The sequence below is a fragment of the Hippocampus bargibanti genome, linkage group LG12 (assembly GCF_051943395.1).
Source record: "Hippocampus bargibanti isolate YZ-2025 linkage group LG12, ASM5194339v1, whole genome shotgun sequence".
In the NCBI taxonomy this organism is placed as follows: domain Eukaryota; kingdom Metazoa; phylum Chordata; class Actinopteri; order Syngnathiformes; family Syngnathidae; genus Hippocampus; species Hippocampus bargibanti.
The window spans coordinates 1,587,724-2,575,504 of record NC_142745.1 but is presented as its reverse complement, the minus strand read 5'-3'; the positions used below and the strand labels follow the sequence as shown (position 1 = coordinate 2,575,504).

Here is a 987,781-nt window from a genome sequence, read left to right as displayed (position 1 = left end):
TAAAGTACAGGTCAAAGGTCAATACCCAATCAAGACATACGGTAATGTTGTGGGGCTCTTGTGCCTTCTTTCCTCAATTGCTACACTGACAATTGGTTGTGGATTGGATGCCACAGCACTAAAAAGAATAGTACTAAGGTCAAGACGTGCCCTAGTCACTTTCCAGACCTCACCCCTACAGAGAACCGGTGAAATAAGCTACAGTATGTTGAGTTTGCATGATCTTCCCATGCCTGTGTGGGTTTTTCTCTGGGTACTCGGGTCTCCTCCCACATCCCAAAAACACGCATGGCATGTTAATTAAACACTCAAATGTCTCTAGGTGTGATTGTAAGTGCAAATGATTGTTCGTACATGTGGTGCCCTACAATTGGCTGGCAACCAGTTCAGGGTGTAGCTCGCCTACTACATGAACACAGTTGGCAAAAGCTTCGGCACGCCCGTGACTCTGGAGAAGATGAGATGAGACACACTAGAAATATCTGTTGTGCTATCATGCATGCTCAGTCATACATTATTTTTACAGACAGAAGTCAGGCAACATTTTACTTTGAATATTCTCTCTAGATGTTTCCTTTTGGCGCTCACATACGATTGACCAATCTGCCTTGTGGACCTGATAAACTGGTTTTTGTTGAAGGTAAATGCGATTGAGGAGAAAAGGAAGTAGATCCATGCAAGCTCAGTATAAGTCACTGGGACTGTCCAGGTAACCTGGACTATGTTAGGAATTAAAAAGGCTCATTTGCATAGCACGTGTACGCCACAAGGTTCATTTGCATTTTGTACTAAAGTAGCAATCGCACAAATGAAATACAAGCACACAGATGATTGGTGACTTTTTTTTAATCCATCTCAGTTGGTTGGCCATTTCGTCGCTTGGTGTTGGCTGAAATGTCATTAACGTGCCAAAGAGTTTCGCTTGGAAATGTCACATGACCAAACCCACAAAACAGGTGACCTTTAGATGGTTTTACCGCAGTATTTAAATCAATAGTGAAATTCAAATATGATAACCTAAAGTTTATGAACAGAACAAATCCGTCACCCATCCACTTTCTAATCCACATGAGAGCTGAAGTTTAGCCCAGCTGACTTTGGGCAAGCGGTCAGATCCACCCTGGACTGGTCATCAGTCAATAGCAACGCATATACGGTCAAACAATTCATCATACGAATTTCCTTGCTATGGAATACGTTGAATCTTCAACCAGAGATGCATATACTTGGACTCTGGAGTACTTTGATAAAACTATCACAAGCATGTGGAGAGAAAAAAAATCGACACACCGGAAAGCCACAATTTGAAACCTTAAATGTCAGAACTGTTAGGTAGCCGTGCCCAAACCACAAACACAACTTATTTTGCCCCTGAATTCGCTTCCTTTAGAATTTAAAAAGAAATTCAAGTCGATTTAATGTTTGAAATTTGGTTGGAATTGAGTAGTCAATTAAGCTTGCTCCTTTACTAAGACAAACACAACATTTGGTAGAAATGACTGCAATGAGCATACTACTTCCTGTTATAAGACAACGTCAGCGTGTTCATTACCCCCTAGTGGACATTTGAAGAACTTCAAGACAGGAACCACGCTTTGCTGTTGTCAGGGCAACAGTACAGCGTGCGCATACAAAATCTAGAGTTTGTTCCTTCCTTTCACATTCGCAACATACCCCGCGATCTTTATATAGCATTGAAATAGCACGTCTTTTTTGGACACGTTTCTACGAGGAAAGTCAAAGATGGCGGACAAAAGTTCCGGCGGTGGTCACGGCACCGCGGCCCCCCCACGAGAACGTAAGCCGAGCGGAGGGCTTCTCAAGCGGCTCAAGTCTCGGAGGAACCTGGTGGACAACAGGCCCGTCACCGAAGACGACCTGCGGGCGCAGAACGGAGACATCACGCCGGAGGACATCCTCCGATTGCGGCTGCCCACACGAGGTTTGACTCCCGGCAGTGCCTTTCGGAATTGGTCCTTTTATAGCCCCTTGACAATATAGGGGGACATAAATAACCCCTTAACATCCCGCAGAATACACGGCGTGAACAATTAAAGTCCAATTGCAGTCAGTTATTGGATAGCATTTGTCATTGAAAGCCCTGTTAAATTTTAAGCATGAAATGAATTGGTAGCTGCAGGCTATAATATTTTCCTTTTCTCCCTACTAGTGGCTTCTGTGCCCATTTGGGCATTAATTTCAAATCCTTAATATCCATCAAGGTGCTGCTGGGAAATTCAATTCAGCTTACATTGGAAGAATGACTATACTGTATGACAGGCGGAGTTGTCTGTTGTCATTGCAGAGTACCTCTGTAAACCAGAGGACAATATTTATAACATCGACTTTGTACGCTTCAAGATCAGAGATCTGGAGACGGGCACTGTCTTGTTTGAGATCGCCAAACCACCACACTCAGGTAGCCGTTGCTTGCACACACTGTGCCTCACTTTAATTTCATCATCAGTGATGATCACAAAGCGGCATTGGACGTTGATGTCAGGTGAAACCAAAACATTTTCCTGTGCTCTGACTTGTAGAGGATGACAATGAAAATCAAGCAGGCGATGCAAACACTGGGCGCTTCGCACGCTACCGGTTCACCACGGCTTTTCTGCGACTGATGACCGTGGGAGCCACGTGAGTGCCTGAATTATCAACTTCCTTCCGCAAACCCGTGATTTCACTCTGTCATATTTACCAGAGTGGAATTCACCGTCGGGAACCGACCTCTTAACAACTTTCGAATGATCGAGCGGCACTATTTCCAAGATCGCCTACTGAAAAGCTTCGACTTTGACTTTGGCTTCTGCATCCCAAACAGCCGGAATACCTGTGAGCACATCTACGAGTTCCCTCAACTGTCAGAGAGCTTGGGTAAGTGCACTGCTGACCATTGGCGGTGTAGCGGTTCACTTACGCAGAGCGGTGTTTCCATTGTTGTCATGTTTTACATGACCAAACACCCAAAGTAGGGATGCACTCACATTTACTTACAGGACGACCGACACCATTTTTTTGTTTCCTAACTGACATCAGAAAAACGATTTATAGCATCTAAAATACCCAAAACACGCAGGCTGATATTTTTAGTCAAATGCACCACTAAACACCAATAAAAATGACTTAAAGTGTGCTAAAACTACAAAAAAAAATTGAGCTGCGAATTGGGCATTTTCAGAAAGTCCCGCCCCCAGTTGGTGACATCACGCCAAGACGTCTTGCCTTGCTCGAGAATCAAAACAATGGCTTCAGATTCGGCGAAGATGCTTTCTTGTTACTCATCCAGTTATGAATATGATTCAAATAGTTCTGAAGAGGAAAGCGTACATGTTTGCAATTGATTAAAGAAGTTCTTCCAGGTCATTTTGAGGCATCAGGAATGTCATTTTGAGGCATCAGGAATGATGTGTAGCGTCCCAGAAAATGCACAAGATGGTGCCCAAGCTCCGTTGGAAATGGGCTGTTTTGTCTGCTGGGAATTTGTGTCCGCGAATATCAAATAGTTGTCTTGGTGCAACACACAACGATTCACCATTGCGTTATACGTGTGTTTTTCTTCTAATTTCGCCATCAACACGGATCAACACGAAGTTTTCAGACCAAACAAAATACCGCAAAATGCATTGTGTGTCACTTTCTCAGTCAGGGGTGTTCCCTCCGTGACGTCACCAACTCAAAAACAAGACTTCCCGACTATTCAGCGCGAGTCTTAAAACGTAAAATATAGCTATATGCGGTGGAATCTTATTAAAATACGCTCAGTAGAAGTCATTTTAAGCCATTGTACAAATTATGGACACAACTTGTCTGAAGACGTCGGTTGTCCTTTAAATGGTGTGAAACGTGGGCCTGTTTATTTGAATGAGTGCCAACAGGAGGAGACACAGGTGCTTTGTATCTTCTGTAATCGAGTGGACAAGTATACTGATGTCGCTAGCCTCGACCAATTAAGTGAAATTGGATGATTTCCCGCACCGCGGTTGGGAAACACTCGACAAAGAACATTTGTCAAGCTAACATGAGATCAAGTCTCACCTCTAAAGACCATTCGCAATCTCCCCCGCCGGGATTGACTGCTAACTAATCCAGGGTGCAGTCTGTCTTTTGCTTTGGGAACTTTAAACCCTGATCTGACTTGGGTTTCCACCGTAGAGGTGTGGCGTTGTGATGGAGATACAGTAAGTGCGTCAGCTATATAAATACGGTGACATCATCGGAACCTGACAGCGTTTGCGTAACCCACCACTGAACTCAACAATGGATGAGAAATGTGACAAAGCAAACAAAGGGCCACGAAACAGGACATCCACCATTCTTTCTTTCTTTTTTTGGGACACGCTTTGTTTGAGGATCCTTTTATCTTTTTACCATTCCATTACCTCTGTTGTGCGCAAGTGAAAATTCCCCAAAACAAATGACTCACCGCATGCCAGTGGAGGATAGTACAGTCCAGACGGTTATCTTAGCGTAGCTTTTTTTCAGCGTCCATTGTTGGCATGCAAAGCACAGCTGATGCTTGGGGTGAGCACCTGGAAATGATGCGCCCTGAAGACGCTTGTCAAGAAGTTAGAAAAGAGGAGCATTGTTGATGGAAGATTTTAAAACCTTACTGTCCATATATAGCTGCTTTCTGTTTAGCTCAGTAAAATCTATGGTTGGGGATGTGCGATGACGGTTTAGCCATTTGTCTATAACCTTTCTGTCCAACACATCAAGGGGTGTGTTGGCGACCAACAACCTACAAAACTCAAAACTTCTGAGTGGTATGAGTATAGTTACATTGGGCCAGTGGCGGGCCTTCAGTAGTGCTACGTCTGAATCAATCAGCTGCGAGTGTGGTGTGATATTACCACACATCCACGAGAGGGTGCTGTTGGCCAGGAAATAACATGTGACTTGAAGAAACCTCAGAAATATTGTCATTAAACTGTTCAAATTTTTACTCTGAATATGTGGATTCATGATACCCTAATAAAATTGCAATATTATTTGCTATTTTTGCTAGCTTCGGAGCTGCCCAACCTTTCATAATGATAGTCGAGTAGAAAATGGCTTTAACAGTATATCTGCAACCAAATCAATTTCTTCTCCTTCAGCCATTGTGGGGTTAAAAAACGCTATTAAATCAACACAACAATATATTTGTTTATGCAGCTCGCTACAGATGCAGTGTACTAGCTCTGGCCACTATGCTCCTATCACGAGGGGCTAGTGATGCTATGATTGGCTAGTGACTAGCCATTCATGTAACTAGCCAATCATAGTTTGCGAAACGTTTCCAGTGCCTTGCAAGCAGGCCATGGGTTGCCAACTGGAACTCTGATTGGTGAAAGCAACAGTTTAATCAACATTGATTTTTATGCTCCAGGGCCTTCAGAACTGATTGTGAAGGCGTCCAGGTAGATTTCTTACCCTGGTAACAAATGATGGCTGAAATGTTATTGCTTAAATACGAAAACACACATCTGGAAGCAGCACAACAGGGGAAAAGCAATGAAAGGAAGCTGAAACACAATTTGGAATTATTAAATAAGAATTCATAGACAAAATATAATTCACATTTGTCTGTGATTCCGATATTTTTAGGCCAGCAAAGAAGGCCTTTCGGGCCCTGATGGCCCAACACTGCATTGAGGGGTTGTACATTAGTGTAAATTGTACCCTGAGTCAAAGAAATAGACACCACCTCGACCCAATTTCTTTCTCTTGTTGTGTTTGATAAAATAAAATACAATACAATAAAACACAATAACTGCATATGGTGCTGTAAACAACCAAAAAAAAAGGCAACTCGACAGTTTGTAATTTTCAGAAGATACACGAGCCAATTGAGTCAATGGACGTTTTTCCTGTGTAGCTTCCCATAGGAATGGATCTATGAAGTGTAGGGAAGATCAGAGCGATCAATAACCTCTCCAACACGTCATGCACATTTGAGCATTGTATCAACACCAGCCTGAGGGCAATTTAAAGCCGCGTTTTAGTTGTTCACATAAAACCACACCTCCTCATCCTCTTGTATTTCATGGTGTTTTCCTCACGAATAAGAAAGCACCTCTTCGTCAATATAAAAACAGGCATCAAGTTTTGTGATGGAGTGATGGCTAACTTGCTTGTGTTGTCTTTTGTTGCTTCAGTTTGCCAGATGGTGGACTCTCCCTACGAGACCCGCTCCGACAGCTTTTATTTTGTGGAGAACAGGCTGGTCATGCACAACAAGGCTGACTATGCATATAACGGAGGGGAGTTAATGGCTGCATGCATGTAACACACATGACATTTATGCATGGGTAAAACTTGGACATCTAAATGAATTAAGAATATTCTGGAAAACTTAATTTAATAAAGTGACATGTTTCATATCTTTAGACAGGAATTTGATTTGCTTAGAATCCACAACATAAGCAATTAGTATATTACGTAAAATATATAATATATTGATATATTTAAAGGACAACCGACACCACTTTTTGGTTTCCTAACTGACATCAGAAAAACGTTTTATAGCATCTAAAATACCCAAAACACGCAGGCTGATATGTTTAGTCAAATGAAAAACACCAATAAAAATGACTTAAAGTGAGCTAAATCTGCAAAAAAAATTGAGCTGCGAATTGGGCATTTTCAGAAAGTCCCGCCCCCAGTTCGTAAAGACGCCAAGACGCCTTGCCTTGCTCGAGAATCAAAACAATGGCTTCAGATTCGGAGAAGATGCTTTCTTGTTACTCATCCAGTTATGAATATGAGTCAAATAGTTCTGAAGAGGAAAGCATAAATGTTTGTAATTAATTAAAGGAGTCCTCCCATATCAATTCGAGCCATCAATGACAGCAATGTGAAGGCGTGAATGCGTGTGAAGGTACATAATAAAGAGTTATTTTATACAAGTAAAGGAAAAAAAAACACTGATTGTATTCAAAATGATTGAAATGGACTTATATTTAAATAAAAAAGTTTAAACAAAAAAAGAAGAATTGCAATTTTACTCTGCCCGGTGACTGCTATGACCTAATTGGCTTTGCTGTGGTGGTCTCAAATATACTTGCCCTCATTTTAGTTATTTTTTTAAGATGCCCTTTCAATCAAACATGCACCCACAGAAACACACAGAACAATGTATTCAAGCCCCGAGTGTCACAGTGTGTTCTCAGTATTTGTCAGAAGCAGCTGCTCTTCTGAGCGACCGCCCCCACAATTCACTCCAGACAATACCAAAGGAAAAATAGAGGCTTGATCCACAAAAACACTCCTGTCACACACACATGGTCAGTCTTACAACCCCCCCCCCGGCCACAACCTTTCAACCCCTCGCATGAAAACACAGTCAGAAAATCATGCCGTCAGAGTTCATTCAGACAGCGTTATGTTTTTCTATACTTTTTTTACTCTGCGTTTAAAATGAAAATAGTCCTGATTAACAGTTTACTAGTCTGAACAAATGAGCTTACAAAAACAAATTTCAAGTATGGAATAGTCAAATATTTTGAAATTGAGTGTGCGAGGCCCTTGGTTTGCAGTAAGGATGTTAGCTATCACATTCTTTGGAAATCAAACTGAAATCTATCTATCTACCTTTCAAGGAAACATTGTGTTGGATTTCATATGAGTGATGGTGTTTGAATATGATGAAATAAACAAACATTTGGAGATTAAAGAGTACAAGAGCCTCTGTTATTTAAAAAAAAAAGCTAGCACAAAGCACTTATTGGTTAGCACTTCAGGAGTATGCTTTCCTGTGAACACACTAACATTGCTCGTTCTCTGACTCAAAGAGAAACGATAGAAAATGGTTGATTGAGGCTAACTTTGTTGTGTTGGTAAGAAAGTAAATTCCTATATGTGCCACGAGGGGGAGTATTGTTCCAAGTCGACATGTACTCTTGGTTTCAGTTCCATTTCTTGCTTAGGCTATTAAAAAAGCACGGTGGTCAGTTTCTCGCAATATAACTCGACCTGCTAACGTTGGCCCTTTTGAAGGCACACCGGATATTTTTAAAACGACCTTTGTCATGGAATTGTAATTCTTTCTCAGTTTTCTCCCAACTTTGTTCATCTGTCCCATGTAGTCTCTGAGTTTCCACGAATCTTTCCAGCACTCACGTCTGAAATCCCATGGTCCCTTTCTGTCTTTCTTCCTACACCTGTTCGACTCTCCCCTTCTGTTTCCCCCCTTTCTGTCGGCCTCTCTCACCTGGTAACCAGACCTCTGGAGAGCAGGCTTGAGTTTCCACTTTCCCAGAGATGAAGACAATCCGATCCACACAAAGATCCACAATGGACCCCCTCTGCTCTCTCCTCTCTACACACGCACCGTGAAATACATTTCACACACTGTTTGACAAATCTCTCTTTCGTGCCCACTCCTTCATCCAATGCAGTTTCTCATTTTTCATCTTTTCTTTTCTCAAGTCTTTTCTTTTTATCCGACATTAGGCATTCACATATGGCCTCATCATACCGCAAGACTTACTATAGAACCGAGGCCCTTCTGTAATCACTCATGTGGAATGAAATCACACAATGAAGAGTCCCATAAATGATTATATGATGATATAATATGATGTAATCATTAGCGTGATTGAGTTGATTGCAGCAAGGGTCGCATCTTACATGTAGCACATCCCATTTGGCTTTGTTGTTCCTCTGCGTCCATCCCAGAGGCCGATTGGCTGAACACGCTAACGTTGCTACTCAAGCCAATTGCTCCTGGACAGGTAGTGGACAGAGAACAGTAGAAAAAAAAGACAATCAAACCGCCTGAAAACGCTGAGGCGGACTTTAAAGGACAACCGACATCACTTTTTTGTTTCCTAACTGACATCATAAAAACGTTTTATAGCATCTAAAATACCCAAAACACGCAGTAAGATATTTTTAGTCAAATGCAAAACACCAATAAAAAATGACTTAAAGTGTCCAAAATCTGCAACAAAAATGAACCCGGAAGTTGCCAGTTTCAGAAGGCTCGCCCCCTTGTTCGTGGTGTCACCCCAAGACGTCTTGCCTTGCTGGAGAATCAAAACAATGGCTTCAGATTCGGAGAAGATGCTTTCTTGTTACTCATCCAGTTAGAGGAAAGCATACATGTTTGCAATCGATTAAATAATTTATTCCGTGCCATTTTGAGGTATCTGGGTGTGGGAAATAAAGCACCAAAAAAGAGGCAGAACATGGCGGCAAAGCTCCATGTAAAGAATTAATCAGCCCGTTTCCACAGGCTGAATAATTACTTACACGGAGCTTTGTCGGCATCTTCTGTGTCTTTTTAGTGCAACACGAAGTTTTCAGACCAAACAAGTACAGCAAAATGCATTGACGTGATGGAAGGACTGCTACAATGTGTCCTTTTTTCGGTCAGGGGCGTTCCTTCAGTGACGTAACGTGAGGACTCGTCACCAATTCAAAAACAAGACTTCCGGAATATTCAGCGCGAGTCTTAAAAGGTAAAATATAGCTATATGCGGTGGAATATTTGTAAAATACGCTCAGTAGAAGTCATTTGAAGCCATTTGACAAATTATGGAGACAACTTGTCCGGAGATGTCGGTTGTCCTTTAAGTGGCAGCCATTTGTCCTTGGGGGAACCCTTCCGTGGATTTGTATTTGATGCCATAATTCAGCATAAAACCCTTCAAATAAAGCATGACGAGGTAGACTATGAAGGCCCAATGTGTCAGTTGCCAATTAGCCTACAACGAAGGGCACCATTACAGTGTGATCTCATAAATCAATAACCACAGCTTTTCATCAGGCTCGCTGGAGGCCTGCACCAAGTGCAGCACGTAAATAAAACAGCTGCGCTCGACCGCGTGTTGTGCTTGATATCAATCTCACAAAAACATCATGTCAGTGAGTATAAAATTAGCGTGCAAACACAAGCCCTGCCATCTGTATTTATTGCACTTTCCAACTTCCCAGGGATGATTTATATCTTCCCAAACCTCCGTAGAGGAGCAGTCAGTGGCGGGTCGGCGCGCATTCAGCGGAAGCAACTGGACGAGTGGGAAAATTCAGTTGCACTCCCACTCCTCCCACGACACACACACCTTTTCGTGTATGTTGATGAGTAATTCACACACTATAGTGATTAGGAGTGAGAAGCTCCGGTCTGTTGAAGCTTCCTTGAAACACATGCGGATCTGCACTCAAGCAAGGGGACATAGAGAGAGGGAGGGTGCAGTAGTTTCCTATAAATAGCAGCACGGAATGGCGATGAGAGGTCCGGTGAAAGAAAAAAAAATAGAGGGGGGAGTGGAAAAAGGATTAAAAGAGATGCAGGGACACACTATACTTTCACTTGCGTGTGTGTTTGGAAGGTTCTTTGGAGAGAGGTACGTATCATGCCACCAATGTGCCTCCTTGCCCTGTGAGAAATTATCTTCCCTACACACGTTGTCTTCCTCCCATTGCGCTCTTTTTTTTTTTTGCAAGGTGCTGCTGTGACAGCCGCTGCGCGTGAACACAACATTGCCTGCATCTTCCGATAAAGAGATAATGAATCACCGCAGGCTAGTAGCACAATGCTCACCCAACATCGTGACTCCATCTGTCTGTGTCATGATGTCATTTCCAGCAACTGCTTTAAGTGGCATCACCTCCATCCCAAATTAAAAAAGGGGCTTAGGGCGGAAGCAAACATGAGGAGGGGTGGGGGGGGGGGTTGTATAAGTGTGAATAAACAACATCCCAGATCAAGAAGCTTACGCATAGCTTATTGTGTTACCAAAGTGCCCTCCTGAAAGTTCATTTGGAAAAAAAATGGTGAGACATCAACCTCATTCCTTAATAACAAAGCCAAAACAATCACAATCCTATTTATGCGATAATTGACATTTTTCTATCGCACACTTATGGGTTACCAATTGCACGAATGCTTATACAATACAATACAATACAACACAACACAATTTAAAGCGGATTCTTTACTTACAGACAGTGTATTGTAGGTGTTCAAATACCTGACATGTCTGCAAGTGACACTGTCTGTAAGTAAATAATCTGCTTTAAATTAGATATCAAGTAGACAGGATGAAATTAATACAATACAATACAATACAATACAACACAACACAGTACAGTACAATACAATACATAATGATTTATATATGGACAATTTAAATATTATATGTAGCTAACATGGATGTTTTTGGAATGTGGAAAGAAACCAAAGGGGGAAAAAACACCCAAGCATTGCTGTGTGAATAATAAGAATCAGAAAGCCTTTAATAGTCCCACAATGGGGAAATTTGCCATCTACAGCAGTTCAATAATATGTGCAAACTCAACACGGGAATTCTGGAGCCAAGATTTGAACCACTTTGAACCACTAGGTCACCGTGTTGGATTTGGGTGAAGGGCAGATGACATTGTGGACTGTAGGAAAATTAGCCCCGTCTATCTGATTTTTTTTCTTTTATGATTTTCCCATATTGTCAATAACAAGCACAACACTCATCATCTGTACTTCTTTGAAGGTTTCGGACATTTTGCTCCTCATCCGAAGAGCTTCATCAGCGACCTAAAGTTGTGCTGGTAACTCTGGCCCTATATACATCCCTAATGGACAGAGGTGGGTGGTGTCAGACCTCTACTTTGGTAGGTCATGGCTACCACCACCCACCTCTGTCCATTAGGGATGTATATAGGGCCAGAGTTACCAGCACAACTTTAGTTCACTGACGACGCTCTTTGGATGAGGAGCGAAAACGTCTGGTACCTTCAAAAAATTACACATGACGGCTGAAGAAACATTTTCCTCAATGAGCTACTGTCAGGGATATGACCAAGTCCTAAATTACTCCTGTGAAGCTGACCGTTTAACTTGCTGTGTCTGTTGACTTGATTGACCCCAGGTTGTCTGTGCTTCAATTGTGTATTGAGTCACAAGTGTTGACTAAGCATACAACAGCAGGAAACCTTTAAATATGATAACTTCTTATGCTGTATAATCTATATCAGCTACCAATTCCAAAAATCACAGACAGTTCATTAGCTATGATAGTAATTTCCATGTTTCAAACAACGATTTTGGTACTTGTTGATCTATAACTGGACTTATTTATTCTTCATGTGGTACAAATGGGGGGGGGGGGGTCCAAAAGACGTGTGTGCATGTGTGCTATTGCAGCGTAGAGAGATCTTACACTCAAACGGCTCACGGACAAAAATAGTCCCGTGTCATCACGGTAAGTGGTGTACTCGAAGTTCTGGTGTGTTTATGTATCCAGGAAGTTCACAACTACCTTCAGAAGCCTCTTCAAAGCCTTCCCGCCGCGCCGGTCGGCCCGGCCGTTTGTTTTGTGTGCGAATGATTAATAAAAGGTTAACTCAACCCTCAGTCGGTGGTTGACGAGGCCTGTCGAGCTTCCCCCGCAACCTCTTCCTTCCTCTGCCTTTCTCTCCCCCCTTTTGTCTCTGTTGGTTTGCCACGCCTCCCCCTGGGGAATGGAGGGTTTGCGGCTGGAGAAGCAAGGTGGGGTTCTTGGCTGCAGCGCAGGTGTGCTCATTTCCGCCCCCTCTGCTCTCACATCTAATGACTTCTTCCACACGCCACCTGTCAAGTTGAAAGTACGCCCATGGAAAATGGTGCGTTCAATGTTCTTCCTCCAGCTTGTTGTTGTTGTTGTTATTTTACGAACGAAACATACTTGGACACATGGTGCTTCAAAAATGTTGAAACAGTGAAACATTTTATTTGATGGATGTTTTGAATGGGAAAAAAAAATGTGTCACTGTGGTATTGGCAGAATGATTTTATAATAATAATAATAATAATAATAATAATAATAATAATAATAATAATAATAATAATCCTCTTCATTTTCTTTCAGCTTTTCCCTTCAGGGGTCGCCGCAGCGAATCAGTGTCCTCCATCTAACCCGGCTTTGTGCATCATCTTCTTTCACACCAGCTACCTTCATGTAATAATAATAATAATAATAATACAGTAAAGTCTCGTTATATCGATATCGGATATATCGATAGTCCCGGTTATATCGATACTATTTCTATGCACGTACGGAGAAAATTACATGCAAACAGGGTCGGATATATCGATAGTCCCGGTTATATCGATATTTTTTCGGACTCCCTTGAATATCGATATAACGAGACTTTACTGTAATAATAATAATAATAATACATTTAATTTCTAAGCGCCTTTCAAAACTCTCAAGGACACATTACAGTCACAGGATTAGAACTCTTTTTTTGTGCGGGTGAGCAGCGGCAGCCATTCGCACTAGCGTTCACTCTACCTGGAAAGAGTTGACGTGGAGCGCCATTACCGAATTTGATCAGGTTTTGGTTTTTCTTGCAGTGGGGTGCCGATAAAGTGCTGGGCAGGCCTTTGGCAATGTTTTTCCCTTCCACGAGGGGGCAGCATTTGCCTTTTGTACAGCCGCCCCCACTTGCACCTCATATTACTCCAGACCCATATAACTTGGGAATTTGCTTTTTTTCTGATGAAAGAAGAGAATATAAAGTTTCCACTGCTTTAATAATAATAATAATAATAATAATAATAATAATAATAATAATAATAATAATAATAATAACAATAATAATAATAATAATACATTTAATTTCTAAGCGCCTTTTAAAACTCTCAAGGACACTTTACAGTCTCAGGATTTGTCTTTTCGGTGCGGGTGAGCAGCGGCAGCCATTTGCAGCAGCGTTCACTCCTAAAACTCAATATTCTGTGGGTCCTGAGATTTGAGTGAAAGTGACAAAAACCCTGGCACTGGAGTGGACACATTTTTGTACATGTCTGGCAGTAAATGAGTTAACCTGCATACATAAAACTAGACCCACCAGTAATTTGTTTATAAATGTTCACTGATCCAAAGTCTCATTGAATGCACACTCTGAGGATTTGACCTGTGGAGTTTTTTGTTCTTCAAGTTGCAATTCACATTTTCTTCATGCCAGTCAAGTCTCCAGCCTCCATCAAAGCCAAGAACCGAGTCTGTCACAGCCGCCGGCTTTTCACATGCTGAACAGTCTAGGCTTCTCCTTCTCAGCTCTCTTTCAAAACTGCCCCGAGGCTGGTGCGGTACAGGTCCCAGGCCCTAAGAGGTCAAAGTTCACACACAGACAATGGGTTCCCACTGTGGGTCAGTTGTGGTCAAGAAAACAAAAAAAAGGGGGTGAAGAACTGGTTTGGACAAACTACCACAGTGTTTTAAGGTAGAGGATTGGCAACAAAAGCACAAGGGAAACAAGAAGGAGTATGTTTGAACATGAAAAATGAATCGTATTGTAGTGCTTTTAAAAAGTATATTACACGTAGAAAAATTGAACTGCACAAACGATGATGCTTCTTTGCTGCTTTTTTAAAATACAAGTCATGTTATTGAGACAAGTGAGTTCCTACTTTATTGTACTCGCTCAAATCCCTCAAAATCGTTCATGCCGCTCCACCACTCTGCTGACCCCCCTTTCTTTTTTTAATCCAGTTCCATTGATCATGCATGCAGAAATGGAGCACGCCCAGCCAACAGGATAGGTTAGCTGTTAGCTGTCCTACATACTGTTCCCTCGCTATGGTCCACTGGGCAACAATAACCCCCCCCCCCCCCCCCCACCACCACCACCTTGATTTGACTCACACACACTCCGCACTAACCAGTATAAGCAAATACATACATTTGACCAGGGTTACCTTCACTAAAATGTTCCCGACAGGTAAATGGGGTTTCAATTACTATCATTTAATTCACACTGTCTTTAGAGCAGGGATGTCAAACTCGTTTCACATTGTGGGCCACATATGACCTCGGTAGATGTCAAGTGGGCCTCTCTGTAAAAAAATATGATGTGGTCCAGTTTTCATTGAAAATTCTACACTCCTTATCTACTTTTCTCCGTTTGGATAATGACGTTTTGGCTAATGAGGGTATTGAAACCGCGGTTGAAAAAGCACCATTCTGCCCCTAGTGGACAATCCTTGAATTGCATCTCATTAAAAAACATGAATTCCGTGTTTTTTTTTTTCCACTTTTAAATTATCCTGCGGGCCTGATCAAACCTCCTTGGGGGCCGATTCCGGCCCAGGGGCCATATGTTTGACACCCCTGCTTTAGAGTGAAACAATTCCAGCCTGCCTTTGGTTCACAGTAGCTCCCAACTCTCCCCTTGGTTGAGAGAGTATAGCTGACGTTGAGGTAATGCTGCTAATCTTCCACTTAGCTGGTTAGAGCTGTCCGTCACATGAGTTTGACCACCGCAGGAGTAAATACTGTACGAAATAAGGACCAGTAAAGACCGGAATGGAATGAGATGGGGTTAAACTTTGCTTGTGTAAGAAGCTGTTGAGAGATGTAGAATGTTGACAGAAGCAGTTTTGAGCATGAATGAGAGCTGGGTCGCTTGAAAAGGTGTGCTAAGAGGTACTGGAGCCGGATGAAGATGAGTGTTGAAGTACGTAATGTGAAAATATATTGATTAAAAAAAAGTAAACTAATTAATTACAATTATTTTAAATCACTATTTTTGAGACTTTGGCAAACTTTTTAAAATATTTATAATCATATTATAATGTTGCAATGATTAGCATATTATAAGGAGGCAGCACCCAGAGTGCAAAGGTCCAGAGTTCGATTCCAGCTCTGGCCTCCCTGTGTTGAGTTTGTTTCCATGTTTTCTCCATGCCTGTGTGGGTTTTCTCCGGGTTCTTCCTCCCATATAGAAAATTGATCGATGGATTACATAATTATAATCAACCCAGGGGTCATTGTTTGGACATTTATAACTGCACACATTCAATCAGTTTGCGCAATGAGACACTCAGCTAATCATTATTTTATTTTATTTTATTTATGGCCTAAATGTGGTTTTTTTTTTGTTCTAGTTAGAATTTTACTTCATGTTGGTTAACTCATTCATTGCCAGAAAATGTGCAAAAATTGGAGTGCCAGGGTTTTTGTCAATGTCACTTAAATTCCAGGATTGAGGTTTAGGACTACATACACATTCAATGCAGCGTTTGAAACCATAGACTCTTCTTTCATCAGAAAAAAAAGTTAATTCCTAAATTATATGGGTCAGGAGTTATATAAACATGAAATGAGGGTGGCTGTCCAAAATACAATGCAATTCAGTGCATACATACGGTACTGTATTTGTTTATGTAGGGCTTTAAGAAGAGCTGAAGCTGCAACAAAGTGCGAACATGGGGAAGAAATGGAAATACTGCCCCTAGTGGAAAAGAAACAAAACATTGCCAGAAGCCATGTCTAGCGCTTTATCGGCACCCAAAAAAATAACCTAAACGAATTCAGGAATGGCGCTCTACGTCATATTTTCAATTTCCAGATAAATTTGTGAATGGCAGTGAATGAGTTAATGCTAAAAAAAAGTACATTTGTGTAAATAGAAATAAATTCACATCAACTTCGAGTCCTATTTCCACACATGCGTGGCAATATTCCGACACTTAAAAAAATAATCCTCTTTGCTTCATGGTGAAGTGTATTTGTCATACATGAGGCCAGCGTCCCACCAGTGAAGTGAACATGACAGGAAAAAGCTTAATGAAGACACACTAGGGAGCGGCGGTTGATTGATAAAAACAACCAGCATCAGCAAAGTTGCCCAGTCAGTTTCCACAAACCATGAGGCAAGATTCAAACACAAGCTGTGCGAGGCAGAGCCGTAAAACACAAAACTACCGTATTGCTCACGAGCATGCCTGATTTTTTTAAAGAAAGGTGAATGCAATGCTATGCAAGAAATGACTGAAAATGTCCGCATGGAAAAAAAAAGACGGTATCAGCTGCCAAATGTAAAAAGAAGGACCCTTTTCACTCCTCTCGTCATATAAAGGCAGACTTCATGTCCCAGGGAGATGTTTTCCTTTCGTCGTGTTGTCTTTGGGAGTAAACTCCATACTAGAGAAGCCAGAGTCCATCAGACACTTGACCTTGAAATTCGTCTGTGTAAGCTCTCAGTGGTCCATCGATGAAAAGGTTTCTTCAGCCGTCATCTGTCCTTCTTTGAAGGTTTCGCACGTTTCGCTTCAGGCCAGTCGTTAGTCAGAACAATAGGAACAATCAGTGGAGCTGCAGGGAGTAGTCCTCTGCTCCCCCCCAACCTGAGAGCAGGCACCTGTCATAGCAGAGTCCGGCACCGCCATGTCTGGCCAGTTGGGATATATATATATAGGGCCGAAACTACCAGTAAGACTTTAGTTTTCTTGGATAAGAAGTGAAACGTCCGACACCTTCAAAGAAGTATAGATGACGGCTGAAGAAACCTTTTCATCGATTGACCTTGAAATACAAGGAAAACATGACTTTCCCTCAGTCATGCATCAAAATAAAAATCAAACTATTCAGTGTAGTTCACTCCAATTTGTTGTTCCACGCCTTAGCCTCTTAATTATTCTCGCATAATGCAGGGGGGGGAGTTGCGGTGGGGTTGATGGCCTCTTCATGCTAATGATACACAGAGAAGAGAGAAAAAGAGGCTGGAGTATAGCTCGATTGAGGGGAAATATTCAAAAGCGCGTCCATGGATCGTCACGTTGTGATGGGCCAATGACGTGAGCGAAGGGAAACACTTTGGTAAGAACGCACCAATGGCGCCTTGAATAGGGCCGAGGGGGCGGGGCCTCTTCCAGCTAGTGTGTGCGTGCGTTTGTATGTGTAGCTCAGCCCTCCCTCTACTAAGCACCCCCCACCGAAAAACTCCCCCCCAAGCCCCCACGTCGCCCCACCTCACCTCGCCCTCTCTCCCCCCCTTGCTTATGCCCGCCCCTGAGTCTGGAGCAGCAAGCGGCGGAGCTTCACTTTGCTCTCCTCGCCTCCTCTCAGTGCGGGAATACAACAGCGCAGAGCGGCATGGACACGGAAGGGAGCCCGAGCAGCCTGGTGTCCGTCACGGACAACTCCCCCCACGATCCCTGGTAAAAAGCCTTTCGCTTTCACCCGACCTATCCGGCCCGGTTCGAGTTCACCTTGGACTTTTAAGTTGAGTTGAGTGAGGGAGTGGACCTGAGACAAAAGACAAGCACGCCGTGTGTGCGTGTTTCGGTGTGTGTGGGATGGATCCACTAACCGGAGGAGACGCTCTCCTTTTTTTATTATTTCCTCATCCATCTTTTTTTCCGGAATCTACATTTTGCTGCAACTTCTGCACCATTAACAAGAGGGGGGGGGGGGATCGCTCCCTTTTTAGTCACCCTTCGCGTCCTCTTGGGGATTATAACGGCCCCACCGGCCCATTGGTGACTTCGCAACATGGCCGATGCTTTCGTCTTACTTTACTGATGCTCTATCGCACGCAACGTCCCCACTTTTCACCCCTCTTATCGCTACCGTGTCGGTTTTTTCTAGAACGCGTATATTTCCCGATGTGACTTTCTCCTCGTGTGTTTCTCCCATTCAGCAAAATGTTCATCGGAGGTCTGAGTTGGCAGACGACACAAGGTGAGAGATGTCCCGCACGCTACTTTACACACATCGGTCGAACGTGTGCGTGTTTTCGCTCGCATATTCCCCACCGAGTTGCAACTCAACTGTAAATAGTTCAAGCCATCGCCTTTCTGTTCAATGAGGATCATCTCTTTAGGATTTAGTCTTGCCGAGACGCGAGGAGATTAACGCTGAAAACACATACAGAGAGACTGACTGGGCGACTCGCGTGTCCCTTTTTCAGAGTAAAACGCACCATCCAATATGCTACGATCGATGATGGATTCATAAGTTTAACCGTAGCGTGTCGTTTTGCTTACTGCAGCTTCTCCGTGCACCCTCACAGGAACCATGCTCGCTGCTCACTGTTTATTCCCGCCACTGTACCCCACACCCCCCATACTCATACACCCCTCCCCACATCTTATTATCATACTGACTGCAATGGTGTCCAAACAACAATTACCATCAAGTGGAGCTATTGGTTGTGTGGATCTTTAAAGGACAACCGACGTCACTTTTTTGTTTCCTAACTAACATCAGAAAAACGTTTTATAGTATCTAAAATACCCAAAACATGCAGTATGATATTTTTATTCAAATGCAAAACGCCAATAAAAATGACTTAAAGTGTCCAAAATCTGCAAAAAATTGAGCTGCGAATTGGGCATTTTCAGAAGGTCCCGCCCCCGGTTCGTGACGTCATGCCAAGACGTCTTGCATTGCTGGAGAATCAAAACAATGGCTTCAGATTCGGAGAAGATGCTTTCTTGTTACGCATCCAGTTATGAATATGATTCAAATAGTTCTGAAGAGGAAAGCATACATGTTTGCAATCGATTAAATAATTTATTCCGTGCCATTTTGAGGCAACATTGGGGGGAAATATCTCACCCAAAAAGAGGCAGAAAATGGCCACCGAGCTTCTGTGACGAATGAATTAGCCCATTTCCACAGGCTGATAAATTCCTTACATGGAACTTGGACGCCCTCTTCTGGCTCTTTCTGGTGCAACACGAGGTTTTGAGACCAAACAAGCATTGACGTGATGGAAGGACTGCTACAATGTGTCCTTTTTTTCGGTCAGGGGCGTTCCTTCAGTGACGTCACGTACGGACTCGTCACCAACTCAAGAACAAGACTTCCAGAATATTCAGCGCGAGTCTTAAAACTTAAAATGTAGCTATATGCGGTGGAATCTTTGTAAAATACGCTCAGTAGAAGTCATGAGAAGCCATTTTACAAATTATGGACACAAGTTGTCCGCAGACGTCGGTTCTCCTTTAAAGACCTGTCGTACACTTAAGGATCGCTTGCATAAATTGTCCATCCTATCATCTCACAAGCAAAATGATTTGTTTTGTTGCAGAGGGCTTGAAGGACTACTTCTGCAAATTCGGAGAGGTGAAGGAGTGTATGGTGATGCGCGATCCTATCACCAAAAGGTCGAGGTAAGAAGGGGCTGAGGGGGTGTGTACCACATTGTCCAATCACTAAATAGGACCATGATATGCTCTCTTGGGGTCGATTCTCATTTATGTTCTTTCTGATCACTCCCAAGGGGGTTCGGGTTTGTCACATACGCAGACCAGGCCGGTGTGGAAAAGGTGCTGGCCCAAAACAGACACGAGCTGGACTCCAAAACTGTGAGTTTGACCTCTTTTTTTTTAGGGTGCTACTCACCATTGTAACTTTTCCAAATGTGTGTTGCATGTTTTCCTCTTCAGTGCATCTAGCCACCCACCGTATGGCTTGTAAAGTTGAGGAGTACTTTTTTTTTTGGGGGGGGGGAGAACCCCTGCCCTCGTACTACCCCCACCCCATCCCTTCTCTCTGCTCATTTCCCCCCTCCAAATCCTGGTTCACGGCGCCAACATGAAAGCGTTCTTTCTTGGTCTCCATTGCCATGGTTACCTGGGGGATTTGAATGGGGTCGTACCCCCCGCCCCACCTAATGCAAAACCTTCTTCGTGTTGACGCAAAGTTTTTCTTTTTGTACCAAAATGTTTTCTTGTTGTCCTCAGTGAGGGCAAAGGGGAGTCAGAAGAAAAAGAAATGAGTTGTTGAGTGGCACTCGTGAATTCCTGCTCGTTCGGTTTTAATTACCGTTCATGTAATTTCCCCCTCCTACACATGTAACATGTGGGCACTCAACAGTGTTCGGAAATGTGTCACACGCAACCTACATGTGTGATGCTGTGACACAATCCGTTTCAATCGAATATGGAGGTGTGAATGTTGCAGTCTTGGTCATGTAGATTAGTTGTTGTTAGCTTGTGCTATTTCCTAACCGCATGTACACACATAACAATAGGATGATTTAAGAGTGAAAATGAGAGGCACAGCGTGGGGGCCCAAGGGTGGAGAAAGGTAATGTTGGTTAGTTGTCGGAGCAAGCCTGTTGCCGGGGGTGACGCCAGCCGCTGGAGACAGTGCTGTAAGTACACAGCCTGTTGGGATTTATGTCGCCATAACAACTTCTCGCCTATTTTGCATTCGTTTAAGAACAACTTTAAGCGAGCGTATGAAGGAGGGATACGGATGCACAGTTACGCGTTAGTGAATTGGATTGAATAAAAAAGTGTCGTATAGTTTGTATTTTAGTGTGGAAAGAATACAACTGTCATGAATTCATTGGAAATGTCAAACTAATGTTTTGAAAGCTCATCCATGCGTGGATTCGTGTGATGCGAACGCTTGGTTAGAGGTGGAAGCTTTGAAACGTGAATTTTTGCACACCCTGACTGTTGTTCGTTTTTGGAAACCGTTAGAAACTGAAATCGCCTTTAAGGACAACCGACGGACAAGTTGTGTCCATAATTTGAAAAATCGCTTCAAATGAGTCATACTGAGCATATTTTAAAAAGATTCCACCGCATATAGCTATATTTTACCTGAATATTCAGGAAGTCTTGTTTTGGAGTGGGTGACGATTCCTGACGTCACGGAAGGAACGCCCCTGACCGAGAAAGGACGCACAATGCATTTTGCGGTACTTTGTTTGGTCTGAAAACTTCGTGTTGATGGGGAAATTAGAAGGAAAACACATAAATAACGCGATGGTGAATCGTTGTATGTTGCACTAAGACAACTTTGGTATTCACTGACACAGATTTCCAGGAGACAAATCACCCCATTTCTAATGGGGCTTTGGCGCCATCTTCTGCATTTCGTGGGTGCTACATTTCTGTCCAGATGCCTCAAAATGATACGGAAGGACTTCTTTAATCAATTGCAAACATGTATGCTTTCCTCTTCAGAACTATTTGAATCATCTTCATAACTGGATGAGTAACAAGAAAGCATCTTCTCCGAATCTGAAGCCATTGTTTTGATTCTCGAGCAAGGCAAGACGTCTTGGCATGACATCACGAACAAGGGGGCGGGACCTTCTGAAACTCGCCATTTCCGGAGTCATTTTGAACTAGTTTTTGGACACTTTAAGTCATTTTTATTGGTGTTTTGCATTTGACTAAAAATATCAGTCTGCATGTTTTGGGTATTTTAGATGCTATAAAATGTTTTTCTGATGTCAGTTAAGAAACAAAAAAGTGACGTCGGCTGTCCTTTAAATTCGAATTCTTCCCTTGCAACTGTACTGTAAAATGACAACAAATACCAGGCCGCATATTGTTTTTAGAACGAGGTTGTTGCTGGTTAGATTTCCTGCCAGAGCAGAAAATGGCCTTAGGGCAGCAGTGTGCTTTTTTTTTCTGGACACAGGAGAAGGGCACAACTGGTATTTGTTTTCTCGGGAGAAATGCTTCACTGGAAGCAGTTCAGGGAAGAGAGAACGAGCGAGATCAGTTTTTTTTTTGTTCTCATTTGTTTTAACCTGTTTTTAGACAAATTTGTTTTACATTCTGCTGCGTTAATACTAATAGTCGTCTTAAACTGCATTTGTCCAGACGGCTCGAATTGATACAGAAGGACTTCTTTAATCGATTGCAAACATTTATGCTTTCCTCTTCAGAATTATTTGAATCATATTCATAACTGGATGAGGAACAAGAAAGCATCTTCTCCTAATCTGAACCCTCTGAAGCCATTGTTTTGATTCTGGAGCAAGGCATTTTGTGGAGGAGTATCCTGGTGTGACGTCACGAACAAGGGGGCGGGACTTTCTGAATCTCGCCATTTCTGAGTTCATTTTTGTGGCAGTTTTGGTACACTTGAAGTTATTTTTATTGGTGTTTTTCATTTGACTAAAAATATCAGCCTGCATGTTTTGGGTATTTTAGATGCTATAAAACGTTTTTCTGATGTCAGTTAGGAAACAAAAAAATGGTGTCGGTTGTCCTTTAAATGAGTGTGAACCGAGAATGGTACCGAAATATGTCCACAAATAACATAAAAATAGACCCTGGATCTATACTCCACCTGTCCACTAACTTTGTTATCAATGTATTTAAGGCAAGTCCTTTTTCAGCCAAAAACACATAAATCCCTTGACCAAAACGTAACACCCATCGCAAAAGTAATCTCACTTTTTGGACCTTTAAATAACAAGTGTCAAAGTCAAGGCTGAGGGGCCAAATCTGGCCTGCCACATCATTTGATTCGGCCCGCGAAAGCAAATCCAACTTGTGGAATTCCATGATGCTTGCTAAAGTCTGTACATACATTTCAAATTGTCCCATATAAACTACAATAACAATCAGTATTTTGGATTTAGGATTTGGAAAACTAGTCATTCATTAATTTGTTGTGCAGAGATGAAACATTCTGAAGGTTTCCCCAAATTCTTAACGGCCCTGAGAGGAAACCGTAACTACGACAAAAAACGAGTTTGACACCCCTGCTTTAAATCAACTCACTTTTGATTTGATTGATTTATTTTTTCTACCGGGCGTACGCCACAAACGCTTTCATCTGCAGCCACACCGAAAACCGCATATGCCCAAACCAGCTGCCGTGCACCGAATGTCAGCGCACTTCTCTAATTTTCAAACACCTGGTTAGCACGAGCTGGCTGTTGGCCCCAGCGAGTTCTCCTAAAGATTAGCGGTTAATGCTGACGTGGTCAAGACTCGAACAAAAAGGGGGGGGTGGAGAAGTTGGAGGCGAAGAGGAGGGTGGGAGGGTTGCTGTAATTAGTATAGATCTGAAAAGCAACTAATCGGATTGAAGGAAACAAACTGGATTGGGCTTCTGAGGTCCACGCGCGGCCTCAGATGGGCGGATAAAGCCTGCATGGCTTCCGAAGGTGGATCCAGGCGCTATATGTGCACGCATGCCCTATTCCCCGGCCTGGCACAGTAAAAAAAAAATAAAAAATCTTGGCTATAGAGGTTGGGTGTGGTATATTTGGGGTGGGGGTCCTCATTAGCAAGCATCGCTAATTACAGTAAAGTCTCGTTATATCGATATCGGATATATCGATAGTCCCGGTTATATCGATACTATTTCTATGCACGCAAGGAGAAAATTACATGCAAACAGGGTCGGATATATCGATAGTCCCGGTTATATCGATATTTTTTCGGACTCCCTTGAATATCGATATAACGAGACTTTACTGTACTTGAAGTTCGCCGACTGACCAAGATGGGTCCCGACCAAATCCCTTTTTATACTTATGTCTCATTTTGCCTGTAGCTGTTTTGTTGTTGTGACTGAATGTGATAATGCCATGATAAAGGGACTGGTGGTGGTGGTGGTGGGGTTTTGTTACAAGTGTGCTCACACGCTACATGTGGAGGTGCCGTAATGAGCGAGTCAAAGCACGCGTTACGTACGTTAATGCTTATGTTGCCGCTACATTTATCCGGATGCTTGTGTATACAGTATGCGGGGTCCTTGGGGGTAGCACGGGAGCCCTAGTTCCTCAACGGGCCCATCTGTTTTGTACTCTTTGTCCTGTAAATTAATGAAATCAGAGGGGCCGCCTGCTGGGACGGCCCCCGCTGCACCGCTACGCTGGACAGGCCCACTTTCTCATGAACCGACTGTTTTCCAAATGAATGCTTTTTCTTTCTCCCCGTGCATTTATTTTCCTTGATTTTAGACCTGTTATGGTTACCGGATGGAAGTTGTTTGTATTTTTTTTTTTAGGGGAGAGTTATGTGTTCGATTGAGGTTCTATTTTTTGTTTTCCAGTCTGTTGCAATGGTGAACACGCCAGGCCACGTGAGGTGACTATTGGTTGTAGATTAGTCCTAAAAGCCGAGCTACTAAAAAAAATAAATCATATTGCCATCCATCTCTTTGCGGAGTAGCTTGAGCACGAGTTGGGTGTTACAAAGTGGGGCGTTAGTCAGAGCATTATGACAACACTCAGTTATAACTCTTTTGAAGGCGAATTGCTTTCTTCCCCCACGGTGTGCGTGATTAGCCACATTTTCACCAGTTGACTGTTACATGGTCCAAACGCTTCTAAAATGTCAAGCCTTCTCCGTTCAAGACGTGAAGAGCTATTTCTGAGTGTTGCCAACAGTGACCTGGCTAAGCCATTTTACTTTTTTTTGCTTTTGTGGCCTGTCTTGTCTTCCTGGAGGCTAATGCGGCCATCTTAATAGATGCTTTAGTTTTCGATTGTCGGAGCCTTCCTCTGAGTACCGCCAGTTGTAGAAATTACATGTTAGATGCATTCTGTTTTCTCGCTAAAGTGGAATGATTATGACTTTTTTTTTTTATAATCGCATGGCATGACTGCAGTAGCCAATCGTAGCGCTACAATAAGATGCATTAGGCCTAACCTCGTCATAACCGTCTGTACCGGATTAGGCTGTTTTTTTACTCCAAGGTCTCCTTATCATTATTTTTCAGTATATATGCACGATTCTGCTCAATACAACACTGGAATGAAAACATGAGTACATTTAGAGATGTTCCTCATCCGATTAATATTAAAAAAAGTGTAAATTTATTAGCGTATTTTCTGTACTATAAGGCATAACGCATTCAACGAATGACATATTTTAAAACTTTCTAAGGCACACTGGATTATAAGGTGCATAGTCAGCTTTAGAAAAAATTGAAGGCTTTTATGTGCGTCTTAAAATGCGGAATTTGCACTTTATTATATTACAGTAAAGTCTCGTTATATCGATATTCTCGGGAGTCGGAAAAAATATCGATATAACGGAACTATCGATATATCCGATCCTGCGGCATGTAAATTTTCCCCTTGAGTTCATAGAAATAGTATCGTAATAAGCAGTACTATCGATATAACCGATATCGATATAACGAGACTTTACTGTATATTGAAAAGATACGAAGTAATGTAATCTATCTGCGGACAGTTACCGTATTTTCCGGTGTATAAGGTGCACCCAAAAGCCTTCATCTCTTTGAAAAGACGACCCTATACAAGCAACATCCGACTTACGACCAGGTCGACTTACGACCACCCGTACTTACGACCACGACCTCCAGACCCTATTTTTACATTTTTAATTTGACACCTGGCACCGCAACGCGCTAGCAGGCCGGCAACGTGTACGGCAATTTTGGCCAGCCAGCATCTCACTCTCGCACAGCAATCGACCGCGTGATGGCACCAGAGAGGGGGTGTTTGCGAGTCATTTAGCCTCCGAGTCTCTATTCAAAATATTGAATGGATTTTGATTTAAGACTATTTCAACTTACGACCGTTTGGTCGGAACGGAACTCGGTCGTAAATCGGATGTTACCTGCATTTGGAAAAAGTTTGAAGACACAACATTCATTGAAAAATCACCGGACGATGTGTACCTACTCCAATTGCGATCTTGTGTCTCTCACTCACACAAACACAGCTTACTTATTCTGTTTTTTTTTCTTCGCATTACACCTCACAGGTGACCTTTGCTCCAAGTAGTTACGTATTGAATTTGGGTCATTTTTAGTCAAAGTACTCATTTCCAGAACGAATTGGTGAGAGCTTATTGGCACCTGCAATCTTCAAAATAGTAATCCCAAATAGGAGCTTCAAGTCCGGGAAGGAATGTCATGCGGTCGCTTCCTGTCACCAAATGTGCGTGTCCTTGTCACCTCGGCGTACGCTGTCTCGGAAGCTCAGACCAGCTGGAGGTGACACGAGGCTTCTTGTCTTTTGTCTTACTTGAAGCCACAAAGTCACCCAGCAATCCCTCCCCAAGGGCACGGCTGCCGCCTGGTAGTTACCCAGCTTCGTGCTCTCCAAGTAGCCGCAAAGACACTTAAAGGTCCTCCAAGGATATTTTGGTCTGAGGAGTTGGCATCAGAAGCCAGGAATGATCACAGGAGAGTGATGAATACAGTACGTGAATATTGCTCGCTCTCATATCGTACTCATTGCTCACTTTTCGAGTGCGTGTTGTTTGGCTCTTTGATAGGCTCCTTTTGGTTGCCAATATAAATTCAACGCCCGTGTGAGACACAAGGGGTTTCTCTTCACACATCCAATTATTAGAACAAAGATGGAAGCCTAAGACCTTAATACACTACAAGGTTCTGTGACCTAAAAAAAAAAAATCAGCTCTTGTTGGCTTCGGGTGAGAATAACACAAGATTCCACGCAAATTTGAAATGCCAGGCCAGGCTTTGCATATTTAGCATTATTGCGGGCCGGCTCATTCAAAACTCATTTGCTTCTAAATTTATCTCTAACCTTGACCACTGCTCAGACATTCCAGCGGGGGCGAAATATGGATACATCAAATCTTGTTAATCCTAAATGGAGGTTGTCTGGATTTGTCAGTGTGAAGAATCCTTCGGAAAATCGGAATCTTACACGCACGCGCGTTGGTTTTCGAATGCCCATGGCCATACCCTTGTCTTGTTTGGGGTCCGGATGAATCTGTTTATTAATACACTACTAGGAATAATACAAAGCGTTTAAGCCAATGTGTATCTTGTTCACCACACACCCTTGTGTTTGGATGTTTGGGGTGCTCACATCCACAAGGGCCTACTATACATTCTTGAGCATTAGCATATATTCTATTTCTGGTTGTGTTGCCCTTCATATACGCTCAGTGACTTAACTACGCCGTGTTTCTTGGAGAAATGAGCAAATCTTCGAGGATGAATTCATTTTTGTATGCAAGGCTCACAGAAACAGCATTTTTTTCAAGGTTCCTAAAAAAAAACTGCATTCACCACCAAAAACAGATTGAATGTCATGTTAGTTTAGCTTTTCATAACCACACGTCACTCATTCCATAGCATTTGCATTTTTGTTGAAAAGTATTTTATGTTTCCTTAACTGGGTACCCTCTATTTGGAAAATGGCGCAGAAAATGTAAATATATACATAACAAGCTGCACGGAGTTAGTTATACAGTAGAAATACCCAGTGGCGAGCCGTGCATTTCACATCCACAGTTTACTAATAAGTTAAAACTGCAAAACTGGACTCTGTAACTCCAGAATGTGAAAAAAAAGACTTTGCTGTGAACTGAAAACCATTTTCTTTCATGTCTCCCGCACAGATCGACCCAAAAGTGGCTTTTCCTCGCCGTGCTCAGCCGAAGGTGAGTGCGCCATGCAACGCCAAGTGATGTCATGTGTTAGCCATAATCGCTCAGCTCTGTGGTTGGTTAGGATTAGCGTCGGTCACATGATGGAGGAGAGGCGGCAATCCACTTGACCGGCCTGACACTGTGACCCTGTCACCCTGACCCCGCCTCCCCCATCCCTCTCGCTCTTCTCCCGCCACCAGTCTGCGTTCACGCAGATGCACTGCCATTTTGTGTGTGGAATTATATGAATGGACACACACATAGCACGTGCACTCGCACACGCTTAAAGGACAACCGACATCACTTTTTTGTTTCCTAACATGACATCAGAAAAACGTTTTATATCATCTAAAATACCCAAAACACGCAGTATGATATTTTTAGTCAAATGCAAAACACCAAAAAAATGACTTAAAGTGTCCGAAATCTGCAAAAAATGTAGCTGCGAATTGGGCATTTTCAGAAAGTCCCGCCCCCAGTTCGTGACGTCACGCCAAGACATCTTGCCTTGCTCGAGAATCAAAACAATGGCTTCAGATTTGGAGAATATGCTTTCTTGTTACACATCCAGTTATGAATATGATTCAAATAGTTCTGAAGAGGAACGTATAAATGTTTGCAATCCATTAAATAATTTATAACGTGTCATTTTGAGGCATCAGGGGTGGGAAATGTTGCACCAAAAAGGCAGAAAATGACGACAGAGCTCCGTGTAAGGAATTAAACAGCCCGTTTCCACAGGCTGATTAATTCCTTACATGGAGCTTTGTCACCCTCTTCTGCCTCTTTTTGGTTCTACATGAAGTTTTCAGACCAAACAAAGTACAGCAAAATGCATTGACGTGATGGAAGGACTGCTACAATGTGTCCATTTTTCGGTCAGGGGCATTCCTTCAGTGACGTGGGGTGAGGACTCGTCACCAACTCAAAAACAAGACTTCCGGAATATTCAGCGCGAGTCTTAAAACGTAAAATATAGCTATAAGCGTTGGAATCTATGTAAAATACACTCAGTAGAAGTCATTTGAAGCCATTTTACAAATTATTGACACAACTTGTCCGGAGATGTCGGTTGTCCTTTAATATTTAGTTCATTTAGCTTGCTTGAATGTTAGCATCATCAATGATTAAAACAATGCTCCACTCCCCTTTTTTGTGTTTGTAGTTGGTCACCCGAACAAAAAAGATCTTTGTTGGAGGTCTCTCGGTCAACACCACCATTGAAGACGTGAAGCAATACTTTGACCAATTTGGAAAGGTAAACTTGAAATAATTCTTTTAATTTGGAAACTGACGCCCCCCCCCCTTTCCTGTTGATGCTGTTCTGTTGTTTGATTTTTTTTTCTCCCCTCTCTCCCCTTAAAAATTGACATTGAATTTCTTTGCCGCGTTTACTCAGTCCACCTCGAGGCGTCTGCCGAATTATCATTTCGAAGGGCAGGGTGTGGGGGAGAGTGGGTGGAGGGATTTAAGGTCACCGTGTAGAGGAAAGCTGAATGGAAAGTGGTTAGATAAAATGAATTCCGGGTCTGATCTTATGCAATTTTGAATCATCTCACTTAGCGCACTGCTTCTTTGAATGAAATGTGCTGCAAGACAAACACACGCTGCGGAGACAGATGCGCGGCTAAGGGGAGGGAGGAGAAGAGGGTGGGAGGGTGATGGCGGGGGATCTGAAAGGAAAGAAGCAACCCCCTATTGAGTGAGAGGGAGGGGGACTCGGAAGGGTTGAAGGGCAGAGAAAAGGAGGAATGTTGGTATATTGCGGAAGAAATGTACGCTTGAATGGGGGGGGGGGGTCTGATTGGCTAGAAATGCACCGAAATATCCATCTCGCATGCAATAAGGGGTTACTTTTTACTATTTGGGTGACTTGCTTGGATGAAAGTGTGTGGCTGAGACTCTTTTAAGGACTTCAGGCTTTTTTTTTCCGAATAACTCACCAAATGCAACAGCTGCTCCTTTCGACCCTCCTCCCACCACCTCCAATACACCCCAAGCCCCCTTCCCCACACACAAACATCACATTTTACCCCAAAAATCAGCACCACAGATGCTTCTCTCCATCACACACACACACACGCACACACACAATCACACAAACACACACACGCACACATTCCTGTTTCAACTGTTTTGTGAGGTCCGGATAACTCCAGATAAGGAGTGAGGACAACAGTTGCTGATAAGTTTAGCGAAGAACTAGTGTTACATTTGAAGAGTAAATGTCACCCCATTTCCCACTTCAACTTCTTTAAAAACAAAGCAATAAAAAGTGGACTTGAAACTGAAAGGAGTGAGGTTTCTGAATGGGTACATTCAAAGTCCTCACCCCTGTAGTGAATTTGGTTAAAATATTGTTTTACTTTTTGTGGTCTGAACATTTTCTTCTCATTAACCACACACACGCGCACACACATATAAACACACACAGTGAGTAAAAAGTGTGTGTATCCGAGTGAAATGAAAATACACACCAAAAAATAATGTGGGGTGAATTTGTGAGGCCCTCTCTGAAACTTTAACAGATGCACATACAGACCCTCTAGAAGCCTTTAGAATGAAAAACTTGTGAGGACCGGCCAAAAGATCCTCACTTGTCAAAAATGTCCTCGCTACGTATGGTATAAAATGTTAGTGGTCCTCACAAGACTAGTCATGCAAACACACACACACATACATACACACACACACACATACTGATCAAGTTCCATAGCTTGTTGCTGTGGTGACCCGCTTTTGTCCATTGTCCCACAGTAATCCAATGTTGTCATTCTTTTTTTTCATTTGGGGTTGCTAAGTGTGTATTTGCATGAATGGAAAAGAGGTGTGTGTGTGTGTGTGTGTGTGTGTGCGTGTGTGTGTGTGTGTGTGTGTGTGTGTGTGTGTGTGTGTGTGTGTGTGTGTGTGTGTGTGACAGTAACACAGTTTTGGCTTTGAGCAGAGGTGAGCTTGCATACATTTGTGTAGACAAAAAAAGAGCACAACTCGCAGTCAATGATCCAGCAAATGTTACGGGTTTCCGTTGTCAAAAAGTCTGCTTAAATTATCTAAAATTGGACATGGCTTTGTGCTAAAGGCCTAATATGTTTGTCTCACTTGGCCTATGAGTCAGGGCTCGAAGCATATTTTAGGCGCTGATTTGATTCAAGGGATGATGTCGAAAGCATTTTTTTTAACAGCAGTTTTGTTGACATCCGTAGGGCCCATAAACGGAAAGGATGCTAAAATATCCAACCTGCACCGGACCGCTCTCAAACAAACATGCAGTCATAGGATAATGCAGACAAAATAATACAAGTTTCACTTTCATTTTACAGTTCAAATGATATTTTCTTTTTGTATATGCAATACTTTTTTTTTTCATTTTGACCTCTCACTCACCTCTCTCAATTTTGCTATTGTAGATTGCAAATTTCCCAATTGCGGGACTACTAAAGGGTTTCTGATTCTGACAATACATTCTATTTGGGTTACTTCCGGGTTGAGTGAATGCTGGCGCGTGTGGCTGCCCCTGCTTACCCACAGAAAAACGGATCCTGTGACTGTAAAGTGACCTTGAGAGTTTTGAAAGGCGCTTATCAATGAAATGTATTATTATATTGATTTATATGGCGCTTTAACAACAGCTGAAGCTGTAACAAAACGCTTAACATGGACAGCTATTGTATACAAGAAATAAAGCAGTCACAAAAATAGTAGAGCCTCATTTAGAAAAAAAAGTGGGTTATGACGGGGTAAGAAATTTGCAGCGCTCCCCTTGTCATTCAAGATAATGTCACCCACTGTCTTGTTGGTCTTGTTTATGTCAATGAATCGCTGATAAATAAAAATACATATCTTAAAATTGTACAGAAAGTGTTTTCAAAATCTGTTTTGGGCTAAGCAGCTTGCACACACGCACGTGGTTAGGCTGTTCTGACATGACTAAGTCTTCTCCTTGCATGAATATTGACAGCATTTTTTTTGGTTCTTTTTATGTGCTGTCTGGTTTCATTTTGGCCACACTGTAGTGAAACCTTGACAAGAAATTCTCGTTTTTTAGTTGGTTGTTGCTATGTAAACAGTAGAGTCAAAAGACTGTGTTGGATAACCTGAGAGAACAAGCAGACATTGCGCACGCTCCTCTGAGGTTCTTTAAAAAAAACTTATGTCGCCCCCTACTGGCCCGGCATACACATAAAAAAATTGAGTTGGTTTTGCTGATGTTATTTATTGTTATTTTTTGTCTTGTAAACACACTATTAATCGGGTTGTTTGTTGCTGTCAAATCAGGATTACATGTGTGACACGTGCAAAACCCAATTTTTACAAGTGCCAGTTTCATGTGTCATGGTAGTCTTGAGACTTTTGAAAGGCGCTTATAAATGAAATGTATCATTATGTTATTATTATCTTTGATGTTCCCCAAAATGCTTGCAGCTCTGTGGTGGTTACAGAATCTCATATCAAAATCCAGCGCTGACTCCACAGAATAAGGGGAATATTTGGACTGCTCGATGCATGAGATTGAAGCTGTATCATGCGTAGCGCCAATCTCGCAGCGCATTCCTGCTGAGCGGGAGGTATTTCTTGTTTATTATCTGAGCCTGGTTACAAGGTGCAGGTTGGGATGGAGTAGGACTTGCTGTCCTGTTTGTTTTCATACTGTGGCACCGCCTCGAAAAGAAAACACCGAATCTGCTGCGTTTTGTGCAACTCTTTGATGCATACTGAAGTTTGTTTCCTTAAAGGACAACCGACATCACTTTTTTGTTTCCTAATTGGATTGGATTGGATTGGATTTGCCTTTATTAGTCTCGCAATGGAGAAATTTACATTTCACAGCAGCAAAGTTATGAAAGAAATGAAAGACAATTGACATCAGAAAAACGTTTATAGCATCTAAAATACCCAAAACACGCAGGATGATATTTTAGTCAAATGCAAAACACCAGTAAAAATGACTTAAAGTGTCCAAAATCTGCAAAAAATTGAGCTGCGAATTGGGCATTTTCAGAAAGTCCCGCCCCCAGTTCATGACGTCACGCCAAGACGTCTTGCATTGCTCGAGAATCAAAACAGTGATTATATGATTTTATATATATATATATATATATATATATATATATATATATATATATATATATATATATATATATATATATATATATATATATATATATATATATATATATATGATTCAAATAGTTCTGAAGAGGAAAGCGTACATGTTTGCAATCGATTAAAGAATTTATTCCGTGCCATTTTGAGGTATCTGGGGGCGGGAAATGTAGCACCAAAAAGAGGCAAAAAATGGCGACAAAGCTCCGTGTAAGGAATTAATCAGCCCGTTTCCACAGGCTGATTAATTCCTTACACGGAGCTTTGTCGCCCTCTTCTGCCTCTTTTCCAAATGCATTGATGTGATGGAAGGACTGCTACAATGTGTCCTTTTTTCGGTCATGGGCGTTCCTTCAGTGACGTAACGTACGGAATCGTCACCAACTCAAAAACAAGACTTCCGGAATATTCAGCGCGAGTCTTAAAACGTAAAATATAGCTATAAGCGGTGGAATCTATGTAAAATACGCTCAGTAGAAGTCATTTAAAGCCATTTTACAAATTATGGACACAACTTGTCCGGAGACGTCGGTTGTCCTTTAAGCACACTTCCGAAAGCAAATCTTTACAACTCTGTTTTGTCACAGCGGAGGGAAATGGCTATTCATTATAATATGCCAGTTGTGTGAGTTTATTTGCAGTGTACATACAGAGAGTATGTTATTATCTTTTAGCTTGTAGGACTGTGGTGGCCATGTTTGTATTCAGATTTAGCGTACTTGAGTAGAACCATGGGGGGAAAAAAGCTGGATGCACATTAGTTGTCGATGGAGAACAGAGTGCCGAGATAAAAGGAAAAAAAAAGCAGCATGGACAAGGCAGACGGGAAAAGTTGGGACTCCACTCACCCATATGAGCCAACAATTATGAGGCTTGACTGAACACTTTGTCTGCTGGCCTGTTTAGAGAGCTGTCCGGAGAGAGCGTGCAAGGATGAAAGAGGGAGACGTGAGGAGTGGGAGGGGGTGAACGCCACCCTTCATATTCTACTACATATTGAACGCTTGTTTTTGTTTTTGCATAAAAATCTTTACCTAAAAGAAAAAAAAAACGGAATACTTTTCATCTATCTGGATCATTTGGTCATGCGTCAATCTTCTTGATGCTACTGCAATGACGACTAGCTCGAGATTGAGCTGCCGCTAAACCAATCTCGGTCCTCCCGCAACTATCCAATCAGATTGTCCGAAAGCACCCGAGATTGTGAACAATGGAAATCGGGTTTGGCAAGGGCAAGGGGCGAGTGTAAGCTCATACACGTGACAAGTTCTTTTCATGAAATAGTCCATTATTGTCTGTGGCAATTCAGTGTTTTGTTTCTTTTTACATAATCATCATTTTTTTCCCGCTTCCATTTGCAAACTTCCCCATTTTTTGGACGATTAAAGGCTTTCTGATTCAGATTCTCTCTGATTCTGATCTCAGGATTTGTCTGTACTGTAAATAATTCAGCCTTCGCTTGAAAAACCAGCGCGCCATGCTAACCTAGCATAAATAGTTATGATGCTACCAGGATGACATGATCAAATGATGGCTTGCAGATGTCCATTTACCGTCCTGTTCCTTGGGATCTCTGATGTGTCATTGAGTATGGACGGGTGGACGAACGGAGAGGACAGAATAAACTCGTTGAAGGACTGCTGGAGGAGGGGCGGGGCGAAGGCTATGTGGGTTCATGCAGGGGTGCTATCTATTAAGATAGATGGGAGTCAAAAAGGGTCATGGAGACTGTGAAAGCAACCTTGGTCCTCTCTGTTTCCATCCACCGCACATCTAAGCTACCGTCTTTTCCGGTGTATAAGGCGCACACCCATTGATTGAATGGTGTATTGTCAAACTTGTTCCAGTTATAAGGCATACCGGAGTATAAGACGCACTTTCAATGAATAATTAAAGGACAACAGACACCTCCGTAATTTGTAAAATCACTTCAAATGACTTCGACTGATCGTATTTTACAAAGATTCCACCGCATATAGATATATTTTACCTTTTAAGACTCGCACAGAATATTCAGGAAGTCTTGTTTTTGAGTTGGTGACGATTCCTGACGTGATGTCACTGAAGGAATGCCCCTGACCGAGAAAGCGACACACAATGCATTTTGGTTACTTTGTTTGGTCTGAAAACTTTGTGTTGATGACGAAATTAGAAGGAAAACACATAAATAACGCGATGGTGAATACTTGTGTGTTGCACCAAGACTACTATTTGATTCTAGTTGACACAAATTCCCAGCAGACAAATCAGCCCATTTCCAACGGAGCTTTGGCGCCATCTTGTGCATTTTCTGGGACGCTACACATCAGTCCTGATGGCTCGAATTGATCTGGAAGGACTTCTTTAATCGATTGCAAACATTTATGCTTTCCTCTTCAGAAATATTTGAATCATATTCATAACTGGATGAGTAACAAGAAAGAATTTTCTCCAAATTTGAAGACATTGTTTTGACTCTCGAGCATCGCAAGACGTCTTGGCGTAACGTCACGAACAAAGGGGGCGGGACCTTCTGAAACTGGCCATTTCCGGTTTCATTTTGAAGTCGTTTTGGGAGACTTTAAGTCATTTTTAATGACGTTTTTCATTTGACTAAAAATATCAGCCTGCATGTTTTGGGTATTTTAGTTGCTAGAAAACGTTTTTTCTGATCTCAGTTCGGAAACAAAAACATGGTGTCGGTTGTCCTTTAAGTATATACATAGATAAAAGTTTTCCAAATATACGGCACATTACATTATAAGGCGCTACAATTGAGGATGAAATTATGCACTACTACTGCAGAGTGGAAATGACAATCGGTGGCTGCTGAAAGTAGTTGTGAGACCTCAATATGACTTCACACATAAGCCGCACCTGTGTATAAGGCGCAGGATCATCTTTTGAAGAAAATTAAGGCTTTTGGATGCACCTTATACACCGGAAAATACGGTAGCTTGCAAACATTTTCAACCAACGCAAAGACATTCACAGGCTCAGTCGGTCAGCCGGTTCATCATCCGAATTAACGGTTCGAAAGCAAACGTCTTGGTCTCTGCCACTCTCGTTACGCCGTTTTGAGTTTCAGTGCTGCTCCGGCCTCATGAAAATAGCCATGTCGTCACCCCCCCCCCCCATATGTGTTGTACGTACGTTCTATGTCTTAACATTTTCACCGACTGATGATATTGTGGGCTAAATGATTTCTTATTGACGCTGAGCAGCCCGAACAACAGAAAATAGAAATAGGCCGAGGATGCCAAAACAAGCAACCTATTCGATTTTAGGTCGTTAGTCACCTGCCTTTAAGATCAGACAGACTACACGAGTGGCTTTCGACACCGTCAGATGTTTCCAAACTTTTGCTGCCAAGCAAAGGGCAGGCAAGCAGGGGTGGTGGTGGCGGTGCTGCTGGGTTGGGGATTTGGTGGTGCAAAAGGGGAGGAGGCGGAATATGAATAGGCCTGTGGAATGAGTGTGAATAGGAAAGTCGAGGGAGAAAGAAGAAAAGCAGCTCATGTTGACAAAGGCCCTTGTTCATTCTTTTTTTTTTTTTCAAATGCAAAGTGTTTGTCAGCAAATTTTCCAATGTTCAGTCAAAACTTTCTCCTCTTTTTTATTTGGCAATACACTACACCCTCTTCCCCCCAAAATTGAAATGAGGTTCGTGCAGCTGTGATCTTCTAATTGAAATTCTTTACGTCTCCAAGGCAATTGTAAACTTTGTGGAGAAAACCGGAGCTGAAAGTGCGGGGAATACAAGGACAAAAGAGGGGAGACCCACACACACACACACACACACACACACACACACACACACACACACACACACACACACACAAAACCCCCCTCTTGTGATATCTCGCGGTCATTGCTGATTAAAAATGTGGATTTCAAGTTACACGCGCACACTTTTTTTGGACCTCATTCTGTCTATTCTCCTTCGTCACCTGTCACCCCTCCCTGTCCTTCCACCCTCTCCATCTGTTCCCCCCCCCTCCCTTCTTTCTCCAATGCTAAAGAGGGACAATGGCACCCCATGCTGTGTGATAGTGTGTGTGTGTGTGTGTGTGTTGATGTCAAAGCCCACCCTTTGCTTTGTTCTCACAGGTCGACGATGCCATGCTTATGTTCGACAAAACAACCAACAGACACAGAGGTGCGTATAGAGTAGCACACAACTACACTGACACAAATTCAAGTCATTGGTGCACGGGACCTTAGGAAGAGTCCTCGTGGGAGAATTGGAGGGGGTGGAGGGCCTGAAAAAAAAAAATCTTCAGGAATATTCATGCGCTTTTTCCACTCTCTACTCCTCCCTGCTTCATTTATCTCTGTCCTCTCCCAGCAAGGCCAAAGTGGCGCGCCTGCTGAGGGTCGCAATAAAGGGTCAGATTGGTTCCGGGCGAGGATTGAGCTCAATGAGATGAGTGAGGAAGAAGGGGGGGGGGGGGAGCCGGATGTATTAGATGTGGGGGGGGGGAAAGGGGGTGTGGCCGGTTGAGGTTAATTCAGGTATGGAACAGCCATCGTATCAACAACAGATGATTGACAGGCGAGCAATGTAACGATGGTTTCATGTTGCTGCCATCCTGCTGTGATGAAGGTTGAGGAGAGTTTTAATGGACGCCTGTCACTCCCCGTACGGTCTATTCCTGGACGCATGTCATGAGTCTATAATAGTCTTGTTCTTCATTGCAAGCAAGATCGAGACCCGTGTTCTCGGGGTAAATTTGTTCAATCTCATCTGAGATATTTAAAGGACAACCGACGTCTCCCGACAACTTGTGTCCATAATTTGTAAAATGGCTTCAAATGACTTCTACTGAGCGTATTTTACAAAGATTCTACCGCATATATCTAGATTTTACGTTTTAAGACTCGCGCTGAATATTCCGGATGTCTTGTTTTGACTTGGTAACGAGTCCTCACGTTTCGTCACTGAAGGAACGCCCCTGACCGAAAAAAGGACACATTGTAGCAGTCCTTCCATCACGTCAATGCATTTTGCTGTACTTGTTTGGTCTGAAAACTTCGTGTTGCACCAAAAAGAGGCAGAAGACGCCGACAAAGCTCCGTGTAAGGAATTAATTAGCCTGTGGAAACGGGCTAATTAATTCCTTACACGGAGCTTTGTTGCCATTTTCTGCCTCTTTTTGGTGCTACATTTCCCGCCCCCAATACCTCAAAATGACACGGAATAAATTCTTTAATCGATTGCAAACACGTATGTTTTCCTCTTCAGAACTATTTGAATCATATTCATAACTGGATGAGTAACAGGAAAGCATCTTCTCCGAATCTGAAGCCATTGTTTTGATTCTCCAGCAAGTCAAGACGTCTTGGGGTGACACCACGAACAAGGGGGCGGGACCTTCTGAAACTGGCCACTTCCGTTTTGAATTTTTTTGCGGTTTCAGCACACTTGAAGTCATTTTTATTGGTGTTTTGCATTTGACTAAAAATATCATACTGCGTGTTTTGGGTATTTTACATGCTATAAAACGTTTTTCTGATGTCAGTTAGGAAACAAAAAAGTGACGTCGGTTGTCCTTTAAAGCTGTCAAAATGGAGTGTTTTTTTTTTTCACAAGGGAAGCTTACGCGCAGGCGTTTGTGTTTGTAAGTCGATCTCGAGTTTATACACTCCTTTTTAACAGAAAATTGGGGTGTTACAAGAGTGTTTTTATGTCCTCCAGGCTTTGGTTTTGTCACTTTTGAGAACGAAGACGTGGTCGAGAAAGTGTGTGAGATTCATTTCCACGAGATCAACAATAAAATGGTAGGCAAGCAAAGACGAAACACACAAATACATTTGAAACAATGACAGCTGCACAATTATAAAGTCAATATAAATGATCAATATATTTTGCTTTATCGCCACCACTACCTTGATGATAATCATTCTTTTATTTCAAATGCACTTTGATACACGTTGTTAACAACATCGGACATACTGCATATTACAGTGTTCCGAAAGTGTTCAATAGAATTATCAAAAATGTCTATAAACGTTACATTCATGTCCATAGATTTTCATACCTCGGCGGCATTTGTCATTTTATTTTAGTATCTCCGATATGATATCCCCCTCCCCCACTCTCTGTGTGCTATAGGTAGAGTGTAAGAAAGCACAGCCAAAGGAGGTGATGACACCAACAAGTTCAGCCAGAGGTCGATCCAGAGTGATGCCCTATGGGATGGACGCCTTCATGCTGGGCATCGGCATGCTTGGTACGACTCACAACATGAATTTGGTGTTTTCCACTTGGACTGTAAAAAGGACATGAAAGTTGATGCGCGGGTGTTATGTATGAGTAAGAGGCTATTTTTTAAAATGTATATTTTAGAATACATTTAGCTAATATGAATGAAAATCATAAATCTGGAAAAGACCGTGACTGTCTACTGAGAAATGATTAGCGGGTGTTTGGTTCCCTCTAGTGGACAGTTTGAGGTGTGTTTGGACTAGCAGTTTTCACATGGAGAAAAGTTCAGTTGCACATAAGCAGATTGTCCTCATCTCGTTGTTGTTTTTTTATCCTCCTCTGACAGGCTACCCAGGCTTCCAGACCACCACATACACCAGCCGTAGTTACTCTGGAATTGCGCCAGGTTACGCCTACCAGTTTCCAGGTGAGTGTGTGTGTGTATGTCGTTTTTTTTCCACTTGGCACAGGCGAGTGACTAAGAAGAAAAGCCAAAGGATGCGAGTTGCGACATGTAGTTGAATCAACTTCAATGAGATCACAAAATGCGTTGGTAACAACAGAGCGCATGTGCACGCGCAAGAGAAGATACACACGCTCCTGTTTAAAGGACAACCAACATCACTTTTTTCTTTCCTAACTGACATCAGAAAAACGTTTTACAGGATCTAAAATACCCAAAACACGCAGTATGATACTCAAATGCAAAACACCAATAAAAATGACTTGAAGTGTCCAAAATCTGCAAAAAATTGAGCTGCGAATTGGGCATTTTCAGAAAGTCCTGCCCCCAGTTCGTGACGTCACGCCAAGACGTCTTGCATTGCTGGAGAGTAAAAACGATGGCTTCAGATTCGGAAAATATGCTTTCTTGTTACACATCCAGTTATGAATATGATTCAAATAGTTCTGAAGCGGAAAGCATACATGTTTGCAATTGATTAAAGAAGTCCTTCCGTGTCATTTTGAGGCATCTGGACTGTAATGTAGCGTCCCAGAAAAGAGGCAGAAAAAAATGGCGACCAGCTCCTGTGAGGAGTAAATCAGCCCGTTTCCACAGGCTGATAAATTCCTTCCATGGAGCTTGGACGTCCTCTTCTGGCTGTTTTTGGTGCAACATGACGTTTTCAGACCAAACAAGCACATCAAAATGCATTGACGTGATGGAAGAACTGCTACAATGTGTCACGGGCGTTCCTTCAGTGACGTCACGTACGGACACATACTTGTCACCAACTCAAAAACAAAACTTCCGGAATATTCAGCACGAGTCTTAAAAGGTAAAATATAGCTATATGCGGTGGAATCTTATTAAAATACGCTCAGTAGAAGTCATTTGAAGCCATTTTACAAATTATGGACACAACTTGTCCGGAGACGTCGGTTGTCCTTTAAACTTCACGTGGAGTCTCTGCTTGGCGACGGTCACTTTTAACACTATTCAGCGCAATTTTCGATGAATGTCTTCCAAACTCAACAACTTTTTCTTATGTCTGCTCAAATCTTTTGATCGTTTTATTTTATGACTTATGGAACCTGCCTCCTTTTCCCTCCATTCCTACCTTCCCGTCTTGCCCCGCAATATATCTTTTCAAGTAAAACCTTGATGTTCTGTGCGCTTCGTGTTTGTGTCCCGCTTGTGGCTCTGTAGTGCGGCTTGCGGATGGTGACCGTATTTACATAGCGCTCTCTTGACCTTCTTTGTTTCTAGAATTCCATTTAGAGAGGACCCCCCTCCTGACATCTTCCCATCCCCCTGAGCTAACAGGTTAGTCGATACCCGCTATATTTAACAGCCAGGAATCAATTCCCCAAATTTGATGTTATATTTCTAGAATGTGATTGAGACCTATGTCTACCTAAACAACAGAGTGGTGAAATGATTTTTATTTCTCTCACTCCATCTGAATCACATCTGTACTTCATTGCATTTTAATGAGATCCTGTTCCCACTTGCATTGTTAACGTTCCTCCATGACGCTGTTAATGCAGACTCAACGTGATATGCGTTCTTTTCAAATTATGATCCCCTTCTAGCGTTTCAGTGACCGTTTAATACTGCGCTCTAAACCCCCAATCCGGGGGGAGTATAGCGGGCCGTCGGGGTCAAGCAAATGTACACAAAGGGTCTAGAGATCCAAAAATGTTAAAATCCGGCTGAAACGACGACTGTGCCTATGTACATACTCCGCCGAGTGAGCATGACTTGTAATTGCACCTTTCTCTCACAAACCTTGTTTCGACAAACTGACGCTTCAATTGCTTTTGTTTTTAACTCATTACTGTCAGACATGTTCAATAATGTATCCACTCCAGTGCCAGGGTTTTTGTCATTTTCAGTCAAATTCCAGGACCCACAGAATATTGAGTTTTAGGACTAAATAAACATTCAATGCAGCGTAAGAAACCTTAGACTCATCAGAAAAAACAGAGTTAATTCCTAAGTTATGGGTCTGGAGTTATCTGAGCTTGAAATGAGGGTGGCTATACAAAATACAATCATACGTATTGATTTATATAGCGCTTTATCAACAGCTGAAGCTGTAACAAAGCGCTAACATGGACAAAAGGCAAATGCTGCCTCCTTGTGGAAGGGAAAAACATTGCCAGAGGTCTCACCAGCGCTTTATCTGCAACACTCCCGCAAGAAAAATCAAAACACGAACAAATTCAGGAATGGCACTCCACGTCATATTTTCAATTCCTGAATAAGTTCGTGGATTGCAGTGAATGAGTTAAATCTGTCGTTGGGGAAATTATTCGACATTTTCAGTAATTCTGTCCGTTTCTGTCACCTTTAGCTATTCCCTTGACTGCATACGGACCAATGGCGGCGGCGGCGGCAGCGGCAGTCGTTCGAGGTGTGTATGTGACAACAGCTAGCAAGTCGAATATTCAAGCGTGACCCGACTTCTGTGCTTCTTAGGCGCCACCCCTTCTCGCACAGCTGGATTTCTGAGTACAAGCAGCCCCGGACCAATGGCTGACTTGTACGCCGCAGCGAATCAAGACTCAGGAATAAGCAGCTACATTAGCGCGGCTAGCCCCGCCCCCAGCACAGGGTTCGGCCATGGTCTTGGGGTATGTCACTCATTCTACCTCCATGCCTGTAAATAAAAATAATTGATGCAACACGGTTCAAAAGACAGATTATCAAAGTTATCCGTCTTTCCTCCCCCCACGCATGCATCCGTCTTTAAAGGACAACCGACGTCTCCGGACAAGTTGTGTCCATAATTTGTAAAATGGCTTCAAATGACTTCTACTGAGCGTATTTTAATAAGATTCCGCCCGCATATAGCTATATTTGACGTTTTAAGACTCGCGCTGAATATTCAGGAAGTCTTGTTTTTGAGTTGGTGACGAGTCCTCACGTCACTGAAGGAACGTCTCTGACTGGGAAAGGACACATTGTCCTTTCATTCACGTCAATGCATTTTGCGGTACTTTGTTTGGTCTGAAAACCTTGTGTTGCACCCAAAAGCTGCCAGAAGATGGCGTCCAAGCTCCATATAAGGAATTTAGAAGCCTGTGGAAACGGAGGTGGCCACAGGAGGTCGGCATTTTGTGCCTCTTTTCTGGGATGCTACATTGCAGTCCAGATGCCTCAAAATGACACGGAATAAATTATTTAATCGATTGCAAACATGTATGCTTTCCTCTTCAGAACTATTTGAATCATATTCATAACTGGATGTGTAACAAGAATGCACATTCTCCGAATATGAAGCCATTGTTTTGATTCTCCAGCAATGTAAGACGTCTTGGCGTGACGTCACGAACTGGGGGCGGGACTTTCTGAAAATGCCCAATTCTCAGCTAAATTTTTTTGCAGATTTTGGACACTTTAAGTCATTTTTATTGGTGTTTTGCATTTGAATAAAAATATCATATCATATCTTGGGTATTTTAGATGCTATAAAACGTTTTTCTGATGTCAGTTAAGAAACAAATAAGTGACGTCGGTTGTCCTTTAATTGTCACGCTAACAGCAGGTATGCATTCAATCTGTTCTGTGCGTCCTCAGGGTCCTTTGATTGCTACTGCGTTTACTAACGGCTACCACTGAGTTGACCCGGGTCAGAGATGATTTGGGGGCTTCTCTTCTGCTGATGAGCCAATCGAATGCTGAGTGTCCTTTAGCTGCACAACCCAATTGGCTGGCCGCAGCTCCGTCTGGCTGTCCTGTGGCTAAACCTACCGACTGAATATCTTTTGAAAAAAAAACTATGTTTTTGCTCTACTAATCTCACATGAACGTAATATCCCAGCGTATGCTCATCCGGATCATTTTGAGACCCCACCGCTATTTTTTTGAAACAGAGAAACCTGCAAAAAAAAAAGACTCTGGATGAAAACTGCAGAGGACTATTTTTTTCCTCCAATTTTTACTGTATCACTGTGTTATGTTTTCATCATGAAATCCTTCAGAGCTGTCGTCACCGATAGAACACCGGGCATGAAGCGTTTTCCTAAAAAAAATCCTTTTTAACATACAAAGAACAAATCAAGTCATTTTTCTAAGCTTCATGAAAATACGGAGAAAAAAATGTATATTTTGATAGTCTTTAAAAACAAACCTTTGTAATATTGTTATTAATATTGACATAATATGATAATCTGTGAGGTATTTTATTCCGTTTTTTTTTTGTTTAAAAGCAATGTTTTTATGTCTTCCTGTAAGATATTGTACATAGACTTTGGGATGAAGGGGAAGTGCGGGTGAGGGACTACTGAACCAGCTGGCATGAAATTGGTTGGTTTGGAGAGCTTCTATTTCACTGCAAGTCGTCGATATGAAACGATGCGTGGTCATCTCACTACTTATTACGCAAGAGAAATGTTCTTGTGTACGTTATTGGCCATTCCTCTCCAGCATGGACGCTGTGTGGCACTGTCGATAGTAAGGCTAATACTTATGACGGGAGTTTGTGTGGCATTTATGTTCTTTTTCAAGGTCATCACATTTTAATGCTAATCTGCAAGCAGCATTTTTTTATGTTTTATGAAAACTACTTAATGGAATCCGGAAAAAAAAAATCAGGGCATTGTCAGATTGGGCGAGGATTGACATGACTTTTTGGATTTTTATTTTTTTAAATCCACTCACTTCTTAATTTTTTTTGATTCCTTTACATGTGCTTACACGGTGAAGCACCGTGGAAATAAATGAAGGACATTCTGCAAGAAACAAAATGTAGAAAACATCACAATAATCTGTTCTCTTCTCACTGTTGAAGGTGCATGCGAACGCGTCGACGTGTGTGTGAGCCAGTATCCGTGTGCTTATGTCAAAGGATGACTGACTTGTGGAGCTTTCCGGTTGCCTGTATTTGGTACCGATATGATCTCCCTGTTGCATTCGTTTTCACTGCACTCCATTGCTTCCCTCCAATCACTTATTTTGTATTTGTGGCTTTGCACCCCCACCCCCTCCACGTTATTGTTGGTGATATACAGTTGCTGCTCCATGCAAACGTTGGTGGAGGGGATTTGGGCAGGGAACATGAAATGTAACAGGGTCTGGTCCCAGTGGGCTCTGATAAAGGGTCTTGATGGAGACAAATGCTGGCTGGAGGGCAACGTTCAACATGTGCAAACAAAAAACAAAAACAAGTGACCTGTTTGTTCAGCCTTGATTCACGTTGAGCATAGCAAGAAACTTGAAGCCACTTCCTCATCCAGCCAGTCATTCCTGTCAGACCATCTGGGACACGACACAAAACTACTGCTGGACACCGACACTGTAACTTTTGAACTTTACAATAAAGCAATAAGTTATTTTGTACCTTGCAAATGAAAATAGTGCTATTATTGTTTAAAAGCAGACAATGTGTGGATAATCTTGCGGCATTAAGATTTTATTTTCAGGGAGAAGAAAAGAGATATATTTTTCTGTGTTGAGATCTTGACCCCCTTGTATTTTCACGATCTGTCCTGTATTGATGTCAGGAAAAGGGCCAAATGTTTCAATTGAGCTTGTAGGGCTGACACAAGTTCATAAAAATGACGGATGGACAGCAATTCTTTTCTAACCCATCGACGCCCAAATAATTTCAATTTTTCAATCTTAATAAATTATTCTAAAGTCTGTATGGTTGGTGCTGTTTTTTCCCCATCATTATACATATTTAAACAGTGGCTAGCAGAGGCTACAAACAATGCTGTAACAGAAAAGACTCACTCCCCTAATCGGGGTGACGATGGCAGGGGGCGCCCTCTGTGGGCCCAAGGAGTATCGAAACGTCTGCTGGGATGGAGGCCTAACGAATTCATCATTTTCAGATTTATCTCCTCGCTGTACTATCTCACGTTCTCCCTTATGAGACAGTACAACAGTTGTCAACACAAGACTTTCTTTTTTTTACATCTGCGGCGTCAACCATTTTGTGTTAGCCCAATTGTGAAATTCGTCATTGAAAATGTCCCCTTTCGTTTTAGGTTTATCCTCCGGTGACCTTTTCTTTGTTGTCTGGTTAAAGGACTACTTCAGTGCTAAACCAGCATTTGAAAAACTCACTAGGTAAGAGTAATGTTTGTGATAACAGTTCAACAGGTTCATACGCAATAGCACAAATCAATTTGAAAAGTCGTTTTGCTGTATGAGATACAACGAGTAGCACGACACGAAAGTGTAGTGTGTTTGGACTGCCATCCCTTTGGAATCACACAAAACCCCGAAGAACAAGATGAGGAATGAAATGAGCTCGAGGATTAGGTGACGAGAAAGCATTCCTGAAATCAAGGGATTACGGTGGGATTGCTGACATGAGTCTTGTTTCCGTTTGATAATATGAAACTGGATTGTTATGAATTGTTCGCATGCAACGAGACCAAAAAAATGGAAGTTTCTTTTTTCTCTTTAGTTAACAAAAAAAAAAAAAACCGTGATGGGAATGTCTTGCTCTGGCCTAGCCTGTGTGCTGGAAGAGTGCTCCGTGATTCACCGAAATAGGTCAGTCCAAGCAGCTGCTTCCATTAGCTAATAAAGCCTCCTTGCAAACATATCCCATCACACATTCCGGCCAGGAGGCAGCGGTTTGATCCGACCATGGATCATTGTTTTTGATTTGGAGTTGCACATTTTCCTCCCAAATGCTTCACACGGCTGTAAACTGCTTCAGTGAGAATTGGAGATGCCTGCTTGAAAAGTCAACAGCAAAAAGCAGAGATGCCATGCAAAGGCCATCAAACCGACCATGCCAATGTCACTGCTGCGCCTCGAAATTCTGTCCATAAAGGTTATAATGACAATCTGACACAAAGGCCATCTTTTTTTATTACATGTCAAAAATATGCTACCTTTGCATTAACACAATGTCATCTTTACTTGAACACTGATGTCATCAAAACCTTTATTATGTCATCGGACAGGAGAGTTCAAGGAAGAAGTGCGGAGAAACATGCTGTTTAGTTTTCGTGCATAAGTAACTGTACATCTGTGGACAAATACAACTCACAAGAGATGAGTAAAGATCAAGTAAGTGATACACTCGGCCAATTTTCAATATCACTCATAAAAGTACACTTTGATTTTCTCCTCTTTCATCCATAACCGCCTCAAACTATTTTTTCAGGAAACGGATTGAAGTTTGCATGACTGTCATCATCTCAAATGTTTTGCTATATTATTTTGATACTTTATATTAACTGTTGTGTAAAAAGCTCTCTTAGCTGCAGTGGAAGCTGTTGTGAAAGCGCTATTTAAAGGACAACCGACGCCTACGGACAAGTTGTGTCCATAATTTGTACAATTGCTTCAAATTACTTCTACTGAGCGTATTTTACAAAGATTCCACCACATATAGCTGTATTTTACGTTTTAAGAATCGCTGAACATTCCGGAAGTCTTGTTTTTGAGTTGGTGACGGGTCCTCACGTCACTGAAGGAACGTCTCTGACTGAGAAAGGATACATTGTAGTAGTCCTTTCATTCACCTCAATGCATTTTGCGGTACTTTGTTAGGTCTGAAAACTTTGTGTTGATCCCTGTTGATGGAGAAATTAGAAGGAAAACATGTCAATAACACAATGGTGAATCCTTGTGTGTTTCACCGAGCATCTATTTGATATTCACTGACAAAAATTGTTAAAAAGGAAAAAAGGAATTAATCAGCCCGTTTCCACAGCCTTTGTCGCCATCTTCTGCCTCTTTTTGGTGCTACATTTCCCCCCAGAAAACTAAAAATGACAGGGAATAAATTCTTTAATCGATTGCAATCACGTATGCTTTCCTCTTCAGAACTATTTGAATCATATTCATAACTGGATGAGTAACAAGAAAGCATATTCTCAGAATTTGAAGCCATTGTTTTGATTCTCGAGCAAGGCAAGACGTCTTGGCGTGACATCATGAACAAGGGGGCGGGACCTTCTGAAACTGGCCACTTCCGGGTTCAATTTGAAGTCGTTTTTGGACACTTTGTCATTTTTATTTGTGTTCTGCATTTGACTAAAAATATCATACTGCGTGTTTTGCGTATTTTAGATGCTATAAAACGTTTTTATGATGTCAGTTAGGAAACAAAAAAGTGATGTCGGTTGTCCTTTAAATAGATACGATAGTGCGCTGGTACCCGCAGCGTTTCCCCTTGCATTTCAGTGCTTGTTTACATTGTGGATGAGAGGAAAGAAATGTCATCTGTGGTGTATGTTGCATATAGAACATATTTGAACATTGACGCTGACTTGACATCCGCATAGCCATTCATGCGGTACACATCTTATCAGGTTACAGAGTTCATTTTAATATTTACTCTAACCGTCTTTGTGATGATGTTTTTTTCGCCATGGGCTCGTGTGATCAAAGGCCCCTGCCAAGTCGTACAAAACTACAAACAAGAAAAAGGTAAGTCATCATTCATATTATAATGTCATTTGTCGGATATTTCGAGCCGTGTCAGAAAAGGGATACCAGGACAATTTGATCATATGTAAACCCATTTCAGGAAGATGAGGATCCCGGGAAACTCATCAAGCCTCCTGATCAACTGGAACTCAGCGAGGCTGTAAGTGTCATTTTATCAAGTTGTCTGTGTAAGCTCTCTGTCGTACAGGAGTGGTCCATCGGTGAAAAGGTTTCTTCGGCCGTCATCTGTACTTCTTTGAAGGTTTCGCTTCTTATCCAAGAAACTTCGTCAGCAAACTAAAGTCTTACTGGTAGTTTAGGCCCTATATATATATATCCTTACTGTCCAGACATGGCGGCGCCGGACTCTGCTATGATAGGTCACTGCTCTCAGGTTGGGGGGGAGCAGAGGACTACTCCCTGCAGCTGCTCCACAGTTGCAATCGTTCTGACTAAGGACTGGCCTGATTGCCCCACTTTGACCGGTATCACCTCATCAGTATTGTTGCCTAAGCAGGCTATTGTATGAACGATTCAAATTGAACCTCACCCCGCCAAACCGGTTTAATGAAGGATTTAGTTGTTTTATGAAAATCGCTTCTTCTACTCCCCTTTCAAACCATCTATGTTCTTTCGCTAAGATTTTAACCTCATTGTCGTCAAATGAGTGGTTGCTAGCTTTTAGGTGCATATGTACTGCCGATTGAGGCCCACTAGTATTATCTCTTTATCAAGCGTAAAAAATCAAAATTTGTCTTGTTAAATAAATTGAGGATTGACTGGATATTCTTTAATTGTTTCTCGACCGGAAGGAGCTGAAAGAGGAACTAACACGGACCCTGATAGCCAAAAATCCTCACGCCCCCCACAACATTGCCAACTACAAATTTCACGTAAGACAATCTCAAGATGTCATTAATTTTTTTTTAATCTTTGTCTAGCAGTATCGTTGCTTCTTCATTGTTTTTTTTTCCCCCAGGATGGTGCTTACAAGCTGACCGAGCTTGTAAATCACATGACAGTTCACTTGGTCTTGGAGGGTTGCCTCGAATATCAAGACATTGATGAGAGTCAAAGTCTGACACCCACCGAGGAGCTCACTGAAGATGGTTACTGAAACTCTTCACCTTTTCTATTGACAGGGAATTGTCAATCATAATATTTGTGTTTTGTGATGACTTCTATATGCCTTCCGAAAAACTCATATGGAACAGCACACGTTTTGATGTGTTTATGATATGATTCTTTTGCAGCAACGAAAGAAGAGGGAGAAGAATCTGATGAGGTGAGGTGTGATGCGGTTTGGTTGATGCTCGCTAGTGTTTTGCGTTGCCTCAATTAAAGGACAACCGACACCCTTTTTTGTTTCCTAACTGACATCAGAAAAACGTTTTGTCGCATCTAAAATACCCAAAGCACAGTTTTTAGTCAAATGCAAAAGACCAATAAAAATGACTTCAAGTGTCCCAAAACTACTTGAAAATGACCTCAGAAATGGCGGGTTTCAGAAGGTCCCGCCCCCTTGTTCGTGACATCACGTCAGGACGTCTTGCCTTGCTCTAGAATCAAAACAATGGCTTCAGATTCGGAGAATATGCTTTCCTGTTATTCATCCAGTTATGAATATGATTCAAATAGTTCTGAAGAGGAAAGCATAAATGTTTGCAATCGATTAAAGAAGTCCTTCCGTATCAATTCGAGCCGCCTGGACTTCAATGTAGCGCCCAGAAAATGCACAATATGACGCCCAATCTCTGTTGGAAATGGGCTGATTTGTCTGCTGGGAATTTGTGTCAACTAGAATCAAATAGTAGTCTTGGTGCAACACACGACGATTCACCATCGCGTTATTTATTTGTTTTCCTTCTAATTTCGCCATCAACACAGATCAACACGATGTTTTCAGACCAAACAAAGTACCGCAAAATGCATTGTGTGGCGCTTTCTCGGTCAGCGCCATTCCTGACGTGATGTCACGTCAGGAATCGTCACCAACTCGAAAACAAGACTTCCTGAATATTCATCGCGAGTCTTAAAAGGTAAAATCTAGCTATATGCGGTGGAATCTTTGCAAAATACGCTCAGTAGAAGTCATTTGAAGTGATTTTACAAATTATGGACACAACTTGTCCTGAGGCGTCGGTTGTCCTTGAAGTTTCAAGAAATCTCAAATTCACCTGTCATCCCACAACAACTTCCTCTTTTGCTCCTTTGTTGATTTTCCACGTAGGAGCTATCTGTTGATGGGGGCGAGGAAGAGGAGCCCGTAGAAGATGACATACCAAGCGCAGAGCCCAAATCTACAAATCAGTTCAACTTCATCGAGAGAGCCTCTCAAACCATCAATAATCCACTTCAGGTACAAAGAAGAATGTATTAATTATATTGTCGCAGATAAAAATATCAGTTGCACAATTACACATGTGGTTTATTACTCCCTGTAGGGTAGAAGTTGCCAAACGATTCCTCCTCCACGCCGCAACTACTACGCAACTGCTTGTCAGGTTGAGACTTCTGTGACCTTTAAAAAAAAGTTATTTAAATCTAAACGTTTCCTTAGGAATGTTACCATGACTCCTGTTTTTGACCTTTGCAGTGGAACATATATGATGTGTACATGGCGGAGATGCAGATGGAAGAAGTGTCAAAAGAGAACCGGAAAAATATGGAGTCTGACAACAACAAAACCAAGATGGTGTTCATTGAGACGCCGGCGAGTCGCACCGTCGCAATGCACCCAATAGCAAATCTCTCAACAATAATAATAATAATAATAATAATACATTTCCTTCATAAGCACCTTTGAGAATTCTCAAGGTCACTTTTCAGTCACAGGATAAGGTTTTCTGTGGGTGAGCAGCGGCAGCCACATGCGCCAGCGTTCACTCAACCCAGAATTCACTCAAATAGATAGAAAGCTATCTAGCTAATAGATAGCCAATAGATAGCTAATAAATAGCCAGCTAGACAGCTAGCTAGATAGCTATATAACTAATAGAAAGCCAGCTAGATAGCCAGCTAGCTAGCTAGATAGCCAGATAGGTAGCTATATAACTAATAGAAGCTAGCTAGATAGCTGGCTAGGTAGCTAGCTAGATAGCCGGCTAGGTAGCTAGCTAGATAGCCGGCTAGGTAGCCAGGTAGGTAGCCAGCTAGTTTGCTAGCTGATGCAATCGTTCAAATTAGGGCTCGAGAGTTACGAGTGGAGATGATGTGACTGTAAAGTGACCTTGAGAGTTTTGAAAGGCGCTTAAAAATGAAATGTATTATGTGTGCTACAAATTTGACAGTTTGGAATGTTATCCTATTCAGAAACCTTTCACGGCAGTTATATTGTAAAAGTCAAGTGTTAGTATGTATAAAAAAAAAACATTTCAAAATTCCCCAACCAACTTCTTTTATCTCTACAGAGCGATGACATCACCCAAATATCCAAATCAGCCAAGCTTTTGGAACGGATGGTTAATCAGAATTCATTTAATGAAGTCGCACAAGGTGTTCAACCATTTGGTCTTTGTCAATTTCGTCATCCGTAATATGTCACGCTTATTTTCTGCTTGCCTTGGATTTCTTTGCAAGATTTCAAGTACTTTGAGGACGGGGCTGATGAATTTCGGGAGCAGGAAGGAACCGTTCTCCCTCTGTGGAAGTTTCAGTATGACAAAGCCAAAATGATGTGCGTCACTGCCCTCTGCTGGTAGGTTTGCTCAACAACACACTGAGCACTTTACCATAATAATAATACAGTAAAGTCTCGTTATATCGATATTCAAGGGAGTCCGAAAAAATATCGATATAACCGGGACTATCGATATATCCGACCCTGTTTGCATGTAATTTTCTCCGTGCGTGCATAGAAATAGTATCGATATAACCGGGACTATCGATATATCCGATATCGATATAACGAGACTTTACTGTAATAATAATAATAATACATTTCATTTATAAGCGCTTTTCAAAACTCTCAAGAACACTTTTCAGCCACAGGATAAAAACATAATACGACCGTATTTAATAAATGCACCTTATTCCGTAGGAATTTTGTGTATCCAGATTTCTTCGGTGTGGGATTGGGATCATGTAAGTCTAAAAAGAAATATTTCAAATCATAAATGACATTGCCCAACAGGATTTTAATCCTAAAACATTTTATTTACTTTATATTTTACTTGCTACCCAATGGCAGATGACTTCAGCAAACAGGGCCGTGGGATGCTCCTCTTCTACACCTTGAAGAACTCCACCTTCCCCGAGTACATCTTCCCGACAGGTTGCGGAGTCATGAGCCTCGACATCCATAAGCGATATTCCTATCTGGTGGCCGCCGGTTTCTACGACGGCTGCGTTTGTGTGTACAACTTGAAAAACAAGTCACGGGACCCCGACTACAAAAGTACCGTAAACAATGGCAAGCACACCGACCCTGTCTGGCAGGTGAGTGGGACAAATTTGGCCCATTCGTTTTTGAAAGGCTCTTATAAATAAACTGTACAGTATTATTATTATTGCTTGAATTGTTATTTTGACTGTTTTCCATTCAGGTGCGCTGGCAGAATGACAACAGTCTCAATTTTTATTCAGTGTCTTCCGATGGCCGAGTGGTGTCGTGGACGCTCATAAAGGTTTGCTTAGAATACAGGTGTCAAAGTCAGGGCTCGGGGGCCAAATCTGGCCCACTACATCATGTTATTCGGCCCGCGATAGCAAATCAAGCATGTCAAGTGCCATGATGCTTGTGAAAGTCCGACCCAAATTTTCAAATTGTCGTATGTAAACCACAATAACAGTCATTATTCTTAACTCATTTACTGCCATTCCTGAATTTCCGCAAAATGCATTGACGTGATGAAAGGACTGCTACAGTGTATCTCTTTCTCGGTCAGGGGCGTTCCTTCCGTGACGTGACGTCAGGACTCGTCACCACCTCAAAAACAAGACTTCCTGAATATTCAGTGCGAGTCTTAAGACATAAAATATAGCTATATGCGGTGGAATCTTTGTAAAATACGCTCAGTAGAAGTCATTTGAAGTGATTTTACAAATTATGGACACAACTTTTCCGGAGACGTCGGTTGTCCTTTAAGTCATTATTATCAGTGTTTTGCATTTGACTAAAAATATCCGCCTGCGTGTTTTGGGTATATTAGATGCTATAAAACGTTTTTCTGATGTCAGGAAACAAAATAATGGTGTTGGTTGTCCTTTAAATATTCTCTTTTATACGATACGGGACTCTGATATTTACAAACCGCATGTCCCATTTCTGCCCTCTGTCTGTTTACATTTGTATGTTATTTGCCTGTCTGCAGAATGAGCTCGTCTTCTCAGATGCTATCAAACTAGCACTGGATTATACGGTGTCTGAAGGGCCAGAAGGGATTCAGGATCTCACCAATTGTGAGTTTTCATCAACTCCCGTTGATGGAACATCCATGCCAATACAACAAATTTTCCTCATCGAATGCTTTTACGTTTGTCAGCCAGGCGTGATTCTGTCACTTCTGCGCCGCTCATTTCAGCCTCGTATACTTCTTGTCTGCAGCTAGTGGCACATCCTTTGACTTTCACCCACAGATTGACGATCTCTTCATAGTTGGCACAGAGGAAGGGAAAATACACAAGGTACTTTGAAAGAATTCATTCCACCAGCCCAGATTTGGCTGTTGGTGAGCTGTCAGATGTTTGAAAGATAGCAGCTGTGCCCACAAGCCATAAAAGCTGATTTAGTTGAGAGTCTGCGATTTAATTGTGACCCTCCCCCCCATCGGAGCTGCAATCCTTCATTGAAAAAAAAAATGATAAAAATGTTCAATCGTAAATTAGTTGAAAAAATGTTCCACAATGCATTTTGAGATGAAAAATCATTTTGATCCCGGGATTTTTTTCCATTGACTTCTAATCCAAATTTAACTCCTTCTTATTTCTTTAGTTTCTCATTCCCTGCATGATATCAATGATTTAGCACAGTCCAAAATTAAGCTGTATCCATTTTTTTTTCATTCACCAGTGCTCCAAGAATTACTCAAGCCAGTACCTAAACACATACGACGCCCACAACATGGCAGTGGATGCAGTAAGGTGGAATCCTTACCACTCAAAGGTCTTCATCTCCTGCAGCTCGGATTGGACCGTCAAGATCTGGGACCAGGATTACAGGTAAAATTAATTTATGAATCTTCTATTTGTCATGGTTTGCAAGGTGGCGATGGCAGTTGTGGATCCCAAAAAGCAGGCAGGAGGGAGCAGCAGGTTGTATTTGAGAAATTTTATTAAAATAAAGTCAACAGGAACAAAATCTAAAACGTTAAAATCATTTGATCAGAAAAATACAAAGTATCAAAGGAAAAACCAAGAGTAAAAGTCTGCCAAGATGAAGCATACAATTGCATACAATGACCCGACACCGAATGTTCGTGCCGGGAGTCCTTTTGACTGCCACTGATTGGACCGACCAGCACCTGTGAGGCTGCAGGCAGGGCTGACAGCGCCACCTGTTGGTTGCCAACCAGATCATGACACTATTTCTTTCGGCTTTTCCCTTCAGGGTTCGCCACTGCGAATGAAATGAAAAAAATGAGCAGGTGACGCAACATTCTTTTGTTTACCATTATATGACCGATTATTTTTTATTATTATTTTTTTAAGCACTCCCATGTTCACGTTTGAGCTCAACGCACCAGTTGGTGACGTGGCCTGGGGGCCGTACTCATCTACGGTCTTTGCTGCAGTCACCACAGAAGGTTTGGTAAGAGTCACTTTTAAACACTCATTTGCTGCCATTCTCAAATGTGTTCAAGAAATGAAAAGTGACATGGAGCGCGATTCCTGAATTTTTTTTGGCTTTTGTTTTTTCTTGCGAGGGTGCCGATAAAGCACTGGTCAGACCTCTGGCACTGTTTCTTTTTCACTACCACGGGGTACAGCATTTCAAGCTTGTATAACTCCAGATCCATATAACTTCGGAATTAACTCTTTTTTTTCTTATGAAAGAACAGATTCTAAGATTTCTAACTATGTATTGAATGTTTATGTCCTGAAACTTAATATTCTGTGGGTCCTGCAATTTGAGTGAAAATGACAAAAACCCTGACGTATAGCAATGTTTTTCCCTTCCACGAGGGGGCAGCATTTACCTCTTGTACAGCCGCCCCCACTTTCAATGCACATAACCCTACAAAGTAAGCTAGAAATAAAGTTTTTTTTCTGATGAAAGAAGAGAAACTAAGGTTTCTTACGCATCATTGAATGTACATGTAGTCCTAATACTCAATATATGCAATTTAAATGAAAATGACAAAAACCCTGGCACTGGAGTGTACACATTTTTGCACATTGACTGGCAGTGAATGAGTAAATCTCGTCCCACCATGCATGTTTGTTCAACACACTAAACTGGTTGGTTTTTCAGGTTCACGTTTTTGATCTGGCCATCAACAAGTATCAAGCGATCTGCCAGCAACCGGTGGTGAACAAAAAGAAGACGAAGTTGACTCACATTGAGTTCAACCCCGCCAATCCCGTCCTCATCGTGGGTGATGACCGAGGCTCCGTTATCAGTCTCAAACTGTCCCCTAACCTCCGCAAGAAACCAAAGGTAAAGTTTCAACAGCGCCTTCTCATTAAAAAAAAAAGAAAGAAAAACAGGATTTTGTGTCACGGTGGCCTCACAAGTGACATTGTGCATGTTTGTTTGTTCATATGTAGGGTAAGAAGGGTCGGGATTTGGTTGAAGGTCCTGAGGCAGAAGTAGCCAAGATGGAGAAGCTACTCAGTCTACTGAGAGACCCCGAGTATTGTTTTTAAGTAGCCCATATTTTACCACTCAGCACTGTAAAGTACAATGGGGTATTTTACTGGAAAACAATGTGGACATTTTATTTTATTTTATACTCCTTATACATTTCTGTAAAACTTTGTGTGCAGTAGAGCGGCAAAAGTTGAACAAGTTGTCAAAATCAGGACTTCAAGTGACATTTCTAAATTCACCCCATGCAATTTTTGTGAGATTATTATGAGCTGTCAATTGTCATATTGTGTCACAAATAGTGTATGATCATTGATACCCTCCGGATTGCAAGATCTCCGTGGCAGAGAGCCTTTGTGAATGCTTTCACCAACAGTCGCTGTTTGCCCCAAGCAGCTCTAATCCACTTAAAGGACAACCGACACCATTTTTTTTGTTTCCTAACTGACATCAGAAAAACGTTTTATTGCATCTAAAATACCCAAAACACGCAGGCCGATATTTTTAGTCAAATGCAAAACCCCAATAAAAATGACTTAAAGTATCCAAAAACGACTTCAAAATCAAACCGGAAATGGCCAGTTTCAGAAGGTCCCGCCCACTTGTTCGTGATGTCACGCCAAGACGTCTTGCCTTGCTCGAGAATCAAAACAATGGCTTCAGATTTGGAGAAGATGCTTTCTTGTTACTCATCCAGTTATGAATATGATTGAAATAGTTCTGAAGAGGAAAGCATAAATGTTTGCAATCGATTAAAGGAGTCCTCACATATCAATTCGAGCCGTCAAGGACAGCATGTAGTGTCCCAGAAAATCCAAAAGATGGTGCCAAAGCTCCGTTGGAAATGGGCTGATTTGTCTGCTGGGAATTTGTGTCTTGGTTCAACACACGATTCACCTTCGCGTTATTTATGTTTTCCTTCTAATTTCACCATCAACACGAAGTTTTCAGACCAAACAAAGTACCCAAAATGCATTGTGTGTCGCTTTCTCGGTCAGGGGGCGTTCCAAATGTGACGTCACGTAGGGGATCGTCATCAATGCAAAAAAAGAGACTTCCTGAATATTCAGTGCGAGTCTTAAAACATAGAATATAGCTATATGCGGTGGAATGTTTGTAAAACACGCTCAGTAGAAGTCATTTGAAGTGATTTTACAAATTATTGACACAACTTGTCCGGAGACGTCGGTTGTCCTTGAAAATTATTTCGGGAAAAGATGCAATGCAATGGCTTCCATGCCAATGGCAGTGATACAACCGACCACTAGAGGGCAGTCTCTAACAACATCGACGTGTAGGCCCCGGAGCGTGTTCAAACGGAGCAATCAAATACAGTAGAGTACAAGAGAAACCTTATTTATTGTACTACAGCGACATTGTGCTGTGTCATCATGTTCATTTTACCCTCACCGTTCTTATTTACGACTGCAAAAATATGAATGTTGGATTATTCCTCACTGCTTGTAAATACCAGCCTATTTACAAAATTGCCTTTGTACCACGTCAGTTGATGTAAAACAGCGGAATTGTACACACAGCTATTAAACAGTGTTGGCCTAGTATGTGTTGTATGGGTTTATTTATTCATAATTATCTTTTTAGCAGGTACTAAACTCATTTTCGAACACCAGAAGGACATTTAAAAATTGGGATCTGCTGCTTCCTTGAGGTACAATCAAATAAAATACATATTGATTTATATAGCACTTTAACTCTGATTTTGCACATGTTTTTTTCCCTGCCATCGACGTTTTTAGAAACTGTCCATCTGTTGTGTCAGGTTAAAAGGGATTAGTGATTAGGAATGCATGACTCAGGGGCCACTCAGACTCTAGGACTTGTTTCACAGCGTGGGTTCCTGTTTCTATTCAGTGGCAGAATGAGTGAGTGTCAATGGTTGTCTGTCTCTCTATGTGCCCACTGATTGACTGGTGATTAGCTATATAATAACAATACATTTCATTTATAAGTGCCTTTCAAAACTCAAGGACACTTTACAGTCACAGGATTGGATTGGATTGGATTTGCCTTTATTAGTCTCGCAGTGGAGAAATGTACATTTTTACTCAAGTCGGAATAACATGAAGTAAATAAAAAAAAAAACAAAAAAAAAAACAAATAATATGACAACACAAAGACACAGCGAGTTATTCATTCTTCAGCGCTTGCTGTACCCCATTTGTGACATGAAGCGGTTCTAGATGAAAGAGGAGAGGATCAAAGCGTCCTTTTCAGCAGTGGATCAGGGACGTCACGGTGAAATGTGCACGTCTCCTACAAGTTAAATGTTCAAAGCAAACAGAAAGCTGTAGCAATCATTGACGAAAAGAGATTGTCTGACATCTCCAGTCCCACGTAAATCCGCTTCAATTCCAAGCCGAGACATTTGCCAATACAAGTCACTTAGGATTGGTTCCAGCTTCCTGAAGCTGATTCACGGTTGTAGAAAATGGATAGATCAAGGGTGTCAAACATTTTTTACTGCGGGCCACATTGTAGTTTCCTTTCTGGGTTTGTTATGAATTTGTTTATCTGTAATTAGAAGGAAAACTACATAAATAACGCGATGGTGAATCGCTGTGTGTTGCCCCAAGACTACCAATTGTGGTAAAATGCATAAAGGTTTTAAATTGACACAAATTCCCAGCAGACAAATCAGCCCATTTCCAACGGAGCTTTGGCGCCATCTTGTGCATTTTCTGGGAGGTTACATTGGAGTCCAGATGGCTCGAATTGATATGGAAATACTTCTTTAATCAATGTAAACATTTATGCTTTCCTCTTCAGAACTATTTGAATCATATTCATAACTGCATGAGTAACAAGAAAGCGTCTTCTCCGAATCTGAACTCTCTGAAGCCATTTTTTTATTCTGGATCAAGGCAAGACGTCCTGGTGTGACGTCACAAACTGGGGACTCATTTTGTGGCAGTTTTGGGACACTTAAGTCATTTTTATTGGTGTTTTACATTTGACTAAAAATGTCAGCCTGTGTGTTTTGGGTATTTTGGATCAGTGGTCCCCAACCTTTTTTGCGCCGCGGACCGATTTAATGTCAGACAATATTTTCACGGACCAGCGGATTGTTTTTTACTCATTTTGCTAGCTTACGGTGAGCTAATTTCAGCGGTATGTATCACGTGACCTAGACAAGCGTTTTTTGACATGCGTCAAGTGTAAGTCATAGACGGATGTGATCTGGTAATTTTTCAAAATAAAACAGTTCGGACTCAGATAATAAATAAAACGGAAATTATGTTAATTATTTATTATTTCTGCGCGGCCCGGTACCAAATGACCCACGGACCGGTACCGCTCCATGGCCCGGGGGTTGGGGACCACTGATTTAGATGCTATGAAACGTTTTTCTGATGTCAGTTAGGAAACAAAAAAACCTGTCGGTTTTCCTTTAAATATAGAACCAAATCATCCCTAATTGAAGGCCCACCCCCTCACCCCAAGACACGCACCGCTGTGCCGAAAGTTGTTTTGTCAGCTCTCTGCACTGCAATGTGCTTGTTCGCCATAACAACCCACCCCTGTGCTGGCTGCAGCAGGATTCTGATGTAATTGACTCCGAACTGTTCGTCTCTCTTTTGCGCTTGATATCACTGCTGACACCCACTAACTCCAATTCGGTCCCACCCCTGAACAAACCCTCCCCCTCCCCAGTTCTCGCTCTCATTTCTCTCTCTCGTGCTCTTGCAAGCACACAACTCCTTAAGCAATACTGTCTCGTCTTTAAATGTATTTGATGAACAGATGGAGATGCAGAAGGGGGGTTTTGGGGAGGGGGGTGGCAGCACACAAAAGTGAAAAGAGCCTGAAAGGCTGGTGAAGACCACTTGGAGTCATGTGACCGTGGACTGTGAAACCGAAGCGAAGCGATGTTTTCATTAAGAAGAGCCTGCTGCATGGGTAAGTCAGCATGCAACTACTGTATTTATTATCTTCAGATGACTCTGTACGCTTAAGTTTTACGGTCACGAAGAAGATGTATGTTCTGTGGAAGATAAAAATAACATGCATTTAATAGACCGATGGCGTGGTGTCACGAATATGTTGAATGCTTTTCGAATAGAATGAAAGCACTGCTTACAGAAGGCATTTTCGCGTAAATTGAGAACGAACTTAATCGCTGTGATATTCGTTACCTCGTTTGCCTAATTGTCGTGAGCATTCCGAGCCGTCGTCAAACAGGAAATAATTATCCCCGGACACTTAAACATGCTTGCTGGTTTGTTTTTAATTGAGCTTTAATGACCGTCCGCAACGCTGGCATTTCGTTGAAAATGTCACGAGATTCGGGATAAAATGTCAATGAAATAAATATCATTTTTACTTTTATTCACATTTTCATTTTCCTTAACTTTCTCATTGTTGTCAATGTATTTGTTGTGTTTCGATAAAAATGAAATCATTCACTGCCAGACGTGCAAAAATATGTCCACTTCAGTGCCATGGTTTTTGTCATTGTCACTTGTATTCCAGGACCCACAGAATATTGAGTTTTAGGACTACATAAACATTCAATACAGCGTTAGAAACCTTACACTCTCTTCTTTCATCAGAAAAAAAAGTATATTCCTAATTTATATGGGTCTGGAGTTATCTGAGCCTGAAGTGGGGGTGGCTGTACAAAATACAATACAATACAATACAATACAATACATGCATGTATTTCATATGTGCTGTATGTCATGAATATAAGCATATTTGACAATAAAGCTGACTTTGACTTTGATATTGAGTTACAGTATATACCTGTAGCACCTTAACATCAGCTGAAGCTGTAACAAAGCGCTAACATGGGGAAAAAAGGGAAATTCTGCCACCTTGTGGAAAAAAACATAGCCAGAGGCCATGGCCAGCGCTTTAAAATAAAACTCAAATTTGGGAATGGGGCTGTGCGTCATATATTCAATTCCTGAATAAATTTGTGAATGACTGTAAATGAGTTAAGCATCGGCTGATACTTGACTGTGAAATTTGGTGACAGTAAAAACGGAATTCCAGTCAAATTAACGGCAGCCTCATTTTAAGGTCTGCTCACGGAAGTGATGACCACGCTTCAAAACACGACAATAAAAAAGACAGATTTGACTCTTAAGTGACATGTGGTTGGCACCTAGAGATATTTGCTCAGCTCATGAAGTTGCTAAAATTAGGAATAAAATGTGACTTTGTTCTGCTTGCGTCTGGTTATTACTCCTGCCAAGATAGTGATGTGGATAATTTGATGTTCAGTCAGCCTGGAAAAAAAAATCTCTTTCAATGAAGTTGGGAAAAAAAATCCACAATAAAGTGGCCTGCATTAATGGTGAACACTTGTTGTGGTCTTGATTGAGTTGGGTCAATGTGATTATTCGTAAATTACTCCAATTTTGTCTAACTTAATATACTTAGGTTTGATAAACTTAAAGGACAACCGACACCATTTTTTTGTTTTCTAACTGACATCAGAAGAACATTTTATGGCATGTAAAATACCCAAAACACGCAGGCTGATATTTTTAGTCAAATGCAAAAAAAAACAATAAAAATGACTTAAAGTGTGCTGAAACTGCAAAAAATTGAAACCGGAAGTGGCCAGTTTCAGAAGGTCCCGCCCCTTAGTTCGTGACGTCACGCCAGGACGTCTTGCCTTGTTCTAGAATCAAAACAATGGCTTCAGATTGGGAGAAGATGCTTTCTTGTTATTCATCCAGTTATGAATATGATTCAAATAGTTCTGAAGAGGAAAGCATACATGTTTGCAAACGATTAAAGAAGTCCTTCTGTATCATTTTTAATCATCTGGACTCCAATGTAGCTCCCAGAAAATGCACAATATGGCGCACAAGCTCTGTTGGAAATGGGCTGATTTGTCTGCTGGGAATTTGTGTCAACTAGTATCAAATTGTAGTCTTGGTGCAACACACAATGATTCACCATCGCGTCATTTATGTGTTTTCCTTCTAATTTCGCCATCAACGCTGATCAACACAAAGTTTTCAGACCAAACAAAGTACCGCAAAATGCATTGTGTGTCGTTTTCTCGGTCAGGGGCGTTCCTTCAGTGACGTCACGTCAGGAATCGTCACCAACTCGAAGATAAGACTTCCTGAGTATTCAGCACGAGTCTAAAAATGTAAAATATAGCTCTATGCTGTGGAATCTTTGTAAAATAAGCTCAGTAGAAGTCATTTGAAGTGATTTTACAAATTATGGACACAACTTGTCCAGGGGCGTCGGTTGTCCTTTCAAGGAACACTTGAGTTGATTGATCATTGGTCCGATTAAAAAAAAAACGATGCTAGCCCTGAAGACTGTAAAGAAAAGTTTGGTTTATTCATTTTCAACAGTAAAACAACAGGATATAAAAGGTGCTTTGCTACTTTAGTCCCAGTGCACGATGCCATCATTTAGCATTAAGCAAAGGGCAGACATTTGTGTCAGTGGTAACTTTCCATGACATTTCCAGCAGCTTTAAAAGGCAAGAAAATGCAAATCAGGTGACAATTCTTTTTCCGTCTTTATGGCTTTTCATTTTCTGCTCAATTTGTCTTCTTTCTGCAGTGAAGTCATTTCCAATTGATCCTAAAATAAAATTGCGGTTAGGCCTATATGTGTTTCTCTTTTTAAAGGACAACCAATGTCTCCGGACAAGTTGTGTCCATAATTTGTAAAATGGCTTCAAATGACTTCTACTGAGCATATTTTACAAAGATTCCACCGCATATAGCTATATTTTACCTTTGAAGACTCGCGCTGAATATTCCGGAAGTCTTTTTTTTGAGTTGGTGACGAGGACGCATTGTAGCAGTCCTTCCATCACGTCAATGCATTTGGCTGTACTTGGCTGGTCTGAAAACTTCGTGTTGCACCAAAAAGAGGCAGAAGAGGGCGACAAAGCTCCGTGTAAGGAATTAATCAGCTTGTGGAAACGGGCTGATTAATTCCTTGCACGGAGCTTTGTCGCCATTTTCTGCCTCTTTTTTGGTGCTACACCCCCCCCCCGCCCCCCATTGCCTCAAAATGGCACGGAATAATTCTTTAATCGATTGCAAACATGTATGCTTTCCTCTTCAGAACTATTTGAATCATATTCATAACTGGATGAGTAACAAGAAAGCATCTTCTCCGAATCTGAAGCCATTGTTTTGATTCTCCAGCAAGGCAAGAAGTCTTGGGGTGACACCACGAATAAGGGGGCGGGGCCTTCTGAAACCGGCCACTTCCGGTTTCATTTTTTTGCCGATTTTGGACACTTTAGGTCATTTTTATTGGTGTTTTGCATCTAACAAAAAATATCATACAGCATGTTTTGGGTATTTTAGATGCTATAAAACGTTTTTCTGATGTCAGTTAGGAAACAAAAAAGTGATGTCGGTTGTCCTTTAAGCCTAATTCTGACTGTACAATTCCAACCCCTCCCATTCTGTTTCAGAAATTGGCCGTCATCCACGACAGTGTTTTGACTGCGCCGGCGTGGAATCAGTCATCCAAGCAAATATTTTAATTGTCATCGGCAGAGCCGCATAGTTGAGAATTGATGTGACACTCTAAACGACAAAAATCGTCGTTGCCGCTGTCATTCCATCCACATAATTAACTGTCAGTCAAACCCGCTGAATGAAACAACAATTACTGTACTTCACGCTTATTTTGTCTACCAGCTTATCAAATGTGGACCTCGCAACATGCAGAGAAGAGATATTTCACACTCAACTGCATGACGAAGACTAAAATTGAAGCCAACACCGGACACTGAAGGCCCACTATGGAAACCGAAGAAAGTCTACCAGCACTGTCCACAGCAGCATTAGTGGCCATTGTGTGTAACGCATTTGCCGCTATCTTCCTCCTCCTCCTGTGTCTCGTTCTTTATCGAGCTTGCAGAATCCCTTCCAGCCCAGACAGACTGATGGTTCTGTCTCCCAGTGAAGGAGAAGGCCGGCCTCGAAATGAGAAGTATCTCCTGACTTCCTGACTGCAGTGGGAGGAGTCATATGTAGCAATCAAAGTGTGCAAAGAAGCACTGGTGAAAAGTGATAATTCGCCATGTGTTCTGAAAATTCAAAAGCGGCACGGTCTTTGGATGAAGATAACGGTGATGTCAAGACACGGAAGCTGAATGCACACAAACTGAGGAAACATGATTGCTGGAGGTGGTTTCTAAATATAAACTGGCATTTCATCTCAGTATATTGCTGACAACAAGGACCGAGACTGCGTGAGTGTGTGTGTGTGTGTGTGTGTGTGTGTGTGTGTGTGTGTGTGTGTGTGTGTGTGTGTCATTGTCACTCATAAATCTAAGCAATCGAGATGGACACTTTACAGCACAGGTGTCAAAGTCAAGGCCCGCGGGCCAAATCCGGCCCGCCACATCATTTTTTTCGGCTCGCGAAAGCAAATCAAACTTGTTAAATTCCACGATGATTGCTAAAATCTGAGCCAAAATTTCATATTTTTGGATGTCAACCACAATAAGTCATTATTCTTGACTTCAGATTTGAAAACGAGTTATTAATTAATTTGCTGTGTGCTCTATATGTAATATTTGAAGGGATTTAAACATTCTAATGGGTTCCCCAAATTCATAACGGCCCTCGAGAGGAAACCATAACTACAATGTGGCCCGCGGCAAAAAATGACTTTGACACCCCTGCTTTACAGTCAAGTATTTTTATTTTTTTTGTGCGGGTGAGCAACGGCAGCCATTCGCGCCAGCGTTCACCCTACCCGGAAGTAACACAGCAGCAAAGTTATGAAAGGAAGTGCTGGCCATGGCCTCCGTCAATGTTTGCTAACGCTCCTTTCTTCTCCTCGCGGGCTCCTCAAGCCATGCATCCATCCAGCCTCAGATTGTACTATGTACAGTAATGCTTAGCACTTTATCGTCTCTGACATCCGGTTTCCTTTTACACAATATCCAACAAATGACAAGACCTTTTTTGAGTCGTACTTCACTGAACAAGAGCATACTAGCCGACCGGCAGCATGGTTGCTCAAAGTAAAGCTCTCCCTCTATTGTCAAATGAAGTCAAAAGACTCTGGAATGCTGCCCGGGACTACAAATGCACGTCAATGAACGTCATTTGTCTGGTTGAGGTCTGAAGATGTTTCATTTATCAGTCTCATTTGTTTTGCTGGTCATTTAGAAAGAATGACTGCTGAAGTGCACTGCAGTGCTAATATCGCTTGTTTCATGTAACATGTGCAAATGGGTACAAATAAATGTCTTTTATATGACAATAAGAATGCATTGTGATTAATAATAATAATAATAATACATTTCATTTTTAAGCGCCTTTCAAAACTCTCAAAGTCTCTTTACAGTCACAGGATCGGTTTTTCTGCAGGGGAGCAGCGGCAGTCACATGCGCCAGCGTTGACTCAACCCAGAAGTAACTCAAATAGATAGAAAGCTAGCTAGCTAATAGATAGCAAATGGGTAGCCAGCTAAATAGCAAATAGATAGCCACTAGGTAGCTAGCTAACATATAGCAAATAGATAGCTAGCTAGCTAGATAGCAAATAGAGAGCAGATGATAGCAAATAGATAGCTAGCTGATAGTTAGCAAATAGATAGCTAGCTAGGTAGCTATATAGCTAGCTAGATAGCAAATAGGCAAATAGATAGCCAGCTGGGTAGCTAGCTAATAGATAGCAAATAGATAGCTAGGTAGCTGGCTAGATAGATAGCAAATGGACAGCAAATAGCTAGCTAGCTAATATTCAGCAAATAGCTAGATAGCAAATAGATAGCAAGTGGATAGCAAATAGGCAAATAGCCATTTGGGTAGCTACCTAATAGATAGCAAATAGATATCTAGCTAGCTAGATAGGAGATAGCAAATAGGCAAATAGCCAGCTAGATAGCTAGCTAATCGATAGCAAATAAAGGGGTGATTTCACGTGTCACCCCTCCTAGCATTTTCATGGCAATTTAATCAACTATTAGAAATTGATAGAAAAATAGCATCATAATTACAAATGAACCAATAAAATGAAAATAAAAAAAATGCCTTTGATGTTCATGCAAGATGTTAAAAATGACAATAAATTGACATTCAGGGCAGAAGTGAAGTCTTGTTTTTTGTGTTGTTTTGCACTGACGTTTTGGACACAAGGTGACAAGAAAACCAAGCTGGGGTTCACTTGAAACTGTTTTGCTCCGAGTCCCTTAGTAAGTTAAGAAGTTTCTCCATCTTTGCGGTTTCCACTTCGGGGCCTTCAGGCAACTCCTGACCTTTTTTGCCCTGCAAACATAAGACTCGTGGCAGGCACACAAGATTTCTTTTGACCTTTGCTGCGTAAACACAATGAGATTATATACACGCTGAAACTGTCTGCGGCCAGTGTATTGAAAAGAAGAAACTGGGTGACATTGCAAAAAAAAAAAAAAATAATAATAAATCTGTAAACTGCACCCCGATGCATACATAAAACCTTTAGATGCACTGTATAGAAACCTTTAATATTTAATGTTTTGAAAGTCTTTAGATGATTAAATTCAATACTTTTATGCTCATAACTGCAGGGAAGCCCCATAGGTATAACGAAATGGATAAACTGCAGGAAAAATGAGACAACAGCCCTTTTAAATAAGACAAGTTAGATCATCTATTTTTTGCATATCTAATGACAAGCGGCTCTGCTAATTGTTGACTTACTGAGTTTAAAAAAAGAAGGTACAGTGGGACCTTGGCTTACAAACTTAATTGGTTCCCAGACAGTGTGTAAGGTGAAAAGTGTGTATCCCAAAAATTAATTTCCCATAGTAAACCATTAAAATGAGAATAATCCGTTCCCAAGTCTCCATAAAATATAATTTTATAATAATAATAATCCATTTCATTTCTAAGCGCCTTTCAAAACTCTCAAGGTCACTTTACAATCAGAAAATCGTTTTTTTCTGCGGGTACAAACAATACACCTTATTATATGTATAATAAATGTGCTATTGTATTGTATTGTATTGTATTGTATTGTATTGAAATAAACACACTGCAATGTATAATAAAGTCATTTTATTTACCTTTGTGATGGTCGTTGATGGCGTGATGGAATGGGGTTCAGACTTCTCTCCCTGTGTCATGAAAGTCCGGTTAGGTATCTTTTTCCAAAAAAGGCCGGTCTCATCTGCATTAAATAATTGCTGAGGTATGTAGCATTCTTATTTCACCATTTCGAGGAATGATTCCTTGTAGGCTTCGGCATCTTTACGGTCAAAACTGGCTGTCTCACCATGACGAGTAATGATCTGTTGCTCGCTTTAAAATCATCAATAAACGGCGAACTTCCAGGTTGCCGCATGACGATATCAGAGTGAATTTGCCGTGCAACCCACGCACCTTTAATAGCTTCTCTGTTGCGAAGGATGGTAGCAATGGTTGACTTAGCTTATCCGTACTGGGCCACTAAATCAGACAAACGCACACCTCGTTCGTGTTTTTCAATGATTTCCTTCTTCTCCTCGACTGTAATTTTGTTTTGTGTCTTCATCGGCTGAACACGAGCCTATGCTGGGGTCTTTTTCGGTCCCAATAACAGCAAAAGTATCCGTGATAATAGTTAATGATCCGTGATTCGTAAGGCAAGGTGTTCGTAAACCGAGGCCCCACTGTATAAACAAATGGTTGCTACTTCCTGCTGGTCTTCTTAATCCGGACTCTTACCTTTGGTTTCTTACGGAGGTTCGGGGACAATTTCAGGCTGATGACGGAGCCTCTGTTGTCTCCCACGATGATGATGGGATGGATAGGATTAAATTCAACATGAGTCAATTTGGCTTTATTTTTTGCCACCACCGCTTGTTGGCAGATAGCTTGATACTTGTTGACGCTCAAGTCAAAAACGTGGACCTGGAAAATATGATCAGGGCACTTCATGAGATGTGCGAACGATGGATAAGCACATGGACAATCTTGTGATATCCAATCAAAGAGTCGCTTTGTAAATTGTGCCTTTACAAAGATTTATTTTGAATTTGGTCACGAGACATTCTCAAGATGAGCCTTGAGCAATTGTGATGTCATTTTTAGTCGACGGCAAGTGACAAAATGGCTGCTCCATTATGACATCATGCATCATATACTGAAAGGTGCTTGTAATATCGCACTCTCATGGCGCGAAATAAGTGTTAATTATATTAAGGAGTAAATGAGTGACTTTACAAAGCAAAGATGACAGCGCAAACATGGATTTTCACAATTATCTCACAGAGCCCAGCGATATTTCATCTTTACATGACAATTCCACATCTGTCAGCTCTGATTTCAAGTCTCCCCAAATGAGAACAAGAGTTCTCTTTTGGCACAACACGTTCTTTTTCGCGCCTCAGGCCTCCGGGCATGTTGTCATCCTCACAAGCACATGATCGCAGACAGGATCAGTCGAAATGAGTCAAATTGATGTCACAGAAAAATGACAAATGTCATGTATTAAGAAGGTGACATTATGTGCTGGAAAAATCTTTTGACCTCTGGGGGGGGGATTATTGAGCGCGTGCTTAATTCTATGCAATTTAGATTGACAGGTGACAGAGCCATAAGTGACATTTATAAATCTAATGACTGTCATACAGTTGGAAAACACAGTGTGACCTATTCACTTTCTGAGAATCAGCTTGGCAGAAGAGTTCAAAATTGGCTTCAGCCCGAAGATTAATTTCTGAACAACTGATGATACTCATTATTTTCGTTTTACGTATTATTTTACAGCTGAGACTTAATTGACCGATTTTTTTTAACAGCTTTCTAAAACGGTGGAGAGATTTATTATTGATTTTTTTTTTCATTTTTTATGTATTTATTTTTAATTATCCATGCATTTATGCAAACATTTATTTATTTATTTAAATGTATTTATTTATTGGATAACAAAAACGAAGCACTCTGAGGTGTGTGCAAACAGTTATTTATTTGCTTATAAGTATTTATTTATTTATTTATTTATTTATTTGTTTATTTGTTTATTTGCTGACAAAAACAAAGCAGTCTGAGGTGTATGGGTGGATAAATTAATACCTGCCCAGTGGCATGTGCAATCTCCCAATGTGGAATAAAAATGGCATCAGCAAAAAAAAAAAAAGATTCTGCTGTATTAATAATAATAATAATAAAAATAATCCATTTCATATATAAGCGCCTTTCAAAACTCTCAAGGACACTTTACAGTCACAGGATATTTTTTTCTGCGGGTGAGCAGTATTGACAGTACAGTATTTTCACGTTTTTAAATGATGCGGGAATTCCTGTTTTGCCGGTGAGGGAGATTACATATCAACAATCTTATTTGAAATACCGAGTAGGGTGAGAAAAAAAAAGTATTTTCCATTCTAATTAACATTGCAGGTCATTTTGAAAATGTCTCAGTGAAAAATGCATCGTGATGACAGAATTCTGGCGCATGCAGGAAATGCGGGTGTTTTAAAGGTTACACTTGCTCCATATTAAGATTGCCTCAACCTTGGCTGCAATGCGTTATCGTGACTGCTGAATTTTTTTTTTAAATTGCTTTAAATTTCGTGTCACCTTTAGATTTTAATAACAATATATAATTGAAAATGTTAGGCAAGACAATGTGCTACTTAATTTGTGCGATTTGCTATCTATTTGCTATCTAGCTAGCAATTGTGGATGTGTCAACTAACCTCTTGTTTATGCACGGTTTAGCCGCATTGGCTGAATCTTGGTTACTTAAAACCATCAAGTCTGATCAGATTAGCGTTTGATTATTGTTTTTGTTTGACCTGCTTGATTTATTTCTTTCAACTAATTCTTACCAATCCTTCTGTGGTGACAGCAGCAAAGCTTGTGGAGGAGTGAGGTGACCAGGCCACATCAGCAACTGGAGCATTGAGCTCAAATGTCAACATAGGAGTGCTGGGAAAACAAAACAAAAAATCAGACAAGCCCCGTGAGTATTATCGGTCTTCATTCATAATATATTGATTGAAATTTCAGCAAGCGCTAGTGGGGTTTTGTTAATAGAATTTTGAAACCTTTCAAACATGGCTGACTTAGTTTTCACTTGAGTTGGATAATTTTCGTGGTGCTAAGGACAGGCGAATAAAAACAAGTATTGTACAGGATTTAGAAAGGAAAAATTAGGAATGGAAAAATGATATAAGGGGTGTTTTGGGCAAAAATGTACTTTACATAATGTTAGGGATCATTGTATTTTCTCGATACAAATGGTTTAGCGCAGGGGTGTCTAAACTTTATGCAAAGGGGAGCAGATTTGGTGTGTTAAAAATGTAGGGGGCCCAACATGACAGAAGTTCTTCAACAAAGTATAACAGCAATTCATTTCAATACATTTCAGTGAAATTCCTGTTTGTGTTTCACATTTGTTTTTTGTATTGAAATTTTCATCTAGTACAGTAAAGTCTCGTTATATCGATATTCAAGGGAGTCCGAAAAAATATCGATATAACCGGGACTATCGATATATCCGACTCTGTTTGCATGTAATTTTCTCCGTGCGTGCATAGAAATAGTATCGATATAACCGGGACTATCGATATATCCGATATCGATATATAACGAGACTTTACTGTATTTTGGTTCACTTGAAACATGCATATCACAATTCGATTGGCATTGAAAATTTTCATGGGATAGTCACTGAATGTCACTTTTTAAGACAAACATTTTTGTAACAGTTTAATAGAAGTAATTGTTTTGTTTTCTTTTTGTGGATTGTCGCCATTTTAGAAATTTGGGAAGCTCTTTCAGGCCATTACTCGTATACTAATTTGCCGTTCCTAATAGATAGCAGCATTTAGCACACGCAGGTAACAGTGCTACTATCTAATGTATTAATTCTACTTTTTTTTTTCTTGATTTTATGATGGAGGCTGCGGGCCAGATGAAAATTGACTTGGGGCCGCATTTATTTATTTATTTATTTATTTATTTATTTATTTATTTGTTTATCTATTTGTTCATTTATGTGTTCATTTATTTGTTCATTTATGTGTTCGTTTATTTGTTCATTTATTTATTTATATATTTTGTCATTTATTTATGTATTTGTTCATTTATTTGTTCATTTATTTGTTCATTTATTCATATATTTAGTCATTTATTTATGTATTTGTTCATTTATTTGTTCATTTATTTATTTATTTAGTCATTTATTGATCTATTTGTTCATTTATCTATTTGTTCATTTATTCATTCATTCATTTATTATTTATTTATTTATTTATTTATTTGTATTCATTATGTATTTATTTACTTTATTTATTTATTTATTTGCTATTTATTTGTTATTTATTTATATGTCCAGACTTTGGACATCTTGTAGCAGTCAAGCTAACACGTCTAACAAAAGTGTTATAAAATCATGCATAGAGAATGTAAGGTCCTATGCAGCACAATAAAATATGTACAAAGACACGTATAAACACTCTTTGTATTCAAAGTAAGATTTGTACTTTTTTAATCTTTCATCCAGCATTAGTCTTACTTGACAGTATGGTCCCAGATTTTGATAGTCCAGTCTGAGCTGCAAGAGATAAAAACCTTTGGGTGGTAAGGATTCCACTTGACGGCATCCACTGCCATGTGGTGGGCAGCGTAAGTCTCAAGGAATTGGTTGGAGTAATTCTTGGAGCACTGGAGAAATAAGAAAAATAGGATACAGTGTTGACGAATAAAGTGCATGCACTCTCAGACTAAATCAGCTTTATGGCTTGTGGGCACAGCTGCTGTATATCAAGCCTCTGATTGTTTTGATTGACAGCCAAATCTTGGGTGGTGGAGTGAATTTCAACATACCTTATGTATTTTCCCCTGTTCAGTGCCAACGACAAAAAGCGAGTCGGTCTGTTTGTGGAAGTCAAAGCATATACCGCCAACTGCAAACAAGGATGATGGATGGAGGCACTTAAAAACACAGTCCACAATCATAGACAAATGCCTGACTAATGTACACAAAGCATTTCACCATAAAAATAATCTTGACAATTTCTGGTAGGGTGTTACGATACTATCACAAGAAAGTGAAATCCCACCAGTGTTGCGCTCCTGAATACCACCGGGACCATCCGACACACAATCAGTCACGGTGAGCCTGATGATATCCGAGAAGACCAGCTCATTCTGCAGACGTGCAAATAACATGATGATACATTTACCCACACTGTGCTAAACAAACTAGTAGTAGAGTAAAAAATAAATCAACAAATATATATAGAAATAGTAAATAAATACATAATGAATACAAATAAATAAATAAATAAATAAATAAATAAATGAACGAATGAATGAATGAATGAATGAATGAATAAATAAATAAATGAACAAATAGATCAATAAACGAGTAAATATATAAATAAATAAATGGACAAATAAATGAACAAATAAATGAACAAATACATAAATAAATGACAAAATATATAAATAAATAAATGAACAAATAAACGAACACATAAATGAACAAAATAATAAACGAATAAATAAATGAGTAAATAAATTACCAAATAAATGAATAAATAAATAACAAATTAACAAATAAATTAAAAAATATATAAACGAATAAACGAATAAATAAATATATAAATAAATAAATAAATAAATGACTAAATGAATAGACATACGTATGTACGTACGTATGTACGGGTGTACAAACATAAAAAAATAAATAAACAAACAACCAAATAAACAACCAAATAAATAAATAAATACGCAAACAAACATTAAAAGTGACCCTGCTTTGTAATGAACTGCTTTAATGCCAACTCGTTCAATTCCAGGAAGAGAGTCATGAGTCATTTGCCTTTGGCTATCTCATCCATTTTGTGTCCCATTTCGTTCAAAATATAAAACCTATTATGTTTTGAGAAGTAACCATGGATTATACTATCCAAACGTAATATATCGATACCGTTCACAAAACCGACCTTGATGAGTGTCCAAGACACTACACGGCCATCAGAGGAGACAGAATAGAAATTGTGCTTGTTGTCCATGTCGTCGTTCTGCCATCGTACCTGATTGAAACGCCATCATCAATTACAAGAAACCAATTTTTTTTTACATAACAGACCATGACTGATAAATATATCAATCCATTTTTCTTCAACCACTTAGCCACAGCGGGCTTGCAAGTAAGCTAATTGTATTTTATGTCCCGTCATATAATCCCTCACCTGCCAGACAGGGTCAGTGTGCTTGCCAGTTTTCACATTGCTCTTGTATTCAGATTCCGCTCCCTTCTTCTTCAAGTTGTACACACAAACGCAGCCGTCGTACAAACCGGCTGCCACCAAATATGAATATCGCTTATGGATGTCGAGGCTCATGACTCCGCAACCTGTCGGGAAGATGTACTCGGGGAAGGTGGCGTTCTTCAAGGTGTAGAAGAGGAGCATCCCACGGCCCTGTTTGCTGAAGTCATCTTAAAAATAAACGAAATGATGTTTCTACGGTCATGCTAATCATCACATATGCGTCTTGGAAAGTCAAATCTTGCTTATGTTCATGCCAATGACTTACAAGATCCCAAGGCCACGCCAAAAAGATCGGGATATTTCTCATTCCTGTGGTATAAGGCACATACATGAGTCTTCCTGCTCTGATCTTGCCGTTTAAAGGACAACCGACGTCTCTGGACAAGTTGTGTCCATAATTTGTAAAATGGCTTCAAATGACTTCTACTGAGCGTAATTGACAAAGATTCCACCGCATATAGCTATATTTCACCTATTAAGACTCGCGCTGAATATTCCGGAAGTCTTGTTTTTGAGTTGGTGACGAGTTCTCACGTTACGTCACTGAAGGAACGCCCCTGACCGAAAAAAGGACACATTGTAGCAGTCCTTCCATCACGTCAATGCATTTTGCTGTACTTTGTTTGGTCTGAAAACTTCGTGTTTCACCAAAAAGCGTCAGAAGAGGGCGACGAAGCTCAGTGTAAGGAATTAATCAGCCTGTGGAAACGGGCTGATTAATTCCTTACACGGAGCTTTGTCGCCCTCTTCTGCCTCTTTTTGGTGTTACATTTCCCGCCCCCAGATACCTCAAAATGGCACGAAATAAATTATTTAATCAATTGCAAACATGTATGCTTTCCTCTTCAGAACTATTTGAATCATATTCATAACTGGATGATGAATAAGAAAGCATATTCTCCGAATCTGAAGCCATTGTTTTGATTCTCGAGCAAGGAAAAACGTCTTGGTGTGACGTCTCCAACAAGGGGGCGGGACCTTCTGAAACTGGCCACTTCCGGTTTCATTTTGAAGTCGTTTTTTTGGACACTAAGTCATTTTTATTGGTGTTTTTTATTTGACTAAAAATATCATACTGCGTGGTTTGGGTATTGTAGATGCTATAAAACGTTTTTCTGATGTCAGTTAGGAAACAAAAAAAGTGATGTCGGTTGTCCTTTAAGTTTGCGCGGGCCTACCAGCAAAGTGCCGTGACACTCATTGATTTGGCTTTGTCGTACTGGAACTTCCACAAGGGAAGAAGCGTGCCCTCTTGTTCCCTGAATTCATCTGCCGCATCCTCAAAGTATTTGAAATCTGAGAGGACGCATGAGGAAAATGGAAAATATTATAGTGGCGCTGTTACAGACTACAATTTGAATCGAGAATCTCACACAAGCATTGGACAAAACAAACAAATAAATAAATAAATAAATAAATAAATAAAGGAACACATAACCACACAAATGAATGAATGAATGAATGAATGAATGAATGAATGAACTAACAGATATACAGACGATTAAATAAAAAGAAGCAAATAAATAAATGAATGAATAAATGAATGAATGAATGAATAAGTAAATAAATAAATAAATAAATAAATTACACAAAACTATAGATAAATAAATAAGTAAATAAACACATAACCACACAAATAACTGAATAAATAAATAAACTAACAGATATACAGACGATTAAATAAAAAGAAGCAAATAATTACATGAATAAATGAATAAATAAATGAACAAATAAATAAATAAATAAATAAACTACACAAAACTATAGATAAATAAACGAATGAATGAATGAATGAATGAATGAATGAATGAATGAATGAATGAATGAATGAATGAATGAACCCACCGTGTGCTATGTCATTGCATGTATTCTGATTGACCATTCGTTCCAAAAGTGTGACTGGTATGGCCATTGTTGTGATGTCATCATTCTGCAGAGAGAAACAAATATATATATACATATTTATATATACAATTTGTCAAGCCAATGCAGAAAAAAAAACACGGCAAGTAAATTGAGGTATACCTGCGTGTCATTGGTTGTCTTCTTTTTGCTGTGGTCACCGTCTTTCTTGATTTGGAAAGCTTTCTGCTTCTCTTTTTTCATTTCTTGTTTCCGCAACTCCTCCGTGTATGCATCATATATCTCCCACTGAAAAGACCAAAAAGACTTTTTGAGCAATTTTAAGTATTTTATAAATATTCTTATAACGGAATTGAAGTCAGAGAATCCGCCACCTGAGTCGCGGTGGCCGAATAGTTGCAGCGTGGAGGCGGTGCCGTTTGGCAGCTTTTTTCCTGCATAGAAACACAACTTGAAGTCTTGACTTGTTTTTTTTTACTCTAAGAAAAAGACAATAGAAATGAGATTTTATTTCATTCCTACCCTCAGTGCATTATTGAGTGTTTGCGAAGCTCTTTCGATAAAATTGAACTGGTTTGTACATTTTGTCTCCTGCTCATTTGTTTTGGAGGCACCGCTATCCGACCTGTCGTCTTCTCCAACATCCTCATCCTCATCTCCAGATGCATCCTGCAAGGAGACCGACAAACAATCTGAAGCTAAAATCACACCGAGTGATTAGATTAGATTAGATTAGATTAGATTAGATTAGATTAGATTAGATCAGCCTTTATTCGTCTCACAGTGGAAAAATTTACATTTCACAAGAGTAAAGTGATGAAAGTGATATTTGAACTACGTACATTTTTTCATGAAACGGTTTTGCACATTTACAGTATATAGTTGATATTTTTATTTTGCTATGCTTAGAATATCTTGTTTTCTATCCTTTCACCCCCTCCGCCACCCCATCCCCTTTCAAATTGCTGCTGTGGACTGCAAATTTCCCCATTGTGGGACGAATAAAGGTTTTCTCATTTTGATTCTGATTCTGAAAAGAAGAAGTAAGGAAAAGAAGATGACTTAAGGATCCTCAAATGACCAGAACTGAATGTTTATTTTTCACCCGCCCCCCACAAAAAAAAAAATCTGTAATATAAACGAAAAAAAAACCCCAGTTTACCAATGTTTCTGTTTTCCCCCCATCAGGCTCGACTCCAGTATCAACCGTTGTTGTCTCTGCAAACAACCGAGATGCTTTTGAATTTCAAAACATGCTAATAGCGACATTTTGTGGCCTAAAGATGAACTGCATCCGAATTCAGTGTACTCAGGCGATCGATGCGGACAGAAAGAACCCTAATAACACACAAAAGGTCTGTATTTACCCAGATTTTTTTTGCCATAAAACATAAAATGTTAGCGAACACTGAGAACACCTTCTAGAAGGTCTTCACTGGCTACTAGCCTGCGAGCCTCATCCGAGTCCTGATGAATGAGACAACCATCCAGGACAAAGTGGACAGCCATCTGATCAACAACACTGGTCAGCTTAAAAGCCCCTTCCTGAAAAAGACAAAAGAGTTACCGTATCCGAAATATTCATTCCAGTTCAGTGTCCTACGTGGTAATTGCAATGATACGCAACGACGAAAGTCTGGTTTTTCAAATGATGACCTGTGATTGATGGCAATCACAGGTCATTAATTTTAGCACTAACGAAAGTCAATACCGTATTTTCCGCACTATAAGGCGCACCTAAAAGCCTTCATTTTTCTTTTCAAAAGCTGACCATGCGCCTTATAATGTTTTATACTACGTATATGGAAATACAGTGATACTTTGGCTTACGAACCCCGTGGTTTACGAACGTTACATTTATGAAATTTTACCTTGGCAAACAAACTTTACCTTGGCTTCTGAAGTTTTTTCGTACACGGAGCTGCCTCAATGAGTCATTCGAAAATGCGCCCGTTCTTCTAACAAGAAAATGGCAACCGACTGGTTTTGTCCTGTATTCCCCACCCCCAGTCTTTGGTTAAAGCCACGTGATTGGTCAAGAACGCAGCAGTGAGGGGGGGGGGGGGTGGTTTAAACATTAAAGAGACAGGCAGATGACAGTGAGAGAGTTTCATATTTGATAGTTCAAAGGCAGAGTGTGGACTGCAAGGTTAAAATATCCCATAAATGAGGCTCCAAAAACAACCCGCACAAGCCATCTGTACACTTGATGCAAAAAGCTATCAACCCAGCTAAACAGAACACAATTGATGGGGAACTAGATAAAATTATCACAAAGAAAGGACCTACAAGGGTTCATTCCTCAAGATGGTGAAAGAAGAAGGCTACGTTCCTCATCAAGTGTTTAATGCTGAGGAAACCAGCCACTCAATTCCATCAAGCCATCAACGACCATAACAAAGGTAAATAAAACGACTTTATTATATAGTACAGTTTACTTTTTTTAATTATAATACTATAGCACATTTATTATACATAAAATAATGTATATTGTGTGGAGTTTTAAGGGTTAGAAAGTAGAAAATTATGTTTTATGGGGACCTGAGAACGGATTATTCTCATTTTAATGGTTTCCTATGGGAAATTAATTTTTGGGATACACACTTTTCGCCTTACACACTTTGCCTTAAATTCGTAAACCAAGGTATCGCTGTAGTCATTCGTTGAAGGTGTACTTTATAATCTGGTGCATTATATAATTGAGAAAATACAGTAATTTTCTGCGCTCAGGTTTACCTTAAAGCTGTATCGGACGATATTTTGCGGCGCGTGTGGATTTTTGGCTGTCAGAATCCTTGTGACTTCCTCCTTTAACTCCTAGTTGGATTCATATAGAAACAAATAGAGAACATATACATATACATATACATATACATATACATATACATATACATATACATATACATATACATATAATCCTGAGTCGTTTATCAGTGTAACTCATATTGTCAACATGATGAGTTGTTTTTTTTTTTTGGTGAGTTTTCTCTTACAGCTTCAGTGAGATCCAGTTGATCAGCAGGTTTGGTAAGTTTGCCATGAGTCCTTTCTTCCCATCCATAATCACCAAAATCATCTTCCTCATCCTGTAATGGTGCTCTGTGAGTTGCTCTGTTTTTTCCCCCCCAACTCCATTATTTGTTCTTAGTGCAAAATTATTTGAAGAAATGTAAATTGTGTTTTTGAAGAAATGACTCACCTTTCTCTTATTGGTTGCTTTTTGTGATTTTGAAGCAGGCACCTTCTGAACAATTGAAAAAAACAACAACAGCAACCAAAGATTACAGACGCTCATTTAAAATTTCAATATTACATATCGTATGCTTTTATTCAATGAGCCACAGCCCTGTGTTATCTATTTCTGATGCGTTTATAATAAGTCCATGTCGACTCCATTGATAAATGGTACCTTTTTCCCAGGTCCTGCAACATTATTGATTGGCATCTTCAAACGTAGTCAACTTTGGATCGGACTAAAAAGCAAAGTGGCAGCAGATGAAGCCTGGCTTGGATGCTCCTGTTGTATACTGGTTGCCAGGACGACCACAAGTCTCAATAGAGCTTCTTCGATTGTCCTGCTGGGAGCTCGCAAACAACTCTTGAGGTGCATTACTGCCACCCAGGGATAATAATACCTCTACTGGCCCACTTAAAGGACAACCGACGTCTCCGGACAAGTTGTGTCCATAATTTGTAAAATCACTTCACATAACTTCTACTGAGCATATTTTACAAAGATTTCACCGCATATAGCTATATTTTACGTTTTAAGACTCGCGCTGAAAATTCCGGAAGTCTTGTTTTTGAGTTGGTGACGCGTCCGTACGTGACGTCACTAAAGAAACGCCCCTGACCGGAAAAAAAGACACATTGTAGCAGTCCTTCCATCACGTCAATGTATTTTGCTGTACTTGTTTGGTCTGAAGACCTCGTGTTGCACCCAAAAGGATTTTTTTCCAAGTCCTCCAGTTTCATCCCGCATTCCAAAAACATCGATGAGAAGGTTTCTTCAGCCGTCATCTGTACAAAAGTGAAGGTTTCGGACGTTTCGCCTCCTATCCAAGAGGCTTCGTCAGCGAACTAAAGTCTGACTGGTCGTATCGGCCCCATTTATATATCCCTAATGTCCAGACCTGGTGGCGCCGGACACAGCTATGATAGGTCCCTACTCTCAGGTTGGGGGAGGCGCGGGACCCCCCCCTGTGGCCCCACTGATTGTTCCTACATTCCTGACTAACGATTGGCCTATTACACCCACTCCCCCCGGTATCACCTCATCAGCATAACGACCCTCATCAGCATTGCGAAAGTTGCCTAACCACTCGATGGACCACTCCTGTACGACTGAGAGCTTACACAGACGTATTCCAAAAACATGCATGGCAGGCTGATTGAGCACTCCAAATTGTCCCTAGGTGTGATCGCAGATGGTTGTTTGTCTCTGTGTGCCCTGCGATTGGCTGGCGACCAATTTAGGGTGCCTCTGCCCGAAGACGGCTGGGATAGGCTCCACCGTAATGAGGATAAAGTGGATGGATGGATATTAGAATAGCTTTTCGAGATTTAAATTGGATGAATCTTGGAAACCTTGGAAATCTGGTCAATAAAAATGGACAGAACGAAATAAATGTAACAGTAATCAACGTCACGATGTTGTCAACACCAATTTCCAATTTCTCATTTACAAACAGTGCAAAGAAATTCAATGGTTTTGTGTCAAATAATTGTAAAGTGTCCTTGAGAGTTTGAAAAGTGCTGATAAATAAAATTTAAATTATTATAATTCTAAAACTCTACAATTCTAAAATTCTACTACTTAGAATTATAATACGTAATTACATTTAGAATCTAAATGTAAGCGAGGTCTGATTTTGCTTCACTGCGCACTCGATGATGATCTTGTCCCTGATTGGCTGACGAGCTCATGAATATTTAATCAACCCGGAAGTGAGGCGGTGCTGCTGTTTTGCTGTCGAGTCACCTTTGAGGAGATGGAGGAAAACGAGCCGCGATAATGCTGCAACGGAGCATCATAGATCGGGACACTTAGAAACAAACTGTAGTGTATCGCGAATATTGAACTGTTAACCAGGAGGTTTTTGGGGCAAAAATGATGGAGGAAATCGACAGGTTTCAAGTCCCGCCTGTCGACGGAGAAACGCAACCTTTGGTAAGCGAGCAAGCGCTCATCTTTATGCTAATCGGCCCATTGAAACGATTGCAAACCTTCTTGTCTCGTTTTTATGCGTTTTACGTTTTAGTCCAGATTGCCTTCTATCCGACCTTGAGCATGATCGGAACGTATCTCCGTTTGTATTCGGGATGGGTGAAACTATAACGTCAGATTGATAAACGAATAAGAGCACCGCTGCCAAGTCTCGCCCCTCCTCGGATGAAAAACGAGCGAGTAAACAACGCATTCTCCGCGCATCTGTTTCAACACAATACAAGTCACGTCTTTTCAAACATACAAAATGTGTCGGTGTTGATTTTGAACGCATCTTGCGACCCAACGCGATCACATTTCGTCATTTGATATCGTTTTATTTGGGTGCGACTACACACGATGAGGTGTAGCTCTTCCCTCTGATACTGCAGGCTACTACGCTGTTTTCCATTTTTAAAAATGTCATATGACAAATCGCAGTCATGGGAAATCACGTGTATCTGAGCAATATCCCGTCGAACAGTTATTCCCAACCTTGACTAGGCCAAAATGTCTCCCAAAAAAGAGATCTCCCCTCATCAGTGCCTTCTTACATTTTGTGGAATTTCTCTGCCTGTCACTATATATCACTGATAGACGAACAGAGACATATTATGTTAGTTGTTGTACATAAAAATTACCAGTTAAATGAAACTCTATCATTTGCTGTGGCTCACTGTGTAGAGACACACAAGCCGGACTAAAATTAGACAGTCGTTAAATGACTGCATTTAATGCAGTGAAACCCCCACATAGCCTATTCCTGGTTTGTTTGTTTTTTTTTTCTTCAACATATCCTCAAATATTATCTATAAGGTGAGTTAAGAACAAAGTCCTTTGCTGCCGTCTTCTGGCACCTTTAAACCAATTACAAGGCAGCATCTTTTTCCTCATTTTTACTATTTGCAGTCAGGCATTGACACAGATAGCGGCAGTTTTAGATTATAATCATACACTAAACATAGGTTGTCAGTGTTTTTTTTCCCTGTTTTTTTTCTTTTTCCCAGTGTACTGGTGTAGTCACTTTACATTTCTACAATATCTGATGGTGTTAGTTGTACATATGGCAAGGCCTTTGTAATGCTAAACACTTCATTGTCATTCGGAATGAATCCGCTTCCCATCTGCCACACTCGCACACGTTCACGCACACAAACATACGCTCCTTGTATGTATATCCTCCTGGGTTTTAAGCTGTGTGGGGTGCGTATCATAAGGGTTCGGCAACCTTAAACCACAAGGGGGAAAAAAGAGGGACAAAAACACATTTGTCACTACTTCTATCCTGTGGTGATTTTTTTAAAACTACTATGTGTAAAATAACAGTTGTGTGCTGCATTTCGGAAATCAATGAACTGCTACTGGAGAGGGATCTATTTTATTTGTGCTAGTCACAAAACAATTGTGAATCCAATTTACAAACAAATGAGTACGTCTGTGTAAACTGTGTGTGTGTGTGTGGGGGGGGGGGGGTGCATGAAGGGTTGATGTGTAATCCTCCTTCAATCTCTGTGGATTTGGTGCTGCCTCAGCAGCCTTGTGGCACTGGCGTCAACGGGGAAGGCGGTCAAAGGGAGATCAGGTGAATGAAGCAGATGCATTGGCAGATGATGTCATTTTTGTCTCTAAAGTGGGCGTGGCAAGATATGATGCAATCAATGTGAAAGGCAGAGACAGTAGGTCGGGTTTTATTTTTGATAATTATTATTTAAAAAAAAAGCCTGGTTAGTCTTGAATGTCATCAGTCTGAAGCACATTTTCTGTCATGACATGTCAAAGCAGTATAGTTGCTTTTTTAATTGTTTTGTTGTACATACTACTACTACTACTACTACTACTACTACTACTACTACTACTACAACTACTAATAATAATACTAATACTAATACTACTACTACTAATACTACTACTACTACTAATAATAATAATAATACTACTACTACTACTACTACTACTACTACTACTACTACTACTACTAATAATAATAATAATAAAATATAATAATAATAATAATTAATAATAATAATGCATTTTATTTTCAAGCGCCTTTCAAAGCTCTCAAGGACACTTTACAGTCACAGACAAGCATAGAAAAAAAAACAGATACAATAAAAAAATAAAATACCCCTCACATTGCAGCACTGTGGCTTTCTAATGAGCATAATGTGTAACTCTGTTAGCTGGGCAAGCCAATCACGACCCCTTCTCCCTTTTCTCAATCTGTTGACGCCCCGGCAGCAACAGGAGCCCCCTCTGTTCTCCCACGGCCTCCTCTCCATGTCGTCAGCGCTCACACAGAAAGAACGAGAGCCCGAGGAGTGTATAGGGCGCAGAACACTCGGGTCTATTGATGCTGCACACCACACAGCCATAGTTGTCTTCAGGCAATTAGTGCTGCGGTGTTGGACACGAATCTCATCTAAAGAGAGCTGATTTTGCAGGCTTTATGTCATTCCGGCAATGTTTGTGTTTGTGTCAGCGTGCATCTGAATGTGCTAAAATGGTACAATAAAGCTGAAGAATTTACTTTCCAACCTTTTTTTCCCTAGGATCCGGCAGCCTCTTCCAACACGGAAGCTGACCCTGATGCCAAAGGAGAAACTGTGTCAATAAACTACAAGCCCTCACCGCTGCAAGTCCAAATAGGTATCACCACCTACACGGTCAATGTGATTTTTTTTTTAATCCGACAACTAAAAAAAAAAAATATGTCTGTTATCTGAACCAAAATCTTCCATAATTTGAAGCCTGGAACCGATTAACTGCATTTCTATTCATTTCATTGGCAAAACGTGTCTTGGTTTACAAACTCTGAGTTACAAATAGGTTCATCGAACCAATTACGTTTGTAACTTGACGTACCACTGTACTTATGCACGTTTCTTTCTTAATGGGTACACAAACGGTTGAAGAAGAATGTAATGTAATGAGATGAGATCGCAACCTACCACTTGAAATTATTATGAGGGCCTGGGTGAATGTGGATTTGTTTTTTTTAATCCGACAATTAAAAAAAAAACTTGTGACAAAAAGTTACCGGACACCAGGGCAGATTATTTCAAACACTGGATTCTGTCTGTTATCTGAATCAAAATCTTCCAGTATTTGAAGCCTGGAACCGATTAATCGCATTACCATTCATTTCAATGGTAAAACATGTCTCGGTTTACAAACTATGTGCATGACAAATAGGTTCACCGAACCAATTAAGTTTGTAACTTGAGGTACCACCGTACTAACCTGTAATTCAGACAGAATAGCATTCTGTCAGCCTTTAAGTTCTTCCTTCTAACTACAAAACAACATTTACTGATTCATGTGAAAGTATACTACTATCTTCAGCATTGAAGCAACAAAATTCCAGACCGATGTCATGATTTTAAAAAATTCTCTTACGCTCGATAACCATGAACCCATTTGCTACAAGCGGCATCGCCGTTCATTGTCATGTTTACTTTCGACGAACTCCCCATCCTGTGGTTGCTCAGAGAAACAGAGAGATCTTGCCAGGAAGGGATCCGTGAAGAATGGCACCGTGGGGAGTCCTGTCAATCAACAACCTAAGAAGAATGCTCGGACAAGGTAACAACTTCCTTTCCGTAGCCGCCTTGAGCTCCATTCAGTCCGGCATATCGCGCATCCAGCCTTTTTGAGGGACGTCATCTGACTTTGTAATGCTAAAAAAGAGATGACAGCAACAAAGACGTGGCTTTGGCTTTGTTTGGGTTCCCTGTGAGTAAATGCCGAGTGCGGAGTCGGCGTCTAAAGCTGGTGTAATAACCCACACTATTGACAAGTGCCTCTGTCTCATCCCGCTCCCTCGTGGATTAGTGGGAATACAGTAAAGTCTCGTTATATCGATATCGGATATATCGATAGTCCCGGTTATATCGATATTTTTTCGGACTCCCTTGAATATCGATATAACGAGACTTTACTGTATATGAAAGGCTCCGAGGCAGACTGATCGTCTTTGATTCCTGGATTCTGAGGGGGTTACAGATGTACCTCACTTTTTCCTTGAGAGTTTTGAAAGACGCTTATAAATGAAATGTATTATTTATTATTATTTTTCCCTTTTTTGTGTATGTTCAACTCAACTGAATTGAATGACCCAGATGGAATAAATCACAGGTGTCAAAGTCAAGGCCCGGGGGTTAAATATGGCCCGCCACGTCATTTTATTTGGCCCACGAAAGCAAATCATACTTGTGAAATTCCATGATGCTTGCTGAAGACTGAATCAAAATTTGAAATGATTCCATGTAAACCACAAAGAATCATTATTTTTTTACTTCAAATTTGAAAACTAAGTGTTCATTAATTTGTTGTGCGCTCTCTATGTAATATGTGGAGGAGATGAACCATTCTAATGGCTTCCCCAAATTCATAACAGCCCTTGAGAGGAAACCGTAACTGTAGCCCTCGGTAAAAAAATGAGTTTGACGCCCTTGGAATAAAAAGAAAAAGAAAATAAAATAAAAAATAACAATAAAAATAAAAGAAAATAAAAATAAAAAAATAAAAATAATAAGAAAAATAATAAGAAAAAAAAAATAAAAATAAGAAAAAATAAAAATAAAAAAAAAAAAATAAAAAGTAAAAAAAAAATAAAAAAAAATAAAATTACAAATACAAATACAAATAAATAATACAAATAAATAATACAAATAATAAAATTAAAATTAAAATTAAAATACATTTCATTCATAAGTGCCTTTTTTTGCGTGGGTGAGCAGCGGCAGCCATTCACGTCAGCGTTCACTCTACCCGGAATAAAAGCATTCTTACACATAAAAGGAAACGTTTATCACACGTCATTCTTTGCACTTTTCCTTTTGACTTTCTGAGCATTGTTTTTGTTAAAAGGCTGTTCTGACCAACAAACCTCCTCTTTGATTGTGTGCAGGTTGGTGGTACCAAATAAAGGCTACTCCTCTTTAGACCAGAGCCCAGATGAGAAGCCACTCGTGGCACTGGATACCGACAGGTATGCGTATATTACTCAGTGAAAATAATTTCACATCGCAATGAATGCTTATGTAATCCTAAATGTCAATATTCTGTGGGTCCTGCAATTTGAGTGAAAATGACAAAAACCCTGGCACTGGAGTGGAGACATTTTTGTACATCGTCTGGCAGTGAATGAGTTAAGCTGCGTTTGTCTGTTGTCTTGCAGCGATGACGACTTCGACATGTCCAGGTACTCATCATCGGGATACTCCTCGGCCGAGGTGAGATGTCTGAGGGACCAGGTATCTATACACGCATTTTATTGACGTTCACGTAGTAGTGTTAGCCGCATCATTTTGGTGAACGAACACCAAAAAAAAAAATCATCAAATCCCATCGTCCCTTCAGCCCCACCCGACGAGTCGTAGACCGACCCCGATGAGTCGTACCCCAGTTGGCTGCATGGGGAAGAAGGCGGGCGGTGGTGGGATGCATCGCATTTGACGACCACTCTTGCTTTCCCGTTCACCGCACATTGTGACGTTTAAAGGACAACCGACGCCTCTGGACAAGTTGTGTCCGTAATTTGTAAAATCACTTCAAATGACTTCTACTGAGCGTTTTTTACAAAGATTCCACCGCATGTAGCTATATTTTACATTTTAAGACTCGCGCTGAATGTTCAGGAAGTCTTGTTTTCGAGTTGATGACGATGCCTTAAGTGACGTCACGGATGGAACGCCCCTGACCGAGAAAGCGACACACAATGCATTTTGCGGTACTTTGTTTGGTCTGAAAACTTTGATCCGTGTTGATGGCGAAATTAGAAGGAAAACACATAAATAACGCGATGGTGAATCGTTTGTTGTGTGTTGCACCAAGACTACTATTTGATATTCGCTTACACAAATTCCCAGCAAATATGCCAATTTCCAACGGAGCTTTGGCGCCATCTTGTGCATTTTCTGGGACACTACATTGCTGTCATTGATGGCTCGAATTGATACGGAAGGACTCCTTTAATCGATGCAAACATTTATGCTTTCCTCTTCAGAACTATTTGAATCATATTCATAACTGGATGAGTAACAAGAAAGCATCTTCTCCGAATCTGAAGCCATTGTTTTGATTCTAGAGCAAGGCAGGACGTCTTGGCGTGACGTCACGAACAAGGGGGCGGGACCTTCTGAAAATGAAACTTTCTGAGGTCATTTTAAAGTCGTTTTGGGACACTAAGTCATTTTTATTGGTGTTTTGCATTTGACTAAAAATATCATACTGCGTGTTTTGGGTATTTTAGATGCGACAAAACGTTTTTCTGATGTCAGTTAGGAAACCAAAAAATGGCGTCGGTTGTCCTTTAAAGCTCCCATTGCGCATTTCTGTATCACGGCACCAGATTGCTTTCCTTTGTTTTGATCAACGTGGCTGACCTCCTCATTCTTCCCCCTTGCAGCAAATCAACCAGGACCTCAACATCCAGCTCCTAAAGGACGGCTACCGACTGGATGAGATTCCAGACGACGAGGATCTGGATCTGATCCCGCCCAAAGCCGTCAACCCCACCTGCATGTGCTGCCAAGCTCCTCCTTCCACAGCCTGTCAGATCCAGTAGCACCTACCCCACCACCCTCCTCTTTACACAAGAAAAAAACATCATAACACAGAGGCCACAACGAGTGGGTTAAACAGTTTGCACACCTTTAGAAGCAGAAGAAGATGGAAAAAAATGTTGAAGATGGAGGTAGGTAACACCAATGGTTCTTGTGCACGTTCCTCCTATGGTTGGATGTGTGCACCTTCTGCCTTGTATGGTGAACTCGGGCTGCAAAAAGGAACATTTAGGACTTCTTCACTTTTTTTTTTTGTTGCTCACATGGACAATACAGGACTGTTGATTAGAAAGCGTTGGACAAAAGATTAAATAAAGACCTCTTATGGAGCTAAGGAGTTATTTTTTTCTGCTTCTGGTAAAAAAAAAATAGAATTGGTGCGGTTCTACACCGCCCATCTGCTTTGTCTTCGTTTACTGTGTGTGTTGGTTTGTGTGGAGGATGACGTAGCCATTGGACTTCTCACCATAAAGCACTAAAGGTAGTTAAAAAAAATAGTTTTCAAATATAACGTCTGTTTCATAATTGCGATAAAAAAAAAAAAATTGCAGTTTGCATGTTTGCCTGTTTAAACTGCCAAAAGGCCAACTTGTGCAGATGATGGCTGATCAACCTACAGTGGAACCTCGGTTCTCGACCATAATCCGTTCCAGAACCCTGTTCGAAAAGTGATTTGTTCGAACACCAAAATCATTTTTCCCATTACAACTAATGTAAATCGTTTTAATCCGTTCCAACACCCTGAATGTTTACCTTTTTTGTATTTTATACATTATTTTATGCATGAAATTGCATATTAAAATGCTGACCAACACATAAAAAGCAATGTATATCTCAGAAAATGTTAAGCAAAATGGCAAAGACACAAATAACATAAACATAAATGTAACCCAGGCTAATCGTACGTTCGCGTTATCGTAATCTTCCGTACGAAAGAACTCCGATTTTTGTTCGAACTACGAAGCAAGAATTTCTCGAATTTTTTGTTCGGACTCCGATTTGTTGGAACTGTGAGTCTTTCGAAAAGCGAGGTTCCACTGTATACGATTGTTTTTTTTTTTCTGAGGAGCCATTTGTAAGAAATGGCAGCAAAAACGTTTGTTAGCTAGCGACGACCCAGGTGTCGTGATGAAGTGAAAATCTTTAGCAAGAGGCGCTACAAAAATGCTATACTGTCATCTCGGAAACATCGGCATTAATGCATGCACGCTCGTGTGGGCTATGGGTGCATGCAACAGCCTTCACAAAACTCTGAAGCTCCAAAAAAATGGGTCATATTTTGCAAAGGGAATGTTTTTGTCTGGCAGCCATGATAGGTTGTTTATTTATGATAACAGTCATAGTGTCGAGAGAATCTGAGCAAATAATATGTAAGTTACATTAGTTTTTGTACCAGAAGCGACTAATTTCTCGTGAAAACTTTACTGGATTAGAAAGTGTTCCATGTGCAATTTGTTGTATTTGCTGTGAATTTTGACTTAATTTAAAACAATTTTGGTGGCCACATTTTTCGGACTTTTTTTTATTTGAAGTTCTTTCATTTTATTTAAAATGTGATTTTGTTGTTTTTGTACATATGCCACCTGATAGATTGTATATTTTAGACAAATATTCATAACACCCGCCATAACTTTTTATTGTCACTGCCATTCACCTTTTTTTTTTGGTGTCCATACAGTTGCTTTGTGTTTACGACACAATTAGCACTCCAGTGAGGTCATTTCCCAGTATGTGCTTAGCACGACTGTGTACATTTTTTTCAGATAAAAATGACACGAAAAGACCAAGGCTTCCAAGTTCCTCCAAAAAAAAAAAAACAATCATTTTTGTTCCACTTGTTGTGTGCCAACAATGAGCTATTAACTCATTCACTGCCATTCACAAATTTATTCGGGAATTGAAAATATGACGTAGAGCGTCATTCCCCAATTAGTTCATTTTTTTTGTTTGGTTGCCGATAATGCGCTGGCGAGACCACTTCCACAAGAGGGCATCATTTCCCTTTTTTCCATGTTAGCACTTTGTTCCAGCTTCAGCTGTTGTTAAATCATTAGAAAACCAATATGTATGTATTGTATTGTACTTATTTTGGACAGCCGCCCTCATTTCAGGCTCATATAACTCCAGATGAAAGAAGAGAGTCTAAGGCAGGGGTGTCAAAGTCATTTTTTGCCGCGGGCCACATTGTAGTTATGGTTTCCTCTCGAGGGCCGTTATGAATTATGAACCCATTAGAATGTTTAAATCCCTTCAAATATTACATATAGAGCACACTGCAAATTAATGAATAACTCGTTTTCAAATCTGAAGTCAAGAATAATGACTTTTATTGTGGTTGACATCCAAAAATATGAAATTTTGGCTCAGATTTTAGCAATCATCATGGAATTTAACAAGTTTGATTTGCTTTCGCGGGCTGAAAAAAAATGATGTGGTGGCCGGATTTGGCCCGCGGGCCTTGACTTTGACACCTGTGCTTTAAGGTTTCTTACGCCGCATTGAATGTTTATGTAGTCCTAAAACTCAATATTCTGTGGATCGTGGAATTTGAGTGAAAATGACAAAAACCCTGGCACTTGAGTCATCACATTTTTGCACATCGTCTGGCAGTGAATGAGTTAATTAGCTGTTATAATGTGTGCATATGTAACATACCAGTGACAAAAATACGGCAAACATTAAGACTATATAAACAATGTGTCAACAATGCTTAATTAATTCTGACTGTTTTGTCTGTAACAATTGCATCATCACACATTTATTTTCAGGTGTACATTTTTATTTTTTTTTCCAACTCAACGTCTGTTTAGTTTTATTTGTCAGATGCTTATTATGATGACTGTAAAATGGTTCCAGTCAGACTTCACAGTGTTCAAGTTCTGTGTAAAGTGCATAATGTCGCCCCACCCCTCACCCAAAAATAAATAAAAGCTATCTGAAGTGGTTTTGTCACTTGTTAATATCATGATAAAAATAGTATATGAAATGCCACCTATGCAGATTTGTCCGCTACACTTTGTACCCCTGTTGCGATTCATCATTTCCTCTCACTGGTGGAAAAACACAACTCGGATAGCTCAACTTTTTCACAAAATCTGAAGGGATTGGCCAAACGACAGTGAAATGTGAACGAGATGAATGAGGAGCAAAATACTGTCCTACGTGTCCATGTTGGGAGGGTTGGGTTTTTGGTGATTAGCCAGGAGCTGATCCCTTTGGGAGCAGATGGCGAATTGTGGGCTTACCTCCACTTCTGAAGTCCGAGGAGATAGTTTGGACTGTATTGAGTAGGATAGGAGAGCGCTCATGTTTTCGAAGACTTTAACGATTTCATGAGAAAGGTGAGGGACGTTTCCAAAGGTTTATTTTGCATCCGTGTGAGGCAGGCCATAATTTTGATTGCTTGATTGATTGATTCGTTTATGTATGTACGTATGTATGTATGTATGTATGTATGTATGTATGTATGTATGTATGTATGTATGTATGTATGTATGTAGGTATGTATGTAGGTATGTAGGTAGGTAGGTAGGTATACATGTATTTATATAATTTATTTATACATGTATTTATTTATTAATGTATTTATACATGTATTTATTTATTAATGTGTTTCTTTATTTATGTGTTTATTTAGTAAATTAGTTATGTCTATTTGTTATTTATGTATTTGTGTATTTTTTTATTTATTCAGCCTGATGCTTTATTTTATTTTTATTTATTTATTTTGTTTATTCATTATTTATTTATTCATTTATTTATTTATATATTTATCTTGATGCTGTATTTATTTATTTGTTTATTTGTTTAGTTTATTAATTATTTATTAATTAGTTTATTTTTATCCCGATGCTGTATTTATTTATTTATTTAAATATTTATTCATTTATTTATTTTGTTTATTCATTATTTATTCATTTATTTATGTTTTTAGCCTGATGCTTTATTTATTTATTTGTTTATTCATTATTTATGTATTCATTTATTATTTATGTATTCAGCCTGATGCAGTATTTATTTATTTATTTATCTTCATTTATGTATTTATGTATTCATTTGTTTTTATTTTTTTTTCTGTATTTATTTATTTATTTATTTATTTATTTATTTTCTGTATTTATCTATTTATTTGTTTTATTGATCTATCAATGTGCATTTAATATATGCAGCCCGGCCGGCATCCTGCCTCGTTGACATCATGCTCCTCCAAGACTTGCGCTTTGCAGTCATCGCGTTCCTGCTCAGTGTCACCCGTGTGCACGGCTCCAATCTCTTTGCGACATCCTCCTACGAGTTCACCGCATATAGGATGCAGCAATACAACCTGGAAAAACAAAATTATGGTAAACTCAGTGTGTTACACCACTATTTTCTCTACCCTTGGCTCTGTGCGATAATGATTTTGCTGCATGTTTAGGTTGCCGAGGCGCCATCGTGGTGGCTGAGGCCCGAGCTGCCGATGAGCCAGTGTTGACCCGCCGCTGCGTCGTTATGAGGGTGGCTGACTTTACCATCAAATCATACACTGAGGCTCAGAGAGAAAATGCCGCCGCCGTTCTGATACTACTGCCCCAAAATACGTCGAGTATTTTACCCGAAGAAATTCAGGTAAACGGGGACGGACGGACAATACCCACAACAATTGAGGGTAGTTGACTTTGGGGTAAAATTCCTGGGTGAATTTAAAATGGGTTGTAATACTTATAGGTGAACTTGATTTGAAGAGGCCCACATATGAAATAGAAATAAAACACATTTACATTAAAGGACAACCGACACCACTTTTTTGTTCCCTAACTGACATCAGAAAAACGTTTTATAGCATCTAAAATACCCAAAACACGCAGGCTGATATTTTTAGTCAAATGCAAAACACCAATAAAAATGAGTTAGTGTCCAAAAACTACTTCAAATTGAACCCGGAAGTGGCCATTTTCAGAAGGTCCCGCCCCCTTGTTCGTGGTGTCACGCCAAGACGTCTTGCCTTACTCGAGAATCAAAACAATGGCGGCAGTTACTCATCCAGTTATGAATATGATTCAAATAGTTCTGAAGAGGAAAGCGTAAATGTTTGCAATCGATTAAAGAAGTTATTCCGTGTCATTTTGAGGCATCTGGACAGCAATGTAGCACCCAGAAAATGCACAAGATGGCGCCAAAGCTCCGTTGGAAATGGGCTGATTTGTCTGCTGGGAATTTGTGTCAGCGAATATCAAATAGTAGTTTTGGTGCAACACACAACGATTCACCATCGCCTTATGTATGTGTTTTCCTTGTAATTTCGCCATCAACACGGATCAACACCAAGTTTTCCGACCAAACAAAGTACTGCAAAATGCATTGTGTGTCGCTTTCTTGGTCAGGGGCGTTCCCTCCGTGACGTAACGTCAGGAATCGTCACCAACTCAAAAACAAGACTTTCTGAATATTCAGTGGGAGTCTTAAAACGTAAAATATAACGATATGCCGTGGAATCTTTGTAAAATATGCTCAGTACAAGTCATTTGAAGCGGTTTTACAAATTATGGACACAACTTGTCCAGAACCGTTGGTTGTCCTTTAGGCTCATTGCTAAAGGAGAGCAAATAGTGCAAACGGTACGACACTCAAACACACAACAGGTGGACTTCAAGATTAAACTCATCTGTAATCTTGGCCGAAAGCTGAATGCTGTTATTTGTTCTCCTGCTACAATGACAATTTGTTCAGGAAAGTGCAATTATTTTGTCCCTCCCAGTCCTTCATGATGAGCGAGAATCAAGCCTTGAGGACGGAGACTCTCATGCCAGTTTACGTGGCCCCCGAGGATGAACAGCTGCTCCACATGTATGAGGAGGTGAAGAAGGCCGCCTCTGCACGGACGTCATCGATATTCATTCGAGGTGACGGACAAAGTGAAACATACTGATGATAAATTCACTTCCCGTGACATGACTTTTTATGTTTTTAATCCGCTACAGTCTTTCGAAGTATGGTCACAGCAACAGCCTTTCAGATTTTAGTCACCAATAATCTCCCAATTAAGGCTACAACAGACACGACGCTCGTTACACTGGAAGTAAGTTTATTTTATTATTTTTCTTTTATTTTTTTTTTCCTGTGTTGTCTGATATATAGTCACATAAAACTGGGTTTGTGTATTTGAGGGAGTGCTTCTTGGAGGTGGTGAGGACATACCCACCATTGTGGTCACTGCCCACTATGATTCATATGGACTGGCACCAGTGAGTTGAACGACAATGAACATACACACAGTGTTTGAAATAACGTCTACCCGGAAGCCCGGAGCGTGCAACTTTCACAACGTCTCGGCCCTCGTGACCGACAACTTCTTCGAGAAAAAAAATAGAAAGATTCTTTTCAAATCAAACGTTTGTTTTATTCAATAAAGCAAAAGGTACAAGCAAACCGCTACAAGCCACGTGGACTCCTCTTTCTCAGCGCCTTTCAAAACATTCAAGTGCACTTTACAGTCACGGTATAGTCCGAAGCACGAAACAGGCTTATGATTGGGTGGCGTGTCGAGTATGCAAATTGCCAAACGAATGTTCATTTGGTAATTTGCATACTTGGCACGGCAGCCAATCAGAAGCCTGTTTCGTGCTTCGGACTATACCGTGACTGTAAAGTGTACTTGAGAGTTTTGAAAAATGCTTAGAAAGAGAAGTCCACGTGGCTTTTAGCAGACAACGCAACGCAAACATTGCATTGTGCGCCATTACGACAAACGACAACTGGAGCAAAATCTTCAGCAAGGGATATTTACCATAAATTAAGAAAGGGAGCATTCGTGGTAGTTACTTCCTTAATTAAAAGAAATCCTTTAGACTTCGCAACAATGTTTTATTTTTTGCGATTAGTCGTCTTATTGTGTTTCAAGTTGTGAAAAATGGGGCAGGCAACTTTATGTTCGGGCAGGCAACTTTTCAGAGTTTTCTGCCCTGGTGTCCGCTAACTTTTTGTCATGAGTTTCAGACACTGATTCACATGTTGACAAAATCAAGCAATGACACTGTGTGTGTGTGTGTGTGTGTATCACACAGTGGTTGTCCTATGGTGCTGACTCCAATGGAAGTGGCGTCATCATCTTGCTCGAATTGGCACGCCTCTTCCAAATGCTTTATCGAAACCCAAGCACCAGACCACGGTAAGTTATAGGCAGTTAGCAAGTTTGAATTCAGTGGATTTTAGAGCAAGGCCTTCAGTAGTGCTACGTCTGAATCAATCCAGACTGAAAAAAGTGTGGTGTGATTTACTACGCGTCCAGTAGAGGGTGCCGATAGCAAGGACATAACAACCGGTAGATTTGTAACCTTGGTAACAAATGATGGCTGAAATGTGATTGGTTAAAGGCTTAACTCTCATATTATGTTGAAAAAGCAAAATCACATTGATTATGTTTGTGGGTCATTTTTTCCTGTACGTAAAGATCCACACAAAACTAGTAATAGGTGACATCAGCAACAACTGTTTCTGAGATGTTATAAACATACTTGAAAAGAGAAACAACATATTTTCTATCTCATTGGGATGTTTTTGAACTGTTTTGAAGAAAGGAAAAAGAAAGGATATGCAGTGTTTTAGTCAACACAAAAATGGAAATGGGTAAAATTGACCCCTTAACATAAGATGAGGGTTTAAATATGGAACACACATCTGGAAACAGGACGACAGGGCAACGAAAGAAAGCTGAAAGACAATTTGGAATTCTTTCATAAAAATTCATGGACAAAATATAATTAACATTCAGATATTTTTAGGCCAGTAGAGAAGGCCTTGCAGGCCCTGACGGTCCACGACTGGTTAAATTCAACATTCAATTGTACTCCCTTTCTTGATGTTAATCAATTAGATACAATTTAATGTTCTCCCTGACTGGAGGAGGAAAACAAAATTTTCTCGGCACTAAGAAGTGGCTTGAAGAGAACCTGGATCATGCTGGTGAGTTCTGGTTAAACTTTCAACCCCCTGCTGTGAGTGCTCCGACTACTGTGGCGCAATCAGAAGACGCACTACTAATTGCTTTTTATTTCGAATGTGTTTTTCTTACCAGAATCAAGCCTCTTACATGACAATGTGGCATTTGTGCTGTGTTTGGACACATTGGCCAATGGTGATGAGCTGTACATGCACGTGTCCCGTCCACCTAAATCGGACACTCCCATGTATGCGTTCATTCAACATTTGGACGAGGTAAATATAATTACAAGGTAATTCCAATGTTAAAATAAAATAAAGTTTACCATATATTACATCACCGCTTTAAAATGTATCCGGCACGGTTCGCGAGGTGGTGATGGTGGTTGCGGATCCCAAAAAAGCAGGCAGGAGGGAGCAGCAGGTTGTATTTGACAAATTGTATTAAAATAAAGTCAGCCGGAACAAAATCTAAAACATCAAAGTCATCCGAACAGAAAAGTACAAAGTATCAAAGAAAACCATGAGTAGAAATCTGCCAAGATGAAACAAACCTGACAGCGTGCAGCAAACACATACAATGACCTGACACGGAATGGTTGTGCCGGGAGTCCTTTTAACTGCCACTGATTGAAACGACCAACACCTGTGCAGCTGCAGACGGGGCCGACGGCGCTATCCGTTGGTCGCCAACCAGATCGTGACAGTATCTTTTGAAAAAGGGTGTAGAATGGAAATAGGTGTGGATTTTGCATGTTCTCCCTAGGCTTGGTTCTTTTTTCCGGGTTCTCCACATTGCAAAATGCGCATGGGAGGCCAATTGAACACCCAAAATTGTCCCTACGTGTGAGTGAGTGTGAACGCGAATGGTTGTTTGGCAATGTGTACCCTGCGATTGGCTGGCACCTGGTTCAGGGTGTCCCCCACCTACAGTACAGCTGGGTTAGGCTCCACCAGCCCCCACACCCCATGTGAGGATGAATCAGATCGGAAAATGGATGGATAGATAAATAATATTTCCCAAGCTAATAAATAATCATCCTGTCCTCTTATCACAGGTGGTTTTCTCCAGATTCCCTTGGATAAAGACACAAATGGTCCATAAGAAGATCAACCTGATGGAGTCAACAATCGCCTGGGAGCACGAGCGCTACAGCCTGCGCAGGATACCAGCATTCACTCTATCTCACGTGGATGACCCCAAATCCGAACTACGGGGTTCCTTGCTTGACACTGTGTAGGTAGTTGGTTCTGTTTATGTTCATTTTGAGCGGCGATGTATTTGTAGTGAGACAACGAACTGTCAATATTTTATTTTGGACTGGAGCCTATTTGTTCATATAACTTTCTGCTGTATTCAAGGCAACACTGCAATGTTTCCAATTTCAACAGTAAAGTCAGGAAGAGCAGAAAAGTCCTTTGACTAAAAATACAATTTCTCATGGAAAAGTCAAGTCAAATTAGTCCATGAGTCCAACCACGGCATTCCGATTCAACTTGCAATGAATTACATGAGCAGAAAACAAGAAAAATCTACCTGTTTTTATTCATCTCAGTGGCGGCCATTTTGTCCCCAGCTCAAAATGACATCACACTGCTTAAAAGCTCAAGGTCTGTCACAAATCATCTCTTTTCATGCTTACATCATATGATGTTCACCACCTGAGTCTGTTGGCATTGTGATATAAATTTCAGTGGACGCAAGTGGCAATTGGGTTCAGATACTGTATTCCTCTGCCTCCTGCTCAAAATCAGCTGGTTTACGCTCCAGTTTGCCTATGCTAATGCTTTTGTAAAAATCCCATTGTCTTATATTTTGTTTTTTTCTTAATGTGTCCGAACAGTTCCCAAGTGGACTTCCAGAAAATTAAGCGAAATGGTATCATCATAGCAGAAGCGCTGGCACGGTACATGTATCATTTTACCGACAAGGTGAGGTAATTTATGCTAGCCAAAAGTGGTTTCATTGTTTGAACATTATTTCAATATTCTTCACATCCATTTTAATCTCCATGTAGTAATTAGTACACGTTTTTGTACATGAGTTGGACACCAGGGATACTAGGATCACTAGTATAACTAAATTAAGAGTGGCCATGTTGATGCTTGCCGTGTGTGATGCAGCACACTAATTTACAAGACTGCGAGTCCTCTTCTGCCAACTTTATTCAATAAAACAACCGGGTTATGTTTCACCTGTTGTCCATTTGTTATAGAATGGAGATAAATATAGAAATGGAGACCATAAAATCCAAACTATTAATGTAGTTTTCTGATCTTATTTTTAGAACTCGATGCAAGATGTTCGGCTCTTCCAAGGCCGTTTGGTAAGCGTCTCATTCAAATCGGAACGAATTGCTGGCCTCTAGTGTTCAAGTACTGACATTACATACTATAGTTTTATTTATGTATTTATGTATTTATTTATTTATTTATTTATTTATTTATTTATTTGTGTATTTCGTTTATATTTATGTATTTATTTATTTACTTACTGATTTCATGACTTACTTACTTACGTACTTACAGGGATAGCCTTTTAGTGCCTGAACAATCTATATTCCATTTTTATTTTGTTACTGCAGGACTTCCACGACAGTCGAATAGTGAGTCTCATGTCCTTCCTGACTTCAGTCCCCCGTGCCACGCAGCTGATGGATAAAGAGCCTGCTCACATCCTGCTCATCAACTCGCTGGAGCATGAATTCAAACAATACTTGCAGCAAGTCCACAGGCACACTTTTAGACAGGACAAAAGGTAACAGGAGTGTGTAAAAAAAATGATCTCTAATGTGCTGAGCTGCACTGACGCTTGCATTTTGATTCGGTGTCACTTTGTCCACAAAGGGATCCTGATGTTACATTTTTTGATCAAATGAGCCAGTCAGTAGTGATGTACAGGTACAAACGTTTTTTTACTCTTTCTCAAAAAAAAAAAAAAAAAAAAAAAAACAAGAAAAAAAAAAAGCTAAAAAACTGTTCCCGGTACTTCTTTCTTTCAGGGTGAAACCCGCTGCTTTTGATCTGTTCCTGGGTGGCTGCATCATGGCGTATTTGGGCATTGTTTACTATGCAATACAGGTATGCTCACATTTGAGCTCTTTCTCTTGTTTCTATTTATTATTGTATTGTATTGTATTGTATTGTATTGTATTGTATTGTATTGTGACTGTAAAGTGTCCTTGAGAGCTTTGAAAGGCGCTTAAAAGAAAATGTATCATTATTATTATTATTATTTTATTTCACATAGTCAGATATTGTGTACAAAAACACATTGCGTAGAACACTGCGGGGTCATGACATCAGGCCCGGTACAATAAGATTCAAGACAAGAACTGTACTCTGGGTTCTGTCTCTAGTATCTACAGTACATATTTTAATTGTTTGATGCTTGGAGGTCGACAATTATAATAAATGGTGAACCCCTCATGTCTTCATAGAGATTGCATTTTTTATATTGGAGCTCATTGTTTGTGCATAATATAGCTATTGAACATGTTTGTGGAGCCTTATATTTTCTTTCTCTTTTCTCCTGCAGAACTTTGACCATCTCTACACAAAACTAAAGGCAGCAGTAAAACCCAAGCACCACTGAAAAGACAGGATGTTTGTGGTTTACGGAAGTAAATTTTCATTGTCATTTATGGAAAAGACACTTTTTGTTGATCATACCAATCAGCAAAGGCAACGGTTTGACTAAGATGATGATGTCTGTCAAACAACACTTGGACTTTGTCAAGTTGAGTGAATGGATTGATTATTGATTATGCTGACAATTTAGTAACAAGAGGAATTGTGGTGTGTTATCAGAATAAGGATGACTGAAGGAAAAAAAAGGCGCTCAAAGGGCAAAATGGTTCGTTTCGCACTTTAGGTTGTAATGCTTTGCATTGATAAAACCAAAATGTCTCTGTAAGTGGTCCACTAAATCGTCATGCTAAGCACTCAAGCATAATCCATCAATAACTGCTTCAAAATTATTATTTTAATCAAAGTAACATGTTCCACGATGATTTTGACTAGTTTGATTGTGCTTGATGTTATGGCTTTTTAAAGTGAACGATTAAATATTAAATATTATTTAAAAAACATGACAATTCAGCTTCATGATAGATTATTAGCTTGACAAAAATAAATTACACAATATTGGAACTACGTGAAAGTTTAAATTTGTATTTAAATAATAATCAACGAAGTACAGTACTGTAAAGTAATCATACGTATTTCAATGGAATCGAATCATGTTTAAACTACATCTCCCATGATTCAACGCGCGGGGACAAGGCGGATTCGCAACATGTCTTGAAACTTTTCAGTTTTTTTGCTCTGTGGACTCAATTTGGGAGTTGAGTGCAACAACAAATCGACCCCGGTTCCTTTCTGCATGGTACGGTAGGAGAAAAAAGTTTAGATGATGTCTATTATGAGCCTGTGAATACGCTGGGATTGTCGCTGGCTCTTTGCACGAGTTTTAGTGCTTGTTTGCCTCGGTAATGTTTGGCACATTGCCTTCAATTTATGCACACTCAAATAACGTTCGCCGTGACTAACAAGATTGAGACCTTGTAAATGTGCTGCGTCCAGTATTTTTCTATTTACAAAATCCGTGTTCGTTTTTAATAATAATTTAAAAAATCCATTATCGCGATGACGTCAGCCTTCTTGTGCATGTCCAGTTATATTTCTCACAAGCTTGCGTTGTGATTCCATCAGCAAGTTTTTTTTTGTTTTGTTATCATTGTCACAATCGCTGGCGATGCAGATGTCGATTTTTTTTTCTCACACTGCAAAACTCGTCCAGAATAGGACGAATAACTGTCAAAGACTTAATCAGAGCGACTGATTTTGACGCAAACGACTTGAGGAGCAAAATGAAAAAATCGTGTGTCTTTTGTGTGAAACAAAATCAGTCAATGGAAAGATATGGTTATGGACGTTCATTTCAAGAACCTAATAAATCAATGTTGGATTGGATTGGATTTATCTTTATTAGTGCAGCGGCAAAGTTATGAAAGGAAGATGAAAGGAATGCTGAAGATGTTTGACAGACGAGTGATTTAATCATTGATTGACCGAAGCGTTTTTCCTTGCTCGGTGAACCATGATTTTGAGTGTTGAGAAAATCGTGTTACAGTGAAAAATAAATATAAAATGAAACCAAAATATTGGTAATCAATGTCGTGTTTGGTTGTCATCCGTTTTGAGGGGTTAGACTGTTGGACTGTTGACCTGCAACTGCTTTCTGACACAACGCATCATATCTCGCTCTGAAATGCCTTGAAAGTTTTGAGATTTCATTCTACTATGTATGTACAAATTCAAGTCACCGTGGTGCAAAGTAGCTCCAGGAATTAACCAAGCCTGCTTCATGTGTCACAGGAAAATAAATGACCTTTACTATTTTTTTTGTATGCTTTATTTTTGCAAAGCATAGAGTGAATGTAATTCATTCTAGTTTTGTCCCACCTATCCAAAGCACGTTTTCCCATAAGTGACTTTCAAAAAAATCATTTTGTTTCTGATTTAATTCATACTTCTTTGTCATCGCCGCCCATTCTTTCTGCATGTGTAGTTTGCATAGCGGTACCTGCATTTTGCGCATGTCCACATGCGGGTTTGTGCAGGTGTTCTGTACATCTAAACATTTGTATTGGATGAGGGTGGCAAATCTTATGCAAGCAGTATTTGTAATTGCTGAGACCTACAAAAAACAAAAAAACAAAAACAAAGCCGCACAGTTTGTCCATTACACATTTACATTTTTTTGGTGGTTAATCTTGCATCCAGCTTTGGTACGGCAGCTGGAGAAGAACAAGCTCGAAGCGCAAAGATTAATTATTGATGGCTTTATCTTATCACTCCTGTTGCTTTGGAGAAAATCCATACGGAGAGTGGTTAAACACAGAATCAGTCATTTCGATTGGTCATCACAAGTAAGGGGCATTAGAGAGCACCAGCTTACCAGGTACCTTTTATCTGATATGCATTTGGAATCCACATTTAATACCTTCCGTATCAGTGTTCCAAAATATTCACGCAAAATGCAAATGTGTGTCTTTTCTTCTATATATTTTTTTCTCTCTCCCAAGGTTGGAAATTGGCCAAAAGAAGTCAGTTTACTTCCAGCTTTGCTTTTGTTTTGCTTGATGAAGCAGAAGGTTCAGGATGCTTTTTTTCTCTGCCTCCTGAAGCGGCTCTTAAGCCAATTCCCCCCGCTCCTCTCCTTTCCGCTTCTACTTCCTCACATACAAATGACTTAAATTGAACTTGTATGTTTGAAATTCAGCAGGGAAAGTCTATCTTATCCTTTCTTGGGTTATTGAGGGGTAGATTTGTTGTTTGGATCTCAAAACATTCCTTTTAAGTTGACGGCATCTTTGTGCAGTGAAATCACTTCGTGTATCAATAAAGATTATGCACGATGCTGTTGGGAATGTAACAGAGGCTTAATGTTGACAAAATTCTGATTATTATTTTGAACTGAGTCATTGGGAATAAATGTGTTTTTTTTTGTGATTAATTGTTGAATTTTTGGTGAGTCATATCTATCCATTTTCCTATCTAGCTATCTATCTCGCTAGCTAGCTATCTATCCATTTTCCTAACTAGCTATCTCGCTAGCTAGCTATCTATCCATTTTCCTATCTAGCTATCTAGCTCGCTAGTGAGATAGATAGCTAGATAGGAAAATGGATAGATATGACTCACCAAAAATCCAACAATTTAATCTTGATAGCTAGCTAGGTAGATACACATGTGCTAGCTAGCTATTCGTGCTATGTGCGCTAGGTAGCTATCTGCGCTAGCTGGATGTCTGTGCTAGCTAGTTATCTGTGCAACTTAAACATTATTCCAAAGGAGAATTTAATGTTTTAAATTCCTATTGGTCGCAATGTGAAAATGTTATGTCGAAGGTCCCGTTGGGAATTAATGTGGGGCTTTTCGGTTAAAAAAAAAAAACAACAACAAACAATTGGAATGAGAAAACGAAAAGACATGTGTGAATTTTTAAAATATGTTGTAATTAGATTGAAGTAAATCACCTGATATATGTGGTAGATGCTTCTTTAATAATACCGAATCTTTCTGTTATCACAGACAAAAAAACGGAGCGAAACCTTGAGAGCAATTCCATGATCCATCGGGGACGAAGCCAAAGATTTGTCCAGTGACCATCACAAGTCATGTACCAGGTCGTACCCGGAGGAGCTGGTGGCACAATAACAGATGTTATTCCCAAGCAGAAGCACAGCAAAGACACCAGACCCTTAGTCGGGGCTGGTGTTCTTGGCCTGATGCTGGTGATTGCAGCGGTATCCGCATGGTCGTACTACATCGCTTCACTCCGAAAAGCTGAGCTGCTCAAGACTCAGCTCCTGGATCTAAATAAAGATGGTTACATTATCCGCAACCAGGCAGGAGCTATTGTGTTCCGAATGGATTTTAGGTGAGTCGCTTCTGACTGACTTTGGGTTAATGCAAACTATTAAATAATAGTTTTCAGGATGAGGATGACAACAAAGTGTTTATGAAATATATTTGCATTTAATGGGAAAAAATATTTTCTCTGTCTACATCACAGTGTCGAGGTGAAGCGTTCAATTCCGGCTTTGGTCGTCCTGGGTGGAATTTGCATACACTCCCCGTGCTAATGTAGCTTTTCTCCAGGTACTCTGGTTTCCTCCCACATTCCAAAAACATGCATGGCAGGCTGATTGAACACTCCAAATTGTCCTGAGGCGTGATGGTGATCGCCAATGGTTGTCTGTGTGGCTTGTGATTGATCCAGTTCAGGGTGTACCCACGACCCCCCTACTGTCTGAAGACCCTTGTGAGGAAAAGCGGGTTAGAAAATGCATGGCAGGATGGACGGCTAACTTTAAAAACTGTTTTTTGAAATAATTTTGTTCGTAGCCTTGTTGATTGCAGAGCGCCGATGCGTAAGTGGAACAGTTGCGGCTTGGAATTGAAGCGGATTTTCATAGGACAGGAGATGTGAGAATATCTATTTTCGTCAATGGATGCTCCAGCTTCATGTTTGCTTTCAACATTTAGCTTGTAGCAGATGTGCACATTCCACCATGACGTCCCTGGTCCACTAGTGAAAATGACGCTTTGGTCCTCTCCTCTTTCATTTAAAACTGCTTCATACAACAAAGAGGGCGCAGAAAGTGCTCAAGATTGAATGACAGTCTGTGTATTATGTGTTGTGTCACATTATTTGTTATTTTGTTTTTTGACTAAGATGGCGCTGCGAGAGTGGCTGCCTTTACAGCAGCTCTGTATTTTGTTTTTTCTACTTCTTCCTTTCATCTTCCTTTCATGACTTTGCTGCGGTGAAATGTACATTTCTCCATTGCAAGACTAATAAAGGCTACCAATCCAATCCATTTCAGCGGCTGTTCATTGTTGGGATTTTAATCTATTGTTAATAAGGTCGTCTCTGGACCACGCTATCTTTTATAAATCACAAATGTGTTGATCTGTTGGCAGGTCAGGGACATTGGATTTGGACTCGTGCACGAAAGAAGGTGAACTTCTTAGCTGCGGACGCACCACCGATCGAAGCCTCAACTTTTTCATTGAGACGGTTCGTCCCAAAGACACGGTACAGTGCTACCGTGTACGTTGGGAGGAGCTGGTTCCCGACATTTCCGTCGCGCATGCTATGACGTACAAGTTTGCCCACTGGTATGGCGGTGCGGTGTCAGCTATTCAGCACTGGCCGATATCCATCTCGGGACAGCAATCGCCAAAACCGTTCGTCACGAGTGACATCTACTCCAATCGCAACGAGTTTGGAGGAATCCTGGAGAGCTATTGGCTTTCATCTAATGCGACGGCTATTAAAATTAATAATTCCGTCCCGTTCCATTTGGGCTGGAATGACACAGAGAAGACTATGTATTTCCAAGCGCGGTACAATGACAGTCCCTTCAAGCCAAACCCGGGTGAGGCGCCGTGCGCTGAACTTAGCTACCGCGTATGCGTTGGCTTGGACGTGACATCCATCCACAAGTACATGGTTCGGCGGTACTTCAACAAACCCAACAAAGTTCCCGCCCAAGCCATGTTCCAGCACCCCGTTTGGTCCACGTGGGCGCTTCACAAGACTGATATTAATCAAGAAAAAGTTTTGACGTACGCTGCCAACATCCGCAAGTACAACTTTAACTGCAGTCACCTGGAGCTGGACGACCGCTACACACCCCGCTATGGAGAATTTGAGTTTGACCCCATCAAGTTCCCCAATGCTTCAACCATGTTTCAGAAACTTAAATCAGACGGATTCCTTGTGTCCCTCTGGATTCACCCTTTCGTGAACTACAACTCTGAAAACTTCCACATGTGTGTGGAGAAGGGCTTGTTTGTGCGGGAGCCTACAGGCCAGCTGCCTTCGTTGGTCCGCTGGTGGAACGGTATCGGCGGAATTGTGGACTTCACTAATCCAGACGCTCGCGAATGGTTCGCCTCCCAGCTCCGTTCCCTCCGTTCCAGATACGGAGTGTCTTCGTTCAAATTTGACGCAGGCGAGACCAACTATTTGCCCTGGAAGTTCAGTACCAGAACTCCCATTCGGGATCCGAGTTTTTTCACCAGGCGCTACACCGAGATGGCCATTCCGTACAATGACCGAGCGGAGCTAAGGAGTGGATACCAATCTCAAAACATATCGTGCTTCTTCAGGCCTATCGATCGGGACTCTGTTTGGGGCTACGAGTTGGGGCTTAAATCGCTTATCCCTACGGTGCTTACCATCAGCATTTTGGGGTATCAGTTCATTCTACCGGACATGATCGGCGGGAACGCCTATCTCAATCGCACCGATGGAAATCAGGCTTTACCTGACCGTGAACTATACATCCGTTGGTTAGAGCTATCGGCGTTCATGCCCACAATGCAATTTTCTATCCCTCCTTGGGCATACGACAATGAGGTTGTGGAAATCGCCCGCAAATATACCGCCCTCCATCAGAGTATCGTCGCCCCGCGGGTTTTGGAGCTGGCCGGTGAGGTGCTGGACACGGGTGACCCGATTATACGGCCCTTGTGGTGGATTGCCACGGGTGATGAGACCGCCTATAAAATCGACTCGCAGTTTCTGATCGGAGATGATCTCATGGTGGCGCCCGTTTTAGAACCCGGGAAGCAAGAGCGGGATATTTACCTTCCAGCTGGTCGCTGGAAAAGTTATAAAGGAGAGAGGTTTGATATCAAAGAACCATTGCACCTCACGGATTATCCAGTCGACCTGGATGAAATTGCCTACTTTCTTTGGGCGTAGAAATGTGATTTGATGTTTTTTGATCACAACTTGTGGTAAAAACAAACAAAAAAAGGGCCCAATTCAAATTGAAATGATATCTCAGAGATACTCAAAATTTTACCCAAGAGCCTTAAATTGTTCCTTAGTTGATGACTCAACATGCGACTGTGCTAGAAATTATGAAAACACCACTGCATGTTTTATTTATTTGTAAAGGTTCTGAATGTGTACCGCATTTTCCAGTGTATAAGGCACACCTAAAAGCCTTGATTTTCTTCAAAAGATGACCCTGCGCCTTATATGCAGGTGCGCCTTATACATGAAGTCATATTGAGCCACAACAGGTAGTGCAACTACTATCAGCAGCCACTGACTCAATTTTCCCTCTGTAGAAGTCATGCATAATCCCAGCCTCTACTGTAACGCCTTATAATGTGGTGTGCCTTATATTTGGAAAACTTTGATATATTCATATATTATATTTTGAAAAGTCTTTTCACTCACTTATAGACCGATGCACCTTATATATTGAAAAGCTTTGACTATACGCCATTCATTGGTGGTGCACCTTATACTTTGGTGCGTCTTATACACCGGAAAATACAGTAGTCGTTTGCAGTGACAGCCACAAAAGAACAATTTTACAAAATAGCGTAAATAAATTTAATACAGCTCAAAATTTTTAACATTTGTTTGACTGTCACAATAGTTCCAAATTAGGTACAGTCACAGCACATACAGTTACTATGAAAGTCTTGAAAATTTTAAATTTTGGGTACTTAGCATCTTACACGCTTTCTCGGGTAAATGTTCGCTCAGGCTCATTTTGTTTTTCTTTTTTGAATTTTTGAAAAATTTTATCTTATTGTTTATCAAATCATGATGACTCAATAAAGGATGGTTTAATATCTCTGAGCGAATGCGCGTTTTCCATTAACTTGAAATGAGCAGATATTAATTTGTACTGTTTGCTTTTCACAAGTTGCATTGCCTCTAATCTTATTGGATTGATTTATTGAGTCATGCACAACACAGACACAACAGCCTTAAATGCCACAAAAACACGTTTTGAGCTGATATTTATCGCAAAGATGCTTAAAAATTCATTTTTATCTAATGACATAATTTATTAATATTTATGAAGTGTAGTGCATGCAATGTTGTACATGTTCAGTCGTGATGTTTTTTGTTTCCGATGAAGAATGATTATTGTTCCCCTCCCCTAAACTTTCTAAAGGTGTCAAAGTCATCTTTTGCCGCAGGCCAAATTGTAATTACGGTTTCCTCTCGAGGGCCGCTATGAATTTGGGGAAGCCATAAGAATGTTTAATCCCTTCCACATAAATGTATTACATTTAGAGCGCACAACAAATTCACGAATAACTAGTTTTCTGTAACATTTGTTTGACTGTCACAATAGTTCCAAATTAGGTACAGTCACAGCACAGTCATTAACTTATGGTTTACATCGGACAATTTGACATTTTGATTGGGACTTTAGCAAACATCATGGAATTTCACACGTTAGATTTGCGGCCCGAATAAAATGATGTGCCGGGCCAGATTTGGCCCTCGGGCCTTGACTTTGACGCCTGTGTTCCCAGTCAAGTTTTACCCAGACTACCTCCACAAATGTGCCTTGTTATTGTTATATAGATGTTTGTTATTTATCCTGTCTGCTTTCTACTCACGCAGACTGGACTTTTGACATATCGCTTACACATTCACCTCTGTGTGTACCTCTGACATAGTTCCATCCAAACAGCGCTGCCTATATATAGCAGTTCTCACCCAGTTGCTATTTCTGTCGCAGACACTCGAGCTTCATGTCAAAAATCGTCTTGGGTCGAATGTTGCTTTGCTTTTTGAAGCTGGCACATAGTAATTTGTGAGGGATCGTGATGACCGATTTTTTTTTTTTGAGTGTATGCAATATGTTTTTGTTTTTGGTTGAATGCAATAAAACCGGTTTCAACTCTCGTCTGTCCCGCAGTTTATTTTCATTCAAGGGAGTTTATCTTCGCATGCAATTTCATGAAGGCATTAATCTTGGTGAACACTTTTTTAAATAATACGTTACATATTTTGGGCTCACGGAAAGAAAAAGAAACAAAACCGAATTTTAGGTCAATTAAAAGGACTAAAAGGACTGTTTAAAATAAAAGGAACATTTAGAGATGTGCAATGTACAAAGTATGAAAAATTGTGTGCCTTTCAAAATAGTATTGAAAAAATTGCCCTTGAGGGACTCATCAACGGAGTGATAATGGCGATATGATGAAACAATTATACAGGTTCTTTCGAGGCGATTCAGATCAATAAATCATCTGATGGTTCATTGTGTGGGGCCAGAGAAAGGTGTACAGCAATCTACGACGAAAAAATAAAAAAGACAAGTGGCTGTTTTGTTTTTACGATAGGACACAAGGTGATTTTTTTTTACTTCTACCTTCACCCGTACATTTGTTTTCAATTTTTATTCCATTTCACAACGTGTTGATTTTCTAAAGAACTCTTTCACTTGAGTGGCCGATACCTGTTCTACGTCTTTCTTCAAATTGATCTCGTCTCAAAGTCCAGCGTGGGCGGCATATCCATCCATTGATTAGCTGTTCCTTCTTCTAGCAGCGATCAATAATATTTATTTGCTTTCTTGAATCATATTGTTTGTATCTGAGGCTGGAAAGGTAATTTATGCTGGAGGTGTTGGAGGAAAATTCTACGTAGAAAGAAAGCAACAACGGTTTCAGAGTCTGTGGGTTAAGTTTAAACCAGGCGTGCTCCATACGTCGATAAGCGGTATCAATGACGAATGGTGTTAAGGGTGAACAAAATAAAATACATTGTGTGTCAAAATTATATTTTTGTGTGTGTGTGAGAACATCTTATCAGTCTCACTTTCTGAAACAGTACTGTATTAAAGAAGGAAAAAAATAACAGTCACAAACCGGAGGTTGTCAACTCTCTGGAGATTCAGTTTACGACCACAGCTGTACATCTTTGTGTTTTTATTGTCATGTTTGTTTCGTGTACAATTTTCCGAAGACATTGGAAAAGAATGGAAATTTGGAGTACCGTGACAAGCTTTTTAAAACTACTATACACATGTCCGATCGTGAACATTGCAGCAAAATGCCTCTCATCCCTTCCGTGTCAAAACATTCACCAAAGTAGGAAGTTATTTTCTTTTCATAAACTTACAAAAGTTACCCATCTATTTATTTCTCTCTGTCAATTAATTAAGTGCGTGCGTATTGTTGATCGGAAAGTAATTTTTTTGGGCCTTAACTTTCTCAAAAAGTGTACAGGTCGTGTCCTTTTATTATGTTGTGCCTAAAACATCCAGGAGGGGGCAGTGTAGCTTCGTTAATGAGTTCTCTCCCAGACGCGTCTTTGGACGCTCGACCAGATGTTCTGAGAGGACACTCGCGCACACTCACGCACGCGCACACACGCACACTGCAGCACACAAACAAAACTGGCTGGGCACTCCCCACCTCCCTTCTTTCCCCACCTGTGATTCCACCTGTGTGTCCATCTGCAAAAAAGAGTGCATCAATTGAGCGGCTACCTCTTAAGTACCTTCAAATATCCTCTTTCTTTTACTGATTAGTGATCGGCTCGAAATGTCAAACAGTGTAAAGTCAAGAGCCCAAAAAAGAAATGGGGTAAGATAATGAACATGAAGTCAGAACACAAAGGAAATATTCCACGGTGGCATTTTTGATTGATGCCGTTATCGCTAACTTGTTCCTTCACGCTTGCCGTTGTTACCTGAAGAGAAACCAAAGGGAGGGCCGGCTCATCTGGGTTTCGACAGAAAATTGGTGTCATCCATCAAACACCGCATGTAAGCGAATCTAACGCGAGTCTGGTCAACAAAGGCTGAATAAAAAGGCATACGTCACGGGGCTAACATGCAGGCACCGCTGAAGGTCAATCAATCAGCTACTCGGTTCCTTTATTTAACAAGCGAAGACCCCAAAGGCCACAGTCCATATTCTGGCTGGTTGAGATTGCTGTCTTTTCTTGTAGAAGGAAGGAAGGAGTTGAGAGGGAGAGAGAAATGTGGGGGAGAGCATTGCGAGAGAGGAGGATTGGCGTTGGTGATGGAGGTGCAGAAAGGTTTGGCCTGTGTCCCCTGGCATGCAGGTGTGCTTCATCTTCCCAGTGCAAGAGCCCGGAACTGGTCCTTGATGGGATTTTCAGCCCTGTGGCCGACCCAACGCTGTTCCAGCATCCATCTGGAGGGCTGCGCAGCAGAGAGCCAGCCACTCAGCGACACATCCATAAAGAATAACCCGGAGGCGGGCTAACGTCAGTGATCTGAGGCTCGCGCCTCTGTTCAGTGGACAGGCCAACCCTTTGTGACACATTCCTGTCAGGGACATGAGCTGATCCCCTCCGCCACTGTGTGCTCAGTGGAACAGACTGCATGCTCTGGAAGGCAGCTCCCATCCAACAATTGATTCGCTTCAAAGCGGCGGAAATTGGAACACAACTTGATGGCCTTCTCTATTCAGCAGCTTTAATGGTGGGCTGACAATTTTGCTGTGTGTGTGTGTGTGTGTGTGTGTGTGTGTGTGTGTGTGCATTGTAAAATTGAAAGCTTTAAATTCACCAGTGGGTCAAGCAGAATGGCAAAGGAGGCAACAAGAAGGCGCTGTGTTGGATTGTCAAATTTGGCATTGGGATTTTCTGTGTGGAGTTTGCATGTTGGCCATTTTGCATGTGCGGTTTTGGCGACCGCTCCCCCCAAAAAAATAAGAATAATACCAAATTTCTTGACAAGTGAGAAAAAAAAAATTAAATGCATCAAACACAGTGGTTCTTAACCTGGGTTTGTTGACTTGAGTTGAGTCTCAGGGATTGGGCAGAGGAAGAAACACCCGACTCAACATACCAATTTGTTATGACATGCCCGCTTGGCCATCACTGGCTGGCTAATTTTGGGGATAATAAAAAATATATATACTTCATACTTATACTAATGTGTTTACATTTATGTTTTTAATAAATGCATTTTTTATTGTCTTGAATTCGTAAATAAGTTTGTTCAAAAATCATGAAGGAAGGGTTTCGGCAATGTTCATATGGATTTGGTATCTCTAACAATATTAAGAACTACTAATCACTTTTAGGCCGGGTACAACTTCCACAACCTTTAAAAAAAGTTGTTGTTTTTTTCAAATCAAACATTTGTTTTATTCCGATTTCGAAATATTCGTTCGTTTTGAAATTTCGGAATTTCGGTTCGCTTGGCAATTTTTAATTTCCGTTCGTTTGGCAATTGACATACTCGGCAGCCAATCAGAAGCCCGCATCGAATAACTTCGTGCTTCCGGATTCATTTGCATATCATTTTCAAAAGTAGACGCACAGAGAACACAAGAAAATGGATAAGTGGTTAGGAATCAAGCCAAAACCTCATCCCCAGAAGATAGACTCAAAAGAAGCTAACAAAATTTATGACGCTCCAAAACGTAAACGTACATTGAGAGCATCGTGGAAAGAGGACTTTACGTGGCTTGCAGCAGACGACGCACTGTGCAACCTGTCGGGAAGTGTATGGACAAACGACAACTGGAGCAAAATCATCAGTAAAGGACATTTACGACAAATTAAGCAAGGGAGCATTTGTGGTAGGTACATCAATTACTTAATTTTAAGGTGTTGTTCTGTTATATATTCTGATTATCCTTAATACTTTGCAACAATGTTTTTTTTTGCGATTAGTCGTTTTATTGTGTTTCAAGTTGTGAAAAATCGGGCAGGCAACTTTTCATGTAATGTAATGTTTTAGGCTTTACAGGCCTGGTCATCATTACCAATGTTTAGTTCATTCCAAATATTAATCTTTGTTTTTTGTATGTTCGATGACATTTTCTCACATATTTTGTGACAGTTTACAAGAAACATTCTTCGCCCTTTTGGCCACCCTTTAACCAGAACAGCATAAATGGTGAGAAATACTTGACATGGGCAGCATTCCGGCCATCATTACATTTGGATAACCACACTGGAAAGTTTAACCTTTGCATGTTTCATTTTGTTATTGCATGAGGATGGCAATGTAAAAGGCATTTTACCCAGAACAATAATATCAGAAATATATTAATAAAAACCAGGCCCAAATATGCAAAGACAATCATTACGACATCTCATTGTTACATCCAATTTGTGCACGTCCCAGGAGACAGATCGGCAAATAATAGTTGGGCACTTTGGAGGGTGATATTGGCAGTGAACGCGAAGAAGATTGAGCTTGATGAAAACTGGTATGGCCGTGGAAAGTTTGGATCGAAGGAGCCTTGCTCTTCTCCTGAGAGATGTGCTGCGTTATGAGCACTTTTTTTTCTCGTCTGCCGACTGTAAATTCAGTGAATGCAGTAGTGGTAAGGTGGGCTGACGGTATAAATAAACAGAGTGTCTGAGGGCAGCGTGGCGGCCCCCACCTGCCCAACATCAATCAGTATTACAGCAGCCAGTGGCAGACCAATCGCCCTTTTATAGGCTTGTGAAATGATCAAACATCTGCTCATAACTGTGCTTTATGGACACGTGTTTCAAACATACAGTAGAATATCAAATCCTCGTAATTAAAAAAATATATATATCAAAAACATACTTAAAGGACAACCGACATCACTTTTTTGTTTCCTAACTGACATCAGAAAAACGTTTTATAGCATCTAAAATACCCAAAACACGCAGTATGATATTTTTAGTCAAATGCAAAACACCAATAAAAATGACTTAAAGTGTCCAAAATCTGCAAAAACAAAAAATGAACCCGGAAGTGGCCAGTTTCAGAAGGCCCCGGGGGAATGTAGCACAAAAAAAGAGGCAGAAAATTGCGACAGAGCTCCGTGTAAGGAATTAATCAGCCAGCCCGTTTACACAGGCTGATTAATTCATTAAACGGAGCTTTGTCGCCCTCTTCTGCCTCTTTTTGGTGCAACATGAAGTTTTCAGACCAAATAAGTCCAGCAAAATGCATTGACGTGATGGAAGGACTGCTTACAATGTGTCCTTTTTTTGGTCAGGGGCGTTCCTTCAGTGACGTAACGTGAGGACTCGTAACCAACTCAAAAACAAGACTTCTGGAATATTCAGTCTTAAAACGTAAAATATAGCTATATGCAGTGGAATCTTTGTAAAATCCGCTCAGTAGAAGTTATTTGAAGCCATTTTACAAATTATGGACACAACTTGTCCGGAGACGTCGGATGTCCTTTAAGCTTTGTTTGTCCTCTCACGCTTTCGACAGGTCATAGTCATGACATCAATGGGGGACTTTTTAAAACTCCCAAAGCGCTCGCGACTAGAGCGCTATTTGAGTTAGCATTTTTTTTTACGTGCTTTCTATAAAACGGAAGGACTCACTACATATATTGATTGATGCGAGAAAGCGCAAGAAAATGGATGTTAGCCGCTCAGCGAAAGTGGAATTTGTGGGGCAGTTAAGAGAACAACCTCAAGTCGCTTGTAACTCTCGAGGTGATCGATCATTTTCAGAGCCGAATGCAAGGAAGAAGTCCCATCTGAATTCACCAAGCGTTTGTCAAAGGTTGTTTCTTTAAAACCTTTGCCGTCAACTGATTTTGAAAAAAAAAAATGATTTTAGAAGAAAACGGCATAATTATCAAATTTGGTGAAAATTGAATTGGTTCCCAAAATTGACTCAGTGTTGAAATTGAGCACATTTGGACGTTACAAAAAATTCAAATGAATGATTTCACTTGATATATTCACGCACAAGAGAGCAGCTATGGATCTTTAGTGAGGGAATTTTGATATATTGTTGTAAAAAAATCAAGAAGAAAACATTCTTGGTCTATGTGGACTTGTGGCGCTAATGCTAACAGAGCTACACACATTTTTAGCTAGGCTAGCTGTTCCTCAACTCTCGCGCCGCAAAAAAAAAGGGAAAACTTTGCTTCACTTTTGCGCATGATCAAATATTTGAAATTCAGCTGTTGTATAATCACTTGATAGCTGTCAGTGGCTCATTGTTCCTCCCCGAGGGCCTACTGGACAACTAATGATGCCTGACCCGACTTGAAATTGCCCCCTTCCCCACCAATTGAAAAGAGAGATGTCTGACTGAATTAGGCTCGAAAGAGGAATGAAAAGGGCTTAATTTGCATAATGTTTGCCCAGCTTTAGAATCAACGCGTTATTTTCCTCAACCAAGAGGCCGTTTCCTCATCGAGTGCTGAAAAAGTCATCCGCCGGTTGACGAAAGTTCAACAAACACGACAAAAGGTGAGGCGAGAAACTAGCTTGGCAGCTGTAGTCGACAAAGGTAGCAAAAGGCCCGGGCCATAGAGGAAGGAAATGAATCCAAGTGGTCCAAGGTTAATGGTGGCTTAGAACAAAAATGGATTCGGTGCCAGGGGTGCGCTGACAGGTGATTTGACAAGAGTGAAGGCGGTCCATCAATCTCACGTTGGCCCGTCTGACCCTTCCCTGCCCAGCCATAGAAGCTAGGGGGCGCCAAGTGTCACGGTGGCTTGACCCAGACAGCATCCCCAGACAGCCCACCTGCTGTCAGCCAAAAGCTCGCCCGACGGCTAAAGGAGACGCCATCACTTCATGCTCCACTGGCATAATGAAACTGTGATTGGAAGATAGTGAACTGTGACAGGTGGCGCTAGCCCAGAATTCGTCCAGCTAAAATCACACAACACCGTCATTTTTTTCAAACTGCTTGATTTTACTTTGAAATGGCTTTGACAATTTAACTCATTCACTGCCATTCATGAATGTATTTGCGAATTGAAAAGCATGACGTGGAGCGCGATTCCTGAATTTATTCAGGTTTTTGTTTTTCTTGCGGGGGTGCCGATAAAGCGCTGGTCAGACCTCGAGCAATGTTTTTACCATCCACGAGAGGGCAACATTTGCCTTTTGTCCATGTTAGCGCTTTGTTACATCTTCAGCTGTTGTTAAAGTGCTATATAAATCAATATCTATGTATTGTACGGTATTTTGTCGAGCTGCCCTCATTTCAAGCTCAGATTACTCCAGACCCATATAATTTAGGAATTAACTCTTTTTTTTTTTCCTGATGAAAGAGTGGAGTGCACTGGAGTGGACCCATTTTTGCACATCATCTGGCAGTGAATGAGTTAATGGTACAAAAAAAAAGGATGGTATGTCCGCCAACGCATCCCTTCTACACATGTTCTTGTCTACTTTAAGGAATCCAATAAGTCATTCACGGCGAGAACAGATATCAGCCAAAGTGTGCATTATGGCTGCCATTATGTCGACACGGATCTTCTTATGTTCACTCGTTCTTCCTCCTTACTCCCCGGGAGGCTGAGCTTCTTGTTTAAACCTGACGTAAATTCCCTGTCACAAATCCCTGGGGCAACCAGGCCCGCAGGCACCAAAGCAAATACAGTAAAGTCTCGTTATATCGATATTCTCGGGAGTCGGAAAAAATATCAATATAACCGGGACTATCGATATATCCAACCCTGCGCGCATGAAATTTTCTCCTTGCGTTCATAGAAATAGTATCGTAATAAGCGGTACTATCGATATAACGAGACTTTACTGTATTTCTGTTCCTGATCGTGGCCGTTCACTTTAAACATCCTCACCCTTTCTTTTTTTTGCGCCCTGTTCTGAACGTACCCAAGCACCAGCGCAAGCCCGCCATTTGTCACAAAGTAATTATAGAATTATCGATTGGCAAGCAATTAACACCTTTCTTCTCCTCTTCCACCGTCATCGCTGCAACCTAGCCCCTATTGTCCTTTAATTTGAATTTGGTGAGAGAAAGGAAAGAGGGGGTGGGTGCGATGTGGGAGTAACACATTTAATCCTGCTGGCATTTCCTAGTTCTCTTCAAATTAATAGGGCGACAGGGACAAAATGGCTTTTCTTTCTCTGCCTCAGTTTTTTTTTTTTTTTTTTTTTTTCCTCGTCTTGTCTTGCCTCTGCCGATCTTTTTTTTTGACAGACGGGGTAGCGGCGGACAATATAGTCATTCAATGTGGCCTGAAATCCACTTGCAGAAATGATAACCAAGGTGCTTCAGAACGCACAAAGAATGTTCAAAATGTTCTCATTTCATTTTATTTTAAAATCACTTTTTATTTGTATCCGTGAGCGAGCATCACCTTTCGGAACATATGGATGGGTTGGACAGGCATGCTGATATGCCTTCTGGCATCTTGATAACACATTGCTGTCTCCGAGCATCACTTTTAAAGCTCAGATGCGCTGATCGGTGGCGTTTTCCGCAGAGAGATATCAATGGGCCACTTAAAGGACGACCGACACCATGTGAGCTTAATTTGAAGTGGCCCACATTGGAAATAGAAAGAAAACACATTTACATTAAAGGACAACCGACACCACTTTTTTGTCCTAACTGACATTAGAAAAACGTTTTATAGCATCTAAAATACCCAAAACAGGCAGGCTGAAAAACACCAATAAAAATGACTTAAAGTCTCCCAAAACTACTTCAAAATGATCTGAGAAAGTGTCAGTTTCAGAAGGTCCCGCCCCCTTGACGTCTTGCCTTGCTCGAGAATCAAAACAATGGCTTCAGATTCGGAGAAGATGCTTTCTTGTTACTCATCCAGTTATGAATATGATTCAAATACTTCTGAAGCGGAAAGCATGAATGTTTGCAATCAATTAAAGAAGTAATTCCGTGTCATTTTGAGGCATCTGGATGAAATGTAGCGTCCCAGAAAATGCACAAGATGGCGCCAAAGCTCTGTTGGAAATGGGCTGATTTGTCTGCTGGGAATTTGTGTCAACTAGAATCAAATCGTAGTCTTGGTGCAACACACAATGATTCACCATTGCGTTATTTATGTGTTTCCCTTCTAATTTCCCCATCAACATGGATCAACACGAAGTTTTCAGATCAAACAAAGTACCCAAAATGCATTGTGTGTCGCTTTCTCGGTCAGGGGCGTTCCCTCCGTGACGTGACGTCAGGAATCGTCACCAACTCAAACACAAGCCTTCCTGAATATTCAGCGTGAGTCTTAAAACGTAAGATATGCGTTGGAGTCTTTGTAAAATACGCTCAGTAGAAGTCATTTGAAGTGATTCTACAAATTATGGACATAACTTGTCCGGAGGCGTCGGTTGTCCTTTAATATTATTTTTACATTGAAATTTGTGCAAAGCGTGTGGCGTCTTTAATCTGTCGAAAAAGTGCATATGTATTCTTAAACTGTGATTCAGATCACAAAATTGGGTCACGGCTCCCGCTTTTAGTGTGTTCCCACAAAGTAAAAGTACCAATAAATATTAATGAGTCAGGATCCCGGGATGAGAGACTAAATTTCTAATTTGGGCCTTGCACTAAAAAAGAACCGCGGTGTTCTACGGATTTCATTTTGTTCCGCTTTCTCAAGTGAGGGCCGCTTGAAATGATCATTTTTTTTCACCACGCCAGTAGATGAGACGAACGGAGTCAACGATGCCGATACGTTACAGAAAAATGAGATGTATTGATGGTGCAAATGCAGACATAGTTGATTTCGTGCCATGATTATTATATAAATGAAGGATTTTTTTAGTTAATGCTTGTCAAGTCAAACGATGAAAAGGTTTCTTCAGCCGTCATCTGTACTTCTTTGAAGGTGTCAGACGTTTCGCTTCTTATCCAAGATGCTTCTTCAGCGAACTAAAGTCTTGCTGGTAGTTTCGGCCCTATATACAGTAAAGTCTCGTTATATCGATATCGGATATATCGATAGTCCCGGTTATATCGATACTATTTCTATGCACGCACGGAGAAAATTACATGCAAACAGGGTTGGATATATCGATAGTCCCGGTTATATCGATATTTTTTCGGACTCCCTTGAATATCGATATAACGAGACTTTACTGTATATCCCTACTGTCCAGACATGGCGGTGCTGGACTCTGCTAGGATAGGTCCCTGCTCTCAGATTGGGGGGGGGAGCAGAGGACTACTCCCTGCGGCTCCACTGATTGCTTCTATTGTCTTAACTGACGACTAGCCTGATTGCCCTATTTGCCCTGGTCTCACCTCATCAGTATAACTAATCCTATGTTGCCCAAGCACTCTATTGTACGCACGATCCAAATTGAACCTCACCCCACCATTACGGTTTAGTGAAGGATTTAGCTGTTTTATGAAAATAGCTTCTTTTACTCCCCTTTCAAAGCATCTATGTTCTCTCGCTAAGATTTTAACCTCATTGTCGTCAAATGAGTGGTTGCTAGCTTTTAGGTGCCTATGTACTGCCGATTAAGGCCCACTAGTATTATCCCTGCGATGCTGATAGTCTTTTTTTGAGAATTTGTTTAGTCTCCCCAATGTATTGCTGATTTATCAAGTCAAACTTTTATACATCACTTGATCAAAAAAATGTCCATAAGGGCCCAAATGAAGAACCCCCTTTGCGAACTGATCACATTCAATTTCACAGCATCGTCACTTTGAATGATCAAGCGCTTCTATGAGTGGACCTTATTTTGTTGAAATGGAGGGACAATTTCAGGGGCGTTTTTTTTCTCTTCCATGCTGAAATGTTGATCAATAAGTCCTCTTGGAGTTTCATTCAAACAAACATACAGCAATACGCAGTTATTGACCTGTTTTTCTTGCCCTGCAGCCCTTCTTATTTTCTCAAAGAAAGAAGACCGACTTTGCTTTGGCTTTTTTATGGTTCCAAAAAGGGACTTTGTTAGAATCCCATCAAAAGCCCGCTTGCGCTTGAAAAAAAAAAGTTGACGTTTGAAATCGACGAAGAAATCACAGGATGATTTTCAGGACTTTTCCTGTCTGCTAATCTGCAATTTGGATATTAAACAGAAGACAGAAGTGATCCTGTTTGGTCCCAGTGGCCCATGTAGATCTCATCCTGTAGACTTGGGTCCCCCTGGCTCTTTATCTGAAGTCACCGGTCTCAAACTTGGGTCTTAAACTGGACACTGACTTTAAACTTGACCGACAAATCGGTGCTGTAGTTAAATCCAGCTTCTTTCATTTTAGGCAGCTGGCTAAAATCAAACCTCTCCTTTTTCATAAGTACCTTGAAGCAGTAATTCATGCCTTTGTCACATCTCTGCTGGATTACTGTAATGCCCTTTACTTTGGAGTCAGCCAATCCTCCTTTAAGCATCTCCACCTGGTCCAGAATGCTGCTGCCTGCCTCTTGACTGGTACCCGTAAGAGGGAGCCTATACAGTAACCCCTACTCTGGAATACTTTCACTGGCTCCCTATACATTTTAGAGTTACAGTAAAGTCTCGTTATATCGATATTCAAGGGAGTCCGAAAAAAATATCGATATAACCGGGACTATCGATATATCCGACCCTGTTTGCATGTAATTTTCTCCGTGCGTGCATAGAAATAGTATCGATATAACCGGGACTATCGATATATCCGATATCGATATAACGAGACTTTACTGTATTTTATTATCTGTCTTCAAATCTTTAAATGGCCTTGCTCCTACTGACCTCTCCGAGCTCATCCACCCCTACACACCTTCAGGTCTGCTGAGTAGACATTATTAGATGTGCCAAAAACTAATTGGAGGCTCAGGGGGGATAGAACCTTTTCCGTTGCTGGTCCCACTCTATGAATACCTGCCACTGATTTGGCAAGCCTCCTTGCTGCCCATCTTTAAAACCCAACTCAAAACTCACTTGTACTCTTTGGCATTCGACTCATCATGATTCCCATTTGATCTTGGTTTTACTCCGTGTTGCTTTCTACTATCTTTGTGACTGCTTTATGTCCTGTATATGATAGCTGTCCATGTTACGCGCTTTGTTATAGTTTCCGTTGTTGTTAAAACGCTATATAAATCAATATTATTGTTACTATTAGCATATTTGACAATCAAGCTGACTTTGACTTTGAAATGTATTGTATTGTATTTGGATTGGATTGGATTGGATTGGATATGCCTTTATTAGTCTCACAGTGGAGAAATTTACATTTCACAGCAGCAAAGTGAGTGAGTATTTGACATCACATCTTTTTCGCTTGCGCAATGTGGAATGTAAGACTTACTTCCAAGCCGACGAATGCAGACAACAGAAAACTTATTTCATCTCTCGTCGCTCGAGAACCGACGAGTCAAGTGACAGTCGATTCTGGCTGCGCTTTTCGCGAATCGGCGTACTCAGCGTTTGCTTGACGTAGCGCTTTGGCAAGGGGGAGCAAAATGGTGAGCCCAGCAAACAATATATCGCTGCGGCAAGCGTCGGCCACTCGTCCCTGACTTTGATGAGCCATCGCTGCATTAATGCCTTTTATCACACGGCTTCGTTTCAGTGGCTCCTTGAAAAAGTGGAATGGTGTTGGCTGGGCAATCTTTCTCTCACTGGCTAACCCATTATCGTCTTTTCTTTTTTTGCTGAAACACCACATGCACACTCCTTAGTGGAGGTTTTTAATAGACGGACTTTTCTTGTAATTGACTTGCAACAGGGTGGCTGCCGCTGCTCACCCACAGAAAAAAAAAAAAAAAATCCTGTGACTGTAAAGTGTCCTTGAGAGTTTTGCAAGGCGCTTATAAATGAAATGTATTATTATTATTATTACATCTCCTGATCATATGGAAAAAATATACATTGAATATGATTATATTTCCAATTTTGGTGGCGCGTATGATGAGCTATTGAATCCATTTTTAGCAATAAAGGACAACACAATCGATTTTTGTGTCTTTCCCTTTGCAAATTTGTCCCATTCTGCTGGGTTTTATGTGGCCTCCACCAAATTAATCGCCCCAGAGGGGTGCGACTCAGCTCAAGCGTTTCGAGCTCTAATTTGTACAAACTGGGATTTCTAATGAAAGTGGCGAAGGTTACAAAAGAAGTTGTGGGGTCACATACGAGTTGATCCGCGGGGTCGGTCTAATCATCATGTATATGTTTTCATGTTTATTATGTTTGTTAAAGTCATTATAAGTGCCTTGCATGCTGGGTCCGAGCGGTCAGGAATTTCATCTGTGCTGTATGTCATGCATATTAGCATATTTGACAATAAAGCTGACTTTGACTTTTGACTTTGATCATCGCAGTGTATTGATGTATTGCGGTTACATGGCAAATCTCATCTGTCCCCTCGTCTAGACTGTGACAAAGTGCCTACAGAGTTACACAATTGGAATCTTTTTTAAAATATACAATATATTGATGTATTTTATTTTTTACAAACAACATATAGCTTTTATAAATACTGTTCAGCATGTTTTGTTGACATTGTGGCTTTTGGCATGGGAAAAAAATTGCCTACCTCTACAGAATTCATGCCCAAAATCTGGCCCGAGGGCCAAATGCGGCCCGTGATTGATTTTCATCCGACCTGCAGCCTCCATCATAAAATCAATATCGCGTTTGGCCCGCATGTAGCGTACCTGTCAACCTTGGCTAATAGCTGCCCTTATAAATAATTACAATTCCCGTATAAAAGTTGTAGTATACCGTACATTATTTGAAATGACCAAAAAACGCTAACACAAGCGTAAATGCAGACAGCTTACCACGCATACACACGTTATGCTTATATAAATCCGACCGTATGCAGTGATTTAAAAAAATATATACGATTGAGGATTACTTTTGCTGGTTTGCCGTGACAATACAGTAGTGGCAATTGGCGGCAGCATTGTCATTGGCTACCAGCAGTTCAGACGGACTGGATTTGAGCCAAAATGGTCTTTGTAAGAACGGTTCACAATTTTAAAGTGTGTTTTTCCCGTATAAAAGTTGTGGTATGCCGTACATTATTTGAAATGATAAAAAAAGCATAAAATACGGGGAAACATAAGTTGACGGGTATGATGTAGGATTAATATACAGTAAAGTCTCGTTATATCGATATTCAAGGGAGTCCGAAAAAATATCGATATAACCGGGACTATCGATATATCCGACCCTGTTTGCGTGTAATTTTCTCCGTGCGTGCATAGAAATAGTATCGATATAACCGGGACTATCGATATATCCGATATCGATATAACGAGACTTTACTGTATTGGGCAGTCGCGCTGTTACCTGCGTGTGCTAAGTGCTGCCATCTACAGGCTCAATTAGGTACAGCAAATTTGTACATGAGTACAGTAATTGATTGAATGCGCGTCCCTCAATTTTCCAAAATGGCGGCAATCCACAAAAGGAACAAAGTTGACTGTCAATTAAATTTGGATATTGACGATTCAAATGAACCAAAACACATCCTTAAGAAAAATGTGAAACAAAGGATGGGTCACTTAAATGTATTTCAATTAATTGTTGTTATACGTAAGGAACGTCTGTCAAAGTTGCACACCCCCCTCTACATTTTTAACACACCAAATCTATCCCCCTTTGCAAAAAAGTTTGGACACTCCTGCTCTATAGCGATGAGGCATGGAGACTGTTGCCAATCAGCGTGTCTACTTTGCCTACGCCGGCTATTTTACACATCCTTACAATAAAGCACTTGATCATATCTGCTCTTTACGTGACAGTGACAAAGCTGTAAATTTAGGAGCAATTAGCCGCCACGCGATGTTTAAAGCTCAGTGATCACTCCGCCACCTCCATTGGCTGCTGCGTTAGCTTTGTACAGTATCATTCCAACTGTTTTACATAATTGACAAATGGGGAATACTAGATTACATTGACCAGACAGGTAGGTCAGAATATCATTCATCCTCTTTACATCACCGTAATGACTTAATGAATTAGTGTCTTGAGAAACTGTAAAATGAGGTTGCGTAGGGGGCCGGGGCTGAGACGCGCTCGGCCGGCCTCCCTGTGTGGGTGTGATAAAATAGGGAATAGAGTTGTGCGGTTGTTTTTAATTTTTGTTTTGCCTAGCGAGGGGATCTTGCTGGCACAACATGGCGGAACACGGTGCTGCTCTTGTTCCCAGCTGAGTTGGGACCTGTGAGCAAAACCGCACGCCCCCTTACCCACACTACACTTGCCTTCCAAGCTCTCATTTTCCACATGATTAGCTTGCCACCTGTCCTCCGACTGGACCCTGGCCTCCGGGTCATTCGCGTCACAGTCGCATTTAGCGCTTGCAATGTTTTCACTGTGATGTGCTTCATCACTGCGGAACTCGTAAAAATGGTGTGTTTTTCGTGTAAAAATGGAGTGAAAAGGAGCTTTTATCAATTATTTGCCTGAACAACGAGACCATAAGAGAATTTGAATGTACGTAGCACAGTTATTTGAGGTTTTCAGAGCTCACCAGTGTGCTAGAGGAACTTTGGAAATTTTACTGAATTGATTTGGAATCCATTTTTTATACTGTATATATGGAGTGCGAGAGAGGCAAAGAGTGAATGGGGGAGAGGGAGAGAGATTGGTGAGAGGGGGAGGCAGGGTGGAGGGAAAAGAGTAAGGAGGGAGAGGCAGGGAGGGAGGTTTGAGGAAGGGGAGAGAGAGAGAGAGAAAGGTAGAGAGATAAAGAGATTGAGGTAGAGAGAGAGAGAGAGAGAGAGAATGACGGAAAGAATGGGAGCGAGAATGAGGGAGAGGGAGAGAGAAAGATAGAGTGATAAGGAGATTGAAGTAGAGTGAGAGAGTGAATGAGAGAAAGAATGATAGAAAGAAAGAGAGAGTGGAAGGATGGAGAGAAAGGTAGAGAGATTTAGAGAGATACATAGATTGAGAGAGAGAGAGAGAATGAAAGAAAGGTAGTGAAGTAGACAGAAAAGGGGGGTAGAGAGAGGTAGAGAGATAAAGAGATTGAGAGAGGGGGTCATGGAGAGAGACAGAAATAAGGAGGAGGGTGTTGGGGTAATTCGCTATCCGAACATCTTTGAACATCGTTTTGCATCGTTTGTTTACGTTTTGGACTTCCTAATACGTCATATCCTGTCTTCCTTTACATGATGTCACATCCTATTACGTCACATCCTATTGTGTCCGTCTTATAAATGCTCTCGCGGCGGTCTTTCGGGCTTCTTCCTTCTTCCTCTTCCCTCTTTTCTTTCTGTCAGGGACAGAGAGAGGGAGAGAGAGTGATTCTACATTTGTGTCTCACCTCAATCGGGGTTGGAGCGAGAATGATGCTTGTGTAGTTCTTGTCGAAATCAGCGGAAGGCACTGTTTACTACCAAATGGCTCCACAGCTTTGCTGACTGCTGCACTGCTCACCAATGAGCGGATTCTATGACAATATTGCCAGTCTTAGCACATTAAAAATTAATACATTGCGGACTGGTAAGCAACAGCTGGAAATACATGAACAGGACAAGATTAGAGGTACCAGGACACAGACAGTCTTCAACAAGTTTTTTTTTATTCCTAATATAAGATTTGAAAGCCGTTCTTGTTGGCATAACAGGAAAAAAAATCATGTCTAGATGTGTCCAGATTGCAAACTATTGTATCGGGAAAATGTACCTGGTTCCAAACCAGCTTAATATTCTTCTTCTCTGAATACATTTTCCACCTGTTTGAACCTGTTGTGTGATGCATAATGGCGGCGCGTGACACGCCGCGTTATCCTTTGGTAGCGATGCATGCCGCTTGATACATTTGCGCTCCGTCAGAGCAAAGGATTGGCTCTGACCCATGTTGCCCGCACTTGTGATGTTAGTGGCTTTGGACAGCGGGGAAAAGCAGAGGGTGACGACAGAGAGATGGAGGTCACAGTGTTAAAAGGAAAAAAAAAAAACTTGCTATTTAAAATGATGACAGCCTTCAATGTCCATGTTCATTTTCACACCTGCATGAATCGACATTATGAGCCAATGAAATTTCATTAGGGCAGTTTGTGTTACCCGAGTGATCTTTATGAATATGTGATGAAGTCACTTGTGGTTTGCCTTTCATAAAAATTAAAAAAATTAAAAATAAAAAAAGTTTTGTTGGTGACCAACTCGCCGTGCGATAAACTGTGCAAGAATTGCTGCGATAGTTCAACTAATGAGTCGGTGGAAGCTCAATCAAAGCTTGGATTGGGAATGGATGCACCTATTTTGTTGTCACCGGACATTAGTTTGTCAATGTAATTATTACCAACGTGGATCATTCATTCATTCATTCATTTATTCATTTATTTATTTATTTATTTAGTTATTTATTATCTCCGTATTTATTTATTGATCCCTCTATTTATTTTGTCACAGTTGTATTTATTTATTTATTTTTATTTATTTATTTATCTCCTTATTTATTTATTGATCCCTCTATTTATTGAGTCCCAATTGTATTTATTTATTTATTTATTTATTTATTTACTTAAATATATCTCTCCTTATTTATTTATGGATCCCTCTATTTATTTATTTAGTCCCAATTGTTTTATTTATTTATTTAAATATTTATATATCTCACTCCTTATTTATTTATTGATCCCTCTATTTATTTATTTAAAAATTTTATTTATTTATTTATTTATTTATTTAAATATCTATCTCTTCATTTATTTATTTATCCCTCTATTTATTCAGTCCCAATTTTATTTATTTATTTATTTATTTATTTAATTATTCAAGTATAACGCGCACACGTGTACAACGCGCACCGCTAATTTTCAATTAAAAATCGGTATAAAATTTAGTTTCACTTTTTCTCGGCTCAGACCAAGCATTGTGCTAAAAAATATTTATTGACAATGTAAACACTGAATCTAAACTCTAGATATTGGTAATTGTGCAAAACAGCAATGCTTACCTCACGTTTCAGTGTGGGTGAGGCGAGGAAAGGAAATGAAGCGTAGCTAAAGAAATGGTAATCAACACTCAAAAAAATGAAAAGTGCGTGATCTGGGTCTTTCCGAGAATCGAAACTGAAGGGCGAGAATAGCCTTTGAAATGCTGCCCCCTCCTGGAAGGGATAAAGCATTAACAATACCTGTATATGACAATTTTTTTCCCAGGCCTCGTTTATAACGCACACCCATACTTTGAGTTCCTTTTTAGGTCGAACATTTTGTGCGTTATACTCGAATAAATACGGTAGTTATTTATTTGTATAATGATATAATCATTTACAGTAAAGTCTCGTTATATCGATATCGGATATATCGATAGTCCCGGTTATATCGATACTATTTCTATGCACGCACGGAGAAAATTACATGCAAACAGGGTCGGATATATCGATAGTCCCGGTTATATCGATATTTTTTCGGACTCCCTTGAATATCGATATAACGAGACTTTACTGTATTTAAATTTAATGTCACATTGAATTGTTTGCGAGGAAGACTGTGTACCAGAGTTTCAACATCGGCCCGCTCAATACAAATTCAGGCATAATTGAGCACAGATTGGAGTTTTATCTCAAAGGAAGCGTGAGAGGGGGCGGTGGCGAAGTGGGGGAGGGTTCGTGGTGGCGGGGGGGGCACGTGGGTGCGTCAGACTGAGTAAAGTTTTTCAGGTCTTTGGCCCTCCTCAATTTGCATGCCTAATGAAGCCGAGCAGGAGTTAATAGTGGGTGTAATGACTTCTGACTGGCTAGGTTGTGGGCTGCGGGGACAGGATAGGCCGCCCGAATGGTTAACTGCGGGGCAATGTGGACAAAGGACACATTGGGAGGGAAGAAAGGAAAAGGGAAGGAAAGCTGGGTTTACCCTTTCGTCGATGCGTTTGAACTGTTTTCATTTCGCTGGACTGCTAAAAGATTCCTCCTTTTTTTTCTTGAATCATCAGGCCAAGTCAAATGTCGGTTCACCCAAGCTTCCCTCGTCCGATAGGCCGTTATATACGCCACATTAACCGTGCTGATGATTCGCCCCATTATACAGTAAGAATAAGTAATGAGTAAAGAGATTTTTTTTTTTTTTTACGATTGACATTGTGACAACAAACGACTTTAAGTGGTGTTTACAATCCGGCAGCTTGGTTGTTCTTGAACAATTATAAGGACCTACTGAGAAATGAAACAGTGATACTGGATGTGGCTACTTGTAGGACAGAATGTATCATACACAATATTTTCATGTAATTTTCTTCTTATTTAGGAGTTGAGTGGAAAAAGCCCAGATCATTTGGCTAGATTGTTAGCATTTTTGACTTTAGCTATTTGTGTGCTGTAATAATGTGAGTGTCATTTGGGGTTGGGTTCTCGACTAACGCGACTAGTCTCCCATCAGGTTTGTCTGGAATGAACTAAAACCAAGATTGTGAGCCAGGCCTAACGAACTTGAAGTCATCTCTAATCTTGTCGAGTCACGGACACACATTTGTAACATTGCATTGCACCTTTACAAAGTAGTAAAATGTAAAATGACAGGCAGGAAGTTTTTACTCCATTTTCACTTCCGTAGTTGAGTCCATGTGTCTAAATCCTTTTATTCGTATGATCATCTGGGAAAAAAGGAGACCAACAACAACAAATTACCACCACTTAGCAGTTTTTTTGACGACGATACTAGTGCAGCGTGTTCTACCGGAAACAAATTCCTTGTGTGTCCAACATACTTGGCAATAAAGATGATTCTGATTCTGATTCTGATTTGGAGTATTTTAACTAATTCATTGCCAGACGTGCAAAAATGTGTCCACTCCAGTGCCAGGGTTTTTGTCATTTTCACTCGAATTCCAGGACCCACAGAATATTGAGTTTTAGGACTACATAAACATTCAATACAGTGTAAGAAACCTTAGACGCTCTTCATTCATCAGAAAAAAATAGTTATTTGCTAAATTATATCGGTCTGGAGTTATATGCGCTTGAAGTCAGAGTGGCTGTCCAAAAAAGAATGAAATACAAACATATTGGTTTATATAGCGCTTTAACACCAGCTGAAGCTGGAACAAAGTGCTAACAATGGAAAAAAGGGAAATCCAGCCCCCTTGTGGAAAGGAAAAACATTGCCAGAGGTCTGGCGATCGCTTTTTGGGCATCCAAGTAAGGAAAAACAAAACCGAACTAATTCGGGAACGGCGCTCCACATCATATTTTCAATTCCTGAATAAATTCGCGAATGGCAGTGAATGACAGAAAAAAACCTCAATTTTCGCAACGAAAATTTTCTATTTGCAACTATAAAACAAAAGCAAAAAGTGTTTCCAGTCATATACCTGTAATTATCAGAAAATGTATTCGTTTTGCGGCAGTCTCTTATTTTTCAGATCTGTAGGGTAGATACCGCATGACGTCAATGGAGGAATCTGAAGAACTCATACGAATCGGCTGAAGTTTGACAGTCCAGACAGCAACTATTTCCCCAGCTGTCTAGCGCCTTTCTTTTTCATCCTCACGCTGATGTGTTTTTGGCGCATCTCACAGAGAATTCAAGTTGGCACCGGCGCCCGCACTCTCCACACCGTGCCAACGTTTCTGCTCCTGCTGACCGAAGGACACACACATACACACACATTCACACGCAGTCCTCGTGGCTACAGATGTAGCCTCGACCAGCTCATTTCCACCAGGTGTTGCTTTATAGCCGTGTCACTTTGAGCCTGACTCCATCTGCCACACTCAGCCAGCAAAGATAAATAAATATATAAATACATAAATTGCTTTTGACTCTCTTTGAGCAGAATCACGTCGAATAATACAGTGGATCTAGTCAATTAAAAAAAAAACTATATTTCTGTGTAAACTCTCAGTCGTACAGGATTGGTCCATCGATGAAAAGGAAGCGATTTTCATAAAACAGCTAAATCCTTCACTAAATCGATATGGTGGTGGGAGGTTCAATTTGCATCGTTCATACAACAGCCTGCTTTGGCAACATCAGAATCAGAATCAGAAAACCTTTCTTCATAACATAGGATTAGTAATGCTTTATGAGGTGATACCAGAGCAAATAGGGCAATCAGGCCTGTTGTTAGTAAGGACAATAGAAGTAATTCAACCCGAGAGCAGGAACCTATCATAGCAGAGTCCGGCACCGCCATGTCTGGACAGTAGGGATATATATCGGGCCGAAACTACCAGTAAGACTTTAGTTCGCTGACGAAGTTTCTTGGATAAGAAGCGAAACATCCGACACCTTCAAAGAAGTACAGATGACGGCTGCAGAAACCTTTTCAACAAAAAAACTATATTTGTACTATAGCTATGTCTCTCCTGAAATTTAACTTTTGTCATTTTAGAACTTTAAAAAAAGTGCATTTTTGTTCTAATATATTAATTGATTAATTAATTAATCTACAAAGTGTGTTTTGGAATTTTTTATATTAAAATTCTACATATTAATATACTGTATATATTTTTTACAAATATGTGATTTCTATTCATCATCAGGGATCAATGCATCAAAGAAAAAGTTTTAACTCATTCACTGTCAGACGATGTGCAAAAATGTGTCCACTACCAGTGCCAAGGTTTTTGTAATTTTCACTAAAGTTGCAGGACCCACAGAATATTGAGTTTTAGGACAACATAAACCTTCAATTCAGTGTAAGAAACCTAAGATTATCTTTTTTTTTTTAATCAGAAAAAAGAGTTAATTCCTAAATTATATGCGTCTGGAGTTATCTGAGCTTGAAATGGGGGCGGCTGTACACAATACAATACATACATATTGACTTATATAGCATTTGAACAACAGCTGAAGTTGTAACAAAGCGCTAACATGGGCAAAAGGGAAAAACTGCCCCGTCGTAAAACGGAAAAACCTTACCAGAGGTCTGACCAGCGCTCTATGGGCACCCCCCGCAGGAAAAAAACAAAACCCCCAACAAATTCGGGAATTACGCTCCATGTCATGCTTTTCAAATCCCAAATATATTCGGGAATGGCAGCGAATAACTAAATAGCATTGTTGTTCTATGATCTTTCTTCTCGAATCAAAACGAACTGTTCTGTAGAACTGTAATGTCGTTTGTTTCCCTGCAAGGCCAAAGGTGGAATCAGAATAGCAGCCTTGCTATCCTAATATCATTCTTTCGACTTTGCGATCCGTCATCCTACCAACAGGTAATATGATAGCAGAGCAAACAGGCGGCGTAATTAGATTGGTGTTGAACAGTGGGGCGTGTTTTTTTTCACCACATGCTTGGATATTTAATCACAGTTCTATTTTGGAAGTCAAACACCAGCCTTGTTTTCAAGTCTGTGGAAGACTGCAAACGGTGGAACCATCGGTACTAATCATTGACCTGAATGATTTTTTTTTGTGTTAAAAGCGGCCAGTGTTCCATGCAAATTTGCTTTCGTTTAGCAACAGTGGAGGATTGTTGAGTTTTTAGGGTCAGCATTTCAATCTCATTCAAATCTGGTTTTAGGATGACCTTTGGAACCTTTTCCATACGGGCCTGGAATTTTGCTACCGTTTTTGGAGATCTTTTGTCATACGTGTTCTATTTTAACTCATTCACTGTCATTCAAATTTATTGGGGATTGAAAATATGATGTTGAGTGCCATTCCCGAATTTGTTTGGGTGTTGTTTTTTTCTTTTTTTGTGTGCAGATAAAGTGCTGGCCTTGGCCTCTGGCAATGTTTTTTTTCCTTCCAGAAGGGGGAAGAATTTCCTTTTTTTCCATGTTAGCACTTTGTTCCAGCTTCAGCTGTTGTTCAAGCACTATATAAATCAATATGTATGTATTGTGCATTTTTTACAGCCGCCCCCATTTTAAGCTCATATAACTCCACACCCTATAATTTAGGAATTAACTCTTTTTTTCTGCTGAAAGAAGAGAGTCTCAGGCTTCTTGAACTGCATTGAATGTTTATGTAGTCCTAAAACTCAATATTCTGTGGGTGCTGGGATTTGTGTGACAATGACAAAAACTCTGGCACTAGAGTGTACACATTTTTTTGCACATTGTCTGGCAGTGAATGAGTTAATGATTTCTCGATTGGACGGGTGTGTTTGTACCGTATTTCCCACAGTATAAGGCAGTTCTTCAATGAATGGTAATTTTTAAACTGTTTTCATTTCATAAGAATAGAATAGAAGCTACAATAACGGCTGCGGTTGATGAAAAGGAATACAATACAATACAGCCTTTTTTTGTACACTGGGTGCTTTTATACCAACTGCAGATGAAACTAAGTTCTTTACAGAACACTTAAAATGCTATATCCAAGAAATCAGAATATTGATCCTTCTCTAAAGTGCGCCGGATGACAAGGCACAATGTCAGATTTTGATCAAATGAAATGCTTTAAGATTTCCCGCCACATTTGAATCTTTCTTTGCGTCTGTGTGCCTGCATATGATTGCTTTGGCTGCCGCTACAACCAAAACACCACCTTCCACCGTCGCAAGCAGATGAATAGTGTGCGCTGTCACTCGCCAGGCTCTTCAGAGGGCCGGCGCTCGCGCTGTATGAAGAAAATGCCAGTCATTAACGGGAGGGGGAAGAGGGAAGGAGGCAGGATGAAAAATGAGTTCATTTACAGGCGAGTCCTGTTAGCTGCGTAACGTCAGCAACAACCAAACTTTTTTCTGCTCCCATCTTCCTCCCATCACTTGCCCGTCGTGTGTCTGTGTGTTTGGATTGAAAAGAAGTTTTCTAGCAGATTTGCAGAACTGTTGAAAGAGAGGAGAAAAAAAGTACAGTTTTTGTAAACGCATACGCAAGATCATTGTAGGCGAGTATGAGCGGGAGGGCCCGTCACAATGGAAACGCGAGCAGGTGTTAGCAGGTGGGACATTAGACATCGAGTCATCATTCACAATGAAAGCGTGGTTTTTTTTTTGGCTGGAGATCAGAGCGTTTGGTCGCGGCTACGACAGCTGTGTAGTAAAAGTTAGATCACACGAGGCAAACTTGATACAGTAAAGTCTTGTTATATCGATATGGGATATATCGATAGTCCCGGTTATATCGATACTATTTCTATGCACGCACGGAGAAAATTACATGCAAACAGGGTCGGATATATCGATAGTCTCGGTTATATCGATATTTTTTCGGACTCCCTTGAATATCGATATAACGAGACTTTACTGTATTAATATTTGAATACAAGCAGCCTTGGGTGCCTGTCAAGTGTGAACGTCAACAACCAAGTGCATGTTTTGACAATTTGCCATAATTACTCTGTAAGCGATATGCTCGAAGACACACCTATCAAAGTCAAGGCCCAGGGGCCATGTCTGGCCCCCCACATCATTTTATTCGGCCCGCGAAAGCAAATCAAACTTCCATGATGCTTGCTAAAGTCTCGACCAAAATTTCAAATTGTCATACGTAAACCACGATGATAGTCATTATTCTTGACTTCAGATTTAAAAGTAGTTATTCATTAATTTGTTGTGCGCTCTGTATTTAATATGTGGAGGGGATGAAACATTCGAATGGCTTCACCCAGTTCATATTGGCCCTTTGAGAGGAAATCGTAACTACAATGTGGCCCGCCCGCGGCAAAAAAATGAGTTTGAGACCCTTTTTCTGTGATGTCTTAGTTGTGAACATTGACATGAGTTGTGCTCCAGTTTCTCCAACTTTGGTTGGGTAACTGTACTCCATTTTTAGGCATTTTTGTGTGTTTGGATCAGTACGCTATTTGAGACGTGTAATCCGTCTCAGCGATGAAATACAGGCTCTCTATATGTGGAACCTGCCCTAATACTAGGTTGAAAATCGGAGTGGAATTGAATTGCAGACCGAGCAGCATTATAAAAAATAAAATATCTAGAACATATTTATTGAAGTCAAACAGGTCACTCAAACTCATTCACTGGCAGATGATGTGCAAAAATGTGTCCACTCCAGTGCCAGGGTTTTTGTCATTTTCAGTCAAATTGCGGGACCCACAGAATATTGAGTTTTAGGACTACATAAACAGTCAATGCAACGTAAGAAACCTCTTCTTTCATCACAGTTAATTCCAAAGTTATATGGGTCTGGAGTTATCTGGACTTGAAATGGGGGTGATTGTAAAAAAGGCAAATGCTTCTTCCTTGTGGGAGGGAAAAAACCTTGCCAGAGGTCTGACCAGCGCTTTATCGGCACCCCACCCCCGTAAGAAAAACCAAAAGCAGAACAAATTCGGGAACGGCACTCCGGGTCATGCTTTTCAATTCCCGAATATATTCGGGAATGGCAGTGAATGAGTTAATAACCACTTGTGTATTTTGCATAACTTCATTTAGTTGTTATTGCATCCATACGTTGCTGTAATCGTACATAAACGGGGAGATTACATCACGATATGGTCTGATTATATTATCGTAGCTTTGTACAACTGCTGTCTTTGCGCTGCCGGTAAAATTAACAATATATGGGTGCATGATTTCCGTATTGTGGTACTCAAAGCCCTTCCCCGGGTTAGCAGATCTACACGAAATCGGACACAGCACATTTCACGCTTCATGAAAATCTTATTCCCTATAGCACTGGTCCACTATGTTCATTGAAAATCAGGACTCCTCCTCCCCCTCCAACCAGCTTTGAATGCTTAACTGGCCATTGTGAGCTTATGGCGTATTAAGATTGTCCTCGTCTTTGGGCCCCGTCTCTTTAATCACTGTTATTTCCTGAAGGCAAGTGAAGGCAACAATGTTTATTATGTTAGGGCGACGCTGTCACAGTTTACACCAAACGCTTGCCGTTTGTCACTGTCAGCTCAGCATATGAGAGGAAGGTTGGGTTCATCGTAAACTTGAGAATTTGGAAGCTATGATTGTGCCCGCTCCTTTTTTTTTTTTTTCACCGACGCATACAGTAAACAAAGGTGATGGATGCAGATGTCTTGTTGTCAAGAGGTTTGCCATTGGCAGAGTAAAATGTGAAATAAATGGATCCCAAACCACACAAAAAAAGGAGGGGGGAGGCGGGGGGCAACAACCGATGGCAATGGAACACTCAAATTTTATGGGGAGCGCGTCTTCAATTCTGGCAGCATGGGCGTTTTCCTAAATAATTTACGAGTGATGCATTGCTAATGTGCTCCACGGATAAGAGACAATAGATAAAACTTTGACGTGGAATTAATTCCAACAACATTGAATGGCAACCCTAACGTCCTGATCTGAGCGGATGATTTTTCTAGTGTTTATTATGTGTCCTCCATTATTGGCGCTAATGCCATACTAACCACTGCTAATTAAAAATCAAACATGGGAATCATTAACGTCGCATGGATGTGCCAATCCGATCTGTGCTACTCGCCAAACAAGTACACTTTTGAAGAATTATTGCAATTTTCCACCCCCATCATTAGCGTTAAACGTGACCGTCGTTTTATATATTTTTGTTGCATTTGTCAGTCCAAAGATATAAACATTCCAAACAAGTAAAAAGAATATTTGAAATATTTGAAAAGCAATTTCGGTGTGCATCGGATGCAGTTTCTTCCGTGTCACGACGTGACCTTATGCTTACCCTTCACAGTGTAAACTTAAAGAGCCTTTGGAGGTGTACCAAGACAAATAAACAGTATCTTCTGGCTGTATTTGCAGTGAACTGTAGCCGACCTTGTGCTGCAAACTACCTGCGAGGAGAGAAAATAAAGCCGATTTCTCACCGGGGATCCATATAATGTGGCATCATTTATTTATTTATTTATTTGAGGCTAACTCTTCGTCTTAACAGTTTGTTGCTTGTCGATTGGACACACATGAACTCCTAACTGACCCTTTTATCATCACATTCTAAATGAATACATTAAAGGGTGCACCACTTACACATTGGTAATTTGAAAATACCGTATTTTCCGCACGATAAGGCAATTCTAAAAGCAATATTTTTTTTCCCCAGAAGCCTAAAATTCAATGCACCTAATGCATTATACATTTCCCATTGAGTTGTTGACCTATTAGTTTTCTTACGCAATTTCCTGGTGTTTATTAACAGGTACCAATTGCAACCTCAAACCCACAAGGTTTATGTGTGGTTTTGTTCAATCAATTATCTTTGTAACTTTTCTCTTTCATTTATAGTTATGTTATGCCATTTGTATTAAAATACAGTGATACCATTGTTTTTTTTTTACCATAATCTATTCCAGAAACCTGTTCAAATACCGATTTGTTCGAAAACCGAAACAGCACTTTCCATTATATTCAATGCAAATGTTTTTAATCCGCTCCAAGTATAGAACACAACTTTTAAAAATCACATTTCAACTATTTCACAGCATAAATTGAAAAGCGGGGTTTGACTGTATTTCGCGGCGGAGTTTGTGACGAGTTCTCGTTGCGTTATTACAGCCACAGCAGTTGTTAAGGCTGTGTATATTAAAAAAATGTAGCTCCATTATTCTATTTTCTATTTTCTGCGCCTTATAATCCAGTGCATGCTCAAAATGAAAACCGTTATGAAATCGACCATTGATTTACCTTATAGTGCGGAAAATACGGTACTTTAAAATGATTCCAACACAACAACAACCCTCCAAACAGCAATCATTTCATAGATGGCTGATACGTGTCATTAAAACATACACTTTGCTTTCTTTTGTATGAATGAATATAAGCGTGGGGGGGACAAATAATGGACCATGCGAGGAAATCTGCTCGTGCAACACCTCCCTGCAGGTGTGTTGAGATCGGTGATGTGGTGCCTCTGTAATTGAATTTCATACATCATAAAGGCCACTTTGACACTTAGTCAGCCGTGTGGCAACATGCATGCACAAGCCATAAATGAAGTCAGATCCATTTCCCCTTACCTTCCGTCTTCAGAAATCCTACAAATCTTGCCATAAAAAAAGTTCTGAAAACAACGTGTATAGTTTGAGAAGAAAACTATTGATTTCAAACTTTTTACAATTGTTCAGGGAGGCGCCACCGTAGATACATAAGCAGAAGAATAACGTAAACCAATACCACGGAATTCCAATTACTTTAAAAAATAAAATAAAATTCTGCCCCAAAAGGGCACGTCTGGATGAATAATGACCATCTTCACAGTCCTTCCCCTCGTGAAGCTTAAAAGTCGGCTTTCCAACAGTTCAATAGCGTCTTTCATCTGAATCATATTACAGCAATGCGCAAGTCATTCCTTCCATCGGCCAAACTACCTAAAGCAATTGTGAATGCTTCATGTTGCCAGACTAATAGCGACTAAACTTTTTGACAATAGTCTTAAGTGCACCATACATCTTCAGTTTATCACGGTTGTGTTCAGAATGATTTTTTTCCCTTTTTCCTCACCATCGACGAGCTAATACGCTCCTTTCTGCGAGGAATGGACAACCTGTTTATGAGTGAATTTCTCCCCCTGAGTCTCCGCTATTAGGAGCCGCTGATTTCCTTCAGCGCTGTTTAATTTTAAACTACAATTGGAAGTCTGCATTAAAATATAAATGGACGAGCTTGCTATTGATTTCCGCAGAACAAAACACATATGCCAGTTTTTGATTTTTTTCACATCTTTTCCAGTTTACAGCACATTTCTTTCACCATTATTATTATTATTATTATTATTATACTATTCCCTCCTCCCCACTGGTACACCAGCGAAATAGGCCCGCCATGGAGACAATAACCCCCTTCCCGCCCTCCCCCCCCATGCTTTGAGGTGACATGAGCATTGTGGCCGGTGCAGCTGCGTCTCGAGCTGCTGGCGAGACCCAATGGTGTGTCAGGCAGCCGAGCAGGGGAAACGGTGGGATAAATGATTATTTATGATCTGCCACCTCCCATCCTCTCAGCTATCCCCAGGCCCCATTCATTACAGCTGCAGGCTGCCACTGGGCGCATAAACACACACACACACACACACACACACACACACACACACACACACACACACACACACACACACACACACACACACACTCTCACACACACACACACACGTATGTAAACACCCCAATGTGCATACATGCCAATGCCTACAAAGCTCCAGCAAAAACTATTTTGTTCCCTCAATATCTCGCTCGCCTTACGCAATACATCTCAGGTTTGAAGGTGAATGTCATTTTCAATCCAACGCACATTTAAAAGCCTTCACGCAACTCGCCAAAGTTTCTCCCGAAGGCGTGTTGTTTCTTGGTGAAGATGATACATCATCCCATTTGCTGCCGCTTTAATCAGATGTTACATTTCTAATGATCTCAGCTTGGCACCGAACGGTATGTGGATGAGGAGTCTCTGTGGTATTCAGCACTTCCCTGTGCGTGTTTTTCATTGTGCCAAACTTTCAACTACTGGACCCAATAAATCCTTCGAAGACCCAGCGAGCTAAATAATTGATAGGAATGAGAAATGCCGCCTGGCATCCAACGATACAGAGAGCTTGGAGACACGGGATACGATGATATACGTACAGTATAATGTTTGTCCAATCAATAATTTGGGAGAAGTCGAAGCACACCTTGGCATGGAACAAAAAAACTGTAATTAATTAACTAATGAATTACTTAATTACTTTTTACATTTTTTAAATATTGTAATATCATACGGCCCGGTAGTTGCGTGGTTAGCACACCACCGACTTCACAGTGCAGATGTCGTGAGTTCGGTGTCCCTATGTGCAGTTTGCATGTTCTCTCTGGGCCCACGTGGCTTTTCTCCGGGTCCTTCGGTTTCCTCCCACGTTCCCAAAACATGCATGGCAGACTGATTGAACACTAAAAATTGTCCCTAGGTGTGAGTGTGAGTGCGGGTGGTTGTTTGACTCACTGCGCCTTGCGATTGGCTGGAAAACCTATTCAAGGTGTCCCCCCGCCTAGTGCCCAAAGACGGTCTGGAAAGCGGTCCAGTCCGCGGCTGGATGGATGCATGGCTTTAGTATGTGGAACTGTCGCGGCTTGGAATTGAACCGGATTTACGTTGAACAGGAGATGAGAGACAGTTCCATTTCGTCAATGGATGCTACATCTTCATGTTTGCTTTCAACATTTTAGCTTGTAGCAGACGTGCACATTTCACCATGGCGTCATTGATCCACTGGTGAAAAGGACACTTTGATCCTCTCGTCTTTCATCTAGTACTGCTTCATACAATAAAGAGGGTAAAGAAAGTGCTTAAAATGGAATGATTGTCTGCGTCTTTTGCGTTGTGTCACATTATTTGTTATTTTGATTTTTTTGCTATTTGACTTCAAGATGGTGCCGCTAGAGTGACTGCCTTTACAGCAGCTCCTGTATTTTGTTTTTTTACTTCTTTTCCTTTACTCTTCTTTTCATAACTTTGTTGCTGTGAAATGTAAATTTATCAACTGTGAGACTAATAAAGGCTAATCCAATCGAAAATGGATGGATAGATATAATATCACTCTATAATCCAGCGATGGGCTGAATAGACTTTTGGTGTCTACCACATGGGCTCGTAATTTCCGTGTTTCTTTTAAGAGGAAAAGCCGAAGTTCCCGTACCCCCAAAAAGAGCTCCTAGGTGTTCGTCTGTTGGTCCGTGAGATCCGCAGAACAATCTATTTCTTGTTTTAAAACCTCTGTGTGACGGTTTGTCTATAAAGCACAGAGTTAGGGCACGCTTTAAATGGAATATATTTCACATATATCAAGAAGTTGTTAAGAGATTGTATCGATAGGTCCCAGGGCGAAAGCGATGTGTTACACTCGGTCCATTTTGCGGAAAATACATTGCTGGAAAGTGGACATTGTAATTGTCCGCACGGTATTGGAGATCAGCGTTAGCTGAGTCGAGTGGTGGACTCACTTAAACAGTGCACAGCTAGCTCTGGTCAGTATGCGTTTGTCACTAGCGGCTTGTGATCAGAGCAGCTTTCGTAAAGTATGATTGGCTAGTCACTAAAAACTCTGACGTTCAAGAAGGCATTGGTACCCCTTTTGGGTTGCCAAGTCGAAATCTGATTGGTTAGAGCAACAGTTAGATCGACACATTTGATGCGACAGGGCTCGCAGGACTGATTGTGAAGGCGTTCAGGTAGATTTCTGACCCTGGTAACAAATGATGGCTGAAATGTGATTGGTTAAATGATTAAATAAACACATCTGTAAGCAGCGCTACATGTGAAAGGTAATGAAAGGGAGCTGAAAGACAATTTGGAATTATTTAAATAAGAATTCATGGAGAAAATATAAGTAACATTAGTCTGTGATTGAGATATTTTTAAGACCAGCAGAAAAGGCTTACCAGGATTTGACGATCCGCCACTGGCTATTTAGGACTTTGAGGTGATGACGAGGTGTCATAACTAGTCAAAATATGTGGAAAATTGAGCATTTGACCCAAAAAATAAATAAATGATTGTTTTTGTTTTTACAGTAGCGGCATGGAGGGGAAACCACATGGCAAAAAACAAGAATCAGAATCAGAATACCTTTATTCGTCCCACAATGGGGAAATTTGCAAATGACTGTTCTCAACAGAGTGCATTCGACTAAACATGATGACGACACACTCGTCAGATCTGAATAATCAGCCAAATGAAAGCATTTCTCAAAAACCATCATTCGGCTGTAACGAAGCGCACAACAAACGCACTCCTCAACAAACCAAGGCATCTGGAGGATAGGGAAGGGGGGGGGGGTATGGATAGGGGAAAAAAAGTTTCTTTCAGGAAGCCGGCACGATAAGAGCGTCTGTATTTCCACTCCCTTTATCACTTCCCAACCCAGACAATGGATTGAATTTCAAAAGCCAATAAACAAGGGAGATGTCCATTCTGCGTGTCAGTTATCACGATTCCGCGTCCCGCTTGCGTTCCCCCCTCATACTCCTCCTTTTACCGCCCCCTTTTCTCCAAAATGAGCGGGAAAGGAGAGATGAAAATTAAAAGCGGGAGGGAGAGTTGACGGAGAAGAAAAGAAGCGCAGGAGATGAGACGCCTTCATGCTTCGTCTCTTCTTTCATGGGACTGATAAAGGCAAGCATCAAGGCCAGGGGTGGATGCGTTTTTTTTTTCTTTTTCTGTGAACTGAATAAGGCTTTTTGAGGATGATAGTGACTCGGGCCCCCTTCACCCCCCTCGAGAGATGTTTGGAGAAACGGGGAGTGGCGGGCCAACATAATAAATATTCTTATCTGTTATTGTCATTGTAATGGGACAGGGCAGAGGAAGGCTGATGGGGGACGGGGGGTGACAGTGGATCGCTATGTCGCTACCAAGGGACCTGGCGATGTTGACATGCAGAGGAGAGAAAATCAAAGGCAAGATGGAAAGTGAGAAGGTGGGGTGAGAGCGGGACAGATTTGAAGCCAGGAGGGATTTGGCGTGTAATTATTGATGGTTTGTCCTGGAAGGAAAGAGGATATAAACAAGAACAGGTAACAATGGGGGCTTTTCTCCTGCAGTCTTTTGCTTTGCTGTATCGCTCACCGCAAGGTGTTCTCACCGCAGAAAGGGGGAGTGTGGCGGAGTTCACGGACAAATGATAAAATGGGCAATTGTGTTCTGGAAACAACACTTTGATGAGGGGAAACTTTGTTTCTCAAATCTTGTGGGGACCTTGCTAACACACAGGGGGGGGGGGGGGTCAAGGGGTGGTAACAAATTTGAAGGACGAACCACCTCCTCCTGTCATTCACTGATGATAGTGGTGAGCTGCCACTTAACTCATTCACTCACATCTGTGTAAGCTCTCAGTCGTACAGGAGTGGTCCATCGATGAGAAGGTTTCTTTAGCCGTCATCTGTACTTCTTTGAAGGTGTCGGACGTTTCGCTTCTTATCCAAGAGATCTCTTGGATAAGAAGCGAAACGTCCGAAACGCATACTGACCAGAGCTAGCACACTGTCTCTGTACGAGCTGCATGTGCAAATACAGTAAAGTCTCGTTATATCGATATTCAAGGGAGTCCGAAAAAATATCGATATAACCGGGAATATCGATATATCCGACCCTGTTTGCATGTAATTTTCTCCGTGCGTGCATAGAAATAGTATCGATATAACCGGGACTATCGATATATCCGATATCGATATAACGAGACTTTACTGTATATTGTGCTGACTTAATAGAAAGATTTAAAGAAAAAATGGACATCATTAAGAAAGGTCGGTCAGTTATTTCCTGGCTAATTGTACCCTCTAGTGGACTTGTCATCAATAATACGACACTTTTTTTCAGTCTGGATTGATTCAGATGTAGCACTACTGAAGGCCTAGCGATGAAATTCACGGCCCGCCACTGTGAATAACACATCATGCTCGGTGATTTGATCGCTACTATTGAATATGATGGACATCTGGATGTTGTTTCCTCTCCCCACTCTTAGGCTTTCTGTGAATTGATTCCTTTATTTTTGAAGCAAAGCACAGATATACACAAGAGAAGAGACCCGCGTCCCCTTTTCAGCTCGCTGCCAGCCATGAAAAGCCGATCGTTGCGTTTTTGCCCGCAGTCAACCACAGCTCTTCGGGTTTAATTGATTAGCGTTGAAGGTTTTACGCTGACATTGTGGTTTAATTACAGCGGCAAGAATATACGTTGACATTTTTGACATCCCAACATACTTATTAGATCTCTTAATTCTCTTACGAAAGTACCATTTGAATTCTTCTTTGAGACAGCGATTGATTAACCTTCAGAGGACAGATTGTAAGGAAGCTCTATTTCTGATTGAATGCTATATTTCTATAAAAGAGGGTTAAAAGTAACTACAGTCGCATGATTTTGTTATTCACTTTATAGCCCAAAACAGAGAAGAAGCTCAACCTCCCAGTTTCTTCCCTAATGTATAGTGTATTTAAATAATAATTTAAAAAAAAAGATATTAAAAAAAAGTCTTTTGGATCACTTTTGGATGGAATGAAATCACTAAGCCAATTTTCATTTTCAATTATAATTTTTTTTCTACAAATCTCTCTCTATGGGCTCATTAGCTGCTATTCCTTCACTGTCTGCTGTGGGGCTCTGTCGCACAGCAAATCACACAACACCCCCTCTCCTTCCCTCTGCCTCTCTCTCTGTCTTTTATTCTTTCTCTCTTTCTTCCTTTCTCTCTCTCTCTCTCTCTCTCTCTCTCTTTCTCTCTCTTTCTCTCTCTCTCTCTCTCTCTCTCTCTCTCTCTCTCTCTCTCTCTCTCTCTCTCTCTCTCTCTCTCTCTCTCTCTCTCTCTTTCTCCCTCTTTCTCCCTCTTTCTCTTTCTCTCTCTCTATTTCTCTCTTTCTCTACCCATGCATTCTCAACTACCACTAACAATTTTACTCATTGACATGTCAGATTCCATCTTCAAGATTGACACAGTGACGACCAGGCTTTATAAAAATTAAAAATGTTATTCATGTAAATCAGGGGTGTCAAAGTCATTTTTTGCTGCGGGCCACATTGTAGTTATGGTTTCCTCTCGAGGGCCGTTATGAATTTGGGGAAGCCATTAGAATGTTTAAATCCCTTCAAATATTACATATAGAGCACAGAGCAAATTAATGAATAACTCGTTTTCAAATCTGAAGTCAAGAATAATGACTATTGTGGTTGAAATTCAAAAATATGAAATTTTGGCTCAGATTTTAGCAATCATCATGGAATTTAAAACGTTTGATTTGCTTTCGCGGGCCGAAAAAAATGATGTGACGGCCCGGATTTGGCCCGCGGGCCTTGACTTTGACACCTGTGATGTAAAGCATCTTTGCAATTGAACTTCAATTTTTACAGTTTCTTATTTACCAGTCAAAAATGCTCATGGTGCCCTGCCAACCTTTTTTTTTTTTTAAACACGACCAGTTGCATGATGTCACTCGTAACTCCCGTGTGTGATTTTAATATTGCTCACCCATCTGGTGACCCCAAGCATGGCACAAAGATGAACTTCTTCACTCAAATTAACAGATGTTGGTCAAAATAGTAATAATTGTAATTTACTGCAACAGCAGAATCAGATTTGTCTTCTTCCATATTACCTATTTTTAATAAAGTCCCACAAATAATTAGAACAAACTCATTAATTCTCCACAATTATTTAAACACAGCAGAGTGAGTGGACATTTTGCCTAGTTCTTCTGGAAATACTTTTTTTGAAGTGTGTCTGCAGAGGTTTGTGCCCGTTCCCGCCCCAGGCGAGTATTTGTGAGGTTGCAAGCTGGGTGAAATGGATTGCGAATTTCTGTGTAGTTCACCCAAAAGGTATTGAGTGGTTTTGAAGTCACGGCTTTAAAGTGCTACCATGCTTTACTCATCCAAACGTACCTTTGTAGACATAATCCAGATTCATATAGCAATCATGACAAGACAAACAAAAATGTGCAAAGCCCCTTTCCAAACAACGTATACGGTAAATACACCAAATGGGCTAATAGCTTGTGCGTGTTGATGTAGTTTGTAATTGGATGGTTAAGAAGAGATTTGTTCTAAAAACCCCATTAATTTGGCCATGGATGCACCGTCACAGGCCTTAAAAACGTTGTTGTGAATGTTTTTTTTTCTTATTGGGCGTACACCGTGTCTAGTGTAAAGAATTGAAACAACATCACCCCTCTTTGCACACAGTGGATGATATGATGTGTGACGGAGTTCTATGGTACTTTTAAAAAAAGAGTTTCAGAAATACTGTAACTTGTTACTTTGATTATCGGCACATTAAAAAGATGGTACGATTCACCCAATTGCATCAGTGCATCAATGATAAAAATTCATGGTGCGACCTCAATTAAAAGGGAGTGGGCCGGCGAGGGGTTCAGATGAACTTGGGATGCATTTCAACAATTTCATCGCCATAAATGCTTTCTGTCTACAGACCGCATGTAGCTATATTTTCCGTTTTAAGACTCGCGCTGAATATTCAGGAAGTCTTGTTTTTGAGTTGGTGACGAGTCCTGACGTCACGTCACGGAAGGAACGCCCCGGACCGAGAAAGGACACACTGTAGCAGTCCTTTCATCACCTTTCATCAATGCATTTTGCGGTACTTTGTCTGTGTTTTGTTTGGTCTGAAAACTTCGTGTTGAACCGTGTTGATGGCGAAATTAGAAGGAAAACACATAAAAATGGTGAATCGGTGTGTTGCACCAAGACTACTATATGATATTCACTGACAAAACTTCCCAGGAGACTATTTCCAAGGAGCTTTGTCGCCATCTTCTGCCTTTTTTGGGTACTACTCAAGAGTTTGTCACTACATTTCTCTCCAGATGCATCAAAATGACACGGAATAAATTATTTAATCGATTGCAAACATGTATGCTTTCCTCTTCAGAACTATTTGAATCATATTCATAATTGAATGAGTAACAAGAAAGCATCTTCTCCGAATCTGAAGCTATTTGTTTGATTCTCGAGCAAGGCAAGACGTCTTGGCATGACGTCACGAATAAGGGGGCGGGACCTTCTGAAACTGGCCACTTCCAGTTTCAATTTGAAGTAGTTTTTAGACACTTTAAGTCATTTTTATTGGTGTTTTGCATTTGACTAAAAATATCATACTGCATGTTTTGGGTGTTTTAGATGCTATCAAACGTTTTTCTGATGTCACTTAGGAAACAAAAAAGTAGTGTCGGTTGTCCTTTAAGGCAAACCAAAACTTGGTTATTATATTGAAACAAACATCAAATTGAACCCTTTCTTTGGGTGGTTAAAATATACTTTTTTTTAGAAAAGTCACCCAGCGGATGCAAGTCTATGAAAAGGGACAATGACAGTTCCCCGAAAAGACGTTTCCAATCACCATGACGTACATTCATCGGTTTTAGCCCTTTATCAGACACACTGGCCTCCCATTTTCAACGTTGAGAGTAAACCTTGCCAAAGGTGCCTTTTCACAAAAGGAAAATGTGAAAGCAGCCTTCCAGTGTCAAAATGTCATCCGGCGCAGTCATGCGCCAACACTTCTGTTCGCCTGTTATGTAACGATAAGCACAATATGTCTTTCACGGAGACATCGGCTATTATGTGTCGCTGAAAAGTAAACAGAGTCGATGGTCAGTAACGTGTGGAGGTGTTTTGGCTTTCATTAGAGGGCCCAAGGCTTCGCCGTGAGTATAGATTGAACCGTACACCCACATTGAATTGTCAGTGCTGTGATTATATCGACTACGTATTGTTGAATTGGCACTCCTAACGAAAACATAGTATCTACAAGTGCCTCTAATTTTGTCTTCTTTACCGAAAATTGCTTTTATGTTTTGTTTTTCTTCCCGACAATAATTTTCAATGTCAACAATCCTTTTATTGTGTGTTGTCACTGTGGATTTCGTAATCTTTCCAGAGTCCCACTGGGAGAAGGAGATTTCCCATGACATTAAATAATGATGATGATGATGATGACACCGTGCTGCGGTAATGTTTTTTTTTTGCTTCTCGTATTGGATTTTATTATCAATTCAGCTCAATCCCCACACAGGTGATTAAATTGGAACCAGTTACACGATTACTGCCGCAACTTTTCCCTGATGGATCGCCACATAAGCCAGACAAAAAGTAATTCAAAATATGGAAGCATGCCTTGAGGCTAGTGATATTTCACATGGCTGATTTGGGACCTTGTATCGTGCCAACTCTTTTGCCCTGACAAACATCATGCGGTCACTTCAGGGATATGTAATAAACTATTAGGGGCAATCTGTATTTGATATGATTGCAAAATGAAGTCATTTACGAAGAAAAACCGTGTTTGAATATGCTGTAAAGCACTTTATTATTTATTTTTTTCCTGGGTGAGCCTTGAGAGTGACCTAGCTTGGACTGATTGGAGTGAATTCTCTGTCAGGCTATTGACAGCAGGGTTGTAAGGAACCAGGAAAATAAGGAAGGACAATCTCACCCTGTCTGTCTGTTGGTGGAGATAAAAAAAAAACTGGGACTCAGGCTGTGTGTGCCATTCCTCCTCTTTTAACATATTTTCTTCTCTGTGCCTGTCGAAAAAAGCAAGGCCACTTTGATCAGAGTGTTATCTGCGCCGCTGCGGCCTAATCCGTGTATTTGCTCCGAGTCTTAGCTGGATCACTGCGCTCAAATCAAAGCAGTATGGAGTCAGAATCGGCGAGGGCATAAATGTGTGGGAACACTCAGATATACAGTTGGCATACACGCTTTCAAACCCACTTTGAAAAAAAAGGCAACAAGGCAGTTTGTGGACTTCTAATGCTCTGTTTCCAAACCACTAAATACGATCGAGTGAACTAGAAATGTAAATTTTAACATCATACGGTATATACTGTACATAAAAATACACCAGTATATATATATGTATATGTATATATGTATATGTATATAGGGCGACCCGACCCCGGATAAGCGGCAGAGGATGGATGGATGTATATGTATATGTACAGTAAAGTCTCGTTATATCGATATTCAAGGGAGTCCGAAAAAATATCGATATAACCGGGACTATCGATATATCCGACCCTGCGCGCATGTAATTTTCTCCGTGCGTGCATAGAAATAGTATCGAAAACCGGGACTATCGATATATCCGATATCGATATAACGAGACTTTACTGTATATATATATATATATATATATATATATATATATATATATATATATATATATATATATATATATATGTATGTATATATATATATATATATATATATATATATATATATATATATATATATATATATATATATATATATATATATGTGTATATATGTGTGTATATATATATATATAGGTAGGTAGATAGGGATAGACACAGAGGTAAGTAGGTAGATTGGTAGATAGGGATAGAGATAGGTAGGTAGGTAGATTGATAGATAGGGCTAGAGATAGATATGTAGATAGGTAGATAGATAGGTAGATTGGTAGATAGATAGGGATAGAGATAGAGGTAGGTAGGTTGGTAGATAGATAGATAGATCGGTAGATATAGATATTTTTAGGAGACTGCAAAAATACCTATTTACATTGCCAAATTGGTATCGTCTAACCTTGAATGGAGGGGATGGAGAGAGGGAAGCCGTCGAACAGGATAAGCCAACCGGCAGTTGCCAGCGATGATGTGGGAATCCGGTAGCCAAACAAACAACAGGCAGATGGGGGTCGCACTGAACAAATGGCTTTCATGGCACGTGTAATGATTCCCTATGCTCATCGCCAGTCCAAATGCTTCTCTTTGCTCTTACATTTCCCCAAACGGCAATACGCCGCTTCGTCACAGGCCATTCCTTTGTAACAATGGAGAAAATTACCAACATTTCCAAATTTACAACTTTCTTCATTCAGATTGACAAAATGTAAACTTTTTTTCTTTAATTTAGCTCTTTCAGGAGACATTGTTTCTACATTCCTATAATATGCTGAAGTACTAATTATTGTGATGTTTATAACTCAGGATTTGTATGGTGTACTTTTAGCTGCTGGTTGATTAACGTGGGCCTCTGTCTTTAATAAACATTCAACCGTCCCTGGAATGTCTCCATTACCTCGACGTAAGACAACACAAGATCAAGCTAGGTGAAAACATATTTGATGACTCGGCGCACATCACAGCATCTATGAACCTGTTAGCTAGCAAGCTTGATCACTAGCAAGCTAGGTCGCTATCAAACTAGGTGGCTAGCAAGCTAGGTGTCTAACAAGCTATGTCGCTTGCTAACTACCTACACCAGACGCATTAAGAGAACATGATTTCACATCTCAAGTAAAAAGGAATTTTCGGCATATGACGGATTTACAACCAACACACTTCCTGAACCGCAGAACGTGTAAACTTAGCATATAGATGAAAAGGTTTCTTCAGCCGTCATCTGTACTTCTTTGAAAGTGTCGGCCGTTTCGCTTCTTATCCAAGAAACTTCGCCAGCAAACTAAAGTCTTGCTGGTAGTTTCGGCCCTATATATATCCCTACTGTCCAGTCATGGCGGTGCCGGACTCTGCTATGATAGGTCCCTGCTCTCAGGCTGGGGGAGCAGAGGACTACCCACTGCAGCTTCTCCACTGATAGTTCCTGTCGTTCTGACTAACGACTGGTCTGATTACCCCACTTTGACCGGTATCACCTCATCAGTATTATTAATCCTATGTTGCCTAAGCAGGTTATTGTATGAACGATCCAAATTGAACCTCACCCCACCAAACCTTTTCATCGATGGACCACTCCTGTACGACTGAGAGCTTACACAGACGTAAATTTAGCATATGACATTGTTCACAGAGGACATGAAATCACTCGACTATTCACAATTTTGATCACCACCTTGGAAAAAAAATAACATTTATTAAAAACGTTTTCCTAAATTAAATGTGGCGGTGAGATTAATGCGGATGAAAGACTTTGACTGTGGAATCATATTTGTGGTGCCCTCTCTTTATTAGATCATCTAATGCCCTTCTTGTGGCCTCCCAAAGGAAGCAATACTCATATGAAGATAGGAAAACAAAGCACAGAGAGGGAACACCGAGCCGGTGCGATAATGAAATAACTTATGGAGATGTGCCTGTCTGGGAGAGGCGGCGAGAGCCGAGAGGTAGCTGCTGTTGTTTTAGATTATCTCCAGTTCGGTTTGCATTGGGGATGCTTTCAAAGACCTCATTCTGTTCGGCATTGAAAAGTGGAAAATAAGTCAAAACTTTCTGTGTCTTATTTCAGTCTAATAAATAAGATCATATTTTCAGACTGATACCAGTGTTTGAAATCACGTCTGCCCGGAGGCCCGGGCGTACAACTTTCCAAATGTTTCGGCCCGGGTGGCCTACAACTTCAAGAAAAAAAAAAGATTATTTTCATGGCAAACGTTTGATTTATTCAATAAATCAAAAGCTACAAGCAAACCGCTCCAAGCCACGTGGACTCCTCTTTCTAAGCGGCTTTCAAAACTGTCAAGTACACTTTTCAGTTACGGTGTAGTCCGAAGCACGAAACAGTCTTCTGATTGGCTGCTGTGGCGAGTATGCAAATTGCCAAAGGAACGTTCGTTTGGCAATTTGCATACTCAGCATGGCAGACAACGCAACGCAAACATTGCATTGTGCACCATGACGGCAAACGACAACTGGAGCAAAATCTTCAACGAGGGATATTTATCATAAATTAAGCAAGGGAGCATTTGTGGTCGGTACTTCTTTAATTAAAAAAAATCCTTTATACTTCGCAACAATGTTTTTTTTGTGATTAGTCGCCTTATTGTTTCAAGTTGTGAAAAATGGGGCAGGCAACTTTTCTGAGTTGTCTGCCCGGGTGTCCGCTAACTTTTTGTCATGAGCTAATACTTTTGTCTGTCCCGTGTGAAATGCTACATACAGCAGCAGGCCTCATGAGATTTATGAACCTGATCGGAACTATCTATGACCATGATGACTGAAAAAAAATTGCAAGTATTCTGAAAATAAAATATATACAGTAAAGTCTCGTTATATCGATATCGGATATATCGATAGTCCCGGTTATATCGATGCTATTTCTATGCAAAATTACATGCAAACAGGGTCGGATATATCGATAGTCCCGGTTATATCGATATTTTTTCGGACTCCCTTGAATATCGATATAACGAGACTTTACTGTATTTCAGTCTCTCATGAGAACTTCACTGTACAAATCCATATCCTGGAAATGTACAAACATTATCAAACTTAGTTGCAGGTCAGTGGCGTGAATGTGAGCTCGAATGGTTGTTCGTCCCTATAATTGGCAGGCAACCTGTTCAGGGTGTCCCCAAAGACAGCCTCTGACCCTCGTCATGATAAGCAGATTAGAAAATGGGATAGGATGGAGCTGCGGTGGTGGTGGTGGTTAACTCACGCACCTGTTAAAGAAAATTCCAAACACTTCTTGAGTGCGGGCAAACTTTGATGTTACACTTCCTGATTTCGTTTAGATTTTCATGTTAATAAACGAGATCTCAGCACAGCAATACTACTTTAACAATATGCATTATGGATGAGGCAAAAAAAAGGAGGAATCACCTCGTCTCACATAAGTGCCAGAATCCAATCTCGGCCCCATTAGTGCAAGACAAATCCTATACAGTAAAAAAAGCTCTCCATACGTTACCATGGCGGGGCGCACCAAAAGCCATTATGGAAATGAAAGAGGACACATCAAACGTTACAGATCACTGCGTTCAAAAAAGGACCAACATCTCACTGCAATATAATCGATGAAAAGGTTTCTTCAGCCGTCATCTGTACTTCTTTGAAGGTGTCGGACGTTTCGCTTCTTAGCCAAGAGGCTTCGTCAGCAAACTAAAGTCTTGCTGGTAGTCTCGGCCATCTATATATCCCTACTGTCCAGACGTGCCGGTGCCGGACTTTGCTATGATTGGTCCCTGCTCTCAGGTTGGGGGGAGCGGAGGACTACTTCATGCGGCTCCACTAATTACTTCTATTGTCCTGACTGACGACTGTCCTGATTGCCCTATTTGCTCTGGTATCACCTCATCAGCATATGGCAATAATATCACTGCAATATAGCTTTGAAGAGGTGGTTTTACGGATCTTTGCCTGACTTCCGATATCGATTAAAAGGTTTCTTCAGCCGTCATCTGTACTTCTTTGAAGGTGTCGGACGTTTCGCTTCTTATCCAAGAAACTTCGTCAGCAAACTAAAGTCTTACTGGTAGTTTAGGCCCTATATATATATATATCCCTACTAAAATAGGCCCTATATATATATATCCCTACTAAAGTAGGGATATATATACAGGGCCTAAACTACCAGTAAGACTATAGTTTGCTGACGAAGCGAAACGTCCGACACCTTCAAAGAAGTACAGATGACGGCTGAAGAAACATTTTCATCGATGGACCACTCCTGTACGACTGAGAGCTTACACCGACGTACTGACTTCCGATACTTTTGGAGGTGCGAGGCCAACTTGAAACTGCAATTCTTTCATTTGTGTCATCTTATTTCTACAGTGTTTTATTGTTCTCTGCTATGCTATCAGTGATTGCGTCCCTTCTTCACTTTCCCATAGCGTCTTCCACCTGAAACAAACAAACAAAAAACCCTAAAACTGCACTTCAAAGGCGTTCAATCATGTGCCAGCCCTTTATCGCTTTCTTCCTCTCAACAACCGAGAACTCATTCTAAGTGGATTGGAAGTCACAACAAGGTTATTTAGGAAGACAATTTGCCTGTGTTTTCCAATGTGTTAGCATCCCCTGCCAGCATATGCTCCATCACTGCAGATACAGATCCTTACAAACAATCTCCCTAATGCTAATTGAGGTAATTAAAGCCGCAGCGTCGAGAGCATACAGGTGCGGGTGGAAGGCATTACTCATGTCTTCTTGCCCTTGGAGGTAACCCTCTCAATCTAACGAGGTAAACAAGACACACGAATCATTTTTCACTCTTGTCTATGTAAAGGTGAGTGAACGAGAAGCCATATTTCCCTCGCGGTCTCGGAGTGACATTGTTATTGTGTATGAAAACAATCAAGATTCTATGCCCCCCCCCCCCCCTTTTGAATCACATTTGACTTTGTGCCGGAACTTCAACACCAATGCGCGTTTTTCAAAGAGAAGATGCTCAATCCGCTGATTGGCGGCGGCATGGGAACGCATTCATCATATCCGGTTGTGTGGTTACTTAATTACGGAAGGTGGAAAGCCGATCCTGAAAATAGCCTTTAATTATTTGACAGGAAATGCCAAGGTGGCAAATGCCACAGAAGGCTCGAGATTGGTCACGATGGCAGCGGTGTCTAGGAACTGGTTTTTATCAGGCGGTGATTAAATTAATACTCATTAGAGAATATTTGCATCTGGATCACCTCCAACCTCGGCAACGGGTGCCATGGAAATTAAAAATAGGAAACAGTAGGCTCTCCTTCCACCTTGCCGACGTGTGAGCTTGACAAATCCGGACAGGGACGTTGTGCTGAAACGAAAAGCTATAATCAAGCTCATTTTCATTTTATATGATGTTTTCAGTCAGTGACACAACAATCCCAAAAACACAACGCCTTTTTTAAAAATTTAAATTGCAAAATGGATGAAGGCCCCTTCATAAAATGCAACACCTCTGACAGTTATTCCGCTTCTGGACAAAACAGACAATTTGTCAAGCATTTATGACCTTTCCCTTATACTTTAAGCAGATTATTCTTATTTAACAGGGAGATGTTATATGTATTCTGAAAGTGTGCCTGCTTTCCCTAAAATCCATATTGATCTTCTGCCGACATCTTAAAATGGAAGCTCATTTTTTGTTACCTTCTACAACTTCAAACATTTGATCAGATTTTCATGTTGACAATGCTGTTAAAAAACTAGATTAATACATTTGAGGAACCACAGGGTATTGTTCACGGTTCTTTTATTTTTAAATATTTTTAAAAAAGTCCTCAATCCTTTTGTCCTAATTCTATTGATTCATTTTAAAATTGTTTTGGAAGCCTTCGTTTTTACATCATGTAAAGGACAACCAACACCATTTTTTTGTTTCCTAACTGACATCCGAAAAACGTTTTATAGCATCTAAAATACCCAAAACACGCAGGCTGATATTTTTAGTCAAATGCAAAACACCAATAAAAATGACTTAAAGTGTGCTAATACTGCAACAAATTGAGCTGCGAATTGGGGATATTCAGAAAGTCCCTCCCCCAGTTCGTGACATCACGCCAAGACGTCTTGCCTTGCTCGAGAATCAAAACAATGGATTCAGATTCAGAAAAGATGCTTGTTACTCATCCAGTTATGAATATGATTCAAATAGTTCTGAAGAGGAAAGCATAGATGTTTGCAATCGATTAAAAAAATCCATATCAATTTGAGCCGTCAATGACAGCAATGTAGCATCCAGAAAATGCAGAAGATGGCGCCCAAGCTCTGTTGGAAATGGGCTGATTTGTCTGCAGAAGTTTCAAATCCAGCGGTAACATAATTAGAAAACTAGGATTTTGGGCGCCACTAATTTTAGTCGTCATATCAGCCAAACTATGAAAAAAAGCGTGAACTGTTGTTTGAAAATGACATGAATTCCTTAATGTGCAATGTCATATAATAATAAATCACAAAATCTGTTTGATTTGGTTTAATAGAATATCAACATTTGTCCTCTTCCCATGACCTTGTCAAGATGGCCGCCATCAACGTTGTTTTCAAACCGATTTTAAACAGTTCCATTATCATGTACATATATTTTAAACTATTTCCCCGCAATAATTGGCCAATATGTATGTGATCCTTTTGTGTCCTTCCATCCCCGCGTGATCATTAAGAAAGATGGTGATCTTAATAATTAGCGCTCAGAAAGTCACCGAGCGCTGCCTTTGTGACGCCACGACTTTAGCTGTCATTAGAACTCAATGTATTCATGACATCTTTTTGACTCATTTTAAGCACCGTTTGGTGCTCTATTAGCTATGGGTTATGATCATTAGGATAAAAGGGGCGTACTTGACTGAGCCCGCGTTTGCCCGAAAGGGACCGACTTCAGAGAGTACCGCTCCCTCAAAGACAGACGGGGGAAACTTTGCGCTTGTTCTGCGATGGCTTTAATTATGCCTGTCACAAAGGCTTCACTTCCCTTGGCGACTGAAAAAGATTCAACTTCTGCCATCTCCTGCGTCTCAAAAAAGATGGCTGCCAGCTGCTTATTCCAGTGAGCATTGGCCTCCATCGTGACAGTCAGTCCGGCCTTTGACCACCTAAATATCCAAAATCCAAGCAATATTGCAGAACAAGGAGCAATGGTAGAAAGAAGCCTGGTTAAAAAAAAAAGCTACTTTAACTCATTCACTGTCATTCCCGAATTTATTCGGGAATTGAAAAAGCATTCTAGTGTCATCCAGACCCATATAACCTGGGAATTAACTCTTTTTTTCTGATGAAAAAAGAGATTCTATGGTTTCTTACATGACATTGAATGTTTATGTAGTCCTAAAACTCAATAATCTGTGGGTCCTGCAACTTCAGTGAAAACGACAAAAACCCTGGCAATGTAATGGACACATTTGCACATCGTGAATGAGTTGAAGGACAACTGACGACAAGTTGTGTCCATAATTTGAAAATTCACTTCAAATGACTACTACTGAGCGTATTTTACAAAGATTCCACCACATATAGCTAGATTTTACGTTTTAACACACGCGTTGAATATTCAGGAAGTCTTATTTTTGAGTTGGTGACGGTTCCTGACGTCACGTCACGGAGGGAACGCCCCTGACCGAGAAAGTAACACACAATGCATTTTGCGGTACTTTGTTTGGTCTGAAAACTTTGTGTTGATCTGTGTTGATGGCGAAATTAGAAGGTAAACACATAAATAACGCGATGGTGACTCGTTGTGTGTTGCACCAAGACAACTATTTGATGTTCGCTGACACAAATTCCCAGCAAACAAATCAGCCCATTTCCAACGGAGCTTGGACGCCATCTTCTGCATTTTCTGGGTGCTACATTGCTGTCCTCAAATTGATATGGGAGGACTCCTTTAATCAATTGCAAACATTTATGCTTTCCTCTTCAGAAGTATTTGAATCATATTCATAACTGGATGAGTAACAACAAAGCATCTTCTCCGAATCTGAAGCCATTGTTTTGATTCTCGAGCAAGGCAAGACGTCTTGGCGTGACATCACGAACAAGGGGGCGGGACCTTCTGAAAATGGCCACTTCCAGGTTCAATTTGAAGTAGTCATTTTTATTGGTGTTTTTCATTTGACTAAAAATATCATCCTGCGTGTTTTGGGTATTTTAGATGCTCTAAAACGTTTTTCTGATGTCAGTTAGGAAACAAAACAATGGTGTCGGTTGTCCTTTAAATGACATGTTAATTATGTCGGGTGTTAGTAAGAGTTAATAGGGACTTGATTGGTTTCCTTGACATTGACCGCATCCCTCAGAGACATTCAAACCTTTTAATAACTATTTATTTCCCCATTCACACAAGTGAATATGCGTTCATTTGATTAAAACCGCCTGTTTTTAAAAGCCCTGCGGTTGTAATTTGCCGCTGGTCATGAGCGATCGTGCTTTCAGCCTTTGTTGGTTATTGCTTAAGCGCTTCTGATGCAAGTGTGTCGTTTCAAAGTTTTTATTGTTGTTCCACGGTAAAGTGCTGTCATTAGTGCTTTTTTTAGATCAATATGCTCTTAACACAATGTTCATATTCACTTGAGCGCAGGGGCCTTTAAAAATAAAAGCTTTCGAATCACAATCGTGGCCTAAAAAAAGAAACAGGCGACAAATTGCATCTCCCGTTGAAATTTACGTCAAATTGCGGCGACGCCAGCAATTGAGTGACGACGTGCGGAATCTAAAGTCCGACCAAGCAAATGCATTTCAGTTGAAATTACAGCATGCGTGCAAGATTGAGTCGCTCGCTCGAGAAGCTTTGTTCTATTGCCACACTAGCAGGATTTATTTATTTATTTATTTATTTTCTATCCAAGAGTGCATTAGGTTGAAACAGGCTCAGGTTGTTGTCAATAGTCATTAGAGGTGACCACCGGCGTGGGGTGAAGACCCCCTGGCCCACTCTGGTGACAGGCGCAACATCATCTGTCCAATCTTTTGCAGCGCCTCAAAATCACCCTTGCTTCGTTAAAAAAAAAAAAGTGACAGAGTGCGGTTAAAAATGCTAACAATGTGTCGAAAGTCGGTCTGCCGCTTCCTTCCCTGTTTTCCTTGACATTTGCACAAAGCTTTCTTCTGGTAGGAAGGCAAATGTTAGAGGTGGAGGTTGCCGTAGGTGTGTGCGTCGGCCATAAGTACCCTTGTTTAATTCAAAGCATGAATTCCACTCCCAAGTCCTGTCTGCACAAACCACCTCTTGTTAAAAACGCCAGCTGCAACCGGTGACTTTTTGTGTGCAACCCACCCTCGGAAATCAATGAAGAAAACCGTTCATTTATGTTCTGCCTGGCCTCTTTGCAGTCTTATCGATTTTTACACAAATGCGGATTTAAATATCCGACACGGTGCCGTGTGGCTGAAGCCTCATTGTCAGTTCCTTGACTATTAACCTGAGGCCCCCTTTAAAGGACAACACCATTTTTTTGTTTCCTGACATCAGAAAATCGTTTTATAGCATCTAAAATACCCAAAACACAAACAAATGAACAATACCAATAAAAATGACTTAAAGTGTCCAAAAACGACTTCAAAATGAAACCGAAAACGGCCAGTTTCAGAAGGTCCCGCCCCCTTATTCGTGACGTCACGCCGAGACGTCTTGCCTTGCTCGAGAATCAAAACAATGGCTTCAGACTCGGAGAAGATCCTTTCTTGTTACTCAGAAGATGGCGGCCAAGCTCCGTTGGAAATGGGCTGATTTGTCTGCTGGAAATTTTTCTCAGCGAATATCAAATAGTAGTCTTGGTGCAAAACACAACGATTCACCATTGCGTCATTTATGTGTTTTCCTTTCTAATTTCGCCATCAACACAGATCAACATGAAGTTTTCAGACCAAACAAAACACAGACAAAGTACCGCAAAATGCATTGATGAAAGGTGATGAAAGGACCGCTACAGTGTGTCCTTTCTCGGTCCGGGGCGTTCCTTCCGTGACGTGACGTCAGGACTCGTCACCAACTCAAAAACAAGACTTCCTGAATATTCAGCGCGAGTCAGCGAATATCTAATAGTTGTCTCTGTGCAACACACAACGATTCACCATTGCGTCATTTATGTGTTTTCCTTTCTAATTTCGCCATCAACACAGATCAACACAAAGTTTTCAGACCAAAGTACCCAAAATGCATTGTGTGTCTGTTCTCGGTCAGGGGTGTTCCCTCCGTGACGTCACGTTAGGAATCGTCACCAACTCGAAAACAAGACTTCCTGAATATTCAGCGCGAGTCTTAAAAGGTAAAATATAGCCATATGCGGTGCAATCTTTGTCAAATACGCTCAGTGAAATATGCAAGTGATTTTACAAATTATGGACATAACTTGTCCGGAGGCGGCAATTGTCCTTTAATGCTGTGGTGCTGCCATGTTACCGCCACAATTTGGAAATAAAACTTAGAGTATGTTCTTAAAACTTCTGTAGACTGTTGGGCAATTGCGGCTTATAGACAAGTGCGGCTTATATGGTTATACGATGGGTTTTCCATAAAAATGGAGTGGGTATGGCTTGTCATCAGGTGCGCTTTATCGACTGAAAATGTTAATATCAGTGGCTGACCTGATTGTGCGTGAGAATATTAATATTAGTGGACTTGACCATTAGCCTGACGATCACGCCCATTTATCTCTTTATCTCTGTTGGAATTTTCCACTTTCGTCTGGTTGTCCACAATGACTGCAACAGTCGTGAATAGCGCAAATGCAAACGCTTCAGCAAGATGGCGAAAGTAATACTTAGAGAGCAGCACCTGCAGTCTGAAGTACATAATGGATGATAAGGATCTTCAACAACCGCATGCGTGTAGACGGACGCGAGGAGAAAACAACACCACTCATTGAATGTAAATTATTTATTCGAACATGTTGGCTTGGAGAAGATGCAGACAGTCGCTGTGGGCAAACCTCGCAGTCTGGCTTTGCTACGCTTGACTATTGCCGGACAGAATTTACAAGTAGGAGTCAATCAGGAAAAACAATGGAGAAAACAAACGCGACAGATGCAAGAACGGAAAAAACATTGGCGGTTTGTGTTTATACGGCTCAAGACGACACTGACATTCAATTCAGAACATTCAAAGAAAGGATTCAATTCAAACCACCATTTAAAAACAAGTCACGATTGACGATTGATTTTCATGATATTTTTCAATAAAGTGAACTGGCTAACTAAATGCACTCACATCATCAATGTCTGAAAGGGGGAAAAGTCATTTCAAATGAAGCATGTGGCTTATTTTTATTCCCAACACAGAGCCCAAAGTCCTTTTTTAACATCTATCTATCTATCTATCTATCTATCTATCTATCTATCTGTCTGTCTGTCTGTCTGTCTGTCTGTCTGTCTGTCTGTCTGTCTGTCTGTCTGTCTGTCTGTCTGTCTGTCTGTCTGTCTGTCTGTCTGTCTGTCTGTCTGTATTTATTTATTCATCCATCCATCAATGTATTTATTTAGTAATTTTTATTTATTTATTTGTTTATTGTTTCTTTATTTTTGTATGTATGCATGTACTGTATTCATTCATCTACCCATTTATTAATTAATGTATTTATGTATGCATGTATGGATGTAGGTAGGTAGGTATGTATTTATCCATTCAACTACCCATTTATTTAAATTATTTATTATATATATATATATATATATATATATATATATATATATATATATATATATATATATATTTTCCCAATCTCCAGGTTTGTTGTAACAGTAATATTTGTTGTACCAGCAAAAAAAAGGATCTGCATTTTGCATCATTCCTCATCCCCGCAGCACACACACACACACACACACACACACACACACACACAAATGCTACTATCCCACTAACATTTGTACAATCCCCCTTTCCAAAGCATTTCAATTTTGTAGTATTGCGTCTCTCTCTATTCTTTCACAGAGACAAAATGGTTTCTGGCCATCTCGCAAATGCAAGATTAATATTACCTCTTAGTTTTGTTTTCGTTTCCACTTAGCCCTATGGGAAATATTAGGTTTTAGTAGCTCAATAATGCAATATGCTCAAAACGTAACGCATCCCTAAAGCGGGGCGCAAAGGATTCTTTAATAATGTTCCACGATCCGCTCAAGAAAGCTTTCAAATAATACTCAAAATTTGTTTCACGAGATAATGATGCAGTGAAACGATGACTAAAATCAACCGGGCAGCCATATGTCAAGAGTTACTGAGGCCTAACCACGGAAAAGTCCGAGGCCTTTTTTCATTCGCCGTTTTGCGGCAGCAATTCATTACACGTCCCAAATTGAATCCATAGATGAGAAACAGGGACTTTGGCGCAACTTAATTTGATCATTCCCTTCCTCGCACGACTCATTTTGCTGAAATGTTTATTGCTGCCGAGCTGCGCGCTTTATAGAGAGCCGAATCGCTTGGCCAGAACCTGTACGTACGGCGATATACGCGTGTGGCAGAGTCCCACTTAGAGGTGTTGCCGTGACAAATCTTATTCACAACTTTTTTTGAAGTGTTTATAGGGTAGAAGTGAGCAGAAGATTGGCTTGTGTTTGGGAGAGGAGGGGTGTGTGTGTGGGGGGGTCAGGTGGGGTTGGTGGAGGGTGGGCTCGATGTGAGCAAGGAGGAGAAAAACAGCTTGCCATCCTTCTTGATCATAATCTCCTCGGCGCCACTTACAGCACACCTCAATATCCAAGGCGACGCCAGTCAGATGTATCTTGTGACAAGTTGTAGATTGCATTACAGCTGCTGGCAAATCCTCAACCTAGAAGAACATTAGCATAGCGCCTTCTAATTCAAATGATTTGCGGCCTCGATGGGATTTGCTTTCATCATTAACTTTGCCATTGAACGCAAAACGGGAGTATTGCATCGATTGTGGCCAAAGACCGTCAGGGTTGTGGGACTGGAGGGGAAAAAAATGATGACGTGGCGCATTTGTGACGTCAATTCCTTGTCTTTTTAGATGTAAAGATCACGCAGTTGGTGTACATTTTCAGCAATTATCAGAATCAGAATCATCTTTATTGCCAAGTATGTAGAACACACAAGGAATTTGTTTCCGGTAGAACACGCTGCACTAGTATCGTCGTCCAAAAAAAAAACTGCCAAGTGGCACTATACAGTTCCATTTTGGCTACTGTTGAAATTAGCGGTGTTCGGAGGCGGGCAAAGGAGTTAAAATGGACACCTTAAAGGACAACCGACGCCCTGGACAAGTGATGTCCATAATTTGTAAAATCGCTTCAAATGACTTCTACTGAGCGTATTTTACAAAGATTCCACCACATATAGCTATATTTTACCTTTTAAGACTCGCACTGAATATTCAGGAAGTCTTGTTTTTGAGTTGGTGACGATTCCTGATGTCACGTCACGGAAGGAACGCCCCTGACCGAGAAAGGACACACAATGCATTTTGCGGTACTTTGTTTTGTCTGAAAACTTTGTTTTTGATCCGTGCTGATGGCGGAATTATTGGGAAAACACATAAATAACGAATCGAATGGTGAATCGTTGTGTGTTGCACAGAGACAACTATTTGATATTCGCTGACAAAAATTCCCAGGAGACAAATCAGCCCATTTCCACGAAGCTTTGTCGCCATCTTGTGCATTTTTTGGGTGCTACATTTCTGTCCAGAAGCCTCAAAATGACACTGAATAAATTCTTGAATCGATTGCAAACATTTATGCTTTCCTCTTTAGAACTATTTGAATCATATTCATAACTGGATGAGTAACAAGAAAGCATGTTCTCTGAATCTGAAGCCATTGTTTTGATTCTCGAGCAAGGCAAGACGTCTTGGCGTGACACCACGAACAAGGGGGCGGGACCTTCTGAAGCTGGCCACTTCCGGTTTCAAATTGAAGTACTTTTTAGACACTTTAAGTCATTTTTATTGGCGTTTTGCATTTGACTAAAAATATCATCCTGCGTGTTTTGGGTATTTTAGATGCTATAACACATTTTTCTGATGTCAGTTAGGAAACAAAAAAGTGGTGTCGGTTGTCCTTTAAGGGAGGGCAGGCACGAAAAGCCAGCTGCTGCATTTGTATACAAACATGAAAATGTATGTTTCCCATTCATGGAACTGCTTTAAATTCTGGAGGATTTCGGGTACTTTTTGATGATAATAATCAAATGATCGGGATGGTCCATCGAGAAAGATGTTTTGTGATGTTGTTTGGTTGATTGGTACACTGCCTGACGTGCAAAAATGTGTCCACTGAAATCATCGCAAAAAGTAAAATTGTATGTAAATGACACTTTTTGAACACACCAAATTGCGGCAGAAGCAAATTAATCTACGTTTATCGCGAGTGAGGGGGAGGAGCTGTGAATCCAGCTCCAAGACAGTGTGAGTGATTGCCTCAAACCCGGCCGATCATGTTTTCCTTGTGTGCTGAGTTTAGAGAGAATTTTCCACCCAAAAGCCTCCTCTTTATTTTCAAATCTTTCGCTCAAGGTCCCGGGGGTCAGGTGCCTTTGAAAACATTTCGTTAAAAGACGTATCGGAAATGTGTTTTGTTAAAATCCTGCACTGTGAACTGGTTTAGTTCCAGCCAAGTTTTGCTTAGCTGTAGCGCAAGTGAAAAGCGGTTTTAGCCATTGCACCGACCTTCGGTCATGAATAGGGATTAGCCTGTATGGATCCCGGAGAGATATAAAGCAGATATGTCGAGTCGGGGGCATTTCAAGCTCATGTCTCAGGCACCACATCATCTTAGTACTTGGACTTGTTTTTAGTGCACTAGATGGAAAAGTAAACCGGTGATAGCTGAGGTTATTTCAGGTAAAGCCCTATTCATTTTTTTTCTCTCTTTCCTTTATCTAAATCTCCCACTCGGATAATCTATCCATCCTACAGCAGAAGAGGAGCGCTCAGATTGTGCAAAATGATAAAACTCAAGGGAGGAGTGTTTCGGAGTGAGAAATGAAGGGGCAAGGGGTGAGCTGAAGACTTGATAGATTCAATTTTATGGCCAAGAGGAATTTGAAAACCCATCACATATGGGCTAGAGATCATTGCGAACCAGGACTCCTCCATCCTTTTTCCCCCCCTCTCTTGATTCCTATAAGTAGCAGGGAATAAGAGACCTCATTCCCTGATAAAAGGCATCAGTGCATTGCTGGGATTTGGATCATAAAATATACCGACCAACTGGATCCTTTCTTTGCCAATGTTCACGTTTTACTGTTAATCTGAACGCGTATATACTTTTTCTTTTTTTTCTTTTTTCCTTTCTAATGAAAGCGCATTTTTTTTCTGTCGCAATCCAACAGTTATCCTAATCATCCGATCCGCCTTATATGGATCAATATTTTGATTTCTTGGACGTAGTATTATATTGTTCTGGAATTGTTTTAGCTGCAGCATTTGTACAAGCGCCACATAAACAAAGCTGTATTGTATTTCTCCTCTCCGCGAGATTAATAAAGGCTAATCCAGTTGTATTCCATTTAGCATAGCTCCATCTAGAGGATGCATAACGCAACCTCAGCCACTGTTGTCGCTTCTATTTTATGCGCCTTATAATGCGGTGCACCCTCTTGATGAAAACTATTTCGAAATAGGCCATTCATTCAAAGTGAGCTTTATATAATCCAAAATGCCTTATATTGCGGAAAATATGGTACAGTAAAGTCTCGTTATATCGATATTCAAGGGAGTCCGAAAAAATATCGATATAACCGGGACTATCGATATATCCAACCCTGTTTGCATGTAATTTTCTCCGTGCGTGCATAGAAATAGTATCGATATAACCGGGACTATCGATATAACGAGACTTTACTGTATTTGCATTGGTCCTCGGGATATTTCACCTCCACGGTGATGAGGAATGAGTCAGTCTATCCCTTTTTCTGACATTTCCTAACCATTATGTTATGTTACGTTATAATTTGTCATTATGTGGCAACAGCAAACAATGACGGTAGCAATCTCACTTTGTTCGGATTATCTGTTTCACTCCTTTTGGTGTAATCATCGCACAATGGGAGAATTGTGCCATCGCTATTGATACATCCGATCTCGTGCATACAGTATGTTCCGCGCTATAAGGTGCACCTAAATGCTTTACATTTTTTCAAATACTAACCATGCATGTGTTTTATAATCCTGTGCACTTTATATATTGAAAATGTAAAAAAAAAAAAGTCATTTGTTGAAGGTGCGCCTTATAATCCGATGCACTTTATAGTCCGTAAAATACGGTAATTAACGCTCCGTGCGTCTTTATCCCACTGTTGTTCTGCAGAGACTTGTATTAGGCTTGTCACCTCTGTGACAAGCCTAATACTCAATAGCGCACTTCCAACATTTGATGCGTCTCTCCAAAACCCGGATAGTCAGCACTTATTCGTGTCATGTAAAGATGAGATGTGGCAGGTGTTTTAGGACAGTATGATACAGTGGTGCCCAGGGGGTGCTGCTGTTGCTGTCGTAGCCCCACATGCATAGCGAAGCACACCGCCAGATGGGAAACGGAAGATAAAATCTGGTGGATGACAAAATGGAAATTGTTAATGGTTGGGATGAAATTTAATAGGATGTCATTCCCATTGGGATTACTTGAAGTTTTGCATAAATTGGACATGAAATGTGTTGTGATCATCTCAGTCACAACAAAAGGTAAACACAGGCTGCTTTAAAGAATACCGCACTATGAATGAAGCCATGTAATATTTACAGTACGGGTTGAAAATTGAATGCTAACCCAAAGGTTAATGATTTCTCCAAGAGGTAATCGTATTCGGAAGTTACGAGCTACAGTCTAATAAACAATGATACGAGACGCTTGCCTTCCCCATAAAAATAAATAAATAAATGAATACATACATGAGTACATCAATACATACACACATACATAAATACATAAATACATACATAAGTACAAAAATACATAAATACACACATAAATCCACAAGTCCATACATAAATAAATACATAAATACATACATGCATATTAGCATATTTGACAATAAAGCTGACTTTGACTTGACTTTGACATAAATGCATAAATACATTAATAAATGCTTAATTAAATACACAAATAAATACTTAAATACTTAAATACACAAATAATCACACAAATAAATACACAAATAAATACTTACATAAATACATAAATAAATACATACATAAATACATAAATAAATACATACATAAATACATACATAAGTACATAAATAAACAAATAAACGAGTGTTCCTCTTTTTCCTTCACAAGAGGCTTTGGACAGAGGTGAAATGTGTGCCTGTGTGTGTCTGTTTAAGCAGAATGTGTTTGTGTAATGGTAGGAGTTGACTACTTTATGCAGACATTCGGGTACTTTCCAAGAGTTCAGAAATATTTCGGGGAAAAAAATTAGGTTTTTGAGTGCAAGGAGACACCATAGTCCTTCCTACAACTTTTCTGTCACCTCGGAAAAATGCTTCATTGTCCTGAGGTTCATCGCAAAGGGGGGGCACTTTGGTATTTGCATTTGTATTTTGCTCATCAGAATCATCGTGATACCGAGCGAGATTAACCACTGGGGTGCAGTGAAGAGAGGAGGGCAAATATACTCTGCATGTGTGCTCATGCACACAGTAGGGAATATTTGTCTCATGTGTTTTGTATGTTTTTTTTTTTTTTTTTATACCGTGTGTAAGAGTGTGAATGTTGAAGTATGTGCCATTGTTAAAGGACAACCGACGCCTACGGACAAGTTGTGTCCATAATTTGTAAAATCACTTCACATGTTTTCGACTGAGCGTATTTTACAAAGATTTCACCGCATACAGCTATATTTTACGTTTTAAGACTTGTGCTGAATATTCCGGAAGTATTGTTTTCGAGTTGATGACGGCGATCCCCACGTGACGTCACGTTTGGAACGCCCCTGACCGAGAAAGCGAGACACAATGCATTTTGCGGTACTTTGTTTGGTCTGAAAACTTCGTGTTGATCAGCGTTGATGGCGAAATTAGAAGGGAAACACATAAATAAGGCGATGGTGAATCATTGTGTGTTGCACCAAGACTACTATTTGATCCGAGTTGACACAAATTCCCAGCAGACAAATCAGCCCATTTCCAATGGAGCTTGGGCGCCATCTTGTGCATTTTCTGGGACACTACATTTCAGTCCAGATGCCATTGACGTCTCGAATTGATATGGGAGGACTCCTTTAATCGATTGCAAACATTTATGCTATCCTCTTCAGAACTATTTGAAACATATTCGTAACTGGATGAGTAACAAGAAAGCATCTTCTCCCAATCTGAAGCCATTGTTTTGATTCTCGAGCAAGGCAAGACGTCTTGGCGTGACATCACGAACAAGGGACCTTCTGAAACTGGCCACTCGCGGTTTCATTTTGAAGTCGTTTTTGGACACTTTAAGTCATTTTTATTGGTGTTTTTCATTTGACTAAAAATATCAGCCTGCGTGTTTTGGCTATTTTAGATGCTATAAAACGTTTTTCTGATGTCAGTTAGCAAACAAAAAAAATGGTGTCGGTTGTCCTTTAAATTGTGGTTGAAAGGAGAACTTTTTCTGCATTTGTGTTTTTTGTCTCCTTTCCATCTATTTTCCCATGTATTTATTTATCCATTGTTGAGAATTGATTCATAATTTTCTGGATCATGCGGCATTGTACCTTAGTCAAGCAAATTGTATTCAGCAGAAAATTCTAGTGTCCCTTTGTTCCGATTATTTATTCATGTAGATTGAATATATTATCTCTCAACTTTATTCCTTTACTTTATTCATATATACATTGTTTTGTGGTGTTCCCTTGAAGCTTTTTTCATACCCGCCTTTCGTTAAGAGCTCTGCTTCTAAAAATGGGATGTTGGATTGTGCGTGGGAACAGCATGAAGATGGGGGAAGGGTGAGAAGGTTAGTCTGTTTATGTGTTTGTGTGTGTATGTGTGTGTGTGTGTGTGTGTGTGTTTGTGGGTGTGGGCGTGCGCGAGGCATGTGCGTTTTATGCTGAGGGGGTTGGGGTTTGGTTGCCAGTGGGACCTGCCTCTCAGTGTAATTGAAAAATGTGACCTGGAAAATGTTTGCCCAGCAGAGCATGAAAGTTACCTCCACATCGATGGCGGTGTGCTACGAGATGGCTCACCTGCCCTCTGACAGCGAGAGACTTGTACTGGGTGCAAGCTCACGTGAAGAGCCACTTTTAAGCCCAGGCATGAGCACAGAAAAATTAATTATTTATTAACAATCCAAAAGTAACCGGGAAAAAAAAGGAAAATAATTCATGCATAATCCCCGTGAGATTGACCTCCCGGTGTGCTCCTCCAAGTGTGTGTGTTTATGTCGGTGTCAAGATTTCCAAGTAATCCTCACAGAAATATAAAGAATTTCAATGGAAATCTGCTACCTGATGTGGTCCACGTTGGAAGCAGTCAGTGTAAAATATATTTTAGGAGCAAAAAAGAAAAAGGAGATCAAAAATGTGATGCTTGATTTCTTCTAGGGTGCGCTCAAATGCAATCAAAAACGTGACCTCCGTCTCACACACTCAGGTCCCCATTAGTCATTTTCATGAACCCAAAACCATGATTCAACCAAATGCATGCATTCATCCGCCTCACGAGGTAGCGATCTGCTTGAATGGGATCACACACCTAACATATAAGGCCATCAAATAAATATTGAAAAGTGCACAATCAGCATAAAATACAGTAGAAAGTCAGAAAGCCTTTAATAGTCCCACAGTGGGGACATTTGCAATGGTTGGCCACTGGTTCATTGTGTGTCTATGTAGAGAGAGAAATGCATATGTCAAGGCCATTTTTACTATGCTGAGCATGTGAAATGTAATTTTGTGGAAACAAGACATTAACTTGTTGGAGATTTTAATTTAGAGGCAGGTCCACATAATAAGAGGTGGGTGGAGTAGCCACAATCTGAATCATTGAACTTCAGTTAAATGTCGTCCTCAGAATAATTATTTGAGTTAATTTATAATGCAGGCGGCCTGGTAATCGAGTGGTTAGCGCCTCGACTTCACAGTGCGGATGTCGCGAGTTCGAGTCCCGTTCCTCCTCCCTGTGTGCTGTTTGCATGTTCTCCCCAGGCCCGTGTGGGTTTTCTCCGAGTCCTCCGGTTTCCTCCCACATTCTAAAAACATTCATGGCAGGCTGATTGAACACTCTAAATCAGGGATGTCAAACTCATTTCACATGGTGGGCCACATATGGCATCGGTAGATGTCAAGTGGGCCAGACCATTAAAATTATACCATACATGCTATAAATAACCAAATATCATTCCTTTAATACCGAAACTTGTTAAAAACACACCAAACACAAGTGTTTCCCACGCATCTCAGTAAAAAATATGACATGGTCCATTTTTCATTGAAAATTCTTCACTCCTTATCTACTTTTCTCTGAGGGTGTTGAGACCGCAGTTGAAAAAAAAGACAGCGGTTGAAAAAAACACAGCTGTTTTCTTCTACGTTGATTTAAACAGCACCGTTCGGTCCCCTAGTGGACAATCCTTGAACTGCACATCATTAAAAATATGAATTCCGTGTCGTTTCTGCATTTTTTCCACTTTTAAATTATCCTGCGGGCCTGACCAAACCTCCCTGGGGGCCGGTTCCGGCCCCCGGGCCGTATGTTTGACACCACTGCTCTAAACTGTGCCGAGGTCTGAGTGTGAGAGTGACTGTTGTTTGTCTTTGTGTACCCTGTGATTGGCTGGCAATCGATTTAGGGTGTCTCCCGCCTACTGCCCGAAGACGGCTGGGATAGGCTCCAGCACCCGCCGCGACCCTAATGAGGATTAAGCGGTCTGGAAAATGGATGGATGGAATTTATAATGCCAAAAAAGGGAGCCTATTCCAGCCGTTTTCCGATAGTAGGCGGGGGACACCCTGAACCGCTTGACAGCCAATTGCAGGTTACACAGAAAACAAACAAGCATTCACGCCGAAACTCACACCTTTGGACAATTTGGTGTGCTCCATTAACATGCCATGCATGTTTTTTTGGAATGCGTGAAGAAAACCGGACTACCAGAAGAAAACCCATGCAGGCCGGATATCACACACAAACTCCACACGGGGAAGCCGTAGCTGGAATTATTAAACTCGATACCTCTGGTCGACGCACTACCTGTGGTGCCTTGCGTCTTCACTCATCAATCAAATGAACTGGCACATCTTTACCCTGAAAATAACGCACAGAAACGTCATATCAGGCGCTATATTCACAACAACCCAAAGGAGCTCATAGAGTGTGAATGTAATTAAAAGATAATGCCAACCAGTGACTTGAACGTTTCCTGCCCGGGTCTGCCTTTGAGGCACTCGGTTCGCTATCTGTTGAGCTCGATTGCGCTCGGCTTGGGGGTTGTATCTTGAGTTATGTTGCTTTCTCCACTCCTTCACTGACTTGGTGGCATTTATGGCAGCCATCATGCCCACCCGTCTGCACTATGCACTATCAAATAGCAATTTTGCGCTGTTTGGAATTGTCAGCAGCAAAGTGGACTAAACAGTCCTCAAATGGTGGCGATGGCCGCTTTTGGATGTGATGCACTTTTTAATGTACTAAAATCCTGGAAAGTGTAATTGCACAGCCACGACAGTAGGTGGCAGTGGTGCCCTAAGTTTTGAAATTGTTAAAATTTCCTACATAGGACAAGTTCTAGGGGCATGATTTTTTTCAGGCCCTGACATAAAATAATCGAGAAATAACTGCTATAATAGCAAAGTCAACATACAACACTTTTATTTGTGTTGCCGTGGCAGTTCAGAGACCACCGGTGCTTTTAGTGATCCTTTTAACCGCACTAACGAAATGGTAAAAACGAAAATCATAGGGTAGGTCAAATTTCAAAAGTGTTGCAAAGACTCAAGGAAGAACACATTCCATTTGGAGAAAAACAGAACAAAAACATGGATGTTTTTTTTCCCCCACAGCACAACCATAATGCCACTCTTATGCTCTCATGAACCAGGAAATTGTATGCTAGCAAACAACAGGATGTTTTATGCAACATCTTTTGTTCTCTCTCTCTCTCTCTCTCTCTCTCTCTCTCTCTCTCTCTCTCTCTCTCTCTCTCTCTCTCTCTCTCTCTCTCTCTCTCTCTCTCTCTCTCTCTCTCTCTCTCTCTCTCTCTCTCTCGCTCTATTTCTATCTCCCTCACTATCTCTGCCTCTATCTCTCTCTCGTTCTATCTCTATCTCTGTCGCTCTATCTCTCTCTCCCTCTCTCTCTGTATCTCTATCTCCCTCTCTATCTCTGTCTCTATCTCTCTATCTCTCTTGTTCTATCTCTCTCTCTTTTTCTCTCCCACTCTATTGCTATCTCTATCTCTCTATCTCTATATCTCTCGCTCTCTATCTCTCTATCTCTCTATCTCTACCACTATCTCTATCTCGCTCTCTATCTCTGCCTCTATCTCTATCTCCCTCTCTATCTCTCTCTCTCTCTCTGTCTCTGTCTCTCTCTCTCTCTCTCTCTCTCTCTCTCTCTCTCTCTCTCTCTCTCTCTCTCTCTCTCTCTCTCTCTCTCTCTCTCTCTCTCTGCATACTTTTTTGACCTCTAGAAACTGCCACAAGGACTTCATTTCCCTTTGAGGAAAATCCAAGCTTACATTCCGCTCGAAGAATTTTATGTTTTTTTTTTCTTTTCTGGGACGTGTGACTGTCCATATCTTCACAACTGCAACTGCATATTGAGAATGAATATCACGTCAGATTGGCCAATGCGGAGAAACTTGAAAGAACCAGAGGGAAAGAGTTCTGACTAGCCGTCTATGGATGCCTTCACATTTGTAGACGGACTTCTTCAAAGACCCACTTTTGATAACGCAACAGCCTCTGCATGCGGTGCAAATATTCGTCTCAAGTTTATGGTCCATTCCGAAGACATTTGCACTTTACTTTCTCAACCTTCTGAAACTGGCCACTTCCGGTTTCAATTTGAAGTAGTTTTAAGTCATTTTTATTGGTGTTTTGCATTTGACTAAAAATATCATCCAGCGTGTTTTGGGTATTTTAGATGTTATAAAAGGTTTTCTGATATCAGTTAGGAAACAAAAAAGTGGTGTAGGTTGTCCTTTAAGTTAGCTGCGCTTTTTATGTGGCGATAATGATTTTCCGAGCTTGCTTGCTGATGAGTGCGATGAAAGCGATTGTTGCGAAAAAGGGCAATGTTGGTGTTTTCAAGTCGTTCTCGAAACCGGCCTTAAAGACGAAGGGAAATGTCAAAAATCTATTTTTTTCTGCTATTTTCTCACCCAAGGTCAATTAAACAACGTGCCAACGTGATGAAAACACTTAGAAGGAATATTGTGTAACCTTTTCAGCCGTGTTTCCATTTCATATTTATTGGCCTTCTCTCCCACTAAAGTCACTCCCGAGATCACTGCTGGTGTATTCGTTTCTTGGACTCCATAAAATATCAAGCCCCAGGACACGGCTCATAGTCTTGCTTGGGAGAACGAGTAGGGGTGCTGGGGGTGGCGGTGAAAAGTCTTGCGTGTGAGGCCACGTGTGACTGCATGTGTGTATACGTGCACTCAAAGAGTCATCCCACCCTGGAAAATGACTTATTAAAATGAAATTACGCAGTGCCCTGACCCACGGCAAACGGCGCGAGCCTCAATTTGTCTAGCGGTTGAGCTGTGAATAAAATCTCATTGGCACTGATTTGGCTTTGCTGTTGATGTGTTCCTCATCTTTTCTTCTATCCCCTTTGCGCCCACCCTCTGCGCCTTATCATGGTGGTGTTGATCTCAGGGTGAAATATTACTCATCTACCGAGGTGAGGTCAGTGAGTGGAGTACCGTGATGGCGATAAGTAGGTGGTTGGGAGGGTTGGGAAGTGCATAAAAGGAAGGAACGGTGGTGTCAATGTTAAATGTCAAAACAAGCCACCCATCTTCAGTAAAAGTGTCACCGATTCAATGCTCGACCCGATCTTGGGACTTGCGTGGACAGGATGTGACGTATAGGATGTGACGTCATGCAACGGCGGGCAGGATATGATGTGTCAGGAAGTCCAAGAAAAACAAAACGATGCAAAAAGTACTGTACATGTCTTGTCAAATGGCGTTATGGCAGCCACTATTTAAACCGTGATGATCAAATCCTACGACCGATGGACAAACATGAAAATTTCAAAAGGTATCGGAAATCACTGATCCAAAACAGAACGAAAATATACATGATGATGATCTTCTGAGCTACTTTCATTTGACCTCTCTTCGTCAGTTGCCGGACAATCGGGCAAATTTGCGTCTCTGTTCAAGACTTCCCCTGGAGACAGAGAATTTAAATTTTCTTTCACAGCTAATAGAATTTGAACCCTCTACAGAGTCCTGGAATCTCGACAGAAGGCAAGACCCTGGAGCAAATAGCTTCAAATGTCATTTACTTAACTGTTCTCTTCTTATCTTTTTCATTTCTTCCCTTTTTGCCCTGCTGCCATATCTTTTCATGATTCTTGCTGTCATTGGCAACCACTTGAGTGGCCATGTCTCAAAAATATTGATTTCTCAACTCCACTCAATCTCCCCCTTTCACTCTGTTCCATCTTCTGGGAAAATAAAAAAAACATCAACTCATTCTCAAGGTTGCATCTAAGGCTGAGGTTTGACTCAAACCAACTTCAACGAGCATCCTCCCGCCCCCTTTTGTTTCTCGAAGTGTCTGGCTTTTTGGCAACGCTTGATGTAAATCTTTTGATGACTCACTTCACTATTTCAGGTGACTGAAAGAAAAACACTGCCCTCAATATTCAAGGATTAACTCAATTCAGGCAACAATCTTAAAAGACAAAATCATCTAACTGCACCAGAATTTTCACATGGTCACTTTTGGCCAAATTAAGAACTGATCTGATATCATGTGGTTGAATACTGTATTATACAGATGAAAAGGTTTCTTCAGCCGTCATCTGTACTTCTTTGAAAGTGTCGGACGTTTCGCTTCTTATCCAAGATGCTTCTTCAGCGAACTAAAGTCTTACTGATAGTAATGGCCCTATATGTATATATCTGATCTAGTAGTAGCCGTAGTAATGGCTCTATATATATATACTACCTGTAAGACTTTAGTTCGCTGAAGAAGCATCTTGGATAAGAAGCGAAACGTCCGACACCTTCAAAGAAGTACTGATGACGGCTGAAGAAACCTTTTCATCGATGGACCACTCCTGTACGACTGAGAGCTTACACAGACGTATTGTATTATCCGTACAATAAGGCGCTTCGGAGTATAAGGCAAACCCTCAATGTCAATTTCAAGGGGATTGAATGGCTATCTGGTCGAGAAGGTGGCGCTGCAGTGCCCGCAAACTGATCTCGTTACAAGTTCAGAGTAGTTATGTAATACTGAAGTTACTCGGCTAATGAACATCATGTCAGTGTTAAGTGTCAGTGTTATTGTCTTGAACAATGCAACGTCAATGTGCACGTGCTGTACCCTACACGCAACAGCAGAAGACTGCCATTTCAAATGAGATCTTTTCAAAACATTTTACTTGAATTTGTCATCCCAGATACAGTCTCCAGTAGACTGATTTGATGAGAATTGCAAGCTTGTGATGTGTCGCTGCAGTGCTATCTCGCTGATATGTCTTGGATCTTTGCTCCCGGAGAAAAGAGATGATGGCCAGATAAGACATTGAGGGATACGCTCTTCACAGGGGCACACGGGGAATTAAAGTTGTCCTCTCCCATCTCCACCCCCCCAAAAAAAGAAAAAAATGGTCTCTGCACCTGACACCACGCAGCACCTTTACTCAAGATAAGACCTAATCTGGACCTGCTTATATCGTTCTTCATTTGAGCCAAGGTTATAAAGCACATATGGTGAAGAACATCCTATCCTCCTTCAAACAAACTTGATGACAATGAGCTAAAAAAATGATACACAGATAAATAAATAAGTAAATAAATATATATTTAAAAAATGTCTGTATATGTTATATCGATGAAAAGGTTTCTTCAACCGTCATCTGTACTTCTTTGAGGGTGTCGGACGTTTCGCTTCTTATGCAAGATGCTTTGTCAGCAAACTAAAGTCTTACTGGTGTATCTGGAATGTCTGGAATTACTGGTATGGACTGGAAATATCGTCGCCTATGATGTTATCATAGCAGAGTCCGGCACTGCCATGTCTGGATAGTAGGGATATAGGGATGAAACTACCAGTAAGACTTTAGTTCGCTGATGAAGCATCTTGGATACGAAGCGAAACGTCCGACACCTTCAAAGAATTACAGATGACGGCTGAAGAAACCTTTTCATCGATTGACCACTCCTGTACGACTGAGAGCGTACACAGACGTATATGTTATATATTATTATTTATTTATTACTTAAAGATACATAGGGGGGAATATCATTTCTTCTGAAGCTAACCTAATGTATGAGACTCTTGTGGCTCATCCATCACTCAATGTTTGATTTCTTTCCAAAAACATGTACAGTTGGTTTATGGAAACTCTCTTAAATTGTACTTAGGTATGACTGTGAGCACGGATAATTGCTTGTCTACGTGTTGCCCCTGCGATTGGCTAGCATTCAGTTCAGGGTGTCCCCCGCCAGCTGTCTGAAGACAGCTGAGATCGACCCTCGTGATGGATGGAAATAACATTAAAAATGCGCCATACAAACCAGCTCAGTGTCCTCGCTGCTTAGGATGAACAATGTTGGTTGTGTCACTTATCATCCAGAATCAGATTGATTCTTTTTCGGCAAAATGACATTTCAGATTTCATCACCCTTGACCAGAATATGTTTTTGTGTTTTTATGGGTTTTGGTTCAAAGATGTAGTCATGAGAAGATCTGTCATTCTGTCGACTTTAAAAGATTTCCAAAGGAAAGACATTGCATGCTGTACAAACGTCTACATTTTATAGGAGCCTAATTTTTTCACTGAAATTCGCAACCATCAAGATTTTATCTTCAGGATGACTGGACAGCATCCATAAAAAAGACAAACCTGATCTTCATGTGTTTGCTTTCACACAGTTAACGATGCCAGCAGTCTATCAGATTGTTTGCATCCCATCCAGTAACGATACACATGAACTAAAAATGGCCTTGGTGGTAGCTTGTCTCCTTCTCCTTTTCTCTCTGTGATTTGCTCCTGCGGCCACATTGGCTTCCAATGTGCGGTGGTGATGGCAGAAAGTAGATCTCAATTCCCAAGGATTGTTCCTATAACCTTTCTCAACAGTGAAATAACAGAGACCTAATCCCGGCACTGCTGCTCTTTCGATTGCTCCCTAGCTGTCACTTGACACAAATAAGACGGCGACGCCTGGGATGTGGCATCGCTTACCTCACAACTGTGTGTGTGTGTGGGGGTGGGGGGGGGGGGTTGATATGCCAACTTTTGACCCCCTGATGCATTTCAGAAAAGGTCAATCTGACAGACGTCGTTTCATCAAACCGCCGTTGTGATTTTGTCAGTTTTCCAGTGGGACGCTCCAGAGGTGGGGTGGTGAGTGGCTTTAAGAACACATTTTAACATTCGGATTCTCCACCACCCGCCAATCGCTTGCCTGGGAGGGATGGGCGAAGGAGGCGTTTGACCTTCGCGGATACCTTATCTGGCGGAAAGGTCACAGTAAGGCCTCTTGAAAACCAGAGGGGTGGAGAAGAATCGATCTGAAGGCTTCTTTTATTTATCTCTGTGGACATGCCGCTCCTGGTGTTCTTGCAGGCCAATGGTGAGAGGGGTTGGGGGGTGCGAGATAACCATCTATTAGTGTTGCAGATATCCTCCTGCTTACCTCTCTCTATAGCTTCACCCTTGTCCCTCTGCCTCGCTACTCGATACTGTAACACTAAAGCAACCCCCCGGTCCCGAGCCGGGCGCTCTCTGTGTAAAGAAACTTAGAAGTCACCAGAATGCGAAAGGTCACATGCTGGGAGTCAATGCCATCAAGGCATGTCATAGGTTAATACAGTGTATATACAGGTTGGAAATATCATCGTCCCCGTGGAAGCTGCACAGCTATTAGGACCGCAAGAGTAAAAGGCGGGAGATAATCAAAAGCTCATGGAGTTGTATTGTCTGTCCCCTTTGACTTATACAGTGCAACGTATAATGGCTCGCTCTTATCACCGTTTATCTTTCCAACAGTGCAATATGTTGGAAGTGCTTATATTCCTCCAAGACATTTCTGTTCAGATCATGTTGTAAAATAGCCTGCATGTGTCCCGGCCAAACGTATTCCAAATATTTCTCCATATCCCTTGCCAACACGGTCAATTAGGCCTCACCTTTTATCTCCTTAACCGGGGTCCTCAACTACTGCTGGTGTCACGGGCCCCTGGTATAAATAATTCAAGAGGGAGGGGAATAATTTACAGCTCCCGATTTATACAGTCAGGCCGTAAATTCTCAATGAGGGGAAATGGGAGAATATAGTCGAGGAGAAGGGGGAAGGTAGATGAGGGAGGAGAAGGGGCTGTGGGGAAGTGTTCCCAAGGGGCCCGTCGTCTCACACAGGCAACATCATAAAGTCACCATTAGAACGCTGTATTTATAACACAGGGGTTGCCCAAGGCTGTGGCTGTGATGCTAAGTCCCCCTTTCAAACGCATACACACTCACTGTCTCCTCCACTTTGGAGCTCACTAATCACGCAAGTACAATTCATACGGTACACACCGGCGCGTAGGACATGTCGCCGCCTCCTCCCCCTCAAGTATTCCGAAAATTTCCTCATAAAACACACACTGTGTTCTTCTGCTGACACTATTGTCCCTATATGGCGTTCAGCAGGGCGTCCGCATCACAGAATATCAATGGTTTAATGAGGCGAGGGCTCTTTCTGATGTACGCAACATTGCCTCTTTGGGGGGAACACGAGGAGTGAAACGGCTTTGCGTGGAGATAACAACGCCCCCCGATGGACTACTGGCCTGCATGGAGTATGCGCACAAGTGCCTGATATAATGGATTCCTGAAAGGGAACCGGCTTTCCAATAATCCTTTCATTACTCCCCCCCTCACCCCCATATCATACATTGTCCAAAACTCAAGAGTTTTCAGTAGTTTATTTTAGAGGCGTCACATTTAGGACATGGCAAAGGAAGTTGTTAGTGTGGGTTATCATGAAGCTTTGAACATGACATTTCGGTTCAGTATACAAAACAATTGAATCTTTTATTACTAAGTTAGCAGCTAAATTGTGGAATACCTACCATCGAAAACTACTTTGTGATGTGTTTTTTTGTGTCGTGCCGTCAGAAACTGTAATCTGCCCCTTAGCTTGCATTATCGCATAGTGGCTAACGTCTGCTTCATAGTCAACAAGGTTCTGGGCTCAAACCTTGGCTCCTGTGAGAAGATTTGGTATGTTTTTTTTTTTTACTGTTCTTGGGAGAGTACATATTCCACCTGACCCCCTCCCCACATGTCGACCCCCTCCCCAAAAAACAATAAACAAATACAGTAAAGTCTCGTTATATCGATATTCAAAGGAGTCCGAAAAAATATCGATATAACCGGGACTATCGATATATCCGACCCTGTTTGCATGTAATTTTCTCCGTGCGTGCATAGAAATAGTATCGATATAACCGGGACTATCGATATATCTGATATCGATATAACGAGACTTTACTGTATGAGAGTTAAACCCAAAAAACTAAGCAGCGCATAACCTAGAATCGATTGCATCTGTAATGCAGAATGTGAGTCATGAAAAAGATATTCCATTGGGACCGGAAAACCCACAAAGAATCCCCAGAGTCTTTTCACACGCGCCAGAAAAAGCAATAAAAGGAGCGACAGTACCTTTTGTTTATCTGTCTCACTCACGCGTTTATTGTTAAATCTTGTTTGGGAATATAATTTCCCTTTAACTGGCCTTTTGCCTCCCTGGCACTCATGTCGGCGGTCTACAGTGGGGTCCGTCCGTGCATTGGAATAAACTCCTTTTATTTAAAGCTAGCCAGAGGGGTCGGAGAGCCTGATCTGTCATTGGCGGTGTAATAAACAGAGAAAGGGAGTTCCACATAAACACCTCCAACCAATATGAACAGCCCGCGACAGGAAATGAAAATGTGGCCACGGGAAGTTAACCCTTTACACGGCGGGAGGGGCGGCGAAAGGCAGATTCGCAAATCCAGCGTTTTAGCGAATGCTTCACCCCCCCTTTTTTTGTTTTGTTTTGTGTGGGTTATTTTAAGGCGGCATTGCCCGAGGGTGTCTGAACATGCATTAATTGGTTGTCATGGAGAGATACGACTTAATGCGGATGGGGTGGCGGTGTCGAATCCCATTTAATGAGAGAATAAAACAGACTCCCATTGAAGGTAGATAGCGGGGGGAATCATATTGACCCGCGTTGATGCTCGTGAATAACCGGTTGTCTCCTCTCAATCGATCACAACACAATGAGACACAACAAGGAAGGGAAGGGCGTCGTGGTTTGCGAATAACACGCAAGGTTAAAAAGCGTTGCCGTGATCACTCGCTTGAGCTGTATCGGAAATTGTGTCTTTGATTCAGCGCTGGCGTGACTGTGTTCTCTCGGTTTCCATCTCTTAGCCAGTCACGGTCATTCGGCTCAACAGCGCGTTTTCCGGGGAGGCGGTGCCAGAAAGAGAGTTGACCCTTCAAGGGCGCCGACTTGTTACTTCCATCCCCTTTCATCGTCTTCTGTTTTCACTCATCTTATTCCCCACAGTCTGCCCGTCAAAGGGCAGAAGCTTTGGCTGCTTGTTGCGCATGCTAACTTTGGAAAAATGTTGAACGACGAGACGGGAGAGGGAGAGGGGCGAGTAGAAGACGGACAGAGGCCAAGACCGTTAAAGCAATGGTCTCCGACTAGAGACACACTTGGAGAGTTGAGTGAATAAGTGCCCTGTCTACTCGGGACTGGGTACACTCACTCTGGAAACCCGGCACGCATGCATAAAATCCTCAGGGTCGGAGGGGGGGCTGAGGAGCGGTAGATTTTCTGCAGAGATTGATAACGCCCCCCCCCCCCCGGATGAAACGGCCGACGATCCAAGCGTGCCCGTGTGACTTTTAAAAACCCAGATGAATTGCGGCTGCGGATGGGTCAAGGGCAAAGATGGGCGAAGGGTGGGCGAAGAAGGCTTTCTTATCAATCAGGGAGTCATGAGAAGAATGTGAGAAGACTACGGCCGAGCTGGGATCGTTTGAACGAAATGATGAGAGCAGCACAAAGTCCCGTTGGTAGTTTTGAAACGGGCAAACGGATGCAGAGAAGCTGGAGGAACATTTGTTTGTGATGGTTAAAGCTCAACGGTAGAAAAAATGCGGGGGTTCATATCAGGTATGTCACTGCTGTTGTTTTAAAAGCAGCCATATATGAAGAAGGCCCTTTTCCGCCTCATGAGTCTTGAATATATTTTTTGATAGCTATTTTATTGGTCGTTCAAACTGCATATTTGCTAAATTACAATCTATTATCGAGACACGGCAGAGTTCCGATACTGAGTACTCAAAGTTTCCATGCAGCCACTGATACTTGAGGAGCCATCTTGTGGCCGCTTCACGATCAGGAAGTGAATCACATGGCTGACAGAACTCGATAGTATGTGACTGTTACGATCCTGATTTTTTTTTTTCAAGAAGACAAAACAGAAACGTAAAACAAATGCATCGATATTCAAATGTTATTTTGTGCAGACACCAAATCAAATCAAATCAATTCAACAGACTGTTTTCCTCAGTGGACAGAGTGCCATGCTTGCATGTAGCCATTTTTTTTTACTTTTATGTAATCTTGGTTTGTTTTGGTTCACACTGTTCTTCAGTCAAATATCCCAAAACGACCTATGGATTCAACTTGATAAAATTCTATCCCAAAACATGTACTGGTATCGGTTGTCAGTATCATGAATGCTTATACTGGTATCGATCGGGGGAAAAAAAGTGGTATCCAACACCAACATTGCTGATACTATTTTTGCTAGCCTAAATCCATGATCGTGTTTCCATTTGACGAACCCCCCCCCATATATATATATATATATATATATATATATATATATATATATATATATATATAGTAAAGTCTCGTTATATCGATATTCAAGGGAGTCCGAAAAAATATCGATATAACCGGGACTATCGATATATCCGACCCTGTTTGCATGTAATTTTCTCCGTGCGTGCATAGAAATAGTATCGATATAACCGGGACTATCGATATATCCGATATCGATATAACGAGTCTTTACTGTATATATCTACAACAAAATTCCAATGGGGAAAACAAAGTGACGGCTACGATATGGTGACATAAATAACCAAAACAATTCATGCAAATCCAAAGCAAATGAGAACGGTCAACATTTCCATTTTGCTTGCTTGTAACCGCAGTTCATTCCGAGAACAACAATGCGCAATTTTATTTCAGCACTAAGGTGATCAAATAGGATGAGACCCATGACTCAAACAATAACTGGACGGTTTTTTGTACTCTTTCCAGGACAGCCGAGAGATGAATGACTGGAAAGCGGGAGAAGTGACTTGAATCAAACCTGATTGGAAATGATGTCCGCTATTCAACGAACACCCATGAAGAATAACAGGTGGGAAGGTCTTTCATAATGGCAAATCAATATCAAGAATTTACAGCACGGATCAGCCTAAATGCCACCCCGCCCTTTGGCCTCTTATCAGTACCCAATCACAGGCAATCAAGCTCTTTTGAAGACTGATTTAACCCTGATGAGCCCCAAACTGGATGAACCTCATAAACACACACGTACACACACACTCACACACACCAAACATTGTCTGCAATATTGCGCCAAAGATTAAAGCCACATGAAAGGTTAGAGACAAAGGTGACGTCTCCTCTTTTCAAATGGCAAGAGCGTAGTTTGACACGAAGCGAGTGGGTGAGTGCCTGGGTGAACAAAAGGCTGGTTCCATGTGAGTGAAAGGGCAGAGGCGGCAGTGGTGGGAGGGTGGGGTGGTTGCGGGTTGGGGAAGGGGGTGGCTTTAATTAAAAGGATTATATTGAGGTGCGGTGTGCTGCAAAAGGAGCTGTCTACTGGGTCCAGATTGACTACTGTAATGAAAACCATACCTGTCGGAGGAGAAGGAGTGGGAGAGTGATGAGCTTGGAATCCAACACTGCTTACCTTGTCCAGGCATGATGAAATTATTTATTAACGCAAACAATAAATGCTCATCAAACAGATTTGGAAGCTTAAAGCGATAAATAGATAGACAGGGTCATAAAGAATAGTCACACCAAATCAAATATGGCGTTAAATTAGAAGTTCTTGTAGATTAAAGTCATCACTGATATGCATGTCGCCAAGTGGGTTAGCCTCTTTTATGTAAATGAATGCTAAGTTTGCCATATCCATCCGGTGCTTCTGCTTCTCATTAAAAAAATTTAAATCTCTGCAGATATAATGAAGTCGTAGTCGCGGGGGGTCTGATGAGTTGTCAATTAGAAACTTGAACGATCCCTGTCCTGTCCAGGAAAAAAAAAGAAGCCTCAGAGGGACATTTATTGATTCTGGCATGTCTTTAACACAGTAGTAAGCATCACCTGTCATCTCCTACTCGCTCACGTCGGCAGTGTTTGTCCTTCATTCGCACCGGGAAGCCGTTAATGACATGTTTATGTGATGTGAGCAGGATGAACTTTTCAAGGGAAAATCATCATTCCATTACGTCCTATAAAGCAGCTCTGGGTTCCATGGATTCTACGCATTTAGTGTCAGATATGCTATTCAGTAGAACTAGCATTGCGGACAAGAAATGTACTTTCACACATGGCCACTTGCAAAACTTTTCTCGCCGCAGATAAATCCACTGTGTCTGCCTCTGACTATATTTAGGTTATCATCTCGATCCGTTGTGTTGTGCGGAACTGCATGGCTCCGCACCGCTGCTGACCAAGATTAACATTATCTCTGACCACCCTGCCAGAAATCCAGACTCTGCACTAAATGAATTAGATAGAGGGAGGAGAGAAATGCTTTACCGTTTGCCACCTACTGTTTGCTCATTCCGCTGCTTTGCAATTTTTCATGTCGTTTGTATCGCTTACAGTATATGCTCTACGTTATCATCAAGTATCAGCCTTAAAACGCGTCTTTCCATGATTTTTTTGCAAGACAATGTTGATGAAAGCATATGCCGGCTGGCACAATGTAATTGTATCCGAGACAAGAGCTGGTTCCAGTCATAAATGTGCAGTTTTTCAAAAACGGCAATAACTAAAATGGTGCTGACGCAGCAGTATTATATAACATGAAACTCATGTCAGCGCGCAGTACAACTTAACATGACGGCATACTGCATTCATGATTGACACACACACACACACACACACACACACGCACACACACACACACACACCATCTATCTATCTATCTATCTATCTATCTATCTATCTATCTATCTATCTATCTATCTATCTATCTATCTATCTATCTATCTATCTATCTATCTATCTATCTATCTATCTATCTATCTATCTATCTATCTATCTCTCTATCTTATGTTTAATGTATGTACAGTATGTTCAAAATAATACTCCATTGTCAACATTTCTATTGTATCCCGCATCCTGCACCAGGGTCAGTCAATCCTGTCGAACAAATTCTGTATTTTTGGCGTGATTGACCCGCAGTTGTGGCTAAGATGAATAACAAATCATTCTGACGTCTGAGTGTTTTTCTAATAAGGGGGATTCCCCCCCCCCCGGTCACAGAGGGAATATTTTGTCTTCCTGCTGTACGGCGAAGGAATTTCATCATTGTGATCATGCGACGTGCGGTATGATATTACCTCACATCATTTGAATTTATAAAGGTCAGATGGAGAAAGGCAAAGCTGTCACAGACAATTTCATATTTCCTAATAAAAAGCATGACTACTTTTCAAGGTGCACTGTACTCAAGGACATGGAATCTGTTCACACAGACTTTCCACAGATTTACTGTTGCTCACCTGTCAACTTTTTGTCACCACTAAATGGCTTGCAAGAGACGTCTGACATTGACGCCGCGTTAATGTCTAACTAGCCCAAAGCTGCAAAACATGTTCAATGTTACAGATGGCTGGACATTAAATGTCAATTTAAATTTTAATCTAGTGGCCCATTTATACAGGCTCACTGTGAATCCTGTCTCACCGTACTAAATATCCTTGTAAATACTTGTATGTAAGTCAGCGTGCATGAGAATCAAATTGAAATAGTCTTGATGAAAAGGTTCTTCAACCGTCATCTGTACTTCGTTGAAGGTGTCGGACGTTTTGCTTCTTATCCAAGATGCTTCTTCAGCGAACTAAAGTCTTACTGGTAGTTTGGGCCCTATATATATCCCTACTATCCAGACGTGGCGGTGCTGGACTCTGCTGCGATAGGTCCCTGCTATAATCCCTGGATAATAGGGATATATACATAGGGCCAAAACTACCAGTAAGACTTTAGTTTGCTAAAGAAGCATCGTGGATAAGAAGTGAAACATCCGACACCTCCAAAGAAGTACAGATGACGGCTGAAGAAACCTTTTCATCGATGGACCACTCCTGTACAACTGAGAGCTTACACAGACGTAGTCAGTCTTGATTTGAGTTTCGCTCATTGTCACGAGATAAAAGCCAAGCTTGAAAAATCCAACAGCAACGAACCAGAAATGCCATCCGTGTCTGTGTTCCCTCATTGTTTCATTATGTACTCAGTGGCGTGAAAATGTGTGTTGATTCCTTGTCTTATCATAAAAGACCCAGCGTCCATTTTATTTTACACCCATTTTTTTTTGTAATTCTGATTCCCAAGAGCCACGTGATTACAATCTGTGCTTCCAAAGTTGCTTCTGTTTTGACTCCACTTTGCATAAAGCCGTCAGGAGCGCTTGAAGAGGTATGAAATTCATTTCATACCTCCTTCCCCTACTTCATTTCCCTGACATTTCAGCTGCTGACCTCTATTGAAGCTATGTGTCTCACTATTACAGAGCTAATCTAGCCATGACAATGTTCAATTTCCTCTGGGGAATATTCACCGTGAGGCCCATCCGAGAAGTGTTAATGACACTTGCTTCATCTCCAAGAGGAACAGCTTTGTCCGACACGAAAAATCTTTTGCAATGTTTGGATTCGGAAATGTGGTAATGCATGATAAAATCTTAGATGAAAGACATTTGCTAGAAAATAAAAATGAAGGAACCTCAAGGGCTCGGTTATTCTAAAACATTATAATAGCATACTGTTTTAATCTTTCTTTTCAGTTTGGAATCTGTGCATTCCCAATCGTTCTTTTTGTACTTTTTGTGGCAGTGAATTGGCTAATTAAATACCTGGTGCAGAATCTCTAGCCAAAATTTCCTGTAATACATAACATATAAATTCGTCATTAGCGGTACCACCTTTTACTTATGAATGTCTCTTCATACAGAATTTTCAAGTTACAGGACACCTCAACAGCAAAATATTGCCTCTATTTAAAGGACAACCGACGCCTCCCGGCAAGTAGTGTCCATAATTTGTAAAATCACTTCAAATGACTTCTACTGAGCGTATTTTACAAAGATTCCACCGCATATAGCTATATTTTGCCTTTTAAGACTCGCGCTGAATATTCAGCAAGTCTTGTTTTCGAGTTGCTGACGCATCCTGACGTCACGTTTGGAACGCCCCTGACCGAGAAAGCGCATTTTGCGGTACTTTGTTTGGTCTGAAAACTTCGTGTTGATGTGTTGATGGTGAAATTAGAAGGAAAACACATGAATAACGCAATGGTGAATCGTTGCGTTGAACCAAGACAACTATTTGATATTCGCTGACACAAATTCCCAGCAGACAAATCAGTCCATTTCCAACGGAGCTTTGGCACAATCTTCTGCATTTTCTGCAAACATTTATGCTTTCCTCTTCAGAACTATTTGAATCATATTCATAACTGGATGAGTAACAAGAAAGAATCTTCTCCGAATCTGAAGCCATTGTTTTGATTCTCGAGTAAGACAAGACGTCTTGGCGAGACATCACGAACTGGGGGCGGGACTTTCTGAAAATGCCCATTTCGCAGCTGATTTTTTTGCAGTTTAACACACTTTAAGTCATTTTTATTGGCGTTTTGCATTTGATTAAAAATATCAGCCTGCGTGTTTTGGGTATTTTAGATGCTATAAAATGTTTTTTTTGATGTCAGTTAGGAAACAAAAAAATGGTGTCGGTTGTCTTTTAAGAAAGACATTTCAAGACATGAAAGGTAAAAAATACTGTATGGTCTACCGGGCGCAGCGCTGAACGTAACATACTCTTAGCCGCTCTGCCATTTACTGTCGACTGTTAATGACGATATTAAAATGCACATTGAACGTCTGGCGGTGTCGACGCTATTTGTTTTGCTTTTGTTTTCTGCCTTCAACCTTGGCATCTCTGATTCATGTGCTCAAGTATAATATTGACAAAGCAATCATTTTTGCAATCATGCTCAGCATATAACATCTTTAATACAGAAGATTGACCATTTCGTCACTCCCTCATGGTCACCTCACAGAGAGAGAGAGGGAGGGAGGGAGAGAGGGGAGAGAGAGAAAAAAGTGGTGTGAGAGGGGCTGCAGCGAATCCGTCAGCTATCTAATAAGCTGATCCACTGCCGCGTTTGTGACGGCTAAGTCAGTGACCTACAGGTGGCAATTAAATGTCAAGACATTTGGATTCCAATTCTGATCTGTCGCTGAGTCGCGCAAGTCACTCGGTAAATTCACATGTGTGAGGATGGATGTCTTCTATTAGTTTTAAATTCTGTGTCTGGCCTCCCAATGCGTCACCTGCAGCGTTTGCCACACACGATCTTCCACTAGGACATTTAAACAAATTTACAGGTGTCACTTCCTGTTTTATTTGAAAGAACGACTCTCCTCTCATGTCACCTGTGCCAGTGTGATTGTCAGCCCCGCCCTGATTGTTTCCACATGTTGGCCCATAGCTTGTTGATAGAGATTAGACAGAATAAGTTTCATGCTGTTGTATGCTTAGTCAACACTTGTAACTCAATACACAATTGAAGCACAGACAACCTAGGGTCAATCAGGTCAACAGACACAGCTTGTCAAACTGTCATATTTATCTACGAGAGCTGGCCTTGGACAGAATTTAGGACTTAGGGAATCTCCTTATCACAGGAGGAGGTAATTAGCCAGAATACAAACTTCTCAGTTCATTGGAAACAGAATGTTTTATTGCTTACAACTGTTGGTGCTCATAACGTGCAGAGGTGTGGTATTATAATCAAGAAAACTTTGTTTTACTAATGTATCACTTTAATGTGCATGTACTCTCAATAAATAGCTTGGCAGAGGGGCGCAGAATTCAGACGTATGTCATGGGTGACAACGTTTCCTGCCTGCAGTAGGGACAATCTGTCTGGTTCCGAGCCTCTGTCCACAGTGTCTGACTGGCATATCTCTGACACTTATGTTCAAATAAAATAAATGTTTTTACTTTGTAGCCAGGCTGTTCCACCCCAAAACGTCGGTCTCTTGAACTGTGAGATCATATTTGAACCTATGAATTCACTTTCGTGGAGGATTGTGGCATTTTTCATAACTGTATCCCGGGAAATGATGAACCGTTTATGCTGGGTACTGCGGTGTATCGCCATTAATTCTGTCTCCACCCAATAGACTGATAGCTAAGCATACAAATGGATGCATGGAGGCCTCATGCCGATATCGATATTGTCTATTTTTCTATTCTCGTCACATTTCATATGTATGCTGTTGGAAGTGCATGCAGAATGTCAATGAGCATGTGGGAGACATCCTAACATTCAAAGTATCTCCAAGGTCAGGAAGTGAAGCAGACCAGCATTTCAGTCCAATCCAAGCTCCTCCTTGGCGTTTTTTTTTTTGTGGACACTGTAGCAAGACACTTGTGCCTAATTGGGTGTGGTTTCAATACCTCGGGTAGCCACAATAGAGCCATTAAGAAATAAGATCAGGGGACAAACTGGACAAGTAAAAATACGTTTGTCCTAAATCTGCATAATAATAGTATCAAATGATGATTTTTTTTTTTTTTTTAACACAAAAAGTTAAACGCAAACATTTCTCACACTAGCATGAAAACAAAAAATAAAAATTCAACAAGCTGTACAATAAATGCATGTCCCCTCTTCAACAACTGCAGTAAATCATATTGTACCATTGATCCACGTCAGATATGCCAATCGCGCAATCTCGCTATTGCTAATATTTTGTACACACTAAGCAGCAAGGTCTAAAATAATAATAAATAATAAATAATAAATAATAAATAGTAAATAATAAATAAATATAGTAAATAATAAATAATAAATAAATAGTAGATAATAAATAAATAATAAATAATAAATAATAAATAAATAGTAATAATAAATAATAAATAATAAATAATAAATAATAAATAATAAATAAATAGTAAATAATAAAGAAATAATAAAGAAATAGTAAATAATAATAAATAATAAATACATAGCACATAATAAATAATAAATAATAAATAATAAATAATACGTAATACGTAATACATAATACATAAAAAGTAACAAGTAACAAATAATAAATAATAAAAGTCACAGCACAGTTTAAAACTGTTGAAATAATATAGCTACATACATTTAAAAAAGTTGCAATATTTACAAAGTACTTTAGAAAATCAGAGTAAAGATTAGCACTCCCAAATTTTGAGTGAATTGTACAAAAAACGTTTTGGAGTAAAATTTACTTGCGTAGTGTTCATTTATTTTAAAAGAAGCCATTTATGCAATTTATTGTTTTAAGTTATTATTGACCCATATGTAAATTTGACACAGAATATTTTACTTGCAAATTTGACTTTGTTTTGACCCAGACAAAATAGTCTCTCCAAAATTAACTGTGCAGCAATATATCTGAATGTTTTTCAAACAATCACACAGAGGCACTTATTTTTTGCATCACATATCATGTTTACTAGAGTAGTCAGAAATGCATAACCATCTTTTTTCCCCCCGGAGGCATAGTTTGGAAATGCCACCGCTGGTTTCGCGTTCAACTATTCTCATTATATTCAAAGTACAAAACGCAAATCAGGAGTTTTAATAAACCGAGAGCTGGAAATGAGATAGAAAAAAAGAGCTTGATTTTCCAAAATAATGGAGCTATATTTGCTAGTTGGCAGCTCCATCTAATTAATGTACAGCACCAGGATTAAGAGTGATAAAAACGCATTAGGTGCCGACGAAGGCGTTTGTAATGCAAGTTAGTGAGCGAGTTTAAGGGACCGAGTTGGGAATAAATGGAATTCATGTTTGCATACATTAGCGCTGTAAAGTCTTAACGGCCGAGAACTGAGTTGCTGACACACTGGGCTCCCTAGAGGAGAGCAACCATTAGCATTGTTGCGCAGCTGTCAGGAACTCTTATCCAAAAGCCAATCGTCTTGGCACACGTCGGGCCCGGGGAGAGTCGTAAGCAACCACATAACGGGAAATCACTGAATGTGTGACACGTGGCTTTGTCCTTAGAATATACGCTAGTTGGGAATCAATAGGGTGGTCGTTTGGAGAAGAGTTTCATGGAAATACCGCTATGCTATTTTGAAAGAATTATTTTCCCTTCAAACCTTTCAAGCAACCTGACAACATATAAGTCGTCCACTCTCCCTGAAAGGGTTAATGACCCCACTGCTGGTTCCAGACATTTATGACAAATACCCTACATATCCTCATAAAATATTCCAGGACATAGAGATTCCCCATTTTGTACTATTTGTACTTTGTATAAAGCAAATGATGAAGTACACAATAGCTCTGACCTTGTTTTACACTCTAGAGAGATCCTTTTTTTCCTTTTAGTTGTTTTTCTTTTGTTTGTTTTGAACACTCAAGCTGAGGATTTACTGCTGGCCAAAGAGTAACTGCGCATATAATGTCAAGGACTGTTGTCAGCATTCATACATCATACCCATGTATGTAATACACAGTTGTTAAATATACATGCTCCCATGAAATAAACATGGCCATTATTTATATGGAGCTTATAGCAGTGGTCGGCTTGGTTAGAAACCTCAGCAGGAAATGCTTATCTCCCACAGGTGCTTCACCATCTGTTCTCTCTTTTATTCAAGACCGGCCAACATTATCATGTTGGACACTACAAAAAACACACACAAATGCTCCGTCATGAATATTTTGTTGTGCCATAATATGCTTCAAAGTTAACCATTAGTTCACAGTACATATATAAAGGTTGTGTTTTTTTTAATTAATTTAAAAGTAGTCTACTTTGTTTAAATAATCTCATACAGAGACATAGAGAAAGATTGTGAGTAAAGGGTTCCCGATTATCTCGTGCGAATAAACTAGAAGGGCTGCCGGCTCCTGTGGTCACATACATGTTATATAACGTCAAAAATATTAAATATATTACAGAGTCTGAAGTATTACACATATTTTGGATGGTGCTTTGTTACAGCTGCAGCAGTTGTGATAGGTAGATATAAATAAAGCTGTTTTGTTTTGTACTGTACTGTACTATACCATACTGGACTGTACTGTACTGTATTGCACTGTATTGCATTGTATTGTATTGCATTGTATTGTACTTATGACTGTAAAGTGACCTTGAAAGTTTTGAACGGCTCTTATAAATGAATAATAATAATAATAATAATAATAATAATAATAATAATAATAATAATAATAATAATAATAACTCCATTTAGTGGATGCATAAGACAATTGCAGCCACAATTGTAACTTCTATATGAGTTTCTTACAATGCGGTGCGCCCTATGTATGAAAACAGTTTTTAAATTGGCCATTCAGTGAAGGTGCGCCTTGTAGTCCGAAGCGCTGTATAATATGGAAAATACTGTACTGCACTTTTGAGATCTTTGCTTTGGTGGCAATGACATGCTTTTCTTCTCTGAAGCACAATTTCAGCCTCGGGATTCGGGAGAAGCGGGGAGGGGAGGGGGGTCCTTATAAGCGATGGCAGCTCTGCTGCGGTTAACAACTGGCATGCCATCTTACAACAGCTCCGCAAGAGTAAACATTTTTGGGCTCAAAAATGAATCGAGGGGAAACTCCGAACGAGGCTGTGGGGTGCATGTGGCCTTCGGGAAGTCAGTTGTTCATCTCTTAACTTCGAAGCTGCCTCTTTGACGTTCATACTCTTGTGTATGTTATTGCGAAAGTGACAAATCTAATCAAGACTTCGACCTTTGTACTGTCGCGTACTGTGTGAATTCTGTTTGTGGTGCTCCTTCCTCGATGATATTCATCATGACTTTAAAGGACAACCGACGTCTCCGGACAAGTTGTGTCCATAATTGGCAAAATGGCTTCAAATGACTTCGACTGAGCGTATTTTACAAATATTCCACCGCATATAGCTAAATTTTACATTTTAAGACTCGTGCTGAATATTCCGGAAGTCTTGTTTTTGAGGCGGTGACGAGTCCTCACGTTACGTCACTGAAGGAACGCCCTTGACCGAAAAAAGGACATATTGTAGCGGTCCTTCCATCACGTCAATGCATTTTGCTGTACTTTGTTTGGTCTGAAAACTTTGTGTAGCACCAAAAAGAGGCAGAAGAGGGCTGATGAATTAATCAGACTGTGGAAACGGGCTGATTAATTCCTTACATGAAGCTTTGTCGCCATTTTCTGCCTCTTTTTGGTGTTACATTTCCCGAGCCCAGATACCTCAAAATGGCACAGAATAAATTCTTTAATCAATTGCAAACATGTATGCTTTCCTCTTCAGAACTATTTGAATCATATTCATCACTGGATGAGTCACAAGAAAGCATCTTCTCCGAATCTGAAGCCATTGTTTTGATTCTCGAGCAGGGCAAGATGTCTTGGAATGACACGACGAACAAAGGGGCAGGACCTTCTGAAACTGGCCACTTCCGGGTTCAATTTTTTGCAGATTTTGGACACTTTAAGTCATTTTTATTGGTATTTTGCATTTGACTAAAAATATCATACTGCATGTTTTGGGTATTTTAGATGCTATAAAACGTTTTTCTGATGTCAGGTCGGAAACAAAAAAGTGATGTCGGTTGTCCTTTAATGTTGAGTTGAAATGCCTAATCGTAACGCAGACACTATAAAATAAGCACTCCATCTTGATCTTTGGCTTAATAGAAAAACACCACACTGCAGGGACGGATGCAGAATAAACACACGCGGAGTTATTCTTCCATGTGTCCGTTTTAATGAAAAGAAGGGGCACGTTTCTTAATGAGAGGACACTTAAATGAAAAGAGCATCATCGCACCATTTAATAGTCTGTTCTCACGAGAAGAGAGGCAGAAAGAGAGATTAAAATCATAATCTGATCTATTTTGCTTCATTTTTATTTTGATTTGTTTTCAAATTGGGAGCCGTTCTCCCTTGGAGGCAAAGTCATTAGGCTTTATACATAACCATTGCTGCCACATTAAAATCACATTACACAACACTGATAATCGTTGCATTCAATTACACATGGTAATAAATACCCAACACCTTCCCTACTAAATCCATTAGCCCGCCAGACAAACACAAATGTGCAAACACAGATGCAAACAGGAGATGTGAGCGTTTGGACCTCTGGTTTTAAAGATATTGCCCGATGTACTAAAAGAAATGGAAAGAGGTAGGGCGGATGAATGGAAACATTTTACATGAAGCATTCACAGCGCAAACGTTCAGGATGAGTCAAAAATGTGATAAATAAATTAACAAATCAAAAAAGACAGAGATAGACAAACAGAAAAATAAAGATATTAACGAAATGAATAAATAAATAAATAAATAAATAGAGTTTTGTCCTTTCCGATATTCAATAGGAGGGCACCTTTTCATATCTCCTTGACCTGATGCCATATTCCAACAATGGTTAAGAAAAGGTCACATAAAGGTTAGTCGATTTGATTTCTGAAAAGACCCCACGAGAAGGCCAACGAACCACTTTTAGAATCCTAAACGGCCAATGAAAGGAGTATAAGTTTGCCCCAAAAGTCACTGGTGAAGTGCTGCAGTGATTTTTGTTTTTTTTCTCAGAATTTTTTTATTATTGTTGTCATATTTTTGTTTTACGCCGAGAACTTTGTTTTTGCTTATTTTTTTTTTCAGTGCTCCGTGAATTAAAGGACAACCGACACCTTTTTTTGTTTCCTAACTGACATCAGAAAAACGTTTTATTGCATCTAAAATACCCAAAACACGCTGGCTGATATTTTTTGTTAAATGCAAAACACCAATAAAAACGACTTAAAGTATCCCAAAACTGCAACAAATTGAGCTGCGAATTGTGGATTTTCAGAAAGTCCCGCCCCCAGTTCGTGACGTCACACCAAGACGTCTTGCCTTGCTCGAGAATCAAAACAATGGCTTCAGATTTGGAGAAGATGCTTTCTTGTTACTCATCCAGTTATGTATGTTTCAAATAGTTCTGAAGAGGAAAGCAAAAATGTTTGCAATCGATTAAAGGAGCCTTCCCATATCAATTCGAACCGTCAATGACAGCAATGTAGCACCCAGAAAATGCAGAAGATGGCGCCCAAGCTCCATTGGAAATGGGCTGATTTGTCTGCTAGGAATTTGTGTCAACTAGTATCAAATAGTAGTCTTGGTGCAACACACAACGATTCACCATCGCGTTATTTATGCCATCAACACGGATCAACGTGAAGTTTTCAGACCAAACAAAGTACCGCAAAATGCATTGTGTGTCGCTTTCTCAGTCAGGGGCGTTCCAGACGTGACGTCACGTCAGGCATCGTCATCAACTCGAAAACAAGACTTTCTGAATACTCAGCGCGAGTCTTAAAAGGTAAAATATAGCTATATGCGGTGGAATCTTTGTAAAATACGCTCAGTTGAAGTCATTTGAAGTGATTTTACAAATTATGGACACAACTTGTCCTGAGGCGTCGGTGGTCCTTTAAGTTTAGATGAAAAATAGTTTGTCATCCTTGTCGGTAGACTTGCCATTACTTAGTTTGTTTCTTTCATTTTATTTTTTCATCTATTTTGATATGCTCTGCCTTTCTCTGTTTGGTGGTCCTTTCCATTTGAACCGACCTATGAAAAATAAACCTCTTGAGGCTTGCGTGTTGAAAAAGCGGTCAAGCGCTTGCGGTGATAAATCCTCAAACGCCAGCTATTTGCTGATTTATTGTATTGCCATTATATTCATCAGAAAGTGAGACGTTATATACATAATACTCAGGATACGCATACCACCAGAGTGTTATAAATGAATCTTTTAACACACAAATACACCCGCTTTTCTCTGTATATCTCATTTTTACATACGCTGCTCTGAAGCGTGCAATATTCCATCTTCAGCTCCTCCCTGAAGTGCAGCTCATCCATACAACTCCCCTTCGTTTTTGCTTGATGGCAGCCTCCCTTGTAATTAACTGTTATGCGCCGGATTGATTGCGTACAGCTTAGCATTGACCAGCTTCATTATGGAGTCCCTTCAAAGTGGGATTCTGGTGCTGCCAATACTCCTGAGTTGATTTCAGTGAAGGGATCGATAGATAGCGCATTAAAAGCTTTATTTGGGCTTTGTCTGCCCCTTGAGTACCTTTCGCCCTGGTTGCTCTGCGGATCTTAATGGTACCGCCACCATGGCAGTTTTCAGAGTGAGATGGTCAACAATTGATGCTGGGTTCCTGATCGGAACAGTAGTTAATTTTGAATTAAATGTTGCCTTCATACTTCTGATCTAAAGGCTCCGGATGTTGTGGGACTTTCTGATGCGGTACTTGAGAGGTTTTTGAAACCTAGTGGAATCAAGCAAAGGACACATCAGTGGCTTCCTCAAGTTTCGCGACTCAACGGAAGCGCCTCGAGGCTCGATAATCACGCCCCGACGCGCATTTATGAACACGGAAATGCTTACAGCCCGTGATGAGCACACAAATCCAATAACAAAGTATCAATCAGTCAGAACAGGCAAACACACACTGTGATTTTTGGTGAAATCATCTGACGCGGCGTATTAAGCGATTTCATCCAGTGTGTAGCTACCCCGGTCAAAGTTGCAATGCTTCGTACTGATGTCACAACGTTTATTGTGAAACACTTGGAACGCTGTGAAAACTAAAGGACATTAAATCGACAACATTACAATAAGTTCGACAAGACATACAGTAAATAAGCAAAATAAGAATGTACCGTGTGCACCTTATTAACCGAAAGTAGATAAACTTTGACGTAGACTTTAGACTGTCGTTCTCTCTTCTTCTGTTTCTCTGTAGCATTAGTCTCGTTCTGTCTGTCTCGCCTTACTCTCGTTTATCGAAACACGTGACACGGAAGCGGAAGTGATAATGACAAAACATTATAAATAAAGTAGCAAAGACGATTTTAAGAAAAATACACATATAAAGGTTCGCAAAGAAACGTTAAACACTTTTACAGAACAACAAGACCAAATGAATTATATTTTTGTTGTCATGGCAACCAATGACAAAATACCCGCCAGTTACTCAAATTTATAACAGAATCAGAATCAGAATCATCTTTATTGCCAAGTATGTAGAACACACAAGGAATTTGTTTCCGGTAGAACACACTGCACTAGTATCATCATCAAAAAAATGCTAAGTGGCACTATACAGTTCCATTTGGGCTACTGTTCAAAGAGTTCAAAGAGTTAATAGCTTGGGGGAAGAAGCTGTTTAAATGTCTGCTGGATTTGGTGCGCATGGATCGGTAGCGCCTGCCTGAGGGGAGTAGCTGGAAAAGGTGGTGGGCAGGGTGCAGAGGGTCCAGTAGGATTTTCCGCGCCCTAGTTTGGATTCTTGCAGTGTGCAAGTCCTCGAGAGTGGGTAGGGTGGTGCCAATGATTTTTTTCCGCCGTCTTAATTGTCCGTTGCAGTCGGATTTTGTCCATTTTTGCGGCGGCCCCGAACCAAACGGTGATGGAACAATGATGTAGTTCACCACAGGAAATGTTATGGTCATGTTATAAACACTTTATGAGTGAGAGACTTTTCGAAATGTAGTTCTGCAAAGAGTACAGTCCAACCTTTACATGGTTCTGAATGTCTGGGTGCAATCTGGTGACGCAGCTCTTGTCTTGAATCTAATTGTGAATCTGCGGTGGAGTGATGTGACTACTGAGCAAATCCTACTTTTTTTAGCTGTGCAGACACCCGGCAGAGTTTCTCCACTCGACAATAGACAGCGCAGGAACCGTAGCAAATTTTATAACTCATGCTATACACAGCACCATGAAAGCATGTTGCTGTAAACATTTCAGGTGGGTGGTAACTTTTCCTACAGTTTCACACAACAGCGCGCACACGTGGGGCGGGCCTCGGATAAGGTATCATTTTGTCGTTTAGCATGCTGCGTTACAAGATCCATCTTCTCCGGCAAACCCAGCTCCGTCCTGAGGGGAACGGCAAACCCAGCTTTGTCCTTGTCTGCTGTTCCCCTCAAGGCGATACACACCGCAGCGGAGCCATACACCCCGGGAGATGGAGCGAGCATGGCAGACGGGTTATTAATGACGACGAGATTCTCTTTCACTCGCTCTCCTTTATTCGTGTGTTTCTGCCTTACTTCCTGCTTGGCATCTCGATGCTTCATGAGCACACCAGTTGCCGTCGTAGAGCAGAGGAAGGATATTCCTTGTACGACCCCCCTCCCCCATGGATACAAATGATGACCTCAACCTAAAAGCTTTTCTTCTTTGCTTCTCTTGACTGTCTGAAAGAGATGGTATGGAAAGTACCGGTGTGTCTTCTTGCTGAGGTTGGATAACATTAACTCATTCACTGCCTGCCTGATGCAAAAATGTTTCCATTCCAGTGCCAGGGTTTTTCTCATTTTCACTGTTGCAGGACCCACAGAATGTTGAGTTTTAGGACTACATAAACATTCAATGCAGCGTAAGAAACCTTAGACTCTCTTCTTTCATCAGAAAACATGAGTTAAGTTCTAAGAGTTAAATTCTAAGTCCTAAATTATATGGGTCTGGAGTTATCTGAGCTTGAAAAGTGGGAGGCCGTAGAAAATACACTACAATGCATACACATTCATTTATAGCGCGTCTGTTGTTGCTTAAAATGACTTCATATATAAGGCACACCTGTGTAAAATAACAATAATAATAATACATTTCATTTCTAAGCGCCTTTCACAACTCTCAAGGTCACTTTACAGTCACGGAGCAGCGGCAGCCATATGCGCCAGCCTTCACTCAACCCGGAATAACTAAAATAGATAGAAAGTTAGCTAGCTAGCTAATAGATAACTAATAGCTAGCTAGATAGTTAGATAGCAAATACATAGCTAGCTAGTTAGCCAGCTAGGTAGTTAGATAGCGAAGAGATAGCAAATAGATAGCACAGGGTCATCTTTTGAAGAAAATCAAGGCTTTTGGGTGCGCCATATACACTAGAAAATATGCTACATAGTATATTTCATTATTTTGTAATTATTACTCTGATTATGTTATGTTTTTACAACTTATCTTCAGCAAATGAAACGGTCTACAAATGTAGGCTTTTGATTTACCCTGACAGATCAAATTGCCTCCAAAATCAATTCCCGAGGTTGACAAAAATGGAAAATTTGGCCAAAATGTTGAAACATTTCCTTCCAATGTCCTGGACGATGGCATGTCTTTTGTACCATCAATAAAAATAATGCTCGTGAGTCAGATATTGGATCAGAGACGAATTAAAATATGCTTTCATGTAAGGTTGGTTAGGTTGCCATCGAGAACGTTGCTCGGGTCCCCGCGCAGGGAGAGAAAATGTAAAATAATCGCAGATCCAAGTTCAGAATCCCAAATTGGGGTTTTTCATTTGGATCTGCATAAGCAAGAAAAATCCATCGATGGAATTTGATGAAAACCATCTGTGTGTTTTTTTTTGCTAATCAGTGGGCCATCCGTGCATAGTTTACTGAAGCTTGAAAAATGTAAAATTTGAAATTATTAAATAATATACAGAGTTTATGAAAAGTGAAGTGAGGAAGAAAAAAAAAACAACCAACTAAAAATTTGACTTGGGAAGACTGTTTGATCACATATCTGATAGATATGTGCTTGGAAGTTTGATTAATCAACACCAAAATGATACATATTTGATACGCTGGAATAATTCAACGCGAGTCTTCCAGGTTCTGGAATGGCCAAATGTCGATATTCCGAGGCTGACTGTTCTTTCTACTCGAAGGTGAGAGATGAGAGAGGTTTGAGATTGTCAAAACACGTCAAGATGAAATCGGGGAGGGTTCACTGCTGAATTTTGATGCTTCTGGAATGACTGATTTTTTCCCCGAGCATAAATATTAATCGGTACTATTAATTAGTTAATTCATTGATGTGGTAGAAAAAAAAAATCTACTGGGAAGTTCTCCAATTCCACTCTGCGCTTTCTGAACTCATCAATATTTTCGTGCTAATTACATTTTAGATCTACAACTGGAGTCTTAAAGCCCTGCACGTTAATGGAACTTGCTAACAGCACAAGGTCATTGAATTGCGCGGCGCAAAAATCGTACTTCTTTGAAGGTGTCGGACGTTTCGCTTCTTATCCAAGAAGCTCCGTCAGCAAACTAAAGTCTTACTGGTAGTTTCGGACCTATATATATATATATATATATATATATATATATATATATATATATATATATATATATATATATACTGTCCAGACGTGGCGGTGCCGGACACTGCTAGGATCCCTGCTCTCAGGTTTGGGGGAGCAGAGGACTAATCCCTGCGGCTCTACTGATTGCCTCTATTGTCCTGACTGACGACTGGTCTGATTGCCCAATTTGCCCTGGTATCACCTCATCAGCATAACTAAGCCTATGTTGCCTAAGCAGTCTATTGTATGAACGATACAAAAAAGACTTTATTAACATTGCAGGACTAATACTAGTGGGCCTCAATCTGCAGTACATACGCACCTAAAAGCTAGCAACCATTCATTTAACGACAATGAGGTTAAAATCTTAGCGAAAGAAAATACAGGTTTGAAAGGGAGTAAAAGTCTCGTTATAATCGATATTCAAGGAGTCCGAATAAATATCGATATATACCGGGACTATCGATATATCCGACCCTGTTTGCATGTAATTTTCTCCGTGCGTGCATAGAAATAGTATCGATATAACCGGGACTATCGATATATCCGATATCGATATAACGAGACTTTACTGTATATTGTGTTCCGAGTTCTACTGCCTTGCGCTAAAATATCCTCACAAAGTTTCAAATTAACCATCTGAAATATTTGTTGCAGGTGTTAAAAAGTATTTTCGTCTTTCTCTCCTGTCATTTTATTTTTCCATAAATAAGTTCAGACGTACCAAATGAGGCGTCCCCGCCCTTAAAGCAGCTAATAGGGTAATCATTAAAGACTACTGTGTTGACCTTTTAAAATGCTGGCTCCCAACTCCTCACTCTAAACCCTCTGCTTATTGACTTGGCAGCTTCTTCAAATGCTCCACTTAAAGCAGCCATACATGGATTTTTTTTCTTTTCTCTCTCTCTCGTTCTCATTTCCTTCCCTCGGCAATACTGCTCACCTCTGACCCCGGTAGCATTGCCCTGAGAAATGAGAGGAGTACTAATGATGTCCACAAATGAGCTGTTGCCTGACTACTGCGTACTGTACAGTGAAGCACGTATACATGTTCTGGGTATTGCAGCCCTGCCGACGTTAATGAGCGCCATAGCTTCCCCTTACCTTGCAGGATCAGTTTTTGACTTCATTGTCGTAACGTTTACCTTGTCACGTTCCTGCCGCTTCGTCCTGTTCGATGGTGTGCTGGCGCTGCGTAGCCTGAGGGCTGCCGTGACACTGAGAACAACTGCTCCGTTTATGACACCTGTGAAATGAGTGTGGAAAGGATTCGGATGTACTGTTTGACATAGTAATGGAAGAAGTGGAGACAAATGGATGGAACAGATACTTCTGATGGTGCATCTTGTCGACAAAAAAAATGACCTTGATGCTATACAATAAGGTCCATTATATGCATGTATATGTGTGTGTGTGTGTGTGTGTGTGTGTGTGTGTGTGTGTGTGTGTGTGTGTGTGTGTGTGTGTGTGTGTGTGTGTGTGTGTGTGTGTGTGTGGGTTAAAACTTACTTCACAGCCTGTACTCGTCACTGCGAGATTCGTAAAGGTGCTAAGAGTTGAAGCAATAGCACAGTGACATGGGTTTAAAATATGAGCTTTTAGTGTTGACAAAATATACAGTTTACAACCTGCGTGCAAATCCTATGATGCCCAATGACCATCCATCCATCCATCCATCCATCCATCCATCCATCCATCCATCCATCCATCCATCCATCCATCCATCCATCCATCCATCCATCCATCCATCCATCCATCCATGTAGTTCAATAGCAAGCCAGCTTGATAGCTAGCTAACTAGCTATCGATCTAGCTATTCAGCTATCGAGCTATTTAGCTATCCATTTTCAAATCCGCCTCTCGTCACAATGTTCGCGGGGGGTGCAGTACCCTACTTCGGCTCTTTTTGGACAGTAGGCGCAGGACACCCTGAACCAGTTGCCATCCAAATGCATGGCACACAGAGACAAACAACCATCCGTATTCACATTCACACCCAGGGACCATTTAGAGTGTACAATCAGGCTGCCATGCATGTTTTTGGAATGCGGGAGGAAACTGGAATACCCGAAAAAACCCCACATGGGCATGAAGAGCTAGTAGAAACGCCGCCCAGGATAGCCCGAAGCTGAAAAAGAAACTGTCACCCACTGGGCCGCACCTAATAACAAAAATAATACCAATAAAATAAAATGCCCTTTTCAAAATGTTCTTTATGGATGAAAGAGTAAAATGCTCTTAAGCTTTGATACTTTTGGTGCGTTTGGTTGTCAAAATCAGTACCTCACAAGCTTTCTTTCACAATCAGGGCTCCCGATAACCCAACATTCTCATGCACTTGCCATACAACAAGTCATCTCTATTACTCGCTGGCGACCCTTAAACCTGCCCATTCATCATGTCTTTCCACACCATGGGCCCAACGTTGCACTAATGATGCCTATTAATTGAAAACCTTCGTGCGTCACCAAGATTAACATTCCTGGGCCTCGCGTGGAAAGGAGTACCTGCAAAAAGAGCTAGCGGGAGTCAAGATATCAAAGCCTCGGGTAAAGCTCATTGATGCATTGTTTGGCCTCTGGTGATTATCAGGAACATAGGTTAAATAGAAAGGGGAACCGTTGCTCCCCCAGCAGTGTGATTACAGACATCAGGTTGGTGTCTTTGTGGTGGAGAATGTGAAAAAAAAAACTAAAAATTGAAGTCAGGAGTTGGGAACGGCTGCGATGAGCAGGGGAAATTTGTCACATTTGTTGCGGATGTCACCGTAATGGCAGTTGACACAACAAATTCCTCAGTGAGAACAATGTTGACTGAGAAAGCCCTTCTTCTGTTTGAGTGCTGCTTTTGCAAGCAACAAAGGCTTTCCTCATGTGCACATGGATAGCATTTGACCCCAGGCCCGCCCGTCCGAAAAAGTGTCATTTTTACCTCCAGACACTCAGCGATTCATACTTGCAGCGAAAGGCGTGCTAGGAAATGTAAAAAGGACATAGACACACACTCATCTGCTATAAGACATACTGACAAAGTTTTTGTCCCCTCAATGTACAGTCAAACTTTGGTTTTTGACCAGAAACCTGTTCAAAAATCGATTTGTTCAATAACAGAAACATTTGCCATAATCAATGTAATCAATATCTGCCTTTTTTTAATTGATATTGAACACTACAAACACATTGACTTACAATGGAACATTACACGAGAATAATGTCTGATTTGCAGAGATCTCAGTCAAACACGTCAGCTTTTTAATAAAAACTTTATTCAACAACACTAATGCATCGGTCACAGATGCGACACAATGAAGAGATATACAGAATAAAGAAGTGGAGGGGAGTCGAGTGGTGCATTCAGGTGCGCTCAGTTTGGTAGAGAACCGACTTTCAGTTGCAAACCGAGGCATAACCCCCCCCCCCCCCGAATTCCTTTTGTATCATGACATTTTCATCGTGACACATACAGAATACACAACCAAAGTTTTGATTTTCCCCAGAGTGGACTTTGCAAGTCGAGCCATTACTTTGAAATGACACGCACGCACGCACGTGCCGACCGTTGAGGCGATCATCGAGACAGAGTGAGACGGACGGCAGACTCGCTCACAGTCTTGGCAAGCAAACGGTTTGCCACATGCCCGGCACACATCGATGATGACAGCAGAGAGATGATTCCAGGCTCCCAGACTCAGCATCAGCCAGGTGGCCGAGCATCAGATAATATGGGGAGGGTGAGAAGAGACGAGGGGGGGGGGGGGGGCAAAAAAGCGTCGCGGCTGCTGCCAAGTCCGGTTTAGGAGATCTCACATGAAAGTGGAGAACAATGTGCTCAGGAGTGAATAAAATCAAACAAGGAAACACAATGTAGAATATTAAAATACATTTGAAAATGGAACTAAGTGGTTTAAAATGAGCTAAATGGTCTTGAAAACATGAAGAAAATGTAACTTAACCCAGGCATCTGTTGTCACAGTTTGCAAGGTGATGGTGGTGGATCCCAAAAAGCCGGCAGGAGGGAGCAGCAGGTTGTATTTGACAAATCGTATTAAAATAAAGTCAGCAGGACCAAAATCTAAAACATCAAAGTCATCCAAACAGAAAAGTTAAAAGTATCAAAGAAAACCATGAGTAAAAATCTGCCAAAATGAAACAAACCTGACAGGGTGAAGCAAACACATACACAGGACAATGACCCAACACCGAATGGTGCCGGGAGTCCTTTTAACTGCCACTGATGAAGACGACCAACATCTGCGCAACTGAGGGCGGGGCAGACAGCACTACCCGTTGGTCGCTAACAAGATCGTGACATCTGTGATGTGCCGATTGGGTCAATTACTGGTTTCAAAACAAACATGGTGCAGCAGCATTTATCGGTTATGCTGCACGCAATTGAAATAACCAAAAGAAGTTAAGCCCCAACTATAAATGATTTGAAATTCATATAAAAAACTAATTAAGTTACATCATGTATGAAATGTGCCATATAGCAAAAGTTGCCTTTCCTCGCCATCGATCAGCGACAATCAGATAACAGCGAAACAAACACAAGTTACAAAATTTCCACCGTGCTTTTCGTCCAGTGATCAAATGCAGAAAATGACTTGAATTGTTAACACTCCACATCAGTTAAAAACAAAAAATGTCCCAAATTCCCCGAGTGAAATGATCCAAAAAACGTGTCTGCTGCGGGAAGTTTAATTGCTTACGTGAGACGGCGTGCTTTGAACGAACGCACATAAATACCGAACGGCGGCGTCTGACAGTGTTCCAATGTGCCGCATTGTTTACAGTCTTTCATTGCCCAGCTTGCCAGCTGCTCCGAGCTACCCAATTATGGAGCAAAATCCTGGCTTGATCTTCCCAGAGCCCCGCGTTGCATCCTGCATCCATCTCGGGCTCCCGAAAGCTCCCCCACCAACACACACCCCTTCAACTCCCCACCAATGTCATTTACACCTCCTGAACCACCCTGACTTAGGTTGCTTCCTATTGCTATTTAATGTGAGCTACAGCCCCCCCGCTGCCCAGTAGCCCAGCACACAAGCAAAATCGTCTTCTTGGAAAATGAAGACAGTGAATGCGACGCAGCACGACATCTCATTACAGCAGTCCAAGTTTTCCTGCTGGTGTTTGCCCAGGCTTAGATCATCAGACGCAGGGAGAGATTGCTCGAGCTTGGCTCCGTCGTTTGCCGAACAGGAGGAGGCACAGAAAAATGAAGAGAGGGGGAGGGAAAAAAAACAAAACAAAGTATACGCTGAGCGGTGAAGCTGAGAAGAATCCGCAGCAGCTGGACTGCGGAGGAGAGAAGGTTCTAAGCATGTGGGAACCAGTGGGTGCAAAGTGCTAAAATGCGGAAGTGTCTGTGCCTCCATAAAAGCAGTGGGGGGGGACCATTTCCGTCAGCCTCTGGCCTGTCACAAATATCTCATCTTTTCTTCTTTAAAAAAAACAAACAAAAACAGACATTTTGTGCAAATTCATACCCTTGAATACAAACTGTTTTGTACCTATTAAATCTTTTAGACATGAACAACTGACACTGTGGTACATATGCTGTAGATATAACGAAAAAGGGATTGTTCTGCAATACATGCGTCACTAGAGGGGAGCTATCACAGAGGACATGGACTGATTGACCCCAGGCTTTTCCCCACTCAAGAGATTGAATGTAGCCAACTGGTTTGTATGCTAACTTGGTCATGCCTGAATGCTGAAATGCGTATTCCAGACAAAAATCACATTCAGAGATGTTACGAATTTACTGAACAGCAAATCAGCACAAGGAACTCATCCTGACGAATCCACCATACACGACTTTTAACATTTCAATATATCCAAAATGTTTGTAGAAAATAATTTGGTCACTGCCCAGGTACTTCCAGCAAACTGTGAACAATTGTTTTGGGAGATGCTGTTGGTTGTGTACTTTTGCGATTCGTGTTGTAGTATCAATTGAAGATTAACATTTTCGAAGCCTGATCGCGTTTCATTGAATTTTAACCTCCTTTCTCCGCTGACACCCAAAATTCATTCAATGACAGTTTTCTTCAGCGAATTCTGACCTATTTCCTGAACTTTCTCTTTTGTGGAGAAGCACAGTTTTAGAGTTGGGGTTTCTCTTCTGCCATCAAGTGGCAAACACTGTAATAGTAACTTAAATCCACTCCTCAATAGTAAACACTTTTATTTTCAGAAAATTAATTAGTAGGCGACCTGTGGTCTGCCGGTTGCACATCCCTGATCCACTTAATAGAATTGTTGGAAGTTGTTGAACCATGTAATGACCAAAGAAACTGTTCCTTTCTTCGGTTATTCATTTATCTTTGCCCTAATGTTGTCAAGCCCCCCCGCCCCCCCCAGTCGATGGGTTTCCTGGGCAGGAAATTAACTTGGTCTTGAAGCAAGGAAAAACTAGTCTGCGTGAAGCTAGGTAAAATGTGGGGTCAGTCGGGAGGTGACAACGCCATTGAAGCTGAGAAGAGGTTGAGAGGGGTTGGAGCCACACTGTAAACCCTCCTTTCACCCCCCGAGACAGACGGACTTAGTGGACCAGGATGGGACTGGGTTACATGGAAGGACCCAGGGGCCATTTCATTACAGGAAGTGTCTGTTCAGAAGATGGGAAAAGGATTATCCTCCAAACAGGATTTATTGGAGGGGATAATTCTTTGGCTGAACCCAAAGTGGTAAAGTGCCATATAGGTTGAGGTTACAATATCGCTTCATTCACAGCTTCCAATTGCCTGATTTCGTGTGTGTAAGCCTGCTTGAGCTTGTCAGGTTGGAATGAGAAAAGCAAGCAAAGATGTTTAGGGCATTGCGTGCATGTTTGAATGTTTTCTAACCGTGCCAGATGCAAAAAGATCGACATCTTTGAAGAGACCACAAACACAATTGCAAAATAAAGAAAGTCATCTTTTTGTGGAGAGTGTGTAAATGAAGTTTGTTAGAAAACTGCCCAGGTGATAAGACAGCCTAGAAAATATACCAGAAATTGCGACTCATTTGTAGTCTGGAGGGTCCGGGAGGGTACCTGACAAAACAAATTCATGATTTTCATAATGGGCCAGTTCCACCATTAATGTCCCTGATGCACTCTGCTCACGTGCTAATGTGAGTAGTCATGTTGGCAGAAGATCCCACTCCACTCCATCCACTTCTTGCCCTTTAATATTTCTCCAAGAGTTGCAAAAAAAAGAGCCTGAAATCATTCCCTCAAAAGGCCGTTGATTGGGGTGCCAGGGTCCATAATTTGCAATTAACGACCGGGCTCTAGAATTTGATTTGGGTCAAGGTCCTTATTTGCATACCGCTTCTCCGACTAGTTGCGAGACTCCGGGGGTGCTCTGTCTTGATGACGGTGTCTCGTTGTGTGATTTATGTTTGGCGGTCACGGTATTGGAAGAAAAAAAAAGCGTAGCGGCGCTACCGTGTGCCACCTCACTGCTCTTCTTGTGACTCGTCACTCTCTTTCGTTTAATGAATTTTCAGCGCAAGCAGCGCTTCCGATTGGTTCACCTCAATTGCTTCTAAATGGCAGACTCGTAAGGCCAATGAAAGAGCAAACTCCATTTCCAGCGGTTTTTCGGCATCCTGACATCATCTCGGATCTGTGAGACATTGCCAAATTTGGAGACTGAAGAACTGAGCAGAAAGTTAGTGGGGAACAACACGAACTCAGAGCGTCGTGAAGCTCTCGGGTAGACGTGAAACCATTGACTATCGTTCTCAAGGGTGATAACAAATCGACAACGGAGACATTTTCTGATCGATTTATAATCACCCGGCTGTCATGGATTTCTCTTGGTGCTCAGGTTTTCTCCGAGTTAGCACGTAAGGATGACCACCTGATTGGTTGGATTACTTTTTTTGGGTTACTCCCCCATTTGCCAAATCTTACCTGAGATGAGCTCAATTGACAATAAACCGAATTCTGTGGTGATCCCTCAAAAATTATTTGTCATTGTGCGGACTATAGATTTTTTTGAATTAAAAAATTATGTATTCCAATATAGTGTATTTGGTTTTAAATGTGTGACAGATATGACTAATGATATGATATGATTAATTTGTATTTTTATTAACATAATAAACATGAGGGAAAAAAAGACAATCCTGATTCATTTCCTTTTGACTTGACCCATTAAATCTCGCTGCAGTGAATTGTTTTCATCCAAGCTCATTTTCTGCAACCTCCTCACAACCAGCAACTGCTCTGACCGCTTCCCACTCTACTCTCTTTCTTGGCGGCTCAGTCATCTCGATCCTACTACCAATACTCTTTCTCCTCTGAATATGTCCAAACCGTCTCAGTTTGATCCGTCCAAAGTATCTAACTCTGATCTATCGGTCTAATGAGCTCATTTCGAACCTTTCCCAACCGGGACGTTCCAAAAAGAGAACCTCAACATCTTTATCTCGACCCCCTCCAGATCTACCTCCTGCTTTTTTTTAACCGCCACTATGTCTAAGCCGCACATCATAGCTGGCCTCGCTCAACCATCATCTTATTAATGTTCACCTCTACCCTAGCAGACATGCTCTTGTCACATAACACACCGGACACTCCTGTCCACCTGCTCCAACCTGCTTGGATCAGTTTCTTCACCTCCTGAACACGCACCATTGCTCTGGATTATTGACCTGAAGTATTTTAAAGTCCTCGATCCTTGCTATCTCTTCTTCCTGTTAGCAGCACCCTTCTGCCACTCATTGTCTCCACACAGATATAAATGTAACCATAAATCGGACAGAATAATTCTACATATATTCTGCCCGATTTTTGGTCATATTTATTAGATGTAATACAACTCGTGTTTCTTTCACTATTTACCTTGATTATTGCTCACTCTATCTGTGGAGTGTTTAGTCAGGTAGTCTGTATTGCATCCCAACAGTCTGTGGTCTGACAGTCCCCAGGGTGGGGTGTTTGTTTAGGGCCAATGCTCCGCTTGGACACCGAGATGCAGATGGTAGAGGGAGCCGGCCCTGGAGTGCCTTTGGACACGCTCCGGCAGAGTGCAGGGTCATGTTCTTTTGCCGACTACGAGACAGGAAATCCATTTAATTACCTGTGAAGCAGAAGAATGGGTGTGGCGGCCTGACAGAAGAAGGCTGTTCTCCCTGTGCTCTTTGCCAATAGATGTGTTGGTAGTGAGGGGTAGGGGGCTGGGTTTGCCTCAGAGGTGAAAACAAGCTAATCCAAAAGGAAAAACGGGCCGAAATTATTAGACGGCAAGAATATGATGGATGCAAAGACAAAGCAAAATATAGTACAGTAAAGTCTCGTTATATCGATATTCAAGGGAGTCCGAAAAAATATCGATATAACCGGGATTATCGATATATCCGACCCTGTTTGCATGTAATTTTCTCCGTGCGCGCATAGAAATGGTATCAATATAACCGGGACTATCGATATATCCGATATCGATATAACGAGACTTTACTGTACTACATTTAAAAAAATAGAAGTAACCTCACTGATTGTTCTGTTGTTCCTGATTTAATGTCATTTTGCTCTTTACCCGTCTTTCCCAGTGTATACAGCAGCTGAAAATCCATATTGCACATTTGATTAAATACTTTTTATATTCAAATGTGATCCAAATGAAAGACAAAGATGTGAATTTTGGTTGCAGAAACGTCCACCAATTTTATCTTTTTACATTTTTTTTTATTGTAGTCGGCGTGTATATGCACACTGTGGATTTTTTGTTTTCTTCCTTTTCCTCATTGAGCCTGAAGTGACATAGGTCCCTGATAGCTATTAAGACCCACTCGTCCCACCGTGATATGATGTTCCACAGGGCTCAATTTCCGGGCCTCCATTGTTTTGAGACTTTTCATTGCCAGATAATATTTGGTGACCTGACCAAAGTAGTTATATGCTCATAAATAGGAATGAAAAAGTGAGGTGGGCAAGTTGAGTGTTATTTATTTATTTTATTATACTCCGAGGCAACCCGCATGCATCATTGAGTCCCGGATTTCTGTGTCCCCACCATCGCTCCTTTTATTCCTTCGCATTTCACCCTTCGAAGTCTTCACTTCTCTTCTCTTTCCCAGTGGGTCAGCCAACTAACGATCTGGCCCAGCGAGAATCCCATGAGACTCGGTTCAAACGCAGTTCAGGCCATGGCTGGGTGAGAGATGGAGCAAGAGACAGAAACACAAAGGGTATTCGCAGTATTCATCACCACCCTTGGTCATTTCTCATTCGCAATGTTGCTGCGTAATAGCTGTTTTCATGCCCTAACTGCTGGGTGAAAAAAATGAGGGCGTTTAATCTTCCAGCTGAAACAATTCATAAGGAAACTTGTCAGCGTGCGGAGCGCGGGGTAATAAATGCTCCGCGTCTGCTTCCGACAAATCAAAAAGTGCGGTGTAAATTATGGATTCAAAGTATTCTGACGAGGTCAGGGCACACAAAAATGTTTACGACGCCATTGAATGTGATCTTGAAAGGATGGCTGCAGGTGATGTGAACATGTATCAATTTGTTTTTGCTGAGTCCGTCGCCGCAAATGTTTGCGACTCGGGCGCCGTGCCTGTCCCATCTCGCTGTTTAAATGGAAACAAAACATTCCACTGGTTAAATCAGTGTCCTCCATAAATCACTCACCACGAGTATCTATACCGAGCAAGGTGTTTGGAGATGATAGTTTGCTTGTGGGAGCGACAGAGCGTGAACTTGGGTTGTGAGAGATGGGGTGTTCCTGTCCTGAGCCACCTGCGTGCGTGCGTGCGTGTGTAACAAAATAGCATTGCAGTTTGGCAGCTGAGGAAATTGTACACTCCAAACTGCACAGAAGGCATTCAGCTCCAAGTTAATGTCAGCCTGCAGTACACACATTTGACATTTAGAGTAGCCCACCTTTGGTTGGTCGATGCATCAGGCTTTTATCAGACTATTGTAGGAAATCAGTCAAATAAATTAATGAACTGCACAATTCGATCAATGTCCTTTGTGTACGAACATCGATCCTGGCGCACTCCAAATACATATGAAGACCCCGCCCCCAACGCATTCACATCAACGGATGATTTGAAATAACATAAGTCAAACAAAGCTGTCGCTGGGGTTCCGGTGAAGGGATCTTTACCATCCATCAAATGGAAACTGGATTCGTAGGTGACTCGGGTCATAGGTGGTAGAACCCCCCCAGGCTGGAAAGAGCACCATTGAAAGTCGTATGCATCTGATCTTCCTTTGGGCTTTTCCCTTCATGAGCCGCCGCAGCAAATCAGTGTCCTATACATCTAACCTGGTTTTGTGCTTCTCTCACACCAATTACCTTCACGTCCTCTTTGACAAAATCCATAAACCTCCTCTACCTCTCGGTCTCCTGCCTGGCAGTTCAAGGCTCAGCATCCTTCTCCCGATATAGTCACTCTGGCCTCTCTGACTTTCTCTCCAAAGCCTCTAATATGAGTTGTCCCTCTAATGTACTCATTCCTGATCCTATCCAACCTGGTCACTCCCAAAGAAAACCTCAACATTTTCATCTCTGCTACCTGCAGCTCTGCTTTCTGTCTTTTCATCAGTGGCACCGTCTCCAGTCCAAATATCATGGCTGGTCTCGCCACCGTTTAATACACCTTTCCTTTCATCCTCGCTGAAACCCTTCTATCACACATCACACCTGACATTTTTCTCCAGCCATTTCAGCCACTCTTCTTCACCTCTTTTTCATGCTAAATATCGCTAGTATTGCTAATAGTTTTGACAACCTCATGTTGAATGAATTATTATTCCAAGATGACCAGACAGTATTAGATGTGCCAAAAACTAATTGGAGGCTCCGAGGGGATTGAACCTTCCACTTTCTGGAATGACCTGCCACTGAACATTCAGCAAGCCCCCTCGCTGCCCATCTTTAAAACACGTCTCAAAACTCACTTGTACTTTTTGGCATTTGACTCCGCCTGATTCCGACTTCATCTTGGTTTCATTCCCTGGTGCTTTCTACTAACTTTGTGACTGATTTATTTCCTGTATTTGATACCTTTCCATATTAAGCGCTGTGTTGCTCCTCCAGCTGTTGTTAAAGCGCTGTATAAATCAACATGTATTGTATTATATTGAGGGAAATTTTGTGGTCTAGTTTATGACTGACTGTACAGTAAGAACTATCTAAAGGCTCCGGGGGGGTTAAATATATATATACCGATAATAGAGTTGATCCAGGAGGGAGGCAACTGAGCACAGCATGTGGAAAATAATTAATAATGCATTTAATAAATAACCCCGGAGCCAGCATTGCACTCGCACCATCTGCTCCAGTTTAACTACCTTCCTTCATTCATGTCGCAGGCCCACGAGATCACGATGGAGATGACATAATATTGCACAACGTGCATTTTTCTTGCTATTTTTATTTGATATGGGACATTATTTTTTGGCTCCAACATAAAAATGAGGAGTACCCGCGATGAAAAATAACAGAGAATACAATCATTTCGACTCCTGCGCTGATCAACAAGTCCACCGTTCCCTCCCAGTCTCGAAAATATTGAAAGTCCATAAATATAATTCCTCTGAAGGCTACATGTTGCATTAATTTAGTGAGGCGGACAAGCCCAAAGTGTGATTGGCATTTTATCTGTGACGTCAACGCCTCCATCACTTGAATTTTCTCCCTCTGGAGCCTTTTGTTTCCCGACCACTTGCTTCCAGGAAACGCAGAAACCTGAAAGATATTGCTCGCTGTTCTCTGCATCAGGGAGCAGTTAGTCATTTCAGATTAGACCATGGATGGTAGGTCAAGCTGAATTAAATTGTCTACGGGGCGATAGGTCGTACACACCACCTCACTGTCGAGCAATTAAGGACCTTTACATGAGGTGAAATGGTGGTGACGGACAGACAATTTTGATCGTTGAAAATGTCACATTTTCAGAAGCAAAAACGATAATAAAGCCATGCGTCACCACAAGGTGAAACTCCATCTTGTGGAAGGGAGGAAGGGATATCAACCCGCACTGAGAACCTGATTTGATATGTGTTCTTGGTACACTCGCTGAGACATCGTACATTCCAGGTATGAGTCAAGCCATTAGTTCTGTAACACCAATCACTCAAATGAACATACTCTTTATTGATAGCCCGAAAAGTCAAAAGTCTGCTTTTTGACTGTAATTCCTAGCTGCTCCTGTTCCAATCGCGACCGCAGCGCTACCAACAATAATACTTTTGACCAATCTGCTCAACCACCAGGAGATTATTATCCTTCTGCTACGAAGAACGCAATACGGCGGAAGCGCTTGGAAAGCTAGTTAGCGCCGGATTGATGTGATTATTGTTGAATTAAAATTAACTCGGGATTGAACTATCCTCCCTGATCTAAATAGACAGGAACAACATTTTCCCGGGAAGAGAAGTACTACAATCCATTCATACGTTTTTACAACTTCATTTTCTTCGCTGGAGTCGGCAATGAGCGGCAAATTCGGGAATGCCGCTCTATGTCACACTTTTATACCACCGAATAAATTCGAGAATGGTAGTGAATGAGTTAATATGGATCATATTTTTAAAAATTGTGTTGGCGTGGAGTGCAAGCTTTTTATTTTCAAGAGTTAAAATGCAAATCCACCCCCCTGACCCCCTATTTCTTCAATTTCTCCAGCCTTGACTCCAGATTTGGATTTTGTGAGTGATGGTTGTTCACGGCAAACCGCTTCATCCATGACAGCAAGTTGTAGCTATAAAAGTTGTTGATGAGAGGAGCAAAAAAATTCAATCTGACTCAGTACTGCGCTTTCATGTAAAAAAAAAAAAAAAAAATCAATGCGGCACACAGAGTTGCGAATGCCATGTTCTGGTGAATGATTTATACCATTTTTCCCTCAAAGAATAAATATGAATCCCCTCTCCAACCCTTTCGTCAATCCACGAAAGCTCATGCCTTTTGTAGCCAAAGCAACAATATGCGACTCCCGAATATGTGTCATAAATTAAGGTTGACTGGACAAAGCCGGGCCCTTTTGCTCCCCAAAAAAAGGCTATTATTGCATAGCAGAGAGGCGGCGGTGAAGCGAAGTCATCTGCATCTGTGCGGGCAAAGAGAGGACTCCAGCATTTAGCGTGAGCCTCCTCTGTGGCCGCCGCTGCCGTGCCTGCTGCTGCAGATAGACTTGTTCCAGCTCGTAGCCCTCCCAGGCTCCTTAGCCTGCCTCGACCCAGGAACAGATGGAGAGAGGAGAGCAACGGGGGTGCGAGGGCGTGGAAATTGCTCCCTGTTCAGAGCTTGGCACCAGCGTTCCGAGTGTGTTATACAGTTAGTTGACTGTACACTCCGCTTGCTGGGATGTGTAGTGCAGCTTTAAAAGTTTACAGTGAAGACAAGAGCACCGCCATACAAATATGTAGCTAAACGTGCGGGCGTGTCAATATTTGCCGTTCTCCTGTAGCATTATTTGAAATGCCCATCCCGTCTGTCAGGTTGAGAGCGCTGGTAATGGACTAAATGACCTCCAGTTCTCCTAAATCTCCTTCATTACGCTCACGCTGCTGGTTATGGGACTGGGGAGCGGCTTCAATGGCAATGCGCCACGGTGCAAGGGCCACATCTGATGACATTAAACGACTTACATCAAACCCTTGTGGGCCTCTCCCTGCCAGAAATCATACATGAAAAAGCATTTGCATATTGGAAACTCATTTGCATGTTCCAAACCGGGGAAGCAATCATTTGCACATGCATATTTTTTAGTCGCCAATACAATCTTTGGTCAATGAACTATTTAACGGATAAGATCCAGCGTTTGGCGCCCCTCTAGTAGCATGAAACCAGATTTAATGAAGCTGTATTGCAAAAGAGGGCCGAGCGTGGGTATTCTCAGTTAAGATGATGAGACCTGGAATAATAATGATGTTATGAGATGATTATCGAAAATGGAGCTCAGATATTATAAAGAGACATGACTCGGAAGGAGGAAAAAAAAAACCCAACAAAATAGGATGTGAAGCGATACATCCCGCCATTTGGCACGCTATCGAACACGCCACAGATCGCCACAATGAGACGGCACGAGAGTGATGCGTGTTGAAGCAAATTGATTGTATCTGAAAGGGCTTAGAAAACTTTAACCAGATCAAAGCTCGTCATCAGTCGCTCAGATCACCCTGTAACCAGGCAGAGCAGCGGGGAGAGGGGGAAAAAAAAGAGTAAAAGTAGGAGTGTCATGTCCTGCCTAATTATGCATTTCAGACAGCTCGCCGCCAATTATCTCCCCTTCAGTAGCATCTGCCCTTCCAATGACCGCAATGTTAATGTGTGGCAAGCCCACCATTGGCTTCAGAACTTGTGCTTAATGTATGGTAAACTGGTGGAATCTCCCTAATATCTAATGATAACAAACTCAAGGTGAGACAAAGTTGAGTCAAAAGGCTGAACAGTTAATTGGCACATTTTTTTTATATCATGCAAATGTCAATAACTACGGCAAGCCAAACCACGTCGAGCGCAAAGCAAATGCAGCAGCACCTATCGCTTCAGGATCCCTCGAGGTGAATCAATACATGTTTTTGCCCTGGGTCAATGCGGGTGAATTTGGTTATTGAGGCATTGTTTACAATATGGGAAATTAATGAGGTTGTAATGCGTCTTTTTGAATCAGAAACACTTTATCCGCCCTCAAAGGGAAATTAATGTTGGGGCAAGAGCACACAGAGGACAACGCACACAAAGGAAACATTTTAAATTAATACACACACTCAATGAAATATTTTAAATAAATAGATAAATAAATAAATGCACACATACATACATACATACATACATACATACATACATACATACATACATACATACATACATACATACATACATACATACATACATACATACATACATACATACATACATACATACACACACACCTACACACATACATGCATACACGCAAGCATGCATACAAACGTGCATGCATGCATTCATGCATTCGTGCATTCATGCATTCGTGCATGCATACATGTACGCATTCATGCATGTATGTATGCATTCATGCATACATGCATACAAGTAAATAAGTAAATAACTAGATAAATTGTGAACTGACAATCACCACTGACTTATTATTATTATTATTACTATTATTTTATTTATTTATTTATTTTTTGTTATTTATTTATTGTTTATTGTTTATTATTATTATTTGTGTTTATTTTGCAAAAGGTGCATTAAACCAACAAAAAAATGCGAACCAAGGGTGTGATGACTTGAAAGCTCGGGCATGTTGTACCCGGTCCTACGTGGGTTTTCTCTGGGCAATCTGTTTTCCTCCCATATTCCAAAAAGATGCATGGCAGGGTGATTGAACACGACAAATATTGTCATTAAATGTGAGTATGAGAGCGGATACTTGTCCGTCTCTGTGGGCCCTAACGATTGGCTGGCAAATGGTTTAGGGTGTCCCCTGACTATTGTTGGAAGGCGGCTTGGATAGGCTCCAGCAAGTTCTGTGAACCTTGTGAGGATAATCGGATCGGAAAATGAATGGATATTCATATAAAGAAATATAAAAAGATTTACAGTAAAGTCTCGTTATATCGATATTCAAGGGAGTCCGAAAAAATATCGATATAACCGGGACTATCGATATATCCGACCCTGTTTGCATGTAATTTTCTCCGTGTGTGCATAGAAATAGTATCGATATAACCGGGACTATCGATATATCCGATATCGATATAACGAGACTTTACTGTATTTTAAATTAAAAGTCCAGTTATCTAGACTGAATTTGCCAGGTATGAGAGTAGCTTCTAATTCGATAAGTACTTCTGAATTCTAATTGTAAAAAAAAACTAAACAGTAGTCATGTACAAAGTGGCAAACAGTTCATTGGATGCAATTACTAAGTTCGGCAAAACAATTCCATTCAAAGTAAACATTTCACGTGTCTTGAACAATGTCACGCTCACCTGACAGAAACATTAAAACGTATCAGCAGGACACGAGACAACAACTGACAATGCGTTTGTTTTCATAGTGCACGAGGCTCGATTGCAGTTGACAGCTCTGAAGCACGGATGCCTTCTTTGGTTAGATGCTTGTTTGCCTCTTCTATCCTCTGTTCACATTTCAGGCAGCGGGGCTACAAGACAGGAAGAGGGATGGAGTCAGTGCTTCGGGATGTATAAAATGTGATATTAGTGACTAGAAACATATTAAAGGACAACCGACATCACTTTTTTGTTTCCTAACTGCCATCAGTTTTATAGCATCTAAAATACCCAAAACATGCAGGCTAATATTTTTAGTCAAATGCAAAACACCAATAAAAATGACTTAAAGTGTCTGCAAAAAAATGTGGCCAGTTTCAGAAGGTCCCGCCCCCTTGTTCGTGGTGTCACCCCAAGCCTTGCTGGAGAATCAAAACAATGGCTTCAGATTCGGAGAAGATGCTTTCTTATTACTCATCCAGTTATGAATATGATTCAAATAGTTCTGAAGAGGAAAGCACACGTTTGCAATCGATTAAAGAATTTATTCCGTGCCATTTTGAGGTATCTGGGGGCAGGAAAAGTAGCACCAAAAAGAGGCAAAAAATGGCGACAAAGCTCCGTGTAAGGAATTAACCAGCCCGTTTCCACAGGCTGATTAATTCCTTACAAGGAGCTTTGTCGCCCTCTTCTGCCTCTTTTTGGCAACAACGAAGTTTTCAGACCAAACAAAGTACCGCAAAATGCATTGTGTGTCCTTTCTCGGTCAGGGGCATTCCTTCAGTGACGTAGGGTGAGGACTCGTCACCAACTCAAAAACAAGACTTCCGGAATATTCAGCGCGAGTCTTACAACGTAAAATATAGCTATATGTGATGCAATCTTTGTAAAATACAGTAATGTAGAAATTATTTGAAGCCATTTTACAAATTATGGACACAACTTGTCCGGAGACGTCGGTTGTCCTGTAAGTCTTTATTGACTTGCATGAACCTTGTTTCAAGATCATAAAAAAATATTTAAACATTCTCTCTTCTGATACCAGTTCCACCGTCAGTCGGTCCGAATGTGTTGGTTCATTTCCTGCTATAGGGAAAAAAAACTTGTATTTTGCTCTCATGTTAACTTGGAGAGTAATGACGGATCAGACCCATGTGTTGGTGTGAGTTTTTCAACACCCCCGAAAGGTGCGACTCATTGGTTCAGATAAATCATGCAGTCTGTAGGTTTTAGCAAAGTAAATCAGCCAGATGCAAAAGTGAGTGTGTATACGTGTGTGAGTGTGTGTGTGCGTGTGTCTGTGTGCGTCCATGAAAGAGAAGACCTTTTCCCACACCGCAGTCGGCTTCACTGGAGCAGGCAATTGCAGTGTAGCCATGTGAGAACAGGGCAAGAGTTGGAGTGACTTTTGCTGATGGCTCTTGGAAAAACCAACAGTTTTGATAGTGTGGACCCACCACGCCAAACGCTGGACAAAGGTGCTCAAAGTCTTCTTGCAAGCTTCTGCTAGACTGACTGGATGAAATGGTGTTGCGTGGTAATGCTCACGATACTGTAGTTGATTCAATATAAAGTTAAACAACAAAGAAACACACATTCTTGTCTTCAAGTCTGTATTTTCCAAACCGATAAGAAAAAAAAGTGCATTTAGAAAAGAACTCCATCCGAGCCTCTTTTCATTTTCCAACCTACGGATCGAATGTGGAGGCATCGAGCCATGGCGTCAGCGCCGAAGGGCTGCTACCTCGCGCATGGCCGACTTTATTGGAGACATTAGCTCCATTAGCCATCGCCGCCACAATTGTGTCCTCACTTACAGCAATAGAAAAGTGGCTTACCTATAAGATTAAAAAGTCAATGTACAAACCCTCGGTGTGGTGTCGGAGTTCGAAAAGGTGAAACACAATTAAGAGGAACTTTTAAAAGGAGTGACAATTGTAACTTAAAGGTCAACCGACGCCTCCGGACAAGTTGTGTCCATAATTTGTAAAATCACTTCAAATGACTTCTACTGCGCGTATTTTACAAAGATTCCACCACATATAGCTATATTTTACGTTTTAAGACTGAAAGCGATGAATACTCAGGAAGTTTTGTTTTCGAATTGATGACGATCCCCACGTGACGTCACGTTTGGAACACCCCTAACCGAGAAAACGACACAATGCATTTTGCGGTACTTTGTTTGGGCTGAAAACTTCGTGTTGATCCGTGTTGATGGCAAAATTAGAAGGAAAAAACATAAATAACGCGATGGTGAATCGTTGTGTGTTGCACCAAGACAACTATTTGATACTAGTTGACACAAATTCCCAGCAGACAAATCAGCCCATTTCCAACGGAGCTTTGGCGCCATCTTGTGCATTTTCTGGGACGCTACATTGGAGTCCAGATGCCTCAAAATGACACGGAATAACTTCTTTAATCGATTGCAAACATGTATGCTTTCCTCTTCAGAACTTTTTGAATCATATTCATAACTGGATGAGTAACAAGAAAGCATCTTCTCCAAATCTGAAGCCATTGTTTTGATTCTCGAGCAAGGCAAGACGTCTTGGCGTGACGTCACGAACAAGATCATTTTGAAGTAGTTTTGGGAGTCTTTAAGTCATTTTTATTGGTGTTTTTCATTGGACTAAAAATATCAGCCTGCATGTTTTGGGTATTTTAGATGCTATAAAATGGTGTCGATTGTCCTTTAAAGTCTGCTGTAACTTCACGAGAAACCACACACAAACACACACAAATACGCGCACCGTGTAATACCAAGAGTCATTTGGCCGATGTGTCTATACTGTACATGAAACTAATATGGCAACCATGCCCACATTGCTACAACTCACTTTGCCATTTGTGTGACACAATTGATCCAGGCCATTCATCCTTACACCTGCCTGACAGGGGAAACAGAACGTCACATGCGTCATATGACTCTGTCGATCAAACACCCCCCCCCCCCGCCCCGCTCAAAAAATAAACAACCCATAAAATTTGATTTTACAAGATGGCCATGCATGCATCTGTCAGTGGCAACGCTTCAGACGTTTCTGTTTAATGTATGAAAATGTCATACTCCTGGAGTCTGTTAACTCATTCACTGGACAGTGTGTAAAAAATGTGTCCACTGCAGTGCCAGGGTTTTTGTCATTTTCACTCAAATTGCAGGACCAACAGACTATTATTGAGTTTTAGGACTACATGAAAATTGATGATAGGAGGTCAGACGGAAGCTTCAAACACACCCTACCGTACGAAAAAAACCAAATCTCGAACAAATTCGGGAATGGCGCTCCACGTCATGCTGAATGAGTTAACATTGAACGCAAATTAGTGACAGTTCCTCCTGGTTACTTTTCTTTCTTCTTACCCACTTATGAGGCCCACCGGAAATAGTTTGCATTTACTCGCTCTAAGCCGTACGGGCGCTGTGATGTTCAGCTATCTATGTTTTACCCTATGGCACCATTGTCACGTTACCCCACCATAATGCTCAACCCCCCCCCCACCCTTCTGCCCTAAGCAGATAAAGGCAATTTCCCCTGTTTGCTGCTGCCACGAAACGTTCTGCAAGAGTCTAATTGTGGCTAATGGTTGTGCAGCTAATTAAAGTGTATGAATTACAGTAATCAGTCAGACGCGTGGAGGCCTCGCGCTGCTCCTCGGAGCACGGAAGGCCAAGACCGAAGTGGGTATGGGGTGGCGGCCACAAAAAAAAAGATGAGATGAAAGTGATGTGGGAAAAAAAAAACCTGACAGAGTCCCAGCGACTCCGGAGAACTTGGGCATGAATGGACGAAACCGCCATTGACAAACACTAAAACATCAGTTATCCGAACAGAAAAGTACAAAGTATCAAAGAAAACCAAGAGTAAAAATCTGCCAAGATGAAACAAACCTGACAGGGTCCAGCAAACATGCACAGCATATAATGACCCGACACGGAATGGTCGTGCCGGGAGTCCTTTTTACTGCCAGTGATTGGAACGACCAACACCTGTGCGGCTGCAGGCAGGGCCGACAGTGCCACCCGTTGGTCGCCAACCAGATCGTGACAAGATTATCTTCTTTCATCAGAAAAAAAGAGTTAATTACTAAGTTATATGGGTCTGGAGTTAAATGAGCTTGAAGTGAGGGCGGATATACAAAATACAATGCAATACATACATGATGGTTTAAATTGCGCTTTAACAACAGCTGAAGCTGGAACAAAGCACTACATGGGGAAAAAAGGAAATGCTGCACCCTCGTTGCACACTGCAAGAATCCAAACAAGGGTGTAGAAAACCCTACTGAACCCTCCGCACCCTGCCCACTACCTTTTCCAGCTACTCCCCTCAGGCAGGCGCTACCGATCCATGCGCACCAAATCCAGCAGACATTTAAACAGCTTCTTCCCCCAAGCCATTAACTCTCTAAACAGTAATCCAAATAGAACTCTATCGTGCCTCAATTTTTCTTATGATGATACTAATGTAGCGTGTTTTACCGGCGACAAATTCCTTGTGTGTTCTACATACTTGGCAATAAAGATGACTCTAATTCTGATGCGGATTCGTGGAAGGGAAAAAACAATGCCAGAGGTCTGGCCAGCGATTTATCGGCACTGCCCGCAAGAAAAAGCAAAACCGGAACAAATTCATGAATGGCACTCTATGTCGAATAAATTCGGAAATGGCAGCAAATGAGTTAAGTCGGCCATTTTAGAAAAAGAAGAGAAGAATACCATATGCGGAAATTTTCCAAATAGTGACTTAAAAAAAAAAAAGTGATTTCCAGAACCCCTCATGACGCAAACACACAGACACACATTTTGTCAGTGTTGAAATGACTTGCTAACCAGGCGATTTATTCCCTTTTAATAGGGTCTCAATTGCAGCGGCCACACTTGGACAAATGAGCAAACAAGTCAGAGAGTGACAGCGATATCCATTATGTGTTTAATTATCTTCAAAATTCCGGTGAAGGGCATTTCTTTGGCTAATGGGGAAGACAGTGGCGCGCGTGTCACGGCAAAGTGCACTTGAAATGCAGCAACGAAAGCGTCTCGTCGCTCCATTTTTTTTGCAGGCTCTTATCGGAGGTTTGACAGGCGGCATTAGGTGCAGGAAATTGCCCACAATCAGTGTCCTCATCAAGAAGAACTGACATTTGTTGGCTATTTGTTTCTCTCCCTCCACGTCTCTCCCTTCCATTTCCAAGTCAAATTTTCATCTTGCGGTAATTTGACCTCCTTCCATTAGTTGGCACTGAAACAAGGCATGATGATTGGTGCGTTTGGGGTGAGATGATTGATACGAAGATTGGCGCCTGGGCAGAAATCTCATTTCTGAGTGCAACTGATTGCATTGTGCTAAAAAAGGCATCTCACATTTTTTTATTTTATTTTATTTTATTTTCCCTTGAGCGTTAATCTCATTGAGATTCGCCACATCCTGTCACCGCTCATGTGCGCGCACAGAGTTGACACAAATTTGTCAATGAGAATTCACCGCTGGATGCCTTACTTGTTTTGTACAAACATGTGGCATCAAAGAGCCGATGTTAATTGAGGTTAATTAATCTGAAATGAATTTGTAACATTGTACGCATCTCATTTAAGATCTGCCGCACATCTGCGCTTACCTGATGGGAAAACGCACCCCCTCTTCCCACCAAATCACACATTTATTTATTTACGGAGCAGAATGAGAATTGGGCTTCCAACTAGGGTGGGGTAGTAAATTTCTATGTAGGCCAAAAACGTTGAAAGTGTGACTCAATGTTTTGATTTATTTGGGAATTTTTGGGAGTGAAAGCAAAAGCGGTGAATGGGAACATCTGCTGCAGTGAAGGAGCATGGATGGGATTGGCTGCCCTGCCGCTCCCCAAATACCCACATTTAGCTTTGAGCCTGTTTTTATTTTTATTCTTTTCATTTGTTTTGATTTGATGTTTGGGATTATGCTCGAGTAGCAGTGTTTGTGTGTATGAAAATATCATTGTTCTAGAATTTTGACTTATCAGTGTCTTCATCACGTAGTGTTGAAATGACTCACATGGAGCCACATCGAGGGAAGATATAGACCCAAGAAAGTGTTGCTTTATTTTATCTCTTTCTCTGGGTACTCTGGTTTCCTCCTACAGTTCAAAAACATGCATGGCAGGCTGATTGAAAACCGAAAATGTCCCTCGGTGTGAGTGTGAGCACGGATGATTTTTTTTTTTTGTCTCTATGTGCCCTGTGATTAGCTGTCAAACGGTTCAGGGTGTCCCCCGCCTACTCCTCGAAGACACTTGGATAGGCTCCAGCAACCCCCGCGGCCCTTGTGAGAATTAAGAAGATTGCAAAATGGATGGGTGGATGTTTTCTTTCCGTTGTTTCTGCTTGAGAATGATAATACATTTTTAATCCACTTATATGTCTCGCACTGCGTAAAAAAACGTCTTTGTAATGGAAGTGCTTGTCAGAAAATGGAGCTTTTTTTTTTCTTTTTCCGGTTGCAGCAATAATTAAAACCATTGTAATGTAACTGCATGTGTGCTCTGAATAAAATGGGCCTTTTAGTCGGTTACTTATAATTTAGTCTGAAAAGGGAAAGAAAACGACAGCTGGACTATATTTTCTCTTTCTTGCTATGTTGGTTTAGCCAGTGGCTGCTTTATAAGTGACCGCCATCAGCGCACATCGACTCTGCAATTTACGAAGGGCCGATAAAACCGGTAGACGAAAGAGAAGATTGAAAACTAGCACCTTTCTTATGAACTGTACTTTCTGGAATGGAAAGAGTTAGGTGTGCAGAAGGGACATTTTCGAGCAGGGGATGGCGGAGAGACTATTCAAGTGGCTGCAGGTGATGCGAGGCATCAATCTTTCATATGCTTTGAGGCCTCTTCAAAAATCAATTTCACCCCTGCTTTGCGGCTAATCACGTGGCAGAGGGGGCAACCAATGTGCCGCTTGGGCCAGGATTGAGGGACGGGCGGACGGACGAATAGACATTTGGGCAAACAGACCCACAGTCACTCGGACAGATAAGCAGTGAGACAGTCAAACATCCCAAAGCTGCACCGGGGAAGATACGGAGGAGGGTGATCTGAAATGACAGACACTCAACCATTACCACCTTAGAAAAAAAATACATGTAGACTTACTTTTGGCACTCAGACGGACCCCCACTCTCGACTGCCAGAGTACTGCATTCTGAATTTCCGACTTTCAGAAGAAGCAATGAGAAAAAGATTAGGGAAATAGCCCCCATTTTCTTTTTGATATTCAGTGCATCACTCCATAAACAAAATAAAATTCCAAGCAGTCAACTTTGCGAAAACGCAACGTTTTACTTGAATTGAATGCAAAGCTTTCACACACCAACACGCGTACCCAATCGGTGTGCCATGCATATGCACAAGTCATTCTCACGAGGCGCCGAAGCCCACCCTTGATTTGACACTAACTCACGCTGTGCTTGAGTTAGCGTTACAGATGTACACCCCCAGCACGCCGGGCGTTGTTTATTCGATTGACTTATTGGTTGTGTCTATCGAATGTGTTTGCTAAGAGCCACGGCGGCTTGCTTTCCTTCCTTTAAAATCACCGCCTCCTAATTATCCGTCACATTTCCTGCCATGCCATTCCAGAGACACCCAATGACCGATAATGACCCCCACGGATAGCATCTTTCAGGCACTCCGCCATCGATTTTTTTTTTCTTCCCCTCTCTCTCTTTTTCGATGTTGTGCTCATTTTCTCTCCGTTACCGACATGCTAGGTCAAGGGTGTCCAAACGTTTTTTTATAGGGGGCCAGATTTGGTGTATTAAAAACAGTGACGGGCCCTGCATGTCACTTCTAGGCCTTCAGTAGTGCTACGTCTGAATCGTTCCACAGCTGCGAATGTGGTGTGAATTGCTACATGTCCACTAGAGGGTGCCGATAGCAAGGAAGTAACTTGTGACTTGATGTAATACTGTAATACTATTTTTGCAAGCTTTGGAGCTATCCAACCTTTCTTAATGGTGTCCATCTATTCTTGAAAAGGCCGTCTTAAAAATGGCTTTAACAGTATATCTGCAACCAAATCCATTTCTTCTCCTGCTTCAGCAATTGCGGGTTGACAAAACCGCTATTAAGTTAACACAAAAATGCTCGCGACAGATGCAGTGTGCTAACTCTGGCCAGTATGTGCTTATCACTAGCGACTAGTTGATACTATGATTGGCTTTTGACGAGCCAATCATAATTTGCATAACCTCAGACATTGCCAGCGCCTTCGAGCAGGCCTTGCATGGGTTGCCAACTCATGGAAGCGAGCTTCGTCGCCATTGATTTTTATGCTCCAAGGCCCGCAGAACTGATTGTGAAGGCGTCCAGGTTGATTTCTGAACCTGTTAACAAATGATGGCTGAAATGTGATTGGTTAAATGCCTAAATATGAAAACACATTTGGAAGCAGCACAACAGGTGAAAAGTAATGAAAGGAAGCTGAAAGACAATTTCAAATTCCTTCATAAGAATTCATGGACAAAATATAATTCACATTAGTCTGTGAATCTGATAATTTTATGACAGCAAAGAAGGCCTTGCAGGCCCTCACGGCCCACCACTGGTTAAAAATGTTGGGGGGAGCATCTATGGCGGATGTTCTTTACATATAACCGCAATTAATTTAAGTACATTTCAGCGAGCCATTTTGTGTTTCACATTTGCTTTTTTATTTTAATTTGAGCGATAAGAAGCATTGTGTTTTGCTTTATTTCAAACATGCATGTAAACATTGAAGTGATATTGAAAATTTAAATTGAATATTCACTTAATGTAACTTTTTTTCCAAGAACTTTTCTGTTATAGTTAAACAGTAATTGCCAGACGTATTGATTTTATGACAGAGGCTGTGGGCCGGATGAAAACGGACCACGGTCCGCATTTGGCCCGCAGGCCGCACTTTGGACATTCTGCGTAGGTCTTTGTCACTCCCTCTGTCAATCATCAGCTCTTTCCTTTCCGTCACACCGCACGGGTTCTTCAAACGGCGCGCAGCTGCAGAAACACAAAAGCATCATCGAGATGCTGTTTTTTTTTTCTTTTTCTGCAAAGGCAAATCATCTGTCTTCCTTTTTCTCGGCTCCAAATGAAAAATGTATCGGCGTCCTTTTTCAGATGAATCAAAAAGGTAGATTAGGACTTTGCGGCATAGCGTTTGTTCTGCACTGAAATCTTCATCTTTGATTCTTCACAAGTGCCTCAAGTAGAAGCTGTCACCGGCTGACTGAGCAGGCGGCGGGGAGTCAACGTCGCTGATGGGCCAATGTGCGGCCAGAATGGACTCCAATATGACAGTAATGTAGCTGGAGTGTTCATCCCCTGGAGGCTGGAGAGAAAGAAGCTCATTCCCCTCCCACGGTTTCGGCTGGCATCTCTAACCCCCTGCACCCCTCCCCTCGCGCCCCTTATACATGCCACCCGCTGCCGCTACCCTTCACCCCCCACGTTCGCTCTCCCGCTCCCCACGAGAAAAAAAAAAAAAAAAAAACGCCACCCTTGCCGAGAGGTCCAATACAGCAAACTGTCAGTGGAAACTCTCTCAGTGCCAAAGATCCAAGCGTCACTGTCTGCCAAGTTGGTTGCCAGGTTCGGACATACGGCATCAATCTTCGTCAACTAAAAAGTTCAACAACAACAACCTCTTTCCTTTATGCATGTATGTATGCATGGGTAAAAAAAAATACAATACTCGCCGCATCCTCACAGATCCACTCTGTCATCCGAATACTTTTCTTGTTGAATACCTGTTGAAGGAGTCCGTTCCATTTTGTTGTGACTAAATTACACTGTGCTTCCATTCGAAACATGCGAGGACTGCGGTTCTTTGTACAGATGGTTTATTCTTTAATGTGATTTCACCTACATCATGAATCACCAACGACACCACCGTAGAACTACAAACAAGTATAAATATATAGCTATTATTTACACTTAAACATTTGGACTTTACATCAATGAAATAAAACATATGCAATAAAATCGTAAAAACCACTTTGCTTGCTTTCCGCTCCGAAATGGAAGATTTGATCTTCGTCCCTTTTATGTTTTTCTTGCTAGACAGTAATCACAACCATCTGCTGGTCAACTATGGGATAGCAGTTATAGATACCTGGGTCGGTCCAAAGACGTCACAGGCAGGTAGCACTGTGAACGACCAGGAAAAGACGACACGAGACAACCGTGTTAATCAGCTTCACACAACGGCATTTATGACCATTTACTCATCAATTCAGCAATTTCAATATCAGAATACATTCATGTGTAGATAATACATTTTTAAGATCTATACATTCAACATCTATACATTGTATATATCCTCCACATTCGCACATGCCTACCCCATCCCTTTTCAATTGCTGCTGTGGACTGCAAATTTCCCCATTGTGGGACGAATAAAGGTATTCTGATTCTGATTCTGATTCTGAACAGCATTTACATACACTGTTATAACACATGCATTATGTGGCTTGACATTGTAACAGACCACCATAACATCCCAGATGTTGCGTTGGTGCGATTCATGGTTCTATTTTTACTCTTGACACCGTGTCCTTGATTTCCAAAAACAACTTCAATTTGGAACTCGTCAGACCACATAATTTCTTCACTTCGCCCGAGTCTGTCGGGCGGCGTCATTGCTATTTCGCTTTTGTTTTACCAAAAACAAAAACACAGATCAGACACACGAACACCTCCTTCATATTTTGCTATTATTTCTTTCTTAAATGCAATAGTTTTACGCAGTACTTTTCTTTTTTCACTTGTAGCAGCTTTGCTGCTTGCACTGACTTTCTTTGGAGGCATGATTAGGGGCTAAAACTCTTCGTACACCTATATTAAACGCGAGAGCGAAACGCAGCACGTCCGCAAGCGACAACAGTTGCTCACAGAGAGAGCGATACACCCGTACGGCGCTCAGCATCCCACCCTCGCGTACGAACTCACGCGTCGTACCGTCGCTCAAACTGCGATTTTTGTTCGAACTACGAAGCAAGAATTTCTCGAATATTTTCTTCGGACTCCGATTTGTTCGAACCGTGAGTCGTTGGAAAACCGAGGTTTCACTGTAGTTTGAAAAGCTATTCCTGAGCCCACGTGGCAATGCAGTGTGCCGCTTAAGCGATTGAAGGTTACAAACATTCAACGTATGATTCAATGAAATATTTTTAACTCATTCACTGCCATTCCCAAATTTATTTGGGAATTGAAAAGCATGACGTGGAGCGCCATCCCCGAATTTGTTCGGGTTTGGGTTTTTCTTGCGGGGGGGGGGGGGGGGTGCAGATAAAGCGCTGGTCAGACCTCTGGCAATGTTTTTCCCTGCCACGAAGGGGCAGCATTCGCCTTCAGCTAACTCAGCTCAGCTAACTCCAGATCCATTTAATTTAGGAATAAACTCTTTTTTTCTGATGAAAGAAAGCCAAATGTTTCTGACACTGTATTAAATGTTTATGTAGTCCTAAAAATCAATATTCTGTGGGTCCTGGAATTTGATTGAAAATGCCAAAAACCCTGGCACTGGAGTGGACGAATGAATGAATGAGTTAATTTTGAAGTGACCCCTGTCAATTCAATGAGACCCCTAAAAACAAATGGAGTAAACATTCGCTGTAAATATCCGATGGCTCACAACTCAAAATAGGAAAGAAGAAGTGTTATTTTCATACCGGAGGCGTAATGATGGTGTCGATATAGCGTCAATCAGCAGGATGCCAAGAACAAGGATAGCGGCAGAGCACAGATGATATTTGACGACACTGACTGACAGAAGGAGTCCTCTGGTCTCTCTTTCATCAGCACATAACCGTCGTCCCTGAGAGAATCACAATTACGCAGTGTGTGTGTGTGTGTGATGTAACAATACGCTTGGGTTTACGTGGGTAGGTGAACATGGCGCCATATATTTAATGCATTTGTGATACTTCAAAGTGCTGCGGATCATTTTATTTCAAATATTATGCCTTGAATTTTTATATAACTATGTCCCGCTTTGGTTTGCGACCAACGGGTGGCGCTGTAGAGCTCTTCCTGCAGCTGCACAGGTGTTGGTCGTTTTAATCAGTTGCAGTTAAAAGGTGTCCTGGCACGACCATTCAGTGTCGGGCTATTGTTTGTGTCACCCTGTCAGGTTTGTTTCATCATGTCATTTTACCCATGGTTTAGTTTGCTACTTTGGACCTTTCTGTATGTTGTTTGAGATTTTGTTCCTGCCGAATTTATGTCATACAATTTGACAAATACACTCTGAAACCTTTTCATCGATGGACACACACACAGTGTAGGACTAAGAGCTTACACAGACAAAATGTGGCAAGAAAAAAAATAGAATAGAAATACAGTAATTAAAGTTATACCTGGGCATAGACTAGCAGAGCTAGCTTTGTTCCAAACAAGCTGCTTTGAGTTGCTGGAATTCATCCAATTATTGCATGTAGCACGTTGTCATACAAGCCCGTTGACTTAAGTCTTTTTTTTTCAATGTAAGTCTAAATTATTGGAGAAAGCCACACTCAGATCAATTGTACTTCCAAACCCACTTTGTAAGTCAGGGAGAGTATTGTGTGTTTGTGTGTGTGTGTGTGTGTGTGTGTGTGTAGATACTAAGTCAGCTCCCTTCGGGTCTTTCTCTGGGTGAGCCGGTTAAGTTACTGTAATCACTCTGTCCACTCCAAACCCAATTTTAGCAGATTGTTTCATTTTGTTTTCCGAGACTTTGGTTCAAAGCCTCCATGCTTCTCCTTAAAACACGTTGCACCCTTCTTTTTTTTCCTCTATTTATTTATTTATTTATTTATTTATTTATTTATTTAGACCTCCTATTCTTCCTCTTCCTTCTCTCTTCCATTATTTGGCTTCCCTTCTCCTCTGGGTCATGGCCGCTGATTGATGGAGCTTGTTTGGCTTTAATTACATTGCAGGTGTTGTGGCCAGGTTACTTCATACCCGTGAAGCAGAAAACTCAACCCGCCTTAGGTTATGGATTGAATTTCTCAAAGTGGATAACGGTGGGCGTTTTTCACATGATTGGCCTTTTGTCATTTCCTCATCCTGTCTGATTGTTTGCACTTACTGTACTTTTTGTATTGTTTTTGCAGCTTGGTTTTTTTAACTCATTCACAGCCAGACGATGTGCAAAAATGTGTTCACTCCAGTGCCACGGTGTTTGTCATTTTCACTCAAATTGGAGGACTGACAGAATATTGAGTTTTAGGACTAGATACACATTAAATTCAGCGTAAGAAACCTTATACTCTCTTCTTTCGTAAAAAGAGTTCATTCCTAAATTATATGGGTGTGGTGTTATATGAGCTTGAAATGAGGGCGGCTGGACATAATACAATACAATACAATATATCGCGCTTTGACAACAGCTGAAACTGTAACAATGCGCGAACATGGACAAAAGGCAAATGCTGCCCCTTTGTGGAAGGGAAATATATTGCCAGAGGTCTGACCAGATCTTTATCGGCAACTCCCACAAGAAAAAAACAAAACCTGAATAAATTCGGGAATGGCGCACACTTTTCGATGGCTTTGTCATATATGGTTATCCATGCATTTGTTTTCGATCAGACATATCCAATTTAGGCTTCATCACAATTTGAGTTCCCAAATTCAGTGGTATATATTTGATGTATCACCACTTGCTGCTTCGATAATCAGCTTTAGAAATCCCAGGGGGTCCCCGGATCAAAAACTCTGCGGCATGCATGACGCAAGTTACGGATTCCGTCAATGTATTCGTGCTCATGAACTTGTTGTTGGTCAAGCTGATGTTTCACAGCAGGTCAAAACAACCTTCGGGCGACAGGGAAATGATGCTTTCATACGGCAGCGTGGCCTTTTGATCATGTTGGAATCTGGTGAACATACTGTAGCATCTCATTAGACGCAACCGTCTATGATGAGAAACAAGACTCTCGGGCATCTTTAAAATTGATGGGGTCTTGATAGCTGTGTTTTCCTACATGCTGAGATGTCCCTGAATAGCCTCAGATTTGCAGCATATATGACTTTAAATTTAAAAATATAAACAACAGCCGAATGCGGGTTATGGTGGATTGTCAGCTCTCCTGTTCCCATCGCTACTTCGCTAAATCGTCGCCGCTACAACCGCATCACATTACGTAAACCCCACGGCAAGCGGAGATGGCCCAGCTCTGATTGCCGTCATCAGCGCTGAATCAACAGTGACCTCTCCTCGTTGTCAAAAGTGTATCGCGATAGACCCTTAAACTTTCACCGCCATCCACTCGGTTTCTGCTCTTTGCCCCGTTATCATAATTTCCTTCTCAGATTTGATTAAAGCGGACATGTTCAGGCACGCCATATCGCTTCCACCTTTCTTGTTTACACATCTCAAGGCGATTGGATGTGACATGTTGGCAATTTAAAAAATAAATAAAATTCTATAAGTACCTTAAAGGACAACCACACCATTTTTTGTTTCCTAACTGACATCAGAAAAATGTTTTATAGCATCTAAAATAACCAAAACAAGCAGTATGGTATTTTTAGTTAAATGCAAAACACCAATAAAAATGACTTAAAGTGTCTAAAAAGTACTTGAATTTGAAACTGGAAGTGGCCAGTTTCAAAAGGTCCCGCCCCCTTGATCGTGGCGTCACGCCAAAACGTCTTGCCTTGCTCGACAATCAAAACAATGGCTTCAGATTCGGAGAAGATGCTTTCTTGTTACTCATCCAGTTATGAATATGATTCAAATAGTTCTGAAGAGGAAAGCATACACGTTTGCAATTGATTAAATAATTTATTCTGTCTCATTTTGAGGCATCTGGACAGAAATATAGCATCCCAGAAAATGCACAAGATGGCGCCCAAGCTCCGTTGGAAATGGACTGATTTGTCTGCTGGGAATTTGTGTCAGCACGTATCAAATAGCAGTCTTGGTGCAACACACAACGACTCACCATCACGTTATTTCTGTGTTTTCCTTCTAATTTCGCCATCAACACGAAGTTTTCAGACCAAACAAAGTACCCAAAATGCATTGTGTGTCGCTTTCTCGGTAAGGGGCGTTCCTTTAGTGACGTCACATACGGACTCGTCACCAACTCAAAAACAAGACTTTCTGAATATTCAGCGCAAATCTTAAAACGTAAAATATAGGTGGAATCTTTGTAAAATACACTCAGTAGAAGTCATTTGAAGTGATTTGACACAACTTGTCCGGAGGCGTCGGTTGTCCTTTAACACCATCACAGCTTGTTACCAAATCAAAATATATCGCAGTTGCTGTAAGTGTGATGTTTAACTCTTTCGGGGACAGGGTGTACAACACTGGACAGCTTATTAAGTTAGAAGGTTACAGGTGATCACAAGTGGTGCATCTTAATCAGGTCGACAGATAACCAACTGTCATACCGTTGAGGGGTTTTAAAGATTAACGAAAATTATCTACAAGTCACTTGTTAATTGCCTTGTATTCCAAAATACTACAACAGATTTGTCTCAGAGTGGTCTGGTTAAATAACTGAGGTGGCCAAATTTCCTTGGGATTAATTGGGTGGACTGTCTTAGCTTTAGAGGTTTTAAAAGAATACCAAAAAATATCAACATCTTGTCCCTTTTCAATGGCCCCGTATTCCAAAATGCTACATCAGATCCGTCTGAGAGTGGTCTGGTTCGAGAGCTGGGGTGCTCTAGTTTCCTCAGTCAGTGTCAAAGATGGAACCAGGTGAACCTCACCCCAACTTTTACTGAAATAAACGAGGGATATGATCAATGCAAAATAGGAGACCGTAGTGAGATTTAAGCAGCATCAGTTATCATCCGCACTTTTTCTGCTGTGCCATTGGCTTGCCTTTTTTTTTCTTGCACTGCATAATTTCTTATTGCTCCAAACATCTATTCGCCCGCGGTGATATCAAGTGTCTCATGTCTGGCCTCAAAGAATGTTTGGGGCTATTTGTGCATATTGGATGAAGTATAAATAGTACATGATGTGGAATTTCATGTAAAAAAAAAAAGGGGGATAGCATTATTCAACATCCCGACAGATTTGTTTGAAAAGCTTGAGTTTGCAATGCTAGCTAGCATACAAATTATGTGACGGTATTTTGTGGGATGTTGCAATTGGTAAATAAATAATAAATAAATAAATACATAAATAAATTCATAAATAAATAAATGCATGAATAAATACATACATAAATACATACATACATAAATACATCCATAAATACATACATTCATACATCCATACATCCATACATCCATGCATACATACATACATACATACATACATACATACATACATACATACATACATACATACATACATACATACATACATACATACATACATACATACACACACATACACACACATACACATACACATACACACACATACATACATCCATAAATATTTTGTTTTGTATTGCTAAATGTAGCATAGCATGGACGGAAGTGGCCTGTAGGGAAGAAAAAAAAACAAAAGATAAAGAAAAGACAATGGATTTTCTTTTTTTTTTCCTATCTTAGATGTCTGCAAGACAGCGCGGAAATCTGAAAAGTATAACGTGGGTGAAAAACGATCTTGTTGCAACTCTTGAGTTGATTGCCAGGCTTCTCTTATTCGCTTGACAGGTCACAAATGCGTCTTGTGAGGTTTTTAATTGTCGTCCCATTAAAAAAAAACTTGTTGGGTTGAAGAAACGACAAAGTCAATGTACAGTATGTAAAAACTCAAGTCACGCTATAATTATCGGAGCTATTTTTATATCTACTGGAGTTTTTTTTTTCAGTTTCGATACAACATAATGGAACATCTACATAAACCTTGAAGGGAGATTTGTTTTCTTGTGCGCGGACCTGCAGCTATGAAAAGTTAATTGGAGTCGTTAATGCCGTTTGCAAAATTCTCTCATCATTCAATCCCGTCACCTTTGATATCTCTTTTAACGCATTTTTATGATCGGTTGAAGGAAGGGGGGAACAAGATTTGTATTTATTATTATTTTGAGGCGCTTAAAGGGGCAAGAAAGTGTTTAATTCCAACGGCAGTAAGTAATTTTCATTAAATGTCAATTTGTTATTAATTCAGAGCAACGCTGGAATCAAATGGTGTTCATTAATCACGGTGCCGTCCGGCAGGCTGCTAATTAAAATGTTGGGGGCCAGCTCGTTATTCACTGGCAGACCTGATTGTTAATGTCGACTCATTGTCCTCTTCAACCGCGGTGCCATTTATTTTCTTTGGTTTTTCTTGTACACCCTTGCTAATTATGAAATTGCTTTTTTATTTTTTTTTTTATTCCTTCTGTCAGATTTTAGATTGTGATCAAAGCGCTGTCAAGGTGTAGAAGACGCTGATATGGAGACAGTGCGCCACAAACGTGGTCTTTTCAAGTGCTAATAACAATACGATACAATAAAGAGTATAAAAACAAAATTGAAATAATGAACAAACCGAGTATGATTCACTGGAAAAGCTTCTTTTTATGGCTTTGAGAATTGTTGTTTGCTTGGAAAATACGTTATTTAACAGTCTTGGCTTCTTAAAACACCAGAGGAGACAATCTTGATGTTATAATCTATTATACAAATTTTGCGTCACCAAATCCTTGAGCTTATGTCATAAAATATTCAAATTGGCGGTTTGTATTTATTTATTTGTTTATTTATTTATTTATTTATTCGTGCATGTATTTTTTGTGTTTAATAATTTTTAATACATTTATTTATTTATTTATTTTGTGTTTAATAATTTATAAATACATTTAGTTAGTTTTATATTTATTTATGTATTTATTTATTTCTTCATTTCTGTATTTATTTATTTATGTATTCATTCATATATTTTTTGTGTTTAATAATTTATAAATAAATGTATTTATTTATGTATTTATTTATTTTTAAAATACCTTTAATACCTTTATTTAATACATGTCCGTTTTTTTCTCAATGTATTTATTTATTTATTTGGATATATTTTTAACGCTTTCAACGAAGTCGAACTGCAGCTGGGATGTCTGGACAATTAGTGGGAGGCGTACAAAAAAAAAAAAAAAAAAAAACACAGGTTGACTCCCACACTGGAGGCCCAAGGTCTGTGTCTTTGACTCGTAGCCTTCAGCCAACGATATAACCTGTTTTCCTACTCCTCAATTATGCATGTTATCCACCAGCAGCCATATGTCTCTGTCAATACCTTTTCCTAGCATTCAGCGGTCGTCTGTGTGGGATTTGTGTGCGTTAAATAATGCAGTACTGAAAGGTCAGCGGGGAGACGAGGAGAGGGTCAAAGCTTTGGCGAGTTGCACAAGTGGAGGTGGGCGGGGGTGGGGGGGGGGGGGGGGGGGTTGGAGCCCAAGCTACGAGACGCAGCCGTTAATTTCCAGGTCAGCTCCAATAATGAAATGCATACGGTAAATGTCAAACAGCACCGGGTAATCAGTAATCCGGCTCAGCTGGGAAATAATGAATGGCTTTCTTTAAAAGCCTCAAACCCTCATTGGAGCACACAATTATTTATTTTTTTTTTTTTTGTTGGACAAGTCCTACTCATGCCTCGTCTACACGTTGGACCAAGGCTTTGAGCAAACTACACAAGTGCCTGGTAAAAGTAAAAAAGAAAATAAATGAAACGTAGAACAGACTGGATTATGCAACATTTGGAATTTACTACTAAGTAATTGTTGCCTCAATGAAAAACAGCGTTCCAGACGTGACGTCAGGAATCGTCACCAACTCAAAAACAAGACTTCCTGAATATTCAGCGCGAGTCTTAAAACATAGAATATAGCTATATGTGGTGGAATCTTTGTAAAATACGCTCCGTAGAAGTCATTTGAAGTGATTTTACAAATTATGGACACAACTTGTCTGAAGGCGTCGGTTGTCCTTTAAGCATGTGGCAGTATCGAGCTAAAACTAACTCACATTATCAGGTTCACATGCAAAATATTTCAGAATAAACCAGTGATGAATATGATTCAAATAGTTCTGAAGAAGAAAGCATACATGTTTGCAATCAATTAAAGAATTTATTCTGTGTCATTTTGAGGCATCAGTGTGGGAAATGTCGCACCCAAAAAAGGCAGAAAATGGCGACAAAGCCGTGTAAAGAATTAGCCCGTTTCCACAGGCTGATTAATTCCTTACATGGAGCTTTGTCACCCTCTTCTGCCTCTTTTTGGTCCTACATGACGTTTTCAGACCAAAGTACAGAAAAATGCATTGACGTGAAGGACTGCTACAATGTGTCCTTTTTTCGGTCAGGGGCGTTCCTTCAGTGACGTAACATGAGGACTCGTCACCAACTCAAAAACAAGACTTCCGGAAAATTCAGTGCGAGTTTTAAAACGTAAAATATAGCTATATGCGGTGGAATCTTTCTAAAATACGCTGAGTAGAAGTCATTTGAAGCCATTTTACAAATTATGGACACAACTTATCCAGAGATGTCGGTTGTCCTTTAAACGCAAGCTAAAGGCTAACAGGTGGAAGCAATCAAGGTGGAGCCGACAATGAAACTGGCACAGGAGAAAGGCCAAGTGACCTTCACATGCCGTGTGACAATATTCAAGTCCATCTGAAAAAGCCACCACTAATACTAGCTAATGAGCGGCATTAAAGCCGCTCGTAAATTCACCAAATGTCCCCGCTGCAACCGTGAAAAAGGCCCCATCTACTGTAGCGTCGCAAATCACAGACAACACCTTTAGCGTTTCGCAAACAGTCGCATTCTATAAAACCCGAGCGAGTGTCCGAATGTGATTGGAGGGACGAGTCGGGAGTGAGTAACTGTAAACAAACACATAAATGACATCATCGCTTGAAGTCGACTCGATAACCGTCACCTTGGTTTTGACATCCAAACTTGTTCCGAATGGAGCAAACCAAGCGACGCTTAGCCTGTAAACTATTTAAATGACCGCAAGCACGCTTGGTACATAAGCCCCGAGGGTGGTATTGGCCATCAATTATGTTTTATGCAATAATTTCATCGCATCTGCTGCTGTGCCCAAAGAAGGTCATGGAATGTGTTTTTTCCTATTTCTCTTGAAAGGACAACCGACGTCTCCGGACAAGTTGTGTCCATAATTTGTAAAATGGCTTCAAATGACTTCTACTGAGCGTATTTTACAAAGATTCCACCGCATATAGCTATATTTTACGTTTTAAGACTCGCGCTGAATATTCCGGAAGTTTTGTTTTTGAGTTGGTGACGAGTCCTCACGTTACATCACTGAAGGAACGCCCCTGACCGAAAAAAGGACACATTGTAGCAGTCCTTCCATCACGTCAATGCATTTTGCTGTACCTTGTTTGGTCCAAAAACTTCATGTAGCACCAAAAAGAGGCAGAAGAGGGCGACAAAGCTCCGTGTAAGGAATTAATCAGCCTGTGGAAACAGGCTCTTTTGCCTCTTTTTGTGCTACATTTCCCGCCCCCAGATACTTCAAAATGGCATGGAATAATTTTTTTAATCTATTGCAAACATGTATTCTTTCCTCTTCAGAACTTTTTGAATCATATTCATAACTGGATGAGTAACAAGAAAGCATATTCTCCGAATCTGAAGCCATTGTTTTCATTCTCCAGCAAGGCAAGACGTCTTGGGGTGACACCACGAACAAGGGGGCGGGACCTTCTGAAACTGGCCACTTCCAGGTTTTTTTTGCAGATTTTGGACACTCTAAGTCATTTTTATTGGTGTTTTGCATTTGACTAAAAATATCATACTGCGTGTTTTGGGTATTTTAGATGCTATAATGTTTTTCTGATGTCAGTTAGGAAACAAAAAAGTGATGTCGGTTGTCCTTTAATGGTCTTGAAAGAGAGCAAAGGGAACATATTGGCGGTCTGAGAATAGCCACTTTGAACTGTTCAAATGCTGCGAAATGAAGACACTTTACCTGTTATCAACAAGCATGCGGTGCACATCTCGCTCAGTTTCATTGCCATAAATTATTGAAGTGATTGCGGCGGCGATAACAACAACACCGCAAGCCTTAGTGGAAGATGGAAGCCGTAATGAAAAGGAAAGAGAACTCAAGGTGAGTGTGACTCACAGACTACATTATCTTTTGCTCGCTCCGCTCCAATGTCAGTCGCAAAGAGAGATTCTTCTTTCATCTGTGTGTCCTTGTTCCGTTTTTCCTTCGCATGCGAGTCGGTTTGTACGAACGGCCGGACTTTTTTTGAAAACAACATTTTTGAAAAGAGTTGGGGGGAAAGAGGAAATCAGTTCCTTTGTGGAATTAATGAGGACGCCGATGATTTCTGATGCTAATTTAGCATGCTTAGCAGCACTTGACTTTTGATCCCCATTTACCCTAGCTCGCTCGCTATTTCAGTTGAGCATGGCGGGGGAGAGTGCGTTAACCTTGGAGGGTACACACAAACACACACACACGGAGGAGGATCCAACAGAAACACACTCGTCTTATCCACTTCGAACGCACACACACACACACACACAAGAACCCCCGTGAAGCCGCCCACACAGGCACACAAACATTTATAGACCCCCTTCCTCTGTTTCTTTCCGTTTTATCTTTCCACACGCACACATACATCAACCATGTACGCACATGCAAACAAGGAAAAGAAGCATTTGAAAGGCACACACAAGCACACAAACACCTGAGGCGTTGGAATAAATGCATCTTTAATGATAGAAGATAAGGACTTCCAACCAGGCCCGTAGTCATAGCTCAGTGGTTTGGCTCGCAGCAGAAGGGAGTGTGGGAATGATAAAAAAAACAAGCTAGTGGAAACTTTGGGGGCCTCCAGGAGTCATCCACCCCCCCAAAAAAAAACTAAAAAAAAACAACCAGTCTGTTGGACATTGAAGAAACGCTCAATGCAGCTTTTTTTCAATATGCTGTGAGATGCTAAGCAAAGTCTCTTAAAGGACAACCGACGTCTCCGGACAGGTTGTGTCCATAATTTGTAAAATGGCTTCAAATGACTTCTACTGAGCGTATTTGACAAAGATTCCACCGCACATAGCTATATTTTACGTTTTAAGACTCACGCTGAATATTCCGGAAGTCTTGTTTTTGAGTTGGCGACGAGTCCGTACGTGACGTCACTAAAGGACCACCCTTGACTGTAAAAAAGACGCATTGTAGCGGTCCTTCCATCACGTCAATGTATTTTGTTGTATTTGCTTGGTCTGGGGACCTCGTGTTGCACCCAAAAGCCGCCAGAAGGCCAGAAGAGGGCGTCCAAGCACCATATAAGGAATTTATCAGCCTGTGGAAACGGAGGTGGCCACTGGAGGTCACCATTTTATTCCACTTTTTTTGGGTGAGAGATTTTCCTCTAATGTTGCCTCAAAATGGCACAAATACATTCTTTAATCGATTGCAAACATGTATGCTTTCCTCTTCAGAACTATTTGAATCATATTCATAACTGGATGTGTAACAAGAAAGCATATTCTGCGAAACTGAAGCCATTGCTATGATTCTCCAGCAATGCAAGGTCTTGGCGTGACGTCACGAACTGGGGGCGGGACTTTCTGAAAAAGCCCAATTCGCAGCTCAATTTTTTTGCAGATTTTGGACACTTTAAGTCATTTTTATTGGTGTTTTGCATTTGACTAAGAATATACTGCGTGTTTTGGGTATTTTGGATGCTATAAAACGTTTTTCTGGTGTCAGCTAAAAAACAAAAAAGGGATGTCGGTTCTCCTTTAAAAACAAAAACAACACAACTGCCGTTGCCATTTTGGCGACTTGGAATTGACACAGTCAAATTATTTTGGGGGTGTGCTGTGTCGGTGTTCTTCTCCTTTATTGCTGCAGTTAATGAAATCGCTAATCGCTTTCTTCGGTGACACATTAACAGATGTGTTATTGTGCACGTGCGAGAGAAGGCGCTCACGTGTGAGGTGATGGGATTGATCAAAACGCTTTTGGCGGACTTCTGCGTTATTGTTTGGCGGCTCTTATTGTGTGCGGCTAACATATGTCGGCTCGGGGCCGGCGCTGTTCAGTCTCCTGTAAAATCTGTGATTGACATGCAAGAGTCTGCATTCTTTATTCATTCACTTCTATCCAAACATCGATGGCACGGGGCTGTGTCGTAAGCTAGAGCTTAAATAAATGGCACGACTCTCCCTCAGGCCTCCTGGATGACATTTCCTAGATTTATTATGCATGTGGATGGGCTGCGGGGAATTCAGGTGACACTAGATAATGCCTGTGTTATAATGACGGGGTTTGTATGTCTTACAACAACACAAATGCCCATATGGCATTGGGGGAACTTGACTGTGTTGGTGTTCAATATTCAAGAGCTCCGACTGAGAGAAACACACACGTGCCCTTACATATTTTAACGTTTTAATTTCTTTTTGACCGGTTCCTCTTCTTTTAAGATCGCTCTTTCTCAGAGAGCAAGCATTTCCCAAATATGCTAGCATCGAGGTCAGATAGGTGTTAAAATCAGCAGGTTGCTCGACACATGTTCATTTACAAATTAGAAGATGATGTCCTCTTGTTATTTTGCCAAGACAAAAGGAGAATAATGTATCTCAGACGAGTTCATCAGACTTAGCATTTTAGCTTCTGATTATGTCTTGTTCGTTTTCATTGTAAAATTTTCCATTGAAATGTTCTTATCCATGTAGATTTGATGTCGTCAGGAAGCCTTTGTTTCCAAGCAAATTATTCATGAACGACGCATTAATAGTGTCTTCACAAACGGCCAGTTTAAAAACAAATACTCGCTAGCTAGTTTAGTGGCGTTAGCCAAATTACAAAACTGTTGGGAGAAACAAAAACAGCTGCGACTCTAATCTCGTAAAAGTTATTGATCGTGTAGTGGTAAATTCGCCAGATTTCAGTGCTAGAACAGCTTGAATGTGACAGTAAATGGTTTAAAAAGAAGTGTAATTTACCAGTACCCTAAAATAATGTATCTGGATCCACATGATTTTATTTTGTGCAGCCACTTGATTAAATAAGTTGTATTCAATTCGATCTGACGCACACACAATCGCACACGGACACACACACACAAGCACACACGTTAGTACGTTAGTTTATATTAGTTACATAGCCACATCTGTCAGTGCATCCATCAATGTCTAATTTTTTTGTAACTAAACAAGTGTTGACTAAGAACCCCCATCTGCTATTCATTATTCATGATGTGTATGACTGTTTTGGCCCGCTTTTGGTAATTAGCGTATTTCAAGTTGCTCCTAGTGTTTTAAAGCAAAGCCTCAAGCTGAGCACCGCCATACAGGATAATGGATTTTCAACCCTACTCACACGCCTTCCTTTGTCCATTGGCAGCCTGCAGTGTCACAAATGATAAGCCTCCTATTCACATGGAAAAGAGGCCGTCCTTATGATCCCGCTGTTGGACTTGTCATGAGTGTGGCTCAAAATGCCACACGGAAGTCATTAATCAGCGACAAGCCAGTGTTGCTGTTGGTGGTGATTGCAACTTAAATCCTAGCGAAAAGTTAAGTATGCCTTCTTCGCACTCAGATGTTGTCGACACAGAAATACCAAGAAGCTTTGGAAATTCTGAATGTCAGGCTGAACTTCTTATCTCGTTGTTGCCACTGAATCTTTAACATGACTTCATTTGTTATGATCATGATCTGTATTGCGGATAGTTTACTGGCCTGCATGCAGTCCAGACCTGTTTCATTTTGAAAAAGATCTGGACTAATGGCACATTAAGAAGTACACAATTGGAGAGCTTTCTCATCTGACGTGAATCTGGCATCATTAATTAATAACTTTCACTTTCAAAACATGCTTCAACAACAGATGGCTGTTGGATGATTGGATTGGATTGGATTGGATATGCCTTTATTAGTCTCACAGTGGAGAAATTTACATTTACATTATTTACATTAATTATATATTATTGTAAGTTGTTCTTGTTGCTATTCACGGTTGGTATTCTAGCGTCACAAGCAACGGACAGTTTTCTCGTTCCTTCCTTTCTACAATTTATGTGCTTCTGTGCCGCATTTTCAGCATTTCCACACCCTGCGTTGTACTTTTGTTGGTCCTGCGTTGTTTTTGAGAATATATTTTTCTCAGACATTCTTGTCCTTGTTGACAATTCTTGGATCAACTCCTCTTATCCACTGTGAGACTAAAAAAAAAGGTGAATCTAATGGAATCTAATGAACTCTAATCTAATCTAATCGGACTATTTTAGAACATAACGGCTTGATTGAACTCAGTTTGTGAATGCTAACTACCACCTAGTCACTGTAATGAAAAACTCTCAAATGATGTGGCATTTCAAGGCGACAAAGAAAAGAGACGAATCGTTGCTCAAAATGGTAACGGGACAAAAATGAAAACTCCGTCAAGGGTATTATTGAAGTGAGAAGGAAAGCCATAGATCAAAGCGAGGGACGACCATTTGTTCCTGAGGAATAATAGCTGTGATGTGCGCCAGACCCGCTGACCTGCTGGAAGAATAAAGCCGAGATGCGGTTGCCTAAGAGCAATGACCTTGTACGGATGAAACCTGCCTGAAAACGGGGTGGGGAGACAGGAGATGGATGGCACGAGGGATGCGTGAGCAGGGAGAAACAATAACAATCTATATAAAGGCTGATTCCTGTCTGACACGGCTACTCACTCTAGTGCGAGAGGACTGTTGACAGTTGCCTCTTAAGATCGGACTGAGAAAAGGGATTTTTGGTTTTTTGTTAGGAACGAAGGTTGTCGGGATTACAGTAAAGTCTCGTTATATCGATATTCAAGGGAGTCCGAAAAAATATCGATATAACCGGGACTATCGATATATCCGACCCTGTTTGCATGTAATTTTCTCCGTGCGTGCATAGAAATAGTATCGATATAACCGGGACTATCGATATATCCGATATCGATATAACGAGACTTTACTGTATTTGTAATGTGAGCGACCACTTTGCGTCAGTGTAAGCATTTTCAGAAAATAGAATTGCCGTGTTTAAAGCCCAACAAGCACAGGTTCCCTCCAGTCCAGCTGTGCTGAATTTATGAGTTGCTTATGAGCAAGGCACTATTCAGTGACTCTGCCAAGTATAAAAAATGAAAGAAATCATAGAACCCTTGGTTGAATACGATTTTTCTGTTGATCAAAGTAAAAATTAGATTTTCCTTTTGGTGTATTTTTTTTTTTCTAGTACAGACGCTCCCCAATTTACGAATAAAATACGTTCCGAACGGTCATTCGTAAGGTGAATTCGTTCGTAAGTTGCTTCAGTGCTATATTTTGTATGGAATGCATGTTTAAGGCTTACATAAGTATATTTAAGGTTTATGTAAAAATAATTGTATGGTTTTATTAGTAAGCTTTATTGGTTTGTAATGAACAATATACATTTAATAAAATATACGCTGGATATATGCTTGGGCACTGTGACGAACTGGGCAGAGGAAGCTGGATGCAGGGTGAATGTTGGGCAAGCTTTCATAGCGCATCACGGTGGTATTAGCGGCAGAAAGAAGTACTACTCGGAAAAAAAGGCTCGCAATAAAAAATCTAATTTACAGCATCTGTGTCCAAACTCTGTCCATCTCTGTCCTTTTTTTGACATACCCGCAAAAATGTTCGTATGTACGGTTGTTCGTAACTCAAATGTTTGTAAGTAGGGGAGCACCTGCACATCACAAGAATGTACAGAGTAGAGCAAAATGAGCTAAACATCAACCACAAGATATCATGTTGATTGCTTATTTTTTCTTTAATTCTTGCTTTTTTTTTGGCTGTTAATGTTTATTTTAAATTATAATCTTTTGCATGTGTAGGAAACGCTGCGTGTCATAACCCGCATCTTTTTTCATGATCAACGAAACCCGCTCGCGTCGCATCTATTTATCCAATTTGTATCAATCTCCATACACGATAGCAAAACGACTTGCTTGGCGTATCATTGTTGTAAATAGGTCAGCAGCTAAAAATATTGGCACTGACGTGCGAATGCCAGAAATGCCTTCTCACTGTGCGGAACTGACAAAAAGACATCTTCCTGCGAAATGATCACCGATGTGGTCGTGCATGTGCAATTTGAATTGCTTTCAAGTGGATTGTAAATAACCTGGGGGAAAATGCTACACGCCTGTAAATGTAGCTGCTGTCAATTCAACAACGCTCTCCGTAATTATCTGCCTTTTGCAATGGCATTAGTCTCGGGCAATTTACTCCATTTATAATCATGTGCCAAATACGACCTTATTTGGGGAGCCCGAAAAATAACTGTAAATGGGAGCGAGGTAACCAACAGTTTCGACAGCGACTTTTCTGTGAAGTGTGAGGGAAACATCCAATGTGAGGGAAAAGTGGCTAGGAACAAATCAAAGAGGGAAAAAAAAGCCATTCAGCCACCTCAGAGATAGGTAACAAAGGGCTTTCCACAAGCTCTGGGCTTCTCAAGAGATAAAAGTCTATCTGAGAGACGGCGTGGCTGACTGGTGTGCATTGTGCTACCAGGGGAGGGTGCAGGCGACGGTGTGAAAGGAGCCATCAAGGTTGAATGGATGAGAAAAGAGGATCTTTGGGAGCAAATGAAAAGGGTTTGGATCAAGCATGCCGTCGCTCTCAATCGGCTGAAATGACAGCGCGGTCGACGGTGCTCTCAACTTTTGGCCACCAACAACTGTGAAATCATAAAGCCTCAGAGGGGATGGAGAAAACGATCTGTGTTTGATATTTTCAAATCCCCCCAAAAAAAGAAAGTTATAATCCTGTGACGCGCTGTATTTTGAGCACGGTGACAAGTACGACTAACTATTTTAGTTGCGGGGAGCCATTTCCCAAAAAAAGGGTGACACAGTCGATTATTTTGCTGTTCCAGAGCTCACTTGAGTTGAGAAAGAAATGTATTCAAATTTGGCTTTCTGATTGAACTGTGGACTAAATACAGTAAAGTCTCGTTATATCGATATCGGATATATCGATAGTCCCGGTTATATCGATACCATTTCTATGCACACACGGAGAAAATTACATGCAAACAGGGTCGGATATATCGATAGTCCGGTTATATCGATATTTTTTCGGACTCCCTTGAATATCGATATAACGAGACTTTACTGTATTTTAACGCTGACATGTAGTAACGACTACAGTTTTTTTTTCTTCCCGAATTTAAGTCACTGTTTACTCGTTGTTTTGTTGCTTTTACATCGAGCTGTTTATATCGATCCCCGGGATTTGAATTTGTGATTCAAATCCTTATTTTGTTTGAAGTCAAGCTCATTTATAATAGCATTCGATACTTGCTTGGATAAAACATTTGTGTTTTGCGAGAGGAAGATTGTGGTATTCTCTTTGGCAACTCCTGGGTTTGATGTTGATAGATTGACTTGTATTTTTCATGTTGTGTTGATTTTCCACCAAGTGTATTCCTGTTAAACTTCAGAAATTAGCCCTGGGGTTTAAAAACAACAAAACAAAGAGAAAGAGAGGCTCACATCTCTCACCGCTCTCTCCCCCGACAAATTGACGTTTTTGTGTTTATTATGTTTGTTAAAGTCATTATAAGTTCCTTGCACGATGGGTCCGAGAGGACAGTCATTTCATCTGTGCTGTATGTCAGGCATATTAGCATAGTTGAGAATAAAGCTGACTCTGACTCTCTCTCTCTCTGACATGCTGAGGTGTAGTCAAAAAAAGGATGGTTTGCGCAATTGTGGATGTGTTATTCGATTCACTGCGAATCAAAGCAATTCGTCTCATTCCTTTTTAATGTGGTACACTCTCTTTGCAAGGAGACATCTGCATGCAGAAAAAGGATGGTGATGTGTTGGTGACCAGTCTTGGTGTGGTCTGCTTGCGTGTCTAATGCCAGGGTTTTTATCATTGTCACTCAAATTGCAGGATCAACAGACTATTGAGTTTTAGGACTACATAAACATTCAATGCAGCGTAAGGAACCAGTCTCTCTTCTTTCATCAGAAAAAAAAAGTTTATTCCTAAATTATACGGGTCTGGAATTATATGAGCTTGAAATGAGGGTGGTTGTCCAAAATAGAACAATACATACATAGATTTATACAGTGCTTTAACAACAGCTGAAGCTGGAACAAATCACTAACGTGGGAAAAAAAAGAGAAATGCTACTCCTTTGCGGGAAGAGCAAAGAGAAAAAAAATATTGGCAGAGGTCTCTGCCAGGGCTTTCTCGGCACTCCAGCAAGAAAAACCAAAACCTGAGCAAATTTGGAAATGTCGGGAATATATGACATCATATTTTCAATTCTCGAATAAATTCGGGAAAGGCAGCAATGAGTTAATTTCACTTGATTTTGCCGATGTAATGTTTGCCTTCATAATTTTCACTGCACTCTCATATAAACCAATAGCACCAATCTCTTGTCTTGATTCTATATTCACCAGCAGGTGGCAAAAGAGGGTGTTCCCTTCATTATGCACACCTGCTGCGCATCTCGATTTGCCATTTAGTGAAGGACTGTCAAGCTTTTGTCATATTATTCTTCAGCTTGTTCATGACTCTGGAGAAGTTCTTTCTGATTCCTGCCGCGTAGTTTCTGGGCTTGTTTTTACCTAGTGATGATGTTTTGGTTGTGTAGTGTAAATGTCGTCTCAGGTTGTCTTATTTTGACGACAAGCTATTTGCATGATATGTTCCTTCTCTTTCGTAAGCATTTTTGGTTGGATTCGTTTTGGATTCTAAAATCTTTATTTTTGTTTAATCAATGAGTCCACATTTTTAGGATCCGATTGTGTTCCGGAACCACCCACTCCCGAAGCATTACAGCGCTGCCTCAATCGACTGTAACCCACTCAGTGTAACAAAGCATGACACCGAGAATGGATGCATTTGTCATCGAGACAATTTTAAGCCACACGTGACCTCGCAAACCTCTGGCAGGTGAACTTTAATCAGGAGCGGTGATTCACTACTTGTGTCTCCCCTCGGCCATTCCTCCATCTCCAGATGCCAGGTGGTGTCACGGCTGTCTGCCGGAATGCAAATTTCTCCCCAACAAGCTTCAACTCTTACAGTTCTCTCATTTGTCACAGGATATGTTGATTACTCACAGTCCAAAATTAGGCTCGTAACAAGACATCCTGGCGACGCGACGAATCCACCTGCCGCCCGCCTCGTCATCCCTTGTTTCCAATCTGCGTGTGTCCACCCACCCCATGAGGCGATGTCACTCGCTCGCTCAATGTCCTTCACACTTTTTGGATTGTGTTCTTCAGAGACATTTGAATGGGCTGAATGTTAGCAGATACGTCATCCATCTCGAGCTAAAAATCATGTCTTCACCAAAATTCATCCCGTAGTGATCGAGTGGATTTTTTAGCAGCTGTCAGGGCCCGCCCACAAAGACAGAAGACGCCACAGTACAGACCACGGTTCGGGAACGTATGGCTCACGAGCCATATATGGCGAGATACAGTAAAGTCTCGTTATATCGATATTCAAGGGAGTCCAAAAAAATATCGATATAACCGGGACTATCGATATATCCGACCCTGTTTGCATGTAATTTTCTCCGTGCGTGCATAGAAATAGTATCGATATAACCGGGACTATCGATATATCCGATATCAATATAATGAGACTTTACTGTACCTTCGTTTGTAAGGTGAATTTGTTCGGAAAGTTGCTTCAGTGCTATATTTTGTATGGAATGTATATTGAAGTCAAACACTGAACGGGGAAATATAAAACAAACGCTCTAACTGTCGTAAAATCAATTCACACCTACTGTGGTACGACGACATACATTATTGGGTCTTCAGTAAGCCATGACTGAAGCTGCTGGCACGTAATTACTGAACCACTGAACGTGCCAGCAGCCATTACTACTTTTTGTTATGCATCGCTATTCGCCTCCTTCTCGGAGCCTCAACTTGGAAGAGGGATTTCTTGCCCGCCCACACACGCTACACAGCCAATCGTAAGCGAGCTCGGCCAGAAAAAGGCGTGCAATACAAAATCTAACATACAGCCTCTCTGTCCAAACATTTTTCGACAGACTGTACCCGCAAAAATGTTCGTATGTACTGTTATTTGTTACTTGAATGTTCATACGTTGGGGAACGTCTGTAGGTTCCCAGATGGCACGCTAATATTGCAGCGGTGTTGTTTGAACTCATCATAATAAAAGGAAATCATTGGCGTCTATTGTTTGCGAGTTATAACCTCGAAACATATCGTGCACAGCATCTTCACGAAAAAAAACACTAGTGTACGACTCTTTGGTCACCTTGTTCGAAAAGGCAAACAAAGTCACGCCTGTAGCGAGATGGAAGACGGTAAGCATTTCCATGCATGTTTTGCGTATTCACTGACCGCAAGGAGAGGTCAAGGGACAATGATTGCATGGCAGTTCATTTGAGAAGCAATTATTAATATCATTCCCATGGAGGAACGATCAGCATGACGGTTTGGGGAATCAACTCATGCCTTGGCTGGTTTGAGAAAATAAATGCAAATGTCGTGCTTTATTTCAGTAGATTGTCATCAGAGTACAAAACGGATTGCGGTGGGCGCATAATCATCTAATAGATTCTTATGTATGAGTGGAGTTCAATGTCATCACTTTGTTGAATGATGTAGACTGTAAGAGGGAGTGGGGGATGAGCAGAGGAGAGAAAGGACTAAAATACAAACAGTATGACCTCAAACAACTTTTAAATAAATCAACATTTAGAGCAGTGTTTTATTTGAAATGGCCACGGACTTGGATTTATGATGATGGCGGGCTCGGTCGGCGTACACTGTAATGAATGCACAGCCAGCGTGTCCATTCTCACTCACGGCGGAAGGGCAGCCGCCACGCATGACAGTTGGAAAAGACAACACCGTCGTCGCCACTTTCATTTCCCCTTTCTCTCCACCCCCACTGCGGTAATGGTTTCTTTGACCTCTGTCTCCCCATTACTGTACGCTTCACCCAACATCAACCGTCAGACGACATTACTCATCAACACGTAGCCGACATTGTCCGGCAACGTCTCTGCTGCCGCCCGATGCCGGCCACATCCTCTGATGACAGTCGACATCTGTACGATCGTAAAGATGAACGCGACTGTGTTTCGAATGGTTTTCATGACCCTGATGGTGACCCTTACTCAGAATCAGAATCAGAATCAGAATACCTTTATTCGTCCCGCAATGGGGAAATTTGCAGTCCACAGCAGCAATTGAAGAGGGATGGGGTTGGGGTGGGAGTGAAAGGATAGAAAACAAGATATTCAAGCATAACAAAATAAAAATGTCAACTGTATACTGTGCAAATGTAAAAAACTGATGTTTTTGTGAAAACCTGCCTGAAAAAGTGGTTTTGAAATGCACTTGAAGCACCAATGACCAAAGTGATTCAGCGTGTAGGATATAATTTCTCCACTGCGAGACTCATAAAGGCTAATCCAATCCAATACTTACTGAAATGCTTGTCTATCCGAGATGGGCAGAGAAATTTAACAACCTCCAAGGTATTATGCACCAATCATCACAATTTGTAATCTGATAATCTTATAAACTGTCCACTGTTGTAACCGCAGCCCCTGAAAGGGTTAAATATCAAAAGTCTACACCGTGACAAGTTCTGAATGTGTCTTTTTTTTTACAGTAAACTTCAACTGAATTTGTAGTTAACTCATTGACTGCCAAATGATGTGCAAAAACTTGTCCACTCCAGTGTCAGGGTTTTTGTCATTTTCACTGAAATTGCAAGACCCACAGAATATTGAGTTTTAGGACTACATAAACATTCAATTCAGCGTAAAAAACCTTACTCTCTTCTTTCATTAGAAAAAAAAGAGTTAATTTCTAAATTATATTAATGTGGAGTTATATGAGCTTGAAATGGGGCTGGCTGTCCAAAATACAATGCATTACATACATATTGGTTTATATAGTGCTTAAACTGGAACAAAGCACTAACATGGAAAAAAAGGAAATACTGCCCCCTTGTGGAAAAGGAAAAAAAAACATTGACAGAGGCCAGTGCTTTATCGGCATCCAAGCATGACAAAACAAAAACCAAACACATTTGAGAATGGTGCTCTACGCCATATTTTCAATTCCTGAATAAATTCGTGAATGGCAGTGAATAAGTTAAAAAACATCTTTGTCTCTTTTTTGGGGAGAATTGTCAATCCAAAGTGCGACATGTGGAGTAGGCTGAGTTGAGTTGGTTACTTCACATAAGATGTGCATATTAAAAAATTGCATGCAAATCAAAGCCAAAAAACAACAAAAAAAGGAAATACTTCATTCACGAGTCAAGGCAAAAGGGGTTTGATTGACTGCTTGCTAAAATATGTCAGAATGGTTCAAAGGAAAACAGCAGCGGTTGACAGTCTAAAAAGCATTGTCAAGAAGGTGCGTAAATCTTGCGAGTGTCATCAGCAACAACCTCGAGCGGGCAGGAGTGAAGGTCATGAGCATGAATAAAAGTGCAGATACAATACAAGAAGAGAAAAACATTTATTAAGGCTGGGATTTGTCAAAAATACATAGACTCGTGTAAAAAAAAAAAATCTGGGAGATTTATAGACTGATGAAAAAAAGGATTAACCTTTAACCAAGTGATGGAAAGGCTAAGGCAGGATGTGCTCATGATCCCCAACATACAAGCTCAACGGTGTAACTACCGTGGCTTTGGCTTGCGCGGCTTCGGCGATGAACAGCGTCGCTAATCTGCAATGATGAACCACATGATGGAAAGAGCAAAATATAGACTGAAACCCGAAATGTTGTCTACCCGTGTGATTGTGCGATGCTTGTTCATCTCTGTGTGGGCCCTGTGATTGCATGGCAAACGGTTCATGGTGTTCCCAGCCTACTGCCAGAATATGGCTGGGGTAGCTCCAGCAAGCCAGGTGACCCTTGTGAGGATAAAGCAGTTCAGAAAAAATAACCCCGTCCCATCCAAACAAAGACACCGAAAGCGGGTGTATATAAACCCGCTAAAAGTATCGCAATAATTAGCTAGAGACAGCAGTTAGTGCCAAAAAATGGCCTCATTTCTGGCCTATCACGAAAAAAACAATTTACACCATTTTCTAAAATGTATTTATTTATTTATTTATTTACTTTTCTGTTTATTTATGTATTTATATTTATCAATGTATCAATGTATTTATTCATTTATTATTATTTATTTATTTGTGTATTTATTTATTTGTATATCTATTTGTGTATATTTATATATTTATTTATTTGTATATTTATCTATTTGCGTATATTTATGTATTTATTTATTTCGTATTTCTTCTTATTTATGTATTTATTTATTTACGTACTTTTATGCTTATTTATGTATTTATATTTATCAATTTATCAATATATTTATTCATTTTTTATTTTTATGTATTTATGTATTTATTTATTTATTTATTCATTCATTTATTTATTTGTGTATATGTGGATTTATTTATTTGTATATTTCTCTATTTATGTATATTTATATACTTATTTATTTCGTATTTTTTCATGTGTTTATTTATTTATTTAACACCTAGAAGTGTTGCTCAGTTAGTTGGGTTATTACATACTGTCGGGGATGAAAATCCATCGTCCATGAATTGTTTGTCAGGGTGACAGTTGTCAACATTACCAACACGCTCAGCTTGCAGTAATCGTAGCAATTACCTTCCAAACTCAATTAATAAGCATTATGAAAACATTATCACGACTGTTACAGAGGCTTATCAGACCTTGCCAGGCTCCTCTCTCTCTATCATCCCTTTTTTAACAGACGCCGAGTCAATAATTTGGTTAAGCCGTGCAACATTACTAGTGTGTGTTTGTGGGTCGGCCTGTGTGGGGTTTAAAAGTATGCCAAACGAACCTGCTCTATTTGAATTCAATTAGTTAAAAAAAAAAACATTAAAAAGGTTGTGACACTATGCTGTCGGGGTTTTGAGCCTCCCTTGTAACAATTCATGTATTTCAACTAATATTGGATTGGATTTGCCTTAATTAGTCTTGCAGTGGAGAAAGTTACAATTCACAGCAGCAAAGTGATGAAAGGAATGAAAGTAGAAAAAGAAATTATACACATATATATATATATATATATATATATATATATATATATATATATATATATATATATATATATATATATATATGTCCGGGGACGTCGGTTGTCCTTTAACAATTCTGTAGCCGTTGAGGAAGGAGCACACACGACTGAATGTGGAGACGTGTTTATTCCAACGGCTAACAAGTGGATCTGACTTGAACATGGGGAAAATGCTGTAAAATAATCTTAACATAACCACGCCCTTTGCTGTACACCTGCTGGGTGAGATACATGGTCTTAGTGCCCGCCACAATTCAAGGATTTTTCAAAACATGTCGTCTTTACAACACTTTGGTACTCATCCTGTCTCATGTATGTTCTGCAACTTGTGCATAGATTGTGCAAATGAGTTTGGACATCGTTTGTATTGTAGTCTAGTCACGGGCAGTACGAAGGGAGCTCGTAGACAAGAGTTCAGCATCCTGACAGCCTGATAAATGAAGCTGTTTGACAGCTTTGAGGGCCAAGCCCAAAGGCTCCGGCACCTCATCCCCAAAGGCAGGAAGCTGAAGTGAGAAGTCGGGCCGTGTCGCCAACTCTGTGCGTGAGGCGGATGAAATAAATGTCTGTTATTTGAGGGCTGAGAGGCACCGAGGATTTTTGATTCGCCAAGCGTTGCGGAGTCTTCTGGCAGGAGGAACGCGGCGGGTGCCACTGAAGCTTTTGTTCAGGAAGTAGAGAAAAATTGGTGCTGACACGAAAATGATGAGTCAGTATCAACTACTTGGTTTCTAAATACCACACTGACATCGTAACGTGCGATCAAAACAGTCTTTTTAAAAAAATGTCAAGAGTATCAATGTATTTATTTATTTATTTATATATATTTATTTCCAGTGAGAACCAAATTCCATGTCAAGTTCAAGTGAAAAATCGCAATGTATTCAAAAAAAGTATATGAGTATATATATATATATATATATATATATATATATTATTTATTATTTCATATACATATATATTCATATATTATATAAGCGCTTTGTTATAGCTTCTTCTGTTGTTAAAATGCTGTACAGTATACAGTATATATATATATATTTACTATATATATATAATATATTTTGTATAATAATAATAATCATCATCCTCATCATCACCATCATAATCATAATCATAATCTCTCTGTGTCTTTGTGTTGTCATATTATTTGTTTTTAATTGTAATTTCTTTTGTTGTTTTTTTTTTTTACTTCAAGACGGCGCCACGAGAGTGGCTGCCTTTCCAGCAACTCCTGTATTTATTTTTTCTACTTCTTTCTTTCCTTTCCTTTCCTCTTCCTTTCATGACTTTACTGCTGTGACATGTAAATTTCTCCACTGCGAGATGAATAAAGGTACATCCAATCCAATCATAATCATAATTGTAATACATTTTATTTGAAAGCACTCTTCATCATACCCAGACACTTTAAAAAAATTGAAAAACTAAATAAAATGTACACCTGAAGGCAAGCATACATAATTGACATAACATATTGTATGTATTATTTATGTATTTTTTCTTTTTTTTGCATACTGAGCTTTCAGTAAAATAAGCAAGAGGTCAAGAATGACAGTCCAACTTGTGTTCATTTCACATGTTCACATTTACACTTTCCAATTAAAGTTGAACTAACCAAATTGACTCATGATGCAGATGATGATGCAAAAAGAAATTCTACGAGATCTTTTATGACGACATGACATGATACTTAGAATGAAGGACTGCAGAGAATGCCAAACCCCCCCTTCCCCTTGTGGTAAATGGCTTGTGACGAATATCGAGTGCTGAATTCCGGGACACCCGACAATAATGAGTTCTGCACTCTGATTCGTACCACACAAGGCGACAGCAAGCTAAGAAACAATATGGTTTGAAGTTTACGTCGGATCTCAGCTTTTTCTTTTTTTAGATTCCAAAATGGCAATATTCTTTCCTCGTGACATGATGGAAAGCTCTCTCGCAATTTGAATTATCTATCAAAATAATTCTCAGCGCTCTCATCCCCAAAAAAATCTCTCCCACCCGTGGATGGTGTTCATTGCAACTGTTTGACGACCTCAGTTACATCCAACAGGTGCCATCAGTTCTATCTGGCAGGCCTTTGACAACAGTTTTCATCTTCCTCTTCTCATATTGATGAGTTAATGTGCTCTTTTTAAGCGTTTCATCTGAGGCCGTCGCACGGCAAAGTGAAACTCCCCCAGGGCTTTAATGGCCTGTTGTACAGCGCAGAGTCAATCTGAGCCCAGACTGATAGATAAATCACAGCAAGGGAGAGATAGATGTGGGATGAAGATGGGCTAAATGCTGCAGGTGTACTTGTCATGATCCACTTTTCTCCAACCTCGGTTTGTGCAATAATTCAGCCGAGACGAGAGTGGAGGAGGAATTCCACTTCTCAACTTTCCCTCTCACTCTCAGAAGAAAAGATAACCAGATTGAATTTTGACATGATGGCCACTCCATTCGGCAAAGAAATTGACTCGAACATCTTCATTTCCTATCTCGTTGGCTTTTAGACCCCCATCATATATGTGACTAAATGAATCTACATCCTTGAATGTGGCAGTCGACCAAGATGTTTGCTATATAAGGCACTCTGTCCCCATATCTGATGATTAATTCGTTGGAAGTGTTATCAGCGCATTGGACAACACTTTCAATCAATCTTATTTTGATTTTAAAGGTGTTGATCTTCTTCAATTTTGATAAATATGAAGACTCGTACCACAAAAGCGACCTTATAAAATATCAGTGTATGAAATAGCGTCTGCCCGGGGTGTACAACTTTTACGTCGGGCGTACAACTTCCAAAACGTCTCGGCCCAGGTGGCCGACAACTTCTTCAAGAAAAAAAAGCAATTTTTTTCAAATCAAACATTTGTTTTATTCAATAAAGCAAAATCTACAAGGACACAAGCCACGTGGACTCCTCTTTCTGAGCGGCTTTCAAAACTCTCAAGTACACTTTTCAGTCGCGGTGTCGTTCAAAGCACGAAACAAGCTTCTGATTGGCTGCCGGTGCAGAGTACGCAAATTCCCAAACGAACGTTAGTTTGTCAATATGCATACTCGGCACCGGTAGCCAATCAGAAGTCTGTTACGTGCTTCGGGACTACACCGCGACTGAAAAGTGTACTTGAGAGTTTTGAAAGGCGCTTAGGAAGAGGAGTCCAGGTGGCTTTTAGCAGACAATGCAACGCAAACATTGCATTGTGCACCATGATGACGAATGACAACTGGAGCAAAATCTTCTGCAAAGGATATTTACCATAAATCAGGCAAGGGAGCATATGTGGTAGGTACTTCCTTAATTTAAAAAAATCATTTATACTTCGCAACAATGTTGTTGGTTTTTTTTTTGGGGGGGGAATTAATCGTCTTATTGTGTTTTAAGTAGGCAACTTTTATGGCCGGGCAGCAACTTTTCAGAGTTGTCTGCCCGGGTGTCCGCTAACTTTTTGTCATGAGTTTCAGACACTGAAAGTATAGCTGCCAAAATCCACTCATGTTCCCCTCCTTTAACAAACCTGATTCTAATGATTATTTCAAGATCATTTGATCAGCTCCTAATCATTTGTGTCAGGTGAGCTGGAGGAGGCAGATTTGTAAAACAGGCTAGGTAGGGTCCTTTGACAACTGGAGTTTTGCACCCTTGATATAGCACCCCTGTTTTTGGAGCACAGAGTACGTTTTTATTTATATGGACATTAATATTCTGATAGAACTCAAATTAAGATAATAACCCACATTTGTCATTGCCGTATCAAAGGCATTTTTTATTCTGCCGGCTTTGTTCTAATTTAGGTCGTATTCTTAATCAGACGCGATCACAGAAAAAAATGTTCAACACGTCTTGCCTGTTGTACCGCAATGTGTTTTTGTCACTTGGTGGCATTTATCACAGATTTGTGTGGATCATGTTCTCCTCTTTGAACATCAATGTTTTTTTACATATTTATCTATCCCCGGTGCTTTGGATCTTCAAATTAGTCACATCATTTCTCTGTAGTAATGACTGTCTGCTGTGTTGTTTATTGTTCATAAAGTCGATGTTTTGCCAAGACATAATTTGGGCAAATTAGTTTGAATCCTGCATTTTCAGGCTGTTAAGCCATTAGCTAGCTAGCTTTCTAGCCAAGTTACTTCTGGGTTGAGTGACCGCTGGCGCGTGTGGCCGCCGCTGCTCACCCACAGAAAAACATATCCTGTGACTGCAAAGTGACCTTGGGAGTTTTGAAAGGCGCTGATAAATGAAATGGATTATTATTTATTATTATTACCGTAGGCCAGGGGTGTCAAACTTACATTTGGCGCTCCATAAAATGATTTTGCAGGCCAGAGTCTTGAGTTTGATACCCGTGCCAATGCAAATCATTTCCATGAGTTTTATGAAACCGTTTTTAGTCCAGATACATTTTCTTCATAAAACCTTCGCATATACTCAAACTTGGATCTGACACTGAAAAGCTCCGGTGTGGCGACTATGTCTGAAAGGCAGCAGCATAAACCACAACGATTTTTATGTCACATCGCCAAATTTGATGATTTGGAGCGTTGCTGCATTGGCTTAAATGTGACAAAGTCCTTTTCCGGTGTATAAGCCGCACTGGAGTATAAGGCGCACCCCCAATAAATGGTGTCTTTTCAAACGTTTTCCATATATAAGTCTGTGTAAGCTCTCAGTCGTACAGGAATGGTCCATCGGTGAAAATGTTTCTTCAGCCGTCATCTGTACTTCTTTGAAGGTGTCGGACGTCTGGAATTTGGATCGTTCGTACAATAGACTGCTTAGGCAACATAGGCTTAGTTATGCTGATGAGGTGATACCAGAGCATATTGGGCAATCAGGCCAGTCGTCGATCAGTCAGGACAATAGAAGCAATCAGTGAAGCCGCAGGGATTAGTCCTTTTCTCCCCCCAACCTGAGAGCAGGGACCAACCATAACAGAGTCCGGCAACGCCACGTCTGGACAGTAGGGATATATATATAGGGCCGAAACTACCAGTAAGACTTTAGTTTGCTGACAAAGCTTCTTGGATAAGAAGCGAAACGTCCGACACATTCAAAGAAGTACAGATGACGGTTGAAGAAACCTTTTCATCGATGTTCCATATATAAGGCACACCGGACTATTAACCGCACGTTCAATGAATGAAAAAAGTTTTCCAAATATAATACTGGAATATATAATACAGGAATATTGCAAATCTCCCCATTGTGGGACGAATAAAGGTTTTCTGATTCTGATTCTGATTAAAGTTTTCCAAATACAGTAAAGTCTCGTTATATCGATATTCTCGGGAGTTGGAAAAAATATCGATATAACCGGACTATCGATATGTAAATTTTCTCCTTGCATTCATAGAAATAGTATCGTAATAAGCAGTACTATCGATATAACCGATATCGAGGCTGTAGAGGCTGGGGTTACGCACTACTTCTTCTACAGGAGTCTGCAGCTTGTAACAGGAGTTGCCAGACCTGTTGTGGCTCAATATTACATCACATCATATAAGGCACCCCTGCTTCTAAGGTGCAGGGTCATCTTTTCAAGAAAATCAAGGCTTTTAGTTGTGCCTTATACATCTGAAAATACAGTACTTTAAATCTACCAAATGTATTAATTTGGATGAATTTATTGCAACGTCGTTGCTTCTTAATTTCACAGTGACGCATTTTCAGTGACTTTACTCCTACTCTGTTGACGCAGCACTTTAGAAATCCAGCATTTGTCAAGTTTGATCATTCGGTTCTTGGAATCCAGACTCGACGAAAGGCACGTGTGTGCTGAGCAAAGTCTTCAAGAGCAAACACATGCAGCAAACCGCTGCTGCTGCATCGGGCGATAATCTCAAATGGATCCGACGTTTTTATCAGATGTGGAGTTGAATTCATTCATTTTTAAATGTAGAGGTGGGAGAAGGCAGTTGTGGAGGAAAAGAGAAAAGAACGACCCAGTTTTTGGCTGACATTTGGTTTGTGGGGTAAAAATGGTAGTAGTTTCTATATTATTGTATTTCTGCGATTGGTAGCATAAAGTGCCGTGCCAACTATGAAACAAGGTCTTCGCGAGGAGAAAATTAGCAAGGGACCCGTGTGTTCTCGCCAACTCCACCTCCACCTCCACTTGGATGTTATCTGAACCCTAAAGCGTTTTGGGAGCTTTGGCTCACAAAGACAATTCTCTTACGGCTTGATCTCATCAGTTTCTCAGTGATGGCTCCCTCAGCCACAGTTGTGGTGCCGCAACTTGTGTCAACGCACCGTGAGTGGGCAGGTTCTTTATTTAGTTTTATTTAATTATTTTGTCATCATCATAAAAGCGTTTGCCGTGTGTCCTTTGCTCCCTTTCTTGCTTCTTTGCTCCCACTCGTTTTTTTTTTCTTGTTCTATCCTCTCTATTGCGCTCTGTTTGGTGTTTATTTTTTTTTTTTAAATCAGAGCTTTCACAAGGCCGAATAGCTCTTTTAAATTCTTTTAAAATGTTTTGATATTCTCTCTGCATTGGACTCGCTATCTACTGAGTCATTATATTTATTTAAAAATATTGATTTATTTATTCATGTATTTATTTATGTACTCATTTACCTATTTTTATTTATGTATTTATTTCAGAATATATTTATTTCTTTACTTACATATTTATTTATTTATTTATTTATTTATTTATTTATTTATTTATGTACCCATTTTTATTTCTGTATTTATTTCAGAATGTATTTATTTACCTACATACCTGTTTATTTATTTATTTATTTATTTATTTATTTATTTATGTGCCCATTTACCCATTTTTATGGATGTATTTATTTCAGAATGTATTTATTTATTTACTTACATACCTATTCATTTATGTATTTATTGATTTTTATTTACCCATTTTTATTTATGTATTTATTTATCTACACATATTTATTTATTTATTTATTCATTTATTTAGTTTTCCCAAGTAGTGAAACTTTGCAAACATCTCCTCTATGCCCTGTACGGCACATATTGCTAAATTGAAATTTCTTTTCAATCGCTAAGCAGTGTGACTCGGAAGTGGACCCTGTTTTCTCCTCGACCTAACAACAATATCAGCAAAACATGGCGTACTGACGAGAGAACCTGACGTCGCGCCCAAAGGGGCAAAGGGAGTTGCTAACTCTTGCAGGAAAAGTGAGAAGAGAAAGAAGACGACACAAGTGTCAGTAAAGATAAAGACCAGGAACTCACACTTGATCGCAGGGCATCCATGGTGAAAATTGACGGCGGCTTCCATCCAACTGCACAAAAATGTGATCCTTTGACACTTTTTTTCATTACAGTAAACAAATGTAGCGTGGTGATTAAGTTCTCCCCCATGAGTAGGAAAAAAGTGACAACAACAACCTACAATGCAATGCATGTGACACAGTTTGTTGTTTGGAAGCAGGTGACTACGGCACAGCGATGTGGAAATAATGGATGCATGGCATTTGCATAAATATCACTGAGGGTGTCAAACATTATCAACAAAATTCTTATTAGCGGCAAAACTGCAGACATGGATTATTTGTAATGTAATGCGTGTGGCAATCAGTCACAGCCAAATACACCCCCAGTCCTCCCGACGCACAATTTCCACCCACCCTGAAAGATAGGACCACGGCCACTCGCGACTCATGAATATTCATAACTCCTTTGGTAATGGCCATTTATATAATCAGCAGAGATGGGGTTGGCGATGGATCCGGGTTAATTATCAAGAGCAGTTTAAATTGCATTCTTTTCTGCACTGATGCGCGAGCGAATTACTTTTGCTATGTCTGTGCGAGCGAGCGAACGAGCGAGAGAGGGGACGGCTGATAAGATGTGGGTGGATGACACAAGGGGGACGTCAGGCATTCTTCTTAGTTGACCCAGTGGATTTGGAGGCAGGAAGGAATGTTTTTGCTGCCTCCGGGACTTGTCTGGTTATAAATATGAGAGCCAAGCTCAAGCGGGCAACTGGGCCTGCAGAACGAAAGATAGACGGAAAGCCTGTTCCTAATCCTTCCGTGGGTATGACCCTCTTCACCCGAATATTGTGAGGAAGGCTTCGGCATTTCCTCGCCAGCGCTTGAGTCCCTTCGCGGGGGGTGCCAGCCAGGTCCCCTTGTAATTGTGTAAGAGGATGAGGATTCAGCTCTTAGGTTGGGCTTTACGGGAATGAGGAAACCTTTTTTTAAAGATGATAAATAAACGAGCTATAATCGTACATACTGTACGTATTAGGTACGTATTAGGCTACACTAAATCACAAAAAGGGACATTAAAAATGTTTTTTTTATGTTCTATATCAATGTCTGAAAATCATGACAAAAAGTTAGCGGACACCCTGGCAGGCAACTCTGAAAAGTTGCCTGTCAGGCCATAAAGTTGCCTGCGCCATTTTCACAACTTCAAACACAATCGAATGACTAATCGCAAAAGAAAACAAACCAAAAAAAAACATTGTTGCCAAACAAACGTTCGTTTGGCAATTTGCATACTTGGCACGGCAGCCAATCAGAAGCTTGTTTCGTGCTTCGGACTATACCGTGCCTGAAAAGTGTACTTGAGAGTTTTTAAAGAGGAGGCTACGTGCATTTTTTTGTTTCCTAACTGACATCGGCACATTTTATAGCATCTAAAATACCCAAAACATGCAGGCTGATATTTTTACTCACATGCAAAACACCAATAAAAATGACTTCAAGTGTGCTAAATCTGCAAAAAAAAATTGCTGCGAATTGGGTATTTTCAGAAAGTCCCGCCCCCAGTTCGTGACGTCATGCCAAGACGTCTTGCCTTGCTCGAGAATCAAAACAATGGCTTCAGATTCGGAGAAGATGCTTTCTTGTTCCGCATCCAGTTATGAATATGATTCAAATAGTTCTGAAGAGGAAAGCATACATGTTTGCAATCAATTAAAGAAGTTCTTCCAGGTCATTTTGAGGCTTCAAGACTAATGTGTAGTATCTCAGAAAATGCAGAAGATGGCGCCAGAGCTCCGTTGGAAATGGGCTGATTTGTCTGCTGGGAATTTGTGTCACCGGATATCAAATAGTAGTCTTGGTGCAGCACACAACGATTCACCATCGCGTTATTTATGTTTTCCTTCTAATTTAGCCATCAACACGCAGTTTTCAGACCAAACAAAGTACCGCAAAATACATTGTGTGTCGCTTTCTCGGTCAGGGACGTTCCCTCGGTCAGGACTTGTCACCAACTCAAAAACAAGACTTCCTCTTAAAATGTAAAATGTAGCTATATGCGGCGGAATCTTTGTAAAATACGCTCAGTAGAAGTCATTTGAAGTGATTTTACAAATTATGGACACAACTTGTCCAGCGGCGTCGGTTGTCCTTTAAGTTGCTAGTCAGATGCTAAAGAGACAAAAAAAAAAAAAAAAACCAACCCGATAACGCTGCTTCTGCCTTGTCTTTCTAAAGAAATTTGCCATGTCTTCCTCTTGGGGCATCCGTCACCCAACCCCCTCGTCTCCGTAAAGCATTCATATTTCCAGCCTCGTGCCCCCCTCCCCAAAAAAAAAGAATGGCCTGTCATTTCTGTTGTTATATTCAATCCCATCCACTTGAACATGCATCGACAGGGACCCGTTGGGATGAGAGTGTCATTCATCACGCTTGGGCTGCTGTTGTTGCCGCGCGTGGCGGCTTGTGTGTGTGAGCGCGCTGCAGCGGCCCAGATTTGTCTTCAAGACGCCAAGGAAAGATGATGGGAGAGCAACGTGATCGGCAAAGCAATAGAGCATTTAAGCTTGCATCAGACAGCGTGAGATTATGATCCCCCCCCCTTACATCCCCCATTTCTTTTGTCGATTTGAAACAGGAGCGGAAGACAGCTGTAACCCTCTTGTCTTTTGAGCCCCTTACCTCCTCATCTCTATCTCACCCCACCGAGCTTCAATATTGCCAATTTTAGGGTCAGAGTAGGACTTGGTGCGCAATAAAGCGGATGAAGGGTCACAGCGTCTGCCTGTAAATCCCACTGTGCATTTTCATTTCTGTGTAATCGTTTAAAGGACAACCGGCGCCCTCGGACAAATTGTGTCCATAATTTGTTAAATGGCTTCAAATGACTTCTACTGAGCGTATTTTACAAAGATTCCACAGCATATAGTTATATTTTTGTATTGTATTGAGTTTTTTGTTGTTTTGACTTCAAGATGGCGCCGCAAGAATGGCTGCCTTTACAGCAGTTCCTGTGTTTTTCTTCCCCGCTTGTTTCTTTCCTTTCCTCTTCCTTTCATAACTTTGTTGCTGTGAAATTTAAATTTCTCGTCATTCCTCGTCAGTGGCTGAATGAGTTTGTATTTATTTATTTATTATTTTGTTTTATTTTAATGTTTTTAATTTGTATTTTTTAATTGTATACTTATTATTATTATTATTTGTATTTTTATTTGTATTATTTATTTATTTATTTATTTATTTATGTTTTTGTTTTTTCTTTAAATGTTTTTAATTTTGTAATTTTTAATTGTATACTTTTTATGATTATTATTATTTGTATTTTTAAATTGTATGGTTTATTGTTGTACTTTTATTTATTTATTTATTTGTGTTTTTTTATTTTAACGTTTTTAATTTGTAATTTTTAATTGCATACTTTGTATTATTATTATTATTATTATTATTATTATTATTATTATTATTGTTTGCATTTTTTATTTGTATTGTTTACTTGTATGTATTTATGTATTTATGTATGTATTTATTTATTTATTTATTGTAACTGGAATTTAAAGCATCTCTAAATTATGTCCACCCTTGATCAGGGAAACCCGAGCGTCAGCCAAAAGGGAAAATCTCCTTTCCCAAGTCTCCATCCCCTTCTGGGGATGCCAAGCGCCAACAGTTACGCACCTTTATTTGACTTATATTTCCCTTTAATGTATTAGTGGGCACATAGCTGTGAAATATTTACATTATTCTAGACACAGACGAAGGGAGTTTGCAAAGTGCCGGCAATCTAAAAACTATAAAGAGCAGTCTATCTCTTTATCGCTGCAATTTTATGAAATGACTTGAGGCAGGAGATGATTTTATTGCTGGATTGTGGAGAGTCCTCTGCTTTCTTGGCACGTTTTTTTTTTTTTTTTTTTTTGAAGCCCTTTAACTCGACAGCTTTTATGAAGTGTTTTTTAATACTGAGCAACGTTGAAGGCACAGACCTTTCAGAATAAGTCACGCTGTCGCATTCTGGCCCCAACAAATAATGTGTTCACTGATTTCACATCGTAAGGGCAAACCTACAGTATATGAAACGGTCCAATCCACTAAATCTAAAATGAAAGGTTTTTCTTTTGTCATTGCAACTGCATCTAAGGGTCCACATAACCACATTTCTTTGTTGTCAATTTGTGGGCGGAGCCTACTCTTTCAACTGTGTTTGTATACACAATATATATATCCAGTAAGTATTATCTTATAAGGAATCGCGTTTGCGGTACCGAGATTTTCCTTGTAACAGATTTCCTTATGAGGGAATTTACGAAAGTGCATGTGATGTATGAATGTGTAAATAAATGTATGCTATCCCCAATTCGCAGCTCAATTTGTTGCAAGTCATTTTTATTGGAGTTTTGCATTTGAGTATCAGCCTGCGTGTTTTGGGTATTTTAGATGCTATAAAACGTTTTTCTGATGTCAGTTAGGAAACCCAAAAATGGTGTCGGTTGTTCTTTAAATATCAATCATCACTTCCTTTTCAAAATGGCTCTGAGGGGGAAATGGTAACTAAAATGTGGCCTGCAATGGAAAATGGGTTTGACAGTCCTGCTTTAAGGTATACATGAGTACTTCCAGTGAAATGTGAGCTTGTAAAATGTGCCAAAGCAATTTTTTTATAAAAAGTTGGTCAACGTTCCTATCAGTGGAAAATGGTGCAGTTTGACTTTTGTTATACTGTGGTGCTGTTCACAAAATAACGCGATGGTAAATGGTTGTGCGTTGCACCAAGACTACTATTTGATACTAGTTGAAAAAAACGGAGCTTGGGCGCCATATTGTGCATTTTCTGGGATGCTACATTGGACTCCAGATCCCTCAAAATGATCCGGAAGGACTTCTTTAATCGATTGCAAACATTGAAAGCATCTTCTCCGAATCTGAAGCCATTGTTTTGATTCTAGAGCAAGGCAAAGACGTCTTGGCGTGACATCACGAACAAGGGGGCGGCACCTTCTGATACTCGCCATCTCGAGGTCATTTTGAAGTAGTTTTGGGACACTTGAAGTCATTTTTATTGGTGTTTTGCATTTGACTAAAAATATCATCCTGCGTGTTTTGGGTATTTGAGATGCTATAAAACGTTTTTCTGATGTCAGTTAGCAAAAAAATGGTGTCGGTTGTCCTTTAAATGGTCACAACTACCCCTTGTTGAAACATATTTTATGGTGAGCGAAATGGGAAGATAAAACATAGGCTTAATATGAAGAAAAACAAAAATATCACCCATCGACTTTTTACTCCCGAGACAAATCACCATCATGCATCTTCGTGACTATATCGCCTTCTCGTGTATGACCTAATGAAGATGTGACCCCTGAAAAGCTTGGCCACTCAAACGCGGAAATGCTTCCAGGAACATTCAGGCCAGATCGCCAAACAGCTGCTACTCGCCCAACCACATCGATTCGTCGCTCAAGTAACAAGGTGCAAGGGGAAGCTTGGACAACGCGAAGTAAGGTCATTTGGTGCTCGCATATACTGATACGCACACACTCATCGAGGAATGGAATATACATCTGTGGCTTTTGATTAGATGCAGTAAATGTACTTTCGATAAACCAAAGTATACTTGGCTACAAAACCCCTTTTTTTGCCCGTGTAGTGTCGATGGACACAATGATTTTTACTCATGGAAATACAAATTGTGAGTTGAACGGACAGGAGGTAAAGAAGACAAGACAATGGCAAACAATTTACGCATTCCATATTTTTTTTCCCCCTTTGTTGTGTGCAATCACGTCAAGTGAACCGTGAGAGTCCAGTTGAGTATGTGAGCAAATCAAGAATCAATGTAATGATATGGCCCATTAAGTTATAAAATGGGGTTCTTCACAAATTGTTTTGCTTCTCGGAGGTTTCTTCAATCGGGTTTCGCTATAACGACCAGCAAAGACAAACGCTTCCATCAGCAAGTCATCTTCATGCTGCTTTCTACTTTTCCAACATACGGGATGTGTTTATCGGACAAAGATCAATCTTGGCAGCTTCGTGGCGAAAGCTAATGTATCATGTCGATGGTTAGTCATACAATGTATTCGTCTCATGTAAATTTTGCGGAGTATATGTTTCTACAAAGAAAAACAAAAATACATACATTTGTCCTAGTTGACGCATAGTAAAATGCACATATATATAGATAGATAGACAGATAGATAGATAGATGCACACACACACAGAAATACGGTATCCATGCCACTTTCAAGCATCCATGCAAATGTTCTCATATTAATTGCATCAACTCATAGTTAATGTGGCGTGACGGTTGTAATTATAAACATAATATTGAACGCAGTCACCCTGTTATGATTGGGGACACATGGGAATCGGTAAGCAATCATGTCTGTGGCTTGTTGTTTTCAGGATTGTTTGGACATCCCGTTCTTGACAAACACTCACACCTTGTTGCCACTTAGAGTGAATTCTTCCTTCTCGTCGCAGCTGTGGCAGGATTTTTGTTTTGTTTAGTTCACAGGCATGTAGAGGTAAATTAAATCTGGTTTATGGGATTTTGAGGGGCGCGTTCCAAAAAAGGATGTGATGTAAGGGGCCAATTGGTAATACGTTTGTTTCACCACCTTTGAAGGAGAACCGACTCCTTGTGTCCATAATTTGTAAAATCACTTCAAATGACATCTACTGAGCGTATTTTACAAAGATTCCACAGCATATAGCTATATTTTACGTTTTAAGACTCGTGCTGAATATTCAGGAAGTCTTGTTTTCGAGTTGATGACGATGCCCTAAGTGACGTCACGTCTGGAAGGCCCCTGACCGAGAAAGCGACACACAATGCATTTTGGGTACTTTGTTTGGTCTGAAAACTTCGGGTTGATCCGTGTTGATGGCGAAATTAGAAGGAAAAAAAACATAAATAACGTGATGGTAAATGGTTGTGTGTTGCACCAAGACAACTATTTGATACTAGTTGACACAAATTTCCAGCAGACAAATCAGCCCATTTCCAACAGAGCTTGGGCGCCATCTTGTGTTTTTTCTGAGCGTTACATTGGAGTCCAGACGCCTCAAAATGAGACAGAAGGACTTCTTTAATCGATTGCATAAATGTATGCTTTCCTCTTCAGAACTATTTGAATCATATTCATAACTGGATGAGTAACAAGAAAGCATCTTCTCCGAATCTGAAGCCATTGTTTTGATTCTAACCAAGGCAAGATGTCCTGGCGTGACGTCACCAACAAGGGGGCGGGACCTTCTGAAACTTGGCATCTCATTTTGAAGTAGTTTTGGGACACTTTAACTCATTTTTATTGGTGTTTTGCATTTGACTAAAAATATCAGCCTGCATATTTGGGTGTTTTAGATGCTATAAAACGTTTTTCTGATGTCAGTTAGCAAACAAAAAATGGTTTGGTTGTCCTTTAAGATTTCAACACCCCAAAAAAATTGACATTACCGATGTTTGGGAATCCTTTATACGACAGTATTTTCTGGTGTATAAGGTACACCGGAGTATAAGGCGCACATCAATGAATAAAAAAAAAGTTTTGCAAACATAATCTATAAATAAAAGTTTTCAAAATATAAGGCACACAACATTATAAGGCACTACAGTAGATGCTGGGGTTGCACACTACTTCTAGTGGGGAAAATGGAGTTAGTGGCTGTTGACAGTAGTTGCGAGACCTGTAGTGGCACAATATAACTTCACATATGAGGCGCACCTGTTTATATGGCGCAGGGTCATCTTTTGAAGAAAATGCACCTTATACACCAGAAAATACGGTATATGCTCCTATGTTAAAGTCTCTCAATACGCTTATACTGACTGTCAGCTTCATTGTCCCCGGAACGTATTATATGTTCTCATTACTCGGAAATTCACAGTCTGTCTCACAGCACGAGTGTAGGGCTTAATAATAAAGTTAGCGCACACCGACCCCCTTCATGGATCACGGTTCATTAACTCAACTGTAGCCTTACAAGAGCACATAGGCTGAGAGGTGACAAGGTATTGATTATGATTCCGCTACATAACAGCAACCCCCACCCTCCCCACACATACACACGCACACGCGCACACACACACACACACACACACACACACACACACACACACACACACACACACACACACACACACACACACACACACACACACACACACACACACACACACACACACACGTCTCCTCCTGATCTATGTTGTTAGAATTGTGTATATACTAATCTAAATCACTCATCGTGATGATTCAGCACTTTAAACTGGAGCAGTGATGCTGAGTCAAATGAGAGAGGGGGAGGGGGAAGACGGTGGCCCGCTGCCAAGCCATCAGTGTGGAGATATGGCTGTGGGTGGAAAGGTTAAAGGAGCAGAACTGGAGTCACTTGTGAACCTCACCGAGATGTTACGCGCAAAAAATGCAAAAATGTGAAAGACAGCGAGCGTAGGATTATTCAGCATTGTCATGCTAAATCACCTCTTTAAACACACATACACACAAACAATCACACGCACAGATGGAAGAATCCACCCACTCATAGCCAGTTTTTTTAAAGCTCTTGTGATGACTTGCCGCTTATCTTGAGCGCTGTAAAGATGTGAGCCTGCTTGGGGAAGGAAATGCAGACATGGATGCTCGAACCAGCTCCATCCTGCTGACTTCTTCACTTTGAGTTAAACAAAGCTGCAATGTATTAACATCCGTTCAAAGCAACGCATGATTCGTTATGCGTCATGGCAGCAAATATCTGATCCTCAATTCCCGTGACACCGTCTTTTTCACGTCATTTACAACGTTCGTTTTCCCCTCCGTCTTCATTTCCAACTTCCAAAGGTGTGCATAAGCGTCACACGTAGGCACGCGTCTGCTTCCTGTGAACATTAGCCTGGTGTTGAGATTTATTTATAAATTTTTAGGCCCTCCCCCATTCACCGTTCTTTGTCTATCTCCACCGTCACACTCTGCCGCTCCCTTGTGGGTTTTCATCCCCTCTCACTCCTTTGTCAAGCAAGCAAAGAGAGTGAATATCTATTTTAAGCGATCTGCCATCCACCATTCACACCCACAGACATTGCACCGAGAATAAAAAAAAAACAAAGACTGGCATGGTTAACGCATGGTGAGGGTGTAAAGAAGAGCTGCGACATGTCACACTTTCCACCTAAATGAACGGGCGTGCTGTTATTTAAAGTGCTGAGTTTAGGATATATAAAACAAAAATGTGCTTTTACAGTTGATGCAAGACAACAGACAATACAGTGCGTCTGTGTAAGCTCTCAGTCGTACAGGAGTGATCCATCGATGAAAAGGTTTCTTCAGCCGTCATCTGTACTTTTTGAAGGTGTCGGACGTTTCGATGCTTCTTCAGCAAACTAAAGTCTTACTGGTACTGGTAGTCTTACTGGTATATATATATATATATATATATATATATCATGTCAAATACAGACTGGCCTTGATTGATCATCCTAAAAAAACCACATATTTTTTAATGAAGGTTTATAGTGGTTGTTTGTTTTTATTTTATTGTTGTCTGTGTGTCTCTGCATCTGAGTAAAAGACTTGAGATGTCGTCCTGAGTCTGAGTCTCTTGCCTTTCAAACACGTCACCCTTCTCTTGCGCGCGGATCGACTCAAAAGGAAATGCGGCGGGCGCTCACAGGCTCTCCGGTAATGAGAAATGATGTTGGTGTCAGCGGTGGGATCGTCCAAATCATCCCTGAGCTCAGTTACATAATTCAAATATCATTCTTTATCCTCCCGCTACTCTTTAATCCGTTCTCATCGTCTTGTCCTCTGGCACGTGCTCCCTCGCTTCAAACGGATCAGATTTTCTATTCCTTCTATGTTCCAGTGACATCGCCTCTCCTATGAGGGACGACTTCTGGGATTGGAATGGGAGGGGGAAAGGGGGCATGGGGGCAAGTCAGCCGTCAGAACAAAGCATGCCGGCAAAGGCTTGGGGGTTGAAGTGATAAAAACGTTGAGTTCTGTATGAGGATGGACACATTTTGAATTTTTTTTTCATCATAGTGTCTTTATCGTGAGTTGGTTGGCTGAACTTCATAATTGTTTTTTATGACTGTGAAAGAATAGTCCTATCTATCTATCTATCTATCTATCTATCTATCTATCTATCTATCTATCTATCTATCTATCTATCTATCTATCTATCTATCTATCTATCTATCTATCTATCTATCTATCTATCTATCTATCTATCAAAATCAGGCCGCGCCCTAAAAAGCATTTCCATAGGTGCCTCTTGAACCACACGTTGATGCAACATATTGAACTCAACTGCCCGCGAACTCCATTTGTGTCCAACTATGAGGAACGGAAATGGAGTTCACCAGATTGTTTTTTTCGCAACCTGAATGGGGAAACTTTCTGGTCCGATACCGATTCTGTATTGGCCAGATTGAGGTGAGATCGAGTGGCGAACATAAGCGGCGAGATGAAGTTGACCCCAACCTTTTCATTTCTGACCCCCCACCCAACCCAACCCCCCGCCAGCTCTCCGCCCTTCACTCTGCTAAGCCAAAGAAGTGGAGCAACATATAACTCCGAGTGCGGACAGGGGGTCACTTCAGCCTCTATTATTTTTTTTTGCCTCCCACTCTCTGTGATTCATTGTTCATTTGAATTCACTGAAGCGCAATGTTTGCACTTCCTATCTCTACACGCATAAACCTGCACTTGCATATTGCACTTTCAGATATTTTGCTGCTTCTATTCTCTTGTTTATGTATTTTTTACTTTCCAGCCCAAGTTCAAATCTTAGATGTATCAGATTGTCTCCTTTCGTTGCCATTTGTTGGGAGGATGGAAGAGAGCTGACATACCCGAGAGTGTGTGTTAAGGCGTAAAGGACCCTCTCAGCCCAAAGCCAAGCCCTGTCCATGCAACAGAGAGCCCAGACGGTGTGATTCAGCCTCGCTGAAGCCTCGCCAACTCTTAGTCACATGTATATGCACACACAGTCCGAGAAAGTCACAGATGTCGTCTCTCTAAGTCACCAAAGCTAGGCCACTGAAGGGGCGGCGGTGAGACGAAAAGTGGACGGGATGATCGTCAAGCCTCAAGGCAAGGTCACCTTGGCTTGGCTCCACGCATGCCGACGAGATACGCAGAGCGGGTTAACTTCTTACAAACTTGCCTTGAAACACGTTGGAGTCCCTTCAGGGAAAAAGGCATAAATGGGCACATGTATAGAAAGCGGGGGGCGTTTTTAGGATTGCATGCATGATTTAGTAGGAAATGAAAATCACGAAGGAGTTGTACGAAATGAATTGGGGGCGTTCGAGTCCCATTTCTGAGATTGTGGTAGAACTTTGCACGCCACACATTTGCAGGAACTTCAGTTTGGTATTTTCAAATGAATTAATTGCGCTTTTATGAAACGCCTCAATCCAATATTTGGAATTGAAAAGAGTGGACGACAAAGTTTATCAGCACGATCAGTTGAATTCAATTTCATCAGAGTGAATAATAAGAGAGCGTAATATAACCAAACCTTGTATTAGATGGTTCAAAAGCCAATCTTTTCATCAAGTAGCCATCATCACGCTGATATTAATATAATTTCATGATTGTCATCTGACATTGCATAGCGTGCAGGCCTGCATTTCTAATTACATCCCAACCTAAACTGGGCAATAATGGAGGAGTGAGTTGATATTAATTAAAGATATGCAGTTATTTTTTTAGACAAAGACCATCCAAATGTGATTAACATTTCTTCCTTTACAACATTCATTTAAAGCAACATCAATGGAAATTAATGTCACATGGTTTTTCTAACAGGGCTGTTCAGTGGGTAGATTTAAATTCATGCTTGAGCACCTGTTCATCTCTGCACGCCAGCCACGCATCTGACCATTCAAAGAAAAATCTGACCATGCATCATATCAACATATTTCTTTGGATGTATTTATTTATTTATTTACTGCGATTAGCTGGCAACCAAGTCAAGGTGTCCCCCGCCGAGTGCCCCCCCCCCCCCCCCCGTGTGACCCTCGTGAGGATAGAGTCAAGAAGATGAATGGATGAGTTATTTATTGATTTATTTACTTATGTAATAGTTTATGTATTAGTTTATTTATTAGTTTTATCTATTTTATGTCATGATCTGGTTGGCGACCAACGGGGGGGCGCTGTCGGCCCCGCCTACACCTGCACAGGTGCTGGTCGTCCCGATCAGATTGGCGACCTGCGGGTAGCGACGTCAGCCCTGCCTGCAGCTTCGCAGGTGCTGGTCGTTTAATCATTGACACTTAAAAGGACACCCGGCACGACCATCCGGTGCCGGTTCATTGTTTGTCTGCTGCTAGTTTGCTGCATGCATTGTGTATGTGTTTGTTTAACCTTGGCGGACTTTTACTTTTGGTCTTCTTTTGCTACTTTGTATTTTTTCCATTCAGATGATTTTGATGTTTTACATTTTGTTCCTGCTGACTTTATTTTAATACAAATTGTCAAACAACCTCCTGCTCACTTCTGCCTGCTTTTTGGGATCCGCACCCGCCATCACCACCTCGCAAACCGTGACATTTTACAAAGATTCCACCGCATGTAGCTATATTTTACGTTTTAAGACTCACGCTGAATATTCAGGAAGTCTTGTTTTTGAGTTGGTGATGATTCCTGACATCATGTAACGGAAGGAACGCCCCTGAAGGAGAAAGGACACACAATGCATTTTGCGGTACTTTGTTTGGTCTGAAAACTTCGTGTTGATCCGTGTTGATGGCGAAATTAGAAGGAAAACACATAAATAACGCAATGGTGAATCGTTGTGTGTTGCACTAAGACAACTATTTGATATTCGCTGACACAAAATCCCAGGAGACAAATCAGCCCATTTCCAACGGAGCTTGGACACCATCTTCTGCATTTTCTGGGTGCTACATTGCGGTCATTGACGGCTCGAATTGATATGGAAGGACTCCTTTAATCGATTGCAAACATGTATGCTTTCCTCTTCAGAACTATTGGCGTGATGTCACGAACTGGGGGCGGGACTTTCTCAAAATCCCCAATTCGCAGCTCAATTTGTTGGAGTTTTAGCACACTTGAAATCATATTTATTGGAGTTTTGCATTTGACTAAAAATATCAGCCTGCGTGTTTTGGGTATTTTAGATGCTATAAAACGTTTTTCTTATGTCAGTTACTAAACAAAAAAAATGGTATCGGTTGTCCTTTAAATATCAATCATCACTTCCTTTTCAAAATGGCCCTGAAAGGGAAATGGTAACTAAAATGTGGCCTGCAATGCAAAATGGGTTTGACAGTCCTGCTTTAAGGTATACATGAGTACTTCCAGTGAAATGTGAGCTTGTAAAATGTGCCAAAGCAATTTTTTTCTAAAAAGTTGGTCAACGTTCCTGTCAGTGGAAAATGGTGCAGTTTTGTTATACTGTGGTGCTGTTCACAAAATACTATTTCTTCTAAAGTTCTTCCAAGAGCACAACTTTTTTTTTCGTGTATATCTTTTCTCACTGCTTCAAGCATAATTTGAACAACGTTACTGTATGACAGGAGATAAAAGTGTTGGCATCTAAAAGCTTGCAAAAGCGTATTATAAATACAAATACCAATAAAGGAAAATATGAGCAACATCCTGATTCAGAGAAAAACGAAAGGAAGGATGGCAATAGAATAAAGGTAGGGAGTCGAGAGTGGAAGGTGAGGGGGGGGGGGGTGTAGTGTGACAAGCGACATAACGTCCTTTGAGATGCATTTGGACAGCGTGAGCATCTGTCAAAACAAGGCGGCCTCTACGGCCGTTTCACTAATGGCTGGAGACGTGAACGACTCAGGAGGAGGAGGAGGGGCGATGTGGTGGCACTTGCACATTCAAAGGGTGGGGTTGCACATTCAAAGAGACACACACACACACTTGCGCGTACACACACACACACTTGCACACAACATACCTTCCAACAAACAGATGATTTGATATTCAATATCTACCACACTGAACATTTTCAATCACTTTCGTGTGTTTGCGTGAGTGAGTGCGTGCGTGCATGTATTGGCCGGTCTCACAAGTTTTTAATTCTCAAGGCTTCTAGAGAGTCTATATATGCATCTGTTAAAGTTTCAGAGAGGCCCTCACAAATTCACCCAAAATGATTTTTGGTGTGTATTTTCATTTCACTTGGATATACACACACGTTTTACTCACTGTGTGTGTTTATTTGTGTGTGTGTGCGTGGTTAATGAGAGGGAAAAGTTCATACCACAAAAAGTAAAACGATAGTTTAACCAAATTCACCACAGGGGTGAGGACTTTGAATGTAGACATTCAGAAACCTCACTCCTGCTTTTATTTCAGTTTCAAGTCCACTTTTTATTGCTTTGTTTTTAAAGACGTTGAAGTGGGAAATGGGGTGACATTTAGTCTTCAAATGTAACACTAGTTCTCGAAACTTACCAGCAACGGTGGTCCTCTGGAGTTATCCGGACCTCACAAAACCATTGAAACAGGAATGTGTGTGTGCATGCATGCGTGTGTGTGTGTGTGTGTGTGTGTGTGTGTGTGTGTGTGTGTGTGTGTGTGTGTGTGTGTGTGTGTGTGTCCATGTTGTTGCATGTCAGATGTTTCCCACGGTGATGAATTGGACATCATGTCAATCACTCAACTGAATTGTTTTTGGGATTCATTTTTTTTTTTTTTACCGAGGCCCCATTCGGGCAGATTAGTCTTTCGCTCTCTCATTTGTTTCTGTAGGGCAACAGACATGAATGAACACTTCTCGACTGAGTTTAAATTGCAGCGATGAAAATGTGACCTCCCTGTAGCAGTTCGAGAAACGGATGACGGTGTTGTTTGCATATTATGTAAACTTACTTGCCGCCTTCAGTTGTTGTTTTTTTTAAACAGAAGTCAAAGTTCAAACATCCTCCAGCAATTGATTATGTTCCAAATGAGAGTTTCCACTCAACATAATCACGCAATTCTCTCAACTTGTATTTTATTATATATTTTAGTTCCATGCATAGTATTGTGAAATAATGAATTCCCTCTAGATTTTAGCGTACATCGTCCTAGCAGCAGCGTACCAAACAAGCTTCCAGAACAAGTTGGGCAATTGGTTTGGCTGACAATCATTGCTGTAAAACCTCATAAGTTAAACACCTCCAGCCCCTCAACCCTTTTGTTGTGAATTTCTTACACACACACACACACACACACACACACACACACACACACACACACACACACAAAGAGCATTGTTTTTGTTGGGATTTTGACAAACAACAACAGTGACCTTTAAGAGAGCCGAGCCAGCGAGGTTGTGATCACAGGGAATGGAAACGGAGCCAGAGTGAAATGTCAACCGTCCCAGTTGGTCTTAGCGTTGACGCAGAACAGAGAGAGAGAGGGGTGCATTTTTGAGCCGCTACATGCTAACGTTAGCTTAATCTATTACACTATGATGCTAAACCCTGATGCGATGTTTCAATGACTTTCTGCCTTCACTCTCCTCCCAAAATTCAATTTACTGGCTCAACTTGCAAAAAGACCCTTTGCTGAGAGTTACAAAAAAAAAGTACATGTAATTTATTCTGCATTCAACGCGTACTGATTTTACAGTTTTGAAGTAGCTGTCGGCAGTGCTTGACGCTTTCGGCAGACGTTGATTGTATTGATTTGTCAATTTATTTACCGAGAGCAGAGTGTAACTTTTGGACAGTATTATCTACTTTTATGATACATGGGATACATTCAGGAGGGGGGAGCACATCTGTCCACCCATTTTCTGTAAACAAGTCATCATTAAACATTTATGCTCACTGGCACTCATGATCGTTATTGCAACAGCTGAAACAAGAATTGTGAAACAAGCCCAACTTTTCTTTTCTTTCTTTTAAACCCTTTACGGCCTCTGCTTTATAATTCCTGCTTGTACACGTTAAAGTGAGACAAATAATTCTGAAGCTGTCGCAGTTTGGATAGGAAATGGATTTATTCTTGACTGACACACCATTCGACATTGATTCCTCAACATCAGAAGTTGACACCTGCCCTTTTTTTTCAAATCAAACATGAGCGATGAGGCAAATCACATTTGAACTTGAATACATATTTAAAGGATAAACGACACCACATATTTGTTTCCTAACTGACATCAGAAAAACATTTTATAGCATCTAAAATACCCAAAACAAACTACTCAAATGCAAAACACCAATAAAAATGACTTAAAGTGTGCTGAAACTGCAAAAAAATTGAAACCGGAAGTGTCCAGTTTCAGAAGGTCCCGCCCCCTTTTTAGTGGAACATGCTTTCGTGTTACTCATCCAGTTATGAATATGATTCAAATAGTTCATGTTTGCAATCGATTAAATAACTTATTCCGTGTCATTTTGAGGCATGGGGGGGATGTCGCACCCAAAAAAGGCAGAAGATGGCGACAAAGCTCCGTGGAAATGGGCTCAACATTTTTGTCACCATTCATCGCGTCATTTCTGTATTTTCCTTCTAATTTCGCCATCAACACGGATCAACATGAAGTTTTCAGACCAAACAAAGTAGCGCAAAATGCATTGACGTGATGAAAGGACTAATACGGTCTGTCCTTTCTCGGTCAGGGGCGTTTATTCCGTGACGTTAGGACTCGTCACCAACTCAAAAACAAGACTTTCGGAATATTCAGCGTGAGTCTTAAAACGTGAAATATAGCGATATGCGGTGGGATCTTTGTAAAATACGCTCAGTAGAAGTCATTTGAAGTGATTTTACAAATTATGGACATAACTTGTCCGAGGCGTTCCGGCACAACAACAGAAAAATGGCATTAATCGACGCAATCTGATGCTTCCCGTTGAAAAGTTTCAGTGAGCACTGATGACTGTTTGCAGTTTCGGGCGCTAGTTGTAGCTGAATCCTCTTTACTTTCCCAGGTGCTAAAGTCACCCATTCTTCTTGGCAAAAAGCCTGCGGCTCCTTTTGAATTATTGGGTTGTCTTACGTGAACTGCACGTTTGCGATTTCCCCAGAGTGGGTCAATGAAATTGAGGTCAGGAAACTGTGAAGGCCGCTACAGAACCTTCACTATTTTTATGTTTATTCTTTCTGGTCTTGCCACCGAAGGCTTGACCTGGCCTTGTGTTTTGGATCATTGTCATGCCAGAAAGTCCAAGTGCATCCCGTGTGCATTTTTCGGACTGCTGAATGCAAATTAGCCTCTGGTGTTTTCCTCTTTCTCATCAATTTGATGTTTTTTTTTTGCCCATGCCGTTGTAGCTCGCGTACCACTAAAAACATTGCAGGTTCACCTGCATGTTTTATGCATGTCAGAGATATGACTCGCAACCAGAAAGATCGTCCCTACTGCCGGCAGGAAACGCAGTCACCCATGAGATATGTCTGAATTCTGCGCCACTCTGCCAAGCTATTTATAGAGCGTACATGCAAATTAAAGTGATACATTAGTAAAACATAGTTTTCTTGCTTAAAATACCACACATCTGGACGTTCTGAGCACCAACAGATGTAAGCAATAAAACATTGTTTCCCATGAACAGATAAGTTTGTAACCTGGCTAATGACATCTTCCTGTGAAAAGGAGTTTGAAGTCCTAAATTACCCCTGTCATAAGGACTTCCCCAAGTCGTAAATGACTCCTGTGAAGCTGACCGTTTAAATTGCTGTGTCCGTTGACCTCATTCACCCCAGGTTGCCCGTGCTACACTTGTGTATTGAGTCACAAGTGTTGACTAAGCATACAACAGCATGAAACTTTGAAATATGATAACTTCTTATTCTCTAATCTCTATCAATGTACTTTTTTGTCATAAGCCTTGCGAACTTCTCTGTGAACAGCAATTTGTGCCATCCATTTTGGTCCAAGGATGAACAAAGTCATCGCTAACTGTGTCCAGATAGTTGCTGGTCGTCTCTGCGCTGCTCGGAGCATAAGCAGGTTATTTTGTGGCATTGGTGGAGGAACAGCTTTTTCTTCTTCTTTTTTATTTTGAGAGTGCAGTAGATTCCTAGTCAAGGAGCTCATTATTGTGCCGCCCAAAACAGCCTCAACATTTTAAAAAATAGTTTCTTTTTCTCTGGCTGTTTTTTTTTTGTGATCATCAAACAACGCATTTAAAGTGTCTTTTGAAAACCTTTCAGATGGAAATTGCTGTTCCCTGACTTTTTTTTTTTACAACGTGACGTTTTGTCCCAGAGAGAGCATCTACTTTTGGGATTTTGGGGTGGATGATTTATTTTATATGAAATCAATAGATGAGCATTCAGTCATGGATTATACATTTTGGGATTTTTTTAATCACAACATGTATTTTTTTTTGTTTGAAAAGACGTAACTCAAAGATCATTTGCTGATATGAAATTAAATAAATGAATAAATAGATAAATAAATACAATGAATGAATACATACATACGTACGTATGCACTCGCGCACACACACACACACACACACACACACACACGCACACATACACACACACACACACACACGTACACACGTGCACATGTACACACGTACACACATACATACCGCAAGTGTGAAAATATTGGGAATGTGTCCAACCCGGAGTCATTTTTTTTGCATATCTCCCAGCTCTAATAAATACATGCATGCATGCACACACACACACACACACACACACACACACACACACACACACACACACACACACACACACACACACACACATACATACCGCGAGTGTGAAAATATTGGGAATGTGTCCGACCCGGAGTAATTTTTTGGCATATCTCCCAGCTCTAATACGTTATAGTTTCAACCGCAGGGATTCTTTGCACAGTGTCAATGGTTGATTACAGATGACCATGTTTGGATATTCCTAAGGGTTAAGTCAAACAAAGTCAATCTGTATATCTTATTTAGCTTGGTGATAACTGAGAAAAGGTATAAAAAAAACTACGAAGAGGCTTGAATAAGTGAAAGTCTGTCTCACACCATCGATGCCAAATCCGATGACCCAAAAGGGAACAACTTGAGGCTCAACTGTGTGATTGTGTGGCTTTTGAGTTTGCTTGTGTGCGCATGAGCGAGCTAGCTCCCGGGACGTATTGATATTTGGGATGTGATTGACAGCGGAGAAGTCTATTAGGTGAGATTGTTAACAGAGTTGAGCCTGTTATCTGCTCCAGGCAGCCGTGAAAAAGGGGGGGGGGGCTGATTCACAAGGAAGCTATTGAGGATTTCAGAGGTGTTGTATGAGTGATTTGGGTCCGGGCCCGAGTCGCACTGATCCAGCGAGCCCAGCTTTTTTTTCCCCCTCCTCAAATCCGGGCTGATCAATGTGCTGTCGCGTTCTTTCTTTCGTTCCCCGAGCTCTTTCTCAGCATCTTTTTTTTCCCCTTCGTGACTGTTTCTCTGTTACCGCACGTTCCTTTAACCGCGTTAAGCCTCTCTTTGTTTCGACTTTGCAAAGTGTGCGTTTTTGTCAATCTGCAGCACAAGTTGTCTTTCCCTTTGTTCTGCATTTGCCCGCAAACTTTGCTTCCATTCGGCACAACTTAATCCTCACAATTAGCACTTTTGTACCGGCAAGCCCAAAAGCAAATAAATTGAGCTGATTTGCTGAGTCTCGACTTTTCCTTCTTGTTTTTTTTCTGTATGAATATTTTATACCCCTTTTGTTTATGTTACTCGTGAGCATTAACCCGAGAGCCCACTCCACTCCCATTCATTTCTTTGACTACACATTCATTTTACGCATGTTTGTTTTACCCCCTCGTGGTTAAAATTGGTTTCGAAATTTGGCTGCAGGGGTTGCAAACTTTATGACCCAATACAAATGTATGGAAATCACCGGCGAGGAATGTGCGGCCATGCAGGTTGATGTGACTGTAACGCGAACTCTTTTTGACCTTGATTTTGATTCGCCAAACATTGCCACGGGCAGGAATCCGTGCACGTCGGCGCCCGTGCGAATGCGTTCGCGCAAGGTTAACCGTTGGCTCAGGCAAACAAAATGTGACCATCCCGGCCTACATTCTGACAACAATATTCTAACACGCATAGCACATATATTAATGCGCCAAACAAGATCGAGAGTACTTGTGCGCATTTTGCCAGAGGCTGTCTGTTGAGCTCATTGGCTCTGAGAGATGAGATGAACCATTTCCGAGGGTGGTGAAGGGGGGGTAAAGAGGGTGCAGCTTCAACTACGCTCTCCAACAGAAGCATTTCCCAAAATGTGCCTCTATTCTGCTGAGCCAGGATGGTTTTTAACAGTGTCATAGCAAATAGTAGCCCACCTAAGAGGAAAGGGGGGAAAAAATCCAATTTCGCAGATGATGATTGCTTTGCAAAGAAAATGGCTGATAGGGAAATTTCACACGGCACAGTAGATAATGTTGGAAACCTGTATAGAAGCGCACTTTGGCTCGTAAACGCAGAGAAATATGTATCATGTCCATATAAATAAAAAAAAAGTGAAATGTGTGGCTGCGTGTGTATATAAAACTAAAACCATCACTTTGATTTAACATCCACGTGTGTGAAGTTGCCTCAGAAACAAATTCTGAAATGTACTCCGTTCCTGAGAGGTATATGATTCATTTTACTTTATTTCTCAAACAGTTTGCTCATGAGCGGTGCAAAAATATGCTGAATACTACGCCGGATTTTTATTTTTCCATGTATGAGATGGAGTCATTCGGCACACAGTGTCGCAAATTTTCAGCTCGGCCAAATCGCCGGTGTTTCTGAGCCCAATGGTCAGCGACACGATCTAATCAATATTTGACGGATGAATATCCTTCAGCGACATATCGCCGACATATTGTTTCTTTGACAGGAGAGATAAAGAAGAGAGCCATCCGTTATGCAGTTCGCATTGGTCGTTAGATAGCCTTTCGATTACAATGATTGGTGGACACTTTGGCCAAGTAAATGGTTAATGGAGTGCACTTATGTAGTGCCCGGGACATTATCCAAAGCAATTAACTACTCCCCGCCCCCTGTAAACGCACAGTTGATATAACGAAACGCAATGGTGGACTTGTTGAAAAACCCCATTGGAATTACTGTATTTTCTGGTGTATAAGGCACATTGGACTATAAAGCACACCCCCAATGAATGGTGTAATTTCAAGCTTTTTCCATATACAGTATAAGGCGCACCATACCATAAGGCGCAAATGAACGATAGGTTTTCCACATAAGGTGCAACAGATGGTGTTGCGCTCAAGGGAATGTGATAGAGATTAGACAGAATATGAAGTTATCATATTTAAAAATTTCATGCTGTTATGCTTAGTCAACACTTGTGACTGAATAAACAAGTGTAGCACGGGCAACCTGGGGTGAATCAGGTCAACGGACACAGCAATTTAAACGGTCAGCTTCACAGGAGTCATATACGACTTGGGGAAGTCCTTATCACAGGGGTATTTTAGGACTTCAAACTCCTTCACAGGAAGAGGTCATTAGCCAGGTTACAAATTTATCAGTTCATGGAAAACACAATGTTTTATTGCCTACAGCTGTTCGTGCTTAGAACTCAAGAGGTGTGGTATTCTAATCAAGAAAACTATGTTTTACTAATGTATTACTTTAATTTGCATGCACTCTCAATAAATAGCTTGGCGGAAGGCTGCAGAATTCAGACGTCTGTCATGAATGGCTGCGTCTCCTGCCGGCAGTAGGGACAATCTTTTTGGTTGTGAGTCCTCATCCACAGTGTCTGACTGTCATATCTCTGATAGAATATCAACAAAACAGTCAGATTTTGGCATAATTTTCCTTTTTTGATGTTAAACACAAAAATGCAACTTCCAGTGTTGTTTTTTCTGTATTTTTATGAGCTCAAAAATATTCCAAGGTTTTATCAGAGTTTATCATAATACAATGATAAATATAATTATCAGAGATTACCAACCTTCCTTCTTGAAAACGTTTAAGTTACTGAGAAGTTTTCATGGAATATTTTCAGATATAAACTGATTTTATATTTCTTGAGCCACTAAATACAAAAACAAGCAAAGAACGGCAAATTTTCTATTCCGAATCATTGTGCCAAAAATTAAATAAGGTATTTTTTGGTGTATAAGGCGCACACCCACCTAATGGTGTATTTCTAAACTTTTTCCCCGTATTTAGGTGCATTGGACTATACGGTTCACCATCAATGAATGAAAAGAGTTTTCCAAATATAATATATAAATTACTGTATATGAATATCTACAAGTTTTCCAAATATAAGGCAAACCACATTATAAGGCGCTACATTAGAGGCTGGGGTTACACTCATCTTCTTCTACAGGGAATAATGTAGTTGTGGCAGCTGACTGTAGTTATGAGACCTGTTGTTGCTCAGTATTACTTTACATATAATGCGCACCAGCGTATTAGACAATCAAGGCTTTTGGGTGCTCCTTATATACTGGAAAATACGGCCATTCTTCTAGTACCCGCCCACTTTGACAAATGATAAAGAGGCCACTCGTTTCCAACCCGAATCATCTTGCAAACTTGATTGAAGGACATGAAGGATAATGGTGGTGATGGTGGGGGTTCTGAACAGGACTGAAAGACATCCTGTTACTAGAATCTATTTTTTTTTTGTTCTTTTGACTTCAAGACGGCGCCGCGAGAGTGGCTGCCTTTCCAGCAGCTCATGTATTTTGTTTTTCTACTTTCATTCCTTTCATAACTTTGCTGCTGTGAAATGTAAATTTCTCCACTGCGAGACTAATAAAGGCCAATCCAATCCAATCAGATTCAAGACAAATAAAAGTTTGTGGTTATCAAGCATCAGTGAGCACAGCGAGCACATCTGGCCGCAACCTCCAGTGACTTTTAAAGTAAAAGTCCTTGACTGGCCAAATGGTGCCATTCTACTTATGTTTGATTTGTTAATTTCCCCGAGTACACATATGCTGCCCCGGTGGTGATGGATTTTGTGTGAAACCGATATGTCATCTCTCATCAATCACAACCTAATAGGGCGGCGTATTGTGCCATACTTGTGCTATCTCCTCACATTCGCAGACGCAGTCCTACCCGTAACGCAGCTGAATGCCCGACACACGTTATCACTCTTAGCAGCTTGCTCTTGAAAAGATGACATAGAGCAAGAGAGTTTTTGTGGAGCGGGGATGTACACCGACAAGATGCGTCATAAGATAAGAAAACTTTTAGTTGTCTCGCAGTGGAGAAATTCCCACTTTTCAGCAGCAAATTTACAAAAGGGAGAAAGCGGATGACGGAAAGTACATAAATAAATAGAACTTTAAAATGTAAATACGGGGTTGCTGGATCGTGCAAGTCGATTGTTTCCTGAAAGGACAAAACAAGCTCACATGCAAAGTTAAACATGCCAACTGTCTCCGGGCGATGGGCGGGTTTTAACTCTAAAGATGCTGAACATTGGGTTCCCCCTTCAGCTGGATCACTGGGCCAGGAGGGCCGTTGCTAGATAATCCAGAGTTGACTGAATGAAGCAGACATCAGAAGCAAAAGGAGAGGAAAGGATTACCCTGACTGGTAAAACTGTTGGATGGGCACGAGGTGGGGGGTAAAGGTAGGGGGGGTCTCATGGCCCAGGGAAGAAAAGTCCAATGTTGAGCTACAAAGCAGGAAGTGGACGATTAAATGTGACCTGTTTTCACTGAGTCTGTGTAAGCTCTCAGTCGTACAGGAGTGGTCCATGGACGAAAAGGTTTCTTCTGCCGTCATCTGTACTTCTTTGAAGGTGTCGGACGTTTCGCTTCTGATCCAAGATGCTTCTTCAGCGAACTAAAGTCTTACTGGTAGTTTCGGCCCTATATATATATCCCTACTGTCCAAGAGCAAATAGGTCAATCAGGCCAGTCGTTAGTCAGGACAATAGGAGCAATCAGTGTAGCCGCAGGGAGTAGTCTTCTGCTCCCCTCAACCTGAGAGCAAGGACCTATGATAGCAGAGTCCGGCACCGCCATCTCTGGACGGTAGGGATATATATATATATATATATAGGGACGAAACTACCAGTAAGACTTTAGTTCACTGAAGAAGTATCTTGGATAAGAAGCGAAACGTCTGACACCTTCAAAGAAGTACAGATGACGGCTGAAGAAACCTTTTCATCGATGTTTTCACTGAGATATATTGAAGAACTGATTTGAGATGTTTGATTGCCAGAAACGCTTTAATCATTCAGTATGAATGACATTACAAAAAAAAAACAAAATGGCACCACCATTTTTAGGGTATACTGTCATTTCTTAAAAACTGACTTAATAAAATAATAAAATGAACTACTCTAGGCAATGTTGCCCCCCTCCCTCGCAGGAAAGCGCTGCTCCATTGAGTGATAAGCCTTACAGTGGATGTACTCAATTTAGCGGCTTAAGAAAATGTGTTTGTCATAATCCTCTTACATACAACCACTGAGCAATGAGTCCGCCATTATGCCGCCCCTGCTTGTTTACACAGAATTTGGTACGACGGCGCTTTGCATTTTTGTCTGACACCCAACGATTATATATTACAACGCTCTAGTTCAGACCTACCCAGAAATAAGACAATTAAAACCGCAATATGAAGGAGTCCTCATAGTAGTAGGAAAAGTGAAAAATCCTGAATTAATTATAAAAAAAAAAAAAATAAAGGATGTGGCTCTACAAGATCGTGTATTTGAGCACCCCTCTCTGATACAGAGGTTGCTTCAAAATAGTATAACAATAATAATAATAATACATGTTATCGCGCCATTCCTACCCCCCCCCCCTCCAAAAAGAAAAAATGGTATTTCGACAGCGTAATAAGCATCTGCGCAGATGCCTATGTGGAACTGTCGCGGCTTGGAATTGAAGCGGATTTACGTGGGACAGGAGATGTGAGACAGTCTCTTTTCATCAATGGATGCTACAGCTTTGTGTTTACTTTCCACATTTAGCTTGTAGCAAACATGCACATTTCATCCTTGACGTCCCTGATCCACTGGTCAAAAGGATGCTTTGATCCTCTCTCCTTTCATCTAGAACTGCTTCATACAACAAAGACGCTACAGAAAAGTGCTGAATATGGAATGACTTTCTGTGTCTTTTGTGTTGTGTCACAATATTTGTTATTTAGTATTTTTGTTGTTTCAAGATGGCGCTGTGGCTGCCTTTGCAGCATATATATATATATATATATACAGTAAAGTCTCGTTATATCGATATTCAAGGGAGTCCGAAAAAATATCGATATAACCGGGACTATCGATATATCCGACCCTGTTTGCATGTAATTTTCTCCGTGCGTGCATAGAAATAGTATCGATATAACCGGGACTATCGATATATCCGATATCGATATAACGAGACTTTACTGTATATAGATATATATATACGAAGTACCCGAGCATGTTGTAATTTGGAGAAAATTGGTTTGTGTGACAGTGTCAAACACCAAAAACGACATATCCATCAAAACAACGTCAACAGATCCATAATGATGATGATGGCGATGATGATGATGATGATGATGATGATGATACAAGGCGAAACATATCAACACCTTTGTTTTTCTGTGCTGTGCTGATACGAATCCCCTTAACCTAAATCCGCGAACCTGCATTGAACAACATCTCATCTTGTTTCATTCCTTTTCTTGATATCTTCCCATCTTTCCCTCCAAGTACTGGAGATCATTTCGATGGCGCATTGTTTTGAAAGTGGCTCGCTAATATGCTTTAGTGGCACGGAAATGTTTACCAGCTGTGTATCTGACATTGCATCATTTCCATTCTCGTTGCTTGGGCATACATTTTTTTGAGTGGGAGTATGAAGCCGCGGCGAAGCTCTCGTGAATGGACTGATATGCGATTCGATTGATAGCAAAACACTAATTGCTCAGATCTGTTTGCAGCAAAGTCAGATATAAACCTTTCTGAGCTTAATTTGTACAACTTAGTGGGAAATTACACGACCAAGCTAGTCGTTCTTCCCCTGACATTTTTGGGCAAGCCGTTGTAAATTTACGTTGACGTCTCACCGCTTGGCCCATCACTCATGGTCACACTAATTGACATGGAATGTTGCATCTTCATGCGGACTTCCTTTCAACTTTGGTCAGCAGGGGCTGTTTGACTGTTTGACTGTTTGACTGTGACGACAAACCTTTCACAACCTTCCGGCCATAGGCAGTTCTTACACCGGTATTTCGATGAAAAGGTTTCTTCCGCCGGACGTTTCGCTTCTTATCCAAGAAGCTTCGTCAGCAAACTAAAGTCTTACTGGTAGTTTCGGCCCTATATATATACAGTAAAGTCTCGTTATATCGATATCGGATATATCGATAGTCCCGGTTATATCGATACTATTTCTATGCACGCACGGAGAAAATTACATGCAAACAGGTTCGGATATATCGATAGTCCCGGTTATATCGATATTTTTTCGGACTCCCTTGAATATCGATGTAACGAGACTTTACTGTATCTCTACTGTCCAGACGTGGCGGTGCCGGACTCTGCTATGATTGGTCCCTGTTCTCAGGGTGTGGGGAGCAGAAGACTAATTCCTTCAAAGAAGTACAGAACGGCTGAATTAAGAAACCTTTTCATCGATGGACCATTCCTGTACGACTGAGAGCTTACACAGACGTATTACACCGGTATTCCTATGATCCAAACAGCGTTGGCCGTTTATCCCGTGCGGGCTGAAGATGAGCTGTTTCCATTATTCCGCAATCTAAAGTATGAGCCTGTGACGCAACATCAGCTTTATGGAGGTGTCTCAAGGGCACTCGCAATACTTTTCTTCTGATGATGAGACTACCCCAAAAGTTGCTGATCCTATTATGAGAACAAATATATATTGACTTTTCTTTCAGTCAACTCCTATTTGTCGGGCTTCTTTTGAAAAGTAGTTTGATACTTGTCTTGCATTTATGCTAAACAATAATTTGGGAAGCTTTTCTAACTTGCAAATTCAGCAAAAGCGCATTGTTTGAAGAAGTTATTTCAATCGAAGAGACCTTATGATGTTCTCCACCGCAGGCTTCCCGCTGGGGATTTTCCTCGCATCAAGAAAAAAGAAAGAAAGCACCAGCGTTTGTGAGGGTCTTTAATCCTGCACCTATTGTGTCACTTCACATCTGGACGACGGGATACGGACCAAACAATGGTGAGTTTTCTCGACTTTTATCTTTCATCTGCAGGAAAGACGACGGATGTCTTTTAGGTTCAAGCCCGTGTCTGCTCTTATCAACCGTCCTTTATGAAGTAATTCCGAGATCAATCGCAATAATGTGAAAAGGGGGAGGGGCTTAGAATGAAACGTAATCCAGAGCTCATCTGACGGGGCTAGCCCAGGGGCATTGGGCGGAGGGGGGGGGTGAAATTCCCATACGATGAGGAGTCATGATCAATAATGCATCAGTGTGGATGTGAGGGACGCCCCTCAAAGGCATTTGCTTATCTCAGATACCAGTTACCACTTTCATCCTGGGGACATGCTGTGCGCCTGCTCCTGCTTGTGTGTGTGTGTGTGTGTGTGTGTGTGTGTGCATCAATGTGTGTATTGTGCACATGCACCGGACAGAATTCAGTATTTACGCATTTCTCTTATTTCGCACCTTGATGTTTTTCCATCAATCTGGTACCGCTCTGAAAACGATCACTCGGAAAACACGAATGGACGTGAGTACTTTGAAGTCACTAGTTGGATCAAGAGTATTTTCCTCACCTTGAAGTGTGGATCGAGGTTATATAAGGAATCCCCCAAAATATACTTATATGCTGGGATACATATTGTGTTATATGTTCAGTCACTTGTGTGTATTTGATTCTCGAGCAAGGCAAGACGTCTTGGCGTGACACCACGAACAAGGGGGCGGGACCTTCTGAAACTGGCCACTTCCTGGTTCAATTTGAAGTAGTTTTTAGACACTTTAAAGGACAACCGACGTCACTTTTTTGTTTTTTAACTGACATCAGAGAAACATTTTATAGCATCCAAAATACCCAAAACATGCAGTATGATATTTTTATTCAAATGCAAAACACCAATAAAAATGACTTAAAGTGTCCAAAATCTGCAAAAAATTGAGCTGCGAATTGGGCATTTTCAGAAAGTCCCGCCCCCAGTTCGTGACGTCACGCCAAGATGTCTTGCATTGCTGGAAAATCAAAACAATGGCTTCAGATTCGGAGAAGATGCTTTCTTGTTACACATCCAGTTACGAATATGATTCAAATAGTTCTGAAGAGGAAAGCATACATGTTTGCAATCGATTAAAGAATTTATTTCGTGCCATTTTGAGGCAACATTGGGGGGAAATGTCTCACCCAAAAAAAGAGGCACAAAATGGCGACCTCCAGTGGCCACCTCTATTTCCTTATATGGAGCTTGGACGGCCTCTTCTGGCGGTGTTTGGGTGCAACACGGTTTTCAGACCAAAGAAGTACAGCAAAATACATTGACATGATGGAAGGACTGCTACAATGTGTCCTTTTTTTATCGGTCAGGGGCGTTCCTTTAGTGACGTCACGTACGGACTCGTAACCAACTCAAAAACAAGACTTCCTGAATATTCAGCGCGAGTCTTAAAACGTAAAATATAGCTATGTGCGGTGGAATCTTTGTCAAATACGCTCAGTAGAAGTCATTTGAAGCCATTTTACAAATTATGGACACAACTTGTCCGGGGACGTCGGTTGTCCTTTAAGTCCTTTTTATTGGTGTTTTGTATTTGACTAAAAATATTGCGTGTTTTGGGTATTTTAGATGCTATCAAACATTTTTATGATGTCAGTTAGGAAACAAACAAGTGGTGTCGGTTGTCCTTTAAGGGGGACTGTCCTCTCCTTTTGTCGAATTAGTCCACAGTCGAGGCTGCAGTCAGCCCCTCCTGGGCCGAATCTGATTTCCACTCCATATATTCAACTGGCTGCTTTCCTATTCAACTCAATTTCCCCAACACAGTTTCCCATCCAATTTTCTTTGCCATCGACTGCTTTTTTACCAACCCCCGCCACCAGCATCACGGCAGCCGTCCGTGTTCGCTTTAGATTCAGGGATGGAAAGCTTCATAAACAATTTTCTCGACTTGCCGTTGAGCCGCTTTTTACCCGGTCACTGTGTGAACGCCATGCCAATTTCCTGAATCCATACTTCACAGCAACCAATTCAAGCCCCCGCCTACCCTTCTTTTCTTTCCCCCCCCTCACACCCTCTGTCCATCGAAACAATGTCCATGTCAGGACAATTATATCCACTTTCTGCCACACACACTATAAACAATTTTCTCGACTTGCCGTTGAGCCGCTTTTTACCCGGTCACTGTGTGAACGCCATGCCAATTTCCTGAATCTATACTTCACAGCAACCAATTCAAGCCCCCGCCTACCCTTCTTTTCTCCCCCCCCCCTCACAACTGCTGTCTCTCTCTCTGTCTCTCTCTTTCTCTCTATCTATCTCTCTCTCTCTCTCTCTCTCTCTCTCTCTCTCGCCCTCGCCGTCACAGTCTCTCATGGCTCCTCCAGCCCTGCAGACATCTGATCTCATATATCTGCTGTTATAGCCACTGGCACCCTCTTGCACACGGCCACCAACTCTGCCATGGCTAGTTATTTTTGCTGGGAGCCGGTGGAAACATGACAGCCGTCGCCGCGCAAACCGACGGCAGCCGGCGTTCCACTCCGGGCCGGCATCGCATGTTGAGATTATTGCCCAGCCGCAGGGCTCTACCTGCTCGTCTCTTTCACCACTCTCCATCTCTTTCAACATGTGGCCATTTTTGCTTTCACAAGTCACCGACATTTGCCTGGCGCCTCCACTCCAGGCCTGGTTACAAATAAAGAAGTCACCGTCACAACTTTATGACGCTGTCCATCATGCCTCTGCGTACTGCGTATCCTCTCTGGGTACGATTTGCTCTGTCGCGAAGGTGTGCGCTTCGGATCAGGTGGAATGAGACAGGATTTAGTCCACGAAAGATGGGGTGATATTAAAAAGTAAATAGGTTAGATGCTCTGATCTCTCTTTGATGCGGATGGTCAGTGAGTGGTCTGTAGCATGGAGTCTCCCTCTCAAAGATTGAGAGGATCGAGCGACACGCTAGACACAGCAAGGTATGCTAATTGGGGTGGACTTGCTTTTCGTCCTTGAAAAAAAACCTGAAAAAACGTGAGTGTATATATATATATATATACACAACAAGAGGTCACCGCAGTTACAGCTAATGGGGTAGATAAGGTGTCACTCTAATGAACGTGGAATCTATCGTAATAAATGCCGAGTAGTCCCTGATGATTTTTTTTTAAATCCTGCATTATACTTTGAATATTTTTAATGAGGGCACAGTGACAGCGCTATGCTAACATTTTCAGTAATGTGGATTACAGGTAGCTGTGAAAAAAGGAGTGGAACAAAATGGCCTCACTGAAGCCTCTTGTTTGTCTCATTTGAAGTACCACTAAAATTGAATCGATCTTTTCTGTTTAAATCCCTTTTAACCTACAAGGCTAGACTAGTAACACACTAGTGCGCAACACAATAGTTGTTGTTTTAATCCGCTTCTCATAACATCGTTTCTGTAGTCTTCTTTGACTTTTGAACTGTAATTTCTTTTAAATTTTTGTTTGGGAGTACCGAAACCTTTATATTTTGAGTCTGCTTCATTTATGCTAGCTGAGTGTTGCTTGATTTTTAGCCGACAGTGTTTCATGGGCGATTTTGAAACGTCGCAGTATGTGTAGTGTGACTATATCAACCATTATGACTTCAACCAAAGGGGAAATATTGGGAAGTATACAGTACATAGCATGACAATCAGAATCATCTTTATTGCCAAGTATGTAGAACACACAAGGAATTTGTTTCCGGTAGAACACGCTGCACTAGTATCGTCGTCAAAAAAACTGCTAAGTGGCACTATACAGTTCCATTTTGGCTAGTGTTGAAAGAGTTGACAACTCATGCTATGTTTGCTAGCTGCAAAGCTAGATGCTGATTAGCATACCTGGTGTCATTGAACAACAACAAGAATGTCCATAGTCCTTTTTTTTTTCCATTTTCTTTCCTTATTTATTTACTTCTTTGGGGGTGAATACATTCCCGGATCTGCATCTCCTTCTCATTCTTGCTGAACTCAGTGCACTCAGCAAAACATTTCTCTAAACAAGAAACAAACCAAATTCCTCCCCCACCCGCCTCGATGGAGGATTGTTCATGCCAATTCTGCTCTTGATTTGATATTCAGAGTTGTTGTTCCCGACAAGGCTGAATCGTGGATCTACACCGAGCTGTGCTGATAAGAGGATGAGAGGCGGCAGTAACAATCCAATCTCAGCCACTGTGTTCATGTCAGCCGAATGTTTGCACACCAAACTTGTGGTCTGCAAATGAATTTGATCTCAGCTGACAGCTCCCCGGAATTCTTCATGCTTGGGTCACATGCATTTTCTTCAGGGCTATCCCAGGCGGCACCGAGATGTGCTTTGTGATTCACGCTCTAATTTCCCTCTTTACAGACGTCGTATTGAACACCGTACTCCAGCAGAGTAAGGAGGATTTTTTTTTCCCGCAATGTCTTTTTTTTTCAACTTGAATAAAACTCTTCTGCATCAAAACAAACACTTCAATTTGCCATCTAGTGCGTAGTGAGTTTTTTTTTTTATCTCTCTCATTTTTTTACCACTTACATGGCTGATCGATGAAAAGGTTTCTTCAGGCGTCATCTGTACTTCTTTGAAAGTGTCGGACGTTTCGCTTCCCATCCAAGAAACTTCGTCAGCAAACTAAAGTATTACTGGTAGTTTCGGCCCTGTATATATATATATATATATATCCCTACTGTCCAGACATGGTGGTGCCGGACAGTAGGGAAATATATATAGGGCCTTAACTACCAGTAAGACTTTAGTTTGCTGATGAAGCTTCTTGGATGGGAAGTGAAAAGTCCGACACCTTCAAAGAAGTACAGATGACAGCTGAAGAAACCTTTTCATCGATGGACCATTCCTGTACGACTGAGAGCTTACACAGACTTACATGGCTGATTGAATTAATTGTTGCAATTTTGGTACAAAATCAGTTCTCTGAGCAAATTTATGACAGAGGTTGCGGATCAGCATTTCAACCAAAATTTTTACTTTTGCTCTTCTCAACATAAACCACCAATCCTTCCATTTTCTGATCTGCCGAGTACACCCTGAACTGGTTGCCAGCCAATCGCAACGCACACATCGATAAACAACCATTCGCACTCACAATGACATCTGGGAACAATTTCCGAGTGTTCCATTGACCTGCCGCACGTGGTTTTAGAATGTGGGAGGAAACTGAACTACCAGGAGAAAACCCACACAGGCAAGGGGAGAGCATGCAAACTCCACACAGGAAGGCCTGCGGTGGATTTGAAAGCTAGAAATCTGCAGCGTTAGGCCGATGTGCGAACCAGTCGACCGCTGTGCCGCCCTAAACATAAACCAGTAGGTCTCCCCAATGATTTTTCACCAAGTCCTACTCCAAATCATCTTTGGAATTGCTTATATGAGTAAAATTAAAATGTGGGTGGCCTACAGTTCTTCTGCTTCAAAAAATGAATTTAATCTGTCCTTGATTTCTCTTTGTCTGATATTTATGAGGTGATCTTAAACATTAAACAGCAAAAGAAGTAAGAATTTTTAGTAGAGCGCCAATACTACTTTCAATTCACTGTAATTTGATGTTTGAGCAAGTATTGGACTATCAGAATGGATTCATTCATTTACTGTAATTAACTAATCCTTCTTCTCATTGCTTCGTGGCTGCTGACAAATGTCCCCCTTTTCCGCATCTTCAACAAAAAGCAAAAGCATCAAGACTCAATTTAGGAAATGGGGTTACTCTTGATTGATGATGGGGCTGCACTCCATAATTGCATTCCACCCACATCAAAGATTGTACAAATTGTCAAAGCAACATCAAGCATATGAATGGCTTTAAAAAAAAAGGTTAAAACAGGGCGGCATAAAGTAATTATCTTGGCTTGCGTTGTGTATTATCAAACTGAAAACAACAATAAAGGGTTACATTTGCCGCGTTTTATACGTCAAGCGAGAAAGTTTGTGTAATTAGATGGCTATATTTACCCTTTCATGCACCCTGAAACCTGATAATATAATATAACAACACAATATACAGTAAAGTCTCGTTATATCGATATCGGATATATCGATAGTCCCGGTTATATCGATACTATTTCTATGCACGCACGGAGAAAATTACATGCAAACAGGGTCGGATATATCGATAGTCCCGGTTATATCGATACTATTTCTATGCACGCACGGAGAAAATTACATGCAAACAGGGTCGGATATATCGATAGTCCCGGTTATATCGATATTTTTTCAGACTCCCTTGAATATCGATATAACGAGACTTTACTGTATATGTATATGTATGTAATAGAAACCACCTATAATTGTAACCACTGTCCTTGAAAAGGTTAATATTGATATATGGATTTTTCCGATGCAAAGCGCACCCAAAATTATGATTTTCTTCAGAAGATGAGCCTGTACCTTATACGCAAGTGCGCCTTATATGTGAAGTCATATTGAGCCTCAACAGGTTTTACAACTACTGTCAGCAGCCACCGACTCCATTTCCCTTCTGGAGAAGAAGTAGCGTGTAACCACATCTTCTACTGTAACGCCTTATAATGTGGAGTGCCTTATATTTGGAAAACTTTGATTTATTTATACGTGATATTTGGAAGCATTTTTTATTCATTGAAGGTGCGCCTTATACTCCGGTGCGCCTTATACACCGTAAAATACAGTACACCTACAGTGAGAACTCAACTTACCAACTTAATTGGTTCCCTCTCAGACAGAGTGTGTAAGGCGAAAAGTGTGTATCTCACAAAAAAAAAAAATCCCATAGGAAACCATTAAAATGGGAATAATCCGTTCCCGGGTTTCCATAAAATATACTTTTCAACTAAATAAGCCTTAAAACTACTCACAACATTCTATGTATAATAAATGTGCTATTGTATTGTAATGAAATAAATACACTGCATTGTATCATAAAGTCACTTTATTTAAATTTGTGATGGTCATTTATGGCTTGATGGAATGGCGTTGGAGGTCGAAGGTCAAATGGAATTGCTGTTTGGAAAGAGAGGCGCATTACATGAGGACTGTAATTAAAGAAATAAACTGCTGTAAAATAAAGTTCTATTTACCTTTTTGATGGTCATTGACAGCTTATGGACGGCTTAAGGACTGTTGGTGACTTAACCTGTGGTGCTGTTCGGTCGTGTGCTTCCGCCGAAGATCACTCCGCCAGCCGTGGTGGGTGTGTATTATGAAAATAGTGCTTATTATAAGGTTTAATTTTCATAAATTTGACGTTTGTAAGACGAAAAGTTTGTAAGATAAGGTGTTTGTAAGTTGAGGTCTCACTGTATTTGGTCTGCACAAATGCCGCAAGTGATTATTTTAAACCAGGGGTGTCAAAGCCATGGCCCGGGGGCCAAATCCGGCCCGCCACATCATTTTATTCGGCCCACGAAAGCAAATCAAACGTGAAATTCCATGATGCTTACTAAAGTCCAAACCAAAATTTCAAATTGTCCCATGTAAACCACAATAACAGTCATTATTGTTTACTTCAAATTTGAAAACTAGTTGAATTTGTTGTGCGCTCTATATGTAATATGTGACAGGGGATTAAAAATTCGAATGGCTTCCCCAAAATCAAATCGGCCCTCGAGAGGAAACCGTAACTACAATATGGCGCGCAGCAAAAAAATGAGTTAGACACCCTTGTTTTAAGCTATCGTTTGAGGTTTATATTGACATGATTGCGCCATTTGAAATGAACCAGAAAACGGCATCAATTACCAGCTTTCGCACACATTTCTTTCCCCCCAAAAATTAAGAATGATCTATTTTGAAGCACTCGTGACAGATGCGCGTTATTGTTGTCTCTTAGCCACTATCCGCTTTGAGTTGTCCTCAACTTCCCGTTCAAGAAGGTTGGCACTTTAAGTGAAGGGTTACAGAGCAAAGTGGCCCTTTTGCTGTCATTTTGGGCTCTCTCACTGTGAGAACTTTTGGAAAATGACGACGGGGAAGGCATCTCGTCATTTTGTCATCGTGGTGATAGAGAGGGGAGGGACAGCCCTGCTGACCGTCTGGGCCCCTACAGAGATACACTTAGCTCCAGCCCCGCTTTAATTGTGCAGAAAATGTGATTTGTAGCCAAGCCTCACTTTCTAAGGAAAGTGGTGTTCGCAGTCGGGGGTGTTCCAGTCACATGAATAGGTCTGCTGTGGAGCCATTCAAGAAGCGGATCCACTTGCCTTCACTTTGCCTTTTCACATAAAGTCTCCAAATGTCAACTTTTGAACAACGTTCACCCATAGAAGGTAAATATATGGCCACAAAAAAATCAGCTCGTTTTTGCACATTGCACTCAAAAGAAAAATGTGTGTAAATTGTCATTGCTTTTAAGATATTGCATTATTATTTATGGTGATCAAAAATCCATTTTTTAACCCTTTTGGAGACAGTGATTACGACAGTGGACGGCTTGTCATGTAATCAGGTTACAGGGTGCGTCAAATGATGAAGACTACAAAAAAAATGCAGTCGGGGTGTTCCAGTCACATGAATAGGTTTCACACACCACGAATGAAAGAGAGTGGAAATGTTTTTCCCTTTTTTGCTGCAACTTCTCTTTTAGGGTTAAATTAGAAATGTGACATCACCACTTTAACTCATTCGCTGCCATTCTCGAAAATATTTTGCAATTGACAAGTGTGATGTGGACTGCCATACCCAATTTTTTCGGGATTTGGTTTTTCTTGCGGGGGTGCCGGTAAAGCGCTGGTCAATTCTTTGGCAATGTTTTTCCCTTCCACGACGGGGCAGCATTTGCCTTTTGTCCATGTTAGCACTTTGTTACAGATTCAGCTGTTGTTAAAGTGCTATATAAATCAATATGTATGGATTGTATTGTATTGTATTTTGTATATCTGCCCCAATTTCAAGCTCATATAACACAGAGTGATTTCCAGTTTGGGCCACCTGCTTTTATTACTTCTGAAAGCTCTTTTCGTCTTTTTACGTTGCTCCATTTCTTCCCGCTGCCGTTTCCAGCATCTCACAATCGAATCGTTTATGCCAAGTTTACGTGCAGCAGCTCTGTTTCCTTCTTTATCGGACAGCTCGATTGCTTTTAGTTTGAAAGCTGCGTCATCTGCCTTTCTTTTTGTATTTTCCATGATGAGGGTATGTTCACGCTAATTTAATTTATGCACAAGACGAGAAGTTGCAGTTTTCCTCGATTCCACCGGTCTTAATCTTCCCTTTTCTACTCGAGCGCAACTGGCGGCCGTTAGAGAAATTACATAAATTGGCCGCATCACTGAAATAGCCGCAGGGTTGAATTTTGGGAAACAAGTAGCGGCTTATAGTCTGGAATTTAGGCATTAACTCTTTTTTTCTGATTAAAGAGGACAGTCTAAGGTTTGTAACGCTGTATTGAATGTTGATGTAGTCCTAAAACTCAATATTCTGTGAGTGCTGCAATTTGAGTGAAAATGACAAAAACCCTGGCACTAGAGTCCACACATCGTCACGCAGTGTTGCCTATTAGGAGGAATTGTTCATTGTGAGTGAAGGAGAAGAATAACGGCGAAACATCCGCCAAGGATGAACGTAAGCTGGGGCAGGGTGAGCTAGAGGAGCGTCCGAGAAAAGACTGAAGAAGAGTGATATGCAAAGGAAAAGAAATCCTGAAGGTACGCGGCTCACCTGGATGGGGTGCTTGGGAGCGTCACTCAAAAGTGCTGATGTGACTTGAAGAAGGTGCAGGAGCTTTTCCGTTCGGAGAAAAGTGCTTAGTGGCCCTTCTTGTAAAGAGAAAAAAAAAGGCTTGAGGTACACACCACACATATCCTCTTTGTTTGGAGACTTTACTGTGGCTAGCACTTTCCGTCCCGCTATCTGTTCTCCATTTTCTTCATCCCGTTTGTTCTTATGGTAACGCCTGGCTGGCTACTTTTGGATCAATTTGTTCCAGACTAATCTCCGTTGCCATAGCTTTGCCTGAAGTTGCTCGCCATTTTAACACAAGAAAAAAAGTGAGAGTAGACGCAGAGTGTGTGCAAAGAGTCGATCTGGATGCCGATGTCCCGTTTACGCTTTGTGGCTACATTTGGTGGACATATTTTTTCCTTTAATCGACAGAAAGAGTTCAATTGTTGCCATACGGTTAATTGCAAACATAATCTATTTTAACAACACAATGAAAAGACAAACATGCCACTTTCTTTGGCCATATTGTGTATGTTCATCAACAAAACATCTGTGTAAGATCTCAGTCATACAGCAGTCATCTATTGATGAAAAGGATCAAAATGTTCAGACAGAACAAAAGAAGAAATCAGGCTAGCTTCAGGAAGTAGTCCACTGCTCCCCCCCAACCTTAGAGCAGGGACCTATCAAAGCAGAGGTCTGGCACTGCTACCTCTATCCATTAGGGATATATATAGGGCCAGATTTACCAGCACAATTTTAGTTCTCTGACGAAGATTTTCGGATGAACAGTGAAATGTCCGACACCTGTAAAGAAGTACATATGTCGGCTACAGAAGCCTTTTCATCGTTCATCAACAAACCTTGGACTGGCAAATATAAAATACTGATGAAAATATTTCTACAATGGGCCCTGGATTGGTCCTGGGGGAACACCGGCAGGAGGCAGCATGAGACTTTTAAGAAGGCTTCCAAATCGCTGCATTTTAAACGAGTGCTATGCATCAAAGACAGCATTTATTTTGCTGTAATCTTGCAAAACAATCTCCGTAGTGACCTTCAGATGTGCAAGATAAAGGCTACCAAAAGTAAAGTTGCATCGAACACTCTATAAGGAATACCGATAACCTATTTTTTTTTCTCTACCCGGAACATTAATACATTACTTTTTTTGCTCTGAATGTTTGACTTTTGCGAAGGGGTTAGGCCCAGATATTTTAAACCCATACATATTTCTCAAATATGTAATTTTATCACAACACCTAGTTTCATCTAAAAATGTCAAGGGTGTGCCATCTTGAGCGCGCGTTGGCGAACGAGTGTTTCTTTTAGCATAAAGAGACTTCCCAGGAGATAAAAGTACAAGGGATTTATCCAATCTCAAGGTTTGTCTTTCCATTTTCAACCCCCTCTGGTATAATAATCAGTCTTTTCTAAAGCGGTTTTAATCTCTTAATTCACTTGTATCGCTCCAATAACTGGCTCTTTTCTTTCCACCAGCAGCACTTTGTATCTTCTAATCCTCTAAACTGCGGGAGATTTCCTGACCGCCAACCACCCGAGCAGAACATTAAGAGACATAACCAAAATGTATGTTCAAGAGGATATCAGCCCCTATTGGAGGGGAGCATTCATATGGCTTTGTTTCCTGCAGTCAGCATATCTCCCACAGTGATTCGGGAGCTATTTCATCGTATTCTTTTGGAGGCGAACAGTAATGTCTCTGTTGAGATAAAAGCGGGAAATCTTTATTTATTTATTTTTGTGTACGATCAGTTAGGGAAATTCAATACAGTTGACTTTTTTTGCTTAAAGGACAACCGACGCCTCCGGACAAGTTGTGTCCATAATTGGACGATCCCCACGTGACGTCACGGAGGGAACGCCCCTGACAGAGAAAAGGACACACAATGCATTTTGCAGTACTTTGTCTGGTCTGAAAACATCGTGTTGATGACGAAATTAGAAGGAAAACACATAAATAACGTGATGGTGAATCGTTGTGTGTTGCACCAAGACAACTATTTGATGTTCGCTGACACAGGCGGGGCTTAGAAGAAGCAGAGCCAATCCTCATAGCTGTAAATCATGTGAATTCGTGCTGTCATTGGGTGACGTCAGTGCTGGGAACCAATCAAGCTACAGTCATGTACAAAATTTGCCATTGTGGGACCATGAAAGGCTTTCTTTCTGATTCTGAAAAACCTCTATTTGAGTTTTTTTTTATTCTGAACGTTTTTTTATCCCTGAAAAAAAAATCTGTGATGCATCAAAACCACAATAAGTAGCAATAAGTAGCACGAAGTAGCAAGGGATTACTGTACCTGCCTTTTGTAATGCATGTGACATGAACCCTCCAGATTTCATTTGAAATACTCCTTATTTCAAATGAGCAAATAGTCACAGACATCTCACATCTACCATCTCACTCCCAAATAGCATCCACTTTTTATCTAACCGAGACGGAGGAGGGAGGGGTAACCAAAAATCTTCCATTGCCTCAATCTGACAGACAAAATATAGTGAATTTACAAGATCCGAATTACATTGTTTAACCTCAAAATGATTGGCCCAGGCCACCCCCCCCCCCCCCATCCCTGGGCGTGATCCGCCAGGTGATGTATTGCTTTCGTTTACCCCGGCACTGCAAATCCCACAGTGCTTTGCAGGCCCCCAGGTAGCATTGCTGAGGAGTGGGATTCGCGCACCGTGATGGAGGCAGAGGTTGTTTAATGTTTTATAAGCCCCTCTTTCTGCACTGGGCTTTAATTTCGAAATATGAAAACGGCCCTGTTGACAGAGGAGATTATTAGATGGTGCTAATCTCCTTGTATACAGCATCCTTCATCGCCAACCTTCATTTTCATTCCCAAACAACAGCGAGTGGGGGGAGGGGGATGGACGACGGCATAAAAGCAAAAATGGGCGAGAAAGAGAGAGAGAGAGAGAGAGAGCGAAATCGGTCTTCCTGTTTGTTGTGCTTTTGTGAGCATGTAATAAGGCTCAAAATGTCACAGGTTCAAATGGTCGCCCTCTGGCAGTGGGGCATTGTGGGATTTGTACACTGGTGGGGGACCAATGATGAGATGTACTCATAATTTGGGGAGAAAGAGAGCTAATGTGTCACCTGGTTGCTTTTTGTAAGATTTCGAGGATGTCACCCCGATGTACAAACATCCACGTTCAACTCTGGGGTAAAGACAAAATAGATGAGCAAATATTTCGACAAGCAAATATCGAATTTTATCGCACGTTCACAATCTCGAACTGTACATCAAGATCACGCCTCTGTGTTTGTCGACGCACGTAAAGATGAAAAACCGGTCGCAAGGGTTGGGAAAGCCTGCCGGGGTTCACCAAAGGTCAAAAGCGATTGCAGACGGTCGTGTGATTTATTCAGCGAAACCTCCGTTAGGGCTCAATCATTCCCCGTGGGGGCCCAACAGCCCATTTTGTAGCCGTTTTGATTGTGTTCACACATTTTGATTGTTTCCTTTTTATCATTATTCCTGCAGAATTAAACACAGCATGAAATAAATGCCAGCGGCATTTCTATTATGTATTATTGTCACAATGCAGCACACACTCATGCGCTACTTCTGCAATCATCATAAAGACTTTGGATTTCCATTCCGTTCCATTATCAGTGCATTTCTTTCTCAAGGAAATATATATATATATATATATATATATATATATATATATATATATATATATATATATATATATATATATATATATATATATATATATATATATATATATATATATAGTCCCGGTTATATCGATACTATATGCACGCACGGAGAAAATTATAAACAGGGTCGGATATATCGATAGTCCCGGTTATATCGATATTTTTTCGGACTCCCTTGAATATCGATATAACGAGACTTTACTGTATATATATATATATATATATATATATATATATATATATATATATATATATATATATATATATATTTACAGTAAAGTCTCGTTATATCGATATCGGATATATCGATAGTCCCGGTTATATCGATACTATTTATATGCACGCACGGAGAAAATCACATGCAAACAGGGTCGAATATATCGATAGTCCCGGTTATATCGATATTTTTTCGGACTCCCTTGAATGGTTATATCGATATTTTTTCGGACTCCCTTGAATATCGATATAACGAGACTTTACTGTATATATATATATATATATATATATTAATATACCACAATGCATCTTGCTCAATATTAAATAAAACCAATGTCTGCTGCAATAAAACGACTAATATGGGAAAGTGGAATGTCTGTCATAATTTCTGTGGAGGGAGTCGTCTGTGTCTAGAGTAATTACATATTTCCTGAAAGGTATTCCGCTTTTTAACATAACACATCTTATGTCGAGGAAATTGTTGCTTTTAAGCTGTATATTTTATATTCTGCACTACGTACAGTTCTTTTTCTGAAACAGTCTTCTGACATTTTTTTTGTACAAGCAATACTTTGTTTTTTTTCTTTTTCATTTTAATTTTGCTGCTGTAAATTGCAAATTTCCCAATTTTGAGCCTATTATCTCATTCACTGCCCGATGAGGTGCAAAAATGTGTCCACTCCAGTGCCAGGGTTTTTGTCATTTTCAATGAAATTGCAGGACCCACAGAATATTGCGTTTTACGACTACAACATTTAATACAGCGTTAGAAACCTTCGACCTTCTTCTTTCATCAGAAAAAAATTAGTTAATATTATTAATTTAATAATAATTAAAAAAGTGGAGAGTAGGGATATATATTTAGGGCCGAAACTACCAGTAAGACTTTAGTTTGCTGATGAAGTTTTTGGATAAGAAGCGAAACGTCCGACACCTTCAAAGAAGTACAGTTGACTGCTGAGGAAACCTTTTCATCGATGGACCACTCCTGTACGACTGAGAGTTTACACAGACTTAATTCCTAAATTATATGGATCTGGAGTTATCTGAGCTTAAAATGGGGGCGACTTTACAAAGGCTAAATGCTGCCCATTCGTGGGAGGGGAAAACATTCCCAGATGTCTGATCAGCGCTTTATCGACACCCCCAGCTAAAAAAAAAAACAAAACCTGATAAAATTCGGGAATGGCGCTTCACGTCGTGCTTTTCAATTCCCGAATAAATTTAGCAATGAAAGTGAATGAGTTAAAGGCTTTCTGATTCTGATTTGTCCTCAACAAAAGTGTACAGCATGTGTAATGTCAGGCAATTCTTTTGGGACAATTTGAAAGCAAGAGGAATTCGGGTTCACTTGAGGGCGTGCCCTTTATTCAAAGTTTGAGCCGAATCAGAAGTTCCAGAATGTTTTTGAGTCTTATTTGAATGTCAAATCACACGTGACATTTTCCATCCCATTCCTCCCAAACAATCGGCTATTAGGCATGTTTTATCAGACTTACTTGTCGAAAATTGAGGAGGCGTTACCCTTTACACAAGACAGTGTCGGGAGACCATCGTCTCATCCAGAGTTCTGCTGCGTTCAAGAACTTCGTTGACGTCAAAACCACGAAATTGCTACTCTCTTTTCTCATCGTCCAGTTGCATTGAAAAATCGTGCTGAAATTTGAACATTTGTTTTTTTTTTTTTACGACGACACCCATTTCATCACAACGGGCTGGCTAATCGACGACTGGAATGATTGTAAACTACATCTATCGCGCTTTGGTGAAACGTTCCTCGACCGACCTCCGCCGTGCAGGAGAAGTTGATATGGTCAGACAGTTTGTGTGTCCTTGCAGTGCGAAGGTTATCTTGTTGAATCAGATGGGATAGTGGCTGGCAGTAAAGAATCACTTTTGGTGTTACTGCGTCACCCAAGTACGATGTGTGTACCACCTGCTCCCCTCAAAGTGTGTGCGTGTGTATGTGTGTGTGTATGTGTGTGTGTGTGTGTGTGTAGAGCAGGTGGGAGCTTTTCTATCGGAAACGTCCACAACAATCAGCGCACACCCTCTCAACCTTGGGATCCACCCAAGCTTCAGTCACATTGTTAACAAAGTGAAAGAGACACGCAGACAGAAGCTGTTATCCAGTTTTATTTACTCCCCGATTCGGCAACGCAAACGCTTTGCTCACCTTTGTTTTTAAGAAGAGCTTGAGTGATGCATGGCTTGTGACATGTTGATCTTAATGGAGCTTTACTTTATAACGATGCACATACAAATATAATAATAATAATAAATTTTATTTCAAGCGCCTTTCAAAACACCCAAGGACACTTTACAATAAAAACAATAGAACATAGCACGTAACAATAAAACCATAAGTAAAATGATAAATAATAAAATAGCAGAGAGAATTAGACATTGAAAGCAATTTTAAACAAATGGGTTTTGAGATGAGCCTTGAAAATAGGGAGGGAGTCAATATTACGGATGTTGGCGGCTGAAAGCTCTGCATCCCATCGTGGTGAGACGGGCAGAGGGCACATAGAGGTGAAGGGAGGATGAGGATCTGAGGGACCGAGAGGGAACAAAGATTTGAAGCAGGTCAAATATGATGCTTTCTACTATCTTTGTGACTGCTTAATTTGCTGTATATGATAGCTGTCCATGTTAAGCACTTTGTTACAGCTTCAGCTGTTGTTAAAGCGCTATATAAATCAATATATGTTGGATTGTAATATTGTACCATATTTGTCAAACTATACTTCACACATTTTCCGGTCATGCGACAAAGACTTTTGCGCAGCGTGGATATATTAAAATTAGAGCTCTGATTGGCAACATATACTGTATCCCCGAATTCCAAAGCATGTTGACTTTTTTCCATCAACAAATACTTTTTTGCGCAATGATGCCAATGAGAAGAAGGTGGCAGTAATGCTACAAAAAGTACCATATTTTAGGCGCGCCCAAAACAAACATGCTGAATCAAACCTCTGAAGATGGAGGACACTGATTCGCAAGATAGGGTGCACCAAAAGGCCTTCATTTTCTTCAAAAGATGACCCTGCGCCTTATACGCAGATGCACGTCATATGTGAAGTAATACTGTACCATGACAGGTTTCGCAAAAACTGTCAGCAGCCACGACCCCATTTCCCCCTGTAGAAGAAGTAGTGTGTGGTGCATGCTGGGATATATACAACGTCACCCCAGCATCGAATGTCGTGCCTTATAATGTGGTGTGCCTTATAATGTGGTGTGCCTTATATTTGGAAAACGTTGATATATTTATACGTGATATTTGGAAAACGTTTTTATTCATTAAAAGTGCGTCTTATAGTTAGGTCCACCTTGTATATGGAAAAGAATTGAAAATACACCATCCATTGGGGGTGCGCCTTATACTACAATCAGCAAAATAAAGACACGACACACCACACCAATAACAAATAGTGGAATAAGAAGGAAAAAATCGAAGATATTATTTATTGCTGTTCTGTAATGCAGATATAATTTTCATCAACAAATCATGCTTCTTTGTTGTTCTACATCACAGGTGTCAAAGTCAAGGCCCGCGGGCCAAATCCGGCCCGCCACATCATTTTTTTCGGCCCGCGAAAGTAAATCAAACTTGTTAAATTTGATGATGATAGCTAAAATCGGAGCCAAAATTTCATATTTTTTTGGATGTCAACCACAATAAAAGTCATTATTCTTGACTTCAGATTTGAAAACGAGTTATTCATTAATTTGCTGCGTGTTCTACATGTAATATTTGAAGGGATTTAAACATTCTAATGGGTTCCCCAAATTCATAACGGCCCTCGAGAGGAAACCATAACTACAATGTGGCCCGCGACAAAAAATGACTTTGACACCCCTGTTCTACATATTCCTGCAAACTATGATGTAAACTAAATTCTCTTGTTTACAATTGGATTGGATATGCCTTTATTAGTCTCACAGTGGAGAAATTTACAATACAATACATATTGATTTATATAGTGCTTTAACAACACCTAAAGCTGTAACAAAGCGCTTAACGTGGACGGCTATCATATACAGGAAATAAAGCATCACTCCTGTACGACTGAGAGCTTACACAGAGGAAATAAAGCAGTCACAAAGACAATTCCGTGTCATATTGGCCTCCAAAAACTGTAACATTGATACATTTATCCACTTTTCGCGACCGTTTTCTTTGATGGTGTCCCATGTGGTTTTTCAAACTTATAATATGTGCCTTGCCTCGATAAAGGTTGAGAATCACCGCCCTAATACCACTTCAAGAGTGCATGTGTGCGTGTGCGTTCAGATTGGCAGAGCACGCTCCCCTCCCATTAATTTCTGAGCGGACCCTTTGTTATAAATCAATCAGTAGCTCGTGCACGAACTCTTTCCATCTGTATTGCTCTGACCTACTGGGCTCCAGCTCTCGGTTTTTGGGCCACTCTGAACAATCGAAGCGCTCTGATTTTCGAAACGGTTTGAAGGAAAGAGTGCACGCTGTAAGAATATTAATGAACGCGCCCATGATTAGGAACAACTTTCTCTCCGAAAATACCACACGTACGCCCCAAAATAGGGTATTTAGAAAACCTCCAATGAATACCTGTAATGAGACCTATCGTTCAGCAATAATGCCAATTTGTAAATAAACACTCCCACCTACCTGCCTTTCCTTGTTTGTGTCCTTCAGGGTGCATATAATAGCTTTTTTTTTGTTTCTGTTGAGTTCCGCCATAAGAGGAGTTCCTCTTTTTCGTGTTCTTTGTGTTGTTTTATGTCAGTGTTGTTTTTCGGGGTCTCTCAACAACCTGAGCTGCTTTTTCAACTTCTTAGTTTTTATATTGCTGATAACCGTATATCACACCCTCCCTACTCGTATGTTCATCTTTATATGTCCTTGTACAAATTCAAATAAGCTTGAGGTGCTTTCCAAATAATGTTTTGTTTGAAAACTTCAATTTCTACCTTTTCAATGAATTACAAAAGTATGAACAGGAATATGATGATTTTAAAATGTGTTTTCATCATTGACTTTTGATTGTACTATTGCCCTTTGGCTTCACACGGTGATACTCGACATCATATTGCCGCAGTTCCTTCTTGTTACGAAAACAAAACAATAACAAAAAAACATGGATGGTTCAAACTTTCATAACTTGTTATTCTTTCCTTCAAAAGTAATTTGTTTTGCATCGTTCTGCCTATTAGCTCACACATTAGCTTAAGATGCTAATGCTAAAAGGCGAAGCTTGTCAATGCTAATTATCATGTACACGCTAGTGTCAAAACTGCAATATGACAACTTCCTTTTTTTTCATTTATTTATTTGTCTGGTACTTTGCTAAATCGTCATTAATTCATGTGTTGATGAATCTTTTGTGATGATTAGCGCCGTGTGTTCCTTTTTAGAGCACCTCCTGAAAGCTATGAGTATTTTGCTTGTGTGGATTTTCTTCAGAAAGTCAGTGTTCATTCTCCCACATTTCAAAACCACGCTAGCTTGGTTAACTGAAGACTAAAATGACCTAAAGGTTGTATGTCGAGATTTGCTGTGACAACCTTTCGCCCAATGTTTGCTGAAGTAAACTCCAGCCACCCACAAACTGAAGCTCAAGTGTATGCTAATAAACAGTTGCTATCCATTGCTGGTTGGTCTTTTTCAAGTAAAGTAAGGACTGGACTGCTTATGATGACATCACATAGGGATTTACTTTTCTCATGAGAACACTATCCAAAATCAAAAAATTTATCATGGCAATGTGTTTTTAAAAGTTAGGCCGAAATAACAGTCCAGAGATTCAAATGTTTAGGTTCCTTTGTGCAACTTTTCAACTCAAAAGGTCGCACAAACACATTCAAATGTCAAGATTAGGTGTCTGCCTTAAGACATGTATTTAAAAAGTTGACAACTCAAGCTTTTCTTTTCCGATTATAAAGTAAAATCACCTTCTGTGTGGGATTTCAATGAGGCCTTTTTTTCCCCACTGCTACACCGGTGTTTCCTAAAAAAAGCTCCCCGATTAATTTCAGAGAGATTTTCTCCAATTTTCTCTCCATGTTCTCATTTTCATTAAACGCCCCGGTAGGAGACCTGCATACTGCGTATTGCATTAGCCGGTTCCTCAAGGAAGCGTAGATGTTGGTCAACGTTTTATTACGACCCGTGTTCTTCATAATGCAATGTAAATCAGCAGGTCAAGAGGTCATCCGACACATTAATTCAGCACCGCGGATAAAGAAGACGAAGAATCTGTGTCTCATTAGCGCGTCCTCATCACATGCAATCATGTCCAAGGACTTTTAAAGAAAGTAGAGTGAAGATCATCTCGAATAATACAATGTCTGCCATGTGTGAATGTGAAGCAAAAATAAAACAATGGGGCACTTCATTGGAACATTCTAGATTGTACATTTTCACCGTTTCACTCAATGTAAAAGAAATGTTGAAAGATAACTTGTACTTCAAGCATATCGCTAAATTCTGTCTGATGGGCACAATCACAGTTTGCCATGTTTACGTACGATTTTTCATTTGTGTGTTTGTTTTTAACGTTTCTTTGTAACTTCTGGATTGATAAATCTCACGACTGACACGACACGAAAGAAAGCAGCACATAATATCATAATATCAATGCAAATTTCTGGAAAGCAGTTGCCACTACTCATTACCGATGGTGCCTGTCTGCCTTCCAAACCCCCTCCCCCTCTTCATTTCCCGCTTTGGTCATATCTTCCAATCTTTCTTTCAATAGATACTGGAACACAGATGCGCAAAAGCAGTCAATGTATCATAAGGATGTCTCTCAGCATTGTGCAAATGCGGGAACACACACGAGGGTCTCTGTTTGCTTGCGTCGCACGGCAACAGTGAGGAGAAAGAAAAGTAAATGCAAATATGTACTGATGCGATGTGCAGAAGGTGCAAATTGACGTTTTTGTGTGTGTGTGTGTGTGTGTGTGCACGCATGCATCCAGGGAATGCAGTTAGGTGTGCAGCCTAATCACATGCTGCCACAGTGAGTCCAGAACCCTCTCAGCAGACGCCCCCTTTGGGCCGCCTCCATCAGCCTCGGTTTTCCTCCGGGCGCACACGTTAATTAATAATCACGTTAATTGGATTGAGGTCCCCACTGTGTAGTATGTGCGTGTATGTGTGTGTGTGTGTGTGTGTATTGGTGCATAGGCTATAACTGGTACATAATTATCTGCATTAAGTCAGCATGTATGTTTTTGTGTGTCTACGTGTTAGAGGTTTTCAGAAGACAAGCAATTGGCTGGAGTCCTCCGTCCTTTGTCTGTTTTTAAGATCACAGTCAAACTTGAGAATAATAATAATACATTTGATGTATTATTATAATTACAGTAAAGTCTCGTTATATCAATATCGGATATATCGATAGTCCCGGTTATATCGATATTTTTTCGGACTCCCTTGAATATCGATATAACGAGACTTTACTGTATTTCATTTATAAGCGCCTTTCAAAACTCTCAAGGTCACTTTACAGTCACAGGATAAGTTTTTCTGTGGGTGAGCAGCGGCAGCCACACACGCCAGCGTCCGACTCAACACGGAAGTAACTTAAATAGAAAGCCAGCCAGCTAGCTAATAAATAGCTAATAGATAGCTAGCCAGCTAGATAGCTATATACTGTAGCTAATCGATAGCTAGCGAGATAGCTAGATAGCCAGCCAAATAGCAAATAGATTAAGCTACATCACTTGATGACTCTCAATACGCGGCTCCGTAAAGGTCCAAGGTCTAATCACATTTCTCATTTGTGTTCTCACGTGTTTCTGTGTTGTCTAAGCAACAGTCTCAGGCAATAGAAGAGGTTGAAAAACTTGTGTTGATTTGGATTGTGGGTATTATCGCAGAGAAAGCATGGCAACTTCACTCGGATGTCATCACAAAGGTAAATCAAACGACTTTATTATATAGTATAGTACATTCAAACACATTGGCACATTTATTATACATAAAATAAGGTATATTTTGTGCAGTTTTAAGGCTTATTTAGTAGAAAACTATGTTTTATGGGGACTTGGGAACGGATTATTCTCATTTTTAATGGTTTCTTATGGGAAATAAATGTTTGGCAGATGAACTTTTCGCCTTACACACACTTTTTGGGAACCAATTAAGTTCGTAAACTGAGGTATCACTGTAATTGCTGTCCCTGAACGTGTAAAAATGTAAAATCAGGACGATACCCCACATGTTGAACAAGGCACAGAGTCTTAATAAATAAAAGAAACCACCGATCCATCTATGGTCAATCCTCAGATGGTTTGTATATTCTGGCATCTATTGATCTTGCCTCCCTTGCTTTTCATGACCCTCCTCGGCATTTCTGTCAGGAGTTTGCGCCCCTTTTGAGACCCGTCGCCTCGCATTTTTCCTCTTGATCTCGGTAGGGGCGTTTGGCAGGAAAGGTGCTGCTTGCTTCAGGCCAGGTGTCTTTATTAGATGCCAGGGCTCAGATAGAGACCTCAAGGCTTGTGTGGTAAACATTTTGACAGCTTTTGCGGGGGAGGTTTTGTTCGTGGAATGGAGTCGTGTGAAATCAGACAGAGCCAGACAATCACGTGGCCTTCGTATTTCGCTGCAGTGCCTTCCTTGTGGTTTTGGAAAGTGCGTAAAAAGATGAGACTTCCATATATTTTGTGGGGTTCTTGGGGGGGTCACAATGATAAAAAAAAAAGTCTAATCAGTCGTAGATGAGTTGAATGATTAAATCCAAACAAATGTACACAAATAAAATTGCAGCGCTATTAAGTGGCATCCAAATGGCAAAAGTCCGAGTCAGCAGTTTTTGAAAAAGCCAAATAGTGTTGACTAATTTTATGTGATAGTGCCATCATGAATTAACAACCCAACGCGGAAGAGCTGCAAAGCGAAAGGCAATTTATGCTCCCATGCTTTCATGATATTCCAAATAATACGCATATGCAGCGTGTGAGGGTGAGAGAGGCAGAGGCAAAGAAAAGCGACGGTGAGGAAGATTTCTTGGATGCATGCGCTTTGGGATGGCAAATTAAATTTGAATGCAAATGCAGCGGGATTTCTTGACAGTCGGTGATAAAAACCCTATTATGTTTAATGATATGCTTTGTGAATGTGCATGAGTGCAGAGTGGCCAGAAACTCCAGGCATCTTCCAAAGGCTGCCTTGACTCTCGGTGTTGCACAGTAGAAGTGCACATCTGTATGGAAGCACCCCCGTCTTTTTTTTTTTTTTTTCTTTTAATGTGCATACATTTGAGATGAAATGCTTTGAAACCCTGAGAGAGAGAGAGAGAGAGAGAGAGAGAGAGAGAGAGAGAGAGAGAGAGAGAGAGAGAGAGAGAGAGAGAGAGAGAGAGAGAGAGAGAGAGAGAGAGAGAGAGAGAGAGAGAGAGAGAGAGAGAGAGAGAAACAGAGAGCATGTGAGAGACCGAGAGACCGAGACAGACAGAGAGACATGTTCCTAAAAATGTTTGCATTTAATCTATCTATGTATCAATCAATTTATCGCAGCAAAGTACAGTATTTTCCGGACGATACCGCATTATAAGGCGCATCTTCAATCAATGAAATATTTTGGAGATATTTTTACATTGGAAATGCGCTCATGTTTCTTGCATTTGCAGTGTGGTCGTGTGTGGCTACAATCCAGGCAGTGTGACTTAAAGGACAACCGACATCACTTTTTTGTTTCCTAACTGACATCAGAAAAACGTTTTATAGCATCTAAAATACCCAAAACACGCAGGCTGATATGTTTAGTCAAATGCAAAACACCAATAAAAATGACTTGGAAAAAATGACCGGAAGTGGCCAGTTTCAGAAGGTCCCGCCCCTTTGTTCGTGGTGGCACGCCAAGACGTCTTGCCTTGCTAGAGAATCAAAACAATGGCTTCAGATTCGGAGAAGATGCTTTCTTGTGACTCATCCAGTTATGAATATGATTCAAATAGTTCTGAAGAGGAAAGCATACATGTTTGCAATCGATTAAAGAATTTATTCCGTGCCATTTTGAGGTATCTGGGGGCGGGAAATGTAGCACCAAAAAGAGGCAGAACATGGCGACATAGCTCCATGTAAGGAATTAATCAGCCCGTTTCCACAGGCTGATTAATTCCTTACACGGAGCTTTGTTGCCCTCTTCTGCCTCTTTTTGGTGCTACACGAAGTTTTCAGACCAAGCAAAATGCATTGACGTGATGGAAGGACTGCTACAATGTGTCCTTTTTTCAGTCAGGGGCGTTCCTTCAATGACGTAAGAGTGAGGACTCGTCACCAACTCAAAAACAAGACTTCTGGAATATTCAGCGCGAGTCTTAAAAGGTAAAATATAGCTATATGCGGTGGAATCTTTGGAAAATACGCTCAGTAGAAGTCATTTGAAGCCATTTTACAAATTATGGACACAACTTGTCCGGAGACGTCGGTTGTCCTTTAAATTACCAAAGCTCGAGGTTTGACAATACAGTAAAGTCTTGTTATATCGATATTCTCGGGAGTCGGAAAAAATATCGATATAACCGCACTATTGATATATCCGATCCTGCGGCATGTAAATTTTCTCCTTGCGTTCATAGAAATAGTATCGTAATAAGCAGTACTATCGATATAACCGATATCGAAATAGCGAGACTTTACTGTATTTTCATCTGGAAAGTTGAAGTAAAAGAAATGTCTTTTTTCCCCCTTTTTTTGAATGAATGTGCGTTATAAATATCTATATTTCCCGTTGCTACATTAAGGTGAATGTGTCCTCAGCTGTGTCATGCGGTGGGCCCCCGAGGGATGGCTCCAACCAGGTGGAATGAGACCAAACAAGCTGTCAAATGTAATCTCATCTCACAGGCTGTGGACATAAGAATGCAGCGACATATCTGTCCATCAGCCCCACAAGATGTGTTGTCTCGCTCCCATCCACAGCCACAAACAACACATCCAGACAGAAATGTTAGCTATGGTTCCGACTGCGGTTGTTTTATTGACTGAACAGGCCAAACAGACGGAAAGATTTACTCTTCTCAGTACTCACACAATACACTACAAGATACGAGGAAAACAAGACCAAACATGTGAAGCAGATGAATGAAACAGATTTTTATATACAGATTTTTTTTTTAAATAAAAAAGACTCAAGATGGCCGACGTTAAGTACAGCGTAAACATGGGATTATGTAATGTGTCATTGTGGATTGTCTCCTTTTGACGCTTGAAGCACTTGAACAACAGCTGAAACTGTAACAAAGCGCGTAACATGGACAGCTAATAGATAATAATCAATCAATCAATCAATCAATATACAAACAGTGAGCACTATTATTGTCCCGCTTACCAAGTGTGTGTTATACAGGTACATTCACACAAAACCAACATCAACATTCCCAAGTCTTTAGCAGGGAGCAGCGATTGGTAAAAACGTCGCTGAAGCTCATGAATGCATTTCATTTTTAAACTAAATAATTTTCACTTTTAAACCAGAGAATTCCATATAACAGTGAAGACTCAGCAGTCCAGTATACAGGCATACAAAATGCAGTTTGATGCAGAATTGAGGGAAACGGACTGCTGAGGGCAGAGGACAGGACGTTACGTTTCTCTGCGGTAACAAAAAAAAACTGTGCATCCAAAGAGTATTTGTTTGTGCTTGAGGCTACGCAAAGGCAAAAAAAAAAAAAAATGGCAAAAGGGAGGGATGTCAACAGAAAAAGCGTGCCACAGGACCTGACCTCCGGGACTTATCTCCAGCGCTTGCTGATCCGTTAATGGCTCGCCGTCATAACTCTCGGCGCAGAGGCGGCCGGCTGCCATTTCTCTCACAGGTTCATCATTATCTGATAGCTTATCACTCTGCAAGGAAACAAAGTAGACTCCCACTGCTCTACATCCATTCACTGATGCCGAGAGAAGAGTCTATCCAAAAGACTTATACAGACTCACTGAGCACATCCCGGAAGATACATAAACTGGCTAAATGGACCCAATTTACACAACATAAGGTACAAGTATAGGGCCTGAATATCAAATTTTGCGGCATATTATTGATGTACTGGACACTTGGGTTTTTTTTTCTTCGTTTTTGCTTTAGTCCTGCCGGCATTCAGAAGGAGTGACACCTCCATTGAGCATGGTGTTTAATTGCAGATGGTAACTCGGCGAAAACGACCATTCTGCTCTGTAAATTACTGGTCGGAAAGCCCAGAGAGTAATCGTGCTGCCAATGAACTTGCTGAAGCTAAATCTTACAAAGGGAGAGAGTTTGGAACAACTCAGCCTCTCTTGACACCCGTCATTGTTTCAAAGAATCGCAATTTGAGAAGGAAAATAGCATAGAGAAACCCCTTGGGTTACATATTGTTCCTTTTCTTTCTGGACTTCGGACATTGTGATCCTGCGGATCAATAGCCCCACTTCATATCACACTATACGATTGTCAAATTCAGGGAGAGAGAAAGAGGGAGGAGTCCCCTGAGTCCATCTCAATGGGTGGATCAGAAAACATGAAACGTACGTATATTTCCTTCATATGAAACCTGCAAATCCCATTTGAGTAAATATTTAAGTATTCTATAAGTCAATATAATATATCATTTAACTGTGTTTTGTTATAGCAAACCGAGGTCAGGGAATGGATACTAGACATACATTCCCATTTGTATGCATGATTTGTTTCTCAGGCAGAAATGCACATTTGACGGACCGGTCGAGCTGATCGAAAACATAATGTTGAAGGCTGTAAAAATTGAATAATTGAGCTGAATGACAGTGAAACACTCAGTTGGTTTGTGGAAGAAAATTCCCGCAGCGTCGATCACTGCGCTTCAATCTTGGTCACATTTTCAGTCTTTCTGATAGCAATTACTCAAGAGGAAATCATTTTGCAAAGGACATTAGAATATGCCTTGACCAAATTCAAAGTCAAAGTCAAAGTCAGCTTTATTGTCAAATATGCTAATATGCATGACATACAGCACAGATGAAATTAATGTCCTCTCGGACCCAGCGTGCAAGACATGCAAGGCACTTATAAGGTGGCTAAAAAGACATACAATTGACAACAGACAATACATGTAATTTCTGTATGTAAAGTGAGGTAGTGTCGTATGGAAAGTGAGGTAGTGACGTATTTTAAGTGAGGTAGTGACATATGTAAAGTGAGGAAGTGACGTACATAAAGTGACGTAATGTCGTAATTGCAAAAACAAACAACTAGAAAGGGTTGAAGTGAGGTCTTGTCGAATGAGAAATAACAAAAAATAGAGTTCAGGATGATCGTACAGCATGTAGCGTGCACTCAGAGTTCGCTGAGTGTGGCAGTGGGAAGGGGCAGGCTGGGCAGGGCTGGGAGGGAGTTGAGTCTCCGGACTGCCTGGTGGCAGAAACTGTCCTTGAGCTTGTGTTTTATGGTCACCTCTTTTTTAAAATCTAATCTCAGCAACATGCATTTCTCTACCATTTTCTGAATAACAATTGTGGCGATCTCTTTGGAAAACATGACAATTGAAAAACGGTTCTAGATCCACATGATTTCATTTTGGGCATCTGCTGAAAACGTCTCAGCGAGCGATCCTGTCAGTTTCTGTTCTCAAGCCAGCAACTTGTCATTTGCTTTTCCATAAGCTGAAGAGTTCAACTTTTGGCACGCTAATGGTTGAGAGTCTTAATTAAAATGTCAAGGTGGCGTGATGTCCTATTTCAGGTTCCCCCATCCGCCCATCCTCCCTGCGCCTTTTCTGCTTCTGATCCTCCCCAGGGACCTATTAAGCCCCGGCCAAAATGATTGAAGTTCAAAGAGGTGAGCCCGAAGGTTGGACGCTCAGCGCTTCGCGATTCGCTGTCGTCTCAGCATCCACCAACCCTGACCTTTAGAAAGACAGCCGTCCCCGCTAATGTGCACGCATATCTAATGAGAGAGGGCTTTCGACTCAGAGCTTCCTGTCAGCCTTGAAGACGCTAATGCCACCGACCATTTCCAAATATTCTCTCTCAGCCCTCTTCCGCTCTAACCAAAGAAAAATCGTTCCTGTTCTGACCCTTTCCCCGTACTTCCATACGAACAAACGGAGTCAGTGGCTACTTTTCATGACTCTGTTCTGTCTAGAAGTAACATTGTTAGCAAAACAGATATGCTCAAATTCGTAGCAGGGGCTCAGGATAAAAAAGGGGAGGACTGAGAACAGACACTTGGGGAACACCTTAGGAAGTCGGTACAGTGGGGGATATAGTTGATTAGGAGGAATGACTTGATAAAAAATCTGGCCTTGACATTGACGGTATCATCTGTGCTCGGCATAAAATTATTAGGTGCCAAAATGGATGGAAAGTTTTACATCTTCCCTCAATACTCAATGCTCAACATATGGAACCATCCCCTCTATATTGACACTTCTAACAACCTCTCGAACTTGACGGTTGCTCACCGTAAAGGGGATGCACTCAAAAACTTCACCTGGCCATGTTTTTATGCCAATACTTATGTCATTCATTGTCATTCCCGAATTTATAAGGCAATTGAAAAGCATGATTGTTCTGATGAAAGAAGAGAGTAGAAGGTTTTTTTACGCTTCATTCAATGTTTATGTAGTGCTAAAAGTAAATATTCTGTGGATCCTGCAATTTGAGTGAAAATGACAAAAACCCTGGCACGAGAGCGGACAAATTTTAGCGCATCATCTGGCAGTGAATGACTTAATACATTACGGTGGATCATTAAGGGGGAACTCAATGTATCATCATTATCGTCACCCTGATTTTCGTATCGACACAAGGCTCGCTGTGCATATTTGCCACTGGCAGAGTGACAATTTGGTGGCAGATGTTCATCTAAACCTTGTCCCTGCTCGGACCATCTCGAACCTGCTCTGAATATATCTTCAATTTGCGAAATAGACTCTCACATGATTCCAGTTAACATCGTGTAGCACCCCATGATGTGGCAAAAGCTGTCTAGTTAAACTCATTCTCTGCCAGACGTGCAAAAATGTGTCCACTCCAGTGCCAGGGTTTTGTCATTTTCACTCAAATTTCAGGACTCTTGTTCTAGGACTTCATAAACATTCAATAAATAAAAGTTAAAAACCTTAGACTATCTTCTTTCATCAGAAAAAAAATGTGTTAATTACTAAGTTATATGGGTCTAAAAGCCAGCCACTCATTTGACGACAATGAGGTTAAAATCTTAGATGGTTTGAACGTGGAGTAAAAGAAGCTATTTTCATAAAACAGCTAAATCCTTCCCTTAACCGTAATGGTGGGGTGAGGTTCAATTTGGATCGTTCGTACAATAGACTGCTTAGGCAACGTAGGCTTAGTTATGCTGATGAGGTGATACCAGGGTAAATTGGGCAATCAGGCCAGTCGTCAGTCAGGACAATAGAAGCAATCAGTGGAGCCGCAGGGATTAGTCCTCTGCTCCCCCCAACCTGAGAGCAGGGACCAATCATAGCAGAGTCCGGCACTGCCATGTCTGGACAGTAGGGATATATATATATAAGGCCGAATTTACCAGTAAGACTTTAGTTTGCCGTCGAAGCTTCTTGGATAAGAAGCGAATACGTCCGACACCTTCAAAGAAGTCCAGATGACGGCTGAAGAAACCTTTTCATCTATGGGTCTGAAGTTATCTGGATTGAAAGTGGGGCAGCTGTACAAAAGACAAACGCTGCCCCCTTGAGGAAGGGAAAAACATTGCCTGAGGTCTCACCAGCGCTTATCGTACACCCCGCAAGAAAACCCAAAACCTGAAAAAAAATCGGGAATGGCGCTCCAACGTCATATTTTCAACTCCTGTACATTCAGGGATGGCATTGAATCAGTTAAAATCCACCCCACACCCGCCCATATGTATTTTTGCCCTTTTCTGGACTTTATATTAAGCACTGTCGCTAATATTTTTCAAATGTGGCTTTGTGAAGCTCTATAAGAAAAAAAAACAAAACCTCACTTGAGAATCTCATGTAATTGTTGGAATGACAGAGCTGCATTGAACATGCCCTTCCATCTTTGTGGACAATAAATGTTGTTTATGTGATAGACGCATACCATATTTGACCCCACAAAAATAAATAAACACAAAATTTATTATATTTCAGGTAGGAGGGTGCGGTTAGAAACGCACACACATGCACGGCGGGTGTGGAAAGGCTTGGAACAGCGTGGGCACTTGGTCGGCTGCGCTCCAGCAAGCCTATCTTATTAAAAGCTGTCAGCATAGCTCGCGCGATCATAAGCTTTTTATTATTGACTTGGAAAATATGATAATTTGGAAATCGCGTGCTGCCTCCTAAAGACTGCGGCATCATTTTCCATTTCAGATGCTCTCCCTTCTTTTAACGGGAAGGAGAAGAGCTTCATGAGCTTCGCATATTTCCAGTCGAATACGTACATGATTTACCCCTGCTATTTTTTTTAATCAGTACATTATAATTGAGGTCCATCAAACATCACCCGTGGCACCTTCAATGAAACCTTAAACAAATTTCATTAAAAATTGGATTTTCTTTCATAGAGGAAAGCCAATTATGCGAGGACAGATTCCCTGATGACAAATCTTTTTTTTTTTTTTTTTTTTTTTTGAATTGTCAAATTTCTTTTTTGGGCCACGTGAAACTAATCCCCTCGCAAAATCACGTTTGACATCATGCCTAAAGCCAGCCCTTTGTGTGATGACATTATTTGCTAAATCAAGTCATTCTCAGCTATGCACACTGAAACTCAACATCACATATCCGACAGTGAATGTATTGTGTAGTTAAAATACTTAAAGGACAACCGACACCATTTATTTTTTGTTTCCTAACTGACATCAGAAAAACGTTTTATAGCGTCTAAAATACCCAAAACACGCAGGCTGATATTTTTAGTCAAACTCAAAACACCAATAAAAATGACTTAGTGTCCCAAAACTACTTCAAAATGACCTCAGAAAGTTTCATTTTCAGAAGGTCCCGCCCCCTTGTTCGTGGTGTCACGCCAGGACGTCTTGCCTTGCTCCAGAATCAAAACAATGGATTCAGATTCGGAGAAGATGCTTTCTTGTTACTCATCCAGTTATGAATATGATTGAAATGTAAATTAAAACAGCTTCTTATCTTACAGAAATAGTTCTGAAGAGGAAAGCATAAATGTTTGCAATCGATAAAAGAAGTCCTTCCGTCTCATTTTGAGGCATCTGGACTCCAATGTAGCGCCCAGAAAATGCACAGGATGGTGACCAAGTTCCGTTGGAAACGGGCTGATTTGGCTGCTGGGAATTTGTGTCAACTAGTTTCAAATAGTAGTCTTGGTGCAACACACAACGATTCACCATCGCGTTATTTGTTTTTTCCTTCTAATTTTGCCATCAACGCGGATCAACACGAAGTTTTCAGACCAAACAAAGTACCCAAAATGCATTGTGTGTCGCTTTCTCGATCAGGTCCGTTCCAGACGTGACGTGACGTCAGGCATCGTCATCAACTCGAAAACAAGACTTCCTGAATATTCAGCTTGAATCTTAAAAGGTAAAATATAGCTATATGCGGTGGAATCTTTGTAAAATACGCTCAGTAGAAGTCATTTGAAGTGATTTTACAAATTATGGACACAACTTGTCCGGAGGCGTCGGTTGTACTTTAAACGATAGCCTCAGTGTATAAAATTGTTCTTTTAAAAGATCCTTTGGCGATACCAAAAAAGTACACCCAGTCAGTCCAAACACTCATCCATCGACAGATTTTCCCCTCCTTGTCAGCTCGCACCCCCCACCCCCACACGTCTCTTCCCTCCCTGGGCCATCAGCATCCTGGGATTACCTCGCTATCTTTTGTTGCATTCCCATCAGCTCACCGTGTGATCCATAATTCAACAGTGCCCCTATTTCAGGCCAAAGTAGAATTTGAACTGGGCCATAATCTCCATCTGGCACTTGGAGGCGTAATCTCCGTAAACTCTGTTACTTCAATATTTTATTGACCTCTCTATCTTGATAAGACATAATTGCCATTTCTAATCTGTCTGCTGGAATCAGCAACAGGACCGTAGCGGAGATCAGTTGTGTGCCACGTTGGTGGTCAGCAGTCAGGGCAATGCGGGGAAAGTAGTGGAGGAGTACAGACAGGCAGAGGGAGGTGGACTGCGAAGTTTTCGATCGAATGTGGATGACGGCAAAAGCACAAAACACAAAACAACCACGTCCTGTCATTTTTTATTGTATCCCAACACGGAAGAATCCATCGTACATTTATGCTTTCCTCTTCAGAACTATTTGAATCATATTCATAACTGAACGAGTAACAAGGAAGCATCTTCTCCGAAACTGAAGCCATGGTTTTGATTCTAGAGCAAGGCGAAGACGTCCTGGCGTAACGTCAGGAACAAGGGGGCGGGGCCTTCTGAAACTCGCAATTTCCGGAGTCATTTTGAAGTAGTTTTGGGACACTTTGACTCATTTTTATTGGTGTTTTGCATTTGACAAAAAATATCAGCCTGCGTGTTTTAGGTGTTTTAGATGCTATAAAACGTTTTTCTGATGCCAGTTAGGAAACCAAAAAATGGTGTCGGTTGTCCTTTAAACTGTATGGGAATTTCCTCTGGGTATATTTTTACTTTGGTGCAATCAAAAATGGCCGAGGTCATGTTTTTGTTTATTTTGTTGTAGGGGCGTGTGGTTTGCACATCGGCAGCCAAACACAACTATGCCTCTTCCGTCAGTGATGTGAATTTATAGTTGCATCACTTGAACCTTTCACACCCCTTTTCAGGCTTTTCCGAGTTTCCATTGTTCGCCCTCTTTGGCCTCATCATTCTTGTTACAACCAGTCGAAGCAGCACTGAAAACTTCTATCAAAGTTCTATACAAAGACGTCTATTTTTCCCAACGCAACTGCATGCAAGATAGTTTTGCGGGATGTCCAAATAGTATGCTTCCTTATGTCACAATGATAATAGATTCCATTAGGAGCAAAGGAATTTCTCCCTGGGGCGGATCCTGAGAATGATGGAAAATTGGCCAAGGCGAGCAGCCGAGAGCTAATGGATCAAAATTACCCCTGTCACAAAGTTTGGATGGATGCTGACTGAAATTGCATTCCTCCTCCACCGACCCTTTTTTTTTTCTTTGCCCTCCCGCCAACTTCTCTGACACGTCACATCTCAATATGAGAAATTCATCTGCAACGTCGGCATTGTCAGCCACTTGCAATTTACACTGTTGCTTCTATGCAGCTGTTCCTGTGCTTGATGGCGTGATAAATTAATCTTTTCCTGTGCCACTGCATCTTTTAAAATAATATATTAACACACACACCCCTCCCATCACCACCCCTCCGAAGTCAACATTTTATTCTATCTCCTATCTCAGTCACCATGACAAATCATATTCATCAGATGAACAGAGAAGAGTAAAAAGCGGGAACATAGTATTAGATTCTGAAGAGCAATGTTCAGACATATGGTAATTTTTGTATTTTTTATTTGCTTATTTATTTAATATTACATATTCATTGTGTCAAAAAAATACTATGTCTACCTTTTCTTTCCAATCCCGATTCTACCCTCCCTATGTGGAGTTGACATGTTTTTACCGTGCCGGTGTGGGTTTTCTCCGGGTATTCAGGTTGTCTCCCATAATTCAAAATCATACACCTTAGGTTCATGGAGCACCCTAAATTGTCCTTAGGTGTGAATGTGAGCGCAAATGGTTGTTTGTCTCATGTGTGCCTGACAAGTGGTTCCGGGTGTCCCCTGCCTACTGCCCGAAGACCGTTGAGATATGATCCAACACCCCCAAAAACCCTTGCGGGGATCAAACAGATTGGAAAATGGATGGATGGATGGATGGATGGATGGATGGATGGATGGATGGATGGATGGATGGAGTTAAAGAATTGTGATTTCTGGAAAAACAATAAACGAAGTGCAGAAGATGGCTGAAGAAACCTTTTCTTCGATGTACTTCTGGAGTGCAAAATTTTTAACAGCGTCACTTGAACAGGACGTGCAGTAAATTCAAAGTCAAAGTAAGTCAAAATCAGCTTTATTGTCAAATATGCTAATATGCATGACATACAGCACAGATGAAATTAATGTCCTCTCAGACCCAGCGTGCAAGGCACTTATAACGTGGCTAAAAAAGACATACAATTGACAATAGCCAATGCATGTAATTTCTGAATGTAAGGTGAGGTAGTATCATATGTAAAGTGAGGTAGTGACGTATGTAAAGTGTGGTAGTGTCTTATATAAAGTGACATCATGTAGTAATGCAAAAACAAACAACAGAAAAGGGTTGAAGTGAGGTCTTCCAGAAAAAAAACGAGAAAGAACAAAAAATAGAGTTCACGATGATATGATATTACAGCGTGTGTACTCAGAGTTCGGTGAGTGTGGCAGTGGGAAGGGGCAGGGGGGCAGGGCTGGGAGAGAGTTGAGTCAGTAAATTCCGATCCGGTGTCTTCTCTAGAAATGGTGAAGGTCGCTGTGTCCAACGCCAAGTGAGGTCATGCAACTTATTTTGGGACTTTTGGGGGGGGGGGGTGATAATGGCTTTTCTTACCCGAATTTTGAAGATGCTGAGTATAGTGGAAGGCCCCTGTTGTGACCAAATTAAAGCGTCGTCTTTTGTTTGACAAACTCCGCAGGGGAGATCAAGCATAAGCAGAAATCCTTTTTTAGCCACTGTCTGTAAGATTCCTCTCTTTCTTGCACGAGAGAAAGGCTTGCGAGGCGGAGGAACGGTTAAGACGAGCCCCCCCCCCCCCGCAAAGAAGCAATTAAATGCTGGGCTTGTGAAGGTCTCCCTGCAGCGCAACCAAAAAACACAGCCATGTGGTCGGGCAACGATGGTAAAAGGAAAAGCTTCCAATGGCGGTTTGATGAGCGGAGTTTTTCACAAGTTAACCAGCATAGCAATCACAGTTCAGTAAAGGCTTCTCGCGCATGAATTTTTACAAAAGCGGAATGCAAATCTTTGACATCAAAAAAAGATCCTTTGGAAAATTGAGTTTTCGGTCGTCACACTTTACGCAACATGAAGTATTACTTTGCAATCCCAAGACATGAAAACCTTGCTCACCTTTAAGCAATCATTTTGGCAAGGGTGAATCTTTTGAAAAGCAAAAAGGTGTTGCTGCCTATCATGCCAAACGTGCTTTCCTCGGGTTTGGTTTTTCCAGGTTAAATGTTACGCTGCTGATGCAATCCGGTGTAATGTTAGTCCAGACTGCAATGGAACTCGTCAGCACCTTCCTGCGTGTAAATGTGCTCGGCGTGGATGTCCGTCTGTTTGTTCAACACGTTTACACATGTCAGCCATTCTGGCATCTGCTTTGTCGCAGTCACTGCTCAATTTTAGAATGAACAAAAATGTGCACTCATATACCTTGTACATCTTTAATAATGATATTAATAATTGAGTTGATACCAATCCATCCTTTTTTATTTAATTATATATTTATATACAATTATATATCATTGTATTTTATTCATTGCATTCTATTTGTGATTGTATTTTATTCATTATAGTGCACACACTTTTGCAATACTGGTGTGAATGAGTTAATTAGATTTAAGACAAAGGGAATGCTGATTTGTATTATGTTTTTTTTGGTTGGCGGCGACAATTTTATACTGCGACATCACACAGTTTCACAGGTAATGCATGTTAAGGTGACGCGCGGCGACGAATGACGTCTTTGCGGGTTTCATAGACATAAACGTGAACCAGGCGAAGCTTAAAGGACAACCGACGTCTCCGGACAAGTTATGTCCATAATTTGTAAAATCACTTCAAATGAGAGTTTTGAAAGGCGCTTATAAATGAAATGGATAATAATGACTTCTACTGAGCGTATTTTACAATGATTCCACCGCATATAGCTATATTTTACCTTTTAAGACTCACGCTGAATATTCCGGAAGTCTTGTTTTTGAGTTGGTCACGAGTCTGTACGTGACGTCACTAAAGGACCCCCCTTGACTGTAAAAAAGACGCATTGTAGCGGTCCTTGCATCACGTCAATGTATTTTGCTGTACTTGTTTGGTCTGGGGACCTCGTGTTGCACCCAAAAGCCGCCAGAAGGCCAGAAGAGGGCGTCCAAGCGCCATATAAGTAATTTATCAGCCTGCAAACGGAGGTGGCCACAAGATGTTGCCATTTTGTGCCTCTTTTTTTGGGTGAGAGATTTTCCCCAATGTTGCCTCAAAATGGCACAAATAAATTATTTAATCGATTGCAAACCTGTATGCTTTCCTCTTCAGAACTATTTGAATCATATTCATAACTGGATGTGGAACAACAAAGCATATTCTCCGAATCTGAAGCAATTGTTTTGATTCACTAGCAATGCAAAACGTCTTGGCGTGACGTCACGAACTGGGGGCGGGACTTTCTGAAAATGCCCAATTCGCAGCTCAATTTTGTGCAGATTTTGGACACTTTAAGTCATTTTTATTGGTGTTTTGCATTTGACTAAAAATATCATACTGCGTTTTTTGGGTATTTTAGATGCTATAAAACGTTTTTCTGGTGTCAGTTAAAAAACAAAAAAGTGACGTCGGTTGTCCTTTAAATCACAGCCTCTTTATTGGCTCTACAAACGCACAATAATTCCAGTCATTGTCAAATTTTCATCGATTTCATGCGAACATTTTATACAGTTTTATAAAGTTGTAAATTCCGTCACGCTGGATTATGAGTCGGTGTCGTCGTTTTTTTATTTTTTATTTTTTTCCCCTCTGCAGCTCTCATTCAATTCTAGTCTGTTCTCGCCCATAATTTTCGATCGAATTCCCGCCTCGGTTACAACATACTGTATCGTATGCCTCAAAGCAAATGCTACTGCGCTGAGGAGGGTTGGCGTGGAGGGTAGGGGGGTGGGCAAAATTCATATTACTTTTTGCGTTCCGTGTGTCAAGTCGTTAATGGACAGTGAGTGGAAGTGAAAAGCCGGAGCGTTTTCATCTCGCCCTTCCTCTGTCTCTTTTACATTTGGCAAAGGAAGCCAATGTAAATTGGCTATGAAAGGAGAGGTGGAAAACAATTATGGCAGCTACGCGCCTGAGAGAAATGAGTCTATTGCTTGACCTGTAATGAAGTGGAAAGTTGACAAGCTGGCTTTGTGCGACACGCAGATTTGAATGCAAGGAAATGGCTCGTCTGTACTGTCGAGTAACAGGGAAAGATTGCCAATTATAAGTGCTGGCCTTCTAATGCGGCCGAGCAGGCATACTGATGGGTGAGGATGGACATGAATATTCAGTGTGTATGAATATTGATGCCAACATTTGATCAGAGTGGCACCAACGAGACCATAACAAACTATTAGGGATTGATTAAACATGAGAAATATGCGTTCATCGTGCAAAATATATATCAGCGTGGGTGAGGGGCGGTGCTGACTTTATATTTCTTACACTGTTTCGATTTGTGCATCTGCAAATAACAATTAGCCTTACCTGTGCGGCTTTGCAACATTATACTTGCGTGCCAGGGTTTTTGTCATTGTCACTTGAATTCCAGGACCCACAGAATACTGAGTTTTACAACTACATAAACATTCAATGCAGCATAAGAAACCTTAAACTCTCTTCTTTCATTGAAAAATAAACTATTAATTCCTAAATTATATGGGTCTGGAGTTATCTGAGATTGAAATGAGGGCGGCTGTCCAAAATACAATATATTACGAGATACTATAATACATACATATTGGTTTATAAAGCGCTTTAACAATACCTGAAGCTGAAGAAAAAGCTAACAGGGAAAAAAAGGGAAATGATACCCCCGTTGTGGAAGGGAAAAAACATTGCCAGAGATCTGGTCAGCGCTTTGTCATCACCCAAGCAAGGAAAAATAAAACCTGAACTAACTCGGGAATGCCACTCGACGTCATATTTTCAATTTCTGAAAAAAAGACCTAAATATCGATGAAAAGGTTTCTTCAGCCGTCATCTGTACTCCTTTGAAGGTATCAGACATTTTGTGTGCGAGTAATTGTGTATGTGATTGTGTGTTTGTGTGTTTGTGTGTGTGCGTGTGATTGTGTGTGTGATTGTGTGTGTGTGAGAGTGATCGTGTAAGTGCATGTGTAATTGCGTTATTGTTATTGTAATTGTGTGTGTGTGTGCGTGTGTGTGTGCGTGTGTTTGCATGTGTGCACGTGTGTGTGTGTGTGTGCACGTGCGTGTGTGTATGTACGCCCACACGTTGAAAACAGAGGTCGACAGAATACACCTTGATTGACAAGTCTCATCAGGGACAAGTTAATGGCAGCGCCATCAACCAATTAGAAGTCATCAAAGTCCCCAATTGAAAGTGATTTATAAATAATGTATAGGCAGAGTAATACCACATAATCTGGATATCAGAAAGTCAAAGGAGGATGCATTATTAATGGGGCCAAATTGGACTTTAATAACTGTTCCAGAGAGTCCCGCACCGCCGCAGAATTAACTTATGTTAATATGCCTTTATTATTAATGGCCAGCCTTTTTTTTCCTAAAATGTTAACTGACTGGGTTACTCCAGAGGCAGTTGGCAAGATTGACGAGCCTCGCATCTTGGTGGAGGATGGGGTGAGCGGGGTGCCGAAAGGGGTCGGGAGGGGGGTCTTGGGAGGGACGGACGGGGGGGGAGGTTGCTTATTTATTTATTCACCTACCTGTAGCATGTCAGCCCGCATCATTGTGTCAATAATTCCCTGGTAAAGCCATTAGGCGTGATCACAGAGGCCCAATTAGCTCTGCAATGTGCGAGATGACAATCGTATATCATTAGCGGCGTAATGGCATGCGGCGGCAAAGCCGCTTTAAAAACAAACAACAAGGCTATTACCGGGAATATATGCTGTCGTCGACATTGTTACCTCCGCCGTTCTGACTTGTGCGCCAATGCTCTTTTTTTTTATGCGCCTCAAGTGTAATGGGACGTTAGAGCGAATGTTCCAATCAACCGCTCGGGGTGATTCACAATGAATGCGTCTTCATTTGGACGTCTTTTTGACGCTCGAGTGTCTCCTCGCAATCACACGCGACAAATTTGACAGGGAGCGTGTTATACGTCGCGCAAATGTTGCCATTCGGGCTAAGAAGCCTATACGTTAGCGACGCGGGACGAGTACTTAATGCCGAGAAGACTGCTTTGTCACCCTGATTTATATTCACTCATCCCACAGCTGAGTGGCGGCTCACGCTGAGCTTCCGAGACAATTTGGTGGAAGCATCTCGGAGGCTCGCCGATAGACTCGCTAATATGTTCTCGTACAATATTTGCATAATGTCCGTAGTGCATCGCCAGACAGTCGTTCTGCTCCAGTTCTCCTTGTAATGTATCTGGCGCTCTTTCGAAAATGCAGATGTCGCTGGTGCTGATTCGCAAATCTGACGGTGAACAAATCTGGACTACTTTTTTTCGTTCACGATGTGCTTTGAGAACGCCGTCCGTTGATCTGGACACTCTTTTGTGCGACGTGCATGTTTGATCTTGGTACTGGTGATATTAATTTTAAGCCCACTCCAAATCTATCAGATTGTAACCAAACGGCTGGTTGAATCGCAGATTTTCAATGGGGTTTAGGTCTGGGATCTGACAGGTCCGATCATAATACATCTCATTTGGTCATGCCAAATACAGTAGTCTCGTTATATCGATATCGGTTATATTGATAATACTGCTTATTACGATACTATTTTCATTTCCCGGCAAATTTCTAGTGTTTTATGTATAATTAGTTCCGGTTAGTACGATACCTGGTTATTACGATAATCCGGTTACTACGATGCCCTTTTCATCTCCCGCCAGCCAATTTGGTCTGCTTATATGGATACAAAAGCAGCTTCAAGCTGAATCGATATTTGCTTAAGGATTTCAATACAATACCACCATTAGCGATATCTGTATCGGTCGCACCGTTGGTCACGTGACCAGCTTTCGTGTCTTGAACTGTGTAGCAGGGCTGCAATAGCATCTGAAAGTAGTCTTCTTATATAGTATACAGTTGTTCAACACCAATTTCAACTATGGGGAAATGTAAGAATATTATATCGGCACGAAGTACAAGGCAATAGTGGTTGTGGAGGACAATCCAACAAGAGGCAAATCCTCCATCGTGAAAGACTTTGACGTGCCTCAGAACACTTTATCAACGTAAGTAATGTAAACGTTGCAGTTTTTGTTTTCCATCCATGTATTTAATTGTATTGTATTCAGATATCTTTATCGCTTGCACTAATCACTGTTTTTCATCCAGTATGTACATGCTGGCGTTCGTGGTTTCTCTCGTGTGTGTGTGTATAGAACAATGTCGAGTGCTACTCACTGTCACTATATCAAGAGTGCGTTATGAAAATAATAATTGATGTTTTTATTTAATGCATACGTTTATTTTTCACTTCACTACAGTACAAAAGCATGCTAAATACGCAATCCATGAACTCAAGGAGAAAATTACATGCCGTATCAAAGATCCCCCATTTATTGCCCACTTTTAATGAAGTTCGGCGCATGATTGGATATATTGATAATCCGGTTATATCGATATTTTTTCAGACTCCAGAGAATATCAATATAACAAGACTTTACTGTATATCTATTTTTTTCAGATTGGTAAAAAGCCACTGCATCAATATTATAATTGAAGTTCTTGGTTTCCTCCTCCGTCACTCCCTCTTCGTTGGTCATACTTGCCTCGATGCTTAGTCGACTTTGTGTCAGTCGAGGCGTCTAATCGTCTGAAGTGGATGTTTTCTGGCTGGGTAACAGAATTTTGCAGGCCGAATGGGGTGTGCTATAAAGATTACGTGTGACAAGGCTTGTGTAAGATAATGTGTTTTGCCAGTTTTTGACATCCAGTCAATATATTGACAGTGTTTGTCACTACGGCGCGGCTTTGGCGCGGCAGGCACGGTCGCCATCTGAGCCAGGTGACCTGTCATGCTTCGATTCGCTGTCACAGTAGATTTGGGCAGGTGAAAATCCTCAGGCCCGAATGGAGAAGAAAGAGAAGAATGGCAATAGGCATCCCGCTTAGCTGCTGCGAGCACTTCAAAAACGCCTCTTTAAAAAGCTCTCCGATGCTATCAGATAAAATAAGTGCAGGAAAACGTGAGTTGCGGCCAAGATGAATGTAGCTAACGAAAGGAAAGGAAATAAACAAAACATTTTTTGGGGTACAAAATAAAACTCAAATGCTTGTTTAAAAAAAATGGAAGTTATCTGAAATTTTGTTTTATAATTATGAGGAAAAAAATCACCTTTTAATCTAACCCTTAATAAATAAACATGACTAAATATACGACTCAATTACATATTAGATTATTTGTATTTTTTATTACTTTTATGAAAACCTGATTTGTCAAATAAAAATAAACAAGGACAGATTTGGAATTAGTGCAAAAAAAAAGCATCTGCAACTTGATTGCGACTCTGATAGATAAAAAAAAGAAATATAAATACAAATAAATAAAACAAATATATACAAATAAATAAATAAAAAAATAAATACAAATAAACACAACTATTTAAGTAACTAAATAAATAATTACATACATACATACATACATACATACATACATACATACATACATACGTAAATAAATAAATACATGTGTAAATAAATACATGTATAAATAAATACATAAATACATTAATTAATTTATAAATAAATACATGTGCCGATAAATAAATAAATGAATGTGTAAATAAATAAATATTCATCACAAGAGCTTTTGGGGTTTAATTTTAAATCTACCGGTAATAATTTTGGCATTGATGTACATCCAGACAGAAGTTTGATGAGATCTTTTGTCCCGTATTATAAATTTTTATTTTTTTATTTGAAAATCCTAAACTAATAGTAAAGCAAAACAAATGACACAACAAATAAATAAAACTAACAAACCTCCTCTAAAAGCCATTCAACACTAACTGTATTGATTTGTTTAAAAACCTACCAAAAATATATTCCAAACTGCTTCAGATCAGGAAGGACTTAACTCTTCTTTGTTTCCTGTTCCTGTTTTTGTTGTTGTTCTTTTTTAACCCTCGCGTGGCATCAATTCAGTAACAAAGCGAGTGCAGCAGCAGTGCAAGCAATGTCAGCGCAGGAGAAAGGTTATCCGAGGCGCAAGGATCTTGTGTATAGAGTCAATCAGAGCTGTACGAACCCTTGATTGCCATTGACATTTACCGGGGGCCCATTTCCAATTAATCTTCAAGGGCCTCCACCTCTTGACGCCTGATTATGAACACCCCCGCGCCAGCTCCCCGGCGCTCCCCCGACAAACTGGCTAATTTGTTTTGGGGTGATGTGCCTGGCAGAGGAAGCGCTCCTTCAGTGCTGCGACATTAAGACGTGCTAGGAAAGGATTTAAATAAGATGGCAGATTTTCTGTAACCTTGAAATATTTGACCCCGTATTGATTTTGAAGTTTACGCCGGGTCATTAGAAAAACTAAAGATAAGATAATAATAATAAATAATGATACATTTAATTTCAAGCGCCTCTAAGTAAGCTCTTTTTTTTAACTTTATGTCGCGAGAGAGGCTGCCTTTAAAGCAGGTCATGTATTGTGTTTTTCTACTTCTTCATTTCCTTTCCTCTTACTTGGATCACTTTGCTGCTGTGAAATGTAAATTTCTCCACTGCAAGTCTAATAAAGGCGAATCCAATGCAATCCTATATTCTTTCAGAAGTACCTAAGAGATGTGTCTCAAGATGTTTTGTTTCTGGAATTTCCAAAATGTTCACACTGGCATAAGAAAATGGTGTATCCCAACTCGGTCCAACCTGCAGCGCATTGGTTTCCGCCCCTAATTTCCGTCCATTTTTCATCCTGTCGCGCTACCTCAGTCCCATGATTGCAGCTAAATCAAGAGTGGCATGTGATATTCCCAAACTGTCCCCTGGACCAGTTTGATAACACCATTGCCACTCTGTCCCGCCCCTCCCGCTTTTCTCCCGCTACCTCCTTTTACCCCTTCTTCTGCCCCGGGGCGGTGTGCGCTACAGACGATTGCCCACCGTGAAGCCACTCCGGAATCTTATCTTCTACGCAGGCTCTGTCCTGGTGTCTGCCTGTCCACTATCGCTTTGCATACGCTTTGTGCGTGCGTGTGTGTGTGTTTGTATGGATAGTCTTGTGAGGACCACTAACATTTTATACCATACGTAGTGAGGACATTTTTTTATAAGTGAGGACCTTTTGGCCGGTCCTCACAAGTTTTTCATTGTAAAGGCTGTGGGAGTGGGGAATGCCCCAGAGCCTGAATTGTCTCCGACACGCCTTTCAAAGCTCCTTCCGTCGAGATCATTGATGTTGTTGATTTGTACTTCCCCATGTTTGTCATGCTATGAGTAGCTTGCGCCAATGACATACGTCCCGGCTCACATCTCCAATCACACAAACACACTCACATACAAAGATGCAGAGGCTTAGCATGACCCTCCAAGTTGCCGAAATGACTATTGACGCCCGGGTTTGCATTCGAAAATGATGTCGGCAATGGGATGGGCAGGTGGACATAAAACAGTGCAGTTACGGGGCCATTCTACAGGGAGATGATTTTTGTTCCCATTGGTTTTGATTGGATTCATTTGGAGAAGTGACAGTAAATCATCGGGTTGGCACCGGAGCAGTTGTTCTATCCTGATTTAGGAGCCTTTGTTTTCTTTGCTTCCATCCGTCCGGATGAGTGTTAAAACTTTGGAATGCACTCTGAGCATCTGCGGGATCATTTCTGGTGATGAGGAAGGACAGGGTTACCTTGTCCTTGTCACAATTAGCCTGTTTATCTGTGTGATGAAGGTCATTCGCATCGTTTCTCAATCAAAAACCGAGATCCCTAATACCTGCGCGCCCCTAGTTTCACTTCATTTAGCAACGTTGATTGAGATGAATATGAATACATCCGCACCTTTCACGTGACAGGTTTTCACTTAGCTAATGATGTTTTGTTGACGACCGCATTAGCTCACCTAATTTTGCTCTCACCTCAAATATTAAAGCAAATGCAATGCCATTTTTTAACGCCTAATGAGCTAAAGGTGGTGCATGTTCATCAAAAGATTCTCCTGACACAAGAAGGTGACATTAAGCACTTTGTAATTTTACTTTAGAACGGTGAGGATTTATCGAAATTGCACAAGCTTCAAAGAATGTTTGATGGCGGCAACGTTTGATGCGTTTTTGTGACATGGCACTGTGATTTCTGACATGGAAGGCATCATGTTATCACACAGCCCTCATTTGTTTCTTCTAAATTTGCCTGCCATGCATGTTTTTTGGAGTGTGGGAGGAAACCGGAAGACCCGGAGAAAACCCACGCGGGTACGGGGAGAACATGCAAACTCCACACAGGGGGGCCGGACCGCGATATTATTATTATTATTATTATTATTATTATTATTATTATTATTATTATTATTATTATGAGGAGGAGAATGAGGAGTAGTATAGTAGTAGTAATAGTAGTAGTAGTAGTAGTAGTAGTAGTAATATGTAGTAGTAGTAGCACTGGTATTATGGTTGTTGTTAATAACTAATAGCCAAATAAATAAAAAACAATAGATAGATAGATAGATAGATAGATAGATAGATAGATAGATAGATAGATAGATAGATAGATAGATAGATAGATAGATAGATAGATAGATAGATAGATAGATTGGATTGGATTTGCCTTTATTACTCTCACAGTGGAGAAATTTACATTTCACAGCAGCAAAGTGATAGATAGATAGATAGATATAGATAGATAGATAGATAGATAGATAGATAGATAGATAGATAGATAGATAGATAGATAGATAGATAGATAGATAGATAGATAGATAGATAGATAGATAGATAGATAGATAGAAATACATTTCACAGATGATAGATAGATAGATAGATAGATAGATAGATAGATAGATAGATAGATAGATAGATAGATAGATAGATAGATAGATAGATAGATAGATAGATAGATAGATAGATAGATAGATAGATAGATAGATAGATAGATAGGATTGGATTGGATTTGCCTTTATTAGTCTCACAGTGGAGAAATTTACATTTCACAGCAGCAAAGTGATAGATAGATAGATAGATAGATAGATAGATAGATAGATAGATAGATAGATAGATAGATAGATAGATAGATAGATAGATAGATAGATAGATAGATAGATAGATAGATAGATAGATAGATAGATAGATAGATAGATAGATTTCTAGCATTTAATAGGTGGGTAGGTGGATGGATGGATAGATAGATAAAATACATAAATAAATACATACATACATTTCTCGCATTTGAAAATCAATACATTTAAATGTTCATCCGCTGAATTTCTTTTCTCTTGAAATCAGCTACACGGTGAAGATATTTTTAAAAAGAGTAGCTGATGATTCATGAGTGGAATTTCCACGTGTGGCTGCAAGAAATGGACCTGTTTTTTTTTTCCCCTGCCCGGTTATAAATGAATGGAAACGGAAACATCAATTCCAGCGCACGCTTCAGAGACATCTGTTCCCTGCAGGCTTTGTATCAGGGCTGCACTTCTAGGCAGGTGTATTGCCTTTGTGCTTGAGACAGGAGACCCAAGTAGCGCAGCGCCCAGGAGATCGATGCACCCTGGGAAGTGTTGTCACCCCTTCTGCATGACATGAGGCTCAACCATAAAGGGAGAGGTCGCCCGGCGTGAATAGCCTGACACCTGTGTCTATTTGTGTGGAGTGGTGCATGCACGTTTTGCAATGGTCCTCGACCTCTAATTCTGATATATAATTGTAGCAATAATGTGTGCGTGCGTGTGCATGCGTGTGTGTATATGAGTCCGTGTGTTCTTTTTTTCAAGATGTACTGTATTGTTATGTTTATGCACAATATATTTTGCTATCTTATAACTTGTATTGTTATATCTGTTGATAACATGATATATTTATTCATATATATATATATATATATATATATATATATATATATATATATATATATATATATATATATATATATATATATATATATATATATATATACAGTAAAGTCTCGTTATATCGATATTCAAGGGAGTCCGAAAAAATATCGATATAACCGGGACTATCGATATATCCGACCCTGTTTGCATGTAATTTTCTCCGTGCGTGCATAGAAATAGTATCGATATAACCGGGACTATCGATATATCCGATATCGATAAAACGAGACTTTACTATATATATATATATATATATATATATATATATATATATATATGGATGGATATATAGATATACTGTATGTATGTGTATGGATATATATATATATATGTATGTATATGTATATGTATATATATATATATATATATATATATAAAGTATATATATATATATATAGTAAAGATAGTTATATCGATATTCAAGGCAGTCCGAAAAAATGTCGATATAACCGGGACTATCGATATATCCGACCCTGCGCGCATGTAATTTTCTCCGCGGGCGCATAGAAATAGTATCGATATAACCGGGACTATCGATATATCCGATATCGATATAACGAGACTTTACTGTATACAGTATTCATCTATCCATCCATCCATCTATCATCTATCCATCTAAAAATAAAGCCTTTCGACAGGAAGCATTTGGATCTATAGTTTCCCATTTTCCTTGTAAATGAAAGCATTAAAAATGAGGAAGGAGAAGGCACATAAGTGAACTCAACCCCTTATGCGTCTTTCCCTTTGGGCTTACTAAATCCAGATTAAAGGAGAGTTCACAGATAGGCGACAGGATCCAGCACCCATATCCAATCAAACGGTCCCCCGAAGGCAACCATGTGGTGCGCACATATGTGGTCACAACCACACAGCATGACACCCCCCCATCCCCATCACCACCCCCGCGTCCTCCAGGAGTCCTCCATGAGAATCCCTGAGAAGTTATGAGCAAAAGTCCACCATCTTGGATAAATGAGGATGTATTAGAAGATGAACTGTAGTGAAAAAAGAAGAAAAAAAATGAGTGCTGCATGAGCACAAGTAGACAAAGGGAGGAGGGGATGTTGGCGAATCGCTTTTAAAAGCTTGTCAGTGGTTCTCCTTTTTGCTCAAATGGCTTTGTGAGAGTCTGTTTGTGACATTTAGTCTGACTTTTTTTCCCTGCTCCTCTTATGATAAAACACACATTTTATTAGGAAATATGCCACTGTGCGTTTGTCCAAATCAATGTGTCTATGTGTCATCTCTACGCTATGAAATGTGTCAATTTGGGCTGCGTAACGTTTCACGTGACGACGCCAGATCCCGGGCAAACCAAATTACATCGCGGCACTTTTTCAGAGTCATCACATTGCATCGGCGCACAAATAAATCGCACCGGGCGACCGTTTTGCCGTCATCTACCTGCTCGCCAGCGACATGAAGCTGTGGCTCACATTTTCCTTGACAAAAGGAGGTGACAGTGAAGGGAAAGTGAAAAGGCTATAATAAATGCTACGGGGAGGGGGGGGGGGGGTACGAGGAAGAGAGCGCTGTGTTTGAAAACGGTAACCTTTTTCAGATGCTGATTTGGTATTCATTATTAATGACCTTTCCCTACCTATGAGCTCAGCCGTAGCCAGGAAGCGCCTTTGTGTTAGAGCCCACCAAGAAGCTGGGGGGACAGGCGCTCCAGCCGTGTTCAGACTTGTTGCCAAATGGATTTCTTCACTCGGGATGTGTCTTTTTCAAACATACTGTTTAATTTGTCCCGCTGAGTCCACATGCTGAGCAAAGAATAGTAGGAACATATGTGGGCATGGAGTTAAAGTTCAGAGAAGCATGCTGGAAACAAATTAGGGGTTCAGACATGGAAGATTGCAGTTGCGGTATTTACATTGTCTGTCGCTTCCTGATAGATCGCTCTCGTGCTCATCTCGCTATCAGAAGCCATTCTCATGCTAATCAAAGCTGAAGACCAACCGCTGCATTTTCATGCGAGCTTTGAACAATCGAACGAAAAGGCGCTAGCTGATGCTCACGGTTTTATTCGCGCTGTTGACATCGCCCGACCACAACGAGAGACGAGAACATTTAAAGGACAACCGACGTCTCCGGACAAGTTGTGTCCATAATTTGTAAAATGGCTTCAAATGACTTCTACTGAGCGTATTTTACAAAGATTCCACCGCATATAGCTATATTTTACATTTTAAGACTAACGCTGAATATTCCGGAAGTCTTGTTTTTGAGTTGGTGACGAGTCCTCACCCGACGTCACTGAAGGAATGCCCCTAACCGAGAAAGGACATACCTTGCATAACCTCAATACATTTTGCGGTACTTTGTTTGGTCTGAAAACTTGCGTATAAACGGCGAAATTAGAAGGAAAACACATAAATAACGCGATGGTGAATCACTTCTACAGTGTATTTGATGTTCGCAGACAAAACTTCCCAGGAGACAATTTCCACGGATCTTTGTCGCCATCTTCTGCCTTTTTTTAGGTACTGTGAATACTAAAGTGTTTGTCACTACATTTCTCTCCAGATGCCTCAAAATGACCGGTATAAATTCTTTAATCGGTTGCAAACATGTATGCTTTCCTCTTCGGAACTATTTGAATCATATTCATAACTGGATGAGTAACAAGAAAGCATCTTTTCCGAATCTGAAGCCATTGTTTTGATTCTCGAGCAAGGCAAGACGTCTTGGCGTGACACCACGAACAAGGGGGCGGGACCTTTTGAAACTGGCCACTTCTGTGTTAAATTTGAAGTAGTTTTTGGACACTTTAAGTCATTTTTATTGGTTTTGCATTTGACTAAAAATATCATACTGTGTGTTTTGGGTATTTTAGATGCTATAAAACGTTTTTCTGATGTCAGGTAGGTAGAGACACTTCTACGAGACCACGGGTGTCAAACCGGTTTCCTCTCATTGGCCCCCCATACGACCATTTGAAATTTTGGTTAGGATTTTAGCAAGCATCAAGGGGGGGCGGGCATCTCGAGCGGGGAATCAGGTGTTGTCACGTTCCCCGGTGACCCCCCCCCCCCCTCCTCCCTCCCTAGAGCAATTAATGGCTCCTTGGGAGTCCGACACTCTGGCCTCAAAATGGCTCCCTATCTGGAATGGAGGTGTCAGCTCACCCTGACAACCAGGTCAAGCCCTCTGAGTATCATCAGTGTGCGCCAACAAAGCCACGAGTCGGAGGTCATCTCACCTTGTGATCTCTCGGTGGAATTGATCTGTTGTAGTGGAAATGGGTTTTTGGAGCTATGTGATTTAGACACCAGACAGTCAATCCCTTCACCCCACCCACCCCCCATTCACACCCCAAACCCACTCCTTGTCGGACCTGCGTAAGAGGTCATATGGCTCATGACATAGGACACACAAAAGGAACTGCAACCTCATTAGGGTAATTAGCTACCCCCCCCCCCCCCCGCCCAATCCAATTGTTTCTCTTTAAGACACGCCCGTGTTTGTTTGTTACTTTGTACACGAGGAACGTTGCGCAAGAGCTTGTGTTTTTCTCTTTGTTATGGGGCCAGAGAGTCAGGAGCTGTCAGCACAGCTGATCTGTACAGCTTGGCAAAAGCGTAGACGCCCACCCATGTCAAATGTCAGCGCACTAATCTCTTTCCATTGCAGCCCCCGTTCCAACCGCGGGGGCCACAGACAGACAAAGCTCATTGCTTCCTTCGAGGAGCTTCCCCAGGAAAGTCTGCCCTCCACAAACCTACAAGCTTTCCTTAAACGAGGTTGGTAATATCTCCTCAATATTACTTTGGCAGCAGCTGCAACTTGCTGTATTCAAAAAGTACTTAAAAGTCCTGAGAGGTTTACGATGTCGTTCAATAGCGCCCGCAAAACTTTGGCCACATTACTCGGGATGTTTCTTGTGCTGTCATATCCTGGAATTATGTCCCTGATTTTTTAAAATTGGCGCAAGTGACCACGTTGTCCATCCAGGGAGTCAGAAAAAGGGGGGTTGTCATGATAAATTCAGCACAGTGGACAGAGCAAACAGCACGAGTGTTATTCCAGCACCATGGATAGAGGCAGTTAATTTGTTACGGGACCTCAGACAGAAGACATTTTCAAATACAGTAACAAACTTATTTATTTATTTATTTAATTATTTATTAGTTTTTTTTTTTTTTTTTTCATTTTTATTTTATTTTATTTTATTTTTATTTATTTTTTATTTTTTTCATTTTTTTGTAATTTATTTATTCATTTTTTTAATATTTATTCTTATATTTATTTATTTATTTACTTGTTTATTTTTATTTTTATTTTTACGTTTATTTTATTTTTTATTTTTTATTATTTTTTTAATAGTATTATTAGTATTGTTAATTTGAATGTGCACATGACTTAAGGACCACGGACAGAAAACAGACAGCTTTTTATTGCAGCACCATGGACAGAGTAACAGTGTACATCTGCACAGGGACATGGGGTGGAAAATTCTTGACTTGATCCCAGTTGACACTGAATTTTTTTAACTACTTCCAAACGTATGTAGTTGTTCGGACGGCGTGATCATGATATGGGATGTCCACTCGTCACGCCGCATTGTATGTAAAGTCAGGCATGAGCGCCAGGACAGTCGGTGGCGCATAATGAACGGGCAGAGGGCCCCCGGGGGAAAGCTTGGAGAGCACAGCACGGTGTCATGCCAAAGAAAGCAAAGTTACCCCCACCCCACCGGGGCCCGGTCATACCGTGAAAACGAGATGACATTACCGGGCCATTTAGCTGGCGGAAGAGCAGAAAGAAATAGGTGAAAGAGGCACTTTGGTGTATCGCTTTTGTGATATAATAGTTGGCTAATGTGTCAGTAGAGAGAGGAAAGGGGGTCCTTGTGATATAAAGAATATTATAAAAGTCCAGCACGTGTTCACTTGGCTCGTAATTGAACAATGGATCAATGTGTCGGCACACTGGATGATGTACCTTTGCATAAATATACAGATAGCGCATTGCATCTTCATAGTGAAATGTCTCGCCTGTGCAGTCATGCATATTTTGTTTTCCCAAACTATAAAACAGTTGCATTCTCTCGAAAACCACAACCACATATATTTCTTTTAACTTTAAAATGGAATCAATATTTTTTTTTCACCACGCTTATTTGTTTGTGAGCTGAAAAGTTATGTTGCTTTTTTTAGATGCATGGTTTAATATGTTGCATTGCAAACAATATCATGAATGGCACCTCATTGTTCATGCTTTTCAATACTGTGATGAACATTTTTCAGGGTCAGCGGTTGCTATGGTGGACGGCTTATCACGTTATCTTGTTACTGGGTGCATTAAAGGGTTAAAAGGTGATTCTTTTTAAATATTAGCATTGAACAATACTTTTTTTAAATATTTGGCAAGACACTGAGTAGTCTTAAAGTAGACTGGTCTTGAGTTGATGATAATCACCACTGTCCATTGATATAAAATACAATACAATGCAAATCAATGCAATGCAATGCAAAACAAAACAATACAATACAATACAATAGATACATATTGATTTATATAGCTGAAGCTGTAACAAAGCGCTTAACATGGACAACTACCGTACTCATTTTGCATTGGCTGTCACTGACAGGCAGGTGTTTATATATTAATGTTAATGTGGTTATTGGATTGGATTGGATTGGATTTGCCTTTACTAGTCTCACAGTTGAGATATTTACATTTCACAGCAGCAAAGTGATGAAAGGAAGGATTGAACAGGATTGTTGTTTGTGTATTGTAGAATTGCACTTATTTTATGAACGTTAGCGTTGAGAGTAAAAATCACAAAACCAGTCCACTGAAAAGGTTGTACTGTATAAAATTGTAGTTGAATTTGGTTATCAACATCACAAGTGTCACTCATGTTTCTGGAGTCATTGCTTCCATGTTATCCTTTTCTGTTAGTGAAGCATTCATACAAACAAAATGCAGGATTTGTACACATAAATGAAGAGAACTTGTTCATATTCAATGTGATTATGTGCAGTTTTAGCACCATGGCAAACACCGTCATGGACTATCTGTGCTTGATATTAGATTCCTGACCACCCTTATGTGCCCCCTCTGAGCGCCACTCGGCGGTGCTCACAGACTTTCCCTTTCTGGCAGTTTACGCATCTAGTGTCTCGGGATTTTAAAAGAAAATAAATCACACAATAAACTTACATATCGATGTCATCCACATGAGATGTTTTGAACAGTGACACTTAGAGATAGAAGAAATCGTAAACGTGACAATGAAAGTCCGATCTGGACTGGACCGTGTTCGTTTCAGCACAGCTGAGCTGTCCAGGTTCGTCGAGGCGGAACTGTAATATTCGATAATAAACACCACCAGTCCACATTGTCACTTTTACTGATCCAACATCAGTGATCACACCCTTTTTTGCGCCGTGTAGTTTTTTACTTGCTGAGCCGGAGCACAAAAGACCGTTTTCCTCTATAGTGCACTATTTATAGACCCTCTCCTGCCTCGATGGAATGTACCATTCGGTCTTCCCATCACAAAAAAGGGGGGGATCTCAGAAACCGTGTGCGACATAAAGCCAAGTTTACAGTGAGTTTATTTTACTACCTACCCACAACTGTGGCATAGTTGGAGTCAGTCCTGCTCCTTTAAAGCAAGAAGACACCCATTGCGACTCGAATGTAAAAAAAAAAAAAAGAATGAAAAGGAGCCAAGAAGCTAGGACGAGGGGAACGTGGGTGTAAATAGGCAGGGAACACGCTTGGTCTCTCTCTCTCTCTCTCTCTCGCTCTCAACTCTCTTTTCTTTCTAGCTCTCTCTCTCCCTCTTTCTCTGCCACCCCCCACATCTGTCCCTCCCCCCCCCCCCCCCTCTCTCTCTCTCTCTCTCTCTCTCTCTCTCTCTCTCTCTCTCTCTCTCTCTCTCTCTCTCTCTCTCTCTGTTTCCTCGCTTTTATTATATCAATGAACGACTTTCTGAGTAGGACTTAAACATAAGGAATCAAAAGGCTCCATCGGGACCAGAACGGCATCACGCGTTTCTGCGATGCGACTTGGCCGGTCTCGCGCTACATGTGTTTGGCTATCAATGTAAATGTAAATATTGGATTTGATAGAGCGAGAGCCCAAATCATCTCTGAGCTGTGGCGCGGCTCGCTTTCGGACGCGATTTTTGACCAAGACTTTGCTGCACCTTGCCTTTTCATTCCGCCGCCACTCTCATCGCCATCTGCTGCTGTTGCAACTCGCTGGCCGCTCCGAACGACGATGGCAACTTTAACCAACGGGCAAGTGGACGCCGCGGTGCACGGCGTCGGGGTCGGGGTCGGGTTGGTCTCCGCCAGCACCAACGGGCTTGTGAACGGATTAAACCACAACCACAGCCCGGCGGGCTGCCCGGCTACCATCCCCATGAAAGACCACGATGCCATCAAACTCTTCATCGGTCAAATCCCCCGCAACCTGGACGAGAAGGACCTGCGACCCCTCTTCGAGGAGTTTGGCAAGATCTACGAGCTCACCGTGCTCAAGGACCGCTTCACGGGCATGCATAAAGGTGGGTGAAGCTCCCGGCATCTGTCACGCATCGAAGGGCGCCAGGAGCGCCACTCTCGACAGGGTGACGTCCCAAAAAAAGAAAAGAAAAAAAAAACAGAACGAAGCTTCATCGCTGGACTTTAGTCAATATCCTTCAATCCAAATAGCATAAAGTGTCACGACGACAACACGTACCCCGGAGCTTGTAAACGGACTTTGATTCAGCCGGAGGCTGCGCTTGATTGCCCGCAGCATCGCGCGTAGTATGCTGGCGCGCGTGCACGACGTCAATTCACGCGCGTGTCCGTAACGAACGGTGTGCTTTACACGATTCTTCAAATTGTGTCAAACTTTTTTTGGATTGCAATGGATTCCCAAGTGGCGCTTAATGAGGCTGTCTCATTAGATGATGTCACTGATTGGACGTGGCCTTTGAGGTGTACTGTAATACTAATGACCAGTCTTTGTTTAGCTGCAATAGGAATGATGGTACTCAACACTTATTTTCCTCTCTCAAGTGAGAGCAAATCACCATTTAATGAGAGGTCAGCAATTGATCCACTGTACCTGCAGGATATCTCCCCCCCGGGGCGGGAGGGCGAGCCAACCAAGTACATTAGGATAAAAAAAAAATCACTTTCTGCTGAATGGCTTATAGGAAACTACACAGAAATGATTTCAGAGGCTCTCAATGCGCGGGAGAACAAAAGAGGCAGAGGAGGAGAGTTTGCATTGGCGGTGGGGAAGGGGGGGGTATATTTTATTAATAGCACAGCTGTGGGTCGACCCCCTGTTGGACGGTTAATCACCAGTGGCCCCGGAACTATTGGCAGGGCTCAGCAGCTGATTCTAAGAACTGTCTCCTCACTGCGATATACGGCCCTGTTTCCCGGCTTTCATTAGCGAGTCCCCGCTGTGCTCATATTTTAACTAGCTTGAGGCGCTAGCTAGCGCCTGACTCACTCACGTTGCCTTCACAGACCTCAAACACCTTGCAGCTACTTTCTATATAAAAATCTGTGTAAATTAGGGGAACGAAAAGGAGGGAACACGGAACAAATAAGTGACTCTGGGGGAGGCAGCAGTCGCAGCATTTTTTTAATGCATCCTTTTCTTTTTGCACTAAAGACTTTTTTTTGTAAAATGCGACATATGCTTGACATCTTTTCTCCCAATGTGAAATTTGTTAGTTGTTGTCGATCGCATACAAGTGTAGTTTTCCATTTGGATAGTTCATTGTAAGTATTTCCACGGCAATCTGAGCTACTCAAAAATTTGTCCAACTGTCCTTAAAGGACAACCGACGTCTCCGGACAAGTTGTGTCCATAATTTGTAAAATCGCTTCAAATGACTTCTACTGAGCGTATTTTACAAAGATTCCACCGCATGTAGCTACATTTTACATTTTAAGACTCGCGCTGAATATTCAGGAAGTCTTGTTTTTGAGTTGCTGACGATGCCTGATGTGACGTCACTAAAGGACCATCCTTTACCGTAAAAAAGACGCATTGTAGCGGTCCTTCCATCACGTCAATGTATTTTGCTGTACTTGTTTGGTCTGTGGACCTCGTGTTGCACCCAAAAGCCGCCAGAAGAGGGCGTCCAAGCTCCATATAAAGAATTTATCAGCCTGTGGAAACGGAGGTGGCCACAGTAGGTCGCCATTTTGTGCCTCTTTTTTTGGGGGGAGAGATTTTCCCCCAATGTTGCCTCAAAATGGCACAAATAAATTCTTTAATCGATTGCAAACATGTATGCTTTCCTCTTCAGAACTATTTGAATCATATTTATCACTGGATGTGTAACAAGAAAGCATATTCTCCAAATTTGAAGCCATTGTTTTCATTCACGAGCAATGCAAGACGTCTTGGCGTGACGTCACGAACTGGGGGCGGGACTTTCTGAAAATGCCCAATTCGCAGCTCAATTTTTTGCAGATTTTAGACACTTTAAGTCATTTTTATTGGTGTTTTGTATTTGAATAAAAATATCATTTGGGTATTTTAGATGCTATAAAACGTTTTCCTGGTGTCAGTTAAAAAACAAAAAGTGACGTCGGTTGTGCTTTAAAAACGCACAGTATATTTGTACATTTTTTGGGTGTTTTTGATCTAGTCACTTTAACTCTTTTTCATTATCTGGTTCCCTTTGTGATTGCGAGTCTATGTATGGGATTCAGTATGAAGCAGAAACTTATGTACATTGTCACAATATTTGACACTTTGAAACTATTTTTTAAAAATTAATCAATAAGAAAGGGTGTCAAACTAATTTTTTTTGCCGCTTTCCACATTGTCTTATGGGCCCGTTATGAATTTGGGGAGGCCATGATAATATATTACATCCATATATTACATGTAAAGTGCACAACAAATGAATGAATACGTAGTTTTCAAATCTGAATACAAGCATAATGACTGTTATTGTGGTTTACATTGGACAATTTTGAAATTTTAGTTCAGATATTAGTAAGCATCATGGAATTTCACAAGTTAGATTTTGAATAAAATGATGTGGCGGGCCCGATTTAGCCCCCGGGCCTTGATTTTGACACCAGTAATGTCGAGCTTCACATTGTGATACTGTTTACTCCGTTTTACTTAACAAAGATGCACTTTTAGCACGAAATAAGCTCAGATTCAGCTCACTGGTCCACAGCTTCTTTTTTTTCTTCTACTACCGCAGGTAATAAACGTTTCTTATCCTGTTCTACAGTATCAACAAACCCGAAGAAGCAGCCTTCCCTATGGTAATGCTGCCTCTGAAGAAAGAGACCCCTATTATAGCCATTGTCAGCTGCGCCTGTGATACTATTGCCATAACCCTCCCCGTAATGACTCCATGTATCACTGGTAATCTAGTCTTTAGGATTCTGTCCCCTTGGAATAGAGGGGCTGGGAGGAGGGGAGATGGTGGGGGTTGGTAAAAGGGACAGAGGTCTGCAGAGTCTGGGAGTGGGCGCCGGGACACCGTTGCAGGCCTATATTCTCTCAATGATTTTATTTCTCGCCCCTCTGCGACCGAGCCATGCTAATAGAGGCCATTTGTAATGGTCACCGGCTGCTACCGCCGCCGCTGCTACTGCAGCAACCGAGCACAAGCGGGTCTGAGAGGCTCGGTTAGCGCACAAGGTGGGGGTGCAGCTTGCACCTTTCTTCATTTAGACGCACAGTACGTACAATCTGTGCGGTTGGATTGTATGTAAAACTATGGTCAGCAACTTTTTTTTGTCTTAGTGAGTGGTAGTGCAACATAATGTCATCTTGTATCTTAAAGGACAACTGACATCACGTTTTTGTTTCCTAACTGACATCAGAAAAACGTTTTATAGCATCTGGAATGCCCAAAACACGCAGGATGATATTTTTAGTCAAATGCAAAACACCAATAAAAATGACTTCAAGTATCCAAAATCTCCAAAAAAAATGAACCCGGAAGTGGCCAGTTTCAGAAGGTCCCGCCCCCTTGTTCATGACGTCACGCCATTACGTCTTGCCTTGCTCGAGAATCAAAACAATGGCTTCAGATTCGGAGAAGATGCTTTCTTATTACTCATCCAGTTATGAATATGATTCAAATAGTTCTGAAGAGGAAAGTATACATGTTTGCAATCGATTAAATAATTTATTCCGTGACATTTTGAGGTATCTGGGGGCGGGAAATGTAGCACCAAAAAGAGGCAGAAAATGGCGACAAAGCTCCGTGTAAGGAATTTATCAGCTCTCTCAATCAGGCTGATTAATTCCTTACACAAAGCTTTGTCGCCCTCTCCTGCCTCTTTTTGGTGCTACACGAAGTTTTCAGACCAAACAAAGTACCACAAAATGCATTGACGTGATGAAAGGACTGCGACAGTGTGTCCTTTCTCGGTCAGGAGCGTTCCTTCAGTGACGTAACGTGAGGACTCGTCACCAACTCAAAAAAAAGACTTCCGGAATATTCAGCGCGAGTCTTAAAACGTAAAATATAGCTACATGCGGTGGAATCTTAGTAAAATACGCTCAGTCGAAGTCATTTGAAGCCATTTTACAAATTATGGACACAACTTGTCCAGAGACGTCGGTTGTTCTTTAATTGTTAGCAAATGCAGAACATGCAGGACTGAATCGATGGACGTGGCAAAGCCCGAGAGTGAAGCTCAATGGTTACTCACGTGTCATTGTTTTGGGCTCAAGGTTAACTTGGTGAGAGATGTAAACAAAGTCTCACAATTGGTTTGCCCTGTGGAGGACAAAAAAAACACAAAATTTTATTCAAACAGTAAGAGACAATGTCCATATTTTGTAAAAATGATAGTGAGCGCACTTATCTTTTCCAGACTGCAGATGCGGTGTGATTTGGAAAGTTGCTCATGAAGGGCATTTGAACCTCTCTGAACTCATTCACTGCCAGCCGATATGCCAAAATGTGTCCAGTCTACTGCCAGGGTTTTTGTCATTGTCACTTGTATTCCAGGAGCCACATAATATTTAGTTTCAGGACTACATAAACATTTTATACACCGTTAGAAACCTTAGACTTAGAGTTAATTGATAAGTTATATGGGTCTGGAGTTATCTAAATTTGAAATGGGGAAGCTGTACAAACAACAATACAATCCATACATGTTGATTTATATAGTGCTTTAACAACAGCTAAAGCTGTAACAAAGCGCTAACATGGACAAAAGATAAATGCTGCCCTCTCGTGAAAAGGAAAAAAAAACATTGTCAGAGGTCTGACCAGCGCTTGATCGGCATCCCCGCAAGGAAAAAAAAAAAACCAAATTCGGGAATGGTGCTCCACGTCGCACTTTTCAATTCCGGACTAAATTAGGGAATGGCAGCGAATGAGTTAAGTGAATTGTCACTGTTTGCAAGGTGGTGATGGCAGTTGTGGATCCCAAAAAGCAGGCAGGAGGGAGCAGCAGGTTGTATTTGAGAAATTGTATTAAAATAAAGTCAACAGGAACAAAAATCAAAAACGTTAAAATCATTTGAACAGAAAAATAAAAAGTATCAAAAGAAAAACCAAGAGTAAAAGTCTGCCAAGATGAAACAAACACATGCACAGCATACAATGCATACACAAAGCACAATGCATACAATGACCCGACGCCGAATGGTCGTGCCGGGAGTCCTTTTGACTGCCACCGATTGGAACGACCAGCACCTGCAAGGCTGCAGGCGGAGCCGACAGCGCTACCCGTTGGTCGCCAATCCGAACGTGGCAGTCTGCCACTGATCGGGATTTAGGTGCGGCGGGGCCGAAGCGCCACGAACCAGAATATTTTAAAGACGAAGGCTCACAACAGATATCTTGTTTTTTTGGTAAAAACCAGAAAGTCACGACGTTCCAAAACATGAAAGACTCATGCTGTGTTTTATTGCAAGCAATTAGATGTTGCAGGCTACCATTAGAGAAACACCATCTGCAGAAATGAGGATAAAACCAAATTTGCCTTTGAACAAAAAAGAAACTGCGAGGATGCGCGTGAGCCTGCGTTTGTCCTGCAGGTCTGCGTTCATGCAGCACGCGTACCGGACGAAAAATTTCACTCCGGTTGCATCATCCTCTCTGCGGGATCTTTCTCTATCTCCTCTTGCATTTGCTTTTGGGGATCTTTGTGCGTGCGTGTGTAGAATATACCAGAATACGACACTGGGCTTCTCTTACGATACGCGCTCAGGCTCCGATTTGTGTCCTGCTTCAAAGCCAGATGCATAACTTATCGATTTGCGGGTGTTTGTCTGTGCTGCAACATGTGTCACAGAGGACGGCGCTACTTTACAAAGGTACACTTAGCCGGCAGCGCCACCCTTGCTCACACCAGGCGTGCAGTGGAATGACTCCAAAGTGACCAACAAAAACAACAGCAATAAGAATTAAAAAAAAGTGTGGAGCAGTCAGAGGAGATACAGCGAATCTAATTTGTAGAGGAGGAGAGGTACCTCGCTTGTCTATTCTTGTCGCAGGGGAACTGTGAGATGGCCGAGCAGGAAGCCGTTGGCTCGCGTGTCGCATGAGGATTTGGAGAGGAAGGCCTAGCATGATGCTAGTGCACATATTAGCATGCTAACGACAGGAGCATAGCCATGTAGACTGTCACGGAAAGCATTCTGACCGATACTTTCAGACCTCAGGGAGGGTAACATACTGTACACCAGTGGTGGGTCTTCAGGCCATTGGCTAGTCACATGATTGGCTAGCCAATCATCACTATCCGCTAGTGATACTAGCAGAGCTCACACACAGTATCTGTAGCGAGCTGCTTATGGAAATACATTTTTGTGTTGATTTAATAGCGGTTTTGTCAACCCACCCACAATGGCTGAAGGACGAGGAGAAATGGATTTACAGTAAAGTCTCGTTATATCGATATCGGATATATCGATAGTCCCGGTTATATCGATACTATTTCTATGCACGTACAGAGAAAGTTACATGCAAATCGGAATATCGATCCCGGACGATTTTTTTCGGACTCCCTTGAATATTGATATAACGAGACTTTACTGTAGTTGGAAATTTACTGTTTCAGCCATTTTCAAGTCGGACTTCTCATGAATAGATGGACATCATTAATAAAGGTTGGGCAACTCCAAAGCTAGCCAAAATTGCAAATAATATTGCAACTTTATGAGGTTTTCATAGTAAAAATGTCAACCGTTTAAAGACAGTATTTCTAAAGTTTCTTCAAGTTACAAGTTGTTTCCTGGCTAACGGCACCCTCTAGTGGACATGTATTAAATCACACCACACTCGCAGCTGTGAAGTGATTCAGACATAGCACTACTGAAGGCCTAAGAATGACATGCACAGTCAGCCACTGCTGAATAATAATAATAATAATAATAATAATAATAATAATAATAATAATAATAATACATTTCATTTCTAAGCGCCTTTCAAAACTCTCAAGGTCACTTTACAGTCACAAGATATGTTTTTCTGCGGGTGAGCAGCGGCAGCTACACGCACCGGCGTTCACTCAACCCGGAAGTAACTCAAATTGATAGGAAGCTAGCTAGCTAGCTATACTCAATAAGAGGAGGATAACGCAAAAGAATGGCTGGGTTGAGACATAGGCAAGCATGATCTTGTGTCGGGATAAAAAAATAAATACGAAAAAACAGTATTTGATATCAACAATTGCTAAATAGGATAATCTTAAACTTTCAGCTCATATAATCGCAAATATTATATAATGTATACACCGTGTGTGTCTGCGTGTTTATGTATTTATTTTATTTTTGTATGTATTTGTTTTTATGTGTTTGTGTTTATGTATTTTCTTACCCTTATCACTTATCATATCCCCCCCTCACCCCGCCTTCCCTTTTTTGTCTATAAATGCTCCAAATGTATGCGTGATTATACCGCGGACAATAGAACGGCGCAGGCTTCCCATTTAAAGAGGAATGCTCAATTGCGACTGTCTATGTTTAATAGTAATATTAATATTTAACGTGCGAGCGCAGATGGAGCCCTTACTATGCACATGAATTTAGCCCCTTTGCTGCAGCCCGGCCCTGCAGAAAGCTTTGCATGAGGAAATAGCAGCATGACGCAGCGGTATTATGAAAAATAGACCTTAATTTTGTCACCGCTAACAGCGTCGGTGGGCCATTAATTCACGTCCGACGCGCCAATAATTCAAGTTGTGCTTTCTGCCCAGCGTATCCTGTATTTGTTTGGAACGTTATCGAATGCCTCTTTTGACTCTTTGGATGGTCCATTATTTTATATCAAAGTCATCAAGTGAAAAAGAGTGATCATTTCCAGAAAGCCAAGTCGGTGTTTATCCTCCAGGAAACGGTAAATCGTAACTGCCAGTGGCATATTCGGCCGTGTCGGTTGGATTCACAAGAATAGAGATTACTTCACCTTGTATTCTTTTTCTCCTGGATAGAACGCGTGTCGGTGATCTCAGTGCATTGGCCTTCTGTGGATTTGCAGTTTGGATCTCTGATCCTCCGTGACTACGCAAAAGCGGCCAGATTTTCAAACTTTTTTATTTTTTATTTTAACCGTCTGCCGTCATTCTTTTTTCATGCATTCAATTAAAAATGCACCACGTCGACTTGTAAGAGGAAGGTGGGCATGAGGGTTAGGTCTTTCCAAAAGATCCTGTTGAATTATTCAAAACCAAGGCCCGAATCGAGAAAATGGGAGTCGGTAAGTTTTCCAGAGCTTTGGTTTCACGTCGTAAACCGCAGGTGTCAAAGTCAAGGCCCTGGGGCCAAATCAGGCCCGCCACATCATTTTTTTTCGGCCCGCGAAAGCAAATCAAGCATGTCAAGTGGCATGATGCTTGCTAATGTCTGAACCAAAATTTCAAATTGTGCCATGTGAACCACAATAACAGTCATTATTTTTTTACTTCAAGGACAACCGACGCCTCCAGACAAGTTGTGTCCATAATTTGTAAAATCACTTCAAATGACTTCAACTGAGCGTATTTTACAAAGATTCCACCGCATATAGCTGTATTTTATGTTTTAAGACTTGCGCTGAATATTCAGGAAGTCTTGTTTTTGAGTTGGTGACGAGTCTTGACGTCACGTCACGGAGGGAACACCCCTGACCGAGAAAGGACACACAATGCATTTTGGGTACTTTGTTTGGTCTGAAAACTTCGTGTTGATGGCGAAATTTGAAGGAAAACACATAAATAACGTGATGGTGAATCGTTGTGTGTTGCACCAAGACAACTATTTGATATTCGCTGACACAAATTCCAAGCGGACAAATCAGCCCATTTCCAACGGAGCTTGGGCGCCGTCTTCTGCATTTTCTGTGACGCTACACATCAGTCCTGATGCCTCAAAATGACCCGGAAGAACTTCTTTAATCGATTGCAAACATGTATGCTTTCCTCTTCAGAACAATTTGAATCATATTCATAACTTGATGCGTAACAAGAAAGCATCTTCTCTGAATCTGAAGCTATTGTCTTGATTCTCAAGCAAGGCGGGGGCGGGACTATCTGAAAATGCTCAATTCGCAGCTCAATTTTTTGCAGATTTAGCACACTTTCAGTTATTTTTATTGGTGTTTTGCATTTGACTAAAAATATCAGCCTGCGTGTTTTGGGTATTTTAGATGCTCTAAAACGTTTTTCTGAAGTCAGTTCGGAAACAAAAAAAATGGTGTCAGTTGTCCTTTAAATTTTGAAAACTAGTTATTCGTTATTTTTTTGCTGTGTGCTCTATATGTAATATGTGGAGAGGATGAAACATTCTAAGAGCTTCCCCAAATTCATAACGGCCCCCGAGAGGAAACCGTAACAACAATGTGGCCCGCGGCAAAATTGAAGTTAACGCCCTTGCCGTAAACGATTTTCTGATGACGTGAGCGGACGCCTTGAGATGAGGTGATCTGACTCTATCTTTGAAATTCACACAACAGGCACTTGTACGATGTCAAAAAAAGTACAGTACAAGAAAACACGGTAAGCCCAAATGGCAAAAAAAATCAGACATGCTTCGTCCATCAATGTTGATCGCAGCACACCATTTTTTGGTGCGTATTTGTGGTACGCGTGACCCAGACTCTTGCGAGCTAAATGGTGTGAGTAACACATTGGCTTCTTTTGCGAAATATACAGTAAAGTCTCGTTATATCGATATCGGATATATCGATAGTCCCGGTTATATCGATACTATTTCTATGCACGCACGGAGAAAATTACATGCAAACAGGGTCGGATATATCGATAGTCCCGGTTATATCGATATTTTTTCGGACTCCCTTGAATATCGATATAACGAGACTTTACTGTAGTTCCATTTAATGGGCTGTCTCACTCTGCTGCGAGTGAGACCACGTTGCGGATTCAGACTCCCAGAGTCAGCATCCATCCTTCATTAAAAAATATGACTTCTCTCGAGCAGATGCGAGAAGAACATCTGACGCTAGCAACTCGGAGCAGCTTTGCAATTCTTTCCTTTCATAACGACTGTAAATTTCCTCACGAGAAATGTGTGATGTTTGGTGCGCCGTTAAGAAATGAGCGAGAGCGCCCGCGTGCTTATATGATATGTTCCCATTTGCAACCAAACCATTTGCCTCAGAAATTGGGCAATATCATCATTCCAACCATACGTTAGGCCAAGGGTGTCAAACTCATTTTTTGCCGCGGGCTACATTGTAGTTACGGTTTCCTTTCGTGGGCCCTTATTGATTGGGGGGGGGGGGCATTAGAATGTTTAAAGGACAACCGACGTCCCTGACAAGTTGTGTCCATAATGTGTAAAATCGCTTCAAATAACTTCTACTGAACGTATTTTACAAAGATTCCGCGGCATATAGCTATATTTTACCTTTTAAGACTCGCGCTGAATATTCAGGAAGTCTTCTTTTTGAGTTGGTGACGAGTCCTCACCCTACGTCACTGAAGGAACGCCCCTGACCGAGAAAGGACACACAATGCATTTGCAGTACTTTGTTTGGTCTGAAAACTTCGTGTTGATGGCGAAATTAGAAGGAAAACACATGAATAACGTGATGATGAATCGTTGTATGTTGCACCAAGACAACTATTTGATATTCACTCACACAAATTTCCAGGAGACAAATCAGCCCATTTCCAACGGGGCTTTGGCGCCATCTTCTGCATTTTGTGGGTGCTACATTTCTGCCCAGATGCCTCAAAATGACACGGAATACATTCTTGAATCGATTGCAAACGTGTATGCTTTCCTCTTCAGAACTATTTGAATCATATTCATAACTGGATGAGTAACAAGAAAGCATCTTCTCCGAATCTGAAGCCATTGTTTTGATTCTCGAGCACGTCTTGGCATGACATCACGAACAAGGGGGCGGGACCTTCAGAAACTGGCCACTTCCGGGTTTAATTTGAAGTAGTTTTTGGACACTTTAAGTAATTTTTATTGGTGTTTTGCATTTGACTAAAAATATCATTCTTCATGTTTTGGCTATTTTAGATGCTATAAAGCGTTTTTCTGATGTCAGTTAGGAAACAAAAAAAATGGTGTTGCTTGTCCTTTAATCCCTCCTCACATTACATGTAGATCGCCCAACAAATTAATGAATAATAACTTTTCAAATTTGTAAGAAATAAATACTGTTATTGTGGTTTACATGTAACAATTTGAAAATTTGGTTCGGACTTTAGCAAGAATCATTAAAATTTGACCTGCTCGATTTTCTTTCATGGGCCGAATATAAAGATGTGGTGGGCCAGGTTTGGCCCCCGGCCCTTGACTTGGACACCCATGCGTTAGATCAGATGGAGAAAAATACTCGGTTGCAGAGGGAGATGGTGCAAGAGAGCGTCAAAACGACATAGAGCTCATAAATGGAATGTTGGTGATGGAATCGAACGTGTTGAAAGAGGTGCGGGAGAACACAAAGACAATTGCATCAAAAGGGCAGACGGTCGCAAAAAAAGGGAGAGGCAAGAGATTCGGCCCACACTGGCGAGATTGTACAATGTGAGTCAGAGGCGGGATAGGAGTGAGGCAATCCTGTGAGGAGGAGGAGGCAAGGAAAAGAGTTCAAAGATGGAGGGAGTCCCAGAGACAGATGTGGCCCTCACTGATTGATCGTTTCTGGCCTACTTCCATGCCAGGCGTTGACCTCTCCGCCCTCTGCTGTAATTTATAAGAGTGAGTTTTGCCAGATTTAAGTGCTACACTCTGTGGCCATCGTGGGCCAAGAAAGGGGAATGACCTTCTTTGGATGAGAGCTGCATTCGACCCCCGCCGCTCTCAGAGAAACCCAAAGTAAAGTGTGCCCCCTCCATATTAGCCGGGATCTTACACCAATCATTAAGCGACATCCTTTCGCTCATTTTCACTCATGTTTTGGCTTTAGCAGTGTCTGAAATTTATGACAAAAAGTTAGCGGACACCAGGGCAGACAACTCTAAAAAGTTGCCTGCCCGGCCATAAAGTTGCCTGCCCCATTTTTCACAACTTGAGACACAATAAGACGACTAATTGCAAAAAAAAAATAATTGTTGCGTAGTATAAAGGATTTTTTTTAATTAAGGAAAGTACCTATTGCAAATGCTCTCTCGCTTAAAGGACAGCCGACGTCTCCGGACAAGTTGTGTCCATAATTTGTAAAATGGCTTCAAATGACAGTTTTGAAAGGCGCTTATAAATGAAATGGATAATAATGACTTCTATTCAGTGTATTTTACAAAGATTCCACCGCGTATAGCTATATTTTACGTTTTAAGACTCGCGCTGAATATTCAGGAAGTCTTGTTTTTGAGTTGGTGACAAGTCCATACGTGACGTCACAAAAGGACCGCCGCTGACTGTAAAAAAGACGCATTGTAGCGGTCCTTCCATCACGTCAATGTATTTTGCTGTACTTGTTTGGTCTGGGGACCTTGTGTTGCACCCAAAAGCCGCCAGAAGAGGGCTTCCAAGCTCCATGTAAGGAATTTATCAGCCTGTGGAAACGGAGGTGGCCAGAGGAAGTCGCCATTTTGTGCCTCTTTTTTTGGGATTTCCCCCCAATGTTGCCTCAAACTGCCACAAATAAATTCTTTAATCGATTGCAAACATGTATGCTTTCCTCTTCAGAACTATTTGAATCATATTCATAACTGGATGTGTAACAAGAAAGCATATTCTCCGAATCTGAAGCCATTGTTTTGAAATGGCCAATTCACAGCTAATTTTTTTGCAGATTTTGTACACTAAGTGTTTATTGGTGTTTTGCATTTGACTAAAACTATCATGCTGCGTGTTTTGGGTATTTTAGATGCTATAAAACATTTTTCTGATGTCAGTTAAAAAACAAAAATGTGACGTCGGTTGTCCTTTAATTTATGGTAAATATCCCTTGCTGAAGATTTTGCTCCAGTTGTCGTCATGGTGCACAATGCAATGTTTGTGTTACGATGTCTGCTAAAAGCCACATGGACTCCTCTTTCTAAGCGCCTTTCAAAACTCTCAAGTACACTTTACAGTCACCGTCTAGTCCGAAGCACGAAAGAGGCTTACTACACAGACTATACCGCGACTGTAAAGCGTACTTGAGAGTTACCTTATATGCCTTATATGTGAAGTAATATTGAGCCACAACTGGCCATTTCTGTCAGCGGCCATTGACTCCATTTCCCCCGTAGAAAAAGTAGTGCGTGACTTTGGGTGTGCCTTATAGTCCGTAAAATAGCGTACGATTCATGATCATTCACAGACTTCATCCCGCTGTGTTTTCAGTCTAGGCTTACTTGCATCGGGTCGCAGCTTGAAAAGGAAATCATATGAAATTTCATGGCGCGCAATTGTATGAAAATAAACAAGGACCTTCTATTATCTGCATTTCCCCTCTGGCTGGCGGCTCGCTCGGTTGGCTGGTGAGTGGGGACTCAGCTGGGTTTGCTGCTTCACCATTCGCCGTGTTTTGGCGATGCATAGATCTATCGGGGGGGGAAAGATCTGGACAGAAAGTAATTACAGAGAATTTGCAATTTAATGCTTGCCGAGATCGGCAACATTTCTCTGCTCGGGTTGTTCCCGATGAGACGAAGTCCATTAGTTTGCTTCTTTAATCACAGAACGGGAGATGGGAATCCTGGTCATCCACTCCCAGCCCCTCACTTGCTGTGGAATGATTTCATGGAATGTATAGAAATAGCGTTTTGTGTGTGTGTGTGTGTGTGTGTGTGTGTGTGTGTGTGTGTGTGTGTGTGTGTGTGTGTGTGTGTGTGTGTGTGTGTGTATATGTTTGCATCCACATGAGTCTGAACATTCATTATTTGATAAACATGGCTTCCCCCAGAGCACAATTTATGTGTGTTTGTGAGGGAGAGAGCCGTAGGAGGATGGGAGGGGGGATGTTGGTGGTGAAAGCGAGCTTCCTTTGCAGCTTATTCATCAATAATATGTAGACGCGCGCACACACACACACACACACACACACGCACACACACACACCCACACACACTCTCATCGAGCACCACAAGAAAGAAAAAAAAAAAGATAAAACTGGCTTCCAGCATCACGTTTCAAAATATTACGACCACAACTGCTCAAATTGAAAAAGAGATCACATGTTCCACAGGAATAGGATGCAGATGCTTCGAGTTATGCAACATCATAAAATGATAGTCTGTTTTTTTTCTGAGCAACTCAATAAGAATGTATTGTGACTTTTGCAACAGCGGCTCTTCCTATAGATATTACTTTGAATTAAGGAATAAATAAATAAACGAATGAATAAAAATAAATAAATAAATAAATAATTAAATACATGAATAAACAAATGGATAAATAAATAATTAGATAATTAAATACATATAAATAAACACATGAATGAATTTATAAATGGATGCATAAATAATAAAATGAATGGATAAACAAATGGATAAATAACTCATTCACTGCCAGACGATGTGCAAAAATGTGTCCACTCCAGTGCCAAGGTTTTTGTCATTTTCACTCAAATTGCATGACCCACAGAATATTGAGTTTTAGGACTACATAAACATTCAATGCAGCGTAAAAAAAACCTTAGACTCTCTGCTTTAATGAAAATAAAAAGTTTATTTTGAGCTTATTTAGTTGTAGCGTTATCTGCATTGAAAGTGGGGGCGGCTGTACAAAAGGTAAACGCTGCCCCATCGTGGGAAGGAAAAACATTGCCAGAGGTCTGACGAGCGCTTTATCGTGCTGATCAAGGATTTAATTTTTATTTGTCAACACTGTGAAGCAGTGAATCAGAACAAAATAATACACCTGATTTTACTTCATTGATAATAGTTTGATGGCGAAAGAGGTCCAACCAACGTAAAACCTGTTAATAAAGAATTTGTCCATTTTTGTTAGTTTTCGTTTATCACAATGTGGAGCATTACATGATGTTAACTCACTAAACGGTCTCGCTGTCATTTATTCAGTTGATAGCAAAAATCAGGGAGTTTCTTCTGCCTTTTGTGACATTCTGCAACTTTTGGTGACACTAAGGCCAAATTGTGGACGTTTGTGAATATGTTTACCAAAGACAAATTACAACAACAATAGTAGCAATTTTTTGGGGGTAGTATTGTGAAGCTTAGCATCTATTTGCCACCATTTCAAACCCCCCAAACAGGGGTGGGGGTTGCTCTTTATTGCCTCTCCTTTTTTTGCTTTGTTTCCTCATGGCCTAATGTCCCGTGTGGAGAACGGGAACTGATGCCGTATCTCACTGCGCGGCGAATGCTTGTGAATGCTCCGCATGAATCAGTCGATACATTGGAAACACGCTCACGTGGTCTCTTTTACGACCACTTACAAACGCGTATGGCGCTTTATCTTTCAGACTTGTATCTGCTTGCCCCGGGATCAGATATGCCGTGTAACGTGAATACCGTATTTTCTGGACTATAAGGCGAATGACATCTTTGAAAAAAAAATCCATATATAAGGCGCACTGGATCATAAAGTCCGCTTTTGAAATAATTGAAGGCTTTAAGGTGAGTTTAATAGTGCGGAAAATACGGTAATGTAACTTGGTGCGTTCCGAAGTGAATTTAAAAATGGCTGGTGCATGGTTGGTTGCCACATTGTAGATGGCGGTGTTACTTTGTCGGTATGGAAATGGCTGAATGTCTTTCACCTGTCCTTCCAATACAGCGAGCGATTCCCCACATGCGCCTTTGTGCGAAAAATACGGTAATCTAACTTGGTGCGTTCCCAAGTGATTTAGAAAAATGGCTGTCGGACGGTTTGTTGCTTTTGCCACATTGCAAATGGCGGTTGTTACTCTGTAGGTATGGAAATGGTTGAATGTCTTTCACGTGTCCTTCCTATATGGCGAGTGACTACCGACATGTTAGCTTTGCAAACATCCTAATTGTGTTAAATGGGGGATAGATGAAAATCCATGAAACTGTTCTGTGAGGGTATGGTGCTTTTGTTCGCGTTGGCAAGGCAGACTTTCTCCTTGAAAGCTCACAAAAGTTGTCATTGTGTCTACCTAAAGCGTGGTTGCCGTCGCCGGGGCTCTTGCTCTTTTTATTCACTGTCACACTCGCTTTGCTTCTCTTTGCATTTTCTTTTTGTGATTGCCTCTCTCCATCCTTCTTACTGTCTTTTTGTGTCACTCCCATTTTCTCTCTGTCTAGCGTTCCCTTTGTAGCCCTGTTTTCTCTCTCTGTCTCTCTCTCTCTCTCTGTCTCTCTGTCTAAGCGTCAGATAAGCTCACTGGGGGAGACTTTAGAGGACTCTCCATCTGTGTATAAATAGCTCTGGATGAATTATTGAGGGACGCGGGGTTGCTAATAATCCCGCAGGACCCATCTGACAATGACATAGAAGATGGAGGGAAAACAATTACGCAGGAGTTCTCCTTCAGAAGAGAGGCGACGGGTGAGGGAAAGACGGGAGGGGCGGGAGGATGCCGACGGCCTCTGGGAGCCTCCTCGCGGGGCCTCAACATCTTGGCTAATAAACCCAATTAAATCTCCAGAATCAATCGGGGCCCCCCCGGGCATCGTCTCTTTTCCTCCCTCGGACTGCACGGAACAACAGGAAGTGTAATGATTCATGCTGCCTCCCCCCGCACTCACCCTCCCGCGTTCGGATCGTCCTCTCATCTCCAGCTTTTGCACATTGGCAAGGAGGACGGGACAGGACGGGATGTCCGCCGAGGCAGGATAATAGGACGGGGAAAGGGAAGGAGAAGACGGGCGAGCCGAGCGGAGAGGCGCACAGAAGAATATTAATGGCAGTGTTTATCCTGTAAGTGTTTTACCCAGGGGACAAGACACGGGAGCGCTCCCGTGCCCCACACTTTTATGTCCTCCCTGACACATCTGATTCCTCCGCAGACGCACTTTTGAGTAATGGGCCCGACCCTCGACATGTGTTCCCGACTTATAGCGTACATCCATCTGTTCGATTTGCCTCTAATTGGGTCAGAGATGGAAATTTACATTTTAATGTCATATTATGAAGGAGGCTCAAAAAGAAAACACTTCTTTTATCACTCCAGTTCGGATGAATTCACATCACAAAGTGTTTACAAGCAGCACGGCGGAATCGTGTTTGGCATACTAAAAGATTGCCTGTTCGTTTTACGCTTGCGTGGGCTTGCCTCTGATTTCCCAAGCATGTTTTTTCAGTTCGTTGAAGTGTGAAGATGGAACGTGGACATTTTGTTTGCCTAAATAGTTGCAATAGCTTTAGAAAGCCCATTACTGCCACCTATAGGATTGGAGTAGGCATCCATCCATCCGTCCGTCCATTGACTATATATATATATATATATATATATATATATATATATATATATATATATATATATATATATATATATATATATATATATATATACAGTAAAGTCTCGTTATATCGCTATCGGATATATCGATAGTCCCGGTTATATCGATACTATTTCTATGCACGCACTGAGAAAATTACATGCAAACAGGGTCGGATATATCGATAGTCCCGGTTATATCGATATTTTTCGGGCTCCCTTGAATATCGATATAACGCGACTTTACTATATATATATATATATATATATATATCAGGATATATAAATATCAGGAATCGTCACCAACTCGAAAACAAGACTTCCTGAATATTCAGCGAGAGTCTTAAAACGTAAAATCTCGCTATATGCGGTGGAATCTTTGTAAAATACGCTCAGTAGAAGTCATTTGAAGTGATTTTACAAAGTATGGACACAACTTATCTGGAAGCGTCGGTTGTCCTTTAAAATAATTCAAAAGAGCTAATAGGCCTTGTGAATTGTGACCACATTGTGTCAAAGCTGTGATTTGATGATTGGATGGATGGAAAAACTAAATTTTGTGCCCCATTGTGCGTCCTACAAACAGTACATAATGCATATCGTGTAACCAAACAGTCGTTTGAGAGCTCGATCCCTGCATGAGTCAACATCATTCATTGTTGTGTGTTTAGACTGTGCTATTTTTAGTCCTCCTCCATCCCAGCAGTCCTATTGGCCAAATCATCTCCAAGTCGAAAGATGATTTATTTCCGAGAAGGCAAAGACAGATGTGATCAGTAGAATGTTCCTTTGGGAAATACTAAACAGCTTTAATGAGTTTGTCACAAAAAAAATGAGAAAAAGCCCACCAATCTCCATTTCCTATCTGTTTCGCAATCGCTTCACCGTTCACTGGTGGACACGTGCGGTGTAACAAGGTGAGATGGAGGAACGGGGGGGGGGGGGGGGTTCACCTGAGGAGTCGTTGGGAATTTAATTATTCATCGAATGGGAAGCTAAAATTGGGTCACTCAAACATTGGCTGACAAAATGGCTGAGGTAGGATTTGACAATTTGTGCGGACGGGATATTTGGGACGCACGCACAGGAGCCAAACTCAGTGTATATTGTCGCACTTTACAACATGAGGGTGCACACTGCACCAGTGACGTGCGGTGAGGTTCATGGCTGGTGAGGCACTGACGTCATCACAGTCAGATTTACAAACATATGAACTCCACAGAGTAGCTTATTCACCATTTGATCGGAAACAGTTAACATGTTTTGTTTAAAATGTCATGTCAGCATTTTTTATCTAAACTCTAGCATCGAAAAAAAAGAATTCAAAAAGTGTTACTATCGTGTTACTTTTACTTATAAATGAAGTCCAAGTCTCTCTGTCTCAATGGAGATCACTGCCAGTGAAGAAAGTCGTCCTTGATCAGTCCTGTTCCGACTGTATACACGTTTTCAGTCTTTTGTGCTGAGAATGAGCGCTCCACTGATGCTGTAGTAGCTGGAACAGTAAGCACGAGCTGGAGCAAATTTGTCGCTTCAGGAATAGTTTCAATGACATCCTTCTTGGCCAAAAAGCTGAGAAGCTGTCCAGGAGATTAACATTCATCCATCACCGTTTGTGAGCTATACAGTCCGGTGTTGGTCTTCCTTTAATTATTATCTCCTGTTTCGATTGAAAGTCCAGTTTAGAACATTCTTTCAATTTAGATATGTAATCCACCATTCTGAAAATAAGGCCAAGCAACACGAAAAAATGACTGGATGGTTGCACTTAACTTGCTAACTGTTGACTGTAGCTTGCTGTCACTAATTCTATTATTCTGCAGCCGAGGAGTTGCAAAGAATCTGTAATCACCAGCGCCCCCTGTCATGAGGCAGGAGAACTGTGTGCCTCACCTATGCATACAGTTTTGATTAAAAAATAAAAATAAAATAAACACTGTCGTACAGTGTTTATAATGTCCAATGACTGTACATTATATACGCCAGCTAAACTGTAGAAATTTAGTTCATATACTAAAAGCTTTTGAACACTTTAATAGCGATATGCAGAGGGACATTTTGCATAGTAATTGCGCAATCCATGGTGAGGCTCAGCCGGCTGCTGCCTCACCGTTCGTCTCCACTTAGTATTTGAACGGTAAATGTGAAAATTCAGCGATTTTGGGAAAAAAAAATCCAAAAATTGTGAAGTTAAATGGAAAAGAACGTTAAAGTACAAATCACTGTTTAATTTATTTTGTCATTTGATATTTTCATGGTGACAGGTGAGGCCCGCCTCCCCTGACTGTACGTCACTGCACTGCACGTATACGCAAGTCCATTTTGTGGGTCTTCTCTTTCTAACTCTCACTGGACGAGCACCGGAGGAGAAAGGAGGAGTGAATGGGTTGAAGTTGGTTGGGTTGACGCGGTGTGTGTGCGTGTGTGTGTGTGTGTGTGTGTGTGTTTGACACTATCCTAATGATGCATTTTCTAGTCCATTGATTCCGAGGCTCTGCTCTCCAGTAAATCCTTCACATGCAACACATTAAAGCTCACCCTTTTTCCTCCTTCGCCAATCGATTAGCACAGCTTAGAGACAGCCTCGCTGGGAAGCAGGGCGAGAGATGCCACTTGTTATCTTCAGGGACACACACACACACGCACACACGCACCATTTCAAGGGTCTTTTTCTGTCACTGCGAGTTTGCCTGGTTTATTTACGGCTACCTTCCTGCCTACAGTTTTTGATGTAGCAGGTTGGATTTATTCTTATTGTTGTTTTTTTATGGTGCATTTTCAAGGGTGAGCCAATATAAATTTGGTGAAAATCCACCGCGATGTCATCAAATGGATCATTTGGATGCAAGGCTAAAAAGCCGTTAAGACAAAAATATCTATTCAATATCTGTCATCCGGAATGTGTGCTTGACAGGCATTTCAGCTGAACGCGTCATTGTAAAATCGAAGCAGAAAATAATTTGGATCTTTAACGATAACACACTATGAAGCCATTCGCTCGATGACATCTTACGCTTATGTGCCGATATCGTTATAGCAATGGTAATTGCTAGTGTGCTGGTTTCCATATCCCGAAGCCGGAATTTGTTCTCGCACTGCTTTCGCGATTGCCCGGCAACCTATCCAGGGTTAGTTTGAGGCAATCCGTTGTTTCAAACTCATGTATGCTACCTTACCTACAGAATTGATTTTTGATATTAGCGTCAATGTAGATGTGAAAATACTTTAGCTATACCTTGCTTCAGTCAGTATTTCCAGATTAACCACTTTCGAATGCATATTCACCCTTCTGAGGTGATCCTGTTGCCAAAAAATATTATTTTTATAAGTGAATAGCTTCCCTCTGTTGCTACATCTCTTCAATTCTCACACCTGAATACAGTACACACACAAAAAAACTCATACAGTAGAACTAGGCCACTTTCTTGAAGGATTACAGAGTCTTAAATGCACTGAATGGGACATCAGCTCCTTGCACAAACTATTACTTCCTATTAAGCGGCTGCTAGCTACCTTTAAGCTAATTAAATAGCCATTTCACGGGGATATTTACAAGGAGAATCATGACCTTTTAAAACCAGCAGACCAAATAGAAGATGCATACAAAATAGTGAGCGAGAGAGAGACAGACATTCAGATATAGAGACATAGAGAGAGAGACTGAGACAGACAGAGACAAAGACAGAGAACATTTATGTCTGATGTCAATGTTGCCAATTTGGTTCCCCATGAGAAAAAAAAATGTGTCTGAACGCCGATTGATTTCCCACGAATTGGGCTAAAACTTCACAAACATAAACATACAAGCTGGCAAAGTAAAACCTGATGAACGATCACCCATTTTTAATATGCTTATATTGATATTTACAGAATCTGTTATTTACGTACTCTGTCTTCTACTTAGTCTTTTCCATAACTTTGTTGCTTTGAATTGGGAGGGTGTCCATTGTGAGACATTTTTTTTCTTATATTTTCTTATCAGAATTATTATTATTGATAGTAGCAGTTATATTTGACTATTCATTATTATTTTTACTTTATTACTATTATTATTACTATCATTATTATTATTGTTATTATCATTTTATTTATGGTTTTATTGTTTTGGTGTTTATTGTTCTTTTAATTTTAAAGTGTCCTTGGGTGCTCTGAAAGGCCCTTGTAAATTAAATGTATTATTATTATTATTATTATTATTATTATTAAATGTTTTTCTGCTTCTACTTCTTTCTTTCCTTTCCTCTTTCTTTCATAACTTTGTTGCTGTGAAATTTAAATTTCTCCACTGCAAGACGAATAAAGGTACATCAAATCCAATTATTATTATTATTATTATTATTATTATTATTATTCATCCATTACCTGCATAATAAATTGTGGTCTTTTCCCATCGGGGAGGCTAAATCCGTTCTTTGAGAAATTTGCATAAAGTCTCCTGATGGTGAGCTGGCGCCGCCATTCCATTAGAATTCACCTCATGGTTAAATAAATTGGTTGGTTAAAATAATTAAATAATAAATGAATTCACCTGATGGTTCATAATACTCATGGTACTTAATTCTGCCTGCCTCAGCTGAAATCATATCATATCCGAGGACCAGCGTTCATTAGTCATGGGAACAGCTCCTGAATATCAAGCCGAGTTTTACACAATGAAGAAAAGAAAAAGTAGTATGCTCTGAGCTGTAATTGAAGTTTCCTTTATTTGGACTCCCTATTCACACATAGCGTCGTGCGTCCCCGAGTTTATATTGTGGGCTTTAAAGTTAGCTTTTATTGAATCAGCCTTTACAGTTAGGCAATTTCAGATTTTCGAATGATACGAGGAGAAAGTGGGAAGGTTTTTGTCCTCTGGAATAGCTTCCATCCGCTATCTATTCACCGTTGTGAGTAATGATCTGAGGGGGTCAGTGTAGGTGAAGGGGATATGACGAATCGCTGCTCACTTTATTGAATTACTATTCCTCTCAAGGGCCCGCTTGTTTTGTTTTGCCATCTGACGTCAGATCCAAGCAAGGATATTTGACTCAAATACGGATGTACTTTGAATTAAAAATATAAGCTGTGCACTTTATGCATGACCGCAATCCGTTCGGTATGTGACTAAAGGTGCATGAAATGTAACCGCGATTTTAGACAACTTGAATCAAATATCCCGGTGCGGTGCCGTTGCTTCCAGAATTTGTGTTTCCCATTTGCTGAATATTCCCCATTTACTAAGCATCAGTAGCGAGTCGTGTATTTCACAGCTAGGCCTTCAGTAGTGCTATGTCTGAATGAGTCAAAACCCTTAGAACTAATTTATGACTATACAACCTTTACTGCAGCTACAGCTGCAACTTTGACTCATATAAAAAGTGTGGTGTGCTTCCATTCGATGTACTGATGGTTAATTTTTGAAAGAGATTTCACACCACCGACACCACCGTTGGAACTACAAACAAGTATAAAAATACAGCAAAGTCTCGTTATATCGATATCGGATATATCGATAGTCCCGGTTATATCGATACTATTTGTATGCACGCACGGAGAAAATTACATGCAAACAGGGTCGGATATATCGATAGTCCCGGTTATATCGATATTTTTTCAGACTCCCTTGAATATCGATATAACGAGACTTTACTGTATAGTTATTATTTATACATAAACATTTGGACTTCTTCTTTCTCCAAACGTGACGTCTCGTGGGGATCGTCAACTCGAAAACAAGACTTCGTGAATCTTCAGCGCAAGTCTTAAAAGGTAAAATATAGCTACATGCGGTGGAATCTTGGTAAAATACGCTCAGTAGAAGTTATGGACACGACTTGTCCGAAGGCATCGGTTGTCCTTTAACATCAGTCTGTGATTCAGATATTATTATGCCAGCAGAGAAGGCCCTGAAGGTCCACCACTGCGAAGCATACAACAAGTCGTGACTTGTCGACGCTTTGAAGAAAACATGCAATGTCGAAATCTGCATTGACATTGCATGAAATTTGCCGACATCAAACAAAAGTTCTGCGACAAAAGTTTTTGGGAGGCGGGGTTCAGCAGATCCGCGGATAAAGAGTTTAATGCTATTGACTCTTTTCAGCCTTTTATACTGAGACGCTCTGAAATGTTTTAATGATCACTGGGAGTTTCTAACCCCCCCCCCGCGTCTGCAGCTTGGAATAAAATGAGAGAGTGTCAAGAGGGAACTTTTTATCTCATCCTTTTTACAATCCCCGAATTAATGGGCACAAGATAATTAGCGAATTCTCAGCAATAACTTGTCCCTTAGCGTTCTGGTCTTGGGTGGCGCCAAGGCGGATCCGGACGGCCAAAAATAATTCGTGTGTCCAGTGACGGCGTGAAACAATAATTCAAGGAGGGATGCACGGGTGGTGGTGGTGGGGATTCATGTGGCTGATAAGGAAATTGTCATTCCAGGGCTGAAATCCGCACCGTAAAACGGATTTTATCAGCGTTCTATCATTGGAACGGACATACATTCAAATAAAAGTCAAAAGCAAACTTTAAAGGACAACCGACGTCTCCGGACAAGTTGTGTCCATAATTTGTAAAATGGCTTCAAATGATTGCCCACCTCCTCAAGAGAGTCCAGCGAGCAGCCCACGACAGAACTGGCCCGCTTGACAAAGCGCTCCAGTCTTTTTCTGTCCCGGGTGGTGATGCTGCCTGACCAGCAGACAATGCCATAGTGGATGGCTGATGCCACCACAGAGTCATAGAAAGTCTTTAGGAGTGACCCCTGAACTCCAAAAGACCTCAGTTTCCTGAGGAGGAAGAGGCGACTCTGTCCCTTTTTGATTAGGGCATCCGTGTTTGTTGTCCAGTCCAGTTTATTGTTGAGAGTAACACCCAGGTACTTGTAGGAGGTCACCCTCTCAATGTCCGAACCCTGGATGTTCAATGGTGCAGGTGACGATTGTTTCCTGCAGAAATCCACCACCAGCTCCTTGGTTTTGCCAGTGTTGATCTGGAGGTGATTCTGCTGGCACCAGTCCACAAAGTCCTTTGTCAGTCCCCTGTACTCCCTATCGTCTCCCTCTGTAATGAGGCCGACAATAGCTGAGTCCTTCGACTGAGCGTATTTGACAAAGATTCCACCGCATGTAGCTATATTTTACCTATTAAGACTTGCGCTGAAAATTCCGGAAGTCTTGTTTTTGAGTTGGTGACGAGTCCTCACGTTACGTCACTGAAGGAACGCCCCTGACTGAAAAATGGACACATTGTAGCAGTCCTTCCATCACGTCAACGCACTTTGCTGTACTTGTTTGGTCTGAAAACGTCGTGTTGCACCAAAAAGAGGCAGAAAAGGGCGACAAAGCTCCATGTAAGGAATTTATCAGCCTGTGGAAACGGGCTGATTAATTCCTCACACGGAGCTTGGTCGCCATTTTCTGCCTCTTTTTTGGTGATACATTTCCCACCCCCACATACCTCAAAATGGCACGGAATAAATTCTTTAATCGATTGCAAACATGTATGCTTTCCTCTTCAGAACTATTTGAATCATATTCATAACTGGATGAGTAACAAGAAAGCATATTCTCCGAATCTGAAGCCATTGTTTTGATTCTCCAGCTAGGCAAGACGTCTTGGCGTGATGCCACGAAGAAGGGGGCGGGACCTTCTGAAACTGGCCACTTCCGGGTTCATTTTTTTGCAGATTTTGGACACTTTAAGTCATTTTTATTGGTGTTTTGCATTTGACTAAAAATATAATACTGCATGTTTTGGGTATTTTAGATGCTATAAAACGTTTTTCAGATGTCAGTTAGGAAACAAAAAAAAGTGCTGTCGGTTGTCCTTTAATATCGGCAGAAATATTACGCTCGGTCATGAATGTGAGACGGATTCGCGACTGGCGGGGTGTGTGATTTTTCAGTCTCTCTTGGGACAAGATGGAAGTGGCCTCTCATGGCTTTCTTTCAGTATGAAATGTATTTTATTTCATAGAATGATTCTAATCCGGATCCAGGGACACCATATGTACCTTTTTAGCTGTTCAAAAATATGCCTGACATGAATAAATTCTGAATAATATTAATACAATACAATAATGATAATAATACATTTCATATCAATCGGCAAGTTGGTGAGCAACCGGGAACCCTAAACACACATGCATTTTTTTTAAAACGAATTGTTTTAATATTGCTTGGTGTGATAGGCCTCGTGATGCGTATGTGGAACTGTCGCGGCTTGGAATTGAAGCGGATTTAAGTGGGACTGGAGATGTGAGACAGTCTCTTTTCTTCAATGGATGCTACCGCTTCGTGTTTGCTTTTAACATTTAGCTTGTAGCGGACGTGCACATTCCACCATGACGTCTTTGATCCACTGGTGAGAAGAAGAGGGTCCAGAAAGTGTTTAAGAATAAATGACTTTCTGTGTCTTTGTGTTGTCATATTATTTGTTATTTATGTTTTTTTATTTGTTCTTTTGACTTCAAGATGGCGCCCCGTGAGAGTGGCTGCATTGACAGCAGCTCCTGTATTTAGTTTTTCTACTTCTTTCTTTTCTTTCTTCTTCCTTTCACAACGTTGCTGCTGTGAAATGTAAATTTCTCCACTGCGAGACTAATAAAGGGAAATCCAATCCAATCCAATGGCAGTCGGTCCGACCCACAGACATCATTGACTTGGCATGTATGAAGCGATCTTTGCTCACCCCCTCCGTGGCGATGCCTCCCTTTTGGGTGTCTGCACCGTTTGAGATAAGCAGCAAGTGTAGGACATAGGGGAGGGGGGGGAGGGTGTTCACAGAAGCTCGCTGATCTTATCACCACACTCCCCTTTTCTGTCTCTCCCATACCAAGCATCCCCCTCTCTATCTATCTCTGTGTCTCTCTCCCTCTCTAGCACTCTCTCCCTCTCTACTTTCTCTCTCTGTATCTCACTCCCTCTTGTCTTTCTCTCTCTCTTTCTTATTTGCTGGCTAACTAGCTATCTAGCTATTAGCTATCGAGCTGGCTGGTTAGCTCTGTATTTGCTATTTAGCTGGCCAGCTATCTAGCTATTAGCTTTCTATCTGTTGGAGTTACTTCCGGGTTGATTGAACGCTGGCGCGTGTGGCTGCCGCTGCTCACCCACACAAAAACTGATCCTGTGACTGTAAAGTGACTTTGAGAGGCACTTAGAAATCAAATGTATTATTATTACTCGTTATATCGATAGTACCGCTTATTACGATACTATTTCTATGAACGAACGCAAGGAGAAAATTACATGCGAGCAGGGTCGGATATATCGATAGTCCTGGTTATATCGATATTTTTCGGACTCCCGAGAATATCGATATAACGAGACTTTACTGTATTATTAATATTAATACAGTAAAGTCTCGTTATATCGATATTCAAGGGAGTCCGAAAAAATATCGATATAACCGGGACTATCGATATATCCGACCCTGTTTGCATGTAATTTTCTCCATGCGTGCATAGAAATAGTATCGATATAACCGGGACTATCGATATAACGAGACTTTACTGTATTATTAATATTATTATTATTATTATTTCGCTGTCTCTCTTTTTCTCTCGCTCTCCCTCCCTCCACCCACTAACTTCGTTTTACCCTAATCACTTTATCAATGTTGACAGAGGAAACTGAAAAGCAAAGTGTTAAAAAATAATGTTCAGACATCTCAGTTGTTTATTTTTGCTTTGTTAACGACTTTTTTTTCATCAATTGTAAAGGTGACAGTTTGAAGATGACAAAAAAAAGTCGTTGTACTGCAGTACGTTGACATTTTTGGGATGGTATATGCACTGTCATGACTTGCTTCTATTGACACATGCTCAAGGAGATACGACGACATATTGCGTGCAATCAGGATGAGCCCGTTTGCTCAAACCTTGATGACACGGAACAAAATGCTTCTTTTGAAGGATTTTTTGGGGGGGTTGTCGACTTGAATCACGTCACCATTTCCTCCGCCGATGCCGTGTTTAGACATGTTTTATTCATTTGTCATCATCGCCATGAATCATTTCCCTCCATGTGAAGATTGACAGCCTGTCAACCCTCTGATAGTAACATTCTCCTCCTCGCTGTCATTATTGACTGTAAAGTGACCTTGAGAGTTTTGAAAAAAATGAAATGGATTATTATTATGGGATGGCGAGGGAGAGGCTTCCCCATTCCCTTTGGTCTCTTCTTCTTCTTCTTCTGCCTCACCTCCTGCGTCTCCCATCTTCACAAGGATTGTGGGTAGTCTTGAAACAACATGTGGAGTGAGAGTTGGACGAATGAAGAGTGGAAGAAAAGGGGGGAGGAGTGGGGGGAGGGGGGCTGTCAGGGAAAATGTCTATCTGTGTCACAGCCGCTAGAAGAGCGCGATGGGCGACTGAATAACTGGCAGCCTGGAAGCTCCGTCACATCTGACGTGATTGTCGGGGGGGAGCAGCTCTCACGCGGCATATTGCGCAAATCTGCAAGCCAGCAGATATTTTGTCCTTCTTAATTTCCGCGTGTAGACTTGACGGCGCTCATGCGGATCGGAACGTTGCCTGTGTTCGCTCGGCGTGGTCAATATTCCGCATTCCTGATTGGAATAACGGCGACAGGCCCGGGCGCTGTGCGTTTGCTTTGTTTTTAGCTCTCGCGCCCGCCTACGTATGTCGCTTTCTCTTTGTCCCCTTGCTCACATGATATCATTTCTCTTTTGCTGTGTTCCAGGTTGCGCCTTCCTTACTTACTGTGCCAGGGAATCGGCCCTGAAAGCCCAGAATGCATTGCACGAGCAGAAGACCCTTCCGGGGGTAAGTCGTACAGTACACGCGGAGCACGGTGTCGGCCCGGCGGCAATGAAAACAGACCACACATATCTAAAAGATGTTACTTATGCATTCGGGTCCCCCCTCCTCCCTCCCTCTGACATTCATTTGAAATCAAAGGGGACTCACCATCTTTGCCACGCCTGTCACTTTGTGTTTGTCACTGACTGCACGAGCGAAAGCCTCCTTTTCACTTTTCCATCCTCTCGCTCTCCTTCTCTCGTTCGTCACTCTTGACAATCACAAACACATATTTAAAAAAAACACACACAGCATCACATCATAGGCTGACTATTTTTAGTCCTTCCTCCAGTTTGTGTAAATGAGCTCGCTCCCGTGCGCGTGAGTTCCGAGCAGCCGTGTGTTTTGGGGGGTGCGTGCGAGGGAAAAAACGGAAAGGGATGAGAATCCGACGGATGACGTTTATTTGTACATCGGAGCGCGCGCTTGTGCATCATGTGCATCGCCGATGCGGCACGTCTCCTCGACAGATGTTGTTGGGCTGCAGATGTTTGCAGCCATGTACGTCGCACATGGACGCCGTCTCGTGCGAATGTGGAGATGTCGCCCGTGCGTGACAGTGAGAAGGGATTTTTTTGTAGCATTGTGCTAATTTTAGCTCATTCACTGCCAGATGTGCAAAAATGTGTCCACTTAAGTGCTAGGGTTTTTGTCATTGTCACTCAAATTCCAGGACCTACAGAATATTGAGTTATTATTGAGTTTCATGAACATTCAATGCAGCGTTAAAAACCTTGGACTCTCTTTTTTCACCAGAAAAAAAATAGTTAATTCCTAAATTATATGGGTCTGGAGTTATATGAGCTTGAAATGAGGGCAGCTGCCCAAAATGCAATGCAATACATACATATTGGTTTATATAGTGCTTTCACAACAGCTGAAGCTTGAACAAAGCACTAACGTAAAAAAGGCAAATGTTGCCCCCTTCTGGGAAAAAAATATATTGCCAGAGGCCATGCCAGCCCTTTATCAGCACCCAGGCATGAAAAAAAACAAATTCGGGAATGGTGCTCTACATCGTATTTTTAATTCCTGAATAAATTTATGAATGGCAGTAAATTAAAATAAAATAATAAAATAAAATAAATAAAATAAAATAAATAAAATAAAATAAAATAAATAATGTGCCCGAAGACAGCTGAGATAGGCTCCAGCAACCCCCGCGACCCTAATGAGGAATAAGCGGTACGGAAAATGAGATGAGATGAGATGAGATAATAAAATAAAATAAAATAAAATAAAATAAAATAAAATAAAATAAAATAAAATGATTGTGGTATATACAGTAAATGTCAGTGAATAAGTTAAGATGCAAAGTTTTGCAATGCATTTCTTCCGTGTACATTATGTGCATGTGGTGCTCACGCACGTGAATCTTTCTATGTACACACGTAAGTCAAGTTCGTGCGACGTGCGTGTCAGGAAGTTTTGATGTGTCTCTGTCAGGTTTGGCTTGCTTTGCTGTGTTGGTTTGTTTTAATGACGCCTCTAGGGAAACTGACAGTCGCCGTGTTGAGCGCATAGGCTTTGATGTGAGTGATTATGACATCACAACAGACGTGTCGCGAGATGAGCGTGGGAGGAGTGGGGGGAAGTGGGACTTCGTGCTTTCTTTTATTTCATCCCACACATACTTCTGTGGCGGATTTTTTAGAAAGAATCAGAGAGGGAGTGACTGACATATACAGAGGGAGATTAAATATTTGGTCAAAACCAGAATGATTGTTTTTTTTCATCACAAATCTGCTGCGGCTGATGTTTTGTATTTTTCATAAATGTCCTTGTGTGCTACGTGGTATATAAATCTAAGCCTAGCTGGCTGTTTTTGAGTTGGTGACGAGTCCGTAACGTGACGTCACTGAAGGAACGCCCCTGAACGAAAAAAAGACACATTGTAGCAGTCCTTCCATCACGTCAATGTATTTTGCTGTACTTATTTGGTCTGAAAACCTCGTCTTGAACCAAAAAGCCCCCAGAAGAGGGCGACCAAGCTCCATGGAAGGAATTTATCAGCCTGTGGAAACGGGCTGACTAATTCCCTACACGGCTTGTCGCCATTTTCTGCCTCCCTTGGGTGCGACATTTCCCATCCCTGATGCCTCAAAATGACACGGAATAAATTATTTAATCGATTGCAAACATGTATGCTTTCTTCTTCAGAACTATTTGAATCATATTCATAACTGGATGTGTAACAAGAAAGCATCTTCTCCGAATCTGAAGCCATTGTTTTGATTCTCCAGCAATGCAAGACGTCTTGGCGTGACGTCACGAACTGGGGGCGGGACTTTCTGAAAATGCCCAATTTGCAGCTCAATTTTTTGCAGTTTTGGGACACTTTAAGTCATTTTTATTGCTGTTTTGCATTTGACTAAAAATATCATACTGCGTGTTTTGGGTATTTTAGATGCTATAAAACGTTTTTCTGATGTCAGTTAGGAAACAAAAAAGTGACGTCGGTTGTCCTTTAATATTACTTCACATATAAGGCGCAACTGTGTATAAGGCACAGTCATATTTTGAAGAAAATCAAGGATTTTGGTTCACCAGAAAGTACAATACTAAAGATTCCTCCGGCCAAAAACCCAAAATAATCCCTTCTTGGAAATTATGATGTTTCTCACCTTTTCCTATTTTTCCCTTTTCCTCACCTTGTTTGTTTTCTCCATCCCTCCAGTTTCTACCAATCCCTCTTCTCTCAGGCCAACACAGCCCAAATCCTGCCACTGAAATCCCCCCACCCCATTTTAAATCTTCTTTCCCCTTCACATTGTGTCCTGATGCGCTTTTTATCATCAAAGTTGCTTTCCCAACCTTTGTATTTAAAAAGTTTTTTTGGGGGGAGCCTTCTTTCTTTGGCTGCCAGGTGAGCTGGGAGTGAAGGGGATTAAACTACCTCGTGGAAATGGCCTGTAAGCATGGCTGTAGGCTGCTGCTGTACTCAAGGCTCCGCTTGTGTGTGTGTGTGTGTGTGTGTGTGTGTGTGTGTGTGTGTGTGTGTGTGTGTGTGTGTGTGTGTGTGTGTGTGTGTGTGTGTGTGTGTGTGTGTGTGTGTGTGTGTGTGTGTGTGTGTGTGTGTGTGTGTGTGTGTGTGTGCGGTCGTTCATGCATGCACGCGTGGTGCCAGTTGAGACCCAAGGTAAATAAACCACACAGAGTCAGTCACGGACTCAAGTTTGAAATCCCCTTCACCCATTTGTCCTCATTAGGGTCACCAGTGAGCTGAAGCCTTTCCCTGCTGACTTTTTTTGTGAGCTTACTGCTCTTCCACCAAAACCTCAAGAAGATGCGTTCACAACCATTCAAAACTAGCCCACCTCGTCTCCCCAAGTTTGAATCCACTTCCATTTAAACTTTAATTATCACGCTTGAAAGAGCACAACGGCACAACTGTAATATTTTTTTTTTTGCATTGCTGATCCATACGGGCACATGCAACCGCGTCGTTTAATCAACATGCAATCTTTCAGCTTGGCAAGCGTCGGTCTTGCCCCAATCGTTTGGCATTCAATTGTATCTACGAGATGTATGCTGATTTCAAAAGTCAATCCGATGCTCGGGAATGTGATTGACTTGCTTTTTAATTTCCCTGGAGATGCACGGGGTAGATACGCTTCGCCACATTCATATACAACAAACAAGCTAACAGTGTATGAAGACGAAAAAAAAAAACACAACCAAATCTTCTTATCTCGATTGCACGTAAACGCGGGTGGGGCTCAATTGGGAAATGAACAAACGGGTGCACATGTGCAATTTGCGTGTTGCCGTATTTGTCATCCCCTGATACAGTTCCACAATTGCGCAATAGCATGAAAACATGGACGATAATTATTGATTGATGTGTAGGTCTGCGTGACGATATGGGTCGAGCTGATGGAACTACCGTATTTTCTGCACTATAAGGCGCACCTAAAAAAAAATATTGCTTTCGTCAATACCTGCCGGGCTCCTTGGGTGAACCGAATGGAGTTTTGGTGGTACTGCAATGCAATTTTGGCACAGCTTTAATAAAGGACAACTGACACCATTTTTTTGTTTCCTAACTGGCATCAGAAAAACGTTTTATAGCATCTAAAATAGCCAAAACACGCAGGCTGATATTTTTAGTCAAATGAAAAACACCAATAAAAATGACTTAAAGTGTCCCAAAACTACTTCAAAATGACCTCGGAAATGGCGAGTTTCAGAAGGTCCCGCCCCCTTGTTCGTGACATCACGTCAGGACGTCTTGCCTTGCTCTAGAATCAAAACAATGTCTTCAGATTCGGAGAAGATGCTTTCCTGTTACTCATCCAGTTATGAATATGATTCAAATAGTTCTGAAGAGGAAAACATAAATGTTTGCAATCGATTAAAGGAGTCCTCCCATATCAATTCGAGCCGTCAAGGACAGCATGTAGTGTCCAGAAAATGCACAAGATGGCGCCAAAGCTCCGTTGGAAATTGGCATATTTGTCTGCTGGGAATTTGTGTCAGCGAATATCAAATAGTTGTCTTGGTGCAACACACAACGAACGATTCACCATCGCATTTGTGTTTTCCTTGTAATTTCTCCATCAACACGGATCAACATGAAGTTTTCAGACCAAACACAGTACATAGTAAAATGCATTGTGTGACGCTTTCTCGGTCAGGGGCGTTCCAGACGTGACGTCACGTAGTGCATCGTCATCAACTCGAAAACAAGACTTTCTGAATATTCAGCGCGAGTCTTAAAAGGTCAAATCTAGCTATATGCGGTGGAATCTTTGTAAAATACGCTCAGTAGAAGTCATTTGAAGTGATTTTACAAATTATGGACACAACTTGTCCGGAGGCGTCGGTTGTCCTTTAACCATGTGCGCAAAAAAAATGACACCGTCCATATCATCAATATAAATTGGGGGGGCGCAATTTGCCAGGGTCCTGGTGGCACGTAGAGGTGAAATATGCCACCGGGCATCAAGAGCTAAATCATCCCCTCCCTCTCTCCCCGTTATCAGCGTTATCAACAATTTGAATCGGCCTTCTCCCCTCCCCCAAAAAGTTCACGAAACTCTGCGATTGATCAACCCGCTCCTTGACAGAAAATGGCAGGAGTGATGTGAGAAAAGCCCCCCTGCCAAAAAAAACACAACGCCACCTTTTTTTTGGCATCCATTAAAGATGTGCGCTTTACTAAGAACACACATCTTTTTACAGCCAAAGGCCTGATGGGCAATTTATTAGCAGTCAACAGTTAAGAGTGCTGCCAAGAGGGAATAAATAAACAATAGCCACGGTGCAAATAAAATCGGTCTTTTAAGAGCAGCGCTGTGCGACCATGTCTTTCAATACGCTCATAAACTACAATAGAAAAAAAAATCATCTTGCAAATGCTAAAAAAAAAAAATGAAATACATAAATAAATAAACAACTCGATAAATAGTTATATAGACACATAAAAAAATTAATAGATAATTTAAATAAAGACATACAAATAAACATACATACATACATACATACATACATACATACATACATACATACATACATACATACATACGTACGTACATACATACATACGTACGTACGTACATACATACATACATACATACATAGAATTTCTTTTGCAAATGCTAAAAATAAATAAATAAATAAATAAATAGAAACATATTTAGCGATAAATAAATACATAAATAAATAGAAAAACAGATAAAGAGATAAATAAATATATAAACAGAAAATCGATAGAGATTCATAAAAATCAATGAATAAATACATAAATAAAAATCGATCAATCGATCAATCAATACAATTGCCATTTGAGAAAAATGGGGTTTCCGAACCTAACCGATGAAGTCCATTGCCTGTATACTACAATACTAAAGAAATTTCTCTTGCAAATGTTAAAAAAAAAACTACCTAAATAAATACATACACAAATAAATACATAAATAAATAAACAGCTAGATAAATAGTTATATAGACACATAAATAAATAGTTATATCTATAAATAAATACAATTTGCCCTGGTATCACCTCATCAGCATCCCTTAACCGTAATGGTGGGGTGAGGTTCAACTTGGATTGTTCGTACAATAGACTGCTTAGGCAACATAGGCTGAGTTATGCTGATGAGGTGATACCAGGGCAAATTGGGCAATCAGGCCACTCGTCAGTCAGGACAATAGAAGCAATCAGTGGAGCTGCAGGGATTGGTCCTCTGCTCCCCCCCCCCCCCCCCCCCCCCCAACCTGAGAGCAGGGACCAATCATAGCAGAGTCTGGCGCCGCCACGTCTGGACAATAGGGATATATATATATATATATATATACGCCGAAACTACCAGTAAGAATTTAGTTTGCTGACGAAGCTTCTTGGATAAGAAGCGAAACATCTGACACCTTCAAAGAAGTACAGATGACGGCTGAAGAAACCTTTTCATCGATAAAAATAAGAAATAACAATGTGAATGCATTATACTTTTAAATCCGGCCATCATCATTGTTTTTTTTTATGAGTTTATTTGTGGCTATTTGTGAGGAACAAATCCTGTATGCCCAAAATCATGAAATTTGGTTAGGGTAGCCATTTTACATCAACTTTAGTTGGCATCATTGACTACAATCTGTGTCTTTGTTGTTTTTATTTTTTTGTTTGCTTTTCTTGCTCCGCCGCGTGCACGTTATCGCCACACAATTCGCATTTCCGAGTCCAATGAAGTGCGATAGCTTGCGGCGCTTTTACCATCCACCGTATGTGGTGCTTTCTTTTTTTTTTGGGGGGGGGGGGGGATTTTCAACCCTCCCGACGATAAAAATGATGCCATCCGAGCGCCAAAGACGACGTCGGTTGTAGACTCTACGCCATCTTTTGTCATCTTGCGTCTGAATGACCTCATTACCGTGGCGCTTTAGGCCCGGTGTTACAACCTCCCATTACCGAGTGGAGTTTGAGCAGATTGTAATGAGAAAAATGAAGAAAGAGTCATCCGTCTCCGGGCGCCCATTCTTTTTACAGTGTATTCCGCTGGAACGACTCATTTCAAAAGTGCTGCATTGTAGCCTTTGGGGTCTATAGATTGATCACCCCGATGCGACATTAGACACCTTTACGTTAGCGGGTCATATTACAGCGTGTGTAATGATATCATCGAGGCGGTTTGTTTAATCTCATTAGGAGAGGAAAATGGGCAGCGTGGCCTTGGACTCCCCAGTGTGAGTTCCCTACTGAACAATGTATGTGCGCTATCGCCTATAGTGACACTGTTAGCTAGCTACCTAGCTGTCAATATATTTGCTATCTATTAGCTAGCTACCTAGCTGGCTATCTATTTGCAATCCATTTGCTATCTATTAGCTATCTGGCTAGCTAGCTAGCTAGCTAGCTATGTCATTTGAAGTGATTTTACAAATTATGGACACAACTTGTCCGGAGGCGTCGGTTGTCCTTTAAGTGAAATGGCAACTATCATCTATTGCGCTGAATTGTATTTTCCTGGCCTTCTTTTACCGTAACAGTCTTGGAAGACATTCCTCCAATTACTCGCACACTCAGAAAGCTCAAACCAAAAAACGAGACCACATTTTCAGTCACTTGATTTGGCCATGTTGAATAATTAGCTGGATAGCGAAGGAAGCGTGCATTGGATAATCTTATTCCAGACATAGTTGTAGCAGCTGGTGAACTTGTGGGCGGCAGATGTGATAATGACACAACACGCTAGCAAAGCCGGGATAGTGGGCTGCGACTCTGGCAGCTTTTAATAATTGATGGCAACCAAGGCCCCGCATTGGCCAGTAATTGCATTACAGGTCACTTCTCAATAGCAATTTGGGAAAGTTGTGCTGATGTGGGCTGGGTGGCGATCAATAGACATTGTCCAATGATGGTGGCTTCCCTCCGCTTCTCTTCTACGTCATATTATATAAAGACAGAAAAAAATCATTTTAACTTGAAGGATGTCATATTGGTAATAAGTTCACAAAAACACAAAAATATAAACACTGGTGACCGTTATAGTCACTTGGGATTTGGTGGGCGTTTTGAAAAGTCAATCCCTGCACCTCCAAAATAAAAGCAGTTTTACAGAAAATACAATTATCAATAGAAACAAGAGAAAGAGCTACACAGAAAATGAAATTTTAAATAGGTGGCTTTTGAGATGGGATTTGAAGGCGGGAAGAGAATCTATGCTACGAATGTTGGGAGGAAGTGACTTCCACAGTTTGGGGGCAGAGCAGCTGAAAGCTCTGTCCCCCATCGTGCTGGGATGGGCAGAGGGTGGAGGGAGGAAGAGGATCTGAGGGAATAAGAGGGAATAGAAGTTTGAAGACGGTCAAATAGGTAAGGGGGGGGGGGCAAGGTTATGGATAGCTTTAAATGTATAAAGAAGAATTTTAAAGTTGATTATATAATTGACCGGGAGCCAGTGGAGCTCTTGTAGGATGGGGGTGATGTGCTAAGGTGCTACCGGCTAGCTAACTGTTTGGCTGCCGCGGATGGAGTAGCAAAAAAACAAAAACTAATAGACTTCTTTTGCCTGTATATGCTACAAAATGATGACCACACGCTATAATATAGGCTTCTACATGGATAAACTGACTGGTGAAAATCCTCAAAATACTTCAACATAGTTTGCTGCCAGCCAAAGTGCCACAACAAGCACAGTTAATCCTCTGATTGTCTTTGAATTTGAGCCTCGTGATTTCTCACGCGACAATGTCCTGCAACGATGGATGCTAGCGCCGCGCCCCCCCACACACACACACACACACTCACAACGTCCCAGATTGCTCGACTTCAGTGGTTTTGTCCGCTTGCGAATGTTCCACTACATTTGATATCTCACCCGCCTTGTCATCTAAATTCTCACCTGCTACAATCTGCTGTCTTCCTCACTTCTCCTCTTTTTCCGCAAACCCCCTCTCCCATTCCCCTCCCTCCCTTTGGTGTGATATGGCAGAGGCATAGAGAGGAGAGCAGAGGAGACAGTGGATTTTACATGCTCCAAATACAGCCTGAATGTGTGTGGGCTGCTGTCATCAAAAGAGGAAAAAGGGGCAGGGAAATGCTCTCTCCTGTTTTTTTTTTTTTTTGCGCTGGAGGATGCATGTGCTGCACGTGTGCTTTCATTGAAGCAAATATAAAAAAAAAGCTCCTTCATTTCTTCTGCTTTACAACCCCCCCTGCGCCCCTCTATGTTAGCGTCGCTTTGTCGGCCTTTTTCGGTTCTCGCCGAAGCCTTTGTGCGCTCGCCCCGTCCGTCTCTTTGGCTGTATGCGTCGCCTCTTTCGCGTACGCTTGGCGGGGTGTGACAGCATTGAGAAGTCACCAAAGTGGTAAATGATGATGGGCCATCCATCATGCTTTATGGACTCTGTATGGTGCCGCCATGGCGAGTGGCCGCACTGTGCAGGCTGTAACTCAGAACACTCCATCTATCCCTCCATATAACCTGGCAGGAACTCTGCTGGGAGACCGTTTATGTGTGTGTGAGACACAGGAAGAGTGTCACTCGTACTCACTCTTCGGCATGTACGCAGAAAGTCCGGCGTGAAAGTCCGGACAACCGACGTCTCCGGACAACTTGTGTCCATGATTTGTAAAATGGCTTCAAATGACGTCTACTGAGCGTATTTTACAAAGATCCCACCGCCTATAGCTAGCTATATTTTACGTTTCAAGACTCGCGCTGAATATTCCGGAAGTCTTGTTTTTGAGTTGGCGACGAGTCTTCACATTACGTCACTGAAGGAACGCCCCTGACCGAGAAAGGACATACCTTGCATCACCTCAATGCATTTTGCGGTACTTTGTTTGGTCTGAAAACTGTGTTGACTTGTGTTGATGGCGAAATTAGAAGGAAAACACATAAATAACGCAATGGTGAATCGTTGTATGTTACACCGAGACAACTCTTTGAGATTCGTTGACAAAAATTCCAAGCTGAAAAATAAACCCATTTCCAAGGGAGCTCTGCCGCCATCTTCTGCATTTTCTGTGACGCTACACATCAGTCTTCTTTAATGGATTGCAAACATTTGTACTTTCCTCTTCAGAACTATTTGAATCATATTCATAACTGGATGTGTAACAAGAAAGCATCTTCTCCGAATCTGAAGCCATTGTTTTGATTCTAGAGCAAGGCAAGACATCTTGGCGTGACGTCACGAACTGGGGGCGGGACTTTCTGAAATTGCCCAATTCGCAGCTCTTTTTTTTTTTTGCAGATTTTGGACACTAAGTCATTTTTGTTGGTGTTTTGCATTTGACTAAAAATATCATCCTGCGTGTTTTTGGTATTTTAGATGCTATAAAACGTTTTTCTGATGTCAGTTAGAAAACAAAAAAGTCAGTTTATGTCGGTTGTCCTTTAAGAGTCTTGCAACCCCTGTTCGATTATTATTCACCTGTCAAATAATCAAATGTTAAACAATTGTCAGTGTTTCACATTTTAGCGGTTTTTCTGCCTCCTTTTTTATTATGAGCCACAATATTTGTCGCATCTATCTTTTTTTTATCGTTTTTATTCAGGAAGCACTTTGAGAAGGTCAGAGTGAAGTGTTTTGTTGTGTAATCAATCACACCCATAAATGGTGTTACCCACCTCAGGGGACAAACATGAATGAAGTGTACAGTAATTGCTACTTGAGTATTTGGATAAGTGCTTGTCGTTAGACGGCATGGGTTGATGACGGGATTGATGACTCAGCATGTTTTTAAAAAGTCAAAGGTTAAAGATGCGCTAATACTGTCAATGACAGACTTTTTGCTAGAAGGCACCATTTATATCAGGACACATTTTACATGCATTATTTCACAGTAATGCATCGTGGCATATGTTGCTTAATTTGCCAAATGATTCAAAGTATTTTGTTGAACAGGGTATCGTACTCACCGGAACTAATTACAGTAGTACAAGTCTCGTTATATCGATATTCTCGGGAGTCGGAAAAAATATCGATATAACCAGACTATCGATATATCCAATCCTGCGGCATGTAAATTTTCTCCTAGCGTTCATAGAAATAGTATCGTAATAAGCAGTACTATCATACAACCGATATCGATATAACGAGACTTTACTGTAGTATCATAATAAGCAGTACTGTCGATATAACCGATATTGATATAACGAGACTTTACAGTACTTTCTCCTGTCCCGGGTCATGGGGAGCTTGTCCCCGCTGACTTCCAGCAAAGAGCGAACTACACTCTGAAGTGCTTGCCAGTCAATCGCAGGTCATGCATCGCAGCAGACACACATTGACACCATCACTGAGAGAGAATTGACCCCCCCCAATCCCCCACACTTCACGGACACTATCATAACAATAGTTGAGTTATTTTCACAAGCAACTGGGGCTCAATAATGCATTAGTTTAACGTGCAAGAAAAAGGTCTTATGGAAGGTATAAAAAGATCCCGGCCGCACTGCGCTAATTTTATTATTGCGCGATACCATCAGATTTATGGTGAATAAGGAACACCCCGCCGGATCTTTAGCATCGGGACCTCTTTTGCTCCCCTCCACCCCACTTTCACATTGCCTCTTCTCACTCTTGCATACTATCCTCCTGTCATGCACCTTTTCCACTCTTTTCTTTTGTCACCTTTACACATGACGGAGCAATTGCTCTGACAGCATTCACTGCGTCTCTCTCTCCTCCTGCGTCGCGTCTGCTTGCCGGCACTCACCCTGATCCGCCGGGAATCACGCTGTCTGAAAAAAGGCAAATCATGTTTGATGTTCTGGTTTTTTTTGTTTTTTTTTTTGCCTACCTCTGTTTTAGGCACGTATAGTCGTGTGTGTGTGTTCTAACTCTTTCTCGATATTTCACAAGGGCCAGTGACATATGGAACACTTCCACATCTTCCCAAATGAAAATACACAGCTTTGTTATTAAAATAGTGTCGAGGGAGGACATGGAGCGGCAGGCAAAGTTTGTCACCGGAGAGGGACTTGGGGTGGAGGGTTGTACGGCGATAACATTTGTATGTTCAGATAGCTTGTTAGCATACTTGTGAAGACAGCAAGTCAACAGCGTTTCTACCAAGGCCCCCCCAAGAGAAATGTTGCGGAAGGGGGGGGGGGTACCTTGCTGACAACCAAAGGTGCTCAGGCGAGTGAACAGCTGTGGCCAACAAACCCCAATAAGGACGAATGGGAACACTCTTAACAACGAGCGAACAGATTTCTTATTTGTTGGGGGCGATGCGAGTTGCATTGGAAATAAAGCCAAAATCTCACGTTTCACCTCATTGTCAATACGACCACGTTTGCTCAATTGAAATCGTATTTTGTTATTGTTGTTGTGGCTAATACATATTCATGGTGCTGTTGTTAGAAATCACAGTCGGAGGGAAAATGCCTTCGAGTTCAGGGGGTCGCCGCCGCGGTGCCTGTGGGCGATCAGAGTAGGCGGCGGGTCGGGGTCTAAAAGTGGCTCGCCGGTGATGACAGTTTGTCGCGCGAAGTGATTATTTGAAAAAGTAGTCAGGGGCGTTCCTTGAGTGACGTCATGTACGGACTCGTCACCAACTCGAAAACAAGACTTCCTGAATATTCAGCGCCAGTCTTAAAAGGTAAAATATAGCTATATGCGGTGGAATATTTGTAAAATACACTCAGTAGAAGTCATTTGAAGCCATTTTACAAATTATGGACACAACTTGTCCAGAGGTGTCGGTTGTCCTTTCAATGAAGCTATATTGTATTGTATTTCCTTTCGCATTACTCCCTTTAGTGCAACTGAAGACACTATTGTATCTTATGTTTTATACGCCTTATAATGAGTTCTGCCTTATAAATGAAAATCATATTTAAAAAGGGCATCGGTAATAGTTTGTGTTAAAAATGTTGAGTATTGTCACTGGAATTCAAAAGAATGGGAGAAGGTGATGTGTAATTGTTGTTTGGAGGAGGAGCCAATTCAGTTTAACTCATTCGCCGCCATTCCCATTTATTCGGGAATTCAAAATATAACGTTGAGCGCCATTCCCGAATTTGTTCGGGTTTTGATTTTTCTTGTGGGGGGGGGTACTGATAAAGGGCTGCTCAGACCTCTGGCAATGTTTTTTTTCCCTTCCATGAGGGGGCCTTTTGTCCATGTTAGCGCTTTGTTACAGCTTCGGCAGTTAAAGCGCTCCTGTAAATAAACCGATATGTTTGTATTGCATTGTATTTTGGACCGCCACCCTCATTTCAAGCTCATATAACTCCAGACCCATATCATTTAGAAATTAATTATTTTTTTTCTGATGAAAGAAGAGTTTAAGGTTTCTAACGCAGCATTGAATATTTGTGTAGTCCTAAAACTCAATATTCTGTGGGTCCTGGAATTTCAGTGACAATGACAAAAACCCTGGCACTGGAGTGGACACATTTTTGCACATCGTCTGGCAGTGAATGAGTTAATAAGTCTTGACTGAGTCGTTCGACTGACATATTTGGATCTGTAAAGTTACTCGAGTCAGCAACAACGAGAATGGAAAAAGGAGCGGTTTCTCAGTCGTATGTCGGACACGTGACGCATGTGCAGTTTGTGTTAGCCCTGAAGCGCATTCGGTCCCAATTAGTTCCACCGCAAGGTTGTCTTTGGCGGGGATCCACGCCGACCAATCTTTTATTTACGGCTGCACATCTTCCTGAGCGCTAAAGGACTTCAAAGTTCAACGCAGGCTCTTGCAGGGCCATTTAGCGGAAACATAAGTTGTGTATATTTTCTCTTTTAATGGCTGCTTGTGAAGAGCTCTCACTGGGTGCGCTAATAATTAAAATGTCTGCTTCTTCACCTCGCTACGTTCTTAAATTCTCATCTCCGCCATTGCTGTTTATTCTTTCTATTGATTCAGGTGGGCAGGGGGGATGGAGGGGGGGACACCTTTAATAGGCTGGAAGTCGATGCTTTTGTATTTTTGCAGTAGGTTGGCCATTGATTGCGCTCCCGAATGGGTTCTCGGTCCCTCGCCTGGATATTAAAAAGACCTTAATCCAAAATAAGATATACAAGCAGTGACAGAAATATCTGCATGACTGAACGTGCAGTTTGGTATTTGTCACCTCACGTCGAAAATGTGTCTTGGACGGGGATAAAGTGCTTCAACGAAAATAAAACCAGGGCCTCAATGTGGATGCGCAAACCAAGTGTGAAACATCTGCATTGCTCAGTCATCATTGCGCTTAAAACAGCCTTGTTAGAGCTTCCGTAATCTCAAAGACATCTGCTTTTCCCAACAAGTATAATTGTCTCCCTATGGATAATGTCCTCCTATACTTTAAGTAAGCTTTTCCCGCAGATGGCCGTCCTATTTCTTTATTTTTTTTTTAATGCCTACTGTCTAGGCAACCGTCACACCTCACGCAATCTACACAGTTGGTCTTTTATTTGTCGCCCATGTGAGTTGTGCGCCGGAACGTTATTTTCCAAGGAGTAACAACCCATTCAAATCATCGTCAGGTAATTTGCGATGCGTGCGCTGCAGTCTATTCAAAACAACCGATAGATAACCTAGCAGACGCTAGGAGACTTTCTTTCGGATCGTTCACTCGCCGTGACTGTCTGTGTGAGCTTCGCCAGGTAGAAAACAGATGTTCCCAATGCAAATATGTTCGTAAGTGAATGTTCCTGTGCCAATTAGAAGAGCCTGTCGCAAATTGGACACTCCGGAAGGGAAGACGAGTCAACATTCGGTTGCTTTGCTGGTTTATTGAACGATTTGGCTTACGGGTTCACGTCATCCAAAGCGAGTATCAATACAGAGTGTTTACTCAATGAGTATGTAGTTATCAATAACAACAGCGTAGGCTACCTGTATATCTTCAGTATATACAGCAGTACACAGACAGTCACTCGCCGTGCCTGTCTGTGTGAGCTTCGCCAGGTAGAAAACAGATGTTCCCAATGCAAATATGTTCGTAAGTGAATGTTCCCGTGCCAATTAGAAGAGCCTGTCGCAAATTGGACACTCCGGAAGGGAAGACGAGTCAACGATTTGGCTTACGGGTTCACGTCACCCAAAGCGAGTATCGATACAGACTGTTTACTCAATGATTAGTAGTAGTCATCAATAACGACAGCGTAGGCTACCTGTATATCGTCAAACGTGTCTTATATGGGGTTTCTTTTCTTGATCTCACCGCACGAAGAATGGAAGAGTGTCATCGTTAAAAGTTTCAGAGTACACAATGTACTCTAAAGTTAACCGCAGTGAACAACAAAGACGTTTTTGTTTTTTTTTAGGTCCCGGGCCGCTTGCTCTTGTCTTCTCTGTGTCTTTGTTGTTGTCTCTCGTATCCAAGCATGGTATGTTGGGGACCGGCAACAAAAATGTGTTTCTTCCTTTCTCACGAGATGGGAGCACTGAGGAAATGTGCCAGTGCTCCGAGCACTAAACGCTTGTTTATCAACGCAACCCATGATGTTGGAGATTTGGACTTGACTCTTGATAAATCCGCTCTTGTTCTTTAATTAAACCTTTGGAAAGGTGTTTGTTTATTTATTTATTTTCTTACTCTCTGTTGGCTGCACACGTTTCATACAACAGTGGTTGAGTCGTGGAAATATCACAGTATTACCCAAAATGGCAGATCAACGACTCAGCAACTAAACTTTTTTCAGATTGTTTTTGAAACAAAACTACGTAATGAGACATCATACATGTACAGTATTTATCATATATTTGTATTTTTTTAACCTAGCTAAAGTTAGCGCTAAAGCTATTGCTAAATCTCACGCTAAAGCTCGCGATAAAGCAAGCGCTAAAGCTTGCACTAAAGCTATCTTACACATACAGGTGTAAAAAGACTAGAACATCAATTTATGGCAACATAAAACACCTTTTTTTAATTAGAATTGAACCATATACATGTATAGTATTTATGACATATTTGTATTTTTTAACCTAGCTAAAGTTAGCGCTAAAGCTAGTGCTAAAGCTCGCACTAAAGCTCGCGATAAAGCAAGCGCTAAAGCTAGCTTACACATACAGGTGTAAAAAGACTAGAACATCAATTTAGGGCAAGATAAAACACTGTTTTTTAATTAAAATTGAACCATACACATGTACAGTATTTAGGATATATTTGTATTTTTTAACCTAGCTAAAGTTCGCGCTAAAGCTAGTGCTAAAGCTCGCACTAAAGCTCGCGATTAAGCAAGCGCTAAAGCTAGCTTACACATACAGGTGTAAAAAGACTAGAACATCAATTTATGGCAACATAAAACACTGTTTTTTAATTAAAATTGAACCATACACATGTACAGTATTTATGATATATTTGTATTTTTTTAACCTAGCTAAAGTTAGCGCTAAAGCTAGTGATAAAGCTCGCACTAAAGCTCGCGATTAAGCAAGCGCTAAAGCTTGCACTAAAGCTAGCTTACACAGACAGGCAGGGGTAAATAAAGAAGCTCTGGATCAGTGGCTCTGTTGAATTTGAAGCTTTTTATTTGAAGTATTTTGGTTTTTCTCCTTTTATGTCAATAAATGTTGATCGGGAGACACCATGAAAAAGTGGGTAGGTTTGGACTTCTTTGGAGGTGATGTACAGGAAGCGAAATGGAACTGTGTTTCTTGCTTTACTTTAAATATTTTTTTCCCTAAATACGAAATTAAAAAAATATCTGTCTTAAGTGCCGTTTTTTAGCTAAAAAGAAGACTAGAACATTTTTTAATTAAAATTGAAACTGATGACACAGCAAATAAAGGCTCCCATACCCAGTGATAAGTAATCACGCGTCATCTTTCGGCCCCGCAAATAGGTACAGTGATGAATTATTGATCCGATCCTGGCGATAACATTCACTATGTAATTGCATGCCGTCATTAGCATGTTGAAACCAGTCGCCGTGTTCCCTTAATGTAATTACACATCCCTAATTGTCCTGTTATTAGCCTGCTTAATTATTCACAACAGAGAGACTCTAATTGGGACGGGACCGCGCCGTGTTGTCATTTAATCTCCTTCTAAAAGGTATGCTTTGCTTTGGCTTTACATTGTACATTCTGCTCAGTCATTTGTAAATATTCAAAGAAGTGTCACTCGGATGAAGACCTCACGAGCTCTGACATCAAAGACCTTGAGATGGTCAGCCAATGTCACCTTTGACCTCACTGATGCCCGATTGGATGGATAAACAAACACGAGCATGTGCCGTACTGATGTTTGGCCAGTGGTTGATTTTATAACATCAAACACAAAGAGAGAAACTGTTTAAATGACACTTTAAAGGACAACCGACGTCTTCGGACAAGTTGTGTCCATAATTTGTAAAATGGCTTCAAATTACTTCTACTGAGCGTATTTGACAAAGATTACACCGCATATAGCTATATTTTACCTTTTAAGACTCGCGCTGAATATTCCGGAAGTCTTGTTTTTGAGTTGGTGACGAGTCCTCACGTTACGTCCCTGAAGGAACGCCCCCTGACTGAAAAAAAGGACACATTGTAGCAGTCCTTCCATCACGTCAATGCATTTTACTGCACTTTGTTTGGTCTGAAAACTTGTGATTAATTCCCAAACACTGAGCTTTGTCGCCATCTTCTGCCTCTTTTTGGTGCTGCATTTCCCGCCCCCAGATACCTCAAAATGGCACGGAATAAATTCTTTAATTGATTACAAAGATGTATGCTTTCCTCTTCAGAACTATTTGAATCGTATTCATAAATGGATGAGTAACAAGAAAGCATCTTCTCCAAATCTGAAGCCATTGTTTTGATTCTGGAGCAAGGCAAGACGTCTTGGCGTGACGTCACGAACAAAGGGGGCGGGACCTTCTGAAACTGGCCACTTCCGGTTTCATTTTTTTGCAGTTTCAGCACACTTGAAGTCATTTTTATTTGTGTTTTGCATTTGACTAAAAATATCAGCCTGCATATTTTGGGTATTTTAGATGCTCTAAACCGTTTTTCTGATGTCAGTTAGGAAACAAAAAAGTGATGTCGGTTGTCCTTTAACGCATTTTGTGTTGCTGTCCAGGCTTTCAATGCAGCCATGCTTCTTTCTTATTTTCTTCTGTGAACTATTTCCTACATTACCATTCATATTACCAAGGCACCATTTTTGCTACTTCGAGTTCTTTGCAGCTGCCGCTCCATCACCTCCTGGGAGCTCTTTTGCGATAATTTTCAGACATTACAGTCATCCTCTATCCCACTCGCTCTTCCACAGTGTTTAATTCCTTCTTGTTTCCATCCGAGCTTGCTCTCCCCCTCTCTTCTCTCAAAATGTCGACCACATTTTTACCGCACTCCCCCGGGATAGTCTTTCTCTATTTCTCTGGCTCACTAAGCATTCACCTGTTCACCTCCAACCCCCCGCCATCCCACACACTCACCACACCTGCCCGTCATATCCTTCGTCCCTCCAACTGTAGCACAACCGTGCTGCTTCCTGTTGACAGTTTCCAATCGTTTTCCCTTTCTCCATTTGAATCATTGACACTTTTCATTGACGTGAAATTACCTTTCTTTCTTTCTTTCTTTCTTTCTTTCTTTCTTTCTTTCTTTTTCTTTCTTTCTTTCTTTCTTTCTTTCTTTCTCTCTCTCTTTCTCTCTGTCTCGCTCTCTCTGTTTCTCTGGCTTTCTCTGTCTCTCTCTTTCTCTCTTCTCTCTCTCTCTCTCTGTGTTTCTCTGCCTTTCTCTCTCTCTTTCTCTTCTCTCTCTCTCTCTCTCTCTCTCTCACTTTCTCTCTGTCTCTTACTGTCTCTCTCCCTCTCTGTTTCTCCCTCTTTCTCTCTCTCTCTCTCTCTCTCCCTTTCTCTCTGTCTCTTACTGTCTCTCTCCCTCTCTGTTTCTCCCTCTTTCTTTCTCTTTCTCTTTCTCCAACTCTCTTTGTCTCTCTCTTTTCTCTCTCTCTCTCTCTCTCTCTCTCTCTCTCTCTTTCTCTCTCTCTCTCTCTCTTTTCTCTCTCTCCCTGTCTCTCTTACTGTCTCTCCCTCTCTGTTTCTCCTGCTTTCTCTCTCTCTTTTTCCTCTTTCTTTCTCTCTCTCTCTCTCTCTCTCTCTCTCTCCCTTTCTCTCTGTCTCTTACTGTCTCTCTCCCTCTCTGTTTCTCCCTCTTTCTTTCTCTCTCTCTGTCTCTCTTACTGTCTCTCCCTCTCTGTTTCTCCTGCTTTCTCTCTCTCTCTCTCTCTCTCTCTCTCTCTCTCTCTCTCTCTCTCTCTCTCTCTCTCTCTCTTACTGTCTCTCTCCCTCTCTGTTTCTCCCTCTTTCTTTCTCTCTCTCTTTCTCTAGCTCTCTTTGTCTCTCTCTTTTCTCTCTCTCTCTCTCTTTTCTCTCTCTCTCTGTCTTGCTCTCTCTGTCTCTCTTACTGTCTCTCCCTCTCTCTCTCTCTCTCTCTCTCTCTCTCTCTCTCTCTCTCTCTCTCTCTCTCTCTCTCTCTCTCTCTCTTCTCTCTCTCTCTCTCTCTCTCTCTCTCTCTCTCTCTCTCTCTCTCTCTCTCTCTCTCTCTCCCTTTCTCTCTGTTTCCTCTTTGTTTCTCTCTGACTGTCTCTCGCCCTCTCTGTATCTCCCTCTTTCTCTCTCTCTCTTTCTCTAGCTCTCTTTCTCTCTCTCTCACACTCTCTCTGTCTCTCTGTCCCTCTGAGGCGTGTTTAATTAAGCGTAGGGCTATGTGTCAGTGAGAGAGAGATACATTAGTTGCTATCTGTAGCAAGTGGAGCATCCAGTATAGATTCTTGTCCTGTTCTCTTGTGTGTGTGTTTTTTTTTTTTTTTTTTTTTTTTTTCTTCTCACCTCCCTTCGGCCTGGGCCACTCATAATTACCATGCTCATTAGCAGAGGGACGACATGAAGGGCGGTGTGGAGGGGTAGGTAGCAAACAGTGGAGTTGAACGAGGCAGCTCAGAAGGTTGGAGGCTCATCTAACAGTGGACAGTAACAGGGGTGACCTAAAATCTCATTTGATTTTTTGAGTTAGTGGAGGCAAGACAGCAAAGTGATATACAGGCTACACTACAGCAACTGTTAACTTTGAATCACATATTACTTTTATCGATTGTTGGTCACCCTAAATGAATTGTTTGTCCAAAACGCACTTGCGGACATATTTGGGCGGGCTTCATTTTGGTGACTCTGCAATGTTTATCCCTTCACTGGCTCACTATACATTTTACACTTCTTTTCAAGATCGTATTATTTGTTTTCAAATGTTTAAAGGACAACCGACACCACTTTTTTGTTTGCTAACTGACATCAGAAAAACGGTTTATAGCATCTAAAATACCCAAAACACGCAGGATGATATTTTTAGTCAAATGCAAAACACCAATCAAAATGACTTAAAGGACAACCGACGTCTCCGGACAAGTTGTGTCCATAATTTGTAAAATGGCTTCAAATAACTTCTACTGGGCATATTTTACAAAGATTCCACCGCATATAGCTAGATTTTACATTTTTATTTTTTTTTACATATAAGACTCGCGCTGAATATTCCGGAAGTCTTGTTTACGTGTTGTACGTGACGTCACTAAAGGGCCGCCCCTGACCGTAAAAAAAGACGCATTGTAGCGATCCTTCCATCACGTCAATGTATTTTGCTGTACTTGTTTGGTCTGGGGACCTCGTGTTGTTGTTACGCTACTTGTTATGCTCGTGTTGTTATGTTTGTTACGCCTTCAGCTGTTATCACAGCGCTACGTAAATTAATATGTATTGTATTGTATTGTATTGTATTGTATTGTATTCAATTGAGTGTTACTTTCATTGATCTTTTCGGTGTTGGGTGGGAATGTTGATTTCCAGTTGAGCTTTAAAAACAGGTTGTTGTATAATTAAACCTTAATAAATTAAAATTAATATGGGCCCCTCCAAAATAAAATTGCAAGTCAATTCATCCTGACTGCTTATGGCAAGTAATGTTCATTAAAATCTGCAGACACAAAAATAGTAAAGCAAAGGAGTTTTCCATCCTGACATGCTGCGAGCTACACGATGCAAGGTTATCTTCAGAGACCGGATTATACTTTTTTTGTGTGTTTGTTTGTGTGTGTGTGTAATGAGTTTGTCTTGCTGGCGTAAAGCACACGCCGCAATTTTAGCTCTCTCTCTCTTGATTTCTCCGGGAAAATGTTGCAGTGGCAGGTGGGGATGATTCAGTGCTGATCCGCTCCCCCGTGAATAGACTGTTTAATCCTTCAGGTACTCTCTGTTTGTTGACACTTAAGCGTTGTTAATGAGCGCTTGTCGAGGACGAGGCGAATGCCGAGCTTTTGCGTTTGGGAGCGGGATGTGCGGCGAAAAGTAGGCCAGACCTCAATATCATGCCATGTTCACGTTTGCTTGCCAAATGCACGCGTAGTCCTGGCTGGTGTCAAGTGTGCTGATGCGCACAGCGTACAAGCTTGCTCAGGCAAAGGTCCAAGTGAGCGGCTTCACGTGGCGAGAACTCTTTGGTCGGATGAGCACCCCCCCCCCCTCCCCCGATCTTCCCCCTCACTGTACACGTCACAAAAAAATAATCCAGAGGTTCCATCATTCTTTTAATAAATGGCACACTTGCAGTTAGTTGCAAACTAAGACATGAATAGGAGTGAAACTCAAAGCTTGATGATGGGTTGAGAAAAGAAAAAAATAACAATACATTTTTAGATTGCTGTTTTCAGTTAATTTCCATTTAAATAGATAGATAGATAGATAGATAGATAGATAGATAGATAGATAGATAGATAGATAGATAGATAGATAGATAGATAGATAGATAGATAGATAGATAGATAGATAGATAGATAGATAGATAAAGGGTAATTGAATGAATGCAAATCGCGAGTGGAAAATGGCCGCCTTTGGGAAACATGTTACTGAAGTTGAAACAGACTGTAAATATTCTTTTTTATTATTATTATTATTATTAGTAGTAGTAGTAGTAGTAGTAGTAGTCATAGTAGGAGTAGTAGTCGTAGTAGGAGTAGTATTCTTGTATCGTAATTCTAGTATATTCTTTTTTTATTTTTTTTATTTTTTTCTTCTTCTTCTTCTTCTTCATATTATTATTATTAATATTATTGTTATTGTTATTGTTATTGTTTTTATTATTATTATTATTAGTAGTAGTAGTAGTAGTAGTGTTACGATTCTTATACGATATTTTCTTCTTCTTCTTCTTCTTCTTCTTCTTTTTCTTCTTCTTCTTCTTCTTTTTTATTTATTTATTTGTTTGATTGTTGGCTTGTTTGTTGGTTTGTTTGCTTGCTTAATTGCTTGCTTGCTTATTTTTTTTATCTATTTATTTTTGCTTTTTCATTTATTTATTTAGCTATCTATTTATTTATTTATTGGATTATTTATTTATTTATTCATTCATTTATTTGACTTGTTTATTTATTTATTTAGCTATCTATCTAACTATTTATTTATTTATTGGAATATTTATTTATTCATTCATTCATTTATTTTACTTGTTTATTTATTTATTTAACTTTTTAATTTTTTTAATTTATTGTATTTTCTGGAATATAAGGCACACCTTCAACAAATGAAGTTTAAAAACATTTTTCCATACATAAGGTGCACCGCATTATAAGGGGCACCTTCAATGAATAAAATATTTAAAAACATTTTCCACACAGAAGGCGCACATGGATTATGATGCGCATGGTCAGCATTAGGAAATAATCTTTTCTTTTCTTTTCTTTTCCGGTATTTGTTTTTTATATATGTATGTATGTGTGTATATATATATATATATATATATATATATATATATATATATATATATATATATATATATATATATATATATATATATATATATATAGTTCAAGGTTTTGATTTGGTGGTGACCTTTGTCCATAAATCTGAATGAGGTAGGGTCCTTGGTTAAAATGGCGCTTGATCAACTCAAAGCTATAGGACACACTTCCCTTTGCTTGGCGTCCGCTTTGCCCATTCTCTCTTTCTCTCTTTCTCTCTCCGCTGCATCCCCTTTTTTTAAGTTCCCACCGCAGTCCGCCGTCCTCGCGGGTCTTCGAACGGGCTGGGAGTGAGCAAAAGCGAGAAAGAGCGAGAGAGAGAAATGGCAAGAGGGTGAAACAGCCAATCGATAAATCAATATGTTTTGCGCCACTAAGCTAGGGTAAGCTCACTCTTTCAAAACTGCTGTTACACACGCGTACACACACACACAAACAAGCACTCACCATTGCAGCAAATTTGTCTCAACACACATGCATACAAACAAACAAGTGAAAGCCCAGGACAGAATGTCCCTCGCCAAAAACATTTTGTTGTTTTGGGGACTTGCTTTGTCTCTCTCTCTTTTTTTCCTTTCTATCTCTCTCTCTCTCTCTCTTTCTCCTCCCACCCATTCGCCCCCATTGCCTTTCTATTTCCTGTTTTGGATCATTAAGCCATTGATTTTTGTTTCAACTGGTAAGTGGTGTTGCAAACCCCCTGGTATCTGGCTGAAAACCTCAACGGAGGAGTTTCTCTGGGTGTGACAGTCTGGTCCCAAGGGCCACCGGGTCCTCTTAACTTTGCACTGCGGGACATAGCAACACAAATCAGTCACTTTTGCTTCGGTATTCCTGAGACACTCGGGCAGTCTCTCAACTTGAGCAGCTATAGATTTTATCCCTCCGCCCTCTCCTCAGTGTCTGCCTCCCTGAATTTTAAATAAGCGCAAGAATATTGTTTATTTTTGATTATGTTACAACTAGTTATATACACATCGCATGTTATTTCATTTCTACGTATTCTTATCAAATAGTCCATATCTGTATGTAGTTTAGTTATTTGTATATGTTAGTTAATATACATGTACTGAGCTCAGTTAAAACCTTAAAGGACACCATTTATTTGTTTCCTAACTAACATCAGAAAAACGTTTTGTAGCATCTAAAATACCCAAAACACGCAGGCTGATATTTTTAGTCAAATGAAAAACACCAATAAAAATGACTTAAAGTGTGCCGAAAAAATTGAAACCAGAAGTGGTCAGTTTCAGAAGGTCCCGCCCCCTTGTTCGTGACATCACATCAGGATCTCTTTGCCTTGCTCGAAAATCAAAAAAATGGCTTCAAATTCGGAGAAGATGCTTTCTTGTTACTCATCCAGTTATGAATATGATTCAAATAGTTCTGAAGAGGAAAGCATACGTGTTTGCAATCGATTAAAGCATTTATTCCGTCCCATTTTGAGGCAATGGGGGTGGGAAATGTAGCACCAAAAAAGAGGCAGAAGATGGCGACAAAGCTCCGTGTAATGAATTAACCAGCCCATTTCCACAGGCTGATTAATTCCTTACACGGAGCTTTGTCGCCATCTTCTGCCTCTTTTCGGTGCAAAACGAAGTTTTGAGACTAAACAAAGTACAGCCAAATGCATTGACGTGATGGAAGGACTGCTACAATGTGTCCATTTTTCAGTCAGGGGCGTTCCTTCAGTGACGGAACGTGAGGACTCGTCACCAACTCAAAAACAAGACTTCCGGAATATTCAGCGCGAGTCTTAAAGCGTAAAATCTAGCTATATGCGGTGGAATCTTTGTCAAATACGCTCAGTAGAAGTCATTTGAAGCCATTTGACAAACTATGGACACAACTTGTCCGGAGACGTCGGTTGTCCTTTAAGCTATCATGTTTCAGTCTAATAATAAATATTCATGATTGCATCTAGCAGATGATAGGTCCTTTCCAAAGCGACATCACTCCAGTTGCCTATATCTGCTTGGGATGCGCTCTGCCAACCGCTTTTGCTCCTGCTTTTTTGCTGCCCCTCTTCCCTGAAGAACATTCTCTAGCTGCCTGATAAATAAATGTTCTTTTTTTTGTTGTATATCACCTTGCTTCCTGCTGATTGAATATTTAGACTACACAAATGAAGAACTGAACAAGAAGAAAAGAACAAGATTTTACCCAACAGGGTATGTGAAGGGGGTGACGAGGGTCGCGAAAGTAGAGATATGGCGAGGCACGGTGGCAACTCTCGCTGGCCAATTCTCAGCTGGCTAACGGCCAGCAAGATATTACAGCCAGATATATCGTAACACAGATGGATTCACTCAGCCTAAAGAGGCTGACATATTGGCTAGCGCTGTCATAAGAATGACATAATACCTATCCTGACAGGTAATGAAAATAAAGGCAGTACTACTGCTGAGTTGCATAAGCGATGTAACGTTGCCGTAACAACCTAAAATATTGACCCTGACGTTTGGGATAAGCGGCGCATGCCAAGGTTTCAGGGGGCGGCGGGCGTGCCGGGAGGTGACATTTGGAAGGGAAAGTTGACGCCGATGCCACTCGCTCATGGCCTCGACTACAGATGGTCACTTTCTTCATTTAAAATGCTTTTTCTGTACTTTGATGTGGTCTTTTTCAGTTATTTTTGGTTGTTTATTTGTTTATTGCTTGTGGTGTGTTTTTTACGTTGTCGTCTTATTGCATGACGTAACAAAGAGTGGACTAAAATACAGTAAAGTCTCGTTATATCGATATTCTAGGGAGTCCGAAAAATATCGATATAACCGGGACTATCGATATATCCGACCCTGTTTGCATGTAATTTTCTCCGTGCGTGCATAGAAATAGTATCGATATAACCGGGACTATCGATATATCCGATATCGATATAACGAGACTTTACTGTATCATCGGAAAAGTGCAGTAAAATGCACAAAAAATAAATAATCTAAAATAAAATACAATGCAATTAAATTAAATTAAATTAAATTCACTCATTCACTGCCAGACATGTGGAAAAATGTGTCCACTCCAGTGCCAGGGTTTTTGTCATTGTCACTTGAATTCCAGGACCCACAAAATATTAAGTTTTAGGACTACATAAACATTCAATACAGCGTTAAAGCCCTTAGACTCTCTTCTTTCATCAGCAAAAAAAAGAGTTATTTCCTAAATTATATGGGTCTGGAGTTATATGAGCTTGAAATGAGGGCATCTATTCAAAATACAATACAATTATTTAGCACTTGAATAACAACTGAAGCTGGAATAAAGCGCTAACATAGAAAGAAGCGAAATGCTGCCCCCTTATGGAAAAGAAAAAAAATCCCAGAGGCAATTGTCAGAGGTCATGGCCAGCGCTTTATCAGCACCCAAGCATAAAAAAACAAAACCCGAATAAATTCGGGAATGGCGCTCTACATCATATTTTCAATTCTTGAATAAATTTGTGAATGGCAGTGAATGAGTTAAATTAAATTACAATTATTGGTATATACAGTAAATGCAAAGAAGTACCATATTTTGTGCACGATAAGGTGCACCTAAAGCATTCCTTGTCTCTCAAAAATAACTCTGCACCTTATAATCTGTTGTACCATATATTTGAAGTAATTTTGAGCCGCAACGGTTGTCAGAAAGCTGTTTTTTTTTTTTTGTCGATTCATAAAGTTTGACTGACCTAGATATGATAATTACAAAAAATTATTACAGATGTAAACGCAATGAAATAAAAGCTGCAATTCTGAACCGCTGTCTGATATTCATCATTTCATCCGAAAATGTATTCAGAATACAGGTACAATATTTTAAGATTGCTTTTCCAATACTTTTGGATGGGGCCATCCATATTTTATGAATTTCTCTTTGTTCATTGAAAAAAATAATAACTCATTTTATTTTCATTGTTGTAAACCTTTCAGTTTGCGTCATTAAATGATTAGTTGGCCCAAAAGCAAATAATTTTTTTAAACGATGCAATTTTTATTATTTATTGATATTCCTCCTGGTGGGGGTGAATGATATATTTTATGATTAATACACCACTTCTCATTAAACAAATTGAACTTTTGCATTCGGCGGCACTTTCATAGAGAAAGCGCATTTCATTTCAGTGCACCTTGGTGATCCCAACTGAATCGATCCACTCTCAGAATACAAATCTAGCTTGACGAGTTTTCCCCGGAGAAAGCGCACGCTTGTTCAAAGGCAATAAAGTTGTAATTGAACTTTTGTATTTATTCTTAATAATAATAATAATACATTTGATTTCAAAACTCTTGGCTTTGATGGCAGTCTTGTCATGGTGCTGATTTTGCACTCTCAACGCTTGACTTTCACAGCTGGGGTTGGGGGAGGGGGTAAGCATATCAACCTTTGACCCAGGAAACGATGCAAAGTGCTACATTGGAGTCCATTAATTTCTCCCGATAAGGGTACATTAGTGTAGATCATGGACAGACATTGACTCCAAAGTCAGCCCTCCCTCCCTGACCGGGTGTACTGGCGCATTAAAGGACAACCAACGTCACTTTTTTGTTTTTTAACTGACACCAGAAAAACGTTTTATAGCATCTAAAATACCCAAAACACGCAGGCTGATATTTTTTGTCAAATGAAAAACACCAATAAAAATGACTTAAAGTGTGCTGAAAAAAATTGAGCTGCAAATTGGGCATTTTCAAAAAGTCCCGCCCCCTGTTTGTGACATCACGCCAAGCTGCTTGTGAATCAAAACAATGGCTTCAGATTCGGAGAATATGCTTTCTTGTTGCACATCCAGTTATGAATGATTCAAATAGTTCTGAAGAGGAAAGCATACATGTTTGCAATCAATTAAAGAATTTATTTGTGCCATTTTGAGGCAACATTGGGGGAAAATCTCTCACCCAAAAAAAGAGGCACAAAATGGCGACCTCCTGTTGCCACCTAGGTTTCCACAGGCTGATAAATTCCTTATATGGCACTTGGACGCCCTCTTCTGGCGGCTTTTGGGTGCAACACGAGGTCCCCAGACCAAACAAGTCCAGCAAAATACATTGACGTGATGGAAGGACCGCTACAATGCGTCTTTTTTACGGTCGAGGGCGGTCCTTTAGTGACGTCACGTACGGACTCGTCACCAACTCAAAAACAAGACTTCCTGAATATTCAGTGCGAGTCTTAAAACGTAAAATATAGCTATATGTGGTATAATCTTTGTCAAATACGCTCAGTATTTGTCATTTGAAGCCATTTTACAAATTATGCACACAACTTGTCCGGAGGCGTCGGTTGTCCTCTAACTGACCGCGACCAAGTGCATTTCAACGCTGCTTTGGCACCTTACCGCATATCCCCTCAAACTCGTCGCAACGCTTTTTTATTTGTGTGTTTAAGATGAGCTTGGAAGAAATCCAAGTCAACGTGACTCTTGGAAGTCGGTCACACAAGGTTACGATTTCCGTAAAGGACTGTCGGGTTTTGGCATCGCGGCGTGGTAGGATCGCAATCGATGCCAAGGCGAAGAGGACCTGTGAGAGGACCACGCGAGTGGCAAAACATACACTAAAAGGAGAGTTGATAAATGAGGTTGAATCGTTGCGCCGCTTCATGTTTGGCTTTCTCACGTGGCTTGAAAATGAGGTCATGTGAAGAGATGTCTCAAAAGTCTGCCCTGACAAAAATGGGAATTTGGAACGTCATTATCTGAGACAGATGAATTCTAGTCGTACCGAATGGTGAGATGTTTCACGAGATGTCACCCCCATTATACAATACAATACAATACAATGCAATGCAATGCAATACAATACAATACAATACAATACAATACAAATCAATACAATACAATACAATACAATACAATACAATACAATACAATGCAATACAATACAACACAACACATATTGATTTATATAGCGCTTTAAGAACAGCTGAAGCTGCAACAAAGCGCTTAACATGGACAACGATCATATACAGAAAATAAAGCAGTCACAAAGATAGTAGAAAGCACCAAGAAGTGAAACCAAGATCAAGTCTGTCTGAATCATGCTGAGTAGAATGCCAAAGAGTACAAGTGAGTTTTGAGATGGGTTTTAAAGATGGGCAGCAAGGGGGCTTGCTGAATTATTGTTACAGTAAAGTCTCGTTATATCGATATCGGATATATGGATAGTCCCGGTTATATCGATACTATTTCTATGCACGCACGGAGAAAATTACATGCAAACAGGGTCGGATATATCGATAGTCCCGGTTATATCGATATTTTTTCGGACTCCCTTGAATATCGATATAACGAGACTTTACTGTATTTATTTAATATTATTATAAATATTTTGCTTAATACCAACGAGCATTTACTGTATATACCATCATGATTTTTTTTTTATTTTTTTATTTCTTTTTTTTTAATTGTATTTTTTTTTTCATCTTACTGCACTTTTCTAATTATATTTCAGCCCCCCCCCCTTCATTTCTATTCATTGCACGGGTCCTCCTGAGAAACTTAAATTCATCAGGTGATCCCATATAAGTTCCAGTTTGAAGCAAGTTTCATTTCATTAATAATGAAATTAAACCCGCTCACCCCCCCCCCCCCCCCTCCACTCCTCTCTCGTCCTTGTTCACTTCCCCCTTGAATGAACCTATAGTCCAGCTGCAACATTAAAACACCTTATCCTCAACCATTTCGGAGATGTTCAGCACGACTGTAAATGAAAGGAGGGGTATTGAAAAAAAATGAGATAAATATCTAACTTCTTATTTCTTTGCCCAAATGTTTGGAGCTGATTGTTTTTTCTTCCGTAAAGCCATCGCGTGCCTTTCCTGCACTCTTAGCCGTTCTTTCCTCAGGTTTGCATCACTCTCGCTTTCATGTCAGTCCACCTCATCCAGTTTACAACAGATTTAGCTCTTCGTCAAAAAAAAAAAAAAAAAGAGACTAAACTTGATTCAAATGGGAGAACTGTGTTGACTCAGCGGGGTGCCTGATCAAAACACTGCCATAAACCAAGTAGTCATAAATCTGGATTTCGCTTCTACTGTTTACCACGCAATCATTGCGACAAAATTGCCGAATGTTTTGACAAAGATCGCTTAAACTCCACCGTGGTGAAGATAACTATTTTTATCGCACGTTACATAAATCCAAATCATCAAAAGTTTATGAAGACATCCTAAATCGCTTTTTTTTTTTTTTTACTGCAGATCATCATCCCTTTTGTGCATTCAAAGAATTGCGATTAAGTTCGCTGAATGTAAACGTGGCGGAATGACCGTCGTAAACCGAATCAACATTGACGGCACATTGAGCCATAAGTCGGAATGATGCAATCGTATAAACTGTTGAACCCATTTATTTTGACGATCAAATCAGATGTTAAGAAAGTCCCTGTGTATGCCCCTCCCCCGGCTGCAGATTTCGCCTGCCGCGGGATGTTGTCACGCATTTCTGCGCCTCCTTTGCTCAACGAGTAATATGATGTTTAAAACCATGGCAGGGAAATTTGGTCTACTTTGAATATTGCAATAGTACAGTGATATTACGAACAGTCATCTTACAAACTTAATTGGTTCCCAGAAAGTGTGTGTAAGGTCAAAAAATTGTCTACAAACATTTATTTCCCATAAGAAATCATTAAAAATGAGAATAATCCGTTCCCAGGTCCCCATAAAATATAATTTTCTACTAAATTAGCCTTGAAACTACACAAAATATACCTTGTTTTATGTATAATAAATGTGCTATTGTATTGTAATGAAAGAAATAAACTGTACTGTATAATAAAGTGGTTTTATTTACCTTTGTGATGGTCGTTGATATAGTTGCCTCTTGATGATATCCGAGTGAAGTTGCCGTGCTTTCTCGGCGATAATACCCTCACTCACAATGTCCCATGCTAGCTGCTTTTTGTTAATCGAAATCAACAGACGTTTTTCAACCTCTTCTATAACCTGAGACCGTTGCTTAGACAACACAAAAACACCCTTAGCCACAAATAGCAATGGTCGACTTAGCATACTGGTATTGGGACGCTAAGTCACACAAACGCACACCTCGTTCGTGTTTCTCGATGATCTCCTTCTTGTGCTCGACCGCAATTTTATTTTGTGTCCTCTTCGTCTTAACACTAGCCTGTGGTGGGGTCTTTTTCGGTCCCATCATCGCAAATGTACTCCACTCGATAGCAAACCATGTCTGCACTCAAAGGAAGGTGTGGGAAACTAGTCCGCTAGCCACCGTGGCGCTGTGTGGTTTGGTTCGTACGCCGGAAACTAGTTTGTATGATTATATTCTCGCGAATTTAATATTCGTAAGGTGAAAAGTTTGTGAGCTAAAGCGTTTGTGAGCTGAGGCATCACTGTACAGTGTACATTGAAATCGGAGGCGCGCTTGGGAATGTAATTCTGCATCGCACATGTGGGTGGGTTCCTTTAGAACACAGGTGTCAAAGTCGAGGCCCGCGGGCCAAATTCGGCCCGCCACATCATTTTTTTTCGGCCCGCAAAAGCAAATCAAACGTTTTAAATTCCATGATGATTGCTAAAATCTGAGCCAAAATTTAATATTTTTGGATGTCGACCACAATAAAAGTCATTATTCTTGACTTCAGATTTGAAAACGAGTTATTCATTAATTTGCAGTGTGCTCTATATGTAATATTTGAAGGGATTTAAACATTCTAATGGGTTCCCCAAATTTATAACGGCCCTCGAGAGGAAATCATAACTACAATGTGGCCCGCGGCAAAAAAATGACTTTGACACCCCTGCTTTAGAATGTACGTGCCTTTATCATCAGCATTTACCACGTGGTACTTTCAACACATGTATAGCGGATCATCTGGCGAATACGCTTGCAGAAATGATGCGAAAGCCTCTCATCATGTGTGCAGGCCCAAAGAAGGGAAAGAAAAGTTGAAACGGGCGCAGCTCGATTCAGAGAATGACAGCGTTGGGCTTATTTTTCTTTAATTCATTAGATAAGTGAAAAGCAAAAAGCTAGTGATGGAACACCAGCAACAGCTATGATTTATGGTCTGCGCTGGAAAGAGAAAAGTACAATTTATGGCTTTCTCATCTGGTCTAATCTTCACTATATTCCGCAAAGCCGAAGCGATGCAGTGAGCTTAGAGGCTGAAAATTGTCCTCTGCTCTCTTTGTGTCGTTAGCTTTTCTTTCTTCCGCACCCCCCACCCATGCCTTCTTTCTCTTCCTCTCAATTACTAGCCAACTCCATCACATTTCGTCCTTGTAGTTTGTTCCCTCCTTGCAAGTGTACATACGCTCCGCCACCTATACGTACACACACTAAGGTGTGCACAGCCTGAAGGCTTCCACTTGTGTAATCACACAGGCGCAGGTACACGTTACACACACACACACACACACATTCGCTCACAAAGGGCGATCTGTTGAGCACCCTTAGCGACACCTTCATTCTCGCACCAATTTTCTCACACTTTTTCATTCTCTGCGTCTTTGCCTCTTTCTTTTCCTCTCGCCGCCTCGCTCGGCACCTCCGCCCTCATCCGCCTCCACGCGTGGATCTTTTTTCTTTTTATAGTCGAAGCTATAGGCCCGCCAGAGTTGTTGATTGCAAGGTGCAGGCGCGTCTAATTACATAACCATCGCAATGGGCTCGTATTGTTTGGGAGAGTGAGTGTGTGTGTTTTGCCCGCCGTTGTCCTCCGTTAGCCGCGGGTTCTTCGGGTTCAGCGGGGATCAATCTCAGGTGAGCGAGTCCGTCTTTGTTCATTGGAAGAGCTATATTGGAATCGTAAGTCAAAACGAGGGCGGCAACGGTTGTCCGGCGTCTCGACCTCACAGAACACAGCTCCTGGGTTAATTTCCAGCGGTGGCCTCACCATGTGGAGCTTGCATGTTCTCCCCAGAGATGAACGAGGTCAAATATTCATGCAAAATCTCAACGTTAATTACCACGCGTGACAATGTCAGATTTTGGTGCGGATATTTCATTAACATGCGTGAATTGTTTATCGCGGGCCATATAAATTGTCTTGTGGCCCCCGATGTGGCCCCCGGGCCTCAATTTTGACACACAACATAGATTACGACACGATAACAAGCCTTTTTATTCAAATAGCTCGTCCCCTGGTACAAGCACCAACATCCATAAACCAATAGAACGTAGACATTTTAATGAGTGGCTTTTCCATGAACTGATGTCACTTTTTTGTTTCCTAACTGACATCAGAAAAATGTTTTATAGTATCTAAAATACCCAAAACACGCAGGCTGATATTTTTAGTCAAATGAAAAACACCAATAAAAATGACTTAAAGTGTCCAAAATCTGCAAAAAAATTGAGCTGCGAATTGGGCATTTTCAGAAAGTCCCGCCCCCAGTTCGTGATGTCACGCCAAGACATCTTGCATTGCTGGAGAATCAAAACAATGGCTTCAGATTCGGAGAATATGCTTTCTTGTTACACATCCAGTTACGAATATGATTCAAATAGTTCTGAAGAGGAAAGCATACATGTTTGCAATCTATTAAAGAATTTATTCCGTGCCATTTTGAGGCTACATTGGGGGGAAATGTTATCACCCAAAAAGAGGCAGAAAATGGCATCCAAACTCCTGTGATGAATTAATCAGCCCATTTCCACAGGCTGATAAATTCCTTCCATGGAGCTTGGTCGCCCTCTTCTGGCGGCTTTTTGATGCAACACAAGGTTTTCAGACCGAATAAGTACAGCAAAATACATTGACGTGATGGAAGGACTGCCACAATGTGTCCTTTTTTTGGTCAGGGGCGTTCCTTTAGTGACGACACGTACGGACTCGTCACCAACTGGAAAACAAGACTTCCTGAATATTCGGCACGCGTCTTAAAAGGTCAAATATAGCTATATGCGGTGGAATCTTTCTAAAATACGCTCAGTAGAAGTCATTTGAGGCCATTTTACAAATTATGGACACAACTTGTCCGGAGACGTGGGATGTCCTTTAAACATAATAACTTCTATTTTGTCGATTCTCTATCAGTTTCTGCTTGAGGTCCCGTGAATCTGCAAAGCAGACACGTCAACCACTAGGACACTGATACAATAAAATGACTGTCTGGGGTTCTCATTCTATGTATCAGAAAAAAAAATCTCTGTGAATGCCCAGTAAGGTTTTGAGACCGACTATTAGCATTCACCAGCCAGTATTTCCCCGATGTTCACGTTTGACGTTGTCAATCATTCTCTCCTTTGAACCGCTTCTAACATCCGCGTTGATGAAGGAATAAGAAATGATCAGAGAATCGGACAGACAGACTTTCCTCCTTTTGTGATCTCGCGTTGTTTCCTTTTCATCCTTTTCACTCAGCGGCAGCGCAGCGCGAGCAGCGGCATCTACAAACGGGCCGACAATAGTGATGGCTGCATATTTGATTCGCGTAGTTGCTCTGAGCTGATTCTCGGGGTTACAACACGGAAGAGAGAGACTCCTCGTGAATATGCAGCGCTTGAGGAGGATATCCGTTTTGGGGGGGGGGGGGGGGATGATGTGTGCGTGTTCATTTAACACGCCGCGATAATCCTCTGACTGAAATACGACGCGGTGGGATGGACAGGAAGTAAAGTTCAGATGAGGTTACGAACGTCAAAAGCCCACGCTCGGATATAAATAGGCACGCCGACCTAGTTTGGTGTGACCCAGTAGCTGCATCGTACGTTATGTTTGAATCGATAATATGTATACAAACATGTTATGAGGTTATTTTGCGGGGGATTATTTTCTGGCAGTTAAAGGACAACCGACACCTCTGGACAAGTTGTGTCCATAATTTGTAAAATCACTTCAAATGACTTCTACTGAGCTTATTTTACAAAGATTTCACCACATATAGCGAGATTTTACCTTTTAAGACTCGCGCGGAATATTCAGGAAATCTTGTTTTTGAGTTGGTGACGATTCCTGACGTCACGTTACGGAAGGAACGCCCCTGACCGAGAAAGGACACACAATGTATTTTGGGTACTTTGTTTGGTCTGAAAACTTCGTGTTGATCCGTGTTGATGGCGAAATTAGAAGGAAAACACATAAATAACGTGATGAATCGTTGCGTGTTGCACCAAGACTACTATTTGATATTCGGTGACACAAATTCCCATTGGACAAATCAGCCCATTTCCAATGTAGCTTGGGCGCCATCTTGTTGTGCATTTTCTGGGTGCTACATTGCTGTCATTGACGGCTCGAATTGATATCGGATGACGCCTTTAATCGATTGCAAACATGTATGCTTTCCTCTTCAGAACTATTTGAATCATATTCAAATAGCCAAAATGGAACTGTATAGTGCCACTTAGCAGTTTTTTTGACGACGATACTAGTGCAGCGTGTTCTACCGGAAACAAATTCCTTGTGTGTTCTACATACTTGGCAATAAAGATGATTCTGATTCTGATATTCATAACTGGATGAGTAAAAAAAAGCATCTTCTCCGAATCTGAAGCCATTGTTTTGATTCTCGAGCAAGGCAAGACGTCTTGGCGTGACACAGTGAACAAGGGGGCGGGACCTTCTGAAACTGGCCACTTCCGGTTTCAAAATGAAGTATTTTTTGGACACTTTAAGTCATTTTTATTGGTGTTTTTTTTTTTTTGACTAAAAATATCAGCCTGCATGTTTTGGGTATTTTAGATGCTATAAAACGTTTTTCTGATGTCAGTTAGGAAACAAAAAACTGGTGTCGGCCCTTTAAGTCAAATGTTCCGCTTTGATTCGTATTGTAGAGCACACACACACACACACACCCCCCCCTTCCCCAAAAAAATGGATGACACCAATTTTTCCAAAACGCTGCACAGTCACGCTCGCTGGTCACATGATGTGAACCACTACATTGCTCATGTCATCTGTCTTGGGGCTTGAAATGGCTTCAGGGTTTTTGTCACTTTCACTCAAATTGCAGGACCCACAGGATATTGAGTTTTAGGACGACATAATCATGCAATGCAGCGTTAGAAACCTTAGATTCTCTTCTTTCATCAGAAAAAAAAAGAGTTAATTCCTAGGTTATATGGGTCTGGAGTTATCTGAGCTTGAAATGGGGGCGGCTGTATGAAATACAATACAATACATACATATTGATTTATATAGCGCTTTAAAAACGGCTCAAGCTCTAACAAAGCGCTAATATGGACAAAAGGCAAATGATGCCCACTTGTAGACAGGAAAAACATTGCCAGAGGTCTGGCCAACGCTTAAACGGCATCTTCCGCAAGAAACACTAAAATCCAAACAGATTCGGGAATGGCGCTCCATGTCACACTTTTCAATTCCCAAATAAATTCGGAAATGGCAGCGAATGAGTTAATTAGGTAGATTCCGCACAGTGAAGTGAGGCATTTAATGGAACTTTATTTTTTTATTGTGTGGTCGGAACAAATAAATAAAAATAAACTTGCAGCCTTGCAGTAGTTGATTTCAGTTCCATTTGTCACATTAAGACTCTACTCTCGTCTCTCTCTGCGCACTGCAGAGGGCCTGGTGGGGCGGTGTGTGTGTGTTGATGGTGTGGGGGGGGGGGTCTAAATACTTCTGTGACTTGATTAGTTGCAGTACAGGCTTGATTTTTTTTTTCTTTATAAAACAGATCATGCCATATGTGCTTTATCCAGCCCCCTCCCCCAGAATGGCAAATGAGGAAGTGGCACAATAATTAGAGTACCAAATGTTCCAGTGGAATGCGTGCGTAGTGACTACTCAAAATGCATCCCAGTGGTCCTTTTGATGAATTTTAAACAGCGGTGTCCAATCCGTCAATCAAACTTGACTCATATGCGACACAGCACAGCTCCTGCTGCCAGAGAGCTCCCTTTCCTCTGTGGAGAAAAGTTAAAGGACAACCGACACCATTTCTTTGTTTCCTTCCTGACATCCGAAAAACGTTTTATAGCATCTAAAATACCCAAAACACACAGGCTGATATTTTTAGTCAAATGAAAAACACCAATAAAAATGAAAAACTACTTCAAATGACCTGAGAAAGTTTCATTTTCAGAAGGTCCCGCCCCCTTGTTCGTGATGTCACGCCAAGACGTCTTCGCCTTGCTCGAGAATCAAAACAATGGCTTCAGATTCGGAGAAGATGCTTTCTTGTTACTCATCCAGTTATGAATATGATTCAAACAGTTCTGAAGAGGAAAGCATACATGTTTGCAATCGATTAAAGAAGTCCTTTCGTATCAATTCGAGCCATCAGGACTCCAATGTAGCGTCCCAGAAAATGCACAAGATGGCGCACAAGCACCGTTGGAAATGGGCTGATTTGTCTGCTGGGAATTTGTGTCAAATTGTAGTCTTGGTGCAACACACAACGATTCACTATCGCGTTATTTATATATTTTCCTTCTAATTTTGCCATCAACACGGATCAACACCAAGTTTTCAGACAAAACGAAATACCCAAAATGCATTGTGTGTCGCTTTCTCGGTCAGGGGCGTTCCTTCCGTGACGTCACGTGAGGACTCGTCAACAACTCAAAAACAAGACTTCCGGAATATTCCGCGCGAGTCTTAAAAGGTAAAATCTAGCTATATGTGGTGGAATCTTTGTAAAATACGCTCAGTAGAAGTCATTTAAAGTGATTTTACAAATATGGACACAACTTGTCCGGAGGCGTTTGTCCTTTAAGTGAATAAATATTAGCTGTAACATCTTTAATAAAAACAAGATTATGTGTTCGTCCTGCAGGTACACCTCGAAATTCCCCCCCCCCCTTCTAAAAAATCACATCTAATCGTCTTTACAGTCAGATAATAGGCAGTCTTTACTGTTTAAGAAGAGAGAGCAGCAGCAATCAGCTGCAGCATGTAAAACAGAGCAAGTTGTGACAATAGCAGCGGGGAGTGCGTGTGTGGGGGTGTGTGTGTGTGTGTGGGGGGGGGGTATTATGAAGGCGGCTGCCTACTTGCTTCCCCGGAGATTTCCGTGGAGTGCTTTCTCACTGTGATAATGAAATGACCTGGCATGCACTGCTTTTCTCTCTCTCTCTCTCTCTCTCTCTCTCTCTCTCTCTCTTTTCTTTTTAAAGCGATTTCAGTCCATATGTCAGACGAATTATTTAGGAGTAATGTTTGCAAATAGTGTGCCTTTGTTGATCCATCTAGTCATCCATCTCAACCGTTAAATCACGACAAAGGGTACACTTCTAATAATATATCACGGCTTCCTGTGAGTAGGTCAGCTTTGTATTGGATCGATATTTGTCGATATCACACGCTGAGGAGTTATATTTGTGAATCCATTCAGGTGTGAGATTTTCAAATAGGCGTTTTGGCTCTAGGGGGGTCGCAAAAGTTGTACAGGTGAATGGTATGTGTTACTATGGACATAGAATACCATGCAGGATAAAATTGAGGCTAACACAAAAAGTGACTATTCTAAATTCCACGATGGTTGTCATTTGCCCACGTCACGGTGGCGTCATTTCCTGTTGTGATTGTACGTCACGGTGGCGGCTTGAACACACACGAAGTCGATGCGTACAGATCAAGAACTTGGAATAATTGTCCCCATTTCAAAGCAGAGCGCATCGTCTATAATCCCACATTGTTTGGAGTTAATCATCTACGCCTGGCTGGCCTCTACGAGGCCGATTCAGAAGAATGACTCGCCGGTTTGATACAGCACAGACTGCACGCACAGCCGTGTATTCCCTCGGCTTCTAGTTAGCGGGGAATCTGTGGCACAGCACTGTCATTGTGTTACGTAATCAACGGAGGAATGAGGCGAGCGTGCGTGCGCTTGCGGGCGCACGCGGGTTTCGTAGCCGCAGTTCTTTCAGAATCAGAATCAGAATACCTTTATTCGTCCCGCAATGGGGAAATTTGCAGTCCACAGCAGCAATTGAAGATTTCGGAGCTGTCAATCAACCGTCATCCCGCGTACCAAGGCCGCCCGGACACAAGACTTCCGTGTTGCACTTTCGACATGTCCGTAAATGAATGGGTCATACCATTAATGCAGGCGGGTGTGGGGGGGGGGGTTATGAGGCACGTCCGCCCGAGAAGATGAACCCCCATTTTAAACCAACCCCCATTTTGAAATATTTTTACATGACATATTCGCACAGATGCTTAGCGTACTCTCGAAGCAAAGCGTGTCGTCTAAGTTTCTTTTTTTCATATTTACTCGTACGTTCGAACGCCCCTCCCCGCCTTTCGGACAAGCTTTACGGTTGCCTGCTTCCGGGTTGGTTCCGCCGCTCGATGATGCCATCTAGCTTTGGCAAGCGACATTGCGGAACCCGTCGACGTGAGTCAGCGTCGCCGTTTTAACGGCTGTTTTGGGGTCGGTTGACGGCGGTCTGGTGTTAATTTCCCGCCTTATGAGCTGGCTGATCAAACTGACCTTGGAGCGGTTTAATGTTGCTGAGATAATGGCGGCAAAAAGCCCATGAAACGCCACTCCGCCTTCAGTGGCAAAAGAAAATAATAGTTTAACCACCCAACATTGTTTTGAACTCTATGTAAAACTTTATGAGCGGAGACTTTGAAGTCTTGCGGTTTAAGTAAGTAGCAAGGCTACATTAAATTGATTCGGTCCTCGGATTATGACAATGAGTTTCATGTTTTCGAGACCAAAACAAAGCATTCACTGTTCCATACCGAGGTTGGTTCAGTGCTTTTTATTATTATTTTAATATGTTGCATTCATACCAGCGCTTTGATTTTAAAGCAGTGGCGGTGGTACACAAGTAGGTCAGATTGAGGCCACGCTGTTGATATGGGTCATGGTAAAAGCACTTATATGTATGCGAGAGAAAGCTCCACGCTGACCTTGTCCCATCGTCTGATCTATGTCCTCATAGCTCCCCTTTGTCCTCTTTCCTGGTTCCCTCAATGTTTCCCCTCCATCACTCCTCACCTTCCATCACCTCCGCTTTGTTTAAAATGAATTGCCGTAATTCTTCCCAGCACCCCTCTTATTATATCACCTTTGCCATCCAGCTTTTTTTTTTTTTTTACACATTTTTTAACTTTCTCGCCGCGTTCCAAGTTCTCCCGTTCTTTTTTTTTTTCATCCATATCAACAGCCAGTCTGATAAATAATGCATCACAGCACATTAAAAACATTAATAGGGCTCTCTTGGCTGTCAAGCGGAGGGAGGAGATGGGGGTGAAGACGCGACGGCTAAAAATAAATAAAATAAACGTTATGGCGGATGTGATGATTTAATATTCAGCCGAGAATGATGAAAGGAAAGGCTGGAAGTCCGAGCATTAATTGTGTTGCGTCGTGACACTGTGGCTTTTGTCTTTGTTGAATCATCTGAACTGTTCATTACAGTGATGAGTGTTTCAGCAAACTCAAACGAAAGGATTTAATGATATTTAAAGGACAACCGACGTCTCCGGACAAATTGTATCCATAATTTGTAAAATGGCTTCTACTGAGCGTATTTTACAAAGATTCCACCGCATATAGCTATATTTTACATTTTAAGACTCGCGCTGAATATTTTGGAGGTCTTGTTTTTGAGTTGGTGACGAGTCCTCACGTCACGTCACTGAAGGAACGCCCCTGACCGAGAAAGCGACACACAATGCATTTTGGGTATTTTGTTTTGTCTGAAAACTTGGTGTTGATCCGTGTTGATTGCAAAATTAGAAGGAAAATATATAAACACAACCACACACAAACACACACACATGCACACACACAGATACACACACATATAAGCACACAGACACAAAGACACACAAGCACAAACACACACACACACAACACACACATAGAGACACACAAACTCACAAACATGCACACACAACCACACACAAACTCTCTCTCTCTCTCACACACACACACACACACAGATACACACATATAAGCACAAGAACACACAGACACAAAGACACACATACAGACACACATACAAACACACACAGAGACACACAAACTCACAAACATGCACACACAACCACACACACACAAGCACAAACGTGTACACACACAAACAAACATACACACAGAAACACACCAATTCACAAACTCACAAACACAATACACACACACACAGACACACAAACACACACAGACACGCAAACTCACACACACACCTTCCCTCCGCCTTTCATCTCAGATCAAATAATATTTGCAGCCCAGTATTCCCAACCAACTCTTCCCCCAAAGGCTATAAAAGCGGCGTAGCTTTTGAGAAATTTTTAATACACTTTACCGCCAATTTGGCTGAGTGATTCTTTTTTAAAAAATAAATAGTTATTTTTAAACAGGATTTTGGGACGGAAGCGTTTGTACTACTAACCGCTCTGTGTTTTTCATCTGTCCCTCCCCCCCATACAGATGAACAGACCGATCCAGGTGAAGCCGGCAGACAGCGAGAGTCGAGGAGGTAGAGTGTATTTTTCACCCCCCACCCCCCCTTTCTTTCTTTTCATTTCCACTTCCTGCCTTTATTCTGACCCCGGCGAACACGCTGCCGGTGCGGATCAGCCTCACCATTATTTGTCCCATTACACAACGGCCCGTACCCCAACGCAGCCTGACAGCGCAGCCTGGCTGGACCCTCTCCAATTCACAACGGATTATGTAAACAGAGCTTGTCCTCGCAGACGTTGGCCAGCGTGCCCCCCCCCCTCCGCCTCCACGGCGAGTTTCATCATATGCACGTACAAGCGTCTGTAGACGGATGCGCGGATGCGTGCCTCGTTGTGCTTCGATGAGGGTGAGGAAGGAGGTAGCTGTCCCTTGTTTTGATCCTGACGTGGTGCCGTTTGCAAGAACCATTTGCCATATTCCGTTTTTTTTCCCCCACATCAAGCCAACGAGCACTTCGTTTGGAGACATTTTCCACATGAAAAAAAAAATGCGACGAGAGCAGGCAGATTAAAGGACAACCGACACCACAAGGGCGGTCCTTTAGTGACGTCACGTACGGACTCGTCACCAACTCAAAAACAAGACTTCCTGAATATTCAACGCGAGTCTTAAAACGTAAAAAAATAGCTACATGTGGTGGAATCTTTGTCAAATACGCTCAGTAGAAGTTATTTGAAGCCATTTTACAAATTATGGACACAACTTGTCCGGAGACGTGCGTTGTCCTTTAAAGGACAACCGACACCACTTTTTTGTTTCCTAACTGACATCAGACAAACGTTTTATAGCATCTAAAATAGCCAAAACACGCAGGCTGATATTTTTAGTCAAATGCAAAACACCAATAAAAATGACTTAAAGTGTCCAAAAACTACTTCAACTTGAACCCGGAAGTGGCCAGTTTCAGAAGGTCCCGCCCCCTTGTTCGTGATGTCACGCCAAGACGTCTTGCATTGCTGCAGAATCAAAACAATGGCTATAATAGATTCGGAGAAGATGCTTTCTTGTTACTCATCCAGTTATGAATATGATTGAAATAGTTCTGAAGAGGAAAGCATAAATGTTTGCAATTAATTAAAGAAGTTATTCCGTGTCATTTTGAGGCATTTGGACAGAAAATGCACAAGATGGCGCCAAAGCTCCGTTGGAAATGAGCTGATTTGTCTGCTGGGAATTTCTGTCCGCGAATATCAAATAGTAGTCTTGGTGCAACACACAACGTTTCACCATCGCGTTATTTCTGTGTTTTCCTTCTAATTTCGCCATCAACACGAAGTTTGAGTGAAAATGACAAAAACCCTGGCACCGGAGTGGACACATTTTGGCGCATCGTGTGGCAGTGAATGAGTTAAAAGTTGAGCACCGGTGGAGTGGAAACGGCTGCTCTTACACCTCGGTGCTGATCTTCAGCCCTACATTTGAATCTTTTTTCCAGCTAATTTCCCTTTTTGTTTTGTTGAGGATTTTTTTTCTTCTCAGGCGGTCTTGCACACATTCTCAATCAAGGTTCACCAAATAGCAAACAAGCAAATAAATTAGTGAAAAAAGGCATTCAGACACAATTTTTCGCTCCAAAATACATGAAACGAAATCAATCAAAGATGTCAAATTGTAGCTAGCGCCATGTTGGTTCAAACTCTTAACGCATAATCATTGCACCAGACGTAAATAAACAAACGTTTTTTTGTCACGGCTAACTGACTTTGTGTGAAAGAGAGAGAAAGAGGCGGGCGAGCGAGAGCTTTGCATCCAGACTCTTAAGTCTTCCCGCTGTATATTGATTTGCTCTCCGGCCCAATACGTGTGCGTTAATAGCCCCCTTCCCAAAGAAAGATGTAATGTTTATTGCTGCCTTCCCCCTGGGGAACCGACGGCTTTGGCTCTCAATGGATGTGTGTTGTGCGCGCGGGTACGTGTGCATAGTATGCACTTGTAAACACCCCGCAACCCTCTCACCTCCCCCCCTCTGGTGCAAGGCCAGAGCTCAGATTAGTCTTGTTGACTCGGCAAGGACACCCTGTCAGGCACAGGCTGTGGGGGAACGGACCGTTGAGCGCGTCGTGGCGCGCGTTCCGACACGCGCGTCAATTTGCAGGCCGCACTCGGAGGCGATTGCGCTAAGGCTCATTAATTTCCCAACGTATACATCCATTTCCGCAAAGCCGGGATTCGACAATGTAACATTGGAACAGACGCCCCCCCCCCCTGCCCACTCCCCTCGCGCCACCCATCTGTTGCCGTTAGCGTACCGTAGACAAACCCATATTTGTTACGTTTTGCGAGGTGGTGATGGCGGGTGCGGATCCCAAAAAGCAGGCAGGAGGGAGCAGGAGGTTGTGTTTGAGAAATTGTATTAAAATAAAGTCAGCAGGAACAAAATCTAAAACATCAAAATCGTCTGAACAGAAAGAAATACAAAGTATGAAAAATAAAACCAAGATTAAAAGTCCGCCAAGGTGAACCAAACACACGCACATGCATACAATGCATACAATTGCATACAAAGCATACAACAGTGCATCAAACAACAATGACCCGACACCGGATGGTCGTGCCGGGAGTCCTTTTGACTGTCACTGATTGTAACGACCAGCACCTGCGAGGCAGCTGACAGCGCTACCCATTGGTCGCCAATCCGAACGTGGCAGTTTACCAAGGCTCGGGACGACCAGCACCTGTGCAGGTGCGGGCGGGGCCGACAGCGCCACCCATTGGTCGCCAACCAGATCATGACAATATTTGGCTTTATTCAACCTCAAATCGCTACGTTTGGAGTCGACGTGTTTGGAGTGACTTTGGTCTCATTTGTGTCTGTGTTTCTCAGAGCAATTTGACCTCTCGTTGAGAGCAATTCGGCGTCGCGCCCGCGCGCATTTGACGACCGCAATGCATCTCTCGCTCTAAATTATCCCCTTTGGAAAAGCTCGTTTGGAATGGAACGTGAATTTCAATTGATTGTTAATCGCGTCCTGACCCGAGGACAAACACATCTGCTCACCCTAATGGCGACGCGTGGCGCGTTGACACTTGCCAGCACAAAAACACAAAAACAGATGGGCGTCAAGAACCCCCACCAAAAAAAAAAATATATATATATATAAAACAAAAAATAAATAAAATAACACGTTTAATTAATTCACCATATAATGTTATTTAATTACTTGATTTACTATGTAATTAATAGATGGACAAATGAATAAATGAATAAATAAATAGATAAATAAATAATATATAAATATATGGGTGAATAAATAGATAAATAATTGAATAATTGAACAATTGAATAAATACAACATAAATAAATAAAATATAAATAAATACAATAAAATAAAATAATGTGATAAATTAATTAACTAATTAATATGTTATGTAATGACTTGATTGATTATTTAATTATAAAGGTGAATAAATGGTTGAATTAATGAGTTTAAAAAATATATATATATATCTATAAATACATGGATGAATAAATGGATTAAAAATAAATAAATTGATACATATATGGACAAATAAATACTTAAATACATGAATAAATAAATAAAATGTAAAGCAACACAATAAAATAATTATAATTTAAATTATGTAATTAATTAATTAACTAATTAATATGTTATGTAATGACTTGATTGATTATTTAATTAAAAAGATGAATAAATGGACGAATGAATCAGTAAAAATAATAATAAATATATATAAATAAATACATGGATAAATAAATGAATTAAAAATAAATAAAAAATAAATAAATTGATACATATATCAACAAAAAAATACTTAAATAAATACACGAATAAATAAATAAATTATAAAGAAACACAATAAAATAATTTAAATTACGTAATTAATTAATGAACTTATTAATATGTTATGTAATTATTTGATTGCGTATTTAATTAATAGATGAATGAATGAATAAATAATTGATAAATAATTAAATAAATACATGGATAAATAAATGAATAAATCCATAAATAAATAAATAGCCTTTTGATAAACAAATAAATAAATAAATAAATAAATAAATAAATAAATAAATAAATAAATAAATAAGGCAACCCGTGTCAGCATCGATTGTTGGTCTCCCACGTTAGTGCATTGTCCATTCCGAAACTGTTTTCCCCATAAATTTTAGACAGGATGAAATACGAGTCCGATGCGACAGCGCTCCATCCCCAAGGAGACGGAAAAGAACAGAAATAGTTGGTGATTTTTATTTTATTTTTTAAAATACTTTCCTCAAAGCAAGCCATAAAAACAAATAAATAAATGGCCAATATTCTACACTGGCGTGAGTGCAAAGTGGCCTGGCTAAATTTTCCATGGTGACGCCTTCAAATCAATTCAAACCTCCTTCTCGAGTCAAAAAATAGGATTGTAAAGTACTGCGTCTACCTTTTAGAAGACAGAAAGCTCTTTGTGGGCATGCTCAACAAGCAACAGTCTGAAGACGACATCCGGCGCCTTTTCGAATCTTTCGGCGGCATCGAGGAGTGCACCATCCTGCGAGGTCCGGATGGCAACAGCAAAGGTGAGGTTGCCGCCATGTCTGACTTTGCGGTCAGACAAATTTTTGTCATCGGTGAGAATCGGGGACTTTTTTAAACCCGCATAAAAGCCGCGGGGACCTCGTATCGTGCCAGCGAAAATGCCGCCCCTTTTCGTGGCGTTGTCACAGCGCTTGAAGCTATCACGAGGTTCAACGACCAACTCGTCGATAACTAAGCCCGATGATTACAGATCATTCTGATGCCTCCATGATGCGCCATTAACAAAAACTCCCATCAGCCGACGTTGACCCGCTAAATGGCCCGATCAATAATTACTGGCAACTCCATCATTGCGATTCATCAACCGGCCTTGTCAATATCAACCCGCGTCCCGTCGGCGTGGCATTTCAAGCCAAGGATCGCCAAATTGTGAATGATGTCAAATGGCCGCCGCCGCGTTGGCCGCAATTCCCCGATACGCTTTATCCAACAGAAGAATCGTCATGTTTATCCTTTTCCCGTTTTCTGTTTCTCTCTCTCTCTTTAGGCTGCGCATTTGTAAAATACTCGTCTCACGCCGAAGCTCAGGCGGCCATCAGTTCACTACACGGCAGCCAGACGATGCCTGTAAGTAGCCGTACGTGACAACGTGTAAATTTATGTGAGTGGCGGCGGAGGTGAATCGCTGCGAGCTTAATGACCTCCTAAAAGTTAGAAAATTAGACAGTGGGACCTCGGTTTACGAACCCCTTTGCCTTACGAACTTTTCGGTTTCCGAACGTTACATTGATGAAAATTTTACCTTGCACAGCTGCCACAATGAGTGATGTGTCGTTCGTGAATGAGCCCGTTCTACAAACAAGGAAATGGCAGCGAACTTTTTTTGAGAGAGAGAAAACACACACACACACGAAAGGGAGAGGACAGAGCTTGAAACAAAAAGAACAAAAGGGGGAAAAAAAACAAGTAAAACGGTGAAATTTGGACCCATTTCAACTTTGATAGTTCAAAAGCAGAGTGTAGACTGGAAGGTTAAAATATCCCATCAATCAGGCTCCACAAATAACCCGCACAAGTCATCTGTACACTTGATGCAAAAAGCTATTAACCCAGCTAAACAGATCACAATTGATGAACTAGATACAATTATCACAGAGAAAGCATCATTCCTCAAGATGGTGAAAGAAGAAGGTTAAGTTCCTCATCAAGTGTTTAATGCTGAGGAAACGCGACACTCCATTCCATCAAGCCATTAACGACCATCACAAAGGTAAATAAAATGACTTTATTGTATAGTACAGTTTATTTCTTTAATCATAATACTATAGCACATTTACTATACATAAAATAAGGTATATTTTGTGTAGTTTTAAGGATTAGAAAGTAGAAAATTACGTTTTATGGGGACCTGGGAACGGATTATTCTCATTTTAATGGTTTCCTATGGCAAATACATATTTGGGATACACACTTTTCTCCTTACACACTGTGTCTGGGAACCAATTAAGTTCGTAAACCAAGGTCCCGCTGTACTTTATTAATCCCTCCGGATGGGAATGGCGGAGGTGAAGTGTCCCCTGGCATTGACCCACGGCAACTACATCAGAGAGCAAAGTTAGCGCTTAGCTTGGCGAAGCAAAATAAAAGACTTGCTACTTTTCACTTTTTTTTTTGTATTGTATTTTTTATCACTGATTGAGCGGGGGGGGGGGGGGGCCTCAGCTTTGGTGTGTACATCAGGGGACACAAGGTGATGTCATTCGTCCATCTGTGCATACTAACCTACTGGCCGGGCCGGGTGTGTTTGTGAATGCGCAGGGGGCCTCATCCAGTCTGGTGGTCAAGTTCGCCGACACGGATAAGGAGCGCACCATTCGCCGCATGCAGCAGATGGCCGGTCAGATGGGCATTTTCAACCCGATGGCTTTGCAGTTCGGAGCCTACGGAGCCTATGCTCAGGCATGGCCTTCCTACAGCATCTTTTTGCAATGGATTTGAGGGACTGTTCGCATGGCATCGTTTTTGGACTGGGGAAGAAAAAAAATGTGGTTTTAAAGCCCGGCCGGGCGAGAAAAATCAAAGAGAGAAACTGTTTAAATGACACTTTAAAGGACAACCGACGTCTTCGGACAAGTTTTGTCCATAATTTGTAAAATGGCTTCAAATGACTTCTACTGGGCGTATTTTACAAAGATTCCACCGCATATAGCGATATTTTACCTTTTAAGACTCGTGCTGAATATTCCGGAAGTCTTGTTTTTTAGTTGGTGACGAGTCCGTACGTGACGTCACTGAAGGAATGCCCCTGACCGAAATTGTTGCAGTCCTTCCATCACGTCAATGCTTGTTTGGTCTGAAAACCTCGTGTTGCACTAGAAAGAGCCAGAAGAGGGCGTCCAAGCTCCATGTAAGGAATTTATCAGCCTGTGGAAACGGGCTGATTCATTCCTCACAACAGCTCGGTGGCCATTTTCTGCCTCTTTTTGGGTGAGACATTTCCCCCCAATGTTGCCTCAAAATGACACGGAAGGACTTCTTCAATCGATTGCAAACATGTATGCTTTCCTCTTCAGAACTATTTGAATCGTATTCATCACTGGATGTGTAACAAGAAAGCATATTCTCCGAATCTGAAGCCATTGTTTTGATTCTCCAGCAATGCAAGACGTCTTGGCGTGACGTCGCGAACTGGGGGGCGGGACCTTCTGAAACTCTGCATTTCCGAGGTCATTTTGAAGTAGTTTTGGGACACTTTAAGTCATTTCTATTGGTGTTTTGCATTTGACTAAAAATATCATCCTAAAACGTTATTCAGGTGTCAGTTAGGAAACAAAAAAATGGTGTCGATTGTCCTTTAATGATAATTTCCCACTTCCAACAACATGCCGTACACAACAAGTAATTGTTTATTAACATTCATATTATAAAATTCATAACAAGCACGACTGAGGTTGGCGATCTCTTGACAACCGTTTCCAGTTTCCTCACACGCGCTAACTTTTCCTTTTAAATCTTTTGGAAGGTTTTTTTAAATTGTCATCTCGTCCTCCATGTAGGTGCAGCAGCAAGCCGCGTTGATGGCATCTGTAGGCCAGGGGGGCTACCTCAGTCCGATGGCCGCCTTCGCCGCTGCCCAGATGCAGCACATGGCCACCATCAACGGCCTCCCAGGAGCGCCGCTCACGCCTACGTCAGGTAACAGCGCTAAAAGAATTTTCATCCGCGGTAGCTAAAAATCGGAAGAGTCGCCATCCAGAGTGTCGCGAGTAAATAAGTACACCTTACCGTTAACTCGAGATTTCGAGTGACATGCTTCTGAATCAGAATCATATTTATTGCCAAGTATGTATAACACGCAAGGAATTTGTTTTCGGTCGAACACGCTGCACTAGTATCATCATCCAAAAAAATTGCAAAGAAGCACTATACAGTTCCATTTGGGCTATTGTTCAACGGGGGGAGGGGAAGAAGCTGTTTAAATGTCTGCTGGATTTGGTGCGCATGGATCGGTAGCGCCTGCCTGAGGGGAGTAGCTGGAAAAGGTGGTGGGCAGGGTGCGAAGGGTCCAGTAGGATTTTCCGCGCCCTAGTTTGGATTCTTGCGGTGTGCAAGTCCTCGACAGTGGGTAGGGTGGTGACAATGATTTTTTATTCCGCCGTCTTAACACTCCGTTGATGACCATTTTTGTGGCGGCCGCGAACCAAACAGTGATGAAAGAACACAGGATGGATTCGATGACAGCTGTGTAGAAATGCTTTGATTTTTTTCAATGCTCGAAAATGTTTAAAAAAAATCGCGTTAGCGTCAACCTTGCATGGAAGGTCCGCATCCACTTGTAACCACACAAAGGGATTATACAGAGATAGGAAATCAACCTTGACATTTAATGTCTTTACTAGCCCACCGGGGCCGCCCTCCCTCTGACATTTGCAAGAATGACTTGGTGGCCAAGTCAAAGTAAAACTTTCTATCATGTCTCGAAGCGTGGAGGAGGTGGATTAGGAAGAGCGACAATTCCTCACTGTTAGCCATCTTTGATTTTTATACTTTATCTGTTGCAGGCGGAAGCACACCACCGGGCATCAACGCCCCGACCGTGACAAGTATCCCCTCCCCCATCAGTGTCAATGGTTTTACGGGCATGCCGCCTCCTCAAGCCAACGGACAGCCGCCAGCAGAGGCCGTCTTCACCAATGGCATCCATCATTACCCTGGTAAATTCTATGTTAAAAACACTTGACATCGTCAAAAATATAGATGTTTTTTGTTTTTATATTTAAAGGACAACCGACGCCATTTTTTTGTTTCCTAACTGACATCAGAAAAAAAACGTTTCATAGCATCTAAAATACCCAAAACAGGCTGATATTTTTAGTCAAATGCAAAACACCAATAAAAATGACTTAAAGCACAGGTGTCAAAGTCAAGGCCTGCGGGCCAAATCCGGCCCGCCACATCATTTTTTTCGGCCCGCGAAAGCAAATCAAACTTGTTAAATTCCATGATGATTGCTAAAATCTGAGCCAAAATTTCATATTTTTGGATGTCAACCACAATAAAAGTCATTATTATATATATTATTATTATAGTCATTATTTTCTACTTTCATTTCTTTCATAACTTTGTGAAATGTAAATTTCTCCACTGCGAGACTAATAAAGGCAAATCCAATCCAATCCAATTCTTGACTTCAGATTTGAAAACGAGTTATTCATTAATTTGCTGTGTGCTCTATATGTAATATTTGAAGGGATTTAAACATTCTAATGGCTTCCCTAAATTCATAACGGCCCTCGAGAGGAAACCATAACTACAATGTGGCCCGCGGCAAAAAATGACTTTGACACCCCTGACTTAGTGTCCCAAAACTGCCAGAAAATGAGCTCGGAACTATGCAGATTCAGAAAGCCCCGCCCTCTTGTTCGTGACGTCACTATTGGTCACACACTGCCTTGCTCCAGAATCAAAACAATGGCTTCAGAGAGTTCAGATTCGGAGAAGATGCTTTCTTATTACTCATCCACTTATGAATATGATTGAAATAGTTCTGAAGAGGAAAGCATACATATTTGCAATCGATTAAAAAAGTACCCAAAATGCATTGTGTGTCGCATTCTCGGTCACGGACGTTCCCTCCGGGACGTCACTTAGGGGATCGTCATCAACTCAAAAATAAGACTTCCGGAATATTCAGCGCAAGTCTTAAAACGTAAAATACAGCTATATGCGGTGGAATCTTTGTAAAATACGCTCAGTAGAAGTCATTTGAAGCCATTTTACAAATTATGGACACAACTTGTCCGTAGGCGTCGGTTGTCCTTTAAGTACACCATTAAAATGAGCTATTCTTCAATTGGCTTTTGGTGTGTTGTTGTTGTTCTTGTTTTTCCCACGTCGTAGTGTTGCAAGAAGTAGTTTTTAGGGAAGACTCTGAGAAAAATGGCCTTGGTGTAGCTCCAAGGAGTTGTTTCGGAGTTCAGGGTGGCTGCTTTCTCTCCTCTCTTTCCGAAGGTAAATGCTCTTATTCTTATCCACTGCTTTTATCTTCTCCGTAACGTCGTCCTTGGGTGTCGCTATCGGTGATTTTGCTCTGTGGTGTTTTTCGCATCTGTATCACCTGTTGATAATTAGAATTTTCATGTTCATTTGTTTGTATATATAATTAATATTTGATATCGCTTGCTTTTGATCTATCTGAAACGTTTACTAAATCAATCGGCAGTACATATGCACCTAAAAGCTAGCAACCACTCATTTGACGACAATGAGGTTAGCCAAAGAACATAGATGGTTTGAAAGGTGAGTAAAAGAAGCGATTTTCATAAAACAGCTAAATCCTTCACTAAACCGATATGGTGGGGTGAGGTTCAATTTGGATCGTCGGTACAACAGACTGAGTGTGGCAACGTAGGATTAGTTATGCTGATGAGGTGATACCAGGGCAAATAGGGCAATCAGGCCAGTCGTTAGTCAGGAAAATAGGAGCAATCAGTGGAGCCCCAGGGAGTAGTCCTCTGCTCCCTCCAACCTGAGAGCAGGCACCTTTCATAGTCCGGCACTGCCACGTCTGGACAGTAGGGATATATATATATAGGGCCGAAACTACCAGTAAGACTTGAGTTTGCTGACGAAGCATCTTGGATAAGAAGCGAAACGTCCGACACCTTCAACGAAGTACAGATGACGGACGGCTGATGAAGAAACCTTTTCATCGATGTACTAAACGACGTTCTTTTTCTGGCAACTTTACCTTCTTTTGCGGAAACAATTAAGCCTACCCGAGCTCATTAGGAGAGGTCAGCGCCTCACACTGTGAACTAACCTCTGTGCCTCTTTTGTCTCTTACCTCCCTTTCTTCATGTTATGACCCCGCCTCCCCCCCCCCTCAAACCTGCACCCCCTCCCACTATTATTATATATCACTCTCGCCTTCCTCTGCGTCCTCTTCGCCTCCCCTCCATCGACATTGCTGCTTTGTATCGTTACTCTTATTCTTACGCCCACTTTGCTCGCCATCCATCCATCCATCCATCCATCCGTCCTTCACGTTGTCTTCTGGATCAGCTCAAAGTCCCACTGCGGCTGATCCGCTCCAGCAAGCTTACACGGGAGTGCAGCAGTATGCAGGTGTGTGCATCGGGGAAAGAAAGAAGAAAAAAAATATATATATATATATTATCGACTTCACTCGATAATATATATTTTTTTCTTTCTTTCTGTGTGTTCGTATGACTAGTCTTGTGAGGACCACTAACATTTTATACCATAAGTAGTGAGGACATTTTTGACAAGTGAGGACCTTTTGGCCGGTCCTCACAAGTTTTTTCATTGTAAAGGCTTCTAGAGGGTCTATATAGGCATCTGTTAAGGTTTCACAGAGGTCCTCACAAATTCACCCATAAAGATTTTTTGGTGTGTATTTTCATTTCACTTGAATACACACTCTTTTTACTCACTGTGTGTGTTTATGTGTGTGTGTGTGTGTGTGTGTGTGTGTGTGTGTGTGTGTGTGTGTGTGTGTGTGTGTGTGTGTTCGTATGACTAGTCTTGTTAGGACGGTCCTCACATGTTATTTCTTTTTTCTTTCACTCTTTCTTTCTTTCTTTCTTTCTTTCACTCTTTCTTTCTTTCTTTCTGTCTTTAACTCTCTCTCTTTTTCACTCTCTCTCTCTCTCTCTTTCTTTCTTTCTTTCTTTCTTTCTTTCTTTCTTTCTTTCTTTCTTTCTTTCTTTCTTTCTTTCTTTCTTTCTCTCTCTCTCTCTCTCTCTCTCTCTCTCTCTGTCTCTCTCTCTCCCTCTTTCTTTCTTTCTTTCTTTCTCTCTTTCTTTCTTTCTTTCTTTCTCTCTTTCTCTCTTTCTTTCTTTCTCTTTCTTTCTTTCTCTCTCTTTTTTTCTTTCTCTCTCTTTTTTTCTTTCTCTCTTTCGTTCTCTCTCTTTCTTTCTTTCTCTCTCTTTTTTCTTTCTTTCTTTCTTTCTCTCTCTCTTTTCTCGCTCTCCTCACGACGGATCTGGAGTTATCCGGACCTCGCAAAACCATTGAAACAGGAGTGTGTGTGTGTGTGTGTGTGTGTGTGTGTGTGTGTGTGTGTGTGTGTGTGTGTGTGTGTGTGTGTGTGTGTGTGTGTTCGTATGACTAGTCTTGTTAGGACGGTCCTCACAAGTTTTTATTTCTTTTTTCTTTCACTCTTTCTTTCTTTTTTTCTTTCACTCTTTCTTTCTTTCTTTCTGTCTTTAACTCTCTCTCTTTTTCACTCTCTCTCTCTCTCTCTCTCTTTCTTTCTTTCTCTCTTTCTTTCTTTCTTTCTTTCTTTCTTTCTCTCTCTCTCTCTCTCTGTCTCTCTTTTTCACTCTCTCTCTCCCTCTCTTTCTTTCTTTCTTTCTTTCTCTCTTTCTTTCTTTCTCTCTCTTTTTTTCTTTCTTTCTTTTTTTCTCTCTCTTTTGTTCTCTCTCTTTCTTTCTTTCTCTTTTTTTCTTTCTTTCTTTCTTTCTTTCTTTCTTTCTTTCTTTCTTTCTTTCTCTTTTTTTCTTTCTTTGTTTCTTTCTCTCTCTCTTTTCTCGCTCTCCTCACGACGGATCTGGAATTATCCGGACCTCGCAAAACCATTGAAACAGGAGTGTGTGTGTGTGTGTGTGTGTGTGTGTGTGTGTGTGTGTGTGTGTGTGTGTGTGTGTGTCGTATGACTAGTCTTGTTAGGACGGTCCTCACAAGTTTTTATTTCTTTCACTCTTTCTTTCTTTTTTTCCTTTCACTCTTTTTCTTTCTTTCTCTCTCTCTCTCTTTTTCACTCTCTCGCTCTCTCTCTTTCTTTCTCTCTCTCTCTCTCTCTCTCTCTCTCTCTCTGTCTCTCTTTCTTTCTGTCTTTCTCTCTCTCTCTTTTTCACTCTCTCTCTCCCTCTTTCTTTCTTTCTTTCTTTCTTTCTTTCTCTCTTTCTTTCTTTCTTTCTTTCTTTCTCTCTTTCTCTCTTTCTTTCTTTCTCTTTCTTTCTTTCTCTCTCTTTTTTTCTTTCTCTCTCTTTTTTTCTTTCTCTCTTTCGTTCTCTCTCTTTCTTTCTTTCTCTCTCTTTTTTCTTTCTTTCTTTCTTTCTCTCTCTCTTTTCTCTCTCTCCTCACGACGGATCTGGAGTTATCCGGACCTCGCAAAACCATTGAAACAGGAGTGTGTGTGTGTGTGTGTGTGTGTGTGTGTGTGTGTGTGTGTGTGTGTGTGTGTGTGTGTGTGTGTGTGTGTGTGTGTGTGTGTGTGTGTGTGTGTGTGTGTGTGCGCGTGTGTGCGTGCGTGTAACATGTATTGTCTATTATCTGATCGCTTGCCGACTGTGCCCCGGTGTGCATCATCCTGTGTGTGTGTGTCTCAGCAGCCTATCCCGCTGCATACGGCCAGATCAGCCAGGCCTTCCCCCACCCTCCAACCATTATCCCACAGCAACAACGAGAAGGTAAAAAATGATTTTCTAATCCTTTTGCAGACATAATATTGTTGCATTGCTCCTGTGCATACAATATCTATGTATTTAAAGGACAACTGCCCATTTCCAACGTAGGTTGGGCGCCATCTTGTGCATTTTCTGGGACGCTACATTGGAGTCCAGACAGCTCGAATTGATACGGAAGAACTTCTTTAATCGATTGGAAACATGTATGCTTTCCTCTTCAGAACTATTTGAATCATATTCATAACTGGATGAGTAACAAGAAAGCGTCTTCTCCCAATCTGAAGCCATTGTTTTGATTCTCGAGCAAGGCAAAGACGTCCTGACGTGATGTCACGACCAAGGGGGCGGGACCTTCTGAAACTGGCCACTTCTGGTTTCATTTTGAAGTCGTTTTTGGACACCTGATGTCATTTTTATTGGTGTTTTGCATTTGACTAAAAATATCATCCTGCGTGTTTTGGGTATTTTAGATGCTATAAAACGTTTTTCTGATGTCAGTTAGGAAACGAAAAAATGGTGTCGGTTGTCCTTTAAGAGCATATGTATTTTTTGGGTGGGGGCGGTGAGGTAATTATAGTTCACTGCCTACAAGTGTTCACTTGCTGCAACTCAGGCAGCAAGATGACAAAGGACTGTGGCCTTGCTGCCCTCTTGTGGAATAATAAACAAAACATGGAGGGCTGAAAAATCGTTTTGCTCATTTATGATTTTGATACAAATGAGGGATGTTGCATGAAGTGGCGAGGAAAGGACCACAAAAATAGCACCACAAAATACCAAAAGAAGAACAAAAACTCCACCCATGTGGTCAACTAGACTGCACGTTGCGTTTAGTCTTGAAAAGAATATTTATGAAACGGATTTTTCCTAATGAAGTGTCCGCTCGATGTCTATTTTTGATCTGAATTTTTGCCTCCCCTCTCACTGGATGCTTCTCCCTACGTTTTTGTTTTCTGTCTCTGTGTGTTTGTGTGCCATGCGCAGGGCCAGAAGGTTGCAACCTGTTCATCTACCACCTCCCTCAGGAGTTTGGAGATGGCGAACTGATGCAGATGTTCCTGCCATTCGGTAATGTCATCTCCTCCAAAGTGTTTGTGGATCGAGCGACAAACCAAAGTAAATGCTTTGGTGGGTAAAAATTAACAGAAACAGAAGATGATTGATTATTTATTATGATTCTTTTTTTTTATCTATTTTTTTTTTTTACTAATCACCTTCTTTACTGCAGCCCCTTCAAACCGAATGAGAAAAAAAAAGTTGGAAAGAAAAAAAGATTGAACGATAGAAAGAAAGAGTGAAAGAAAGAAAGAAAGATTGAAAGAAAGAGAAAGAAAGAAAGAGAAAGAAAGAAAGAAAAAAAGAAAGAAAGAAAGAAATGAAACAAAGAGAGTGAAAGAAAGAAACAAAGAGAGTGAAAGAAAGAAAGAAAGAAAGAAAGAAAAAAAGAAAGAAAGAAAGAAAGAAAGAAAGAAATGAAACAAAGAGAGTGAAAGAAAGAAACAAAGAGAGTGAAAGAAAGAAAGAAAGAAAGAAAGAAAGAAAGAAAGAAAGAAAGAAAGAAAGAAAGAAATGAAACAAAGAGTGAAAGAAAGAAAGAAATGAAACAAAGAGTGAAAGAAAGAGTGAAAGAAAGAAACAAAGAGAGTGAAAGAAAGAAAGAAAGAAAGAAAGAAAGAAAGAAAGAAAGAAAGAAAGAAAGAAAGAAATGAAACAAAGAGAGTGAAAGAAAGAAACAAAGAGAGTGAAAGAAAGAAAGAAAGAAAAAAAGAAAGAAAGAAATGAAACAAAGAGAGTGAAAGAAAGAAACAAAGAGAGTGAAAGAAAGAAAGAAAGAAAGAAAGAAAGAAAGAAAGAAATGAAACAAAGAGTGAAAGAAAGAAAGAAATGAAACAAAGAGTGAAAGAAAGAGTGAAAGAAAGAAACAAAGAGAGTGAAAGAAAGAAGGAAAGAAAGAAAGAAAGAAAGAAAGAAAGAAAGAAAGAAAGAAAGAAAGAAAGAAAGAAAGAAAGAAAGAAAGAAAGAAAGAAGAAAGAAAGAAAGAAAGAAAGAAAGAAAGAAAGAAAAAAGAAAGAAAGAGAGAGAAAGAAAGAAAGAAAGAAAGGAAGGAAGAAAGAAAGAAAGAGAGTGAAAGAAAGAAAGAAAAAAGAAAGAGAGTGAAAGAAAGAGTGAAAGAAAGAAAGAAAGAAAGAAAGAGAGTGAAAGAAAGAAAGAGAGTGAAAGAAAGAAAAAGAAAGAAAGAAAAAGAAAGAAAAAGAAAGAAAGAAAAAGAAAGAAAGAAAGAAAGAAAGAAAGAAAGAAAGAAAGAAAAAGAAAGAAAGAGAGTGAAAGAAAGAAAGAAAGAAAAAAGAGAGTGAAAGAAAGAAAGAGTGAAAGAAAGAAAGAAACAGAGTGAAAGAAAGAAAGAGAGTGAAAGAAAGAAAGAAAAAGAAAGAAAGAAAGAAAAAGAAAGAAAGAAAAAGAAAGAAAGAAAGAAAAAGAAAGAAAGAAAGAAAGAGAGTGAAAGAAAGAAAGAAAAAAAGAAAGAGAGTGAAAGAAAAAAAGAAAGAGAGTGAAAGAAAGAAAGAAAGAGTGAAAGAAAGAAAGAAAAAGAAAGAAAGAAAAAGAAAGAAAGAAAAAGAAAGAAAGAAAGAAAACGAAAGAAAGAAAGAAGAAAGAAAGAAAGAAAGAAAGAAAGAAAGAAAGAAAGAAAGAAAGAAGAAAGAAAGAGAGTGAACGAGAGAGTGAAAGAAAGAAAAAAATTCAGCACAACTGTGTCGACACTTGTTTTTTTTTTCACATTGTGATTTTTGCCTGCATGCTCCTCTCCAATGATTGTGATTCCCGTTGTTTGTTGTTCTTGTTCCGATATTTGTGTATACAGTGAGACCTCAACTTACGAACTTAATTGGTTCCCAGACAGAGTGTGTAAGGCAAAACAAAAATTCCCATAGGAAACCATTAAAATGGGAATAATCCGTTCCCGGGTTTCCATAAAATATACTTTTCAACTAAATAAGCCTTAAAACTACGTTTCATGGATGAATCTCATCCTCACCCTTTTTTTTTCCTTTCTCCCTCCATCCAACATCTGACTAACCGGCGACCTTCTCTTTGACCTTTTCCCGTAGGCTTCGTCAGCTTCGATAACCCGGGCAGCGCTCAAGCGGCCATCCAGTCCATGAACGGCTTCCAGATCGGCATGAAAAGACTCAAAGTGCAGCTGAAGAGGCCAAAGGACGCAAACCGCCCCTACTAGCCAGTCGCTGCCATCTACGGCGGCCGGGGTAGCTGTTGCACACGGGGGGGAGAAACAGGTCAGAAACACGAGCTCGCCGTGGGAACATTCGCGGGCGGCCACGCTAGTCCGTTCGGGCGATGAAACCGAGCTGCTGCAAAAATAATCAGACTGACGCACGTTGACGGTTGCTCAAATTGGCCCGTTCGTTTATGGAAGTGCTCGATGTGGTTGCTTTAAAGGACAACCGACGTCTCCGGACAAGTCATGTCCATAATTTGTAAAATGGCTTCAAATGACTTCTACTGAGCGTATTTTAATAAGATTCCAGCGCATATAGCTATATTTTACCTTTTAAGACTCGCGCTGAACATTCAGGAAGTCTTGTTTTTGAGTTGGTGACGAGTCCTCACGTGACGTCAGAAAAGGACCGCCTCCTGACCGTAAAAAAAAACGCATTGTAGCGTCTTTCCATCATGTCAATGTATTTTGCTGTACTGTGGCGTTCTTTTCGTGAAATCGGTGTCGGTTGTCCTTTAATTCGCTTTCTGTCATGGCGGCCCTTCCGAGGCACGTCGTAACTCCAAAGTGGCCCCGAGACAAAAATGATATTGACACAAATTGATATTGATTTTCTGGTATCGCTCACTTTGAAATGAAAATGATTGTCATGATCAGCGCATATTACCGTCACGGCAAAAAAAAAATATTCTCCCTCTTTTATTTTCCAGGTTTTGTTGAGCTGAATTATGTGTTGATTATTCGCTACCTGCTGTCGAATGCAAACTCGACGTCCGTAAACACTGAGGCTGCTTCAGAAAGACACCGAGGACATCGAAGTAGAGAGAAAGAACGCTTTTTGCAAAGTCATGGGAACCTTCTTTTTGGATGGACGAAAAACTTTGGAACCCTGTGAGAATTTGGACCATCTTGGCTTGACCCATGACCTTTTTCTTCTGCACATTCGGTATACACACACACACACACACACACACACACATACACAGATCCTTCCACTCAGAACCCTGCTTGATTGACAGCTACCTTTTGTGGACAACAAACACTTCTACTTGAACAATGATGGGACAAAAATAAATAAAAAAAGTAAAAGATTTAAAAAAAAAATGTAATAATAATAATAATAATAATAACCCTTTGGATGACCAACCGTGATGGACTCTTCAAGGGAACAACGGCTGTCCAAAAGCCCAACGAGAACATGATCAACTTTTTAAAAACTGAATAGAAGCTTGCTGAAGGAACAATTTTTGCTCTGCTTTGTGTTTGGGAGAACAATTGACGTCGCACACAGAGGGACAAATCCCAGACGCGAGAGAGCGTAAATGGGGAATACCATGCGATCGGGACTGAAATTGGCTGAGATTTCGCCATGACTTGTCTTGAGCTTCGGAGTGCCTGTCCGTATATATATAGGGGATATATTGTATATATATATATATATATATATATATATATATTATATATATTAGTTGTTATATATATAAAAGACCAAACGTTTTATATCGTATATATATATATATATTATACTTGGATATTTATATATATATATATACGTACACACACACACACATATATATATATATATATATATATATATATATATATATATATATATATATATATATATATATATATATATATATGTATGTGTGTGTATATATATATATGTATATATATATATATATATATATATATATATATATATATATATACACATATACACACACGTATATATATATATGTGTGTGTGTATATATATATATACACACACACACACACACACACACATATATACGTATACATACGTATATACACACACACACACACACACATACATATATATATATATATATATATATATATATATATATATATATATATATATATATACACACATATATATATATGTGTGTATGTATATATATATATATATATATATATATATATATATATATATACATATATAGACACACACACATACGTATACATATATATACACACACATACATATATACACACACATACACATGTATATACACACACACACACATACACATATACACACACACATACATATATATGCATATACATATATATATACAGTAAAGTCTCGTTATATCGATATCGGTAATATCGATAGTACTGCTTATTACGATACTATTTCTATGAATGCAAGGAGAAAATTTACATGCCGCAGGATCGGATATATCGATAGTCCGGTTATATCGATATTTTTTCCGACTCCCGAGAATATTGATATAACGAGACTATACTGTATATATATATATATATATATTTGCTAAACTATTTCAGATGACCAAATGGGGGTCTCTCACTTTGTTAGTTTACAATCATTCCAAATTTTTATTTATTTATTCTGATTATTATAATTATTCTGTATTTTTTCGTTTTGTCTTGGGAGGGATGAGATTGCAGGGGAAAGGGGGTGGGGGCTGTTCCGCATCACAGCCTTATCTTTTTTAACTTAACATCCTAACCTCATAGCTAGAATAACATCCGAAAAACCTTTGTTCTATCTGAACTTGTTTATAATTACAGCACATATATAAATATGTAACGTATAGCGAGCATTCAAGAAAATGTATTCATATATGCAGCGTATATGGATCAATGGCTATTAATCACGAGCAAATACATATGTACTTAATATGCACATATTTGATATATGTGTGTCTGTATATAGAACGGCTACTGAAGATATTGAGCTGTCATTTTTATTTATTTTTGGGGCGGGCGGGGTGGGGGGGGGGGGTTGCGTGGGGTTTTAAACAAATTTTGCTTTGATGGGGATGACTTGCAAATCTGGCAGCTCAAAAAACAAAACATGCAGCCATTCCTTTTTCTGATATGCTGAAACACTGCTAAAAGGTGACGCATGTGACAATGCACAGGATACTGTAAATAAGGTCTAAAAATGCAAAAAGCCACATCGCAGTAGCAGGCTTGAAAGAAAAATCAGTATTTTCCAGGAAAAGGACAATTCACTTCGACTCGATTCCAAACATATCTTTTTTATGCTTTGCACACACACACACACACACACACACACACACACACACACACACACACACACACACACACACACACACACACACACACACACACACACACACACACACACACACACACACACACACACACACACACACACACACACATTTCTGTTTGCAACTTGAACCAAAACAAATACAGTGAGACCTCGGTTTACGAACCCCTTGGCTAACGAACTTTTCGGTTTACGAACGTTACACGAAGCTGCCACAATGAGTGATGTGTCGTTCGTGAACGAGCCCGTTCTCCAAACAAGAAAATGGCAGCGGACTTTTTTTGTCCTCTATTCCCCGCCCCCGGGGGATCGGGTTACAAAGAGAGTGAGACCGTTCTCTAAAAAACAAAATGGCGTCTTCGGTTAAAGCCATGTGATTGGTCAAGAACCCAGCAGTGTGACATTAACATTAAAGAGACAGAGAGACAGTGAGAAAAAACACACACACACACACGAAAAGGAGAGGACAGAGCTTGAAACAAAAAAATAAGAAAAGGGGGAAAAAAACAAGTAAAATGGTGAGAAAGTGGATAGAAAACAGTGAATTTGGACCCATTTCAACTTTGATTTGAGTTCAAAAGCAGAGTGTAGACTGGAAGGTTAAATATCCCATCAATCAGGCTCCACAAATAACCCGCACAAGTCATCTGTATACTTGATGCAAAAAGCTATTAACCCAGCTAAACAGATCACAATTGATGAACTAGATACAATTATCACAGAGAAAGCACCTACAAGGTATCATTCCTCAAGATGGAAAGAAGCCTATGTTCCTCATCAAGTGTTGAATGCTGATGAAACCGGCCACTCCATTCCATCAAGCCATTAACGACCATCACAAAGGTCAATAAAATGATTTTATTGCACAGTACAGTTTATTTATTTAATTATAATACTATAGCACATTTATTATACATAAAATAAGGTATATTTAGTGTAGGTTTGAGGCTTAGAAAGTAGAAAATTATGTTTTATGGGGCCCTGGGAACGGATTATTCTCATTTTAATGGTTTCCTATGGCAAATAAATTTTTGGGATACACACTTTTCGCCTTACACACTCTATCTGGGAACCAATTAAGTTCGTAAGCCAAGGTCCCACTGTATGTCTCGTGCTCTTTTATCCCGCATTCAGTTCAACGTGCATGTAGCGTCTTAAGCCGTCAACGTGTCGGTGGGTGTCGCCTTGCCACCTTGCAGAACCCGCCGCCATCCAACACTGTGCTTTCCGCAAATTTTTCAAAGAATCACAACGCACTTCTCCGCCCGCAGCCTGCGCATTATGATGATGTCAAAAAAAAAAAAAAAAAAAACACTCCCAACATGGATCCGTGTGCGTTCGCGGCTAAGTCGTGAGCTTCAATGCATGTTGGTAAACATCTCATTGTCTTATGATGCTTTGGATAAAAAAAAAGGGCATTATCAAATGTGCAAGTGTGGCGAGTCACCATCGAAGCAGCAAGCTTCGATGGTCAAATGGTAAGCATGACAAAATGGCTTCCAGTAGTTTTCACTCAGACTTCTTGGCATGAAGCTTTTTTGTTGTTGTTGTTGTTGGGTTTAACGCAGGGGTCTCTAACATTCCAAAGCGACTGGTAAAAGCACCTGAGTAAGCCACCCCCCAAAAAAAGCTACAAAAAAAAAAAACATGGAATGGAGTGGATAGCTTCACATGGCTGCCAGGAGGCTAATGTAGCCGCTAGTCCTTTCGTGGCGTTGAGTTACTAGAGTCCAAAGTGCTCTAGTTTTGCAGTCGTCAAAAGATAATAATAATAATAATAATACATTTAATTTACAAGCGCCTTCTGAACACCCGAGGACACTTTACAATAAAAACAATACATAAAACAATAAAACCACAAATAAAACAATCAATAATAAAATAGCAGACTGTACGACTGAGAGTTTACACAGACGTAAATAGGGAAAAGTTATTAAATAAGTTTGGGGAGGAGAGCGGTTGTTTATCCACCATCATGACTGTACCACTAAGGTACTTTAGAACGCCGTTGAAGGAAATAGTTGCTCAGTAGAAAAGGTCGCCCGAATTATTGGCCATGCAGCTGCTGGAGATTACTCGCTGAATATTTATACGTGAGTTTTTATAAGGCTACATGCTAGCGGAAGACAATGCTTCCTGTTTTCCCGGAAATGGCAGCCACAAAATAGTTAAAAATGATTGCGGAATTTCAAAATAACTTTGTTTGACTCCCCAGCCCACGTTTTTTTTCTTTCTTAAAGAAGTTGTCGGCCAGCCGGGCCGAGACGTTTTGAAAGTTGTACGCCTGACGTAAAAGTTGTACGCCCCCGGGCCTCCGGGCTGACGTTATTTCAAACACTGGACATTATCTTCATCCGCCCATAGCTGTAAACTACAAGTTTACCTACAAGGGTTTTTTTTTTTACCAGTTTAAAACATTACCAGACATAAAAAAAAGTCTGAATATAAATAGATATAGATATGTAAACATGAATTGATGAATATACTGTATAAATTTTTTTTTTTTTTGTCTGTCCTCCTTTGTACATAGGTTTGCATATTTTATAGGACTTTTACTTCTATCTACAAGGACTGGGTAAAGTACTTTAAATACACCCTAAAATAAAAAAAAGATATATATATATAAATATATATGAATGAATGAATGAATGAATGAATACATGTTAATTCTCACGAAAACCAGGTACATGTTTGGATACAGTGCGAAATGTAGGACCTGATCAAGGCATTTTATCCAGGGAGAGCATTTGTTTACTTTAGTTACAACTTAGTTACACGTCAAATACTTTCCGAGGTTCTGTTTTTCTGTCTGTATTTATTTAACCAGTCATGGTTTCCATGGTATTATTTTTCTACACGTTGGTACGTGACCAAATAAATGTCTTTTTTTGGTTGTTTTGTTATACATTGTGGGTAGCCCACCCTCCCCACCCTGTTCACCACCCCTTCAGGACCACGCCTTGACAAGCACTTCTTCGAAAAAGAGGGGGGGGGGGGGGGACGACAACTCCTATGTTGACCAAATGATGTCAAAGTCGGACTTGAAGCGATTTGTGGTATTTATTGCTGTATTTTATTCATTTTTAATGTGTTTGTGTGATTATTTATTTATTTGTTTATTTATGCCGTTTGACTCGCGATCCGAGCTCTCCTCTTTGCCAACGAGGGTTTAAAAGTGCCAAGTTGTACGTTATCAGCATTGCATTACCTCTTCGTGTATTACGTCTGTGTAAGCTCTCAGTCGTACGGGAGTGGTCCATCGATGAAAAGGTTCCGTCATCTGTACAAGTTTGAAGGTGACGGACGTTTCGCTTCTTATCTAAGAAGCTTCGTCAGCAAACTAAAGTCTTACTGGTAGTTTCGGCCCTATATATATATATATCCCTACTGTCCAGACGTGGAGGTACCGGACTCTGCTATGATTGGTCCCTGCTCTCAGGTTGGGGGGGGGGGGGGAGCAGAGGACTAATCCCTGTAGTTCCACTGCTTACTTCTATTGTCCTGACTGACGACTGGCCTGATTGCCCAATTTGCCCTGGAGTCACCTCATCAGCATACCTAAGCCTATGTTGCCCAAGCATATATAGGGTCGAAACTACCAGTAAGACTTTAGTTTGCTGACGAAGCTTCTTGGATAAGAAATGAAACGTCCGACACCTTCAAAGAAGTACAGATAACGGCTGAAGAAGCCTTTTCATTGACTCTTCATGTATTGGGAGTCTCCACAAAACAAAAAAAACAAACAAACACTGGATTGATGATTCGATTTCCTGGTTCCGATGAAAATTTGAAAAAAAAAAATCAGCGCAGTCGAGCCGACTGTGTTCGGAAGCCTTATGTACATTTCTGTTTCGAACTTCCGGGAGATAGCTTTTGTTGCTTTTCAAGGGGAACTATGACGATTTAGCCGATTTATGCAGTTTATTGTACATAATAGGAATGCGCATATCAAACCTGGTTTATCACAATATCAATAAAAAAGTGAGGAATAAATATAATAGGTTCCTTTTGAAAAGGTAAATGAAATGAAAGGTTTTTCCTTATACTTTTTTTGAAGCATTCTCTCGTTTAGCGCTCACTCTTCAACTAAGGGTACAATCAGACGTTTGCCTTGGGATTCAAGTGAGCTTTTGCAAAGAAAAGAGCTAAATTGTTAATTGAAAACAAAAATATGTGACATCCAATCTCATTTTGGACCTAAAAAATGATAAGTTCACTGCCCTCCTTCCATTTTCTGTTGTGTATCGTTTCGACAGAGCTCTGATCTTATGTATCGGTTTTACCGAGAGTTCAAAGGTCAATGAAATGTCCACTATCTGTTTATTCTTTTTTTTTTTTTACAGTGACTCATTTAAAACGTGATTATGGAGATGTATTTTTCCCAATTTCAGCACATATGGATTGGTTTGTGTGAACATTGCATAATTCAGCTTTGCCAAGTTCCTGAAGATCTCAGCTTCTGATAGGCCAATGCGCTTTTAGGCTCCTGCCTCCGACTCCCAAGAAAAGACTGCACCAAGTTCTTGTTCCCCAAAACTCCTTTTTTTTGTAATTTTAAAATGAATGATGCGTCTCCGCTTAGGCCAATAATAAAGCACAGTCTAGAATAAAATCTCCTGTGTGGTGTCGTGATTTGCATTAACCACATGGGGGGGGGGGGGGAAGCTGCTCCAAAGAAACAAATGTTCCACTGTTCATCGAGGCTGTTAGAGCTTTTCATTAGTTGCTCCAAACTTTAAACTTTTTCAAAATGTATTAAAAAGGAAAAGGTTAAAAGACAACCGACACCATTTTTTTTGTTTCCTAACTGACATCAGAAAAACGTTTGATAGCATCTAAAATACCCAAAACACGCAGGCTGATATTTTTAGTCAAATGCAAAACACCAATAAAAATGAATTAAAAATGTCCCAAAGCTGCCACAAAATGCACTCGGGAATGGCGAGATTAAGGAAGTCCCGCCCCCTTGTTCGTGACGTCACGCCAGGATACTCCACAAAATGCCTTGCTCCAGACACAAAACAATAGCTTCAGAGAGTTCAGATTCGAAGACGATGCTTTCTTGTTACTCATCCAATTATGAATATGATTCAAATAGTTCTGAAGAGGAAAGCATAAATGTTTGGAATCGATTCAAGAAGTCCTTCCGTATCAATTCGAGTTGTCTGGACTCCAATGTAGCGTCCCAGAAAATGCACAGGATGGCGCACAAGCTACGTTGGAAATGGGCTGTTTTGTCTGCTGGGAATTTGTTCAACTTAACACCTTCTTTACGGTGTTACCGCAATTTGTAGTCTTGGTGCGACACACAACGATTCACCATCGCGTTATTTATGTAGTTTTCCTTCTAATTTCGCGATCAACACGGTGTTTTCAGATGAAAAAAAAGGTGCCCAAAATGCATTGTGTGACGCTTTCTCGGTCAGGAGGCGTTCCCTCCGTGACGTCACTTCAGGAATCGTCATCAACTCGAAATCAAGACTTTCTGAATATTCAGACAGAATCTTAAAAGGTAAAATATCGCTATATGTCGTGGAATCTTTGTAAAATGCGCTCAGTAGACGTCATTTGAAGTGATTTTACAAACGATGGACGCAACTTGTCCGGGGTGTCGGTTGTCCTTTAAGTTAGTGGAAAAGTTTGTCACAAGTGTGTCACGACATGGCCTGGCCACCAGGGAGCAGTCATGAGGAAAAAAAAGATAACTACAAGTGACTCAGTACAGTCATTCTCTTCATTTGATGTTTAGTTTGACGGAAAACTTATTATTCCCTTCTTACCATAGAGGCAAGATTTTTTTTAATCAAGAAAAGGTGCCAAATAAATGGCGGTTTATTGGAATTGAAAATACAAAGCACATGACATGAGTTCCCTTTCAAATGGACATCACAGCAATGAAGCAAGTCATGCTTACCTTCTTTTTCTTGTCATCAAATAAAGAAAATATCCTCCAATATTTGGCTTTCTTCCAAGTCCTGCAGGCAACTCAGACGATAAGGCACTGCCAGGGGGGTACCCAGACTTTTGCAGATTGGTTTGGGTGTCGTGAGGGTTGGCCCACGCCGCCATGTTTGGAGCCCCCGGGAGGACGCTTTGCATGGCTGACGCGCTGCAATGGGACTCAACTTATCCAGTAAGTCGATGACAGAGAAGTCCAAGCTGGAGAGGCGAGAAGAAGGGTTCAAAAATAAATACTAAGTAAATTCATTCATTCATTTAAAAAAATAAACAGAAAAAAATAGATCAATAAATGGACAGATAAATAAACAAAGTTATAAAAATCTGGATAAATAAATGCATACATTTATTTAGGAATAAATATATTGATGGATTGATAAATGATTGGGTGGGTAGATAAATAAAGTAATAAAACATTAATACATGAATAAATAAATAAATGTGTAAATACATAAATGCATACATTTATTTATGAGGAAAATAAATAGAGAAATGGGTGGGTGTTTATATACAGTAGATAAATAAATACATGGGCAGATAAACAAATTAATAAAAACAGTAATACACTGATAAATAAATTGATAAATAAAGAAATGAGCAGACAAATAAACAAAGTAATAAAAATGAATACACTGATAAATAAATAAACAATATCTAAATAAATAAAAAGTAATAAATACATGAATAAATAAATAAATAAATAGATAAATGCAGTTATTTAGGAATAAATGAATAAATAAATAAATTAAAAAATTAATAGATTGATAAATAGTAGGGTGTGTAGATAAATAAATTGGCAGTGAAATAACCTAAGTAACAAAAAAATAATACATTGATAGATAAATTGGCAAATAACCTAACTAAGTAATAAAAAATGAATACACTGATAAATACATAAATATGCAAATATATAAATGCATACATGTATTTATGCAGACAAATAACCTAAGTAATAATAAACAGATAAATAAACAAAGTAATAAAAAAAGAATACACTGAAAATAACAAAATAAATAAATGAGACTATAAATAAATAAAGTAATAAAAACATTAATACACTGATAGATAAATAAATAAAAATAAATCAACAAATAAATAAATAACTAAATAAAGGGATGCGGCTGTTTCTTAATTTAATATACAGCCTTTTCTGTGGGCTTGATTCGAAACAGAAGAGATTCGGGCGCAGTGTGGCATTGTGTCATCTTTTGCTTCCTGACTGACGGAGCCATCTCCAGCCGAGCATCTTTCACCATGCCAAAAAGCACACAAGTGCACAAGAGGGACCAAAAAAAAAAAAAAAAAAAACAAGAGTACCCGTTGCCTTTTCGGCCCGGAATAGAAATGAGGGAATGCGCAGTGAAATAAATAAAGCAAAACAAAGAAGATTAGGCTAATAGAGATTCAATCCTTCAGTCTGTCTGGCCTGATAAATTATTCAGCGTACAAGCGCTAGAAGGGCAAGCGTTCCAAATACAAAACATGAATTCTTCAAAGCGTGCTCCGCTCAAGTTGCTAACATAATTCTCTGCTCGTTTAAAGCCGCATCCATTTGCATCCCATGAAGAGCGACGCACAGAGGGGTGCGGGGGGGTGGTATTTGGTTGGCACGCATTGGCTCTGGCACTCCCAAACGCCACGACGGGAAGCATTTAGTACCACAGAAGAAGGGGACAAACTTTTTTTTTAATTGTCATTTCATTTGCATTCATCGGTGGACAAAACGGCCGTGAAAACGACACACTTTACTTGTCGCTGTTGGTTTTTCATCCACCAAGGCAACAAATAAAATAGACTTATTTACACGCTCTTGTCACTTGTGATCAAAAGATAGAATGCATCATTGTGTGTTGTTTTAACATTTTGACATTTCATTACTTTGTAACGCTCTGAAAAAAAAAACTGTTGCATTTACTCAATTTGATTTTATCAAATGGTTGCGAGAAGAAAAAAAAACAATTACAGTGATACCTTGGCTTATGAACTTAATTGGTTCCCAGACAGAGTGTGTAAGGCGAAAAATGTGTATCCCAAAAATTAATTGCCCATAGGAAACCATTAAAATGAAAATAATCCGTTCCCAGGTCCCCATAAAACATAATTTCCTACTTTCTAATTTTCTAAGCCTTAAAACTACACAACATATACCTTATTTTATGTATAATAAATGTGTTATGATATAATAATAATAATAAATAAAGAAATAAACTGTACTGTATAATAAAGTGGTTTTATTTACCTTTGTGATGGTCGTTGATGGCTTACGTTCCTGTTGTGTTTATTATTTTTCTTTGTGTTGACTATTATGTTAAGCGCTTTGTTACAGCTGCAGCTGTTGTGAAAGCGCGATATAAATTAGGATGTATTGTATTGTATTTTATTTATTATAGTATCTATGCTTGTCTGTGACTGTAAAGTGTCCTTGAGAGCTTTGAAAGGCGTTTAAATATAATGTATTATTATTATATAAATTATATTGTATTGTATTTTCCTCTCTAAACGGTGTGCTTAAAGCCTTCAATTTTTTAAAAGCTGACCCTGCGCCTTACAGTCCAATGCACCTTATACTGTATATGGAAAAAGTTTGAAAATACACCATTCATTGGGGGGGGGGGGTGCCTTATAATCATATGTGCTTTATAGTCCAGAAAATATGGTCTGCAAAAATACCTGAAATTCTTAAAAATTGAAGTAAATTGTGAACATGTTTTGAGTGACAATAAGGAAAGCGTATGAGAGTCAAGTCAGCTGTGGGACTGTAAACATATACAAGAATATATTTCAAGACACACACACACACACACACACACACACACACACACGCACACACACACACACACACACACACAGCAAGAGACATTACCCTGAAGGAATGAATGTATTTTCCTCATTTGGTTTCCTGTCTGTCAACAGGCGCAGGAGAGAGTAAGCAAAAGTGAGTGACTGGCAAAATGTGAGCGAGAGGAGAGATATGGCACGCAAATTCAGCTTTGTGGATACAGAAGGAGGCAAAGGAGGGAACACGGGGGAGGGACTTTGGCTGGGGTTCCGTCTCGCGAAATGTGAGAATTTGCATTTTTATTTGTTGATTTATTTAACGGACAGGGCTCTCAAACAGCCATCCATCAACAAATGACATGTCGGTAATGAATAATGCATCACTTAACGGCGGGCCCAATCTATAACAAGGCGCGGGTGGGGCTCTGAGGGAGGGAATGGGGTGGGGGTGGGGGGTACAGTTTGGTCGCAGAGTTGCGGGAAGTGTGGGAGGTTGGGGTGAAGGGGGGTTGGCATAAAGCAGAAAAGAATGCCAATAGACATTCGGAGGGCTTTAACTGTGCACTGGAGATTTTGTGGCTTTACACTTTGAGGTACTTGCAGGTATTAATACACCCCAAGGGACTTTCAGAAAATCTGTCACCGCAACTTGGAATACATAAATAAAAATCAGCGCAGGCAAGAGCAGATGTTGTGTCAGTCAATGTAGTCAGAAAACAGCACGGGTCTGTCCTGGTTGCTCAATGCAATTTGGCTAAACGACGAATTTAATAATGGAAGAACAGAACGTTGACTGCAAAGTGTCAGACTATCGCTGAGCTACCCGTCTGGAAGTCTCCATGATGGATAAATGAATAGACTGTCAGTTTGAACTGTTAAAAATCAAAAAGCATGACATTGGCTTATCACCAGCAACCTGGGGTTGTCATATGGCGTCCCGCAGGGGTCAATTCTAGGGCCAGTGTCTGAAATAATGTCATGAGTTTCAGACACTGCCATAACAAAGTGCTAAAATGGAAACATGGAAAATGCTGCCCCCTCGTGGAAAAAAAAAACATTGCCAAAGGTCTTACCAGTGTTTTATCGGCACCCCCCCCGCAAGAAAAACCAAAACACGAACAAATTCAAGGACAGTTTCTGCCACCAGGCAGTCAGGAGACTCAACTCCCTCCCAGCCCTGCCTCCCCTGCCCCTTCCCACTGCCACACTCACTGAACTCTGACTCTCCGCTACACGCTGTACTATCATCCTGAACTCTATTTTTTTTCTTTCTGTTTTGTTTCTGCAAGACCTCACTTCAACCCTTTTTTTGTATTACTGCATTACGTCACTTTACATACGACACTACCTCACTTTATATACGTCACTACCTCACTTTACATACGACACTACCCCACTTTACATTCAGAAATTACATGTATCGTCTGTTGTCAATTGTATGTCTCTTTTAGCCACATTATAAGTGCCTTGCACGCTGGGTCCGTGAGGACATTAATTTCATCTGTGCTGTATGTCATGCATATTAGCATATTTGACAATAAAGCTGACTTTGACTTTGAAATTCGGGTATGGCGATCCACATCATGCTTTTCAATTCACGAATATAATGTAATTCAGGAATGGTGGTGAATGAGTTAAAGTTACGAAATTAACAAACAAGTGTGCTTTTTTTTCAATTCGGGATAAAGCTTCAGTACCAGGAGAAAACCCGACAACAGCACAAGGATAACCCCTGAACCGTGCGGCAGACGTACTCACAACCTGTGAACATGTCACCCAACACTTCCGTATCCTAAGTCCGAAGAAAAAAAAAAAAAAAAAAAAAAAAAAAAAGATTAATTCTTCCTATGCGTCTATTCAACACTCCTCCAATTTAGTTTGAAATACAGTAAAGTCTTGTTATATCGATATTCTCGGGAGTCCGAAAAAATATCGATATAACCGGGACTATCGATATATCCGACCCTGCGCGCATGTAATTTTCTCCTTGCGTTTATAGAATTAGTATCGTAATAAGCGGTACTATCGATATAACCGATATCAATAGAACGAGACTTTACTGTATGTCCACGTTGTTCTGCATGCGTCCTCGCTTGTAACTCCCACCGCACCCTTTCATTAAAGATAGCCGTCTCACCCCGTTGCCCTTTATTCATTTGCAGTCCAAACACTAAGTTAGGAGGGGCGGGGTAGAAAAAAAAACTGTAACGGCCAAAGCATATATCCCGCATGTCAATTTTCCAACCAATCAATAGCGTGCGTGTCACGGCAGGCGAGATGGAAATGAGATGGAACTGTCTCATTACTAACTGGCACGGGATTCATGAAAGGATTAATAAGGTCACTTCATGTTAACTCCAGCTTTGTTTGGTAATTTGCACATTGAGATCACATGACCTAGAGGGTCACGTTGTTGCCAGGTAAAGTAGCGTCAACCACCACGCAACATGATTGACCGGGCGAGCCGTGCTGCGAGTTGCAATAACATAACAGCAATGATCATACATTGATCTCGTCAATGTCGCTGCTAGGAATTGAAGCGGATTTACGTGGGACAGGAGATGTGAGACAATCTCCGGATGCTACAGCTTTGTGTTTGCTTTCAACATTTAGCTTGTAGCAGACGTGCGCATTTCACCATGACGTCCGTGATCCACCGGTGAAAAGGACGCTTTGATCTAGAATTGCTTAATACAACAAAGAGGGTGCAGAAAGTGCGTAAGTTTCAATGACTGCGTCTGAGTATTTAGTTTTTTTTTTTTTTTCTTTTGACTTCAAGATGGCGCCGCGGGAGTGGCTGCCTTTACAGCAGCTCCTGTATTTTGGTTTTCTACTTCTTCCTTTCCTTTCCTCTACTTCCTTCAATAATTTTGCTGATGTGAAATGTAAATTTCTCGACTGCAAGACCAATCAATTTTTTTCTCCTCTACGTCACGTTTTAATATCCTGAAACCAGGACGACACCTAACAAATGATCACGAGTGCCTCGGCAGGGCGAGGCTTCAAACGGGATCTTCTCGTAGCCGCGAAGCTATGAGTTTCACAGTGTTCCATGTCAGTGAGTCACAAGGAGAGCGGCACAGACCGGAAAGTCTCCAAAAAGGCCCGGTATGTCCTTGAAAGGGGACAAAGACTTTTTGTGAGTCGTGTTTGACACTCTCGAAGAGCCTCATATACAGCAGATAGTGGATTTTTTTTCCACATCTAGCATGCTCATTTGTGTTATTTTTTGGTAAAGAAAATCCGCTATATAAAAAATTGTACTATTTTCAGTCAAAAAAGGGGTGAAAAGTTTGGACCATTTTTGGTAAAGTTGCTTGTGTGCAAGACGGCTGCCCTCAATGTCCTGACGGGACCCCTCACACATTTTCCTTCTGGATCAATATGACACCTGATTCAAATTTGCACCTGGCATTTTCTTTTGGTGCAATACTCCACAGCAACCTCCATTCAAAGTTGCTTTGGACGTCGCTGCCGCTCACCTTTTCTGTCTCATTACTGTTGCAGAGAAATGGAGGGAGGGTAGTGTGCGCGTGCGCGTGCGTGTGCAAGTGCGTGTGTGTGTGTGTGTGTGTGTGTGCATCCAGAAGTCTGTTCAATTACACCTGCTGCAAGGTCCCTGCCAGGCGGACTAATGGATCGCAGCATGTCTCCTGACAGGCTGGCCGCAGCGCTAGCTAGCCCAGTAAAAGCTTCATTTAGCATCTCACTGCCGAAAAGTTAGCTCAACTAAGACATGTCATAATTTACCCAGGAAAACGGAAAATATTAAAAACTCAATTTAAAATGCGATTCAAGCCTTTTTTTGATGGCACACACTAAGGCTAAAATGACGATGTTTACCTTTTTTGTGCAATTTATACTCTGGAGCGACTTAGGTGTGAAATTATTCACATATTATTGGACCATTTCATGTGTCATTTTGCACTGTAGGTCTGTGTTGCTAATTTGTCTCCCTCCGGAGCTGGTGGAGTTGTTTAAAAGTGATATTTAGGATGAAGATTCCATTGGATTTTGTGATTTGGGATGACACTGATGGGTTGGTGACCTTGTTAATGTTTTTTTTATAATATAGTGATCGAAATAATTCTTCAGATATGACGTGATCATACCAGGCGGATTCTTAGTGGATGTGACATGTAACGTTAGCATACCAAACACGGACAGATTCAGCCTGTTTTTTTATTTTATTATTTTTAAATTAGCTTATAAAATGACACGTCTGTTTTTGGTGTTAGGTTGTATTCAATAACAGTCAAAAAAAAAAAAAAAGACTTTTACTCCAGTGCAGCTTATGTTGTTTTTTTTTAGGCTGTGTGACTGTTATGCCAGAGCGTTTTATAATCAGAAAAAAACGGAAACTATGATAAAAAAATGAAGAAAACTATGATCCAATATTTGATCTTAAGTGAAGGGTTATTTTTAACCTTACATGCGTGTTTTTAGTGTGTTCAGTGTGCACAGTAACATAAGTCTGACTATGATTTTTTGGGGGGTGAGGGTGGAGGGTCATTTTTACGGTTCCTTATGCATCTTTTGTTAATTTTTCCTGGGTGCGCACACTGTACGTTCCCGCCAAAAGGTTACCGTTTTTCAGACGTCTTCGGACTCACGGGTCCGGCTGTGAGCTCGGCGGGGCTTGCAGGGAACTCGACAGGGGATGTGGCCGTGTCCTTTGTTGATTGCGCCATAGCATCTGTTGAGAAACGGAACAGCATGAGAAAAGTGTTGGGAAGCCAGAGTATGTAACGCAGTGGGTATTGGCCATGGACAAGAAAACAACACCTAAGGGGGCTCATATCACAGATAAATTAAGATTTAGAGATGTGTTATACCTGTCAGTCTTGTTTGTTTGTTTTTTTTAATTAAGGGGGAAAAAATAGCAACTCACCACCGAATTGAAGATTTTTATCCAACAGGGCCGTTTGCGAGCAGTTGTCATGCGAGCTTTGTTGTGCAGGAGGATTCGTTCTGTCACACACACGCAAAAGACGTCCGTCATTATCGGCAAATTTCATAAACAACATTTAGGAATTTAATTTTGCGGAAAAGATTTTCATCTTGAGCTACTCGGGTTACCTAGGGGGGAAATCTTGGCCGCGAGGGGGCTCTGCCTGTGATGTTCCCTTGTTTGCGAAGGAGTTGCTGAGTGTAGATTGGCATGCTTCTTGAAACCTGAGAATTGATAGGAATTAGTCATTGATCGTTGTATTGTGACTCAAGATGATCAAAAAAATTTTTACCACCGACAATGATTTATGTAATATCAGATTTTTTTAATTTTTGAGTTACATATCGATGGCTGTAATCAGAAGCCTCCACTTGACTTGACTATACCAACATTTTGTAACTGTGTACTTTAATACTTTGAGTATTTTGTTTTTAGATTTTTTTTTGGAACCAACCTTTTGCAGTCAAGACGTGACTGGCACAGCTGCTGATTCTGTCTGCTGAGCCACTCCTCCTGATCAGCCAGACGCGTCTGCAGCTTCTCTCGCTCCAACTCCAGCTGCATCTTCTGCAGCAGCAGCTGTTGCCTCTTCTCCTCCCAGTCCCCGCAACTAAATCGAGGGATGGTTGAAGGTTCTTGCCTCTCAGTGGCAAAGTCATTCTCGCCGATGGGCCTGCAAGGAAAATTATGTCGTGTTTGTTTGAGAACAGATAGTTAAATTAAGTTTCATTATGTGACAAAGTACGGGTAGACCGGTACAGTATCGGAACGACCGTACCTTTGGCTAAAGGTGCTCTCGTAGCTTTTCTCATTTGTTTGACATTGCGGGCCTTCACAGTCGCTGTCTTGGAATTCTCCCGTCTGAATGTGACGGCCATTGATTTGCTCACCGGAACCAGCCGGACGGTTTTCGCTCAAATGGGAAGCGGGCGGAGGAATATTGACAGCCGGCGAGGGTCTTCTTCTTGCGCTACTTCTCCTTTGCGCTTGACGGTATTGTGTTTGAGTCGCGGCAAGACTGAGGTATGAGCCATCAAACAGTAGGCCGTTAGCCCGGCTAGTAGTTTCACGAACGGCTTCTTCGTTGCTTGGGACCTCGACACACAAGAAAAATAATGATTGAGTTTTGACCAACTTCTTTCAAAATAAATACTGTATTTTCCAGATTATAAGGCGCACCTTCAATGAATGATGTATTTTTTAAAAGTTTTCCATACAGTAGGCACAGCACATTATAAGGCGCTACAGTAGAGGCTGGGGTTATGTGATGGAATCCTAAACCACGCTAAACGGAATGTCAACAAAACAGTCAGATTCTGCCATAATTATCCTTTTTTGATGACAAGCAGGAAAATAGAAATTGCAGAATAGTATAATGTGTGGTATTTTCTCAATTTTTTATGAGCTCAAAAATATTCCAGGGTTTTATCAAGTTTAGCACAATACAATAATAAATATAATTTTGAGAGATTAACAAACTTCCTTTTTTAAAACATCCCTGAGAGGTTTTCATGGAATATTTTGGCCTTAAAATTTTCAGAAATAAACGAATGTTCTATCTTTTGAGACACTAATTACAAAAACAACAAAGAATGGCAATTTTTTTCATTTTTAAAATTAAAACAAAATTGAGAAAAAATTCCACCATGTAAAGTAATTCGAAAAGATTATTGAAATGAAATGCCATTTTATACATCATATTTTCCAGTGTGTAAGCGCACCAGAGTACAAGGCGTACTACCAATGAATGGTGTATGTTCAAACTTTTTCCAGAAATAAAGGGCACCGGAGAATAAGGCGCATCTTCAACGAAAGAAAAATGTTTTTCAAATATATAAATGTAAAAAAGTTTTCCAAATATAAGGCACACCACATTATAAGGCGCTACATTAGAGGGTGTTGTGCGTAACTTCTTCTACAGAATCAGAAAACCTTTATTTGTCCCACAATGGTAGTTACGAGACCTGTTGTGGCTCATTTTGACATCACATTTAAGGTCATCTTTTGAAGAAAATTAACGCTTTTGGGTGCACCTTACACATCAGAAATTACTGTAAATAAATGCGTGCGGTGTTCATGAACCCTTCACTCAATTTGCGCACAACTACAGGTAAATAATTACAACGGCATGAGGTGCACATTTACACTTAGCGTATCCCGTTTAGGCCAGATAGAGGCGGCAAGATTAAGAGGCCAATTTTCTACCGAGCATTAATGGGCAGGTGAACCAAGGTCGGGCACATTATGAGATAAACACAAGAAGGAAAAGCCCGTCTTCTAGTTGACTATGGGATTGGGGGGGATGCGGTGGGGGGGTGACTCATTTGCTCAGGGTCAGGGAGCAGGCAAACACCCATTATTCAGAGACACAGTGGGACAATGGGGTTGGCCATGTCATCTCTTCTATCTCCAGATGCTTAGGCTGAAGAGCGTCTTCCTTTCTCAAGTGTGACCTTGAGTACTTTTTACTGTGGTGTAATCATATCGAACCAGGGGTGGTGGTGGTGGGGGGGGGTGTCTACAGTCAATTGATATGTGTTATTTTGGAGCATGGCCATAAACGAGCTGTTGCGCAAGGTCTCACTGTTGCCGTTTGGCGGTACCACACCTGATAGTGAGCTTGCGCCTGGCTAAGTTCAGCGATGGACTGGTTGATCTTGGTTTGTTGCTGAGTCAGGTATTGTTGGTAGAGCCCAAGAAGCTCCTGACACTCTTTGTACTGCCGCTGGAGGCCTGGAAGACGTGCAGTTAAGGGAAAGACATACAGTAGTTTGATCAAATATAACCTTGTGTGTCCCCTGGGTGGGATGAGACTTTAAGATTAGCCACATTGTAGATACGGTTTCCTCTCTGTAGCTGTTATGAATTTGGGGAGGCCGTTATTATTATTCGGGAATTGAAAAGTGTAACGTGGAGCGCCATTAGAGAATTTGTTCGGGTTTTGGCTTTTGTTGATTGCGATAAAGCGCTGGTAAGACCTCTGGTAATATTTTCCCTTCCACGAGGGGGCAGCATTTTCCTTTTGTCCATGTTAGCACTTTGTTACAAGTTCAGCTGTTGTTCAAACACTATATAATTTAATATGTATGTATTGCACTGTATGTTGGACAGCCACCCCCATTTCAAGCTCAGACAAGTCCAGACCCATATAACTTAGGAAGTAACTCTTTTTTTTCTGATGAAAGAAGAGAGTTTCTTACGCTGCATTGAAGGCTCGTGTAGTCCTAAAACTAAATATTCTGTGTGTCTTGCAATTTGAGTGAAAATGACAAAAACCCTGACACTGGAGTGGCCACATTTTTTGCAAGTCGTCTGGCAGTGAATGAGTTAATGAAAAACTAGTTTTCAAATTTGAAGTCAAAAATAATAACTGTAATTGTGCTTTACATGGGACAATTTGAAATTTTGTTTCGGACTTTAGCCACCATAATGAAATTTCACAAGTTTGATTTGTTGCCGCGGGCCGAATAAAATGATGTGACGGGCCAGATTTGGCCCCCGGGCCTTCCTTTTGACACGTAAGCTATAGTGTTGAAAACTAACATTGGTTTTTGTCAAATTCCCCCAAAAAACTCACACTACAGTTCCATACTTGACCAGAAAAGTACACAAAAAAACATTTATTCAAAAAAGGGGCCAGAAAATCAAAGTTTGTGTCCTACCACAAAATTCTCACCATCTGGTTCAAACCATGCCGCGCTAAGCTGAGCTGCGGGCTGCGCCATAGCCGGCTCATCGCCAGACAGAGACTTGGCAGATAGGCCAAAACTAATCTGGAGCGGAACTACTGCTTCGCCCCAGGAGCCCACTAATGACAGTAGTGGCATCGCACCACACCGGCACATACAAAGATAATGAGTGTGAGACACACAGACAAACTCATACATATTCAATCATCGACCTGTGTCTTATTCTGACTTTCTAGGACACGTGCAAAAAACACACCGAAGCATGAGAGCGCAATTTCCACAGCTACACTCACGCTGTCATGCGAGCGCCACAATAAAAGCAAGTCGGGAAGACACACACACACACACACACACACACTCCCACCCAAGCTGACCATAAAGTGTGTTTCCTCCAGGCCATATATTTTTATGATGGTGGCCCTGCTACCCCAACTGATGAGTTTCTCAGCATCCGTTTAAAAAAAAAAAAAAGGGACTAGATATTAAGAGGAAATCAAAGTTCAAAGTAGAGTCGTATTGAAGAAATAGTTGGCGCAAGCACTCCATAAGGAAACACTTTGCTTGTTCGAGGACTTCAATCAGGCTGAGGAAATGAAAAACCGAAGCAGAGGAAAAGAGCGGGTGGGCAACTTTGAATTGAGGACCAGACACAAGACAAATGCGAGGCAGCAGCTTCCATAAACATTGAGAAATGTGAGGAAAGGCGGTTGATTGAAGTCTCTATTCTAAGATGCCAAAGACTACTCGCAGACCCCCCCCGCACTGATAGTGTCTTTGGAAGTCTTGCCGGATGAAAGGACATCACAAGGACATCACATCATGTAAACCATTGCTGGGAGGTCTATTTATGCAGCATGAATAAGGAAGGGTCTTGCCGGGGAGATACTGATTATGCATCGACGGCTCCACGCTCGCCGCGGGCCGACATGGAGTGCAAAAAAACGCATGCTGTTCGCATGTCAACGCTTGAGAATGAAAGAGAATTTGCTGTGATTTCTTACACTTGTCGACAAATTGATGGCCGTGACATAAATGCACAATACAGTACGAAGCGGGTTGAATACGAATAGTTGAGGGAGAGAAAGCGCACGGCGGAATCGCATCGTTCAAGGTAATGCATGCTAATATGGTGATGGAGGGAGATACGCGGCCTCTGGACAACGAGCACTCTTGGCAATCTGATTCAAGATGAGCGATGCTAAGTAAATTCCACTTTTGTGCCAGATGCTAAAAAAAACTTGTGTTATGGACGCAACGTGAGACGTCGGTTGTCCTTTAAAGCTAAACGGCCCAACATTTCTTCCACCCTGTCAACCCTGAACCTTGGTTAGATAAGATAAGCTAATGCGTCATGGAATTAGATTTGACAAGCCTCTCATTCAGCATGTTTGCCTTTGGTGTCTCCTTAGCCTTTCTGCAAAGTGCCAGAACCGTATCCCCGAGAAGTGCGTTCATGACTTTTGCCCGCACCTTTATAAGACGACATTATCCTCACCCTTCCGCCCGCCGGGCTGCTGGGAACCTAACATTTTTTTTCTCTCTCTCAAATACCTTTTAATAGAGTTTGGAACTTTGGTGTAAATGCCAAGTGTGCAAGCCTGAGCACATTTAATTGAGCCGTGCCATCCTGATTTAATGCACTTCCATTTCCAATCATACAATTTACCGGCAGGGTCAATTACTCTTCATATTTTGCAGCAATTTAGCCTCAACTGTGTGTGAACCCGAATGGAATTTTAAGGAAGACGGTGGAGCGTATTAAAAACATGAACATAAACGTCGTTAGCCTCAAATTAGTGAATAAAGAACATTGCACTTTTTGCGGGGGAGGAGAGGAGATGACAACCAATGTGCAAAGTAAAGGTTACCAAAACATATTGAAAAGATACAACAGTCTTCTTAGTAAATACCAAACTTAATAGATGCTTTCGAGTTTGGGCCATTGCTCCAACCGTGAAATTGATTTTGTGCGCAAAAGCAAATAAGCTGCAAGCGTTTACAAAAGACAACTGTGGCAGGCGTAAAAAAAAAAAAATGAAATGAATCTCCCTATTTCTCTGCCTAGGAATTGAAGTTTTGCACAGGGTTGTACAACACCATAGCCAAGACAACAGTGCCCCCTGTTGACTAGCTCCGGCAAAGTCATGCGTCGCACAGAATGACTGCGGACAGACGCATAATTAGATGCACGAGCACAGTCCCATAAGACAATGAGTCAAACGTTAAAGGACAACCGACGTCTCCGGACAAGTTGTGTCCATAATTTGTAAAATGGCTTCAAATGACTTCTACTGAGTGTATTTTACAAAGATTCCACCACATATAGCTATATTTTACGTTTTAAGACTCACGCTGAATATTCCGGAAGTCTTGTTTTTGAGTTGGTGATGAGTCCTCACGTCACGTCACTGAAGGAACGCCCCTGACCAAAAAAAGGACCCATTGTAGCAGTCCTTCCATCACGTCAATGTATTTGGCTGTACTTGGCTGGTCTGAAAACTTTGTGTAGCACCAAAAAAGAGGCAGAAGAGGGCGACAAAGCTCCATGTAAGGAATTAATCAGCCTGTGGAAACGGGCTGATTAATTCCTTACAGGAGCTTTGTCGCCATTTTTTGCCTCTTTTTGTGCTACATTTACTGCCCCCAGATACCTCAAAATGGCATGGAATAAACTCTTTAATCGATTGCAATCATGTATGCTTTCCTCTTCAGAACTATTTGAATCATATTCATAACTGGATGTGTAACAAGAAAGCATTTTCTCCAAATCTGAAGCCATTGTTTTGATTCTCCAGCAAGACAAGACGTCTTGGTGTGTCATTTTTATTAGTGTTTTGCATTTGAATAAAAATATCATACTGCGTGTTTTGGGTATTTTAGATGCTATAAAACGTTTTTCTGACGTCACGAAACAAAAAAGTGACGTTGGTTGTCCTTTAAAGTATTGGGGGTCGTGGGCAAATGATAAATTAAGTACTTAATTAATTAAGAAACACATGACACACACACACACACACACACACACACACACACACACAGAAATAAATAACTAAATAACTACATAACTAAATGACTAAATAACTTAAAAAAAAAATCTGTTTAATTGCAGTCCCAATTGAAGGCTACAGTCGAACTAAAAAACAAAGAACATGAAATTACAAATGTTAAAAAGTTGCTTCAATGAATGCATTTGATGCCATCTGTGATTTATTTTGGCAAAGGAAGATGTGGAGTATTCAGACTTACGACTGGTATTTTGTCAATGATATCAGAAAGGATACTTTCTCTTTCATTTGCTATCAGCAAGTTTTGTTGCTCGAGTTGTTGGATTTTGCTTTCAAAATGATCGTGTTCATCTTTAAGGCGCTTTACCGACTCTTCCTTCTCCTCACTCACCCTAAGAGGAAGAAAAAAACAAAAACAGGAGATAATACCGTTTTCAATATTTAATTGAAATGGGAGTATTTTACTATTTAAAGGACAACCGACACCACTTTTTTGTTTCCTAACTGACATCAGAAAAACGTTTTATAGCATCTAAAATAGCCAAAACACACAGGCTGATATTTTTAGTCAAATGCAAAACACCAATAAAATGACTTCAAATTGAACCCGGAAGTGGCCAGTTTCAAGAGGTCCCGCCCCCTTGTTCGTGATGTCACCCCAAGACGTCTTGCCTTGCTCGAGTATCAAAACAATGGCTTCAGATTCGGAGAACATGATTTCTTGTTACTCATCCAGTTGTGAATATGATTCAAATAGTTCTGAATAGGAAAGCATACGTTTGCAATCGATTAAATAATTTATTCAGGTCATTTTGAGGCATCTGGGGGGAAATGTAGCACCCAAAAAAAGGCAAAAGATGGCGACAAAGCTCCGTGGAAACCGGCTGATTTGTTTCCTAGGAATTTTTCTCAGCGAATATCAAACAAATAGTTGCTTGGTGCAACACACAACGATTCACCATCGCGTTATTTATGTGTTTTCCTTCTAATTTCCACATCAACACGGATCAACACAAAGTTTTCAGACCAAACAAAGTACCGAAAAATGCATTGACGTCATGAAAGGACTGCTATAGTGTGTCCTTTCTCGGTCAGGGGCGTTCCTTCCGTGACGTGACGTGAGGACTCGTCACCAACTCAAAACAAGACTTCCGGAATATTCAGTGCGAGTTTTAAAACGCAAAATATAGCTATGTGTGGTGGAATCTTATTAAAATACGCCCAGTAGAAGTCATTTGAAGTGATTTTACAAATTATGGACTCAACTTGTTCGGAGACGTCGGTTGTCCTTTAAAGGATTAATTAGCTTTTGTAAGAAAGAAAAGGGCGTGATGGATATTATTGAAATGGTCATATGACTTAAACACACAGCACGATCAGTCAAATATAGCAAACTACCTGGCAAGCTCTTCAATGAGGTTGGCAATGCGTCGTTTGTCCTCAGCACAGAGGTCTTTTAAGCCCACTTGGCTCTGTGCACTGCTACTTCCAAATATGATCTGGAAAACATGGGTCACTTTCACATTCGGTTCATCCATACAAATAGGACAAAAATACTGTCATGACAAAAGCCTTACTTGTGAAACAGGGGGTATCGGACCTAGCGTTGGAACAAGGGTGGCCTCAGTGGTTACTGGTGTATTTTCTTGAATGTCTGAGCTACATTGATCATTTTGTCCATAAGTTTGAGTTGACGTTCTTGTAGGCAGAGGTGCGTCGATCTTGCTGGCGTGTGAAGTGTGTTGGGCTCGCATCTTGGCGTTTTCTTTTACTGAGGTACTTCTCCCCCTTAGTTTACAAGGCACCACTTTGTCTACTCCTGCGATTGGTGACAAAAACATCATGTCATTTCATCTCATAGTAATATTTATAATTTAAAAAACAGTAATACTACCAACTTCAACATAGACTCACGAGTAAAGTATTGTATATTTCAATCAACACAAGATACTAATTTCAAAAACACTACAGTGCTTAGTTTTAAACGACAAATGATCGCCATGGCATGCTTATTATTCTAATGTTGTGTTTTGCAGGAGTGTAAAACGGAACTGAATTATAAGGAGAAGTGCTTCTTATATTTTACTTCTTTATTTTAGAAAAAAGAAAGCATAAATGACACCCATACCATATTCTAAACATAACGAACGCAGTCCTCTCTTTCGGTGGTTTGTTTGTTTCTTCTTTTGATACTTGACTGCTAAATAAGAAGTGGGTTGCTGTATTGTAAAACACACTTCGTCGTGGGAAAATATTGGATAAGACCTAACGTACTGACAAGCAAATAAATGAAGAAATCAGCCTACCACACTTCGTCCAAAACATTTCGGATTTTCTATTCCTTCTTTCAGCTGCCGCCATGTTGAAACAACCGCCACAAGTGACAAGGAACTAAACTCTGCAAAAGAAAATGTAGCCCCGCCTCTCAGTGAAATTGCAAGATCTGATTGGCCTGTTTGCATGAAGACGACTTTCTATTGGCTTACGTGTATAAAGATTTATTTTTTATTTTTATTTTTTTCCCCCAAAAGCGAACACGGCTCATGGAGACTGCACGCCGATCCGATGATATTAATTTAAAATATTTTTTACATAATGAACAAATGTCGTAATCAACCTTTAGTGTAAGTGTGCAAATCAAGTGACATCGCTAGGCGGCAGTAATGTCAGCATCAAAACCCGCACGAAGAAGAAGAAGCACTGTTGCCACCGGCTGGATGACGTCCACGGTAACGGACTGAGTCCCAACCCAAATGGGGTGCTCTTCCATGGACAAATGAAAATCGAATTTAATCGTAAATAAAATGGATGTGACAAAAGATAGAGTGGCGTTTAAATGTGTGGCCGAAAGACTGACGCTCGGCATTACGCGCATCCTTGGTGAGTATTTTGATGCGGCGTCGGAGCTATAGCAACATATACTTTAGAAAGCAAGGATTTTAACGTGCAAACTGCAGCACTAACTCCACGCAAATTTCTGAATCGTGTCTTTTTTTCACCCAGAGAGCATGCCTGGTATTGCCGATGTGAAGCTTGTAGAGAGACAGCCTGCAGAAAAAAGGAATCTGCTGTCATGGGAACAGGTGAAGGAACCCCATTGCAAACATCGCAATTATTCATAATCAAATGGCACATAAATAACAAAACATCTGTTTCCTCCCCTCCCCAGAAAAACAATTGTATTTTGCCAGAGGACCTGCGAGATTTTTATCTGACAACAGATGGCTTTACACTTACTTGGAACGTCAAACTAGACAGCAAGTGAACCGATGTTTTAATATTCTAATAGAGTTCTCCAACTGTGCCAGGAAGCGACCAGATTTGACTTCAATGAAAACCAGATTTACACATTGAGTCTGGACATTTCTAGTGTTGTCATAAAAGTATCAGTAAAGATTGGGAAACACTGTAAACATAATTTTACGTCTCCTGAATTAACATTATGGTTTACAATGAAAACCATACCTTACAATGAAAAATATTTCCAATATTTTTTGTGTCCCCTTCAGAGGAATGCGTCCCATTGGGATGCATGACTATTAACAGTGTGGGAAGGTTGCAGCCCCTTCTTCAGCCAAGAGCAGTTTTCTCTCTGCCAAATGCACCCTCACTGTCCGACATAGACTGCGAGGAGAACGCCGCTGAATGTGGTAGATCATCGGTCGAATTGCGCACTCACTTGCAGCAAGGCAACAATGTTGAATTCATCCAAATAAATAAGACAAATTGATCATTGTCATCCGGCAGGATTGCCAAACGCTTCCACCCCCCCACATTTTGATTCTCGGAGTCGCATCTTTGAGTTGGATTCATGCGGTGGGAATGGCAAGGTGTGCTTGGCATACAAAAACTCCACCCCAGGTGCGCTTGGAGTTTCTTTTGTTAAAAAAAAAAAAAAAAAAATAGTCGGGCTCTCACCAATGCACTTTATTTTTTTTACAGGTGTGGTAGCCCAGCAGAGTGAAATGTGGTTCTTGGACCGCTCGCTTTGCTGGCATTTCTTAACCGCAACCTTCTCATCTTACTACCGCCTCATGATCACTCATTTTGGGCTTCCTGAGTGGCAGTATTCTTTTACTCCTTATGGCCCCAGTCCGCAAGCTAAGGTAGCAAAATATAATTCTTCTCGAAATACTTTCTGTAAATGATCCATCTTAGTCAAGTCATTATGATTAATGGAGGTAAACTTCATGATTGTTGATTAAAACTCTAAGACACAACATCAAAAGTTAAGAACACACACACACACACACCTTTGTTTTTGTTGCATCAAGTCTGTAAGACACGTTCCCTTTTCAGCAGTGGGCATCGCTGTACCAGCCGTTGACCTTCACAAGTGAGCTCAGCCTGAACCCTTCGGCTGGAGACGTCCACTTCAACAAATTAGATCCCACAAAGGCGTTTAAAGCCAAAACTAAGGTGCCCACTCCAAAAAAGAAGCCATCCACGCCGTGCTGCCTAGCCAGCGCTAACAAAAGCCCCGGCAGCGGAAGACCTGCCGTTGCCAAACGATGAACCAACGTCGGTTCTCGGATGAGATTACAACCGCTTCGATTTTCAGCATTTTCAGGCAGTTTTGAAGAACAAAATGGTTGGACCGAGGCCCTGTCACAGTTTCATTTAAGTCAGGGGTGTCAAAGTCATTTGTTGCCGCGGGCCACATTGTAGTTATGGTTTCCTCTCGAGGGCCGTTATGAATTTGGGGAAGCCATTTAAATCCCTCCAAATATTACATATAGTGCACACGGCAAATTAATCAATAACTCGTTTTCAAATCTGAAGTCAAGAATAATGACTTTTATTGTGGTTGACATCCAAAAATATCAAATTTTAGCTCAGATTTTAGCAATCATCATGGAATTTAACAAGTTTGATTAGCTTTCGCGGGCCGAAAAAAAATGATGTGGCGGGCCGGATTTGGCCCGCGGGCTTTGACTTTGACACCTGTGATTTAAGTCAATCATGAGAGACCCAAGGGTATCGCTGGATTGCATTTGTTTTTTTGCACATTTGTATTTACAAATCTTGACATTTTAATTCCATTTTGACTGTCAATGGACAATCCAAGGCAGCTGCTATTCTTTGAATGACGTGATGAACGCCGTGAACCTCACAGCGTCAGATTTTCAGTATTTCAGACGCAAATGTACCCACGGTTGTTCGTACAATACACTGCTTAGGCAACATGGCTTAGTTATGCTGATGAGGTGATACTAGGGCAAAATGGGCAATCAGACCAGTCGTCAGTCAGGACAATAGAAGCAATCAGTGGAGCCGCAGGGATTAGTCCTCTGCTCCCCCCAACCTGAGAGCAGGGACTTATCATAGCAGAGTCCGGCAGAGAGGCGACATCTGGACATTAGGGATATATATGGGGACGAAACTACCAGTAAGACTTTAGTTTGCTGACGAAGCTTCTTGGATAAGAAGCGAAACGTCCGACACCTTCAAATTTGTACAGATGACGGCTGAAGAAACCTTTTCATCGTACCCACGGTTGATAAATCCGTCGAAATAGTTATGTCCTCCTTCCTTAAATAAATACTTGCCCCAAGGATTCGCATTGGAAGATATGTCATGATTCGCTCGGATGTGTAATGCCCCCCGAGAATGCGTCTGCATAAGTCTAATAAGATTTCAAGCTGTTCCAGCATCAAGGTCATGTTTTCAACTTTTTGCCCTGCTGATTGCCTGAATGAAAAATAGATGAGTACTTATTTCCCCGCGTCATATTCAAGTTATAACCGTAGTCTCTGAGGTCGGATTGGAATACAGTCAGTGTTAAACAAGCAGTGAGATCCAAAGTTACACCAGATGCTTTTGCATCAAAAATACAAATTGTAACAGAGTCACCACGATACATACACAAAGGTCCGACGCCTGCCGCCTTCTTTGCGGATCGTCCAATCGGAACAACCTTGGAATGTGTCAACTACAGCTTGCCATGTTCCATGCACCTCCACAGCTTGGGTAGCGTTCACACACGCAATTCAACGTCGCTGTTTTTTGCCGTCTCCTGTGAGGTTTCAATCAGTCCGGCATAATTTTCTGAGCGTGGGGGGTGGTGAAGTTCCACCGAGAGCTTGTAGACACCCGCACCTAGGACACCTCCGATCATCGGGGCAATAATGGGCACCCACCACCAACCGTTTCCAGCCCTGCGCACATCAAGACACTTAAAATAAGGAAAGCTCAAATAGCAAATCGTACCATCTCAATTCGAGCCGTCAATGACAGCAATGTAGTGTCCCAGAAAAAGCACAAGATGGCGCCAAAGCTCCGTTGGAAATGGGCTGATTTGTCTGCTGGGAATTTGTGTCAGCGAATATCAAATAGTAGTCTTGGTGCACACACAACAAAGTACCGCAAAATGCATTGTGTGTCGCTTTCTCGGTCAGGGGCGTTCCTTCAGTGACGTCACGTAGGGGATCGTCATCAACTCGAAAACAAGACTTAGGGAATATTCCGCGCGAGTCTTAAAACGTAAAATATCGCTATATGCGGTGGAATCTTTTGTAAAATACGCTCAGTAGAAGTCATTTGAAGTGATTTTACAAATTACGGACACAACTTGTCCGGAGGCGTCGGTTATCCTTTAAAAGTAACTGTGAACAAACACACATTATTGTTATTTGAGGAGTTTCCTCCCTACCTGAACACGTCGAGCCCCCAACCGGCAACGGCCGTGAAGAGCCTCGGTCCGATGTCTCTGGTGGGGTTGATTGCGTAACCGCTGTTGCTACCCAGAGAAATGCCAATTAAGAGCACAAGGAGACCCACGAGAGTTGAGTCGCTGCCTGCTTGAGCTGGTTTGTTTTTCTGGTCGGACAAAGCCATCAGACACAGTAGGAGCATCGCTGTACCAAATACCTGCCAACGCAACAACACAAGAAAGGTCATGAGAATGCCTGTGGATCACTCCGGGGGGGGGGGGAAGTTCAACAATGTATATCTTTTTTTTCTGTCAAGGGCGTCTCATAAATCCGGTTATGCGCACTGTACTTGGTCAATGAATCCGCCCAATAAGGAGAGGTACGGGGCCGGATAGGTGGCAAAGATACCAGCGGTCGCCTTGACACCTGTGGCAGTTAGATTCCCTCCACAATAGTCATGTATTGCCTCTGCAAACATAAAATATGCAATCATTTACCGATATGTCATGTGGTAGGTAAAACTTTGACTCAGTATCGATTTAAAGGACAACCGACATCACTTTTTTGTTTCCTAACTGACATCAGAAAAACGTTTTGTAGCATCTAAAATACCCAAAACACGCAGTGTGATATTTTTAGTTAATTTTATTTTAGATGCTATAAAACGTTTTTCTGATGTCAGTTAGGAAACAAAAAAGTGATGTCGGTTGTCTTTTAAAGTGTGCTGAAACTGCAAAAAATTGAAACCGGAAGTGGCCAGTTTCAAAAGGTTCCGCCCTCTTGTTCGTGGCGTCACCCCAAGACGTCTTGCCTTGCTGGAGAATCAAAACAATGGCTTCACATTCAGAAAATATGCTTTCTCTCTACTCATCCAGTTATGAATATGATTCAAATAGTTCTGAAGAGGAAAGCATACATGTTTGCAATCGATTAAAAAATTTATTCTGGTTATTTTGAGGCATCTGGAGAGAAATGTAGTGACAAACTCTTTAGTACTCACAGTACACAAAATAAAGGCAGAACATGGCGACAAAGCTCCTTGGAAATTGTCTCCTGGGAAGTTTTGTCAGCGAATATCAAATACACTGTAGAAGTCTTGGCGCAACACACAACGATTCACCATCGCGTTATTTATGTGTTTCGCCATCAACACGAAGTTTTCAGACCAAGCAAAGTACCGCAAAATGCATTGACGCCATGAAAGGACTGCTACAATGTGTCCTTTCTCGGTCAGGGGCGTTCCTTCCGTGACGTGACGACTCGTCACCAACTCAAAAACAAAACTTCCGGAACATTCAGTGCGAGTCTTAAAAAGTAAAATATAGCTACATGCGGTGGAGTCTTTGTAAAATACGCTCAGTAGAAGTCATTTGAAGTCATTTTACAAATTATGGACACAACTTGTCCGGAGACGTCGGTTGTCCTTTAAATTTTTCGTGTATTGTGTCCTCACCGTAATACACAGCATAAACTGACCCCGCGGCTAAAAAGGACCCCAGCAGCTGTGCCAAAAAGTAAAGCGGGAGCATCTTCCATGCAAGGCGTCCGTACACGCACATGGCGAAAGACACCGCCGCGTTCATGTGAGCACCTGGCGGAGAGCGACGGAGGACATTTTGGTACAGATTACGTTTATCTTTATGACGCTAGAATGGGTCCCGCTTTAATACCTGAAACTTTGCCTCCGACATGACACCCGAGCGCAACACCCAGCCCGAAGCCAAGATTGATGCTTATGTAATGTCCAAATGCTCCTTGCCCAGTTACGACCTGCGCCACGGAGCCCAAACCAAACACCTGCGCACAGAAACAAGGAGTTGACCTCGAAACACATCATGGGGGATGATTACGGACAGACAAAATATCCGATGGAAAAAGACAAGCTGGATGTGTAAGCAGGAAAAAGTCATGAATTATTTAATCCTTTCGGGGATGGCGGGTACTGGAGTGGATAGCTTATCATGCTAGCAGGCTAATGGGTGTATAAAAATGCTCATTTGAAGGGGGTGGATAATGAAGATGAAGCAGTTCGGAAAATAAATAATGATGATGATGCTAATAATAATAATAATAATAATAATAATAATAATAATAATAATAATAATAATAATAATGATAATTCAAATTATAATACTAATCAGAATCAGAAAACCTTTATTCGTCCCACAATGGGGAAATTTGCAGTCCACAGCAGCAATTTGAAAAGGGATAGGGGGGGGTTGAAAGGATAGAAAAACAAGATATTCTAAGCAGAGTAAAATAAAAATATCAACTGTATACTGTAAATGTGCAAAACCGTTTCATAAAAAAACTGTACATATTGATATATGTAACTGTTTGTAGCTAATTATTATTACAGTGGGGCCTTGGCTTACAAACTTAAATGGTTACCAGACAGAGTGTGTAAGGCGAAAAGTGTGTATCTCAAAAATTAATTTCCCATAGAAAACCATTAAAATGAGAATAATCCGTTCCCAGGTCTCCATAAAATATAATTTTCAACTAAATAAGCCTTAAAACTACACACAACATACCTTATTCTATGTATAATAAATGTGCTATTGTATTGTAATGAAAGAAATACACTATTATTATAGCGTTAGTAGTAGTAATAAAATAATGATGATGACAATAATAATAATAATAATAATAATAATAATAATAATAATAATAATAATAATAATAATTGTCCCGTTGGTGAGTCACATTTGAAACAGTCCCAAAAAGACAGTTTGGTTACATATCAACTAAAAACTCTGAAGCCAAGTCCGACAAATTGACTGGAACCAGCGGAAAAGTCCAACACTGAGCTATAGCTATTCATTCAAGGAACAGGGATGTGTAGTCCCGCTTCCACAAATCGTGCTCGAGTTAAAAAGTAAACAGTGTGAAAGTGCACATTTGGAGTACCGTCCGCGCAAAAAGTTTAGGAAATAGACTGTCGTTGTTCCAGCTGGGCTTCACGGTGCGCCTCTTCCAGTTCTAAATATGGAATCGATTACAGCGACAAACAAATATGTGACTCTCGCGACCCTCTCCACGTGGCCCACTGACTGACCCTTCTTCAGGCTGACCCCACAAACGCAAACACGTGGAAATAAAACGTGTTTGACGGGGGGCAAAGAGACTTTGATTAACAACAAAGGATCATTTATGCCGATATGCAAACCCTGTCCAAACATTTCACCCTCCTCCGTATACACACAATATCGTTGCCAAATGAAGTTGTTTTCAATCACAAACTATGAAGAAATGATTCCTTACCATCATCACGTATGTGCAAAGACACTCAGCAAGTCCTACGCGAATAATTTCATTCCTTAATCGAAAAGATCGGGTTACAAGAGGCGCTTTCCCGAGAGAGAGCCCCCCATCTGCTGACTGTGCAAAGTCCTTCATTTCCTCTTCTTGGAGTTTGACCTTTTCTCTCATTTGGAATCTTTGGTTAGCACAGACGTATTTTTTTTTAACTATAAGTAGATCTTAAACCCTGAAAGGCGCTCAGTTCAGATTTAAAGTCCTAACATGCCGTCCATAAATAAGAATGGTAGTCCCTCCAACCGGCATCCCCTGTCCTCTAATCTAATTTCACGCTTCCTGGACGCTCCTCTCTCTGACTCTTGCTCTCTTCATTACATATTCCAATTGGGACCCCATTTTATAGCAGCGACAAAACCTCCCTCCCACCGGAAATGGTCAAAGCGGCACACAGACAGCTGCGTCCTCCAATCGTTTTGCTTTGTGAGACAGCGACTGCCAAACTATAATTGAATGATCTTCTAAACATTATTGGATAAGAAATAGATGAGGACGGCTCTGTGCGACTTGCTAAGTTTGTGTAACCAGCCCTGAGTCCTTGTAACTGCCACTGATTGGAACGACCAACACCTCTACAGGTGCAGGTGGGGCCGACAGCGCCACCCGTGGGTCGCCAACCAGATCGTGACAACATCTGCTTTTTATCCTCTGTTAAAAACAACAACTATGTTGCAGTTTTGTTCCATTTAATCGTTAAATCAATTTGTACTTATGGCATGTCTAGATTGTGCCGTATAGTGAAGGTATGCTAATTAAATTTGGTTGGATCGTGTGCTGCTCTTTTTTTGTCCAAAAATTACGAATTATAGTTATGATTTGTAGTTTGTTACACTACATATATCAATTTAATCAATATATCAATTTAAGAGGCCGTAGCCTCATCAATACGGTGATAGTGACAATTACAACCAAAATGAACGTTGAAAAGACGCTCCTTAGTCGAGTAAACGCACAAATCATGGTGGCGTGTCAGCCGTAAAAAAACACACGTTTGTATTGATATATTGAAGTTTTGCAGAAAAGGCAAATGTTGAAAGATAATTAAGCCAATGATGTGCATTATAAGGAAAAAAAAAGCTTGCAACGTAACCACATCGAACGTCAAAAGTTTAAACGGAACTATTACTCTAGCTTCGGTGAATCAGTAACTTCATCGGGTCACATGGTAATGACTTTGTCGATCGCGTCGACTTCCCTTGAACCGATTCACGTCGTCACGTTCAACTTGGTCCACTCTGGCAGGACCATGGACTGGTTGGATGTGGTCGCTCACCCGCTGTGGATGGTCACCACGCTGCTGCTTTGGATGGTGGTGCGCCAGCAGCGGAGAGGGACATGGGACCCACAAGCCTGCCCCACGCAACTCAAAGGGAAGACGGCGATAGTGACGGGAAGCAATTCAGGTCTGCTCATATGATGCCGTATTTTCTATCTCGTTGAATTACTCCACACAAACGTTTTAGCTATGTGCAAATATTTGGCGTGTCACCCCAGTGAATAAAAGTTGACAACACTGTTAAAAAAACGTTTAATTGTCAAATCCAAAATTGGTGATACATTAGTGATTCAGATAAGTTGTGTCCATAATTTGTAAAATCACTTCAAATGACTTCTACTGAGTGTATTTTACAAAGATTCCAACGCATATAGCTATATTTTACATTTTAAGACTCGCGCTGAATATTCAGGAAGTCTTTATTTCGAGTTGGTGACGATTCCTGACGTTACGTCACGGAAGGAACGCCCCTGACCGAGAAAGGACACACAATGCATTTTACGGTACTTTGTTTGGTCTGAAAACTTCGCGTTGATCCGTGTCAATGGCAAAATTAGAAGGAAAACACATAAATAACGACAACTATTTGATATTCCAGGACAACTATTTGATATTCGCTGACACAAATTCCCATGAAACAAATCAGCCCATTTCCACGGAGCTTTGTCGCCATCTTCTGCATTTTTTGGGGGCTACATTTCTGTCCAGACGCCGAATAAATTCTTTAATCGATTGCAAACATGTATGCTTTCATCTTCAGAACTATTTGAATCATATTCATAAGTGGATGAGTAACAAGAAAGCATCTTCTCCCAATCTGAAGCCATTGTTTTGATTCTCCAGCAAGGCAAGACGTCTTGGCGTGACGTCACGAACAAGGGGGCGGGACCTTCTGAAACTGGCCACTTCCGGGTTGAATTTGAAGTAGTTTTTGGATACTTTAAGTCATTTTTATTGGTGTTTTTTTATTTGACTAAAAATATCAACCTGCGTGTTTTAGGTATTTTAGATGCTATAAAACGTTTTTCTGATGTCAGTTTGGAAACAAAACAAATGGTGTCGGTTGTCCTTTAAAGTTAGCATTGACGCAGTCATTCAAATACGGTCGACAAATTCAGTGTTTGACCCTTTGGAAATAATCACTTGCTGATTGAACTGCGCAGTTGTTTTTTTCTTTCTCTCTCTTCCCCCCGCTGCTTGCGTTTAGGGATCGGAAAGTTCATCGCCATGGACTTTGCTCGCCGGGGTGCTCGGGTCATTCTGGCTTGTCGAAGTGTGTCCCGTGGCGCAGCGGCTGCTCAAGAAATCCGAGCGAGAACGGGAAACTCTGACGTGCATGTGCGTCACGTGGATCTTTCTTCTCTGGATTCCGTCAGAGAATTTACAGAGAAGATTCTGGAGGAGGAACATGGCCTTCACATTCTCGTCAACAATGCTGCGGTATCAGGTGCGAAATGTCACCTCTCAACTTCGGATTGTAGTTTTATGGTAACGGTGTCAAAGTCAAGGCCCGGGGGCCAGATCTGGCCCCGCATCTCATTTTATTCGGCCCGCGAAAGCAAATCAAAGCATGTCAAGTGCCATGTTGCTTTCTAAAGTTCGAACCAAAATTTCAAATTGTCCCATGTCAGCCACAATAATAGTTATTACTTGTTTTATTTGTTGTATTGTTGCTTGTTTTTATTCAGTGTTTACATTGTGGAAGCATGAAAAAATGGTTTCGTCCCCATCTAATGTTCATCTTTTTTTCCATTAGGTTTACCGCGGGAGATTACCAAAGATGGCTTTGATGTTTCTTTTGCGACCAATCATTTAGGGCCTTTCCTTCTCACCAACCAGCTTCTTGGTAGGATCCTTTCAATGCTTGTGTCAAGAGTTTTGGGAGACAACTTGTCAATGTGAATATTGCATAAGGATTTCAAGTGTTTGTGTTTGGGAGCCTTTTATTGAGTATATCTTCATCTTTATTAAATTCATAGAGTTGCTTGTTCTGTAGCCACAAGGGGGACACAAGCCAGTGTCTTATTGTGCCGGTCCCAAGCCCGGATAAATACGGAGGGTTGTGTCAGGAAGGGCATCCGACGTAAAAGCTTGGCCAAAACAAACATGCCAATCAAACCTCTTAAGATGGAGGACACGGATTCGCTGTTCCTTGAAGGGAAAAGCCGAAAGGAAAAGAAGAAGTAGTCTTAGAGTGGAGAAATGCACATTTTCACAGCAGCAAAGTTTTGGGAGGAAGATAAAAGCAAAGAAAGAAGTAGAAAAACAAAATACTGCTGGAAATGCGGCCATTCTCACGACGCCATCTTGAAGTCAACAGAATAAAAAAAGAACAACAAATATGACAACACAAAGAAACAGTCATTCAAACTTCAGCACTTTCTGCACCCTTTTCGTTATATTAAGCAGTTCTAGATGAAACAGGAGAGGATCAAAGCGTCATTTACACCAGTGGATCAGGGGCGTCATTGTGGAATGCTACCTAGCTATTACCTATCTATCGATCTCACTATCTATCTATCTATTACCTGGGTATCTAGCTAGCTAGCTATTAACTAGCTATTAGCTAGCTATCTATTAACTAGCTGTTAGCTAGCTTTGTATCGATTTGAGTTATTCCAGGTTGAGTGAACGCTGGCGCGTGTGGCTGCCTCTGCTCACCCACAGAAAAACTTATCCAGTGGCTGTAAAGTGACCTTGAGAGTTGCGAAAGGGACTTAGAAATCAAATGTATGATGATGATGATGATGGAATGTGCACGTCCACTACAAGCTAAATGTTGAAAGCAAACATGAAGGATTTTTTCACATCTCCTGTCCCACGTAAATCCGCTTCAATTCCAAGCCGCGACATTTCCACATACGCATCAGCGGATCCCACCTTTGTTTCTTTCAGACCTGATGAAAAGTTCCGCTCCAGCGCGCATTGTCACTATCAGCTCCGTCAACCACAAAAAGGCTGAAGTGGACTTTTCTCATTTTCGTGGAGAAAACATCACTTATAACCTTGACCGAGTTTACAACCACACAAAGTTGCACAACATCATCTGCACCAATGAGTTGGCCCGCAGGCTTCGAGGATCGGGTAAGGGTCAAGTGACTTTGAATTCCATTTGTACACGCTAACAATTGTTAGCGTTTTTTTTTTTGTGGATGAAGGAGTCACGGCCAACTCAGTCCATCCTGGTATTGTCATGACGGGAATGATGAGGCACTACCCCTTCAGGATTCGTTTTATCTTCTGCCTCATTGGACAGTTCTTTTTCAAGGTGAGCGAGTCGTTCACGTTACTCGTGGAGCCTCTGTGGCATTCACGTCACGCCATTTATTTTAAAGGACAACCGACATCACTTTTTTGTTTCCTAACTGACATCAGAAAATCGTTTTATAGCATCCAAAATACCCAAAACACGCAGGATGATATTTTTAGTCAAATGCAAAACACCAATAAAAAATGACGTTCCTTCAGTGACGTGACATGAGGACTCGTCACCAACTCAAAAACAAGACTTCCGGAATATTCAGCGCCAGTCTTAAAACGTAAAATATAGCTATATGCGGTGTAATCTTTGTAAAATACGCTCAGTAGAAGTCATTTGAAGCGATTTTACAAATTATGGACACTTGTCCCTAGGCGTCGGTTGTCCTTTAATGCTTCCTCACCTCCAACTGGTTCGAGTTGTTATCCGGTCGTCCTTTCCACATTTTCGCAGTCTGCAGAAGAGGGAGCAGTCAGCGCCATCTACTGCGCCGTGTCAGAGGAAGCCGAAGGCATCACCGGAAAGTATTTTGACAGCGATTGCTCCATTGTCCTCCCCGCCCCGCTAGCCCGAGATGAAGCCCTGGCAGTCAAGGACTTTGAAATCTGCGAAAGACTGACATCGAAGCTGTAAAATAATCGATAACAGATAAGGAGGTACAATTACAAGCGGATTGTCCGACTTTTTCAAACCTCGGGTTGCGTTTAAGGCACCGTTGCGAATTAGACACCCCTCACTGCCATGTTTATAAATCGAGAAAAGTGGGTCTATCTTGATGACATTTGTAAGTTGGCTGGGTGTTAGTTTTTTACCGCATAGCTCAACTTAACAAATGGGCAAATGGGGAGATGGTATCCTTTGAACGGAGCTTTATTTTTTTTCCTCCGTGCGCCGTAACTTCCGACTGTCGTTGAACACACCTTTCTCCGGTATCTCAAACACTTCCTGTCTTCAGCCAATCAGACAATATCACGATAAACTATATAAAATAATAATAATAATAAATGTTATTTCTATGCGTCTTTCAAAACTCTCAAGCAAAGTTTACAGTTGCGGGATAAGAACTTTTTTTTTTTCCTCTAGGTGAGCAGTGGCAGCCTGAATCGGTTGTCAGCCAATCGAGCGTAATTGTGTTGTTGTAGGATTTTTTTTTAATTTCCCTAGAGAAATTGAAGAAATGTTATTCTGGTCTTGGGGTCATCAGATCGATGACCTCTAGTTGATGACATCATCGTCAACATTGACCACTTTCTGGTGCTATTTTGTAATTGTGGCATTTGTCGCATTGATCACACATCTCGAGGGCCATGAGTCGTTCGAGACGATATGTTTTGGCAAATACAACAAATAAATAAATACATCACACAACAAATGCTCTTTTAAATTAAACAACAATTTCCCTTTATTGACCAATATGTTGAAACATGAGAAAATATAAGAGCAGTCCATCTTTTATGAATTCATACAGCCTTTTTCACTTCTGTTCTCCAGCACGCTATTTGACTGTAAAGACAAAGAATGTGACAGGATGCAATTAGGATTTTTTTTTTACTCTTCCCTGAATGTTTGTCATCATTTAAAGGACAACCGACGCCTCCGGACAATTTGTGTCCATAATTTGTAAAATCACTTGAAATGACTTCTACTGAGCGTATTTTACGAATATTCCACCACATATAGCTATATTTTACATTTTTAGACTCTCACTGAATATTCAGGAAGTCTTTTTTTCGAGTTGATGACGATCCCCTATGTGACGTCACAGAGGGAACGCCCCTGACCAAGAAAACGACACACAATGCATTTTGCGGTACTTTGTTAGACCTGAAAACTTCATGTTGATCCGTGTTGATGGCGAAATTAAAAGGAAAACACATAAATAATGCAATGGTGAATTGTTGTTTGTTGCACCAAGACAACTATTTGATATTCGCTGACACAAATTCCCAGCAGACAAATCAGCCCATTTCCAACGGAGGTTGGGCGCCATCTTCTGCATTTTCTGGGACGCTACACATCATTCCTGATGCCTCAAAATGACCCGGAAGAACTTCTTTAATCAATTGCAAACATTTATGCTTTCCTCTTCAGAACTATTTGAATCATATTCATAACTAGATGTGTAACAAGAAAGCATATTCTCCAAATCTGAAGCCATTGTTTTGATTCTCCAGCTATGCAAGACCTATGGGCGTGACGTCACGAATTGGGGGCGGGACTTTCTGAAAATGCCCAATTCGCAGCTCAATTTTTTGCAGTTTTAGCACACTTTAAGTCATTTTTATTGGTGTTTTTCATTTGACTAAAAATATCATCCTGCGTGTTTTGGGTATTTTAGATGCTATAAAACGTTTTTCTGATGTCAGTTAGGAAACAAAAAAAATGGTGTTGGTTGTCCTTTAAGGGTTGCTGGTCCACAAAGGACTAAATGTTTTTAGTCCTGATAGCAGATGAGTACCTTTCTGCCGCTCGTCCACAATTTCATGGATTAGGTCCTCAAGCACGGGAGCGACATGGTCCAGCTGTTTGGGTGAAAGACGGACGGTGATATCCACTGTTTTATCCTATACACACACACACACACACACACGCACACACACACACACACACACACACACAGAAAATTAATGGGTGTTACGGGGGTAGTGCATGTTTTAATGTGCGTGCACACGCACTGAATTTCCACCATGCTCAGCTTGAGGAAGCTGCTGGACAGCAATGTCTTCCAAGTGTCCGTCCTCCGACCGAGGCTCCATGTCCTTTCTCCCTTCTCGCTCCTGGAAAGTAGACAGCCAACCTCAACGTTTAGGAATTGTTTATGAAAGAAAAAAATAAAACATCGCAAAATGAACACGAATGGGACAAAATTTGCTTTTTCAGTTTCATTTGAATTGTGGTTGAACAGAAACTTTGAATGAGCCCAGACATAAATACATAAATACATAAATAAATAAATAAATAAATTAAAAATTGAAAAAATAAAACAAAAAATTAAAAATAAAATATAAAAAAATAAATAAAATAAAAATATATAAAATATCAAATATCAAAAATCAATAATCAAAAATCAGAAATAAAAGAGAAAAGAGGATAGATAGATAGATAGATAGATAGATAGATAGATAGATAGATAGATAGATAGATAGATAGATAACCGAATATTTTGTTGCATTGCCGTTTGAACGTATCATTTCCATATTTTTTTTTCATAAGCAAACCGCTTCAGTTTTTTTCCTATAAATTTGACAGCTGCTTTCACCAGATGTCACATTTGCGCTCCTTCCATGGGTGTTCAATAGGGTTTAGATCAGGACGCATTGAAGGTCACTTCAAAATAGTTGGATATTTTGCTATTAGCCATCTTGGGCAATTTTCTCCCCCCGCCCCCCCCATCCCTCTTTTTTTTACAATTTTGTAGAATTTAAAATGACTTCTACAGTGCCACCATGACCAATATCCCCCCCCCCAAAAAAAAAATAATAATAATCTTACTTTCATCAGCATCATTTCCTTTGGACTGAAGAAGGTGATGTGTCCTTGTGTCCTCTCAACCAGCAGCGCCATAAGGCAGGCCAGCACCATGCAGACGGCCACAGCTCCACGCATGCTCATTCTAATCTCTGCTGGACAAAGATTGATTGGCGCTTTTTCAGTCTAAGATGAGCACTTTAATATTTGCCGCCAGAATTGGGAATACATCATCTTAGTGCATTATTTTTTTTTTGAGACACGCCTGCTCTTGTAAGCATATTTAAAAGACAACTGACACCATTTTTTGTTTCCTAACTGACATCAGAAAAACATCGTATAGCATCCAAAATACCCAAAACACGCAGTATGATATTTTTAGTCAAATGCAAAACACCAATAAAAATGACTTCAAGTGTCCAAAATCTGCACACACAAAAAAATGAACTCGGAAGTGGCCAGTTTCAGAAGGTCCCGCCCCCTTGTTCGTGGTGTCACCCCAAGACATCTTACCTAACTGGAGAATCAAAACAATGGCTTCAGACTTGGAGATTATGCTTTCTTGTTACTCATCCAGTTATGAATATGATTCAAATAGTTCTGAAGAGGAAAGCATACATGTTTGCAATCGATTAAAGAATTTATTCCGTGTCATTTTCAGGCATCAGGGGTGGGAAATGTCGCACCCAAAAAAGGCAGAAAATGGCGACAAAGCTCCTGTAAGGAATTAATCAGCCCGTTTCCACAGGCTGATTAATTCCTTACACGGAGCTTTGTCGCCCTCTTCTGCCTCTTTTTGGTCCTACACGAATTTTCAGACCAAAGTACAGCAAAATGCATTGACGTGATGGAAGGACTGCTACAATGTGTCCTTTTTTCGGTCAGGGGCGTTCCTTCAGTGACGTGAGTATGAGGACTCGTCACCAACTCAAAAACACAACTTCCGGAATATTCAGCGTGAGTCTTGAAACGTAAAATATAGCTATATGCGGTGGAATCTTTATAAAATACGCTCAGTAGAAGTCATTTGAAGCCATTTTACAAATTATGGACACAACTTGTCCGGAGATGTCGGTTGTCCTTTAAGCATTTAATTTAAAGCAGGTGTGTTTGTGGCTGTCTCTGTAATGTCATAGTGACATGTCAATTTGCAAATGGTAATTGACAAATATGCCTGTGGGAGTGCATGAAAATCTCAAGACCATGATCTACTCCAGATGAGATAAATTCCTGAAGAAAGACTAGACAGAACAGATTTACGCACACAGAGCAATTTGTACATCGTGGAAATGAACAGAAGAAGAGCAAAAGACAAAATGTTACATGCTCACGAGTCCTTTGAATGTCGGTGAGATGGTCCCAGATGAGAAGAGTGTCTCTTGTCTGAATGAAAGCTTATCCTTGTACGCCTTTTATATCAAGGCGCTCCTGATGCCCCGGCTTTTTACTATCCGCCCTCATTTCCGCTTCTCAACAGGCTCCTTCACAAGCATTCTCATCTAGGCTCTTGGAAACACAGTTACCACACGTGCATCTGGCATTTTTTTAGTTGACATACCTCTGTGTGAAATGTATTTTCTACCTATTTGGGCGTAAGTGTCCCCAGAGGTCAGCCAGTCATAAATTCTCTGCTTCTAAGAATAAGACAACACAATGTGACATTTATGACCTAGCAGGTAATGTCGAGTTGCGCACATCAAGGCTCACATGCATGCGCTCCTAAGAAACCCTGGAAGGCTGCAGAAATTTCAGGATGCTTTTTCTCAATTTCACCACTTGAATGTGTTCCTGTATGGCGAGTGAAACGTTAGCAGAAAAGGTGAGTACTGTTGGACCACTCTGGTGAAATGGACGGTTAAAGATCTATCTGTCGTTGGGTCGAAGCGGTTCGAGTACATAAGTTGTTTGCAGACCTAAATAAAGATTCAACGTGACGTCCAATCTCGTACTGAATTTTCCCTTTCTTGAGCGTTAGGTACCTTCCAGTGCAATTGGGTTTATCTTCTTACATTAGTCAACACATAATGTGTTTTGTTATTTATTCAATACACCATGCGTTTTGTAATTTGTGTATTCAAAATAAAAGTGTGTCTTCATTGTGTTTATTTATTTAGACAGCAGGAGTTCAAATTATTTATTTATTTATAAATAAATTATAAATGTATTTATTTATTTATTTGTTATTTTTGTACTAGCACAGTGGCCCATAACCTGAATTTTTTTATCGAAATCTAAACCAATTGGAACATTAAAATTTGTTTGCTTGATTCTTTTTCATACGTATAATGTTTTTTCAGAAATTTATACTGTATATTATTCTCTATTTTTATGTTAAGTTATGTTTTTTATATATTTTTCTCCATAACCAACCAACCATACATGTTAATTGAGGCTCACGATTTGGTTGGGAAACTCCCGATTTTGACCACAATACGTACTCACTTTATACAGCAAGTACATTGACATAATCCAGACAATTTATTTGTAAGGTGAAACAAAAGAAAATGTAAAAAACAAAATACATTTGTATAGTTAGTGAATGTATAAATAAACAGATTCTTTACTTACAGACAGTGGCTTTTTTAGGTGTTCCGTTACCTTTGTTACAATTTTTGTGTTTTATTTACTTCTAATTTACACTTTTGTAACGCTCACGTTATTATAACAAGTACCACAAAGTCGCGAGTACGAAATTCTCCCGATTTATGATTTCTGAAACATTTTTGTACCTCCACTGAGCAGTTTTTTCGCCGAGAATACAACCACGTTGTTGTTCTTTTTAAGTCCACTAGATAGCATGAGAAACATCATGTTTCTTTCGAAGAAGAGGTTTGGACCGCCCCTCCTTTATGATTGACAGTCAACACAAACGTATCACGTTTCTTTGTTGTGTCTCGCGATGTTTTATGAGATATCGCGATATTTTAGCCATTGAAGTTGAGTTGAAACGTGAACGTGCGCTCTTTTTACTGAAGAAGAACAAGCATCGTGTTGCGCACGTCTTGTGTGCTGCCACCATTTACCGATCATGGTAGGAAAAATATTATGCATACGAATGATCACCTAGTGACAAATTTAGTCTTGTTCCTGACTGCTGATGAGCACTTACTGCTATTCATGTTGTTATGCCACAAATCGTTGTTTCCATCTTCCTTTTCCAAATCCCGTCTTGGGCCTTTTTCCTGAGCTAAGTAGTTAGCCACCCATGTGCTTATTAACACTACTGCGCTCAAAGTGCGTCACGTCTCTCCGACGTTAGATAATGAACACGTTTTTATGTTGTAGAAATGCAAACACATGCGTTTAATATATGCAGTAATTATAAAATATAGATTTGAAACCTTATGATCTTATGTTAGCCCTTTGCTGCTTCACCCCCAAATCGTTTGCACACGTGGTGCCGTGGCTAAAACGTGATACCGACCGTCTGTGTTGGAAAGCTCAAATATTGAACCGGGTTGCATATTTTCACCAAATATTGATTTCCGTTTTGGTATATGAGACCACATTTGCAGCAGTTTATAATTTTAGAATTGCGATCAGAGTAGTTTCCTTTTTATTTTTCGGACAATATTTCGTTTGGCGCATGCAAAAGAAATCATGGAGTCCAAAAGAATAAATCTATCGATTAAAACGGTTATATTGTAACATTAAAGTAAGATCGTAAAATATGACCGAATATATATAGGTTGTCGTAAACGTAGACGCTGATGTTACAAAACCACTAGTTGGCTTAGCACTCCTCACCCGCAGAAAAAAAAGTTCTTATCCCGTGACTAAAGTGCCCTTGAAACTTTTGAAAGGCACTTTGAAACAAAATGTCTTATAACATTATAAAGGCTGGATTATTTGAAGTTTGAAGTCTCCTACTTTACTCGCGGGAGCAAAGGATTGAGGGCCTGCGTTTTTATCCAAAAGACTGAAATCAAAATGGCTGCCCAAAGCAACACTGGTTATAAATGAAACTTATTGATTAATTGTATTTTTTTAGGTGCTGTTGCACATGTTGTTCGAGCATGCGTCCGGGTACGCCTTGTTTGCCGTGAAAGAGGTGGAGGAGATCGGCATGCTGCTGCCTCAGGTTAGTTTTATTTCCTCTCAGCTACTTGGTTTAATGTTATTGTAAGACTCACCGCCTGCTGTATGTTTTAGGTTGAGCAGTGTGTGCTGAGTCTTCCTAAATTCAATAGTATGGTGAGCCTTGCTGCCTTTTTCCCCTTTAAATCGGCACAATCTGCCCTGGAGAACATAAATGCCATTTCTGAAGGTAAGCATTTGTTTATTGAAATATATTGAATGATTCAGACTTTTTGTAAGCATGTTTCTCCCATCCGTAATTATTTTTGCTACCTTTGGGTGTGGTGATGTTTTCAAATCTGTCAATCCCCTGAAAAACCGTGACGACAGCCTTTTGTCAAATCTGAACATCCAAAGGAAGGTACTATGATGCTAGCCAATGATTTGTTGAGCCGTCATTCAATATTTAATTATTGTGACTGGGAATATTTGTGATGTACATACATATTAAATGTTCAAATTACAAAAAAAAATGTCACTCCTTTGTGGAGTAAAGTCAACACAAATATGTACAGCAGTTGCTGATGAAGTTAGCTGCAGTACCGTGGCTGACCTGTTGGAGTCAGTGTGGTGTCACGGGGCTACCTTGAAATAAAGAACAAGAACGTGAGCGTTTATCTGTGAACTGAATAGCAGTTGCTAACTTTTCATTTTATTGTAATGTAGGCTTAAGACGTGATGCAAATAATAGAAATTAATATCCAGTTATATTAATCAATTGTCGGATTAATCTCATTTTGTCGCCCCCTTGAAATATTTCATTGAAGTGCCATTTATTCGGGCTAATTTTGAAAAAAATGTCTCTTTTTGCAGGTGTGGTTCATGCCGACCTCAAGTTGTTCCTTGAGACAAACATTCCCCAATCTCGGAAGAAGAAAGCAACCCTGGGAGTTGGAGATCCCAAAATTGGTGCTTCTTTGCAAGAAGAATTTGGGTTTTCCATCCAAACAGGCGGCGTGGTGGCAGAATTAACAAGAGGTTTGTATTTTTTTTTTTTTTTTGATGACCTTTGATTTGACCTCCAGCAACCGCACGCGCTCTGTTTATGATGCGTCCAGATGATCCTGACACGACATGAGGGTTCATACTGAAAATCTGATCAGCCATTTTGTCACATGATCACCAGTGACCCGAAAGTGACACAATCCAACATCTGTTTTGTTTTTTTTACGTCCATCTCGTCAGGAATTCGTCTTCACTTTCACTCGTTGGTGAAAGGCTTGACGGCGTTGGCCGCCTCCAAGGCCCAGTTGGGTCTGGGCCACAGTTACTCGAGGGCCAAAGTGAAATTTAATGTGAATCGGGCAGACAACATGATCATCCAATCTATCGCGCTGTTGGATCAACTCGACAAGGACATCAACACGTTCTCCATGCGTGTCCGGTAAGACGATCACAAACACGATGCCTTGTTTTAACTCATTCACTGTCGGACGATGTGCAAAAACGTGTCCACTCCAGTGCCAGGGTTTTTGTCATTTTTCACTCAAAATGTAGGACGCACAGAATGTTGAGTTTTAGGACTACATAAACATTCAATTCAGTTGAAGTAAATTCATAGGCTCTCTTCTTTCATAAGATATATGGGTCATTGTGCACTAATGATAAAAGGTGATGATTTAAAAGTATTTTTGGTAATTAATTAACCCAAAAAATCATCAATTTGAGCCAAAAATAACCCTTTTTAGTCTCTCTCCTAACTCGTTCACTGCCAGACGATGTGCAAAAATGTGTCTACTCCAGTGCCAGGGTTTTTGTCATTTTCACTATTTTTTTTAATATTGACTTTTAGGACTACATAAACATTCAATGCAGCGGAAGACACCTTATAGACTCTTTTCTTTCATCAGAAATGGCAAATTTCCTCATTATGGGACTATTATTATTTTTATTATAATAATAATAATACATTTCATTTAGAAGCGCCTTTCAAAATTCAAGGATATTTTTTTCTGCGGGTGAGCAGCGGCAGCCACACGCACCAGCGTTCACTCAACCCGGAAGTAGCCAAAAAAAACGGAATAACAAATAATATGCCAACACAAAGACACACACAGTCAATTATTCTTCAGCACTTTTTTGTACCTCTCTTTGTGACATGAAGCAGTTCTAGATGAAAGAGGAGAGGATCAAAGCATCCTTTTCAGCAGTGGATCAGGGACGTCATGGTCGAACGTGCACATTTCTATGTTATATGAGTTTGAAATGAGGGTGACTGTACAAATTACAATGCATACATATTAATATAGCGCTTTAACAAGAGTTGACGCTGTAGCAACGCTAACATGGACAAAATGCAAAGACTGCCCCCTCGTGGTAGGGAAAAACATTCCCAGAGGTCTGACCAGCGCTTTATCTGCAAGAAAAAGCAAAATCAGAAGACATTTGGGAATGGCAACGGATGAGTGAATGTAATGTTTTGTTTCCCCGTGTGTGATTCAGCGAATGGTACGGTTACCATTTCCCCGAACTGGTGAGAATCGTCCCAGACAACTCCATGTACTGCCGCCTAACTCGCCTCATCGGGAACCGGAAGGACTTGACGGACGAGAGCGTGGAGAGCCTGGAGGAGGTGGTCATGGACAACGCCAAGGCGCAGGCCATCTTGGATGCGTCTCGTTCCTCTATGGGTAGTTTTTCACGGCGAATCGGTTGCAACATGGGCCCCTTTTTGCGCACCTTGGACTCAAAAGTGTCTCTGGTGGTTAACACAGGGGGGTAGAGAAAGTCTCTCATAAACCTGTAGCGCAGGTCGTCGTCCTCGCTGCGGATCCTGTCGGGAGAAACACGTTGATGTGACATATCGAATTAGCTGTCTATTAGCTAGCTAGTTACTTCCGGTTTGAGTGAAGGCTTAGCTAGGTATCTGTTAGCTATCTATTAGCTAGCTTGCTTTCTAGCCGAGTTACTTCCAGGTTGAGTGAAGGCTTAGCTAGGTATCTGTTAGCTATCTATTAGCTTGCTTGCTTTCTAGCAGAGTTACTTCCAGGTTGAGTGAAGACCTAGGTATCTGTTGGCTAGAAAGCAAGCTAATAGTTAATAGATAGCAAACAGATACCTAGCTAGGCCTTCACTCAACCCGATGGTCTAGAAAGCAAGCTAGTTAATAGATAGCTAACAAATACCTAGCTAGGCCTTCACTCAACCCGGAAGTAACTCGGCAAGCTAGCTAATAGCTAGCTGAGTTATTTCCGGCGCGTGTGGCTGCGCTGCTCACCCACAGAAAAACGTATCCCCTGACTAACGTTTTTTTTTGTGTGTGTGTGCAGGAATGGACATTTCGCCCATCGACTTGATCAATATCGAGAGCTTCTCCAGCCGCGTGGTCTCTTTGTCTGCTTACCGTCTGGAGCTGCAGGAGTACTTGCGCACCAAAATGAGCCAAGTGGCTCCCAACTTGGCCGCTTTGATCGGAGAAGTGGTGAGTTCTTGTCTTGGCTCGCTTTTACGGAACAAACGGGACCGATGATGTTTAACCGATAATCTGTCAATCCTCTGACTCGCTGTGAGGAGGAACTTCTGGTGCTGATGGTCCAATTGTCTGGGGATCGTCCGTCCCCCCTTCCTCCCTGAAGCCAAATACTCACAAATGGCACATTTTTGTTGTTTTTAATCCAGGTTGGCGCCCGTTTGATCTCTCACGCTGGCAGTTTGACCAACCTGGCCAAGTATCCCGCCTCCACCGTGCAGATCTTGGGAGCGGAGAAGGCCCTGTTCAGGTACTGGGGCGCCCCATCCCTGCGGGGGACATTAGTGGTTGCGGTGATGGCAGGGCTGGGACGGAGCAGAGCGGGGGGTGACCTGAAAAGGCCGCCCGGCCGGCGGTCTTGTCTGGAGTGATCTCCCAACCGCTCACACCTCGTTGCATCCCAAAGTCTGAGCAACCACATACAAGAGCAAAATGGTTAGATGATGACGTTTTTTTTTTTTTTGTGGGTCGTACAACTTAAAACAAATATAGTGATACCTCGGTTTACGAACGTTACATTTATGAACATTTTACCTTAGCATACAAACTATTTTTCGGGATACACACAGAGCGCCACAATGAGTGAAGTGTCGTTCGTGAACGAGCCTGTTCTGACAAGAAACCTGCAGCTGACTGTTTTTGTCCTCTATTCCCCGCCCCCAGTCTTCGGTTAAAGCCACGTGATTGGTCAAGAACGCAGCAGTGAGTGGAGGTGGTTTAAACATTAAAGAGAGAGAGTGAGATTTGGACTTGTTTAAACTTTGATAGTTCAAAAAAGCGTGCACACTGCAAGGTTAAAATATCCCATCAATCAGGCTCCACAAATAACCCGCACGAGTCATCTGTACACTTGATGCCAAAAGCTATCCACCCAGCCAAACAGAACACAGCTGATGAGGAACTAGGTAAAATTATCGCAGAGAAAGCACCGACAAGAGATCATTCCTCAAGATGGTGAATGTGTTTGATGCTGATAAAACGGCCACTCCATTCCACCAAGCCATCAACGACCATCACAAAGGTAAATAAAATGACTTTATTATACAGTACAGTTTATTTCTTTCATTATAATACCATATCACATTTATTATGCATAAAATAAAGTGTATTTTGTGTAGTTTTAAGGATTAGAAAGTAGAAAATGATGTTTTATGGGCATCTGGGAACGGATTATTCTCATTTTAATGGTTTCCTATGGGAAATTAGTTTTTGGGATACACACTTTTCACCTTACACACTGTCTGGGAACCAATTAAGTTTGTAAACCAAGGTGTCAACAGCTGCCCTTATTTGCATGTTGGCTGCATGTTGTGAAAGCGGCTGTGATCTCACACAGAGCCCTCAAGACTCGAGGAAACACGCCCAAATATGGCCTCATCTTCCACTCGACCTTCATCGGCCGCGCCGCCGCCAAGAACAAAGGTCGCATCTCCAGATATCTGGCCAACAAGTGCACCATCGCCTCGCGCATTGACTGCTTCTCCGGTAAGACCTCGCACCATTCTGTCGCGCCCCCCCAGTTTGATGTATCTTTTGCCGTGATGCTCCGATTTTTCGTCAACAGCATTCATCCTTTGGGATGATGTTGAGAAATCATTTCCTGAGCAATGTCGACACCGTTTTCCAGGACGTCTATCATTTTTTTGGATATATTAAAAAAAAAAAAACACATTTTTATCCCCCTCCCTAGAATTGCCCTCCAGCGTATTTGGTGACAAACTGCGTGAACAAGTGGAAGAGCGGCTTTCGTTCTACGAAACAGGCGACCTCCCGCGGAAGAACGTCGATGTCATGAAAGAGGCTGCGAAGAAGGTGAGCTTGTTTTTCAATCGGCGCTCCGGTTGAAGTTTTAACGCTGTGGATGATGACCAAGTTTTTTTCCCTGATAATACCTGAGGGTAAAACTGATTTAATGAGCCTGATGCAGTACAGTGGGACCTTGGCTTACGAACTAAATTGGTTCCCAGAAAGAGTGTGTAAGGCAAAAAGTGTGTATTCCAAAAAATAATTTCCCATAGGAAATCATTAAAATGAGAATGATCCGTTCCCAGGTCCCCATAAAACATAACTTTCTCATTTTCTAAGCCTTAAACCTACACATAATATACCTTATTTTATGTATAATAAATGTGCTATAGTATTATGATGGAAGAAATAAACTGTACTGTATAATAAAGGCGTTTTCTTTACCTTTGCGATGGTCGTTAATGGCTTGATGGAATGGAGTGTCCGGTTTCCTCAGCATTAAACACTCGATGAGGAACGTAGCCTTCTTCTTTCACCATCTTGATCGCTTGTAGGTGCTTTCTCTGTGATAATTGTATCTAGTTCTTCATCAATTGTGATCTGTTTAGCTGGGTTGATAGCTTTTTGCATCAAATGTAAAGATGACTTGTGCGGGTTATTTGTGGAGCCTGATTGATGGGTGTATCCTGAAAAATAGTTTGTATGCCAAGGTAAAATTTTTCATAAATGTAACGTTTGTAAACCGAAAAGTTCGTAAGCCAAGGGGTTTGTAAACCGAGGTCCCGCTGTATTCAGCTACCAACGACTAGCCGGCGATTTGAAGCATATGACGCTGATCAATCCGGGTTTCACTTTTTACAGGCGTCCGAAGTCGCCGCCGAGATGAAGCGCAAGCTGGAAAAACAAAAAAGAAACGCAAGAAGCGTGAAAAGAAGCAAGCGCTGATGGAAAACGGAAGCCCTAACAGTGACGCCGAGGTAAATAATAAAGGCTCCTTTCTTAAAAACGGCTCTGCGGGGCATGTTCAGCTTTGACATCCGAGATCTGATCCATGACCCGTGGTTCTGTCTCGTTGTGCGGCATGCAAGATTAGTCTTGACTCCGGACCGTTGGCTGGCCCCAAACCGTGGGCTTGATCACTGAAGAGAGTCGTACAACTACAAATGTGTTCTTCTGTACCTAAAGCGCATCCATGTTTTTGTTTCCTAACTGACATCAGAAAAACGTTTTAGAGCATCTAAAATACCCAAAACACGCAGGATTATATTTTTAGTCAAATGCAAAACACCAATATAAATGACTTAGTGTCCCAAAACTGCCCAAAATTTACTCGAAACGGGGAGATTCAGAAAGTTCCGCCCCCTTGTTCACAAACTGCCTTGCTCCAGAATCAAAACATTGGCTTTCAAGAGTTCAAATTCGGAGAAGATGCTTTCTTGTTACTCATCCAGTTATGAATATGATTCAAATTGTTCTGAAGAGGCAAGCATAAATGTTTGCAATAAATTAAAGAAGTCCTTCCGGATCAATTCGAGCCGTCTTGACTCCAATGTAGCGCCCAGAAAATGCACAAGATGGCGCACAAGCTGCGTTAGAAATGGGCTGATTTGTCCGCTGGGAATTTGTGTCAACTAGTATCAAATAATAGTCTTGGTGCAACGCAACGATTCACCATCGAGTTATTTGTGTAGTTTTCCTTCTAATTTTGCGATCAACAGTGTTTTCAGACGGGAAAAAAAGCACCCAAAATGCACTGTGTGTCGCTTTCTCAGTCAGGGGTGTTCCCTCCGTGACGTCATTAGGGCAGTGTTCCCCGACCTTTTTATGTGCCACAGAGGATGTAATCTGGTAATTTTTCATTTTTCAAAATAAAATGAAAATTATGTAATTTATTTATCTGATTTAGGGGATCGTCAACTCGAAAATAAGACTTCCGGAATATTCATCGCGAGTCTAAAAACGTAAAATATAGCTATATGCGGTGGAATCTTTGCCAAATACGCTCAGTAGAAGTCATTTGAATTGATTTTACAAATTATGGACACAACTTGTCCGGAGGCGTCGGTTGTCGTTTTCAGTTATCACCAATTTATTAACCTGACCTTTTTTTGTCTTGACCCGCTCTTGTAGGCTAACGGAGACTCAGAAACGCCCGTGGGAAAAAAGAAAAAGAAACATCCATCGGAAGACGTCCAAAGTGACGAGGAGACGCCTGCCGAGCAGGGAGCTGGCGATGCTCCCGCCAAGAAGAAAAAGAAGCGCAAGTCCGAGCCCGAGGAAGCAGACGAGGAGATCCTCGTGGATGACGACGCTGATCAGCCAGCCAAAAAAAAGAAGAAACGGACGTCGGAAGCCGTTGAAGCTGAACCAGTTGAAACAACGGTGGCTGACAAGAAAAAGAAAAAGAAGAAATAAGATTTGTAGATTTGACCGCATTTGTTTTGTGTACAGTTTTTCATTTTCTTTTTTTTCTGTGGGGGAGGGCGATTATATAGACGCGCTGTATCTTGTGCCTTGAAGGACCTCAAATGTACTTATGTAAATAAATTGTCAGTTCAAAAAAATTGTACTTTTATTTTCTCCTTTGTAACATCAAGATATTATTTTACGGGTTTTAGGGTTCACATGTCTAATAATTCACTGTATTGACAGCTGGAGTGATTTTCGTGCTATCTACATTCAGTTTGAATAACACTCTTTTCCCACATTTTATATTATGATTTTATATTGAAACAAGGAAAGTAAATAAAAATTACCCCTCGGAATTCTACACAAAATATCCCATGATGATGACATCAAACAAGTTTTGTAACTATTAAAAATGTAAATAATCAAATGTTTTCTTTATACTTTGTAGAAGCACCTTTGATAGAAATTACAGCCCACAGAAAAAAACTTAAAAGGACAACCGACACCCTCTGACATGTTGCGTCCATAATTTGTAAAATGACTTTTACTGAGCGTATTTTACAAAGATTTCACAGCATGTAGCGATATTTTACGTTTCAAGACTCACACTGAATATTCATGAAGTCTTGCTTTTTGACTTTATGACGATGCCTGACGTCACGTCACGGAAGAAACGCCCCTGACCGAGAAAGCGACACAATGCATTTTGGGTACTTTGTTTGGTCTGAAAACTTCGTGTTGATTCGCGTTGATGGCAAAATTAGAAGGAAAACACATAAATAACACGATGGTGAATCGTTGTGTGTTGCACCAAGACTTCTATTTGATACTAGTTGAGACAAATCCCAGCAGACAAATAAGCCCATTTCCAAAGGAGCTTGTGCGCCATCTTGTGCATTTTCAGGGTACTACATTAAGTCATTGACGGCTCGAATTGATATGGGAGGACTCCTTTAATCGATTGCAAACATTTATGCTTTCCTCTTCAGAACTATTTGAATCATATTCATAACTGGATGAGTAACAAGAAAGCATCTTCTCCGAATCTGAACTCTCTGAAGCCATTGTTTTGATTCTGGAGCAAGGCAGTGTGTGAGACCAATAGTGACATCACAAACAAGGGGGCGGGACTGTCTAAATCTGCCCAGTTCCATGGTCATTTTATGGCAGTTCTGTGACACTCATTTTTATTTGTGTTTTGCATTTGATTAAAAATATCAGCCTGCGTGTTTCGGGTATTTCAGATGCTATAAAACGTTTTTCTGATGTCAGGAAACAAAACAATTTTTTTTTTCTTCAATAGGACTGTACCATAGGAAACTGCGGGAAAAGTGAAACGTTCAATACTTTCCGAACTGACTATATATATATTTTTTTTTTTGTGTGATAGCACAGAACAAAGCAGTCACTCAAACAGTTTACATTTTAATCTGGACAAGGATTAAACCAATGTTAGAATGACATCAAGGCCTGACTGGTGAGCAGCCAACTAGTAGAGAGGAATGATGGACAGATGGAGGGAAAACTGCAGGTGGGAGGGGGGAGAAAAAGGAACTCAAGCTATCAACTTTAAAATAAGGATTCACAGATGCAGGAGACCAGAATTACAAAAAAAAAAAAACATTTCTTCTAAAAAAAAAAAAGGCCTTCGCCATGAAAATAATGCTTATAATCTATGTACATTGTTCTCAGTTCATGTATGCATACAAAAAGGAATCTACATCACATGATGCTTGTGTTCAAGTATATTCACCAACTTCATGATTTAGCATTCTCATTCCACTTTTTTTTTTTAAATAAAATGCCCTTCAAAATAAAAAAACAATGCAGAAAACCACATTTCATGTTCTACGAATACATATATACTGTATAAATACATACATAAATATATTTTACATACAACGGACATAAATTTGAAAAGGTTGGGGGAGGGGGGGATATACAGAGCAAAGGAGAGAGGCGGCGGTAGTGTGTTTTGAGCTTTGTGTTGTAAAATGGTTTGTCCCTCCGTTGGTTTATCAGTCGGACGCATGAACGTGCCTGTCGCATGCACGCTCGTGCACAACAAGCACACAAATGCATACATCGGATCACTCGCGCACACGGCGCGGTGACTTCAGTTAGCCCAATAGGGGGGGCTGCCGTAGCTTGATTTATTGACTTGGCTCTTCTGCTGGAGGCCGCTGGACTGTCCACGCTGACCCGGACCGCCCTGAACATGGAAAAAAAGGGACAATACAGAAATGAGCATATGAGGTGGTGTGTGTGATAAAAGATTAGACAGAATAAGAAGTGATCATATTTAAAAGTTTCATGCTGTTATATATGCTTAGTCAACACTTGTGACTCACATACACAATTGAAGCACAGACAACCTGGGGTCAATCTGAGGTCAACAGACACAGCAAGTTAAACGGTCAGCTACAAATTGATCAGCTCATGGAAAAGACAATGTTTTATTGCTAACAGCTGTTGGTGCTCAGAACGTTCTAGGGGCGTGGTATTCTAATCAAGAAAACTATGTTTTACTAATGTATCACTTTAATTTGCGTGTACTCTCAATAAATAGCTTGGCAGAGGGCCGCAGAATTCAGGTGTATGTCATGAATGACTACGTTTCCTGCCGGCAGTAGAGACAATCTTTCTGGTTTCGAGTCTTTGTCCACAGTGTCTGACTGGCATATCTCTGACAGTGTGTGTGTGTGTTATATAGTGATACCTCAGCTTACGAACGCTTTAGCTCATGAACCTTTCGCCTCACGAACATTAAATTCGCGAATATATAATCTTGGCTAACGAACTAGTTTTCGGCGGATGAACGCCACGGTGGCCGGCGGACTTGTTTTCCACACCCCCTTTTTTTGATTGCAGACGTGGTTTGTTATCGAGTGGAGTACTTTTGCTATTATGGGACCGAAAAAGACCCTTACCACTTGCTAGTGTTAAGCCGAAGAAGACACAAAAGAAAATTACGGTTGAGCAGAAGAAAGAGATCATCGAAAAACACCAACGAGGTGAGCGTTTGTGTGACTTAGCGTCCCACTACCAGTATGCTAAGTCGACCATTGCTACGTTTGGCTAAGGGTGTTTCTGTGTAGTCTAAGCAACTTGTCTCAGGTAATAGAAGAGGTTGAAAAACTTCTGTTGATTTGGATTCACAAAAAGCAGCTAGCAGGGGACAGTGTGAGTGAGGGTATTATCGCCGCCGAGAAAGCACGGCAACTTCACTCGGATAGCATCAAGGGACAACTACATCGACTACCACAAAGGTAAATAAAACGACTTTATTATACAGTACAGTTTATTTCTTACAATTACAGCTGCAACATTAAAATACAAGAGCACATTTATTATACATAAAATAAGGTATATTTTGTGTAGTTTTAAGGCTTATTAAGAAGGGAACGGATTATTCTATTTTTTAATGATTTCCTATGGGAAATAAATGTTCGCCAGACAAACCTTTTGCCTTACACTTTCTGCGAAGCAATTAAGTTCGCGAGCTGAGGTATCACTGTATTCCCTCGTTGCCAATTGCAAGTGGGTCTGGAAAGGATCCCAGGGGTTCACCTGAGTGCAAATGTTACCTGTGCATCCTGAGCGAGATGGTGGTGCAGCAGCTGTGAGTGCGGTTGCTGGTGAGGCAGGATGTGAAGAAAGGGCGCCGCTGCATAACCTCCGGGGGCTGCGCCAGGATTCAGGGGTCCCGGACCTCCCAGCGCAGATGGCAGGTTGAAGGGAGGGGGGGTCCCTGTGTGGAAACCCTGCTTGTCAAAAGACTACAGGGGGGGGGGGGGAAACAAAACGATATGTTTTATTGCCAGGGTCAAGTTTTTTTTTTTTTTTTTTTTTTAAAGAACAACCGACACCATTTTTTTTGTTTCCTAACTGACAACAGAGAAATGACTTATATCTAAAATACCCAAAACACGCAGGCTGATAGTTTTAGTCAAATGAAAAACACCAATAAAAATGACTTAAAGTGTCTAAAAACTACTTCAATTTGAAACCGGCAGTGGCCACTTTCAAAAAGTCCCGCCTACTTGTTCGTGATGTCACGCCAAGATGTCTTCGCCTTGCTTGAGAATCAAAACAATGGCTTCAGATTCGGAGAAAATGCTTTCTTGTTACTCAGCCAGTTATGAATATGATTCAAATAGTTCTGAAGAGGAAAGCATACATGTTTGGAATCGATTATAGAAGTTCTTTCGGGTAATTTTGAGGCATCACGAATGATGTGTAGCGTCCCACAAAATGCAGAAGATGGTGCCAAATCTGCATTGGAAATGGGCCGATTTGTCTGCAGGGAATTTGTGTCAACTAGTATCAAATAGTAGTCTTGGTGCAACACACAATGATTCACCATCGCGTTATTTATGTGTTTTCCTTCTAATTTCGCCATCAACATGGAGCAACACGAAGTTTTCAGACCAAACAAAGTACCCAAAATGCATTGTGTGTCACTTTCTCAGTCAGGGGCGTTCCCTCCGTGACGTCACGTCAGGAATCCTCACCAACTCAAATACAAGACTGAATATTCATCGCGAGTCTTAAAAAGTAAAATATCGCTATATGCGGTGGAATCTTTGTAAAATACGATCAGTAGAAGTCATTTGAAGCCATTTTACAAATTATGAACACAACTTGTCAAGTACTTATTTGGCTTTTAATGGCTTTTTCTGGCCAAATTAGAAAGTGGATTTGTACACGTATAGCGACCTTTGTGTGTTCCCCGATTAAAAGTGCAATTGAGAATCAGGCTAACTTACCTGGGTCTTATTGTAAACACTTCCACTGATGTCTGGCACGCCGGAGTTACTGGATGTCACCGAAACACCTGGAAATTTGAAAACAAATATGATCACTATATTCTTCCGAAAGAGGCAGAAGATGTAATTTAATTAGCTCTTGAATGTGCCCACAGCCTTACCTTTACCAGGCCCGCTAGCAGCAGATTTGGATTGTGCCTGAGAGGAAGAATTGTAGCCTTTCGTATAGTCCACGCCGGCCGGTCCTGCTGTCAGCTCCTCGTACCCTGAAAACAAAAGCATCACCTTGATAAATTATATAAAAAAAAACGACAATAAAAAAAAAAAAAAAAATCAGCCAATCAGGCCAGTCAGGACAATAGAAGTAATCAGTGGAGTCGCAGGGAGTAGTCCTCTGCTCCCCCCAACCCGAGAGCAGGGACCTATCTTAGCAGAGTCCGGCACCGCCACGTCTGGACGGTAGGGATATGACTTGATATATCCCTAGGTGCCACACTGCTTTGATTGGTCCCTGCTCTCAGGTTGAGGGGGGAGCAGAGGACTACTCCCTGCGGCTACACTGATTACTTCTATTGCCCTGCCTGAGTATGGGGTCTACGACTGGCCTGATTGCGCCATTTGCTCTGGTATCACCTCATCAGCTTAACTAAGCCTATGTTGCCTAAGAAGTCGGTTGTAGGAACGATCCACATTGAACCTCACCCCACCATGGCGATTTAGTGAAGGGTTTTGCTGTTTTATGAAATAGCTTCCTTTCATCGATGGACCGCTCTTGTACGACTGAGAGCGTATACAGACGTTTTTCAAATATAATATCTAAATAGATGAAAGTTTTCCAAATATAAGGCGCACCGGAATATAAGGCACACCCCCAATGAATGGTGTATTTTCAAAAATGTTAAGGTCTGTTTTGTTTTGGGTATTTTAGATGCTATCAAACATTTTTCTGATGTCAGTTAGGAAACAAAAAAAAAATGGTGTCGGTTGTCCTTTAAGGGTGTCCCACCACAAAAGGAAAGTAAGCAGTCACTGACCTGAGCTGAACGCGTGCTGGCCGTAACCGCTGGGCTGTTGCTGCGTCTGTTGCTGGAAGGGGCTGGCAGACGGGTTCCCCAAGCTGAGCCCCATGCTGTGCTGCTTGGCCGAGGCCGGTCCCGGACCTCCCGGAGGAACAAACATGGTAGGAGCGTACTGAAAGGCGGCGGCGCTCGGCACGGCGCCGGGCATGCCGGCGTAGTAAGGCAGCCCCGTGTAGCTGTAGCCGGGTGGCAGGAAGGCCTGCTGACTGCTGTGGTGCTGCGGTTGGCCTTGCGGTTGAGGTTGGCCTTGAGGAGGCTGAGGCTGGCTCGGGCTCGGTCCTTGGTTTTGGCCTTGTGGGGGCTGCTGTTGGGCTGCCAGGCTCGTGGGAGGTGCTGGGGAGGTGGAGTCATTCCTTCCAAACTTTGGGACTTCACCTGAACATCCACATTGAAATATGTCAGATGATTGAACTAAAAAAAAAAAAAAATAGATCAATGCCTAAGTGGGACAAGTTGGATGTCAACAATGAATAAATAAAACAAATACAATGACAACATTTATTTGGACTGAATTGACCCCTAAAGATATTAATGTACAAAGGAAATGTGATTACTTTCTGATCTGAGTTTTTTTTAATTCATTACCCCCCGCCCCACACAAACGCGTGGGGGACAGAGCTTTCAGCTGCTCTGCCCCCAAACTCTGGAACTCACTTCCTCCCAACATTCGTACCATCGGCTGCCTTTCCAGCATCTCATGTATTTTGTTTTTCTACTTTCATCATTTTACTACTGTGAAATGTAAATTTCTCCACTGCTAAATCCAAAACTCACCTATTTAAAATTGCATTTTCTGTGTAGCTCTTTCTCTTGTTTCTATTCATAACTGTATTTTATTTATTGTATTCTATTTTGTGATTGTATTTTATTTATTATAGTACATATGCTTCTCTGTGACTGTAAAGTGTCCTTGAGAGCTTTGAAAGGCGCTTAAAATAAAATGTATTATTATTATTATTATTATTATTATTATTATTATTAGAATTGAACTGTGCCATTTTGGACCAATTATGTCACTTGAGTGTCAGGAGGATGGACGTGTTTGATGAGATTTCACATGGCAAATGATCAACCGAAGTGCTCGTACCTGAGTAAGGGTTGTTGGCGAGACCCCCGTCTCTGCTGGACAGAGTGGCAGTGGGGCCAGGGAATGTGATTCCGTAGTAATCCTGCAAAGAGGGCTGAGAGCACAAAACCAGATTGAGACCTAGTCCAGATTGAACAACTCAAAAGTCAAATGAGGATCAAAGTCTCACCATCGGTAGTCTGGACTGGAGCATATGGAGATCCTCATAGCCGTAAATCTGCTGTCAAAACAAATGCAGATTTAATATCTGTTGTTTTTGTATTTGTAGCGTATATTTGTGGCACTCATTTACTGCCGGAGGAAGTGCAAAAATGTGTTCCGCTCCAGTGCCAGGGTTTTTGTCATTTTCACTGAAGTTGGAGGAGCCACAGAATATTGAGTTTTAGGACAACATAAACATTCAATGCAGCGTAAGAAATGTTACACTCTCTTCTTTCATCAGAAAAAAAGAGTTAATTCCTAAATAAGATATGTCTGGAGTTATCTGATCTTAAAATGGGGGCAGCTGTACAAAATACAATGCAATGCATACATATTGATTTATATAGCGCTTTAACAACAGCTAAAGCTGTAACAAAGCGCTAACATGGACAAAAGGCGAATGCTGCCCCCTCGTGGGAGGGGAAAAACATTGCTTTATCGACACCCCCTCCCACAAGAAAATCCAAAACCCCAACACATTTGGGGATCACGCTCAAAGCCATGCTTTTCAATTCCCAAATAAATTCGGGAATGGCAGTGAATGAGTTAAATTCACATTGAGAGTTTCTTTTGTTTTTCTCCAAAACTCATGAGCCAATATTTAAATTGAAAAGATGCTTTGGTGATGTTAACACCAGAGTCATTCTGTCCTTTTTTTTCGAGACTATTTATCCTCAATCAAATCCTATTTATCATATCGTGTCTTCATCCGATGTAAGACTTTTAAAGCTTCACAAAGACGTCCATTTCACATCGATTATAGCAGAGGTCCCCAACAACCGGGCCGCGGACCGGTACCGGTCCGTGGGTCATTTGGTGTCAGGTCGCGCAGAAAGAATAAATAATGTACATAATTTCCGTGTTATTATCTGAGTCCGAACTATGTTTTATTTTATAGCGAGTTGTATTTTTGATGCGCTTTGTACTTGTTTCTGTGGTGTATTTTATTTTGAAGGCACGTTCAAACATTACCATGGTTAACGTTAAGGGGCAGAGACGATGTTACATATGTTGTTGTTACATATGTTGTTGTTGTTACCAGGACTCTGCTAATAAAGTTGTATAAAAATACACAATGGATTACCGTTTATTATTATATTTAAAAGAAAGAAAAAAAACAGTTTCCATGCCTGTCGGATGATTTTATTTTGTTGAGAGACTTACTGGGTAGGCTGGGAGCAGTCCCCCTGGACCCATTATATACTGGTTAGGCAGCAGAGGAGGAACACCTTGGGATAAGTTTGGTGGGGCTTTACCTGTTAACCAAATGACCATATGACAAACGAATACCAAAACACTTTTTTCCCCCTTTTTTCGCCTACCAGTGGACGAGGAAAGCAAGGGTGCAGTCCTTGGTCCAGAGAGATTGGATGTGCCGGTAGCTCCATTGGAGCCGAGTCCCAGCGTCGTGCTGGTGATAGCAGAGTGTAATCCGCTCGCGCCGCCGATACCGCCGACGCTCATGTGGTTGCTCATGCCGGACATGTTAGCCAGGTGGCTCATGTTGACGCCGCTGCTACTGTTGCTGCTGTTGTGGACTGAGTGAAGCGCCAAAGGCGGAGGTTGCGACGACGTGTAGGACGCAGAGGAGGCAGAGAGAGAGCTCACGCTGCCGCTGCCGCTTGTGAACTGAAAGGGTGAAAGGGCGAGTCTTAAAACATAAAATATAGTTATATGCGGTGGAATAATACGCTCAGTAAGTCATTTGAAGTGATTTTACAAATTATGGACACAACTTGTCCGGAGGCGTCGCTTGTCCTTTAAGCAAGCATCATGGAATTTCACAAATTTGATTTGCTTTCACGGGCCGAATAAAATGAGGTGGCGCGCCAGATTTTGGCCCCTAGGCCTTGACTTTGACACCAGTGACCTAAGCCAAACAACGCCCTGAAATAAGATATTTAGATACATTTACTTACAGTGAGAGAACCGGAGCCAAGAGCTGAGGAATGATTGTTGATATGGCTGCAGACAAAAAGCAAAAGTGGTTCACTTGTAGTCACGTTTTTCAATGTCTTTTGCTCAGTTGGACAAATACAACACAAGTGAAGTTTGCAAATAAGTAAAGACAATTTGGATCTGTTTGTTTCTTGGTATGCGTGAGCTTGTCACCTGTTGAGAGTGTTGAGCTGGCCGGTTGAGGGAAGGTCCTGTGCCAGGCTGGAGAGGGTGCCGGAGCTCTGCGCGGGCAAGGTGGAAGGGGCCAAGTGGGACGAGGATGCGGGACCGCAGTTAGCGTTAAGTGATGGCGAGTCAGGCTTTGGTGTGGAGGAAGCTGAGGAAACTAAGCAGAGGATGACACTGTTTATAAGAGAGACATGGATTGTATGTAGAACTACAGTAAAGTCTCGTTATATCGATATTGGTTATATTGGTAGTACTGCTTATTACGATACTACAGTAAAGTCTCGTTATATCGATATTCAAGGGAGTCCGAAAAAATATCGATATAACCGGGACTATCGATATATCCGACCCTGTTTGCATGTAATTTTCTCCGTGCGTGCATAGAAATAGTATCGATATAACCGGGACTATCGATATATCCGATATCGATATAACGAGACTTTACTGTATTTTCATTTCCCGGCAAATTTCTAGTATTTTTATGATATAATTAGTTCCGGTTAGTACGATTCCAGGTTGTTACGATAATCCGGTTAATACGATGCTTATATCGATACAAAAGCATCTTAAGCTGAATCGATATTTGCTTAAGGATTTCAATACAGTACCACCATTAGCGGAATCTGTATCGGTAGCACCGTTGGTCACGTGACCAGCTTTCGTGTCTTGCACTGTGTAGCAGAGCTGCAATAGCATCTGAAACATACTGTAGTCTTCTTATATACAGTTAGTTGTTCAACACCAATTTCAATCATGGGGAAACTTAAGAATTGTGATATGGGAACGAAGTACAAGTACAAGGCAATAGTGGTTGTGGAGGACAATCCTACAAGAGGCAAATCCTCCATTGAGAAAGAGTTTGACGTGCCCGAGAATACGTTATCAAGGTAAGTAATGTAAACGTTGCAGTGTTCGTTTTCCATCCATGTATTTAATTGTGTTGTAATCAGATATCTTTATCGCTTGCAATAATCACTATTTTTCATCCAGTATGTACATGCTGGCGTTCGTGGTTTCTCTCGTGTGTGTGTATAGAACAATGTCGAGTGCTACTCCGAGTCACGATTGCAAGAGTGCGTTATGAAAATAATAAATGACATTTTTATTGAATTTATAAGTTTATTTTTCCCTTCACTACAGTGCAAGAGCATGCTAGATATGCAATCCATGAACTCAAGGAGAAAATTACACACCATATCAAACAAAGATCCCCCATTTATTGCCCACTTTTAATGAAGTTCGGCGCAGGATCGGATATATCGATAGTCCGGTTATATCGATATTTTTACCGACTACCGAGAATATCGAGATAACGAGACTTTACTGTATTACCAGATTTGTGGAAGGTTACGTACTGTCTAAAGCTGCAGAGTTCCTTACACCATTCAGACCATTCTGGAATAGGAAGATAAAAATAATTTAAAAAGAGGAGGATATTTTTTTTAAAAAAGAACAACTTCTGTATAAGATTTCTTCTCACCAAAACTGGTCCAGTGGTTTCTTTACTCTGGGAGAAGGCCAGTCGTGCCTGAGGGGGCAAGGATCCATCATAGCTTCCTGCCACTGTGGAGAAGTGAGGCGAGGAGGGAATGGTAGATGTGGTCAGCGACGATGAAGGGGGGGCGCTGGAAATGGCGGGCCCCAGTGAAGAGGGCGTGAGACTGGGGAGTGCCGCTGAGGACGTGTGATACACTGGCTCAGATGACGAAAGGGGCAAAGGAAGGTCGACGGAGAGAGGACTTCCTAGCGACTCGCTATAACACAGACAAAAGGAAGATGTGTTCACAAATAATTTCATATTGGTAATGGCCGAAAAGGCAGCATGAATATGGCAGCACTGTTTTTGATTTGGGAGGGATGTCAGTGCTATTTGACTGTCATCGTCTGTGGCTGGATGGATGGATGCATGGCTTGAGGAGCCCGCGATGAGAAGAAAGCAGCGTCGGCGGAGAGCGCTGATGCGGAACTGTCGCGTCTTGGAATTGAAGCGGATTTATGTGGGACGGGAGATGTGAGACAATCTCTTTTTGTCAATGGATGCAGCAGCTTCGTGTTTGCTTTCAACATTTAGCTTGTAGTAGACGTGCACATTCCACCATGATGTCCCTGATCCACTGGTGAAAAGGACACTTTGATCCTCTCCTGTTTCATCTAGACTGCTTTGCACAACAAAGAGGGCGCAGAAAGTGGTTAAGATTGAATGACTGAGTCTTTGTGTTGTCATATTATTTCGTTGTTTTTTTTGTTCTTTTGACTTCAAGATGGCGCCTCAAGAGTATTCACACCAGTTCCTGTATTTTGTTTTTCTACTTCTTCCATTCCTTTCCATTTACTTTCATCACTTTGCTGCTGTGAAATTTAAATTTATATACTGCAAAATAATAAAGGCTAATCCAATCCAATCCAAGACTTCTGACATTATATCTGATTTTATGACATCCACTGGTACCTGAGAGGTTTGGAGTACAAGCTTGTCTGATTCTGAGTCCCCGATGCTGACACAGGCGCGACTGGGCCGGGGGCCGGGGTAGATTCCCTGGAGGCTGCACCGAGAGCACAGTCCACAACTCCAAACTCTGGCAAAGCAGACTCCGAGCCAAAATCCAACGCCCCAAACTGAAGGTTGAGACCGGGGACGTCGGTGGAGCCTGGCATTTCTACTGCCGTGGAGGGAATCTGGAACAGGGAAAAAACAAGTTTACATACACAAACATACAGTGAACTTTGTTTTCCATAAATGTCTGAATTTGATTGGCCCAGGATGACAATACGTCGCAAACAAACCTTGTCCCAATTCATCATCACAACTTCTCTAACCAGGCTTCACGAGAATTTTTTGGGGCTCCACCACATAATTTGAAGTAAATTATAAGGGCGTCTCTTTATTTAGCTATCTAGCTGGCTACCTATCTAGCTATCTATTAGCTATCTGGCTATCTAGCTGGCTACCTGTCTGGCTACCTAGCTAGCTATCTGTTCAGTAGCTATTAGCAAGCTAGCTCGCTTTCTATTTGACTTATTCCGGGTTGAGTGAAAGCGGGCGCGTGTGAAAAAAAAACTCATCCTGCGACTGTAAAGTGACCTTGAGAGTTATAAAGGACAACTGACATCATTTTTTGGTTTCTTAACTGATATCAGAAAAACGTTTTTAGCATCTAAAATACGCAAAACACGCAGGCTGATATTTTTAGTCAAATGAAAAACACCAATAAAAATGACTTAAAGTGTCCAAAAAACGACTTCAAAATGAAACAGGAAATAGCCAGGTTCATTAGGTCCCGCCCCCTTGTTCGTGACGTCACGCCAAGACGTCTTGCCTTGCTCGAGAATCAAAACAATGGCTTCAGATGCTTTCTTGTTACTCATCCAGTTATGAATATGATTCAAATAGTTCTGAAGAGGAAAGCATAAATGTTTGCAATCGATTAAAGGAGTCCTCCCATATCAATTCGAGCTGTCAATGACAGCAATGTAGTACCCAGAAAATGCAGAAGATGGCGCCCAAGCTCCGTCGGAAATGGGCTGATTTGTCTACTGGGAATTTGTGTCAGCGAATATCAAATAGTTGTCTTGGTGCAACACACAACGATTCACCATCACATTATTTATGTGTTTTCCTTCTAATTTCGCCATCAACACGAAGTTTTCAGAACAAAATACCGCAAAATGCATTGTGTGTCGATTTCTCGGTCAGGGGCGTTCCTTCAGTGACGTAGCGTGAGGACTCGTCACCAACTCAAAAAGAAGACTTCCTGAATAGTCAGCGCCAGTTTTAAAACATAAAATATAGCTATATGCGGCGGAATCTTTGTAAAATACGCTCAGTAGAAGTCATTTGAAGTGATTTTACAAATTATGGACACAACTTGTCCGGAGGCGTCGGTTGTCCTTTAAAAGGCGCTTAGAAATGAACTGCATTATTATTATTACCTTCGAAGTCGGAGGTATCCTTCGTTTTTGAGCTTTTAATTGTGCCCGCTGCTGCTGTGGTGTCCCGCAACCTTGAGCGTCCACCAGCCCAGCAGCGCTGGGAACCGGAAGTTTGGGACCAGGGGGCGCCATCGCCGAGCCGGCCTGCGCCGACGTGCTGCTGTGTTGAGAAGCAGAAGAGACGGCGGACGCTGGCACCGCTTGTTGTTGAGATGATGGACTTGGTTGACGCGCCAGTGGCAAGGAAGGACCCGTATGCCTCTGAATAAGCTGACTCAGCACAAGAGAAGGTTCTGGTTGAAGCCCAAATTCACCTGCGGATAAACCCAAATGCACAATAAGGCACACTCAATGGTCAATTGAAGGCTTTGGCAAGGAGACTTACGGCTGAACTGTGAGGACAGCGCGGTGGCGTTTGATTCGGGCGCCTTCATGTCCCAGCTGGAGGAAGACGGCGGAGGTACGGGTGCTCCCAAGCTTGGTAGGCGGCCAATCGAAGAGCCGCCTTGGGTGTTGGCAGAATGTGACAGGAGAGGACCCAAGCCAGGACCTTTCAGCTGTTCCAGTATCTGGGCCCCCGCGCTGGGTGGAGGCCTCTTGGCTTGGCCCAGGTCTCCAAAACCAGCTCCCAGAACAGACGACTGCCATAGGTAAAAACAGGAAGAGTTCCTCTAGGGGTTTTTTTCCCATCAGCATATTTTATTATGCACTTACCATAAAAGCTGATGGTTTAAGAGTTGGTGTGTTTTTGTAATTAATTAATTAATTAATTAACCAGTTAACTCATTCACAACCAGCAAAATGTGTCCGCTCTAGTGCCCGGGTTTTTGTCATTTTCACTCAAATTGCAGGACTCACAGAATGAGTTTTAGGACTACATCAATATTCAATGCAGCATTAGAAACCTTGGACTCTCTTCTTTAATAAAAAACTAGAGTTAATTCCCAAGTTATATGGGTCTGGAGTTATCAGAGGTTGAAATAAGGGCAACTGTAAAAAATAAAATACAATACAATACAATACACACATATTGATTTATATAGCGCTTTAACAACAGCTGAAGCGCTAACATGGACAAAAGGCAAATGGTGCCCCCTGGTAGAAGGGTAAAAACATTGCTAGAGGTCTGACCAGCGGTTTATCGGCACCCTTGCAAGAAAAGCCAAAACCCGAACAAATTCAGGAATGGCGCTCCATGTCATGCTTTTCAATTCCCGAATAAATCCGGAAATGGCAGTGAATAAGTTAATTTTAATTACCGTATTTTCCGGTGTATAGGGCACACCGGAGTACAAGGCGCACCCCCATCGAATGGTGTATTTTCAAACTTTTTCAATATGTAAGGTACACCTTTCGATGAATGAAAAAGTTTTCCCAAATATAATACATAAAAATCAAAGTTTTCCAAATATAATGGACACCAACTTTTAAGGCGCTACAGTAGAGGAAGCTGGGATTACGTACTTCTTGTTTTCTTCATTTCCTTTCTGCTTTTCCCTTCTACAAGGGGAAAATTAAGTCGGTGGGTTCTGAAAGTAGTTGCGACATCTGTTATGTCTCAATATTACTTCACATATAAGGCACACCTGCGTATAAGGCGCAGGGTCATCTTTTGAAGAAAATCAAGGCTTTTGAGTGCGCCTCATACACTGAAAATTACGGTAATTTGTGTGTTTATTCCTATTTTATTTGTTGATTTAACTACAGTAAAGTCTCGTTATATCGATATTGGATATATCGATAGTCCCGGTTATATCGATACTATTTCTATGCACGCACGGAGAAAATTACATGCAAACAGGGTCGGATATATCGATAGTCCCGGTTATATCGATATTTTTTCGGACTCCCTTGAATATCGATATAACGAGACTTTACTGTATTTAATTTTTTATTTGTTTGTTTGTTTGTTTGTTTGCTTTTACCAGAGCAGCATGAGCATAGCTGGTGCCGCCGGCGGTGCTGCGGCTAGGAGGAGGCTGATATTGCGGCTGCGCTGGCTGGTGGTGGTGAGAGTTGGTAAAGACCAGACTCTGCGAGGAGGAAGAGGAGGAGCAGGGAGGCGCTTCTCTTCCACACACCACAGGCTTCTGCAGCAGAGAGGCTAGGTCCAGACTGCAGAATGACATTTGGTGAGCTTTAAAAATGTGGGGATCTATTTTAGATTAGTGATCAAGCTAATTAGCATTGCAAGAGTGAAGTCGAGACAATTTATTTCACATGTTGGTTCTTCACCTTTGGCCAGAAGTGATATGATTCTCAGCTGGAGGAGCACATGACGACGTGAAGACTTTGGTCTCCGAGAGCTGTTGTCAAACAGAGACGAACACAAAATATTCAATGAATTGAGCTGAATTTAAAGGACAACCGACGCCGCCGGACAAGTTCTGTCCGTAATTTGTAAAATCACTTCAAATGATTTCTACAGAGTGCATTTTACAAAGATTCCACGGCAATAGCTATATTTTACGTTTTAAGACTCGCGCTGAATATTCAGAAAGTCTTGTTTTCGAGTTGATGACGATGCCCTACGTGACGTCACGTCTGGAACGCCCCTCATCGAGAAAGCGACACACAATGCATTTTGGGTACTTTGTTTGGTCTGAAAACACCGTGTTGATGATGAAATTAGAAGGAAAACTACATAAATAACGCGATGGTGAATCCTTGTGTGTCGCAGCCAATTGCGGTCACACGCGTGAAGAATGTGTAAATTTACACAAATTGCCAGCGGACAAATCAGCCAATTTCCAACGAAGCTTGTGCGCCATCTTGTGCATGTTGTGGGCGCTACATTGGAGTCCAGACAGCTCGAATTGATACGGAATGACTTCTTTAATCGATTTCAAACATTTATGCTTTCCTCTTCAGAACTATTTGAATCATATTCATAACTGGATGAGTAACAAGAAAGCATCTTCTCCGAATCTGAACTCTCTGAAGTCATTGTTTTGATTCTGGAGCAAGGCAGTGTGTGACGAATAGTGACGTCACGAACTTTCTGAATCTGCCCAGTTTTCAAGCTCATTTTGTGGCAGTTTTGGGACAGTTTAAGTCATTTTTATTGGTGTTTTGCATTTGACTAAAAATATCAGCCTGCGTGTTTTGGGTATTTTAGATGCTATCAAACGTTTTTCTGATGTCAGTTAGGAAACAAAAAAATGCTGTCGGTTGTCCTTTAACATCACTTGTTTTCCTTTCAGATTTTTTTGGGGTGAGGACTCACACTAACATCCTCACTCCAGTCCTCGGGTCCGTAGTCTTCAACCGGGTTCCTCCAGTTTGCTGAAAAAAAGCAAAAAGGTGACAGAAACCGTGAGTTTTTAAGCAACGTTTGAGCGGTTGCCATTTGCACGACACCAACCCGTCTCATCTGTATTGTTGTTAGCCGCGGTGTCCCAAATCTCGGTCTGTGCGGTCCGCGTCCCTGCTTCTGAAGTATAGTCTGCAGGATTAAAGGTCCTGGGAAATGATCAAAGGGTGAACATTGTTACAGATTTTGACTTTAAACACGTTTCATACTTTCATATTTTCTGTTCAAGCCTTGTTATTAAAATGGAATCGTTCCCCCCCCCCCCGCCCCCCGCAACAGCCAAAAATGACAAAAACAAAAAACATTTGTGAATTTTTGGCAAAACTTTGTTTTCCCCCACAGAAATATTTATTCATCCATTTTGAAACAGCTATAACATGTGCAGAAAACAAATCACTGTCAATAGTTTGAATTCGCCTTTTTGAAGAAATTCCCTTCACGAGAGCGACTTAAAGGACAACCGACGTCTCTGGACAAGTTGTGTCCATAATTTGTAAAATGGCTTCAAATGACTTCTACTGATCTTATTTTCCAAAGATTCCACCGCATATAGCTATATTTTACGTTTTAAAACTCGCGCTGAATATTCAGGAAGTCTTGTGTTTGAGTTGGTGACGAGTCCTCACGTGACGTCAATGAAGGAACGCCCCTGACCGAAAAAAGGACACATTGTAGCAGTCCTTCCATCACGTCAATGCATTTGCTGTATTTGGCTGGGCTGAAAACTTTGTGTAGCACCAAAAAGAGGCAGAAGAGGGCGACAAAGCTCCGTATAAAGAATTAATCAGATTGTGGAAACGGGCTGATTAATTCCTTACAGGAGCTTTGTCGCCATTTTCTGCCTCTTTTTGTGCCACATTTCCTGACCCCAGATACCTCAAAATGGCATAGAATAAATTATTTAATCGCTTGCAAACATGTACTTTCCTCTTCAGAACTATTTGAATCATATTCATAATTGGACGAGTAACAAGAAAGCATATTCTCCGAATCTGAAGCCACTGTTTTGATTCTGCAGAAAGGCAAGACGTCTTAGGGTGACATCATGAACAGGGGGGCGATATCTTCTGAAACTCGCCACTTCCGGGTTCATTTTTTTTGCAGATTTTGGACACTAAGTCATTTTTGCTGGTGTTTTGCATTTGACTAAAAATATCATACTGCGTGTTTTGGGTATTTTAGATGCTATAAAACGTTTTTCTGATGTCAGTTAAGAAACAAAAAAGTGACGTCGGTTGTCCTTTAATGTTTCCCAAAAGGCCGTGAGTGTAAACATACCCCATGCCTTGGGCTGAGAACCTGCTTGCCGCTGGTCCTCTGCCTCTACCTCGACCGCCGGAACCTGCGTAAACATCAGCTCGACATCTGCTACAATCTATTAAAGTGCCGAGCGTAATGTAGTGTTTTCAAATCACCACCTCACCTCGACCACCTTTGGCTCTCTTTCCTCGATCGGAGCCTTTGTCCACCGGTGTCACCTCCACGCCGTTTTCCACTGGACGAACTGCACCTGGTGTAAAGATGAATTGAACGGTGGAGGTTTTATTAAAGCCACAAGGGCGACTTGACAGTTTTGTGCCAATGCGCATGTGTCCGAAAATGATACAAACCCTGTCGGTTTCGATTGGATCCTTTGCCCTTGCGGTTGGATGACGCACGGCCCTTGCTAGCCTCCCTCTCGCCTTTCTTCTCCCGGTTCTCCTTGTTCTCCTTGCTTTCGGAAGGACCCTCCTTCACCAGTGGCTTTTTCTTTCCTACGGTCTCCCATGAGGTCTAAATACAAAGCGTGAGAAAAAAAATCTAAGTCTGTCACGTGCAAGGGGAATAACAGATGAGATTTTCGTGGTGCATTCATCCAGGCAGTCGGTCAAATGATTGTAACATTTGGATTGCGCGATACTACCATATCTGAGGTGCTCTCCAGGAGGAAGTTGATGGCTCTGCTCACATCCTCGTTGCAGTCATGAAGCGCAACCATACATTCATCCTGATTCTTCCCAGTAACCTCCATCAGCTGCGGATAAAAATACAAAGTACCGTATTTTGCGATGTATAAGGTGCACCCAAAAGCCTTGATTTTCTTCAAAAGATGACCTCGCGCAGAAGTGCCTTCTGTGTGAAGTCATATTGAGACACCACAGGTCTAGTCAGCTGCGACCGACTCCATTTCCCCCAGTAGTGCCTTATAATGTGGTGTGCCTTATATTTGGAAAACTTTTGCATATTTATGTATTACATTTGGAAAACTTTTTTTCATTCATTCAAGGTGCACCTTATACTCCGGTGCGTCTTCTATATGGAAAAAAGTTTGAAAATGCACCATTCATTGGGGTTGCGCCTTATACACCGGAAAATACGGTATCTTTTATTTTTAATAAACGGTAAAACTATTGAAGGAAAGTCAGGAGTTATTCATTTGTCCTTCATAGTTCAGGGTTCAACGGGCCAAGGTCATCAGGTGTCTGAATTGATAACCTTTTGCCAACATGGGATACTGTGAGCTAATAATTGAAACTGAGTCAACCATCTACAATGTTGTGGGTTGCAATTTTGTTAAAAAAAAAAAAAAAAAAAAAAAAAGAGTTAAATCCTGGTTAAGAGTGGCAAGTGGGAATGGATTTGCTTTTTGGATTGCTGTCCAAATGAACCCGTTTCTATACCTGATTAACTTTGTCTTCAAAGTCAGCGTCATTCTTGTCATAGATCATCTGGGCAAGCCGAATTTGCTCAGCGGTGGCCTGCAACACATAAACATGAATGAATCGACTTGTTTGTGCAAATGTATTATATATACGGGAACTATTGTACTCGTCATACTTTGTGCATGGGGCAGCAATCAAGAATCAGTTAGAGAAAAGCCTGATGTGCGTCTTTATTTATGTATTTATTTTTACATATTAACACCTCTTAAACTAGTCTTTTTTCGTATGACGTGTCTTCTGAAATATGTTTTCAACTGTGACAAGTGTGTGTGTGCGATAGACTGCAGATTCTCACCTGTATCTGTTTCTGTGGTTGAGTCATGTTGGTGGCAGCAGGCGGCACTTTTTCACGAGGGCCCCGGGCCTTTTCGCTGCCCAGCGAGCTCATCCTATACAGTATATACAAAACTCTGTATGTACAAAATAGAAAAACCTGAAAAGGAAAAAAAAACCAAGTTATATTTATTTATATAGAACTTAATCACAAAGACTCCAAGGACTTCACATGCCCACGGTCGACAAGTACATGTGATGCCTCAGCTTTGTAAGACCTTACAAGTTAGAAAGCAACAGGTGTCAATTAAGAGGTTTTTAGTCAGCAAAAATGATAAGGAGTTACCAACAGTCCTTATGGAAGGTGACTCTGCGACCATCACAAAGGTAAATAAAACTTTATTTTACAGTACAGTTTATTTTTTTAATTACAGTCCTCATGTAACGTGACTCTCTTTGCAAACAGCAATTCCCTGTGACCGCCGACCTCCAACGCCATTTCATCAAGCCATCAATGACCATCACAAATGTAAATAAAGTGACTTTATTATACAGTGCAGTGTATTTCTTTCAGCACAATACAATAGCACATTCATTATACATACAATAAGGTATCACATCACAATATTTATTTGTGTTTGTATTTGACCAAAATTGATGTTTAGTATGTGCAGCATTGTACAGAAATGTTAGTATACTGCACGGTTGTTCTGTTGATGAAACAGCTGAAAATCTAGGTCAAGGAAGAAGAGTGACCTGGTATCCACTTACAAAAAAAATAGTGCATAGGTGGAGGGAATAGCGTAAGGCCATAATTCACACGAATAAGTACAAATCGCTTGATATTTTCCATGTATATGACAAGTTCAATGTGTCATCATGAATAACTGATTGACATATTGCACGCTACTAACACCGAACGCAAAACTGCACAAATGTGCATGATGTAAACACGAAGTAAACTTAAAAAAAACAACCGTCTCCCCACTGACAGTTGCCGATTGAGAGAACAATAGCATTGCAGTACACATGATCGTCTGACGTCATCAAACATACTGACACCATTGGCTATTAAACCGAACAAAGCTCATGCCAAGGAGCAACCTCGACAAGTGAGACAAATAGCCCGCTGAACAAAAACATTTGTGTCGCCGTCACTTTTATTTACAAACCAAACCAATATCATTACTGCCTTGATTCTCACGATAAAGCCCATTCATTTAAAAGGGTTCGGTTTAACCAACTATAACACATAAATGATTAATGTATGACAGAAACGGTTACATTTAGGAATGACAATGGAACGAATGTACACATGAAACGACAACATTTCACGAGACGGATACTTTATTTGAGACTAGCCAAATGGTCGAATGTTAACATCAGCTAAAGTGAAAGACTTGTAGTCCGTATGTGCTTATCAATTTACAAGACACTCGCCAATGACAAACCGGTGGTCGTAGTGTCACCGTTTAATAAAAGCAAACTTAATGCTTGTGATACACGAGGCCTCTTTGTCCTCGCTAGCGAGGACTAAGGCAGGCATGCTAACATGCTAACACCGACAGAGCGAGTCTCGGAGGCAACCGAGGTGAAGCTAACGTTAGCAAACGATGCTACCTAAATCTGGTCCGAGTTCCTGACAATCGACGGTGTAATCACACCATTTAAGGCTCGGTAGTATCACTAACAACGTCATTTTTTTTAACAAACGAAACCACACAAATATCCCAAATAAAAACACGAGTAAAAAGGCTAAAAGTATCTCGAATGAGAGGAAGAAGGCCTTTGAGCGGAACACAATCCCATCACGACATTGCTCGCTGGGAAACCAAGACAACAGAAAAATTGCGAAAGACACCGCTGTCCGCGCCGAGTAAGGAAGGAAAATCGCCATGGACAGGCGACCGACTACGTACGCCGAGTAAACTCGATAACAAATTCAATTGAGCGCGTTGAGAATTGTTTGACAAAAGAGCGAAAACATGATAAAATCGTTTTTTTTTACCTGCTAACACGCTTCACTCAGCCAGCAGCAGACGCGGTGGTCACGTGATTAGGGCGACCGAGGTGGATGCTTGTCCGATGTCCTCTGGACACAACTTGTTTTGTTTATGCTCGTGTCGCATAAATCACGATTTGGTGGTAATAGGGGGGGGGGGGGGGGTGACAACAAACTATTCAATATACATTTCGTATTTATTTACTTGTTTTATTATTCAAGAATTTTTTTAGATTCCCACATTGCGTCTGAGTAAAAACATTCATGAGTTGTGTATAAAAAAGTCGATTCGTAGACAACAATCCACACACTTCCTCAGAAATATACATAAAAATGCATACAAGTGTTCTTGTGTATTTCACACATACATATACATGTATTTACATTGAGTGTGGGGTTACTTTGTTCAAATTGTGGGTGTAATTTAGGGTTCTCTTTTCAATCAGTCCACGTTAAAAAAAGGAAAAAAAAAAAGAAAACAAATCGCCTATGGCAGTCTTTCACAGAAAGACCAAACAATTTACTCTGGTCTACTCTGCCTCTACCAAACGAGGACATTAAGATATCTCCCTGATACAAAAAAAATTGAAATCTTACAACTGTGAATGCACGTTACTAACTCTCCGTGTTCGATCAAACATTTTTAGAGCTATGAGTTCTTGTTCCCTATTCGCTGAGAGGTCTCGGTGTCAAAAGCAAGTTAACCAAATCAATTTAAAAAAAAAAACGCTCGATTTGACCAGAAACTCTGCATATGAAATAAACAAAAAGTGTAAATAATCGAGTCAGACCAGAATTGAAATATGTAAGTATACAAACACAAAAAAAAGTGTGCAAAACTGCAGAAAGCGTTCTAGTCCAATCGGACAGCAACATGAGCCAAGAAGGGGTTTATGGTAAGAGACAATACACCTTCAAAAATTAGATCATCACCCCAAGCCATTCAAACGTGTGTGATCGAAGGGGTAAATAAATACATATAAAACAAATAATATCAGCAGGTGTATGTCACTCAAATCAGTCACAAAAAAGGGGCTATATCACAACAGAACATTGTATTTAGCGATCATATTTCTCCTGTATGATTGCAGCCATACACATTTCCAAAAAATGTCTTATTTTGATTGGGGTAAACCGTCTTCATTTCACCGCACTGAAGTAAAGAAAAGCTTTTGGTGATTGTTTTGAGGCCGACCTGAATGCGTTCCAGCCGTCAAACTGCATGCGTTAGGTCCTTCAAATTTCTTCTGCAGTCCTGTTTTCTTCCCCTTTTTTTGTTATATTGCCATTTGTGTCATTTTTACAAAAGCATTGTAATATTTTACACAGTAATGCCTTCCATAATACAAACCCAACCAATTGCAAATGGTGTTATTTGTCATAGTTGGCTCTGGGTTTTAAAAACTCCTCATTGGCAGCTACTGCGCTATTAAAAAAAAAAAAAAAAAAAGATTGCCTTCGGTGGAAAGACTAAATGGAAGACAGGCAACAGGATGTTAAAATATGCTCACAAAGATGTTTGACAAGAATCATAGCTGTGATATTTGAGGACAAGGTCACATGCTCCTGAGTCCAACAGAGACAATGATGTTGCAGAAGGAGAGGTTTGGAGGGACCGTTTGGATAAAAAAAAAATGTGGATGTCATCATGCAGGGATGCGGAGGATAACCCGGCTAGCTAGCTAGCTAGCTAGCTCCACAATCCTGCATAGTTGCCGTGGAGGCCGGAACAAAGCGGTCCGCCGGCTACAAACAGTTTGGTGCCGGAGTGGTCGTAGCAGTGCGTGTACACGGCATTCGGAAAGGAATGAAGGTCTGAGAAATAACTCCTCCACGTCTCGTCATGATTCTATCAAAAATGAGGGTAAAATTTGCATGAATCACGTGGACTGCGGTTTTTGCAAATCACTCGCTGTAACAAATGGACCAATCATGACATACCAGCCAGCCTTTTCCTGTTGTGAGCTTGAGAATGCCCTCTCCCGAGCACTTCCGGTAGCCTCCGTTTGGAAGCAAAGCGTTCTCCAGGAATCTCTGAGCGCGAATGTCGTAGAAGAGAAGCGAACCCTGGCCAGTGCCGACTGTCACGATGTGCTCATAAAAACTCACCGAGCGGATCCCTGCGTACACAATTCATTTTCTAAGCAATGCGGGAGACGGATTTATTGAGGAAAAAAAGAGTGACCCACTCACCACTTCCCCTCTCTCTGGAATTGACAGATTTGATATTTTGCGTGGGCTGACGAGGATCCAAAAAAGACACGTGGGCCTGAGATCCGGCAGCGTAGACTGACCAGTCCTGCCCGTATGCCAGACACACGTTCTCTTTGCAATGTGGCAGTTTTGTAGATAAAAGCTGCAGGGGAAACAATGCAGGATAAACAAATAAGACTTGAGCATACAACATTGACGTCCAAACAGACACAGTTGTAAAGCATTTGACTCGGTCAATGCCCAATAGATCAGCTGATACATCGCCAATATCAGTGTGAACGAACGACTCCTCAAATATTTCATATCATATGTGCTCTGCTATGAAAAATAAACATAATTTTCTATTTTCTAACATGGTAAAAAAAGGTGATCTTGCCTTGCACAAGCTGCGCTCCGCTTTCCATAGGTGGAAGTAGCCATCCAAAGATACAGCACCCAACTCCTGAAAATAAATAAATCAATAAACCAATAAATGTTGTCTATAAATAAATAGTGGGAACAAATAATAATAATAATCATCATCATAATAATCCATTTCACTTATAAGCGCCTTTCAAAACTCTCAAGGTCACGTCACGGTCACATGATCACTTTTTTTTGTGGGTGAGCAGCGGCAGCCATACGCGTCAGCGTTCGCTCAACCCAGAAGTAACTCAAATAGATAGAAAGCTAGCTAGCTAGCCAATAGATACCTAATAGTTAGCTAGCTGGCTAGAGAGCTAATAGTCAGCGAGCTAGATAGGTAGCCAGCCAGCTAGATAGCTATATAGCTAATAGATAGCTAGTTAGATAGCCATCCAGCTAGATAGCAAATAGATGGGCAAATAGCTAGCTAGCTCGATGAGTTAACATGGCCCACTATTCTTCAAGTTTTTTTTTCTTTATATGAAAGGACTATTAGAAAAAAGTAATCGAAAAAAAAAATACAAATAAATACATACATTGATAAATAAATAAATATAAGGGGGAATAAATAAACAAATGAATTAACTAATAAATCCACACATAAACAAATGAATAAATGAGTAAATAAAAAATAAACAAACAAATAAATAAATAAATAAACGAATTAATAAATAAATGAATAAATACATGAATGAATAAACAAATAAATGACTAAACAAATATATAAACAAATTAATAAATACATAAATTCATAAATGGCTGGCTAGCTAGCTAGCCAGATAGCTAGCTAGATAGGGCAAACAGATGATCCACACCATGTGAATTTGTATGTAAACAGAATAAAGATTCTTTGTGGCTGTTGGAAGGCAATGCTCACTTTGTGGTTGTTGTTGAAAGCCAAAGCGCGGACTTTACAGTTATACGGGTGGGTGGACTCCTTTGGGATGTCTTTGAGGGCTCGGTGGGAAATGTGGGCATAGGAGGGCATGGCCGTTTCGTTCTGACTGTGTTGTGTCCTGCTCATGACTTCTTCCGTTACTTCCCACAGACCCATGGAGCCATCCCGAGAACCTACAAATTGAATCGTTGCAAAACACGTAAGTTGTGTCAAGTAAAGTCATAAACTACCGACATCCCAAACCGAAATGCGCTGCTCATCAATGATTATTTTCAGGATAATCACGAGGCACATTCTTCACAGCATTTTTGTGATCGCTCGCCACATCTCCTTTGCAAAAAAAAACATGGAGGATATTTGAAGAAAAGTACCCCACTCTTTTTACATAATAAACAATTTCATCCACGGGTATGTGGTGCAGCAAAACCCCCTAAAACCTGTCATTCATACAGAGAACTCACCAGACACTGCCATCCTGTCACTAATCCACGCTATTGAGAAGATCCAGTCATTGTGGCCATCCTAACAAACAAAAGACCCCCACATGAGAAAAAAAAAAGACAGCACGGTTTTGCATCATTTCAAAGTGTAGCAATAAGGTCGAAGTGATGACAACCACAAGGAAAATGTTAAAGGACAACCGACACCATTTTTTTTGTTTCCCAACTGACATCAGAAAAACGTTTGATAGCATCTAAAATACCCAAAACACGCAGGCTGATATTTTTAGTCAAATGCAAAACACAAATAAAAATGACTTAGTGTCCAAAGACTGCTACAAAAATGACCTTCGGAACTGGGGATTTTAAAAAAGTCCCGCCCCCTTGTTCGTGACGTCACGGCAGGACGTCTTGCCTTGCTCAAGAATCAAAACAAAGGGCTCACGGAGTTCAGATTCGGAGAAGATGCTTTCTTGTTACTCATCCAGTTATGAATATGATTCAAATAGTTCTGAAGTGGAAAGCATACATGTTTGCAATCGATTAAAGAAGTCCTTCCGTATCATTTTGAGGCGCCTGGACTCCAATGAAGCTCCCCGAAAATGCACAAGATGGCGCCCAAGCTCCGTTGGAAATGGGCTGATTTGTCTGCTAGGAATTTGATACAACTACTATCAAATAGTAGTCTTGGTGTAACACACAACGATTCACCATCGCGTTATTTATGTGTTTTCCTTCTAATTTCGCCATCGACACGACGTTTTCAGACCAAACAAAGTACCCAAAATGCATTATTGTGTGTCGCTTTCTCGGTCAGGGGTGTTCCTTTAGTGACGTCACGTACGGACTCGTCACCAACTCAAAAACAAGACTTCCTGAATATTCAGCGCAAGTCTTAAAGTGTAAAATCTAGCTACATGCGATGGAATCTTTGTCAAATGCGCTCAGTAGAAGTCATTTGAAGCGATTTTACAAATTATGGACACAACTTGTCCGGAGGTGTCGGTTGTCCTTTTACAGTCATACACGTTGAGAACGGGCAGACAACTTACATCACCAACACAAACGGGGTCTAGCGTTGGAAGCTTGTAGATGGCGAGACTGTTGGGGTTGTCACCCCCGGTCGCTAAGAGGGTCCTTGAGGGGTTGATTTCAATGGCGTGGATCCCACAGCCCTGCTGGTCGAGACGGGAATGGGAACTTGCTGTGGTGTGGTAATTCTGCACCACTCCGACAACAGAATCGCCACCGTGACATTCCCTGTCCTTCAACATGGGAATTCGAGTGATCTGCCCCGTCATGACATTGGCTACAAAAAGCTGAAAAGAAGAACAGGGATGTGGTGTGACAGCATCCTTTTATTATTATTATCATCATCACAATTCCAATGAAGAATTTTGAGATCAAATTTCAGAAATGTTAAACATGTTACCGTGTTACATTTGGTCCCGCATACAACCTGCTGTTGGTTGAGCCACTGCGAGGCAAAAACTTTATTCAGACGCCCAAGAGAGAACTCCCTCTCTTTCAAGATACCGGGCAGCCTACCGGCCGCAAAGCCGCGTAAGCTACGCTGGAGCCGCAACTCATGCTGCTGCTGAGGTCTGAGCTCTCGACCCTGCAGGGCGCAGACGACCGAGTGGCGACTGTGCCACCATTGCGCGTGACGCGAAGAACAAGAGACACGGCTCCGCTTGTATGGCGTCTGACACCAGCCCAGCTGAAAGAAGAACATTGAAATACAGTAAAGTCTCGTTATATCGATATCGGATATATCGATAGTCCCGGTTATATCGATATTTTTTCGGACTCCCTTGAATATCGATATAACGAGACTTTACTGTATTAAAATTAGTATTTTGTACTATCCATCCATCGTTGACACTGCTTGTCCCCTTATTAGCAGTGTTTGAAATAACATCTGCCCGGATGCCCGAGGCGTGTAATTTTACGCCAGGCGTACAACTTCCAGAACCTTTCTGCCCGGATGGCCCACAACTTTTTCTAGAAAAAAAATAAAAATAAATACATTCAAATCAAACGTTTGCTTTATTCCGATTTCGAAATATTCGTTCGGTTTGAAATTTCGGTTCGTTTGGCAATTTTTAATTTCGGTTCGCTTGGCAATTGACATACTCGGCAGCCAATCAGAAGCCTGCATCGAATAACTTCCGGGTGCATTTTAAAGTGTTGTTCTGTTATATATTCTGATCAGAAATCCTTTATACTTTGCAACAATGTTTTTTTTTTTTTTTTTTTGCAATTAGGCGTCTTATTGTGTTTCAAGTTGTGAAAAATCGGGCAGGCAACTTTTCAGAGTTGTCTGCCCTGGTGTCCGCTAACTTTTCGTCATGAGTTTCAGACACTGTTATTAGGTTTGTGGATGAACTGAGACAAATCATTGAAACACCGTAGAGTCCCTAGAAATGTGCTATACATAAATGTAACCTATTATCAATATCATCAAAACTAGTTTTACGGTTTCAGGGTGAGATAAACTGTGGGCTGACAACACTTCACGCTCAGGTATAATTTCAAGTCTTCAATGAAGCCAATATGCGCAAAAATGGACACATCTAAAAAAAACTGGACACTTGTAAATATGGGTTGATGCAATACAGCTACATATATCACGATGCCTTTCTTGATACTTGCACTATGTAGTTTTTTTTATGAAACGTTTTGGCACATTTACAGTATACAGTTGATATTTTTATTTTGCTGTGCTCAGAATATCTTGTTTTCTAAATTGCTGCTGTGGACTGCAAATTCCCCCATTCTGGGACGAATAACGGTTTACTGATTTCTGATAAATAGCCCATATTGGGAATACAAAGCGAGCCAGGAATGTTCCAGAACTGGTGTCCCAAAAGAGATATCTTCTTGTAATCCACCTGGAGTCTAACACACATTCACCACCCTTCTTATCAAATGATACTTCCAGAATCGCACGGATCTCCATCACCATCATCTTGATCTTATCCATGTCTAAAAACAGACGCCCTTGGTGACGTCCTTGAGTTAGACGAAAATAGGCAAAATGCAATGTTGTTCTCGGACAGGAGCAGCACACTCTCATGGGGAAGCAGCAACAGGTTGTCTTGTCATAACACTTTCTATAGGATAGATCAATGTTGGATAGATTCTATCCAAAATTGAGGGGACATTTTTGTTTGGTTGGAAAATAAATGTTTTCTGACAATAGTCCTGGCAGTCCCACACATCACGTATTTTGCAGTACAATAATACGCGTGTGTATAGTAGACATTTATTATGATAAAAAACGAAGCTTTTATGGCTAATCTGTTGGGATGTTCAAATTTAGGTTGGCCGTTGTAATTGTTTGGTCACTTTGTGTTTTTACTCCAGTTTGGGAGACATGTTCACTTAACGGAAGATTTTCAGACGTGAACGAAATCCAATGTACACTTTGACATAGCATCACCATTCGCTAGCCGGCGACAGTCTAAAAACCGACATATCCGATCTGGCTGCAACATATTCGGGTACCTTTAGCAGTCGTTGTGATCTGCCTGACGTCTCCCAACGTGAACGTATGGACACGCACACGTTTTTAATATCCCATAATGCATTTTATGTTGGTTATCGGGTTGTTTAGCGACACCGATCGCCGGAGTGGCAAAAAAACGTGTCCCCCCGCTGGCACAGATGATAATCACGCGAACATATTTAGCACGAAGCTAGTTAGCATGCTACCATCAATTTTCGTATCTTAGCCAGTGAGATCCACCGGTTTCCGCCTACCTGTTGTTGGTCCTTGAGCTCTCCTGCCTTTCTTTTCCTGCTAACTGTTTTTCTCGCCATAATCTGACACACACAATTCCCTCACCCACATGGAGGGTAAACCCGACTCTGGGCGTTGGATCATATAATGTCGATAAACGATTTTGATCGTTGGCCTTTACTGGCGGCGTCCGGTGACAAGCAAGGGCGATTACATACGGGATGCGTTGCCTCTTCGCTAGTCTGTCTGGGGTTGTTAGAGAATTAATCGCGTTAACTTGCTCCGTATTTGCAAATCGCCACTAAAGTCGCCCGCTTCAGTGAGTTCTTTTTTCCCTCGGTGAAACGCGTCAGCAACGGCAAGTTCATTGGCCAAGCGCGCAGCCGCACTCATTAAACGTCAACACAAACAAGGTCACGCGTGAACGCGCCTGAGTTTACGGGCTCGTTCACGAGGCCCGCGCGCGAGCATTCATGATTTTTATTTTTAGGTTACAAGTTTACTGTATTGCTGGTTTGATTGTTTCCAATAATAATAATAATAATAATAATAATAATAATAATAATAATAATAATAATAATAATAATAATAATAATAATAATAATAATAAACATGACCGAAGCGTCTACGTTGGCGAGGGAAAAGTACGGTATTTGACTCATTGAGTAGAGAGATGACGCTAAGCAAGATGGTCCTCGTCAAAGACAAAAAAACAAACAAACGTGCAAATAATAATAATAATAATAACAATAATAATAATAACAATAATAATAATAACATAATAATAATAATAATAATAATAATAATAAAATAATAATAATAATAATAATAATAATAATAATACATTTCATTTATAAGCGCCTTTCAAAACTTTCAAGGTCACTTTACAGTCACAGGATAAGTTGTTCTGTGGGTGAGCAGTGGCAGCCACACGCACCACCGTTCACTCAACCCGGAATAACTCAAATGAATAAAAAGCTAACTAGCTAGCTAATAGGTAGCCAGATGGATAGCTAATAGATAGCCAGCTAGCTAGATAGCTAGATAGTCAGCTAATAGATAGCCAGCTAACAGACAAAAAATACAAACGTGCAAATAATAATACTACTACTACGATAATATAATAATATTACTATACTATAATAATAATAATAATAAACTTTTGTCACATAATTGCAATGTAATATGTGTGCAGGTATCAAGAGGTGGATCACTCAAGGCCAGGTTATTAAATCGGCTGTCTTGTTATAATATATAAAGCCTCGTATGGTCTTCCACTTGCAAACCAGCATAAAATTAGATTTTTTTGTATCCTAATATTTATCAAATTGCGGCCATTTTAAAATACCTATAAGAGGTATAGGGTGGCTGGGTTGTCATGTGGTTAGCATGCTAACTTCATAGTGCAGAGGTTGTGAATTCAAGACCTGGTTCGGCCTCCCTGTGTGGAGTTTGCATATTCTCCCCGGGCCCACGTGGGTTTTCTCTGGGTCGTCCGGTTTCCTCCCACATTGGATGGATATAAGAGATAGACATAAACATAAAAAGCATTTAACAAGAAATACAAGACAGTCAAGATTATTGAAAAGATTTGCGTTATTTATTCAATGGGATCTTTCAAGTTACAGCAGAGAAAACGGAACATTTCTAACTCACAATTCAGGAAGCCATTCACCTTATTATGTCCAATTACGTTGTCACCAAAATGCATTCGAACCAACACAACATGTTATAGGATAAATTAGGCGTATATGACAACCCTTAAAGTTGAGCCTGACACAGCATGAGACATTGATGGATAAGGCCCCAAAACCAACGGTACATCCCAACGACTCTCAATTTAGTGGCGTAAAAATGATTGTTTGTATTTTGTTGTAGTAAGCAAAATAGACACGACAGATTAAAAAAAAAATGAAGCCAAGTGTTTAAACGAAACAGAAAAGACAGAACTAACGTCAGGAATTTAAGATTGCTCGTGGTTGAAAAGTGACAAATGTTAATGGTGGACAAATGAGGGTTAAAAAAAAGGGTTAAAAATTTGTTCCTATGTGCAAATTGATATTTTACCATAGATGCTTCAGTCATTTAGGCTCAAGTAACTAAAATAGACTTTAGGGTTAAGGAGCATGAGTGGCTGGTACTGATTTGACCCCCGCTTGGTCATGAACATTATTCAAATTGTCAAATTGGATGCTCCTACTATCTGACTTCTTTTGATTTGGGGAGGGGGGGGGTCTTGTTATGTTGTTTCTCACATTCTTGTCCCTTCCTTCAATTGTGCATTATCACAAAACGTCCCCTTTTTTACATCTATGTCTAAAGTTTTGGCAACAAATCTGAGTCAGATTAATGGAAACATATGACAAGTCAACCAATATAAGTCATGTTTGATTAAATGGATGAAATGATAAAATGAGAAGGGGGGGGGAATCACTCATATCAAATTTCCAACCAAATTTCCAGCAAGACTCAAAAACCAGTCAACAGTTGCATGTCTCTATTGCACTATGATGCGGCTGCAAAAATGCACCAAATTTCTCAACACACATCGCCCATCCACGCCTTTCCAGGATGCAAACAAAATTAAAAAGTGTCATTTGTGTTAGCGTACTTTACATCTTATCAAACTCTATATGTTCAAATTAAAGTTACAGCGTACTATTTTAAATAACTTGATAATGATGAGAATGTGTGTGTATGTGTAAGATTTTTCTTTGTACTGTTTCATCAACAGGAGAGAGTCTCCATCTCTCGCCATTTTGTGCAACAGGTTGTTCCGGTGCAGGGAAAAGAGCAAACTGGACTTGTGGTAGCCACATATTTTCTGGGTTGCAATGATGAACGTTCGGTGACGTGAATGTAAAAATCAAATGACGTTAAACGCTGAAAATGACATGAAACGTGTCCAAATGAACAGAGCTACAAATCAAAGACGGTAAAGTGAAGCGTCACGGGCACTTCTTTTCTCTCTGTGGTGTAATGTTCCTCCTTTGGACTTTTGTTGCAATTTCAAGAATAGCCCGTTATTCCTTCTCATCACACTTATGATATCTCCAGGGTAGTGGAAGATGGCAGATTGGCTGGCAAAGCGGTTTTCAAAGGTTTATACCTCTTCCCGATTCTGACCCGCAGTCAGATCGACACTTCCAAGTGGAAGCAAATATAAATGGCGTCAAAGCCAAAAAGCCCAATTCTCCTCGGTCCTCATCTCCAGTCTTCAATCCCTTCACAGTCCCAGTTCCTGGAACCTAACCTCAGCGTTGATGAGAAAGAAACACCGCTGTGAAGTATTGAGACTCTTGGCACGCAGTCTTAAAAGTGCTTGAGAGACAATACGTTGGAGCACAGAAAGAAACATGCGCTCTCCCGGGTTGACCCATCCGTAGTCGAGGCAAGCACATGTTGCAGGGCATGGTGTGATTTTCAGAAGGGGGGGGTCAGAAAAAAAAGAGGTGGTTGCGTGAGGTGGTTATAAGGTCACAGGTCACAGGGCCCAGCGGCGATCGCGTCATCGGCTGGGCTCAGCTCGCGGTAGCCCGAGCCATCAAGTCCTCAAGCGCCTTGTCTTGATCATTGTTGTGGACCAGAAGCACTTCTTTGATGGCCTCCCGTTCGAATCCCATCTCTCCGAATCTAGACATCAGCTCGAGGAATTGCAGCGCCTGACGAGAAAGGAGAAGAAACATGTGAATTGACAACGGCCATAAAGAGAAAATCGTCTTGGAAAAGTTCCGTTTGGCCACTGACCTTTTCTTCTGAGCACTGGTACAACTCTAAGCATTCCTCCACCGCGCTTGCATCAAAGCCCCGCTCACATAGACGTCCATGGACGAAGAGATAATCCAGCACCTTGGATGAGGTGGACAACGATCATTGGAAGTCATTCACCGCCAGACGATGTGCAAAAAAAATGTGTCCACTTCAGTGCCAGGGTTTTTGTCATTCTCACTCAAATTCCAGGATACACAGAATATTGAGTTATAGGACTACATAAACATTCAATGCAATGTAAGAAAACTTACACTCTCTTCTTTCATCAGAAAAAAAAGAGTTAATTCCTAAGTTATATGGGTCTGGAGTTATCTGATCTTGAAATGGGGGCGGCTGTACAAAATACAATGCAATGCATCCATATTAATTTATATAGCACTTTAACAACAGCGGAAGCTCTAACAAAAAGCTAACATGGACAAAAGGTTAATTCTGCCCCCTCATGGCAGGGAAAAAAAAATTGCCAGAGGTGTGACCAGCGCTTTATCAGAACATGCCGCAAGAAAAACCAAAACCTGAACAAATTCGGCAATGGTCGCGAATGAGATAAGAGACACTGACAGTGGATTGACATGTAAAAGTCCCGTTTTTGCAGCACGTTTCACTGCAAACGGTACCGACGTCCATTTTGAGCACATTCACGTAAGGGACGCGAGTGACGATTGGGCTGTTGGGTCATACCTGCTCCACATTCTGGCCTTGTCGCTGCATGGCCCGAAGAACACCCTCATAGGAATAGCCCATGCCCACAAGGGTTTCCACACACTGGCGCTCACCAGGGGTCATGCTTAGTAAGGCTCCTCCGCATGGCAAGCCAGCGGAACCCGACCCCGAGTTGACCTGGGAGTCAAGATGAGAAGAATAGCGATGAAACTTTTGGTCCTTAAAGGACACTATTTTTTTGTTTCCTAACTGACATTAGAAAAACGTTTTAGAGCATCTAAAATACCCTAAACACACAGGTTGATATTTTTAGTCAAATGCAAATAAGACCAATAAAAATGACTTAAAGGATAACCGACGTCTCCGGACAAGTTGTGTCCATAATTTGTAAAATGGCTTCAAATGACTTCTACTGAGCGTATTTGACAAATATTCCACCTCATATAGCTATATTTTACGTTTTAAGACTTGTGCTGAATATTCCGGAAGTCTTGTTTTTGAGTTGGTGACGAGTCTGTATGTGACGTCACTGAAGGAACGCCCCTGACCGGAAAAAAAGGACACATTGTAGCAGTCCTTCCATCACGTCAATGCTTGTTTGGTCTGAAAACCTCGTGTTGCGCCAGAAGAGGGCGTCCAAGCTCCACATAAGGAATTTATCAGCCTGTGGAAACGCAATACGCTGTCATGTCTACAAGAAGTCGCCATTTTCTGCCTCTTTTTGGGTCAGATATTTCCCCCCGATTTTGCCTCAAAATGGCACAGAATAAATTATTTAATCGATTGCAAACATGTATGCTTTCCTCTTCAGAACTATTTGAATCATATTCATAACTGGACGTGTAACAAGAAAGCATATTCTCCGAATCTGAAGCCATTGTCGTCTTGCGTGACGTCACGAAGTGGGGGCGGGACTTTCTGAAAATGCCCAATTCGCAGCTCATTTTTTTTTGCAGATTTTGGACACTTTAAGTCATTTTTATTGGTGTTTTGCATTTGACTAAAAATATCATACTGCGTGTTTTGGCTATTTTAGATGCTATAAAATGTTTTTCTGATGTCAGTTAAGAAATAAAAATGTGACGTCGGTTGTCCTTTAAAAGGTAAAATATAGCTATATGCGGTGGAATCTTCTTAAAATACGCTCAGTCGAAGTCATTTGAAGTGATTTTACAAATTATGGACACAACTTGTCCGGAGACGTCGGTCGTCCTTTAAGTAGTTGATGTGAGTTGTTCCTCACCTGTTTTGGTCCACCACTTTTACAAAAGTGCTCTGGGGCGACGATAACTTGGGGCTTGTTTTTAATCGGAGGGCTGCCATTGGGTAGGTTCCGTCGGGGAGAAGGCGTGGGAGCGTTGTTGCGTGCGCTGTATCGAACTGGTTCGGGATCCCCGGAATCCGACAGCTTGGGAAAGGTCAGAGAGCGGATGTTGCAGGGTCGATCCTCGCTTCCAAACCCGATTTCCCCTGTTGCCCAACCATGTCCATATCCATCAAGGCAACCAAGCCATTTGGTTTATGGGCAAAACCTGCTTTTGCGGGAAGGCTGGTGTTGTTGGGAGGCGACGGGGTGTTTCGATGAGAACCGGGCCTTTGCTGGGACCCAACCGGAGGGCATACGGACAAAGCGGGTTGAGGTTGGCGCTGGAGAATGGTCCGAAGCTCCTCTTTGTCATCTAAAGTTTTAAGCTCCAGCTTGTCAAAGGGATCCTCTTCCCGCTCAAAGTCGGCAAGATTGAGGCCTTGTGACTGAGGAGTGCTGGGCTGGATTTTCCTCGGACCGAGACTTGGAGCAGGAAGAGGTGTGAGTATCGCACCGTGGCTCAATCCTGCCAGAATCGGGTTCATCGCCGGTGGCGGAGGATCGTGGTCTTCAACAGCAGAGGGGGCTTTCTTCCCTGCGGCGCCATTCGCGTCGTCAGACTCAGACGTGTTTTTGCGATTTTCTGCTTCCTGCTTCGCGGCGGCTTCTTTTGCTCGCGCCTCTGCCGCTCGTGCCTCCGTCAGCTCCACGCCCCATCGGACGCTTAATTTCTCCAGAGAAAAGTCGTACTGTTGTGATCATAGAAAGAGGACATTGATGATAGTTAAAAAAAGGAACACCCGTGATGTTCTCTTTATATATTTTTTAATACAAAAAAAAAATCACAAATAAAGCGCAGCCATTGAAAGGACAACCGACGCCTCCGGAAAGGTTGTGTCCATAATTTGTAAAATCACTTCAAATGACTTCGACTGAGCGTATTTTACAAAGATTCCACCGCATAGCTATATTTTACATTTCAAGACTCGCGTTGAATATTCAGGGAGTCTTGTTTTCGAGTGGATGACGATTCCCTACGTCACGTCACTGAAGGAACGCCACTGACCGAGAAAGCGACACACAATGCATTTTGCGGTATTTTGATTGGTCTGAAAACTTTTTGTTGATGGCGAAATTAGAAGGAAAACATATAAACAATGCGATGGTGAATTGTTGTGTGTTGCACCAAGACTACTATTTGATATTCGCTGACACAAATTCCCAGGAGACAAATCAGCCCATTTCCAAAGGAGCCTTGGTGCCATCTTGTGCATTTTCTGAGACGCTACATTGCTGTCATTAACGGCTCGAATTGATATGGGAGGACTCCTTTAATCGATTTCAAACATGTATGCTTTCCTCTTCAGAACTATTTGAATCATAATAACCGGATGAGTAACAAGAAAGGATCTTCTCAAATCTGAAGCAATTGTTTTGATTCTCGAGCAAGGTAAAGACGTCCTGGCGTGACGTTACGAAGAAGGGGGCGGCACCTTCTGAAACTCGGCATCTCCGAGGTCATTTTGCAGTAGTTTTGGGACACTTTAAGTCATTTTTATTGGTGTTTTGTATTTGACTAAAAATATCAGCCTGCGTGTTTTGGGTATTTTAGATGCTATCAAACGTTTTTCTGATGTCAGTTAGGAAACAAAAAAATGGTGTCGGTTGTCCTTTAAGGCATCACAGACTTTTTTTGCACGATCGTTTTAAAACCCTTTCACTTTATTTCCAAGACTGAACATGAGCACATTTTAGTTGGACGACTGAAAATGATCAAGAGGCAAAAAAAAAAACAAGTCACACCATTTTATCGGGGATGCCGTTTGAACGTGGCTTGAATAACAAAACTACCTTTGATTCCACCAACAGAGAGGCGCAGTCCGGTAGACAAAAGCCAACAGGTAGTCCCACCTTGGCAGGACAGCGAAATTTTTCATTAACCTTGAAGGGAACATCATCAAGGTAGCTGATGGGTCCTAGGTGAAAAGAGAAAATGTGCATCAGCTCTCTGACAAACAAAGTTGTCTTGAAATGTGAAGAGTTAAAGAAATACTTACCGTTGTTTTGTGCATCCGATAAAGACCGCCTTGTAGCCATTTAGATCCCCTGGGCAGGGAGGGAAAAGATATGAACGTCGAAAAGATTCGTTAAAAAAAAGTTGTGGAATAGCAGGAATTCCAGTATTTTGAACTGAAGGAGAAGGATTAAAACTGAAAAAAAAAAATATTTTGATGCATTGACATTGATGCAAAAGAATATATGTAAACCATATGACATTTCAACTGTCAAGTTACAAATGTCACTGAACAATCAATGCTTTCATGACTGTAGAGTTAAATATTCCCTCGACTCGGATGATGATATCCATGTAAGCAAGGCAAGGCAACTATATTTAAACAATGTTTCATTCACACAACTTAAAGTATTAACATCCAAAAAACATTTCCAGAGCAAAAACAACAAAAGTATCTTATTCAAATGATTCACCAAAAAATAATTGACAACAGTTGTATTAAGTTCATCCTTGATATCTAATTTAAAACAGATTCTACTCTTACAGATTCTGTGTGAATCTGTTTTAAATTAAATTAATTGACAACATTGAAACACATATGCAACCAATGAATTTGAACTGGAAGCAAAAAAAAAAAAAAAACTAGCTTTCGGAAATGACACAAAGACCGTAGAATGAAATTGATTCTAAAAATGCTTAAATCTGGTTCCCTAAATCAAAATTGTGATAAAATATTGTTTATTCCTCTTTACATTTTCTATTAAAATTAAATGAAATTATCGGTTCTTAGTCCAGAATGTCCATCAATTCCCAATGAACGAGTACAGGTTCAAATTTACAGAATTTTCCAACACACAGCAAAAGATCTGCTCAACTCCCCCTCTCAAATGGCTTTACACATTTTCCGCTACTTTGAATATAAGCATGCATAATCCATTACAGTATTTGGTCAGGCAACAATTCCTGACTTCATTAACAAAGAAGCTATTGTTTACCTATATGTAGATCTACTTTGTTACGGTTTAAAGAAATGCTATGTATGAGACGTTAAGTAGAAGACTATAAATACATACAGAAGTATTATTCATGGAACTTCAAGAAGAACGCTGGAACATTATTTTTTTTTTAAATTCTGTCGCGAAAAGATTACTGATTCCAACTGACTGTAGCTGTCATACAAGATCATACTATGTGAATTAATAGTTATTAGGAATGTCTTTATGTAACCATTGTAGAATCGCAATCAGGTTCCCCTTTGAAACGTCAACATTCATGTTAAAGTAATACATTGTAGGTGTCAACAGAGCTTCTGACCATATTATCAACGACCACGGAAGCGCAGCAGGGTTACTTTTAATTCAGCATTATGATAGAGAGAGAACCATTTCGCCAATGCGTCGAATAGTGAAACTCTTCCCAAGTCTTATATCGCTAAGTGTGAGTCACAGTAATCAACTATAACATTAGCGGAAACACTCAAGTTATTGATTAGCAACCGGCTAAGCTATCATACGTTTCGCCACTCGAGTCTGACATCGCCAACACCAGGTGTCAACACACAGTCGAAACGTCTGAAATGAATCATTGTGTGTACGGGGGTGTCACATAATTTTGGAAGAATTAAATGCCTGACAGCTTTAAGTTTTGAGGACAAATCTCCAAAGCCATTGCTTTCGCAAGTGGCCCCGACTTACACTGTTGCCACCGCCCCGCAACGAAACAGCTCACACAAAGATTACTCTCACCTGTATCTGGCTTGTCTCGCTATTACAGGTGTGACTTGATTCTTATAAGTGTACAGTATGAATTAGAATTATGATAGATTTTTATTTATTTATTGTGAAATATATTTCCTCTTCTGCCACGGGACGCCATCTTGATTTGTCCGGCTCCCTTCCCTTCCACTGGTTCCTGTATGACGTCACTTACTCACGTGACGTCAGGTATTTCTTCTTCGCCAAGACTTTTTTTCGTTTTCCTTGTCTTCTTCGCTTTCAAAATCTCTTCAGGGCTTTTTCTAGTAGTTCTGCCTTCACTTGGCCAGTGGTATGAATTGGGATTGTAACGAATTCAAATGCAACAGAAACTGATTAATATCTGTGTCAAACACAAATATTGTTTGGGTACAGATATAAAGCAATATATCAAACTTATCCAAAGTGAAAACAATTGGCCATTTTTGGAAAGATTTCCAGAATGGCGGTTGATGAACGTGGTTTTGTTTATCATCCCAAATAAAAACGTGGTCGAGTCTTCTCCACTTCACTTCACTTCAAGTACAACCATTCATACTAAATGAATGGATGTATTTTTAAATAAATGCGTCTTTATTTGACGAAATGGCAAAGTTAAGAAAACAAATACATGATAAAACTAATGTAATTTCTGTTTTATTGGCGTAAAATGTGAGGAAACTAGATTAAGAAATGAAATTTAATTAAATATATGTACATATATGTGACGGGTGTCACAACAGTGACTGTCTTCATCTCCACGATGCTGCCGTATTAATGAAGACGAGACGCGTGGATGTGTCTTTTTATTTCTTTTATTTCTGCAACACAGTATGGCAGAAGGGATGGGTGAAGTCGCATGGGTTTCGTCTTGTGATTAACCTGAATCTCCTCGAGATTGTTCTCAAATGCAAAACATTGTAGATAACAAAACAGAATTAACAACGTGTGATCGTATAGTGGTTATTTACAGAAAAAGAGAATACAACACAAGTTCACTGTTATTTACAAGATGTCCCTGAACGCATCATGGGCGGAGACTCAGCAGAACACGCGGTGCGCTTGTAATGGCTGGCGCACAGTTCAACCAGCCACGGACACTCACGGGCAAATGAGACACGACACAAGAAACTAAATATTGTTCAATAAAAACGAAATGAAACAATATTACCTGCAACACAGTATGGCAGAAGGGATGGGTGAAGTCGCATGGGTTTCGTCTTGTGATTAACTGCGATAGAAAAGCGCATATTCCTAAATTCCACTCGACAAAACGTGAAGTAAATAATGACACAAAAAGTGGACTCGAAATGAATAAGGGAACTAATTAGATAACACTAGACAGTACAAAAGGGGAAACAAAATAAGATATTGTCATGAAAATGCGCGTTAATCACAACAGAAAATTGCGACTCACCCTGAATCTCCTCGAGATTGTTCTGGAAACTATGGGCGGGACATAGTACACTGTGCGCCGTTGCGTCACTTCCTTCATAATTTAATAATCTAAGCGCACACTCCGTTAGCAAAACGATCCATGTTTTGCTTCGAGTGCGCGCACGCAAGTCACGTTCCGGACGTCGATGACGCGCCGCAGACACGCGCAATGGTAACCGGAAGCGTGTTTGAGAGAAAAATCGATAAAACCCCCAGTTGGTCTTGAGGGTAATTTTCATCAGTTGTCAATTCTTCGCCGACGATTCGCAATCGACTGCTCTTAACACTAAATACTCTCGTCGGAGGAAACTGTGACGTGCGGAAAAAAACTGCCCCGTTTGACCGAAGTTGCTCGCTAACTGGTTTAGCTGACGTGGGGAGAAGTTGAGACTGTCGGAGAGCAGAGACAAACACAAACAAGCTGGGATCAGCTGAGCGCCTGTCCGAGCCGAACCAGCGGCGCGGGGACATGTCACGGAGTGCTGCATTGCTTTTCCCAGCCCGAGGATGATCCACGGGAGACGGTGACTTCCGCTCAAACTAGCTCCATGTAGAATATCAACAGCGGCAACACAAAGAATTTCGGAAGCACCACACGAGGACCAAGCCAGAAGGACGAGAATACCATCTACGGCTCATGGCACCGCTGCGTGTCACTTTTGCCAAGCACAACCAATGATTTTGTTGTCCGGTTCTCCGCCATAACCTCGCGATTACATATTGCGTTACAGGAAGACAGGTAAACGCACTTTTTCTTTATTCGGGATTTTTTTTGTTTGCACCAGGGAATCGAACCCAAGTCCCCAGCTAGGTTTACACAGTACACAGTGTTGTTAATTGTGAGAAATCCTTGCTTATTTTGCTGCTATGTAGTTTTTCCATTCCCAAATATCATATTTGTCGCAGCACACACCCTCAAAAATTATCCTTCATATACAAAAAAATATTTTTCATATTTTGGGGTGGGGTGCGGGGAACATAAAATACCTGTAAAGTCTTTATCTCTATTCCCACTGATGTCAGAAGTGCGATGAGCATGGCCCACCAAGCAACCCCGAGTTCTCAGAAGGCCCTGATGATGGAGTTAAGGTCGCTGCAAGAGGAGCCGGTGGAAGGCTTCCGCATCACTCTGGTTCATGAGTCGGATCTCTACAATTGGGAAGTGGCCATATTTGGTCCCCCCAACACCCTGTATGAGGGAGGCTACTTTAAGGTAGGAAACATTTGTTTGGAAACATGTCTTGACCTCTTTCATATGGCTTGAAATGACTTCTGACAGAGGCAAAGACCAACTTCAATCATACTGGGTATAAATCCAGAATAGCTTGATAGTAACAACAGAAGAGTCATTAGCGTCATCTACACTGGATGAGAAACAAGCCGCGTAGCTCACGTCAGGGTGGGTTTGCCGTTCGTCTGTGCTAACAAGATTAAACATGGCTTCGTGTTCAACTTTCCAGCTAGTGAGTTCTTGTTCTTGTCACAACAAGTTTGTGCGAACACTTGAGGAGAATAGCTGCTGTATTTTGGATACTCCAGATAAGGAAGTGTAAGATTGAGAGTCACTATGACCTTCCTCTCCCGCCACTCAAATGGCTCATCGCTGCGGTGTAAACTTTTAATTTATTTAATCATACCGTTGGGATATTTGGATCACCTGGATGACCTAAATTGGTTATTAACCAAATACCCATTAAAGGACAATCGACACCATTTTTTCGTTTCCTAACTGACATCAGAAAAACGTTTTATTGCATCTAAAATAGCCAAAACACGCAGTATGATATTTTTAGTCAAATGCAAAACACCAATAAAAATGACTTAAAGTGTCCCAAAACTGCCACAAAATGCACTCGGAAATGGCGAGATTTAGAAAGTCCCGCCCCCTTGTTCGTGACGTCACGCCAGGATACTCCTTCACAAACTGCCTTGCTCCAGAATCAAAACAATGGCTTCAGAGAGTTCAAATTCGGAGAAGATGCTTTCTTGTTACTCATCCAGTTATGAATATGATTCAAATAGTTCTGAAGAGGAAAGCATAAATGTTTGCAATCGATTAAAGACGTCCTTCCGGATCAATTCGAGCCGTCTGGACTACAAATGTAGCGTCCCAAAAAATGTACAAGATGGCGCACAAGCGCCGTTGGAAATGGGCTGATTTGTCTGCTGGGAATTTGTGTCAACTAGTATCAAATAGTAGTCTTGGTGCAACACTCAACGATTCACCATCGCATTATTTATGAAGTTTTTCTTCAAATTTCGCCATCAACACAGTGTTTTCAGATGAAAAAAGTACCCAAAATGCATTGTGTGTCACTTTCTCGGTCATTGGCGTTCCCTCCGTGACATCACTTAGGGGGATCGTCATCAACTCGAAAACAAGACTTCCTGAATATACAGCGCAAGTCTTAAAACGTAATACATCGCTATATGCGGTGGAATCTTTGTAAAATGCGCTCAGTAGAAGTCATTTGAAGTGATTTTCCAAATTATGGACGGAGGTGTCCTTTAAGATTTTATTTTTTTACCTTTCACTCTTCCAGGCTCACATCAAGTTTCCGATGGACTACCCGTATTTACCGCCAACCTTTCGTTTCATCACCAAGATGTGGCATCCCAACATCTACGAGGTATTTTTTTTCTTCCCGTCCTTATGAGTCAATATCTGGCTGTGTACGTATCCACCGCGTCATCACGCATGTGGTGTTTTGCCTCAGCATGGCGATGTGTGCATCTCCATCCTGCACCCTCCAGTCGATGATCCACAAAGCGGAGAACTGCCGTCGGAAAGATGGAATCCAACACAGAATGTCAGGTATGGAGGACAAAATACTTTTTTTGTATTTGTTTACTTGTATTTGTGTACTCTGACCCCTTTTCAAAATATAATTCTGGATGATGTGCTTCTATCGTAGCTAGTTGGCTGGCTATCTATTAGCTAGCTGGCTATCTAGCTGGCTGGCTTTCTGTTAGCTAGCTAGCTCGCTGGCTACCTATTAGCTAGCTAGTTAGCTTTTTATTCATTTGAGTTATTCCGGGTTGAGTGAACGGTGGCGCGTGTGGCTGCCACTGCTCACCCACAGAACAACTTATCCTGTGACTGTAAAGTGACCTTGAGAGTTTTGAAAGGCGCTTTTAAATGAAATTTGGTATTATTATTATTATTATTATTTGCATGTTTGTTTGTTTGTTTTTTTTGTCTTTGACTAGGACCATCTTGCTTAGCGTCATCTCTCTACTCAATGAGCCAAATACTTTTTCCCCCGCCAACGTGGACGCTTCGGTCATGTTTCGTAGATGGAGGGATAGCAAAGGCAAGGACAAAGAGTATGCAGAGATTATCAGGTAATATTAAACTTGTACTTTTCGGCCATGTTCTGATATCCATCCAATGAGTTTTTTTCACTTCCAGTAATCCCCCGTTTATCACGGTTATTGCAGACCGGGACGACCCGCAATAGATGAAAAACAGCAATGTAGGGAACCCTACACGTATTGGTAAATTTACATGTGTATGAGTACAAAAAATATTTATAAGGCCAAATTTAGTGGAACACAGCACAGGACGTGCATATAAAAGGACAGTAAATGTTTGTAGTACAGAACAAAACTCCAATGCAATAAAGGACACAGTCCACTATCAACATACAGTATATAATATAGTGTAGTACAGTATAGTGTATTTCCCGCCCCCAGATACCTCAAAATGGCACGGAATAAATTCTTTAATCGATTGCAAACATTTATGCTTTCCTCTTCAGAACTATTTCAATCATATTCATAACTGGATGAGTAACAAGAAAGCATCTTCTCCGAATCTGAAGCCATTGTTTTGATTCTCGAGCAAGGCGAAGACGTCCTCGCGTGACGTCACGAACAAGGAGGCGGGACCTTCTGAAACTCTTCATTTCTGGGGTCATTTTGAAGTAGTATATATTTTATCACAGAAAACAGGTGATGTCCACAGCGGCGGATGCCGATCGAGACGGCGTCAAGGTGCCAACCACACTGGCGGAGTACTGTGTCCAGACCAGGGTTCCCTCTCAGGACAGTAGCTCAGATCTTCTCTACGATGACCTTTACGACGACGACATGGAGGAGGACGAGGAGGACGACGACGAGAGCGAGATGGAGTCGATAGGCGAAGCCGGGGCGGTGGGTTCCGTGGAGGACGGCGAGACGTCCAACAGATGTTACGACAACCAGGACGACTCTGGCAATGAAGAGTCATGATGATCTGGATCGTTCCTGCTACCTGCCAACTCCCCCGAATCCCTTGCCTCATTGTGCGTGTGTGTGTGTGTGTGTGTGTATGTGTGTTTGTATAGTGGGGTCAGACGTCTACTGCCAAAAACTTTTCAGCATCTATTAAACAGTTAAAGGACAACCGACGCCTCGGGACAAGTTGTGTCCATAATTTGTAAAATGGCTTCAAATGACTTCTACTGAGCGTATTTGACAAAGATTCCACCGCATATAGCGATATTTTACCTTTTAAGACTCGCACTGAAGATGCCGGAAATCTTGTTTTTGAGTTGTTGACGCGTCCGTACGTGACGTCACTGAAGGAACGCCCCTGACCGAGAAAGCGACACACAATGCCTTTTGGGTACTTTGTTTGGTCTGAAAACTTTGTGTTGATCCGTGTTGATGGCGAAATTTGAAGGAAAATACATAAATAACGCGATGGTGAATCGTTGTGTGTTGCACCAAGACTACTATTTGATACTAGTTGACATATATTCCCAGCAGACAAATCAGCCCATTTCCAACGGAGCTTTGGCGCCATCTTTTGCATTTTCTGGGACGCTACATTGAAGTCCAGACGGCTCGAATTGATACGAAAGGACTCCTTTAATCGATTGCAAACATTTATGCTTTCCTCTTCAGAACAATTTGAATTATATTCATAACTGGATGAGTAACAAGAAAGCATCTTCTCCGAATCTGAAGCCATTGTTTTGATTCTCGAGCAAGGCAAGACGTCTTGGCGTGACGTCGCGAACAAGGGGGCGGGACCTTCTGAAACTGGCCCTTCATTTTGAAGTCGTTTTTGGACACTTTAAGTCATTTTTATTGTTGTTTTGCATTTGACTAAAAATATCAGCCTGCGTGTTTTGGGTATTTTAGATGCTATAAAAAGTTTTTCTGGTGTCAGTTAGGAAACAAAAAAATGGTGTCGGTTGTCCTTTAAGTAGTCAAATAATGTCTCCCCAGTACTTTTTACAAAATATTTCACATAAATTAAATAAAATAAAAATAATGTTGTTGAGTCACCGTTTGCCTTAATTCCTAGCTTGCACATAATCTGCAATGCAGAAACAATTGGCCGCACCCCCAGTCATATTTTTTTTATCATGTCATTGGGTGGCAATTAAAAATTCGTCATAGTTAATATGAAAAACAGCTAATAATTCATATTTTGGAGAAGCAAATCTCAATATGTACGCTTAACGACCATTTTATAAGGTATGCTTTCCTCTGTAATTGAGAGATAGTACACCAAATGAAGAAAAAATATTCTTCCCTTAAAATCTGACAGTCGGGCTCACTTTTGACCAATTTTGGAGAGATATTCTAGCAAATATTTATTATTGTTTATTTCTATTTTGTTATCGTGTGGATTATACTGCCAAATATTGTCAGTTTCTTTTATGATGCGGGGAAATTTGGTGGATAACCAAAACTGCGTCAGATTTTGCAAATATTTATTGTGTTGTTGAGTGCTGGACTGTCATCAAAATGAGATTAATTTTGGCAAAGTGCGCATTGTCCGCCAATGTAGTCAATCTTGGTATTTTGATAAATGATGAAAACAACAACCTGGTCACATCCTACCCAACTCCCCACTGTTCATTGTCTGTCTGCTTTTGTGTTTCAACGCCATCCCACGTCTCCCTTCTTGTCACTTTTTTTAACATCCTCCTAAGAGTGTGTTGACTTTTCAAGGATTGAACACAAAGAGTGGCAAATGGACAAAAGGACAATGGAGGCCGGGCAACTAAGGTGTTTCACCTCTTAGTTGCGATTTTGGTGCAATCATCAGAACTATCGACAACAACAGCGTCCGTCACAACTGATCCCTCAAAAGCGGGAGAGCAAACTGAAGACTTTCTCTGCACCCGTTTTCTGTCTCTTTTAAAAGCTCAGGGCCTTGAAAGACTTTCACTGAGAGAGGGGGGGGGGAACCCAACGAGGGACAATGGTCACCTGGTTTTCTTGATTATTTTTTTAAATGTACATATAAAGAGGGTAAAAATAGAATCCCACAACAAAATCGTTTACAAGTTTCACGCCGGTCCTTTTTGTCCCCAAATCACCAAAATCCACACAAGCAGAGAATATATATATTTTTTTTCCTCCAGAAGTTGCTCACGTGATGTTGTTGCTGATGTAAAAAAATGTTTGACGCTTTCATGCAACTTCAGTGACACTACGGCAAGCGTCACGGTCAGGTTGTCAATCAAAACTCGTCCACGTGCGGCTTTATAGTTTGCATTTTGAATGAAAACAACCATGTTTGAGGTGTGCAATTATGTTTACGGGGCGGTATTTGACTTGGACGCTTGGGGGGGAGGTGGAGGGGTGTTCATACCTCAATCGAGCTTGGCGCAGAGTTGCATTTTCTGATTTGGTTTGCTCCCATGACTTTTTTTGTGTGTTTGAAGTCCTCGGAAGCCATTGGGCAAATCGGGCTGGATTTTGATGCCAAGGAATTGAACTACAACCTCATTTCATTTTCTTGAAAGTAGAGCAGCAGATTCCGACTCTGTTTTAAAAGAGACACATTGATTTTTGAATGTGAAAATCAAGAGTGACAACATTTTCTCCCGTGCTTTGGAAACAAAAAGAGGAAATCAAGCTCTAAAGTGGATTGTGAATGCGACTCACTTTGTGACATTTTGTATTTGCACCCAATGTGATTTTTTTTATTCTTCCTCTTCCTGTGATGAAAATGTTTCCTGAGTCTGTTAACTAAGAAGCTATCCTCCAACCGCTTACAAAGTCTGCTTCTGTCATCAAATGACTCAAGCGATTTATGAGAATAATAGGACTGATGTTTGACATTCTCTTAAAGGACAACCGACACCTCTGGACAAGTTGTGTCCATAATTTGTAAAATTGCTTCAAATGACTTCTACTGAGCGTATTTTACAAAGATTCCACCGCATATAGCTATATTTTACCTTTTAAGACTCGCACGGAATATTCAGGAAGTCTTGTTTTTGAGTTGGTGATGATTCTTGACGTGACGTCACGCAGGGAACGCCCCTGACCGAGAAAGGACACACAATGCATTTTGCGGTACTTTGTTTGGTCTGAAAACTTCGTGTTGATGGCGAAATTAGAAGGAAAACACATAAATAACGCGATGGTGAATCGTTGTGTGTTGCACCAAGACAACTATTTGATATTCGCTGACACAAATTCCCAGCCCATTTCCAACGGAGCTTTGGCGCCATCTTCTGCATTTTTTTGGGTGCTACACTTCTGTTCAGATGCCTTAAAATGAGACGGAACAAATTCTTTAATCGATTGCAAACATTTATGCTTTCCTCTTCAGAACTATTCGAATCATATTCATAACTGGATGAGTAACAAGAAAGCATCTTCTCCGAATCTGAAGCTATTGTTTTGATTCTCGAGCAAGGCAAGACGTCTTGGCATGACATCACGAACAAGGGTGCGGCACCTTCGGAAACTGGCCACTTCCGGTTTCAAATTGAAGTACTTTTTAGACACTTTAAGTCATTTTTATTGGTGTTTTGCATTTGACTAACAATATCATACTGCGTGTTTTGGGTATTTTAGACGCGATAAAACGTTTTTCTGATGTCAATTAGGAAACAAAAAAAAATGGTGTCGGTTGTCCTTTAAAGTTTCTTTCTTTAACTATTAGCCACATAAGTGATTTAAAAAAAAAAGACAATTCTCTAAATATCACCCAAATCCGACTGCAAATTTGGAGCGTGTCCAAACCAATGGATGCCAAATGCTGTGTGTTTGGCTTTCTGGTGATTTTATCCACTCGTGATGTTATTGTTTTTGAAGATGCAAGCGTCACAACTAAAAAAGATTCCATAGGCACCAAAATGCCAAGGTTTTGTTCGGGGGCCGGGTAGTTTTGCGTTAAGCCCACAAGATATATACAAGAAATACACTGTGCACAAGTCGCTGGTTTCAGATGGGTTGAAATAAGGGTTGAAACGAGACACAATTGGTGTGGTAACGTTTGAAATTCATCAATAAAGCACTATGCTCTTGAATGCTTGTATTTGTGCGTTTTACCGTGTTATCTAAAACCGTTTGTCCCGTTGAGCCTCCAAGTAGGTCTGCGCGGCTCTCAGAGCGTCCTGCATCTCTTTGTACTGGGCCAGAGTGCAGGCGTCCTCCAACCGGGCCCAACGATAGTTCTGGTGCTCACTGGACAAAGTGACCTTCGTCCCCGGGTCTCGGAGCTCGGCCAGCCAGTACAGCACCTCCTTGGGTCGGCCTCTGGCCTCGTAGCGAAGCTCCTTCAGGAAGCCCTCGATGACCTGAAGGTCCTCTACGCCAAGCCCCGCCTCTTCCTTGGTCTCTCGATGAGCTGTGGTGAGGTCATCCTCACCTGGGTCCACGTGGCCTGATGGTAAACAAATATTTTTGACTTAAACTCTGAGGTTTAGAAAATGTTCAAATAAGTAATTTCTTAACATTTAAAAAGTGACAAAGTAGTCACTTTTTAACAGTAAAGCTTAGGAAAACACTACTACCACAAAAAGTGCTATTGAAGAGGGTAAAGCACGTTTTGTATTGTTTTTTTACCCTTGGGCGGAGTCCAGTGGTGCTTTCCATATGAGGCCTGCAAGAGGAGGTACTCGATATGGTTTTGTGGGGGAGCACAACTTGCAAGACGTCGAAACACAATGAAGCCACAGGCTCGCAGCGACATCTTGTGTTGAAGAAGAAGCGACACGTTAATGCTCGATGGAGCAACGTTTCAAGACGTCACGCTATTGCAACAAGGACAAGCAGAACAACAATGCAATATCAAATGTACCACAAAACAGTCGCATTATTTACTATTTTGAGTGGGCAGTAAATGTACACTGACGGTGGCTGATCAGGTCCCTTTTTTTTTAGAATTTTGAAGACTGATATGAATGTAACGATATCGCACCAGTACCATTGATTTACTAAACCGTAAAATAGCAAGAAAACAAGTAAATAAATTGAAATAAAATAATTCACCAAAGAATCAGCAATTCAAAGCGTTAGTTTCAGTTTGCTATTGTAAAGCTGAATAATGTATTTTTCATAAAAATCCAGGTGAAAGGTAAATGTAAATATCGTAATCTGTTTGATGATAGTTTGTTGGATTAAACAAATGCGGTTTTCTTTGGCATTGTGCACATTGCAACCTTGAGATAAACAGCAAATTGTAGTTGAAAAAAAAAATACATGAAACTTACGATTAAACTAGAGAGGTTTACGTTTGCCTTCCCTTAGCATGTTTCTAATCGGCATGAAGACACAGAGCACAAGTGCACCTCGAAAAAAAGTCCGGATTGATGCGAGGACAAATGAAATCGATTCTCCTTTGTTAAACCACACTTCAATACATGTTAAATCACATGATTTGGCCGGGAGACTCGATTTTGACCACAATATTCACAATAATTTGTAAGGTGAAACAAAAGAAAAAGTGAAAAAAACAAAATACATTTTATACTAATTGAATGTATAAATAAACAATGAAAGCATTTTTGTGTTTTATGTACTTCTAATTTACACTTTTGTAACGCTCATATTATTTTAACATTTTAACACGCATCACAGAGTCGAGAGTACGAAAATCTCCCGATTTATGATTTCTGAAACGTAATAATAATAATAATAAGAAGAAGAAGAAGAAGAAGAAGAAGAAGAAGAAGAAGAAGAAGAAGAAGAAGAAGAAGAAGAAGAAGAAGAAGAAGAAGAAGAAGAAGAAGAAGAAGAAGAAGAAGAAGAAGAAGAAGAAGAAGAAGAAGAAGAAGAAGAAGAAGAAGAAGAAGAATCTCAGGGACACTTTACAGCGACACACAAGCATAGAAAGAAAAACAGATACAATAATAAATAAAATACTTAAATAAATTACTTAACATGTAATTTTTGTATGCGTGTGTGTTTGAGCGTGCGCACGCGTCTATGTGTGTGTGTTTTAAATTATTTTACATATTTTTAAACTAAAACTAAATGAGAAAATAACATACTTGTTGCGTGCACTATTTAACTACTTTTTTATTGACAAAAAAAATCGTGTTCATTTACCTAGATTTTAGTTTAGCATCATCATCATAGTATATATTATTGAAATTTAATCGACTACTAAAACGGCTAAAGCCGTATTGCGTAGAGGAAACGGAAGAGCGATAGAGAATGTTGATAAGAGCCACTGAAAGCAGTGTGTGTCTGAAGATAACAAATATGAGGCCTCCTTCCCACACAGTATGGTGTTGTGAGCCATATATTTGCCAGGCTACGCACAAGAGACACAGAGGAGCTGCTCAAGTTAAAAGTAAGAAGAGGTATTTTCATTCTCAGGACAAAAAAAAAGTAAAAATAGATGTTATATAATAATTCTGGACAGGAAGACTTGTACATTTTGTATGTATTTGCAGGACTTGTTTGAATGTAAAGTCGTTGGCAGTGTAGTGGTACATTGGCCTGGCTTTAATGGAGGCAGGTCGGGTTCACTTCCCACCCAGTGATTGTCTCAGTGGTTGTCTGTCAAAAGTCTGGCTTTTGCCTTAAAGGACAACCGACGCCTCGTGACAAGTTTGGTCTGGTTGTACTTCTGGACGGAAGGATGACAGCAAAATGTAATGTGTGCGACGTGGTTTACTTGTTTCTGTAATATAGGTCACGAATGGGGATATCTCGCTAGTGAAGTTACTTATAGTTTGAGTGGGAGGAAAAAGAACATTTTCTGTAATTCTCTTGAGTTTTCAGTGTCTGCTCAATTATATATGACTTTTTGTTTTTAAAGGCTCCAGTGGTGGGAGGTCAGGGACAGGAAAGACTTCTCTGATTGCCTAAATATTATCAAAAGTACTCAATCACTTTGATAGCCAAAAATGCTTGTTTCAGATTTTCTTTTATCCCACCAATATTTCATTAATTTCATTGAATGTGATTATTTCCGCAGAATTTCACAGAGCCATGGAGGTGAATGAACCAAAGGAAGGGCGCTATTTTGTTGGGAAGAAAGACGAATTGATTAACGCCAAGCGCACATTCAAAACACTGGAGGGTCGGGATGTGCTCATCGTCTACCACCAGGGAGGATTTTATGCTTTGGACTATTACTGCTATCGTGAGTGTATTTTAATTTTCAATTTTCCATTTTCAATTTTCAATTTTCAATTTTCAATTTTCAATTTTCAATTTTCAATTTTATTTTTATTTTCAATTTTATTTTTATTTTTATTTTTATTTTTATTTTTATTTTTATTTTTATTTTTAATCTCATTTTTATTTGTATTTTTAATTTCATTTTTATTTTTATTTTTATCTACATTTTTATTTTTATTTTTATTTTTACCGTTTGCAAATCTGAGACAGATGTCAGTGTTGATTTGTTTTATTGAACTTTTCTGACCATCTATTTTTGAACAGATGCTGGTGGAAACCTGGAAACTGGAGACATTGAGGTAAGACTTGGAGCGTCTTTCTGTGAAAAGCAGACGTAATCTCATTTCAGACAATACCCATAGAAAAAAAAATCCTTGAGAATAACCTGGAGAGTTTTGAAAGACGCTTATAAATGAAATGTATTATTATTATGACTGTATTTTCCAGTGTGCACTAGTTTATTGTTCGGAACAATCATTGCGATGCTATTTTGTGTTTTTATAGTCATCAAATTTTTGCCAACTTGCCCTGCCTAGAAAGTGGGGTTACTACTAATTTCTCAATTACTTTCTGATCTCATCAGTACGGCACTAGTTATTTGTTTTGAACTATATTTGCAATGACCATTTTATATTTGAGTTATAATAATCATAATAAATTTCATTTATAAGCGCCTTTCAAAACTCTCAAGGACACTTTACAGTCACTGGATATTTTTTTTTCTGCAGGTGAGCAGTGGCGCCCACACGCGTTAGCGTTCACGCAACCCGGCAGTAACTCAAATAGATAGAAAGCTAGCCAGCTCGCTAGATAGCTAATAGATAGATTGATAGCAGCTAGTAAAGTGTCCTTGAGAGTTTTGAAAGGCGCTTAGAAATTAAATGTATTATTATTATTATTATAGATAGCTAGATAGCTAATAGATAGCTAGCTAGATAGCTGGCCAGCCAGCTAGACAGCTATTAGATAGTAAATAGATAGCAAATGGATAGCAAATGGATAGCAAGGTAGCTAGCTACATAGCTAGCTAGACTGTCATAATTTGGTGGTGTACATTTCCGGGTTGAGTGAACGCTGGCGTGTCTGGCTGCCGCTGCTCACCCGCAGATAAAAATCCTGTGCCTTTAAAGTGCCCTTGTGAGTTTTGAAAGGCGCTTATAAATACAATGTATTATGATGATGATGATGATGATGATGATGATGATGATTATTATTATTTACCTCTCACACATGCTCATCAATGGAAAAAAATAATAATTCTCACCACACAGGAAATAGGAGGCACACTATGCATAATTTGTCCCAAACACAAGTTCAAGATTTCTCTTGGCAAAGGGGAAGGTTGGTGCAAAAGCATAGACAAGAGCCAAAACCCACCTCGGCCCAAGTGGTTCTCAAAAGGAGTCAAGCAACGCGTCCACGCGGTGACAGAGACCAACGGGGACGTCTATGTGGAGCTCTCGAAGATACCGGGATGGATCGAGTCAGACTTCTTCCAGGGAGAGGAAGGCAAAGAAAAAAGGGCCAAAGCTATGGCCGAGGCTGAAGCCAATGAGGGGATGGAATCCTCCTAATGGAAACGTCACAGGGCCTCTTGTGACTTGCTCTGCATGCGTGGCCTTTGTGGATGCATGGAGACTGTATCAAATTATGTTTTACAACTAGTTGAATAGACTCTCTTCTTTCATCAGAAAAAAAAGGATTAATTCCTAAATTATATGGGTCTGGAGTTATATGAGCTTGAAATGAGGGTGACTGTCCGAAATACAATGCAATACATAAATATTGGTTTATATAGTGCTTTAACAACGGCTGAAGCTGGAACAAAGCACTAACATGGACAAAAGGCAAAATGCTGCCCCCTTATGGAAGGGAAAAACATTGCCAGAGTCCTTGGCCTGTGCTTTATCGGCGCCCAAAAAAGAAAAAAAAGTAAAATTCGGGAACGGCATCAAGTGTTCAAAAAAGCAAAGTTAAAGGACAACCGACGTCTCCGGACAAGTTGTGTCCATAATTTGTAAAATGGCTTCAAATGACTTCTATTGAGCGTATTTTATAAAGATTCCACCGCATATAGCTATATTTTACCTTTTAAGACTCGCGCTGAATATTCAGGAAGCCTTTTTTTTTTTAGTTTGTGACGAGTCCGTACGTGACGTCGCGAAAGGACCGCCCCTGACCGAAAAAAAGACGCATTGTAGCGGTCCTTCCATGACGTCAATGTATTTTGCTGTACTTGTTTGGTCTGGGAACCTCGTGTTGCACCCAAAAGCCGCCAGAAGAGGGAGTCCAAGCTCCATATAAGGAATTTATCAGCCTGTGGGAACGGAGGTGGCCACAGGAGGTCACCATTTTGTGCCTCTTTTTCAGTGAGACATTTCTCCTCAATGTTGCCTCATAATCGCACTGAATAAATTCTTTAATCGATTGCAAACATGTATGCTTTCCTCTTCAGAACTATTTGAATCATATTCAAAACTGGATGTGTAACAAGAAAGCATATTCTCCAAATCTGAAGCCATTGTTTTGATTCTCCAGGAATGCAAGACGTCTTGGCGTGACGTCACAAACTGGGGGCGGGACTTTCTGAAAATGCCCAATTCGCAGCTCAATTTTTTTTGCAGATTTTGGACACTTTAAGTCATTTTATTGGTGTTTTGCATTTGAATAAAAATATCATACTGTGTGTTTTGGGTATTTTAGATGCTATAAAACGTTTTTGTGATCTCAGTTAAGAAACAGAAAAATGAGGTCGGTTGTCCTTTAAGTGAATATTAAATTTAAAAATGTTAATGTCAGAGATGTGTGATGTGATGTGTGGGATAGTGCTTTTTTTTCGCGAGTGTGCAGGATTCTTTTTGTGTGAGATGTGAATGTCATTTTTTTGGCCCCAACATCTGTAGTCAATTACGATGGTGAAATCTCCCTCCCCCCCCCTATTTACCCCATGCAGGGCTACATCAAGCATCAGTAAATTAGAACACTGCAAGCTCGTCTGTCTTTGCTGAGTCAAGCAACTGCTTAATCGCCTCCCTCCCCCCTTCCACACACATAACACGGAACGCAGTCGACAATCTTATCCATCCAGCGTATTCACCCTGGAGACTCTGCCATTCTTTTTGGTGCGACTCGATCCTAGAGTTTTTCTCTTCTTACTTGGCGGTTCTCTCATGCTTACTTCTACTTTATAACTAGTTGAGTCCTCGATTACTACATAAATGCCGGACTTCAAAGACGGAAATGGAAATACAAAATCAAACGAAGACAATGTGGCGCGCATGCGCATATCACGCTGCATCGACAAAGACTCAATAACTGCAGATTTTTTTATCGAATAAAACAGGGGTGTCCGAAGTCGGTCCTCGAGGGCCGCCGTCCTGCCTGTTTTCCAGCTCTCCCGGGACCAACGCACCTGATTCTAATCATCAGCTCATCAGCCAGCTCTGAAGCGGCATCAAAATGGTCCTGATGATTTGAATCAGGTGCGTTCCTCCTGGGAGAGCTGGAAAACAGGCAGGACGGAGGCCCCCGAGGACCGACTTTGGACACCCCTGATGTATAAAAGCTCTCTCTCTCTGTCTCTCTCGCTCTCTGTGTCTCTCTGTCTCGCTCTCTCCCCTCTCTCCCCCTCTCTCCCCCTCTCTCCCTCTCTCCCCCTCTCTCCCCCGTTGCCCGAAAGACTTTGTTGTCGAGTAAGACGTCATGAATGTGGTGTGGACCCTTGTGCGCGAGGCTATGCTCGTCCACGGCGGTTAATTGCCTCCGCCTACCCGCTGGCAACTTGTCAGTGATTTGTCCTTTGAGTGTTGTTCTACACAGCCAGTCAGCCGCCTGCTTAGCGCGGGTACGACGGCGGGTCGAGGCGACCTACGGCTTTTATGAATGAATAGCGAGGCAGGGGGGAGGCAGTTAGCGAGACCGGCCTCCGGTGAGACCAGCACCGATGAGAGCGATTAGCAGCGGAGCGGAGCGGTGGCTCACTGCGGAAAATGGCGAGCCCGACTGCCGCAGACTGGCGTCGAAACGCACCGTGAGAGGGACACGCTCCACAGCGTAAAGCAACGACGCCAACGTGAACACAATGTAAGTTGCTAGTTGCCTACAACTCCTTCCGAAGGCGTCATATTAGGGTTTTTTCGTGCTCACGTGCTCTTAAATGCAGAAACTATCTATCTATCTATCTATCTATCTATCTATCTATCTATCTATCTATCTATCTATCTATCTATCTATCTATCTATCTATCTATCTATCTATCTATCTGTCTGTCTGTCTGTCTGTCTGTCTGTCTGTCTGTCTGTCTGTCTGTCTGTCTGTCTGTCTGTCTGTCTGTCTGTCTGTCTGTCTGTCTGTCTGTCTGTCTCTGTTCCATCCATCCACAGGTATGAAGTAAAGATTTGTCAACCACAGAGGAGAAATGATTTGAAGTGGTCCCATAGCATATAAAAAGAAGCTATGCTAGCCCTGACATCTGACTTTTCTTTTGAGCATTAAGGCCAAACTGTAATAATTGTGAACACCAATGATCGTCCCATCATATCAGATCTTTGTGGCAAACAAAGCTGGATTTGGTCCACAGGCCTTGAGTTTGAGAGCTGTCTATATATTCTAGGGCACTTCTTCATTAAATATCGATTTCTTGGCATATTTCTCTTACACATTTACACATCAGTCACAGTGTGTGGTGTATTCAATGAGGAAACCATTTGTGGGGAGGTCTGTGGTGTCCAATAAATCATTAAAGAAGGTAAACGATGAAGAGCTAGCGATAACTATTTATCTACACTTGCACTTCCCTGATGGTCGCTTGCAAAGCTCGTCGGTATCTGATTCGTTGAATACCAGGAAAAACACCAAGCTCATTTTTTTTCCCCGAAGTATTTCCCGATGGTTCATTTGTCTTCCTCGCAGGTCCATTCACATTGTGGCTCTGGGGAGCGAGTGCCCCGGCGGTGTCGGGTCAGGTGAAGAGATAATGGGCCAGGGCCAGCTGCGGGGAGGTCTGCTGTGGAGCTATTTGGGCCATGGGGCTCTGGTAGGACCCAGTGAGCTGGAGAGGAGCCTGCATAACCCAGCCTTCATGGAATACACCTCACGCGTCTTTGGAGATGTCACCATCGTGGTTCACGACTGTCCCAGTTGGGTAAGTCATGTTTGTTTTTTGGCGTTAGCATTGTATTAGCATCGAGCGTAACTCATTTTGCGGATGCTGTATGCATGAATGCCAGTGTGGCGTTCAAGCGCCACAATGTCCATTTCCAACATGTGCCTGAACCGGATCAACTAGTCAATATTTGTCAGGTATTCACAATCTTAGCCACAGGTGTCAAAGTCAAGGCCCGCGGGCCAAATCCGGCCCGCCACATCATTTTTTTTTGGCCCGCGAAAGCAAATCAAACTTGTTAAATTCCATGATGATTGCTAAAATCTGAGCCAAAATTTCATATTTTTGGATGTCAACCACAATAAAAGTCATTATTCTTGACTTCAGATTTGAAAATGAGTTATTCATTAATTTGCTGCGTACTCTATATGTAATATTTGAAGGGATTTAAACATTCTAATGGGTTCCCCAAATTCATAACGGCCCTCGAGAGGAAACCATAACTACAATGTGGCCCGCGGCAAAAAATGACTTTGACATCCCTGATTTTAGCAATGTCAATGTTAGCAAAACGTGAAACGTCGTTGTGGAGCAACATTGTGTTTTCGTGCTCACATGACCAGTGGTGCCCAACCTTTTTTTGCCACACGGACCGGTTTAATGTCAGACAATATTTTTACGGACAGGCGGATAAATACAACAACACATTTTGATAGCTTACGGTGGGCTAATTTTAGCGCTATGTATCACGTGACCTAGACAAGCGTTTTGACATGCGTCAAGAGTAAGTCATAGACGGATGTAATCTGGTAATTTTTCAAAATAAAACATAGTTCGGACTCAGTTAATAAATAAAATAGAAATTATGTCAATTATTTATTATTTCTGCGCGGCCCGGTACCAAATGACCCACGGATTGGTATTTGTCAACGGCCCGGGGGTCGGGGACCTCTGTTTTAGACAGCTTTTCCTGCCTCATTCAACAATACTGCTCATAGAGACACAGTGCAGCAATTTTAGCATGCTGTCCTCAACCCCGCCCCCTCAAAAGGATCAAAAAATGATTTTTCTGTACATGAATTAGAGAATTGTTCATTTGTAGCAGTAGTACAGTCTATTGTAAAGCTGTCTTATCTTAACAACAATCCGTCACTCATCTTTCGGCTTCTTTGTTTGTTATTCAAATGAGTCAAAACGCACTGCAGGTTTTTTTGTTTGCATCAAATCTTTTTACAAGCCGATACTGTGAGGAGAGAAATGGTTGGAGGTTATCTGAGGTCACATCCATGATAGTCATCACAAGAAACGCTCCGTTAATTTGATGTCTCCTCCTTCCACGCTAGGATTTGTTGGACAGCGACTGGGCCAGCGTACGTAAGGTGCTTGAGCAGGCGGACATTCTGGTCATCAAGTATTCGGTGACCGACAAGCTGGCCTTCCAGCAGGTTCGGAATGGATATGCTCCGAGACTCCGCCCACTTCTTCGGCACTGGGGAGTGCCTGTCATCTTGGTGGCAGTTGGTGCGAGGCTGAATGGTGAGGCTGATTTTATTCATGTGTCTATTTATTTAAATACGGCGTAAGATTTCTCATTTATTATAAATTTGTATCATCGACTGGTCTGTTAACTGCTTTTGTCAGCGATAATACATTTTGATAGGCTCCTCATTACAATATATGCTTCATTGATTTTGTAATATGTAATTTTATTTGTAATATGTAATTTTTATTTTGTATTTTTCATATGTAATTTTTACTTTATTATTTTTATGTTTTATTTGTAATTTGTAATTTCATTGTCATTAGTTGTAATTATTGAATTTGTAATATTTCTTATTTGTAATATTTGTTTATTTATATATTTGTATTTTAATTTGTAATATCTAATTGTTTATTTTGTATATTTTAATATATTTTTTTTATGTTTTTTATTTTTGTATTTTTAATTGTAATTATTTAAAATGTAATGTGTTTTCTTTATTTTTTAATTATAATTATTTAATTTGTAATATTTCTTATTTTTAATGTTAATTTATTCATATATTTGTATTTTAAATTTCTAATATTTAATTATTTATTTTGTATATTTTAATATGTATTTTGTATTTTTTATTTTTGTTTTATTTGTATTTTTGCTATTTCTGTATTTGTAATTGTAATTATTTAAATTTTAATGTGCTTTTTCTTTATTTTTAGTTGTAATTATTTAATTTGTAATATTTCTTATTTTTTAATGTTTATTGATTTATATATTTGTATTTTAATTTATAATATTTAATTGTTTATTTTGTATATTTTAATATGTATTTTTTATTTTGTATATTTTAATATGTATTTTTTATTTTGCATTGTTTTTATGTCTTTATAATTCTTTTATTTTTGTATTTTTAAAAATAATTATTTATATTTTAATGTGTTTTAATTTTTATTGTTTATTTATTTATTCATATTTTAATTTGTAATATTTAATTGTTAATTTTGTATTTTATACATGTAATTTTTATTTTTTAATTATTTGTATGTTTTATTAGTATTTTTGTTATTTTTGTATTTTTAATTGTAATTATTTACATTGTAATGTTTTTTTTAATTGTATTTATTTATTCATTCATTCATTCATTCATTCTCAACATTCTCTGAGATGGTGTCTGTGGAAGTAGTACGCGTGCGCTCGCGTGTGCGTGTCTGTTTGCGGTGTTTCAAGTTCCGCAGGGGGCCTCGTCTTTCAGCTTTGTTGTTGCTACCGAGGGAAGGTTAGCACACTCTCTCCCATGACAGCTGAGAGTGACAGCTCAGCACTGATTGCTTTTCCGCCGCTTGACTCGGACCGCAGTTAACATGCATGAACGTGGCCGTTCAAAGCGGCGGCGAGCAAAAGGCGGCACGCCATTCCGCCAAGGGCACGCGTGCACGGAAACGCAACATTGATGTGGCAATTCGGCGCCTGACGAATGCTCACACCCCCATTTTCACTGTGTCTCACATGCACACACACACATACACACACATTCCTGTTTCAAACATTTTGTGAGGTCCGGATAACTCCAGATAAGGAGGGAGGACCACAGTTGCTGATAAGTTTAGAGAAGAACTAGTGTTCCATTTGAAGACTAAATGTCAGCCCATTTCCCACTTCTACTTCTTTGAAAACAAATAAATAAAAAGTGGACTTGAAACTGAAATAACAGCAAGAGTGAGGTTTCTGAATGGGTACATTCAAAGTCCTCACCTCCTGTGGTGAATTTGGTTAAAATATCGTTTTACTTTTTGTGGTATGAACTTTTTCCTCTCATTAACCACGCAAGTGAAATGAAAATACACACAAAAAAATCATTTTGGGTGAATTTGTGAGAACCTCACTCAAACTTTAACAGATGCATATATAGACCCTCTAAAAGCCTTTAGAATGAAAAAAATTGTGAGGACCGGCTAAAAGGTCCTCTCTTGTCAAAAATGTCCTCACTACGTATGGTATAAAATGTTAGTGTTCCTCACAAGACTAGCCATACAAACACACACACACCAACACTCCTGGTTCAATGGTTTGGCTACATTCAAAGTCCTCACCCCTGTCGTGAATTTGGTCAAAATATCGTTTTACTTTTTGTGATATGAACTTTTCCTCTCATTAAACACACGCACACACACGCACACACATAAACACACACAGTGAGTAAATATTGTGTGTATCCAAGTTAAATGAAAATACACACCAAATTTGTGAGGACCTCTCTGAAACTTTAACAGATGCATATATAGACCCTCTAGAAGCCTTTAGAATGAAAAACTTGTGAGGACCGGCCAAAAGGTCCTCACTTGTCAAAAATGTCCTCACTACGTATGGTATAAAATGTTAGTGGTCCTCACAAGACTAGCCATAGAAACACACACACACCAACACTCCTGGTTCAATGGTTTGGCTACATTCAAAGTCCTCACCCCTGTCCTGAATTTGGTCAAAATATCGTTTTACTTTTTGTGATATGAACTTTTCCTCTCATTAAACACACGCACACACACGCACACACATAAACACACACAGTGAGTAAATATTGTGTGTATCCAAGTTAAATGAAAATACACACCAAATTTGTGAGGACCTCTCTGAAACTTTAACAGATGCATATATAGACCCTCTAGAAGCCTTTAAAATGAAAAACTTGTGAGGACCGGCCAAAAGGTCCTTACTTGTCAAAAATGTCCTCACTACGTATGGTATAAAATGTTAGTGGTCCTCACAAGACTAGTCATACAAACGCACTCACCCAGACGCTTGGCTGAGTGCCTGTAGGTTCTTAGCATTATGATTTATCAAATGCCTCAGCACTTAGCTGTGTCCGACTCATTCTCTCCCATTCGGTCCCTTTTTTCTTCCTACAAGATAATCCCACGAATTTTCTATCCGATACTGTCTCTCCAGTCCCCCCCAGATGCTCAATCTGGTAAGCGTGTCTTCATTCAAAAAGTAGAACATCCCATTAGATTTTTTTTTTTTTTGCCCCGCCATCTGTGTCTGTATGGGCTTCAAGGAAATAAAGAGGCGTTGCTATGAGACATGATTGTGTTAATAAATTGATTTATTATGTGCAAAAATGTCGACCACTCCAGTGCTAGGGTTTTTGTCATTGTCACTCGAATTCCAGGACCCAGAGAATATTGAGTTTTAGGACTACATAAACATCCAATACAGCGTAAGAAACATTAGACTCTCTTCTTTCATTAGAAAAAAAGTGTTATTTCCTAAATTATATGGGTCTGGAGTTATATGAGTTTGAAATGATGGTGGCTGTCCAAAATACAATGTAATAGTTTTGAGAGCCGCTTATAAATACAATACATTGATTTTTATTATTTTTACATATTGGTTCATATAGCGCTTTGACAACAGCTGAAGTGGGAACAAAGAGCTAACATTGAAAAAGGTAAATGCTGCCCCCTTGTGGAAACATTGCCAGAGACCATGGCCAGCGCTTTATCAGCACCCAAAGAAGTAGAAACAAAACCCGAACAAATTCGGGAATGGCGCTCTATGTCTTATTTTCAATTCCCGAATACATTCATGAATGGCAGTGAATGAGTTAAAGGACAACCGACGCCTGCCGCAAAGTGCAACGAATATTAAATTGCGGCTCGGGTCATATTTCTGTGTTGTCGAATATTTCGTTATAAACATCAATTTAATCATCGTTGCCCCTGTGATCCCTTTTTGTGTAGACGAGGGCCCTCCCTGTACATGCCCGTTGTGCGCTTCAGACTGGAGCAGCTGCGTGCCTCACAGTGAAGGTCTACAGCTGTCCCGGGACCTTGGGGCCACCTACCTGGAGTTACCCTCGCTTAACCATGTGTTCGTGGGTCGCTACTTTGGCAGTGTGGTACGCATACACACACACGCGCACACTCACACACAAACACATTCCTGTTTCAATGGTTTTGTGAGGTCAGGATAACTCCAGATAAGGAGTGAGGACCACTGTTGCTGATCAGTTTAGAGAAGAACTAGTGTTACATTTGAACACTAAATGTCACCCCATTTCCCACTTCAACTTCTTTGAAAACAAAGAAATAAAAAGTGGACTTGAAACTGAAATAACAGCAGGAGTGAGGACTCTGAATGGGTACCTACAAAGTCAGTGAATTTGGTTAAATATTGTTTGACTTTTTGTGATATGAACTTTTCCCTCTCATTAACCACGCACACACCCACACACAAACACACACAGTGAGTAAAAAGTGTGTGTATCCAAGTTAAAATGAAAATACACACCAAAAGTAATTTTGGTTGAATTTGTGAGGACCTCGCTGAAACTTTAACAGATGCATATATAGGCCCTCTAGAAGCCTTTAGACTGAAAAACTTGTGAGGACCGGCCAAAAGGTCCTCACTTGTGAAAAATGTGCTCACTACGTATGGTATAAAATGTTCGCGGTCCTCACGAGACTAGTCATACAAACACACACACACACAATCCTGTTTCAAAGGATTGGCTACATTCAAAGTCCTCACCCCTGTGGTGAATTTGGTCACAATATCGTTTTACTTTTTGTGATAGGAACTTTTTCCTCATTAAACAAACACACACACACACACACACACACACACACACACACACACACACACACACACACACACACACACACACACACACACACACACACACACACACACACACACACACACACACTTGAATCTCACCTCAGGCTTATTCTTTTTTAAGATAGTACATTATGATGGGTGTTGGGGGGGGCTAATTTGTTCCCGAAGCAAAGAACAGATGATGTAATGACTTATTTTTGGACCTTGTTTTTTGCATAAATGTGTTTTTTTTTCTCTCCCTGCATTGTACAGCTGGAGTACTTCATGATTCAGTGTCTGAAACACAAAGCCAAAGAGAAGCCAGAAAAGAGGCGAGGGAATAAAGTCAATGAGCTTCGCCCGCCTCATTTGGAACAACCAGGTTTGAAGAAGAGTTTTGTGTATGAAATATAATGTCTTATTCTTATTCGTATTCGTATTTGTATTTGTATTTGTATTTGTATTTTTTTATTTTTATTTTTATTTTTATTTTTATTTTTATTTTTATTATTATTATTATTATTATTATTATTATTATAGTAGTAGTAGTAGTAGTATTACACAGAAAAAAACTGTTACTGTAAAGTGACCTTGTTTTGAAAGGGCCTTAGAAATCAAATGTATTATTATTATTATTATTATTAGTAGTAGTAGTAGTAGTAGTAGTAGTAGTAGTAGTATTACACAGAAAAAAACTGTTACTGTAAAGTGACCTAGTTTTGAAAGGGGCTTAGAAATCAAATGTATTATTATTATTATTATTAGTAGTAGTAGTATTACACAGAAAAAAACTGTTACTGTAAAGTGACCTCTTTTTGAAATGGCCTTAGAAATCAAATGTATTATTATTATTATTATTATTAGTAGTAGTAGTAGTAGTAGTAGTAGTATTACACAGAAAAAAACTGTTACTGTAAAGTGACCTAGTTTTGAAAGGGGCTTAGAAATCAAATGTATTATTATTATTATTATGTTTTTCTTGCCTTTTACTCAGCTTGCCTACCTCCAATTCGAGTGGAGGAATCCAGCTTCTCGCAAGACATGCAGTGGTTGTTGGAACGCGGCGTGCAGTTTGCCGACGTGGCCTTCTACGCCGGGGATTCTGGGAAAGAACTGGGCTGGGCTCACGCCTCGGTGCTCTGCGCCGTCAGCCCGTATTTCCGACAGCTGCTCCTGGGGCCCAAAACCAGGTAGGAGGTAGACGCATATTGCCGTCCAGCTAGTTGACCATCTGGCGCTATTTTCGACTGAATGTGGTCTGCTTTGGACCAGGGACCGCCCGCAGTCTCGATGCGTCTGTCGGGAGAGGGATGCAACCCCTCACTCGTTACTCTCCACCTGGGACGACGGCGCCATAATTGACGACATGCCTCGATCTGAGGGACACCTGACCGGTCGCCTCTCTCGTCTGGTCGTGAAGGATCCTCTCTTGTGTATGTGCTTATGGGAGACCCTCATGTTCATTTACAGAGGTAAAAGCCCAGAACACGGTCAAATAGCGGCTTTTCGTGACACGTGTGATGCTAATCGTGACATCTTCATGAAGGGAAAAAAAAAAAAAGCAACAAAACTATCAAAAATGGACTCATATTTTACATAGATGTAAACTGCTTTCATATTTTGTTATATATTTTTTCAAGATGTATTCTATTCTTATGTTTATGCACAATATATTTTGCTGTCTTATAAATTCTGTTATGAGGAACATTTTAATAACAATAACAATAATAAAAATGGTAATAATCATAATACATTTGATTTCTAAGCGCCTTTCAAAACTCTCAAGGTCATTTTAGTCAGTTTTTTTTCTGTGGGTGAGCAGCGGCAGCCACATGCACCAGCGTTCACTCAACGCGGAATAACTCAAACAGACGAAAGCTAGCTAGATAGCTAATAGATAGCTAGCGAGATATTTAATAGTTGGATAGCTAGCTAGATAGCTAATAGCTAGCTAGCTATATAGCCACCTGGTCAGATAGACAGCAAATAGATAGCCAGCTAATTAGCAAGCTAGGTAGCCAACCATATAGCCAGCCAGATAGCTAGCTAATAGACGCAAGTCTTAAAACGTAAAACATAGCTATATGCGGTGGAATCTTTGTAAAATACGCTCAGTAGAAGTCATTTGAAGTGGTTTCACAATTTATGGATACAACTTGCCGGAAGCGTCGGTTGTCCTTTAAGGGATGTAATGAATAAAAACAGGATGAACCAAAGAGAACATGGCACCTAATTCAACAAACGTGCTACGTATCCGGCGCCTGCCTCGTGAAAATCCTCTCAGCGCGCTGCTTAAATTCTGCCATGGAGCGCCCGCTCGGTGTCAGATTGTGGCGCACTTGATCAAAGGCCGTGCAAGAATCATAACCGCTCGATTTTCAGCCTTTTGTGTGCTTGAGTCCAACGTTGACGAACGGCACGCGTGCTCGCGTCTGCTGTCACGCTTGCAGGACAATCCGGTAAGAGGTGGTGAACCTGAGTAGATTATAGAGTGGGACTGAGTCTGTTTGGGAGTGGAGGTTGGATAGAGCAGAAGCGCTCGCTTCTTGGACGAGGCAGTGTGCATTGTGGATTTTTCTCATGTGTGGGAGAATACGAGGGTGGCAGAGGAATGAGGGCGAAAGTTGCAAAGAGAAGGAAAAAAAGGGGGATGAGGATAAGAAAGGAAGGTGGAGGATAATCGCATGAGTGCCTTTTGCCTCCGAGCTTGTGGGATGGGCGGCTGAGAGCAGACTATAAATGTCATATTTCCTCTAGAAGACTATGTTACATGTCATTAAAAGAAATCAGCGTCTGCTTCCACATGCTGATTCTAATTCAGTCTCCAACCTCCTGCCACGCAATCCGTTCAATTGCTACAAAATCAGAATCAGAATCAGAATACCTTTATTCGTCCCGCAATGGGGAAATTTGCAGTCCACAGCAGCAATTGAAGAGGGATGTGTGTTTGGTTGAAACGCACGCAGTGGACAGGTTCTAGGTACAGCGAAACCTCGGTTTACGAACCGCTTAGCCTACGAACTTTTTCGCTTTACGAATGTTACATTTCTGAAAATTTTACCTTGGCATACAAACTATTTTTCGGGATACACACTGAGCTGCCACAATGAGTGGTATGTCGTTGGCCAACGAGCCCGTTCTCCTAACAAGAAAATGACTGTTTTTGTCCTCTATTCCCCACTGCCAGTCTTCGGTTAAAGCCACGTGATTGGTCAAGAACGCAGCAGTGGGGGCGGGGGGTGTTAAACATTAAAGAGACAGGCAGACGACGGAGAGAGAGGTAGAGATGGTGAGATCAAGAGAGATAGATAGATAGATAGATAGATAGATAGATAGATAGATAGATAGATAGATAGATAGATAGATAGATAGATAGATAGATAGATAGATAGATAGATAGATAGATAGATAGATAGATAGGTTTAGAGGTCGGTAGGTAGATTTAGAGGTAGGATATGGATATAAAATTGGAGATGGATATAAAATTCAGGGCCTGTTCCAATCGACGTACTTTGATTGGTGCGTCGAATCAATGTATTTGTCGATATTTTGTAGGCGCGTGGGAATGGCAGCACCTGCAGGAGGCCTTGGAAGAGAAGCTCAAGAACTCGCTTGCGGTGGCTCAGCTCATGGAGCGCATACGATCCCTTATCGGCAGAGAGAGGGTGAGTTCATACAAGAATACAAGAATTTTCTCTGTTACTCTCCACTAACCGACCAAGTTCCCACAAATGAGAAAAAAAAGTGGTTATCAAACAATAAATGATTCTAAAAATAATAGATTGTGATAGCCCTGCTTCGGACACAGCAGTTTTAAAGGACAACCGACACCATTTTTTTGTTTCCTAACTGACATTAGAAAAACGTTTTATGGCATCTAAAATACCTGAAACACGCAGGCTGATATTTTTAGTCAAATGCAAAACACCAATATAAAATGACTTCAAGTGTTCTAAAACTGCCACAAAATGAGCTAGGAACTGGTCAGATTCCGAAAGTCCCGCCCCCTTGTTTGTGACGTCACTATTGGTCACACACTGCCTTGCTCCAGAATCAAAACAATGGCTTCAGATTCGGAGAAGATGCTTTCTTGTTGCTCATCCAGTTATGAATATGATTCAAATAGTTCTGAAGAGGAAAGCATACATGTTTGCAATCGATTAAAGAAGTCCTGCCGTATCAATTCGAGCCATCTGGACTCCAATGTAGCGCCCAGAAAATGCACAAGATGGCGCACAAGCTGCGTTAGAAATGGGCTGATTTGTCCGCTGGGAATTTGTGTAAACTTACACCTTCTTTATGCGTGTTACCGCAATTGGCTGCGACACACATGTCACATGACAAATTGGCAGGAAGTGGCGGGATCTCGTTTTGACACAGCGCTGTTATAATTAGCATCGTTATATAATTAGTCACCTCCCCGACCAACACTGTGGGAATTAATAGTAAATAAATAAACAAGAGATGCTCTCGAGGGAGGAAAAGAGAGATTTTCTTTCAGGTCTTAATCCCGGACATCGGGTTTGAAATTCATCAGCTGAGACTTGACTTCAATAAGATGAAGAACCTCAAGCATCTCGTCGTAATATGTTTGACAGCCGTCAATGAACTCGTGCTTCGAGCGACTGTAAAAAATTTGAGATCTGATGACGTCCATCATAAGAGATGGATCAAAGGGAACTCATTCGCTCACACGATGAGTATTCACTCTCATACTTTGGTGTCTAAAATTCTAGTTACAACAGTGATTTATGAAAAATGTATTATTCTAAAATAAACACAAATAAATAAAATAAAACAAATAATGATTCATGATTAATGAATAATGAATAATGAATAATGAATAATGAATGCTAATAGATAATAGATAATAGATAATAATAATAATAGATAATAAATAATAAATAGATAATAGATAATAGATCATTGATAGATAATAGATAATAGATACAGTAAAGTCTCGTTATATCGATATTCAAGGGAGTCCGAAAAAATATCGATATAACCGGGACTATCGATATATCCGACCCTGTTTGCATGTAATTTTCTCCGTGCGTGCATAGAAATAGTATCGATATAACCGGGACTATCGATATATCCGATATCGATATAACGAGACTTTACTGTAAATGAATAATAAATAATAAATAATAAATAATACATGAATAATAAATAATACATGAATAATAAATAATAAATGAATAATAAACAATAAATGAATAAATAAAACATAAAACATCAATAATAAATAATAAACCATGATAAATGATTTATAAAAAATAAAAAATACCAAATACCAAATACATAATAATTCTTGATAATGTGATTTACATATCACATATCACTGCCATTCATATTGCCACCACAAAAAAAAAAAATCTGCATCTGCTTTCCATTTTCCATTATTACCTTCATTAATCGATGCGCCTGGCATTGCACTTCACCCACGTCTCGGTGAGAATCGTACGAATCGCACCGGGGGGACGTGAGAGAAATGTTCAGAATAGCAATTGCCTTATAATATAATAACGGTTTGTCGTCATCCAGCTCAGGTGTTAACCCGCTGCATCTTTCTCCTTTCGGCGTTTTTGTGTCCCCTCGCAGGGCGCCAGAGACACCCCCAGCGCACGCGCTGCCCAGCTGGGCCCCCAGACTCTGGTCAACCTCTTCAATTCCCCTCTTTACTCGGACGTCATCTTCATGGTGCAGGGTGGGTTGACGCCGTCATTAACATTCACTCACAAAATGAATGCGCGCTCACATCGGGGAAAGGAAGGTCACATTTTATCAGACTCCATTGAATTATGAGCTTGCTGACAGACCCGGTCGTCCATAAGAAGATAAAATAAGATAAAAGGGTCCAAAGGACGACCTGCCTTCCACCCCCCCCCCCCCCCCATTTCATCTTTTTTGAAAGAACCCCCCGAGATAACAAGATGATAACAAGCACAACGAGGCGCTCTACTTCTCTTCAGTTCAAACCAGTTCAGGATTATTCCGTGAGAGTCATTGTGTTCTTTTCTTTTTTTATTATTTTTTGAGCAAGAATAATGACGGGCTGAGTGGCGGCAGGGTGGCTGTGAACGGCAGTCGCCCAAAAATGTCACATCTCGTGCACACGTTCCACGTGTCACGGTTTCCTCGTCGATTTCAAGAGCCTATTGGGAAAAAATCATGATGCGTAATGTCGGCGAAATTGGGACACGTTTTGCCCCGCCCAACCACCGCCATGATGCACAAGCTAGCACTTGTACCGTGGCGCTCGTCACAAAAAAACTTTCTTCACATGGCTCGCAGTCAATGTTCCCTCTAATTTTTCATGTCTGAACAAATTTGTTTTGTGTTCTTTCAAGGGAGCGTATTGCCGGCCCATCGAGCCGTCCTGGTAGCGCGCTGTGACGTCATGGCGGCCATGTTTAGTGGCAAGTACGCGGAGGCCCGCAGTCGAGTGGTACCCATCCACGGGGTTTCATCCGACACTTTCCTGTCTTTCCTGGAGTACCTCTACACGGATTCTTGTTGTCCCGGTACGTTCAATGCCTGCCGACTACGTTCTATAGGAGAATTTCTTACTTTTTTTTTCACCTGCCCCCATTAAATTATACATTTGAGTATGTATGATGGTGAAACTTTCACTGAATGTTTTATTCATTCACCCTCTCTCCGTTTGAATTTCAATAAGTCTGGGTGAATAACGCATTTATAACTCTGCACTTAGTGGAGCGGAAACCTCCATCGTGGCCAAATCTTAATTTGAATCAGAAAAATGTATGTATCAGAATCAGAATCATCAGAATCAGAATCATCTTTATTGCCAAGTATGTAGAACACACAAAGAATTTGTTTCCGGTCGAACACGCTGCACTAGTATCATCATCAAAATATAGTATACTGTATAGTGCCAAGCGGCACTATACAGTTCAATTTGGGCTACTGTTCAAAGAGTTAATGGCTTGGGGGAAGAAGCTGTTTAAATGTTTAAATGTATGTATGTATTATTATTATTATTATTATTATTATTTATTTACTTTTTTTAATTTTTCTATTTTTTTATTATTATTATTATTTTTTTTTTTTTACAGTAATCCCTCATTTAGCGCGGTTAATACGGACCGGGACCACCCGCAATAGACGAAAAACTGCAATGTACCGAACCCTACACCTATTGGTAAATGTACATGTGTATGAGTTCATTTCTAAGCGCCTTTCAAAACTCTCAAGGTCACTTTACAGTCACAGGATAATTTTTTTTAGTGGGTGAGCAGCGGCAGCCACATGCGCCAGCGTTCACTCAACCCGGAATAACTCAAACAGACCGAAAGCTAGTTAAATAGCTAATAGATAGCTAGCGAGATATTTTATAGAGAGCTAGCCAGATAGATAACTAATAGTCAGCAAATAGATAACAAATAGATAGCCAGCTAGGTAGCCAACCAGATAGCCAGCCACATAGCTAGCTAATAGACAGCAAATAGATAGCTTTAGTGCTGGAGCGCCCCATGGCGGCCGTTAAAAAAAAGGTATAAATTGGCCGCACCGTTGCATAAACCGCAGGGTTAAAACCTTGTGACAAAAGTCGCGGCTTATAGTCCGGAAATTACAGTATTTATTTTCTAATAATAATAATCACTCAACCCGGAAGTAACTCAAATAGATATGAAGCTAGCTAGCTAGCTAATAGATAGTTAATAGATAGATAGCTAGATAGCGAATAGATAGCCAGCGAGCCAGCTAGATAGCTAATAGATAGCAAATAGATAGCCAGATAGCTAGCTAGAAAGATGGGTTATGTTAGGAGACATTTTGTTTACCTCGTGACATTGCATCATGGTTTGGAACGCGTCACGCGTGAGGTTAGCGTTTGACATCTTGGCAGAAAGCAACCGTCAGAGTGAAGGTGACCTCTAGCGGGCAAAGAGTGCGGTGAGGGAATGCGCCAGCTTGTATCGTTTGGGGTGTAGAAAAATGCCGAATGGGGTCATTCCTTGAATATTTTCAACACAAATGATTGTGACATGATCTTTTTTTTGTTGTCGCTAGCCAACGTGTTGCAGGCCATGGCCGTGCTGGTGTGTGCGGAGATGTACCAGGTGAAACGGCTGCAGCATCTTTGCGAGGTGTGCGTGTGCGCTTACCTGCAGAGCATGCCCAGCAGAGAGTTGGCGTCAACTGGCATTAGCGTGATAAGACTCCTCCGCCGGGCAAAGGTCAGTGTTGAGGAGAGGTCCGCTTTTACAAAACCTGAGCGGCTTCTCAGTTCAATCGGGTGAACAAACTTGCTCTGGGGCTATGTTGTTGTTGTTTTTTTTTTATTTGTTTTTCAGTCCCACCAGGTCATTTGTTGGCATTAAAAATACAACAAAAAAAAATGCGATGCATAACAAAAAGTAATGGCTGCTGCCATGTAATTCAGTAATTACGTGGCTGCAGCCTCAGTAATGGCTGACTGAAGGCCCAAGGATATACAGTGATACCTTGACTTACGAACTTAATTGGTTCCCAGAGTGTGTGAGGTGAAAAGTGTGTATCCCAAAAAATATTTCCCATAGGAAACAATTAAAATGAGAATAATCCGTTCTCAGGTCCCCATAAAACATAATTTTCTACTTTCTAATCCTTAAATCTACACAAAATGTACCTTATTTTATGTATAATAAATGTGCTATGGTATTATAATTAAAGAAATAAACTGTAGTGTATAATAAAGTCGTTTTATTTACCTTTGTGATGGTCGTTGATGGCGTGATGGAATGGAGTGGTCGGTTTCATCAGCATTAAACACTTGATGAGGAATGCAACCTTCTTCTTCCACCATCTTGAGGAATGATCCCTTGTAGGTGCTTTCTCTGTGATAATTGTATCTAGTTCCTCATCAATTGTGTTCTGTTTAGCTGGGTGGATAGCTTTTGGCATCAAGTGTACAGATGGCTTGTGGAGCCTGATTGATGGGATATTTTAACCTTGCAGTCTACACTCTGCCTTTGAACTGTCAAAGTTGAAACTCTCTCAGTGTCGTCTGCCTGTCCCTTTAATGTTTAAACCACCACCCCTCACTGCTGCGTTCTTGACCAATCATGTGGCTTTAACCGAAGACTGACGGCGGGGAATAGAGGACCAAAACAGTCGGCTGCCATTTTGTTGTTAGAAGAACGGGCTCGTTCGCGAAGGACACATCACTCATTGTGGCAGCTCCGTGTGTATCCCAAAAAAAAGTTTGTATGCCAAGGTAAAATTTTCATAAATGTAACGTTGTAAAACAAAAAGTTTGTAAGCCAAGGGGTTCGTAGACCGAGGTATCACTGTATGTCGTCGTACTACAGTCGGTGGGAATTTGTTTTACGACTGTTTGAACATCCGTGTATTATGCTTCCCCGTTCAGTGTTTGACTTCAACATACATTCCATACAAAATATAGCACTGAAGCAACTTACGAACAAGTTCAACTTATGAACGACCGCTCGGAACGTGTCTCGTTCGTAAGGAGGGGACCGTGTGTAAATAAATGCTCAGTAGGTTGAATTAAAAAAAAAAAATGTCCAAAAGCAACACTTACTTGAACTAAATGTGTTCAGAAAACATTTGAAACTAAACAGTTCTTCTTCCGTTGGATAGTGTCACAACGCCGAGCAGCTCTACGTGTGGCTCCTCCACTTCATTGCCAACAATTACCTGATCTTCAGCCACAAACCTGACTTCTTGGAGCTTTCAGGTATGGTGCGCAGTACACAACATGAGTATCATTTGATGCTCTTGATCAATTCAACCAAATGCAGCTGTCACTCCAAAACTTTTGAGAAACTCCTCAAATTGGATTAGTAACAAAACAAAAGTCTCATATTTGACTGGGGATTTATAGTACACATGACACCAGCATTCACTCAACCCCAAAGTAACTCAAATAGATAACAAGCTAGCTAGCAAATAGATAGCTAACAGCTATCAAATACATAGCCATTAGCTAGCGAAGAGATACCTAATAGCCAGCAAATAGATAGCTAATAGCTAGCAAACAGCTAGCCATGAGTCAGCGAATAGATAGCCATTCGCCACCAAATAGATAGACATTAGTAGTTCAGACGTGAAACAAAATGGCAGACCAAACAATGAACAGCCCTAAAGATCGTGTAAACAAAACAAACACCAGAAGAATAATCATAAATTACTACTTTTAAGGACTAATCTATTAAAAGAGCAAAAGCAAATCTCTGCCATCTTGACTGAGATACGGCAACGTGAATGCGATACTGTAAACAACATTGTGTGTGTGTGTGTGTGTGTGTGTGTGTTCCAGAAGAGGAGCGTGAGCAGGTGGAGAGGCTCCGATGGCCATCCAGAGGGTATCTCCAGGAGCTCAGCGAGTACCAGCAACGGCGACGCAAATTACGCAAGTCTCGCTGCGCGGTCATGTGACGTCACCTGGATGCATAGCAAGGCCGATCAACATGAAGAAGAAGGAAAAAAATATATACAGTACTTGTTTGCAAAGGGGCTGGCAAATTCATGGATAGTTTCCATGGCAAGTTCAACTGAGGGAATTTTGGAAATACAGTGATACCTTGGCTTGCGAACTTAATTGGTCCCCAGACAGAGTGTCTAAGGCGAAAAGTGTGTATCGCAAAAAATAATTTCCCATAGGAAACCATTAAAATGAGAATAATCCGTTCCCAGGTCCCCATAAAACATCGTTTTTTAATTTTCTAAGCCTTAAAACTACACAAAATATACCTTATTTTATGTATAATAAATGTGATATGGTATTAAATTAAAGAAATAAACTGTACTGTATAATAAAGTCGTTTTGGTTACCTTTATGATGGTCGTTGATGGATTGATGGAATGGAGTGGCCGGTTTCCTAAGCATCAAACACTTGATGAAGATCGTAACCTTCTTCTTTCGCCATCTTGAGGAATGCCAAGGTAATATTTTCATAAATTTAACGTTCGTAAACCGAAAAGTTCGTTAGCCAAGGGATTCGTAAACCGAGGTACCACTGTACTCAAAATTGGAAACTTTCAATGGGAATTCATTTGAATGGATGGCAATTGAAGAGAAAGGGAATGTTTTGTTTTTGTCATAAGCAGGCAGCCGTGCATTACGGTAGCACAATTGCTCTTTTTTTTGTCACGCCAATGTCGACCAATCTGAAGCTTGAATTTTGCCTCAAAACAAAAACGGGGAAAAAAAACTTGAATCATACCTAAACGAAATTGGGATAAGAATTAACGCACTCCAAATTGCCAACAGTGTAGCTATCTATTAGCTAGCTAGCTTTCGATCTGAGTTACTTCCGGGTTGAGTGAAGGCATAGCTAGCTATCTGTTAGCTCTCTATTAGCTAGCTTTTTATCTGCGTTACTTAGTTATCAAATTAGCTGTATATTAGCTAGCTAGCTTTCTATCTGAGTTACTTCCCAGTTGAGTGAAGGCATAGCTAGCTATCTGTTAGCTATCTATTAGCTAGCTAGCTTTCTAGCCGACTTCTGGGTTGAGTGATCGCTGGCGCGTAAAGTGACCTTGAGAGTTTTGAAAGGAGCTGAGAAATGAAATGGATGATTAAATTCCCATGCAAAGTTCCCAACTTTGACAATGTCCACCATTTTGCAACCTTATCAACCACCACGAAATGACGCTTTGTGTCGTCGTTTCCGCTTAGGCCAATACACAAAGGACTGACGCCTAAACACCCGTATGCATAAAAAAAAACACAACTGGATCATAGAAGACTCTATTTCAGGTGGGCAGACGCAGTCTTTGTGATTCAAAATTGTGACATTAAATGCCCCCCCCCCCCCCCCCGTGACAATTTATGGTATTCCTAATGATTGAATTCTTCACAATCCATATGAGGAAGTGATTCGATTATTACATGACCTCGCATTCATTCGTCTTGTAGTAGTCTGTGTCAGACGTGGACATTTCAAATTGGCTGAAAATTAAAGGACAACCGACGCTTCCAAACAAGTTGTGTCCATAATTTGTAAAATCACTTCAAATAACTTCTACTGAGCGTATTTTACAAAGATTCCACCGCATGTAACTAGATTTTACCTTTTAAGACTCGCGATGAATATTCAGGTAGTCTTGTTTTTGAGTTAATGACGATCCCATACGTGACGTCACTGAAGGAACGCCCCTGACCGATAAAGCGACACACAATGCATTTTGGGTACTTTGTTTGGTCTGCAAACTTCGTGTTGAAGGCGAAATTAGAAGGAAAACACATAAATAACGCGATGGTGAATCGTTGTGTGTTGCACAAAGACTACTATTTGATACTAATTGACACAAATTCCCAGCAGACAAATCAGCCCATTTCCAACGGAGCTTGGGCGCCATCTTGTGCATTTTCTGGGACGCTACATTGGAGTCCAGACGCCTCAAATGACCCGGAAGGACTTCTTTAATCGATTGCAAACATTTATGCTTTCCTCTTCAGAACTATTTGAATGATATTCATAAGTGGATGAGTAACAAGAAAGCATCTTCTCCCAATCTGAAGCCATTGTTTTGATTCTAGAGCAAGGCAATACGTCTTGGCGTGACATCACGAACAAGGGGGCGGGACCTTCTGAAACTGGCCACTTCCAGGTTTATATTTTTTTTGCAGATTTTGGACACTTTAAGTCATTTTTATTGGTGGTTTGCATTTGACTAAAAATATCAGCCTGTGTGTTTTGGGTATTTTAAATGTTATAAAACGTTTTTCTGATGTCAGTCAGGAAACAAAAAAAAATGGTGTCGGTTGTCCTTTAAATCATATACGAAATGTACGAAAACACTGTGCCGAGATGGGAATAAACGTGCAATAACTGTGGTTACACTTGCATGATGTGAAGTATGACAATTTCGGGGAAAATATTCACATCCACATATATGTTGCTCCATTAAAAAAAAAAACCAAAATGCCTCTGGTTCGATACACAATTTTATTGTTCCGGTTTCTACTTTAAATTATGATTATTTGGTGCTGCAATTATTTTTGTAAAATCATTTTTTAAATATATATTCAGACAGTATTTTTTGTTTTTTTAACTGTACTGTACCACTGATGATTTTCATAAAAGCTTTAATCATCTTTCTTGATTAAACAATATTTGCTGTGCATTGAACTTTTTGACCAACTTGTGAACCACCCAAGTGCCTCTTGTCATGCAAAAGTGTCCTTGAGAGTTTTGAAAGGTGCTTATAAATTAAATGTATTATTATTATTATTATTATTATTATTATTATTACATCCATTGTGAACACTGAAAAGGTTTCTTCGTCCGTCATCTGTACTTCTTTGAAGGTGTCGGACGTTTCTCTCCTCATCCGAAGAGCTTCATCAGCGAACTAAAGTTGTGCTGGTAATTATGGCCCTATATATATATATATCCCTAATGGACAGGGGTGGCCCCTGCTCTAAGGTAGGGAGGTAGTAGACTACTCCCTGAAGCTAATCTCATTACTTCCTTTGGTCTGTTTTATTACCCCTAACGTTCGATGCCTGGCTCTGATTGCCCCATTAGTCTTGGTATCACCTCATTCACATGACGAAGCCTATGTGGTAACAACCTAAGAAGTCTGGTAAGCACAGTCTAACTGAAATGCCGATTTAGTGAAGGGTTTTGCTGTTTTACAAAAATAGCTTATTTTACTTCTGCCATCTCTATTTTATTTTATTTTTTTGTTGGCCCTAATCCTCTTCCATACATTTTCTTCTTTTCCTTTGGGCTTTTCCCTTGACGGGGCCGCCACAGCAAATCAGTGTCCTCCATCTTTAGAAGTTTGATCCGCATGTTTGTTTTGGCCAAGCTTTTACGTCGGATGCCCTTCCTGACACAGCCCTCTGTATTTATCCGGTCTTGGGACCGGCACAAGAAGACTTATGTCCCTCTGAGTATTTGGGTGGAAACTGGAAAGCCTCATTGTTTCATGATGCCTCATTTTCTCACGTCTTTAGGCATCTGCTATTTATTTCTCACAAGCATAATTTGAATGTCCCTTACAGCTTGCCGTAACCCCGATGTGTAAGTAAGACGTGAGATGATTGGTTAAGGAACGACGGTCTTTTTTTTATAGAATGCGGAAATGATGAACAATACCGAGTCTGAAAATAGACATAATTAATGCTACTTTTAACTCACAAAGGAAACAAAATGTGAGTGTACGTTTGTTGACTGACTCGGTTTCGTTTGCGAGCGAACTTCGGTGAAGTCCTTTCCCATCAGCACACTCGCCGCACACAGGTGGGTCCCAAAAGAATTGAGTGGCAGTTACTGTACATTTTAATTACCAGCCGACACGCTCACGACAAAATAGCCTTCATTGGGTTAAATATTCACAAACGACACGACACGAAAGATGCCACTGTGTGTCCCTCTTGACGTTTTCTCTGCAATGTTCCTGTATGGTCTCGGGTATATCAACACACGTACGCAAAGGCTTTACAGCCATCTCGTGGGTTTCTTGGGACATTGCAAAAAAAATAATTCCCCTACCAGCCCCACCCCCTCTAAAAAACGTTAATATGTGACTTCAATGCTGTGAAATTGTGACCACGTTGCTTGGAATAAGGCATGATTTAATGCATCAATCATTTTCTGTAACCGAAGCATTTCCTAAACACTCAATAGAACTAGTGGTGTGTCGTTCGCGAACGAGCCGGATCTCGGAAGTGAACGAAGAGAGCCGGTTCCTAACAAGGAGCCGGAAAATGGGAGCCGACTTTTTTTGTCTTCGATTTCCCGGTCTTCGGTTAAAGCCGCACGTGATTGGTCGATATTCGTTGTAGAGGAGGGAGAGGAGAATTACAGACACACGCAGCAGTGGGGAGAAGGGGAGTGGGTTTAGGGTAGACAGGTGGACTAATGTTTTTACATTATGCTGTTATTATTTTTCAATTTTTTTTACTAGTTGGTATGATAGCATTGTTAATATGAAAAATTAGTGACAGCTGATCATCAGACCAGAGTAACCACATGAAAAGTGAACCTTTGTGCACGTATAAATCAAGCCATATAAATAAAAATATTTGACAGTGTATTTTTTACATGAGTAATTTGTTTTTCACATAATTTTACATGATTTTTTAATTTAAGCAACAACAACAAAAAAAACTCGGGAGCCAAAAGAGCCAGAATTGCCATCACTACAAAGAACCCGTTCATTTTCTATTTCAAATGGTACACGACAAAAGACACGATTCTTACAGATAAAACCAAATGGATTTTATTGAAATGTCTTCTATATTTTCAGTTGGGCAGGATCAGGTTTCATCCCAAAATTCACTTGATTCCCATTTTTTTCTTTGTCTTGTTATTTAATATAAGACTTTTTGATGAATCCCCTCAAATAAGAGGTCACAAGAATATTTCAAGCTCCCATATTTTTTTTTTTTTTGGGGGGGGGGGGGGGGGGGGGGGGGAATGAAAGCATGTCTTTGGTTTGTGGGGTTGACATAGGTGTCCAAATGTACAGAATGTAAAAGCCTTTTCATTCTGCATAGTTTCAGTACAATGAAAACACCACGCCCGCTGCCAAACCTCAAACATAAAAGTGGTGATTTGGTCTCATCAACAAGGAAATTGTGATTTTTTTTTTTTAACCACCAACCGAAAAGGCATTTTTGAAGGAATGGAATCTGACTCGTCTGATCATTGGTCAATAACCTGTCAGTTTTTAAGGACAACCGACGTCTCCGGACAAGTTGTGTCCATAATTTGTAAAATGGCTTCAAATGACTTCTACTGAGCGCCTTTGACAAAGATTCCACCACATATTTTACCTTTTAAAACTCGCGCTGAGTATTCCGGAAGTCTTGTTTTTGAGTTGGTGACGAGTCCATACGTGACGTCACTGAAGGAACGCCCCTGACCGAAAAAAGGACACATTGTAGCAGTCCTTCCATCACGTCAATGCATTTTGCTGTACTTTGGTCTGAAAACTTTGTGTTGCACCAAAAAGAGCTAGAAGAGGGCGACCAAGCTCCATGTAAGGAATTTATCAGTCTGTGGAAACGGGCTGATTAATTCCTCACACGGAGCTAGGTCGCCATTTTCTGCCTCTTTTTTGGGTGAGAGATTTCCCCCCAATGTTGTCTCAAAATGGCACGGAATAAATTCTTTAATCGATTGCAAACACGTATGCTTTCCTCTTCAGAACTATTTGAATCATATTCATAACTGGATGAGTAACAAGAAAGCATATTCTCCGAATCTGAAGCCATTGTTTTGATTTTCGAGCAATGCAAGACGTCTTGGCGTGACGTTACAAACTGGGGGCGGGACTTTCTGAAACTGGCCACTTTGCGGCTCAATTTTTTTTGCAGATTTTGGACACTTGAAGTCATTTTTCTTGGTGTTTTGCATTTGACTAAAAATATCATCCCGCGTGTTTTGGGTATTTTAGATGCTATAAAACGTTTTTCTGATGTCAGTTAGGAAACAAAAAAGTGATGTTGTTTGTCCTTTAAGGGCAAAGAGTTCCTCTCGCTATTTGTAGCCGGGCGGGGGGAAAGTGATGACGATTGATTGACAGGCACCCGCGAGAATATCATTTTTTTTCCGATTTGAAGCACTATGGAACAAAATAACCTCAGCCGCCATTTCCCAAACAGAAATTCTACTCCATGCAGGTGAACCAGAAAAGTATATTTAATGACCAAGATTCAAACACAGGTTTTGTAAACGTTCCCTTGTCAACAAAAATATGTTGTTGTTTTTTTCTTTTCACAGAATGCATTCATCAGACACCACTATGAAGCATCAACGCTGGTCAGAACTCAAAGCGATCCAAAAAAATTACATCTGACCTGATAATACACGCTTGTCCTCTGTTGGATGACCTTAGCGAAGAAGCCCAAAGCGCAAAAAGGCAAGTCAAAACCGACACATTTTGTAACTCCAGCCAGATTGATCCCGACCGAGTGTTCTGTTCTGGCTGGTTAAACACGATAGCAGCTTTTTTTTTTTGTTTTTTTTTTTTCTCCCGCCCCACATATCTCATTTCGTCATTATCATAGCATAATTAGCTTAGCCAGTTCATACTTCTATTTCAAGGAATAATTGATCGATTCTGATGTAGTTTTGAATGATGCGGCTCAAGTGTTCCAATGAAATGACATCGAACTCGATACACGGCACTAATGACTAATTAGGGGCAAATTGATTGCCTGAGACAACTATACTTCCAGTTTCCTTGAAAGGCAGGATCTTCAGGCTCATAGCATTAGTTGTCTTACCAAGGGAGTTAAGGCAATTATGCTATGATGGAAGATTCCATTCAGGATCATAGTACACGAACTAACTAAATCTAACTAGCAGAATTTACCAAGACTTAATGACTGTCAATGTTCGGGATCGACCGTCTATTCATACCACAATTGTTCAGACTATTTTTTTTAATTTTTTTTTTTTTTAATGCGTGGCGAGCTGCCCGGAATGGCCTTGTGCGCCAGCGCGTCTGATTTTTAGAACGAGTGCGTTGAATTTTCATTGTAAAGGTTTGGCTAATCGCTGTACTGTGATCGAAATCGGCGTTCCGATCGGAATCTGGAAAACTCGGCCTTTTATAGAGGCAGAAAATTCCTCAAAGACATCAAAGCTTACGTCGAACAACTCAGTTTCCATGATTGGAGCATTCAAATTTGGCGCCCAACAACTTTTATTACCGTAAGACAACTTTTATAGTGACAATCAAACCCATTCTGAGCTCATAGCAGTTCGGCTATGATTCCAAGGCGCTAAGACGATTATGCTAGGAGCACGCGGGGCCGACCTCGGGCTTGGCTGGTAGAATATCTGTCTTAGGCTCTTAATTAATTAATTATCAAACTCAATGATTTGACGAGGACTCTAGTTATGAATGTTCAATAACGATGACTGATATTAATCAAAAATTGAGCACGAACCGCAGTTCGCGAGCCGAATTAGACCCCCGGGAGGTGTGCAAACATGGCTAGGCTAATTATGCTATGATTGTGACGATTTTCGGTTTTCACATTTTTTTTTTGTTTCCTCCACCCCTCTTTCAATCTCACACAATCATCCGAACACGCACTCGTGCAGTTTGTAACACACTTTCCAGGCTTCACATCCCTTCTTTTTTTTGCTTCTGACACACACACGCACACATGGCCGTTTAGCTTGCAATTATAGTTCCCTACTAGACTGTACCAAAAGGGTTAACCAACACCCTAAGGCACCATCGACATTATCACTCTTGGTGCGCATGGGGGGGAGGGGGGGGATACATTGACCTCGTGTCACATGACCCCCGTAACCCCCAAAGCAGTATGAGGAGACAGCAGTGAAGCAAGAAGGGAGACATTTTGATGATATCTGGATGTGTATGATGTGCAAAATGGCTTCCCAATGTCAAAACATATAAGGCCCATAACTTGTTTTTGCATTGTTTACTAAAAAAAAAAAAAAAAAAAGTTAAATCATCTGCAGACTCATTTGCACTAAAAAGTCCCAAAAATAAATAGATCTTATTAGTTTTTTTTTCTTCCTTAAATACAAGTCAATAGTTTCTCTTCAACTCAAAAAAAAATACTTCTAAATTTATGTGAGATAAAGTCCTTCGAAATGAAAGAAGAGATCACATGTCCACCGATACCTACTTGCTCTTTATGCAGCCCTAAGTTGTGGAAAAATCCACACGGCCTGTGAGAGGGGAAAAGGTGATTGCCCCCCCCCCCCAATAAGGGGCTCATAACTGAGGGCCTTAAATAGGATTCAGAACATTTTAGGCTCCGACGCAGCCCGCGGAATCAAAACTTGGAAAGGGATAGGAATGAAAGGAGAGACATGGGGATAAGAGCAAATAAGGAATCGGAGAAAGAGATACCAACCGTGGGGGCGGGGGGTAATAAATAAGAGGCAGTTAGACCCCTCCCCCATCCCCCGTCCCCCCGTCCCGGTTGGACGCTCCATTCACAATACTGATCAGTGATGTGGCGAGAGGACTCTCAGCACCAAGGTTGGGCTGGTCGTTGGTCGAAATCGGCTATCAGACGCTTGATGTGCGCCAGCTTGTTGTGCAGGTACTCGCAGCGTTGCTTGTCGCCGTGGTAGTTGGGGCTGTGCTGGAATCGCAGCAGATATACATCACGTCAGAGCATACATAACCCGTAATCCAGAGATAGACCGTAATCTGGCGACCGGGACTCTGGTTTAGGAGTCAGGGTAAGGCCTGATTTTGTAAAATGGTTCGGGGGTAATGGTACGAAGGGTGGGTCGCATGGCGCCATGTCTCGTCTACGTAGTCAACGTTTGTGCTTATGACTTAAAAAAAAAAAAAAAAACGACACCTTTCCCCCAAATAATGCAAGATCACGTCATATTTCATAGCCGGTGCATTTACAAAACAGGAGTTGCCAGCGGAAACTTGTGTTTTTGTAATTAGTGATGTCATATGCGACAGGTGCTGCTGTATTGGTTAGCATTCATGTCTATTTGATTAGATTTTTTAACATACCAGGCGGTTTAAAAAAGATATATATCGATAGATAGAGAATTGATAGCGATAGATAGAAATAGATTGAAATATCAATACATAGAAAATCGATAGATAACGAAATATCAATCGATAGAGATATCAGTAGATAGATATCAATAGATAGAGAGACATTGCTATCGAGAGATAGCGACAGAGAGATCGATAGAGATATCGATATTGATAGAAATATCGGTAGATAGAGATATTGATAGATATAGAGATATTGATATCGAGAGACAAGAGATAGATAGATAGCAACAATGAGATCGATATTGATAGATAAAGATATCGGTAGAGGGAGAGATAGAGATATTGATATCAAGAGACAGAGATATCGATAGATAGCGACAAAGAGATCGATATAGAGATATCAATATCGATATCGGTACATAGATATCGATAGAGAGATACTGATATAGAGATATTGATATCGAGAGACAGCGATATCGATCGATAGCAACAGAGAGATTGATAGATATCGATAGAGATCGATAGATAGATAGAGATATCGATATTGATAGATAGATATCGATAAAGAGAGAGATATTGATAGAGATATTGCTATCGATAGAGAGAGATACCGACAGAGAGATTGATAGAGATATCGGTAGACAGATATCAATAGAGAGATATCGATATAGATATCGATAGAGAGATATCGATATTGATAGATAGAGATATCGGTAGATAGATATCAATAAAGAGAGAGATATTGATAGATACAGAGATATTGCTATCGAGAGAAAGATATCGATTGATACAGACAGAGAGATCAATAGAGATACGGTAGATAGATATCAATAGAGAGATATAGATATTGCTATCGTGAGACAGAGATCTCGATAGAGATATTGATATTGATAGATCGAGAGACATTGCTATCGAGAGACAGAGATATCGATAGATAGCGACAGCGATCGAAAGCGATATCGATAGAGAGAGATCGCTACAGAGATCGATCGACCGATCGAAAACAAAAAGAGAACGTGAGACACACACGTTTACATGAAAACAAAAGGCAGCAATGGGGAAGAAAAAAAAATCCCATCCAAACCCAATTCTAATGAAGTTGGCACGCTGCGTAACAAATAAAAAAACAGAACGCAATGAAAAACAATTGTTATCCATTTGCACATGAACTCGCTTGCCTTTGTCAGATATTCAACGTAAAATAAGTTGAACACCATTTGCAAATCATTGTGCATAGATTGATGGGGAACACAACGTTGCCACTTCATCGGAATCAAATTTGTATTTTCTGATCAGTTTTACATAAAAACGGTGAGATTCAAATGTACCTGTGAGCCTCGAATTCTAATGCATACGTTATTTTCAACTGCTTACCAATCAATATCCATTTCATAAGATTTTCATAACATTGATTTAGTCGCTTACTTGTTTCATCTTTTTGTACTCTTTCAAGACTTCTTCTTGCACCTTCTAGAAAACAATAAAAACAAAATAACTCACATGATCCGGCCTCTACTCGTATCCAACTGGTAGTATTTGACAAAAAAATAAATCAAGAAGAAAAAGATGACCTGATACTGTTTGGTGCCTGGCGGCAACTTGCGGCACTTGGAATCCAGCTGCGTGAAGCGGCGCGTGATCTTCTCCACGCGGGCGTGCAGCGAGCGATACTCGTCGTACTCGGCGTTGAAGTCGTTCTTGTAGCGCTGCCTCTGGTCGGCGGATACCAGCGCCGTGTATTTTCTACAAAAGTCATGGTTGGCGAGGGTGTGATGTGATATGCACGGGCATATCTTATACAGTGGGACCTCGGTTAACGAACCCCTTGGCTTAACGAACGTTACATTTATGAAAATTTTACCTTGGCAGACAAACTATTTTTCGGGATACACTCGGAGCTGCCACAATGACTGATGTGTCGTTCGCGAACGAGCCCGTTCTCCTAACAAGAAAATGGTGGCCACTGTTTTTGTCCTCTATTCCCCGCCCCCAGTCGTCGGTTAAAGCCACGTGATTGGTCAAGAACGCAGCAGTGAGGGGAGGTGGTTTAAACATTAAAGAGAGGCAGACGACCGTGACAGAGTTTCAACTTTGATAGTTCAAAGGCAGTGTAGACTGCAAGGTTAAAATATCCCATCAATCAGGCTCCACAAACAACCCGCACAAGCCATCTGTACACTTGATGCAAAAAGCTATCAACCCAGCTAAACAGATCACAATTGATGAAGAACTAGATACAATTATCACAGAGAAAGCACCTACAAGCGATCAAGATGGTGAAAGAAGAAGGCTACGTTCCTCATCGAGTGTTTAATGCTGAGGAAACCGGACACTCCATTCAATCAAGCCATTAACGACCATCACAAAAGTAAATAAAATGACTTTATTGTACAGTATAGTTTATTTCGTTAATTATAATACCCTAGCACATTTATTATACATAAAATAATGTATATTTTGTGTAGTTTTAAGGCTTAGAAAATTAGAAAATTATGTTTTATGGGGATCGGGGAACGGATTATTCTCATTTTAATGGTTTCCTATGGGAAATTAATTTTTGGGATACACACTTTTCGCCTTACACACTCTGTCTGGGAACCAATTAAGTTCTTAAGCCAAGGTCCCACTGTACTGTCATATCATATACTGCTTTCATGTGATATGGTGCCGTTTGGAAACTTACATTTCATAGTCGGGGGCCTCGATGGTGGATGAGAATGCAGTAGAATGGCCGTCATTCTTGTCTTTTTCTGGGGAATCTGAAAAAAGAAAGTTTTGATTTGAATATGCATTACTTGATGACTAATTTGTTGGCATTGACAATCTGGTCCAACCCGTCCGTCGTCCCTTCAAAGCATTTGTCCACATACATGTGGTCAACGATCATACTTCACTAAGTGATCCGCCGCCGCCATAATCAAGTTCTATTAAAAAAGAAAGCAACCAGACGAAAGCAACGAGAGCTGTATTGCTTTTCTCCGGTATCTTATTGTTTTATGTGCAATTAAATGAATTAGCTGTGGGTGTTGGCTAACCATTAAAATGTTGAACTCTTCAAACCGAGGCACTACTTTTTTTTTCTGCACACGTGACGGCCACATTTTAACTCTGCTTTTGAACTATCAAAATTGAAATGAAAGTTGTCGTCTGCCTGTCTCTTTAATGTTTAAACCACCAGGCTTTACCCGAACGTGGCTTTAACCGAAGAGTGGGGACGGGGAATAGAGGGCAAAAACAGTCGGCTGCCATTTTGTTGATCGAAGAACGGGCTCGTTCGCGAACGACAATTCACTCATTGAGGCAGCTCCGCGTACGAAAAATATTCGTATGCCAAGGTAAAATGTTCATAAATTTAACGTTCGTGAACCGAGAAGTGGTATGACTGTATGCAATTGGGAGCCATCTGATTTCACAAAACGCACCTTGACATGTGTCCGGAGCTTCTTTCCTTTCGTCGTCAACGTTTTGCCTCTTTTTAGATTTCTGACTTTCCTTCGCTTGCTCGATGACACTCGGAGAAGTGTTGCCACCCCTTTCTGTCCATTTCCCTTTGTCCCGTTGGCGATCCCTGTCTTTGTGCTTTTTGGATTTCTTTTTGAACTTCTTGTCGTCGCCGTTGGGCAAGGGGGGGCCGCTGATCACAGTGGAGGTAACAGTGAGGGAGGTACATGGCGGAGGGCTCGGCGAGGCAACCGGCGCGGTCGCCGGGATGGCGGGCTGATAACGTTGCAGCAAGGCTCGCTCCGATGACGAGGAACTCGGCGAAGGCTCCCTGCAGGAGGAACTCTGGTCCACGGGGAGGTCCTGGGTGCCGCAGCCCTCCGGCGTGCTGGGGGAGTTGGAGCTGGAGGCCGGGCTTGGCTGCTGGTGAGACGGCGCCGGCGGGTGAGAGGGAATGGGGAGATGGCTTGGAGGACCCAAGATGACACCGGAGGGCAGAGAGGAACATTTGGCGCCTGAGCTTTCGTCATCCTCGCGGCGTTCTGACGACAAGGAGGAGGATGAGGAGAAAGATGTGGCCGGCCCACGATTGCTGAGATGAGAGATGCGGGCTTTCTTTGGCGCCAAAGGATCTATAAAGTCAAAATCCGACTGGCGCTTCTGCAAAGGGGAAACAGAGCGGGATTTATGTCAAAGGCGGGAGTTGTGTGTATGCTTACGCTGTGCGAGAGTGTTGGTCAAGTTACAAAAAAAGTACCCGAGGAGGTGAAGGTAAACTGTCTTTAGGAGAAGTGTTGGAAGAGGGCGCTTCTGCGGAAAGACCTAGTTTGCTGTTGAAGAAGGAAAAAGGTGACGTGAGAGGGGGTGAAAAAAGGGAATTATTAGGGCGAGGTGATGTGGCGAAAAAGCAAATGACTGCAACAAGCTATTGTAGCATTAAGAAATAAAAAAGGTTTTAGTTTGATGTTAACTTTGGCCTGGTGTGAAATCCCACGCGGAATGTGCTACACAGATAAAAGACTTCTTCTTTTCCTTTCGGCTTTTCCCTAACCAAAATCCGGTCCTCGAGGGCCGCCGTCCTACATGTTTTCCAAGTCTCCCTGTTGCAACGCACCTGATTCAAGGGAATTGGCTCAATGGACACACCTGATTCTAATGATCAGATCATCAGTAAGTCTGACATGAGCCCGGTCGGTGCCTTGAATCAGGTCAGTTGCAATAGGGAGACTTGGAAAACATGCAGGACGGCAGCCCTCAAGGACTAGAGTTTGACACCACTGCCTTACGGGGTCGCCACAGCGAATCATTGTCCTCCATTTGCAGAGGTTTGATTCACATGTTTTTATGCCGGATGCCCTTCCTGACACAACCCTCTGACCGACACAATAAGACACTGGCTTGTGTCACGTTGTGGCGACAGAACAAGCAACTCAGATAAAAGACTATTGTTTGATTTACTGTAGCTAGCCCACAATTCAAATTGTCAGCAAACGTCCAAGCAATCCGAGAAATTACCGAGTCAGGATGCGCTCCACCTGGATCTTCTCATCTTCCGAGTAGCCAGGCCAATCCCTCCGGACGTCACGGTAAACAAAGTCCTTCAGTGAATACGTGTTGTCTTTGGGGTTAAGGATTGCCACCTGTATGGTGGAAAAGACAAAAAAAAAACGAATGTTCAGAAACTGCTCGGACAATCAACTGAGCTAAAAGGACCCACTCGTCCGCTTGACTGTACCTGTTGCAGGGTGGTCCCCAAGGAGTTGCGGTCCTTCTGGTTGATGCCGTCCCGCTGCAAACGGGCCAACACTTCGAGCTTTTTGTAGGACCGCAGCGCTAAAAGGTGAACGATGCGGTCCCGAAAAGACCGCTGGGAGACCGGGTTGTTGGAAAGGCACTTGCGGATGGTGTTGGCCGGGTTGATGGGTGTTGATCGCTTGCGCTCCGGGACCACCTCGGGAGTTGATAGGGCCGGTTTACGGACATGGACTTGTTTCCCTAGAGACAAAGAGGGTTTATTGTAGGAGCTACTCTCGATGCCATGACGATAGCGACGTTGGTGAAATATGATCTTCCTCGACCGCTGCTATTAACTCGTCTTCCATCACCGTAGCTTATAAAAGTTTTACAGTCAAGGCTCCAAGAAGAAACTGCAGCGACTTGGTTTGGAAAAAGTGATTGGAGTAGAAAGGTTCTCGCGGATGTTGCCGAGCTTGGCGCTTATAGGCATGATGAAATTCTAAAGCTCTTCAGGAGATTAAAGGTGCGTGAGAGGAAACACACCCCCCCCCCCCCCCCGCCCTTCCGTTGTGTCAAAAAGCAGGGAATGAGTGGTAAGATTCTGATTATTTAAAAGAAAAGAAAAACCCTTGACTGGGTGGTGCTCAAACTATGGTTCACGGGCCGAATGTGGCCCATCTCTGCATTTTGCTCGGCCCTCTGAACAATACCAGAGATGCTTACAAATTTTGTTTTCTGTCTGGCCGGGCGATTGAGACTTGTAGATGTATAGAAAATTCTATTCTATCCTTCTGGAGTGTGTGCCCGTTCGGAAACCTCTCCCTCCAAAATAAAAATAAAACAAATTAAAAAACCTTACAAAAATGATTAAATAAAATACAATTTGTGATGCACTCCTGTAAAAAAAAATAGAATAAAATGGACTAATGACGAAATGATTAGTTCAGAAGAAAAAAAATATTGTTTTAATGGCTATTTACTTCATAAATCATGCCTGTCAAGAGCGCTATGAAAAAAAAAACAGTATTTGGTTATGTGTGGCTTTTTGGATATCAAACTTTGATGTGTAGACACCTGCCTGCGATTTCACACTTTATGTGACAAAATGGACCCCCGGTCAGAGAAGGGAAAAGTTATTTAGCCCCCACAGGAAAAAGTTCAGAGACCCTTGCCCTCAACTGTAGCCAGAAATGAAGAGGTTCAAAATGGATTGGCAATTCCACAAACAAGCCACTCCTAACAAGTTTTTATGTCGCTGTTCACTCCCATTCTTGCCGTTTTCAAGCTAATTTATCCCCAGAGCCCTTTCAAACAAGTCGGAGGAGTTTTCAAGCTTGTTTAGCAGATCGTACGCATTGCTCTTAAACGACGGTGCTGGTAGGACCATAAACCAAATGTGCTTCGTCCTGAGTGCATGGACAGTGGAACCTTGATTTAGCATAGTCATACGTCTGCGTGTGCTTAGCGCATTTGTTTTTTCCAACCCTACGTTACAACGAGGTGCCATGGAGAAAGGTATACGGTACCAAAAAAGTCTGAACGGTATAACACGGAGAGACATGTACACAACTGTGCCCGAATAAACAGCCCCAGATAAGAAGACTGAGATAAGACGTGCCATTTTGGAGTTTTGTCGCTATAGCGACGCTAAGCTAATATGCGTGATTTCTATTCGATCGCTTTTGACGGGAACGTGGCCCTTGATGACATAGCTTGCCGTTGAGGTGCATTTCTTATTCGAACCTTAGTCTCTCCGTCGGTAACAAGTACTTTTTTGTTCTTCTTCGACACAAAGCAAACAAAAAAAATTATAATAAAATAAACATTAAAATAATACAAATATGTATGCAGAGACAAACACGCCTCCCTGGTTTTCTATTTCACAGGTCTTGTGCATTTAAATGCGGCAAGCATTTGTTCTCGCCAAGTGTCGCACGGGCTGCTTGCGTTTCCTCGTTAATATTTAGTCATCTTATCATAAAATTGAAAAAAAACGACAGTCAAATCAAGTCCCGATCAAAATGTCAGCCTGCGTCGGAAAGCATATCGGCGGCGGCGTCTACAAATAATGACATCGCCATCTTGATTGCTCGACTGCTCAGAGTTTAAAGCGCCCAAGACTGCAATGTCTGGAATATGTGGGGTATGTCTGGAAAAGGCACAATAGCACCTGTACAGAACAACCAAATTCCGTCGGCCTCCATAGCATCCTTGAATAGCTCCAGAAGACACTTCATTTATTTACCAGCGAGTCAATTTCAATTTTGGTTAAGATATTTCCCAAAAGTATACATTTATAAATGTGTATATGTCATTTGTGCATATCGATAAAAGGTTTCGTCAGCCGTCATCTGTACTTCTTTGAAGGTGTCGGACGTTTCGCTTCTTATCCAAGATGCTTCTTCAGCTAACTAAAGTCTTACTGGTAGTATCGGCCCATTTTATAGGGCCGATACTACCAGTAAGACTTTGTAGTATCATCCCATATTATAGGGCCGATACTACCAGTAAGACTTTAGTTTGCTGAGGAAGCATCTTGGATAAGAAGCGAAACGTCCGACACCTTCAAATAAGTACAGATGATGGCCGAAGAAACCTTTTCATCGATGGACCACTCCTATACGACTGAGAGCTTACACAGACATATGTGCATATGCCAAAATTCTTACTTGTATGACGGGAAAGGGTACATAGAGCCTCCGAAAATATTGAAGCATTATTGTCCTTGTCCCTCCCTAGTCGAATGACTAATATTCATCTTTTATTAGGTTAACCGTAAACACGCCCAGACATGTTTGCAAACAGGAAGGGAGCCATTAACCACGGACCAGACTGCTTGTAATGGCTACATGCTTGAAAACAAGCAGCATTTGGCAGGTGTCGCTGAAACACCAACATCTCGGTCTACCTTTGGCCCTTATAAGTCCGACTGTTAAATCTCGGAAAGACCGTGACGGCAGAATGGCTTCATTAGTTGACGGCAAGCGCTTCGAATTGAGTCAGGAAAGTCTGCTTTAACCTCTGGAGCCTCTGAAAAGGGGCGGAAGAGCAGATGATAGACTGTGGGGTCAATCTGACATCTGTAAATATAAAATCTACAGAGACCAGGCTAGTTTTTTTTGGCAGCGTAATTGAGAGTTTTGAAAGGGCCTTGCCTCTGTACTGGCCTCCGGGTTTGATGACTTTGGTCCCACGTTCACGGGTGTCCTCCACAGCCTGGGTCATGCGCTCCCGGGTCACCTGGTAGGAATCATTCGTCGCACATATTGTGACCTTGTCCTGTACCGTCGCCAATAACGCCAGCTGAGAGGCCCCTGAGCTGGAGAGACAAAAAGGAACGTGAACAAAGCGTGTGGCAGGAAAAAGAAGGGGGAGTCCGTCGTTACCTTGAAACGTATTGATGGATGCAATCAAAGCTTCCCTGAGGGTTGTCTTTGCCAACATTGGATAGGTAGAAATCAAAATTGTGGGAGGTATCGGTGGAAGAATTTGTCCTTGGTATTTTAATGCGCTGAAAGAAAGAAAAACATACCATTTATTTTACAAGGTCCAACGTGAACCAGGGTTTGGTTTGGATATCAGACTAAAAGGAGGAGTAAATGTTTGTCTTGGTTAATCCAAACGTTCCAAGACACTGAGCCAATTGTAAGGTACGCTTGCTGGCGTCACAAGTGCATTTGCATGTGTCGTGGTTTTGGTGATACACCCGAGCATTATTGAAACTTTCACATTGAAACATTTAATAGCTGGGCGGAGGATCGACCAGATCGCACCTGAACAAGTGAATCTCACACCTTGTGTGCGCGAGCTTCACCTGTTCCAGGGATGTGTACCATGTGACAGACAAATGCTTTGCAATTTCAGCCAGCCGATTGGTGCTAAGATTATCTCATTTATTTGTGGGGCGAGAGGTAGAGGAGGGAGGGGGGAGACAGAGAGAGAGAGATTTTAATATCAAGATTTATCACATTATGAGTTTTGTGAAGCACCACATCAAGATGTGAAAACTGTCAGGTGTGTGCTTCAGTGTCAAAAGGGAAAACTGAACACCACAATCTTTTTTTACATCGATTAAAAAAAACGTATTTACTGATCTATGTGACTTTTCTAATGACTGGACTCGATCGGGAATTAAATGCTTGATGTAATTTGGAGTATTTGCGTCCCACGTCACGGTCTCTTTGAACGTGTTGTATAAATACTCTGTGAATAAGCACGACCCATGTTTAGTTACCGACTGCTTATAGCATAGATTAGTGCTAAAACAGAAGGAGGTAAGCAGATAATTAACTTGACTAAGCGAGACTATGAATATGTGAATATGCGCTCTTACAGATACCACGTGGGATTTCTACATCAAAAGAAAATATTCTGATGACTGAGTCATTCTTACCCCTTGGAGTCCCTTGAATTGGATTGTCGGCTGCAAAGGGGAAACGTTCTGCAAACATTAAAAGGGTGGGGAGCGGGTTAATCCTGTGCAACATCAAACAATTGTAAAATGTAGTCGGGAGAACTTTTCGAGTCGAGTTAGTGGGGGGACGGACGTAAATTCAGGAGAAGCGGCAGCAAATTTGATTGACGCGGAGGAACACCAAACATCTTGATGCAACAGCAGCAGAGCCTTCGGGGCCCGTCGCACCAAGAAGACCACGCAACAAAACAGTTCTCCACACTCTGCAATTTAGACAACAAACTCCGACATTAGGTGTAATACTACATCTTCTCAAAGCAAAGAGTTTGTTTGCCAGAAGCTATTTCGGAAAAGCTTGTCGTTTTTAATGTAGGTTTTAATGTGTAATTGGACCGCTGTCGACAGCCACAAATATGCGAAGGCTTCACTGCTGCATTACAGAGACGACAGAAAGCCACTGGGACTCCCGGGGTCGCTCACAGCTGCCACAAAGACTTATGTCAACCAGTTTTCCGAGGAACGTGCGTTTCATTTGACAAAAATCATCTCTATATGACCTGCCCCCTCCGACATGGTCGGATATGCGTATAGCTTTTATGGGACAGAAGGATCCGTTTCGTGGTTGTTTTCACTAGTACTTTCCAATCCACTGACTGACTCCTTCCCCCACTCGTACGCAGACCAACCAGTTCTGGTCACATTTTAGATCACCACAGAAAAAAAAAAACAAAAGATAACCAATCTCCGCAGCATGGGTTCAGCTGGAACACACGTTGCCCAGAGGGCAAGAAACAAAACGCAGGCAGGTTTGGCTGCTCAGTCAGCAAGAGATGGAAAGCACATAGGGTGCGCACACACATCACCGCATCCAATTTGGTAGGGAGCAGTACCCACTACGCACAAAGAATTCCTTCAACCGAGCAATGACCCTGTTTCGTCACATTTAAAGGGCTGGAATGTTGAATTGTTTTCTCTCCAACGTTTGACCACGGGAGTAAAAATCCCGATTGTGTCTCATGTGTGACCTAAATCGGTGCTAAAAAGATCACTGAACACTCCACTCAGCTCGGGTCCACACTGACAGGCTCCGATAATGTTATGTAACAGTTTTGTTGTTGCCAAAAGTCGAGTTCAGGTAGATTTCAAGCATCCACAACTCGGTGAGGTAACACTAAGTGTATGGTTCAAGATTAGCAAATTAAATATATTGACACTTGGCCAGTGTTCCAAATTTAACCTAAATAGCACACTGAGTTTTACCAAAATAGCACACCAAGTTAACAAATTCTAACTTCTACCGAGAGCTGCGGCAGTTGTACGTCCTCAACATTTTGTTAAATTGTAATTTAGCATAAACATACCCTCATTGTTAACTAAATGCGGAATAAGACAGATGATGATGCACAGATAAGATAAAGGCGACTCGCAGCCTTCTCTTCTCCCGACTTGCAGAAGAATTTCAATGACTCAGCAAACAGCAAATTCCAAATATTTTCCAAGTAAACCCCAGGGGTCATCCACGATCATCAGTCTTGCCTACAAAAAAAGTGCCACTTTTATGAGCCTCGCGCTGCCTGGTTGTCCATCTTGTTCTGCAACATCGATTATTAAAAAACTTCAAATACAAAACTGAACTTTTGCTGTCAAAAAACGACATTGTCAAAAGTAGAGCCAGCAGTAATTTACACTATGGGCGACTTCATGGCTCTTTGCAGCGATGAATTCAAATAAATTAACACTTGTAAATAGTTTTCTTTTTCTTTTCAAGTTGTGTTTGTCTTATTTTTCTCTGGCGACGCCCTGGCGTTAATGATATTAAAAGTTTTCAAGACTTGTAAAATCACATGAGCTTGTCTATGGAAATAGTTCAAAAAATGAACTGCTCGTCTCTGTGATATGTCCTGCACAGCACTAAAGCCTTCGCGAACAGACCGCTAACGAAAGCTTTTCAGAGTAATTTCCTTCGTGAAACCACTTTTGTCAGTTCCCAAAACTCAATCCCCACAAACGTGCAAAGCCCCACGCACCGTTCGCCGTTGACAAATCGCGCGACCCAAGTCCAAAATCGCTCGACATTTGAGCGTTTACTTTCGCTGCCAACGAGCCGAGCTAACCGAATAGCTTGAGCGGTGCGTGGCAGTTGGGCTGTCCCAGTAAAGTGTCACTGGTCAGTCGAGTGTCATTTACCATAAAAAAAAAGACGACAATTCACTCACCTGACAATTTTGGTAACTCTCTATCGCCCTCAGCGCCGTTTCGGTCAATTTGACGTGCAGGACTGTAACTCTGCCGGTGCTGTGTTGGCCACAATTTAATCCGTACCTCCCATCCTCGGAGAGCGCCGCCATGTTTAGCAAAGCTCCACCATCGTCCCTCTGAGGCAAAGAGCATTTAGTACACCGGCTCCCCTCTCAACCCTAAGCGGCCCGGGGAGGGACTACAAGCGCTCTCCCTCTGGTTGCCTCCTCGCGATTGGTTGCTACTTGTTCGCTTCTGCTGCCTCACTGGCCTGTAAGTTTCAGAATTAAGTTAACGCTTTGTGCTTTTTCTAATTCCGTGGGGTACGTGAGCAATAATTACCCTTTGCTCACCGTGGCACCGGTGTTTCGAGCGATTTCTAATACAGTACAGTGATACCTTGGCTTACGAACTTCATTGGTTCCCAGACAGTGTGTGAGGCGCAAAAGTGTGTATCCCCAAATTTAATTTCCCATAGGAAACCATTAAAATGCGAACAATCCGTTCCCAGGTCCCCATAATACATAATTTTCTACTTTCTAATTTTCTAAGCCTTAAAACTGCACACAATATACATTGTTTTATGTAAAATAAATGTGCTATGATATTATAATTAAAGAAATAAACTTTACTGTATAATAAAGGGGTTTTATTTACCTTTGTGATGGTCGATGGCTTGGTGGAATGGAGTGGCCGGTTTCATCAGCATTGAACACTTGATGAGGAACATAACCTTCTTCTTTCACCATCTTGAGGAATGATCCCTTGTAGGTGCTTTCTCTGCCTTAATTTTATCTTGTTCCTCATCAATTGTGTTCTGTTTAGCTGGGTTGATAGCTTTTTGCATCAAGTGTACAGATAGCTTGCGTGAGTTGTTTGTGGAGCCTGATTGATGGGATATTTTCACCTTGCAGCCCACACTCTGCCTTTGAACTATCAAAGTTGAAACTCTCTCACTCTGCCTGTCTCTTTAATGTTTAAACCACCTCCCCTCACTGATGCATTCTTGACCAATCACGTGGATTTAACCGAAGACTGGTAGCGGGGAATAGAGGACAAAAACAGTCGGCTGCCATTTTGTTGTTAGAAGAACGGGCTCGTTCGCGGACGACACATCACTCATTGAGGCAGCGCCGTGTACGAAAAAGTTCGGATGCCAAAGTAAAGTTTGTATGCCAAGGTAAAAATTTCATAAATGTAACGTACGTAAACCGAAAAGTTCATAAGCCAAGGGGTTCGTAATGGTCAGTACGTCCACGGTCAATTGCACTCACTCCCAAACATCGATGAACATGTTAAAACTCATTCTAGCTTTCTTGACTGCTTTGGGAGTGACACTACACGCATTAGGCCAGACTCTGCTATTACAACAAATGCTATCAAATCTGAATCATACTGACTCAAATGCCAAAGAGTACAAGTGAGTTTTGAGGTGGGTTTTAAAGATGGGCAGCGAGGCAGCTTGCCAAATGTTCAGTGACAGGTCATTCCAGAGAGTGGGACCAGTAACGGAAAAGGTTCGATCCCCTGTGAGCCTCCGTTTAGTTTTTGGCACGTCTAATAATGTCTGGTCTTTTATTGCAACGTCAAAAAAAACCTGAATAACTGTATTGTTGTGCTTTTCCACAGAATGCCACGAAACAGAACAGATGCAACCAGAAAAGCGACAACAAGCAACAGAGCGATATAGAACGAATCCGCCGTGTGGAACCGTTTTGACAGATGTAATGAAAAAAAGGTGAGTAACAAGAAAAAGTAAAAACACTCAAGTCAACTTCTGTAAGGGGAGCAAAGTATGGATGTGAAGAAGAAAACAAAAACAACAACAACAACAAAGAGGCACACGTTAATACACAACACACAGAAAAGCACATATGGAGCTGTGGTGGAACATTTCAGCCAAATCAACCGGAACAAATCAACAAATTAAAAGACCCCAGTTTACGGAAATTAATCATATTTTTATTTTCTACTGTTCAGCAAGTCATGCATCGTTGTATTTGATGTAATATTTATACACCCATTACGCTTAACACGCAACCGCGATATGATGATGTGCTTTCCTTTACTACAAGTCATAATATGAGGTATGCACAAAGGGCATCAACCCCACCTCCCGAGAAGTGAGTTGCATCTTTACTATCAGCTCGTAGCAGCCCCCCCCAAATGCAAGAGATTAGGGTGGTGTGTTCTGGTGTGTCATAGCCTCAGGCTGGGTGTGGAAAGACCTCTGTGAATCCAACAGATTAACATGGATCTTCACTCCACCCAACCAACCCAGGACAAGTCACAGGCGCATGTGTGTTTCCATCACTCAAAGGGATTTGAGTTGTGTTGACTGACGACTTCTGTAACCCAATAACATTTCCGGTCATATTGGCGCATTTAGTTTAGTGAAGGATTTAGCAGTTTTAGGAAAATAGCTTTAGTCTCACAGTGGAGAAATTTACATTTCCCAGCTTTGAAAGTAGAAAAACAAACCATCTATGTCTTTGAAACCATCTATGTTTTTTCGCTAAAATTTTAACCTCATTGTCGTCAAATGAGTGGTTGCTAGTTTTTAGGTGCTGCCGATTGAGGCCCACTAGTATTATCCCTGCCATGTTCATAAACTTATATAGGAAATAAAACAGTCACAAAGATAATAGAAAGAACCAGGGAGTAAAACCAAGATCAAGTCAGAATCATCCTAAATCGAATGCCAAAGAGTACAAGTGAGTTTTGAGGTGGGTTTTAAAGATGGGCAACGAGGGAGCTTGCCGAATCTTCAGTGGCAGGTCGTTCCAGAGAGTGGGACCAGCAATGCGAAAAAGTTCGATCCCCTTTGAGCCTCAAATTACAGTTCCTCTTCATCCATCGCAAGCGCGTTCCATTCATGCCAAAACTCTTCATCTTGGATTGTGTGAGGAATCCAGAGTCTTCGGGGGGAAAAAATATGAAGTCCACAAAAAAAAAGTTTAACGTAGACGTGTGAATGCGCACTTCTTTTCTTTTTTAGTTTGCATCTACCCAGCCTAGCTCCAGTTTTTTTTTTTAAAGCAATTCCGCTTGATTCTCCCTGCCAACTTACATTTTCATCCTATTTCTGATCCTGTCTGTAAACTAAGCCCATTTACCTCACAGTTGTGACATCTGTCCCAGATCGCCATATAGCGTACGCTTGGCGTCATAATCTCCCCCACCGGGCCTTCATTAACACCAAGAAAAACCACATGACGTGGATTAAAGCAATAATTCTTGAAAGTGCTTTTCAGCTTGCCATGAAAGGAATCACTCAGCACGGATCGGAGTAGCCTGAAAGACATAAAGCTCCCCCCCGTGTGTGAGGCAAATGGGAATCAGGTTCTGGGGGAGTTATCCGAAGTTCACCTCCGACTTTGCTCCACGTGGCGATCTGGCCCAGAGGATGAATTTTCTTGGCAGTGGGAAGGACCCATCTGCTGTTTTAAAACCCTCCCTTTCTGACTGTAAGTGTGGATACAAATCTAGGCCAAAGTGGGCGTCAGTAGGAGAAAGTTGCGCATTTATTTAGTGGCGTCCATTGCCATTTACTCTTTTTCTTCACTTTCAAGATGGGAGTGCTGGGGTAGGGGGGGGGGGGGGGGACGATCTGTTAAAAAGCTCCTCACCAGTAACCACCATCATTGTTTTTGCTGCAGTCAAAACACAGCAGCTGATAAAACATGCGCAGCCCTGGAAGAACAGCATTTGGTATTTAAAGACCTTGAAAGCGCAGTGCTTCCAGTTAATGATTGTTCATTGGGGGGGACAGGAGGGGGGGGTTGGTGCACTGGAACTGTTGACTCTTATCGCCGCAAACCACAAAGCCATATGAAGAGTAGCTCCAGGTGCTGACATTTAAAGGGCCATTTTTTTTGTGTCCTCTTTGTTTTTTAGTGTGCATAATGACAAGCGAGTGAGATGGGTTACAGTTGCAGTCAAGGGGTTTCCAAACGTGAATGAAATTCTGAGGCTTTCATTTGTCGGCTTACAAATAGCAAAAATGGCTTGAATGAAAATCATGTCAACATGTGATTCTATTTTTGTATTTTGGAATTTTTGTATTTTTGTATTTTTTTTATTTTTGTATTTTTGTCATTTTGTATTTATTCATGTATATTTATGTATTCAAGTGACTGACAAAAACCACTGGGGTGGATACATTTTCGCACATCTGGAAATTGGATTTGGATTCGATTTGCCTTTATTAGTCTTGCAGTGGAGAAATTTACATTTCACAGCAGCAAAGTGATGAAAGGAATGAAAGTAGAAAAACAACATACATGAGCTGCTGGAAAGGCAGTCACTCTTGAAGTCAAGAAAAAAAAAAACTAAATACAGTCAAGTCTCGTTATATCGATATTCTCGGGAGTCGGAAAAAATATCGATATAACCGGACTATCGATACATCCGATCCTGCGGCATGTAAATGTTCTCCTTGCGTTCATAGAAATAGTATCGTAATAAGCAGTACTATCGATATAACCGATATCGATATAACGAGACTTTACTGTAACAAATAATAAGACAACAAAAAGACACATAGAGTCCTTCTTAAGCACTTTCTGTACCCTCTTTGTTACATGAAACAGTTCTTGATGAAAGAGGAGAGGATCGAAGCATCTTTTCACCAGTGGATCAGGGACATCATGGTGTGGGAAGGGAATGTGCACGTCGACTACAAGCTAAATGTTGAAAGCAAACACGCAGCTGTAGCATCCATTGACGAAAAGAGATTGTCTCACATCTCCTGTCCCACATAACTCCGCTTCAATTCCAAGCCGCGACAGTTCCACATGACTGAGTTAAAAACAAATCAAGCCAGACCATATCCTTGTCGTCGGCCATTTTTTTTTTGTTTACGTTTGAGGGGAGAACGTCAGCATTGGGTCTCCATGTCCGACCTTCTTCAGCGCTTTCAAATGGACGTGCCACAAAAAAAAAAAAAAACGAGACCATGTCAACTCAACATCGGTGCTTCTCTCTCGTCTCTGCATCGTATGCCTCACATTGCCTTCCCAACGATACCAACCTCCTCTCAGGCACAGCCACAGCAAAACCCGAATCCCACCAGTTGTACTCGGGCGAAAGCACGCACGTCGGCCGGTGACTGATCAAGTATCGGTTCAGGTAGCTCTCCTCGCCGCCGCTTGCCGTGATACCGTTTGACTGGTCCTTCAGAATGAGCAAAGAACATCCCAGAGTCATTCTGTACACGTCAAGAACCAGCCCGCCGTAAAGCTCGGAAGTATAGAAGTAGTCCCCTTCGTTCTTTTTCACATAAGCCGATGACTCTTCGTCCTTTTCAAAAGGAAACTCCTTCCGTGGCTTGTCGTAAAATTCGGGGTGCAACGTGGCCACCAGCTCGCCGAGTATTTCCTCCTCCACCGGAGCCACGAACTCCTGGTCAATGTCAGCGCAGAAAATGTACTCAACCTCCCTGCCAATTTGGTTTTTGATGGTGTCCGCCAAAATGGGCATACGACGATAGACCAAATGGTCCCAGCCGGGAAACTCGGCAACTGGAATCACCTTCAGCTGTCGACCGGGCCCCAATTTGATGGGGGGATCGAGCGTACGAGGATTATCGGTGAGAATATAATAAGTGAGCATCTGATTGGGGAGGAAATAGATTTCCGCCGAGGAGATGAAACGTCTGACGTGTTGGGCGTAGGTTCCCACCACCAAGGACAGAAGGCCAATCCGGATTTGTTGCTGTGCAAATTCGGTCCTTCGTCGAACTGAGTTGCGGTTGTCACCCCAAACCAAAGGAGCACCCCAAGGAGTCTCCACGGGGTTTTGGTGGTTTTGGAGGTTTTCTCTCCTTTCTTCTCCGGTGGCCAGTTCCATGGAGCGAAAATAAGGATGAGGGGACTTCACATTCCCACCAGCTTTCCGACCACGGAGGAAGTCTGAAGAAAGAAAACGCATATAGAACCTTGGAACGCTATGACAAACCTTTGGGTTTGTCATAGCTTCCAACCCAAGAAGCTTCGTCAGCAAACGAAATTCTTACTTGTAGTTTCGGCCCTATATATATGTAGCTGCTGGGACACTACATTGGAGTCCTGACGGCTCGAATTGATACGGAAGGACTTCTTTAATCGATTGCAAACATTTATGCTTTCCTCTTCAGAACTATTTGAATCATATTCATAACTGGATGAGTAACAAGAAAGCATCTTATCCGAATCTGAAGCCATTGTTTTGATTGTAGAGCAAGGCAAGACGTCCTGGCCTGACGTCACGAACAAGAGGGCGGGACCTTCTGAAACTCGCCATTTCCGGGGTCATTTTGAATTAGTTTTGGGACACTTGAAGTCATTTTTATTGGTGTTTTGCATTTGACAAAAAACATCAGCCTGCGTGTTTTGGGTGTTTTAGATATAAAACGTATACCTAACCGTAACCTATAAAACGTTTTTGTGATATCAGTTAGGAAACAAAAAAATTGTGTCATGGCACTTGACATGCTTGGTTTGCTTTCGCGGGCCGAATAAAATGAGGTGGTGGGCCAAATTTGGCCCCCCGGGCCCTGGCTTGGATATCTGTATGATACATTATTACAGTTGAGCGAACTCCCTCATGCATGCACACTTACATATGAGAAGGGACAGTAGAACACAGGACAACAGGAGCTGTATCCTGGACACTCTGACGGCTCCTATATTTGGAGGATCAACATAGAACATTAATTTCATCTGTGCTGTATGTCATGCATATTAGCATATTTGACAATAAAGCTGACTTTGACTTTGTGACTTTGAAATATGCACATTTTACGCAAAAGGGCCGCACGCGGAAAATTAAGCGCAACGAAAGCTTGCTCGGTTTCGCTTGCTCTGGTCTTGCGCGGAATGAAAAGAATGTACTGCTCAAGATATGGCTCCCCGTGGAAATGTGGCGTGCTGCCTCAAATTATTTGACCGTCACAATGCACGTCTTGCAGTCTGTATACCAGGTTTGTCCAAACTTTTAGCAAAGGGGGCCAGATTTGGTGTGTTAGAAATCTTGGTGCATGTTCTATAAATATAACAGGAATTAATTGAAATCAATTTCAGCAAGCCATTCTGTATTTTACATTTGTTTTTATAATTTAATTTCAGTTTTCTGAAGCATGTACAGTGATACCTCAGCTCACGAATTAATTGGTTCCCAGAAAGTGTGTTTGTAAGGCGAAAAGTTTGTCTGCCGAACATTTATTTCCCATTAGAAACCATTAAAAATTAGAATAATCCGTTCCCAAGTCCCCATAAAACATACATTTCTACTAAATAAACCTTAAAACTACACAGAATATGCCTTATTTTATGTATAATAAATGTGCTATGACATGATTGATTTTATGATGGAGACTGCGGGACAAATGAAAATTGACCACAGGCCACATCTGGTCCCCGGGCCAGATTTTGGACATATCTGCTGTATACTGTACTCGCCTCTGTTTCCAAGACGACTATACATCCCTATGAAATGAGACAACCGCCTATGGTTCACGTGTTTTATCTCAATTCCTGAAATAATTCACTTGGCCGAGTCTGAATGTGATTTAGTTCGCTGCAAATGAATTCCATGAGACCAAAACAACAAAGCGCAGTTAAGTAAATACAGACGTGTCTTCGGGCGGATCGCATGATTTAAAGCCCGAATGGTCTTGAACTAATCAAACGTCGAAAACATGTCATTGGATTGCCCGACAAGTTTCCAGCAGATTACGTGCTTTTCGTGCTGCCTAGCGTAAATCAAGCGGTTTTTGACGGAAGCCGAGGAGGTGGAGCGGTTCAGCGACGGAGGTTGGACTGACCTGTGGTTGGCTTGCAGAATGGGAACAGTGCCATGCCGTTCGTGCGTGCGTGACCCGCTCGTGGATAAACACACAAACGCTTTGCCAAAAAAAGAATCGCCCCCTTTTCTTTGTCACTCGGTGTTTCTCCCAAGCAGTAGTTTTTTTTTCTTTAAATCCAACCCCTTGTTCTTCTCTCGTTCGTCGCCTCGCTTTTTGTCCACCCCCCTCCCAAACCTTTCTCCTCCCTCATATCCTCAAGAGAGCACAATTTCTATTTCTGCGGTGAAACCAAAGAAACCAGATGTACGTGGAATTTAGGCAATGAAAGCAACTAGAGAAGTCAGCTTCGAATAAGGGGACCAAACTATGGCCTGGGGGTTGTTTAAAGGCCCGTCTACCTTTTTTTGGGGGGGTCTGCGACACATAAATAAAAAAATATTTTTGCTGTAGGATGAAAAGAAAGGAAAACCTAAAAAAGTGCAGGGGGTCAGCATTAATAATAATAATACATTTCATTTATAAGTGCCTTTCAAAACTCTCAAGGTCACTTTACAGTCACACGGGCCAGCATTCACTCAACCCGGAAGCTAGCTAGCTAATAGCTAGTTAATATCTAGCCATCTAGACAGCTAGCTAGCAAATAGAGAGCTAGATAGATAACCAGTGAATTAGTCAGATAGCTAATAGGCAGGAAATAGATAGCTAGCTAGCCAGCCAGTTAGTTTGATAGCTAATAGACATCAAATAGATAGCTAGCTAGATAGCAAGCTAGTTCGTTTGGTAGCTAATAGACAGCAAATAGATAGCTAGCTAGATAGCCAGCTAGATAGTTAGATAGCTAATAGACAGTAAATAGAAAGCTAGGTAGATAGCCAGCTAGATAGTTAGATAGCTAACAGACAGCAAATAGCTAGCTAGCTAGATTGCCAGCTAGTTAGTTATTAGATATATATATAATAGACAGCTAATAGATAGCTAGGAAATACAGCTAAAATAGTGAAATAGCCATAATTGGCTTCTTTCACCCATTGCTTATTTTTAAGGTGCAATTTGTGAACATGCAGTGCCCTTCAAAATTATTAGCATTAATATTTTCTTCAGCTTTTAATAAATTTCTAATGAAAAGCAGTTTTATTTTCCTTTAAAATATAATAACATAATTGTAAAAATTCACATTTATATGAGAACAAGACGTAAAGTGGAGTTCAAAACGACAAACCATGCTATTTCAATGCAATCATGTTATTTTTTTTTAAACTTGAATGCGTCAGTGTTTGTTTTTGTTGCAAAAATCAAATGTCGCAAGAAAATCCACAAGAGATGAAGTTGCAGTTTATTTAACGATAAATCTCTTATTTGTATTTGTACATCCATGACAGAAATTGCAACATAATATTGATTTGTGCAAACAATTTGGAACGGAAGCATCAGCCCAAAACAAACAAACAAAAAAAAAACAACTACATAAATAAGCAAAATTTCAGCTATGCTATCGAGGTAATTTACAATGCAGCATTTTTCCCCCAAATATCATTCTTGTCCTTTCGCCTGATTGGCAGGCAAGTGCGGCTGGCAGTTTCACACACTGAAGACTGTCTGAAAGCTCACTTGGGACAGAAAAAATAAATAAATAAATGCTTTAACCCTTTCAGGGACAGAGGTCACTCCAGTGGACAGCATCTCATGTTATCAGGTTACAGGTTATCATTTTTTGGTGCAAGAATTAAAATATCTCACGACGTGGACGTGAATACTGCTATCCTGTCATAATAATAATAATAATAAGAAGAAGAAGAAGAAGAAAAAGAAGAATAATAAGAAGTAGAAGAAGAAGAAGAAGAAAAAGAAGAAAAGGAAAAGAAGAAAATGAAGAAAAACAAGAAAAAGAAGAAAAATAAAAAGAAGAAGAAGAAAAAGAAAAAGAAGAAAATGAAGAAAAACAAGAAAAAGAAGAAGAAAAATAAAAATAAAAAGAACTAAAAGAAGAAAAAGAAGAAAATGAAGAAAAACAAGAAAAAGAAGAAGAAAAATAAAAATAAAAAGAACTAAAAGAAGAAAAACAAGAAAAAAAGAAGAAAAAGAAAAAAAGAAACAAAAAGAAGAAGAACAAGAAGAAAAAGAAGAACAAGAAGAAGAAAAAGAAGAAGAAGAAGAAGAAGAAAAAGAAGAAGAACAAGAACAAGAAGAAGAAAAAGAAGAAAATGAAAAAGAAGAAAATGAAGAAAAACAAGAAAAAGAAGAAGAAAAAGAAAAAGAAGAAAATGAAGAAAAACAAGAAAAAGAAGAAAAATAAAAATAAAAATAAAAAGAAGAACTAAAAGAAGAAAAAGAAGAAAAACAAGAAAAAAGAAGAAAAAGAAAAAGAAAAAAAAGAAACAAAAAGAAGAAGAAGAAGAAGAAGAAAAAGAAGAAAATGAAGAAAAACAAGAAAAAGAAGAAGAAAAATAAAAAGAAGAAAAAGAAAAAGAAGAAAAACAAGAAAAAGAAGAAGAAAAATAAAAAGAAGAACTAAAAGAAGAAAAAGAAGAAGAAAAATAAAAAGAAGAAAAAGAAAAAGAAGAAAAAGAAAAAGAAGAAAATGAAGAAAAACAAGAAAAAGAAGAAGAAAAATAAAAATAAAAAGAAGAACTAAAAGAAGAAGAAGAAGAAGAAGAAAAAGAAGAAGAAGAACAAGAAGAAGAAAAAGAAGAAGAAGAAGAAGAAGAAAAAAAAGAAGAAGAAGAAGAAGAAGAAGAAGAAAACAAATGCATTGTAGACAAACGTGCTTGCAGGTTGTCAAGCAAATTTTCTATCCCACAGTTGGACCATAGAAGTCCTTTCACGGCAACACAAGAACATCTTCTCTTTGACAAATACGGTTTGAGAACAATCAACATCTCTTTTCACTGAGATACACAAAAAACATTCGGCTGTGTTCCTTTTTCCCGCCTGCCGCGCTGATGTTTGCGGGGAATAGAGGACAAAAAAATGTCGGCAGCCATTTTCTTTTTTTGGAGAATGGCTTCACTCTCTCTCTGTCTGTAAATCCCCGCCCCACTGCTGCGTTCTTGACCAATCACATGGCTTTAACCGAAGACTGGGGGCGGGGAATAGAGGACCAAAACAAGCTGGCTGCCATTTTTTTTGAGGACGACACATCACTCGTTGTGGCCGCTCATCCACATGTGTATCCCGAAAAATAGTTCGTATGCCAAGGTAAAATCTTCATAATTTTAACATTTGTAAACCGAAAAGTTCGTAATCCAAGGTGTTCTTAAACCGAGGTATGACTGTAGTATTGAAACATTGAAAAGAAATCAATTTTAAAAATTGATTGAATTGAAAAATTTAAAAAACATAATGATGACATTCTTGACTCAACACAAGTTATGAGTGGAGAAACCTGCTCTTAAACAAACGAGGAGCTCTTCCAACTGAGAAATTGACTATATTTTGTATATAGGGAGATTCTTGCCTGGATTACAATGAATAAACAAATTGAATCGGTTTCAAAAACCAACAATTTTAGACTTTCTTACCTCTACTTCCCAACCAACACCCAAGCACACTGCTGTATCTCATCTTTCTCATTTCTGGTCCTCGTCTATCATCTGAAACAGAGCCTGCAGCAGGCGGTCATCTCTATGCCTGTATGGTTTAGCGCTGTAGAAACCATCGCTATAGTCACTATAAACACTGAGCCCCTGCCCGGCGTACTTGTCAATCATGTCCAGAGCTTGGTACAGCTTCTGTGGGGGGATTCGAGTGGTTAGAAGAGAGGACGCTCTTCCAGGATGCTTCCTCTTCTCCTCGGATGTTGGGAGCTGCTGGACGATGGGGTTTTGCCTGTTGAAGGCGGTCTGCAGCAGACGCAGCAAGGCCTGTGAGGGGGCGTACGGGGGTGTTGCCGGCTTTTGGGGTTTCCCGACTGCGTCAGAAGCAGCTAAGGCTTGTGTTTTAGTCTTCTTCGGTGGAGGGGCCCCAGTGGGTTCCTGCATCGCCAAGAAGATGGAGTAATGGGTTAAAAATGTCTTCAAAAGGGTACGGAAGATCACTCAAGTTCTACCTGCTCGATCTTTTTAACCCATTCACTTTCAAATGATGTGGAAAAAAATGTGTCCACTCCATTGCCAGGGTTTCTGTCATTTTCACTCAAATTGCAGGACCTACAGTTGAAAACTAATTTGCTGCAATGCGGTCGACACCTGGCGCGTCGTTAGAGGGCGTTATCTTCCCAAAAACGCCTTTCTATATAGATGGTCTTTTTTTCAATCAAAAAGGAAAAGATTTACCTTTAAGATTTAAGATTTACCTCGCGATGCAGCTATCGAGCTGGCTTCTCGCTAGCTAGCTATTATCTATCTAGCTCCCTGGCCGGCTATCTAGCTAGAGATGTATTAGCTATCTAGTTAGCTTTCTATCTATTTGAGTTACTTTGAGTTAATGCTATCTGTCAAATTCCGTTATAAAAGAAGCCTTTTTCAAATAACCCCGAGATCTAAGTCCCGCTACCTATCTATCTATCTATCCATCCATCTATCTATCTATCTATCTATCTATCTATCTATCTATCTATCTATCTATCTATCTATCTATCTATCTATCTATCTATCTATCTATCTATCTATCTATCTATCTATCTATCTATCTATCTATCTATCTATCTATCTATCTATCTATCTATCCATCCATCCATCCATCCATCCATCCATCCATCCATCCATCCATCCATCCATCCATCCATCCATCCATCCATCCATCCATCCATCCATCCATCCATCCATCCATCCATCTATCTATCTATCTATCTATCTATCTATCTATCTATCTATCTATCTATCTATCTATCTATCTATCTATCTATCTATCTATCTATCTATCTATCTCTATCTATCTATCTATCCATCCATGTATTCATACCTAATTCTTTATCTATTCATTCAATGAAACCAAATGACACTTTGATGGCAGCAAGTGGTTGTCGAGCCTTCAAAGTAAGCTCGTGCTTACCACCATCATGTCATCCATATGTTCCACACCACGCCGGTCGTTCTGCACAGCATTGTAGGGAATGTACACACGAGGCTTCTTCATGTGCTCCGCTTTCTCAGATGTTCCGTGGAGAATCAACTTCCAGCTCAAGATCCGACCCTCATTCTCCATACGGCCCGACTGTTGTAACAAAAGAGCATTACGGTCAGGAGGAATAGACCAAAAACGCTACACATTGATTGCTTTGTTAGTTGTAATTTTCAAAAGGGACACATTATCTGCAGCGTCTGTTTGGAGATCAGTCATTGTCACATTTCTGCTGTTTTGAGCTAAACAAATGTCTTTGTAAATGCTTCCTAAGAACTTCAGGACATCACTCACGGTGTCAGTTATCTTGATGGTCCAAGTACCAGAAGGGTCTTCACCCCATGTATGGACAGACATGAAAGCCCAGTTTCTAAAACCGTTGGAGGATGTATCACGCTCGCGCTCAGCTAGCAGGACTGTGCTGGTTCCTGTAGGTAGACGGGGTTCATTTCACACACGTGGATTGTGCGTTCTTTGCGTGTGGTGTGTGTATCTATGCACTTGTCTCACCAGCTGGCGAAGTAAGTGTGATATGGAGATCGCCTCTCCTGGTGTATTCGATGCTTGCCTCCACCTGCACATGCTCCAGTGATCCAATGGAGTTCTCCTGCCCCGCACAGGCTTTAGTTGGAATCTCTATGGTGGTTTCCCCTGCTGCTTTCAAATTCCTGTGGGATGCATTAAAATAGCAGACGTTAGATGGGAAAAAAAACAACAAGCCCATGGTGATAGAATGCTGTCAGATCTGCTCGGTGGTTTTACTAATGGTTTCTAATTTTGGACCGCAGTCTTCAAACAACAGCATTAGCAACTAAAAAAATTAAAATGGCACTGCACACATAGCTAATGAGGTGAGGGATGACGTTAAGACCGCAAACGACTCCATGGTAAAGCCATCTGAACATTGTTGATGGTTAGGGGGAATGTGCAATGTGAAATACGATACTGCCTGTATCTTGACTGCTGGGTTTTCAAATTTATAAAAAAATGATAGTGTTAGTGTTTTTTCTCCCGTCCCAGGTCAGTCATAATTGAAAAACATTGTTCAGCAGTAAAAAAAAAAAAAAAATCTGTGCTCTCCATTCAAACTGAAGTCTAGATCGTCTCTATCCAATTCTTTGGCTACCTTTTAGCTATACAGTATTGATTTACCTGGGCTGGAAAGAGTCATCCCGCACGATGCATTGTTTTTTTTCTGGTACGTGCTTCCATGTTGCAGGGTCAGCGAGGTCAACCAAGGCTTTGGCATTGAGAAGTCCAAAACCAAAGCGGCTGTTGACCATCAGTCCCGCTCCATTCCTCTTCCAACCTGGGTTATTAGCCAAGGGATCGAACTCTGACGTCCAGACCACAATGTGCTGCAAGTCTCTCCAGGTCAGATCCGGACTAGATAAAACATGCGCAATATCAATGAATATGTATCTTATTAATATTAGTTCTCAATTCATCTTTCGTAGGCTTGCCTACTTTTGCTCCAGTGCTAACGCAAATATCCCCGCAGCTAACGGTGCGGACGCAGACGTTCCGGTGTGAGTCTGAGTGCACTCATTGTGTAGATCTGCGCTAGTCTAAAAGGATGGCAGACAAAGAAATCAAACTTAAAAAGGAGTCCTTCATTAAGTAAGACGTGTTGCCTGTCACGGTTTGCAAGTTGGTGATAGTGGTGGGTCCCAAAGCAGGCAGGAGGGAGAAGCAGGTTGTATTTGACAAATTGTATTAAAATAAAGTCAGCAGGAACAAAATCTAAACCATCAAAATCATCTGAACAGAAAAATCCAAAGTATCAAAGAAAACCATGAGTAAAAGTCCGTCAAGATGAAACAAACTTGTCAGGGTGCAGAAAACACATGCGCAGCATACAATGCATACAATGACCCGACACCGAATGATCGTGCCGGGAGTCCTTTTAACTGCCACTGATTGGAACGACCAACATCAGATCATGACATTGCCAACTTCCATTTTGGGTACTTTCACTGCCAATAAGGGCAATCGACGTCAAAAGTTCTATTGTTTTACCGTGAGCTAGCAGTGAATGAGTTTTAATCTTACTACTCACAATCCTCTGATCTGTGTAGTCTCCACTGCTGTACGCCGTAGCCAGAGTGGAGGAGCACTTTTCAGCGTACCAAGGAGATAAACCCTGCTGGGAGGCGCTGCTGATTGAGATAGTGTAGATGCTGTCTGTGTAGCCGTCACAGTCGCAGTTATCGCCTTGGCGGCCACCGTTACCTGATGCCCAAACAAAGATTGAGCCTTTTCCACCTCGGCCCTGGAGAAAGACACGACGGAGAGCAAGAAATGAGACGTTTGGTTGTTTTTTTCTGTCTTATTTCAAACCGATAAACACTTCATGGCAAAAATTAGTGCATCCAACAGATAGGCTGCCAAATGAAAAACAAAGTAATGTAGTTTATTCCATACATTGTAAGAATGACAATTGTAAAGAGCAATACATTGGGGAGACTAAACAAAAAAAGACTTTATCAACATCGCAGGGATAATACTAGTGGGCCTCAATCGGCAGTACATATGCACCTAAAAGCTAGCAACCACTCATTGGACGACAATGAGGCTAAAATCTCAGCGAAAGACCACAGATGGTTTGAAAGGGGAGTCAAAGAAGCGATTTTCATAAAACAGCTAAATCCTCCACTAAACCGATATGGTGGTGTGAGGTTCAATGAGTTCAATTTAGTAATGCGATCGTTCGTACAGGACAGAAGCAATCAGTGGAGCCGCAGGGAGTAGTCCTCTGCTCCCCCTAACCTGAGAGCAGGGACCTATCATAGCAGAGTCCGGCACCGCCACGTTTGGACAGTAGGGATATATATAGGGCCGAAACTACCAGTAAGACTTGAGTTTGCTGACGAAGCATCTTGGATAAGAAGCGAAACGTCCGACACCTTCAAAGAAGTACAGATGACGGCTGAAGAAACCTTTTCATCGATGGACCACTCCTGTACCACTGAGAGCTTACACAGACGTTTCTAGCATGGATTATTCTTAATGCAGATGACATATCTCATTCATTCATCTACTGTCCTCTAAGCAAGGCATGTAAGCATCTTGTCATGATTGATTATGTTCCTGTTTGATTCCCACCAAAGGCGTCAAACAGAGCCCCAAAGGAACCTCCGGTGTGACATCTTGCCAGCTGGGTGAAAACTACCTGATGATTTACCTTCTGGATGCCGTACTCAAAGGCTTTTTGAGCCAGACGACCTGGACCTTCGACGGTTTTGCCATCGTCATTGGGTCCCCAACTAGCACTGTAGATGTCCACATGCTCTGGATTGAAACCAATCGAGCTGGCCTCGATGGCATCCGTCACAATCCCATCCAGCATACGAATGCCTGAGTGGAAGGAAGCAAGTACGTGAAACCTGATGTACGGTAAGATCACTTTTAATAATGACAAGAATACGTTTCAAAATAAAGTCAGCAGGAACAAAATCTAAACCATCAAAATCATCTGAACAGAAAAATCCAAAGTATCAAAGAAAACCAAGAGTAAAAGTCTGCCAAGGTCACTTGACAGCACAGGTGTCAAAGTCAAGGCCCGAGGGCCAAATCAGGCCCGCCACATTGTTTTATTCGGCCCTCGGAAGCAAATCAAACTTGTGAAATTCCACGATGCTTGCTAAAATCGCAACCAAAATTTCAATTTTCGCATGTAAACAGTAATTATTCTTGACTTCAGATTGGAAAACTCGTTATTCGTTAATTTGTTGTACGCTCTATATGTTATATATGGAGGAGATGAAACATTCTAATGGCTTTCATAACGGCCCTTGAGAGGAAACCGTAACTACAATCTGGCTCACTCCAAAAAATGACTTTGACACCCCACAGTCACAGGATAACTTTTTTTCTATGGGTGAGCAGTGGCAGCCACACTCACCAATGTTCACTCAACCTGGAATAACTCAAATGGATAGAAAGCTAGCTATCTAGCTATCTAATAGCTAGCTAATAGATAGGTAACTATCTAGCTGGCTAGATTGCCAGCTAGATAGCTAATAGACAGCAAATAGTTAGCAAATAGATAGCTGGCTAGGTAGCTAGCTAAGTAGCCAGCTAGATAGCCAGATAAGATAAAAAAAAGGAAACTTTTCACACACGCACCACCGTTACTTCAGAGCAATGACCAGGATGGCTGGGAAGAAATACTTAATACAGTACTTATGACACCCTTGTTCAACCTCCTAAAATGTAGCCAACAAGTGGAATCAACCCACGGTCTATTTATTTTCTATCCTAGATCTCCAAAATCCCTCGATTTATGCATATTAAATGTCAGACTAGCAATAAACATTTAAGATTTTTACATCCATGAAAAAAAAAGCCTCTCACCTCCAACTTTGGAATTGAAGGCCACGCCAACGCCGCATTTATTATTGTCTGCTTGCATGGCGATCTCACCGGCACATCTGGTCCCGTGCCTGAGTGACAAGATCCTCAGGATTACTTTTGTTGTCAGTTTTTATTTTATTCTTTTAGTCCACAAACTTTCCATTCCCTCAAAAATATAACATGGCGGCAGATGTATATGGATGGGAAATAATGCATGGGGTGTAGCGGCATTGGCGGCATTACTTGTTTTCATTGGTGGCGTCGTATCTAGGGAACGGGTCGGCGTCGTTGTCGTTGAAGTCATAGCTGGCTGCTGCATCCTTGAATTAAAAAAAAAAATGACAGGTGATATCAGATACTTAACAAGAGATGTCGTGTATGAAGCAAGCTTGTGTTGGAGTCAAAGAAGGATTTTGGAGGCTGTTTATGCATTAAAGGACAACCGACACCATTTTTTTTGTTTCCCAACTGACATCAGAAAAATGTTTAATCGCATCTAAAATACCCAAAACACGCAGGCTGATATTTTTAGTCAAATGCCAATAAAAATGACTTAGTGTCCCAAAACAGCTTCAAAATGACCTCGGAAATGGCGAGTTTCAGAAAGTCCCGCCCCCTTGTTCGTGACATCACACCAGGATACCCCAGACACAAAACAACGGCTTCAGAGAGTTCAGATTCGGAGAAAATGCTTTCTTGTTACTCATCCAGTTACGAATATGATTCAAATACTTCTGAAGAGGAAAGCATACATGTTTGCAATCGATTAAAGGAGTCCTCCCATGTCAATTCGAGCCGTCAATGACAGCAATGTAGCATGTAGCACCCAGAAAATGCACAAGATGGCACAGAAACTCCGTTGGAAATGGGCTGATTTGTCTTCTGGGAATTTGTGTCAACTAGTATCAAATAGTAGTCTTGGTGTAACACACAACGATTCACCATCGCGTTATTTATGTTTTTTCCTTCTAATTTCACCATCAACACGATGTTTTCAGACCAAACAAAGTACCCAAAATGCATTGTGTGTCGCTTTCTCGGTCAGGGCCGTTCCTTCAGTGACGTAACGTCAGGAATCATCATCAACTCAAAAACAAGACTTCCTGAATGTTCAGCGCGAGTCTTAAAAGGTAAAATATAAGCTATATGCGGTGGAATCTTTGTAAAATGCGCTCAGGAGAAGTCATTTGAAGTGATTTTACAAATTATTGACATAACTTGTCCAGAGGTGTCGGTTGTCCTTTAATGGTGACTGAGTTTGAATAGTGGCAACACAACGGTATGTAAGGAAGAAACAAAAAAGAAGTAAATGGAGAAGCCCCAAGTGGATTTACTCGGCTAACATTAGCGCAGGCATGGAAAAAATTCCATTTAAATCAAGGTAGTAAAAAAAAAAAGCCATTGCCTCGCAATGTGTCACCGGCAGCGTTGCTGTGGAAACAGCAGAAGGAGATGACGGGGTGGTCTCCATGGTAACAATATCTTACGTAGTTGGAGTAGATGTCTGTGTGATTCCATTCCAGTCCGTCATCCAGAACGGTGATGACCACCCCTTTGCCCGTGATGCCTTTCTGCCACACGGGGATGACGTGAAGGTCCAATTTAGGAAGGGACGACGACGTGCGTGTGTCTTGCTGCATGGAAGACAAAAGGGAACAAAAGTGCATCGTCTCCAGAACACAAAGCGCATCGGGGAAAAAAAGGCTCTTTAAATGTTATCGTGTGTCGTAAAAGGTTAGGCGATAATAGCTTTTCAGTCAGTGGTGGTTATGGTCTTTCAAGACAGTAAGTGGCGTTTTTTTTTGCCGTGGTTCAAGTCCACTCGGGTCGACACTTGTTGGAACGCTTTGAGGCTTTTGTGTCTTCCAGAAATTAATTTAACGCTAACGTGCAGGTGCATAAGTTTACATTTGCATTCTGCTCGTTCCGGCGAGATTACCGTATTTCCCGGTGTATAAGGCGCACCAGAGTATAAGGTGCAAACGCAACAAATGGTGTATTTTGAAACTTTTTTGCCATACATTGTATGAGGTGCACCGGGTTATGAGGAGCACCTGAAAACAGTTTTCTAACTATAATATTTAAAGGATAACCGACACCATTTTTTTTGTTTCCTAACTGACATCAGAATTTTTTATAGCATCTAAAGTACCCAAAATATTATATGTAACATAATAAATATAATATAATACAGTAAAGTCTCGTTATATCGATATCGGATATATCGATAGTCCCGGTTATATCGATACTATTTCTATGCACGCACTGAGAAGTTTACATGCAAACAGGGTCGGATATATCGATAGTCCCGGTTATATCGATATTTTTTCGGACTCCCTTGAATATCGATATAACGAGACTTTACTGTATATATAATATAATATTTAATATGAAATTTTTAGTCAAATGTAAAACACCAATAAAAATTAGTTAAAGTGTCCCTAAACTGCCACAAAATGAGCTCGGAACTGGGCAGATTCAGAAAGTCCCGCCCCCTTGTTCGTGATGTCACTATTGGTCACACACTGCCTTGCTCCAGAATCAAAACAATGGCTTCAGATTCGGAGAAGATGCTTTCTTCTTACTCATCCAGTTATGAATATGATTCAAATAGTTCTGAAGTGGAAAGCATACATGTTTGCAATCGATTAAAGAAGTCCTTCCGTATCATTTTGAGGCATCTGGACTCCAATGTAGCGCCCAGAAAATGCACAAGATGGTGCACAAGCACCGTTGAAAATGGGCTGATTTGTCCGCTACGAATTTGTGTCAACTTTCGTCTTCTTTATGCGTGTTACCGCAATTGGTTGCGACACACAACGATTCATCATCGCATTATTTATGTAGTTTTACTTCTAATTTCGCAATCAACACTGTTTTCAGATGAAAAAAAATACCCAAAATGCATTGTGTGTCACTTTCTCGGTCAGGGGGTTCCCTCCGCGACGTCACTTAGGGGGATCGTCATCAACTCAAAAACAAGACTTCCTAAATATTCAGCGCGAGTCTTAAAACGTAAAATATAGCTACATGATGTGGAATCTTTGTAAAATGCGCTCAGTCGAAGTCATTTGAAGTGATTTTACAAATTAGGGACACAACTTGTCCGGAGGTGTCGGTTGTCCTTTAAATATATAAGAGTTTTCCAAATATAAGGCACACCACATTATAAGGCGCTACAGTAAAGGATTGGGGGTACGCACTACTTCTACGGGGGTGAAAATGGAGTGGGTCGTTGCTTATAGTAGTTGCAAGACCTGTTGTGGCTCAATAGGACTTCACATATAAGGCGTATAAGGTCATGTTTTGAAGAAAATCAAGGCTTTTGGGTGCATCCTTTACACTGGAAAATACAGTATTTAGAAATTGCTCCCTCACCAAAAACAAAACAAAACAAAATAATACTCAGATTTTTTTCTTTAAATTTGGGGCAACAAAGAAGAAATGAGGTGGATACTCAAAATAGTTTTTTTTTTCTCCTTGCATTTGTTGCGCAGAGGCCGCAGAATGCCACCGCAGGATGTGACTCATGCTTGTTGTTGAGACGTCACATCTTTTCGACCCTCTCCTCAACTCCTGAAATGCTCCTCTTTTGGAATCCTCATCCCATTTATTGAAGGTGCATTTTTTAATTAAGGCAGACTTATATTTGAACCCCGGCTCATAGAGGGATCTCTGCTTTTTTTATTTATTTTTTTTTTAATAATGACATGTGCAATAGCACAAGGCAAAAACACACGCGGCAAACAGACTAGCGGCGCTCAGCTTTGCGGGCAGGCAATGAGTCACAGCCTGATTACATTTTCAGCCAAGGCATTATGGCATCTCACTCGAGCCCCCCCTCGGTTGTTCATCCCAACTCGTCACTCATATAAGCCCGCCCACTCCAGATGAAGCAAACATCGCATTTGCCCATGTCACCATCCTCAAAGCTGTCACTCCATCATTCGTTTTTGCTCCCTTCGCTCACATATCCACGAGTTACGTATAGAAATGGTCGTTGGTGTTGTTTTGGTGTCTGCTAATTTGCATGGTATTTATTCATGAATGACTCACAGTGCATTCAAGTGGGGAGTCGATACGTGAAGCGGCATTTTGAGTTTGTCATGCTACACTGATGCGAAAAAAAAATGAAAAATAAATAATAAATAATCGATAGACAATAAATAAATAAATAAATAAATACGACAAGCACAAAAACACAAATAAATAAATAAATGATATATTTAAATGTTAATACAAATAGACAAACAAATAAATGAATAGACACATAAATAAATTAATTTAAGATAATTTAAATAAAGACATACATACATAAAATAAACAAACATCAATAAATAAACACATCAAAAAATAAATAAATAGACAAATGAATTATTTAATAACTGCATAAATAAATTAATCAATAAAATAACAAAAATAATATCGAAACAAATAAATAAACAGAGAGAAAAATAAATACACAAGCAAAATTAATGAATTAATAACACAAATAAACAAAAATAAATAAATAAATAAATAATCGATAGAAAAATGAATAAATAAATAGATAAATAAATGCAAGCACAAAAACACAAATACATAAATAAATTATTTAAATAAAAATACAAATAGACAAATAAATAAACACACACACAAATAAATAAATAAATAAATAAATCCATGCATGTAAACAAACAAACACAAACAAACAATTGAATGAATAAATGAATGAATGAATGAATATGTGTGTGTTTTTCCCCCCAAAATTTCTATGACTCTTTTTAGGACATTGCACTTCTGGAGAATGTGGCAATTCAGTGGGCTCTCTTTCCACCCCTCAGAAAAGCACTACACAGGTACTACACATTTACGCTAAATGTTCCTCAGCTAATGAGCTGGTTGGCTTGGTTTCCCCACCAAATGAGCCATTTAATAGCCAGTCGATCCAATCTGATGCGCTGATCGCGGATTAACGTCAATCAAGGACTCATTCTGTACAACGACATCCAAAGTGGTCAGGATTGCCAAAATAGTCAAGCTGTTAGTGATGAATAACCCAGGCAAGCATATGTGGCTATGGAAATTGACCACTCTGTATTCTAACGTAGCCCAAACGGGCCGAAAATCCCATTCAGGGTAAACTGGAAAAGGATTTAACACGTTGTGCATTTCTCTGCTTCATCCTGTTGGATTAGATTATTATTTATTATTATTATTATTCATCCCCACTCGAAACCCCCACACCAATTAAGCAAATGGATCTACAACTAATACGAAAGCGAAATAAAACTAAAACCAAAGCAAATAATTTTAATAAACAAACCCAATTTGAAACCTAATTCAAAATAAATGAATTAAAAAAAATGTCCAAATGAACCCAAAACTAGCTATAAAGAAAAAAAAACATCTAAATTGTTTACATTTTGGTATAGTTCATCGATGAAAAGGTTTCTTCAGACGTCATCTGTACGTCTTTGAAGGTGTCGGACGTTTCGTTTCTTATCCAAGAAACTTCGTCAGCAAACTAAAGTCTTACTGGTAGTTTCGGCCATATCATTCACTGCCATTTCAAAATGTATTCAAGAATTGAAAATCATGAGGTGGAGCGCCATTCCCGAATTTGTTTGGGTTTTGTTTTTTTTTCTTGTGGGGTTGCGTTTGAAGCTACGATCAGACCTCTGGCAATGATTTTCCCTCCCACGATGGGGTAGCATTTGCTTTTTGTACAGCCGCCCCCACTTCCAATGCAGATAACTGTAGAGCCAAATAAGCTCAAAATACACTTTTTTTTCTGATGAAAGAAGAGAGTATAATGTTTCTTTTGCTTCATTGAATGTTTATGTAGTCCTAAAACTTCTCTTCTGTAGGTCTTAGAACTTCAGTAAAAATGACAAAACCTTGGCACTGGAGTGGACACATATTTGCACATCATCTGACAGGGAATGAGTTAAAGGACAACCGACGCCTCGGGACAAGTTGTGTCCATAATTTGTAAAATCACTTCAAATGACGTCTACTGAGCGTATTTTACAAAGATTCCACCGCATGTAGCTATATTTTACGTTTTAAGACTCACGCTGAATATTCCGGAAGTCTTGTTTTTGAGTTGGTGACGAGTCCATTCGTGACGTCACTAAAGGAATGCCCCTGACTGAGAAAGCGACACACAATGCATTTTAGTTACTTTGTTTGGTCTGAAAACTTTGTGTTGATGGCGAAATTAGAAGGAAAACACATGAATAATGCGATGGTGAATCGTTGTGTGTTGCAGCAAGACTACTATTTGATTCTAGTTGACACAAATTCCCAGCTGACAAATCAGCCCATTTCCAACGTAGCTTGGGCGCCATCTTGTGCATTTTCTGGGACGCTACATTGGAGTCCAGATGCCTCAAAATGAAACGGAAGGACTTCTTTAATTGATTGCAAACATTTATGCTTTCCTCTTCAGAACTATTTGAATCATATTCATAACTGGATGAGTAACAAGAAAGCATATTCTCCGAATCTGAAGAAATTGTTTTGATTCTCGAGCAAGGCAAGACGGCATGGCGTGACGTCACGAAGAAGGGGGCGGGACCTTCTGAAACTCGCCATTTCCAGGGTCATTTTGAAGTAGTTGTGGGAGACTTGAAGTCATTTTTATTGGTGTTTTGCATTTGACTAAAAATATCATCCTGTGCGTTTTGGGTATTTTAGATGCTATAAAACGTTTTTCTGATGTCAGTTAGGAAACAATAAAAATGGTGTCGGTTGTCCTTTAAGTGACGTATAGTTTCCATTTTCCATTGGAAAGGTGTTACGGCAAATCAATGGAAAAAAAGTCGCAAAAATCAATCGACTGAAGTCATGGTAACAATCTCATCTGAATTCACTCACACCCACAGCGTCAAATTTGTATCTGTCCTGTCTGTCACTATATGTCACGAGCACAGATAGATGAACAACCATCTAATATTCCCAGTCATGAAATAACGCGCATGTCTGATGATGTCGACATACCCCCCCGTGCCACAGTCACAGTTGCTGAGAATCATTTCTCTGTCAAATACAGTAAAGTCTCGTTATATCGATATCGGATATATCGATAGTCCCGGTTATATCGATACTATTTCTATGCACGCACGGAGAAAATTACATGCAAACAGGGTCGGATATATCGATAGTCCCGGTTATATCGATACTATTTCTATGCACGCACGGAGAAAATTACATGCAAACAGGGTCGGATATATCGATAGTCCCGGTTATATCGATACTATTTCTATGCACGCACGGAGAAAATTACATGCAAACAGGGTCGGATATATCGATAGTCCCGCTATTTCTATGCACGCACGGAGAAAATTACATGCAAACAGGGTCGGATATATCGATAGTCCCGGTTATATCGATATTTTTTCGGACTCCCTTGAATATCGATATAACGAGACTTTACTGTATTTGACATTTTCCAGCTTTTTGCCAGACTCACCAAATACCACTGCTGGTTCCACATGGGATCATCAAACAACTTGTCTGCCGGGCAGTCCCTGCACTGCCCGATGGAAGCTCGCTTGCTGCGTCTTTTCTCATACTGCTGCTCTGCCCACACCACCTGCGGAGGAAGTTACATTTTTTTTTTTTTGCATTCAAGGTAGGATAGAATAGAATATATACAATGATACCTCGGTTAACGAACCCCTTGGATTACGAACTTTTCGGATTACGAATGTTACATTCATGAACATTTTACCTTGGCATACGAACTTTACCTTGGCATACAAACTTTTTTCGTACACGGCGCTACCTCAATGAGTGATGTGTCGTTCGCGAACGCGGCCCTAACAACAAAATGGCAGCCGACTGTTTTTGTCCTTTATTCCCCGCCCCCAGTCTTCGGTTAAAGCAGTTCGGTTAAAATTAGAAAGTAGAAAATTCTGTTTTATGGGGACCTGGGAACGGATTATTCTCATTTTAATGGTTTCCTATGGGAAATTAATTTTTGGGATACACACTTTTCGCCTTACACACTCTGTCTGGGAACCAATTAAGTTCGTAAGCCAAGGTATCACTGTATGAAGATTCAAAGGCAACACTCACCCGGTCATCCTCTGACAGCTGCCGGGTGACATGCGTGGCGCTTCGTTTCATCCTGGGAGGGTGTTTGCGATGTCGGAATAAGAAATGGTCCTTCAGGGCCCCAATCTGCATAGATTATGTACAGTAAGGGTACTTGTTGTCAATTTGAGGCGTCTGAGATGATTTTTTTTCTCATCATTTGCAATTTTAATAAATGAATTGTATACAAGACCGCATCCGCAACAATTGCATGATATAAGAATCAAGATAATGAGGCCATGTTGATTAGTGATGGGTGAGTATCGACACCAAGTATCGTCATTGGGCCGATACCAGACTTGTTTCCAGGCATTAGAAACTTGCAAAGAAAACTAATCTGACATCTTCTTTGCTGTACTACTGCCATTTGTCACAAAAGTAATGTAATTTAAATTAATTTTAAATTATATGCATCATTAATACTTGTGGTATCTGTACTTGGTATCGAGATATATGACTCATACTGGGATCAGTTGAGGAAAAAAAGCGGTATCAATATGGATATAAATATTTATATTTATATCCATATTATAAATATATTTTAACATAATGTAAAAATATTTTAACAGTGTACCCATGATTGTTGCTGTTTTACTGCACTTTGGAGACACATTAAATAGTTTCTGTTATCATGGTTACCTTTCTTTACTCGGTTCGACATAATTAGTGCACACATTGTTATACAAATGCACAATTGCGCCAATACAAACTGGGCTTTTTTTTTACCTTTTTGAAGACATTAATAAGCCATAATTATTATCTTTGATATTGTATTTTAGTTGTTGTTTTGGTTATCATTAAATCGTTCGTAGTCAGTGGATGTTATCTTGCAAGTAGTGGTGCAAATATCAATTCAGATGATGGATGGATGGATTTTTGGATGCAAATTTCCCCATTGTGGGACGAATAAAGGTTTTCTGATTCTGATGGATGGATATGAATGGGTGTACCGTTGGGCTACCAAAAATGTATTATTTCCCATCTTTAACGCTGTAAACCGAAAAACGAGATTTTTTTTCAAAGCTTATGAGATAAACTGGCGCCTAATGAACGTCTCTCCTTCCTGCATGTGATGGCGATTCCAAAGATCTTCCACCATAGCGATCACGAATCAAAAATGAGATTTTTTTTCCCCTGGTTTTCAGGAAGTCCTTCGGGTGACCGACCGGTGCTTACCTGTCGGACCAATTGGTAGTCCAGCTCCCGGGCGATCTTCGCCGCGGCGTCCAGTCCACCGGGGATCTCGACGGCCCATTCGTTCAGATACTGTCTGTCCACGTAAGGCGAGCCCACGGAGCGTGCAATCAAGGAAGAGAGGACGGCGAGAAAACAACACATCACCGCGGGACGGCATCTCAATTCCATTTCAGAGGAAATTCAACCAGATGAGGTGGAGTGTTAAATTAAAAACAAAACAAAAAAAACAGCACAGCTTTGGACGTTCCCGGAAAAACACCAAACAGGTAAATCTGTGCAGAGATTGGTGGTGATATGCAATTTTTCCCCCTCACCAATACGCGTTTTTATCCCGTCAAGGAAACACTTAGTGATGGTCGAGTGTACGCGTGCGTCTGGGTGGGCGCGTGTACGTTCACGACGAGGGGGTAGGGCTGTTCCAAGCGCACGTCACGTTACAGATGCTGTGACGTCAATTCAGCCTCGACTTTCAGTCATGTATTTTAGCTGTTGTCCCTCCAGGGGTAGCACAAGGTGGGCCTAAAAATATCCCAGAATGGGGAGCTGTGAAGAAGACGTGTTTCAACATAGAAATCAAAAATATGATTAGATTAATCCTAATAAAACAAAAAACAGATTTTTTTCTTGACGCTAGTTGTCCGTGATGCGTTCACGTGCAACTGAAATATCGGAGAAGCGAAGACGAATTTCTGAAAATGCTTTATGATGGAGGTCTATACTGTACTGAAAAAGGAACAATAGCAAACACGTGAGATGTTGAGCTCAGCCACAATTAAAATGCCTAGAGGAGCACAATTTGGGGGAATGAAAGTAGGAGTAGGAATCCAAGATGGTGCCGACGCGAGTGGCAGCCTCGGTTTCTCGCTCAATCGTATTGTTCCTGTTTTTGTCATTTTCATGTGTTTACTTTGCACATTTTCTCACAGTTGTTCCTGAGAGGTACCACTAACAATTAGGAATTAAATTCAATACTATTAGCCTTTATTAGTGTCCTCCATACTGGTTTGTTGTGTCTTTTTTTAAGATGATACGAGTGCAGCGTGTTCTACCAGAAACAAATTCCTTGTGTGTTCGACATACTTGGCCAATAAAGATTATTCTAATTCTGATTGTATGACACGAAAACGTCAGAGTGCTTTTTGGAATTGCAGAGGCTCTTTTTTTCAAGTGGAAGAGGAAGTTAGCTCGATTAATAATGAGGATGCTGAGCTAAGAGCTATTCTCTCTGTGTGGAAGATCACACAGTGGAAGGTTATCGCACAATAAAGGAGGGGCGTCCATATTGGACAAGTTGTGGAGTGAGAGCAAACAAACATGGCTCACAAGGGCACACACACAAAAAAAAAATAGTAATTGACATGTCAAAAACAAGACAATAGAGAGTGATGTGGTTTGAAGCGAGGGAGCTACTTAATGCCGCTTAACGGACTGTGTGCACGGGAGCTCAAGACCAATCAAAAAATGTGTGCTAAAGTGGATTTTAAAATGAAGCCTATGAGTATAGTTTTAAAGGACAACCGACGTTAATTTTTTGTTTCCTAACTGACATCAGAAAAACGTTTTATAGCATCTAAAATACCCAAAACACGCAGTATGATATGTTTATTCAAATGCAAAACACCAATAAAATGACTTCAAGTGTCTAAAATCTGCAAAAAATTGAGCTGCGAATTGGGCATTTTCAGAAAGTCCCGCCCCCGGCTCGTGACGTCACGCCAGTACGTCTTGCATTGCTGGAGAATCAAAACAAGGGCTTCAGATTCCGAAAATATGCTTTCTTGTTACACATCCAGTTACGAATATGATTAAAATAGTTCTGAAGAGGAAAGCATACATGTTTGCAATCAATTAAATAATTTCTTCCGTTTTGAGGCAACATTGGGGGGAAATGTATCACCAAAAAAGAGGCAGAAAATGGCGACCAAGCTCCGTGTGAGGAATTAATCAGCCCGTTTCTACAGGCTGATAAATTCCTTACATGGAGCTTGGTCGCCCTATTCTGGCTCTTTTTGGTGCGACATGATGTTTTCAGACCAAATAAGTACAGCAAAATATATTGACTGCTACAATGTGTCCTTTTTTCGGACAGGCGCGTTCCTTCAGTGACGTCACGTACGGACTCGTCACCAACTCAAAAACAAGACTTCCGGAATATTCAGTGCGCGTCTTAAAAGGTAAAATATATCTATATGCGGTGGAATCTTTGTAAAATACGCTCAGTAGAAGTCATTTGAAGCCATTTTACAAATTATGGACACAACACGTCCGGAGACGTCGATTGTCCTTTAAAGAGTTTGACGAAATTGCAATGTGTTAGACTAGCTACTGGGAGTTAGCACGCCTCCATAGCAGAAACACAGAAATGATGCGTGCGTAGAGTCCATTAAATCTGTGAACGTTCATACCGACTGATTATCTGTGCTCATCTGGTGGTGAGCAAACAGCCTTGTCTCAGGGTTAGCTATATAATCCACCTTTACCTAGCAACAGATATTTGCTTTGAGAGGGGGCTTTGCAAACACGGGCGAGTGCAAGCACCGCACACACATACACACAGTGAGAAAGCCACAGAAAACAACAGCAAGACGAATTTCAAGCTATATGTGAGGTGTGTCTTCTTCATCGATTGCGGCATCATCTTTCTGTTAGAGGAAAATGTGGGTATGTTTCACTTGAATGGCCTCAGATCACTCATGTGGGTTCCCCTTGACCATCCACAGAACAAAAACATCGGATAAGAGTGGCGCGACTGCATTTTGTTTACTCTGTATTTTTTTAACAGTTCTTAGATTGCTTCTGACTTGTGGATTGACGCACATGAAGCTTGCACGGCCACTTGAAGGACAACCGACGCCTACGGTCGAGTTGTGTGAAATAATTTATAAAATAGCTTCAAATGACTTCTACGGAGCGTATTTTACAAAGATTCCACCGCTATATTTTACCTTTTAAGACTCGTGCTGAATATTCACTAAGTCTTGTTTTTGAGTTGATGACGAGTCCGTACGTGACGTCACTGAAGGAACGCCCCCTGACCAAGAAAGCGACATACAATGCATTTTGGGTACTTTGTTTGGTCTAAAAACATCATGGTGATCCGTGTCGATGGCAAAATTAGAAGGAAAACACATAAATAACGCGATGGTGAATCGTTGTGTGTTGCACCAAGACAACTACAGTATTTGATATTCGCTGACACAAATTCCCAGGAGACAAATCAGCCCATTTCCAACGGAGCTTTGTCGCCATCTTCTGCATTCTTCTGCTGGCTATCTATTAGCTGGCTAGCTAGCTAGCTGGCTATCTATTAGCTATCTATTTGCTAGCTAGCTGGTTAGCTAGCTGGCGATCTATTAGCTATCTATTAACTAGCTAGCTTTTTATTCATTTGAGTTATTCCGGGTTGAGTATCAATGCGTGTGGCTGCCACTGCTCACCCATAGAAAATCTTATCGCGTGACTGTAAAGTGACCTTGAGAGTTTTGAAAGGCGCCTATAAATGAAATGTATTATTGTTATTATTATTATTATTATTATTATTATTATTATTATTATTATTATTATTATTATTATTATTATGATCATTATAATGATGGCGAGTATAGTTTTTCTTTTTTGAATGTTGCTGTGCCAATGACCATTTTGTGTTTGGGAGCCTTTTACTGAGCATCTTTATTAATCATATTTATTAAATTCATAGAGTTGCTTGTTCTGTCGCCACAAGGGGACATAAGCCAGTGTCTTCTTGTGCCGGTCCCACGCCCGGATAAATAGGGAGGGTTGTGTCAGGAAGGGAATCCGACGTAAAAGCTTGGCCAAAACAAGCATGCGCATCAAAACTCTGAAGATGGAGGACACTGATTCGCTGTGGCGTCCGCTTGAAGGGAAAAGCCGAAAGGAAAAGAAGATACGTAAATACTGTAGTGATGTTTTGGATTGAATGTATGAATTTTATTCCACTAGAGGGCAGCATTGGACGACTACCGCAAGCGTGACCAATGGAAATGCAGTGACGTCACGATGACTCATCCTGTCCACTGGTTTGGGGCGTGCTGTGTAAATACTTTGCTGGGGAAGGTTTTGAAACGACGTTGTTGCACTATTAAGCATTCAGCTACTATTACTATGCACTCAGACTGTTGGTAATTTAAGCAAGAGACGCATTACTGTGACTTTACTGATTATGTCGTCAGAGAATTTGAAAGAGCAAAGTAAAAAGACGAGGACGGTTCTCATTCGAAACATTGCTGCTTATTAAAAATAATCAGTATATTAGAACCCCGATTACAAAAGTTTTTTCTTCCACGAGTATAACCTTAAGATTGTCGCTGCAGTTTCGCGAAAGTCCCGTATAAAGTTTAAAAAATCTGGAAGGAAAAAAAGGGTGGGAGTGGGTGTGTTCATTAACATCGATGTTTTTTTCCCCCCTGGATGAACAATGTGGCTTCAAATGGAATAAAAGAGACAATAATACGTCGTCAAATGATAGAAATGATCTTTATGTCGAATGCAAAGCACGTCTATTGTGGCACACATACACGCTCACATCGAAACAGAAGCATTTTGCATCTTTAAACCATTAAGTCTGACAAAAGTGATGCCAACGGGAGGGGCAACTTTTTTTCGGCTTGAAGGGACACTCTTACGTCCACTTTTTTTGGTTTGTGAGAAGAAGTGAAACAGTTGATCCACTCAGTTGTTATCAAGATGCCACACAAGAGGAGAAACCACGACCATCGGAAGCACGACGCGGCCACCAAGGAGGTGAGTAACAAAATGTAAAACGGACTTGGAGTGATGTACGTTGCTTTCGGTGATAACTCGTAATGTGCTTTGACGCTGTTTGTAAAAAATCCCCAATTAAGCGAAGTTTCATTTCTTGAGAAAATAGAAATCCCGAAACATTGCCCGAACTAAATTGTTGCACGCGTGCAATACTGACAAAATGGGCAGCCCATTTCTTTGGGAGTACAGTAACAGTACACTACCGGTACTGTGTGATGATGAAAGTAAGGGGGGGGGGGTACGGTGACCACCTTCACGTGTACAGGTCGCTACTGGCCTATTGTTTCTCGGGAAGGGACGAGGTTGCAGGAAAAGAATTGATTTTGATGTGACTTGGGCGGTGATTCAAAACGGTGCAGACAGCGTCGTGGCATTAATTGTCGACGGCGTGTTGGGAGTGGCACACGTACGTTTTTGAAGTGGCACGACAAAGTCGGCGTAGTGTGTAGTAGTAAGAAGAAATACACTACTAAGAAGTGCGTTCTACTGGAAGGCTGTTTAACTCCAGTTGTGTGTGTGTTTGACCTTCTCCTCCATCATGGCGTATGCGGCCTACTACAACTTCGTTGTAAGTATTTTGAAGCTACTCTTTTGCCTTCCAAGCGTGACAGGAGTACAGTTCGTTTACTCTGTTCACGATATTAATGGCTGACATTGCAATGACATTTCACATTTGTGTCAATTATTTGATTTAGCACGCCTGTTTTTTTCTGAGGGCTTTCCTCAAGAAAGTGGTTGTAGCTGTTAGCTTCTTCTTTGGTCTGTAATTAACTAACGAGCAAACGTACTCTTTGCAAGCGAGGCAGCTTGTAAAATTAATTATTCTGACGTATACCACAAGGGAAACGATGGGTGGAAAACAACAATAACATCCTGTAGAGACCCCCCCCCCTTCAATTCACTGACTCACATTCTGTTATCAAACAATAACCGTGCGGGATATTTCTGGACTGATTGGAGTTTGGGGCGTTTCCTAAACTTGCTGAATTTCGATTTTACAACCCCAGATGGAACATTTTTTTTGCAACAGAAACAAAAGTGGATATTTTCTATTGAAAACTCATAATACCCAGTACTGATAGCGTTATATTTTTCACTTGATAGAAGGTTACATAATCTTCACATGAAAAATGAAATTGTCCTCCTAAAACCAAAGTTTTTATCATGTCTATGATGACTGTCGAAATATTCTTCATATGGAGTGAATCCACAATGGTAACGTTACATTTATCCTATTTGTTTACATCGACCCCACTGCATGTGTTTCTTCTTCTCTTATTAATGAAGTCCGGTTGCACTCTGCCCCCTGGTGTTCAGGCTGTGACATCACAACTCAATTGCCTTGTCCGGCAATTATGCGGTGGAATGTTTGTCAAATACAGTAGAAGTCATTTGAAGCCATTTTACAAATGATGGACACAACTTGTCCGGAGACGTCGGTTGTCCTTTAATGCTCACTTTATCACATAAAACAACATAGATGGCTAATCGTCAATGAGCTTGTCACTTGCTAATAAAGCCAAACCTTTAAAAACTGCCACTTTAGCATAAAATGAAACGGCATCACTGACAAAACAAAGCACCCGCTGCTTCGTGAAATTCTAAAAACGGCAAAATATGGCTTGATCATACCGAGGAGTGTCATCTTCCTCTTGTTCATGATGACATTGCTTGACTCCCTATCGACCTTAGATGACCTCATGTCGCGGGACAATGAATTGTGATACGAGACTCTTCTCTGCGTTGAATATCCATAACGTTAGTTTAGCGACAGTATTTACTTTCTACCTATCTCTCTGTTTCAGGGTCAGAAATGAGGACTCAATGAATCCTCAAGAGCTCGTGATGTTCAATCATTTTGTCTCCCTCTGCTGCCGAAAACAATCACGTGTAAGGTCATCTCCCATAAACCTACTTCCCCCAATCACTCCTTGAGTTTATGTTTTTATCGAAATCTTGTTTATGAGGTGATTATTTGATATCTCATCAACTCAGGAGGCAGCGTTCACATAACTTTTTTTTTTTTTTTTTTTTAATTCGAGCGTTGCGGACAATTAAAGGACAACCGACACCACTTTTTTGTTTCCTAACTGACATCAGAAAAATGTTTTATAGCATCTAAAATACCCAAAACATGATATTTTAGTCAAATGCAAAACATCAATAAAAATGACTTCAAGTGTCTAAAAAGTACTTCAATTTGAAACCGGAAGTAGCCATTCAGAAGGCCCCCTTGTTCGTGGTGTCATGCCGTCTTGCCTTGCTGGAGAATCAAAACAATGGCTTCAGATTCGGAGAAGATGCTTTCTTGTTACACATCCAGTTATGAATATGATTCAAATAGTTATGAAGAGGAAAGCATACATGTTTTCAATCGATTAAATAATTTATTCCGTGCCATTTTGAGGTATCTGGGGGTGGGAAATGTAGCAGCAAAAAGAGGCAGAAAATGGCGACAAAGCTCAGTGTAAGGAATTAATCAGCCCGTTTCCACATGCTGATTAATTCCTTACACGGAGCTTTGTCGCTCTCTTCTGCCTCTTTTTGGTGCAACACGAAGTTTTCAGACCAAAGAAGTACAGCAAAATGCATTGACGTGGTGGAAGGACTGCTACAATGTGTCCTTTTTTCGGTCAGGGGTGTTCCTTCAGTGACGTAACGTGAGAACTCGTCACCAACACAAAAACAAGACTTCCGGAATATTCAGCGCTAGTCTTAAAAGGTAAAATATCGCTATATGCGGTGGAATCTTATTAAAATACGCTCAGTAGAAGTCATTTGAAGCCATTTTACAAATTATGGACACAACTTGTCCGGAGGCGTCGGTTGTCCTTTAAATAATAATTAGTGTTGTTTCTCATGGTGCATCAGCGAGTTTGACAGGCTGAGTGGCTTGGGACTTGACACCTCCGATCATGTCTGCATGACAGGGATTGTGTCATGCATGGTGTGTAGAGAAAGCGAGACAAATGGCTTGTAACGTGACATGGAATGTCATGTTTGCTTCATGCCTGCTTTTCTTTTTTTTTAGTTGAATGACACACATCAACACGCTCTATCTGAACACAGCAGCTGATTCAATATCCTCTAATATTCCCAAAGTTAATAAATCTATATGCTGTATGTTATTCCCTGTGAGGGTTTATTTGATCATTTTGTGCCGAAATACCTGTCTGCGTTGTTGTAACTTAGCTCGTGGCTCCTGTTCCCGCTGTAAAACTGTCACAGGGTGCAACGACACTCATTTATATTTAGCACCTATAAAGTACAATGCTATAAAAAGTGACAAGAAGGCCCTGGACTGGACGATTGGGTGACCAGTTGATGTTGTTGGCTGCACAAACAGGCGTAGTGAGTTTTTTTTTTTTTTTTTAAAGGCCGTTATGGTGTTAGCAGCATACAGATTCTATTGGTCTGACTCATGCCAAAAAGCTGTATTGTGTGCGCACTCCACCCAAGTACGGCCCGAGAAGCCACGCCGTGCGTGCGACGCAGATACGAATGCAGACTCGCGCTATTTTCCCGGTGATAATAAGAGCGTGAATGTCCTTTTGCTTTGCATGAATTGTTTTTAAAAATATAGGGTGATCAATTACTTAAATAACAACAGTGGCTTCTTGATGACACTTTTCATAAAATATTTCATGTTTGGAATGTCACAATCACGTGATGTAAACTGGAATTTCAACATAACTTAACGGGCAGTGTACTCCGCATCATTTAATCTTCATTTAACACACAGGTGTCAAAGCCAAGGCTCGGGGGGCCAAATCTGGCCCACCGCATCATTTTATTCGGTCCGCGATAGCAAATCAAACTTGTGAAATTCCATGATGCTTGCTGAAGTCCGAAGCCAAATATGAAATTGTCCCATGTAAACTACAATAACAGTCATTATTTTTTACTTCAAATTGGAAAACTCGTTATTCATGAATTTGTTTTGTGCACTATATGTAATATGTGGAGGAGATGAAACATTCTCATGGCTTCCCCAAATCCTTTTAATGGACCAATAATGATAACCCGCACCCCTGATGATAGTATGATCGTCTGTCCGCAGTAGTGACCGCTGTTCCCGAAAGTTCTGATTTTAGAAACCCAACTCTCACTTTAAAAGCGATTTCCATTTTGCTAAACAAGTAGTTTGGATGAAAATAACTGTCATCAAATAAATAAAATATAATAAAAATAAAAATATATGTATATAATTATATATATACAGAGAGTGAGAGAGAGAGAGAGAGAGAGAGAGAGTGTGAGAGAGTGTCAGAGTGAGAGTGAGAGAGTGTCAGAGTGAGAGTGAGAGAGTGTGAGACTGTGAGAGAGTGAGCGTGAGTGTGAGAGAGTGAGCCTGAGAGAGTGAGATAATTTTATTTCCTGTAAAGGACAACCAACGTCACTTTTTTGTTTCCTAACTGACATCAGAACAACGTTTTGTAGCGTCTAAAATACCCAAAACGCGCAGTATGATATTTTTATTCAAATGCAAAACACCAATAAAAATGACTTAAAGTGTCCAAAATCTGCAAAAAAATTGAGCTGCGAATTGGGCATTTTCAGAAAGTCCCGCCCCCAGTTCGTGACGTCACGCCAATATGTCTTGCATTGCAGCAGAATCAAAACAATGGCTTCAGATTCGGAGAAGATGCTTTCTTGTTACACATCCAGTTAAGAATATGATTCAAATAGTTCTGAAGAGGAAAGCATACATGTTAGCAATCGATTAAATAATTTATTCCGTGTCATTTTGAGGCATCTGGACTGCAATGTAGCGTCCCAGAAAAGAGGCAGAAAATGGCGACCTCTTGTAGACATAACGGTGTAATGCATTTCCACAGGCTGATAAATTCCTTATACGGAGCTTGGACGCCCTCTTCTGGCGCAACACGAGGTTTTCAGACCAAACAAGCATTGACGTGATGGAAGGACTGCTACAATGTGTCCTTTTTTTTTTTTCAGTCAGGGGCGTTCCTTGAGTGACGTCACGTACGGACTCGTCACCAACTCAAAAACAAGACTTCCGGAATATTCAGTGAGAGTCTTAGAACGTAAAACATAGTTATATGCGGTGGAATCTTTGTAAAATACGCTCAGTAGAAGTCATTTGAAGCCATTTTACAAATTATGGACACAAGTTGGGCGTCGGTTGTCCTTTAAGTGCGACAAAATTGAACCGGGGTACTAAAGAAATGTAGTTCACGTCAATGATTGCATGCGCATTTAAAGCCTCCCGCCTCCCTTTTTATTGTTGTCAAAGGGAAGTTATGTAAGCTCCCTTTTGTAACAAATCATTGATTGACCCGTATGTACAGTAATTACAAAAACAGGACTCCGCACACATCACGGCTATAATCTTAAAAGAACATTCTCAGGCATTGTTGGAAAAAAAATACATCTATTTTTCCCTCGCACGTCCAAGGATGTGCGCGGTGGCTCGGCTCACGTCTTTTTTTCATCCGGGGGAATTCAAGGCCAGCCTCCTGTGACTCGCACACATGCAATCTTCAAACCCTCCTAGCTGTTATCCGCCACCGCCGCCGCCACCGCCACGCCCCTGCTCCTCTCTGCTTCCTCCCTTTTTTCCTCTCCCTACGTGTTTCAAACATGCTCCAAGCCGACAGACACGCCAGCGCCTGACAGACAACCATTCACACACATACACGCAAACACACACAAGCGGGGACCGTTAGCCAACATGGGACAAATATTGACCTGGATCCGAGGTCCCCGAGAGACCCCGACTCTTCATGACGTTGCCGTGGACGAACAGGTGTGTGTTACTATTACATGTGTGTGTGTGTGTGTGTGAGCGACGATGCCAGGAAATGTGCTAAGCGACCGACGGAAAGTATCCACGTGTGTTTTGTTTTGTTGCCGTGAATCAGCCTGTCCGGAGAAAGGCACAAAAGCTTGCCGTGCAGTTTGTCTTTTACCGTTCAAGTTGAAGACATGTTGTCTCGCGGAGAAAAGTCTACTTGGACCTGCTCCAGAATAGCCTTCGCTCTCTGTTTGTGGAATGTGGAGCTCCTGGTCAACTCTTGCGAGCTAAATGTGTGTTTTTTTCCCCTCCCAGTGGTCATATATTAAGCTAGTAGTGGGACAAGGCCTTCATTGTGTGGGTCCCCGTTTGTTCAAGGCACACAAGCGGGCGTGTGTGTGTGTGGTTTTTTTTTTGTCTTCTATTCCATGCAGATTGTTGATAGTCGGGGGAAAAGGCTGCGAGAGCTCGGGAGAGTTTCTGGGTCTCGCCCAAATCGCATTCTCATGTGATAACGTGCTGCAATGTGGAGCGAGGTGGAAAGGGTGTGTTGCCGCTTTGAGGCTTAAAGGACAACCGACGTCTCCGGACAAGTTGTGCCCATAATTTGTAAAATCACTTGAAATGACTTCTACTGAGCGTATTTTACAAAGATTCCACCGCATATAGCGAGATTTTACTTTTTAAGACTTGCGCTGAATATTCAGGAAGTCTTTATTTCGAGTTGGTGACGATTCCTGACGTGACGTCACTGAAGGAACGCCCCTGACTGAGAAAAGGACACACAATGCATTTTGAGTACTTTGTTTGGTCTGAAAACTTCGTGTTGATCAGTGTTAATGGTGAAATTAGAAGGAAAACACACAAATAACACAATGGTGAATAGTTATGTGTTGCACCAAGACTACTATTTGATACTAGTTGACACAAATTCCCAGCAGACAAATCAGCCCATTTCCAACAGAGCTTTATCGCCATCTTCTGCATTTTCTGGGACTCCACATGCTGTCCTTGACGGCTCGAATTGATATGGGAGGACTCCTTTAATGGATTGCAAACATGTATGCTTTCCTCTTCAGAACTATTTGAATCATATTCATCACTGGATGAGTAACAAGAAAGCATCTTCTCCGAATCTGAAGCCATTGTTTTGATCCTCGAGCAAGGCAAGACGTCTTGGCGTGACGTCACGAACAAGGGGGCGGGACCTTCTGAAAATGCCCAATTCGTAACTCCATTTTTTTTGCCGTTTTAGCACCCTTTCAGTCATTTTTATTGATGTTTTGCATCTGACTAAAAATATCATCCTGCATGTTTTGGGTATTTTAGATGCTATAAAACGTTTTTCTGATGTCAGTTAGGAAACAAAAAAATGGTATCGGTTGTCCTTTAAGTTTTCTTTTTTTCCGTCGTCGTGAAGGCTGAAAAATGGTGACGCAATCTTAGCGCGGTTGACTTTTATGATACTTTGAATGAGTTACGAAAGGATTATCGGGATTATATAAGAGTGTCACTTGTCCCACTTATACCACTGTCAGTACTTGATTATCTGAGCCTTGTTTTGTTTACGCGTGACGGCCAGCTGGGAGCGTTCATCGTTTTCACATGAAGGTTGTCCTGCTCAGATTCACTTCACAATTTCCTCTCGAGCCGGAAGGAATTTCAAGACAAGGGCAGGAAACGACCCCGAGGAAAACATATCGAGACGGCACTTGCGCGGGCATTAGAACAAAGTCCAGCGATAAGAGGAGCTCTACAGTATCTTTTTCTTTTTTCTTTTCATCGTGTGCTTAAGGGCTGTGAATCGGAATGTAATTTAGATTACGTTACCCTGGATACGGATTGCATCACAATTGCGGTTGTCAAAGTTTGGATCTTTCATATTTTTTATTTTTTTTTTTACTTTTTGTTAGTTTGCTCAGCAAAGCTTTCATACTTTTTCTTTGTTTTTATTCATTGCTCAAATTTAGTTGAGTTTTTATTACTTTTTATTGTAGTTTTTTTTGTAGTTATTGAGTGCAAGTTGGAAAAAATAGTCACCAAGTATTGTATGACCTCAAGTACAGCAATCCTGAAATAAACACAATTGAATTGAACCCTAGCGCAATTATGATATTAAGGAACAAAAAATGACAAAAAGAAGCGAGCATACTGTTTATTTATTTTCTAAGTTACTTATTTATTTATTTATTTATATTTACGTATTTACATATTTATATTTATTTATTTATATTTACGTATTTACATATTTATATTTATATTTATTTATTTATATTTATTTATCTTTATTTATTTAATTATTTATCTATCTTTATTTATTCGTTTGTTTGTTTACTTAGTTGTGAATTTATTTGTATTTATTTATTAACTTATTTATCAAAGTCAAATATTGTCGAATATGCTAATATGCATGACATACAGCACAGATGAAATGACCAGCGTGCAAGGCATTTATAATGACTTTAACAAACATAATAAACACGAAAACCAAGTGTTTATTTGTTTATTTGTTTGTTTGTTACTGTATTTGTGTATTAATTTTTGCATTTATTTGTATTTATTTATTAACTTATTAATCAAAGTCAGCTTTATTGTCAAATATGCTAATATGCATGACATACAGCACAGATGAAATTACTGTCCTCTTGGACCCAGCGTGCAAGGCACTTATAATGACTTTAACAAACATAATAAACACGAAAATGAAAAGTATTTATTGATCTTTTTATTTATTTATCTAGCTATTTGTTTAATTTATTATGTTACTGTTTATTTATTGAATTTATTATGTGAATCAAACCTCTCAAGATGGAGGACACTGATTGGCTGTGGCGACCCCTCGAAGGGAAAAGCCGAAAGGAAAACAAGAAGATGTACAGTGAGACCTCAACTTATGAACTTAATTGGTTCCCAGACAGAGTATGTAAGGTGAAAAGTGTGTATCTCAAAAAAAAGATTTCCCATAGGAAACCATTAAAATGGGAATAATCCGTTCCCGGGTTTCCATAAAATATACTTTTCAACTAAATAAGCTATACACAACATAACTTATTCTATGTATAACAAATGTGTATTGTATTGTAATGAAAGAAATACACGGAATTGTATCATAAAGTCACTTTATTTACATTTGTGATGGTCATTTATGGCTTGATGGAATGGCGTTGGAGGTCGAAGGTCAAAGGGAATTGCTGTTTGGAAAGAGAGGCACATTACACGAGGACTGTAATTAAAGAAATAAAATGTGCTGTAAAATAAAGTTTTATTTACCTTTTTGATGGTCGTTGATGGCTTATGGAAGGAGAGTCACCTTCCATAAGGACTGTTGGTAACTTAACCTCTGGTGCTGTTCGGTCGTGTGCTTCCGCCGAAGATCGCTCCGCCAGCCGTGGTGGGTGTGTATTATGAAAATAGTGCTTATTATAAGGTTTAATTTTCGTAAAATTGACGTTTGTAAGATGAAAAGTTTGTAAGTTAAGGTGTTTGTAAGTTGAGGTCTCACTGTGTTTCATCAGTTGGTGTATTTATTTTTGTTTGTGTTATAAAAAGAAGTAGTTTCAGTTAACTTTTTGGTTTTTGTTTCAACACATGTATGTTTGTATAAAATATAAAAGCTTACATTTCATTTCATTTCATTTCATTGGAGTTTGCCCTATTGGTTCTAAAAGCAGACTTTGTGGAGAAATCAGATTGTTTCCATTTTTTTTTTAGATCAGCTGGGCCGGTTCGGTTGTGTCACGTGTGGGTCACGTCACACCGCGTGTGGACACCGAACATTGGTTGTCATCAACAGCCTAAGCTGCTGTTTCTTCTGATATGTTAAGCCGAGGAACTAAAAAAAAACATCCAGGACTGGCCATGCAATGCAGCAATTGAGATTCTGGCTTTTAGACTTCCCATAAACAAGTGGGTGATACAAGTTGTTGTCGAGTTGTTGTCGAATTCTCTTTTCGTTTCACGATCTTGTTAGTAGCTGTGAAGGGCAGCAAACTAGAAGTGGTCGTTAGGGGGCTTATGGGGCTAATTTTAGAGAAAGCCAAGCAAAGGACACTTACACCGGGAGGACATGGGATGTACGTGGAAACTGGGGTCTCGTTGCTCTATTAAATCATGACTAATGCTAACGCGGGTATTTCTATAAAGCAGGGGTGTCAAACTCATTTCACATGATGGGCCATATATGGCCTCGGTAGATGTCAAGTGGGCCAGACCATTAAAATTATACCATATTTGCTACAAATAACCAAAATACCAAAACTTGTTGAACACACACCAAGCATAAAGGCTTCCCATGCATCTCTATCAGAAAAACATGACGTGGTCCATTTTTCATTGAAAATTCTACACTCCTTATCTACTTTTTACCGTTTGGATAATGCCATTTTGGCTAATGAGGATGTTGAAACCGTGGTTGAAAAAGCACAACTCTGCCCCCTAGTGGACAATCCTTGAATTGTACATCATTAAAAAAAAAAGAATTCCATGTCGTTTGTACATTTTTTCCACTTTTGAATTATCCTGCGGGCCTGATCAAACCTCCTTGGGGGCCGGTTCCGGCCCGCGGGCCGTATGTTTGACACCCCTGCTATAAAGGGTGTCATTTGTGGGTGTGCAACTTAGACATATGCTTCCATGTTTTCCAGTCGAATGCACTGTAACGTTAGATTCCTTTTGACAGACTACCCAATACAACTTCTACAGATTACCTTGTAAATATGCGCACGCAACATGGTTGGGGTCTTGTTGTTCTGTTGTCGTCGCGACTTCACGATAACATCGACTCCTCAATAGCGGAGGAAGCGGAATGATTCGCTGAAACTGCGCCAAGCCGTCTACAAAATGAAGGAAACCTGTAAAACCTGCTACCTATTTGTCTTATGATACTCTGTTAGAACTAACTTGGCAGGCCGGGGGGGGATTCATTCACCATTGTTTGATTTCATTTATTTTTTATGAATTATTTCGCTGGACATGATCAAGATGTACGTGGTGAAATTGCCCTTGGATTTTTATTGATGGCCGTTGTAGTCAACCTTCCAAAGAAATGAATCATCCATCAATTGACTCAATGTGATGATTGTTAGTTGGTCTGTGTAAGGTCTCAGTCGTACAGGAATGGTCCATCGATGAAAAGGTTTCTAAATTAATTTCTAATTCTCCAAAAAAAGACTTTATCAATATCGCAGGGATGACACTAGTGGGCTTCAATCGGCAGTACATATGCACCTAAAAGCTAGCAACCACTCATTCGATGACAATGAGGTTAAAATCTTAGCGAAAGAAAATAGATGCTTTGAAAGGGGAGTCAAAGAAGCGATTTTCATAAAACAGCAAAATCCTTCACTAAATTGCCACGGTGGAGTGAGGTTCAATTTGGATCGTTCCTATAACCAACGTCTGAGGTAACATATGCTTAATCATGCTGATGAGGTGATACCAGAACAAATGGGGCAATCAGGCCAGTCGTCAGTCAGGACAATAGAAGCAATCAGTGGAGCCGTAGGGAGTAGTCCTCTGCTCCCCCCAACCTGAGAGCAGGGACCAATCTTAGCAGAGTCCGGCACCGCCACATCTGGACAGTAGGGATATATATATAGGGCCGAAACTACCAGTAAGACTTTAGTTTGCTGTCACATTTGAAAAGAAAAGAAAAGGTCTCACACAGAAATGAGGATCTTGCTTATTGCTCTGCCTGTTGTTTGCGCAGTGTTTAGCTTGGCATGTAAAGGCAAGCGCGCTCACAACAAATATGCGCATTCCGTTCACATTGAGTTTGGTCTTCCCCACCGGAAATTTGCTTAAAGGACAACCGACGCCGCCGGACAAGTTGCGTCCATAATTTGTCAAATCACTTCAAATGACTTCTACTGAGCGTATTTTACAAATATTCCACCGCTATATAGCGATATTTTGCATTTTAAGACTCGCGCTGAATATTCCGGAAGTCTTGTTTTCCAGTTGATGACGATCCCCTATGTGACATCACGGAGGGAACGCCCCTGACCGAGAACGCGACACACAATGCATTTTGGGTACTTTGTTTGGTCTGAAAACATAGTGTTGATGACGAAATTAGAAGGAAAACGACATAAATAACACGATGGTGAATCGTTGTGTGTCGTAGCCAATTGCGGTAACACGCATAAACAAGGTGTAAGTTGACACAAATTCCCAGCGGACAAATCAGCCCATTTCCAACGGAGCTTGGGCGCCATCTTGTGCATTTTATGGGACGCTACATTGGTGTCATTTACGGTTCGAATTGATATGGGAGGACTCCTTTAATCAATGGCTAACATGTATGCTTTCCTCTTCAGAACTATTTGAATCATATTCATAACTGGATGAGTAACAAGAAAGCATTTTCTCAGAATCTGAACTCTGAAGCCATTGTTTTGATTCTGGAGCAAGGCAGTGTGTGACCAATAGTGACGTCACGAACAAGGGGGCGGGACTTTGTGAATCTGCCCAGTTCCAAGCTCATTTTGAGGCAGTTTTGGGACACTTTAACTAATTTTTATTGTTGTTTTGCATTTGACAAAAAATATCAGCCTGCGTGTTTTGGCTATTTTAGCTTCTATAAAACGTTTTTCTGATGTCACTTAGGAAACAAAAAACATGGTGTCGGTTGTCCTTTAAGTTATTTGCTGGCGTGTATTTTGTCTGGCATCCATTTCAGGCGAGTCACTGAAGCTTTTTGCTGTTGGCATTTTGTGTGTGTGTGTGTGTGTGTGAAGTTTCTCAGCAATCATTTCACTGTTGTAGAATTCAAGGCTCTCAGTCTCTGAGACTAAAAACAAAAAAAAACAAACGAGTAGATAAGAAGCATTGTACGGGCGGGGCCCTGGGTGTCTGCTCTGGTTCATTATTTGACAACACAGATAAGTGTTGTCAGAGGTTACCAAGTTAAAGGCATTTGGATCCGGTGCAAGTACGCCGTGTTGGCTTTCAGAGACACACTCGCTCTTTGTGGCAGTCGAAAGCAAAATGAGGCGTTCGCTTGTTCACATTTAGAATGGAGAGTCCATTTGCTATTCAAAGATCCCAAAACAGAAAACATTTCCGACCGGGAAGCGGATTTTTGCTGTCTTACTTCATTCAGGTGCTCCTTTTAAGGAGGAATAATTTAGACACTAGGGGGCGCCCGTTGTGGTTCTAAGCCTTTTTTTTATTATTCATTTGACAATGATGTCCATTGTCAGCAGCGCTGACACACGTTTCATCAAGAGAGTGTTTATCATCAAGCAGGAATTAGACCCAAAGTGCGAGAAGACGGACGCGGCGAGCTGACGGCGCCTCTACATTCTTGTCACTTAAGTGCCACGAGTATTATTAGACGCGGGGAGGTGCTACTCTCCGCGGCAAGTCACTCAAGCCATTAAAAAGATTAACACCCAAGCGCAGGCGTCGCACAGAGCCAGAGCAACCCTTACATGCTATTTTAGTATCAATTATTCTTATAAATGAAATGTATAATTAGTATTATTATTATCATTTGCTAACTATTTGCTATCTATTAGCTCTGGCTGGCTAGCTGGCTAGATATATGTTGGCTATCGACTGACTAGCAAGCTAGCTTTCTATCTATTTGAGTTACTTCCTGGTTGAGTGAACGCTGGCGCGTGTGGCTGCCACTGCTCACCCACAGAAAAACGTATCCCGTGACTAAAGTGACCTTGAAAGTTTTGAAAGCCGCTTATCAATGAAATGTATTATTATTCGTATTATTATTGTCATTTGCTATCTATTAGCTCTGGCTGGCTGGCTAGCTTTCTGGCTGGATATCTATTCACTATCTAGCTGGCTGGCTATCTAGCTCGATATCTGTTGGCTATTGATTGACTAGCTAGCTAGCTAGCTTTCTATCTATTTGAGTTACTTCTGGGTTGAGTGAACATTGGCGTGTGTGGCTGCCACTGCTCACCCGCAGAAAAACTGATCCTGTGACTGTAAAGTGATCTTGAGAGTTTTGAAAGGTGCTTAGAAGTGAAATGGATTATTATTCATAGTAGTGTTATTGTTATCATTTGCTGGCTATTTGCTATCTATTTGCTCTGGTTGGCTAGCTAGCTAGCTATCTGGCTGGCTGTCTATCTATTCACTATCTAGCTAGGTATCTGTTGGCTATCGATTGACTAGCTAGCTAGCTTTCTATCTATTTGAGTTACTTCCGGATGGAGTGAACGCTGGCGCGTGTGGCTGCCACTGCTCACCCACAAAAAAACTGATCCTGTTACTGTAAAGTGAGCTTGAGAGTTTTGAAAGGCGCGTATAAATGAAATGTATTATTATTATTGTATTATTATGACCCCTGACCCCATTCTGTGCTGATTCTGTGAATTTGAATTTTTCTTTCCCGCCGCTGCCGCGTTGCATTCGGGTTTGGGTCGAGACAACATGTGATCCGAACCGCCTGGTCTTTTTTTTTTTCTTCTTCTTCTTCTTTCCAACCACGCACGCTCAAGTTTCTGCCTGGGCGTCTGTACAGTCGAGATTCCAGAGCAGTGAGTCTATCAGGCACACCCAGATGCAGCCCGACGGCGCAACACGGGTCTTGCTATGTCTTCTTTTCGCATCGCACGGCAAAACTCCCGCCGTGTCGCCCCTTCGTGTCATTTACTCAACTGCCGTGTTGCTATTTGTAAAGCCTCGCACATGGCCGCCATATTCACCAGTTGATTTATGTTATTTTTTTTTTGTTGCTCAATCGTGACAAGTGGGCGGTTCTGTTCTGGGACGTCCAATGTGACCGAGCCTGCTGAGCTGGCTTCAGGGTGAATTGGAAGCCCCACCCCCCCCTCATGACGGTGACATGGCAGCTTGTTGTGCATTTCCTCATGGGCGGAGCTTCTGCAACTTAGGCTCGACTGGGCGTGTGTATTTTCAGACGCGTGTGTCTGTGTGGTGTGTGTGCCGGAGCATGAATGCGGAATAATATTATTGACCGCAAAGAGGATCTAAAGTGATTCGCCCCGAAGAGAACGTCAAGTTCAATAGAGGATAGCATCCCAAAAGCAAAGCCATGGTACGTGTGTTTCTTTGTTTTTTTTTTTTTTTTTGGCGATAAACGTGCTTGTTTACGTGCGCGGAAGTACTTCCTGGGCTCCTACCTGTCAACGCGTCTACAGGGGGGGGGGTTTGTCAGCGGGATGCTTTTATGCTGTGCGTCGAGCAAAAAGTAGCCTTTGACGGACTTGTTGTCAAAAGTAAACAACGCGTCACGTTCTATTCGTATCTTGCGTGTGTCATCGTGTTGGGACAGACGTTGAAAAATGGCTCCATTGCCAAATATAATCTAAGAAGGCGTGTCATTAGATTCTTATCGTTACAGAAGTTATCTTGTATTTTAACGTCCCACCGGTCCTCACAAAAAAAAAATCCTGTGCTGTTTGCTACGTTCGGTGTGTGAGAAAAAGTGAGAGTAGCCGCAGTCAAGCCAACTTGTGGCTTTCTCACCATGACCACATACCAGCTCGCAATGCCCCGAGCATCTGACAGTTCCTGGCCACGACTGTGACCTCCGCCCCCTCACTCCCAATTTCATTTGACCTCGTTCGGTGTTCTTCATTTTCAGGTTGGTTGGTCGATGCGTCTAAAGATGCAAAAGCAAGCATCGCTATTCGTATCGGGCTATTTTTAAGTGAGTTGAGGAGCTTCAATTTCACAACAGTAACGCGTGTGGCTTCCGCTGCTCACCCACAGAAAAAAGTATCCAGTGACTGTAAAGCGACCTTGAGAGTTTTGAAAGGCGCTTAGAAATGAAATTTATTTTTATTATGAACTAGCTATTAGCTGGCTATTAGCGGTATAGCTGGCTGGCTAGCTATCTAGATAGCTATCTATTAGCAGTCTAGCTGGATGGCTATCTATCTATCTAGCTATCTAGTTAGTTAGCTATTAGCTATCTATTAGTGGTCTGGCTGGCTAGCTATCTAACTATTTATTAGCTATCTATTAGCTCGCTGGCTTTCTATCTATTTGAGTTACTTTTAGGTCGAGCGCACGTGGCAGCCGCTGCTCACCCACGGAAAGACTTATCAAGTGACTAGAGCGACCTTGAGGGTTTTGAAAGGCGCTTATAAATGAATTTTTTCTTTATTATTATTATTATTAATAATGCTTTGCAAATCTAAAGTCTTTGCGATTGGTTATTGGTACAAAATTGATGACTCCTAAATATCTTTGTTCATCAATGTTCGCTAGTATTTCTGGGGTTGTTTTCTGTTTGTTGGGGTGCTGTGAGATGTTTTCAGGCGAAATGAAGGTTACATTTAAAGTTGACCTTTGAACCCGTTGCCGCGTATACCCGTGTAGACATCTCGTGTATTGATACCCCAGCACAGAGTCCGACTGACTGATCCCGCATCTTTCAGTGCCCCTCCCTTTTCACTCTTGCCCTCGTTTACTGCCATTTACACCTGTGATCCCACGACAATGTCGCCACCCGCACTATTTTAAAACCGTGGCGGTAGCCCGAAAAGCAGCTGCTGTAATCTCAGCTCACATATGTCAGTCACTTTGTGGGGGAGGGGGGACCCTGAAGTGAGTCACGGCCTTTTTCAAAATAAACCCGAGCTTCACTTTCATGGTTGTGTAAATCCCCATGCCCGAACTGCATTGTTGGTGCTCTGACCCCGTTTTCCCCTTTGTTATGTTTTTGACATTCTAAGTAGGCTGGCAGGTGATTTGTGCATCACACCCATCGAAACCGGAGCTGCGCTATTTATCTCCCCCCCCCCACTCGGTTGTCGGAATGAGAATTTCACCGCCTATGTGATGTCACTGTTAAAGCCATTAAATCACAGGTTGATGGGTTAAAAGTGATCGTTCGTTCCTGGTTCATGGCTCGTCAGGGTGTTCAAAATCAGCAGGAAGCCAGGTGTTGAACAGAATAGGTTATTTTAATCTAAAACAGAGATTGACGCGCTGGGAGAGCATTTATGTAAGACGGACAGGATGTGAGGTGATAGGATGTGACATCATGTAAAGGCAGGCAGGATATGACGTATCAGGAAGTCCAAAACAAAAACAAACCATGCAAGAAGATGTTTAAAGATGTTCGTATAGCGAATTGCCACAACACGGGTGTCAAAGTCGAGGCCCGAGGGCCAAATCTAGCCCACTACATCATTTTATTTGGCCCACGAAACCAAATCAAACTTGTGAAATTTCATGATGCTTACTAAAGTGAACTAAAATTTCAAATTGTCGTATGTAAACCACAAAAATAGTCTTTTTTTTTTTACTTCAAATTTGAAAACTACTCCAAATTCATAACTGCCCCAGAGAGGAAACCGTAACTACAATGTGGCCCTGATAGAGAAGTTATCATATTTAAGTTTCATGCTGTTGTATGCTTAGTCAACGCTTGTGACTCAATACAATTGAAGCACAAACAACCTGGGGTCAATCAGGTCAACGGACACAGCAGTTTAAAGGGTCAGCTTCACAGGAGTCATTTAGGACTTCAAACTCCTTTTCACAGGAAGAGGTCATTAGCCAGGATACAAACTTATCAGTTCATGGGAAACAATGTTTTATTGCTTATAGCTGTTGGCGCTCAGAACGTCCAGAGGCATGGTATTAGAATCAAGAAAACTATGTTTTACTAATGTATCACTTTAATTTGCATGTATTCTTAATAAATAGCTTGGCAGTGGGGCGCAGAATTCAGACGTATGTCATAGATGACTGCGTTTCCTGCCGGCAGTAGGGACAATCTTTCTGGTTCCGAGTCTCTGTCCACAGTGTCTGACTGTCATATCTCTGACAGGCCCGTGACAAAAAAATGACTTGGACACTCTTCGACACCCGTTGCAATTTGAGGCAATCGCAAACCGGGCCGTTCTGAGCGAACCGTCGTGTTTACATCACGTCGTTTAGTTGAAACGGGCGCGGCGAAAATTGAAGAAATACTTGCGCAATTGTACACCATTGTGAAATGGTGACACGTAGGGGTGTGTCGTTGTTTATATACGGTGTGGTACACTTGATTCGTGTGTCACTCAAATAACAATTTTGCAGCATAACTTATCAAAATAAAATACATTTCCTGTTTGTCAGGCAAATATTTTTTGTTTCGGGCCTTGGCAATGCCGCACGTCGCGATGAGTTTGACAATGGAGTTGTTACTCAATGCATCTGCGTCCACTTTGTTGTTGCAATTTGTTTCGGTTGGTTTAAAATTGTCGTACATTTGCCGGCATATAATGTCCAGAAATGTGGAAAAACTTTTAAAAAGTGGGGAATGACCGTATTTTCTGGTGTATAAGGCGCACCCAAAAGCTTTGATTTTCCTCAAAAGATGACCCTGTCAGACACCGACTCCATTTTCCCTCTGTGGAAAAAGTAGTGCGTAACACCAGCCTCTACTGTAGCGCCTTATAATGTGGCGTGCCTTAAATTTGGAAAATTATTTATTTATATTTTTTTACATATTTGGAAAACCTTTTTCATACATTGAAGGTGCGCCTTATAGTACGATGCGCCTTATATGTGGAAAACATTTGAAAATACACCATTCGTTGGGATGTGCCTTATATTCCGGTGCGCCTTATAATAATAACTAATAATAATTTCATTTACAAGCGCCGTTCTGAACACTTTACAATAAAAACAATAAATAAAACGATAAAATCATGAATAAAACAACATATTAAACTACACCCTGAAAGCAAGTTTAAACAGTTGGCTTTTGGGGTGAGATTTGAAAGTAAGAAGTTGTTACGGATGTTGGGTGGAAGTGAGTTGCAGAGCGGCTGAAAGCTCTGCACCCCATCATGATGAGACGGGCAAGGGGCATACGGAGGTGGAGGGAGGATGAGGATCTGAGGGCTCGAGAGGGAATGGAGATTTGAAGTAGGTCAGACAGATTGTACACATATACTTATACTTATACACAGGAAAATACGGTAATTGTGTTGTCGTTGCGGGAAATGCTGCATTATGAGCATTTTTTTTTTTTTTTGAGGTGTGGTCATAGATGGACAAGGAGTGAGGAATGTCGGAATGCCGCAGGTGGGAGACGCTGCACACCAAGAAGCCTCCGTGAAAACATTCCCTCAATTGTTCATAACGTCTCAATAACAAGGAGTCGAGTGCAAATGCTCTGAACTGTGATTCCCCCCCCCCCCTCTCTCCCTGCCTGCCAACACCCCCTCCCCCAAAATGGAGCACAATAGATCAGTTAACATCAAGACAACGCATGTTTGGAAAGCTCTTGATCGGTACACTTTGTACGACCCAAAGGCAAATGAGTCACCAAATCCTGTTGGGCAACTTCCCTTCCATTTGAATGACACAAATCCGACAATTCGGTTTTTGGCTCAACGCTCACCAAGCAACAATCTCTATGATTGTCACCAATCAGCAATGTCTGATTCAAATCACATTTAAAGGACAACCGACGTCACTTTTTTGTTTTTTAACTGACACCAGAAAAACGTTTTATAGCATCTAAAATACCCAAAACACGCAGTATGATATTTTTATTCAAATGCAAAACACCAATAAAAATGACTTCAAGTGTCTAAAAAGTACTTCAATTTGAAACTGGAAGTGGCCAGTTTCAGAAAGTCCCGCCCCCACTTCGTGACATCACGCCAAGACGTCTTGCATTGCTAGTGAATCAAAACAATGGCTTCAGATTCGGAGAATATGCTTTCTTGTTGCACATCCAGTTATGAATATGATTCAAATAGTTCTGAAGAGGAAAGCATACATGTGTGCAATCGATTAAAGAATTTATTTGTGCCATTTTGAGGCAAAATTGGGGGAAAATCTCACCCCAAAAAAGAGGCACAAAATGGTAACCTCCTGTGGCCACCTCCGTTTACACAGGCTGATAAATTCCTTATATGGCACTTGGACGCCCTCTTCTGGCCTTCTGGCGGCTTTTGGCTGCAACACGAGGTCCCCAGACCAAACAAGTACAGCAAAATACATTGCCGTGATGGAAGGATCGCTACAATGCGTCTTTTTTTACGGTAAAGGGCGGTCCTTTAGTGACGTCACGTTCGGACTCGTCACCAACTCAAAAACAAGACTTCCTGAATATTCAGCGCCAGTCTTAAAATGTAAAATCTAGCTATACGCGGTGGAATCTTTGTAAAATACGCTCAGTAGAAGTCATTTGAAGCCATTTTACAAATTACAGACACAACTTGTCCAGAGACGTCGGTTTTTGTTTCCTAGCTGACATCAGAAAAACATTTTATAGCATCTAAAATCTAAAGAAAACACCTTGAGCTAATTTTTCCGCTGTAATGTTGCAGATATGTAAAGGGCGGGGGGGGGGGGCGTTAACGCTCGGTTGGTAACTTGACAGCGTTGATTTCACCGACAACGATTGCCTCACAGATGGATGCAACACAAAGTGGGTCACAAGCTGGGTCAAAGCCAACAAATCACATATGTTGCCCTCACTCATTCTGCCTCCATTAGAGCCACAAACAAAACGTGGCAGGATATCGTTTGTCCCTTTTCGATTGGATTTGATGGGAAACAAACCAAAAATAAAAAGCTATTGATAGATGAAGCAAGTTAAAGACAAAGTGAGCTCAGACAGCAACCGAAAACATGTCCCCGCCACATGGCTTGTCATGCGGCTCTTGTAATGGTGGTAAATAATATTGTTGCTAAGCTACCACCACCCCAGAAAAATATGCTGAGCAAATTATGCTGTGCGACGAGCTTCAACAGGCTGTGTTTTTACTTCTTTTCTTTTTTGCACTGAGTCAATCTTGAAGAAAAACATCCCATTATGAGTCTGGAGTGGATATTTGTTGCTTCAAGGACAACCGACGCCTCCGGACAAGTTGTGTCCGTAATTTGTAAAATCACTAGAAATGACTTCTACTGTGCGTATTTTACAAACATTTCACCGCATATAGCTAGATTTTACCTTTTAAGACTCACGCTGAATATTCAGGAAGTCTTGTTTTTGAGTTGATGACGAGTCCTCACGTTACACTAAAGGAACGTCCCTGACTGAGAAAGGACACATTGTAGTAGTCCTTTCATTCACGTCAATGCATTTTGCGGTACTTTGTTTGGTCTGAAAACTTCGTGTTGATGGCGAAATTAGAAGGAAAACACATAAATAACGCGATGGTGAATCGTTGTGTGTTGCACCAAGACTACTATTTGATATTCGATGACACAAATTCCCAGCAAACAAATCAGCCATTTCCAACGGAGCTTGGGTGCCATCTTGTGCATTTTCTGGAACGCTACATTGCTGTCATTGACGGCTCGAATTGAGATGGGAGGACTCCTTTAATCTATTGCAAACATGTATGCTTTCCTCTTCAGAACTATTTGAATCATATTCATAACTGGATGAGTAACAAGAAAGCAGTGTCGGTTGTCCTTTAAGTTGTGAGTGTGTTTTCTTTTTTCCCTGTATGCATAACTTGTTTGTATCTGTTTCTGTATTTTTGCAGTCGAAGCCCAGCCAGGCCTCGCCAAAACCAGCTGCTCAGGTCTCCACCGTGACGCCTTCTCAATTTGAGGTATACAAACGTCATCTTGATCTCAAATCACTTTCTCCATTTGCAAATCTCTTGTTAGCAGTGGAAGTGGGAAATTATTGTCGAGGTGACCTCCGACCCTGCTGTTATGTAGACTGCGTGGTATTGTTGTCGCTGTTCCTCTTCCTGTTTTGATAGCCATGTCTGAAGTCGAAAGACATCTCATCAAATGAATACATTTTTAAAAGCCGGCCCATGAATTAGTTTGCTGACTGATTAGCGCAAAGTGTTTTTTTTTTTACAGCACTTCGATCTTGTTCTGGTTTGTGGAATATCCACTTCCTGTGCCTCCAGTCTTTGTATTCCAAGTCCTGTTTTACTTTGGTCTTCAGCTTGTACCCGTAAGGTGGTCTTTCTATTAGCCCGAGACCTTCTGTAATGCTTCCTCAGGTTAACTGACAATTGTTACAGTATATTCTTAATGCCATAATTAGCTTAATAAAAAGAATTCTATAATGTCCAATACATATTAAGGTTTGAGTTGAACCAATTAGTTGGCGTGACCGCTAGCTTAAAGTCGTTAAATAAGCAACTATACATTCAGCAGCCTGCAATCATTTAGATCGATTATCAGTGTTTGGGAGCCTTTTACTGAGCGAGTTACTTGTTCTGTAGCCACAAAGGGACATATGTCTTCTTGTGCCGGTCCCAAGCCCAGATAAATACAGAGGGTTGTGTCAGGAAGGGCATCCGACGTAAAAGCTTGGACAAAAACAAACCTCTAAAGATGGAGGACACTGATTTGCAAGCCCAAAGGAAAAGAAGACATTCGGATACAGCGGTAGGGCTACATATGAATCCATCCAGACTGAAAAAGGTGTGGTGTGATTTACTACCACTAGAGGGCACTATTAGCCAGGAAATAACTGACCAACCTTTCTTAATTATGTCCATTTTTTTCTTAAAAAATCCGTCTTGAAAATGGCTTTAACAGTAAATCCCCAACCAAATCTTCTTCTTCAGCCATTGTGGGTTGACAAAACAATATATTTGCATATGCATCTCGCTACCGATAGTGTGCTAGCTTTGGCCAGTATGCTCTTGTCACTAGCAGCTTGTGATCAGAGCAGTTTTTGCAAAGTATGATTGGTTAGTGACTAGCCAAACTCTGACGTCGACCAGAGCCTTCAAGAAGGCCTTGGTACCCCTTTTGGGTTCCCAACCGCCACTGTTTGGGTATAAGAAATTGCTATTAGCGCTAACGCTAGCTGTTGAGCAATCAGGAAGCTGTAAATGAGGGCAGATGATGGACATCTTTCCTCCCGGTGCTTTTTCAGAAGGCGTCATCAGGCTCTGCCATGGCTACAAAGAGTGGCTCCGCGGGAAGTACTTCCATCACCACAGCTGGACAGGGGCTTCCTCAGGTTAAACCACAGGTAGACTGATAGCGAGGGATGATGAGGCAAAGGGAGAAAGGCTTGGCTTTCGGCGTGACAGGAACTTCCCGCTTCCTTTTTTTTTTGTGCTATTGCTCACGTTTCCGGATGCAGTTGACTGGCTTCTTCTTTTCACGTGTGTTGCCTTGGGGGAGCTCCACGTGGTGGTGGTCCTTCACATGTTTCACCATCTTTGCTATAGCACATCAGTCGCTGCTCTGTCTTGGGCTTTCGGGGTGCTTTTGAGCTGCCTATACAAATAACCTCACGGCGTACTTGAAATACTTACTTTCTCCTTGGTTTGTAGACTAACACCAAGCCCACTGTTGTTGACATGTCTTCCGCTGGCTCAACTGTTGTCAACATGACATTGTCTGGGGCGAGCGGGAGTCCCAAAATGATGTCAAAGGTAACTGTTTGGGTGATGGATGCTTGCTTTTTGTACGCACCCGAAACGTTTCTTTTTGTTTGTTTCAATGTGGAATCTTTTGACTGAATTTATTGATGTGTGTGTTTAAGTCATTGCGATGGTTTGATTTGCAGACATCACCTGTCTCCACTCTTCAGTCTTCTACTGCCGCTACTGGAACAGCAGCAGCGGCAGCAGCAACTAATGTTGCCGTGTCGTCATCTAAAGACTCCCCAAAAGACTCGGCCAAGGTATATTTGTCCGTTTCTTAGGCAAGAAATATGAAGTTAATGTTTTTGTGGGCTGCATAAAATTGTGGTGGGTCGTATCGAAACATGGAATCAACAAATTAATTAATTCATTCATTCATTTAAATAGATAAATAAACAAACTCACAAGCACATCTAAACATGGATGGATGGATGAATAAAAAATAAATACAAATAAATTGATAACAATGAAAAAAATGATTAAAAAAATAAATACAAAAAAGTGATAATTATAAATACAAATCAATTGATAACAAGTAAATACACAGAAATTGATAAGAAAATAAATACAAATAAATTGATTAAAAAATACAAGTAAATTCATAAAAAATAAAAAATAGATTGAAAATAAATAAATTGGAAAAATAGATACAAAATAAATAGCTTGAAAAAATAGATAAAAAATAATTAGATTTAAAAAATAGAATCTTTTTATAGATTTAAAAACATACATAAAAAAATAAAGAGATTAAAATAATAAATTGAAAAAATAGATACAAAATAAATATATTGAAAAAATAGATACAAAATAATTAGATTTAAAAATATGTGAAAAAAATTATAGATGTAAAAAAATACATACAAAAAGAGATTAAAAACAGATACAAAATTAAATATGAAAATTATAAATAAATAAATAAATAAAAAAAATTGGTGTGTTTAAAGAAGTAGTCCAGAAAAAAATGTGTTTTGGAGTATTTATATTATAATACTCGTTTTCCATTAAAAAAAAACGTTTTGTCCGTTTTGGTGCGATTCAGCTAGGCCGGAATGTCGGTACCCTAGCGCCATCTATGGATGAGCTGCCACTGTTAAATTGTCTATAGGTGTGAATGGCCATTTTGTCCGTAGGTGCCCTGCGGTTGATGGGATGGGCTTTTTGAAATGAAATGTATTATTCTTATTATAATCCATGTTTTTTTTTTCGGTCTCCCATGTCATGTTGTGAAGTTCCACGCGTTGATGTCCATTCTGTGTTGCAGGTTCAAGCGCAAGTACGTCCCACACCTACAACAATCGGGCCCAAAGAGGTAAACAAGCATTTAATCTGCTCCGGAAAGCATGTTGCTGTGTATCTTTGCTTCCCCACCTTCTCCCCGTGTGCTCATTTGCGCCGCATGTGCAGACACCTGAAATCGATCCCTTTGACGCCTTGGCATGTATCCTTCCGCCAGTTGATCCAGTCATTCTGAAACAACCTACGTTCACCGGGCCGGAGGTCAAAGAGGTAAGCCGCGTTTCCTAAACGCACAGCATGGCCGTGGGCTTGAACTAACGGTGCGTTCGCATGTGTCGCCGCAGCACGATTCCACAGCCGAGAAGGCTGATAAGTGTGGAGAAAGAGACGACACGTTGCCTCCAGATTACAGATTTGAAAATATGGTGAGTTCTCTGTCACGAAACATGCTCCGAGGCCAAATCCGTCTGTCCGCATGACTCGTCTCTTTCATTCCGTTTTGGATTGTGTTGCGAATAAACCACGTTTCCCTCACGAGAAAAAACTCTAAAGGACAACCGACATCACTTTTTTGTTTCCTAACTGACATCAGAAAAACGTTTTATAACATCTAAAATACCCAAAAACACGCAGGCTGATATTTTTAGTCAAATGCAAAACGCCAATAAAAAAAGTGTCCAAAATCTGCAAAAAAATGAGCTACTAATTGGGCATTTTCAGAAAGTCCCGCCCCCATTTCGTGATGTCACGCCAAGACGTCTTGCCTTGCTCGACAATCAAAACAATGGCTTCAGATTGGGAGAAGATGCTTTCTTGTTAATCATCCACTTATGAATATGATTCAAATAGTTCTGAAGAGGAAAGCATAAATGTTTGCAATCGATTAAAGAAGTCCTTTCGTATCAATTCGAGCCGTCAGGACTCCAATGTAGCATCCCAAAAATGCACAAGATGGCGCCAGACCTCCGTTGGAAATTGGTTTATTTTTCAGCTTGGAATTTTTGTCAACAAATATCAAAGATTGTCTCGGTGTAATATACGATTCACCATCGCGTTATTTATGTGTTTTCCTTCTAATTTCGCCATCAACACGGTTCAACACGGAGTTTTCAGACCAAACAAAGTACCGCAAAATGCATTGTGTGTCCTTTCTCGGTCAGGGGCGTTCCCTCCGTGACGTCACGTCAAGAATCGTCACCAACTCAAAAACAAGACTTCCGGAATATTCAGTGCGAGTCTTAAAACGTAAAATCTAGCTATATGCGGTGGAATCGTTGTCAAATACGCTCAGTAGAAGTCATTTGAAGCCATTTTACAAATTATGGACACAACTTGTCCGGAGACGTCGGTTGTCCTTTAAAACAGCATTTTGGTTGTTATTCTTTTTTTTCTCACTGGATATCATGATTATTTTTAGGCTCCGCCTCCTGGAGACACCATACCCAAGGATGTTCCTGTAAGTAGCTACCATTTTCTTAATTAATATTTTTTGTGCGGTTAACACATTCAGTGCCAGACAATGTGCAAATATGTGTGCACTCTAGTGCCAGGGTTTTTGTCATTTTCACTGAAATTGTAGGACCCACAAAATATTGCGTTTTAGGACTACATATAAACATTCAAGCAGTGTAGGAGACGTGGGACTCTCTTCTTTCATCAGGAAAAAAAAAGTTATATGGATCTGGAGTTATCTGAGCTTAAATTGGGAGCGGCTATACAAAAGGCAAATGCTGCCCCCTTCATGGGAGGGAAAAACATTGCCAGAGGTCTGACAGCAGCTTAATAATAAATAAAAAAATGAATTTGGGAATGGCAGTGGATGAGTTAATAGAGACATCGAAACACACTCGCATGAGGAATTTTGCATCGCAATGCCTATTTTGCAAATGCCGTTGCTCCTCTATAGGGTGGAGTGTTTTCTTCACCTTTGCATACCGACATACAGTAAAGTTCACCCTCAGTTCACACTCTGTCCTATTGGCCATCATGGACTCATTTTGAAATTTCGCACACGCCCACTTTGTCATTCTGAGTTGTCTCTCCATTTTTCGATCTCATAATAATAATAATACATTTCATTTATAAACGCCTTTCAAAACTCTCAAAGTCACTTTACAGTCACTGGATAACTTTTTCTGTGGGTGAAGAGCGGCAGCCACATGCGCCAGCGTTCACTCAACCCACTAATAGAAAGCTAATTAGCCAGCTAATAATAATAATAATAATAATAATAATAATAATAATAATAATAATAATACATGTCATTTATAATCACCTTTCAAAACTCTAAAGGTCACTTTAGAGTCACAGGATAAGGATATCTAATAGAATAGTAACTCAAATAGATAGAAAGCTAGCTAGCTAGTCAATCGATAGCCAACAGATATCTAGTCAGCTAGATAGTGACTAGATAGCTAGCTAGACAGCCAGCTAGCCAGGCAGAGCTAATCGCTAACAAATAGATAGCTAATAATAATAATAATAATACATGTCATTTATAAGCACCTTTCAAAACTCTCAAGGTCACTTCAGAGTCACAGGATAAGGATATCTAATAGATAGCTAGCTAGATAGCTAGCGAGTCAGCTACATAGCTAATAGATAGCAAATAGTAGCTCATGATCTGACTCCTCACTTATTTTCTTTCCCCTGTGTGATTTTTAAGCTTTGGTGTTTTGAATATCACATGCGTGTGTGTGTGTGTGTGTGAAGCAATTTTATTAGATTGGATTGGATGTAGGTCATCTCACAGTGTTTTAAGCTACATGTGTTACCTTCACGTACTTTTTCTGATACTACTTTGCCTCTTGATGGAATTTCATGGGTGTGTCTGTGTTTTTCCTTCCTCTTGTGATCCCTGTGTGTGGTTTATTTCGTTTGGATGTGTGGTCAGTACCGCCCTCTAGTGGACATTTAAAATAACATCAGGTTTATTCTTCGAAGCAGACTAACCTTTTAATGGCGGTGACACTGTCCATTTCTCCCTCCTAGAAACCACTCAGCACAGACGAGGCCCTGGAGTCTCTTTCAGCCGGTTTCATGACATCAACTGTTCCAACCGCACCCAAAACGCAGCAGGTAGGAGCCCACGTGTACTAGCATTGCACTCTGCCATGTTGAACACAAAGTACTTAGCTCAGAAAGATATAAACATATTACAGTGATACCTTTGCTTTACGAATTAAATTGGTTCCCAGAAAGTGTGTATAAGGCGAAAAGTTCATCTGCCAAACATTTATTTCCCATAAGAAACCATTAAAAAAGAGAATAATGTGTTTCCAGGTCCCCATAAAACATAATTTTCTCCTAAATAAGCCTTAAAACTACACAAAATATACCTTATTTTATGTATAATAAATGTGCAATTGTTTTGTTATAAAAGAAATAAACTGTACTGTATAATAAAGTTGTTTTATTTACCTTTGTCATGGTCGTTGATGTAGTTGTCCCTTGATGATTTCTCGGCGAAAATACCCTCACTCACACTGTCCCCTGATAGCTGCTTTTTGTGAATCCAAATCAACAAAATTTTTCAACCTCTTCTATTGCCTGAGACCGTTGCTTAGACACCACTCAATAACAAACCACGTCTGCACTCAAAGAAAGGGGTGGTGAAAACTAGTCCGCCAGCTACCGTGGCGCTGTTCGACCGTGTGGTTTTGGTGTTGATCCGCCGAAAACTAGTCCGCCATTCACCGTGGCGCTGTGTGGTTTGGTTCGTCCGCTGAAAACTAGTTTGTATTCCAATATTATGTTCTCGTGAATTTAATGTTGGGAAGGCGGAAAGTTCGTGAGTTATAGCGTTCGTAAACTGAGGTATCACTGTATATCCAAATGTACTGTATATTTTTTTCAGCGACATGCTTTTATTGTCAAAATATCCCAAAGGATCAACAATTATCGCCCACGTAAAAATAACTTTTAAAGGACAACCGACGTCTCCGGACAATTGTGTCCATAATTTGTAAAATGGCTTCAAATGACTTCTACTGAGCGTATTTTACAAAGATTCCATCGCATATAGCTATATTTTACATTTTAAGACTCGCGCTGAATATTCAGGAAGTCTTGTTTTTGAGTTGGTGACGAGTCCGTACGTGACGTCACTAAAGGAACGCCCGCTGACCGAAAAAAAGACACATTGTAGCAGTCCTTCCATCATGTCAATGTATTTTGCTGTATTGTTTGGTCGGAAAACGTTGTGTTGCACCCAAAAGCTGCCAGAAGGGAGTGTCCAAGCTCCATATAACGAATTTATCAGCCTGTGGAAACGGAAGTGGCCACAGGAGGTCACCATTGTGTGCCTCTTTCCTGGTGATCGTTTCTCCCCAATGTTGCCTCAATTCTTTAATCGATTGCAAACATGTATGCTTTCGTCTTCAGAACGATTTGAATCATATTCGTAACTGGATGTGTAACAAGAAAGCATCTTCTCAAATCTGAAGAAATTGTTTTGATTCTCAAGCAATGCAAGACGTCTTGGCGTGACGTCACGAACTGGGGGCGGGACTTTCTGAAAATGCCCAATTCGCAGCTCAATTTTTTGCAGATTTTGGACACTTTAAGTCATTTTTATTGGTGTTTTGCATTTGAATAAAAATATCATACTGCGTGTTTTGGGTATTTTAGATGCTATAAAACGTTTTCTGATGTCAGTTAAGAAACAAAAAAGGGACGTCAGTTGTCCTTTAACACCTTTGTTAAAAATCAAAATCACATGGTTTCCAGGGGGTGGTCTTATTTTATGTAAATAACTTATGTAAATAGTAAATAACTATTACTATTACACTACAGGTCCAATGCCGAGTTTAAGTTGCATTTGCATGATGACGAAATGCAAAGAAAGAGTTTAAATATGCAAAAAAAAAAAAAAAACGCCATATCTAGAGGAGTGTGTACATTAAAGATGGTTTGGGTGTGGAACGTAGGATATATTTTGTAACCCTCAGCAAAAAGACGTCGCCGCTGCCTCACCCGCTGCCCCTTGTTACGTCGCACCACCGCTTGTGAAGGTAGATAAAAGATCTTCCGATTCATTAGTTGCATCGTTTGTTTGGTGTCCAGCCACGCACCTTCATTTCCTTGGTGTTTTGCAGAAAGCTGACATCCCGGAACCTTCCGTAGCAGCGCAGCCTCCAGCTGATAAAAAAGCCAAGATGGAAGTTGATAGCTTCTCGTTGGAGGCTTTAATTCCCACTGCCCAGTTCAAGGTATGAAAAAATAATAAAAAATACAGTGATACCTCGCCTTACGAACATTAAATTCGCGAGAATATAATCTTGGCATACAAACTAGTTTTCGGCGGACGAACCAAACCACACAGCGCCACGGTGGCTGGCGGACTAGTTTTCATCACCACTTTCTTTGAGTGCAGACGTGGTTTGTTATCGAGTGGAGTAGTTTTGCTATTATGGGACCAAAAAAGACCCCACCACCGGATAGTGTTAAGCCGAAGAGGACACAAAAGAAAATTACAGTCGAGCAGAAGAAGGAAATCATCGAAAAACACACACGAGCTGTGCGTTTGTGTGACTTAGCGTCCCACTACCAGTATGCTAAATCGACCATTGCTACGTTTGGCTAAGGGTGTTTCTGTGTTGTCTCAGCAACTTGTCTCAGGCAATAGAAGAGGTTGAAAAACTTCTGTTGATTTGGATTCACGAAAAGCAGCTAGCAGGGGACAGTGTGAGTGAGGGTATTATCGCCAAGAAAGCACAGCAACTTCACTCGGATAGCATCAACGACCATGACAAAGGTCAATAAAACGACTTTATTTTACAGTACAGTTTATTTCTTTAATTATATTACAATAACACATTTATTATACATAAAATAAGGTATATTGTGTCGTTTTTTAGGCTTATTTAGAAGAAAATTATGTTTTATGGGGACTTGGGAACGGATTAGTCTCATTTTTAATGGTTTCTTATGGGAAATAAATGTTTGGCAGATGAACTTTTCGCCTTAGACACATTTTCTTGGAACCAATTAAGTTCGTACTGTACTGTACTTACAAAAAAAAAAAACAATGGTGGTCACCGCTGTTCCACTCCGTTCCTATAGGTGGCAGTAATTGCATTACAAATGGCTTGCTGACTTCCAAACTACATGAGCTGAAGCTCTTGTTGTTTTGCTCATAGACCACCATTTCATGTTTGATTTGTTTTCAATTGAAATCGTATGACAGTAATCTGTTGTATGTGTGTTACGTTTTGGTTTCCGTTTTGTAGAAAACAGAATGTGTGGGTCCTTCCACTGCTGAAAAAGAAACCCGTGCGGAAAAAGCCTCCTCTGATTTTTCTCTGAAAGCTGATCTGGACACAAAGCCCAAGACGGATGAGGTTAGTGGCCATTCGGATACTTTTCACTCCATATCACTAATTAGCTAACTTTATAACGTTCCACTGGAACGTTTCAAAATGTAACATTGGATGATGTTTATTGAGCTGCGGCAGTTTTTGATTTCAAACTGGTACACCAGCAAACCAGAATGCTAACGTGATCTCTCACAATAGCGGCACACGAATGTGGCTTGGAGTCCCTATTTTTAAACGGCGTGCCTTATATTCCGTCACCTCAGGGCAGCTCGATGTCTCTGGATGCTCTCAGCGCTCTTGGAGACATGCTGGCAGCACCAGAAGCCAAACCGGAACCCAAACTTAGACCGGAGGACATTGTCTCGGTAGGTGAACGTCGCACCTGCTGTATGCAAAGCACACACGGCGCCGTCTCAGAATACTAAATTCCATCTTCATCTTGTAGGAGGATAAACACAAAGAGGAAGACGCCGTGCGTGTCGGGGAGAGGGAGGATTCAATCGCACCCGAGTACAGATTTAATGAAGAGGAACTCAAGAAGCTGCCTGCTCCCAAACCTCAGGTGGGAACACGGAAGGAACATTTAGACTGCAAGGCCCAGGGGACAGGCAGCATGGCCTTCACATAAAATATTACATACATAGCACATAAAATTAGTTAAAAAAAACAAACCAAAAATCTGTTCTTATTTTTAATATAAATATTTGTACTATATGTATTTTTTTATTTTATAAAGAATATATATATATATATATATATATATATAGGTAGGTTGTGTGTGTGTGTGTGTGTGTGTATATATATATATATATATATATATACAAATCAATATAAATACAATATATTCTTATTTTTAAATATAAATATTTTTAATATGCTTATTTTTCTTTTATTAAAAAATATATTCAAATAATATAATATATATGAAAAATACAATTAAAAATATTAATTATTTAAAATTAATTAATGTAACAAAAAAAGAGAGACCCATTAAAATGTCTATGTTATGTTGATTTATGGATGTTGGTGCTTATATCATAGGACATGCGGGGGGGGGGGGTGGTATTCAAATCAAGAAGACCGTTTTTGACTAATGTATGACTTAAATTTGCGTATAGTCTTAAGAGGGCTGCAGAGGTTGGGCGTCGGTCATCAGAATCAGAATCAGAATCATCTTTATTGCCATGTATGTAGAACACACAAGGAAATGAATGGCTACGTCCCCTGCCGGCAGTAAAAGTGTGTGTTTTAGCCTTGGTTTACAGTGTCTAAACAAACATCTTTGACAACAGTACTTATTTTTTTTTGTTCCACTGTGCATCACGCAGCCCACCTTGAACACTAATGAGGCGCTGGACCTTCTCTCTGACGACTTGTTGACCTCCTCAACTGTTGCTGCACAGGTTCATTGCACATCTTTGGACAGGCAACAGTCGACGCAATAGGCCAAGCCATGTCTAACACGCACAGTGTTTGTTTTTTACCTTTTGTAGAAAGCCGAAGTCTCTGCGTTTGTTCCAACTGTCTCCGCGTGTCCTGCTCCACCCAAAAATTCTCAGGTGAAAATACAGACTTTGATTTGCTGTAAATTGCTGCTCCAAATTGTTTCCCAAGTGACTGACGTTCTCAGGAGCTCTTTGAACTCGTCGACGGCCGGTTGCAACTTGCACAAAGTCCTTACAAATAAGCTGAATTGGGTTCTTCATAAAATCAGTGGTTCCCAAACTTTTTTTACGACGCGGTCCGCTTTAATGTCAGACAATATTTTCACGGACTGGCGGATAAATACAACAAAATAAAATGATATGACAGGAAACTGTTTTTTTTTCTTTCTTTTAAATATAATAATAAACATGAATCCATTGTGTATTTTAATACAACTTTATTAGCAGAGTCCTGGTAACATTGCGCCAACAACAACATATGTAACATCGTCTCTGCCCCTTAACGCTCTTTGGTCACCATGGTAATGTTTAAACGTGCCTTCAAAATAAGACACCACAAAAACAAGTACAAAGCGCATATACATATAATTTTTCATTTTTCAAAATAATAATAATCAGACTCAGATAATAAATAATACGGAAATTATGTAAATAATACATTTAATTTATTTATTTTAATTTATTTAATGTAAATTTCTCCACTATGAGACTAATAAAGGCATATCCAATCCAATCCAATTTATAAGGTCACTTCACAGTCACAGGATAAGTTTTTCTGTGGGCGAGCAGCGGCAACCACACGCGCCAGCGTTCACTCAACCCGGAATAAGTCAAAAAGATAGAAAGCTAGCTAGCTAATAGAATGCTAGATAGCAAACAGCTAGCTAACTAGATAGATAATGTTTCCAGCAGCTCCTGTATTTGGTTTTCTACTTCTTTCTTTCCTTTACTCTTCTTTTCATAACTTTGCTGCTGTGAAATGTCAATTTCTCCACTGCGAGGCGAATAAAGGTACATCCAATCCAAATAGTTAGCTATCTATATCGCTAATAGCTAGCAAGCCACCATTTTAGTTTACATAAACAAAACCCTTAACCTAAGGAGCGATTTTGTTTGCCGTGGTTACTTTAATTATTCGTTCTTGTAATAGTAATAGTAGTAATAATAATAATACATTTCATTTATCAGCGCCTTTCAAAACTCTCAAGGTCACTTTAATAAATAAAATGGAAATTATGTAAATTATTTGTTCTTTCTGCGCGGCCCGGTACCGGTCCGTGGCCCGGGGGTTGGGGACCTCTTCATAAAAGGATCTGAGTTTCACTTCCTGTTCTGTCCACAGGGTGGCGCCATGCCTCTGGATGCACTTAGCGCTCTAAGTGACACTCTCCCTGTGGATGCACCAAAACCAAAACCACCCAAGCTCAGACCCGAAGATATCGTCTCTGTAAGATCCCAACAGATCGCATCTTTTCCGGCGGTGGGACGCGGCCGACGCTTGGATGATTTGTTTCCTTTACGATAGGAGAAAAAACATAAGGAGGACGAGGCCGTACTGGTCGGAGAGAGGGAAGATTCAATTGCACCAGAGTACAGGTTCAATGAGGAGGAGCTTAAAAAGTTACCTGCTCCCAAACCTCAGGTGAGATCAAGTTTTCAGGGTTGAAAATTCAGGTTACTATCTAACGATCTCATCTAATCTATTTTAATCGCATCAAAGTTGAATCAAACCGAATTGTGTCGAATCGAGTCAAATTGAGTCGAATCGAGTCGAATCGAGTCAAATCGCTCAAATTGAATGAGATTGTAACAAATTGAATCACAGATCTAATCTATTTTTATCGAATCATTTTGGATCAAAATCGAATCAAACCGAATTGTGTCGAATAGAGTCAAATTGAGTCGAATCGAGTCAAATCGCTCAAATTGAATGAGATTGAAACAAATTGAATCAGATCTAATCTAATCAGATCGAATCTAATCTATTTTTATCAAATCATTTTGGATCAAAATTGAATCAAACCAAATTGTGTCGAATTGAGTCGAATCGAGTCAAATCGCTCAAATTGAATCAGATTGAAACAAATTGAATCAGATCTAATCTAATCAGATCGAATCAAATCTATTTTAATCGAATCATTTCGGATCAAAATCGAATCAAACCGAATTGTGTCGAATCGAGTCAAACTGAGTCAAATCGCTCAAATTGAACATTGCCAGAGGTCTGATTCGCACCCCCCCGAAAGAAAAACCAAAACCCGTTTTCTTTTAAGCTACCGTATGATGTTATGCGGGAAGATGTTTCATGTTATTTTTCCTTTCCTCTTTTCGCAGCCCACCTTGAATACTAATGAGGCCTTAGACCTTTTGTCCGGAGACTTCACAAGCTCCTCAGCCGCACCAGCACAGGTTAACAATTTTATTTGTATTTTATTTAATTATCAAGCTATCTAGCTATTTAGATAGCTATGTAGCTCGCTATCTAGTTAGCTATCTAGTTAGCTAGCGAGCTCATGATCTGATTGTGATTGTTGTTTTTTGTTTCTAGCTAGCTAGCTCATGATCCGATTGTGATGGTTGTTTTTTTTTGTAGCGAGCTAGCTCATGATCCGATTGTGATGGTTGTTTTTTTTTGTAGCTAGCTCGCTCATGGTCCGATTTTGATGGTTGTTTTTTTCTAGCTAGCTAGCTCATGATGCGATTTTGATGGTTGTTTTTGTCTAGCTAGCTAGCTCATGATCCGATTGTGATGGTTGTTTTTTTTGTAGCTAGCTAGCTCATGGTCCGATTGTGATGGTTGTTTTTTTTTTTTTGTAGCTAGCTAGCTCATGGTCCGATTTTGATGGTTGTTTTTTGGTAGCTAGCTAGCTAGCTCATGATGCGATTTTGATGGTTGTTTTTGTCTAGCTAGCTAGATCATGATCCGATTGTGATGGTTGTTTTTTTTCTAGCTAGCTAGATCATGATCCGATTTTGATTGTTGTTTTTTTCTAGCTAGCTAGCTCATGGTCCGATTTTGATGGTTGTTTTTTTTTCTAGCTAGCTAGATCATGATCCGATTTTGATTGTTGTTTTTTTCTAGCTAGGTAGCTCATGATCCGATTTTGATGGTTGTTTTTTTTGTAGCGAGCGAGCGCATGATCCGATTGTGATGGTTGTTTTTGTCTAGCTAGCTAAATCATTATCCGATTGTGTTGGTTTTTTTTTTCTATCTAGCTAGATCATGATCCGATTGTGATGGTTGGTTTTGTTTCTAGCTAGCTAGCTTACGATCCGATTGTGATGGTTGGTTTTTTTCTAGCTAGCTAGATCATGATCCGATTTTGATGGTTGTTTTTTTAGTTAGCTAGCTAGATCATGATCCGATTTTGATGGTTGTGTTTTTTCATCAAAAATTGTCACAAAAATGTCACAGTAAAAGGCGATGAATAAAATCAGAGTTTGGAATTCTAACTTTGTTGACATATCGACCCTCACGAACGATGTTTACATGTTCACTCCTTGCCGTTTGTGTTTCCCAGACCAACAAAATGCTGTCCGCTCAAGATCTTCTGACTCCAACGAAATCGTCCGCTGTTCACGCACCTCTTCCTCCTTCCACCAAAAAGGCACCCCAGGTCAAACTTTCAAATGTTTTTTTTTCAGTTTCTGTCGCCTCTCGAGGCCTTCTGTCCTCACTTGAGTCGCCCTAAACTCTTGTCTTTTACGTCCGCAGGTATCGGACTGCCCTCCGGTTTTGGCGCCACCAGCAAAGCCCAAAACTGATGAGGTAAAATATTGAACATCAAACATCAACTGACTTCCATCAACGATCACGAGAAAGATCCCAAAGTTGCGGTTTGGTCCCTTCAGGGTGACTCCATGTCACTGGATGCTCTCAGCGCTCTCGGAGATACGTTGGCAGCGCCGGAACCAACGCCGGAACCCCCCAAACTTCGACCTGAGGACATTGTTTCAGTAAGAAATGCCAGCCTATCTATGCTTACTACAGAAATTACCGCATTTTCTGCACAATAAGGCACACCTAAAAGAAAATATTTTTTCAAAAGCTGACCATGCGCCTCATAATCCAGTGCGCCTTATGTTTGGAAAACATTTTTAATAATAATAATCAAAAACAATAAATATAATAATATAATCATAATAAAAATAATAATCATAATAATAATAAAAAATAATAATCATAAAAATCATAAAAATAAATAATTAAAAAAACAAATAATAATACATTTAATTTATCAGCACCTTTCAAAACTCTCAAGGTCACTTTACAGTCACAGGATCAGTTTTTCTGTGGGTGAGCAGCGGCAGCCCCATGCACCAGCGTTCACTCAACCGGGAATATCTCAAATAGATCAAATTAGCTAGCTAACTAATAGATAGCCAGCTAGCTAGCTAGACAGCTAATCGATAGCAAATAGATAGCTAGCTAGGTAGGCAGCCACGGTGACCCCGTTCAACCGGGAATAACTCAAATAGATCAAGTTAGCTGGCTAGCTAATAGATAACTAATAGCTAGCTAGAGAGCTAGACAGCTAATAGATAACAATTAGATAGATAGCTAGGTAGCCAGCAACGGTGACCTCGTTCAACCGGTAATAACTCAAATAGATCAAGTTAGCTAGCCAGCTAGCTAATAGATAACTAATAGCTAGCCAGCTAGCTAGTTAGACAGCTAATTCAATTTACGACCGGCGCAACATACGACCACCTGTACTTACGACCACGCCAGACTCAATTTTTTTTTTTTTTTCGATGCCTGGCACCGTGTGGTGTATTAACCACAAAAGTTAATTGTAGGAATTGTCCGAATCAGATCGTTTGCAAGTCATTTAGCACGGAGTCTCTCTTCAAAATTTTGAATTGATTTCGACTTACGACCATTTTGACTTACAACCGTTTGGTCGGAACGGAATCCGGTCGTAAGTCGGATGTTACCTGTACTTAATAATACTAATACTAACAATAACAATAACAATAACAATCACAATAACTAACAATAATAATAATAATAATAATAATAATAATAATAATAATAATAATAATACATTTTATGCGCCTTTCAAAGCTGTCAAGGACACTTTACAGTCATTCAAGGTGCCCCTTATAATGTGGTGCATTTTCTGCATGGAAAAGGTTTTTAAATATGTCATTCGTTGAACGCGCACCTTATATTCCAGAAAATACGGTAATTCCTTTATGATGTCATTTTTGGGATCGCCGACTCCCATAAACTGCAGTGGTTTTTTTTTGTCACTGTACAAATCAAGGCCATTTTTTCATTAAAAGGAGAATAAACACAAGGAAGAAGACGCGATTCTTGTCGGCGAGAGGGAAGACTCAATTGCACCCGAGTACAGATTTAATGAGGAGGACCTCAAAAAACTACCCGCTCCCAAAGCTCAAGTAACACCCGATGACGATCACTTTTCAATGTTTGATGGCGGTGATTGTTTTGGTGACGACCATCACCGCCGCGATCCATTTGAAAGTTTTCTTTCTGTCTATTTCTCGCATCGTTTCCACCCGAAGCCCAAGATGAACACCAGTGAGGCCCTGGACCTTCTGTCTGGAGACTTTGCCACCTCCTCTAGCGCTCCTGCTGTCCATGCTCCTGTGGTTTCCTCCTCCGCTGCTCCTGCGCAAGTACGCCATGTTGTGTTTTTTTTGACAGTGATGTTGGATGGTGGTCTGTCACATTAGTTAAAGGACAACCAAGTGGCCGCAAGTTGTGGCCATAATTTGTAAAATCACTTCAAATGACTTCTACTGAGCGTATTTTACAAAAATTCCATCGCATGTAGCTAGATTTTATATTCCGGAAGTCTTGTTTTCGAGTTGGTGACGAGTCCTCACCCTACGTCACTGAAGGAATGCCCCTGACCGAGAAAGCGACACACAATACATTTTGGGTACTTTGTTTGGTCTGAAAACTTTGTGTTGATCCGTGTTGATGGCGAAATTAGAAGGAAAACACGTAAATAACGCGATGCTGAATCGTTACTATTTGATACTAGTTGAGACGAATTCCCAGCAGACAAATCAGCCCATTTCCAACGGAGCTTGGGCGCCATCTTGTGCATTTTCTGGGACGCTACATTGCTGTCATTGACGGCTCGAGTTGATATGGGAGGACTCCTTTAATCGATTGCAAACATGTATGCTTTCCTCTTCAGAACTATTTGAATCATATTCATAACTGGATGAGTAACAAGAAAGGATCTTCTCAGAATCTGAAGCCATTGTTTTGATTCTTGAGCAAGGCGAAGACATCTTGGTGTCTTGGTGTGACGTCACGAACAAGGGGGCGGGACCTTCTGAAACTCGCCATTTCCGGGGTCATTTTGAAGTCGTTTTGGGACACTTGAAGTCATTTTTATTGGTGTTTTGCATTTGACTAAAAATATCATCCTGCGTGTTTTGGGTATTTTAGATGCTATAAAACGTTTTTTTTCTGATGTCAGTTAGGAAACAAAAAAATGGTGTCAGTTGTCCTTTAAGCTCTGCTGGATTTCAATGAATACATAAATGCGTGTATAAAACAAATCCAAATGAAGGACTGTTATTATTATTATAAATCCTTACTTGAAGCATCTCTCCTAAAGTCGTCCGCAGACTTGGCTCTGGATGCCTTAGCGGGAGAATTTGTTTCATCCTCTGCTGCCCCCACGATGAAATCTGCTGCTTGTCCCCCCCCAGAAACTGCCCCCGAGGTAATAAAAACACACAAAACGACTTCAGATTCTTCTTTATAATATAACAATTTGTTTTCAAGATGCAGTTTTCTCCAGGAGCAGACGACGCCCTGGATGCTCTTTCAGAAACGCTCATCACGGAAATTACACCCGCCCCTCAGCCAGCCCCCATTTCTGCCAAAGACCTTGTCAAGGTGGGCATCCATAAAAGCATCCATGAAGCCGGAACATTCCGGCTTCATGTTGTATTCTGTGTATTTTAGATGGTTTTTTTTTTTCATCGAGAAGGTTATCGTTTTTATTTTAGTCGTTAAATAGCGGTTTCTCTGTCTGTATCAATGTAACGTTTTTGTAAGAATAACCACCCGTCATAAAACTAACAAACAAATGAACAAAAACAAACAAATACATAAATAAAGGCATGCTATATAAAAAAATGAAAAACAAAGACCTCCGCGTGTGTTTGGTGTGCAGGAGAAAAAAGCAGTTGAGGAGAGGCTGATTAAAATGGGAGAGAGAGACGACTCCCTTCCACCTGAGTACAGACCCACCGAGGAGGATCTGAAGGTGACGGACGCCATCAAATGACGCTGCCTTGATTGAAACGTTGAAACGCTATCTAGCTAGTTAAATAGCTACATCGTGATCTAGCTCGTTTTTGGCTAGATCACTTTCTAGCTAGCGAGCCTGCTAGGTAGTTAGATAGCTAGTAAAATGTAGCCAACTAGTGAGCTTGCTAGGTAGTTAGATAGCTAGTAAAATGTAGCCAGCTAGCTAGCTAGTTAGGGAGCTAGATAGCTAGTAAAATGTAGCCAACTAGTGAGCTTGCTAGGTAGTTAGATAGCTAGTAAAATGTAGCCAACTAGTGAGCTTGCTAGGTAGTTAGATAGCTAGTAAAATGTAGCCAGCTAGCTAGCTAGTTAGGGAGCTAGATAGCTAGTAAAATGTAGCCAACTAGTGAGCTTGCTAGGTAGTTAGATAGCTAGTAAAATGTAGCCAGCTAGCTAGCTAGTTAGGGAGCTAGATAGCTAGTAAAATGTAGCCAACTAGTGAGCTTGCTAGGTAGTTAGATAGCTAGTAAAATGTAGCCAGCTAGCTAGCTAGTTAGGTAGTTAGATAGCTAGTAAAATGTCACCAACTAGTGAGCTTGCTAGGTAGTTAGATAGCTAGTAAAATGTAGCCAGCTAGCTAGCTAGTTAGGGAGCTAGATAGCTAGTAAAATGTAGCCAGCTAGTGAGCTTGCTAGGTAGTTAGATAGCTAGTAAAATGTCGCCAACTAGTGAGCTTGCTAGGTAGTTAGATAGCTAGTAAAATGTAGCCAACTAGTGAGCTTGCTAGGTAGTTAGATAGCTAGTAAAATGTAGCCAGCTAGCTAGCTAGTTAGGGAGCTAGATAGCTAGTAAAATGTAGCCAACTAGTGAGCTTGCTAGGTAGTTAGATAGCTAGTAAAATGTCGCCAACTAGTGAGCTTGCTAGGTAGTTAGATAGCTAGTAAAATGTAGCCAACTAGTGAGCTTGCTAGGTAGTTAGATAGCTAGTAAAATGTAGCCAGCTAGCTAGTTAGGGAGCTAGATAGCTAGTAAAATGTAGCCAACTAGTGAGCTTGCTAGGTAGTTAGATAGCTAGTAAAATGTCGCCAACTAGTGAGCTTGCTAGGTAGTTAGATAGCTAGTAAAATGTAGCCAGCTAGCTAGCTAGTTAGGTAGTTAGATAGCTAGTAAAATGTCACCAACTAGTGAGCTTGCTAGGTAGTTAGATAGCTAGTAAAATGTAGCCAGCTAGCTAGCTAGTTAGGGAGCTAGATAGCTAGTAAAATGTAGCCAACTAGTGAGCTTGCTAGGTAGTTAGATAGCTAGTAAAATGTAGCCAACTAGTGAGCTTGCTAGGTAGTTAGATAGCTAGTAAAATGTCGCCAACTAGTGAGCTTGCTAGGTAGTTAGATAGCTAGTAAAATGTAGCCAACTAGTGAGCTTGCTAGGTAGTTAGATAGCTAGTAAAATGTAGCCAGCTAGCTAGCTAGTTAGGGAGCTAGATAGCTAGTAAAATGTAGCCAACTAGTGAGCTTGCTAGGTAGTTAGATAGCTAGTAAAATGTAGCTAGCTAGTTAGGGAGCTAGATAAATAGACAGACAGATCTTGCGGAAAGACTCGACAATTCTCTCTAATGCAACGTGAATGCAATCAAATGTTTTTTTTTTTTCTTTTTAAAGAAAATGGCTGAGGCTAAGGCAAAGGTTGACGTCACACCAAAGAAGGTGATTCTTGCGCACGGTAAAACCATCACGCATGTCGCGTCCATATTGAAATTCACGTTGTATTCCTCGCTCCCCTATCAAAGTCGATGGATGACAAGACGGCGTTGGACTTGCTGTCCAGCGACTTCAACACATCGGTTTCATCGTCAGCCGCCGCCACCGCAGAGTTGACGCATTCCGCGCTCGAATCAGAGGCCCTGAAGGTAACACCAAATTTGATTGCTTGGAAAATGGCAATATGTATTGTATTGTATTGTATTTCAAATATGTCTTTGTTTTCCTTGGCAGCCCATGCCCCCTCCAGTTCTGGAGGAATTGGCCGACACCCTCCTTCCAGATGACCCAGCATTCAAAGCGAAGTCGGGCTCGACCAAGGTAAATAAAACACAAATGAGTTAAGCGGTATGTGAGGTTCAAAACACATCATTTATAAATGAAATGTATTATTATTATTATTATTTAATAATGTCAGAGATGTTCGATCGGACACTGTGGACAAAGGCTCGGACACAGAAAGATTGTCTTTTACTAGTCAATCAGATATTTCTAGTCAATTGCAAAACACCAATAAAAATGACTTAATGTGTCCAAAAACTGCCACAAAATGAGCTTGGAAGTGGACAGATTCAGAAAGTCCCGCCCTCTTGTTCGTGACATCACGTCAGGATGTCTTCGCCTTGCTCTAGAATAAAAAAAATGGCTTCAAATTCGGAGAAGTTGCTTTCTTGTTACTCATCCAGTTATGAATATGATTCAAATAGTTCTGAAGAGGAAAGCATACATGTTTGCAATCGATTAAAGAAGTCCTTCCGTATCATTTTGAGGCATCTCGACAGAAATGTAGTGTCCCAGGAAAATGCACAAGATGGCGCCCAAGCTCTGTTGGAAAAGGGCTGATTTGTCTGCTGGGAATTTGTGTCAACTAGTATCAAATAGTAGTCTTGGTGGAACACACAACGATTCACAATTGCTTTATTTATGTTTTTTCCTTCTAATTTCATCATCAACACGAAGTTTTCAGACCAAACAAAGTACCGCAAAATGCATTGATGTGAATGAAAGGACTACTACAATGTGTCCTTTCTCAGTCAGGGACGTTCCTTTAGTGACGTAACGTGAGGACTCGTCACCAACTCAAAAACAAGACTTCCTGAATATTCAGTGCGAGTCTTAAAATGTAAAATATAGCTATATGCGGTGGAATCTGTCAAATACGCTCAGTAGAAGTCATTTGAAGTGATTTTACAAATTATGGACACAACTTGTCCGGAGGCGTCGGTTGTCCTTTAACATGACTTAGATGTCAACTTTGTGACCTACAGAGCAAGAGCAAGTCAAAGTCAAAATCGAAAGTAAGCAACTGCTGCATGATGATGTGCGCTGCAATGCCCCGAATTCCTCTTTGCGCAACAAAAGAGTCTTTGTCAGCCTGTTTTTGCACTTGACGCTGCACACAAGCTGCATGTACGCTTCACCTAATCCAAATGCACCAAAGCCTGGTTGATGAAAGGTTCTTCAGAGTATCTTCAACGAACTCTCCTTTTCCAGAAACATCATGCATCTGAGCCTCCTGCCGACAAACAGCTTCCCGGCCAACAAAGCTCAGATGTGGTGGCGACATCTGCACAGCGGGGAAGGAAGAGCTAGACAACGAACTGTCAGCTTGGTTGGTGTTGACCTGCGTTTGTAAAAAAAAAAAAAAAAAAAAATCCAGCGAGCAAGAATAAAATAGCAAAATTAATACGTACGTGTTTGTGTTTCCGGTCAACTGATGCAGTTTGGACCTCCGGAGGCCTTTGAGGAAGCTACGGTGGTGCACCCTCATCTACTGCATTGACATTGTACTTTATTAAATCATCCAGGATGTACACTAGAGTTGAACGACAACACACGCACACACACACACACACACACACACACACACACACACACACACACACACACACACACACACACACACACACATTCCTGTTTCAATGGTTTTGTGAGGTCCGGATAACTCCAGATAAGGAGTGAGGACCACGATGCTGATAAGTTTAGAGAAGAACTAGTGTTCCATTTGAAGACTAAATGTCACCCATTTCCCACTTCTACTTCTTTGAAAACAAAGAACTAAAAAGTGGACTTAAAACTGAAATAACAGCAGGAGTGAGGTTTCTGAATGGCTACATTCAAAGTCCTCACCCCTGTAGTGAATTTGGTTAAAATATCGTTTTACTTTTTGTGGTATGAACTTTTCCTCTCATTAACCACACACATAAACTCACACATAGTGAGTAAAACGTGTGCGTATCCAAGTGAAATGAAAATACACACCAAAAAATCATTTTGGGTGAATTTGTGAGGACCTCTGTGAAACTTTAACAGATGCATCTATAGACCCTCTAGAAGCCTTTCGAATGAAAAACTTGTGAGGACCAGCCAAAAGGTCCTCACTTGTCAAAAATGTCCTCACTACGTATGGTATAAAATGTTAGTGGTCCTCACAAGACTAGTCATACAAACGCACACACACACATACACACCGTTATGTACAAGCATGACCTTTCTGCTTTGTTTCCACTTGTAATTAAGGATGAGGAGCTTTTGGTTTCTGCCCGTACTGTAGCAAGACATGCTGGAGGAAAAAAAAAAGTTGTGTTTGCTGGTAAATGTGGATGATAATGTTGTTGTCCATGTCTTGGTTTGGCCCTCCCGTGCCACACTGGTAACAAGACGGCCGTGTGACCTTTTGCTGACCTTTTGCTGACACGAGCAGGGGAGAGCGAGTGTATAGTATTGAAATGTTGTGCAATGCTTGATGCTAATACCAATGTTGTTTTGGATCACCGCGTGCTTTTAAGTGTCATGAAGACGCTTTGTTTGCCTATAGCTTGGGGTCAAACATGGGGTCAAACATGCAAAGGAGGCTTCATTCCCTCCCTGCGAATGCCATTTTGAAAAATAGGGTCTCTGCTATATATTTTGTAAAAAGTACTGGCGTCCACAATTGCACTTTGTAAACCAAGGTGGTGTTGAAAACAAACTGTAAAAAAAAAAAATGTACTCGACACAAGAAAACACTGTGTGACTTACAAAGGGCTTTGATACGTTAAAGTAGATGGAAAAACATTAATTTTTTTCCCTCTATTTTTTTTTTTTTTTTTGATTGGGTGTCCCACGTGTGAGAAACTATTTTTAATAGCCATCCATTTTCTCAATGAAATATTCATTACATCTAATAATCATGACAGTATATGTGTATTTTATACACCATTTGTGCCTCAAAAGAATTAAAAAGCAAAGTACACACACACACACATATATATATATATATATATGCATATATATGTATATATATGTGTGTATATATATATATATATATATGTGTGTGTGTGTGTGTGTGTGTGTGTGTATATATATATGTGTATATGTGTGTGTGTGTGTATATGTATGTATATGTGTATATATATATATATATATGTATATATATACATACTGTGTATATATACTGTATATATACAGTATATATACAATATATATATACATAGTATATATACAGTATATATACTGTATATATACATACATATATACAGTATATATATACTGTATATGTTCATGCATGCGTTCATGCGCGCATGCTAGCCCTTCACAGGAACAAAAACTCCTGACTTGGTGGTTTTTCATGCTGCAAAAAAAGGTAGAGCAGCCCACTTCCTGTTCACTTTTTTTTTTTTTTTTTTTTGGGGGGGGGGGCTTCAACACATCTATTTTGCTAAAAAAAAAAAAAGTTTTATATCCTGATCAAATATTTTTGCCAAGATCCTGAATGACTGATAGTGCAAATGAGTGGGTTTGTTTGACAAGACAATGGACATAAATAAAGATAAATAATTCATTGAAATTGAAGAGAGTTCTTTTATTTTTGTTCATCATACTCATTTGGGAATTGTCAAATAAAAATGGACAAGCAAGCAAATGAGTGCTTCTGTTGAGATAAAAATCTGAATAAGAAAAACATGCATGAAAACAAATAGCTAATGGGGTTGATTTGACATCCTATTATCACAAACTTAAGAATTGTAAAATACTCTAAACTTACATTTAAAACACATTCGTCATCACCTCAAATCGAGAAAATATATATATATAAAAGTAAAAATTCCATACCACTGAAGAGATATTTGTAAACATTCACCCTTATGACAAAATATTCTTTGGCACTACATGTGGTCACTATGTTTGGTTGTCAAAAGGGAGCTGTTGAGTACTTCTGTGACATATTTTGGAAATAAATCAAATCAGCACGATAGAACGTTGACAGACGTGTATCAGAATCAAAAAAAAAAACTTTATTCGTCCCACAATGGGGAAAATTTACAATGATCAATTGTGCTGCTGCTGTTTTCCAGGAGCCGTTTTCTTCAATGGCCTGAAAAAATGTCAGAAAATATTTTTGGGATATGACGAGGTTGTTTTTTAAGTACTTTCCTGTACTAATAACCGATTTTCAATGTTATTTGTCATGGCAACTTTTGAGTCATTCAAATTTCAAAATATAATAATAATAAATTACATTTTAAGGACCTTTCAAAGCTCTCAATAACACTTTACAGTCACAGACAAGCATAGGTACTATAATAAATAAAATATAATCACAAATACAATGCAATAAATAACATACAATTATAAATAGAAACAAGAGAGAGAGCTACGCAGAAAATGCACTTTTAAATATATTTTAGAAGCTATTCGATGCGTATTTCGCATCACAATGAGCTATTCAATTTGATCATGACATTTAGAATTTGGTGTATTAAAATACACCAAAGTATGAAGTGCTTTTATTTCACAGCGTATGAATTCACATTCCTATTTAGTCCAAATATGAACAGTATGTAATTTTTGGAGGCCTGAAAGCAATAACATCAGTCGGACTTAGTTGCGGGTCACAGTTGAAATGATTAGAATGATGACTTGATTATGACATAAAAAAAACATACATACCTCTTTTTATAATGATGTGGACACCTGCGTGTTCTCATGCCTACAAAAAAGAAAAAAAAAAAATATTAAACTGGAAGAATATATTGAACATATTTCCAAATGCGTCAAGGAATAAAGCCCAAATTAAAATGGGATGTGATGGCCTCCCTGAGGACCGCCACTTACGATTGCAGGAGATAACGACAATGAAGATGATGAGAAGCAGAAGGCCACAACTTCCCGCCAGTGGAATCAGGATGATGGGATTACACAACACGAACCCATCTGATTAAAATAAAACAAAATAAAATAAAATAAAATATTAAGGATGATTCGATGATAACGTCACTGTATTGATTCGCACAAGATTCCAAGCTGGGAGTCATAAGAGCGAATCGACTCGCGTACCTTGCATCGTTGCCTTCTCACGTGAACACGGTAAGGCGCTTACGGGTGGACCGTGTGTGACTGTGGGGGACGCAGGTTCATCTGCAAAAGTAGGGAGGGAGAGAAAGAGAGAGAGAAAGAAAGAAAGAGAGAGAGAGAGAGAAAAAGAGAGAACAAAAGAGAGAGAGAGCAAGACAGTAAGAGAAAGAGAGAGAAAGAGATAGACAGAGAGAGAGAAACAGAGAGAAAGAGAGAGAGAGCGAGAGAAAGAGAAACAGAGAAAGAGAGGAGAGAGTGAGAAAGAGAGAAAAAGAGAGAAAGAAAGAAAAAGAGAGTGAGAAAGAGAGAAAGAAAGACAGAACAAAATAGAAAGAGAGAGAAAGAAAAACAGAAAAAAACAGGGAGAGAAAGAGAGAGAGAGAGCAAGACAGAGTAAGAGAAAGAGAGAAAGAGATAGACAGAGAAAGAGAAACAGAGAGAGAGAAGGAGAGAGTGAGAGAAAAAGAGCGAAAGGAAAGAGAGAGAGCGAGAGAAAGAGAAACAGAGAGAGGTAGAGAGAAAGAGAGGAGAGTGAGAAAGAGAGAAAAAGAGAGAAAGAAAAAGAGTGAGAAAGAAAGAAAAGAGAGTGAGAAAGAGAGAAGGAAAGACAAAGAACAAAATAGAAAGAGAAAGAGATAGACAGAGAAAGAGAGAGAAGAAAAACAGAGAGAGAGAGAAAAAAAAAAATTGAGAGAGACAGAAAGAGACAGAAAGAGACAGAACAAAAGAGAGAGAGAGCAAGACAGTAAGAGAAAGAGAGAGAGAGAAAGAGATAGACAGAGAGAGAGAGAAAGAGAGAGAGTGAGAAAGGAGAACAAAAGAGAGAGAGAAAGACAGAAAGAGAGAAAGCGAGAGAAAGACAAACAGAGAGAGACAGAAAGAGAGGAGAGTGAGAAAGAGAAAAACAGAGAGAGAGAGCAAGACAGAAAGAAAGAAAGCGAGAGAAAGAGAAACAGAGAGAGAGAAAGAGAGGGAGAGAGAGAGAGAAGGAGAGAGTGAGAAAGAGAGTGAGAGAAAAAGAGAGAGAGGAAAGAGAGAGAGACCAAGACAGAAAGAGAGTAAGCGAGAGAAAGAGAAACAGAGAGAAAGAGAAAAAGACACAGAAAGAGAAAGAAGGAGAGAACAAGAGACAGAGAAAGAGGGAAAGAGAGAGAGAAAGACAGAGAGAGAGATAGTTTTATTGCATGACGCGCAGCCCCGCCCGACGTTATCAGTGCAACAATCGCAAGGTGATGAACTAAATAACTAACGAACTAAAAGAAGAAGAACAACTGAAGTCTTTCTTACCTTGCGCCAATTGTGTGACGTGGCCAAAATACAAATGGTTGTTTCTAAAAGACGCGCAAGCGTAAATTCCAGCGTCGCGACCTTTCTGGAAGGACTTTAAAATGAGGATGTTGTCGCGGATTCTCAGGTCGCTGAAGATGGCCGCGAAGGAGTGACTTTGCGACTTGACCATGCCGTTGCTCGTGTAAGTCGCCAGGAATTCCATTCCCGATTGCTCCACTTTTCGAAACCACATCACGATGGAGCCGACGTCAGGGGGCTTGCATTTCAATTCAATCGGCACACCTTCTTCGCTTTTCTGGACTGTATCGGCACCTCCGATTAACTCTGGGAGACAAAACGAAAAATGGTCTCTCACATCATTGACGTGATAAGAATATTTTCAAGTCACAATAAAGGAACTTACTGCCGCAAAGCAAGAAGGTTGCCAGGAGGCCAATCCACCGGAGATCCATTTTACAGTGTAGACTCTGCTGAGGATGTGTTTGTGGTGTCATGGCGGGGAAGGTGTGGGGGGTTCTCGTAGCAGAGGATGTGCGATACACACCCCCTGTTGAGGTGTCAAAACGGCCCGTCACCCCTCTTTGACTTGCACGCGATCCACATCAGGTAGGACACATTATGAATTTTGCGTAAAAGGACAACCGACACACTTTTTTTTTTGGTTTGTTTCCTAACTGACATCAGAAAAACGTTTTATCGCATCTGAAAACACGCAGGATGATATTTTTAGTCAAATGCAAAACACCAATTAAAAATGACTTCAAGGACGACCGACCTTCTGCTTGTGTCCATAATTTGTAAAATGGCTTCAAATGACTTCTACTGAGCGTATTTTACAAAGATTCCACCGCATATACAGTAAAGTCTCGTTATATCGATATTCAAGGGAGTCCGAAAAAATATCGATATAACCGGGACTATCGATATATCCGACCCTGTTTGCATGTAATTTTCTCCGTGCGTGCATAGAAATAGTATCGATATAACCGGGACTATCGATATATCCGATATCGATATAACGAGACTTTACTGTAGCTATGTTTTACCTTTTAAGACTCGTGCCAAATATTCCGGAAGTCTTGTTTTTGAGTTGGTGACGAGTCCGTACGTGACGTCACTGAAGGAACGCCCCTGACCGAAAAAAGGACACATTGTTGCAGTCCTTCCATCAGCTTGTTTGGTCTGCAAACCTCGTGTTGCACCAGAAAGAGCCAGAAGAGGGCGTCCAAGCTTCATGTAAGGAATTTATCAGCCTGGGGGCTGATTCATTCCTCACAGGAGCACCGACGTCACTTTTTTGTCGGTTGTCCTTCAACCGTTGCTGACACGTTTAGAGAGGAACTAGTGTTCCATTTGAAGACTAAATGTCAGCCCGTTTCCCACTTCAATTTCTTTAAAAACAAAGCAATAAAAAGTGGACATGAAACTGAAATAATAGCAGGAGTAAGGTTTCTATATGGGTACATTCAAAGTCCTCATCCCTATAGTGAATTTGGCTAAAATATGGTTTTACTTATTGTGGTATGAACGTTTCCTCTCATTAACCACGCACACACACTTAAAAAGTAAAAAGTGTGTGTTTCCAAGTGAAATGAAAATACACACCAAAAAATAATTTTGGGTGAATTTGTGAGGACCTCTCTGAAGCTTTAACAGATGCATATATAGACCCTCAAGAAGCCTTTAGAATGAAAAACTTGTGAGGACCGGCAAAAGGTCCTTACTTGTCAAAAATGTCCTCACTACGTATGATATAAAATGCTAGTGGTCCTCACAAGACTAGTCATACAAACACACACACACATCTCTTATCTTCACTAAAATATTGACTTGACAAGCATAATTTTATTGTCATTATTTTACATCATACAATCAGGGGGAAATCCACATCACGTGCACAATCGCTCGCTCAAAGGCACTTTGACAGTAGCCAGCAAACAGATGAGCATCTGTCTAATTTTACCGAGCATTTTTTTTTAACCTAGCATCGGGACATTTAAAGATAATCATTTGATGGTGAGACACGTTTGAGCTTGTTTACGAGGTTAGGTCCAGGCCAGGTGCAGGTTTGCCTCCGAAACCACAAAAGAGATATAAAATGACTCAACTTTTCAACAGGTGGCCTCCCCTGGTCAACTCAAAAGCGCCCTCTGCAGGCTGCTAAGGGCATTACAAGACCTGATGGACAGATTGGGGTTTGTCGGGATGACTATATTTCCATCCAATTGTTTTGTCAATTATTTTGGAATATTCATACCGGGAATGAATAAAAGTGGAAGTTGACAAACTAATTTAGGACATTGGTGTAAAAGTAGTTTATTAAAGCGTCAGTAGAAGAATAAATTAAATACAGCCAGCTAGCATAAATTGCTAATAGTTCCTTATTTTTGACAGTTTTATTTCATTAAGCAGATATCTACAGTTAAAATTGTAAGAGATGCGTAATTTTGCTTTTAAATTATTTTAATGTTTTATAATTACATAATTGAAATGCTCTTTTTGGGTTTTTCGATGAAAAGGTTTCTTCAGCCGTCATCTGGACTTCTTTGAAGGTGTCGAACGTTTCGCTTCTTATCCAAGAAGCTTCGTCAGCAAACTAAAGTCTTACTGGTAGTTTCGGCCCTATATATATATCCCTACTGTCCAGATGTGGCGGTGCCGGACTCCGCTATGATTGGTCCCTGCTCTCAGGTTGGGGGGGGAGCAGAGGACTACTCCCTGCGGCTCCACTGATTGCTTCTATTGTCCTGACTGACGACTGGCCTGATTGCCCAATTCGCCCTGGCTTCTCTTACTCCCCTTTCAAAGCATCTGTTTTCTTTCGCTAGGATTTTAACCTCATTGTCGTCAAATGAGCGGTTGCTAGCTTTTAGGTGCATATGTACAAAGCAGTACAGATGACGGCTGAAGAAACCTTTTCATCGATGGATCACACCTGTACGACTTACACAGACGCCTTCTTGGGTTTAACAGCCAAGAATGGAATCATCCCACAATTTCTCCTCCTCCGTCCTGTTGTCCGTGATCTCCTTTGTTCTCTTCTTCTCTTTTCTCCATTTGACAGCGGCGTGTTCTTCCTGTCGGTCACTCTGCTCGACAACATTAGCCTGCGTTTCTTCTGGAGTTGACACGACGGTGGCCTTCATTTGATCTTCTTCTTGTTTCCTTATTTGCCGTCTCTGCTTGCTGGGATGTTTGCCTTTTTTTCTTTTCTCATCCGCTGATCCTCCGAGATCCTTTCTTCTTCTTCTTCTTCTGTCCTCTGAGTAATCATCGCTTGTTTTCTTCTTGCGCCTCGCCTTGTTTGCAGCTCCTGATCGTCCACCTTTTTCCCTCCGTGATCTTTTGGTCCTTCTTCTCTCTTTTTGCCCACGTTCGCCCGAATCGCTGTCACTTGCTCCGCCGCTGAAGGAAGAAGAAGAATACGAAGAGGCGGAGGAGGAAGAAGCTGATGAAGTTGAATATGACGAGGAACTGGAGCACTTTCTTCTTCTCTTCAGAGGTCGAGTAGCGGGATCCAGCGAAGGTCTGAAGTGCGGGAAAGATGGAGGACCATCGCAATCCCAACCCCTGGATGGCCAAGGAGGGCCCATGTAGGAAGGTTGGAAACCTTCTCCACCAAAATGGGGGACACGGTTGCGCGAATGGGGCTCATATACGCGAGAAAAGCTCGCCAGAGTCTGCTTCTGGTGAGACGTGTGCTCGTTTTGTACGTCCATGACTTCTTCTGCTTGATGGTTCTCGTTTTGTGCTTCCTTCTGAGATCGACTGGCGGCAATCTTGGGCGTGAGTCCGCGAGCTTTCTGGACTTGGATGTAATGCGCCAGCTCATCGGCAAACGTGCTGTAGGATTTCTGTCGGGTTTGGCATAGTTTGAAGACTTTCTTCTCCCTGGCGAAGAATCACATCAACAAAAGTGGGTTTGTGGCTTGTGTCAAATTGTTGCTACTAAATGGAATGTAGAAATGTCATTCAGTAGACTGGTTTTCATACAAATGCCATTTGATAGCGTCCTCAAATTTGACGAGTGGATAAAACTACATGGCTGAACAACATAATGCTTTGAACAAATGGGGGGATTTTTTGGTATCGTCTTCAAAATACAGTCAAACCTCAGTTTTCAAACATAATCCGTTCCAGAAACCTGTTTGAAAAGCGATTTGGTCAAAAACCGAAAAATATAATCAATGTCTGCTTTTTTTTTTTTTTAATCGTGACAATGACAAAAACCCTGGCACTGGAGTTGGCACATTTTTGCACATTGTCTGTCAGTGAATGTGAAGAGCAAAACTACGTACCGTTGATCATACCAACTAATGTTTACATTTTAGTAGCCTAACTTTGCTTTCATTGTCTTTACAATAAGAGTGTATTCAAAAAAAGGATAGCAAAGCTTACCTTGCATGGTGCTTGTAGCCCTGCATATGGGCTCGGTACATCTCAACGGAGTTGAATTGCAAATTACATATGGAGCACGTCAGAGGGTTTTCTGCACGAAATAAATGAAAGAAGGAAGTACAAAAAAGATTTTTTTAAAAAATCCAGGCCACTTGCAACTATTGGGGTTAATTCTGATACCATTGGAAATAAAATACAGTGATACCTTGGCTTCCGAACTTAATTGGTTCCCAGACAGAGTGTGTATGGTGAAAAGTGTGCATCCCAAAAATTAATTTCCCATAGGAAACAATTAAAATGAGAATAATCCGTTCCCAGGTCCCCATAAAAAACATTTTTTTAAATTTCTAACCCTTAAAACGACACACAATATACCTTATTTTATGTATAATAAATGTGCTATGGTATTATAATTAAAGAAATAAACTGTACTGTATAATAAAGTTGTTTTATTGACCTTTGTGATGATCGTTAATGGAATGGATAGTTTTTTGCATAAAGTGTCTCAAGGAGCTCTGGGTTGTACATCTTGGAAGTTGTGACATTGCAACAGCAACAGATGCAAACAGACACGCTAGAAACATCATTAATAGCTGGTTCCCTTGCTTGTCTTATGATTTCAAATTGAACTGATGGCTAGTGCGGGTTATTTGTGGAGCCTGATTGATGGGATATTTTAACCTTGCAGTCTACACTCTGCCTTTGAACTATCCAAGTTGAAACGAGTCCAAATGTCACTGTTTTGTATCCATTTTGTCACTCTCTCTCTGTCGTCTGCCTGTCTCTTTCATGTTTAAACCACCTCCCCTCACTGCTGCGTTCTTGACCAATCACGTGGCTTTAACCAAAGACTGAGGGCGGGGAATAGAGGACCAAAACAAGCCGGCCGCCATTTATCTTTTAGGAGAACGGGTTCGTTCGCGAAGGACACATCACTTTGCGGCAGCTCCGTGTGTATCCCGAAAAATAGTTTGTATGCCAAGGTAACATTTTCATACATTTAACGTTCGTAAACCGAAACGTTTGTAAGCCAAGGGGTTCGTAAACCGAGGTATCACTGTATTGGGATTTCGATTCCTGCAGTGTGTGTGTGTTTGTGTTCTTCCGCAAAGGGGGGCATCGCGTTACCTTCTCGAACATCTGCGAGCTCTTTCAACATGTCCTGTCTGGCCTTGTTCCTTTGGTGCTTGCGGCCGTTGTAGTGCTGCAGCGCCATTTGGGGATTATTGAAGGAGGCGGCACATAAAACGCAGTACTTGTTTGCATCTGAAATGGCCACATTTGGATTTGATTCGCCGCCTGGAACGTTGCCTGATCCTGACACGTGGTCCTCGCTGGCGGGGTCCATCGGTGGTCTTGGTAAAGTATGGCCCACCGTGTCATTCGCTGTTAGGTTAGAGGAACAATTCAACTTCACAGGCAAGTCAAGTCGTTCCTTTTTTGATATTACAGTACGCTAAATATTTCACCCTTCCTCTCATGCACACGTACCTTCCTTTTGAGGATTTTGCTTCCTGAGATTTTTCATGTGGACTTTGCCTTTGTAGTGTGACTTTGCTACCACAGAAGAAGTAAACACCATGTTGCACAGCTCACAGAAACGGTCTTTGTCAGACGGCATGCGACGCTGCAAAATTAGAAGACAGCATCAGCTTCTTTATGTTATGATATTGTCGCATTGTGATGATAACACAGCCAATAAAATTTGAAGTTTATGCCCCTGAAATACAAAACAAGTGCTAACCAACAGTCCAGCAGACTCTGTATGCCTCAGTTCATCCCTCTTGTTATTCAGGTAGAGTTTCAACTTCTGGGCATGTTTTTTTCCCTGGAAATGAGTAGAAAGAGATCATATAATGAGATCTCACGGGCTGCGATTCAATTAACGTAGGATTAGAAATGCACCAAACCTCATAATGTGACAGCCGCTGAGCCTCATATAACAGCACGACATCACACACATGGCAACGCTGGTCAGTGAGGAGACCTTTCAGGAGTTCTTCATCACTCACATTGCCTGAATGCCCCCACCCAAAAAAAAAATGTTTGAAGAAGAACAAGTAACGAGAAAGCCGGTATTTAGACATAAAGGAAAAAAAGATTAAATTCTACTTGATTCATCACAGTACGAATGCAAATAATAGAACATACCTTTGATTCCAACATTGAAACCGTAAACTACAAGATTATTCTTAATAAAAATGTCAGTGGTGTGTGGGCTCCCTCTAGTGGCAAGTATAAAAGTAACCATATTAAATGTTCAAACTTCACATACATTTTCCGTGACTTACTCATGTTTTTAATTCAACATGGCACATTTGTTAAATTCCATTTGTTGTATGTCCCTTTATAGTATAATATTTGATCTTATTGAACATGTATTTTCAATCAATTTGTATTAAATAGTTCGCGTAATAGTTGTATTAAGTTCATCCTGTCTACTTGATATCTAATTTAAAATTATTTTCTTACAGTGTATTTTAGGTGTTCAATTACCTGACATGTTTCAGCGTATACTTAAGCAGACAGGATGAACTTAATACAACTACTACGTGTATTAAATAATGTTTTAATATTTTTTTATGAGGGGTGGGATCATTCACACTTCAAACAGTGTGTGTGACAGCGACTTACTTTTAGGAGTAAAGCTACTGCCTCGTTTCAAATGATCACTTGGGCCTACTACACTACTATATTTTAATTTCGTTTGTGATGGTAGTTCTGTACTAGAAATGTGTTTTTATATATATATTTTTTATCATACAAGCTAACAAATAACCCTGGCCTGTTGTATATTTTTTAGCTATTTCATCAGCTGAGTAATGGGCCTGCTCTTTTACGACTAACTGGAAATAAAAACGGCCAATTTTAACACGGCGAGCCAACGGTGAAGACATTATTTTATTTTTTGCTTTTCCAAAGCCATTCCCGATACAACCCTAACGTTTAGTTGTTCAGTTCTGACAGGGTGATTCCAGCTTTCCCTGCTTCGTCTACTTCAAAACAGAGACGTTAGCACTTGTAGCTAAAGGAGCTATCCAGTATCCATTTCAATGCGATGCGGCTTTAGCCTGTTAGCAAGAAAGCTAACGTCGTTCGTCCGGTCACACGACTGAATTGCCCTTTTCAGGCAAGACTCACCTCCAACCAGGGTACTATCAGTTTTAATGTTTATTACTTTGTCAGGTTCTGTGGTGGAAATCTCTAAAGGGGCACCATTAATGTTATTTTGAGCGCCAGACTCCGCAGATTGCGGAGCGCTGACGTTCAGCAGCTCCATTTTTTTAGCCCCAACTGACGCGCAGGCGTGTTGAGTTGGACGAGGTTGTTTGGGGGTTGAGACAAAAAGCGATCCAATTCCTGCAGCTGATGGAAATGAATTCAAAAGAATGTATGTATTTAAAAAGGGCGAGTAAAAGTCTGGGAAACAGAGAAAACAACCCGAAACAAAATCACAACACAGTAAATCTGCACTGATGTCAAACTAAGACAAATAAAACATACATGATGACAGCCTAATGTTACTGCTGTCCAAATCTCAACCATTTATTAATGCAAACGTTGGCATAAATTGTTTTACATTTTTGTCGTAGGGATTTTTTTAAATTATAGATTGGATTGGATTTGCCTTTATTAGTGTCGTAGTGGAGAAATTTACATTTCACAGCAGCAAAGTTATGAAAGAAATGAACGTAGAAAAAAGAAATACATGAGCTGCTGGAAAGGCAGCCACTCTCGCGGCGCCGTCTTGAAGTCAAAAGAACAAAAAAAAAAAAAAAAAAAAAAAAAAAAAAAACATGACAACACAAAGACACGGAGATACATTCATTCTTAAGCACTTTCTGTACCGTCTTTGTTACGTAAAGCAGTTCGAGATGAAAGAGGAGGATCAAAGCATGTTTCATTTTTCAAAGCAAGATTTTGCTGTTACTTATATGAGAATCATACATTTGATGACAAATGAATCCATAAATCTAGGTTCAATATGTTTTCACACAGCGTTTCTTGAAACCGTACACGAAAAGCAAAGTAACCAATCTCCTAGTGTGACACAAATTAAAGACAAAATAAAATATCAAAATAAAGTCTTTATTTCAAGGCATGTTTTGAACACAGGTTAACTAACTGATCATTAAATGCCAGAAATTTTTCCATAGAAGCCAACATCCCACATTACGCCAAATGAATTCAAAACAGTGACGTGCAGTCAGTGGAGGCAGGTGAGGCAGTGGAAATATCAAATGAAAAAATAAATTAAACAGTTAGATGTTTTAGTGATTTGTACTTTAAAGTTCTTGTCCATTTAACTTCACCGTTTTAGGATTTTTTTTCAAAATCGCTGAATTTACCGTTCAAATACTAAGTAGAGACGAGAGGTGACGTCATCGATGACGTCAGTGCCTCACCAGCCATGAACCGCACCGCACGTCACTGATTCAAAATTAGTATGAAGAGTCGGGACAGGCTGGCTACAAGGTGTCACTTTTTCTTCTGGAGCTCTTTGGTTAGGATATCCAACTGTAAGGAGAGACATTTTTTTTGTTGAGTCACAGCACACTCTTCCATTTCTTAACATGAAATCATTTGACTTGAATACGGTCAACTGGCCTTTCCCACTTACAATCATGCCCTTTAGAATACTCCTCCGGGGTGGTCTCAAATAACTGCACTCCGCCCCCTCACATAGTTTGATCTCCTCTGAAATCTGAAAACGAGATGTTGGGTTCATCTATACAGAATAGGTCCACCAAAGCAAACTCATAAAACTAAAGTAGTAGTTACACACTCGCACTGTGCCTGACCTCAGATGTACCAAAGGAGTCCAAGTCCCTTTTGCCTCCAGGATACCAACCATGGGACCAGTGCTGGGCATTGGACAGCTGAGCTTCAATACAGAGAAGCAGTCCAAGCAGTAAAACCAGCCGAGATACACTCATGATAGTAGCTTTTATTTACCTAGGAGCAAAGATGGATAGAAATCATGCCGGTTGAATTTAAAAAAATGCCATTAAGACCTGTATTAATTTGTATTCTGGTGGGAATGGACTTTCGCCAGTGTGTGTGTGTATATATGCTGTACAGTGATACCTCGGTTTACGAACCCCTTGGCTTACGAACTTTTCGGTTTACGAACGTTACATTTATGAAAATTTTACCTTGGCATACAAACTATTTTTCGGGACATACACGGAGCACCACAATGAGTGATGTGTCGTTTGCGAACGAGCCCGTTCTCAAAAACAAGAAAATGGCGGCCAACTTTTTTTGTCCTCTATTCCCCGCCCCCAGTCGTCGGTTAAAGCCACGTGATTGGTCAAGAACGCAGTAGTGAGGGGAGGTGGTTTAAACATTAAAGAGAAAGGCCGACGACAGAGAGAGAGTGAGAAAATGGATTAAAAATAGTGAAATGTGGACTGGTTTCAACTTTGATAGTTCAAAGGCAGAGTGTAGACTGCAAGGTTAAAATATCCCATCAATCAGGCTCCACAAATAACCCACACAAGCCATCTGTACACTTGATGCAAAAAGCTATCAACCCAGCTCAACAGAACACAATTGATGAGGAACAAGGTAAAATTATGGCATAGAAAGCACCTCCAAGGGATCATTCCTCAAGATGGTGAAAGAAGAAGGCTACGTTCCTCATCAAGTGTTTAATGCTGATGAAAGCGGCCACTCCATTCCATCAAGCCATCAACGACAATCACAAAGGTCAATAAAATGACTTTATTATACGGTACAGTTTATTTATTTAATTATAATACGATAGCACATTTATTATACATAAAATAAGGTATATTTTGTGTAGTTTTAAGGCTTAGTAAAGTAGCAAATTATCTTTTATGGCAACCTGGGAACGGATTATTCTCATTTTAATGGTTTCCTATGGGAAATTAATTTTTGGGATACACACTTTTTGCCTGACACACTGTCTGGGAACCAATTAAGTTTGTAAAGAACTAAAACATAAGCCCAACTGAATGCCACACACTGAGTCTTTTAAACACACTGCTAAAATATCAACAAGTAAACAACATACTAATGCACTCGCCCAAATCATTTTTTTTCTTACTCCACAAAGTTTTGAAATCAAATCATCTGGAATATTTTTGTCTGAAAACATTGATGGATGGCCAATCATGTTGTATGAGGTTGCTTCCAAACATGTTACATTCCGTTCGCACGGTAAAAAAAAAAGAGGTCAATGAATAAAATATCATAGTCTTACCTTGTAAAACGGCGCCTCCAGAGATGTCGGACTCAACTTTCTGTTACTTGTCAGTAATTTCACAGAGCTTTCCTCAACAGATGGTTTACATGCACTATATATATGTACGTACGTAGCCTATATTCCATCACCCACCCACCACATTAATGTTCGTCCCCGCCCTTATTGACACCATTGCTCCTTCCCTCCCAAGCGGAGAAATTAACATCTATTTGTAGGGGAGGGTAGGGGGTGGCACAAGGTGAAGCGGACCTGGATAATTCCAATTATCATCTGCAAACAGCAGTGACATCCACAGGGGCCGGTGTGTTTACGTACAGTATGAATCACCCCTCTACAAGAAAAAAAAAAAAGTGTCCACCTCTGTTTTCCATATGACCTAAAGATTTTTGAGCATATCCCTAAGCAATCCGTCTCTTGTGGATTTGATCTGGATGACTCGGCCATGAACAATACAATTCCTCTGCCGGGCCAATATCGGCAGAGGAACAAACATGGTGGACAGGCCACAGACAATTTCCCTTTTCAATTTGATTTCCTGTACAAATTTGGAAATGAAACAACGGTGTCAGGTGTCAAAGTCAAAGGTCACCCACTACCCCCACCGGATTTGTCACGTTGGGGTTTTATTTCATATTTAATTTTCTAAACTTGATTGGCAGGAGTTGTGCTAGTGATAGAGATTAGACAGAATAAGAAGTGATCATATTTAAAAGTTTCATGATGTATATGCTTAGTCAACACTTGTGACTGAATACACAATTGAAGCACAGACAACCTGGGGTCAATCTGAGGTTAACAGATACAGCAAGTTCAACTGTCAGCTTCATCTAGGAGATCTGTCCTTGAACAGAATTTAGGACATGAGGTACTCCTTTATCACAAAAGTTATTTACGACTTGAACATCCTGCACAGGAAAAGCTCATTAGCCAGGTTACAAATTTATCAGCTCATGGAAAAGACAATGTTTTATTGCTTACAGCTGTTCACGCTCAGAACGTTCCAGGGGTGTGGTATTCTAATCAAGAAAACTATGTTTTACTAATGTATCACTTTAATTTGCATGTACTCTCAATAAATAGCTTGGCAGAGGGCCGCAAAATTCAGACGTATGTCATGAATGACTACGTTTCCTGCCGGCAGTAGGGACAATCTTAGTGGTTCTGAGTCGCTGTCCACAGTGTCTGACTGTCATATCTCTGACAGTTAGTAATTACTCTAAAAAGAGTAATCGTATACTGTATTGCATTGAAGTCGTTGCTTATGACCCGCGTTACAGCCGCCTTACTGATGTATTTTCACACAACTTTGGAAAAAAAGTGATAGTCCACTGAGAAGAAAAAAAAATCTCAAGCACTTTATTAGTTTTGAACAGTATCTTGCTTAGAAAGGCCAATCTGGCATTATATAATTATATATCTTTCCCCCCCCCCGTATATATAATTATATACACATATATTCAAATGTTGAATAACAAAACACTAGAAACCGACATAGGCAAAATAAAAGGTTGGATTACCTTAAGACAATTATATCATTGCAAACAAAACATCCAATACATTTCGAAATGGTCCCATTACAATTCAATATACAGCTTTTTTTTTCTTAAAAAAAAGCAAAAAGGGGGGAAGAAAATAAAGGCAACAGACAGGAATGAAATATAAATAACCTTACATTATGTACAAAGTCGAAAATGCATTCAACCCGGACCAACGGTTGGACGGTGGTCCAAGGTAAACGTCAGAGAGGAAAAAAAGAGAAGTGAGTGCACTTGGAGACATCGAGGCGACATTTAGCTGAAGAGAAGACAAAATAAAAATGGTTTCCATTGGTACTGTTGTAGCCGCTGTGCACGGGGCAAACCATTGATTTATTTTGCAAAGGCATGTGGCAAACACTTTCCACTTAAAGGACAACCGACATCACTTTTTTGTTTCCTAACTGACATCAGAAAAACGTTTTATAGCATCTAAAATACCCAAAACACGCAGGATGATATTTTTATTCAAATGCAAAACACCAATAAAAATGACTTATAGTGTCCAAAATCTGCAAAAAAAAAAATGAACCCGGAAGTGGCCAGTTTCAGAAGGTCCCGCCCACTCATAACTCATCCAGTTATGAATATGATTCAAATAGTTCTGAAGAGGAAAGCATACATTTTTGCAATCGATTAAATAATTTATTCCGTGCCATTTTGAGGCAATGGGGGGGGGGGGTATGTAGCACCAAAAGAGGCAGAAAATGGCGACAAAGCTCCGTCTAAGGAATTAATCAGCCCGTTTCCACAGGCTGATTAATTCCTTACACTGAGCTTTGTCGCCCTCTTTTGCCTCTTTTTGGTGCAACACGAAGTTTTCAGACCAAACAAGTACAGCAAAATGCATTGACGTGATGGAAGGACTGCTACAATGTGTCCTTTTTTCGGTCAGTGGCGTTCCTTCAGTGACGTAACGTAAGGACTCGTCACCAACTCAAAAACAAGACTTCCGGAATATTCAGTGAGAGTCTTAGAATGTAAAACATAGCTATATGCGGTGGAATCTTTGTCAAATACGCTCAGTAGAAGTCATTTGAAGCCATTTTACAAATTATGGACACAACTTGTCCGCAGACGTCGGTTGTCCTTTAAATCAGCAAGTGACATATTTTGATGCAAAGACAACAGATTTTGCTTTAGTTCTCAAAAACGTCCTCTGCGTTTCGTGTTTATGCCTTGAAAAATAATCCATTTTAGACCTCAACACCTCTCGGTTGCAATATTTTGGGGGAATTAAATATGAGGCACTTTTGTTGAAGCAAAACTGGCATTGTGTCGTGCGAAGAAGCGTCTCATGATTCAAACACAAATAACCATGACGATAAAGCGTAAACTCACAATCAGATACGTGTCCAATTTTTGTACAAAAGTGTCAAGTGGGAGGAAAAAAAAGGTCTTGAACTGTTTATGTGCAAATAGCAAAATGCACAGATGTTCATTTCATACATTTGCTACTTGAAATCCCTACAGAGGATGAATAAAAGGCTAATAGCAGTGTCTGAAAGTCATGACAAAAAAAATTTGCGGGCACCAGGGCAGACAACTCTGAAAAGTTGCCTGCCCCATTTTTCACAACTTGAAACACAATAAGACGACAAAAAAAAAAAAAAACATTGTTGCAAAGTATAACAGATTTTTTTTTATTAAGGAAGTACCTACCACAAATGCTCCCCTGCTTAATTTATGGCAAATATCCTTTGCTGAAGATTTTGCTCCAGTTGTCGTTTGTCGTCATGGTGCATAAGGCAATGTTTGTGTTGTGTTGTCTGCTAAAAGCCACGTGGACTCCTCTTTCTAAAACGTCTTTCAAAACTCTCAAGTACACTTTTCAGTCACGGTATAGTCCGAAGCACGACAGCACGACAGTCAATCAGAAGCCTGTTTCGTGCTTCGGACTATACCGTGACTGTAAAGTATACTTGAGAGTTTTGAAAGGCGCTTAGAAAGACGAGTCCACGTGGCTTGTAGCAATTTGCTTGTAGCTTTTGCTTTATTGAATAAAACAAACGTTTGACTTGAAAAAATTATAAATATATATATATATATATTTTTTTTTCTCTTGAAGAAGTTGTCGGCCACCCGAGCCGAGACGTTTTGAAAGTTGTACGCCCCGGGCCTCCGGGCAGATGTTATTTCAAACACTGCTAATAGACCCCCCAAAAAAAACTGAATGTGAATTCCCACCGTTTTTATCATCATGTGGGTCTTTATTTTCTTTTTTTCTTCTGGTGCAAATAGTGCATGAGACAATCAACATCTACAACAGCTTCCTTGCTCGCCACGAAAATTGCCGAAAATACTTGTGATGATTCGGTACACCGCAAACAAGGGTCACATCAGTGTGATGTAAAATGTGTTCACGCGTGAATTTCTTCGAAGATTGGGTCGTCATTAAAACATCTTGATTTGTTTGATAAACGCAGAGGAAGATTTGTACATGGTTCATTAAAAAAAATATATTGAAGTGATTATAATGTGAAAAGACGAGCAGCTCGTACAATTTTAGTGTGCGGCGCAATTTTCTTGCGCTCCGTTATCGTTAGTATTTTGTCCACATATTTTGTGGTGGGGAAAAAAAATGAATATGACTCGTAATGTGGAACATGCTAATCGAAACTGGCTTGCAAGACAAAAATGTGGAAATTGTCTTTTTTTTTTCTTTTGATTGTTTGATTTGGTTGTCTAGCGTATGTGAGGACAGGCTGCTTCATTTCCTGGGTTTGCCCCAGCAAAGATTATGGTAGCCTTGAACGCCCTCCCTCCCCTGCCCCGACATCATTCATTTTCACCACAATCATCAAGAAGAGGATGACATCATCCGTGATGGCAGCGGGAGTTCGCACAGAACAGCCACTAAAACCACAAGGAAATGTGTAAACACAGCATGGCACACAAAATGTAAAAAAAAATTAAAAAAAAAATTGAAAAAGCCAATTTCTGTTCAAAACAGCATTTGACAAAAAAAAAGCGACATTCTTCAATATCAGTGTTCACGGTGGCAATGAATGGACATTCTTTTTTTTTTTTTTTTTTTTTTTTACTCGCGACAGTACAGCGTTGGGAATTGTGGGTGAGATTAAAAAAGAAGAACAGAAAAAGCAAGAAAAACGTTTGAGGAGATTCTGCTCTATGTGGATGCTGCATTCATGGGCAAAAAGAATTGGGACAACCGAACAGAAAGAAGTGAAAAAATAAGAGGAAAATATTGGACAGAGTTGGACTCCCTTTTACAGCAAAAAAAAAAAATAAAACAATTGATTGACACTCTCCTGGAAAAGACTGGGGCAGATCCATTTATTCTCAAAATGTATTAAATGGTTTGAGGTCAGGGTTTTGTGCAAATTCTTTCAAACGTGATCCTGCAATTGTACTAGACTGAATAAATTAAATTGTGTGTGTGTGTGAGATTTTTCTTTTTCAAGTGCATTAATAAGATTGGACCCTTAGCCGTAGAAGCAAGTGACAAACAAGGTGGCCGTCTACACATAGAAGACTCCGTTTGCAACGATTATGCATTATAAATGCAAATAATGAATCCAAAAATTGCACCAGGCTGTCAATTCCAATGCGCGTTTGACTTGAAAGCGATCTTCACTAATTAACTAAGTGTGAGAACAAATTGAGAATAAATTGAGACGCCTGTGTCAGATATCAAAGTTTTAGACGTTCATCTTAAAGGACAACCGACGCCTCGGGACAAGTTGCGTCCATACGTTGTAAAAATCACTTCAAATGATTTCTACTGAGCGTATTTTACAAAGATTCCACCGCCTATAGCTATATTTTACCTTTTAAGACTCGCGCTGGATATTCAGGAAGTCTTGTTTTCGAGTTGGTGACGATTCCTGAAGTGACGTCACTGAAGGAACGCCCCTGACCGAAAAAAAAAAAAGACATTGCAGCAGTACTTCCACCACGTCAATGCATTTTGCTGTATTTCTTTGGTCTGAAAACTTTGTGTTGCACCAAAAAAAGGCAGAAAATGGCGACCAAGCTCCGTGTAAGGAATTAATCAGCCTGTTTAATTCCTTACATGGAGCTTTGTTCCCCTCTTCTGCCTCTTTTTGGTGCTACATTTCCCGCCCCCAGATTCCTCAAAATGGCACGGAATAAATTCTTTAATCGATTGCAAACATGTATGCTTTCCTCTTCAGAACTATTTGAATCATATTCATAACTGGATGACGAACAAGAAAGCATCTTCTCCGAATCTGAAGCCATTGTTTTGATTCTAGAGCAAGGCAAGACATATTGGGGTGACGCCACGAACAAGGGGGCGGGACCTTCTGAAACTGGCCACGTCCGGTTTCAAGTTTTGGCAGTTTGAGCACACTTTAAATCATTTTTATTGCTGTTTTGCATTTGACTAAAAATATCAACCCGCGTATTTTAGATGCTATCAAACGTTTTTCTGATGTCAGTTAGGCAACAAAAAAATGGTGTCGGTTGTCCTTTAAGTCACCGCACGGTACAATGGCATGTCTCTGGCAAATCAGAGGCGTTTACATTTTTTTCAGTCCTTAACGAGTTAAAAAAAATACATAAATCTCCAAAGCATTAGTTTTATATTCAGATAGACTTTTTTTATATTTCTATATATATATATATAATAAAATACTTTACAGGTGCCACCCCAAAAAAAATGCAGCCAAACTCAAAACTGTGTTGAAAAAGAAGAAAAAGTTAAACAATGCAACACAGTAAATATGCGTATGTAAGCAAATTAGGGCCTGTATCAACAAAATGTTACAAAATACTCCTAAAAGGCATGTCCATTCCTCTCTGTCCAACTTGCACTGCCCTCCCATCCAGACTGAAATATTGGTTCCCTTTTCCAGCAGGCAGTTTTGTCCCCATCCACAGAATCATACGATAAGTGACGTGTCACTGAAAAAGAAAAACAATCCTGTGGGGGAAGAGGGGAGGGGGGGGGGGGTGTATGCAGCTTTCTGCACAGTCATGTTTGGTGTGCGTGTGTTCTGGGGCATGCGCGTGATGCTGTTAGTACGATTTGGAGCCATCCATCCATTCAATGGTGGGTGATTATTTAAAATTGGCATAGTCAGAAAAGGCATCAATATACTCCTGGACAACTTTGTAGCAGAACTCGTACTGCTCCTGGAAAGTGGGATGGAAAACACCGTCAGTCTCAGCCATGGGGAAATGATTATTTCTGTTCTGCATCATTAATGTGTCAATGATATGATCATCAGCACCACCTCCCCTTGGTTTCCTAGCAGTGGCTCAAAAATGGGAGCAAAGCAACAACAAAGTACTTTGACACTAAGACGCCACAAGATGGTGGCAAAGGAATATTTACTGTTTGGCCGGAGCGCACAAAAAAAAAAAGCCAATAGGTCTGTTATTTTTCTGATTCATCACCATAATAGCAAGTAAAATACAGTAAAGTCTCGTTATAGCGATATCGGTTATATTGATAGGACTGCTTATTAAGATACTATTTTCATTTCCCGGCAAATTTCTAGTATTTTTATGATATAATTAGTTCCGGTTAGTACGATACCCGGTTATTACGATAATCCGGTTACTACGGTGCCCTTTTTCATCTCCCTCCGGCCATTTTGCTCTGCTTATATCGATTCAAAAGCAGCTTAAAGCTGAATCGATATTTGCTTAAGGATTTCAATACAGTACCACCATTAGCGGAATCTGTATCGGTAGCACCGTTGGTCACGTGACCAGCTTTTGTGTCTTGCACTGTGTAGCAGAGCTGCAATAGCATCTGAAAGTAGTCTTCTTATATAGTATACAGTTGTTCAACACCAATTTCAACCATGGGGAAACTTAAGAATTGTGATATCGGAACGAAGTACAAGTACAAGGCAATAGTGGTTGTGGAGGAGAATCCTACAAAAGGCAAATCCTCCATTGAGAAAGAGTTTGACGTGCCCGAGAATACGTTATCAAGGTAAGTAATGTAAACGTTGCCGTTTTCCATCCATGTATTTAATTGTGTTGTAATCAGATATCTTTATCGCTTGCAATAATCACAATTTTTCATCCAGTATGTACATGCTGGCGTTCGTGGTTTCTCTCGTGTGTGTGTATAGAACAATGTCGAGTGCTACTCACTGTCACTATTGCAAGAGTGCGTTATGAAAATAATAAATGACATTTTTATTTAATGCATAAGTTTATTTTTCACTTCACTACAGTACAAAAGCATGCTAGATACGCAATCCATGAACTCAAGGAGAAAATTACACACCATATCAAACAAAGATCCCCCATTTATTGCCCACTTTTAATGAAGTTCGGCGCAGGATCGGATATATCGATAGTCCGGTTATATCGATATTTTTACCGACTACCGAGAATATCAAAATAACGAGACTCTACTGTATATACAAAGATGCATCCTCAAGCCAAATATACTATCACTTGATTAGAATAACTGGTACAAGAAAGCAATGTAAAAAGACAACAAAAAGATTCCGAAACGATGGGTTCAATTATATTTCAGGAAAAAAACAAAAATCAAATAATAAGCAATATAAACTCTGCTCACCAGTGTCTGCACCATGTGGGGTCTCTGTAATCTGAGGCTCTTGACTGTTTGGAAAACATCCAGAATGCCTTCTGCCTTCACCCTCTCCAGAACCGTGCTCAATGCGCAGAATGTCCCGGTTCGGCCCGCACCAGCACTGGACACACAACGGGAAAAGGAAGTGCGATCATTAGCAAGAAAGCATTAAATCCATTTCAATGTCAAGTATCAGGGATGCATCTGGGATTTTTTTACATGAGCCAGTTACCCCCCTTGTGTCTGAAAAGGGGGCCAAATTCTAAAATGGATGGGGCCCGTTTTAACTCGACTGCCAAAGTTTACTTCAAGGACAACCGACGCCTCGGGACAAGTTGTGTCCATAATTTGTAAAATCACTTCAAATGACTTCTACGGAGCGTATTTTACAAATATTCCACCGCATATAGCTATATTTTACATTTTAAGACTCACGCTGAATATTCAGGAAGTCTTGTTTTTGAGCTGGTGACGATACCTACTGTGACGTCACTAAAGGAACACCCCTGACCGAGAAAGCAACACACATTACATTTTGCGGTACTTTGTTTCGTCTGAAAACTTCATGTCGATCCGCGTTGATGGCGAAATTAGAAGGAAAACACATAAATAACGCAATGGTGAATTGTTGTGTGTTGCACCAAGACTACTGTTTGATACTAGTTGACACAAATTCCCAGTAGACAAATCAGCCCATTTCCAACGGAGCTTGTGCGCCATCTTGTGCATTTTCTGGGACGCTACATTGGAGTCCAGGCGGCTCAAAATGACCCGGAAGGACTACTTTCATCGATTGCAAACATTTATGCTTTCCTCTTCAGAACTATTTGAATCATATTCATAACTGGATGAGTAACAAGAAAGCATCTTCTCCCAATCTGAAGCCATTGTTTTGATTCTCGAGCAAGGCAAGACGTCTTGGCGTGACGTCATGAACAAGGGGGCGGGACCTTGGGAAACTCGCCATCTTCGAGGTCATTTTGAAGTAGCTTTTGGTCACTTTAAGCCATTTTTATTGGTGTTTTGCATTTGACTAAAAATAGCATCCTGCGTGTTTTGGGTATTTTAGATGCTATAAAACGTTTTTCTGATGTCAGTTAGGAAACAAAAAAAAATGGTGTCGGTTGTCCTTTAAGGAGATGGCATGATTCAATAACCACCATACAGTATATAGTGCAGATATCATTTTGCCACCTACCCCCCAAGATTGTGACAGAAATCCGTGAATGTTTGAGTTTCCGTATAATAGGAGAAATTTGTGAATGGCGAACGAGGATATGCAGGATCCACTGTAAACATAACTCTGGCGTCAAGCACTAGCGTACAACACTGTGACACAAATTGTCAATGTGCCACTGCTTGCACAAGGCCAGCACTGAAGGCCAGCAGTCATCAGCAGTGATAAATGATCTGTCAATTGTCATTTGGGTCCAGCAGCTCTTACCTGCAGTGTACTGTGATTGGATGGTTGCCGGATTGTTGTTGCTGCTTCTGCACTGCAGCTATTATATTGATCATGCCTTTACCGTCAGTGGGGATGCCCACTTCTGGCCATCCGTGGAAATGAAATTGACGCACTGCTCGTGCTTTGTTCTCCTGAAAGGAAAGTGAGAAAAGAAATAAGATTATTTGCAGCCGATAAGGTGATTGGTCGGATAGATGCCACAGTGAACGACTGACAATAATTTGAGGGATGTTGGGTAACGGGTGAAATTGAAGGATGAACTGAAAATGCATTAAATTGCAACATCTTTAAAGGACAACCGACATCTGCGGACAAGGTGTGTCCATAATTTGTAAAATGGCCCCAAATGACTTCGACTGTGCGTATTTTAATAAGATTCCACCGCATATAGCTGTATTTTACGTTTTCAGACTGGCGCTGAATATTCCGGAAGTCTTGTTTTTGAGTTGGTGACGAGTCCGTACGTGACGTCACTGAAGGAACGCCCCTGACCGGGAAAAAAAGGACACATTGTAGCAGTCCTTCCATCACGTCAATGCTTGTTTGGTCTGAAAACCTCGTGTTGCACCAGAAGAGGACGTCCAGGCTCCATGGAAGGAATTTATCAGCCTGTGGAAACGGGTTGATTAATTCCTCACAGGAGCTCGGTGGCCATTTTCTGCCTCTTTTTGGGTGAGATATTTCCCCCCAATGTTGCCTCAAAATGGCACGGAATAAATTCTTTCATCAATTGCAAACATGTATGCTTTCCTCTTCAGAACTATTTGAATCATATTCATAACTGGATGTGTAACAAGAAAGCATCTTCTCCGAATCTGAAGCCATTGTTTTGATTCTCCAGCAATTCAAGACGTCTTGGCGTGACGTCATGAACTGGGGGCGGGACTTTCTGAAAGTCCTCAATTCACAGCTCAATTTGTTGCAGTTTTAGCACACTTTAAGTCATTTTTATTGATGTTTTGCATTTGACTAAAAATATCATCCTGCGTGTTTTGGGTATTTTAGATGCTATAAAAGTTTTTCTGATGTCAGTTAGGAAACAAAAAAGTGACGTCGTTTGTCCTTTAAAATATGAAGAAAAATGTCTGCCAGCAGTCACAGGCGGATGTAGTTCAAGGATCTACCACTAGATGGCAACAAATACAATTAACTTGCACATACCCAGTTGCCACTCAGAGAAGAATAAAAGCTTGGTGATCAATTAAACGCCTCCAGAATTCGCATTAAGAACGAGTGTGTGAGAAATTCATCATTATTTCCGGATAGGTGTCTATATCTATTTATGATAGAGTGATTGATGGATGGATGGATTAATAGATAGATCGATTTTGGAGGAACATATGTTGCAGGACGCCATCATAAAGAATGAAAAGTAGCTAGCTAGTTATCTACTTTTAGCTAGCTAGCTATCTAGATAGAGCTAGATAGATATTTGTATTTACCCTGTTGTTGGTAACCAGAAGGTCACGCACTGTGTAGCTCTCACTCTCTTCCTCCCTTTTAAGTTCAATGGAGATGTCCCCGTAGACGACGGCGCCATCACTGGGCCAATACTGAGCACACTTTTCCTGCAGGAACAAAAAACGCCATTAAAATCTCCCAGGAGAGTATTTTGGGTTATGGTTGCGTCAGATAGATGCGCCTGCCGGGCACATTCTGGAATAATCCAATTTGGGCAGTTCCACAAACCTGCCCTCTCTCCTCCAGCTCAGTGAGCATGACGATTGAGCAGCTTCTCCATTCCCAGATCATCCTCCAGAAGTCCTCGATAGTGTGCTGCAGAGGGCCTTGGCTTGCCATGTACGAGTCTTTCTGCCGATAGCCCTGCAAAGTGTGAGTGATGGAGAGAGAAGCTTAAATGGAAGAAGAAAAAAAAAACGAACGAGAAAGAGGCGCTTTTGAACTGACATCAATGAAAGACGCATTGACGTAGTCGGTGTTCTCCTCTCCTCGTTTGACTGGAATGATCACGCGGTTGAACTCATCTGTGAAAAGAGGAAGACGCCATTTTTGGGTTAAGCGGCCGTCGGTCCAGATCGCACTCATGACGAGGCGTGAAGCATTCGGCTTCGCTCACATGGAATGATCTGGAGCACTCTGTTCTTCTTCATGTTAGCGGGCAGATTGCCCGTTCTCATCTTGTCATTTTGGATTTTGATGGATGTCAGTTTCTAAAAGTCGTCAGAAAACACGTTTGGTTGAAATTAAGCTGCCACACTCAAGAGAGAGTCTGTCTGTCATCTTTAGCTCATTCACTGCCATTCCCGAATGTATTCGGGAATTGAAAATATGAAGTGGAGCGCCATTCCCAAATACGTTCAGGTTTAGTTTTGATTGCGGGGGTTCCGATAAAGCGCTGGTCAGGGCTCTGGCAATGTTTTTTCCCTTCCACGATAGGGCAGCATTTGCCCTTTGTCCATGTTAGCACTTTGTTACACCTTCAGCTGTTGTTAAATCGCCATATAAATCAATATGTATGTATTGTATTTTGTACAGCTGCCTCCATTTCAAGCTCACATAACTCCAGACCCATATAACTTATGAATTAACTACAGTAAAGTCTCGTTATATCGATATCGGTTATATCGATAGTACCGCTTATTACGATACTATTTCTATGAACGCAAGGAGAAAATTACATGCGCGCAGGGTCGGATATATCGATAGTCCCGGTTATATCGATCTTTTTTCGGACTCCCGAGAATATCGATATAACGAGACTTTACTGTATTTCTTTCTGATTGAAGAAGAGAGTCTAAGGTTTCTTATGCTGCATAGAATGTTTATGTAGTCCTGAAACTCAATATTCTGTGGGTCAATTTGAGTGGACACATTTTTTTCACATCGGAATGAATGGGTGAATGAAAACAAACATATAAACAACCTTGAATTCAGCTTCCAAACCGCTGCAACCAGCTCCTGGTGAAGGGGCGTAGAGTTTAGCCAGGTGGGACTCCAAAGAGGTCACCTCTAGCTCGGTGTCGCCATACAAATAGTGCTCTAACAACGCTTGGAAGATGAACACGTACTGCATCTGCGAGTTGGAAGACCGAGAGGAAGAGTTGTCAATACGCACATCATAAAATCCAAACGCTGAAGATACAGACAAAAGTCGCGAGGTTCTTTTGGTCCAGATGCTGTCTTACATCAGTCTGGACCATCTGACATCGCTGTGCTCGAATCCTGGTGACAAAGCCGAAGACGTCCACCTTTCTCTCGGTGTTCATCATGTCCAACATGGCATCGATTACAATGAATGTACCTGTTCTTCCTACTCCCGCACTACCACGGAAGTGAAAAGAAGAAACCTCTCGTGAATTATAACGCCATGGCGACGGAGACAACTCTATTCGTCCGATACTTACCTACAGTGGACCACAATGGGTCCGGCGTACTGAGGGTTGTACGTTTTGACTTTCTTGAGAAACTTCAGCATTCCAATGGGGGTGAAAGGAACGCCGAAATCCGGCCAACTCGTGAAATGGAACTGAGTGACAAGCCTTTGAGGCTTTTTGCCTGATACATCTCCAACCTGAGAAACAATCAAGCCCGTAAATTCACTTTATCGTCAGAAGAACATCTAGATTGTTTGATTACTCTTTACCTGCTGGATGCAAAACTTGCGGATGGTGTAATCTACCAGGACCATTGTGTCTTCCACAGAAACGCGGATGTTGCCGTATGTCCAACAGCCCTGGTCCGGCCAGTACTGGGCACACTTACACTAAAACACAGACGTAAAAATGCACATTGCAGCGTTTACAAAAGTGTCAAATGCCCTTGGGGAACAAACAGAAATTAATGTTAAAAAAAATCAAAATTAAAGGACAACTGACACCATTTTTTTGTTTCCGAGCTGACATCAGAAAAACGTTTTATAGCATCTAAAATACCCAAAACACGCAGGCTGATATTTTTAGTCAAATGCAAAACACCAATAAGAATGACTTAAAGTGTCCAAAAACTACTTCAAAATGAAACAGGAAATGGCCAGTTTCAGAAGGTCCCGCCCCCTTGTTTGGGACGTCACGCCAAGACGTCTTTACCTTGCTCTAGAATCAAAACAATGGCTTCAGATTCGGAGAAGATGCTTTCTTGTTACTCATCCACTTATGAATATCATTCAAATAGTTCTGAAGAGGAAAGCATAAATGTTTGCAATCGATTAAAGGAGTCCTTGCGTGTCATTTTGAGGCGTCTGTACTGCAATGTAGCATCCCAGAAATTGCACAAGATGGCGCCCAAGCTCCGTTGGAAATGGGCTGATTTGTCTGCTGGGAATTTGTGTCAACTAGTATCAAATAGTAGTGTTGATGCAAATCACAACGATTCACCATCGTGTTATTTATGTTTTTTTTCCTTCTAATTTCGCCATCAACACATGAAGTTTTCAGACCAAACAAAGTACCGCAAAATGCATTGTGTGTCGCTTTCTCGGTCAGGGGCGTTCCATCCGTGACGTCACGTCGGGAATCGTCACCAACTCGAAAACAAGACTTCCTGAATATTCAGCGCAAGTCTTAAAAGGTAAAATATAACTATATGCGGTGGAATCTTTGTAAAATACGCTCTGTAGAAGTCATTTGAAGCCATTTTACAAATTATGGACACAACTTGTCCGGAGGCATCGGTTGTCCTTTAAATGACACATTAAAAAAAGATGTAATAATTTGGAATGGGGCACATGTTAAAAACAAAGGATCATATGGAAATATTATACAGCAGTACAAAGATGGCACTAAAATATGACACTTGGGACTTGTGGATTGTGGACAAATTGCTCGCTTACCTCTTTCCTCTCCTTCAGATTGGTCACCATCACTATGGTGGCCGTGTTCTGCTCCCAGATCATACGCCAATAGTCATTTACCGTTTCCTCCTTCGGTCCTGAGAGGAACAAAGAAATGAACAAAGTCTTGGATCACCTTTTGTGGCGCTATAAATTAATTTTCAGTGATATACAATACAATACAATACAATACAATACAATACAATACAATACATATTGTGTAACAAAGTGCTCAACATGGACAACTATCATATACAGAAAATAAAGCAGTCACAAAGATAGTAGAAAGCACCAGGGAGTAAAACTAAGAACAAGTCATGTTACCTTGAGCTGCAACAAACTTATTCTTCTCCTGGTAACCCTGCATAAAAAGTAGGCGGAAATGAGGGAACAAAAAAAAAAAAAAAAAAAAGAGTGGGGTGGTGGTGGTGAATTATTATACAGTCAGAGCATCGCAAAAGCAATTACAATTGCAGTGTTGTACTCACATTTATAAAGGAGGCATTGATGAAGTCAGAGTCTGGAACTCCTTCCAGAGATGAAAGATGCACCCTGGAGTGATCATCTAAGGAATGAGAAAAAGTTTGAAAAACAAATTCCCATATACAGTGGGACCTTGGCTTACAAACTTAATTGGTTCCCAGACAGAGTGTGTAAGGCGTAAAGTGTGTATCCCCAAAATTAATTTCCCATAGGAAACCATTAAAATGAGAATAATCCGTTCCCAGGTCCCCATAAAACATAATTTTCTACTTTCTAATTTTCTAAGCCTTAAAACTGCAGAAACTATACCTTATTTTATGTATAACAAATGTGTTATAGTAGTATGATTAAAGAAATAAACTGTACTGTACAATAAATTCATTTTATTTACCTTTGTGATGGTCGTTAATGGCTTGATGGAATGGAGTGTCCGGTTTCCTCAGCATTAAACACTTGATGAGGAACATAGCTTTCTTCTTTCACCATCTTGCGGAATGATCCCTTGTAGGTGTTTTCTCTGCAATAATTTTACCTTGTTCTTCATCAATTGTGTTCTATTTAGCTGGGTTGCTAGCTTTTTGCATCAAGTGTACAGATGGCTTGTGCGGGTTATTTGTGGAGCCTGATTGATGGGATATTTTAACCTTCCAGTCTACACTCTGCTTTTGAACTGAAGTTGAAATGGGTCCAAATGTCACTGTTTTCTATCCATTTTCTCACTGTTTCACTTTTGTTTGTTTTCTGTCATCTCCCTTTCGTGTGTGTGTTTTCTCACTTTCGCTCTGTCTGCCTGTCTCTTTAATGTATAACCTCACTGCTGGGTTCTTGACCAATCACGTGGCTTTAACTGAAGACGCCATTTTGTTTTTTGGAGAACGGCCTCATTTTCTCTCTGTCTGTAACCCCATCCCCCACTGCTGCGTTCTTGACCAATCACGTGGCTTTAACCAAAGACTGGGGGCGGGGAATAGAGGACAAAAACAGTGGCCACCATTTTCCTGTTAGGAGAACGGGCTCGTTCGCCAACGACACATCACTCATTGTGGCGCTCCGTGTGTATCCCGAAAAATAGTTTGTATGCCAAGGTAAAATGTTCATAAATGTAACGTTCATAAACCGAAAGGTTCGTAAGTCAAGGGGTTTGTCAACCGAGGTTTCACTGTATGTCAAAGGGCCAGACAGTGTCACTGAGTTCAGTGGTTTGCTTACATGGCAGGATGTTGACATATCTGTTCTTTTCTTTATTCTCTTCCTTGGATGCGGCGTCACACGTTGCCTGAATGGGGCAGACTGGAAGAGCCTGAAGATATAAAAAAATGTATTTGTGTGAGATGGCAGAAATGAGGAAAAATGTACGACGCTACAGGTGTTTGGACATGTTGGTCGTACATTAAACTCCTCCCTGAATAACTTGTTGTCATCAGCCATGCGACGATTCATTTCTTCCTCAAGCTTGTCGACGGGAAGGGGTGGGTACTTCCTGTTTGTGCTGGGCGAACGGGCCAATAGCGGCACACTCTGGAGTTCTGCAACGCCGGGGAAGGAAGTAAAGGAGAGAGAAATAAAGAGACGAGAGATGAAAAATGGTCAAATAAATTTGTCTTTGGGGATGAGTAGCATTGTTTAGTTGCGCGATTTTGTCAACACCACCAGAAGGCGATGTGACTTAACATTGGTTCCGTGTTGGCACACAACAAAGGCCTTCTGCCAACGGTCGATGAAATGTTATCAGAGATGCTGATCAATCAAATGTTACCATAAGCAACGCAGGCTAACAAGATGCATCAAGCTAACATACGAAGTTTGTAGTCACATGAGGTAATAAACAGTACGTCGAACATCATGCAGACGGACGCAGAATCGCATTACCTGTATCATCTGATCTTCCGTTGGTCAATCTGAAGGAGTTGGAATGGCTTCCCGCCTGCTTGTATTTTTTAAACCTGTCAGTCAACACAAAACAAAAATGGTGACGCACCCTTCAAGTGATAGCAACTCATTACACAGTCATGGCTTGTTGACCGTCAGCAATTGCCACGGAGACGGCAGCATTTTTGAGAGCCACCAGAGGTCTCAGACGAGAGAATCTTTTGCGATTTTACAAACCTGAGCATGTAGAGGATGATGATGATGAAGATAATAACCAACAAGGAAGACAGGGCCACCATCACCGCTATGATTGGCATGTCATCAGAGGGGTTGTTATCTTGGGGAGGGGAAGAAAAAAAGAGGAACGGGTCAACTCTTCCATTCAGTATGATCGGACGGCAGGATCGCTAGCGTAACATATACGCTTAAAGGACAATCGACGTCTCCGGACAAGCTGTGTCCATAATTTGTAAAATCACTTCAAATGACTTCTACTGAGCGTATTTTACAAAGATTCCACCGCATATAGCTATATTTTACCTTTTAAGACTCGCGCTGAATATTCAGGAAGTCTTGTTTTCGAGTTTCCAAACGTGACGTCACGTCAGGAACGCCCCTGACCGAGAAGGCGACATACAATGCATTTTGGGTCCTTTGTTTGGTCTGAAAACTTCTTGTTGATCGTGTTGATGGCGAAATTAGAAGGAAAACACATAAATAATGCGATGGTGAATCGTTGTGTGTTGCATCAAGATAACACATAAATAAGATAACACATAAGCCCATTTCCGACGGAGCTTGGGCACCATCTTGTGCATTTTCTGGGTACTACATTGCTGTCATGACAGCTCGAATTGATACGGAAGGATTTCTTTAATCGATTGTAAACATGTATGCTTTCCTCTTCAGAACTATTTGAATCATATTCATAACTGGATGAGTAACAAGAAAGCATCTTCTCTCCGTGAGCCCATCGTTTTGTTTCTTGAGCAAGGCAAGACGACTTGGCGTGACATCACGAACTGGGGGCGGGGCTTTCTGAAAATCCCCAGTTTCGAGCTGATTTGTGGTAGATTTTGGACACTTTAAGTCATTTTTATTGGTGCTTTGCATTTGACTAAAAATATCAGCCTGCGTGTTTTGGGTATATTAGATGCTCTAAAACGTTTTTCTGATGTCAGTTAGGAAACAAAAACATGTTGTCGGTTGTCCTTTAAGCCACAACAAAAGAAGAGACAATTCTCTAGACGAATGTATGGGAGTGCTGACAATGCACTGACAAAATTGTCCACTCAATATTCAAGAAGGATCTTCGAACTCCACGCGCGTGAGAGAATGGACCATTTGACCCGGGCTATGTTACATTTTTCACGTACAATTCCCAGCTCTTTTCAGCGTTTTCCCCTCCTCTGACAATGTGCGCAGTGAGGAAAAGAAAAGCACAGCAGGCTGTAAGCATCATGCGGACCTGACACAGCCTTCGGGCATTTAATAGGCTCTGTGAGTATTCCACAAAAGGCTCTCAGACAGCCAGAGGGTGACAATGGGAGACGTTATGAAATGCAGATGAGCCCCAAAGCGATCACAAAATGTCATACAATGAAAGCCGCAAATCAACATTGGATATGCCAGGAATTGTTGCGTGAGGAAAGAAGCATCCTTTCAACTGCAGTTCCGATGGGCTGCGCTGCGTTTCTTATGGATGATCAGTTCAATGGAGGCCTGTCACGGCAGGATATTTTCAGGACTGTTACAATGTCTAAAAGCGGATGATCTAAAATATTAAAGGTCGCCTCTTGACCAGAAAGCTTGCTTGGCCTTTCGCTTGTGGCTTCTTTTGACAGACTCCATATAGACACTTAGAAAAGAACATTGTGGCTCAGCAGCAAATTTATTTATTTATTTATCAATATATTTATATGTTTATATATATTTATGTATATAAATGTATTCATGTCAATCTATCCATCCATCTATCTATCTATCTAGCCATCTCTATAGCTAGCTAGCTATCTTGCTGCTAGCTATAGAGCAGATCGCTAGCTATCTCGCTGCTCTAGCTAATTAACTAGCTGCTCTAGCTAGCTGGCTTTCTAGCTATCTATCTAGCTGGCTTTCTAGATATCTAGCTAGCTAGCTTTCTAGCTATCCATCGATCTAGCTTTCTAGCTATCTATCTATCTAGCTTTCTAGCTATCCATCAAGCTAGCTTTCTATCTATCTATCTATCTATCTAGCTTTCTCGCTATCCAATCGGTGAGAAACACGTCCGCCTTAGTCATTTCAAAATGGAATTGTAACTAGAGAGCATAAGACCCTGTAATATAGCAGCCATCATGAGGAACTATTTGAACACAAATACACATGCTGACACACATGATGTCTGAATCACTTGACAGCAACAATGACAGCTAATTTGAGTATTAGCAACATCTTCTATTCATCCGTGAATACGGCGAAACCCACGTCACGGTGAAATGCTTTTCCACTGGAGAAAAATGAGTCACTTCCTCATCGGTCACATGAGAAAACAGAGTATTATCTTGCTTCTCCGCAGACCTCTGGTCGACTGAGATAGACTGTCAATGCCGGATACGGAATCTGTTGATGCATATGTTCCTGTATGACTTTTGAGGACATTTCGGCAAGCAAGCATTAACATCTATCAAGAGAATGGGGTGTTACTTTAACCAGTGAGGGTCCCCAGACTATTTAGAGAACATCCACATAGAAATTATTTTTGGGAGACAGACTGCATCACAATATTTGTCTTTCCTCTCGTATCATGGTTTGATCACAAAGAACATAGCATGTCAGAGCCGAGTCAGATGTGAAGCTAATTAGCCAAATCAGACCACTGGGCTGAACCCAGAGGATTTGGTGTTTAATGTAACGTCATGTACTTGTTGATAGTCATCGCATAACATTAAAGGACAACCCACACCAAGTTGTGTCCATAATTTGTAAAATCACTTCAAATGACTTCTACTGAGGGTATTTTACAAAGATTCCACCGCATGTAGCGATATTTTACGTTTTAAGACTCACGCTGAATATTCAGTAAGTCTTGTTTTTGAGTTGATGACGATGCCTGACGTGACGTCACGGCAGGAACGCCCCTGACCGAGAAAGCGACACACAATGCATTTTGGGTACTTTGTTTGGTCTGAAAACATCGTGTTGCTCCGTGTTGATGGCGAAAATAGAAGGACAAACATAACGAAGCCATTGTTTTGTGTCTGGAGTATCCTGGCGTGATGTCACGAACAAGGGGGCGGGACCTTCTGAAACTCGCCATTTCCGAGCTTATTTTGAAGCAGTTTTGGGACACTAAGTAATTTTTCTTGGTGTTTTGCATTTGACTAAAAATATCAGCCTGCGTGTTTTGGTTATTTTAGATGCTATAAAACGTTTTTCTGATGTCAGTTAGGAAACAAAAAATGGTGTTGGTTGTCCTTTAAAGGTTACATTTTTATGTCAATCAGAGCAGACCTTTGGCGAAAATTGATGTGATCTGCAAAATCAGTTTTTAGAAAATACAGTAAAAGACTTTATTGATTTTTGCAACATTGCCCGATAGCAGCAGCGGGATAAGACAGCCAAGGTCAAAGGTCAAAATGAGTACATCCGATGAATGGAATTTTAGACAGCATGTGACCCAAGATCCCCAAAGCGACATATCGGTACACATAGAGAAATATGATGTGAGGATTACTGCTATCTGTGGTGTAGGACGTATAACAAGGAAACGAGTAACAACTCACCATGCGGGCTACCGTCTGGAGTGTAATCCAGGTCATGTTCTGTAGTGGTCTCTGTCTCCATGTCATCGTCGTCAATATATGTTTCGGGAGTAGGGGTCTCTGGAATGGGCGGTGTTGTCCCATTTTCACTTCCCACTGAGGTGGTAGGAGCCGGGGTCTCTGGGATGGGTGCTAGCAAAGGGCCACGAGTTGGAGTTTGAGGTTGGGGAGGAGGAATTGGCGCCAACCTTATGGTGGCATTGGGACCTTCAACTTGGACATCCTCGGCACCAGCCGGGCTTGCTATTGTTGTTGTCGTGATTGTCGTTAGGGTGGCTTCAAGGGGCAATGTGGCGGGTGGGAATGTGGGGGGTAGTGTGGGCGCCACTGTGATGTTGATGACAGGAGCCGTGGGGGGTTGGGTTGATTTTGCAGTAATATTTGGAGCACCTAGAGAATAACGAGAGGATAAGTTAAGCACAACAAAGTGGCTTTATCTAAATTCTTTCTAAGAAGTTAATACCGTGTTTCAGATACAGACTACCCACTTAAGATGTCTTCTCGTGCAATTTAAGACCTACTTAACTGAGTCAGATCATTATCCTTTACTGACTGGGAAATTCCAGTGTTTCCCAGGTGTATCGTGGTTTATTTCTTTGCACCTTACAGATTGATGAAAAGGTTTCTTCAGCCGTCATCTGGACTTCTTTGAAGGTGTCGGACGTTTCGCTTCTTATCCAAGATGCTTCGTCAGGGAACTAAAGTCTTACTAGTAGTTTCGGCCCTATATATATATATCCCTACTGTCCAAACGTGGCGGTGCCGGACTCTGCTATGAAAGGTCCCTGCTCTCAGGTTGGGGGAGCAGAGGACTGCTCCCTACGCCTCCACTGATTACTTCATCCTGATTACTTCTATTGTCCTGCCTGAGTATGAGGTCTACGACTGACCTGATTGCCCCATTTGCTCTGGTATCACCTCATCAGCATAACTAAGCCTATGTTGCCTAAGCAGTCTGTTGTACGAACGATCCAAATTGAACCTCACCCCACCATGGCGGTTTTATGAAAATAGCTTCTTTTACTCCCCTTTCAAAGTATCTTTTTTCTTTTGCTAAGATTTTAACCTCATTGTCGACAAATGAGTGGTTGCTAGCTTTTAGGTGCATATGTACTGCCGATTGAGGCCCACTAGTATTATCCCTGCGATGTTGATAGTCTTTTTTTTTTGGGACAATTTTAGTTTCCCCAATGTATTGCTCTTTACAATTTTCATTTTTACACAAAATTGTAAAGTCCTCTGCTCCCCCCCAACCTGAGAGAAGGGACTAATCATAGCAGAGTCTGGCACCGCCACGTCTGGACAGTAGGGATATATATGTATATAAGGCTGGAACTACCAGTAGTTCGCTGACGAAGCATCTTGGATAAGAAGCGAAACGTCCGACACCTTCAAAGAAGTACAGATGACAGCTGAAGAAACCTTTTCATTGTACGACTGAAAGCTTAAACAGACGCACCTTACAGATTGTTATGTAAAAGAGGAAAAAGTTGTTCCATATCTTCATGCATTTTTGTGCTTTCAAAAACAAGGGCTGAATATTGGGGAAGCCTTAGAAAGCATTAGGGCTTTTACATTGAAAACGTCTCAGCTTATAACATTTTCTAGTTAAGACATTTCTTCCGGAATCAATTAATTTCGCCAGTAGGGATACCACTATAAATTTTAGACTACTGTATGAAAATTGAAATGTACTGTACAAATGCTCTTACTTGTGACCAGGACATGATCTTGGGTTGAGACCCTGAGGGCGAGACCTAGCAACAGGAGCAAGGGACACGCACCCATTCTGCCCTACATCAACAACATAAAGAAATGAAACATTTTCATAATGAAGAACATTTCAGGGAAAATAAATTCAACTATATTCTTAAAATACAAAATTATATCATCCAGTATTTGGTGATGAACCGCACACACTAAAATGCGTTATTTACATGGTGTATGATTCTGAATATCCCATTGTTATGCTTTATCACGTTTTGGTTTTCAAAAATAAATCCAAGATTAGCCCGGGTTTACCTGAAAAAAACGAAGTTGAGATCAGTCACTCATTCGCACAGCAGTTTTCTGGAACACAAGAGAGGACAAAGTGTTAGCAGAGAATCTATTCCATCTTTTTAGACATAAACTTGCTCTTCTTCAAGATAAGGAACATCTCAAGTAGTCAGTCTTGTTTGTATGCACTCATGAGTATCCATTAAAGGACAACCGACACCATTTTTTTTGTTTCCTAACTGACATCAGAAAAACGTTTTATAGCATCTAAAATACCCAAAACACGCAGGCTGATATTTTTAGTCAAATGCAAAACACCAATAAAAATGACTTAAAGTGTCCCGAAACTACTTCAAAATGACGAGTTTCAGAAGGTCCCGCCCCCTTGTTCGTGATGACACGCCAAGACGTCTTGCCTTGCTCGAGAATCAAAACAATGGCTTCAGATTCGGAGAAGATGCTTTCTTGTTACTCATCCAGTTATGAATATGATTCAAATAGTTCTGAAGAGGAAAGCATAAATGTTTGTAATTGAATAAAGGAGTCCTCCCATATCAATTTAAGCAGTCAATGACAACAATGTAGTACCCAGAAAATGCAGAAGATGGCGCCCAAGCTCCGTTGGAAATGAGCTGATTTGTCTGCTGGGAATTTGTGTCAACTAGTCTCAAATTGTAGTCTTGGTGCAACACACAACGATTCACCATGGCGTTATTTATGTGTTTTCCTTCTAATTTCGCCATCAACACGGATCAACAGCAAGTTTTCAGACCAAACAAAGTACCCAAAATGCATTGTGTGTCGCTTTCCCGGCCAGGGGCGTTCCTGACGTGACGTCACGTCAGGAATCGTCACCAACTCGAAAACAAGACTTCCTGAATATCCGTCTAAGGAATTAATCAGCCCGTTTCCACAGGCTGATTAATTCCTTACACGGAGCTTTGTCGCCCTCTTCTGTCTCTTTTTGGTGCAACACAAAGTTTTCAGACCAAAGAAGTACAGCAAAATGCATTGACGTGGTGGAAGTAGTGCTGCAATGTCTTTTTTTTCGGTCAGGGGCGTTCCAAACGTGACGTCACTTCAGGAATCGTCACCAACTCGAAAACAAGACTTCCCGAATATCCAGCGCGAGTCTTAAAAGGTAAAATATAGCTATATGCAGTGGAATCTTTGTAAAATACGCTCAGTAGAAGTCATTTGAAGTGATTTTACAAATTATGGACACAAATTGTCTGGAGGCGTCAGTTGTCCTTTAAACACTTTACAAGTTATGTGACTCGACAAAGAGCTTGGCAGCTCGGAATGAGAATCCCTCTGCACCTCACAAACCGAGTTGAATCCGAGTCAGCTGGCAACAATTCTGCTAACATCGCTTTGACTGTTAAATTTGACATTCTTATATACAACTGATAGCGGAGAATCAACAGTGACCCCTTACTCAAAGTTGCTCGGTTTTTAAGAAGAAAAAAAAAAAAACGCCAAAATCATTGTCAGCTAAGACTGACGAGCTGCTGCACGGCTTTTAGGCATGTTGCGGCTTGACTCTGGTGCAAATATTTGTATTGGTGACATCAACTCAGCATACAAATATTGGTCATTGACCCGCCAAACTAGCATTGTTGTCACTTTAATATTTCTTTTGTGAAAGTGTTTGAGGCTCTGGTGACGGTGGCTGACGGCCACAAGGATTTGGAGAAAGCATGACTATCGCTGGGCGGGAGGGCACACAAACTGTAATCCTGGATCCCAATCGAGACCATGGCCCCTTTGAAAGAGCTGTGATAATCCAAGGCTCTAATCTCATGATTTTGACCCGGGAATAATCCAGTCCATCTGCTTGTTTACAGATACTTGAGCGAGCCAAAAACCGAAAAACATCCTGCGCAAATCGGATGCTTTAAATGGAATATGATTGACTAAGTGGGTAAAGAATAAATTGGGTGTTTAAAAACAGAAATACGGCTATTTTTGTGCTATTTTCATATTCTGAATGGCCATAGGGAGGGAGATGGCGGCCATATTCATTTATTCTTTCCTAGCGTCATCACAGTGTACCCTTTTGTATGCGTTTTGGTCTTTTGCCTAAAATCTGAAAACGTTCTTTTCATCGATTTTGATAACATGATTTTTGGTCCATCGATATTGATCAACAACTTGGCAAAGTACAACTGATGTTTTAAAAACATATCGGCTGCTAACAACATTACTATTTAAGTGCATTGTTTTGAACTGAATAAACAACTAAACCATTGACAAATCATGTTGATTTTTCAAAAAGTTTCAATTCTTTATTGCTGGCTACATCAAGGAGAATATTAAAGGGACACTGTAACAAAAAGTACCTATTTTTATTCTTATTTAAAGGACAACCGACACCATTTTTTTTGTTTCCGAACTGGCATCGCAAAAAAAGTTTTATAGCATCTAAAATACCCAAAACACACAGGCCGATATTTTTAGTCAAATGCAAAACACCAATAAAAATGACTTAAAGTGTGCTAAAACTGCAACAAAATGAACTGCGAATTGGACATTTTCAGAAAGTCCCGCCCCCAGTTCGTGATGTCACGCAAAGACGTCTTGCATTGCTCGAGAATCAAAACAATGGCTTCAGATTCGGAGAAGATGCTTTCTTGTTACTCATCCAGTTATGAATATGATTCAAATACAGTAAAGTCTCGTTATATCGATATTCAAGGGAGTCCGAAAAAATATCGATATAACCGGGACTCTCGATATATCCGATATCGATATAACGAGACTTTACTGTAGTTCTGAAGAGGAAAGCATACATGTTTGCAATCGATTAAAGGAGTCCTCCCATATCAATTCGAGCCGTAAATGACACCAACCCAGAAAATGCACAAGATGGCGCCCAAGCGCCGTTGATAATGGTGTGATTTGTCTCCTGGGAATTTGTGTCAGCTAGTATAAAATAGTAGTCTTGCTGCAACACACAACGATTCACCATTGTGTTACTTATGTGTTTTCCTTCTAATTTTGCCATCAACACGGATCAACACGAAGTTTTAAGACCAAACAAAGTACCCAAAATGCATTGTGTGTCACTTTGTCGGTCAGGGGCGTTCCTTCAGTGACGTCACGTAAGGAATCGTCACCAACTCAAAAACAAGACTTCCTGAGTATTCAGCACGAGTCTTAAAACGTAAAATATAGCTATATGTGGTGGAATCTTTGTAAAATACGCTCAGTAGAAGTCATTTGAAGCTATTTTACAAATTATGGACACAACTTGTCCGGAGGTGTCGGTTGTACTTTAATGGGGTGGTCGAAACAGTACAGCAACATTTTCACTGCCATGATAATTTTCTTTGTCTCGACACACCCTGTAAAAGGCAGATAACACCGAGAAAATCCTGTATTTTTTTTGCACATTGTGACCAAAAACACTTGAAAGCCGTTTCCTGCGCACCAGTCGGCACTGCTGTGCAGAACCCGATACCTCGTATCCAAGTGAGGCGAGTCCGCCCACAACCAACTAATGAAGACAGCTGCTTCGTTGCCTGTAGCCAAGTGCAGACCTCATAGGAGTGAAATCACGTAAGGGTGCAAAGGGCCGAACTGTTCGCATGCCATTTCATTCTTGCAGTTAAAACAACCCTTTTACGTACAATATAAAACAAATCCCAATTGACACCTTTGGGAAAACCAAAGGAAAACTCTCAATGAAAAGGTTTCTTCAGCCGTCGTCTGTACTTCTTTGAAGGTGTCGGACGTTTTGCTTCTTATCCAAGAAGCTTCGTCAGCCAACTAAAGTCTTACTGGTAGTTTCGGCCCAATATACAGTAAAGTCTCGTTATATCGATATTCAAGGGAGTCCGAAAAAATATCGATATAACGGGGACTATCGATATATCCAACCCTGTTTGCATGTAATTTTCTCCGTGCGTGCATAGAAATAGTATCGATATAACCGGGACTATCGATATATCCGATATCGATATAACGAGACTTTACTGTATATCCCTACTGTCAGTGGAGCTGCAGGGATTACTCCTCTGCTCCGCCCAACCTGAGGGACCAATCATAGCAGAGTCTGGCACCGCCACGTTTGGACAGTAGGGATATATATATAGGGCTGAAACTACCAGTAAGACTTTAGTTTGCTGACGAAGCTTCTTGGATAAGAAACGAAATGTCAGACACCTTCAAAGAAGTACAGATGACAGCTGAAGAAACTTTTTCATCGATGGACCATTTCTGTACGACAGAGCTGACACAGATGCAAAGGAAAACTCGGTATTGATTTCATATGCTTCGCCATCTCTGTCAAATCTTGTCATTAGCATACGATGCATAGATTAATGAAATGCTCTTCGGGGGAATAGGCGCTCCGATGGACCAGTGGTTAGCGCGTTGACCAGAGGTCGTGGGTTCGATCCAAACTCAGAATTGTGTGGAGTGTGCATGTTCTCCACGGGCCCGAGTGGGTTATCTCTAGGTACTCCGGTTTACTCCCCCATTCCAAAAACATTGGACCGGATTGAACATTCTAAATTACGCCAAGGTGTAAAGGTGAGCACGGATGGTTGTTCGTCTCTATGTACCATGCGATTAACTGGCAACAAGTTCAGGGTGTCCCCCACCTACTCCCCGAAGATGGCTTAGATAGCTTCCAACACCGCCCCACCCCTCGACGATAAAATCATGATCTTTGAGTTTGATCAAAATGAAACCTTTTCAAGCATCTGCTTTTACTTTGAAAACAAAGACCAACGCTTTGGCTTCCAGGGGGATTTTGTATTAATCCGCTGCTGGAGAAAACAAGTGATCTTTGAAATCCAAACAAAAAAAAAAAAACGATTTTATCCAATAGTCCAAACAAATGAATGAATACGGCTTGAAATGTAAACAAAATTTGGAGGAGGTGTGAAGACGAGTGGGTACGCTGCAGCTCGTGCGATGTGCGAGGACTGTGCTAACTCTGCTCGCTGGTACGTTTTCGAGGAAATACGCACAACGGTTCCATTCAACCCCACGTCCGTCGCTTTGGAGAGAACGCCTCACAAGTGATAGTGGGGAAGTTTTCTCGTCCAAATAGTTTTACATTGCAAAGCGAACAACCAAGTCGTGGATTCCAATCATCTGCGCGCTACGTGGTACGCTAAGGCACACTTGACTTCCCACAATCACTTTTTGATTACGTCTTTTAAAGGACAACCGACACCATTTTTTTGTTTCCTAACTGACATCAGAAAAACGTTTTATAGCATCTAAAATAGCCAAAACACGCAGGCTGATATTTTTAGTCAAATGTAAAACACCAATAAAAATGACTTCAAGTGTCTAAAAAGTACTTCAATTTGAAACCGCAAGTGGCCAGTTTCAGAAGGTCCCGCCCCCTTGTTTGTGGTGTCACGCCGAGACGTCTTGCCTTGCTCGAGAATCAAAACAATGGCTTCAGATTCAAAGAACATGCTTTTTTGTTACTCATCCAGTTGAGAATATGATTCAAATAGTTCTGAAGAGGAAAGCATACATGTTTGCAATCGATTAAAGAATGTATTCAGTCATTTTGAGGCCTGGGGGGGGGGGGAGTCGCACCCAAAAAAGGCAGAAGATGGCGACAAAGCTCCGTGGAAATGGGCTCAAAAATTTTGTCACAACACACAAGGATTCACCATCGCGTTATTTATGTGTTTGCCTTCTGATTTCGCCATCAACACGAAGTTTTCAGACCAAACAAAGTACCGGAAAATGCATTGACATGATGAAAGGACTGCTACAGTGTGTCCTTTCTCGGTCAGGGGCGTTCCTTCCGTGACGTAACGTGAGGACTCGTCACCAACTCAAAAACAAGACTTCCGGAATATTCAGCGCGAGTCTTAAAAGGTAAAATATAGCTATATGCGGTGGAATCTTTGTAAAATACACTCAGTAGAAGTCATTTGAAGCCATTTTACAAATTATGGACACAACTTGTCTGAAGGCGTCGGTTGTCCTTTAAGCATACGGACCCGTACCGGTCCGCAGACCGGTGGTTTGGGACTCAACTGTTGTACAACGTCAACGGGAATGAATTCAGTCGCTGTCAATAATTGATGTAGCAAGATCAACAAAGCTAATTTATAATAGCCGCAGGGTCTGACACAATAAACCGAAGACCCGATAGTCACAAAGGCTTCTGTTCAAGTGTACATTAGCTTGCGTGCGGCAAAATCTTTCCCTCTGGCTTTTTGCAAGTGATTCTACTCAACTGGCGGTTGCAGAAAAAGAAAATGGTGGCTTGTCTCTGTCCATTCATTGCATATTAAAACACTTTCTATGTCTTGAGAGTAGGAGGGAGGGGTGTCTGGTCCCAGCAGGAATACTGTGAATGCCTCTCTTCACGGGGAGGCAGAAGTGAGCCTAACTCAGGGCAACTCTACCACTCTTTCTTTCAAACAGACCACAGATTTTACGCCACACACAACAGCCGCAATCCTCTGGACTTCCCTGGTTGAGGGAAACGACTCTACGCCGGTGTGGTTTGTGTTCTCGCTGTCTTTCATTCATCTACCCGGTGGGGCTTGTTTGGGACGCGAAGTGAAGCACGGGGATGCTTATTTGGGATAATTTCAAGAGCACGGGTGGCCTCTTGTTGGGGTTTTTTTTGGGGGGCCGAAATTGATGATTGGCTGGCATAAAATTCACTGGAGTACAAGAGTTTTGCTCGACGTCGGCTTCATTGTGGGGAAAGGATGAGGAGGTGCAAAGCAAAACCTGCCCACAGAAGCCACATTGACTTTTAAAGGTCAACCGACGCCTCCGGACAACTTGTGTCCATAATTTGTAAAATCACTTCAAATGACTTCTACTGAGCGTATTTGACAAAGATTCCACCGCATATAGCTATATTTTGCCTTTTAAGATTCGCGATGAATATTCAGGAAGTCTTGTTTTCGAGTTGGTGACGATGCCCTAAGTGACGTCACGTCCTGAACGCCCCTGACCGAGAAAGCGACACACAATGCATTTTGGGTACTTTGTTTGGTCTGAAAACTTCATGTTGATGGAGGAAATTAGAAGGAAAACACAAATAACACGATGGTGAATCGTTGTGTGTTGCACCAAGACTACTAGTTTGATACTAGTTGACACAAATTCCCAGCAGACAAATCAGCCCATTTCCAACAGAGCTTTGGCGCCATCTTGTGCATTTTCTGGGACGCTACACATCAGTCCCGACGCTTCAAAATGACCCGGAAGAACTTCTTTAATCAATTGCAAACATTTATGCTTTCCTCTTCAGAACTATTTGAATCATATTCATAACTGGATGAGTAACAAGAAAGCATCTTCTTCCAATCTGAAGCCATTGTTTTGATTCTTGAGCAAGGCAAGACGTCTTGGTGTGACGTCACGAACAAGGGGGCGGGACCTTCTGAAACTCGCCATTTCCGGGGTCATTTTGAATTAGTTTTGGGACACTTGAAATCATTTTTATTGGTGTTTTGCATTTGACTAAAAATTCTATAAAACGTTTTTCTGATGTCAGTTAGGAAACAAAAAATGGTGTCGGTTGTCCTTTAAGCATTTTGTGGAGACAAATGACTCCACGAAGGTCGGTGACAGGGTCGGACGTCCGACACCTTCAAAGAAGTACAGATGACGGCTGAAGAAACCTTCTCATCGATGAACAAATGGATTGTAACTGGACTTATCCAAAACCATTTTCCACTCACAAAATCCCCTTTTTATGGGAATACAATCAATACAACAATTAAAATGTCATATCCACCATCTTAAAATAAGTAATGACAAGTGAATGGATGGCACTTTGGATCCTCTAATGTAATATAAATGCAACGTAATAATGTATTGTATATTAAAAAAAGAAAATCAGACTGTTGTCTGGAGTTCTTTCACAATGGAGAATTCAAGCACAAACTCCCATCTCAGACTATCTCCTTCTTTTCCTGTCAAAAGATAAGAGGCCGAGGGAAGATGAACAGACATCTCAGGCATGACAACATGGCAGCGGGAGGACGGTACAGTCTCAAAATCTACTTAACGCTCTTATTTCTTTTTTTTTTTTTTTTTTGGCTGCTACACAGAAAGACTCTTTACTTAATACACCCTTCAGATTTATTTATTTTTCTTCTCCAAACTGGTTAAGAGTCAAGCACAGTTTGTCCTCTCCTGTGAAATCCCCAACGTCATTCAAAAAGGAAGTGTTAATTTAGTTTCACATATCAAAGCAGCAATGTATTTCCATATTTTCATGATATCATACATGCTGCAGATATCACTGAGTTCTATATAGTTGCGTTATTTTAACCGTGATTCAATCTCAATTTCAAAGACACTAATGCTTCAGAACACAGCATTCAACTCGTAAGAGTCTTCAACACAACAGAAGATTCACGTCCTCCACCTCCATCTTGGTTTTTAGCGTCACTTTTGTGACTTCATACCAAAAGCGGCCATATTAATTCCCTGCATTACACCACCGAAATCACTGGATCCAACAACAAATGACATGTGGCTAAAATCACGTCTCATAATAATAAAAATACATGTCATTTATAAGCGCCTTTCAAAACTCTCAAGGTCACTTTACAGTCACAGGATGAATTTTTCTGTGGGTGAGTAGCGGCAGCCACACGCGCCAGCGTTCACTCAACCCGCAAATAACTCAAATAGATGGAAAGCTAGACAACTAGCTAATAGATAGCCAGCCATCTGTCCAGGCAGCTAAATAGCCACATAGCCCGCTAGCTAATAGATAGCCAGCCACCAACCAGCTAAATAGCCACACAGCTAGCCAGCTAATAGATAGCTAATAGATAACCAGCCATCCATCCAGCTAAACAGCCATACAGCTAGCTAGCTAATAGACAGCCAGCCAGCCATCCAGCTAAACAGCCACACAGCTAAGGGCTATGTTGCACGGAGTGAGAATTTTGGAAGGCTTTATAAAGCTTCAGAATAATCTGGATGAAGCTGTATTGGTCTCATTTAGCGTAGAAGCACATTGCCCCTCCATGGAAAACTCTGCACGCCTACAAACGGAAATAAAAATACAGATAATGTCACACCCAAAAAAAAGTCCATTCCGAGCAGTGTGCCAAGGTATACTTTCGGTGTCCATTCGATATTGAAGTTCATCCAGAATTTAGGTTAAGAGTGAAAAGTATGGTATGAGGGTGACTAAAGATGCACAAGACAGAAATAACACATTGTCTAGAAATAGCTTGAAAAAAAAAAACATATGGATGGTCAGCAAAAGGGAGATGATGTTGGCACGCTTAGATGTTAATACAATGAAGCGGCCTAAATTCGTGCGCACAGATGGTTCTAATATGGCGTCTCCGGACAAGTTGTGTCCGTAATTTGTAAAATCACTTCAAATGACTTCTACTGAGCGTATTTTACAAAGATTCCACCGCATATAGCTATATTTTGCGTTTTAAGACTCGCGCTGAATATTCCGGAAGTGTTGTTTTTGAGCTGGTGACGAGTCCGTTGTTACGTCACTGAAGGAACGCCCCTGAACGAAAAAAAAAGGACACATTGTAGCAGTCCTTCCATAACATCAATGTATTTTGCTGTACTTTGGTCTGAAAACGTCATGTAGGACCAAAAAGAGGCAGAAGAGGGCGACAAAGCTCAATGTAAGGAATTAATCAGCCTGTGGAAACGGGCTGATTAATTCCTTATACTGCTTTGTCGCCATTTTCTGCCTTATTTGGGTGCGACATTTCCCACAAGAAAGCATATTCTCCGAATTTGAAGCCATTGTTTTGATTCTCGAGCAAGGCAAGATGTCTTGCCGTGACACCACGAACATGGGGGCGGGACCTTCTGAAACTGGCCACTTCCGGTTTCAAATTGAAGTACTTTTTAGACACTTGAAGTCATTTTTATTGGTGTTTTGCATTTGACTAAAAATATCATACTGCATGTTTTGGGTATTTTAGATGCTATAAAACGTTTTTCTGATGTCAGTTAGGAAACAAAAAAGTGACGTCGGTTATCCTTGAATTAAAAAAAAAATCCTTTATACGTACTTCGCAACCATTGTTTTTTTTTTTTGCGATTACGCATCTTATTGTGTTTCAAGTTGTGAAAAATGGGGCAGGCAACTTTATGGCCGGGCAGGCAACTTTTCAGAGTTGTCTGCCAACTTTTTGCCATGAGTTTCAGATACTGGTATTCCCATGGACGGAGGAGGGGGGGTCTGATGTATCTTCAAGGCAAGGGGGAAGAAAAGTTCAGGGGAAGTTCTCAAGGAGGATTCAGGTGCACTCGTGGACGCTGTGATTTGACGAAGCTAGTATGCTAATGTTGGGTGATTTTATTCCTGTTTGTTGCTCTTGTTTAACCCCCCCCCCCCCCCTGCCCCGCCCGCTTCCACTATCTTCACTCGCACCCTTCCGAACATGCAAATAAACACAGTGGTAACCGAATAAAGTGTTCTCCAAAAGCGAGACCAAACCAGATCTCTTCTACCCGCTGTTGTGTTTCCAGCACAAATCACTTCTACTTCTAAAATCATCAGTGGACATTTCTTTCAACATAGCCGCCCCCCCCTCACCTCCACCACCCTTCACTAATATTTCCCTCCCTGCCTCCGAGCTACTCGTCGAGTAGTAACAAAGACCTTGTACAACTTAAGGTGTCTAGATTTTTTTCCAAACAACATGTGAAGTCCCTCCATTGCTTCAATGGAGGATACCTGCGAAAAAAAGTCAATGCTAACAAGTGACCAAAAAAAGCCAAAGGAAACGTGATGATAAACCGACAGTGGAACATGTGTGTGATTAATGTTCGGAACAACCTAAACAACAAAACTCACCAAGACTCCAGTAACGCCCAGAGGAAGCTCTAAACGGAGAAAAGGGGCCAAGGAAAATCAGGAATGTGGGCCCGCTTGCTTGTCCACGCTGTCGGCCCCGGCCCGACCCGGCCCAGATCTCCACACCCCTGGAGCCGAAAGGGACGGCGGGGTGGGGGGGACTTGGTGAAATGATCTGGGACACGCCGCCAATACTTGGCTGTCACTTGACGTGCTAAATCCAAGAAAACGAAAGGAATCCTCAATCCGCCTTGACGTGTGGCCGCTTCCAAGTGTATCTTCCGGTCATATTTTGGGGGCTTAATCCCAACTGGTAGTCCGCTCGGGCGCGTCGGCCGATCGCTGTAGACTAGACCGCCATGTTGTGTCTGTGTATGAGGAAGAATGGGAAGCGAATTGCGTTCTCCCAAAGCAGGCCTTCGGTTGTCCAACCGTCTCCTTTCCGGGGCTGCTCTGTACACTGCAGCGACATCTACCGGTTATTGGAAGTATTGTGACACATTGACCGGACGGTGATGGCAATTCCGGCTCCTTTTTGGAGAGCCGGTTCTTTTGGATCGGCTCACCAGAGAGAGAGAGAGAGAGAGAGAGAGAGAGCAGGCTCTTTCGGCTCCCAATTGGATAATCCGTTTTTCTGTTGCTTAAATTAATTTACTTCCAAAAATAGTGCAAATTTATATGAAAAACGAATTACTAATGTAAAAACATACAATATATCATTTAAAAAAAAATTATATGGCTTTACAGGATATTCTTCTGAACATAAAACATGGAGTACTACAAAAAATTAAAATAAATTGGAAAACCAAAGACCCATCTCAAAACAAGGCCAAAAACTTCGAATATCTTGGTATATATTCCTAAAATGTAAGTATTTACAGTAAAACAACAAAAGTAAGGTCTGATTACCACAAAACAAATGATAAATTCAAATTTGTGAAACAAAAAGAAAAGCAGCATCCAGGTCAAACTTTCAGCTAGTCTTTAGTGAAGTCTTTAGAAATAGTATCGATATAACCGGGACTATCGATATATCCGATATCGATATAACGAGATTTTACTGTATATATATATATATATATATAAAATATATATATATATATATATATATATATATATATATATATATATATATATATATATATATACGTTTTACAGGAATAACATATTTGTAAAAACACTGATTCAATATACGGATCGCAAGAAAAAAAACTATAGCAGTGAATACACAGTTTCTGCCAGTTTGTCACATCACACTTGTTTTATTTTTTTCATGTCTCATTTTAAATAAAGAGGCGATATAACTTAATATTTTATCTGATACTTCATCTGAAATGTTCAAGGACTACTGCTGTGCACACTTGTGACATTCAAATAGGAATGACTGCAAGAAAAGCCAAAAATGTCTCATGCCCCCCCCCCAAAAAAAAAAATACAATAAAAATACAGTTGCGCGTTTTAAGATGTAATCAGTGACAAGGAGAGGGTCCAGTGGAGAGAGAAGGTCCACAGGAAGCAAATGAATAAGCCCGCGTCTGTCTGTGCAGCTGACTGAGCCGCAAATGATCGAATGATTAAGCCGCCAGGTTAGCGATGACAGCTCGGGTGAACTCGTCGCTCGTGGCGTAACCACCAAGGTCTCCAGTGCGCACCTGTTGCAAACATAAGGACAGTGTGTTACTTGTATGTTAGCACAGCTGCAGCAGCACATGTCGACATGCGCTATTAAACGCGCAAGAGTATATAAAAACAAGGGCACACAACACAGGAAATTTTAGTTGTGTTAAATGTTATTCAGTTTTGTATTGTTCTCTGTCATATTCCGACCGCATTCCTGCCCAAATGACAGATTCATAAGGAGCGACTGGATATAGTTGTCCTTGCGTCTGTGTAAGCTCCCAGTCATACAGGAGTGGTCCACCGATGAAAAGGTTTCTTCAAGGGGAGTAAAATAAGCTATTTTCATAAAACAGCTAAATCCTTCACTAAACTGATATGGCGGCGTGAGGTTCAATTTGGATCAAACTAAAGTCTTACTGGTAGTTTCGACCCTATATATATATCCCTACTGTCCAGACGTGGCGGTGCCGGACTCTGCTATGATAGGTCCCTGCTCTCGGGTTGGGGGAGCAGAGGAGTACTCCCTATGCCTCCACTGATTACTTCTATCCTCCTGACGGATTACTTCTATTTTCCTACCTGAGTATGAGGTCTACGACTGGCCTGATTGCCCCATTTGCTCTGGTATCACCTCATCAGCATAACTAATCCTATGTTGCCTAAGCAGTCTGTTGTACGAACGATCCAAATTGAACCTCACCCCACCATATCGGTTTAGTGAAGGATTTAGCTGTTTTATGGTTCAGCATTACCATTTATTGTCCTAAAAATCCAACAATTCCAAGGTCCAGCAAACATATTCATTTACAATTCTTAACAAAGTCTTATTTGCATATATGTAAATTAAAAAAAACAGCCTTCATAACCTGCCCTGAAAAATAAAATTGGCATGAGAAAAAAACAAAAACCAATACAACCCACATATGAGTCTGGAGATGGTTTACTTTGGTCCGCTGGTGATTTTAATAATTAACAAGCTTGTATAAAAATTATAAGAGCATAGCAATTCAAAAGGCGGTTTATTTAGTTGTCTTTATTTGCTTTACTTTACAGGTTACAATTGTTAATGAATTACGGTAATAAACATGAATATTCCCAAAACAGTATTAAACCGCCCGCCCGCAAAATAAAAAAACTCAGTAGAGCAAAGTAAGACTGCAAAAGACTCCAAAGTTGAGGAAGTTTAAAAAAAACACCTTCACCACGTAGAAAAATGTCACACCGCATTGGTGATTGATTACCTTACTGTATGTAAACCACAGGTGTCAAAGTCAAGGCCCGCGGGCCAAATCCGGTCCATCACATCATTTTTTTCGGCCCGCGAAAGCAAGTCAAACTTGTTAAATTCCATCATGATTGCTACAATCTGAGCCAAAATGTCATATTTTTGGATGTCAACCACAATAAAAGTCATTATTCTTCACTTCAGATTAGAAAACGAGTTATTCATTAATTTGCTGTGTGCTCTATATGTAATATTTGAAGGGATTTAAACATTCTAATGGGTTCATAATTCATAACGGCCCTCGAGAGGAAACCATAACTACAATGTGGCCCGCGGCAAAAAATGACTTTGACACCCCTGCTGTAAACTGAAACACATTCAAATCATTTGATGACAACATTCAGTCTTCGCATTGAGTGTATGTCCAGCTTTTAATTCTTTAAAGGACAACCGACACCTTCTACTGAGCGTATTTTACTAAGATCCCACCGCATGTATCTATATTTTACCTTTTAAGACTCGCGCTGGATATTCAGGAAGTCTTGTTTTCGAGTTGATGACGATTCCTGACGTTACGTCACGCAGGAACGCCCAAAGTGACACACAATGCATTTTGGGCACTTTTTTTTCGTTTGAAAACACTGCGTTGATGGCGAAATTAGAAGGAAAACTCCATCAATAACGCAATGGTGAATCGTTGTGTATCGCACCAAGACTACCAATTGCGGTAAAACGCATAAAGAAAGTGTAATTCCCACCAGACAAATCAGCCCATTTCCAAAGTTGTACGCCATCTTGTGCATTTTCTGGGACGCTACATTGGATTCCAGACGGCTTGAATTAATATTGAAGGATTTCTTTAACCGATTGCAAACATTTATGCTTTCCTCTTCAGAACTATTTGAATCATATTCATAACTGGATGAGTAACAAGAAATCCTCTTCTCCGAATCTTGACTCTCTTGTTTTGATTCTGGAGCAAGGCATTTTGTGTAGGAGTATCCTGGCGTGACGTCACGAACAAGGGGGCGGGACTTGCTGAATCTCGCCATTTCCGAGTGCAATTTGTGGCAGTTTTGGAACACTTGAAGTCATTTTTATTGGTGTTTTGCATTTGACTAAAAATATCAGCCTGCGTCTTTTGGGTATTTTAGATGCTATAAAACGTTTTTCTGAAGTCAGTTAGGAAACCAAAAAATGGTGTCGGTTGTCCTTTAAATGACACCTGTGAGTGTATATGTTGTTAAAGAGGAGCTTGATGATCATTGTCAGGTTCTCGTAACACATTAACTCATTCACTTCCAGCCGATGTGCAAAAATGGGACCACTCCAGTGCCGGAGTTTCTGTCATTTTGACTCAAATTGCAAAAACATTCAATGCAACATAAGAAACCTTAAACTTTCATCAGAAAAAAAGAGTTAATTCCTAAATTATATGGGTCTGCAGGATTCTGAGCTTGAAATGGGGGCGGTTGGACAAAAGGCAAATGCTTAGGAGGGAAAAAACCTTGCCAGATGTCTGACCAGCGCTTTATCAGCACCCCCACAAGAAAAAAAAAATCAAAGCCCGTATAAATTCGTGAATGGAGCTCCACGTCATGCTTTTCAATTCGCGAATACATTTGGGAATGGCAGTGAACGAGTTAATAAGATGAGTAAATCTTGCCAACCGTCATGCGGTCAAAGGAGACGAGCGCCAAATAACAGTTGGGGACATATCAATGTCCGTATTAAAGAAAGACCATTTGTGTATGCAAAGTCTAAATAGATCGGTATCGCAGGTTATCCAAAACAGCACGCACAAAGTCTCCTGTGGTACAGTAACCGCCAAGGTCTCGCGTCCGTACCTGGGACATGCAAAGACACACACATATATACACGATTAAGTTTAAATGCAAAGGCAAGGGATGTTGGATTCCTGAAGTTACCAGCACCGATTAGCTTTATGAAGCTCAGCTCAGTTAAGGGCAACCGCCATTCAAAGCAAAAAACTATAAATGGAGTCAAGAACAACAAGTTGTACCCGGTACTTCCCACTTTAGCCAAGGAAAGAGCATCATTAGCGAGCAAAGCCAAGTTGGTTCCATGCGGTAGGAAAGGAGCATTGGACAAACTCCACTTTCAGCTGAGGATTACATTTAAAGGACAACCGACACCTACGGACAAGTTGCATCCATAATTTGTCAAAATCACTTCAAATGACTTCTACTGAGCGTATTTTGCAAAGATTCCAGCGCATCTCGCTAGATTTTACCTTTTAAGACTCGCGCTGAATATTCCGGAAGTCTTGTTTTCGAGTTGGTGACGATGCCCTAAGTGACGTCACGTCTGGAATGCCCCTGACCGAGAAAGCGACGCACAATGCATTTTGGGTACTTTGTTTGGTCTGAAAACTTCGTGTTGATGGCGAAATTAGAAGGAAAAAAACATAAATAATGTGATGGTGAATCATCTATCATCAATCAAGACTACTATTTGATACTGTTAGATACTAGTACTACACAAATTCCCAGCAGACAAATAAGCCCATTTCCAACGGAGCTTGTGCGCCATCTTGTGCATTTTCTGGGCGCTACATTGGAGTCCAGACAGCTTGAATTGATACGGAAGGACTTCTTTAATCGATGTCAAACATTTATGCTTTCCTTTTCAGAACTATTTGAATCATATTCATAACTGGATGAGTAACAAGAAAGCATCTTCTCCGAATCTGAACTCTCTGAAGCCATTGTTTTGATTCTGGAGCAAGGCAGTTTGTGAAGGAGTATCCTGGCATGACGTCACGAGCAAGGGGGCGGGACTTGCTGAATCTGCACAGTTCCCAAGTTCAGTTTTGGGACACTAAGTCATTTTTATTGGTGTTTTGCATTTGATTAAAAACATCAGCCTGCGTCTTTTAGGTATTTTAGCTGCTATAAAACGTTTTTCCAGTTGGGAAACAAAAAAATGGTGTCGGTTGTCCTTTAAACAGTTGCCATTCCAATGCCTCGAATGAATAAGCGTGTCAAAATACACACGCCTTCTGCCGACCCCTTAAGAAAGCGACAAGGGCTGAAAGTCCGAACATTTTCAAAATGCCATCTGGCAAACAGATAAGTGAGCCGAGTGTGAATGCGAGACATGTTGCGGCACATGCCAGTCTGAGTCAGTGCAAGAGGAGAAAGAGACCAAGGACAAAAAGAAATGCAAGAAGACCTCCAACATTTTCCCTGTTACTGTAAATTTGTGAGTAAGGAAGTGCTAATGCTGACAAGCAAGAATTTGGAACGCAAACCACATCAACAACGAGCACTGGTTTCAGCTTGTTTCGGCAGGCTTTACGTTTTCCCATCCAGCTTTAATGGTTTTAGCGACATCTGTTGTGTTAATGCATTGCACATAGGCGTTAATACGAGGCTGCGTGGAGCAGTAGGCACGCACGAGATAGAAAGTAGCTCGTGCACACTCACCTTCCCTTGTTTGATGACCCTTTTGACAGCATCCGACACCATTTGGGAGTGATAATCCAGACTGAAACGCAAAACGGATAACGATAACAGGATTGCGTCTGTGTAAACTCTCAGTCGTACAGGAATGGTCCATCGATGAAAAGGTTTCTTCAGCTTCTTTCGGCCCTATATATATGTATATCTCTAGTGTCCAGGCGTGGCGGTGCCGGACTCTGCTATTACAGGTCCCTGTTCTCAGGTTGGGGGGGAGCAGAGGACTAATCCCCAGCAATGTATATTTTTGCCCAAAAACCACATGTGTTATTGGAATACACTGCCATCAAGTGAACTCTAAACTCACAAAGTCACAAGTTGGCTTACTTGAGGTGTCGGAGCATGTTGGCGGAACTCAGTAACATGGCTGTGGGGTTGGCAATGTTCCTCCCTACTGCTTGAGCAAAGGGATGGCGGGCACCCTTAACACAGAACAAAAAAAAAAAAGATGTTATGAGGGGCCCGTCACAAAACATGTCTGACGGGGATAATTGCTCAACACACATGACGAGAAAAGATAGAAAGATACCGTCTCAAAAACTGCATATTCTGCACTGTAGCTTTCGCCGGGAACAACGCCGGCACCTCCTACGAGTCCTGCTGCCAAATTGTCAATAATGTTTCCATACAAGTTGGGCATTACCAGCACGTCAAACTGGTAAGGGTTCTGGACCAACTGCAGAAGGGGAAACAAAGCAACAGAAGAACACATTCACTACCAGACAATGTGCAAATATGTGTCCACTCCAGTGCCAGGGTTTTTGTCATTTTTACTCAAATTGCAGGACCTACAGAATATTGAGTTGTAGGACTATTCAATGCAGTGTAAGAAACCTTACACTCTTTTCTTTCATCAGAAAAAAAAATGTTGTCGATTTTATTTGGCTTTCGAGTTACAGTAAAGTCTCGTTATATCGATATCGGATATATCGATAGTCCCGGTTATATCGATACTATTTCTATGCACGCACGGAGAAAATTACATGCAAACAGGGTCGGATATATCGATAGTCCCGGTTATATCGATATTTTTTCGGACTCCCTTGAATATCGATATAACGAGACTTTACTGTATCTGCAATGGCAATGTGGGCAGCTGTACAAAAGGCAAATGCTGCCCCCACGTGGGAGTTAAAAATATTGCCAGAGGTCTGACCGCAGCTTCATTCGCACACCCCCACAAGAAAAAACACATTCGAGAGTGACGCTCCATGTCATGCTTTTCAATTCCTGAATACATTTGGGAATGGCAGTGAAAAAAACAAACAAACCGGGACTCTTGCATTGTAAATAGCATAGCCATCTTATATTGACTCAATACAGTTACACATATAAAATATGCTTCTTTTATACTTGCGCTATGTACAGTTCTTTTTATTAAACATGTTTGCACAGTTATACATTTCAGTTTTCTGACATTTCTATTATGCTTAGAATACTTCAACCACTCATGTTGACCCCAATGAAAAGACACTTAAACTGTATATATTTGGGAGGATAAAAATGTATATTTACCTGCATGCAACAGTTATCGATGATGATGTTCTCATATTTGATTTTTGGGTAGAGCTGTGCCACTTCTGCACAACTCTGCAGAAAAAGCCCATCGCCTAATTTCCTGTTATTGGACAAAGTGACGTGATGACATCAATAATTTCATTCAACTGGTGAGCATATGAGGATACACTTTCCAGATATGCTTTTCTCACATGATATTGGCCTTGTGAACAGCCGTGACCTTGTTTCGCCCCTTCTTGGTGGCGTAATCGAAGGCAAACTTGGCGATGCGTCTTGATTTCTCTCTGGTGATGATTTTCAGACATTCAACTACACCGGTCACACTCTGAAAAGCAAGAACATTCCTTGTCTCCAATAACTACAGATCTGATTTTTCATTTCGTAACATGAGAGCTTCTGTATTTCTGGGCCATTGATTCATGTGAATGGCTTTCAGTTTGATCCACACTTCAAAGAATTTATAGAAATTATTCAACCGCTGTTCCAGAGGCGCTTCTTCAATCCGTAGGTTTACCTCATGTTCCAAGGAGCTGTACTCCCCCTCTGTCTGTTCTCGGATGATCACAAGGTCCAAATTGTTGTGGCGTGTGGTATAGCCTGGCAAGCTGTTCACGTGAACCACATTGGCAAACAGGTCCAGTTTACGTCTGATGAAAGAGCACAGAGGTTTTTTTTTTCCCCAGAAAAAAATGACTGAATCACCATATAGAAAGACAATGGCAGTGTCTAAATTGTACCTGAGTTTCATCTCATATGAAGCCAACTCTCCTTTGAATTCCATTGGTGTGTGGATCTTCCCTGAATAATAAAAAACATGAAATGTATTTGTTTTTCTTCTTTTAAAGGACAAGTTGTGTCCATAATTTGTAAAATGGCTTCAAATGACTTCTACTGAGCGTATTTTACAAAGATTCCACCGCATATAGCTATATTTTACGTTTTAAGACGTGCGCTGAATATTCCGGAAGTCTTGTTTTTGAGTTGGTGACGAGTCCGTACGTGACGTCACTGAAAGAACGCTCCTGACCGAAAAAAAGGACACATTGTAGCAGTCCTTCCATCACATCAATGCATTTTGCTGTACTTGTTTGGTCTGAAAACTTCATCGTTGTACTAAGTAGTCGCCGAAACATGTCAGGTATTTGAACACCGACAATACACTGTCTGTAAGTAAGGAATCTGCTTAACATTACGTCTGAAAACTTCATGTTGCACCAAAAAGAGGCAGAAGAGGGCGAAAAAGCTCAGTGTAAGGAATTAATCAGCCTCCTCCCCTATTGCCTCAAAATGGCACGAAATAAATTCTTTAATCGATTGCAAAAATGTATACTTTCCTCTTCAGAACTATTTGAATCATATTCATACCAAGAAAGCATATTTCCGAATCTGAAGCCATTGTTTTGATTCTAGAGCAAGGCAAGACGTCCTGGCGTGACGTCACGAACAAGGGGGCGGGACCTTCTGAAACTGGCCACTTCCGGGTTCATTTTTTTCAGATTTTGAACACTTTAGGTCATTTTTATTGGTGTTTTGCATTTGACTAAAAATATCAGCCTGTGTGTTTTGAGTATTTTAGATGCTATAAAACGTTTTTCTGATGTCAGTTAGGAAACAAAAAAGTGATGTCGGTTGTCCTTTAAAACCTAATTCCAATCCAATCAATCACTCAGGTGAAGTACCTTTAATTGCTACTCTGTTGCTCTTCATAGAGTTCAATACTTGCTCGAGTTTCTCCTCGCTGGCCATGTTCTGTACTTCACTCAAATGAAACTCCTCAAAGTCCACAGGGACATCGCCTGCCTGTGGTGGGTCAAATAAGAGACAAATGCACATAAACGAGTCGAGAAGAACAATCGTTTTTAAGAATGAAGTTAAACACAATACAGTTCTGGAATTAGTAGCTCTAAATTCCTTTGTGTCATTAGGGAAAGTACTTTGAACACATCCTTGACAGCAGACATCAGCTCAGGTCCAACACCATCTCCTGGAACCATCGTGACCTTAAAGGTTGCATCAGCACGAGCGAGTGGCGCTTCGGAACCACCGCGGACCGCAGATATGCTCAAGGGTCGACAGACAAGCTGCTGCCACTGTGGGCCACTCAGACCCTGAAGACAGAAAAAAAACACAATGAAGAGTGAATGGTATCACACTAAATACCAATGATGGACCAGAATTATTAGATATTTTTTTTTCTATGTCGGGTACGTAATGTGGTTGTCACAAGCATTAAATGACAGGTACAATATAACATGTGTATCCATGGCTTTCTGCGGGAACATCTTCTTTGAGATCAATTTGACGGGTCCACAATTCACACCGACTAAGACATTATGTGGCAAATAGGGATCAGCCAATTCGCATTTTTTTTGTACCGGAAGGCTGATATCTATCCTCGTTCCCTTTTTATTTTTGACATTTATTTTATTTATGAGTATCTGTTAAATAAACGAAGGAGCCAGAAAGCCCCAATGACGGAGGAGGAGAGAGTGGCAACGGGAAAGTGTTAGCACAAATCCGTATGGGACACAAGCAATGAAAAAGATTTAGATTCCATATCACAAAAAACACAGTCAGTGGAATATTTTATACTCAGTGTTTACTGCAGTGGGGTGAAAATTCGCGTTTAAACATTTGCGCACTCACCTTGATCAATGTTACCAGTCGACTTCTCATGACAGCAGCCATATTCACACAAGTCAGTTTCTTCTTCGTGGAGTGGCGTCAGTTATGTTGTGATGGCGCCACCAAGTGGAATATCTATGCAGCTACAGGGGAATATGTACACTGCATTACAGTACAGTAGAGCGTAGTTATATCAGTACAGTTATATCGATAGTACTGCTTATTACGATACTATTTCTATGAACGCAAGGAGAAAATTTACATGCCGCAGGATCGGATATATCGATAGTCCGGTTATATTGATATTTTTTCCAACTCCCGAGAATATCGATATGAGACTTTACTCTACTTGAATTAATTTTTGAAGTGCAATTGATGAATAATGTTTGGAGAAAGCAAAAATAGCAAAACACTGTATATACTGTATATGCATTCTTGTTAAGCGATGGCTGGATGCACCGCTTTTTATGATTGTATCTTTGCAACGCGATATTTTGGAAGCGTGCAGTGTCATCACTTGACATGACCCCCATCAGAAATAGATCAGGGGATTCCCAGTCCTATTTCTATCCAATGACAGTGACTGTTGGAATATAGTTTCAATTTTTTTGGCAGTTTCAGCACACTTTAAGTCATTTTTATTGGTGTTTTGCATTTGACTAAAAATATCATACTGCGTGTTTTGGGTATTTTAGATGCTATAAAACGTTTTTCTGGTGTCAGTTAGGAAACAAAAAAAAGTGATGTCGGTTGCCCTTTAATGTATATCTTTTGAATGTATCCATCAGTTGAATCGCAATAATAATTTCAAGCTTAGTGCTATTACACATATTAAAAGAGTGGTTAAACGCCCCCATATCCAGCATGTGAAGGTGTGTGGGTGGGGTTCATTGCTTTGGAGCCTGCGAGTTCAATTCCGGGGCCAAATAATCATTCGTAAGTTGCCTATTCAGTGGATGACAGTGGCAGCGTGGTATGTGAGTTTACCATATATGGGCAAAGGCAAGCGGCGTAAGGGCGCTACCTGCTTCCGGGTTTGTGTGACCAGGGAGAGCTGATCAACCTGCTGCCTCCACTGATTCATTGATTTCAAAGTGCAACTTCAAAGCAAGCGATCAACAGGAATAATGTCGTATGAACTGAGTGAGTATGCGAGTTGAGTTGCCTCACGAAAAACGCAACGCATGTCTCGATCAATGTGCTTTTCTTCCCTCAAGCCAGCTGACGGTTAGCACAATGTTAGCTAGCTAGCCTCGCCCTGAGCTAAAATGATTATTTTGACACATTCTTCCCTGCGATCTAGACACTTATGAAACTCTTATTGCCTTCTGTGTGTGTGGTTATTTTAACGGGTAGTTGATCGGGTCAGAAATGTTTACCGTCTTTGAACTCCCGTCATTTAGTTTGCCGTTTTTATGAGTTAGCGTGATTCACGGTGTTGGTGTGTTAATGTGAGCACGCATTGTTATGACATGCCAGAACTGGCTGGATTGCCACTTCTTCCTCAAGGAAACCCAACCCATTGGTGCTTCCTGATTTATAAGAGTGTTTACTGTAAGGTTTTATCGACCGATTACAGGTGATGACCCGAAAAAAAGTGAAGAAAAAAAATCTGGAAAATATAAACGATCGTCAATGCGGAAGCTCTTGTGCATAATCAGCTGCTCCTACCTTTGCTGCTCCCCTTGTCATAATACACATGGCTCTGTATAATGTGGCTGTGTATTAAAAAAAAACAAAACAAACGACTGTGATAGTGACCATACCAAGAATATATTTGTTCTTAATAACTATATATGTATATTTGCATAATTTCTCAAAACACATTACAGTGATACCACGGTTTACAAACCCCATGGCTTACGAACTTTTCGGTTCACAAATGTTACATTTATGAAAATTTTACCGTGGCTTACGAACTTTTTCGTACACGGAGCTGCCTCAATGAGTGATGTGTTGTTCGCAAACAAGCCCGTTCTTCAACAACAAAATGGCAGCCGACTGTTTTTGTCCTCTATTCCCCGCCCCCAGTCTTTGGATAAAGCCACGTGATTAGTCAAGAACGCAGCAGTGGTTTATACATTAAAGCGACAGGCAGACGACAGTGAGAGTTTCAATTTTGATCGTTCAAAAGCAGAGTGTAGACTGCAAGGTTAAAATATCCCATCAATCAGGCTACACAAACAACCCACACACGCCATATGTACACTTGATGCAAAAAGCTATCAACCCAGCTAAACAGAACACAATTGATGAGGAACTAGGTAAAATTATCGCACCTACAAGGGATCGGTCCTCAAGATGGTGAAAGAAGAAGGTTACGTTCCTCATCAAGTGTTTAATGCTGATGAAACCGGCCACTCCATTCCATCAAGCCATCAATTACCATCACAAAGGTAAATAAAACGACTTTATTATATAGTACAGTTTATTTCTTTAATTATAATACCATAGCACATTTATTATACATAAAATAAGGTATATTTTGTGTAGTTTTAAGGCTTAGAAAATTAGAAAATAGATGTTTTATTGGGACTTGGGAACGGATTATTCTCACTTTAATGGTTTCCTATGCGACATAATTTTTTGGGATACATACTTTTCACCCTACACACTCTGTCTGGGAACTAATTAAGTTCCTAAGCCAAGGTATCACTGTATTTGCAAATGCATCCTGATTGGGAACCGTTGGTCGAGGTGAAATGAGAATATAAGAGTAATATTTTTTCTTTCCCTAATTCGGTTTACTATTTCCCAGACACAATTTTCATCATTTCTTTTTAGGACATGTGTTTGCCAGTCTCCCGCAGATGGAAAGGGGCGTTGCCAAAGTGATCAGCGGTGATCCCAAAGGCAATAACTTTCTCTACACCAATGGCAAATGCGTCATCATCCGGAACATCCATGTAATTATTTAAAAAGCAATTCTAAACTTCAATATAAAGACATGTTATTTTTTTGTGGATGCACCCGCTCCGAATCCAGGAAGTGAAAATAGTGCATATTGATTCTATGCATGCAAACTGCTATAAGGGATTCCGTTATACTATCACCTTAGCATGTACAATATATATTTTTCTCGGCATGAAGGCACAATTGTAAAGTTCATGAAATGTTCCAGAAAACAAATCCCCAAAAAACGGATATCTTTTTTCCCCTCTTTGAAGAATCCAGCCATCGCAGACATTTACACCGAACATGCCCATTCAGTTTCTGTGGCGAAGTATGCCCCCAGTGGATTCTACATCGCTTCTGGAGGTAACAAAAATCGTGAACATCATGTGTTACCGCAATTAAATACTTATGAATGTGTATTTTTTAATGGCAGATGTAGCGGGAAAAATCCGCATCTGGGATACCACGCAGAAGGAGCACATCCTCAAGTATGAGTACAACCCGCTATCGGGGAAGGTCAATGACATCGCGTGGACGGAGGACAGCAAGAGGATTGCCGTTGTTGGGGATGGACGAGAGAAGTGAGCATCTGGCTTTAATTTGCAATCTCGAAATGAAGTTTGTCACCACTGCTTTCTTTAAAGGACATCCGACACCATTTTTTTGGTTTCCGAACTGACATCAGAAAAACGTTTTATAGCATCTAAAATACCCAAAAGACGCAGGCCGATATTTTTAGTCAAATGCAAAACACCAATAAAAATGACTTAAAGTGTGCTAAAATTGCAACAAAATGACATGCGAATTGGGGATTTTAAGAAAGTCCCGCCCCCATTTTGTGACGTCACTCCAAGACGTCTTGCATTGCTGGAGAATCACAACAATGGCTTCAGATTGGGAGAAGATGCTTTCTTGTCACTCAACCAGTTATGAATATGATTCAAATAGTTCTGAAGAGGAAAGCGTAAATGTTTGCAATCGATTAAAGAAGTCCTCCCGTATCAATTTGAGCCGTCAGGACTCCAATGTAGCGTCCCAGAAAATGCACAAGATGGCGCCCAAGCTCCGTTGGAAATGGGCTGATTTGTCTGCTGGGAATTTGTGTCCACTAGTATCAAATAGTAGTCTTGGTGCAACACAACGATTCACCATCGCGTTATTTATGTTTTCCTTCTAATTTCGCCTTCAACACGAAGTTTTCAGACCAGACAAATTACCCAAAATGCATTGTGTGTCGCTTTCTCGGTCAGTGACAATACCTACCATGACGTCACGGTGGGTATCGTCACCAACTCAAAAACAAGACTTCCTGAATATTCAGCGCTAGTCTTAAAAGGTAAAATCTCGCTATATGCGGTGGAATCTTTGTAAAATACGCTCAGTAGAAGTCATTTTACAAATTATGGACACAAGTTGTCCGGAGGCGTCGGTTGTCCTTTAACTTTGTACGGCACTTCAGAGCAAAATATGAAAGTTATTTCATACTGTTTCTTGGGTGTTAAAATTATTTTAACAAGTTGACAATTTTAATGTGATTGTACACAAATGACATCAAGAGATATGAAACTGTGATGATGTCATTTGAAATAAAATGATTGGATGTACGTGCGGCACGTTTGAGAATAACTTCTCTCTGTCTGTATTTCTTTCTGTAGGTTCGGCTCTGTGTTTCTGTGGGACAGCGGTTCTTCAGTCGGAAATCTTTCCGGCCACTCCAAATTAATGAACAGCGTAGACATCCGTCAAAAACGTCCTTATCGGCTGATCACCGGCAGCGATGACACCTCTGCTACTTTTTATGAGGGGCCTCCCTTCAAATACAAGCTCTCGATACGTGTGAGTGATCATCTTTATTTCTGTTGCTATTTTTTTTTTCAAAGGTATTTCACATTCCGTGCTAAATTGGATTGATTGCAAAATTGCATTCACACTTTAGTTTAATAAACTTTGTCATTATTTATTGTTCTGGTGTTTCTTGTTCTTTTAATTGTAAAGTGTCCTTGGGTGATTTAAAAGGCACTTGTAAATTAAATGTATTATTATTATTATTACTATTTATTTGTATAATATTGTTATATTTTTGTTATTTTTTATTATTATTATTATTTTTATTGGTATATTTTTATTGTTATTTTTTATTGTTATTTTTATATTATTATTATTATTTTTATTTTTGTATTTTTATTCTTTTTATTATTATTATTAATATTTATTATTACTATTATTTTATTATTACTATTAATATTTCTTTTATCATTATTTTTATTTTTAGATTATTATTATTCTTTTTATTATTTTTATTTTTATACTATTATTATTATTTTTATATTATTTAAATTTTTATATTATTATTATTATTATTATTATTATTTCTTTTATTGTTACTATTATTATTATTATTATTTTTATATATTTGTATATATTTATATTATATATTTACTATTATTTTTATATTATTATTATTATCTCTTTGATTATTATTATTATTATTATTATTATTATTATACTTTTTTTTCCCAAATTGAGAAGAATAATACAGGACAGATGAATGAGTTGCTTGTGTGCTCCTGACAGGATCACAACCAGTTTGTCAACTGCGTTCGTTTCTCTCCCGATGGAAGTCGCTTCGCAACAGCCAGCGCTGACGGCCAGGTAAGACTTGACGCTATGAAACATTCGTGTGGCATTTGTGTCCGCTAAATCCAGGTCTTTTTTTTTTATGGCAGATTGTCATCTTTGATGGTGTGAACGGCGAGCGTGTCAGCAGCTTGGGAGGAAATAAGGCTCATAAAGGAGGAATATATGCTGTAAGTTTGTCCCCCTTATAATAATAATAATAATAATAATAATAATAATAATAATAATACATTACATTTTAAGCACCTTTCAAAACTCTCAATGACACTTTACAGTCACAGACAAGCATAGGTACTATAATAAATAAAATATAATCACAAATAGGATGCAATAAATAAAATACAATTATAAATAGAAACAAGAGAGAGAGCTACTGAATTGAGCTTTTGATTGGCACTGTAGCGTTGCTGACATCAATGTTTTTATGGCCGACTTTTGCGTTGACAAATGTGTCAAGGGTGGTCGCCTAAAAGGGTTAAAGGACAACCAACACCTTCGGACAAGTTGCGTCCATAATTTGTCAGATCCCTTCAAATGACTTCTACTGAGTGAATTATACAAAGATTCCACTACATTTAGCTATATTTGACGTTTTAAGACTCGCGCTGAATATTCACGAAGTCTTGTTTTCGAGTTGATGACGATCCCCTAAGTGACGTCACGGAGGGAACGCCCCTGACCGAGAAAGCGACACACAATGTATTTTGGGTACTTTTTTTCGTCTGAAAACACAGTGTTGCTCGCGAAATTAGAAGGAAAATGGCATAAATGACGCCATTCCATTTCCAGCAGCTCATGTATTTTGTTTTTCTACTTTCATTCCTTTCATCACTTTGCTGCTGTGAAATGTAAATTTCTCCACTGTGAGACTAATAAAGGCAAATCCAATCCAATCCAAATCCAATCCAATGGTGAATCCTTGTGTGTCGCAGCCAATTGCGGTAACACGCATAAAGAAGGTGTTAAGTTGACCCAAATTCCCAGCGGACAAATCAACCCATTTCCAACGGAGCTTGTGCGCCATCTTATGCATTTTCTGGGCGCTACATCGGAGTGCAGATCTTCACCGGTTTCAATCAGAAAACCTTTATTCGTCCCACAATGGGGAAATTTGCAATTGATTCGGAAGGACTTCTTTAATGGATTGCAAACATTTATGCTTTCCTCTTCAGAACTATTTGAATCTGCATGAGTAACAAGAAAGCATCTTCTCCGAATCTGAACTCTCTGAAGCCATTGTTTTGATTCTGGAGCAAGGCAGTTTGTGAAGGAGTATCCTGGCGTGACATCACGAACAAGGGGGCGGGACTTTATGAATCTCTCCAGTTTTGAGCTCATATTGTGGTTGTTTTGGGACACTTGAAGTCATTTTTATTGGTGTTCTGCATTTGACTAAAATATCAGCCTGCGTGTTTTGGGTATTTTAGATGCTATAAAACGTTTTTCTGATGTCAGTTAGGAAACAAAAAAAAAGGTGTCGGTTGTCCTTTAAAGACAGTACATCTGTCCCGGTCGCATTTTTATTCTTTGTTTTTAAATCCAATGATCTACCCGACTGGGTATGTTTGATGAGTTTAAAAACAGCATCACCGGTTTGTTTTCTTCTTTAGATAAGCTGGAGCGCAGACAGCTCCCAGCTGATTTCCGCGTCAGGCGACAAGACCGTTAAACTCTGGGATGTTGGCGCTGGTACGGCAGTCACCACCTTCAACATGGGCAATGAGGTGGCGGATCAGCAGCTGGGCTGTCTGTGGCAGAACGATTACCTCCTCAGCATCTCCCTGTCAGGCTACATTAACTATTTGGATAAGAACAATCCTGACCGACCCATACGCACCATCAAGGTTTGATTCACAGAATTGTTTTTTTCCGCTTGAGATATGACTTAAAAGCTTTTCGGCCGAGTGATAGCTTTGACTTGTGCTTTTAACAGGGCCACAGCAAATCCATCCAGTGTGTGACAATTCATAGAAGTGATGGACGACCATTCATCTACACAGGGAGTCATGATGGTCACATCAATATCCTTCTTAAGCCTTTGCACATTTCAACAGATTTGTCCTCTGTCTTAAAGGACAACCGACGCCACCGGACAAGTTGTGTCCATAATTTGTAAAATCACTTCAAATGACTTCTACTGAGCGTATTTTACAAAGATTCCAACGCATCTAGCTAGATTTTACCTTTTAAGACTCGCGCTGAATATTCCGGAAGTCTTGTTTTCGAGTTGGTGACGATTCCTGACATGACGTCACGTCTGGAACGCTGAGAAAGCGACACACAATGCATTTTGGGTACTTTGTTTGGTCTGAAAACTTTGTGTTGATCTGTGTTGATGGCGAAATTAGAAGGAAAAGACATCAATAACGCGATGGTGAATCGTTGTGTGTTGCACCAAGACTACTATTTGATACTAGTTGACACAAATTCGCAGCAGACAAATCAGCGCATTTCCAAGGGAGCTTGGGCGCCATCTTGTGCATTGTCTGGGAGCTACGTTGAAGTCCTGACGGCTCGAATTGACCCGGAAGGACTTCTTTAATCGATTGCAAACATTTATGCTTTCCTCTTCAGAACTATTTGAATCATATTCATAACTGGATGTGTAACAAGAAAGCATCTTCTCCCAATCTGAAGCCATTGTTTTGATTCTCGAGCAAGGCAAGACGTCTTGGCGTGACGTCACGAACAAGGGGGCGGGACCTTCTGAAACTGGCCATTTCCGGTTTCATTTTGAAGTAGTTTTTGGACACCAAGTTATTTTTATTGGTGTTTTGCATTTGTGTTTTGGGTATTTTAGATGCTATAAAACGTTTTTCTGGTGTCAGTTAGGAAACAAAAAATGGTGTCGGTTGTCCTTTAACTCATTCGTTTCCAGATGTTGTGCAAAAATGTGTCAGTGCCAGGGTTTTTGTAATTTTCAATCAAATTGCAGAACCCACGGAATATTGAGTTTTAGGACTACATAAACATTCAATTCATCGTAAGAAACTATAGACTCACTTCTTTGATCATAAAAAAGTGCATTCCTAAGTTATATGGGTCGGAGGTTATGTGAGCTTCAAATGGAGGCGGCTGTAAAAAATACAATACTTACAGTACATATTGATTTATATAGCGCTTTAACAGCTGAAGCTGTAACAAAACGCGAATAATACATTTCATTTGTAAGCGCCTTTCAAAACTCTCAAGGTCACTTTACAGTCACTGGATCCGTTTTTCTGTGGGTGAGCAGCGGCAACCACACACACCAGCACTCACTCAACCCGGAATAACTCAAATAAATGAAAAGCTAGCTAGATAGCTATTAGATATGGACAAAAGGGAAATGCTGACCCCTCGTGGGTCTGAGCAGCACTTTATCTGCACCCCCGCAAGACAAAAGAAAACCTGAACAAATTCGGGAATGGCAGTGAATGAGTTAAAATGCACTCCCATTTATCTCAACACAATTTTATGCCAATATAAAATGTAATGGCACCGAATTATAAGAAAGTGGAAAATAGAAGATAGGATGCACATGATACAGACATGCAATGAGTACTCCAATGGGAGGGTTGAATTTGTGCATTCGTGCTAAATAACGAAAGAGAGTGTCGTCATCAGCAATTGCCTGACTTGTTTCTCTACAACCCGGCAACAGATATTTATATTTCTGCCATCATTTTTCTTAACCGTAGTCTCACATTACTGGGATGCAGAAACCGGGGAGAATGATTGTTTCTTAGGAAAGGGTCACAGCAACCAGGTGAGCAAAATGGTTGTCAACGTTGCTGATGATGAAGTGGTGACATGCAGCATGGATGACACGGCGCGCTACACCAGCATCAATAAGAAGGATTACAGGTAGAGGCAATCCTGTATTAGAGAGACATTTAAACTGTGCGTTATCGATGAAAAGGTTTCTTCAGCCGTCATCTGTACTTCTTTGAGGGTGTTGGACGTTTCGCTTCTTATCCAAGAAGCTTCGTCAGCAACCTAAAGTCTTACTGGTAGTTTCGGCCCTATATATATCCCTACTGTCCTGGTATCACCTCATCAGCGTAACTAAGCATATGTTGCCTAAGCAGGCTGTTATACGAACGATCCAAATTGAACCTAACCCCACCATTACGGTTAAGGGAAGGATTTTGCTGTTTTATGAAAATCGCTTCTTTTACTCCCCTTTCAAACCATCTATTTTCTTTCGCTAAGATTTTAACCTCGTACGTACAATAGACTGCGTAGGCAACATAGGCAAATTTGGCAATCAGGCCAGTCGTCAGTCAGGACAGTAGAAGCAATCAGTGGAGCCGCAGGGATTAGTCCTCTGCTCCCCCCAACCTGAGAGCAGGGACCAATCATAGCAGGGTCCGGCACCGCCATGTCTGGACAGTAGAGATACATATATATAGGGCCGAAACTACCAGTAAGACTTTAGTTTGCTGACGAAGCTTCTTGGATAGGAAGCGAAACGTCCGACACCTTCAAAGAAGTACAGATGACGGCTGAAGTAACCTTTTCATCGATGGACCATTCCTGCACGACTGCTTGTACATACGTATTAATTGATTATGCATTTTCAGTGCCTCTGATGTGGTGGAAATGGCTTCCCAGCCTAAAAGCATCTCTGCCGCTGAATCGGGCCTCACGCTGGTTGTTTGCATTGAGCAGGTGAGCCCTTTTCTTAGCCGTCTACTTCATTACTACATAATTTGGTGTGAAAGCTCCACATTAACAAACCCGTTACGATAGTCTCTAAGCTCATCTGCTGTGGATTTTTCTAGGTTGTCTTACTGAAGGACAAACGAAAAGTCTTCACACTGGAAAACCTTGATTATGTACCTGAAGTTGGAGTTCTCAATCCTGCAGGGAGCATTGCCGCCATTGGAGGAGCAGTAAGTGGACATCAAAACGTAGAGGTGTAGTCCTCTTCAATTATCGCCGATTCAGTTACGCAGAAACACGCACACTTCGGAAGAAAGTGCAGCGTAAAACCTAAAACAATAGACAAAATTGACGGCATTTAGCTGAAGATATAATTGTATGTCTGTGTAAGCTCTCAGTCGTACAGGAGTGGTCCATCGATGAAAAGGTTTCTTCAGCCGTCATCTGTACTTCTTTGAAGGTGTAGGATGTTTCGCTTCTTATCCAAGAAGCTTCGTCAGCTAACTAAATTTATTTGCTGGTAGTTTCGGCCCTATATATATCCCTACTGTCCAGACGTGGCGGAGCCTGACTCTGTTATGATTGCTCTCTGCTCTCAGGTTGGAGGCGCAGAGGACTACTCCCTGCGGCTACACTGATTACTTTTATTGTCCTGACTAATTACTTCTATTGTCCTGCCTGATTACTGCTATTGTCCTGCCTGAGTATGGGGTCTACAACTGGCCTGATTTCGCCATTTGCTCTGGTATCACCTCATCTCATCAGCATAACTAAGCCTATGTTGCCTAAGAAGTCGGTTGTAGGAACAATCCAAATTGAACCTAACCCCACCATGGCGATTTAGTGAAGGGTTTTGCTGTTTTATGAAAATAGCTTGTTTTACTCCCCTTTTCAACCATCTCTTTTCTTTCGCTAAAATTTTAACCTTAGTAGACAGTAGGGGTAGGGCCAAACCTACCAGCAAAAAAAAAATGTACTTGACTGACGAAGCCTCTTCGATAAGAAGCGAAACGTCCGACGCCTTCAAAGAAGTATAGATGACGGCTGAAGAAACCTTCTCATCGATAAAATTGTATGTAATGAAGTGGCAGTTGTCAAGAACAGACCTGTCAAAGATTGACACTTATACAGGCTGAAGTGACGAAATAAGACAGCTGATGGTAGCTCAGCTATCTCTTGGGACTAAAATGGCCTTTTTGAGCTGCTTGGCATGCCTGCGTCTGAGGAGTAAAACCACAGAATGTGAACAACCTTCTTAAAAAAAATAACACACATTTAATTACTCCTAGTTTATCAGGATTCTTACCCCCATTCTTCTTTTCTGCAGGATGGTATCATTCGCCTGTACTCCGTCCAAGGCAATACTCTAAAGGATGAAGGAAAAACCATCCAGGCTCAGGGGGCAATCACCGATATGGCTTACTCTAACAATGGAGCCTATTTGGCTGTGATAGATGATAGGAAAGTGGCGACAGTCTTCAGTGTTGCAGATGGATACTCGGTAAATATACAACCCCATAAATCATTTAACTCCCACAGCTTTTGTTGCACCCTATAAGTATTTGTTTTTTGTTGTTTTTATCCAAGATCAAAAATGAGTTTTATGGACACCACGCCAAACCAGTTAGTTTAGCCTGGGCACCTGATAATGAGCACTTTGCAACCGGTGGGATGGACATGATGGTGTTCATCTGGACAATTCATGATACAGACAAGCGGATTAAGCTGCCAGGTAGGCCAAACAGCCCAGTATTAACTTTTCGGGCTACGAACGTATAATTTGACCTTGGCATACGAACTTTTTTTCGTAACCGGAGCTGCCTCAATGAGTGATGTGTCGTTCCCAAACAAGCCCGTTCTTCAACAACAAAATGGCAGCCGACTGTTTTTGTCCTATATTCCCCGCCCCCAGTCTTCGGTTAAAGCCACGTGATTGGTCAAGAACGCAGCAGTGAGGGGGGTGTAAATAGACAGGCAGACGACAGTGAGAGAGTTTCAACTTTGATAGTTCAAAAGCAGAGTGTAGACTGGAAGGTTAAAATATCCCATCAATCGGGCTCCACAAACAAACCGCACAAGCCATCTGTACGCTTGATGCAAAAAGCTATCAACCCAGCTAAACAGAACACAATTGATGAGGAACAAGTTAAAATTATCGCAGAGAAAGCACCGACAAGGGATCATTTCTCAAGATGGGGAAAGAAGAAGTGTTTAATGCTGATGAAACCGGCCACTCCATTCCATCAAGCCATCGACCATCACAAAGGTCAATAAAATGATTTTATTATACAGTACAGTTTATTTCTTTAATTATAATACCATAGCACATTTATTATACATAAAATAAGGTATATTGTGTGTAGTCTTAAGGCTTAGAAAATTACAAAATTATGTTTTATGGGGACCTGGGAACGGATCATTCTCATTTTAATGGTTTCCTATGGGAAATTAATTTTTGAGATACACACTTTTCGTCTTACACATTCTGTCTGGGAACCAATGGAGTTCGTAAGCCAAGGTATCACTGTATATATTTACCTACTCGAGTCACTTTCATAAAAAAGTATTCTTTTTTTATGATCTCTGTAGACTGTCACAGGTTGCACCACGTCAGCGGCCTATCTTGGATTGACACAAATACTCTGGTCACCACTTCTCACGATGCCACCGTCAAGCAGTGGACTATTAAATACTGAGACACATGCTGGGGAAAAAAAACACCCACGTCCCCAGGGACAAGGACTACTTTAGAGTTTGATCACCCCCCGACCCCTCCCCCCAAAAAATTGAAATTCTGTATTTTGCTGTCTGTTAACATCTGAATTTAAATGGGTGATGGTATTAAAATAACAATTATCTCATGTGGACACTGCTCACCATTCCGTAAATAATGGCAGGAGTTGGGCTGAATGCATTCTAACTTGACAGATGAACCCAAACATTTGTGTTTGCATTAATGGGTTTAAAAAGACATATTTTAATCTTTCAGTTTCATTTCTGAAATGAAAAGGCCTCAGTGAGGTTGCCTGTTGTTTTTATTTGAATGGTGACGAAGAGCAATGGGTGGGTGCATTTTTTTTTTTTGCTTGCTGGGGTCACTTTTTGTTATTCATAGCACTTGTTGAACTCGGGGGAGCAATTATAGCAACCGAAAACAATCATGTTCATTCAAGGAGTTTGTGTGTGTGTGTGTGTACGTGTGTTTTTTTGTTTTCGGGTCACACTATACTTGTCTCACTGTTTTTTTATGTCTGGTCTATGCATTTGTTAAAAAATAATGCTGAAAATAAAACAATTTTGCATTCCCCTGTAAAGATCGGTCTCTCCTTTTGCATATTATGTAATCTTCAAAACCTCCCCTGACGTTTGGCCGTTTTGTCGTTTCTGCTCCGGAAACCCAAAAGAAACAAACCATTTTTTTGTTTCCTAACTGACATCAGAAAAAAACATTTTATAGTATCTAAAATACCCAAAACACGCAGCCTGATATTTTTAGTCAAATGCAAAACACCAATAAGAATGAGTTAATGTCCCAAAACTACTTCAAAATGACCTTGGAGATGGTGAGTTTCAGAAGGTCCCGCCCCCTTTGTTCGTGACGTCACACCTGGACGTCTTGCCTTGCTTGAGGATCAAGACAATGGCTTCAGATTCGAAGAAGATGCTTTCTTGTTACTCATCCAGTTATGAATATGATTGAAATAGTTCTGAAGAGGAAAGCATAAACGTTTGCATCGATTAAAGGAGTCCTTCCGTATCAATTCGAGCCATCAATGACAGCAATGTAGTGTCCCAGAAAATGCACAAGATGGCACCCAAGCTCCGTTGGAAATGGGCTGATTTGTCTGCTGGGAATTTGTGTCAACTAGTATCAAATAGTAGTCTTGGTGCAACACACGACAATTCACCATCGCGTTATGTATGTGTTTTCTTTCTAATTTCGCCATCAACACGAAGTTTTCAGACCAAACAAAGTACCCAAAATGCATTGTGTGTCGCTTTCTCGGTCAGGGGCGTTCCTGATGTGACATCACATCAGGAATCATCATCAACTCAAAAACAAAACTTCCTGAATATTCAGCGCGAGTCTTAAAATGTAAAATATAGCGATACGCGGTGGAATCTTTGCAAAATACGCCCAGTAGAAGTCATTTGAAGTGATTTTACAAATTATGGACACAACTTGTCAGGAGGTGTCGGTTGTCCTTTATCAGATCACAGAACATAACACATATTTGCCGAAAATTGTGGCCGCATGCTCTGAAATGACTTTGAACAATGTATCATATTTGTTAAATCATTCTGCTGATGTAGAATTGCCTGCCGTGCATTTCACACAGGGCACATTGAAGTACCTCGTGAAGATATAAGGCAGCCATTGATGAGAGGAAACTGCCTCAGGAGATCACATTTTTGGGGCCATGAAGACAACTGTTGTGTGTCCACGATAGCCACACTAATAGCAGAAACACGCACAGTTGAGTCCAGGCTTCCGATCTGGGCTGGGGCTTTTTCGATGTGGAGTTTGCACGTTCTTCCCCCATGCTTGCATGTGGTTTTCTCCGGATACTCCGGATTCCTTCTACATTCCAAAAACAAGCATGGTAGGTGAATTATATAAGCTATGTTAAGGTGAGGCTTGACTGAGTGTAAACGCTTGTAGTTTGTCGATTATGTGTGACTGTTTGGCAAGCAATTGAGGGTATACCACACCTATAATGCTGCAAGACAGCTGGTTTGCGCTCCAGCATAGCCATGACCCTTGTAAGCTTAAGCGTTTTGGATCTCAGGTGAATGGATAAGAAGATAAAACGCTTTTTTTTGGGTAGGGTCTCACAATGGCGAAATTCCTGTTCGTTTGGCATCAATTAAAACAAACATTTGATTTGATTTTTATTTTTCTTGAAATTGTCGGCCACGAGACGTTTTGAAAGTTGTACGCCCGACGTAAAAGTTGTACGCCCAAGGCGGACGTTATTTCAAACACTGGTAGTATATACAGTAAAGTCTCGTTATATCGATATTCAAGGAAGTCCGAAAAAATATCGATATAACCGGGACTATCGATATATCCAACCCTGTTTGCATGTAATTTTCTCCGTGCGTGCATAGAAATAGCATCGATATAACCGGGACTATCGATATATCCGATATCGATATAACGAGACTTTACTGTATATTTAACATTGTTGCAAAGTAAAAAGGATTTTTTTTTAATTAAGGAAGTACCTACCACAAATGCTCCCTCGCTTTTGACGTTCGTTTGACAATTTGCATACTCAACAATCTTCAGCAAGGGATATTTACCATAAATTAAGCAAGGGAGCATTTGTGGTAGGTACTTCCTTAATTTAAAAACATCCTTTATACTTCTTAACAGTGTTTTTTTTTTTTGCGATTAGTCGTCTTATTGTGTTTCAAATTGTGAAAAATGGGGCAGTGAACTTTATGGCCGGGCAGGCAACTTTACGGCCGGGCAGGCAACTTTTCAGAGTTGTCTGCCCTGGTGTCTGCTAACTTTTTGTCATGAGTTTCAGACACTGGTAATGGACCCTGTGTTTACTTTACAATGAACCAGAGAGCAGTTGCCATTTTCCTCCCCGTGGTGGCTCCTCAACATCGTATGGGAAACTTGGCTGTTTTAATGCAAAGATGGACTGGACTACAAATTACAAGTACCAACCCACTGCATCAATATTTTTTTGCCGGCAGAAGCACAAACGTTTCCGTTGATTCCTTTCAGAGAAGAGAACATTGATAATTTCCTCAGGATTGTTGGAGGCGCAGCCAAGAAAAAAAAAAGTTTTAGCGTATTAAATTCACTTCCATCTGGTCTCCAGATGGGAAGCATTGACTACTATAACTTTGAGCAGCTCTCTTCCCCAGATGAACCGTGTCACGTGCGCTAAACATGTGCAACATGATAACTTATCGCTCTATCTACGCAAATTTGGCCATAAAGCAAATAACACCTCTTTGATCTTGGTGATAAAATCATGTACAATTGCACTCATTTTCCATATCTAACAATGCTTCAAGGTCACGGTAAAAATAATTACATCTTGAATTCCCTAAAGAAAAGCTTTTTTTTTGCCTGCAAGTCAAAGCTACCGCTCTAGTTTCAACACAGCTGTTCTGATGTTTCCCTAGTTACCGGAGATAACTCGACATACCCCCAGACGAACCCGTGCAAGTTAATAATTGGTGAGACGCTAGTGGAATCCTCGCTGGACGTAGTCAGCAAGTCAGTAGAGCTTCTGGAAGTGTTGGATATAAAGTACATGTGGGTGAGTATTCCCGCAGCAGAGATTGAAAGTATGTAAAGGTAGGCTATATTTGTTTTGTTGGTTGTCGTCGTAAACTGGTGCTCCAGTAAAAATTGAACGTTATATAATTCACCACCGATTTAAAATGGCATTTTCGGTGTCGCTCTCTCTCTTGTTTCTATTTATAATTGTAATGTATTTATTGCATTATTTTTGTGATTGTATTTTATTTATTATAGTACTTATGTTTGTCTGTGACTGTAAAGTGTCCTTGAGAGCTTTCCACTCTCAGCAGTTTGCAGTCTTTTAGCGCTTGTTATCTGTAAAACCAGTTGAGGCTTTTAAATATCAGTACCGCATTGAGAGGTTCATTTACAGGTAGGTACGTACAATATTGTGTATAGAGTATGACAATGTAAGATACAAATTAAAGGACAACCGACACCACTTTTTTGTTTCCTAAATGACCTCAGAAAAAAAACGTTTTATAACATCTAAAATACCCAAAACATGCAGTATGATATTTTTTGTCAAATGCAAAACACCCAAAAAAATTACTAAAAGTGCCCAAAAACTACTTCAAATTGAACCCGGAAGTGGCCAGTTTCAGAAGGTCCCGCCCCTTTGTTCGTGATGTCACGACAAGACGTCTTGCATTGCTGGAGAATCAAAACAATGGCTTCAGATTTGGAGAAGATGCTATCTTGTTACTCATCCAGTGATACATATGATTCAAATAGTTCTGAAGAGGAAAGCATAAATGTTTGCAATCGATTAAAGAAGTCCTTCTGGGTCATTTTGAGGCATCAGGAATAATGTGTAGCGTCCCAGAAAATGCAGAAGATGGCCCCAAGGCTCCGTTGGAAATGGGCTGATTGGTCTGCTGGGAATTTGTGTCAACTAGTATTAAATAGTTGTCTTCGTGCAACACACAACGATTCACCATTTATGTGTTTTCCTTCTAATTTCGCCATCAATATGGATCAACACAAAGTTTTCAGACCAAACAAAGTACCGCAAAATGCATTGTGTGTCGCTTTCTCGGTCAGGTGCGTTCCCTCTGTGACGTCACGTCAGGAATCGTCACCAACTGAAAAACAAGACTTCCGGATTCTTCAGCGCGAGTCTTAAAACGTAAAATATAGCTATATGCGGTGGAATCTTTGCAAAATACGCGCAGTAGAAGTCATTTGAAGCGATTTTACAAATTATGGACACAACTTGTCTGAAGGCGTCGGTTGTCCTTGAAGTAAACATTGTGTTTTACTCTGCTTGTAGTTTACCGTGGTAGTCAATTGCACCCCGTCGCCTGATGTAAGTGACTTAGACTGTGATTTCTTAGGGGGAAATAGTCATTGCAAAACCAGTGAACATGGTCTATGTATTTACAAGCTGCTGAAAAAAAATAATATATATATATATCAATACGTAATCGAGATTTCTACGACCTGCTCAGCCTATGTTGGACATCAGATTATCTGAGCAAATCGTGGTGATTTGTGCTTAGATATTTGAAAAAGATAGTCAAGGTTATGGTCTTATAATGAAGATCTTTAAAAAAAAACGTCATTATACAAATTGTTTTCCCCCATCTTATCTAATCAAACTAAATGACACTGTGGAAGTTTTTGTAAATGAAACAGGAAATAGTTTAATTGGATACTGGCCTCTACTATTTACTGTACATACAAGGGGTGTATTTGTTCAAAGACCCCACCCGAAATGAGCCCTCATAACCTCAGAGTCATTCTCTAAGCTTTCAGGAATGACCTACAATTGAAATAAAAAAAATATTATATTCCACTCCCAATGAATAGGGCTTTATAAACGTCAAAATAGTCATTGTGCTTCATGTGTTTTATGACCACATGGTGGCAGAATAAGTCTTCACTTCATTTTATAGTAGTTAATGCAAAGAAATGCAGATGTCACCTTATAATAAACAATGCATGGTTTTTTTTTGGTTGTCTGTTTCTTCAGGAATAAAAATAGTACCTCAATAGTACCGTGACTAAAATTTGGATTTGGCCGACTATGTTTGGTTGAGACTGTGTCAGGCTTTCCGGTGTGGAGTTTGCAGGTTCTGCTTTGTTTTCTGTGGGGTTCTGACACCCTCCCACATTCCTAAAACATACCAATAAATTGTCAGGATGTGTGAATCTGCAGTGCCTATCTGTCAATGATTAATTAGACCACACCAAAGTTAATTTCTCATTATTACATTTAAAGGACAACCGACACCATTTTTTGGTTTCCTAACTGACATCAGAAAAACGTTTTATAGCATCTAAAATACCCAAAACACGCAGGCTGATATTTTTAGTCAAATGCAAAATACCATTAAAATGAGTTCAAGTGTCCCAAAACTACTTCAAAATGACCCTGGAGATGGCAGGTTTAAGAAGGTCCCGCCCCCTGGTTCGTGACGTCACGCCAGGACGTCTTGCCTTGCTCTAGAAGCAAAACAATGGCTTCAGATTCGGAGAAGATGCTTTCTTGTCACTCATTCAGTTATGACTATTATTCAAATAGTTCTGAAGAGGAAAGCATACATGTTTGCAATCAATTAAAGAAGTCTTTCAGTGTCATTTTGAGGCGTCTGGACTCAAATATAGTTATATGCGGTGGAATCTTTGTAAAATACGCTCAGTAGAAGTCATTTGAAGTGATTTTACAAATTATGGACACAACTTGTCCGGAGGCGTCGGTTGTCCTTTAAGAATAAATCCTAAACATGTGACTGACTCTGTGCTTCGGCAAAATCACTTCCTTTTCATGCCGTTTTTTTTTTCTCACTTCCTCATCTTGCTTGTGAAATGTGCCTTTTCTGCTCACGTGTGTTCGTGTAAACTAATGTATGCAATACTTTTAATGACGACGTTCATGTCTTTCACACCATAGGCAGCCGAAAAACCGAAATGGATCAACCATCTGAAAATAACAGCAGCCCTGACAAAAAGACTGCAAAGGTTAGTTTATACTTACTGTATTTGTAGATGTGTTCAGCTAAATTTGGCAACCATCTTTCAGATTACAAATATTACTTTGGTGGAAAAAAACTAATAAAGTAATTCAAGGTTATTAAGTACACACCAGTGGGATCTTCTTCTTTTCCTTTGGGCTTTTCCCCTCAGGGGTCGCCACAGTGAATCAATGTCCTCCATCTATCCCGGTTTTGTACATCCTCTTCTCTCACACCAGCTACCTTCATGTCATCTTTGACCACATCCCTAAACCTCCTCTTTGGTCTTCCTCTCGGTCTCCTGCCTGGCAGTTCAAGGCTCAGCATCCTTCTCCCGATATAGTCACTCTCTCTCCTCTGGACATGTCCAAACCATCTCAGTCTGACGTTGTCTCCAAAGCCTCTAATATGAGTTGTCCCTCTAATGTACTCATTCCTGATCCTATCCAACCTGGTCACTCCCAAAGAAAACCTCAACATCTTCAGCTTTGCTACCTCCAGCTCTGCTTCCTGTCTTTTCTTCAGTGGCACTGTCTCCTGTCCAAACATCATGGCTGCTCTCACCACATGGCTGGTCTCTTATACACTTTTCCTTTCATCCTAGCTGAAACCCTTCTATCACACATTACACCTGACATTTTTCTCCAGCCGCTCCAGCCTGCCTGGACACGCTTCTTCACCTCTTTTCCACACTCTCCATTGCTCTGGACAGTTGACCCCAAGTACTTAAAATCCTCCACCTTCTTTATCTCTTCTCCCTGTAGCATCACTCTTGCACTTGGATCCCTCTCATTCACACACAGTACACACCAGTGGGATGCTGTATATTAAAATGAAGTCATTCATTAATGACTTAAAGTCTCCCAAAACGACTTCAATATGATCTGAGAAAGTTTCATTTTCAGAAGGTCCCGCCCCCGGATCGACACGAAGTTTTCAGACCAAACAAAGTACCGCAAAATGCATATATGCAGTTGAAGTTATTTGAAGTGCTTTTACAAATTATGGACACAACTTGTCCAGAGGCGTGAGTTGTCCTTTAACGCTCAAAGTGATTCAAATTACACTCTGGTCTTATCTTCACCCCTCGTCAAAGTAGCAGCTCGTTTAGGGATTGTCCATGTCTTGTTTGCATTGTTTTCATAGATAGATATGGATTATTAGTGATTCCGCTACAAAAAAAGAACAGCTTTTTCCATTCACAGTTCTTCAATACTCAAGCATTCTCATGGAATCGTTTCAAACTACTATGATGCAGCAGTAAATTAACGGATGACCCAGACGACTGATCTAATTCAGCCGCTCTTTATGTTGAATGAACTTTGATTTTGATCAACAAAAGTTTGACTTGTTGAGTGTGTATGATTCATGCTACGTTAATGTGCTTTTCCCATAGAAACAGGTCACACCCTGTTTGCTGAGTGCAGCCTTCTTTGGTTCTTTGGGCTCGTCCTTCCTTTATGGCTACAATCTCTCTGTTGTCAACGCTCCAGCACCGGTAAACTAAACTGCAGTCAAGTACACAAAGACGATCAATCAACGCTGGATTTTAAACCCCGCCCCTCATGCAGTGTAAACAAATACTGGATAGATGACTAGATCCGAATGTCACAGAACCAGTCTGCTAAAGTAACCAAAAAAAAAATCATGTTTGGGTACTTCATCTTTCACGAAGAAAAATGTGAATTATCGTCACTTTATTTGATATATGTGAACATATCTGTTCATCTGGCTCTAGAGACCCGCCCCGGCAGCCCCCTTCTTCACACTGAGTTGAACAGAGGCCACATTTTTAAGATGTTTCAGTCACATAAAGTGGTATGAGTGAGCTGTCCAACAGATCTTAAAGGACAACCGACGTCACTTTTTTGTTTCTTAACTGACATCACAAAAACGTTTTATAGCATCTAAAATACCCAAAACATGCAGTATGATATTTTTATTCAAATGCAAAACACCAATAAAATGACTTAAAGTGTCCAAAATCTGCAAAAAATTGAGCTGCGAATTGGGCATTTTCAGAAAGTCCCGCCCCCAGTTCGTGACGTCACGCCAAGACGTCTTGCATTGCTGGAGAATCAAAACAATGGCTTCAGATTCGGAGAATATGCTTTCTTGTTACACATCCAGTTATGAATATGATTCAAATAGTTCTGAAGAGGAAAGCATACATGTTTGCAATCAATTAAAGAATTTATTCCGTGCCATTTTGAGGCAACATTCGGGCGAAATGTCTCACCGAAAAAGAGGCACAAAATGGCGACCTCCTGTGGCCACCTCCGTTTCCACAGGCTGATAAATTCCTTATATGGAGCTTGGACGCCCTCCTCTGCCGGCTTTTGGGTGCAACACGAGGTCCCCAGACCAAACATGTACAGCAAAATACATTGACGTGATGGAAGGACCGCTACAATGCGTCTGTTTTACAGTCAGGGGTGGTCCTTTAGTGACATCACGTACGGACTCGTCACCAACTCAAAAACAAGACTTCCTAAATATTCAGCGCAAGTCTTAAAATGCAAAATATAGCTATATGTGGTGGAATCTTTGTAAAATACGCTCAGTAGAAGTCATTTGAAGTGATTTTACAAATTATGGACACAACTTGTCCAGAGGCGTCGGTTGTCCTTTAAAGATTTCTTTCATTTATGTGTCCTCTCTGTTGCAGTACATTAAAGCTTTTTACAATCAGACATGGATGGAGCGGTACAACGAACCTATAAGACCGGATACGGTGACGCTCCTTTGGTCCATTACAGTCTCCATATTTGCCATTGGAGGCCTTTGCGGAGCACTTGCTGTCTCTTGGCCCATGAAATTTTTGGGAAGGTGAGAGGACCACATTTTTATTATAAATGTCTCCAGCTTTGTCATGCTACTCATCTGTGTCTCTTTTGCTACATGTGATTTAAAGTTATGAGCGGCACAGGAGCTCTAGCATTTCACAACTTTGACAGTATAAAAAGATTTTAAAAAACCATAGGAAGGGTCATAACACTGACGGGAAGAAAATAATTGAACAAAATGTCTCGGTGCAGAAGATTTAAAGGACAACCGACATCACTTTTTTGTTTCCTAACTGACATCAGAAAAACGTTTTATAGCATCTAAAATAAGCAAAACACGGAGTATGATATTTTTATTCAAATGCCAATAAAACACCAATAAAAATGATTTAAAGTGTCCAAAATCTGCAAAAAATTGAGCTGCGAATTGGGCATTTTCAGAAAGTCCCGCCCCCAGTTCGTGACGTCACGCCAAGACATCTTGCATTGCTTGTGAATCCAAACAATGGCTTCAGATTCGGAGAATATGCTTTCTTGTTACACATCCAGTTATGAATATGATTCAAATAGTTCTGAAGAGGAAAGCATACATGTCTGCAATCGATTAAATAATTTATTCCGTGCCATTTTGAGGCAACATTGGTAGGAAATGTTTCACCCAAAAAGAGGCAGAAAATGGCGTCCAAGCTCATGTGAGGAATTAATCAGCCCGTTTCCTTCCTTGGAGCTTGGTCGCCCTCTTCTGGCTCTTTTTGGTGCAACATGACGTTTTCAGCAAGTACAGCAAAATACATTGACGTGATGGAAGGACTGCTACAATGTGTCTTTTTTTCGGTCAGGGGCGTTCCTTCAGTGACGTCACGTACGGACATGTCACCAACTCAAAAACAAGACTTCCTGAATATTCAGCGCGAGTCTTAAAACGTGAAATATAGCTATATGCAGTGAAATCTTTGTAAAATACGCCCAGTAGAAGTCATTTGAAGCCATTTTACAAATTATGGACACAACTTGTCCTGGCACGTCGGTTGTCCTTTAAGATACGCGAGGAAATAATTTTGCCTCCGTGGACAGTATATTCTCATTGCTTTGAAGAGATAAATGTTCAAAGGAACCAATTATCCAGAGGTGACAAAGATGTCAATAGGAGAGCAGGGAATCTTTTTTTTTTTTATTCAAGATCGTTTTGAGAAGTGAAAATGCCCTAGTGTCCCCCTTGGATATCTAAATTTGAAACCTGTGATCCATACCGCTGGCATGTTTGAAATGTATAATTCATTTCTTCTTTATTCTCGGTTGGAAACCGCTGACTTTGAAACTGTTAAAGAGGAAAGAGACTAAAAATCCAGAGGTCAGACCAGGAATAACGATTGAATGTATCATAAGCGGTTGAAGATGACGCAAATGGAATACTCATTAAAAGTTCCCAAGTGGGAATTCCTTTTTTTATATATGACTGAATTATTCATGACAAACTTAACATCTATCGATGGCGATCTTGAGGAATTGGTAAAAATATTTTCTGTAATGTTGAAATGGGAGAACTCCTGCAGGGTTATGTTAGTTAGCATGGGTATTTAATTCACAATCAATGACATTAACGACTCAAATTGAAATCCACCTTGGTGATCAAGAAATGCGGCAGTACCGTGTTGTGCAGCCTGGAAAGAAAACATGGCTGCCGTTATAGAGCGTTGTGAGTTCTTTTGTGCAGCTGATGTGTTGCCAAAGATATGAATGAAGTACGCTGCCTTTTCAAAACGTATCAATGTTAACCCACTTATTTAAAGGACAACCAACACCACTTTTTTGTTTCCTAACTGACATCAGAAAAACGTTTTATAGCATCTAAAATACTCAAAACACGGAGTATGATATTTTTATTCAAATGCAAAACACCAATAAAATGACTTAAAAGTGTCCAAAATCTGCAAAAAAATTGAGCTGCGAATTGGGCATTTTCAGAAAATCCTGCCCCCAGTTCGTGACGTTGCGCCCAGACGTCTTGCATTGCTGGAGAATCAAAACAATGGCTTCAGATTCGGAGAAGATGCTTTCTTGTTACTCATCCAGTTATGAATATGAGTGAAATAGTTCTGAAGAGGAAAGCATAAATGTTTGCAATCGATTAAAGGAGTCCTCTCATATCAATTCAAGCCGTCAATGACACCAATGTAGCTTCCCAGAAAATGCACAAGATGGCGCCCTAGCTCTGTTGGAAATGGGCTGATTTGTCTGCTGGGAATTTGTGTCAACTAGTATCAAATAGTAGTCTTGGTGCAACACACAACGATTCACCATTGCGTTATTTATGTGTTTTCCTTCTAATTTCGCCATCAACACAATGTTTTCAGACCAAACAAAGTACCCATAATGCACTATGTGTCACTTTCTCGGTCAGGGGCGTTCCTGACGTGACGTCACGTCAGAAATCGTCACCAACTCAAAAACAAGACTTCCTGAATATTCAGCGCGAGTCCTAAAACGTAAAATATAGCCATATGCAGTGGAATCTTTGTAAAATACGCTCAGTAGAAGTCATTTGAAGTGATTTTACAAATTATGGACACAACTTGTCCGGAGGTGTCGGTTGTCCTTTAAAATTGCATTTTCTGTGTAGCTCCCTCTCTCTTGTTTCTATTTATAATTGTATTTTATTTATTGCATTCTATTAGTGATTGTATTTTATTTATTATAGTACCCATGCTTGTGTGTGACTTTAAAGTGTCCTTGAGAGCATTGAAAGGCGCCTAAAATGTATTATTATTATTATTATTATATAAAAACTGAAAGGAATTTTCTTACAAAAGTCTCCATAAAACAATCGAGGGGGATTTCTCTCCTTTCGAATCAACTATATGCCAGTCACCTTAATTTGGAACTTTGTCTTCTGAACCGAATCACGTCATATAGTTGAGCTTGATAGGAATGTCATTTTGTGTGTTTATGTGTGTGTGTGTGTGTGTGTGTGTGTGTGTGTGTGTGTGTGTGTGTGTCTAACAGAAAGGGAACCTTGTTGCTGAATAACATTTTTGCTGTGATAGCTGCTTTGTTGCTGACCTTTGGGGAGAAGGCGCTGTCCTTTGAGATGCTTATCGTTGGCCGCTTCATCATGGGGGTTGATTCAGGTAAGTGTTCCCCCATTTTGGTGGCTCAGTCCATATGGGATGATACGTCACGGCACGGGCTTGGCGCAGTATCTTCATCTACAGTATTATATCACATCCATCAAGAAAATTAGTTGAAATGTGGGGCGTTCAGAAAACATCTAGAAACCTAAAATGTTGCCATATTGGGCAAAATAAAAAGAAAGTAAGTTATGGAGGAGCGACAATCAGCAGCTGCAGGTTTACATACACTCATACCAGCGACAGGCCATGTGTATCACCCCTGGGCCTTCAGTAGTGCTACGTCTGAATATTGATACATAGCTCCGACTGTAAATAAAAAGTGTGGTGTGATTTACAAGAGGGTCCCGTTAGCCAGGAAATAACTTGTAAAGAAAGAAATACTGTCATTAAACGTGAACGTGTGGATTCATGATATGGGCTCAGAAGTCGCTCTTTCACACCGTAGAAATGATTATACAACAGGATGGCGAAGCATGAATAATAACCTCAAAATTGCAATATTATTATCTATAGTCCATTTTTTCTCGAAAAGTCTGTCTTGAAAATAGCTTGAACAGTAAAATATCAGCCTGCGTTTTGGGTATTTCAGATGCTAGAAAACGTTTTTCTGATGTCAGTTAGGAAACAAAAAAACGGTGTCGGTTGTCCTTTAAATACGAAGATACACATCTGGAAGCAGCACAACAGTGGAAAAGAAATGAAAGGAAGCTCAGACAATTTGGAATTATTTAATAAAAAAATCAGTGTCAAAATATAATTAACATCAGTCTGTGATTTAGATATTTTTAGGCCAGCTGAGAAGACCTTGCAGGCCCTGATGGCCCGCCACTGACTAATCCATGTCTTCTATTGTAACAGGAAGACGGGGGTAATGTTCCTAGAATGCTTCCATCAGAAACAAAATATAAAAAAAGATATCAAGATACAAACTGCAGCTATTAATCTTCTTTTCATGGGGACTTCCATAGTTTAATAACCTTATGTAGTACTTGTTTTAAGATATTTACAGTATGTTGTGTTTTCATCTCTTATTTGTTTTGTTCTCACAGGTATAGCTCTCAGTGTACTACCAATGTATCTTGGTGAAATTTCTCCAAGATATATTCGAGGTTCCATTGGTCAGTTCAACTCCATTCTGATCTGTCTCGGAGTGTTCATTGGTCAGGTGCTGGGTCTACCCGAGCTACTGGGCCAGGTGAGTAAAACAGATCATTTGTTACCTTTACGATCGTCCGAGTGGAGGATTGCATGATTTTGATTTGCCACTCCCCAAAAAATTAAAAATTTCTCACATGAAATATGTTTTGTGAACCCAGCCTGACTTTGCGCTGACATTTACACATGAGCTTGACAGAAATTCATTAATAATTCATAAATAGCAGCCTACCCCACGCCAAATTTGACCACGGCGTTGTCTTGTGTAGCCAATGTATTCATCTGACCTATTTGTAAAGCCTTTAGGACTGCCTGTTATCCAGTAATTTGACAGGCATGTAGCAGAATTAGCATGTGTGACATATTCGGATAATGCCACAAACGTATTTGCTATGTTTTGAGACTCGCAACTCATCCCTTTTTTGGGGGGTGTTGCTGAAGGCTTCTATTAATAGAAATTAAAGGACAACCGACACCTCCGGACAAGTTGTGTCCATAATTTGTAAAATCGCTTCAAATGACTTCTACTGAGCGTATTTTACAAAGGTTCCACCGCATATAGATAGATTGCTAATTTCCCCATTGTGGGACGAATAAAGGTTTTCTGATTCTGATATATTTTACGTTTTAAGACTCGCGCTGAATATTCAGGAAGTCTTGTTTTCAAGTTGGTGACGATGCCTGACGTGACGTCACGTCTGGAACGTCCCTGACCGAGAAAGCGACACACAATGCATTTTGGGTACTTTGTTTGGTCTGAAAACTTCGTGTTGATCCGTGTTGATGGCGAAATTAAAAGGAAACCACATAAATAACGCGATTGTGAATCATGTGTTGCATCAAGACTACCATTTGATACTAGTTGACACAAATTCACAGCAGACAAATCAGCCCATTTCCAATGGAGCTTGGGCGCCATCTTGTGCATTTTCTGGGATGCTACATTGAGTCCTGACGGCTCGAATTGATACGGGAGGACTTCTTTAATCGATTGCAAACATGTATGCTTTCCTCTTCAGAACTATTTGAATCATATTCATAACTGGATGAGTAACAAGAAAGCATCTTCTCAGAATCTGAAGCCATTGTTTTGATTGTCGAGCAAGGCAAGACCTCTTGGCGTGATGTCACGAACAAGGAGGCGGGACCTTCTCAAACTGAAACTTTCTGAGGTCATTTTGAAGTAATTTTGGGACACGTCTGTGTTTAAACTCTCAGTCGTACAGGAGTGGTCCATCGATGAAAAGGTTTCTTCAGCCGTCATCTGTACCTTCCGACACCTTCAAAAAAAAGTACAGATGACGGCTGAAGAAACTTTTTCATCGATAATTTTGGGACACTTTAAGTCATTTTTCTTGGTGTTTTTCATTTGACTAAAAATATCAGCCTGCGTGTTTTGGGTATTTTAGATTCCTAAAAAACGTTTTTCTGATGTCAGTTAGGAAACAAAAAAAATGGTGTCGGTTGTCCTTTAAAGCATCTATTTCACGTGATTGGGTGAACCTACAAATTTCCCCTTGAGCCATCCATCTCTATATTTTCGTACTGTTTTAGTAACTAATTTAGATTTAATATTCCCTACTTAAAATATTTGCAGATGAATCCATCTATTACAAGGGCATTGATTTAATTCGTATTGTAGTACGGTCAAATGTTGAAAGAGTGAGAGATTTTGTTTGTTCATATTCTGGATATATAACAGCGTTAGGAAAATGTACTGACGACAATTGTTGCCAGCAGTAGTCAGGAACTGTACCAGGCTAATTCAAACACACTCGAGTATACGTCTCTGACCTGCATGACGCTGATGTTGGCGATTTGTGACCGCAGGAGTCCAGGTGGAACTACTTGTTTTCCTTCCTGGCATTGCCTGCAGTGCTGCAGCTCTGCGTTCTGCCTTTCCTCCCAGAAAGTCCTCGTTACCTCTTGATTGAGAGGAGGGATGAGGCTGCAGCAGAGAGAGGTACTGTAACAAATGCGGCCGAGTAATAAAAGCACTCACTTATGATGCTTTATAACACAAACGGCTGTATTGGCTGCATGCCACTTTTTGTGTTGTTCTTTGAGAAACTACCAAAATGGAATGCGTTATATATATATATATTTTTTGCTCCGAAAGAAAAGATAATTATGTTGTTTGTATTCAGGTGGTACACGGGCTTCAAGTACCTCTTTTGTGCCATTGACAATGTACTTTTAAAGCTTATGAATATGCACTCTAAAAACAGTTGGATTCTTTTTATTAACTCTTTTGTTTTTGGCTGTTATTTTATTTTATATGCCTGTCATGTTTTTGTTGGGTGAAAAATCAACCATTATGCTTTCTTTATTTAACCCTAAAAGTTGGGTAACGACTGAAGAATCCTAAATGTGACTGAGTCCTTTTTTTAACATCGTAATTGGTTACATTAAAATACAAATTAGTTATTTTTGACCCAGTTTTAAGAGTGTCATTCAGAGAATATGACTGAGAACACACCATTTACCACACCGCATCCACAGTCAGAATTTAATGAACTAAAAAACATGCCCAACACATTCATCATACAGTCAGTCTGAAATCTAAAACATGTATTACGCGTAATATTATTTTATTATTCCTCTGTTCTACACCACATTAAATTGCTATTTAGCCTCAGTTATCATTCCTTTGCATTTAATGACTACTTCTTAGGGGACAGAATTTAGTTTTTTCCCTTCACTGCCATCTGTCTTTGTTCATGCTCTTCAATATACAGTATGTCAGTTCAAATTGACATCAAAAAAAGTCCTTTCTCTTTTTAATAGACGGTAACACACTCAGGAGTCTGTGCGTGTCAAGTTTTGCAAGTTTGTTCTTGACATGCTGGGAGAAAATTACCCTTCTCAAACAATCATGCTGTGCTCATGTCTACTGCCGCTTAGTGTTTAATTATAGGTAAAATATGCATTTGTTGAGGGCTGTACATCTATTTAGTGCCACTTACTGGCTGCTGCAGTACTCTCTGTCCTTGAGGAAAACAAGATTGCCCGTTAAAAGGAAACGTCACCCAAATGCACCTCACATCCTTCATATAACTGTCAGCCACTGGCTGTTGCCTGGATCCTGAGTGGCGCTGCAAATTCATGTTGTTGCTTCAGTAGACATTGTGGTCAACAATGTGCAAATATTAAGGTGACTCTGTAAGGTTCTGATAGTCTAGCAGCACTTTTTTCTGACACACACAAAAACTCTCCTGAAGACCCGAACACGTCCATGCAACACACTTTGACAAGGCGAACAGCCTCAAATATTCATTGATGCGATGCTGATGCTAATCAGGATTAAAATACCACACAATGCTTTTCCGCTGTGAAATGTAAATGTCTCCACTGCGAGACTAATAAAGGCTAATCCAATCCAATCCATGATGGACCACACACAATTACCACTGGCAGAAAGCTGATGCTGCCTTGATCGCTTTGCTCATTTGAACTGAACAATTTGATGTTTTATGATATATCGAATCTTTTGGGTTCATTTTGTTGACAATCATCCTTAAACTAGGTTATGCCCTCAATCTGCACCTACCCTGGGGTCCTCTCACCACTGGGTTTTAAATTCATCACTATTAAAGTGAAGAAAGTGATGCGTTAAAACCCAGAAAAATCCCCCGAGTGCTTTAATTAAAAGTTCAAATAAAGGGGCCAGGCTGCAAACATTTGTTTCAAACACAATTTAACTGTTTAAACTTTGAAACTATTCTCCGGCGATCTCTTATTTGTAACCGATGAAACAATATATTTTCAATTGACAGATTCTGCTTTTTTTACGACAACTCCGAGTATGCTAATGTTATCTGTACACGTGTGTAACCAGCCTTTCAGAGATTCCTCGGCAAAAAGGATGTTTCTCTTGATATGGAAGAGGTCCACGCAGAAGCACGAGCTCAGGAAACTCTCCACACGGTCTCCATGGTTCAACTTCTGAAAAGCCGATCTGTTCGCTGGCAGCTCATCACCGTCGTGGTCACCATGGCTAGCTATCAGCTTTGCGGCCTCAACGCTGTAAGATACGCCTCTCGCTTTGTTCGACATACTATACTGTACGTGATTGTTTCCCCCCAAATTAAGTTTTAACCACGCTAGTGTTTTTCGGTTACTTTGCCTAAAAGTGTTGCCAAAATGTATGGTAATTATCACCACACTATGGCTGTAAAGCTGTATTATTCTATATGTGTCAATATTAATTGAACGCAAATACAGTCCAGTAGACTGTCGTTTGATGTTATATTTTTAACGTTAATATACAGTATACAGTGATACCTCAGTTTACGAACTTAATTGGTTCCCAGAAAGTGTGTTTAAGGCGAAAAGTGTGTCTTCCAAACATTAATTTCACATAGGAAGCCATTAAAAAGGAGAATAATCCATTTCCAGGTCCCCATAAAACATAACTTTCTACTAAATAAGCCTTAAAACTACACAAAATATACCTTATTTTATGTACAATAAATGTGTTATTGTATTGTACGACCACACGGCCAAGCGTTTTATTAGCATCTTTTGTTGCCCAATCAAAGGTAAGAGTTTCACTGATTGTCTTGTCTGTTTCCAGATCTGGTACTACACCAATGGGATCCTACAAGAAGCAGGCTTTCCGGAAAATATTATTCCATACATAACCCTCAGCACAGGAGGTATCGAGACATTTTCCGCTATCATCTCTGTGAGTATTGCCACGTTAAAATCGTCTTATTGTTGTGTTCTCCGTTATCTCGCTGCTTTAAACCACCTCAAAATTACTTTTCTATGCATCATTGTCATAGGCTTTGCATTTGTAATCGTCTTATTTCATATTCAAAGCGCCATGGCACATACGAAATGGTGTTCAGTATGTTTGTGAAAGGCGCCTTACCCCGATGGTGATTCATTTAATAACCACTGCCTCTAGGGTAGCACAGATGAACATCATTTTGCAGCGCCTTTGTCGTTGTTTTATTTTATTTGTGTTTAGAGTCAGCTACTCTTATATTCCGAAAACTCCCAGTATCAAATAGCAAGCTTACCTCCATACAATCATTAATGAATGGTTGTTATTGCCCGCATCCTCGGTTTATTTTTAACACTTATTAACAGCTCATTTGCATGTCCTGATTAATGCTTTTGTGCTTTCGTATAAGGCGTTGCGTGGCAAAATAAAGCAGAGTCATCGTAATTGTTTCTATCAGCGGGTAATTTGGCATAACTGCAAATGTGAGTTTCAAGATGTTTCGAAGGTTTGCCTCTTCATTTTCACCGCCCGAGGAAAATACTTAATTATGCCCGTTGCGTGCCGTGGAGGTCATGCTACTTTTGAATTTTACATTTAATTAAAGCCAACTTTACCCTTTATTTGAGAAGACAACCGTCTTCAGCTCATTTCTGTATTCGGCTCACTCACAAGATCATTTTTCGATCGTTGCTTGTTGGCTGCGAATCCATTTTTTTTGTTTTACAATTACCTTTCGTAATTTTCATTGTCTGAGTTACAGCCCAGTTGCAGAGTTGTAATATTTCCTCAAGGTGTGCTTCTTTATAATTGTGATGACCTTTCTTGCTTCCCCAGCTCTACAATCAATGCACTATTGATTTTCTAATGACATTTGGATGGGGTGCACCATTTTTGAGATTTCTTATTGTTAAGGCTTGTTTTTATCTGGGAATTGGATTCCCTCATAACGTCTGTGGGTGGACTGTACTCACTTGCCTGTGTACCATAAGATCCAAGCACCTTTTTGTGACTCATCTCCCATGTGTTCTCCTATTACTCACTGTCCATTACCTGACCGTCTTATCCATTGCATTTTCTCCTTCCTTGTTTCTAAAGTTTTGCTTGCGTCTGTGTAAGCTCTCAGTCGTACAGGAGTGGTCCATCGATGAAAAGGTTTCTTCAGCCGTATTTCTTTGAAGGTGTTGGACGTTTCGCTTCTTAGCAAGATGCTTCTTCAGCGAACTAAAGTTTAGCTGGTAGTTTCGGTCCTATATATATCCCTACTGAGCGCAAACTTTAACGTGTCCTTTTATTGTCTTTGTGTTTAAATGTCATCAGAGTGACTGTCAAGGCCAAAATACATTTTCACGCGCAACACCTGCTCCAAGGGTTTCTCTGCGAATGGTACCAAGATCGCGGCGCATGAAGGGCCAGTGGTGCCTCAAGCTCCGGCTACTTGTCTTTAATGGCTCGTCTACTTCTTGATGTGATGAATAATGACGAGACGTTTTAGTCCTGTCAACCATGAGTGCGAAAGTCACAGCTTTGACCTCTGCCAAGGAGTGCAGATGAGACGCGCTCCATGTGAATGCTGATTTCATTCTGTGTTTTCAGTCTCTTATCTGCGACTTCCTTTTTCATTTACCGGCAAAGTCGAAATGCAACTTCATAATCAGCAATAAAATGTGTGGGCCCGGGGATTTTTTATTTGCGCAGACCACATTCTGAAGAATAATGAGAACGGCTGCAGTGGCGGCTCGTAGACAGATCCCCTGCCTTCAGGGCAAGTGGGACCCGCACACACACTCAAACACGAGAGTGAAACACTTCCTGTTCCTGTTCAACCTTGTCTCTGCTGAGCTGGTGGGATACATACGATATTGTACAAAGAGCAATGACCTTTTCCACAGCTTCATGAAATCTAACCACCGAGGTCAGACCGGCGCCCTGAATATATTAACACCCCCTCTCCTTACCGCTTTGGGGGAGAGTGGGTGCGGTGGGGGTTAATGTATCTAACCACCACCACAACTCAGTGGCGAGTCGTGGATTTCATCGCTAGGCCTTCAGTAATGCTACGTCTGAATCAATCCAGGCTGAAAAAAAGTGTGGTGTGATATATTACAAGACCACTCGGGGGGACTATTAGCCAATAAATAACTGTCTGGCCTTTCTTAATGATGTCCATCTTTTATTGAGAGGTCTGTCTTGAAAATGGCTTTAACAATAAATTTGCAACCAAATCCATTTCTTGACAAAACCGCTATTAAATCAACACAATATATTTGTTTATTCAGCTCGCTACCAATACAGTGCGCTACCTCTGGCCAGTATGCTCTAGTCACTAGTGGCTAGTGATAGCAATTTTCACAAACTATGAGTCACTAGATGAAAAGGTTTCTTCAGTCGTCATCTTTACTTCTTTGAAGGTGTTGGATGTTTCGCTTCTTATCCAAGATGCTTCTTCAGCGAACTAAAGTCTTACTGGTAGTTTCGGCCCTATATATATCCCAAGACTTTATTTCGCTGAAGAAGCATCTTGGATAAGAAGCGAAACGTCCGACACCTTCAAAGAAGTACAGATGTCGACCAGCTTCAAGAAGGCGTTGGTACCCCTTTTGGGTTGCCAACTTGGTTGGTTAAACCAACACTTTGATCGACACATTTGATTCAACAGTTCCCGCAGAACTGATAGTGACAGCATCCAGTTAAATTGCTCATCCTGGTAACAAATGATGGCTGAAATATGATTGGTTAAATGCTTAAATACAGAAACACACATTTGGAAGCAGCAACAGGGGGAAAGTAATGAAAGGAAGCTGAAAGACCATTTGGAATTATTTAATATTGATGGGCAAAATAAATATGTATAATAAATATAATTCACATCAGTCAGTCTGTGATTCAGATATTTTTAGGCTAGCAGAGAAGGCTTTGTAGGCCTGGACGTTCCGCCACTGCCACAACTGCATCCAAATAGAACTTGGTTAATGGCGGTATTGACAATATTTGCTCACAGACACGTTGTTTGTCTGGGTGATTAAACAGTTACCTACCTACATATAATCATTTGCAATAAGCAATTTTCAGTTGTTGCAATTCCTGGCCACAACGGCCGCTAAAGATGATCAGGCGCTGTGGTATATGTTCAAGATAGTGTACCTCCTATATTGGCAAGATTTATTCTCTAACGTGTCACATTTGCTTCTGATACGATGCTGTCTTTGTCCTCTTCCCAGGGCTTGGTGATAGAACGAATCGGGCGAAAACCTCTGCTCATTTTTGGGTTCTGCGCCATGGCGGTGTTCTTCAGTCTACTCACGGTGTTCCTCAATTTTCAAGTAAGATTCTGTAAGACTCAAATTCCTCCTTTTGTCGTCTTGTGAAACCAATAAAGGTTTTCTTATCTTGTGTCTTGCAAGGATAAAAGTAAACGAATCACTGATTCAAAACATAGGCAGATCAGAAATTGTGCTTTCACATATGGGGCCTTTGCGGTGTACTTTCCATGCTTCATTAGCATCATCTTCAATTAGCTGCTGTATATTAGCGCCCAGCAACCGACCGTTTACATCTTCATTCACACCATCTCTGAGTGGGAACCGATCCCCTGCGCACACACAAATCAGGCGAGTGGCCCACGACACCATCAGCCACTCACTCCCTATCAGTAACTGCATAAAACAAATGTCTAGTCATAAAATAATGAAGAAAATCATTAAAATATTGCACTTTTTACAATCGACTCTTTTACCCGGGGTTGAAATGTTAATTGTCTGAGTACCCTTTAACGACACAAGTCCACTGGGGCTCTTAAATTAATCTTGAGGTCAAACTTGCACACTTGGAACAATCAGAATTATGGTCAAATAGATCACATTGTTGTTGTGGATATCATCAACAGAACTGTAAAAGTGAATGTAGATGTACTTGGCATGCAGATTGCTTTGCTGAAGTTATGCTTACTCAGGCACCACCTTCACTTTCTTTTCCTAGGACAGCGTGTCATGGATGCCTTACCTCAGTTATGTCTGCATCCTGGCAGTGATCGCCTCCTTCTGCTCTGGCCCAGGTATTACTTTTGTTTTGTAGTCTCGTCTCTTCTTATGCTTCAAATGACTTCTACTGAGCGCATTGTACAAAGATTCCACGGCATATAGCTATATTTTACGTTCTAAGACTCACAGAGAATATTTAGGAAGTCTTGTTTTCGAGTTGGTGACGATTCCTGACGTGACGTCACGTCTGGAACGCTCCTGACCGAGAAAGCGACACACAATGCATTTTGGGTACTTTGTTTGGTCTGAAAACTTCATTTTGATCCGTGTTGATGGCAAAATTAGAAGGAAAACACATACATAACGCGATGGTGAATCGTTGTGTGTTGAACCAACACTACTATTTGATACTAGTTGGCACAAATTCCCAGCAGACAAATCAGCCCATTTCCAACGGAGCTTGGTCACCATCTTGTGCATTTTCCGGGACGCTACATTGGAGTCCAGATGCCTGAACATGATCCGGAAAGACTTCTTTAATCGATTGCAAACATTTATGCTTTCCTCTTCAGAACTATTTGAATCATATTCATAACTGGATGAGTAACAAGAAAGCATCTTCTCCGAATCTCAAGCCATTGTTTTGATTCTCGAGCAAGACAAGACGTCTTGGCGTGACGTCACAAACAAGGGGCAGGACCTTCTGAAACTCGCCATCTCAAGGTCATTTTGAAGTAGTTTTGGGACACTTTAACTTGTTTTTAATTGGTGTTTTGCATTTGACTAAAAATATCATACTGCGTGTTTTGGGTATTTTAGATGGTATAAAACGTTTTTCTGATGTCAGGAAACAAAAAAAAAATGGCGTCGTTGTCCTTTAAATAACTTTTTTACAAAAATGCAGATTGTCCTACAGCTTCCTCGTTTATGTGGTAGCAGGATTTGGCCCAGTCTGGGTTAAATCTTACTCAAAATGGAACATGGAATGAGCTCCGGGGTCCTTGCTTTCAAAATACACACACACACACACACACACACACACACACACACACACACACACACACACACACACACACACACACACACACACACACACACACACTTCAACGCAGACATCCAAAGGTTTTCATGCACTGGAGATGCGCTCTTTCAGGGAAAGGGAGATTGGGTCTCGTGTTGTTTTCACAGCACATAAGAACCAATGAAGCTCTCTATTGCTTGTGATTCTATTGTTCACACAAGGGATCATCCGATTGTACTTTGAGCTTTTGAACAAAAAGAAGGATCAGCCGCAACCTTTATGAAGTCAACCAAACACACAAAGATAAAACAGGAAAGCTAGTTGGTATTTGGTATTCCGTCCCACGCTGCATTTGCAGCTTGTTTAACATTTGTTTTTGTTTTGTATTCATACATCAAATGGAGTTGACTCGGGAGATTAGAGTTTCAATCTAGGCTTATGTCAGTGACTGTAAACACTTTTCTTCCTTCTGTGGATAAGGCATCTCATAAAATCTCATTGAAACAGAAGTCAAGTCAAAAGAAATCTTTGCAATATGTTCTGCGCCTCTACCCCCTTTAACACTTTATCATGCCTAATTAATATTGCATGAATGGAATGTAAATGATAAACAAATAATATGAAGAGATTTTCTCCTCATGACATCTACATTTTTGCTGCAATTTTTAAAACAAAAGTGTGACCTGACTTGACTGACTTTAAACCTCCCTATAAACCGCAGCCTCGGACAATAGAAATTGCGTGAACAAAAAGTTTGTTTGTCAGTTTTAGACGTGATGAAGTGTGTGTCATTCCGTTGTTAGTGTTCCCTCGGTGACTGTGGATGAGGGTCCAGTTTGAGGGGGCCTGGTTAATTGGCTCCTCTGAGTGCTGGGGGCTCTTTGTGAGACTTGTGGTATCGGCCCACAAGCTAGTCGTTTGTTCCGCTGTCTCTATCGTGACAGCTGAGGGGGGAAAATGGTTGATTAAATGTTTTAGGGAATGGCTCTTGGTGGATTATGATATGATTTATGTGTCCTCCTTTTCTGGTTGCAGTGTACACATGGGACACATTTTGGGTTTTGTTTTTTTAAAGGACAACCAACACCATTTTTTTGTTTCCTAACTGACATCAAACGTTTTATAGCATCTAAAATACCCAAAACACGCAGGCTGATATTTTTCAAAACTAAGAAATGACAATGAGAGACACACAAACATAAAAAAGCGTAAGCAATTTATGGCTAACAACAATTCAATCGAAACTGGTCAAAGTTTAAGAATATCTCTCTAATAAACTCATAAAAAGTTCATTGCGTTAACAAAGGACTCGATACTAATAGTTTGACCAACATTTATGCGCTTATTTAAGCGGACCGATGAGATGAGACCTCCTTGGGCAAGGATTTGGCCTTTGCTAATTAAAAGCGAGCCAAACAAAACTAAACCCGCTGTGGTTCCATGCAAATGAACAATTCCGGGGGCAAAGGAGCTCCCCGAGCCCGAGAACCAGAGATTATTGACAGCCTCGGTCGTCTGGGGTGGGCTTGGAGACCCTTTTCAAACGATTCCGGCTCCTTGCATGCACGGTTATACGAATCGTGTAAACTAAAATGGCACCCGTGAGCTGGGATTAGCAGTTTCGAGAATTGAGAAGGGGCCAATTGATACAAAGCCGCCGTTACGTATGACGAATCATCAGTGCAGGCTTTAGATCAGGGGGTGTCCAATTTTTTTGTCAGGCAGGCCAGATTTGGTGTGTGAACTGATTCACTCATTCATAAGGTTTCTTACACTGCATTGAATGTTTATGTAGTCCTAAAACTCAATATTCTGTGGCTGCAGCAATTTCAGTGAAAATGAGAAATACTGGAGTGGACACATTTTTGCGCGTCTGGCAGTGAATAAGTTAAAAATGTAGGGGGTGGGGCGCAACCTTGACGAATGTTCTTTCCATATAACAGCAATTAATTTAAATACATTTCAGCGAGCATTCCGTTTTTCACATTTGCTTTTGCATATTAATTTCAGCTATCTTAAAGGACAACTGACACCCCGGACAAGTTGTGTCCATAAAATGACTTCTACTGAGCACATTTGACAAAGATTCCACCGCATATAGCTATATTTTACCTTTTAAGACTCGCGCTGAATATTCAGGAAGTCTTGTTTTTGAGTTGGTGACGATTCCTGACGTGACGTCACGGAGGGAACACCCCTGACCGAGAAAGCGACACACACAATGCATTTTGCGGCACTTTGTTTGGTCTGAAAACTTCGTGTTGATGGCGAAATTAGAAGGAAAACACATAAATAACGCGATGGTGAATCGTTGTGTGTTGCACCAAGACTACTATTTGATACTAGTTGACACAAATTCCCAGCTGACAAATCAGCCCATTTCCAACTGAGCTTTGGCGCCATCTTCTGCATTTTCTGGGTGCTACATTTCTGTGCAGATGCCTCAAAATGACACGGAATAACTTCTTTAATCTATTGCAAACATTTATGCTTTCCTCTTCAGAACTATTTGAATCATATTCATAACTGGATGAGTAACAAGAAAGCATCTTCTCCGAATCTGAACTCCGTGAGGCCATTGTTTTGATTCTGGAGCAAGGCAAGACGTCTTGGCGTGACATCACGAACAAAGGGGCGGGACCTTCTGAAACTGGCCACTTCCGGGTTCAATTTGAAGTCGTTTTTGGACACTTTTAAGTCATTTTATTGGTGTTTTGCATTTGACTAAAAATATCAGCCTGCGTGTTTTGGCTATTTTAGATGCTATAAAACGTTTTTCTGATGTCAGTTAGGAAACAAAAAAGTGATGTCGGTTGTCCTTTAAAGGAGAAAAAAGTGATGTCGGTTGTCCTTTAAAGGACAACCAACACCACTTTTTTGTTTCCTAACTGACATCAGAAAAACGTTTGATAGCATCTAAAATACCCAAAACACGCAGAATGATATTTTTAGTCAAATGCAAAACCCCAATAAAAATGACTTAAAGTGTCCAAAATCTGCAAAAACATTGAGCTGCGAATTGGGCATTTTCAGAAAGTCCCGCCCCCACTTCGTGGTTGGGGATATATAACAATGTGCTGGTTATTACAAGATATTGGGCAAGTGAACTGTCATAGCTTTTGTATCACAAATCGTCAGTAAATATGGATGAAAATATATTCATGAAATTCTTGCATCACAATCTGTTTTTGAAGAGAATATAAATCAGTCATATGAAGTAATCCCAGATGTCACAAAAGCTGTTTAACTGAGGTGCGAACAGCTGAAAAAAAAGCAAAAAAACAAGAAAGAGAGACGAAAGATAAGAGCTGTGAATGTCCACAGAGACAATCATTTCGTTGATTACTTTTGAAGCGCGTTTGAAGTGTCGTAAGACTTATGCGTTATTGAGTACACCCGACCCCATTATTGGTGAGGGACAGGGACTGCAAATAGTAAAAATAAGAATGAATGCAGCGAAATGCACTGGGGGAAAATGTGTTTTGTTTTATTTTGTTTTCAAAACCATGATCAAACATCCATCCATCCATCCGTCCATTTTCTAATCTGCTTATCCTCACGGAGACGGCGGCCATGTTAGAGTCTATCCCAGCCGTCTTCGGGCAGGAGGCGGATTCCCAGCCAATTGACACGGAAGAACTTCTTTAATCGATTGCAAACATGTATGCTTTCCTCTTCAGAACTATTTGAATCATATTCATAACTGGATGTGGAACAAGAAAGCATATTCTCCGAATCTGAAGCCATTGTTTTTATTTTCCAGCAATGCAAGACGTCTTGCCGTGACGTCACGAACTGGGGGCGGGACTTTCTGAAAATGCCCAATTCGCGGCTCAATTTTTTTGCAGATTTTGGACACTTTAAGTCATTTTTATTGCTGTTTTGCATTTGACTAAAAATATCGTACTGCGTGTTTTGGGTATTTTAGATGCTGTAAAACATTTTTCTGATGTCAGTTAAAAAACAAAAACAACATTGTCAGCTGTCGGATCCGACCACGTCTTTTTTTTAAGCTATTGGGCCCTCGTGGGATCTAAATCCCCCCCGAGTAGAGGAGCAGGTTATGATTCTGAAACTCACAAAACATAGTCACAGAAGGCTACGGCAGCCAAAGCTGTTCGGGGATTACTTTTGCACCTGACAAACGCATACGCTCGCTCTTTGTGTAAATAAATCCGCGTGAAAGAAAACCCGTGTTTTATTCATGTGCTCTTGCCATTTCTCTTTTCAAACTTTGTGTCATCAGGCTTTCACAAAAGATGAATTGCTATTTAGCCACGCACTCATGCTAGCTCGCTCAAACAATTTACGGGCATTTAGAGTGAAGGTCACTTCCGAGGTGTCACTTTAATTCCAATTCGTGAGTGACTACAAGCTCTTGGTTCTCCACAAACGCTCTCCGCAATACTGAACCAGACATCCGTAGGCTTATTGTCACAGGATTTATTCCAATTATTATTATTATTATTGTGATTGGATTTTTTTTCAAAGATTGACCTTTGCCCATATTTTTAATCACCAAATAACTAATCACTGTTGTGGTGATTTGCCACCCGGGGCTTCAAGGTTGTTGTTTTACTTAAAGGACAACCGACGCCTCCGGACAAGTTGTGTCTGTAATTTGTAAAATCACTTCAAATGACTTCTACTGAGCGTATTTGACAAAGATTCCACCGCATATCGCTATATTTTACCTTTTAAGACTTGCGCTGAATATTCACCCCCCCCCCCCCCCCTCACTGCTGCGTTCTTGACCAATCACGTGGCTTTAACTGATGACTGGGGGCGGGGAATAGAGGACCAAAACAAGCCGGCTGCCATTTTTCTTTTAGGAGAATTGGCTCGTTCACAAACGACACATCACTCATTGTGGCAGCGCCATGTGTATCCCGAAAAATAGTTTGTACGCCAAGGTAAAAACCGAAAATTTCGTCAGCCAAGGGGTTCGTAAACCGAGGTATGAATGCATATTTAAGAAAACAAGTTAGAACCTTTCGTGTAACTCGCTGTCGAGAAAAGAGTGTCTTTAAAATAATTAATAAAAAAAACATGGACTAGCTCTTATTTGGCAGGAAGGTTTGGCTGCAAGGATGACGGAACAAGCTGACGCTTGAGGCGATGTGACATGATTTGTGCCCGATTCAGCACCAGCGTTCATCATTTCTGAGCCTTTCAGATACTCAACTGGGATTTGGAAAGCAAGGTCACAGACGTCGGCAGAATGTTTCTCCCAGGGAGCTTGAGTGTACCGATGCACCCGAATCGGGATTGGGTCTGGTGACTAACACCTTCATATGGGGCCTGGTGATCCCTGGCAGATCGGTGTCGGGAAGAAAAATGTTATCGTGTCGGAAACATTGAAATAACTTTAGGACATTGAGACGGTAAACTAGCATTTTCCGCCATTCATAATTGTTAAGCTATGGAAATAGAGCGGGTGTGAGTCAGTGTTGAATTTTACACGGCGAGGATTTTTATGTTCAACTGTTATTACATTCGAACTCTTCAACAACCCCAACCTATTTTTTTTAACTCATTCACTGCCATTCCCGAATGTATTCTGCAATTAAAAAGAATCACGTAGCGCGCCATTCCCGAATTTGTTTCGGTATAACCAGCCGATAAAGCACTGGTCATACCTCTGGACATGTTTTTTTTCCTCTCACAAGGGGGCAGCATTTGCCTTTGTCAGGACTCCAATGTAGCGTCCCAGAAAATGCACAAGATGGCGCCCAGACTCCGTTGGATTTGGGCTGATTTGTCTGCTGGGAATTTGTGTCAACTAGTATCAAATAGTAGTCTTGGTGCAACACACAACGATTCATTTATTTATTTGTTTTCCTTCTAATTTCGCCATCAACACGAAGTTTGCAGACCAAACAAAGTACCCAAAATGCATTGTGTGCCGCTTTCTCGGTCAGGGGTGTTCCCTCCGTGACGTGACGTCAGGCATCGTCATCAACTTGAAAACAAGACTTCCTGAATATTCAGCGCGAGTCTTAAAACGTAAAATATAGCTATATGCGGTGGAATCTTTGTAAAATACGCTCAGTAGAAGTCATTTGAAGTCATTTTACAAATTATGGACATAACTTGTCCGTAGGTGTCTGTTGTCCTTTAAAGATGTACTGATATAATCTGTCCATCTGCATCTGTTCTGTCAAATAAAATGCATTATGTTGATGCCCATTATTATGATTTTGATTGTTGTTCCCATTTTTGTTCTCGTTATGGGCTTCACTGTTGTCCTCAAGTTTTGATGTCTTCATGACATCAGGACGATCATGCTTATTCCTCCTTTGGCTTACCTCTGGAAAGCAAAATTAAAGCAATTGAAGTTTGTTTGCGAGTGACTCGGTGGGCTGCAAGAAACAGTAGATTACAAAATAATAATCAGGAGAAACAGTTTCATGAACACTGTTTAGCCAAGCAAATTTGTGTCGCACATTTAAATTGATCCCCGGTGTTCTCGATTAGTTTTCCTGATAGAATGAGGACTATTTTGGCTTGTTTACACCACCAGCAATTAACCAGAGATGGACGGAACAGAATTAACTTGTGGCTTTCATTACAGTCTCATCCCGGAGCTCAATTGTAGCTGGGTTGCTAACCGGTGACCTTCTCCTCTTCTTTGATAGGAGGCATCCCCTTTATCCTGACCGGTGAACTGTTTGAGCAGTCGTACAGGCCTGCCGCCTTCATGATTGCCGGCATTGTGAATTGGTTGTCCAACTTTGCAGTGGGTCTCTTTTTCCCTTTTATACAGGTAAGTCCATATTTGGTGAGTGTGAGAATGACTGGTTGTTTCTCTCTGTGTGCCCTGCAATTGGCTGGCAACCGATTCAGGGTGTCCCCCGCCGAGTGCCCGAAGACGGCTGGGATAGGCTCCAGCAACCCCCGCGACCCTAATGAGGATGGAAGGACTTAGCTAAGTTAGCGTAAAGGGGCTATAATCAGTTGTAGCACGGCTTTGCAGGAACTTGTCATTTCAGCAACAGGCTAAGACGCTCATGAGATGCATCGCAGCGAAATGTAAACATGTCATCTTTGCACAATGCAGACAAGGATTTGCTTGCTAATCGCGTATGAACTTTTGTCATGTAGTTTGCTTTTTCTTCAATCTGCTGGCTTGTCCCTGTAGAAAAATGCAATTTAGGGGGGGTGGTAAACAGAGACACAGAGGGAGAGGGTGGGGTAGAGGGGAGGGGTCTGGAAAATGGATGGATGGATGGTTGAGAAAGCTGAACTTCACCAAACAAGTTGTCTGTGTAGGCTCTCATTCATGCAGGAGTAGTCCATCGAAGAAAAGGTTTCTTCAGCCGTCATTTGTACTTCTTTGAAGGAGTCGGACATTTCGCTCCTCATCCGAAGAGCTTCGTCAGAGAACTAAAGTTGTACTGGTTACTCTCACCCTACATATATCCCTAATGGACAGAGGTGGCGGTGGCGGACCTCTGCTCTGTAGCTGTTTTACAAAACAGCAAAAAAACTTTCACTAAATGACCATGCATGGTGGTTTAAGGTTTAATTTAGACCGTGCTTACAACAGACTTCTTAGGTCATTACCACATAGGCTTAGTCATGCTAATGAGGTGACAATCAAGGCCAGGCACAGTCCACTACAGGTTTCAGACAAAATAGGTAATCAGATTGGCTTCAGGGAGTGGTCCACTGCTCCCCCAAACTTAGAGGAGGGACCTACCAGTCTGCCACGGCCACCTCTGTCCACTAGGGATATAGATAGGGCCACAGTTACCAGCACAAATGAAACGTCCGACACCTTCGAAGAAGTACGGCTGAAGAGACCATTTCCTCGATTCCCCAAAACAAAACACGACAAGCTAACATGTAGCCTTGCAGTGTTTCGGGATGGATTTGGACGACCCATTTTTCATGGTGAAAAGATTCCAGTTGCTGTCAATTCTTGGGCTGTTTCACATGAAAGGCACGTTCCAGATCTCTCCGGATTGGCTCAATGATAGTGAGGTGAACAGACTGTGATGTCCAAATCAGATCTTTCACTTTTTCCCCGTTGTCGACACAGAAGGGTCAACCTGATCTTGTGTTCTACTTTTCAAAGTTGACCCAGCTTTCCTCTGAGGACCTTTGACAGACCTTGAGCTCAGTATCCCGCAAAGTCAATGCACTCCTGGGAAAAATGTGCGTGAGTCGAAGGCGAACAAAAAGCTTTCAGGCGCACACGGACCATCAAGGTTGAAATTGCTTTCTCGTTCCACCTTCCAAAGACTGTGCGCTTCCAGTATGTTCATTTTAAAGAAAATGAGAGGTGCAGCTTTGATTGCCGACCAATCTAGTGGGCTGTGTTCACGCCCACAACGGCGCTTAAATATATTCATTGACCGGTACACTGCGGCAAGCTGGTGAAAATACCAAATCCAAGTTCAGCTCCACCTATAAATATTCAGACACCGCCTGATTACTGTATATTAGGAAGGAAAGCAGTCTAATCATCCCGGGTGCCTTCATTTTAATGTTTGCTTGTTGTTGTTGTTTGAGTGGAATGAATTTGTGAGGCATCACAATGCAACTCATGACTACCAGTAGAAATCTGTTGTGTCTTATTCTCAGTCAGAGTGAAAGTTGTGCCAAATCAAAATCAAATAATGGCTGCTTTTATCCTCAGTTGCACGCGCCGAACCTAAATTTAGCCTGCATGTCAGATGTTGCAGCCTGTCATCCTTTGACTCATAACACAAGCGCCTAAACAACACTCTCTACTAAGACCAGTGAACACACTCTTTCCTCAATATGCATCACTCTCATTTAACTCATTTGCTGCCATTCACGAATTCGGATGAGGAGCGAAACGTCCGACACCTTCAAAGAAGTACAGATGACGGCTGAAGAAACCTTTTCATTAACTCCATGTGTACAGAACGCGGATTCCGGTTGCCCCATCCGCTATCCGTGGATCATCGCGCTTGCCGACTTTGATGTTCAACGGATGAACTGCGCCGCGTTTAATTTGACCATTTTGCAATAAGCTCAATTAAATGTTGAAGTCGCAATGACAGCGTGAGGTATGAACAAGCTCAATTAACATTTGGCACTAGTGCACAATCATAAGCCGTCATACCCCATTTAGCTATTTGCATATGCGTCCCTTAGGATTGCGCTGCGTGAACTATGATCCATAACTTTCGTTTCGCGGCGACTGTGCGCCTCCATATGATCGGGTTGTGAGCTTGTAATCGAACTGCAAAAAACCTCCGAAACAACCCGGTGCGGTTATTTGCAGCGATGCCGCTGTTATCTGTTGTACACTTCGCTCTTTTTCGCTGTCCTTCTGTAATGCTTCCACTGGGACGCGGCAAAGCTATAAAACCCCTTTCACGTGCATTTAATCCCCTGCAGCGACAGACTACACCGTCAGCCACAGATTATGACTAAGTGCTGGCCCAGAAACCAAATAGTTTAACTGCCCACTATGAACATAATGTGGAGGACCAAATAGGTTACCTGCTCACCTCCTGCCTGCTTTTTTTGGGGATTTACCATCACCACCACCTTGCAAAACGTGACAGTTCTATCCCGCCCTGGACGTGCTGTCCTAGACGGTCGGCTTAGTGTGCTTTGTAATTCTACGGGCTGTCCATTTGGGCGACTCTTGGCGTTCACACACAGAAGGGTTTGTAGCTCACTGTTTGCACGCTAGTCGACGCGAGCCCGGATGAGTTGCCGCTGCGCTCGCTCGCCTGTATACGATACGGTGACAGGGTTACGCACAGAGGGTGTGGGGGCAAGGTCGTCCTATTTGGAAATGACTCATCGCCCATAACAGCTGGGAGAGAAAGGCACCGTTTTGCTTTTCTCTTTTTTTTCATCGAATTTTGCAGATGAGCGTTACATCATAGATGCCGTGTGAAAAGTGGGTCAGGCCCCGTGCATCCTGTGATTTTTTTTTTTTGGCCGCTCTTATGAAATTCCCTCAACATGGGCAAAAATGTGTCAGTTGGAATGATATAATGCAGGGGTCAGGAACCTATGGCTCGCGAGCCATATATGTCTCTTTTGATGATTGCATCTGGCTCCCCGATAAAACTAAATAAATATGACGCCGTTTGTCCTGCGCTTTCTTTTCTGTTTTACGTAGGAGGCCCTGGAGACGTTTGCCTTCCTGGTGTTTGTTGGAGTCTGTGTGGTGGCGGCAATCTACCTCTTTATCATCCTCCCCGAAACCAAAAACAAAACATTCATGGATATAAGCCAGAGTTTTGCCAAGATCAACAAAGTCCCCGTTTCCTCCACGAGTCATGAAATGAAGCTCGTTCTGTGTACCGGGCAGGATAAGAACGGCAAAGTGCAAAATGACTTTAAGATGGAGAGTTCCTTTTAAAACAAATGGTTTTGAGGCAACACTCGAAAGGAAGAAATGTGTCACGCAAAATGAACAGTTTTTCAGAGCTTTAATGTAAGAATACTTCTTGCCAGCCTGTCCTAGAAGAGACTTTTATACACGGCAATGAAATCAATACAGTCAAACCTCGGTTTTTGACCGTAATCCGTTCCAGAAACCTGTTTGAAAACCGTGTTTGGTTTGAAAACTTGTTGATCCGTGTTGATGGCGAAATTAGAAGGAAAACACATAAATAACGCGATGGCGAATCGTTGTGTGTTGCACCAAGACAACTATTTGATATTCGCTGACACAAATACCCACCAGACAAATTAGCCCATTTCCAACGGAGCTTGAGCGCCATCTTCTGCATTTTCTGGGTGATATATTGCTGTCATTGACGGCTCGAATTGATATGGAAGGACTCCTTTAATCGATTGCAAACATTTATGCGTTCCTCTTCAGAACTATTTGAATCATATTCATAACTGGATGTGTAACAAGAAAGCAGATTCACCGAATCTGAAGCCATTGTTTGGATTCACAAGCAATGCAAGACGTCTTGGCGTGACGTCATGAACAAGGGGGCGGGACCTTCTGAAAGCCCTCAATTCACAGCTCAATTTGTTGCAGTTTTAGCACACTTTAAGTAATTTTTATTGGTGTTTTGCATTTTACTAAAAATATCAACCTGCGTGTTTTGGGTATTTTAGAGGCTATAAAAGTTTTTCTGATGTCAGTTAGGAAACAAAAAAATGGTGTCGTTGTCTTTTAAATACCCACAATTTTTGGTGGAAAAACAAATTGGTTGAGAACCGAGACGTTCGAAAACTGAGGTTTGACTGTATTTTCAGTTTGTAAAATGTGTTAGATTATTTATGCCACAATGTTTTTTTTAATCATTTTTCTTCATTGAGTATTATTTTTTTGCAGTTGTACACAGAAAAAAAATAGTGTTCCTCTCATGCGTACCTAGACCACTCATACATTCATAACTCTGCCTTATTGAATTTCTAGCCAGGAGGCTACCACACTACCTCGCCGAACATAATCAATGCTGTCATTGTTTCAGACTTGCCGGAGAATAAATAAGTGAATTAATTTCAGATTCTTATTTCGAATGTTAAAAGAAAACCTTGCACAAAATGAGAAATTCCACTGAAAGGTGTAGAGTGGGGGTTGGGGGCGATATACAGTAGGCTGTGGTTAATGGTTGCCAAAGGCAATGCATTACAGTTTAGCATTAAAAAGAGTTTGTTTTTTTGGGTTGAAGGGGCTTTAACATGCTGGCATACAAATAGCTCGCCGTGTCATGAGTTTGGGTCGGTAATCATCTGGTGATTGATGCAGAAAAATATGAATGAGGCAGTAGCGAGGGCGGGGGGGGCAGGGAGAGAGAGAGAGGGGCTTAGCGATAGAGAGGGAGGGTAGACAGAGAAAAAGAGACAGAGAGTGGCAGGGAAAGAAAGAGAATAAGAGACAGGGAGAGAGAGGGGGAGAGAGACAGGGAGAGAGGGAGGAGAGAGAGAGAACGAGAGAGAGATAGAGTAGGAGAAAGAGAGACAGAGAGGGGGAGAGAGAGAGAATGAGAGAGAACAAGAGGGAGAGAGAGAGAGAGAGAGTCAGAGACAGAGAGTGAGACAGAGAGGGAGGCAGGGGGAGGGAGCGAGAGAACGAGAATGAGAGAGGGTGAGAGAGCGAGAGAGAGAGAGAGATAGAGAGGGGGAGACAAAAAGAGACGGGGAGGTAGAGAAAGAACGAGAGTGTAAAAGACACAGAGAGGAACAGATAGAGAGGGAGGAGGTAAGGAGAGAGAACAAGAAAGAGAACACGAGAAAGGTTGAGAGAGAGATATAGAGCGAGAGATATACAGCGAGAGAGGGAGGGAGAGAGAAAATGAATGAGCGAAAAAGACAGAGAGAGAGAGAGAGATAAACACAGTGAGAGGGACGCGGTGCCGGACTCCGCTATGATTGGTCCCTGCTCTCAGGTTTGGGGGGGAGCAGAGGACCACTCCCTGCGGCTCCAGTGATTGCCTCTGTTGTCCTGACTGACAACTGGCCTGATTGCCCAATTTGCCCTGGTATTACCTCATCAGCATAATTCTAAAAAAAAAAAAAGACTATCAACATCGCAGGGATAATACTAGTGGCCCTCAATCGGCAGTACGTATGCACCTAAAAGCTAGCAACCACTCATTTGACGTCAATGAGGTTAAAATCTTAGCGAAAGAAAATAGATGGTTTGAAAGGGGAGTAAAAGAAATGATTTTCATAAAACAGCTAAATCTTTCCCTTAACTGTAATGGTGGGGTGAGGTTCAATTTGAATCGTTCGTACAATAGACTGCTGAGGCAACATAGGCTTAGTTATGCTGATACAATACAATGCAGTACAATACAATACAATACAATACATCTTAATTTATATCGCGCTTCAACTTGATAAATAGTCCACTGTAGTCACCGCTGTCTCTGAAAGGGCTAATAAAAAAAAAATCCTACGTGATACATTAGCAGGCTCACCAGAGGCAATAACTCATCATTACCATCCCAATCACATAGATTATAATATCACATCTGACCTTTTCCTAAAATCGATACGCATCCTGCCAGCATAGAGCTAAATAATTCACAAAAGTGGGTGGGTTGTACGTATCCTGAAAGCTACGCTCCTATTCAATCATCAGGCAGCGACACATTTTAGCCGTTTTGGAATCGTCCGTTCCTCAAGATTAGCTCACCGTTGCGCTTCGTCAAAAGTCACAAATGAGTGGCGGGCGTCAAACGGAAAGCAAAACGGGGTGTTGTGTAATTTGAAGCCGCGTGATGGTTTGACACGTCTCTTCGTCCTCTCGACGGACATATTTGTTTTTCCTCACCGCTTAATTGTTGTCAATGATCTGCAGATACAAGCGGCGGCGGAAGCGCCGTCATCCATTTTAGTTAGCCACGCGCGGCGACGCTTGGCTGCTGTTGACATTGTTTTGACGGCTCGCTGATGAATATGTCTACCCAAATCCAGAAATACACACAAATTTGCTACAAGACAGTTTAGGAGCTCACATTTTATCTTGTCATCTTAAAAACAGACTTTTAACATGATCGACCCCTTGTTTATGCATTTATTCATTTATTTAATTGTTTATTACCTTGTTTGTTCATTTGTTTTTTATGTTTCTTTATTTTCTTGTTTATTTATTTGTTTGTTTGTTTATTTGTTTTTTATGCTTCTTTATTTTCTTGTTTATTTATTTGTGTGTTTATGTATTTATGTATTCATTTGTATTCATATATTCATTATGTATTTATGTATTCATTTGTTTGTTTACTTGTGTTTGTCTGTTTATTTGTTTGTATTTATTGATTTATTCATGTATTTAATAGCCTCTTGGTTTCTCATTGTTTATTTATTTATTTATTTATTTGTTTTTTATGTTTATTTATTTGTGTGTTTATGTATCTATGTATACATTTGTTTGTTTACTTGTATTTGTGTATTTATTTGTTTGTATTTATTGATTTATTCATTTATTTGTTTATTAGCCTCTTGGTTCCTCAGTGTTTATTTATTTATTTGTTTGTTTATTTGTTTTTTATGTTTCTTTATTTTCTTGTTTATTTGTGTGTTGATGTATTTATGTATTCATTTGTTTGTTTACTTGTGTTTGTGTGTTTATTTGTTTGTATTTATTGATTTATTCATTTATTTATTAGCCTCTTGGTTTCTCAGTGTTTATTTATTTATTACTTAGTTTGTTTATGTTTATTTATTATCTTATTTATTTATACACATGTTTATTTGTGTGTTTTTTGCTTATTTGTTTTCTTGTTTGTTTGTGCGTTTATTTGTTTGATTGTTTACTTGTGCTTGTGTGTTTATTTATTTATGTATTTATTTATTTATTTATTTATTGGTGTGCTTGTTTCTTTGTTTTTTATTTATTTATGGTTTTTATGTATATATTTATTTATTTATTTTCTTGTTTGTTTGTTTATTTCTATGTATTTATTTATTACTTAGTTTGTTTGTTTATTTATTATCTTATTTATTTATACACGTTTTTTGTGTGTTTTTTGCTTATTTGTTTTCTTGTTTGTTTGTACGTTTATTTATTAGTTCATTTGTTTGATTGTTTACTTGTGCTTGTATGTTTATTTATGTATTTATTTATTTATTCTTTATTCTTTATTTATTTATTTACTTATTTATTTATTCATTAGTGTGCTTGTTTCTTTGTTTTTTATTTAATTATGTATTTATTTATGGTTTGTATGTATTTATTTATTTTCTTGTTTGTTTGTTAATTTGTATTTATTTATTTATTTATTTATTTATTTATTTATTTATTTATTCATTCTAATAATTTCTTATCTTGAAGTTTTATCACATTGACTTTTTTTTAATCTCTGCTCTCTTAATTGAATGCTAATAAATGACTGACGTCACGCTTCACCTTGTTCTCTCAAGGTCCGGAGCCATTACCATCCCATTTATTTATTATTATTCCTCGATACGTAGATTTGTCATTGCTTGGCAAACATCCACGTTTAGTCCCTTCATTCGGTCATTGACGCGCAGCCACAAAATCCAAAGGCCTTGAGTCAAGCTGCCACTTCCCATTTTGAAATCTCAGGGATTGTTCCTGTCTGACCTTGATTTCATTAGTGCAACAATAGCCTTTTCAAGCAACTCATAATTTGCGGGCCGGGTGTCAAAAAGAAATCCTGCACTTGCATTTTCAATATGCTACAATGTTAATGATTGCATGTATGGAATGTTATTTGCATACGTTTACACATATATTATCACATTATTCTCCTCGGTAGCCATTGACATTGTAATTACAGACCTGGGGGTCACATGTTGCAGGGATTTGGTGTGTTGACGGGAAGGAGTGCAGAGTAGGGGCGCGACCCTCAGTAATTACCGAGAGAGCCACCAGTCAGTCACATGTTGCCAAAACAGGCCAGTCGTGTTTAACATATACAAATGGAGCTCTCAAAATCATGGGTGCAGATCTTCGCTTTTATTTAAATGCTACATTTGCTGATTGGATATTCTTCAAATGATTGGCTTTTGAAAGACCCTAATGCGGGGAAAATGCTGCCCATTACAGGTGCAAATTAGCACAATTGCCCCAGAGCTGTCCGGTGATGACAATCAAATGGCACAGACAATCCCCCAAAATCAAAAACAGTGCTGAGATATTTGTGCTGCCGAAAAGGCGCAAGCGCTCACCATAGTCTCCTCCTTGATGAATATTGTGGCCAAAAATGCTGAAAAACTATGTGCGCATTTATGGAAGGTCACAAAGGAACATTGTACGGCGCGGGTGTCAAACTCAAGGCCCGGGAACCAGCTCCGGCCCGCCACGTTACCTTATACGGCCCGCAAAAGTAATTTGTGCGTGTTGACTTGTATGTTCCGTGTCAAAATGTGTACCAAAAAGTCAAAATTTTATGCGTACTAAATTGAGATTTTGCAATCATTTTGTTACTCTCTTGAATAACTAAATCACGTCACTTCCGGGACGAGCGGACGCTGGCGCGCTTTGGCTGCCGCTGCTTTCCCGCGTAATGTTTTTTACCTGTTTTTTACCTTCTTTTAGCCTTTTAAACCTCTTTTTAGCTTTTTTATGGTTCACGAACCTCTGGAATTACCAGACAGTCACCAAACGAACGTTGGCTATCGATCCATCTCATGATTCCGGTCGCTTATCCGGATCACTGACGAAGCCGCGTTATCATCTCCACCCACCTGTTCCCGCTGTCGAGGGCTACCTGGCCGCTGCCTCCCTCTGGGTGTTGCTGGTGAATATCATGGCGCTTCTCCATCGACCTGTTGGGCGGCTACAGTACTCGGCGGCGGAGCTGCTGAAGTTCCGCTCCCGATGGACGAGCGTGCCACCGGCGATTCTCCGGTTTCCGGAAATCGCTCGTCGCCCTTCACGGAGGTATATCCACCGCGGATCACGTCGAGGCTTTCACCTCGATGGCTCCAAGGATATCACCTCCCTGTGGTCATCCGTCCGCCAGCCGCGCAGAGGGAGTAGCCGCACGATCAACCACCGTATGTTAGCCGGCCTGGCTAGGTCGGCTAATGCGCCTCGTCGTGGGGACGCCACCAGCGTCAACTTCGGCCTCCTCAACGTCCGCTCGCTTACGGGAAAGGGGTGTCTTATCCAAGACATTCTTATTGACCGTAAGCTTGACTTTTTTTGTATAACTGAGACTTGGCAAACGGCGGGAGACTTCTCCGAGCTCAATGGCGCAACTCCACCAGGCTTTGTTTACATTGCTAAGCCCCGCCTCTCAGGCCGCGGAGGTGGACTTGCGATACTTTACCGCAAGAACTGGAGAATCCTTCAAGTTTCTATCCAGGAAACCCAATCTTTTGAATGTCTTGCGTGTAAAATTTCTGGACCCTCACCCACCATCATAGCCACTGTATACCGTGCACCAAAACCACATTGTGACTTTCTAAAAGAATTCTCTGAGGTCCTCACACACCTCTCCACCCTGTCACCGAATGTAATTATTCTCGGAGACTTCAACATCCACATGGACAATTCCACTCTTCCCCTCACTAAAGACTTCACCTCCTCACTCGACAGCCTTGGTCTGCACCAATTCTCGGATTTTCCCACCCACATAAAAGGCCACACCCTGGACCTCATCTGCATGTCTGGCCTTACCCCTAAGAATTGCACAGCTGATGAAATCCCTATAACAGACCATTTCCTGGTTTCATTCAATGTTTCCATCACTCTCTCTCTCCCCAAACCACCCCGTGTCATCACATATCGCAACATCAAGGACATCAACGTTGCCACCCTTGCTGAGATGATTGCCACCCTGACTCTGGACCACAACTCTTCTCCTGATGAACTTGTCTCCCGGTACAACGCGGACCTCACGAACACCCTCAACGCCCTTGCTCCTGTAAAGTCCCGGTCTGTTCAATTTACCCGACCTGCACCCTGGTTCACCCCCCATCTCCGCTCCATCAAGACAAAGACTCGCCAACTTGAAAGACTTTACAGAAAGTCCGGGCTCACTATCCACAAGGACATGTATGCAACTCACCTTACCCTTTATAAGGACTCTATCTCACGCGCAAAATCGCTTTATTACTCTGGACTCATTGATTCAAATTCTGGTAACTCACGGGCCCTCTTTTCCCTCTATCACAAAATCACACAATCTCCTATCTCTCTCCCCTCACACTTTTATTCCTCTGAGACATGCAACACTCTGCTGATGTTTTTTAGCGAAAAGATCAACAAAATCCATCAGCACCTCGGGTCCTCTGTCCGCCCCCCTTCTCCCAGCCTTTCTACTCCTTCCAAACTTTTTTCCGCTTTTGCACTCCCCCATCCCTCTATAATCTCAGACATTATCACTAAATCCAAGAACTCCTCCTGTCAACTCGACCCCCTCCCCACTATCCTTATCAAGTCCTGCCTACCCTCTCTTCTCCCATTTATTTCTACTATTATTCACTCCTCATTATCAACTGGAATTGTTCCTATCCCACTCAAAACCGCAGCTGTCACTCCAATCTTGAAAAAACCTGGCTCAGACCCAAACGATTTCAATAACCTACGTCCAATTTCCCACCTTCCATTCATCGCCAAAATTCTTGAAAAGACAGTTGTTTCCCAGCTTCACTCACACCTCACTCACAATAACCTCTACGAACAATTCCAGTCTGGTTTCCGCCCCCGCCACAGTACTGAATCGGCTCTCATAAAAATCACGAATGATCTTTTTATGGCAGCCGATGCCGGTTCACTCTCCATCCTCATTCTTCTCGACCTGACCTCAGCTTTTGACACCATTTCCCACCCTATCCTTCTCGACAGACTTTCCACCCTAGGCATCACCCACATCCCACTCCGCTGGTTTCACTCCTATCTCTCTGATCGCGCACAATTCATCCAAATCAACTCGTTCACCTCACGGTCCTCTCCGGTGTCCTCTGGTGTGCCTCAAGGGTCTGTCCTGGGGCCACTTCTCTTTATTATCTACCTACTTCCTCTTGGCAATATTTTCCGTAAGTTTGGCATTCACTTTCACTGCTTCGCGGATGACACCCAACTCTACCTCTCCAGCAAACCCGACGCTTCTCTTCCACCTTCATCCCTCTCATGTTGCCTCTCAGAAATTAAATCCTGGCTTTCCCATAACTTTCTCAAGCTCAACAGTGAAAAAACTGAACTTCTTCTTGTCGGTACCAAATCTCCCTCACCATTGACAGTTCTACCGTGTCCCCCTCCCCTCAGGTCAAGAGTCTGGGTGTCATCCTCGATAGCTCACTTTCCTTTCACTCCCATATTAATAACATTACTCGGTCTGCTTATCTCCACCTCCGTAATATTAACCGTCTCCGTCCCTCGCTCACCCCTCACTCCGCTGCTATCCTTATCCACAGTCTTGTCACCTCCCGCATCGATTATTGCAACGCACTTCTCTTCGGTGTCAATCAGAAATTTCTCCATAAACTCCAACTCGTCCAAAATTCTTCAGCCCGGATCATCACCAAAACCCCCTCCTTTCACCACATCACCCCTGTACTCCAGCAACTCCACTGGCTACCGGTTAAACATCGTATCGAATTCAAAATACTTCTGTTTACTTTCAAAGCCATCCATAACCTTGCTCCTCCCTATCTTTCTGACCTGCTTCAAATCTCTGTTCCCTCTCGGTCCCTCAGATCCTCATCCTCCCTTCACCTCTATGTGCCCTCTGCCCGTCTCACCACGATGGGATGCAGAGCTTTCAGCCGCTCTGCTCCCAAACTCTGGAATTCACTCCCACCCAACATCCGTAATATTGACTCCCTCCCTATTTTCAAGGCTCATCTCAAAACCCATTTGTTTAAAATTGCTTTCAATGTCTAATTCTCTCTGCTATTTTATTATTTATCATTTTACTTATGGTTTTATTGTTATGTGCTGTGTTCTATTGTTTTTATTGTAAAGTGTCCTTGGGTGTTTTGAAAGGCGCTTGAAATAAAATGTATTATTATTATTATTAAACGTATATATTCGAGGGATTTCAAAACTACTTGTCAATTCAGTGTTTTTGCATAGGTCAGAATGCAATGAGAAAATGGAAATATTTTTGTGGAATTTCAGTACCCTGCTAGTGTGATGCTCAATAAGTCACTGTTTGCAAGATGGTGATGGTGGTGGATCCCAAAAAAGCAGTCAGGAGGGAGCAGCAGGGTGTATTTGACAAAATGTATTAAATAAAGTCAGCAGGAACAGAATCTGACAGGGTGAAGCAAACACATACAATGACCCGACAACGAATGGTCGCGCCGGGAGTCCTTTTAACTGCCGCTGATTGGAACGACCAACACCTGTGCAGGTGTAGGCGGGGCCGACAGCGCCACCCGTTGGTCGCCAACCAGATCGTGACAGTGAATTATGAAACCATGAATTCTGCTCTTTACCAGGAAATCCTGTGGGGGAAATGGCCAGCCGTCACTTTGTGACCTTTACTCGGTTTCTGCAGCAGGACAATGATAAAAAAAAAACACCAGAAAGTCAACTTCTGAATGGCTTGGGGAAAAGGAGTGGCCTATACGAAAAAAATCGAGTCTGGCATTTAGAGGTCTGCACGCTAGTTTCGTTATGTGTTATGATTATAAGGGAGGTCCTTGGCAAAAATTCTTCCCTGTAAACGTTGAGAAGTCTCGCTCTAGGCTAGGTCCACGAGGAAAGAAATTTTACAGTCAAGTGGAATTATCCGACAAGGAGAGAGTTGATGTGTGATGCTTTCAGTCGACGGATGGAAGGAATAGACAAATTAGGAGAGGACATGAGAGGGGAAAATGGCTTGGCTCAGTTCAGAGATGCATGACAAACGCTTTTATTATTGATGTCTCTTTTTCTGCTCGGAATGAAACAATCTGCTAAATACTGATCTTGTATGCATACAGCGAATGCAACTGTCAGAGATATGATAGTCGGACACTGTGGACAAAGACTCGGAACCAGAAAGATTGTCCCTACTGCCGGCGGGAAACACAGTCATTCATGACAGACGTCTGAATTCTGCGGCCCTTTGCCAACCTATTTACTGAGAGTACATGCAAATTAAAGTGATACACTAATAAAACATAGTTTGCTTGATGATAATACCACGCCCCTGGAACGTTCTGAGCCCCAACAATAAACAATAAAACATTATCTTTTCTATGAGCTGATAAATTTGTAACCTGGCTACTGAGCTCTTCCTGCGCAGGATGTTTAAGTCGTAAATAAGGTCGGTAGGTAGGTAGGTAGGTCGGTCAGTAGGTAAGTAGGTAGGTGGGTGGGTAGGGAGGTAGGTAGGTAGCTAGCTAGGTAACTAGCTAGGTAGATAGTTATATAGGTAGCTAGGAAGGTAGGTAGGTAGGTGGGTAGGTAGGTAGATGGGTCGGTGGGTTCCGTAGGTAGGTAGCTTAGTAGGTGCATAGGTGCGTAGGTGGGTGGATGGGTAGGTGGATTTGGTAGGTAAGTAGCTAGCTAGATACTGAGCTAGGTAGCTTGGTTGGTAGGTTGGTCGCTGGGTAGGTAGGTAAGTAGGTGCGTAGGTGGGTAGATGGGTAGGTGGGTTCAGTAGATAGGTAGCTAGCTAGCTCGGTAGCTAGCTAGGTAGGTAGCTTGGTTGGTAGGTTGGTCGATGGGTAGGTAGGTAGGTGGGTAGGTGCGTAGGTGGGTAGATGGGTAGGTGGGTTCAGTAGATAGGTAGCTAGCTAGGTAGCTGGCTCGGTAGGCCGGTAGGTAAGTAGGTAGCTTGATAGGTAGGTAGGTAGGTAGGTAGGTAGGTAGGTAGGTAGGTAGATGGGTACGTAGGTATTTTTATTTACTTGTTTGTATCTTTCCTTTTATTTGTTTATGTACTTATTTGTTTTTTTTTTTATTTGTTGATTTATTTGTTTGTTTCTTTGTTTGGATTGGATGTACCTTTCTTCGTCTCGCAGTGGAGAAATTTACATTTCACAGCAGCAAAGTGATGAAAGGAAGGAACGTAGTAGAAAAACAAAATACTACAGGTGCAGGTGTTTATTTGTTTGTTTATTTGCGGTGGTCATGTTGACACCTTCATGCACCCTCTCACGAGGCCTCGTATTCTTTCACCCACCATTGTTCCATCCCAAAAGATTACGCTGCCACCTCCCTTGTGACGTGGCAGCCTCTTTGGGAATATGATGGCCGACTACCAACGCATCCATTATTCCATCCGGCTTCACGACTGAATACATCTATTGTTAATTAGCATGTGCATCATGCAAATGTCTGTCTTTTGACAATTGCTTCTAAGTGGCCAAAATACACGTCTGCAAGCCTTGGGGACGGCGGGGTGGGAGGTGGGGGGCTGCCACCAGGCAGCTCTAATTTCTGATTTGCTGCTTATCAGTGGCTTCTTAACAGCTGGTGTCTTATTAGCAAGCATTTGCTCGACAGAATTTGTGATTTGTTTGCCTGTATCGAAAACAAATTGTTTGCGTTCTGAGTCCCACGCAATTATTTTGACAGTATCTCACTTGGGTTGTTTTTTGAGAGGACTTTTTCTTTTTTTTCAAGTTTTCTTTTCCATCACAACTATTTTTATGTCATCAGCATAAAACTGTATGCTGTAAAAGTGTTCCTCGCTCAATAATGTGAAATGTCTTGTCTTTCGTAGTCAACAAACGGATATTTGTTGAACGTTTCTTTTGGGGAAAAGATTGAAACACATACCCATGCCACTCCCCTGGTGGGTCGGAGCCCCCCATGCGAGTACGTATTTTAAACAAGCCCCTAGCGGAAGATTATGAAAAGCCTTTGCCCTCCCGATTACAGTGACTCAACACTCTCACGAGCCTGAAGCATTTCAAAGAGCTGTCAGAGTACAACAGTACTTCTCCGACAGGGACAGATAATGATCAGAGTGGATAATTGTCTGGCCAATGCAGGTTCCAGCAAATACAGCAAACTTCCCCCCCCCCCCCTACACACACACACACACACACACACACACACACACACACACACTCCTGTTTCAATGGTTTTATGAGGTCCAGATAACTCCAGATAAGGAGTGAGGACCACCGTTGCTGATATGTTTAGAGAACTAGTGTTCCATTTGAAGACTAAATGTCAGCCCATTTTCCACTTCAACTTCTTTAAAAAGACAAAGAAATAAATAGTGGACTTGAAACTGAAATAACAACAGGAGTGAGGTTTCTGAATGGATACATTCAAAGTCCTCACCCCCGTGTAAATTTGGTTAAAATAGCGTTTTACTTTTTGTGGTATGAACGTTTTCCTCTCATTAACCACGCACACACACACAAATAAACACACACAGTGAGTAAAAAGTGTGTATATCCAAGTGAAATGAAACTACACACCAAAAAATCATTTTGGGTGAATTTGTGAGAACCTCTCTGAAACTTCAACAGATGCATATATAGACCCTCGAGAAGCCTTTAGAATGAACAACTTGTGAGGACCGGTGAAAAGGTCCTCACTTGTCAAAAATGTCCTCACTATGTATGGTTTTATATGTTAGTGGTCCTCACAAGACTATTCATCCAAACACACACACACACACACACACACACACACACACACACACACTATCACATCATATTTCATTTGGGGGACCCAAATTGCTCCAGAAATATCACATCGAGCACTACATTTTTGTGTGTACATGTGCACATCTCGGACAGATGATAAAAAGTGGATTTAGGCCATGTTTTTTTCAGGTTTTTAAATAAAAGCCACCTCATTCCTTGTCATTCTCCACCTCATTCATTGTCATTCTCCAAGACAGTATTGAAACTGACTCTACGCTATGAAAATGATGAAATGACAATCACGCTACACAGACGACAACAATGGAATGCATTAGTATGCATGAGGGGGACATGGCAAAGAGGCAAAGGGGGGGGCATCCTGACATGATGAGACTCGCAAATCAGAATCGTCACTTCCCGTGACATCATTTCACATTAATGTCATGTTTACTCCGCATCCAATTTCTTGAACTCACCACTCTCGGCTATGCCCAGAGTCAGTAAAAAAATGGTTTGGGGGTTATTTTGTAATTATGAATTCCAACATTTAATGCAAATGTTTCGATATTCTAGCTCCTAATTTAGCCAATTTGCCCGCAATATTGCGCCACTCAACCGGCCCCCGAAACATAAATGTGATTTTAATAAACTTCAATGATCTTGTAGAACAGGGGTCGGGAACCTTTTTGACTAACAGAGCCATAAAAGAAAAAAAATAGATTTTTTTTTTTTTTCACACACGCACGCACACACACACACACACACACGCACGCGCAGCCACTTTTCAACCAAATATCAGAATGTATTATTTAAAATAACTTTGTGATAGCACTGAGCATTAACATGAATAGTTTTCCATTCGTCATGATTGATAAAAATCCAGCCAAACCATCAGAATGAAATTCAACTTGGCAGGTCCATAGGCGAAGTTACTGCTAGCTAGTCTGCACACGGCTCATAAGCTTCCACACTTGCTATCTGCAATATACTTCTCGCAGAAATATATTGATGCTAAAGTTAACATGGGGCTTGTTAAAATGTCGCTGACATTCGACTCTTACATTGATGGTATTGTTTCATTGCAAATTAGAATCAGAACCTTTTCTCTCCTCAAAGGTGAATCCTCCGGTGCATTCAAGCTGAAGTGTACTCGTCAGGCTCATTTAAAGGAGTGTTTACTTGTTTCAACATGACGGCCAGTATCATCCAATCAAAACCGCGCTTTCCGCCAACCTAGGTCAGTGTCATCCAATCAAAATTGCGCTTTCCGCCAACCGCAGTCACAACAGGAAATGAACAGTGAATAAACGAGAATATGTACAGTAAAGTCTCGTTATATCGATATTCAAGGGAGTCCGAAAAAATATCGATATAACCGGGACTATCGATATATCCGACCCTGTTTGCATGTAATTTTCTCCGTGCGTGCATAGAAATAGTATCGATATAACCGGGACTATCGATATATCCGATATCGATATAACGAGACTTTACTGTATTTAGTTTTATCGGCGAGCCATATGCAATCATCAAAAGAGCCATATATGGCTCGCGAGCCATAGGTTCCCGATTCCTCCAGAAAATATATTCTTCACTTCGGGTCACAAACGGATAAATTCCCTCATCAATCGACCCAGTAGCGCGATTAGCTTAATGGTGAACAACAAGGGGGAGAAAATAGTCATACATAGAATTTTGCCAGTTGTTGACATATTTGAAGCGCCAGTAGGATTGCCATTTCCTTCGTCCGCAGAGGCTTTTAGAGAGCAAAGCATTTTTCCATTAAGCGGTAGGAGAACGTCACTCATGGGGGCACTCTAAGGTCGTAACCGACGAAAAAAATAGATGAACCATGCAGAGTAAGTGCAGATAAGAAACGAGATATACTTGAGCCATGCAAGAGCCCTGTGGGACAAAAAGTAACTGATAGAGAATAAGGAGTTATCATAGTTAAAAGTTTCAAGCTGTTATATGTTTAGTCAACATGTGTGACTCGAATACACAATTGAAGCACAGACAACCTGGCGTCAATCAGGTCAACACTTGCAAACTGTCAGCTTCATCTCGGAGATCTGGGACTTGGGATACTCCTTTATCACTAAAGTTATTTACGACTTGAACATCCTGCACAGGAAAAGCTCATTAGCCAGGTTACAAATTCATCAGTTCATGGAAAAGACAATGTTTTATTGCTGTTCGTGCTTTGAACTCAAGAGGTGTGGTATTCTTATCAAGAAAACTATGTTTTACTAATGTACAGTGAGACCTCAACTTACGAACTTAATTGGTTCCCAGACAGAGTGTGTAAGGCGAAAAGTGTCTATCTCGAAAAAAAAATTCCCATAGGAAACCATTAAAATGGGAATAATCCGTTCCCGGGTTTCCATAAAATATACTTTTTAACTAAATAAGCCTTAAAACTACACACAACATACCTTATTCTATGTATAATAAATGTGCAATTGTATTGTAATGAAACAAATACACTGCATTGTATCATAAAGTCACTTTATTTACATTTGTGATGGTCATTTATGGCTTGATGGAATGGCGTTGGAGGTCGAAGGGAATTGCTGTTTGGAAAGAGAGGCGCATTACTTGACGACTAATTAAAGAAATAAACTGTGTTGTAAAATAAAGTTTTATTGACCTTTTTGATGGTCGTTGATGGCTTATGGAAGGAGAGTCACCTTCCATGAGGACTGTTGGTAACTTAACCTCTGGTGCTGTTCGGTAGGACTGTTGGTAACTTAACCTCTGGTGCTGTTCGGTCGTGTGCTTCCGCCGAAGATCACTCCGCCAGCCGTGGTGGGTGTGTATTATGAAAATAGTGCTTATTATAAGGTTTAATTTTCATAAATTTGACGTTTGTAAGTTGAGGCGTTTGTAAATTGAGGTCTCACTGTATCACTTTAATTTGCATGTACTCTCAATAAATAGCTTGGCAGAAGGCTGCAGAATTAAGACGTAGGACATGGATGACTACGTTTCCTGCCGGCAGTAAAAGACAATCTTTCTGGTTCCGAGTCTATGTCCACAGTGTCTGACTGTCACATTTCTGACAGTAACTTTGAACTTCAACCCAACCTTTCCAGATAACGTTTTTCTAAATTAACTTTGATTTGGCACCTCCAAAAACCACAACGTTGGTTCATAGCGTTTATTAAACCAGACAGTGGTCGACTCTGATTCATACAAGTGTGCTAGGAGTATTGTCTATCAGGAGAATGATTCATTTTGGCCATCCAGGGTATAAATCACGGTTGTCATTCCATACCAAAATACATTTCTCACAAGCCGTCTGAGATGACATTGATTGACACCCCACCAAAGAGACAAAACGTGTTCTACGAGCAAACTCGTGAGAGCGACGAAACCAGCTTCCTGGATGTAAGTCAACCTATGTGAAGTCGTAATTAGCAATCAGTCAGGGAGTCTCTAATGATTCCGACAGCCCATCTTAATTTCCCACCTTGTCACAATCCGTCATCACATCCTGACTGATGATTGAGAAGAACGTCGGAGTCGGAGAACGTGGATTCACTTCCGATGGTAGTGGATGGGTGGTTGATTCAGACGAACAAAACAGTGATGTCGGTTGTCCTTTAACTCAATAAGCCTGCATGCAGCAGGGGAGAAGGTGTGGGGTTGGGGGAGTGAATAACATCAGTCGCCCCCACAGGATAGGAATCATTTATAGACAGGAGACGGCAAGGGAGGAGAAAATAGCATTTGTACGTAAAACGTACGTTAAAAGATCTCTTCAGTGCATCTGTGCATTTCCAGTGTGTGTTCTCGTGTGTATGCGTGTTATGCGTTGACTGTATGTGCAGTTATTTTTGATGAATGCGACCCGACGGATGCTGTAACCCTTAAGGTTGCCCCTGTTTCCTCTTTAGCCTTCCTGTCATGACTGAATATCAATGTCAGGCGTCCTTCCCTTTTTGTGTGTGTGTGTGTGTGCTAGCACACACACACACACACACACACACACACACACACACACACACACATACACACGTACACAATGTCACAGTGTCAAAGTGTCTCAGTCATTCCAAATCAGTTGTGGCCACTTTGTGACCACAACTTTCATCAATGGAATCGTGAGATTTTCAGCCAGGTTATACCCTTAAAGGACAACCGACACCTCTGGACAAGTTGTGTCCATAATTTGGAAAATCACTTGAATTCCACCGAATTTAGCTATATTTTACGTTTTAAGACTCGCGCTGAATATTCCAGAAGTCTTGTGTTTGAGTTGGTGACAATGCCTGACGTGATGTCACGTTTGAAACGCCCCTGACCGAGAAAGCGACCCACTATGCATTTTGGGTACTTTGTTTGGTCTGAAAACTTCGTGTTGATCCGTGTTGATGGCGAAATTTGAAGGAAAACACATAAATAACGCGATGGTGAATCGTTGTGTGTCGCACCAACACTACCAATTGTGGTAACACCATAAAAGTGGACACAAATTCTCAGCAGACAAATCAGCCCATTTCCAACAGAGCTTGCGCGCCATCTTGTGCATTTTCTGGGACGCTACATTGGAGTCCTGACGGCTCGAATTGAACGCAAGTACTTCTTTAATGGATTGCAAACATGTATGCTTTCCTCTTCAGAACTATTTGAATTATATTCATAACTGGATGAGTAACAAGAAAGCATCTTCTCCAAATCTGAACTCTCTGAAGCCATTGTTTTGATTCTGAAGCAAGGCAGTGTGTGACTAATAGTGACATCACGAACAAGGAGGCAGGACCTTCTGAAACTCGCCTTTTCCGAGGTCATTTTGAAGTAGTTTTGCGACACTTGAAGTCGTTTTTCATGGTGTTTTGCATTTGACTAAAAATATCAGCCTGTGCGTTTTGGCTATTTTAGCTTCTATAAAACGTTTTTCTGATGTCAGTTAGGAAACAAAAAATGGTGTCGGCTGTGCTTTGTCGCTTCTGATAGACCCCACGACATAATTTAACAATTGCTTGCCACATTTCCCAAGGGATCAGCAGCCAGGTGGAAGCGAGAGGTGCGTACTGTAGCACCGCCGGGCCTGGGAATTAAATTTTAACAGGTTTTCGGCGTGACCTCGTTGACAAAATTTATCGCGCTGGCAACTTCGGTGGCTGATGAGAGGGAAAGAACCCATTGTGCTAATTTCTGGAAAATCTACCGAGTGAAAAGTCAAAATAGAAGAGCGGTCGACCGTTCTTTAATGACACCGCCATTCGAGCACCGTGAAGTGCTAATGTCAACTCTCGTCATTATTCCAATGTGGCTCATATGAACTGCTCAGCAAACGGCGCTTCTGCAAACGAAATCAATCCGATCCAAAATAGACCACGTTCGTCAAATAAATATTTGTACTGTCTGCGAATCAATAAATGCGTCATAGTTCAGCTGCTCCAGGAAATCACGCACATGGATGATCCTTCAGTGCGCTACCATTTTATTCAGCAAATAATGACACCATTTAATATACATTCAGTTCACCTTCACGATACAATGACGTCGAAATGCATCCATGACGTCCTGTTGCGCAACAAGTCACTTGATCTCTGTCTGACCGACTGTAGATACCGGATATCTTTGGTCATTTAGGGACAGTTACAAAACGATTGAGGTCAATCGCCGAATCAACGACGCGATTCGGAACAGGTTTCCTGTTGTTGATTTTTTGTTTTTTTTTGTTTTGCAAATGACTTTCAATCAAATGGCAAAAATAGATATACAGTACTGTATCTTTTATTCATCCCTGTAATGACCTCCAGGAGCCTTACGGGGGCGCATATGAGTAAACATTTGAATACTGCATTTTGGCATGATGATGGAAGTCCCATCCATCGACATTTCGCCCTTTGAATGAGCGATAAGGCGCTGAGATGACTGCATTGGGTTACTCTGTCTGATTCGCACTGTCTATAAGGCGATTCTCACGTTTCACTGTCAAGGCTTTATTTTCAAGCACAATGCAAGTCCGGTGCGGGGGCCCACACAGTATGGTGCCATTAAAATAAATAAATAAATAAGCATTGATGAATAGAGGGGAAAAAAATGAATATCAATAAATAAACCCTAATGAGGAATAAGCTGGACGGTTGGATAGATAAATAAATAAATAAATAACATAGACATAAGTACATAAATAAAATATAAAACCATAATAAATAAATACATACATACATACATACACACATAATATAAATAAACAAATATAATAAATAAATAAATACATACATACATACATACATACATACATACATACATACATACATACATACATACATACATACATACATACATACATACATACATACATACATAAAATATACATAGGTAATAAATACATATATATATAAATAAATAATACAAATTCAAATACAAAAAGGGTGTTTCACAGTTAGGATTGGAAAAATAAAATAGAGAGAATAAGAGCATTCAATGAATCGATTCCAACAGTCATTCAGAAGCTTTCACGCATGTCGTCATGATAATTTTCTGAATGAAAAACGATGACACGCCCTACCCCCACATGTCGGCGTTGCGCCAAATCCGTTTGCCTGTGGCCTGATTTCCAAAATTTCCAAAATCTCCCATTTGACTTGAAGTGACAAAAGCTAACAGTGGTTTTGACATGCCTAAAATGTCGTCGTTTTTCAGCCGTCCAATTGCCAAGCTCCCCACAACGTCCATCAGTACAGCGCGGCCTGCCAAATTCCCACACAGGCAAAACAAAGGTTGCAAATCAAGCAGCGACAGATTTTGCCCCGGGGCACAGCTGCATCATCTCTGAAGAGCGAGACCTTAGAAAATAAATAATTAACAAAAACATGTTTTGGATAAATAACAGTATTAAGCGACCAAGGGGTATGAAATTAGACTGGTCATGTAAAAATATTAAATATTTTGACAAATGTTAACTCATTCACTGCCAGACGATGTGCAACGATGGGTCCACTCCAGTGCCAGGGTTTTTTTTTATCACTTTCGCTCAAATTGCAGGACCCACAGAATATTGAGTTTTAGAACTTGATAGAGATTAGACAGAAGAAAAAGTTATCATATTTAAAAGTTTCATGCTTAGCTGGCCAACCAAACAATAGCTCCACACTCAAGGTTTAGATGGCCACAGTAAATCTGAGTGAAACAGACACAGCCCAGTTAAACTGTCGTCTTCATCTAGGATGGCCTTGGACAGAATTTAGGACTTGGGAAACTCCTTCGTCACAGGAGGACTTGAAAGTCGCTCACAGGAAGAGCTCATTAGCCAGGTTACAAATTTATCAGTTCATGGAAAAGACGACCTAATGTTTTATTGCTAACAGTACAGCTGCTGGTACTCCGAACGTCCAGGGGTGGGGTATTGTAATCAAGAAAACTATGTTTTACTAAGTTATCACTTTAATTTGCATATACTCTCAATAAATAGCTTGGCAGAGGGCTGCAGAATTCAGGCGTCTGTCATGAATGGCTACATCTCCTGCCGGCAGTAAAAGACAATCTTTCTGTGTTCGAGCCTCGGTCCACAGTGTCCGATTGAAAATCTCTGACAGATCTACATAAATATTCAATGCAGCGTAAGAAACCTTAGATTCTCTTCTTTCACTATAAAAATAGAGTTAATTCCTAAATTATATGGGTCTGGAGTTATCTGAGCCAAAATGGGGGCGGCTGTACAAAATGCAAATGCTGCCCCCTCGTGAAAGGGAAAAAACATTGCCAGAGCAGCGCTATATCTGCACGCCATTCCTCTGCAAGACAAACCAACACCCGAACAAATTTGTGAATGGCGTTCCACGTTATAATTTCAATTCCAGAATAAATTTGGGAATGGCAGTGAATGAGTTAAATTAAAAAAATCTGTGCAATGTGAAAAATATTGAATTTCTTGAATGGCTTGCTTTCTTCTTATTTCATTTTCCTACATGGATGAAAAGGTTTCTTCAGCCGTCATCTGTACTTCTTTGAAGGTGTCGGACGTTTCGCTTCTTATCCAAGAAGCTTCGGCAGCAAACTTTTGCTGACAAAGCTTCTTGGATTTTGCTGACGAAGCTTCTTGGATAAGAAGCGAAACGTCCGACACCTTCAAATTTGTACAGATGACGGCTGAAGAAACCTTTTCATCGATGGACCATTCCTGTACGACTGAGAGCTTACACTGATTTCCATACATGCTTTCCATATTGGTCATACATTAGACAAAGCAACGACATTGACCCTCAAAACAAAGAATCACAGATTTCAATGTTCATAGAAATTTACACCAACATGTCTTTTTTTTTATCAGAACAACAACATATGACATTACACATGAGGCAAAGCGGCAGTAGGCAGGCTTGAACGGCGCAGACAAATTCGTCCTGCCCCAAGTGTCCGTGATCAAGTCAGCACACTCTGAAAATAAGCAGGGCATTATCGTTGTAGGGGGTACAATGGAATGGAGTGTACCCTTGAACGCTTTTGAGAACACTTGGGAAGAGTAGCGTCTAATGAAAAAAAAAATGGGGGAGGGGGTGTCACAGGGTTAATGTAATCCATTGGGTGTGAATGGCGACATCCTATCCAGACTGATCACGGCCTCGCAGTCCTCCAAGTCGCACACGGAATCGGTCGCGTTGTCATTGTTGACGGTGAGCTGCGAGATCCTATCAAAGACGTCCTCGCATTCCACCACGTTGGGGATGATGTTGACGTAGGCCTTGGCGATCTCCTTGTGGATCATGGTGTTCTGGTTGTAGGACACCAACTCGTTACTGATGTTGACCGTTTCCACGGGCGTGCTAGAACAAAAGTAACGGCAGCCCAGCAAACTGGCAAAGGCTTTCCTGAACTCGGCGTTAAATGCGTAAACGATGGGATTCAAAGACGAGTTAGTCCATCCGAACCACACGAAGACGTCAAAGGTGGTCTCGCTGACGCAAGGCAGGCCGGCGTCCCGGTCGGTGGGCGACTTGTCGCAGAATGGAACCATGCAGTTGAGGATGAAAAAGGGCAACCAGCAACACACAAAGACCCCCATAATCACCGCCAGGGTCTTGAACACTTTGGTTTCCCGCTTGATGGAAGTCTTTAAAGTGTTGTGGTGATGGCACTCCAGCCTGTTGGTCCGGCAACTTTGCGCGTGTTCCGCCGCTCTCTCCAGAGAAGCGATCCTCCTGATTTGGATCTGGGCGATCCGGTAGATTCGAGTGTAAGTCACAATCATAATGGCCACCGGGATGTAGAAACTAATCAACGATGAGGAGATGGCGTATTCTCGGCTCAGGCTGGAGTCGCAGTTCTCCTCTACGGGACGAACGGCGGCGGAGGCGGAGACGTTGCTCGTCCCCGCCGCCTCGTCCCCGACGGCTTTGTGCCAGTTGAGCTGGACCGGTATGAAGGAAATGAGCACGGACAGCGTCCAAGTGATGCTAATCATGACAAACGCCACCCTCTGAGTCATTTTCCTCTCGTAGCGAAAGGGACTGGAGATGGCCCAGTAACGGTCCACGCTGATGATGCAAAGGTTAAGGATGGAGGCGGTGGAGCACATAATGTCAAACGCCACCCAGATGTTGCAAAAAGTGCCAAATGGCCAGTAGCCCGCCACCTCCGCCGCCGCTTTCCACGGCATCACCAGCACGGCCACGAACAGATCCGACAGAGCCAAAGACAAGATAAAGATGTTGGTCACTTTGGTCCTCAAGTGGCGTGAGCGCAGCACCGCCGAGCACACCAAAATGTTCCCCAGCAAGGTCCACAGGATGAGGAGAAACAACAAACACCCCGTGACGGCGCGCCCGACCACTCCGTCCTTCTCGCTGTCCCCCCTCGCCTCCGATTCGGTCACGTTCCATAAGATCTCCCCGATCGGAACCGGCGCCGAATCGGTCCCCTGGACCGACGACGACACATACTTGGCTGGGGTCTCCATGCGTCGCTTCAAGCGGCCCCGCAAGGCGCAGCCTCGGGCGGGAGGACGGCCGGGCTCATTTCCCACCGAGGGCTCGTCGCGTCGCGGCGCGACGGCGAAGCGCGTTCGAAAGTCAGCGGCTGGAAGTGGGGGCGAGCGCACGGGCGAGCTCATGTTGCGGCGGCGTCACGCCAACCCCACCGCCTCCCCCACTCGCACCCCCCACACTCACGAGAAAAAGATTCCCACATTCAGCGCGTCCAACTTGCCAGTGTCGGACGCTTCGCGCCTCTTTTTGTGCGTAGACGCAATGCGTTATTAAGAAAAAAAAGAGCGCGAGAGAGCCTGGAACGGTTTCTCCTCAAGTGTGTCCTCGGCTCCTTCAAGGTTAGCGATGAGAGCTTTGGAGAAGTGTCCGTGGGCTCTCAAAATGTGACATTGCGCTTGCGACTGTGTAACAGTTTCATTTGGTTAGTTGGAGGGTGTGCGGATTGTCGCACTCTCCTGCCTCGCCAGGGATCGATATTATAAAATTCATATTTTGAAGATAGTAGCCGATGATTGTCGTTCAGGAAGGGAAAAAAAATCAGATTTGGTGTGGAATTTTTCGGGCCGTTTAAATCGCTAACTTGCAATTCGAATACAATAGCGAGACGAGTTGTTAGTTGTATTAAGTTCATCCCGTCTACTTGATGATATCAAATTTAAAACAGATTATTTTCTTACAGACAGTGTATTTTAGGTGTTCAATTACCTGACATGTTTCGGGACACTGACGAAGGCGGAAGTATACGCCGAAACATGTCAGGTAATTGAACATCTAAAATACACTGTCTGTAAGAAAAGAGTCTCTTTTAAATTAGTTAGCGAGACTAACTTTGCGGTTGTTGGGCAATATTCGACATGTTTCCTCTGTAATTCCGTATTTTCATTCAGTTTAGGGAGGCGTTCCGTCTTCAGTCTTGCGGAATTCAAATGAGAGAGAGAGATCTGCTTGAAAAAAAAGGAAAAACAACTAAATCCAAGTAGCGTTCAACGTTCTCGCCCAATGCAGAAATATTATGACAGCCGAGTAGACACAGGCGATGTTTCCATTGGTGACCTTGACGTATAGTTTGATGCAGTTTAGGGGGTAATCAGAATCAGAATCAATGACTTTATTTATTTATTTCGCATCCTTTGTGCGTGAAATGTTACGCACTGCGTTATAAATGGGTGTGAGGACTGCATTATGCACACACACACACACACAAACAGTGAATTGCCTGAGGCTTATTTGCATTTGCGTATCGTTCTCTCACCCCCCCTGGAGGCATGTAACACTGCCGTCACCGTTCACACGACCCTGCAAGTGACGAGAGTGATAGTATCTACTTTGGGGTCGCAAAGGGTAAATAGTTAATCATACAAGTAAACACAGGGGGAATGAAGCAAATACGCTTGACTATTCATGAGAACATTGAAGAATAGACCACACGGCCTTTCACGTCAGTGACTCTCAACCTGTAATATGAGATCTTCACGTGTAAAAATATATTCCTGATAGACGATATAAACATTCTGTACTTTGTACGCCAATCTCACAAGGACGGGCAGAAGAACCTAATGTTCTTCCACGATGACAGATGGTTGAATTAAATTGGACGTTTTGGCCCAGATTGAACACCAAAGTCAAATTGTGAGTAAACTGAACAGAGAGGGTCACCGACGCCTCCGGACAAGTTGTGTTTATAATTTGTAAAATCACTTCAAATGACTTCTATACTGAGCATATTTTACAAAGATTCCACCGCATATAGCTATATTTTATGTTTTTAAGAGTTGCGCTGAATATTCAGGAAGTCTTGTTTTTGAGTTGGTGACGAGTCCTCACCCGACGTCACTGAAGGAACGCCCCTGACCGAGAAAGTGACACACAATGCATTTTGGGTACTTGGTTAGGTCTTAAAACTTTGTGTTGATGGCGAAATTAGAAGGAAAACACATAAATAACGTGATGGTGACCATCTTGTGCATTTTCTGGGACACTACACATCAGTCCTGTTGACACGGAAGGACTGTTTTGCTTTCCTCTTCAGAACTATTTGAATCATATTCATAACTGGATGAGTAACAAGCAAGCATCTTCTCCCAATCTGAAGCCATTTTTTTTGATTCTCCAGCAAAGCAAGACGTCTTGGCGTGACGTCACGAAAGGGGGCGGGACCTTCTCAAACTGGCCATTTCCAGGTTCGTTTTGAAGTAGTTTTTGGACACTTTAAGTCATTTTTATTGGTGTTTTTCATTTGACGAAAAATATCAGCCTGCGTGATTTGGGTATTTTAGATGCTATGAAACGTTTTTCTGATGTCAGTTAGGAACATAAAAAAATGGTGTCGGTTGTCCTTTAAATCATTCAAAATTTTTGTATGTGCCTTGGCCCCAAAAAAAACATAACCCGATGATATTTATCAAGATAACACATCATGGTGTTGAATTTGACACTAATCTTGTTTTTTTCAATCATCTTTGTAAATATAAAAGTAAGTTTCATCCTCATACCCAGATGGAGGTCAAAGAGGTAAACTTTTTTTTTTTTTTTTTTTTTGCTGACGCCATAACTGCAGGTGAGTCACACTCTCACTCTCACTCCCAGTAGACATGCAATGATGTCCGACGTGGTATAGACAGAGGCAGTCGCTAACTTTGCATCTTGTCCACGTCACTGCTATTTTTAGATCCATCTGCGTGACTGTCAGATCGGTTTGACACGACGTCCAAATACACCCCCCCCCCCTACACACACACAACACCCCCCGCTGCACACCCAGTTCCAAATTCTCTGGAGTAGCCTAATCTCCCAACGCACATTTGTAACACATTTAGGCCAAAAAATCCAATATAAACAACTCGATGAATGTTTAGAGATTGTGAATGGAACTTGCAGTCGCAGTACGGTAGTGATGGGAATTCCGGCTCCTTTCAGAGATCCGGTTCTTTTGGCTCGATTCACTCAAAAGATCCAGCTCTTTTTGACTCCCAAATGGCTCATCGGTTTTTTTGATGCTTAAATTAATTAACTACCTAAAATCATGTACAATTATGTGAAAAAATGAATTACTCATGTAAAAAATGCACTATATCAAATATTTTTATTTGTATGGCTTTATTTATATGTGCACAGAGAGCATCCAATAACTGTCACGTTTCCTGTGGTTACTCTGGTCTGTTGATCAGATGTCACTAATTTGCTTTTCATATAAGTAATGCTATAATACCAACTAGTAAAATTGATAATACACTAATTGAATAATAATAACATCATGATGTGATAACATTTGTCCACTCTACCTGTCTACACTGACTGGGGGCGGGGAATACAGGGGGGATAAAAGTCGGCTCCCATTTCCGGCTCCTTGTTAGAAGCCGGCTCTCTTTATTCGCTAAAAAGATCCGGCTTTACGAACCGGCTCGTTCGCGAACGACACATCACTACAGTAGCGTTAATTACGTCGACTGAAAAGTCAGAACTTGCTGTCCGCAGAAAAGTAAACACGTCGATATTAAATATCATTTTGTACGGTCTGCGCACACCGAAGGGAAAATATCTGTCAGATATTGTCCGACAGAAAACATGGTTTGTTTGGAGAAATGTGAATATTTTGAAGCTTGCAGAGTGTTGCAAATATGTAGGATGTTTTTATTTTTACAACAATGTATTTCTTGTTTTGACGTTTTTCGTGTTTTTCTTTTGTTTGCTTCGTGAAATTGTGAACATGTCTTGTGTGTGTGAGGAAAAGACATGATTGGAGAAATATCATTGATTGATGTCACCTGCGAGCTGATCATGTGATACCCGGAAATTGTGAAACCTTTTTAAGAGCATGCGCAGAATAAAATGTTTGTCGAGTTCCCAGACCAATGATTGACACTGCTGTGCATCGTTTCTCTCGTGAGTACTTTCTATCGCTACGAAAAGTTACCATTTTGGTTACTGTTAAAACGCTAGGACTGCTGCCAGAATGACTAGCGCAACAGATTCCCTTTTAATTTTTTTACGGCACAAACGGATTTCCTACACAGACGACCAAAATCGTCGCATTTTGGGAAGCGGGGGAATAACAGTCAAAAAACCAACAATGTACCAAGTGTTTGGCCTCCGTTGTGTTCTGAATTGAAGGCAACCCCTTCCCCATCGTGAATCATTGGCGACCTCGTGTGGCGGTTTTGTTTACTACACAGTTACGGGGAGCAACATTTCCGTGATTCCCAGTCGACGACACAAATAGATTCAAGAATCCCTCGTCTGAACAAAAACTATTTATTTTGTCACTACCTTACAAACAATTTACTTTGAGCACCAGTTCGTGTGATTTTTTTTTTTGTCTCTTTCACAAAAATCCTGTCGAAAATGATGATTTTGATCCCAAGTATATACAAAGATTCATCTGAAAAAAAATATGTTTACCTTGGCACTTACTGAGATGATGGTGGTTAGCACCTGAGTGAGAATTTATTAATCTATTATATACATCATGTTACCTCACCAATTCCTACCTAAGTGTCCATGAGCAAGTATATTTTGGATATGGTACAAAAAAATACGGGGGAAAAAAAACAATGAAATGTGTATTATGGTTGGAATTTGAAATAAATATTTTAGATTTCAACATAAAGCATTTTATTTGCCTGGGAGATGTAGTTACCTAGATACTGTATTCACGTTTCAAACAATGTGAAAAATGTTGGTACTAAAATGAGATTTGCTTCACAAAACGAAATGGAACACCCACTTTGAGAAATGAGAACATCATCCATACATAATACGCAGGTGCGCATCAACTATGGGTCCGGGTGCGTGTAATTGCACATTCGTGTATAAAACAGTGCTCTTAGAGCATTTTAAGGGTATGTCAAAGGCCAACTGACACCTGCGGACAAGTTGTGTCCATAATTTGTAAAATGGCTTCAAATGACTTCTACTGAGCGTATTTTACAAAGATTCCACCGCACGTAGCTATATTTTACCTTTTAAGACTCGCACTGAATATTCAGGAAGTCTTGTTTTCGAGTTGGTGATGATTCCTGACGTCACGGAAGGAACGCTCCTCACCGAGAAAGCGACACACAATGCATTTTGGGTACTTTGTTTAGTCTCAAAACTTGGTGTTGATCCGTGTTGATGGCGAAATTAGAAGGAAAACACAGAAATAACGCGATGGTGAATCGTTGTGTGTTGCACCAAGACTACGATTTGATACTAGTTGACACAAATCAGCCCATTTCCAACGGAGGTTGGGCGCCATCTTCTGCATTTTCTGGGACGCTACATTGGAGTCCAGACGGCTCCAATTGATATGGGAGGACTCCTTTAATCGATTGGAAACATTTATGCTTTCCTCTTCAGAACTATTTGAATCATATTCATAACTGGATGAGTAACAAGAAAGCATCTTCTCCGAATCTGAAGCCATTGTTTTGATTCTCGAGCAAGGCAAGACGTCTTGACGTGATATCATGAACAAGGGGGCGGGACCTTCTGAAACTGGCCATTTTTGGTTTCATTTTGAAGTAGTTTTTAGACACTTTATGTCATTTTTATTGGTGCTTTGCATGTGACTAAAAATATCAGCCTGCGTGTGTTGGCTATTTTAGTTGCTATAAAACGTTTTTCTGATGTCAGGAAACAAAAAAAAAATGTGTCGGTTGTCCTTTAAGGCTATGAAATCCGCTGTACGCAATATGTGTCACATTCAACAGGATTGAGTCAAAAACCTACTAAACTGTGTCAATGGAACAAAACATGAGCTCCCCCACCCCCTTGTAATTTCTTTAAAAGCATTTAAAAAAAAACGCAAAAGAATGTAAAGTAACTTTTGTGACCGCTTTCTTTCAAGTCCGCAAATGATGGCTAACGTGGCCGTGCGTTGTGTGACCTCGGCGAGCTTTGTCAGACGCGGCGGAAGACCTCAAACAGAGAAGCGACCGAGTGCATGCGGTAGAAAAGATTTAAGGGAAGCGCAAAATTGAGGGTTGTCGTCCAGATGCTGAAACCGAAGGCCTCTTGTTCGAGCCCATTTTCGTACTGTGGTCGGCAGCCGAAGGCGGGAAGGATCCACAGCTGGAATAAAGAAAAGACAAAGAGAGACAGACAGAGAAAGGGTGAGAGAGATAGAAATAGACAGTTTGAGAGAAAGACAGAGAGGGGGGGGCGAGAGGGAGACAAGGAGAGAGAAAGAGGGAGCAAGAGAGATAGAGAGAAATAGAGGGTGAGAGAGAGACATGGAGAGAGAGAGTGAGACAGACAGCGACAGGTAGAGAGAGAGAGACAGGACAGAGTGAGAGAAAAAAAAGAGAGATATAGACAGAAAGTGACAGAGAGAGAGACAGACAGACACAAAGAGAGAGAGAGAGACATTTACATCCCCAATTTTCCCAAACAGTCCTTGTGTAAATCCTAAAAACGGCTAAAACAAACAGTCGACTCTGGTTGAACTAGAATAGGATGGAGAAAAAAACACATTGGGGGAGGGGATTTGAAGAGCTACTTTAAAGAAAGAGGAAGTCACATCTTGAGTTGGCCAAAAAGCGGCAAGACAAAGAAAGCCTTTCATTGCGATGCAGCTCCAAACAGGGAAACTGATATCTTGGCTAACGTCCCGTAGCATCAAAGTTGGCCATGCGCATGCCCACTGCTTTCTTTTTCTCCAGATTCATTCGCTTTGCGCTGTCAAAATGTGATTTCTGAGTACAGTGGGACCTTGCCTGACAAATTTAATTGGTTGCCTGACAGAGTGTGTAAGGCGAAAAGTGTGTATCCCAAAAATTAATTTCCCATAAGAAACCATTAAAATGAGAATAATCCATTCCCAGGTCCCCATAAAACATAATTTTCTAATTTTCTAAGCCTTAAAACGACACAAAACATACCTTATTTTACGTATAATAAATGTGCTATAGTATTAGGATTACGTAAATAAACTGTGCTGTACAATAAAGTCATTTTATTGACCTTTGTGATGGTCGTTAATGGCTTGATGGAATGGCGTGTCCGGTTTCCTCAGCTAAACACTTGAGGAACGTAGCCTTCTTCTTTCACCATCTTGAGGAATGCGTGCTTTCTCTGTGATAATTGTATCTAGTTCTTCATCAATTGTAATCTGTTTAGCTGGGTTGATGGCTTTTTGCATCAAGTGTACAGATGGCTTGTGCGGGTTGTTTGTGGAGCCTGATTGATGAGATATTTTAACCTTGCAGTCTACACTCTGCCTTTGAACTATCAAAGTTGAAACTCTCTCACTGTCGTCTGCGTGTCTCTTTAATGTTTAAAGCACCTCCCCTTACTGCTTGACCAATCACGTGGCTTTAACCGAATAGAGGACCAAAACAGTGGCCACCATTTTCTCGTTAGGAGAACGGGCTCGTTCTCGAACGACACATCACTCATTGTGGCAGCTCCGTGTGTATCCCGAAAAATAGTTGGTCTGCCAAGGTAAAATGTTCATAAATTTACCGTTCGTAAACCGAAAAGTTGGTAAGCCAAGGGGTTCGTAAACCGAGGTTTCACTGTCCGTACTTACCGAAATGTTGCACATAATCAAGAAGACGGCGATATTCTTCAGGATTCGCCTCTTGACATTTGGCGCGGCGACCGCTTGGCTTCCAAAAGGCTTCGGCACCTCCGCTAATTTGTACACGTCTTCTCGTTCCTTCTCCATGGCCACGCAAGGCCTGTTGGCTGCGTCGTAGGCTCGGTTGAAGATGCCGTTGTACGGCGGGGCCAAGGAGGAAGTCACCGAGAAGATTTCCGGCGACGCCACCAATTCCGGATCGACCCGCCCGGCGTCGTCCTGCTGGCGGTAGAGGGATTCCACGATGAACAGGTTCTGGATGCATTTCTCTAACACCGCCAGGAGAGAATAAATCAAATTGGTCCAGCGATACGGCGGACCGCTGCCGGCTCCCACCGCGGCCACGATGCTGCACCAGGACATGAACCAGGAACCGATTGACGACCCGAAGAGCAGCTCCGTGTCCAGTTGTCTGGAAGGGTTCTTGGAGCTGTCTGGCGCCATGCGATCTGCTCGGTAGATGAGCAAACCCGAAGCGCAGGCGGAGCACATAAACGCCAGCATGACGATGCCGTAGATGTAGAACATGGAAATGGCCGAGCGCCGCGTTTGAAGGGAACCTTCCACGTGCGTGACGTAGACCACCAGGATCCCGACGGTACTGGCCAGGGCAACCAGTCCCAGGATGGGGCCCAGGGTCAGACCTTGGGTTTTGGTCGCCAGCCGCTTGCGATTGCAAGAAAGGTCGATGGTCCTTCCGATGTTCTTCCACATGACAAAAAGCATGGCGGAGACGAAGATGTGGTATTCGATGTTGAAGGGGTAGAGATAGTAGAGGCTGCTGGAGAACATGGAGCAAGTGCTGGTGCTGCAGTTACATTGGGGCTCGCTGTGAACTGAAAGGTCAAGCGCACAACAAACAAAAAATGCTTTCAGGCAGCCTTAAAGGACAACCGACACCATTTTTTTGTTTCCTAATTGACATCAGAGAAATGTTTCATAGCATCTAAAATACCCAAAACACAACAGGATGATATTTTTAGTCAAATGCTAAACACAAATAAAAATGAGTTAAAGTCTCCCAAAAAGTCTCCTCAAAATGACCTCGGAGATGGCGAGTTTCAGAAGGTCCCGCCCCTTGTTCGTGACGTCACGCCAGGCCACTTGCCTTGCTCCAGAATCAAAACAATGGCTTCAGATTGGGAGAAGATGCTTTCTTGTTACTCATCCAGTTATGAATACGATTCAAATAGTTCTGAAGAGGAAAGCATACATGTTTACAATCGATTAAAGAAGTTCTTCTGCGGGTCATTTTGAGGCATCTGGAGAGAAATGTACTGACAAACTCTTTAGTATTCAGAGTACCCAAAAAAAGGCAGAAGATGGCGACAAAGCTCCGTGGAAATTGTCTCCTGGGAGGTTTTGTCAGCGAATGTCAAATACACTGGAGAAGTCTTGGTGCAAAACACGATTCACCATCGCGTTATTGATGTGTTTTCCTTCTAATTTCGCCATCAACGCGAAGTTTTCAGACCAAACAACGTCCCGCAAAATGCATTGAGGTGATGCAAGGTATGTCCTTTCTCGGTTAGGGGTGTTCCTTCAGTGTCGTAGGGTGAGGACTCGTCACCAACTCAAACACAAGACTTCCGGAATATTCAGCGCGAGTCTTAAAATGTAAAATATAGCTATATGCGCTGGAATCTTTGTCAAATACGCTCAGTAGAAGTCATTTGAAGCCATTTTACAAATTATGGACACAACTTGTCCGGAGACGTCGGTTGTCCTTTAAACTACATAAATAAACACGTTCGAAGAAAAAAAATATGGTGTATGATTATTTTATATTTTGTAAGGGAAAATATGACGGTTTGTAAGGGTATGGAGCCTTGGAGGTTGACAGGTATATAAAACGTCTTTCTGATGTCAGTTAGGAAACAAAAAAAATGGTGTCGGTTGTCCTTTAAGGCCCTTTTCACAAACTCAGCCGTGTGTCCCCCAGGTCCCTGAAACCCCCTTGGGGGTCATCACAACAGCCGTGCACACTTTAATTAAAAAAAGGAACACCAGTCAGGCTGACAGTCAGCCGGATATGAGGAGGAGGTTCTACACCTCGCAGCCCCCGGCTTAGATGTATCAGTTACTGTAATTGCAGCGCCCTGGGGAGTAAGCAGCCTGGGAGAAAGCCGTGTGAGGTCAAGCGGGTGGGTTGCCGGGGAAGGCGGCGCTGGCAGGAAAGTGTACAAAAGCACTAGCATGGCCGTGTGTCTCTTGCAACCTAAAGGACAACCGACGTCTCCGGAGAAGTTGTGTCCATAATGTGTAAAATGGCTTCAAATGACTTCTACCGAGCATATTTTACAAAGATTCCACTGCGTATAGCTATATTTTACGTTTTAAGACTCACGCTGAATATTCCGGAAGTCTTGTTTTTGAGTTGGTGACGAGTCCTCACGTTACGTCACTGAAGGAACGCCCCTGACTGAAAAAAGGACACATTGTAGCAGTCCTTCCATCACGTCAATGCATTTTGCTGTACTTTGTTTGGTCTGAAAACTTTGTGTTGCACCAAAAAGAGGCAGAAAATGGCAACAAAGCTCCGTGTAAGGAATTTATCCACAGGTTGATTAATTCCTTACACGGAGCTTTGTCGCCATCTTCTGCCTCTTTTTGGCGCTACATTTCCTGCCCCCAGATACCTCAAAATGGCACGGAATACATTCTTTAATCGATTGCAAACATGTATGCTTTCCTCTTCAGAACTATTTGAATCATATTCATAACTGGATGAGTAACAAGAAAGCATCTTGTCCGAATCTGAAGCCATTGTTTTGATTTTCTAGCAAGGCAAGACGTCTTGGGGTGACACCACAAACAAGGGGGCGGGACCTTCTGAAACTGGTCACTTCCGGTTTCAATTTGAAGTCGTTTTTAGACACTTTAAGTCATTCTTATTGGTGTTTTGCATTTGACTAAAAATATCATACTGCGTGTTTGGGTGTTTTCGATGCTATAAAACGTTTTTTCTGATGTCAGGAAACAAAAAGTGATGTCGGTTGTCCTTTAATCAAAAGAATGAACGCGTCCCCAAAAAGGGGTGGCGAGCTCTCCTGCTTTCCCCTCCTCAATCGAACTATTGTCCTGTTCATGCTTACCTATAGTGTGGTTTCCGTAGCCCAGAGCGGAAAGCCTTCTCTTATGGTTATTTAAGAAGTGCTCTGCTTCTGACATCACACCGTCGGACCAGAGGAGGAGGTTGGTAAAGACGGCATGGATGACGCCAAATCTGAAGAGGCAAAGTATAGAAAAAGAAAATAACGTGTGCGCGTTGGACAACGGGGTTCAATTTTGAGCCCATCCCAGTGATGACACGTACCTCTCTAACGTTTCAAAACTCTTGATGACATCCTTGATGTGAAACCAGAGAAAGTGCACCTAATCGGAGCAATAAGAAATAAAGTTGGACAAAATATTGTCAAGAATACCCAATTCATTTTTAACTCATTCACTGCCAGACGTGCAAAAAAAGGTGTCCACTTCAGTGCCAGGGTTTTTGTCATTGTCACTTGAATTCCAGGACCCACAGAATATTGGGGGTTTTAATAATACATTTCATTTATAAGCGCCTTTCAATATTCTGAATATGTAACGCCGTTACTTTCTTCATTTTTAGTGCAAAATATTGTATATATACCAGAGGCGGGCCGTGCATATCAACCCTAGGCCTTCAGTAGTGCTATGTTTGAATCACTCCACAGCTGGTGTGATTTACTACACGTTAAATAATAATAATAATAATAATAATGATACATTTCATTTATAAGCGCCTTTCAATACTCTGAATATGTAACGCTGGTACATTCCATTACTTTTTTCATTTTTAGTGCAAAATATTGTATATAGACCGGCGGGCCATGCATATCAACCCTAGGCCTTCAGTAGTGCTATGTCTGAATCACTCCAGAGCTGGTGTGATTTACTACACGTTTAAAAAAAACTATTATTATTATTAAGACTTTTAATAATACATTTCATTTACAAGCCCCTTTCAAAACTCAAGGACACTTTACAGTCACAGGATATTTTTTTCTGTGGGCGAGCAGCGGCAGCCACACGCGCCAGCATTCACTCAACCCCGAAGTAACTCAAATAGATAGCAAGCTAGCTAGCGAACAGCAAGCTAACAGCTAGCGAACAGATAGCCATTCACTAGCGAATGGATAGCTAATAGCCAGCGAATAGATAACCACCAGCTAGCGTATAGAAAGCCAATAGCCAGCTAGCAAATACATACATATTGGTTTGTATCGCGCTTTCACAACAGCTGAAGCGGGAACAAAGAGGTAACATAGAAAAAAGGGTAATTCTGCCCCTTGGTGGGAGGGAAAAAACATTCCATGGCCAGCACTTTATCGGCACCCAAAAAAGATCTTTCTCTATGCATCGAAAAGGCCGTTCAAGGTGTGAAAAGTGTCATTCCAACTTACCTGTGCTATGGTGTGACTTGCATGGACGACAGGATACACCCCGAGGACAGCCGACACACAAGATTGATAGCCAACATAATAGCCGATTCGAAACACGTCCATAATCATCGACAGGACCGCCAGAAGAGTCAAACCACCTATGGGAAAATCAGAAATGAAGATCGCGTCTCGTGAAGCACACCTGGCCGTTCAAAAACATGACAAATGATTTCTGATGTTTTTTTTTTTGTTGTTGTTCAATGCAGGGAGTAAAATAAGATCCTTGAGAAGATGAGAGATACCAGACCAGGACTGGTTTTGGGCAGTTCTTTCAGGCAGTATATCTAGTGTTGCCATATTCTGTTGAGAAACGTACCTCTGATCCAGCATGTGGTGGCATGGACGTCCTTCTCGGTGCGTGCATTCTTATGTCGGCTCCGCACCAGCATGTACCACATCATCCAGACGAGCTGGAGGATCATGAGGCAAGTAAGGAAGGACAACAGGTGGTCTTCCCTGACCGATGGGCTGTGGTAGGCCAGGGCCAGCATGAGCGCCGCTCCAATCAGCAGCAGGTTAGTTCCGTATTGTCCACTCAGGAGCTCAGCGTTTTTCCTTGGGTAACCTTCAGCCAAGTTCAACTTCAGCTTGGTCCAAATTCTTTTGTCGTTCTCCGAGCTGGACGACGACGAGGAACTGTTGCAGTATTTGTTCTGATACATGACATCCAAGCTGTTGTGTTCCACCGTGGTCGGAGACATTGTTCTCTTGAGTGCGGGGGAAACGGGGAGAGTCGAAGCAGCCTGTTGGAGGTGCGTCCGAAGGGGCTACCAGGTGTGGTCTTGGAATGTAACGTAGTATGAAATCCTTTGTTACAATCCCAAAGTAGAATGTTGAAATTCCATGAATGGATGGATATATTTTACTTTCATATTTATCTCAATTTCCCCTTTTACTCCAGGACATTTCTTCAGTGAAATGCATCATTTTACAAATTTGATACAAACTTCATGATTGTTTACTCCAAAATAAAATCAGAGGAACGATTAAGTAGTGCCTGATTAAGTATTTGCCTTACCTACCATGTACAAAAAATAATCCAACCTGCCCACTTCCCATACATAATTACATCTAACATCGGAAATGTACTTTGGAGATGATATAATAATAGCACATGTCAGCTATTTTACTAATTTTACTTGGGTAAAATTCGACAATGTGACGTGCGTGAACTTCTACCAACGTTTCTTTCTATTAAGACCCGAGTATTTTTACTCAGGCATCGCTTTCGGGTGCTTTAGTGTCAGTGCCCAAAAAAAAAAAAATCCAGCGGCCATTTCCAATTACCATTAATACTCAAGTCATTTTACAAAATTATTTCCTCGTGTGTAACCGCCACCCACTCGAACCTCTTCAACTGGGATATGGTCTTGTCGAACCACGTAATTTATCCACGATGGCAAAGTTCAAGTGATGTCCGAATCCAGCTATTCATTGCTTGAGTCCCGCGATGTGGCGATTAGGTGTTAAACGGGGCCCATTGTAACGAGGTAAAGAGTTCCAAACCCGCATCAAAATGCAGAAACGTCGTCCGGCTCCGGTTGCGCGAGAGTGTATGCCTGTCATGCTGCTGGGTCGCAAGGCCTTCGGGATGGGGGGTGGGGGACAAGGGGCTGGCGGAGTAAGGATCAAGTGGACCCATTCAAAGTAGACATGCGAGGAGTGGATGTCTGAGGGGAAAAGATATTTCACTTCGGCTGGGGTAGGGGTGGTGGGTTCTAATTTGCTTTACCAAAAAAGGGGGTGGTGGGTAGGAGATAAGTGATTAGCGGGGCGTGTACTTGGGTAGGATTCACAACATCGTTTTAAATCAATCATAGTAGTCGTTGCTTTTTTGATTGTTGCTGTGCAGATGACCATTTTGTGTTTGGATGCCGGTACCAAGCCCGGGTAAACACAGAGGGTTGTGTCAGGAATGGCATCCGACGTAAAAGGTTAGCCAAAACAAACATGCGGATCATACCTCTGAAGATGGAGGACACTGATTCGCTGTGCCGACCCCTTGAAGGGAAAAGCCGAAAGGAAAAGAACAAGATGGTATTCGTTGCCATTTTGTTCGTCCTTTGTTTTGTTTCCAGTGAATCTTATTTTCAAACGATTTAGTTTGGTAAACCGTCTCTGGGCGTCCTTGCTGCCTATTTTCTTCCATCTTTCCGCTCCCCTATTTTTTCCTATTATAAACAGAATTGTTTTGTTGTTAGCCCAAAATTTTATTACATTCGTTCAAGAGTGTGAACTTGGGTCCAAATTTACTGGTACTCGTAAAAGGGAGCATGTAACTCCTACGCTAACATCCATTCACTGGCTCCCTATAAACTCACTTGCATTCTTTGGCATTCGACTTAGCATGATTCCGACTTGATCTTGGTTTCACTCCCTGGTGCTTTCTACTATCTTTGTGACTGTTTTATTTCCTGTATATGATAGCTGTCCACGTTAAGTGCTTTGTTACAGAATTTTTCAATTTCAGGTCTTTCAACAACCTTTTGACCTTATCACGGCTACTTTTTGAAAATTCACACCCACAAAGAAACCAATTCCTCTTGTTATGTTGGATTAAAATGGGTAAAATTGGTTTGGATCTCGATTTCATCAAACGCTTAACGGAATGAGATGTTCTGGCTGACTTCATTGGGGTAAATCAATGACAACAATTTGGACTTCAAATGAAGAAATGTTCTGTTGCCCATGGAGGGAAGAAAATCCAGAAGTGGAAGGTCCAGGGGCATCACCAGAATCCTTTTACTAGGGCAAATTCCCCAGTATTCATCAACTGTATCAGGTCCTCACATGTGGCGGGCCATCGGAAGTGCTGAGCAATAGTGGACATGAGGGTTGGAAGCACTTAGCTCTTATCACAATGCTGGTGTTTGTTGTACCTTCATTTGCTCACGCTGATAAATTGACTTTTCTCGTTTCTTACCTTAGGCATCCGCCGATCTCTCAGTAATGAACAATGGCAGGGGTCACACTCATGATGTTATTTCCAAGAACATCACACCCAGGTGAGTCAATGATTGATTTGTTAATCGTTAACAATTGTTGCCGTCGGCGGGGGGGGGGGCAGACTACAGAAGATTGTCAGAGAACTTTAACAAGCCCCTGATTATGTCTGAACACGCTGATGCCATTTTCAGATGATTAGATTATTTTAGCTTGCTTGTATTCAAGCTTTGGAGTCATCTCACATTGTTTGATGTGTGACAATGACTCTGGAATACGGAAAAGGGTAGCGGTGGTAGCAGCGCAGGGGAAATAAATGTTCAAGGAGCATCACAACTACAACAATAATGTTTACTGTATTTTGAGTGAATCGTAAAAAGCAAAATGGCTGACAGTAATGACAGGATACATTGGTGTGCTACTAAATCAGTTGGCACAAACATTAAAAGTAGTCCATGTTTATTAAAGGAACAAATATACAATTAGCGAAGCCTGAACATTGTTAAACACGCTAAGTGTGCCTTTAAATAAGTGTGTTGGTGCTCAATTGTATTTTCAAACTTTTTGGTGCACTTCTATTCAATACTTATACAGTATTCTACATTTAAAAAAAAAACAAGGAAAAAAAGTAGTCTTCAAAAAAATCCAAGTCATTTTGAAATGGAAATGAACAATGATTAGATTCCTTCAAGTTGGTTTTGCTGAATGTTCCGGAAGTCCATCACTTCTTCACCGAAGACACAGCTGTCGGGTCTTTGGTTAAATCTTCCTGGGGGGGTTGGAGTACAAAACAATGAGAAGTGGGGAACAAATAATTTCTGAGAAAATGGTATTTTGTGAGATGAGAGACGTCAAACCACATAATGGAAAATCTGAACATATAATTGCTTCAAAAAACCTCAGCGTCAAAACGTCGCCAGTTTGTCACTGCGGCTAGAAACAAATAATTACCTGTCACGCTCATCCAAGCATAGAAATCAACATGACCACACCCATGAACTGCGTGAGGAGGATCAGCGGCGTGAAGAAGGACCAAACCGGCCATAGAGCAATGTTCAAACTGCAAAGGAATGTTAAAACATATCACTTATTGGAAGAAAAATCACAATTTATTTTCCTGGCTTCTTTGAGACTGAATTAACAAAGGCGCTTGCTGGTTACCGCTGAGTATTACACACAAATAACTGAACCCAATCTGCGTACTTCCACCTCGTCTTCGCCCGTCTCTCACTCCTCACACCACTGCTATCCTCGTTCATAGTCTTGCCACCTCCCCGATTGACTATTGCAATTCACTTCTCCTTGGTGTCCCTCAGAAACTTCTCCACAAACTTCAACTCGTCCAGAATTCTTCAGCCCGGATCATCACCAGAACCTAATCCTTTCGCCACATCACCCCCGTCCTCCAAGAGCTCCACTGGCTCCCGTTCAAATATGGAATCAACTTTAAAATTCTTCTTTATACATTCAAAGCTATCCATAACCTTGCCCCCCATACATATCTGACCTTCTTCAAATTTCTATTCCGTCTTGTTCCCTCAGATCCTCTTCCTCCCTCCACCTCTGTGTGCCCCCCCCCCCTGCCCGTCTCAGCACAATGGGGGACAGAGCTTTCAGCTGCTCTGCCCCCAAACTCTGGAACTCACTTCCTCCCAACATTCGTAACATGGATTCTCTTCCCATCTTCAAATCCCATCTCAAAAGCCACCTATTTAAAATGGCATTTTCTGTGTAGCTCTTTCTCTTGTTTCTATTTATAATTGTATTTTATTTCTTGTATTCTATTCTATTTTGTGTATTTTATTTATTCTAGTACCTACGCTTGTCTGTGACTGTAAGGTGTCCTTGAGAGCTTCGAAAGGCGCTTAAAATATAATTTATTATTATTATTACAAGGTTTTCTACTTTAGTTCAAAGCAAGATGCTGACTCGATCAATAAAATTCCAGACACTCAAAGCAATAATTTAAAAACTGAACATTCCCATTGTCTGCAAACCACACCTGATCGCTTCCAAATATGGAACATTTCATTGTAAAGGTCACATCCATACTAGCATTCCGATGTACCTGCAAGATGCCGCAATAAAGGCAGCGGTGGTGATGGGAGGGAGTGCAGGGTACTCTTGGTCATAGTGGACAATTCCTCTGAACCACTCCAGGTACACGATACAAAATGTGGCCAAAGCCAGGCAAATACCAAGCAGCAGAAGGCCCACATTAAACCACCAACTGAAAACACAGTTTGATGTCAACAAGCAGAATGCTTTTTTTCTTCTTCTTTTAACGTCTTACTCGACGCTCATTTACCTCTGGATGTTATCATTCACAATGATGTTTTCAAAGAAATCCACATAGTAGGTGACACTTATAGCCGCCACAACCCAGAAAACCGAGTGCTTGTTGATTGGAGGCAGAAGTCTGACATCTTTTTTACCTAGACCAGAATTACCATCATATATTTCAGTTTAAAAAAACATGTTAGCAAAACGGTACAACATACATGTTAAGGCTCAAGATTTGGTCGGGAGACTCCAGATTTTGACCACAATACTCATTTTATAAAGCAACTATTGACACAATACAGACAGTTCATTTGGTTGGTAAAATAAAAAAAACATAAATAAACAATGAAAGCATTTTTGTGTTTTATTTACTTCTAATTTACACTTTTGTAACTCACATTATTTTAGTACGCACCACAGTCGCGAGTACGCTATCCATAACCTGTTTGACCTTCTTCCAATTTCTATTCCCTCTCGTTCCCTCAGATCCTCTTACTCCATCCACCTCTGTATGCCCCCCTGCCCGTCTCAGCTCGATGGGGGACAGGGCTTTCAGTTGCTCTGCCCCTAAGCTCTGCGACTCGCTTCCTCCCAACATTCGTAACATGGATTCTCTTCCCACCTTCAAATCCCATCTCAAAACCCACCTATTTTAAAATCTCATTTTCGGTGTAGCTCTTTCGCTTGTTTCTATTTATAACTGTTTTATTTATTGTATTGTATTTGTGATCGTACTTTATTTATTATAGTACCTATGCTTGTCTGTGACTTTAAAGTGTCCTTAAGAGCTTTGAAAGGCGCTTAAAATGAAATGTATTATTATTATTATTATGATTATTATAAATGAAATCCCGTGAAGGAGTTAACTGAGTTCACTCGGTCAAAACAATCAAGAATTTATGGATTTCAGCCAGTGACAGTCTAAAAGGCGACCTTATTCGTTGGTTGAACAACGTATTCAACTCTACGAATTTCGTTTTGCTTTGGGAGACGTGTGTCTGTCATGTGAAACAAATGGTTCAAGAAGAAACAAGGTACGATAAACAATGCTTGGTGTGTGAAATGACTCGCCACTGACTTTTACTACTTAAAATAAGACTACTGTGATCATGACCACTTTTTAGCCACCAATAAATAACGCACAGACTCATGTGAGTAAAACGAAATGGTTAGCCGTGAAGACAAAAAAAGGAGACAGTACACGTCTCGACAATCTTAACCAAAACTAAATGCTTCCACTTACACTCCTTGTCATCGTCGGACAACGACGCTTTTGCCTGCATGAGTAACTCGGCATTTTTTTGGAATCTGTTTCTCAGCGTTGCGAATTCACTGTCATTCAGCATCGTGAACAGCTATCTTTAAAAACGGACGACGATTTCACTTCCCGAAGCCGCGTCGCTTTTTTTATGGCGTCACCGAATGCGACATTTGTAGTTTTTAGTGAGATCGTATACCGTTTCCGTAAAGGACGGTCAAAATGTTAGCCAACAATTTTGATGACTTCAGGTATGTCAAAGCATTTATACAGTGAATAATTCCCCCAACAAATGCATCACCTACCAGCCCTCAGCGTTGTAGTTTGGATAACATGACAAATACTGAATGAAGTGTGTTGCTGTGATTCATCTGTAAATTGTTTGTTTTCCTCGACAACGTTCAAATTGGCCAATTTATCTAGAAAAGGTGCATTTCTAGACATGATAGTGGAAATCTCCAAATAGCTACATGTTGGCTGGATATTATAGTTCATTTACAAAATCCTGCAAGTTAAATAACAGGAATATGGGTAGCTCCTTGAAAAACATCAGTTTACATCCAAACAAAAAAACCTCAACAGCCACAACTATATATTTTTTATGTTTTTGCCAACACTAAACCCAGTCTTGTTTATATTTTCTTGATTATCCAGTAGACCGGACTGAATTGTATTACTGTACCCGCGTTCCACAGTCGAACATTAAATACAACTTACTCTTTGAACAGTAGCCCAAATGGAACTGTATAGTGCCTCTTTGCATTTTTTGATGATGATACTAGTGCGGCGTGTTCTACCGGAAACAAATTCCTTTTGTGTTCTACATACTTGGCAATAAAGATGATTCTGATTTGACGCTGGCAAAACTTGACAGCTTCACTAATACCCCAAGTATCCAATATACAATTTCAGAGAAGCAGAATAATGAATGAGCGTCAGTGTTTGGCCTACCAGGCTTAGCAAAGCTTCCTAAAGCATATTTCCTGCAGTAGCTACCTGTGTGAGTTTCTGGAAGAGTGTGTGCATGCAAGTGTGAAGGCTGCTCATTCTCGCAGCGGAAAATCAGAGCGCCTCAAAAATTCACCTTCGACTTCTTCAATCTTCTATGGAGCTTCTGTGTCGCTGGCCAAGTGAATCTGAAGCATTAACTTTGTCCTGTGTGAGAGTCAAATTCACCGCAGGTGCACCTCTCTCGTTTCCCTTCCCCCCACAGCAACATCCAATCCCACAGATAAGGTGCCATTTCCCAGCCGTGGAATGTTGAGCAAAGCAGCCAACTCTCACATTTGTCATTTTCCGCGTGAATGACATGCTTAACAATGTGTCAACGCTGGCATTAGGAATCAGGACATTACGACTGAAAATGACATGATTTTATTATCAAGATCTTGACTGTATAACAAACAGAGCAGTGACTAATGGCAATAATCCGTGGACTTGGTTCAATTAATTTACTGCACAAGTCTAACTCTGTCCTTCAAAAGTCTAAACTTGGGATTGTGATTGATCTTCTGATTGAAAAGCGCAAAGACCTCCGCCTCTGACTTGAAATTCTCATCACCAGTAGCGGAGAAGTAGGCAGCCAAAACCTGCGGAGGGAAATCCATCCTTTCATTTCACACCCAATAGGCAGCTGTCTCAAAAGCATGATCGGAAAAAAAGAAGCGCGATTAGAGAGGAAATAAGAGCAAGATCAACAGCTTACTTTCTTTCTAAGTTTCTTCACGGGCAATTCCTGGTCTGGTGAAGTTCTCAATACTGCTTTGATTGTTTCTTTCCATTTGAAATGACCTGTGAGGTGTTTAAAAAGACTTGTCAGCTATGGAAGCACAAACAGCACTGCCTATGGGGATTTATTGTTTTAAATAACGTATGCAGTTACTTTTTTTTTACAAGTGTATAATCTGTCTGAGTAGTTAACATTTGACCCTTTCTCGGCTTGTCACATCTCTCATAAGAATTTACCTTTAAAGGACAACCGACACCATTTTTTTTGACACCAGAAAAACGTTTTATCGCAAAATAAAATACCCAAAACACGCAGGATGATATCTTTAGTCAAATGAAAAACACCAATAAAATGACTTAAAGTGTGCGAAAGCTGCGAATTGGGCATTTTCAGAAAGTCCCGCCCCCAGTTCGTGACATCACGCCAGGACGTCTTGCCTTGCTGAAGAATCAAATCAAAGGTTTCAGATTCAGAGAAGATGCTTTCTTGTTACACATCCAGTTATCAATATGATTCAAATAGTTCTGAAGAGGAAAGCATACATGTTTGCAATCGATTAAAAAAGATCTTCTGGGTCATTTTGAGGCATCTGGATGAAATGTCGTGTCCCAGAAAATGCACAAGATGGCGCCAAAGCTCCGTTGGAAAAGGGCTGATTTGTCTGCTGGGAATTTATGTCAACTAGAATCAAATCATAGTCTTGGTGCAACACAACAATTCACCATCCTTCTAATTCCGCCATCAACACAAAGTTTTCAGACCAAAAAAGTACCGCGAAATGCATTGTGTGTGTCGCTTTCTCGGTCAGGGGCGTTCCCTCCGTGACGTGACGTCAGGAATCGTCACCAACTCAAAAACAAGACTGAATATTCAGCGCGAGTCTTAAAACGTAAAATATAACTTTATGCTGTGGAATCTTTGTAAAATACGCTCAGTAGAAGTCATTTGAAGTGATTTTACAAATTATGGACATAACTTGTCTGGAGGCATCGGTTGTCCTTTAAGCGCAAGAAAAAAAAAAGATGTGCAGCAGGCGGAAAGAATAATGATGATTGATCAAGTGAGGTGAATAAAATTCAAAATATTGACTCATACAAATGAAATAACATGTTGATCTTATATCTATTAAATGTCACATTTATTCAGTGGAGGATCAGAATTCATGACTTAGAATGGCGACGACGGACAACCATACCTTTGGCAACTACTTGATCCTCACTTTGATCCGATACAGCAGCCTCTGCTCTTTGGTCCGCTGGGAAAGAAATCAGGTAAGTTCTTCATAAATGCACAACTACTGTATATTTGAATATTTTGCTTCTTGTGGTAGTTATCCATGTATTGTACATATCATGTACAAGCCCAATTCCAATGGAATTGGGACATTTCTCAAGTTTGAATATGAAATATCGTTTGTGTATTCAATTAAGTGTTGTGTAGGTTGAAAATAATCGGATTGATTTTATGACTAACTTCAGTGGATTTGGGTTTGTACATTGTACTTGTGTAAACCTTTCGGTATGCCTTACTTTTCATCTTCTTTTTGGATATTTGTTCAGAAGCACCGTTTTGGTCTTCATTCTCATCGTCTTCACAAGCTTGCAACCTCTTTCTGTCCTTTTTCTTCTTTTTGGCTACCTTCTCTTCCTCGACGACCGGCATTTCCGTCTTTTTTGATTTTCTTTCCATTTTCCCGTTTGTTTGCGTACTGGCTTCTTTACGCTCTTTCTGTTTATGCTTCTTTTTGTCCGTTTGACCATTCTGCTTTTCTTCAGTTGTGCTTTCCACTTTAACGTCAGCCGGCGTATCGCTCACTTCTTTTTCTCCATGGGGTACATCAGAGGGCTGTCAGATTACAATAAAGTAATGATTATTTATAAAACAATATACAACTTGAAACGTGTGCTTCTGTGGAAGAAACACAATAGCTATTTTAACATGTATCAGGGAGAAAAACATGAGCAAGCTGTGTTAAGCGATAACAGATCAGAATTTTAGGGCAACAAAATTGACTCACATTGTCTGAAATGAGGATGCTCCACACTTCTTCATGCAGGCTTGAGTTGTTAATGCTGAGACAGTTTCCCATCCAATTCTAATAGAAGGTTACAGCCACGCTCCAGACAATTAGAAAACCTCAGTCATTAAAATCATACATTTATCACATGTACACACCTCAAATTTGGCCTTTTTTCTTGGGACATTGTCATATGCGCTGACTTGCTTGAGCACAGCTTTGATCTGCGCGTTTACTCCAGGTTTGTTCATGGCATTGTGGATTTTCTTCAAGAATAAAGTGATTAGATTTGAATACCTCAAATGACACACGTTCATGATAAAGTTGACTTTTACCTCAAGCCATTGTTGCTGTTTCAAATCCCCTTTGGCCGCTTTCGCCTCGTAGCCTTTACCACCATATTTCTGGTTTTCGCTGATGCATTTTGTGTGGTTTTTGTAGTCCTCACCCCTTTAAAGCACAAGATATTTGTAATAAACCAGCGGGAGTTTTGAAATGTCACAAGAAAGAGGGAGACCAGCGTTTACCAGAAATCTTTTCCACAGTCAATGCAAGCGAGAACCTGGCAGCTCCGGCACTTGTCCACGTGTTTATCCACCTGATTTTTTTTCAGGGATTCGCCACAAGCGTTGCACGTGAAGAACACCATACTGAAAGACCCCCGTACCCACGTAAAAGTGGATAAAGCGGTGAGTGCAATATCGCCCTATGCACCGCCGATATTTTACAATCTCAGCTGTGGAAAAACACCAAAACTCCGAAAGCAAACCCGATCGCAACTAGATTACAATAATAACAGCACTAATACACGTTTCGATTACAATACGATTCTAAATAAGTTGTAGTTCTAAAACGTGTTAAATCTAACATTAAACCCCTCTCCGTTCCAATATTGTACTTTTCTTCTTCAAAACACACGTTATCACGCTAGAAATTACGATACCGCCGATTTTATTCGTCCGGTGGTGCACACGCAATGCAAAACGGAAGTTCCGACAGAACGTAACTGCATTTCTGTTTAACTCTGAGCCGCTGGTGTATCTGTTGTGTATATCTCAATAACACACACCCGGGGCTTTATAATGTATAACATTTTATTGCAGATTACCGAAATGACGAACGTTACCCTCTTCAAAAAGCGCAAAATGCGTACTGTTGCAGGAAGTGAGGCAACGGCGGTGACGAGTGACCTGTCGTCCGAAGAACCCAGTAAATGTACGCTAATCTTTGTCCGTGTACACCAGGAGAATCACTCTTTAAATTAGCTTTTAGTTCCTTGCATATTAAACAAGTTTATAAATTACCCCTTACAATTCACGGGTTTGTTGGCAAAAAGCTTCGTAGTTAGCACGTTAGCTGCAGCTGTCGGTTGTATTCATGCGTACGATGAAAGTCCGACTTGATACCGAGCGTCGCTGTTTTATTTTGGATGTCAACGCGTCGCACTACGCCAATGCAGTCAGCCTACATTCTAATAGCGCGAATCATAAACTACAGTATTGCCCGTAACTGGCTTAATCTATGTTTTATTCCATTTCACTAGCTCTGTGACTGAGTATTTTTGGACGGATGAGTGATGATGGACACCCTGTCCAGCCACAGCTCGTACTTGCTGCAACAGCTCCAGGAGCAGAGGATTCAGGGAATGCTCTGTGACTGCATGTTGGTGGTGAAAGGGGTCTGTTTCAAAGCCCACAAAAACGTACTGGCTGCTTTCAGCTCTTATTTCAGGTATGTTGTATGAATTGGAAGATGTATCACTTTAAAAATGGTTCTCTGATTTTCTGCACCAACTGTACAACTGTTATCGGATTTTATTCTAACACTGATCACTTTATCTCTGCTTGCACACCTTGCACATTGTGTCAGTTGTTCCTGAGAGGTACCACTTGCATTAAGGAATTAGATTTGATTAGCTTTTATTCGTGTCCTCCATACTTATTTGTCTTGTGTCTTTTTAGGATGGTACTAGCGAAGCGTTTTCTACCGAAGACAAATTCCTTGTGTGTTCTACACACTCGGTCAATAAAGATGATTCTAATTCTGAAGTTATTTGCGAGTCAAATTGTTTGAGCCAAAAAGTGGTCTGTTTACGGTTATGCTTTGCTGTATCGCGGTTCACTTTTTCACGGTTGCACTTGTTTTTTTTTAAAGCACACTTCCATTGATTATTATTTGCTATGCTGTGGTGATTATTTTTACATACATATATATATGTTGAGGTGCATATTTTTTAAAATCCTTTGTTTCCTTGAACTTTCCAGATCTTTATTCCAGAATTCCCCCAGTCAGAAAAATGAAGTGTTCAACTTGGTTATCCAGGATGTCAGCGGCATTGGCCAAATATTAGACTACATGTACACCTCCCGTCTTGACATCAACCAGGATAATGTACGAGCACTCCTTGACATTGCTCAGTGTTTGCAAGTTCCGAACGTCCAAAGCATGTGTAACACCTTCCTCAAACCTTGCCCCCCGGTGGTGGAAATCCCATCATTTTCTCTCCCGGGCATGTTGACTTCGGAGCACGACTGCCTCCTGGGAAGCAGCCTGCCGACTGATGTTGACCTCCCCTGTCCCGCGGAAGTACCAAGACCTGGCTTCATGGAGCAAACCAAACGAATGTCTTTCTCTGTGCCGAACAGCAACTCAAGTGAGTCAGGGGGCAGCACCCAGACACCCGTCGAAAAACACTTAGTCCACGGTTACAAACTACGTGATTTCTACAGTAAGCAGTACTTCAAGCAAAGTGCAATTCAAGCCTTAAATCAGGGTCCGGGTCCTTCGGTTGTCGTGGAGGAGTCCCAGTGTCACCTTGGGCTCGGTCAGGGACGAGGCCACTCGGATTTATGCTCAGGAAACACAGTTCAGCCCACCACGACTTGCACATCCATGACAGCCGACAAGAACCCGGTGTCTGCTCTGACACCCTCGGATAGTTTAAACACCCCAAGCTCCGACAATGCGGACGCCATGCTCAGTCTGCCAGTGCGTCCAAAGAAGACGGTTTACCTCAAGAAATATAACTACCTACGTTCTCAAAAGGCGTTAGAAGAAATGTTTGCCGAATCAGTCAGCGAGCCCATCTTGAACTGCACCAAAGACACCCAACCTGAAGATTCTGTGGTTCGGATCGGGGCTCGAGGATCTCCTGTTGAAAACCTGGTGACTGTCAGGGAAGATACGCCGAAGACGCCGTTAGATGCTGAAATTCCTAGACCTCCACCCGCAAACCAAGAGGACCAAGGACTGCAGACTCTACCAGAACCACCACAGCAAACAGGCCATAAATATTCCTGCAACGTGTGTGGCAAAATCTTCAAACACCCGAGCAACCTGGAAATGCACAAACGCTCCCATACAGGTTAATCAATGTCTTCTTGTTGATCTGTGTCATCACATTGTCATCATTTTATTGTTATAACAATTCTTCGATGAAAAGGTTTCTTGAGCTGTACGACTGAGAGCTTACACAGACGTTATAACAATTCTGTTTTTTTATGTTTCAGGCGAGAAGCCATTTGAGTGTAATGTTTGTGGGAAGAACTTCTCACAGGTAGGATCAAATCATGTGACATCCAAATTGCATGTGGATTCCTTTGTTTTTGCTGCTGGTGGCAGTTCTGTTGTTTCTCAGGCTGGAAATCTACAGACGCACTTGCGACGACATTCTGGAGAGAAACCTTACATCTGCGAGTTATGTGGCAAAAGGTAAGTGTGGTATTGGCAGACCCCTGATGAGACAAACGAAAAGTCTCAACGATTTGAGTATAATACGGTATGGATAATTAACTTTTTTTTTGTACGCTTTACTACTTGCGTGACATGAATTAAAGGACAACCAACACATTTTTTTTGTTTCTAACACATCAGAAAAATGTTTTATAGCATCTAAAATACCCAAAACACGCAGGCTGATATTTTTAGTCAAATGCAAAACACAAATAAAAATGACTTCAAATGTGCAAAAACTACAACAAAAATTGAGCTGCGAATTGGGGATTTTTAGAAAGTCCCGCCCCCAGTTTGTGACGTGACGCCAAGACGTCTTGTCTTGCTCTAGAATCAAAACAATGGATTCAGATTTGGAGAAGATGCGTTCTTGTTACTCATCCAGTTATGAATATGATTCAAATAGTTCTGAAGAGGAAGGCATAAATGTTTGCAATCGATTGAAGGAATCCTCCCATATCAATTCGAGCCGTCAATGACAGCAAGGTAGCGCCCCAGAAAATGGCGCCCAACCTCCGTTGGAATTGGGCTGATTTGTCTGTTGGAAATTTGTGTCAGCGAATATGAAATAGTTGTCTTGGTGCAACACACAACAATTCACCATGGCGTTGTTTATATGTTTTCCTTCTAATTTCACCATCAACCGCATAATGCATTGTGTGTCGCTTTCTCTGTCAGGGGCGTTCCAAACGTCACGTCACGTCGGGGATCGTCATCAACTCAAAAACAAGACTTCCTGAATATTCAGTGCGAGTCTTAAAACGTCAAATACAGCGATATGCAGTGGAATCTTTGTAAAATACTTTCAGTAGAAGTCATTTGTCGTGATTTTTACAAATTATGGACACAACTAGGCGTCGGTTGTCCTTTAAATGGTCACAATATTATGTCACATGCAATGCACTGTCCCTCCTCATAGCTTCACCGCATCTGGCGATGTCCACCGCCACAGAGTGGTGCACACAGGAGAAAAGCCACATCTATGTGATATATGTGGCCGAGGTGAGTTATTTCTAGTAACCTGACCAATAGCCTCGCTTTGCTTCTCATGACTTCATCGTACACATTAAACTGAACCGTTGGCATTGTCAAGGATTCAACAACTTGAGCAATCTCAAAGAACACAAGAGGACACACGCCACAGACAAGACGTTTACTTGTGACCAGTGCGGGAAATCTTTCAACACACACAGGAAACTCCTGAAGCACAAAGCCTGCCACGGTAGCGAAAAACCGCACAGTTGTGACACCTGCGGTAAGTCTGCGTCTCGTTTGATTGCATCCCATCCTACCAGGCACAGTACCAGGGATGCATCTGGGCGGCGCCCTGGCGCCATTGACGCTATTTTGACAGCAACTGGCGCAACTTTGAAACTCTATGCATATACTCTATAACAATTAGCGCAATATTGCTACATGATCCACGTCACATATGACATACAGTGAGACCTCAACTTACGAACTTAATTGGTTCCCAGACAGAGTGTGTAAGGCAAAAAGTGTGTATCTAAAAAAAAAATCCCATAGGAAACCATTAAAATGGGAATAATCCGTTCCCAGGTTTCCATAAAATATACTTTTCAACTAAATAAGCCTTAAAACTACACACAACATACCTTATTCTATGTATAATAAATGTGCTATTGTATTGTAATGAAAGAAATACACTGCATTGTATCATAAAGTCACTTTATTTACATGTGTGATGGTCATTTATGGCTTGAGGGAATGGCGTTGGAGGTCGAAGGTCAAAGGGAATTGCTGTTTGGAAAGAGAGGCGCATTACATGACAAATGTAATTAAAGAAATAAACTGTGCTGTAAAATAAAGTTTTATTGAGCTTTTTAATGGTCGTTGATGGCTTATAGAAGGAGAGTCACCTTCCATAAGGACTGTTGATAACTTAACCTCTGGTGCTGTTCGGTCGTGTGCTTCCGCCGAAGATCACTTCGCCAGCCGTGGTGGGTTTGTATTATGAAAATAGTGCTTATTATAAGGTTTAATTTTCATAAATTTGACGTTTGTAAGACGAAAAGTTTGTAAGTTGAGGTCTCACTGTACTTCTGTTACAATAGCTTAAAGAAACAAATTTGGTTAAATAGCAATTTTTGGTTTCCTTCAGGGGTTTTAACTTTCGTCGTCTGCCATCTTGCCTTAGCGATATCTAGCCGTAATCACCTTGCATTTATTTCGCTGCGTTCCAAAGTCGTGGTGGAGGATATCTCGGGCTTTTCCCGAGTATAACTCCATCATATGGTGGGCTATCTGTTAGCTTAATAATTATCTAGCTGTCTAGCTAGCTATTCAGCCGACTATCTATCAAGCTATCTATTAGCTAGCGTGTTTTTTATCTATTTGAGTTACTTCCGAGTTGAGTGAACGCTGGCGCGTGTGGCTGACGCTGCTCACCGAAAAAAAAATCTAGTTAAATCGAGCCCATCCATTTTAGCTAGCGTGTTTTTTTATTTCTATTTGAGTTTCTGCGACACTACTGAACACTTCAGAGTCTGTTCAATGTTGTATTGCCATGCATACTATTTGAGCCTGGTAGTGTTACTCCACCACAGTAATTTACATGTAAATTTTGCACTGAATTGACTGATTAACAAGGACGCTGCCAGTGGAGGTTACCCTCATTTAAAGGACAACCGACGTCTGCGGACAAGTTGTGTCCATAACTTGTAAAATGGCTTCAAATGACTTCTACTGAGCGTATTTGACAAAGATTCCACCGCATATAGCGATATTTTACCTTTTAAGACTCGCGCTGAATATTCCGGAAGTCTTGTTTTTGAGTTGGTGACGAGTCCGTACGTGACGTCACTGAAGGAACGCCCCTGACCGAAAAAAGGACACATTGTAGCAGTCCTTGCATCACGTCAATGCATTTTGCTGTACTTTGTTTGGTCTGAAAACTTCGTGTAGCACCAAAAAGAGGCAGAAAATGGTGACAAAGCTACGTGTAAGGAATTAATCAGCCCGTTTCCACAGGCTGATTAATTCCTTACACGGAGCTTTGTCACAATTTTCTGCCTCTTTTTGGTGCTACATTTCCCGCCCCCAGATACCTCAAAATGGCACGGAATAAATTATTTAATCGATTGCAAACATGTATGCTTTCCTCTTCAGAACTATTTGAATCATATTTGTAACTGGATGAGTAACAAGAAAGCATCTTCTCCGAATGTGAAGCCATTGTTTTGATTCTCCAGCAAGGCAAGACGTCTTGGCGTGACGTCACAAACAAGTGGGCGGGACCTTCTGAAACTGAAAATTTCTTTTTTTTTGCAGTTTCAGCACACTTTTAAGTCATTTTTATTGGTGTTTTGCATTTGACTAAAAATATCATACTGTGTGTTTTGGGTATTTTAAATGCTATAAAATGTTTTTCTGATTTCAGTTAGGAAACAAAAAGGTGATGTCGGTTGTCCTTTAAATAAATACTCCAACATTATTCTGTACCGTTGTGCATCCATTAATATTGTCCACCTGCACAGGGAAATGCTTCATTGGCTCGGGGGATTTGCAGCGTCACATCCGCTCTCACACCGGAGAAAAACCATACATCTGCAACACCTGCGGAAAAAGCTTCACCCGCTCAGCCATGTTGCGGAAACACAGCAACATGCGCTGCAAGGGCGCACCAAGTGATGGCGCCATCACAGATAACCCTGACCCGACTGGCAGCTCAGATGCAACCGTCTCGCTTAGCAAAACCGTCTGCCAGAGTGATGCGACCAGTGAGCAGTCCTTTTCCGCAGTCATGGATCAAGCAGGACCTGAGAAGCCTTCAGCGCCTTCACCCCACGTTGAGACGACACCTATGAGTATCCCTCTCAGCCCAGTATCTACTGCAACTTCCCTTCCAGAACTTCGCTCCCTCGTACCACATCACCTCCTCGCTTCCTCCCACCAGGACAGGTGCACACCACCGCTACCTGGCCCAGATCACATGAAGCTCCCCAAACCACACGCCTCTCAAGAGGTCGTATATGGGCCTAATGTGGAGAATGGACCAATTGGAGTCGAGATGGGTCGAGGTCTGTTGGGTAAGCCTTACCTGCCTGCTCAAGACAATTTTTCAGCTCGGTCCACGAGTGGTTTACACAGATACAGCGAAGGTAACTTCACCTCAAGTGTGACTCTGTGGGGACTTGCAATGAAAACGTTGCAGAATGAGCATGACATGGAGCAATAAGACTTCAGGAGCAATGTGTTGGAAAGCACATGAGAAATTAGCATTAGCATCGCTCAACCGTGTTCCTCTGTCATGTAAACAAACTATTAAAGCCTTCTCGTTACAATGCAAAAATGAGAAAATCATTCTGACAGTGTGACACTCAACTGACATGAAAAAAAGAATTGATTCAAATGTACAATATAGTTTTGCATTTTTATATATTTTTTTTATTAAATGCTAAAAACTAAACAGCACTCAATTCATTTGTATACTCAAAATGATCCCTTGCCTTTAGTCCATATGGAAAGTTAAAAGAACAGCTACACAAGTGCCTCGCTCAGTTTGTTTTTATTTATTTCCTAATATAAATCCGAGCCAAGAATTCACAGTCCTAAAAAAACACCATAGATTACATCGAATTAAATACTCATTTTGCATCGCTAGGTTATTTATTTCAATACAATGATGGAGAGCGGATGTCTAAAAGGATGTCCACAGACCCACGACGTACACACGACGATATTTTCAGCGTTTAACCTGCAAGGATTTTCAAGTTATTTTCTATTTCGATTTTACATATTTTGGGATGGTTGATTTATGAAAGTAAACTGAGAAAACGACGAGTATATTTCTTTGGGAGAAAAATGAGCGCTGACGATGCAACCGCGCATGCGCAGTATCACCGGATACAGGAAGTCGATAGACGAAATCAAATGTCTTCTGTTTATCTTTTTCGCCGGTGAGTAATGCTTTTCTGTCAATGTCTAAGTTGACGGAACACTTGTTTCAAGAGAAATTGAGATAAGCCAGCTCGGAGTACGCATTTATGTTAACAAAACATGAATTTACTGAATTCAGAATATGTTCTGACTGCTTTGGGTGCTTTTGTTCGTTTTCTGTTTTCACCTGTCAAACGCACCTTAAAATAACACCGACAGATATTAACAATAGTTAAAACATAAACAAAAATATCATTGGAATAGCGTCACTCATTTTTGACTTAAAACATTCAATGAAAGTGCATTACTCCAGCATTTTTAAATTCATGATGAATATTGACAGTCTGCTATATATTTTTTTTTCTATAATCAGATCCAGGATCACAGAATAACCCTCCTTTATATCCACATGTGCCCACCTATTCCAATACAAATGGTACTTTTTACATTCATATTGAAATAACTATTGCAAAGGGATATAGCCCAAATGTAGCATTGTAATGTATTGATGATTAACAATACTGCATTTCCTGTTTTCTTCTAGTGACAAACCTCTTCCTTTTCCACATTCATCATCACTGAATTCCAGTGTTGCATTAGTCTGGCACTGGCAAGTGGATCAACTCTTCCAACACCTCGAATTGAATATATCTGCGGGAAAGAAATGAGTCAAACTAAAGAGCTTTCTGACTTTCAACGTGGTTCTGTAATAGGATGCCACCTCTGCAACAAGTCAGTTAGTGACATTTCTTCTCTCCTGAATATTCCTGAATCGACTGTAAACGATGTTATTGCAAAATGGAAGCTTTCGGGACCAACAACGACACAGCCAAGAAGGGCTAAACGAGCTAAAGTGCTAGAGACTAAGTAGCAATCATGTTTGAGGGTCGCTACGCTCAGCTGACTCAAACCATTCTGGTACTGGTATCAAACGTAAGTCCTGGTGGGCCACATCTGGCCCGCTATATGATTTTATGTGACCCCCGATAGCATATGGGCTTTGACTTTCTGTTTTCTGTTAAAATACCAAACTTGTAGAGTTTTTTTTTAATTTAAAAATGGTGATATATTTCAAGCATTATTCATTGCCACTCTTCCCATTTAAAATGTACAAATATTTGAACAGTTTTTAATGGCCCGTGAGTGATTAAAAATGTGTTGTATGTAGAAAACCAGGTAATTGTACATTCTTGGGGTTGACACTTATTATAGCCTTCTAAAGGAAATCAAAACTGCCATGTGGCCCGTGACAAAATTTAGTGTGACACCTCTGCATTGCACAGTTCCAGACATAGAGATATAGTGAATTCAATTTCGCTTTACGAACGTTACATTTATGAAAATTTTACCTTGGCATACGAACTTTACCGTGGCATACAAACTTTTTTCATTCGCGAACAAGCCCGTTCTTCGAACAACAAAATGGCAGCCGACTATTTTTCTCCTCTATTCCCCGCCCCCAGTGTTTGGTTAAAGCCATGTGATTGGTCAAGAACGCAGCAGTGAAGGGGGGGGGGGTTTAAACATTAAAGAGACAGGCAGACGGCAGTGAGAGAGTTTCAACTTTGATAGTTCAAAGGCAGAGTGTAGACTGCAAGGTTAAAATTCCCATCGATCAACCCGCACAAGCCATCTGTACACTTGATGCAAAAAGCTATCAACCCAGCTAAACAGAACGCAATTGATGAGGAACAAGGTAAAATTATCGCAGAGAGATCCCTTGTAGGTATCATTCCTCAAGATGGTGAAAGAAGTACAAATTATGGACACAACTTGTCCGGAGGTGTCGGTTGTCCTTTAAATGTGTGTCATGGAAGGGATATTTTTCTTGATTTATTTTACTCTTGATTCGCTTTGGCTCTAAAATCTAAATCAACATCAGAGGATATGGACAAGCGCTGGCAGCAGTTCCAGCGAAGCAGTAATTGCTGCGGGGTGTTGCATTGTTGGATGAGATGGATAAGTGGCTGAGCCAGTCTCTCGATTATAATTCCTCAGTGAGTCTCAATATAAAATAGGCTTAGGCAGAAGAGAACAATGGCGATTGTTCATATACCGCTGCTTCTGCTCTCATTCTTCTTCTTTTTTTTAATTTCTATCCAAACGCATTCAGCTCCAGTTCAGCTTTATTGACGGTAAAACACAGATGGACCCTTGTTATTGTCACAGAGATCCACATACTTTGACAAATGTTGGATTTGTAACGCTTTCGGCGCATTGGCTGGTGTGTTAAAGATGATGGATAATACACGGGCATGTCTTCCAGATGGTCAATAAATTTTTTTTCCGCGTTTTGGATTGCAACATATCCACAGAAATGCACACACACACACATCTATTCTGCTACCCCCAGCATGCTTTGTTAAAGCGAGTTAGCCTGATCTCATTTTAATACGACACTAAACATATTTTTAAGACTGATAAGAATGTTATTTAAAGGGCAACTGACACCTCCGGACATCCAAGTTGCGTCCATAATTTGTAACAATCACTTCAAATGACTTCTACTGAGTGCATTTTACAAAGATTCCACCACATATTGCTATATTTTACATTTTAAGACTCGCGCTGAATATATTGATGATGATTCCTGAAGTGACGTCACGGAGGAAACGCCCGTGACCGAGAAAGCGACATACAATGCATTTTAGGTACTTTTGTTCACCTGAAAATACCGTGTTGATGCGAAATTAGAAGGAAAACTACATAAATAACACGATGGTGCGTCAGAGCCAATTGCGGTACTACGCATAAAGAAGGTGTAAATTTACACTGATTTCCAGCAGACAAATCAGCCCATTTCAAATGGAGCTTGGGCGCCATCTTGTGCATTTTCTGGACGCTACATTGGAATCCAGACGGCTTGAATTGAGAAGGAAGAACTTCTTTAATCGATTGCAAACATTTATGCTTTCCACTTCAGAACTATTTGAATCATATTCATAACTGGATGAGTGACATGACAAGAAAGCATCTTCTCCCAACCTGAACTCTCTGAAGCCATTGTTTTGATTCTGGAGCAAGGCAGTGCGTGACCAATAGTGACGTCACGAACAAAGGGGGCGGGACTTTCTGAATCTGCCCAGTTCCGACCGACTTCATTTTGTGTCAGTTTGGGACACTAAGTCATTTTTATTGATGTTTAGCATTTGACTAAAAATATCAGCCTGTGTGTTTTGGCTATTTTAGATGCAATAAAACGTTTTTCTGATGTCAGGAAACAAAAAAAAAATGGTGTCGGTTGTCCTTTAAAAGGTGCTGACAATTTGACCTGTGAGCAAACCGTTTTTATTAGCTGTGACAGGAGCAACAAAATCACAGTCAATAAAAGGTCAACCAGCATCCTGCAATGGATAATGTCGAATGTTTGCTTACGATACTTTCATATTAATAATAATGGTTCTGTTTGTATTTCGGGCATATTCCAAGCAAAAGGATGTCATACAGACATGTTCATCTGCCTCTATGCACATCTATTTAATGGCGAATGCGGGAACCAATCGGATGTAATGACTCTCTGATGCTTAGGCAGCCCCCCCCCCCCCCCCATCCCCCCTGCTACCTCCAGGCAGTGTTTGTGTTGCTTTCATGTGTGTGTGTGTGTGTGTGTGTGTGTGTGTGTGTGTGTGTGTGCACAAGATAGAGAATGGTGGCAGGAAACTGGAACGATGGCGGAGATGCGGTCAGATTTGCAGTACTGTCAGTTACACTTACCATAATCAAATTGCATCAGGATGGTGTATCGCTCCCATTTTTTGTTTTATTTAAACATGCATGTTTTTTTTTTTACAGTAATTACTAAGTTTGAGCCCCACTGCTGCCCGCCCCTCCCCCCCAAAACATGAAAGCAATTGTTGGAGACTCCTTCATGACTATTGTTGAGGTGCCCTTGTCTGTAGGCCCTTCCACTCTGACTCCTCTGCTTGTGTGCCCGCATGCATGTAATCCGGTTTCTCTGCCAGGTGTTAAACACAACATATTCCTACCGGTACAGCAGCGGAATTGACTCCTGGCGGATTTCGACCAGGACAGATATCATAAATGCAAAAATAATTAGACAATACAGAACATATTGATTTATATAGCGCTTTAATAACAGCTGAAGTTGTAACTAAGCGCTTAACATGGACAACTGGCATATACAGTAAATAATAATAATACATTTCATTTATAAGCACCTTTCAAAACTCTCAAGGACACTTTACAGTCATATGATTTATTTTTTTTCCTGCGGGTGAGCAGCGGCAGCCACACGCACCCGCGTTCATTTAATCAAACTGGAAATAACATAACGTAAAAAATAAAAATAAATAAGAAATAATATGACAACACAAAACACAGTCATTCATTCATCAGCACTTGTTGTACCCTCTTTGTAACATGAAGCAGTTCTAGATGAAAGAGGATAGGATGAAAGCATCCTTTTATAATAATAAAGCAGTCACAAAGATGGTATAAAGCCTGGTTGAAATATTGTTGGTAGGGTGCTGATTGGATTGGATTCGCCTTTATAATAATAATAATAATAATAATTGGTTACGCCTCATAAAAATTATTTTAAATACCCCCCCCCCCCCCAAATTCTGAATTTCTTTTCTTTGTCCCCCTGATATAATCTTTTACTAAAGTAGTATTTTTATCCATTGTATTGCGTTTTTCAATATGTCTATTTACGACAAACATATCTGTTCACCTCGTTTCAATATTTACATTAAAAAACTACTATTGAGATGATAAAATGTGTCAAACGTTTGTGGAATATATACTTATATACTGTCATGATGAAAATGTCTGAAAAATTCGGGCACAAAAGGCATCCTCCCTTCACCTCTATGTGCCCCCTGCCCGTCTCACCACGATGGCATGCAGAGCTTTCAGCCGCTCTGCTCCCAAACTCTGGTATTCACTTCCACCCAATAATAATATTGACTCCCTCCCTATTTTCAACTCCCACCTGTTTAAAATGGCTTTCAATATCTAGTTCAATCTGCTATTTTATTATTTATCATTTTACTTATGGTTTTATTGTTGTATGCTTTGTTTTTATTGTAAAGTGTCCTTGGGTGTTTTGAAAGACGCTTGAAATTAAATGTCTTATTATTAAAAGCACAACAATAAGAGCGAAGGGGAGATTCGGTTTGTTTCGGATGTAATCGGAAATCGAAAAAAAGAAAGAAGCCTCGGACTGGTCCCACCTCACAGCTACTCGGATTGGGTCTCCAGTTTTCTGTTTGTTTACATCAAGCAAAGGAGTAGCACGAGGAAACGCTGCTGGAATGGACGCTGCAAATCTGGTCGGTAAATGCTAGTAGGCACGAGTACTTATTTCAAATATGAACGTCTGCCTAATTTAAACAGTGATTATAAATTTAAAAAGCTTCGCCGACTTTTGATATGCTTTCGTGTGTTGGCAGCTCGCATCTGCGGGGACCTTCCAGGTGCTCAAACTCCCTCTAGGATTTATCCGCGTTTTGGAATGGGTAGGTTGGAACATTTTTTTCAGTGTTTACATCCCATGCGTTAACATCTTTAAACGAGGCTGAGTTATATAATGTCGACCCGAACGACGTTTACGTGTCGCCGCTATCGGCATGTTACAGTCAGATAGTGATTTGACTTTCGATTGATCATCGTAGCATCATTTTTTTAAGGATGCTATTGACGAAATTAGTGTCTATAGTTATGAGGCAAACAACCCATCGTGAAGTAATTGAGCATCATCATGAAAATAAATGAGAAATGTCATATATGCCCTTCAACATTGAAATATTGTTTGGGGGGGGGGTCCTCACACGGCTACCCAAAACAACCGCAAGGGAGCAGGACACACCACACACAAATGTAATATTCTCATTTTTTTTCATATTCGTTGGATTCTAAATTGTTTTAAAGCACAGGTGTCAAAGGCAAAGCCCGGGGGCCAAATCCGGCCCGCCACGTCGTTTTTTTTCGGCCCTCGAAAGCAAATCAAACTTGTAAAATTCCATGTTGCTTGCTAAAATCATATCCAAAATGTCATATTTTTGGATGTAAACCACAATAACAGTCCGTCTGTGTAAGCTCTCAGTCGTACAGGAGTGGTCCATCGATGAGAAGGTTTCTTCAGCCGTCATTTGTATTTCTTTGAAGGTGTCGGACGTTTCGCTTCTTATCAAAGAGGCTTTGTCAGCGAACTAAAATCTTTTGCTGGTAGTTTTGGCACTATATATATATATATATATATATATATATATCCCTACTGTCCAGACGTGGCGGTGCCTGACTCTGCTATGATTGGTCCCTGCTCTCAAGTTGGGGGGAGCAGAGGACTACTCCCTGCGGCTACACTGATTATTTCTATTGTCCTGACTGATTACTTCCATTGTCCTGCCTGAAAATTGGGTCTACGACTGGCCCGATTGCCCCATTTGATCTGGTATCACCTCATCAGCATAACTAAGCCTTGGGTATTTTAGATGCTATAAAGTGTATTTCTGACGTCAGTTAGGAAACAAAAAAATAGTGTCGGTTGTCCTTTAAGATTGCAAGCTGTTATCTGCTGATGGGGGTGCTGTGGGTGTGTGTGTCTTTGTGTGTTTGGCACACAATCTCTGGCTGGCATATTCCGTTGCAAACAGCTGTAAGCTCCGCTTCTGTCCACCCTAGACTAAGTCATGCAGAAGCTGTCCTTTGAGATGTGCCCAATCGCTTCACATTGCCGTGTGCGCGCGCACGGCAATGAGAAAAGCGGCAAAAAAATTGCACAGTCGGATGAGCACGTGATGCTAATGATATACATTTGTTTATGCATCCATGCGTCACCGTAGCTGCAACATCTCACACACTTGTGCCAGCACCGTATCATGCATGTGACGTAGAGGAACATTCGGATGGAACCAAAATGCTATCTGGCACCTCACCGTCCCGAGAAATAGACGATAGAAGGCCATCATCAAAGAAGAACAGCGTAACAAAATCGAAATGGAGATTTTTTTTTTGTGTGCTCGTGGGCAGCAGAGTCTGCGGAGAGTGAGAGTGGAAAGGAATTCGTGGGGTAGATGAATCGGAGCGATGTGGGACAAAAAAGAAGGGATTAGCCACTATGAAATGAGTCCTGAATTTGTTTTGTGACGCTGCTGCTGCAAAAAAAAAAAAAAAAAAAAAAAAAAAGATAAGACAAGCTTTCTTGTCAAGGCACGTGGACCTTCCTTTCCTCTAGTGTGCTGCTGTTAATAAAAGTGATTCGCTTTTAGGATGAATTAGCTACGTCTGTGTAAGCTCTCAGTCGTACAGGAATGGTCCATCGATGAAAAGGTTTCTTCTGCCGTCATCTGTACTTCTTTGAAGGTGTCGGACGTTTCGCTTCTTATCCAAGATGCTTCTTCAGCGAACTAAAGTCTTACTGGTCGTTTCGGCGCTAGATATATAATCAATGGAGCTGCAGGGAGTAGTCCTCTGCTCCTCCCAATCTGAGAACAGGGACCTATCATAGCAGAGTCCGGCACACCGCCATGTGTGTATATATATATATATATATATATATATATATATATATATATATATATATATATATATATATATATATATATCCCTACTGTCCAGACATATATATATATATATATATGCAGTAAAGTCTCGTTATTTCGATATTCTCGGGAGTCAGAAAAAATATCGATATAACAGGACTATCTATATATCCGATCCTGCGGCATGTAAATTTTTTTCTTGCGTTCATAGAAATATTATCGTAATAAGCAGTACTATCGATATAACCAATATCGATATAACGAGACTTTACTGTGTGTGTGTGTATATATATATATATATATATATATATATATATATATATATATATATAGGGCCGAAACTACCAGTAAGACTTTAGTTTGCTGACGAAGCTTCTTAGATAAGAAGCGAAACGTCCAATACCTTCAAAGAAATACAGATGACGGCTGAAGAAACCTATTATTATTATTATTATTAGTAGTAGTAGTCATGGATCATATTTATATGGCATTACTATTTGCGTCAACGTATTGCTTTAGAAAACCTCGCCTGTGAACTCAGTTCTTTCCATCAAACGATTCAATACCAATACGTCGGCGGTTTGGGAAAGAGGGCAAAAAAAGGAGATGTTTGTTTTTCATTTCTGGCCTCAAGCATCTTCTTCTTGCCGTTGCATTTCTCTTTTGTCCCCCCGCACCCCCTCATGAGTCGCTCGGTCCCCCTGAGGAGCCCAGCTGGGAAAGGAAGATAAACATAGGCGGGCGGGGTGGGTGCAAGGAAGGCTTAGCAGCTACCCTCTCGCCACAATGCCACACTTCCCTTGTTCAAAGGCCCATCCATGCCTGAAATGAGAAGTGCCAAACTCGAGCGATAAATCACAGCTGCGAGGGAAGAGATAATCATCGGGGCTTGTTGCCAACACTTAAGAGCATTTATTATTCTCCTCCTCTGGCCACTTAGATTTCACCCATCTGGCATCGGAGATTTGGGGAGGCGTGTGTATGCGGGTGTGTGGATGTCTATTTTAAAGGAACATTTCTCATGATGCAAAGCAATGAGCGCTAATTCCAGCAGAGGAATATCTATCTATCTGTCTGTCTGTCTGTCCGTCCGTCCGGCTAACGAGCGACTGTATTTAGCTATGTAGCTATCGAGCTATAAAGCATTCGAGCTATGTATCTATCGAGCTATCTAGACTCAGAAGTACATATTTGTCTGTCTGTTTGTCGAGCTAGCTCTCGAGTTATGTAGCTCTCGAACTATTTAGCTATCTAAACTCAGGAGTACATGATTATCTGTCTGTTTGTCTAGCTAGCTATCTGTCGAGCTAGCTATCGAGCTATTTAGCTATCTAAACTCAGGAGTACATGATTATCTGTCTGTTTGTCTAGCTAGCTATCTGTCGAGCTAGCTATCGAGCTATTTAGCTCTCGAACTATTTAGCTATCTAGACTCAGGACTACACACTGTATCTATCTATCCATCCATCCATCCCTGTGACCCTTGTGAGGATTAGCTGATTGGGAAATAGGTGGATGGATGGATGAATGAATATTGTAACCATTTGTTGTGTAGCGGGCTTCAAAAACAGATCCCGACAATATCTTTGCGTTGCGTTGCATTGGGTTTTTATAGCGCTCGGAAGTGAGAGTGCCAACTCTCCTAGCTTTTCATTATTTATTCAGCCGGTAATAAAGACTCCAAAAGACATTAGCTCATTGTAAAATCTGACATTTATCAAACAACCAGAGGCTACTCTAAATATTGCGCCCCCTTTTCCCTTGTCTTAGCTATTTGCTATATTTGCCTTCGCAACATGCGGTGGCTACTCTGGGCAGTTGCGGGTTAGCGTGGACTGCATGGAGAAAACCAGCAGCAACCTCAGCATTGCCGTTGACTTTGCTTATCCTTTCAGGTGAGCCGCGTTCATCTTCATCTTCCATCACGTTCCAGTTGTTCAAAGCCATTGTTTTCAATGCTCTTCTTTTGCTTTAGGTTGCACCAGGTGTCATTTGAAGCGCCGGCTTGCGAAGGCGTGAGAAAGGAGCGCTTCTTTCTCACCGGAGACTATTCGTCTTCTGCGGAGTTCTTCGTAACAATTGCTGTCTTTGCTTTCTTGTACTCACTGGTCGCCACCGTTGTCTACGTTTTCTTCCATGACAAGTACCGCGAAAACAATGGAGGACCTTTGATCGTGAGTATATTTTGAGATTCTAAATCAAAGGTTTGGGGGCGTGACTGACAAGGTGAATCGATGATACTGCAGGATCTGCAAATGTGATTGGATGGGAGTTATTTGGTCTCGCTCATTTCTATTTAAAGGACAACCGACGCCTTCGGACAAGTTGTGTCCATAATTTGTAAAATTGCTTCAAGTGACTTCTACTGAGTGTATTTTACAAAGATTCCGCGGCGTATAGCTATATTTTACCTTTTAAGACTCGCGCTGAATATTCAGGAAGTCTTGTTTTTGAGTTGTTGACGATTCCCGACGTCACGTCACGTCACGGAAGGAACGCCCCTGACCGAGAAAGCGACACACAATGCATTTTGCAGTACTTTGTTTGGTCTGAAAATGTCGTGTTGATCCGTGTTGATGGCGAAATCAGAAGGAAAACTAAAATAACGCGATGGTGAGTCGTCGTGTGTTACACCAAGACTACTATTTGATACTAGTTGACAAAAATTACCATCAGACAAATCAGCCCATTTCCAATGGAGCTTGGGCCTTTTGTGCATTTTCTGGGACGCTACATTGGAGTCCTGACTGCTCGAATTGATACGGGAGGACTTCTTTAATCGATTGCAAACATGTATGCTTTCCTCTTCAGAACGATTTGAATCATATTCATAACTGGATGAGTAACAAGAAAGCATCTTCTCCCAATCTGAAGCCATTGTTTTGATTCTAGAGCAAGGTAAAGACGTCCTGGCGTGACATCACGAACAAGGGGGCGGGACCTTCTGAAATTTGGCCTCTCTGAGGTCATTTTGAAGTAGTTTTGGGACACTTTAAGTCATTTTTATTGGTGTTTTGCATTTGACTAAAAATATCAGCTTGCGTGTTTTGGGTATTTTAGATGCTATCAAACGTTTTTCTGATGTCAGTTAGGAAACGAAAAAATGGTCTTGGTTGTCCTTTAAGACGATAGTTAATTTTTATCTTTCTATTTCGGCTATTTTTATGGTGGACCTGTATGCCTTTTGAACAGAACAGATTTCTCGTGTAATACAGACGTTCAAAGTATTCCAGACATCAAGCGACTAAGTCCCATTGGCCTAACTGTGAGATGTGGTCAGGAACAGCAGCCATTAAAGTCAGGAGAAACAGGGTGATGCAGGAACAGGCTTACCTATTAACATTTTTTGTGTGTGTGTGTGTGTCCCTGTAGGACTTTGTTGTGACTGTTGTGTTCTCCTTCATGTGGCTCGTCAGCTCTTCAGCTTGGGCCAAAGCTCTGTCTGATGTCAAGCTAGCTACAGATCCAGATGAGGTTCAGCTTGTTATCTCTGCTTGCAAGGATCAGACAAATAAATGTGGCTCTGTGCAGGAACCGCGCTGGTCCGGACTCAACACCTCAGTGGTAGGTTTTACTTGGCCCAAAAATACACAAATAAAAAATTATATCCACATATTTTCCGGTCTGCTTAATCCTCATAAGGGTCACAGGGAATACTAATAGTAATACCTCGGTTTGCGAACCCTTTGGCTTACGAACTTTTCGGTTTACGAGCGTTAAATTTATGAACATTTTACCTTGGCATATGAACTTTTTTCGTACACGGAGCGGCCTCAATGAGTGATGTGTCGTGAACGAACCCTTTCTTCTAACAACAAAATGGCAGCCGACTGTTTTTGTCCTCTATTCCCCGCCCCCAGTCTTCGGTTAAAGCCACGTGATTGGTCAAGAACGCAGCAGTGAGGGGAAGTGGTTTAAACATTAAAGAGACAGGCAGACGACAGTGAGAGCGTTTCAACTTTGATAGTTCAAAGGCAGAGTGTAGACTGCAAGGTTAAAATTCCCATCGATCAACCCGCACAAGCCATCTGTACACTTGATGCAAAAAGCTATCCAAAGGAGAGATCCTTGTAGGTATCATTCCTCAAGATGGTGAAAGAAGAAGGCTATGTTCCTCAAGTGTTTAGCTGATGAAAGCGGCCACTCCATTCCATCAAGCCTTCAATGACTATCACAAATGTAAATAAAATGACTTTATTATATAGTACAGTTTATTTCTTCAATTATAATACCGTAGCACATTTATCATACATAAAATAAGGTATATTTTGGGTAGTTTTAAGGCTTAGAAAGTAGAAAATTGTGTTTTATGGGGACCTGGGAACGAATTATTCTCATTTTAATTGTTTCCTATGGGAAATTATTTTTTGGGATACACACTTTTCGCCTTACACTCTGTCTGGGAAGCAATTAAGTTCGTAAGCCAAGGTATTACTGTACTATAATATTTTTATTAATGATCACCCTTTCTCTGCAGGTTTTCGGATTCCTCAACTTTGTTCTGTGGGCGGGCAACATCTGGTTTGTCTTCAAGGAGACCGGTTGGCATAAAGGTGGTGCCAGGTTTGTGGGCGGAGCCTCTGAGAAGCAGAGCAGCACTTTTACCCAGAAACCCTCCAACCAGGGCAGCATTGATCAGTCGCGCTGCTACAACGCAGACTTGGACCAGGTCTCCGAGTACGGTCAGGTTGGAGCTCCCTCTCCTTTGTAGTACTTTCGGTGGTACTTTTGCATTTTAAACATGAAAATGGCTGAGGGAAATAAATAAAAAAATACAGCCAAGCGGAGGAAGAAGAGTTTACACCCGATGAATACAAGTTTTGTCAGGTAAATTTCATACTTTATTTTTTTTTTTCTCCCGTGTTTTATTTTGGGATGTGTGCAATATTACGGTTGTGTTCACTTGTGTTTGTCTACGTATTTCTCTGGTCATGTTTTCAACTAAGTGTGGACGCGGATATGTTCCGTATTTGTATATTTCAAACTTTGGAAAACGGTGTTGAATTTGTGCATGTTACCGCATGTGTTTCTATGGTCTCTCCAAATCGAAATGTTTCCTTTGATCGATTCTTCACTTTGTCCAAGCAGCATGACACACGTCCATTTTTGCAATATGTCAATAGTTCTTAAAACTACATTACAGTGAGACCTCAACTTACGAACTTAATTGGTTCCCAGACAGAGTGTGTAAGGCGAAAAGTGTATCTCAAAAAAAAAATTCCCATAGGAAACCATTAAAATGGGAATAATCCGTTCCCGGGTTTCCATAAAAGATACTTTTCAACTAAATAAGCCTTAAAACTACACACAACATACCTTATTTTATGTATAATAAATGTGATATTGTATTGTAATGAAAGAAATACACTGCATTGTTACATAAAGTCACTTGATTTACATTTGTGGTCATTTATGGCTTGATGGAATGGCGTTGGAGGTCGAAGGTCAAAGGGAATTGCTGTTTGGAAAGAGAGGCGCATTACATGACGACTATAATTAATGAAATAAACTGTGCTGTAAAAGTTTTATTTACCTTTTTGATAGTCATTGATGGCTTATGGAAGGAGAGTCACCTTCCATAAGGACTGTTAGTAACTTAACCTGTGGTGCTATTCGGTCGTGTGCTTCCGCCGAAGATCACTCCGCCAGCCGTGGTGGGTGTGTATTGTGAAAATAGTGCTTATTATAAGGTTTAATTTTCATAAATTTGACAAATTGTAAGACAAAAAGTTTGTAAGTTGAGGTCTCACTGTACGTATATTTGTGATGTCACATGACTCCAATCAGATGCTTAGATGACATTTTCTTTTGCTCATGTAAAGAGGACTCTTCCCTGCTTTTATGCACAAGTGTTTGCAACAATTTACTGTGAAACTTGTCCATGCTTGTGTGTTTAAAAAAAAAACGTGGTAGGGCTAAGCTCTCTTCTATTGTTGCAAGAGAATATGACAATCGCAACCCTTACTTGTTGACATAGAAGCATGCAACAATAAAACGGCTCTTGATGATCAGATGTGTGAGTGAAAGAAACTGTCTGTATTTCTACCTTGAATAACAAAAGACAGCAGTTTTCACATTTATTAAAAAAAAAATAATACAGAAAACAGGTTCACTTTATTCCAAAAAACGGAGTTCCTCATTCGGCGCTCTGAGATGGACTTTGGTGATTGTTTTCATCCGTGTCTAATTTCTCATCATCTGCGTGAGATTTAAATCAGTAGGGGAAAAAAAAATGTTTGTCATTTGCGCTAAGAGAGTTGACTCACTTTCAAGGGTCTGCTGCAGTTCCTGTATGGTGCTGAGTAGCACGTGGAACTGTTTCTTCCGAAGCTCCAACTGAAATTGGAGCGTACAAAGTTCACGTCATCCAAATAACACGTGCGCGTTGTTACAAATAAACAGGGGAAGCGTTGCTTTACCTTAGCGTCTACATTCTCCTTAATGTTGGACAACTGCTGGAGTTCTTTGTCAAGTGCCTCCAACTGCCTGGAAGCACACAATGTCAATACGGCGACGAGGAAACAAATGCAGTTGATGGCTCACAGAACTCACTTGAGTGTTTCGTGACGATTCGGGTGATTCTGAATAACCTTTGCCAGAGCGTCGTATTCTGCCAAACAAAAATGGCAACCAAAATAAACTTTTTCTGGTATACTCAAAAATAACAAGCACTCAAGTATAATAACATTGTTATAACAATTACACACTGTTTTAGCTTATAATATTTGTCAGACATAGAAACGGTTAGGTAAATATTCTTACCTTGGCGGTTCTTTCTTACTCTCTTTGCTCTCTGGATTTCTTTTTTGCATTCTGCTATTTTCTCATGTGCGGAAGTTATGTTTTGTTCTGTCAAATGGAGGGAAGGAGATTATTGGACAATTGTCTTCCAGCACGCACACACACAAACAGTGTGGAGTAAACTTTTAATATACAAGTAAATAACAAAATGGGGGTAAATGGTTTACCTATATTGGTGTAGATTGTGCCATAATTCTCCATTTCCCTCAGATTCATATCATACACCATCAGTGTCTTCCCCAGAGAGAATTCACATTGGGCCAGTGTTCCAAGCATCCTCTGGTACTGTATAAAGCTGTGTTTTTTTATGTAAGGGAAAACATTTTTTAAAAAATCATTTCTGTGGCGACCCCTTCAAGGAAAAAGCCGAAAGGAAAAGAAGATTTCTGACACTCAAAATGTGAGGTGAAGAAATGCATCTTGTATTTCAATTAAAAAAGTTCACACATATGCTTTTGTTTGTTTTTCAGATGGCCAATTCAATTGTCATCTTAAAACCATGTTTGTTTTTTTTCTCGTATTATAGAGTACTCTCTCGTTCAGGTGAGCAATATTATGTCAATCATAACTATTCATTGAAATGCACCCGTAGTCTTTTGTGTTTGTGTGTTGTGGGAGAAATTAAGAAAACAGCAGCGATTTCTCATTCAATTTAACAAATATATCAAAGTCAAACGCATGACTATCCAAGAAGATAATTCGTAAGATGTTTCAAGCTAAAAGATCCACATCTGTCTAGTTTACTTGCCTTTCTTCCGGGCTTGCAGGTGAGTTGCACCACTTAGTAAAGGTTTTCAACAACAAATTAATTCTCCGATCATCTCCAGCTCCGTCGCCGTCGATAAGAAGACGCTTTCGAATAACTTCGTCTGCAAAGGAACCAGAAATAGCCGGATTGTTACGTCTCGTGTTAGCAGCTAACGGTGCTAATGGAGAAGGGACCAACGCCGACTGTTGCAAGTGGAGTATGTGCGTTAGCATTGTGAGGTGACAAGATGTCAACTCATTTGAAAGTGTTGGCCCAGTTCCATTGACTTGACGGACATAAAGCAAAATGAAGACATTCAAATCATACCATCTGTGACAGACCCCATGTCTTCATCGGTTCGTATTCTTCTTCGGGTGAATTGGGGACGAGGACAGAGTGAGCAGACTCAATGCCACGCCTTTGCCGCCCTCTACTGGAATATATGGGAAGCGCAGTCATCCATATATAAAAAAATACAAGAAAAACACAAAAAGAAAAACTATTTAGCCTGACTCGTTTTTGGCTGTCTGGTAGTCCATAACATAAAAATCTGGGGGAAAAGAGGCAATAAATACACGGGTAATATTTCAATCTGTCGCTGTGCTCCGTGTCAATTCATGCCGTTGCTCTCTCCTCTTTTGTTTTCCATTTTAGGGCCCATAGTTCTCAGTGGGCCAATATCTCAACATCCCTTGGTTTTACCGTTTTTAAAGTTGTTTCATTATCCTCGGGAGTTGAACGGAACAAGCCTATTTCTTCAAAACACGGATTTATGCGATTAGCGGTGTTGCACAATTAGTGGTATGCAAGCTCCCTCTTGTGGTACAAAAAAAAATAATCGTTCAATGTTTAAACTGCATAGCGTTACAGTGGTTTTTTTAAACCCAGTACTGTACATCTATCCAGGTCCACCCTGAACACCATTGTTTGCGTATAGGGCCAATTTGGAGTCTTATGTTCATGTGACATGCATTATTCTAGAATGTCGGAGAAACCCCACACAAGCAGAGGCAGAATATGCAGGCACAAAACAAGAAGGCCAGACCCTGATTTAAAACCAAACAATCAAAAATCAACTAACGCGGAGAAAATGGATAGGAGAAAGCAAAGGTGTAGTCGAGGGTATACGGCGTATACCCACTTGTTTTTCGGTCGGCATTGCGTATACCCCCACATCCCCCATGCGCCCCCCACTTCTCAAGTGACCACTACACCACTCGGAGAAAATTAGTAAAAAAAACTTCGTTACTTCCCACACCTGGAAAAGATTGACTGCATACTTTAATTGTAATTTCGATATTTTACACAGAGATTCAAAGACCCGTTTATGCCCGAAATATGTTCTGTACTTCCTCAAACAGTCTCGAAACGATTAAACCCGAGCCAAAGTTCGCGTGAGTTATTGATAGGGTCGCGCTCGTCGTAGGCTCAGTGACGTCACATTCCCCCAGAATGCAGTCTGGTAAACAGACATGGAAGCACCTGGTGAAGACCTCCACAGAGGCTGAGCGCCGCACTCGCTCTTTCTCGTCGTGTCCCGTCCCCTTCGCCCGTCGCATCCAGTTGATTTCAATCAGCCTGGCGTTTTTAGACACTTACCGGCATCTGTAGGATTGGTAAGGGCAAACTTGCCGCGAGTCTGTGACGACTGCTTCTGACTTGTGCTTGTACTGTCAGGCTGCTGGCAGCTTCCTCGCTAATGCTAGTCATGGCTGGCTTCGGGCTTTAGCTAGCAGGGCGACGTAGCCACCGAATGCTCTTTCTCTCTCTCTCTCTCTCTCTCTCTCTCATAGCATTTGGAGCAGGAACATTGAGCCGGATTGGATGCAACCTGCTTTCGCTCCACGACTTTTGTCAGATATGCATATTACGTTTTTCACTTGTACTCGCAGAAGTACTGAACGTACCTTTTCGCACGTCAGAGACTGACTCTCTTTCAAAATGACCAATGATCGTTGTTGATTTGGAGGTGGGGGAAAGCAAGGCTCCTCAAAACTTGTTCTGGCTTGGGACTGACGGCTAAAGTTTATGACAATCACCGAAAAGGGTTGTTTTTGTCTTCACTTCAGTTTTTTTTTTTTTTTTTTTTTGCTTTCTATCAGCTTTGCATTGTACTCGCGCTGCATTGTAGGGTCGCGATGTTGTTCGCGTTAGGTTTGGGCGACGGGAGAATACAGTACGTTTTTCCGTTTTTATTCATATTTACTCTCAATGTAGGTTGCATCTAGCTCTCCAGCTATCTATGGTAAAAGTGATCAAAGATGTCAATGTATCTGCTTGTAAAGTTACAGCTCAAATAGGATCTTTTGAAAATATGGCTGAACACAATGTATTTTATTTGTAAACAAAATATACAACTGTGAATGTACAACGTCTATACATCTGTGAAACAAAAAATGTTAGGATGCTTTTTATCAAAGATTGTTACAACCTCTTTCAGCGAAATACCTGCCTATATGTTCTTTTTTTTAAATAGACTATTCAAGGAATAATTCTGCCTACCTAACTCGCCTTCCCTCAATGTGCATGTGTGTTTCTAGATTTCTTCTCCAGTGTGTGTGGCAGCCAGTGAGAAACCAAAACTGATGCGGATCAGCTGACTCTGTTACAAATAAGTTACTTTTTTGCTTATTTGCCAAGGTAATAACTCCCTTCTTTATGACCAATGTGCACCATTCACACGAATTACAATTTCTCAGAACTGCCGCTTTATAAATGCACTATTTCTTACCTGATAGACTCGTACATCTTTATATATCAACCATTGCTGTAATCTACTTTATATAAAGTTAGTCTCAACTACACTATAATTAACACACACACACACACAGATTTAACTTGATTGTGATTATGTGCCTGACAGCTCGGTTCAGCATACACCCGCCCCCCCAAAAAAACACACACAAAATCACAGTGATCACAATCAGAAGGCCTTTAATTGTCCCACAATGGGGAAATTTGCAATCTACAGCAGCAACATTGAAAGGGGTGGGCAGGGGGGTCAAAAGATAAAAAAACAAATATTCTCACCAATTTCCCCATTGTGGGACCATTAAAGGCTTTCTAATTCAGATTCAATGACGATCTGCGTTCGCGGTTTGAAGCTTTAACTGTATTCCACGTTATGTATTAGAGTTATATTTCAAAAAGTTATTGTTGGCGACCTTTCCATTTCTACCCCCGTCACCCTTGTCATCTCACGAAGATCACCATGACGTCTTATCCATGCAGTCTTTATATCATCGATTTTTTTTTTTTTTTTTTTACCACTGCTCACCTCAAAAAAAAAACTCTTCCTAGAATCCGCATCACAATTGCGTTGTCACTATTTCATCACGTCAAATGTGATATCGAAGAAGAAAATGTAGAAATGAAGTCTTTTCATCACCTTCTCACGTTATTATTTTATTCATTTTTCCTATTTCTGTGAGCATAGCTACACTTGATTTTATGTGGATGTTTTTTTTTAACCAGTCGAGAAATGAGTGAAACGAGGTTGTGCACGTATGCTCATTCCACAGCTATTTTCATATTATTATTTTTGCTTGCACTATCTGGGATGGATTTTTTTGTAATATAAAAGTGGTTATGGAATTCTTTAGAAGACAAATCTTTGCCTGTAAGTCAGCCTGAACTTGTATGGTGCACCAGCGGTCTCGGCGAAGAACCCCATACAAATTTTCTCCCAGTACATCAAGGAGTAGAGTCAGTCCAATACTTTGAGTAACAAGTTGTAATTCATGTTCCACCCCCCCCCCCCCCCCAGAATTATTTATATACTGTATTTCTTCAGAGAGTGGCCATCCTCCAACGAGATGCCGTGTTGTAGTTAGTCCCTGGTTGCATCATACCCTTGGGAAAAATGAAAGGCAATGAATGATGTGTCTTTGTTGTCATGGGATCTTTGTATTCATGTAGCGGCGTTTTAGATGATGCCGGGGGTCACTGGAATGGGTGCCCCAAGGCACGTGAGTCGCCCCCGGGTCTAGATGAAAAATAGTTCCTCAGGGATGGCACATTGTCATTTCCAAGGAATTTTGTTGAAAGGACAACCGACACCATTTTTTTTTTTTTTTTTGTTTCCTAACTGACATCGGAAAAACGTTTGATAGCATCTAAAATACCCAAAACACACAGGCTGATATTTTTAGTCAAATGCAAAACACCAATAAAAATGACTTCAAGTGTCTCAAAACTACAGTAAAGTCTCGTTATATCGATATCGGATATATCGATAGTCCCGGTTATATCGATACTATTTCTATGCACGCACGGAGAAAATTACATGCAAACAGGGTCAGATAAATCGATAGTCCCGGTTATATCGATATTTTTTCGGACTCCCTTGAATATCGATATAACGAGACTTTACTGTACTTCAAAATGACACCGGAAATGGCGAGTTTCGGAAGGTCCCGCCCCCCTTGTTCGTGACGTCACACCAGGACGTCTTTACCTTGCTGGAGAATCAAAACAATGGCTTCAGATTGGGAGAAGATGCTTTCTTGTTACTCATCCAGTTGTGAATATGATTCAAAAAGTTCTGAAGAGGAAATCATACATGTTTGCAATCGATTAAAGAATTATATGTGCCATTATGGGGGAACATCTGTCACCCAAAAAAAAGGCACAAAATAGCAACTTCCAGTGGCCACCTCCGCTTCCACAGGCTGATAAATTCCTTATATGGAGCTTGGATGCTCTCTTCTGGCGGCTTTTGGGTGCAACACGGTTCTCAGACCAAACGTACAGCTAAATACATTGACGTGATGGAAGGACTGCTACAATGTCTTTTTTCGGTCAGGGGGCAGTCCTTTCGTGACGTCACGTCAGTCATCGTCACCAACTCGAAAACAAGACTTCCGGAATATTCAGCGCGAGTCTTAAAACGTAAAATATAGCTATATGCGGTGGAATCTTATTAAAATACGCTCAGTAGAAGTCATTTGAAGCCATTTTACAAATTATGGACACAACTTGTCCGGAGGCGTCGGTTGTCCTTTAAGCAATCGTTTGAAAATATCTGCGAGGATATGTATAGAAATAAAGTTTTTCATATGTGTCTCATATTTTGGAAAATACTTTGTGATTGGTATTTTCACCTAGATGAATACAATGAATGTATATGATAAACATAATTTACGGTATTTTGGGCAAATGTGTTTTTTTTTTAAACGCGGTTATTCAATTGGTAGTTTTTCCACATGAATCTACTCCCACAGGTGTCAGGTTCAAAAGGTTATTAAATGGTCGCCCCGTTTCTTGGGGATTGGTCACTTTTACTTCGATCTCAGGGTGCCTCCGTCTCAATGAAAAAGAGGCACAAAATGGCGACCTCCTATGGCCACCTCTGTTTCCACAGGCTGATAAATTCCTTATATGGAGCTTGGACGCCCTCTTCTGGCGCATTTTGGGTGCAACACGAGGTCCCCAGACTAAACAATTACAGCAAAATACATTGACGTGATGGAAGGACCGCTACAATGCGTCTTTTTTCGGTCAGGGGCGGTCCTTTAGTGACGTCACGTACGGACTCTTCACCAACTCAAAAACAAGACTTCCTGAATATTCAGAGTGAGTCTAAAAACGTAAAATATAGCTATATGCGGTGGAATCTTTGTCAAATACGCTCAGTAGAAGTCATTTTACAAATTATGGACACAACTTGTCCGGAGACGTCGGTTGTCCTTTAATGTTATATTTTGAACGCCAGCCGAGTGGCCACGCGCGTGTTTCGGGATTTGTTTATTGGGGAAGGGGGTCGCAAGCCACGAGGAAAGACCTCTCCTGAGCCGAGTGTGACTCTCGTGTCGTTACATTGTAGCGGAAAGAATGTCGGAAAGGGCCGAGGATGACGTCAGGGGGGAGCAGCGCCGAACAGCCAGGCAGCAGCTGAAGCAGCAGCAGCAGCCGCCGCCGATCCAGCGGGGAGAAGGCTCCACAGCAATGGCGACTGTTGCGGAGCGGAGATCCTTACCGAGTCCAGAAATAATGGTGGGACAGCCTTGGAGCAACTGGGTCGACGCCGCCAAACTCCACGGAAACGACGGTGAGCCCGCTAGCTTTCCCGAAACGTGCGAGCCGAAAGCGAGGTGGAAGCGCCAGCGTCGCCGGCGACCCAGGCTGCTTATTTGTGGCCGTTCGCATGCAGTTGTCGGCGGAAGATGAAGAAACCCGAGTGGCGAACAACGTGCAACTATTTATTCGCTTCTGTCGCCACGTTTTCTTCAGGTGCTGAATTGGAAGAAAGTTTTAAAGACTTGGGGAAAAATCGCGAAGCCATGCGTTTGTGCAGAGAAGGTGAGTGGATGTTGTTGTTGTTTTTTTTTTCGTCCAGGGCCAAATGTGTACAGTACAGTATTTTGGTTCTGGTGGTTTGGACATAAACACGTAAAACTATTTAAATCCTTCGTTCAAAAGGCCCTCTACGGGAGATCAAATGACCCGACATGACTTTCTATTGATGAAACATGTCTGTTATTTATGTGGTAGTTGACATCCGTCCCCAAAATAACTTCTCGGATAACTTAGACTGGCTGTCATTGAGTATTGCCCTAAAATGTATTATTAATAACAACACCCTCGAGTTGTCTTGTACATGTAAACACGCGTGACAGACTGCGACATGTTTCTTTCACCTGAAATTAAAACATGGGAAAAGTGATTATAGACCTGCGATATCATTCACCCCGTGGAAAGAGACAAACTTGTTTTTGTTTTGGAGTGTAATAATATTTTGATAAGTTACCATTGCATTCTATGAACACTCAATGCCTCTTAGAGTTATATTTTATTATGAATAATCAGGGATAAAAATGTACAAAAGGATCATCTTGAGATAAGAAAGTTATTTCACGTTTAGACTGATGATGACCTATTTTCTTTGACATTGTGTAACTAAACTAAAATCAGCCTGACGAAACGGATTGCCACTATCATTTCAAAAAAAATGTGGGTGGTGACAAATCGTTCATAAAGGAAGTCACTTTTTAATGAGCAAATAATAACTTTTTTACATTTAATGTCCAAAAAACTAAGTAACCAAACAGTCAAAGTGTAATTGAGGTAAAACAATGACAGTTAAGAATATAATCCATATTGCTTTATATAGCGCTTTAACAACAGCTGAAGCTGTCATAAATAATAATAATAATAATAATAATCCATTTCATTTCTAAGCGTCTTTCAAAACTCTCACGGTCACTTTACAGTCACAGGATAAGTTTTTCTGCAGGTGAGCAGCGGCAGCCACACGCGCCAGCGTTCAGTCAACCCGGAAATAAGTCAAATAGATAGAAAGCCAGCTAGCTAGCCAACAGATATCTAGTAACTTGCTAGCTAGACAGATAGCCAGCCCGCTATATCGCTATATAGCTTATAGATAACTGGCCAGTATTTATTGTTCACATGTTCGGTATAAGTGTTTAACATGGACAACTATCATATACCTGTACAGGAAATAAAGCAGTCACAAAGATAGTAAAAAGCACTAACCATACCAGATAGTTAAATGTCTAAAAGCAGCACTTAACATGCCCCCACAAAAAAATAAAAATTAAAAATCACTACATCGTTTTAAGCGGACCAGTGGATACTGCAGACACCTTGCGATGTAGAGGTGCTCGGTTCAATTCCAGCTCCCTGCGTGGATTTTCAAGTTGCAAGACTTGTGAACACGGATTTAGCGCAGAAGATGAAGTTTCGCTTTGCTCCTAACATTCAAATATTCATGCTAGCAAACAAGCTAACATCATGTAGTTAGCAAACAAACTAACATCATACGGTTAGCTTGTTTGCTAGCAACAACAAAGTGTTAGCGTCGTTTTGGTGGCAAGGCCCTGTCTGACAGGGATTACTCTTAAGTAGGGAGTGGGGTTGCTCGCACAACAGACTTTATGGCCATATATAATATAATAACATGCTCCAAACTCCACAAGCTCTTTGGGTAAAAATAAGGATAGCTAATTGCCGATTAAGTCCACATTATCCCCTAATGTTCCATTTTCCTCTTAATTTGTCGTAAACGCATAACACAATTCTCGTTGCTTGTGTTCTGTGCTTTTTTTTGGCCTATAGTTGACTTTTTGGCACCATTTAAAAAAGAAATATATTTACATACATCTGTCCATAGCATCTGCTGTCGTTGTGATTGGCCCTTTATGACATCCTTGCTTACCAGACGCCTAATTGAAATTTTGCACTCAATGAGTGCAGTAGGCGATGCAGATTAGGGTGATAGCTCTTCATGTCCCTGGATCATTGTCAATTTAACAATGAAAAGTCATCTTTCGCTCAGAACTGTGAGTGCCGAGTTTTAATGCAGCCGCACAATTTAAAGGACAACCGACACCATTTTTTTGTTTGTTTCTTAACTGACATCAGAAAAACGTTTTACAGCATCTAAAATACCCAAAAGACGCAGGATGATATTTTTAGTCAAATGCAAAACACCAATGAAAATGACAAAGTGTGCTGTAACCGCAAAAAAATTGAACCCGGAAGTGGCCAGTTTCAGAAGGTCCCGCCCCCTTGTTTGTGACGTCACGCCAGGACGTCTTGCCTTGCTCGAGAATCAAAACAATGGCTTGAGATTCGGAGAAGATGCTTTCTTGTTACTCATCCAGTGATGAATATGATTCAAATAGTTCTGAAGAAGAAAGCGTAAATGTTTGCGATCGATTAAAGAAGTCCTTCCGTATCATTTTGAGGCGTCGGGACTCCAATGTAGTGTCCCCGAAAATGCACAAGATGGTGCCCAAGCGCCGTTGGAAATGGGCTGATTTGTCTGCTGGGAATTTGTGTCAACTAGTATCAAATAGTAGTCTTGGTGCAATACACAACGATTCACCATCGCGTTATTTATGTGTTTTCCTTCCAATTTCTCCATCAACATGGATCAACACAATGTTTTCAGACTAAACAAAGTACCCAAAATGCATTGTGTGTCCTTTCTCAGTCAGGGGCGTTCCTGACGTGACGTCACGTCAGGAATCATCACCAACTCGAAAACAAGAATTCCTGAATATTCAGCGTGAGTCTTAAAACGTAAAATATAAGCTTTATGCGGTGGAATATTTGTCAAATACCCTCAGTAGAAGTCATTTGAAGTGATTTTCCAAATTATGGACACAACTTGTCCGGATGCGTCTGTTGTCCTTAAAGTTGCCAACCCAACGAATACCTTAGAGTTCAGTTGCCACCATTGGACTTTAACGGTTGTACTTTATTTTTGTGCCTTTCAGATTCTCAAGCTTATCTCATGTATTATGTCATGAGGACTTTTTGTGTCTGCTCAAGGACACTCAGCTAGCACGTTTATGATTTAAACTTGTTTTGTTTTGCCACAGCAATGTCATTTAGACTCTTTTGCTGATCCAAATTTAGTCGATTCTCGCTTTTTCCCGCTGAGGAGTTTCTTGCGTTCTGTCAAGTCTGCGGCTCGTCAATGGCAGATCGCTGCGTTGTACATCACGTTGTGTATCATAAATCGGAAGCTGTGACACACCTTTTCTTTCTCTGTCTCCGATGAGTGAGCGCAGAATGCTACATATAGTTGAACGGTGGCTCATTTTGGCGAATACTGATGATGTCATCAACCTGCGTCAAGTAGTACCAGTTTGTTTAGTCTCGCTGTGAACTAAAGAGTTCAGAGCTCGCGGCGTTTGTATGGCGTTTGTCCGGCAGCCATCTCGATCATTCATCACCAAGTGAACTGGACTCTGATTCGCTGCCGATATTTTGCTGCTCACAATCTCTCTTTTTTTACTTTTCCTTGCGCTCTCCTTGTCTTGCTGAGAACTGCTTGTGCTCTGTTTCAGTTTCCATCTAGTGTTTTTTTTATTTCTTTTTTTGTGGCTTTGCTACTCACCTCGCTTGCCTTTCCTTGAGGACTTCCTCTCTCTGCATCCTTGTTTCACTTGCAGTGGTTTAACTCATTCACTGCCAGATGATGTTCATAAATGTGTCCACTCCAATGCCAGGGTTTTTGTCATTTTCACTCAAATTGCAGGACCCCCAGAATATTGAGATTTAGAACTACATAAACATTCAATACATCATAAGAAACCTTAGACTCTCTTCTTTCAGCAGAATGAAATAGTTAATTCCAAAGTTATATGGGTCTGGAGTTATCTGAGCTTGAAATGTAGGTGGCTGTACAAAAGACAAATGTTATAATAATAATACAGTAAAGTCTCGTGATATCAATATCGGTTATATCGATAGTACTGCTTATTACGATACTATTTCTATGAACGCAAGGAGAAAATTTACGTGCCGCAGGATCGGATATATCGATAGTCCTGTTATAGCGATATTTTTTCCGACTCCCGAGAATATCGATATAACGAGACTTTACTGTAATAATAATAATATTTTTTTATTTGATTTGACAAGTACTTTACTAGCCTCCCTATCTTTGCTTTGAACAGAAAGAAGTTAAATTAGACTGACTCGCAGGCTTATGACTTACGAAGAAATGAGTGAACAGGCCACTTTGCGTGGCTTTTATTGCCTATTCGCCAAAGTCAGCCTCTCGGTGGCATGCGCCATTTTTGTCTTCACCCTCTCCATATGTCATTTAGAAGCCTTTTGTCAGAGTTGTAAAGCCATTGCCTTTTTTTTCTCCCGTGGCCACTTGAGCCATCACAAAAGTGTCTCATTGAAGGGGACATTGAGCTACCGGTAAGTGTTTTCACTCCATTCGCACGGCCAAAGTAGGCTCAGGTGTGTCAATTCACCCCATAAATGAATGCCACTCAGCACCCTGAGAGGCGCCCCACCTCATAGGCCTTGTTAGATGGTCATTGAGTAATGGTCCCCCCCTCATCCCCCCTTCCAGGCCCCCGTCGACGAGGTTTCGACGGTCCTTGACAGCCGCCGAACTGGAGAGAGGTTGCGCTCTAGCGTTTCTCTCCTTCTCTTAAAGGACAACCGACGCCTTCCGGACAAGTTGTGTCCATAATTTGTAAAACGGCTTCAAATGACTTTTACTGAGCATATTTTACAAAGATTCCACCGCATATGACTAGATTTTGCGTTTTAAGACTCGCGCTGAATATTCAGGAAGTCTTGTTTTTGAGTTGGTGACGATTCCTGACGTCACGGAGGGAACGCCCCTGACCGAGAAAGCGACACACAATGCATTTTGGGTACTTTGTTTGCTCTGAAAACTTCATGTTGATCCGTGTTGATGGCGAAATTAGAAGGAAAACACATAAATAACGCGATGGTGAATCATTGTGTGTTGCACCAAGAATACTATTTGATACTAGTTGACACAAATTCCCAGCAGACAAATCGGCCCATTTCCAACGGAGCTTGGGCGCCATCTTCTGCATTTTGTGGGACGCTACACATCATTCGTGATGTCTCAAAATGACCCGGAAGAACTTCTTGAATCGATTGTAAACATGTATGCTTTCCTCTTCAGAACTATTTGAATCATATTCATAACTGGATGAGTAACAAGAAAGCATCTTCTCCCAATCTGAAGCCATTGTTTTGATTCTCGAGCAAGGCGAAGACGTCTTGGCGTGACGTCAAGAAATGGGGGCGGGACTTTCTGAAAATGCCCAATTCGCAGCTCAATTTTTTGCCGTTTTAGCACACTTTAAGTCATCTTTATTGGTGTTTTGCATTTGACTAAAAATATTAGCCTGCGTTTTTGGGGTATTTTAGATGCTATAAAACGTTTTTCTGATGTCAGTTCGGAAACAAAAAAAATGGTTTCGGTTGTCCTTTAACACACCATAACCCCCCCATTTGATGACACGGGCAAACAGCAGAACGTGGTGATGTTAAGTGCTTGCTTCCCGATGACTCGTACCCTGTCAGTGACCCGCCCTCTTCCTGTTCTTAGACATGCCCATATTTGGCCAGTATCCTGCGCAAGATGACTTCTACCTGGTGATGTGCGGCCACTGTCGTCAAGTCGTCAAGCCCCAAGCCTTCCAAGCACATTACGGTAAGTCTTGCCGATAAATATTATGTCAAGAGCAACACTTTGTTTCCACTTTATTCCCGCCGCATTCTTCAGGTGGACGCTTTGGACGTTTTTTTTTTTTTTTTTTCCCCCCGTGCCGCCGCCGTGATGTTTTATTCAAAAGGAAAGCGAGACAGCGACGATAAATCTGGTGGGAATTAAACCGTCGGCTGCCACCGGAGCATCACTGGTGGGGTCGTTTCTCACAGCGATACAGTTTGTGGTACCCCCCCCCAAGCTCTTCACACCGTATCCCTAATCACTTTGCCTGTTTAACGCAGAAACCACCAACTTTGATTTATTTACTTAACACTCACTCGCGTGTGCGTGCGTGCGTACGTGCCTGCGTGTGTATCCGAATCCCTTGTTAATATTTGATATGGTTCTCGCGTCGACCCTAATTTTGTTGTTCAATAACTGGTGTGTGTTTGCGCTTTGAGAGCTAACAATGAGGAGTGCGGATGATGGAGAAGCACATATAAATGAATATGTAAATGTATAGTTAATTATCAAAATAAAGCGATGAATAAATGAGTGAACAAATACTAAAAAATTAATATACATAGAAATAATTATCTAATGAAACAAATAAATAATAAATACATATATGGATGAACATAGTTAAATATAAATAAATATAAAGCTGAATAAATTAATATTTAGATTATTATCTAAATAAAGTCATGGATAAATGAGTAAACAAATAATACAAAAGAAAAATATATACATAGATAATTATCTAAATAAATAATAAACACATATATAGATGAAAATAGTTAAAGGACAACCGACGCCTCCCGACAAGTTGTGTCCATAATTTGTAAAATCACTTCACATGACTCCTACTAAGCGTATTTTACAAAGATTCCACCGCATATAGCTATATTTTACATTTTAAGACTCGCACTGAATATTCCGGAAGTCTTGACGATTCCTGACGTGACAATGCATTTTGGGTACTTTGTTTGGTCTGAAAACTTTGTGTTGATGGCGAAATTAGAAGGAAAACATATAAATAACGCGATGATGAATCGTTGTGTGTTGCACCAAGACTACTATTTGATACTAGTTGACACAAATTCCCAGCTGACAAATGAGCCCATTTCCAACAGAGCTTGGGCGCCATCTTCTGTATTTTCTGGGACGCTACATTGAAATCCTGACGGCTCAAATTGATCCAGAAGGACTTCTTGAATCGATTGCAGACATTTATGCTTTCCTCTTCAGAACTATTTGAATCATATTCATAACTGGATGAGTAACAAGAAAGCATCTTTTCCGAATCTGAAGCCATTGTTTTGATTCTCGAGCAAGGCAAGACGTCTTGGCGTGACGTCACGAACAAGGGGGCGGGACCTTCTGAAACTCGCCATCCCGAGGTCATTTTGAAGTAGTTTTGGGACACTTTAAATGATTTTTATTGGTGTTTTGCATTTGACTAAAAATATCAGCCTGCGTGTTTTGGGTATTTTAGATGCTATAAAACGTTTTTCTGAAGTCAGTTAGGAAACAACAAAAAAAAATGGTGTCTGTTGTCCTTTAATACATTGAAGAAACGGCCACTTAAGCCGCACTTTGTGCTCATCCGCAAGAGGGAGCTCTGCTCCAATTAACAGCCAGTTTCTAAGGCACGTTTGAAGCTTTTTAACTCTCCTCAAAGTGTAAAAGTAAGAAAAATGTCGCAGATGCGCCTCTCATCGTGACGAAGGATTGTCCTGGCATACAATTCTTTTCGTGGTGTATATGATATGACAATGCGTCTTTTTAAAATCATTTTCAACAGCAGGTTGCAATTTTTTTTTCCCTCCGAGTTCTGCCATTCAAGAGTCAGTAATACCCTCCCTATTTTCGCTCTCTTTAGCAGTACCTTTCATCGTGTCATTCTGAGAAGCTCCGGGATGAAAATGAAGCTCTTGACCTATCGGTTGTTTCTATTTTAAGGCTGAGTTTGCATGGATCACAAATGGCGCTGTGTATTGTCAGCGCACATATTTTTTTTTCTGTATTACGGCCTGCCTTTCTTTCTTCTTGGCTGTGGGAAGATGAGCGCTCAATCAAAGCCGTAGATCATCGTCACGCGTCAGGACAAATCTGCAACACCGCGCACCCGTTTTATGCTCGTTATTTCTTGATTTATTCACATTGAAATCACGGCGAGTTGCAAAAGGATGTTTCATTCATGTCTTTCCTGTATTTCAAAGCTTTGTACTCTGTATTCTCCTCCAAGCCTTTTTTTTTGTACATTTTGGTGGTTCTCGCCATCCCCTATTTTTATTAGTTTTTAAAAACATTTTATTTTAGATGACTTGCGCTCCCGAGGATCATGGGTAATACCAGTGTCTGAAACTCATGACAAAAAGTGACTGACTGTTTGTCAGTGACTATATGTTTATAATGGAGCATAACACTAAAATAACACTTTTTTTTTCTTGAAGAAGTTGTCGGCCACCCGGGCCGAGACGTTTTGAAAGTTGTGCGCCCGACGTAAAAGTTGTACGCCCCGGGTCACCGGGCAGACGCTATTTCAAACACTGGTAATACCCGTTATTCCCTTCTGACTTTAGAAGAGGGTTCTTGTACGCTAGTCACGGGATAGCCACATTGACATTTTTTTGGGCAATTTCCTCTTCAATCAACCTGAACTGCATTTTTTATTGATTTGTTTGTGTTATTATTTTTTTTTTTTGTTATTGTAATGGGAAGGCAAAGTCCTCGTAAGCTTACAATAAAAATGCATCGTTTCCCAACCTTCTTTGTGTCGTTCATCCAGAGAGAAGACATAATTCTGCCACCAAGTCGGCATCCGCCTCCCCCTTTAGTTTGTCGGGAAGAAACAGGAACAGCGCTGGCAGCACTCTTGGACCTGGACTTGCCTCAGGGTCTCTTGCCGGAGTGACAAGCGGAGGGATCGTTAGCCGAACCGCCACCGCCGCATCGAACTTCTCTTCCTCCGCGACATCCTCCTCTTCCTCGTCCTCCGCCAATCCCAAATTACTCAAACCAGCCAAAGACAAGTTGTCGGGTATCCAGCGAAGACCTCCCTTTGCGCCGTTCAGGATGCTGCAGCCGGACAAGAGGTAAGTTGGATCAACGGCGGTTTGGGGTGCGGTGCCACGGTTGCGCAATAGTATCTTTGTAATATTTGTACTTGACACGCTGTACCGTCTGTAACGTCGATTGCGGTATCTGCAATACAGTTCAGTGACCTTAAGATGCAAACATACCATTTTTCCGAATCATAAGGCACACCGTATTACATAGCGCACCGTCAATGAATGACATATTTCCATATACAGTAAAGTCTCGTTATCTCGATATCGGATATATCGATAGTCCCGGTTATATCGATACTATTTCTATGCACGTACGGAGAAAATTACATGCAAACAGGGTTGGATATATCGATAGTATATCGATATTTTTCGGACTCCCTTGAATATCGATATAACGAGACTTTACTGTATAAGGTACACCACATTATAAGGCGCTACAGTAGAGGCTGGGGTTACATTATGCATCCATTAGACCACAGGTGTCAAAGTCAAGGCCCGAGGGCCAAATCTGGCCCGCAACATCATTTCATTCGGCCCGAGAAATCTAATCAGGCATGTCAAGTGCTATGATGCTTGCTGAAGTCCGAACCAACACACTTGCATTACACTGTGTCACGCTTAAAGGACAACCGACACCATTTTTTTGTTTCCTAACTGACATCAGAAAAACGTTTTATAGCACCAAAACACGCAGGCTGATATTTTTAGTCAAATGCGAAACACCAATAGAAATGAGTTAAAGTGTCTCAAAACTACTTCAAGTTGAACCCGGAAGTGGCCAGTTTCAGAAGGTCCCGCCCCCTTGTTCGTGGTGTCACCCCAAGACGTCTTGCCTTGCTGGAGAATCAAAACAATGGCTTCAGATTTGGAGAAGATGCTTTCTTGTTCCACATCCAGTTATGAATATGATTCATATAGTTCTGAGGAAGAAAGCATACATGTTTGCAATCGATTAAAGAAGTTCATCCTGGTCATTTTGAGGCGTCAGGACGGATGTGTGAAATGTGCACGTCTGCTACAAACTGAATGTTTAAAAGCAAACACGAAGCTGTCACATCCATTGATGAAACGAGATTGTCTCACATCTCCTGTCCCACGTAAATCCACTTCAATTCCAAGCCGCGACACTTCCGCACACACATTGTGGAACTAATAAAGTTGTTTTTTTCGTATCTTATGTAGGTCAGTCAAACGATTAATAGATAACAAATGAGTTTTCTGACAACTGTTGGTGCTCAATATTACTTCACATATAAGGTACACCAGATTATAAGGCGCTGGATCATCTTTTGGAAAAAAAATGAAGGCTTTTGGTTCAGAAAATGCGGTTTTTGAAATGAAACTTTTGACGTGTTTTTCGTCCTTTTGTCTCAATCTTCTTCACAACTTGACGTAAGCGTTTTTATGGCGGGCACACCCCAAAGAAAACAGCGTCCCCATATATATGAATAACCAATCACCGAATGTGTGTTTTCTCCTTGCAGCTCCATCCACATGCGCGCATTTGTCACCGTCTCGATGTTTCTAAAATGTCTAACGCTCAGCTTCCTCCTTGCGGTCCTCTTCATTTCTCTCACCTTCACTTCCAGCCTCACCCCGGCTGTCAAGGTGGAGAAGATGCACCTGAATGTGGACTCGTCAGCTAAGATGCTGCAGGTCCCTTCTGCTCCCACCGCCACCACCTCCACCTCCATCTCCTCCACATGCTCCTCTAGCACCACTGTGAGCTCCAACGCTACCACCGTCACCGCCTCCTCATCCTCAACCCTCAAACCGGGCCTTCACTGTCCCTCCATACCAAAGCCTCCTTTACTGGCCCCGGGTCAGATCCCCAACGGCAAAGGCCACCTGTCAATTCTCTCCGACAAGAAGCAGGACAGCAGCAACAGCGGCAGTGCCGGTAGCAGGCGCCACCTGAACAAAAAAGGGACAGGTAAGCCGGGTGACGTCACACATACTCTCCATCGGTTTATTTTACCTTTTAAGACTTGCACTGAATATTCAGGAAGTCTTGTTTTCGAGTTGGTGACGAGTCCGTATGTGACGTCACGGACGGAACGCCCCTGACTGAGAAAGCGACACACAATGAATTTTGCGGTACTTTGTTTGGTCTGAAAACTTCGTGTTGATGGCGAAATTAGAAGGAAAACACATAAATAACGCGATGGTGACTTGTTGTGTGTCTTGCACCAAGACTACCATTTGATACTAGTTGACACAAATTCCCAGAAGTCAAATCAGCCCATTTCCAACGGCGCTTGTGCGCCATCTTGTGCATTTTCTGGGAGCTACATTGGAGTCCAGACGCCTCAAAATGATACGGAAGGACTTCTTTAAACGTTTGCAAACATGTATGCTTTCCTCTTCAGAACTACAGTAAAGTCTCGTTATATCGATATTCTCAGGAGTCAGAAAAAATATCGATATAACCGGACTATCGATATATCCGATCCTGCGGCATGTAAATTTTCTCCTTGCGTTTATAGAAATAGTATCGTAATAAGCAGTACTATCGATATAACGAGACTTTACTGTGTATGAATCATATTCATAATTGGATGAGTAACAAGAAAGCATCTTCTCCGAATCTGAAGCCATTATTTTGATTCTAGAGCAAGGCAAGACCTACTGGTGTGACGTCACCAACAAGGGGGCGGGACCTTCTGAAACTCGCCATTTCCGAGGTCATTTTGAAGTAGTTTTGGGACACTTTTAAGTCAGTTCGGAAACAAAAAAATTGGTGGCGGTTGTCCTTTAATATGAATAGTTTTCCGTTTCTCATGATTGGTAAAGAAAAAAAATCCAGCCAAATGATCGGAATGAAAGTCATCTTAGCTGGATCCATCGGCGAAGCTACTGCTAGCTAGCCTGCACACGGCTCATTAGCTTGCACGGTTGCTTTCTGCTGTCTCTCACAGAAGATTATTGATGCTAACGTTAGCATGGGGCTTGTCAAAGTGTCAGGCTTATTTAAAAGGGGGCGTTTACCTGCTACGACATCATCGGCCATAGGTCGGTAGCATCCAATCAAAATTACGCTTTCAGCCAACTGCCGCCCAAACAGGAAATGAACAGTGAAAAAGCGAGAATGTGTATTTCGTTTTATCGACAAGCCAGATGCAATCATCAAAAGGGCCATATATGGCTCGCGAGCCATAGGTTACCGACACTTGCGCTATATTAATCACGTATTTTTTTTGTTCACTTCCCTCTCTCTTCCCTACTTCAGAGCGTGAGTTCAATCCAGACATTCACTGCGGCGTTGTGGATGTGACAGCTCGAAAAACCTGCACAAGATCCCTAACATGCAAGGTGACTGCATTCACTTTTTGCCTGCCGTGTCATTTCAAATTAGTTAGCTCATTCGCTGCCATTTCCGAATTTATTCAGGAAATAAAAAGTGTGACGTGGAGTGCCATTCTCCATTTTGTTTTGGTTTTTCTTGCGTGCCAATAACGTGCTGGTCAAACCTCTGGCAATATGTTTCCCTTTCACTAGAGGGCATCGTTTGCCTTTTGTTCATGTTAGCGCTTTGTTCCGGCTTCAGCTGGTGTTAAAGCGCCATATAAATCAATGTGAATGCTTTGTGTTGCATTTTATACAGCTACCCCCATTTCAAGCTAAGATAACTCCAGACCCATATAACTTAGTAATTAACTCGATTTTTTTCTGATGAAAGAAGCGAGTGTAAGGTTTCTTGCGCCAATGAAATAATAATGACAATAATAATAATAATAATAATAATAATAATAATAATAATAATAATACATTTCATTTATAAGCGGCTAGCAAATGAACCCACCGTTTTCAGCCACCCCAAGAGCGCGATGACTAAAATTGCTGTCCAGGTGTCAGCTTATAAATGTCCGTCGTGGCTCCGGTCACATGACGTTTGTTCCAACGTGAGCTGAAGGCCACTTGGATGTCAAATTCACTGGCCAGCAGAGGGCGGTGTGCCGACGAAAGCTACTTCTTCCATATTCCAAAAAGACAAGCTAGCCTCACGGCGTGAATAGTCAAAGCTAAACATGCTGATTCTCCCAAATAAGAAGTCTTCTTCCCTTTTGTTTTGCCACACTAGACACATTCGATGACCCAGCGGCGGGCAGTGCCGGGACGGAGGAAACGCTTTGACGCATTGTTGGCAGAGTACAAGAACCGAACAAAGGAACGGGAGAGAGAGCTTCACCAAAGCCATTCCCAACAACAACCTCCCCCTCCTCTCAGGGACCCGCACCCCTCCCTCCATCTTGCCACTTCTTATGATGTCCATCCGGTGGGCCATGGCAACGGACCCGCCCCAGAGCCCACCAAGACTCTACAATCCAACAAAGCCAAATTTCACAGCCCTGGTCTTCCACGGTCAGTCGTTCTCTCGTGTTGTTGACGCCAAACCGTGTTGTTGACCTTCAACCCCAAAACGGGTGCTCTCTGTCCAACAGATTAAACAACATACACGGGCCCGGTGGTACCCCAGCGGACCCCGCAATAGTCCACGAGTCGCCGCACCACCCCCAAAGTGCTCCCGATGGACTTTCTCGAGCCTCCAGTGATGAGGGCGAAAATGAGGAGCGTGAGGAGAACGCTGACAAAATGCACTGTCACTATTCAGGTTATCACCCTCGACCGGTAGCTGTAAGTGTTTTATCTATCTATCTATCTATCTATCTATCTATCTATCTATCTATCTATCTATCTATCTATCTATCTATCTATCTATCTATCTATCTATCTATCTATCTATCTATCTATCTATCTATCTATCTATCTATCTATCTATCTATCTATCTATCTATCTATCTATCTATACATCTATCCATCCATCCATCCATCTATACATCTATACATCTATACATCCATCCAGCTCCTAGCTACCTACTTCGCTAGCTACCTAGCGAGCGATCTATCGCACCATTGGGCTATTGAGCTAGCTAGCCATCTAGCCACCATCAAGTTATTTAGCTATCTATCTATGTATTTATCTGTTTTTTGTCTGTAACACATTCCACTTCTTTAAAGCATTTTTTTGTGGGGGGGGCGAAGATTGTACAAACCTTATCGACGGTTTGTACCAAAAATTAATTCCAAGTCTCTTTTCCAGTACTGTAATTTTGGAAGTCGACTGTTTGGGAGAGGCTGTTACTCCTTCGACAGGCGATGGGACAGAATGCGATACGTCCTCTCTGCAATGATGGACAAGCACGTCAACTCTCAGATGTGGAAGTAAGTCGCCAAGACGTGATCGCGACACCGGGTCATGTGATCTGATAAGCTGCCCGTGTGACTTTCTTGCCTCTTTGTGGTGAAACATGCATGAGCTACTTTGGTCTGCGTAAGCTCTCAGTTGTACAGGAGTGGTCCATCGATGAAAAGGTTTCTTCAGCCCTCATCTGTACTTCTTCTTTGAAGGTGTCTGAAGTTTCGCTTCTTATCCATGAAGCTTCGTCAGCTAACTAAAGTCTTACTGGTAGTTTCGCCCCTATATATATATATATATATCCCTACTGCTACTTTGGTTCCAGACCCTCCACGGTCTGTAACCAAATTGTAAAAATGCCTTTCTGTAAATTCATGAATCCATTGGCTCATTGCAGTCATGTGATCACGAGGGCTTCCGTAATACTACGCGTAACTTGTCTGAGTGTGTACCCCATTTTGGAGCTACCCGATTTATCGTCAGTGTATCAGAACTCTATTTTCTTTGCAATAACAGACCAACGTTTATTTCCGTAGCAACTTTGCGAACCACCTCACAAGGTACTTTGCGCTTCCTGTCTTTTAGAAAAATCCCTTTGGCCTCGGAGAACAGCGCTTCCTTTGCACCTGCCCATAGGACAAGCACAAACTCCCCCGGTAGCACGCCGTCGTCGGGCTTCCCCTGCCCCCCCGCCGCCATGCCCCAGACCCCCTACAGCCAATCCTTTGAAGGCAAGCCCGCGCTCTCCTACGGGACCACCTTAAACGCCCGCAGCTCTCCGCAAGGGGCGCCAGAGCACCCGGCCTACGGCACCACGCAGGCCCGACAAGTGTCTTCGTCGCCGCAGATGCCTTCGTCCACCTCCCCTTTAGCCTCTCCGCTGGCTTCGGGCCGGACGCTCAAGTCGCGTCCGTCCGCCGGTGCGACCAAGTCGTTGTCCGTCAGGCCCAAGGAGATCTCCGTCGCGGCCGCTAACAGTAGCGGCGCCGGCTTGGTCTCGGGGAAGAAGAGGAAGAACAGCTCGACGGTGTCGTCGGAAGCCGCCAATGCCAACTACCCGCCCTCGTCCCCTTTCAAGAAGAACTGCGCCAACGCGGGCAGCTCGGCGAGCAACTACCACCACGGCTCGCTCGCTCCCTCGTCCTCCCACAGCGGCGTCCACAGCGTGGGCCTCAACTGCGGGCCCGCCGCGCGCAGCAACTCCCTCAGCCTGAAGGCCGAGCTTCCGCCCGGCTCGGCGGGCGGTTCCTCGGGCCCGCCGGGGCGAGGCCCCCCCTCGGGTAGCCCCGCCGAGTCCATCAAGCGTATGAGCGTGGTGATGAACAGCAGCGACTCCACGCTCTCCCTGGGGCCTTTCGTCCACCAGCAGTCCTCGGCCGAGCAGCACGCCGGCGGCTTCGGCGGACACTCGTCGGACGGCCGCCTGGAAGGCAAGAAGCGCAAAAGCGGCGCCGGGGGCGGCGGACTCGGGCCCGCTGGGGGTCCTGGACCTGGTCGACCCAAAGTATCCAAGTCGCCCGCCATCAACAATCTCCACGGCAAGCACGGGCGCAAGATTCCAGGGACGCCGGGGCTGCCGAACAACTCGCATTTACATCAGGTGCGTTGTCAACCGCTCGGGCTCATGACATTGGGGACCCTTTGGTCAAATTAATACTTCACTAGGCGCTTAACTCATTCACTGGCAGACGATGTGCAAAAATGTGTCCACTCCAGTGCCAGGGTTTTTGGCATTGTCACCTAAATTCCAGGACTCGCAGTACATAGAACTTTAGGACTACATAAACATTCATAAGAAACCTTAGACTCTCTTCTTTCATCATAAAAAAAGAGTTAATAATAATAATAACATTTCATTTGTAAGCGCCTTTCAAAACTCTCAAGGACACTTTACATCACGGGTGTCAAAGTCAAGGCCCGCGGGCCAAATCCGGCCCGCCACATCATTTTTTTCGGCCCGCGAAAGCAAATCAAACTTGTTAAATTCCATGATGATTGCTAAAATCTGAGCCAAAATGTCATATTTTTGGATGTCAACCACAATAAAAGTCATTATTCTTCACTTCAGATTTGAAAACGAGTTATTCATTAATTTGCTGTGTGCTCTATATGTAATATTTGAAGGGATTTAAACGTTCTAATGGCTTCCCCAAATTCATAACGGCCCTCGAGAGGAAACCATAACTACAATGTGGCCCGCGGCAAAAAAATGACTTTGACACCCCTGCTTTACAGTCACAAGATATTTTTTCTGCGGGTGAGCAGCAGCATCCACACGCACCAGCGTTCACTCAACCCGGAATAGCTCAATTAGATAGAAAGCTAGCTAGCTAGCTAGCTAGATAGCCAGCTAAATAGCTAAAAGCAAGCTAGATGGCTAATAGATAGCTAGCGCGATAGCTAACGATCCAGTTAGATAGCTAAGAGATTTGGATTTGCCTTTATTAATCTCGCAGTGGAGAAATTTACATTTCACAGCAGCAAAGTTCTGCATTGTGTCAAAGAAAAAGCTGACTACATTGTACACCGCAGATTTGCCCTGTCTCGGGCTATTTTTGGAACGTATCTCCCGCGATAAACGATATTCAAATTGATCTCGAAAATGTCCTTCAATGACATTCCAGCTTGTGCGCTTACATTTTTTCTCTCCCACCCCCGATGCAGCCAAAGGCCCGTCCCTGACATTGGTGTCACCCCGCCGAGTGTGTGGATGCGTCCCGATGACGGGGGGGGGAAATGGTCCGAAGCAACCCCGCTTGGGACCGTACGAGGCCTTCTCAACCGAAAACCCGCAATCCTCTAGAGCCGTTTCCCGCAATCCTCAGGTTGGAGATGATCTGAACTGGCCGGCCTCTCGCGTCAAAATGGCCGCCTTCTTTCTCCCAAAGCCATGTCAGTCGGAGGGGGGGAGGGGTGCTCGCTCGCTCGCTGGTGTGGCCTCGTCCCGCTATTCCGAATGGTCTTCCAGAGAGGCGGGAGGAAAGGAGAGGCGACAGCCGTGAGTCTCCGGGGTGCACTTTGGTTCCGCTTTAGGGCTGCTTTGAGCTCGCTACGGGAGACAAACTAGCCCATCTGCGTGTTTTTCAATGTCCTACCGTGTCCTCCCACGCTTTTTTTGTCCTCACTAGCAAGACAATTCAGCAAATGTTATTGACAGATCAAAACACTCGTACAAATCCTCCCGCGCGGTCGTACGTTAATATGATATGACTCAGACACTGTTGACGAAGACTCGGAAGACCCAGAAAGATTGTCCCTACTGCCGGTAGGAAACGCAGTCACTCATGACATACGTCTGTATTCTGCAGCCTTCTGCCATGCTATTTATTGAGAGTACATGCAAATCAAAAGTGATACATGAGTAAAACATAGTTCTCTTGATTAGAATACCACGCCTCTTGAGTTCTAAGCACGAACAGCTGTAGGCAATAAAACGTTGCGTTTTCCATGAAATGATAAATTTGTAACCTGGCTAATGAGCTTTTCCTGTGCAGGATGTTCAAGTCGTAAATAACGTTGGTGATAAAGGAGTATGCCAAGTCCTAAATTCTGTCCCAGGCCAGATCTCCTAGATGAAGATGACACTTTGAGAGGCGGTGTCTGTTGACCTCAGATTGACCCCAGGTTACCCGTGCTTCAATTGTGTATTGAGTCACAAGTGTTGACTAAGCATACAACGGCATAAAACTTTTAAATATGATAACTTCTTATTCTGTCTAATATCTATCATGGATCCAAGAAAACCATTTGCTATCTCTTAGCTGCCTAGCTATCCAGCTATCTATTAGTTATCTATTAGCTAGCTAGCTAACTTGATCTATTTGAGTTATGAAGGTTGAACGTTGCTGGCTACCTTGCTAGCTATCTATTTGCGATCTATCAGCTGTCTAACTAGCTGGATAGCTAGCTATTAGTTATCTGGGTTGAGTGAACGCTGGCGCGTGTGGCTGCCGCTGCTCACCCGCAAAAAAAATATCCTGTGACTGTAAAGTGTCCTTGAGAGTTTTGAAAGGCGCTTATAAAAGAAATTATTATTATTATTACCGATATATATATATATATTTTTTTTTTTATCTGAGAAGCATCAGAACTGGAAATGACGCACGGTTAAATCCGTCGCGCACCACCGTTAATAATAATAAACGCAGCAAGAAACTCAGATTAAAAATGTTTCCGTCGACTGGTTGTTGCTATTGAGGACACAAAGCGCTTTTACGAACAAGTCGGCGGCTAAATCCTCAAAACATCTGTGTGAAAAAAAGATCAGCGCCGGTTCACGTGTGTTTTCATCATGTCAGATTGTGCTTCACGCCTGGAATTTGCTCATCAATTTTAGCACACTCCCTCCCCCCCCCTTGCCCAATTATGCAATTATTCCACTTTTTCATACGAGCTTTGAACACTGTACAACAAAACAAAATCTTCATTGATGTGTTTGGGGACGTTCCGCACACACACTCACACACTCATCTTTTGTTCCTAATGTTATCCATGTACAAAATCCTCGCTCGCCATGGTAGAGCCGCTCCCCGACTGTGAACAGCCCAAAGCCGCCACCTTTTGTGTCTTGGACCAACTTTGTAGTAGGGGGGGGGGGGGGGGGGGGGGGGGGGGGGGGGGCAATTTTCAAGCGGAAGGAAGGCGCATTTGCCTCTGCGGATGTCAGGAATCGATGCAAAAATCTTTTCTCTCAAGCGTCACAGATCCACGAATTGCCTGTGGATCGATGATGTGGATTGGTTCTGTCTTGCGTAAGGAATCAGGTCTGGTACGTCTTAACTGGAGCAAACTTTTATGCACGTCAACGGGATTCTGTGGCTGTTTTTGTCCCTCGTTCAGCCTATGTCGCTATCCGAAGCCTCATCATACCTTGGATCTCTCACCACCACCCCCCCCCCCCCCCCCCCCCCCCCCCCCCCCCCCCCCCCCAAAAAAATGGAGTCTTAAATCAGGCAGAACTACCCCCCCGGTCGGTCTCAGTGGGATGTTTTGCTTCTTTTGAGCAATTTTGAGATGTCTTGGTGGCGTAAGATTCATGCAGATGGCTTCACGCAGGACATAGTTCAACATTTGGCAGCACCAGTTGGTCTCTGGAAACCTCCACTGATGTCAGTTAAGAGTGGAAAGTGGATTTTTAAGTTCAAGGACAACCGACACCTCCGGACAAGTTCTGTCCGTAATTTGTAAAATCACTTCAAATGACTTCAACTGAGCGCCTTTGACAAAGATTCCACCGCATATAGCTAGCTATATTTGACCTTTTAAGACTCGCGCTGAATATTCAGGAAGTCTTGTTCTCGAGTTGATGACGATGCCTGACGTGACGTCACGGAGGGAACGCCCCTGACCGAGAAACACCGTGTTGATGGCAAAATTAGAAGGAAAACTACTATTTGATACTAGTTGACACAAATTCCCAGCAGACAAATAAGCCCATTTCTAACAGAGCTTGTGCGCCATCTTGTGCATTTTCTGGGAGCTACATTGGAGTCCAGATGATACGGAAAGACTTCTTTAATCGATTGCAAACGAATCTGAACTCTGTGAAGCCATTGTTTTGATTCTGGAGCAGGGCAGTTTGTGAAGGAGTATCCTGGCGTGACGTCACGAACAAGGGGGCGGGACTTTCTGAATCTGCCCAGTTCCGAGCTCATTTTGTGGCAGTTTTGGGACACTTTAAGTCATTTTGATTGGTGTTTTGCATTTGACTAAAAATATCAGCCTGCGTGTTTTGGCTATTTTAGATGCTATAAAACGTTTTTCTGATGTCAGTTAGGAAACAAAAAAATGGTGTACGCCTGCCCCCCCGCCACTCCTATAGCTTATGTTGTTAAAGAACTACCCCAATTTGGGAAGAAAAAACATATTTTGTTAACAAATTGTACATAAATGAAATGTGTATTTTTGCACAGGCTTTTTCGTTTTGTACATGCAGGACTTTTTGGGTACCATTTTGAAGAGTCGCTAATTTATTTAGGAAGCCAGAAGAGAAGCCAGAATTTGATTATTTAAAGTGTTTCACTGCCAAGTCTATATAATGCAATATGCGGAAATTTATATATCTAAAGTTATAAAGTTATGTATAGAAGCCTCTCATGAATCATGGACTGAAGGTCCCGGAAGGGACAAAAGGTGAAGTGTTTTCCCACTGTAGCATGTGTCTGTTGGACAGCGAATACCTTTATTCACTTTTTTGAAGGTCTCGAATCACGCGTGCTTTTACAACACAAATTTTGTTGCCTCTGAATCAACACGACTAATGTACCCGCGTGGCCCAAATCGGCCTGTGAACGTCCCGTGTGCCGCGGGCTTTTTTTTTTGTTGTTGTCTCAATGGACCCACCAGGTCATACGTTTGACCTTAAATATGTTTCCTGAAGGGACTAATTCTTCCTTTTTATTGCGTAGTCATTGCCAAACAAATACAGTGATGCCTTGGCTTACGAACTTAATTGGTTTCCAGACAGAGTGTGTAAGGTGAAAAGTGTGTATCCCAAAAATTAATATCCCATAGGAAACCATTAAAATGAGAATAATCCGTTCCCGGGTGCCCATAAAACATCATCTTCTACTTTCTAATCCTTAAAAACTACACAAAATATACCTTATTTGATGTATAATAAATGTAGTATGGTATTATAATTAAAGAAAACTACTGTATAATAAAGTCGTTCTATTTACCTTTGTGTGGTCGATGGATTAGATTGGATATGCCTTTATTAGTCTCACAGTGGAGAAATTTACATTTATTTCATTGGCTTGATGGAATGGAGTGTCCGTTTTCCTCAGCATTAAACACTTGAGGAGGAACGTAACCTTCTTTCACCATCTTGAGGAATGATCCCTTGTCGGTGCTTTCTCTGCGTTCATTTTACCTTGTTCCTCATCAATTGTGCTGTTTAGCTGGGTTGGTAGCTTTTTGCATCAAGTGTACAGATGGCTTGTGCGGGTTGTTTGTGGAGCCTGATTTATGGCATATTTTAACCTTGCAGTCCACACTCTCCCTTTGAACTATCATCGTTGAAACTCAGTCGTCTGCCTGTCTCTTTAATGTTTAAACACCCCCCCCTCACTGCTGCGTTCTTGACCAATTATGTGGCTTTAACTGAAGACTGGGGGCGGAGAATAAAGGACAAAAACAGTCGGCTGCCATTTTGTTGTTATAAGAACGGGCTCGTTCGCGAACGACACATCACTCATTGAGACGGCTCCGTGTATGAAAAAAGTTTGTATGCCAAGATAAAGTTTGTATGCCAAGGTAAAATTTTCATAAATGTAACGTTCGTCAACCGAAAAGTTCATATGCCAAGGTAAAGTTTGTATCACTGTAATTTGAATCACAGATTTTTTTTTCTTCAAAGAAATATCAAATTAAGAAAGTGCCTGAATTTGTTTCACCCCAACTGTTTTGAGGACAGTGTCGTCGGGTTATTTTAGTTCACCTTACTTGAATGTTCAAAGTGTTGAAATCTGCCTATGAACCCTCAGTGTGGTTTAAAAAAAATTGGAGCTTACTAGCTGCCCAATATCAAAAACCGTAGTCGTGTGTGGTGTGTGTGCGTTCAGTGAGACTGACAAAATGCTAACATTTCCTGTCATGGTGCGCGAGCATGTGTGTGTGAGAGATTGTAGCCTCTGATCACCACAAAATTCAATCTTGTCCTTTGTTGACCTTTAAACTCTCAACACATCTCAACTGAACTTTTAAGAAGGTGGAAACATGAGGATTTTTTTTTAACTAGAACCATAGACTTGGAATGTGAACACGAGTACAGCTAATGTCTGGTGGATAAAACCACCCTTCCATATGACAAAAAGCCTGTAGAGGTTGTTGTTGTTGTTTTGTTGTTTTTTTTTTTTTTTGGGGGGGGGGGGTTGAGCATCAAATCATTTTCAGCTAGACTTTGTTGTATGGCTGCTATGTAATTCATGAACAAAAAAATAGGTTAGAAGTAATATTTAAAGAAAAAATGGATTGTATAGTATATTTGTTTTGTAACAAGTTGTGTAAATAAAATAATTTATACTATTTATACAAAAAAAATCATGTCTCTTGCATCTTTTTCTGTCCATTCCAAAAGCAACCGTGTCAACAGCTCAAACATTTTATGTATCGATAAAAAGGTTTCTTCAGCCGTCCGTCATCTGGACTTCTTTGAAGGTGTCGGACGTTTCGCTTCTTATCCAAGAAGCTTCGTCAGGAAATTAAAGTCTTACTGGTAGTTTAGGCCCTATATATATATCCCTACTGTCCAGACATGGTGGTGCCGGACTCTGCTATGATAGGTGCCTGCTCTCAGGTTGGGGGGAGCAGAGGACTAATCCCTGCAGCTCCACTGATCGTTTCTATTGTCCTGACTAATGACTGGCCTGATTGCCCAATTTGCCCTGGTATCACCTCATCATCATGACTAATCCTATGTTGCCTGAGCAGTCTATTGTACGAACGATCCAAATTGAACCTAACCCCACCATGGCGATTTAGTGAAGGATTTAGCTGTTTTAGGAAAATAGCTTCTCTTACTCCCCTTTCAAACCATCTATTTTCTTTCGCTAAGAAGATTTTAACATCATTGTCGTCAAATGAGTGGTTGCTAGCTTTTTGAGAATTGGTATTGTCTCCCCAATGAATTGCTCTTTACAATTTTCATTCTTACAATGTATTGAATAAACGACATTTGTTTTTCATTTGGCAGCCTATCTTTTGGATGCACTAATTTTTGTCTTAAAGGACAACTGACGTCTCCGGACAACTTGTGTCCATAATTTGTAAAATGGCTTCAAATGACTTCTACTGAGCGTATTTTAATAAGATTCCACCGCATATTTTACGTTTTAAGACTCGCTCTGAATATTCAGGAAGTCTTGTTTTTGAGTTGGTGACGAGTCCGTACGTGACGTCACGAAAGGACTGCCCCCTGACCGAAAAAAGACATTATAGCAGTCCTTCCATCACGTCAATGTATTTTGCTGTACATGTTTGGTCTGAGAAACGTGTTGCACCCAAAAGCCGCCAGAAGAGGGCATCCAAGCTCCATATAAGGAATTTATTAGCCTGTGGAAGCGGAGGTGGCCACTGGAGGTCACCATTTTGTGCCTCTTTTTTTTGGGTGACAGATTTTCCCCCAATGTTGCCTCAAAATGGCACATATAATTCTTTAATCGATTGCTAACATGTATGCTTTCCTCTTCAGAACTATTTGAATCATATTCATAACTGGATGTGTAAGAACAAAGCATATTCTCCGAATCTGAAGCCATTGTTTTGATTCACAAGCAATGCAAGACGTCTTGGCGTGACGTCACAAACTGGGGGCGGGACTTTCTGAAAATTCCCAATTCGCAGCTCATTTTTTTGCAGATTTTGGACACTGAGTCATTTTTATTGATGTTTTGCATTTGACTAAAAATATACTTCGTGTTTTCGGTATTTTAGATGCTATAAAACGTTTTTCTGATGTCAGTTAAAAAACAAAAGTGACGTCGGTTGTCCTTTAAAGTGCTTATTGGTTTGAAATAAGTAGGAAGTTTGTGTTGCCAAAGGTAGTTTTCAGAAACTCCTGCCATGTAAGGTACTGCTACTCCTCTCCTTTTTGTATCTTCAGAATTGTTGGTTTCCTTCCCTCTTCTTTCCTTTGTTCCATTTGTTAAAAGACCACTGAGGGTGCCCACAGTTTGTGAGTGCTCTCCTGATATGTTTTGAAACGTCCGACACCTTCAAATTTGTACAGATGACGGCTGAAGAAACCTTTTCATCAATGGAACACTCCTGTACGACTGAGAGCTTACACAGACATTTTATTATGTACACAAAATGAATTTGTCAAACAAAGTACGGATGTAAGAAAAGTAAAAAGCCGAGCCATCCCCACGTTTGCTGACCCAAACGTGTTTTACATGTTGATAACTCTTGACAATTTCTGGACTCGGTTGAGCAGCAGGTCACCTTTCTTGATGGTTTCCTGGTACTGCCAGTTTTTACTATCGGGTCTGGTAGAAGAATGACAAAAATGCAATCATTTAGATTTTGTTTTGGCCCCAGGAATACTACCGTCCGATAAATGGATCACTTTACCTATTGGTTTCCACAATCTCGTTCACTTTATCAATTTTGCAGTGGAGACGGCCAGCGGCGATGAATCGGGAAAGCTCCCTTGAGGTTAAAAGAACATGTTCGCTGTTTATGTCCAGATCTGGCTATAAAAACAATACTTGAATCACTCACTGGTCGATGAACTCTGCGCTGACGCCAAATGCTTCGGCCATGTAGCCCAGCGTGAGTGAACGGTAGGACTCCAACAATTGGCTGTAGGCCTGAATCCTCATTTCTCTCACGTAGTAGCGGTAGTGCGGCGCAAAGAGCCAGTCCTTTTTCATCTCCTGCTCCACGGTTGCTAACGGGACGGTAAAGAAAGACAACGGAGGTGAGCTTCAATGACAAACAGTCGTACTATGAAACTCCGATTGACAGCAAAAATGAAATGTCCTCACCGAGAGATTGAAAGAAGACTGAGTAGCGGCACTCGTAGAGGGAAAACAAATACTGGCGAACAGCCGGTAGACTGTGAAGCACTTCCAGGATCTCTGCTCCTTTTATTACCTGCCAAAAACAAAAACCTCTTACTATCTTACAGCCAGCACCATAACGGACATTTCTGCGTCTGTGTAAGCTCTCAGTGGTACAGGAGTGGTCCATCGATGAAAAGGTTTCTTCAGCCGTCATCTGTACAAATTTGAAGGTGTCGGACGTTTCATTCTTATCTAAGATGCTTCGTCAGCAAACAAAAATCTTTTGCTGGTAGTTTTGGCCCTATATAAATATATATATCCCTACTGTCCAGACATGGCGGTGCCGGTTTGAAAGGCGAGTAAAAGAAGCTATTTTCATAAAACAGCAAAATCCTTCACTATACCGATATGGTGGTGTGGGGTTCAATTTGGATCGTTCGTACAACAGAGTGCTTAGGCAACATAGGATTAGTTCTGCTGATGAGGTGATACCAGGGCGAATAGCGAAATCAGGCCAGTCGTCAGTCAGGACAATAGAGGCAATCAGTGGAGCCGCAGGGAGTAGTCCTCTGCTCCCCCCCAACATGAGAGCAGGGACCTATCATAGCAGAGTCAGGCACCGCCACGTCTGGATAGTAGGGATTTATATATAGGGCGAAACTACCAGTAAGACTTTAGTTTGCTGACGAAGCCTCTTGGCTAAGAACCGAAACGTCCGACACCTTCAAAGAAGTCCAGATGACGGACGGCTGAAGAACCCTTTTCATCGACATTTCTGAGCCTTATATGCCTTCTTGAATTAAAAAAAAAAAAAAGTTCTTTTGGGAGCGCACACGTACCCTTTCCCGAAGGTCGGGACGCTTGAGGGCAATCATGCACACGTAGACTGTATAGGTGACAAAAGTCTTGTAGTCCATGAGCTCGTACGATGTGAAGGTGGAAACGGTGTCGAGAAAAAGCTCAGCGGCTTGCTTGAAATCCCTGATGGCAACGCAGTACAGACCCTGGTAGACCTTCAGTCGATTCCTTCGATCCCAGTCTCCACCCTCTTCAATGAGGCTGCGGGAAAGACATCAGGGCGGTCCGGTCCCTGCCTTGTAGCGTACAGTTTGAAGTTAGGCTTGACATTTCTGACCGGAAATTTACCTTTTGGCCTTCTCAGAGTTGCGCGTGATGAGGTCGCTGTCCATGTAGAAGAGGCCGATCCTCAACAGGTAGAAAACGATGTCCAGTCTGTGACCCAGAGCCACTGTTTTGTCATAGGTCTTTCTGAACGCTGTTAATGCCCCTTCCTGTGGACATGCATTGCAAATGCATTATTTTTCTTCAAGGACAAACGACGTCTCCGGACAAGTTGTGTCCATAATTTGTAAAATGGCTTCAAATGACTTCTACTGAGCATATTTGACAAAGATTCCAGCGCATATAGCTATATTTTACGTTTTAAGACTCGCGCTGAATATTCCGGAAGTCTTGTTTTTGAGTTGGTGATGAGTCCTCACCTACGTCACTGAAGGAACGCCCCTGACTGAGAAAGGACATACCTTGCATCACCTCAATGCATTTTGAAGTACTTTGTTTGGTCTGAAAACTCCGTGTCGATGGCAAAATTAGAAGGAAAACACATAAATAACGTGATGGTGAATCATTGTGTGTTCTTCTACGGTGTATTTGACATTCGCTGACAAAATCTGCCAGGAGACAATTTCCACGGAGCTTTGTCGCCATCTTCTGCATTTTCTTGGGTACTGTGAGTACTAAAGAGTTTGTCACTACATTTCTCTCCAGACGCCTCAAAATGACCGGAATAAATTCTTTAATCGATTGCAAACATGTATGCTTTCCTCTTCGGAACTATTTGAATCATATTCATAACTGGATGAGTAACAAGAAAGCATGTTCTCCAAATCTTAAGCGATTGTTTTGATTCTCGAGCAAGGCAAGACGTCCTGGCGTGACGTCACGAACAAGGGGGCGGGACCTTCTGAAACTGGCCACTTCCGGTTTCAAATTGAAGTACTTTTTAGACACTTGAAATCATTTTTATTGGTGTTTTGCATTTGACTAAAAATATCATCCTGTGCATTTTGGGCATTTTAGATGCTATAAAACGTTTTTATGATGTCAGTTAGAAACAAAAAAGTGATGTCGGTTGTCCTTTAAAGTGGATCAACATTTTTTTTTTTATTATAATCACAGAACGCGGATAAGTAGTTTAAATTCATACTGCCTGATAGTGATTGTCTCCCGGTTATGTTTAGCGCATAAACAGTTCTTGTGTTTGACCTAATTCCAATGTCATCAAGGTTGTGAGAATGATACAGAAGAAGAGCAAGTTTACCTTATCGCCAATCCTGATCATATATTCAGCTTTGGCCATCATAGCATCCCTGATTTCACTCTCTCCGAGGTTCTTCTCTGCATCCTCCAGTACGTCGTCGAGCCGCTTTAACTCCTCTTCGTTTGCCTTCTTCATCTTACTCAGCAGGTCACCGTCCAGTTGCCATTTTAGCTCCTTACATAAGGTTTCGTAGTAGGGGGCCATGTCTAGAGCACAGATGTAAAACGGTAACAATCAAAAAAACGGATTTTTTTTTGTTCAATGTCAGGGTGAACCTTGCATAAGTGAACGTTTATCTGTCGCTAAACTTTTTCTGTGTGTACGTTTGCCCAAATATTCAATAGTGTGTGTTTTTATACTCATTAAAACCGGTCACTACTTTGTTTGCAATTTGTCATATCAATCTGATTAAATTGCCAAGAAAATATTTGCTAGATTTATGACCACCCATGCAATGGATGACAGGAGGTTCATTAACGTGAATTTCGACAGCATCTCAGTGTTACGAACGAGCTCCCTCATCATAAGCAATAAATAAACCAGTCGCATGCTAACTCACTGTTAGCTTTAATAGCGTCCATGAGTTCCGTCTTCACTTTAGCATCCTGTCGGTGACCGTCCATTGTGAGCAAAAATTTGAGCTGTGCTATCCTAAGGTCAGGGTTCTTGGGCAAGCCCTCTTCCTCGAGATTCTCGAGCGGCATGTTTCGTCGCAAATGTAGACGAAAGGGCGAGAAAGAAAAGCTGAGCTAAAGTGTCGGATTCGTGCTAGTCAACGATGACTACGGAAAACGGGGTAGTGTTGTTTCCGCCTGAGCGTCACTCGACGAAACGAGTCAAGAGGGGAAGGCTTTGGTATTCTAACTACCATATTAACAGTTTACTGCCATCTGCTGGACAAACTAGGGACAGCGTCTCGGTGGAAATTGCTCTGTATTAAGTGAACGTGTTAAACACGTTCACTCAAAACAAAAACAAATCAAAAATAAATAAAACACTGTTTTATTTATTTTTTACATTAGGGGTTTATAGTGTGAAGCTAACCAATTTAGTAGCCTTATTGATTTGGCTCAATGGCCCCAATTGGTGACCGCTCAATCTGTTCACGCCATTTTACATTCCGCTCGGTCGCAAGAACTATGGTGCACGTGTACATCATGATTTGTTGCCAAGCCAAAGGGACACGGACAACCTCTCATCGGGTCACCAAGAGTTCGTAGCAGTAAGTGCAATTTTTAACTTTCATTTTCCTAGTTTATATCAAAGTTTTCCAAATATATGGCGCGACACATTATATAAAAGAGGCTGGGGTTACACACGACTTCTACATGGGGAAATGGAGTCAGTGGCTGCTGACAGTCGTTGCCAAACCTGTTGTGGCTCAAGATTACTTCACGTCTAAGGCGCACCTTAGTATAAGGCGCAGGTTCATCTTTTGAAGAAAACAAAGGCTTTTGGATGTGTCTTATAGCGGTGTTTGAAATAACGTCTGCCTGAAAGTTGCATGTCGGGCGTACAACTTTCAAAACGTCTCGGCCCAGGCAAATTTATGGCCGGGTAGGCAACTCTTCAGAGTTGTCTGCCCGGGTGTCCGCTAACTTTTTGTCATGAGTTTTAAGACACTGCTTATACACTGGAAAATTATGTAGTAGCTATTTTAAAAAATGAATGGATTGGTTTGATGTTGTGAGCATGAACATGTGGCGCGAAGAAAAAAAAGCAAAGGGATGAGAAGAGGTAAACAAGTTATTTATGTTCCATTATTAACAAATAGTCAGTGATTTGCAACTCTGCTAGAAAGTTGCATCAAGACACGTTCGTCTCTATTTGTGCCTTTTCCGGTTCAAAAGTGTGAGAGGTTAATGATCAGCCGCCGTAGGTATTTAACAAGATCCCGTCAGACCCCGAGTACTGCATTGACTGCATTGAAAGTGCACTCAACTGAGGATCCCATGGAAACCGTCCTGCAGCAGCTGGTAGGTTTTGGCCAAAATAGATTTCGTCAATCTTCTAGCATGGATCTACTCAAATAGTTTGTAATCTAGAGGGAAAAAGAGTAAATGTTGCTCGTTTTGCAGAGCAGACCTAACGTCAATGACTGTCCTTGTACATAAACTAAATGTGTAACTCAAAAGTTGCAAGTTCAAGCGGTCGGTGACTTGTGCCGGACATTTTTGTTCTTTATTTTGCTTAGTCATTTCAGGTGTTGTTATCTGGCGGTTATTTTAAAAATGACATCAACAGAAAAGTTCGACTACTCTGGCCTAGTTTTAAAATAAAATTCGCGTGTGTATATATATAATACTAAAATCACCTGCTGTTTATACATGTGTTGTTCCAGGTTTTATAAATACACATTGAATTATGAATATGGGTATCCTTTAGAGGGGCGGCGCGGTACTCGAGTGCTTAGCAGAGGTCACAGTGCAGAGGTCGCCGGTTCGGGGTCACCGATGTTACAGTTCAACGTCAGGATTTCATTCTTTTTGCTTGATCTTTTCAGGCGCGTGGAAATGCTCTTTTTCTCATTGTCATTTTGGGAATCGGAGGAAGCTTTCAGGCAGGATACCACATGACCTCGTTGAGTTCTCCCTCTCCGGTAAGACGCGTCATCGTAGGCGACGCTTCCTACGCTCCAATCTCACACGTCAGCGTGCGGCCGCTTTGACGTACGCATCTTTGGTTCCTCCTCCACGCAGTTCATCCAGAACTTCATCAACAGCAGCTGGTATGAGAGATACGCGACGTCCCCGCCGCGACACGCCGTCACCATCATCTGGTCCCTCATCGTGTCCATGTACGCCGTGGGGGGGCTCTTCGGCGCGGTCAGTGTCAAGTACTTTTCCAGCCTGCTGGGAAGGTAAGCGCTCTCATACGGCAGCTTTTGAGTCGTTCTAACGTTCAAGGAGATGTGTGGTTGGCCCCCCCCCCCCCTCGGCAGAAAAAAGGCGGTGATCTGCAACAGCTTGCTGGCCATCGCTGCGGCCGCCATCATGCTTACAAGTAAATGGGCCAAATCTTACGAAATGATCATCGTGGCCAGAGTTCTGTTTGGCTACTCGGCAGGTAAACACAATTGTCGCGCACCTTCATATCGATGAAAAGGTTTCTTCAGCCGTCATCTGTACTTCTTTGAAGGTGTCGGACGTTTCACTTCTTATCAGAGATGCTTCTTCAGCCAACTAAAGTCTTACTGGTAGTTTCAGCCATATGTATATATATATATATACAGTGAGACCTCAACTTACAAACACCTTATCTTACAAACTTTTCGTCTTAAGAACCTCTAATTGATGAAAATTAAACCTTATAATAAGCACTATTTTCATAATACACACCCACCACGGCTGACGGAGTGATCTTCGGCGGAAGCACACGACCGAACAGCGCTCCAGCCGGCGCTACTTTGCACACCCCCTCTCATTGAATGCACACGTCGATCGCCTACTTGGAGCTTTTTGCTGATAATTTTACTATGATGGGACTGAAAAAAAAACCCCATAATGCAGTGTATTTCTTTCATTACAATACAATAGCACATTTATTATACATAGAATAAGGTATGTTGTGTTTAGTTTTAAGGCTTATTTAGTTAAAAACTATATTTTATGAAAACCCGGGAACGGATTATTCCTATTTTAATGGTTTCGTATGGGAATTTTTTTTTTGAGATACGCACTTTTCGCCTTACACACTCTGTCTGGGAACCAATTAAGTTCGTAAGTTGAGGTCTCACTGTATCCCTATTGTCCGGACGTGGTGGTGCCGGACTCTGCTATGATAGGTTCCCGCTCTCAGGTTGGGGGGCAGCGGAGGACTACTCCCTGCGGCTCCACTGATTGCTTCTATTGTCCTGACTGACGACATGCCTGATTGCCCTATTTGCTCTGGTATCACCTCATCAGCATAACTAATCCTGTGTTGCCTAAGCAGTCTGTTGTACGAACGATCCAAATTGAACCTGCTTTTATGTTCCAGTCGCAGTTCCGGAGAATTGTATTTCCTACAAAACCTGGCTCTGTGAATGCGAATTGACTTTAAGAGGCGGGGCTTAGCCCGGTGACAGATGCGCGTACCGGTGATCATTAATTTCCTCCTTGACGTAAACAAAATATCGAGAAGCGACCTTCTGTCACTCGGTAAGACTGCAGCCATTTCAAGATGGCGTCAGTGGATGCAATGGACAAGCGAGTGGACGGACGGATGAAGCGTTAAGCATTTAAGAATCATAATTCCAGCCATCATTTGTTACATGATTGAAGAAGAATATTCTCTTGGCTTGCAGCTCTGGGGATGAGCACCCATCTGATGTACCTCGGCGAGATGTCACCCAGAAAGCTAAGAGGCACTGTTACCATGTCGTCTGCAACCTTTACTTCCATTGGCAAACTGTCGGCTCAGTTTGTTGGCCTCAGGTAAGATTTTGGTGACCCCCCCCCCACCCATCCCGGGATGCATTGCATTGCACCACAGCACTTGGTTCTCCTTCTCACAGCGAGATCCTGGGTCGCGAAGAGCTCTGGAATGTGGTCCTTTGTGTTCCTGCGTGTCTCTCGGTGGTCCAAGTGATGGTGCTGCCTTATCTTCCAGAAGCTCCCAGATATCTCTTCATTGAGAAACGGGATGACCAAGCCTGCAAAAAGGGTGTGTTTTTTTTTGAATGAAGAAAAGGACGACATAAACATATGGAACACCTATTAAAAAAAATCATCACCATGACAACCATGATGCTTTGTTTTCCTCTCGGCCTATCTTCCAGCTTTGCAGAGTCTCTGGGGCCAAGGTGACTTCAAGCAGGAAATGGAGGAAATGTCCAGCGAGCAAGCAACGATGGAAGCCACCACTAAAAAAAGTCCGTTGCTTCTCCTTCGGGACCAAAGAGTCCGATGGCAGCTCATCACCATGTCCACCATCTACTGCTGCAATCAGTTATCAGGCATGTCCATGGTGAGTTTGTCGTCACGTGGTACTACAAGGAAAAAAAAAAGCTTGCAACTATGACAACGTGGCTCTCTTATTTCCTCCTAGATCAGCACTTTTGCTTTTGACATCTTTCTAAGAGCGGGGATCCCACCAGATCACATCCGCTATGTCACCATAGGGCTCGGCATCAGTGAAATTATCACCTCCATATCTTGTGTGAGTAGCTTCACAACCTGGCGTCGTTTTGGCACAGATGTTGTCACTCAGACGACCCCCTTTTGACCTGCACATCAATAGACGTGTTGGATTATAATTTAGACGACAATACAATACTTTTCCGCACCATCGGGCGCACCGCATGATAAGGCGCACCTTCAATGAAGGAGCCTATCCCAGGACAATCCGCGCTCACACTCACACTGAGGGTCAATTTGGAGTGTTCAATCAGCCTATACCATAGGTGTCAAAGTCAAGGCCCGCGGGCCAAATCTGGCCCGCTACCTCATTTTTTTCGGCCCGCGAAAGCAAATCAAACTTGTTAAATTCCATGATGATTGCTAAAATCTCAGCCAAAATTTCATATTTTTGGATGTCAACCACAATAAAAGTCATTATTCTTCACTTCAGATTTGAAAACGAGTGATTCATTAATTTGCTGTGTGCTCTATATGTAATATTTGAAGGGATTTAAACATTCGAATGGCTTCCCCAAATTCATAACGGCCCTCGAGAGGAAACCATAACTACAATGTGGCCCGCGGCAAAAAATGACTTTGACAGCCCTGGCCTATACCATACGTGTTTTTGGAACGTGGGAGGAAACCAAAAGAACCGGGAGAAAACCCAAGCAGGGGACGTGCAAACTGGGATAGGACGTGTGAGACGTGTTACAGCTTTGAAATGTTCTTTCCCTTCAGGGTTTGTTGATCGAGCGCACGGGGAGGAGGCCGCTGTTCTGGGGGGGCTACGGCGTCATGTCTGCGTGCTGGCTTTCTGTTACGGTGGTGCTCAACTTGAAGGTACAATAAATAAACACATCAATAAATAAATGATTAAACAAATAAATAAATAAATAAATAAATGGAAACAAAGGGAATAAATAAAGAAACTAATAATTAATCAATTAATTAATTAAATAAATAAGCGGAAACAAATGGAATAAATAAATAAAAAAATTAATCAAATTAATACATTCAAAATAAATAAGTAAATGAATGGGAACAAATGGAATAAATAAATAAGTAAATAAATGGAAACAAAAAGAATGAATAAATAAATAAATGAACGGAAACAAAGGGAATAAAAAATGAATAAAAATATAAATAAATAAAAGTAAATAGGTAAATAAATAATAAGCAAATGAACGGAAACAAAGGGAATAAATAAATGAACGGAAACAAAGAAAATAAATAAAAACAGAAAAAAGTAAATAGATAAATAAATAAATAAGCAAATGAATAGAAACAAAGGGAATAAATAAACTAATTAATTAATAAAATAAATAAGTAAATGAACGGAAACAAATGGAATAAGTAAATAAATGGAAACAAAAAGAATGAATACTTAAATGAACGGAAACAAAGGAAATAAATAAAAATATAAATAAATATAAAAAAATAAGCAAATGAACGGAAACAAAGGGAATAAATAAATGAATGGGAAAAAAAATAAATAAACAGAAAAAAGTAAATAGGTAAATAAATAAATAAATAAGCAAATGAACAGGGAAAAAAAAGGAATAAATGAATGAATAAATAAATGCAAAGGAACTAAATATATAACAAAATAAAAAGTAAATAAATAAATGAAAACAAAAATGAGAAAAATTAATGAATGGCAACAAAGGGAATAAATAAATAAATAAATAAATAAATGTTGCTGCTGACCGAAATATATTTCAGGTACATTCAAACGTTGTTCTCAAAATAATAATAATAATAATAAATTTTATTTTAAGCGCCTTTCAAAGCTCTCAAGGACACTTTACAGTCACAGACAAGCATACATACTATAATAAATAAAATTCAATGACAAATAGAAAGCAAATCCCGATGACGTCATTTTCTGGAAGGGTTCTGTGTCGTGGGCTCCATACCTGACTGCTGTTTTGATCATCCTCTTCATCATCTTCTTCTGTGGTGGCCCCGGTAAGACCGCATCTTTCGACAACAAAAAAATGAACAATCAAAACTGCCATTTCTGTGCTTCCACGCGAGGGGGATTTATTATTTTCGATTGTGCTTCCACGCGAGGGGGAGCAGCAGGCACTCTCAACAGTGAGATCTTCATTCAATCCGATCGAGTGTCTGCCTTTGTCCTCTTCGGGGTTCAGCGTTGGTTCGTATTAGCCGTGCTGGGCTTGGCCTTTCCAATACTTATTGTAAGCGCGCACGGAAGCCTTTGCAAAATTTGCGCTGGTTGCACAGTGAAAATGATGTGGGTTTTTTTTTGTTTCCCCCCTTCCAGGATGCGCTCGACTCGTACTGCTTTGTCATTTTTGCCTGCATGAGCCTGCTGGGTTGCGTTTACGTCTTCTTCTTACTGCCTGAGACCAAAGGGAAGACTCTGTTGGAGATCTCAGAGCAGTTTAAAGCCATCACCGTCTGCGGGAAGGCTTTTACCAAAGAGAACCAACTGGAGACCAAGTTTTAGGATGTGCCGCGTCTGGTGTGGCTCTGGATGAACTGTGGGGGGGGGGGGGGGGGTCACACTGTGGGACTGTCATGCAAGTGCATTAGCTAATAAAGGAAAACACACAACAGTAAAGCTCGGTGACTAAATGACTTGTATAAAGTCCTTAAAAGTTGATTATAGGACTATTTTATAGATGCACATTCTTAAACATTCAATGTTATTTCATTTGTACTTATTCTTCTCAGTTCTTCTATATATGTATGTAGTTTAGTTATTTTTATGTTAGTTTAATATACATGTACTTAGCTCAATTTAGACCTTAAAGGACAACCAACGCCTCCGGACAAGTTGTGTCCATAATTTGTAAAATGGCTTCAAATGACTTCTACTGAGCGTATTTTACAAAGATTCCGCCGCAAATAGCTAGATTTTACCTTTTAAGACTCGCGCTGAATATTCCGGAAGTCTTGTTTTTGAGTTGGTGACATGTCCGTACGTGACGTCACTGAAGGAACGCCCCTGACCGGAAAAAAGGACACATTGTAGCAGTCCTTCCATCACGTCAATGCATTTTGCTGTACCTTGTTTGGTCTGAAAACTTCGTGTAGCATCAAAAAGAGGCGGAAGAGGGTGACACGGGAATTAATCAGCCTGTTTCCACAGGCTGATTAATTCCTTACACGGAGCTTTGTCGCCATTTTCTGCCTCTTTTTGGTGCTACATTTCCCGCCCCCAGATATCTCAAAATGGCCCGGAATAAATTATTTAATCGATTGCAAACATGTATGCTTTCCTCTTCAGAACTATTTGAATCATATTCATAACTGGATGAGTAACAAGAAAGCATCTTCTCCCAATCTGAAGCCATTGTTTTAATTCTAATTCTTATTGTCAAATATGCTAATATGCATGACATACAGCACAGATGAAATTAATGTCCTCTCGGACCCAGCATGCAAGACAATAATAGTTGGCTAACGTAGCTAAAAAAGACATCATCAGCATAACTAAGCCTATGTTGCCTAAGCAGTCTATTGTACGAACGATCCAAATTGAACCTCACCCCACCATTACGGTTAAGGGAAGGATTGTTTTATGAAAATAATATATAGGACCGAAACTACCGGTGAGACTTTAGTTTTCTGACGAAGCTTCTTGGATAAGAAGCGAAACGTCCGATACCTTCAAAGAAGTACAGATGACGGCTGAAGAAACCTTTTCATCGATGGACCATTCCTGTACAACTGAGAGCTTACACAGACGTACGAGCAAAATATTTTAGTTTATTAGTGACTAGATAATTTTCCTCTTCTGTGAAAAAACAAATTCTATCAAAGTGTGGACGTTTAGACAACTGTAGTTTGGTTATTCTTTTTCCCATGAGAGCAGGTTAGGTCACTCCTGGGTGAGACCGCATGTCCAGCTCACTCTGGCCTGCTGGGGGTCAGCAAAGGGGGGGGCGGGACTTGTTATCCTCAGACACGCCCGCTTCTCCGAAATAAGGTTTGCACGGTGGAGTGGGAAGTGGTTCAGGGAGCCACTTAAGAGGCGGGTGCGTGGGGATGAAGTGGAGATGTTGGCAGCGCACTGGCGGTTCTTCGAGGCGGATGACCGAGCCTTGGGAGTGAGGCATGGGGGGGCTCATACAAAGCGGGTCCCACACGCTGTAGGCCATGATCTGGGAAGGAGAGAGAAGGTCCCCCCAGAGGTTCCCCTGCACAGTCTGGACGACCGGTGACGCAGGGGTGACACTTGAGTTACTTTGGCTTAGGGTGAAGACCCCCGAGCTGCTGCTGCTGCTGTTGGTGTCTGATAAGGTGGAGTTAATGCCATCCAGGATGGACGCTGGACTGGTGGGCAAAGCAAGGGAACACTGCAGGTGAGACTGAAATAAGCAAGGATTAGTATTTTCATGGAGGGAAAAAAGTGTGGGGCACATAAAAATGTCCAGCGTGGTGAAAGGAAGTGAAGCTGAGTAGGTCAGAGGTTAAGAAAACTTTTCACAATAAACATCAATTTAATTGATGAAAAGGTTTCTTCAGCCGTCATCTGTACTTCTTTGAAGGTGTTGGACGTTTCGCTTCTTATCCAAGAAGCTTCGTCAGAAAACGAAAGTCTTACTGGTAGTATCGGCCCTATATATATATCCCTACTGTCCAGACATGGCGGTGCCGGACACTGCTATGATAGGTATCACCTATGACCTATTGAACACGGTACCTCTGCACTGCGAGGTTGACATGCTAACCACTCGACTACCGGGCCACCCTGCTATCCAATATAACAATCAAAAAATATCAACCCTTGTGAAAATCTTTGAATGTTTTTCAGATTCAAACGTAGTTAGCTAGCTCGCTAGCTAGGTCGTAAACTAGTTTGCTAGCTCAGCCGCTAGCTTCGGATGAGGAGCGAAAGGTCCGACACCTTCAAAGTGGGGGAGGAGAGTACCTTTAGGGAGTGGATGGGGAGGGCAGGAGGGAGGTCACCGAGTCGGTGGTGGAAAGCGGCAAAGTGCATCGACAGGTGTCGGCCTATAGGGGGCGACAGTCGGAAATCATGAGGAAACAATGCTGATGAGGCAAAAAAAAAAACAAGGCAGGGGTGAGGAGGAGGTCAAAGGGGTGAAGGTGGACTCCTTTGTCATATGGGATTTCATTCAACAGTTTTAGCAACTGCTAAATGAAACGCTAAAAGGAATAAGATGAAAAGTGATGATGCCATACCGTGCGCCGGCGCATTCCGTGGAGGGACGGGAGGCGGCGCGCCGCCGCCACCAACGCCGATGTGAGCGGACAGAACGGGGACGGCTTCTCGGCTTGCGCTGTCCAAACTCCAACTGCTGGGCACGGCCACAACTGACAAAGCAAGTCGAGGTCTTGAGTATTTGGGGAGTCGGGCACGCATTCATAGTCGCAGCCAAGCACCCTAGCTAGCAACCTGGCTAGCGACCTAGCTAGCGACCTGGCTAGCGACACAGCTAGAAACTTGACTAGTCACCTAGATAGTAACCTAGATAGCCACCTGGCTACCCACCTGGGTAGATGCCTGGCTAGACAGCTGGCTAGTGACCTAGCTAGCGACCTAGCTAGAAACTTGACTAGCCACCTAGATAGTTACCTAGATAGTAACCTAGATAGTGACCTAGATAGCCACCTGGGTAGATGCCTGGCTAGACAGCTGGCTAGTGACCTAGCTAGCAACCTAGCTAGCGACCGAGCTAGTGGGAGAGCCAGCGGCCTAGCTAGCCACATAGCTAGCCACCTATATAGTGACCTAGATAGCCACCTAGCTCTCCACATGGCTAGACACACGGCTAGACAGCTGGCTAGCGACCTAGCTAACGGCCTAGCTATCCACCTAGCAAGCGACCTAGATAGCTACCTGGCTACCCAACTGGCTATCGACCTAGCTAGCGGCCGAGCTAGTGGCTGAGCTAGCGGCCTAGCTAGCCACCTAGATAGTGACCAAGATAGCCACCTGGCTAGACACCTGGCTATACAGCTGGCTAGCGACCTGTCTAGCGACCTAGCTAGCGACCTAGGTAGCGAATGAGCTAGCGACCGAGCTAGCGACTGAGCCAGCGACTGAGCCAGTGGCCTAGCTAGCCTCCTAGCTAGCGAACTAGTTAGCGACCTAGCTAGCGACCTAGCTCACTACCTTTGTCGGAGAAGGACAGGTTGGGGTCACTGCAGGGTTTACAAGCTGGACTGATAAGTGGATGGAGGAAGAGTCTCTGGAAGAAGAAAGAAAGAGTCGCTAGTTTTGATCAGTGACAACTTGACTGGAAGCCGATGCTAACCTGTCCATCTTCACCAAAATTTTGGTACATGACGCTGTTGGGGCGCTCTCGCTGCAGTGGCAACAGCATCAGGGTTTCTCTATTTCTGTATTTTTCTGCCACAGAAGAAAACGAGGGGTTGAGGGCGATTGTGGGCGTGGCTTTTCGGCCGTCGTCCGGTAATGACCTTTGTGCGTCGGTAGAGCCAAGCTGATGAAGTGAGAGGGCGCCGAGTGGGTGGAGGTCAGGCTGGAGGAGGAGTGGGTTGCCTGCGGGTGAATCGATGTTGTTGATGTGAGAAGTTAGCGTTAAAAAGGGTTGCACATTTTTACTTTGGCGATTCCAATGGAATATGTATTGCGATCCCGGAAGATCTACCAAGTTGCTTGTGAATTTCAAAGGATAAGAAACACGAAATCCCAAAACTGCTGTACATCAAATATCACCCGATGGTGACCAAGCTCCACTTAAAGGACAACTGACATCATTTTTTGGTTTCCTAACTGACATCAGAAAAATGTTTTATGGCATCCAAAATACCCAAAAAACGCAGGGTTAGTCAAATGAAAAACACCAATAAAAATGACTTAGTGTCCCAAAACTACTTCAAAATGACCTGAGAAGGTCCCGCCCCCTTGTTCGTGACGTCACGCCAAGACGTCTTGCCTTGCTCGAGAATCAAAACAATGGCTTCAGATTCTGAGAAGATGCTTTCTTGTTACTCATCCAGTTATGAATATGATTCAAAGAGTTCTGAAGAGGAAAGCATAAATGTTTGCAATCGATTAAAGAAGTCTTTTCTTGCCGAACCTGAATGCCGTAGAAGTCATCACCGTCGGCTAGGATGAGCACGTTGCCAACGTTTGCCGCCTCGCTGGAGATGCGATGAGAAGAGGAGCAGAATCAGGAAAAAAATTGCAAGAAGAAAAAAGGCCCAGACGATTTGAACGGATGCGGTAAGGAAGAGAAACAAAACGCAGTAAGCAAGACTCTCAGTCATACAGGAGTGATCAATCAATGAAAAGGTTTCTTCAGCCGTCATCTGTACTTCTTTGAAGGTCTCGGATGTTTCGCTCTTCATCCGAAGAGCTTCGTCAGCGAACTAAAGTTGTGCTGTAAAGGTCCGACACCTTCAAAGAAGTACAGATGACGTCTGAAGACACCTTTTCATCCAAGACAGGTTTTATACCTGTGCCGATGCACGTTGAAGCCGTCGGGTCCTCTGGTGGAATCGGCTTGGTCGGAAGTACACGGAGCCTGCAACACATCAAGCAAAACAGCAAAGTCCAAAATGTCAGGAGGAAAGCCGACACGACGATGATGTTCGCTTTGAAGATACATTTTTTGGGGGTTCTTACATGGCACAGGCTGCTCTTCATCACCTGGAACTGATCCACGAGCTTCTTGTGCAGGGGCCGCATTTCGGGATGCACCAGTTTGTCGTGCACGGCCAGGCCTGCTCCCAGGACGTGAACCTGGAACAAAATATTTTTGACATCAGTTTTCTGTCGACGGCTGTTAGATTGAAACATTAAATGGCGCGAAATTGTTCCTTTCGTGCTCACCTGCTCCTGCATCAAATGTTTCAGCTGTGCGATTTTGTCGCCGTCCTGCGGGTGGCTGCTGATGTAATCCTTGTCGAAGAAAGCCTGGCCGGCACAAACAACACAAGCGATGGCATCTTTGTGACCAGAGGGGGGCAACGTTTCCACAGACAATGGCATTTCACGTAACAAATAGCCACGCCTACCTCCTGGTATCTGGCGATGCCGCCGTTGACGGCGGCGTCCACCACGCCGTTGAGCGTCATGCTGAGAAGGTTGACGTTGTTGCTGTGCGGCTGCTTGAGTTGATAGCGGCTGATCAGCGTACGCAGCTCTTGGTTTTTGTTCTCCACCACGCTGACGGCGTTTTCGAGGGGGCTCACCTCCACCTGATACAAGGTTATGGTTGACATTTTTGTCTACGTACATTGGGACCTCGGTTTACGAACCCCTTGCCTTACGAACTTTTAGGTTTACGAACGTTAAATTCATGAAAATTAAACCTTGGTATACGCACTACTTTTCGGGATACACACGGAGCGCCGCCCCACCACAGTTGGCGGAGTAATTTTCGGCGGAAGAACACCAAACCACATGACCGAACACAGCCGGCCTAACTTTCCACACCCTCTTTCTCTGAGTGCACACGTCGTTCGTCTTCAACGATTTATCACGGATACTTTTGCTGTTATCGGACCAAAAAAGACCCCACCATAGGCTCGTGTTCAGCCGAAGAAGACACAAAACAAAATTACAGTCGAGGAGAAGAAGGAGATCATTGAGAAACATGAATGAGGTGTGCGTTTGTCTGACTTAACGGCCCAGTAGCAATATGCTAAGTCCACCATTGCTACCATCCTTCGCAACAAAGAAGCTATTAAAGGTGCGTGTGTTGCTAAAGGTGTTTCCGTGCTGTCAAAGCTACGGTCTCGGGCAATAGAAGAGGTTGAAAAACTTCTGTTAATTTGGATTAACGAAAAGCAGCTATCCGGCGACAGCGTGAATAAAGCAATTATATCCGAGAAAGCACGGCTAATTCACTCTGATATCATCATGCGGCAACCTGGAAGTTCGCCGTTTATTGATACAAGCGATCATTCCTCGAAATGGTGAAAGAAGAAGGCTACGTTCCTCAGCAAGTATTTAATGCAGATGAGACCGGCCTTTTTTGGAAAAAGATGCCTAACCGGACTTTCAAAACACAGGAAGAGAAGTCTGAACCCCATTCCATTAAGCCATCAACGACCATCACAAAGGTAAATACAACGACTTTATTATACAGTGCAGTGTATTTCTTTCGTTACAATACAATAGCACATTTATTATACATAGAATAAGGTATATTGTTTGTAGTTTTAAGGCTTATTTAGTTGAAAATTATATTTTATGGAGACCTGGGAACGGATTATTTTCATTTTAATGGTTTCCTATGGGAAATTAATTTTCGGGATACACACTTGTCGCCTTACACACTCTGTCTGGGAACCAATTAAGTGTCAAGGTCCCACTGTATATGATATCAGTGCCAGAATTTGGCTCAGATGGGATGTGCTCTCAAGGTGCTTTGGATCGAGGAAGTAACTTTCCAATCAGGTTTTAGAATTAGTCGTGTGCGTGAGAAAACATTCATTCATTCATTCATTCATTCGTTCTCTCACCAGCTCTCTCTTCTCCACCTCAAACCAGCGTGAAATTCCAGGCAAAGGATGGGCAAGGATCAGAGTGGTCCTCTCGATCCAAAGACTCTGCAAACACGACAAAGGGGGTGACATGAGTTATTGGCAGTGAATGAGTTCATCAGATGGAATTGATGACTTGATGAATTGATGAATTTCACTATCGTATTCATGTTTGCAAACGCTGATGTAATACTATGTAGGAAAATCGATGAAAAGGTTTCTTCAGGGATTAGTCCTCTACTCCCCCCAACCCGAGAGCAGGGACCTATCATAGCAGAGTCCGGCACCGCCACGTCTGGACAGTAGGGATATATATTTAGGGCCAAAACTACCAGTCAGACTTTAGTTTGCTGACGAAGCTTCTTGGATGGGAAGTGAAACGTCCGACACCTTGAAAGAAGTACAGATGACGGCTGAAGAAACCTTTTCATCGATGGACCATTCCTGTACGACTGAGAGCTTACACAGACGTATGTAGGAAAATGAATTTTCCATGCCGTGTTGACTTACAGACAACGTTGACGCATCAACGTGCACTTTATCAAATTGCAAATAACTGAATGACCTTGAACTCATTATCTCGATCTTTGGATCCTTTATGGAAAGGTCGGTCGTGACGGAAACGACGAACGTTGTTGACCCGGTAGAAACTTTTAATGCGGTCGGGGACTCGGTCCATTTGAAGGACGCCGACAGCTTCGGGAACTGGCGTGACGGCGTAAATCTGGAGGTCTGGGCGCCGCCGCCGGTTAAAGAAAGTGCCTACAATGAGTCACGTGTACACACACAACCATGCAAACACACACATGTGCGAGCGTGCACCCCAAAAGCAGGATACACTGAGCGTCGGACTGCAAAATGGCTTCGTCAGGTTGGTTGGGGTGCTGCATGGCGATGGCTTGCGGGAATTCTCCTAGCATGCGTTGCTGAAAGGCCTCGAGTCTTTCGTAGTCGTGACCGCGACACACAAACTCTTTATTCTAGTGGAGACACAGTTGAAAGATTTCAGATTCGTCTGTGTCAGTCGTACAGGAGTGGGTTTTTTTTCCATCGATGAAAAGGTTTCTTTAGCCGTCATCTGTACTTCTTTCAAGGTGTCGGACGTTTCGCTTCTTATCCAAGAGGCTTCGTAAGCTTCAACTTCATCAGCATAACTAAGCCTACGTTGCCTAAGAAGTCTGTTGTACAAACGATCCCAATTCAACCTCACCCCACCATGGCGATTTAGTGAAGGATTTAGCTATTTTATGAAAATAGCTTCTTTGACTCCCCTTTCAAAGCATTTATTTTCTTTCGCAAAGATTTTAACCTCATTGTCGTGAAATGAGTGGTTGCTAGCTTTTAGGTGCCTATGTACTGCCGATTGAGGCCAACTAGTATTATCACTGCGATATTGATAAAGTCTTTTTTTCATAAGTTGTTTTAGTCTCCCCTCTGTATTACTCTTTACAATGACGAAACTACCAGCACAAGACTTTAGTTCGCTGACGAAGCATCTTGGATAAGAAGCGAAACGTCCGACACCTTCAACGAAGTACAGATGACGGCTGAAGAAACCTTTTCATCGATGGAAAAAAAAAAAAAATCAGACTTGTGCATTTTGGAAAACTTTTCGATGAGCGTCAGGCAAAATCATGATGCTGTATATAATTCCAGGAACATCTAACTGACCCTGAGGAAAAAGGGGAATTTCCTGCCATAGAATCCCACCCGGAAGAATTTGGGTTCCAGACGTTGTTGCTCCATGATGTAGTCAAAATATGCGGCCTCCAATTTCTACAAACACATAAAAAATGTAAAAACTAAACTTTTCTTTGACCTCAACAACCTTTATCAGTTAGCCAAGTGGCACCTCGCGCCTTTTTCAACGCTTACCTTAACCCAGCTGAGGCTTTGATAGTCGTACAAGGCTTCATACTGGAAGGCCAGCTCCCTACACAGAGGAACCCCAAACTCCCAACACTGCAGTCAGGCAAACACGCACACTAACGTTAGCCATGACTCAAACTGACCTCACCTAAAAAAAGGGGGTCTTTACCTTCCCTTTGCCGAAGTAGTGGACCAACTTGCGTCCTAGCGCCTCCTTGCGCTGCCACTCAGACTGAGCGGGATAATGCAGAAGTTCTTTTGCCGGTCGCTCATCCCACTGCAGCAACTCCCAGTACAGCAAAAGCGTAAACGCCGCCTCTGTGGAACCACATGGCAAACACGCACGCGGATGCAGTCGCCATCACGCAAGAGCGTGTGTTGTTTGAAACATGCGTGTTGTACCGGTGTAGTTATCTGCCTGTAGATGCATGTCGCATAATTTGTGGATGTAGCGGATGTACATCTCCTCCTTGTTGAGCTCCGATTTGTAGAAGTTCTGAACATCGACGACAACGTGTTAGCGATAAAACGCGTCATCCGTCGCCAAGCATTCGGTAAGTCCGAGTTTGCGGCGCTCCAAATCTTACCAGGAGGTTGACGGTGCAGCCCATCTTCTTGTTGTCCGTTTCCTCTCCTCGCATGCAATCCCTGAAGACAAGAAGGACAAAGGCCATCCATTGTTTTTTTTTTTTACAATTTCTTGCACGATCATTAGCGACATTTAAACTAGTTTCCGGCAGATGACGAAAAAACTCGAGGTTTCTACCATGACTTTGGAACGCACCAAAACAGATGCAAGGTGATTATGGCTCGATATCGGTAAGGCAAGATGGCATACCACGAAAGTTAAAACCTCTGAAGGAAAACGAAAATTGCTATTTAAAGGACAACCGACATCACATATCACTTTTTTGTTTCCTAAGTGACATCAGAAAAACATCTTATAGCATCTAAAATACCCATAACACGCAATATGATATTTTTTAGTCAAATGCAAAACACCAATAAAAATGACTTAAAGTGTCTAAAAACGACTTCAAATTGAAACCGGAAGTGGCCAGTTTCAGCTAGGTAGTCAGCCCTTGTTCGTGGTGTCACCCCAAGACGTCTTGCCTTGATGGAGAATCAAAACAATGGCTTCAGATTCGGAGAAGATGCTGTCTTGTTACTCATCCACTTATGAATATGATTCAAATAGTTCTGAAGAGGAAAGCATAAATGTTTGCAATCGATTAAAGAATTCATTCTGTGTCATTTTGATGCATCTGGAGAGAAATATCGTGACAAACACTTTAGTAGGACCCAAAAAAAGGCATAAGATGGTGACAAAGGTCCGTGGAAATTGTCTCCTGGGAATATCAAATAGTAGTCTTGGTGCAACACACAACGATTCAGTGTCGCGTTATTTATGTGTTTTCCTTCTAATTTTGCCATCAACACGGATCAACACGAAGTTTTCAGACCAAACAAAGTACCGCAAAATGCATTGACGTGATGAAAGGACTGCTACAGTGTGTCTTTTCTCGGTCAGGGGCGTTCCTTCAGTGACGTGACGTCAGGACTCGTCACCAACTCAAAAACAAGACTTCCGGAATATTCAGCGCGAGTCTTAAAAGTTAAAATATAGCTATATGCGGTGGAATCGTTGTAAAATACGCTCGGTAGAAGTCATTTGAAGCCATTTTACAAATTATGGACACAACTTGTTCGGGGCGTCGGTTGTCCTTTAACCAAATTTGTTTCTTTAGCTATTGTAACAGAAGTATGTCATATGTGGCGCAGATCATGTAGCATTATGCGCTAATATCCCTGAAAATGAGTGCCTGCGGGCGCTACCTGTAGTCCAGTAGACGTTCCATCAGTCGAGTGACCGACGTGACGAAAGAGATCCCCGTCTCTCTCCACGTTTCCTGCTCAATCTTCTCCAACAGACTTGAAGACAGACCAAAAAAATACATTAAAATTAGCTTCTCCGCTTTGCCTCACAGAAGAATTTTCATACGCAACACACGCATCAACACAATCTCTCAGTCCTTTCATCACTTTGCTGCTGTGAAATGTAAATTTCTCCACTGTGAGACTAATAAAGGCATATCCAATCCAATCCAATGCATCATTTAAGACTTGTGTCTTCTCCTCCCGTCGCCCCTCCTCGAATTGTCCCAGATAAACAGATCACAATCACATTTTTTTTGGTCAATATATTTCAATTCTTCTGTCGATCAATAAGTCAAGCGGGGAGAAGATGGAGGAACGAAAAGATGTTAGTGCAGATGTTAGTTCATGCATACCTGGGGTACGGCCCAAAGAGCTGAGTTCTAATCCAAGTCGCACAAAGCAAAACAGCAGCGGTAGTGCACAAAAAAGGAAGGTTAAAAAATAACAGTTAAAAGACACACAACTTAGGCCTCTCATGACACCAAACGTTCGGTTTACAGCAAACTGAAGAGTTCTCGGTAGTTGTCGTCGCCTTTTCCTTCCGAGACCAAACTATCCAGCTTGTCAATCAGCTCAGCCTCCACCTACGCCAAAAATCGCAAATCAAGTCCAGGGTGTAACACACAAACAACACGTTAATGAATACGGGATGTGGTTTGTTGCTATGGAAACGAGTGACACCACCTCGCCGCTAACGACGACGAGTGAAGTCTCCAATCCGGCGACGAGGGGCCAAACCTGTTTGAAGTTTCCATTCTTGCGCTGCTCCCAGTCCATCATGTCGTGGAAGATTGGAATCATGATGTTTCGGACCTCCGCCTGAGGAACCAACGTGACCCCCAAGAACGGGCCGATCATCCCGGGGATGAAATGTCTTTTGTTCTCGCCTGGGAGCGCATTGAAAAAGCTTTTGAAACACGTGTCAAGCGAAGGTTTCAGATGGCGGTTCTTACCGAGGTTCTGCCACATGCTGAAGAGTTCATACGTCATGGTCACCCTCATGTCTCCGTACCTGCGGGGATATTTCATGTCGGCGTTTCAGATTGAAGCCAAGATGGACGGACGCTTGCCTACTTTCAAGAAGAAATGTCGGACTGCTACGGGTTCGACTGATATCGTCTCACCTTTCACCGGGACCACCCGGAAATTGTTTTTAATGTCACTAAGACAAACAATACATTTCTTCAGTAGGTTCAAATTCTTCAAATTATCATTTTGTTGCTTTCTCAAATATAATCCTTCATATAATGAGAACATTTTTCGATTATTTATTATAATAATAATGATACATTTCATTTTAAGCGCCTTTCAAAGCTCTCAAAGACACTTTACAGTCACAGACAAGCATAGGTACTACCATAAATAAAATACAATCACAAATACAATAAATAAAATACGGTGATAAATAGAAACAAGAGAAAGAGCTACACAGAGCAGAGCAGCTGAAAGCCCCGTCCTCCATCGTGCTGAGATGGGCAGGGGGTGGTGGGGGCATACAGTTTAACTCATTCACTGCCGATGATGTGCAAAAATGTGTCCACTCCAGTGCCAGGGTTTTTGTCATTGTCACTCAAACTCCAGGACCCACACAATATTGAGTTTTAGGACGACATAAACATTTAATGCCACGTAAGAAACCTTAGACTCTCTTCTTTCATCAGAAAAAAAGAGTTCCTAAGTTATATCGGTCTGGAGTTATCTGAGCTTGAAACAGGGGCAGCTACAGTGGCGCGTGTGGCGACCGCTGCTCACCCGCAAAAAAAATATCCTGTGACTGTAAAGTGTCCTTGAGAGTTTTGAAAGGCGCTTATAAATGAAATGTATTATTATTATTATTATTATTATTATTATACATAATACAATACTACACATACATACTGATTTATATAGCGATTTAACAACAGCTGAAGCTGTAACAAAGCGCTAACATGGACAAAAGGCAAATGCCGCCCCCTTGTGGAAGGAAAAAAAAACCATTGCCAGAGGTCTGACCAGCGCTTTATCGGCACCACCCCCCTACCCCCCGCAATAAAAAACCAAAACCCGAACAAATCTGGGAATGTCGCTCCATGTCACACTATTCAATTCCAAATAAATTCGGGAATGGCAGCAAATGAGGAAAAAAAAATTTGGAATGAGCTTTTCACACACCCTTTCCCCCCCAAAGCTAGAAATGTAATTACACTGAAGGTAGCAGTTGCGTACTTGTATATTTTCTTCATACATACCAGTAAAAACAAAACAAAAAAAAAACACATGAATGAATGAATGAATGAATGAATGAATGAATGAATGAATGAATGAATGAACGAACGAACAAACGAGCGAAAATGGCTGACGACAGAATGAGTACGTGGCCGGGTGGCCTAAAAACGATAACTTTATTTCAAGTGTACAGCCGGAAGGAAAAGTCCATTTTAACATGCTGAATTTGTGTCGCGGAGGCATTTTGTACAAACAGTGTCCTTACTTATCAAGGATCTTCTTCCTTTTGGATGGACTCATGTTTTCCAACTGCAAACTAGGCTGGTTGATGTATAAAACTGCCAAGCTGAAGTAGGAGCTCCACACCTGCGCTCCCAAAGAAGAAAATCCTCAGAAGAAGAATAATAATAACAACACGCCGTTGGTCGAGTAAATGGAAATCAAGAACTGACAGAATGGCAGTGGCTGAACGATGTCGCCATGGCTACCTTGAAGTCAAAGTCGGCTTCGACAAAGTTCTTGAGCTGGAAGGGCGCCAGGCGCTGCGCCGTGCTTAGGATGATGCTGAAGAGCACAAAAAAAAAGGCAAAGTCAGTCACACGGGAGAGACCTTCTTGGAGCTTTTCTTCTTGCTGCTCCGTCTTACTGGCTGGTAAGGAGTCTCATCACATTCCAGTCGCGCGGGAAAATGCTAAGCTTCATCAGGTTTCGGAAGACGCACCAAATCTTCATCATGAACTCCTGTCAGAGATGTTCGATCGGACACTGTGGACAAAGACTCGAACCCAGAAAGATTGTCCCTACTGCCGGCAGGAGATGCAGCTATTCATGACAGACGCCTGAATTCTGCAGCCCTCTGCCAAACTATTTATTGAGAGTATATGAAAATTTAAGTGATACTTTCGTAATACATAGTTTTCTTGATTAGAATTCCACGCCCGTGGAACATTCTGAGCGCAAACAGATGTAAGAAATAAAACATTGTCTCTTCCATGAACTGATAAATTTGTAACCTCTGCTAATGAGCTCTTCCTGTGAAGGAGTTTTAAGTCGTAAATTGCTTCGGTGATAAAGGAGTATCCCAAGTCCTAAATTCTGTGCAAGGACAGATCTCCTAGATGAGGATGACAGTTTAACTTGCTGTGTCTGTTAACCTGATTGACCCCAGGTTGTATTCGAGTCACACATGTTGACTAAGCTTATAACAGCATGAAACGTTTAAATAAGATAACTTGTTATTCTCTATCAACTCCCGAGGAGATAAACGTCCATTCTCAGTCATCCAAGGGCTGTGTGTTATTTTCTCCAGCGCATTTATAAGATCGCCGATACGCCGACGTTTGAACCTTAAGACGAACCTTGAGTACGTCTTTGCTCTGGAAGTTCTCCATCAGGCGTTGGAAGTGGATGTCGGTCATGTGACGGAGGAGGGATAGAAGGCAGGACACAAACTCTCCCTGGGAAAAAAGGAATTTGAGCCACGCTGGAGTTAGCCGATGGCGGGAAGCGTTGGGTTAAAAAGGGGAGGCGGCTCGACGGGATGGGAAGCCATGCGGGAAACTTTGCTCTTCATTGCATGAATACAAGATTTGCAAGGCGGCAGGGGGGGGGACATGTTGGAGGGGGCAAAATGTGTCAACTTCTCATTTGATTTTGATGAGAGTACCAATGATAATAATGCCTTGCATTTGAATCAAATGACAAAAAAGTGCTTAATTGAGAATATTTCCTGGATCTGCTCCTTGCATTGCCAGAAGGAAGAGTTACAGCCGCCCGTCGAGTCACATTTTGACCCGCCCGCTGATATCAGTTGGCGAAGAGAACTTTTCTTTTTTTGATTGTTAGTTACTAACAGAGGTCTCGGCGGTGCACTGTGGATAGCGATGACCTCTTACCGCCTCCTGTGATTGGCTGTTGTTCATGATTGACAGCAACGTCTGCAGTAGGACATCCAACAGAGACTCCACCATCATTTCCACTTCCTCGTGCACCGATGCATCCTGGGGGGAAAAAAAAAGAAATGTGATGCTATTTCTTTATTTTTATTGTATGTATGACTAGTCTTGTGAAGACCACTAACATTTTATACCATACGTAGTGGGGACATTTTTGACATGTGAGGACCTTTTGGGCGGTCCTCACAAGTATTTCATTCTAAAGGCTTCTAGAGGGTCTATATATGCATCTGTTTCACAGAGGTCCTCACAAATTCAGCCAAATGATTTTTTTGGTGTGTATTTTCATTTCACTCGGATACACACACTTTTTACTCACTGTGTGTGTTTATATGTGAGTGTGTGCATGGTTAATGAGAGGAAAAGGTTCATGCCACAAAAAGTAGAAAATATTTAACCAAATTCACTATAGGGGTGAAGACTTTGAATGTACTCATTCAGAAACCTCACTGCTGCTGTTATTTTAGTTTCAAGTCCACTTTTTATTGCGTTGTTTTTAAAGAAGTTGAAGTGGGAAATGGGGTGACATTTAGTCTTCAAATATAACACTAGTTCCTCTCTAAACTTATCAGCAGCGGTGGTCCTCACTCCTTATCTGGAGTTATCCGGACCTCACAAAACCTTTGAAACAGGATTAAGTGTGTGTATGCGTGTGCATGTGTGTGTGTGTGTGTGTGTTACCAATGAGCTGGTCTTGATGATTGAGAAAAGAGAAGTGAGGATCGCAGAACACATGGGCAGTTCTTTCTGATGCCTGAGATGGAGATGAATGTGATGGAGAAGTACGGGAAGAAGAATCCGTCGAGACTCTGACCAACCAGGGAAACAGTCATACACACACACACAAACACAGAGACACACAACATCGGCTCGTGTGGTCCACCTTCGTTAATGTAAAAATGCCAATCGGGGTTTGAGTGAATCAATCACCTCACCTGGGAAAGAAAAGAGCCTGCTGTCCACAGTGCGAGCGACGGACTGCAACTTGACAACGTCCACTGAATGTCCAGGAATGTGAAGCATGGACGGCAAACTAGCAAAAGTGCCGCGTGCAAATTCTGCCACTTCTTGTACCGAAAACATCTGTAGTAGTTCGTCAAAGATGGCTGGGAAGGAGCTCAACATGGCCACCTGCAAAAATAAGATAAATCTGAATTTAATGTAATGTCATTATTTTATTTCATGTTATTTTATTTTATTTAAATAAAATTTAAAAATTAAAATTGAAATTAAAATTAGAAATTAAAAATTAAAAATTAAAAATTAAAAATTAAAAATTAAAAATTAAAAATTAAATTTAAAAATTTAAAAATTTAAAGATAAAAATGGACACATTTAAAAATGTAAATTAAAATTAAAAAAAATTTAAACGTTAAAAAAAATAATAATTAAAGAAATACAAATTAAAATTATTAAAAATTAAAAAAATAAAACATTTCAAATTAAAAATTATAAATGAAAAATTAAACAAAACGAAACAAGGTCACGCTGAGATCAATGTTGACGTTAAAATGCAAACCGACAAGTCCATCATTTCATCACATGGCCTTGTCGTTACGCAACAAAAACCCGACAAAACTAATGAGAGCCAAACGACGTTTCTCCATTTTATGATGTGATGACATGAATGACATGGCCAAGCGTTCCAGGATCACACGTGCGTGTGTATGCGTGCATGCGTGTAGACAAACAGGGTGCGGCGTGCCTTCCTCCCTCCGATCCGTCAGTCCAGAATCTTTACTTACTGACAACGACGACGCCGTCCACAGGCTGCTGGGGCTCAACACCTGAGTACTGTAAGCAACCGGACCGGGGGCGGGAAGGCGGGCGTGGCCCGGGGGCCCGGCCAGACATGGGCCTTGACTGGGCTGAGGGCCACCGGGGTGGTCGGCGTACAGAAAAAGGAAACCACCCACAGCAGGGATAACAAGGAACCAGCGGGACAAAGAGTTGAAGGAGATTGAAGGTGGGAGGGTGGAGCACAGCAAAAGTCAGAGTCTGTCACACTGACAGTCTACACCAGTGGCGTCAAACATACGGCCCGCGGGCCGGAACGGGCCCCCAAGGAGGTTTGATCAGGCCCGCAGGATAATTTAAAAGTGGAAAAAATGCACAAACGACACGGAATTCATATTTTAATGAGATGCAATTCAAGGATTGTCCACTAGGAGCAGAGTTGTGCTGTTTGGATCAACATAGAAGATTTTTTTTTTTCAACCGTTGTCTTTTTTCCAACTGCGGTTTCAACACCCTCATTAGCCAAAATGTCAGACTCATCACAGCGAAAAATAGAACTGAGGCAATTCATCAGGTTGGACGAATTGCTGGCGGGTCTGAGGAAACAGCAATCAACTTTCACCCAGAGCCAGGAAGTCAGTGAAGCAGCAGTAAAAGCCAGCTATCTAATTGCTAGCAAAATAGCATTAGCATCAAAGCCGTATTCCGACGGTGACTTTGTTAGATGATGCATGTTGAAGGCAGCTGAACTTGTATGTTCCGACAAGTGACACGCTTTTGCCAATATTAACCTGACGAGGAATACCATCGCAGAATACACCAAAACTCAGGAAAGACATGATATTTTGCTTATTTATAGCGTGTTATTCTATCATTTTAACAGTCGGGCCCACTTGACATCGACCGAGGTCATACGTGGCCCACCATGTCAAATGAGTTTGACAGCCCTGGTCTACACACTCTGCCCACCTGAGTGAAGAGGAGGGTCTCACAGGTGGGACGGTCCAGGCTGAGAACAAGGCGGATGGACTGAAAGAGCTCCTGGATGCTGTTACGAAACTGGTCCTCCTCCATCCCGCAAGTGGCTCGAGAGTAAAGACTCCGAGACTGAACGATGAACTTGAACAGATACTCCAATGCCTGCCGGTCAGTCCACAACGTCGTCATCATCAATCAATTAAAATGGCGATTCGCCACCGCCGCCGCTGTCACATTCGAACGGCCACGTCTTACCCGCATTACGTCCTGGATGTGATCCTGGCGCACGGCCGCCTCTGCCGAACGCTCTACGGACCACCGGAGACATCGGATCAGCTCCCTGATGCACAAGTGAAGCAGTTCAAGAACATATTGTAGCACGCACGGACGCAACGGCGCCGACACTCACTTATAAGCCAAAGCGCCGGCAAAGTGTTTGTGAATATACGCGTCCATGACTGCTCGGAAATGGAAATATTTGCTGTCCCTCAGCAGATTGATGACAAAAACCTGTTGAGGAATTGGGGAATTAGCGGTGCATTTGGAGAGTTTTTGAAATGTTCCCACAAACTACCAAATACCAGTGACATTGATCAAAATGAAGGTCATGACATGTAATTTATTTATTTGTATAATTATTCTTCTATCTAGCTATCTGGTGTACAGTATTTATTCATTTGTCATATTTCTTTCTTTCTTTTTTATTTTTTGGTTGATTTACTTATTTACTTGATGTGTTTATTTATTTATTTATTTATTTATCTGATATGTATTCATTTATTTTATGTATTTATTTATTTATTTATTTGATATTTATTCATTTACTTGATGTGTTTGTTTATTTATTTGATGTATTTATTTATTAATTTCTAGATTTATTCATTCATTAATTCATTTATTCATGTATTTATCCATTCATCCATTCATTGATTCGTTAATTTATTCATTTATTCATGTATTTATCCATTCATCCATTCATTGATTCGTTAATTTATTCATTTATTCATGTATTTATTTATGTATTCATTCATTTATTTATTTGCTTTATGTATTTATTTATTCATCTGATGTATTTATTCATTTACTTGATGCGTTTATTTATTTGATGTATCTATTTATTTCGGAAATTTTAGGTTGATGTATTTATGTATTTACTTGCCGTATTTATTTATATGCCTATCTGTCTGCTAAAAAAACGCAGTTGCTGTTGTAAATTTTGCTAATTCATCATTTAAAAAATGTTTTTTTTTTAATTGCTCCATTTGTAAAATCTCAAACACAGAAAGGATGAAGGATATTTTCTTTTATGATCAATAAACAAAGACAACGTTCTTCATGCGAGAAGCACAGATTTTGTTTTTTCTCTTACCAGAGACTGAAAGACCAGAGGGCCATATTTGTCGGTGTTGTCATCCAGGATGGAAAACAATGTGTCCAAAATGTCTTGAAGGAACTGGAAAAAAAGTCCAACAAGATTCATTCACGCTGCCATTTTCAATTCATGTCTTTCCTAACACATTTTGCACAAATCTTAGTAATTAATACCAGTGTTTGAAATAACATCTGCCCGGAGGCCCGGGGCGTACAACTTTCAAAACGTCTCGGCCCGGATGGCCGACAACTTTTTCAAGAAAAAAAAAAAACAAAGTTTTTTTTTTTTCAAATCAAATGTTTGTTTTGTTCAATAAAGCTACAAGCAAACCACTACAAGCCACGTGGACTCCTCTTTCAAAGCGCCTTTCAAAACTTTCAAGTACACTTTACAGTCACGGTATAGTTTCGTGCTTCGGACTATACCAAAATCTTCAGCAAGGGATATTTACCATAAACTAAGCATGGGAGCATTTGTGGTGGGTATTTCCTTAATTTAAAAAATCTTTAATACTTCGCAACAATGTTTTTTTTTTCGATTCGTCGTCTTATTGTGTTTCAAGTTATGAAAAATGGGGCAGGCAACTTTATGGCCGGGCAGGCAACTTTTCAGAGGTGTATGCCCGGGTGTGCGCTAACTTTTTGTCATGAGTTTCAGACACTGTTAGTTATACACAAAGAACATGATTTGTTTTAGATGTTTTGAGAAACAGCAGATTGATAACACTTTTCCCAGTACAAATCAAAATCAAATGACAGAACACGCAATGAGGAAGATGAGCTCACCTTGACGATTTCTTCTCCGCTGACGTGTCGCAGACGACCAAGGATGTCGCCCACTCGGTCTGGATGAGCTTTCCACTTGAGCAGAGCCAGCAGGTCCACTAAGCGGAACCAAAATACATTTCACGTTATTCCATTTGGGTCACGGAGCAACACGTTCTCGACGAAGCCTGTGTAAGCTGTCAGTCATACAGGAGTGGTCCATCGATGAAAAGGTTTCTTCAGCCATCATCTGTACCTTCTTTGAAGGTATCGGACGTTTCGCTTCTTGTCCAAGATGCTTCTTCAACGAACTAAAGTCTTACTGGTAGTATCGGCCCTATATATATCCCTATTGTCCAGACGTGGTGGTGCCGAACTCTACTAAGATAGGTCCATCTTCGTTACATGAAGCAGTTCTAAATGAAAGAGAGGATCAACGTGTCTTTCCACCAGTGGATCAGGGACATCATGGTGGAATGTGCACGTTGACTACAAGCTAAATGCTGATGATGATGTGATACCAGGGCAAATTGGGCAATCAGGCCAGTCGTCAGGACAATAGAAGCAATCAGTGGAGCCGCAGGGATTAGTCCTCTGCTCCCCTCAACCTGAGAGCAGGGACCTATCTTAGCAGGGTCCGGCACCACCACGTCTGGACAGTAGGGATATGTGTATAGGGCCGAAACTACCAGTAAGACTTTAGTTCGCTGAAGAAGCATCTTGGATAAGAAGCGAAACGTCCGACACCTTCAAATTTGGACAGATGACAGCTGAGGAAACCTTTTCATCGATGAAGCCTCACAAGGTGTTCGTGAAAAGAAAATGTGGCTATCTTTTTTTTCAGATACCATTTTGGGTGAGCTTAGTGGAAGAGAGCTGGGTAGAGATCCAGAATGTTTCCCTGGTGCTTCGCTGAAAGACCGCGTTGGGAAGTCCTGGACTCAAATGGTCTTTGCAGCAAGGGAGGCTCAGATAGAGGCCGGGATTCCACAAGGTGCTGTTCTCGTCACACTGAAGAAAATACCGAAAATCTCAACCAACAACTGGAACAGTCATCGCAAAGAAGACAAGGTTGGTGGAGGGGAAATAAAAAGTTTCACCTTGTAAACAAAGAGTTCGTGGCTCTGATCAGACAGCGTGGTCCCGTCGTCCCTCATCAACGGCGTGAAGGAAAAACCAAAGAGTTTCTTGTCTCCTTTGTCCTTGGCTTCATGAAATCAGAGAGAAGTCAAACTTGACGATGGAAAAGCCATCGTGATCGGGAGTGCCCGAAAACGCAGCCCCCGGCGGCAAAAGCTCACTGGAACAATGTCGGAACTCGAAGCGGAGGTGACAGCCTCGGAATCGGTCGACGGGGACGGGAAGCTTGATGGCCTCGCTCCATCGGGGGCTGTTGTTGTGGTAGAGCACCAAGGAGCGATGTTCTGTCACGTTGGGCTCGCCGCAACCCACACTGATGCAGTCCTGTCAAAAAGACCGTCGACGGTGTCACGATCTGGTTGGCGACCAACGGGCGGCGCTGTCGGCCCCGCCTGCACCTGCACAGGTGCTGGTCGTTCCGATCAGTGGCAGTTAAAAGGACTCCCGGCACGACCATTCGGTGTCGGGTTATTGCATTGTGTACTGTGTATGTGGTTGCTGCACGTTGTCAGGTTTGTCTCATCTTGGCATGATTTTCTTTGATACTTTGTACTTTCCTGTTCGGATGACTTTGATGTTTTAGATTTTGTTCCTGCTGACTTTATTTTCATACAATTTGTCAAATACAACCTGCTGCTCCCTCTTGCCTGCTTATTTTGGGATCCACCACCATCACCGCCTTGCCAACCATGACAGACGGGAGCCCGCTTATTCGCTAAATTTGCGCCCGTGACCTTGTACCCTTGAATACAAAATAACGACAACCTGTACGACTTCTCCATCGGCGCAGAGAAGACAAACGGCCACTTCGATGTTCTTCTGGACACTTTTTCCACCTCTTTCAAAATCTCCTCGTTCCAGCGTCAAGTACAAGTCGTTACGCATGTCACCTGGAAAAGAAAACAACAATTGTTTCCGTGATTCGCGCAACGGTGAAAAACGCCAGCTCACCCGGCATGATGACATCCGGGAAGCCGAGCTTGCGCGTCAGGGTGACGCTCCCGCTTGACATCCATTTGTTTTCACGCTGGAGCTCCTCCACGTCGCCGCGCAGCAGCCGCAATGAGATGATGAGCCCTGTGAGGAAACAATCGCACCGGCTAGCACTCCTCAGACCTCCAAAATCTACAAAGCACACCGGTTGTGCTGATGAAAAACAAACTGCTCGTCTCCGCCGGGAACGTTCCTGTTCCTGAACAGTCCACGTAGTCATTAGAACATTTAAAGGACAACCGACGCCCCAGGACAAGTTGTGTCCGTAATTTGTGAAATGACTTCAAATGACTTCTACTGAGCGTATTTTACAAAGATTCCACCGCATATAGCTATATTTTACGTTTTAAGACTTGCGCTGAATATTCAGGAAGTCTTGTTTTCGACTTGGTGACGATTCCTGACGTGATGTCACGTCAGGAACGCCCCTGACCGAGAAAGCGACACACAATGCATTTTGGGTACTTTGTTTGGTCTGAAAACTTCGTGTTGATCCGTGTTGATGGCGAAATTAGAAGGAAAACACAAAAATAATGCGATGGTGAATAAATTCCCAGCAGACAAATCAGCCCATTTCCAACGGAGCTTGGGCGCCATATTGTGCATTTTCTGGGACGCTACATTTCAGTCCAGATGCCTCAAAATGACACGGAAGGACTTCTTTAATAAATTGCAAACATTTACGCTTCCCTCTTCAGAATTATTTGAATCATATTCATAACTGGATGAGTAACAAGAAAGCATCTTCTCCCAATCTGAAGCCATTTTTTTTATTCTCCAGCAAGGCAAGACGTCTTGACGTGACGTCACAACAAGGGGGCGGGACCTTCTCAAACTGGCCATTTCCAGGTTCATTTTGAAGTAGTTTTTGGACACTTTAAGTCATTTTTATTTGTGTTTTTCATTTGACGAAAAATATCAGCCTGCGTGATTCGGGTATTTTAGATGCTATGAAACGTTTTTCTGATGTCAGTTAGGAAACAAAAAAATGGTGTCGGTTGTCTTTTAAAGAGAACCGTCATACCGTAATTGTTTCCAGGCGCTGAGTATTTGGTACTGGACTTGCGGATGATGTTCTCATGGATTTGGTACCATTCACTCTCGTTGTTGCACCTGAAATTTTGAATTTTCAAGTCAGCTAAAATTGACGTGTGGTGCGTCAATGCGCGCAAGAAGCAGAGAAACTCACGTGTACACTTTGAGTACAAAGTCTTTCTCGTCTTTCAGCTCGGAGATAGTTTGCAGGACGTCACTCATGGCGAGAACAGCACAGCCGTAAGGCCGGCGGTATCGGACGTGTGGAGGACCTTTTTTGTGGTCGTTCAGCGACATTCTTCCTGTTATGACAATTATAAATGTGTGTGTGTGGCTGTGAACTTGACATGTTTCCCTTGTTTTGTCCTTTTACCTGTGCGGATCACTTGAAAGACAATGTAGAGGTCCCGCTTCATATCTTTGTTGCTCAAGTCCTACGCACACATACAAAAAAAGCACATATTGTTACAACTTAACCGCAGTGACCGTGATGATACCAGCAGGAGGCAGCGCATCATAATTTACCGTAAAAAGAGTGCAGAATTTGTCCGTCTTCTCGGATTTTTTAGGCCCCCCGTTTTTGTTGAGTCTCACCAGGAACTTTTCACTGAAAGACAAGCAGAACGCAAACTTGCACTTTCAGCTCTTTTAACGGGGAGTTTGACCATAGGACCGAAAACCAACCTGATGTTTTTTCCTTCCCTCAAGTCATAGAGCCAAAAGAAGATGTCGCTATCTTCTCCGATGTTGTTTGAAGTGAAACTTTTCAGATTGAGTAGTAAGTGGTGCGCTACCGGCGCTCGCCACTGGTGGCCGCTACCGTGCCTCTGCTGAGGGTTTGAGTTGGGCTGTGGGCCATTCGAGACAATGTCGTAAATCACGTCAAATCTTACAAAACACGAAAGATTCTTTTCAAATGTCATTTTTGTCTCCATTCTGCTTATCTTCAAACAATCCTCTCGAACTGCAGCATTTCGTCTTTTTCCCATTGCGTTAGCAAGTGCAAAGTAGAGCAAAGCTCAACTGGATGCTACATTAGCCTATTGCTAGCTAGCCTCCTTGCTCGACTTATTACTTATTTTCTTGACTTGTTGAACAGATTTTTTTTTTGTCCCTAATAAAATTAAGTTGCCGTCTAATTTCATCACTCTTCATCATAATTTTTACACTATTTGAAATCATAAAAAAATGCTAACAAGCAGATGCTTTTATGATTCTGCTTTTATCAATACGACTGTATATATAATTCTCATTCAGCAGTTTTGACGAACTGGATCTGAGCCAAAATGGCCGTTCTAAGATCGGTCCAATTTTTCCCCCCGTATAGAAGTTGAAATACGCCGTACATTATTTGAAACGATTAAAAAAATGTATACAATGCGGGGAAAACATATAAGTTGACAGGTATGTAGTCTCAAACCCCACCTGTTTAAAATTGCATTCACAGTTTAGTTTTTTCAGTTCTTTTATTATTTATAATTTTATTTATGCTTGAATTGCTCTGCTGTTTATTGCTCCACTGTTCATTTTCATTGGAAAGTGTCATTGCGTGCTTTGAAAGTATGTAAATTATGTAAATTAAATGTATTATTATTATAGTACGATGCGCTAAAGAGTACCAATTGTAGAAAAGTGAAATACAACTGACTGCCCATCCAGTCAACATTGGAATCCAACCGGTCATCAAAACCTAGCTAAACAGGGTTGTTGTAACATGCTAGCTCTCAAAATGACTGCAAAGTTGACAGACCTGTGAGTTGTGTTGAACGTTATTTCTACTGCTGAGATGCTGTGAAGAAGAAAACATAAATGAATGATTGCAAAAATATTACAATATTAATCGCGCGTCTGGATCAAACACTCACCATCTTATAAAGATCCGAGACGCTGACTCGATCTTCATCCACCATCTCAAACTCTTTTCTTGGCACCAAGTCCAAACCCAAATGTCTGACCATAGATAAACACACACACACACACACACACACACACACACACACACACACACACACACACACACACACACACACACACACACACACACACACACACACACACACACACACACACACACACACACACACACACACACACACACACACACACACACACATTCTGTTTCAATCGTTTTGTGAGGTCCGGATAACTCCAGATAAGGAGTGAGGACCAGAGTTGCTGATAAGTTTAGAGAACTAGTGTTACATTTAAATACTAAATGTCACCCCATTTCCCACTTCAACTTCTTTTAAAAAAAAGTGGACCTGAAACTGAAATAACAGCGGGAGTGAGGTTTCCGAATGGGTCCAGTCAAAGTCCTCACCTCTGTAGTGAATTTGGTTAAAATATCATTTTGCTTTTTGTGGTATGAACTTTTTCCTCTCATTAACCACGCACACACGCACATAAACGCACACAGTGAGTAAAAAGTGTGTGTATATCCAAGTGAAATGAAAATCCACACCAAAAAAAATCATTTGGGGTGAATTTGTGAGGACCTCTCTGAAACTTTAACAGATGCATATATAGACCCTCTAGAAGCCTCTAGAATGAAAAACTTGTGAGGACCGCCCAAAAGGTCCTTACTTGTCAAAAATGTCCTCACTGCGTATGGTATAAAATGTTAGTGGTCCTCACAAGACTAGTGATACACACACACACACAGATGAGGAATACGTGTATGATGGCGTCCCTGCGCCTGTATGTGTTCTCACTCATTTCCCCAGTCCATTCTGGCCGTCAAGTGTCTTTTGATGTCTCGTTCGTGTTGCTCAGTTAGCTGCGCCGCCGTCGTCGTCATCAGCTGCCTCCTCAGTTCCACCAGCTCGGACATTACGTGAGCCACTCGGAAGAACAAATCCACTTTGTGTCTCTGACAGGGACATTTATCATTCATTCATTCATTCATTCGTGGATTGATCAAATTTACAGAGACGTATTCTGCCGTCAGCACAAATTTTCACCGGTTACGCAGAGACCCAAAAATCCTAGCGCCGATAAAGTGCATAAGAAAGGTAAATAGTCACGAGAAGAACCTCACCACATAGAGTTGCTTCCACAGCGACGCCCATTCCCGAAGCGTGGACGTCACCTCGGTGACGACTGCGTCTTCAACGGGCACCGCGGTCTCCTGAGATCTGAAAATATAGACACTTTCATTCTTCAACATGTATTTAATGCAAATGAAACGTGCATGATAAGTGTGCTCTTTGGGAAAAAAAAATGTGTTTTCATGTCTATTAGTTATCTATTAGCTATCTAGCTAGCTTTCTATGTATTTGAGTTACTTCCGGGTTGAGTGAACGCTGGCGCATGTGGCTACCCCTGCTCACCCACAGAAAAACTATGACTGTAAAGTGACCTTGAGGCGCTTAGAAATTAAATTATTAATAATAATAATAATAATAATAATAATAATAATTCTTCTTATTATTATTTTATTAATTATGAATATTTTATTATAATCATTATTATCATATCATTATTATAATTATTATTATTAATATTTTATGAATTATTAATAATTTATTATTATTAATAATAATTAATAATATTTCTTGTTTTATTCATGATTTTATTGTTTTATGTAGTGTTTTTATTGCAGTGTCCTTGGGTGTTCAGAAAGGCGCTTGTAAATTAAATGTAAAGTAATAATATTAATAATTATTATTATTTTATTAATTCTTCATATTTATTATAATTATTATTAATAATTGTTATTTTTTATTTTATTCATGATTTTATTGTTTTATGTATTGTTTTTATTGTGTCCCTGGGGGTTCATAATAATAATAATAATAACAATAATAATAATAATAATAATGATGATGATGATGTGATGATGATGATGATTATTATTATTATTATTATACATTTAATTTACCAGCGTTTTTCTGAACACCCAAGAACACTGCAATAAAAACAATACATAAAACAATAAAATCATGAATAAAACAAGAAATAATAATAATAATAATTATTATTAATATTTTATTAATTATTAATATTTCATTATTATTAATAATAATTAATAATATTTCTTGTTTTATTCATGATTTTATTGTTTTATGTATTGTTTTTATTGCAGTGTGATTGGGTGTTCAGAAAAACGCTGGTAAATTAAATGTATAATAATAATATTAATCATCATCATCATAATTTCATGTATGAACACGTTTCAAATGTCAATCATTATTAAAAGGTCACTTCACAGTTTACATGTTACGGTAGTGGTCATACCCTTTAGTGGTGACGGCACATTTCTTCACGTGGATGTAGCTACACGGGAAAATTCCCTGCGGCAACAGGGAAGCAAAAAGTACACATTACATATATCAAAAAGTAGAAGTCATTTAGATGAATAGGAACGTTATGAAATGAAAAGAAATGACAAGTGAATCTCAAAGAAGCAATGTCAGGTGTCCCTTTCTTACTTTAATATTTGTCCTCCTGCACGAGTATCCTCGAAACCATCCTGAAAAAAAATCACAAGTGAATTCCAGACTTTGGAAGCGGAGCGGCTGAAAGCTCTGCACCCCATCGTGGTGAGACGGGCAGAGGGCATACAGAGGTGGAGATACGGAGATAAATTCCAACCAAGATAAGCAAAATGGTGTCAGTTAGTTGTCACACAAGACGAAAACGATTCTGTCTGGGTGGATGATGATGATTGGCTTGAGTTCAGAACTGAAAGTGACCTTCAGATTTCTCCAAGATGCGAACGCTCTCGCCGAGCTCCAACGTCAACGTGTGAGGGACGGAACTCCGGAAATTGAAGATGGCTGCGTTGGGAAGACAAGGCCGCATGAGGAAAAATGACGTATTCAATAACGACACAACTGAACAGTGACTTGACCGCCGACTCCATTATTGGCCAACCGGGTCATGATGATGATGATGATGATGATGATGATGATAACAATGAGGGTCACGTTTTTAGCTGTTGAATGATTGAGCAGAACATTTGTCTTTTCCATTTGGGTCAGGGTGAGCTGTTGCAACACAAAAGCCTCTCTGTCGGCATTCACTTCTTCAATAATGGGGGTTGGGGGGCGGCATTTGATTTACATCTTTTTATATTCCGTCTTTTATACGTGTATCATACGCACGAACAAACCGAGCTGGTTCCAAAAGCACACATTTGAAACACGCACACTTCCTGTGTGGCGGGAGGACATTTCGGGAATGATTTGATGATTTTTCAAAGGGTGTTTCCAGCAGATGATGATGTTGTTGTTTGGACAAGGCGGATTAAAGAAAATGAAGCTAAAATCCTGATGGATTAAGATGATGAAGATTAAAGACCAAATGAACAAAACAGACTCGCTAACATTTCCCACATGGAGCGCAAGTCTGCTGTCAAATAGTCAATTATGAACGCTAAACAGCCATTACTTCAAGGACAACCGACGCCTCCTGACAAGTTGTGTCCGTAATTTGTAAAATCGCTTCAAATGACTTCTACTGAGCGTATTTTACAAAGATTCCACCGCATATAGCTATATTTTACATTTTAAGACTCGCGCTGAATATTCAGTAAGTCTTGTTTTTGAGTTGGTAATGATTCCTGACGTGACGTCACGGAAGGAACGCCCCTGACCGAGAAAGCGACACACAATGCATTTTGGGTACTTTGTTTGGTCTGAAAACGTCGTGTTAATCCGTGTTGATGGCGAAATTTGAAGGAAAACACATAAATAACACGATGGTGAAGACTACTATTTGTTACTAGTTGACACAAATTCCCAGCAGACAAATCCGCCCATTTCCAACGGAGCTTGAGCGCGATCTTGTGCAGTTTCTGGGATGCTACATTGGAGTCCAGACGCTTCAAAATGACACGGAAGGACTTCTTTAATCGATTGCAAACATTTATGCTTTCCTCTTCAGAACTATTTGAATCATATTCATAACTGGATGAGTAACAAGAAAGCATCTTCTCCGAATCTGAAGTCATTGTTTTGATTCTCGAGCAAGGCAAGACATCTTGGCGTGACGTCACAAACAAGGGGGCGGGACCTTCTGAAACTGGCCATTTCCTGTTTCATTTTGAAGTCGTTTTTGGACACTTTAAGTCATTTTTATTGTTGTTTTGCATTTGACTAAAAATATCAGCCTGCGTGTTTTGGCTGTTTTAGATGCTATCAAACGTTTTTCTGATGTCAGTTAGGAAACAAAAAAATGGTGTCGGTTATCCTTTAAAAATGTGGATGATTTTAAACTCTAAAAATAGCTCCCTGGGTCCAAAGATGCTATCCTGAAAGCTTATGCGTGAGCTGGTGCAATTCAGGAGGTGAAAAAAAAGCCTTCTTGCTCAGAAGCTGCTCTGCCAGAGTGAAAAAAACGGGTAAGGGAATGCTTCAGGCGACTGTTAAAAAAATGTAATCACATCAACTTACTGACCTGGATATGACTGTGCACGCGCATGCGCGTGCACGTGTACCCACGTGTGTCTGTGTTAGTCTGCGAGCTTGCATAAATAAAATAGAATTGGTGAATTCCTTCTTTTACTTTGTGTTTTTCGTGTTCTCAAGAAGACATTGAAGATGTTGGTGTAAACATTTGCTGTAAAAAAAAATCTAAAGCGACAACATACACGTGCACGAGCATGGGTAGTCACAGAGGCGCGCACACGACGAATGTCTCTTCAAGTGGCTTAGCCCACTGCTCTACTTTTAGGTCGTCGGACCATCTGGACAAACGCACACATTCACTGATTCTCTCGCTCACTCAATCACATGCACGAGCGGACACACACACACAAGCACACGCAAATAAACAAACAAACAAAAAAACAAATAAATAAATAAATAAAACATGGTGAAAATAGAAACACAAAAGTAAAATAATTGGGTGCAAGTCAGTAAATTGATTGACTAATGCGAAACCGGTGAGTTTGCGGCCATCTTGCCAACAAGGTTGCATAGCCATCAGCCATTTTGCTAATCCAGGACGCCACAAGCTAACCTGACATCATTTTCACATAAAATATTGATCTCGAAAACATTCGAAGTGAAATATTAATGTGGTGTGAAGAACATCAGGAAGAGAAATATGGATGTCATTTAAAAACACAAAAAGTAAAAATATTAGACTAGGCAAAACAGTTTGTCAGACCTTAAAAGTATAGGCTAAAGTAGCAAAATGATAAGCTAAATATTAGCGTGCAAATCCAGTTTCTTCAAACACAAATCGCAACCAACAAACAAACGAACGATTCCACGCTGACCTCCGACCCCGCAACGTTCGAGAGTTTTGATTTTGTTTCGGAGAATTTGATTCCAACGGAAGCCAGGCCGTTGCCCTGGCAACAGTGGGCCCCGAATGGAACGTCCTGTTAGGATTTGGCACACGCAGATGTGCTAAACTTTTCGTTGTTGTGCTGGACAGTCTGTGTTTTTAATGCCATGATGTTTAATGTCATAGTTATGAATCACATTTTTGTTTTGACACTGTTTTGGCAGTGAATTAACCTCTCATTTGCATTCACCTCAGTACCGTCCCTCGATCGGAGAGTGACGTTGCATTGAGAAAGTGTGAAAAGCTTCTTTTCTTCGTGCTATTCAACTCTCTGCGCTGTCGTAAACGCTAACACAACCAACGCGTTCAAAAGGCCTTCAAAGTCAGTTTAAATATGTTTTTTTTTTGGGGGGGGGGCATCGGTATGGTCACGTGATCAGGCCGTCAGGTGGCAATTGCTCATATAAAGGTGGGCAATGACGTAAAATAAAACAGGTATTTTTGTGTAATTCTGTAAAGAAGTAAGACAGACAGCGAGCGACATGCTTTACGTTTAGTGGTATTTTGCCAAAAACACATTTCAAAGTAGACAAACTTTTGCATCGCACTTTCGTCACGTCGAATGTACGCGAGAGTTCGGAGGTCCACTCACCCACGCCGAGCTTCTCATCTTCTGTCAGCGTCCACATGACGTCACAAAGTTCACGCCAACACCGTCTTCATGGAAGCTTTAAATGTCACCTGATAAACGTTTGGGATAAGTGATGAAGATTAGGAGGTTCCGAGTTAAAGCATCGTCATCTTAATCATTTTATTCGTGGAGCTGTCGTCTTCCACAAATCGACGACGCGATCACGCGCGGGACGTGCACGCTTTTAAGAGGATGAACGGTCAATGGAGTTAGCGCATGCGCGTTGAAACAAGTAGCGCACAATCAACGATTGCGCGCGCGCGACCTGGTTTTAAAACGGGTCAAAAACAGTTCAAAACCAAAGCACCGAATGTAAAACCGACTTTTGTGACTTCGCAACGGACATTTTTAATATCACAGCAATGCATTGTTGTCTTATTTTATGATTGCAGAAATATGGATGGATACATTTCAGCCTTTTCCTGTTTTTTAATAAAAAAATCTGTATTTACACCGAATTTTTAAAGTGATTTTTTAATGTAGTTATTTTTTACAAGATAATTGAAGACCAAGCTAGCACTTTCTTTTTTAAGCAATTAAGTGATAAAAATCAATTGAAAATGAAGCACTAATTTTCTTGGTTTTTGTCCTACAAATTTTAAAAAATGATCATTTATTTACAACGAAATATTTTGTACGTTTTTAACCGAATTTTTAAAGTGAATTTTTAAAGATCACAATTAAAAACTAAGCAACCCCATTCTTGTTTTTAAGCGATTAATTTAAAGTGATGAATATAAATTGAAATTAAGCACTCATTTTTGTTTTTTTCCTACAGATTTTTAAGTCATTATTTATTTATGTACAACAAAATGCTTTTTTTTTTCATTTAAAAAGTGATCTTTATTTATTTCTATTATTATGATTATTTTTACAAGACCACAATTAAAAATCAAAGCACTTTATTGGTTGTTTTCCCGATGACGCTCGACATGAGCTGCGGCAGGATCCCTGTTCCTCGACAAAGTTTTGCAGCATTCATGCTAGTGCGTCTTCCATTTCTCTGCATAAAGCATTGCGGCCACTCCGTGCAGAAATATGGCAGCGAGGATGAGTAAGGTGCTGGACACTGGACCAAAGGAAAGGATGGCGCCCACGGCATAGCTTAAAACAAGAAGCAGGATAGTCCTGTAGCTCGCCAGCGGACGCAAGCTAACGCGAGCTTGCCGCTTCCTGTCCCAAAACTGAGTGGACGCAGGACTCCTCGCCAGGATCGTGTCGGGATCGGAACTCGTCAGGTAGTGACGACCCAGGCGTCCGGCGAAATCCGTCCGTGAGCAGAGCTTGGTCAAGCGATTTTCGAACTGAGGATGGACAACACACGAACGAATCCGGTGAGATGTGGAATCGGCTGTTGGCTCAGATTTGGAACGGTTGTGTGATATTCTACTTGAGCATTGAAAAGTGAAGACATCCGGTACAAGAACCGAACAAGCAGAGCGTTCTCGTAGCTCCTGATTGGCTGCAGCTCCGGGTCGCCCTGGTACTGAATGTCAAACCTCCGCAGTCCGTTGATAATCTGCACAAAAGTGTGGCGGTTGATGTTGGCCACCGCTGGCTTAAAGTCAATGACGGCGGATGCAAGTCACTCGTAGCATCGTCATCACGTCGCAATCGGATTATGACATACGTGGGTTGTTTTGTTTCCAAACCTCGCATGTTCTGCCTCAAACAAAACTAGCTAAAAGCTAGCTTTCCAATGGAGTAATGCCTCGACTTTGACACCAGTCAAGGCCCGGGGGCCAAATCTGGCCCGTCATATCATTTAATTCGGCCCACGGAAGCAAATCAAGCATGTCAAGTGCCATGAATCTCCAAACCAAAATTTCAAATTGTCCTATGTAAACCACAATAACAGTCATTATTATTAATGACTTATTGATTATTTATTCATTTGTTGTGCGCTCCATATGTATTATGTGGAGGAGACTAAACATTCTCATGGCTTCACCAAATTCATAACGGCTTCTCGAGTGGAAATTGTAACTACAATGTGGCCCATGACAAAAAATGCGACGAAATGACTGACACTCCTGGAGTAGCACAATGCATAGTGAACACAAGCAAATATGTCAGTCACGGCCAGGGGGTGGTGACAAGTTAATGGCATTTCGGTGTACTTTTAGAACATCTGTTCTTTCAGAATATTCTTTTGCTTCGCAAAATAGTTTTTGTTGCCATTTTTTGGGGCAACCGAGAACGCATTAATGACATTTTCATTTGTTTCAATGAGGGAAGATGATTTGATATACTTTTTTTGGGTGTATATTTTTTTTCTCATGATGTTTGAATTAAACTTGTATGTTGAGGATTCTGCCTTATAGCAAACTGGCCAGCGGCAAAAATTTAGTTTGACACTCTTGGAGGAAAGGGATATAATAGGAGTTATTATATTTTACGTTTTAAGACTCGCGCTGAATATTCCGGAAGTCTTGTTTTTGAGTTGGTGACGAGTCCGTACGTGACGTCACTGAAGGAACGCCCCTGACCGAAAAAAAAAGGACACATTGTAGCAGTCCTCCCATAACACAAAAAAGAGGGTCAACTTTGCACCTGCATCCTGCCCAGGTCGGTAAGGACAAGGCCGCGTTCTCCCACGATGCAATCGGGCAGTTGCTTGGACTCGCAGTCATCCTGAGAGGACGTCACGTTGGCCGTGAGCTGAGTCAACTGACCCTGGTTGAGCTGCGAGACAAGAAAAGTGGATCAAAGGAGAACAACGTGACGGCGGAAGATGGAGAAGGTGCTGAAGGGAAGACAAATCGCTTTTCTACGCACCTTGAAGATGGTGCACAAGTTCTCCAGCGCTCTGTCCAGGAACTCGTGAGTCTTCCTGAGGCACTCTGTACTGTCGTCTGACTCGACGCCGCAAAGCCCGTTGTTGGAATCCGAAGAAGGCGAGGCCAACCAGGACAGGAAAGACTTACTGGCTGCCGCTTGGCTGGAACGGTCAGAAATCCGTTTGGCCGTCTGTCTGGCTTGCGCGACCACCTGGATTAATTTCACCACCTGACAAAAACTAAGGTGACCCCCCTGAACCAAAGGCGCCGTCCCAACGGAGAAAAATGAGAATACGACGGTGCCTCACCACAGCCCGCAGCTCGGAGCCGAACATCTGCTTGTACTGGCAGTCCTGGCCTTCTAAGGCGTACACGTGACTTTTGACCCGGAATACGGCGTCCGTGGCGGTGCGTTGCCGTGACGACAGGAAACTGCCTCCCTGGCCGGGCGTCAGGTAGCCTCGCGGCTGCCGGTGATGGGGGACCAGCTCCGGCTCCAGGAACAGCTGTTCGGCTGAAAAAGTTCACAACTGGAACACTGAATACAGTAAAGTCTCGTTATATCGATATCGGATATATCGATAGTCCCGTTTATATCGATACTATTTCTATGCACGCACTGACAAAATTACATGCAAACAGAGTCGGATATATCGATAGTCCCGGTTATATCGATATTTTTTCGGACTCCCTTGAATATCGATATAACGAGACATTACTGTATTTGCTGAGTGTCATTTTAGAGCACAGGTGTCAAAGTCAAGGCCCGGGAGCCAAATCTGGGCCGTCAAGGAGACTTGGAAAACATGTAGGACAGCGGCCCTCGAGGACCGGAGTTTGACATTCCTGTTCTAACGGCTTCCCCAAATTCATAACGGCCCCCGGAGAGGAAACAGTCACTACAATGTGGCCTGTGGCAAAAAAAAATTACGTTTGACACTCTTGACGTAGATGGATTTATCCATCTTATTTCACCATCGGATAATGAAATCGAAGTCATCGACAATAAAATCCCGATTGAAACGCGGCGAGTTTAAAAGTGTGTCACTCTCATACCTTTGTGGATCATGTCTCCGAGGTCGTGCTGAGAGAAGACTTTGGCCACCCGGAAGAGCATCAGCGCGTTCTTGGCGTTGACCAGGTCAATGCGCACAGCTCTGTTGAGGAACACTTGGAAGAGCTTGGTGTAAACCAGCAGGTTCTCCTGAACGAACGACTCCCTGCCAGTTTTCACATGAGAAAGTTAGCGTCGGCCGACAACATCCGGTCGGGCACGTGACCCACCATCTCTCAGGGTCGCTCCTGCTGCTGGCGACGTCTGCCTGCATGTGGGCTGGCTTGTCATCGGTGTACCTCCACGGCTGGATGAAGCTCAGCCACGTCTCCAGCACCTATCGTCGCCACCATAATGAAGTCAGCAGCCATGCCGGGAAGCTCAAAAAAAAAAATCGATTTTGGAGACGTACCGCTCGAAAGGAGGCGTCCAGAGGCCAGTGGCCGAAGCAGTGCTGCAGGAACAGGAACAGCTTTTGCTGCACAAAGCGCTGCAGCACAACTCTGCAGAGACACGACAAAGTGAGACAGGGCATTTGCGTGATGGCATGACCGCATGCGACGGGTAGGGCTGATTTGACTCTCGGGAGAGAAGTGCCTACCAAAGGGCTTAGCTTACCTTGGTTGATGAACTAACTTACATGGTTCACAGACAGAGTGTGTAAGGTGAAACGTGTGTATCCCAAAAATTAATTTCCCATAGGAAACCATTAAAATGAGAATAATCCGTTCCCAGGTCCCCATAAAACATAATTTTCTACTTTCTAATTTTCTACGCCTTAAAACTACACAAAATATACCTTATTTTATGTATAATAAATGTGCTAGGGTATTATAATTAACGAAATAAACTGTAACGTATAATAGTCGTTTTATTGACCTTTGTGATGGTCGTTGATGGATTGATGGAATGGAATGGCCGGTTTCCTCAGCATTAAACACTTGATGAGGAACTTAACCTTCTTCTTTCACCATCTTGAGGAATGATCCCTGTAGGTGCTTTCTCTGCGATAATTTTACTTTGTTCCTCATCAATTGTGTTCTGTTTAGCTGAGTTGATGGCTTTTTGCATCAAGTGTATAGATGGCTTGTGCGCGTTATTTGTGGATCCTGGCTGATGCGAATTTTAACCTTTCAGTCTACACTCTGCCTTTGAACTATCAAAGTTGAAACGAGTCCAAATGTCACTATTTTCTATCCATTTTGTCACTCTCTCTCTGTCGTCTGCTTGTCTCTTTAATGTTTAAACCACCCCCCTCACTGCTGCGTTCTTGACCAATCACGTGGCATTAACCGAAGACTGTGGGCGGGGAATAGAAGACAAAAAAAAATGTCTGGTGCCGTTTTGTTTTTTGGAGGTCTTCACTCTCTCTCTGTCTGTAACCCACACCCCCTCACCCACACACCCTCACTGCTGCGTTCTTGACCAATCACGTGGCTTTAACCGACAACTGGGGGCGGGGAATAGACGACCAAAACAAGCCGGCTGCTATTTTCTTGCTAGGAGAACGCGCTCGTTCGCGAACGACATAACACTCATTGTGGCAGCTCTGTGTGTATCCTGAAAAATAGTTTGTATGCCAAGGTAAAATTTTCATAAATTTAACATTCGTAAACCGAAAAGTTCGTAAGCCATGGGGTTCGTAAACCGAGGTATCACTGTACCTGTGACATCACGGTCAATGCCCATGATGTTACGCTGACGCCCGAAATGGGTTTACAAACGAAAATCTTAACATTTTTCGGCTCGTGTGAGCAAGCTGACCTCTTAAACTCCTCCAGGGGGCCGGCGTGGGGGTGCGAGTGGGTCGGGGAAACTGACGCCTGTTCGGGCTTCTGGCTGTTGGAGAAGGCGTGCAGATGTTTGACCAGCAGACGCACGGCCAAGACGTGCTCTTCGCTCGGGCTGAAGGGTTCCTGCAAAGGCGGCAAAGTCAAGCGGCGGTCGGTGACACCCGTCAAACTCTTTTGGCAAGCGGCCAATCGAGTTGCCCTTTGGGCCCACTGCAGCCAATCAAGCGGCAAAGGCCATGTGGTGCCCTGGAGAACTGAGGACCTGCGCAATCCGATTTTGCACCATTTTCCAATCCGACCCCAGAAACACTCCAAAATTTAAGTCTGGCTTGACTTTGTGCGGAATTCAAATACAAGGCAAGAAAAGACATGGAGCGAAGGGGGTGGTTATGGGGGCGGGGCTTCCTCCGTCAAGGCAGGACCTCAGAACCCCATGCCCGGCCGCAGCATCTCTTAAGCTCAAACGCCAACAAACCCAAGTCTGTACTCACTCCAAATTACGCCACCAAGGCATTTTCACACATTTTGTTAGCATTTGTTTCACACACAACAGCAGTCAAATCAGCGCGCAAGCAAATCAAAGCACACTGAAGCCAGAAACGAGGGTACTGCAAGAGTACTTGGTGGGAGGAGCTGGAGGTCCGTGAGGAATCAAGGCCACGAGTCCAAGAAGTACCTTAAGCAGGACCTTCGGGTCTCCACCAAGTACCCCTGAGCCGGACCAAAGGTGACGGACGGCATTTCAGGCGGTGCTGAGCAAGAAGGGTTTAAGTACTTGGTAGGTGTGGAGGGTCCCTGAGCCTGGTGGGACGTGTGGTTGGCACGGCATGCTGGACATACTGAGACGGTACTGGAGCAGCGCCAGCTGTTGACCCGTAAACCACCAGGAGTGGGGCAGGGGATCGAAGGGAGGTAGGTTCAAGGAGGACAACACAAAAAGCGACCAGAGGAGAAAAGGAAGTGCATCAGTCAAGAGGTCAGGGTGGAAGGTGAAATTCAGAGAAGAACAAGAAGAAGCCGATAGATGAGAAACACAAGAGGAAGAACAGAGGAGATCATCAAATATGAACTCAAAATACATTTGTCTTTTTATTCTTTTTCCATCCAAAACAGAAAGGATGCGTATCCAAATCATTTGGGTGCGTACGGGGGGGAGAATGTCAACGATTCCTTCATCTCAAGTGTTTCATTCAACGCTCAGCGGATGCTCTGAGAACAATTAGCGGAGCGCTAACATGACAATAGACGGGAGAATTATTACCGTATTTTCCTGAGTATAAGGCGCGCCGCACCCCCAATGAATGGTGTATGTTCAAACCTTTTCCATATATAAGGCAGACCGGAATATAAGGCACATATTCAATGAATGAAACAGTTTTCCAAATACATGTAATATCCGACTTACGACCGGCTCGACTTACGACCACCCGTACTTACGACCACGACCTCCAGACCCTATTTTTAACATTTTAAGAGGGGGAGTTTGCGAGTCATTTAGCCTCCGCGTCTCTATTCAACATTTTGAATGGATTTCGACTTACGACCATTTTGACTTACGTCCATTTGGTCGGAACAGAACTCGGTTGTAAGTCGGATGTTATCTGTAATTACGTCTGTGTAAGCTCTGTCGTACAGGAGTGGTCCATCGATGAGAAGGTTTCTTCAGCCGTCATCTCTAGCGAGAAACTTTGGTAGCTACCAGCAAATTTTAGTGAGCTGACAAAGCCTCTTGGATAAGAAGCGAAACGTCCGACACCTTCAAAGAAGGACAGATGACGGCTGATGAAACCTTCTCATCGAACTATATATTTAGCTAAAAGATTTCCAAATATAAGGCACAATACATTATAAGGTAGAGGCTGGGGTTACGCACGACTTCTTCTGCAGGGGGGAAATAGTCGGTGGCTGCTGACAGTAGTTGTGACTCAATACTACTTCACATATAACGTGCACCTGCGTATAAGGTGCAAGGTCATTTTTGTAAAAGAAAATCAAGGCTTTTGGGTGCACCTTATACACCAGATAATACGGTACGTACATTTTGTTGTCGTAACGACATGCGAGTTTCAACCACAAAGTCTCATCGTGACTTTCAATCGACACCCATAGAGCTGCCCACAAAAAGCCCAAACGAAATTTTTAGTAAGATTGTTTGTCAGTCAAAATGGGGAAAACACTGACAGCAAGAAACCATTCAGGCCGTTCTGACCTTTGCCACTGAAACGCTTCACGCGTCGCCATGTTTTGGGGTTCGTAGGCAGCAGCTTGTTGTCGAAAGAAGCCGCAGTGTGACTTGAGGTTGACTTTAGAACGACACAGCGCAGTGCGAGGGTCAACATGCGAGAAACAAAGCGGATCGACGGCAATGTCAGTACACGGGAGGGCCGAGAAATACCGATGTGGTCATGAGCAGCATGCACACAACACGAAGCAAAGCCACGAGTCAACTTCGGTCAGCCTGGAGCTGTTTTAAAGGACAACCGACACCATTTTTTGTTTACTAACTGACATCAGAAAAACGTTTTATAGCATCTCAAATACCCAAAACACGCAGGCTGATATTTTTAGACAAATGCAAAACACCAATAAAAATCAGTTAAAGTGTCCCAAAACTACTTCAAAATGATGATGGTGAGTTTCAGAAGGTCCCGCCCCCTTGTTTGTGACATGCGTGATGGCGTGCTTGCTCGAGAATCAAAACAATGGCTTCAGATGGGGAGATGCTTTCTTGTTACTCATCCAGTTATGAATATGATTCAAATAGTTCAGAAGAGGAAAGCATAAATGTTTGCAATCGATTAAAGAAGTCCGTGTCATTTTGAGGCATATGGACTCCAATGTAGCGCCCCAGAAAATGCACAAGATGGCGCCCAAGCTCCGTTGGAAAAGGGCTGATTTGTCTGCTGGGAATTTGTGTCAACTACTATCAAATAATAAACACACAACAATTCCCCATTGCGTTATTTATGTGCTTTCCTTCTAATTTCGCCATCAACACAAAGTTTTCAGACCAAACACAGTACCCAAAATGCATTGTGTGTCGCTTTCTCGGTCAGGGGCGTTCCAGATGTGACGTCACATCAGGCATCGTCATCAACTCGAAAACAAGCCTTCGTCAATATTCAGTGCGAGTCTTAGAACGTAAAATATAACTACATGCGGTGGAATCTTTGTAAAATACGCTCAGTAGAAGTCATTTGACAAATTATGGACACAACTTGTCCGGAGGCGTCGGTTGTCCTTTAAAGGTGGTTTAGGAGTGAGGGCGAGTGAGTGCAGGCAAAGCGAATGAGCACTCCATCAGTAGATGACTGGCGGGTGGGGGGGAGGCTTCTCGGTGTTGTAGGTGTGGGCATTGGGGTTCCCGGAACGTTCTTTACTGTTCTTACCTTCACCTGAGGAGATTGCAGTTTCTGGTACATCTCTAAAGAGTAGTGATGCAGCCACACCTCCACAAACATCTGTCGCACGCATACTAATATTTGAAAGTGTCCCTTTTGATCCAGTCATTGCTTTTAAGTAAAGACGAAGCACCTGGAGTAGCGTTTCCGACCTCCAGATCTCCTGGGCGGCGGGGTCGGCGTTGACGGACGGCTGATGAAAGATGTGATGCTTCAGCAGACTGGGACTGTGGAGGCCGTAACCCGCCAATGAGATGTTGGACGACCTGGATGACGTTGACATTGACGCGCGGTGTGAAATGGGTCAGTTGCACGGAGCAACGGCGGTGGAGTAGGAGCGGCATACCTTGGAGTGGGGGCGCTGACGGAGCCCCTGTTGTCAGAAAATGGCGACGGGGGGACGTTTCCTTCGGTAGGCAGGAAGTACTTGAGGTACATGTCCACCAGAATGAAGTAGGCGCTGTCAGTAGTGCCGACGTGTTGGCCCATAGGGAAGCCCTGGAACATCATCCAATCTCATTACAACTTTTTACATGTTAATGTGTAATAATAATAAGAAGAAGAACAATAATAACAACAGCAACAATTGGCTAATCTAATCTAATCTAAAGGATTGCATTGATTTAGCACTACTGAAGGCCAAGGTGTGAAATGCACGCTTCGCCACTGGCGTAGGTGCACGTGCGCCCGATAAACGCTTCTCTCACCTTTGGCGTAATGAGACAGGAGGCAAAGTAGAACATGAAGAATTCAAATGGATCTGCGCTACATTGAGGAAAAAAAAAAGTTCAACCGGGAGGTGAGAGTTGAGCCCGGTGTCAAATGTGTCAAACGCCGGCCAAGGCGTGAAGGATACTCAGCGCCATGTTGAGAGTTAGCATGCCGGACATGGGAAAGTGAGGCCGATTGTGAAAGAGGGGACAGTCAGGAAGAACGCCTTCCTGGATGGACGTCTTCACCGGCGCCTGCATGGGAAAACGTACATAGAAGCACAACAAATCCATCAATAGTTCGATTGCAAATAAAATCAAATCATCGGCTTACCGGTAGATAATTGACAGGCACTTCATATTTGTATTCTTCTGCTTGAAGTTTGTAAACCAGTTTCATCATGGACCCACTGAACATGACAAACAGAGGTTCTTTATTTTGTTGACGGGGGAAAAGACACACATCACTGTCATGTGCAGATGCGATGAGTCACCTGGGCTTCAGGAAATCCACAACCAACGCAAAGTCGCTGCATTGCGAATGGAGAAGGCGAAGGTTCCATCCTCCCAGGACGCCATCCAGACTTCCAAAGATGGTTTCCACTAACCACGAGAAGATGGCGTGCAGCTCCTGAAGCAGCCGGCAAAACAACGCTTGTTCAGTTGATTCTTTTGGAATTATCCTTTTTTTTGTCCGCTGGAGAATGGAAACACACTGCAAGGATATTATTTCCGCTTGTACCTTTGCATGATAGTCATCGATGAGCTTGGTAAGATCGTGGCATCGCTGAGCTAAAGTTTTGTTGGGTGAGTCCACTTTAAGGTTGGCCTGAAAGCAACACGCACATTTTAATTGATGACAAGCAATCAATCAGACAACCTGTCACTCAATCGGGCCTCACCAGAAGAAAGCCAGGATGCTGTAAGCTTGGAGCTGCCATCAAACAGAAGCTGGCAGCCCAATTCGTCGTCCAAAATCTTCTTCGCTCCTGAGCCAATCGCACAGCAGTCAGACAGTGACTGGTCGCCGTTTTTCAGTGAGACAAACAATGACTGGACGTGCGCGTTTTGAATGAAGCATGAAGAATATCATATTTTGGAGAGTGGTGGTGGAAATAAATACATAAAAACAAATTCAAAAAGGTGGCAAGATTCGAACTTCCAACTGCAGATATGCTAACCACTGGTGCTCTGCTCTCAAGCCTTCGTGATCATTTCAGCACATTAAACCAAACATTTTTGACAGATTCAGTTGTCACTATTCAAAAGCGATGCCAGTCGTAAAGAAGTCACTTTATTTTTACTTGATTTCAGTCAGGAGAGCAGCTTTCAGTGAGGTAAAGTAGCAGTCATTAGCATATCGACGGTGGGCTAGCAAGCTTAGATATAAAACCAAGACATAATTATTGGGATTATCAAACGGTTGAATGTCATCCTGGTGACTGACCTTCTTTGGAACTTCACGGAGGTGAAAAAAAGTTGGATAAATATTTTTTTAGTCGCGTTTTCGCGTTAAGCAACAGTTTCTCCCCCGCCGTAGACTCTTCTTCGTCGTCTTCTCGTGATGTGTCGTTCGCGAGCGACAAGGGTCTTGGAGCCGCCACTTAGAATTAACGATTGGAACCGGCTCTTGAAGGACAACCAACGCCGTCGGACAAGTTGTGTCCATAAATTGTAAAATAGCTTCAAATGACTTCTACTGAGCGTATTTTACAAAGATTCCACGGCATATGGCTATATTGTACGTTTTAAGACTGGCGCTGAATATTCAGGAAGTTTTGTTTTTTGAGTTGGTGACGATTTCCACCGTGACGTCACGGTAGGTATCGTCAATGACCGAGAAAGCGACACACAATGTAATGAAAACTTCGTGTTGATCCGTGTTGATGGCGACTTTAAAAGGAAAACACATAAATAACGCTATGGTGAATCATTGTACCTTATTTTTGGTTGTAAATTAACAACAAACAACCTGAGGAGGCATTTGGGAGCGGAAAAGGCAGCTCTTTTTGGTGAGCTGAGCCAAAAGAACCGGCTCTCTACAAAAGAGCTGGAATTCCCATCACGATTGTCTTCTTCAGCTGAGGTTAACAAATGAGGTTGAAGTGTAATACCGCCCCCTGTCATACGGAGGATGCATGCTACAGCGTCTGCATGGACGCTGTAACATCCATGCAGACCTACGTGTCTACGTGGTGGCCATATTGGTAGGGGCGACGTTCTTACAGGTCAGACAAGCATTTTGATATTCAGCAAAGCATAACGTGCTGAATATTTTTTTTATTGACAATGAGCAAGTTCCTTTTTTCACCTGTACATCACATTCTTGTTTGGGAGGCAGCGAGGCCAGAGGACACATATTGCGCATACACGTTGTGATTAATTGTGCATCACATTACATCACATTATCATCAGCGCCTTTTGGTTGCCTCGCTCACTAACTCCTATCCTCCCTCCGGCGACAGTCCAAATGGTCAATGAATTCCTGTATTTTGTTTTTCTACTTCTACTTCTCCTTTCATAACTTTGATGCTGTGTTACTTCCGGGTAGAGTGAACGCTGGCGCGAATGGCTGCTCACCCGCACAAAAAAAAAATAAAATCCTGTGACTGTAAAGTGTCCTTGAGAGTTTTGAAAGGCGCGTTTAAATGAAATGTATTATTATTATAAAGCCTCCTAGGTACTCTTGTGGTCTTCGGAGGCTTCCTCGTCTCAATGGGCATCAGGTTGGTGATCACTGCTTTCGATCATATTCGAGCGTTCGTTGTCCATGATGCGGCAAGTGGTCTCAAATGGTCGCCTGACGCAATTGGTTCCTCCGGACACGAGCTTTACTGCTTCCATGTTTTAGCTTGAAAGTGAAAGCTTTGTGCTGCTGCCGTTTGTCTCGGAACCACAGCTGCTCGCAGTAGCGCTCAGCCATTTTACGCTCCTTGGTGCTGTCTGGCCAGGTTGTTGAGAGACCTTGGATGGAACCAGGTGTCTGGGTCGGGTGGAGCACACTTGCAGGGATGACATGGAGGCGGAAGCGACTGACGACGCGGACATATTTGCCGTCGCCGCTGCTGCAAGTGTAGATGCCGTCGTCGGTCAGTTGGAGGCGCTGGAGCAGCAAACCTCCATTGGTGATCACAAGCCGCTCATCCTTGCTAATGGGAAGCTGGGGAAAAAAGAAGACTTTGTATGGAAAAACGAGCATTGCAAAGTTTTCAGGCACAGTTTGCTGTGATTTTTTTAGGAGAGAAAAAATCCAATGATGCAAATTTATAAATATACAGTGATAATTCCGTTTACGAACCCCTTGGCTTACGAACTTTTCAGTTTACGAACGTTACATTTATGAAAATTTTACCTTGGCATACAAACTTTTTTTTGTACACGGCGCTGCCTCAATGATGTGTCGTTCGCGAACGAGCCCCGTTCTTCTAACAACAAAATGGCAGACGACTGTTTTTGTCCTCTATTCCCCGCCCCCATTCTTTGGTTAAAGCCACGAGATTGGTCAAGAATGCATTGTGAGGGGTGGTTTAAACATTAAAGAGATAGGCAGACAACAGTGAGGGAATTTCAACTTTGATAGTTCAAAGGCAGAGTGTAGACTGCAAGGTTAAAATATCCCATCAATCAGGCTCCAAAAACAACCCGCACAAGCCATCTGTATGTACACTTGATGCAAAAAGCTATCAATCCAGCTAAACAGTTGATAAGGAACTAGATAAAATTAGCGCAGAGAAAGCACCTACAAGGTATCATTCCTCAAGATGGTGAAAGAAGAAGGTTATGTTCCTCATCAAGTGTTTAAATGCTGCGGAAACCAGCCATTCCATTCCATCAGGCCATCAACGACCGTCACAAAGGTCAATAAAATGACTTTATTATACAGTACAGTTTATTTCTTTAATTATAATACCATAGCACATTTATTATACATAAAATAAGGTATACTTTGTGTAGTTTTAAGGCTTAAAAAATTCGAAAGTAGAAACTTATGTTTTATGGGGACCTGGGAACGGATTATTCTCATTTTAATGGTTTCCTATGGGAAATTAATTTTTGGGATACACACTTTTCACCTTACACACTCTGTCTGGGAACCAATTAAGTTTGTAAGCCAAGGTATCACTGGATAAGCTTCACCCTTGTGCAAATTTTGTTGAACTCACATGATGTCGCTCATTTCTCCGTTGAAGCGTCCATGACAGCGCCCCCAGTGGAGAACGGTGGAAGCACTCCAGGAAGGACGCGTTTCCCTCCACGGCGTACATCACCTTCAAGTCACCCAAAACTTGCACAAACACATCAGGCGGATTATTCAAGCATCTGAATAATAAGACGCAACTTTCAATTATTGTAGTAAATTTGATTAAAATGTTAATAACTTACAATTATGTGTGATTGGACAACGATTCCAGGACTCGCCGTATGCTGGGTCATGACCCCGTGAACTCCTGACACACACAAAAAAAAAAACACAACCGGTACATCTGTTGTTGAGCACAACTTGTGGCTTTTGAAGATAAAGAGGTGGAAGATCAAGAGAGCTTAGAAAGTTGCTCTCTTCAATATATCAGAATCAGAAAGCCTTTAAAGGACAACCGTCGTCTCCGGACAAGTTGTGTCCATAATTTGTAAAACGGCTTCAAATGACTTCTACTGAGTGTATTTGACAAAGATTCCACCGCATATAACTATATTTTACATTTTAAGACTTGCGCTGAATATTCAGGAAGTCTTGTTTTCGAGTTGATGTCGAGTCCTCACCCTACGTCACTGAAGGAACGCCCCTGACCGAGAAAGCGACACACAATGCATTTTGCGTACTTTGTTTGGTCTGAAAACATCACTTCGATCCGTGTTGCTGGCCTAGCCTGGGTCAGCACATATTGTACCTGCGGCCGGAGACAAAGTGTGGTGAGCACGTCTGGCCGTCCCAGGCGCAGTACGGATCCCCGGACAAACGGCACTCGTTGCAATCGGCGTACAAGTGGCACCTGTGGAAGGACAGTTGGGCCACGCCTCCTTCGCTGGACACATAAAGCTGTTGCTGGAGTGGCAAACAAAAGTATCTTTAGCACTTTTTTTTAACGTGCAAATAAATAAATAATCACGTCACCATTTTTTTCACTTTAACCTAATATTTTACATTTTGTTATTTACAATTTATTGGGATGTCAGAATCAGAAAACCTTTATTCGTCCCACAATGGGGAAATTGGTAGTCCACAGCAGCAATTTGAAAGGGGATGTGGTGGGGGAGGGGTGAAAGGGTAGAAAACAAGATATTCTAAGCACAGTAAAATAAAAATGTCAACTGTATACTGTAAATGTGCTAAACCGTTTCATTAAAAAACTGTACATAGTGCAAATATCAAGAAAGTCATATTGATAGATTTAGCTGTATTGCATCAACCAATAAAATTTGAATTTCAAAAATGCTAAAATGACAAGATATATTTGAACGCCGCAATATCTGAAGTGTCCAGGTTTCAAAAAGTTTTGGTGGTCCTCAATGAGGAAATATTCCCAGTACGGGCGTTCACATAATAAGAGGCAATTGTAATCAATAAGCATCAATGAAATATGGGGAAGTGTGAGAAGCGGACTTACTTTCTTGCTGGAGATTTTCATTTGGCGGATGGCAACTCCACTCTGGAAAGCAAACGGGTTCAAATTCAAAGCATATATTGTACTTTGTAAAAAGAAAAAAAAAGCCAAACTAACAACAAAATCATCAAATTTGAAATCTAACAGTCCATTACAACACAGGTCCCCGGGCCGCGGACCGGTACGGGTCCGTGGGTCATTTGGTATCGGGCCGCGCAGAAAGAATAAATAATTTACATACTTTCCGTTTTATTTATTATCTGAGTACGAACTATGTTTTATTTAAAAAAAAATGAAAAATTACCAGATTACATCTGTCTATGACTTACTCTTGACGCATGTCAAAACGCTTGTCTAGGTCACATGATACAAACCGCTAAAATTAGCCCACCGTAAGCTAGCAAAATGAGTAAAAAAAACGTCTTTGGAAAGTTTATCCGCTAATAAAGTTGTATAAAAATACGCAATGGATTCACATTTATTATTATATTTAAAAGAAAGGTGTCTGTGTAAGCTCTCAGTCGTACAGGAGTGGTCCATCGATGAAAAGGTTTCTTCAGCCGTCATCTGTACTTCTTTGAAGGTGTTGGACGTTTCGCTCCTTACATAGGATTGGTAATGCTGATGAGGTGATACCAGTGCAAATAGGGCAATCAGGCCAGTCGTTAGTCAGGACAATAGAAGCAATCAGTGGAGCCGCAGGGAGTAGTCCTCTGCTCCCTCCAACATGAGAGCAGGGACCTATCATAGCAGAGTCCGGCACCGCCACGTCTGGACAGTATATATATAGGGCCGATACTACCAGTAAGACTAGTTCGCTGAAGAAGCATCTTGGATAAGAAGCGAAACGTCCGATACCTTCAAAAAAGTACAGATGACGGCTGAAGAAACCTTTTCATTGATTTAAAATAAAGAAATAAAAACAGTTTCCATGCCTGTCGTATCATTTCATTTTGTTGTATTTATCCGCCGGTCCATGAAAATATTGTCCGACATTAAACCAGTCTGTGGCGTTCCCATGCTGAAATGTCGAATTATCACTTCGTGACACGTATCAGGCAAAAACAGTATCAATGGGACGTTTTCCATGAGGAAAACAGACATTTTCAAAGTCACCTGGAAGACACTGAGTTCTTCCAGAAGAATCTCTTCTGTCGTTGAAGCCATGACCTTCAGCACCTTACCGTCATCTGCAGTACACGCAAACAAATCAATGAGAAGATGTTACCTTCTGTTGACAAACATCGCCTGCGACTTCAGACTAGCAAAATCAGACTAGCGTCTTCTGGCGGTGACATACTAACCTGTTCCTAGGAACAAGACGTCTGTAGTTCTGCCCTCTATGTCCAGTCTGTCCACGAGCAGAGTGGTCAGCAGGTATGACACGTTGACGCGGGTGAAGACCGGTCGTCCGCCCACAGGCAGGACGGCTTCCCACATGAGTTGGTGCCGTCGCATGAAGTTCACCACTTCATCTGGGAAATCCTCCGTGGATTCGTGGAGAGCGTCGTACGTGTCGCTGGGACACTGAAGGACAAGTCAGAAACCGGGTATGCGCTGCAATATTGACGTCGGACCATCAATTTCCGGCTACAAAACGAATTTGTTTGAGGTGAACTCACAGCGCCGGGTCTGGGGTAGGGTATGCGGCCTTTGAACTCCACCCAGCGATGGTCGGGGGTGTCCTGGTGTGCGAACGGACCGTTGAAGGACGCGCGAATGCTCGCCATGGAGAAAGCGCAGACGGCTGAGCCTGCCAACAGAGAGCTGAGGGTGAAAGAAAAATGCCAGTGACAAGCGTAGTTCTTGTCTGGCATGAAAATGAAAATTGATGCCAGGCTGACCTGGAGGTCCGGAAAAGGCCGTAGATGACGGGATTCTGAGGGTCCTTTGTCTCCAAAACAAAGACGTCCTCTGAAGGAAGAAAAAAAGTCTTTATGTTGGCGACAAAATGTATGCCGTCCAACTCAGAGTCAATCACGACCTGACAAGAACATCAAGACCTTGGCACATCTCATAAAACTTCACTGCTGGACCATGTGCAAAAATGTGTCCACTCCAGTGCCAGGGTTTTTGTCATTTTCACTCAAATTGCAGGACCCACAGAATATTGACTTTTAGGACATTCAATGCAGTGTAAGAAACCTTTGACTCTATTCTTTGATTGGAAAAAAAGAGTTAATTCCTAAGTTATATGAGTCTGGAGTTACCTGAGCTTGAAATGGGGGCGGCTGTACAAAAGTCAGATGCTGCCCCCTCGTGGGAGGGAAAAACATTGCCAGAGGTCTGACCAGCGCCTTATCAGCACCCCGCAGCAAGAAAAAAACGAAACCCAAAAATATTCAGGAATGGCGCTCCACATCATGCTTTTCAGTTCCCGAATAAATTTGGGAATGGCAGTGAATTAGTTAAATTTCCTTGGTTCTGGATTTGAATCTCGGGATAGGGATGGACGAGGATGGCGGACAGAGGCTAGGTCAACATGGACACAGACGTCCAATATGAAAGCAGACATGGACATAGACGTTTGACGATCAAAGATGGCTGACACGGAATTAAAATGGACCTAGAGGTCAGGGACAGATGGAAATAACCAACACAGACGGATTGTAGAACGCCAGTCGAGTTGAAGGACGAGGTCGGACTAACCAAGTTCGTCGAAATGCGTGTGAACTCCGGACGGCCCTGGGACAGAACACACCAGGCGGGCCTTGAGGAAGGTGGTCCATCGGTTGATCAGACTACGCCTCCCTCCCATGTCGTTCTTCGTGCAGCAGACAGTTAGTGGCAAAAACAACATGCGGTGAGTCTATCAAAGGTCTTGAGATGCCATCAAGACCGAGGTGGCAAACGACGCACCGCGGTCGTACCTTACAAACTCGAGCCACTCGGCTGTAGATCTTCTTGTCCCACGGCTCTGCCTCCACCGCCGCTTCCCTGAAGAAGAAGTAGATCTTGTCGTCTGCGGGATTGTGAGTTTCGGCGATGGTGAAGGAAGCCACGAATTGGGGAACTGACGGCATCGAGAAACAAGTCAAAAAACATCCGGGTGGCTTCGCAACGTGTGTTCGGCGGTTACCGTTCAGCCAGTTGTGGTCGTATGCTTCCGTGCGTAGGTGGCGTCCGCCGGATCTTATTGACGTTCGGAAAATGGCAGCGTTGGTTCCCATGAAGTCCAATGACGTGCCGGCATAGACGTCACCATCTAAACAATGACACGTCGGATCTTTGGGTTTCACACCATAAAGGTACGAGTCCAACTACGTTTCAAGGCAAGTGAGGTTTGGTGTAACTAGAGCACTCAGTGTTCACTTTGGAGCAGTGGTTCTTAACCTGGGTTTGATCAAACCCTAGGGGTTCGGTGAGTCGGTCTCAGGGGTTTGGTGGATCCTCCGCCACAGAGGTCCACCCCTCAGCCTAGTCTGGAGTTAGTAGGCAGTCATTGGAGGAAGGCTTCGGTGAATGAGCATATGAAACTGGCGGGGTTCGGTGCCTCCAACAAAGATTAAGAACCACTGCTTTGGAGTCAAACTCTGATCTGTTGCTAGATGTCTCGAGACACAACTAGAGCTAAGGTGTCAAAGTCAGGGCCCATGGGCCAAATCCGGCCCACTACATCATTTTATTCGGCCCGCGAAAGCAAATCAAACTTATGAAATTCCATGATGCTTGCTAAAGTCCAAACCAACATTTCAAATTGTCCAATTGCCTCAATAACAGTCATTATTTTTTAGTTCAAATTTGAAAAGTTATGTTTTGCTAGGTGTGTTGCTAACACGAAAAACAGACGTGTGCGTGTGTCAAGCGGTACCATTGAAGCGAGCGGCGAAAGGTTCTTTGGGACTGTAGGGACATTTTCCTAGTCCGGCCGTCACGGTGTGAGGCAGCAGCGAAAACGCATCCTGTAGGACACACATTTGCATGAACATGTCAATTTTGCCCAATCACGGCAGCCAACAACTTAGTCGAGGAGCAATACAGTGATCCCCCGCTACTTCACTTATCGCGGGTTGAATGATCGCAGATTTAAAAAAAAAAACGTTTATAAAAAAAGCCAAATGACTCAGATGTTTTGATTGGTTCCCAGCGCTGACGTTGACCAATGACAGTACGATATCGCATGATTTTTTACAGCCATGAGGATTGGCTGTGCGTCTTCTCAGACCCTCCCAGCAACCCCCCTCTCCGTCTAATCACGTGGGTTACTGTTTGCTCAGTCTACTCAAATGCTTGCTGTTCCCCGTTAACTGCGAGAAATGGGAGATTACTGTATTGTTGAAAAAAATAGCATCCTGATTCAGGGAATAATGTTTGGGCTCTCAAATAGTCTTTATTTCTTCACTCTTGGTTGCAAAGATTTTCCCCAGACGATTCCGAGTTGTATTACTCCTTCCGCCGCCCCCTGGTGGTCATGAAGAAGCAAGAAAGGCGACAAGCGGGCACTCACTTACGTTTAATCCGACTCGGAGGAGGCCGCACTGCGGCTTGTAGGCACCCGTGCCGCAAACGTATATGTGCGTGTCATTGACGGCTTGAAGCAGACGCACAAAGTTGGCGCAGTCATCCTGAAAAAAAAAATAGAGTTCAGTGGGGTTTTTTTGGACTGTGTATTTCTGGAAAAAGTTCACTTACTTGCAAACTCTTTCCAATGACGAGGCAGCGCTGCACGGCGTCGTCAGCGGCGGGCCAGGAAACCTTCAGGATGAGTTCACAGCATCAACTTTACTTTTCAAACAATGTCTACTTTCATTTCTTAAAGGACAACCGATGTCACTTTTTTGTTTTTTAACTGACATCAGAACAACATTTTATAGCATCTAAAATACCCAAAACACGCAGTATGATATTTTTAGTCAAATGCAAAACACCAATAAAAAGGACTTCAAGTGTCTGCAATAAATTGAGCTGCGAATTGGGCATTTTCAGAAAGTCCCGCCCCCAGTTCGTGACGTCAAGCCAAGACGTCTTGCATTGCTGGAGAATCAAAACAATGGCTTCAGATTCGGAGAATATGCTTTCTTGTTACACATCCAGTTATGAATATGATTCAAATAGTTCTGAAGAGGAAAGCATACATGTGTGCAATCGATTAAAGAATTTATTTGTGCCATTTTGAGGCAACATTGGGGAGAAACGATCACCAGAAAAGAGGCACAAAATGGCGACCTCCTGTGGCCACTTTCGTTTCTACAGGCTGATAAATTCGTTATATGGCGCTTGGACACCCTCTTCTGGCTGCTTTTGGGTGCAACACAAGGTTTTCAGACCAAACAATACAGCAAAATACATTCACGTGATGGAAGGAGTTCTACAATGTGTCTTTTTTTCGGTCAGGGGGCATTCCTTTAGTGACGTCACGTACGGACTCGTCACCAACTTAAAAACAAGACTTCCTGAATATTCAGCGCGAGTCTTAAAAGGTAAAATATAGCTATATGGGGTGGAATCTTTGTAAAATACGCTCAGTAGAAGTCATTTGAAGCCATTTTACAAATTATGGACACAACTTGTCCAGAGGCGTCGGTTGTCCTTTAAGGGTTATGTAAAAGGTACGTAGTTGTATTCCAATATACCTTACCGTGTCCCAAGGAAGATCAATACTATCCGAACTCAGCATGTGGATGTGATCTTTCCCTCCAACCAATAAGTGGCCATGGTCTTCGTCCAATAGGAGTACCTGGAATCCACCACTTGTCCCACCCTCCCAGTAGACCGCCGAGCCATTCTTCATTTCTGTCAATCAAAATCCAAAGTGAATGGACTTCAAGTTCTTGGTCTCCTGTTCCATGTCGCTCCAGCAATAAGCTTGAGAGCAGAAGCTGAATGTGTCATTTCTGACCTTGATGGGAGAGCTTCAACCTGGCATCGCATTGAACACGCGTGTTTGCGACCATCGTTGTTATCAGGCCCAGTGGGAAGAGCCACAGGATCTTGATGTGAAGAGACCACGGCGACGCCATTTGTATCCGAAGCGGATGCAAGGGAGGCTGACAACGGTCACTGGAAGATAACAAGGTAACAATTACTCTTCAATTTATGACATCGGATTTGTATGTACATTTTAGCATATCAGTGACAACAGGCAAAACCAAACTTCCCACTTTTCAGAAAACCGGATAAAAACCAAACTTCATAGAGTAGCATTTAAAACAGCTTAGGATGTATTATTTACGACAGGAAGCCTACGGCAGCCATCTTGCGTTGCCTCTCGCGAAGCCTTAATAACTTCATTTCTGCGCAGAATTCTCACGAAATTTTCTGCTTCCAAACAAAAAAAAAACGTTTTAATTATTTAAAGGACAACCGATGTCACTTTTTTGTTTTTTAACTGACACCAGAAAAACGTTTTATGGCATCTAAAATATCCAAAACACGCAGTACGATATTTTTATTCAAATGCAAAACACGAATAAAAATGACTTAAAGTGTCCAAAATCTGCAAAAAAAAAATGAGCTGCGAATTGGGCATTTTTAGAAAGTCCCGCCTCCAGTTCGTGGCGTCACGCCAAGACGTCTTGCATTGCTAGTGAATCAAAACAATGGCTTCAGATTCGGAGAAGATGCTTTCTTGTTACTCATCCAGTTATGAATATGATTCAAATCGTTCTGAAGAGGAAAGCATACATGTTTGCAATCGATTAAAGAATTTATTTGTGCCATTTTGAGGCAACATTGGGGGAAAATCTCTCACCCAGAAAAAGAGGCACAAAATGGCGACCTCCTATGGCCACCTCCGTTTCCACAGGCCGATAAATTCCTTATATGGCGCTTGGATGCCCTCTTCTGTTCTGGCGGCTTTTGGGTGCAACACAAGGTTTTCAGGCCAAACAAGTACAGCAAAACACATTGACGTGATGGAAGGACCGCTACAATGCGTCTTTTTTACGGTCAGGGGCGATCCTTTAGTGACGTCACGTACGGACTCGTCACCAACTCAAAAACAAGACTTCCTGAATATTCAGCGCGAGTCGTAAAAAGTAAAACATAGCTATATGCGGTGGAATTTTATTAAAATACACTCAGTAGAAGTCATTTGAAGCCATTTTACAAATTATGGACACAACTTAACCGGAGACGTCAGTTGCCTGACGTTTTAACACTGTTCTATGTTGGTAATGACATGCTCTTTCTTCTTCTTTGATGCACAATTAAACGCTCAGGTTTCGCATTAGTGTCTATCCACCCTGTGGTCAACACTAGTATTGCATCTGTGCCTCTCGTCCATCTCTGATTTTAAGAAATGTAAATCACATCAGATATTTTAAAGAATCGTAGGAATTTGTAATACATACTTTAGTTTTAAACCATTGTTTGTTTTTTTTTTGTATTATCATTCATTATTAAGATCATGAATACAATTTACCGCGGGAATTGTACGTGTTTTGTGGCAAATACGTTTCCCTTGAAAACAAAGTAATCTCCCAATGTGAACTACAGGCATGCGCACGTACATCCTCACGCAGAGTGTAACTGTTTACTTGATGTATGACAACAGAACAATAGCATCCACATTTAGACTTGAATTGATTTACATCAAGCTCGAAACACAATACTACAGGAAAGAAGCGCACAAACACACAAAAACACACACACAAATGCACACAATGGAGGAGATGTAGTCATACACTCACTAAACAGTTTCCACGCATAAGAGGAAAGACACGCACACACACACACACACACACACACACACACACACACACACACACACACACACACACACACACACACACACACACACACACACACACACACACACACACACACGCACATACATATATAGGAAATAGAAAGACATCCACAATGGTAGGAGCACAAAATGACACAAACTTTGAAAGAAGTCGACAAAAGTAACTAAATAAATAAACCTGACTGTAACGAAGCAGGTGCAGATTGTTTTTTTATTTGTGCTGCTCCGGTCAACACAACTTTGCCACGTTTTGTGTCTGATATAATCATCATATCAATGAAGTTTTATTGAATGACAGCTCACCGGTTGTGTTGACCTCAGTGGAACAGAGATGACGTCATGTAGAAGAGAACCCCGTCGTCCGGTTATATTGAAGGTAGGAGACGTAGAAGGAATAGGAATAAGATGTAGATCAGGTGCGCCCGGTGGGCTTCTCGTGGACTTTTAGTTGGATTCAGCAGTTGGTCATCCGCCGCCAGACGCGTAGGGACGACATTTGCCCCGCTTGCGTTCAGGTGGGCGTGCTTTTCTCTTCTCCTGTGGTGGGAGGTGTTTCCTCACTCGTTGCTCGACCACCGTCGTCGGGAAGGAGCCCAGGAGTCATTCTTTTTCATTTTGACTGCCTTAGTAATAGAGATTAGACAGAATAAGAAGTGATCATATTTCAAAGTTTTATGCTGTTGTATGCTTAGTCAACACTTGTGACTCAATACACAATTGAAGCACGGGCAACCTGGGGTCAATCAGGTCAACAGACACAGCAAGTTAAACGGTCAGCTTCACAGGAGTCATTTAGGACTTCAAACTCCTTATCACAGGAAGAGGTCATTAGCCAGGTAACCAACCTATCAGTTTATGGGAAACACAATGTTTTATTGCTTACAACTGTTGGTGCTCAGGACATCCAGAGGCGTGGTATTATAATCAGGAAAACTATGTTTTACTAATGTATTACTTTAATTTGCATGTACTCTCAATAAATAGCTTGGCAGAGGGACGCAGAATTCAGACGTATGTCATGGGTGACTGCGTTTCCTGCCGGCAGTAGGGACAATCTTTCTGGTTCCGAGTCTCTGTCCGCAGTGTCTGACTGTCATAACTCTAACACTTAGTCAAAATGAATTCATAAAATGACGTTCATGTCAAGCAAGCTCATCTTTCATTCCCCTTCTGTTATGAACAATAACACAACATCAAGGTCAAAACATTTCTGGACTAATATGGGCATAAAATGGCCGACTTGTCGGTGCTGTTCATGTCGTTAGTGAAAGGCAAAAACAGCCCTTGAAAATAAAAAAACAAACAAAATAAGGGATGACCTGACTAAAATATGAACTTGACACGAGCGAGCTCGGCCTAGCCATGTGCGACAACACGACAGGCGTCACCGTGGCAACAGGAAGCCGCAGCGAAAAGCAGGTTGCTGACCTTTGGCATCCACGGCCTGTCGCAGGAAATAAATGTCTTTCCTGAGGTATTCATTCCGTGGCAGCGCTTTTTGTGGGCGCGTTCTTGTTGCCGTGGCGACATCACGTCCCAAAACAAAACAAAAGTCCAAGACGGAAGCTCACTCACTGACTTTGACAAAGGACATGTGGGGAAGTGGAATATTCACTACGGTGTGAGTGATTCTTGGAGGAAAGAGGAAAAAAAAACAACCTTTGAACTTATGGTGGAGTTTGTCTTTTAATACCCTGTCAAGTATCCAGCAATTTGTGTATTGAATTGGGGCCGCCGGTTCAATGGACCAGAATACCGACCGCTGAGCTAGAGGGCCGCCAGACCAGTTTAGAAGTCTCTTTAGAAGACACTGGACGTTGCCTAATTACAGTGATACCTCAGCTAAAAACCAGATACCTCGGTTTACGAACACCTTGGCTTACAAACTTCTCGGTTTACGAACGTTAAATTTATGAAAATTTTACCTTGCCATACAAACTATTTTTCGGGATACACACAGAATGCCACAATGAGTGATGTGTCGTTCGCGAACGAGCCCGTTGTCCCAACAAGAAAATGGGAGCTTTTTCTTTTTGTTCTCCATTCCCCTCCCCCAGTCTTAAAGCCGCACGTGATTGGTCAAGAACGCAGCAGTGAGGGGGTGGGGGTGGGGTTACAGACAGAGAGAAAGTGAAGCCATTCTCCATAAAAGAAAATGGCAGCCGACTTGGTTTTTGTCCTCTATTACCCGCCCCCAGTCTTTGGTTAAAGCCACGTGATTGGTCAAGAACACAACAGTGAGGGGAGGTGGTTTAAACATTAAAGAGACAGGCGGATGACAGAGAGAGTGACAAAATGGATTTCAACTTTGATAGTTCAAAGGCAGAGTGTAGACTGCATGGTTAAAATATCACATCAATCAGGCTCCACAAACAACCCAGACAAGCCATCTGTACACTGTACACACAAAAAGCTATCAACCCAGCTAAACAGAACACAATTGATGAGGAACTAGGTAAAATGATGGCAGAGAAAGCACCTACAAGGGACCATTCCTCAAGATGGTGAAAGAAGAAGGCTATATTCCTCATCAAGTGTTTAATGCTGACGAAACCGGCCACTCCATTCCATCAAGCCATCAACGACCATCACAAAGGTCAATAAAACGACTTTATTATACTGTACAGTTTATTTCTTTAAATTTAATACCACATCACATTTATTATACATAAAATAAGGTATATTATGTGTAGTTTTAAGGCTTAGAAAATTTGAAAGTAGAAAATTATGTTTTATGGGGACCTGGGAACGGATTATTCTCATTTTAATAGTTTCCTATCGGAAAGTATTCTTTGGGATACACACTTTTCATCTTACACTCTGTCTGGGAACTAATTAAGTTTGCAAGCCAAGGTATCACTGTATGTCAACAAGAAGGACAGGGAGGAGACACGGCTGCTTTTTGACCCCTAAGTAGATACCTGGGGACCACTGTCCTCATGTCCCTGGGCACAAGTGTTATTACAACCAAACGCCGTCTTGAAGACCTTCTAAAAAAGGCGGACAATTGTCAATGGGGGAGGAGGAGGAGTCGTCGACAATTCAATTGTGTTTCAAACACCAAAAGACCAGGCCGGTGCTGTCCAAATTCATCAACAAAGCTCGTGAATCATGATGATGGTGTCACAGCCACAGACTTGAGCTGAATGGCGGGCCTGCGAAGTGGTGGGAGGCCTGCGAAGTGGTGGGAGGCCTGCGAGGGGGAAACATTTGGATGCGAGCGCCCCATCCTATTTTGACAATCGGTGGTCATTGTGTTAAAATGACTGCGTCATGTCACACTTGACCTTTGCGAGCTGACTGGATTGATTCTTTTGCAAAACCTCCTAATTTATTCTTTTTTTCAGATTGCATAAAAATGTCTTTGAATTCATGCTGGTTTCTTGTTCTTTGTTCTGATCTGTGGATTTTCTGCATTTTCCCACAAAACACCCTCACAATGCTCCCAAAAAAACATTTTTTTTTCAGTCCACTGAAATTCATGTGACGCACTTTCACTCTTTCCTAGGCAGAAGATATTTTTCTATCTCATCCTCTCTTCCAAGATCCTGTTATGCATTACACTTCCCGGCATCCATTTTGGGTGCTGACCTTTTGAACTCATTCAGTGCCAGATGATGTGCAAAAATGTGTCAGGGTTTTTGTCATTTTCACTAAAATTCCAGGACCCACAGAATATTTAGTTTTATTACTACATAAACATTAAATGCCACGCAAGAAACATTAAACTCTCAAAAAAAAAAGAGTTAATTCCAAAGGTATATGGGTCTGGAGTTATCTGAGCTTGAAATGGGGGCGGCTGTACAAAATACAATACATACATATTGATTTAGATAGCGCTTGAACAACAGCTGAAGGTGTAACAAAGCACTAACATAGACAAAAGGCAAATGCTGCCCCCTCGTGGAAGGGAAAAAACACTGCCAGATGTCTGACCAGCACTTTATCAGCACCCCCGGCAAGAAAAAAACGAAATTTGGGAATGGCGCTCCACGTCATATTTTCAATTCCCGAATAAATTCAGGAATGGCAGTGAATAAATTAAAAAAGCTGTCAAGAAGCAGTCCAACTAGGGTGAAATTTTTATCCGGGGCATCGTTTGCGACCCTGAAAGTGCAGTGTCCTTATTGACGTCGTTTTTTGGTTTGTGGCCATGTTGACAGGAAGCGGGATGTGGACTTCCTGTGTGAGGGAAGCGGCTATTGTGCGGGAGCGAAAGGGACATATTGTGAGGGAGCTCCCCAGGGTCACGTTGCACTCTAACAGGAAAGGAGCCGTCTACCTCCGCTTGATGGCCTCCAGCAAGGTTGACGACCGATTTGGACTCCCGTGTCGTAAATTAAGCCCAAACATGTGTTTGTTGTGAGTCACTTATGAACCAATCCTGGGTTGTTTTAGAACTATGCAAAAAAAAAGTGAGTATACAAAGTCTACACACCCCTATTCTCCTCAAAAAAAGAAAATCGAGAGCAAGATTGTCACGGTTTGCAAGGTGGTGATGGCGGTTGTGAATCCCAAAAAGCAGACAGGAGGGAGCAGCAGTTTGTGTTTGAGAAATTGTATTACAATAAAGTCAACAGGAACAAAATCTAAAACGTTAAAATCATTTCAACAGAAAAATACAAAGTATCAAAAGAAAAACCAAGAGTAAAAGTCTGCCAAGATGAAACAAACACATGCACAGCATACAATGCATGCACAATACACAATGCATACAATTGCATACAATGCATACAATGACCCGACGCCGAATGGTCGTGCCGGGAGTCCTTTTAACTGCCACTGATTGGAACGATCAACACCTGCGAGGCTGCAGGCAGGTGCATGTCTTGGAAATGACCAAATACAATAAAATACAAAACCTATTTATTTATATAGTTCTTTAACAACAGCTAAAGCTATAACAAAGCGCTTAATATGGACTGCTATTATATACAAGAAATTAAGCAGTCACAAAGATAGTAGAAAGCACCAGGGAGTAAAACCAAGATCAAGTCGGAATCACGCCGAGTCAAATACAAAATGTAGATTTTTTTTTTCTTTTTATTGCTACAAAGGCAACGACCGAAATAAGGTTTGATGTGATGGATTCTCCGAAAAGGAAACAGAAACACATTTCTCAATCAAATGAAACAATTAAAATGCCATTTGTTTAAGTCAATGACGTCAAGGTGTTTGTTTTCCAGTTTCATGATGTCCATCACTCCCAAAGAAAATAAAAAAAGGGCAAACAAAACTAGGTCCTCTTCTGCAGAATATATGTTTGCATAGAATAATTGCAAATACCGACACACCTCCGGATGAACTCGGTAAGGGACAAAGTGTCAGAAAGCACCTCACGTGCTGTTTGAGTAGAGCAAACAAAGTATATAGAAATGTACAGTAGTTAGCCACACGTGTACATGACGAATGGTGACGAGTCTATTTTGTGGATTTGTTTCCTAGACTCACGATGTAAGAGTTTGGCCAAAACAAACCTCTGAAGATGGAGGACACTGATTCGCTGTGGTGACCCCTTGAAGGGGAAAAGCCCAAAGCAAAAGGTAGAAGTTTCCTAGAAGACTCACAGTCGTCGGGGCTCACAAACTTGGTGCGTTTTGGGTTTTTTTGTATTGCATTTGGTTAGCAAACTGATGAACTCAATTTGCAAGTGTTTAAAGGACAACCAACACCACTTTTTTGTTTCCTAACTGACATCAGAAAAACGTTTTATAGCATCTAAAATACCCAAAACACACAGTATGATATCTTTAGTCAAATGCAAAACATCAATGAAAATGACTTCAAGTGTCTAGTGTCTTTAAAGGACAACCAACGCCTCCGGACAAGTTGTGTTTGACTTCTACTGAGCGTATTTTACAATGATTCCACAGCATATAGCTATACTTGAGCTTTTAAGACTCACGCTGAATATTCAGGAAGTCTTGTTTTTGAGTTGGTGACGATGCCCTAAGTGACGTCACGGAAGGAACGCCCCTGACTGAGAAAGCGACAAACAATGCATTTTGGGTACTTTGTTTGGTCTGAAAACTTTGTGGTGATCCGTGTTAATGGCAAAATCAGAAGGAAACACGTAAATAACACGATGGTGAATCATTATGTGTTGTACCAAGACTACTATTTGATACTAGTTCCCAGCAGACAAATTTCCATTTCCAACGGAGCTTAGGCGCCATCTTGGGCATTTTCTGGGACACTACATAGCTGTCATTGACGGCTCGAATTGATATGGGAGGACCCCTTTAATCGATTGCAAACATTTATGCTTTCCTCTTCAGAACTATTTGAATCATATTCATAACTGGATGAGTAACAAGAAAGCGTCTTCTCCGAAGCTGAAGCCATTGTTTTGATTCTCCAGCAAGGCAAGACGTCTTGGCATGACGTCATGAACTGGGGGCGGGACTTTCTGAAAGTCCTCAATTCACAGCTCAATTTGTTGCAGTTTTAGCACACTTTTAAGTCATTTTTATTGGTGTTTTGCATTTGACTAAAAATATCATCCTGCGTGTTTTGGGTATTTTAGATGCTTAGTTTTGACTGGATTTGACTGGATTTCAATTGAGAGAGAACAAAAACAACACAAAAAAACACAAGCTCCAGCAAAGTCGCCTGGAGATGAAGCGCACGCGCGTCATTAGCAAAGATCAAACAAACCACTCCGCAAGTTAGCTTTACAATTAAAATGTGACATTTTTTTCAAAACGGATCACTTTGGAATTCGCAAGTCTTACGAAAATTCCATGATCAGGAAATTTGGGTCGACCCACGACATATCGCCGACGTCAACCCACACCACGCAAAATGATGAACTGCGTGGCCATTTTGGGCCACTCTGGCCATTGCTAGCTGGTTGCGCCCGGACGCTACACCCACTTCGATTGTTTTTAATGAGCAATCGAGTTCGTGTCCGTTTTTTTTTTTTTTTTGTACACCCAAACTTTTCGTTTGGAATCTAAACCTGCTTGGTCTTGATCTTGTACTGGGTAACCTGATCGAGCAAGCTGTGGCTCAGAATCAAGCCTTTCTGGTCCCGCCAGTTGCTTTGGTCTTATCTACTGGTTTGGTCCGCCGTTTTGTGCGCTGGTCCAATCGGATAATCGACACCATCGGAGAACCTCGAGAATTCGTCACAAATTATTGAAATGGAATTTGTTTGGGGTTTGTTTCCCCCCCTCTTCGGTTTCCAGACGAGGTCCGAGGGTTTGGGTGCCTTGAGGACGCTAGGGAATGATCGTAGATGGAGGATCCGAGGAGGTCACTGGGAGCTCTTGAGCTCAAAGCGACTGTAAACTTGCTTGGTCTTCATCTTGTTGTACTGGTTGACCAGATCCAGCTTGCTGTGGCCCAGAGTCATGCGTTTCTGGTCCTGCCTGGTGATTTGTTCCTGTTTGGTCATCTGGTCCTGCGTGGTCAACAGGTCCTGCTTGGTCATCTGGTCCTGTTTGTTGATTTTGTCCTGCTTGGTCATTTGGTTCTGCTTGGTGGTTTTGTCCTGTTGTGCGCTTTGTTCCGTTCTGGGGGTTTTGTCTTGTACTAGGTTCTGGTCTTGCCTTTGGACTTGAAGCAAGAGGGGCGGGGGAGGGGGCGCCTGCTGGCTCTCCGGCTCGCTGAGCGAAAGGTTAGGCCCCCCCCACGTCACGGCGCTAATCGGGGACGCCGATCTAGCCAAGTGGTCTTTGCTCGTCATGGGGAGGAAGAAGTCCGACAGTTTGTGAAGGAGCTGATTGGAGGAGCTTATGTGCTTTGTGCCCAGTTTGGTTTCCGGAACCAGTAGGGGGGGCGTGTGACTCCGGTGGAGGCGAGGTGGCGGCGGCGTGGCGTGGAACAGGTTGAGTTTGTGCTCGTACAGTCCCAGAGACTGAATCTTGGAAGACGCGCCGACCCGGTGAGCCCACATGATCTCGGCCGGGTTGCCCTTGGTCCGCTCCAGGCCGTAAACTGGAGTCCGGCGCTCCAAGAGGGGGCTGTGATTGGCCGCCCCGTTGGCGGAAGGGTGCGGCGGGCCCAGCTTTTGAAGCCGCCGCTCAGCGCCGCGCCGCTCCAGACTGAGATGAGAGGACAGCGGGTCAACTTTGTCGTGACCTTGGGTCACCTTGTAAACAGGGTTGGTGGTGAACCCGGGTGCCGCTTTCACGCTGGACAGGCTGCAATCTGATTGGCTGCTGGAGTTGTCGGAACCGGGCCGCTGCCTGTCAGGTAGGATCAGAACGGACTGTTACCATGACGACAATGAAACGCACAACAGCAACTGACTAATTGTAGGAAAGGCAACGTCGGAAGCTATCCTGGCTTTCTTCGGGAATTCAAAAGTGTGACGTGGAGCGCCATTCCCTAATTTGTTCGGGTTTTGGATTTTCATGCAAGGGGTCCCGATGAAGCGCTGGTCAGACTTCTGGCGATGTTTTTCCCTTCCACAAAGCGGGAGCATTTGCCTTTTGTTCCCGTTAGTGCTTTGTTACAGCCTCATCTGTTGTTCAAGCGCTATATAAACCAATATGTATGTCTTGTATTTTGTACAGCTGCTCCCATTTTAAGATCACATAACTCCAGACCCATATAACTTAGGTATTAACTCTTTTTGTCTGATGAAACAAGAGAGACCAAGGTTCCTAACACTGTAGTGAATGTTTCTGGAATCCTAAAACTCAGTATTCTGTGGGTCCTGGAATTTGAGTGAAAATGACAAAAACCCTGGCACTGGAGTGGACAGATTTTTGCACATTGTCTGACAGTGACTGAGTTAATGGGACATGTGGACAATTTCCAAAGGCCTACAAGTATTGTATTTTATTTATTGCATTGTATTTCTGATGATATTTTATTTATTATCGTACCCATCCTTGTCTGTGACTGTCAAGTGTCCTTGATAGCTTTGAAAGGCGCTTAAAATGTAATGTATTATTATTATTATATTGTATAGTTATTTTATTATTATTTTATAGTTACAGTAAAGTTTTATATATTATTATATATCCGACCCTGTTTGCATGTAGCATAGAAATAGTATCGATATAACCGGGACTATTATTGATATTTTTATTATTTTTTATTATTATTATTAGTAGTAGTAGTATTATTGTTTTTATTATTGTTATTATTATTATTATTGTTTTTATTATTGTTATTAATTTTTTTTTTTTTATTATTTTATTACTATTTTATTGTTATTTTATTATTACTATTATTATTACTATTATTATTATTATTGTGATTATTATTATTTTAATTTTAGTATTTTTATTTAATTATTTAATTATTTTGTTATTGTATTATTCTTATTATTATTATTATTTTATTATTATTATTATTATTATTATTATTATTATTACTACTACTAAGTATGACATCCGCCTAATAAAACGTTGGTGAGATCACCCAGTTGCAAATACGTCTTTGGATGAAGTTGCCAAGAGGCGCCCAATGGTCCTTGCCACCTTGAACGCAGCACAAGAAACGCCACGTTCACATGCGCACCTGTCTGAAAGCAGATCGGCCTTGATGATCGGCGCGAAGCCCGTCATCATCAGCGGCATTTGGTAGAGCGGGAAGTACGGAGCGCCCTCGTCGTCCTCGCTGTAGAAGCAGTCGATGATCTGAGAGTCGGCGTACAAACAGCGGAACTCGCGGTCGAAACTCTCTGTGATGCGACCCGAGAAATGCATCACCATGTTGCTGTGGACCTGGGCTGACAGCCACGTGAAACTGCACAAAAACACACACAAATGACTTTTAATCAACAAGTCCAACACAAGCAGTCAGCATGAGCGGCAGGCAGCTAGCTTAGCGGCAGCTCGCTGAGCAACAGCGACATGAGCGACAGATAGCGTTGCGTTAGCCATTAGCGGTGTAACGTTCAATAGGAGAGAACCACAACACTGTTTCGCAAAAAAATCACAAGTGTTTATATAATACGGATTCAATTTAAAGGAAAACCGACGCCCCTGGACAAGTTGTGTCCATAATTTGTAACAAATCACTTCAAATGACTTCTACTGAGTGTATTTTTCAAAGATTCCACCGCATATAGCTATATTTTACATTTTAAGACTCGCACTGAATATTCAGGAATGTTTTTGAGTTGATGATGCCTCACGTGACATCACGTCTGGAACGCCCCTGCAAACATTAATGCTTTCCTCTTCAGAACTATTTGAATCATATTCATAACTGGATGACGAACAAGAAAGCATATTCTGCGAATCTGAAGTCATTGTTTTGATTCTAGACTCTAGAATCTAGAGCAAGGCAAAGACGTCGTGGCGTGATGTCACAAACAAGGGGGCGGGACCTTCTGAAACTCGCCATTTCCAGGGTCATGTTGAAGTAGTTTTGGGACACTTTAAGTCATTTTTATTGGTGTTTTGCATTTGACTAAAAATATCAGCCTGCGTGTTTTGGGTATTTTAGATGCTATGAATAATAATAATAATAATAATAATAATAATAATAATAATAATAATAATAATAATAATAATAATAATAATAATAATGTCATCAATTCTGATTCTGGTATGATAATGAAAAATTGACATAAACACTCCCGTGAATTATCACTAAAGAATATTCGATGTGATTTTTTTTCCACCTTATTTCTTGTACTCCCTTTTTTTTAGAGAATCCCAACGTTAAGACCCGATCCAAAGATGCATCCTGCACACATATGGTTCGCGTGTTTAACCAGATTAGCGAGCGCGCAGTCGTTTATATTTGCCTGCTGCGCCAGCGTTGATCCAAATCTCGAGCAACCGGAATGACAACTTGTCACTTTTCACATTGCGCTTAAAATTCTTGTGACTTGTTTTGTTGGTCACCAGCCAAAAGCAACGTTACGTCACTGAAGGAACGCCCCTGACCGAAAAAAGGACACATTGCAGCAGTCCTTCCATCACGTCGATGCATTTTGCTGTACTTATTTGGTCTGAAAACTTCGTGTTGCACCAAAAAGAGGCAGAAGAGGGCGACAAAGCTCCGTGTAAGGAATTAATCAGCCCGTTTCCACAGGCTGATTAATTCCTTACACGGAGCTTTGTCGCCATTTTCTGCCTCTTTTTTGGGGTGATCCATTTCCCCCCCTATTGCCTCAAAATGGCACGGAATAAATTGTTTAATGGATTGCAAACATGTATGCTTTCCTCTTCAGAACTATTTGAATCATATTCATAACTGGATGAGTAACAAGAAAGCATCTTCTCTGAATCTGAAGCCATTGTTTTGATTCTCCAGCAAGGCAAGACGTCTTGGGGTGACATCACGAACAAGGGGGGGGGGACCTTCTGAAACCGGCCACGTTCATTTTTTTTTTTTGCAGATTTTGGACACTTTAAGTCATTTTTATTTGTGTTTTGCATTTGCGTTTTTCTGATGTCAGTTAGGAAACAAAAAAGTGATTTGGTTGTAAAAAAATGTCAACGATATGAAGGCGTGTTGAGGCCGTTAAAGTCATTGGCAGTCACACCCCATTGGCAAGCTTGAAATTCCATAGGCAGGTGGACGGGTAGGTGGAGCCTCGCCCTTCATTCCAGCCAGCGAGCGCGCTGTCACACCTCGCAAACTAACTCACTCACTCCACTTGCCATCTTCCAGTAAACGGGAAGTGGGCGACTCACCAGGTAGGTTGCCATAGCAGAAAAAAAATTAGCTCGCAGCAACTTCTGATGCTTACGGAATAACATTCCGAGTGAATTGAATGTCATTTCTCTCACTGGATGAATCCAGTATGGATCATTAGCATTCCAGTAAAGAACTGTAGAATTGATGGTGATGCACATGCTACAGACATTATATTTATCAAGATCCTTTGACCTAATGTCTGTGCTTCCAAGCCATTCCTCGCTGGTGCTTGTGGCTGCCACTGCTCACCCACAGAAAAACTTATCCTGTGACTGTAAAGTGACCTTGTGAGTTTTGTAAGGCGCTTATACATTCAATGTATTATTATTATTATTAATATTCCTTATCTAAAGCTCCACATAAAAAAAGGAGCGTGAATATGATTGTGCTCATTTGATCCTATTTGCATCAATATTTTCATTAAAATGATTTTTTTTCTCAAGTAGAAGCATTCCTTTTCACACGCTCCAAAAAAGAAACTATGGTACAGTGATATCTTGGCTTACGGACTTAATTGGTTCCCAGACAGAGTCTTTTAAGGCGAAAAGTGTGTATCCCAAAAAATAATTTCCCATAGGAAACCATTAAAATGAGAATAATCCGTTCCCAGGTCCCCATAAAACATAATTTTCTACTTTCTAATTTTCTAATAAATAATAATAATAATAAATTTCATTTATAAGCGCCTTTGAAAATTCTAAAGGTCACTTTAAGCCTTAAAACTACACAAAGTATACCTTATTTTATGTATAATAAATGTGCTATGGTATTATAATTAAAGAAATAAACTGTACTGTATAATAAAGTCGTTTTATTGACCTTTGTGATGGTCGTTGATGGCTTTATGGAATGGAGTGGCCGGTTGCATCAGCATTAAACACTAGCCTTCTTCTTTCACCATCTTGAGGAAAGATCCCTTGTAGGTGCTTTCTCTGCGATCATTTTACCTAGTTCCTCATCAATTGTGTTTTGTTTATCTGGGTCGATAGCTTTTCGCATCAAGTGTACAGATGGCTTGTGCGAGTTGATCGATGGGAATTTTAACCTTGCAGTCTACACTCTGCCTTTGAACTATCAAAGTTGACAAGTCCAAATTTCACTGTTTTCTATCTATATCTATCTATCTATCTGTCTATCTATCTATCTATCTCTTTAATGTTTAAACCATTTTCCCTCACTGCTGCATTGTTGACCAATCACGTGGCTTTGACCGACGACTGGGGGCGGGGAATACAGGACCAAAACAAGCAGGCTGCGATTTTCTTGAGAACGGGCTCTTTCGCGAACGACACATCACTCATTGTGGCAGCTCCGTGTGTATCCCGAAAAATAGTTTGTATGCCAAGGTAAAATTTTCATAAATGTCACGTTTGTAAACCGAAAAGTTCATAAGCCAAGGTGTTCGTTAACCGAGGTATCACTGTATTTGTTTTCTATTTGTGAGATGTGCTGCACTGTAACAAGGTTTCAAAGCTTGCACGTGTACATAAGTCACCTGTAGGATCCAGCAATGACCTCCTCACAGTCGATGATCATAAATTTTTCCAGGACTTGCCCACTGAACTTCCTGCCGCTCTTTGTGCAATACGTGTCGCCGCAGACGCTGCGTATGCGCATGTTCTGTCAGAGGAAGAGGAACAAGTCGTCACGGTGATGATGAGAAAGAGGAAAGCGTGAGTTAGGACGGGCTGCGCATGCAAGGTGATGTCGACTGCTGACTAAGGAGCCCCTTACGTTCATGTTGACGCCGTGCACGTCCAAAGAGGAGCACATGTCGGTGAAGAGGTGAAGTTTCTTGTGGTCCAGCAAAATGTAGACGGGAACTTTACGCTTACTGGCGGCTTCCATTAGGTCACACAGCAAATCCACGTCACTGAACTCATCCATGACTAATGCGATCACCTGCAACACACGCGCACACATGAAATTGCAGAAGTTTCTGGGTGTATATACAGTGAGACCTCAACTTACAAACTTTTTGTCTTACAAACGTCAAATTTATGAAAATTAAACCTTATAATAAGCACTATTTTCGTAATACACACCCACCACGGCTGGCGGAGTGATCTTTGGCGGAAGCACACGACCGAACAGCACCAGAGGTTAAGTTACTAACAGTCCTTATGGAAGGTGACTCTCCTTCCATAAGCCAACAACAACCATAAAAAAGTAAATAAAACTTTATTTTACAGCACAGTTTATTTCTTTAATTACATTTGTCATGTAATGCGCCTCTCTTTCCAAACAGCAATTCCCTTTGACCTTTGACCTCCAACGCCATTCCATCAAGCCATAAATGACCATCACAAATGTAAATAAAGTGACTTTATGATACAATGCAGTGTATTTCTTTCATTACAATACAATAGCACATTTATTATACATAGAATAAGGTATGTGTGTGTAGTTTTAAGACTTATTTGGTTGAAAATTATATTTTATTTAAACCCGGGAACGGATTATTCCCATTTTAATGGTTTCCTATGGGATTTTTTTTTTTGAGATACACACTTTTCGCCTTACACACTCTGTCAGGGAACCAATTAAGTTCGTAAGTTGAGGTCTCACTGTATATACTTTAGATATATCATACATCATACAACTTTTACAAATCATAAATCGGGTGATTTTCGTACTCGTGATTCTGTGGTGCGTGGTGACATCATGCGAGGGGTAGAAAAGTGTAAATTAAAAGTAAATCAAATGCTTTCATTGTTTATTTATACATTCAATTAGTCTACAAATGTGTTTTGTTTTATTACATTTTCTTTTGTTTCACCTTACAAATTATTGTGAGTATTGTGGTCAAAATTGGGGAGACTAGTCTGAGATACTTCCGTAGAACAAAGTACAAAGTCTAGGAAATAAGGATCTGTATCAACCTCGTTTATTCATTGTCATGGCAATAGCAATAAACTCATTCACTGACATTCACACATTTATTCACGAATTGAAAAAAAATGACGTAGAACGCCATTCCCGTTTTTTTCATGCTTGGGTGCTGAAAAAGCATTGGCCATGACCTCTAGCAATGTTTTCTCCCTTCTACCATATCATGTAGGAATGAACTCTTTTTTTCTGATGAAAGAAGAGACTCCAAGGTTTCTAACGCTGTATTGAATGTTTATGTAGTCCTAAAACTCAACATTCTGTGGGTCCCGGAATTCAAGTAATAATGACAAAAACCCTGGCACTAGAGTGGACACATTTTTGCACATATCTGGCAGTGAAGAAGTTAACTGTAGCGGTATTTTTCCCCTAAATGGAACAACACACAGGTACATCAATCTGGTTTTCTCTTTTGAACTTTGCAATTTGAGTCAAATAATAAAATGCAGCATGAATGAAAACCCCATGTGGTTGAAACGCATCTTCTGCCAAGTTCAAAGTCAAAACTTGTGATCCAAATGCCGTTTGCGGGTGCAGTCAATTATATAACGTAGCTATTGTAGCATATTTGACATTTGCAGATTCAGATTTTTGAAGGGAGTGAACCTATCGTCTGTTACTGGCAATATATCTTCCCAATTCTGTGTTTTTTCAGTGAGTAAAAACGTCTTTTTGACGACAGTCAAACAGCAGAGATCCCTACAAAGTAATACAGTGGGGGCCTTGGCTTACGAATTTAATTGGTTCCCAGAAAGAGTGTGTAAGGCGAAAAGTGTGTATCCCAAAAAATAATTTCCCATAGGTAACCATTAAAATGAGAATAATACGTTCCTAGGTCTATACTTAGTTGATACCTCTCAGAGTGGTCTTTTCTCGATTAACATGAGTGCCTCTCTTTTTCTTTCTTTCTGTCTTTGTTTTTGACGCGCTGCGCGTGTGCGCGGGCACGTACCTTCTTGGCCTTGTTGATGAGCGAGCGTATTCTGTCTTTGACGTTGACGGTCTTGTCCCTCTGGAAGTAGATCTGGGTTTCCGAGGGCCCGTACCTGATGGGGGCGTCCGGCCACCCGAGCTCCAGGATCGGCGGTTCGTCATCCGTCATCGTCGGGAAGTAAGTCCCGGAGGTAAGCTCCGACGCAACGTCATCGCCGTTGTCGCTTTCTCCCGCCTCGGACTGGTCCTGCGCCGCTGACGACGGACCGGTTCCCCTCCCGCTCCCGGGCCCGGTCCCAGTAGCGCTCCCGGCCGCCGCGCCCTCGCTCCCCGGGTTCCGGTGGAGTGTGATGTACTGGATCTCGGCTTGGGACAAGAAACTGAGCTCCCGCTCCTCGGTAAGGACACGGCGGTATTCGGGCTCGCCGTGCTCGAGGAGCGCGTCGGTGGCCAGGCGGGCGGCTTCGCTGTGGCTGAGTTCCAGCGATGACACCTGCCGCCACGGACTCTTGAGCTCCTCCAGGCGGGCCGCCAACTTGCCGAGCGGCTTGCGACCTCCGGGGGCCGGACGGAGATTCTCCGACGAACTCATAACTGGCCGCCGGGCAAACTTTCATCCGACTTCTCCTCAAGTTGGAGTCAAGAAAAGGCGACGACGTCGATGAGGAGGAAGGAGAGCGTAAGAAAATAAGTCAAGTGACGCGGCTTCCCAATCGCTGGCAGTGTTGTTCGGCAGGTTCCGGATCACCTGTTGATACTGTAGCTGTCACTCAGTCTCTCGAGCGCCGCCCTTTCCACTACGTCACTTCCACTGGCGGCAAAAACTTTTCCGCGCGACTTAAAAGTGACGTAACAGCGCGACGGAAGTTGGGGGGTGATTTCCAAGCAAATAGTATCGCTTTCACTGATTAGCGATGGGAATTCCGGTTCTTTTTAGAGAGACGGTTCTTTTGGACCGGCGCAGAAGAAAGAGCCGATTCTTTCAGCTCCTAAATGGATACTCGGTTTTTTTTGTTGCTTAAATTAATTTACTTCCAAAAAGAGTGCAAAATTATATGTAAAAAAAACTACTAATGTAAAAAACACACAATATATCATTTGTAAATTTATATGGCTTTATTTACAGGATATTATTCTGAACATAAAACATGGAGTACTACAAAAAAACTGGCTAGCTATTAACTATTGGCTTGCTAGCTAGCTTTTCTATTTAATAATAATAATAACAGTAATAATAATTGATACGCGCCTTTCAAAACTCTCAAGGACACTTTACAGACATAGGATAAGAACCACATTTAATAAGAATTAATACACAAAATGTAATTAACATCAGTCTGTGATTTAAATATTTTTAGGCCAGCAGAGAAGGCCTTGCAGGCCCTGACGGTCCTCCACCGACCTACACACTATTTGTCTTACTATCTATGTCTATTCTATCTACGTTACTTCCGGGTTGAGTGAATGCTGGCGCGTGTGGCGCCGCTGCTCACCCACAGAAAAAAAAATATCCTGTGACTGTAAAGTGACCTTGAGAATTTTAATAATAATAATAATAATAAATTTCATTTATAAGCGCCTTTCAAAACTCTCAAGGTCACTTTACAGTGACAGGATAAGCTTTTCTGTGGGTGAGCAGCGGCAGCCACACGCGCTTAGAAATTAAATGTGTGATTATTATTATTATTACATCGTGTTACAACACCCTGTTGCTGAAACAATACAAAATAAATAGTATTTTATAAGTAAACAGTCACGGCGAGAATAAATGATATTGGAATACACTTGAATGCAAAATAAAATGGTATACATTTATTCAGTGGCATAATGAGTCAATGTGTTAGAAGCCTTTCTCTTGCCTCCTTCGATTCATACATTTCAAAAGTGTCTACCCATATTATGTGTATACACCATCACAAGTCCATCATTAGAATGTGCTCTGTCCCTGTTTGCTCTTGATTTGCTTCTGAAAATAAACGAGTGTGAAATGATGACGTCAGTCAGGCTGGTCCTCCTCTTTGGTCAACAGTGAGTCAACTTCCACAAGGATGAGGAGGAAAAATAAGCATGCGCCACACATACGCATGTACTACACGTGTGCAACACGCAGGAGAGCACAAAAGATGGCGGCATGAGTAAACAACAGACAGGATGTGGCTTGGGGCCTATCAGTCCGCACGTCATTGCTCGTCACTGTCAGCCACTTTTTACCACACTCTGCAAATTGGCGCACCCCCACACCAAGAAGCCAAACCCTATCTAACTAGCTAGCTATCTGGCTAGCTTTATAGCTATCTGGCTAGACGGTTACCTTCTTGTTTCCAAAGAGCTTCAAAGAGATGCAAATCGTTCTTGTGTTGACCTGTTCAGTTTCAACTTTGTTTCAAGTTTTTGTTTTTTGGCTCATTGACGAGACTACAGTTCTTTATTAAAACGTTCGTTTCCAATGAAACGTACGCGTTTTTATATTAAACGCATAAAACGATTCATTTTACCCATCTATTATTGCGGGAGGAAAAGAAACCATTTCTTGAATATTCTTCCGGTTCAGAGACGGTGACGTCATGACGTACAAGCGTCAGTGTATGACCTCATCGCGAAGAAGTCTACCAGAAGTCAACACGTGTGACCGAGAAAAACACGCGTGCGTCCTAGGAAAAAGAATTAAGAGGCCAACTTTGTCCGTCAGGTGCTTTACCTTCCTCCCACACAACAGTCGACGTGGCCGCCCGATTAAGTTCATTCGTGGCGTCCCTGCGTTTAACTAAGCCACTCGTGTGCTAACTTGCATGCTAACACCGAGCTATGGCTAACGCCGCTGTTTTCCGCCTTGCGCGTGTGTGTCAGTCAGGTAATTTGCGACGCGATGGCTGTGCGCGCCTCTTTCGAGAAAAACAACGAGATCGGCTGCTTCGCCAAACTCACCAACACATATTGCCTGGTGGCCATCGGCGGAGCTGAAAACTTCTACAGGTGGGTACCCGGATGGTGTCGCCTCTTCTCTGTGAGCGCTTAACGTCACCGCTGGCTGGACTCTGTGCTGTGCTTCTTCAGTGTGTTCGAAGGAGAGTTGTCCGAAACCATCCCGGTGGTCCACGCGTCCATTGCAGGATGTCGCATTATTGGACGGATGTGTGTGGGTCAGTCCCTGTCGGCAAATTCCGTCGCTTTCGCCATTTCCGTGAACTTTTAGGGATTAGCAGACAGGTGACTGTGTGAGTCTGCAGGAAACCGTCACGGCCTGTTGGTCCCCAACAACACTACGGACCAAGAACTGCAGCACATCCGCAACTGCCTTCCCTCGTCCGTCAGCATCCAGAGAGTCGAAGAACGTCTTTCCGCACTTGGGAACGTCATTGCCTGCAATGACTACGTGGCGCTGGTCCATCCGGACCTCGACCGGGTCAGAACAAGCGCCTACTCCTGTGCGTACCCGTGCTCACGACTACATTTACAGACTTTGTCTCCTCACCTCCAGGAGACGGAGGAGGTTCTGTGTGACACGCTGAAGGTGGAGGTGTTCCGCCACACGGTGGCTGATCAAGTTCTGGTGGGCTCCTATTGCGCCTTCAGCAACCGGGGCGGCCTCGTACACCCCAAGACGTGCATCGAAGACCAGGATGAGCTGTCATCTCTACTGCAGGTCCCCTTGGTGGTGAGTACTCGCCACACCCGCTCAAGTGAGATCAACCACCTCTTGACCCGTCCGTCCGTCCGTGCATGCGTGTGTGTGTACCAGACGGGCACGGTGAACCGGGGTAGCGACGTGATCGCGGCGGGAATGGTAGTCAACGACTGGTCGGCCTTCTGCGGACTGGACACCACGAGCACTGAGATGTCCGTCATCGAGAGCGTCTTCGGTCTTAGTGATGACGCACGGCCATCCAGCATCACCACTGCCATGAGGGACTCTCTTATCGACAGGTGCATAAACAAGATTCATCATCCCTTAAAGGAGAACCGACGTCTCCGGACAACTTGTGTCCATAATTTGTAAAATGGCTTCAAATGACTTCTACTGAGCGTATTTTACAAAGATTCCACCGCATCTAGATAGATTTTACCTTTTAAAAACTCGCGCTGAATATTCAGGAAGTCTTGTTTTTGAATCGGTGACGAGTCCGTACGTGACGTCACTGAAGGAACGCCCCTGACCGAAAAAAAAAGGACACATTGTAGCAGTCCTTCCATCACGTCAATATATTTTGCTGTACTTGTTTGGTCTGAAAACTTCATGTTGCACCAAAAAGAGGCAGAAGAGGGCGACAAAGCTCCGTGTAAGGAATTAATCAGCCTGTGGAAATGGGCTTATTAATTCCTTACACGGAGCTTTGTCGCCATTTTCTGCCTCTTTTTTGGGGTGATCCATTTCCCCCCCTATTGCCTCAAAATGGCACGGAATAAATTGTTTAATGGATTGCAAACATGTATGCTTTCCTCTTCAGAACTATTTGAATCATATTCATAACTGGATGAGTAACAAGAAAGCATCTTCTCCCAATCTGAAGCCATTGTTTTGATTCTCGAGCAAGGCAAGACGTCTTGGCGTGACGTCACGAACAAGGGGGCGGGACCTTCTCAAACTGGCCACTTCCGGGTTCAATTTGAAGTAGTTTTTGGACACTCATTTTTATTGGTGTTTTGCATTTGACTAAAAATATCATCCTGCGTGTTGTGGCTATTTTAGATGCTCTAAAACGTTTTTCTGATGTCAGTTAGGAAACAAAAAAATGTTGTCGGTTGTCCTTTAAGATAAAGTGTTACACTTTGTTGATGTAATTTGTCTTTCTGTGTGTGTGTGTGTGTGTGTGTGTGTGTGTGTGTGTGTGTGTGTGTGTTTTCAGCATGGCGTAAGAATGGCAGCAGTCGCACACGAAGGCAACATTTTGGACTTTGGGGGATTTTTGGGGTGTGGCTCCAGAGTAACGTAAACAAGATGGCTGTTCGTCTACCGACAAGGGGGATGGCACTGCAGGAAGTGACACATTTGCTCATCTGGGCACGTTCCTTTCCGGCTGGCCGCGGAACATTTTGACGGGCGTGTCAAGATCAATCAGCAACAAAGGCTGTGTGATGACATCACGATCTTCACTCAGATTTTGAGGAAGACATTTTGTTTCACCTCACTTCAAATAATGGCAGCGATATGCTAAGATGTCATCACATTCTAGCTATGATTCTTTTTATATCTACAGTTATTTTCACCAAATGTAGACCTCCTCCCCCCCGAGGCTTTTTTTTGGAGTCTTTTTAACGGCAATAAAAACAAGAACAACAAGCTGATCCACTTTAACTTTTTAATCCTCTTCAAGCAAAGTCGTTATTTACAACAATTAAATACAACGCACATCACTGATACGCACGAGGGGCCTTTCACCTTTTGGTTTGCAGATTTTTCAACCATTTTAAGTGTAAAACAGACATTTAAAAAACAGTGTTTGTAATGCTCTTGGCGAGGATCAAAACAAGACAAAATTAGACTCATTCGGTCCTGGAAGCATTTGAATCAATAATAATACATTTCATTTCTAAGTGCCTTTCAAAACTTGATTTGCTTTCTATTAGCTACCTAGCTAGCTATTTGCTATCCATTTTCCATCTATTAGCTAGATAGCTAGCTGGCAATATATTTGCTATCTATTAGCTAGCTACCTAGCCGGCTATCTATTAGCTATTTGTCGCTATTTGCTAGCTAGCTATGTAGCTGGTTATTTATTAGTTATATAGTTAGATAACTGTAGATGGCAATCTATTAGCTAGCTAGCTTTCTATCTATTTGAGTTACTTCGGGCTTGAGTGAACGCTGCCGCATGTGGCTGCCGCTTCTCACCCGCAGAAAAAAAACGATCCTGTGACCGTAAAGTGAACTTAAAGGTTGATAAGACAAACTCGGCTTATATTTCACCGTAGCTTGTCTGCATGCAAAAGAAAACGTGAATACTCACGTGTGCGCTAATGTTTCAGATAAACATTGTCTGTGCGTGTAAGCATGGGAGCTAACCGATTTCCCACTACGGCAAAAATGATGCTACCTTGTTCATAATCCTCGTCGTCAATTAAGCTGTTGCTGTTTGCACAACGACACAAAGTGCTCAACTTAATGTTTCGCAGGAAATCGAGAGCACATTGGGACGATTTGCAAACCTTTTGTTTGCTTTCTGGGAAACCCGAAGTACACGAGTGCTATCAAACCGCCGGCAAGCTTTTGTGCGAGTGTGCCAGCTACTTCCTGTGGCCCGTTCAAATAAAAGCTTAAAAGGGGTAAACACCACCAAAGGTCTCCTGAGAGGCATACACCATGTATAGGAAACCATCTTCATCGCGCTCCTGTTCATAAATCTCAGAGATGGGCGTCGCCACGGAAACCAAACTGTGCTGGTTGACCAGTAGGAAGAAGGCCTGTGTGGGGTTCAATTGCAGACGCCGCCTGTGTGGGAATGGGTGGCTCAAAGTTAGCGCTAACCCAATAATTTAGCATCAGCATATTTTCCAGACCACAACAAATGCGTCAAGAAATAATCCAACTCATTCACAAATGTATTCAGGAATTGAAAATATGACATACAGCGCCATTCTCGAATGTGTTCGGGTTTTGGTTTTTTTTTTCATGCTTGGGTGCTGAAAAAGCACTGGCCAAAATGTGCTCAGTGGAAGTCATTTCAAGTGATTTTACAAATTATGGACACAACTTGTCCGGCGGCGTCGGTTGTCCTTTAAGAAACAGGCACTGGGAGGGGATGACTTGACAAATAATCTGTCATGGCATTTTGTATTCAATTAATCACAACAATCAATAATTGCACACAGCTGGAAAAGAGTGCTTGCGTATCACAGCCTCTGCGGCAAAAAGTGAGGACAAAAAATGCCTTACCTGATAATCTTAACCAGCTCGCTCATGTTGACGTGGTCTGGGACCAGGAACTTGGTTTTATCAAGAACAGGAAGTTGTTTCTCGCCCTTGTAACGTTCCATGATCACCTAACAGAGACGCAGCTGGAAAATGTACATGGATCGCGTGTGTCAAAATGGTGGCATCGTAAATGTCTGGACTTACGGGGATCTTGTTGGGATGTTGTTTTCGGATCTGTTGGACTTCTTTGCATCGTTCAGCTGGTGACCGACAGAACACCATTATATACAGAATACATTTACATTTAATTTCTAAGCGCCTTTCAAAACTCTCAAGGACACTTTACAGTCACGGGATTTGTTAAGTCTCACGATTTGATCGAGAGACTCCCGATTTTGACCTAATTTTAAAAAGCAACTATTGACACAATACCGACAGTTCATTTGTAAAATGAAACAAAAGAACATTAAAAAATACAAAATCTATTTTTACACTGATTGAATGTATAAATAAACAATGAAAGCATTTTTTTTGTGTTTTATTTACTTGCAATTTTACGGAGCCCCTAAGTATTGTTTATTTTTTTCTTCGATGTCCACTTCGGGGCTACGTACAATTTACACTTTTGTAACACACATTATTTTAACACGCATCACAGAGTCGCGAGTACAAAAAAAATCTCCCTATTTATGAAATCGTATAAAACGTATGCCCTTAGTCCAACAATCAGCAGAATTCATTTTGCACTATTCACGAGTTTGACGTCAGAGACCTTTTAGTTCGAGGTTAGGATTTGCATGTTTGTTTTATTTACCCCCCCCCCCCCACTTCGTTTAAATCACCACCATAACGTGCTACGTGAGACTACATTTACTGCCCCCCTTATGGGCTATAAATGCATGACAAAAGTCTTTCGCTTTTTTTAGTGTTCAATACACTAAAAATCTGAGCATTGTTCGGGCAAATAGGCCGACGCGCTAACCAGCTCACCGGCTGGTTTGTTTTGTTTTTTTCCACTCACCGAAAGTCCTCCTTTGCTTAAAGGTTCTGTCAGACGGCATGGTGAAAAAAAAGACGTTTTCAGCTGCTTGGGAACACTTTGTGGTCACCTTGCTCTAACAACGAGGGGCAAAAAAAAAGACGTAAGCAAGGGTTCGTTTACCGCAAACTACATAAACAGCGACACGGAAATGACGTCAGCGTCTCCATGTAAATGACACTGACGCCATTTTGTTGCAACACTAATGTGGGCGGGGCTTTGGAGTCGGCAATTTTTCTCTTTCCTGCCATCACAAATCCATTTTATGGATTAGCTTTACAATTTAATCCTAAGAATACGAAAATAGTAACACTGCTGCCATGGCAGCTGTAATTATAAAATGTGACAAAATAGAAGACAGAAAAAAAAGTATTTACTTTTTTTAACAAACCATGTTTTTTTTGATCAGCTTTATAAAGTGCTCTATTTTTACTTGAAGGTCCAATACATCATTAAATGCATCATTAAATACAAATAAATGAGATGTTCCCGTACTATTGTTTAATATAAAATAAGAAAGCTTTTGAGATAAGAAAGTCTTTAATAATAATAATAATCCATTTCATTTCTAAGCGCCTTTTAAAACTCTCAAGGTCACTTTACAGATCAGTTTTTCTGTGGGTCAGCAGCGGCAGCCACATGCGCCAGCGTTCACTCAACCGGGAATAACTCAAATAGATAACTAATCAGAATCAGAATCAGACAACCTTTATTCGTCCCACAATGGGGAAATTTGCAATAGTAATAGATAGCAATAATAAAATAAGATTGCAATAATAGATAGTAAGCTAGCTAGATAGGCAGCTAATAGATAGCAGATAGCAAATAGGTAGCTAGCTGGGTAACCAGCAATTGTGCCCCCATTCAACCGAGTATAACTCAAATAGATGAAGTTAGCTAGCAAGCTAATCAGTTAGGAAACAAAAAAATGGTGTTTAAGAATACAAACAAGATGCTGAAAAAATGTCATCAAACATTTATTGAAAACATTTGATGTTGAGGAGAACGATCCTGTTGTTGGTTAAAGTGACATGTTTACGTTTTTCTTCTTTGACATGCTAAAAATAGCAAAGTAGCCATTGGTCTTCAGTCTGATGGGTTCTGAATGACAATCATGAAGTAGTCCTTATCTGCAAAAAAAAAAAAAAAAAAACAAAGCAGGTGAGGTGTTAGCACCGGCAATGGCAGCAGCAACTGCGGTGAAAGCTGCCACGTGCAGACCGACCTGGTGCGATCATGATCTCATTCTTCTTGGATCGCAGTCGGAGGAACGTGAGGTCGTTGAGGGGGTCGATGTCACGGATGGTGCTGCGTGCCTTCATGACCAACTGGTGGATCAGACCGGCGTAGTGCACCGTGCTGGTGTTGTCCAGGGTTGAGCGGATGGGAATTCCTGGTGGGACAAACACAAGTTGCCACACACCCGCATTTGCCACCTACTCGCCCGGCCGTTGTCCCACACGTGAGAGATAATAATAATAATAATAATAATAATAATAATAATAATAATAATAATAATAATACATTTCATTTATAAGCGCCTTTCAAAACTCTCAAGCACACTTTAGAGTCACAGGATATTTTTTCTGTGGGTGAGCAGTGGCAGCCACACGCGCTAGCGTTCACTGAACCCGGAAGTAACAAAGTAAAACAAAAAACAAAAAACCAAAGAACACATAATATGACAACACAAAGACATATTGTATAACTAACATGCTAACGTGCAAACAATATGGCATAACTGACATGCAAAACAATATGGCAAAACAATATGGCAAAACAATATGGCGATGATGCTAACATGGAAAAACAATATGGCAATGATGCTAACATGCTAAGCGCTAATCGTTTTTCCGCCTCAAATCAATGAAATATAAAGGCTTTATGAATACAGAACAAAAGGAAAACTAATTTGGTGCAGTCTATCAATGTTTGACATATATTTACAGTCATTAATGTATTCATTTCTGTCGGAATGTGTACAGAAATAAACATCATGTTGGTGGTCCACATGAATTGAGATAGACAGACTGCCTTCTCCCCAATCACTCGGACGAGATTTTGAGTAGGCTAGTATTTTCGGGAAGTATGAAGGTTCAATAATTCCAAGCGATTAAGGAGAATGCGATCACTGTCACATCCTCGCTGTCATCTCACCATCTGTGTTGACGATGATGAGGCCCTGGACTCCTTTCTGGGCTTGAATTCTCTTGAGAGTCTCTTCCACTTCAGCCTGAAAAACAAGAACAATCACAGAAGAAGTCAACAATGAATCCAAACATATGTTGACAAAACCTTCACAACGTTTAGGAACATTTCAATTTATGTTGCATCAAAATGTTGAGCTTGGGCGCCAGTTCAGTTTGGGCGCCATCTTGTGCATTTTCTGGGTGCTACATTGGAGTCCAGATGGCTCGAATTGATACGGAAGGGCTTCTTTAATCGATTGCAAACATGTATGCTTTCCTCTTCAGAACTATTTGAATCATATTCATAACTGGATGAGTAACAAGAAAGCATCTTCTTCGAATCTGAAGCCATTGTTTCGATTATGGAGCAAGGCAAGACCTCCTGGCGTGACGTCACAAACAAGGGGGCGGGACCTTCTGAAACTCGCCATTTCCGAGGTCATTTTGAAGTAGTTTTGGGACACTTTAACTCATTTTTATTGCTGTTTTGCATTTGACAAAAAATATCAGCCTGCGTGTTTTGGGCATTTTAGATGCTATAAAACATTTTTCTGATGTCAGTTCGGAAACAAAAAATGGTGTCGGTTGTCCTTTAAAGATGACAAAATATAATAACAATTATCGGTAGGGCAAAGACCACGGCTGCTCATATGACCCACCAACTGACAAAAGGCAACAGAGGGTTTGTTTATAAACTTCATTCAACGCTTCAGCATCATCCCATTGAGACCCAATGTCTAAAACAAAGGTTTGTGGTTCATCGTTATGTTGCTCCCAAAATGTTTACGTGATTTCTCAAGTCAATACGGCGTTATGAAAACTTCAACTTGTGGTATTTCGTTCACATTTGACCATTCTCGTTGAATCGGAATACTACAATGTTATAACCAATGCGGCGGAACAATCGCAATCAGGATTGCGGCCAGGTGATATAATTCTGATTTTGATACTTCAAAACGATCACTTCGGATAAAAGATGATCGATCAATGTGTTAACATTTTTGATTTTAACGTCATGCTAACATGACAACGCCCTCGCCTAGCCATTCCAAACAAAACGTCGCTTCGCGTTAGCAGCATTAGCACCGACCTTGATATCAACACATGAATATTAACTTGGACCGGTGCATTATGGGAATGTCATTATTTCTTACCATTTTGAGGGCTAGCCTGTAAAAAGTTAAAAAGATTTATGTGATAAATTGCAGCGAACAAATATGAAGAAATAACTTCCGAGTTGGACTTCTTCGTCTTCTCTTTTTCTTCTTTTGTTGTTTACAGTTAAAACGTGTCCCCTCTAGTGGTCAGAAATTGAATACATCAGTCGAACTAACAACTATGACGTCACTGGCGTGCCAAGAGAGCCACAAAACATCATAAAAAAATATGTCACATACAAGTTCGCACGTACAATGACGTCGTCTCTACGGAAACCACTGTGACCGAAACTCTTTTTTTTGGGAGACAGGGGTTCAAATAAGCAAAAGAAATTAAAAGAAAACAGTTTTGAACGCAAAATGAAAACTACGGCTAGCGTCTTCGGACATGTTAAATTCGGACATATTAAATTATACAAATATATCACGAGCGTCAGTTGAAACCTCCTTTTCTCCAAAATCCACATTTTTTTCATGAGACCTCCAAAACATGCATGTTCGTTTTCTCAATAACATCCATCCATGTTCCAATTCGCTTCATCCTCATTAGGTTTTCAACTCTCAACCTTCACAATCACATCAAATCGCTAAAGAAAGCAAGCTATTTTCCACACTTCAGATTCATCCATTTGTGATTTTCTTTTGATTAAAAAAAATGAATTATAGTTGCCTAAGATACACAATGTGAGTCATTATGGTTCACATACTGTAATTAATAGCAAAACAGTTTAAAGGACAACCGACACCTCCGGACAAGTTGTGTCCATAATTTGTAAAATGGCTTTAAATGACATCTACTGAGCGCATTTTACAAAGATTCCACCGCAAATAGCTATATTTTACATTTTAAGGCTTGCGCTGAATATTTAGGAAGTCTTGTTTTTGAATTGATGACGATCCCCTAAATGACGTCACAGAGGGAACGCCCGTGACAGAGAAAGCCACACACAATGCATTTTGGGTACTTTTTTTCATTTGAAAACACCGCGTTGATCGCGAAATTAGAAGGAAAACTACATCAATGACAGTGACAGTGAATGGTTGTGTGTCGCACCCAATTGCGGTAACACACATAAAGAAAGTGTAAGTTTACATAACTTTCCAGCAGACAAATCAGCCCATTTCTAACGGAGCTTGTGCGCCATCTTGTGCATTTTCTGGGCGCTACAACGGAGTCCAGATCTTCACCGGTTTCATCGCTTGCAGACGGCTCAAATTGATACGGAAGGACTTCTCTCTCTGAAGCCATTGTTTTGATTCTGGAGCAAGGCAGTTTGTGAAGGAGTGTCCTGTCGTGACGTCACGAAAAAGGGGGCGGGACTTTCTGAATCTGCCCAGTTCAGAGTTCATTTTGTGGCAGTTTTGGGCAACTTGAAGTCATTTTTTAATTGGTGTTTTGCATTTGACTAAAAATATCAGCCTGCTGTGTTTTGGGTATTTAAGATGCTATAAAACGTTTTTCTAATGTCAGTTAGCAAACAAAAAAATGGTGTCGGTTGTCCTTTAAGGATGATTTGTACCAAAACAGAGAAAAAAAAACCATAAAAAATATGTTCCTCTTCTTCATTCGAATGGATGAAGAGCATTTTACAGAATGTAAACATGGACAGGTCATAACCGGATTGTCAGTTGAACATTTAATTCGACACAGACACAGACAGACAGACACCTAATAAAGCGTTGGAAAGATAAAATAAATGTGAAAAACAAAATCGTCAAATTGACTATGTCAAAAGAAGTTACATAAGACTTATGACATCCCTTCCCACACAAGCGAGGACCCCCCCCCCGCAGTGCGGTCAGCGTAAACGTGAAAACTAACTGATTGTCGTTTGGTGGCAGACATGATGTCAGAGTCCAGCGTCATTGTATGTGGGCGTGGCCACTTTCAGGATGCTCTGAGCATTCGCCTCCAGTAGAGGGCGCCACTTGACTTCACCAGTCAGAAGTAAGTCTTCCCCATCCAAAGAGTCAATGAACTGCATCTTAAAATGGAAAAATAAACATGTTAACACAGTCTTGAATGTTATCAAAGTGATCATAACGCTCAACTTCCTCCAGTTCTTCAAATGTTGAACAGATTATTACACAAATGTTTTGTTTTAGATGTTTATAGTTACAAAAGTATAGTTTAGATGTTTATAGTTACAAAAGGCAGTCACGGCATCATTTTCAAATTATATTTTTTTTTTGCAGATTCTCTCATCTTAAATGTGTCATAGGCTCCAACTCTGTGTGACCCCCCCCTGCCCATCTCAGCACGATGGGGGACAGAGCTTTCAGCTGCTCTGCCCCCAAACTCTGGAACTCACTTCCTCCCAACATTCATAACATTGATTATCTTCCCACCTTCAAATCCCATCTGAAAAGCCACCTATTTAAAATCGTTGTCTGTGACTGTAAAGTGTCATTGAAAGACGCTTATTATTATTATTAATTATTATTATTATTATTATCAACTCATTCACTGTTATGTTCAAAAATGTGTCCACTCCAGTGCCAGGGTTTTTGTCATTGTCACTTGAATTCCAGGACTCACAGAATGTTGAGTTTTAAGACTACATAAATATTCAATGCAACGTAAGAAACCTTAGACACTCTTCTTTCATTAGAAAAAAAAAGAGTTAATTCCTAAATTATATAGGTTTGAAGTTATATGAGCTTGAAATGAGGGCGGCTGTACAAAATACATAGCAATATATACAATACATATTGGTACTTCCGGGTAGAGTGAACGCTGGCGCGAATGGCTGATTCTCGAGCAAGGCAAGACGTCTTGGCGTGACACTACGAGCAAGAAACGGAAACTTTCTCAGATCGTTTTAAAGTAGTTTTTGGACACTTTAAGTCATTTTTATTGCTGTTTTTCATTTGACTAAAAATATCAGCCTGCATGTTTTGGGTATTTTAGATGCTATTAAAGGTTTTTCTGATGTCAGTTAGGAAACAAAAAAATGGCGTCGCTCGTCCTTTAAATGCGGACGTTTGTACAATCGTTAATGGAAGTTGACTGAAGCGAGGCCTGCGAAATGACTTGCCAATCAAACGACGCCTAACACGCACACACCAACGTACCTGCTTGCGAACGTACTCCACCATGAGTTCCAACTGGACTGCGTCCTCACACTGACAGTTAAACAAGTTTCTCCACAGGGCGGCGGCCAGGATGCTGTCACTGGACAGGACGCCCTGCGCAGAAATGACCATTTGACAATGCACGGATTTGCACTAAAGGAGCGAGAAAGAAAGAGGCCGACCTCGTCGTATCCAAACAAAGCGGCGTAGAACGTCTCGGTCATGGCTTTGAGGGCTTCTTTTCGATGGATGGCGTCGATCTGCCACCAGACAAACACAAATACAATTACAGGTAACATGCAATTTACGACCGGCGCGAGTTACGACCACCCGTACTTACGACCACGACCGCCAGACCTTTTTTTTTTTTAAATTCTACGACTGCCACCGCTACAGCTAGCAACGCGACAGAGACAGAGGTCCGTGCAGGATGATTTATTAAGCTACAACACAAAGCGCTGGTCCCAAAAAGAGGACCAGGGGAATAATCAAAAATAAAGAATAGCACAAACAATGGAAAACTCGAAAATGGTGCGAAGCGACTCGCACACGGTGGTGCAGAAACGGAACAATAATAATAATAATAATAATAATAATAATAATAATAATAATAATAAAATAAATAAATAAAGCGGATGGGATCGCCATGACGCAAACGCCACGTCGCAAACGCCGCGTCGCAAACGCCACGTCGGGCTCACGGTCGGAGCCGCCGCCTCTTTGAGACAGGTGACCTCTTCTGGCTTCTCCGTTAGCAGGGAGAGCGATTTTTGGACAGCTAGGTTTTTTTTGTACAGCTCGCATGCGCGGGAAGCCGTGCGTATTTGGGTCAGCAGAAAGCGCATGCGCCGACACAGTAATAAAGATCGATAATACGAAATATAAAATGATTAAAATGGCACAAAAAGTTATAAGATTTATACATGAACTGTCCACATTTTGGTATATAATAGTATTCAATAGAAAACGTTGCTTCAAAACAACAGATTGACATGCTATACTATCCTGTCGTATAGCGTGTCGTCATTTGTTATGATCACGTGATCGTCGCGTCAGCCATTTTGAATGTTTTTCCATTTACGACCGTTTGACTTACGACCGTTTTGTCGGAACGGAACCCCGTCGTAACTCGGATGTTACCTGTATCATCATCATCATCACGTCAATGACATTACTGTAGCTATCCTTATGGTGATGCTAATTGGGCCCAAAATGTGCATCCAACCAGCACATGGCCTCAAATTTTGTCCCTGCGCCGCCGTGTCACTTGACGGCGGCGTTAAACAACAAATGTCACTCGCTCACCCCCATGATCTTGCTGCGTTGCTCGACATCCTCCCACATGGAGTGAACGACGTAGCGACACATGTATTTGCCCGCTCGGCCCTCCTGACGCATTCGCACCAGACACATCCTGCCGGACAGTCCACAACATGCAGAGTATCAATAAACCAAAAAATCGCACACGTTTGACACAGTTGTTGAATTCCATCCATGACTAATCAACTAATACTAGGCACAAATCATCATTTCCCATTGACATGAATGAAAATGTTAATAATCTGTTCCTGCCACACAAAAAATAAATAAATATAAACTAGTTCTTACAGTGCATGTTTTGTCAAACAGAGTGATGACATAATTAAATTGAATGTCTGTTAGAGCAATTTATATCTTAAAAACATCCCATGTTATTCATTTCTACGATACTTATTAGTTAGTAAGTCCATCTATGTATGTAGTTTAGTTATTTAGCTCTTGTCTCTCTCTCTTGGCTACGCTGTCTCATTGAGAACTTCCTTTAGCTGCCGGATAAATAAATATTCTTTTTTTTTTTTATATCACCTTGCTTCCTGCTGATTTAATATTTAGACTACACAAATAAAGAACTAAACCAGAAGTACAACATTTAACCCAACAATGTTATTTGTGCATCATGAGTTAATGTCGCAATCCTACCACACATGCAGCTGGGCCACCAGGAACCAAGAGTTGAGCGTATCGGGCAGCGAGCATCCTGAGACAAAAGCGCGGGCGTTAGCGTGGCTCATGCTAACGCTAGGTTTGTCCAAAAAGAGGCGCCCCATTGGCTACTGGAAGTATACGCACTGTCAAAGAAGTCGTCGTAGTTGACCCTCTCCACGCAGCACGTGTACATGCGCAAGGCTGCAATCTTGATTTTCTGCACACAACAGTGAGACTCCTTCATTTGCGGATTGCTTCAAGTATGGGAACACACACGTACACGTAAACCATACACGCCCTCACCCATTTGTTGTACTTTAGGGGCCCGGTGAAACCCATGGCCTCTATCAATTTGGTGAAACCGCCAACCTCTTCGTCGGTGGGCGCCGGCGTCTCCTTCACGCTGCACATCTGACACACACACACACACACACACAAAGCGCAGTGTCAATTTTTGTCTGTTTTACAATTCTGACTGGATTTCTTTCTCCTACAACTCATTCTTCCATTTCGATTTCGTCTTTACTAGGCGTGTAGTTGCCATTATGTTGTTACTACGGCAACAGAACATTCTGGCGACATAATCCATTGCCCACTTTAGATTGAATCCTATTTGAACCTCCACCCCCAAATAAATCCAGTCAACCACCACAACATCACTGACAAAATGCCATACTGTCATAACCAGATTAAAGGACAACCGACGTCACTTTTTTGTTTCTTAACTGACATCAGAAAAACGTTTCATAGCATCGAAAATACCCAAAACATGCAGTATATTTTTTGTAAAATGCAAAACACCAATAAAAATGACTTCAAGTGTCCAAAATCTGCAAAAAAATGAGCTGCGAATTGGGCATTTTCAGAAAGTCCCGTCTTGCCTTGCTCGAGAATCAAAATAATGGCTTAAGATTCGGAGAATATGCTTTCTTGTTACTCATCCAATTATGAGTATGATTCAAATAGTTCTGAAGAGGAAAGCATACATGTTTGCAATCAAAGAATTTATTCCATGGCATTTTGAGGTATGTAGGTATGGGAAATGTAGCACAAAAAGAGGCAGAAAATGGCAACAAAGCTCCTGCAAGGTATTAATCAGCCCGTTTCCACAGGCTGATTAATTCCTTACATGGAGCTTTGTCGCCCTCTTCTGCCTCTTTTTTGGTGCTACACGAAGTTTTCAGACCAGCCAAGTACAGCCAAATGCATTGACGTGATGGAAGGACTGCTACAATGTGTCCTTTTTTTGGTCAGGGGCGTTCCTTCAGGGACGTAACAATACGGACTCGTCACCAACTCAAAAACAAGACTTCCGGAACATTCAGCGCGAGTCTTAAAATGTAAAATATAGCTATATGCGGTGGAATCTTATTCAAATATGCTCAATAGAAGTCATTTGAAGCCATTTTACAAATTATGGACGCAACTTGTCCGGAGATGTCGGTTGTCCTTTAAAGTAAGGCATCAGGTTGATTTTAATTTGAGCGCCAGAGGATTTGTTTCCATCTGTTTTTTTCCATCAGAACAACATGAATAGCAGCAGACATTCGCAATGATGCCACCTGTGTGTTCAGGTGAAGCGGGCGACACCATGTTGTCATCAAGGGGAGGGCACAGGGTCTGCTGACAGAAGACACCTGAGAAACCTGCAAACAGGGAGCAAGAGACACACACACACGTAAATAAGGCGAGTGGTTCTGTTAGAATTATGACATTTACTGTAATATGTTAGTGCATGCCATGGTACGTGATGGTGGGTAAGGGCTTGTTAAACATATTGGTACCACTGAAGTCATTTTGGAACTATTGATGCTAAACTATAGGTACGCTACTGTTCGCTATATTCCACCGCGATTGTTTCTGTCCAGTGAAACGAGCGCACTCTGTACTCGCAGTCGTATATCATTGCATTTTTGTGAAGTACGTAACAATTTTTCGTGGGATTTTCCAAGCTATGCACCTTATGATGACGTATTACACACGTTTCCCTCCATGCTGGTTCTTGAAATTTCCAAATATAACAACGAGAAACGGGGAAAAAAATGATTGAACTTCACACTGTTTTTGCTAACATTACAGTTTATAAAGGTAAGTTGTATTTTTATAACTGATAGAAGTGGTAGAATATATAGATTTCTCCATAACTACCAAGTTTTAAGCAAAAAGAAGCATTAGGATTTATATTTCTAGAGCTCGCCATTTTCTTTCCTAGTATTCAGTGACAGCTATTTTTGATTTCTGACGAAAATCTGCCTGCATTCGATCGATGATATTTGCTCATTTATATTTTGAATCTTTTTTTGCTTTCCAATGGTACCTTACTCGTTAGGATCTGCCAAAAAAATAAGAAAGTTATGATAGTTTAAACTGTAATAAAGAACTCGGTCACAGATTTTCATTTTTGAACTGTCATTACAGGCAGAAAATCCCCTCATATTTCGAAAATTAAAAATTCCATTATTTCCTTATTTGTCATAGAACAATATCTACACATCATTTGAAAGCTATTTAAATGCAGTTTCATATGGTATTAGAAAATGTGTGATTAATTATTATTGACTATAAACTACAAAGATCCACTTGCGTCATTTTTTTGAAAACGACGAGCCATTAAACGCATCGGTGCGTTCCAAAGATCGACATAAATTGGCACAACTCCATGATGTGGATTCCTTTGATGAAAACTCATGTGAATCGTGGCGATGAAACGTCGAGTCAAACGTTACGTATTGAAGCTATGCTAGGCTAACAAGGCTAACCTTGTGCGACAGGAGGTTAGTTGCACCGGTTCTGACGACAGACTGCAGCGGGCGCCGGGACGCGAGCCACACGGCCCACATGACCCGCACGGAGGCCACGGCCGAGCAGCGTCGAACTTTTTGAAGGCTAACAGCTGCTCAATGACGGTCGCTGCCTCGCTTTTTGGAGTCAATGTCAACTCAATAGAGAAGAGTCCTTCGCGAACGAACCGGCTGTCGTAGCCCCGCCCCCTCTGGTTGAAGCCACACGTGATTGGTCAAAATTTGTCGGTTGAAGCCACGCGGGATTGGTCAAAATTCGTGGTAAAAGACTGGACACACACACCCGCATAAACACAAACACGCGAACACTCACGCGCACAAAAAAGGGTACTTATCTTTCCCCGCCTTTTTTTGTGACGTAAAAAACACGTGGTTTATTTTACGCCAAACAAATCAAGGCTCCTCAAACACCGGAAAAAGCAAATCACAAGCAAGCAAACACAGCAAATCAGTGTCCTCCATCTTTAGAGGTTTGATCCTCAAGTTTGTTTTGGCCAAGCTTTTACGTCCGATGGCCTTCCTGACACAACCCTCTGTATTTATACGGGCTTGGGACTGGCACAAGAAGACTTATGTCCCTTTGTGGCTGCAGAACAAGCAACTCGCTCGGTAAAAAGCTCCCAAATATAAAATCTATATATAAATACATAAATAAATACATACATAATAAATAAAAAATATATAATAAATTGCAAAAAGCACATAAAACCCACACAAATCGAAATACAGAAACTAAACATGCCCATGTGTCAAGAGTACTTCTTTTTCCCTGCCTATATTTTGTGACGTGAAAAAAATCCAAATTGCTTATATTTCTTGTATATATTTCTTATATGAGATGTTCATAAAGAAAAACGGTACACAGAAAACGTTTTAATAATATACTGTAGGGGGCACTAAGACCATGTATCTCACCCAGCAGGTGTACAGCAAGGGGCGTGGTTATAATAAGATATTTTACTGCATTTTCCCATGTTCAAGTCAGATCCACTTGTTAGCAGTTGGAATGAAGACGTACTCCAGTCAATCGTGTGTTCTCCTTCCTCAACTGCTACAATACCTTAACTTTTGTTTCAGAGCTGCCTGTTACACAACAGCTATACGGTAGCAACACAGGGCTAGCACAACAGCTATACGGTAGCACACCGTATAGCTGTTGTCTTGCTGCTGAATAACAGGCAGTTTTGAAACAAAAGTTAAGGTATTGTAGCAGTGGGCTGGTTAAAAAAATATGCCGGGAAAAGTGAGCCACGGCAGAAACACGTTAGCGCTCGCTAACAGGCCTGGGCACAAAATCATAGCAAGTCACTGAGATACGGAAGAAATTCGTTAGCACTCACAAACAGGGCTGGTTACAAAAACATTAGCAAGTCGCTCAGAGCCATCCTCATCTTCCTCCTGTAAACTGCTTATCATTCAAAATGAGTGGGAGTGCCATGTATATCTGTTTACCCCAAATTTGCCACGGGACAGCCATGACGAGCACAAACTTTGTCACTTCGAAACAAATAGGCAATACACCAAAGTTGACGACTCGGCAATCGGAAGGATGGCTAAATTTCCAAGGAGGAAGTTTGGCTGGCTCCAGAGGTATGACATCATGGCAAACAACTTGGGACTACAATTTCCTTTTCCTGTTTTGCGCCACACAATACAATATTACACAATACATATTTATTTAAACAGCGTACACACAAAAGCACGCACAAACATCAAATATCCAAGGGGAAGAAGAAGCAGTTGACTGTTGACAGAAAGTAATAAAGGTCGGCGTTCATAAAGCGTATTTCAACATGGCCGGTTTGTTTTCAAAGCTGCTCATCATCTTGACACCAGTTCCTACCGCTGAAACTTGCGTCATACGCAACAAAACAGGATGGAATGACAACCAGAACGTGTCGAGAGAAGAAAAGGGAAAGTTTGAACGGGAAACTGAAGTCCCTTTAGAAATTTCCGCACCGCAGGAAGTTGGCGGCTCTTCTGCCAAAATAAAACCTAATAGAAACCAAATGGGACTGACTGACTCATCATGAACCGAAAAAAAATTGCTCAAGTTTTCTTGGAATTCCCCAAAGGCAATTCTTCTGCATGTGTGGACAAGTGTGTGTGTGTGTGTGTGTATTGTATACTAATGTGTTGTATTGTATACTAATGTATTGTATTAGTGTAAATGTATGTTTTGTCTATTTGTTGTACGGGTTGTATGAATGTGTTGACGTTTGGCTCGTGTATCTGGTTTCAGAAACAAGACAATCGCCTAAATGTGATCAGGGGGTGTTGGTATTGTTGTGTTAGTGTTTTTGGTTTTATTTTTGTTTGCATACATTTTTTTAACTGTGGGTGGTACGTCCCCATAGAGTAACATATCGTTGTTAATACAATTGTTGAATGTACGTGAAATCAAATTTGGAATGAAAAAAGTGAGAAAAATATCATAAAAAAGAAGAAGAAACTCATTCAAACTTGCTTGTACATGCTTTTATTGTGTAGTCAGCGGCGGAGTGGGGCGGGTGGGGTGACAGAATTACGGGAAATGGAGGAATTACGTCATTATCTTTCTGGCCACTCATTGGCTGAGAGTCGCGAGGGCACAAGTTATACGAGAGGAAAAAAAACGGCAGTCACCTTAAAGTCGTCAGAAAAATTCGACAGAGGATAACAACAATAACTACTTTTTGGATCAAGTTAAAGTCTTAGAAGCTGCGACGAACCGAGAGTTTCCCGTAGCCGGTTTTTTTCTTTTTAAATTTGATCTGAGAGCTTAAAGCAAGTCAAAATGTCAACTTTTGGAAGTTCGTCAAACGTTTTGGCTTTCGGCCTCCTGCTCTTTTTCTCCACTTGGATGTCGCGCGTCGCCTCCGAGTCGGTAAGTCAAAATCGCTCATCTGTGCGCCTTATCGTGGCCTCTTATCTGAACTTTTTTAAAATATTTTCTCTACGTTTGTTTGTTTTTTTGCCGGAAAACTTTCGGAAACCACGACAAACTTTTCCCCCCATTTCAGCTAGCTTGCTAACTTTACCTGCGACTCACGGCAAATCCGGAAATTCGTCGACTGATGAGCTAAGCAAACAAACATCCGCTGCCAATCATCTTCGCCTCGTTTGCCTTTTCAATATTTTTTTTTCTCGTTTGGACCTGTTTGTTCGGACGTGCGTGTTCGCGGAACTATTATAATGAAAAGGGGCCTTAGGTAGGGGGGGAGAATTGGGTCGTTGGTCGGGATCCAACACTCATTTATGCCCCCATGTCACATCAGCGGCCATTGTGTTTGAGTACGTTTTTAAATTGTGAGTGTGTGTATGTAACAAATGAGTGTCGAACTTCAACTCACACAGCTCATTCCGCCATCTCCTACTTTCACGTGTTGTGTGCGCGTGCACGCCCGCGTGCGCGAACTGTTATTTGTGTCCGCGTGTTTACGGACGTACACAGACGCCTGATTTGCGACGCCTTTAGTTTATTTTGTTCGCGTGTGACGTTGAAAGTGAGGCGAACAAGTTCGCAGTACTCCGAGGGCCAAAGGCGGAGTGGGATGCCACCGACAACCAGACTCGAAGGGACACCCCCCCCCCATACCTCCACTCCGGTTAGCCAGTTAGCTTAGCATCGCCGATTAACAGCAGCAGCGCATTCCTTACTGGTTCGTCCTTCCTGGTGCTTCCCTCCTTTTGTGCTCTTCCCTCTTGCCTTGTTCTTTTGCTGTGGAATGTGACCTCCGCTGACCTTGAGTGGCCCTCCGGGGGATTTTGCACACTTGGAAGCGTCTCAATGGACCCGTACAGACCCTCTTCTATGGACACGGACCACTCACTTTCTGTCTGTCTGTCTTTTCTCTCACACATACAATCACACATATCAAAGGACAACCGACGCCACTTTTTTTGTTTCCTAACTGACATCAGAAAAACGTTTTATAGCATCTAAAATACCCAAAACACGCAGTATATTTTTAGTCAAATGCAAAACACCAATAAAATGACTTAAAGTGTCTAAAAACGACTTCAAATTGAAACCGGAAGTGGCGTGTTTCAGAAGGTCCCGCCCCCTTGTTCGTGGTGTCACGCCAAGACTCTTGCCTTGCTTGAGAATCAAAACAATGGCTTCAGATTCGGACAAGATGCTTTCTTGTTACTCCTCCAGTTATGAATATGATTCAAGTAGTTCTGAAGAGGAAAGCATACATGTTTGCAATCGATTAAATAATGTATTCCGTCTCATTTTGAGGCATCTGGACATAAATGTAGCACCTAAAAAAGGCAGAAGATGGCGACAAAGCTCTGTGGAAACAGGCAGATTTTTTTCCTTAGAATTTTTGTCAGCGAATATCGAATAGTTGTTCGTTGCAACATACGATTCACCATTGCGTTATTTATGTTTTCCTTCTAATTTCGCCATCAACACTAAAATACCCAAAACACACAGTATGATATTTTAGTCAAATGCAAAACACCAATAAAAATGACTTAAAGTGTGCCCGTTTTCACGGCCTGATTAATTCCTTACACGGAGCTTTGTCGCCATCTTTTGCCTTTTTTTGGTGCTACACGAAGTTTTCAGACCAAACAAAGCACCGCAAAATGCATTGACGTGATGAAAGGACTGCTACAATGTGTCCTTTCTCGGTCAGGGGCGTTCCTTCCGTGACGTCAGGACTCGTCACCAACTCAAAAACAAGACTTCTGGAATATTCAGCGCGAGTCTTAAAACGTAAAATATAGCTATATGCGGTGGAATCTTTGTAAAATGTTTTGCTCTATTTGATTTTTGGGTTCTATGCGTTTTTTTGGCGGAAAGTAACGACTGGTCGCCGATTGACTGCATCTCCGTGTGCCAGCAGGTGAGGGAGACGGAGACGTGGATGCCCATGAAGGCTGGGGTGACCCATGAGCATGACAATAAGGAGTCATCGGGAGATTTTGGCTTCGCCGACAATGAGGATGACGAAGATGAGGAAGAGGAAGAAGACTATTACTACGATGACTGGGAAGATGAAGATGACGACGACTATGAAGATGAGGTTTCGGGATCGGGCGACGTCGCCACCGCAGGTTTGACCGAGTTTTCTTGCCCAAAACGAAAAGCTCCAAGCACAATTTTAACTTTGTTTTTGTCCACAGAGAATGAGCACTCATCTCCTCAACCTGAATGGCTTCCTCCCACTCAGGTAAATGATGATGATGATTAGCTCAAGGGTGTCGAATTGTGATTTGAAGCGTCAGTCGTAGCTTGAAATACGGTTATACCTCGGTTTACGAACACCTTGGCATACAAACTATTTTTGGGATACACATGGAGCTGCCACAATGAGTGATATGTCGTTCGCGAACGAGCCCGTTATCCTAACAAGAAAATAGCAGCCGGCTTGTTTTGGTCCTCTATTCCCCGCCCCCAGTCGTCTGTTAAAGACACGTGATTGGTCAAGAGCGCAGCAGTGAGGGGAGGTAGTTTAAACATTAAAGAGACAGGCAGACGACAGAGAGTGACAAAATGGATAGAAAACTGTGAAATTTGGACTCGTCTCAACTTTGATATTCAAAGCCACAGTGTAGACTGCAAGGTTAAAATTCCCATCAATCAGGCTCCACAAATAACCCGCACTAGCCATCAGTTCAATTTGAAATGGCAATACAAGCAAGGGAACCAGCTCTTAATGATGTTTGTAGTGTGTCTGCTTGCATCTATTGCAATATCACAACTTCCAACTCCTTGAGACACTTTATGCAAAAAGCTATCTATTCCATCAAGCCATCAACGACCATCACAAAGGTAAATAAAACGACTTTATTGTACAGTACAGTTTGTTTATTTCTTTAATTATAATATCATAGCACATTTATTATACATAAAATAAGGTATATTTTGTGTAGTTTTATGTTAAGAAAGTAGAAAATTATGTTTTATGGGGACCTGGGAACGGATTATTCTCATTTTAATGGTTTCCTATGGGAAATTCATTTTTGGGATACACTTTTCACCTTACACACTGTCTGGGAACCAATTAAGTTCGTAAGCCAAGGTATCACTGTCTTCTCAAAGCTACAAAAAACGTCCAAATTTTGCCTTTCTGACGATTTTCAAACACTTGAGCTCAGTTGAAAATGCAAATGTAAACGGCTAACGGTTGTCCTCATGCTTTTTTTCAGCGTCCCGAAGCAGACAACAGGATTCCGGAGTGGGCCGGCCCATCTCGCCCCACCATCCGCCGTGACCCGATGCCGGACAATACGGTGAACGACAACGAGATACCCCTGTTGCGAAACGGTCCTCGTCCGGGCGACCAGCTTCCGTCCAACGTGTTGATGTCTCACGCCACCAATGGCGACGGTGTCTTCTCCAGGACGGAGGTCCTTGCAGGTGAGGGCACTCGGTGTCTGGTGTTTTTTTTTTTTTTTTAATTGCACAGTGATACCTTGGCTTACGAACTTAATTGGTTCCCAGACAGAGTGTGTAAGGTGAAAAGTGTGTATCCCAAAAAAATATTTCCCATAGGAAACCATTAAAATGAGAATAATCCGTTCCCAGGTCCCCATAAAACATAATTTTCTAATTTTTCTAAGCCTTAAAACTACACAAAATATACCTTATTTTATGTATAATAAATGTGCTATGGTATTATAATTAAATAAATAAACTGTACTGTATAATAGTCGTTTTATTGACCTTTGTGATGGTTGTTGATGGCTTGATTGAATGGAGTGGCCGGTTTCCTCAGCATTAAACACTTGATGAGGAACGTAACCTTCTTCTTTTACCATCTTGTGGAATGATCCCTTGGAGGTGCTTTCTCTGCGATCATTTTACCTAGTTCCTCATCAATTGTGTCCTGTTTAGCTGGGTTGATGGCTTTTTGCATCAAGTGTACAGATGGCTTGTGCGGGTTATTTGTGGAGCCTGATTGATGGGAATTTTAACCTTGCAGTCTACACTCTGCCTTTGAACTATCAAAGTTGAAACTCTCACTGTCGTCTGTCTGTCTCTTTAATGTTTAAACCACCTCCCCTCACTGCTGTGTTCTTGACCAATCACGTGGCTTTAACCGAAGAATGGGGGTGGAGAATAGAGGACAAAAACAGTCAGCTGCCATTTTGTTGTTAGAAGAACGGGCTCATTCGCGAATGACACATCACTCATCGAGGCTGCTATGTGTGTTAACTCATTCACTGCCATTCTCGAATATATTATTTTTCTAATGTCATATTTAGCTTAAGAAATATATCTAAAGTTTCTTAAGCTAAATTGACCGTTTATGTTGTCCTAAAACTCAATATTCTGTGGGTCCTGCAATTTGAGTGAAAATGACAAAAACCCTGGCACTGGAGTGGACGCATTTTTGCACATCTGGCATTGAATGTGTTAAAAATGGATCAAAAAGAATGCAGCGAGACTGACTTTGCTTGTTCTTTGGTTTCCAGGCGTCATCTGCGGTGGAGGCGTGGTCCTGACATTGGCCGTTCTGCTGGTGGTCCTGCTTCTTCATCGCATGAAAAAGAAAGACGAAGGAAGCTACGAGTTGGCCAAGAAGCCCATCTACACCAAGGCGCCCACCGCAGAGATTTATGCCTAGTCCCGCCCCCCTCCACCCCTTATTTATTCACTACACACAAGCTAAGCTAACGTCAGCGCCATGACGCTCATTTGAATATATTTTTTTATTGCCGACGTTGCCTCTCAGATGATGACATTCTTTGTTTCCTATATTCCGGTTGGTCCTCATCTGATTTTTTTTTTAAATATATATATAGAATTTTGTCAAGGAGTTTTCTTTGACACTCTGCACCTTTTTTTTTTTAGAAAAAAACTGACTTTGTAGACACACACTACACATTCTTTGGTGTAAACTCTTAAAGTGAATGAAAGGTGGTTTGAAATCGACACAACGCCGCTAAAGGTACACATTTCTCATGCTAACGCAAATGAACGAACTGGGGCGTAGCAAGTTAGCATGGGCTTCGGTTGCTTAGTTAGCTTAGACAAAAATGGAAATTAGCCAATCTCACAAAACATGGTGAACATTTAACCCCCCTTTCTTCCTTTTGTCTTTGCTTGTTTGTGATTGGATAAAATGTGTGTGCGCATGAGATTAGAATGTGATGGAGCTGCTAGTTAGCGACAAAACTGGAAGCTGCCAAGTGAACATTTAGCCTTTAACTGACTGCACCCTGGCTCGTTTGTGATTGGATATGAGAGAGTGCGATATGTGTGTTCAAGCTAATTGGCGTAGGAAGGATGAAAATGTGAGGTAGCTGCTAGTTAGCTTTGCATAGCAAAAAAAACAATTATCAAAAGACCATTGAAATCCTTTCTTCTAGCTCATTTCTGTTTTGGTAGAAGTGATGCGGTACATGTTTTTTTTTTTCCTGTTTAGTCATTGAACTAGTATTTTGTTGTAGATTTATATGAATTAGCAAAATGTTGGGGGTGAGATGTCTTACCAAATATTTCAAACAAACGACTGGTTGCTTTTCTCAGTAAGTGGAGAAAGTGCGCATTGTCGTCATTTTCAATTTGTTGGGTTTTTAGTCGTTGAATTTTTGATCCTCTCATGACTACCGTGCCTTAGTCGGAATGCAGTTCAAGGTCATTGGTCTGGTTTTTTTTGTCTTTTTTTTGTGGAAATAAAGGTTCTGTACAAAAAAAAGTGTTGCAAAACTTTGCATTGTAATTTTAGATGCTTTTAAAGGACAACTGACGCCTTCAGACAAGTTGTGTCCATAATTTGTAAAACCGCTTCAAATGACTTCTACTGAGCGTATGTTACAAAGATTCCACCTTAAAACGTAACATAACTACAGTGGGACCTAGGCTTATGAACTTAATTGGTTCCCAGACAGAGTGTGTAAGGCGAAAAGTGTGTAACCCAAAAATTAATTTCCCATAGGAAACCATTAAAATGAGAATAATCTGTTCCCAGGTCCCCATAAAACATAATTTTCTACTTTCTAATTTTCGAAGCCTTAAAACTACACAAAATATACCTTTTTATGCATAATAAATGTGCTATAGTATTATGATTAAAGAAATAAACTACTGTACGATAGTCATTTTATTGAACTTTGTAATGGTCGATGTACTTTGTAATGCTTACTGTGTGATAATTGTATCTAGTTCTTCATCAATTGTGATTTGTTTAGCTGGGTTGATAGCTTTTTGCATCGAGTGTACAGATGACTTGTGCGGGTTATTTGTGGAGCCTGATTGATGGTATATTTTAACCTTCCAGTCTACACTCTGCTTATGAACTGTCAACATTGAAATGGGTCCAAATGTTACTGTTTTCTATCCATTCTATCACTATTTCACTTTTGTTTTTTTTTTTCACTTTTTTTTTTGTTTCGAGCTCTGTCATCTCCCTTTCATGTGCGTGTTTTCTCACTCTCTGTCTGCCTGTCTCTTTAATGTTTAACCCCCCCCCCCCCACTGCTTAACCGAAGAAGCCATTTTGTTTTTTGGAGAACTGCCTCACTTTCTCTCTGTCTGCAACTCCATCCCCCACTGCTGCGTTCTTGACCAATCACATGGCTTAAACCGAAGACTGGGGGCGGGGAATAGAGGACAAAAACAGTCGGTTGCCATTTTCTTGTTAAGAGAACAGGTTCGTTCGCAAACGACACATCACTCATTGTGGCAGCTCCGTGGGAATCCAGTAAAAGTTCGTATGCCAAGGTAAAAATTTCATAAATGTAACATTCGTAAACTGAAAAGTTCATAAGCCAAGGGGTTGGTAAACCGAGGTTTCACTGTATATGCGGTGGAATCTTTGTCAAATGCACTCCCAAGTCTTTTGAAGTGATTTTACAAGTAATGGACGCAACATGTCCGGCGGTGTCGGTTGCCCTTTAAGACATTTTTCTATAAAAAAAAAAAACATCTTCCAAACATTGAACTTTATTGAAGCAGGAAAGTGAGCAAAAGGTGTCTGTACATCATCACGCGGGTCACGTTGGCGTGCACATGCATTCACGTGTACATCATCTCAGCCATGTGCGACATCTTCTTGGGTATGTAGAGGTAGAACTCCATGTAGCCGGCCAGGTCCTCCATGGTGACGTCATCGACCGAGACCAACGCCTGCGAAGAACACGAGCGAGGGGAGGCCGGCGAATGGGCGAGGCCGGTAGTCCTGGTGGGCGGGGCCCGGGGTCCCCCGCGCCTTTCGCACTCCGAGATGACGTCGCGCAGTCCCGTGAAGGAATACGTTCCCGTGCCACACCAAGCTTCCATTTTGGATGCGGAGCAACAGGGGGCCGTGCCGCCGCTCGCGCCCTCGCAGGCCTTTGGCTCGCCGTCTGCGCGCGAGCATTCGCACGAGCCGCTGCAACAGCGGCGCTTGGATAAAAGTGCGAAGTCGCTGGTTTCGGCGGCGTCCTTTTTCCGGGTGGTTTCTGAGCTGCTCCGGTCCTTCACAGGAAGTTCAGGCGAAGGGACGGCGGCCGCAAGTCGACGCGGAGCGGCCACGGCAGGCCCCGCCCCAAAGCTGCCAGAGGAAACGGGGCTGAGCTCGCTGCGCTTCTTTAGGCCTCCTGCGGGGGGCGCTCTAGCGGTGTAGGTGAACCTCGGCGGGTGCAGGATGGGCGATTTAGAGCGCCGTCGCCTCTGCGTCCGACCGCTTCCTCGAGAAGCTTTTCTCGTGCAGCTGCTGAAATAAAAAGTCCATCATCAGCTAGTTGGGCAACGTTCCTTTCAGAAAGTCCCAATAAAGCTCAATGGACGGTTTCAATGCATACTGCTTTTTTTTTAAGTACAAGAGACACCATTTTTTTGTTTCTTAACTGACACCAGAAAAAACGTTTTATAGCATCTAAAATACCCAAAACACGTATAGGGCCGAAACTACCAGTAAGACTTTTGTTTGCTGACGAAGCTTCTTGGATGAGAAGTGAAACGTCCGACACCTTCATGACGGCTGAAGAAACCTTTTCATCGATTCAGCAGATACTTTTTAAAATCAATCAGATACTTTTTAAAAATCAATCAGCTGACTAAACGGTCATCACAATTCGTTGCTGCCAAATATGGTTGTCAGCCTCAAATATGGGAGGGGCCTGAGTGTACAGTGAGGTGGCCATTTTGTCGCGCTGTCAGAATGCACGGTGACAAGTTAATGATTGCTAGGGAATTAATTCGCTAAGGGATTTTGAGTGGCACGATTCAGGTCCACTCTATGAAAAATCTTACGCAGTGGTCATAGGAGTCAGGAATGATTGCAAACGCCTTCACTCACCCGTGCCAGTTGTCCTTAGATGTTCCGTGTTTGACTTTCGAAGGGCCGGAGTCCTTTGCCGTCACCCGAGGAGATTCGGGCACGCCAGGCGCCGCGAGTGCCCTGCACACACAGCCATCGCAAAGGCGGGGACGGCGCGTAAGCATCCGCGGCGCTTGCTAGCATCGCGGCCATTGTACGGAGTGACGGGTCATACCCCTCGGCATCCACTCGCAGCTTCTTGAAGGCCGTCTGGAGGGTTTCTTCCTCATGCTCTGGACCGCCTGCCGCCATATTGGTTCCACCCACTGACAAACACACGCATCACGTTTGAACAGGGCTAACAAGGACGCTAGCCACTCGGAACTTGGCATCAAGAGGTCCAAAGTCAATTGGACAACATTATATTTGCTGTGATTTGCTTCGTTTGTAAAGGGTGTTCACATATTTGCCTTACGGGGGTGTGGAAGTGGAAATTCCAGGTGCAGAAAGTCAAAAACATGCCACCGTTTGGCTTGAGCCACAGGTGCTTCGGCTCAAAGCACGTGTGGCTAAAGTCAAACGTTGGCAGGGTTTGTTTATTTATTACTTCCCTTTGCCACCGCTCTTGTCAACAGAATCCACATTAAATGTAATTTTACTAATGTGTCCACTCGAGGACACACTTTGTGAAATTGGTTGCTTCACATGAGTTTACGCAAAAAGTAGCGGTGGCCAACTGAGCTCAAATTGGAATAACTGTGACCCCTGAACTCATACAAGCAAATTAACTCTAAACTAAAGTTGAATTTATTTGGGCCAGCGTCATCGTTCCGATGACGTCACGTGCTGCCATGACGCTGCAAAAACTACGAGCTAAGTGGCAAATCAATTGTTCGGAATGAAAGAAAGGATTTAGACTATCAGGCTAACCTTGAACGATGCACCTCGTCTGCTTTTAGGCGAGTAGAGGGTGACAAAAACTAGCAAATGGTTTACCAAAATAAGCCTCCTGCCACCACCTGGGCTAATGTTAGCCGCTAATCGGCTACCAAAAGAGCCAAGGGGAAAGCTTGTTGACGCCCACAAGAACGAAACCAAAAACGTACACTTGTTCACAAATTCCACGCGGCGACGGCCGGATCCAGAGGACGCATAGAGGCCGCCGAGCTCGCCGACTCCGGCGGTCGTTGACGCTCGGCGGCGGACGAAGCTCGAGAGGCTAACGATGCCACTGGCTACTTCTTGCAGCAGCACCTCGCTGAAAAGAAAACAAAACGCCTTTCCAGTGACGTCAAGTGAACGCGACGAAGAGAAGGAAACAAATAAGAAGATAAATAATCACATACTATTCGTCTGCCAATCGTGAGTGCGCTCGTAAACTGCAGCAGCCTTACCGAAGTCACACAAAAACAAACTGAACGCTGACGTCACGGGCTACAAGTGACCACGTGACACATTCGTGCTTTAAAATGTTTATTTGTCATATGAGCAGTCAAAAACACGTGAGCGCTGGCCAATAAAAACGCGTACTTTACCACAAAGGAATTTGGAAGGACAGATGAATTCTGAAGCTGTGGCAACGGTGAAAACAAGTTATCCACGTCCGCCTCAGTACAGAGTTTTCGGGTTCGATTCCGGCCTCTGGCCATCTCGTGTCGAGTTTGCAGATTCTCCGCGTGCCATCGTGTTTCTCTCCTCCGAAAATTAGGGTTTCCTTCCACATTTACAAAACATCCAGGAGAGGTTCATTGAAAACTAAACTGTTCCGAGGTATGATTGGAATGGAATTGAATGGATGTACCTTTATCAGTCTCGCAGTGGAGAATTTTACATTTCACAGCAGCAAAGTTATGAAAGGAAGATGAAAGGAAAGAAAGAAGTAGAAAAACAAAATCCCGGAGCCACTCTCGGCGGCGCCATCTTGATTGAATTGCCGTTGTCACTTCAATATGGATTGATGCACACTTTGTTGTTGTCCAATTTTCTTGGTCATATTTATTTTATTTGACGTTTTATATATGCATTTCTTACGTTTTTTTTCTGTCGAGATTCAGTTTTCTCATATACCATATGCTTTTTGTTTAAATAAAGTTAAAAACTATAGTTTTCTCATATACTGTAAATGTCGTTCGTCGGCGCCCATTGAGCCAAATGAGAAAATATTAATAATCTCATCACCAAAGAACAAAATATATACATTGATTAAATATGTTAAAGTAATCTTGCAGTAAATTTTAAAGTAGTACGTGCAACAAAACTCTTCAATGGATAATCTATATCAAAGAAAACAAAAAGGACTGGATTAAAAAGAATGAAGACGTGGAATACTTACGGAGCATCGTCAAGATACGAATAGTTTCTATTTCCAACGTTGTATAAACCGTATAGTGTGCCAAATAACCAATCCAATCAAGTCAATTATTCAAAAGTTGAAGGGCGTAGGTGCTGCTCACCGCTAGATGGCACCAGAAACAGGGTAAATCTCGTTTAGAATGTTTGGCACAAATCAAGCAATGCATTGTGGGAATGTTTCGTGTGTTCATTTTAACCTCTTATTTTGGTGGTTTAGTTACTGTGTTGATTTAAATGTGCAGTTTAAACCCGTGGAGAAGTGAGTGCGGTGTCATCCAGCGATTTAGTCGGTAATGCAGATTATGTGACCGCGATTGAGGACCGTATGCGCGCTCAAGAGATGCGCCTTGGCGACGTTAGCAACTCATACTTACCTGGCAGGGGAGACACCATGATCAAGAAGGTGGTTCACCCAGGGCGAGGCTCAGCCATTGCACTCCGGCTGTGCTGACCCTTGCGAATTCCCCAAATGTGGGAATCTCGACTGCATAATTTATGGTAGTCGGGGACTGCGTTCGCGCTCTCTCCTGAGTATGTGGTTAAAGAAATTACTTAAGAAATTTCCATTTACAATCGTATCCTGTCTAAACAGTTGACCGTCAATGTATGGTGGCTAGCTTAATTTAGAAAGTTTGTCGTTCTATACAAACGTCAGACTTTAATTGAGGCTAACTTCACTGCCACCAATTTACACTTCATTATATACGTTTATATAAAAGCACATTTCCCCATTGTGGGACGATTAAAGGTTTTCTGATTCACGTTTGCAGAAATCCCTTTCCCGACCACCATTGGGTAAACAGCTTCACTAATTAGCCTAAAATCAAACAAAATCCTGACCATCGATGCAACGCGCTTGTCAAAAAAAGACCAGACCCATTATGCTTTTGTAATATTCTGGAAAAATTTCCAGTCGGTCTGTTTTTGAGGGTAAAAAACGGCGTTTAGATGCCAAGAGATACGTCATGTTCCTTTGTGCTTTTCTATTGGGCCGTCATGGGCCACGTGACTGTTGTAATCAAAGATTTCCTTGCGTTGGTTTCACTAACCATGCCTGAAGACGACGTGGTTGTCCTTATCTCCAGTTAATTTTCATGTATGCGGGTTTGTGTGTAATTGTTTTTGGTTGTGGTCCCTCGGCGTTTGTCACCGGCACTGTAGCTCGCACCGTCGCGAATCAAGAGCCCTGGCGTGTCGTCCTTACAGTTATCGCTTCTCGGCCTTTTGGCTAAGATCAAGTGTAGTATCTGTTCTTATCAGTTTAATATCTGATACGTCCCCTATCCGGGGACCATATATTAAATTGATTTTTGGAACAGGGAGATGGAATAGGGGCTTGCTCCGTCCACTCCACGCATCGACCTGGTATTGCAGTACCTCCAGGAACGGTGCACCCCCCCTATTGGTCAAAAATAAATGTTGTTTTGATATGCAGTAAACAGCATCTAATCCAATTGTGCTCTAGGCCAGTTTCAAGTTCTCATAAATGTGTCTTTGATTGACAAAATTTTATTGTCAAATATGCTAATAATCATGACATACAGCACAGATTAAATTACTGTCCTCTCGGACCCAGCAGCAACAGATGCAGGCAGACACACTAGAAACTTCATTAATAGCTGGTTCCCTTGCTTGTCTTTTCTCTTCAAATTGTATGAACTGTTGTATGAAATTGTGAACTGTTATTATGTGCCTGTGCGGGTTATTTGTCGAGGCTAATTGATGGGATGTTTTAACCTTGCAGTCTACACTCTGCTTTTGAACTATCAATAAAGTTGAAACGAGTCCAAATTTCACTGTTTTCCATCCATTTTCTCACCTTTTCACTTTTGTTTTTTCTTTGCATTGCTATCAAGCATTGGCGTCACACTTTCCTGTTTCATGTTCTACATACAGTGTGCTTCTGTTTCTGTAACCCCTCCCCCATCTCGCTGCTGTACGTGCCGGTAATTCTCCCCTTCACACTCTACCGCGAATTTTGACCAATCACGTGCGGCTTTACCTGCAGATACAGAGTAGGGAATAGAGGGCAAAAAGGTCGGCTCCTATTTCCGGCTCCTTGTTAGGATCCGGCACTCTTCGTTCACCGGCTCGTTTGCGAACGACACATCAGTACGAAACAGGAAATGAACAGCGAAAGAGCGAGAATACTTTTTTTAGTTTTATCTGCGAGCCAGATGAATCATCAAAAGAGCTATATATGGCTCGTAAGCCATAGGGTCCCGAACCCTCCTGTACCGTATGCCTTTTGTTGTTTAAATAAGGTTAAAATGACTCAGAGGAGGCTGTCACTAGACTTCTGTCTGTACTGCGCTGTTCCAATCACATGGCGCCAACTGGACGTTGTACCCGGGCCGTCTCGCCTTTGTCCAATCGGAGCAAAGCGCGGGGAGGGAATCGTTGAGTGTCATCGCTCTCAGCCAATGATAAGTCTAGGATATCCTTGACGTTCACCAGGACTCGCGTGTTGGGTACCGGCGGCAGCGAGTGACTACGAGTCGTACGCTAAGCTAAGTCGGGCTTTCAGCAAGGGCTCAAATTGTTCCTGGGACGCCAAGCGTAAAATTGACATTTTTGATTTGCGCGTTCGAGAGGCTCAAATGTCGATTTCTGGCGGCCTGTCGGCGGCTGTGCTGCTCGCGGCGGTGCTGGCGTCCAGCGAGGCGCTGAAGGAAGGAGAATGCGAAGGTAAGATGGAGCTTGGCGGCCGGCTAACGTTTACCCAGGCGACTCCAACCCCCCCCAAAAAAAACCCAAATAACTGCATCCTATACGTATTGCTTATTTACACAAATGTAAATTATTTGGAGTACTACCATTTATTTTTAGTCAACTTATTCCAAAATGACAGTACTTGAGTACATGGCAGTATACAACTGTACTCGTATGTGTAGCATTTAACGGCAAAGTAAAGCACATTGCAGTAATAGAGCCGAGATGTGACAAAGGCATGAATTACTTCAAGGTGCTCATGATCAAGGAGAGGTTTTATTTTAGCCAGCTGCCTAGGATTAAAGAAGCTAGATTTAAGAATAATAATAATACATTTCATTCATAAGTGCCTTTCAAAACTCTCAAGGTCACTTTTCAGTCACAAGATAAAGTTTTTCTGTGGGTGAGCAGCGGCAACCATACGCACCAGTGTTCACTCAACCCAGAATAACTCAAATAGATAGAAATCTAACTAGCTAGCTAGCATTGAACAACACTAAGATGCTTGCTCACAATGAGACGTGACACGAGGAACTGACGTATAGTCCCTTCTTGAAACCTCTTAGAAAACCGAAACAGCACTTCCCATTATAATCAATGTAAAAAATGTTAATCCGTTCCAAGCCTTGAAAACAACTTTTTAACAACCACCAATTTGTCAGTCAAGTTTAAATTCATTTAGGGGCATCAAAAAGGAGGAACAAGCACAGATTTTGATTCTGACCAGGGACCATTCATTTATTACACAATATGATGCAATACTGTGCTGGTTAAAAGTGGCATGAGTCCATTCCATCTTAAAGGACAAGGGACATAACTTTTTTGTTTCCGAACTGACATCAGAAAAACATTTTATAGCATCTAAAATACCCAAAACACACAGTATGATATTTTAGTCAAATTCAAAACACCAATAAAAATGACTTAAAGTGTGCGTTTTCACGGCCTGATTAATTCCTTACACGGAGCTTTGTCGCCATCTTCTGCCTCTTTTTGGTGCTACATGAAGTTTTCAGACCAAACAAAGTATAGCAAAATGGATTGACGTGATGGAAGGACTGCTACAATGTGTCCTTTTTTCAGTCAGGGGCGTTCCTTCAGTGACGTAATGTGAGGACTCGTCACCAACTCAAAAACAAGACTTCCGGAATATTCAGCGCAAGTCTTAAAACGTAAAATACGCGGAGGAATCTTTGTAAAATACGCTCAGTAGAAGTCATTTGAAGCCATTTTACAAATTATGGACACAACTTGTCCGGAGACGTCGGTTGTCCTTTAAACCAAACTTTTACTTGTACAGTATTACAATTTCAACTTGAGACATTGGCAACCGTCGACTTTGAGTCGAGTAGCATTGATCATCAGTTCTTGCTAATTTTGTGGACGGATGTGACAGTGCAAAGTTTTTTTCTTTGCAGTGTGTGTGACGTTTTTGGGCAAGTTCTACAAATCGCTTCAGGAGGACAAAGTGGAAATGAAAAGCGACATTGTGGAGAAGGCCCTGATCAAGAGCTGCAACGCAGCCAAAGGCAAAGAAAATCGATTTGTAAGTCCCCACGCAAACGTGACCTCCTTCTTGCCGCTGCTACCTTCTTATGAGGGAATTTGTGTATTGTGTGTCTTGTGTGTGGCGCAAACGTGAGTGCAGTGCTACTACATTGGGGGGACGAGCGATGCCGCCACAAAGATGGTCAACGAGGTGTCCAAGCCACTGAGCCACCACGTCCCAGTTGATAAAATCTGCGAGAAGCTCAAGAAGAAAGACAGCCAAATTTGTGAACTTCGATACGGTAACTCACACTTATACTTCCTCCATCTTCTCCATTTGTTCCTGGACGCAAATGACACTGCTAAACAGACTGCTATGGCAACACTAAATTCCTACTTATTTCAAACCGATCAACACTTTAAGGCAAAAATGAGTGCATCCAAAAGATAGGTTGCCAAATGAAAAACAAAGTCATGGCGTTTATTTAATACATTGTACGTCTGTGTAAGCTCTCAGTCGTACAGGAGTGGTCCATCGATGAGAAGGTTTCTTCAGCCGTCATCTGTCCGAAACCTTCACTTTTGTACAGATGACGGCTGAAGAAACCTTCTCATCGATGGTTAATACATTGTAAGAATGAAAATTGTAAAGAGCAATACATTGGGGAGACTAAACACATTCTCCATAAAAGACTTTATCAAAATCGCAGGGTTAATACTAGTGGGCCTCAATCGGCAGTGCACCTAAAAGCTAGCAACCACTCATTTGACGACAATGAGGTTAGCGAAAGAACATAGATAGTTTGAAAGGGGAGTAAAAGAAGCTATTTTCATAAAACAGCTAAATCCTTCACCGATACGGTGGGGTGAGGTTCAATTTGGATCGTTCGTACAACAGCCTGCTTAGGCAACATAGGATTAGTAATACTCATGAGGTGATACCGGAGGAAGTGGGGCAATAAGGCCAGTCGTTAGACAATAGGAGCAATCAGTGGAGCCGCAGGGAGTAGTCTTCTGCTCCCCCCAACCTGAGAGCAGGGACCTATCTAGCAGAGTCCGGCACCGCCATGTATGGACAGTAGGGATTTATATAGTGCCGAAACTACCGGTAAGACTTTAGTTCACTGAAAAAAGTTTCTTGGATAGGAAGCGAAACGTCCGACACCTTCAAATTAGTACACATGACGGCTGAAGAAACCTTTTCATAATGAGGGTTAATTCGGGATTCAAAAGAGTTTGGTAGTTTTCGTTAAAGGACAACCGACAACTCCGGACAAGTTGAGTCCATAATTTGCAAAATCACTTCAAATGACTTCTACTTAGCGCATTTGACAAAGATTTTATGTTTTAAGACTTGCGCTGAATATTCAGGAAGTTTTGTTTTCGACTTGATGACGATCCCCTAAGTGACGTCACGGAGGGAATGCCCCTGACCGAGAAAGCGACACACAATGCATTTTGGGTACTTTTTTCGTCTGAAAACACTGTGTTGATGGCGAAATTAGAAGGAAAACTACATAAATAACGCAAAGGTGAATCGTTGTGTGTCGCAGCCAATTGCGGTAACATGCGTAAAGAAGGTGTAAGTTGACACAAATTCCCAGCGGACAAATCAGCCCATTTCCAACGGAGCTTGGGCGCCATCTTGTGCATTTTCTGGGCGCTACATTGGAGTCCATATGCCTCAAAATGACACAGAAGGACTTCTTTAATCGATTGCAAACATTGATGCTTTCCTCTTCAGAACTATTTGAATTATATTCATAACTGGATGAGTAACAAGAAAGCATCTTCCCCGAATATGAACTCTCTGAAGGCATTGTTTTGATTCTGGAGCAAGTCAGTTTGTGAAGGAGTATCCTGGTGTGCCGTCACAAACAAGGGGGCGGAACTTTCCGAATATCCCCAGTTCTGAGCTCATTTTGTGGCAGTTTTGGGACACGTTAAGTCATTTTTCTTGGTGTTTTGCATTTGACTAACAATATCATACTGCGTGTTTTGGGTATTTTAGATGCTATAAAACTTTTTTCTGATGTCAGTTAGTAAACAAAAAAAATAGTGTCGGTTGTCTTTTAACCTTTCCAAAATACACGCTCTAAGTTTATACTTTGTAAATATAGTTATTCAGTACTCAAAAAATAATGAAATCTTTTATGCATGATTGTGCAGACAAGCAAGTGGACCTGAGCTCGGTGGACCTGAAGAAACTGAAGGTCAAGGATCTGAAGAAGATTTTGGAAGAGTGGGACGAGTCGTGCAAAGGCTGCGCCGAAAAGTCCGACTTCATCCGGAAGATCACAGAGTTGATGCCCAAATACGCGCCCAACGCCGCCAGCTCACGGACTGACCTCTGATCAGCGAGAAGCGGCTGAGCGCATGGCGGGCTCGCCACGCACAATCGGGAGGCGGCGCGTCGTGCCGTGTCATTTCTTCTTTTCACACGACTCACTCAGGACGCCGACAGGCGCACGTTTTGGTTGGCCATCACTTCCTGTTTCTGACATGATGTTTGTGTTTGTATTAAAACTGTGTTTCCTAAACACTGATGTGCGGCGCTTGTCAAACGAGCCTGCGCAAAACATGAAAATAATGTTGTACCATTTGTCACGGTGTCAATTTGCTTATGGCAATGGGAGTGCCAGAAAACGCTCCAAAAGCCATGACTCCTCCATATGTCAGCTTTCAGTCACCATCCTAACCTAATGACAATTCAGACGCTCCCCAAATTACGAACGAGTCGTAAAGTGAATTTGTTTGTAAGTTACTTCAGTGCTATATTTTGGATGGTATGTATGTTTAAAGGACAACCGACACCATTTTTTTGTTTCCTGACATCAGAAAAACGTTTCATAGCATCTAAAATACCCAAAACACAAGATGGCGCCCAAGCTCCGTGGGAAATGGGCTGATTTGTCTGCTGGGAATGTGTCAGCGAATATCAAATAGTTGTCTTGGTGCAACACACAACGATTCACCATGGCGTTATTGATGTGTTTTCCTTCTAATTTCGCCATCAACACGAAGTTTTCAGACCAAACAAAGTACCAAAAAATGCATTGTGTGTCGCTTTCTGGGTCAGGGGCGTTCCCTCCGTGACGTTACGTCAGGACTCGTCACCAACTCTTGTCCGGAGGCGTCGGTTGTCCTTTAAGGTTTATACAAGCCATAAACATACTCATATAAACCTTCAACATACGTATATACGTAACCTGTATTGGTTTGTACTGAAAAATAAACATTTAATAAAATATATGCTCTATAAAGATATATACATGTATAACTGGAAAGACTACTTAATGTTACTACAAAAACGTTCATATGTACCGTTGTTCGTAACTCAAATGTTTGTAAGTAGGGGAGCGTCTATACTGTTGAAATACTGATTCAGTTCTGGCTCCGGCGTTCCTGTGTGGCGTTTGTATTTTCTCCCTGTGCCTGCGTGGGTTTGCCCAAGCGACTCCGGTTTCCTCCCATATTGGCAGCCAGTTCAGGGTGTCCCCCACCTACTGCAGAAAGATGGCTGGATTTAGCTCCGCCATGCCTGCGACTAATAATATTATAAAATGGATGGATAACCTGTTTCTTCCTGTACTACAAATGGTGCTCTTATTTTCTGAAACCCATGTTTTTAGACTCACAATGTGTAATATCAAAATAAGTTATTTGGGATGTGATCTTTTTGATCTTCAAATCATTTGACCGCTGAAAAACATGGCTGAGTAGTCATAGGAAGAACAAATTAAATGGTTTTGCAAAGGGAAAACTGGATTTTACATGTCACACTTTCTTGCGGTAGTGATCACAATTATGAATATTACTGTTTGGCCAAAACAAACGTGCAAATCAAACCTCTCAAGATGGAGGACATTGATTGGCTGTGGCGACCCCCTTGAAGGGAAAAGCCGAAAGGAAACTAGAAGAAGACTTCATAACCAGCAATGTGTCAGAAAACAGGTTGGAAATAGATGGAAAGGGACATATTTAACTGCTTTGTGACAATGATACTTTTGAATGTATATGGCTTTTTCTTTCTTAGAAATGAAAATTTCTAATTGACTCCAAAAGAAAGGAGACACTTCTTTTTTCCATTACTATATAAATTAGGATTATATTCCACGTCTGTTTTTTTTTGTGGACAAAATATTTAATTTTAGATTTAAATAATATTTTCTATATTAGTTTAACAAGAAACGAGAACAACAACAGAAATACATCGTCAAGACATTCCAATTCAAACATCAAAATGATTAGACGTTACCATTTTGGACGGATTTCACAAAGTAGTTTAAGTACACGTTATTTTTACGTGTACTTAAACTACTTTGTTAAGTCCGTTGACCTTGTTATTTATAAATTTGCGAGACTTAATGTAACAATATCAAGTTTAAAAAACGTAAATCGTGGAGTAAAATTGCGGCTTTGTAAATAAAATGCGTTCGACTGTATGACGAGTCCCGGCCCTGCGTGATGACGTCAGACACCAATCGCCCCGCCCCCAAACGTCGCAGGCGCACATTCCTATTGTCCAAGATGGCGGCGGCGTTGTGGTTGCATCTCTCCCGTCGCTGAGGGCCGGGCATGTTTTCCTTTTCCGGCAGCTCTTGGTTTCGTCGAGGGGCAAACGCACGTCGCCGCGGCGGCGGCGCGAAAGCGGCGCTTTAAGCGAACCTACTCGGAGACGACTAAACCGAGGATCGTTGCCGCCGGAAGAGCTGAAGAGCTCCGTCCCGCTCGTCGTCCTTCCCGCCGACATGAAGCGGCAGGCGGCCAGGGAGAGTTCGCCTCCCCTTCCTCCGTCGTCGTCCAGGACGGCCGCCAAGCGTCTCCGGGAGCGGGACCGAGAGAGCGGCCGCCGCGAGGAGCTCGCCCCGCCGCCGCCGCTGGCTCTGCTACTGGCGGACACCCGCGGCGGACACCGCCGGAGGAGCCGCAGTCGGGAGCGGGACAAGGCGGCCGCGGCCGCCGCCGCCGCGGCGGCCGGACTGCGGCCTCCGGCCAGGGACTACAAGACGCTGCTTATCAGCAACGTCAGCCCGCAGGTAGGCGACGACGACCTGGAGGACGCCCTTTTCCACGAGTTCAAGAGGTTCGGCGACGTCAGCGTCAAACTGTCACACACGCCGGAATTGGGCCGCATCGCCTACGTCAACTTCCGCCACCCGGAGGACGCCAAAGAAGCGCGCCGCGCCAAAACGTCGCGGCTCCTCCTGGCCGAGCGGCCCCTCAAAATCGAGCCCGTGTACGTGCGCAGGAGGAGCGTCACGCCGCCCGACGTCGCCTACCTGGCCGCAGTGCGCGCGCACGCCCACGCCGCGCACGCCTCCTACCCGCCCTACCGCCAGAGGTCGCTGTCGCCGCCGGGACCCTCGCTCAGCCTGCGTGAGCTGCGCGCGCGCCAATACGCCCTGGAAAGCCTGAGCCGGGAGCGCCTGCTGGACTATTACGGGATGCTGGACGACAGGGGGCGTCCCTACGGCCTGGCGGCGGCGCCCCATCCCCCGCCGCCACCGCCGCCGCCCGACGACCTGAAGCCCGAAGACGACCAGCGAGCCACCAGCAACCTTTTCATCGGCAACCTGGACGGCGCCGTCACCGAGGCCGAGTTGAGGCACGGCTTCGACAAGTACGGCGCCATCGAGGAGGTGGTCATCAAGAGACCCGCTCGCGGCCAGGGCGGCGCCTACGCCTTCGTCAAGTTCCAGAACCTGGACATGGCGCACCGGGCCAAGGTGGCCATGCAGGGACGCCCGGTGGGCGGCCACCCGGTCAAGATCGGCTACGGCAAAGCCAACCCCACCACCCGCCTTTGGGTGGGCGGTTTGGGGCCCGCCAACTCGCTGGCCGCCCTCGCCCGCGAGTTCGATCGCTTCGGGAGCATCCGCAACATCGACTACGTCAAGGGCGACACTTTTGCTTACGTCCAGTACGAAAGTCTGGACGCGGCGCAGGCGGCGTGCACGCAGATGAGGGGCTTCCCTTTGGGCGGGGCCGATCGCCGCCTGCGCGTGGACTTCGCCAAGGCGGACGAGAGCGCCGCCCGCCCCTTCGCGCCCGCGCAGCCGCCGCCCCACTACGACGCGCCGCCCGCCGACGTCTACGGCCGCCGCCACGTCCGGGAGCGCGCGTCTCCGCCGCCGCAGAGGGACTTCGCCGCCAGCCCCCCGCGGAGGGCGGAAGCCTTCGGCAGGAGCGCCGGGGGGCGGAGTCGCAGCCGGGAGCGCTGGCCGAAGGAGCGCGAGGAGAGGCGGGGCCGCAGGCGGAGCCGCAGTCCGTCCGCCGAGCGCGACAAGGGCCGGCCGCGCGCCCGGACGTCGCCCGACCTCAGCATCCGGGCGCCCGACTCCACCACGGAGCCGCCCGATCGCACGCCCGACGCCAAGGAGGCCGAGTCGCCGACGGCTCGCCGCCGCGCCGGCAAACAGGGCGACGCCCACCACCGCCGCGCCACCTCGCCGCCCGTCCCCGCGGCGAGCGCCGGCTCGCTGTCGGAGTTTGCGGCGGCGTCGCTGACTAAGTGCTGGCGCGGCGCCTTCGCCTTAAAGAACAGCGCCTTCCCCGCCCAGCTGTACCTGCTGGAAGGCGGAGCCTCCTTCTTTGGCGCCATCGTGCGGCGTAACGGCGAGCCCCTCAAGATCGCTCAGCGCCTGCGCATGGACCAGAGCCGCCTGGACGAGGTGGCGCGGCGCGTGAAGGCGGGTCGCCCCGATGCTTTCGCCGTGCTGCTGGCTCTGCAGGGAGCCGCCGAGCGTCCGGCGGCGGGCGCTCCGGAGGCGGGGCTTCAGGTGCGCCTTTTACGCCACCTGGTGGCCTACCTGCGCAACAAAGAGGCGGCGGGCGTGGTCAGCCTGCCCGGCGCCAAGGACGGAGGCCCGGGCGCCACGCTTTACGTCTTCCCGCCCGGCGACTTTTCGGTGCAGTACCTCCAAGCCGCCAAGAGGGCGGCGACTCGCCTCGACGAGGAACACGTGGTGGTGGTGGCGGTCAACGACGCTAACTGACTTCAACTTTGAAAAACAACAACAAACTCCGCCCTCGCCCATGAATAGTTAGCGTGTCGCGTCTCTCCTCTTAACACTACAAAAACATCCTTGTTTGATACTTTTTTGGGGGGGTTTCAAATGTTATTTGAAGTAGGAAGTCAAAATGACGTTTCCCCGGTCACCTTTTTAAAGAACCATTTCTCTCTCTTTTTTTTTTAATGTATTTTGTTTTTAACTCATGGTAAAGAAAATGGTTACTCTTGATGGCATCCTTTTTTTTTTAAACTACACAACACTGCCATTATGTAGCCTCGCGCTAACATTTAGCATAGTCAGTAGGGTGTCTGTCCGTCCATTGATCCATCCGGTCTTTGAAGTACTTATCCACATTGTCAATACAATACATATTGATTTATATACATCATTTTTACAATACATATTGATTTATACACATCATTTTTGTGAGGTTTGCTAATTCACATGCCACCGTTAGCCTCAGGCATTTTTGAACACAAATGCAAACATTAGCCATGCTAGTCTAAGTTAATAATAATAATAATAATACATTTAATTTACAAGCGCCTTTCTGAACACTCAAGGACACTTTACAACAAAGACAACACACAAAACAGTAAAATCATGCATAAAGCAATAAATAATAAAACAGCAATCAATAACCACAAAAGTCCACTCATAAAAAAATATATACACGTAATAGTAATTTAATAAAATATATAAGTTGCAGTAATTCACACGCAAACAAAGCGCATTCTAATATTTTTTTTTTTACTTACTTCCGGGTTGAGTGAACGCTGGCGTGTGGCTGCCGCTGCTCACACGCAGAAAAAAATACCCCGTGACTGTAAAGTGTCCTTGAGAGTTTATTAATAGTAATCATCAAATGTCACGATTTAAATACTATTTAAAAATAAAGATTTGTGACATCGTTTGACCACCGGAGGGCGCCATATGACTAAGGTGAGCAACACACCAGCAGAGCCCCATTCTATTTAAAAAAATGAAAGCATTTTCTCATAATTTTATCCTCACGAGGGTCGCGGCCGTGCTTCATGTGAGCTCACTGGCTATCGGAGGACATCGTCATAGAAACGTCGTCGCCGGAATCAAAGTTTGCACTGTGAAGCCAACGTGCTCACGGTTAACGATAACTGGATGTCCGGTACGACGGGTATCGATGCTTAGTGTTTATTAATTCATATTTTGGTGAATTTAAATGAAAAAAAATGAACAACTCGACCACCAGCGAGCGTTCTCTTTTTCCACTTTGAACTTGCGAGGCCCCAGAGACTTTTATGGTTGATCACGTGACCGCGCGGCTCTGTCCAATTGGTGGAATAGAGTCATGTGACACGGGGCTGTCTTTTAAACCAAAACAAGCAAGTCGCATAATGAAACTAAAAGCCGCGCACAAAACGGAGACCAATGTGACATTTAAAATATGCATTTTGGGTGTGTTTGATAGTGTGTGTGTGTGGCAAAGTCATGTTTTGGGTCATTCACACAGTGATGTAGCTGCGAGACCCGGAAGTTGTAAGGCCTTTTATGAGCATGCGCAGAATAAATGTTTGATGAGTTCCCAGACCAATGACTGACACGGCTGTGCGTCATGACTCAGCCATTGTTAAGGTAAACTGCTATTTTGGTGACTTTATTAACGCTATGACTGTTGCAAGAATGTACAGCGCTACAATGAAAAACTCATATTTAACAAAAATACTCCCGCAAAAACATGTTGCTTGAAAAAGTATGTGGTATCCTCTGATACCCAAACCAGCACGAGTGGATGTAGGCAGTCTGTCGATGGCCTCCGTTCTTCTTGTCAGCATCCCCCCCCCGTCCTCCAAAAGGTCAGGCAGCGTTGGTGTCGCTGCGGCGACGACATGATGAACAGCAAATGACTTTGTGAGTTTGTGGCGACCATCTTTGGGGCCAAGTGGGCGGAGCCACTGCCCACAACGCTTTCCCAATCGCTTCGTCTTTCTGCTTGGGGAGTTTCCTTTTCTTTCCCACTCCACCCAGCGTGTTTTTGAAAGAAAATGTGGTTGGAAATGAAGATCCCCTTCGAAAATTATGCTTTTGATATGTTTCTCGTATTTTCTAAAATAAGTACGCCATTCAAATGGCACTTGGTGTAGTCGTCAACCTTTCGAGAATAAATTAAATGTTCTTGAAGCAGCCCTTGATTGTCAATACATTTTACAGCATTACATGCTATGGGCCTGTGAAAAAAATGGAACACCAGTGAGGTAACATTGTGATTTTGGACCAATATTGTACATTAGTGATGTGTCGTTCGCGAACGAGCCGGATCTCTGAAACGAACAAAGAGAGCCGACTCCCAGAAATGGGAACCGACTTTTTTTGTCTTCTATTCCCCGCCCCCAGTGTTCGGTTAAAGCCGCACGTGATTGGTCGATATTCGTGGTAGAGGAGGGAGGGGAGAATTACAGACACATGCAGCAGTGAGGGAAAGGCGGATGTCCCCTACATTATAGTAGACGGGTGGACAAATGTTATCACGTTATGCTGTTATTATTATTCAATTGTTATATTTTTTTACGAGTTGGTATTAATATGAAAAGCAAATTAATGACCGCTGATCATCAGACCAGAGTAACCACAGGAAAATTGAAAGTTAGTGGATGCTCTCTGTGCACATATAAATCAAGCCATATAAATAAAAATATTTGATACAGTGTATTTTTTACATAATTTTACTCGATTTTTGGTAGTTAATTAATTTAAGCAACAAAAAAAAAAAACAGACTGAGGAGTCATTTGGGAGCCAGAAAGAGCCGGATCTTTTTAGTGAGCCAAGCCAAAAGAACCGGTTCGTTGAAAAGAGCCGGAATTCCCATGACTATTGCACAAGTCGTGATTGAAAAATGTTTCAGAGAAGTGTAGAATTTGATACGGTTCCGATAGCTAATTTTTGTGACAGGCGGTTCATTCTAATAATAACACTACGAACATGTTGGCAAAGTGTGTGGCGTGAAATGTCAATCACTGCATCTGCGTTGCATGTTGGGAGTAAGGAAGCGGATGCCAACGCTGTAGTAGCAAGTCGACTTTTATTGTGAAAAGAAAATGAAGCTCGTTAGCGTCATTCTTGCAAAAACAGTCGCTCAAACGTTCAAAGTAAGAAGCAAAAAGGAGTCAATATCCGAAAAAACGCTTGCCGATGCTCGACAATCATCGTCATCTTTGCGCATTTTCGATCGATCCGCAAAGAAAGCTAATTTGTATCAAAAGTCCTGAAAAAGATGAATTGACTTCATCTGTCAACCGCTGAAGTAGAAAAATATTTCGGAAGTCAAACTTCATCATTATCATCCGAGCACCCGTGAACGACGCTGGTTTAACGTTTTATGATGACAACTGTCATTTTTTTTTTTTTTTTTTTGCTTCACACACTCCAAGGCAAACAAATGCACATTCGTTGATTCAAACGTGACAAATGGACCTTGGGATTACGGATACACTCTGAAAGCGCTCGCGTATGCGTTACCGTGATGAAACACATGCGCGTACTCGCACACGCACGCGCAGACACACGCATGCGCAGACACACGCACCCGTTGTACCTTGTTAGAAAGAAAACAAAACGCTGGCGAAAAACGTGAAAAGCAAAACACCGGTGATGCGAGCACATCTCTCGCAAGGCGTGCGGGGTCGTAGCTCACTTAGCATTCGGCTACACAGGTAGTCCATAGCAGATGCCAAACCCCGCCCCCCTCCCCAGAGTACCCAAGGGGCGGGGCCAGCGGTTCTTAGGGCGGCACATAGGGCGGCGGCGAGCGGTATGGGGTCATGTTCTTGGGGCGAGAGCCTTTGCCCTCCTGGGGAGAGGCGAAGGGCGGCGGGGGCTGGTAGGGCGGGGCGTTGGGGTCGTCGTCTCGGAGTGCCGAATACTCGCCCGGGAGCTGGCGGTCGGGCGACGTCGTCTCGGGCGGTTCGCCGTTGCGGTACTCGGGCGGCGGCAGGGGGGGCTTTTCCTCCAGGAGGATGAGGGGGGCGCCGGAGGAGGGCGGCGTCTTGGAGTCGTCCAGCTCGTCGGCAAAGATGATGGGCACGCCCTTCTTGATGAAGGTGGCCTGGTCCTCCAGGGTCAACTTGCCCTTGCGCTTCTTCCGGTAGCAAATCATGGCCACGATTCCCGCCAGCAGCAAGATGGCCGCCACCACCACGGCGGGGATGACCGTGTGCAAGTAGACGTCATCCGCGCTCTGCCGCCCGGTCCCCAGGGCGGGGGTCACGGCGGCGGGCGGCAGGATCTCCGTCTCGCCCGGCGGGATAAAAGAGAAGGTCTTGCAGCTGGCCCGTCCCTTGGCGGTGACCCCCAGGGGTCGGAAGTCGGGCTCCATGGCGCGGCGGAAGTTGGGCGTGGGCCTGCCGTCGGCGTCGCCCAGCATGCGACTCAGGCTCATGATGTCCTCCTTTGGGCAAGGCGTGTGCGGAAGGCTGCTGTTGGTCCACTCCACCAGGATGGAACCCTTGCTGATGTTCCTCAGGGTCACCGTGCTGCTGTTGCGCTCCCCCAGGGCGTAGGCCAGCTTGCGCACCAGGAGGATCTTCTTGCGGATGTCGTTGGTGACCCGTCGCGGTTCTCCGTCCAGTCGGGCCGTAAACACCACGGGACTTTTGTCGTTGGCCGGCCAGCGATCCACACGGACCTCTATGGCGTCGATGGCGTTGAGACCTCCTTTGTCGGTGGCCTGCATGAAGTACTCGTGCTTGCCGGCGTGATGCACGTCGGGGAGGCCGTAAAGGAGTTGGCTGGTGCTGCAGAGAAGAAGACAACCAGATTAGATTCCATCCAAGGTCACCTCATACCATATCATGAAAAGTGCTGGAACTGGGATTAAGGTAGACCTCTGAAAGCCAACAATGGAGCAGAAACGTCCGACGCATTTCGGAACGGAATTTACAAGAGCCCTATCCTCTTTCTTAACTCTAGAAACACTCTAGAAACCCAGGTATCACTGTACGTGCAAGTCTTACTCACCTGTTGAACTGGATCCAGGAACCTTCTCCCACCACTTCATTCACGTTCTTCCTCAAGCTCAAGCGCAGCTTGTCAGTGGTTCCGTCTTCCTTGTCAAAAAAAGTGTCCAAGGGGATCTTGACCTCAAAGTACGTTCCCACCAGAGCGTTCACCTGGTCGATGGGGTTACGCAAAACTGGTTTTTCATTGTACGGATCCGGAAGAACAGCAGGCGAAGGTGTCGTACGTCGAGACGGCTTGGCCGTGGAGGTCTTTGTCTCACGAGGCGGCGGTGTGGTTTTGGGCCTTTTGGGCTTCTTGGTGGGTTTACGTGTGGGCGTGGGCGCGGGCGGGGTTGGGGTGGCTTCCACCAAGATAGACCTGGTTGGGGTTGGCTGGATGAGGATGGTGCTCGTGCTCTCCATCACCTTGGTGGGTTGAGGAGGCTCCAGGGTGGGCGTGTGGGCGATCGAGTCCCGGACTCGAATGGTGGGCTTACCCGGCAGTGGGACGGGACCACGTACGGGCGGCGCTGAGCTTTCGGTGGGCGCTGCGATGGACGGAGACGATAACGTCGGGACGATCCGGACGGGCGGTTCCACCGCAGACGACGGCGGGAGAGGCGCGAGGACCGGCGTGGGCGTGTTGTTGAATTGGCGACGGACGCGCTTGGCCGCGTGCGGCTTTTTGTTAGCCACGTGCCAGCCCACCACGGGGTACCCCAGTTTGGACGACATGACGCCTCCCTTCGCCGGACCTTCGACATCGGCCAGGTTGGGGATGCTACTCTGGTCCAGAGCGCAGCCGAGCTTCCACGACAGCAGAGCGCCGTTCTCCACCACCTGGAAGAACAGATACTGATCATCATCACAGCAAGAAAGCTCCATATCTAAATTGCGCAGTCCTTATTTTTGGAGAATAAGTGGCGGAATGAAGAAAGGTGGACCCGCATTGGGTAGTCTCGGTCCACACACTTCCAATACATGCTGAAGTGAAATGAGAAGGTAAACGGCGCTATTCCAAATCCAACCTTGTCATCAGACTGACCTTCTTCGCATTTCCTGGTCCAGCCATGAAGGCGGACATATCGAAGAGTCTGTTATTCACAACAGGGACGACTCTCATGAAGGGGAGCTCCACCCCTGAGAAGGTCCTCATTTTGTCCAGCAGCGCCACCCTCTGGCGGGAGCTCATCTTGGTCAAGTCAGCATCCAGGATGACCGTCAACACAGTGAGCGATTGGTCCGGGCCACAAGACCACGCCGACGTTCCGCCGTCTGCGCCGCCTTGACTGGTCCCCTCCTCAAAGGGATCTTCGGGGCGGACCTCGATGGAGAGGACTTGAGAGGAAGTTCTGGACTCGTTGGAGACGTCGCCAGAGATGTAGTAGACACCTTTGTCCTCATCCAGCGGCACTCCTCGCAGCATTCCCCGCGGCGCGTCCCAGTGCAGCCAAGACGGAAGGACATCCTTCCGGGACTCCAAGATCTGAAAAACATCAACATGATGAATATTATCCATTATTGAACACACAAAGGACAGTCACTGACCATCCCCCTCCCCTCATATAAACCAAAAAGAACACACACACACACACACACACACACACACACACACACACACACACACACACACACACACACACACACACACACACACACAGATTGTTGAAGTGTTGAAGAATGAAAAGAAGGAAGGAAGGAAGGGAGAGATGACGAGTTTTGTGGATGGTATTGGAAAGGGGGTGTCGTTGGGGGGCTTTTGGGGGGATTCCTGACTTAGTCCACTGACGACAGTGGAAAATGTCAAAGAAAGGGGGGCGTTGTTAAACAGGGTGTGTGTGTTTGTTTGTGTGTGTGTGTGTGTGGAAAATGGAGAGTGTGTGTGAGAGAGAGAAAGAGATAGAGAGAGAGTTAAAGCGAGAGAGTCAGAGAAAGAGAGAGCGTTAGACAAAGAGTTAGAAAATTATAGAGAGTTAGTGAGAGAGAGAGAGTTAAAGAAAGAGAAAAGGAGTTAGAGAGAGAGTTAGAGTGAGAGAGAGTTAAAGAGAGAGAGAGAGTTAGAGAAAGAGAGAGTTAGACAAAGAGAGTTAGAAAGTTAGAGAGAGCGAGAGAGAGAGAGACAAATGTCGCATGTGTGTACACGTTGAATGTTGCCTGGCGGATAGAAAACAGAATAAAGTGATGACATCATCGCATCGTCATGAAGGATTTGAGCTGCCAATCAAGTAGGAGGCGGGCTATCTTCATCCCCCCCTTCCAGTTTGCGTTTGACGATTTTGAGGGGCTCCACTGGCATGTGTGCACATTATAACAGGGAGGGCCTAAACACACACACACACACACACACACACACACACACACATACATGCACGCACACACACATTCCTGTTTCAATGGTTTTGTCAGGTCCAGATAACTCCAGATAAGGAGTGAGGACCACAAGTTTAGAGAAGAACTAGTGTTACATTTGAACACTAAATGTCACCCCATTTCCCACTTCAACTTCTTTTAAAAAAAAGTGGACTTGAAACTGAAATAACAGCAGGAGTGAGGTTTCCGAATGGGTATTCAAAGTCCTCACCACTGTAGTGAATTTGGTTAAAATATCATTTTAATTTTTGTGATATGAACTTTTCCCTCTCATTAACCACGCACACACACACACACACATAAACACACACAGTGAGTAAAAAGTGTGTGTGTACCCAAGTGAAATGAAAATACACACCAAAAAATCATTTTGTGTGAATTTGTGAGGACCTCTCTGAAACTTTAACATATGCATATATAGACATTCCAGAAGCCTTTAGAATGAAATACTTGTGAGGACCGGCCAAAATGTCCTCACTACATATGGTATAAAATGTTAGTGGTCCCCACAAGACAAGTCATACAAACATGCGCACACACACGCATACATACAGATAAACACACACACACACATATATAGAGAGAGCACATGAGTCAGCGCACTTGCTATGTAATTATGGTCATTGGCGGGCCGGGTGCTTTTAAAGACACACTCACACATTCACATGCATGCGCGCGCAAGTGTAGCCTCGCTCAGATGGTCACATGGTTTGCGGCGAGCCATTCTGACCGCCAAACGCCTTCGATGTAAAGACAAAGGCGCCCGATGATGTGCGGACGGCCGTTGCCTAGCAACCGATTTTGGGTGCCAGATTTGCTTCCCGATGACGGCGAGTGGCAAGTTCCTTCACCATTGATGATAAAATCACAATCATATATCATGATCATGTTTTAACATTTTATCTTCATAGTACATATCATGTTTGATATGAAATTTCCCCCCCCAAAAATTGTTAGTTATGGAATTATTATTGCAAATTTCCCCGTTGTGGGACGAATAAAGGTTTTCTGATTCTCAATGATGCATTCAGTCATGAATACAGTTACGATTGAAATAGTCATTTAATTAATTAATTTGACTTCACCACCAAAGTGCCTGTTAATTAAGAAATTAATAATAATAATAATATATTTCATTTTTAAACACCTTTCAAAACTCTCAAGGTCACTTTACAGGTACATGATATATTTTTCTGTGGGTGAGCAGCGGCAGCCACACGCGCTAGCGTTCACTCAACCCGGAAGTAACTCAAATAGAATAGTAAGACAAATAGATAGAAAGCTAGCTAGCTAGCAAGCCAATAAATAGCTAATAGCTAGCCAGCTAGATAGCTCGTCAGCCAGATAGCTATTGCATAGTTTCATCATGTTGCCATTAATCCAACTGATTGGACATGATTTTTTTTCTACTTCTTTCTTTCATTTCCTCTTCCCCTATGTGACATCACGGAGGGAATGCCCCTGACCGAGAAAGCGACACACAATGCATTTTGGGTACTTTTTGTTGATCGTGACATTAGAAGGAAAACTACATAAATAATGCGATGGTGAATTGTTGTGTGTCGCAGCCAATTGCGATAACACACATAAAAAAGGTGTAAGCTTACACAAATTCCCAGCGGACTTCTTTAATCGATTGCAAACATTAATGCTTTCCTCTTCGGAACTATTTGAATCATATTCATAACTGGATGAGTAACAAGAAAGCGTCTTCTCCGAATCTGAACTCTCTGAAGCCATTGTCTTGATTCTGGAGCAAGGCAGTTTGTGACCAATAGTGACATCACGAACAAGGGGGCGGGACTTTCTGAATCTTCCAAGTTCGGAGCTCATTTTGTGGCAGTTTTGGGACATTTAAGTCTTTTTTTTATTGGTGTTTTGCATTTGACGAAAAATATTAGTTTTGGCTGTTTTAGATGCTATAGAAAGTTTTTCTGAGATCAGTTAGGAAACAAAAAAATAGTGTCGGTTGTCCTTTAAGCTTTGGGAAAATGGATCCCGAATATGGTTGCTTTACGAATACAGTGACAGTTTAGTTTTAAACGAGCAAAGTGGCGGCTGACCTCCAGAAGACGCTCATCCGCCAATCGGAAACCGAAGACCCGCCCCACGGGCGCGCAGACGTCGGGGAAGTTCCGGCGGACGGTGGCCGCGCCAACGTCACGTGATGCTTCCTGGAAGTCCCGTAGGAGCGAGGAGCTCATGGACGCCTCCAGCTGGCCGGGCGCCGGACCCTCATCCGCGCCGCCCATCGCCGTGGCAAACATGGCCGCCAGCCACATCCCAACGCCGCCCAGGTACACCATCCTCCTTGCGCAGCGGGGAGGGGGCGGAGCAAGCACACTGCTTGACTGGCTCCTCCTTGTCGGCGTCACTTGCTTTTTTTCAGCAGGAAATCATAGTGGGCGATGCCCATAACCTGAAAGGATGACAGGAAGTGAGATCATCGCCACATGACGTTCACACCCACACACCGCTTGTCAGTCAAAATTCCACACTCGCACGCACTGACAGACAAAAACAAGTAGACAAAACCCCCACGACATCACTCGCACAGACCAAAAGGCCACATTGAACGCTCCGAGCCTTGAGTGCTCGTCTTTGTTAGCTAATCCGCCTTGGCTCGCCCCACCCACCCCACCCGCCATCCCTCTCCACATTCCTTCCTTCCACAATGTCCCTTTTTCACATTTTTACAGCAAAAAAGGAGAAGAGGAAAAAGAAAAGCTCACAAGTTGAGGAATTATCAAGAAGTAATCTGATTACATGACTTCATGAAGATGCTATTAAACAATTGAAGTAGTCCATCATGAACTTGACAGCCATTCGCTACTGTGTGTGTATATATACACGTGTGTATGTGTGTATATATGTATGTGTGTGTTGTGTGCGTGTGTATATGTTTATGAGTGTGTGTGTGTTGTGTGTATGTGAATATGTGTATGTGTGTGTGTATATACAGTATATGTATGTGTTGTGTGTATGTACGTGTATATATCTCTGTGTGTACATGTGTATGTTTATGCGCGTGTGATGTGTGTGTAAATGTGTATTTGTGTGTGTGTGTGTGTGTGTATATAAAGTATATGTGTGTGTGTGTGTGTGTGTATATAAGACTGTATGTGTGTATGTTATGTGCATGTTTGTAATTGTGTGTGTGTGTGTGTGTAAATGTTTATGTTGGTGTACTTGTGTGCACGTGTGCGATTGTGTGTGTTTGTGTGTACATGTATATATGTCTGTGTACATGTGTGTATGTGTTGTATGTGTGTATGTTTATGCGAGTTTGTTGTGTGCATGTGTGTAATTGTATATGTGTGTGTAAATGTGTGTGATTGTGTACTTGTGTGTACGTTTTTATATATATATATATATATATATATATATATATATGTCTGTGTATGTTAGTGTACTTGTGTGCATGTGTGCAATTGTGTGTGTTGCGTGTGTGTGTGTGTTGTTATTCATACAGCTCTCTAAATCCGGCCCCCACCGGTCATGGAGGACAAGGTGTAGTCTTTTGTTCAGTTTTTGGGGTGCGGCAGAGACCCCACTGATGTTTTCTTCTTCATGCACGCTGGACACAAAAGAGATTTTGCCACGGGAATTTCCGGCAAACACAATCAAGACGAGAAAAAAAAAACTTCTCCCTGTCAATCATGACACAAGCTTCCTTTGTTGTCGCGGCGATGCCTTTGACGCCATGATCAAGGTTTTGCCAGCACACGTCCTTCACAAAGTTTGTCACGATCTGCTTGGCGACCAACGGGTGGCGCTGTCGGCCCCGCCTGCGCCTGCACAGGTGTTGGTCGTTCCAATCAGTGGCAGTTAAAAGGACTCCCGACACGACCATTCGTTGTCGGGTCATTGTATGTGTTTGCTTGACCCTGTCAGATTTTGCATCACCGCCATGCAAACCGTGACAAAGCCAGAAATAACATGCTAATAACCGCACTAGCAATGTTGGTGACGGCGCTAATAAACATGCTGAGGATGCTAGCCCATGTGATGTGTTGTCCCCTTGAGGTGCAAGTGCAATCGGGCGTGTTTGGGATTGTCGAGCGCGCTCAGGAAACTCATTTACTTCGTATCTCAAGGCGCCATTTTGGCGGGTCAGGATGAATGAAGGCTAGCGCCGCCAGAATGATGATGCTGACATCATTAAAATCACAACGATGAGGAGAAAGATGAAGAGGTCAGCTTTCGGTGGTGCCATAAAAGATCATTCGGTCACCGCGGCAACACAGCCGGAAGCCGTGGAGTTTGCTTCCTCCGCCAACAAAACAACAACTCCTTGCAAAAACAACTTTGGGAAGTTCACACATTCCGGTTTCAATCGTTTTGTATGTGTATGTGAGTGTGTGTGTGTGTGTGTATGTCCGTGCGTATGTGTGTTTGCATATATATTTGTGTGTGTGTTTGCGTGTTTGGGTGTGTGAGTGACGTGTGTGAGTCATGTGCATGCGCGTATGTGTGTGTGTGTGTGTGTATGAGAGAAACACGTGCGTGCGTGTGTCTGTGTGTGTGTGAGACAGAGGTGTGTGCACGTTGGAGTGTATATGTGAATGTCTGAGAACTGTGTGTGCATGCGAGATATATGCGTGTGTGTGTGTATGAGAGGTGCGTGTGTGTGTGTGTGTGTGTGTGTGTGTGTGTGTGTGTGTGTGTGTGTGTGTGTGTGTGTGTGTGTGTGTGTGAGACAGAGGTGTGTGCACGTTGGAGTGTATATGTGAATGTCTGAGAACTGTGTGTGCATGCGAGATATATGCGTGTGTGTGTATGAGAGGTGCGTGTGTGTGTGTGTATGTTTGTGTGCATATGTGAATGTGTGAGAAATGTGTGTGAATGTGTGAGATGCGTGTGTGTGTATGAGAGAGGTGTGTGTGTTGTGTTTGTGTGCATATGTGAATGTGTGAGAAATGTGTATGAATGTGTGAGAGATACGTGTGTGTGTGTGTTTGCGTTTGTGTGTGTGTTATGTCTGTGTTTGTGTGCGTGTTTGCCTATAAGTGTGTGTGTGTGTTTCTTTGAGTAATGTGTGTGTGAGTGATTTGCGTGTGTGTGCATGTACATGCGTGTGTGTGAGTGTTATGTGTGTGTGTGTGTTTTGCAAGACACCCCTGCTGGCCTAACACATGACAAAGACACTTGTTCGCATTTCAGACCACCAGCAAGGACACAACATGACACATGCTGGCAGCTGTGTGTGTGTGTGTGTGTGTGTGTGTGTGTGTGTGTGTGTGTGTGTGTGTGTGTGTGTGTGTGTGTGTGTGTGTGTGTGCGCGTGCACGCACGTGTTTGGGGAGGACCTATCAAACAACACATCCTGACACTCCAATCCTTCACCTCCCTGCCACATGAGCACCGATCCACTCAGTGGTGGTCCCCATCGCAGAAGATCAGGGGCAACATGCCCGTTTTGGAGACCTCATAGCCTTCTTTACGCTTTGATCACGTGACCCCGGCGTGCGCACCCAAGCTCAGGTCACATGACCGCTTGAAGGAAAGTGGTGTTTGTTCCAAGTTGTGAGTGTGCGTCTTTGTGTTGCGCATTGACACGCAGGCGTGGGTACGCAGAGCCACTGATGTTGAATGTTACTTTTGACACGTCAACGTGTGACACTTCCTGCTGCCCCTTGTTTGCTTGCTGTCAACACACGTGCACGAGCGCAGACGTGTGCATCAACACACACACCCACACACACACACACAACACACACTCCTGTTTCAATGGTCTTGTGAGGTCCGAATAACTCCAGATATGGAGTGAGGACCACCGTTACTGATAAATTTAGAACTAGTGTTGAACACTAAATGTAACCCCATTTCCCACTTCAACTTCTTTAAAAAAAAGCAATAAAAGTGGACTTGAAACTGATATAACAGCAGGACTGAGGTTTCTGAATGGGCCCATTCAAAGTCCTCACCCCTGTTGTGAATTTGGTTAAAATATCGTTTTACTGTTTGTGGTATGAACTTTTTCCTCGCATTAACTACGCACACACACAGTGAGTAAAAAGTGTGTGTATTCATGTGAAATGAAAACACACACTAAAAAATCATTTTGGGTGAATTTGTGAGGACCTCTCTGAAACTTTAACGCATATATAGACCCTCGAGAAGACTTTAAATGAAAAACTTGTGAGGACCGGCCAAAACGTCCTCACTTGTCAAATATGTCCTCATTACGTATGGTATAACATGTTAGTTGTCCTCACAAGACTAGTCATACAAGCAAACACACACACACACACACACACACATACACACAAGTTTAGAGAGAACTTTATGCAGAGGAGACACGCGAGCCTCTAGTTTTAATTGTGTCTGGTTGCCATGGTTACCAGGGAAGCACCCTGGGATGGTTGCGGGCAGGACGAAAAATTCCTCAGCGGTCTGAATATTTTTTTTTTCTTAAACAGGCTTGTAGTGAATTCGAATGAAACTAAAAGCAGTGTTTGAAATAACGTCTGCCCGGAGGCCCGGGGCGTACAACTTTTACGTCAGTCGTACAACTTTCAAAACGTCTCGGCCCGGGTGGCCGACAACTTCTTAAATTTTTTTTTTTTTTTTTTTTCAAATCAAACATTTGTTTTATTCAATAAAGCAAATTCCTACAAGTCACGTGGACTCCTTTTTCAAAGCGCCTTTCAAAACTCTCAAGTACACTTTACCGTCACGGTATAGTCCGAAGCACGAAACAGGCTTCTGATTGGCTGCCGTGCTGAATATGCAAATTGCGGCGGACTATACCTTGACTGTAAAGTGTATTTGAAAGTTTTGAAAGGCGCTTAGAAAGAGGAGTCCACGTGGCTTTTAGCAGACAACGCAACGCAAACATTGCATTGTGCACCATGACGACAAACGACAACTGGAGCAAAATGTTCAGCAAGGGATATTTAGCATAAATTAAGCAGGGGAGCATTTGTGCTAGGTACTTCCTTAATTAAAAAAAAGTCATTTATACTTTGCAACAATGCTCTTTTTTTTGCGATTAGTCGTCTTATTGTGTTTCAAGTTGTGAAAAATGGGGCAGGCAACTTTTCAGAGTTGTCTGCCCTGGTGTCCGCTAACTTTTTGTCCTGAGTTTCAGACACTGCTAAAAAGGCTTGGATAATTAATCTCCCGACAAGACAATTGAGCTAAGCAACTTTGGTTGACATGTCCATTACGAGTTGACCAACAAAAGAAGCCATAACCCAAAAGACACAGTCGGTCGGCCATTTTAGTTTCAAGCAGAACGCCAATTAGCTTTGATGCTATCTGTTAGCAGCCGAGCGATAGTTTGGAGTTTTTTTCTCCCTTTAATTTAGCCACTGAAGCTAGTTTGGCTTGGCAACATGGAATTTAGTTGACATGTCTGTCATGAACTCATCCACAAAACAGCCTAAAGAAGAAGAAAAAAAACATAACGGCGTCCATTTTGTTTCGTTGTTTTTAACATGATTATTTTAGGCTAATTTTAGCAAAGGCTATCTTGATGGCGTTTTTTTTTCTTTTCATTTAGCCCCTGAAGCTAGTTTGACTTAACAACCAACAATTTGGTAGACGTGTCTGCCATTTTCTTAAATTTTCGTATCATCAATTAGCACCACTCAACATGTCTGAATGTCGACAACAGACACAAAACCATAGCGTGTATCTGCGGTGCCACTTAGCATGTTAGCGGCAAGATGGTCAACATTCCACACAGCAGGGAGTGACCTTCAACATTTGCCGCGACACCGGAGGACGTTATAAAAGTCTGGCCAGAGTTTGGCAGAATTTCTCACATTCACCCCCTCCCCCAAAGCGCTAAGACAAGCTAGCCAAAATGCTACTTGACAGAAACCTTTGGGGCTGTACTGTAACTTCTGTGGAAGTTACCACCCCTCACCCAGATTTCATATTGAGGTCGTAGAAGGTTAGATTCCCTTCCCGCCTAAATATAAACCAATAAAATGCGGAAACCGTGATGACGTTTACAAGAGCTAATTCATGACTCGCGATTGTTCAGGTGCGTCAAAACTTGAACAATCAATCAATCAACACGCGCACGGCCGTGTGCTCAGCTGTGTTGATTTGGGAGGAAGTCATCATCCTCATCGTCACACCTGTGTGTGCGCGCACGCGCGCGTGTGAACGATCACACACACGTTCTGACGAGACGCGTGTGCATGTAATGAGGTCACACATCAAGTTAGAATGGGACCCCCCGCCGCCCCTCAACCGGACAAAAATAACCCCGCGCACGCGCACGTAAGCTCGCATGTTCCTTCCGTGCACCTGTTCATCTGGCGCGCGCGCACGCACACACACACACACACACACACACACACACACACACACACACACACACACACATACTCACACAAACTGTAGTGTACAAGACGCGCGTACACGAGAGAGTCGCTCATGTACGCGCACATGCCAGTATGAAAAGATGCTTCCCCGCTAAATGTCGCCCGGTCTTTTCGTGTATGGCGGCGCGTGCGTGTACTATCCCTCTTACTTCCAGCGGTGAGAAGCGCGCGCACACACACACGCGCGCGCGCATCGACACTGACCGCCGTGAACGTTGTTGCTGCCCGACTATGTTTTCCTCTTGCGGCCTTCGGTGAAGACGAAGAAGAAGAAGAAGACGAAGAAGAAGAAGAAGACGAAGAAGAAGAAGCGGATTCTTGGCGTCGCTTCAGGCCGACGGCGTCGGAAGCGAACCTTCGGCGGTCCGGTGGGTCACGGAGCTTCCTGGCAGCAAAGCGCGTTCGCGAATGTCGGCCGGCCGAGCTCCACAATGGAGCAATACATGCAGGGGCGGGGATAGAGGCGATGAGGGAGGGGCCACCGCGAGGGGACTCACCCTTATTTTCCACCCTCTCCCCCCTTCCTTCACCCTTTCCTCACTCTCCTTTCCTTGTTTGCACCTCTCATCCCCCCCCCCCAACTCTTCTTCCACGTCACGATTTTAACGCTGCGTGCCTTCGTCCCTTACCACGCGATGACGTCATCTTCCGCCTTCTTTTTTTGCCCTTTTGCATTGATTTTCAATGACCATGTTAGCAGACTACGCTCGACTGTGTGTGCGTGCGCGTGTGTTTGTCGACGTGTAAATGTGTGTACGTGTATTTGAATGTGCGGCGAGAGTGTGTGTATGTGAATGTGACTGTGGAATTGTCCCTGTCCCCCTTAAAACTGCAGCTGTCACCCCAATTCTTAAAAAAAACAGATTGACAAACAGTGTTAAATTTTAAAACGTGCTAAGTTGGAGCACTCCCAGTGTGCTGCTATGAGTTTATCATTTAAAGGACAAGCGACACCATTTTTTTGTTTCCTAACTGACATCAGAAAAACGTTTTATAGCATCTAAAATACCCAAAACACGCAGGATGATATTTTTAGTCAAATGAAAAACGCCAATAAAAATGACTTCAAGTGTCTAAAAACTACTTCAAATTGAACCCGGAAGTGGCCAGTTTCAGAAGGTCCCGCCCCCTTGTTCATGGTGTCACCCCAAGACGCCTTGCCTTGCTCTAGAATCAAAACAATGGCTTCAGATTGGGAGAAGATGCTTTCTTGTTACTCATCCAGTTATGAATAGGATTCAAATAGTTCTGAAGAGGAAAGCATAAATGTTTGCAATCGAGTAAAGAAGTCCTTGCGTGTCATTTTGAGGCGTCTGTACTGCAATGTAGCATCCCAGAAATTGCACAAGATGGCGCCCAAGCTCCATTGGAAATGGGCTGATTTGTCTGCTGGGAATTTGTGTCAACTAGTATCAAATAGTAGTCTTGGTGCAAAAGACAACGATTCACCATCGCGTTATTTATGTGTTTTCCTTCTAATTTCGCCATCTACACGGATCAAAACAAAGTTTTTCAGACCAAACAAAGTACCCAAAATGCATTGTGTGTCGCTTTCTCGGTCAGGGGCGTTCCCTCTGTGACGTCACGTCAGGCATCATCATCAACTCGAAAACAAGACTTCCTGAATAGTCAGCGCGAGTCTTAAAACGCAATATATCGCTACACGCGGTGGAATCTTTGCAAAATACGCTCAGTAGAAGTCATTTGAAGTGATTTTACAAATTATGGACACAACTTGTCCGAAGGCGTCGGTTGTCCTTTAAGAGAAGTGTTCAGTTGCTACGGAGACCAGAAAGCATCCATCCTGGCGCTTTGCTGCCTTTCAAGCCTCGTGGAGGGGGGCAGTGCCTCCTAAAAAACACCCCTGGGCCGGCAGGTTATAAGAAGGCGACATACCAACGGAATCCTGGGACTCTTTTTCAGGAGTCGACTTGAAGAGGAATGTTGAACAATGGCGAAGGGCAACAAAGAAGCAGGTCACCTGAAGGTGCTCAGCGAGCGCCGCGTCCATTAACTGCGCACGTTAAGCCGTTTGGGCGTAAAATGTTTGGAAAAAGCAAACATCGTTTGTCCATGGTAACAGCAGAATTGCTCTCAAAGGAGATTTTTATAAAAGGATTGATCAATACAAAAGTTGCAGTTTGCAAAAATAAAAATACAGGCCAACATTTGAGTTACGAACAACAGAACATACAAATATTTTTGTAGTAACATATTTAGTATTCTCTCCAGTTGTACATGTAAATATCTTGAGCATATACTATATTAAATCTTTATTTTTCAGTACAAACTGATACAGGTTACTTGTACGAGCCTTAAACATACTTTAATAATAATAATAATAATAATAATAATAATAATAATAATAATAATAATAAAACACCCAAAACACGCAGGCTGATATTTTTAGTTAAATGCAAAACATCAATAAAAATGACTTGTGTCCCAAAACTGCTTCAAAATGACCTCGGAAATGGCGAGTTTCAGAAAGTCCCGCCCCCTTGATCGTGATGTCACGCCAGGATACTCCTTCACAAACTGCCTTGCCCCAGAATCAAAACAATGGCTTCAGAGAGTTCAGATTGGGAAAAAGATGCTTTCTTGTTACTCATCCAGTTATGAATATGATTCAATTAGTTCTGAAGAGGAAAGCATAAATGTTTGCAATCGATTAAAGGAGTCCTTCCGTATCAATTCGAGCCTACTGGACTACAATGTAGTGTCCCAGAAAATGCACAAGATGGCGCAAAAGCTCCGTTGGAAATGGGCTGATTTGTCCGCTGGGAATTTGTGTCAATTTACACCTTCTTAATGCATGTTACCGCAATTGGCTGCGACACACAACGATTCACCATTGCATTATTTTTGTAGCTTTCCTTCAAATTTCACCATTAACATGGTGTTTTCAGATGAAAAAAGCACCCAAAATGCATTGTGTGTCACTTTCTCGGTCACAGGCATTCCCTCCGTGACGTCACCAACTCCAAAACAAGACTTCCTGAAGGAAGGACAACCTACCATCACGAACAAGGGGGCGGGACCTTCTGAAACTGGCCATTTCCGGTTTCATTTTGAAGTCGTTTTTGGACACTTTAAGTCATTTTTCTTGGTGTTTTTCACTTGACTAAAAATATCATCCTGCTTGTTTTGGGTATTTTAGATGCGACAAAACGTTTTTCTGATGTCAGTTAGGAAACAAAAAAAAAGTGGTGTCGGTTGTCCTTTAAGGGTCTCTCATAATCATCCCGCAGTCAAAAAAAGACAAAAAAGATGACGCTACGTCAGCCAACTGACTTTGGAGAATGCCCGGGTGGCAAACAAACATGCGGCGGCATGCCCGCAAGTGGGCGGGGACCAAACGGCACTGCATGAG

General features: G+C 41.5%; 54 protein-coding genes, 2 long non-coding RNA genes and 4 other non-coding genes across 122 annotated transcripts; 29 read left to right on the top strand and 31 right to left on the bottom strand.

Moving 5' to 3' along the window:
• The first annotated feature begins 1,616 nt into the window (after positions 1-1,616).
• LOC148889963 (protein unc-119 homolog B-like) lies at positions 1,617-7,645 on the top strand. The gene is made up of 5 exons (XM_089010040.1): positions 1,617-1,942; positions 2,306-2,419; positions 2,541-2,640; positions 2,705-2,877; positions 6,141-7,645. Exons 1-5 carry the CDS (start codon positions 1,744-1,746, stop codon positions 6,269-6,271), a joined length of 717 nt encoding a protein of 238 aa, XP_088866166.1. The 5' UTR covers positions 1,617-1,743; the 3' UTR covers positions 6,272-7,645.
• A 10,111-nt stretch (positions 7,646-17,756) lies between these two features.
• Positions 17,757-45,224, top strand: LOC148889962 (RNA-binding protein Musashi homolog 1-like). Of its 2 annotated transcripts, XM_089010703.1 has the most exons (14): positions 17,757-17,911; positions 18,394-18,434; positions 19,789-19,870; positions 19,981-20,065; positions 27,818-27,859; positions 29,013-29,105; positions 37,040-37,088; positions 38,628-38,710; positions 39,045-39,162; positions 39,484-39,564; positions 40,849-40,905; positions 41,939-41,998; positions 42,064-42,218; positions 43,165-45,224. In XM_089010703.1, the coding sequence occupies exons 1-14, from the start codon at positions 17,847-17,849 to the stop codon at positions 43,204-43,206; spliced, it is 1,053 nt and encodes a 350-aa protein (XP_088866829.1). In that variant the 5' UTR covers positions 17,757-17,846; the 3' UTR covers positions 43,207-45,224. The 2 variants fall into 2 exon arrangements, with proteins under 2 accessions (XP_088866829.1, XP_088866831.1); XM_089010705.1 differs by lacking the exon at positions 40,849-40,905.
• Positions 45,225-46,507: 1,283 nt separating this feature from the next.
• LOC148889961 (dynein axonemal intermediate chain 1-like) lies at positions 46,508-57,283 on the top strand. Its single transcript, XM_089010205.1, has 20 exons — positions 46,508-46,617; positions 47,947-47,985; positions 48,086-48,145; positions 48,798-48,878; positions 48,965-49,094; positions 49,239-49,270; positions 50,216-50,344; positions 50,430-50,489; positions 50,582-50,698; positions 51,396-51,480; positions 51,565-51,682; positions 52,025-52,068; positions 52,175-52,422; positions 52,530-52,610; positions 53,298-53,385; positions 53,531-53,610; positions 53,996-54,144; positions 54,634-54,733; positions 55,397-55,582; positions 55,693-57,283. Exons 1-20 carry the CDS (start codon positions 46,603-46,605, stop codon positions 55,789-55,791), a joined length of 1,941 nt encoding a protein of 646 aa, XP_088866331.1. The 5' UTR covers positions 46,508-46,602; the 3' UTR covers positions 55,792-57,283.
• A 6,665-nt stretch (positions 57,284-63,948) lies between these two features.
• Positions 63,949-78,334, bottom strand: LOC148889960 (dynein axonemal intermediate chain 1-like). Of its 2 annotated transcripts, XM_089009351.1 has the most exons (20): positions 78,232-78,334; positions 78,022-78,066; positions 77,816-77,908; positions 77,559-77,639; positions 76,241-76,367; positions 75,985-76,040; positions 75,345-75,491; positions 75,197-75,256; positions 74,985-75,110; positions 74,805-74,889; positions 74,138-74,255; positions 73,225-73,268; positions 72,879-73,126; positions 72,630-72,719; positions 71,742-71,829; positions 71,506-71,585; positions 71,195-71,343; positions 69,504-69,603; positions 67,396-67,581; positions 63,949-65,976 (listed from the first exon to the last, which is right to left on the bottom strand). In XM_089009351.1, the coding sequence occupies exons 1-20, from the start codon at positions 78,265-78,267 to the stop codon at positions 65,872-65,874; spliced, it is 2,064 nt and encodes a 687-aa protein (XP_088865477.1). In that variant the 5' UTR covers positions 78,268-78,334; the 3' UTR covers positions 63,949-65,871. The 2 variants fall into 2 exon arrangements, with proteins under 2 accessions (XP_088865477.1, XP_088865476.1); XM_089009350.1 differs by having other exon boundaries at positions 78,022-78,269.
• Positions 78,335-79,728: 1,394 nt separating this feature from the next.
• fam219aa (family with sequence similarity 219 member Aa) lies at positions 79,729-89,538 on the top strand. Of its 2 annotated transcripts, none has more exons than XM_089009356.1 (6): positions 79,729-79,992; positions 82,578-82,674; positions 83,517-83,610; positions 84,938-85,018; positions 85,208-85,283; positions 86,438-89,538. In XM_089009356.1, the coding sequence occupies exons 1-6, from the start codon at positions 79,933-79,935 to the stop codon at positions 86,594-86,596; spliced, it is 567 nt and encodes a 188-aa protein (XP_088865482.1). In that variant the 5' UTR covers positions 79,729-79,932; the 3' UTR covers positions 86,597-89,538. The 2 variants fall into 2 exon arrangements, with proteins under 2 accessions (XP_088865482.1, XP_088865483.1); XM_089009357.1 differs by having other exon boundaries at positions 79,753-79,992; positions 85,208-85,262.
• A 290-nt stretch (positions 89,539-89,828) lies between these two features.
• On the top strand, positions 89,829-98,186 carry LOC148889958 (BOS complex subunit ncln). Its single transcript, XM_089009355.1, has 16 exons — positions 89,829-89,935; positions 90,764-90,937; positions 91,012-91,202; positions 92,332-92,476; positions 92,555-92,652; positions 92,741-92,818; positions 93,638-93,741; positions 94,447-94,535; positions 94,648-94,787; positions 95,570-95,748; positions 96,356-96,443; positions 96,800-96,838; positions 97,097-97,269; positions 97,359-97,412; positions 97,514-97,592; positions 98,050-98,186. The coding sequence occupies exons 2-16, from the start codon at positions 90,793-90,795 to the stop codon at positions 98,104-98,106; spliced, it is 1,659 nt and encodes a 552-aa protein (XP_088865481.1). The 5' UTR covers positions 89,829-89,935; positions 90,764-90,792; the 3' UTR covers positions 98,107-98,186.
• A 598-nt stretch (positions 98,187-98,784) lies between these two features.
• On the top strand, positions 98,785-106,758 carry myorg (myogenesis regulating glycosidase). 3 transcript variants are annotated; one of them, XM_089009352.1, is made up of 3 exons: positions 98,785-98,898; positions 101,610-101,958; positions 103,005-106,758. In XM_089009352.1, exons 2-3 carry the CDS (start codon positions 101,696-101,698, stop codon positions 104,794-104,796), a joined length of 2,055 nt encoding a protein of 684 aa, XP_088865478.1. In that variant the 5' UTR covers positions 98,785-98,898; positions 101,610-101,695; the 3' UTR covers positions 104,797-106,758. The 3 variants fall into 3 exon arrangements, with proteins under 3 accessions (XP_088865478.1, XP_088865479.1, XP_088865480.1); XM_089009353.1 differs by having other exon boundaries at positions 98,800-98,903; XM_089009354.1 differs by lacking the exon at positions 98,785-98,898 and adding an exon at positions 100,456-100,476.
• A 226,366-nt stretch (positions 106,759-333,124) lies between these two features.
• On the top strand, positions 333,125-419,469 carry celf4 (CUGBP, Elav-like family member 4). 2 transcript variants are annotated; one of them, XM_089009873.1, is made up of 13 exons: positions 333,125-333,814; positions 361,690-361,772; positions 402,770-402,818; positions 407,205-407,333; positions 407,840-407,919; positions 409,111-409,251; positions 410,349-410,487; positions 411,354-411,506; positions 412,693-412,803; positions 413,857-413,919; positions 416,151-416,228; positions 417,210-417,353; positions 419,333-419,469. In XM_089009873.1, the coding sequence occupies exons 1-13, from the start codon at positions 333,331-333,333 to the stop codon at positions 419,458-419,460; spliced, it is 1,782 nt and encodes a 593-aa protein (XP_088865999.1). In that variant the 5' UTR covers positions 333,125-333,330; the 3' UTR covers positions 419,461-419,469. The 2 variants fall into 2 exon arrangements, with proteins under 2 accessions (XP_088865999.1, XP_088865998.1); XM_089009872.1 differs by having other exon boundaries at positions 416,148-416,228.
• kiaa1328 (KIAA1328 ortholog) lies at positions 409,198-445,283 on the bottom strand. Of its 3 annotated transcripts, none has more exons than XM_089009870.1 (12): positions 445,215-445,283; positions 444,486-444,727; positions 444,307-444,407; positions 443,185-443,300; positions 438,823-438,947; positions 436,993-437,309; positions 436,669-436,887; positions 436,343-436,438; positions 436,155-436,234; positions 435,851-435,959; positions 428,442-428,686; positions 409,198-409,319 (listed from the first exon to the last, which is right to left on the bottom strand). In XM_089009870.1, exons 1-11 carry the CDS (start codon positions 445,267-445,269, stop codon positions 428,458-428,460), a joined length of 1,689 nt encoding a protein of 562 aa, XP_088865996.1. In that variant the 5' UTR covers positions 445,270-445,283; the 3' UTR covers positions 409,198-409,319; positions 428,442-428,457. The 3 variants fall into 3 exon arrangements, with proteins under 3 accessions (XP_088865996.1, XP_088865997.1, XP_088865994.1); XM_089009871.1 differs by lacking the exon at positions 409,198-409,319 and adding an exon at positions 412,782-412,909; XM_089009868.1 differs by lacking the exon at positions 409,198-409,319 and adding an exon at positions 419,362-419,492.
• Positions 445,284-445,591: 308 nt separating this feature from the next.
• On the top strand, positions 445,592-447,664 carry tpgs2 (tubulin polyglutamylase complex subunit 2). 2 transcript variants are annotated; one of them, XM_089009591.1, is made up of 7 exons: positions 445,592-445,788; positions 445,912-445,991; positions 446,078-446,165; positions 446,418-446,558; positions 446,656-446,769; positions 446,851-447,014; positions 447,211-447,664. In XM_089009591.1, exons 1-7 carry the CDS (start codon positions 445,713-445,715, stop codon positions 447,421-447,423), a joined length of 876 nt encoding a protein of 291 aa, XP_088865717.1. In that variant the 5' UTR covers positions 445,592-445,712; the 3' UTR covers positions 447,424-447,664. The 2 variants fall into 2 exon arrangements, with proteins under 2 accessions (XP_088865717.1, XP_088865716.1); XM_089009590.1 differs by having other exon boundaries at positions 445,593-445,788; positions 447,208-447,664.
• On the bottom strand, positions 447,449-453,173 carry aqp7 (aquaporin 7). Its single transcript, XM_089009589.1, has 6 exons — positions 452,826-453,173; positions 451,232-451,358; positions 451,015-451,152; positions 449,911-450,029; positions 449,561-449,778; positions 447,449-449,066 (listed from the first exon to the last, which is right to left on the bottom strand). The coding sequence occupies exons 1-6, from the start codon at positions 452,991-452,993 to the stop codon at positions 448,886-448,888; spliced, it is 951 nt and encodes a 316-aa protein (XP_088865715.1). The 5' UTR covers positions 452,994-453,173; the 3' UTR covers positions 447,449-448,885.
• Positions 453,174-454,045: 872 nt separating this feature from the next.
• On the top strand, positions 454,046-458,809 carry LOC148889952 (retinol dehydrogenase 12). Its single transcript, XM_089009587.1, has 6 exons — positions 454,046-454,282; positions 455,363-455,602; positions 455,912-456,001; positions 457,051-457,239; positions 457,314-457,423; positions 457,868-458,809. The coding sequence occupies exons 1-6, from the start codon at positions 454,048-454,050 to the stop codon at positions 458,045-458,047; spliced, it is 1,044 nt and encodes a 347-aa protein (XP_088865713.1). The 5' UTR covers positions 454,046-454,047; the 3' UTR covers positions 458,048-458,809.
• mlnl (motilin-like) lies at positions 458,789-462,873 on the bottom strand. Of its 4 annotated transcripts, XM_089009593.1 has the most exons (6): positions 462,465-462,516; positions 462,206-462,388; positions 460,907-461,034; positions 460,090-460,191; positions 459,873-459,978; positions 458,789-458,917 (listed from the first exon to the last, which is right to left on the bottom strand). In XM_089009593.1, the coding sequence occupies exons 3-6, from the start codon at positions 461,024-461,026 to the stop codon at positions 458,910-458,912; spliced, it is 336 nt and encodes a 111-aa protein (XP_088865719.1). In that variant the 5' UTR covers positions 461,027-461,034; positions 462,206-462,388; positions 462,465-462,516; the 3' UTR covers positions 458,789-458,909. The 4 variants fall into 4 exon arrangements, with proteins under 4 accessions (XP_088865719.1, XP_088865721.1, XP_088865720.1 ...); XM_089009595.1 differs by having other exon boundaries at positions 460,907-461,037; positions 462,206-462,873; XM_089009594.1 differs by having other exon boundaries at positions 462,214-462,872.
• Positions 462,874-463,830: 957 nt separating this feature from the next.
• Positions 463,831-472,670, top strand: nop56 (NOP56 ribonucleoprotein homolog). The gene is given in 13 exon segments (XM_089010816.1): positions 463,831-463,913; positions 464,874-464,963; positions 465,035-465,149; positions 465,773-465,937; positions 466,145-466,343; positions 467,402-467,589; positions 468,229-468,380; positions 468,578-468,678; positions 469,765-469,913; positions 470,119-470,240; positions 471,036-471,075; positions 471,078-471,151; positions 472,305-472,670. Coding segments are annotated over 13 exon segments (1,683 nt in total). The 5' UTR covers positions 463,831-463,910; the 3' UTR covers positions 472,590-472,670.
• On the top strand, positions 467,631-467,750 carry LOC148889950 (small nucleolar RNA SNORA26). Its single transcript, XR_016116769.1, has one exon. It is a non-coding gene; the product is annotated as a small nucleolar RNA SNORA26 (small nucleolar RNA).
• LOC148889949 (small nucleolar RNA SNORD57) lies at positions 470,285-470,353 on the top strand. Its single transcript, XR_016116767.1, has one exon. It is a non-coding gene; the product is annotated as a small nucleolar RNA SNORD57 (small nucleolar RNA).
• Positions 472,671-473,995: 1,325 nt separating the features above from the next.
• On the bottom strand, positions 473,996-494,191 carry ubap2a (ubiquitin associated protein 2a). Of its 2 annotated transcripts, none has more exons than XM_089010728.1 (27): positions 494,073-494,191; positions 492,087-492,224; positions 491,750-491,827; positions 490,993-491,103; positions 490,700-490,862; positions 490,513-490,599; positions 490,368-490,431; positions 489,141-489,238; positions 489,003-489,061; positions 488,012-488,082; positions 487,702-487,891; positions 486,162-486,417; positions 485,777-486,090; positions 484,296-484,522; positions 483,327-483,600; positions 483,202-483,241; positions 481,832-482,003; positions 481,639-481,684; positions 481,042-481,348; positions 480,884-480,975; positions 479,688-479,738; positions 479,519-479,612; positions 478,387-478,806; positions 477,514-477,618; positions 477,353-477,420; positions 476,171-476,362; positions 473,996-474,795 (listed from the first exon to the last, which is right to left on the bottom strand). In XM_089010728.1, the coding sequence occupies exons 2-27, from the start codon at positions 492,177-492,179 to the stop codon at positions 474,700-474,702; spliced, it is 3,768 nt and encodes a 1,255-aa protein (XP_088866854.1). In that variant the 5' UTR covers positions 492,180-492,224; positions 494,073-494,191; the 3' UTR covers positions 473,996-474,699. The 2 variants fall into 2 exon arrangements, with proteins under 2 accessions (XP_088866854.1, XP_088866855.1); XM_089010729.1 differs by having other exon boundaries at positions 479,688-479,735.
• A 97-nt stretch (positions 494,192-494,288) lies between these two features.
• dcaf12 (DDB1 and CUL4 associated factor 12) lies at positions 494,289-502,172 on the bottom strand. The gene is made up of 9 exons (XM_089011098.1): positions 501,789-502,172; positions 499,456-499,743; positions 499,076-499,342; positions 498,045-498,105; positions 497,563-497,756; positions 496,657-496,722; positions 496,260-496,422; positions 496,008-496,186; positions 494,289-495,915 (listed from the first exon to the last, which is right to left on the bottom strand). The coding sequence occupies exons 1-9, from the start codon at positions 501,846-501,848 to the stop codon at positions 495,757-495,759; spliced, it is 1,437 nt and encodes a 478-aa protein (XP_088867224.1). The 5' UTR covers positions 501,849-502,172; the 3' UTR covers positions 494,289-495,756.
• Positions 502,173-503,346: 1,174 nt separating this feature from the next.
• Positions 503,347-511,432, bottom strand: ubap1 (ubiquitin associated protein 1). The gene is given in 8 exon segments (XM_089010969.1): positions 503,347-505,430; positions 505,516-505,617; positions 506,221-506,379; positions 507,446-507,654; positions 507,657-508,257; positions 509,360-509,484; positions 509,566-509,614; positions 511,268-511,432. Coding segments are annotated over 7 exon segments (1,377 nt in total). The 5' UTR covers positions 509,606-509,614; positions 511,268-511,432; the 3' UTR covers positions 503,347-505,289.
• A 1,410-nt stretch (positions 511,433-512,842) lies between these two features.
• ube2r2 (ubiquitin-conjugating enzyme E2R 2) lies at positions 512,843-518,876 on the top strand. 2 transcript variants are annotated; one of them, XM_089010005.1, is made up of 6 exons: positions 512,843-513,431; positions 513,719-513,905; positions 515,236-515,322; positions 515,410-515,507; positions 515,903-516,037; positions 516,640-518,876. In XM_089010005.1, exons 2-6 carry the CDS (start codon positions 513,723-513,725, stop codon positions 516,923-516,925), a joined length of 789 nt encoding a protein of 262 aa, XP_088866131.1. In that variant the 5' UTR covers positions 512,843-513,431; positions 513,719-513,722; the 3' UTR covers positions 516,926-518,876. The 2 variants fall into 2 exon arrangements, with proteins under 2 accessions (XP_088866131.1, XP_088866130.1); XM_089010004.1 differs by having other exon boundaries at positions 513,716-513,905.
• nudt2 (nudix (nucleoside diphosphate linked moiety X)-type motif 2) lies at positions 517,069-522,225 on the bottom strand. Of its 2 annotated transcripts, XM_089010011.1 has the most exons (4): positions 522,145-522,225; positions 521,498-521,624; positions 520,982-521,315; positions 517,069-519,461 (listed from the first exon to the last, which is right to left on the bottom strand). In XM_089010011.1, the coding sequence occupies exons 2-3, from the start codon at positions 521,622-521,624 to the stop codon at positions 520,990-520,992; spliced, it is 453 nt and encodes a 150-aa protein (XP_088866137.1). In that variant the 5' UTR covers positions 522,145-522,225; the 3' UTR covers positions 517,069-519,461; positions 520,982-520,989. The 2 variants fall into 2 exon arrangements, with proteins under 2 accessions (XP_088866137.1, XP_088866135.1); XM_089010009.1 differs by having other exon boundaries at positions 517,069-521,315.
• An 871-nt stretch (positions 522,226-523,096) lies between these two features.
• Positions 523,097-526,558, top strand: rfesd (Rieske (Fe-S) domain containing). 3 transcript variants are annotated; one of them, XM_089010006.1, is made up of 4 exons: positions 523,097-523,229; positions 523,860-524,027; positions 524,330-524,364; positions 525,337-526,558. In XM_089010006.1, exons 1-4 carry the CDS (start codon positions 523,139-523,141, stop codon positions 525,637-525,639), a joined length of 597 nt encoding a protein of 198 aa, XP_088866132.1. In that variant the 5' UTR covers positions 523,097-523,138; the 3' UTR covers positions 525,640-526,558. The 3 variants fall into 3 exon arrangements, with proteins under 3 accessions (XP_088866132.1, XP_088866134.1, XP_088866133.1); XM_089010008.1 differs by having other exon boundaries at positions 523,162-523,239; XM_089010007.1 differs by lacking the exon at positions 523,097-523,229 and adding an exon at positions 523,385-523,533.
• Positions 526,559-527,756: 1,198 nt separating this feature from the next.
• Positions 527,757-548,392, top strand: rhobtb3 (Rho related BTB domain containing 3). Of its 2 annotated transcripts, none has more exons than XR_016116731.1 (13): positions 527,757-528,148; positions 528,977-529,208; positions 530,513-530,705; positions 534,384-534,541; positions 535,516-535,624; positions 536,237-536,432; positions 536,515-536,714; positions 538,798-538,907; positions 540,847-540,952; positions 541,596-541,769; positions 542,325-542,410; positions 543,283-543,449; positions 544,855-544,951. XR_016116731.1 is itself a non-coding variant. In XM_089011069.1 (13 exons), coding segments are annotated over exons 1-13 (1,863 nt in total). In that variant the 5' UTR covers positions 527,759-528,146; the 3' UTR covers positions 545,653-548,392. The 2 variants fall into 2 exon arrangements, 1 of the variants encoding a protein (XP_088867195.1); XM_089011069.1 differs by lacking the exon at positions 542,325-542,410 and adding an exon at positions 545,534-548,392 and having other exon boundaries at positions 527,759-528,148.
• A 2,245-nt stretch (positions 548,393-550,637) lies between these two features.
• On the bottom strand, positions 550,638-566,678 carry ell2 (elongation factor for RNA polymerase II 2). The gene is made up of 12 exons (XM_089011028.1): positions 566,503-566,678; positions 564,266-564,313; positions 563,259-563,383; positions 563,028-563,191; positions 559,871-560,130; positions 559,651-559,775; positions 558,893-558,965; positions 558,117-558,795; positions 557,378-557,453; positions 556,266-556,437; positions 556,120-556,164; positions 550,638-554,311 (listed from the first exon to the last, which is right to left on the bottom strand). Exons 1-12 carry the CDS (start codon positions 566,632-566,634, stop codon positions 554,195-554,197), a joined length of 2,016 nt encoding a protein of 671 aa, XP_088867154.1. The 5' UTR covers positions 566,635-566,678; the 3' UTR covers positions 550,638-554,194.
• Positions 550,642-593,085, top strand: LOC148889938 (uncharacterized). 2 transcript variants are annotated; one of them, XR_016116717.1, is made up of 5 exons: positions 550,642-552,096; positions 568,154-568,262; positions 580,588-580,742; positions 580,826-580,988; positions 592,952-593,085. It is a non-coding gene; the product is annotated as an uncharacterized LOC148889938 (long non-coding RNA). The 2 variants fall into 2 exon arrangements; XR_016116716.1 differs by lacking the exon at positions 592,952-593,085 and adding an exon at positions 582,479-582,619 and having other exon boundaries at positions 580,826-580,897.
• LOC148889939 (globoside alpha-1,3-N-acetylgalactosaminyltransferase 1-like) lies at positions 570,707-576,440 on the bottom strand. Its single transcript, XM_089011029.1, has 3 exons — positions 574,329-576,440; positions 573,126-573,188; positions 570,707-572,436 (listed from the first exon to the last, which is right to left on the bottom strand). Exons 1-3 carry the CDS (start codon positions 574,360-574,362, stop codon positions 571,490-571,492), a joined length of 1,044 nt encoding a protein of 347 aa, XP_088867155.1. The 5' UTR covers positions 574,363-576,440; the 3' UTR covers positions 570,707-571,489.
• pcsk1 (proprotein convertase subtilisin/kexin type 1) lies at positions 575,632-594,119 on the bottom strand. The gene is made up of 14 exons (XM_089011027.1): positions 592,983-594,119; positions 591,789-591,893; positions 591,181-591,303; positions 585,212-585,358; positions 583,968-584,044; positions 583,725-583,813; positions 582,553-582,725; positions 581,428-581,640; positions 580,836-580,936; positions 580,521-580,754; positions 579,879-580,036; positions 579,663-579,796; positions 579,300-579,461; positions 575,632-578,281 (listed from the first exon to the last, which is right to left on the bottom strand). Exons 1-14 carry the CDS (start codon positions 593,169-593,171, stop codon positions 577,877-577,879), a joined length of 2,310 nt encoding a protein of 769 aa, XP_088867153.1. The 5' UTR covers positions 593,172-594,119; the 3' UTR covers positions 575,632-577,876.
• Positions 594,120-597,608: 3,489 nt separating this feature from the next.
• Positions 597,609-640,756, top strand: cast (calpastatin). 23 transcript variants are annotated; one of them, XM_089009400.1, is made up of 35 exons: positions 598,150-598,356; positions 599,594-599,678; positions 618,990-619,058; positions 620,354-620,452; positions 620,760-620,861; positions 620,996-621,112; positions 622,114-622,161; positions 622,257-622,358; positions 622,433-622,513; positions 623,506-623,544; positions 625,080-625,166; positions 627,038-627,100; positions 627,185-627,298; positions 628,319-628,429; positions 628,669-628,770; positions 628,851-628,967; positions 629,734-629,808; positions 629,899-629,964; positions 631,193-631,297; positions 631,376-631,492; positions 632,185-632,259; positions 633,372-633,467; positions 633,566-633,619; positions 633,703-633,807; positions 635,140-635,256; positions 635,383-635,496; positions 636,456-636,563; positions 636,632-636,739; positions 637,020-637,112; positions 638,755-638,799; positions 638,883-639,002; positions 639,088-639,174; positions 640,122-640,151; positions 640,348-640,465; positions 640,577-640,756. In XM_089009400.1, exons 1-34 carry the CDS (start codon positions 598,334-598,336, stop codon positions 640,444-640,446), a joined length of 2,973 nt encoding a protein of 990 aa, XP_088865526.1. In that variant the 5' UTR covers positions 598,150-598,333; the 3' UTR covers positions 640,447-640,465; positions 640,577-640,756. The 23 variants fall into 23 exon arrangements, with proteins under 23 accessions (XP_088865530.1, XP_088865539.1, XP_088865546.1 ...); XM_089009399.1 differs by having other exon boundaries at positions 598,152-598,356; positions 636,626-636,739; XM_089009408.1 differs by lacking the exons at positions 598,150-598,356; positions 599,594-599,678 and adding exons at positions 612,478-612,571; positions 616,517-616,563 and having other exon boundaries at positions 636,626-636,739.
• A 2,077-nt stretch (positions 640,757-642,833) lies between these two features.
• Positions 642,834-646,490, bottom strand: cd8a (CD8 subunit alpha). Of its 2 annotated transcripts, none has more exons than XM_089009425.1 (6): positions 645,884-646,490; positions 645,478-645,804; positions 644,173-644,253; positions 643,951-644,049; positions 643,786-643,825; positions 642,834-643,691 (listed from the first exon to the last, which is right to left on the bottom strand). In XM_089009425.1, the coding sequence occupies exons 1-6, from the start codon at positions 645,972-645,974 to the stop codon at positions 643,655-643,657; spliced, it is 675 nt and encodes a 224-aa protein (XP_088865551.1). In that variant the 5' UTR covers positions 645,975-646,490; the 3' UTR covers positions 642,834-643,654. The 2 variants fall into 2 exon arrangements, with proteins under 2 accessions (XP_088865551.1, XP_088865550.1); XM_089009424.1 differs by having other exon boundaries at positions 642,834-643,210.
• A 408-nt stretch (positions 646,491-646,898) lies between these two features.
• zmat1 (zinc finger matrin-type 1) lies at positions 646,899-653,164 on the bottom strand. Its single transcript, XM_089011074.1, has 7 exons — positions 653,020-653,164; positions 651,789-651,895; positions 651,623-651,706; positions 651,370-651,505; positions 651,007-651,264; positions 649,879-649,969; positions 646,899-649,371 (listed from the first exon to the last, which is right to left on the bottom strand). The coding sequence occupies exons 1-7, from the start codon at positions 653,156-653,158 to the stop codon at positions 648,447-648,449; spliced, it is 1,740 nt and encodes a 579-aa protein (XP_088867200.1). The 5' UTR covers positions 653,159-653,164; the 3' UTR covers positions 646,899-648,446.
• A 526-nt stretch (positions 653,165-653,690) lies between these two features.
• On the bottom strand, positions 653,691-689,841 carry ptpra (protein tyrosine phosphatase receptor type A). Of its 3 annotated transcripts, XM_089009690.1 has the most exons (25): positions 689,401-689,841; positions 678,624-678,671; positions 678,314-678,395; positions 676,563-676,991; positions 673,036-673,135; positions 672,799-672,872; positions 672,319-672,455; positions 672,139-672,229; positions 670,935-671,011; positions 670,771-670,807; positions 670,447-670,544; positions 669,262-669,381; positions 669,023-669,189; positions 668,804-668,939; positions 668,542-668,691; positions 667,735-667,828; positions 667,566-667,642; positions 667,347-667,481; positions 667,100-667,225; positions 665,637-665,788; positions 664,178-664,313; positions 662,694-662,766; positions 654,681-654,829; positions 654,500-654,583; positions 653,937-654,396 (listed from the first exon to the last, which is right to left on the bottom strand). In XM_089009690.1, exons 3-25 carry the CDS (start codon positions 678,387-678,389, stop codon positions 654,358-654,360), a joined length of 2,757 nt encoding a protein of 918 aa, XP_088865816.1. In that variant the 5' UTR covers positions 678,390-678,395; positions 678,624-678,671; positions 689,401-689,841; the 3' UTR covers positions 653,937-654,357. The 3 variants fall into 3 exon arrangements, with proteins under 3 accessions (XP_088865815.1, XP_088865816.1, XP_088865814.1); XM_089009688.1 differs by lacking the exons at positions 653,937-654,396; positions 654,500-654,583; positions 654,681-654,829 and having other exon boundaries at positions 659,592-662,766; positions 689,401-689,838; XM_089009689.1 differs by lacking the exons at positions 662,694-662,766; positions 664,178-664,313; positions 665,637-665,788; ... (17 more) ...; positions 678,624-678,671; positions 689,401-689,841 and adding an exon at positions 656,108-656,170 and having other exon boundaries at positions 653,691-654,396; positions 654,681-654,834.
• A 781-nt stretch (positions 689,842-690,622) lies between these two features.
• idh3b (isocitrate dehydrogenase (NAD(+)) 3 non-catalytic subunit beta) lies at positions 690,623-700,033 on the bottom strand. 2 transcript variants are annotated; one of them, XM_089010661.1, is made up of 11 exons: positions 699,892-700,033; positions 699,180-699,353; positions 698,925-699,045; positions 697,983-698,043; positions 697,760-697,892; positions 697,437-697,570; positions 697,243-697,345; positions 696,257-696,403; positions 696,055-696,149; positions 695,695-695,755; positions 690,623-691,052 (listed from the first exon to the last, which is right to left on the bottom strand). In XM_089010661.1, the coding sequence occupies exons 1-11, from the start codon at positions 699,931-699,933 to the stop codon at positions 690,975-690,977; spliced, it is 1,149 nt and encodes a 382-aa protein (XP_088866787.1). In that variant the 5' UTR covers positions 699,934-700,033; the 3' UTR covers positions 690,623-690,974. The 2 variants fall into 2 exon arrangements, with proteins under 2 accessions (XP_088866787.1, XP_088866786.1); XM_089010660.1 differs by lacking the exon at positions 690,623-691,052 and adding an exon at positions 691,059-694,092.
• An 826-nt stretch (positions 700,034-700,859) lies between these two features.
• On the top strand, positions 700,860-713,363 carry wdr1 (WD repeat domain 1). Its single transcript, XM_089010768.1, has 15 exons — positions 700,860-701,013; positions 702,655-702,776; positions 703,038-703,128; positions 703,199-703,346; positions 704,421-704,601; positions 705,340-705,417; positions 705,492-705,572; positions 707,013-707,246; positions 707,336-707,425; positions 709,091-709,248; positions 709,968-710,055; positions 710,169-710,279; positions 711,377-711,550; positions 711,637-711,781; positions 712,639-713,363. The coding sequence occupies exons 1-15, from the start codon at positions 700,998-701,000 to the stop codon at positions 712,743-712,745; spliced, it is 1,824 nt and encodes a 607-aa protein (XP_088866894.1). The 5' UTR covers positions 700,860-700,997; the 3' UTR covers positions 712,746-713,363.
• A 1,147-nt stretch (positions 713,364-714,510) lies between these two features.
• slc2a9l2 (solute carrier family 2 member 9, like 2) lies at positions 714,511-785,637 on the top strand. Of its 3 annotated transcripts, none has more exons than XM_089009575.1 (14): positions 714,511-714,653; positions 716,200-716,336; positions 719,217-719,284; positions 720,674-720,775; positions 721,946-722,106; positions 725,067-725,191; positions 726,244-726,389; positions 728,180-728,312; positions 730,188-730,375; positions 730,926-731,036; positions 734,300-734,401; positions 735,057-735,132; positions 742,718-742,845; positions 756,387-756,465. In XM_089009575.1, exons 3-14 carry the CDS (start codon positions 719,234-719,236, stop codon positions 756,408-756,410), a joined length of 1,347 nt encoding a protein of 448 aa, XP_088865701.1. In that variant the 5' UTR covers positions 714,511-714,653; positions 716,200-716,336; positions 719,217-719,233; the 3' UTR covers positions 756,411-756,465. The 3 variants fall into 3 exon arrangements, with proteins under 3 accessions (XP_088865701.1, XP_088865700.1, XP_088865699.1); XM_089009574.1 differs by lacking the exon at positions 756,387-756,465 and adding an exon at positions 746,194-747,531 and having other exon boundaries at positions 714,512-714,653; XM_089009573.1 differs by lacking the exons at positions 714,511-714,653; positions 716,200-716,336; positions 756,387-756,465 and adding exons at positions 716,353-716,374; positions 783,893-783,969; positions 785,224-785,637.
• drd5a (dopamine receptor D5a) lies at positions 767,055-769,353 on the bottom strand. Its single transcript, XM_089009577.1, has one exon. It carries the CDS (start codon positions 769,060-769,062, stop codon positions 767,521-767,523), a length of 1,542 nt encoding a protein of 513 aa, XP_088865703.1. The 5' UTR covers positions 769,063-769,353; the 3' UTR covers positions 767,055-767,520.
• Positions 773,178-781,715, bottom strand: otop1 (otopetrin 1). Its single transcript, XM_089009572.1, has 6 exons — positions 781,281-781,715; positions 780,926-781,062; positions 779,815-779,873; positions 779,594-779,724; positions 776,448-777,334; positions 773,178-774,988 (listed from the first exon to the last, which is right to left on the bottom strand). Exons 1-6 carry the CDS (start codon positions 781,663-781,665, stop codon positions 774,818-774,820), a joined length of 1,770 nt encoding a protein of 589 aa, XP_088865698.1. The 5' UTR covers positions 781,666-781,715; the 3' UTR covers positions 773,178-774,817.
• Positions 784,245-787,592, bottom strand: tmem128 (transmembrane protein 128). Of its 2 annotated transcripts, none has more exons than XM_089009586.1 (5): positions 787,434-787,592; positions 786,216-786,342; positions 785,976-786,137; positions 784,859-784,967; positions 784,245-784,672 (listed from the first exon to the last, which is right to left on the bottom strand). In XM_089009586.1, exons 1-4 carry the CDS (start codon positions 787,534-787,536, stop codon positions 784,868-784,870), a joined length of 492 nt encoding a protein of 163 aa, XP_088865712.1. In that variant the 5' UTR covers positions 787,537-787,592; the 3' UTR covers positions 784,245-784,672; positions 784,859-784,867. The 2 variants fall into 2 exon arrangements, with proteins under 2 accessions (XP_088865712.1, XP_088865711.1); XM_089009585.1 differs by having other exon boundaries at positions 784,245-784,676; positions 787,434-787,591.
• A 1,214-nt stretch (positions 787,593-788,806) lies between these two features.
• Positions 788,807-792,129, bottom strand: lyar (Ly1 antibody reactive homolog (mouse)). Its single transcript, XM_089009579.1, has 8 exons — positions 791,722-792,129; positions 791,530-791,644; positions 791,353-791,460; positions 791,195-791,272; positions 790,707-791,022; positions 790,373-790,432; positions 789,154-789,239; positions 788,807-789,037 (listed from the first exon to the last, which is right to left on the bottom strand). Exons 1-8 carry the CDS (start codon positions 791,841-791,843, stop codon positions 788,900-788,902), a joined length of 1,023 nt encoding a protein of 340 aa, XP_088865705.1. The 5' UTR covers positions 791,844-792,129; the 3' UTR covers positions 788,807-788,899.
• zbtb49 (zinc finger and BTB domain containing 49) lies at positions 790,384-803,392 on the top strand. 4 transcript variants are annotated; one of them, XM_089009570.1, is made up of 10 exons: positions 792,268-792,409; positions 792,738-792,925; positions 793,459-794,558; positions 794,704-794,750; positions 794,832-794,905; positions 795,846-795,928; positions 796,020-796,181; positions 798,424-798,975; positions 800,199-800,261; positions 800,370-803,391. In XM_089009570.1, the coding sequence occupies exons 2-10, from the start codon at positions 792,771-792,773 to the stop codon at positions 800,405-800,407; spliced, it is 2,274 nt and encodes a 757-aa protein (XP_088865696.1). In that variant the 5' UTR covers positions 792,268-792,409; positions 792,738-792,770; the 3' UTR covers positions 800,408-803,391. The 4 variants fall into 4 exon arrangements, with proteins under 4 accessions (XP_088865695.1, XP_088865696.1, XP_088865697.1 ...); XM_089009569.1 differs by lacking the exons at positions 792,268-792,409; positions 800,199-800,261; positions 800,370-803,391 and adding exons at positions 790,384-790,448; positions 791,808-791,883 and having other exon boundaries at positions 798,424-799,721; XM_089009571.1 differs by lacking the exon at positions 800,199-800,261 and having other exon boundaries at positions 800,370-803,392.
• A 1,595-nt stretch (positions 803,393-804,987) lies between these two features.
• synpra (synaptoporin a) lies at positions 804,988-813,391 on the top strand. 2 transcript variants are annotated; one of them, XM_089009580.1, is made up of 6 exons: positions 804,988-805,119; positions 805,240-805,305; positions 809,101-809,225; positions 809,306-809,504; positions 810,703-810,894; positions 811,808-813,391. In XM_089009580.1, the coding sequence occupies exons 1-6, from the start codon at positions 805,102-805,104 to the stop codon at positions 812,039-812,041; spliced, it is 834 nt and encodes a 277-aa protein (XP_088865706.1). In that variant the 5' UTR covers positions 804,988-805,101; the 3' UTR covers positions 812,042-813,391. The 2 variants fall into 2 exon arrangements, with proteins under 2 accessions (XP_088865706.1, XP_088865707.1); XM_089009581.1 differs by lacking the exons at positions 804,988-805,119; positions 805,240-805,305 and adding an exon at positions 807,828-808,317 and having other exon boundaries at positions 811,808-813,390.
• Positions 813,392-813,394: 3 nt separating this feature from the next.
• Positions 813,395-816,505, bottom strand: thoc7 (THO complex 7). Of its 3 annotated transcripts, none has more exons than XM_089009583.1 (9): positions 816,479-816,505; positions 815,207-815,312; positions 814,880-815,000; positions 814,299-814,426; positions 814,093-814,179; positions 813,883-813,940; positions 813,750-813,816; positions 813,597-813,666; positions 813,395-813,528 (listed from the first exon to the last, which is right to left on the bottom strand). In XM_089009583.1, exons 2-9 carry the CDS (start codon positions 815,223-815,225, stop codon positions 813,467-813,469), a joined length of 612 nt encoding a protein of 203 aa, XP_088865709.1. In that variant the 5' UTR covers positions 815,226-815,312; positions 816,479-816,505; the 3' UTR covers positions 813,395-813,466. The 3 variants fall into 3 exon arrangements, with proteins under 3 accessions (XP_088865709.1, XP_088865708.1, XP_088865710.1); XM_089009582.1 differs by lacking the exon at positions 816,479-816,505 and adding an exon at positions 816,021-816,144; XM_089009584.1 differs by lacking the exon at positions 816,479-816,505 and adding an exon at positions 816,021-816,114 and having other exon boundaries at positions 815,207-815,309.
• Positions 816,362-839,175, top strand: atxn7 (ataxin 7). The gene is made up of 13 exons (XM_089009567.1): positions 816,362-816,495; positions 817,420-817,519; positions 820,704-820,928; positions 821,111-821,179; positions 826,740-826,844; positions 829,633-829,939; positions 831,505-831,848; positions 833,145-833,227; positions 833,997-834,277; positions 834,358-834,550; positions 835,017-835,138; positions 835,698-836,712; positions 837,777-839,175. Exons 3-13 carry the CDS (start codon positions 820,712-820,714, stop codon positions 837,792-837,794), a joined length of 2,754 nt encoding a protein of 917 aa, XP_088865693.1. The 5' UTR covers positions 816,362-816,495; positions 817,420-817,519; positions 820,704-820,711; the 3' UTR covers positions 837,795-839,175.
• Positions 839,176-844,889: 5,714 nt separating this feature from the next.
• On the bottom strand, positions 844,890-848,769 carry psmd6 (proteasome 26S subunit, non-ATPase 6). The gene is made up of 8 exons (XM_089009578.1): positions 848,521-848,769; positions 847,962-848,167; positions 846,767-846,912; positions 846,460-846,679; positions 845,603-845,711; positions 845,337-845,505; positions 845,187-845,264; positions 844,890-845,101 (listed from the first exon to the last, which is right to left on the bottom strand). The coding sequence occupies exons 1-8, from the start codon at positions 848,663-848,665 to the stop codon at positions 845,005-845,007; spliced, it is 1,170 nt and encodes a 389-aa protein (XP_088865704.1). The 5' UTR covers positions 848,666-848,769; the 3' UTR covers positions 844,890-845,004.
• Positions 848,770-849,823: 1,054 nt separating this feature from the next.
• Positions 849,824-856,639, top strand: slc2a9l1 (solute carrier family 2 member 9, like 1). Of its 2 annotated transcripts, none has more exons than XM_089010039.1 (12): positions 849,824-849,937; positions 850,465-850,560; positions 850,661-850,821; positions 850,903-851,027; positions 852,247-852,376; positions 852,457-852,605; positions 852,721-852,908; positions 852,990-853,100; positions 853,802-853,903; positions 854,956-855,031; positions 855,146-855,264; positions 855,351-856,639. In XM_089010039.1, exons 1-12 carry the CDS (start codon positions 849,824-849,826, stop codon positions 855,534-855,536), a joined length of 1,557 nt encoding a protein of 518 aa, XP_088866165.1. In that variant the 3' UTR covers positions 855,537-856,639. The 2 variants fall into 2 exon arrangements, with proteins under 2 accessions (XP_088866165.1, XP_088866163.1); XM_089010037.1 differs by having other exon boundaries at positions 855,137-855,264.
• LOC148889920 (uncharacterized) lies at positions 852,483-855,084 on the bottom strand. The gene is made up of 4 exons (XR_016116607.1): positions 854,980-855,084; positions 853,088-853,167; positions 852,676-852,880; positions 852,483-852,594 (listed from the first exon to the last, which is right to left on the bottom strand). It is a non-coding gene; the product is annotated as an uncharacterized LOC148889920 (long non-coding RNA).
• Positions 856,640-856,781: 142 nt separating the features above from the next.
• Positions 856,782-886,610, bottom strand: LOC148889918 (dedicator of cytokinesis protein 3-like). Its single transcript, XM_089010036.1, is given in 56 exon segments — positions 856,782-856,976; positions 856,978-857,403; positions 857,967-858,049; positions 858,242-858,373; positions 859,176-859,251; positions 859,318-859,412; positions 859,484-859,565; positions 860,107-860,170; positions 860,486-860,553; positions 860,655-860,771; positions 860,862-860,945; positions 861,047-861,229; positions 862,499-862,585; positions 863,085-863,251; positions 863,358-863,499; positions 864,191-864,295; positions 864,395-864,481; positions 864,558-864,706; positions 864,791-864,884; positions 864,976-865,036; positions 866,225-866,320; positions 866,680-866,706; positions 866,825-866,910; positions 867,065-867,213; positions 867,280-867,338; positions 868,797-868,897; positions 869,020-869,095; positions 869,178-869,272; positions 869,890-869,988; positions 870,427-870,531; positions 871,168-871,295; positions 871,422-871,617; positions 872,232-872,354; positions 873,193-873,363; positions 873,457-873,541; positions 873,611-873,711; positions 874,571-874,654; positions 875,359-875,456; positions 876,186-876,348; positions 876,438-876,544; positions 876,639-876,801; positions 877,243-877,367; positions 877,429-877,554; positions 878,495-878,583; positions 878,660-878,807; positions 878,879-878,939; positions 879,031-879,112; positions 879,190-879,353; positions 880,256-880,294; positions 880,371-880,455; positions 881,217-881,374; positions 881,543-881,639; positions 882,742-882,797; positions 882,936-882,976; positions 883,200-883,283; positions 886,394-886,610. Coding segments are annotated over 56 exon segments (6,069 nt in total). The 5' UTR covers positions 886,431-886,610; the 3' UTR covers positions 856,782-856,913.
• Positions 886,611-887,317: 707 nt separating this feature from the next.
• Positions 887,318-897,752, bottom strand: smpd4 (sphingomyelin phosphodiesterase 4). Of its 2 annotated transcripts, XM_089011185.1 has the most exons (20): positions 897,618-897,752; positions 897,073-897,223; positions 896,913-896,999; positions 896,665-896,801; positions 896,505-896,580; positions 896,317-896,425; positions 896,168-896,220; positions 895,807-895,958; positions 895,594-895,726; positions 895,449-895,520; positions 892,835-892,924; positions 892,031-892,182; positions 890,679-890,769; positions 890,497-890,603; positions 890,269-890,432; positions 889,521-889,726; positions 889,211-889,441; positions 888,986-889,117; positions 887,823-887,951; positions 887,318-887,736 (listed from the first exon to the last, which is right to left on the bottom strand). In XM_089011185.1, exons 2-20 carry the CDS (start codon positions 897,109-897,111, stop codon positions 887,416-887,418), a joined length of 2,481 nt encoding a protein of 826 aa, XP_088867311.1. In that variant the 5' UTR covers positions 897,112-897,223; positions 897,618-897,752; the 3' UTR covers positions 887,318-887,415. The 2 variants fall into 2 exon arrangements, with proteins under 2 accessions (XP_088867311.1, XP_088867312.1); XM_089011186.1 differs by lacking the exon at positions 892,835-892,924.
• On the top strand, positions 895,245-968,953 carry rbm15b (RNA binding motif protein 15B). The gene is made up of 2 exons (XM_089011187.1): positions 895,245-895,287; positions 964,843-968,953. The coding sequence occupies exon 2, from the start codon at positions 966,461-966,463 to the stop codon at positions 968,705-968,707; it is 2,247 nt and encodes a 748-aa protein (XP_088867313.1). The 5' UTR covers positions 895,245-895,287; positions 964,843-966,460; the 3' UTR covers positions 968,708-968,953.
• LOC148889916 (semaphorin-3D-like) lies at positions 898,431-909,980 on the bottom strand. The gene is made up of 18 exons (XM_089011188.1): positions 909,767-909,980; positions 907,613-907,773; positions 907,352-907,506; positions 906,406-906,468; positions 906,225-906,338; positions 905,585-905,675; positions 904,853-904,978; positions 904,644-904,786; positions 904,423-904,537; positions 903,618-903,687; positions 903,396-903,540; positions 903,078-903,300; positions 902,890-902,963; positions 901,777-901,818; positions 901,060-901,214; positions 900,554-900,618; positions 900,334-900,455; positions 898,431-899,330 (listed from the first exon to the last, which is right to left on the bottom strand). The coding sequence occupies exons 2-18, from the start codon at positions 907,731-907,733 to the stop codon at positions 898,959-898,961; spliced, it is 2,196 nt and encodes a 731-aa protein (XP_088867314.1). The 5' UTR covers positions 907,734-907,773; positions 909,767-909,980; the 3' UTR covers positions 898,431-898,958.
• On the bottom strand, positions 914,060-927,322 carry sack1c (scaffolding CK1 anchoring protein C). Its single transcript, XM_089009746.1, has 5 exons — positions 924,918-927,322; positions 922,811-922,978; positions 922,572-922,696; positions 918,941-919,168; positions 914,060-917,655 (listed from the first exon to the last, which is right to left on the bottom strand). Exons 1-5 carry the CDS (start codon positions 925,488-925,490, stop codon positions 916,722-916,724), a joined length of 2,028 nt encoding a protein of 675 aa, XP_088865872.1. The 5' UTR covers positions 925,491-927,322; the 3' UTR covers positions 914,060-916,721.
• Positions 927,432-930,185, top strand: eif6 (eukaryotic translation initiation factor 6). 2 transcript variants are annotated; one of them, XM_089009747.1, is made up of 7 exons: positions 927,432-927,587; positions 927,746-927,871; positions 927,953-928,038; positions 928,126-928,301; positions 928,377-928,553; positions 928,638-928,822; positions 929,743-930,185. In XM_089009747.1, exons 1-7 carry the CDS (start codon positions 927,463-927,465, stop codon positions 929,750-929,752), a joined length of 885 nt encoding a protein of 294 aa, XP_088865873.1. In that variant the 5' UTR covers positions 927,432-927,462; the 3' UTR covers positions 929,753-930,185. The 2 variants fall into 2 exon arrangements, with proteins under 2 accessions (XP_088865873.1, XP_088865874.1); XM_089009748.1 differs by having other exon boundaries at positions 927,483-927,587; positions 927,750-927,871.
• Positions 930,182-932,938, bottom strand: map1lc3a (microtubule-associated protein 1 light chain 3 alpha). The gene is made up of 4 exons (XM_089009749.1): positions 932,770-932,938; positions 931,953-932,008; positions 931,770-931,876; positions 930,182-931,325 (listed from the first exon to the last, which is right to left on the bottom strand). Exons 1-4 carry the CDS (start codon positions 932,807-932,809, stop codon positions 931,151-931,153), a joined length of 378 nt encoding a protein of 125 aa, XP_088865875.1. The 5' UTR covers positions 932,810-932,938; the 3' UTR covers positions 930,182-931,150.
• Positions 933,752-936,282, bottom strand: dynlrb1 (dynein, light chain, roadblock-type 1). Its single transcript, XM_089010114.1, has 4 exons — positions 936,131-936,282; positions 934,945-935,020; positions 934,013-934,180; positions 933,752-933,917 (listed from the first exon to the last, which is right to left on the bottom strand). The coding sequence occupies exons 1-4, from the start codon at positions 936,131-936,133 to the stop codon at positions 933,874-933,876; spliced, it is 291 nt and encodes a 96-aa protein (XP_088866240.1). The 5' UTR covers positions 936,134-936,282; the 3' UTR covers positions 933,752-933,873.
• On the bottom strand, positions 937,509-944,180 carry uqcc1 (ubiquinol-cytochrome c reductase complex assembly factor 1). The gene is made up of 9 exons (XM_089010987.1): positions 943,933-944,180; positions 942,736-942,819; positions 941,477-941,584; positions 941,318-941,390; positions 941,168-941,225; positions 940,514-940,622; positions 939,391-939,468; positions 939,209-939,322; positions 937,509-938,118 (listed from the first exon to the last, which is right to left on the bottom strand). Exons 1-9 carry the CDS (start codon positions 944,011-944,013, stop codon positions 937,984-937,986), a joined length of 840 nt encoding a protein of 279 aa, XP_088867113.1. The 5' UTR covers positions 944,014-944,180; the 3' UTR covers positions 937,509-937,983.
• On the top strand, positions 946,570-951,763 carry sdc4 (syndecan 4). Of its 2 annotated transcripts, none has more exons than XM_089010467.1 (5): positions 946,570-946,840; positions 948,813-949,023; positions 949,093-949,139; positions 950,119-950,329; positions 951,388-951,763. In XM_089010467.1, the coding sequence occupies exons 1-5, from the start codon at positions 946,751-946,753 to the stop codon at positions 951,537-951,539; spliced, it is 711 nt and encodes a 236-aa protein (XP_088866593.1). In that variant the 5' UTR covers positions 946,570-946,750; the 3' UTR covers positions 951,540-951,763. The 2 variants fall into 2 exon arrangements, with proteins under 2 accessions (XP_088866593.1, XP_088866592.1); XM_089010466.1 differs by having other exon boundaries at positions 948,810-949,023.
• oser1 (oxidative stress responsive serine-rich 1) lies at positions 953,845-956,650 on the bottom strand. 3 transcript variants are annotated; one of them, XM_089010463.1, is made up of 5 exons: positions 956,504-956,650; positions 956,264-956,415; positions 955,393-955,483; positions 955,197-955,298; positions 953,845-954,611 (listed from the first exon to the last, which is right to left on the bottom strand). In XM_089010463.1, the coding sequence occupies exons 3-5, from the start codon at positions 955,467-955,469 to the stop codon at positions 953,933-953,935; spliced, it is 858 nt and encodes a 285-aa protein (XP_088866589.1). In that variant the 5' UTR covers positions 955,470-955,483; positions 956,264-956,415; positions 956,504-956,650; the 3' UTR covers positions 953,845-953,932. The 3 variants fall into 3 exon arrangements, with proteins under 3 accessions (XP_088866589.1, XP_088866591.1, XP_088866590.1); XM_089010465.1 differs by having other exon boundaries at positions 953,845-954,608; XM_089010464.1 differs by lacking the exons at positions 956,264-956,415; positions 956,504-956,650 and adding an exon at positions 956,088-956,244.
• Positions 957,876-958,039, top strand: LOC148889908 (U1 spliceosomal RNA). The gene has a single exon (XR_016116783.1). It is a non-coding gene; the product is annotated as a U1 spliceosomal RNA (small nuclear RNA).
• LOC148889907 (U2 spliceosomal RNA) lies at positions 958,718-958,908 on the top strand. The gene has a single exon (XR_016116804.1). It is a non-coding gene; the product is annotated as a U2 spliceosomal RNA (small nuclear RNA).
• Positions 959,984-964,311, top strand: manf (mesencephalic astrocyte-derived neurotrophic factor). The gene is made up of 4 exons (XM_089011189.1): positions 959,984-960,197; positions 961,640-961,767; positions 961,870-962,011; positions 963,879-964,311. The coding sequence occupies exons 1-4, from the start codon at positions 960,110-960,112 to the stop codon at positions 964,061-964,063; spliced, it is 543 nt and encodes a 180-aa protein (XP_088867315.1). The 5' UTR covers positions 959,984-960,109; the 3' UTR covers positions 964,064-964,311.
• Positions 968,954-971,762: 2,809 nt separating the features above from the next.
• dag1 (dystroglycan 1) lies at positions 971,763-984,845 on the bottom strand. 3 transcript variants are annotated; one of them, XM_089010124.1, is made up of 5 exons: positions 984,558-984,845; positions 978,130-978,485; positions 974,742-975,182; positions 973,716-974,536; positions 971,763-973,492 (listed from the first exon to the last, which is right to left on the bottom strand). In XM_089010124.1, exons 2-5 carry the CDS (start codon positions 978,370-978,372, stop codon positions 972,481-972,483), a joined length of 2,517 nt encoding a protein of 838 aa, XP_088866250.1. In that variant the 5' UTR covers positions 978,373-978,485; positions 984,558-984,845; the 3' UTR covers positions 971,763-972,480. The 3 variants fall into 3 exon arrangements, with proteins under 3 accessions (XP_088866250.1, XP_088866248.1, XP_088866251.1); XM_089010122.1 differs by having other exon boundaries at positions 984,613-984,845; XM_089010125.1 differs by having other exon boundaries at positions 984,764-984,788.
• Between the last annotated feature and the right edge of the window lie 2,936 nt (positions 984,846-987,781).

What these genes read in the sequence shown, in the direction of transcription:
- sdc4 (XM_089010466.1), top strand. Translation starts at nt 946,751, where the DNA reads ATGTCAACTTTTGGAAGTTCGTCAAACGTTTTGGCTTTCGGCCTCCTG. An exon ending in CGCGCGTCGCCTCCGAGTCG is followed by an intron (nt 946,841 to 948,809) that starts GTAAGTCAAAAT and finishes TCCGTGTGCCAG; the next exon opens with CAGGTGAGGGAGACGGAGAC. An exon ending in CAGGACGGAGGTCCTTGCAG is followed by an intron (nt 950,330 to 951,387) that starts GTGAGGGCACTC and finishes TTTGGTTTCCAG; the next exon opens with GCGTCATCTGCGGTGGAGGC.
- eif6 (XM_089009747.1), top strand. Translation starts at nt 927,463, where the DNA reads ATGACGTACAAGCGTCAGTGTATGACCTCATCGCGAAGAAGTCTACCA. An exon ending in GGAGCTGAAAACTTCTACAG is followed by an intron (nt 927,872 to 927,952) that starts GTGGGTACCCGG and finishes GTGCTTCTTCAG; the next exon opens with TGTGTTCGAAGGAGAGTTGT. An exon ending in TATTGGACGGATGTGTGTGG is followed by an intron (nt 928,039 to 928,125) that starts GTCAGTCCCTGT and finishes GTGAGTCTGCAG; the next exon opens with GAAACCGTCACGGCCTGTTG.
- ubap2a (XM_089010728.1), bottom strand. Translation starts at nt 492,179, where the DNA reads ATGAGCTCGCTGGGCAGCGAAAAGGCCCGGGGCCCTCGTGAAAAAGTG. An exon ending in GCTGTCCTCACAGTTCAGCC is followed by an intron (nt 486,091 to 486,161) that starts GTAAGTCTCCTT and finishes GTTTATCCGCAG; the next exon opens with GTGAATTTGGGCTTCAACCA. An exon ending in GTGTTTACAATAAGACCCAG is followed by an intron (nt 476,363 to 477,352) that starts GTAAGTTAGCCT and finishes CCCCCCCTGTAG; the next exon opens with TCTTTTGACAAGCAGGGTTT.
- LOC148889963 (XM_089010040.1), top strand. Translation starts at nt 1,744, where the DNA reads ATGGCGGACAAAAGTTCCGGCGGTGGTCACGGCACCGCGGCCCCCCCA. An exon ending in CTGATGACCGTGGGAGCCAC is followed by an intron (nt 2,641 to 2,704) that starts GTGAGTGCCTGA and finishes CATATTTACCAG; the next exon opens with AGTGGAATTCACCGTCGGGA. An exon ending in TCAACTGTCAGAGAGCTTGG is followed by an intron (nt 2,878 to 6,140) that starts GTAAGTGCACTG and finishes TTGTTGCTTCAG; the next exon opens with TTTGCCAGATGGTGGACTCT.
- celf4 (XM_089009872.1), top strand. Translation starts at nt 333,331, where the DNA reads ATGTGTTTGGCTATCAATGTAAATGTAAATATTGGATTTGATAGAGCG. An exon ending in GCCGCTCACGCCTACGTCAG is followed by an intron (nt 410,488 to 411,353) that starts GTAACAGCGCTA and finishes TATCTGTTGCAG; the next exon opens with GCGGAAGCACACCACCGGGC. An exon ending in TCTCTCCTCTCTTTCCGAAG is followed by an intron (nt 412,804 to 413,856) that starts GTAAATGCTCTT and finishes CTTCTGGATCAG; the next exon opens with CTCAAAGTCCCACTGCGGCT.
- idh3b (XM_089010660.1), bottom strand. Translation starts at nt 699,933, where the DNA reads ATGGCTGCTGTCATGAGAAGTCGACTGGTAACATTGATCAAG. An exon ending in CTGTCAAGGATGTGTTCAAA is followed by an intron (nt 699,046 to 699,179) that starts GTACTTTCCCTA and finishes GACCCACCACAG; the next exon opens with GCAGGCGATGTCCCTGTGGA. An exon ending in AATATGCAGTTTTTGAGACG is followed by an intron (nt 696,150 to 696,256) that starts GTATCTTTCTAT and finishes TTCTGTGTTAAG; the next exon opens with GGTGCCCGCCATCCCTTTGC.
- oser1 (XM_089010463.1), bottom strand. Translation starts at nt 955,469, where the DNA reads ATGGCGGCAGGCGGTCCAGAGCATGAGGAAGAAACCCTCCAGACGGCC. An exon ending in CTGCGAGTGGATGCCGAGGG is followed by an intron (nt 955,299 to 955,392) that starts GTATGACCCGTC and finishes CTGTGTGTGCAG; the next exon opens with GGCACTCGCGGCGCCTGGCG. An exon ending in TCTAAGGACAACTGGCACGG is followed by an intron (nt 954,612 to 955,196) that starts GTGAGTGAAGGC and finishes TTTTTATTTCAG; the next exon opens with CAGCTGCACGAGAAAAGCTT.
- zmat1 (XM_089011074.1), bottom strand. Translation starts at nt 653,158, where the DNA reads ATGGAGCTGCTGAACGTCAGCGCTCCGCAATCTGCGGAGTCTGGCGCT. An exon ending in GCTCGCAGATGTTCGAGAAG is followed by an intron (nt 649,970 to 651,006) that starts GTAACGCGATGC and finishes TATTTCGTGCAG; the next exon opens with AAAACCCTCTGACGTGCTCC. An exon ending in GGCTACAAGCACCATGCAAG is followed by an intron (nt 649,372 to 649,878) that starts GTAAGCTTTGCT and finishes ATTCTTCGCCAG; the next exon opens with GGAGAAGAAAGTCTTCAAAC.
- LOC148889961 (XM_089010205.1), top strand. An exon ending in CGAGGAGCTCACTGAAGATG is followed by an intron (nt 49,095 to 49,238) that starts GTTACTGAAACT and finishes ATTCTTTTGCAG; the next exon opens with CAACGAAAGAAGAGGGAGAA. An exon ending in TGCGTCACTGCCCTCTGCTG is followed by an intron (nt 51,683 to 52,024) that starts GTAGGTTTGCTC and finishes CTTATTCCGTAG; the next exon opens with GAATTTTGTGTATCCAGATT.
- ptpra (XM_089009690.1), bottom strand. Translation starts at nt 678,389, where the DNA reads ATGGGTGCGTGTCCCTTGCTCCTGTTGCTAGGTCTCGCCCTCAGGGTC. An exon ending in AGATCATGTCCTGGTCACAA is followed by an intron (nt 676,992 to 678,313) that starts GTAAGAGCATTT and finishes GTTATTCTCTAG; the next exon opens with GTGCTCCAAATATTACTGCA. An exon ending in ATCTGAAGGAGAGGAAAGAG is followed by an intron (nt 669,382 to 670,446) that starts GTAAGCGAGCAA and finishes TCTGTGTTTTAG; the next exon opens with TGTAAGTGTGCCCAGTACTG.
- rfesd (XM_089010006.1), top strand. Translation starts at nt 523,139, where the DNA reads ATGAGGCCTCCTTCCCACACAGTATGGTGTTGTGAGCCATATATTTGC. An exon ending in AGGAGCTGCTCAAGTTAAAA is followed by an intron (nt 523,230 to 523,859) that starts GTAAGAAGAGGT and finishes TTATTTCCGCAG; the next exon opens with AATTTCACAGAGCCATGGAG. An exon ending in TGGAAACTGGAGACATTGAG is followed by an intron (nt 524,365 to 525,336) that starts GTAAGACTTGGA and finishes CTCACCACACAG; the next exon opens with GAAATAGGAGGCACACTATG.
- LOC148889958 (XM_089009355.1), top strand. Translation starts at nt 90,793, where the DNA reads ATGCTCCTCCAAGACTTGCGCTTTGCAGTCATCGCGTTCCTGCTCAGT. An exon ending in AGAGAACCTGGATCATGCTG is followed by an intron (nt 94,536 to 94,647) that starts GTGAGTTCTGGT and finishes TTTTCTTACCAG; the next exon opens with AATCAAGCCTCTTACATGAC. An exon ending in ACTTTTAGACAGGACAAAAG is followed by an intron (nt 97,270 to 97,358) that starts GTAACAGGAGTG and finishes TTGTCCACAAAG; the next exon opens with GGATCCTGATGTTACATTTT.
- tpgs2 (XM_089009590.1), top strand. Translation starts at nt 445,713, where the DNA reads ATGGATGTGACAAAAGATAGAGTGGCGTTTAAATGTGTGGCCGAAAGA. An exon ending in CGGCATTACGCGCATCCTTG is followed by an intron (nt 445,789 to 445,911) that starts GTGAGTATTTTG and finishes TTTTTCACCCAG; the next exon opens with AGAGCATGCCTGGTATTGCC. An exon ending in ATCTGCTGTCATGGGAACAG is followed by an intron (nt 445,992 to 446,077) that starts GTGAAGGAACCC and finishes TCCCCTCCCCAG; the next exon opens with AAAAACAATTGTATTTTGCC.
- LOC148889916 (XM_089011188.1), bottom strand. Translation starts at nt 907,733, where the DNA reads ATGGCGTCGCCGTGGTCTCTTCACATCAAGATCCTGTGGCTCTTCCCA. An exon ending in CACGCATTTCGACGAACTTG is followed by an intron (nt 903,688 to 904,422) that starts GTTAGTCCGACC and finishes TTCTTCCTTCAG; the next exon opens with AGGACGTCTTTGTTTTGGAG. An exon ending in CGTCTTGTTCCTAGGAACAG is followed by an intron (nt 902,964 to 903,077) that starts GTTAGTATGTCA and finishes CGTGTACTGCAG; the next exon opens with ATGACGGTAAGGTGCTGAAG.
- rbm15b (XM_089011187.1), top strand. Translation starts at nt 966,461, where the DNA reads ATGAAGCGGCAGGCGGCCAGGGAGAGTTCGCCTCCCCTTCCTCCGTCG.
- slc2a9l2 (XM_089009573.1), top strand. Translation starts at nt 719,234, where the DNA reads ATGGATCAACCATCTGAAAATAACAGCAGCCCTGACAAAAAGACTGCA. An exon ending in CATCATGGGGGTTGATTCAG is followed by an intron (nt 725,192 to 726,243) that starts GTAAGTGTTCCC and finishes TTGTTCTCACAG; the next exon opens with GTATAGCTCTCAGTGTACTA. An exon ending in TCCAAGAACATCACACCCAG is followed by an intron (nt 783,970 to 785,223) that starts GTGAGTCAATGA and finishes GGTGTCCCTCAG; the next exon opens with AAACTTCTCCACAAACTTCA.
- LOC148889962 (XM_089010703.1), top strand. Translation starts at nt 17,847, where the DNA reads ATGGACACGGAAGGGAGCCCGAGCAGCCTGGTGTCCGTCACGGACAAC. An exon ending in ACTTTGACCAATTTGGAAAG is followed by an intron (nt 29,106 to 37,039) that starts GTAAACTTGAAA and finishes TTGTTCTCACAG; the next exon opens with GTCGACGATGCCATGCTTAT. An exon ending in ACGAGATCAACAATAAAATG is followed by an intron (nt 38,711 to 39,044) that starts GTAGGCAAGCAA and finishes TGTGTGCTATAG; the next exon opens with GTAGAGTGTAAGAAAGCACA.
- slc2a9l1 (XM_089010037.1), top strand. Translation starts at nt 849,824, where the DNA reads ATGATCAGCCGCCGTAGGTATTTAACAAGATCCCGTCAGACCCCGAGT. An exon ending in TCTGTTTGGCTACTCGGCAG is followed by an intron (nt 851,028 to 852,246) that starts GTAAACACAATT and finishes CTTGGCTTGCAG; the next exon opens with CTCTGGGGATGAGCACCCAT. An exon ending in GCTCAGTTTGTTGGCCTCAG is followed by an intron (nt 852,377 to 852,456) that starts GTAAGATTTTGG and finishes TCCTTCTCACAG; the next exon opens with CGAGATCCTGGGTCGCGAAG.
- kiaa1328 (XM_089009870.1), bottom strand. Translation starts at nt 445,269, where the DNA reads ATGGCGGCAGCTGAAAGAAGGAATAGAAAATCCGAAATGTTTTGGACG. An exon ending in CGATACCCCCTGTTTCACAA is followed by an intron (nt 444,408 to 444,485) that starts GTAAGGCTTTTG and finishes CATGTTTTCCAG; the next exon opens with ATCATATTTGGAAGTAGCAG. An exon ending in TAAAAATCTTCAATTCGGTG is followed by an intron (nt 435,960 to 436,154) that starts GTGAGTTGCTAT and finishes GTTTCTCAACAG; the next exon opens with ATGCTATGGCGCAATCAACA.
- psmd6 (XM_089009578.1), bottom strand. Translation starts at nt 848,665, where the DNA reads ATGCCGCTCGAGAATCTCGAGGAAGAGGGCTTGCCCAAGAACCCTGAC. An exon ending in GGACGCTATTAAAGCTAACA is followed by an intron (nt 848,168 to 848,520) that starts GTGAGTTAGCAT and finishes TCTGTGCTCTAG; the next exon opens with ACATGGCCCCCTACTACGAA. An exon ending in TGATCAGGATTGGCGATAAG is followed by an intron (nt 846,913 to 847,961) that starts GTAAACTTGCTC and finishes GCATGTCCACAG; the next exon opens with GAAGGGGCATTAACAGCGTT.
- ube2r2 (XM_089010005.1), top strand. Translation starts at nt 513,723, where the DNA reads ATGAGCATGGCCCACCAAGCAACCCCGAGTTCTCAGAAGGCCCTGATG. An exon ending in ATGAGGGAGGCTACTTTAAG is followed by an intron (nt 513,906 to 515,235) that starts GTAGGAAACATT and finishes TCACTCTTCCAG; the next exon opens with GCTCACATCAAGTTTCCGAT. An exon ending in GAGTATGCAGAGATTATCAG is followed by an intron (nt 516,038 to 516,639) that starts GTAATATTAAAC and finishes ATTTTATCACAG; the next exon opens with AAAACAGGTGATGTCCACAG.
- manf (XM_089011189.1), top strand. Translation starts at nt 960,110, where the DNA reads ATGTCGATTTCTGGCGGCCTGTCGGCGGCTGTGCTGCTCGCGGCGGTG. An exon ending in GAAGGAAGGAGAATGCGAAG is followed by an intron (nt 960,198 to 961,639) that starts GTAAGATGGAGC and finishes TTTTCTTTGCAG; the next exon opens with TGTGTGTGACGTTTTTGGGC. An exon ending in AATTTGTGAACTTCGATACG is followed by an intron (nt 962,012 to 963,878) that starts GTAACTCACACT and finishes ATGATTGTGCAG; the next exon opens with ACAAGCAAGTGGACCTGAGC.
- myorg (XM_089009352.1), top strand. Translation starts at nt 101,696, where the DNA reads ATGTACCAGGTCGTACCCGGAGGAGCTGGTGGCACAATAACAGATGTT. An exon ending in GTGTTCCGAATGGATTTTAG is followed by an intron (nt 101,959 to 103,004) that starts GTGAGTCGCTTC and finishes ATCTGTTGGCAG; the next exon opens with GTCAGGGACATTGGATTTGG.
- uqcc1 (XM_089010987.1), bottom strand. Translation starts at nt 944,013, where the DNA reads ATGTGGGCCGTGTGGCTCGCGTCCCGGCGCCCGCTGCAGTCTGTCGTC. An exon ending in CTACGACGACTTCTTTGACA is followed by an intron (nt 941,226 to 941,317) that starts GTGCGTATACTT and finishes CTTTTGTCTCAG; the next exon opens with GATGCTCGCTGCCCGATACG. An exon ending in TGGAGTACGTTCGCAAGCAG is followed by an intron (nt 938,119 to 939,208) that starts GTACGTTGGTGT and finishes TTCCATTTTAAG; the next exon opens with ATGCAGTTCATTGACTCTTT.
- rhobtb3 (XM_089011069.1), top strand. An exon ending in GTCGCTACTTTGGCAGTGTG is followed by an intron (nt 534,542 to 535,515) that starts GTACGCATACAC and finishes TGCATTGTACAG; the next exon opens with CTGGAGTACTTCATGATTCA. An exon ending in CGTCATCTTCATGGTGCAGG is followed by an intron (nt 540,953 to 541,595) that starts GTGGGTTGACGC and finishes TGTTCTTTCAAG; the next exon opens with GGAGCGTATTGCCGGCCCAT.
- zbtb49 (XM_089009569.1), top strand. Translation starts at nt 792,771, where the DNA reads ATGATGGACACCCTGTCCAGCCACAGCTCGTACTTGCTGCAACAGCTC. An exon ending in TGCGAGTTATGTGGCAAAAG is followed by an intron (nt 794,906 to 795,845) that starts GTAAGTGTGGTA and finishes CCCTCCTCATAG; the next exon opens with CTTCACCGCATCTGGCGATG. An exon ending in ATGTGATATATGTGGCCGAG is followed by an intron (nt 795,929 to 796,019) that starts GTGAGTTATTTC and finishes GGCATTGTCAAG; the next exon opens with GATTCAACAACTTGAGCAAT.
- tmem128 (XM_089009586.1), bottom strand. Translation starts at nt 787,536, where the DNA reads ATGCTGAATGACAGTGAATTCGCAACGCTGAGAAACAGATTCCAAAAA. An exon ending in GTCCGACGATGACAAGGAGT is followed by an intron (nt 786,343 to 787,433) that starts GTAAGTGGAAGC and finishes ATTCTGGTCTAG; the next exon opens with GTAAAAAAGATGTCAGACTT. An exon ending in GTGAATGATAACATCCAGAG is followed by an intron (nt 786,138 to 786,215) that starts GTAAATGAGCGT and finishes CTGTGTTTTCAG; the next exon opens with TTGGTGGTTTAATGTGGGCC.
- ell2 (XM_089011028.1), bottom strand. Translation starts at nt 566,634, where the DNA reads ATGGCGGCGCTCTCCGAGGATGGGAGGTACGGATTAAATTGTGGCCAA. An exon ending in AATTCAAGGGACTCCAAGGG is followed by an intron (nt 563,384 to 564,265) that starts GTAAGAATGACT and finishes TCTTTCTTTCAG; the next exon opens with CGCATTAAAATACCAAGGAC. An exon ending in AGTACAAAAAGATGAAACAA is followed by an intron (nt 554,312 to 556,119) that starts GTAAGCGACTAA and finishes CTGCGATTCCAG; the next exon opens with CACAGCCCCAACTACCACGG.
- nudt2 (XM_089010009.1), bottom strand. Translation starts at nt 521,624, where the DNA reads ATGTCGCTGCGAGCCTGTGGCTTCATTGTGTTTCGACGTCTTGCAAGT. An exon ending in CCACTGGACTCCGCCCAAGG is followed by an intron (nt 521,316 to 521,497) that starts GTAAAAAAACAA and finishes GTTTACCATCAG; the next exon opens with GCCACGTGGACCCAGGTGAG.
- dag1 (XM_089010124.1), bottom strand. Translation starts at nt 978,372, where the DNA reads ATGGTGTACCTGGGCGGCGTTGGGATGTGGCTGGCGGCCATGTTTGCC. An exon ending in CGGATGAGCGTCTTCTGGAG is followed by an intron (nt 975,183 to 978,129) that starts GTCAGCCGCCAC and finishes GATGTTTTTCAG; the next exon opens with ATCTTGGAGTCCCGGAAGGA. An exon ending in GACCAGGAAATGCGAAGAAG is followed by an intron (nt 974,537 to 974,741) that starts GTCAGTCTGATG and finishes CTGTTCTTCCAG; the next exon opens with GTGGTGGAGAACGGCGCTCT.
- sack1c (XM_089009746.1), bottom strand. Translation starts at nt 925,490, where the DNA reads ATGAGTTCGTCGGAGAATCTCCGTCCGGCCCCCGGAGGTCGCAAGCCG. An exon ending in GTCATTGCTGGATCCTACAG is followed by an intron (nt 919,169 to 922,571) that starts GTGACTTATGTA and finishes GTTTTTGTGCAG; the next exon opens with TTTCACGTGGCTGTCAGCCC. An exon ending in GCCGATCTGCTTTCAGACAG is followed by an intron (nt 917,656 to 918,940) that starts GTGCGCATGTGA and finishes CCTACCTGACAG; the next exon opens with GCAGCGGCCCGGTTCCGACA.
- smpd4 (XM_089011185.1), bottom strand. Translation starts at nt 897,111, where the DNA reads ATGGCAGCTCCAAGCTTACAGCATCCTGGCTTTCTTCTG. An exon ending in TGCAATCTCCTCAGGTGAAG is followed by an intron (nt 892,925 to 895,448) that starts GTAAGAACAGTA and finishes ACGGGTCAACAG; the next exon opens with CTGGCGCTGCTCCAGTACCG. An exon ending in TGGACGCCTCCTTTCGAGCG is followed by an intron (nt 890,604 to 890,678) that starts GTACGTCTCCAA and finishes TGGCGACGATAG; the next exon opens with GTGCTGGAGACGTGGCTGAG.
- cd8a (XM_089009424.1), bottom strand. Translation starts at nt 645,974, where the DNA reads ATGACACCACAAACACATCCTCAGCAGAGTCTACACTGTAAAATGGAT. An exon ending in TGAGAAGGCAACGATGCAAG is followed by an intron (nt 644,050 to 644,172) that starts GTACGCGAGTCG and finishes TATTTTAATCAG; the next exon opens with ATGGGTTCGTGTTGTGTAAT. An exon ending in CCACATCATTATAAAAAGAG is followed by an intron (nt 643,211 to 643,785) that starts GTATGTATGTTT and finishes ACATTTTTTCAG; the next exon opens with GCCATTGAAGAAAACGGCTC.
- fam219aa (XM_089009356.1), top strand. Translation starts at nt 79,933, where the DNA reads ATGATGGAGGAAATCGACAGGTTTCAAGTCCCGCCTGTCGACGGAGAA. An exon ending in AAGAAGAATGCTCGGACAAG is followed by an intron (nt 83,611 to 84,937) that starts GTAACAACTTCC and finishes GATTGTGTGCAG; the next exon opens with GTTGGTGGTACCAAATAAAG. An exon ending in GTGGCACTGGATACCGACAG is followed by an intron (nt 85,019 to 85,207) that starts GTATGCGTATAT and finishes GTTGTCTTGCAG; the next exon opens with CGATGACGACTTCGACATGT.
- LOC148889952 (XM_089009587.1), top strand. Translation starts at nt 454,048, where the DNA reads ATGACTTTGTCGATCGCGTCGACTTCCCTTGAACCGATTCACGTCGTC. An exon ending in AGTGACGGGAAGCAATTCAG is followed by an intron (nt 454,283 to 455,362) that starts GTCTGCTCATAT and finishes GCTTGCGTTTAG; the next exon opens with GGATCGGAAAGTTCATCGCC. An exon ending in TTGGACAGTTCTTTTTCAAG is followed by an intron (nt 457,424 to 457,867) that starts GTGAGCGAGTCG and finishes ACATTTTCGCAG; the next exon opens with TCTGCAGAAGAGGGAGCAGT.
- thoc7 (XM_089009583.1), bottom strand. An exon ending in CACAATCTACACCAATATAG is followed by an intron (nt 814,180 to 814,298) that starts GTAAACCATTTA and finishes TCCATTTGACAG; the next exon opens with AACAAAACATAACTTCCGCA. An exon ending in ACTGCAGCAGACCCTTGAAA is followed by an intron (nt 813,529 to 813,596) that starts GTGAGTCAACTC and finishes AATCTCACGCAG; the next exon opens with ATGATGAGAAATTAGACACG.
- drd5a (XM_089009577.1), bottom strand. Translation starts at nt 769,062, where the DNA reads ATGAGCTCGCCCGTGCGCTCGCCCCCACTTCCAGCCGCTGACTTTCGA.
- synpra (XM_089009580.1), top strand. An exon ending in GACTTTGCTTATCCTTTCAG is followed by an intron (nt 809,226 to 809,305) that starts GTGAGCCGCGTT and finishes CTTTTGCTTTAG; the next exon opens with GTTGCACCAGGTGTCATTTG. An exon ending in ACAATGGAGGACCTTTGATC is followed by an intron (nt 809,505 to 810,702) that starts GTGAGTATATTT and finishes GTGTCCCTGTAG; the next exon opens with GACTTTGTTGTGACTGTTGT.
- LOC148889939 (XM_089011029.1), bottom strand. Translation starts at nt 574,362, where the DNA reads ATGGCACTGTTCCCATTCTGCAAGCCAACCACAG. An exon ending in ATTCTGCAAGCCAACCACAG is followed by an intron (nt 573,189 to 574,328) that starts GTCAGTCCAACC and finishes CTCCAAATATAG; the next exon opens with GAGCCGTCAGAGTGTCCAGG. An exon ending in TCTACTGTCCCTTCTCATAT is followed by an intron (nt 572,437 to 573,125) that starts GTAAGTGTGCAT and finishes TTCTTTCTTCAG; the next exon opens with ACTTCCTCCGTGGTCGGAAA.
- mlnl (XM_089009595.1), bottom strand. Translation starts at nt 461,026, where the DNA reads ATGAGCATGCGTGGAGCTGTGGCCGTCTGCATGGTGCTGGCCTGCCTT. An exon ending in AGGAAATGATGCTGATGAAA is followed by an intron (nt 460,192 to 460,906) that starts GTAAGATTATTA and finishes TCTACTTTCCAG; the next exon opens with GAGCGAGAAGGGAGAAAGGA. An exon ending in CTGAGCATGGTGGAAATTCA is followed by an intron (nt 459,979 to 460,089) that starts GTGCGTGTGCAC and finishes GTGTGTGTATAG; the next exon opens with GATAAAACAGTGGATATCAC.
- otop1 (XM_089009572.1), bottom strand. Translation starts at nt 781,665, where the DNA reads ATGTCTCCGACCACGGTGGAACACAACAGCTTGGATGTCATGTATCAG. An exon ending in CACCACATGCTGGATCAGAG is followed by an intron (nt 781,063 to 781,280) that starts GTACGTTTCTCA and finishes ATTTTCCCATAG; the next exon opens with GTGGTTTGACTCTTCTGGCG. An exon ending in CTACGGAAACCACACTATAG is followed by an intron (nt 777,335 to 779,593) that starts GTAAGCATGAAC and finishes TTGACCTTTCAG; the next exon opens with TTCACAGCGAGCCCCAATGT.
- dcaf12 (XM_089011098.1), bottom strand. Translation starts at nt 501,848, where the DNA reads ATGGCGAGAAAAACAGTTAGCAGGAAAAGAAAGGCAGGAGAGCTCAAG. An exon ending in CGGAGCGCAGCTTGTGCAAG is followed by an intron (nt 496,423 to 496,656) that starts GCAAGATCACCT and finishes TTTCCCCTGCAG; the next exon opens with CTTTTATCTACAAAACTGCC. An exon ending in TTCCAGAGAGAGGGGAAGTG is followed by an intron (nt 496,187 to 496,259) that starts GTGAGTGGGTCA and finishes TTGTGTACGCAG; the next exon opens with GGATCCGCTCGGTGAGTTTT.
- lyar (XM_089009579.1), bottom strand. Translation starts at nt 791,843, where the DNA reads ATGGTGTTCTTCACGTGCAACGCTTGTGGCGAATCCCTGAAAAAAAAT. An exon ending in ATCCAAAAAGAAGATGAAAA is followed by an intron (nt 790,433 to 790,706) that starts GTAAGGCATACC and finishes TTTCTTTCCCAG; the next exon opens with CGGACCAAAGAGCAGAGGCT. An exon ending in GGATCAAGTAGTTGCCAAAG is followed by an intron (nt 789,240 to 790,372) that starts GTATGGTTGTCC and finishes AACACCTCACAG; the next exon opens with GTCATTTCAAATGGAAAGAA.
- wdr1 (XM_089010768.1), top strand. An exon ending in TCATCATCCGGAACATCCAT is followed by an intron (nt 702,777 to 703,037) that starts GTAATTATTTAA and finishes CCCTCTTTGAAG; the next exon opens with AATCCAGCCATCGCAGACAT. An exon ending in TTGCCGCCATTGGAGGAGCA is followed by an intron (nt 710,280 to 711,376) that starts GTAAGTGGACAT and finishes TCTTTTCTGCAG; the next exon opens with GATGGTATCATTCGCCTGTA.
- cast (XM_089009399.1), top strand. Translation starts at nt 598,334, where the DNA reads ATGCGGCCTACTACAACTTCGTT. An exon ending in GTCCCAAAATGATGTCAAAG is followed by an intron (nt 620,862 to 620,995) that starts GTAACTGTTTGG and finishes TTTGATTTGCAG; the next exon opens with ACATCACCTGTCTCCACTCT. An exon ending in CCACCAAAAAGGCACCCCAG is followed by an intron (nt 633,468 to 633,565) that starts GTCAAACTTTCA and finishes TTACGTCCGCAG; the next exon opens with GTATCGGACTGCCCTCCGGT.
- LOC148889960 (XM_089009350.1), bottom strand. Translation starts at nt 78,117, where the DNA reads ATGAGCGTCTGTAATCTTTGGTTGCTGTTGTTGTTTTTTTCAATTGTT. An exon ending in TATTCAGGAGCGCAACACTG is followed by an intron (nt 71,586 to 71,741) that starts GTGGGATTTCAC and finishes CCTTGTTTGCAG; the next exon opens with TTGGCGGTATATGCTTTGAC. An exon ending in AACAGGGGAAAATACATAAG is followed by an intron (nt 71,344 to 71,505) that starts GTATGTTGAAAT and finishes TTATTTCTCCAG; the next exon opens with TGCTCCAAGAATTACTCCAA.
- atxn7 (XM_089009567.1), top strand. Translation starts at nt 820,712, where the DNA reads ATGTCGGAAAGGGCCGAGGATGACGTCAGGGGGGAGCAGCGCCGAACA. An exon ending in CACAGCCCTGGTCTTCCACG is followed by an intron (nt 834,278 to 834,357) that starts GTCAGTCGTTCT and finishes TCTGTCCAACAG; the next exon opens with ATTAAACAACATACACGGGC. An exon ending in ATCACCCTCGACCGGTAGCT is followed by an intron (nt 834,551 to 835,016) that starts GTAAGTGTTTTA and finishes TCTCTTTTCCAG; the next exon opens with TACTGTAATTTTGGAAGTCG.
- map1lc3a (XM_089009749.1), bottom strand. Translation starts at nt 932,809, where the DNA reads ATGCCGTCTGACAGAACCTTTAAGCAAAGGAGGACTTTCG. An exon ending in TAAGCAAAGGAGGACTTTCG is followed by an intron (nt 932,009 to 932,769) that starts GTGAGTGGAAAA and finishes GTCGGTCACCAG; the next exon opens with CTGAACGATGCAAAGAAGTC. An exon ending in AACATCCCAACAAGATCCCC is followed by an intron (nt 931,877 to 931,952) that starts GTAAGTCCAGAC and finishes CGTCTCTGTTAG; the next exon opens with GTGATCATGGAACGTTACAA.
- aqp7 (XM_089009589.1), bottom strand. Translation starts at nt 452,993, where the DNA reads ATGAGAGAAAAGGTCAAACTCCAAGAAGAGGAAATGAAGGACTTTGCA. An exon ending in TTTGCACATACGTGATGATG is followed by an intron (nt 451,359 to 452,825) that starts GTAAGGAATCAT and finishes TTCTGTGCGCAG; the next exon opens with GTGTTTGGTTTGGGCTCCGT. An exon ending in TGGGGGCTCGACGTGTTCAG is followed by an intron (nt 449,067 to 449,560) that starts GTAGGGAGGAAA and finishes TGATGTGCGCAG; the next exon opens with GGCTGGAAACGGTTGGTGGT.
- pcsk1 (XM_089011027.1), bottom strand. Translation starts at nt 593,171, where the DNA reads ATGGAATTGAGATGCCGTCCCGCGGTGATGTGTTGTTTTCTCGCCGTC. An exon ending in GATGACTCTTTCCAGCCCAG is followed by an intron (nt 580,037 to 580,520) that starts GTAAATCAATAC and finishes TGCATCCCACAG; the next exon opens with GAATTTGAAAGCAGCAGGGG. An exon ending in CACACTTACTTCGCCAGCTG is followed by an intron (nt 579,797 to 579,878) that starts GTGAGACAAGTG and finishes GTCTACCTACAG; the next exon opens with GAACCAGCACAGTCCTGCTA.
- dynlrb1 (XM_089010114.1), bottom strand. An exon ending in CATCATCGTCAACACAGATG is followed by an intron (nt 934,181 to 934,944) that starts GTGAGATGACAG and finishes TTGTCCCACCAG; the next exon opens with GAATTCCCATCCGCTCAACC. An exon ending in TGAGATCATGATCGCACCAG is followed by an intron (nt 933,918 to 934,012) that starts GTCGGTCTGCAC and finishes TTTTTTTTGCAG; the next exon opens with ATAAGGACTACTTCATGATT.